The following is a 1,153,433-nucleotide window of genomic DNA, read 5'->3' as shown; positions in this document are numbered from 1 at the left end:
GCTTTCATATTGCATTTGTTTGCGTATATTCCTCCCTCTGACTTTTCTTGGATTTATTTTGAAGTGCTTTTCCCAACATTCTGAGATGACTGCTTAGATCATATATTTATATTCCTTCTTGTTTAATAATACAAGCAGTGGAGGCCTTATGAAATTTATATTGAATGAAACTTAGAGTACATCTAATAAGTTTTGGTGTAAAATTGCTTCTGTGCTCACTGTAGCCTGTGATTGCTTTTGTTTTTCTTTCTATCCAACAACTACTTGAGACTGTTTTTAATTTAAAAGCAAATAAAGTTTTTATTTAACCTGTATTTTTAGTTCTTGATGTTCACCAATGTGATCTTTATCAAAGCTGACTTGAAAATATATAGAAACTTTCTCCCCACTAATAATGCATGATCAAATTTTTGTCAGTGTCTTCTGGGCACTTGAAGCATGTTCTCCAGGGAGTGAAAACACTTGGTGACATATGTCTTGGTTATTTGCTTGTTTTACCTCAGTGTCTAGGAGTTGGATTAGCTAACTTCTTCCAACCATTTCACAAGAGCACTGGAAGTTTGAAGCTTGTTGTATTCCATTCTATTTGTCACCAATACCCATTCATTTCTCTTTTCCTTGATGTATCCTAATGCATTTGCTAATGTCTCTTGAAATCACATACCCTTGCAAATTTTTTATTTTAATGCAATTCAAGTAGATATTAAAATAATTAGAGAACAATAATTAATACTTTGTGTATCATGATCTTAAAAGAATAGTCAAGATGGTACTCAGAGTAAGTCATAGACAAAAAAGACTCTTACAAAGAACAATCAAAGGCTTTTGAATGAATAAAGAGAAACTAGTAGCATAAATAAAACAAATTAGCATCTATCTTAAAATATTTGAGGAGCAGAAGAATAGATAGTTTGGGGAATTATCTTAATTTCTCCCTACTTTCTATTTATCTATATATTCCGTTTTCCTAGTTTCTCATATGTTGCTTTGTGTACTTATATTTCAAGTTTGTATAAGTCTAACTGAATGTTTTAGTTACTTTTGCATGGCTGAGATAAAATATAAGATACAAATTAAAGGAGGAAAGGTTTATTTTAGCTCAGGTTTGTAGAACTTTTGGCCCATAATCAACTGGCTCCAAGGCAGGGTGCACAGCAGAGGGGTATCATGCAGGAGAAACAGTCCACGGCAGTGCAGGCAGGAGGTAGTAACCTTCCTTCTGCTTTCTTTTTTTGTTCCATCCAAACTATAAGCCTATTTGCTGGTACTGCTCACACCGAGCAGAGGACTTCTATCTTTAGCAAATCCATTCAGCTGCATCTGCTAAACCAATTAGCTAATCTAGTATCATCTATAACCCAGTTACCTCCCAAATCCCCACATATGAGTCTCCGAGTCTTTGGGAACACATCTAGATATGAACCCTAACACTGAGCTATAGGTTTAATTTCATTTCTCACCCTGTCACACCCAATAGTCTATTAAGGTCTGTCTGTATTATTATGGGCTCTCTGTTTCCAGTGCTATGTCTGCTGTAACCTTTAGAGTACACCCATCACATTTATTGTTTTATTCCAGGTTGGACCCCATGTGCTCCAACTGTCCATAGTGCGCAAACACTATGTGATAAACTATCTTAGTTGTGCCTTTTTCCAACCCTTTGCTCATAGCATCTCTGGAGCAGGATTTCTTGCTTCAGTATGACTCACATGTAGGGCTTGTGGGACCCCCCTGATCACTGAAGTGTTCAGCGCATCTTTTGCCTCTACCCAGTAGTGATCATTAACATTGCCCCAAATGTGACAACTAGAACTGGATCCACATTACTAAGTGTCCCTGGGAAGCAAAACTGCTGTTCTAGCTGGTTACAATTGGTCTGGGCTATACACTGTGGAAAGACTTTGGCAAGTTATTTTGTACCAATAATTTTGCCATGTGTGGTCACATCACTTTCTCCGGCAGAGAGATGGCTTCTGTGGGTGTAAAGTGGAGTCTCGTACCACTCTGAGAGACTAGAAAAGGTATGTTGGTTGGTGCATTTGGATGGCAGAAATAACTGATCCTATTGTCCTGCACTACAGGGTAACTATGGTTGACAACAATTCAGTGTGTATTTCAGTATAGCTCATAGAAAGGATTTTGAATTTTACCAACAAAAAAGAGAAAATGAATGCTTATAATATTAACTACTAACAAAGATAGAATATGAAACTAGTAATATGCTAGAAGAAAAACATAAATATCTGTAACATAAAACACAATGAGGAAAAAGGATGATCATGAGGCTGTTATAGATAAATGGAGGCAATTTGAGACTGTCCTCATAAGTGAAATAAATCAGACTCAGAGTTGTAAGTATTGTACTCTTTCTAGGATAAAAAGTAAATAATAATAATAATAATAATAATAATAATAGTAAACTGAAAGAGTAATAAGATCCAAAATGTATAATAGATATTGTAATAATGAAAGGGAAAGTGTTTGAAAGGAAAGAACAACTTGAAGGTTTACACATATAACCAACTGTATGTATGTTTAAGTGTGCAAGATAGATAACCATACTAATTTTTTGTTAGTTCATAAAACAGAATAGTTTGTGCTGTCATTGTTTGTCTGTTCATTTTTTATGCTTTGATTTTGTGCCTTGAACAACTACTTTTAAGATAACAATATGTAATTTATTGACTAGTGATTTATTATTATTTTTTGAAATTCCCTTTTTTCTGTCTTGCTTTTTTCTCTACATAAATAGAAAAACCACAGTGAGAACAATCAGACCAAGTATGTTAGTAATCACAAAAAAATGTGCAAATTTAGATTCACAATTATAAATTAAACTTTGGGGAAAAATGTAAAGATATTTTAGCATATTATTTTATATTTTTATGTTTAAATTACTTCCATAAAAACTATATTAGTCACCACACAATATAGCAATAATAATATATCTAATAAAATACTAAGTCACATATTCTACGTATTAACACTATCAGATAAACAACAAAAACTAGAGCTATAGTAAAGTATTTTATTTCACTCTTCTGATTCTTATAAAAAGTTAAAAATAGATTTGTATAATCACACTCAAACAATATTAAATGTTGTTGGCACTCAGAAATATTTGCTGTGGTATTACAAAATATTAATGTAAAGAAGACATAAATCAGTAAGAAAAACATGGGACTACAATTTAAAGGATTAAGCTCAGAGAGAAAAAATACAAATAAATATATGTGTATAAAATATACAAATTATATGTAAGATATATACAAGGTATATAAAGATGTAAGTTATCCAGGCTGCTACTAATAAGAGAAATTAATTTAATCAGAAAATAGAATATTATTCTATCAAGTTAATAAATATCTTAAAACGTATTATGCTTACAGACAAGCAACCTTATAAAAGTCTCTGGGTTTTGAAAACCTATGTTATAACAGGAGACTCAGAAATATCTGTGCTCTGTAAGTCAATATCACTATGCCCAAGACTTTCCTTCAAATAAAATGCACCCAGACACACTCGTGTCTGTGTATGTGGTATGCATGCATGTGTGTGTGTTTGGGTGTGTGTGTGTAAAGGTGTTCAAGATATTCAGCCAGATATCATGACACTTTATCCAAAGGACAACAAATTCATGTTCAGTATCAAAGTTCTGTTTCTACACATTAATAGCAAAAAAAAAAAAAAATCATATGTGACAGGAAGAAAAAAGAGCTATAGAAATAGATTTGGAGCACTTGTGTACTTTATATTCCAATTTGTCTTGCATATCATATACAAGCATTTACAAAGCTTTTAAATATGTAGGGTTTCATCTGCAAAGAAAAGTACCAAAGGCAAGCACACCAGACTGATCAGCTAGAGACAGTGGGTAAGGATGTCTTGTCTTCTTGATGCTTTATTTTTAAAATAGTCTCCCATGAACATAGTCTGTCCTAATAATTATTACAAAGTGTTATTTTAAAAAATGAATCATCTGGTGTGTTAGCGTCCCTGACAGATGGTGTGGCAGCCTGAACACGTCCATTGTGCAGGGCCTCAACCCTCTCCAGATCACCCAGTCCACCGTGCTATGTAACAGTTACAGTGACTAGAAAGCAACCCTCCATGGGGCCAAAATTGGCCTCCCTGGTCAGAAGTGCTTCTCTCCCATACGGTGGGTGAGTCCTTGGATGACTGACATAGCTATCCCGTCAGCGCCAAGCTTCTCCTGGCTACAGCCTCTAAACTTTTTTTAACTATTCCTGCTATTTATGACACCCGGCTCTCTGGCTCTCAAGTTGCAGAACTATGTGCGAGAAAAGAAAAAGCTCCAGTATCACAGTTAGTTCTGCTTTGCTGAGGAGGAAAACTCCTAGTTCCTCTTGTGGGCGTTTCATTAAGCCTCAGCCTGGTCTTGGTAGCAGCACCCCAGAGCAAGGGAGCAGAGTTCCAGCCTTGCTTCTCTTCCCCTCTTGCAGCCAGAATGCACTTTCTTCCCTGCTGTCCCAAGGACAGGCAGAGCCTTGGTCTTGTTCAAGGCTTAATTGTGAGGCAGCTACTGATAGAACTTTATGTAGCTACCAAGATTCACATGGAAAAGATTCTGAAAGCTGCCTATAAAATACGATTCTATAAAGACAAGACCAATAGGCTGGGTGTGGTGGAACAGTGATTCCAATCCTAATGCTCACGCTAACGCACGAGAATTACAAGTTCAAGGCCAGCTGCGTAAAGGCCAATGTCTCAAAATAAAAATGAAATGAAATAAAAACTAGGAAAGAAAAGAAAAGAAAAAAGACGAGAGAAAGTCACATATTTGCCCATAGAGAGTCAAAAACAAGTTTATACCACTAACGAACTATAGAAAATCTAGAATAATATAAAGTCACTAAAGATGAGGGTTCAAAATTTCCAAATTTCATGATGATTTAATGTGTCTGAAAGTTTTATGTATTAAAATTAATTTCTAAACCATATGCTGATAATTTCTGCTTGTGCCCTGTAAAAATTGTCACTAAGTTAGCTGGGTGTGTGGCAGGAGGATCACTGTGAGTTTGAGGCCAGTGAATTCAAGGCTAGCTTGAACTGCACAATGAAATCCTGTGTCAAACATACAAAAAAAGAAAAATTATCATTAAGTAGCTCATAAAAAATTACCTATGGGCTTTTACTCCAAGACATCAGTTGAAACAACAGAATTCCCGTAGTATAAATTAGTGAGGAATGTTTCTTGCCTTCAAGTTTTATTTCTCTTTTAAAGTAAGTATCACATCAAAGAGATTAAATAGATTTTGAAAATGTATTCTTTTATAAGGGTCATAGTGAATCCAAGGATAAACAAGTCATTTGGAAAGGTAGCCACATAGCTGGATACCTTCTGTTAAAGAAATCTCAAGCCTGAAAATCCTAGAAGGTGCAGAAATAGCTCCTGAAATTGGCCACTTATTCCAGAGGTGTCCATGGTCCAAAGTTTCATCTGTGTATCATGTGATTCACCTGATGGAAAGAGGACACTTTCCACTTGTGATGTGTCCTTCCCTGAAGGTGACACAGGGACCGCCCTTTACACACACGTCTCATCCCTGGTGTCACTGGAAGCTTTAGCGTTGCACACAGCCCAACTCAGATAACTCTTTAAAGAGTTCCTTGTGACTCGGAGCAGACAGAGAACTGCAGTGCATTGTATGCATTTTTCTTAGATTTTTGGCTTGTTTGTATAGAATTCTCCCAGAAAACTTAAAAACAATGCCTTTGACATAAGGACTCTGAGTGCCAGCCACTCCTGCCAGGCCACTGCACTGGTGTCGCACCTGTGCCCTCCGTTTCCGCCTGCCTGGGCCTACTGTGGGTCTTACGTTAACTTCTTGGGTTAATACTTTTCCTTAGAAACTCTGCCTTCACTCAGATCTGTGCGAAGTGGACTTCTGTTATCCAGCTGTTATCCATTTTCTGTTCATTTGATTTCTAATTGTAACCAAGTATTTTTTTCCTTTCCTGCCACTCTGAGATTTGACTTAAATATTTGTGCAAAAATCCCTTTTTTTGTTTTACTTTTCTTTCGAATCTTTTGGTTAGATGGTATTAGATTGTCCCCCTTAGTTTTACATCACCACTACAATAGTTTTTGTCTACTTTATTTTAATTTTTTTAAAAGAAAGTTCTGTACCTGTATTTTGCCTGATGAACTGCTTATAGTCTGTGTATGTTGTACCCTCCTATTTCTGTAAAATTATATTCATCTCTCAGTTATGATTTTATAGTTTTCCTTATTATTATCTTTGACAAGACTGGAGACATTACTCTGGTATGTTGCTACCATTTATGTTACCCGGGTGTGGCGGTGCATGCTTGTAGTATCAGCCCATGGGAGGCCGAGGCAGGAGGATGTCTGTGAGTTTGAGTCAGAGTGGGTTATGTAGTGAGTTCAAGACCAGCCTGCACACATATAGTGAGACCCGGTCTCAAAAAACAAACAAATAAATAAATAACAACTGCCACCACCTCCAGTCCTGGCCATCACATGAGACGCATTGCTCACTGCTAACATTTGTTGTTCTCAGAGGGTGTGACCATGTGGGAACATTCTAGAAAGGTTATTTCTTCAGCCACAGTTGAAATTTAGGCTTGCATCTCCGGCTCTGGGCTTGTTCCCAGGGATGGCCCCAGTCTGGGTGTTCCTGCAGGGGCAGAGAAGTTTTCAGGGAATAAGAATCCCTAGAGGTGGATGAACAGTTTTTAGTCTCCTCAGGAGCACTCACCATGCCTTTCTTCCTGCATCCTTTGATATCCTCTCTGTAATTTACAAATCCTTCTCTTCCAATCTGTCAGCCTTAAAATGCATTTTGTTGTATTTTTAAATTTTCAGTTACCAGAGGCTGGTGGGAGCTCTTACTTTTCAAAGACATGAGCTCTCTTCTCGCCCCCCACTGCTGTGGCTCACACAGACCTAAATGAAAGGTCTTCTTGTCTTTGCTGTGTACTTGGGATGAGCACAAACAGAGACACAGGAAGACTGTGGCCCTGGGAGAGTGCCATCCTGTCCCCAGAGAAAAACAGAAGATAACAGGTTTTAGTTCACTGCCCTGTGGCCTGCCACGTGCACCCTTCCCTGCCTAACTGCTCAGCAGTCTGACAAAACCCCATGACTCTCTACTTCTGGGCTCACTGGCCGTGGGACTTTTGGTGTCTCTAGATGTCAAGCTCTGGTGTTGGGGGAGCTTCTTTGCAGGTCGGGCTCCTGTACCAGCATGGCTTGCTCAGTGAAACCATGGCACAAAGTGGGGTGAGCGCATCTCACCGTCAAAGGTACTTTCCCAGTGGTGCTTTGGAAATGGAGTTAAGCTCTCTATATTTTTCAGATTTTTTGTTGTTGTTTCAGTATGAGGGATTGCACCTAGGGCCGTTAGCCTTCACACTCAACTATATCTCCAGCCATTTTTGCTTTTATTTTGAGACAAGGGTTTTCTAGGTCACGCTAATTTGCCCAGGCTGGGTTCAACATTTTGAACTGTGTTGGGATTGCAGGCCTGCGCCACTACGCCTGGCTTCCAGTTTTCTTTTTTAAGATCAAACTCTTAAGTTTAACTCATTGAAGGCATGTAGCACTTTTGCATATGTGGAGCGACAAAACTAAAATATAGAATATTCTTTATTTCTCTCTAGTAATTGAACTCTTTTCAATTATTTCAGCTCTCAAAACCTCAGTATTGCTGATGCCAGGAAAGTTGGCTCTATCAAGTCAAGGTAAACTGAGTCATCTGCAGTTTGAGATTCAGTTCATTGGGTTGGGTAAGCATTCAGTCATTTGGAAGGCCCTTCTCTCTCATCTCTTTTATACCTGGAGATGGGCTGAGTTCTGGTGTGGAGGGGAATGAGGAACTGTGGTACCAGTTAAGTGAGTGTCTGGGCTGGAATCCTTGTACCTGTAGGTGGGAGCCACTAAGTGTTGCCTGCTCAAGGCGACCTCTGGTGATCTCTGTTAGCTTAGGCTGTTGGTACAGTGGGCAGTTTCTTAGAGCAGTAGTAAGTTTACTGCAAAACTGAGCGGAAAGTTCAGAGAACCCTCCCGTAATCCTTGTACACAGGCACGCACATCCTTCACCAGAGTCCAGTCTGGCACCAGAGTAGCACATGTGTCACGATCAGTGAGCCTACATTGACACAGCACTATCATGTGAGTGTACAGAATCCCTGAGGGCATTACACAGTCTATGAGATTTGACAATTTTAATGAATATACCTACTAGCATAGCATCACCCAGAATAGTTCCACCGCCCTAAAATTCCTCCCTGCTCCACTGTTCATCCTTCCTTCTCCCTACACTCTTAGCAAAACTGACCCTTATACTGGATGCACAGCCTTTTCTTTTCCAAAATGCCTTACAATAGCTTCTCCAGACTTGGCTTTTTCACTCAGTAATATAAATGTAAGGTTCTTGCACGTCTTTCAGGGTTTGATCGGGCATTTCTTTCTCTCACTGAATAACTTTTCATGGTCTAGGTGTGCCACAATGTGATCCATTCACCTATTAAAACATACCTTAATTGTTCCAAGTTTTGGAAACTAATCAAAACTGCTATCAGCATTCAGATGAAGGCTCTTATTTGGAAAAGAGTTCTCAACTTCTCTTGATTGGATACCAAGAAGTGTAATTGATGGATATGGTCAGGGTCAGTGTCATTTGTAAGGATCTGTCTGTTATAGATTAATAACTGGTGGTCAACTTAACACCAGCAGAATTAAATCACCATGGTGCTGAGTGTAGATGTTCCACCTGAGTAGATGTTCCTTCCATCGCTGTCCCCTGGGCCTTCCCAGCACAGATCCATAAAATGGACTGGCATGAGTCCTTCTTTTGGGCTCTAGACCTCCAGTTGGACTCGTGGGAGGCACTGTTATGGACTCTGAGTCTTCATTTGAACTCATGTAGGACATTGCTGTAGGGCTCGGGACCTTGGCTAAATATTCTATGTCTTTAGTGTTGTAGTTAGACTTCCTGCATTTTCTTGTGTTAACTCTTGGTGACCATCATAAAATAATATAAACTCCATGTCCTGATTTTAATTGTTCTTCTCACAATCCCTGACTGCAACACCGTCCTACTGAATTTCATAGTAGCTGTGCATTTTGCATTGCCAGAAGCAATGAATGGGAACTCCTGTTTCTCCATCTTCCGGCAGCGCATGGTGTTGTCTGTGTTCTGGAGTTTGCCATTCTAAATGGGCCTGTAGTGGTGCCTCGTGATTGTTCCAATTTTCAGTCCTTCATGACAGATGATGTGAAGGATTTTTCTTTTGCTTATTTGCCATCTGACTGGCACTTACCTTTGGTGTGGTATCTCTTTTGACTGTTTTTTAAATCATGTTGCTCATCTTTCGGACAATTGTATTTTATCAGACAATGTCTTTTGCAATTGTTCTTTCCCAGCATATGGCTTAGTTTTCCATTGTTGTGACATTGTGTTTTGCTGGTTTTGTCACAATGCTGTGACATTGTGAATGCAGGTTTTTAATTTTAATGAAATCCTCCTTATTAATTCTTTTTCTCATGGTTTGTGCTTTTAGTATTTATATGTTTTATTGTTCTGTGTTTTACACATAGGTACATGATCCATTTGAAGCTAACTTTTTTTTTTTGGTACCAGGGATTGAACTCTCAATCACATGCTTGCAAGGTAGGCACTTATGCTGCTGAGCTAAATCCCCAGCAGAAGCTAACTTTTAAGAAGGGTATCAGGTCAGAGTCTGAATTTATGTATTTATTTATTTTGGTGCAAATGGATGCACCTTTTGTTGAAAACGCTGTCTTCTCTCTGTTAAACTGCCTTGACTCCTCTGTCAAAGGTCGGCTAACTAAGTGAATCCTTTCTCAACATTCAGTTGTGTTTCGTTGATCTGTTTGTCCACACCATTCACTTCTGGCATGCACCATCCTGCTCCGGCCCTTGCAGTCAGCTGTGCATACGGCATGTTCTTGGTCTCAGGCTGGCATCCATGGGTCCTTGTTCAGTTTCCCTATCAGATTCTGCAGGAGCCCCTGTCTCTCTGCTGTGAGCACGTCTTTCCACCACAGCTACTCCATCTCTCTGGGAATATTCAGTGTCAGCAAAAGGCTCACAGATACCACTCCAAGAGGCAAGACATTAACCACCTCTTCTTTCAAGTTCTCCCACAGCAGTTTGCAATCTCTTGTCAAACTGGTCTGCTAGACAGCATGGTCTTCCTCTGCCAGATCGTTGATTTTTATTGCTTTTTGAGCAGAAAGTAGATCTTACAGCAGCACATGGTCTCTCCCTAACCTATTGTGTTTTTTAATGGAAACTTCATGCCTTCTTTAGAGCCCTGGCTCTGTTTAGTCTCAGAAGGCCCTCTTTTAAAAAAATAAAAAGCAAAAGAAAAGACTTGCTTATACACAGCAACTGAAAACTCTGGCTTTGCACACTGTTATTTAAGAGTTTATCATATCCACTCAGCAGCTCCATTGATGTCTGTGGTGTTATTCTAGGGGCTAACTCATGCCCACTCAGTGACCAGTTAATCCAGCAATCATCTCAGCTTCCTGACAGGGAGGAAAAGGAAATGGCATTAAAATTCATAAGAGAAATTTCAAAACATTATGAATACACTCATAGACACATGGACATGGCTCTCAAGCAGAATAGTTCAACTTGCAGATTGAAGGCATAGAGCACCGTGCTACTTCAAAACATTTACCATAAACACTCACTGCAGGGCAGCTCTGTCCACTGATGGTAACAGGGTGACAGAATGTTCTGTGTTTGTTTATAGCACTAACTAGAAGTGTGACTCTAGGGAAGTTCCAGTTTTAATTTCTCTGTCAATTAAATACAATATTCATGAAAATAGCCATGTCAATGTTGGATAATAGGACCATTTAAAATTATTCTTTCTGTTCTGCATCTGCCAAAATATTAAATGGGCATGAAATAGTTAATACATTATTCTTCGAATTGTGTTAAACTCTGAGATTCAGTGACTGTTAGAAGATCTCATTGTTCTTATCTATCGTATTGACAAATATCACACTCCTTCATGTCCCAAGACCCCTTGGCAAAAAGAAACAAAAGTCCTCTCCAAGTATATAGCTCATCTCCCCAGACCTCAACTAATGTCTAACGGTAGCCTTACAAATACAATAAGTAGTACAATATTAAAAATAACCAAGGATTCAAGAAGATCCTGAACAAATGAAGACTGCTGTGAAACCAGCAACAGACACACCTCTTTGTACTCCAGCTACCGGGGTTGTCAGGTATCCCCTGGCACATGACCATGTTTACCACAACGCAGGAGACTAAAGCCAAATTTGAAATTTTCCGCAGAGGACAGAAAACTAATACTAATAAGAAGAAGTATTCAAATATTAATTGTCAAGAAATATTCAAAAGTAAGCAATAACATTATTGTGTAGATTCAAGATGCCAAACAAATCTGAGGCAAGTGAAGAAAGACAAACTTAGACACTTTAGAAAAGAAAACACAAAGACTACTTACTTTCAAAGTTTCAGAAGCGATAGTCACAGCCTGCTTCTTCATTGCAGTAGTGGAAGCCAGAGTCAGAGGAGTGATACATTTAATGACCCAAAGGAAAAATCACCGCCAAGTCCACACACATCCAGTGAATGTGTCTCTCAAGGAACAGGGTACAATAAATATACTTAAATGAAGTAAAAACTGAGACAATTTCCCACCAACAGAGCTACCTTATACTCTGCAGAGTGTAATTGGGGTAAGAGGAAGAATCTCTGAAAGAAGCATCTGTCTATTTGGAGAACAGAATGAGCTCAGTGAACCAGATGCTTAAATCCAAATATAACTAATTATTTTGCACACAGGCCAAGAACAATATTGCTTTGCAAGAGTTAAATTATGAAAAAAATGAAAATACCCAGCAACATATCAGCATAAGGAAAATGAGGCTAACATGTTCAGTAGTATTAATCAGTAGGTACGAGAGTATAAAACAGCAGTTAGTATTAAATTGCAATAGTTTAAAATAATACTGTAACTTCTAAAATAACCATGAAATAAATAGGAAAAGTGAGTGTATCTTTCAAATTAGTTGAGAAATATAATAAAATAATTTAAAAATTCACTCTAAAAGAAGGCAACAAAAGAATTTATAAAGGACATAGAATGGGAATAGATTATATGCCCATATTAAGATGGCAGTTTTAATCCAAAGGTGTCAATAGCAGACAAAAAAACTGAAGAAAACATCCAGCCATTGGACATTTGAGTGAAATATTTTAAACACAAGTATTGAGAAGTGCATCTAAAACATAGTGAATTAAAATATGGAAATGTAATATTGTTCTTATAGTAAAGCTTCCAGAAACACCACAACACATCTTCATTAATCACTTGGCACCCTAATGAGAAAATTCAAGGCCATAGGAGGTATCTTACTGTACAAAAAGTCTTCTGATGCACAGAACTGACACTCTGTGGAATAAAGACAAACAGGTTTTTAATAAAGAAAGCCAAAGTTACTCTTTGAGGAAGAAATATTCAGTCATTAGTTGTGAGAACAGAGAATTGAGTTCTCACTAACACTTAGCCCAAACAGAATCTAAACTAGATAAGTTATAAACAATTGCAAAGACACCTTGTGCATTATTTTATTTTGGATGAGTAACTCTTGAAATAAGGTTTTCCAGCGTTCTTGTTTGTAGAGTGAAACCACAATGTACCACATGTGGGTAAGTGATCCGTGTGGAGGCATCTTATTAGTTTTTGTTATGAACCAGACCCTTTTTATCCCAAAAAGAGACTACTGTTTCATGAAGCAGCCCTCAGAATTACACGACCTGAAAACACAGATCTCTGTGTCAAAACCCCAATACACACTCACGTCTCAATCTACACATGTGGTGCTGGAGTAACACGATTACACAATTGTGTGTATAGATACAACGTGGTAGTCATTTTACAATGCATTGGACTCGCTATTTTGAATCCTCAATTTTAGATTGTTTTGCTGTATTTAAGAACTGTACCAAAATTCACCTATAAAGAGAAAGAAATAGCTCTTGGCAGGCAACTTTTAAAATCACTTACAGAAGTTTTGAATGTCAAGAAGTTACTTCATTATATCACAATGAAAATTAAAATTCTAAGTCAATGGTCAAAACCATAACAACAAAAGGAAGAATTGTGATAGCTAAGAAAGTGTTCACAGTTCAAATGGCAACAGAGAAGATCATAAAGATTAGAACATTCTTACACAAAATGAAAATGGGGAGGAAGATGAAATCCTAAGTAAAGGCACAGTCAGTGTGGCCAGCAAAGCACACCCAGCACTGTGAACAGGTTTGTTTCTGTGAATTATCTGACTTCAATGACTGGTATTTCAGCTGATCTGACACGATAAGCAGGAATTCAATCTAATCCTATTTAATTAAGTTTTAGTGTTCGTTTTTCAAAATTATGGTCCAATAGAGATTTCTATAAAACAGAATCACAGTACAAACAACAAAATACATTTTCTAACTGTTTGAATAGGAAAATTTGTTGGTCCGATTGTTTTCAAGCTAGTTAAAACTTCCTACATTATTTCGTTTCAAATCGGCTTTTAACATGACAGATGTTGATGATCAAATATACATTCAGGTTATTAAAATATATTGAAACCCTTGACAAACATACAATTCAACATGGTGATATTTAGTTGGAATGTATGTAGATCAAACAAAAATACAATACAGCAATGTCTTTAAGAGCACGCATGTGTTTTGAGTGGCTAAGGACAGTGCCTGGTGGTTACCAGGTCTTTATATGAAGGGGTTGACCTTGCCAACACCACTGGGCTTTGAAACACTGGCTATTTGAGTGTATCATCAAACTAGTTTCAGTTTATGACTCTGAGAAAGTAAAAATTAAAGTCATCTTTTTAATTTAACAATTAATGAATTAATTGAAATAATTAGTAGTTGGATTAATTTAAGTAGCAGTCAATGGAATTATTTTAAAAAGGCACTAAATACTCCTTATTCAAAAATTTTATACCAGCAATAATGAACAAGAAGCAATGTGCCATTAGTCTGTATTCTTGGGACTGTTTTAGTTGGAGAATGAAACAGTTACTGTAATAAAATACCTGTGATAATAAGTTTGTGGAAAGAAAAGTTTTAATTTGATTCACAGTTTGGAGATTTCAGTGGTGATCAGTTGTCACTGTTGCTTTGGGCCTGTTACGAGTGAGGTGAGACCCTGTGGCAAGGTGAAATCTCTCGACCCCTGCACAGGAAACAGAAGAGTCTGGAAAGACTCTGGGTGCCATGGTCCCTCAGGGCCACACCCCTAATGACCTCAGGACCTGCCACAGTAGGGAGCGGCGTGACTGCCCTGCTGCTGTCTCCCCGCCTCTCCCTCATATGGGCACATAATGTGCCTACATTAACCATAATCCTCTCCTACTCACGTCACATACACGGACGTGACGATGACCCATCAGAGGTCACCCCGTAGCTTCTTCCTGTCCCACCGGCCCGCCCTTGCCCTATAAAAGCTGCGACCACTTCCTCAATAAACGAGACTTGATCGGACTTCCTCGACTTGTCTCCATCTCTCTGTCTCCTGGCCTGTCTGTGTTAATCCTGTTCCTTCTCCAGGAAACTGCCCCACAGATCTGGATTGACCCGCAGGCCAGGTCAAGTGGCACCCGTTGTGGGGCTCCTGGCATGAAGGGCTCCATGAGGGAGCCATCTTGAGACGCGTGTGTAAGAAGGGAACTAAGAATTTTGTGACCAATGCTACGCACGAGCCTGCTGCGCCTCTTGAGTCACAGTAAGTGAACGGCGATCTTTTCCCTTTTTTTCCAGCATGGGTTAGGCATTAAGTGATCATAAACGCTTTGTGTCAAGTTTAAGTAAAGCTTTAAAGACAAGAGGGATAAAGGCTAAAGAAAAAGATTTATTGCAGTACTTTAAATTTATTCATAAGGTTTGCCCTTGGTTCCCTTTAGAGGGCTCTATTGATGCAAAAAGATGGGAAAGAGTAGGAGATGCATTAAAGGATTACTATCGAGTCTTTGGCCCTGAAAAGGTCTCGGTTACGGCCTTTGCCTACTGGAACCCAATTTTGGAGCTACTTACACAGCACTGCCGAGACCTCAAATTGATGAAACAATCACCCAAGGTGAAGCTGCCTTACGTGCTTCCACTTCACCAACATCACTCCCTTCAGGAGACAAATCTAAACCTTCTTGCCACTCCGGTGAGTCAAATGATATGTTAAAAAAGCCCAAAGATGGTGGCCCACCGCCATCCGAGCCCCTACCACCTGAGGCCCACCACAACTCTTTATATCCCAACCTCGCTCCGTTACAAGAGGTCGATTGGAAACAATTAGCAGAAGAAGCTAGCTGACATCACTCAGACCCTATCATAGCCCCCGTTTCCATAAAACCAACCCCTTGCTATGATAAGACACCAAAATTGTCTGGCCCCTCTACCGCGCTTCTGGACTTAGAGACAGATTCATGACTTACAACAACAGGTCCAATTAGAACAAGAAAAACAAAGACTCATTCTGCAACTCCAAACTTTATGGACGGCCAATTAGACGCCACCCCTAAGATGGCGCCAGTTTCTAAAATGGTGCTTGCCTCACTTCTGCCACAAATGCCCCCCCCCCAATGGCATTTCCGGTGACAGAGACAAACGTACCTCCCCAAGATGGCGCTGCACAGCCACAAGATGGCACCACGCCGCCAGCACCACAGGTCATCAGGACCTATATGCCGTTCACAGGGGCGGCCCTAAAAGAAAGACAGCGGTTGCCCAATATGGCCCTACAGCTGCTTTCACTCTTGCTGTTTTAGGTTCTATGACCCAAGGTTGGATCATTCCAAATGAATGGAGGGATTTAGCCAAAGCTACTCTCTCCGGGGGCAATTATTTACTCTGGAAGTCTGAATTTATGGAACAATGTCAAAATATTGTTAGAGATAATGCCGCTAGACAAAACCCCTGGACCCTTTTCATGTTAACGGGAACAGGGGATTTTAACACCAAAGAGGCCCAAATGAGATATGATCCCGGCCTTTTTGCACAAGTTAATGCGGCTGCTACCAGAGCTTGGAGAAAGCTCCCTTCTGGGGGTGGTGTAACCTCCCTCACCCAGATTAGACAAAAGCCAAAAGAGTCATTCTCTGATTTCGTCGACCGCCTCGTACAGGCAGCTGAGCGCCTTTTTGGCACTGTTGAAACTAATGCGGCCCTAATTAAGCAATTAGCCTATAAAAATGCAACATCAGCTGGCCAAGCTGCAATCCAGCCTCATAAAAAGAAAGAAGATCTGTCTGGTTACATATGCCTATGTGCTGACATAGGTCCCGCCTACCACCAGGGCCTAGCATGGCCGCCATGGTCAAACAAATTTTTCTTACCCCAAAAAATAATGGTACATGCTTTAAATGCGACCTATTGGGACACTTTGTCTGGGACTTCCCTCTAAACAACAGCAGGGCCCCCTCTCGGTCGATTGTGGTAACAAGCTAGCCCACCTAACCCTCACTCAATATTCCCAAGGATTCTGGCAATGTCATCCCAAGCCCCAAGTAGTGCCAATTGACCCACAAGCCAGGCCAAACTGCTCTTGCTTTTCCTATGAAGAGGCTATGCATTCTTCCTGCTATACAACAGTTTCTGAATGCGTAGGACCAAATAATCAGATCTATTTTACAGCCACCCTGACCCGGATTGGCCCTCCACCCTCTCTGTCTTCCAGTCACCATATCAACAGGCAAGCTGCACTGGTAGCCCAGAAGTGCCCATGTGTCGGGCTACACAGGCTCCCATCCATGTATCTGATGGAGGTGGCCCACAAGATCAAATTAGGAAAGAGTTTGTCAATCAACAACTACAAAAAATGATAGAAAGCTTATTCCCAAAGATCAATTACCACCCATTGGCACTCCCCAAACCTCAGGGAGTGGACCTAGATCCACAGACCTATGATATTCTTTTAGCCACTCAAAAGGCACTTAATGTCACCAACCTGGCTAAAGACTGCTGGCTATGCATGGCACTAGGCACCCCCATGCCAATAGCTATCCCCTCCAATTCAACACCTATCTCCCTAGGAGACACCCCTACCTGTATGCCTGGTCAGCTATTTCCTGTCCAGCTGGTGGGAATGATTGATTTATCTGTCCCATGTATCCAGGGATCCCTTCAAAATGACTCATCCATCATTGATGTGGGCCCCCTCATGGTCCCCAATTGCTCTCAAACCGCCTATTACACTGATGCCTTATGCCCCCCTCAGGACAAGTGGGGCCAATATGGCTTCCCTTTTCTCCCATCCAACTGTTCAGGAATATGTATGCTAGCTGCCATTCTGCCCGATATTGATATAATTCCTGGACAGGAGCCTGTACCCATACCCATACCTTTACCTACATCTCTGGCCGCCAAAAATGAGCAGTAGCTCTTGTCCCACTTCTGGTAGGAATGGGTGTCACTGGGGCACTGGCCACCGGTACAGCTGGACTGGATGTCGCCCTAGATAAATACACTGAGATCTCCAAGCAGCCACCATACAGACCCTCCAAGATCAACTAGATTCATTGGCAGAGGTGGTCCTCCAAAAGAGATGAGGGATAGACCTCCTAACTGCAGAACAGGGGGGAATTTGTCTTGCCTTGCAGGAAAAATGCTGCTTTTATGTCAACCAATCTGGCATCGTTCATGGAAAACTTCAAGAAATTAAAGAGCAGCTCAAATTGAGAAGACAACAAATGGCTTCTAACCCCTTCTCCACGCTCTGGGGAGGGCTCTTCCCCTACCTAGCGCCCCTCCTGGGGTCCCTAGCTGTCTTGTTGCTTCTCCTCTCTGTGGGTCCTTGTATTTTTCAGAGAATTATGATGCTCATTAATAACCAGATAGACACATTTATGGCAAAGCCCATTCAGGTACACTACTACCAGCTAGAGATAGCAGATCAACAAACCTACAGGGAAAGAATTCCCATGAGTGGCCCATATGACCACATGGCCTAAGTGCCCTGAGGCAATGGACAAACAGCCAGAGACGGGCAACTAGGACATACATGCTACACCACCGGCTGCCTAAGACAGGCACAGGACCAACTGCTGTCCTGCAGGCCCATGATGGGTAAGGCCTGGTTGGGTCCATGTAATGAGGTCTTTGACCTAAGACAGGCGCTGTCCTCACAGGGCCTGCCATAATCCTGATTAAAAAAATAGAAAGGGAGGAGATGTAGGGAGCGGCACGACCATCCAGCTGCTGTCTCCCCGCCTCTCCCTCATATGGGCACATAATGTGCCTACACTAACCATAATCCTCTCCTACTCACATCACGTACACGGACGTGATGATGACCCATCAGAGATCACTCCGTAGCTTCTTCCTGTCCCACCGGCCCACCCTTGCCCTATAAAAGCTGCGACCACTTCCTCAATAAATGAGACTTGATCGGACTTCCTTGACTCGTCTCCGTCTCTCTGTCGCCTGTCCTGTCTGTGTTAATCTCCGTTCCTTCTCCAGGTAACTGCCCTGCGGATCCGGATTGACCCGCGGACTGGGTCATGCCACTAGGCCTCAGTCTTGAAAGGTCCTGTCTTCCCGATAGCCTCCCCATGGGGACCAAGCCTTCACCACACACATGCCTTCCAGAAACCTTAAAGTCTGATCAATAGCAGTTTCAAACTCTGCAGGCAATTTTTAGTCTTGTCACCAGCTACAGACATCACTTCGAGAATTGATTTAACAAAGCAAAAGTAAGTTCTGAGTAATTCTAACCTGCTGTTAAATATAATTATTTTATTGACACACATAAAAAATGGTGGGGAAACCCACATGTATTCTTAAAGCACTGGTGAGTGCTCAGGATGTGCTCAGGAAACTGGTTTAATGGGAACTGGGCTGCCTTTCATTTCATTGTTTTAAAATAGTTGTCCATTTTCTTTTCAAGTTCTTTTGATAGGATGGTTCACTTTGCCAATTAAGATTTTTCCCTACAAGAGACAAAATGTGCTAAGAATCTCTATGCATTGAAAAACTGCCCAAATCTTGTGCAGGGTGCAATAGCATCATTAAGGGTCTAAAATAATTTCAAAGACTTCTAAGAAAAGCCAATCACACGTGAAATGCAAAACATTTATTTAAAAAGTTGATAAATTTCAACTATTCCTCACCTAGCAACATCCTTCTGATCACTATGAAAATAAAATACAATAAATAAGGAGAGTTAAAAACAAGATCTGGCTCCTGTTCTTTCTGCATCATGGAATTGCATACCTCTCTTCTCCCACCATGTTTTGCTTTCCCTGCTCCTCACCTTCAGTTAGTCTTCCCTGGTTTCCCCTTTCCACTGTGATCTTTTCCTGGGAAAACCTCATGTAACCACAACTGCAAATATCATCACTATTTTATCTGCACATTGATTCCTCTCTTGAATGTTATTTTTTAATTTCTACCTGTCCACCCTCTCTCCCTACAGGGACGTGCTCTTTCTACTTCAAATACAGCTCTGCAAACTCAACTCACTACAATCCAATCAGCGGATTCCCCTTTACTCGAGCATAGTCTATGGCAGGCTCCTCCATTTTCTGTGTACAGAACTAGATGGTTCAGCCCCTGCCCTGGAAGAAGCTCGGGTCTAGTGGGAGAGGAGGAACTGCGAATCACCCTGGGATGTGCCCTGGAGGCTGCCGCTCTGAGTCCCAGCACAGGGGGTCTGTTCCTCCTGGCTCCTTGGACAGCATTACCTTTGTTTTCTTCTGTCCCCTGGGGTGCAGGCAAACAAAGTCATCTTATTGCAGTTCATGATCTTTTTTGGTCCTTTGACCACTTGCTTGCTTGTACCCTGACTGTGCCTTCGTATTAGCCCTTAAAGTGGGCTTTTCTGTTATCAGCCCTTTGATTCCTACTCATTTTGTATACAAAGCCTGAGTTAGCCTGTGCAAAACACCACTCCAAGACTATTGGCCCAGGCTCAGCCATTCTGTGGACTCCAATGTCTACAGAACCAAGAGAATCCCACATTCCCTGCCTGATGGAAGGATGGCACCTTCCATCTGGGTTCCTGGGAGCCTCCTGCACACACACACACACACACACACACACACACACACACACACACACTACAGTGGATTCTTGGGCTTAGGCACCCAGGGTGCTGGGAAGTCCACCTCCCCTTCCAGTTCATGCATGTGGGGTCACAGGAGCACATGGTGTGCCATACTGTGGGGTCTCCCTCCTCCCCAGTCCAGGATGCAGGAGCTGCAGGAAGCCCAGCAAGTATCACCAGAAGTATGAATCACCAGAAGCATGCCCACAGTGTCATCAGCTTAGAGCAGCAGACAAAAAGCACCAGATGCCCCAAAGAGGAGCAGCACCAGGGCATGGTTAGTGCCCCATTTTCAGTATAGCACATGGTGCCAGCCAACACACCAAGGCCTGGAAGCCTGGCACAGCCCCATTGGGGAGTGGGGAGACTGAGGCTTACAGAAGGAAGGGTCAAGCCCCAGTGACAGGCTTTGCACAGGCCAGGACTCGTTGTCCCCAACACAACATCAGGCCTTCCCATGACAAACTATTCTGGGGTTCCATCAGTTTTACTGTTTTGATGCGCCATATATGTCTAAGGAAATGAACGCTTAGGCTCTTGTACACAATTTGTATAAAAACCTGAAACCATTCCCGGAGGGCACTCAGATGCTCTGGAAGACTTGATGAAGAATCTAGGACCAGCATTGTACAGCTGGGATGCTGGCAAGGTCCTTCCTGACTGCCCTGCTTGTGCTTCATGGCAAAAAAACCTTGGCAGGGATGCCCTTGCTTGAGTGCTGGGGATTGAACCCAGGACCTCGACACTGAGATAAATCTCTTGCCCTTTTTATCTTTTATTTTGAGATAGGATCTCTCTAAATTGCTCAGGCTGGACTCAAATTTGAAATCCTCCTGCATCAGTCTCCCAGAGTGCTTGGCTAACAGGCCTGGACCACTCCCCTGGCTTTCCCTTGTTTATGTAGGAAGGGCCTCCTTTCATCAGCTCTAGGCTGATGAAACTGTGGGAAGCAGTTAAGGAAATGTGTACTCAAACTCTGCTCTGTGCTGCCAGCATTTAACTTCATTAGGCCTCAGTCTCCTGAGTCAGAAATGGGCTGAGCCTGTTGCATGGATTCCCAACCCTTCTTATGTTTACCTGTGAAATTCTCTCATTCTGAGGCTCTGTGACCAAGGCATTCCAAGGCCAACTCCCTGCTCAGGAGCTCCCTTGCGAGACACCTCTGGCATGCTTACTAGGACAGGAAGTGGCTTCCAAAAACTGTTCAGGTTTTATTCTGTCCCTCCCTGGGATGGGTCTATCTATCATCCCTGGGCATAACATGGTCTGTTCACCCTTGACTGCTCCCAGGAAATGAGCTTTTCCCACCAGAGCCTGGGAAGCTGCTTAATGACACCTGTTGCAAATGCTGACTATTGACCAGGTGAGGCAGATACAGCACACAGCCTGCTAGGGATCTGGGGAGCAAGAGACCCCTGTAGACATTCTCTTGCCTTGGGGGCCTCTCCTTTTCACCAACACCAGTGCATTCATGGGCTCCTTGCCAGGAAGCAAGTGACACAGCTGCTGTGATCTGCCCACAGAGAGGTCTCAGGGCACAATCTCTGAACTTTGACCTCTGTAGGCCAAGTCACCAAAGGGCTTGTGGCTAATGGAGTTTCTCAATTTCTTTGATAAGAAATCCAGACAAAGGACAGGCCCTGCTGTGGCCTTAGGTGAGCTGGCTCAACTGCCTGCATCCAGAAACCTCCAAGCAGCACAGAGACCCTTCCACTTGGTGAGAACCAGTGTGTGATCTGAACTTAACTCCAAGAGGAGAATCACCTTTCAGGCCACATTCCCCAAGGGAGCGCTTCTGTTGGGAGAATGTCCTACATTTGTCATGAATGGGAGCCCAGTGATCACCTGTCCCAGCACTGCCATAGCCTGAATCACAGAGCTGACATTTTCTGCCAACTATTCAAACACTAATCACCCTTCTAGATGCTCTGCATGCGCTCTGGCGTATAATCCTCAGCACAACTTTGTGATCTAGGTCCTGCTGTCAGCTCCATGTGACAGTCTGCTCACACAGTGAGGAAGCTTGGAGCTGGAATGGGGATGGGACAGGGAACACCAGTGACCAGGAGTCACTCACAGACCGGAATGCAAATGTACCTGGAGTCCTTGTGGCCTTTGGAAGAGCACAGGAAGCTGAGACTCAGAGCAACCCAGCGTGTAAGATTAAGGACAAGATAAGACCAAGTGTTTTAGGTTTGTTTGTTTGCTTGCTTTTGGTATTGAGAACTGATTTAGGACCTGCACACTGAGTTGCATGCCTACCTGTTTATTTATTTTTTGAGTCAAAGTCTCACTAAATTGACTAATTACCCAGGTTGGTCTCAAACTTTTGATTCTCTTGCCTCAGCCTCCCAGAGTGCTGAGATTACAGGTATGTGCCACCACACCTGGTTTAGATAATCAATCCAACTATGAGTTGGTTCACATTCCTGGGTTCCACTTTTCATCTGAACAATGGATAATGGTACCAGCTCCTACTGCAGTTGTGGGTACTGCACTCGGTGAGGATCTGAGGGCTCTCCAGGGAGGGCAGGATGGAGCAGTGCCCAAGGCGCACAGGAAAAGTGTCCGGAGGGGCAAGAGCATAGCTGTTGACTGATCCCAAAGCCCAGGGCTGGGCAAGGGGCACATGTTGAGAAGAACACGCTGGGCTAGGAACATGGAGGAGGAAGGTGACCTTAGCCTCAAAGATTTCTCCTTTCTCTTTCTCCTTCCCTACCTCCCGCTTCCCATCCTCCATTGTTTCCTCCTTCTCTTCCTTCCTTCCTTTCTTAGAAAAGAGATTGCAAATCCTCCATGGGTTGAATGAGTGATGGAGAGAAAGACAGCAGGCAGTGGACAACTTGTGAGAAAAACACAGACAAGCCAGCCGCTGAGAAGGAAATGAAATCTGCGGTGTCAGTGGACTGCTTGGTGTTTGAAGAGGGAGAAACTCTATGGTGTTCAGATGCCGATAGGAAGCCTGAAGTGTCCTGATGTGCCGTGGAGGGTGTGGTCAGGGCAGGATGACGCAAGGGGTCCTCTCTTGGAGTGAATGTGTCCTCAAGACTGCAGCATCAGGAGAGAGCTCCTCTGTGTTCTTGCAGGGTTTCACTGATGAGGGAGATGAAGCAGACTTTTTGAGGGGCCCTGGCTCTGTTCTGGGTGACAGGACAGCTTCTCAGAAGAGCAGCTCAGTCATGGGCTGCTCTTGCAAACATGCTCCTGACATAGACCTCACGTTGTCTCTGGAAAGACAAACAATAGGTGGGAAGGGAACAGGGACAGCAGGCCATGCAGGTTTGGCCCCACCTCCTTCATTACAGCCCTCAACTTTGTGCTCACCTCCTCGAGCACTGTAACAGGGGAGCAATAAGAGCTCTTGTCCCTTAGGAGGCCCTGAGAATTAGAACACATGTGAATGCAAGTCACGGGCACACAGCGACCGTCAAGTGTCACCTTAGAACATTACATCTGACACAGGGTCAGCCCTCAACCCTTAACATGGACAGTGGGGCTGGACACACCAGGGAGGCCAGAACCTGGATCATCATGTAAGGACCTGTGGGGTCCAGGAAGTGAATGATTTCCATAAGCTGTGACATGGGGTCAGCAGTAATCAGAGGAACTGGAAAGTGCTATTTTTGAAGATTCTCTGATCCACAGGTATATTGTGGTCATTAATCATCTTGCTAGGTGGTTCAGGGCTCTTTTAATTTTTCATCCACTCTTCAACATTACTGGAAATTGAGCAAGTCCAGGACAGAGTAGAGAGGTGACTGGCGAGGACCCAGTCTGGACCAGGGGCTTCCAGAAGGCGATCCTAAATCCTGTGAGCAAAGGCAAAGGTGCAGAGACCTTGCTGGTCCTACATTAAGAAGTTTCTTAAGGTGACAGCCACAGGACACCTCGGGGCGCCCCAGTTCGCCAAGTCCAGAGCGGCCAGCATGGTGTATGGAAAGTATGTTTGAGAGATTCTGTTTTGATATCATCTTAAGGCAAGTTCCAAAAAGAAAGAACAGACACAAACAGAAATGGACGGGAAAATTTCAAAGAAATAGCAACAGGCAGAATCTAATTTCCAGGTAAGTGTTCTCTGGTTTGAATTAATCAGCCCAAGGATAGGTGGTGGGAGGTGGATTTTCACCATGCCCAAAACATCCCTGGTTCTGGCCCCTGAGCTGCAGGTACCGGCACGATGTAGCAGAGGGGTCTCCTCCAACTTGTGCCCATCTGCAAGCACAAGGTCAGATAGGGTTAGGGAACTCACACTGTGGGCAGGATGCCAGTCCACACCTGGGTTCACTGCTTGCTGAGAGCATCGCCTCAGGCAGATACGTGCTGGGGTCAGCAGGGGACACTGTGACAAAGGAGATCATTTTCCCACCCTGACGGAGTTTGGGTTCTAGTTAGAGGATGGGCAGAAAACAAATGGAATTCCAAGGAGCAATGAACAACACAGACAGAAACCAAGGAGGCACTGGGACTGGACAGCAAACTGGATGCTCTTTTAGCTGGGTGTCAGGAAGTCCTCTCTGCAGAGGTGAGGTCTGAGGGAGCCCATAGCTGGAACACAGGACGGTCAGCCTTGTAGAAGGTCAACTGGTTCACAAACAAAAGCATTGAGCAAAAATTTGCTTTCCTTCACAAACTACACATCAGGTGACAGGCAGACAAACATGACCACATTCGCCTTCCTTACACAAACAAACACAAACACAAAAGCAAACACAAACACAACCCTTTTCCCCAAAATCATAAAACAAATTAAGTTCCTAAACCGAGCACCACCATAACTCTTAATAGCTTCTTCTCATCTTGCTATTCCTTGGTGTTACATTTTGGGGACTTTCTTTGGTTTAAACATCTACCTTATCAATCTGGCCTTTGGAATGGAGTTTTCTCATTGATTTCCATAGATGTTACATGTGCTATTAACTCCTAGAGACCACGCACACACCTGCTGTGGAGTCTGCTGTTTCTGACCCCGGGTGGCGAGTTGTGGCCATCGGTTTCCATTGACCCCACTCTGCACCCTACTATGTGCTCCTGACACTAGGTGTGTGCCTGCCTCTGGAGTCCAGGCTGTGTGTACCAGGCATGCCATCCGCTTCCTGCCTACCGGTGCAGGGTGGCCAGATGCCACTCACAGCTGGAGTCCCCATGTACCTGGCTATGCTTACTTTTTTGGCTCTGGCTCCCACTCACTGCTCCTGCTTCAAAGTGCCGGGCACTGCTGCCCCTCACTGGGCTCAGGGCTTCCTGTCTGCACTGTAAACTTCCGCACTGTCCTCTGAGGGTGCTGCTTCCCCTTACTGGCAGCTTCCTGTCTGCAAGGCGGAGGTCCCTGGTCACAGTCTTCCTGGCCACCTCGGGGATGCTCGGTGCTGTCTGAGCCTAGGGATGCACCTCCTAGAATCCACAGGACTGTGAGCCATGCTTCTGTGCTGTTCTCCAGACTGACGGGTCCCTGGAGGACAGTGGCTGTGCCACACTGGTGGGCATTCCCAGGGCATCTTGACTGGCAACCTGTGCCTCCTCTCTTCTTTTGGTAGAACTTGATGGATCTCAGGAATGCATCTATCATTTTTTAAAAGTCTGAGTCAATTATGACTTACCAGATGTTATTTGAACAATAAATTATTTGATCAATAAGCACTTAATAGATTGATTGTAAACTGAGAGTAGAGTTTATTTGACATTTTTGTTACAATGCAAATATATTTGTTAAGTTCATTTTCTATTAAAAAGTGATATGCCCTTTGATAAAGTTAAAAATCAATTTCTAAATGAAAAGTACAGCAAGGGATAGTCTCTTTGAGTCCACCAATCACTAAAACCAATGTTAGCAATTTCTGACTGCAAAAGGAAGTTACAGGAAATGCTCTGGCTGGACTAACACTCATGAAAAGCCTAAAGGATAATATTAATAGAAGAAATAAATGCAAAATTAGTAGTTAAAAAAACAAAAAAATAGAGAACCTATTAAAATCATAATATTGAATAATAATGAATATTTTCACAACCTTAGTGTATGTTTTACATAGATGAACTTACTTAATCTTTGCATTGGCACTACGGAGTATATATTTACTATCTCCATTTTACAAATGAGGCCCAGGGAGGTCATGTAACTTGTCCAGAATCACGAAGCTGGTACCCTCTTTCTCCAAAAGTAAGAGCTAGCTGGAAAATAATCAGCCTTGAAAACTAGAAATGCCAGCCCCATGTGCTTAGCCTGGACTTTGTGTCCTAGAGTGGCCACTGGGCAGGAGACTAGTGAGAACAGAAGTGGCAGCATGGCCATTGGGAGTTGGATTTTTGATCTCTGGTTTTCAAAGCTGATTACTCTCTGGTGAGGTCTTATTTTTGGAATCTGGGCTAGGGATCCACACCACCTGGTCTGGCGCTCCTGCTCTAAGAGTTGGGACCCAATCAGCTGGATGCAGCCCCACTGCCCAGCTGTGCTCTGCCACACCACGCCTTGTCCTGGCCCTGCCCAGCCTGTGCACCAAGACACTTCTGAGAACGAAACTTGCATTTCTTTTCCTCCAGTCCTCATCCCTATTTATTCTTCCTTTTCTTTCTGCATTTTTGATTCATTCCTCGAATTCAGTGTTAAATAGGATGAGTGGAAATGGACATCTTTGTCCCCAGCACTTGACTGTGAATGAAATGTGTCCATTACTAACCATGAAGAAGCCGCTCGCTGCAGGTTGTGAGAAAAGTCCTTTCCTGAGCAAACATAGCTCACTTCCTGGTCATGTTATTAAGCAAATGCTTTTGATGAGTTCTGATTATTAACGTGTGCTGAATTTAGCCAGATGATTTCCTGCACCCATTGAAGAGAACACATTTTTGTTGCGTTTCTAAGATCTAAAGTAAGATTAATCCTGGAGACTTTTCTCTTGAAATTTACCTTAAAATCTGCCTAGATTTGGTTTTCATTTTAACTTTCAAAATGCCTTATTGAAATAGAATAGGAAATATGGAAAAATTTACAGTAATTGCCACAATATCTATGAATGTTCACAAAGTGTATCGACTCTCACTCTCAGTACTCATACAGGGAAAGGAAACATTGCTTGTACCCCAGAAAAGTCCCATAGACTTTCCAATTACTGTGTCCTTCCCTCGAGGGCAGTCACTGTCTAATTTTAAAGAGCCAGAGTCAGTTCATCCCCCTTCCTACTCCACATGCACTGGATGAGGCCGGAGGTCCTCTTTCTTTTGCTTATCTGCAAGGGCATTGAAATTGCTGGCAGGAAGATCACACATTCATGTTCTGTATAGTGTTCCATTGTGTGTCCACAACTTACTTTTCCATTCTACTCTTTCTAAACTGTAGAAGTAGTTTAGGCTTGGAGTTCTTACAAATAATGCTATCTTTAATCAAGTATACAGGCTGATCTTTTTTTTTTTTTTTGAGGAAGGAAGTTTGTTGAAAGAATCATCTTTCTTTTAGTATATATTGAAATTTTCTAGTGATTTTCTGTTCATCAAATTTTTCTGCTTCTCTATTTTTGACCAATTTTGTTATTTTGCATTTTTATATATTTTCATGTATTTTTGAGTAAAGTTGTTTATAATATCTTATAAACATATAATATATAATAATTTTTGAATACATCCATAAATTCTTAGCTTCAGTTTAAATAATTTGGATTTAGGCTCTTTTATTCTTTCTCTGGCTGTTATTTGTTTTGTTTTTCTGTTTAAATCTGATTGACATTCACCTTTGTACTTCCCTCTACTTTCTTTAGATGTTACAGTTTGTATCTAGATGTCCCTCCAAAGCTTCATGTGTTCATAGGTGGAACTTTTTGGAGCTGGTTGGACCTAGGGTGTGTGATGCTGTGATTACTAAAGTAGCCCACTGACTGGTTTAGCACAGTTGTATGTGTGGGTATGGGAAGCCCCACTCTGGGTGTGAGCAGCTCCACTCAAAAGACTTGGAGCCTGGGTGGGATAAAAGGCAAAGGGAAGTTTGCTGCTTAGGGTTTCAGCTTCTTGCCTACCCTGCCGTGGATGTTTCTTCTCTGCCATGCCATCCTGCCTTAGAGTCAGCCAATGTGTACTGAGACCTCTACATAGTGTGAGACAAATAAACCTTTCCTCTTTAACTTGTAGATGTTGGGAGCAATGAGGAAATAACTAAGGCAGTATATAGTGCTTTCATGCTTTATTTAATTCTTTGGCTCATTTGCTTTCAGCCTTTCCTGTGTGGGTTTTAATAAAGTACGTAATGCCCAACCCTTCCGGTACTGGTTTCAGTTTATACCACATGCTTTGCCAGGCTAGGATTTCATTCACCGTCCTGTTCGTATTGTATGTCTGTCATGATTCCTTCATTGACTAGCAATTATTGTGCCCTGGGATTGATGCTGATCTCTATAAACCTCAGCTTTGTCTTTCTGGGAACACACTTGACCCTATGACTGTATTACAACCAAGGAAAAGTGGTTAGATTGAATATGCACAACCATTCGGCCTGGTCCCTGAAAAACTCCGACCTTTGCTCTTCTGGCGTTTGAGCTTGAGACAGAGGAAGCCCAAGAAAGTGTGACCTGCTCACAATCAGGATACAGTCACAGTCTCTGGACTGTACCCAAGGGCGGCAGAAGGCCCTGCCACGTTTGAGCCTCTAAACATGAGCCATTTGTCTCAGCAGTTAAAGATGCCATAGAAGACATAGTTACATAGCATTGTACTATGTGTTTGTTAGTTTTAGAGCAATTCACTTACTGGAAATTTTTTCTAATTTAATTGTTTGATAGAGTATTTTGTATGTTTAATATCAATTCTTTGACTTTGCTGAAACTTTTTTGTGACCTCAATGGTAGAGTATTTTCATAAATGTTTCATGAGAGATTTAAAACTATGTATTTTGTATATTTCCTTAATCATATCTTTGTGATCAACTCTTAATTATGCCATTTAACTATTCTGTGACCTCAGTAACTTTGGGTTGCTTGATTACTCTAGGAAGATTTGCTTAATTTCTTTCCACCTTAATTATACAACTGCTTATTTCATTTTTAATCATCAAATCCATAAAGTAAAAAGTAAGACTGCAGTTACTAGAGGCTGGGGGGTAGAGGAAATGGGAAGATGTTGGTCAAAGAGTGGACGTTCCAGCTCTAAGAGGAGCAAGTCTTGGGGATCTAAGGAACGGCTTGGGTGACAGTGGACACATCCCTTTGTAAAGGTCATTCTGCAAGGACTCCCATGTGTCAAATCACCACGCTGTACACCTGGAATATCTGTAATGTTTAACACTTCCAAATAAAAAAACCTGGCTAAAAATAATATGTGGGGCTAAATATGGACTGAGAGACTTTGAGGTTAAATTGTTAGATACAATTTTTGTGATTGGTTTATTTTCATAACATTACGAATCCTCCCATATTTATAGGCCTATTCATAGTTTTGCTTCAGAATCTATTTCATCTGATATTCTCATTGTCCGACTGTACATCGTTTGCCATTTCACTATTTTGAAGTTTTCTTTTCTGAGCCAGGTTCCTATGTTGTTTTTAAATACCGTATTCTAACCTGTGCTTCTTTCCATCTGATCTGGAGATGTGCGTCTTTTAAATTCAACCTGTTTATACTTACTATGCTGGCTAACACAGTTAAGCTTATTTTTACCATCCTGTTTTGTAATCATCACATTTTACCTTTTATGTCTTTTCTGTATAAATTACACAGATAGGTGACACATGTACTTTAGAAGATCACCTGGCACATAATGTGATGTACAGATTATTCTTACTATGAACCGAGTTTTCTTTATCCCATTTCCCCCTTTACTGTTTAGCATTCATTCATTATATTCTCTTTTTTTAGTGCTTACCCTTAATTTTCAACATAACATCTAAAACAGATCAGTGGGTCTCTTGTACTGACAGTATAAGCGGGAGCTTCAATTATAATGCTCCTCTTCTGTTTCCTAGTTACTACTGTCCATGTTTAATTTTCTCTTTTTCAAATAAATTCTATAAAATTAGTGATTTCTACATTTGATTTCAAATTATTTAATTATTTAGATTCATCAAAATGTAAACCAACTCCTTGAATACATTATTTCTGACATCCCATTCTTTTTGATGGAATTCTGTTTTTGTTTTGCTGGAGAACATTCATTCGTATTTCTTTAAGAGATGACCAGTGACTAGCAAAGTCTCTCAGTATTGCTTATCTGAAAGTAACTTCATATCACTCTCAATTAGTTTTTGACAAATTACAAGCAATCCATGGTATACTTATAAAGTTCCAACACACATTACTAGTGAAATTATCTCATGAATATGATCATACAAATCATTTAACCTGACTGTAAAGTTGGCACTTTTAAAGCCACTTTTCAAGAAAATTAAAGATTTTACAGAAAAATTGTGAAGATAGTTCCCATGTAGCTCCTCACCCAGTATCCACTGTTACTCACATCTTACATCTTACAAGGAGGCTACATTTCTCACATAAAACCAGCGGTGCATATTGGAACCCACCCTAATACACACTAGGCTCTGATGTTGGTTCTTAATGTTTTTTTCTGTGTTCTGGTGTCCTTGGCTGTCACACCTTCTTAGACTCTTCTGGGCTGTTAAGGTTTCTCACGTTTCACTATTTTTTGATGACTTTGAGAGTTTTGGGGTGCAACCAATTGAATATTTTGTAAGATTTCCCACAGTTAGGGTCAGTTCATTGTGAGTCTGGGGAAGGAGACAGGGAGAGAGAGTCCCGTATCAAAATAGCTTCTCCCTGTGGACAGGCATCCTGAACACCTGGCAGACCTAGTGCTGACCAGGGTCGCCTGCTCCTCCCTCTAGAAGAAAGTCTCTGTGCATGGCAGGATTCAGGTCTAGGAGGCTAGCTCACCTCCCCCAGGGCAGAGCATCTACATACTTTATTCAGAAATCTTCTGCATGGAAAATTTGCCTTTTCTCCCACATTTCTGATTCATTCAACCTATTTATATCAGTATAAATTCATCAAAATACTCATTTTTATATTTAACTATCTTATGGGATATTTATTTTGTCAAGTTTTTATGCAGTATTACTTTGCTTTGTCCACTATAAAGAGCTGGAATCATTTTTTGTTTAAAATTTTCCAGATTTGGCCACTGGGAGCTCCTTCAGTTGGCTCCTGCGTCCTTGGGCTTCCACCCCTCACTGGGGGCTTTGTTTAATAAAGCATTTTCTCATCATCTTGAACATTTCTTATTCCAGTTCTAGAATCAGGCGCATCTCCAAGGATCCTTGTCTCTTCACTGGGGATGGCTCTGGAAGCAAAGACAAACATGTGAGGTGAGGTGCACTGCTCTTGTTGGGGTGTCTGGTCTGAGACAGAGCAAGGAGGTGTAAGTGTGTGTGCACCTTGAGCCCACACACACATGTGTCTGTGAATTCTGCTGTACACTATACAGCCTTCCTATACAACGCTAAGTATGCATTTACACCTGAAATGCATTTTCACCTCCTTCCCGTACGTATCTGTAACTTCTTCAGTGAAAACTCCAGTACACCACAGGCCATCCATTCTCTCCAGGTTTGATTCCGGATGCTGCAGTTCTTGGCCCCTGCTCCACAAGATACAGTGCTACCAGCTATGGCACAGGGCTCATGGGAAGTTTCCTCTTCTACCTTTAGTTGTATAGACTCCACACATGTCCAAAGTTGCTTTGGTCCTCACTGTGTTCAGTGACTTTGTTCCATTCATTGTATTATAGTCACTGTTTGGTCACATTTGCATTCATCAGGGGTTACTGTTACCTGAATCAAATTTGCTTGTTTGTATTTGCATACATTAAGATTCTTTCCTTGTGTTGTAAAATGCAATGGTTTTGGAATGGTTTTGGTTTAATATGGGTCATTTACCCTTATTAATAGTATGCAACAGAATAGTTCTACCTCAGCCAAAAAAAATAAACTCAAAACAAAACTGTGCTCTACCTATTGAATCCTGAATCCCTGGCAACAATTAACTTTTTTTTTTTTTTTTTTTTTTTTACTGTCTCTATGTTTTGCCATCTTAGAATGTTATATAACTGAATCACATTGTGCAATCTTTCCAGACTGGTTTTCCTCACTTAGCAATATGAACTTGCTGTACTTTGAATGTTTGCCCTCTCCCATGTTCACATGTTGAAATCCTAAACCTCAACATGATGATATTGGGAGGCAGGATTTTGGGGCAGTAATCAGGCCATGAGGATCGAGCCTGTACGAGTGGACTTAGTGCCATATAAATAGATCCAGAGGCCAAATCCTACCTTTGGTGCTAACTGTGAACACGTAAGCGGGCCCTCACCAATCACCATATTTACCTTGATTTGGGTCTCCTTAGTCTCAAAACCATGAGACAAAAAAATTCTATCTTCTGTAGCATACCCAGATAATGGTATTTTCTATAGCAGCCCAAATACGCTAAAAGATTATTTAAGGTTCTTCTGTATCTTTTCATGGTTTAGCAGCTGATTGCCTGTTATTGCTGAATATTACTCCATTGTTTGTATTTTGTACAATTTGGTGATCCATCCACCTGTTGAACATCTTAGTTGTTTCTAGTTCTTGTGATTATGAATAAAGATACTATAAATATATCAGCACATGGGTCTTGGATAGACCTAAGCTTTCAAAGAAGCCCTTAGAGGCACAATTAATGCTCTGTATGGTAGTACAGTGTTTGGCTCACTATCGACCTGCCATGGTCTTACCAAGCGGCTAAGCCATTGTGTCCTGCTGTCAACTGTGTGTGTCTCTCCGTTTTTCCCATGAATTGGTTTTGTCAGGTTTTTCTCTTGCTTTTTGCCATGCTAATACAGATATGGTAGGATCCCACCATATTTTAAAATTTTCATTACTTTAGCAACATACAATGTTGAAGATGTTTTCATACTTTTATCTGTCATCTGTATACTGTCTTTGATGAGATGTTTAATAAGATCTTTCCTCCTTTCTATGTTTTCTCTATTGTTAAGTTTAAAAATTCCTTTGTTTTGAATGAAAATTATTCATCAGATAAGTGCTTTAAAATTTTATTTTGTAAACTATGATTATTCTTTTTATTACATTAATAGTATCTTTTGCAGGACAAATACTTTGAGTATTAATAAAATAAAATTTTAATCCATAACACAGAAGATTGTTTCATTGACTTAGATCTTTTTTGATGTCTTTCATTAAACTTTTATGGTTTTCTACATGTAGATCGTATATATACTTTATATTTACACACTGTAGAAAAAACACTTTTTCTTAATTTCAAACTCCAGTTATTAATAGTATATGGGAAAATAATTTATTTTGGTATATTTGATATGCCAACATAATAAATGTTTGTAGCTTATTATAATAATATATTTGTTGACCAGTTCAGGAGGTTTTAGTTCTTGCATTGTTTATGACTATGTATTTTTGGACTTTTCTGTGTAGACAATATTGTCATCTACAAACAAAGTCACTTTTATTTCTTCCTTTTTTCACTTCTGTATGACTTTCATTTCATTTTCTTGCCTTATTGCAATAGTTAGGATTTCCACTGTGATTTTGTTTAATAGAGGGAAAGCACCTCAGTTTTCACCATTTGCTCCCTTCTTTGAACTGTCGATGTACTGAGAATGAACTCTAAATTGATAGTTACTTTCAGCCAATATTTTGGTGATCTTAATGTTCTGTGAAACCTCTGCTCTAAGTTTATTGTCCATTTCCAAGAGATATTCCTTTTTTCTTGCTTCTCATAAGATTTATTTTTGATGTTTGGAATCTCTCCTGCAAAGTATCCACGCATACATTTCTTTTTTAGCTGTCACCTATCAGTGCACCTTGTCAATCAGAAGACAAAGTGTGTCTTTCATCTGAACAGTTGGCACTAAATCTCATTTTCATTATTTTCTCTCCAAACTGTTTCTAAGCTGGTCATCGGAAATTCACATTTAAGGCATGTTTGACATTTGCATTTGTTTTTCATGCCTTCAAATTTCACTTTTGTATTTTGGTACTTCTGTTCATTCTACATGAGTGTTTTGAATTTAATGTTCCACTAATTTTCTCATTGGTTCCATCAAGTCATTTTTAAAATTATTTAATTGAATTTTTAAAACTCTTCAGTTCTTTGCCATGTTCTTTAGTTTCACCAAAGCCAGCGGGACTCCTGCTATTCTTTTCATTATGTCTTTTACTGTTTGAAATATACTTGCTTGGGTTCTTTTCTAGGCTGTTCTATTATGTTCAGTTTGTGTGTATATCCTGAATAAATCTGAATAATAAAATCTGAATAGGTCTTCACATTCAGCTCCTCCTTATTCTGTGGCTGGTCAGTTAGAGAATCCTTACGTTCAACTTTTCAGAAATATCCTGGTTTAAGGCCACCATCTTGAATTCTGCATGATTTTGCCTGTGTCTGGGAGTTTTCACTTTTAATGAAGTATTGTTAGTTGCAGCTGAACTAAAATGCCTTGGGATCAAGCTTGTGGGCCTCTTCTTTTTCTTGCCTTCTCATTTTATCTTCTCGTACTATGTGAAATGCACATGCAAGGAACAGAGTTCTTTCTTCAAGTATATTACAATAGCAAAAGATCTTCTTAGCATCAAATGTTTTATGAATAATATACATGATTCAATATCCTGAAAATATGTATGGACATCATAAAAAGTCTTGCATCTTTCTGTTATTGCCATTGTCAAGTATTGCACCTATTTTCAAGAATTCACAAGCATTCACTCAAGAATTTACACATATTTATACAAATGATAATAAATTATATGTATTATTCTGTACCTTGGTTTTTCACTTAATATATGATACAGACATTTCTATTTTACAAACCTAAAAATTTTTCATTACTTCTTTAAAAACTATTATTCCATTTTATGGATGTGTTTTGATTTATTTAACATACACGTAGACTTCCTTATTATCCTCCAATTACTTGTCCTTATTTGTGTAAAAAATCTTTTAGATATATACTTAGTTTCTGTTCTGATAGTGACATTTCTAGATGAAAAGAAATGTGCATTTTTAATTCCTAAATTGGATCCATAAAATTACCCAGTTAGATCAGAAAGGTAAGCGAGGGCATTATCCTAACATACTCTTCCTCAAGTAATGTAATCAGATAGTTTTTTTTTTTTTTTTTTTTTTTGTCTTTTTCGTTTTTATCGGTACCAGGGATCCAACTCACGACTGCCCGCTTACAAGGCAGGTGCTTATGCCGCTGAGCTAAATCCCGAACCCCATAATCAGATAGTTTTATAGTCACCAATTTAATAGGTATGAAATGTTTTAACAAGAATTTTTAACGAGTTCAACCACTGACTTAGTCATTTTCCTCAATACTGAGATACAATACCTGACACCCTGAATTTGAAGGAGAGATTTATTTTGGCTCATGTTTTTAGTCATAGTTGGCTGGCTCCAAAGCAGGAGGGCACGGTGCAAGAGCCCAGAAAAGGCAACTTACTGACCACTTGGCAGCCAGGAAGTACAAAGTGGAGGGAGGAGAGAGGAAGAGATGCACACTTCCGTGTCATGCTCAGTGACAGCTTCCTCCCACCAAGCCCCACTTGTTTTTTGGGTTTTTTTTTTAATTTTGTTTTGTTTTGTTTTTGTTTTTGTTTTTTTTTTTTTGAGACGGGGTCTCGCTATGCAATTCAGGCTGGCCTTGAGCTCACTTTGTAGCCCAGGCTGGTCTCGAACTCTCAAGGATCCTCCCACCTCAGCCTCCCAAGTGCTGAGATTACAGGCGTGAGCTGCCACGACCACACGCTCAGCTCCCAAACCCCACTTTCTAACACCACACTCAGCTGTGGTGCCCACTCCACCACTGTAATCTAATCACCCTTGAAAAGCTCAATCCATGAGCACATGAGGCTTTGAGGAGACCCATCACAAGCATTTTCACATGTTCTTAATAAGTACTTTTTTTGTGGTTAAGATTTTATCTATGAAGTTTCCCATCGCTGTAACAAAATATTAGATATAACTTGAAATGTAGCAAATATTATTTTGGCTTATGGTTTTTGAGAAGCTTCACTCCAGGATCACTTAGCTTTGATTCCTTGGACCTGGGGTGAAGCAGAACATTGGGAGTGAGTACGGTGGAATGCAGCAAAGCTAATTACCTCAGGGGTGAGGACCCCAATATCACCTTCAAGGACACACCCAATGACCTCCTTCAACCGAGTGGCCCTACTTCCTAACACTTTCTCCACTTCCTACATGAGTTTTTGGGGAACACTGATGATCCAAACTATGACATCCATTACCCATTTTAAATTGAGAGCTTTGTTTATTTGCTGTGAATTTGTAGGAGTTACTTATACACTGAAGAAATATTTCATTTTTTTGTATCAAGATTTGCAATCATTAACCCATTTTTAGATCTGTCATGATTTTGCTTCTAGGGGCCACTGTGCAGAAATTTTTTATATAGTAATATAGTATATAGTAAATTTACCAGTACTTTTTTTTTTTTTTTTTTGGTCTTTTTTGTTTTTATCGGTACCAGGGATCGACCTCACAACTGGCTGCTTGCAAGGCAGGCGCTTATGCCGCTGAGCTAAATCCCCAGCCCCCGATTTACCAGTACTTTATGGTTTATGTGTTCTATAATGTAATTAAAATAATCTATTGATAAATTTATAGAATTGTACATATTTCCTTTCCTTTTGAATAAAGGATAGATTGAATCATTTTAGAGTCTTCCATATGAAAGATTAAAATTTACCTTAGTTTTTGTTCTGTTTTTGAGCTTTCTTTGCTGCATCATTGGTCTATTTTGCCCTGTTCCAATGTCACTTTATTTTATTGTTATTTCAATAATATGTTTTCATAGCTGAAATATGATATTTACATACTATGTACTATGGGTATTTCAAACATGTAAACATGATCAAAACTGATACTGGTGAATTGAAATGACATAAATGTATTGCAATGTGCTCCTAATGTGGTATATTAGAGATCATAGTAGAAATACACAGCCAAAGCCTGAGAAGTGTCCTTTGATTTCTGAATAGGACTCCTATTAGATACCAGGAGACGGAATTCAAACAGGTGAATATTTCACATACTCTGCAGCACTGCTCACTGTAGACCAAAATTTTTAAGAGCCTACATGGCCACTAATAATGAAATCAATGATTGATGTTGGAAAATGACCTAATTGGAATAAAATCTATGAAGTATGATCAAAACAAACCATGGATGTTTAAATAAAAACAAACTTATTACTGTAAAAGACATCTTGTCATTAATTCTTCTCAAAACTCATCTGGTCACCTCAGATGTACTTACCCATTGTCCTTGACACTTTTTGAAACGGTTCTGGAAGTCCTTTTATGTGAATCGCTTTTGTTATGCTGCTGGGGCCGACCTTCATGCCCTCAAGCCATTCAAAACATTTAGCTTTCATGGTCATTTTGACTTTGAGAAGGAGCCAGCACTCGGTGTTGCCAGATCAGATGAATAAGGTAGACAAGGACTCAACATGTTTTTATTTACAGAAGCCACTTTACCACCACAATGTGTGACATAGAATATTGTCTTGTTGGAGGACAAAACCCTTTGCTCATTTCTCAGACCTCTTCTAGTGAAAGGGGTTTTGTTTGTTTTTGGTACTGGGAATCGAACTTATGACCTCGCACTTGCCAGACAGGCACTTGTGCTGCTGGGCCAGTTTCCCAGCCCTTTCAGACCCCTTTCTATGCACATCATTTCTTAAATGCTCTAATAAACCTTTATTATTCTGACTTCATCATTATGCTCCTGGCTACAAGCTCACTTCACATAATTCCAAAAAGATCAAAAACCTACAATCAACATCATCTTGATGTTAGATCTTGATTGGTGTAGGTTTTCTTTTGTTTGTTTGTTTGTTTATGTCCTTAGGAGATTAAATGATTTCCATTGAGAACTATAAACATTGGTCTCAGGATGGAAAACCATAAACCCAAGTTTCAACGCTGGTGACACCTCTTAAGAGCTGAAAAAATCTGAAGTTGCACAACTACATTGAAATTGGCAACATTTTGTTTTAATGCATTGTTCTTGATCATGATACATGGCACACTTTTAAAAACAGCTTCTCTCAACCATAGCTCACAATCAACTACACTAAACAAGGTGAAACACATAACCCACTGTTACTAAGGTCGAAAGTCATATTGTCATATTGAAGATCCCTGCCTTTCCATGGGATGGCACTGGGCAACACCAATTGTCTTACGTTTTGATCATACCTCAAATAAATTAAAATAATAATTACAACACTATGTAACAGAAGTAAAATAAAATGAGTGTAATTCATCAACGAATGCAAAGCAGGACACTGTAATAATATGTATGTAGAAAGCACTTATCCAGGTGGGTAGTTAACAGTAATTAATTTTAGTTCCTTTTTAAAAGATTACATTAGAAGCACATTTTTTAAAGTTTTAAACAATGTGTATTAAACGATATGTAAACAATGTTCATTAACTGAACTTAAGTGATTTTTATTTGGTAGCTTTCTAGGAGTTATTATTTTATCACACACCCATTACATTTTATTATATTACTATTTGTGAGCCATAAGTCTAAAACATTCCAAAGAAGTACTTTAATAATGTACTAATTATTTTCCTAAGCAATGGTTAATTCAGAGATTACCACGGCAGAAGGACATTAAAATCTGAGCTATTTAAAGCCACCATTTTAGAGCAGTCCTGTTGCCAGGCAGTTATAGAAATTGCACCACTGTCACAGAAATGTGCAGAAGGAGGAGGAGGAGGAGGAAGGAGAAGGAAAGGGGGAGGGGAGGCTCGCATCTCTCCTGGATTCAGGACTTTTTTTTGTTTTTTGCTCCATATTGGGTGAAAATAATAATATTTGTCCTGTGCAACTCACAGGATAGTTCCGAGATTCCAAAAAGAGAAAATATGAGTGTAAGTGAAAGTCCTTGTTATAATTACTAAAGTAATTAATGTCATTTGCCTCAATATGCAGAGCTCCACCTGCCTTGAGGAAAGAATGCCAACACTCCCGGCCCCCAAACACGTTGAAGCTGTTAATGTCTTGGTTTAAAAGAGAGGCCAATTATGTCCAGCTCCAACTTTGCGGGGTGCTGGATTTTTCTCCTCTTTGGAAGAGCAGTGCTTCACAGGCCTTGACCTCAGCACAGAGTGAATGAAAAACTGCAAGCTGACATTGACTTTGAAATATCTGACGGGACACGGGGCTGAAAGCATCTATCAATAATTCATTTCAGGTTACAGGGCAGAAAGGGATCCCTGCTGGTTTTAAAGCCATTAATTGGTTGTTAGACTCCATTAAGTCACTATGGATGTGGAAAGCATGTATGAAGTTTTAAAGACACAGATAATAAAGGCAGCTTTTTTTTTTCTCCCACAACTAGGGTGACTTCTTTGCCAATGGGAGAAAAGCCAGGTCAAAAAGGGCTGAAAACAGAGATACGACATCTGCTTTTCTTTGGTCTTTGTATCGAGGAGCCAAAAAAGGATGGCAAGTTGTTCTCAAGCTCTGGCTCTTTCTCCCAAAGGAACTCAATCTTTATCTTGAAAGTTAGTCCTCTGCCCCATAATGAATGCTGCTTGCAGATATTTTATTAAGAACATATATTTTAAAGATAAAAAGGAATGTGTAAGGTCAATGTCAATTAGTCAAAATTAATTTGTTTGCTTAAAACCATCTACTCATTAAATATCAAGGTAGAGTCTCTAAGCAAAATCAAAGACAGTTTATTGTAGCCATTTGACACTAACAGCCAAAGCTATAGCAGTGGCTGGGGGCCACTGGTGAGATCAAAACGGGGGCAGCCCAGGGCAGGGGGCAGTGGCAAGGGTTGTCTTTAAAAATCTGACAGCACACGCTGAAGTTATTTGGTCATTCTGTCCATCTGTTTTTGACCAAGTCAGAATGTCATAAGCTGGTGTTTTGTCCTGCCTTCAAGTGTTGGCCGTCAGTGAATGACATCTTCCATCTGGGTGCCAGGCACTTATGTTAAAAGGAAAGAATTCTATGAGAAACCCTGAAAGAAGACTTTCCCAGTTTAAAATATTTCTTATTCTGTCTCCCGCCTTCCCCACAGAGCCATGAGTGCGGCATGCAAACCAGGGTTTCATACAAGCTAGCAGAACAGCTCAGGGTCACCGCTGTGCATCAATCAGAAGAGCTTTTCTGATTTGCACACAGAACATTTTCAGGAGCAGTGCATCATCAGGAAAACTCAGGTAGGGAGGTGGAACAATGACTTGTGTTTCAGACTCTCAGATGAAAAAAATAAGACTCAGAAAGTTCAATTGAATCTCAAGGTGAAAGGGACAGAAACAGGTATACAATTTTGGAAAAATTTTCTAATGATGGCTTTCCAGGTTTCATTCTGCGAGGTCTTCACCTCGTCCTCATGTTAGGGACATTTGCAGGATGATCACAAAGTCCACTGAGCCCATGCAGTGCTTTCCTGAGTCAAATAACAGTAATCAAACATCAGGAGGGGACCCACTCTTTTTGATACAGAGAGAAATAAAACCTGCCTTGTGTTCTCAGTTCAACTTAGGAGTGGTGCACATTTCTTCTTTCCTTTCCAAGACTGTGGCTATGGAGAGGCACACTGCTGTTAATCCTCTAAGCGGACATATAAATGACTATATTTATAAACACCACCATGCCTTCCAGTGTGCACCTGTCACCACTGTGTGGGGGCAGGCTGCTGTGTCACCAGCAGAAGTGGTTGTTGGGAACCCTAACCCACACAGTGCAGTCACGCACCTGCTGCTCACAGCTGCAGGTCACTTTCTGGAGCAGGATGGGACCTCAGAAGAGCAGTAGGGACATGGTCATGTTGCCAAGATTCTTCTCACCATGTGATTCTGGTTTTGCTGCTGCTCCGCAGGACCTGTGATTCAACTGACTCAAGGGCTGTGAAAACATTCACTCCTTCCCATCCAAGAGAGGAAGTGCTTGAGCTGTCAGGCATCTTTGTAATCACTGTGTTTATTTTACTTCTCCTCTGTCATGGTCATTTGTGTCCAGAAGGCACCAAATTCAAAGGATTCTTCAATACGTAGAACTTACCTGAATAACTGAGCTCTTGTCTGTTTCTCTCCATACGTGTATCTAAGAAGATGACTTACTATGGAATGCAATGGGTTTTAGAACATACCTTGTATTGCTTCTTTTTCCACATTGGTCAGTTCCCAAAAGATTGTTATAACCACAATTGTGAATATAGAAATGAACACTTGAACATGCAGTTAAAATAGAAGGATCCTTGGTTTGATACTTCAGTTTTATTATCCAAGAGGAAAAGTGGGGCCTAGAGAACTGTAGTGGTTTACTCAGAGTCATGACCAATGGGTGACAAAACCCCAAGAAGTCACAGTTTTGTCTTTTCTCTGTGTGCTCTGTCCGTCTGGTCTCCTGAGCCTTCCTTTACTGGGCAAGATACCTATTAATGTATTTAAAGGGTCTCTTTGTGTGTGTGTGTGTGTGTGTGTGTGTGTGTGTGTGTGTGTGTGTGTGTAAATTCTATCTTCCAAATTATCAGTACTTTGTGAAAGCAAACTTTGAACTTTATGGAACTATAAGTCACATTATTAATGAGTTGTGTTGTTTTCTTTTGAGGTGAAGGTCTCACTATGCTCCACAGACTGGTCTGGATCCTGTGGGCTCAAGTGATTTTCCTGCTCCAGCCTCCACGGTAGCTGGGACGACAGGTGCACACCATCATGCCTGGCCACTTTGTATGTGTGAAATAACAGAGCTGAGACATTTCCACCTTTGTATCTATCTCCAAGAAATCATGTAAGCCACAAAGCGATGTCAGAGCTGTTCTGTGACTAGAATTTAGACTTTCTCATGAGGAAAGTGTGGAGCTGGGGTGAGCAAGCTGTGGAGACTGAGGGGAGCCAGAGGAAAGGGACACACTGCTGCCTGTGGAAAAGGAATGGGCAGAATGCGAGCCAACCTCGCCACATTGTGGGGCTGGCTTGGCAGTGGGTGCTGTCAGCACAATGTCCCCACCCCACTGTCCTTCCCCTACCTAAAAACACAGCACTACGCCAAAACAGCAAACCATAACTATTAACTAGACCAAGCGTGAAATTAGGTTCAAATAAATGCTGCCCAAATAGAGGACAAGGATTCACTCTCCGTTTGTATGAAGACTTTGGCGAGAATCCTCTGGCTCCACTGGACATCTGATGCCAAGGAGGTTCTGAACCAGCAGGAAACTGGCCAGAGGACAGCAGACAATGCCAATTTCTGCTCAGGCCTGGGCACTGGTTCCCAGCTCTGATACGACAGAATTGGGCACCGGAAGCAGATCAGGCAAAAAGAAAATTTTCCTAACTGGAAAAAAAGAATGTCTTTCTTTTTTGCAGAATCAGGGAGTTTTGTGCAGCACACGTGTTTATAATTTTTTCCATCTTCAAAAACTGAGTAGAAGAGAACCAAGCTGGAAATTAAGAAGATACTTTTCTGTGCTCCGAAATGAACAGGAGGCCAAGGAGTGTATTCTGAGTGCACAAAAATTGTTACTGTGTCAACAGTTAGCAGAAAGTAGACTGATCCAATGGAACATGAACTTCCACTGTGTATATTTAAAAGCATCATAGAGAGAGAACATGGCAGATTGATAGCAGCAGCTTCGGAGGCTCTCTGAGAAACCGCACTTAAAATCCAGGAATGGTGCCGGGCAAGAAGTCTTAAGCAAGGGGAGATATACTTTGCCAACCCAGAAATGAACTAAACTAAGAGAAACCAACTGGAAACGCAATCCTGGTGATCTAATAGGAACAGATAAGGTCTCAGTGCGGAAGCTGGGGCCCGTGCCACTGGAAGCCGCGATTTGAATTTCCTGCAGCCGCTGCTGCGTCCCAATTAGCATGGCAAGGAGAGAGGTGCGAAAGCTCTGAGTGTGGGAAGCGGTGAATGGAGTAGAGAGCGGGACTGGCTGGGAATCCTGCATTAACCTGTGGTGAGTGAGTGGATCAGGGACCCTTCCATAGGGTAGGAGGCTTCAGCAAAGGACATACTGGAACTGGGCAGACTAACTGGAACAGGGTGCTGCAGTGACTTCAGTCACATATTCCCCTCTCAAGCAGGATTAGTGGGGAGTGCCTGGCTTGGGTGACACCACTGACTAAGACCCAGCAAGCTAGCCCAAACTAGGTCCCAGCACCTGGAGGTGCACCCTAGCAGTGAAGCCTTTGGTAGGTTGACCTGGAGGGGCGGGCCCAGCATAGGCTGCCCAGGTCTCTGTCTCCCTAGTACACTGCAGTAGGTAGGAACACCTACCCAGCACAATTCAAACAAACTGTAACCAACAAAGACAGAAACTGGGCCTCCTATATATGCTTGTATAAAAGGAACAAAAAATATGGGAAGAGGGAGCAACAAGAAAGGATCCTCGGCCTTCAATCCTGAGAAACATGCAATATCAGACACAGCACCAATAGACATAAAGCGCTATCTCCAGAGCCTCATAGACGAGTTCAGGAATGAAGTTATTAATGACCTGAAGCAAGATATAAATAGAATAGTTAGAGAAATGCTAAGCACCACCCAAGAAAAAACAGATGGTGGAATGGAAGAACAGAAAAAAAAGGGGAGAATTGTTTGATGGAGAAAATAGAGAAAACATAGAACATTTGAAGCAGGTTCAAAGAGATTACCAGGAAACTAAAAGCTCTATCAAAAACTGACATAACAGCTTGAAAGAAACTAAGGATAGATTATCTGAACTGAAGGGCAGATTTGTAATATGGGAGCATGAAATGAAAAGCTTCTTAAAAATAACAAAAAAACAAACAGCAACAATACAAAGGCTAGAAGATGATAAGAGGATCTATAACTTAAGAATTAAGAACATAAAAGAAGAAGTAGGGACACAAACAAATGGACTACAAAAGCTACTTGCAGAAATAAACTAAGAGAATTTCCCTAATTTAGCAAAAGGTAAAGACTCCTACTCAGATGTAGGAGGCCACCTACAACCCAAACAGAGCTACCCAGGCATATAATAATCAAAATTCCAGAAATCCAATATAAGAACAGAATGTTAAAAGCCATCAGAGACAAGAAACAGATCACTTACAAGGGGACACCCTTGTAAGTGTGTGTGTGTGTGTGTGTGTGTGTGTGTGTGTGTGTGTGTGTGTAAGGGAACATTCATCAGAATTACAGCAGACTTCTCGGCACAAGGGAACACCCATAGGAATTACAGCAGACTTCTCGGCACGAAGAGCATGGGGGGAAATAATTCAAGCTTTGAAAGACAATAACTTCCAGCCAAGATTGATATATCCTGCACAACTGTCCCTAGAAATTGATGGAAAAACAAGGTGCTTCCAGGATAAAGAGGAACTAGGGGAATTTGCAAACATCAATTCAACGCTACAGAAAATACTGCAGGATATTCTAAAAAAGGAAAATACCAAGATTCCAGAAATAGTGGCAGAGAGGCCACAATGAATGGAGCAGAAAGCAAAATGAAGAAGACAAACTAACCATAAACGACAGAAAAAGAGCTCAATAGAAATGAGGCAGAGAAGATCAGATGGTAGGAACAACTATTTTGGAGAAAACAAGACATCATAATAGCTAGTGCTGATTTAGTATCATCTTGAAGTCCCATCAAACGTGTATTCTTCTGCCTCCATCCGTCTTAAAAGGTTGTATCTTATTGGATTTTATTATATATGATAATATTAGCAAAAACTTTTATAGACAAAGAGATTATACAGAAACCATTGTTCATTTTCTGTTAATTGGTTCTAAATACCCTGTAATAATGTCATTCTCTTGAATGGTTTTATAGTGTCTTGATATGTTTGGTGCTACAGTATACGAAGTTATACTCAAAGATTTCAAGGAAAGAGGCACTATGGTAACTATTTTTATGTCAGGATATCTTGTGGTGAAACACTACTTTGCCTAAATGGTTATGTTTTGTCCTGCGCTGTTCTGTTGTTATGCCCTCTGTTGTCTCAATCCCCCCTTTTTAAAATTATTTACTTTTTTATTTTTATCTTTTTAATTAAGGGAAAAATAAATAAAAAATAGCAGGATACATTATAGTAACCTACTTTGATTTCCTATTAACTTAATTTGAAATCCTGTATTGCCCTCACCATCTTGTTTTGACTGATTTTCCCATATTCTGCTTTGCTTGATAGTACCAAGTTCGAAAGTATAGGCAACAACTGTGAAGACAATAAGATTCATTATGACATCCATTCTGGTTGACTATTATGTTCTTTTAAAGTCCTGTAATGTCTCCAATGCTTTGGTTTTATTCTTTACTGTTTTATTCAGTTTTATTATAACAGGCTATTCTTCTTAAAATAGCAAGAGGCAGTATGGTAACCACTGTTGATCACCTATATTTTGTTTTTACATTATCTATTATGTCCATCCTTTTGATTTGACTGACTCTGTTCTGATATGTCGCATTTGGCTTTACTCTCTTCAAAAAAAGTAATAAGAACTGGGGGAGTAATAAACCCCAAAATGTGTAATTGTCATTGTACAAAAGAAAAGAAAAGAAAGTGCTCTGAAGGTTATAATTGCATATATGTTTAAGTGTATAAGATAGATAACCATATTACTGAGTTTTTTTGGATCATTGAACAAAACCGTTTGCACTCTCACTGTTTGAAAGTCCACTTTATATGCTTTAATTTTGTAACTTGAAAAAAAAGCATCATAGAACGAAAAGAGGAGATGAAAGTTTTGCAAAATAATTGTACCACCCAGCTAATAATGCTATCTCCAGCTATATTCTTCCATAGAAAACTACATGTATATTGCTTTATGGCTAAAGTCTAACATAAACATTTGCCTATATTCCTCTGTAAATTTTTCAGAACTTCCGTATAGAATCTTGAAGACCAAATTGATGCAAAGTATCCAAAATGAACTAGAACTGAGATAAAGAATGCTTTGTTCTTTTCTGACATCTGGTTTGGGGTAATTTAACTTTTATTTTCTGCAGAAGAAAGTTTATTGGGTTATTAATTCTAACTCATGTTTTTATCAAATTGTGTCATGACAGAGACAACCAAATCTGGTTTAAAAATATAATGAATTGATAAACATATTGGTTCCACCAGTAAAATATTGTAGAGCTGACATTTGAATATATCACGACCTGTGCTTGGGCCCAAAGTGCGCACCAGGAACGTGTGTACCTCTCTTCTGTACACACATCCACAGCCACGTGACACACGGCCGTGCACATATGTAGCTTGCTCCAGCCAGATCATCTGCACTCTGTACTGAAGGCTGCACCTATTTTTTACAACTAGAAACATAAGCTTCTCCTGTGCTACTATTCTGTAATATATCATTATGTGGATATCTCATTGTTCAGACAAATAGTTCCCATTGTTAGGTGGGCATTTGGAATTTTCCTGTTTTACATCTAAAAATAATTGAGCTATGATTATTTTTGTGTATCAGTATCTCTTGTTATTTTCTTAGGATGAGTGGCTGGATCAAAGCATCAGTGCCTTTCAAGTCATTGATTAATGTTTTCAAAAATGCCTGCCATGGTAGCTTGATTAATATCTCTATTATATCAGAAATATGACCATGATTTTTTCTTATTGCCAATTTTGGATATTTAACTAAAAATAAAAGCTTTAGATGGTGTGGTGGTTTCAGTCTGTCATTCTAGTGCTCTGGAAGGCTGAGGCGGAAGGGTCACAAGTTTGATCAGAATCTGGGCAACTTAGTAACTCAGCAAGTCACAAACATTTATGAAAAATATTGGAAATGTAGTTTAGCGTGAAGGCCCCGGGTTCAGTCTCTAGTACATAAAGAAGTAACCAATGAATGCAAAACCAGAGGAAAAAATTCAGTATTTAAAAAATATGAATGCTTGTTGGTTTGAAAATTGTATAACATTCCTTATACTTTTATCTCTATTTTCATATCCTACAGTACCTAAATTCCTTATGCTCTTTTAAATGTTAATATTTTATTGTACACATGTAGTGGACTGCATGATAGCTCCCAAAAAGATATGGCTAAACTCTAATTCTTAGATTCCTTTACTGATTAAATAATTGTTATCATATATAGCAAACAGTGTGATGCAGTTAAGGATTTCGACAGGAAGAATTTATTGGAAATTATCTGAGTGCGTCATAAATGGAACAAGTGTTAGTTCAAGACAGAAGCAGAAAGACCTTGATGAGCCAGGGATGTGCAGAGACAGTAAATGTGAAGAGCATGGGCCGATGGGAACAGTGGCCAGGAATGCTGTCCTGCGGCCGCCAGAGGCTGGAAATGCCAGGGAGACAGGTCCTCCCCCTGACTATTCCAGGAAGCACAGCCTTGTTACCTTGAATTTCTGGTCTCCAGAACTGTGAGGGGCGAATGTCTATTTTAAGTCACAAAGTTTGTGGAATTTTTTCCTGCAGCCTTTAGAAATGAACAGAGTAGATTAATATCTGGGCATGGAAATCGCCTTTCATTTCTCACTCTTAATGTCTTCTCTATCTCTGAATCTCTGAATTTTAGAATTATTTTAGTAAAGATAAGAATGAAAAATGAAAAAGTCTTAGTCTGAAGCTACTTAGAATAATGTTAAGTGTACAAAATAATATGTAGTCTTCTACAACCTTTTTCACATGGCCTTCCAGTTGAGTTTATTCGTGTGTGTGTGTGTGTGTGTGTGTGTGTGTGTGTGTGTTTAAAGTTTCACAAGTATATCACAATGTGTAGCTAATGTATTGGATGTGACTTGTTTTCACTGTTTTAAATCAGATCTCTCTAGCGGAACTCACCAAGGTGATGGAATGTTCTGGAACTACTCTGACCAATAGGGTCACCACTCACTACACACAGCTACTACATCCTTGGAATAGGGTTCAACATCATTAAATAACTGAATTGTTATTGTTATACGGATTAATGTAAATTTATGGATTAAATGGCCATACACAGCTAACAGCTACAACACAGGGCCATACACGTCTATGGGGTTTTTTATCATCAGACTAAAGCAGGATAATAAAATAGCTAATATTTTATACTTTTGCTCCACCTAGTCTAGCTTGGAGGTTTAGTTATGGAAAATGATCCTAAGTGCTGATCTGGAGGCTGGCAGGGACATGGAGGAACTCAAAGGAAGATAAGCAGCCTTTTATGGGGAGCCTGTGTCATTTGAAGATGTGTCATACCTTCAAGAAAGGTGTAGGGAGACACAAAACACCTCTTTCTCCCTGCAAAGTTTCAGACAATCTGCATTCTAAGGTTGTTGTGTTCACCTGTCCAAACATCCCTGACCCAAATCTCTAGGTCCCACTCTTTCTCTGTTAGGGTCCTGACATCAGTGCTGGGGATTTCTCTGGACTGAGAATCCACTGTTTTCTGATATTTCCTAGTCTTGCAAGGGTTCCATCTCCATCCCAGCTGCAGGAAAAGGGATTCCTTAAAAGTGCCGAAGAGGTCTCACAGGAAGGCCTGAGAGAGGATTTACACCTGGCTTTGAACTGGTGATTGATCGTACTGAGCTCACCTTCAGTAGAGTTCAACAGGAGCAGCCAAATTCAGCAAACTTTTTAATTACTATGTCTCTTATATCGTTCAGAAGCTAGAATTTGTTCAAACTGGGAGCTTAGGTTCATATTGCCTCCTGGGAAAGTTATTATAGGAAAATACAAGAGAGGCCAGAGGATGGGAGTAAATAAAGATGTGGTCTTAACTGGATTGTAGCTCAAGCCTGGGCATGAACCCTACTGGAGAGCCAGCACTCAGCAAGACCAAGATACATGCTTGCTGCACCCTGAACCCAGATGCCCATCACTGGTTGCAAGCTATGTACTTGGGTAATGCAATTTCTGTTCTGCAGAGTGACATTTTCTGAAGAAATTGTGGTTGTAAGCTTTTACCAGTTAACACTTCAACTTCAGGGAATTGTTACTGTCTCAGCAAATAAATCTAGGAAGACACTTGTGGAAAACAAATCTAGGTGGGATCCAGAGAGCTGGAGTATTCACTATCCTAGTTAAGAAAGAATAAGTATTAAGCTTTCATAAAAGACTACTCAAAAACTTTTCAGATGATCATGTGACTTTTTCTAATCTTAATCCCTTATGTGAGGTGTTATTTCAATAGTTACTGATTTCTTCTTTATAAATTGAGCTACTACGGATCACCTTATGCTAGCTTACCCATTAGGGGTTACTTTGTTTTATATTATTGTTAAAATCAAAGTACAAACATTTTATTTAAGACTTTTTTCTTGTTATGTTCAAGTGCATACACTATAATGTAAGTGACTTGAAACAGTGGTAATTTATTACTCATAGGTTTTCAGTTTAGATAAGGAACAGAGGGCCTGGATTACCTCTACCCCACAGTGTACCTGTACAGAAAAGACATTTACACAGCTTCTTCAAGAAGTCTGTCACAATACTGGAGATGGCTTGGAGACCCTCTCGCTCTTGTGATTCTGCTAGCTGGCTGGCTTGAGCTTCCTCACATAATGGCGGCTGTTCCAATCAGGAATGTCCAATGTACAAGCATGTTTCAAATCTTTGCTTGTGTAAGCTAGATGATGCCTTACTTTCCCAAGATAGTCACAAGGCCACACTCAGCATTGATGTGGGACAACAGCACAGTACAGTAAAGGTCACTGCAGAAGATCAGTTTGCTACATTCCACCTAATGATTTATTCTGTTCCCAACCTTCCAAGGCCTTTGGAGGATCAGGGTGTAAAGATACCAGGTTCAGACTCAAAACCCACCCAAATTAGTCCAAGTGAGGATGAAATTCCTTGCCGAGGGCTCATCTTCATTTGAATGCCTGTGAGTGAGACACATTGTATTTTCTGTGCATCCCAGACCCAACCTAGTGCGACTCACAGGACAAGAAAACTGCAACATGATAGTCATATCTATCAAAAAAAGAGCAACAGAAGGCCACAGTCATTGCAGCTACTAAGCATTTCTGAAAACCAGCCAGGTTCAGATTCTAGAATTTGGTTATCTCCCCTGGGAGAGATTTCCCTGGGATGTTATTTTGTGCTCCATTGGCTTTTGGTTCCTACTTCTGAGTCTTCCTTCTTTTTTCCCAAAACGACTTTTTGTTGTTGTTTTTATTTTTGTTTTTGGCATCAAAGTATCTTTCCTAGCCTGCTCCCTACCCATGATGAGCATTTCTGTTCCTTTTAGTTCAAACTGACAATGCTTATGATGGTAAAATTCTATTTTTAGTTTGTTTTTTTGAATTTTGACTCAATAGGGTTTGTTCCACAAGACAAAAGTCATACTCTAAAACTTCCTCAGGACAAGTTCCTGTCTGTTTTAAGCCACAAGTGAGGGAGCTATTGGACAACAGGTATAGCCATTTGGATGGGCAGAGGGATCATTCCTCTAAGACTCTTAGAAGCCTTGTTGTCCAGATAAGAAAGCTTATACAGAATCACCTGAAGTTATTCTGAGGCTTTAGAAAAGAGGCTTAACAGCAACATACATTTTCCACTTTGAAAATCTCTTATTAGAATGAAGTAGAGAAAAATGAACCAAAGTCTGTGGCTGGAAACATATCCTAAGCATAAATTCATTAATGATGGAGAAACTAAGGAACAGAAAATTTATTTTAAAATTACATTATTTTCTTCCAACTAGCTCACTCTCAACCCAGATTTTGGGAAGACTGCAAAGTATTATTTTTGAAAGTAGCAAGATATAAATGGACTTTATACTTTTAAATTATTCTGTCTTGCCAGAAACCTGCAGAGATTTTCTGTTTGTTGATTTATTATAAGCGTATTTTCTCTGTATCTTTGAGTATAGTTCTAATATCTACTCTAAGATTTTCTTCAGATCACTTGTCTCAGCCCAGTTTTGGGGTGTATTGATGGCTTTTTCAGTATGGGCTACTTCTGTTTCTTTATAACCAAATTTATAATAATGTATAGTAATTAAATTTATAATTCTTCTTTGGAATTTTGTGCGGTACACACTGTGAATGGAACTTTTTGGACACCATATTCTGCTATATTCCTCCAAAGATCTTTTTTTTTTGTTATTTGTTTGTTCTAGTAAATATTCAATCTTCAGCCCTCTCCCGAGTAGAAGACTGCTAAAATCTCTTTTGAATTTTATTCTCAGTTTATGAGAGTCATCAGTATATTTGTATTTCAAAGATTTATAGGGAATGTGAAGCTCCTCTTTCCCAGCTCTTTCTTATTTAGGATAATATCTCTGACTTATCATTTTATTCTTCCCAGCATTGGGACTGAGTTTCTGTTCCAAGGTGATGGCCTCCACTCAAGTTGCATCAGCCTCGCCTGTTGCGAGCTGGAGTCTGCTGAGGGCAGGCAGCAAACAAAAGAAGGCACACACCCAGGACTGCTCCTTCCTCTCACCACCCACCCTCCCACAGTTTCTACCTCTATGGAGTACCTTTACAGTATCTGCCAGAAGTTGTACTTAACCCCACACAGTTAAGTGTGGTGCACACTTGTAATCCCAGCCCCGTGATAGGCTAGGCAGGAGGATTTCAGGATGGAGCCTGCCTGGCCAGTTTAGAAATTTGCAAGAGCCCATTTCAAAGGGGGTTTCAAAAAAGAGCTGGAAATGTAGCTCAGTTGCAAATTCCCTGGCTTCAATCCCTGTTATACTTAAAAATTTTTCCAGAGTTTATGGTTGCTTTCTGTAGGAAGCTTTCTCCAATAGGGGAATGGAATCTTTGTCCCTTGAGTGGAAAGATAGTTTATACAGAACAACATCTAGTGCCAAGCCTAGATCGGGAATAAGTTCACTGGGAAATAAAGGTTATTAGCAGGGAGTATAATTTTTAAGTAAAAGTCTCAGTGGTTTTTTCATTGATGAAAAAAGACTTTTTTGTACTTCCATTTTTGATGAATTATAGGTTTTCAGTCACAGATTGTTAACTAAATTAATGACTCCTTAGTTAACGATTTAACATCTGTGAGGAGCTTCACTTTCTTCATCCTTGTTCCAGAACTGATCACGTCCCTGTGACAAGGAGACTGATGTAGTAATGTTCATGTCTCCTTTTACACTCATTACAACATGAAATTACTCAAGTTATCCCTTTTCATTCACTTTAAATCCATAGATCTAGTTATTTTGGCTACCGTACAAAAGTTTATACAATAAATAAGTTTGTTTGAACATGGAGAAGATAAAACTTATATGAAGTGATTATTTTCTATGTTGGGATTTTTTTCACTTCATTCACAAACTTAAACCTACAATCTTGATGTTCATTGTCATGGAATGATCAGGTTATCTGCTTAATTTTGATAGTCAACTATTCAGAATCTGTACTTCTTTGCATACTCTTCATTGCTACATAAATGAATATGATTGTATATGCCTATTAAAAGTTTTATGAAAATGTACTACAGAAAGATCTTGCTATAAAATCAAGTTTCTTTGCTATGTAATAAAAATATTTTCCCTGGGGCCAGTTCTGGGAAAGTGCTATAGCATTCCAAAAGTATACTATTGCATTGAATAATATTACAATAAAAGATTTTGTAATTGTGGCTCCCTGTGAATTATATTCAATATTGTTGAGAACATTTTCTTTGGGTTACTAAAGTCCTTGCTGTAACCAAGATCTCACCAATGAGGTGGCTGTGCTGGTCTGAGCTCATCCCAGCAGGTCAGGACATAACAACATTCCTAACTGATAATGACATGCATCTGATCTGTTATACTGGATATTTTCATGTTTATCTACATAATTTAAATGTGATTTTGGAGTTCCCACCAGCCGGAATGACAGGACATGATTACAGTCTTATGCAGACTTGGGACTCCTTCCCAATTCCATTTCAGTATGGAAAGTGTATTGGCTGCCTCTGGCCCACATCAACTTGTCCCAGGGCACTCATTTCTACAGACGGTGCCTTGGGTGCCTTTTCCTGGGAACAAGCAGTGCTGAAAATAAGGTGCCTACTATGTGCTGTGGTCTGCTCTTGATACTGTGACAATTTGATTTAAAAACTGAGATATAACCTTTGTGTTCAGTGAAATTCAGGAAAAACATCTCACGTAAAAAAATGTAAAATCTGGACATAGATGTTACTTTGAATATAGCCACTTCAATGTCACATGGGAATCTGGCTGTAAAAACAAGAACTACAGGACATTTAGAAAAGAATAATGAAAATAGTAAAAAAAATTAGTTCTCAGCAGAAATCTGTTAATGGGAGAAATTCTGCTTCCACAAATTTCTGAGCAGAGAAAGGCTTGCAGTAAACTTCCCAGTCCATCTACAAGAGGTGAAACCAGAGAGCAGAGGAATAAAAGCTTTTCTTTTGCATCTGAGTTAGCCTTAATTTGTAGTTTATGTAAAAGAAAAAAAATGGACTAAGCTCTTCTTGGGGCCATGACAAATCCCTGCAGCTCTGTGATGGAAGTGACATGGTTTATTTCAACACATCTGTGCCACAATCTTCTGTCATGCCTGTGGAACACATGAGGTCATCTCCCCGCATGTTTATGTAGCTAAGGAATAATCACAGCCAGTGCACCAGGGCCAGGGCCCTGTCTCAGATGTTAAAGCATTTCTGCGCTTTCCCATCACCTCTTCAGTCTGTTCAGCCCAGCACCTTGGACGCAGCATGATCTTGGCCAAATGGTTGTGGAAGTATCACTGGATATAATGCCTCAACCTTTGCCAATCCCACCCCTTCTCCATTAACACACACACAGACACACACACACACACAGAGCAAAGCATAAAGAAAATATGAGTAATGTGGGTCGACAGCGAGCTAAGTTTTCATGTTGTCTCTCTTATTAGCTCCTTCTGAAACCTTAGAGGAATTTAGTCCTCCATGTGTGATCAGAGTGAGTTCTCTTCCTTGCCCTTCTCCTTAAAATCCTTTGACTTCCTGTCATACACAAGGTGAAGTATACACGGTTCATCTTTTTAAACACTACCTACCTTTCTAGAAGTGTCTTTCACGGTTCCATTCCTTGCAGGTCTTAGCCTTGTCATATTCTGGTTCTCTTGCCTCCTGGCCTGGTTTATACCAGCTCAGATGCTGTCATCTCGTCATGCTTCTTCTTCTCTGTCACCAGCAGCTTCTCCTGTTAGCTGAGGAAATGCAGCTGCAGTAACCCCAAAGCAAACCTGAGTCTGGAAGAGAAGCAAATTCCTGGTGCCAGAGTGAGTGACCATGGATTCATGCAGACTGCAGGGGGCCCTGTCTCTGGTGACCCAGAGGGGATGACAGGATTCTGCATCTCTAAACATCAGTAGCCAAGTAGTTTCTCCTCACCAGCATCTTCATCGTTTAGACAGCTTCGGTATCTTTTTCTACTTTCGTGTTTTATGTCTTTTCATTTGCTTTTTTTTTTATAGTCATGTGGTCAAAGACCAGCACAAATGGAAGTTGTTCCTCCACAGTGGGTGACATGTGCTTGAGATATGCCCAGGCATGTCCTGTCCCCAACTAGCTTGTCTATCAGTCTCCTGGAAGCACTTTCCCTAAGGAAAATCATTCTCTGCAACATCTCTGTAAATTGTCTATAATATCTTCTCTGTGACTATCCCTTTCTACTCTGCCTCCCTAGGAGAGATAATGATGGGAACCCCCAAAGAAAAAATGCCCACAGTCGCGTGAAGATGACGCAAGGGGCCCACTGAGACCTCCAGCCTGGAGGAATAGCTGCTGTCTGCAGTGGATAAGGGTCACTCAGAACACCTATTTAGATTGTGATGCAGAGCAAAAGGACTTTGGGAGAATTTTACTAGCCACTAAGATTAGAAAGAGATGGCCTTTCCGGGGAAACACGAGGAGCAGCCTGATTTCCAGAAGGACCAGCACTGTTACTGCTGACTTCTCAAAGAACAAATTTTCCTCAAGAAACAGAAATACTGCAATGGCTCAGCTTTGCAGGGACTGCAGAGGGCTCCCTAAAGTGACTCAACAGCCCTTTGCTGCCCTTTGGGCAGAATCAACATAGTTGCACCATGTGTTTGGAAGAAGACTAAGAACCAGGTGGGAAGTGAGTGCAACCCAGGAGGTCAACAAACGTAGAGGAGAAAACTTGAAAAGCTGACACTGCCACCCCAAATTCACACCCCTCATGGATGTGCGCCTGAGCTAGCAATGCTGTTCACACCCACAGGCTTTTACCTTAAGGCCAGAGAGGAAAGTCTGACGTAACTAGTGAAATGCCAAGGGCATCCACCCAGGCTATTTTGCAAGATATAGTGAACTAGGATAGTTCCACGCATGAGTTAGAAAACAGTGGTACTGTGCTCAGAAGCAACAGCATATCAACCATCACAGTTTAACATAAAGAGAGGACTCAGCAGCCCCGATGGGAAGACCAGCCTCCTCTCTCTAATAGGGAAACAGAAAAAATACAAAATGAAATCTACGAAGAATTCACTAGCGTGGAATGCTGTTGCCCAGAAGGAGAAGAATAAAGCATTTTGTCACAGATTTAGCACAGGTAGCTTGTTAAATTTTTATGATACAAGCAATTATTTTTCTAAAAAATAGTTTGAAGGTTGCTATGCAAAAGAAAAACTGTTATAAGTGAAGCAGTTTTTTAAACATTTTCCCATCATTTATTTGTAGATATTCTCCTAGAAAGAGCTTTCCATCTTGTGATACTTAAGCTTTAACTATTCATTTACTTACTTTTCTTGCCATGGACACGTTGTTATTGTATCCTGATGAGTTATAAAGTACCATTACTATCACGCTATGTGTGGTCAGTGGGAGCCCGTGGTCATCTCCTGCCCTGAAAGATCCTTGTTGCTTCAGCCCAGCAGGATGCATCAGACCCTCTGTTCCTTCCCCAGCCCATTCTGGAGTGAGCGGTCTTTTGACAGTGGTCTTGTCAACCTTTTCATGTGTGTCTTCCCAGCCGTTTCTCCCTAGGAGTGTTTATAGGATCCTGACTTGAATTTAAAAAGCTTCTGACATTGCCTAGCTTGTTAGCTGAGCTCAGGGGCAGATGCTCCCGAGGAACCTCTGGGTGCAAAAGCCATTCTGAGGTGAGAAGCTGACAGCTGCCTGCGCTGGCGAGGGGAGAGACAGTGCACACAAACAGGAGTTTGTCACAAACCCATTCCGTTTTGGTCTAGGATCCTTGGGACTCTGGAGAACACGAGATTGTGTGTGAAGCTGGGGAGTAGAAGAGTCCAAACAGCACAGAGAGGGGGCCTACCGTCAGCCTGATTCATGTTGGAGTCATTATAAACAAGGAGCTCGGGACCACGCAGCCTCACTGACTCCAAGATCTGGATGGACACGCCGTGTGTTGGAAAGGACACAGTGCCCGACAACAGCACCTGCTAGGAGTCAGGGAAGGACCACATGGGGGCAGCACCACAGTGGGGACCCCAGGTGTGGGCCAGCAGATGCACCTGTGACCCAGTCCTGAACTGGTCCTTCATCTTGGGTAGATATTTGCAGGGGATGCACTTTCTGTCTGGATAATAGGGGGCAAGAAGTGACAAAATCTTTGTTTTTATGATTACTGTAGCCACTTTAACACCCACAGAATCATGACACTTGGATGAACTTGGACAGCAGATTGGGGTACCCTTTTTTTTCACTTCCACTTTACCCAGTCAACCCACTTCAAAGGAAAATCATGAAAGCTTCCTTGCAGACCAGCAACTCTCAACCAGGGGAGAAGTTAGCTACCAGGGGATACCTGGCACCTTCTAGACATTTTGCTGGTGAAAGCTTGAGTGATGCTCTTGGTGGCTACTGAATAGGAGCCAAGGGTGCTGCTATCATGCACAGTGTAAACGCTCACCACCCTGCAAACCCACGACACCCAAGAATGAGGCACCTACTCCTCAATGTTGCATTCATTGATTTAGAAATCTGATTACATTTTAAAATATTAACATATGATTATTATAGATTGCAAATTTTTCTGTTTATTTTTTGCACATAATTGTATTCAGAACTGCAAAAATCGAATTTTTGTATATTCAAGTGTATCACGGGTTGTCAGAAAAATACCATTTCTGTCTTTGCTATTACATAGTTATTATAGTTCATGCTATTCCAAAGCTATGTAGTCAATCACTATCTTTTCAACACTTTGCCGTCTTATCTGTAACTTTTATCTTTTTAATCAGGTAGAATATACAGTTTATTTTTTTTTCTTAAGTGGTCAGTTGCTCAAGCAATATATATTGAAAAAACCCTACCATTATTGTACTTGCAAATTTTTGAAATGCAAAAATTATCCTATTCCTGGCCCACATATCCAATGAGAGCTGTTTTGAGATTTCTGTGTGGTGGTGGCCTCCAGGACCTCCATGGTGCCTTCGTGGTTTGGATGGTAAGCGTGGGACATCAGAGAAACACTGTTGAAGTTCTGATTAGAAAAGTACTCTCCATGTTAATTAGGGAGAGCTGGCGCTTTGGTAAGTTGTTCTTGTTATCCAGAAACACTGTATTTTTTTATCTCTTTACGTACAGTTTAACAATGTTTTCAAATCCATCCTATATGTTTCATTTAAATACATGGATAGATATTTTATTAACTTATTTCTCCCTCAACTGCGGACAAGTTCTGTTTTTATAAGAAAAGTATTGCTTCTTTTTTAATAATTCACTTTGTAACAGGTCTTGCTGTCACTGTTAATGGTCTTTTGAAGAACTCTTAGCTCACTTTGCAGGAACTGTGTCAAATCACTACCATCATGACCTTTCCTCTCGTGTTCGTGTGCTGTAAATCATCCTCAGTCTTAGGAATTAAGCCTTCTTTAAAATTCTGACATAAGCCAGTCAATTCAGAGATAGATTTGTGTGGCCATATATATATATATATTTTAATACTGGGGATTGAACTTACAACCTCATGCTTGCCAGGTAGGCACTTACACCGCTGAGCTAAATTTCCAGCTCATATCTGGCCATATTTTAAGACTGCGTAATGACCCTAGGATCCTGTTGTCATTAAATGAAATTCTGTAAAATATATAGTGTTACGGTATATATCTAGATGGCCCCCTAAAGCCTCATGCGCTCATAGGTTTGGCTTTTGGCAGTGACTGGATCATGGGGGTGTGACAATGGATCAGTCCACTGATTGGCTTAACACAGTTCCTAGTGTGGCTGAGGGACTCACTGAAGAGGGAAGACTCATCCTGGGTGTGAATGGCACCAGCCAATGGGCTTGCAGCCTGGTGGAATGAAAAGGGAAAGAAGGAAGTCGTGCTGTTTCCTGCCTAGCCTGCCACGGGCACTTTCTCTTCTGTGTTCCCCTCCGCCCTGCTACACTGCCTTAGAGCCAGCCAGCTATGGACTAAGACCTCTGCACACTCTAAATAAAATAAACCTTTTTACTTCAAACTTGTGGCTGTTGGGTATTTTGTCATAGCAATAAAAGATAATTTAGACATAAGATCTTTGGTTTGGCTTGCTTTATCAGAACTCGGGGGTTTTGAGATTCTACTTTATTGTTTCACATATCAGCAGTTCATTCTTTTTTCTTGCCAAGTATTGTTCCAGTGTACAAATAAACTAGTATGTTTACTCATTCTTCTGTCGGTAGATATTTGGGCTTTTTCCATTTTTTATTTTTGTAAATGTAGCTACAGTGAATATTTCTGTATGTGTCTTTCTGTGAACATGTTTCCATCTGCCTTAGGTAAATACCTAAGAGTAGAATATAGTGTAAGTGTATATTTAACTTCATTTAAGATTCCAATTTAGCCAATATCTTGGTTTTATCTAATTTTTCATGACAACTGCAGTCAGACTTGGTTTTCACAGGACTGTCACAGATGTCATGCTGTGTCTTCTGGAACATTGTGTCACTGAGCCTACAGTATGGCTTGTCCCAGGATTGATTAGAATAACTGGAACCTTCCAGATTTTCTCATCAAGAAATTACTAATTTATTATTTGGCTTTTCGTAATTTTACTGCATTATATTCTTTTGAGTATCAGATTTTATCACACACTCACACACTGACTCACCGTACTCATAAAATTGTACCCAGGGTTCCACTTAGTCACTTACTGCCCTGCATTCTACTCAAAGTCCGGAATCTCCATGGATGACAGTAACTTGTCTGGGCCCTGTATCTGACTTTTTACAGTACTAGCTCCCAAAATAGCTATTTATAATGGTTGAACATATGCAGAATAATCACAATAAGCAGTCTCATTTCAAAAGTAACACAGAAGTTACTAATCCATTGAAAATGTAGCATTGCCCTGAGGAGGTTCATATTTGGGAGAATTCAAGGTAAGGGCAAGATCCTTTATTAAACCTAAAGTTTGCTTTATTTCTGATATTTTTAATGTTTATTTATTTATTATTTTTAAAGATAGTAAAATACAACAAAACAAGCCAGAACGAAGCCTGTCAAGACAATGCAGTGAAACTGGTACAGAACTTCAGAGCAGGATACCGGGATAACAATAATAGCTACCGTAGTGTATCTCATTATCTTCTGAATAGCTGTCCATTTCATCAGGTATAGCAAAATCAAACCAAAAATACAACACTATAAAATCAATCAAAAGAGAATATTAAATAGAGTAAAACAATCAGAACAAAGCATACCAGTGAAAATAATACTGGATTTCAAAGACAAGATAGAAGGAAATCCCCATATTTGCTAAACTGCATACTGTCATCCTCCCAAGAGACTGTCAGTCCTCTGGCCCCAGGTCAGATAAATCAGCTCCAGCTATCCTCAACACCATCCAGTTGCTAACAGGGACAGAGATGCATGAGAGGTTTGATTCACAGCCCACAGGCACCCGTAGACTCACGGGGGACACTGACTTGTTCTTTTCCTGGTGTGCCAGCGACTCATGCACTCCACTTATCAAAGATGGCTCGTTGCTTTCTTGGTTGGTTTCCCAAGTTCCAGCATGGTTGATTCTCGGGAGATGCTGCTCTCTCCCTGGTGCACCCATTGCTAATTTATTTTTTGCAATAAATAAAAATTACTTTGAAAATATTTGCCCATTATTATATTTTTATCTATTACATTGTACACTGTGGGTAATTTTCTGACTCCCTCATTCTTTCTATGCACATGAATCCATCCTCAGCCTGTGTTTAAGATAAAATTCTAACAACCAGCCATATCACCTGATCCTCTTCTCAGCCACACTCTGAGAGGCCACAATTCTGTCCCCTATTTTCACCACAGAGAGATTTTTTTTCCATTCGTTTGTCTGTCGGAACAGACTTAAGGAATTTTTGTTTAACTGAATGAGTTATTGTACTTGTTTGCTTTGTTCAAGCTTCTGAACTTAAAAAGTCCTTTGAGCTAGTGTCTTAGCCTTGTGACACATTCCCATAATCCTTTGAGTGTTTCCTTACTATTTTTCACATGATGACATTTTAGGCTCAAGACATAATTATTTTGCTCATCTCTGGAGTCAGCTTGTTCTCCAGCTTGCCATAGTAACCACTGTAAAGAATAATATTTACAAATTCTGGCTTAGTGCTAGGCATGATCACTGCCTTTGTGTTTTATTAACTTCTATGATCTTCCAGAAAAGCAGAGTTAGGAAGCATATATATCCAGCCTCAATCATACTGCTCACATTTTACAAAAAGTATGCACCTTTATGTCTCTACGGAAAGCCATGAACCCATGTCTAAGTAAATGGAAAGGTTTACCATGTGTATGAATTGAAATATACCATATGGTTTCCCAACATTGACATATAAACTCAATTATACCTCTTTCAAAATCCTTCAGCACATTTACAACAGCTGCTTTAAAGTCTTTCCAGCTGATTCCAACATCTGTGTCATCTTAGGTCAATTCATGTTGGCTCCTTTGTTTATTCCTAACGATTCACAATTTCTTACACATTACCATATCTAGAAATTCGATGCTTGCATAGAAATTGTGGATGGTTCTGTGTCTGGTTATTTCTCTGGCAGACAAATTTCTATCTAATAATCTAAGGAGTCTTGCTGTTTCACTTTGATAGCTAGGTCTATAGGAAGCCTTAGTACTTTAATGAGCCTCTCAACTTTGACAGGCCACAAATGCCAAACCGCGGAGTACAGTAGATAAAAATCTCTGCTCAAAAAAAAAAAAAAAAAACCTCTGCTCAAGTTTTTGAGCCTCCAGTTGTTACTATTTATGGGCTCTGAAGAGCTTCTTCCATGCTTGTACACCTTAGCATGGGACAACGCTTAGAGGGCATGTCAGTGCGGTGGTTTTTGGACATCCCCGAGGTCCTTTATTTTTCTAGGCGTCTGCTCCTTATTTCTAACCAGTCTGGTAGTCTTTGACTTCATCTTTTGACACTTGAAATTAATATTACTGTTTGATATGCTGCAGGATTCAGGAAGTACCCTCAGGGAATAGTCATCTGAAAATGGTCTCATCCAGAGAATGGGTGTCATTTATTTCAAGGGCTCAATCCCCTCGACCTCCCCCACTTTCTGTCACACTTTGGAGTCTTCAAATAATTGTTTTTTAAAACACATTTTGTCCAGAGTTTAGTGTTGTTTTCTTTGGGAAGGAGAGTTGGTCTAGAAAAGCTTTAGTGCCATTACAAGTAACTGAACCAAAACTTGTCTCCAGTGTTCTTGGCCAATCCTCATTGAAGTTAGCAAAAAAAAAAAAAAATCCTTTTTCAATGAAATGTCTTTCACTGATGCATGCTTAAAATATGCATGCTTTACCCCAAATCAAGAAATTCTACCTCAGCAAATGCAACCAAAAATTCTTACTTCTTCATTGGGGTCTCATGATTTTGTAACAATAGCATAAAAATACTTCCAGTTAAGTCTAGGGTGTCTCAGAATAATGAGAAATAATTATGATTATAAGACATAATCTGTGTTGAATAATTTTATAGTTCAAAATTCTGTTTAAATCTATGTAGCAAAACATAATTGGTCACCATGTATTATTCTTTTTATTTAGTGCTTCAGTCCAAGTAATTTTTTTTTTCTTTAGGGTATGTGTTTACACTCACGTACTATGCTGGTCTGTGGTTTTCTTCTTTGGATTGTCTTTGTCAGATTTCTGTATGAGACTAGAGTAGTGCCATAAAACAACGATTCTTATTTTGCTGTCTTCTGTTGGAGTTCAAATAGCAGGGAAATCATTTATGCTTTAAAGAATTGAAACATGGTACCATAAAACTGTCTGCATTTGGATTTTTAAAAGAGATCTATGATGGATTTTTCAAATTTTAAAGGTCCATTCATCCATTCAGATTTTCTTAGTCTTCACAAATAAACTTTAATGACAAAAACCCTTGAAAATCACATACTTCACTAGTTCATCAAATAAATTACCATAGATTTCCATACTGTTATCTCTCATAATGTTGCAATACCATATATATTTTGGCTATATCCACTTTATTAATGTTTACTTACAATATAGTTTTATTTTATTAGAATTTAGAATATAAAATGGTTCTCCAGCTTTTCAATTTGGTTTTAGGTTTGATTCCTTTGTTTTGATTTTCACAAATTCAGCTCTTGAATGTATATGTTAAAGCTAGTTTTACAGTTTATTAATGTTTATGATGCTATTAATTCCTTGTTTTTCCTGTAAGTTTATTTGATTATGTACTATCCAAATTCTTATACACAGTATTGATTTCAATTACACTAATTTTTTTATTCTATAACAATATAGCTAAAGCTCTGAATTTCCCAATGACTCCAGCTCTAATGTATTTTGATGTAACTGTTACTATTTTAAAAATGGGCCTACTTGTAAATTATACATCTGTTGAGTTCTTATTGAAACATTGTGGGTGAATTATTAAATTGAATAAAGCTAAAGATACTTTGTTTTAAATAAAAATAGTTGATAATAATCTGACATGACACAGTTATTTATTCATTAATTCAACAAGTATTTACTATTATCCATTATACTCATATAGTAATCCTATTAATAATGTGTTTTGTGGGTAGATATACACAAATATAGGTCTGAAATATATAAATAGTAATGTATAATAAAATTATATTAGATGTTTTAATATAGATATGCAAAGAAAAAGTAGGGAGAAATAATTAACCCACACATAATTATGTGTACCTGCTAGAGTTATTATAATTGCTTTCAATATTTTTCTTTTTGTTTACTACTATTTGCTAATTTCTTACAACTAAAGATATTGAATTTTGAATATTGTTGATTTTTTAAAAATGTGTTTATTTTTGCTATAGGTTGTTTATGTTTACTTTTCAGGGCAATAACACATAGCAGAAACTTGGGAATAAGGTTGTTATAAAAAGATAAAAATATGTACAATCTGTAAGTCCAAAATAAGCAAGGAATAAAATGAAATGAATAGTGGAATGTTTGACATAATATCTATTATGTTTCCAATAACATTATATTACAAGATATATTTATGTATGTTCATAAATTTTTATAACAAGACATTCTTAAGGAAAGTGACTTACAAAATACAGAATAGTTATATTTAAACATGTAATGAGATACTCATAAAAATTTAGAATCTATACAACAGAATTTTAACTGTTTATTTCTGAATTCTATAATTGTGCATTGCTTCTGCTCTTTTTACATGCATACTTTTTTCACAGTAAACTGAAATTCTCCACATTATTCTTAGTTCCAAAACTGTATAGATTTCATGCAGTCCCAATCAACACATCAACAGTATTCCTCACAGAAGGAAAGAAAACAGTCCCAAAACTCCTATGGAACCAGAAGAGACTCAGAATAGCAAAACTAATCCTGGGCAACAAGAGCAAAGCATGAGCAAAATAATTCTAGACTGTAAGTTATATTACATAGCTAGAGTGATTTAAAAAAAAAAAACAGCATGATATTGGCAGGGAAATAGCCATGCAGATCGATGAGACAGAGGATGTAGAAACAGCCTGAGGCACATTCAGCCATCTAATCTTTGACAAAGGGGCCAGAAACAAATGCTGGAGAAGTAATTTCTTCGTTAAATGGCACTGGGAAAACTATCCACATGCAGAATATGGGATCTAGATCCATAGCGCTCACTATGGCCAAATTAGAATCATAATGATTCAAAGATCTAAATGTTAAAACAGAAGCAATCTTCTGCAAGATAAAATAATTAAAACTCTTAAAGACACAGACATAGGCAAAAAGTAATAGAACCCCAACTGCACAATAAATAAAACCAAAAATGAACAAATGGGATCATATCAAATTAAAAAAGTTTTTGTCCAGCAAAGAAAAAAACTCAATGGAGTGAAGAGATAACCTACAAAACAGGAAAAAAATTGTGCCTGCTACTTCTCAGACAGAGGACTAACATCTAGAACACATAAAGAATTGAAAGTAATTTGACCTCCCAAATAAAAAACTCAACCAAAAAGTGCATAAATGAGATAAAAAGACAATTCAAAGAAGGAATAAAAACGACTATAAATACATTTAAAAAATGCCCAACATTGCTGGTCATTACTAAAATGCAAATTGAATCAACTTACCCCAGAAATATCAATTAGCATCAAGAAATCAAATTATAATAGATGCTGGAAGGACTGCGGGTGAAAAGGAGCCCTTCTGTATTTTTGGTGACTATGTAAACCCATACAACCACTATGGAAATCAGTGTGAAGATTTCTTAAAAAGCTAAAATGAAATTCCATTAGACTCAGCTATTTTCATCTTGGATAACTTCACAGAAGTTCTAAAGAAATCACATTGCAATGATACATGCATATGCATGTTTATAGCAATACAACTCATAACACCTAATCTTGGAAGTAGCCTGTATGTGCATCAATAGATGTATGGATAAAGAAACTGTGGCAGTTACATACAAAGCGGTACTGTGCTACCCTGATGGAAAGAAGGATAAATTCAACCCATCTGTAGGAAAGCAGATGCAACTTGATACCATATGTTGAAAGAAATAAATCAGACACATACTCTTGAGTATCTCATAATTTCTCATTTATGAGAAAACTAAAATTAAAATGAAAGATCTAAATAAAAGATATAAAGTAGGAAACAAGGAGATACCTTTTGCAAATGGAAAACCTAAGAGATAGCGTAAGGTAAAAGGGAGTGTAGGGGAAGAGAATGAAGAAAAAGAATGAAGATGAGTTATGTGCATGTATTAACTTCCCAAGATGAACGCAGTCCTTAGGTACTGCAAATCTGTACTTACAAGAAGTAAATATTTAGAACAAGGTAAACATGAAATATATAAAGGGGAAAACTAGGTACAACACTTTTTGCATAATATGACCACAAAGCAAAATATGCAAAAATAAAACTACTTAGAAATAAAGCTATAAAAAGTATATTAACTGATTTCTATAGATTGTGAGGATATAAATTATTTTTTTCTTTATTCTTTGTTTTCTAAATTTTCTATGATGAACATGTACTACTTTACAAAGATAAAGATAAAAAGCAAAATTTATACTTTGAAAGCTATTTCTGGAGTGTTTAAAACTTGTTAGTTTCAGAGAGCTACTATCTTTGCAAGAAAAGTGAGTTTATAGAAAACTGAGTCTGCTGAGATTTTTAAATTTTTATTTTCTATTTCTTTATTGGTCCAAAGTTCACTCCTATTAAATTTTTAGTGTGTAGCTTAAATCTTTCATGGAATGAGGTGAGATTTGAAGAAATAAGTAGCATCTTACAAAATAGTAGAAAAGCTCACAAATCTTCCTGCCCTTGAAGTAACAGCTAGACACAGGCAAAGGTCACCCTGGTCAGGCTGTCACAGGTGCTCTCTCGTCCTCTGCTACTCATACTTCCTGTCCAGGTGGGACGAAGGAGCTTCTGGAAAGTCACTTACTTTCTGATAGTGCTTTTAAGGGACTGTTTTCATGAAATTTACTATCTACAGTGTCTGACAGTGTCTTATATGATAAGTAGAAACAGACCCAGGATAAAAGACTGGAATTTTAGTCCCAATTCTACAACTTTTCAATTCTGAGACTTTAAATTAGTCAATAATCATGATATGACTTACTCAATCTTATTGTGGGGATTAAATGAAGCAACATACATTGTCTTTGTTACTTTCAAATTCCAAAGACCTACAAGTTAAAAGAGGAAAGGTTCGTTTTGACTCCAAGGCAGGGAAGCATGGCAGAGGGACAAAACAGAGGAGATATGGCAAGGCAGGCAGGAGACAACAATCACCAAACCTTCCAGATTTTTGTCCCATCTGAGATACAGATCTATCCACGGCTAGGGTTGGCCTTAGCATTATTCATACCCAGAACTATGATAAGTCAAGCAGTGGACTAATTTGGTTTTTATAAACCCTCAATACATATGCACACACCCTGGGTCCTGCCACCTCCAAAAAACCCCACCTATGAGTAGATGAGGCTTTAGGGGGACATCTACATCCAAGCCATAACACGTATCAAATTAAATGTTCACTCCAAGTTAAGTATTACGTATCCTGTTTAGATAACTCAAACCAAGCCTTAATAATTCTGAATTGTAGTTTAAATCTTAAGGGACACTGAAACTTCAAATGGAAGTCTTTTTCCCTGGCCTCATGATTTTTATAGTTTAATCTTGTTAATGTGTGCTTCTCATTGGCTCTGTTTATTCTGGAAACTCTGCCAATGTTTCAAAACCTGATGTGAAGCCTCAAAATGCTGAGTTTTGATATCTTATACCATAGTAGGTTAGTATTTATTGGCTGATACAGCTATCAGGTTCCTTAGATGTCTTTTATTTTCTGACTCATAAATCAGAGTTAGTATAGGTGGATTCTCAAGTCTCTTCTATTAAGAACAGTTCCCAAACTTTAAAATGTAGGGTCTTACCCAGGAGGACCAGAGAGAGGCCTGAGATACAGCAATTGTAACCAGCCCTAAGAGATGCCAGTGGTGTGTGTTTGTGGACCTCAGTTTCATAACAGGATCTACACGATGATTTTTCCATTCTACAAATAATGGGGTTGTGATAGCCAGCCTCTTCACTATTACTTCAAGTGAGATATGTAACCTTTGTTAAGTTTTACTTACATGAAAAATTAACATAGCAGCTATCTTCTAAGAATGTTGAAAGGATCTACCCAGAGGATGCCTGTGAGTTTTTGACAGCGATAGCAAGCACACTGTAGGGGCTGTATAGATTCTCCATCTCTCTTTCTTTGACAATGAGATGCAGTCTGTGTCTTGGACACTGACCTAAGTTAAGCATCATCTTCATATTGCTTGATGGTATAGGTGACTAGGCACTTGAGGTCAATAGGAGGTGTGTAGGACAGAATTTGATGTTAGAAGTCAGGACATATATACGGTAATCCTTCCTTATCCATGGTTTCAATTTCTATCATTTTAATTGACTGTGGTCAATAGCATTCCAAATATATTAAATGAAATTTTCAGAAATGAATAATAAATGTTTTAAATAACTCTAACTATAGTTCATTGCTATAATTGTTCTATTCTAATATTAGTCATTGGCATTAATCTCTTTCTGTGCCTAATTTATAATAATAAAATATTAAATAAATAACATGTGAGTGTTTCATAACAGACAGAGAGTTCTGGTCTAGCAAATGTTTCAAATTTTCCCTGGGGTCTTGGTTGTATGCTTTTTCCAAGGGTAATTTTGGGCTACTGTAATAGCTTACATTTGTTGAATAAAAAATATGAACCAAATCTGACTGATTTGAATTCCCTTATTCTTAATCCTTGTATCTCTTCTCTTGGCTCAGTTTTTTAAAGAAACATCTTTTCCAAACTTTTTTGGCCATATCATTTTTCATATTTGACTTCAATCCTGTACCCACATTTCAGCCCTGAGAGAACATGAAGAAGACCCATAAAATTTCCTTGGAAGGGAATTTGTTTTTAATTCAAAAATAGAATAAGGAAAAATGTAAGTATTGATGGTTTAAAAATAGCCTAGACTTGATCAGTAGTTTGCAGCTATGGCAAAAAAAAAATCTTAACAGTTAAAAAAACATACAGAGGAAAAGAAAATTCTCAAATAAATAAAGCTAAAGCAGCTTAGTGAGTTTGTGTTGTCTGAGGAGGAGAGGTAATCCACTTCCTTCCATGGTTTAATATTACCTGCTTCCTATCTGGACCATGAAGGGTAAATGATATAACCTTAGGCATCCTTGTTACCATAAAAATGCTTTACCCACCTCCCCTGGCTATTTGAGGTCATGTTTCTCAGCTAAATAACTGATAGAATCTTGTTTTTAAAACACTGTAAACAAGTAGGATTATGATGGAATTAAAAAGCGATTTGTCTGTGGGTTTTTTTCCTTTATGTTACAGAATGAAAATCTGAATTCTTCATTTCCACTCATGTAATGATGAGTTTAGCATAAAGAGTTCCCAGGTAGGAGGTGGCCTCTTGTGCCCAAAGGCTGTATTTTTAGGGAAAATGAAAAAACAAACGCTTATTTTTAGCCCTGAAAATGTGATCATCCCTGGTTTGAAATGTGCTTTACATTCTGTGGGCAGGAGTTCATTGGCACTGGGTCTGTTGTGTAACTGAGGAAACCATTGAGTGCTGTGAAAACACAGTAATGTAAAAGCCAGCCCATGATGCAACCGGCTGACTGGAGACCCAAGAAGCAGAGTAGAGGACAGCGGAACCGAGGGTCCACAGGAAACTAAAAGAGGCCCTCAAAGACCACGAAGCCCCAATCCAGACATTGTTCAGTCACTTGGGAAGAAGAATTCAAATTCAGACAAACAATTGCATTTACAGAAGAAGAGAATATTTTGCCTGTTTAAACAAAAATAAATTTTTGCTCCCTGTTTGAAATGACAAGAGTCTTTGAAGTCTCATGTTTCTCTCTTTCAGTGTCCTTGTTTGAAACAGATTCCCAAAATTTGAAACTTAGAGATGAAGGACAATTCCTGGAGAGAGGGTAAACGCATTTTGAGAGTGAATTAATTGTGGTCTAAAAGGAAAACAGATCACATTTGATTGGGAATAGGGTCCTTGATACTCATAATGACTCACTTGATCCTTTGGTTCTCTGGGTGGCATATTTGCAACTCTTGAACATTTTATTTTTCTTTTGATACAAAAGCACTACCAGTGAACTTCATTATAATACTTGAGATCATCAGTACCAAGGCAGGTCTGGAGAGATTAGAGGCAGAAAGTCTTAACATGCAAGCCACAGATATTCTCCCGGGTTGGAAGGGTGGACTGCAGTGGCCTAGAGGCCTCCCCTAGTGAGCACAGCTCTGCAAAGCTGGGATCATAGGACGCGCCCCACCCTCTGCAGCCAGCTGCCTCCAAAGCTGGACGGAGCCTGGGGCCTCCCTGAGCTCCTCCTTCTTGCTTCTAGAAAAAAATCTCCAGCTGTTTTTTCTCTTCCAGGAGTCATATCCTTTTCTCCTTCATCCTCAGGATGTTTTATTAACCATGTGTTCTGCTGCCTCCAGTCAATGCACAGGCAATGTGAGAAGAGGAAACTCAAATAGCTCATTAGCGGGCTTGGAAACACGAGAAAATAAACTCAAGAAATTCAAAAGAAGGAAATACTGAGATAAACATTGAAATTAATGACAAGGATTCCTCCCAAACCTGAGAAATGATTGGAGCAGCAAAACCAAAATTTGTTTTCTGTAATAATTAATTAAACAGAAGTGGGTGAAGAGGACCAACCTTAACAATGTTAAAGCACACATAACATTAAATTTTTTTAGAAGCCTTGACACCTGGATAAATGGTATGTTTGAAAACCACAAAATGTCAATATGGAAAACTCAAATTTGAAAACATAGTTGAAATAGGTATATTTTTCCCCTGGGAAATAGAAAATCAAATGTACAAGGCTGTAAATAATCATTACGTTTGTAATTCCAGGTCTCCCCCTCTGGATCTCATTTTGTCTCCTGTAAAAACTCTGCCACACACCGGCTGGCCGGGATGCTCCAGCAGTCTCTTTTCTTCACCAAAGTTTCTCACTGTCATAAATAGTGAGGAGAGAACAGGAGACACATGAGCCAGCCAATGTCATTAGCCACTTCTACACCGTGTCTCAGACACTGTCACCAACCTCATGCATTTTCCAAGTCCCAACACTAGAAATACTTTGCAATTATCTCCATATTGCTTTCTGCTTCTCCACAAGGTGTCAGTGATTTATGCATGATCCCCTGATTTCCTAGAGTTCAGGGATTTTATTTTCTATATATATACACTAACACTGTGTGATTTCCACCTCCAAGTTAAGCAGTTGTACTGCAGATCAGTGCCTCCAACTTTACCTGCCTCTGTATAGAAAAACCTCCCCAGCAGATATGCAGCAAAAGGCAAACTTGATTATCTCAGTATAGTCGTATTAGAGTTTTGCTTGTGTTTTACTATATGGATTTCTATTGTTCTCAGGTTTTCATCTTGAACCGGTGTTATATTTTCAATTTTTTTATTCTTACTCCAAAATAAAGAAAATAATATATCTTCTTTTTAAAATGTATCTCTGATATCTTTTCTGGAGATCATTCTTGTACTTTTTCATGTGTATCCAAGCATATCTTTTCTTTGAATTTTGGGAGTCCTCTTCAGTGAGTGTTTTTTTGGGCTGTTGTGATTGCCTCAGTGTCCTGAATCAATTCGAGTTGTTGACTTTTCACGGTTTTTCTGACTTCTGGAAATAACCGGAAATCAGACAGCTGCAGGCCCGCTGAGTCAGGTGGATAAGAACACATGATAAGCATTTGATGAACCTGACTTTCCAATGGATGACACCCAGTAGCAGTGTTCACAAAAGGTGCAGCATTCACTGCACTTTTGATCACATCTTCTGAAGACTTTCAGAAAAGAGGACTTTAAAAACTGCTTCAGAAGGTTGTAAAATGGTAGTGCAAGTGTGGAGCAGTGAGGGGGAGTAGTTCGAGGAGGATTAGTGGCAATGTGCCTTTTACCGCAGTAAATATTTTGTTTAAGCCTTCACTGTACACTGATAATACCTAATATTTGTATTTTCACATGGGAGTGCACTCATGTGACTCCCTAAGCTAGAAACTGAGAAATGGAATAGCTGAGTAACAGAGTATATATATTTTCCTTGTTATCTACATTGTCAAAAAAGTATTCTGGAATACAACAGTGGTAATTAAGTGTGTTAATTTCTTTACAACATCAGTATTTGCTACAATAAACACATTTTACTCTGATGAATGAAAGTTACCTTTGTTCTAACTAATATACTCTCAGTTGCTCATATTGCATCTTTTAGGACTGGACTTCATTACTTGCGGTCACTTTTCCATTAGGTACTTTTATTTTTGAAATCAGAATATGGTTATATGTTGTGAATATTAATTTTGTTCCTCAGTACACCTTTTCATAATTTACTCAAAAAAAGATCTGAAGCTGCTTAACTTTCTAAGTCCCTCTGTGTCCAAAATGTCTGTTATTTGGCATTTATATTGCAGTGGTGCTTTCTGGCAGAGAGGCTCTCTTTTCCTCCTCTGGGTGCCACAGGGGTGGCACAAACCTCGCTCAGCGTTGGTGCCGGATACCTGCAGATGCTCAGGTCTCTTCTATAACATGCTACAGTATTTGCATATAACCTATGTACATCCTCCCACATGCCTGAAGCCATTTCTATTTATTTATAACACCGAATAAATGTAAGCACTATGGAAACAGCTTTCGCACTGTACTGCTTGGGGAATATGGGCCTGAAGAAGATGTCTACTCTTGGTCAATACAGCTGCAGTTCTTTGTAGAATATTTCTCATTGGCTCCTGGTATCTGCAGATGTGCAGAGCAGACAAGGACACCCAGTTGTACATGGTCTCCTCTCTCCAATGCTGGTCTCCTGCTGCACGCTGCTTTGCCCAACATGGAGAAACAGAGGACATATAACCTGTGCTACCCTCTGGTGTCCTAAATAAACACCTAGTGGTGATGGTGGCCAAGAGCAGCCCTCTGGGCTGTCTGACACTAGCCCGCCTTCCTCACATGTCCTCCCTGCATGCACTGGGACAGTGGTTTCCTTCTGCAGGTTCATCTCATTCTTTCATACTTTCAGAAATCCTGTTACCATAAAGGTCTTCTCTTCCGTTGTACATGTCATTGGTGTTGATTGTTCATACAGATTTTTCTCATTGTGATTAGACAGTTGGTCATGCAGTATGTGCTTCTGTTAGCCATCTTCAGTCAAAATTCCATTGTGGTTTTAAAAAGTCATTAACAAAAACAAAGTACAAACAAAAGTATAAGTCACAGATCATTATGTTACCCCCTTAAAATAAAGATACTTCATCCACAAAGTCTTTCTATCCTGTGACACCCTATGTTTAGAGCTCAAATCACTTCTGAGAAGCAAATCTGATGACTCCCATTCTCTCAAGGTGCAGAGCCCATGAGGGAATAGGAAAAAAGTTGTAAACTAAGTGTGATTAAAATCCATTACTTCACGGTATCACCCAGAGAAAGGTGCTGCCCAAAACTCTCGTCTAATTAGTCATTTTAATCAGGTATCTTCCATAATAACAACTAGCGCTATATTCCATAATGAGCAAATTCATATTCATCAGTCTATTTATTCTGCAAAACAACCCTGTAAGGTAAGGATTATTTTTATCATACTTTAAACAGAAGAACTATTTTAATACTCTAAGCACACAGCACTTATCCCTCCCCTGTGCACAATCAGCCACCACAAAAGCACAGTTGGTTGAATTTTTATGTGGCCTCCCATACAGGAGAGTCAGGAGTCCCAAATGACTCTGTAAACAGAAGCCAGGCTCAGACTCTTCTCCCAAATCTATTGGTGAGAGCTAAGAGCTGCAATTTGCTAATTATATTCCTGAATATTTTATATTCAAGAAATCACTGATCTCATAAGACCAGGGAAAGAGGGTTCACAAGACCAGAGAAAGTGACCCCTACTTAAGCAAAGTGCAGAAAAGTCAAGATTGGAATCCAGGCAGGATGGCTTCAGAGTTTGTACTCTAAACCATAAGTAGGCAAAGCACACCTGCTTTTGTATGGCTGCAAGATGAGGGTGATGGTGGTGGTGGTGGTGGTGGTGGTGGTGTGTGTGTGTGGTGCAGACAATGAATCTCAAACCAATTCTTGTGAATTCTAGGCAAATGTTCTACCCTTGCACTAGATTCCCAAACTGTTTATCTGTATTTTTACTGTCTCGTAAAAACACACAGAAAGCATGCAGATTATATATGGCCCTAAAAGTCTAAATATTAACTATTTGGATCTTTATAGAAGAAAGTTCTGCTGCCCACTCTGAATCTCTGTGCTACACAGACCATCAGAGGAGGGCCAGCTTCTGACCTCTGTTTAAAGAACAGCCTCCCAATCTTGTTGGGTAGGGATAGGAGCTTCAACATAACAATCCCAGCAAGGGAAGAGACCTGTGTCTAGTTCATTGATTTGGATCCAAACGCTATTTTATGCCTTTGAATCTTAGGTTCAAAGAACTTCCTAAAATTCACTTGGGACTTTTAAAGAAATTTAGACCTATTTGATTTTCAGGTATTCTCTTCCAGAATTACCTGAGGGTTTTGTTCTAAATAGATGGCAGAGCAGAGTGAATTAGTATTCATCACTCCTGGTCACATAAAGACTGTGTGGCTTCAAAGTTTATCCCAGGGGAGGGTGTGGCAGGAAGAATTAACATCTTGATGTGCTTTGGATGCTTGGTACCTGCAAGGCCTTTAACACACTAAGCTGGTGTCACATGAGTGATGGATGTGAGAAGGGAAGACCTAAAGAGAAGGCAGAGGATCTGTCTGCGCTTCACCTCCTCCATCTCTAAGCCTTTTCTCTCCCAATTCCTATAAAAGGTCATGTCTGCACACCATTAAACCCTGGGGTCCAAGAACAGTTGGAGCACATATGTGCAAAATTTGGTATAAAAGAGTATGTATGGGAATGGGGTCATTTTTGACAGATTGGTAAATATAGTGTAAGATAGACATAGGTAGACAGATAGATAGATAGATTGATCTCTCTTGGAATGCATATATACAAAACAGACTAAAACCAATCTAAACAAAGAATAAGAGTATTACTGGACTTCACAACATGATGATAGGAAATCAACAGGGCTACCATAATGTCTCTTTTTCTTCAAAGTAGTGGTTCATATCATCATGCATAATACAATCAGCTCTTATAAACTCTTTAGGAAAAGTACTAGGCATGTATAAGCCTCCATAAGTACGTCTATCCTTTCTGTGTTGGACGTAAAAACAAAACACAAATTGTTTGAAAAACAAGAAGACAAACAATAACAAACAGCTCAAAATAATGACAATATAGGCTTTCAAAACAAAATGGTAGGAACATAAGGTTGTTATTTTGCATAGTAATCTTCAAAAGAGTTCCTAATATTACCAGATACAAACATGAAAAATTGATTTAATCCTATGAATGTTAACTGTTTTGTTCCAAGAACTAATTTGTAGCACAATCATCTTAGCTATCTTGAGTGTATATACAAATTTATATCTTTTTTCTCTTCTCTTCCTTTTTTTCTCCTTTTCCCTGAGTTATTTTCTCCTTTGAGAAGATTCTTAGCCTTCCACAATATTTATTGAGAATTTTGGATCTTATTTACTCTTACAGTTTCTTCACTAGGGAGACAATACAGTATTTATATTTGTGATTTTGATTTATTTCACCTATGAGTATGGTCCCAAGTTTCATCCATTTACCTATAAAAGCCTCAATGTGATCTTTCTTTATAGCTAATTAGTACTTCATTGTATAAATGTATCACATCTTTTTTTATTCATTCCTCAGGTGATGGGCATTTAGGTTGTTTCCAGGATTTTGGTTATTACAAATCGTGCTGCAGGGGTCCCGGCATTCCTGGGATGAATCCCATTTGGTCACGGAATATAAACTTTTTGATGATTTGCTGCATTGTGTTTGCCAATATTTTACTGACAATTTTTGCATTTATGTTCATTATGAAGATTGGCCTGTAATTTTCTTTTTTGGTTGGGTCTTTTTTCTGGTTCTGGTATTAGGATAATACTTGCTTCCAGAAATGAATTAGAGAGAATTGCTTCCCTTTCAATTTCATTGATGACTCTGAGGAGTGTCAGCATTGTCTTCCTTGAATTTGTTGTAGAATTCAGCAGTGAATCCATCAGGACCTGGGCTTTTCTTTGTTGGTAAGGTTTTAATTACCTTTTCAATTTCATTAATTGAAATTAGGTTATTCAGCAGTTTTACATCTTCTTGATCCAGCTGTGGTAATTCATATGTTTCTAGGAATCTGTCCATTTCTTCTGTGTCATCAAGCTTATGAGAGTAGAGGTTTTCAAAATAGGTATTGATGATCTTCTGTATTTCCACAGGACCTGTAGTGATTTGACCCTTTTCATTCCTTACTGCATGAAGTTGAGTTTTTCTTTTCGTTTTTTAATAAGGCTGACTAGGGGCTTATCAATTTTATTTATTCTTTCAAAAAACCAACTCTTTGATTCCTTAATTCTTTGTATTGTTTTCTTAGTCTCTATTACACTAATTTCTGTTTGATCTTCATAATTTCTTCCCTCTTTTTGCTTTGGGCTTGACTTGTTCTTTTTTTAGATATTTGCAGTATAACATCAGGTTGTTTTTCTGCTTTCCTGATGTGAAAATTCACTACAATAATTTACTTCTAAGGACTGCTTTCATCGTATCCCACAAGTTCTGCTAGGTTGTATTTGTATTTTAATTTGACTGTAGATATTGTTTAATTTCTTCTTTAATTTCCTCTGTGACTCACCGATTGCTCAGGAGTATATTATTTAATTTCCATGTGTTTATGAAGTTTTTGCAGCTCCTTTTACCATTAATTTCTAATTTCATGGCACTATGATCAGATAACATGCATGGAATAATTTCAATGCTTCCGCATTTACTTACGCACGTTCTGAGGGCAGTATATGATCTATTTCAGAGCACGTCCATGTGCTGCTGAGAAGAATGCGTATTCTGACGTTGTTGGGTGGAACACACTGTATAGTCCACCAAGTCCATTTGTTTACAAGTTTGATTTAGTTCAATTATTTGTTTGCTGATTTTTCTGTCTGATTGATCTGTCTCTTTACGTTATTGCTTATTTGATTTTTCATTTCTATTAATATTTGTTTTATATAGCTGGTTGCTCCTGAATTTGGTGCATATATATATTTAAGTTTGTTATCTCTTCCTCTTGAAGTTTTCCCCTAACTAGAATGTAGTCACCTTCTTTATCTCTTTGATCATTCTTGATTTGAAGTTCACATTATCTGCAAACAAAATAGTTACTCCTGCTTTTTGTTTTTTGTTTTGATTCTTGTTGCATGAAGTATTGTTTTCATCCTTTAACTTTCAGTCTATAAATCTCCTTTAGGATTAGATGAATTTCTAATATACAGCTTATGGTGGAGGTTGTTCTTGATCCATTCTGCCTATCTGTTTCTTTTAATTGGTGAACTGAGGCCATTTATATTAGTGGCTATAACTGAAATATATTGGTTTATTTTTGTCATGGGATCTTTGTGCTGTTGGTTCTTTACCTTTCCCCTCTGTTTAATTGTTTGCCTTGCTTAGTGTTTTTTTTTTCTGTTGGTGTTCTTGAAGTTGTAATTATTTTTATGTCTGTCTAGAACATCTTGCAGTATTCTTTGCAGGATTGGTTTGGTGGTCATGAAGTTCTTTAGCTGTTCTTTGTTATGGAAGTATCTTTTTTCTCCATCAATTTTTAAGGACAGTTTTGCAGGGTACAACAATCTGGGTTGAAAATCATTTTTCTTTAGGATCTGAAATATCTAACTCCATGCTCTTCTTGACTTCATTGTGTATGTTGAGAAATCTGCTGTGATTCTGATGGGCTTTCCTTTATAGGTGATCTGTCTAATAGTTTTTAATATTCTCTCTCTAATAGCTTTTAATATTCTGGGTGTAGCTTTATTTTGGTTAGGGCTCTTTGGAGTTCTATATGCTTCACTTATCTATATGTCAGTTTCCTTTCCCATGTTTGAGAAATTGTCAGCTATTACTTCTGCAAATAGTCTATTGATATCATTTGTTTTGTCACTTTTTTTGTTTACACCTATCAATCTTATGTTGCTTTTCTTTGCATCATCTTGCAGCTGATGAATTATTTTCTGATTCCTTCTTATTTTTAAAATATCTTTGCTTTCTTGTTCGCTAGTTGCATTCTTGGCTTTGAGGTCTGAAAGTCTATCTTCACTTTTATTGAGGCATTTTTGCCAACTTTCAAAGGAATTTTTGATTTCCCGTATATCTCGTTGAATCTGTTTCATGCATTCTGTTTCTTTCTTGTATTGTTTCCATCCTTTCAGTGCTCCTCAATCTTTTTAACTATGTCTTCTTTAGATGTGTTCAGAATTTCTTTATTACATTCATCATTTCTTCTTTTACCTGGGACATTACTTCTGATCTAAGTTTCTTTACAGCTTCCTGGAGCTGTTTCTTTACTTTAGTTGCTATCATTTCAGAAGCTTCAGGTGTATGGCTTACATTTTCTTCTATGTCCATATCTCCTAGGCTTATTTGGGATAGGGTGAAGGTTTGAGATTGCATTTTGCTTTTTTGTTTTGTCATATTCCTGTATTCCCCTCAAGAAGCTGAATGCAAGGTCTCAGTTGTTTTTTGAGTTGAGAATATCCATCCATACTGCAGGGAGTTTCCCCAGTTGAGTGGAGGGCGTTAGTCAGGCTTTACCAGGTCCCTAGTGGCACATTAAGCTCCTCAAATGTGAGACATACTCTGGGAAGGCCTTGACCATACCCCCACATGGTACTCTGAAGCTCCCTACATGCTTGAAGTTGCTGGGCCAGACTCTGATAGGTTCTGAATGACATACCCAGGCTGAACAGCTAGAAGAAGAATATTATGCAGGCCTTTAGCTCATGCCACATGGTGCACCAAAGCTCCACAACCACTTGGGGTCACTGGGTAGGGCCCTATCAGGCTCCTGGTGATGTGCTGAGGTTGTTCAGCTGGATGAGGTTCAAAATGTGCAGTTTTTGGTTCACAACATGGAGCACAGGTGGCTCCCTGACCACTGGGGGTCACTGGCCCCAAGGGACCTATCTGAAGGTCTTCCAGTAATTGAGGATGCTGGGCGGGGTCCTACCAGGTTCTGAGCGATGTGCAGAAGTTGCTCAGCTGAATGGAGATCACTGTGCTGCATTTATTGTTTCTGATAAATTTTAATTTGATAAGCAAGCAATGCCTTGTAACTGTATGTCATAGCACTGTCATGTAATCACAAGTGAGCCACTGGTTCTCCCTTACTCTCCTCCCACCCCCTTTTTTCTATCTCTCTCTTCATCTTTCTTTCTGCTTGGGATTGTGAGCAAATCTCTTAACAGCAAGAGATTTTAGAGATCAGTGGATGAGAAAAAGGTAGAAAAATCTCTCACTTCAAAGGAGATAAGGGAGATGTGTAATGTGGAAAAACTGCAAAACTTTGTAGAAAAGCACCACCTAAATAAGGCTACAGCAGTGAATCTGGTTATTGACAATGCAATATCACATTTCTGCAAAATCCTCAAAAGGAGGCAAAGCAAATGTCATGGAACAGGTTCCTTGTTAAATTTACAGGAAAAGAAAAATATTTCATTGAGCCAACAGGTAACAGTTACTCTGTTAGTAATAGGAAAATTTGCCCTATACACTAACTCTCCTCTCTCTTACCTCCCTCACACCAGTCATGAAGGTTTTCAAAGTTCAGTTCAGGTTAATTTTATTTTTTTTGCTTTGTATTTTCTTTTTTATTCTGTGTTATATTACAGTATTGTAAGCATTTTATATGAATATTTTGGTGTTGGAGTATGAATCATCTGAGCTTCTATTATTTCTTATGGGAAATTCACTTTGATATATAGGTGCTTTGAATTGCAAGCTTGTTTTCAGGACAAATTATGGTCACAAACCAAGGTTTATATACATATTCACACATATCAGGATGAGTAAGAACTATGAGTTGTGCTAGGGAAGCTTGTCTATGACCTGAAGAAGCTGTGTTCCAAGAAGATAGCCAATGAGTTCAGTTTGCAGGTTTGCACGTTTTCATCCCCCCCATGTTTATTGTCTTAAATAATCACCAGACTAATGATATTTCCAGCATGTATCAGAGGACCTGTGGGTCATCACGGTGTCCCAAGAAGCTGAAAAAGAACAGCAGTGAAGGAACCCCCTTGTGACCATGAGAGAAGGGTTCCATCCCCCAGGAATGAAAACGAAACAAAGCATATTGAGAACTGAAAGGCTCATCTTTCCACTTCTAAATATACAGCCTTTTAAAAAAGTTATACTATTAAATTTTCTCAGTTATAAATTTATTGTAAATTAAAACTAAAAAAGCAGATATCACTGTATTGTCATGATAGCACCTATCCTTTCACTATATGTTTCTAAAGTTTTGATTGTAGTATATACGTAATTTTTTATTCCTTATTTCACTGCATGTATCACCATTATTTAACATTTGTTGTAAATATTTTTTGTGGTTATATTATATGCCAAGGGAAATCTAGCATCATTTAGTGATCTGTTTAATTACCATTGAAGATAAAAGTTGCTTGCAGTGTTTATGATTTTTAATGACTTTTATAAATACTTTTATGAATCAAGATCATAAGATTAGTTTGTCATGCTAGAGTTCTAAAATTAGATGCACTGTATGGACCTTTTCTAAGGCTTTTTGCTTTACATGGTTAAAATATTTTCTATATTTGTTCTTTTCACTGGAGTTTTCCTGTTTCATTGGTTTTGTGCTTATTACTAATAAATTTGCAAACTTTATTAGATTTTATGAAATGCAGTTTTTCTGGAGAAAGCATATGTATGGTACAATGTGCAGAGTGTGCTTGGGAGCTAGAGACCAAGGCGTGGAGCCTGACTCTGTTACTCAATGGATGACTGATGTCAAGACAGGTCACTCAGCTCCTCCCATCCTTGAGTTTCGCCACCATTGAATTTGGGATTGTGGAGTGTGCTTTGAACAGTTGTTATGAAAATCAGAGTGAACATGTGGGGTTGAGGGGAAGAATAGACACCATGGTGCCAGCTGACGTGCTTGGCTTTGTGTCCCTTCCATTCTGATTCCCTACTCACATCCATCTCCACCTTGCTTGCAGGTACTTTTTGTTGAGTTTACCATCTTATTGTTTTAAATGTCAAAACCATTCTTCTGTGGCCCTTTCTGATGGATTTTGGTGTAGAGGCCAGGATGTTGGGTTCCGTGGCTGCTGCTTCTAATGACATGTGGCCACAGGCACTGGGGTAGAAACCAGACGGGTCCCAAGATACTGGGCAGCTACCGCACCACCATGGGCCATGCTGAAACATAGTTTGGTTGAAGCAGAAGCAGATGAGCTACTGGAATGGAGGAAGAAAATCAGCAGAATGCTGTAACTTTATACTGATGTTTAATCTACGGAACTAAAAAATGAAGCTGGCCAAACATTTAAATACAGGTCCAAACACCAAGTTTGCCTTACAGCAATCACGCATGTGGAAAATCAGGCATCCCAGAATGGAGAAGGCTGCACAGGGCTCATTTCCTCACCACAGCCAGCAGATGTTTGCTATTGCTGAGTGAATGCATGATCATAACATCCAAGTAGTACATGTGGCTCATTCACACAGAGGAAGGCTAGGTTTCAGCACAAGCGTGTGTTACCCACAGGCTATGCATGTACAGATTCTTGTCTGTCATGTTAAACACTGTGTACATCTAGAGCAGTCTACTTACACACACAAATACTCATGAATGTTCAGGTTACACAGTCATGATCAAAATTTTTTGCAGGTGATTGCACATATATTTCTGATTATAATAAAATTATAAAATATCTGTAAAATTATATTTTCATGTTCATATTTGTTTTTGGACATATGTATCTATTATGTATACTCAAAATATATGGGTCTATATATAAGTATAGATAGATGGTTTGCATATTAAGGATTTTTTCTAAGGAAGTGTTTATTAATATAATCAAATGTATACTAAAAGCTCACATGTGTCTACATCTGTATTTTGTAACCACGAGGTGGTTTTTCAATTGCCTTTAAGCAATGTACTTAGAGAACTCCCAAAATTAAATATATGTGAACATTTTTACATTTAAATAAATGAATATTACAAATTTGTCAACTATTTGTGATAATAAGTGCTGTTAAGAACGTCTCCTGGTAGGTATTATAAAACACAGACTCCTTTTATCTGCTCTCTCAAAGTGATGACAAGGTTTTAATAGCAAATTAAAAGGTAACTACTTTTGGAAGAGTCTTATATAATGGAGAGAACATTTTAAGATTTGACGTTTGGAAACATTTTGTTATTATGTAATTTTGTTCCTAAATACTACATAGAAATGTTGCCCATAAGTACATTCAGATCTGCAAGTTTAAAAACACAGAAATGAAATTTTCTGTTTGAATATTGCAGTAAGCAGTTTCAGTGCGCTCAACCATTTTTTTTTACATCTATGACAACACAAAACCAAGTGACAAGTTTAACACAGCAACCACTAATTTCCCTTAGGTAAGATGACAATATACTGGCCAACTTTTGAAAAATAAGAATGTACTTTGTAAAGAGTATTCAAAAGAAAAAAATGTGGCAAACTTAGTAAAACAAAACACACTGTTTCTGTTAGTATGAATCCTAGCAATAGCTCTTTAGTCCTAAGAGGCAACAAAATATGTTAAAATGGACTTAAAGCCATCATTAAAAACAGTATTTTTAAATATCAGTGCCAAAATGTTAAACAATCCTCAAAAATGATGTATCTCTTTGTAAAATATTAATATTTAATAATGAATCAGTAAGCATAAAATAAGTTGTATAATTCAAAACATACTTTTAATAATTTAATTCATCTTTTCTTATTCTTTAAGGTTTTTCTATTTGATATAAAACTGACATATCTTTGTAATGTGTGCAATTTATAGATATATTTACTTAAACATAATACACAATAAAATTCTGATTCTACACACAGTATACTACATGTATGTTGTAACATGTATAATACAACACATAATACGTGTTACGTAGTCACACTTCTGTTTCCATAGGTTCCACATTTGCTGATTTGACCAATCAGGGATCAAAACTGTTCAGTAAAAATTACACCAGTGCTGAACATGTTCAGACTTTTCCTTTGTCCTTATTCCTTAAACATGACATTGTCATGATTTATATAATACTACACTGTACTGTGTGTTCTAATTACTTTAGAGATGATTTAAAATCTATGAAAGCATACTTATTAAGGAAGGGTAGTGCTTAGATTATAGTGTAAATATTACAGCATTCTGAACAGAACCTGAGCATCCATAGATTTTGGATGTGCAGGGTCCTAGAATCTACCCCTTGTAGATGTATGTAGTGATTGAGGACGGATCAAGGGTGTGTCTGAAAAATCACTGCTTTAAGCAGAACAAGTCATGAGAGACCCAGTTTTTCTCTGCATATAGGTGGATAGTTTAATACTTATTATACACACACACAGAGCAAATCACAGGAACCTTTCATTTGATGGTCTTAAGAAGTAATACTCTCTTATTGCTGTAGTGCCACAATAAAGGGAAGACCAAAATGTTCTTCCTTTCACTGTTATCCAGGTCTTAATAAGATGCTGACTTGACTTTCAGCCTGGATTCTTAGCAAAGATGAGAAACTGAAGGGATCCAATGTTAAGAGGTATGGAAATTTTGAAATGCATTAAAAATAGTGCTGTGCTGGTAAGTTTTACGACTGTTTCTAAAACAAAAGCTTGATTTGAAGCAGTTGCCAGTTTCTATGGTGTAAGTGCTTCCACCTGGCCAGTTTGACGTTCCTGTGATGAAGCTGCTGAGCACTGCAGCTGGAAGGGAGGTGCGAATCAGCTCTTGCAAGACAGGATGAACTGGCTGTGGGCCACATCATCGGAAAAAATAAAAATGAATGCAATATTAAAATAGAGGGTGACATACTGGTGACTGAATCCTCATCCTCAGTATCAAAGAATAGAGGGAATGTGGATATAGAGTCAGAAGACTTAAATTGTGCCCCAAGTCAATCACATATTAATTCTGAGATCTTGCGTCAATCATGACACCACGCTGGCTCTCAGCATCCCCATCTGTACAGTGAGAGTCATGACAGCCATCCCATCTGCTCTCCAGGCTCATCCTAAGGACCAGATTCAAACCAATGTGCAAGTGCTGTGCACATTTAAGAATGAACTTCTCAAAGTTTTCCTGCCTCTCGGGCAGCCAGTCTCAGATCTGGACACAATGATGTTGTCAGAAAGGTAAATACTCAAGTGCATGAATCGTGAAAAGATAATGAAGAAAGCATAAATAATGAGTCCTCTACCAAAGGAAAGCTGGGCTCAGTGCCTCCTGCAATTAAGGCTCCCAGCACATTTTGCTTTTCCTGATTTCTGTAATCATAAGCAGGTCTATAATTAACAGCTTACCCCCTTTGAATGAGCAAAAAACTATTTGCTGAAGGCAAAGACTTGATAATATGTACACAAATATGTATCGTCCTCTGATATACGCCATTCTCAAGACCAGTTTGTGAACAGCCTATACACCAAACCCCTGCTGCAGGAAATGCTAGAGGTGCTCACTGGCTGGCTGTCGACCACCTTGTGGGATGTGTATTATTAATGGCAGCGATTGCTTTCTGACCTCCTTGCCATAATCCATTGCCATCCATTAAGGCACTGCATTATCCATGCTAGCAAAACGTGAATCATACATGAAATATTTATTTAAAAAATCATAAAGTACTTCACATTAAAAAACAATCCTTATCAAGCAAAATTTCTAAACTGAAATGAGAATTCATGCCATTCCAAAGGCATAGTGCAATTCAAAGATGTGTAGTGATTGAGTAACTATGTTCAAATTTAGTTTCTTTCTATGCTAAACCTAATTTAACATCGTGTGCTATTTAAAGCATTGCTTTATTGTATACGCTTGGGCAAATTTACATATTTATATTCAAATAAATAAGTATATGTTTTAAAAACCATGTACCTCTTTTATTAGTGATCACTGGGGAACTATGGTCTGTTTCAGAAAGGAAAATGGAGACCATTCAGCAAAGGGGTGGCACTATGGTAATATTAGCAAATATGATGAAGTGTCTTTCAATAATGCTACATTTCTTTATAGTTTACTGAGGAATTTGATCTGTAACAAATGAAGCACTGGATATTTATAGACATAAAAGAAGTCTTTCTAAGTGGGATTATGTGGGGCAAGTGGCTAAATCTATTGTGATAGAGGATTATCTCTTTTGGGTAAGACTTCAGCTCCACCATCTGGGAAGGATTAGGGTTTATGCAGGGGCAGTCAGCTCTGTCTTTATAACATGAAAGCTCAGTGGTAAGAAACTGTATCTGCAAAGTAAACAGTAGACTTCAAGGATGCTGACGGAAAGAACGAATTGCTGAACTCTAACATCTCCTGAGCTTAGCTTTAGAGCAAGGAGGGGCCTCACACATCTGGAAGGAATACGCTCCCTAAAGGTGAGATGGTCTCATGGAAAACTGACCCGTGTCTATACCCACATCTCTACCAGCCACTCGGAGTAGAAGTGCATCTGATAGCACGAGCCCGTTTACACGCGAGGACAGCCAAGCAAGTGAAGCACTGGTGCAGATGTTTAGGTCTTTATTACTGAAGTAGCAGGAAATAGGAGACTAATTAATGTATTGACTCATGGGCCACATCCCAAGAAGGGCCTTTATGTGACTGGTCCATCAGTCTGTGTGTTTTCTAAACATCTTGTTTTCCACATAAGAGGTCACCTTGAGATGTGAATACCAACACTGCATGAGCAAAGTTCTGGCTCTCATGTACAAGACACAGCAATGGGGAAAAAAAGATTATGTAAGTTACTTTTTATTTATTTGTGTGTTTGTTTGGTACCAGCAAATGAACTCACATCCTCACTTTTGCCAGGCAGGCGCTGTATCACTCAGCTAAATCCTGGCCATATAAACCACTTATAGAGCATTCTCTGGTTTAATATTTCTGACAATTCTCCCCTCTTCCTGGTCAATTATAACCCATTAAGAAATATCTCTGTGGCTATATGATACCAAGATAATGCTAGAAGACAAGGAGGTGTAAAGAGATATAATAAAAAGAGAAGGAAAGAATAAGCACAGAAAAAGAGAGGAAGACCAACATGGAAACACATGCGTATTGAGAATGGCAACGTCCCCAACACCAGCATCGCCAGCTGCTGGAGAGGACGTGGAGCAGCAGGAGCGCTCCCGCCTTGCTTGCTTGCATTGCAGCATGGTGTGGCCACTTTGGAAAACAGTCTGGCAGTTTCCTATAAAACTAAACATACTCATACAATGAGAGCCATCAAATACACTTGCTATTTATCCAAAGGAGTTGGATAAACTATAAATTTGGATCCAAAACTTATTTCCATACAAAAACTTGCACCTGGATGTTTATGGCAACTTTATTCAGAATCACCAAAACTTGGAAGCAACCAGGATGCCTATCTGTAAGCAAATGGACAAATAAATTGTGCCACATCCAGCCAATGGAATATTACTAAGCGCTCACAGGAAGTGAGCTATCAAAATATAAGAAGACATCGAGGGAGATTGAATCTATATCGCTGTTTACAAAAAAACCAATCTGGAAAAGTTGTATACTGTATGATTGAAATTATATGACATTCTACAAAAGATAAGCTATGGGGCAGTGAAGATAATCAGTAATTATGAGAGACTGCGTGGGGTTGAGGGGATAAGTGGGTAGAACAGAATTTTGCAGCCAAAAATACACTGTGATATCATAGCAGTGATCATGGGATGATACACATTTTTCCACATCCATAGAAAGCACACCAATAGTGAACACTAATGTAATCAATCTGCAGACTCTGAGTGATAAGGATATCAATGTGGGTTCATTAGTTGTAAAAAGAAATGCACCGCTCTTAGGGGTGCTGATAGTGACAGAGGTTGTATGCGTGAGGGAGGAAATCTCTGTATCTTCTCAATTGTGCTGTGAACCTAACAGTGCTCTAAAATATAAAGCGTTTAAAATAAATAAATATTCTAAATAAAGAGAGGATGTTTTGAAAAGAGAAGGAATTACAAGAGAACACAGGGAGGAGAGAGCTCAGAAGGTCGCAAATGCAAAAAGCAGAAAGGATGCAAGTAGGCCCTGGGCACTAGGAACTCATGCGGTGGGAAGAAGCACTGATAGGTGGAGGTGCTGTGCCCTAGGAGGAGGTGCCAGCTGGTCAGGGGGTAGGGGTTGTAACATAGAAGGGGCTCCTAGATTTCTCACTTTGCTTTAGGATCGAAATGCCAGGTCCAAAACTGAAATCATCCTGAACACAAAGAACACAGCTGCATTCACAAAGAGGCATGGGCTCTGGCTTTGAGCAAAATCTTTGTTAGGGCTAAATGTTTATGTGTGTCTAAAATTCATATGTTGAAATTTCCATTTCTAATGTGATGGAATTAACAGATAAGGCCTTTTGGAGATACATAGTTTGTGAAGTCGGAGCCTTCATGGAAGGATATGTACCCTTAGGAAAGGAACTCCTGAGTACTCTCTCTCCTCCATTTGAGAATGTGGCCAGCAGGAGATTTTCTACAACCTAGAAGTAGCTGCTCACAAGAACCTAACCATACTGGCATCGATTTAGGACTTCTGTATCCATGAGAAGTAAGTTTCTCTGGTTTGTAAGACACCTAATCTTTGTTACTTTGTTAATGCAGCCAACACCAAGCCAACCCTCCTAGTTCAGAGCCTGAGCTCTGCTCATTCGGCCCTAACTTTCCTCTCTCTAACCAGACCTCAGCTCCAGGCCTTGGTATGCACACAGCTGTGCTCCAAATACCTCATTAAAATGGCCCGTCCTCATGAAAAGTGCAAGAAGAAAAGACCAGAAAATGTCCTGAAGAAGTCAGAGGAATCTGATGACAAAATCAGTCTGCAATGGCAAGGTTTTAGCTGTGGACCATGTGTACACAATCCTGTGCTAAGGAGTTGTCTCCACCTTAGAGACTTCCGGGACTTCGATGAATTCCAATTCCAACGTAGGAGTCGAGGTAGGAGATTACCATTTTGCTCATTCAGTTTCCATTTGTCTTCAAAATGATGCTAAGAAATAAAAATCTTCCTCTCTTACCCTGTGTTTTCCAACTCTGAAGAATTCCACAGTTAGTTAATCCACACAATCAACTCCAAACCCAAATTGGGTGTGTATAGGTTTGTTGCTTACTTGGGCAGTCAAATGAAAAGGTTGGGGACTCTTACAGACAGTGGTTGCAACCACACTGGGGTTCTGATAAAGGCTGTGTGCTAGAAAAGGTCCATCTCACACTCAGAATCTCTAGCCCGTTCTCTCCAAATCACCCTCCGTACCCAGCAGGTGGCTCTGGTACCACATCACAAGCTTCCTGACTTCTCAAACCTGTTGGTCTCCTCCAGTGAGGCACGGTGCTGGCAGGAGATCAACAAGGAGGAGAGTATGGTCAACTTATTCATCCAACAGTTCCCTCCTAACAAGGAAAGCAAGGGCAGGACTAGCTAAGGTGCTAAGGACAGATTTCCTCACTATTATGCACTGCAGTGTTAAAAGCAGTCCAGCATGAACTGAACTTGTCAAACCAAATATGGGAGACTTTTAAAGACTGGAAATGCTTAGTACAAAAACACTGAAAGGCAGAAAGATCATTGGTCACATCAGTAGACCATCTGAATTTGCCAGCCAACGGGCAGGCTAAAGTGAGCTCCTATCACCCTTTAGAAGCAAGGTTCGGGGTCCTATCAAGAACTGGCTACTGGCCGCTGTGACCTATGCCCAGATGGAACCCAATCAACATGTTGAGATCTGGATCAGTTAGTAAACATGCTGTGTGTCTGAGTCTCGGGTTGGGGTGGGAAGAGCTCACTGCTGAGCTCCACTGTAGTTCTTGGTATCTGGCAGACCCCTCCTTCCCATTGTGTACCACTATCCCCTTTGGCAGACAGAGAATCATCCTTGGCAGGCGACTTCTCCATAGCCCTTCCTCCAGCTGGATCCTATAACCATCGTCCCGCTTCCTGCTCATCAGGCATGGTGATGGGCAGTGGTACACTAACTCTCACCCAGCATGGCAGTGGGCAGTGGGACTCTAGGTGCTAACATTCTCTGTCATAGCTTCTTGAGTCTATGTGAACACTTGTTAAAAAGCCATCGGTGATGTAGCCTCTACTGTTCCCAGTGCCCTGCTCATCCCCCTGAGCCTTTCAGAGTGCTCTAGGTGACTTCCAGCTGCCAGTCTCACATCTTGTTAACATGAACTGCAGCATCAGAGGCCTCAGATTCAGTGAGTAGGCACCCTTTCTCCTGTGGGGCCACTTAAAGCAAGTGCTGTTTTTATTATTTTAGATTTTTTTGTGGAGATAATGCTGCTCCTCTCCTGTTAGTTGTCTGCCCCCTAAACTTAGAGTGACTTGTGGTCCTAAGTATTTTATTCAGTTACAGCTCAGGCGATTGGCAGTTTTGTTTGAGTCTGGCTTGACATTTATTCTCTGGTTTCAAAGTTATTCACTTTGAGTGTGACAGCACAGAGGTTTCCTGGACTGCCTTGGGTTTGGACTCTTTCTGTTCTTCATGGCTCATGAGGCTAGTGTAGAATTCTTCACAGGTAGTCTCAGAGCATTGCCAAAAGTACAAGAGGAAAAACAGCAAGATTTCAGATTTCATCCAAATAATACTGCCACTGTCATCTGTTAACCAAAGCGAATGGCAAAGCCAATCAGACTCAAGGGGTGGGGAAAGAGCCCCGTTCCTAAGAATCTGTGTCCAGTTTTAGTCTAGCAGCTTCTGGGGTGGCTGCCTTCCCTTCCCTCTGTCATACCTTGTTCCTCAAGTACCTACACTAAAATTCTTTTCTTCAAGTCTCAGTGAGCACACACTAAGACAGAACTCTCCTAAAATTATATTAATCCTATTGTTTCACTTGTTTAGTGCTGGTGTAGAATGGTAGTAAAGATCATTATGTAATTTAGTTCAAGACTTGAACAAGTTGCAGAGCTTTGAAGTCCCCATATGATGCTTTCCCAAAGAGAGGAGGCTGTTTTACTCTGATAAACATTCCTGCTGCTCATGGGAAGTTTTGATCTCCTCTCCTTTTTATTCACAAAATAGGAACATTTTTCCCACATATGGCTCTGTGACTTCTTTGGGCCAATGGAAGCAGGGAAGATTATGTCAGTGTGCTTTAAAAATGGGTGTACAAATTTTGAAAAACCACTACACCAGAGCTTTTAATTGTCTTTCTGGGAATCTGAAAAGCAAGTACAGTAGTTGAGCTGGAAGAGGAAGAGAAGGCCTGATGGATAACACTCTTCTTTCAGAGAGCTGGGGAGTCGGTGTTGGTAAGGGGGCTCCTTCTCCTAGGAGCCCTCGGGGAATTTAGCCCACAGAACATCTGAAAGTAGACTGGGTCAGTACTAACATCCAAATATCCCTGGCAGCCTCTCCAAGAGCCAAAGCTCCAAGGATAAGGACTTTGCATTGCAAATTCCATACAGTGCCTTTGAAGGGCACACAATCAAACATGGATTTGAAGGCTACCACAAAACTGCCAGATGAAAACCCATCTAAATTGAGTGTAAATGTCTTTTAGTTCAACTTTTATGTGGTCTTGCATTTACTTTTCAAAATCTCTATGGCTAGAAAATTAATTATATTTCACAAGTATTCTATTTCACCTGCAGTTGGCTCTGAGATGTGAATTAATGTTTATTTTTACCCTCACCCTTCTCCTGCTCTCTGAGGGGCATACAAAATAAATGAAGAATTTTCTCTCCTTAAGAGACACCTCTATATTTGAGATGACAGGGATCTTAAACATTCTGCTCTTTGCTTATTCTTTCTTTGTCACCTTAGGTTTCTCATTGCCTGAAAATGCTTGTTATGCCCCTTTGTTATAAACTGTGTTATTTATTCAACGTATTAACTTACTTAAGTAATAAAACAATACATATTTTGGAAAGGTTTAGACAATGCAATATGATCTGGAATAAAATGCTGAAGTTATTTTGTCACTATCCATTCCTCTTTCCTGCATTTCACAGATAAACAGTTTTTAGCAGTTTGATGTATATTCTTCTAGACTCTTTCATACACATTTTATATATGTGTATTACAATTCATTATGTTGTGATTTGTTCTTTTATATACAGATGGAATTACATAGCAGGTTTTAAACATTTCTATAAATTTATGTATGTTCTTTAAACACTAGGGTCAGACATAACATAACAGACACACAAAAACATATATTTTTTTGCTTAATGGATGCAAAAGCATCCTGTACTATATGACTGTATCACAAATTAACATTTCTCTGTGGATTGCTGGTTATGTGTTTTTCAGTTTATTATTATGATCATCAATAGAGCTAACAGATATTTTTGTACATACTTTACATCTTTTAGCATATGTTCAAATGTTTCCTATAGGATAGATTTGTGTTTGTTTAAACTTGTTTAAAAGGATGATACAGACACCAAACATTTTCAAAAAGGACATCACTGTATCTCCCTATTATTTTGCCAGCCTTTACATTGTGTTAATTTGTACATGCGTAAACAGCACGTACTAGAGCCCATGTTCACCAAAGAAGGTATCTTACCTTAAGAGGCCTAATGCCGATGGTGGTACTCAGAGCAGGGTGCTATCCTGGAACATGAACCGTATGGCATCTGCGTTGGGACCACACAGCACAGAGTGATACACTAAAACTGGAAAGATGGTCACACACATGATGCAGTAGTTAATACATAGTCTAAATGTTTTCCTGGTACCTTGAACAGCAGAAGATACACCAAACAAGGTGATGGCTTTAGGCAATGATACCCGGGATAGAGACTGCTGGTAGCAAGGCTTACACGTTACTGGCTGCATTTGACAGGGCTTTAGAATACAGAGATAAATGCATAAAGGAGTCAGAAATTAAAGTCGAGGGTTACTGGCAGAGAGTAAGAAGTTAGAAATTCCAAGACCACAAACTGATAGATGCAACTGTTACTCATCACCAATCTTGAATAACAAAGCCTAATTAACATTTCATCCTGCTTAGTATCAATGAACACGTTTAACACCCTGTGGTGACCTGTTAAGAAGAACTTACTTCACTGATGTGGGCTTCCTGTAAAAGTGCATAAATAAGTGGATCAAATGTAACTAGGGCTAAAAATCAGACAAATACAAATTGATAAATATTCAACAAAGCAACAGACCTATACTCTCCAGAAATATCAGTGTCACAAAAGACAATAGACACAAAAAATACGTGATAAGTGTAAATGCAACCTGTGATCCTGGATTAGAAGAATAAAGAGTATTGCTGGAGTACTTGGGAAAGTTTGAGTAGAGACCATTGGAATAGATGAGAAGCTGCATCTGTTAAATTACCTGAATTTGATTATTATTATAATGGCTATATACACTGTGTCATCATTATATGCTGAAATATTTATGATAAAATATTGTCACTATCAGTTTCAAGGGATACATTTTTATATGTGTGTCTAAAGCAAGCTGGAAAGCAAGAGACAAATATAAAGAGACAAAGAGACCACTCATGTGGCAAAACACCAACAATGAGTGAAAAGGAAATAGTTACAAAGGAATTATACTATTCCTAATTTTTTTATATCTTTGAAATTAAAAAAAAATCAGGATTTGGAAAAAAATTAAGCTTGGGGATAAAGTCATAGTATCTTATATGTGACATCTCTGATGTTAAAACCTCCAAAATTCAGGAGTGCCTACTAAATCAAAGAGGCTGGGTATCCTGGTCTATTGAAATGATACTCAAGATGTGGTTCTTTGGGGTCTAAGTGGGTTTCCAGTGGGTTTAAGATACTCTCATCACAGAAGTAATCTGGGGTGTGATTGGTGGCCCATGGAAAGACAGCATCAAATAGGTAGAAGTGTAAACCATATTTGTCTTGAGTACTGTGATGGAACTACCAGTTTTGGCTAAAAGATTCTGATTGATTTGAAGATCTTAAGGCAGACTTCATCCCTGAGCCTCCATGAGCAGAGAGCAGGCAGAGAAAGATGTTGAACTTCCAATTAAGACCAAGTTCTTTATTGTTCTTATTAAAGTCAAGAAGAATCCTGGAGAAAGCAAGGACCTCCCAAAGGATGGAGAGGATATCTGGAGAACGATGGACCTGCAGTAGAAACTGGGTCCTGAGCCCATAGAGGGCCAGTTCTTCATCCCTAGAGAAAGGCCTTTTACCTCTCTGTATAGTGTGATCTCAGAGCTTCTACAGAAAGTCTAAGTGCCATAAGCCTTATTCTTTCTGAATATAGATATTTCTAGTTATTACTTAGTTCTTGTCTCATTATTATTAGTTGAGATTTTAATGTATAATGGGTCATTTTATTTCACAGAACTCTTGATCCAAAAAAAGCAATAAGGGGGTGGAGGAACCCCAAAAGACTGTCTTCTGAGCTTCACACTGTGATGGAATGAGAATCCAGTTCTGTTTCTCCCAGGAAAAAAGTGAGGAGTGGATTTTGCACAAGGAGGTGAGTGCAGGTGAGCCTATTGGGTTGTATTATTCTGAAATCATTTGAAGAGCTGTCCTGTGAGAAAATTACATATCCGGTCCTACTGGTGTAAAGTTTGGATTTTTGACTTTCTTTGGAAGGGAAACATGAACGTGAAAGGTGCATGCCGCTCATAAGCAGCAGATCTGGCAGCCAACCTTCAGTTCTGCCAACCTCTCTTCTTCCTCCTCTAGGAGACCACAGGTAGAAGCTGCCCATCAGCATGAATTAAAGTGAGTGGAGGTGTAGGACCATCCTTACACAAATCCTGACAGAAGTATAATTTGAGAAAGAAATTTAATTTTGGAGATTTCCAAGCAGATATTTTAGAGGCCATTTAGTATCACAGACTAATGAGATCAATTTGAATGATGTAGGTACAACATAGTTCTTATACTAGCCATTTTGTATAAAGATTTATCTCAAACTGTTAATTATCTATAATATTCTCTTAAAGGTAAATGTTTAAAAATAGAAATAAATATCTAGCAACATCCAACCCAATTAAATGGAAAACTTGAACTAAGACACAAAATCTTAATTAAAAATTAAGCAGCCCAGAGGAAGGCTGCTCCGATGCACCACCCTGAGGCCTTGGCCTGTGCCTCCACGTGCTTCCTGTATGACCTTGCCATCCCTGAGGAAAGCCTCGTGGCCCTTGGACCTTGCCACCAGGATTTCTTTATGACCCCTGCCATCCGGAGGAATGCCATGCCAATAGCCACTGCTCTTGGTGACCCTCCCCTTCTCCTAGACCAAGTACTTGATATTCGGCTTCCACTCCTCCTCCCAGAATCTTGAACTGCAGTGGATTAATTGTGCTGAGTAGAAGGGAGACTCAGTGACCTCTCACCCAAACAGAAGACCTCAGCAGGCTCCAATCACTATGCTCCTGTGCTTCTCCTGGCATTCTCCCTACAACTTCAACAATCAGGTTGAAGTTACAGCTTCACTAAGTAGAATAGGACCAAACAGGATGAAACAGAATGAACTCGCTCATAATAAAACTGTGAAAGTGATAAAGGGCTTCAAAACAAGATAGCATCCCACAGACGCCTGGACTGATGCTACCAGCCCACCCCTTGGCCCAGGACCACCTATGCTGCGGTGCCATGCTTCTCATGCACCCAGCGGATGCCCATAACAAGACACCTGATGGCCCCTCAGGGACACTCCCTACCTCCTGGACCTAATACTGCTGTTGATCTTCAGCTCCCACCCTTTTCCCCAGAACCTTGAACTACAGCAGATTAACCATGCTAGCTTGATGGGAGATTCAGTAACTGCCTCACTCAAACAGAGGATCTCAGCAAGCTCCAGTTAATGTGGTGAGTATACCCCTAAAATAGAGGTATACAGTGGGTAAATAGGGCCAGTAGTAAAGCTCCCTCCAACTAACTGAAAGACCTTGGTGAGTCGGGCAAGAGTGTGGGTGACTCTTTCCTGCACACAGAGAACATCAGGCAGAGTGAGGAGTGTGCCAATGGGGACCCCCCCAACTTGGAGGAAATTAAAAGGGCTTATGAGACACACAGGCATACAAAAAGGACATAGTAGGGCCTCTGCCAACACAAACACCATAGACAGGGACATTTGGTGATCTGGAATAACCTGAAGATAAAGTAACAACAGGAACTAATAGTTCACTTACATCAATACTACTAGGCTTGTCAGTCCAGGAAGAATACAGGACTCACCCAAGAGGCTTTGCAGGGGGAAGTCAGATGACTGGCCCACCTCTTCACTGTGGGACCCAGCAATTGGACAAACATCAACCACACAGTAGGACCACAAGATACACACTACCAACATGTGACACTAAGGGGATTGAAGAACCAAATATTAACCCGAAAGGGGAAAATGGTAAAATGAAAAAGCAAAATGCAATCTCAAACACCTAGTCCACCAGGAGCAAGTACAGGAGACATTGAAATACAGGACTTCAAAAGTAACACACCAGGAATCTCTGAAAAGATAGCAAGTGAAATAAAAAAATTCCATGAGGCTACAGAGGAAATCAAATTAGAAATGCTCTGCCATGTAAAGATAGAAATAACAATCTTAGTAAAGGAATTTCTCATCACAGCTAAAGAAGAAATAGAGAAAAAGTACAGGAGCATGGGAAATTGATTGAAACCATTCATGAACAATATAGAAAACAATCAGAATTCATGAAACAAACTCAAAGAGACATCCAAGAAACAAAAAATTCTATTGAAAACTGGTAAAAACCATTTAAATGAAGCTGAGGATAGAATTTCAGACCTTGAGGACAGGATCACAATTAGCAGTCATGAAAGGATAGAACTTTTAAACATAACAAAGCAGCATGAAATGACAATCCAGCATCTTCAAGATAATGCCAAGAGAAATAGTATAAGATTAATAGGCATCAGTGAAGATGCAGGAGTCAACGCAAATGACATAACAAAAGTATTCACAGAAGTAATAGCAGAAAATTATCCAAACATGGGAAGAAAATCTGATATGCAGATAAGTGAGGCATATAGCACACCAAACAGTCACAACCAACACAAATCTATACCCAGACATATAATAATTAGATCCCAGACATACAACATTTAAAAAAGCATACTAACCGCTGTTAAAGAAAAGACACAACTCACCCATCAAGGAAAGCCCAGTAGAATCACAGCAGACTTTCAGCACAAACCCTCAAGTCAAGACAAGTTTGGAGTGAGGTATTTCAAGCCCTGAAAGAAAACAACTTTCAACCCAGGCTGATGTACCCAGCAAAACTTTCATTCAAATTTAATGGAGAAACAAGATACTTGCACAACAAAGAGCAACTGAAGAAAATCATGTCAACCAAACCAACCCTAGAAAGAATATTGAAAGACATACTAGTTAGAGATAAAAGTGACCACAATCTCCAGAACAACAACAGAAAGAAACCAACAGGTAGGACAAGCAATTAAACAAGGGAGGGGGGAGCAGAAAGCAAACAACTGGAACATAATATGGCAAAGTCAATCCAGTACATATCAGTGATATCCATAAATGTAAACGGCCTCAATTCACCTATCCAAAGAAATAGGTTGACAAAATGGATCAAGAAACATGATCCCATAATATTCTGTATACGAGAAAAATATCTGACCCAAAAGGAAACTCATAGATTGAAAGTCAAAGGATAGAAAACAGTATTCCATGCAACAGGAACCCAGAAAAAAGCAGGGGTAATTATTCTATTTGCAGACAATGTGAACTTCAAACCTAAAATGATTAAAAGAGATAAAGCAGTTCACTACATATTTGTTAGTGGAAAAATTCAATAGGAAAAACTAACGATTATAAATATATATGCACCAAATACACGACACCCAACTATATAAGATAGATACTAATGGATGTGAAAAACCAAATACACAAGAACACAATTATAACAGGGGACCTTAACACCTCATAGTCACAAAGAGACAGATCAACTAGACACAAAATCAGCAAAGAAATAATAGAACTGAATCACACATGTGAGCAATTGGACTTCATAGATGTTTACAGAGCTCCACCCAACCACATCAGAATACACGTTCTTCTCAGCTGTGCATGAGACATTCTCCAAAACAAGCCATATATCATCCCATAAAACATTCTTAAGTAAGTGCAAAGGTATTGAAATTATGCCATGTGTGACATCTGACCATAGTGCACTGAAATTGGAAATTAATGGCAAAAGAAATTGCAAAACCTGCATAAATACATGGAAATTAAATAACAGCCTTCTGAACAACTAGTGGGCTACAGATGAAATTAAAGAAGAAATAAAGTGACACCTATAATTCAATGAAAATGCAGAAAAACCCTACTACAATCTGTGGGATGCAATGAAAGCAGTCTTAAGAGGGAAATGCATAGCAATAAATTGTCATATCAAAAAACAGAATAAGCACAAATAACCTAATGCTTCATCTCAACTTCGAAAAAAGAGAACAGCAAGTTAAACCCAAAGCTCATAGAAAAGAGGAAATTGTAAAGATTAGAGCAGAAATCAATGCAATCGAAACTGAAAAAATGCAAAGAATTAATAAATCAAAAAGCTGTTTTTTGAGAGAATAAAAAAATTGACAAACCTCTAGCTAACCTTATCAAGAAAAAAACCCAAATTCATGCAATAAGGACTGAAAAAAGGGAAAGTACTACAGATCTCATGGAAATTCAAAAGATCATAAATACCTACTCTGAAAATCTCTATTCACATAGAGTGGAAAACACAGAGGAAATGGACAGATTTCTAAAAACATGAACTACCAAAGCTCAACCAAGAAGGTATAGAAATTTTGAATACCCAATATCAGCTGTTGAAACAGAAAAGGTAATTAAAAACTTACCTACAAAGAAAAGGTCCTAATGGCTGAATTCTACAAGAAATTTAGAGATTTGATTTGCCCATACACCTTAAACTCTTCAATGAAATTGAAAAGAAAACAATCCTCCCTAAATCCTTCCTGGAGGCAAGCATTACTCTGATACCAAAACCAGAGAAAGACCCAACCAAGAACTATAGATTAATTTCACTAATGAACATTGATGCAAACATTCCCAATAATATACGGGCAAATAGAATGCAGCAAACCATCGAGGAGATTATATATCATAACTAAGTGGGATTCATTCCAGGAATACAGGAATGGTTTAACATATGCAAATCAATAAATAGAATACACCACATCAACAGAGCCAAAACCAAAAACCACATGGTCATCTCAATAGATGCAGAAAAAACTTTCAATAAAGTCCAACATCTTTTCATGATAAAAACCCTTCAGAAACTCAGAATACACGGTGTCTACCTCAATCTTATAAAGACCATCTATGACAAACCAACAGCCAACATTATATAAATGAAAAAAAATTGAAAACTTTCACTTTAAAAGCAGGAACAAGACAAAAATGTTCACTATCACCACTCCTATTCAATATAGTTCTGGAAATACTATCCAAGGCAATCAGACAAGAGAGAGAAATAAAAGGAATAAAGATAGGAAAGGAAGAAGTTAAATTATCACTATTTGCAGACGACATGATACTCTATATAGAAGACCCAAAAAACTCCATGAAAAGATTACTACAAATAAACAAATTCAGCAGTGTAGCTGGATACAAAGTCAGTGCTCAAAACTCAATAGCATTCCTGTACAGAAACAAAAAACTCACCAAGAGAGAAATTATGGAAATATCACCCTTCACAAAAGCATCTTAAAAAATGAAATACTTAGGAATCAACCTAACTAAGAATGTAAAAGACGTGTATGCTTAAAATTATACTATGCTAAAAAAAAGGAGATTGAAGAGGATATTAGAAAATGGAAGGATATTCCTTGCTCTTGGCTAGGAAAAACCAACAATGCAAAAATGGCCATACTCACAAAACTGTTATACAGATTTAATGCAATCCCAATCAAAATACCATTAATATACCTCAAAGATCTAGAGAAAACACTCCTAAAATTCATTTAGAAACAGAAGAAACCTAGAATAGCAAAGGCAATTCAGGGCAACAAAGGCAAGGCAGGAGGCATCTTAATTCCTGATTTGAAACTGTACTATAAAGACACAGTGATAAAATCAGCATGGTACTGACAAAGAAATAAACCTGAGGATCAGTGGAACAGATTAGAAGATGCAAACACAACAGCAAAGACACTCAGCTACCTGATATTTAACAAAGGGGCTAGACATGTTCACCAGAAGAAGTATAGCCTCTTTAATAATTGGTGTTGGAAAAACTGGCCAAAGACTGAAACTAGATCCATGCTTCTCACCATGCACAAAACTAAAGTCTAAATGGATCAAAGACCTAAATATTAAAACAGAAACACTAAATCTATTGGAAGACAAGGTGGGTAGAAGTCTTGGAGACACAGAGGTAGGCAGAGAATTCATGAACAAAATGCAAACTGCACAGGAAGCACTTCAAAGAATCAACTGGCATCTCATTTTATTGAAAAAAAATTTGCACTTCAAAAGAATTCACCAACTGAATGAAAAGAAAACCAGCAGAATGAGTAAGAATTTTAGTCAGCAATGCTTCAGACAAAAGACTTATATCCAGAACATATAAAGAATGAGAAACATCAAGCCCCCAAATTCAAAGACCCTCTCCATCAATGGGTATCTGAGATGAACATACAGTTCTCAGATGAAGATATACAAATGGCAAATAAATGTATGAAGAAATGTTCACCATCATTTCTCATTCGAGAACAGCATTGAGATTTCATCTCACTCTGGAAAGAATGGCTGCCGTGAAGAAATCAACTGATAACAAATGTTGGTGAGGCTGCAGGGAAAAAGGAACACTGCACCACTGTTGGTGGGAGTGTAGACTGGTGCAATCAGTATGGAGATTTCTCAGAAGACTAGGACTGGAAGTTCAATCCAGCTATTCCCCTCCTGGGTATTTTCCCCAAAAAACCGAAAAGGTCATATTAGAGCGATATATGTGCACCCATGTTCATAGCAGCACAATTTGTAACAGCTAAATCTTGGAAACAACCAAAATGCACATCAACTGCAGAGTGGATGAAAAAGATGTGGTATTTTTATACAATGGAATATTACTCAGATATAAAAGGGATGATCTTGAGGCCTTCATAGGTAAATGGAGACAACTTGAGAGTATCCTCATAAGTAAAATAAATAAGAATCATATTTATAAGAACTGTAGAAGTAATAAAACCCGAAGTGTGTAATTGCTGTTGTAAAAAAGAGAGGAAATGAAAGTGCTCTAAAGGATATAACTGCATGTATGTTTTTAAGTGTGTAGGATTGATATCTATATTATTAAGTTTCTGTTACATCATTGAACAGAACTATGTCTCACTGTTTGGATGTCAAATTTGTATGCTTTAATTTTGTAACTTTAACAACTATTTGAAGAGGAAAATATGTAATTTATCAAGTAGCAATTTCTTAGTTTTTACTTTTTTTTGAAATTTTGTATTATTTATACCCTTTTCCTGTTTTGCTTTTTTTCTCTTTAAATAATTTTTTTAAAAAATAAAAGCAAATGAAAAATAAACCACTGTGAAATAAGACATGAGAAACAATAAAGTGGTAGGATATGTATAAACATACATCAATATAGAGAAATAACAATAAATGTAATTGGATTAAAATTATGAGAAAGGAAAGAAGCATCAGATTAGGTGAAATAAAATGTAATTAAACTATAAGCTGTTTTCAAACAGTGCATCAAAAAGAGAAGACAAAATAACTCTTAAAGTAAAATGATAAAAATGGTATATTAGCCTATAATAAATCAAAATGAAGTTGTGATAACTGCATGTCAATGCAACTATTAATCAGACAAGTAAACTCTATGACAAAGAACATATCCTATGATAGAGTGATTTTAACATGGTGATAAATTTTAATTTGCAACAAGACATAACAGTTCTTAAAATGTAAGCAACTAATATTGTAAATTCAAAAGCATAAAGAAAAGCTTGAAAAACTGCTGGGATAATTTGACAAACTCTTAATCTTGGTAAAACATTTAAATACATTTTACATACTGCAAAAATGTGCTAATAAAAAATAAAAACTAAAAAAATAAATAGAAAAGTAATCATTGAAGATACAGAAGAAATAAAAATATTTTTGTCACACAGTAAAGACAAGTACAAAAACTATCTTTTCTGATAGAGTGTGTTTCAGAAGTTAATGCCAAATAAGTAAACAAATCTTCATTTATTTGGAAATTTATTATATATTTGCTAGGTATTGTGGTCAAATGAGAAAGACACAAACTTAAAAATTCCTAGAACAGAATGATAATTTAAAAGTTACATATCAAGCATGTGAGGTAAGGCAACAACCTATATTGAGATAAATATGATCTAAAATTTAAATTTAAGTTCACTTTTTGAAAAGAAGAAAGGATGAAAAGTAACAAAGCAAAAACTTGTGAAATTAAGCAAAAAATGGTAATTAATGGAAAGAAAGTAAATTTAACAAAAATGACTACCAAAGCCAAAAGTTGAATCTTTACAAGTCTGATGAATTTGACATAATTTATGATAATGCCCAAGACAAACAGAGAGTCAAAAACATCATTAGGAATAAAATAGATATTCTAAACAACTAAGAAAGATGAAATTCATGCCAGAAATTTAAAACTGAGATAATATATGCAGATTTCAAAAAATTAACTAACAAAAAACTGAAACCAGAAAGAAACAGAAAGAGTTACAGCTCCAAATGCACTGCAGAAATGAACTTGGGAGTTAGCTTACCACAAAGTAAACATGAGGCTCAGACACCTTACAGTAACTCCCTGCTCTTTGGGAAAATGTCATCCAATCCCATCAAAAGTACTCCAGGGGAGTGACAAAGAGGGAATATTCCTGATTCATTCTATGAAGTCGGTGTGAAATTAGTATCTTGCAAAAATAATACCCTTAGAAAAACAGATGACAGGCCAATTGAGTACATTAATATAAATCCAAACATTCCAAGCAAAATTACTAGCAAAATAAGGTCAGTAACACACAAGAAGGAAGAATATAATCGAGAGCAAGGGTTATTCCTGTAATTTAAATTGTGTCACACTGGAAAAAACCTGCACAAGCAGGTGCACAAGGGATAACACCACAAGGAAACCACCATCATGTAACTGCTCATGAAGTAATGGACCTCTTCAGTGACCACCAATGGACACATTAGCCTGTAGAGATGAGTGAGAAGTCTAAGGGAAGGGGACTGTCATCCTCTGAGTCCCACCAACCCCAGCTTCATGTGGGTGATGCTACAAGAGGACACACCACCACCCAGAGTGCGGCTGCATCACAGAACTCAGGCCTGGAGCTGTGTGTCTTATTCTTGGCCCACAGGATGTTAGGGAAGCAAAACAAATGACAGAACCAAGAAGCAAGCATCTAAATCCCTCAACCCACTGCTGAAAAATCAGTGACATCAAGAAGAAAAGGGAGCATTTTAGTAGAATTTCAAAAGAACAATAAAGTCCTTCAAAACATTCTGAAGTATTTATGGGTAAAACAAAATGAATTCTGTCTTAGGAGTAAATATAGGGAAAGGAAAGAGTTAAAACAAAATAAAACACAATTAAGTGTAACTAATTAGATAAATAGATTTAATAGGAAAAATATAATCATGTCAACAGATAAAAAGAACTAAATACTTATGCACCCAATATCAACCTATAGTATGAAAGATTCATAACACACTAGACACAGAAACATTACTATTTACAGCTCTCAGAGAGTTTCTGTAAAATGAAAGCTATATCAAAATATCATACCTAAGGGTAAAATGTTGATAATCTTCTTAAAACAGGAAAAAAGATAATGTTCATTATCACCATTTCTTTTCATATGTATCTTATGCTCTAATTAGGACAAAAATTATTATGTTACACACACGTATCCATGTACATCTTCAAACACATAGATCACTCAATCAATCAATAGTTTTAAATAAAGGTACAAGAAAGGAATTATAAAAATATTAAAACTCATTATTTAGACTTTCCAAATAATCAATAGATAGATTTTAAGACTTGATACAAAAGTAATTATTAAAATGGACAATAAAATTGACATACAAAAATTCATTGCAAATGCTATGGACCACAGCAATTTAAAAACATTATTTCAAAATAGTGTATTTATTAGTAATGTCTTCACATATATATGTCCTAAGAATTAGTTTAGTAAGGTATGTGCAAGACTTGCATGAAAATATTTATTAAATTCTACCAAAAAATATAAAAGATGACCATTTTCCCATCTTATGTTATAAATTCTCAATGATAGCAAATACATCAGTCTGCCAAAATTAATCTGTAGGTTTAATGCAATTAGATTTAATGCTATGTATCAATAGCACTGGGGCACACCCAGAAACTGCCCAGTGGTGTGCTGCTGTGTTCTGCCTCATGAGCCAAAAGGGCACACACTGATTTCCATCCCATGGGGCAGCTTTGGCACATCACACCAAGACTATGGGACCCTGCCCAATATCCCACATCACCTGAGGATGCACAGGAATGTCCCTCCAGTCCTATTAGGGCCCCACACAGTGACACCCTCAGTGGCCCGAGCCACCTGCATTCCTCCTCACAAGCCAAAGGTGCACACAGCAATTTCCATCCTACAGGGAAGCTTTGGTGCATCACTCTGAGCCTGATAGGGCACTACCTGGTGATCCCAAGTGGCTGGGAGCCTCATTATAATGTCTGGCTTAGAAGCTCCACTCAACTAGCAAAATTCCCTGCAATAGGGGCAGATATTCTTAACCCAAAAACAACTGAGAACTTGATTTTGACTTCCCTAAGGGAGTATAGGAAAATGGCAAAAGGAAAGAGCAAAATGTAATTGCAAACCTCCAGTCCATCCCAAAAAGCCTAGGAGACATGGGAATAGAAGAAAATGTAAACCATATACTTGAAACTCCTGAAATGATAGCAACTGAAGTAAAGAAACAACTCTGGGAAGCTATAAAAGAACTCAAATCAGAAATAATCTCCCAGGTAAAAGAAGAAATGATAAATGTAATGAAAGAAATACTGAACACATATGAAGAAGACATAGTTTAAAAATTAGAGGAACAGTGCAAAAAGATGTAAACCTTGAACAAACAATATAAGAAACAAACAGAATGCATGAAACAGATTCAAAGAGACATACAGGAAATCAAAAATTCCATCAAAAGTTGTCAAAATTGCCTCAGTGAAAGTGAAGATAGACTTTCAGACTACTGAGACAAGATTGCAGCTAGTGAACAGGAAAGGAAAGATCTTTTAAAAATAACAAAGAATCAGGAAATAACAATTCAACAGCTGCAAGATGATGCAAAGAAAAACAACATAAGATTTATAGGGATAAACGAAGAAGAAGGTGACAACACAAATGATATCAAGAGGCTATTTACAGAAAAAATAGCTGAAAATTTTCCGAACATGAGAATGGAAACTGAGATATAGATAAGTGAAGCATATATGACTCCAAATAGCCATAACCAAAATGAAACTTTACCCAGACATATAATAATCAACATCCAAGAAATCAACATAGGAACAGAACATTAAAATTGTTAGAAGAGACAGATCACTTAAAAGGAAAGCCCATAAGAATCACAGCAGACTTCTCAACACAAACAATGAAGTTAAGAAAAGCATGGAGTGAAGTATTTCAAATCCTAAAGGAAAATGACTTCCAATCCAGATTCATGTACAGTGCAAAACTATCCTTCAAATTTGATGCAGAAATAAGATATTTCCATGACAAAGAACAGCTGAAGAACTTCATGACCACCAAACCAACCCTGCGAAGAATACTGAAAGACATTCTAGACAAACATACCCTAGGGTGCTCATCACCTGGAGATATAAAAGGAAAGGAGGAAGGACAAATGCATTCCATTCTTGGGAGAAGCTCTAGTCTTCTTTGGTTTGGATGTCATCTCCTGGCTTCCAGTGTAGACACTTCAGCTTTCTGACATAAACTCTTCAGCCTTTTGTCACCTTTGGCTTTCTGTTGCAGACCATATCAGCCTGCTGGTTTGGACTTGCACAAGATACTAGAGTGAACTCCAGACTGTGGATTGAAATCTTCAGCCTCCAATGCATAGACACCCTCTGCATGTTTCCTCATTGGACTCTGGCTAACCATCATAAGCCAGTCTTCTTGTTTCTTTTACATCTGTATATCTCATGTTATATCTGTTCTCTCTAATAAAACCCTGACTAATAAGGCAAGGAAAACAATTAAACAGAGTGAAAAAGTAAATAATCAAAGCAGAAAGGTAACATGTCAAAAATAAACCAATATATATCACTTACAACCACTAATGTAAATGGCCTCAGTTCACCATTAAAAGAAACAGACTGGCAGAATGTATCAAGAAACAATGTCTAACCCTATTCTGTGTACAAAAAACCCAATCTAACCCAAAAGGAAACTCATAGACTGAAAGTCAATGGGTGGAAAATAATACTTCATGCAATAGGTACAAAAAAAGCAGGAGTAGCTATTATGTTTGTAGACAGCGTGAACTTCAAACCAAGAATGATCAAAAGAGATAAAAAAGGTCACTATATTCTCATTAGGGGAAAACTTCAAGAAAAGAGATAACAGTCTTAAATATATATGCACTGAATTCAGGAGCACCCAGCTATACAAAACAAATATTAACAGAAATGAAAAATCAAGTAAACAATAACACAATTATAATGAGAGACCTTAACATCCCATTGACACAAAGAGACAAATCAACTAGACAGAAAAATCAGCAAACAAATTACAGAACTGAATCACACCTGTAAACAAAAGGACTTGGTGAACTATACAGAGTGTTCCACCCAACAACATCAGAATATACATTCTTCTCAGCAGCACATGGAAAATTCTCTAAAATAGGCCATATACTACCCACAGAACATGTTTAAGTAAATGCAAAAGCATTGAAACTGGCCCATGCATGTTATCATATCATAACGCCATGAAACTAGAAATTAATGACAAAAGAAACTTCAAAACCCCACAAACACATGGAAATTGAATAATACACTCTGAGAAATCAATGGGTCACAGAGGAAATTAAAGAAGAAATTAAACAATATCTACAAGCAAATCAAAATGCAAATACAGCCTACCAGAACCTGTGGGATACAATAAAAGCAGTTCTCAGAGGAAAATTTATTGTGAAGAATTCCCACATCAGGAAAACAGAACAAACACAAATAAACAAGTTGATTCTACACCCAAAACATCTAGAGAAAGAAGAACAAGTCAAGCCCAAAGCCACAAAAAGGAGGAAATTATAAAGATCAGAACAAAAACTAATGCAATAGAGACTAGGAAAACAATACAAAGAATCAATGAATCAAAGAGTTGTTTCTTTGAAAGAATAAAAATAAATAAATAAATAAATAGCCAACATGATTTTAAAAAGGAAAGAAAAAAACTCTAATTCATGCAATAAGGAATGAAAAGGGTGAAATCACTACAGATCCTGTGGAAATACACAAGATCATCAATACCTATTTTGAACACCTCTACTCTCATAGGATGGATAACACAGAAGAAATGGACAGATTCCTAGAAACATATGAATTACCAACAACATCAAGAAGATCTAGAATGAACTTAGCCTTCTGTGACAAACCAACAACTAGCATTATATTAAATGGCCAAAACCTGAAAACCTTTACTCTAAAATCAGGAACAAGACAAGGAAGTCCATTATCAGTATTCCTATTCAATATAGTGCTAGAAGTACTAGCCAGAATAATTAGACAAGAGAGAGAAATAAAGTACTAAGGATAGGAAAAGAAGAAGTTAAATTATCATTATTTGCAGATGACATGATACTCTATATAGAAGACCCCCAAAACTCCATTGAAAGACTTCTAAGTATAATAACTAAATTAAGTAATGTAGCTGGATATAAAATCAACACTCAAAAGTCAATAGCATTCCGACACACTAACAACAAAACCACTGAGAGAGAAATAAGAGAACCCACACCCTTCACAATAGTATCTAAAAAATGGAATATTTAGGAATCAATCTAACAAAAGAAGTAAAAGATCTATTCAGGGAAAATTATAATACCTTGAAAAAAGAAATTGAAGAGGATCTCAGAAAATGGAAAGACATCCCTTGTTCATGGATAGGAAGAAAAAATATTGTGAAAATGGCCATTCTCCCAAAATTTTTGTACAGATTTAAAGCAATACCAATCAAAATACCACTAGTATACCTCACAGATCTAGAGAAATCATTACTAAAATTCATCTAGAACCAGAAAAGACTTATAATAACAAAGGCAATTCTAAGCAACAAAGGCAAGGCAGAAGCATCACAATCTTTGACTTGAAGTTATACTACAAAGTTACTGTAATAAAATCAGCATGGTCCTGGAATAAAAACATACTTGAAGATCAGTGGAATAAATTAGAAGATACAACTACAACTACAAACACACTCAGCAATCTCATCTTTGATAAAGGGGCCAAACACGTTCACTGGAAGAAAGATAGCCTCCTTAATAAATGGTGCTAGAAAAACTGGCTCTCAATATGCTGCAAACTAAAACTAGATCCATGCCTATCACCATGTACTAAACTAAAGTCAAAATGGATCAGAGATCTAAGCATTAAAACAGAAACACTAAATCTGCTGGAAAACAGAGTAGATAGAAATCTTGAAGACTTAGGGGTAGTTAGAGAATTCATGAACAAAAATCAAACCATCACTAACTAGAATCTAGACTTACTAGAAAGTTTTTGCATGTCAAAATAAATCTCCAAAAAAATAAAAAGGAAATCCATGAACTTTGAAAAAATCTTAGTCAACTGTCCCTCAGACAAAGAACTTCTGTCTAGAACACATAAAGAATTAAAAAAAAATTCAAAGATCCAATCCAAAAATGGGATCTGAGATGAATACACAGTTCTCAGATAAAGAAATACAAATGGCAAATAAAGACATGAAAAAATATTCAGCACCACTGGTCATTAGAGAAATGTAAATTAAAACCACATTGAGATTCCATCTCACTCCAGAAAGAATGGCCAGGATCAAGAAAACTACCAACAGCAAATGCTGGAGCGGTTGAGAGGAAAAGGAACTCTACTGTACTGTTGGTGGGAGTTTAGACTGGTGCAACCACTGTGGAGGTCAGTCTAGAGGTTCCTCACAAAGTTGAAACTGGAAGCCCAATTTGACCCAGCTATTCTACTTCTAGGCATATTCCCAGAAGAACTGAAAACATCCTACCTCAGTGATATATGTTACCAATGTGTATAGCAGCACACTTTGTAATAGCCAGATCTTGGAAATAATCTAAATGCCTATCAACTGAGGAATGGATAAAAACGATGTGACATTTTTATACAATGGAGTATTACTCAGCTATAAAGAATGATCACATTGAGATATTTATAAGTAAATGGATGCAACTTAAGACCATACTCTTAAGTGAAAGAAATCAAACTCACATGTGTAAATACTGTATGTCTCCCTAGTATAAGAAATGGTATAAGTACATAAGATACAAAATCCTCAATAAATACAGTGAAAGAATAAGAATCTGCTCAAAAGAAGAAAAATAATATCTTAGGGAGAAGGAGGGAAAAAATAAGGAAAAAATATCTAAATTTATACTAACACACTTAGAATAACTAAGATGATTGTGCTACAAATTCTATAAGTTTGTGGAACAAAACATTTACTATTCATAGGATTGGAACAATTTTGCATGTTTGTGTCTGGTGATCTGAGGAACTCCTGAAGATCACTATGTAAAATAATAACCTTAAATTTTGTTCCTGCCTCCTTGTTTTGAAGGCCTATATTGTCACTGTTTCAGCCTCTTTGCTATTGTTGTTCATCTTTTTTTGTTTCTTGTTTTTCTAGTAATCTGTTTTGGGTTTTTTGTTTTGTTTTGTTTCATTTTTCCTTCTAATACAGAAAGGATAGGTATGCATATAGAGACTCATACATGCCTAGACCTTCTCCTAGACAGTTTGTGAGAATCGATTATATTATGAGTGATGAAATGAACAGCTACTTTGAAGAAAAAGAGAGATTATAGTGTCCATTGTTGATTCCGTATCATCATGCTGTGAAATCCAGTAATGCTTTTATTCTTTGTTTAGAGTGATTTTAGTCTGGTTTGTGTTTCATTTCAACACACGTGAAGGTATGGACAGCTATTTGGAAAATAGTAAGAGACATTACAGTAGCCATTGTTGATTTTACTATTGTCTGGTTTTGAAGGCCTTAAATGCCTTCAAAACCTTCAAAACCACTCTGTTCTGATCAGTGTTATACTATTTTGCTTCTTATGAATTCATTGTGTGTGAAGATATAGACATCTATTTAGAAGAAAACAAGAGGCATTATGGTAGCCATGGTAGATCTCCTGTTGTTTTGCTTTGAAATCTGTGTCACTTACATTGTTTTCTTCTGATCTGCTTTGTCATGTTCAGTTTTACCTTCTTTAAAATTAAAAAATAGCACTGGAATTTGTCAAAGTGATCCTAAAAATATTCAGTAACAAGAATAGATCTGGAAAAGAAAAATAAAATGAAACTTTTATTCCAGATAAAAAAATTTAGTTAGGGACAGAGTCTCGCTATGTTGCCCACGTTGGTCTCCAACTCCTGGACTCAAGTGATTCTCCTGCCTTATCATCCCAAGTAGTGAGCTTTAAAAGATCTATTTTTGGTAGATATTATTATATTATTTTCCAAAAAGATTAACACTTTTCTTTGCCACCAATCATGTGTAGGAGTGCCTCCTCTCTGGGTTTCATTTTCACTATAGATAAGTTTACTTACTTTTACTAGCATATGAGTATGCAGTGCTATTTCACTATTATTAGTATATACAGGCTTTTTATCTGCAGAAAGATGCACTACTAGAACACAGTTCTGTTAATTTTGTATGCTGGCTCAAGATTTTCCAGATATTCTTGTACTTACTACACTCTGTAACATAACTATGCTACAGAAATCATTTTGTATCTATCAGATATTTACATTATCAAATACTTAAATAAAATTACAAGTGTATGGCTCCAGATAGAGATAATTTTGCATTGGTGTGTATTGGTGGATAGTCCATCATGATCAATATTTTTGTAAAAAAAAAATTGTAAAGTCACATGTCTTGTGGAATTTTAGATTAAAAGACTTATGTATATTCATGGAAGTATGTGAAGGTACTTAAATATATTTATACATTTTAACATATTGTATATACTTCTATGCATATTTTTTGTTGTGGTTTTGAAACAGGGTCTCACCATGCATTTCAGGCTGACCTTGAACTCAGTATGTGGCCCAGACTGAAATTCATGGCAATCCTCCTGCCTCAGCCTCCTGGGATTACAGGCATGAGCCACTGCATCCAGCTAATATTTATAATTTATTGAAGAATCTTAGTTTATATTTATATAACATAATTCTATTTGGTTAATAGAATTGCCATAATTCTATTTGGTACTTACCTATTACAATATGTATATGTTTTAATATGATTATATATGCACACATATAAGACTATGTAGATAAAATAAAAATATTTTTTCACAAACATTTGCTCCAGAGACCCATATATTATCTTTGGAGTTAAGAAGAAAATTTACTTACATGTTACTTGTGTAAGTGTATAGCAATACTGGTATGTTTGTACATTCTTGAACATAAAAGATGACACAGATACAAACTATTTACACACACACACACACACACACACACACACACACACACACTCACATATATATATTCTCCACACCTAGATAATTTCATAAATCTGAACAAGTTCCAGGAGTAGGCACATGTATATAATCATATACAATGTCAGGCAAGCAGACTTGTACATAATCCCAGGTACATGTGGAAGCTCTTTTTCCACGATTTTATGCCACGAATGTTTTGTCACAATTTCATGGTTTCATAAAGGAATAGAAACTAGCACTTTAAATAATATAATACCAAGACAAGCGATTATGTAATTCTAAACATGCAGATTTGTGGATAATAAATGACATGCATAATTTTATAATGAGATGTGATCTAAATATGATGAATACTTACATAAAATTTTTTATAGTAAAAGTCACATTGCCATTAACTCTCAAAATCCTCCCCCTTGCTTGGAACACACATATCCCATCAGTTTTGGCAATGTTTTTTACTGTAATTAGTTTTATGTACAATGATATGGCAGAATTTTTACAATACTGAACAAATACTCATACATTTATAGACTACCATAGAAAGACTATCTTTATAATGTTAGTCTATATAGCTTGGCATAGACACAAACATATTACATACTATTATATGGAATCATAGAAAGGAGCATTTGAATTAGTCACTAAAGGCATAAATATATTTACATAATCGTGACCAAATGCTATTTTTCATAATCTGTCTTGCAAAGAAGACTTTTGCAGATATATTTACACAATCTACTGTAACATTAGGAGACAGATACATTAGGAGAAAGAGATATGTCTGTATATTCCAATAAAAGTAAATACTCAGAATGCCATAAGGATATTTTACACAAACATATTTACAGAATACTAGTTATTGAAAAACAGATGAAAGTCAGATTGCATTTCAGTGCCAGAGCACTTGCCTAGCACATATAAAGCCTTGGATTCAATCCCTAACATAACAACAACAAAAAGCCAAGGAAAAATAAAGATACAGCTTGCATAGTTTAATGACATAAAAAGCAGATACACTTACATATTTGTGCGTATATAAACTGACATAGTCTTAGACATAATCTTAGACATACAGTAGAAGTAAAATACTAATCAGTACGAATTTAAAAGTCCAATAGTTTTATACAATTACAAGACATATTCATAATGCTATGGAGTCACAGCTAAAAGTCTTACATATGATTATGTCGAAAAATAGAGCACAGTCTTAGACCCAGGTGTGTATGCTTAATCCTATCCCATCCAGGTCCTAACTCACGCAGAGGTACTGTGTGTCCCTCTTCAGCCCCCTTCCCATCTACAGCCGCAGTGAGGAGCCTGGCTTTAGCCCTTCCCTGATTTGCAGGCAGCCCAACGCTCACATAGAACATACACACCTGCTCATACTCACCATCTGCTCCTGCCATTACTCCTGCATAAATTAGTGTCTTCCTATTCCTGTTTACTTAGCCTAATACTTAAATTTATATACTTGCTTACACCTGTACATAAACAAGGTCCTATTCATAAACATAATTCTGTTTCACACAAACAGTGTTTTGCACTAAGAAGTGCTTTTGTGTTTTTTTTGCAATAATTGAAATATATGTAAGTATGTGTAATTATGTTAAACAACAATGTTGCCCATGGACATCCCTAATTTTTGGATTACGATCAAAGTTATCTTAACTTTTAAACCATTTAGAAAACACTGAGTATTGGTTTACAGTTGTGTTGTTTGATTGTTTTTAGATTATTTTAATCTGGTACACATCTAATCTGTTCCTTTGCATGGGCACTTAATTTTTCTCAGTTTTTTGCTACTACTAATAATGCTGTACTTAGTTTCCCTTTGGATCAAGCCCTATTGCTGTGGCTTTTGTTTCTAGAGGAAATTTTCCTAGGAGTGAATTTCTAGGTTAAAAGTCATATATTATTTTAATAGCTATTGTTGGATTAAAAGATTAGCAGTGTCGCTTTCTACCAGCAATGTAATATCCCTTTTCCACAACCCTTAACCAACAACAGTTGCAGGTATTTTTATTTAGGTCTACTCAACTAACAGTATGTAGTGCTCTCATCATCATCTCTGGCATCGATTATTATTTGCACTGACAACTGAATTTATGGCCTCACGAATGCTAAGCACATGCTGTACCACTGAACACACACACTTCCATCTTCATTTCATTATCATGAATTCCCTTAAATTAATTAGGCTTTATTTCTTTGACCAGTAAAGAATTCAAACAACTTTCTCTTATTTTGTTTTTTTGTTATTTGGTGTTGTTTTACTATGATTTATCAATATATATCTTTTACTCACCTTTCTTTTTTATTTCTTTTTATTTATTTATTTTTGTACCAAGAATTGAACTCACAACCTCGTGCTTGCCCGGCAGGCAGCTGCTAAATATATCCCCCAGGCCTTTTACTTTTCTGGTAGTTTTGGATGTCTTGTATTTTCTAGTTAAAATTTTAACAGTTAAAATTACCTTAAGAAATCATTGTATCTTTTCCAGTATGAATGCTAGTTGATTCATTACCAAAAGCTTTATAACTATGTTAAATAGCAGTGGTGCCCATGGATACCCCTAATTTTTTGGATATGATCAAAGACATTCTAGCTTTTAACTATTTAGAAAACAGTAAGTATTGGTTTTGGGTAAACAATCTTTATTATTTTGAGATAGTTTCCTATTATATCTACTTTGTCTATAATTTTATTGGGAAGAATAAAGAAATCCAGTGGATTTTGTCAAATGCTCTATCTTTAGAAGCACATTCACCTTGTTGTGTAGCCTGGTATTATGATCAGTAGATTTGTTTTTAACAGTTACTAATGTAAACAATTAGATAGATGTATTTCCTGCTATCAAATCAAAGGTAATTCTATAGTAAATGTTACTTTGTCATATTGCCTTATTCTTTGCATAAATTTTTAAATTCTACTTGAAAATATTTAATTTGAACTTATACAACTGATGCACGAAGTAAGCATGGTCTAAAGTTTTTCTCTCTTTTTGTTTTTATTCTGTTGTTAGAAGTTTCTGGATCAAGAAAGGCTTGAGTAAATGGCTCCTGAGATTTTCTGTTTGCTCATAATAGTGATTACCAAGGTTTGCTGTACATCAGCATCATATTAGAAATTTTGAAAACAGTCTTAATGCTCAGATTCCATCCCAAATTCTTCTACAGAAACTTCTTCAGGTCTGACCCAGCATCATTCTTCTGTGGGCTCTGCAGGAGATGTGGAGGTTGAGACACACTAGCGTGTAGTTCTGGACAGTTTGAATGACCTAGAACTATTCGTTTCAGTTAAAGCATAACCACTTAGTTGTGAGTGCACAGCTATGTGGTCTTTTACAATGATAAATACATAATTGCTTTTTCAATCTCCAAGGTGATATTCGGTGTGTCATACTCCTCTTAGAGTTCATATGGATGAATTTATTTTGCTGAGAAATCCTCTACCTCTGAAATCTGTCACTGAGTTGAAAATAGTTTTATCTTAAAATACCCCTTTCTGCATGAGTAGCTCTTTAAATTTTTTAAATTATGATGAAACGTATTTTAGCCATTTTTGGGTGTAAGGCTTAGTGGTTGGAAGCACATTCAGCTCGCAGGGCAGCCATCAGCCACATAGTCTCTGGAAGGCTTTCATCTTCAGCACTGACACTGCACACACAGGACGAGACCTTCACGTTTCCTCCTTCCCGGCCTCTGTTGGTTACCAGTCTACTCTCTGATGCTACACTCTGACTGTCCTAGGCACTTCATGGAATGGAATCATATGACACTGGTCACATTGTTGCTGTTGTACAAGGCATTGGACCCAGAGTCTTCCACTGAGATACATGTTCAGTCTTTATTTTTATTTTGAATCAGGCCTTGTTAAGTCACTGCATTTTATAGGCTCGACTCAAACTTGTGATCACCTGGCTTAGCACCCCAGGCTGCTGGACTCCAAGTGTGTGCCAAGCTTGGTACTGGCTTTTTCGTGACTGCTCTGTTTCACTTAGCATAACGTCCTGAAGCACCATCCACAAGGCAAAGAATTTCTTCTCTTTGTAAGGTTTAATAATCTTCCACTGAATTGTTTGCACTACCATTTATTCATCTATAAGCAAACATATGGGTTAGTCCTGTCTTTTTGTCATGATGAATAGTGCCACTATCAATCATATTTTTTTAATTCTTTGCCTCTTCTGTATTTTTTTCTTTCTTTTTCCTTAGATCTAGACCTTCTTAAAATCTACTTATCCAATTTTGCTACACTAATAGCATTATATTGTATCTTTATTAATTCTCATTTTTAATTTTCTTTTGAGTTATTTAGCTTTTTATTATTAATTTCCTGGAATGCATTCTTAATCTCTTTTGCACTAATCATTTGAGTTAAACAATACAATATGTAAGTCTTCATGCAGCTATCCCATGTTCCACTGTTAAAAGATAGTATGTATTTTCTCTTTCAGTTTTTCTTTAATTCAGAATTTATCTATGATTAATTTCTTGAACTCTGTCAATGCACACATTTCCACCTATACCTGTGGTCAGATGATCTTACCCAAGTGCAATTGGATTATGACACGATTATAAAAATCTAAGTTTATTTTGTCCCAAACTGCAAGATGTCAAAATGGCCAACTGCAAGTACATCTTGGTGAAGTTTTCTTTGCATTTGGAACGTGTTTTACTTTGTGAGTTCACTTGCTATATTATTGGGTGCTGCTTCATAAATCATGCCTCCCATCAGATTTCATATTCCCATTAACACATTTATGCTTTTAGTCTTGAGCACTATCTTGCATGACATGACAAGTTCAGCCTCTATTCTATTTTTGGTTTTTTTTTATACTGTTTCCTGGTATTTTTTTATACTGCTTTGGTTTCAAACTTTATTTATACTTTTATATTAAATGTATATAGCAGTGTTTTTAAAAATTGCAATCTATATTTTTAATGAAAGAGTTCAGTCAGCTCATATTTAATGTGGTAACTGAGCTATTAAATTTTATTTCTTCCATCTTTTGCTATGGAACATAAGTGCATTTTCCTTTTACCATTTCCCTTACATTCATAGGTTTAATCAAATATTGATTCCATACTTTATGTCTTTTTAATTAGAATGTTGATTACTTCCCCCATCTTTCATGATCATGAATGTCTGATTCTGTTACTAAGACTGGGTTTTAAACTTTCCAGAAATAATGACATGGTGTTCATGAGCTAGGACAAAATATTATTCATAGAGAGTTACATACTCAATGTTTTTTGGGTACCTACTATGTGCCCAAAGACTGCTGAGGTGCTGGAGAGACTTCAGAGGGCAAGAAATAAAATCTTGCCTTTGCAGGGAGTCCAGTCAAATTCATGATGACCCATTAACCTGAAGGAGAACCAGAAGGGTGATGATTAGCATAAGTGCTTATATAAAGCAAGGAGCTAGATATTTGTCACAATGGCTAATATTGAACTGAATACTGAACTATGTTCCTGGCATTGTTCTTAGGGGATTTTTGTATATTAATTCAATTTATTCTCACAACAGTTCTGTGAAGTTGGCAGTTTTGATAGTTAAACTGGATTATGTCAACCTGGTTGGCAGTGGGATCAGTACTGGGGACTGTTAAAACACAGTTCCAGTGTGTTCGGGTGGTCATAGAGGTGGACCTTGGGGTCTATGTGTGGTGCTTCACCTGTCCCCTATGGTACTGTGCCCTACTCTGCTTCCTGGCCACCATGAACTAAGCAGCTTTGATTCATCACGCACATCCCACCATAAGTGTTCCTGCCTTGGAGTCAGCTAACCATGCACTGAGTCCTCTGAAGCCATAACCTGTTTTTAAATTGTAGGCATCTGCTATTGTATCCCAGCAATGGGAAGGTTGGCTAATAACTTCTCTTTCTTCAGAAACCTGGGGACAAATAAACTTCTGTTTCCTGTAGTCAATGTTGATATCAAGTGGCAGAAGTGGGACCAGATTCTAAGTATGCTAGATCCAAACCCAACACACAGAACCATTGTTCACTTAGACATTCTGGGTGATATCACCTGGGAGGTTTATGGTAATGCAGAAAAGAGATTTGCAGCTGGAATTCTAGGACGCAGTATTCAAAGATGGGAACAGATAGAGAAATCAGCTCTAGACACTGAAAAGACAAGCCTGGTAAGTAGAAATATCAGTACTTGTGAAAGTAATAAAGTCACTGTTTCATGAAGGACATGAAATGAAGTCAAACATTAATGCAATTTAAACAAAAATCTCAGTAGACCTGATTAATAAAATCAGTTTTTGTTGTGTGGCACATGCTTGTAATCCAACCAATCTAGGAGGTTGAGGCAATGGGATCAAAAGTTAGAGTTCTGCCTGAGCAATAGAGACTTTGGGAGACTTGTCTTAAAATTTTAAAATGGGGGAAGAGGTTATTGGGATATAGCTAGTGTGAAGGCCTGGGTTCAATCCCAGTACAGCAAAAAAAATTTTTTAAAGAGATAAAATATGCAAATTACCGTATGATGTTTTCAAGCTAGAGAAAGTACAAATATGCAACATTAAGAATGAAGACAATTATACACCTACAGATATAAAGGGCATTTAAATATTTTATGAAAATATCACTTTCAAACTCATAAAATACATTTTAAAACATAGATAAATCGAATTTATCCCCAAGATAGATTAACCAAGAGCAACTTGGGAAGAAGTGGAAAATTAAGACTCAAAGCCATACAAAAAATTTGAAAATGAGAAGATCTGCTTCTGAAAGACTGCTAAACTATCTAGCAGGACTATTTCCCAGAAGAATTCTAAAAAAAATTTCAGGGCAAATAAAACTCTATTTTTAAGAAGATAGGATGCTGAGGCAGACGGCTTACAATCCTGAGCTCAGCCTGGGCAACTCAGTAATTTAGGAAGACCTTGCCTCCAAATTGTAAAAAGAAGAGGGTAGCTATAATGATTTGTGTCTAAACTTCCCCCAAAGTCTCACACCATCATGGAAGCTGTACTTTTTAGAAGTGGTTAAATCTAGAGTATGCAATTGATTCATAATCCACCACTGGGATTAAGGGTGCTGGGGTTAAAGATGGATGATTGCTGGATCAGTCCACTGATTGGATTGCTACCACCCTACTCCCACTAGACTGGATATAATATAAGGAACAGAAAAGAGGCTGTGTCTGCTTTTGTTGATTCTTCTGTCATCTGGACCCATGAGCTGTTAACCTCTGCTGTGAGCTACCCTGCCATGGAACCAGCATCAAAATTAATGCTATTTTGTCCCTGAGCTTGTTTTTTGCCAGGAAGGCAAAAGAGTGTCAGGAGACAAACTAAAGGTCTTTGTTTCATGAATAGATTGAAAAAAAGAAATCATAACTCTTCCTCCAAAGAACATGCAGACCAACCTTTGAACCCAGTTCCACTAGGATATCTAAGAAGCTGGACACAGAAACAAATGTCAATAATCTGATGAGCAATATCATGTAGAAGGTCTTTCAGCTGCCTTGGAAATATCTGACTCCTCAGTCTTAAGCCCTGAGGAGGGCATCCTGAGCTCCCCCGGGAATAGTTCAGAAAGCTCAGCATCTCCAGGGTCCCTCTCCCCATGTTTTCTCTGATAGCCTCACATTCTGGGCACTCAACTCGATAGCTGATCTCACAGTGCTCACATTCCTCTGCAGAAGCAGCAAAGTGTCCTCTTTTCCCCTGCTGCCCCTTTTAAAATGGGAAATTTTTCCCATAAAATTTTATCTCATGAGCTAGAATTTTTTACCAAGCTCCTTCTTAGAACAACTGCAGTAACGGAAGTAAGCTTACCCGTATCTGCTCAGAGAAAACGTAGCCACGTGGAAGGGAATGCCTCACCCAAACAAAAGAAGAGTTCTATTAGAGAGAAGTATGCTAATAAGAGAAAAGCTTGAAATATAACATATACTTTAAACATAGTTAAATGGTTAAAAAAATGGGGGCATTCCCCTTACAGTAGGACCAAGATTAGACCGCGAAATCTTTGGTGTTCAACATTGATCCCAGTCTTCATTCAATAATAATCATCCTGTGTGGTCCTGCATTAGATATAAGAAATATAAAAATAAGCCACAGATAAAAATCTGCTCTGTATTAGAAAAGAAGGGCAAAACCAAATAAACACAAAATGATGAGAAGTATTCTAAAAGGTGGAGAGCAACCATGGGGCTCTCTTTAGATGGGAGATCAGAAAGTTTTGAGATATATTTAAGTTGAGACCTAAGAATTAAAAGCAAGAGTGGAGCAAAAGTTATTACAAGTAGAGGAAAATGCACAAAGACCCAAAGACCGGCCCCTCCGGCAGCGTCAGAACTGGAAGGTTAGTGTGTCAAGTGTGTGGGGGCAGGTGATGCCATCCTATTTCTGTAAAATAAGACTGGGTCTTGCATTAATTTTCACTCTGAAAGACACAATATGGTGTATGACTTGTTTTTTCAAGTACAATAAATTATATCTATTCATGTACAACAATCTTTCTTATTCATTTATTTGTGTATAAAAATCTACATTCATTTAAATTGTCATTTCATCTTCTGGAACATCATCACAACTCTCCAAACCCCCAAATCTAGGGGTTGAATTTTTTGTGACTCTATTCCCTGTAGAACCACTGGCCCCAATCTCTCATGTCCAGTAACAGACCCTCCTTAAATGAGTACTTTCTGTCCACGTATCCTACTCATTATGGGACACGATGTATTGACTTACGAATGCTCACATTAGACACAATCACATCCGTTTATTATCGAGTACGCAGGTAATTCATGCATTGTGTCTGTACTCTGACTGGTTATTCTGCAATGAGTCTTGAGTTCATCTGTTTACACAGGTACTAACCTCTTGTCCAAGTGCCAGCTTGAGTATTTGCAAATAATTAATTATAATTTACATTATTTATTTTAAATATTAATATCAATAATACTATTTACTTATATCTAATTCTATATTAATATTGTTTTCTAATGCAACACTTCTGTTATGTGTTGTAGCAGATGTATGAAGTGTATGTCTGGCTGACGATCTTAATTGGGGCTTATTTTGGGGGTTGGGTTTGTATTACAGCATGATACAAAATCGTGCCAGCGCTTATTTTCTGGTTAGTCTTATTTTAGGGGACAAACAGTAGTGATGTTGGTAGAGAGAGGAAAGAACTAAATCACACGGCCCCAGGGAAGTTGGAGCCTAAATGTCTTAACCATTAAGAGACTAAGTAGGAAAACGCCATTATAAAATTCTCAATTGATGAAAGCTCTTTCTATTTGGAGACTGGATTGAGCAGTCTAGGGGTGGGAACACTATGCTAGGAGCCGCTGGAAATCACCCTGGAAGAGAAGATGGTGGCTGCTGTAGAATTGTGTTTCTTGTGATATTTACATCCTAGGGCTGGCATTTGGCTCAGTGGTAGAGCACTTGCCTAGCATGTGCAAGACCTTGGATTCCATCCCCAGCACTGCAAAAGAAATGAAATTCCAAAATTCATATGCTGAACTCCTAAACTCTAGGTATTCATAACTGACCTTTCCAGAAATAGCATCTTTTTTTTTTTTTTTTTTTTTTTTTTTTTAGTACCAGGGATCGAACTCACGACCGCCTTCTTGCAAGGCAGGTGCTTATGCCACTGAGCTAAATCCCAAGCCTCCCAGAAATAGCATCTTTACAGAGGTACGCAGTGAGGCTGGGCAGGTGGGTACTGATTTAATTCTACTGGTGTCCTCATAGAAGAGGTGACTGGGCACAAGCATACTGAATCACAGCACAGGGAAAATATGGCACACTCAAGCCAACAAGGAGGCCGGGGACAGATGCTTCCCTTGCAATACATAGAAAGTCATCCCTGCAGACATGTGCATCTTGGACTTTGCGGCTTTAGAGCTATGACGTAATGACTTTGTTTCTTGATTTGGTTTGGCTTGGTTTGGTTTGGTTCTTTGTTGTTTTCAAGGTACCATAGAATGAACACAAAGACTTTGCACTGAGCTACAGCCTCCATTTTTTTTTTTTAATTTGGAGATAGACTTACTGCATAACTAAGTTTCCCAGGCTGAGCTTGAACTTCTGATTCTCCTGCTTCAGCCTTCCAGAGTCATGGGACTACAGATACAAACCCCTATGCCTATCTGACTTTCTGTTTCTTAAGCCATCTAAGCTATGGTGCTTAGTTATGGAAGCCCCAGAAAACCAACATAGTAGCCCAGATGGAGACAGAGATGACAAAAATGCTGAAAACCAGCCAAATCCACAAACTCACAGACATATTCATGGGTTACGCACTGGATGAGAATCCCAAGAAGTAGAAGACATAAATGTCACTACTTGCTAGAGATACAATTATTAGCCTGGAGTCCACCCAAGAACTGTACAGATAGGCTGAAGAGCAGATCATGATTATTGTGATTACTGGTGTTTGGACTTTCTTTATCCTTCTTACTTGACGTTTTCTATTTATCAGTTAATTAAAGGACCCCGGGGGTTGACATCTAAGCTGCCTATAAAGACCTAAGGGGCAGAGCCAACCTATGGATAAGGAATTTGGCTCACTTTGGGAGGCTTTAGAAGGCAAACAAGAAATGGTAAAACTTAACAGAGAAACTCAAAAAAGTGTGTAATTAACCAGCAGAAGGGTTTCTTCAGTAGTGACCATCCTGCCCTGAAAGCATTTAACACTGACAGGCAAGGGGTGGGGATGGGGGTATTTCTTGTTAAAGGACAGAAATTTGTCCCTGGAAGGAACTGAGACCAGATGATCTCATCCATCCCTTCCAGTTCTGATTTGGTGATCCAGGAAGCACACTGATTTGTTATTGTAACTTGGTAGCTTATATAATACTTGTTTTGTGAATTTTAAATGTCAATACCAAAAAAACCTATCTTGGGTCTGGCTATCTGCTTCACGTCAGGGAATGCGGTGTGACTGTAACTCACCAGAGGTCCTCCCTAGTAACTGAGGTTTCCAAATCCAGTTTTCCTCGAGGGTCATTCTCTTGCACTTGGTTGTAAGCCAAACACATGGACTACCTCACCTTATTTTAGGTCAACCGAGAGAGAGGGGCTAAATATCTTTGGAATTGATATTAACATTTATCAAATGTTCGGTTTCTTTCCAGTAACATTTCCCACATATGTTTTCATTTTCTATTTAGACTCATATTACTTTATGGCCGCTTTGTTCCCAGGTTCACTGCAGAACCAAAGAGTCCCAGAGAGCGTGTGAAATTGTTCCACACCTAGCCTTCTGCAGAGGCTTGGTACTGGCTGTGGCTCAGGAGCTCGTCAGTGTGTGTAAAACCCTTCCAGACCTGTCTTGTGGTATTCTTGCCAGGAAATTGCTTGGTCTCTAGATACCGTATGTTTGTGATTAGTAAGAATAAGCCTTCTTAGAGTGATGTGTGTGTGTGTGTGTGTGTGTGTGTGTGTGTGTGTGTGTGTGTATTCAATTGAGGTAAGCTCATTTTCTTTTTCAGTTTCAAGATATTTACAAAGCCTTCTTTACATTGCCTATAAAAATAGGTAATAAAGATTGCCTAACATTCTATACAAGCTTGTAAAAAAAATGTTACAACCTTTAGGACAGCCTGCAGCTCCATTCTGGAATTCCTGTGTGTAGCAAGTTTGGGCGCCACAGGCCAGGGAAGGATTAAGGGCTAATCTTCAATGTACTGACACTTCAGTGGTGGAAAAGTCATTACCCGAGTGCCAGTTTGCAAATCCCACCCTGACTCAAGCCAGACAAGTGAGCACTTTGAAGGGAAAACAGATTTCAGTGGCCATATGTTCAATTATTATCCATCCGCATGGCGACTGAATAAAGAAACATGTTGGCCTTTCTGTAGTCCAGCGTGCTAAGCCAGGCAGGCTGACCACACAGAGCCCACATGGATCTGCTGCCACCCTAGACCCCAACACACCCTGAGCCCAAGGGGACCATCAGGAGGTTTTGAGCAAGGATCATCAGACATACACGATGTTATCCAGACAAATGTGGCCTGAGACAATCTTGTCTTACTTGGTCACTGACCCTCCCACCTGAAAATGCTTGGCTTTGATCTGACTACTGTTATCCCTGTGGCCTAATCCCTGACAGGCCCAGTTCCTTGATGACAAAGTTATATACGGTCTTTGTCTCCTAATTGTTCTGTGAAGACAGGAACCAGATGGAAGAGGCTCGCTGATTTCATACCTGGTGTTTATAATAACATCTTGAACCAATGAACCAAGTCCAAGGAGTATGATTACTGCTGCTTACCTAATCTGGCTAAAATTAAGATCTCCCCAGCTTTTCTCTCTGTCTAATCTTGCCTTTAAAAATGAATAAAAGAGGAAAAACAATCATTCCACTTATCACAGGTTTTCATCTCTACAGCTTTAGCACAATTCCAGTTGGTCCCATTTACCTGCTGAGTTCAGCAAATGCGGTCATCCCTAATTCCAGTCCAGTGACCCACATTTCACACTGGACCCCAAACAAAGCCATTTCCATCCCAGGAGGTTTTGAAGGACCCTCAGCTCCGCCCCGGCCTCCTGGAATGGCAGTGCCTAGAAAGTCAGCACAAGAGACAGTTATCCCAGGTGTCCAAATGAGGAGAGAGTAAGAAATGAAAACAAAATTGGTTAGCATTGTTTAACATGGTCCTTTCACAACAGAAATAAAATACTTTCATTCTATTCTGTGTTTATGAAAGTTTTTAAAGAACAAAATACCTTGACTATTTCAGCCCCTGGGATCAGATTTGCTACTCCTGCCTGGGCCTGGAACCGGGGATCAGGGCGTCTCTAATCTCATGGCCCTTGGACTCCCTCTTCAACCTTCTCCCCACCTCCTTTTCCATCCCGCCCATGTCTTCAGCTGTTTAAAACAGAAATTGGCAAACTATGACTCTGGCCTACTGCCTGCTTTTGTACAGTCTATGCACTAAGAATAGTTTTTGCATTTTTAAGTGATTAGGAAAAAAGATTATTTTTGACACATATAAATTACGTGACATTTAAATGGTAGTTCCTTAAATCGTTTTATTAGGATACAACTCCGCCCACGGTCTACAGCTACCCTCATGCGTAAAGGCTCAGGGAGGTCACTGGGACACACGGACCGCCTGGCCCTTTGTGATGATGTCACATGACTCTTCGTCCAGTCAAGTGTGACTGTACCACACTGGGTCTCATGCACTGATTACAGTGTTCCTGTCACCAGCCAGGTCCTTCTCCCTTATTTGGCCATGGTAAGCGTTCAGTCCCAGCTGCTCTGTCCTCTGGTTTCACTCGCATGTGCCTCCCTCCAGCCACATCCTGTGAGTCTCTGTCCTGTCATGTTCCCAGCGGTGTCATCTCTGACATTGTCCTCTCTGCTCTCTTGTGCTGTGTGTTCTAGTCTCCCCACAATCCTCTCTGTCACAGCCTCAGTGGGCTGATTTGGGGGCCCTGTGACTCCATGTTCTCATCTCTCTCATCTCCCAGAAGGTTTGTCCACAGGGAGACGCATGACCATTTCCTTGGAAATCCTTAGCTCAATTCCTCATTGCTTCTCCACCCAAAACTGGTGGCTTCAGCTAGAAACTCAGTGGGCTCAGTCTTAGTCCATGTTTCTGTTGCTATAACTGTTGCTATAATTAATGCAGAATAATGATTGAGTTGGCTGGTAATTCTGAAAGCCTTAAAGCTCAAGATAGGGAAACGACATCCAGTGATGCCCCTCTTGCTGCTGGGGACTTGCTGCAATGTCCCAAGGAGGCTCAGAGCATCTCCCATGACATACAGCATCTGAAAGGGACCACTCCTTCTGCTTCTATGAAACTGAAGCCCCTGAACCAGGACCCTCTATTACAGCCTCATTTCACCACGGTCGTTTCTCAAAGGCCCAAGCACCATAGTTGGATAAAGTTTCTGCCCTCTGCATAGCTCACAATGGAGATCAAATTTCAACATGTGTTGTGCTAAAGACATGCAAACCTAGAAGGCTCCAATATTCTTCCTTTCTCTAAATATTTTAACACAATCTAATCAAAACAAAACTGTTTGGTGCAGGGTACTCTCCATAATAAAGTACTTGGACTCTTGTGTCACAGTAGTTCTATTAAAGCCACATGGCTAAGACACATGTACGACTGGTGTTGTCAACATTCTTCCTGTCGCTCAAATTTGTTTCTGTAAACAATTTTTAATTCTCCATGGAAATGGATGAGATGGGGGTGGTTCTTGAGAAGACTATGAATCAGAGCTATTTATCAGTAATGCTTCTTGAGACTCTGGACTGAGCAGGGAGCCTGAGCTTGGAAATATGTTCTTCTTTCCTTCATACAATAAACCATGAACTTAAATATAGCTGAAAGAATCCAAGGGAGTCTCCTTGATAAATGCCTAGAGATGAGGTGGGTGTCTGATATTTGCAGTAGTAAGAAAAGAAGAGGAATGTTGTATTCTCAAGGCTTGCTAGGTTTCCACACCTTCCATTACTTTTGCAATTAAAACGATAGACAGTTAAGGAGACAGAAATGCTAATATGCTTGCATTGTGTTTGGAATCATCATACTGCTGCTCATGAAAATGTACAGCTTTAGGCCAATTGATTTTTTTAAACCTTAGTGAAAGAAAACATTTAAAAAACAAGAAACAATTTGCTACATTAACTTATGTGGAGATGAGTGAGTACAGGAAAGAGGTTTTAAGTTATCAAGACCTAACCTGGTCATCAGGCAGGTCACTCTTTACAGTCCCAAGTAGAGCAGTATGTTTGCGTCTTTCTGTTGGGACCAGTACTCCCTATGAAGTGACATCCTATTCTTGTAAGGGAGACACCGGAAACGGAAGCCTGAGTGACATGAAGGCTGTGGTGTGGATGGCCACCTGAGTGACAGTAACAGCCTGCCTGATGGGATGGCTCACTGTAGTGTTATACTTTGAGAATCACAAATACACCAGATGTGATTCCTGGGCATTCATTTTTTTTTGGAATGGGGAATGTACTGGGAATTTTCCCCACAGTCTTCACTCAGCTACATCTCCAACCCTATTTTATTTTTCATTTTGAGACAGGATCTCACTGCGTTGCTAAGTTTTTCAGGCTGGACCTTAACATATGGTTCTCCTGCCTGAGTCTCTCCTGGGCACTTTTGAACTTGTGGAAGGGAAGCTGCTAAATCCTGAGACATCCCAGGGCATCCCTAGTTCCCGCAGCTGTGTGTGTCAGCACACATAGCAAAAGTCCCACAAAAATCTCCAGGGACCCGCGGGGGCTTCTGGGCTGTAACCTGTCTTCCACTGAGTAGCAAGACCTCCCTTGTCTTTATTTCTAAATGAGTTCGCACACACCAGGAGATGCTAGGTTTTGGAAGAAACTATAAATTTATTGTAAGGAAGGTATAAATGTCAGAGTTTTCTGTCTCTGCTCTTCAGATGACCTCAACTCTTCCCTGAAAAAGGGAGGTGATCATTAAAAATTAAGAAAAAAAGAAGTGTAGAGTTCACGTGGGCCATGTTCAACTGCAACTCATTGTCACTGGCTTGTAGTGGTGCAAGTCCTCCTGCATGGGCAGCACAGGCCCCAGGCCATCGCTCTGTCCTCTCCACAGCCAGCAGCCTGTGGCTATTCCCTCTTCTGGGGACCGGCGGGGGGGCTGCATGGCTAGGGCCGTACTGTGTGCCAATAAAACAACATGAAAATGAGAAGGAAAAGAAACAAACATAAAATGAAAAAGAAAACAAGAAAACTAAAGTATTTACCAGGACTCTCTAGCCTAGACATCAGTATTTGTAATTCTACTATATGGCCAACATCAGACACCACACAGATTGCAAAAATGAGTATTTGACTCTATGAAGTCAGTGGAATTTCTATTTTTAGTTTTTGACTCTCCATGCTGACTTCTGTCGTATTTGTACTATTTTACATTCTCACTAGCAGTGTAGAAGGGCTCTTTTTTTCCCCGCACTCAATCCATGCACCCCTTTTCTAGGTATCCTCCCAAAAGAGTTAAAGGCATCAACGATAAATGTGTAAGAATATTTGTGATGCCTAAAAGCTAGATTTTGGAAGCAAGCTTTACATCCATCAACAGATGAATTGATAAAGAAAATGTGGTATTTATACACAATGACATAGTACTCTGTTATAGACAAGGATAAACTTGAGTCATTTGTAGAAAAATGGATGCATAACGTTAAATGAAATTAACCACACAAGTTTAAATATCACATGGTTTCTCTTATATGAAAAATCCAACATATAAACAAACTAACAAGTAAAATAAAAGACAAAATAGGAAACAGGGAGATAGATCATTTGCAAGTGGGAAGAGAACCAAGAGATGGAGGGAGGAGTAAAGAGATATAAAAAGAATCGAAGTGTTTTGTACATATACCAGCTCTCCACAATGAATGCAAGCATTACTGCAAACATATACTAATAAAACTTTAAAAGCTAACTCCATACATCACATTTGTCACTGGAGCCAAAACTGGCATTCTATTGCTATGGGAGAGCAGCCATTGATGGATAACTAGATGTGTGTACTATTTATCACACACATTATTTCCCGTGGAAGACCACGGACAACATGTGGTGCTATGGCTCTCTCTAGTTCTTATGGAAGGATTCTGATCACAGAGCATCTGTTCCCATGCAATATCAAACATCAAGCTCTATTAAGTCCATCTGAAATATGTTCACATTCAACAGATGTTTGGCATCTTGGAGGCTGCATGTGCTGATTTTAATCCAACCATCCTTAAAACAATGGTTCTCTGAGTTATTGAATTAAAGTAGAAAGTAAAGCTCACCTTACATGAGAACCAGTGAATTATGCCAAAACACGGAAAGAAAGTATGAAATGATCTGTGAAAGTAAAACAAAGTAATTTTTGTTTGCTAGAATGAGAACTGCTCCGAATTTGTGCCAGCACTGAAATTCCTACTAGTAGACATTTCACTCAGTGCTCCAGCAGCTCCTGGGTTAGGCTGACTCGCTCACCTCTTCACATTGTGAGCTTATAAATTGCCAAATCTTAGGATAAAAAGAGTTTTAGGTCCATCTGTGGAAGCTGATTGAAAGCCAGCCTCTCTAAAGATGAGCTTTGACAGACTGGATTTGCCGAACTTTTGCAATATTCCTATTGTTTACAACCAGATTAAGCTGAGACCATGGTGTCCTGATTATACCTGAAGTTCACACAGCTGGCAATCATTTGCAGCTACTAACTAAAGAACGCCACTACCTGGTACCTTTCCTTCTGTACAAATGTAAATGCATTTAGGTGAAATGAAAGGCTTTTTGGACCTAGGAGAAGGAAATCGGCTCTTTTGAACCAGACTTTCTGCTAAACTGTTTGCATATTTGCAAATTTAAAGTATACTATGGCTTGTTCGTCCTCTGAGAAGAGAGGTTTTTGAGGACACAGAACACCATGCTCCAAAATCTGAACATCTCGCTGAGGAGTTGAGTTGAATAGCCCAGGGGAACAGAACTCCGAAAGTATCCCTGTGATTCAAAGAAGATAAATTAACATCACCCAACAAGCTTTGCACCAGACCAGTGCAGTGACTTCTCTCTGGACCCCTCTGTTGCTCCCTCTTAAAATTTCTCCTGTAAGACCTTGTACTCACTCAAGCTTGGACTATAAGCTCATGCCTGGCATGTGTCGGAAGGCTGTCAAAGAATCTGTTTAATTTCATATTTTTAGCTAACTTTATCCATAATTAGAAGATAAAAACTGTCTGTACTTTACATGTTCAGCCCCCAAGACACATAGATGAGAAGGTTTGGCCAGCAAGTTCTAAAACATTTTGTAGAAACAGAAATATCCTATGTTATAAAATATGTTTCAGAGCATACAGGGAAAAAAGGCAAATTTTCCAATTTACTGTGCTAGATCTCAAACGATCTCTAGAAATGACTTAAAAATGAAGATCACAAGCCAGTCTCTCTATATATAATAAAATGCTATCTGATCAAATCCAGTGGCTAACTAAAAGATATTGTAAACAGAATTTATTTCTCAGAATAATGTACATTTTACACATGTTAATGATATACCATCTCCTCTCTTGGGACAGGAGAGGAGAGTCCATCCCAGTTAAGAAACTTGAGAAAAAAAGGCCAAGGGCAAAGAAACCAACTTGCTTATTTAATTTTTACCCATGTCCAATTTTAGAAACACTGACGATATTCAACACAGTCAAGCTCATAAGAATGAAGCCCCCTTTCCCTTTAAGAAGCGAATGTGTGCGGGGGTTGTCTTTAGACAGCTTAGCTCTCACCTGTCAACATTTGAAACCATTGTGTACTTTTTGCCTTGCCATTCCATTAAAGACTTCGTCCTAAAGAAACATTTGAATACGTGTGATAAAACAGAAAGTTTCTTCCTCTCTGTATTGAAGAAAAATTGGGGGGATTCTAAATGTTCAATAAAGATGTTGTATAAATATTGATACATTCCTGAAGTGCATTACTCAGCCACTGTTAAATATAAAGAGGTAGATTTATAGGAATTGGCAGTGAGACATTTTATTTAGTGATTAAGAAGATGCAGAGTAATAAATATAAGTAGTGATCTCAGTTCTATAAATACAGTCCCTCCTTGAGTGTACACACTCACACACACACACACACACACATACAAACACATATATACACCCTCCTCTTCAATAATGGTTGCCTCTAGATATTGCAGTGGGATTCACAGAGAATGTAGAGACAGTGACTTTCATTTGCAATTCAGAATAAAGGCATAGAAGTTAGTGCAATGGGAATTCCAGATTGGCGAGGAGTTGCTCTTGGAAGTTGTGCCCATTATGTTTCATTAGATGTTACCTCACCCTAGAAAGATGTGTGGGTCATCTGCAGACCACTAGGATGAAGTTCTTGGGGCAGTTAAGCTGTGAAGAGACGTTTTCTTTGCTCTAGGTGTTAGAGGTTCAAAGGAATGGCACCTGCATCAGCTCGATTTGGGACGGGAGCAGATGGCAATGGCAAGAAACGTGTGTCACAGCAAAAAGCTCCCATCTCCAAGTGGAGAAGCGAGAGAGGACCAACAGGGCCTACAGCCCCATGTCAGTGCAGACCTCCATGATTCAAGACTTCTCTCTACTCCCAACCTCCTACAGGCCCTAGCACTTCCTAATACTGCCACCCTGGACTTTTGGGGTACCCAAACCATACCAACATACCCAAACCATAGCAACAGGCTAAGAGCAGGTGGTTGTTACAAGCACACATTGCAGCCTTATCTGGAGAAAGACACACTGCGTCTTCAGGAAAACCAGCCTGAACAGTCTGTGCTTTCATTGTTTTATCATTCTTCCAGGCCTTCATCTTGTAATGTGAGCAACTACTTTGCAAATAAAAATATGCAGTATTTTAACCATTGTTAATCTCCTATTATTTTGAAATTCTGTATCATCATTTTTATTCTTTTTTTGTTTTAAATTTTTTTTAGAAACTAAAGAATGGAGAAAATGAGGGGAAAAAAGAGAGAGAAAAAAGGAAAAAAAGAAAAAGAAACCCAGGCCCAGTACTTTATAATTAAACTATTTTTGATTTGTGCAGGTGAAAAAAGTGCTTAGCATCTTCTCCAACTTCCCAGCAGAAAAGGTTACTGCACTGGGAAGGCTCCCATCTGGGAAACAAGTCAGGGAGGGGTTCTCAGAGGGATGATCGTGAAATAGATGAACACCTTTTTTGGAGATGATAGCTTTCTTCCATCCACCCCAGCTGTTGGAAAGCCTGCCCCGACCTAAGCAGCTCATGATGCTCTTGGACTCTCTGTATAGGAACTCCGGTAGACACACTTTCTCTCTCTTTGTCACATATTCCACAGCTGCCTGGTTTTCCATTGCCACATAACAAGTGACCACAAGCCCGGAAGCCTAAAGGAATGCACATTTATTATCTCACAGCTTCCTGTAGGTTGGAAACTCAGATGCAGCTTAATTGAATGCTCCTCTTAGGGTGTCTTCAGGTGGCAATCAGTGCCAGTCAGACCCAGCTGGGGATCTGGAGTTGTTAGCAGAGCTTCAGGGCTGCATCCCTGTTTGCTGGCTGGCTTTCAGCTGTGGGTCTCACACTCTGCAGGCAGCTTGGAGCGCCCTGCTGTGTGGCTCTCCATAGTCCTTTTCCTACTAGGGCAGTTTATTATTGGAGGCTATGAAAGAGAGCATCTCATATACAGTCCGCCTCAGGGTCTGTGAGGGGCTGAGTCAGGACGTGACACACCAGGGTACCAAAATCTGTGAATGTTAAGCCCCTTGTATAAATTGACATTCACCTCTGTGCAGTCTCCTATATACTTTAAACTATAATGATTTCCAGGTACACAGTTGTTCTACTGCATTGCATAGATAGTAATAACAAGAAGACCCTGAATACAGACACATTTTCCCCTAAGCGGTTTTAGTCTGCAGTTGAATTTATAAATGTGAAACCCAAAGCCCTGGAAGGTTGACTGCATGCGCGGTGGTCTCAGCAGTGATGGCAAATGCTTAAGTTTTACAAAATTACAATATAAGTCCCCTTGCTATTATCACCCTCAAAATACTCTGACTTTGAACATATTGTCCTATTGTTCTTGTCACTTTCTAAAGCTGTTCTGGAAGTCCTCTTTGTTGAGTAACTTCAGTTGTGCTGTCACGGCTACCTCAGTGTCCTGAATCAGTTCAAAATATTTACCTTTCATGGTCATTTCAGTTTTGGAGAAGGGCCAGACGTCCCCCAGCACCAAATCTGGTGAATAAGGAGGATGAGGACACACTGTCATGTTTTTATGAATTCCCCTGGGTGGCACTTGGTAACAGCACTCACCATAGTTTTCTGACACCTTTTATAGACACTCACAAAAGAGGACTTCCAAAATTTCTTCAGACAACGACAAGAACAGGGAGATAATTTTGTTTGAAGCAGGGGGGTTATTTTGAAGCAGATTAATAGTAGTGGGGTTTCTGAAAATAAATTTGCTTTGCTATTTTAAATTTCTTTGTATTTTTGATACATATACGGTATTATGACATGAAAAACATCTCACTTGTAAGTACTCCATTGGTTAGGGGAGTCATAGGCTCCACCCACAATTAAGTGGAAACAATCTCACCCTGGGGGTGTCTCTGAGGTGTCTCCACCATCGTGGCATTGCTTTAGGGACACCCAGGAAATGACTGACTGATTTTCTGAATCCAGCTCTTCAGGGTTAAGGGAAGTGAGCAGTGAATCATTCCCCTCCCTACGTTCATGACACCTCCTTTCATTCCTTAGGAGATTAATGTATTCACTTTAAAAATGAGAATGGATTTTTAATTGGACATAATGTAAGTGTTAGCAGAGACAAGAACTTGAGTTTTATTTCTTGCCTTTCATGTCTGAGCGGTTGCTGTTAATATTTATCTAAAAGTCCACTCAGCTCTGCTTCTCCCCATTGCCACTGAAGGATGAAACTCATTCATTGGCTTCAATACCACTGTAGAGGAAATCTCAGAGAGGGCTGTGCCATGTGGTTAGTGATCCATTAGGCCTTCATTGTACTTACAATCGCAGCCTGCAAAGTATCATGCTTCAATTTAAAGAAATGATGGTTTCACAAAGTAGTCCTGAGAGTGTTCCCTAGAGGAACAATCGAGCAGCGTGCACCCTTGATTTTGGCACTTTCTCAACAGAAGAGAGTTTTTAAAGGAGGAGGCAGGATGACTAAGGTTTCCATGGGTAAAAAGATCATTTATTTCCATAGAAATAAAAAGCCACTTGGCTCCCAACAAAGATCAGGAGATTGAAATTGAAGAAAACAAAATGAATAAACATAGGAAGGGTATCTGGGGTCACAAAAGAATAAATCTATTTCCCGAATTACAAAGACAAATACCCTTAAAAAACGGGAACTTGACACCTTGAAGCACAAACCTTACTTAAAGGAGACAAAGGAGGAAAAGGCTCAGTAGGGGGCGCTAGCAGAGCCGCATACAGCACAGTAGAAACTGTTCCAGCCATTCTTTCATACTTTTGGAAGAGTGGCTTCAAACGAGCGGAAGCTTGGCCCTGACTCTTTCGTTCTTTCTGGGGCAGTGTGCCTTTTCCTTATTTTATACACCACATCCACTTCTGGGAGTCCAGGAGCAGGACCATGGTCAAAAGCTGAGTTTGTCAACAGTGGTTCACTCCCCACGGCTACTGGTGCCCTTGATCTGGCCATGATGGACAGGGCGCAGCTACCACAGCAAGACCCTCCCTCCCCTTTTCAAGGGAGGTGTTGGGTGGTCCTGATGGGGATACTGTCAGCGTCTTATCCTTTGCACCACAATCTGATTGGAACCCTCCAACCCTCCAACCCTCCAACCCTCCTTAAAGGGTTGGAGGAAGAGCTCTAAAAGAAATCCTTCCAAGGGTCCAGACTGTGGAAACAACACCCTTCTATATTTCCCAGTATGTGGACTGTTCAGTCTGTTATGTTGAAGATGAGAGGTCAGAGAGAGAGACAGAGAGAGAGAGAGAGAGAAAGAGAGAGAGAGAGAAAGAGAGAGAGAGAGAGAGAGAGAGAGAGAGAGAGACTAGTCACCATCAGGAACTATCAGGAACTGGCTGCTGTGGACTCTTCTACACCAACACCTGATTTTTTTTTCTGTTTATTCTTTTTTTTTTTTTTTTTTTTTTTTTTTTGTCTTTTTCCTTTTTATCGGTACCGGGGATCGAACTCACGACTGCCTGCTTACAAGGCAGGTGCTTATGCCGCTGAGCTAAATCCCCAGCCCCCTGCTGTTTATTCTTGAATGAAGAAAGAGAAGAGCCACCATTATTGACTCTATTTGCTTAGGGCTCATGTGAGAGACCCTTACTGAGTGGCCTCGTTTTGCGTGGCAGGCTGCTGGTGCCCCTCTACCCCCAGTGCTCAAGCCCAGTGTCACTGTGGTCAGGAGTCCTTGGTGCTTCTGTGCAGTTACCAAACATCCCCAGGCCTTCCTGTCTCCGCCAACACACAAAGAAGGTCATCTCAGGCTGGTGCAGACATCTGACAGCGGAGGAAGAGACAGTGCCGGACCTTTTCAAAACAGTGATACTGGTTAAAAACTGGAAAAACTGTTTGGAGAAAGAAAGTATAGAAGTGTAATTATAGTGAGTTCCAAAGTATTCTAACTGCACTGTAGGCAAACATAGACAAAGTAGACAAAAATACAAAAGAGGCAGGAAGAATCCATACAGTATAGTTACTAGTGGAGAATTAATAAGCAGAGAGAAAAGTCAACATGTTTAAAAACAACACACTGCTATTCCAGGATCTAGGGGATGGTTAAAGATTTTTAATCATTTAAACGTTGCATGTTTTTGTTGTCTTGGGGGTTGAACCCAGGACCTTCTCACTAAGCTACATCTCAAGCCTTATGTTTTAAAAATTTTACATAGAATCAAGGTCTTGCTCAATTTTTAAATTACCCATAGTGGGTTGAATTTACAGTTCTCCTGCTTCAGCCTCTCAGAGTGATGGGACTGCAGGTGTGTGCCACAGACTTTTAGTTTTGATTTTTGAATTTTTGAATGTACTTGAGAAGCAAGTATCCTTCAATGAAAGTAATAAATGGATACTGTTAGTAAAACAGACATTAATACTTCACCATCATTTAAAAACAGAAAATTTCTACTAGAAAAATTTCACTATCATTTTTTTGTTGTTGTTTTCTGGAAAAACATTGAATGTAAGACAAACCACTAGCTCAATATCTTATTTGTTAAGATTTTTAGGGCAAATTAATTAGTTGTACTTATTTTTGCATTTTATATAGATTTGAGTCCAAAACTGATGGACATACTTAGTTTCAAATACATGCATAAAAACTGGGATTCTGATTTATCCTTCTGTTTTTAAAAGGGAAAGAATCACATAACATAAAATTTACTAACTGGCCCATTTTCAAGTATGCAGTTTACAGCGTTAAGCACATTCTCAGGGCTGCGTGGCCCGTTTGCACAACTTTCCATATTACAAAACCGAAATTCCGCACCCATGAAACAATAATTTTGTTTTCCCTTTCTTGGCCTTTGGTGATCTCTGTTCTACTTCCTGCCTCTAATAATTTGCTCACTCTGAATTCCTCTTAAAAGAGACCATACAGTAGCGCATCTGTTTTTCTGATTGGCTTTTATAACTCAGCATAAGTCACTCTAGGTTCATCCATAAAAAGTTAAAAACTATTTTGTGAAAGTCTTGCAACGATTATTTCCCTCATATTACCTATTATTACATCTTTATTAATAGGTTATCTAAAAGACTTGTATTTTATTCCTTGCTTGGACACAATGTCCTTTTAATATATTCGTGAATTCCATAAAACTATAGTGAACATATATGAATGTTATAAATTTACCATAATTTTCCTTTGGTTGCTGTTTACTAGGAATTGGTATTGAATTTAGATTTACTTCCTAACTGGGCAGACATCCATATTTTTTAATGCTCTGGAGGAATTAATTCCATTTTATATAATCTCTTCCTATGACATGTGTTATCCTTTTCCTGATTTGTTTATTTCCAATTTTGCCTTCATTAATTACTTTATTGTCTTTTCTCATGGCCATTTTGTTGCTGCTTTGATTTTCTAGAGTTTGTTTTCTTTGTATCTTGGTAAACAGTAAAGGTACGTAGGGTTGCTGGTAATGACTAGATTTGACACTCTCCTGTCAGCCTTCATAAGTAACAGTCTCATTTTCATAATTGCTTATTAATGCATATTTTATTTCCTACTTAATGTATCATAACTTCTTGATTTTAACAGGCCCATTTTCTTATATTTCTAAATTTTCAAAATTGGTTTATGAATTAAATATAAAATACTCAAAGCAAAAATGAGTAAGCAAATTAACATGAATTTCCCCTAACTGGTAAATGCATGAAATCTATTAAGACAAATTTTGCACAGGTATGTATATTCAAAACATCTTTCAATTAAGATAGCTTTAAAAAAGGATAGCTAAAGTGAGGTATGGAAAGAAATATAGAAAGAATGAAAAATTCTGACCCAAGGTGTCCTTTCTTTGTGGAAGGGACTGAGGTTGTTTCAGGGGAGTTTTGGTCATGGCCCTTCAGTATTTTTAAGCAATCAGTTTCAGGCCAGCTGTATGTGATGTGTCCTCTAAAATGACAGGAAATGGTACTGAGAAGGGCCACCAGAACCTTAAAGGCATTCTCTCTATAGTGTTTAAATTGCTACCAAAAACAATGACCAAAAGCCCTTTAAAATAATTTCTTTGCAGGCTTCCCAAGGTGTGTGGAACACCTGACACTATTCACCTCTTTGGACTCAGACATTGAAAAATCCCAGCAGATGAAATTTCTGGGAAAGTTGACACCTTCACCTGGCATCTCCTTTAATGCTTTGGCCTCAATTTACTCACTAGAGTGATTGCTGGTTATCTTCCAGGGCCCCGATTAAGCAGGACACAGAAAGGTTAAAATATTCTGGTGGAGGTTGATGGGAGGCAACATCCACCGTGCCTAAATGTGCTCACTCATGGGCCTGTGCCCAGGACCACCTCACACTGCAGGGGCAAGGAAGGGCTCACAGCTGGGGCAGCCAGCTTCTCACACACTGACAGTGAGCAGCCTTAGCATGGCTCTATGCCCTAGTTCCGCTCCCAAGTCTCTAGAAAACTCTTTTTTCAGCCAAATGATGGCCTGCTAACTTTTAAAATACAAGAGCTAAAAGAAAACTTTTTAAAAGTAATCTACCATGCAATACCTAGCTGAGATGATATATTAATTTTGCCAATATATTTTCTGAAGATTGACAGTAATATATAATTATTTAGAGGTAGATGATTTTAGTTCAAATTATAACAGTTTTTACTTTCTGAAGTGAAATTTTCTGAAATCTGGATTTAATTGTATTGCTCATTTCCAGAAGTAGAAATGAAAGACAGCATAACGAGACATGAATATGTTAAGAAATAGCAAACTATTAAAATAAGTCTTTTTAAAAAGTAACCTAATGTGAATGATATTGGGGCAAGTATTGAGCAGCAGAATTATTTTATCCATATAAAGTGTGAAGGAGAAGCTGGAATGTAAAATAGAAAGGACTAAAGTGGTACTGATAGAGGCAGGGACCTCACAGACAGCTCTTTGCACATTGTATCAGTCAGCTTTTGCTGCAATCATGCTGTGTAACAATAATGATAATAAAAAAACCCAAAAGCTAAGCAGATTATGAGCACAAAAGTTGTGTCTCACTCACAGGTTCATGGGATGGTCACCATGGCCCTGTTCCAGGTTACACCATAGACCTAGGGTCCACGTGAAAGAGCAACTTTAACCTGAGACTTGATGCTCTCAGTGGAGAGGTTAAACTGGAAACAAGAGATACATTTTAAAGTCTTTGCTCAGAACTGGTACACTGTCATTTCTGTTAGTCAACTAAGTCATATAGGTACCCAATACCAGGAGAGCAGGATATAAACTCTTTGGGGGGGGGGGGCGTTGCTGAGCAAAACCTTCCATTCACCCCTTTTGCCCTTCCCTGACATGGGACTTCAGTACCTCCCTAGAACCCTAAGTGCCTAAGAAGTAGAGTTTGAAAACTGAAAGTCAGATGCAGCTCCCACCCTTTCACAGATGTGGAGAGCTAAGTCAGGACAAGCTCAGGGTGAAGCCTGCCGTACCACACACATGCCTGATTTACCTAGAAGGGGCACAACTTTGGTAACGTGGCTCAGTGTAGACTACCAGAAGATAGCACCCTGCTCATAAATGACAGCTCTCCAAATGATTAAATATTCCTTCTGCATGTTTATGTTTTTGAGCCTTTATGTAGAATATATAAGCACAGGGAGCACAGCGAAACAATGAACATGTGCCTTGAAAAGACCCAGTCCATGCAGAGGTCCTCTGGTATCATCCACATCAGAATGAGCTCCGTGAGGATTTAGCATCAGCTCTAAACACTAGACTTGGTTGAAGGCTCCTCAAGACAGAAAATGAGATGAATGTTTGGGAAAAAACCGAGACTTTTGTTGTACTTCTGACTGTTTTTTATGTGTGTTTACAAATTCATTTGTTTTTTTCAATCTTGACATTTTCTTGATCAGCAAGAAATAGCCTATCATTTGGCTTGTCCAAAACACTCAGGAAAGGGGATCACAATCGGGATTTCTAAAGGTTCTCAAAATGATTCTTTCCTTAGGAAGTTAGCAAGAATTTCTCAAAGAATTTCAAAGTTTTCTTTTCACTGTTAAAGGTCTTCGTGTCAGCCTAGGGATTTTAGAGGGATGCGCCTCCTAAATCCTCAGCACTTCCTTTTAGAAACAAGAGTATTGAAAGATCAATGTTCCTTATAAATTGGCAAAAGACTTAAGCAAGGCTTTGGCCTCTTCTGTTGTTAAACAACAGAGAAGCAAGTCCCAGACTTGTTTAATTCTTAAAAAATGAGCGCCTGTGTTTGGGGGGAGAAAATTGGCTGCTGACAGATTGATTGTCCCTTAATGTATGTGAGCTCACAGCCCTAAGAAGAGGACATTTTGCCATAGACTGACAGTGCTGTGTTCCTTCTTCACCCACCTGACTTGGTGTCCTTGATCTGAAGCTCTCATGAGGAATTAAGAGAACAGGCCTTTGCCTGGGTGCAAGTATGCATCTCCCTCTGTGTAACCACAGAAGAGGGAAAGTATTTTAGCACACTGCTGAGAATCCTCCACTGCCATTAACCTAACATAGCCCCAACAGCAGTAATGTTGAGGATCAACCCTAATCTCTGCTAGTGCAAAACCAGAGCTCAGTGATCTGGACCAATACAACCCGGCAGAACGCTCTCATGTCTGGTGTTCCTGAATCTTTCATGGCCTTTAAATTTCACCTGTCCCAGATGGAACCACTGGTAAATGACTGAATGAAGAAGCCCCTGCTGTGTTCCAGAGTTATGCACTATTCATCTGCGTGCTTCTTCCAACAGAAAAGGAAACAGTTACTACAATGCAAGCTAATCTTTGAGATTCACCTGGAGCATGTTCCATGTCAAAAGCAGGTAAAAAGAAATCATGGGATATGACTTTAGTTTAATGGATAGTTCACAAAGGAAGGTCAGAGAGTAGCACAGTGATAGATCATGCTTGTGAACATGTATGGGCACACACACATACACACACACACACAATCATCAAGAAAAGGAGCTTTACTTATTAAGAACAGCAGACCGTGACATGGCCCCCAAGATTCACAGCCTTAATGTACACATGTAGGTAATCTTCTCCCTCTGACTGTGGGTGGGACTGTGAAATGATGGTTTTCACTCTTGTGGTTAGGTTATATTTTCTGGAAAAGAATGTAGGACTTGTCAGATGTGATTAAGATCCCTAATCAATTAACTTTAAGTGTATTGAAAGGTTATCCTGCTGGGCCTGATGTAGTCAGCCAAGCAGGAAGTTCAGAGCCTGAAGGATTCTCCTGCGTGCTTTGGAGTAGCTGCCCACAGGACGATGTGGCATAGAAAGCTCACATGTTGGGCAAGTGTTGAACTCTGTGAAACAGAACAGAAAAAGTGTCTTCATTCTCAGTTTACTTCCCCTCTGATTATTGCTGTGCCTGAAGACTTCAGTGCCCACAATGGTATCCAGGGAGCTGGGAGCCCCAAAGGAGCTCAGACCCTGCAGAAGGAATCAGGGCACAGTTTAGCATGAGCAGGGCTGGCCCTCCTCGACCTCAGTGAGCTCAGTGTTCTCACAAGCGTAGGGCAGACACTGTACACAATCCCCTGGATCCACACACCCTGCTGAAGAGATCTGTTCACCCACATGATGCTTTTTCAAATGAGATTTGTTGCCACTGTGTGAACATTTGAAGGGTTTTAAACCAAGATGAAAATGTCGGGATTTTCTTGAAGCTATGGGAGATATGACAAGCTTGGGCCCCAGAGCCTTTCACAATGGGAAAATGGCACAGTGCCACGGTCATCACATCCCAAACTCTCACCTCACACTGGGCCTTGTCTAGCTCACACACTTTAAATGTCCAAGGCTGTGGCTTTGCACACAGGTGGTACCATGTCCCCTTCAGGGACCCCACGTGTCAAGAGAAGTCCCGGTCATAAGGTGGATGCCAGCTTTTCCTGCTGAGTGCTGCAAGGCCCAGACAGAGGTCCTTTGGAGTCAGGAGTCCTGAGTCAGCGATGCAGCCTCTTAACAGAGCATAGTGTTGCTGGGAACATGAATCCATGGTCTGTCACTGAAGGGTGGCCACGATTCCTAGTGATCCTGGACTCTTGACTCCAAAGGGCCTCTGTCTGGGCCTTGCAGCAGTGCTGTGTACAGGCATGCTGCTGCCTGTCCCCCAAAAACTGGTGCCACAAGTTCACTGTCACCTTCCACTCCCCCTGCCTCTATTGGCAGCTTTGTTCTGAGGCCCTTTAGGCCCAGAACCTGCGCGGGCAGGTGTCAGTGGAAATGAGTAACTGCCTGCGTGGACGAGCCATCCTTGACTCCCCAGCTGGCCCCAGGGACCCCTGGCTTCCCTGGCCACCAGCAGGACTGTCCTTCCCCATCTTCTTTCCCAGCCTTACTCTCCTTCAGCTTGTAACCTGCTCCGAGGTGACATTAGCCTGAGAGGCCACAGAAACAGGTCATTGTCCCAACTGCACAGGTCAGACATTAGCCAGGAAGAAAACTTCCCATCAGGTAAGAAGTGGAAGAGAAGGACCCAAGGTAAACAAAGCACAGATTCCAGCTGTGGGGACTGGCAGTCTTGCTGCTTCTGTACTGGGACCAAAAATGTAAGTCTCGTATTCTCCAGTTAGCCTGGAGTTAATAGATGCGCTCTGCACTGGCTTCTGTCATCTGATTTCTGCATGACAACAGCTCCTTAGACGACAGTGACATCTGTCCTAGAGCCGCCAGGGAGGTGGCAGACATGGGAGTGCAGCTGAGTTTGCTGCTGATCTGTGCAACTCTAGACATCAGCAGAGACATGAGGTGGGTGTGTCTGAGGTGCTGAGCCATTTTCTGGATAGCCGTGCCGTCTTTGTGCCCTCCTTAGTGAATCCTCTGGTTCCCTTTCCATTGTTTGAAGCAAAGAACAATCAACAAAGAAAAATGTGCAGTGCTTTTCTCCGGTACTTAGGGTGCTACAGGTCCTCTACCAGTGTCTCTCCCCCAGCTGATCAATTTCCCTTCCTACGCATCAGAGTGGCCTAATTCACTCTCCCCTCCACACTGCTTTTCTCACCTGATGGAAGCTTCCTTTGTTGTGGCTGAATGGACAAACACAGAGCACATGGGAGCTCCATGCATGTGGGGAGGAGAAAGCCTTTGATAAAACAGCTTTGCCAGGGCTCTTCAGATCGGGTATCCAACCTGGAAAGCTGCATCAGGATGGATGGACAAAGCATCACCCATTGCTCACCCTTTACGCTTGTTTTCACCTATTAAAAAAAAGAAAGATACAGCCAGAAACATTTCCTCTATCAAGGGCACGCACACATTGCCTCTCATCTGACCACGCTTCACAATATTCATTCAATAAACAGGCAGGTTGATTTGCACGCATTAGGAGAGAGGTATTATTTGTGAATAATAATAGTAATAAATCCTTCCAACTCAGCTGCTTTTGCCTGCAAGTCCAATTAAAAGACCTCTCCCAAGGCTGGAGGGTCATGCCAGAAAGGATTCGTGGTACCTGCTCAAGTTTATGGAACCCCTGTAACTTGGGATTTTGTCCCTCAAATACTTGCATGGTTTGGATTTTTTTCTCAGTATTAAACAATAAGCTGATTATTTCACAATTTTTAAAAGTCAGTTTTAAATACCTTATTATTATTTTTATTAATCGGCAGAGAGCCTGGAAAGGAATACAAATTCCTTCTTGGAGAACATGTCTCCATTGCTGCTCACCCTCCACCCTAGGATAAAGAACACGAGCATGCAGCAATTTGCCAGCAGCAGCTCCAGGCTTGAGGCACCACATCTGTTCCCGTGACGCTGGGAGACAGTGAAGAGGCACTGGCTGCCCGCCCACCTCAGACTGCAGATTTTTGCTGACAAGGCTGTCAATAAATGGGCAGATGGCATCGGCGCCGCTGTCAGGAGAGTGCAGTTAACCTGGCACAGGACATTATCTCCAATTCTCGGTGCACTAGGCTGAGCCCTTTGTTGGGCCATTAAAGTCATTGCTTGATGGAGAAGGGGGAGCAGCACCAGGAACTCAGGAGGCCCTGCCTCGTTTAATTAGATTAACTAAGCCTCCCACAGTTGGCAGCAGAATGTGATTAGCATTAGCGCTTGTGGCCATGGGCAGGACTGGGGGGCTGGGTGAGGGCAGGATTTCATTCACACATTGTATTCCATGCCGCTCAAACGCAGGAATCCAGCCTCCATATTTGTGTGAGTCCTAGGGAAGGCAACCTGACCTGAAATAGACACTCACTAGAAAAGATCCACACAGGTCTCCTTCACAAGCAAGCACACTCAGTGTACTTACAGGGCCGTGTGCAAACAAGCCCCGTAGCATTCACACACAAGGCAGTGAGGGCTCTCCATCTGCACAGGAACAGCTCTCCTCTCTCCCTCTCAGCTCTGTCCTCTAGTGGTGACAGGGACAGCACCCTTTCCTAGCCAAAGCAATCGTTAAAGCCATTTGGAATATGAGCCTGAGGCAGTTGTAGTGTAATCCCAGGATCATCAGGCTAGGACGGATCTGCGCTGTGATCTGACTCAGCCATTAAATAACTGACCCTATTTTGCCATGTCCACAAAACGCTCCCCTTTGGAAGTAATACAGGAGCTAATTCCACACATCTGCATTGCACTGTAGAGTTCCAAAGTACTTTTGCATATACTTCAGTACACTGGTTCCCAACTGGGGGTGATTTCATCCCCTGGGGGACATTTGGCAATGCCCTGAAACACACTGCCTTCCAGTGTGAAGAGGGCAGGCTGCTGCTAAGTACACAGGGTAGATCCCAGAAAAAAAGAAAAAAAGCTGTTCGGCCTAGAAAGACAGCAATGCTAAGGTTGGAAAACACAGCATTAGGATGCGGCAAGAGAAAATTTTTCACATTCAGGAAAAAGCACAAAATCAGAGCGCTGCCCCTCAGAGCCTCCACAGACTCTTCTGGTGTCACATTCTGAGTGCTGTTTTAACCTTCACTGAATCACCAGTTCTTTAATTTCCTCCAGATATTCTTCTCAGTCAGACTTGAACAATGAAATATCACATCTATTAATGGTGTATTTAGTCTCATTGGTCATTATCAATGAGAATATACCAACTGGCAACTGGAAATGAGATGTAAACAGAATGGGAGCAGTTAAAGAAAATTAAGTTAGTTTCAGGACTCGGGAGGAAGAGGAGTTTGGGACTTCACTACAGATGTGCTCACTGGGGCCTTTCTCTTCTTGGGTTGGAATGGTTTTGAACAGAGATTAGAGGACTCACCTCATGCTGGTCTTGAAGGTATAGTGGCTCTGTCCATCAGATAAGCCCATCTCTTGCTGGGTTATGGGCTGAATTGTATACCCCAAACCCAAACTCAAGAGTTGGAGTCCTAATTCCCAGTACCTGAAATGGAGGCCTCTGCCTCCATTAGTTATGATATATAATTAGTTATGATAACATAATACTGGAGCAGGCTATGCCTCCAACCCATGAAGTCATTATAAAAATGCAAAATGGAGCCACAGACCTGCATGCAGAGATACCAGGTGAAGCATAGATTGATAGACTCGCAAGGCCAGGTTGCTGAGGATCACCCACAAACTCTCAGGAGCTGAGGGGAGACACAGAAGGATCACTCTTCACAGACCTCAGAAGGAGCCAAGCCTTGATCTCAGGCTTCTGGTCTCCAGAACTGGGAAACACTAAGTGGAGTTCTGTTATTAAACTCACCCAGTGTGGGGGATATTTGACTATAGACACAGCAACCCTAGCAAACCAACGGAAACTGGATGGACAGGAATGGAAAGGCAGGAAGAACACTGTTTCAGGAGCCATCCTCTTCCCCCTCCACTCTCAGCTGACTGGTTCTCATGAGCCTGCAACCCGTCTGCTCAGCAATGCAGCTCAGCCTGCAGACCTCCTCTCTCCAGCAGCAAGAGGGAAGGAGGTGAAGGAGCCTGCTTTGTTCTGCCACTCGAAGTTTCCAAGAGGCTGGCTGCATGGTGAGCCTTCCTGAAAACAACTGGAAAGGGGGAGAGATGCAATGGGAATTACACTGGTTTCTTCCACTTCCCAACTTGGGGACCTGGTATTTCTTTACCTCAGCACAGAGGGCTAGGTTCGCCTTGGATTCAACTTAGCAGCATCTGAAAACTTTAAAGACAAACCTGGGGCCCAAATGCGTGGGGCCCATTGCAGGTCAGAATCCTTGAAAGGAGGAACTCAGACAGCATCCACAGACTGAAGTCCAGGGTTGAGACCTGTGGACCATAGGGAAGGGCAATTCTTGCTGGACAGGCAAGAGCCAAGCTCATGACCCCTTTGGGACATGAGGCCCAGCTCTGGGATTGGCAGGGAGGGTGCACTGGAGGATGATGAGCTGAGGGGTAGTGCAATCAGACTTCAACGTCAGCACAGTCACTTGTGCAGTGCCCAAGAGGATATTTGGGCAGGAGGAAGCAAGGAAGGTGTGAGGACCACCAGAAAGCTAGCACAGTGGTCCAGATAGCCACTGGAGAGGGCCTTCAGGGAAGCTAGAAATGGGATGGTGGGGTGTGGATTTTAAACACATGCAAGTAATAACACTGGCAGGCCTTTTTCTGGGTACCTCCAGGCATTGAGAGGGAGAAAGAAGTCAAAAGTGGAGTCAGGGGCTCCTTGGTTTAGAACTAGACATTCGATGGTGACATTTCCTGAGGTAAGGAATCCAGAAGGAGGCCCTAGTGAATTCTGTCCCAGATATGCTGGGATGACGAAGCCCAGGGAGACTGGAGTTCTACGGGTCTAGAACTTGGGGCAGGAATAGAAGCTGCTTCTGCTTTTGGAAGCCATCACAACTCTTGAAAGTGGACTGACAATGAGAAGCCATGGGCAACACCCTGCGGACACCAACGTTTGAAAGGAAGTGACCAGAAAAGGTGTCACACAGGGTCAGGAGATAATTTCAGGAAAGAGAGAGGGCAAGTGGAGGCCAGGACGTGCTGAGGATTGCAAGGTGTCCTGTGTACCTGGACATTTCAGGAGAAATTGGACGGACCATTGAGGAGAGAGAAAGGAAGAAACAGGGAAGGTTGGAGGTGACCACACGCAGAAGCACAGTGTCTGTTTTTGTAATAACAAGCTTATATCTACATAAGGACTTATTGTTGTCATAGACACATAACATCAAATTCACCATTTTACCCATTTGGGAGTATACAAATGTCGGACGCTGGCGCTCAACACACCCCGCCCAGGACTAAGGACCACGTCAGCTTCCGCAATGCGCTACGTCCCTCTCCAAATTAGCCACCCCGTGTGCACCTCATGCTCACTCCGTATTCGCCCTGTGCTGACTCTGTGGCAACCCCTGATTGACCACAGCTGGGTATATTGGCCAGAGCCCGCGTTCCATCCCAACCCTGCCTCCTTGTGGCAGCCTGTGATTGGTCACGGACGAGTATATAAGCCAGAGCCCGCGTCAATAAAGCGGCAGTTACCTGTTACCCACAAGAGCGTCCTCTGTCTCATTGGGGGGCTGCGCCAGTCAACTGGTGGCCCGTATGGGGACGCTGAGACCCTCTCTCCGACAGAACGGAGACGATAACAGGTAAAACCGTCAAGCGCCGATAGCAGGGGCTACGCAGCGGGCAGGGGCTGACAGGTTAAACTGCTCAACGTTGGTAGCGGGGGCTACAAAACAGGCAGCGGGGGCTGCCGGGCCGGATAGCGGGGGCTATCGGGCAACCTTGGGCGGACGCATCACAAGGGTTGAGGAACTCGTAAAGAGAGTTCCCGGTGCCGTAAAGAGGCAGGCTACGGGGACACCGTAAAGGGGCGCGGGGATTAAGTTGTCCCCCAAAAAAAGGGAAAAAAAGGGGGAAACAAAAAGAAATAAAAAGAAACTCTTGAAATTCCCCTTAACATGGGTAACACCGCTACTCAGCCGCTGTTAGTCGCTTTAAGCGACTTACTGAGAGAAAAGGGATTAAAAATGAAATGAAAACAAATTCAAAACTTCCTTGATCAGGTCGACAAGGTAGCACCTTGGTTTGGTCCCACGGGGTCCGTTACCATCCCCAGCTGGGATAAATTAGGGAGAGATCTTGACTTTGCAGCAGAAAGCTCACATCATCAAAACCCATTCCTCACGCACTTACCATATTCACTGATGGGTCAAAAACAGGCTTTGATCAACCTCAACTAACAGAACTAAAAATCATCATAGAAGTGTTTAAACAGTACCCACAGCCTTTCAATCTGCTCTCAGACTCACATTATGTCGTCAATGCCCTGCAAGTGTTAGAGATCTTGGGCCCTATCAGGGAATTCTTTTTCTGTTGTTTGAAGCCACCACAAATATGATTTTTCTAAATTGCTCCACCGCAACCTGTTATGTGTCACAATGTTGGGATAACAGTACGCTTTCAGCTGTCGTTATGCAGGTACCCCAGTTTGTACTGGTTCCAGTTATGGCAGACCCAGACGAGTTTCCTGTGATCCAGCTCGTGCGCAATAAAAGAAATAGGCAGGAATAGGGGCTCTGGCTGCCATGGCTACACTTGCCGCATTCGGCAGTCTACTTCTGCTCTGTCGGATTTGCAGACAAAGGAATAGGGACAAAGTAGTTATGAAACAAGCATTGCTGGCCGTGGAATCCAGTCAAAGCCCGGCAGCATGGCTTGCCATGCTGTGACGCAGGTGTGGAGCAAAGCATCTCAGGGGGTGTCGTCCTTGGCCAGGAGACACCCCGGTCTCCAAGTCGATGAGCATGCGGGTTGGGCTCATAAAACAATACTCCCGCCCCCTCCAAAAGAGCACCAACGAGTAGTGAGGCACTGTCATGACTGCAGCGTGACACCTCACGAGGGGCACTGACCTCTGGAGACCCTGTGTCAGTTATAAAGAAAAGGGAGATGTCGGGCACAGGCGCTCAACACACCCCGCCCGGGACTAAGGACCACGTCAGCTTCCACAATGCGCGACGTCCCTCTCCAAATTAGCCACCCTGTGCGCACCTCATGCTCACTCCGTATTCGCCCTGTGCTGACTCTGTGGCAACCCCTGATTGACCACAGCTGGGTATATTGGCCAGAGCCCGCGTTCCATCCCAACCCTGCCTCCTTGTGGCAGCCTGTGATTGGTCACGGCCGAGTATATAAGCCAGAGCCTGCGTCAATAAAAGCGGCAGTTACCTGTTACCCACAAGAGCGTCGTCTGTTTCATTGGGGGGCTGTGAGGGTCATACAAACTAGTGACATTCAGCATATTTATAATGTCGTACCACCACCACAACTCTCTAGTTCTAGAACGAAAATAAATTGCCAGTCCTTAAAATAAACTCCATAGCCACAAGGCAGATGCACCAAGTCCCACTCCCCCAGGCCCTGCCAATCATTATTCTTTTACCCTGCACAGATTTTCCTATTCTCAATGTTTCCTATACACAGAACCTCACCTCAGGGCCCACTCATGCATGACTTCTTTCACTTTACACAGATGTGTGTTTTCCAGGCTCACCCAGATGTAGCTAATGTCATTGCTTCTCTGCCCTTCTATGAGTAAATACTATCCACTTTATGACTATGCCACCTTTCTTTATTCATTCATTAGTTGATAGGTATTTGGGCACTGTAAGTAAAGTTTTAGAGTTTAAAAACCACTGTATCAGTCTGGATTAGTCTAGATTTTCCAAGAGGCACAAGCCAGAATGGGACTGTGTACAAATTTATTAGAGATGCCACTTGTGAGAAACCATGAGTAGAGATCCAAGTGAGGCTGGGAGATGTGGAGAGCACCTCTTCAAGTGAAGGACAGGAAAGAAGGTCAGGTAGAACTATTTTGGGTGCCAGGCAGTCTGCAAGCCCCAGTTCATGTCCAGGAAATCCTCAATCGCCATCACAACCTTTCCCGTGCCCTGCCAGCTCAGATGCTGTCTGAGAATAAGAATCCAGATCTTAGCACAGCTATAGATATGGACTCAGGACTTGGTGACCAAGGCCCTTGGTCTCCTAAGCTTTCTCTAGCTGGTGCCTGTGAGACACGTTCTCCTGGCCACCACACAGATACCCATCTGTGAAATCTTATCATTGCACTTGTATTTTAGACCTCAGGAAAACTTAATCTTGGATAGACTGTCTCATCCAATATCAATTAGCCAGCTAGCAGGAAGTAGAGCTGATGATCAAACTTGGATTTTCTAACCTTTGCTTATTCCCAAAATGTTCAAAATATTCCTAAAATCTGGTCCTTCAGTTCTATGCTCAGTTAATTTGAAAGACCCCACTCTCTGTCCCATAGCTCAGAGGAGCCCTCCTCCCTGTGACCTCACTGGGTTCCAAGCCAAGCCCTTGCTAATACTATGGCTGTTTTTTAAGATTTCACAAGTGATCATGTACTTTAAGCATTTCCCTGCTAAAATCCTTTGATGGATCTCTAATGAAATAAAATCTACCCTCTTGCCATGACTTGCAAAATCTCCAGAATCCTTCCCCCACTCATTTGTCTACACTCAAAACTAAGTGTGTAGCACTGATAACCATATTACTGAGTTTTTGTTCGATCATTGAGCAGAACTGTTTGTAGTGTCACTTTTTGAATGTCATTCTAAATACTTTACTTTTGTAACGTGAACAGCTATTTCTAAGATGACAATATGTAACTTATCAACCAGCGATTTCTTGCCGTTTGTTTTTCTGTAATTTTGTATTATTTCTACCCTTTCTTATCTCCATGTATTTTTTTGTTTCCTTTTCTATAAATTAAAAAAAAAAAAAAACTTATCAGTTCTCTCTCCTCACTTCTAAGAATGCTCTGTCCCCAGATCGCCCTCTCTCTGTCTTACCTTTGGCTCTCTGGGCTGCTCCTAAATCCCTTCTCTATTTCTTTGATCTTAAAACTTCTACACACCCTTCAAGATATAGCTTCTCTCTCTAACCCCTAGGACTGTATGCAAAGGTGATTTTGCATCTGTAAAGCTGCTTTGTAATTGAGAGGCTAACATTTTGGACTATGGAGACTGACTTCCTTGAAGGCAGGGACTGAGTGTAATTCATCTCCACTTACCCTGTACCTCCCACAGCTCCTGGCACACAGTAGCTGCTTAATCAATGTTTATAGTCAGCACAATTAAATCAATGAGCGACTAGCACAAATGAAAGCCTTACTTCCTGGTGGGTAGAGCCTCTCTTTGCTACCTGAACCAGTTGTGGAAGCCAGATTCTTAAGACTAGGATGAGCAGAGGGTGGCAGTGGTGGCGGCTGTGAGCACAATCAGGGTTTAATGATCTACCATCTTGTAATCAGGAGGCTTCCACTGGCCGTTAGGAATGTGGGGACAAAGGAAGTACTGTGCTTCAATCACTTATGATGTGCTTAAAAGTAAAAAGGAGCCAGTTCCTCCTTAATATCCCTTTAATTCCTAGCCTGAGGAAATGAATATCTGATGCTGAGTCTTCTTGTATAAAAAGAACAATGCACAAAACATGCAGACGTCAGGAGAGGCTAAATCTCATGGTGCTGTTTGATCTATGGAAAGGAAATATAAACAAGAATAAGGTCTATTATCTTTGCATCAAAGTGAATTTGGGTTTCTCCTTTTCAACAGCAAGCAACATGGCTATTTCACGATTTATTGTTTAGGAGGAATGAAGCCAACTTTCTATTGAAGAATGAAAAGAAAGAAGCATCAGAAATGTAATCCTAGGGAGTGTCCTGGCAGGAAGCTGAGTCCCTCTCTCTGATTCCTTCCCACTGGACTCAGCCCCTGGCGTGCAGCATCTCCAGCTTCCTATGAGGGGTGAAGTCCACATAGACTCAAGAGTGGTGTTGGTGTGGGGCTCAATGTGCAGGGGCTGGGGTAACCCCAGGACTCAGGGAACAGTCTGCAAATCACCTTTGCTTCATCCAGCAGTTACAGTCTCACAGCCCTCATTAAAGACCTTAATCCTAATTACATATTAGTATGAGGAGCTCAGAGATGATCAGGTCATGGAGCTTGGATGGCACCATAGGCACAGCTGTCACTATGACCCCTGCAGGGGTGCAGTGCCCCATACTTGCCCCTCCTGGGTATTCCATCCCATCATGGACTGCAGTGACATGGGCTCAGTGTCACCCCATCTTACCTATAACAGAACTGAGAAGAAACCAGGTCATGTGTCCAGTGCCACCTGTCCACCACCTTCCCTTCCAGCAACCATGCCCACCTTTGCTGGCCTGGCCAGTGTAACTCAGCCACTGCCACCTTTCCTGACCACAGATGACTGCCTAGGGATGGCTCCAGACCAAGGGAACTAACTAGGGGCTGTCCTGGAGCACTCAGCTCTCTGTCTGAGTGCCAAGCAGATGTGTGGGACACAGGACCTCCTGAGAGTTCATGTGGTTCTCACATAGCAACAAGGCTCCGTGAATGTCCTGTGCAGTTTATCAGTCCCTATCCCTCTGTGTTCCTGCATCCAGATGGAACCCAGAGTGTCCTCTGGCCCTGCCCACCCACTGGTGCTAATGAAATAGCATTTCCATGTCTTCAGGAGAAAGTGACCCCATTACCATATCTGTCACCCCACACAACAGAACATGATCCAGGGCACAGATCTGCAGCATGTGAAGGAGTGTTACCCACATGGCCCAGGCTCAGTGGGCATTTCTCAGCCCTTAAACTGATGCCCCCCAATTCTACCTCCCACTTCTAACCCATCCCCCTATGCTTCTTGTCCACACTGTGAGGGGGTTTTGGTGACCATCGGGGTCACTTCTTGAGGGTAAGTGTTTATGTGTGTGTGTGGGGTGATACTGGGGCTTGAACCCAGGGCCTCTGCACTGAGCTATGCCCTGACTCCTCTTGTAAAATTTAATTTTCACAGAAGTATCACTGTGTTGCTAAATTGATGGGCTGGTTTCAATCTTTGGGTCCTCCTGCCTTAGCCTCTGCTAACTGCTCCGCCTGTGCCAGTTTTACAGTGCCAACTTAATTTTTAAAAACAGTTTCAGGGTTTCCTTGGACAAGTAAAAGTGAAGAATGAGAGAAACTGGCTCAGCAGAGTGAGCTTGGGCTAAGTAAAGGAGGAAACAGCAAGACAAAGCACACCCTAAGGACACCGGGAGGCTACTGTGAGTGAGAGGAAGCCCGCAGCCATCTACACTGCCGACTCTGTATCTCACCCAGCTATCACTCTGTGGGGTTTTCAGCTTTTGTCCATGCCACCGTGAGCAAAATGGAAGACACTGGGCACGATGAGAGGACCGGCTCTGTCACACTCAATGTGCCTGAGGCAGAACATGGCTGGAGACAGAAGACTCCATGAAAACCAGGGGATATCACTTCCACAATACGTGCCTGGATACAACTTGGGTTTTTGGTGGGGAAGGGTAAGGCACATACTGGATAAGGTCACACTTACTTCATGCTTAAGCCCAAGGGAAGATCTACAAGACTTTCAGCTGTCAGCAGCTACTGTGAAGTATCTACACTGAAGGAAAAGTGAGTTCATGGTGCTGCTCTGTACACGGATCACTCCCTTCAGGATGCAGGATTGGGGAAACAGCTGAGCCCTCAACAGCCCCGGGTCCCCACCACTGGACTGCAAACCTTTGAGGTGAATTTGTCTCTGTTAGAGTGGCATGAGGAATCCTAACGCTACCATTAGTCCACAAAGCACTAGTTATATCAGGATTTGGAAGGTAACGGTTCCTCTCTGAACAGAGCCTTTCCCTCTCTGTTCAGAACTGAGCAATGTGGTAGGGGAAAGCCTAGCGCAGAAATGATGGGATCCTGTGGCACTGAGTTTACATTACCATGGAACCTTGGAACAAGTCACTGCCCTCGCCCAAGCTTGGCTTCCTCACCTCAAAAGTAGGAATGGTGGGAATGATAGAGCCTGCCCATCTCTTTAGATAAAAATGATCTGGTGACTCAGCACACACAGTAGCACATGGAGAACTGTGAGAGTTTTAGGAGTATGGGACACCGTCGCCATCGCTTTCACCACCATCATCTGCACCCGTGTTTCTTAGCCATGGCCTGAGGGGTTGGCTGAAGCAGGGTTCTTCAATGTGGGCACTGCTGACGCCATTGCTGTGGGATCCTGACTTATGCTCGCACTGTGCTTAGCAGCATTCCTGGCTTCTGTCATCCTCTCCCATTGTGACACCTGACAATGTCTACAGACACCGTCATGTGTTTCCTTGGGGGTAGAATCATCCTTGATGGAGGTGGGAAAGCACCAGCCCAGCTATGGGATGGAAAGAGGAAAAACAGAAATCGTCTTGATTTCTGGGAAGGGTGGCAACTGCTCTCCTCTAACACCTAAGCAGGCATCAACAATACAAGCACCTGCATCCTGCTGCTTCTATAGTGTCTCTGCTCCTTTCCCCAAACACTCTTGCTTATCTTAGACCCCAGCAGCATGGTAGCTTCTGACTCCTGTTTGCTCCCCCCATGGTCTCCCTTGGTTTTCACCAGTTACCCTGCCCTTTACCCAGAGATTGCAACATCTACTTTAATCTTTGGTGATCTGCCCCAGTGGAGCAGTAGGGCACAGCTCTTAACAAATCCATGGGCAACTCCTGTGTCCATTCAGCCAGCAGGGACACAGTGCCAGGGCACCATCAGGGGAATTCAGCTTCCAGCTTGCTAAACCATCAAGCAGGTCACCACCCTGCTTACCCCAACCTTTCAACCATGAATGTCTCTCTGATGTTGTGTCCTGTTTAGTTCTCTTTCAAAAGATGGGCATTTCTAAAATGCCCCCGACATCTCTTTGCCTCCAAGAACCTTGCTGTTGTGCTCCATCTTGTCCAGAATCCTAAAATTTATGCTGCACAAATTGCTCTCACCCCCGCCACTGTCCTGGCCCAGGCTGCAGGCACAGGTGCCTCTTACGCCTCCTTCAGAGAGTTTCCCTTGATCTCTCTTCCAGCCCTGGCTCCTGGAGCCCCACATAACTGAACCCCACACCTTGCCAAGGAAGGGAGTACTTCAACAAGAACAGAGGACTTGAAAATTTAAGTACCCAGATGCACAACTCCATCCACCAGCACAACACTGCCTTCATTTTCTTATCTAATCCTGATCCATGCAGACAGCTTGCTTGCATGCTTATGAAGGCATAGACATAATTCTGTCCTAATTTTTCACAGCTAATGTCATGTTATAAGCATTTTTCTTTAAAAAGTATACTTTTATGACCACCTATGTTTCTATAGAAGGGTTATAAAATTCTCTAATTCATTATTTTAATAAGATTTGGTCTTTTCCTTCTTTCTCACTAAAGTTTATTCTGAAATCAACATTCAACATCTTCCAGAGTTTAGAATTTTTTTCTTCTAAGTTATTTCCTCTAGATAAATTCTCAGGAGTAGTGTTAAAGTTCAAGGATATGAATGCTTTAAGACTTCAATATAGATTATTAACAGATTACCCAAAGGACTCTGACACAACCATGTAAGTGTAATGATTTTATCACAACCATGGCATGATTTTAACTTTCTAATAGTACCAAACTGTCTGTTGTTGTTCTACCTTACTTCTCTTTGGTTATTACTGAAGACAATTATTTTACCCTATGTGAATTTTGAATTTCCTCCCAAAAGTTTATAGAAAAAAAGCAAAGGAAAGGAGCTATGTTCAGGACCTAGTTGGCATCACCCAGAATCCCACATGAAGTGCACGTGTCTGTCCACACCCCTCCTGGCCTTACAACTCTCTGTGCCTTGTGGTCAATGTTTTGATCTACCAAGCTGCTGACATCTCCCTGTTGCCACAGAACCTCAAATTCCTTCCACTTGCATTATCCAGAACAACTCAGCTCTGACCAAGATGTAGACACGCAGCCCCACAAGGGCTCCAGCACTCATGGACCCTAAAGGTCAAAGTCACAGCAAGAGCAGACAGTAGACAGCAGCATTTTGTGACTCGAGCTTATTGTCCCCATGAGCCACAGCCTTCACACCTAGAAGTTATCAACGGTGCCTCTGTGCAAATTGAGGCTGCCCAAAAGCCTGCTGAAGATACTTTCTGTCTCTTCACAAGCTCCTCTCCCTGACCTAGTCAGCTGTGTCTTGTCATCACATACTGCAGAACTACAAGGAGGATCTACACCACATTTCTATGCCAGGAGGTCTGATGTTTAGATATAAAATAACACCAGTGCTAGTTGCTAACACTTCCATAGCTCCTAACATATGCCAACACCCCTCTCTTCCACGTGTCTTGTTCCACTCCTCCCAAGTACAGTGTAAATGAGGTATTATAATTATAACCATTTTACAGATGACAAAACTGAGGCATGAAGAGTACATGGAGCTGGAGTCTGTTCACCACATTCTTTTATGCTGTGAGTCACTGGCAACCTGGCAGTGGCTGCATGCTGAGCCAGAAAGCAGAGGGGGAGTCTGTGAGGACCAAGAGCCCCTCCAGCACCTCACAGAGTCCACACATTTTAAGCTGGCTCTGGAGCCAACTCTGCCTGCTAAACCATTCCGGAGGACCTGTGTTCACAATGCCAATAGCCCAGACTTTTCTTCGCTCAGACACTGGTTTCTAGAGATGTGAATGTCCTTTTGGTCTTTGTCAGCTGATGTTAAGGTCAGAGCATGCGTGGTAGGATAACAGATCTCAGTCAATACTGCTCCAGAGTTACATTTGCTGCTTTGACTGCTCCCTTAAAAATCAATTCAACTGGCATTAATAGAATTACTCATTAAAGATAAATGAGACATGCTGAGTGAAGAAAGAGCATTATGGAAGATGTCAAGAGGGCACGCAGTCTACTCTTTAATGGCTCCAGTTTTTCCCCACAGTAATGTAGCATCACACAAAATAACTGTGACTGATTATTGCTAATTAATGACTAGTTACCCATACAGGTCTGCAGGCGCAATCTCTGAATGTAGCTTCAGAGACCACAATGAACACTAGTCTCAGAGAGGCATCTCAGCTCAGTCTCCTGTAGCAGGTCCCTTAGCATCTCTGAACCACATAATCTTTATGAAGCGCAGGTGGCTCAAAAGTCTAGAAAACTTAGATACACAGAAAACCTTCTTAAAGATATCCATAGCAATTCATAATTGCCCAAATTCAGAACCAACCAAGATGCCCTTCTGTAGGTATCTAGGTAATAAGCCATAGGGCATCCAGGCAGAGAAAGGCTATTTGGTGCTAAAAAGGGGTATTAAAGAATGATACGAAATAATGACCACTTGGACCAGGGTCATCGCTGGGCAAGAAGTAAAATTCTGGGTATGTATTAAACATGAACTACGAGGAATACTTTGAATTTAGACCATGTGGGTGTTTTCTTGTTTTAATTTTGGGTTGTTTTTCTTGGAAATAGGTTTTTTTTTCCTTGCAAAAAGATGTCTAATAATATTTATTTGCTTTAGGTATTGATTGGACTCCTTTCTGTTCTCCTTTTCAGAGGCATTTTTCTGGAAGCTAATTCTTATTTGAAAAAAAATAATGCTTGTTTGTCATTATGATAATTATCCTGGAATTTCTTTTCTTTGAATACCTAGGTTGTTCCTTTCTGTCATTTCCTCTCTCTCTGTCTCTGTCACTCTCTCTCTCTCTCTCTCTCTCTCTCTCTCTCTCTCTCTCTCTTGCTATAGATGTTTCTTTATTTTCTTATGTTAAAGATAAAAAGTAACAAAATTTCAAAACATGATAAATACAGGGTAATAATGATTAATATATTGCATATTATCTTTAAATTAGTTATTCAGAATATAAGATATCTGCCTTTAATTGTCCAAACAATATTAGCACAAACCATTCTTTTCAATGAAATAAGAGAAATTAGTAGTATAACTATCTTAACTCTCATTCATATATATACATACACATAAACATTATTTCTTTCTGCTTCTCACAATAGGAAGAAAATACAAGGTTTACATATGCAAGTCTAATTTATTTCACTTATGAGTACAGTCTTAAGCTGCATCCATTTACCTATAATGTCTCAAATTTATCATTCTTTATGACTGAGTGGCACTCCATTGTAGAAACATACAACTTTTTAATCCATTCTTCAGTTGATGGACATATAGATTGTTTCCAATATCTAACTATTACAAATAGTGCTGCTATAAACATGGGTGCACATATATTGCTGGGGTATGATATTTTTAATTCCTCTGGGAAGATAGCCAGAAATGGAATACCTGAGTCACATGGATCCTAGTTTTTTGAGGAATCTCCACACTGATTTCCAGAGTACTTTCAAGAGTCTATATTCCCACCAACAGTGGAGAAGGGTTTCTCCCCTCCCCTCAAAAAACCCTACAGCATTTGTTATTTCTCTTATTATTCTTTTCCTTGAATTTTGGCTCATGTTCCTGGAAGACAGTTTTATGCAATTTCTTCTTGGTAAACAAGAGATACAATTTCCTACTCTTTGAATACTCAAAGTTGTTTTTGTCTCTCCCTCTTTCTTGGTTGACAGTTGGCAAGATATAAAATTCAAAGTTCAAAATCAATTTTTCTCAAAACCTCTGTAACTTGGTTCCATTGCTTTATAACATTTACTTTCATTTGTGGAAAATATCCAGTTCTTGCTCTTGCATGTGACCCAATGTCAACTCTTGACTATCCCTGGAGCACTACACACTGAATCTTCCAACTTCCTGGTCTTATTTCCAGGACTAGATTTTTATTATTGTTATTGTTGTTCTACTGGGTCTAAGGTAAATAGTCTTGGCTTAACTATTTCTGTCTCTCTCTAGCTAATAGGTATCATCTGTCAGTGGTTTTCTTGCTTTGACTGTTATAGATTAGTGAGAAAGACTTGGCACTTTCCTGTGCTTTTTGTATCACTGACAAATCTTTCTCTCCTTACCTTTAATTCACTTATTCTTTCTGACCTTTTACTGTCACGTGTCAGTAAGCTTATACTGTATTGCTACTCAGTTTTCACATATCTATATTTTCTTCCAATTACACTGCATAATCTTTCAAAGCAAGCAATGAGTCTAGTCAATATGTGATTCTCAGAACATTCCTAGAACCACACTGGACAAATGGAGCTGAACTTCCAACACATTTCAATCAATGATTTTTTTGTGGTTCCTGTTTATAGGTATTGGCAAATCCATCCGATTTTTCAGAGAAGGATTTATCCCATTGAATATCACCCAGTCAGGTAGCAAAGGAACACAGAAGACAAGACTGACAACTTAGATGATAGGACCAGAGTAAAACCATGTGCAGGGAACAAGAAACGAGAACATTTCAGACCTGAAGCCAGAGAAAAAAGATGAGTTCATTAGCTTCCAAGTAGATGGAGGTGAGACAACTTATAGAGCCAGACCTGAGCTGAAGTCTTATTCACCTTCCTCTTTTTTCTGTCCACACACTTTGGGTATCAGTGGCAGCTACATCAGTTCTAAGTTTCTTTGTGAAAAAAAAAATGGGAGTACACAGAATAGTAACTACTCTGGGGGAACGTTTAACAGCTGAAAGGTGACACACTGTGGTGATGCTTTCAGGAGGCTGGTGACATTCCTTCTTGTGATCTACATCCTGATAACACAAGTTTTATGCCATAAAATTCATAAATATTTATCCTTATGATTTGTGCTTTTTTCTCAAAGTGTATCATGTAAAAGGAAGCATTTCAAATCTTAAAATTAGAATTAAGCATAGTCTCTGCCCTCAAGAAGCAACCTGTATGATAACAGAAAAAAGAATTTTCCTGATTTGTCTCATTTGAACACTGAGAAAGCCACCCAGCCACAGTATAGAGCAGAAAGCCTTTACCTGGCGGTGCCCAGCATGCAGGATGACATTCTACGAACAGGAAGTGCTTTGTTGTGAATCTGTGGATTTTGTCCTCTATTATTTTCTTGTGTGCAGTTGCGGGAAAATATCTATCACTACGACACATCAAGTCCTTTTGCACTCTACTTTTCCCCAGCAGAATTTCAAACTGAGATACTCATTTGCCATGAGAGAACCTGTGGCAAATGTTGCTTAAAAAAAGTGAGAGGTGCTCGTATGGGCCAGGCCTGCTGAATACTAACATTCAATTGAGTATTTACTATGCACCAGCACTGAGCTCGATTATTTGCTACATTAACTCATTTAATCCTCAATAGAGTCAGAATTATTATTAACCTCATTTTGCATTTTAGGAAATTGTATGTCCCTAGGCTACTAAGTGGTAAAACCAGTGTTCAAGTCTGCAGCTAGTTGACCTCGGTGCTCGTGTACTTTACTTCCAAGATGTGTTTGTTCTTTGTGAGGTATGCAGGTGAATTTTCCATTTGTACCTCACAGGTCTGACCCTACCGGAAGGTCCACAGAGAGCTCTGTGTGGAGCTTGCCCATCGGAGAAGACTTAGCCCACAGCTTGCTCTACAGTGGCTCCCTTGATGAATAGGAATTTTCCTACATGATACTATGGGCCCACCTGGGAGCCTTTTGCCCTCAGCCACCACCATCCTGCAAGCAATGAGTATGGCCTGTGATGGCATAATGGCTGTGGCCACTAGCCCTAGGGAGAGCTCACTTGCTGAAACCCCCAGAGTACTACACAAACACTTTCTAGGGAGATTAATTGGCAGTTAAAATCTGACTGCTCAGAGCTCCCTTGTTGATAGTTTGAAACGAAAACAGCCAATGGGCTACCGGTGTCAGCTTCCATGACAAGCTGGGCGAAGGACGGGTGTTGAGAGTGACCCAGTTACCTGAAAGTGATTACTAGCTGTATTAGCTGTATCAATTATGCCTGTCTTTTCCCCAGGCCTACCTTAATTCCAGGTTTCCCAAAACTGCAATCAATCCAAATCAAACTGTTTGTGGCATTCAATAGAACAGCTGGATGTCAACTTTCTGTTCTTTGGTAGCTTTGAAGGTTTATTTCCTTGGACATCAAAGGTGAATTTTTTTTCTACATTAGTGTTTGTGATATTTTCTGTCACCTTACAGGTTCAGTTTGCAAAATCAACACCCAAACTTTTGGTTGTTTATTCAACATGTGTTTGTTAAGTGTCTAGGAATGTGCCAGACTCTATCTCAGATCTTAGGGATTATGGGAGAAATACAACAGTATTGGTGGCCCCAAAAAGCTTGCAGTGCAAAGAAATGCAGAAATGCATGGACTGAGCATGGATATGTTTTAGAATAGATGTGCACCAAGTGACACGGTACCTCAAAAACTGTGACATCTGATTCTGCCTCTAGCATGGGGGTATCAGGGAGAGATCTGAAGAGTGGATAGCATTTGAGATGAAGACAAAAAACCACAGAAGAGGCCAGGGATATAGCTCAATGGCAAAACTTACCTATTAAACATGAGATCATGAGTTTGATTCCCAGTACAAAAAACCTGGAAGGACAAACACAACATTCCCAGGATCCGAGCACACTGATCTGTCTGTGTGAGGAGCTCCAGGAGGGATGCCTGATGCCACCATGGGGACTTTGACTTTATCCTGTGGTAATGGAGAACTTGTGATGGATCACTGAATGGTGGCCAAGTCACCATGGAAAATAAATTTTGCCAGAGAGAGTATTTTAGATCACCTGCCATGAATGTGTTCTCTTTTGTAATATTAGATTTATTTATTTTAATGGCAAATCAAACAATTGGATATTTGTGTGGGAATCTCAGGAAATAATTAGGTTTAGAGATACAAATGTTGGAGTCACCCCCATAGAGATACTTTTTTTTTAAATCAAGGATGTTGTGATCAACACACCCACTTGGAAAAAATTTAATTTAAAAGATTACTTAATAGAATAGGCTGAAGAAACAACAAAAATGTAAAACCCCTGATTGAGCACTTATCAAGTAGGTATTATATTAAAAGTAATGGAATTGTTAATGGGCAAAAAAATTGAAAGTATTCAATCTTTACAAATGAAGCTTTGCAGTTAAGGTCATCCCAGTTAGACCCCTTATAGAATTAGCTTTTTGAATCTGATGAAAATTCTCAAGACCATGTGGAAACACGGCTATTAAAATGTGAGGTGAGACCCTGGGTGTCCCCGGCACCTTTCAGAGTCCTGCAGGCCAAAATTGTGCTCCTGAGAGAAAGATGTGCTCTCCCAGTTTCATTGTGTCTCAAGGGAAGACTGGAGTTTTCCAGAAGATACAAGACATAAAGTCATTTTGTCATCATCTGACAGCTAACGGAACACGGCTGGGGTGTTCATGTGTCTTAGAATATTCAAAGTTGCTAAGTAGAGAATACATATGTACACTTTGAGAAATCCACTCAGTTTCTTGCCTGTATGTTTACTGTGTTTGGCTTTGGTCATACTGTCTCCTATTTACCATTAAAATGCAGTGACACATTATCATCCCATGAATCATCACCTTTAAATCCCAGTTTGCATTGCACCAAAAACAAGCCACAAGGAAACTCATCAGTTTCTGGTAGCACATAAAATTTTTTGAAAAATATTCTAAATTATTTTACCTGAAGTTTATTTTTAAATTGACTATTTTATTTAAAAATAAAGAGAAAGTATAAGTGATTTTTTTGTATACTTAGGGATGTCATGTTGACCTAAAGAAGATTAGAAGAGTGTTTATCAGCCCCAAGGCCACCATCTATGTCCAAACCCACTGAAGAAAGATGAAGCAGACTACAGGGAATTGACTGACTTATAAAAAGGAGGTGTTTATGTCAATGTTTATGTCAAAAACTATAAATAAGAAAATGTGACATTGTTGTTCCCTTGACTTTATAGACGTTAATGATTTGTATTATTGTGTCTTGGGCAATAAATAGTACCATGGAGCCTAAATTGCTATATCATTTTGAAACCAACATTTAATATTAAAGAAAAAAAGGAACTGAATATTAATGTGTAAGTATGATGAGCCTTTTGAGAGCCAAAATTTGTGTTTTACAGCTTTTCAGAGCAGACAGGATAAAACCCTGAATCATGTTACAAGCTAGGTTACTGCCATCCACTAGTCTGAGAAAAATACAAAGCAATGGGCAGAATGGAAAAAGCACACATAATGGGTCTCACTGATTTACTACGTCAAGGCTTTCACTGAACGGTCAGACCAAGTAATCCCAGCATCGCTGCTTCCCGATGAGACCTGTGATGATACAGTGAACAGGCTTTTTCATTTTGTATAATGAAGTATACCAACATTTGGAACAACTGAAAAACACAGGGAGCTGATATTTTCCAAATTACAAATACACACTGTTACAAAGTCATAGATAAAAGATTCATTCAGACGATGGTATAGACAAATGGATTTTAACGTAACCAACTACAAACTAGCTCATCGACATGACTGTACATGCCAGATGGCAAACAGCCTTTAAGACACTAAACCTGATTGAGTATTGATGTAATTCAAAGAATGTTCACAATAGGCTATTAAAACACTCTTTCCTCTTCAAACTACTCATCGGTACGAGGTCATGTTTTCCCCGAACATTCGGCATTAGTGTGAAGAGCAAATAGTGTAAAAACTGGTTTTATCATAAAACCAGAAATTAGAGGGACTTACAAAAGTATAAAACAATATCCTTCTTGCCAGTACATTTTTAAAATGTAGCTATTTGTATAAAAATTACATTATTTATATTAACACCTAACAGCTATATTGCATTTATTTATGTGACTTAATAAAAATATTTTAAAAATACTTCCCAGTTTTCATTTCCAGTATGTAAATATCATTAAGTGTGACATATAGGAACAAAAGTTCATTGAAATATGTACTAGTGTGTAAAAGTGTACAGGTCCTGAAAGGAAACATTTTGAAAAACTGACCTAAAAGAAAAACTGCATGAGACTAATTGAAAACTTCTTGAGACCTAAGAATAAGAAAGAAAATTTTTCTTCTGGATTTTAAAGTACATCCTAAGGCACAACCGCACAGTGTGGCAACAGGAAACACATCATCCACCACACACGTAAATATCCAGAGATTAATCAAAGTAATATCACAAAAAGACAGGAAACAAAGTTATACTTCTACCTACCTCCATTTCAAAACTATGTTTATTTTCTACTTCTTCCTTTATACAAAAAAATCTGCAGATGTCTTAAATTTTAAATATTTTTAAAAAACTGAAATAATGAATGACAACATAGGTATTTTTATATTCTTGTGGTAATCATACCAACAAGATACATCCGATGCATAATTATTTGGAAATTAAAATTCTCCTTACAGTTTAATGTCCCACCAAAGTTTCAAGACAAATAAGTTAATTCCCCAATAATATTAATATTGGGGAAACATTTATAATATATCTTACAAATGGTAAATATACTTGAATTCTAAAGAACTCTCACTAATTAATAAGATAAAAGACAATTACTCCAAAGGAATTACATGATAAAATAATTCACAGAATAAGTTACTCAAAGGTCTAATGAACACTAACTTTTTTTCACACTAGAATCCAAGAAACAGAATACTTAAAATAATTGCTATTGTTTATTAGGGAATTATAACATCTAGTGCTAAAAATAGTGAAAGAAAATGAGTGTTTTGACCACTCTTCTCAAGATCCAATGGATTCTTTTATTCTATAGAACTATTCTGTCAATATTACAAATTTTTTAGAACTGTGCATCTTCTTCTTTAGCTAAGAATTTTTATTTTACAAAATTTCTGCTAGTTATGATCCAGAAAGTGTGCCAAGATTGCGTTATAAAATGTTTTTCACAACATTGCTTTTGTTAGAAAAAAAATTAAATCCATCTAATCATAAATCATTTTTAAGGAATTATTTCAATAAAATGTGGTACAACCTTAGAATAGAATCTTACACAGACACTAATAACGATAAACGCCCTTGGCAGGATGCCCAGCACAAGCCGCTCCTCGCTGAACGGTGGCAGGAATCTGCATAAGGGAGCACCAGGCGCCACTCACCAGCCCGTTGTCCTCTTCCTTCTCCTCCAGGCACCAAGGAAACCACCTTTTAGGGTTCCTTCAAACTGAGTGGGGTCATTAGACTAGCTCTGGCCAGTGAACTGTTTGTCAGAGTGACTTATGTCACCTCTGGTCTGAGGAGTTCACAAGCAGATGCCTGATTCTCTGATTTCTCTCCCCTCCCTGCTGCAACCAGAAGGCCATGGTGCAGCCCCAGGTCACCAGACCACGGAGTCTCCTTGCCTGGCTCCCTGCACAGCTGCAGGCTGAGGCCCTGGCAACCTGCTCGGAAAAGCATCACAAACTTGGAATAAATCCTTATTTTATTAAGCCACTGAGAATCTAGAGTTAATTTATTGCTGCAGTAAAACTTGGCTAACATGAATAACACACATTTTTTTTTTAAATAAAATCCCAAGAAACAGGTGTGTAAGAGCATACAATTGTGTCTGCTGTGTGCATGTTTGCTTAGCCAAGTATCTGGAAAACGATACTTCAAAACATAGATTGTGAGTCTCTCTGGCTGATGGCTATTCATAATTGTAATTTAATTCTCTATTTTTTTCTCCAGAACATTCTACAGTAAACATGTATTACTTTCACAACCAGAGACACCAAAGCAATTTCCATGTTAGAAAATGAAAAGCACATTGATCATATCTCAGGGGAATGATCCTGGCCATACAGGCTTATGTCTACACCCATTCCGCTGCTATTTGGGGAAGAGGATCATTCCTTAAATATGCTTTTCTCAGTAAACAAGCATCTCATGATTGGGTTGCATGTGTTTTCTTTTGGACTAATACTGAGAAAGGTTAGCACTGACATGGATATGAATTGCCAAAGAGAACGGGGGTCAGATGGAGTGGGCCACAAGAAAAGAGACCAGGATGCCACAAGAGACACCATGAAAAAGAAAGGAGAAAGGATTGGATGAAACCAGCTGGTCCAACCTGTCCTGCCCGGCTCTCCATGAGTCCTGAGGGAGCTAGTGTGGTTGCTAAAATAGCAACAGGATTGTCAAAATCTGAGAGCCCAGTCCTGTAAGCTAGAGATCTGTGTGTGTTTTTCACAGAATGTCTTTCAAGATTGAAAATCAAAGCACAGATTGAGGTGCCTTTTTGTGCTGGTGCCAACCCCCTACTGGACGGATGAATGCTTAAGGCTGAGAGAAGGTTCTAGCAGTTATAAAACTCTGATCCTTCCCTGGGAGCTAGTAGTGTCGGGAGATTCCCAGACGCTTTAGAATTCTCCAAAGTGTCATTTATCCTTACCAACAGCTGTTTTCCCTATGGATGCAGCAATCAGAAAAATATCTGGGAAATAGGGGCTCGCGTGAGTATAACTCACCATACTAGAAGTTATGACACCGTATGCTCTACTCCAAAGAGCCCTGCTGTCCTTGTCCCCCAGATGCTGGCTAGTGTGGGGCTCCAGAAACCACATCTCTGCTCTGACCCCACTAATCCCCACCTGTTAAGTCTGGAAATAGGAAAATAAGAGGGGGGTTCCCGATAAACTACAAGACACACAAGTAAATTTGAGTCTTTAGCTCAATAACAGAAAATTTAGTCTAAGTATTTCCCAAATATTACATAGGACGTATTTATACTAAAATGAATCTATTGTTGATCTGAAATTTACATTAAAGTGGACACCCTGCATTTCTATCTGCTATATCTGGTTACACTAAGAGAGAGGAAGCCAGAGGCACCCAGACTCCCTTCCTCACCCCTTCAGGCAGCTCACTCATCTGTAACTATGGCACAATGCACAGCCCCCTTCATTAAAACCAGGACCCACTGGCTGGCACCCCTTGCTCATAAATCTGGACCCCAACACCCAGGGCCTCCTCCAAGTTCAGAGATATTGGTCCCAGCTAAGCAGAACTTTCTTTACAGAAACCTGAGTCTCATCTCAGAAATAATTACAGCTTTTCCACTACTTCCCTAGCCTTAGGGATAGCTGCTGCTTTCTGAAGCTGTGCCTTATTGCATTGGAAATACAAGTATTTCCTTTGCCCTTTTTAGTTTCTTAGCAACTAATGAATAATTATTTATATTAAATTTTCTCTTAAAATAATCGCTGTGCTTTCTGACTTTGGGTTGGGCTTGCCTTGTTCACCGATCAGTAGCTAGGCCTGGGGGCAGGCACAGAGGGCACCAGGGGAAAGTGAATGGCAGGGTGACTGCAAAGGTGAGGAAAGAAAATGGCGTCCATACTTGGGCAGGTTTGGTGTAGAGGGCAAGGGAAGAGACCTCAGGCAGCAGTGGCCCTGCAGGTGCTTCCCTTGTGTCCTCCCTCAGAACCCACAGTGGCAGCCGAGGAACCAACCCCGGTGTCTGCCACTTCTTTATCTGCAGCCCTCTCCACATGACTACCAACTATTGCCTCTAAGCCTGGTATGGTGGCACAGTCCTGTAAGCTCTCTGAAAGCTGAGGCAAGACAATGGAAGGTTCAAGGCCAGCCTGGGTGCCGTAGTGAGTTCAAGGCGTAGCGAGACTCAGTCTCCAAAGCAAACCAAAAATATTATTTCTAGACTGTGACAAGGACTCACATGCTCCCTTGTACAAAGGAAACAAGCTTCTCAATGGGCTGTGGTAGTTGCCTGCTGCTCTCTAACAAATTTGTGACTGGTTTCAAACAACAGATCCCTCACCATGTACATCCAGACATTGAAGATACGAAATGGGTCTTCTGTGCCCAAATTGGGGTATCACTAAGGCTGTCTTCCATCCAGATGGTCGGGGACAATCTGCTATCTTGATTTTTCTAGCATCTAGGGGTTGCCCCCATTCCTTGGCCTCTGTTTCCTCAGATTCTCCTACCTACCTGCTGCACTTGTAAGGACTTTTATCATTTGGGCAAATACTCAGGATAACCTCCCCATCACAGTGTTTGTAACCTTGAGCATGTCAGTAAAGTCTATTTTGCAATATAAGGTAACAGACAGAAGTTTGGTTTAGGATGTGGGCATCCATGGGGCACATTGTGCAGCTCTCCCGGGGCCTACAACAGCTTCCTGTGTGCCCATCTCTTTCACCAGCAGAAGTGGGTGGAAGTGGAGGCATTCCCTGGGGGTCATCTTGGGCTCCAGCCAGGGTGATACCAAAGATCTTGGAGAAGCTGGCGCAGGGCCCCTCTCCCACATGCTCAGAACAGATGGTTTGAATGAGAATACTGAGGAATCTTTACCCCAGTGTAACACATTTCCACTACCCACCACAGTGGGGAAAGTGCTTTACGAGCTGTCAACCCTGGGGACTCAGGTTAAGTAGCAAAGGCAAGCAGATGAGAGGAAGGGATGGGAAGGTGCAGGAGGGGATGCTGCTAAAAGGAGTCACTGTCGCACTTCAGTTCTGCCCTAGGGATATTGTTGCCTCCCAAGCTGTACCGAGGACAGATGTCCTTCCTTAGAGAACCAGTCTGGATAGGAGCCAGCCAGCCATGGGGTGCCCTTAGACATTTTGTTGTGTAATTTAGCTGCCAGGACTTCTGATCCAGAGCACTTGCCAAATTGGCCAGCAACAGAGGTTTTCCCAGTGCTCTAGGCCAGGAAAGGCAACATCCGTTTGCTCATGTGACCCTTTATCTAAGGGGCTTATGAAACACCAGAAGTCAATAATCTGATGTCTGATTTCCCGAGTGGAAGAGAAACAGTAGTTCTCAGCTCCTGTGAAATGTCTGAGAGAGGTGCTTGGGAGAGAGACTTTCCCAGACCAGGTGTTGTGGCCACTGACATTTCCCAAAGTATGCTACTTGAATCACGGTGAGTCTTCAAGGTATATGTCCCAGGGGGCCTGCAAATGCTCATGTAAGAAAAGAAAAATTAAACACATAAAATGGCAAACTTGTTATCTTTCATAACCCACCTCACTCTCCTTCTGAACAGCATCTCCAAACATTTCCATCGGCCTTACCTGTGCTCCTGGCAGCCCCTCACTTTCCAAATCGAAAAGCAGTCTCAAAGCAGAAAGCACATATTTATGGAATCTCATGACCTGGTTCCTGTGGATGTCTTGGGGAGCTTTGCCAAGGTGTACAAGGACGAGCCTCTGTTCTCACAGGACTCACAGCCAGGAGGAACTTGGGGTGCTAGTTAGAATATGAAAGTCAAATAGGGTTCAGATTGAGTCTTGAGGACTGGGAGGAAACAGAACTCTTGGACAGGAGAAAAAGAGCTTGTTTCTCAGTGAGGGTAGAATCCATGCTGAGCTCAGAGGGGAGCCTCCATGCGAGCAAGAGGAAAGAAATGATCAGAGGAGCAAGGCTGCGTGTGAAGAACAGTGAGTCCTCCAGCAGGCTGCAGTGTTCTGTGCATAGACAGTGGCGCAACAAAGAAGCGATCAGTGAGATACAGCATATACTGTAGCTCAAATCTTAGATGTCACCTGCAGGGCCCTGGATTAAAGGCTGGGACCCAGGGTGGTACCCCTGAGAAGTGGAGGGCTGGAGATGTTTAGCCCGGCGGTGGTGTGGAGCAGTAAGGTGTGCCCTCAAGTGGATGGTGGGACCACAGACACTGCTTTCTCTTGTGCTTCCTGGACCTGGAGTGAATGACTTCATGCCCCGGTCATGATGTGCTGCCTCCTCACAGGACCAAAGCAACAGATGCAACTTCCCATGGACTAGAACCTTCAAAACCATGAACTGAATAAGCCTTCCCTTTTACAAGTCAGCTGTCGCAGTATTTCATGATAGTGGCAGAAAGCTTATTAATACACTATTGTTGTCATGGGTTGTGCAGAGAACAATTAAAGTCAAGACATGGAGTTTATGATATTATTTTATGATGGTCACCCAGAGTTAACACAAAATGCAGGAAATCTGTCCACAACACTGAAGACATACAATATTTAGTTAAGGGCCTGAATCCCATAAACAGTGTCCCACATGAGTCTGATGAAGACCCAGAGCTCATGACAATGCCTCTTGGAGTCCAACTGGAGGTCTAGAACCCACAAGAAGGATTCCCACCAGTCTTTTTTACAGAACCATACTGGGAAGGCCCAAAGGTCAGAGGTGGAAGCTAGAAAGTCTAAGCCAGCAGGGTGAAGGAGCTGTGCTGGTAGGTTGAGGGTTCTACGCTGGAGTCAAGAAGTCACACTCAAAACAAAGACCAGGGCTGTCCTGAAAAGCACCACTGCCATCCTCAGCGACATGGAGATCCCGAGTTCCTCCTCTGACAAGCACAGTCAAGTAATGCCAGGAAGCCAGCGTGACAAGTTCATCCTGGGATTAAGCGGCACATGTCTTCCCCTCCGGAGCCAGGAAGCAATGCTCAATGTGAGGACCAGAGCTCCTCCAGGAGAACCAATGGCTCATACAGCAACAGTAGGATAACCCACAATGCCTCAATGCCTCAACATCTCACTTCTCCTTTTCCACATCTCCACTGGCAACTTTCCTCAGGTAGAACCTCTACACTCATGGTGATTTAATTCTGGCGTTAAGTTGACCCCCCATTTTTTAGTCCATAATATACACATAGGATTGCTGGTCTCAGGTTCCTGCAATCTTACATGCACTCAGATGAAAAGAAAATCAAGTGTCAGTGTGTGGAAAAATGAAGCAAGAAGCATGTGGATGAGGAACCAAAAGATGAGGAGGTAACCAAGGTATCACAGGGGCTGGGCACCACAGCTTCCTGGATCTGAGTTTGGAGGGAGTTACTGGGTAGGGTATATTGTTTTATGGCAGCCTGACCAACATCCTGGGGCGTTGTATAGTCCATGACTAAATGTTGTCTCTGAAAGGTCAAGAGATTGGTGGGAACCTCAGATTCCCTTAAAGTGGTGCTCACTCATTCTCTGGAACCCACAAGAAGGTTTCTAAATATCACAAACCTTGTTGTCTGACAATCCTGTGGCAGGTGCTCAGCATGCTTTACATTTATTCTGACCTGCTTTAGTGTGACTTCCTGGACCGCTCAGACTGGGAAGCTAAAACCAATCTCACTCACCCCTAAGAAGTAGTGTTCCCCACACTGTTTCACTAGTGTGAGACCTGACCTAGAAACTGAGTTAGAGACACAAAAGAACCAGGAAGACATCACAGTGGAGATACTGATTGCATGAGGTCCTTGAGACCAAAATGATGGCAGGGACATCTCAGCCCAGTTCGACAGTATGGCTTTAGGAGTCACTGCTGGACACTCAGTCCAATCTTCACAAAAGGCTTACTCCCTAGAGAGAGAACTTTTTCTACCTAAACTAGACAGAGGCATTTCTACTTCCTATAACTGAATCTTCAGGATCTGGAAATATTTCCTACCAGCAAAAGGGCATGCCAAGTGTGATTGCCAGAGATCTCAAAGTCGGGCTACTCTGGGAGGTTGAACATCTGTCAAAGATATCCACAACAGAATCCTCAGAAACTCAGAATATCACCTTACACAGTAAAAGGGACTGGTCAAAATTAAACAAAAGACCTGATCAAGTTAAAGATCTGAAAATGGGGATAGTACCCAGGATTCACCACATAGACACACAATGCGGTCACAAGATTTCTCATGAGAGAGACACAGGAAAGGCAGCATCAGAGAAGAAGGTGCAATCCCAGAAGCACAGGTTAACGTGCTGCAGGGCCACATCTGAGTCAGCCAGCTCCCAGAGAGGGGACACTTCAGAAGACATAGGGCCTCGTGGACAATTTGATTTTAGCCCCATTAGACTTATTTTAGATTTCTGACCTCTATAACCATAAAGCAAAAATGTTTTATTGCTTTAAGCCTCTAAATCTGTGGTAATGCAATACAAGAGTGACAAGAACCTAGCAAAAGTGACAATAGGTGCCTTCTCCACAGCCAACATCAGCCTGTGATGGTTCACAAGGCTTCCCAACAAATTGCCACAAACGAGGTGGCTCAAAACCTCCCTGGTACATTGTCTCACAGTTTAGGAAGGTGGAAATCCAAAGCTCAGGTGTCCACAGGGGACACTGCCTCAGAAGCCTCAAGAAAGAGCCCTCAAGAAGGAGCCCTGGACATGGGCTCCTTAAACTCTGGTGACTGCTCACATTCCGTGGAGTATGCTGTGTCCCACCAGTATCTACCTCCATGGTGATATGGTCGCCTCCTGCTCCCAGACTCTTCTCCTCTGAATCCATCTTAAAGCTCACTCTACTGCTCTCAGAATACAGGGTGCCCCAGAAGGACACATGAGATTCAATTAGGGCCCACCCTGATGACTCAGGAAAAGCTCCTCCTCTCAAGATGTTGCTTTAATTACATCTTTCTACGTAAGGTAATAGTTGTAAGCCTCAGGAGTCGGTGTGTGCATGTAGGCTTGTGGAGGCCTGGGTTCCATCCTGGGAACAGGCAGACACTGGGAATCTCAGCAAGAGTTTCCTTTGTGACACTGACGGTGGAGAGAGACCCTAAGACTGTGGCCCTGAGAGCTTCTGTGAGCACAGGTATCTTACCTAGAATCACACAGACAGAAGGCCTAAAGAATTCTGAGCTGACAAAACACCTATTGTAAAGAAAACCAGAACTTAGTGAGCCAGTGAGAAATGGCGAACGGATGTATAATTCTGTAACTAGAGACCTTTCAGTGGGATAAACCAGAAACAGCAACTATAAAAGTGCAACCAACTTGTATTCGCTTCCCCATTTTCTATAAGGATACTTAACTTCTGCCATTTGATCACTGAACGTCTAACAATGGGTGCTCTCCAACTCGGGACTTGCTTCTTACTTAACTCCTTTAAAATTGTATTGTGCCTTGGTTTACTTTTGAAGAAGGTCTACTCACACCCTCTAGCTAATGTTCTGGGAGAGAGAATAGCAGGGTAGCAAGAGACATAATTGCACAGAAAACTTGGATTTGGAAATAAGGTCAATTTGATATTCCAGTGATATTTTCTGTTTAGACTTCAGATATGTCTTCCATCAATACTGAGGCCTCTTGGAAGGCCAACAGGGACATGGGGTACTGAGGAACTCCTCAGGTTAAACAGCACAAGACTCAAAGAAAGAGACTGGATGGGAGTAACTACATGGTATTTTTCTTTGAAACCAAGCTCTAGTACCATAGAAAGACTGACAAGATAGCAGATGCTGTGGCAGAAATGGGAGAGAGAGGAAAAGTACTGTTAAATAGGATAGGGTTTCTAGAGAGATGATGAAAATGTGGCAGCATTAGTGGTGATGACTGTCAGCAAGCACTGTGACTGCACCAGGTTGTAAATTTAACAATAGTTAAAATGGTAATATATATGTATGTATATATAATATTATCATGAAAAGAAAGTGCTGTTTTGCCTCATGACTGGAATGGAGCCACAAAGCCATCTGGATGTCACACTCCTCTCTAGACATCTCTGAACTAGCTGAAATTAAGAATTAGCCCAGAGAAAGGAGCAGGGTGATACTGAGCTCAGTATGCAACCCCCACGAAGGCGCAGCTGAGCAGAGTGCAAAGTTGGCCTAGTGAGACTTCAGCAGCCTTGCTGACAGCCACACTTTTGCCCTTGTGGTGGAAATGCTTAATCTAGAAGGTCCTCAGGTGCTGCCAGCTTTAAAAATCCTTGGCTTGTCTCCGCTCATCCCCAAATGGGACAGGGAAGTTAGAGAATCACAAACTCCTGGGATTTGCTATGGCAAGAGCTGAGACACAGTGCCCACTGCCCCTTCTCTAAGCCTGGGGGTGATATTTAGACACTATAGTTACTAATTGTTGCAGGGTTTGGAGAAGAGCTTTATTGCATATTGCAGACATCCCAGGCCAAGTGACCTAGAATGCCTCAGCCTGGTTCCGTGCATGCTGTTCAAGGGTCTGGAAAGGATTCTCCCCAACTCTAGGTAAGGTCAGGCTGAGGTGTATTGCACCCCATGGCTAGGGCAAAATAAGGGGATGCAGGAAGATATCAGTTGTTCTGGAGAAGTTGGGGTGTGCACAGTGGGGAGACAGGGACCCAGAGGTGCCCAGCAGAGGGCAGTCTCCCAAGGGAGGATGCTCTTTTGGCTCTGGACTCTGAAAGGTTTTTTATTTTTCCTTAACATTTTGTCGAAGTGCACCCACTATCAGTAGGGACGCGTGAACGTGTGGTAAGTGTGTGGCATGAAGAACTCACAGAGTGAGCAGTCACGTGGCTCAGCCCAACCCGAGAAGCCCAGGGAGATGGGCACTTCCAAGGCTACTCCCAGCTGCTCTCCCCACCCCCACCCACACCCAGGCCACTAAAGTCTGGAATTTTAACACCAGTCTTTACTCTTGTCACCCTTTGAACTACACATAAATATAATCACCCAGTAAACATTTATGGGAAATCAGTGACCCTCTTGACTCTTTTCTGCCAAGTATCTTTGCGCAACAATATCTCTGTTTTCATGCTTGAGGTTAGCTGCAATTTCTATTTTGTTGTTGTTTTTGTACAATGTTTATTTCCTCCTATGAATATAGTACAATTCATCTATTCCACTGTTGATGGACATCTGGGTACTTTGCAGCTTGAAGCTACTGTAAATATGTCTGCTATGAATATTCTTAGATAAGTCTCCTGTGGATACTTGAATGTACCTTTAAAGTCATATTTTAGTGCCTAGTTTTACATGAATTTTCCCCAGGTACATTTAACTGCCTCATCTCCACATCTGTCATGAAATCTCTTATACATGCATATATTAAGATCAAAATTTGCAAAAGATATTAAATAATAAATGGCCATCAGTAGTAGAAAATAATTTCTCACTGATGCATTCACAGAGTGAAATGCTATCTTGTCTTATGGGATGAAGAGGCTTACAGGATGGTAAGTGGAGGAAGTAAAGCTTCCCCATGTCATCCCTTCCCTGAGGTCACTGTGACCACACCACACACTGAAGAAGCAGCGCTAAGTAGTTTCCCAGGACAATCCCCACTGGCAAAAACGCTGGCTGCTCCCAGTCAGGAGAATCCAAAGTGAAGTCACACCAGGTCAGTGTCACAGTCTCTCTGAGTGGGGTTTTCTGTGTTCCTCTTTTATCCTTCTCTCTGAGGCTGTGCCTTCCTAAGACAGTTACCTCTTCTGATTCTGGCTGTTACTCAAGCTGCTGGAGCAGTGCATGCTCTTCAAGAGAAGAAGGGAAAAAGCTGGATGGAGAAAGCCTAAGAGAATGTGTACCTGCAAACCAGAGAGAGGGAGTAGAGAAAGAGAGGGAGGGAGGGAGGGAGAGAGAGAGAGAGAGAGAGAGAGAGAGAGAGAGAGAGGAGAGAGAGGGAGGGGGAGAGAGAGAGGGAGGAGAGAGAGAGGAGGGAGAGGGAGGAATGAGAGAGAGAGAGGGAGGAGAGAGAGAGAGAGGGAGGGAGGAGAGAGAGGGAGGAGAGAGAGAGAGAGGGAGGGAGGAGAGAGAGAGAGAGGGAGGGAGGAGAGAGAGAGAGAGAGAGAGAGAGAGAGAGAGAGAGAGAGAGAGAGAGAGATATGCTGAAATTAAGAATAAGCCCAGAGAAAGGAGCAGGTACTGGGTCATACCTAGCTCAGTACCCAACCCCCAGGAATGCCCAGCTGAGCAGAATGCAAAGTTGGCCCAGTGAGACATCAGCAGCCTTGTGGACAGCCACACTTTCGCCCTTGTGGTAGAAACGCTTAATCCAGAAGGTCCTTGGGTGCTGCCAACTTTAAAAATCCTTGGCTTGTCTCCACTCATGCCGAAATGGGACAGGGAAGCTAGAGAATCACAAACTTCTGGGTTTGCTATGGCAAGAGCTGAGAAACAGTGCCCACTGCCCCTTCTCTAAGCCTGGGGGTGATATTTAGACACTATGGCCACTAATTGTTGCAGGGTTTGGGGGGAGGAGAACAATTCATCAGGCAGAAGCATCAACTCCTTCAATGGGATTTGAAGAGTTGTCTCCAAATCCACAGAAAGAAGGGCATGGTCTTCCTAATATGATATTCTAAATCTTAGTCCACTGGCCCATACATACGCGAAGCCTAGGGAGATTCCTAAAAATTTATATTTAAGCAACGTCTCCTCAGCTTAGTTTCTCTGTTAAGCTCATGAGGCTTATGAAAGGATTCTACAGTAAAAATGAGAACTTCTGTATCCAAAAAGCAGAGAAAGAGAGAGAGAGGGAAGGAGGGAGAAAGACAGAGAGACAGAGAGAAAATAAGGTTTGAAAACCAAAAGTTGCAAAGTACTCTCAACATCTCAGAGCCCCATGAAAATACACATTAATGTGCTGGCTTTCGATAAATGTGTAGGAAAATCTCTGCTCAAAGGAAGATTTATTTCAAATACTTTCTATATTTCCTCTAGACTTTCCATAACTGACTTCCATCCATCTCGAGAAGAAAATAAATAAAAGCATTTTGCAGAAGTCACTTTCTACAAACACTTTCGCTCTGTAGCAGCCACTGGAACTGTCAGCATGGAGACTGCAGGGTGCGTTCCTGGGGTTCTGGACACGAACCAGACCCGTTTCCCAGGGAGGTGAGCACATGCCCCAGGGAGTGCCTCACAGCGCACTGCGAGCTCCAGGAAGGACACATGATTAACTGCAAAAAACATCCTCCTCTCTGCCCGTGGCTGGTTAGGAAGTTCTCGAAGTCAGCCTAAGCTGATTATTTTCCAATTTAGCTGGGGTGTTTTTGTATGTTTGTTTTGCATGTTTCCCAGGCGCCTTGCCTGAGATTTTCCGAGCACATTCCAGAGACTGTCCAGAGCTCCAACAGGTCCCTCAGTGCTGCTGTGGGACAGCAGAACAGTGAGCTGAAGCTGCAGAAGCTGCCTGATTCCTGCTCCCCAGAGAGCCGGAGTCCAACCCCGTACCGGAAGATGAAGGAGCATCTCTCCTACAGCAGAGGCCCCAGCAGCAGGAGGGAAACAGTTTAATACAGGTGCTCCTGAGAACTTTCTATGGTGTCATCAAGAGCCCACATGTCTGTTGAGGCTTCTGTGTAGAGGAAAAAGATTTCTTCTCCACTTGCAACCTGTGTTTGTCAGGATCCCGCAAAGAAAACCCATGAACACAATAGGGGTAGAGGTCAGGACCACACACTGACTCACTGTTTCCACAGAAATGTGTGGAGTGCCCACCCTGTGCACACGGTACACACTAGACACATGTGTATAGTAGAAAATGAAACAGACCAAGTGCATAAGTGCACCCATTTATATTCTATACACATGCATACGTGTAGACATTTGTGTGTGAGTGTATATATGTGCATATATTTGATCTTGATGTATTGAGAGAGATTGATTTATTATGAAGAATTGGCTCCTGTGAATATCATTACTGAGAACTCCTATGATTTCCCATCTGTAAGCTGTATACTCAGGAAACTTGGCAGTCCATGCCCAAAGGATGAGAGCTGGGGGGATGATGGGATAAATCTAGTCCAAGGGCTGGAGAAGATGAGATATCCCAGATCAAGCAAACAGGCAGGAAGAAAAATGGACAAAATCTCCCCTTCCTCTGCTTGCTCTGTGCAGACCCTCAGTGGATCAGGTGATGTCTGCACCACTGGGGAGAACCATCAGCTTGTGGAGCCCACTAATTCATAGGCTAATCCCACCTAGAAAAATTCCAAAGATACATTAGAGTTAATGTCCTATCTAGTTCCCTCCCCCACCATGATGCAGTCAAATCTACACAGAAAATTAACCATACTCAACCGAATGTGAAAATTATCACTTGCACGAAGCAGAATGGGAGAAATCCCTTCTTTCCATTTTAGCAACTCGAGAAGGATATAGGCTTACAGGACAGTGTGCATAGACACACAGTGGAAAGAAACTCAGCAAGAATGAGCTGTCTGCCAGGCACTGCAGAAATGGGGAACACATAGGCTGTACACTGCTGTCATGGAGCCAAAGCATGGTAGAGGGACATGGCAAGGGAATGGAAAGCCAGCTGTGAGGTCCGATAGGACACCCTGTGGAAATGATGTCTGTAGGGTGTCTGAGTGGCCTGAGAGAGCAAGCAGGCATCTGCAGAGCACCACCCAGTCTGGGGGACCACATATCAAGACCACAGACCACAAAACAGTGTTGGTAGAGCTAGCTTCCCTGAGTCCTGGAGGGTACTGACTTAGGAAATAAAAACAGACCCTGTCCAGATGAGAGCACAAATGAAGTTACTTTAGCCACATCTGGATAGATTTTCCCATAGAATTTTCCACAGGTGGGATTAGGTATGAGACCAGAATCCAGTCCGAGGCCTGGGACAGGGTTGAAGGAGCAGAGCTGGAGCAGGTCTGGATTGGTGACCAGCCTCTCTCCATTGATGACAGCCAGGTCCTGCCTCTGGAGGAGCATAAGAAAGCCTTCCCCGCTGGCTGCACAGAGGCAGGAGTGCTAGGGAAAAGCAACTGGGACATGTACAAAAGTGTCCTTCAGGATAACAAAAAGAAAAAATCATACTCAAAAGAGAAAGATTCTGAAAAATACTTATAAAAAAGAAACAGACAGAAGTAAATTTTGAAAGTGTTTGCTTGTTATTCTTAAAGAATCACGAAGAAAATTAGATATTATATATAAGTATAAAAATTATTCTTCACACATAGAAACCAGAATAGTCAACTATTAGTATCTATGTCAATGAGAGAGTGGCTCCAGAAACCCCAAGGGCAAGCTTCAGTCTGTTTTATAAAACAGAGTAGTATTTGCATACAACCAGGGTACACGCCCTGTGCATCATACTCCATCTCTAAGATCTAACAGGAAGTAATGCTATGTCCACAACCGCTATGCTATATTTAGCATAAGTGTGGACACAGTACTGATGCAAATTATTTTTTAATGTGTTCTGTTTGCAGCTGGTTAATTCCATAGTTGAGGAATCCATGGGAACAGACTACAAAATGTAAAGAAATATTAATTTGAAAACATAAGACAGTTATAAAAGTCCCAGGTTGTATGAACAAAGGCAAAGAAATTGAGAAAATAAATGATTCATTTACAGATTTAAGTTGTTTCAATCAAAATAACTTTTCAGGATTTGTTGCTAGGAGATAAAGAACTGTGAAAAATTAATATGAAATTTACCTGAAAAGTAAAGCCCACTTAAAATAGTCAGTGCTCTAGGGGGTAAAAACAATTTGGAACCTACATTGCTGTACATTAAAACATACCAAAGCCAATATTATGCTGGTAATAGAAGCAATGGAATCAGATAAGAGGCTTAGAAATCACCATAAGTAGATATAACAATTTAAAATGAATATGAACAGATTAAATAAGTTCCCCATCTCAGAATGCAGAAAAACATTCTGTGTAAAAACTACAGATCAAACCAATGAAGAAAAATGTTTAAATTCAGTGTGGAAACTCACTCATCAACATGAATCATTAGCAAATTGAAAGTAAAACAAAAAACAAAGTTATCAGCTTTGTGACTTTAAATTAATGTCTTAAACATTTGCGGAAATGTCATTCATCATTTAGAGAAGAGCAAGACTACCATTAAGAATTTAGCAAAGGGTGACTAAGTGAGACCCTGAATCAACATATAAAATAAATAAAAATAGCTGGGTTTGTCAAGGTCCTGAGTTCAATCATGGTGTCAAAAAAATAAATATTGACAAAGGACACAGATTGATAAGTCACCAAAGCAAGGCCAAAATACTTTCATCTACTGATACAAAATAAAGGCAAATTGAAATAATAATAATAAACTACGTTGAACTATAAAGTTAGCTTCTTAGAACTGCATTGCTCCGAACCAGGACAGCTGTGAGAAAACACCCTCCTCACATTTCCTTTTTGATAATACACGTCAAGAGCCGAGAAGAAAATCTTGTCAGATGGGTTCCCAATTTTTACTTCCAGAAATTTAACCTATAAAAATTAAACTATATACTCCCAAATTTTGTATATAAATGTTTGATGCTGTACTATGTATAAAAATGGAGACTATTATATCAACTACAGATGCGTAGAAAAGAAGAATTCACCGAGTGCCATAATGGTTACATGCAGGAGAGATTGAAAAACAACTCTTCTATTTTATTTCACTTAATTTTATTCCTCATACTATTAACTAATTTCCAAGTTTTCTTCTATAAAAGCCTGCTATTAATGAACAATGACAAAACTGCAACAAATAATTTTTCAAAAAATATTGGCCCGATATCACAGAATCCAAGTGAGAACTTGATTTTCCTTCTCTAGGAACAAGGCTGGCTGAGACAGGAGGGGAAGTTTTACTGATGGGAGAATACCCAGGGCACGGGAGTCGGGGTAGGCGGGCCATGGCTGCCACCCATTTATGACTGCAATAGAGCAGGCATAAATCTTGGGTTAATAGCAGTGAAGTGATTTTGCAGAGAAGTTATTAAATAAGATGAGAATCATATTAAAAGTCATGGAAACAAGATATTTGGCACAAGTAAAGAATGTATCCTAAATCTGCCAAGAAAATGGTTGCATGTAAAGGTCAGAAAAAGCATGAAATATCCTGGGGTACAGGACAGGAACTAACTCCTGTCCTCCACTCCAAGGACAGGACTGTATCTCCTGAAAGAACACAGTGTTCATGCATGGGAGGAGGGCTCGCTAGTTGGGTCAAACCCCTTGAAAATCCTCTGACTTCACTTTTAACACTTAATTACCTCCCCAGCCTTTCCAGGAATGGTGGTGCCCTCCTGTAATCCCAGCACTTGGGAGGCTGAGGTAGGAGAATCCTTTGCAAGTTCGAGACCAGCCTGGACTATAAAGTGAGCCCAAGGCCAGCCTGAACTGCATAGCAAGACCCTGTCTCAAAAAGACAAACAAAACAAAGCAAAACTTAATTACCCTCAAGGCGAATGCTCCCAACATGAACAGTAATGCCACAACGTTTATGATTTCACTTAAGCTGAGGAATAAACAAAGAAAAGGGAAATACTGCAATACTCTTTAAAAGAAGCTTAAAAGGAAAGAAATGAAGAAGTAGAAGGAAGGAAGAAAAAATGGAAGGACAGGAGACATGGGAAAGAGAGAAAAAGTAACCCATTAATAAAAAATTTTAAGACCCCTATAGAGAAAGAAGACAGAGGTGTATTCTCAGTAGACATTGGTGGCCTGTTGTGACCATGAGATCACTTAGCCTTTCGGGATCCTGATTTCTTCTTCTGCAGAACAACAAGGGTAGCAGGTAGTTTTGGTAGGTTGTAGGGGGAAGTTTTAGAATAAACTGCTACAGAATGTAACTAGTCACAAGAACTGCTCATTTCTGTCCCATAATAAGCAGTTTGGAGTAATTTAGATTTGAGACATCCCCAAAGACTTGGTGTTGAAAGACTGGTTCCAAATCTAGGGAGTTGTTGGGAGACTGTGGGACCTTTAAGAGGTTAGGATTGGTGAAAGGAAATCACTGGGTACCTGTCCTTGAAGGGCCCCAGCCACTTCCTGTCTCTTTTACTTCCTGGTAGCTTCCTCCAGCACATCCTCCCCACCATGATGCATCATGTGCTACCCAGGCCTAAGCAACAAGGGTAGGCAACCATGGACTGAGGCCTCTAAAACCATGAGCCAAAAGAAGCACAGTTACTTTCTCATTGCTGAGACAAATACCCAATACCCAAAGTAAAGGAGGAAAAGTTTATTTCAGGTCATAGTTTGTAGAATTTTCAGTCCATAGTCAGCTGCCATGGGGACGTGGCAGAAGAGACACAGTTCCCAGCAAGGTAAGCAGGAAACACCAGCAAACAAGCAGCCCCAGAAGCAAGCCTGCCATTTATCTCTCTCTTTATATCCTATCCAGGTAATAAGCTATTTACTGGTGTCATCCACACACAGGGTGGAGACGCTATTATCTATATCCAGTGTTATACTAAGATGATGAAAAATTAAAATAATTGATTAAAAGAAATTAGCAAAAATAGTTAAAAGATAATTAGCAATATTGTCATTCTGTACTGAGCTCATTACCCTAGTAACCAAGCACCAACCACATAGTTATAAATTAACTGACCACATAATTATGCTGTTCTGTACATGTCACCACCCCAAGTAACCTGTGTGCTATGTCAACCTTTGTTCCCCCTTGTAAGAGACAAATGATGTTGTGTCAACCGTTGTTCCCTTTATGAGAGACAAATGTTCCTGGAATTGGCAGACCAAGGGCTATGAATTGGTGAAATGTCTCTTACCTCAAGCAAAGGGAAACAAAGGCCCACCTTGTTTCTGTTTCTCATCACTATGTACTTAATGATCAATGAGCTAATCATAAATAAACTATAAAAATCAGTCAAAATTCTAACTCAGTTGCACAGCTTTGCAAATTCTATCTGCACTGTGTCGCTGGGCCAGCTAAAATAAAAGAGCTTCTTCATCTCGGGGATCTTGCCCCATTTTTCATCATGGGGCCTTCTTTTTGGGTGGGTTACAACACCCAGATCTATGCTAATTCCAGTTGGTGCACTAATTTAGACCACACAACCTTAATCCCTGAATCACAACCCTACATCCAGCCAGCTCCAAAGAGCCCCACCTGTGAGCACAGGTGCCTTTGGGGGGCTCACCATGACGAAAGCTAACACACCGTTTTATATAGGTTCCCATTTGAACGGAGCTAGACTCGGTGAAAAAATTACACCAAAGTCTCTCTCAGTCACTTCTTCGTATGGGTCTATACTCAGGAGAAAAAATAAAATTTTAAGAAGGAGTGATCATGTACATCAAATATTGCCAAGAAAAATGAAAATTACCTGCGGCTTCAACAACGGGAATGATGTGGATGACCTTGATGCTTATTAGTTTTGGTAGGTGGTAGAAGCACACAGGAGATTTCAGTGGATTCAGGTAAGTGGGAAACTTGGAAATGAGAAAATGAAGACCGTATTAGCTTTGTCATTGCTGGGTCATAATGGCTGGCACCTGCAATTTAAAGAACCATTTAGAAACACTGGGGTAGAGGAAAGGAGAAATGGAAGAAAGGAAACATTACCTGTATGTAGGTCTACACATATGTATATGTGTGCACGATAGATAATTATACTATGCAATCTCTGTTAGTTCATCAAAAAGAACAGTTTGTGCTGTCATTATTTGACTGTTTGATCATTTTTATGCCTAGGTCTTGTGACCTGAGCAACTGATTCCTAAAATAACAATATGCAATATATTAGTGTCAATTTCTGATATTTTAAAAATTCTGATTATTTTTTCTGTTTTGCTTTTTAAAATTTTAAAAAATTTTTAAAAATTATGTTCAAAAAATAAAAAAAGAACAGTTTATTTAGCTCACAGTTTCAGAGGGTTTAGCCCATAGTTGCCTGACTCCAAAGCATAATGGGCATTGGGGAAGGGCCTGGAAAAGGTGTTCCCTTCATGGCAGCCAGGAAACAGAGCACAAAGGAAGTGGGGAGAAAAATACGCCTTTCTAAGCATATCCCTGGTGACCCATCCCTCCTGACCAAGGCCTCAGCTTCTAGGAGCACATGACACATCCTTGGGTGAATCTATTGATGAGTGTAGTGACCCCATGACCTGTCACCATATAGAAGCCCCATTTCTGAATATCTGCACTTTTGGGGAAAACATTTTAGATCTAAACCATAACCAAGGCAGAGGAGGTGAACCACACTTTCCAGTAGGTAAAAGTTGAGAAATAACTGCGTGACAGACTGTGGTCCTTCCAGGGGGAGAACCAGCAGCAGCTCCTGAGATCTGCACCATGTTGGAAGTTAGGATGCTGGGAAGCCAAGCAAGCACCTCCCCTCCCTGGTAAGCAGTGGCGGTGTGGCAGACTGTGGCCCTGCAGGGGAGAACCAGCAGCAGCTCCTGAGATCCACGTCATGTTGGAACTCAGGACTCTGGGAAGCCAAACAACCAGCTTGCCTCCCTGCTAAGCAATAGCCAACCTACTGATACACGTCTAGAGTCAAACATCCCACTTCCCCTACCCTCTTTCTCCTGTCCCCCCGCCCCCCATTAGCAATGGGAACCAGAAATCTGAGCATCTCCTGGGAGGTTGACCATAGCAAATAATGGAGACTTCCTTCTACCATCTCTTTGAAGGCAAATATTTTTATTACTGTTTTGCTCTATTCTGATTAATGGTATTGCTCTATTCAATAATCTGTTTTGATAAGTTCTATAATGTTCTGTATTTCATCTCATTTTGATATATGTGATTGAAAGAACAACTATTATAAAGATAACAAAATATACTGTGCTACCTATTACTGTTATCCTGGTAACCTGCTGTGAAGTTCTGTACCAATTTCACTGTATGATCTTAATTAGCTTTATTCTGTCTTGTTCTGTTCTATTTTACCACTTTCAAAATAAAATTAAAACAAAGCAAACTCATGGTCATCTGAAAGTGACTGCTATTTCCTTTTTGTTTTCACATAATAGAGATTTGCACATTATCATGAACCCCAGAGAAGATGGCAGTAGACAGGGATAAATTAAAGGTTAGAAACATACATCACAAAAGGAAGAAAAAGTATCTCCTCCCAGCTGAGACAGAAGGGAAGGAATGCTAGGAGGCTGAGTACAATCCTGTTGATTCCCTGCAGAAGGAGGAAGCTGGTTGCTGAGCATGGTGGACAGAAAGGACTCGGGAACGAGTGCAGAGGGTTTGCAGGAGCTGCACACTGTGATGGGAGAAGAACATGGCCAGATTTGCAAACAAGGCTTTCAAAACAGATACAGTGGTGTTCAGGAATTTTCCTCACCGTTTCTTGCTCCCTCTTGGGTAGGAGTAGAAGGAGGGTGGCTAAAACATTTTAAGAGCCAAAGTGGAGGTTGTGGGACAAAGGGCATCCAGAAGATAGAAGGCCAGAGAGAGGGTACAGTAGCTAGTGTGCTCTTTGATTCAGGATGAATGAGAACGAAATGAAGAAAGTGAAGCAGCGCAAAGGAGAAGTGGGGAAGTGATTGTTTTAGACTGTATATGACAAAAGAGGAGGTTTCCAGGATGTTAACATACGTGACGGGAGTGAGGTGTGTAGAACTGGAGAGGACAGAGGAGGTCAGAGGGGCGTTCTGGAGGTTAAGAGAGTCACAGCCCCCTAATGATAGCAGTGAGGGCGCAGGCTAAGTGGGCTAACCTCTTCTTATACTCACAGTAACCTTCCGGACCACTCTGAGCTCCCATCACCATGACAACCATGTGACATTAGAGCCATTATCAGAATGATGAGAAGCAAGACAATCAGTGATGAAATCACCCCACATTGGAGATGTTTATCCTCCAAAGCCTTGACCATAAAGCTTGGCCTTTGGAAAACCAGTTCTCTCCAACATCAGGACTCCTACTGGACATCTTAACATCAGAGGCCAAAATGTACCTCCCACACTCCAGGACTGGTGCTCGGAGCCCACAGATTGCACCTGGAAAGTGGGGGAAATAAGACAACTCAATTGCGTCTGAAAACTTATAGGGACTACAAAACATCCCAGGAAATAAAAAGTATGTGTTAGGAGGGACCCTAAAGAATGCAGGATGTCACCGAGCAACACAACCACCAAGCAAACAGTCTAAAAAATGCAGGAAAAATTGCTGAGATGAGTTTGAAGTATCCCTGAGGCAGGATGCTGAGCACAGAGCGCCCAGGTCCTACTGGGCAATCCCCATCCATACTTTAGTAGTGGGATCACTGAATGATGGCCGTGTCCAAAGGAGCCAAGTCTCTTGGTTATTAAGGAAGGAAGGAAAGGCTGCTGCAAATGAGGCCCCAGAACTCTAAAGCTGACATGGTAGAGCTGGCTTCTCCAGGGGCAGCAGGCTCCCCAAAATCATGATGGGGTTTGCAGGGTGGGGTGGGGTGCCAGAGGCTTAGACTAATTTTATGGCTGGTAAATAATAAGTGCAAAGTCATGGTGTAAAAAATGAAGTTTTGCTCAGAATTTGGAAGTCTTGGTGACAAAGCAAATCTTCTTTTATGTGGGATGGCCCCACTAAGGAGGTACATTGGTCTAGAAATTAATATCTTAATGAGGATCTACACTTTGGTTAAGGTAAAAGAGGCAGTGACATTTGGTGAGGAGGCCGGAATTTCAGAGGAAGATGTCCTAATGGTGTCAGGACTTCCAGAGGGCACCGTGTTCAGGACTACAGAGATCCATTCTGCAGAGCAGAAAGTGGGAAGGATGGGAAACATGACCCAAAGAGCTCACATTTAGATTGGTGGCTGGGAATAGATGGAGTCCACAAACCTCAGAGTTTTGTAAAAAGATCAATGATTAAAATACTATTTTGGAAGGACCCAAGTTTCTAGAAATTGTTTTATAGGTGCTAAGAAGTTATTCAGCGGACTAAATTTTTTTATCTAGATATTTACAAGAGTCTCTGAACTAATGAGTTGACTCTCCAGTTGCAGACATCACCTGCATTCAGCCCCACATATCCATCAGAATTTATCTTTCTAAAATACGGATCCAGGGCTTACCACCCCCACCTCCCCGACAGAATGCTCCATCAGTTTCTCACCATAGCCAGGATAAAGTGTGACCACTTAAACACGTCATCCACACCCTGACACAACCTGACCCCATCCTACCTCCCAGCCCGTCCTTGGCTTCCATCACATTCATGCCAACAGCCGTAGGTGACTTGCCACAGGAAAGGCGGGAGAACGGAGAAGGGTTCAGGCTCCAAAGGGAATGCGCACAGCTTGGAAACCAGAATTCTTCATGTCTACTTACTATGTGTCCTTGACTTACTGACTTGAACACTCAGCCCCTCTAAAGTCTACAGACAAGACGGGCGTGATAGATACCATAGAAACCACCATGGAGTGACCAATAAATGTTAGCAGTAATAAGCCAAGTGTCCCCATGTCCCAGGAGACCACACTCATTCCTCTGCTGGAAATCCTTTTCTTACATTTCTCATCTCAAACTATTTGTCTTCTCTCAAGTCCCAGATTAGGAATCACCAGTTCTTTCATGTTTTTAGAGTGTTCGTTTCCTTTTCCCTATCAGTCAAGTTAAAATTAATCTCTGACTTTTGCTTCCATGAGATTTATGCAGACTCATCCACAGCAGTGACAGCACCACATTTGAATGCACTGCTGTGCAGTTTGCCTACTGCAAAGTGGGCTCCCCGGCACTCTAGGGCCATGGGCAGAGTCTGATACACATGTGACGAGAACAAAAAGTAGAAACGGACATGGCTTGCTATGTGTTTAATAAAAATGTTACATACTTTCCCAACTGGGAACAAAAGGGTCAATGAGCTTCTCCTTCAAACCCTCTGCATCTCATGTTTCTTGACAGTGCTTCACACCTAGTAGATGCTTATTAAAGGTCTGTGGAATCCAATATGGTGGAATAAAATAAGAGTGAATGGAATTAAACATTCATGATTCAGAGGGTTAGAAGCATTCATCATGCAGTTCTCATTATCACAAGATGCATGTATTTTGAAGAAACATTCTAGACTGAATCACGAATGATATGAACAACTAAGTTGTATTTTAATGAGCAACAGTAAGCTTACAATAGCCCATCGCGGTAGCCAGCAATATGGCCCTTTTCCTGCCAGTAAGTTTCAATGGGGAATGTATGTACAAGTATTTCTAGCTTCCTTTATGTTATTAAAAGTACCAGTGTAACCTAGCAACCAATGAGATACAGATATTAAAACAGATACTCTATAATATATTCCAGTACTTTGCCATCCATTTAGTGTAACTGTCTACATTTTAATTACCCATTTCTTATTTATGACAATGGTTGAGTCCATTTTCCCCATGTCTTTTTCAAAACCTTTCCCCTCCCCTCAATATTTTGACTGCTACACTTAGAGGTGAAGTGGGGGAAAGAACAATAGAGTTTAAAACAAAAGAAGAAAGAATGAAAAGGGGGCCCTTAATAAGCCAGGGCAACTGGCACAGGAAATACCTAACTGGCATGTGAGAGGAGCTCAGGCTTGCTCGCTCTCCTAAGCCTGGACGTGCTGCTTCATCAGCCGTGGAAGAGCATCACTCTGGTTGGAGATCTCTGCACACTTATGCAACGAGTCACAGAGCTCCTTGTGCTAAATGCCTCATGTTAATTTATCTTTCGCTGAACTTCTGGTCTGGGGGTAAGAAATGTGTTAACACCAGCACTTCATCAAGCCACAGGGAAGCACCCAGCAGAATCCCGGAACTGCAGAATGCATAGCTCCCTGCCAGCCATGGAAACTGTCTCCTCCCGTGTCCTCCCTCATCCATACCAGGAGGACCGGGAAGCCTCCATTTCTGTGACAGGACAGAAGACAGGACAATGAGGTCACTGAAAATCTAGAGCAAGCCCACCAGACACCTGTCAGTCCTCATACTTTCTACAAGAGCTATCTACGCATGTTTACGGTGGGTGACGGGCAGAAAGGTTGTTGGTCCCGAAAGGATGCAAAGCCCGGGGTAGAGGGACAGAGATCAGTCAGCAAGGTTCATGTGTCTTAGAAAGAGTAAGGAAAGCTCTTCCTCTGCTTTAAAAGGAAGAAATTGGAAAACTGGGAAAGGGGGGTACAGTTGTAAAAACATGTTCTTTTATTCACTTGACTTCAATTAAGCTATTTTTCTGTGCCAAACACTGCCTGAGACTCAGGAGATAAAACATAATTCCCAGTATCTACTAGCAAGCAGAAGATAAAAAATGGAAAATCATAGCCACAATGAAAGCTAAATATCAAAAGAAGAGAGATGGTTTACCCATGCCTCCGCCTAGATAGTTCCTAGGGGGAAATGGTACATTATGTGGATAAGAAAGAAAGATAGTTGATGTTATTTTTAAAATGCTGCAATTTTTGACCCCCATTTTTCCTTTGACGTTGAGAATAGAACTGAGGAAACACATGTAAGCTTAATTAACCAATTAATAAGACCTGAGAATGTGATACTGCCACTAAAGCCATCTGACAGCATCTGCTTCTGCACTTTCCACTATAATATCAAGTTTCACCTCCTGCTTTACTCCAGAGGATACAGTTTTCTTCTTTTCATTTTATTTAAAAGGAAAAAGATAAAAAACAAAACAAAACAAAGCAGTGTAAGGGTATAAGTAATACAGAACTACAAAAAAAAAAAAAAAGAAATCACCAGTTAATAGATTACACACTATCATCTTAGAGATAGTTGCTCAAGTCACAGTATCAAAGCATACAAAGTGGACATTCAAACAGAGAGACTGCAAACAGTTGTGTTCAATGACCCAACCAAAAACATTAATATGCTCAGCTATTTAACACCCCTAAACACACTTGCAGTTGTATCCTTTAGAGCACTTTTTTCCCCTCTCTTTTTTACAACAAAATTTACACATTTTGGGTTTTATTACTCCTTAATTCTTATTACATTTTTTGGAAGAGAATAAAGTCAAATATGGCAAAACAAAGCTGTCAGTCAAAACCAAGGATAGACATAGTACATGATGTAAAAACAGAGTACAAGGTTATCAACAATGGTTACCATAATGCCTCTTGCTTCCTTAAAAAGAATTGTCTATCTCATCAGGTATTATAAAGTTGAACAAAACAGTAGAGAACAAGACCAATAAAACTTAAACATTGTAAACATTACAGGATTCCAAAGGAGATAATAGTCAAACCAGAATGGGCATCTTAGTGAATCTTATTGCCTTCATAGTAGTTGCCTATACCCTCAAACTTGATACTATCATTCAGAACAGAACAGTCTAATCAGTCAAAACAAGATAGTGGGAGTATTACAGGACTTCAAGTTAATAGGAAATCAAAAAAAGTTACTATAATATATCCTGCTAATTTTTTAAATTTTCTCCTTAATTAAAAAAACCATAAAAAATAACTAATTTTTTCAATGAATAAGGGAGAGATTGAGATAAAAGAGGACATAACAACATAACAATACAGGTCAAAGCATGACTGTTTCAGCAACCTAGTGCTTCACCACCAAATAACCCGACTTAATAGTAGTTACCATAGTGTCTGTCTTTTTCCTTGAAATATTTGAATATAACTTCATATACTATAGCTTCAAATATTACCATATCAAGAAGCCCAGAATAAAGCCTTTCCAATTAATAAGTGAAAACTTTATAAGTTTTCTTAATAGAAAGACAAATGATCAACTCTAGAAGAAGGTCCTGAAGGCCCTTTATCGCACAGGGAATGTCTTGTCCTGCAGGCAGCATCTCCGAGTTAAAAATGAGTTCAGACTGGAGCAGAGGGAATGGAATGGAGATGATCCTTGGTCATCACCGCGTATGGATGTGGGCCCTTCCAGTGAGCCATCTGGTGACATACTGGTGGGGACAGACAGGTTTCCTATTTTCAGGTTCCTTGGCAGTGGTTGCCAAGTGATTTCAAAATGAAGGTATAGGATCACTCTCTCCTCACTCCCTGCACCTTCAGGAAGCTAGCCACTGGGCATGAGCTGGGAACGCATCTCAGCCCCTGAACTCACGCACCGGTTCCATGCTTTGTTCTTCCCTTGCATCCTCTCGGGCTGTGCCTCCTCCTCTAATCTCTTGTTCTACACTGTCTGGCAGGCTTCTCATCTTCCCTGGGCTGGAGGCAAAGATGGATAAACAGTGCAAATGAGCAAGTGGGCTGAGAGGGAGACCACGGCACGGCCAATGTGGCATCAAGACTTCCCTACTCTGTGATAGAACAAACAAGGTCCAGACCATTTCCTGAAAAGATGCTGCCTGCCAAAACTAGCAGCATCTGCTACATGCCCCAGATCAGCTCCACTGAACAATAGCATTGACTCCTGACCTGGACAGCTGATGCTATCCAGACACTCAGGTTCTATGGAGAGGAGTTTGGAGGGACCCACAGGTTTGCACTGGTCATAGAGATGGGGTAGGCAATTCTTAATGAAGGTCGAGATATCATGAACCCAAAGTTGCCTGTAGGATTTTAAACCTGTGAAGAAAAGATGAAAGTTGATGGAAAAAGTGAGGCCTAGAAGCCTAGTATCTGTATCTTCCTCTCCCAGGCCTGCGGTGCACCCTTTAGCCAGGGACAGGGTGCATGATTAGCACATGCCTGAGAAACCTTGCATCATTCTGGGTGACATCAACCCACTCCCATTTAGATCTCCTAACAGTATCTTACAGAAATGACACTGACAATATGTGTGAATGAGCGTTCTCCTGCCATAGGTTCTTACTGTTGTGGCTGTCACCACTGACTGCAGATAACTCAGTGGAATGAATTCAGGCAGGATTTGGAAAACTCTAGCTGACAGAGATTTATCCTCAACAGTAGTGACTCTTCTTGATCTTGTAATGCTGTGGATTTATTCAGACCTATACGGAGATTTTTGATTTGGGACTCATTATCAGTGATGTTGAAAAACTAGGACATATTCAAAAAAGATGGCCAAGCAGGTGAAGGGCACTTGAGGCACAGGAAAATGTTCTCTTAATCCCCTAAACCAGAATTCTCTAGAGCAGTGGTTCTCATTCTTGATGAGGCAGAATCACAAAGAAGGTTTGCTAAACCATGGCTAACCAAGCCCACCCTAGGATATCTGACTGGTTTATTGGTGTCAGTGCCAGAGAATTTGCTTTTCTAATGAGTTATCAGGTGATGTTGCTGCAGGTTCTTGTGAAACAGGCTGGTCCAAGATGTGTTTTTTAAGTGTATTTTCTCTAGAAAGCAGAGAGCTTATAAAGTAATACAGTCAGTGTGAAGTTACAAACACTGTAGTTGGGAACTTTTGCAGGTATATTGGGTAAGAAGGAGCTCTGTGCACTGTGCAAGACTCACGTTGTCACATTAGGAATGAGTGTGACTTATGAAGGTCCTCCCAGAACAGAAAGCAGGGTACGGTGTAACCAGTTACAATTGTGGGTATCTCAGTGGACCTCTGGAAGACAGTGGGACACAGGTCCTCAGTATGACCCCTCTTGGGAATCTAGAGAGAGTATTAAACAGAAACTCCCATTGAGCATTCATTGAAGGTTTCTCCAGGGGATCTTGAGCCCGTAGAATGCCTATCCTGCCACAGTCAGTGATGGGCAGACCCACGATGTGGGGCTTATGGGATACCAACAGGACCCGGCATCAAATGCAGTGCACACTAGGGAGGAATCATGCAGTGAACAGAAGGCTTCCCTACATTTGCACCCTGCCCCATTTCACTGAGTTGCCTCAAGTGTTCTCTCAAGCAGAAACTCGTTGGTCTTTATATCAGCGTATCTCCCTGCAACTTGGAGGTCTTGTCCAAGTGAAGACTCTCTCCTTGGGTGATGGGAGATAATTAAAAGGTAGAGGAGCACCAAGGGTGCCCTCAGGGTGCCCATCATTACCCTTCCCTTGATGCCACTGTCCAGCAGAAGTTCCTGCCTCGCACCTCCCCAAGCTCCCCATCATCTGTGCTGGGGTGGTAGTCAGCCCGTCCTCTCTGGGTCCTGTCTCACAGCTCCTGTCACTCTTCTGCCTCAGCCACCTCCAGTCTGTCGTGATGAAGGCCACAGTGTGGTACTCCGGACTCATTTTGGCTGTGGTCTCTCCATTGCTTCCTCTCCTTCCTGAATTCCCACAGGGAGCAGGAGCCTTAGCACAGTGAACTACTCAAGCCCCCCAAGCAAAACCTCAGTGGACACAGGAGTCCATCCACAAGCCTCTGCCCTCCGCCTAGAAGACCCATCTGTACCCTGACACCTTCAAGCCCCTACTTCCTCAGAATCTAAAAGTAAGAACGACTTGCCAGATACTGCTGCTTCATGGCTAAAACCTTAATCTCCTCCACCTCCTCGTCTAATTCCTCCTCCACTTCCCCCCTACTCCTCCCCCACCTCCTCTTGCATCACCTCCTCCATCACCTCCTCCTCCCCTCCTCCTCCTCCTCTTCCTCTTTAACCTTTTCCTCCACCTGCTGCTCCTCCTTCTCCTCCATCTCCACGTCCTTCTCTATCTCCACCTCCTTCTTCCCTTCTCCCTCTCACTCGCTTTCTCTTCCTTCTCCATCTTCTTCTTTTTTTAACATATTGTATAAACCTCTTAGTCATTTTCCTTTCCTAAAGTCTGGCATCAAGGAGCATTTTTAGCCTCCCTTCTTGAGAGCGCCACCTAGTGACCATTCCTGGTAAAACCCTCCTGGGTTGTTGAGGACCGCTTCTGTCTGGTCACGTGCGCCTGACCCAAGAGGAGGAGACAGTCTGTGACTGTGGCTTCCTACAGACGGCATCCCTCAGTCTACTTTTATTAGTGAAAGAGGAAAAATAGCATCGCTGATATCTTATAATTGGAAACACGACCTATATATTCTTGGCTGTCCCAGCCTTTCCTAGAAGGGGGACAAAAACACATTTCAGAAATGGAAGCTTTTCTAATCTGTGCACTCAGCATTAATATCTCCAGGTTAATTAAGGACAATGAAATGTGGTTGACAGAAAACAATGCTGGTCGGTGGCAGAAAAGTCAGATTCCAGAAATACAAAGCCTCCAAGAGGAAACCAAAGCCCAGGCCATGTGCCTGCAGCAGTCACGGGAGTTTTAAATAGCTGAATCCGCTTAACTAGCAGTGTGAACCCAGGATCTCAGCCCGGGGTGGGGTGGGGGGATGGTTCTGTGGCTCCTGGGCAGCTCCAATTCGGCTCCCAAAATACAAAGGCCCCAGCCACCACCACCTATTCCTGGTGGCCCTAAGCAAGCAGCTTAAGGACAGGAGGCAGGCCTTACTTCTAGCTGGCACTGGCTGAAGAAAAGCAGACATTGTCCCCCAAACTGACCCTGGGGGTCTCGTGCCATGCCCTCCCCCCCTTCCTGCCTGAGGCCTCTCAGCATCTCACCACTTCTCCCTGCTTGTCTCTAGGGCAGAAGATCAGCCCCACCCAACACTGGGTCCTGAGAACATGCCCTGATGCCTACTGGGAGCTCCGAGTATCTCAGTGTTCCTGCCACTCCACTCTCCACTCTGGGACTTCTCCAAGCTGGGCTTTATTTTGGGCCCCCAAGTGCATGAATGGAATTCAGCCCTTGGTCACATGGAGCCAGAAACAGCCAGGTGGGATCCCGGTCCACACCAACTCCCTGCCAGCCCATCTAGGAAAGATCTTGAGGTAAATAGGGCCTGCTGGGGTTAACTGTCAGTGCAAGCTTAGTCAGACTGAGAAAGGCCTAGAAAATCAATAACATACACTTCCTAGAGTGTCTATGAAGGTGGGTCCAAGACCATTAGAACGCTGGCTGGCAAACTCAGCAGAAGGCCCACCCTGCATGGGCAGCACCACCTGGTAGGTCCAGGGCTGCTTGGGACCGAAGCAGCAGGACGAAGAAGCTGGCCAGGATGGGCTCTCCTGCTTTCTCTCTGCTCCCGGCTCCAGCACACTCTGCCACCATGATGTCTGTGTCAACTCAGGCTGGAAACAACAGAGCCACCTAACCCTGAACCAGACCCTCTGAGACTGTGACCAAAAGAAATATTTCCTCCTTTGGGTTTGTGTATGTCAGTTATGTTGTCACAGTAACGGAAAGGTGACTAACACAGGATTAGACGCTGCCACCGGAATGCTCTGCTGTGAAGCTTAGGAAAGACAGCCCAGCCTACTAACCTCTCTGGGCAGCAGTGTTCTTTTATCTCTGATTTCTCTAAAATTCTTACAGGCTCTATTCTTCCAACTCTGCACATTGCTAGGTAGGCAGCTGTAGAAATAACACGGCAAGGGACTTACTAGACTGGCTTATAGAGGTGGAATATTTCACACTGACTGTGTGCAGGCTGGAGAGCCAGAAGATGGAGGAGCTGCTGAGACAGATATGCTGGAAGCTGTAGAACAAAAGGGATCCAGGACATAGCACCGTCCAAGACTGAAGGCCTTGCAAATGTCACTTTCTGGGCTTGGTTTTCATCAGGGAAGGGCCATAGGGACTTCTGCCTCTCCCTCAACAGCTCCTCACTTTTTGCTGTTTCCAGAGCTGGCGCTGCCTTTGCAGCCCACAGAAGCTGTACGCTGAGATCGGCTGCAAGGCACCAGAGAGAAGGGCACCGAGGAAGGCGGCCTCTACTGACTGTGGTTACTGTCTGCTCAGCCGCGCTCCCATTCACGTGCTGCCCACAGAGTTTTGTCCTTCAGGGACCCCTTCCCTCACATCCAGGATTTCCAGTGGCTGCCAATGGAGGACCTGGCTCTCTGCGCCTTCCTGGGCACTGCATCCACCCAGCGAGGTTCAGTGCGCACCCACCTGGGGAAGTTACAGGCAACTGGCAGATTTTCCCTTCGCAGGAGGACTGAGTGTTCCGAGGGTTGTAGACACGTGACTATGGGTCATTTTCCCAAGCACATGGAGAAAACCAACTGGAAATAAAGACAAGCTCAGACAAAGCAGAGAAACAGGAAGTAAAGAGTGATTCTTGATGCCCTGTTTCCACGGCTCAGTTACTTTCCAACAAACTGCCTCTCCCACCACCCCTCACTTTTGGGTTTTCTAAACTAGTAGGAGAATTGCATTGCTTGAGTCTGTGAGTGTTGTGAATCACCTGAAAGTTCTCTCCTATTTTTTCTGTGTCCTCAACTACTTCCCATTAGTTCTATGCCCTGATTTTGGAGGGTACAAACTTCATTTCTTGGTCTTCCTGCTCTCCCTCATGTGCATGTGGGTCTTCCACATCCTTCAAGTCCCTTTGGCCTCTTGGACAAACACTGAACATCCCAAGAAGTGTGGTTCACTGGAAACACACAATTGTGCTCTCTTTATACAGCGGCACAGTGTCCAAGCAAGCTAAAGAAATGGAAGGATGACGGTACAGCCAGCCAAGGACAGGCAAGACCAAGCGAAATGAGACCCACGTTTTCCTGGGGTGCCTCCATTCGGAACAGATCTCCAGGAGACAAATGCCCTCCCCAACTAAACAGAATAACCACTTCACTAACCCCAGATACCTTCCATCTGCCTTGCCACCAAGAAAATGACAGTGGCATATCACACACACACACACACACACACACACACACACACACACACACAAACACACACACACTATACATGCAAACTACTGAGTCCCATTCAGTTCTAGAATCTTTTTTCTTAAAAGTGCCTACTGCTGTAGGTTGTCAAAGGATCACACAATTTTAAAACTCTAAAATAAAACATCAAATACATTAATTTTACACCTTACATATTCCATGAATAACCACATCTAACTTAAATTGTCTGTCATTTGGCAAAGCCACAAAGACAAAGGAAAATACCCTCAATGACTAATCTTTTACAAAACAGCTCTGAAAGGATGTCTTAGTGCTTTTTGGAACATGACATACAAAATGCAATTTTATTTTTCCATTTTTGCTCAGATTTCAAGTGGCAGAAGCAATCTGATGATCTTATAGGCTCTTTATGTAGGTCACTGCAGATTTGCATGTCCTCCCAAGAATCATTTTCCACAGGATCTTTGTTCTGGGAGTGAACATAACTAAAATTTAAACTTTCTTTAGAGAGGCTGATATTCAAGTGGGAAAAAATAGACATCCACTCTTAAACTGTGCTAACAATGTTGGTTCCATTTCAAAATGTTCAGTCTGATGAAAATTACAGAAATGACCACCAAAGCTTCTACAGCATCTAAGAGCCAACAGCTGTATTTGGGAGGGGGGAAATTTGTGGTGTCATTAACAATTTGTGTGAGCTCTCCAGACCTGTGCCCAAAGGTGTCTTGTCATTTATTGTTTGGCCAGTGCCTCTTGGAGAGGGTTTTCTGTTATTTCCATGCATTTCACAGCACATCCTACTCTCAGGTGGTGGTGCCCAAGAAGAGAATTATAGATTCCGCTATTTGGAAAGTCATAAGATCCAGGTTTTCAAAGCCAAGAAAGAGCATAGGATGATTTTTCCAGTTCTGTCATTGGAACTACGTTCATCTCCTAAGTTACTGAGACATTTGCAGAAACTAGTATTATGTGGGATATTTTTTTATGTGTGTGACTCTTTTCTCAGCTGCTGTCTGACACGGTTGTGCAGACATGCTTCACTCACAGGTCATCTCAACACGATTCACTGATGGGGCTGCGACACCCTGATGTGTGAGTTCCATGCATTCAGTCTGGCCATGAGCTACTGCCTGTACCTGGGAGAAGACACTTGGGGAGCCAGGTTGGGTGGCAGCAGAAGCCGACCGTTAGCAGAAGCTCAGGCCTTCCATCCCACCCTTTCCAGTGTTCCCTGAGGAAACAAGCAGCTAGTGCCCAGGATTCTGTTGTCTTCAGGAGCCAGAAGCTAACCCTAAAGACCAGCAGCCCACCTCTACTGCATGCCATGCAGCACCGTCTTGAATGGTGTCCCTGCTTTGATTGCCTCTTGGGGTTCACCCTAACCCCATTACTGGGATCTAGATGGAGTCCAGAGACACAGAGGCTGAATCCAGTCATTTCTTTCCTCTGGGTTCCTTCTCTTACCTTATGGGTGGTAAAAGAAGATACAAGCTCTTGGAAATGCTCACAGGATTTTTCTTATTTGCAGTTCAGCTCTGGCTCAGAACATGTGGCTCATGCATCTCAGCCCAGTTCACCTGGTCAGAGCAAGGCCAGGGAAGTTACACTGGGGGTCTTCTTCATCTGGCTGAGCCACAGATGGGTAGACCTGAGAACTCATTTCTGAGGATCTTGGTGGATAAATGCCCTCAATCTGTCTTCCATCGTAGCGTCATCTATTCAACAAATCTTTACGAAGCCCCTCTGATAGGGTCTGGGGAAGAACAGCAAAGAACAGTTGTGGTTAAAGAAGGCACCTAGCCTAATGCAGCCAGTTAAGTAGGTCGAAAGCATCCAGGCTGGTTCATGCAGACACCATGGAGAGATGCACCTAGCAGTGAGGAGCACATGACTAGCTGCTCCTCAGACAGGGAAGAGACACAAGGGGCATGCAGGGGCTTGTAGCAGATCATGCAGAGAGGCTCTAGGTAGATGCAGGAGAAGTAAAAAAAAAAAATACAAGGCCAGTAAGAATTAACAGGTTGTTTGTTTTACCAAAAACAATTACTAGGCAGTTCAACATGGCCAGAGAACAGGATGCAAGAGCAAAAGACAGTTGTAGGAGGGACGATAACCCAGGGCTTTCCCCTGGATTTTGTTTTTGTTTTATGGTATTCACTTGTTTGCCGAGTCTGGCTCTCCTCTGGTGCTGGGAATATAGCAAACAGGAGAGAGACTTCCCTGCGTTCATGGGGCTTGCACTCTACTGAGGACAGATAAAGCACAGGCGTGTGGGTAGGTGGACGGGCAGAACCGGACTGTAAAGAAGCCCAGGGTAGTATAAAAATGGAAGAGGATGCTGCACACAGGTGCTAGAGGCACAAACAAAAGTGGCGAAGTTTGCTTCCGTTCTCAAATTCTGCATCGGGTGGTAAACAAGACCATGGCATCCTTGCCTACAGGAATACAAATGCGGCCATTACTGTGTTTTTCACACTTACATTTCAGAAGTCAGTTTGTAGAACTTTCAATGTCTTTTGGTTATTTTTTTAAAATCTCTTTAGCATTTCTTGGGGTTTACTCCTTTTTCCACAGTTTCATATTCATAGTTAACTGACATAAAATTTGAGGTATAAACAATCTAACACTGAAGTTTCTTATTCCCATTCCGCTGATCTGAACAGTTTTAACATTTTAATTCTAATTTTTCTGCAGACTGCTGGCAAATCAATGTAACCACATTTTCTTATTTGAAATAAAATGAAAATATCAATATTTTACCAATGTGTTCCACTGATTTCTAATTTCTTTAGCAGTTTAAATTTTGTTTGTCTTTGGAGCTGGGGATTTAGCTCAGTGGCATAAGCGCTTGCTTTGCAAGTGTGTGGTTGTGAGTTTGATTCCTGGTACCGATAAAAAATAAAAATGTTTTAAAAATTTAGTTTATCTTCAAAAAAAGTGACGGATACAAATATATACAAAGCTGATATGAGGGATTAGCAACAAAATATTAAAATATTCTGGAAAGTTCCAGCCAGAAAAATGCATTCAAAAGCATCAGAAAGAAGTAAAAAAATGACAAAAGTTATATTTGAAATACAGAGCTTTGAGTTACAGAAAAAGAGTTTATCATATGGGAAATATCTTACAGTGATTATCTTTGGCCAGTCTTTCAGAATCTTAGAATGTGCTTGCTAGCCTCTCCAGCGACAGAGTAATTTTAGATCAGTTCATAATTAGAAAATCTTACATAATCAGTAACTAAAAATGAACATTTCTGGGAAAGCTATTCAAACTGACAATAGAGCTTTTAAACCAGAAGACTACAATTGATAAATATCATAAATTTAAGTTGGTTTTTGCTGAGTTAAATTTTGCCAGCGATTTTGAGGCAGTGGATTTTTCTCACCCTGAGGTGGCTGTCGCTACGACAAGCTCCCCATGGGCGTTGATCTCCCGAGTGACTGGACACCTACCTGTCTGCCACTTCCAGTTAGGTCCTCTCTTGGCCAAATGCCTGCCACTTTGTGATCGGTCACTGCAGCTTCCATGGTCTCAGGATATAACCAGGATCCTGACTCCATCAACATCTTGCCTGCAGTTGAGCTCACATCTGTGAATCCTGCATTACTGCTAGGTCGAGGACTTTACCCTCTGCTGCTTATAATGCAGCATCTCCCAGCTTGTCCCGGGCTTGGAGGCCATCCCATACCAAGTGAGTGTCTAATACTCTTGCTACCTAAATCCCAGCTTTCTTGTTTTCAGAATAATTATTCTTTATCTACCTGCGAGACTTATCCAAGGCTTATCAAAGGAAAACCTGAGGATTTTCCTTTGATTACAAAATCACTCTCTTCCTTTAGCTGAGTTCAATGAATGACAAAACCAGGTGGAAACTGACACAAGAGTCAGGAGACCTGAGCTCCTCACAGGACCCTCGACCTGCAGGCTACGGCACCGGCTCCATCTCTCAGACTGCAGTTCCCTCCACCACACAGAGGGAGTTGTGTGGTCCCTGGGCCCCCGTCAGAGTTAAATCTCTGCAATCATCTCAAAAGTGAAGGTGCTGCCTTTATCCAGGAAACGAGGGGTCCTCTCCACCAACTTCTTGTTCCTGTGTTGCTGATGTTATCCACTTCTCTATTTCTGTTGCCTATATTTGGATTTTGGACTAACTAACAAAGATCTGTGATGCAGAAAAGTCCCTCTTTTGGAACTGAAATGAGTGGAAAAGCCAGAAAAAAAGGTGTCAGATGGCCTGGGTTCCCAGCACTCTCTGGATGACTTTTCTCTGGCTTAAACAAGTCACTGTTTCTGTAGTTGCTCTTCTCTTTTACAACTCAGGCATAATTTTACTTTTCTGTATATTAAAAAAAGAAACTGTGTTCATCAGGATGAGGTACAAGTGGTCACCTGTCCTTTCTTCATAAGCTTCCCGCCTCAGCACTGGTAACACTTTGGGCTGGATGCTTCTCTATGGTGAGGAGCTGCTCTGTGCAATGTGGGACACTTGGCAAAATCTCACCTTTCAATCAGGTAGACTCCAGGACACCCCCGCCCGACCTGACAACCAAAGCTATGTCCAGATATTGTAAAATTGCACCTGGGGGCACCACTTCCTGCTCTTGTAAACCACTGTTGCACAGAAAACCTAAGACAGGAATCTAAAATTTAAATGGGTGATTTTTAGATCACAGATGTGATTCATGCTTGCTAATGTCACTTGCTTTCTGGGTGTTACAAATTTTCAGGCCATTAATAGAAAGCAGCAGAGTGAAAAGGGAGATAAATCTGGCATAGACTGCTGCCTCTCAACCCCTTAGCTAAGTGGTACTGAGCAAGTAACACAACTTCTCTGGGGAATATTTTCACCAGAAGTGGGGTTTGGAGGAGGAATGATGTGATGACTTAGGGACTTGGTGAAGCAGCTGCTCTGTGATGATGTTTGTTACTATAGTGACGCCTATTGACAAGTTCCCGATTACCACTCACCTCTACTAAAACTTTTACCAAATACAACTTATTGGAGAAGTGATGTGTGAAACTAAATTAGTCCGTCAGAATAACCTGTTTGAAGATTATATTAAAAGTTATTCTTCAGTGGTTAGGCATGGCAGCCCAGGGCTGTAATCTTAGCACTCAGGATGCTGAGGCAGGAGAATCACCTCAAATTCAGGATGAATTTGAGCTTAAGGCCAGGCTGAACTACTTCATAAGACACTGCCTCAAAAAAAACCCAAAATAAATAAATAAAAGTTATTCTTCAAATTTCTTGGAAACATGAAGATAAGTAAACAAAAGCATCTACCTGTGATAGAATTTTATTTTTAGGACTCATGTGACAAATGAAAGAAAGCTGTGTTGCAGTCACTTTGAAGTCTAATAACCCAAAGAGTACCCAGAGCTAAAACTGTATATTAGCTTCTGGGAAATTATCTACTGTTACAAAATTACCATGAGCTGGGTAAGTTAAAACAAGAAGAATTTCTTCTCTCACACCTCTGGAAATCAAGAAATTCAAAATCAAGATGTCTTAAGGGCCGTGTTTTCCTCAGTGGCTCTGGAGAAGAGGTCTTTGTGACACTTCCTAGCTTGTGCCAGTGCCTGACAATCCTTAGTGTACCCTGGCTTACAGACCCCTAGCTCCTGCCTCAGCCTCCATTTTCTTAGGGCCCCTCCTCTTTCTTGTAAGGAAATGTATCCTTGGATTTGGGGTCCACCCCCATCTCTTTTCATCTTGTCTGAATCCTAAACTAACTACATTGGCAAAGACATATGGGCAAATAAGGTCATTTTCTGTGGTTAGAATGGATGTGAATTTTTGAATGACATCACACAACTCACTAATTTTATATACATCTCCAGAGACTTGTTTGCAAATAATTTCATATCTGGAGTTCAGAATGGACCTGAATTTGTGGAGGCTACTATTCAACCCACTAGAAGCTGTGAGGGTTCTTAGAAATTTTCTCCCAACTATAAGTTCAGCCTTTAGGATAAGTGCAAACTTATTCTGAAGAGTCAAATGGTATATTTCAAAAGAAAATACACTAAGTAATCTCCTTTACAGAGTCACAGAAAGAAAGATTTGAAGTTACAGATGTGAAACTAGAAAAGCCATAGCTAATTTGGTTCTTAAGTGCTAGGCGAAGTTTCCAGCAGGAAAGCTCAGGACTTGATCATTGGACAAACAAGAAGTAACAACAGCCAACGTGCAAACAGGTTTAGTCATCTAGGAAATAACAGGCAAAATCGTTATATTAAGAATGACCTTTGGGTAGGTAGCAAGGGAACTTCTGGATCCAATGATTTTTTAATACTATCATTCCTTGTAGATTTACTAACTACAAGTATCTTCTCCAAAATTGTAGGTGATAACTTTTGTTTAGTGTCCTTCAATAGAGAACACATTGAATGTTAATGCTGTAGAAAATTCAATATTTCCCTTTATGATTTATGCTTTACTTTAGCTTACTTACAGAATCAACTCTAAACATGCTAAGAATACTTTTATGCATTTCATTTTTAACATTTTGCTTAGCAGTCTATAGATGATTCTTTTAAAGTCTTGAGATAGAAATCTAATTTTATTAATTTAGAAAAATTGGCATTGTAAATATGAACATGGCAAGGGTTTCTTTGAAGGAAGCCATTATTCCTCGTTTACAAAACAGTTTCATAACAGCTTGCTGTCATACATGGACAAGAAGGTAGGCAAGAATGTTTATTACAACATATTTTATAATAGTAAATGGAACATCCCATAAGAATAAAATGAGAAAGTGATTTTCAGGATATTTATACAAAGTGAGAACAACTGAATAGGGTCACATATATCAACAAGTGAAGTTGCAAATTAGAAGGTGGAAAGGAAACTGATTCTGAGAATTATGTCCTTTGGAACGATTTAGTATGAACAATGGCATCAAACACGCAAAACATTTCCACATGTTTAATATGTAGTGATAGCAACAAAATATGCATAGTAACGATAGGTACCAAACTACCAAGTAATTCCTGTGTAGCTAAAAAGACAGAAGAGTCAAAGATGGGTGCTCAGAAGTGTCTATATGCAACGCTGCAGTTTAAAAACAAAGGAAAAACATCATGAGATGCAGCATGTCAGAAAACTGAGTGATGCAAAACTCAGTAATGCAGAAATGAATTCAGAGTCTCAAAAGTTACAATATTGGCAGTGCTATCATTGTTAAACGTCGACTTGAGTCCACAGGGAATAATTATGTCACATTGTCACCTTATGTACGCACAGGCACACACACATAGTTGGGGCTGGAACAAATATTCATGAAAAAATATTTATGCTTAGTAAGTTATACACATTGATAGTTTCCACTCTATTCTTTTCCTTCTCTTAACAAATGCTATCTGCAATTCACAAGCTGCCAATTCTTCTGTTTAAAATATTTTATAATTATAAAGGTATCAGTGCTGGCAAACATTTTAATATTTGCCAAGTACCAATTATATGTGGAAAGATTGGTACTACAAGTACCAATTTATCTGGAAAGATTACGAGGATGCAGAAATATATTTCATAGTGTGTGGAGCCACAAGAAAAGTAAGCAGTCTGCATTTGTTTTCAAATCATGTTTAGCTGTGAAATCCTTTTGATAAACTGAATGCTAATCACATGCAGATAAAGAGTACAGTGTGACAGTCTGAACATCACCACCAGAGAGATGACCATCTTTCCTGGAGGAGTCCTTGTGATGCACCCCCAGGGTGAGAGCGTGTGCCTCCAGTCCCACCCTCAGGGATTAGAGAGTCCCGGGATGGGTGGCGGACCACACAGGGATAGATGAGGACTAGGGTGAGTTAGGAAGGAGATAAAAACTGGAAAGATGGCAAAGCATTGGGAGAGGCAGGGTGCATCTCCTCCCAAGATTCATCGCACCAAAATAGGCAGTGCATGGATGTGTGATGTAGGGGAATGTGGTGCCCCAAAGCACTTAAAGCAAGAACCTCAGTTCAAATTCATGCTAAGGGCTGGTGTGCTCAGTTATAGACCTCACGTGTGCCAGGGATGAGGTCCCAGGTTTGATCCAGTTCAAAAGAAAAACGAAAAAAGCAACAATGAGAAGAAGAGGAAAAAAAGACAGAGAGACAGACAAAAACAAAATTCATACTGATATCACAATATGAAGTGTCTCTTCTTGTTACCTTCTAAACTTTTGTCTCCTTTGCCCCAGCCACATGGGAATACTTTCTACTTTCCCTAAGTCTTCTCAAGGGTGATTTTTCTGGCTTGTATTGTGGCAGTGTTGAATGTTCTGGAAACTGTCATTGCATCCAGGATTTGGTGAGTGATCCTTGGCCACTTGGGCCCCCCAAAGCATATTATAAATGTCTATCAGAATCAGCCAGGATAGGGAGCTTTCTCCATTCTTCGGCTTTTCAGCAGAGGGCTTTCCAAAATCCCTCTGCTCCCAGTATCCCAGCCTCCATCCAGAAGAGCTCTAAGCAGGCAAGGAGGCCCGTGGAAGTACATTTTCTAGAAAATACTGGTTTCTCACAAAACTTCTGTATCAGTCAATTTTCCATCAGTGTGACAAAATCCCTGAGATCGTCAGCTTATAAGGAGAAAAGGTTCATTTTGGCTCATAGCTTCAGAGGTTTGAGTTCCCAAACAGTTGGTTCCATTGTTTTGGGGCTGTGACAAGACACTAAATCACAGCAGGGAAAGTTGCTCACCTCATGGTGGATGGGACACAAAGAGAAGAGAAAGAGGAAGGGACTAGTATCCAAAACCCCACCTAAGGTCACAACCCAATGACCTAACTTCCTCCCTCTACACCCACCTCCAAAGGGTCTACCATCCGTCAATAGCATCACAGGCTGGAGATCGAGCCTTGGGGATATGGACATGGACCTTTAAGGAACATTTAAAATTCAAACTAGAAAACCTCTGTGCCTTCTTTTTGCTCTGTGTCCAAGTAAGAGAAAGCACAGTGCCTCCCCTGGAAGAACAAAATTATTTCTGCTACTCATATTGCCATTCTCCATAATGATTTCTAGAACAGTAACACAGCCATGATGACTGCCATCCATTACATTCCTGAACTTTTCACAACTTTTTGCTTTGTTTTGTTTTATAATATCTAAAAGTTAACAGAGATATCCTGCAGCAGGAATTCCTCTGGTCAGGTCTAGAAGTTATACCATCTCTACCCATTGTCATCTATGCTGTGACCATGGATATACCACTCAGTCTACCATGATTCTGTAACTGAGCAAAGGATGACCTTATCTCCCCTGCATATGAGTTCTGAGAAAAATGAAGTGTATGTGGTTTCACAGCTCGCTGCAGTGTGAAAACACAACCAACTGTATACATGATCCCAGACATATTCCTCTGGCCAAAACAGGAACTGGCAGGTGGCACTGTGATTTAGATGGAGATCTGTGCATAGGACAGTAGCCATGAGCACTGCCTCCAAAAGCTTGCCTTGGGCTCAGAACCAGCCCTAGGATTCATTCATGTGTGGCTTGGAACAATGATCCCTTCTCCCATCCTTTAGTTCCCCCCACTGTAAACTAATGAGAATAATGGAGAGTTACTATGGAAGCCAGCGATGGTACCAAAGTGGATCCTAAGATAATACCTTTAAGTCCACTGAAATACTCTCCTCATATTCAACAATGGTTCTTTTTACTATGAAACATTTAATCCTCAAGTTTACATGAGAGGCGCACTATGTATTTGTATGTTTCTATGTTAGTCAGCATTCTCCATAGACAGAATCATTCAGAGGAGGAAGGGGAGAGAGGGTGGAGGAAGACAGAGAGACAGGCAGACAGTCAGGCAGACAGACAGAGATGAGAGGGATTTATTAGAGAAATTGGTTCACGTGATTATGAAGACTGAGAAGTTCCATGGAAGCTGTCAGCAAGAGACCATGGCAAAGGCCTGAGAACCCAGGCCTGCTGACATAAGTTACGGTGTCCAAAGACCAGAGAAACTGTAGTCGTGAGGCTGCAGGGCAGAAGAGTGTATCACAACTCTTCAGGAGAGAGATGATAGAGACAGAAACAGAGATAGAGAGAGAGAGAGTCAGAGAGAGAAGAAAGGGAGAGAGAAAACTTTGCCTTTCCTCTGGTTCTGTTTCACCTGAGCCCCAGTAGACTGGACAGCGCCACCCTCAAGGATGGCGATCTTCCACACTGAGTCTGCTTGAACTCTCATGCCAGCCCCCTCTGGAAACACCTACAGACACACCCAAAAAGAATGCTTTTCTGGTTCTCTAAATATTGCTTAACCTGGTCAGGTTGACCTAAAATTACCCATAATAGATTTTGTAGCTCACAACTTTGAGCTCTGACCTTAGAAGCAAAAGAAAAAAGGCTCAGCACTGGCCTTGCCCCAGAGGCTGTGTGACCAAGGGTATATCCTTCATACCGTGTGGTTCTTGAATTTTCTAAACTGCCAGTGATTTGCATTTCTTCATTAATCAAAAACACGTAGCTACCTAGCTTTTTTAATGCTCATCATTTTACACTTTAGAGCTATTTTGTCAAAGGCAATACAAATATTTTTCACATTTTGTCAATTTCAATTGCATTTCAGTCATCACCCTGGTGTTTTCAATATCAAGGCATATGAGATATTTAAAGAGTCATTTTATATAGTTAATATTTCAGCTGCCTAGCACCACACAACAAACAATTTCAATTTGATAGTCAGTTATCTCCAAAGCAAGGTAGCATAGCAGAAGGGAAATTGTCCATGGCAGGGTAAGTGGCAGACAGCAAAGCAAGCCTCCCTTTCCCTTTTATCTCATCTGGCTATTAGCCTTTTGGTTGGTGCAACGAGGGTAGTTCTTCTGCTTTCAGTAAATGCATTCAACCACACCCAGAACTATGCTAATTTCAGTCAGTGGACTAATTTAGTACCCCCATCCTTAACTCCATTATCATCCAGATCCAGGCAACTCAGAAAAGCCCCATTTATGAGCACAGGAGGCTTTGGGGAGAAGTTTAGATACAAGCCATAACTGGTCCCTTGTCTGTGTGGGAGGAGTGCCAGAGAACTTGCAGCCATTATTAACCCCATTTTTAATTTTTAAGCTAATACTACTGTTCTCTATCAGAGGTCATCACTGGAAAACATTCAGGAATGGCAGGCAGCCTTTTGAACTAACAGTCAGTGGGGAATGAGGGAGCCTGCTGCTGACATTTAGTGGACAACAGTCAACAGGAAAACTGTCCTTCAATAACCAGAATGCTTCTACACAATGAAGGACTGTCTTGACCAAATGCCAGTGGCGAACCTGCAGAAAAATCTGCTCCAAGACAGTTAACCTTTGATGTCATGAGTTGCCTGACATCCTTCAGTTCAAGATAGGATACCATTTATACTTTCTTCCATTATATTTATCTGATGCAAACCCAAATCTCTGCTTTCTTTACTTTTATTTTCTTTTAGCTTTGATGGGAATTTTCTACTGTTTCAACATTAAGCATGATAAGCAAGTCACTTTGTATCTGCTAATTAATGAAAAGTATTTTGTGAAGGATTGTTAACTAATTCTATATATATTTCCTTTTAGGATATGAGATGGCCATATCATTTTTATTTTGTAATTTACTAAAACAATTTAGCCAGACATGGTGGCTTGACAATCCTAGCACTCTGCAAGGTTGAAGTAAGGGACCACAGGTTCAAGCCTAGCTTGAGAAACTTAACAACTTAGTGAGACTCTGACTCAAAACAATATATATATATATATATATATATATATATATAGAGAGAGAGAGAGAGAGAGAGAGAGAGAGAGAGAGAGCTGGGGTGTAACTCAGTGCAGTATTTAGTGTATAATATATTCCTAATGTTGAACCATCCTTGCACTTCTGAAATAAACACTACTTAGCAATAGTTGTTACTATTTTAATATATGTAGTTTGTTAATCTTAATTCATACCTTTTGATATACCTTTATATGTAAAATAGGTTTGTTTTTATATTTGGATTTTGAAGTTCTTTGTTTTAATTATGTCTCTTAAACACAATATAGAGTTGAATTCCATTGCTGATTCTTTTAGGATACTTTCTATTTCGGTAGGAGCATTCAACTCAGTTCCTTTTAGTTCCATAACTGCTGTAGGTGGCCTTACTTCGTGTCCGTGTTACATTTTCTTATTTTCATATATGTTCATAGTTTCCTTTGACTTATTTTTACTGACTTTTCTTCCTTTGGCATTTAGGGAAAAAGGTTTAAAACATGTGTGTGCTGAGAGTTAAGTTTTCTTCCATTAAACTCACCACAACAGAATGTGTATTGGCTATGACCACAGAAGCTGAAGAAATTAATATGCACATTAACTTTTATACTTTCTCACCCAACCTCTCTTTATTCTAAATATTACAATGGGGATTTTCTTCCTACCAGATTCTAAATGGGAAGTTGTTTTTAGTATGCCATGAATCTTAACTTTAACAAATTACCTACGAGATTTGTTTTCTTTTGCAACCATAGTTACAACAATTATTTGGATTTAATTCATCTGTGAAATGGTTTACGATTTTCCTCTATCCCCTCTGTGCAGCAAATTCTCCTACTTGAGTTCCTGATTCTGATTCATCTCACAGTTGCCTGGTATATAACTTCAAATAAAGTTTCCAGGAAGAATACGGAGCTGCATATTTCAGAGAGCTCGCAAGCTTGACAATGACTTCCTTTAGTTTCTGCTCATGAACCATAAATTTGACTGTGAATAGAATTTTTGGATCATGACATTTTGAACTCCAAAGCCTATCGACCTCACTTCACTGCTTTCTGCCGTGAATTATGGTCCCCTCTCATTTTATTTACATTTTTTCTATTGCTTTTCCTATATTCTACAGTAATTCACCCCCTTGTATGACACCCTGCTACTAGACAATGAACTCTGCAGGACCATGACCATGTTTTACTGATTTCTGATTCTCCAAAACTCAAAACCACATCTTGCATGTTGTAGGAATTCAAAAAGTTGCTTTAATTAAGGAGTACATAAATAATGAGCTTTATAAATTATAATGTTCTGCATAACTATAAGTCCATCACGGAAAACTCTTTAGTGTATATGCAATCACATAAAATTGTCTAAAACCCTTCATATTGAAGTTAATATTACCTTAGCTCTATGTATTGGAGATTTGAATTTGCAGATGAGATTACCACTGAAGCTTACAGTAGAGCTGGTAATTAAAAACTGTTACTACAGCAGCTATGTTGGTAAAGGTTGTAACTCCTCCTGCAGCGAACTGTAGTGAAGAGTGACCAGTCAAGGGTGATAAGTTAAGTTAAAATAATTAAGTTAAAATAAGATAAGTTAAAATAATTCAAAACAGAAGGAACCCTAAGGAAACCTGACATTCCAACATCATTGCCAGGCAAACTGCAAATGACCCAGGTGTGCACAGGGAGGGCCTAGAGAAGATATTTCAGGACATCGTCACGTGTTTCCCCTGAAGAAGACAGCAGAGCACTCTGCCCTGCTCCACAACCTGGCTGACCCTGACATGGGCATTGCTGGTCAGTCTTCAGTGGCGCCACGTGTCACGCACTGACCTCTGGTCTCCTTTGGTGTGACACTCTGGTGCATAAACTGCCCCCGCAGGACTGTTTTTGAATGAACAGGACACAGCATTTAAATAATTTAGGTCAGTACCTGGAAATTGTGGAATGAACAGAAATCCTACTTTATTGTTACTATACACAGGACTTAGCAATGGACATGAATTAATGGTAAGTAATCCAGCTTTAGGAATTTGTTCAAGAAGACTATTAGGACTTTGTGTGATTCCATAAAGTTATAGATGCTTACTAAAACTGATTTTCAAATATCATCTTTACTATTTGGCTTATTTACCACTTCAGAACTCCATACATCAGAATGACTTTTAAAAAAAATGCTTTGCAATCTAAAAAACGTAAGTGTACTTTTACCTCAAAGATTTGACATTCTCTTTTCCAAATTAGTTGTTATAACAACAAAATATATTGGGTAAGATGTTTTTCTAGTACCAGAAAATGAGAGAGAAATAGAAAAAACTAAAATATGTGAATACACACCTCCCTGAAGGAAAGCTAGTTCTGGAAGAAAGATCCTAGTTGACAAATTAAGAAAGCCAAAATGAAGGAGAAATTGTCAAAAGCAGACACAATGAGTAAACTAGTAAAAAAAAATATAGAAAATATATCTAAATAAACACCTGTATGATTATAAAACAATACAATATCATTCTTAGAAAAAAGATTCATCATAATCAATAACATTTCTTGGCTTATTATTTAACTTAACAGTTATTGCTTCATTTAATACAAAGTGTAAGGTATTCTCACCAAAATTTATAAAAATCAAACAAAAAAATAAAAAAAATGCAAAGCATTTTTATACTAGGACAGATTTTACCCTACATAGGATAAAATAAATAATTCTTTTCTCATTCTGCTTTTGACAGAAAGGTAGCCGACGTGGACATGCTTTATTTTAGATTAATCACAGTAAGATCTCTAGAATCAAAAAAAGTAACCAAAATGGAATTTTAAAACCATGTGGAAATTTTCTGAAATACTGGAAAGAAAAGCAAGGTCAAAATATAACAGAAGATTAAGGTAAGAGGTAGAAAAAGCAATCAAAACAATAAGAAGCAGACAGAGAAAGTACAAAATCACTAAAACCAGGTGCATCTATTGCCACAATTAGTAAGAATACATTGGGCTTCTAATTTAAAAAGTAAAATCTCTAATGTTGATTCCAGTAATAATGTGCCAATGGAGGCACATTGTCTTATTTAAAGTAAACACGAAACTTACAATAAAAAGATTAAGACATGAGTTACAGGAGACCAAGAAAAAATTGTTTCAAATCCATTTTTCTTTAAAGATAAAAAAAGAAGAAAAAGAAAGAAAAACAATACTGCAAAATGTCAGAACACGTCAATCAGGTGTCAACAGTGGCACATACGGTACACATTGCTGTCCCCAAATCATTCACCCAGAACACAAGACATCTGCACTCAATTGTCCAAACAACACCAGTACAAACCTTTCTCTTCAATGAACTCAGAGAAATCAGTAGTATAACTATCTTACCTATTTTATATACATATATGAGTACACACACATATATACATATGCTTTTTCTTTCAACTCACACTAGTGAAACGATATGATGTTTACACGTGTGCCTTATTTATTTCACTAATGAGTATGATTTCAAGTTGCATCCATTTACCTGGAAAAATCTCCGATTTATCCTTTTTTATGGGTAAGTAATACTCTATTGTATAAAATATCACATTTTTCCCCATCCATTCCTCAGTCAGTGAGCATTAAGGTTGTTTCCAAGATCTAGCTATTACAAACTGTGCTGCTAAAAACATGGATGAGCATGTATCACTGTGGTATGATGTTTTTAATTCTTTTGGGAAGATACCTAGAAAGGGAATAGATGGGATGAATGGGACCTCCAATCCTAGTTTTGTTAAATCCACAATGATTTCAATGGCTGTAGTAGTTTGCAGTCTCACCAATAGTGTAGAAGGGTTCCTTCCCCCCGCCCCCTGTATCTCCTTCAGCATTTGTTATTGCTTGATTTCTTGATACTAGCCTTTCTTTCTGGGCTGAGGTGAAATCTCAGTGTTGTTTTAATTTGCATCTCTTGAATGACCAGCACTGTTGAACATTTTTTCACAAGTTTATTTGATGTTCATCTTTCTTCATTTCATAAGTGTGTATTCATCTCAGATGCCCATTTTTGGATTGGGTCTTTAAATATTGGAGGATTGATTTTTTTGAGTTCTTAATAATAATCCTTTGTTTGAGGAACAGCTGGCAAACATTTTCTCCCACATTGTGGATTGTCTCTTCACTCTGTTGGTTTCTCTTGCTGTGCAAAAGCTTTCCAGTTGTGTGAGATCCCAGTTGTTGATTCTTTGTAATAGTTCCTGTGTAATCTGGTTTTGTTCATAAAGTCTTTGCCTATAGCAATGTCTTGGAGAATTTTGCCTACTCTATATTCCAGCATATTTAATGTTTCTGTTTTAATATTAAGATCTTTGATGCATTCTGATTTTAGCTTAGTGCATGGTGAAAGATATGGGTCCAGTTTTAATCTTCAGCATGTATAGAGCCAGCTTTTCCAGCACCATTTATTAAAGAGATTTTCTTCCAGTGCATGTGTTTGGAACCTTTGTCAAAGATAAGATACTAAGAAAACTTTAAAAAGTAGCAATATTATCAAAATTAAAAACAATTTCAAGCAACTATTTCATAATGACAAAAGGGAATTAACAATCTACAACAATTAAGAAACATTTGATTTTAGGTAAGGGTCACGAAGATATACAAAGTTTATCTACTAGAGAAAGACAAGAAAGCTGTCACAACCACAAGCAGAGTGGAAAAGTTTAATCTGTATTGTTTTGTGTTTGAAAAATCAAGTTAAATAAAATAATATTAAGTAGAATATCTGCCAATAAAACCAAAAACACAACAGCTAAAAATTAAGCTTTGCCATTCAAAGATGGAATTTCCAAATGGTTCTAGACTACTTTAAAAAGTTAATTTTATAAAAGAACACAAACCTCTGTAACTTCAAAGTAGAAATAGTGCATCTTACTCTGTTGTGACAACTCAGAAAGCATCTCTTTGCATAAAAGCATATCCAAAGAAATCCAAACACTTGGGGATTCAAAAATGCTTCTAAAATTATCACTGATATTCCATAGGAATTGAGAATTCCTACCCCAAAGTGGAATTTTCATGCGAAGTCATCTTGTCACCAGGCTGTGTTGTTGCTGCCTCCTATCTGGGGACCTCTCCTCTCCTCCCAGGACCAGGCAAGGCCTGGAGCTGCTGTTCAAGACAATAATTGCAAAATTATTGGGAGTGATTATCAAATATTAAATAAATAGTACATACAAGAAAATTTTCCTGTATTCTAAAACATTTTAGTTAGAAGCCATAGTGAAAACTGCATTTCCTTTGGAATGGCAAGAAATAAATACAAAATGCCTAGAATAAACATGACAGCATACATACTGTGTGCAAATAAAGGAAACCACAGATTTTCATTAAATAATGTAAGACTAGAAAAAATTAAGACATGTACCATGTTCCTGGAAGCAAAGTATATACTTTAGGAAAATTTCAATTATACAAAATTAATTTATAAAGAAAACAGTATTCCAATTTTAATAATACCAATATAATGGACTGAATTATGTCCTCTCACTCCAAAAGCCACATGTTAAAGCACAAATCCCCATGGTGACTACATTTGGGGAGAGGGGCCCCATGACTGTTCATCCTGTTGTGTCGACCCGAATGGATTAAGATATGCCTAGCACAGCTCTGGTTGTGTCTGTGGGTGACTGACATGAAGACCAGCAAATTGAGGGGAAGACCCACCCAGATGTGGACAGCGCCAACCAATAGGCATGTAGCCTGGATGGAATACAAGGGAAAGAAGAAGGAGGCAAAGCCTTTTTAGAAGAGCCCCAATCTGCCTAAGCCGGTGTGTCCTTTGCTGTGGTCGCCTTTGCACCTTGGTCTCCAGTATTCCAAAGAAGACTCACACAGCCAACTCTCCAAGGAGACTCCAGTCCTTCAACGTTTGATCAGTGCTGTCCCCTTCATCCTTTTTGTTCTGCAGCTTCCCTCTTCTTGGTCTGAAGAGTCACTGGATCCTCTGGGTCCTCAGCACACAGATAGCAGCTGTGCACTCTCCTGGCTCTAATTCTGTAGGCCCACTTGATAATCTCTTTGTGTAATTATACACACATTTTCTAATGATGCTCTTTCCCTAGAGAGCCCTTAATACTGGCCCTAACCCAATAGGACTATGGCTTTATTACAAGAGGAAAGACTCTCGCTCTACCCCCAACCCCCTCTGTCTGGCACCCTGATCTTGAATTCCAGAACCAGAGCTGTAAGAAAATCTATTAACCAGTCTCTCGGTCTCTGCTGTTTAAGCCATGCAGTGTGTGGTATTTTCTTACGGTAGCCTCAGCTGACTCACACCCTCACTCAGTTTTGTGTTTATATGTGTGTAAATATTTAATAAAATGGTTCTTCAGTCCTTCCAAAAGACTGAACTCTGAGGATGTTTTTCTAGAAAACTCACCACTTGGCAACTTTCATGGTAATAATTGCTTCAGGCAAGAATTATCAGTAGATTCTAAAACTAATGGTGAAAGTTTGATGAGCAATAGAATAACTATTTAGAGTTTCAAGGGATTTCCTGGCATGATACTTATTAATTACAAAGGGAAAATGATAACTTAGTATAAGAGAATCCTGGTGAGCTAACACCACTAGAGATAAGACAACAAAACTTCCTAGTAGGAGACACTGAGAACACAGTGTCAGCTCTGTGACTTCCTGACCAGGAATGCAGAACCCTAGTCTAATTATGAGGAGACATCTGAAGAGATTAGGAATTCAATTTCTCAGAGGCTATCACTTAAGTTCTATGAAATAACAGCAGATGTCATCAAAGATAGTACAGAAGTGACAAGACTATGCTAGGCAGCTTTCCATTGCTATGACAGAATACCTGAGAAAATCAAATTAAAAGGAAGGAAGGTTTATTTTGGCTGACAGTTTCAGAGGTTTCAGACCATGGTGACTTGGTCCTGTTGCTTTGGGGCCTATGCCAGCACAGCACATCATCCAGGGGTGCAGGATGGAGGAGCCCTGCTCAACTCATGGTAGCCAGGAAGCAAAGAGGGGAAGAAAAGAGTAGGATTCCAAAGACCACTCCTGGGACATAGTCCCAGTGACTCGAAATCCTTCACTGGCCCAGAAACCTGAGTATAGAACAGGGAGAAAAGGCCAATCAACCTGCGCCTACTAAGCTAGTTAGTGGCAGTCAAGGGCCACTGATGCAGAGCCCTTTTGGGGCCCTCAAAGCCGCTGCACAGAATTCCTCCCAGAGTCTGCTAGAGATGTTAAGACATGGAGGAAGGAGGTCTGATATGTGAGTCCCCCCCCAGCCCCCACCCCCCGGTGCACAGTTACGGGAAGGTATGGAGCCCCACATTCTGCCACAGATGTGTGCTCACCAGCCCCAGCAAGTCCTCTATGCTGGATGCAGTGTCTCCAAAGAGAGGTGCTGTTGGCTTCACGTGGGTGTGGCTGCCGGCTGCAGCAGCTCCTGGAACAAGCGTGGGCTGCAGGCCAGGAAGGGCAATGAGAGTCATTCCACACAATGAGCAGGAAAGCCCACGACAGAGAGAGGAGCAGCAGACACAGGGGACACCACTGCTGCCTTTAATTATGTCCTTAATTTAAAAACAGCTAATGAGCATTTCTTATATGCAAAATACTCTGTCCTTCCTGAAAAGCGGGCTAATACAGAAGTGAACGAGACAGAACCTGATGTGGTAGTATTCACCAAGAAACTCAGACTTTCTGCCACAAGCCCCTCACTGCTCCAAAATCACTCCTAAGCACCCCACCATAGAAAAGGTGAGACTGATCGGAGAGAATCTTCCACAGAAACCATGTTATATCCTTCATTTTATTATTCCATAAAGATTTGATGTGAAACATATATCTTTGATCAAAAATATATATGAAAAGTAAAAACACAAGACTAAGACTATAAATAACTACCTTCCATCACAGAAGTAAACTCGATGTCCTATCAAATAGGCATTGGATACCATATTTCCTTGAAAGTAAGACCTCACTGGAAAATAAACCCTAGCATGGTTTTACAGGTCATAAATTAAGCTGTACCCCCAAAATAAGCCCCAGTTAAGATCATCAGCCAGATGGATGCATTTAGTACATTCATTGCAACATGCAATGGATGTATAGAATTATGAAATAATAGCATTAATTATAATTATGAATAAATATTGACATTTATACCTTAAATGATAATATAAATGATAATCAAGTATTTTTTAATATCCATCAGATGCCTTTGGACAAGCGATAATCACCCATGTAAACAGAAGAACGTGAGACCCATTACTGAATGACAGAGTACAGATATGACACATGAATAACACGAGCACTTGATAAGAAAAGGACATGCTCATGTCTAATGCAGACCTTTATAAATCAACACATCATGTGCTGCAATGGTGTACCATGAGCAGGTCACAGGGACAAGGAGTGCTCATTTAAGGAGACTTTATTGCTGGATATGAGACTGAGGCCAATCGTTCTTCAGGAAATGGAGTTTCAAGAAATTCAGGCCAGAATTCAGGGTTTGGAGAGTTATTGCGATGTTCCAGAAGAACATGACCCGACCACAGTTGAATAACTGTGAATTTTTGTACATGAATAAATGTAGATTGCAGAATATAAAAAAATAAGACATCTCCTATAATTAGGCCTACTGCATCTTTTGAAGCAAAAAGTAGCATAAGACCTGGTCTTACTGTGGGATTAATAGGTAAGTTTCTCAGGGAATACAGCAAGAATTTCTGTGACCTTGGTTCTGGCAGAGAGTTCTTGAGGTACAGGTGAGGCACTCTCATGTCACACTATGTGTCCCTCTTGGCTGCCCAGTGCCATAGTATGCCCAGTGGCCAGGGACAAGCCCCTCACCGTCATTCTCTTCCAGGCATCTGGTATAACTCTCCTGGAAACTGAGGAATACCAGATCAGATATACTGGGCTTCCTGTTTTAATATAAGAAAGTGTCTTCTGACTCTTTCAAATTAGCTCCACACCAAGCGATCTCTCCTTCTTTCAAGGAGACAGTGAGACCCACAAAAATAGGAACAACAAAGCATGAGAAGATAGAAGTTGTTAAGAGAGATGCTTTATTTATTACTTGATTCATTAAGAATTTATTACTCTGCCATGGAGCAGCAGCCTTCCTGGGAACTTGTTAGGAATGCAAATTCCAAGGTCTCTCTCTCTAGATTCCTGAATCCTAAAACCTTACAATCAGACCCGGGAATCCATCTTTTAAAAGTTCTCTAAAGGACTCTCCTACACAATAAAATGGACTATGGTTTATATCTGGATGTCCCACCAAAGTCTCACATGTTCATAGTTAGGGCTTTGGGGTGACAATTAGATCATGGGAGTCTGGTACTCCTCAGTGGCTGGTCCAGGGATGACAAACCTTTTAAAGCCCACGACAGCACGTGTGCTATAGGTTTGCCACCACTGGGCTAGCCCACTGGTGAGTTTATAGCCAAGTATGATGTTGGAAGCTAAAACCTGGAGGAAGTGGGTCACTGGGGACATGGCCCACAAAATGTTTATCACTTCCCCTCCCTTCCCTTTGCTCTTTTTCTGCTTCCTGCCTGCCCCACCAAGAGCTATTTCTATTTTGCCATGCAGCTCAACCTAGAGCCAGATGCCTATGGGCTGAAATCTCTACACTCTGTGACCCAAAATCATCCTCTCCTCCTTTAACTTCTGGGTGTTGAGTACTGTGTCCTAGTAAAATAAATAAATATATAAGGTACCATGGCGGTGAAAGATACAGGAAACATAATGAAAATTCCAAAAAAAAATCAAACAGAAAAAAGAAAGAAGAGACAGGAGCATGGTCATGAATGAGACGAGCTCAGAGCCAGGTCATGGCTTCTTCTTCATTCTTACTTTCCTGGAGTGGGAATGGTCATCCCTCCCTGGCCTCTCTACCTCAAAAAAAAAAAAAAAAAAAGAGAGAGAGAAAGAGAGAAACATAAAAATAAGTTACTATCATATCTTGCATATGGCCTTTTATTATAGGCTTTTTAAATGTAGCGGGTTATGTTTTTCTTATTCATTTTCAATTATTTGGAGATGAGATTAATCTAGCTATTCCTGAAAGTGGAATGTTAAGAGCAACAACTGTGGATATGCTAATACTGTAGTCATTATCCAGGGACTCTGCATAGTTATTCTAACCAGAGTGCCCAGCAAATTACTGAAGTGAGAGGAAGAAACAGTGGACATCTGGGTAAATCATGACATCTGTGTGTACCAAGTGAGAGACTCAGTCGGGACTAAGTTTCTAAAATGCTCTTTAATCCTGCAGAAAAGACTAGGCATGGTTAATTGCATTTCCAGTGCAAGGAATTATTACAACTTGTCAATTATCCCTCACTATTGCATGGCACTAAACCATCATTAAAAAGCTTCCAGGTGTTAAAAAGCAACTCAGCATTCTGTGTGAGCTGGTGGGATGACCACAAGGTTGACTCAGAGGCAGAACAGGCTGGTTTAGTACAGAAAGAAAACAAGAAAGAGGCAGCCTAAGCTTGCAGTGTGGAGGAAGGAGGCCCAGATCCTGCTCAGTGGTGTGACTCCTCAGTTAAACATGACAGTAAACAGGGGTGGGGCAAAGTAATTTTTTAAAAGCTTTGGTGAAGCTTCTGCCACTCGAATGCTATGTTGCTGTTATGAAATTCCAGTTGACTATTTTGTAAAAAGCCAGTGATTTAGCTCTGGAGGACAGAAGAAAAAGGTACAGAAGTGGACCTGAAATTAAAGAACCTGAGCTCTGAAAGCGGCTTCTTTCCACCTAGCTCAGTGCCTCATTGTACAGACAAGATCACTGAGGCTCAAGATGACACAGCTGCTCACCCAGGGGTCCACTGTGTGCCTCTGACATGGCCGTGGGTGTTCCCCAGGTGGGGGCTCTCTCACTACTCCCTTCATGGTGGCAGCTTCCCTGTTGAACTCTTTCAATTTGGGAGCCAGAACACCCTACTGCCCCAAAGACCTAAAAAGCAATTTTCCAGATAAGTGAATCTAACCCTTTTTAAGTATCAGATGTTGAAGCATTTGAGATATTAAAATGTTTCCAAAATAAATTAGTCTCTCCTGTCCCTTTGTGAACCAAGCACACTCTCCCAGAAAGGTCCACACCCTAACAAATCCATCTGCTGGTCCACACAGTGCAAGGGACTTCACACACATGACTTGGGGTTTTGGGATGGGAAGCCTCCCTGTGTTATCTGGGTGGGCTTGACACCTTCATGAGGGAGTAGGTGGGTCACAGGCAGAAATGGCAGAAGCTCTTCCTGTTCCAAAGCACAACACTGTCCATCAACCTTCAATTCCTCCAGTTAGTTCCATGCTCTCCCAAACCTGGACCTCTATACGTGCTGTTTCCTTTATTCTCATCTAATTTCCTTCTTGCTGGGTAAATTCCTGTTCATGTTTTCAATCCCAATCTCGACAAAACTTCCGCTAGAGCTGGCCTACAACCCCACCTCTGCTTCCAGTGCCATGTCTGCCTCTGACTCACCTGCTCCCTCCGGGGCTGCTTGGCACTGGTCCTCGAGGCTGTGTTAATGAGGTGAGCCACGACCCAAAGATCAGGAACCAGGGGACACTTCAGGCAGAGAGCACGGTTATCAGATCTGCATTTTGACTGCTCAGTTTGACATAGTGACTAGCGCAGAAGCAGGTGAGCCATCCAATAGATGGGCATGGGAACTTACTCAAGGCAGGTGGCTGCAGCAGCCATGGCAGTAATAGCACAAAGGTGAGTGACTTTTCAACAGCCAAGCCGTACAACTGACTAGATGTGGAAAGAGGGAGAAGAAACAGGAGCCAAGGATGTCTTCAAGAGGATGCAAGTTTGAACAACTAATCGATGCCATTCTCAAAGAGAAGAAACACTGGGAGGGAAGATATTCTGGAAGGGACAGGAAGGTGTCAGGAAGCTGCCTCTACACATACAAGGATGCCCCTTGGCCATGCACACTCGGCAGCCTGGTGAAGAAGGAGCCATCTGAGAAGTTCTGAACTCTCTAAGCTGCAGAGTAACACAAACAACAAAGCACGAGACAAAGTGTGCATGTGCTGCCATTTAAAAAAGAAATTGTGCACATGTGCATACTCATTCACTTAAATAAGCACAGAAGCAAAAGACTATAAAGAAAACTACTCACAGTATCCTCTCCGGGGAGAAGTCACAGGACCTGCTGTACAGTCTTGTGCTGCTTAAATGTGTTAATGTGTGTGTGTATTCTTACTTATTTCGGTTAACTTCCAAATAAATATTTTAATAAACACAAAATATGTATCTTCCTAAGAATAGCAGAGGACATGAAATAATGTCAAATGGAAATAAACAAAGGGAACAAACATATCATGTAAATTGGAATTCCTGACCAACAATAAAATCTCCAAAGGACAAAGCAGGTTATTTTGTGCTGAAAGATACCATGCACATTGTACACCTAATTATCACAAACCTTTATCCGCCAAATATCATAAAAGTATGTAGAGTTTTAAAGCCAGAAAATATGGAGATACTGACAAAATTAAGAACAGAAAGGGAAACAGATAAACCTATTTTTAACAGATACAAAATAAATCAAGTGAAAATAAATAGGATAATAAAACTTGAAGTTTTATGTATAGAAAACAATCAACTTTATAAGCCACAGTCTGTTTATCCCTTTCAAATAAACAAGGAACATTTATTTTTTTTAAATTATCTTCTAAGGCAAAATGAAAACTGCAATAAATTCCCCAAAGTAAAACCTATACAAGATTCATTCTCTTCCTATAATGAAACAAAATTAGCAATTAATATTTGGAAACCAACCACTTGGAAATTACAAACACTGTCTCTGAGAAAAAGTCTAAATTACCAAGTGCCTGTTGTCTGAAAAAGAGTAGCAGCAATATAGTGAAAATATTATGTCTCAAAACTACTGAATGTGACTAAAACTGGACTCATCATAGCCTTAATAAACATTACCTAAAATAATTTCTAAAAGTAAGTAAGCCTACATCAAACTCAAAAAGCTAAAATGAAAGCAAGAAAATTAATTCAAAACAGCACTTACCATATAGCTTGTCATTTGCTTATTTTTGAGACAAGGGCTGGCCTGGACTCACTGTGTAGAATCAGTGGCTTCAAACTCAGTGATCCCGCCTCCGCTTCCAGAGTGCTGGGATTATGGGCAGGCGCCACCAGGCCCAACTCACCATATTGTTTTTCATGACACGTGAAAGACTTTCTCTTGTGTCCATATGGGGCACGTGTGCATGCACACACACACACACACACACACACACACACACACACATGCATACACTGAGGCACACCCTTTGAGGAAGGAAGGGAAATCCTATTCTGGGACAGTAGGTAAAAATTTTAATAAGGTACCCTCTCTGATAATTTTGTATTATCATATTATGACTCTGAAGTATTTTACATTTATGAGACAGTTCAACTTGACTTAGTAATATGATACTAGTTATATGAAGATAAATTGGACAGTTCGTACCCGAAAATATAAAACTTAAATAATTTGACTTCTGAATAAATACCCAAAAGGGATTATCCTGGATACGATAAACACCTAGCTAAAAAAATTTTCATAAGAATAATGGCACAAATTAGGAAACTCTAAACATGCACCAATCACAAGTCAGTAATATGTGGATTGGCTCCAGAGTAACATTCAGTGTAATCATTAAAGTTCCTGGTGACCTTCCATTTATGCTTAGGTGGAAAAAGCACCTGACAAGCACAATGCAGGGTGTCATTTTTATTAAATGTCTTGACTATTTTGAAAGTGAAATCATGAGAATTCCAAGATTCCCCAGTAAGATCATCTTTGGTATGAGAACCACTTCCTGTTTCTAACTATACTTAGCTGCATAATTTGGGGAAAATCCCCTTCCTTCTGGATCCATCTCCCCACCTGAGGAGATTGACTTAAATTATCCCTTCCAAGGGTAAAATATTATGAGTCTCTTATTAGCGAATTCAAAATGATAAAAAAGTAACTGTATTATAAAATAAAAGTACTTATATTTTGTGAGTGACTACTTTGTGCAAATCAAGACAGTAGAGACCAGATCAAAGGGGAATATACCTTTCAGAAGTCTGATGCAATTTGACCAAACTCCAGGGCAGATAATCAGCTCTGGGTAAACCAATTCTCATAGCAAAGACAGAGAGCAATCCCTTAAAACACCTGCCTTTTAAAGATTTAAAGAAATGTCCTTTTCCTGGCACAGGCAAGAGGAAACATGAGTTCTGGTTATACCACATCACCTCTTTAATTATTGTTTATCTCCTTCTTTCATTTTTAAGTTTTTAAATTCAGTCCACATCTAGTTACTGTGGTGTTGGTGTACCTTGATGCTAATTCAGCAATTTGGGTGGCTACCTTTCCCTTCAGAAACCATTTGAAATCTTCCTTTAAGAATAAGCTTTCTAGACTTTGACTTAAAGCTCCTAAAATATAAAGCACATTTTCATCCTTTGTTTTACTCCTGTCCTCCTATTTCTCTCCTTTTTCTTAATTCTCAGCTCAAGATTCAATTTCAGTTTCCAGCATTTCAACTTGACATTCTAGCATGAGTAGATCACTCTGCCCTTGAATCTGCTCGCAGCATCAGCCCGGTTTAGGCGGTAGGAAGGTTGTCTGCAGGCTGGAAAGTCCTCCTGGGACACAGGAGCAGGAAGGTGTGGCTGGAGGCGTTAGGGTAGGTGCTGCCTCACTCTAGGCACAAGTTAATTCCACCGCAGGATTCAGTGTTCTCATCTGCTATTATCACACACAAAAAAGTAGAGAGGTAAGACGCTTGTTCCAGGAACTGACAGCCAGAAAAAAACAAAGCCAGTGACACATGAATGCAGGGGCCGGGTAATGCATAAGGATGGGTTGAAGCATCGGAGTTTATGTCCCTTCATAAGGGGGTAACTGTTACATAGCTTTGGCCAAAAATCTGGTGCTGCATCTGACTTGTCTCAGGGAGGTAAGAGATGTGTGTTTTTACACGGAATTACCCTATTGGTCCACCTAAGACCAGACTGGGAGGTCCTGAACCTGATTCAAAAGATGGGAAGATGAGGGAGGGAATTTGGCCCTCCTTTTTTGTGTTTCTGTAGGAATGAAAATAACATCTTTTTTAAAAACTCATTATTAGACCTTGGCTGATCAGGAAAACATCCTTTCAGCCTCAGGCCCAGACTAACCCTAACTAGGGCCCAGCAGGGTGGGGCCAAGGAGGGTGTGAGGTTCCACGTCTCTGAGCCCTTCACTCTGAGAAAGGGCTCTTTGCTTTGGGGCCTACATTCAAACATAAACTTCTGCATTAGCTAGTCCAGTTTGTTTTCACTTTAATCCATTTTCTAAGCTAATGCAGTGTTTTCAGCATGATTCCAGAGTGTCCTGGCATAGGAAAGGCCATGATGTCATATTTGAACTATTCATTATGACTCTAATATGTGAGGAGCAATGGCCAACTCTCCTCTGGCTCGGCGTGTGATGGAAGTATGAACATTCTCCATCCAGTTAAGAGTAAATCAAGATGAAAAAGACCTATAATTTCCCCCAAAGAGGGCTAAAACAGACAGCCCACATAAATTAGGAGTTGCTTATTTGGAGGATTTAAAAACTTGGTAATTATTTTTAGGATTAGATAACTGTGATCAAAGTAAAGTGCTCTATTGATAGAAAAGGGGGAAGAAAGACAGAGAATAAGATGAAGAAATGAGAAAATTGAATCGATCTCAGGAATTTTGATTTCTGTATTTATTCTCAGAAGTGAGAGAAGAGGGGCCAAAATCACAGAGGTGCAAAGATCTCTTCCACACAGGCTCCTTCCCAAGTGAATTCCTGGAGTCATGGTCCACTAGTCCTGGAAGGCCAGGGAAGAGGCAGCCACTTGGCCAACTCTTTTGAGTGAGTTCTGCCAGAATGAGAGCAAGAAGGAAACCTTCTGCTCCTGCAGCCTGGCGGTGATCTGCTCACCTCCCACTGGTGACCATGGGCTTCGGGGCAAAGGCTGTGTGTGGTGGAGTCTGCCAGCTGACAGGGTTTACTACACCTTAACCAACCTAACTCTGGGGAGTCAGCTGGATTTAAGTTTCTCTCCACCAGCTACAATCCTAGGAAGGGATTTCCTTTCTAGAGCAATGAGAGAGTGGGAAGAGCTGAAGGTTCTTCCTAGGAGCAGAAAGTTGGGATCCTGCTCAGGGAGCTATAGTCTCTGCAAGGACGAGAGCCCATCACACCTGCCTGGAGGTTAAGTAAGAATCAAGAGTCACGAGGGCAAGAACAGTGTACCTCAATGATCACCGTGTGTGGACAGATGGTGGTGGTCACCAGGTAGCAGCTGTGGTAGGAGCTGATGGAGAAGGTCTTCCATGGGACTCACCACTGGAGGCTTTGGACACATTCTACATTTGGTTCATCACATTTGGGAGACGAGGAGGTTCCTACAGGACAGCAGGTTCCGGGGAGAGGGAGACAGAAGGCCCAGGTTGTACTACTCATTTTCCTGTCCTGAGACAAAATACCTGATGCATGTAAATTAAGCAGAAGCTTGTTTTTCTCTCAAGGCTTCCGAAAGCTGTCAATCCTTAGAGCTTAAAACACTATCAAGGCTGTCTGTCTAAGGAATCACTCAGAGGTGGCCTCCTGAGGTCATTTTTAAGGAAATGTCATTATAAGTAGGCAGAAGGAAGTGGCTTCCTCATTAGTCTCATCTTCTTTGAAGATAACATGAGATTGTCTAATGTGGAAAGGTCAAAGGGTAGTGTAGGGGCCAGTCCTGAACCCTCTGCAACGCCTCCTCTCCCATCACAGCTCAGTCCGATTTCCTTCACCCACTGTGGTCCCAGGATTGGATGGGACAGTGGTCCATAAATATCAAGCCCAGAGTCCCTCTGGGTCCCACCAAGTGGTGAGATTCACAGTGGAGAAACTGCAGTTTCCTGTACTTGCCTGCTCCACAGATCACTTTTCAGCAACTTTAGTAGGAGATGAAGTACAATCACGGTTTCTATTCAGCTCTGAAGTAAATCAGCAGCAGCTGACTTCCTCAGCCACTGCGCAAAGCTGCCTGTCATGAAACGTGAGAAGGAAGCCAGGCCATGGAGCCAGAATCCCATCCAACTTCCTGTGAAGTCTCAGGTTACATTGCGTGGCCCAAGTCCCCTCAGAAACCTCAGCAGACAGAGCCAGGAAGTGCGGAGCTGCCGCTGCCAGCAACCAGCGCCTGCTAAACTCAAGGTCCCTCAGAGGCTCTGCTCAGGTCCGGGCTGCTGTGCTGATGGCAGCATCCGCTGAGAACCAGCTATGGGGAAACTTGAGAGCACTGCAGCAGCCTCTCTGTATAAGCAGACTGGTCCCATGGCATTCAGTGCTGTAGAGGTTTGACTGCCAAGGGGGGAGACTAACCAAAACTCAAGGAAAAGACCAGAACACAAGAAAAAATCTAGATTTTTATAAGCAAGAAAAAATTTCTGTCTCCTATGCATGAGGAGAAATCTTTACCTTTAAAAATATGCTTATGGGTCTCATCTCATTTAATTCTCCTCATGTGAAGTGATGTTGGTCGTAGCAGTGGCATGAGCAGTGGCTGCTCCATGGTCAGAGAACTTAAGAAGTGACCCCATGCCACACAAGGATGATACTGTCAGGTAGGACAGAACAGGGTTCAATCTGATTCCTGGGGATATTGGATTGTAGGGTTCTGGGATCTGACTTCTCTACACCGTTGATGAGATACTACTGATGTTTTATTTCACCTCATTTACTGCAGTACTGGAGACTGAACCCTGGGCCTTCACACTGAGGTCCACCTCAGCTCTCCTTTGTTTTCTGTTTGGGGATGAAGTCTCACTAAGTTGCTTAAGCTGTGCTCAAACTTGAGGTCCTCCTACCTCAGCATCTGAGAGTGCTGAAATCACAAACGTGCACTACCAGACCTGTCTAGAGGCTGCAGATCATAAGGACGATATTCAAGGGCCCTATTACAGAGAAGGTTACCCAATGCCTGGGGTCAATCAGCAGTTGCCATCCTGAGAGAAGCCTTTCATCCCTCAGCGCACAGAGCAAGGACCTGCAAGAGGAGGGATCTCAGGTGCATGGTGGGGGTAATTCTGGGGTGCACACCACAAGAGAACAGGCAGGTGCTGCAGCATAGCTTCTCCACCACACAGGAGCCCCCTCAAGGTAATTGTACACAGCTCTATTATTAGCTCTGTGCAGAAACCAAACAGAAATTCATAAGGAGAAACAACAACATGCACTTTGGCTGTTCCCCTATCAATTTTCAGAGCCAGCACAATTAGAAAACAGTCTTCCAGGGCAAAACCTGCCTGCAGCACACACAGCACTGGCCCTGGCCCCAGGTACTGCCAGCTGCCATTCATGCCTAGCCTCATGAAGGTGGCTAAGCCTCAGTTTAGCCAGGTCGGAGCCATTCCTGAGCAGGAGAGGGTGTGCATGAGGCCTCACGTCTCCAGGAGTGATCTGCAGAGCACCTGGCTCCAGTAACTCTGCGTGGAGAGGTGCAGGTATGTATTCACCACACGCACACACACACACACACAGCATGTGATTCACAGCAGATGGACACAAAAGCAAGACCCCATTTCCTTTCCAAGAATGAGGATAGAGCTAAGAATACAAAGACTGAAGCAATCTTAAAGAGATCGAGGCCAGGGCTGTGTACTAGCCTGCTTTCCTATCACTGAGACAAAATACTCAATACCTGTAACTTAATGGAAGAAAGGTATATTATGCCTTGTGCATCAGCCCATGGCCAATAAGTTCTAAACAAAACACAGCCTGGCAGAGACGCACGATGGAGGAGAAGCTATTCATGTCATCGCACTCAGGAAACAGAGTGTGACGCGGGGAGCCAGGAAGGGAGATGTACCCTTCCATGTCACATTCCCAGTTACCTATGTCTTCTGACCAGATCCTACCTCCTAACAGCAAGTCAGTTCTAACGCTTCATAATCCAATCACCTTTCCAAAGCTCCGATTTTGAGTGCCTGAGCATAACCAGACACAAACTATAACAATGACTAGTACCTACAGCATATTGTGGAGAGATACCAACTCTGAACAGCTTAGGCGGCCCTGCCCGGTGGCCTCGCATCCAACATGCCCTCTTACTTGGGCTGGCGTCTCCTACTGACTGCTGCCTTTCTTAACAAATGTACCACATTCCTGGCATCTCCACTGGGATCCCCACTGCACCTTCTTTACTTCACAGATACATACACTGCCCCGGCCGGGCCTCCCTGGGCTTCTTCTGAAATCTAGGTAGAAGTCTCTGTGACTCTACAACTCTTACATCCTAACTTCCTGCAAAATTGACAACACAGGTGTGATGTTAAGGTCTCTCATCAGCTGGAGCAGTGGTTAGGCCCTTGGATCCCAGTGCTGTGGCCTCTGGACACCTGGATGACTGAACTTGAAGGAAAATTTCCCCAGTCCAATGCAGCTTTAAATGATCAGAATATCCTAGAACCCTTTTCTCAAAGCAATGTCATTCAAAAGAGTTTGTCTTTTTATTCCCTTGAGATGCTTTGAAGCTATCTTTGCTATTGTCCTAATGCAAATTACTTGACTTCCTTCTAATGCTAATCTTTTAAGCAACCACATTCTCTATTGCCCAACTTTACAGGTAAAACTGCAAGCTTTTTATAACTGATTTTTATTCCTGATTCTCACTATAGCTCTGACAACAAGTAGCCAGCAGTACCTATGTCACAACCTGAACGTCAGGCTTCCTTGAAATTTTCTATCAAATTTGAAATTTTCTATTTAATTTGTCCACCATCTTTAAATTCCACCTCATACAAAATCTCAGGACCTCAGCAAAATATTCCTTGCCAGAATGCAACATATGTGATCCCTGGTTCAGTTTGCAATAGTGTCCTTGTTCCCATTTGAAACTTCCTGAGCCTAGCCTTTAACTATCTGTGCTCCTATCACCATTCTAGCCTCCTAGACTCCAATTAGAACCATTAATCTCTTCTTACCGGATTGTAGTGTTTCTCTAGCTCACTTCTCCAAACTTTTTCAAGTTTCTCTCACAAGCAAGCTTCAAAGGCTTATAAACCACATGGTCAGGTACAGTCACAGCAATGATCCAACTCCTGGTATCGTATTTCTGTATTAATCAGCTTACCTGTGGCTAGGACAAATATCCTCTTAAAGGAAAAAGTTTAAGTGGGTTCTGTCTCACAGTTTCAGTGGGTTCTGTCCATGGTTTGCTGATTCCAAGACAGAAACAGCATGGTAGAGGGGCCTGGTGCAGGGAAAATTGCTTACCCCATGGAGGACAGGAAGTAGAGAAAGAAAAGAGGAGAAAGGACAAGAATACACCATTCCAAGGCACACTTCAGTGACCTACATCTTCTCTCCCAGTTCCAGCTCTGAACACGTGGACTTTGGGAGACATACTGGATCTAGACTGTCACCAGCCCTAGCATTAAGCCTTAAGAGAGCTAAGCATTAGAATTATAGTTGCCCATAAGGTGTCATCATAACTATTTTAATGAAGGTGAGACATCATATCTTGCAATGAATATCATTATTTTAAGAAAAAAAGTACTTCAATTAAATTATGACATGCCTTCAATTGTAAGAGGAAGTCTAATTTAAGAAATGTTACACTTCAGAGAAAATTACTTACAAATGATAATATGTCCATTTTATGGATGGAAGAGAAGCAGGATACTCAGAGATGTTAACTGATTTGCTCAAGATCGCGCAGCTAACAAGAAGTGCAAATACAAATAAAATTGTATTGAACTCCAAAATCAATAGAGTCATACCACAAAGAAGACTTCCATGTTCCACCCACTGAATTCAAGCTTTTAGAAAACAAAACCTAACTGACTCCTGAGGACATTATGTCCAGTCGGTCAGGATTCTCAAACAACCCTGTTGATACCTTTCCCTAAAGAGAGCTGCTCTGTGCCCTGGAGAATGATTAGCAATACACTGTACTGCTGCCTGCTGGATGCCTGTAGTGAATGTCAAGCTGTGGCCACCAAAAATGTTCTCAGACATTGCCAAATGTTCCCTTGGATGACCGAGCAGCAAAATGGTCCCCAGATGAGAGACACCTTCAGACACTTATCAATCTTCTTTGTTTTGACTTAAAAAAAATTCAAGACATCTCCTTAGCTCTCCTGTTAACTTTCAGAATGCTACCTTGCTGTTGTTCACTTAATAGAAAAGACAGAAGGGGACATAGATTCCAGTTGTGCTGTGAGTCTATGGTGGTTGTGTTTTCCCAAGCAGAAGAGAAGGGTCCCCTCTCTTCCAGAGAGGCCTTGTGCCTGTAGCACATCGCCTCACTCGAGCTGCAAACCATCACAGAAGAATCTAACCCCAGGTTACAGCGGGGCACTGGAGCCTCTCATAACAATCTCACTTCTGTTCTTTGGACGTAATCTTCTCAAATGCAGTTAAGCACATGTAATCCAGTTTTTAAAGTAAAAGACAATGATTCCTACAAATAGCATTCTCTGTTGGTGTAGATTTGAGTTTGAACACGTTTCCTTGTTTCCTTTTCTACCCCAGTAACTCGCCTAGTTTAAACAGTAGCTGTGTCTAAATTAAAAGCAGAGACTAATGGCTTGATTTAGATTCTGGGAGTGAATTCTCTTAGGATGGGATCTGAAGCAGCAGATGAGTTCGCATTTACTTCTTTCCAAGCAAATCCCTGAAGCATGAATTTAAGAATAGGTCTAAATAGTCTTTGTATAATTCTGGTGATTATTAGTTTGTATTATCTTTCTTGTTAACTGCCTAGAGCCACATAACGTCATGTTGTAACTCCACAGTAAGACTAAACCAGCCCACTAGATCCTGAAAGGAAGCTAAAGCCAGAATAGTAGAACCCTACCGTGGTTTGCACACATTGTGTTTCCCCCTGGCTATGCAAATTACTCTGCAAAATTACTAAAAGAGCCAGCTGAGTTCTGAGAAACTAACGAAATAAAATGCAGTCATTAAAGGAGGGTTCCTATTAAATGGAAAATAATAAATTCTTGACCTGTTTATTCCTTCTTTTATCCACGTATTTATTATTCATTAGAAAATATGAAGTCCCCTGTCCAGACCAGACATGGTGCTAGGGACAGGTCCTCGGAAAGGCTGTGCCAAGCTGGTGGTGTGGAAAAATAAAAATATTACTGAGGGGATGATCACTGTGGTGTGAAAAGTGCATGCAATATGAGCAAAAAGAGGAATCAACCTGACCCAGAGCAGCAGGGTAAGAGGGCAGGAGGGCTCCCTGAGGAAGGGACCTCTAGGCAGAAACTGGGAGGCAGAGTAACTTCTTCCAAACCAGTTAAGAAGGGAGAGAAGGGGTCCCAGACAGAAAGACCCTCAAACTATGGCACACACAGCTTACCAGGGCACCTTCACATGTGACATCTCCATTTCAAATGCAGAAACCCAAGACTCCCAGGCACACAGTGATTGCTCAAAAGTCCAAGCAAAGGTACCAGCAGTCTGGAGGGTGTTGGTTCTCTTCCTGGTGGGAAGGCGGCTTCTTGCTGAGTCCTCATGTGCTACAGAGCAAGGGACAAAAAACAAAGTCACTGAGCTGCCATAGGAGCAGTAATCTCCCCCATGAGGACATAATCACTCCCAAAGGCTGCCTCTTCTTGCCCATGGATTTGGATTTCACACAGATACCTTGGGAGGACACAGACATTCAGTTTACAACCAACAGGAGCTCCCCCTGCTAGTAGTTATACAAAATGAGGCAGCCACATTGGAAGGCAGTGTGATGGTTTCTCACAAAAAGGAACGCACAATCAAGCATTTGTACTTCTTGGTATTTAACCAAAGGAGTTGAAAACTCACACCCAAACAAATCTGCACATAGACATCTATAGCTGCTGTATTTATAGACAGCAACACAGAATTGACCCAGATGCCTTCCAATAAAGGATGGATAGATAAACAGTAGTACAGCAAGACTGTAGAATACTACACAGGACTGAAAAGGAGATAAACCATGAAAAGACATGCAGAAAATTTAAACGCACATTTCTAGGTAGGAAAAGAGTCTATTTGGAAAGGCTACATTCCATGTAATCCCCACTCTCCAACATTCTGGAAAAGTCAAAACAGAGACAGGAGATCAGGGGCTCCCAGCGCTGGGAGTCCAGGAGAAAAGAATAAACAGAGCACAGAGGTTTCTAAGACAGAGAAACAGTCTGTGTGACCTGCACTGGTGGGTACCTCCCAGACATTTGTGCAAACCCGTGTGTGCAACACCACGAAACAATATGTCCCAAGTGCACCCCTCTGGACAGGACATTGACAGTGAGGAGGGTCTTCAGGGAAGGGCATTGCTGCAAGAGGTACGTGGTAACTTGCTACTTTCTGCATAATTTACTTTGAACCTAAAACTACTCTTTAAAAAGTTAACCTATCAGATCTGGGGTGCCCTCACTGGCCTCTCTGCGTGTCTGGAGGACTCTGGATATCTCCGCCCAGACTGCTGGAGTTCCCTCAGGCTTCCAGGTGCAGTGAAGGAGAGAGGTGGGTTTGAGGCTTCCACATCAGCCTCCCCATTCCTGGCTTCATTTGGAGACCTGCTGAGCTCCCGATAGGTGGGCTGGCCCACACTACCAGCCTAGCCCAGCCTGTTTAGCTGCCGCGCCTGGCCATAGGTCTGCAGAGGAGGAGCTGGGCAGATCTGGGGTGCCCTCACTGGCCTCTCTGCGTGTCTGGAGGACTCTGGATATCTGCGCCCAGACTGCTGGAGTTCCCTCAGGCTTCCAGGTGCAGTGAAGGAGAGAGGTGGGTTTGAGGCTTCCACATCAGCCTCCCCATTCCCGGCTTCATTTGGAGACCTGCTGAGCTCCCCATAGGTGGGCTGGCCCACACTACCAGCCTAGCCCAGCCTGTTTAGCTGCCGCGCCTGGCCATAGGTCTGCAGAGGAGGAGCTGGGCAGATCTGGGGTGCCCTCACTGGCCTCTCTGCGTGTCTGGAGGACTCTGGATTTCTGCGCCCAGACTGCTGGAGTTCCCTCAGGCTTCCAGGTGCAGTGAAGGAGAGAGGTGGGTTTGAGGCTTCCACATCAGCCTCCCCATTCCCGGCTTCATTTGGAGACCTGCTGAGCTCCCGATAGGTGGGCTGGCCCACACTACCAGCCTAGCCCAGCCTGTTTAGCTGCCGTGCCTGGCCATTGGTCTGCAGAGGAGGAGCTGGGCAGATTTGGGGTGCCTGCATCGGCTTCTCCATGTGTCTGGAGGACTGTGGATATCTCTGCAACCAGGGAGGGTCCACAGGTTCCTGAAGCACTGCGGCCTGTGGTCAGTACCCTAACCCGGCTGCGATTGAAGAACTGTGGAGCTTCCAAGGGGCAGGTGGGCTCACAGTGTCCCTGAGGCCCAGCTTGTCTGGAACTGCGGAGTTCTGAGCAGGCAGAGGAGGGCCACTGGTTCTGTAGGCCTAATGGCTTGGGGTAGCGCGGAGCCAGAGTCTCAGTAGCTGCAAACATAGAAGGGGATTTTCAACAGATCCTGAGGAAGCTTTCAAATAACACTTGAAACACAGAAATATAGGAAAATGACAAAACGAAAGACCAAATTACAACCTCAAACCTCCAGCCCATCTCAAGAAACCCTAGGAGCGATGTATATAGAAGAAAATATATCCCATCCACCTCATATATCGGACACAATAGCCACTGAAATTGACAAGCAATTCCAGGAAGCTTTAAAGAAATTCAAACTCGAAATAATCTCCCAGATGAAAGAAGAAATGATAAAAGAAATGAAAGAGATTCTAAATATATCTAAAGAAAACACAGATAAAAAATTGGAGGAACTAAACAAAAAGATAGAATCCCTAGACGAGCAATATAAGAAACAAACAGAATACATAATGCAGATGCACAGAGATATACAGGAAATAAAAAACTCCACTGAAAGTTGTAAAAACCGCCTTAATGAAAGTGAAGATAGAATTTCAGACCTTGAAGACAGGATTGCAGCTAGTGAACAGGAAAGGAAAGATCTTTTGAAAATAACAAGGAACCAGGAAACAACAATTCAACAACTGCAAGATGATGCAAAGAAGAATAACATAAGAATGATAGGGATTAATGAAAGAGAGGGAGACAACATGAAGGATGTCAGGAGGATATTTAGAGAAGTAATAGCTGAAAATTTCCCAAGCATGAGATCAGAAACTGACATCAGGATCAGTGAAGCATATAGAACTCCAAACAGTCATAACCAAAATAAAACTACACCCAGACATATAATAATCACCATCCCAGAAATCCAACACAAGAATAGATTATTAAAAGCTGTCAGAGAGAAAAGACAAATCACTTATAAAGGAAAACCTATCAGAATCACAGCAAACTTTTCAGCACAAACGATAAAGTCAAGAAGAGCATGGAGTGAAGTATTCCAGATCCTAAAGCAAAATGATTTCCAACCAAGACTGATATATCCTGCAAAACTATCATTCAAAATAGATGGTGCAATACGATACTTCCATGACAAAGAACAGCTGAAGAACTTCATGAACACCAAACTAACCCTGCAAAAAATATTGAAAGACAGTTTAGATACACAAAGGAAAAAACCACTAAGCAAAGCAAATAATTAAACAGAACCGAAAGATAAAGATGCAACAGCAGAGAGATAACATTCCTACAATTAACCAGCATTTAACAGTAATAACCATTAATGTAAATGGTCTCAATGCACCAATCAAAAGAAACAGACTAGCAGAATGGATCAATAAACAAAATCCAACCATATGCTGTTTACAGGAAACCCATCTAACCCAGAAAGATACTCACAGACTGAAAGTCAAAGGATGGAAAACAATTCTTCATGCAGCAGGAATCCAAAAAAAGGCAGGAGTAGCCATTCTGTTTGCAGACAACGTGAACTTTAAACCAACAATGACCATAAAGGACAAAGAAGGTCACTACATACTCGTAAGGGGAAAACTCCAAGAGGAAGAGATAACTATCTTAAATATATACGCACCAAACTCCAGAGCACCCAGTTATATAAAACAATTATTAACAGAAATGAAAACTCAAATTATCAGTAACACAATTGTAACAGGAGACCTTAATACACCACTGACACCAAGGGACAGATCAAACAGACAGAAAATGAGCAAAGAAATAACAGAACTGAATTACACCTGTGAACAAATCTGTTTGATAGACATATACAGAATGTTCCACACAACAACATCAGAATACACATTCTTCTCAGCAGTACATGGATCATTTTCTAAAATAGACCATATATTAGCTCACAGAACATATTTAAGCAAATACAAAAGAGTTGAAATCATCCCTTGCATATTATCGGATCATAGCGTTCTGAAATTAGAAATTAATGACAAAGGATACTGCAAAAATTCCGCAAACACATGGAAACTAAATAACACACTCTTGAGTAATCAGTGGGTCACAGAAGAAATTAAAGAAGAAATTAAACAATACCTAAAAGAAAATGAAAATGCAGATACAACTTACCACAATTTGTGGAATGCAATGAAAGCCGTTCTGAGAGGAAAATTTATTGCACTGAGTTCCCACATCAGGAAAACAGAACGAATACAAATAAATAACTTGATGCTACACCTCAAACAGCTAGAAAAAGAAGAGCAAGTCAAGCCCAAAGCCAAAAGAAGAGAGGAAATTTTAAAAATCAGAGCAGAAATCAATGCAATAGAGACTAAGAAAACAATCCAAAGAATCAACGAATCAAAGAGTTGGTTCTTTGAAAGAATAAATAAAATCGATAAGCCCCTAGCCAACCTTTTTAAAAAAAGGAAAGAAAAAGCTCAAATTCATGCAATAAGAAATGAAAAAGGAGAAATCACTACAGACCCAGTAGAAATACAGAAGATCATCAACACCTATTTCGAAAACCTCTACTCTCAAAAGTTTGATAACACAGAAGAAATAGACAGATTCTTAGAAGCATATGAAGTACCAAAGCTAGATCAAGAGGATATAAAACTGTTGAATAACCCAATCTCTGCTAATGAAATTGAGAATGTCATTGGGTCCTTGCCCACCAAGAAGAGCCCAGGCCCAGATGGATTCACTGCAGAATTCTACAAGAAATATAAAGAAGACCTAATGCCGACACTCCTCAAACTATTCAATGAAATTGAAAGGGAAGCAATCCTTCCTAAGTCATTCCTGGAAGCAAATATTACTCTAGTACCAAAACCTGAGAAAGACCCAACTATAAAAGAGAACTATAGACCTAATGAACACAGATGCAAAAATTCTCAATAAAATATTGGCAAATAGGATCCAGCAAATCATCAAGAAGATTATACACCATGACCAAGTGGGATTCATCCCAGGAATGCAAGGATGGTTCAACATACGCAAATCAATAAATGTAATCCACCATATCAATAAAGCCAAAAATAAGAATCACATGATCATTTCTATAGATGCAGAAAAAGCCTTCGATAAGGTCCAACACTTATTCATGATAAGAACTTTACAGAAAATTGGAATAAATGGTCTTTACCTCAATATAATAAAGGCCATTTATGACAAACCAACAGCCAGCATCATACTAAATGGCCAAAAATTGAAATCCTTTACTTTAAAATCAGGCACAAGACAAGGATGTCCTCTATCACCACTCCTATTTAATATAGTACTGGAAGTACTAGCCAGAGCAATTAGACAAGAGAGAAAAATAAAAGGGGTAAAGATCGGAAAAGAAGAAGTTAAATTATCATTGTTTGCAGATGACATGATACTCTACATAGAAGACCCCCTAAACTCCATTGAAATACTCTTAAATACAATAAATAAATTCAGTAATGTGGCTGGATACAAAATCAATACTCAGAAATCAATAGCATTCCTATACACGAACAACAAAATCACAGAGAGGGAAATAAGAGAAACTGGACTATTCACATTAGCAAGCAAAAAAATGAAATATTTAGGAATTACTCTTATGAAAGAAGTGAAAGACTTATACAGTGAAAATTATAATACACTGAAAAAGGAAATTGAAGATGATCTCAGAAAATGAAAAGACATCCCTTGCTCATGGATAGGAAGAACAAACATTGTGAAAATGGCCATTCTCCCAAAACTGTTATACAGATTCAATGCAATCCCAATAGAAATACCATCAACATACCTTATAGATCTAGAGAAATCACTCCTAAATTTCATCTGGAACCAGAAGAGACCTAGAATCGCAAAGGCAATTCTAAGCAGCAAAGACAAAGCAGGAGGCATCACAATCCCTGACTTGAAGTTATACTACAAAGCAACAGTAGTAAAATCAACATGGTATTGGAATCAAAACAGAGCTGAAGATCAGTGGAATAGATTAGAAGATACAACCACAACTACGAACACACTCAACCACCTTATCTTTGATAAAGGAGCCAAGCAGGTTCACTGGAAGAACAACAGTCTCTTTAATAAATGGTGCTGGAAAAACTGGCTCTCCATTTGCCGAAAACTAAAGCTAGACCCATGTCTATCACCATGTACTAAATTAAAATCTAAATGGGTCAAAGATCTGAATATTAAAACAGAAACACTAAATCTATTGGAAGACAAAATAGGTAGAAACCTTGGAGACATAGGAGTAGGTAAAGAATTCATGAACAGGACTCAAACCGCACGGGAAATACTTCCCAGAATCAATAACTGGGACCACTTCTTATTAAAAAGTTTCTGCACGTCAAAAGAAATCTCCAGCATAGTGAAAAGAAAACCCACAAACTGGGAAAAGATTTTAGTGAACTCTCTCTCAGACAAGGGCCTCTTGTCTAAAACATATAAAGAATTAAAGAAACTCAGACCTCCGAAATTCAAAGATCCAATCCAAAAATGGGCATCTGAGATGAATATGCAATTCTCAGATGAAGAAATGCAAATGGCAAATAAATACATGAAAAAATGCTCATCATCATTGGTCATTAGAGAAATGCAAATTAAAACCACACTGAGATACCATCTCACTCCTGAAAGAATGGCCAGGATCAAGAAAACCGACAACAAATGCTAGAGAGGCTGTGGGGAAAAAGGAACTCTCCTGCACTGTTGGTGGGAGTGTAGACTGGTACAGCCTTTGTGGAGATCTGTCTGGAGATTTCTCAAAAAGTTGGGACTGGAAATCCCATTTATTCCAGCTATTCCACTTCTAGGCATATTCCCAGAAGAACTGAAAGCATCATACCACAGTGATATATGTGCGCCTATGTTTATAGCAGCACAATTTGTAATCGCCAGATCTTGGAAACAACCCAAGTGCCCATCAACTGAGGAATGGATAGAAAAGTTGTGGTATTTCTATACAATGGAGTATTATTCAGCTATAAAGAAGGATCACATTGAGATATTTATCAATAAATGGGCGCAGCTTGAGACCATACTCATTAGTGAAATAAATCAATCTCGCATGTGTGAATACCGAATATTTTCCCTAATGTAAATAATGATTCAAATATATAAAAACATGTGGTAATCATGATTCCCCATTAGGTGGCCTTGAAGCCTTATAAAGTTTTCACTCATTAATTAGAAAGGCTTTATTCTGGGCTTCTTGATATGAAAATATTTGAAGCTAGAGTATATGAAGTTTTATCCAAATATTTCAAGGAAAAAGACACTATGGTAACTACTATTAAGTCAGGTTATAAGGTGGTGAAGTACTAGGTTGTTGAAACAGTCATGCTGTGACCTCTATTGTTATATTGTTATGTCCTGTTTTATCTCAATCTCCCCTTATTGTTTCAAAAAAAATTATTTAGTCATTTCTTATGTTTGTCTTAATTAAAGAAAAAATTCAAAAAAATTAGGATATATAAATAGTAACTCTTTTCGATTTCCTATTAACTTGTTTTGAAGTCCTGTAGTACTCCCACGATCTTGTTTTGACTGATTAGACTCTGTTCCATTCTATATGATAGTATCAAGTTTGAAGACATAGGCAACTACTTTGAAGACAATAAGATTCACTAAGATACCCATTCTGGTTTGACTATTGTCTTCTTTGGAAGTCCTGTAATGTTTACAATGCCTAAGTTTTATTGGTCTTGTTCTCTACTGTTTTGTCCAACTTTATAATATCTAATAAGATAGACAATTCTTTTTAAGGAAACAAGGGACAACGTTGATAACCATTGTTGATAAACTTGTACTCTGTTCTACACCATGTGCTATGTCTATCCTTGGTACTGACTGACAGCTTTGTTTTGCCATATTTGACTGTATTCTTCCCCCCGCCCCAAAGAAAGTAATAAGCACTAAGGAGTAATAAAATCCAAGATGTGTAAATTTTGTTGTAAAAAAGAGAGGGAAAAAAAAAAAGAAAAAGAGCTCTAACGGATATAACAGCAAGTGTGTTTGGGGGTGTTAAATAGCTGACTTTATCAATGTTTTTGGAACATTGAACACAGCTGTTTGCAGTCTCCCTGTTTGAATGTCCACCTTGTGTTCTTTGATACTGTGATTTGAGGAACTATTTTCAAGAAGATAGTGTGTAATCTACTAGCAGGTGATTTCTTACTGTTATGTTGTTTTGTTTTGTTTTGTTTTGTTTTGTTTTGTTTTGTTTTGTAGTTCTGTATTACGTGTACCCTTACGCCGCTTTGGTTTGTTTTGTGTTTTTCTCTTTTTCTTCTTAAATTAAAAAAAAAAAAAGTTAACCTATTAAAATTGTAAAAATATAGAAGAGGCATGCAGGTGAGAAAAGCCGGTGCCCTGTGAGTGCACAAGGAACATATTCTTTAGGGAAACATGAGCTGCCGCAGTGAGGAAGCCCCCAGAAGCAGCAGCTGAGGACACTCAGGTGCAGCTCTCTAGTCCTCAGCAGGCGGTGCACAGCTCTTCTGGTGACACCGCTGCAGGGAGTGTCCTCTCCCTACAGAAGGACACACTGCATCCTGCAGATGGCCTCCCTCTCTGGCTGCAGGAGGCTCAGGGAAAAGCAGTCCCCACTGCAGCAGCCATGAGTCTTTCTATGAAAAAAAGAGAAAATGGATTTGTGAGGACAGGTGACAGTTCCCTGAAACAAAGGGGACTTCTATTCTACAAAAACTAAATTAAATGACAATAGCTGTCTGTTCTCTACTTCCCAATGGTCTTCCAGTCTCAGCTAACCCCAAATCAGCTGCAGAGAGGAAGACTCTGGACACACATTTGCATGTGCCACTGCCCACCCCTTCTGCAAGAGTCCAGAAGCTGGCCCATGTCACTGACCCCTAGGACTGTGCCTGCCCAGGCTGACAAGGTGATTATGCCAGGGCATGCAAACTTGGAGACGCAGCAGAAGAAGCAGCCCTGGCAACCCGGGAGCCCATCAGCCCCTGTCTAGAAGAGCAGAGTGATCTCCAGAGATGACAGGAGGAGCTGCTGCAGGCACAGGGACCAGTCTGCAGCCCCAGGAACAGAGCAGTTGAGAACTGTTGCTAACTGAGTCCTGGCTTCTCATCGTTTCTATTAGAGGTCACTTAATATTTTTATTACATAAATTTATTTTTAAAAGAAACAGCATGTCTCCCACATAGTTGGAAACCAGTGTTGTTTGTCTTATATGAAAAGGACTAGGAAAATAGGTAACTATGGGGAGGGAGAGAAAAGAAAAGAAAAGAAAAAGGGGCTCATTACCCTGTGACTTAAAACCATCTCACTAGCCATCCATGCAGCACAGGGAGGAGACGCTGTCCTGGTCCATGGCAAAGACAATCTTGCATTCCAGAGCTCAGTCTCTGGGCTTCACGTTGAGGACACAGCCAGTATTTTAGTAAATTCTGCTGGAGGATTCATGAGGTAAAACAGAGGACTGTGTTTACCTGGGCCATCATGGGAAGACCCTGAGCCTGAATGGCAGGGCCATCGTGGGACACACTGATCAGCACACAGCCTGGAAAGATGACAAGTGGCTGTTCCAGACATCTGAGCAGGGACAGTGTTCTCTGCAGAGTAGGGCCTCAGAGGAGACCAGAATTTTCATTTCGGCACCGGAGATGCTGGGTCCCACTTCAAGGCATAGTCCTGAGGGTCTTCATGAGTTCTATTTTCATCTGTTAGATGAACAGGAGGGACCAAACATAACGAGGTGAGGGAGAAGCATCACTAAAGTTACAGCTGGCCACTGCCTTCTCCTAGGAAGCCAGCTGTGTCTGAGAGGCAAATATCTTGATAAATGATGTCTGGAGCTGAAGATGATTGAAGGGCCTGAGTGGGCCCCACCTGCTGGGGGAACATTTGGTGGTCCAGAGGAAGCAAGAAAGGAAGGGAGGAAGCAAGTAGAGTCAGACTGAAGAAAGCTTCAGTAGGAAGCTTCAGGAGGAAGTGTCCCAGCATCCCCAGAGCTGGCTCCATGCAGCCAGGGGCCCACAGGCTGGCCTGATCTTGGCACCTGGTGCCTACAGTGGGGCACCCACCTGGTCCTGAGGCCCTTCAGCCACCTACTAGAAGTGTAAAGCAGGAGCTTTCAGGGCAGCTGTCTCTGTGGTTTTGGTTCTGATGCTCCTCCTAGCACCTTGGGGTGCTGGTGTCCACCCCGGAGCAGAGAGGGCACGTTTTACACAGGACTCCCATTCCAACAGAATTATGCCTTGAGCTTCTTTCCAGGCCTCCTCTGTACCCGAAGCTCTGTCTCCACCTCAGTTTCCTCACCTATAAAATCCTTTGTTTTTTATGGATTAAATTCACTTAACCTAAGGGATGTGCTTAGCTCTTTCCTTAATGTGAGTCAAGCATTCCAAATTTGAAAATCTAAATCCAAAATGCTCTGAAAACAAAAATGCTTCTAAACTCCAAACTTTCTGAACAGCAGAAATGCATCCTGATGGAAAGGGTGCTCTTTGGTAAGGCACCTCTGCAGACTGTCTGCCGCCCATCCCACCCGACACTGTCTGAGCTCCAGAACCCACCACCCACATCAGGGGCCACGGATTCCCTCTCCGTGGCATCAGCTGGGCTCTGCTCCAGGAGTCCCAGCAGACACTGGACAGAGGGAGGAGATCGAGGCACACTCAGCCCCACTGCACTGGCTGAAGGCTGGCTGTATCCATCTAGTCTGTCTCTCTCCTGAAGGTCATAGCCTATGCAACACAGCCGCCATGGCCCACTTCCACATTCCAGGGACCGCCCCTTCCCTGTTCCCTTCTGTGCTGTCCCTCAGGGCCTTCCCTGAGAGGCCTAACCCTCCAAGTAGCCTCCTGATCAAACTTCTCTCAGCACTCAGTTGGAGCATTTCATGGTTTTTTCCAGAATGATGACTAAAAAGCCCACTCCTGGTTCTCTCTGTCGTGCGGATGCTACAACTTTATACTCCTAGACTAGAAGCCAGCACTGATTGGGCATTTCTTCTCCACACCTGCAAGAAGAGTGCCCAGGTCCACTCCCTCTTTAGCCTGCTGTCATTTTGTCACAGCTCCTCACTGCTTTCCCCCTTCATCATGGTCTGTAGAATTGGAAGGGGGGTATAATTCATACAAAGATTTGTATAGGAAGCAAGTCTCCTTGGAACCTGGATCTATCAGTGACTGCTGTGAAGAACTTCCCCCATGCCATACACTTACCTTCACCTGTGTACACACTGAGGTGTCAGGCTCAGTTATGCTCTGCCAAGTGATTTCATAGCATGGAGGAACCATTTCATACCACAGGCCTAAGCAAATCTGACTTTAACACTTAGGCTGGATAGCAATAGTGGCGGCAGCATCCTAGATTATTTCATCTTTCCCAGGTCTGCAAGCGAAAATAAATAATGAACCTAAAGCACAAAAAAGTATTTGCATCCTACCAACAAGTAACAGCCCACCTAATTCTCTGGAGGAAACAAGTGACAATTGCCATAAAGCAACGCGGCAAGGGATCTTGTAATTCTCTTTGACTTTTCATGCTGTGAAGGTTCATTTTGTGATCATTTTTGAACAACCCCTACCCTAACAGAATGATGGAAGCAGAGAAAATTAACTGCAGAACCTGATCTCTATGTAAGCCAGGCAGCAGGCCCTGCAGAGGGGAGGTGGGGGCAGCGGAGGCCTCAGCGGGACCCTGTGGCCTCACCCAACGCACTGGCAGCCTCCTGAGCCACTTTGTTCTCCAGGAGCCAACACAGCCCAAAGGTTTAGTTCCCCAGGACTAAGAAGTTTTCCCTGGAGAGCCTTGCAGAATTTCTTATTTAGGTAAGGGTTAAAGAGATTTGTACTGGAGTATTTAATCCAAAACCCTGAAACTATCTCAGCAGTGGGTACAGATTAGGGAACAGTTGACTTCACACATTGATTTTCAAAGGGTTATTCTTCAAACATGGCTGGGAGATGAGTGACAGCGTCCCACCCCAGCTGCGCAAGGCACAGCTCTCCCTCCCAGCTCTTCAGGAGCAGCTGTCCCAATGGCAAGCTAGCAACTTGCCTAGTGATTGATTCCCCCGGACCTTTGCAAAGTCAACCACAGGCCTGGTTGTGCTCAAGGAAATGACTCTATTCTCTCTCTCTCTCTCTCTCTCTCTCTCTCTCTCTCTCTCTCTCTCTCCCTCTCTCTCTCTCTCTTCCCTCCCACCCTCTCTCCCTCTCTTCTTTCCTCCCTCTGTTCCTCCCTCCCTGTGTCTTCTGTTCTGTTTCACTAGATTTTCAGACTAGGAATGCTTACACTTGGCAGAGAGCCCACAGTCATAAAATCCAAGAAAGATTGTTTATTTATAAGAATTCTGCAGTTAGGTTGAGTTCAATAGAATGTTTCAATTTAAAGTAAGCAAGGAATGTTGGGTAATCCATTACCAATTTATATTTTCCATTGAGAGAGTAGCATTTGTCACTCTGCAAATAGCCACACACTTGCTCTCAGTGTTTGCCAAGTCAAACACCCAGCCAGGGAATGTTAGACAACCCTGAGAGGAAGTGAATGCATAAATCAGATCTCGAGATTCTGTGGACAGCATGCAGAGAGCTGAAGAAGATGCCCACTGTCCTTAGAAAGAAGGTGAACCCTGCGACTCAAAAGTATGAGAACTGCTCTTTATGCTTATTGCTAACCTCAGACAAAAGCAACTCACCCTCAAGAGGTGGTCTGCAAGATGTAGAATACAAGAGCTAGGAATACTGAAGTCCAATTAGTGACTATGTTAGCGGCTTTCCTCTGAACAAAATACCAGCCAATGGCAATGTAAGGGAGGGGAGGTTTATTTTGGCTCTTGATGTTAGAGATTTCAGTCTATGGCTGATTGGCTGCAAAGAAGAAACATTATGGCAGAAGTGTTACCCGACTGTGGGATGTTAGAGTCTCCCTTTAGAGGTGATTTCTTGGTTCTTTCTGTCCCAGATAAAGTGAACCAAACAAGCATAAATGGTTGCAATGTTTCATATGTATTAAAGGTTGGAAAATACCAGAAGGGTAGAGGTAAAACAGCCTCTACGTAATGAGTTTAGCTTAAGTAAAAGTGGAGGAAAAAAATAAACATAAAAATATGCCCTATGGCAGAGGGCTATCATAGGCATGATACTGAGCACTTGATGGTGACCATTTCCTACACTGTCATCATGTATAGGTCATTGTGTTAAAAAAGAAAAACTTGTTTGAGCTCTCTTGAGAAGTCCACATGCAGGGTTTTGAGAACTGCTCCACCTGTGTTCTGGGATCCCAACCCACATTCTTTCCCAGCTGGTTTTAGCCATACCCTATCTTCCTGTGTCAGAAGGAAACAACAGAGGAAATTTGCTGATAGCATGATAGCCAGAAAGCAGAGAACAGAGAAAGAGCCGGAGAGGAAGGGCCTAGAACAGGAGATAGTCCCCAAGGTCTCGTCCCCCTGACTCACCCAGACACACCCAGAAGTGTGCTTAGCTAATCTCCAGGGCATCTCGCAAGCCAGTCAGCTGACAGTCAAGATTAACAGAGTGACAAGAAGGATAATGTCAGAGGGGCAGAGCTGGTGAGGGATCAGTGTCATAGGAGATTGGCCAAGTGCCGCAGCTACAGATGCACCATGTGAACAAAGAGGCACAGAAGCAGGAAGAGGAGACAAGAGACCCAAAGAGCACTGACGTGCTGCTGGTCCAAGAGCACAAGCGCTGGCTCCAGCGCTGGGTCAGGAACCCAGGCAATGAGAATCTAGTGGAGAAATTCCACCACAGTAATGCCGTCTATGAATTCTTGCTGAGGATGCCAGGGAGCTCAGTCTCTCCATGAAGAGATGACAACTTTTATTTTTTGAGAACTTTTCTCCATAACTCTAGCCACCATAAATCCAAATCATGTCACCGCAGAGGTTCAGCTCACAATGGGATGGATCACAGCCAACTACCAGCCACAGAAGGAGGAGAAAGGCCAAGACACAACTCAGGTCTACACCCACCCCAGCACTGGGAGAAAATACATCACAACGCTGACAGGAATACTCCCATCGTGATTTCTGATTGCTTTCTGTACATTCTAAATATCAGCATGATGCATAGGGAAGGAAAATGCAAGCTTAAAAAGTTTTGCAAGCAAAAGACTATTTTAAAAAGACCTCCAGAAAACACTTTAAAAGAGGATTGATGCTTGAGGCTAAAAAAAAATCTGTTTTTTCTGAGGGGACCCAGCAGTAGGGTACTCAAAAGATATTCAAGAAAGTGCAAAATAAATATCAACAGATTGCACATTTTTGTGTAAAGAGCAGCCCTGAGATCTCAGTGACATAGGAAAGACAGTATTTATTTAGTTCCTCCATCTGTGGATCTATTGAGCCCCAACAGAAAGACATTGGTCTCTATGTGGCCCTGTTAGTCCTAGGAAGCTTTCCCCTGCATCTGCTGTCTTGCAGATGCCCACTCGGCCTGTCCATGGTGTTAGTGGATGTCACTCCACCCCACATGCCTCTGTCTCTGCTTCTGGAACCAGTGGGCAGGCCCAGGAATGTTCTCCCTAACATAGGGAGAAACAGAAACAGAAATGCCAAAAAGTAGCCCCAGTTGCATGCATGCATATTAAATTTTTGGTTGATCAAGGTACCAACATCCCACTGATTCACAAAACAACTGCAAACCCAGAATTGGAGGGTAGAATTATATCCTGGAGGAGGGGCAGCAGGACAGAAGAAAGCTCACCAGCAGCCCACAGGAAGCTATGAAGAATTGAAGTAAAGATGCAAAAGACCAGAAGAAGGTGAAGTCTGTGTCACTTGTCATTTTCATCAGGAATTACAGGTACCCCTATTTCTCCGCCAAGGCAGCAGCGAACACAAGGGCCCATGCACATGCTTGTGTTTTGCTTTTTTCCGTATCTGAGGTCACATCACCCACTTGAGCACGAGCCGTGCCCACAATCTTACCACAGTCAAATAGATTTCGGAAGCAAACCTCCCTCCCACAACACACCCTTCCATGTCTTGTGGTTCCCCAGTACACCTGTCTGAATGTTTGGCCCATTTCCCAGAAATGATTATTCTTTGAGTGTTGAGTATGAACACATTTTTAAAAATCAATTAAAGGTCAAATATGAAAAAAACCTACATAAGAACTTGGAATCAAGATGACCCCATGCTTGTTGCTAGAGAAACACTTTGCCAGACTTGCACAGCTCAAAGTAAGCACATAACAGTAATAAAGTACAGAAACCAGAAAGCCAAACAACACTACCTTACTCAGATGAACCCAAAATCTCCATGAGAGCAATCCCATTCACAGCAGCTACAAAATAAAATACTTACAAATAAATTTAACCAAAAAAAGTAAAAATTTCCACAATGAAAATTACAAAACTCTGATCAGATCAATTGAAGAGAACACAAAAACAACACAAAGATTTCCCATACCCATGGATTAACAGAATTAACATGGCTCAAATTTCCATACTACCCAAATCAATTTTCATAAGCCATGTAAAATTTATGGATTTCTAATTAAAATACTGATGATAATTCTTAACGGAACTAGAAAAAATCTGAAAATGAATATGAAAGCATGAAAGTCCCCAAATAGCCAATGTAATCACTAGCAAAAAGAACAAAGATGGAGGTATCATACTTCAAAATATACTTCAAAGCTATGGTAATCAAAACAACATGGTCTTGACATGAAAGCGGACACACAAACCAACAGAACAGAATAGAGTGCCTGAAAATAATTCCTCGCATTTGCAGTTGATTCTTGACAGCAGCATCAAAAATATATCTTTGTCATAGTTGCTTTTTCTCATTGATGAAACAAAATACCTGACACACAAAGTTAAAGGAGGAAAGGCTTGTTTTAGTTCATGGTTTATAGAGATTTTAGTCAGTGTAGGCAGGGTGACATGGCAGAGGAGCATCAAAGAGAAGAAACTGTTTAAGGTGGGCAGAAAGCAGTGATGTAGGGATAAAGTAAGCAGTGATTGGCCACAGCAACCCCCTTTCTGTCCTTTATATTCTATCCCGGCTGCCCATGCTTATGGCAGGAACCACTCACACCCAAGGAGGACCTTCCCATTATCCACTTGTATGGCAAAGCCAAACCAAACAGTGGATTAATTTAATAACTACACACCCTTGATCCCAGCATCACACACTCTAGATCCAGCCACCTCTGAAAAGCTCCACTTATGACTGCATGAGGCTTAGGCTGTACATCTAGATACAAGCCATAACAACACTGAAACAAAGACAGCCTCTTCTGTAAGTGATGTGGGGGAAACTAGTTACCCACATTATAGGAAGTTAACACCTGAGCTCTGTCTCTTACCCCACACAGAAATCAACCCAAAATGAATCAATTATAAAAGCATAGAACCTGAGAACATGAACCAACTAAAAGAAAATACAAGGAAACACTTCAAGAAATAAGTATAGATATCAATTTGCTGGATGAGAACCTAAAATCACAAGTAACAAGAACAAAAAGGAGATAAGTTGGGCTCGATCTAAGTATCTGTATACCAAGAGACACAATCACCAGTGAAGAAACAGCCTACAGTGACAAAACCTGAGGAAAAGTAGATGATATGCCTGGATGAATATCTGGAATATAATAAGCTTTAAAACTCACTAGGCTCTTCACCAGAGGAGGAACCATGCTGGAATTGCTCAAAGAAAGCCATCTAAAAACACCAGCATCTGGAAGAAAGGGAAAGCCATACATCCTGATGCCAAAATCAGTCTGAAATAAGAGACTTCCAAATCAAGCAAAACACAAACGTAGGACTTTGTAGAGGGTGAAGCAGCCCACAGCGCTGCCTTTGGGACCTCTTCCTGCACCCAGAGCAGGAACTGCCTTTCTGGGAAGCTCCCAAAACACTGATGGGCTGCAACAGCATGACAAACTCAGGGCACACAGGATAAATTTGGGATCTAAGGCCTCTCAGTGCTTTTTCCCTCCTCGAAACAGAGGACACTGCAGCCTGGCAACAAATTTTGCCAGCGCATACGTAAGCAAGTGACCAGGAAGCTGCTGCTGTATCCCTGATAGGCTGCCAGATTTTCTTTTCCTTCTTTTTTTTGTCATATGCCATAGTGGTTAACAAGAACTTCTAGTGACAGCACACAGGGACTGCAGCAGCGGTGGTGAAGGGGGGACAGCACCACCCTCCTTGGGCCACGGCAGGGCAACGAGTGGGAGGTCAGCATGACTCCTGCTCTGTACCCAACTGCAAGAGAGGAGAGACACACAGAGCAGTGTAACAGAAGAGGCCGTAAAAGAGCCAGGAGGGCTCAACTACACAGGACTTGGAGCAGTCTTGTCTCTGCCTTAGGGCCGTGCAGATAGTGGGAGAGTGACGTGGAGGCACACGAGGTAAGAGGATGTGGCCGGCTGCTGAGGGACATGCAGAGAGTTGTTGCATGAAGACTCTGCCTGAGTCACCACATCTGAAGGCCAAGATCAGCCCTGAACCCAGCTCTAATGCTCTGGCACAGTTGGTGGGGTTGCCTAGCACAGATTTGGGCTCTGACTTCAACATCATCACAGAACCGAGGGGCCTAGGGGAATTTTGTTGGATTTTTTTTTTGCCTGGTTTTTGCTTTTGTTTGTTTGATTTTCTTTTCCTTTATGTGCCTTTTTGTTTTTGTTGTTATTTGGGTTTTATTTTCATTTTTGGTTTTGTAGTTGATCTTTTCTCTCTTGTTTCCACAACTGTCTTTCTTGATTTTTTTGATATTTTCATGTGGGTAAGCACTGTCTCTAGACTCCAATTTCTTTGATATTCTTTTCTGTCCCCTACATTCTTTTTCTCCTGTCCACTTCTTCAGTTTCCCAAAGCTTGGGTGAGCACCCTTTGTCCTTCAGCCTTGCCTCTACCACATTTCTCTTCCAATATCTCTCTACTTTACCTTCCTCTTAAGTCCCCCACCACACACACACACACACACACACACACACACACACACACACACGGTAAAATCACTCTGCTAAGGGAGAACTCATGGTATGTAAGTTCCCGGTTTATGTTGAATTTCAACATACAACTGTAGATCTTGCTTCCACGGTTAAAGGTACCAAATTAATAGTTACCACAGTCTGTCAGTTTCTAGGCTGTTCTTGATGCTATTGTTATTGCTAACTGTACTGTTTCAGCCAGGCTGTCGTACCTGTGGTAATCAGTTGTTGTCTCTTGTGGTATAACACTGTGATTGTCTGGTATCATAATCATTGCCATAGTCCAGGACCAAGGGACTGGGTTCTGAGCCAGATAGATAGCAACCTCTCTTCCCTAATAAATTGGGTAAGAAGGATCTTAGAAAATACAAAAAGGGCAAGAACCAGTTACAGCCAGAAGGCTTCTCTGAGGAATAAACATTTCCTAAGGAAGCTCCAGTACTAGTGACAAAGCTATCTAAAAATGAGAAATTTACAGGCATCAACACAGAAGACAGCTGTGTTGTGGAAAATGACAAAACACAAAAGCAAAATAAAACCCAGCTCACTCAGGAGTAGTGCAGAGAACACTGATATAGAGGAAAGTAGAAGCCATCCATCTGAATTTTCTGAAAGAGTAATAGCAGAGGTTAAAAACAAAAGATTAATGAGGCAATAGAGAAAATCAGATCAGAAATAATTTATCAATTAAAAAAAGAGACGATGGCCATAATGAAAGACCTACTCAGTGAATCTAGTGTAAACATTGATTTAAAAAAAAAAACAGAGGAGTTCTCTTGATAATAGAAATTATTTCTGGGGTAAGATGGAATCTCAATGTCTTTCTCAAATGACCAGTGGAAAACTATTTCCGTATCTTTATTTGCCATTTGTAGTTTTTCCTCTAAGAAGTGTGTATTCATCTTAGATGCCAATTTTTGGATTAAATCTTTAAATTTGAGTGCTCTAGTTCTTTTTTAAATTCTTTATATGCTCTAGGTATCAGTCATTTGATGGACCATTGGCTGAAGTTTTTTCTCACTCTGTGAGTTGTCTCTTCACTCTATTGATAATTTCATTCCTGTGCAAAAGCTTTCTAATAGGATGAGATTCCAATTACTCAAAAACATGCTGGAAGATATGTGAAGCAAAGGGAAGGCCTGAAGGAAGGAAGGAAAGACTGGTACAACCATTGTGGAAATCAGTGTGGAGATTCCTCAGAAACCTACAATTAGAGGTCCCACTTGACCCAGTTATTCCCCGTCTGAGTATCTTCTCAAAAATTAAAAACATCATACCACAGCAATATATATATGCACTCATGCATATAGCAGAACATTTGTAATAGCTAAATTTTAGAAACAATGTCCCAATACTCATTGGCCAAGGAATACATAAAAAGATGTGTTTTTTAAATAATCGAGTACTGCTCATCATGAAGAAGGATCAACTTGCATCATTTCTGGGTAAATGGGTGCACCTTGAGATCATACTCTTAAGTGAAATAAATAAGGTACATATATATAAATATCTCACTGTTTCTCTGGAGTGAGATACCAAACATGTAAATAAGGAAAAAAGCATATAAGAGGTACTGGGAAATAGGAAATAATTGTTAGAAAGAAAGGGGAACTAGAGAGGGGAAAAGGGAAAAGGAATGAGGGGGAAACAAAAAAAAAGTATTGATTAAAAAAAAAGAGTCCATCTAGAGAGATAAAAATACTCACAATTCCAAGAACATTGGAAAGAAACCACCAGGGGTTTTAGCAAACAACTAAACAGAGAGGAAAAAAAAACTGGTAACCAACAGGAAAATAACATGACAAAGATAAGCCAATATATGTCACTTACAACCATCAATGTAAATAGCATCACTTCACCAATCAAAAGAAACAGATTGGCAGAATGGATCAAGAAACAAGAATCAACAATTTGTTGTATACAGGAAATACTTTTAATTCAAAAAGAAAGTTATAGACCTAAAATCAAAAGATGGAAAACAATATGACATGCAACAGGAGCCCCCCCCCCAAAAAAAAACAGGGGTAGCTACGTCATTGGCAGACAATGTGAACTTCAAACCAAAAATGATCAAAAGAGACAAAGAAAGTCACTACACACTTGGTAGGGTAAAAATTCAAAAGAAAGAGATAATAATTATAAATATATATGTACCAAATATAGGAACACCCAAGACAAATATATACAAGACAAATATTAATAGACATGGAAAATAAAATACACAATGACATAGTTGCAAAGGAGGACCTTAGTATTCCATTGTCACAAGAAATATATCAACTAGATAAAAAATTCAGCAAAAAAAACAACAGAACTGAATCAAGTGTGTGAACAAATGGACTTACTAGGCATTTGTAGAGTGTTCCAACCAACAACATCAGGGTGCACAATCTTCTCAGATGCACACCATCCACAGAACATGCTTAAGTAAATGCAAAGGAATTGAAATTGTCCCATGCATACTATCTGAACATAGCGCAACGAAATTGGAAATTAATGGCAAAATAAAAGACAGATTCCATAAACACATGGGAAGTAATATTTTCCTGAACAACCAATGGGTTACAGATGAAATTAAAGAATAAATTAAACAATAGCTACTATAAATTGAAAAATGAAAATACAGTGTACTGAAACCTGTGGCAAACAATGAAAGCCTTTCTAAAAGGGAAACTTATAGCAGTGAATTCTCACATCAGGAAAACAGAACAAGCACAAACAATTTAATGTGGTACCTCATATTTCTAGAAAAAGAAGAGCAAGTCAAGCCCAAAGCTCAAGAAGGGAGAATATTATGAAGACCAGAGCAGAAGTTAACATAATGAAGACTAAGAAAACAATACAAAGAATTGATGAAACAAAGAGTTGGTTCTTTGAAAAGATAAACAGAATTGACAAACCCCTAACCAACCTTATCAAAAAAGGAAAAAAAAAAAAAAAAACCTCAAACTCATGAATTGAAGAATGCAAAAGTTGAAATCACTACAGATCTTGTGGAAATACAGAAACTCATCGTATTTTGAAAAATCTTTATTCACATAGAATGGAAAACACAGAAGAAATGGACAGATTATAGAAACATATGAATTACCAAAACTAAATCAAGAGGATATAAAAGTTCTGAATAACCTAATATCAGTTAATGAAACTGAAAACATGATGAAAAACTTACCAGCAAAAAAAGCCCAATTCCTAATGGTTCATTGCTGAATTCTATAAGACATTTAGAGAATATTTAATGCCAATACTCCTCAAACTCTTTAATGAAATTGAAAAGAAAGCAATTCTCCCTAATCCCTTCCAGGAGGCACTATAACCCTGATACCAAAACCAGAAAAAGATCCAACCAAAAAAGAGAACTAAAGGCCAATAATGCTAGTGAACATAGATGCAAATACTCAATAAAATACTAACGAAAAGAAGGCAGCAAATAATCAAAGAGGTTGCACACCACCACCAAGAAGGATTCACTCTAGGAATACAAGTATGATTCAACATACATAAATCAATAAATGTAATATATCATATCAACAGAGCCAAAGACAAAAATTACATAATCATCTCAATAGATGAAGAAAAAGCTTTTGATAAAGTCCAACACTCATTTATGATTTTTAAAAAGCCCTACAGAAAAGTGAAATAGATGGTCTTTATCTCAATCTGACAAAATCATCCAAGACAAACTGACAGCCAACATGCTAAATGAACAAAAACTGAAAGCTTTCACTCTAAAGTCAGAAACAAAACAAGGATGTCCACTATCACCACTCCTATTCAATATAGTTCTAGAAACATGAGTCAGAACAATTAGAAAGACAGAACTACAAAAGAAATAATTATATGAAAGAAAGAAGTTAAGTTATCATTATTTGCAGATGACATGATACTCTATATAGAAGACCCCAAAAATAACACCAAAAGTCTACTAGATTTAATAAATAAGTTCTCCTGTATATCTGGATACAAAGTCAACACTCAAAAATCAATAGAATTCTTGTACACAAACAATAAACTCACTGAGAGACAAAAAATACCTTTCACAGTAGCATCCAAAAATACTTAGGAATCAATCTAACAAAGAAAGTAAAAGAACTATTTATTGAAAATTACAGTACTCTGAAAAAGGAGATTGAAGAAGATATCAGAAACTGGAAAGATATCCTTTACTTATAGATAGGAAGAACCAAAATTATGACAATAACCATACTCCCAAACTACTACACAGATTTTATACAATTCTGGTCAAAATACTATTAGCATATTTCATAGATATAAGAATTAGCATAGATCTATGTCTCATAGATCTAGAGAAAACATTCCTAAAATTCATTTGGAAACAGAAGAGACCTAGGATACCAAAGGCAACCCTGAGAAACAAAGGCAAGGCAGGAGGCATTACAAGCCCTGACTTAAAATTATATTATAAAGCTACTCTGATAAAATCAGCATGGTACTGGCAAAAGAAAAAAACCTGAGAACCAATGAAATAGATTACAAGTTTCAGACACAACTACAAACATGATCAGCCATCTTTTCTTTGAAAAAGAAGCCAAACATATTTACTAGAAGAAAAATAGCTTCATTAATAAATTGTATTGGAAAAACTGGCTTTCCATATGCTGAAAACTACAAGTAGACCCATACCTATCACTGTACACTAAACCAAAGTCATAATAGATAAAGAATTGAAAATATCAGTCCTCCATCCAAAAATGGGCATCTGAGATGAATACTCACTTCTCAGATGAAGAAATAAAAATAGCAAATAAATATATGAAAAAATGTTCAGCATCATTGGTTAGTTGATGAATACAAATTGAAACAACACTGAAGCATCATCCCATACCACAGAAATGGCTATCATCAAGAAATCAATAACAAATGCTAGAGGGGCTATGATGAAAAAGGACAAACTGACAAAAGGACAAACTCCCACCCACTGTGGGTGGGAGTGTAAACCGGTACAACAACTGTGGAAATCAGTATGGATATTGTTCAGAAAAGTAGGACTGGAGGCCCTATTTGACCAAATTATTCCCCATCTGAGTTTCTTCCCAGAAGAACTAAAACATCACACCACAATGATATACATGCACCCAAGTTTATAGCAGCACAATTTGTGTTTACATGAGCATAATTTGTGATAGTTAGGTCTTGAAAGAAACCCAGATGCCCATCAACTGAGGAATGAATGAAAGGAATGTGGTATTTTTATGCAGTGGAGTACAACTCAGCTATAAAGAAGGATAAACTCAAGCTGGATATAACTTGAGATCATAATTATAAGTGAAATAAATCAGACTTGAATATATAAACATCCTACTGTCTCCCTAGTATAAAAAAGTGAAAGAAGGATCCAAAATTTATAATAGATGTTGTGAAAGCAAAAGAGAAAGAAACTGCTCAAAAGGAAAGAACAACTGGAACGGGGAAAGGAGTAAAGAGGAAGGCCATTGATAGAATAACTATGCTAATAACCTCTATTAGTTAATTGAACAGAACAGTTTGGGGCACAAGGTCACGAGTATCTTGTACTCAATCCTCAGTACAAAGAGAAAAACAATTTGTGTTTACATTGTTTGACCAATTTCTCATGCCTTTATCTTCTAATCTGACTTCCTACTTCTAAGATAACAATATGCAATATATTAACTATTGTTAATCTTATCATTTTAAATTTTTCAACAAATATCCATGCTCTTAAGTAAAATAAATTGGACAAACATGTTTAAATATCACACTGTTCCTCTGGTGTGAGAAACTGAAAGGGTAAATAAGGATCAACTGTATACTAGATAGTGGGAAACAGGAAGAAAATATTCAAATAGAAAGGGAAGCAAAGGATGGGAAGGGACAGGAAGGAAGGAAAAAAGAACAAGGCCACTAGAAGAAAGAAAATAAAAATAAAGCTTTTCTAAACAAGCAAGGGAAGAGGAGTCGAAGGATAGAGAGGGAACTGGGGAAAAATAAAGATGTATCATATACAGGTACAAATGCTCTCTGATGAGTGTGATCATTGTGTGCATCTAAAATATACTAATACTAAAAAAAAAAGACAGGAATTTACAAAAATGATGCAAACCATGAATGTCCAACATAGGAAAGAAATTGAATCCATGAAATAGATTCAAATCGATAGCAAGATTAAAAATTCAGCCAAACACAGCCAAATAACCAAGATGAGAGGAGAATATAATATCTTGAAAATAGGACAATGGAAAAACAATTTCTTAAAAATAGCAAGAGATTGTAAAAAAAATCAAGCCAATAGCTGAAGGATGTTGCAAAGAACAACATAAGATTGATCAGAGTCAATGAAAAAGCAGGAGACAACACAAAAGAGACTAGAAACCCTGTTCACAGAAGTAATGACAGATAATTTCCCAAGCTTGGAAAAAGAATTTGACATACAGATAAGTGAGGCATATAGAGCTCCATTAGCCATGATGAAAATTCAGCACCAGAATAGAATATTAAAAGCTATTACAGAAAGGAAACAAACCACCTATACAGGAAAGCCCATCAGAATAACATCAGACATCTCAAAACATCCTTAAATCAAAGGGAGCTTAGAGTGAAGTATTTCAAGTGCAGGAAAAAAAAAACTCTGACCCAGATTGATGTACATTAAAAAAAAACTGTATTTTAAAATCAGTGGAGAAATAAGATACTTTCATTGATGAAGGACAAATGAAGAAATTCATGACCACCAAACCAGGTCAACAAAATGTTTCTAAAGGGTGTATCAGAAAGAAATAATAAAAACTACAATTCCAAGAACACCAATAGAAACAATTCACAAGGGAAGGAAAGCAATAAAACAGAGAAGACGGGTAACAAAAGGAAAATAATATGACAAAGGTAAGCCAATGTAGATCACTTAAAACCGTTGATGGACATGGTCTCAACTCATCAATGGAAAGAAATAAACTGGCAGAATAGATCAAGAAACAAGATCCAACAATCTGCTGAACACAAGAAGAGCATTAAATTCAAAGGAAATTCATAGACTGAAATCAAAGGAAGGTGTCTTACTTTTTTTGGTGGCTGAGACAAAATACCTGATACCCAAAGTTGGGAAAGGAAAGGTTTATTTCTTACAGCTTTTGGAGGTTTCAGTCTCTACTCTGTTGGCTCCAAGGCAGGGAGACATGGCGGGGCCACATTTCATGGCAGCTGCAAACAGCAAGGCGGAAACTCGCAAGAGAGAGAGACATGCCTTCTTCCAGCTGTTACATTGTATACCGGCTCCACCCCTAGGCAGGTGTAGCACTGACACCATCAATCCAAGTGCTAGACAATGAACCAATCACAAATGCACAGTGCAAATACATGAGGCCTGAGGGCCACCGACATAAACCATGACAGATGGAAAACAATATTCCATGTGACAGGAGCCAAGATAAAAGCAGAGGTAGCAATTCTATTTGCAGACAAAATGCACTTCAAGCCAAAAATGATCAAAATACACAATGGTCATTACAAAGTTGTCAATGGAAAACTCCAAGAGGAAGAGAAAACTATCATAAACATATATGAACCAAGTACTAGTGCACCCAACTATATAAAACAAATATTAACAGAGATTAAAAATCAAATAAGCATCAACATAACTTCAGCAGGAGACCTCAACTCCCCACTATCATAAATATATCAATTAGACAAAAAATTCAGAACTAAGCCAAACCTGTGAACAAATGGACTTAAGATGTCTACAGAAAATATACATGCTTCTCAGCCAGATCTCATACTAGCTCATAGAACATTCTTACATAAATTCTGAGGAATTGAAATTATCTCATGCATATTAATGCAAAATCAGTGACAAAGGAAACCTCAAAAACTATATAAACACATGGAAGTTAAATAACACTGTCCTCAACAACCAATGGGTCATAGATGAATTTAATGAACAAATTAGATAGTATCTAAAATTAAATGATAATGCTGATGCAACATGCCAGAACTTATGGAAAATAATAAAAGCAGTCCTATGAAAGAGGATGAAGGAAAATTTATAGTGTTGAACTCTCACATCAGGAAAACAGAGTGAACTCAAATAACTTAATGCTGAACTTAAAACTTCTAGAAAAAGAACAAGTCAACCCCAAAACAGTACAAGGGAAGAAATTACAAAAATCAGAGCAGAAATTAATGCAACTGAGTGAGACTAAAAGTTAGGACAAAGAATCAATGAATCAAAGAATTGGTCCTTTGAAAGATTATATAAAATTGACAAATCCATAGCCAATCTTATCAAAAAGAAAGAAAGAAAAGATTCAAACCAGAAAAAAAAATCCCAGGTACTGATGGATTCACTACTGAATTCTACCAGAAATTTAGGGAAGATCTACTGTGATTACTTCTCAGTCTTTAATGAAATTGAAAGTTAACTAGTACTTCCAAACTCATCCCTGGATGCAAGTATTACCCTGATACCAAAACCAGAAAAGGAGAACTCTAGGCTAATCTCCCTAAAGAATATAGATACAAGAATCCTCAACAAGACATTGGCAAACAGAATGCAGCAAATCATGAAAAAAAAATATACACTATGACCAGGTACCATTCATTCCATGGATGCTGTCATGGTTCAACATATGTAAATCTGTAAATGTAATACACCGTACAGAGCCAAGGACAAAAATGACATGAGATGCAGAAAAATATTTGACTAAGTCCAACGCCCATTCATGATAAAGCTGTTATAGAATGTTGGAATAGATGGGTTTTATTTCAACCTAATAAAAGCCATCTATGGCAAATCAACAACAAACATCATACTAAGTAGACAAAAACTGAAAGCTTTCACTCTAAAATCAGGAACAAGACAAGGATGTCCATTCCTATTCAATATACTATTGAAAATATTAGCCAGAGCAATTATATAAGAGAAAGAAATAAGAGAAATAAGATAGCAAAAGAAGAAATTAAATTATTTCAGATGACATGATATTCTACATAAAAGATACCCAAAACTCCACCAAATGGTTTTTACATGTAATGACAAAATTTAGTCATGTACCTGGATGTAAAGTCAGCACTCAAAATCCAATAGCATTCTTGTACACAAATACCAAGTTCACTGAGAGATATTTGGGAAACCATACCTTTCACAATAGCAAACCCAAAAATGAAACAAAAATAAATCTAACAAAGGAAGAAAAAGGTCTCTACATTGAAAGCTACAATAATATGAAAAAGGAAATTGAAGAGGATATTACAAAATGGCAAGATATCTCTTGCTCTCAAGCAAGAAAAACCAACATAGTGAAAATGGCCACACTCCTTAACTTGTTATGCAGATTTAATGCGATCCCCCCATCAAAACACCAACAGCATACCTCACAGAACTACAGCAAACAATCCTAAAATTTATTTGGAACCAGAAGAGGTTCCAAATAAATAGTTTTTGCTAGAATAGCAAAAACTATTCTGGGCAACAAGGCAAAGCTGGTGACATCACAATTTCTCACTTGAAATTATACTGCAAAACTACTATGATTTTTAAAAAAAAAAAACAGCATGGTATTAGCAAAAAAAGACTCAAGGATGAATGGAATAGACTGAAAGATACAGAAACAACTCTAAATGCACTCAGCCATCTTATTTTCAACAAAGGAGTCAAATATTTTCACTGGAAGAAAGATAGCTCTTTAATAAAGAGGCTGGAAATGTTCTGGAATAAAGGTGCTGGAAATGTTGGCTTCCCACATGAAGATTAAAATTGCATCCATGTCTATCATCTTACACTAAAATAAAATTTAAGAGGATCAAAGATCTAAATATTAAAACAGAATCTGTTGGATGAGAAGAGAGAGAGCTCTTGAAGATACAGGATTAGGCAAAGATTTTATGAACAAAACCCTGATCACACAGGAAATATTACAAAGAATCAATAACTGGGATCTCATTATAAAGCTTTTGCACAGCAAAGAAATCATCAACAGGATGAAGAAACAACTGAAAAGGTAGGAAAAGTTTTGCCAACTATTCTTCAGACAAATGAATAATATTTATAATATATAAAGAACTAAAAAAAATCAGATCCCCTCCCCAAATTTAAAGACCCAATCCAAAGATGGGCATCTGAAATGAATAGACAATTCTCAGATGAATGACAAATAAATATGTGAAAAAAATATTCAACATCATTGATTATTCAAGAGGTGCAAATTAAAACAATACTGAGATTCTATTTCATTCCAGAAAGAATGAATATTATCAAGAAATCAATCAATAACAAATGCTGGTGGACTGTGAGGGGAGAGGAATGCTTTGCTGTTGGTGGGAGCATAGACTGGTGAAACTATTGTGGAAATTAGTGTGGAGATTCCTGAAAAAACTAGGACTAGAAATTGCATTTGACCCAGATATTCACCTTCTTGATATCTTCCTGAAAGAATTAAAAGCATTATACTACTGTGATATATGCATATCCATGTTTATAGCAGCACAGTTTGTAATTGCACAATTTGGAAACAGCCCGAATGCCCAACAGGCAATGAATGAGCAAAGAAGATGTGGGTTTTTTTATACAATGGATTACTACTCAGCATTAAAAAAGGATAAACATGAGACATTGGTAGGGTAAATGGATAGATCTTGACACCATACTCCTAAGTGTATTAAATTGGACAGATGTGTAAGTGTTACATTGTTTCTCTTGTATGAAAAACTGAAAGTGTAAATAAGGGCCAAAATGTGTAACAGATAATGTGAAGTAGGAAGAAAATATTAAAATGTGAAGAGGAAGTAGAGTGGAGAGAGAGAAGAAAGATAAAATGGGAACAAAGGAGGAGAAAGGGGTTCAAAGGAGGGTAGGAGAATGGGAAAAATGAAGAATCAAGATAAATAATATATATATACATATTCTGTGATGAATATTATCATTATGTATGTTTAAAATCTACCAATAAACTTAATTTTTAAAAACTCTAACAAAAAGTACAATTTAAAAATAGACAAGTGATATGAACACTTTTATGAAGAAAAAATGCAAATGGCCAATAAATTTATTAAAAATGCCAATTTTATTCATCATCAGGGAAATGCAAATCAACATCCTCTCACCCAGATAAAAATACCATTATCAAATAGGGAAAAATTAACAAATATGAGTGAGAATGGGGAGTAAAGGAACTCTCATACACTTTTGGTGGAAATACAAATAAGTACAGTCACTACGAAACACAGTATGGAGATTCATGAAGAAGCTAAAGATAGATCTACTACATGATTCAGAGGAAAGAAGAGCAGAATATCAAAGAGACACATCCATTCCCATGTTTACTTCTTCACTATCCAACAGCTAAGATACAGGATCCACCTAGATGTCCATCAACAGGTGTAAAAGAATTGAAAAAGAAAATATCCCACACATGTGCACACACACACTCATGCACACACACAAGCATGTACACACACATACAATGGAATAGGATTAATTAATAAAAGGAATATCTATCATTTTCAGAAAATGGCTGAAACTTCAGGACATTATGCTATATGAAATAGGACATGCCTATGCGCTGTCTTTCATATGTGAACATCAAAAAAGTTGATCAAAATGTAAAATAGTGTTTTTGGAGGCTAGGAAAGTAAAGAACAGTGGGAATTAGAAAAAGTCTTAAGCATAGTTTGGTGGGAGCAGTAAATTCCACCCAGTGTTCTAAAAAAGTGTAAGAGGACTATTCTTCACAAAGTACCTAATATAATGTTTAAAATATCTAGAAGAGAAGAGATTGAAGAATCTAAACACAAAAAAAGTTTTTCATTATCTTAATTTGATCATCACATGCTGTATACTTTTACTGAAATATCACACTGTCACCCATAAATATGTGTAATTATTGTATGCTAATCAAAACATTTTAAATATTTAGTGAAATAGAAATGTTAACTAGCTTAATTGTTCCACACATGTATACATCTATAAAGTTATCAAACTGTGTTCCAAATGTTTTTACAATTAAAACAATTTTTTAAAAAGGCAAATTCAGGCTGTGCATGGTTGCACATGCCTGTAATGCCAGCATTCAGGAGGCAGAAGCAGGAGGACTGCTGCCGGTTTGAGAATAGCCTAGGCTATATGGCAAGTCACTGTCTCAAAAACATGAAAAGCAGGCAGAGGAGGAGCTGGGCAGATCTGGGGTGCCTGCATTGGCCTCTCCATGTGTCTGGAGGACTGTGGATAGCTCAGACCAGACTGTTTGGGTCCCTCCAGGCTTCCAGGTGCAGTGAAGGGCAGAGGTGGGTTTGAGGCCTCTACATCCGCCTCCCCATCCCGGTTGCACTTCGAGAACTGCTGAGCTCCCGACGGGTGGGCAGGCACACACTATCCCCGGAGCCCAACCTGTTTTGCTGCCACGCCTACCCATCGGTGTGCAGAGGAGGAGCTGGGCGGATCTGGGGTGCCTGCATCGGCCTCTCCGTGGATATCTCTGCAAGCAGGGAGGGATCACAGGTTCCTGAGGCACCGCGGCCTGTGGTGAGTACCCTAACCCAGCTGCGATTCAAGAGCTGTGGAGCTTCCAAGGGGCAGGTGGGCCCACAGTGTCCCTGAGGCCCAGCTTGTCTGGAACTGCAGAGTTCTGAGCAGGCAGAGGAGGGCCATTGGTTCTGCAGGCCCAAAGGCTTGGGGTAGTGTGGTGCCAGATTCTCAGTAGCTGCAAAAATAGAAGGGGATTTTCAACAGATACTGAGGAAGCTTTCAAATAACACTTGAAACACAGAAATATAGGAAAATGACAAAACGAAAGACCAAATTACAACCTCAAACCTCCAGCCCATCTCAAGAAACCCTAGGAGCAATGTATATAGAAGAAAATATATCAAATCCACCTCATATATTGGACACAATAGCTACTGAAATTGACAAGCAATTCCAGGAAGCTTTAAAGAAATTCAAACTCGAAATAATCTCCCAGGTAAAGGAAGAAATGATAAAAGAAATGAAAGAGATTCTGAATATATCTAAAGAAAACACAGATAAAAAATTGGAGGAACTAAAAAAAAGATAGAATCCCTAGACGAGCAATATAAGAAACAAACAGAATACATAATGCAGATGCACAGAGATATACAGGAAATAAAAAACTCCACTGAAAGTTGTAAAAACCACCTTAATGAAAGTGAAGATAGAATTTCAGACCTTGAAGACAGGATTGCAGCTAGTGAACAGGAAAGGAAAGATCTTTTAAAAATAACAAGGAATCAGGAAACAACAATTCAGCAACTGCAAGATGATGCAAAGAAGAATAACATAAGAATAATAGGGATTAATGAAAAAGAAGGAGACAACATAAAGGATGTCAAGAGGATATTTAGAGAAGTAATAGCTGAAAATTTCCCAAGCATGAGATCAGAAACTGACATCAGGATCAGTGAAGCATATAGAACTCCAAATAGTCATAACCAAAATAAAACTACACCCAGACATATAATAATCACCATCCCAGAAATCCAACACAAGAATAGATTATTAAAAGCTGTCAGAGAGAAAAGACAGATCACTTATAAAGGAAAACCTATCAGAATCACAGCAGACTTCTCAGCACAAACAATAAAGTCAAGAAGAGCATGGAGTGACGTATTCCAGATCCTAAAGCAAAATGATTTCCAACCTAGACTGATATATCCTGCAAAACTATCATTCAAAATAGATGGTGAAATACGATACTTCCATGACAAAGAACAGCTGAAGAACTTCATGAACACCAAACCAACCCTGCAAGAAATATTGAAAGACAGTTTAGATACACAAAGGAAAAAACCACTAAGCAAAGCAAATAATTAAACAGAACAGAAAGATAAAGATGCAACAGCAGAGAGATAACATTTCTACAATTAACCAGCATTTAATAGTAATAACCATTAATGTAAATGGTCTCAATGAACCAATGAAAAGACAGAGACTAGCAGAATGGATCAAGAAACAAAATCCAACCATATGCTGTTTACAAGAAACCCATCTAACCCAGAAGGATACTCACAGATTGAAAGTCAAAGGATGGAAAACAATTCTTCATGCAGCAGGAATCCAAAAAAAAGGCAGGAGTAGCCATTCTGTTTGCAGACAATGTGAACTTTAAACCAACAATGACCATAAAGGACAAAGAAGGTCACTGCATACTCGTAAGGGGAAAACTCCAAGAGGAAGAGATAACTATCTTAAATATATATGCACCAAACTCCAGAGTACCCAGTTATATAAAACAATTATTAACAGAAATGAAAACTCAAATTATCAGTAACACAATTGTAACAGGAGACCTTAATACGCCATTGACACCAAGGGACAGATCAACCAGACAGAAAATGAGCAAAGAAATAACAGAACTGAATCACACCTGTGAACAAATGGGTTTGATAGACATATACAGAGTGTTCCACACAACAACATCAGAATACACATTCTTCTCAGTAGTACATGGATCATTTTCTAAAATAGACCATATATTAGCTCACAGAACATATTTAAACAAATGCAAAAGAGTTGAAATCATCCCTTGCATGTTATCAGATCATAGCACTCTGAAATTAGAAATTAATGATAAAAGATACTGCAAAAATCCCACAAACATGTGGAAACTGAATAACACACTCTTGAGTAATCAGGGGGTCACAGAAGAAATTAAAGAAGAAATTAAACAATACCTAAAAGAAAATGAAAATGCAGATACAACTTACCTGAATCTGTGGGATGCAATGAAAGCCTTCCTGAGAGGAAAATTTATTGCACTGAATTCCCACATCAGGAAAACAGAATGAATACAAATAAATAACTTGATGCTACACCTCAAAGAGCTAGAAAAAGAAGAGCAAGTCAAGCCCAAAGCCAAAAGAAGAGAGGAAATTATAAAAATCAGAACAGAAATCAATGCAATAGAGACTAAGAAAACAATCCAAAGAATCAACGAATCAAAGAGTTGGTTCTTTGAAAGAATAAATAAAATCGATAAGCCCCTAGCCAACCTTATTTAAAAAAGGGAAGAAAAAGCTCAAATTCATGCAATAAGAAATGAAAAAGGTGAAATCACTACAGACCCAATAGAAATACAGAAGATCATCAACACCTATTTTGAAAACCTCTACTCTCAAAAGTTTGATAACACAGAAGAAATAGACAGATTCTTAGAAGCATATGAAGTACCAAAGCTAGATCAAGAGGATGTAAAACTGTTGAATAACCCAATCTAGGTTACTGAAATTGAAAATGTAGGTAAGTACTTACCCACCAAGAAGAGCCCAGGCCCAGATGGATTCACTGCAGAATTCTACAAGAAATACAAAGAAGACCTCCTCAAACTATTCAATGCCGACACTCCTCAAGCTATTCAATGAAATTGAAAGGGAAGCAATCCTTCCTAAGTCATTCCTGGAAGCAAATATTACTCTAGTACCAAAATCTGAGAAAGACCCAACTAAAAAAGAGAACTATAGACCGATCTCCCTAATGAACACAGATGCAAAAATCCTCAATAAAATATTGGCAAATAGGATCCAGCAAATCATCAAGAAGATTATACACCATGACCAAGTGGGATTCATCCCAGGAATGCAAGGATGGTTCAACATATGCAAATCAATAAATGTAATCCACCATATCAATAAAACCAAAAATAAGAATCACATGATCATTTCTATAGATGCAGAAAAAGCCTTCGATAAGGTCCAACATTTATTCATGGTAAGAACTTTACAGAAAATTGGAATAGATGGTCTTTACCTCAATACAATAAAGGCCATTTATGACAAACCAACAGCCAGCATCATACTAAATGGCCAAAAATTGAAAGCCTTTACTTTAAAATCGGGCACAAGACAAGGATGTCCTTTATCACCACTCCTATTTAATATAGTACTGGAAGTACTAGCCAGAGCAATTAGGCAAGAAAGAGAAATAAAAGGGGTAAAGATAGGAAAAGAAGAAGTTAAATTATCATTGTTTGCAGATGACATGATACTCTACATAGAAGACCCCCTAAACTCCATTGAAATACTCTTAGATACAATAAATAAATTCAGTAATGTGGCTGGATACAAAGTCAATACTCAGAAATCAATAGCATTCCTATACACGAACAACAAAATCACAGAGAGGGAAATAAGAGAAACTGCACTCTTCACATCAGCAAGCAAAAAATGAAATATTTAGGAATTACTCTTATGAAAGAAGTGAAAGACTTATACAGTGAAAATTATAATACCCTGAAAAAGGAAATTGAAGATGATCTCAGAAAATGGAAAGACATCCCTTGCTCATGGATGGGAAGAACAAACATTGTGAAGATGGCCATTCTCCCAAAACTGTTATACAGATTCAATGCAATCCCAATAGAAATACCATCAACATACCTTATAGATCTAGAGAAATCACTCCTAAATTTCATCTGGAACCAGAAGAGACCTAGAATCGCAAAGGCAATTCTAAGCAGCAAAGACAAAGCAGGAGGCATCACAATCCCTGACTTGAAGTTATACTACAAAGCAACAGTAGTAAAATCAACATGGTATTGGAATCAAAACAGAGCCGAAAATCAATGGAATAGATTAGAAGATACAACCACAACTACAAACACACTCAACCACCTTATCTTTGATAAAGGAGCCAAGCAGGTTCACTGGAAGAACGACAGTCTCTTTAATAAATGGTGCTGGAAAAACTGGCTCTCCATTTGCCGAAAACTAAAGCTAGACCCATGTCTATCACCATGTACTAAATTAAAATCTAAATGGGTCAAAGATCTGAACATTAAAACAGAAAAACTAAATCTATTGGAAGACAAATTGGGTAGAAACCTTGGAGACATAGGAGTAGGTAGAGAATTCATGAACAGGACTCAAACTGCACAGGAAATACTTCCCAGAATCAATAACTGGGACCACTTCTTATTAAAAAGTTTCTGCATGTCAAAAGAAATCTCCAGCATAGTGAAAAGAAAACCCACAAACTGGGAAAAGATTTTAGTGAACTCTCTCTCAGACAAGGGACTCTTGTCTAAAACATATAAAGAATTAAAAAAACTCAGACCCCCAAAATTCAAAGATCCAATCCAAAAATGGACATCTGAGATGAATACGCACTTCTCAGATGAAGAAATGCAAATGGCAAACAAATACATGAAAAAGTGTTCATCATCATTGGTCATTAGAGAAATGCAAATTCAAACCACACTGAGATACCATCTCACTCCTGAAAGAATGGCCAGGATCAAGAAAACCACCAACAACAAATGCCGGAGAGGCTGTGGGGAAAAAGGAACTCTCCTGCACTGTTGGTGGGAGTGTAGACTGGTACAGCCTTTGTGGAGGTCTGTCTGGAGATTTCTCAAAAAGTTGGGATTGGAAATCCCATTTATTCCAGCTATTCCACTTCTAGGCATATTCCCAGAAGAACTGAAAGCATCATACCACAGTGATATATGTGCACCTATGTTTATAGCAGCACAATTTGTAATCGCCAGATCTTGGAAACAACCCAAGTGTCCATCAACTGAGGAATGAATAAAAAAGTTGTGGTATTTCTATACAATGGAGTATTATTCAGCTGTAAAGAAGGATCACATTGAGATATTTATCAATAAATGGGCGCAGCTTGAGACCATACTCATAAGTGAAATAAATCAATTCACATGTGTGAATACCGAATAGTTTCCCTAATATAAGTAATGATTCAAATATATAAAAATATGTGGTAATCATGATTCCCCATTATGTGGCCTTGAAGCCTTATAAAGTTTTCATTTATTAATTGGAAAGGCTTTATTCTGGGCTTCTTGATATGGAAATATTTGAAGCTATAGTATATGAAGTTTTATTCAAATATTTCAAGGAAAAAGAAAGACACTATGGTAACTAGTATTAAGTCGGGTTATTTGGTGGTGAAGCACTAGGTTGCTGAAACAGTCATGCTTTGACCTGTATTGTTATATTGTTATGTCCTGTTTTATCTCAATCTCTCCCTTATTCTTTAAAAAAATTATTTAGTTATTTCTTATGTTTGTTTTAATTAAGGGGAAAAATTTTAAAAATTAGGACATATAATAGTGACTCTTTTTGTTTTGCTATTAACTTGTTTGAAGTCCTGTAGTACTCCCACGATCTTGTTTTGACTGATTAGACTCTGGTCCATTCTGCATGATAGTATCAAGTTTGAGGGTATAGGCAACTACTTTGAAGGCAATAAGATTCACTAAGATGCCCATTCTGGTTTGACTATTGTCTCCTTTGGAAGTCCTGTAATGTTTACAATGCCTAAGTTTTATTGGTCTTGTTCTCTACTGTTTTGTCCAACTTTATAATATCTAATGAGATAGACAATTATTTTTAAGGAAACAAGAGACAACGTTGATAACCATTGTTGATAACTTGTACTCTGTTCTACATCATGTGCTATGTCTATCCTTGATTTTGACTGACAGCTTTGTTTTGCCATATTTGACTTTATTCTCTCCCCCCCCCCAAAAAAAGTAATAAGAACTAAGGAGTAACAAAATCCAAAATGTGTAAATTTTGTTGTAAAAAAGAGAGGGGAGAAAAAAGAGCTCTAACGGATATAACAGCAAGTGTTTTTAGGGGTGTTAAATAGCTGACTATATTAATGTTTTTGGATCATTGAACACAGCTGTTTGCAGTCTCTCTGTTTGAATGTCCACTTTGTATTCTTTGATACTGTGATTTGAGCAACTATTTCCAAGATGATAATATGTAATCTATTAACAGGTGATTTCTTACTGTTACTTTTTTTTTTTTTTTTTTTTGCAGTTCTGTATTACGTGTACCCTTACACCGCTTTGTTTTGTTTTGTGTTTTTTTTTCCTCTTAAATAAAATTTTAAAAAAAACATGAAAAGCAAATTCAGAGGGAAGATATTTGTGAACACAGCACTGTATGTAGAAATTAACATTGACAGCTGGTTAAATGAACAACCATTACATGATCAAAAAATAACTGCAAAAGATTTTGTTACCAATACAAAAATGTTAACTTATAATTTCAGGCAACAATAGTAAGACAGAAGAGTATTTAATGGGCAATATATGGTAGGGTATCTGTTATATTTCAAAGGTAGATGTTTTTAGAATAATTTAAATTTAAGTATATATATTGAAATGCATGGATAGTTGTAAAAATCATAGAAATTAATTTGAAAATAAAGAAAAACATAAGCACATGATAGTAAATCACTGAAAATCACAAAAAAGTAAATCTAAAAGCCCACACCTTCAAAGAAGCATTCATAACAGTGACATTTTTCTCAGGCTCTTCTATTGTTAGGAAAATGATTCAAGTACTTCTTTCCATTATTCTTTAATGAGTCAGATTTCACGCTTTATTTTTTTAGATTCACCACCAAAATAATCTAGTGTATGGACTAAATATTTCTATCAAAAGACAAAAATTTCTAATTCAATTTCAGGCTGCTTATAAGAAACACAACTTTTAAAAATCAAATTTAAAAAATTTAAAGAAACACAGGTTAACAATAGAGAGAAGTTGAAAGGAGAAGGTAGAAAAAGATTTACTATGGAAATGGGTACGTCCAAAGACTGGAATTTCTATGCTAAAGTCAGATTAAGTAACCTTTAAGACATGAAATAGGATTAGAGTTAGAGGAAAAAAATAATAAAGATCCAATCCACCAGAAAGATTTTACAATAGTAAATTCAAATGCACCAAATAACAAAACCTTGAAACATAAGAAGCAAAAATTTTTCATAATGAGCACTTTAAATATACCTTAAAAATAAGTAAAGAAATTCAAAAGAATTAGCAATAAAAATATGAGATCAAGTAATTAAATAGAAGTATCTATTTATTCACTTTTTTGAGACTTGAACCCAGGACCCTGTGTATGTTCAACACTCTATTGTTGTATGCGCTATGCTCTACTCACTCCCCCAGTAGAACTGTTTCCTCAAACAACCCAGTTTTCCAACTTTGTGTTGTCTTTGTCAGTTTTGTCTATTTTGTTTTGGCTTAGGAATATTCAAAGCTATGCGCACTAACTTTGGTTGTATTTTAATAGAGGTTTTCAAAGTACCCAGTTCACTTACCGGCAGTGAAAGCCCCTTTCACATCCCTTATCAATATTAAAACTTTACATTTCTAGTGTGGCTATTTTCCAGCACATCATACATTCCGTGAGTGTTGTGAACTGCATCTTTTTTTATTCACTGTTATCTGTATCTAGCACAGTCATCAAAAATCAACATGAAAAGTGTGATATTTGGCTACAAGGAGCTTATTCAGAGAAGGCAGTTAGTAAATAGTTACTAGTGTACAATTAAGTAAATCTGTATGTACTGATGATAGAAATAAGATGGACGGGATGTTAAGAAATACATAGGAGAGGTTTTAAGGTAAAAAATATCTTAACTAGATTTAAACAGAAACTACTACCACATGTCCAGTCCGTCCTCACTAGGTCAAACCTTCCTGAGAATGCTACAGCATGGACCACCCTTCCTGGCAAAGAGTCACTTTTTCTGGGCAGGTACTTGTCATCTCACACCTGGTAACACCAAGTGCACAGTCTTATGTAGAGACTGTGATGGGCCTGTCCCACACAGGACTAGGTTAGCAGTCTGCCCTGGGAATCTCTTCCCTACTTGTAAGCTTAATCTCGCAGACTGTAATTTGCGTATTTCAGGAAAGACCCTTAAACATTTTATAGCACTATTGTTCCAAGAAAATTTGACTACTTTACTCCATCATTTCTAAGCACAGGTTTTGTAATTAGACCACATTTGGAATCTCAGTTTATCATTTGTGTGTTGGGAATTGCTTAACCTCTCTGAACTCTGTATGCCTCTTCTGTAAATGAACTTAGAATGGCACATTGGACCGTGAAGGCTAATTGAGATGATTCGAGTCAGACATGGTGGGAAGGGATCATTGCTCTCCTGTTCAGCACTGAGGATCCTACAGCATGCTTAGGACCAGGCAGGCATCAAATAAATGTTGAGCTTTCCTCTCCAGGATCTCCAATGATTTACTATAAACCAATTCTTACTGTCTCCTTCCCATTAGCCCTAAAGGAGTCTCGAACTTACTTAGGTTATACTTTTAATATTTACCCCTATAAAATGCATACAGTGGGGCAGGAAAACTGTGATCTTTCCCTGATGCTTCAGTGTGTGGACTGCAGTAAGTACATGGCCCATGCTTCAAGTCCAGGAAGGGAGGGGCCCAGAATGATTCCATGTTGCTTACTTACAAAGCTCTCCAGAGCTGAGCTGCTGTATTTCTCAAATGTGACCTCTCATTGGGTTTGTTGGAGAAACAGGAGTACAAGACATGACTATGATCTTCACTGCTACTTCAAGGTCACAAAACGAAATCATGCCAGTCACAAAGGAAGGCAAGACGTGTATTAATGGGAGAATGAGCAGCGGGAATCAATGGACGGGTGGAAATCATATACAAATGAAACTAAAAATTTTCCAAATGCAAAATGAGGCAGTTTGGACTGTGCACAGAGGAGTCTTATGAGACATGTGATGTATACTGGAAATCCAAGAGTCCAGCATCTGAAGATTAAAAGCTTTGGCACAAGTCAGAATCACATTATTTACCTGTGCAATGGAACTGCTTTTACTGAGCAATTTGTGACTATGATAACAGCTTCTCCAAGAACCAAAAGAAAATGGCACTGAGGCTTACTTCATGACATATTCAACAAGGATAGTGGTGCCATCTTTTGTGTAGTGTGAACCAGAAGAAATTTCAGGTAGCATTACACCGTGAAAGCCAAGGGATAGGAAGCGGAATTCTGACTTGTGTGCCCACAGGGAGTGGGAATGGAATCAGTGTGTGGTGCCCATGGTCTCTGCACAGGATGAAACCACTGGGAACTTGGGTCTTCCTCGTGCAACAGAGACACTGTCCATGTGTGTTACAGAACAGGAATAGGAATACGTTATTCCTCTAAACCCATCTGGGGACTGAAGATAATGTCTAGCAACTGTGTGCAGGCAGAATTTTAAAATGGAATAAATCCACCAAAACAGGTATCCAAGCTCAAATCATTCTGACAGTTTTGTGAAATACTCAAATGATTTCCTTGCAAAGTTCTTACAATTCTTAACAAACTAATGTTAAAAGAAAAAATACATAACACGTGGTGCTTCTCTTTGTGGCCCTCCCTGTCACCCTCTCACTAACACAAGCCTCTGGCGCACAGCGAAGTCTACTCACCTCTGCTCAACAAGTACCAAAAATGTCCTACCTTTGCCCACCCAGACATAACCAATTAATTTTGAAAGAACCCTGGAATGTTTTCATGAGTAGTTACAAAGCATCCAACCTATTACCTTGTCCATTTTTCGTAGTCCTCTGCTGACAGCCCACCCATGTGAGGACTGAAGAGCGCTCTCTCTCTCTCTCTCTCTCGCTCTCTCTGTCTCTCTCTCTCTCTGCTATTTGTTGTACATTTCTGCATCTGTTGATGGTCCCAGAATCTCACACAGATTCTCCTGAACCAGCCCTTCCAAATTTGATAGCTGGCCCTCCACATCATGAATCCAGGGGAAACAAGGCTAGGTGACGAATCCACAGCAAAATACAGCAGGATGACTAGAACAGGCCTTGCTCATTGATGACTCAAGATTTTATTACTTTGCCAAGATTTTCTGTTTTTTTAAAGTCTGATTCTCTTCCATTAGGGTGAGTTGCACTGTAGAGGGGTCCTTCAACTCACATGGGCATAGGAGGCTGCCCTGAAACCCAAGAATGGATGCTGCTGAGGTCAATCTTCTGTCAGTCATCATCATCAATATCGTCACCATAATCCTTTGTTTAAAAATCAAGTCCAAAAAGAACTGTTTTTAATGAGTTGTTTGGGGTTGCAATTGTCATCCTGGAGGTATTTAAAATACCTCTTGTGGGGAAGGGAACAAATGTTCCTGAAACCCAAAATAGACAAATTGCACTGCCCTACTTTACAAGTCCTAACAAGACACCAACGATAAAAAACTTTCAGTTTTCTTTCAGTTTTAACCCAAAATAAGACAGTGTTGAGGTCTGGTTTGCAATTTTCCACTAGTCAACAGAGACCACTTTTTTGAATCACAGCCTGAAAGCACTGCATCTATGACAATTCCAAACTCTGGGAGTCCGTATCCCCCCACACACACCAGAGTAGACGATATACAGATGATCTCGCTGCCCATGGTTAATAAATTTATCATTTAAAAGAAATGCATCTCTATGGATGGAATCCATGACTCTTAATGAAAAGCACATTTCTATACATGTCCTTAACAAGGTCTCAGGAAGGCCTGTGAGTGTTGAAGCAGTTGAAGTCTGCACAGTTTTCAAAGCTAACAGCTTCCAGGTGCCCAGAGAATACAACTGGCACTCAGCTAGTGCTATTTCAACCCAGGGCCTGAGTAGCTTTGTTCTTACAAGTGTGAAGTTTCCCTCATTCTCCACTTTATGGCCACAAGTTTCTGGGTTGCATAACACCCAATAAGCAAGCACCAAAGGGCTTCGTTTTATTGTTTTGTTGTGTTTTATTGACTGCATGTTTTATTCAGCTAATGCACACCGGAGGGGCAGGTAGTAACAGCTCAATTACACCACTCAGGCTCTTCCCCTCCTGCCAGCACCCAGGACCCAGCACACTTTTATTACAGCCACATGCAGATGTGAAAAGAAGAAGAAAACCACAAAGCAGGATTGCGGGGCACTCCGGTTAGAGCATCAAAGTTGGAACTGCTCCTTTCCTAGTAACCCTTGAAGGCCAAGAGCTTTCCAAAGAGCAGCAATTTGTCCCTGCTGTGGTCAAGGCAGCAGTCACCGGATCTCTTCTTGGGGAAAGAATGCTGCTGGGCTTTAGAAGCCAAGGGAACATTTTCCCCATTTGGAGAATTTGAGGCGCTGGGAGTGGTTGCAAATACCCAGCAAACCCTGAACCGTCATCTGGCTTTGTAATTCATAGGCATTTCAGCAAAGATAAGCAATCTCACCCAACGCTGGATTTTTGTAGTTTTAATTTTCATAGTGTTTTAAAATAACTCATGGGAAACTTATATCCCAGAGTTCTATAGTTAGAGACATCAAATTTCAAAACCCATTTTTGCCACTTACTTTCTAGTTCTGTGAACTTAGAGGGATTACTTAATTTTTCTAAGCTTTAATCTCTTCTATTATAAAATGTGAGTAATGCTGCTTGCCCTGGGGTTGCTGTGAATACTTAGTGAAATCATAAAGCACAGAGTAGATCACTTGAATGCTTGTTATCTTTGTTTACATAGTTCTACACAAGCCCACTCAAGTTTTGACATTTGCTTATCATCACTTATTGCGTTGGAAATATATTTGTGGTTTTATATCTTATTATTATTGTTTTTATTGGGTCATGGTATTTTACTAGTAGAGGTATCATAATTTTTGGTCTATTTTTTATTACTAAACAGTAAAAATTTCTCTATGACATATATAAATGATGTTACCATATGCATATTTTTCCATTCTTGTCAGCAATAATGATCTTGGTCTTAGTGTAAATCACCACATGAGAACTTTCAGCATCAAAAGATATGAATATCTTTAAAGCTCAATACTTTATAAATCACTAAAACTATTTTCAAGAAAATTCTCCTGACATTTGCAACAATAGTAGCATCCTTTAGCCACCAGAAATAAGAATATCCCAAACTTGTTTTCTTTTATGAAAATTTCATGCTTGTACATAAAAATTACATTCTTTGTGTATAACAAGAGAAATCAAAAATCATGATAACTATACAGCTAACAATAATTACCCAGAAAACTGGAAGGAAATGAATTTCAAGCTGTCTTGATATATTCTTAATAGTCTACCTTACATTTCCAAGTATAATCTGAAAAGCACCGGACAGCTGTTTGTTCACTTTAAAGTCCAAATGTTTTCAACTTAAGGTAAACAAAACTACAAACTAAGGCTTTCAGGGACCTCATGAAGTCTTTAGTAGTCATTTGGTAGGACATGCGGACCCAATTAATAGATTCAAAGGTCACATAGGAAGTGTGTTTTAACATGACTGCGACGGAGAAAACAGAATCACAGTGGACAGAAGGGAGCTTACACAGGATCAATCTCAATGCTTTTGTAAGGAAACTGAAGCCACGAGAACTTAGGTTGTCAGTTTCCCAGCTAGTGAGAGGCATAACAAGCACCCCACAAGCTATGCTTACCCACCTGTCTTTCTCTACTGGCCTGGACCATGAAGTATTTGGTGGCCCCATAACTTCAAAGTATTATAGTAATGACATGATGGGTATTTCCTGTTGGGAACTGGGCAACTTACCTGAGTGAGAAAAGGAGTGACTCGTCATCCAGGATGATGAGTCCTGTCATACCAACAGGAGGGGGACACACAGCTGGCCAAGAGCTTGCACAACAGAATGGCCTCCAAGAAAGAAGAGTCACCTCCATATCCCTTATCAATACTCTAGCTCCCTCCACGCGATGCAGTAGAGATCTCCAGGCAAATTCTTGCCCCACACACCTGGGAAGTGCCTTCTATCACTCAGTGATCTGCAAGTGCTTAAGAAAATTCAGCCAGCAGCCTGTGCTCATATAATCTCTGATTTAAGAATGATTGCTACATTTTTCAGAGTTTGGGGACAATAGAACATGCAACAAAAACAATATGGCCTGCAAAACCCAAAATATTTACTATCTGATTCTATTCAGACCATTTGCCAACCTTGGTTAAAAGTATAGCAGTGATTTATTGAGCATACTTTCAAAGCTCCGATTAGACTTCTGAATTTAAAATTCCCCCTTTCCTGGAAGAATGCCTCTTTCCAAACATCATAAGTGGTGATCTCTCCAGCTGGTACTCCCAGTGATTAGGAGCATTGCTTTTGGAGTCAAACTGGCCAGAGTTTGAAACTCATGCCTCCCATCCTTGGTGAGCTGTCATCAATTCAATTTGGAACAAGTTGTCTTATGTCTGGGAGTAGCAATTCTCAGTTCTGAAATGCAGGAGACATTGATAACTTCAAAGTATTATAGTAATGATCAATAAGTATATGCTTTTTTATAACATATCAGATCTTGTACAGATAATATTAGATCTGAAATGAAATTTTATTTTAGAATGATATAAAACATGTTTATGTTTCTGGACTACCTATGGGGATAATTTCCTGTCCTTTGAACTGGAACAATATACAGAAGACAAATATATCAAAGGATGCACACTTTTGGGAAAACTCAAAGATGTCCCTCTAAAACTGAGCCCATGGAAAAACTACAGATTCTTAGAGTGGGAGGTGAAGAGTTGAGACGGAAGAAATGAGAAGCCAAGATCGCTGGAGCAACTGTTATTTGTTGGTTCATCAACTCAGGTAAGAAATGATGCATGCACTCTATAGAGTTAAAGCATGCTATGAACAATGACAAGATAGACTTAGCAAAACAGCACAGAATCTTCTCTTTCTCTTAGCAAGAAATGTCACACTACCCAGATGTCCACACTGGTGTCTTTTGTGTGCCAATCTGGCCACCTCTTGATTCTGCTACCCTATCAAGACACAGGAAGACTGGGACTTCACTTCCAAGCGTTTAGTTCATGCTTCAGGTGGGAAGTGCAGGAAAGGAGAAGGGCAAATTTCCACAAACTATGTCCTGTCGCTGAGTTTCTCCCTTTATAGAATAATCTCTGTCCACAACTTTGGAACACAATGCCTGGGCCTCAGCTTCAGAGGTCAAACAGTAGATATATGTCTCCCTGATCCTCCTGGTGAATATGATTAAAAACTTGAATATTCAGTGTGAGAGCTGGTGCCATGCATGTGCAACCATTGGACTGAAGCAGACAGACCCCTGCTTCTCCCCATGAGTCAAGCCATTTGTGGACTGGGGTGTAGAGAACAAAGTCACACAGCAACCAGGCCCAGTCTGGAAAAGAGCGCCATGCATGGGCCACCACTGGACTAGAGCCGACAGATCCCAGCCCCTTTCAGTGTGCACACTGGCAAAAAACAAGTACCAACACTCCCCAAACCCTGCACTGTAAGTGACTGGCATATTGGAGAAACACAGGTTGTGATGATGGTGATGGAGGTAAAATGCAATTGGAGGCCTGTGGTGCTTGGTGTTTCACTAACATTGCAGGTCTAGGGCCAGTGGTCTGGTCACAGGATCAGAGAACAATTGTATGCAGTGTGACATCTAGGGGGGATCTCCTTCTGAGGGTTGTAGCCATTGTTGATTCCTTATGGTCTTGTTTTGGAAGTCCTATATTGTTTCCATTGTTTTGTTGGTTGGGTTTTATTCTCTGTTGTTGTATTTGATTATGTCAAGTCCGATGGCAGGATCAGCTATTTCAAAGATAGCAAGATATAGTATGATAACGATTTTGGATTTACTAATTGCTTGTTTTGAAGTCCTTTATTGCATTCATTGTTTTGTTTTATTGTTTTTATTATTTATTGTTTATTCTATTCTGTTTGAGTTTTACTATGCCTAAGGTTATCTGCAGCTATTTTGAAGACATCAAAAGGCATTATGGTAACTGTTATTGATTTTGTAGTGTTTTGAAATCCTATATCTCTTACATTGGTTTGTTTTGATTGATTTGAGAGGATTCTGTTTCATCCTCTTTAAAATAAAAAATATCTTGAATATTTTAGTTAAAACAGATATAAAAAGACTCGAAAACATGGAGAGAAGAATATAGACCAGCTAGGGACTTTGGGGCCTAAGGACCAAAGCAGTGGTGAGTTCCCCTGATTTGTTTTGACTTTTTATTTGTCCATTTATTTGTTCACTTATTTGATTTTAATCCATAAGTCTTAGACTTGGAGCTGGAAACAGAAATGCTAGTAAGATGAGGCAAAAAGTAGCAAATAAAGTCTGTACTCTGTAGCCACGTACCATGGAAGAGGCCACCTCACAAACAGGAATCTCTTAGACAGTGATAACTTTTCTTGGCCACATATCAGAGAAAAAGAACAGTGCTTCTACCCCATTTATCATCAACAAAGGCTGAGAGGAAAGCTTGTATCTGTACCATCATGAAGTTGTAAAGAGGTATCCTGATATACACATACACACACACACACACACACACACACACACACACACAGAGTCTCAAGAGAGTATCAGAGAAGTCAGAGTAGGAAGCTATAGCCTACTGCAGTTGCTACTGAACCTTACTCTATATCTCAGAAAAGACCATGTGAAGATCTGGGCTTCCTCTCTCCATTTTGCAGTGGATAGACCCTTCCCTTACTTTTCCTGTCAGGGAAGGTCACCTTTACAGCCTGGACATCTACCTTCTCCTGGCTGTAATGAGCAGCCCCATTGCCTTTCCTTTCCCACCATCACAGTGTAAAATAGATCATGAAAATAGGTTTACTAAGATCCAAGATTTTGTAATATGGAAGTGTTCAAACTTCACTTAGTAATCATTCATCAGACAACCAGCAGGCCTGCTTGCTGGTGTGGCTTTGTTCTCTCTACCCCAGTCCACAACAACCAGAAATTTCAAAAAATTGAAAAAAAAATAAAATAATTAGTAGGCAGTACACTGAGAAAACAGAACTGTTAGCAATATCTGACAAACACAAACAGTTCTGACCATGCTTAAAGCAGAGGAAGAATAGAAAACTTCAGCAATGAGCTAGAAAGTCTCAGAGAGCAATACGTTACAGGTCCTAAAATCACACGGCCATCCTCTCTGCAGGGATCTGAGCAAATGTTGTAGCCCCATGGCATCTGAATGCAAAGAAAAGCAGAGTGTTTCATGGGGAGGCTCTAATCTTGGTATTGTCTACAAATCACCTTTCAAAGCACTTCTGTAATCTGCTGCTTTATTTCAGTTCACAAGCTAGTGCCAGCTTTCTTGTACCTACTGAACCACCCTTGCAATGTTCATTGTCTAAAATGTGAATATGGCCTCTAAGTCTGTGAAAATGAGCAACAAGAAAATAAATTTTCCTATCACAGGTGAAGATTGATAAATATTGCGGGAAAGTTTCTACAGGAAAAGACTATGAAAAATGGAACACTTTCACTTTCACATTGATATTTGAATCACTGATTTCAAACAAGTGATTGAAAGGTTAACATTTTGAAGGAACCATACAAATGAGTCTTGAATCTCCAACAGCAAAGGCCACGTGTACTCTGACAGCAGAGGCCATAACAAACCATTTTTCAAAGTGACTTTGAAATACAACCACTCAAATAAATTAATGCTCCCTTGAATGGCTGCCTTTGCCAGGAATAACCTCATGAGTCCATCTGGATGGAGCAGAAGGAGGTGGCATAAGCACCAGACAGGGTGGAAAATACTTTGCCACCCGATAAAATATGGGTGATGACTTCATTTCAAAAACTGATACACAGACCCAATTCAACAATGGGCATGGTAGGAAAATACAAATTTCTCAGATGAAGAAGTACAATAAGCAAATAATTATGTGAAAAAATGTTCAACACCGCTGGCTATTCAAGAGATACAAATTAAAACAACACAGATTCCACCTCACCGCAGAAATAATGGCTACTGACAAGAAATCAAGCAATAACAAATGCTGGAAGGGCTGTGAGGAAAAATGAACCCTTCTCCACTGTTGGTTGGAGTGCAGACTGATGCAACAACTCTGGAAATCAGCGTGTAGATTCCTCAAAAAACTAGAATTGGAGGTTATAGCTATTTCCCTTTGGGATATCTTCCCAGAAGAATTAAAAACATCACACCACAGTGACATATGTGCACCCATGTTTATAGCAGCACAAGTATAATAGCTAGATCTTGGAAACAACACAAATGCCAACCAAGCAAGTAATGGATAAAAAGATGTGGTATTATACAATGGAGTACTACTCAGCCATAAATAAGGATAAACTGGAGACTTTCATTGTAAATGAATACAACTTGAGACCATATTCATAAATGAATCAAACACACATATGCAAACATCATATTGTTTCTCTGGTGTGAAAAACTGAAAGAGTTAATATTATCCAAAATATATAATAGATGGTATAAAAAAGGAAGAAATTATTTAAAAGGAAAGAGAAACTAGGATGCAATGGTTAAAAGAAAGAAAGGAAAATGAAAATATATATATATGTATATGATAGAGTATTTATATCACTAATTTCTCTTGGTTCATTGAAAAGTTTGTGCTGTTATTGTTTAGACAATTAACTGCCTGTATCTTGTATGCTAAGTAACTAATTACAGGTAACAGCATGTAACGTGTTAATCACTGTTACCCTCCTATTATCGTGTTTTGAAATCTTTTTTCTCTTTAAAATAAAAAAAATCTGATGCACAGAAAATATTTAATTGAAGGGTAGATGGTTAGTAGGAACATAGAGGACTGTTTCTAAGAACAGAGGGAGCCCTAGCATTCCCAGGGGGGCTCTGATTTCATGGTGTGAGCCTTGGAACAAAGAGGCTGATCCCTTAACAAGAACAGAAAAAGAAAGAATACAGTGGGAACATTTCACTCACTGCATACCTTATTAGGATGTGTGTTGAGTGTTATTTTGAGAAATGTGTATTTCTGATCCATGATGCTTACAGTACAGGATGAGGCACTACTAAGGCACTGCCTGACCCTGCACTTTAAAGATAGGAAACCAAAGAAAACCCGAAAGGGAGGCAGGTGGAGAGAAGCTTTTTTAGACTGAGGGTGAGCTGATCAGTCTAGAGGCAGTTTGCACCTCTCCTTGGTCTCCAGGCATTTATGCTCACAGCTAAGCAGGTGAGACCAGCTAGGTGGATGGCACCAGCATAAAGAGGAAAAAATGAGCTGTGCACTGGATGTCGTCCTCCCCAGAGCCAGGGAATGGAGGCATGAGTCACCTTATGGCCTTCTGAGAGCAAGTTGCAGAGACAGCCTCAACTCCTGAAGCTCCGATGAGGACAGAGGGAAGAGCCTTGTCTGCATAAATCAGCTCCACCCATCTTCCTTCCAGATTCCACTATCCAAGGAAGAGCCTTATTCACCACACGTGGGCCAAGGACTCTTGGTTTTTCAATCTCAGTAAGAGAACATGAGGCATTGATGGCCGAGGGTGCCATCATTAATTCCAGACAGACAAAACCCACCAATCCCAAGAGCAGTCATCTTGGAGGAGTGAGCTAATTATGGGAAGGTAACATTAGAGATTTGAGAGTTTAAACTGAACTTTCTAAGTTATTTTCCATGGAAATGGCTAAAAATGAAGGGTAGAGAAAGCAGGAAATGGGACACCATTAGGGAACGGGGCAACATGGATGAGCTGTGGACCTATTTGTAGCCCTCTTCTGTGAACTGTGTGGTTTCTACCTTGTACCAGCCACAGGGGGAGGTGTTCGTGCCTATCCCTGACCTATAGACAAAGAAAGTAAGCTTCAAAGCAGTAAAGAGATTTCGTTAAGATCCCACAAATAGCAAAGAGATGAAGAAGTGGGGTTTGAGAACTGACTCTCTTGCCAAGCACTGCAAAAATCACAAATAGTCAAGCTAATGTACAGACGAAAGTGTGGTTCCATCCACACCCCATCTTGGCCTCTTCCAGCCCTGACTCCCAGGACTCTTTAAGATTTTTCCCACAGAACAAAATGTGTTCTGCCACTAAATATATAGCAAACAAAGTAAACATTTAGACAACATCTGATCCACTTGAAAAGCACAGAGACTTCTGCATTTCAGCCCTTGAAGGGGTGACAGACATCTCAGAAGGGTTCTAAAATACATCACAGAACTCTATGGGCAGAAGCATATTTGTAAGAGGAAGCAGGAAAAAGTGACTCAGCAAGTACTGCATGACACAGTGGCAGCGGGGTACAGGGAATCCGCAACTGGTTAAACTTCCGTGTTAATTCCTTAGAATCTGGCTGTTGTTAAAGCGTATGAGTCATTGCATATATTTTAGCTTCCAGTCTCAAGCATAGTATTATATTATATAGCATAACATGGAAGCTTTTAAAGACAGTCAAAATTAAAACCATTTTTAATCAAAAGGTTGAAAATTATTACATGTCATCTTGATGTTTTAAACTGTATACTTAATGTTTTATTTCTTATATCAGTTATTGGTATGAAATGTAATTTATTTGCTACTTTAAAAAAAAACTCAGTGCACCAAGCTGTATTTTTCAGTCCTTGTATTAATTGGAAATATCCCATTAGATTTGATTCCATGTGCAGGAACTGAGCTTTTGTAACAATGACAGTATTCAATTTTAAAACCTCTACTGTATTATTGTATAGGGTATAATTTGTGCCCCGAAGCTTTTGTTAATATTTCTGCAAACTGTGATTCTTTTATGTGGGTTTCATCCTACCACAGATCTCCCAAAGCTGAAAAGCATGTCCAGGTCTCCCTGCCCCTACTGAACAATTCAACTTTCAAAGTTACTATTTCCAAGACACAATGCAACTAAAGGAGACCCTCATCTTACCTCTACAAAAGGGTACCCAAAGCCTCAGAGGGAAGGGAGGGGAACAATATGTCTGTGACTCCTGCACTTTATTTCTGGATATTCTGTAGTATTTCTAAGTGTGTGATGCAGGATAGGAGACACGGTTAAGAGTTAAAGACCTGGCTCTCTGTGGCCGAAGCCCCTGGGCCACAGCTACTTGGCTGTGTGAAATGGGAATAATGTTCCTCACCTCTCAATCCTATGAAGCTTGATACTAACAGAATATCTGAAAGTTTGGTAATTTTTTAAAAAATAGTATAAGGTATGAAGGGGAGATAAAACCAAATTAAGTTAGCAAATCGTTAAGAAAAATGTTAACGTATGCATGACACTTTAGGTGACAAAGCAAAGTCACAAACATTCTTATTTGAAGAATTCGATACCTACTTGGGAAGAAAGGGGAAGGGGCTGAGAACGCAGGGTTCCCACGCCGACCCACTGGTGATTTGTGGCTTTGGGAAACTTATTGAACAGTTTTGTACCTCAATTTCTACATCTCTAAAATGAAAATTACAATAATGTAAGGATCCAGTTATGAGGAATAAGGGAATAAAGACATGTAAAAGATCTCAGAATTACACATACATGCTAAGCGCCTGTACAGAAGTCAACTACCTTCCCCACTGTCACCACCACCTGTGTTAGTGTTATGTCCAGTGCCCTCGTAAGGAATCTGGGTTCTGTGTGGAGGATACTCTGCGCTGTTTCTCATGGTTCCCATACCACCTGCTTCTGGCCCGGCACTCTGAAGTCATAGTCTGAAAAGCTAAATACACTTCCCAGACTCCAATAGACGACCAAGTGCTGAATATGACTTCTGTTCAAACATCCAGATGAGTGTGGAAAAGGCTCATGGCATTTCTTTACTGGTGCAGCTCAGCAGAGGGGTGTGTTTATGGAATGAACAGCTGGGATAGAGACTTCCTGACCCTCTAGCTTCTGACCCAATATAGAGACAGGTTACTGATAGTTTTTTGAGTTGTCCTCAGAACCTCAAGCTAAAGTCTGTTTTTCCCACATACTCTATGTTATTGTGAGCTGTAGATATGCCTTCACATGTCTCAGTTTCCTAGACCAGGTACAGAGAAATCTATTCTCTGTAGTAAAGCAGACAGGTAAATGTAGAGTGTTCAGGCATTTGCCCCAAAACATAGAAGACCAAAACAGGATTATGACTCCTGTGTTAGTTCTTATTTCACTATATCACAGAAAGGAAAAAGGAGAAACCACCAATTTAAACTGAATCCATTCATTAAGTCTGTGAGACATGATTATATCCCCACCATAATCTGGGAGCAGTGTTAAGGACTGAGAATGTTACTAGGATAATATGAAGGTAAATAACTTGCCTTTGGAGAGCATTCAGTCAATGGACTGAAAGCTAACGCAAACAGTAAAAACAACATACAATGTAAGCACTTCCACGAAGGAGCATATTGCACAGTAGTGTTATGGCACATAGCTGGATGTTCCCCCGAAGCCTCATGTGCTCATAGGCAGGGCTTTGGGGAGTGACTGGGTTATGTGTGTGTGATACTGGATAGGTCCACTGATTAGTGTGGCACAGTTCTGACTGTGCATGACACTGAAGAGGGAAAACCTACTTGGAGCATGGGTGGTACCAACAAATAGACTTAAAGTTTGGATGGAATAAAAGGGAAAGAAGGAAGGCTGCCTCCTCCTGCCCACCATGCCACGGGCTGTTTCTCCTCTGCAATGTCCCTTTGCCGTGCCTCCCTGCCTTGGCGCCAGTCAATTATGGACTGAAATCTCTAAACACTGTGAAACAAATAAAATTTCCCCCCTTTAATTTGTGGGTGATGGGTATTTTGCCCCAGCAGTGAAAAAGTAGCTAGGCGAGTAGAAATACAACAGAAGAAACATGAGGGTGGGTTTTTCAGGGGAGTGGCGGAGAGGATGCGTGAGAGGAAGTAGCACCAGGGGACACTGGGAGAAGCATCTGTAGGAGAAGACAGGCGTCACCATCCGCAGCACTTGCACCATTCTTACAACATTCAAATACAAAGCAATATGATTTTGTTTCCTATCTGGGTTAGTTTAAAATAGATATGCTTCATAGCTATTTTGAACTCTCTTGGCTCAGGTATTACAATCAACATAGGTGGTGCATTAACGAAATACATGCATATGACTCTAAAGCATTTTGACTTCTTTAAGTTCATTAATATAAACTGTCATTCTCTTTGGAGGCATCCCAGAGGCTGTGGGACATTGCAATTGTGGAGGTGCTGTGCTCATTCCATAAGCACTCTGAGTGCTTGCGATGGTCGTGTGCTACACCAACTGGGTTCAAGACCCATGACCAGAAGAGGCTCACATTGCCAGAAAAGGAACTTTTGATTCTTCTGGTCTTCTGACCACTAGTGGGTAAGGAAAAAATATGTACCTTCAACTCCCCGTGCCTTTTCAGGACTCTTTGTGTATCTATTATTACAAATAATCCTCATCACTGTCGTGTGCCCGAGGTAACGTGTCCACTGTCTGTAAATTTCCAGTTCTTCCCTCTCCACTCTCAACCTGCCCCAACTTTCCTACCTGCTCCCAACTCTTGAACGTCTCTCCAGAGGTTCCCTCTGTTCCTCTGCCCTGCTTTTTCTATGTCAATCTCTTGCTTAAGATCTCACAGATTTTCACAGTGTGTTATGAAAATAGCAAACAAAAAGGAATCAGGAATTCTGAGTTCTGAAGGCTGAGTCCTCAGCAAAGTCACATTCCCCCCAGGGTGACATGGCCCCAGTTGGACAATAAATTCACTGACATTGATGACTTCCCAACTTCCTTCCAGTGTCAATAAGCTGAATGAGTGCCTTCATGAACCAGAGGGACTTCAATGTAATTGTGTTTGTCGAGGATAATTGAGGTGGACTGGGAATTTGTTTTCTAAGTGGTTTTTAACCAATGAAATTGAACGAAGTAAGAAGCTTCTCCAACTCTGAGCAAAGAAATTCAGGAGGAATTAATGAGATGAGCTCCCACAATGGAGCCAAGTAAATATGGTAAGTCAAAATCACAATTCATATAGAATGAATAACCTAAAGCTGGATAACTATTAGTGATGAAACATAAATTTTATAATTTGATCAGCTGGATTTTACAGGCATCTGTCATCATCTCAAGAAGCAGGGCATTGTTTTTCAAATCAAAAGCTGGATAACACACACAGAAATTGAATTACCAGTGCAGTCTTGGCATAAAGACTTCCAGGCCTGACAAGGGTGGGGAAGTCAGAAAATCTGGTGCTGCATCTGGTTCTGCATTAGTTTGCCTCCTGACCTGTGATGTCATTGCAGGTAACCCAAACTCAGAGTTATTCCAGCCCTGGTCACAGTTCTGTGGGGAAGTCTAGTGCAGACAGTAAAAGTCCAGGTGTTTTCCCAAGCTGGGGATCATGCGTTCAAGGGGGCTTCACACTGCATGAGAATCCTGCATCCCATCATTCTCCTCAGCGACCCATGGATGGTCTCCAGTTGTTCCAGATGTTGACCAAGTGCTGCCAGTTATTTTAATCCTCACAGCAGTCTTCCTGTCTATTTTACAGATGAAAAAGCTGAGATTCAGAAAGGTGAAGTTACTGGCCCAAGTCCATACAGGTAGTTAGTAAAAACAGAGCCGAAATTCAAACTCAGATCTTGTTGACTCGAGAATACCCTTCTAAGGTCACACACAACTAATGTAAACTATGATCTAGAAATTAAAGGATGGCTTGCTACAGGAGAAAGTGTCAATTATATTATTAGGCCCAAAGAGGAAAACCACTTATCTTGATAAATCAGCATTAATAATTAATGAAAGCATTGGGAATAAAGAGTTACTTCCATAACATTACACAGAAAATATCAAAGCAACTGCACCCTAAGAAAAACAAAACACTAAGATAGAATTTGCAAAGATATTCTGTTGGCAAGTGCTCTATGAATATGCTGCCCACATTCTCCCCAAAATTGGGGGGAGGGAATCTCCATGGTAAAAAAAATTAGAAAAATTATATATATATATATATATATATATATATATATATATATATTTAGTACAATAACCCACTGGGAATGACAGAATACAACATAAAAGGTTTTTTAACTGACATAATAAATAAAACACAATGTTTCTAACCCTAAACAATGTGACCTTAGAAGTCTTTCTCATCATCCCAGGGAACACATTTTGTTCTATGTGGAACAGTATAGAATCAAAAGCAACATTATTTATTCATTTCTAAATAAAATAAGAGAAGCAGATACTGGAAATGAAGAAACTAATGCTAATTAGAGATGTTGTAATTCTAGAGATTGTCTAGAAAACCAAGAGAATTAACTAGAAATACTAACTAGAATAAGAGTTAGGCAAGATGGTCAGTTACAGAATAAATGTACAATAATATGCATAGAGCTTCTATAAGACAGCAGTAATCAGTAATAACATAAAATGTTTAAATCACCCTGGTAATAAAAACACATATTCATTCCAAAGTAGTCATTACAAAACAGACTGTACAAGTAAAAGTAACTGTAAAAAGTAACTGAGAAAAGTATTTAAAAATATGATAATGTACCTGATTCTTTTTCAGACAGAATCAAAATGTAAAATGAATAGTTATCCTCAATCACAAATTTAAAATTATTTCAATCCAAGTTTCTAAGGAATGTTTTAAATTTGTCCAAAAGTGTTTTAATGCTTATCTTGAAGAATAAATAAAACAGAGATTTCTAATTAAATAAAGAAGTATCTTGCTATGCAGTAAAACCTAATTTAACTGCACTTATTAAAATGTTACAATAGCTGCGTGACCTCTGCCAGCCCTGAGGAAAGCCGAGCTGCCGATGGACCTTTATTACATGCCGCTGCCGGCCTTCTTTCACAACCCCCGCCAGCCCAGAGGAACACTGTGCCAATGGCCACGTCCTGAGCGATCCTCCCTTTTTCCTAGACCAAGTAGTTGATCTTCAGTTCCCACTGCTCCTCCCAGAACCTTGAACTTCAGTGGCTTAACTGTGCTGAGTTGAAGGGAGACTCAGTGACCTCTCACCCAAACAGAAGACCTCAGCAGGCTCCAATCACTATGCTCCTGTGTTTCTGCTGGCATTCGTTCCACAACTTAAACAACCAGCTGAAGTTACAGCTTCACTAAGTAGAACAGGACCAAACAGGATGAAACAGAATTAACCCACTCAGAAAAAAATCATGAAAGCGATATAGGATTTCAAAACAAGATAGCACCCCACGGATGCCAGGACTGATACCACCAGTTTGTCCCTCAGCCCAGATCCACCTAGGCCACTATGCCGTGCTTCCCACATGTCCAGAAAATCCCAAACCCAAGACTCCTACTGACCTCTTGGGGACACTCCCTATCTCTTGGACTTTATACTGCTGTTGATCTCCAGCTCCCACTCTTTCTCCCAGAACTTTGGACTACAGCAGATTAACTTACACTAGCTTGATGGGAGATTCAGTAATTGTCTCACCCAAACAGAAGATCTCAAAGGCTCCAGTCAGTGTGGTGAGTTGTACAGTAGGTAAATAGGGCCAGTAGTAAAGCTCGCTCCAACTAACTGTAAGACATTGGTGAGTCTGACAGGACTGTGGGTGACTCCTTCCTGCACACAAAGAACATCAGGTAGGGTGAAGAGTATGCCAATAAGGACTCCCCCAACTTGGAGAAAATCAAAAGGGCTTATCAGACACACAGACACACAATAGATAAACAGTAGGGCCTCCGCTGATACAAGAACTGTGGACAAGATTTGGTACCTGGAATAACCTGAAGATAAAGTAAAAGCAGGAACTGAAAGTTGACCTACAACAATACTACTAGGCCCATCACCCCAGGAAGAATATAAGATGCACCCAATAGGCCCTGAGTGGGAAGTCAGGTAACTGGCCCACCTCTTCAATGTGGGACCCAGCAATTGGTCAAACACCAACCTTACAGTAGAACCCCAGATACACACTACCAACAGCTGACACTAATGGGAATGAAGAACCAAATGTTAACCCAAAAAGGAAAAACGGCAAAATGAAAAAGCAAAATGCAATCTCAAACATCTAGTCCACCAGGAACAAGTACAGGAGGACTTAAAAAGTAACACATCAGAAATCTCTGAAAAGATAGCAAGTGAAATTAAAAAAAAAAAGCTCCATGAGAGTATAGAGGAAATAAAATTAGGAGTAATGTCTCATGTAAAGACAGAAATAACCTTAGTAAAGGAGTTGCTCAGTGCAGCGAAAGAAGAAATAGAGAAATAACTACAGGAGCATGAGAAACTGATTGAAACCATGAATTAACAATATAGAAAGCAAGCACAGTTCATGAAACAAACTCAAAGAGACATCCAAGAAACAAAAAATTCTATTGAAAGGGGTCAAAACCATTTAAATGAAGCTAAGGATAGGATTTCAGACCTTGAAGACAGGATCACAATTAGTGATCATGAAAGGATAGAACTTTTAAAATTAATGAAGCAGCATGAAATGGCAATCCAGCAGCTTCAAGATGATGCCAAGAGAAACAATATAAGACTAATAGGCATCAGTGAAGATGCAGGAGTCAACGCAAATGATGTAACTATGCATGTATCACAGAAGTAATAGCAGAAAATTTCCCAAACATGGGGGGAAAATCTCATATGCAGATAAGTGAGGCATATAGAATGCCAAACAATCACAACCAACATAAATCTCCACTCATACATATAATAATTAAGATTCCAAACATACAACATAAAAACAGAATAGTAAAAGCTGTTAGAGAAAAGACACAACTCACATATCAAGGAAAGCCCATTAGAATCACAGCAGACTTTTCAGCACCAAACTTTAAGTCAAGACTAGCTTGGAGGGAAGTATTTCAAACCCTGAAAGAAAACAACTTTCAACCCAGACTGATGTATCCACTGATGTATCCAGAAAAACTTTCATTCAAATTTAATGGAGAAACAAGATACTTCCACGATAAAGAACAGCTGAAGAAATTCATGTCCACAAAACCAACTCTAGAAAGAGTATCAAAAGACATACTGATAGAAATAAAAATGATCATGATCTCCAGAACAACAGAAAGAAAGCACCCAGCAGGACAAGCAATTAAACAAGGGGGAAAAGCAGAAAGCAAACAACTGGAACATGACATGTCAAAGTCGACCCAGTACATATCAGTGATATCCATAAATGTAAATGGCCTCAATTCCCTTCAAAAGACGTAGGTTGACAGAATGGATCAAGAAACATGATCCCACAATATGCTATATGCAAGAAACATATCTGACCCAAAAGGCAACTCATAGATTAAAAGTCAAAGGATAGAAAACAGTATTCCATGCAACAGGCACCCAGAAAAAAGCAGTGGTAACTATTCAATTTGCAGACAATCTGAACTTCAAACCTAAAATGATACTCAGTAGTGGAAAAATTCAAGAGGAAAAACTAACAATTATAAATATATATGTACCAAATACAGGGGCACCCAACTATATAAAAGACATGAAAAATCAAATACACAGGAACAAAATTGAAACAGGGGACCTTAACACCTCATTGTCACAAACAGATAGATCAACTAGACAAAAAGTCAGCAAAGAACTGAATCATACCTGCGAGTAATTGGACTTAGTGGATGTTTACAGAGTGTTCTACCCAACCACATCAGAATACACATTCTTCTCAGCTGTGCAAGGGACATTATCCAAAATAGATCATATATCATCCCATAAAACATTCTTAAGAAAATGCAAAAGTATTGAAATTATCCCATGCACAATCTCTGACCATAGCACACTGAAATTGGAAATTAATGGCAAAAGAAATTTGCAAAACCTGCATAAATACATGGAAATTAAATAACAGCCTTCTGAACAACCAGTGGGCTACAGATAAAATTAAAGAAGTAATGAAGAATACATACAATTCAATGAAAATACAGAAACAACATACTATAAACTGTGGGATGCAATGAAAGCAGTCTTAAGAAACATATAGCAATAAATTTTCTTATCAAGAAAACAGAATGCACACAAATAAATGACTTAATGTCTCATCTCAAGCTTCTAGAAAAAGGGCAAGTTAAACCCAAAGCTCATAGAAGAGAGGAAGTTGTAAAGATTAAAGCAGAAATCAATGCAATTTGTAAAAAAAAATACAAAGAATTAATGGATCAAAAATCTGTTTTTTGAGAGACTAAACAAAATTGACAAACCTCTAGCTAACTTATCAAGAAAAAGAAAGAAAAAACCTAAATTCACACAATAAGGACTGAAAAAATGGAAATTACTGCAAATCCCATAGAAATTCAAAAGACTATGAATACCCACTTTGAAAATCTCTACTCACATAGAGTGGAAAGCACAGAGGAAATGGACAGATTTCTAGAAACATATGAACTACCAAAGCTCAACCAAGAAGATATAGAAATTTTGAATAATCTAATATCAGCTATTGAAATTGAAAATGTAATTTAAAAACTTATCAACAAATAAAAGCCCAGGTCCTGAAGAATTCATGGCTGAATTCTACAAGAAATTTAGAGAAGATTTGATGCCAATACTCCTTAAACTCTTCAATGAAATTGAAAAGGAAGCTATCATTCCTAAATCATTCCTGGAGGCAAGTATCACTCTGATAACAAAATCAGAAAAAAGATCCAACCAGAAAGGAGAAATATAGGCCAGTCTCACTAATGAACATTGATGCAAAGATTCTCAATAAAATACTGGCAAATCATCAAGAAGATTATACATCACAACCAAATGAGATTCATCCCAGGAATGCAGGGATGGTTTAACATATGTAAATCAATAAATAGAACACACCACATCAACAGAGCCAAAAACAAAAACCACATGCTCATCTCAATAGATGCAGAAAAAATTTTTGATAAAGAACAACACATGTTCATGATAAAAAAAAAAACCCTTCAGAAACTTGGAATACACGGTGTCTACCTCAATCTCATAAAGGCTATCTATGACAAACCAACAGCCAACATTATACTAAAGGGACAAAAACTGAAAGCTTTTACTTTAAAATCAGGAACAAGACAAGGATGTCCACTATCACCACTCCTATTCAATATAGTTCTGGAAATACTATGCAGGGCAATCAGAAAAGAGAGAGAGAAAAAAAAGGAATAAAGATAGGAAAGGAAGAAGTTAAATTATCACTATTTGCAAATGACATATATAGAAGACCCAAAAAACTCCATAAGAAGATTACTACAGGTAATAAACAAATTCAGCAGTGCAGCTGGATACAAAGTCAGTGCTCAAAAATCAATAGCATTCCTGTACACAAACAAAAAACTCACCAAGAGAGAAAGTATGGAAATATCACCCTTCACAATAGCATCTAAAAAAATGAAATACTTAGGAATCAACCTAACTAAGAATGTAAAAGACCTGTATGCTGAAAATTATGCTATGCTAAAAAAGGAGATTGAAAAGGATATTAGAAAATGAAAGGATATTCCTTGCTCTTGGCTAGGAAAAACCAACATTGCAAAAATGGCCATACTCACAAAACTGTTATACAGATTTAATGCAACCCCAAGCAAAATACCATTAACATACCCCACAGATCCACAGAAAACACTTCTAAAATTCATCTGGAAACAGAAGAAACCTAGAATAGAAAAGGCAATTCTGGGCAACAAACACAAGGCAGGAGGCATCTCAATTCCTGACCTACAGCTATACTACATAGCCACAGTGATAAAATCAGCGTGGTACTGGGAAAGAAATCAGCCTGAGGAGCAATGGAACAGACTAGGAGATACAAACACAACTACAAAGACAGTCAACCACTTGATATTTGACAAAGGGACTAAACATATTCACTAGAACAAGGATAGCCTCTTTTTAAATGGTGTTGGAAACTGGCTCTCCACATGGCGAAGACTGAAACTAGATGCATACCTATCACCATGCACAAAACTAAAGTCTAAATGGATCAAAGACCTAAATATTAAAACAGAAACACTAAATCTATTGGAAGATAAGGTAGGCAGAAGTCTTGGAGAGATGGGGATAAGTAGAGAGTTCATGAACAAAATGCAATCTGCACAGGAAACACTTCAAAGAATCAACAACTGGGATCTCATATTATTTAAAAGTTTTTGCACTTCAAAAGAAATCACCAACAGAGTGAAAAGAAAACCCAGAATGGGAAGGAATTTTAGCCAGAAACACTTCAGACAAAGGACTTACATCCAGAACATATAAAGAATTGAAAAACATCAAGCCCCCCCCCAAAATTCAAAGACCCTCTCCAAAAATGGGCATCTGAGATGAACACACAGTTCTCAGATGAAGATATACAAATGGCAAATAAATACATGAAGTAATGTTCACCATCACTGGTCATTCAAGAAATGCAAATTAAAACAGCATTGAGATTTCATCTCACTCTGGAAAGAATGGCTGTCATCAAGAAATCAACTGATAACAAATGTTGGAGAGGCTGCGGAGGGGAAAAAGGAACACTTCTCCCCTGTTGGTAGGAGTGTAGACTGGTGCAATCAGTATGGAGATTTCTCAGAAGACTAGGATTGGAAGTTCCATCCAATCCAGTTATTCCCCTCCTGAGTATTTTCCCAGAAAAACCAAAAATATCATGTCACAGTGATATATGTGCACCCATGTTCATAGCAGCACAATTTGCAATAGCTAAATCTTGGAAACAATCAAAATGCCCATCAACCGCAGAGTGGATGAAAATGATATGGTATTTTTATACAATGGAATATTACTCAGATATAAAAACGATGATCTTGAGGCCTTCATAGGTAAATGGAAGCAACTTGAGACTATCCTCATAAGTGAAATAAACAAGAATCATATTTATAAATATCACATTGTATCTCTAGTGTAAAAAGTAATAAGTATTGTAGGAGTAATAAAACCCAAAGTGTGTAATTGCTATTGTAAAAAAGAGAGGAAAAGAAAGTGCTGTAAAGGATATAACTGCATGTACGTTTTTAAGTGTGTAGTATTGATAACCATATTACTAAGTTTTTGTTGGATCGTTGAACACAGAACTGTTTGCAGTCTTACTGTTTGAATGCCTACTTTGTATGCTTTAATTTTATAACTTGAACAACTATTTCTAAAAGGACAATATGTAATTTATCAACCAGTGATTTATTAGGGTTTTTTTTGAAATTCTGTATTATTTCTACTTTTTCTACAGAAAAAGTTTTGTTTTTTTAAAATAAATTTTTTTAAAGTTACAGTATTATTGGTGAGTGAAAAAAGAATGAAGACCATAGACAAAACAGCAAACAGAGAAAGAAACCCAGTACCATTAAGAGTTTAGTGTAATCCAAAGATTTTATCCAAATCAACCACAATAATAAAGGAATCCATTCGGTAGAGTCTAGGGATAATTGACTAATCATTTGGAAATTTAAACAGGCAAATTCCTCTACCTCCCCATAGCTTTAAAATAAATTCTAGACAAATATGATTTTAACATGTAAATGAAATATGTTGATTAAAATCCAAGTAAAATCATTTTAGCTGGATCATCAAAAGGAGACATGAAAAAGCTGGGGCAGAAAGATCACAGGAAGGTCACGGCCAGCCCAAACTTCATAGGGAGACTATGTCTCAAAACAGCCCCACTCCCCAAAAAAGTACCAATGATAATGGAAAAGGTAAATACATATAAATTTGAAATTTAACATATAATTTACCAAATATCCATTGAATGCCTGCTGTGTGCCCGACCCTGGGCATGCTAAGGCTGCACTGTCACATGCAGACTGTATACTCTAGTGGGGCCCACTGAGACTCACTCAAGGCACAAAGTGTGGACAGAAGGAAAGTCAGCCTTCGCAGGTGGACCCTGCATCAAAACAACAGCCTTGCAGTCATCCTCTCCCTGTTTGATGCAGCTTTGAGGCCATATCCTGGTGGCATGGTCACGTGATAGAAGGAGCTTGGTTCTACAGCTGCCACTTAGAAAGGACTCAGCTGGGACACTGCCACCCATAAAAATTCACATGGAACTTAGGGGGTGAGAAAAAGCAAAGTTATACAACACTGAGCCATTGAGATTTGAAGGTGTTTGTTACAAATTTTGCCTTTCCTGATGAATACACAAAATATTACTTAAAGTACCCCTGGCTTCACAGGCAGCAGCAGTGGGAGGCTGGGAGGTAGAGCTGCTCGCTGGACTAAGGCAGAACATCTGGAAAACCTGTCATCTGAAGTGACTTAATGGGCAGACTGTGAGCCTGTGATTCCAGAGGAGACAGCAGAGATCAGGAAACACAGTGTTAGCTATATGTGTCGGCTACTATTTGCTGAATTTGGCAAGGTGTCCTAAGAAAAAGCTGCTCACAGGAAAAATGCGTCTGTTTTACAAAGCAGAAATAAATGGGAACAGAAATATTTCAGACACTTATAGCAGTGGGAGTCACAAAGGCAACTACTCCAAGACACTAAGCAAAGATGCCATTTTCAATCTTTGAGTAGCAAAAACCCAGGGACACTTCTCAGAGGAATCAAGTGAGTCCAGGCAGCAATAGTCGTGAAGGTTCATGCACACAGGGGCTGCCCGTGTGAAAGGGATGGGGCGGGGGGGGGGAGGAAGCAAAGACACTGGAAAAGAAACTGAGAGTGTTCACTAGTCAGCCTCCCGTCACTATCACAGGGTACCTAAAATGAGTGACTTACAAAGCGGAAAGGTTCACTTGGCTCCTACTTTTGAAGTTTCAGCCCATGACTGGCCCCTGATTTGGGAAACCCTGTGGTTTGACAGCATCATGTTGAAGGGAGCACGCAGTGGAGCAAACCCTTTGCCTCATCTCACAGGAAATAACAGGAGAGAGGACGGGGCTGGGGTCCCCTATCCCCTAACGGTCATGCCAGGGATACCAAGACCTCCTCCTGGTCCTGCTTTCTAAAAGTCCCTCTGCCTTCTAAGAATCACACATGGGCTTTGGGGGGACATTGCACAGCCAGGCAATGCCAGTGCGGTTGTTTAGTAGGTAGCACTAGATAAAAACAAAGACATCAGCATTCTTCCAACCTCAAAGGAATTGTGAATTGCTGAAATAACTAAAACTGAATTGTTCAGGATCCAGGACTTGGGCTTCAATTTTAGGAACAAGAAGCCATTCAGATCCTAAAGAAGGACATCGCCTCATACCCACTTCTCATTCAGCCAAGGACAATGAGGTCGAAAGGACACAAGCAGCACAGGCCACTCAGAAATAAAGTACTAGGGGCCTCTCCCAGCCAGGACCCTGCCCAGGGTCAACTCAGCCCGTGGCACTGTCTACAATCATGTGGTCACTGCTCTTCCAACTCTAAGATGGTGCCATCCAGGTGTCCCTGGAACTCCATTCCTGGGACTTCCTTCTAGAAACCCAAAGCAGAGCTCAGTGGGAAGCTGTCTCCCATGCCACAAAGGGAAACCTGAAGACTCCAGCACTGATGTGGGCCAGGAATTGCTGCGTGGAAAACGAAGACATCTGAATTATATTGATGGGCAGGAAAATGAAATCAACATCTTTTGACAGTAGTTTAAAAGGCTTTTAAAAATACACATCAGTTAGGTCAAAGAATAGGAAGTAGCCATTGTATAGAATGAACAAGTCCAAAGATTGCATGTCTAACGTGAGGATTATTGCTAATAACAATGTATTGTATTCTTGCTAAATGAATATAGTATAGCTGCTTTTGGCACAGGGGAAGAAAAATGGGTAACTGTGGGGAGATGAATCCATCAATTTATTCCACTATAGCAATAATTTTACTAGAAATGTGTATTAGAACATCATGCTGTGCACTTTAAATAACCCAAGATTTATTTTACATATGTTTATTATATATATAAAATATGTATCTGTATACATCTATAGGTATACGTGTGTCTATTTTAACCTAGAAATTTCACCACATTTCAATGAAATAATTTTAAGAATATACAAAGATCTTCATGAAAATGTTGATCATTTACTATGTAGAATGGGGTAGGCAACAAATACCAATGTACTTTGTAACCTTTAAATTAAAACAAACATAATAGCACACTTCTCCCCATGCCTGCCAGGAAGGCAAGAAGTGAGTCTTAGACCTCTTCAAAGACTGCTTTCTTCCAAAGGTTTGTTCTCCAAAGAACTCTGGAAGCTTGCTGCTCAGTCCCCAGCGTAGACAGTGCTGGCTTCTTACTCTGAACTGACCTCAGGCTGAACTGACCTCTTGGGATCAGGCCTCATGGCTTCTGCACCCCGATTAAAACCATAATCTTTGTGAGGCTGAATGGCCACTGTCCAAGGTCGGCTGCCCAGCTAGTCCCGCTTGGTCCTGCTGCTCCTTCCCTCTAGGCAAGGAAGCACATTCTCACCCTCTCCCACCTTGCAAGACTCCAAACTTCTCTGCTACTCCAACAAAGCCACGGCTCCTGTTATTTGCATAATCCCCTCACTAAACTGAGATTTAGGCAAACAAAGACCAGAAAGAAAGCACCTTTTCAGAGCTCTGTGACAAAGACCACAGAGGCTCTGGGCTTCCAAAGGGGCAGAGGTGAGAGCACAAAAACCCCATCCTTTCGACCCCTTCCACAAAGGCCAAGTGAAATTCAAAAGCTGTCTTCCCAGATAGCTGTGCACCTTCCTGAGAGCAAAGCTATCAGTCGTAAACTAGACTCTTTGCAGTGGGAGAATATTAAATTCATCATCGTTTATTCATAGTAAGGAATATTTCACAGGGATTATAACCTGATGTAGAAGATAAAATAGCCAAAAAATGTTCACAGTAAAGAAAAAAGGAAGGAAATAGGAAAACTAGGTGACATTCAAATATGTTGTCACTCCTATACCTCAATGGTATAAAACATGACAGAGAGAGAGAGAAAGCTTCGACCCACAAGGATGATCTGACACACAGAGACATACTGCACAGTGCTAACATTGCATGGTGGAGTGCTACAGATTCCTTCCTTTTGCTTGTGTCTATGTACCAAAATTTTCATAAGGACATGTTTTATTTTCATAATCAACTTTCTCTGTGCTGCCCTGAGCTCCAGGCCTCCGAGCTGGCAGCTGCCATCAGCCTAACTTCTATGCGAACGAGCAGAGCCCAAATCATGCAGATTCTAATTGAAAATTCCTCAAGGGCTTCCAGGGCATTGGGTTCATCATTTTTGTGCTGAAGATGGACCTGCATCTGGGCTTCACAAGGACCTGAGCATGCAGGGAGCAAAGGCCCAAGAGATCTAGAGAGAGGGAAGGGGAGGCTGAAGAGGGGGAAGGGCCAAGGGGGAGATACAAGTTCCCTGCCTGTCTCCTTTGAAGAGGGAACACAGTATATGGAAAGGGCACCAACTTGGAGCCTTGCCTGGATATGTAAATAAAGCTTGATTCACAGTGTGATGTTGAGGATTTACCCAGAGCAGAATTGTGCACATCTAATATTTATCCTGCCCTAAAATTTGCCTTACTGTCCATTAGCCTCTGGTTGCTGAGGGGCAAACCAGACTGAAGGTTGGTGACGTATAATATCTGGGCCCTGCCACTCACAAGTCCTGGAGCTTTAGGTAGGAGACCCACCTCCGTGCTCCTGGAGCCTGAGCTGGACTGGGTCAGCGCTTGTTGGGGTCAGCTATGAGAAGCCTGAGATGGACCGCAACTTCCAGATGTCCAAGGGACTGTGAGGAAGAATGCCACCCACTTTGGCAGCTCCTCGTCCCCTCTTTGTATCTCTGGCCTCCATTTTACAAATGCTGTTATGCCCAATTTTTAATGAGTACATGTTCTATAGCAGAAAAATGGCTGGGAAACTATGGTGCTTGTTTTTGCAATGCCTTCCTCATCCGTCATGTAGTGATGTTTTTTCTAAGTCAGGTTTGAGGCAGTAGGGCAGCTCAGTACCAATGCTGGGGGAGCAGCCAAACTGTAGTGACACAGAGGGTGCCCTCTGGTCCTCTCTGGCTTCCTGAAATCATTCACCTCCTGAGACAATCTAGCACTTCCTGTCTGGGTAGTAAATGTGGGTTCATGGAAAGGAAGGAGGAAATTAAAAAAGTGAAAAGGAGACAGAGAGGTACCCAAAGAGCAGAGGAGGCAGGGAATGGAGAGAGAGGCACTGGCCTTGACAATGACAGAGTGATATTGTGACTCTGGGTTCCAACTGCCTTCTTTGTCTTTCTCCTGGTTTTAAAACAAATTAAGATATTCCCAAAGGCGCCTGGGTAAGCTTGATGGCCCCAGGGCCCACACTCACTGCTCGCAGTAGGAGTCAGCCTCCTTCTCTGATCCTAGGTCAATGCATTCTGGGATAGGCTTGCTCCTACCCTGACCCAAGGCTGGGTACAAAAGCTCTAAAGGAGGAACCTAATTTTAAATGTCAGGGAGATAAAGATTTAAACATACTGTTTCATAGGAATTTCTAAGGCTCTCTGGCAGAAAATGACAGTAAAAATGGTAAATAGATTTGAATTAACAGACTCTTCCCTTTCTGTCCCTCTCAATCATTTCACCATCATAAAGGAAAAAGCAGACAAATAAACAATAATTTAGGAGGCATTTGCAGACCATTCTTGCATGATCTTGCATGCTTTCTGCAAAGTGCACTGTGTTCCTTCCAGGAGAGAAGAAAATCAAGTCGTCCCCAGAGACAAAAGGCAGAGGCTCATGACAAATGCACACACAGGACCAGAGCCCCAGGGGCAGGGCAGCTGGAGCCACCAGAACCACAGCCCAACTCTTCCGTAATGCACAGGGTGAGCTGGTCCTCCGAGGGCCCCACCAATGACACAGGAAATGGGGAGGGAAGATAAAAGGACTACAGAGAAAGGGACACAGCAAGAGGCAAGAGCACAGAGCTCAGGGTCCCCCACCCTACTGAACATGGATGAGGTGGGGAGCCCTCTGCAGGAAAGGGGAGCCACCATTAAGGAAACAGCTTAGGACGGGTGACCTCTTCACTTGCATTTAGATGCAGAACACAGCCAAGGGGCAAGAGCACTGTGGAGGGATCCCTGGTGGCCTTGGGCTAGTCACTTCTGCTGTACTCCCAGTGTAATGGGGACAGTTGGATCACCTGCCTCTCAGACAGAGATCTGTGCAGACAGAACCAGATGGCACAGGTCCACTACCTAGTTCCCTACAGGATTCCCACAGAGGTGCCTCATGACCACCACCAGGCTCACTACTGTCATCATCGGTCATCACAGTCAACTCTTGACACTCACAGGGCCCCAAGAAAGTGCTTTTATGATTTAGGAGAGTGGAGAATGGGGTTGATGAGAACCCAATGAGGTTTAGTGATCTCTCTCTCTCTCTCTCTCTCTCTCTCTCTCTCTCTCTGTCACACGCACACACACACACACACACACACACACACACACACACACACAGAAACCTGCACATGCATGCACCTGTGCAATGAGATGGAGAGATAATCCTGGTGACTATGGCATCTCCCTGACCACACCCCAGCCTCACTGGTCTGGTTGCTCCTGAAGCCTTTACACAAGAGCAAAGAAAGAAAAGACCAAATATAGTAAGATCCTGTCTCAGAAAGCAAGAAAGCAAGCAAGAAGAAAGAAAGAAAGAAAGAAAGAAAGAAAGAAAGAAAGAAAGAAAGAAAGAAAGAAAAGAAAAGAAAAGAAAAGAAAAGAAAAGAAAAGAAAAGAAAAGAAAAGAAAAGAAAAGAAAAGAAAAGAAAAGGAAAAGAAAAAGCCCAGAGGCCTGCCTGACCAGGAGAAGGCACACGGAATCTCCTGAACAGCTGGCCTCCTCTGACTTTTTCCAGTCTCACCAACAATCTTAGAAGAAAAAAATTGAATTTTTTAGTTAGCCAAGTATTTTATTTTTCCCTTCATTGCCTGCCCAAATCAAGCCCAAAATTGTGATTTTCCTGTATCTGTGCACCTCTAGGTTCACACTAACCTCAGTAGCTAGTTGACTGCACACTTTCTGGGTGCAGAGTGTTACACGTGCATTTTCTGTTATCTCATTTGCACATGATGTAAGAAAAGCTTGAGAGGTTTACTCACTTCCCAAAGGCAGACAACGAGCATTAGTTTAAGTAGAATGTTAGGCTATCTGACTCTGGAATCTGTGCTGACAGTACCACTCTCCACCAGCTCCACAGAAGCAGCTGGGACAGTGCAGAAGTATGTGTGCCACTGACAAAATCAAAAATTAATGTAAATAGTTAAAATGAGACTGTGTCATGGAAAGGCTGGCTCACACACAGAGAGTCACAGTGCAGACTCAAAAGACTCAGCCAAGTAGGACAGACACCTGCAAAGAAAGAGTTGCCCGGCAGAGCTCCCTGAGCTTAGCCTGACCAAGCAGGAGTGAAGGAAAAAACTTGTGTCAAAAACAGACAAAAAACAGCTCGACCATATGAAGTCCATGCCATAGAGGTCCGTGCATTAGGTCAAATCCAAGATATGGTTGCACTCAGAACTGGAAGAATCCACCTGGAATAAACCCATTTCAGGCTGGACTGAGGCCCTGAATGCCTGGGTCTGCTGGGAGCCTAGGCTCACAGGCGGAAGCTCTGCATCTGGATGAAGTCTGGGAAATTGGAGAAACCTGAAAACCGAGGTAACATAGGTCTTGGTGCTGGATGGACTCTACACTCTCAGCTCCCTGAATTTGTTTTTCTGCTGTAATTTCATTTGACGAAAAGCCTCAACCACAGTAAAGGGTTTGAAAACCATCAAGCCACATGGTCACTCCAGTCCTTCCAACTGAGCCCTCCCATCATTCCCTGACGGTTCCAGCACACAGGAAATCCAGGCATTTCTAATGTGAAACATGGAGAGAACCTGTACAGATGATTTCTAAGTATTCATATAAGTGGCGTAAGATGCTAACACTATCCAAAGTACAAAATGAAGTGTAGTATCCCTATTCTACTCCGATTTGCCAGAGGCCACCATTATTAGCAATTTTTTATTAGAAAATACTAATAATTTCTTATCAGGAAAAACTTATGCATATACCAAGATTAAACATACACACTTTATAAAGGTCTAATTCCCATGTCATAAAATTCACTGATTTAAACTAAACAATTCAAAATATACCAGGCTTGTGTTACTGTGTCTCAATCAATTGTCATCTCTCCTTCTCTTCAGTCTGCAGCACGACTAAGCCACCTTTTCCCTTGAAAGATTTGCCTGTTTTGATATTTTATAGTAAGTAAGATTTTGCACTTGGTTTCTTTCACTTAGCATCATATTTCTAGGGTCCATCATGTTGAAGCAAATGCTCATACTTCATTCCTTTTAGAGTCAAATAATATTCTGCTGCTTATATACATAGTACTACATTTTATTTATCCCTTTGTCAGTTGATAGACAGGTAGGTCATTTCCATTTGGAAGCTATGTTGAAGACTCTTTATAAACACTCAAACACACAAGTTTTTGTAAAAATTGCAGAAATAGGTTCATCCTATTTTTCATTACAATTCTTTTTTATTTCACTTTTTAAAGTCTAGTTCTTTACTCACTGGTACACACAGCTTACCTGGTAGCTAAATAAGTGCATGGTGACTCTGCTCTTCAAAGGAGCAGAAGGAATTTGTGCAAGGAAAGGCCATCTTTTATTCTGAATGAAACAAATTTACAACGAAAAGGAAATGGCTAAGAAGAGACTCATGGCAAGCAACCATTAAAGAGGTGGATAAGGTTAAGTGCTATTATCACCTCCTCTGGCAAACGCAGTAGCATCGCTTGGCACCGTGGCCCTACTTGTTAGAGTGCTGACAAGCCCCGTCATCACTAGGGAATCTGTTCTGCTCACATGACCTCAGGCAGACGAGCTCAGGGCCCCAGCATCACCACCATCACTCCAGCCTGGCATCCCTCGCCCACTCCCTGCTCTTATTCTCTCTCTTCCCTTCCAAATCATGCCTGGCACCCTAGAGTGGTTGTGTTTTAAGCACAAGCCCAGCTTAGGTTGCTGAATAGAAAGGTGGCAGGGAAAAAAGAGTGACACCTTTGCTACCTGTGAGGAGGGTAATTGGCACTAGAACCTGCTCATCTTGAACTGTCTGTCCACCCTCGGGCAAACCTCATGCAAAATAATAAGGTTCTTCTCTCCACCCCTCAACATCCCATCCTTGTTGGGGATTTTTTTCCCTCTAAGTCAGAATTGGTTGCTATATTTGTAATTATTCATTACTGAAATATTCCACCTGGCGACCAAATCAGACTGGCAGCAAAGTGAGGCTGATTACACAAAAACCCATCTGTCCTCATTAATCTGTGTAATGATGTGCAAAGCTCCAGCCGGGGACCCTGGAAGTGCTCTGTGCGGGCGATAGCAGACAGTGACATGGCTGTGCATGGCGTCCCTCTTTGATCTGCGGGAGCCACATCAGAGGTGATGACAGCCCAAGGTCTAAACCCAGCCATCAAGACAAATCATTAGCTTGTGTCGGGGGAAGGGACCAGTTTTCTACAGCATCTGACCCAGCACCACATGCTCTAGAGACTTGGTTAATCACTGCTTCCTCCCCTGCTCCCCCACTGCCACCCACTATGATTCCCCAGGCTTCAAAATACAATCTCACTTTTGTAAGTGTGGATTTATCACAGCCTAAGTATACGGGAAGGAAGACACACAGACTCATACGCTGCATGCTTTATCACCAGCCTCACTGACGACCTCATCTCCAGAACCTAAAGCAAGAAATGATCCTACGGGCTGGCAAAGTTGGGATTTAGCTGATATGCACATCTACCACAGGTTCATCTGTGGAGAGATCCAAGCTCCAGACACCTCCCTTGCTCAGTTGTGAAGATGCCGCCTGCACCATTTGATCTGATATCCTGCCAGTACCAACTCAGACCTGGGATAAAAACCCAAGCATTTTCCGAAGGAGCAGCTGTTTATCTAAAATAAGGATTTGTCCTCATCTATACTTACCCAGTCCCAGACACACAGCCACGTTCCTCACTCCAGTGTAGCTAAGGAACATCTATTCTACTGTCTAAAACTGTACTTACTCTTTCTCTTTGCAAATGAGGTCTCCTTCCAACACCTCTCTTCTCTCAGATACACTCAGACCTTGAGTCTCATATTACCACCTGCCTTCCTAAATCCCTGCAAACAGTGGACCAGTCTCAAGCATGGGCCACCATGTGGCTGCCTGTATTTCTACATCAGTGGTTGTTACTAGCTGTCCATGTGTCTGTATCACTGGCTGTCAGGTTAAGCCATTCATTACCTTTCATCAAACTAGTGCAGTCCTTTCTTAGTAGGTATCTAAAGACTTCTCTCTCTAGCCTCCAATAAAGCAAAAATAAATAAGATATTGAAAGATACAAATAAGCCCTAATGTGCTGTAATCTCAACAGTCTGGGTGTCTGAGGCAGGAAAATCTCAAGATTCTTTAAGCCCCATCTGGGCAATTTAGTAAGACCCTATGAGATGGGAATGTAGCTTAGTGCCAAAGCCCTGGGTTCAATCCATAATATCAATGGGAAAAAAGACAAAAACCTTGGAAAGGAGAAGACAAAACAGGAGTTGTCTTCATATAATATAATTGCTTAAGCAAGACACTGAAGTTATTGTTATGATTTGAATGTCTGAATCCATCAAATTCATGTTGAAATGTAACTGAAATTTAATATAATGGTATTGGTCAGGCTTCTCATTGCTGGGACCAAATGCCTAACACCCACAATTTAAAGAAGAAAATGACTTTCTTTTGCTTCATGGCTTCAGAGGGCTCAAACAATAGTCAACTGCTCTAAAGCAGGAACATCATGGTGGAAGGATGTGGTGGTAGGAAGTAATGTAAAGGACGGGCCAAGGAGGAGGGGCCAGGGACTACATGTAGACCCCCCAGGTCACACCCCATAACCCATCCAGACACATACAGATGTGTGTTTTATGAATCTCTAGGTGGCTCCCAAGCTCATCAGCATCACAATAAAGTTTAACTGTCAAGATAATAGTATTGAAAAATGACCTTTCTGAGGGACTAAGACATAAGGACCTCACCCTCCTGGATGAGTTGACTGCTTTACTAAGAAGGACTCCCAGGAATGGGCTGTCTCTCCTTGGCCTTCTCCTTTCTGGAATGAGGATTCAAGAAGGAGTTCTGGAGTTCCCAGCCTCCAGAGGTCTGAGTCAATCAATTTCTGCTCATAAATCTCCAAGTCTCAGGGCTTCTCTTATCATGCCATAGAACATAACATACTAAGACAGCTATTAAGCCAGTAAGGAAGTGCAGTAATATATCAGGCACATGATAATCAAAAATTTCAGATCTGTTCTATATACAAGCAACAATTAAATAGAAACTATAACACAGATGGCTTCCTCAAAAGCAACAGAAATTAAATACTTAGAATTAACACTAAACTGGAAGCATTTCAAGGCTTATATGAAGACTACAAATCTTTACTGAAGAAACAAATGAATACTACATTTTTCATGGATAAGAAGAATCACTATAAAGGTGAAAATTTATCTTCCAAATTAATTTATAAACTCCATTTAACTCCAGGAAAAGTCACAACATAATTTATCACAAAACTTAAAAGCTGTTTGATAATTCCACAAGAGTCACTGTAAGATTCATGGTGGAGAAAAAATCCAACTGTGTCTCAGTACTTACTAGAGGTTAGTTGCAAGACTCCTCAGATACTAAAACCCATAAATACTCAAGCCCTTTATGTACAGTGATCCAGTGCTTACCTGGAACCTACAGAATCCTCCCATATACTTTGTATTGCTTCTAAATTATGTGTAATTCCAATTACTATATAAATATGGTATAAATAATTGCTAGATTGTCACTTAAGGAAGAGTGACAAGAAACAAGTCTGTATGTGTTTAATACAGATGCAAGTTTTAAAAAAGTGTTTACCCACTGTGGGTAGAATCATACATGAAAAATGCAGGGGCAGAGTGCTGACTGTATACATGAATATTGAAAATAAGAAATTCAGCAGAACTTTTCACATGAAAATTCAAAACATATTCCACAATTATAATACTGTGTGTCTTTCATAGAATAAGAAAACAAAGAGAACAGTGGAAAAAGAAATAATGACTACAGAAATGCAGCTGTGAGGGAACTTAGTGCAGGGCGCTTCATGGACAGTGAGAGAGACAGACATGGGCAATAAAGCAGTCAGCTAATGCCACATGAGAAAACTGTCTGCTGAAAAAAAATAAGAATTTCACTTTATATTTTCATGAAACTAATGACAGTGTAACAAATCAAATGCAGAAATCCAAGCTTGAAAAGAAAATATAAGAGAATAGTTGTATAATCTTGGGATGAGAAAGGATTCCTGAAAATATTTTTTTAGAAAAAAGCACAGAAACTAGAAGCACAAGATTGATTTAGCCAAATTAAAAATAAAACCTTTAGGCAGGCATCATGGTGCACACCTGTAAAGCCAGCACTTGGGAGGCTGAGGCAGGAGGATCACTGCAAGTTCCAGATCTGCCTGAGCTACAATGTGAAAGGCAGCCTAAACTACACAGTGAGACCCTGTCTCAAAAAATAGAATAAAACAAAATAAAGTAATGAAAACTTGGTATAAAGAAAGCACTGCTAATGAAGTTTTAGGATCATTCAGAGGCAGGAAAAGAAATTGCAACAAAGGGAATGGAGGGGTGAAGTATGAATATGAGAGATGGGACCACGGAGGACTTCGGAGGTCAGGCTGTGCGGCTTTGCTCGTCCTCACCCACCAGAACTGGACGGTCTCTGGAAGGTTCTGTGAAAGACAGTGACGATGATGTGTTTGAGATTTCCATTTGGAAACAGCATTCCGAGGAACAAGGTAGAGAGTAGCTTAGAGCTCAAGGACTAGTTAGATCAAGCACACAGTTTTACAGAAGAGTAGTCCAGCCAAAAGATGATGGCCAGGGACATGACGGAAATGGAGAGAACATGCTCACAGGGGCTCAGGAAGACAGCTGGATCCTGGTGGTACCAGCTTCATTGGTGAATTGATTCGCGAATGAGTTTATCGCTGAACACACTGTTAGGAAGTGGGTGAGTCGGAGCGTGACCTGGAAGGGCGGGCTCTTGGCCCTCTCCCTGCTTTCCTGCTGGCTCTCTGGCTTCTCTGTCTTATTTCTGGTCATGCACTGAGCAGCTTCCCCCTGCCCTGCTGCTCTTGCCTTGGAGCCAGCCATAGACTGAAACCTCTCAAACCCTGAGCCAGAAATCAGCCCTTTGTCATCTCGTTGTGGCTGTCAGGCATTTGGTGACCACAATAGAACACCGACCAATGTAAGTCTCTAGGAGGGAGATAATAAGACTCAGACTGACCACGGGTTGCCGCGGGGCTGGGGTGAGGGAGAGTAAGTATTAGGAGTTACTGCTGGGCACAGGTGGGTACAAGGCGATCCAGGAAGTGAGACAGAAAACAAGGAAGAAGAACACATTTGTGACAAAAACTCAAAGGTGCAGTTAGGGATGTGTTACGTCAGCAGACTCTGAAACTCAGTGTACATGAGTTCTGGTTAAAAGACAACAGGGGTTTAGAGGGAAGTGAGTAATACTTTTGACTTTGAGCAGCATAGCTTGCAAGGTAGAAGAGATGTGCTTACACCACAAAGGTCAGAAAGACGCCACAGTGTCCCCCCTTGTGGAGAGACTGCTCTGTGTGAATCTGTCAGAATGAGGCCGCGGTGCTCCAGGTAATATTACCGTGAAGTTGCCAGTAAACATCTTTTGTTCTACTTGTTCATCTTCTCTGCTGAAATTGTGTAATTATGTGACTAAAGGATCAATAGAAGTGAGCTTTTTATAAATATATTTTACAAAGGAAGAAAAAAATAATTTTTTTTTCTGTATTCCCTTTAGCACTTGGGGCATTGTGGAGACTCGCAACACTTGGGTAGAAACATAAGACAGGAAGAGAGATAAGTGGCTATCTGAATCCAAGGCATGCTGTGACTTCACACAGAAGGAAAGGGAGATAAAAAGAACCCCAGAAGGAACTGGAAAGAAAAACCGCACTGTCACTTTCAAAACTTGTACCAAAGTACAGGTGTTTTCTCCTCCAAAAGTAAGTCAGAAACTACTTCCTCAAAAAACTACTCAAAAACCTTCCCTTGACACCCTCATTCGGTTCTGCTCATTAGAGTCACTCAGGGCCATCTCCAATTTGGAGTCATTAATACCTGAAGTTATTAAAAGAAGTTGGAACTAAACAAAGTTCTCCCTTTCCTGTCATTTCTCTCTCGTGTTCTTTTCTGTTGTTTTCCCTTTTCTTATCCGTAACTAGTAATGCAGATATTCAAGAAGTGTTTGTTATGGACTGACTGCCTGACTTCCTGCACCTGTGGAGTTTGGGCAGGACCATCCTGACACTTCCTCAGACACAGCCAAGATTACACTGCTGCAGACTCAAACCCGCTAAGGTCCAATTCCTGCCTTGGTGGAGGTCCACATCTTCCTGAGCCTTCACTGTCACCAGGAAACGCCTCTTCTAGCCACTCTGAGCTGTTCATGAGTTTGAAGGAGATTCTCGGGCACCTGCTTCCCACCTGAGTCTTATTTTCATCTACTGCAGCCTAAAATTAGATGACTTCACCAGGAGTGTGTTCAGCCCCAGGAAAGCCATCCACCTAGTGACACAGGCCGGAAGCTCAAGCTGCTGTTCTTGGGAATAGCATCAAATCTGCACAGGATGGAAGAAAGGAGATCACCTCAGAAAATAGACCCAAAACTCTTCCCCCAAAGAGATTTTTGGACCCTTTGTTCTGTAGAATATCCCTTCCCCTCCACAGCTCTGCAGAGGGCTTCAGTGAGGTTCAGGTGCACGGTTACCAGTCTTAATGTTCACAATAGTACATGGGCCAGATCAGAACATTTCCTTTGACTAGAAATTGCCAAAAAGAACTGATTGTAGTACCATCCTAAATATCCTTTCTCTGACCTATACGTACAATATATATAGCTACATGTGTGAATATGTGTGCAGTCATGGATATAAACAGAGATCAACAGATAAAGAAGCTAATCTCATTTTTTTTCCTATTTTCTTCTTCCCTTTCTAAGCAAATGAGTTATTTGGAATCTGCATTCAATTCCAATCAAGGGATGGCTTTATACCTTGTATAGAGGAGCAACTATATTTAAAATCACCTTTCATTCTAAATAGTAATTGGATTTTATAAAGTAGGAAGCTTTTAAAGCTACCTTGAATCTCAAAATCTTTTCTCTACTGCTAATGAGCCAACTTGGATGCACTCCAGGCAAAAATTGCACTGGCAGAGGCTTCCCAGGTACCAGAGGACTCACTCTGCATCTCTTCTGGTGGACAGAGAACCATACACATAGGCTTGGCTTAATCTTCATCACCAAGGGAGGAAGTAATTCCTTTTTAAAAAACATATAAATGACTTGAGGGAATCGGCACACTAGCTTTTTTAATAACTGAGAATTGGGTTTTAAATATAATGACTATTATGAAGAAGGAAGAAAATCATGTACCTAAACATGAAATATTTTGTTCAAAAACATCAACTTTTTAAAAAGAGAATTTTTACAATATTCTTTGAGATTTGTTGTGGTGTCTTCCATCTCAGACCACTTTTATGGCTACAAATAAAAATGTCTCCAATGTCAAAAAACAATTATCTGTGTAAAACTTCAAAGAAGTCAACAGGATGTCAATATAAATAAGCACGCACACACACACACACACACACACACACACACACACACACGCTTCAGAATTCTCTTCTGGAATGTGGGAGCCTTCCATTGTTACAGTCCAGCTTGCGACCAGCACCCACACCATTTCACTCCACTCCATGTTAATCAAAACTTGCTGGAAAGAATGCACCGAAATGGAGTTGCTGGACTCCAGAAAGAAGGTGGAACAGATAGTATCAGGGAACCGCCTCCTCACCTCCACAACCATGACACTAGTGGAGTCCATCTGATGGAACTACTTTGGGATGCCACAGCAGTTTCAGTCTATTTCAGCTCTTAACTTTCAGAGGCTGCCCATCTTCCGGTCCCAGTGCCAGGTCCACCCATTCTTGAAGCAGCTGGTACTCTGTTCACAAGCCAGTGGGCAGAAAAGTTCTAGTCTTCTAAACCCTGGGGGCTCTGTGTTTGATCAGCGATTGCTGTTCTGATCGCAGAGTGTGAGCCTGGGGTGTGCAGCCATCACTGAACATTCACAGACCCTCCCCCTCTGGCTGAGTTGATATACAGGGAGTTAAAGGGACTGTGTTTTTCTCTCCTTCATTTTCCACTTTGGGAATCTTACAGTTGGACCAGGGTGCTCAAAAGCAAATGCATACACAGGAAAATTAAGAAACCACCACACATGCCCCGGGAGACATAACCTCAGAAAAGATGAGAGGACCTTAATGTTACACTTTAGACTGATGCCTACATTTTGGGGCGGAGATATCCTACAACAATGAAAAAACACAAATAATAAATCATGGAGTATGCGGAAATCTAACTCCTGGAGTTATCCAACTGTTAGATTAAAATGTTCATTTTACAACAGCAAATCACATGGCATACACAGAAACAGGAAAGCATGCCCCATTTAAAGGGAAAAAATAAACCAAAAGAAACTGTCCCAAATAAAGACCAGATGGCAGTCCTATTAAGAGAAAGATTTTATGAAAAGTCTTGCTGGGGATGTGGCTCAGTGGTAGAGGTCTTGCCTTATATGGACAAGGCCCTGGGTTTGATTCCCAGCAGAAGGGGGAGAGGGGAGAAGGATATTATAAACAACAGTTTTAAAGATGTTCAAAGAACTGAAGGGAAACATGTAGGAAGTTAAAATTCTAAAAATAGAAATCTCAATAGACAATAGGAGTTTTATGCATGTAGCTGTGATAGAGCTTTTGCTTCAAAGAAAGAAGGAAAAAAGAAAAAAGGAAGGAAAGAAGGAAGGAAGGAAGGAAGGAAGGAAGGAAGGAAGGAAGGAAGGAGGGATGAGAGAAGGCTAAATGTAAACCAAAAAGAAATTGTAGAAATGAAAAGGACAATAACTGAAATGAAAATTTTACTAGAGGGATCCAGAAGCAAATTAGAATACACAGAGGACAGAATGAGTGAATCTGAAGACAGGACAATTGGTATGATTGTGCCTCAGAAAAAGAAAGAAAAAAGATTAAAGAAAAATGAATAGAACTAAGGGACATTTGGGACACCAGGAAGTAGTCCAACATGTACGTTATAGGAGTCTCAGAAGGAAGAGAAGAAAAAGTAGAGAGATTATTTGAGGATTTAATGGCTGAAAACTTCCCAAATTTAATGAAAGTCATTAATATAAATTTCTAAGAATGTCAATGATCTCTAACAAGGATAAACTAAAAAAGACCCACATAAGACATATAATCAAACCATCAAAAGCCAAAAACCAAAAAAAAAAAAAAAAGAGAGAGAATATTGAAAGCAGTAAAAGAAGTCAGCACCCACAGGTGAGTCTCGTTAAGGTCCCTTGAGATTTCTCGTTACAATCACCACAATCTAGATTCAGTGGGATAATACAGTAAAAGTGCTAAAAGAAATGGCCATGTCTAGTTTTTCTACATCTAGAAATACTATCCTTCACAAGTAAAGGACAAATTCTGATGTCCACAGTAAATAAATCCTGAAGGGCTTGATTACACTTAAGCCAATCCTGACAGAAATGCTCGGAGAAGTACTAGAGCTGGAAATCACTGGACATCAATGTTTAGGTACATAAAAAATATCTCAGTAAAGGTAAATACATAGGCCATTATAAAAGCTAATAATTATGTAACACAGTCTGTGACTCTGTCTTTTGATTTCAACCTGATTTACTACATATTTGTGAGACTTAATCTTAAGACATCAAACATTTAAAATAATTATGTCTAAAAGCTAATATTATTGTAATTTTTATTTATTTTTTAATTTTTGTTCCATAGTTCTTTTTTTAATTTTATTTGAGGAGAAAAAGAAAAAAAAACCAGAAAAAGGGCACAAGTTATACAGAATTTCAAAAAAAATAAACAGGAAATTGTAAATTAATAGATTACATATTGTCATCTTAGAAATAGTTGTTCAAGTTACAAAATTAAATCATATAAAGTGGACATTCAAACAGTGAGACTGCAAACAGTTCTGTTCAATGATCCAACAAAAACTCAGTAATATGGTTATCTATCTTATATGCTTAAATATACATGCAGTTATATCCTTCAGAGCACTTTCTTTTCCTCTCTTTTTTACAATGACAATTACACATTTTGGGTTTTATTACTTCCACAGTTCTTATTACTTTTTTAAGAGAATAAAACCAAATGTGACATAACAAAACAGAGTCAGTCAAATCAAAAGGATGGACATAGTACATAATGTAAAAACAATACAAGGTGATCAACAATGGTTACCATAATGCCTCTTGCTATCTTAAAAAGAATTGCCTATATCATCAGTTATAATAAAATTGAACAAAACAGTAAAGAACAAAATCAATAAAACCAAAACATTGGAGACATTACAGGACTTCAAAAGAAGATAATAATCAAACCAGAATGGGCGTCATAGTGAATCTTACTGTCTTCACAGTTGTTGCCTATACTCTCAAACTTGGCACTATCAAGCAAAACAGAATAGAGTAAAATCAGTCAAAACAGGATGGTGAGAGCAATACAGGGTTTCAAATCAAGGGAAATCAAAGTCGGTTACTATAATATATCCTGCTATTTTTTATTTATTTTTCCCTTAAATAAAAAGATAAAAATAAAAAAATAAATAATAAAAAAGGAGATTGAGATAAAAGAGAACATAACAACAAAACAGCACAGATCAGAACATAACCATTTAAGCAAAATAGTGTTTCACCACAAGATATCCCAACATAAAAGTAGTTACCATAGTGTCTCTTTCCTTGAAATCTTTGAGTATAACTTTGTATACTGTAGCATCAAACATATCAAGACAATGTAAAACCATTCAAGAGAATGACAGTATTACAGGGTATTTAAACCAACTAACAGAAAATTAACAATGGTTTCTGTATTTATTTCCTTGTCTATAAAAGTTTTGGTTTACAGTATCACATATAATAAAATCCAGTAAGATACAACATATTAAGACCGATGGAGACAGAAGAACAAAAGCTTGATGGGACTTCAAAACAAAATGATATTAAATCAGCACTAGCTATTATGATGTCTTGTTTTCTCCAAAATAGCTGTTCATATCATCCGTCCTTCTCTGCCTCATTTCTGTTGAGTTCTTTTTCTGTCATTAGTTGTCAGTTTGTCTTCTTCATTTTGCTTTCTGCTCCATTCATTGTGGCCTCTCTGCCACTGTTTCTGGAATCTTGTTATTTTTCTCTTTTAGAATGTCCTGCAGTATTCTCTGTAGAGTTGAATTGGTGGTTGCAAATTCCCCTAGTTCCTCTTTATCCTGGAAGCACCTTGTTTTTCCATTAATTTCTAGGAACAGTTGTGCAGGGTATATCAATCTTGGCTGGAGGTTATTGTCTTTCAAAGCTTGAATTATTTCACCCCACACTCTTTGTGATTTGATGGTTTGTGCTGAGAAGTCTGCTGTAATTCTGATGGGTGTTCCCTTATAAATGATTTGTTTCTTGTCTCTGATGGTTTTTAATATTCTGTTCTTATATTAGATTTCTGGGATTTTGATTATTATATGCCTGGGTGTAGTTTTGTTTGTGTTGTAGGTGGCCGGGGTCCTGTATGTCTCATACATCTGAGTATCTTTACCTTTTCCCATATTAGGGAAGTTCTCCTTGATTATTTCTGTGAATAGCCTTTGAAGTTCATTTGTTTGTATCCCTGCTTCTTCCTTTACATTCTTAATTTTTAAGTTATAGATCCTCTTATCATCTTCTAGCCTTTGTATTGTTACTGCTTGTTGTTCTTCCTTTCATGCTCCCACATTACAAATCTGTCCTCTAGTTCAGATGATCTATCCTTAGTTTCTTTCAAACTGTTATGCCAGCTTTCAATAGAGTATTTAGTTTCCTGGTAATCTCTTTGAACCTGCTTCATGTATTCTACATTTTCTCTATTTTCTCTATCAAACAATTCTCCCCTTTTTTTCTATTCTTCCACCATCTGTTTTTTCTTGGGAGGTGCTTAGCATTTCTTTAACTATTTTACTTATATCTTGCTTTACTTGGTTAAATACTTCACTTTTGAATTCGTCTATGAGGTCCCGGAGATATTGCTTTATGTCTATTGGTGCCATGCCTGATATGGCATGTTTTCTGTCCTCATTCTTCTTTGCGTTTCCTTTTCCTGGATCAGTGTTCTCAGGATTGAAGACTGAGGACCCTTTCTTGTTGCTCTGTCTCCCATACTTTTTGTTCCTTCCATACAACCATATATAGGGGACCCAGTTTCTTTCTTTGTCGATTAGTTTGTTTGAATCGCACCAGCTAGGTGTTCCCACCCACTGCAGTGTACTAGGGAGACACAGACCTGGGCAGCCTATGCTGGGCCTGCCCCTCCAGGTCAGTCAGCCTGCTGAAGGCTTCACTGCATTAGGGTGTACTGCCAGGCACAGGGACCTGGTTTGGGCTAGCCTACTGCGTCTTAGTTCACGGCATCACCCAGGTCAAGCACTCCCCACCAATCCCACTTGAGAGGGGAGTATGTGACTGAAGTCACTGGAGTGTCCTGTTCCGGCTAGTCTGCCTGGTCCCAGAATTTTCTCTGTTGGAGCCTCCTAGTCTATGAAAGGGTCCCCATTCCTCTCACTCACCACAGGTTGATGCAGGGCTCCCTGACAGCTCTGCTTTCAGTTTGGTTCCCCGATTCCCACTCTTAGAGCTTTCGCATTTCTATCCCTGCTGTGCCAATTCAGATGCAGCAGTAGCAGCAGAAAATTCAAGCTGTGGTTCCCAGAGGCACGGGTTCCAGCTTTGGCACTGAGACTTTAGCTTTTCCAGTGGTAGCACTGGGATTGCATTTCCAGTTGTTTTCTCTCAGCTTAGTTTGTTCCTGGGTATATCCCCCCTTGCTTAGGACTCCCCACACCATACCATTCCTGGAATCTAAGCTGGCTATCTCAGAGAGCCTCCATAGCTGCTGTTATCTATCTGCCATGTTCTCCCAGAAGTCCATAATTTTTATTTAAAACTCCACATTTTCTTTTTTATAGAATTTAAGAGAATATTGTATTTTAAAAACAATAGTTTTGGACATATATATACAAAGATATAATTTTATGATATTAGTGAATGAAAGGAGAGGGGTTGGAGCTACAATAAAGGAGTAAATTTGTTTTTTTCTTGGAAGTACTGGAATGGAACCCAGGGCTTCACACACTAAGCAAGAAGTAAAAGAGTCATTTGGAAAACAAACAGCAAAAATGACAGAAGCTAGTCTTTGCTTCTCAGTAATTACTTTAAATGTGAGTGGCTTAAACTCTCCCATTCAAAAGGTCTCTGCCTTTTGACAGAATGGATTCTAAGAACACATTAAAACCCTCTTTAGTTCTAAAGACACAAATAATTTGAAAATGAAGTGAAGGAAAAAAATATTCTATGTTACAATTAACCAAAACAAAGCAGAGATAGATATACAACTATCAGACAAAATAGACTTAAAATCAAAAAAAGATTACAAGAAACAAAGATTTTAAGTATAGTAAGACCATAATTATATACATATTTACAGAACACCATATTAGTGAAAACAATCCTAAAATTCATCTGGAACCAGGAGAACTAGAATTGTAAAGGCAGCCCTAGGCAACAAAGACAATACAGCAGGCATCATGATCCCTAACTTAAAATTATACTATAAAGCTACTGTAATAAAAACAATGTGGTACTGGTTAAAAAAAAAAAAAAAACCAAACCCAAATTCAGTATAATAGATTACAAGATGCAGCAACAGCTGCAGACACACTAAGCTACTTTATCTTTGACAAAGGTGCCAAACACATTCACAGGAAGAAAGATAGCCTCTTAATAAATGGTGCTGGAAAAATTGGCTCTACACATGCTTAAGATTAAAAGTGGACCCATATCTTTCACCATGTACTAAGCTAAAATCAGAATGGAACAAAAATCTTAATATTAAAACAGAAATATTAAATCTGCTGGAATATAGAGTAGGTAAAACTCTTAAGGCACTGCTACAGTACATTTATGAATAAAACCCAGATTACACAGGAACTATTACAAAGAATCAACAAATGGGATCTCACCCTACTGAAAATCTTTTGCACAGCAAGAGAAACCACAAACAGAGTGAAGAGATAAACCACAAAGCAGGAGAAAATGTTTGCCAGCTGTTCCTCAGACAAAGGATTACTATTGAGAACATATAAAGAACTCAAAAATCAGTCCTTTCAGATTTAAAGACAATCCAAAAATGAGCATCTGAGATGAACACACACTTCTCAGATGAAGAAATATAAACAGCAAATAAATACCTGAAAAATGTTCAATAGCACTGGTCATTCAAGAGATGCACATTAAAACAACACTGAGATTCTACCTCACCCCAGAAAGAATGGCTATTATCAAGAAATCAAGCAATAACAAATGCTGAAGGGCCTGTGGTGAAAAATAAACCCCTCACCACTGTTAGTAGAAGTGCAGACTGGTGCAACCATTGTGGAAATCAGTATGAAGATTCCTCAGAAAACTAGGATTGAACCCACTATTCTTGTTCTGGGTATCTTCCCAAAAGAATTAAAAATATCATACCACAGTGATATGTGTGCACCCATGTTTACAGCATCACAGTTTGTAATAGCACATTTTGGCAGCAACCTAAATGACCATCGACTGAGACATGGATTAAAAAAGATGTGGTATTTCTATACAATGTGGTATTTCTATACTACTCAGCCATAAAGAATGATAAACTGGACACTTTTGCAGGTAAAATGATGTACCTCGAGAACATTCTCATTAGGAAGGAAATAAGACACACATGTGTAAACATTGTATTGTTTCATTAGTGTGAAAAGCTAAAAGAAAAAACTTATGTGTATGTGTATGTATTTAAAAATAGTTAAGATAGTTAGATTACTGATTTCTCTGAGTTCACTAAAAAGAAAGATTTGTCCTGGTAGTGTTTGGACAATTGAATGCAGATGTATTGTGCTCTGGGTGAATAATTTGGGGATGACAATGCACAATGTATGTACCACTGTTGCCCCCTGATTGGTGTACTTTAAAATTTTGTTGTAGTTTTCTTCATATTATTATTATTATTATTTTGCTCCTTCTTCTTCTTTCTTTTTATCTTGAATAAAATGGATTTGAAAAGAAAAAACATAAATAAAAAAGAAAAGAAAAGAAAAAAATAATAATAGATCGCCAAATCATATAAAGAAAAAATTGAGAGGACTAAAGATAGACAAATCTATAATAACTAGAGATTTAGTACCCAGTCTAAAAGTGGGTAGAAAAACTAGACAAAAGATAAATAAAGAAACAGAGGACTTAAACATGCTAAGTAACCAATTAAATTTGACAAATACAGAAATTGCCACCCAACAGCAACTGAATATACATTTTCTCGAGTGTCTGTGAGACATTATTCAAGACAGACCAAATGTTAGGGTATAAATTAAGTCTCAATAGAATTTAAAATTTATATTTTTTACAAGACATCTTCTCTGATCACAAAAGCAAAGTTAAAAATCAATAACAAAAACCTAAAACTTGAAAATTTTTCAGAAATTAACATACATGTGAAAACTTAGTAAGTCAAAAAATCATAAAAGAAACCAGAAACCTCAAAAAATTGAAGCCAAATTACCATACTATTCAAAAAATCTCACTTCTAGGTATGGATTCCAAAGAATGAAAAGGATATTTGTACACCCATGTGCGTAGCAGTACTATTCACAAAATACTGCTATGTGGGAAAATCTATTAACAAAAACTAGGTATGTAAAATACGGAGCATTCATACGGCAGAAAGGTAGTCAGCTTTTTAAAAAGGAAGTTTTGACGTGTGATATATCATAAATACATCCTGACAACACTAAGCTCAGGGCAACAAGCCAGTAACGAAATGCCAAAGATGATAAGATTCCACTTAACTGACGCACAGGGAAGAGTCAAATTCATAGAGAATGAAGTTAGAATGGTAGTTGTCAAGGCTGCGAGAAAGTGGATGTGTGGAGGTGTCATTTTCTGAGTACAGAGTCTCAGTTAGCTTTACAAGATGAAGAATTCAAGACTTGGACAGTGTTGATCATTGCACAATGTAAATATTTGTAATTCCACTGAATTGCATGCTTTAAAATACATAGTATAAAAAATATCATGTTATAAATATTTGCTACTATTTTTAAAGTTAAAATATATAATAATGTATATATCATAGTGTATAATATGTATAATACCATATATAATACTATATATATATATATAGTATGGGGTTGGGCTCAGGTCTCCTGAGTCCCTCGTTCCATGTCTTCTCACCACGCTGTTTTCCCCTAATTGTCTCTGTTTAGTCTTAACCTGGATTTTTTAACTGAAGTATTGGAGCTGAAGGAAACTTCTCCAAAGGTCGTTCTCAGTGCACATGTTGCTCAGGATCTAAGAGTCCTGGCTCTTGGAAGAAAGCTGCTAGGATTGCAGCTCACTGTTAGGGCAATTTCATGTAATTTATTGCCCTGTCAGTGCCCTCAGATTTTCTGTTTGAAAGTGGAAATGATGCCAGTCCATATGCAACAGAGTAAGTGTAAGGTTAAATGTTGAACAGTATGTAAGGAGATGGACAGAGTCCTCGGCCCTGACTAAGATCTCAGTGGCTGCTGTCCCCCTTCAAGGGAACTAGCGCTTTATAAGAAACCACCAAAGCATGACAGTCACGAATTCTGCTTTTCTCCTTTGCTTCCCTCTGCACCGCCCTTGTTTTCATGGTCTTTCGTGTCATTTCTTGCCTCAACCTTCTCCAAACCATGGTTTTCCTCCAGGGTAAGGAGTTTTTCTGAAAGACAGAAAACCCCCATCTCCTGCTGAGATCCTTCAGGTGTGTCTGTCATGATCCTCCCCATCATTTTCTCCAAGGTTCTCTTGCTCTTCTCCAAGGCTGGCTCCTCACCACACTCCAGTGGCACCGAGCGGCACGGGGTTCTGAGTCCCCTTTGCTTTAGTGCACACCTCAGTCCTCTGTCCGCACGGTTCCCCTGCTGCAAGTCCTTCCATGCTTGGTCTGCCTGGAAAACATTCATCTCTTAAAGATCATGTCAGCGTCGCTTTTCCATGAAATGTCTCCTGGCTGCCTTGGCACGTGATCCCAGCAGCTGTAGCACCTCACAAACCTACCTCAATCTCTTCTAGCAGAAACTGATACTGGTTCCGCTTCACGTTCCCAGGACCCAACGTGGGGCACATAAGAGCTACAATGTGCAATGAACGGACCTAAGGACCTACTGTGCACCAACAGAGACAGGGGACAGAAATCATGGCATCCGTCTCCAGAAGTTTGGAATGGAGTTTACAAAATAGTTCCAGCTAATAGTTCAGAAATGATGCAGTCAATACAAAGCTAAATGTCACACAGGATACAGATACAGGTATACCTTGAAAAAGAGGGTGTCATTATAGGAAAGTTTAGAAACATTAAAATATGAAGCCAGTGTCTATAAACCACACTTTTTACCTGTCAGGGACATGCTAATTGTGTTAAAGCCAGTCATTAATTGATTAAAACACCGTTCTGAGCAGCTAGAAATCAAAAACTCATGTTTTGTATCATTTAATTTATATCAGGCAGTCCTTGATTACTACATGCATTTTCTCCTTGTGCAAATATGCTTTGATTTCTATTTATTGACCTTACTGTAGGAAGATTGCAAAGAAAATAAAAGGCTTAATGTGTTCTTTTATTCTACAGCAGGAGAAAGGTTTTGGAAGCCAAGTTTTAAAAAACTAAAACAAAATAGTTGAAGCTTAACTCAAAGTGCTTCTAGTTTGTGTATCAGAAGCAATCCCAGCCAATCTGTAGGTAAAAGAATTTTTCTGTAAACTGTAGGCAGGGAAACTCAAACATGGTGTCAGAGAAGGTTCTCCTGCAAAGTTTCCCTTCTAGTCCACTGAGATATAACGAAGAGAAAGACAGGACAAGAGTCAACTCAGAGGCCAGGTCACTTACCGACATCCTCTCAGGTGAAGGCCAAAACTTTCAGATGAGTAATAAAAATTCAAAAGTACACTGTTTCAAGGTCTTCTTCCTTAGGTGTCACTTAAGGAGAGCTGTGGATCTAGGAAATTTGCCTGAAAGCACATCTCTGGGGCACAGAGACAGTGACTGAAAGTTCCGAATTCCTCCCAGGAAAACCATTGTCACCAGAAAGGCATAGAGACAGTAGCAGCCTAGAAGCTGTAAAAGGTGGGTCTTAGGATCCCAGAGAAAGTGATCCATGCCACAACTCTAGCACAGAGTGGTCACAACAGGCTCCCCCTGGCAGATACCATGCAGAGCGACCCAGGTTCAGAGTCATACCAGCCACCAGCAGGGCAACCAGAGAGAACACAGAGGACAGTACAAGGTATATATTTGCACAGATCTGCGATGCCCCTCACTTCCCTAGAGAATCAGATATTACAACGCCATCACTGTAGGTCCAAATCAGTCAGGAGTGAGCAGAATGAGGTGAAACCTGATGACATTTATCCAAAAGGGATTCATCACACCATTCTAAGATCCCACCATATGCAAGACAACGGTGTGGACACAGAAAATACAGAAATCATCCAGGAAAGCAAAGAATCCTCACTCACAGCTCTGGCATTCTGCCTGATTAGGCACATACCTTACAAACTGAAGAGAAAATATGCTACATGTCACAGAGGTAAGTGTGAGGGAGACGGTAGAGGAGGGCAGAAGTTTGCTGTTATGTGAGATCTCTCAGTGGTAAAATGGCCAGTGAGCAGAGATCTGAGCACAGAGCTTCAGGGATGTCTGCTGCAGGAGAGCTGTAGATAGTGGGGACCACAGGTACAGGGCCCTATGCAGGGCCACACCATGAGGGTCCAAGGAGAATCAAGGAACTCAGTGTAGGCAGAACAGACTTGGTAAGAAGGTCAAGGAAGAGCCAAGTCATAGAAGCCATGTGGGGTTTCATAAGAACTGCAACTTTTATTTAGGAGGAATAATGAATGGGGTTTGAGCAGAGAAGTGACATGATCTATTTTATAGCTGAAAGCATTAGTTATGGGCCAAGAACAACCTTCCAAATGACAGAGGGATAGAAATGAAAAGAAAGGAAGACATGTAGTGAGGCAATGCTAAGATGATGTGACTACACTATCACATGTACATCAGTAGTCACAAAAAGTGCAACTGGTCTACGCTTTTCAATTCAAGAAGGATGAAAAGATAAGCTTTCTGGTGTTTATAAAACACATATTTTAAGCATAAGGGCACAAAAAACTTGAAAATAAAAGAAGTGTCCAAGCAAAAGAAAAATTACAAAACAAACTTTAAAACAAAAACATCACTAAAGATTTTCTTAAAATCCTAGAAGTTAAAGATTCCTTTGACTGTAATTGGGAGCAATCTAGAGACTTTGCTGTTTTGCAGATAGCAAAAGCCCTCTGGATCAGCACACACCCATGCTAAGAGTTGGGAACTTACATGTGTTATTTCAAGGAAAATGGCCACAGGTCCACGGTAACTAGGGATTTGAAGGAAAGGTAAAAATCATTCATTAAAAAAAATAAAGCAAGTTCACAATGGGAGAAATCTCAAGACTTTATTTTAAGATGTTTGAAAAAGTTAAATGATTAGAAAAATATACAGTCTTCTCAGAAAGACTCAACATTGTAAATATCAGTTCTTCCTAAAACTATCTCTAGGTTCAATTAAAATCCACAACTAAAATTGGAGACTTTTTTATAACTTGGCAGCTGACTCTATAATTTATGTAGAAAATTCAAAAGCCAGAAAAGATGCAAAACATTGCTGAGGAGAAAAAGTAAGGTGATAGGGATACATATCAAGACACATTATCAAAATAACCAACACAGTGGGGAATCAGAATAGACAGTCGATAAAGAGGAGAGACTGGAAAGCGGAGACCTAGATCCATACCTACATGGAACTTTGCATAGGACCAATTCAGTACTCCTAATCAGGAGACCAAAGAAAGTACTTTCCCAAAATAATTCAACCATAATGCTAAGTCATATGAAAACAAAAGAAATTGTATCATACCATACCAAAAATCAGTTCCAAGTGGACTACAGGCATGAGCCCTAAAATTGTAAAACTTTCAGAAGACGACATTCATGGTTGTCTTTATGATTTAGGAACAAAGAAGGAATTTGAATAAAAATTACAAACCAAAAAGTAAAGCTTTTAAAATCCAGCTCCATTTAAGGTAAGAATTTCTGTTTTCATATATGGATGAACTTTTTGACAACAAATTATTTTAATGTAACAACTACTGTTAAACAAAAGCACAGCATAGTAAGAAGATAATAAAGTAACTGACATGATTTGCTTTAATTCAATGAATTAAGTGATAAAAGATTAATGTACAAAATGTATCAATCAAGAAAAGAGAATCCAAAAGAAATGGGCTGTTATGGTTTGCATCTAGATGCCCCCTCAAAGCCTCATGTGGGTATGGCTAGGCAGACCTTTCCAAGACGGCTGAGTTTAGTGTTTGTGATTGATTCGTTGTCCAGTGCTAAGATTGGCAATGTGTGTGCTGCACCTGCCCAGGGGCCGGTAGCTGGCCTACACTATGTGGGAGGAAAAGCAGTTTGTTCCACCCTTTTATCATTTGGCTCTTATAGCTTGCAGCTGACATCAAGAGTTGCTCTTTAGCAGACCACCCTGCCTTGGAGGCTGCTGAGTATGGACTGAGACCTCTACAAACTGTAAGCTAAATAAGCCTTTCCTTCCTTCATTTTGGACATCAAGTATTTTGTCTCGGCAATGAAAGAAAAGTAACCAAGATAAGGGGTAAAAGAAATAGACTAATGTGGAGCCAAGGATTTGGCTTAGCAGCACAAACACCTGCCTGGCAAGCACAAGGTCAAGAGCCTGATCTTGATACCAAAATAAAAAACAATTAGAGTAATATCATAAAGGGAAAATAAAAAGGTTGTAAGAATATTTTCAGTCTTATTAGTAATCAAAGGAATTCCTGTTCAAACCATAATAAGGATTGATCCAGTTAGTAGAAATTTTAAAATGTAGAAAATACTACTCTTGATTAGTGAAGAGGCTCTACCCACTTCTGGTAAAAAGGGAAATTACTGTAACTACTCTGGGAAACCATTTGGTGTTACTTTATGAAATTAGACCTATATACATCCTCTGACCCAGTCATTCCTTTCCTAAGGCAAAGTATCCTTAGTAACACTCAAACATGAACATCACACCAGATGACGTGTGCAAGATCATTCACAACAGCACTGTTAGGGTCAGAGATTTAGCTCAGTGGCACAAGTGCCTGCCTAACAAAGCGCAAGGTCTTGAGTTCGGTTCCTGGTACCCAAAAAAAGTAATAGCATTGTTTATATCACAGGTCAGCAAACTTCTTTGTGTATAACTGACAGATTTAAATATTTTATTCTTTAAAAGATCACTCAGCAACTATTCAACCAGGCCATCATAGCCAGAAAGCAGCCATTTAGACAATTCAAAAACAAATGACCTTGGCTTCCTTCCAATAATACTTTTGTTATAAATACTTACATTTGAATTATGCATGTTTACATAACCATTTAAAAATACAAGACCATTTTTGTGCTGTAGTTCACACAAAATCAGGCAGATGTGGTCCACAGAACACCACTTTCCAGCCTCTATTTTTGTAATGTAAAAAAATTTTAAAGGAAACAATTCATATGTCCTCTAACAGACAAAAAGTTAAATAAATGATGGCATATAAACAATATTATGCAATGGAGAAAATAAATGAAATTCACATATCAGCATCAGTGGAATGCATTAAGAAAATGTTTAGCCAAAGAAATAAGCCAATGGGGCAGGGAGGAATCCCTGCATTACTTCAAGCCTTTTCAGAAGCAGAAAGTGGGATGAAAGTGAACGGTAAGAGTTTTATTCAGGGAAAATATCTTTAGGAAAGGAGGTAGAGAGGGAGCTGCAGGAAGTCTGGAAGAGCTTTTAGATTGCAATGAGCCGTAAGATCCCAAGCAGAAGAGACAGAGACAGAGTCAGATGGAAGAGTGTAGTGCAGTCTGTTGAAGGCCACTGAGGAGCCCTTGCATCTACATTGGACCACAGAGGCCCGGTCTCCCAGGAACAAGTCTACTGGTCCTCACCATCACCAGAAATTGCCAACAAGCAGCACTGGGAGGACTGGCCACGACCCTGATATCTGTGAACATCAGAGAGGAGCAGGCAGCTGTTGGTCCATTGTGCTCCCTTTTGAATACAATGACGCTCACTCTCCTGGCCACCAAGATCACATGTAGTATCTATCCCACACCCGGAAAGTTTTAAAACAGGCAACATTTTTTTTTTCTGATTTGTGCATAGGTACCAAAACACAAAGATAAGCAAAAGAACAACAAACCTGAACTCAGGACGCTGGCTTGCCATGAGGAGGAAGGTGGAGGTATTACTGGGGACTAATGACCTGGCAACCTCTGTGTAAGCTGAACAGAAGACGCATCACCATGCATTTTATTTTGCACTAACCTGTGCACAGATATTTTGTGTATTTTTATGTTGGAAATATTAAGGAGTAGTGTGTGTAAATATCTAGCCATGCTGCAAGCAGAAAAGCAATGTGCTTATGTAGTAGGTCAAGACTGGCATGGCAATGTGGTGGGAGCAGTTGGTCATGGCCTGCCATTCACAGAAACTTGTTAACCATGGCACAGAGCTGCACTTCCCAAGCCTGACACACACTCAAACCAAGCACTGCTTCCAGGTCCAATCTTCTGCCTTAAGAGCACACCTGTACCTGCTATCAATTGTCTGGAACAAGATCAAGTACCTCCACCAACTTACCAAAGAAGACAGAAAAGGATGCCAGCAAGTAACTGTCTACTGCCCTCTTATTCTTACAGTGGTCCATGCTGCGCTCTCTGCAGGAAATCTATCACATCCATCAGTTGTCTTGACCAAGTCATTGATTTGGGACAATAAGAACCTGGAAAATGCTGCTGCTACTTACCACACCCAATAATACTTGGATGCTGTAAACTTCAGAGCTTACTCATGCAAAGAAAGTTACTAAATAATGGCTCTTCTTCCCTTCTCTCCTGAAGAAATCTTCAGTACTAGTCTGTATTTCTTTAAGTCTTTCTAGGACTTAAAGATTATACTGAAACCAATCAATAGAAATAATTGTCATCGTGCAAAGGCACCTCAGAGGGTAGACGCCCCATCTTTATCCTGCCCATTATCATGAAGTATGTGGTCATCCCAGGAAGTTTCTGCCACCTTGTTGACCAATACTCACAACTTCAATGAAATCCGCCAAGGACGGTTCCATGTCCCTCAGCAAAATGCTCATGGCATGTAGAAATCCAACCATCTGTTCCACTATCAGAAATTCAGGCCCTGTGCTCCCTCTTCTCACTACACTTTATAATCTCTACCACATAACTGTCACTTAGCTCATGTAACTGTCATCAAGTGCCCGCTGCATTGGACGCTAATAGTTAAGATTCAGCTGGAAAGAGAAATTGAGAGAGAAATTTGATATGTTGAAGCAGAATTTCCCATTCTTAACTCATTATTACTCATCAGTAATTGAAAAGGTTATAACTGCATGTATGTTTAAGTGTACAAAATTGATAACCATATTAAGTTGGTGTTGGATCACTGAAAAGATTTGTTTACAGTCTCACTATTTGAATGTCCACTTTATATGCTTTAATTTTGTAACTTGAACAACTATTTCTTGGGGTTTTTTTGTTTTTTTTGTTTTTTGCCTTTTTCGTTTTTATCGGTACCAGGGATTGAACTCACGACTGCACACTTGCAAGGCAGGTGCTTATGATGCTGAGCTAAATCTCCAGCCCCGAACAACTATTTCTAAGAGGACAATATGTAATTTATCAACTAGTGATTTCTTAGTGTTTATTTTTCTTGAAATTATGTATTATTTCTACCCTTTTTCTGTTTTGTTTTTTTCTCTTTAAATAAAAATTTTTAAAAATACTAGTTTGCTACCATCAAGTTTTCTTTTCACCCATGAACCTGTATTACAACAAATATTTCTAACATCAAATCATTGCTGCCTCCTTAGAGCATTGTTAATATGGTCATGAACTTACGTTCCCTGACAAGAATACTGACCCCAGTTTTCCAGCCTTATATTTAAGACTGTTTATTGGCTAACTCAAATTGGACTCTAGTTGTGCAGTCATTTCTGTTGTCCTTGTTGTTTATCCCTGGTTCTGGGCATCAAACCCAGTATCTCATATGTGCTAGGCAAGCACTCAATTGTTGAGCTGTATTCCCAGACTTGACTTTTCACATTAACAAATCATATGTCAATTCCATTATTGAGGTTATTTATAAGTGAATAAGGAAATCTTACATAATTTTTGTTTTGTTCCTTATTCAGTTAATCAAGAAGATCATCCATCGAGCCTTAATGCTTTTCCTTAACTGAAGTTTTCGTCTCTGGAAATGACATTTTCCACATTAAATTCACATTTTTAAAGATGTATTTCTTTCTTTTTGTTTTCATCTGACTTTTTTAGTAATGGCAAAGTCCATCTGAAAAAGTAAAAGTGAAGATTGAGGGAGAAGCTGCCTCTGTAGAGTGAGGCTGAGCCAAGTAACAGGAAAACAGCGAGACAAAAGTGCACCCTGGAGGACGCAGGGGTCTGCCCTGAGGAAAGCCACTGCTGAGGTTTTCATCACGTTTTGTTTGCCTTCCTTTTTCCAACTTGGGCTGACTCAAGTCAGCTTCAGTCATTTGCTGTTTTTGAGACTAGCTCTTCCTTTGATTATTGCTTTCGTAACACCTGTAAATTTAATATGAATATCTCTTCATTTTCACTGTTTTCTAAAATATTCAAACTCACTAATTTAAGTTCAGCACTTGGAAAGAGGAGGTTTCCATCATTTTCCATGTGATTGGAGTCTGTGATTACAAAGAACAGAATATATAATTTCTCCCATCTAACATGCATTAGCATTTCCTTTCTGTCTAATTATATTTTACAGTTACTCAATGAACACTGCACAAGAATAATCAACTATTGGTAAAGTGAAACTTTCAGTTGAGTCTATTTGATCAATCAATCTCAGTGTTACTACACAGATTCTCCATATTCTTACTTTTGGCTACATAGTGTTTCAGCTAAGTAGAAAACTATGCTGATATCTTCCTATTCCTCTGGACTATAAACCGTTTCTTCTTGTGGTCCTTATAGAAAAATCTTTTATTGTGTTTGCCATCAACATAGTTTTCATTTCATGAATGTTTGCCCATTATGTCTATTGTATGCCTTGTAATTTTATCATCTTAAATCATCTTAAATTAGCTTTCATCATTTTAATGCCTTTATGCTTTAAATTCTAGGTTATATTACATTGAGAGATGAGTCTTTGTGATTTTTGGTTTTTTGTTTGTTTGCTCACATTAGCCTTTCATAGAGAGATATGTCTTTTACAAATAGCACATAACGAGCCTTTGTTCACTGTGATTTTTGTTTTACCTTAGACTAGTATCATTTTTTATTTTCAATATATATTATCATGGGCAATATGTTTAGCTTACTGGTGTTCATTTTGTTTTGTGTTTTCAAGGTTTGAGAGAAATTTTATTATGTTTTGTAATAAAAATAGTTTCATACCATGTGTTATTCTGTTTTCTATGATGATATGAAAGTTAGTTTTTTTTAAATTTCTACTAGTGACTAACCTCAAATTTTAAGCTTAAAAACTGGATGATCTTATACTTAACTCATTTACATAAGACTTGAAATGTATTTCCCTAATACTAAAATTCAAAACCAAAATGTCTTTCCTACCCCTCTGTAAGATGACATGTTTAATTCACTTCTCCCTGATGCGTGCTTTTCTTCTTCCCATTTTTATTAATAATATGCAGGAATTTTTTAAATGTTAGCATAATAGAATGATAAATTTTTCATGATATTTGTTCCATTAATTGTACTTAGTTTAAGAGTATAAAAATAATTACACTTAGCTATTTTGGTTTTTCTAGTCAATAATTCCATACTGAAATAATCCCACTTTTAATTATTTTGATTCATTTCTGGGACAACCTAAAGGAATTTTGTAAAAATAAAATTTATGAAAGAATGAGAATAGTTTTTTACACTGTAGGGCCTTTCAGTCCCCTGCTAATTCCTCAAAAAAAAAAAAAAAGATGAAAAGGAACTGTGAATAATTTTGCTAATATAAAATGAAGAAACTGCTTACCTCGCATGTGCAAGACCCTGAGTTACCCAAAAAACTAATAAATACATAAAATCAAGGAGGTGGGAACATAACACTTTTCTTTCAAGACTAATTTCGAGATATGTAGTATAGACCTAGATGTAAATAAACTGCTGGGTGTGTTGGGTTGTGTTGTTTTGTTACTGCTCTCTTTCCTTGAATAACTATAGATACAAAGACAGAGACAGAAATAGAGATGACAGAAATAACAGAGACAGAGATGAGAGATGATGCAGTTGGGAAACAGAGAGAAAGCTTGCAGTCTTTATTTAAGTGGCAGCACTTAAAGTGAAAAGCTTTTTCATTTTAAAACATATTTTATTAATACAGACAAATTTTACAAAATTAAGTTTCAGTATTTTTACGAATATGTAGAGTATATTTCAATCATATCCATCGCCCAATTACCCTCCCACACTCTCCTAGACTCTGTTCCTCTTGTCATCCAATAGTCTCCCTTCTATTTTCATGGCATTTTTTATAAATTGTACATATTAAGGAAAACATGCACTGTTTGTCTGAGTCTAGCTTATTGTGTCTAACATGATAGTCTCCATTTCCACCTATTTTCCTGAAAATAACCTAGCTTCATTCTTTGGTGCCTGAGTTGTACAACACTGTGCATACATACATTGTCTTTATCTATTCACGGTTGACGGTTGCCTAGGCTGCCCCCATAGCTTCACTATCATGAACTGTGCCACAGTACGCGTGGGCGCACAGCTATCCATCCCTTTAATATGCTGACGTTAGTTCTTTGAGGTCTATATCATGAGTGCTACCTATTGAATCAAATGGGAGCTCGCCTTTTAGCTTTTTGAGGAGTCTCCATACTGGTTTCCATAGTGGCTGTACTAATTTACATTTTCAGGAGCATTGTAAAAGAATGGTTTTTCCTCTTGTCAGCATTTAAAATTTTCTGTATTCTTGATAATAGATACTCTGAGGGGAGCAAGATGAAATCACAAAGTAGTTTTTATTTGCATTTCCCTAAAGATAGAGAATAATTTTCATAGACTTATTGCTAATTTATACTTTTTCTTTTAAGAATTCCCTGTTCAATGATTTTTATTGCTTGAGTTATTTATTTCTGTGGTAATAAATTTTTGAACTCTGTATATTCTAGATATCAATTCTATGTTGGAAGACTAGCTGAAAAAGATTTTTTTCTATTATGTAGGTTGTCTCTTCATTCTGTTGCTTGTTTCCTTTGCTGTGTAGAAACTTTTTAATTTTATGTATTCCCTTTGTTGATTGTGTCTATTACTTACCATGTTACTTTGGTCTAAAAGTCTTTGCCTGTGCCTGGGTCTTCAAATGTTTTCTATTCTGTTTAATCTAGGAGTGTCAAGGGTACGTAGATACTTACAGACATAGACATAGACATAAACACAAGGCATAGACATATAAAAAAAGAGAATTATAAGAAATACCACTGAAGTAGAGGGGCGTGACTACTTTGAAACCCTGTATTCTAATTAATTGGAAAATCTAAAGGAAATGAACAAATTTTTAGACATATGTGACCTACAAAATTTAACCAAGAGGATATAGTAGTGATTCTCTGGGTTTCAGTGGTATTTCTTGTAAATTTTATTTTTAATCTCAAACTGATTTGGATTTTATCTCTCTCTTTTGGATAGTTTGACTATTTTCTCTTTCCTTCTGTTGGGTCTGGTTTTTGATTTGTTCTTGTTTTTCTAAGACCACGGATGCTTCTCTTCATACGCTAAAGGTTCTTAGAGACTTTCAAACATGGTTTGTAGACGTTTCAGTCCATCACCAACTGGCTGCAATCCAGGGCAGCATGGCAGAGGGACAGGGCCAAGGAGAAGCATAGCAACGGGAAGCAGAGAGCTCAAGAGAGGAGCCAGAAAGGGTCAAGCACTTTCAAAGAAGTTGTATTTATTAAGATTTGGGGCAACTTTAATGGTGCAATTGATTGTCAGCGATGGTCATTCTCTTTGAAAAGGCAAACTGAAGAAGAAAGAGCCTAAATTAACAATTTTCTTCTCAATAAACACAACTAAATACACTTTTTAAAAATAAATTTTAAACTACTGAAAGCATCTGTCCAAAGGCTGGAAGAGTGCCGGATGTGTTAGTAGCTATGGCAACCACACAGATTGAAAAAGAAAGCAAATCTCTGTGATTTGGGAACTGAGTCTTTGCTTCAGATCTGTTCCCAGACATTTAAAGAGTCGTTAAATGTTAGGTTTCTTCAAAAGAAAGCATTTCTTATCATGATCATCTCCATTTTCATCAAAATGCATTGCATTTCCATCTTGTCTTTTGCTTTCTGAAGTTTATCGAGTTAAAGTTAGATGTTTTCTAAAATTTTCTGCTCTTTCATGTAGTAAACTTTTTTTCCAAAGAACACCATTCCTTTGCCCATGAGCCTCACATTCTGTCTCTCACGTTCAGGCCTCTGATAAGGAAGAGCTCTGTCTTGATATTTGCTCCTGACAATGTGTGTGGTTTTGCTCTGGCCTCCCCTGTCTGCTGAGCCACCCACCCAGGCTGTGCCTCCACACCTTGCAGTGCACATGGATTGAGGAAAGTTCTCCTGGGCATCTTTCTAGTTTGAAGCAGTGTCTTTCTATCCTCTTCAAAACCCTGATGAAAGCCTTAGTCTCCTCTTTGCACTAATTCATTAGTTTTTCCAGTAGCCAAATTCATAGCTCTCCATTAGCCAGGCATCCATGAGGAGAAAGAAATGAGAAGAGAGGTGGACAGACAGATGGAAAGGCAGCCTCTATAAGGGAAAAGAATTTTCCCTGACCTCTATCTAGTCCCTTACTTTCTTCTAAAAGAACAGCTTTCTCCATTTTTTTTTCTAAAATAGAAAATTTTCCTGGCTTTTAGTAAATTATTAAGTAAACGTTCTGGTTTCCAACTCTTTTTAAAATTTGAGCTGCCTTTTTTGTGTTCACAATGGTGTCTGTAGGAATGTGGAGGAGGATAAACTTAGAATCTGTACTTTACTGCCCTCGTAAACCGCAAACTCACGTGGTGAGTCAAATACTTGAGGGCACTCACTTGTCAAACCTGCAAGCTTCCTTGAAGTGTAAATGTTGGGGACTTCTGGCAGCGCAATATGTTCCTGAGTATTAAAAAGAAATGGAAGACTTGCATGCCACTGAATGTGCAAGGGTGTGTGTGTGTGTGCATGCACACACTCATGTGCACACATCTAATGTCTGTGCATCTGCATATGTGGGCCGACAAAGTTGTCAAGTGACAGACAAACAAAGAATGTAATAAAATTTAAAATCAGAAAGTTTTTACTACTAATTTTTGAAGTGGCCCTTCAGGCAAAACATGGAAAGGGCACTGATTCTATCACCTCTGTGGTCTGAAGGATGCCAACATTGCAAAAGGCTTGTGGCACTTAGCAACTCAGCTTCCTTTCACTCATTTGCTCTCCTGTCAGAACCCAGCTAACTCAGACCCACTGACTTCTCACCGATCCTCTGCACTGGGTAAGGCCAGTGCAGACCAGCACACAGTCAGGGTTACGCTATCTCCTCATTCATACAGGTATCATATATATGAGGAATTACCTCAAGAGATGAAACTATGGAACTGGTACCATCCTGGGAGAACCTAGGAGCTGAGGAAGGTTTAGAATTACAGAAGAATTTCTTCTGCTAATGTGGGAAACATGCCCACGGCCCCAAAGTCAAAGTCCATTGATGAAGAAGTTTCAAGCTATTAATCCCTTATTCTGAAACAAGGACAGATAAATATCCTTAGAAAGTTAAAGGATATTTGATAATGAAGGGAAAGAGAACAAAATAAAACACTAAGACAGACAGAGTTAAAAATGGGCAGGTTTGTGGGAGAAGATAAAACAGAAAATCTCTACTGTCCCTAGAGAAATAGAAGATATTTTACTGGTTTTGACCAGTAAAGAAGTCTACTATAAAAAATGAACTACTGGGGAGCCAGAAGAGTTTCTCAGAGAATACTAAATGATTGTAGGGGAAAAAAGAGAACAAAGGAAATAAAGATGAATACATCTCTTGGAATGTGAAACACAAGAAAAATAGACAAAAATGCGAGAAAAAAAGAAAAACAAGAAATTTAAGTCTAAAAGTTTAATGTCTGTCTTAGTTACTTTTCTCTCATTGCTGTGACAAAATACCCACCACTCAAAATGAAGGAAGGAAAGGTTTGTTGAGTTGTTTGTGGAGGTTTCAATCCACAATCAGCTGCTCCAAGCAGGGTGGCATGGCACCAGGGCAACACTTCAAGGCAGCAGCCAGCAAAAGCAACCAGAGCAGAAGCAAGCAGGAATAAGCTTCTTATCCTCCTTTATGTTGTACACAGGCCACCCCTCTGGCCCAGGGCCAGTGTAACATTCACAACATCTTGCCCTCCTTCTCCCAGTTTGGGGGTGTTTATAAAGTAGGAACCCTGGCTTCCTGCTGAGTCTCTTAGTTAAACTTCTCAATTTAACACAATTTATCAACCATAACAATGTATAAGCCAGGCATGATGCTACCAGGCATAATTCCAGCACCATGGAAGGCTGAGGAAGGAGGGCAATTTGACGGTTTAGCAAGGATCACTAGATAGATAGATAGATAGATAGATAGATAGATAGATAGATAGATAGACAGATAGATAGACAGACAGATAGATAGATGGTGTTAGAGACAGAGAAAGGATAGATTACATATCTGGGGTTGTAGCTTACTGAAAAAGACCCTGAATTCACTCTCCAGTTGGCTTAGTTACTTTTCTTGCCGAGCCAAAATACCTGATGCCCAAAATTAAAGGGGTAAAGGTTTGTTTTGCTCACAGTTTGTAGAGGTTTCAGTCCATAGTTGGCTGGCACATGGCAGAGAGGCAGTAGTTCATGGTGGACAGTAGATAGCAGAGCAACAAGGGGACTTCACAGCACCTTTCTGCCCTTTTATCTTATCCAGACTACTCAGGGAGAGTAGTACTCACACCCTTAATCATAGTGCCTTTGAGCATAACATTGCACCATGAATTGCAGCATCACACACTCTCGATGCAGTCATGTCTGAAGAAGTCCCACCTGTGTCTGCATGAGGCTTCAGGTGGGACATCTAGCCACAAACCAAAGCACTAGTACAACCAAGAAAGAAAAAGTTTAACGTCTGAGTAAATAGTAGTATCAGAAAGAGCAAATAAAAGGAGAGGAAATTCTCAAATCAAAAGAAAAGGAGATTTACAGTACTGAAGAAAAACACAATTTCAAAATTAGGTCAAAACAAGGAAAATTAAAATGAAGCAAAACCTAGACACACAAATGTAAAATTATGAAAAAAAGTTAGAATATAAATATCTTAAAAGTTTGTAGAAGAGAAGAAGGTGTAACAGGAGAAAAAGGAAGACATGGAGAAGGAAGAAGAGAAGAACCAAAAAAGTATTATTACTGTTATGATTATTACTCTTGAATAAAACCTCACTGAAGCAACAATAGAGACAAAGAAATGTGGTGCATTTGTTTTCTTGTTACTCCCAGACCTCATGTTTGCAGTTGTGAAAGTTGTAAATCCATCTCTTGAAGATCACTTTCTAAGGTAGTACAGTCAGCAGTTGTGTTATAGAAATGAGAAATATTTTCTTCTTGATTGAATAAAAGCTGTCATTGGTAACTGGAAGTTATAGATAAAATTAAAGTGACAGAAATCTGTAGATTCAAAACCATCTCTTTTATTCCATCCAGCTACAAACCTACTGACTGGCATCACCCATGGTGGGACTCCCCATTATTCATACCCAGAACTATGGAAAAGCTATTAGTGGACTAATTTAGTTACCACACCCCCTTAATCCATAGTCACATACCCTAGATCCATCCACCTCTGAAAACCCTTACCTATGAGCACGTAAGGTTTTAGTAAGACATACAGATACAAGCCACAGCAGTTGTATATATGTGCACAAACTTAATTTGTTTCATGATTCTAGTTCAAATCAAATTGAATGCAAACTGAATCAAATTTCTCCATAAGGTCAACACTGAACCTAACCACTGAGAGATTCAACAGTAAATTTTTCTAAAATTTTTTTAGAGAACATCAATTTTACACAAATTTTTCCAAAGTATAGAAGGTGGAAAGACTTTCCAACTTCCTTGTTGTTTTCTAGCACATTCATAATACCAAAATCTCAAAATATAAAAAAAGTGTATAAAAGGGAAGAGTATCATCCAATCACCTTCATGAACATAGATGCAAAAATCTAAAACCAAAATATTAGCAAATCAAATCTAGTCATATAAAAAGGAAAAATTAATAATATTTGATTAAGTTGGATTTATTTGAAGAATTTAACATTATGTCAGCATTTTAAAATCAACTAATATTAGGCACAAAATTAACATAAAAGAAACAAAAAACATTTTCTCCATAAAACATAAAAAACACATTTATCTACTTATGTCACCTATTTATGACAAAAATTTTAGAAAGTTGTCAGCCAAAGTCCCTTTTTTAATCTGACAAGTCTTCTGCTATATATAAATATATATTCATATATCACTACATAGTAAGCATAATTACGATAAATATACATGAAACATAATTAAAATTTAAAAAGTGAAATCTATCCAAAGTTTGGGACTATTACTGTCACCATCTCTAGTCAACACTGTACTGAAATTCTAGTCAATACAATAAGTTAAAAAAAAAAGAAAGCTCAAAATACTGAGGAGAATATTACAAATAATTATCACTATGCATGCATATTATAACATCCAAAAAATCTACAAGAAAGTGAAAACCATCTCTATAGAAAACAATAAAATGTTCCAGAGAGGAATTGTAAACTACCTAGATAATGGGATAAAGTTATATTATGTCCATGGATTTGAAGACAAATATTCACAGATGTTAGCTCGTTTAATAAATTTACAGGTTTAATGTAATCTTAATAGTAGATCTAACTGGGCACAGTATAATTTCAGTTACACAGGAGACTGAGACAGGAAGATTGCAAGTTTGAGTCCAATCTTGGCAACTTAGTGAGATCCTATCTCAAAATTTAAAAAAATATGTAGGGATGCAGTTCACTGGTAAAGACCTTGAGTTCAATCTCTTGTTCCTACCCCCCAAAGAAATCCAATAAATGTGCTTGTAAAAATTTGCAAGGTAACTCTGAAATATATATGTGGAAGTGCAAAAAAGTCAACAATATTCAAAATAAACATAAAAAGTTCAAAAACAAATACAAATGACATACTTGAGATACTATACTTATTGTAAGGTTCTATATTTAAGACTAGCAGACCAGACAAAGAAGCCAATGGAACTGAACTGAGAATTGAAAAATACATATTCAGTATGTGTTCACCTGGATTATGGCGCAGATATTATTATATAGCGCACTAAGAAAGGTACATCTTTTCAGTAATGATGATGGAGAAACTTGATAGCCAGAAAAATAAAATCCGAGTTGGTGTCTCTTACCATAAACAAGAATTAATTGCACATGAATTTTAGACCCAATTGTTTGATTTTGTTCTCTTGATTTTGTTTTGAAGCAGGGTCTCACTATGCAGTACAGGCTGACCTTGAGCTTGCTTATGTAGCCCAGGCTACCCTCAAACTCACAGTGATCCTGCTGCCTCAGCCGCCTGAGTGCTGGGATAACAGGCATGAGCCACCATGCTAGCAGACCCAATTATAATAAATAATTTTTAATTTATTATAAATCTTCAAGGAAATAATTTAGAAGGCTATAAAGTCTTTATAATCTTTGGACAGACTAATATTTCAAAATATACACATAAAAATATGAACATAAAGGAGATTGACAGATTAAGCTACATTAAATTAAGAATGTCTCTTTATTAAAAGATACCATTAAGTGAAGTAATGAAGCCAACCTGGTGATACATGTCTATAAACCCAGCACTGTGGGAGGCTGAGGCAGGCGTGTCACAAATTTGAGCCCAGCTCAGGCAACTAAGCAACATTAAAAGACTCTGTATCAAATTTTTAAAAAACATATAAAGGGCAGAGGATACAGCTCAGTGAAAAGGCCCTGGGGTCAATCCTCAGCACCACGAAGAACTCCAACATATCAGTTGTCAAGAAGAGACAACACGCACCCAGACAAGAGTCTTAAATAAAAACTTCACAGAAGAGCCACATCCAAATGGCTCCCAAATACAAAAATGTTCTCAACATCTGTATTGCTCAGCTTTCTGTCACAATGAAAAATACCTGGAGAAACCAACCAAAAGAAAGAGCAGGTTTCCTCAGGCTCCTGGTGTTGAGTCATTTGGCCTGAACATAGTGGTGGAAGCACAAAGTAAGGGAAAGAGAATCATGGGGACAAAAAACAGAGAGACAGACAGAGAGAGAGAAAGAGAGATACAGACACACAGAGAAATAAAGGGAGAGAGAGAGAGAGAGAGAGAGAGAGAGAGAGAGAGATTGCTTCATAACCAAGCCTCACTCCCCAAACCCATTAAGCCGAAATCCATACGTGGATTAAACCTTTCATGAATCCATGACATCAGGGCCCTCATGACCCTCTTTCCTCCTCAGAGTGGCCACTGCTGTGGTGATGACCCATCCTTCAGCACATGACCTTGGGCATGTAAGATCCAAACCATGGCAACATCACTAGTCATCAGGGAAACATAAAGACACCGTGAGGCACCACTATGCACCTGCTAGAATAGTTTTTTAAATTTTTTAATGTAATTATACTACTTATTGGCAAAAAATATTGGACAATTGGAGTTCTCATAGACACTTGATAGAAATATAGACTGATACCAGCACTGAGGAACACAGTCGAGGTGGACTGAGGCTGTACATATGCCTACACCATAGTCCTATACCCACAGCCAGGAGCAGTGTACACATATATACACAAATGCACTATAAGAACTACATTCCTACTGTTGTTATTTTAATAGTAAAAAACTGGAAATAAGTCAAACATTCATTAAGAGTAGACTGGATAATTTGTTGGAAAATGAATGTATCTTCAAACAACTACGTTAAGTGAAATAAACAAGACACACAAGTTAGAATATCACGTCTTTCTCTTATATGAGAAGCTCAAAATACAAGTGATTTAAAGAGCAAAATAAAAGAAAATAGGAAACATGGATATAGGGCTTTTGCAAATGAGAAAGGGGCTAAGAGTCGGAGAAAGAGAGGAGAGGTGGGAAAGAGGAAAAATAGGAATTAAGCTACATTATGTTCATGTACCAACTCACCATGATGAATGTAATTACTACATGCTGCAAACACATAGTAATAAAAAACCTTTTTAAAAATGGATTGAACAAATAAGTAGTGATATAAACAGACTCCTGCGTCATATACCACATATGCGAATCTCAAAAATATATTACACAAAAGACACATACAGGAAGTCCATACAGCATGGTTAAAAATGTGCAAAACAAATCCACAGTGACAAAAGTCACAACAGTGTTATTGGGGATAGAGGGGACCGTGTCTAAGCAAAAACATAGGAAAGGATACAGAGTCCTGACACCATCATGTTTCTGACACAAGGGCTGACCCAAGGTAGTCAGAAGGAACCCAAACGCATCAAAGTCCTGTCAGTTATAGTATTTTAATAAAAGTGGTTTGCACTGGTGGTGTTTACTTTTAAAATGATATGAATACAAACATGACCCAATTACCATGCTTCCTATCACCCCTTTGGGGAGCAAAATCATAGACCCATGACTTAGAAGCCACTGCCACCCTGTGGCTACCTTCCCTAATTCCAGGCTCAGCTATTTGGAACATAAATCAACTTTAATTGTGTACTGTCCACTCAAAAATAGCAGCGTGACAGCAAAATCTCCTAGATTTTTTCCTAGATTTCCATACATGCACCCAATATTTTGTTCCCAAGCAATTATTTATGAAAGCAATCACTGCTCCCTCAAATCACTTAGTTCTGATAATTAAAATATTCAAGCTTTATTCTATACTCGTTTAATAGATAAAAATAGTAAGAGTGATACCTGCCAGTGGTTGAGAAGTTCTTACATGCCAGCCAGTGTATTATCTTTGCATGGATTATGTCATTTATTTATTAGCCATAACAATGCTATGAAGAGACCACAACTACTGCGCTCAATCTGGAGATGAAGAGACATAAACATGCTGACATTTCTCAAAATCGAAAGAGCCACTAAGTCATCAGTTGGAATTTTAATCCAGATCTATAGGATTCCAGACTTCTTTCTCTCACATCTTCCAAACATGTAAGTTGGACATTTTTTGAGTAAAGAACCCAGAGATGCGCGCCTCATTGCAGGGAATGCCAATGACTCTCTGTGGACCATGAGAAAATCATTTTACTGTCAGAGATTCAATTTTCTTATCTGTAAACTGAAAGGCTTGCCCAGTTGATCTCTCGGAGTCTCTTTTCCTTCCCATCATCTGATCATTTCTGATAACAGCAGAAAGACATTAATCTAAGTCACTTGCAATATGTTTTTACAGTGTGGTACAACTATTTTTAGACTCCCACAGTATAAGAGCTCATTTCATGGAACCAGTCACAAATTTCCCACAATCTTTGGGGGAAATCCAAGCTGGAGTGAGTCTAGTGCTTAATGAGATGATGTAATGCAGGAAAATATATAGCGGGAAGAAAATTTTATTAGTGTGAGTAAATGTGCATTTCAAGTGAATTACAAGACTTTAAGAAGTAAATGTATATGCCCCAGGGGGAAAATCACCTAAGACTTTAAAACAGAGCGTGCAGTGTTCATTTGCAGGCATCTGAGAACTTCTGCAGATGGGAACAAAAAAGGAAAATTGTGCAAAACCTTTAACCCTAGAAAAAAAAGCAAATGATCTCAGAAAAACAGCTTCAATTAAGCAAGTTGAAGACACCTAGTAACAGGTGTACTTGTCAGATAAAGGAGCTTTATAACGCAACATGAGCTAATGTATTCATTCAGCACAAGTACACTTATGTAAATCTGCTAATGTGAAATCTACAGGATTAGCAACTTTTAAGAATATTCATGAAACTGGTCTGGCATTCAGATAGTGAAGCAGGCAACCGCCAGCTCAACATGCCTATTTAAAAAAAAAAAAATGTTGGCTGATGCCAATACAAGAAGTTTCATTCTGAGTCATGTATACACCTTGAAATATTTCCAAACAGTCACATAGCTACCATAATGCACAGCACATGCACCCCAGCACATTCCAATCCCATGATGTCCACTGCAGAATTCACAGCTCTGATGGATTGCTAGTGACTGGGGAGTTCAATTCTTTCCAAAATCATTTCGATAGCTAGCCTTACATTGATAGAATAAACTGAGCTAAGACTTGCACAGTAAGAAAGATATCCCATGGAGAAGGGTCTGTTGTGTTTTACCTGTTTCATGTCTGTAGAGACGCCCCTGGAGTTCTTCAGTCACTAAATAAGAATTCGTCAGTGTGCAAGCTAAAAATAAATTCAGAGATCTAAGGTGGGAGGGAATGCCACTCACTGTTCTCAAAACCTATAGAGTGTGGCCAAATCAGGGGCCACATGACTGACTTGACAGTTCTGAAGTTACTGGCTCATCCTGATCCATAGGTGCCATGCTAAGCAATCTAGCTCCCAAGATGCAATGGGCCATGGTGTTCACATCCTTAGGAAAAAGGAGTACAGCATAGTGAGTGAGAGCTCTTCACACCTCCAACACACCCAAGTGTTGCTATCTGTACTTGTGACCTGAGGTCTCCCTCTGTTCATGCCCATCTGACCATTTTAGGGTGGCTGCTGTCCAGCCCAACAGCCAATACTCCCTCCAAGTATCCCTAGTTCCCTGGAACTACCATGGCTCTTCAGTGAGTATTCCAACCCTAAAAGGATCTCCTCTCTCCGTTACCTATCACATAATCCTGAATACATGGGATGTTATAGCAAGGATGGAACCCAAGACACAAAGCTCTTTTCTTACACCAATCCAATCGAACAAAAATTCCTGAACTCCTAGAAACTGGTAGAGTGCCTGGAAAACAATTGATACCAAATAGTTACTGACTAGATAAACATATTTGCAAATTGTCCACATCACCTATAGTCTCTGAGCTCTTAGTTTAGCTAAAGAGAAGAGAAATATTCAAAAGTAACTATAATTGAAGAATAATAAGCCACAGCCATTTGGAGGGACATGTGGAAGGAACTGGCTTTTGAGGTAGGTTCTTTAAAAATGGATAGCAAAGCACAACAGATAAGAAAATGTTTCTGTTTTTCTTTTGAATCTTCCCTTTCTATCTTCCTTGCTTGCATTCTTTTGAAAATTTCAACTTCTTTTATTTATATTTTATCTCTACTTTTTAGATAACTTCATACACAATCTCCAAAGAGTGTTCATGAGTTGGATAGATGAACAGGTGGGAGGATAGAGGGATGCATGAAAGGAACAAAGGAAGGAAAAAAGGAAAATGGCCTCTGCTTAAGTCCTACAAGAGCTCTCTATTACCTACATATGGAATTTAAGGAGGTCTTTATTAACCTAACAAAACTCTAGTCACAGTTCCATCTTTACTGTGCTCTAGCCAATTCTTAACCAACTTACAGAAATCTTTTGCTGCTCTCCCTTTGTATTTCTCTGTAGAGGTCTTCTGCCATTGAAATGGCCCCTTACATTTTCCATCTCTCTATCTCCAACCCCAATTGAAGTTACTATTTCCAGGAATTGCTCTGAATTTCTACAGGATTTGCAATGGGCACCTCATAATTTCTTCCAGAAATACCTACTGTCCAGAATCCCTTCTGACTACTTAACTGAAATCAAATTGTTCTGCCAGAGATTAGTCTTCATGCACAAGAAGCATTTTCCATTTATAACAGAATCCTTTCCTAGATTTTGCACAGATCCAGACTTACATACCACTGAGCCAGTCACAGAGAGGGCAAGAGTGAAGTGAGTGAGTTTAGCTAAAATATGTTAAAAAAGTAAGAGGGCAAGAGAGCCCTCAAGCACAAACAGAACAGAAAAACCCACAAGGCATGAGATGTCAAAGCCAGGCCAGGTTGGATGCAGCAGGGTCACAAGGAGGTGCCAGCAGAGACTTGCTTAGGGTGTGAGGCCTGAGTGAGGTTTGCAAGCTGTTAATTTTTCTGAGGCACCATTTCTTCATCTAAGATCATGATCATTTTGATCAGTAAAGTGACTCAATAAAATAAATCAAGATTAAAAACCAATGAAATCAAGATACTTGTGTTGCAAACACGGCATACTGATTACATGAGACAACCATGCAAACCCATTTAGGATGGTGTTTAACAAACTGGCATTTAATAAATGGCTGATTGCCTTTTCTACTAGAAAGAAGGAAAGAGTGAAGCTAGGCAAACTAGCCACCTCCTTCTAAGGCTTAATGCTATTAAATCTGGAAACGAATTGCCTGGTATTTAAATAATTCATTGGAAGACAACTGGAAAAATCAAGCCTTAAACCTGAAGGCTGTTTTTGCAAGCACAGTCCCACCTCTGCGGAACCAACCCTGTAATCCACAGTGAACAGGATGGTGCTCTGTGCGTCCACATATCACCACTGCACAGAGTCACGTTTTTATCAAAGCAATGCAGTTCCTTCTCAAGCCCAGATCCTGACAGCTCTGGGGTAGCTCTGTAATTATCTCTGAAATGCCTGCAGATCTTAACTGCGCTTTGTTCTTCCTGCTCCATGGCAGCCTGGCCCCACCACTGGGCTTTCTTTTGTAAACGTGAGTAGCCACACAAGACCATGAGCTGTGTTGTACGAGTCCTAAGTCTGAATGCAGACCATAAGGAGTAGTGTCTGTCACTGGTCCCATTAAGAGTCCAGACTTGCTCAAGCAAAGTAATAACAAAAGTAGAAAAAGGTGGGGAGAGAGAGTTGCTTGTGTTCGTCCAGCTGGGGAAGACCAAACATACATGGTCCACTGCGAGGCTTCTCTGGAGCGCAGATCTCATTTGCCTTGCTGAACCCGGCTCCCTCCTGGGAACCCTTCCAGCCAGCTCTCATCTTAGTTCTTTCTCTTCCTTCGCAAGCCATAGTCTGCACAAGATGACTCTACCTTCTCCTTTCCCACTCATGTCTCCCCAGCCATCCCAGGCTCCTTCCTGCACTGCCACATCTTCATGATCCTGCTCCATTCCAGGAGCCAAGGACCTGCTCATCATCCAAACTGGGCCCACTTTGACATCTCATGCTTTGTGGGCTTTTCCGTGGCATTACTCTTATGGGTTCTCTTGTTCTCTTTTTCCTTTTAACATGTTCTCTTTATTCACTGTTATATTTCTCAAATTCTTTGCAGCTGTATAAACTTTGTTCCAAACTGACCAATGATTGCTGTACATATTTGCAAAATCACCCCACAGTGTGCTCTCTGGTCCTCTCCTGATGCAGCTTCTCGGGGTTCTCACTGCCTTCCTTCTTTACCAGTCATCATGGCACCTTTGGGCTCAGTCTTCAGCTCTTCTCTTCTCATCCTGTTTTCTTGGATGGACCCAGCCACACTCTTGGCCCTAATCTCCAGCCCTGAGTGATGGTTCTGTATCCCCAGCGCAGATCTTTTCTTCCTGCTTCCAGACCTCTTATGATAACCATCTCCTTTCCAGTGTCCCAAAGCCACCTGTAATTCAACACCCCCATATCAAATTCAACATCTTGCCCAGTCCCCCAAAACCCCACTCTGTCTTCTTTTTCACATGGCACCATTCTTCCCTTAAGAGCTCATACTACAACTCCTGTCACCACTCTCAGCTCCCCAATGGTCAGGTTCTGTACACTTCTTGACTACACCACTTCCCTGCTCCACCCTCCTGCTACCCTGTCCAAGTCTTGTCCCTTTCCATCTGCACTATGGCCTTTGTCTTCCATCCTCCTTCCTGCCATTTTATCAGTCCAGTCTCAAAACCCCTTCCAGTATGCTCTTTCCAAAATATAATATGATAGAGACCACACACACACACACACACACACACACACACACACACACACACACCCAGCTCTCCAGTTGTTTCCAGGGATCCTCAGATTAAAGCAGGAGGGCCTGTGTGAGCCACTCCAGCCATGGCCTGAGCTCTGAGCAGGTCCTCCAGGGTGAATGCAGCCCCATCTCTATGCCTTGGCCTGAGCTCTGTCCCGCACCGAGTGTTTTCCCTTTATTCACACAGGGAGTTCTATACATACTTTGGGCCTCATATGCTATCCTGTGAACTTTGTGGACCTGCTACAACAAAGCACCATTAACACGGTGGTTTAGCCCAGTGGAATTTCTCTCTCTCTCTTTCTCTCTCTCTCTCTCTCTCTCTCTCTCTCTCTCTCTCTCTCTCTCTCTCTCTCTCCTCCCTCTCTCTCTCTCTCTCTCTGGAGGCTGCAAGTCTGAAATGGAGATGTCTTCAGGGAGAGTTCCTTGTGGGGCTCTGTCTGGGACAGCTGCTCCACACCTCTCTGCATCTCTGGGAGCCTCAGTCCTTAGCTTGCATTTGGTGCTCTTTGTCTCTTCAGAGCACCTCCTCTGTATGCGTGACTATTACTGGATCTAAATCTCCCCCATTCTTAAAGGACATGAACCACATTGGATAGAACCCACCCTGACAATGTCATCTTAGCAGGACCAGCTGCACAGACTATCTTTTCCAAGTAAGGTCAACTTCACGGATATTGAAGGCCGAGATTTCAGTATGTTCTAGAGGAGTGCCATTAGACCCTGAAGAGTCAGTGTCTGATCCACTATCTTTTCCTCTCTCTTCTATCACCCGACTTCCACACTTCGCTGCAAGCGCTCTTTGCCCCATAATTAACAAGCCAAAATGGGATGACCAGAACCCAGAGTGCTAATGGAGACTTGTTAGCCCTCTGATCTCAAAAGGAAAAACTGATTTTAAAGCTCAGACACAAGGAAGCACCCATTCATCAGCAGATCCTTGTGCCATTTGAGAATGGGGAGACAAAGAAGGGAGTGTGCGTGAGCAGCAGAGCTGTGCGCACATGGGGAGCCGCAGAAGGGCCCGCAAAAAGCCAAAGCCTGAGCCACTCTGGTGATGCCTGCCCACTTTCCTTCCTGAGGTTCCCAGCTATTAACATTGGGCCTGTCCATGTAGGAAACGAGGGCAATTACCCAGAATGTAACTCCAAGCTGCACAGTGCTGGGTTCACTTGCACTCTTTTTGGTTGTCACTTGTTAAGGAAGCCCCAGGAGACCATCAGGACAAAGCCTTCTGGACAACCTGAATGCAACCAACAGGCACAGGCCAGTGTGGGCCTAGCAGTCTGACGTATCTTTCCCTAGACCTCACTTATCCTCACTGGGTATCTACTGGATGCTTCAACCTGCCTTTCTGAACCTCCTCCATGTAATAAATGAGTTATACATTGTTATATTTGTATATATATTTGTAGTTTCTTCAGCATCTCCATTGTATTAGTTTCCTATTGCTGCTGTGACAAATTATCCCAGACAGAATGGTTTAAAGCAGCACAAACTGGTTTTCCTCTAACTCTGTAGGTTAGAAATTTAAAACAGGACAGTAGTTGGGGCTGAGGGCTTGTGCTCTTTCTGGGAAAAAGAAGGAATCTGTGTTCTGGCCTTTTTCAGCTCCAGGAGGCTGCCCACATCCCGGGCTCTTCCTTCTTCCAAAGACACCAAACTGAGTCCTCACCCTTCCATCTCTGCTTTTCTCTTCTAATTTCTTTTTCCATTTTCCCCAGGGTTCTTATGATTCCATTCCCCATCTGCCCAAAAACCCCAGGACGGTCTCCTTTCCTGAGCACCAACAAACTAACCACCTTGGTTCCATGTGTAGTCCTAGATCTCCTTTGCTATTTAACTGAACACATTCACAGGTTGAAGGTTGGAATACATACATTGTTGGTTATGGGCGGGGACACTATTCTGACCACCACACTAGCAACACCAGATTCCGTTTCTAAAACAATCAGTTTCACTCCTGTCTCACACTTTTGACTTCTCTGGGTTCCAAAGCATGAGTGCTATATACGTGCATAGGAGATGCTTGAACTTCTAAGAAACTTATTGGAGAAAGTGAAAAAGGATTCTTCATGGACATTTACTGAGCATGGGCATCTACTGAACACCTAATATATACTAAGCAATGTGTTACACACATATAAACCTGTTCACAACACAAAGAACCTTAAGATTGAGGAATGGGATCACTACATTCGCAGGAGAAAACCAAGGTCCAGGCATTTCACTAAATGACTAGTAAGTGTGGGATTGGACACCACCTACCTGTGCATCAGAGCTGGCGCTGTCTCTAGCTTGAGTCCTTTCCCAGCTGGCAGCCTCCTTGCCTACACACATTCATGATGGCTTCTCAAAATGCAAATATAAGGACAAGAAGATTTGTCCTTTATGCTAAGTTTATATTTTCCTTCCTATATTTTTGGTTTTAAAACTATCTTCAGTTTAGAGAACACTGAGCAATGGAAAGAAGGATTGTTAGCGTCTGAGACCACAGACTCAGCTGGAATCTGCCTCTGCTGCCCACACCTCGGTCGCTCAGCAGCCGTAGGCTGAGGTCAGTCACACAGAGCCCTCCTTAAGATCAAAGTCACATCACGTGTCTGACACAGGGCCTAATTCACACTTGGTGTTTATTGTCTCATTTCATCTTTGTGATGCCACCCAGTTGCTTGGCATATGCATGGCTCCTGTATTCACATTTCCCCACTTCCTTCCTCCTGCTCCCACTCTCTCATGGCCTGTTGGGCACCTCCACCCAGTGTGTTGCCACAACCCCCAAATCGGTCTCTACATAGCTGACCCCCACTCCCCAGTGCACCCTGCTCCCATTCCCTTTGTTTCTGTTCATAACAATCACCTTCAGCCCAATCACCCAGTCAGCAACTGGAGTCTTTTTGGATCCTTTACCCTCTATAGCTCAGTTACCGTGTGCGATGGTCCCATCCCCAGCTCTCACACCACTCTTCCTGTGCAAGTTGTCACAGCACACAGGGGACCCACTCATCCCTGCTGGCTTCATCCCATGTCTCTGCCCTGGTTTTGCACCACTTCAATGTCCTCAGTCTAGTTCTCAAAACACTTTGCCAACTCAAGCAACTTTCCTTCTGCTCCCTTGATACAGCACATTCTAAACACCAGCCAAATTATCAGAGACCCACTGTTTACCTTTCATTCCTCCATGGTTGCCTAGCTCCAGGCTTTTATGTGCTCTCCTCTTTCTACCTAGACGGCCGAATGCCTTAGAGCAACATGTCTAAGTGTATCCTTTCCTTGAGCCCCAGAATCCTGCAAGCAAATGTCACCTCTAACAAGTCTTTTCTGTGCTTGTTAGAGCCCAAATGAGCCAATTGAATGCTTGTCTTAGTAGCTGCCATTCCTAGGTCTTGAATATAAAGTTAGCTAATTATGATACCACTCCAAATTTAGTTCTCCATGCTTTGCTTGAAATCCATGCATGAGGTCTGGCTTAGTTATACATTTACAGAGCATAAAATCTCTTACCTGGACACCTGGCCCACATCTGTCCCAGTGAGGATGGCCTTTTGTAAATCAGGGACATGCACCGGCACCCACCACAGCCCAGTGAGGAAAGTATTGATCTTTCTTGACCGTGTGACAGAGAGCTGGGGAAGAGCAGCATTAAACCTTCTTCCTGCTCCAACCCACCTGTAAATCCACCTGCTCTTCAGGGACCCACAGGTATAGAAACAAAAGAAGCAACTCCCAGCTCCAATGTAGAGCCTAAAATGTGAGACAAGAGTTCTGAGGAGATCCTGACGAGATGGCGAATCCTACGCTCACCTCCAGAAGCTCACAGGTTCCATGTGTACACTTTAGGCAAAACCTCTACAACAGCAGGGTTTTGCAGATCATCCCTGTGCCCCACCTTTGAACTGGTTGAGGATAAATGCTCACTTCTCTTTGTAATGAGAAATCTCAGCCTTAAGCCTCTTGCATGGGTTTGTCTGTCTTCCTGCTGGAAGCCAACTCACATCCTGCCCCCAAATCAGTGAATAGAATAAATTTTGCTCTATCTTGAGAACTAGGTAGAAGATGGGAGGAGAAATTTTGACTTTTGAAGCCTATGTCAATAAACTTAAATCCATAAATTTAAGAGAAAATTACATTTTCTATCTTGTCATTGTGTTTTCTCAAGTTATTTCTGTACTGTCGGTGTCACTCCCGGCCGGCAGGAAGGACACACAACAAAGTCTGGCAGTGGACAACCTTTTCTTTTATTTTCCTTCTCCGTACAGCCTGCCCCGGGAATCCTCCCGGCCGAAGCCTCTGTTGGTCCGCTCCCCGCGGCTCCTTGCGTGCTTCTCCCTACAGTCTGTCCCGAAGCCTCTACCGGTCCGCTCTCCGCGGCTCCTTGCGTGCTTCTCCCTACAGTCTGTCCCGAAGCCTCTACTGGTCCGCTCTCCGCGGCTCCTTGCGTGCTTCTTCTGCTTCTTCTGCTTCTTTTTCCTTTCTTGGCGGGAGAGGCACTCACTTTTATAGGGTTCAGTTGTTGCTAGGCAGACTATCTTACAGGGCGGGTTGTGAAGCAGGAGATCTTACAGGGCGGGTTGTTTACCAAGCAGGAAGCAGGAGATCTTACAGGGCGGGTTGTTTACCAAGCAGGAGATAAGCGCCATCTTAGCACACTCGATGGGAGGGGTAATCTAGCTCAGGCTTTGCTCTTTCCTACAGGCCTCACGTCCGCCAAGTAAGGCGACCGGGCTCGGGGCTGCGGCTCCCAACACTGTACTACTGTATGTGGAATTCAACCCGCTTTTGATACCCCTCCTTCACTGCAACCTGTTCATTTCCTTAAAAATGTAGCCGCTTCTGCCAAATGCCAAGAATGATAGATCTAAACCAACACAAAAAATTAATGATTCTATCCCGTCATTTATTCTGGAAGGGATTCACCCAAAAACTTGGTTTACTTCAAACGCTTCATTTGGTTCAGTTCAGTTGCCACTGATTTTCTTGACTTAAACTATCTTGCAAAACAATTAAAGCAGCCTGAAATCCTTTGTCACTTGCTTGTAGAATTATTAGTATCAGAAGAATTATCAGACTTCTCCCTATGTGCCCTATAAGGAGCTAGCTGCTCTTCATTTTCATGAGTGATTATGTTTGTTCTGGGATCAGATTATTTCCCAAGGAACGTATGCCTGGTGCTATAAAAAAGCCTTTCTTTATATGCAGCTCTTCTCATTGACGGATCTGTCAGACCCCCATCTTCACGGGGGATAGGTGAGAAATGAGGGTTTCCCTTGGAGCATTCTGAACACTGGGGAAGAGAAAACCAAACCCTCCAGGACTCTGGGTAAGCTTTTACAGGACACTCCTGGAGACCTTCAAGAGTCCTTCTCATTTGTAACTCTAGTAGAGAATACCCATGCGGTATGGTTAATGTGGGGACAAGCTGTCCCCAAATGCCATGCCATCCTAAAAATGAAGCCACCTGAATTACAGAGTCATTGAGCAGGGAAGAACAAAAACCTCTGAACTTCTCCTCCACATTGAGAGAGAAGTGGTAGGCTCGGATGCTGCCCAGGATACCTGGCACCTAAGAAAAGGAAATCAGGATTATTTGGAGCCTTGCTTTATCTTGGGGAGACTTTTGGACAAGGCACAGGAGTATGGTGAAGTGAACAGGGGGTGACAGCCAGGGACTAAGAGAAGGGGAAGGAACTCAAAGTAGGGGTACAGGTGGGGCATCCATCACTAAGTAAAAGATCACCCCTAAGTGTGATACCTTAAACCAGCATATACATATGGTCTAGTAGGCTGGGTGAGTCAGGAGCTCAGAGCTGATGCAGCCACTGGCCTTGGATCTAGGCATCCTGCAAGATTGCAGTCAGGTGTCTGCAGGAACTTCAGCCATCAGAAGGCTTAGCTGGATTTTCAAACTCCTGGAACTTGAGTGACTTCACATCTTTGCTAACTGTTGGCCAGTGACCACAGTTCTGTAACACAAGGCTCTCCACAGGTCTCCTCGGGTGCCCTTATGACACAATAGCTGACTTCTCTCCCAGCAAGTGATTCCAAAGCATCAATGAGAAACGAAGAAGGCGCAGGTGTCAGAAATTTCACAGCATCACTTGCACCTTATTCTCTTCATTAGAAATGAGTCAGAAGTTCAGCCCACACTCTCCTTAGGGCAGAGCCTCAAAGAATATTTTCATAGTTTATACTTCTACAGAATGGCTGGCTGACCAGGAATGGAGTAATGGCAGGGAATTTTGTCAAGTGCATTACTTGGCCTTAAAAACACTGTTTTACATGCAACACAAGTGGTTTCAAATAGCTATGTCAAGTAACCCGCTCTTCAGACAGACCGATATCATTCCAATTCCCACAATCTCTGTCTTGGCATCAAAACCTCCTGTAGTCTTCTTATGTTCGGGTGCTTGAAGGCAGTGCAAGAGACCCAAGAAGACAAAGGTCGTGCTGTGCAGGCCGTGGTGCAGGGGCTGTGGTGCACTCTCTGTCCTCTGACCACCACAGGCTGCTCCACTGTGGAGGTGAAAATGTGCCGAACCATTTGCATATCCCCACACACATTAAACTAATAGCATTTTGAAGCAAGAGATAACTTTGTCACTGCGAAGCCTCCCTCAGTCTATCTCAGATAAAAATAAGCAAAGCTGCTTTTAGAAGCTTTGTATACTTTCTCCCCTCTGACAGCCTTCAAGTGGCAGCGTATGATTTGGTCCCCGAGACATACAAAGTGTTTTAATTAAAGGTTGTCTAAAAATACAGAACATTTCCACAACCACATCTGCCATTAACTCTTCTGACATTCTGGCGGCATTAAGTCCCGGAAAATTCTTTGCATATTACAAAGAATCCAAGTGTGCCTCTCTGCTGTCTGTCTGCTCCAAACCAGCCACCAAACATGTCTGCCGTTAGTGACCGCAGTAATTACAGGCACTGCAGGGCCCACAGCAATTTGTTCTCACAACTTGAGAAACAAGCACAGAGATTTTGTGGCATTTTGCTGAGTGTCTTTACTTAAATATTCTATACAACGTAGTGGCGTTAAGTGTCCACTAAACAGACCCCAGGATGGACTTTTTTTTTCCCGGTTGATTACTCTCTCTTCCTGTGACCTTGAGCAGCTCGACTAATCCATATGGGCCTGAGTTTTGCTGTTTTTTTTTAATTTGTCATTCCTATTGGACAATGAAAATATGCAAAGGGCTTTAGTTCCATGATAGTTCCCAGTCCTAATATGCCCATTTTATGTGCCCTTCACTGTAGTTGTTGATGCTCTGTGTGATGGTAAAGGAAGACTTACTCTTGAGAGGCAACCGAAGGTAGAGAGAAACAGTACACATGCTCAACAGAGTGCCTAGGCTGAGCTGCTGCCTCCATCCTTTACCAGCTGAGCTCTATGCTCCAGAATGATGTGCTCTTTTCTTCACAGAACGAATGACATTTAGTAATCGTACATGCACTTAAACAACTTGACATTCGTCTCTTCACCAGTGGCAACTCCCTTGAAGGCACCAACCATGTCTGTTTTGTTCACCATGGCACCCTTTAACCAGCACAAGATCAGGAAAGTAACTGGCCCCTGATGATGTCTGTTGAGTGGATGAATGGCTATGTAAGTGGATGGATGAATAGAAGGATAGATGGATGGATGGATGGATGGATGGATGGATGGATGAGCAGATGGATGGATACCAAATGTATTCATCTTCTTTTGTCTTCCACATTCACCTGAAAGATAACCCTTTTTTTCCTTTGCACACTGAGCCAATCTTTCATTATGCTGTATAGGTGTTAAATACCAAAAGCCAAATGACTCCTGTAAACCTAGAAAGAGATCAGCTGCCAGACTCATGATAGCAATGAATAAAACTGCAGAGGATCAGTACAGGAAACAGTGCAAAGAGCACTCGCAGGATGTCTGCAAAATTGCTTCTAATCACAGTCTTGTCACACCTTACTCACATGACCCCAATGAAATCTCTTTGATTTCTTATTTCTCCTAATGTTACTTTTAAAAAAGAAAAACTTGGAGACATAATTCTGTCTTTATCTCTCAAAATTCCTACCTGTCATTAATATTTCAGTGTTTTTCAATTTGAATTCTTCTCATAGAGGATTTCGTATCAAAAACAAACAGGAGTTTTAAAATGAGAAAATTCATATAAGACGCACGCATGGTTTTTAAAGTTCAGTTGGCATTGTTGTAAAACTAGATCCAGTGTCTTGCTGCATCTTAATACAGCAATTTAAACATCTCGTTCCTCTTATCATTTTGAATCATTTATTTGTTCTTTATGGAATTTAATATGGATATTATGGTTTATGTCTAGATGTCCCCCAAAGCCTCGAGTGCTCATAGGGAGGAAGTAATTAGATCATAAAAGTGTGATAGTCTTCAGTAGATTAGTCTACTGGTAAATGTATAGCTAAATGTGATGCTGAGAGGTAAACCTGGTTGGAGGAGGCGGTCACTGTTGGCATGGCTGATGGGTCTATTTCCCTCTCCTTCCTTGATTGTTGTCTGCTTCCTGCCTGCCATGCTATGACCTCTTTCCCCTCTGCCAGGCCCTCTGCCATGCAACCCTGCTGTGGAGTCAGCTCACTCTAGACTAAAACCCCTACAAACTGTGAGCCAAAATAAATCTCTCTCTCCTTAAAATGTAGATGGTGGGTATTGTGCTCCTGCAACAAGAAAATAAGCAGAAAAATCATATTATTCAATTATTAGAATTATTATCTTCTATTTATCATAAAATACTGCTGGATAAAGTTATTTTAGACCTGCAGTTTGTAGCTGCAGGATACTGTGTATCAATCATCAATGTACACTTTCTAAAAAATAATTAATATACTATAAGCACCACAAATTGAGCTTTATCTTATTTTAATTATCACTGAATTCTGTTTGTTCACCTCCCAAAAACTACCTCTGAAAAGGAAGCAAAGAAACCTTCAGACCTGGTTGGAGTCTAATTACAGTAAGTTAGAAGGGGTGAGTTGGAGAAAGACCGAAATACCAGGGGACTTCGGTTCACTTCCCGCTGAAGTGTAAATAAACATATCCACTTTGCTGTTAATAAAAACAATGGCAGAGCAATAAAAAGCTTGGCAGACATGAATAAAGATGAAGTTATGAATACTCAACTGCAAAATGCCCCAACAAAGAGAGGCAGAGCATGAATATGTTATGATAGCCTGAGGGCACATGAATTTCCACTGGGAGGAAGGGTAGAGCCTAAACTCCATCTCAACCCAGACTTGCAGGTATAATTTAGACTTGGCATTCTTAAGTGCCAGAGGAAAGGAACACTCATGAACAGTGCATTCAGTGTTTGTCATGGTGGGGGGACATGTGTTGAGGAGGAATTCAAACAATTTAAAGAAAACAATTAAAACAATTTAAATGAGCCCTCTTCAATAGAAAGGCTAACTTCAAAGGCACTTACTTCCAAAACCTGTTTAAAAGTGTTTACAGCCACACAGCAAACAGAATTTTATCCAAGAAGAAAGAAGAGAGATGTATGCAAACTATACTTTGGTTAGGGCCCAGACAAGCTTGTAGTTTAGGAATAGGTTTATTTGCATCAGCTGGCAATGTTGGGCAACATCCTTCCCCACTTTAAGATCCTGTTTTCAGAGTGGTATGCTTTGTTTTAAAATGGAAGACCCCTGGAATTCCTTTATGTATAATATTCCAGCATGCTGTGAGGTGGTCTTCAAGGTTTCTTGGAAGCTGAGCTGAAACTTTTCTGCCTCTGAATTTTCATGAATGAAGATATGCTTTCTGATTTTCACATAAATACCTTATATGTTGATTATCAAATGATTCCAGACAACTTGATCTACTCTATGATAACATTCAACACTCAGTAAGCGCTTACTGAGTGCATATACCTGTCTCCAGTGAGTATCAAAGATTACCGGACTGAAAGCCAGGCTCCTGAGATGGTGGATCATATTTGAAGTTGGTCCCCATTTGCAAACTATAGCCATCTATATTTCAATGTTTCCTGTTTCAGTTTCCCTAGTATCAATCTGTGTAACAAAAATAAAATGTACTACTGTCTATATCTTTGTCATGGCGTAAAACTGGACAGATGTCCAACACATTAAGAGAAAATACTGGGAATGGTCAACTATAACAAAATAAAGTGTGCGACATCTGAAACCCTCCTTTCCTGGCCTGACAGTAGGTTTGGGAGATAATTACACCTCCCCATCTATGCCAAGGTAAAGAAAACAGGTTCAACAAGAAATCTTAATGTCTGCCAATTAAGAAATAAGTACATTAGGATGCTGGGACATAGAAAACAAATATGTGTTTAAAATACTAATGTAACAGAAAATGCCCCCCTCCCCAGCCAGTCTACTTCAGTTTGTTAGTTGCCCAAGTAATAGTGCCTCTTCCAGTTCCAGTTGCTTCTGTCTCTTAGAAGTGGCTAATCACTATGGTGCATAGCTGGTCACTATGATGCCCACTGTATAAAACAATCCCCAATTGACAATCCCCATTCTGCCTCTGTCCTGGCTGATTGCTCGTCTCATAATAAGCCCCAGATCACCTGAGATCAGGGCCTGATATTCTGAGAATAATGTTGATCAGTGTCACTCAAAGTAAAGAAATCTGCCTCCAAATCCTGCATGAGGTTTCAGTGTTTCTGCTTGCTGGGGCATTAACCCCAAATCTCAGGAATGGATTTGCAAGGAATCTGTGTCTAGATGACTACTTCTGTGTACAATGATATAAGTAAATAATAATAAAGATTTACTTATTCAAAGATAATTAATGATTCTCCCAAGTCACACTGGAGTCATCAGCTAATACAAAAGGTTACTTAAATAGTTCCATGTGTACTCTGTATTTATATAATAATAAAACAAATGCTTCCTAGTGTGGATATTACATAGAAACTAGAGTATCACTGCAGCAGTGCCCTAAACATGACCCGTACCCTCTGGCACATAAAAGAGAACAGATACTGACACAATAAAGTATTCTAGACATCTGGTTTTTAAGTGGCAGAATGATAATAATCCTGTCTCTTTTATCTCTTTGAAGTCACCCCAAAAGAACAAAGGCAGTTTAAACATAACTGCAAAGTCCAGAGTTTAGACACATGTGCGTGCACACACACACACACACACACACACACACATATTTGCAGGAAATAATTTATTACTGAGGAATAACAATCTGCAGTATAAGCAGCCTTATTTCTGCCAAGCTCTGTTGACAAAACAGAAATTCAAATCCTAAAAGAATTCATGCACATGTTAAAAAAAAACCCACTGGGTAATGCAAAATGAGGGAGAAATCTCTCACTAACCTGATACACAGATCTGATCCACCGTCAACAAAATTTCCTAAAAATAATTGTTCCAGGAAACAATCATCATATTCAAAACTGAGTAGGACTTTTTAGGAAAAGATTTATTCAAAAGTACCACAATGGTACAATCACTATGGAAATCAGTATGGAGCTTTCTCAACAAACCAAAACCAGAAATTCCATTCAACACAACTCTTTCCTTTCTAGGTATCTTTCCAAAAGAGTTAAAGACATCACACAGTGATACATGCATACCCATGTTTACTGGAGCACAATTAATAGCAGCTAAATCTTTTAAGCAGTCTACATGTTCAACAATAGATGAACGAATAAAGTGTGTGGTTATACACAAAGAAGTACTACTTTTCCATAAAGAAGGATGGATTTGAGTCATTCATAGAAAAATGGATACACTGTGAGACAATATTGTTAAGTGAAATAAATCAGACATGGTAGCTTAAATATTTTATGGATTATTTTATATGAGGAACTCAAAGTATAAGTGTCATAACTTGTGTCTAGATGTCCCCCCAAAGCCTCATGGAGTCATAGATGAGGCTTTGTCAGAGATGTCTGGATCTAGAATGTGTGATGCTGGGATTAAGGCTGTGTGGTTACTAAATTAACCACTGATTGGTTTGGCAGCTGCTCGAGACAGAATATAAAAGGGGCAGAAGAAGCTGCTATTCTCGCCTGTGGTGGGTCACTTGTTGTTTCTGTCTTCTGCCTGCCATAAACTATTTCTCCTCGGCAATGCCTTTCTGCTGTCCTGCTCTGCCTTGGAGCCAGGTGACTGCGGACTAAAACCTTTATAAACCGTGACCCAAGTAAACCTTTCCGCCTTTAACTTTAGGTGTTATGTGTTTTGTCTTAGCAAAGAAAAAATTAAGACAATAAATAAATTTTAAAATAAAATAGAAGAATGAAAAGCAGGGAAATAATAAATTTTTCCAAATAAGAAAGGGATCAATATGTGTAGGGAGGAGAAAGAAAAAGAAAAGGGATATCGAAGGAATAAAGGTGTGTTACTTACACGTACCAACTCCCAGTGATGAGCCCAATCATCACGTACTGCTAATGTGTACTGACAAAAATTTAGAAAATAAAGGTGTCACAAGAAAAAAGTGTGTAAAAAAACTGGGAAGACAAGTGACAAACAAAGCTTATTAGAAAAATTTCATAAACAGATGAAAATTGTTATCAAATATATTACCCTGAATATTTGAAACAAAATAATAATTATAAAACAACAGCACAAAGGACAAGAAAGCTATGAGAAAATTACCTGATGAAATGATATATTAACTGCTAGAATTCAAGACAGAAGTAAAACATAAATTGCTACTATAGTTTCCTTGTGAATTTTGAGGGGAAATAATTCAGATTATAGCAATGTACAAGAATAATAAAAATATGTGCCTCCCAGAAACATATATGTAAATTTTTATAACAGCATTATTTCTAAAAGCCAAAAAATGTAAATAACCCAATCTTCATCTGATAGATTGAAAATAAACAAAATGTTTCATATACATATGAATATGCATACAAATATATTCAGTCATTAAAAAAAAGAATTACTGATACATCTACAAAAGAGATGAATCTTGAAAACACTTGCTAGTGTTTTAAAGACGACAATGTAGAAAGCAAAAATATTATACTGTTTCATTTATACAGAATATCCAGAATAGGGGAATTCATCAAGACAGAAAGAAATTAGAGGTATCTAGGGTTAGAGATTATAAGGCAAATAGAGAATGGTTGGTAATAGGTGTAGGATTTCCTTTTGAGGTGACAAAAATGTTCTAAAATTGATTGCAGTGATGGTTACCAACTCAGTGACTACATTAAAACCATGGAATCACATAGTACAGTATGTGAATTGTATCTCAGTAAAGCTGTTTAATGTTTACTATTGTTACTATATAAGTAATAAACTGAAGCATGTTTTATCTTCAACTTTCTTGATCCCTTGCCTCATAATGACCATTATAAAAATGTAAAGTCCCCAGCAGGACCAACAGAATAACAGCGCTGGACAAGTGTTGGGCTGCTTAAGCCCAGCTCCCTTTTAGAGTCCATTCAGTGTTGTATGTGCACAATAATTGCAATCAAATTTTGCAAACTGACACTGAAGAAAATAATAAAAGTGAAATCTCTGAAGAGTAAGAATAGACTATGCTATGACCTCATTATTTATGTAGGCAGTAAAACTCTACCTATTTTTAAATATGCATAATTTCTAAAATGTAGATATAATAAATGTTTAAGAAGATTAATTACTCCAATTTGAGAATTGCACATTGGAACCAGGTACCAAATTATCATACTATAAACATGTACAACTTAAAATGGTAGTAATGAATTTCAAATTACAAAAGTGCTGTACTTATTATGTGGCTTTCATCATCCAAATTATCCCTAATAATCATTTAAAAGTTCTTTAAGAAGGAAAATTTGGTACTCTATAGTCTCATCCCTAGTATAGTCTTTATAAAGAAACATAAAACTCCACAACATCAAAAGCCAAGTCCTAACAACCATGCCAATGACAGAATCTGAAAAGGGGCCCCTAATTGCAAAACAGAGGAAAGAGACCTGCAGAAACTATTTCCACCCTCACCTCAGGAAAAGCTGGGCCTTAACTCATGAATTGGTTAAACTTGTTAAAAAAAAAATAGATGTGACGATGTGACATATCTTTCCTCCTGCTATCTGATTCAAATGGACAGGGTCTGTGCCAAACTAAGATGGGACTGTGGTAAAGTTATATTTTCAGGGAGGACACTAGAGTGTTTGACCACAAGCATAGTGTCATCCAATGTGGACCAGTCCCCATAAAGGGGTCCCCTGGGAAGACAAAAAGGATCCAAAAAGGCCTTGCTGGGGTGTGGTATTTGTTACATGCCACTTCAGCTCAGCAATCAGAGAATATAAAGAATGTGGTGTTTCAACAAGTGGAATTGAAATGTGTAAGTGAATGGAAGCAGGGGGGGATAAGTATGGACTGAGTGAAAAAATACCCAGAGTAAAAATTCTTACTGAGTATAATAAATACCAAAACTGATGATTCCAAAAATTGAATTGGTAATGTGGAAAATAACTACAAAATCATTCTCAAATGTAAAGTATTAAATAGATTAAAATGATTAAAGATAAAAGCATAAAAAAACAGAGGTATAACATGAGGTTATTAAATATACTTTAGGACTCTAAAGCAACATACCATAATAAATAAGAAAATAATAATCTACAATATAATAAAAAAATTTCCCTTAGATCTATAATTCTCAAAGAGTGATCTGCTAATCTTCAAGGATCACATGACACTTTTAGAATGAACACAAAGTCAAAACTATTTTCATAATAATACAATGACATTGTGTGTCTTCTTTCACTGTATCAGTGTTTGTAGTGGTAGCACAAACACAATAGTAGGCAGGACTCTAGTACCTGAGCTCTGGTCAAGGCACCAGCACCAACCTGGATAGGCAGCCATGCTGTTCTTTGCCCTTATATGATTGTGGTTTTTTTTTAAATGGCCCATTTTCACTTAAGGCCTTGATGAACTAGTAAAAATATTAATTGTTTGACACCTTAGTCTTTACAAACTTATCCTTTTATATTGTGAGTGATAAAAAAAGTGTCCGACCTCCAAGAACTCTCCAGCATCCTCTTCTCTTAATATTCATACTCTTGGATGGTCTTCACATATTGACTAGAAACAACTTGTATAACTGCCCTAATTACTTTCTCATGGCTAACACGAAACATCCAACACTCACAACTGAAGGAGAAGTAAATTTTTGCTTATAGTTTGTAGAGGTTTCAGCCCAAAGCTGGCTAAATCCAAGGGCTTCACAAAGTTCCAAGGGCCTAGCAGAGAGTGAAAGAGATCTGCTCACCCTCATGGCGGCACAGAAAGAAGAGAGGAGGAAAGGAGGGGGAGCCACTCTTCCTGCAGCCCCACTGATGAACCTCTTTTGATCAGACCCCACCTTTTAATAGTACATCTAGTAATAAACTTATCAGTAGATTAATCCACCCATGAGTACAGCACCCCTATGATCCAATCACCACCCAAAAGCCTTGCTTATGAGCACATAAGACTTTGGTTGGGGGACATCTAGATGTAAACCATAAATGTAACCAGTAGCACATTGCCAGAAGAAAGGTGTCTGACTTCCAAGGCGAGGGCATAAAAGACACTGAGCCTTTTACATTGGCTGTTTGGATCACTCACTCTGAGAAGTAAGCGCCAAAGCCAATGAGACATGTAAGAAACCCTGTGGAGAGTTTCTAATGGGAGGAGTTGAGGCACACTGCAGACAACTGTGTTGACTTGTCAAGCATGCAATGACCCTGGAAAAGCATGTACTATTTCAATACAATGGAGTACAACTCTCCCATTAAAAAGGATAAATCTGAGTTATTTGTACGAAAATAGATGCACCTTGAGACCATAAATGAGACACACCAGCTTAAATTTTGCCTGATTTCTCTCACCCAAAGTCTAAATAGAGCACAGATCATAGGAAATGGGGAGGCAGATCTTCTTCAAATGGAAAGAAGACAAAGGGAGGGATGATGGAAGGGATGAGGAATGAATTATGAGTTACATACACATGACAACTCTCCATGAGGAGCAGAATAATTATGCACAGCAAACATACATTAATGAAAAAATTAAAAAATCAATAAACTAAGTGAATTAGACTCCTCCAGTCAAGCACTGGGGTGAACCCTTGGTCCTCCAACTATTGGTCCTCTAATCTATTCCTTTTCATCCACTTCTCTATTTTCTCCTTTACCCATTTAAAACTTCAACTACTGAGGACAAAATTGACATATTAAGGAATTGTACACCACATGTAATTTTCTAGTTTGTTTTACATTTTTTAATATAATCATGAATCTAGCTCATATGATTAAAAGTGGCAAACTAACAGCTCATTTTGTCATTTTTCTAGGTTGTGTTTGATATTACTGGGACCACTATAGCCAAAAGTAACATAATTGCTCTAAAAAGCTATCTATCCTGGTGTTCCCAGACTGAGATTGACTAAGGGTCACAGAAAATATTGTGTCACAGTGCCAAAATCCAGAGAACAGGCCAAACAAGCAGCAACTTCTCATCTCCAACAAATTGAGGAGGTAGGATCTTCCAACAGATTCAAACCCCAAAAATTAGCTACACCTGAAGATACCTCAGAGAAGTAGTCTTTACCTAATACTAGCAATAAAGAAACCCACCACAGGCAATTTAATTTATAAGCATCACCCTAGAAACTAAACTTTTGAAAGAAAAGACAATGAGAAGACACTTAGACAAGATGCAACCCCAGACATCCAGTTCACCAAAGGCAAACCCAGGAGGCAATGAGGTGGGACATTCTGAAAGCCTCCAACATGACCTCTCTGAAGTGGTAACAACAAAGCACCTGAATGATGCTCTGGAAAAAATAAAACAAGAAATAATCTTTCAGATAACTGCAGAGATAGTGTCTAAAATAAAGACCATGCTTAGTGATGCTAGAACAGATACAGACCAAAAAGAAATAGAGGAGCTTGAGAAAATTACGAAAACTATGATTCTCAGCATAAGAAAGAAATAGAATCCAGAAGGCAGATTCAAGACATCTAGGAGAATAAAAATTCCATTGAAAGTATTTGCAGCAGAGTATTGAGCCACTGTCAGGACAGAATATCAGATATAGAAGACAGGCTCGCAGTTAGCAATCATGAAAAGACAGATTTCTCAAAAATAGCAAGGGACCATGGGAAATCAATCCAGTAGCTGCTAGGTGAGACAAGGGAGAATAACTTAACATTGATCGGATACAACAAAAAAGCAAAAAATAACACAAGTGACATTAAAAGTTGTTCACAGAATGTCATGGCAGAAAATTTACCTGCCAGAGAAAAAGAATCTGACATACAGATAAGTGAGTCATATATAAATCCAGTTAGCCATGATTAAAAATAAAATCTCCAGGTAGCCATATCATAGTTAAGATTCCAGAAATTCAACATAAGACTAGAATTTTTAAAGGGAAAAGAAAAAGTCACCTATAAAGGCAAGCAACAGAATCACAACTGACTTCTCACCACAAATCCCGCAAGTCAAGGAGAGCTTGGAGTGAAGCACTCCAAGTTCTAAAGGAAAACAATCTTTAACCTAGATAGGCATACCCCATAAAACTATGTTTCAGGGCTGGGGATTTAGTGCAGCGGCATAAGCACCTGCCTTGCAAGCAGGCGGGCGTGAGTTCGATCCCTGGAACTGGTAAAAAAAAAAAAAAACTATCTTTCAAAACTGATGGAGAAATGAAATAAGATACTTCCATGACAAAGAACATCTGAGGAAATTTATGATCACTATACCAACACTCAAAAATATTTTGAAAGACATTATGGAAAGAGATAATAAGGACTACAACTTCTGAACCCCAAAGGAGGAACCCACCAAAGTAAGGCAAATGATTAAACAGAGGGAGGGGGAAAAGAAGAGGGGACGTCAACAACAGAAAAATGACATGACAAGGATAAGTCTGTGTATATATATATATATATATATATATATATATATATATAACTTATAATCAATGTTAATGGTCTCAATTCACCAATCAAAAGACTAAACTGAAAGAATGGATAAAGAAGCAAGATCAAAAATTATGTTGTACACAAGAAACACATTTAATTCCAAAGAATTCATAGACTGAAAGTCAGTGGGTGGAAAACAATATGTGACATGAACCCAGAAAAAAAGTCAGGGGTAGCTATTCTATTTGCAGGCAAAGAGAGGTTCAAGCCAAGACTAGTTAAAAGAGAGGAAGGTCATTAAATCCTTTTAAAGGGAACAATCCAAGAGGAAGAGCAAACAATCACAAATATAGATACAACAAATACTGGTGAACACAACTATATAAAATAAATAAATAAATAATGGGCATGAAAACTCAAATAAGTCCTAATACAATTGTATTTATGGACCTCAATATCCCACTGTCAAAAAAAGATGAATCAGTGAAAAAAACTGGAACTAAACCAAACTTGAATAAATGGATTTAGTAAATCTCTACAGAGTGCTCCACCCTATAATATCAGAATACACATTCTTCTCAGCTGAACACAGGACATTCTCCAAAACAGAACACATACTGGCTCATAGAACATGCTTAAGTAAATGCAAAGGAATTGAAAGTATCCAATGCATAAGACCATAGTGAAATCAAACTGTAAATTCATGGCAAGAGAAAGTACAAGAATTTCATAAACACATGTAAATTAAATAGCACCCTCCCTAATAACCAATGGGTAACAGATGCAATTAAAGAAGAAATTAGACAGTTTTTACAGTTGAATAATAATAATAATGACAATACAACATACCAGAACTTATGAGACACATTGAAAGTAGTCTTAAGAGGGAAATACATATATATGTACATACATATATATGTATGTATGTATGTAATAAAGACATATATCTGGAAAGACAGAGTAAGTGCATATAAACAACTTAATGATAAAACTCAAATTTCTAGAAAAAGAAGAGCAGGCCAAGCCAAAAGCCCATACCAGAGAGAAAATTATAAAGATCAGAGTAGAAATTAATGCATTGGAGATTAAAAAAGCAACAAAGAATTAATAAACTAAAGAGCTGACTCTCTGAAGAGTAAATAAAATTGACAAAGCCTTATCCAAACTTATCCAATAAAAAGGAAAGATTCAAATCCATGAAACTAGGAACAAACAGGGTGACATCACAATAGACACTGTAGAAATCCAGAAGATCATCTATATTCACTTGAAAACTTGTATTCTAATAAGTTGGAAAATGTGAACAAAATGGACAGATTCTTAGATGTATATGAATTATCAAAGCTGAATCAAGAAGATATAAAAATTCTAAGTAAACCAATATCAACAATTGGTGAAACTGAAAGGGAAGCAGTACTCCCAAATTCATTCCTGGAAGCCAGCATCACCCTGATACCAAAACCAGAGAAGGACCCAACTAAAAAAGAGAGTTACAGGCTAATTTCTCTGATGAATATAGATGCAAAACTCCTCAATAAGATACTGGGAAACAGAATGCAACAAATCGTCATAAGATTATACACCATGTTCAAGTGGGATTCACTCCAGGGATGCAGCAATGGTTCAACATATGTAAATCAATAAATGAAATATTCCGTTTTCAAAACAAAGGACAAAATTTATATGATCATCTCAATAGGTGCAGATAAAGTTTTTGACAAAGTCCAGCAGCATTCATGATTTTTAAAAAAACCCTATAGAAAATTGGAACAGGTGGTCTATTTCAATCTGATAAAAGCTATCTATGACAAACCAACAGCCAACATCATATTAAATGGATAAATACTAAAAACTTTCTTTATAAAATCAGGAACAAAACAAGGATGTCCACTGTCTCCACTATCACGCACCATAGTCCTGGAAACTTTAGCCACAGCAACTATACAAGAGAAAGAAATAAAAGGAATAAAGATAAGAAAGAAAGAAGTCAAAGTATTGTTATTTGCAGATATTATGTTACTCTACATAGAAGACCCTCAAAACTCCACTAAAAAAGTGGTAGACTTAATAAGTAATTCAGTAGCATAGTTGGATACAATATCAACACTCAAAAATCAATAGCCCTCTTGTATATGAATAACAAACTCGCTGAGAAATCAGGGAAATGACACCTTTCACAATAGCATCCCAAAAAAATGAAATACCTAGTAATCGACCTAACAAAGGATGTAACAGACTTCTACACTGAAAACTACAGTACTCTGAAACAGGAGATTGAAGAAGTTATTAGAAAATGCACACCACACGGGATGGGAGAAGGTTCATACAGAAAATGGAAAGACATTGCTCTTGGATAGGAAGAACCAATATAGTAAAAATAGCCATACTTCCAAAATTGTTATACAGATTTAATGCAATTCCGATCAAAATTCTGATAGCATATCTCACAGAATTAGAGAAAACACAACTAAAGTTTATCTGGAACCAGAGTAGCAAGGCAATTCTAGGCAACAAAGGCAAGACAGGAGGCATCAGAATATATGATTTGAATTATACTATACAGCTACTGTGATCCAAACAGTATGGTACTGGGGGAAAAACAGACCTGAAGATCAATGGCATAGATTAGAAGATGCCATTCCAAGAAAAAACAATTCCAGGCATACTTAACTACCCTGTCTTTGACAAAGGTGCCAAACACATTTGCTGGAAGAAAGATAGCCTCTTCAATACATGGTGCTGGGAAAAAATGGCTCTGCAGATACCAAAGATTAAAATTGGACCCATACCTTTCACCATTCACTAAACTAAATTCAGACTGGAATAAAGATCTAAACATTAAAACAAAAACATTAAATCTGCTGGAAAATACAATAGGTAAAACTATTGACATTAGTAGACAAAGACTTTATTAAAAAATCCCTATCACACAGGAACTATCACAAAGAATCAACAACTGGGATCTCATCTTATTAAAAAGCTTGTGCATAGCAAGAGAAACCACCAACAGAGTGAAGAGACAACCCACCATGTGGGAGAAAATGTTTGTCAGATGTTCCTCGGACAAAGGTTTACTGTCGAGAACATATAAAGAACTCAGAAAACTCAGACCTCCCAAATTTAATGACCCTATCCAACAATGGACATCTGAGATGAATGCATTTCTCAGATAAAGAAATACTAGCAGCAAATAAGTATATGAAAAATGTTCAACATCACTGGTTATTCAAGAGGTACAAATTAAAACAATACCAAGATTCTACCTCACCCTGGAAAGAATGGCTATTATCAGCCAGTAACAGATGAAGAAAAAGGAACCCTCTTCACGGTAGGTAGGAGTGTAGACTGGTGCAGTCACTCTGGAAATCAGGGTGGAGATTCCTCAGATATCTAGGATTGGAGGTCCCATTCGACCAAGCTAATCCCCTGCTGGATATCTTCTCAGAAAAATTAAAAACATCAAACCACAACAATATACGTGCACCTGCATTTATTGAAGCACAATTTGTAGTAGCTAAATCATGGAAACAACACAAATGCCCACCAATCAAGGAATGAATAAAAAGATGTGGCATTACTCTGCCATAAAGAAGGATAAACTTGAGACTTTTATAGGTAAATGCTTACAATTAAAGATCATATTCATAAGTGAAATACATCCATCTCATATGTATAAACATCATATTGTCTCCTCAGTGTGAGAAGCTGGAAAAAACAATATGTGTGTGTATTTATATAAAAGATAGTTATGCTACTAATTTCTCTTAGTTCATTGAAAAGAAAGGTTTGTACTAATATTTTTTGGACAATTATATGCAGATATCTTGTACTGTGAGCAATTAACTTAAAGATAACACTATATAATGTATTTACCATTGTTACTCTTTAATTATTCTGTTTTGAAATTTTGGGGATTTTTTTTCTCTTTAAAATAAAAAAGTAAAACAAAAAAATGAACACAATATACCTGTCTCTTCGAGGGCACATAGATTTTTGTCAATTATAAAAGTTGGGCTTTGAGTAGAAAGTTAAAATTTGGAAAATATATATTTGCCTCCATGAATCTTACAGTTTTCTAATACCTAAAGTCTTTTCTGTTAAAAAGAGTGGTAATATTAACAAATGTGATTTTTAAAAATATGTTATAAGAAAATATGTCAACATACAGATTATTTTCCAAATAAACGACACACGACTTTACAGAAGACACACTCAAACTGCAAGGCAGACTGATGGGTTTTAGCGCAGCATAGGTTGGATCCAACATGCATTTTAGGACCCAGAGATCATTGATCTGGTTTCACAGTCCACGCTGAAACTCACCTTAAAAGGCCCACTGTTTGCCAACTTTTAATGCAGTATCAAAGAAAAAATACCCAAGAACATCCAAAAAGGCTTTTAAAATGCCTCTCTCTTTGCTAATTACATAGCTGTGTAGTGTTGTGGTCTGTTCTTGCACTTCACTCAAAACAACATAACAGCCAAATGGAAGGAGAAGCAGATGTGAGAAACTGTCTGCTTTTACTTAGTCTCCTTTAAGTTTGTAAAAATGTAAACCAGTGTGACACTTTTTGTTGGATTTTATTTTACTTTGGAATATGTAGCCAGTTTTCATAAAAATGTATTATTCAAGTTGATATAATTATTTTATCATAGTATTTTAGGAGAATAAATACATAAATTGATAAATAAATCCTACAAAAACCAATGTTTGAGAAGGTGATTTTTTGGTAAACGTTAAACCTAAAACTGTTTGAGAACAGTTGCCTTAGCAGGAGAGAAGCACATATCTGCCTGCTAAAAGATCCGTCACATCTGTTTACGCAGAATCCATGGTTATGTGCCCTTTGGTAACAAATGCTTCTACAGCCAAAACGATTTACAGCAAGAAAGGTACACTTCCTGCTTACATAGTTGGCACATAAAGAAAATAGCACGTACCTGGGAAACTGACATTAGTGACAGCAGGGGAAACACAGGTGTGGCAAAGCAGGGACTGGTCTCGGCACTTCTGTGGAAGTCACAGGTGTCTCTGTTGGTCATATGCTATTGGATAGGGTCAGTCACAAAGACAAACTTGACTCTGCGTGAAAAAGCACCAGATATAGGTGAATTGAAGCAGGATTTGTCATATCACACATATTTCAGGCCAAAAGTCAGCTTGAAGAACACACACCATGAAGACTTCTTTTAAAAAAGTAATGCCAGAAATAAAGAAAATAACCCAAAGAAAGAAAGAAAGAAAGAAAGAAAGAAAGAAAGAAAGAAAGAAAGAAAGAAAGAAAGAAAGAAAGAGGCAGGGGGGTCCTTTGTGCATCTTTAAGTGTCAGAAGATGAAACATAGTTACAAATTTTAAGAGTAAAATAATATGACCCAAGAATTGTTTTGGCCATATATTAAGATAAGAGAAAACCATCCAAGATATTTAAGGGCTCAGAAATAGTCCACCCTTGAGTGCAACCTCAAAGTTATTTTTTAACCAAGAAACCATGCTATAAGCAAAATGGCAAAGTACCCTGAAGCCAGAAAACGGAAGTAAGACTACATACTTCTTATGTAAATCACCATAAAATGATAAAAAATTTTTTTCAGAGGAAATGATACATAGAAACCAACAACTTAATAATAACAATTAGGAAAGTTCAGATATCTTTCAGAAAAAAATTAAGAAGTAGGAATAGAATGAAGTGAAGTTAAAGTTATTAAATTTTGATTTCTAGAATCAAGTGATATTACTTCCCTCTTGAGTTTGACATTGGTGAAATGTATGCTAAAATCTTTAAATTTTTAAATATAGTGAATTTTAGAAATGAAGTTTTATAGACATTTTTAATTATATAAAAACAATGCAGCTGGCCAGGCATGGTGTGCATGCCTGTAATCCCAGCACTCAGAAGGTTCAGACAGGAAGATCACCATGAGTCCCAGGCCAATGTGGGCTATATAGTGAGTTTCAGACCAGCCTGAATTGCAGAGCAAATCTTGTCTCAAAAAGAAAAAAAAGCCCTAAAAAATAAAAATAAACATCCAAGTTGCTACTTGCTAAGGAAAGCAAATTAAGCTTAAAGGAAACAAAATTAGGCTTAGTAATAATTTGGTAGTAACAAATTTACTCTCTAAATCTTAAGCCTTTAAAAATGTCGTCCAAAATTGAAGAGGATATCAGAGAGTGGAAAGATACTCCCTATTCCTAGAGAGCCAGAAGATCGTTATACATCCAAAATTAATACACATACATATTTAATGCAGTCCTCCTTAAAATCCCAACAGTATTCTTTACAGAATGGAGAAAGCAATTCTAAAATTCATATGAAACCAGAAGAGCAAAATCAATCCTGGGTAAAAAGAGTAAAGAAGAAGACATCACAATGATGGCTCTGAAGTCATACTACAAAGCTATTGTAATAAAAACAGCATGGTACTGGCAGAAAAACAGACATGTGGATCAATGAGACAGAGTACGGGATGAAGAAATAGTACATTTGACTGTTTAATCTTTGACAAAGCGGCCTAAAGCACACACTGGAAGAAAGTCTCTTTAATAAACAGTGCTTGGAAAACTGGCTCTCCACTTGTAGAAGATTGAACCTAAACCCACATCTGTCACCATGAACTAAATTAAAATAAAAACTGATCAAACTAAGTGTTAAACAGAAACACTTAACCTGCTGATGACAAAATATGTAAAACTCTTGAAGCCATAGGTGCAGGTAAAGACTTTCTTACTAGAACCCCAGTTGCACAGAAAATAGTTCCAAAATCAATGAGTGGGATCATATTAAGCAACCAACACAGTGCAAAGACAACCTACAGAATGGAAAAAAAAATTGCCAGTGATTCCTCAGATGAGGAATTCATATCTAGAATATAAATAGAACTCAAGATAGATGCCAAAAATAAAAAATCCAAACAAAAAATGGACAAGTCAAATGAATGAATACTTTAGAGAAGAAGTACAAATGGCCAATAAATACATGAAGAAATGTTTACCATCACAGGCCATTAGAGAAATGCAAATTAAAACTATAGTGAGTCTCCATCTTATGCAGAAAGAATGGGCATCTTCAAATCAAACAATAAACACTGGAGAGGCTGTAGGAAAACAACAACAACAACAAAAAAGAACCCTTCTACATTGTTGGTGGGAGTGTAATTTAGTACAACCATGATGAAAATCAGTATGAAGGATCCTCAAAACACTAAAGCTACAGATGCCGTTTGACCCAGCTATTCCCCTTCTAAGTATCCTCCTAGAAGAGATAAAGACATAATGTTACAGAGATGCTCACATACCCATGTTTACAGCAGCACAAGTCATAACAGCTAGATCTTGGAAAGTGGTCCATATGTCTACTAAATTAATGGACAAAGAAAATGGATTTATATGCCATAGAGTTCCGCTCTGCCATGAAGAAAGATAAACTGGAGTCATTTGTAGGAAAGTGGATGCACCTTGAGATCATAATGTAAATGATGAAATAAATCAGACACACAAGCTTAAATATCATATTGATTATTTTATATGAGAATCCCAGAGGAAAAAATGAGCAAAATAAACAATATAAGAGGAAGTAGAGAGATAAAGCATTCTCAGATAGGAAGTGCATCAAGAGATAGAGGGACAGGGAGAGGGGAACAGGGATGCAAAAATGGATGAAGATGTGCTTTGTACATGGACAGGTCTCCCACAGGGAGGGTAAATACTGGGTACCGCATTCATGTACTGGCTGATTCAAGTCATTTTAAAATCCTTCTGAGATTTTGAATTCCAGAAACTCAAAAAGAGATCAAATGAGAGAACAAAAATTACCAACATAAAAATCAAGAGGAAAAGATATTTTAAAGCAGTTGAAAAATCCACTTTCAGGAAATGGACATATATATTAATGCAGGTAATAAGCCCCTTCTTTTGAATACAAAAGATTAAAAATAATGTAAATGTTTAAAACATGATAAAACATTAAAATAATATAAATGTTTAAATGATATGATAAAATATTTAAAAACAATATAAATGTTTAAAATGATACAATAAAATGTTAAATTATACATCATTAATACAATGTTGGAGAAGAATCACCCTTTAAAAGCCTGATGCCTAAGGGAGAGATCTGAACATGAGAATGGTAAGAGTCTCTCATATTAAAGAAAAAAAATTTTAAAAATAAAATTAAAAGACAACAGACAAAATTTTGCAGTGCATATAAAAATTAAAACCAAAAATAAATATAGGAAATCTTATAAAATAGTACCTCACACACAAAAAAAATTGCTGAATTTTACCAGTGATAAAACAAATTAAAAGAAAAATAGATTTACCAATTATCCTTTATAATGACAGTGGAACACATGGAAAAGTGTCTATTGCTGACAAAAAATGGGAAGAAATACATGCTTGTACATGGCTAGTGGAACAATCAGCTATTAAAATCTTTTAAAAGTCACATCTAAGGTAACAATATATAATTTATCAACTAGTGATTTCCTACTGTTACTTTTGTGAAGTTCTGTATTATTTCTATGCTTTTTTCTGTTTTGCTTTTTTTCTCTAAATTAAAAAAGAAAACACCAAAACAGTCACTTTGTTTTGCAATATATGTCAGAATTTCTAAAAATATAATCAATCCATGTATATATAGTGATGCACATGATGGAAAGTAAAATTTATAATTCTGAACATTCAAATATAGGTACCATAAAGTAATCACATCATCCACACCAAAAAAATATTATTTAGGCATTAAGATGGTGAAAGATGCCCTTTTACTGACCCCAAAAGATGTTCTCTAATATTATAAATGCAAAAGTCAACAACTGAGGGTGCTGAGCCAGTGACCTGAACATCTCCCCTTTACAAAAATTATTTAAAAATTCCCAGGAACTCCTGGCTTGATGGATGAACTTTACCTAGCATTTAAAGAATAATTAGTAGCAATGCTCAAACTCTTCCAAACAAAATCAAAGAAGAGGAAACACATTCAAATTCATTGCACAAGGCAAGGATTACCTGACACCAAAGCTAGACAAGAACACAATAAGAAAAGAAAACCTTAGGTCAATATTCCCGCTTATCACAGCTACAAAAAATCTGCAACAAAATACCAGCAAACCAAATCAACAGAGTGTTAAATAGATCCTGCCTCATAATCAAGTGGGACTTATGCCCAGGATAAAAGAATGACTCAATGTACACAAACCAAAAAATGTGTCACACAACACTAACAAAAGGAAAATCATATCTCAATAGATATAGAAAGAGCTCCTAGTAAAAATCAACCTACTTTCATGATAAAAAAGTAAAACTTAACAAGTTATATATGGAAGAAACGTACCTCAACATAATACAACAAGCCCACAGCTAGCATCATGCTCAGTGACTATAAAGCTGAACATTTTTCCACTAAGATGGAGAATAAGACAAGGATTCTCACTTGGTAGTTTCTATTCAATATAGTGCCAGAGGCCCTGGGTAGAGCAGTTTGGCAGGAAAAGGAAATAAAAGACATTCGAACTACAAAGAAAGACATTGAACCGTCCCTGTGTGCAAAAGACATAGTCTTGTTTATAGAAAACTCTCAAGACTATCAGAAAGTGATTAGAATTCATAAATTAATTCAGTAAAGCTGTGAGATACAAAATCAATATACAAACCAGGCCTCATGGCACAGGCTTATTATCCCAGCACTCTGGGAGGCTAAGGCAGGAGGATTCCAGGTTTGAACACAGCTGGGGTAATTTAGTGACTTAGCTAGACCATGGCTCAAAATAAAAAATTAAAAACTAGATGTATCTCAGTTTGAAGGCCCTGGATTCAATTCTCAGGGCCAAATAAGAATAGTTAGAGTAATAATAATAATACAAAATCAATGTAAAAAAATCAATTGAATTTCTATAGAACAAAACAAACGATAAAAATGAAATTAAGAAAATAATCTCATTTACAATAACATCAGAGTGTACATTTAATCAATGATATAAAAAAAATATTTACACTGCAAACCATGAAACATTAATGAAAGACAAAATAGAAGGAGATACAACCAAATGGAAAGATGTTCTAGGCTCATAGATCAGACAACTGAAAGCATCAAAATGTCCACACCACTCAAAGGATCCACAAACTCAAGGCAATTCCCAGCAAAATTCCAATGGCATTTTTCATAGAACTATAAACATGATCCTAAAGTACATACGAAACAACAGAAAACTCCAGATAAAGAAATGTTGAGTAAAAACAGCAAAGCCAGAGGTATCCTACTTTCTGGGTTTCAAATTATGTTGCAAGGCTGTCATAGTCAAACAGCAAGAGTAACAGGAAAGTAGATCCTTAGGCCAATGGGACAGAATAAAACTCCCGAAAATAAACCCACACAACAGCTAACACACAAACGGGACACAGGTAGGCTTGAATAAATGGCGCTGGAAAAACTGGATATCCGTACAAAAATGGAACTAGGCCCTTATGCTATACACCAAAAACAACTTGAAATGAACTAAAAACTTAACAGACCTTGAACCGTAAAACTTCTAGAAAATACAATAAATACAACCATAAAACTTCTAGAAAATACAAATACAAGGGGACTTTGTTTTGTCCCCTCCCTCCTCTGTCTGTGTCACCTCCCTGAGCAACTTCTTGCCATTCCCTAATCAAAGCTCTCTCTCAAGGAGCTTCCCTGAGCTTCGGAATCAGGGACCCAATATATCTTTGGATCTTACAGTCAATAGGCTATTGTTTAATATCTCAGGACAGAGTAAATCCACCCACCACAGGAGTTGTCTGTGATTCCTACTGAGAAAGGCCCTTAGTGCCCTGCTGGGAAAATCCCTCCCCACCAATGCTCTTCTCCCTTCTGCAGGGTCTCCACTGTCCTGCAGAGTGGGCCCTGCACGGCCAGCCACCTTCTCCCTCCAGCACCATGACGTGGCCTCAGAACTGCTGACTTCTCCTCCTGCTACCCGCTGCTGTCTACCCCTCAGGCTTTGACACCCAGCACCTTTCTGTCATTTGCATCTGAGGTCTGTTATTACCACCTCAGTGACGTTTATCCCAGTGGCCTCTCTTTGTAGGTCTTCTCTATCACATCACTGTTTTGTCCTCTTCCTATGAAATTTATTGAATTTACTTACGTGTTTATTTATTATCTACCTTCCCCCATTTGTCTATAAGTGGATTTCGTGCTTCCTGTTATGACTCCACGTCAGAGGAGGGAATGGATAGATGAACTAATCAGTGAACGCTTCAAATTATTTATGTTAAATGTATTTTAATCTTGGGTGGACAGAAAAATCACAAAAATAGTGCAAGTTTCCATGTATGCTACATCAAATTTTCCCTATTATTATAAATTTTTTAACGTTTTATTAGGACATGTTTGTAGTATATGCAACCTGCAGTCATCTCAGGAAGTGGAGACATGTGCATCGGTCATCTTGTTGCTTATTTATTCCTTTTCCTTCCCTCTGCCACTCTCCCTTCCCCTCTAATTCCCTTTTCCTCATTTTCTTATCTCATGTTCATGGTGTATAATGCTCACATTCGCTGATGTTACTAAGTTCCTGTACACGGCACACCCTCATTTCCCCTCTCTTCCCCCTCCTCATCACTCGCCCTTGATCTCTGGGACGCCTTCCCATCTGCAAGAGATTCATCCCCTTGTCTCCTTCTATCCATCATTTATCACTCTCTTTGTAGTTTACTTTGCTCAAGTGAGAGATACCATGCAGTATTCAAGCTTGTGTGGCTGGTGTAGTTCACTCAACATTATATTTTCTAGGCACATCCACTCTTACATTTGCATGATACAATTGTTAAAGTTCATGAGCCAATATTGATATATTATAACTGACTAAAATCTGAAGATCATCCAGGTTTCCTTAGTACTTCTAAGGATGCCACATGATATATGCTTGTCATACCTCATTAGGCTCCTTTTAGCTCTAATAGTTTCAAAGATTTTTTAAAATTTTGGATGACCTCGATAGTTTAAAAAATACTAATCAGGAACTTCATGGAACATCTTTTAATTTAGATTTGTCTCCTGATTAAACTAGGACTATAGGTTTTGGAGAGGATGATCTCAGAGACTGAAGTGTCATTTTTACCACACCGTACACAGTTATGACACACTTCACATGACCTGAAGTGTGGGAGTTGACCTTGATAGGACTACCATGTTTCTCCCACTATCAAGTTCCTTTTTTTCCACTATGGATAATCTTGATCGTTGACTTGATTTGGATTGAGATATCAGAAAGGGGACTGGGTCACAAGGACATTAGCCTCATCAATAGATTAACTCCTTGTTGAACTCATAGCTGAATGAGATATTCGGAGTTAGGGACTGGTTACAGAAGGAAGCCACGGGGACGAGGGACTCTGAAGGGTGTAGCTCCTCTCGGACTTTGGCTCTGCTGTCTGCTTCCTGCATGCTACGCCCTTCCACACGGTCCTGTCTTGGAGCCTGCTGGCTATGAACTGAAACCTCTTAAACCATGAGCAAAAGTAGATCTCTCCCCCTTTAAGTTGCGGATATCAGATGTTTTGTCCCAGCAGCCAAAAGACGACTAATAACCTCCTATTTCCATATCATCCTCTTTAGCATGAAGTCATTACATAAGGTCCACATTTGAAGAGACGGAAGTTGTACTCCACCAACTCCAGGAGAAAGTATATACATAAATTATTTGGGAGTCTCCTGCATGACAGGTTTGTCTATTCTCATCTATTTATTAATTCCATCATTATTTGTATCAGTATGGACTCATGGCTATTTGTTATAATTTAGGTTGCATCTAAATTGTTCTGACTTTGGCACCAGGAGCCCTTTTAGGTCCCCCTATGATGCTCGGATGTCTCCGCTTCTGTTCTGGCAGTGCAACTCTGCCTTACTCTCTGATACTACAAGATTTTATATGCTCCCTGCCCCAGACCCAGGGCCAGCCATTTCCCTCAGCAACCTTGGCTCCCTTACTTGGAGAATGAGATTAGAATCCAAGATCTGTTTGCCAGGTGTTAAATCACTTTTTTAAAACTCTGATTTGTTTCAAAGCAGCAAAAAAATATTAAAATTGACATTTTCATCCATTACTGTGAAGGAATAAATGGTAAAATTTTTCTGGGAAAGTAACAATCTTCCATGCTACTCGGATACAAATTTTAATGCTGTATTCTCACCCGATATTCCACTAAATGCAAATATTCTTCCCATATTATTTATAATATGTATAATAACATATTATTTATAATATGACAATATTAGAAAAGCCAAGCAACAAGGAAATAGTTAATAAATAACGAGAATCATTAAAAAGTAAGTCTAAGCCACCTTATTTGTTTTGTAAGAAAGGGAAATACTAAAGGTACACATTTTTAGATACAATGGGGTAATAGGTGTTATGTGAATAAGGAACAACATTCTATACATAAGTAGATACATGTATTTGACTTATAAATTTTAATATTGAAATGCACGTATATTACATTGTGTTTATATGGAAATATCTTCAAACATGGAAAAAATTTTCAAAATGTTCACGGTGAGAGTCTCTGCTTTTATTTATAACCACAGCAAAAACCAAACACAAAGTAATTTTATCATTTTAAACATCTATGTAAGGTGGATAGCTAAACAATTAGTTGGCCACTTATATTTGTTCCATGACTAACTTAGCTATTTGCTGAAAGATTTCTTGGCACCAGAAGCCCTTTTAGGTAACTTGGCTGTTTGCCACGATTTTGACAGGAGATCATCATGTTGGAAGAAGGTTCTTTCCCAGGACTGGGTCTGGCCCTCCTTAAATCAAGCAAACTGATGACCACAGCCGAGGCCCACAGACACTTGGCACCAGGGCTCGGGATGAAAGTTCAGGCCATCAAAATCCTCTGAGCTGATTTGTTTCGTCACTTTTCCTAGCCTAACTTCTTAGACACCAAAGCACTTTCCTGAGCCCTGGGGAGGGTCAGGAAAAGGAGGAGAAGAGTCTGAAAGCATTTCAGGGAGTGGAGCATGTGGCAATTACAAAGTCAAACAAACTTGGCTTGCAGATTATGGTAAGGCCAGTAATTAATTCACATGGGACTTCGAGTTCCGGGTTTGTTTTTCTCATACGCGAATCTGGGTTTGTTTTGGTGGAAGTAAGTAAGTAATAATTTTGTGTCGTCTTCCCCAGCTACAGAGCTAGGTCACATGACCCCAAGTTTCACCAAAAGCAGCACTTTTATTCTGTAAAGTTGCCAAGGCAACACCAGCTGCTTATGACATCATGTGACTGAGGGGACACAGACTGATTTTAGAAGCCTAAAATTATCGCTCAATCTGCTCACCAAAGTCCTCAAACAGCCAAGACAGCCCCAAGCCCAAAGAAAAGCTTTAGAGAGAAGCTGTTCTGTGGGTATGACGGTGGTGATGAATTATGTATTGTTCTCTGAAGCCTGGTACCTCAGCCTCAAATCACATGCTAAAAACACAGCCAAGACCCATGTATGCTGCGTGCGGGGCACATCTGCTAGTCTGTTTTCAATTAAAGCTTTCCCACTGCCATAATGGAGAAAAGAAATTTTTAGCTTATGTTAAACGGACTTTAATTAAAGCCTATTTTTACTTATGTCAAAATGATATCACAAATTGTTCTAACTTGAGACCTCGTGAAGATAAAACCAGGAATGATACTTTTATAATATATAACTATATATTAAATGGAGCTATATATTCATGCCATAATTGTTTCAAGATTTTTACATTAACAAACAACTGTCCTTGGGCCAAATTAAAACTCTAAATCTCAGGGGTTTCCAGGCAGCATTAGTTACATAAATTCAAAGAACTGTAAGATAGTTGTAAACTGATCATTTTTCAAACATTTTAGAAGCAAAGAAACTGAGCTCAACCAGGCATTTTTCCTTCGTAGGAAAGCAAAACTGAAGTAACTGAAAATCTAATATGTTACCACGATGTCCAGGATCTTTTATTGTTCTTTAAAAAAAAACTAACATTTAAATTAAGGTAGTTGCATCAAAATGTGCGTTTATACTGATAAAATGAATAATATTATTCCCACAGGAAATACCCAGTGTATCAATATTTCTTATAAATAGAAAGACTTCTTAGATCTTTGTATTTAATTTTGCAAACATGAATAAAATCAAGCACTATCCTAGGGGGTACCAAGATGAATAAAATGTCATCTTTTTCCTCTAAGGAGATAAGATAAAGGTAGAAATAACCACCAAAACAAATTATAGGTAACTAAAAGTGAACAAAAAGATAGGTAACTAACTAACTAAAAAAAAATAGGTAACTAAAACTAAAAGAATTATAGCAAAGCAGAAAAGACAAAGATCATTTGTGGGTGTAAGGATCAGGGGGCTTCAAGGAAAAAGTGGAGTGGAAACTGTGTAGGACTTTAGCAAGTGGAATAGGGAGGAGGATGCTAAAAAGGAAACACAACTAGGGCAAAGGTCAAAAGAGGTAAGGAGAACTGGAATGGGAAGCAGAAAAACAAATTATATTCAGGAAACAGTTTGATAGGAATATAAAATTAAAATATAGGTTGGCACCAGGCCTGGGAGAGTACCACTGAATACTGTTCTGCAGAGCTTGGACTGGATTCTGAAAACAGAGGCAGTCACGCAAGACTTGAGCAAGAGTTGCATGTTATATAGGATTTATTTGGGGAATGTCTATTAGATGAGGAGTAAAGCAGGAGTCTAGAGACACTGCACAGGCCAACGGAAGGAATCTGGGCAAGGAACAATGGGGGTGGACACTGTTTAAGGAGAAGTAGCCAGCAGTGGACACAAATATACGGGCAGAGGTAAAGGCCATGACATGGCATCTGGCTGCGTGATGCAGGCAGGAGGAAGAATCTAGAAATATTCCCTCCTGCTAGAGAAGTAGAATCACAAATTTGACCTAAACATAACTTCACCTGCTATGTAAATTCAATGTCTTCCATGTGTAATTTTGGGAAATTCAGTGGCAAAGAACAAAACTTATGGATTTCATCGTCACCTTACCATTGGTTGCATCATGTTCTCTTTCTGTTTTTCCTCCCACAGGGTGATCAGGGACTAAAATCAGGAAGGTAAACTGAGGCTTGTGGAGATGAGCTATCGGGCTAAGGAGGCAATTAAACGCTAGAGAGGAGGGTGTTAGAGGCATGTGTCCCCCATCCTCTGGTTCTGGCTGTGGGTCCCTGGATTCACCACTCACTTCCAATTGTTAGCAGCACACTAAGCTTTTCTCCATGACCAAACTCTAGCAAGGCTGCTCTGAGCCCTTTCTGAGCGAGGCTTCCATCTTAGACTACGAAGACTTGAACAAACCCCAGTATAACGTCTAATGGTCCAAGGCTCCCTTTCTACTATAACTGCGGAGCGCCTGCCTGGGAAAGCTCAAGATTCCCAAAAGCACTGCCTGTTTTTTCCAACAGTCACCTGAGGATGGGCCCTCTCTCCCAGCCTCTGGGAAAGGGTAAGACCCTAACTTCAACAAGCACCAGGGAACAAATGCAGATGGGCTTCACGTGGACAGAAGCCAAATTCACTTCCTGCCTTCCATGATTTTTCACTTCTGATTACACCTCAAGGCAACCCATTCCTATTGCCCCATTTTCCCTTTAAAATGCCAGTCACCTCTGCTAACAGGAGTTAAATTCGGTTCACACTGGACTCCTTTGCCTGCAGTAATAGTGCCTTGTGGATTAAAATATGTCCTTACCCCTTTCCTGTGTCCAGCTTTGCCTGTCTTTGATGACTTTCACAGGATGGTGTCTCAGCCCTGTGTGTCACTTGTACTGTCCCCTAAAGCCCCAGAGTTCTAGGGGAAAGCAATAGTGCCCACTGTCATTTACAGAACACAGACCTACGTGGTGTGAAGTCGATGTGTGACTCAGAAGGAAGCACACTGAGATTTCCAAAACAGCGATATAGTAAATAATATTTGCTAAATTTGACTACAAAACCATTTATTTCAAGGACTTCGTAAAAGTCCATATATGAATTTTTTTTAAAAAAATTGTCAAGAAACCAATATGAACTTGTGTTTCCTTGATTTTTCCTTCCTTCTACCCATTGCTTCCCCTTTATCCATACCTCTGGAACTTTGAAGTTTCCCTGCTGGAGAAGCATGATGTTAATACTTTTGACATTAAGTAAGCTCGCCTTCCATTTTATAAACCCAAGGTAACCAATCTTTAGCTTTCAAGTGATGTTCCTCTAATTTTTCTTTGACTTTAGTTTATTCTCTAGTAAACAAAAATGTGCTTGGAAAGATGTAAGCAGCCTGTATTCACAGACAGCATGCTTTTGTCTACAGCTGAATTCCCCTAAGGATCATCTACTATCTGTTACGAGTGGATGGGTAAAGAAGGTCAATCCAACCCTAAACTCAATGGAAGCATAAATCTAGAATAATCTAACCCTAACCCTAACTCTAACCCTAACAAATAGGCTTTTTGGCTTGAGATGCAGCAATCTGAAAGTGAAACTTGACAATGCAAAGAAATTAGTATTTAGGTAGATAAAATAACTATACTACTAATTCTAGGAAAAGAACAGTTAATACTCATACGATCAGATCAATTCTGATGTCTATATCTGATAACCTAAGCAACCCTTTTGAAGATAACAATATGTGGGAGCCCAGCCTGTTTCGGACTGCCGCGCCTAGCCATCAATGTGCAGAGGAGGGGCTGGGCGGATCTGGGGCTCCTGCATCAGCCTCCCCGTGTGTCTGGAGGACTGTGGATATCTCAGCAAGCAGGGGAGGATTGCAGGTTCCAGAGGCACCGCGGCCTGTGGTGAGCGCTCAGCGCACTCTGACCAAATCCCAGACTGTTCCGGACCCTCCAGGCTTCCGGGTGCAGTGAAGTGGAGAGGTGGGTTTGAGGCCTCTACATCCACCTCCCCATCCCAGCTGCACTTGGAAAACTGCTGAGCTTCCAACGGGTGGGCGGGCCCACACTATCCCCGGAGCCCAGCCTGTTTGGGCCTCCCGCACCTAGCCATCGGTGTGCAGAGGAGGGCTCAGCAGATCTGGGGTGCCTGCATCGGACTCCCCATGTGTCTGGAGAACTGTGGATGTCTCGGCGGGCGGTGGAGCATCGCAGGTTCCGGAGGTCCTGCAGCCTGTGGTGAGTGCTCAGCACACTCTGCCCAGAGCCCAGACTGTTTGGGTCCCTCCAGGCTCCCAGGTGCAGTGAAGTGGAGAGGTGGGTTTGAGGCATCTACATCTGCCTCCACAACCTGGCTGCGATTGGAGAGCTGTGGAGCTTCCAAAGGGCAGGTGGGCGCACAGTGTCCCTGAGGCCCAGCTTGTCTGGAACTGTGGAGTTCTGAGCAGGCAGAGGAGGGCCATTGGTTCTGCAGGCCCAGTGGCTTGGGGTAGCATGGTGCCAGAGTCTCAGTAGCTGCAAACATAGAAGGGGATTTCCAACAGATCCTGAGGAAGCTTTCAAATAACACTTGAAACACAGAAATATAGGAAAATGACAAAACAAAAGACCAAATTACAACCTCAAACCTCCAGCCCATCTCAAGAAACCCTAGGAGCAATGTATATAGAAGAAAATATATGCCATTCACCTCAAATATCATACACAATAGCTACTGAAATTAACAAGCAACTCCAGGAAGCTTTAAAGAAATTCAAACTCGAAATAATCTCCCAGGTAAAAGAAGAAATGATAAAAGAAATGAAAGAGATTCTGAATATAACTAAAGAAAATACAGATAAAAAAATTGGAGGAACTAAACAAAAAGATAGAATCCCTAGACAAGCAATATAAGAAACAAACAATACATAATGCAGATGCACAGAGATATACAGGAAATAAAAACGCCACTGAAAGTTGTAAAAACCGCCTTAATGAAAGTGAAGATAGAATTTCAGACCTTGAAGACAGGATTGCAGCTAGTGAACAGGAAAGGAAAGATCTTTTAAAAATAACAAGGAATCAGGAAACAACAATTCAACAACTGCAAGATGATGCAAAGAAAAATAACATAAGAATGATAGGGATTAATGAAAAAGAAGGAGACAACATAAAGGATGTCAAGAGGATATTTAGAGAAGTAATAGCTGAAAATTTCCCAAGCATGAGATCAGAAACCGACATCAGGATCAGTGAAGCATATAGAACTCCAAATAGTCATAACCAAAATAAAACTACACCCTGACATATAATAATCACCATCCCAGAAATCCAACACAAGAATAGATTATAAAAAGCTGTCAGAGAGAAAAGACAGATCACTTATAAAGGAAAACCTATCAGAATCACAGCAGACTTCTCAGCACAAATAATAAAGTCAAGAAGAGCATGGAGTGAAGTATTCCAGATCCTAAAGCAAAATGATTTCCAACCTAGACTGATATATCCTGCAAAGCTATCATATAAAATTGATGGTGAAATATGATACTTCCAACAAAGAATAGCTGAAGAACTTCATGAACACCAAACCAACCCTGCAAAAAATATTGAAAGACAGTTTAGATACACAAAGGAAAAAACCACTAAGCAAAGCAAATAATTAAACAGAACAGAAAGATAAAGATGCAACAGCAGAGAGATAACATGCCACCAATAAACCAGCATTTAACAGTAATAACCATTAATGTAAATGGTCTCAATGCACCAATCAAAAGAAACAGACTAGCAGAATGGATCAAGAAACAAAATCCAACCATATGCTGTTTACAGGAAACCCATCTAACCCAGAAGGATACCCACAGACTGAAAGTCAAAGGATGGAAAACAATACTTCATGCAGCAGGAATCCAAAAATGGCAGGAGTAGCCATTCTGTTTGCAGACAACATGAACTTTAAACCAACAATGACCATAAAGGACAAAGAAGGTCACTACATACTCGTAAGGGGAAAACTCCAAGAGGAAGAGATAACTATCTTAAATATATACACACCAAACTCCAGAGCACCCAGTTATATAAAACAACTATTAACAGAAATGAAAACTCAAATTATCAATAACACAATTGTAACAGGAGATCTTAATACACCATTGACACCAAGGGACCGATCAACCAGACAGAAAATGAGCAAAGAAATAACAACTGAATCACACCTGAGAACAAATGGGTTTGATAGACATATACAGAATGTTCCACCCAACAACATCAGAATACACATTCTTCTCAGCAGTCCATGGATCATTCTCTAAAATAGACCATATATTAGCTCATAGAACATATTTAAACAAATGCAAAAGAGTTGAAATCATCCCTTGCATGTTATCGGATCATAGAGTTCTGAAATTAGAAATTAATGATAAAAGATACTGCAAAAATCCCACAAACACATGGAAACTGAATAACACACTCTTGAGTAATCAGTGGGTCACAGAAGAAATTAAACAATACCTAAAAGAAAACGAAAATGCAGATACAACTTACCAGAATTTGTGGGATGCAATGAAAGCCGTCCTGAGAGGAAAATTTATTGCACTGAGTTCCCACATCAAGAAAACAGAACGAATACAAATACATAACTTGATGCTACACCTCAAACAGCTAGAAAAAGAAGAGCAAGTCAAGCCCAAAGCCAAAAGAAGAGAGAAAATTATAAAAATCAGAGCAGAAACCAATGCAATAGAGACTAAGAAAACAATCCAAAGAATCAGCGAATCAAAGAGTTGGTTCTTTGAAAGAATAAATAAAACCAATAAGCCCCTAGCCAACCTTATTTTAAAAAGGGAAGAAAAAGCTCAAATTCATGCAATAAGAAATGAAAAAGGTGAAATCACTACAGAACCAATAGAAATACACAAGATCATCAACACCTATTTCAAAAACCTCTACTCTCAAAAGTTTGATAACACAGAAGAAATAGACAGATTCTTAGAAACATATGAAGTACCAAAGCTAGATCAAGAGGATGTAAAACTATTGAATAACCCAATCTAGGTTACTGAAATTGAAAATGTAGGTAAGTCCTTACCCACCAAGAAGAGCCCAGGCCCAGATGGATTCACTGCAGAATTCTACAAGAAATACAAAGAAGACCTAATGCCGACACTCCTCAAACTATTCAATGAAATTGAAAGGGAAGCAATCCTTCCTAAGTCATTCCTGGCAGCAAATATTACTCTAGTACCAAAACCTGAGAAAGACCCAACTAAAAAAGAGAACTATAGACCGATCTCCCTAATGAACACAGATGCAAAAATCCTCAATAAAATATTGGCAAATAGGATGCAGCAAATCATCAAGAAGATTATACACCATGACCAAGTGGGATTCATCCCAGGAATGCAAGGATGGTTCAACATATGTAAATCAATAAATGTAATCTACCATATCAATAAAGCCAAAAATAAGAATCACATGATCATTTCTATAGATGCAGAAAAAGCCTTCGATAAGGTCCAACATTTATTCATGATAAGAACTTTACAGAAAATTGGAATAGATGGTCTTTACCTCAATATAATAAAGGCCATTTATGACAAACCAACAGCCAGAATCATACTAAATGGCCAAAAGTTGAAAGCCTGTACTTTAAAATCAGGCACAAGACAAGGATGTCCTTTATTACCACTCCTATTTAATATAGTACTGGAAGTACTAGCCAGAGCAATTAGGCAAGAGAGAAGTAAAAAGGGTAAAGATAGGAAAAGAAGAAGTTAAATTATCATTGTTTGCAGATGACATGATACTCTACATAGAAGACCCCCTAAACTCCATTGAAAGACTCTTAGATACAATAAATAAATTCAGTAATGTGGCTGGATACAAAATCAATACCCAGAAATCAATAGCATTCCTATACATGAACAACAAAATTACAGAGAGGGAAATAAGAGAAACTGCACTCTTCACATTAGCAAGCAAAAAAATGAAATATTTAGGAATTACTCTTATGAAAGAAGTGAAAGACTTATACAGTGAAAATTATAATACACTGAAAAAAGAAATTGAAGATGATCTCAGAAAATGGAAAGACATCCCTTGCTCATGGATAGGAAGAACAAACATTGTGAAAATGGCCATTCTCCCAAAACTGTTATACCGATTCAATGCAATCCCAATAAAAATACTGTCAACATACCTTATAGATCTAGAGAAATCACTCCTAAATTTCATCTGGAACCAGAAGATACCTAGAATAGCAAAGGCAATTCTAAGCAGGAAAGGCAAGGCAGGAGGCATCACAATCCCTGACTTGAAGTTATACTACAAAGCATCAGTAGTAAAATCAACATGGTATTGGAATCAAAACAGAACCGAAGATCAATGGAATAGATTAGAAGATACAACCACAACTACAAACACACTCAACCACCTTATCTTTGATAAAGGAGCCAAGCAGGTTCACTGGAAGAACGACAGGCTCTTTAATAAATGGTGCTGGAAAAACTGGCTCTCCATTTGCCGAAAACTAAAGCTAGACCCATGTCTATCACCATGTACTAAATTAAAATCTAAATGGGTCAAAGATCTGAATATTAAAACAGAAACACTAAATCTATTGGAAGACAAATCGGATAGAAACCTTGAAGACATAGGAGTAGGTAGAGAATTCATGAACAGGACTCAAACCGCACAGGACTCAAAACTTATAAAGTTTTCTCTTATTAATTGGAAAGGCTTTATTCTGGGCTTCTTGATATGGAAATATTTGAAGCTATAGTATATGAAGTTTTATTCAAATATTTCTGGGAAATACTTCCCAGAATCAATAACTGGGACCACTTGTTATTAAAAAGTTTCTGCATGTCAAAAGAAATCTCCAGCATAGTGAAAAGAAAACCCACAAACTGGGAAAAGATTTTAGTGAACTCTCTCTCAGACAAGGGACTCTTGTCTAAAAGATATAAAGAATTAAAAAAACTCAGACCCCCAAAATTCAAAGATCCAATACAAAAATGGGCATCTGAGATGAATTCGCACTTCTCAGATGAAGAAATGAAAATGGCAAATAAATACATGAAAAAATGTTCATCATCATTGGTCATTAGAGAAATGCAAATTAAAACCACACTGAGATACCATCTCACTCCTGAAAGAATGGCCAGGATCAAGAAAACCAACAACAACAAATGCTGGAGAGGCTGTGGGGAAAAAGGAACTCTCCTGCACTGTTGGTGGGAGTGTAGACTGGTGCAGCTTTTGTGGAGGTCAGTCTGGAGATTTCTCAAAAAGCTGGGATTGGAAGTCCCATTTATTCCAGCTATTCCACTTCTAGGCATATTCCCAGAAGAACTGAAAGCATCATACCACAGTGATATATGTGCACCTATGTTTCTAGCAGCACAATTTGTAATCGCCAGATCTTGGAAACAACCCAAGTGTCCATCAGCTGAGGAATGGATAAAAAAGTTGTGGTATTTCTATACAATGGAGTATTATTCAGCTATAAAGAAGGATCACATTGAGATATTTATCAATAAATGGGCGCAGCTTGAGACCATACTCAAAAGTGAAATAAATCAATCTCGCATGTGTGAATACCGAATAGTTTCCCTAATGTAAGTAATGATTCAAATATATAAAAATATGTGGTAATCATGATTCCCCATTATGTGGCCTTGAAGCCTTATAAAGTTTTCACTTATTAATTGGAAAGGCTTTATTCTGGGCTTCTTGATATGGAAATATTTGAAGCTATAGTATATGAAGTTTTATTCAAATATTTCAAGGAAAAAGACAGACACTATGGTAACTATTATTAAGTCGGGTTATTTGGTGGTGAAGCACTAGGTTGCTGAAACAGTCATGCTTTGACCTGTATTGTTATATTGTTATGTCCTGTTTTATCTCAATCTCTCCCTTATTCTTTAAAAAAATTATTTAGTTATTTCTTATGTTTGTTTTAATTAAGGGGAAAAATTTAAAAAAATAGCAGGATATATAATAGTAACATTTTTTGATTTCCTATTAACTTGTTTTGAAGTCCTGTAATACTCCCACGATCTTGTTTTGATGGATTAGACTCTGTTCCATTCTGTATGATACTATCAAGTTTGAGGGTATAGGCAACTACTTTGAAGGCAATAAGATTCACTAAGATGCCCATTTTGGTTTGACTATTGTCTCCTTTGGATGTCCTGTAATGTCTACAATGCTTAAGTTTTATTGGTCTTGTTCTCTACTGCTTTGTTCAACTTTATAATATCTAATGAGATAGACAATTCTTTTTAAGGAAACAAGAGACATCGTTGATAACCATTGTTGATAACCTTGTACTCTGTTTTACATCATGTGCTGTGTCTATCCTTGGTTTTGACTGACAGCTTTGTTTTGCCATATTTGACTTTATTCTCTCCCCCCCAAAAAAGTAATAAGAACTAAGGAGTAATAAAACCCAAAATGTGTAAATTTTGTTGTAAAAAAGAGAGGGGAAAAAAGAGCTCTAAAGGATACAACAGCAAGTGTGTTTAGGGGTGTTAAATAGCTGACCATATTAATGTTTTTGGTTGGATCATTGAACACAACTGTTTGCAGTCTCACTGTTTGAATGTCCACTTTGTATTCTTTGATACTGTGATTTGAGCAACTATTTCTAAGATGATAATATGTAATCTATTAACTGGTGATTTCTTACTGTTTTATTTTGTGTGTGTGTGTGTGTAGTTCTGTATTACTTGTACCTTTACACCGCTTTGTTGTTTTGTGTTTTTCTCTTTTTCCTCTTAAATAAAATTTTTTTTAAAAAAAATGAAGATAACAATATGCAGTATAACAACCATTGTTTAAGTTCCTATCATCTTGTTTTGAAAGACTGTATTGTTATTTTGGGGGGTTTATTGTTTATCTGTCTCTTTTGCTTTTTGTTTGTCTTTTCTGTGTCTTTTTTCTCTTAAATAAATAAAAAAATAAAACTGAGAAATTAGTGTTTAGAAGTCAGGTCATTCACTTTCTCACCAGGCAGTAAACATTTTTTTCTTTATGAAACCAGGCTATAAACGTAGATAAAACCAAAGCACCGAGCTCTCTCGCTCGCTCTCTCTCTCTCTCTCTCTCTCTCTCTCTCTCTCGCTCGCTCTCTGTCTCTCTCTGTCTCTGTCTCTCTCTCTCTCAGATTTTCTGCTTCATTTTCTGCATATTCAAATACTTCCTCAAACATTACAAATATCATCTTGAAATTTCCTGCTCATATGTTGTAAAAACACATTTTGACTCAGGTCATTACCCACAATGGTCAATGTGTTTCGAACAAAGCCTTGTTTGCAGAAAGTCATTGCTCCAATTGCCTATTTTTGTTAGAAACTCTATGTGAAAGTGGGGGTTGAAAGCTAGTGGTTAAAATTTGCATCATGGTCTAGTTTCCCGCCATGCACCCACAACAGGGTCACTATAGAGAAAAGACTCAGAAACTGTGGTCTGGGTGGCCTAGCTGTGTGCACATGCCCAGCACAAGTGGACCCTTCCTTCCATATTAGAACTCCATAAATACAAAGCTTTTTGGCTTCCAGAAGCTAGTTGATAGAAAGCATAAGCATTTAATGAAATAAAACAAACAACTATAGCTTGAAAAGAAAGATAGCCAAAGCTCAGGAATACGGATCCTACAGTGCTTTAGTGGATCAACTCAGCTACAGCTCTCTGACTCTAGGAGGGTGGAGTAGGATCCTATGTTCTAGGTGGCGCTGCAATAAATATAGGTAGTGAAGCAGTATGATGACTTAGAGCACAGACAGCCAAAAAAAGCCTGTATCCAAAAAGAGCTCAAATAATCCAGGCCCTCCTGGTAGAAAGTCTGGTGTTCTCCCTTTTCAGAGTCCAGTCATGAGCACAATTTCTCCTGCCAACTATCATACTTTGCTCTATTTCCTGACCATCTTCTATGTCTCGCATACAACCACTGTTGGCTTTTGAGGAACACAATTCTATCCAGGCAGAAGTCATCAGAGACCAGTCTTCCCCTCTGATCATAGCTTGATGGTCCTACCACTCTCCCAGGACAGAAATCTAGGCATTAGATCCACAATTTCTATGTCTTTCCCAAATATAATTGCCCATTAAATTTTGAAACTTTATTGCCCCACATACCCGCCAAGACACACCATTTCCTATGCTCCCAAGATTCCTTCAACTAGTTCATCTTTCTAACTCTGGCATTTTGTGTAGTGACTGATTCATAGTTGACTTGGAGATATTTTTTTAAAGGAATATGATTCAGCCAACTTGTCTGTTACCTGAATTTCTTCCCTTGCTTTATATTCCTGCCAACACCTTCATCATTTTTCAGCCATATATTCAATAATATAATCATTCAAGGCCAGGTGGTTCATGTTAGGAAAAATAATGTACAATAAGGGGATAGAAGAAAGACATGGAAGAAGGTACTATTTCAGACAAAGTAGTCAAAGAGGTCCCTGAAGAGGTGAAATTTGAGAAGAAACATAAATGATAAGAAACAGGAGAGACATGTGGTCATGGAGAGGTAGATTCTTCCAAGAAGAAACAAGAATCAAAACAGAAAGAAGTGTATCCTGCTTAATACAGAGCATGAGATCGGCATCACCAGAATGTCACAGCTAGGGTAAAAGGAACAGCACATTACACCGACAAAGCAATCAGGCTCTACATCATGCCCCTGTGGTAAGCCATAGCATGGTTTTCACAAGGTATTTAAGTCACGTGAGTTACACATTTCAAAATACCACTCTTGATATGGTCTGCAGAGTGGCCTGAAGGAGGCAAGTGAGGGAAAAGACCTGTTAGGGAGTTTGTGTAAATGAGAGATGACTACAGATATTTTTGGAGAAAACAAAAATAGAGAAAGTAAGTGGTGATTGAATTTTTTTAAAAAGTCAAAGAAAGACCAAAAGAATGTGTTGGTAATTGGATGTGGGAAATGAAGAAACCAAAGGAACTAAGCAGGCCTCTTGTGCTTTGGGTCTTTGGTCAATGGTGGACAATTGCCTGAGTTGGAGAAGACTGGGGGAGGAGCATGCATACAAGGTGGTAAGGTAAGAAGCCAACAAAGGAGGATCTATTTTCTGGATCAAGTGTAGAGAAGACGTTGGAATCCAGATAGATAAGTGCAATGATGCATATATTTTAGTCATAATCCGCCCTTTTTCCAGGAGCCACTAAGATACTTAATGCTTTAATCAGGATTTTTTTTTACACTTTGGAACATTTTGATTTTATATCCAGACTCTCAAAAAGTAAATGTAGGGAATGTTTGGTGAAAGTGGACGTGAGTGAAGGGAGCTGCTGTGCAGGCAGCAATAGGACGCGGTCTACATCAAAGAACTTGCGCCTGAACTGTAGAAACTCTCCAGCCAGGGTGCTTCAGCCTACCTTGCCTTGGCAGCAGCAATAGAAGCCATGACCAAGGGAAGAGGAGTAGAGAGGCATGGAGCCAGCAGGAGCCAGCAGCTTCCCCAGAGCCTCTGCCTCTGCCAGGCTCTTCGCCCAGGGAAGTCTTGGGAATTGTCACCAACAAAGCCTTTTATCCTCACCATGGCCAAGCCCATAATGCTAAAACTCAAGATCCCCAGCCTCAGGTCCAGCCTTGAGCTTGGATTTCATACCCAAGTCCAATGTTTCCCAGAAGGACCTTCATCACTGGGCCCCTATAGTGACCTCTATGACTATATCAACTGCTCCTTGCCATGATACTTGACCCCAAGCTGGGATGACTGGATAAGAACCATCACACCACAGGACTGTCTGGATTCACAGAAGAGTGAATATCCTGCTGGCTAAGAGTGAAAATCCTACTGTGATATCCTGCTGGCTCCATCTAAGGAAGCATGAAAGCCATAAACAACAGTGTGTGTTCATGAGACTTACTCGCATCAGAAGCCAAAGCTATAATTCATTCATTTTTGTCTCTGGACAAATGAAATTTAACACGGAGAAATTTTGTTCTCAATCATTAACGTGCTTTAGAATGATCTAAAAAGGCTTGTTAAGATATTGCTGAGCCCCATCCCCAGAGTTTCTGATTCACTATGTCTAGTCTAAAGTGCGACCCAGTAATTTACATTCACAGGTGAGATTGGTGCCTCTGGTCCATATTCATGCCTTGAAAACAACTTCTGTAGAGTATTCTATTGTGTGACTACAGTTTAATTATCCATTCTACTGTTGATTGACATCTGGGTTACTTCCATTTGGGGGTACTATAATGATTCTATAAATATCTTTGCACATGTCATTTGGTTCCAACATGTGACTCACTTCTCTTGAGTTCTTCTGGTTTATGGGCCACAGATATGGCCAGCTTTGATACTGCCAACAAATTTTCCCAAGTAGTTTAACCAATTTTCACCCCTGTGGGCAACAAATATTCGAATTTTTTAGCTCTAGATATCTACCGTCTACCAACGTTTTAGACTTGAGAAGTTTTTAAATTTCTACCAATCTAGAGACTGTGTGGTTTTCATTTTTGTTTTAATTTTCATTTCCCTGATGACTAATTAGGTGGAGGCCTTTTAACATGTTTATTGGACATTAGTGTTTCCTTCATATGTCTAATTGATGTGAATGAGTTCTTTATACACTTTAGATAGTAGGTCTTTGTCAGTTATATGTGTTGTAAACATTTTCTTTCTTGTGCGGCTTGCCTTTTCACTCTTTATAGTACTTTTTTATGAATACCATTTTTTGACTTTAAGGGAAATGATTTCAATGTTTCTCAAATTCTCTGTGGTGAAGGGCCTTCCTCCACACACAAATTGATTAAGAACTGATACTTTCAAAAGTGCAGTATAGCAGCTTAAAATAAGCTTGAAATTTTTAAGGACATTCAAAAATCTTTAAGTTTTTATTATCAAGCAAGATGTTTAAGAGACCCATCCCTAAGTCTTACCCATATTTCTGAGGACAATGTACCCAAAGATGAAATGGAACTCAATGATTACAATAGAGATTTTTAACATTAGTCCTTATAAATTGTTTCTTAAACTACCAAGTTTTGCATTGCTTATAAAGGAATCAACAGACATCCTTAGCTCTGTGTTTGGATTTCTTTCCATTCCTGACCTTCATCCCATTTCTCACCCCATTCCTGGGCCTCCAGCCTTCCTGAAGCACAGCTATAGTGAAAGCCATGTGTGGTAAGCGCATCTGTACATGTGATACTAATAAAAAAGAGATGCTAGGACTTTAAAAGCATGTCAAAATGTTCCCAGGGTTTCAATTTAAAAATCTAAGTCAAAATGTCACATAGACCAGGTGAGTGGCACACTCAAAGTACTGCTTGATTCTTGTCAGAACATTTAAAAGCACTTCTGTAGCATGCAATTACCAATAAAATGGGACTATAAGAGCAGGAAGATTGCACTGTTAGATCATTAAAAAAGAATATTTGAACAACATTATTATCTACAAATAAATGAACATGTGATGTCTAAATTAATGGTACACTTGTCTTCTTATCTGTTAAGAAGATTTTAACAAATACTTTGTGGCTGTAGCTGTCCTTGTCATCCTTTCCTCTTATTGTGATCCTTGTGAAGACGGGAATCATGCCCTCTCATCTTTGTAGCAGGTGTTTGCTGACAATCTTTTACAGGTCAAGGAAGTTTCCTTCTATGCTTGATTTGTCAAAAGTTTACAGTGAGTAAATGCTTAATTTTTTACAAGGTTTTTCTGCATCTATTCAAATGATCATTTGATATTCTGCTGTAAACAGAAATTGTAGTGAAAGGGAGATAGATTTTTCTAATGTTAGGTTTATTTTCCTGGGATAAATCCAGTCTTATCATGATATACTGTCACATTTACACATTACTGGTTTCCACTTGCTAGTATTTTGTTCACTACTCATAAACTAAACCAACTTGACTGAAGTTTTCTTTGTTCCTACCGTCTTGTCCTGGGTTTGACATCAGCATTATTTTGTGTAAGAGCAGAGCTGCTTACTTATTTGTGGAACCCATTTATTAAAATCTCTAAATCTTACAATTTCTTCGGGAAAAAGTTTTAGATTACTAATTTCTGTTTTTAATTTATATTTTCCATTTTTATTGAGTCAATTATGATCAGCTTTATTTTTCTAAGAATTTTACCTAAGCTTTTAAAAATTGAGCAGAGTTATTTCATAATAGTTTCTTATTAAAGAGGTTTTAGTCTCCACAGTATACATAGTTAGACTACTTTTTTTTTGCTTTCATTATTGTTTACCTGAGTCATCTTGTTTACTGGGTCAGAATCGCGAGAAGTCTAGCAATATTAATTCTTTCAAACAAAGAACTTTAAATAACTGTTTAAAGAACTGTTTAAATGATTTTATCTTAACTTTAATATTTTCTCTAAGAAGTTAAGCTTGCTTTTATTTTTCTAATTTACTTAGAGCTACTTAAGTCATTAATTTTTAGACTATTTTTCTTGTGTAAATAGTTGGAACTTTAAATTTCCCTCTACGAAAGTTAGCTGCAATCCTAGTAACAGGAGTTTTTATTTCATTCAGTTCCTGATATATTTGAGTTTCTGTTCTGCATTCTTCTTGTTCTCTGATTTCTTCAAGAATGTTCTTAATTTCCAGGTGGATGTGACTTCTTGGTTATCTTTTGATACTGATCTTGAACTTAATTTGTATCTATCCTTGAAAATGTACTTAACATGATTTTATGACCTACTACTCCACTGTTCAGCTCAGTAACCACTAGCCGTGATGGCTATTTAAATATAAATTAAGCAAACTAAAAATTGTTATCCCCATTGCATTAGCCATATTCCAATTTCCCACTGGCCAAAACAACCAGTCCCTCCCCCAGAAGACTCAGGGACAGACCATTTCTGTCACTGCAGGGTATCAATGTGTGATATTTATGTGCTGTGTGCTTGAGATGAATGTGGATTCTGTAGCTGCTCGATATAGTATTCAATACGCATGTGCTGTTCAGCTCCACTGTGTCCTTACTGGGTGGTAAACTCACTGTGTCTGTTACTGAGAGAAATGCACTAAATTCCCCCAATGCAATGGTGAATGTATTTATTTTTCCATGTAGTTCTGTCAATTTTTTGTTTCAGTGATTTGCAGTTACATCGTGATGAGCATGCAAGGTTAGAACTGTGTTTGAATAATTAGAGTTCTTAGGGGTTGCTGCTTTGTCTCTAGTAAAGCTTTTGCCTGGAAACCTATTTTATCTGGTATGAGTAAACGTATACATGGTTAACATCACCTGGAATATCTTTTGCTATCTTGTGCCTTCAGCCTTACTTTTCATATGACATATTTCTCCTATAAACAAAGTATGACTGATTCATTTTTAAAATCTTATGTGAAAATATGTACCATTTAAATGAAAGGTCTGTTCTGTTCATATTTAATTGAGATTAATGATGGATTAAGATTTACTTTATTTTATTTTATTCTACTTTTCTTTGTATTAGTACATGTTCACAGTATATAATGTTTAATTCCTTGAGTTGATACATGTGCACAACACGTCTTATTTCCTTTTTTAAATCCCCTCCCTGCCTCTTCTTCCATGTCTTGATCTCTTTCTTACTTGACAAAGATCTGTCTCCTTACTTTCTGTAATGTTTTTTTATTTTGCTCTTTATTTATAATTTGAATTATCATATGACATAAATCATTCAATATTTAAACTCGTGAGTCTAATTTATTTCATTTAAGTTTATGATCCTTTTTCCTACAAATGCCTTATTTATCTTCATGCAAGAGTAGTACTTCCTAGTGTGTGAAATCACATTTCCTTTACCCATTCATCGTTGATGGACATATACGCTGCTTCTGAAATTAGCTACTATGAATTATGCTGTTAGAAACACAAGTATGCATGGATCATCATAATATCATGCTTTTAATTTTTTCAGAATGAAACCTAGGAGGAGAATAATTGGTCAAGTGGGATTTCCAGTTTTAGTTTTCTGAGGACTCTCCATGATGATTTCCACAGTGGTTGTACCAGTTCACACTCCCACCAACAGTGGAGAAAGGGTTCCTTCTCCCCTACATCCCCACACTGATTTGGGGGTGCATACTGAGACCACAGACCTCCATACTCCTGGAGATTGCTCCACCCCTCGCACCCCTTTTGTGGATTACAGGTCAGTTACCTAAAGACAGTGACAGAAATCAAGTCGGTTCCACCAACACTTCAGTCCTTCCTCTGTGAGTTGATCCCAGCCCCCACCGTGCCCTTGGTGTTACCTCCTAAATTGACGTTTTCTCTGTCCGACTTTCTACCATTCCCCCAGCCCTCACACTTGTCCTTACTGTAATTATTTCTTCTCTGCTCTTCGCCTCTGGACTTGTCCTCTTAAATTCAACCTCCAAAGAGTTAAAAGTGATGTATTCAGAGTTTAAACCTACAGTAGATCCTCATACCTTAAAACGACCAGTGTTCTCCCTGCTTCACGTGAATTCATGCAGGATGCTCCTTCCCTGGCCTCTAATTCCCTCTCCTGGACCATTTCTTGCTAGTGCTTGCTGACCCTCCCCCTGCTCTTTCCTCTTCCCCTTAGATTCATCAAAGAAAATTTGCAAATAACATCTCATTCTCAAAATAATGAACAAAAGAGGTAAAAAGAATCATTTATTATCATTCATATTTCACTGATTAAGCAACTGAAGCTCAAATAGTTACATAATGGCTGAGAGTCACACAACTAGAAGAATGAATGCACAGAAGACAAGGGTCCCGTGCCTTTGAACATGCTACATAGTGCTTGTTCTAACTGCTGGGAGGTGACCTAGAAAAGAGAAAGTCTCACCACTTAGGATATGAAGATGGGGAACAAGGGACAAGGGGGAAAAAACAGAGAACTACACACTGAAGGCTTCATTTGTCCTGTTTTCTAAAGCACTGTAGTTACTCTTTTAAAAATATCCTCCTCCACATGCTCATTCTCCCCTTCCTGCTGTCCAAACCTCTAGATGGCCTAAAAGACAGATGCTACAGGAGCCCCTGGGATCTGAAAACTTCTGGTCCCTGAGCTCTCAGTTACCCAAACTAATTGTGTGGTATTTACTAGATCTTCAGAGGTGCACTCAGCACATGTCAAATGATAAGAATGATCACAACAAATGTACTACTTCCTTGTTTTTCCCACCAGAACTTCCACCAGAAAACCTACTTTCCTGCTTTCATCTCCTTGTTTTGAGGTAAAATTACGAATGCTATTGAGTGGTCTGACCTTCAAGAAAAAAAGTATATATGAAATGATCTGGTCCTGTGCCCCATCCAAGCCCCCCAAGGACTCTGAGTACTTCTACCATCTTGGACTTCTCTCCCAGGCTTCCATCCTCCCCTCTTCTGCAAATCTCAGTTTTTAAGTCTCATTCTACAAATAATACATGGGCACTAGAGTAACCTGCAGTTCCCGAGGTTCTGCCTATCTCTGATCGCACACAGAATGATCCAAGCTCTGAAACTTTCCCAGGAACCTCCCATCTCATGTGCCACAAAGAAGTCACTGACCTGACATGATGCAGAAGCCACTGCCCTGCCCCACAGCAGTGTCTTGAGCTTCCTCTCTCTGCCCTGTAAGACAGACTCAGACTCAGAGGCCACACATTCCTGTTCCCCTCCCGAGACCCCGGCACTCACTTATCTCCTCCACTTTCCAGTGTCATGGTCTTCGTGTTTTAAGTATTTCCAGAAATTGGTCTTCAAATTCTGAAGACAGCCAGGTAGTCCTGATTAGCTGCTGAGGAAAGTTTAACTGAGATGCTACTCAGATGTCTCTACTATAGTTTGAATGTCAGGTGCCCCTACTCCAGAGACTCGTGTATGGAGGATTTGATTCTCAAGTCAGCAAAAGTCAGCCATGGGGCACTGACCCTAGCTCATGAGGGCACTGACCCCAGCAATGGATCTGTCCCCTGGTGAGTGCATGGCTGGGTGAACTAGGTAGAACCAGTACCCTGGTAGAGGAAGGAGGTCACAAGAGCATGTCTTTGAAGGTTACATCTTGCTCCAGAACCCTCCTCTCTGGCTCCTCCCTTTGCTCCATGACACCTTCCTTCCATGACAACCCTCTGCCTCATCACAGGTCCAAAAGAAATGCAAGTACTTGGCATGGATTGAAACCTTTAAGGTCATGAGCCAAAACAAGTCTTTTCTCCTTTAACTGAGCTTCTCAGGTATTTTTGTCATAACTATGAAAAGCTAGTTTAGCCTCCCACCAAACCCTGCTCTCCTCCTCCGCGAGTCTCCCTCCACCAGGAGGCTTCTCCATACACCACTCATGGTTCATAGTGGTTTCCAAATCCAGGAAGACTCAGTCACCAAACAGAGACGCCATCAATCTGGCCTCTCTCTAAGAAAGGAATGGGCATAATCCCCTGATCCAACCTGCCAGGCTCTTCGCTCTCCTCACCAACTGGATTCAGCCATGATCATTACCCTCTAACTTATCTCCCTTAATAACAATGAATGGCTATGATTGGAACAGAAAATAAATGATAATCACCATCCCACAACCTCTGCAAGGCATGTGACCCACTCCCCCACCAAAAGGTGGTTTCGATTGTGTAAAAAATGTCATCGGAAACTGAAAGGTGAAGTAATCATACAGAACAGCCTCAGTCAAGATCACAGCAGGGTCTCCCAGAATCTGTCTCTAAGTTCCAGGCCTAAATCATTTCTTCCCTCTGCTTTCACTCTCTTTACTCCTGTTTCGGGGTTTCAGTGTTGACTGGTCCCCAGACCTACACCCCCGGCATCACCCCTCTACCTCCTTGAGAGCTACATTAGTCCATTTTTTACAGTAATGAGAAATCTGATGAAGATAACTTTTAAATAAAAGAGTGTTATTGATCAGACTATGAAGATTCAAGGTCATCACACCCCATCAGCTTGGTGCTGAGAATCTCAGGATGAATGGTAAAACCAGGTGTAGAGAAAGAGATCGCTTTGCAGAATAGGAAGCCATGCTCTTCTGGTAACAGCCCTCTCTTGAGAACTGCCAAGAGCGGGGCAAAAACCACATCCAAACCACAGCAATTGCTTTCTTCATCAGTTGTTTTCTTTCCAGTACTAAGACTTGAACTAGGGCCTCCTGCACGTGAAGCAAGTTCCCCACCACTGAGCTCCACCTCCAGCCCCCTTCACCTATCACTACCCTACATCTGAAAATCTCTCTCTCCCTCTCCTGGCACTTCCCTGTCAATGAATAAACTTAATTATTTCTTCCATTCTTAAAAAAAAGTGCTACCTTAATCTTGCACAGCAGATAGATAATTGTTCCCAGAATATGTACACAGCCTAATCCCTTCAACCTGTGAACATGGTGAATGTGCTACCACCATGGAAAAGGAACTTTGCAGATGGAATTAGAGATCTGGAGGTGGAGAGATTGTCCTCGGTTGTCAGGGGACCGATGAAAGCACAGGAGTCCTTAGAAGAGACAGGCAGGAGTGTCAGGGTGAGGAGAATGTGACAACAGAAGCAGGTCAGCATGATACTCCTGCTGCAGGGGACCCAGAGGCGTGGGGTGCAGACAGTCCCCTCAAGATGAGGACAGCAAGGGACAGATTCTCTTCTAGAGCCTTCAGAAGGGACATAACCTTGCTAACACCTTCATTTTAGTTCCATAAACCCCATCCTAAAGCTTCTAACCTGTGTGGTTAAAAGGTAGCCAAAGTGGTGCTAAGCCACTAAGTGCACTACAGCAGTGACAGGAGTTTAATATGCACTGAATCCTTCTTTAATCTTCAAAGGTAGTTCTCATGCAAAGCTTCTTTGCCATCAAATTTTTTCCTGTTGGCTTTTTTTTTCTTTTTCTTTTTCTCTTGATTTCTTTTTCTTTTTGTGGTACTTGGGGCTGATCCCCAGGGCCCTCACACTGAGCTACATCCCAGCCCTTTCTTCTATTTTCAAACAGGATATTGCTAGAGTACAAGTCACCCAGACTGGGCTCAGACTTGAGATTCTGTTGCTTAGGCCCCTCCCAGAGTGCTGAGATCTCAGGTGTTCATCACCACACCCACCTCCTTTGAACTTCTTACATCTGTTGATCAGTTAATCAGTTAAACCAGTTACTATCTCCCTAGATTGCACCCAGCATATATTTCTGCCACCTCTCATCCTAGAACATTTCCATTAACAGAATTTTATCTTTCTCTTGAGCTATACCTGAAGCACATAATCCATAAGTTTTGTCTTTTCTGTTATCACTTCTGATCATGGTTTGCCATGAGCTTTATTTCTTCATAAAACTTTCCACAGTTGGAAATCTTTTGAGTGTGAGTGTCCTGGAAGAAGGAGAGACAGGGAGACACACGAGGAAGGGTATTTACTAATTGCCTGTGCCCCTGTACCCCATGTCTTGTCAGCACTGGGGCGCTCACCCTACACAAAACCCTGGCCCACCTGCTCCAACAAGGGGACCTTGTTTCCCGAGCCTCCTGCAGCCTTCTCTTGGAACCTACCTCTCCTCCAACTCAGCACAGCTCCAGCTCTGTATCCCGAAGGGCAAAGTCCTGACTGCTCACCCTCTCCATCCAAGGTGTCCTCTGAGCCCCCTGGGCTCAAAGTTCAACTGCTCTGCCCCTTCCCAGGGCACCTCGTCCTGACTCTACCTGACTGTATGAGGAAGACAGTACATTGAGATGTCTTATGTCACTGAAAGGAGACCAAAATCCCCCATTATTTGCAGATTGGAGAGTTTCAGGGAACTCTCTCTAACCACTCCCTCCGCCGAGGATTGCTGGCTGTCTCCTGTGTCTGTCTCAGCCACTTTTGTCTCCAGGTGGCCTGCTTCCTTCTTGCACCTATAATATAGTTTTCTCTGCTTGGCTGATATTTGACGCTACCACATCTCCAAAACTCTTTGTTCTATTTGGGCTCCAAGGCTGCGAGCCTCAGAGCTCTCACTTCATCTCCTCCTTGAAGAAAGATGCAGCACTGAAAAGGCCCCAGAACATTCTCCTGGGGGCGCGGCCAGCGGAAGCCATGCTCTTACTGACCATCCACTTCCGGGCCTCCTGTTTGTCCTTCTTGGAAGACACAGTTGCACTTCAGATTATTACTTCCTCAAAAGGATGGCTGGAGCTAGAAATGAAAAAAAAAATTATAAAAAACAATCATCAATAAATAAGTGCAAGCCTCAGCATATTAAATATATGATTGCCTGAATTTGTTTTTTTTAATTTTTAATGAAAAGATAGAAAAAATAGAAGTGAGAGACTGCTTTCATCATATACCTCAAACCTGAATGATCAAGCAATTAAAATATAAACTGCCGAAAGCTGTATTAGATCAGAGAAACAACTATGGAAAAATGAAAGAAAGTTTCCCTTAGCTACACAGAAGCCTTGGTATTTAAACCAAAAATCCCTGACAAGTACTCAGCACAGTGACAGAAATGACCCATTCCCAGACACATCACTGTCACAGTGCGGAAAACCAAACCTCCAAAGCCTCTAGACTGTGCAGAAAGAGAAGCAGCTCCACTGAAAAGAAACCAGAATTAGATGTAAGTTTTCTCAAAGATGCTGGCTTACAAATGACAGAAGAACATCTGCTCCCTTGGGTGAGCAGTGCCTGCAGGAGTTCAGGCAACCAGCTGCCTGAAGACCTGTGGTCCAGGACCCAGCAGCAGCTGTGGCCCACAACCCATCAGGACACCAGTGCGACAGGCCAGAGAAGCAATCTAGATTGCAAACAAAGGCTGAAATAAATATTCCTTACTTTCAGTGTAGTTAAGAAATGGAGTGGATGTTTACCTTTATTACGGTAAAAAGACGCATTGCCATCAATTTGCCTCCAAATGCACCCTCTCTGTCTACAGACAGACTTAGTCCATCTTTCTTACTCACTCTGAAGCAGCTCGGGAAGACCTGTTTCCTGAGTTTCTTTATGAAGAGTGATCAAAAATACAGGCAGTGCTGCTGTTGGATGTCATCCAAAGGGAAGGCAGGCTCTAAACGACACAGCGGCGTGTCATCATCTACCTTATTCACCGGATCTGGCTCTGTGTGGAGCTCAGCTCTTCTCCAAAGTCAAAATGAACATGAAAGGTAAATGTTTTGAGTCACTTTGGGACATCCAGGCAGCTGCCACAGCACGACTAAAGAGATGAAAGAGAATAGCTTCAGAAAGTGGCAAGAATGATGTGACAAGTGTGTTTGAAGCAAAATGGAGGACTTTGGCAGCCAGTATTCGTGGCCATGCATCTCTTACAGCAATTTTTTTTTTACATTTAAACATTCACAACACAGTTTAATTACATCTTGCAAATCCAGTGACCTCACATTGAGTCCACAGGTAGCTGATGCTCACAGTTATGCAGCAGGCAAAGCACAGAGCTATGACACTCACAGGCCAACCCTGAGGGGCCCAGCTATGACTGGCTCCCCCAACTTGACCTTGGCTGCTGGAGACATGTGAAGGAATTCCAGGTGTCACAGTGCTCTGTCTCAGTGTTGTCAGTCAGTCCAGGGTTCTTTCACTGCAGCCTTAGAATAAGGTGGGTTAATGTTAGGTCATCTCTACTGGGCCCTGGTCTCCACTGCCGCTGCTCACTTTCTGTTGGCAGGTTGTGCTGGACACCATAGGTTGCTCACTTTCCTGGGCATTCAGGAGCTGCTGGCCTTTATGTTATCAGGGCCTGTGCCATTGCACAAGGGGTCAGTACATAGGAAGAAGCCCTCTTAGACTGAAACTCAGGAAGTGTTTGAGAAATGCTACTTAAGTAGCAGCTGCAGGCCCATTTCAGTGAGGGTGAGGTTTGAAACCAAGTCCCCTTCTGGAAGGCTAGCTGTGAATGTTGGGTATGCAAATAAGGGGCCCAGGTCACTCCCTTCCTGATCTTAGCCACTCCAAAGTGACCTCTCCATTCTCAAAAAATGCAACAGCAAGGTCTGAAATAGTGGGCATTGGGCAGCCGGGTCCTCTGCATGTAGTAGAAACTCCCCCAAAAAGTGGCCTGCAGGCAACCACTTCCTGAGATCAGTGTTCCCTTATTTTTCAACCTTTTAATTTTCAATCAAAAGGCAACAGGAGTGGAAATAAATGGAAAAAGTAATTCAGCATTGATGACAAAACATCCATTTCCCCAGAGCCACCAGGAGCTGAGGGACTCCAGAGAAAGGACAGAAATGGAGAATCTGAGCACGGGTTACTTCATTTATTCTCCGTCTTCCAAAATCACAAGTAAGCAGGATGAAGTTTTGCATTTCCTCTATGCAGAGTAGAGTGTGACATTAAGAGGCCTGGTAATTAAATTTAATTGGAACCAGATTTATATAACAGACTGTGCGCGGTGGAAGACAAGGAGTCGGTCTTTTCCCTTCATCAAGTCCATGCTGGCTGCTGCTGTCAGCCTGGTGCTGTCGTCTCATTGTGTATGACAGAAAATGGAGATAATGTCTCCAAGAGTGAATGAAACTGGAATTTACTTTTATTGGTAAATAGAAGCTTTTTCTACACTAAGTCATGGCTGAACAAAAGGAATTTGCACGGTTTTTGAAGGAATAGCTTGGTTCAGGAGGATTTATATTTAAACACTGGAATAATCTCTTTGGTAAGGTTCTTGTAAGAATTAATAAAGCTGCTTCTCACCCTTTATCAACTGCACACCAAACCCCTTAATGATGTACAAAACTAACATTGCATCTTTCTAAACATATGAAGCATGATCAAAAACGCTGTGAAGTTTAAATTCTAAAAGTTCATGATGGTGAATTTTTTGTCATGAACCCCAACTCCCCCTTACTTCAAATGCACTTAACCCATTGTATCTGCCATCTTCTGAAGCAGTTATGGAAGTCTTCTTTCATATCAAAACTGTGGTCAAAAATACAGTGCATTATGGTCTGTCATTCATCTTATTCACTGGATCTGGCGCTGTGGGATTCTAGGTCTTCCTCAGAGTTATAACGACTGTAAAAAGTAAATTTTCTAATCAACTCAGAACATGGAAGAAATCACATAGTATAACTAAAGACACTCATGAAAGAGGACTTTCAGAGTTGCTTCAGAAAGTGGCAAAAATGGGGGCTGGGGATTTAGCTCAGCGGCATAAGTGCCTGCCTTGCAAGCAGGCAGTCATGAGTTCGAACCCCGGTACCGATAAAAAGGAAAAAGACAAAAAAAAAAGAAAGAAAGAAAGAAAGAAAGTGACAAAAATGATGGGATAAGTGGACTCCAGAGGTGAGGAGGATCTTGAGGGAGTTTCATGGCAAATGTGACTTTTATAGTAAAACTTTTTTAAAAAATTTAAACATACAACAGATACTTTATCACATCTCAATGTTCACTTGCCCCGTTATCAACTATAGTGAACTCCTCCATCAAATCAAGTGAGCACTTTGCCAGAAAAGCCAAAGTGGGTCCCTAGTCTCCCTCAGCATACCTAGATCAAAGAGGGGAGCAGACAACTGAGAAGCCCAGGATGGGTTCATGAAGACAGAGAGGAGCTGGAGAACAAAGCGGGAAGTCAGGGGAAACAGGAACGGTAAGGTGAGGGAAGTGGAGGCTTCAGCTTGGAGAAAAGGATGCAGACACAGTGAGAAACGTGGGTGTTCTTGACCCCATAAGAGCAACAGAGAGGTGGAGAAATAGTCAACAGTCTGTGTCCCTATTCCAAATTTACTCTGGTGCAGGGCCTGGGCATAGTCATCTTCACTTCTGCAAGCAGGTGTCATGAACACCTGCAAAAGGAGGACAGAGCAGAGAGGCCATTCTGAGCCCAACAAGACTGGGCAGAGAGCATCAGCCATGCATCTACCAGGCAGGTCACTCCCTGCACTAAATCCTCAGAGCCAACTTGGCTAGAGATGACTTCTCATGGGCTATGGATGAGAACAGGAGTCTGAAGAGCTGAAGTTCTGTTCATGCTAGTTTGTGGCTTGTGTGTGTGGTTTGTGTGTGTGGTCTAAAAGCCCTTCATTTCAATACAATTAAGACCTGAAGCATCACATGGTACTTTGAAGTCTGGGTGCTACCTGACAAGTCTCCTTTTATTTGCTTCACATATTTACCTAGTGACACAGGTCATATACCAACACTCTGATGGGACAGATGAATAATCTGCATACAAATGTCACAGCCAGGAGAAAGTTCCAGAGCATGGCAGCATGGCCACAGCCAGATGTCCCAACCTCAGGCCAGTTAACAGGTGTGATCTACACCCTCATGAGTGGAAGTGAAGGAATTTCGAAGGAGTAGAGAGCCTCCCAGGAGTAGATAAACACATACATCGTGCCTTTGTGTTGTATTAGCTACAGTAACTGTAGATGCTGAAACAGATAAAGCCCCAAAGTTCTCCTGAGTAACAGGATTGTTTCTTATGAAAAATCTCAAAACACGCTTTTTTTAATCATTGATGGATTTTTTTCCATGTGGTGACTTGGTGCTTGGGCACCTTCTATCCTGTGACTCTGCCATTTTTCACCAAGGAGCATCCAAGGAATCCATCGAGGGTGAAGAGAGAATTTTGGGTGTGGGCGTGTGCAGTCCAGCCTGGGATGTTATCTTCACCCTATCCCATTGACTGAAAGCAATGGTGGCAGGGCTGTGGGGTGATGTGGGGTCCAGGGAGAGCGTGAGCTAGGGGGACCATCCACAGTGCTACCAAGGTCTGTCCTTATGGGCACCCAGGCTGTTTCTCCTTCCCAGGGACATAAAACACACTCGAGTGCCCAGCCACTGTGCCTGGGTCACAGTCCTGAGTCTCCAGGGAAAAATGTCTTCAGAACTAGCTCCTTGTGAATTAGCAACCATGAGCCAAAGGACCAGTTCTCTCCCTCTGCAAACACCCCACTTAACCAAGGTGGAGCAGGGACAGGGGACCTCAATAGAAAGCATTCCAAAATCAGAATAGAAGACCCACAGACCCCTGGTCCAAAGCAAGGATGAAATCCTCCTGGCCCTTTCCCCTGGCCCAAGGAGAAGTTCCTCCACTAGGACAGACCCTGTCCTCTGGAGGATGCTCCTTGTTCACAGTACTCATGGCCTTGGTGCTCCCCTTGGAAGATGTGACCATCTCCATGCTCACAACTGGAGTGGACACTGGAGAATGTGGGCCCTGGGAGCCTCTATTGCTTTTAGAGACTCAATCAAAAACTTTAAAAATATTGACTATTGGTTTCCTAGGCAATCAAATTATTTCAAAAATTTAGCAGCTTTCTGATACATTTTCTTCCAGTTAGTGTCACGTGCACCTCATCAAAGCACACATTGTTTCTTAGGCATAATTTTGACGTCTGATGTTTTACTGTCTCCTCATTCTTACCGTCTATCTCCTACTGTGACCTTCAGGGCCCAATAGGCAATAGAGCAACATTATTCTGATCTTTACCACAGCACTAAGTCATTGTGTTTAACCGGAAAATTCTCCTTCTCGTATGTGTTGTCTGAAGCTTTGGCTTTTCTCTATCTGGTGATCTCTTTCATCTATCCTCTACAATAGGCCAATCATTTGAGTCCTATATTCCAATATGCAAAGCAAAAAGTGAAAGCCAACACATCTGATCCAGACCCTGTTTCAATAGACATATAACTGATCTCTAACGTTAGTGAACTCAATGGAACTACTAAAAGTTTTGCTATCATATAACATAGGGTCTCCATTTTTCCCTCATCTGAAAGCAATTTTCCAGGACATCACAGATAAATAACCAAGTGCCATACACAGTATTTTAGGCTTTTATTACAGTGACCTCTTAGTATGAGGTACCAGGCACCAGTTTTTGAATTAGTAAGAGAACTCTCACAGTAACACATGTAAACTACAAAATCCCAGTGGTGTAACCATAGGGCATCCTTAATCTGAAATCTAAAACCTGAATCATTTCAGAATCCAAATTTTATGGTGCACCAGTGTGATTCAAAAATGGAAAATTCCACTCCTGATGTCACATGCTCTGTTACAGTCAAAACATGCCATACACACTAAAAAATATAATGTAAGAAACACGAGTGGAAAAAAAACACAAAAAGGAGCTTTATGTTTAGACTTGGGTCCTATCAGAAAGATATCTCATTATGTAGATGCAAATATCCCAGAATCTGGAAAAAATCTGAAAGCTTGCTAGTCCTAAGTATTTTGGATAAGGGATACTCAGTCTGTAGTTTATTTCTAGCTCAGATGAATCCAAAATAGGCATTGCAGCCTGGCAAGCCGCCAATGATAATTCAAAAACCTCAGAATCCTCCCCTCTTGGAGCTCTACCATATTCAAAATTGGAGAATAAGGTGACAAGAAATAAACTGGAACACAGCAAATCCCTTTCACATTTTATCAGCTGGAACTCAACCTCATGGTCACCTTCACTGCAAGCGACAGAAATACACTCTAACTGGATTTTCCAGAAGATAAATCCGTGGTAGTCAGCTCTGTCTGCCACATACAACCACTTCCCATTCTCCTCTAGTTGGTAGATATACAAATATCCAAATATTAAAGTGCATGTAAAACAATGTTGCTTGAACATTTATTGAACATATACTATATGTGAGTGGGTCTTCAAGATATGAAATCTGCTTAAAACAATGTATAAAGGTGGAAGATGCTCTGTTAGAGCTTTGAATTATCTGTTGCTGTCTTCTTTCCAAGAGAAGGAAGAAATCACTGGGTTGTCTTTCAGGAACAAAGGTGGAAGCACTCATTTTTGACTGACAGCAGTTTTCTGGGAGGGAGGTCGCTTAGGCTCAGTGCTCCTCAGAAAACTTGACCATCCATAGAGCATCCCTCCAGCGTGGAAGTGATGACTCCCACTCTGCACTTTAGGGACACCACCTGGTCTTTGGCAATGTGTAGCTGGATCCTTGTCTTCCTCCTCCTCTCCTGTCATTCGATAAGTCCACACGGGCAGGGAGCAGTGGGCTGGCACTGCCCTTCTCCACTGCTCTGTCCTTCCTGCCCCAGGTTTCCCAAGCTGGACCTCAAATTCCATCCCCAGGCCTGGGCTACGAAGACTGAACTCTCAGGCTTCCTAGGTTTGCCATGAAAGCCTGGGCCCTCTTGGCTGAAACAGTCATCTGGAGCCCCCCAAAATGATACATGTCCCTACTCCTCCTCTGAGATTCAGATGACCCTTTCTCCTGCTCCCTCGGACACAGCTAGTTTACTTCTAGACCTCGTAGCCTGGAACTAAGCAAGGGGAAAAGGAGCCCTTACATATGATGGGAGTTCGGTGCACACAGGTCAAATCCACAAGTTCTAAGTCACATATCACCCGGAACATATCATCTCAGAACACAAGTCAAACTGACCCCAAAGGGGGCTAATGATGCCCTACACATTCCCATAGGCGGTGACACTGCCATTGCTCCTGCTCGACACACCATGCCCTAACTCACTCTGTGATGGGATGAGTCACCTCTGTACTTCTGTTTTTACTCTTCGGTTTTAAGCTTCTCCTCACTCCAAAAACCACTACCAGTGAGCAGCGAACAGCCACATTTGAAGGTGGCAGGCTCAAGAGCATGAAAATCACCCTCCTCCATGGCCCCTTGCTTCCTGTGAGCAGATTCAGTGCTGGAAGCTGGGAAAGCTCAGGCAGAACTGGCTGGAATCCTGTGCAAAGAAGCATCCTGCCTGGAATTAATTAACTAATTCATCTGATCAATCCACAAACACATGCTGGTGCTCTCTCTCTGCCAGTCCCTGCACTGGGCCATGGGGACAGGATGACTCACACATTCCCTCCTCCGAGACCTCAGCCAGGGAATTCTCCTAGCAGGAGTCCAGGGTCCATCTAGCATAATCCCTTCACCAAACCAGTGCACAGGTCCCCTTCACAGGGTGGTAGGCATCAGTCAGAGATTAACATTTTAATTGAGCTTTTTTCTCCTGAAAGTATGAGCAGGAGACTTAAACAAAATAATCCTCTTCGAGCGAAATAGCCTTGAACTCCATGAACCTGAATTTCTGCATGAATCGCAAGGAGTCCTCCACTTGTCCTGTGCCTCTATTGAGGTGGATTCTGCTTCCTGCTTGAGGACTGTTGGGAAGAGAAAGGACCATGGTGGTGCTTAGATAAAGGGATTGAGACTCCTTCCTGTACCCAGTAAGGCTTTTATATGGCCTGGTGACCATCCTGTTCCTCATGTTGCAGAAAACTAGGATAAAGGTCAGTCCTCTACACATACATGTGTGTGCGCACACACACACACACACACACACACACACACACACACACACATACACGGAGAGGACATCCTCAGCCTTCTCCTGTGCACCATATCCCAACCATCCCTCACCTCCATCACAGTGAGCCTTGCACTCTGGTGCTTCCACTGGCTCTTCTCCTGGGTGTGGGTGTCCCAGCAAGGTCACCCTGAAGGTCAGCTGCAGAAACACCTACCCCCTGCTCTGGCCAGTCTTGCAGCAAACTGAGAGAGGGGCGTAAGTGGAGTGGTCTGTTCAGATGCCTGTGGGAGACACTGGGCAAGGAGGAACAAATGTCCCCCTTTTGATATCCTTTTCCATGCTGAAGAGCCTCATCTCAGGGCTGAGGGCTGTTGCCCACTCACCTCAAGAGCAGGGGCTTCCTTTCTTCCTTCAAAGTTCCCTATAATTTGCAGCCTACCCAGCTGTTGTCCCAGCCTGTGCAGCTGCCAGCTCTGCTCTCCAAATGCTTCTGCAGGGCTAGACACGCTTCTTGCTTTGCTTCTCTCTTGGCAGCAGGCCCAACAAAAGAAGCCACAGACAGTAACCCACTACTACAGCCAGCGTCACTGCCCAGGGCCTGTCCTTCTCCACTAGGCCGGGAACAGACTCTGCTATTGCAGATTCTGTCTCATCTGCAAAAGTCCCACTGGAATCCAACAAGTCCTTGCTGTTGGAGAAGAATGTTGTTCTCTTCTGCAAGGCCAGAGACTCCATATGGTGGAAGGGATTCCTGGGAGGGCATCACCGGGGTCTTTGCTTCCCATTCCACTGCCTTTATCCATCAGATTCTCTGTTTCTTCAATGTCCCATAGGTACAGCTAGTTGACCCTGAAGGATACCCCTCCTAAGTTACCTCTGGGCCTTCCTGGGCCTGGCATGAGCCTTTGTTTGGAGGATGTTGTCAAGAATATCTTTTCTCTTGTACTAACGGAAATTCCCATGAAGTGTCTGGATCTTCTTCTTCATCTATAACCTAAGGCAGGTTTGACCCAGGGTAATTTTCCCCCAGGAAACACTTGTAAAAGTCTAGAGATGTTCTTGTTTGGAAGGAAGGCGTTACTGATATCTAGTAGGTAGAAGCCACACATGCCACTAACCATCCCATATACACAGATAGGCCCTAAAGAGCCAAGAATTACCTATCCCCAAAATGCCAAGAGCAGATGGGGTGAGAACACTTGCATTTAAGGTGTGATCTTGAGGGATCCATGAGGTCACTTCCATCCTGGCATCTGTGCAGTCTCATCAATACTTCCCCATACCTATCCCAAAGGTTACCCTTCTCAGACCCCATGTTCTGGTCCCCAATGCTTGAAGTAAATCCATGCATGTTAGAGTGTACAGTTTCACATATACATAGGTAGCAATGTTATGGCAAAATTTTATTACTCATAGAGAAACGTAACTTGCTTATACATGTAACTTGAATATTATATATATTTTATATTGGGAGAGTACCTGTCCATTAAATTTTTTTTGTTGTAACATTTAGGTGTTGAGTGATGGAATGAAACTATAAATCAGCACTTGGGAAAATACTGTTTGACTAAACTCTCATCACCTGATTTTATCTTCACAGAGGAATATGTGATTTTCCTTGGTAATTCTGTAGTTTAAGCAGAAGAAATACTGATCTGTTTAAAGTTAATGTACCAGAAAATGTACTTTAAAAATAAGAATGAACCTTATCTTTTCCAAGATTTTCTGATACCTAAGTGGTCTTCCTTTCCTCAGCAATGTTACAGCAGTTTATCTGCAGGCTGAGAAATAGAGAAATTGCCTTCCTCTCAAATAGAAGTTCTTGAATGCAGACTAACTTCTAGCATGAAATCCAGTACCTGACATCTTCCATCTGAAAACTCCAAAGTCACAAGCTAGTTTGTCAGTCAAAACCGAGGTCCAGAAAACTCAAAGAGAAGAAGAGCTTTTAAGTCCATGCCCTGCACCATACTATCTTGGGGGCCATCCCTTCTGGGAGAACTTCTATAACAGTTAATTATATGTTTCAAGTGGGGGCCCATGGCACCCAGATGAGGCACAGTTTCTAAGTGCTGTGGGGGTGTCCTCAGTGGGGTCAACATTCAAATCCAGGCTCTAGATGAAGCTCATGACTCTCCCCCAGCAGAAGGGTATTCTTAGGACCCAGTGTCTGTGTCCCTGCCAAGCCCATGGGTGTTTAGGAAATCACTGGTGGTGTTAGGAATAGGTCCTTTCAGGGATCTGCCCTCATGGATGAAATTAGTTCCCATAGATGACATGTAATTTGACTATTACATATATTTTATATTGGGAGAGTACCTGCCCATTAAATTTTTTTATTTCAGAATTTAGGTGTTGAATGATGGGATGAAACTACCCATCAGCCCCTTGGGGGTCTCATCACCACCCTTTTGCCCTTTCACCATGTGTGGAGGCAGCAAGATGGAGTCCTGAGGTCTTCTCACTAAGCTACCTCCCAAACCCTTGTTGATGTTGTTTGATTTTTTGGTTTAGGAGTTTTAGTGTTTGGTTTTTGTTTTTGTTGTTTGGTTGGTTTTATTTTTCACTTTCTTTTTGAAACACAGTCTCAAACTTGCAATATTCTATCTCAGCCTCTCAGAGTGCTAGAATCTCAGGTGTATGTTACCACACTCAGCTTCTTCTCTGACTCTTGTTTCCCCTCCACCAACAGCTACCTCTTTAAGACTCTAGCTTTGATTATATTTCCTCATTCAAGGCTCTTTGGTCTCACATTTTTCTCTTTCCTTAGAAAGAAATAAGTTAGAAAGTTAATAATGAAAGTATAGACTGGGGTAACCCAAGGCAGGCAGTGATCATCAACTGGTATTCTTTGGTATGCAATGATTGTGGCACAGGAGCTACCAAAATGGACCAGAAAGGAACTGGTCTGTCCTCACCATGTGTCTGGTTAGACTCCCAGGTGGATTCAGTCCCTCATCCACTAGCATTAGCAGTCTGGGATACTGGAGCTAATGCAAGACCATGCAGCGTGCTCCTGCCTGCCCATGAATGAAGAAAAGACCATGGATCTGCAACTGTCCCAAAGCTGGGCTCTCCAAGCAGAAAAACTTCTCTTCAGTTGAGTCATAAACAATATGAAACAATTTACTTTAGGTTTATCTTAATTATGTGTATTAAAGGGCCTATCTCCATATCCTTATGCAAAATAAGCATTTAGAAACAAAAACAAACGAGGCCTATAAGAGAGACTTGAATATCATGAAAGAGCTTAATATCATGAAAGAGCTTCAGTAAGTTTGCTTATTTCAAAAAAGATATGTGTCCCATATTCCAGGAGGGCACCATAATGGTGTTTCACTGTCTGTTAATGCACAAGTCTACCCTTAATCCCATGTTATTAACTGCACTGGGCCACCCCACTTTCCTGTCTGGATGTTCTTCTACAGGGCTTGAGCCCTAGATGTGCTCACCAGATTTGTCCTTTTGCCAATGAAGTTCTTCTGGTGAAAGGTATTTACACTCTCAACCAAGTTCTATAAATTTAAGGTAAAGGGGCTAAGGATTTAGCTCAGTGGCACAGTGCCTGCCTGGCAAAGGGTGAAGTCCTGAGTTCAATTCCCCATACCAGCAAAAAAAATTTAAGGTACATATAGCAAGATCTAATCATGCATATAAAGGTAAAAGTATTCTTCTTTTATTTTTATAATTGTGTTTTAAAACAATCTTTTTGAAAAATTAGAGCATGGATAATCAAAGTATGACCACTAGAATGGAAGAGTATGTTAGAAAAAGATCCAAATCAAAAGTTCTTATGGGGCTGGAATATCAATTTAACCACTGACTTTTAGACCCCTTTATTGAGAGAGTCTGATATTTTGTCATAAATCTGTCTAGTATTAGCTGATTTTACCTAAAGAATTTAAAAATTTTTGTTGCACTTTCATAGAATTTACTGTATTTCTTTTTACCCATAACAATGATTAGCTACTGGTGTAATTCGAAATTATCCAAAAGGGTCAGCAATTTTTTATATATCTTTTGTTTATATTTTTCTGTTGGGTGATCAAACCAAGTTAAAGTGAGACTTATTAATCATAGACTCTTGCAGTCTATCAAAGTCAATTAAATCTCTCCAGGTATTTCTTTAGAATCATATATACGGCCTCTCAGCTCCTCTGTCAGTGTCAGCCATCAGAATGGATCACAACCTTGCTTGACGATGCTGCTTTCTGTGAAAACACAAAAGATTTTTCCCTCTAGTGCCTCCTTGAGCACACTGTAGACTTGCTGATTCCTGTCCTTTGGGATCCAGAAATCTCCCCGTTTAGGAGGTTGGGTAACTCACTAAGGTTGCAGGGTCTCATAGAAGATGTTCCCTCATATCCTGAGTCCTCACTGACCTGGGAGGGCCAGGGCCAAAATATCTATCATCTTGGTCTAGTTATCTTTCTAGTTCTGGTCTATAAATATTACTTGCTGAACACTCAGAAGAGAAGATTAGTGACATCAGCATTATAGTGGGAGTTTTAAAATTTTACTTGAATATCAAGCACTTTGACGTATATAGTATAACCAGACTACTATTTTTTATCAATTATAGGTGTTTTGCTAGTGAAATATCTAAATTTCAAAACAACAGGTATACAAGTTTTAAAGAGATGACTTCAGATCAAGAGCCACATATAATCCATCGGTATAATAATCATTATAATATTATGTTCGTAATACATTTAAATGTCCATCTTAGTATAGGATAGAGTGATACATACAACATAGATATCAGATAAATTTGGTTTTTAAAAAACTTTGACTAGTGACTTTATACTGGCTTGACATGTATGTCTTATCATAGTAGCTATAGCACAAGAGAAAAGCATATATCTGAGTCTAAAAGAAAAAAGTTATCACCATAAACAATCCCTGTTTTATATCTTAGCAAGCCTGGACACCCAGGAAGCATGAATACATTTAATACACCAGGAGATTAGCACTAATGAATATCGTAGCTATATGGAAACCTTTGTGTCTTAATTTAGTTTTGTACTTAGAGCATCCTTTAATGAAACCTTATTGTTTTACTCACTGAAAGCTTAACCTTTTGATGATGACCAATTAAACATATTACAATAATATGGTTAGCAATGTTATTGGGTTGTGTCTCTCATAAAGCTATGGAAATTATTGGGGTCCCATTAATGAACAAAGACTGGAGTAAGATATTTCCAGGAGGTCCTCCCTTATTCTCCAAGGGAGTCTTGTTCAACAGTTTCTCTAAGCTTAAGGAGACCCCATTTAATTATCTTAACAAATTTTTGATGACTTATGAGAACCAGATCATAACAATTAACACATTATTTTTAACCAATGAAAGATTCTCAAGTTAATGTATATGGACAACAATATGCATTACATTTGTAAAACCAACCTTGGCATCATTTTGATCAACTGGCAAGAGGGTAAAATCACATCCTTAGTTCAAATGACATCTATAAACCAGTTTAAGTTATAGACAAGTGTTTTTAAAATCCACAAAGGCAGAAAGAAGAAAAAGTTGTAGAGCTCAAACAAAGCAGCTGCAAGTATGGAAACAAATATAATTTGGACAAACAGACAGAAAAACACACAAAAGATAATTTTATTTATAAAGCCAGAGTGCATGCAGATGTTTTTGTTGAATTATAATAATTTTTATGGTTTTTAAGTTTGTAACTATAAATAGACTAGTAAGCACTTTTTAGGTCAATTAACAGAGATCTCTTGTAATAAGAATCTGAATAAAAATATTTTATTCACGAGGAATTTTTAAATTTTATCTTAAGAATTTTGGCAACTCTGTGCTCTCTTTATTCACTCAGCCTCCTGCTCAGTCACTTCTATCCCTTCTGTCACCTTGTCAGACCTTCTTTTTGTTCTAACAACATTTAAGGGACTTAACATAGCTTGGGTTAAAATTGAACTTTTGTAGGATTTGGTTTTTACATCTTGACAAGCTTTCAGATAATTTTTTAAAATTTTTTGTGGTCATGACCCCTGTAGGAGCTTGTTTGTAATCATTATTTGTACTTTTTCAAGTCAGTCGAAGCTTGATAATTTTGGCTGCTTGTGAATGAGAGATCTGTCTGTGAATTGCCTCCTCCATAGCTGGGACTACAGGCGTGTAGTCCATTACACCCAGCATGGCCAGGCAAAGCAGACAGGAGAAGGCCACCTCTCTGCTACATGGTTTCACTACTGGAAAGCTGGCATTACCACCATTAGACAGTAGAATCAGCAGCTGGTCTTGCAGGGAAGTGGGTCCTTAGGCATCAAGCACAGGTCGGGGCATAGGAAAGGCACAGCCACCTAGTACCCTGAGAAGCTTGAGCTGGGGTGCTCAGCCAGGGTGCAACTCACACCTCCTGCCACAACTGATATGATATTCTCACAAAGTGAGGCATATGGGCTCCTCCTATCTCCCCAACAGCTCAAACTCAGAACCTCAGCATCACTGTTACATATACCAGCCTCTACAGTTTCTGGAGGTATGGGCCATGGAGTCTCTCTATCAATCTCATCTGACTCTGGATCTCCCACAAGGGCTGGAAGCCCAGTGGGCAGGTTTTTCTTTTCTTTATACTTTTCCCCCTTGTCCTGCTGTGGAACAGGAACTTCGAGGGTGCTAGTATTTAGCAAACCTAACACAGATTTTACCAGTTCCCAAACTGAAAGTGCAACCTAAATATCCTGTCCCCACATCATAAGTTTGAGCTTCCCAAGCACTCATTGAGTAATGCAGGTGCTTAGTGAAACTAAATCTTGTATTAAGTTTGGAATCCAAAATGAGGGCCCTTCCAAAGAGCCCAATTTATCCTTTCTTAAGGATTAGAACATGGAGACTCTTGCATCCAGATCAGCTTCCTAAATTAATCAAATCTAAAAGCAGCTCACAATAGCCAAATCGATAGAATTCATAGCACAGCACAGTGCCAACGCAAAAACACAGCCTTGTGCTGCGTGACCTTACTGAAAGGAGGATAGCAAGGGCTCGATGGACGTGCACAGACTGCATGTGAGCTTAGACCATCAAGGGAGGGGAGTTCACAGGCTGTGATGGAAGAACTCTGCCTTGACCCTTTGTGAAAGACTCTGGGGAAAAGTGGAGACTCCAAAGCTGTTTAGAGTTCTGAATGGCTCATTATGTTTAAATATGATTCAGCAGTTCTCCCCATGAGCTCACAGAACACTCGAGTCACTTCAAGTTTTCCAATCATTGGCTTGTGTGTGGGACTGCTGAGGTCAGATTCCCAGTGGATGGAGAGGAGCAACATGGCCAGGAGACAGCCTAGCTGGATCACATAGAAACATCCAGGATCGTGTAAAGGGAAACCTTCTGTGGGCATCTGCTCCAGCTACCTAAGAAATGCACACTCAGGGTCTCAGTAACAGAAATTTACTGTCACTCAATCTTGAGTCACGAAGTTCAAAGTCAAGGGGTCATCCCTCTCTCTGAAGGCTGGGATTGTAGTGTCTGTTCCTGCCTCCTTGTCTCCTATGTGACCCTCTTCTTCCTTGTCCCCTCCCTTTGCTTCAGGTTGAACATCCTCAGGGGATATACCTGCTCTGAGAACCCTGGCTTGAGTATCCTGGGGCAAAAGTGTTCAGCTATTCTCTAAGTTAAGCCTTTCTGTAGAAGTGGGAGGCAAGGTGTGGTTTTTCATCATGTTCAGAATACAGTCAGCTGTGTGTCAGCTTTCCCTTGCTGAGACAAATGCCTGAGATAACTGTTGTAGGCTGGCATAACTGACGCCATCTTGAGCCCTGTATTTAATTAGTGCCCTGTATCTGACCCAGGAAAATGGAAAATTACTCAGGGTATAAGTCCCATCAGAAAGGCAGAATGGGCTGTACTCACAGGAGAAAAATTAACCTGCTCAACAAAAGAAGCAGAATACAGGTGTCAACCAAAGATTTCTAGCTAAATTGTTTCTAACAGGATGTCTTTTTGTGGTTCTCTGTTTTAAAAGTTATGTAACTTTCCAGTTAGGGGCCACTTGTTTGGACTCTGAAACAGGGGGTTCTATATATGAGTAGTCCTGGGATCAGCTGATTAAATTTCAAATTTATCAATTTGGCTGCTTCGATTCTTATATTGTTGTTCATGAACCCACCTCAATAACCATCTTATAAAGCAGAAAGGTGTAGTCTGGCTCACAGTTTCAGAGGGCTCAATCCAAGGTCATGGCTTGAACCCTCTTGGCTGCTGTGGCCTGCTGGGGCCTGAGGCCATGGAGCATGTCATGAAACAGGAGAAGCATAAAACAGAGCAAGCTTCTCACTTCATTACAGCCAGGAAACAAAGAAGAGAAAGAGGGAGAGAAAGGCAGTCCCACTGGAAGGCACACGCTGATGACTTAACTAGGGTTCAATCTTACTAGGGACTGAACCCAACGGTGCTCTACCCCAGAGCCACATCCTCAACCTCCATTATAATATTTATTTTGAAACAGGGTCTCAGTGAGTTTTTAGGCTGGCCTTGAACTTGAGATCCTCCTACCTCAGCCTACTGAGTAGCTGAGATGACAGGCCTTCATCACAGGACCCACTAGGCTCACCTTTTGAAGGTTTCAGGATCTCCCAGGGGCACCAAAATGAGGACCAACCCTCTACTCACAGGTCTTTGAGGGACATTCTAGATCCAAAGTATACTACTAGACACATGTATGAAATTTTCTTTTCCCCAGTCAGTTTTTTCTATCTATCTTCTTCTGATATAATTGATAAAAACCTTTAAAGCAGGGGCATAATTTAAAACAATCAAATTCTTAGAGAAGGAGAGTAGAATAGTGATTTCCAGAGGCCAGGGGGAGAAGGTAATGAGCAGTCATTGTTTAGTGGGTATAATGATGAAGCAGTTGTGGATATGAGTAGAGAAAAAATATTAGTGTAATTAATGTTGTTAGGCTCTTAAATGATTAAAATTGTGAGTATTGTGTTATGTCCACTTGTAGTGGTTAATTCTGGATATCAACTTGACTAGGATAAAGGAAATTCAAATATCTAGTAAATTATTGTTTCTGGGCACAACCACAAAGGTATTTTGGAAGTGTCTTAGTTACTTTTCTCATTGCTGAAACAAACTACTAACACCCAAAATTAAAGGAGGAAAAGTTTATTTTGGCTCAGTCTGTAGAGGTTTCAGTTCATAGTCAGCTGGCTCCAAGGCAGGGTGTCATGGCAGACTGGCATGGCAAAGAGAAACAGTCAGTGGCAAAGCAGGCTAGGCTGAAGACAACAAGGCAGTGAATTAGCAAGCAGCAGCAAACAGCCTGCCTTCTTGATGTGGTTTATATTTCGTCCAGGATACCTGTCCTTTGGCAGGTAGAACTCACGCCCATGGTGGGGGTTCTTAATCCCAGTATCACACACCCCAGATCCAGCCACCTCCAAAAGGACCTACTTTTGAGCATGTGAGGCTTTGGGGACACATCTAGACACAAACTATAACAGGAAGAGATTGCATTTGAATCAAGAGATTGAATGAAGAAGAGTCACCCCCAGCATGGGCCATCAAAATCCCACACAGCACCTCCAGAATGTGTTTTCTGCAGCTCATCCTGGACATTCTACTCTGGAAGTCTCCTCATGGCACACAGCTGGCTTTAGGAAAGCTCTCTCAACTGCTGGCTGAGTCATACCACTGACTTGCAGTGAAATTTATCAATCCTAGCTTAAATCATCTCGGATGGATGGCCACACATCGCGAATGTGAGGTAGAGGTGGTGAGTCCTGGGTTTCTGTCATGGTAAAGGCACCATGATGGGGTTAGCCATGGGCCAGCAGGGAAGTTGTCTACAGGGTCCACGTTCTCTTCCTCAGCACCTAAGACCGTGGTGGAAAATAGGCTGGACAAAAGTAGACAGCATCCAGGAGTCACTGTGGAACCCTGCTTGACTTTCCCCCTGGAGTCCCCACCCAACTCCTGAAGAAACTACCCCCTTAGGGTGCATTCTCAGCAGTCTCCCTATCCTCTTTTGTCACCCACTGTCCTCCAGCTCCTCTTTGTGGTGTCCTCGCAAACAGGTTTCTACTCCATCATAAAGAAGGAATGGGAAGTCCTTGAAATTCTAATACCATCTTCTCAGCAAAGGCAAACATGTATTGTACCTATTATAGGAAAAATTACATATAGACATACAGACAGCCAGATGATTGATAGATGATAGATAGATAGTACAGGATGTATTTAAATAAAAATTACTACAATAAAGGACACATTGCTATTAATATCCCCTCAAAATACTCTCCTTGGCTCCAAACACATTTGTCACAGCCTTCTTGCCATTTTCTGAAGCAGAGTATCCTTAGTTGAGCTTGAGTCTACTTTGTGGAGCTTCCATAAGACAGTCAACTCTTTCCAGTTCTGACAGCTTCTCACAGCATAATGTCAGATGTTATCTTTAGTTATGTGTCCCTCTTTTTTATGTTTAGCTTTCGAAAGAAAACTGAAAACATTGATTGTGGCCCTCCAGAGAAACAGAATATAGACATAGGACACAGAGAGAAGTGGGAGATTGATTGTAGGGTTAGCACACATGCTGATAGAGGTAGGGAAGGCCCGTGACCTGCAAGTCTGCAGGCTGGCGAACCCGGGGAGCTGGTGGTAGATCAGCCCAAGGCCGGAGGACTTGGAGAATCTGGAGTTTTGAAGTTCCAGAGCAGGAGACAGTGGATGTCCCAGCTCCAGAGAACAAAGCCAGCCTTCTTCTGCCTTTTTAAATTCTTCAAAAAATGATGGCTTGAGGAAGTAGCCCGGGGAAGTGGGACTGTTTAAATGAGATGCCATTCAAGTTTGCTATTGTCCATGATCCTGTAAGGCACCTCATTTCTCCCCTGTCCTTCCTGATGCAGCTGCTGTTTCCCTGAGCTGGGGCCTTTACCACATCCACCTTGATTAGTGACGACCTGCAACCTCATCTTCCTTAAAACATCACTGTTCAAAGGGGCTGCCCTGTGCAAAGGCCTGCTCACAACTGTGTCCATGTAAGTGCTCCCCTCACATTCCACATCCCTGGCGAGCTCCCCCACCCTGTGCTCCACTCACACAGCTCAGCCTTCTCCCTCTCCCACTGGGCCTGCACTTGCATCTTTGTTTTGAAAACATCAAAGCTTACATTTCCTAGGTAGAGCCAAGCTGTGCAGCAAAGGTACCAATATGTAAAAACATAAGATGCAACCAGGAAAGAGTGAGCAGAAGCATTTTGTCTGGGACTCATCTATGTCTAAAATCCACTTCCCTCAGCCTGAACACCCTCAATCCTGTTCATCCCAGGGTCCTCTAAGTCAGTAAGTCTCTAAATGTCCAAGTCCCTCTGCTCGTCTCCAACCCCAGACATGCCTCTGCCATCTTGCGTTGCCAATTCTTTGAGATTGAGCCTGTGAACTCATCTTCACCGTAGGTCAAGACGGACCCGCAGCAGCAACTTCATGATTCAGTCTCATATTTCCTCTGGTGCTGACAACCCTGCACTTCTGGCCTCTCACCATCCCAGACACTAATCTCCTGCCTCACCAGCCACCTCCTGGGTCAGAGTCACAGCTCCCTATGATTTTGCACATGGGTCTCTCCTGGTACTTTCCTGTTTCTGGTTTCTCACAGTTACCAGAAGACAACAAAAAATGGGGTCCTCAGTGCCTACCAGACATGCCCCAAACTATCATAGAGCCTCTTTTGGTTCTCTGTAACCCAGATCTGACCTGCTTTTCCAAACTGCCCGTCTCCTGTCCAGGCATCTGAATCTGTCCTTGGAGCAGCATGGAGCTCCAGGTCCTGTGGTTCTCACACCTGGTTCCTCCCACCAGGGACACTATATTTTTACATCAGTCAGTCTATCCAGTCTGTACATATCCACCCATACATGCTAGACATACATGTCTAACACAAACTTTTAATTTCATAGACTTTAGTTTTTAGAGCAGTTTCAAATTCACAGCAAACATGAACAGAATGTATAGCACACTTGGTCACACATATAGCCTCCCAGCCATCCCTGGTGTATTCATTAAAATCCATGGACCAATGCTGATGTGTTGTCATCCACCAAAGAAAAATGGTTTTTAATGGGTCATGTGTATGTTTTTAAAGCTCCAAGCAGCACAAAAGTCTTTACAGGGAAATTTCAGTCTCTGTTCTGGCCCCTGATCATTAACCCCTGACCCTCATCTGTCCCCCTCCTCAGTGACATATTCTAGTTGCTTTTCTCATTGCTGAGACAAAATGCTCAGCACCCAAAGTTAAAGAAAAAAAATGGTTTATTTTAGCTCATAGTTTGTAGAGATTTCAGCCCGTAGTCAGCTGTCCAAGGAAGGACAGCATGGTAGAGGAGCTTACAGGAGAGAAACAACTCATAACAGGGTAGACAAGAAGCAGCAAGCAGCTCTGTGCCTTTATATTCCATGCAGGCTGCAAGCCTATTGATTGGTTCCACCCACACCCAGGGTGAGCTTTCCATTATCCACACCCAAAACTGTGCTAAACCAGTTTAGTTATTACATACCCTTAATCCCAGTGTCACACACCTATGACCCAGGAACTTCCAAAACCCCCACCTATGAGCACATGAAGCTTTGGGGGGCATCTAGACAAAAGCCATAACACATGTATTTAATTATTCTTGTTACATGTCTCCTATCAATTTTAGCACCGATCCGGTGTTAACATTGTGATGAGCTTTAACTTCTTCTCAATACATATTGACAATTGTTTGATATTGTTCTAAACTAAGCCATTTCTTTCTACAGGATCTGTAAGGTTCATCTAAATAATATGTTTACATCTTTACAAAATTATCCCTGATTGATGGATAAAGGGAAATTACTGAAGAGATTTCCAGGCCTCGCCCCCAAAATTATGGAGTAAGAATTTCAAGAGTTAAACCCAGGTTTGCAATTTTACACATCTCCAGGTTACACTCAGGTAACAAAGCAATAAATTAGTCTGCCCTTCTAATTTTGCAGCTGACAAAACTGGAGCTGAGGGAGACAAAGTTGTTCCCCAAAGTCTCGTCGCAAAGAGGTTGGGGCAGAATTAACAGTGCAAAAGGCCGCTGGTAAGGAGAATGGGGTGAATGAATCCATCTAGAGTGTGCGCTGTGTGGGCTGTGTTCACAGGGAAGCTGTAAGCAGTAGTTGCCTGTAGTACAGATGCTGGTGTTTCTAGAAAGGTTTGTAAGCCACAGAAGGGCCACTAAAGCAATTGTGGCCGGAAGGAGAAGTATGTCCATTCTACAAGGCTCTGAATCCATGGGTGGTAGGCTTAGATATTTTCAATAAACAATACACTAAATTTGCTCATAACTCATGGAGTTACTTCTGGCTGTTCTGTAACACAGATTCCTGGATAGTTGAGAAAGATTCTGAATTCTGGAAATTTCTTTTCTCCACTTTAGTGATAGCTCCCCAGCACGCATAACATTCAAACTAGTTTCTGAGGCTATGAAATGAGGACAATAGTGATATCTATATTATTCGCTACCTTATAGAATTTCTGTGACAATTTTGTATGAAAGTACTTTGAAAAATATGTCTCTTTCATAAAGCGGAAGTGTTGTATCTATGCTGGGGGTGTGGTCTTTTGCACTGTAAGGTCCTGAGCTTGATACCAAAAAGAGATAAAAAGAGAGAACGGAGAGAAAGACAGAGATTGTTAATCAAAGTGCTTTGATGTAGATATGACCCAGGTCAAATTGACTAACATTTATCACACTTTTGATTTCAAGTTTTGAAATTATTTTATAATTTATATAGTTTTATAATAATCTAGCTTAAAAATACAAAGACTATGAGGCTATAAAATGAGCAAAATAATAACCATACCCATATGGACTGACAGAGCTAGATAACACCACCACATACTTCACTATAAATGCTCCTCAGAACACCACTTTGAGATATGTTACTGATACTACCCATTTCATAGATAATAAAACCAAAGCACCGGAACCATTTCAAGTTGCCCAATAAGGATGTGGTAAAACCAGTGTTTTATGTCACCTCCAATACTAGTCTTATTCTCCAAGAATGTCCATTGTTGAATAGTTAATTGCATGTCTGTCTTAGTTTTCTATTTCTGCATGACAAAATTACCCTAAAATGTAGATGTTTAAAGAAAAACACTTTTGTTGACTCACAGTGTCTCTGGGTCAGGAAGCAGAGGTGGCAGCAGGATGCCAACAACTCCAGGCCTCTCTTTAGATTGTGGTCCAGACATCCCTCTTGGCTGCAGGCTCCTCTGAAGGGTCTGTTGGGGAGCATCTGCTTCAAGTTCATTTGCAAGTTGTTGCCAAAATCTTGGTTTCCCAGAGCCTGTTGGACTGAGAGCCTCAGGTTCTGTGGCTAACAGAGACCCCCTCTGTTTCTAGCCACATGGCCACCATGGTCCTAGAATCTAGAAGTGACATTCCATTGCTTCTGCCATATTCTGCTCATTGGAAGCAAGTCACCCAGTGCCACCCATGTCCAGGAATAGAACACTGCACAGGGATGATGGCCACTGAAAGACTGCCTACCCAGACAGCCTCCTAGAACATTTCCATGCATCTAAAACTTCTTTACAAACAATTATATCCATTTCAGCTTTGCTTTACAGACATCAGGGTGGTCCCCTCATCTAACAGAATTCCTTTGTGTGGAAATCATGTGACTTCATAAACAAGTCCCCTATTGAGTAGGCATGTATCATGCTTGTCAGAAAACAAGACCTAGCTGCAAAATGATTAGCCTTGAAAACTGAAGATCAAAGACACCAGCCCCATCAGCCAGAGTGTGTGTCGGGTGCTGAGAGATGCAAGGATGAGAATTTCTGCTCTCCAGGCATCAGGCCAGAGGAGAAAAGAAAACTAAAGTCCCTGGCAAGCACCACCATGGAAGAGATAGAAGGGCCACAGAAGCTCAAGAGCATCTGGGTACATCCAGTACCTGCAAAAATCGCCACCTCCTTTCCCATAGAGGAGCAAGCTGGGCCACCAAGCTTTCTTTTTTTGTCACTGCCCCTCCCATGCATCAGGTGCTATAGCTGCAACCAGTGCCAAAGACTCTAGGGGTGGGCAGGGCCCCCTGTGCCGTTTTCCCATGATGCCTAGACCTGATTCTCCTAAATGCCCTAGAAAATGAAGTCAATGTGAATGAAAACAATTAGTCTCTTCTCAGTCAGGGTTTTGGCATCTTTTAGTCACTGTCTGAGTTATTTCATGTGCCCTTACTGAACTTTTTTTTAAAAAAGAGAATTTATCATTGTATTCTCATCCAGTGCTGAAAGTTATTTCTGTAATAATACATTACAGACTAAGCTTAATGTCTGTTGTTCAAGTGGTCACAATAAAGTCAAGGCTTGAGGACTAGTGCCGAAAAACACCCTTGTATCACAGGTGTGGTTCTCCTCCAGTGGCCTGGCATCATTACAGCCACTGCCACCTCTACTGTTGTCTCAGTCACTAATCTCTAAATATCATTCTTCTGCTTTGCTACTGCATATCAAATGGTTGCTTGCATCTTCTGAGAACGCTTCCTGTTAAAGCCACTTTTCCGAAGTGGTGAAGAAGGTAGCTGTGGCTGGAATCCTAAGTCTGATGCTTCTTCACTGTACGGCCTTGGAAAAATGCCTTCATGTGTTTGCCTGGACTTCCTTATCTTTGACGTGGGTATCCTCATACCTACCCCACAGGGTTGGGGCAGCACAGTGGCGGATCAGAGTCAGGGGCTCAGTCAACTACAAAGACATCCTGGCATGCGGGGGCCAGCATACAGATGACTTAATGCTCCCCTCTGGCCCTACCTGAGAAGCTGGTTGGTCTCCCCATGGAAGAGCCTTCAGCACACTAATCATCTCTAGGGGGCAGGGGCAGGTTCTCCCTGAGTCAGGAGAAAGGAGAGGATGAACAGGAGGCAACGCTCAGCCCTGGGAGAAGGCTTGTTCCCTAATCGGGATCTGGATGGGCCTCGTACGGTGACAAAGCGTGACTGTATCAGATAAAAGCTCCACGTCTCCATAAGCTTCCTTGCCCCAAGGAACATTCTGGACACTACTACAGCTATCACATAGCTAGCAGGCTCAAAACTATCTTGAAAGAGGGAAAACATGCTCATATTTCTCAGAAAGACCAATGAGAAAAGCTCACTGCAGGCATCAGAGCTTTCCCCAGGAGCCAGTATTCATAGGACACAAGATGGAGCAAGCAGGGAACAGAGGAGCCACCAGCTCCCACCAGGGTGGGAACACTGAGGAGTTCTGTGGTGTTGTGTTGGGGCTGCAGGGAACCTGTCAAGCAGAAAGTGTCATTCCCTACACTTAGAAAGCCCAGCTTTGCACCTGGGGAACTCTGTAAACTCAGCACTGCCTGCCAGAGGCCGTGGGAAGACTGGGCGAAAAGGGCTCAGAACCACTCGGGTTAGCATTAATCAGATGCAAGCTACCTCTCCTTGGTGTTGTGACCTCCTTGTAGATACCAGCCTCGTCCTCCTTCCCACGATGCCTGATATACTAGAGTCACCCCGGAGAGTGAGTACCCCAGAACACCACTCAGCACAAACTTGAGAAGCTCAGATGTTGAGGTATTAAAAACCAATTTCAAAGTAGTGGATGAACGGCAGAGAAGGCACATTTGCTGGGCACTGTGTTGTTCAGTGGCAGCTCCAGCTTCTACCCACCCGATGCCATCCTGTCCATCTTATATTAACGCAAAATATAGCAGAGATTACCTAAGGGAAAGGAGGGCATGTAACAAAACCATGTCTGGTAAGCATTATTTGATATAAAGAAATAAAATATGAACAGTAATTAGGAGAAGTTGTTTGTTAGCAGGTATTTTGTTGCTTCAGACAGACAAATCTCAGAGAGGTCTAGAAATCAAAAAGGAGGCTCCTGGCTGCTGGAGGGCATAAACGTGGCACCATTCATCTTTCTCGATGGAAGACTGTCACTTCTACAGCTAGTGACCCACAGGAGTCACCTGGGGAAGCGGGAGGATGGGACACACGACTTAATTTGTACTAATACCATCTCATATCACTAGTGTATCCCCATATCTCTTACTGGTGACAGGGAAATAGCTGCAATATCTTCTCAAGGAGCCTGATTATACAAATAATATATCCCTAAATTTCATACCAACCAAAGGACCCTTTTGATGCTGATGTCAGCAGCATCAAAAATCAGATTTTCTAGGCATTGTAGTGCATGCCTGCAATCCCAGCACTCTGGGAGGCTGAGGCAGGAGGATCACTAGTTCAAACCAAGTCAAGGCAACTTAGAGACTGCAAGCTCCTGACTCAAAAAATTTTTTTAAAAGGGCCAGGGATATACCTTAGCACAAAGACCCTGGTTCAATCCCCACTACAAGAAAAAAAAAATTAGATTTTTCATTTGCCAAAGCAGCACATGGCCCACCAAAAACTCCTGTATAAAGGTGGGGTGGGTTTGGGTGTGGGGTGCATGAGAAAAACTTTTGCAGCACTTGAAGTCTCCTTGCATTATCTGTCACATTCCACTAAAGCAGGAAAGCAGTCATGCAACTAAAGACTGTGCATTGAGAGTCTTGGTTCCGTGCTCAGCATTTTCAGACAGCTGAGTGGGAACTGGACTTCTCAGCTAATCGAGTCCTCGGGGGTCAGGCTGAAGGGGTAAACGCTTCCAGGGCACTCTCCAGAATTGAAGATAATGCCAGAAATTTTCTAAGCAAAGCCACTAAGTCCTCTCCTCTGGACCCCAACGGTGCTGCATCATCCTTAAAAAACATCAGAGAAACCAAACAAATCAGAGCCACAGCGGCAGGGACTCCATTTTCAAAGAAAACTGCACTACGGAGTAACAAGGACTATCAAACATAGTTACTGCCTTTTCTCAGAAATCACCTGCTGTTTTCCAGTAGCTGCTCGGGCAGGAAGTCTGCTGAAATTCCATGGCAGGATCCCATCATTCCTAAGGACTCACTAGAAGACAAAGTTTAGGTCAAGGGGGATCACAGGGCTCCTCCCCTTGACAGAGCCCCAAAGCCAAGGGACAGGTGTAGTCTGCCTAAGGCAAACAAAAACTTCCTTCAAACAACAAACAGTTGACACTACAGGCTGTCACCATGAATTAGCCTGCCCAGCAAGCGGGAGCCTATTAAGACCCTGTGCTCAATCCAGCAAGCCTTCTGCAATCAGAACCATCCTTTTCTCCTACCCAGCTGTCCCCAGAAAGCCACCCTGGACAGAAACTCACCATGGAACAGAGACACTTATGTAGCAGGCACAGGGCCTTAGACATCCTGTGCTCTCAGGGACCCAGCCTGGTACTTTCCCGAACCCCACCTGGGCACCTTGGGCTCTTCCTCATTGAAACTGATTTTTGGTATCACTTTAAATACTTCAGTGTTTTATTTTCTTAATGTTTTAGGCAAAATTAAACAGGTTTTGGGGGACTGACAACTGAAATCTGTCCTTTGAAGATTTCCATTTCCTTTCTTTCTAATTTTAAACAAAAGCAATTTTCTGGGCCCCCTGAAACATCACAGGCCATATGCACTGTGTTTACTATGTCTAATGGAGACGTAGGCATGAGCCAGTAGATAATCGTTAATTTTTTTAAATACTGTTTTCCACAATCAGCCATCCAAAAAAAAAAAAAAAAACCACACACACACTTTTCTCTGTTGAAAGCCCCATATGTTGATAAAATACTTAAATAGTATGTCTGAAAGCTACATATTTCAATCTATCACTTCAAAGTGATTCTCTACATAGTTAGATTCCAAAGGGCTTTTTAAAAAATCAAGTCACAAATCACACAAGATATATTTTCTTCAATATTTTTATTTATATAGAAATACTTAAAAAATGAAGTAGCACCATTACTTAAGTTTTACCTTTATTATGTAGAACTTTAAATGTCAGAAAAATAAAACTCTTGATACAATTTCAAATCTTGTCTCAGCAAATATAATATTAGTATTTGACCATGAGGTTAAAGGCCCTTTATCATAAAATAAAATATACTTTGTTTTTTAAACTTTGCTCAGTAAAGTACATTTAAGCTCAAGTAACATCACCTACATATACATAAACGAGTGGTAAACAAATGTATTAAAATAGAAATACTAAAACTATAGTGGTGCAACAGAATTTTTGTAACTTGCACTGGATTCTATTTATACAAATGTTAGAAAGCATTAACAGTTCCTTTTGACGTGTTTATACATTTCCGTTTTTTGTAATAATATAGAATAAAATATGCTTTATATCACTGAATAGAAAATATGCTGGGTGAAGCAGATCTAGAAGATTTGTCTGAACCTATAAAATCTCCATCCCAACAGAATACTGCTCAAAACGTTACACATTTTATGGTTTGTAATTCCGTCACAACTGTGTGATTATTAAAATAATACAGTGTTCTTTGCCATAAGGCCATACTAAAATAAAAAGATTTAACCCAGCTACAAAAAAGTTCACTGAACTTAAATTAAAATACTTGTAAACATCTTTGCAATATGAAATATAATTTTTCAAGTCAAAAAAGAATAAAATACTTCAATCTGTATTAATGCAATTTCTCTTTAAAACTTTTAAAGGTTTTTAATATATAAGAGATATGTTACAGTTTCTTTAATAAAGCTGCAGTATCCTGGTTTCACAGGAACTCCTGGCCCTTCCACGAACATTCAAAAAGGATGCACTTGTGTTCCACACTGAGCATCAGAGGAATCCACTCATGGAGGGGAACACACAAGACAGTCCACACATCCCATAGCACTATTCCCATCCTCTCCATCATCATCATCATTGTTCGTCTCTTCCTACTTTAAGAAAATGGAAAACTTGTGGGGTTCTCTTCTTTTGGAAGCTTCCTATTAAGTACAGTGTAAAAACTATCATCACTAGAATGTTGCCGTTCCTATTATTTATAGAGCATGCATTTCGGGTGGTTCATATTTCCCAGGCTACAGTACTCTCCATGTAGATAAGCTGGCAAGTTCCTTTGTTTCAAAACTATATTTTAAAACTGAGTGGATACTACAGCTTCCCAAGCTCCTGTCGGATCTCAGAGTGTGGAGTGGGTGAGGAGGGGACAGTAGGGCATCCGGAGGCCCGCCGGCAGGCGCTGGGGAAGAGGCCCAAGAAGAAGGGACCAGGTCCCCGCGCACAGAGCACGCTGGTGCAGCAGCCTCAGGAGAAGATGCGGATGGCCTGCGTGACCGCAGCGTGGCAGACCGGGCACTCGGGCTCACTCTTCTCACAGATGCGGTTGGCACACTCCATGCAAAAAAGGTTATGGCCACAGGGCACCAGCGCGGCAATCACTTCGCTCTCGAAGCACACTGAGCAGTCGCGGCTGCCCTTCCTCCGCAGCCCAGATGAAGAGGAGGAAGAGCTGGAGGAGGAGCTGGAAGACGAAGAGGAACCCGACGTGTCCGAGGACTGCAGACCAGGCAGCTGTGTCCCCAGCCCGTTGGCATACGCGGCGTAGGCCAGACCGCCTCCGCCCGGGTCGCTGCGCACCCGGCGAGCCAGGTGGTGTTCGCCCGCCCCCGGGGCCATGTGCAAGGGTGGAGACAGGCGCGGGCAGCTGGCGCCAGGGTGCAGCCGGCGATGCACTAGAAGCCCCAGGTTGGCGTTGGAGGGCACGCTGGCGCCACCCCCAGGGAAGACCACAGAGGACGAAGAGGCGGACGAGGACGCGGAGGAGCAGGAGGACGACACCGGGGCTGCAGAGCCACCTCCTGGGGACCGCTCGAACTGGGCCCAAAGAAGGGGCGCGCCAGGCGGGGGCGCGGGTGCCGGGTCAAAGGTGGGCTGCAGCTCCGGGCAGCCGTCGGGAGATGGCGCTGGGGCATCCCCAGCTGGGTACGTGTACCCATTGCCGTTATTGTTGTTGTTCCCATTGTGCGCAAAGCTGAGTGCAGGGCTGGGAGGGCTGTAGTCCGCCAGGCGTGGGGTGGCGGTCGCGCTACCGCCGGTCCCCCCACCGAAGTAAGAGTCTGTGGATGCGCTGCCGAGAGAGCTGGAGCTGTCGTTGCGGTAGCTGGAGAAGGGTTTGCGGCCTGGGGTGGGCGTGATGCTGTGGGTGGGCTTGCTCCAGAGGCTGCCAGGGCCGGACCCGCCGGAACCGTGGTGCAGATCGAAGCCCACGTCAGTGCCGTTGGCGTGGAAGTCATTCTCATCGGTTAGTTCGACGATGCCACCGGTGCGCAGGGCAATGTGTGCCTCAATCTCCTCTCGCGCGCGGTCCACATTCTCTGGCATGCCTGTCACCTCAAACACAGGCTCCTTGTCTCGGCTGGGCGTCACGATGTATGTGTGCGTCTGCTGCTGGATGCGTTTAATCGTGGCGCCCTTGGGCCCCACTACAAGCCCCACCACGCGGTAGGGCACTCGCACCTGGATGGTGGTCTGCCCCGGCAGGTTGGGTGGCCCGGGCACTGCACCGTTGAGGGCCGTGTTCTTGTTCCGCGAGGCGCGGATCATGGAGAAGTGCTCCGCTGCAGAAATGATCTCCCTCCGAGCCATGGCCACATCTTCCTTCCTGCCCGTCACAACAAAGACAGGCTCCTCCCCGCGCACTGGGGTCTTGATGTAAGTGTTGGTCTTTGCCCGCAGAGCTTTGATTTTACAACCTGAGTACCAGGGGAAGGAACGGGAAAGAGAGACACGCCCATTATCCCGGGTAACCGCGGAGACCGGGCACCGCGGGACTCGCGACAAGCGGAAAGGGGGCGTCTCCTCGCCGACCGCGGCCGCCCCACCGTTGGACGGCGGGTTCCACCCGCGAGGCGCTCGAGGAACAGCCCATTGGCTCCCTGTCCCTCCCCCGGGGACTGCAGTCGTCCCAAGCCAAGCCCCAGAATCCTAGAAAAGTCACCCCGGAGATGCCGCTGGGACCCGGCTGGGTGCACCAGCTGACTGGAAAACCTCGAGCAGGACTCGGGGAGGCGACCTTAGCCAGGATCGCGAAGCGCGTGGGGCTTGGAGGGGGCGCAGTCCCGGGACCCATTGTTACTGCGCTGCGCTCCATTCCGTTTTGCAGAAATCCAGAATCCTCCTCCCCTTCGATGCTCACTCCTCCTCCTGCGCCCTCCCAAAGGACCGATCAAAGGCCCCCTCCCCCCAACAGCTCCTATTTAAATCACCGTTCCCCAGGTGGGCTGAGTGGGGGGCACCTGGGGAGAAGGCTGTAGTCCCAGCAGAAGAGAGTGCGTCTTGCGTGGCGGCCGCGCGGCTCTCGGAGGCAGCTTGCCTGCACTTTCTTTGTCTGGGGCGCCGGCCCTACCGCGCCTCCTCCTCCTCCCCAGGCCCCCGGCGCCGAAGACCACGACCCCGTGCATCCCCGGCCCCCTTCCCCCGGACCCACCTTGCCGCCCCACGATCTCCGCGACGTGCTCGGAGCTGGGCACTGGCACGCACTCGGTCATGTTCACGCTCTTCTTTCTGGGTTCGCTGTCGTACAGAGACGCGCCCTCGTCGCTGTCCAGACCCAGCAGGGAGAGCTGGTCGAGAGCAAGCTGCAGAGCTCTCTGGTCGTCCAGGGTCTCACCCCCGCCGCTGCTGCCACCACCGCCGCCGCCGCCGCCGCCGCCTCCCCCGCCGCCGTTTCCCCCGCCGCCGTTGCGCTCCAGGTCTGCAAACAGCGAGCTGGGCATCGCGCGGCCGTGCGCGCCGCGCCCCCGCCGGCCCTCGGCTCCCCGGGCGGAGCGAGATGCCGGCACAAAGGCGGCCGGGACGCGGGCGGTCAGGGGCGGGAAGGCCAGCCAGTCGCCGAGGGCGCCGTGGTCCTCTCGGGGCGCTGGCCGTGCGTACCGGCCAGCGGCTGCAGGAGCCCCGCCGGGGTCCCCGCCCAGGTCCGCCGGCAGTTCGGATGGGCGAAAGGCTGGAGAGGTGGCCGCGCGTGGCCCCGAGCGCCCGGCTGGTGGCCACAATGCCAGCGCCCAGCGAGCAGGCGAGCAGCAGCGGCGTTTCTTGAAGGAGCCCCTCCCCGGCTCCGGCACTGCGCCCGCCCTCGCTGCACGCCTCGCCTCGCCTCCTCTCCCGCCCGCCTCTGGACTGAGCTCTGCAGCCAGACGGCTCCGGAGGGTGACGAGGAGGCGCAACGTCACCGGCGGGAGCTGACACTACAATGCTACTGACACTATCGCTGGGGGAGGCGATTGGCGCGCGCCAGGCCGGGGGCGGGCGGAGGCCGCGGGCTGAGCGAGGAGAGCGAGGCCCCCCCCCGTGCCCGCCCCTTCCACGCCCCTCCCCCCGCCGCCGCGGACGCCTCTCTTTGTTGTCTGATGCGGGACAAGCAGGCGCGGGGCGTTCATATGCACCTATCCGCCCGGGACAGCGGCAGTCTCCAAGCTTTCCCCCTTGCCCGCTAGAGAAAAAGAAACGCGCCCAACTCGGATGCCAACGGGTCGGCCCCAAAAGAGCGGTGCTTAGGAAGTCCCGTTAGTGCCCCTAAATAAACCATCAGTGCATCCACAGCCGCCACTAGGAGGAAGCCTGTCACCCACCCGTAAAGGCTGCCCGGCCTGAGGACACGGAAACTGGACCCGCGGTCCAGAGGCGCACGGGTGCAGCCGCTCCAGAGCGGCTGGCACGAGACAAAGGCTCAGTCCGCCCACGCCACTGCCCGCGCGCGCGCCCGCGCCCGCATTTCTGTTCCCTCTGGCGGCACTTGGCCCAGCTGGCCTTAGAGATGCGGATCACAAAGCCAGAGGCCGACTGCGGCGCGATCCAGGCCCGCCAGGCCGCTGGAAAACTCAGGGCGCCAGGGTCCTGCACTCCCCGGGGGTAGGGCCGCGACCCCGCTGGCTGGGACACGCGCACGAGCACCACGGGGACGCCGGCCAGCGTGCCAGCGGGGGGCGCCGGCGTGCGCGCGGGTGCCCGCGCCCCTCCCCGCCCCGCGGCCAGGCATGCGCAGTGCCCTCCGAAGTGGCCCCGCCGGTCTTTGTGCGCTCTTCGGGCGGGGCCGGCACGCTGCGCCCCCTTCCGGCCCTGGCGGGGACAGTCTCCGATAGCTAGCGCCACCCGCGGCCGAGAGGGCGGGGCCGGCCATGGGCTCCTGAGCGTCTTCCTGCGAGCTCGCCCAGCGGTTCTGCGCGCTCCTCTCCTTTGTTCCGGGATTCGACCTGCTGGGCTCATCCCATACCGGGGGCCGGCTGCAGGTCGCGGAGATCGCGAATGTCCTCGTGTGGGACGTGGATGTCCCGGGGCGATCCCGAGGTCGGAAGCAGGTGCTCCCTGTGGGCTCTGCGTGACCATTGAACCCCGGGTGTGCTCTGCAGAACGGGGGAAACAATAGGTGCCCTGCCCGCTCCCCAGGTGCCCTGAGAATTAGCTGAGATAGTTGGGGTGCTCCCTGAGACAAGGACCTCGGTAGGCAGTTCCGCAGACACGCGGCACCTTAGGGAACTGAGGGGACCCAGTCCCAATGCTCGCCTGGAGCTGTCTTGGGGAGGAGGTGCTGATTATTTCCTTAGGGAAGTGAGGCTCAGAAGCCACTTACACTGGTTATTTCCTCAGGATGTGTACCTCATCTGCGTTTGGCATCGTTCTTGAAAGAGAATGGGGGTGGAGGGTTGGCAGGTGGGGGATAGTGCCGAGTCCCTCGTGAAAGCCACCACTTGGAGCGCCGGGAGGGACTGCCTGTATTTTTTGACCCACTTTAAGGATTCCGAGTCATATTAATTTGGCGCTGGGGTGGAGAATGAAGGATGAGGAAAAGGGCGGTGCCCTGCAGACCGCAGGCAAGACGGATAAAGAACACCCGAGGCTGGCTTCCAACGCTGTGTTTTTAGGAATCTAACATCCTCCACTTTGGGGGTCACTGAGACTTCTTTCGGTACTGTTAAGGTTCCCAACTCCAATGATGAGGTGCACAGGTCCTAAGAGGAGTGTGGGAGCCCCGGCACACAGTGTTTGCTTCTGCTGGAGAGCTTGGCCACACTCTTCAGGTCCAAGTCCGTCTCCCCGGGTCTGCTCTGATAGGATTGTAGGTGGGCTAATCCTGCAGTCTGTTCACGGCAGAGGGCCAAATTCTCAGAGCAGCCCCTGGATTTCCCTAGACACAGCATTTCCCCAAATGGCATTTTGATGTCATTCTTTTTCCCCACTGGATGATGGAGTGAGAACCGTGCTTGCGTCTAGCCGCAGACGTTAAGTGTAACCGTAGGTCTTGACCCATATGGAGGATAAGCTGAATTCGACCCTGGGAATGCATGCAAGGCTTCCAGTACTGCAGTTTGCATGATGGCCCTGCAGCTGGGACTGGACTGCACCAGTAAAAACTATAAGAAAGGCCAGACTCATATTCTGCAGGCCCACCTAAGTATGGCGGGTGACAAGTGTCACAGGGTTATGACATCTGACAAATCTGCTTACAGGCTGGTGTCACTCCACACCCACCCTATAGGGAGGTTCTGGCAAGATGCCTGGTGCTAACAAGAGGCCACCCACTGTGACGTGCAAAGCATGGAGCAGATGTAGTGGCTTCACCCACAGCACTTGCTTTCTTTGCATGTATCCAGTTCTACTGACTGGTCAGAGTGTTTGGGGTCACATGAATGCTTCTATAAAACTAACAGCCCTTAGATTTCAATTCTCAATTAACAGCCCTAATCAGTCAAGACATTATGAAACTTGGAAAGCCTAGTTCTGTTTTTAAATAGATAACACACCCTCACCCCAGAGTTTCTGGTTAGAATTTCCCAGGCTCCTGTAGTACCCTGAGTTTAACTACTTTTCCTGATATGAGACAAATTCCCTAAGGATGTCTCAATGTAGCTGCACTGTTTTTTATTAGCACAAGAGAAAAAGCTTATGAAGTTTGATCTGGTAGGAGGATAGAGAATTTCAGTTGTCACAAAATGGAAAAAGGTAGCATTAGCTCACCACAGCCAGTGCAGTTAACAAGAAGCATTGTGTTGGCTTCCAGAGGCTTTGAACTACAGTATTGTGCATACATCTTGCTTAATCTGCAAATGAAATAGCTGGCAAAAGAAAGTAAAATCCTCATGTAAAAACATGCACACTTTTAGCCAACTTCTTTACTATTATTCAGCAAGAGGAAAAAAAAAAACTGTGATACCGAAATGACCAAGGTGTCAAGAGGGGAGGTCTTCCTCTTGAGCCCTGGTCGTGCCCAGTCTCAGCCATGTGGCAGTTAGGTGTCTAAATCCAGGAGCTTCCCTGGTTTTCTGAAAATGTTCCCAGAGGAGGGGATATTCGAGCTGTCCCTGCATGGCTGAGGTCTGAGAATTAACTAAGACTAGTACCCAGCACAGTGTGTGGCACCCAGCAGGGAACTAAAAGTGCTTATTACCCTGGGCATTTGGTGTATGCCTGTCATCCTAGCACTCAGGTAAAGGCAGAAGAATCAGCAAATTCAAGGCCAGCCTGGGCTACATAGGGAGTTCAAGGCCAGCGTGGACTTTACAGCGAGACTATGTCAGCAAAGAACCCCTGAAAAACTTAAATAAATAAACAATATGTTAAGTAAATGAGAGAGCCAAACTGAAAAGCCACGAAGGTATAATTTTCTTAAGTGTGTGTATGAGTAACTTAGTCTCTAGGAAACGTCTCATGACTGCAGCCACAAGGACATGATTATAACATTCATATTCACAGGTAATATCTGTTACACACTTGGAATTCACCAGGCAGTGAACCAGATGGTTTGCAAAAGACTACCCTGCTTAATCCTTATAACTTTACTGAAGAAAGTACTTTCGTTGGTCCCATTTTATAGATGCAGGTAACTTAAGTCATTTGTCAGGCAGGAGCAGATGTAAGCTTATAGCTGGTGACCCCAAACTGCAGGGCCTGGGAGGAGGACCTAGTGATTTGTTTGCAGGACACATGTTTTGGTCACATTTTCAAGGATGCAGTTTTCATCTTTTCCTTCAGGAGGCCCCCTAAGATGTTATAAACTGCGAACCCAGCACCTCTTAGTGCTGTTGAACCCAAGGTCACCCAGCTATTAGTGCACCAGAGCCTGTGGCCCTCACCAAGCAGCCCCTGCTTCTGTCTGAACCCTTGGAGGAAAAAGAAATGTTTCCCACCTTGCTTCTTACCTGGACTGCTCGTGGGTCGGGGACAGCAAAGCTCTGTCTCTGATGTTCTTCTGTTCTCTTTGTATCAACATACGTGTGACATACAACGTGTGCGGCACATGATTTTCTAAAAATATTTTCATACAGGAAATCTTACGTTGAGTGACCACACAAAGAGAATGAATGTGTGCATTCGTGTGTGCGTGTGTGTGTGTTACTAAATAAGCATTAGAAACAGAATGAATAGGTGGAAAGAAATGTGTCCAATTTTAATGACTTCTTCAGTGGGATCACAATTTTATCTTCATTTTGCTTTTCTGGGCCTGTCAAGTTCTAAACATACATCTTTACCCAATTAATTTTTAAACGTAATATACGCTTAGTTTTAAAGATTAAACAGTGCCAAAAAATCTAATAAATGAAAAGGACTCCCCGTCCTATCTTTGCCATAAGTAGAAGCCAATTTAAAAAAAATCTGAAACACATCCTGGTACATATTTGTTTTTATCAAAGCTTTTGGAATTATAAGTGTTGAAGGCAAAAGTTTCATAAATTTTATTAAGTCAGCCTTTACCGTTTTAAACATCACTTAGTTAATAACCTGTGATAGCCCCTCAGCAATAGCAGCAAAGAACAAGTGAAGGGTAAAGTAATTTAAAAATCTCTCGGTTACAGGGAAACCAGAGGAGGCTAGCTCCTTGCTCACACTCCTCAGCAAGGAGGGACTGTGTCTTCTTTCTAAGCAGAGATGAAATAGATCCATGAAATTTGAACATGTTTTGCAACTAAAATCTCTCTTTTCCAAAGTCTTAGGTTGAACCCCTATCTATAAAGTGGCAAAACCAGAGCGGATGGGACCACAGTGTTACTCAGTGACCCGCACTGCAGTCCAGCACTCTGACAGCGAGTGCACTGAAAGCCAGAATAGGAAATGGCCATGCTGGCTCAGCACCCCTCAGTGTGGAGCTGGGGTAAGCGGCGATCAGAGTCCCAGTGCGATAGTTCTGCCTTTGGATTGCGTAAAGGAATCTGAGATTACCCCTGCTAAATGCCTCCTTAGGCACCATGGTTTGGCTCTGGGGCAGAATCATCTCTTCTAAGAGGTTGCTCCAAGAATTGCTCCCTAAATCCACTAGGGGACAGTTAAAGAAGGGATGGTTATGCAGGACTCAAAAGACAGGCAGCCTCCCAGCTTTCTCTCCACTCCCGCTGACCTCACACAGTGTAACATCTGGGGGAGGGATCATCTGTGAGGACAGCGCAGCCTGAGCCAGGAAAAGGGGTGACACTGATAGCAAACGCAATCCCAGAGCAGCGGGCGTCTATCAGGAGGACCTCCATACCACGAAGTAAAACTAAGATGGTAGACAGATGATAGAGAATGTTCTGCCATAAAACTTAAGTCACAAGGAGGAACATGAATGCAGCTTGAGACCATAATTGAAATACATCAGACACACAGGTTAAATATGGCATGGCGTCTCTTATATAAGAAACCCAACGTGTAAATAATTTAAAGAGCAAAATAAAAGGTACACAGTGTGAAACGGGAAGATAGCTCTTTTGCAAATGGGAAGGGGGTCAAGAGATGGAGCGGGATGGTAGGAGAAGGAAAGAGAATGGAAAAGAATTAAGAAACGTCATGTGTGTGTACCAACCTCTCATAAGGGATGTGATCATTGTGTACTGCAAACATGGAGTAATAAAAAAGAAGGAAAGAAACCACCCTGGCTCAGTGTGCACACTGGAGCCTCTCTCCTCCCTGCACAGCTCACCCACAGGTACACGTTAGTGAGTAACTAGGCACACTCAACATTTTGGGAAGAGTTGGAACTAGGATTGGAATCCAGTGACTCCAGCTGGCCTTCTGAAATAGGGATGTGTTCAGAAAAAGAGAGCCAGAATTGTGCTGAGAGACAAGCCTATGACGAGGGAAATAACTCAAGGGACCTATACCCTTGAGACAAGAGCTTCTAATATGTATTCCTCAGAGGTGACAATGAGGGTGTGGGGACAATTAGGGTAGAGCGCCTCGTAGTCAAAAGCGCTTAGTGAAGACAAGTTTAAAACAGCCCTACTTGGCAAAGGACACAGTACACAAGCAAAGACACTGACATCTCTCCAGTATTTAAAGGACCATTCAATGAGAGTAGTCCTTGAAACTCTACAGAGCAGGTGAGGCTTGATGCTTTGGGGAGACAACACTGGAACAGGGCAAGAGACTCACCACCTCACAGCCACGCACACACACACACACACACACACACACACACACACACACTCACTCCCCATCCGGAGATACCTACGGGTCTGTGCACTCTTTGGATAGATGGGTGAATTTTATGAGTGTGACATTGTGAGTTTTCCTCAGTGGTCTCTTGACATTCAGCTGGTCGACCGTGAGCTTTGCTTTTCTCACCTGTAAAATGCAGGAATAACTGGCCTCCTGTGGACAAATGACTACTGTGGGTGCTTCCTTCCAGCCAGTAGATGGCCTAGTGGGATAAGGGCTTTCTTTGATAGACAGTGGTGTGCGAAAAAATTTAAAACTCTCTCATCTTGCTCAGTGCTTTCACTATATCACCACACCTTCTGTGTTCTCATAATATTTTTTAAACAGCAAAAAATACTTTTATTCTCTAAGAGATTTTCATGTTTAACATCAGCAAAAGTCAAGATGCTGACTAATGAAATACCACCATGACAGTCTCAGAAGTAACTCTGAACTGCCTCTGAACACAAAAGCATGAAACACCAAATAAATAAAGCAAATACCAAAGTCAGCACTAATAGATTCAAGGAAAATGCACCCTACCCTGAAGGGTGATTGATGCTCAGGTAGGACCGGATTCACTTTACTCCCTGGAGCAAGACTGACTTCTGGGTTCCACAGTTTCTGGACCTGCTGGTAGGGATGACCTTGAGCAACTGTCTCCTCGTCCGGTACCCAGTTTCCTTCTCTGTCAAACAGGGGTGCCTGGCTCACTGCTGATATCAGAAGTGATGCTCACCTAACTGGTTAGAATTTTGCAAAAGAAAACAGGGCACCTTTGTATCCTGCCATATTTTACTGTGCTGAGCAGCTGCAGGAATGCAAGTAACAGATACTGGCCTCTAGGGAGAGCTGGGTCCTCAAAATATACTTAAGGTTGAGGACTAAATCAAACCTACCATGTGACAAAGGTAGAAACTCATATGAATGGGGGAAAAGATTCCTTTGAAAACAATAGAAATAACTGGGTTTCAAGAAACTATACATAAGGTTGGGTTTTTTAACCTCATGATGTATACCCAGACAAATTCTAGGTGGATTAAGGAGTTAACCTTCAAAAATGAACTCAAGGAACTGAACAGAAATGTAGGTGACTGCTTCTATAACTCTGAAGTAGGGGAAGGTCTTCCAAGCATGAGCATAGGGGCAGAAATCACCCAAGGAAATATCTAGAGAAAGTAACCAGAACCTCTAGAGGACTCTAGAGAACTATGCAGCAGCCTCCCACCCCCAGTCTGGTGTACATAACCCCGTGAGCAGTAGTCACATTGAGAGGTACACAAGTGGTTCTCTTTGAGTTAAATACCACATGCAGACTTTCTTCCTTTAAGGATCCAGTTGTTTTCTTGCAACTGAGTCATTAAATGAATTGGTCACAAATAAAGGATTGGTCAAAGGAAACGCCAGCTTAATGATTTCAATTTTATTCTCACAATTTTTACATGCAGTCAGGTAATGTGTAACAGAACATAAATCTGCAGTGTGGTACTGTGCACAACCTTGACCAGTGTACACAGGCGAGGACTGTAGGGAGTTCATAGCAGAGAGATCTGGCTTCTTGTAACCACAAAACAGACTTCATTTTTGGCCCTGGAACAAATACAAAATGAGACGCAAAAAAGTTTCATATCTGAAATGAAAAGAGCAGAAAAGTTGTCAACTTACACTATTTATGGAGAGCTTCCAACGCTGCAGGACTATGCAAGTTGCTCCCGTTAGTTTTCTTAATAACCTGTGAAACAGTAAGATGATCTGTGCTTTCCCAGAGCTTGGCTGCTAAGTAGCAGGCAGACCCTGGGCAGTGGAGCAGGATCCTCCCTCACTAGTTGTCATCAAGGGTTATACCAGTTATTACAGGTGAATTTTAGAGTGAAATGCTTACATATCCACACACACATGCATAATATACATATATACATGTGTGTGCCTGACAGTTCTTCAAATTCTGTACTATAACCATTTCAAAGCCATCGATCAAGCTACCAGCTATTGAACCACTGTGGAAGATTCCGCTGACTGCAATGATGAACAGACTTCCTAATGATCAGCAAAGCCAGGTTGTAATTTAGGACTCTTGTCGTCCTGGGGGGCCTGCCCTAGACCCTGGTCACGCAGGGAGAGGTGGCCTCCTCTGTGACTTGTGACTCCTTATACCCCCGACTCCAAAACATCCACACTCTGTCTCCTGTAGATGGTCACCCCTGTTTGGATTTGAGGAGCACATACCTGCAATGAGACCCCAGATTAACAGTTAGGGTGTCACACAACACAGGTTTGGGCCTTCTAGCGGGGGAGGGGGCTTGGACTAAAGTCCTGCCCAGACTTTCATACCAGGCAGGGAGTAGCAACCAGAAGAGGAGGAAAATGAGACTGGGCTTCTCTTGCCTGACACAAAATAATTTATCTAACTCTTTGACTCAGAAAATAATGTAAAGTAACTATTGGTCCAAGTACTGTTGCTAATTCTGTTTCATGTGTGAGAACCCATTACAAGTCAAACTACTGGGCAAGCTGGTTGTAAAGAACCTTTGCATGTGGTACCGTTTCTGTTTCCTGGCTTCCTTCCTCTTTTGTTTCCCTCCCACTCCTCCTCTTTACACAGATCTTTAGAGACACCTTCTGTGCCAGGCATTGCTGCGGCACTGAGCTCTGAGTGATCAAGAGATAAGCTCTCGAGTTGCTAAGACTAGCAGTGGGCCAGCCCTGACCACATCCACAGACAGATGCATAATTACAAACAGGCAAATGCACCTGAAAGATCCATTTGTTTGTTGGACGCCTTTGATTCAAGGCTTCCTGTGGAGTCAGGGAAGGATGGACATCTGTTTTTCTCTTGGACTCAGGACTGGTACAGATTCCCACCGACCACCAAGATGGTAGCGTCTCTTACAGCTAAGCAGCATTGGGAGCACTTCTATGAACACAGAAGCTGATTGCATAAAATTTTCCTAAAACCTTCATAGGCACAAATTCTTGCAGTGTAATAATACGAATTATCCAAGTTAGAAACTAGAACTTTTACAGAAGACGCCGATGCCAAATTCTGAGAAGATGCAAAACATGCAAAGAGAGGCTATGAGAGGCTTAAAAGACACTTGTTTCCCTCGTGGTGTCCTTGTACCACAAAGTGGAAGAGGCAGGATAGATGTCACAAATGCCACCTGGTATTTCATTCCTTTTCTTTCAGTTACTCTAAGCTAAATGATTTCTAGTGAATTAATGTTGAACAGGGGGCAGGGGAGTCACTTCAAAATAACAAAAACCCAGCTGGACACTTTGGCCAGCTAAAAGCAGAAACTTTGGCTCGAGCTCCTCGTAGCCATGGCCAATAAATGAAAAATTTTGCACAGATAGTAATATTCTCCATGTGGCTTTAGACAGAGAAGACAGAAGTAACTTTGTATTGAATGAAATGGGGTCTTAGAAGGAAAATTCACTTGTGCCTCTGTTGTGGGCAGCGTGGATTTTTGATTGCTGGTGGAGCTTGTGCCTTTTTACTAATAGTTTTCATTGTCTCTAGTAAAGTATAAATTTCCAAGAAATTTACCTCGAGAAAGCAGTGATCAAGCAGGCATTTCCTGGCAGCTTCTTTCCCACCAAGCTCCCTGGTAGTGAACATTCCAGCAAAGGAAACTCTTCTCATTTAAATTATGCTACACACACACACTGACGCACAAGTCTGGGTAGAAGGCGCCCTGCAGGGCAAACCCCCAGGGCTGCAGGATGAGCCTAGGACCAGGAGGACCAGGAGTAACGCTCCCCCTACAACCACCTGGGCTAAATTTCCTCTCAGTAGCCAACAATGCCAGGTGAAGAGAGGGTTTTCTTTCTTTGAAGGATTTGAGAAAACTTCAAACACCAGGATCAGAGCTAGGAAAGGACTGAGGAAGGGAGACTGTCTTGACTCAAGTGAATCTTTTTAGACCCTGCAATTTGTTAAAAACTTCTCAAGTGTCCCCCTCAAAGAACCAAGAACTAAAGATGCCTACAACCAGCTTGGTCCAGGCTAAGGCAGAGCAGGATGGGAACTAAACACCCCGAGGCCCCAGGACTGCCCCCGGCCTGCTTTTTCCCTTTCCCTCTGCTCCCCTCTCCTTCCTCCCGTCCTTTTTCTCTCCCTTCTTACCAATTACCCAAAAACACGTTGCAGGCTTGTGAGCTCTGTCACCAGCCAGATGCATGCAACACCCCGTGGGTACCTCTGTTACTTCTGTTGCAAAATGACGCTTGTAACAGGGCTTACTTTAGAAAGTGCTCACTTGAAGTGAGTGGATTCTTTGAAGTGCTTTGCCCATGTCCCACTCGGAGGAGGGGCTCGGGGTGGCCTGCAGTTCGCATGTCCCCTCTTGCTTTGTTTCCCACCTGTACAGCACACCACGTCCTCATGACTCCATCCAGAATGCTCTTCTTTTTCACTATTTTGTTTTTGTGATTTCTACTTGTAGGTCCCATGCAGCTGCCACATCCCCAGTGATGCCTCCTACACCTACTCTGGAATCAAAAGCCATCCCACCCCCATCTTCCATCACCAGCTGCGGTCCCTTCCCTCCACCTGGATGCAAGGTTCAGTGTGGGTCCTCTCAGCTGCCCTGCCAGGATACAGGTTTGTGGGAAATCTCTGTGCTTCTTTTCCTGGGCTATCTCAGAAGCTGTTCCTCCAGTGCCTCAGTTTCCACTTAGGGGAAGTGGGAGGATATTAACCATATAACACTCAATGAAGTTAGCATGAAAGCAAAATGAAAGATAGATCCTGGTGCAGGGCCTGACACAAAGGAAGAGAGCTCACATCACAGGGCCCAAGAGGCTGCCTATGGGGACTAGACTGGCAGAATAATTGCCACGCTGAGTCATGGAGGTCAGGGTGAGAAGGCCTCCAACTGGCCGTGTGCATGCACAGGGTGCTCTGGTGAATGGGACCAGCAGGTGCAAAGCCACAGATAACCTTAATGTCCCCACCACAGCGGGCCAGTCTGCAGTCACACAAGTGCTACTGTCCCTGAAGCCCTGCAGTGAGGAGGGAGAAGCCTCCGACTGCAGCCTCACTGTTCCCAGGAGCCACATCTGTGGCTGGCGCCCTGCCACCACATGTGCCTCGGCCTGGCACGTGGTGGGCTCCTGGGCCACGGGCACCACTGTCCTGGTGTGTCATCTGCTGGGAAATCCGGGGCCTCTAGTAAGCACAGCCAGCTGAACTCAGAACACAGGCAAGACCATCAACAGGGATAGAGAGCCAGCTGTGGCCAGGAGTCAAGAGTCCTCCCAGGCCGAGATGCAACCCGCTTTACCAGCGTCTGCTTTGTTGCAGCAGTCACAGAGAAAACTACTTGTGACAGCTTCTTCCTGGGGTGCTCACTCTTCACGTGGCAGCCTTTTTGTTTTTCATTTTTCCTTGGAATGTAATTTCAAAGTTACAGAAATGCTGAAAAAATAATACCAAGAACACTCATATACTCTTTACATGGATGCAGCTACTACTGTTTGTCCCATTTTCTTTGTCACTGCACTCTCCTCTCTCTGTATCATCCTATGTGTATACACACACACACACACACACACACACACACACATTTTCTGAAACACTGAGAGCTACTTGGATCTATTGTGATCCTTCAACCTTAAACATTCCAATATTTATTTCTAAAATTGGGAATACTCTCTTAAAAACCACACTGTAGCAACCAGTTTCCATAAACTCAGCATGGATGTGATATTTTTATCAAATCTGCTGCCCTGTCCCAATCTCATCAGTGAAGTACTTATTCAGTTCTCTTTAGAATAAAAGGTGACAAGCCCAGCTTGACTACCCTATTGGCTTTAAAATCTTCAAGTTTGGAGTGAATTAACACACACACTGGCCACTGTTTCACACAGCCCACAAAGTTTTGTCTAACAGCTTTCACATTTCTATTATTGTTGTCAGAAAGGGCCTCAGAGCTTGTATCAGTGGTACAGGCTGGCTGATGTCCCAGCAAGAGAGCCCTCTGGGTAATCCCCCCCTTGGAGAGTTGTTTACCCCAACTGGGGTCAGCCAAGCCCTTTTTGTGGATTTAACTATTCTTTCAGCATTTATCCTTTGTGCACCTGCCAACATTGGGCATTAATGATAAATTTGCTGAGTCAGCAGACATTTAAGAACCCAGACTTAGAAACAGTACAAAGTTGGGTTGTGCCACAACCAAACTACCCACTGGCTGCAAGATTTGGCTAAGTCACTGTTTATACTTGTTCCTTCAGCTACCTGTCCTCTTCAACTTATGACGAGGCTGCACCTCAGTAACCCTGTAATTGGAAAAGTTGTATTACCAATGCATTTACAAGTGAGCATCCCTTCCCTGAAATGCATGGCACCAGAACTGTTTCACATAGATTCTTTTCAGCCCTTGGAATAGTTGCATATATGTAATGAGAAATTTGGGGATAAGACAAACCTAAATGTATGTCACAGCATTCATCTAATGTTTAGTCCACACTTTACGTGTATAGCCTAAGGGTAATTTCATACAATATTTTTAGTGCATCTGTATTCTGACCTGTCACACCAAGTCAGGTTTGGAATTTTCTACTTGCCGTGTCATGTTAGGGACCAAACTGCTTCCAACTATGAAGCATCTCAAATTCCAGGCTTTTGGATTAGAAATGTCCAGTCTATAATGCATAATTTAAAAATACAGTGAATGTTTAATATTTTTAAGCTTTATTACAGTAGAAGACACATCACTGCAAACACAGTTATGCCACATTCTTGCCGCTTTAGGAAGCAGTTCTGGAAGTCCTCATCCCTGAGTGTCTTTAGTTGTGCTGTCATGGCTGCCTTGATGTCCTGCATGGATGCAAACATTTATTTTTCAGTCATTTTTACTTTGGGAGAGAGCCAGTAACCTCACAGTGCCAGGCGCAGTGAATCAGGTGGATGAGGGCACACAGCCATATTTTTACGAGCCTGCCACTTCGTTAGATGGCACTTGGTGGCAGCATTCACAGTATTTTTGATCACATTTTTTAAGGACACAAAAGAGGACTTCTTGAACTGCTTCATAAAGTGGGAATAATGATGGGATGAGTGTGCGCAGAGCCAGGGAGCATATTTTAAGGGTGACTGTTGGCAATGTGTCTTTTAGTGTAATAATCTTTCATTTAACCATGCAGCATATATTTCAATCTTTCTGTGCACACTGAACTCTGCAACTGGTTGTCTCCTCTCACGATCTCCTGTTGTACTTGCTGCTCCTGCCCAGAACTGAAGGAGTCAAGTGTAGGAAAGGATCAAAATGCACAATTTGAACTGTGGTTTCTGCTGATGAATGTATGTCACTTTTACATCGTCCTGAAGTCAAAACTCATAAGATGAACCACTCTAAGTCAGAGACTGTCTACAGTTAAAAGCTTGCTATGAAGCTCAAATGGGGACATCTGTGCCACTGCTGTGAACATCAGGGAGACAGGTACATGCCTGAGTGTGCACACGCACATGCACACACACACACACACACACACACACACACACACACACAATCAGCAGGTTTGTGTAGCAGCAATGTACAACACTTCTCCATGGGGCTCCAGGAGCTGCAGTGTCTGGGGTCGCCAGTGGAGTAAGATGCGTTCCCAGATGTATCTGACCAGAGACTGAAATTCAAAGGAGATTTATAAGCCGGCGGGCAGGGGAAGGAGGAAAGAGCCTGTGGAGGAGCACTCTTAGGCCCACCAGAGCAGGAGTGTCAGTGGGCAGCAGATGAGGCTGGGATCGTACCACACACACACCGGCAGCACTGGTCACCTGGAGGGAGAAGTCCTGTGAGCTGCTGCAGGCCACTCGAATAGATCACTATAATGACCTCCTGTCACCCAGAGTTATCGGGCTCAGGCCACCAGGAGAAGCGAGAACAGAACTGACCAAGGGGCCATGAGCAGATCTGTCCATTTGTCCCTTTTCACACCTAAAATAGACACTTTTTCAAGAAAATTTCTTTTCTAGTTGTAAAATTAATAAAGCTCATTAGAGATGATTTTGAAAATATAAAACAAATCTCTTTTCCCATTTTCAGTTAAGAAACTCAGTAACAGCAATGTTATCTGGCCTGTCAAGTTCATTAAAAGGCTGAATAGCTGCATATTAAGTCATTTAACTCTGCAGTGTCCCCTTTGGCCTTTCTTCCACAGTCTGAGGAAGAACCAGCCCTCCTGTGGGCCTCACTTTCAGAGGCCACGTCCCTTAGATCCCTTTCCTGCCAGGGGGAAAGAGCTCTGTTGAGGCATGTGGCCGCACTGGTGTCCCTAGAGGCAATCCACTTTAAAAGCAAAGGATTTTGCTGAATGTAAAAACCAGCTTTTAAATCACACAGGACAAAGCGGCATGGTTCTTAGCTAAAGGCTCCCAGCAGAACCACTCAAGAAAGCTTGGTCTCACCTGCCCACAAAGTCATCCACTCACCAGTTACTGGGTGCTTCAGTAGCTGGGTGTGGCCAGCTCCAGCCCCACCAGCCCCAGGCGATATTCAGGCCTAGGAGTTTAAGAACCATTCCATCAGAGCTGTGTTTATTCTCCTGACAGCTGGGGAAGGGACCCCAGAGAGAACTAGTTAAGCCAAAGTCCAAAGCTGGAATTCCCTCATTAGAGCACCACTCACCCCCTTGTTCTTGTGAATAGATTGGTCCCCTGAGCTTTAAAACACAGTTTACTTCCACAAGTAAGTGCTTGCTCATTCTCTTCCAGGAACAGATTTGCCCAGGGAGCTGAGGCCCAGCTCTGTAATCAGCCCTTAGCTCCTCTGGGACAACATTTAGTGAAAACAGCAAGAAGCAGAAATTTGATTCTTTTGGATTACTTGTCTGGTCAGGACAACCTAGTTTGTCATTTTTTAAAAAAAATACATTAATTTGCTTTTTTTACTGATTTTTTAAATATTGCTTTATCCAAGTGTTAATTAAAGGATTATGTTTTATTTTGCAAAGAGATTATAAGAGAATCATAACTGAGCTGCTTAGGTTACCCCAAGCCACTAAAACTCAGATTCTGATTTTACATAAAACTCTTTGGAGGGGCTGGGGATTTAGCTCAGTGGCATAAGCGCCTGCCTGGCAAAAGCGAGGTTTTGAGTTCAATCTCTGTACCAAAACAAAACAAAACAACAATAACAAAAAACTCTTTTGGAAAGGTAAGTTATGCACAGGGAGCAACATGCCTGTCCCAGGCATGACCCCCATGTCCAAAACCCTGTATGTGGCCCCAAGCCCAGCTCAGCCCACCTTTTGACACTTGAGGTGGGAGACACTGAACCACAGCCACAACATTTCTCCCAAAGCCCTTCTGAGATGCCTCTCCCCTCGGGGCCATGGTGGCCCAGGGCTTCTGATCCCATGCCTTATACATGTCCCTGATCCTTCTTTAGATGTTTGTGAAACATTAAGATAAAGATCAAACACCTGACAGGATTCTTAAGAGGAATTAGAAGGGAAAAAATCATCATTTCCCAACCTTTGAATTTTATTGTCTTATCTGTGGCTTGTGGAATAGATTTAAAACACACACCTAATAGGGATGCACGGTGGAAGAGCCCAGCCCTCCCAAGAGTAGTAGCTCACTCTTTTTGTCTTCTGGGGCTGCCTGGTCCCTGGGGGTATTAATATTTCTGCTCCATTCTCTCCCACATGCAGCTCCTCAGTCCAAACACCTCACAGAACTTTTTTCTAATTCCTCCTAAAAGGGTCACAATGTCTAAGTTTATTGTGTGACAATCTATTTGGGTCAGCCAGCTTGAGCCCAGCAGGGTATAACCCAGGGCACGCACCTGGGCTCCTGTCCCACCTGGTGAGGCTGGGGTCCAAGGGGATGCCTGGCTGGTGGCTCCTCACTCTGCCATCCCAGCCATGCTTCTTTCTGTCATGGGCATTGTTACATGTCGGCCTCCTGTTTTCTTCCATTTCCCATGGCAAGAGTTTTTAGTGGTTTTACCTACCCAGCCATTATCAGTCCTTTACCCAACCTTGAACTCCTCTTTTCTTTTTGGAAATACTCACCACTAGGTACAGATTGAGAGAGGCCAGCATCTTCCCCTCCCTCCATCTGCCTGCTGGTGAGGTCAGGTGATTCATTCAGAGGTTGACCATGGCTCCTAGCAGGGCCTTCAGGAGTCTACGTAGGAGTTTTGCTGGGCCTTTGGGAAAGGGATGCTTTCTTCTGGGGTTGCCAAACTCAAGCCTGACTGTTGGAGGCATTTTGATGTGCCCCAAAATGAAGGCACCCTGGATAAAAAGTAAAGCCCAGACAGAGAAACAAATTGTGGAAGAGATAGTTTGAGAACCTAAATGTGACTAGAACTCAGTCTTGTGGACCAAATAATTTTTTGACTTAGGGCAGTTTGGGATAAGATTTTTGTCCCTGCTATCCAAGAATCTCCTCTGAAACATCTGTAGAAAAAATTGTGTGTATTCTTCTGCATTCCTTCATTTCAGCCTCCTCTACCATCACTCAAAGAAAGTAAGAGATCTGCAATCCAGTAGTGACTGAGGAGCACAGGTTGTCTCTGTGCAGAGACCCTTTAGCCCTTGGAAGTCCCAGAGCTGTGCTCAGGCAGGTCCACACATCCCATCTTGGGCTCAGATGTTGGGGCAGGTATGCTGCATGGCTAGATGCTTAATCTTTACCAATCAAGCTAACAAAGTTTGGAAGATGAATGTATTCTCTCCTTCTACTCTTTTATCTGTACACTTTGTTTGTGACTTAGAAGGCTTAATTCAAATTCAGATTCCTCAAGAGGGACCTGGGCCTGTTGGGGACTCAGACTGGAACCTTAGGCTGAAGTTCCAGCATCCGGGTACCCAGAGAACAGCCTAACACTGAGAGGCAGGGGCCTCACCACCTGCCAAGCCAGAGCCCGCGCCAGAGCCCACCCCTGAGAGGAGAGACCTAGGAGGGCCCAGGCTAGGGGCAGTTCTAGATGGAGGCCACCCACAGGGATTAGTTTGCAGGTGCCAAGCCTTGTGTTGGTTTTACCCTAGAACTGATTGACTAGAGGGCCCATATTCCACATTTCTGTAAAGCATTTAGTCTGTGGCTTACGGTTTCATTAAGTAAGGTGCTGTTGGCCTGTACAGAAGATACTCAATGAGGGGAACAGCATTTGCAGAGAGCTTCTAATTGAGTCTTTTCCCACAGATGAGCCTCCAGGTCCCACCAGCTGAAGCCAGGCTGCAGTTAGAAGCTGACCTTAATAGGAATGATCCTTTCTGGGCCAGGAATACCCACCATCAAGCAGCCCTGAGCATCCAGTAATAGGCACACCATAACTGCTTCCCCTGCTGACTTCCAGAGAACTGTGAGGGGTGAGTTATTTGAACAAAAGTCTCATTATGGGCTCTCCTGGAAGAATATTGACATCTGCAGCCACTTTAAGAAACCTGTGTTTCAGGTTTATTATGAATATGTTACCTGAAGGAATGGATTTGAAAGAAAATTGGCCATAGTCTTAAAATTTTCAGAATTCAACAAATAAAATCCAGAAGCTCATGAACCAACGAGAAGGCCTGGGTTGGGAGGTGTGATTTGGGGTTTTCACTCTGGACAAATGAGTTCTCCGAGTCTTGTTGGGTAAGAACGTTAGGGTTGCTGCAGTCCTGAGAGGTGACAACCCCGCCTGGAACCAGCTGATTGTAAACTGAAACCTCTACAAACTCTGAGCCAAAATAAACTTTTCCTCCTTGATCTTGTGGATATTCGGTATTTTGTCCCAGCAATAAGAAAGTAACTAAGACAGCACCTAAATGCAGTCTTGCTCCCTCATTTGGGTCACATTTCTGAAGAGACTGTCTCTGCTTGTCTGCTTTGGTATAAAAGTAAGAACTTGAACTTGAAGCTTTAGCTTTCCCAGATTTGCTCAAGGAATGGATACCAGGTACTTTGTAGGATCTGAAGTTATCTGCGAAGGTCAAGCTTGACCACTGATGTTCAGAAACAGAGCATTCTGGTTTGTTAGTGCTAAACAGCTAGGTCTGCCATCTCCTAAGGCAAGGGCTGACCAAGTCTTTCTGTAAAGAACTGGCTAGTGAATATCATCAGTTTTGTAGGCCATAAAGTCTCTCTGTTGCAATTACTCAATGTACTACAAAAACAGCCAGAGAGCTGGGCAGAGTAGCATACACCTATAACTCCAGCACTCTGAGAGGCTGAGGCAGGAAAAGCACAAATTCTATCCCAGCCTGAGCAATTTAGCAGCTTAGTAAGACTCACATTTAAAATTTTATTGTATTTTTTTAAAAACAGCTGGGGATATATCTCAGGCTATAGAAGCATCATTGGGTTTAAAGTCTAGTACTGAGAGGGAAAAATAAAAGCCAGAAATAATATATGCACAAATGAATGTGAGTACATTCCAATAAAACTTTAGACATGAAAAATGAATTTCATATGATTTTCACATACACACACACACACATACACCCTGTGCCACTTACAAACATAAAGACCATTCTTAAATCATGGCTGCAACTTGCCACCTCCTGTCTACCATATAATTGTCTCTACCTTCTTGAGGACTATTTATTTTTGTTGTTTTTTGTTTTTTGAGACAGGGTCTCACTATGTAGTTCAGGCTAGATTTGAACTCAAAGTGATACTCAACTTCCTGAATATTGGGATTACCGGGGTGCATCACTATGTCTGACTTCTGAGAACTGTTTTCAACTTTCTTTTCACCATTAAGCATCAGCATGTCCTCTCTTCACCTTAGAACTGCAGAGACAGCCCAGGGCCCAGAAGTGCCGTTGCTCCGCATCTACAGAAGCGTCGTTGTAATCGGACTGCCTGGCCCAGAGGTGTCGGACGAGCCTGCAGGAAAGCAAGGTGTTTTCCTGTTTCAAGTCGCCGTGGCACAGTCTGCAGAGCTGGAGGCAGCAGCTGATTTTGGAGGGCACTGACTCCACGACACACACCCCGGAAGCAGAGAAGTCAGGCGCTCACCCGAGGCACGCGCTCTGGCATCAGAAGGCAAACACTTCGCTCCCGTCCTGCAGACTCTCCCTGCCTCCCCGCCCAGCTCTGCTCCACTCCCACACTCTCCTCATGTCCGCTGCACTGTCTGGCCTTCCAGTGTAGACTCAGGAAGAGAATTCATAACAGGGAAAGGCAGGCAAGGTTCTGGGGACCCCTGGATAATGACAGTGAACAGCGTGGGGTGTGGGACAGGGAGCCCCTCTTTCACTTTGCCAGAAACAAGCAATTCTGATTGCTGGATCCTTTCTTTCCTTTTTTTTTTTTTTTCTCTTTTCTCTTTCTTTTCCCTTTTCTCCTCTTCCCTTTCCATTTCCCTTCTCTTTCTTTTTTTTTCTTCCTTTCTTTTTTCTTTCTTTCTTGTCTCACCCTCCGGGAGTGCTGGTGTCTTAGTTACATTTCTTGTTTCTGAGACAAAATACCCAGAGGCCCAAAGTTAAAGCCAGTAGGTTTATTTAGCTCACAATTTGTAGAGGTTTCAGTGCATAGTCAGCTGGCTGCAAAGCAGGGTGACGTGACAAAAGGGAAACAGTTCTTGGGGGCAGAAGATAGCAAGGTAACAAGAGACCTTAATAACATCTTTCTTACCCACAGGACTGGGGATAGGTAGCGCTCACATCCTTAAGGCTAGCGTCCTTGAGTTTACATTGCACCATGAGTTGATCCAGTCATTAAAATCCTAGCTCCAGCCACCTCTGGAAGAGCCCCACCTGTGACCGCATGAGGCTTTGGGGGAACATCTAGATACAAATTGCAACAGCTAGGATTACAGGCCTGCACCACAGCACCCTCCTCCACATCAGTTTGGATGAGAATGTTACTTTTTCTTAGAAAATCAGCCCCTGGGCACTGCATAATAGGACCCAGAGTTCATTTTTGTGCTAAATGTTCTTCAGTATTGATAGTCAAAATGCTTGGTTGTTAAGTTAATGTGTTTGTGTGTTGTGCAGTGCTGGGTCCCCTGCATTTTCATCCAAAGCATTTCTACAGTAAGAAGAGAGTGAACAGTCCTGAAGCCATGTCTCTCCCTCACCTGTTTCAAAGCCCCTCCTGTCCACGTTCTCCTGAGCTTCACCCTCTCTCAACCACGTTCTTCCCTGTGCCTCAGTTTCTTTAAAGTCATTGGCCTCGATGATGGTCACACACTGGTGGTAATGTTGACATATTGTTGAAACCACTTTTCCTGCCGATACGGGCTTGAGTGGTTGGTGATTGATGCGATAATGAATTTGTGACAATTATGTCTGACTGCAGTACTAGGGGTAGATGGAAAATCACGATAGAGAACAGCATAGAACTGAGATTCATTCAGGCCAGAGCTGTGAGGCAGTTCTTCCTTCTAAAACAAGGGTAACCATCACAGAGCAGAAACCAAAACTGAGCCTGTGGTCCAACCTCACCACCTCCTCAGAGCCCCCTAAGGGCTGGTGGACAGAGAACCTGCTCGACCACTGGCTTTCCGCACTCCCACAATGATTCAGCCATCCCGCTGCGGCTGTGAGCCCTCTGGGTTGGCACTGTGCCCTGTGCCCTATGACCTCTGGAGGGGATGTTGGGGTTACCCATGACTGGTGAGTATAAGCATGAACGTGTGTGGGTGAGTGGATGTACCATGCTGCAGATCACTCTGAGGTCTGGATGGACCTGTGCTGGCCAATACTACAGCTACCAGTCACAAGTGGCAGCTTCTATAAAGCTCACTGAATTCAGACCTGGTTCCTTCAGGTATGATGCACATGGCAGGTGCTCAGTGGCCGGTGTCCACCACAAGGGGTATCACATACCGCAGAATATTTCCATCATCCATTGCACGAAGTGGTTTTAGACATCACTGGCTCAGAGGAAACGTCTGTCTGTTACACACACACACACACACACACACACACACACACACACACACAGAGTGAGAGAGATGATCCTGTGCCCTACTCATCCTTCAGGATCAAAGATCTGCTCCTTCAGGGGAGGAGCTAAAGGGCAGAGATGAGAGAGCCAAAGCTTCCCATTGCAGTCTGGAATCAGTCAACAAAATGCCAATGTGGACTGTGAGTCAGATAGTCCCTTGGGCTAGAGCTCAATTCCTACTAAAAACTCAACTAGGCCATGATCTTCCAAGCAGCAGTGTTGTAGTCAGGGTTTGCAAGGAGCCAGACAATACAGGACATGTAATTTATAGTAGTATTTTATGCTAGTCACCCAGAGGCAAATGCAAGAAGTGCAGGAAATCTATCCACACACTAAAGACCTACAGAATCCAGCCACGGGCCTGGATCCCATGACAATATGCTGCATGAGTTCAGCTGAAAACCTAGAGCCCATGACAGTGCCTCCCATGAGTCCATCTGGTGGACTAGAGCCCATGACAATGAGGATCACAAGTCTATTTCATGGATATGTGCTGGGAAGGCTCAAAGGTCAGCAGCAGAAGCTGGAAAGTCTATGGACATCACTGGCTCAGAGGAAACCTCTGTCTGTTTCCCATATACACAAGCAGGGTGAAGGATCTGTGCCAGTAGGTTGAAGGTTCTGCACTAAAGCCAAGAAGCAATGATCAAAATAAGGACCAGGGCTCCTCTGAAAACACAACAGTCATCCTCAGCGACAACGAGGTCCTGAGCTCCTCTGACAATGAGAACAGCCAAGCTCACATCAGGAAATCAGTGGGGCAAGCTCCTCCAGGAGAAACAACAATTCTAAACAATACGTAGGAGAACCCACAACGTTACTCTTCCTCTCCATGTCTCCTTTTTATGCTGGCAGCAGTCCTCAGGCTGGCCATCCACAGTCGGCACCACGCTGATTCAGTTCAGCTGACCACCAGTTTTTATCTACCACAGGCAACTTTACAGGAAAAAAACCCTGGAATTCTGTCCAGCAACAAACCCAAACATGGCACCAACCTCAGGCTGACAGCCCGGTAGGTGTCAAGTTGGTACACGCCCAGTCCCATGGTGCCAGGAAGAAGCCCCTGCCTCCCAGAAAGTTCCAGTGTATTTAGGAAGAAAGTGACAAAGACATGAGAAGAAATAATTTCAAGAGTCAAGAGCCAAGGTTATGTGATAGCCGGAGACATGTGTCGGGGGCAGGAGACCTTACGGTCAGTCACATTCCCTTCCCAGAACCTGCACCACAGTCCTGGGCAATAGCCACACAGCTTTGTTCTGGCAGTGACATATAGGGTTAATTCTGAAGTCAGTTGAGGAGACCGAGGCAGGAGGGTTTCTTGAGCCCAGTAGATCAGCACCAGCTGATCACTATGAGATCTTAAGTCTGAAAAAGAATCATGAAGATCAAACTGTCAGCTAACAACCAGCACAGGTAAGGAAGAGGTGGTGACCTGTAGCCCCCAGCTCAAGCTTGTGCCTGTGACCTCTCAGCTTGTTTATCAGAACAGGCACACACAGACTTGAGAGAGGACCTGGCAGCACCTGTTGAGTAGTCGCAGATACACAAGCCACTTCCCTGGATCCTATGGAGATGCCAGCTGTTCATCCAGCTTGTGTGACTTTGGGAACCGTCATCGCCTTCCTACAAGAAATCATTGATGAATCATCCAGCATCTCCACAGTGGGCTAGGGCAGAGCTACAGAAAGTGGTTAAGTACACACACCTCAGTGAGGAAGATAACCACGTCATATACACTTTTCAAAAAGCAGTCACACATTCACGCTCACCTACAGTGTAGTCTCCGTTTGTTTAGGTGTGTGTACCCCTAGAAGAGAGCCGCGGAGGCAGGTCTCAGGGTATAAGTGAGGGCTGACTCCTCCTCCAGAGCTGAGACGAGGGCAGGGGCCAGGAGACCACACAGCCAGTCACACTCGCCTCCTTTTTTGGAACTCCAAATTGCAGCTCTACTGTGGCCTAGGGGACCCTGGGCCAGCCAAATGCCTGCATAGGACACAGATGCCCTCCCAAGAGCAGCTGGGTCTGGTAAGACCAAAGACTGAGGCCACCACTGTCACCGACACCCCTCACCCAGCGCCAGGTCCACTGCCTGTTGCCCGAGCTTGTGGAGGCTGAGATGCAGCATCTGAAACTCTGAGTGGCCCCAGACTCGGTACCAGGGTGGTTGGACTGCAGGAGAGTGAAGTCATCTCCGAGGCCCTGGAATAATAGCATGGCTGCCTGCCCTGGCTGGTTACCGACTCCAGAAGGCGGCCTCGGCTGTCAGCGCCCACATGTGTCCACTCAGCGTGTGGTCCCTTTCTGTCTTCCTCTTTTTCTGCAGTACTGAGGACTGAACCCAACGACTTTGCTGAGGTACATCCTTAGCCCTTGCTTTTGATTTTGAGACACTCTCTTAAATCACTAAATTATCTAGGCTATGCTTGAACTTGCAGTCTTCCTGACTCAGCCTCCCAGCTGGCGGGGATTACAGACTCACATCACATTACCTTGAAGACTGAAGTTCCAAAAAGCTTTGATGTTGGGTTCCTAAACCAACTGCAAGTCAGAATAACACAAGGGACATCGTTAGAGGACCCATAAATAGGAGCAGAAAGTGGTATCACACAGCTTGGCAGGTCTAAAAGGACAAGGTGGCAGATAAGAGGTCTGTGAAGGAAACTGGGTCATTATGTAGGCAGGACACAGACCTCACTCAGAGCTGAAGGACTTCTTGCAGGTCAGAAACAGGCTGGGTGCCAGGTGCCCAGGCCCCCACTCCACACAGCTAGCTGCACCCTTTCCTCTGTAATGGTGTTGCATCCCACAGACCCATCATAAGCTGCAAAGGTTGAAAGTGAAGATGCATTCATTCACCTGACCTCCTGGGTATCACCGCTGGCCTCAGGGCCCACCTCAGAGTGGCACCTGTTTGCTCCCTTGATCATGCGTTGGGCTGGGGGCAGTGGCATCTGTACCACAGAGGGTCTACAGCATATGGATCACTTGGGAAATATTAACAGGAGGTCTAGGCATCTGTGACAAATCATGAGCATCCAGGGCCATCGGTAAGGAGAGCCCTGGGGAGAGAAGAGCACTTGGCTCCCCTGGGATCACAGGCCACCACACACATCCCAAGAGGCAGGGCGAGATGTACTCCACTTGACTCTCAGTGAGGAAGAAGACTGGAGAGGGAAAGCGATTTACTCAGCTCCCCCAGTCAAGTAGTGGTCTCCTGACTCCCGAGCAGGACCTGTGGAGGGGCTTTAGCACAAAGCGCAGGCCAAGGTCTTTGGAGAGAGGCTGGTCAAAGCTGGAACCCCAGCTTCACTATTCACTAGTCTCTTCCAGCCTCAGTTTTACCATCAGCAATTCAGGAGTGCAGTTCCCCATCCTGAGGGGCAGGAGTGAGATGAAGGTGCTGGAGCTCGAGGAACCAGCCTAGTGGCTGTGGCGGTGAGGCCTGTTCACAGTCAGAGCCCTAAGAGCGGTCGCGAGCCACAGCCGGGAGGTACAGGGAGAGCCGCAGGGGTTCATGCATCAGCTTCTTTCCCTTACTCATCAAGACAGCTTTCTTTCTTTTCTTTTCTGTTCTTTCTTTCTTTCTTGTACCAGGAATTGAACTCAGGACCTTGTGCTTACCTCAGATAGGTACACTGAGACATTTTTCTTACTCATCAAAGTCAGCTCATCTTCTCCCTCCCTCAGACACAGGATGAAGGCCAGGCCCATGGCAGGGCTGGAGGAGAAGGTAAGACCTTCCTGGGTCCTGACGTTCCCACTGTAGCCTCCAGATGGCCCCTGTGTCGACATCCTGGGCTCAGTGTCTGGCCCTGGTGGCCCAGCCTGCTCTGCTTCTCTCCCCTCCAGCACAGCCCAGCCAAGAGGTCAGACCCTGCTTGCCAACTGAGCCCCAGTGGGCCTTGGCTGGGACTCAGAGTCCTGGCCTTGGGTAGCATGTGGGCAGGTGTGGGCCTGGGATCAGGGCGGGGACGGGGCACTGTGGGCTCGGCCTTATGCAGGTCCAGTGTGGGGGAGGACAAAAGTTCTGACTCAGCCCTGCTTCTGACCAGAGCCTGGGTCATGTGCTGGCATCTGGCCCACAGGCACCAGCGCTGGGGCTCTAACTGTGGACGTGGCTGCCTGTAGCCACTGCACTTCTGCTCAGGCCCCGTGGGAGTGTAGGAGCCCAGTGAACGGTTCCAAAGCACAAGATGCCCCCCAGAGCTAAAGTTCAGAGCTAGCTGCTGGAGGAAAACAGTCTGCTCCAGTTCAAAGTGAACTCTTCTATGAAAAGAAAAGAAAAATAATGCCTTAAGAAAAAAACCATAACGCAAACTGGAACATTTAGATATGAAGCCGAGACGCAAATCTGCACATGTCTTCACAAAAACAGTGGTTTGGGTTTGTGTTATTTTTCCTTCATGTTTTTGACTATCAATGAAAACCCACAAAAGCTGTCAGTGGGGAGCAGAGTGACCCCTCCCTGCTCACAGAAGTCAGCTTCAAGGCAGGGAGTGGACAGCTGAGCGCCATGCATGCGTGGATAATTGTTGCAGGAGTCACACAGTTGCCTATTCCTTCTCCAGCAGGCTGGTGTGTGTCTGAACCCCCAAAACGGCTGGAGCAGGGAGATGGTGCCAAGGGCCCTTGGGCAGGAGTCACAGGAGGGGACTGTGGAGGAGACACCCAGGCCTGGAGAGGAGCTGAGGCCAGGCAGAGGCTGTGGCATGGTACAGGAAGGAGCCTGGGTCCCAGCCATGCCCCCTGCTCACTCAGCCCTGGGTACTGAAGATCCAGAACTTCTCTAAGAGAGATTCAGCTCATAAACCATGGCATGCACGTGACAGGAGCTAAGGGCACACTCCAGTGGCCAGAGAAGGGCAGGGCAGTTACAAGGTCCCACTGGACAGGATTCCATTCTGTCGGCCCCCCAGGCGTCAAGGGATTTGTTTTTCTTTGTAAAGACAGATTTGAGAACAAGACAAAAAGAGCCAAGAGCAAGGATGAAAAGAAGAAAAAGGCACCTTCCAGGACCACTACAGAGCAAGTGGCCACACACACCCTGCACCTGGGATGTGGGCCGGCAAAGGGCACTGGGGGATCAGACCAGCACTCCATGGCCCACGGGGTCAGTCTGAGCAACAGATGAGTCAGGTGGCCTTGAACTGTAGCCCACAGCATAGGAGGGACACCCACAGATCTGCGCAGATAGTAACAAGTCCACAAGTCCACTGCCAAGTGGCAGAGGAGGGATGACTGTAGGCAGAGGTTCCAGATCATTTCTGTGGCTTTTTCATCCTCCCATGGTGCGGGGCTGCTGTGGCAAGCCCCTTCTTTAGCACATGGAGGAAAGGGGCACAGAGAAGGGCTCTGCTATGGAGACACTGACCAGCACCACCTCCAGCGGGAGCAAGATACACTACAGGTGTGACGTGGTAAAAAGGACACTTTAACCCCTGGGTCTCCTCTGGAAAACCCCACTGCCCACTCTAACTATCGGACTAAAACATAATCAAACCCCGTTGGAGGGGCAGCCTTCCAAACACCTGGCCAGCACTCCTCACAGTGACAAGGTCCCAAAAACAAGGAAAGCAGCTGGCACACCTGTAACTCCAGGACTCTTGGAAGGCTGAGGCAGGAGGGTTACAAGTTTGAGCCTAGCCTGAGGCAACCTGTGGACTGAGCCAGATCATGTCTGAAACTTTAAAAATTTAAAACTTGTTATTTTTTGTACCAGGGATCGAACTCATGACCTAGTGCTTGCCAGGCAGGTGCTTACACTGCTGAGCTAAACCCCAGCTCAAGATTTAAAATGTTTCTAAAAGGCCTGGGGATGTAGCTCAATACAAAGGCTCTGAGCTCAATCTCCAGTACTGCTCCTCATCACTGTCGTCATCATGATCATCTGCGAAATGTCAGAACCAAGAGAGCCTGAGGACCTAAGAAGCCACTCTGACTAAACACAGTGTGGGGTTCTGGATGGGCTCCAGGCACAAAATAAAGGGCACTGGAGGAACTAAGGAACTTGGAATACACTGCGCACTTTAGTTAAGGGTGAAGGGCCAGCGAGGGCTCAGCGTCCAAGGCATGGCTCTTGGTTGTTCTCCCTCATTGGGCCACCCCCTTGTCACCAAGGATGCTGCTTGGAACTCGGCTCAGATGTCCCGCTGGGAAGGCAAACATTGGCAGAGGTGATGTATGTGCCGCGTGGGGACAAGCAGGGCTCCCATCCCTTCCTGGAGGAGCAGAGACCCATGTCAACACAGTTCAGGGCATGGGCCCTGCACCCATAGGTCCTCAGAACCCCCCTAGCACCCCAGTACAGCCCAGCCCACCAAGAAGCACATACAGTACCTTCGTCAGTACCCTGTTGAGTCATCCCCTGTGGCTAACAAGGAACCCACGATTCCCAGTCAGCAACCAGACACATCTGTTTTTTCCGGCTGGTATTTGGAGGGTGGTGCAGTGCAGGCGACCCCTCCCGGCCCCCATCACCTCACCCCATGCAGAGGCTGGCATAGGCTTCCTGGGTGCCCCAATGGTCCCAGACAGGTGTGGTTGGCAGTGTGTGAGACAGGGCCAGAGAAGGGTGTGGAAGGACCGAGGCTGGGTGGAGAGGGATCAAATGAAGGCGCCCTGGAAGGGAGAGGGACTCGAGGCACAGAGGGAAGGGGAGTGTGCATCTTGGCAGCCACCAGCCCCAGAAGACCCACAGGAAGCCCTGGAGCCACATTTCCTGAAGTCTGAAGTCCCAGAGACCCTCCTGCTCTGTGCCCTCTCTGTTCCTCAATATGTAGCCCAGGCCGCTGGCTGTGGACCCAGGGCTCCTGCTCTGACCTGAATACATTTGTTAGCAGTGCGGTGGCTTTGGAACCCTCTGTGGCATTTTCTGGGTCCTGCTTGTGTTGTTCTTAGTCTCTCCTGGCCTCAGTGTCTGTATGACCCCCCACTCCCTATAGTCAGCAAGTGTCTGGTTTACTCTTTGGGCTCTTTCAAATGTCCCTGCTTCCGGCTCCCCCTCAGGGCGGCATCCACCTTGTGGGGTACACAATGCTCTGATGCTCCTTGGGTTGCATGTGGCTAGGTGCTGTGCTCGGTGGTCAGGTGCGATGCTCAGTGACCAGTGTATAGTCTGCCCAGTTCCACAGCTCTGGGCTGCCTCACCCAACAAAGCTGGTTGGCACCTGTCACTGTCTTGACCCCAAGGGGACACACAGTCAGCCTCCAGGTTTGCAGCTCAGGGGGCTGAGTTTGCAATTTCTGCCCAGCAACGCTGTGGCTCTCGCAGGCCACGGAGCCAGGCTACTTTCTTCCCTTTCCCAGCCTAAGGAAGCAAAGCCCCAGCATCACCTGGAAAATGGATGGCTAGAGAGTTCCGCCTCCCTCCTCCCTTCACACACGAAAGCTGTTGCACCACCTGCAAGGAAAGCCCAGGCTTAGAGACACAACTGCCAGTCTCATCCTGACTGCAAAATATGACACGCAACATGTGAAGTGTAATAGCACAGAACATAGTATGTGGCACAAAATATACAAGGAGTAACACGTGACTGGCTAAGTGTGCCAGGAACTGCCGTGCACTGCACTCTTAATAGCACCAGCTATCACTACTTTAATTCAATCAAATACGTTATATCCCTTGTCTTTACAATAAAAATTCTCTACCAAAAGAAGAAAAAGGAATCCCACCACCCTGTCATTCCGTTAGCGCATATTTTATTCATTGTTCAGAGTTCTAAAATTCCATTAGTGAAAAAGGAAACCTCCTGTCTTCACCAGCCTGTAGCATCTCAGTTACTTCACGCAGAATTAGCTGCATGCCCTTGACTGTCAGTGGCTGAGAAGCACCAGCTGTGGCCCTCATAGATTCGGAATCCCGACAGTGAAGGTTTGTTTTCTCAAGGTGCACAGGGCTGCTCAGCTCCCCGTCAGGGTAAAAAACCACTTGAGATAATCAGTTTATAAGGTGAAAAGCTTTACCTTGTAGTGTGCATCTTCCAAGGATAAGCCCGGGGCTGTTAGGCTCTGTTACTTTGAATCTGTGGTGCCACAATGTGTCATGGTGCTGACACAGGGCAGAGGAGACCTGTCCATTCAAGGACACCAGAACCAAGCAAAGAACAAGGAAACTGTGGGGTCCAATACCCCCTCCAGGGCCACCCAGTGACCTAATGACTTCTACTAAACTCCACTGCTTAAGGGAAGCTCCTCCCACTAGCACCTTAGGACGGCCTTTAGGGGACACGTCAAGCCCTAGCACCCACTCTTTCCCCACTTAAAAGGAAGACACTGGGACCTGGCACTTAGCCTACTCCTGCGTCCTGCTCCGTCCTGAGCCACAGTTTCGCACCTTACTGAGCTCCTTACCTTTCCAGCAGCCTCACCAATAGAAGGGAGGTCAGGGCATCCTAGAAATTGTCTAACAAAATTCTGAGCAATGGGAACACTTTTGTGAATCTGCTTTGGTTTTGAGGACAAATGTCAAGACTTTTTCTGAAGGAAGAGGAAGACCAGTGGGCAAAGAGCAGGTTGTTACACATGCAGACTTTCAGGGTGAGATCGGGGCATTCAGTTTGGGAGCCTATCAGCTTCCCCCTGAGACTGTTTCCTCCCCAGTTCCCGATGTCCATGTGGATCTATGGAGAGATTCACTATCAGCACTGGCATTTATTTTTCAAAAAAAAAAAAAAAAAAAAACCAAAGAATATCCACAAGAAAAGCCACAAGGAGCCAAGGGGATGGATGATCTCCTACCCAGCTAGGGCCAGTGGAAGAACCTGGCAGTGGGGCTCTGCTGACCTTGACTCAGAAAATAAGTGGACCCAGAGCTGGGCATTGTGGTGCACACCTGCAATTTCAGCACTCAGGAGGCAGAGACAGGAAGATGGCTGTGAGTTTTAGGCCAACCAGGGATACACGGTGAGTTCAAAGATAAACTACATAGAGAGAATCTGTCTCAAAAAAATGAAGAGAAAGAAAGAAAGAAAGAAAGAAAGAAAGAAAGAAAGAAAGAAAGAAAGAGAGAGAAAGAAAGAAAGAGAGAAAGAAAGAAAGAGAGAAAGAGAGAGAGACACATACAGATAGAAAGAGAGAGGCAGAGACAGAGACAGAGACAGACAGAGAAAAATGGACCCAGAGTCATGGAGTGGGGCACAAACCTTAATCCACTGAGCCTCCAGCTTGGCATTTGGAGTAATGTATGTGAGTCCTCCTCACTCTCCAAGGTGAACTATAGATTCAAGGTGATTCCTATCAAAATGCCAACATCATTCTTCACAGAAACAGAAAAAAAAGAAATTCTAAAATTCACATGGGCCATGAAAGACCCGGAAGGGATCAGCATCCAAAGGGATCCTGAGCAGAAAAAAACAAAGCTGGGGCATCACATCCTGACTTCAAAACCGATGACAGCAAGGTTCCGAGACAGCACCACACTGAAATAGAAAGAGATCTGTAGACCAGTAGAGCCAGATCAGGAGACTACTGCCAGTCTTTACAGCCAACAGCTCTTCCACAGGGCAGTGGAGCACGAGGTTGGAGAAAGGCCGGCCCACATAAGCGATGGTGCTGGGAAAACTGGACATCCATGGGCACCAGGACACCAGACTACCACCCATCGCTCACCTCTCCGTCTCATGCAATCATCAACGCAAAGTGGATCGAAGGCAAAGGCAAGACCTGAGAATGTGGAACGACCGGAACACAGGCAGGAGCTGCTTCAGGACGATGAACTTTGTGGATACGACCCCAAAGGCACAGGAAACAAAGGCAAAAGTGACCCAATGGGATTGCATCAAATTAAAAAGTTTCTGTATAGCAAAGGAAACCATACACAAATGTAGTTGTTAATAGCATTCTTCTGTTTGGATATACCAATATATCACCTTATTCAATCTTCTAATAATAGATGCCACCAATTTTTCACTACAACATATAATTCTGTCCTCTGCAGGGCCTCCCTTTACAATGCTGTCCAGAATCTAATAACACATCTCTGTTGATTTCCCATTATTCCTAAGGATAAACTCTAAATGGCATTCTATATAGGCACATTGATAAGGCTATGTTATAAAGTCTGTACTGCTGAATTTCTCTTCATACAGACCCAACCAGGGACACAGAAGGATGTCTGTTCTCTCCACCAAATGGGATTTGTCAATTCAAGTAAACATGCTTTCCAGGGGCTTTGACATTCTAATTATTCTTTTAAGAAATTATCCTGAAGAGTTGGACATGGTGGTACACATCTGTTATCCAAGCACTCCAGGAGGCTGAGATGGGAAAATCACAAGTTCAAGTCCAACCAGGGCAACTTAGCAAGTAACTTAGCAACTTAGTAAGACCCTGTCTCAAAGTAAAAAAGAAAAATGGTTGGGAATGTAGCATCAGTGCAAAGGCCCTGGGTCCGATCCCTACTACTAAATACACAACAAACTGTGAAGAAACGCTCACATAAGTTTGCAAAGCTGCGTCAATAAAGGCCCACAGAGGCACGGGGGTGACAGGCCAGCCAAACCCCACCAGATCCCCTTCTGCTACCAATCCCAACACGGCTCTATCACAGACACACATGCCTCAGATTGGCACCCAGGATCCTAAGTAAAGGAGTCCCCCAAAGAAAGAGGAGTGACACAAAGGACCAAAAGGATGCCAGAACTTTGGGGGACCCTCTTCCAGTCCTTTCCTCCCTCCCCGCCCACCCTGTGTCTTTCTGAGTCCGCAGGTGCTGGCCCTGCCTTCTCTATGCTCAGGCGGTGGCACTTTGTCACCACATAACTTTCTTGAGACGAGCAAGGAAATTCTCCATTTCATGCTTAAGCACTTTCCCCAAGAGTGGGGAAGTTAAATACCTTTATGAAGTGGGTCCTCAAGTCACAAAAACACTTTCTTCTCTCTCTTGTGTTTTTCTTTTCCCCATCATGTCAAACCCTCGCCTTTGTCCCTACAGGTGCAAGAAGGCGTGGGGACGCTTGATTCCAGGGTTAAGACTGCTTTTCTGGATGGGAAAAGTGGGACCTGTTCAGAGAAACCACCAGTGAGCAATCCAAGTTTACATCAGAAGAGGAGCCTGAGATCCCAGGATTTGACTTGATCTTCTAGAGGTGACACAGCTGGGGAAGGATGCACACAGGACAGGGGCCTCAGCTGGCTGACTGTGGACTCTGCTCCCACCAGGAATGCTGGCTCTCAAGAAAGGGGCACTCTGAGCTGCAGCCACTCTCCCCCAAGTCTCCCATCCGGGGAGGCGGGCTGGCTGGAAAGCTCAAGGACTAAGTCCAACAGGGATTTTCTATTTGTACCTAGGCATGAGCTTCAGGCCCCAGCCCTGCTGACCAGTAACCATGCTATAGGAAACTGAATCTCAGAATAATCTCAGATGCATCTCTGGATCATCTGCAGAACCCTTTGCAGGGATAGTCCTCAGGACAGGCTACAGCAGGTCCTGGGCAGGTGGACAGGCCATTGGGGGTGGAGGACACAGCTATGTACTCTGATGCTTGGCTTCTTTGGTCGCATGTCTTGGCCGAGCTTCCCTGTCTTGGTTCAGGATGGTCTGCAAACTCAGAATCCTGCCACGCTACCACACCCATGAGTGACCACTCCCATCCAATCCTCTCACAGATGTGCCAGAAGCCCAGAGGACTGACCGGGCTGAAAGCGGAGGATGGAGGCTGGGGAAGGATGGCAGGAAGAGAGAAAGCTCTGTCCAAAGATCTGGAGCTGGAGACCACTCTGGCCTGGGAAGCGATCTGTGGGGTGGAAGCGGGAAGGGCTGGGTCTCAGCCCATGTGGGCAGCTATAACAAAATGCCACCAAAGGACAAGTCCCAAACCGAGACACACTGCTCACGGGGTCAAGGCACCAGCAGATTCACTGCCCTGCAAGAGCAGCTGTGGTTCAGAGGGCACCTTCCTACTGTGTCTCCTCAAGGTGAAGAGAACAAAGAGTGTCCCTTGAGCCTGCTGTGTAAGGGTGTTAATTCTACTTCTGGGGGTTCTGCCTTTGTCTGTCATCACCCTGGGTGTTAGGACTCTAGTAGGTGAAGTGGGAGGATGCGTCTGTCCGTTATGGGCTGGTGGAAGGCAGAGTTTGAAGGACATTTGTACCATGTTCAGGAGTTTAAGCTCTAGTCCCTGAGGACCAGCATAAGCCAGCAAGTACACAGCCCACTCACCATTTGAGGAGATGGCTCAGGCCAGGGAAAGGCCTGGCAATGACCGAACTGTAACACAGCTAGTCAGTGTCCAGGCAGAGGCAGGGGATGGGAGGGCAGGGGGCTCAGAGCTCCTCTTGACTTGTCAGATCTCAGCATCTTACCAGTCTGTATGGTTAACAGTGTGGTGCTGAAAGCTTCTGTAAGTGATTTCTCTATGTCCTGAAAGTTTACTGCCTGAGGGTAAATCCCTAGACTAGGTATAATAGTCAAAATTACGTATACTTTTAAGACTAAAAGCTGCAATTCCCAGGGCCTCATCTTTGAGCCCTTTCACCCTCTTCCTGGTAGTGGACACCAGACTCCTCCCAAATCAGGGCTTTCTCATTTTCCAAAACCTTTTGTGGCTTTAACTTGTGTTTCCTTAGTTAGAAAACTCAATGGTTTTTTCCATACATTTTGGGCCATTGTAACTTCCTTTGTTTACTATTCCTATCCTTTGTTTGTTTTTGAGTTTTAATTTTTTGTTATAAGGAGTGGTTCTCATTGGTACAAACATTTGTCAATTCAGTTTCAAGTTCTTTCCCAGTGAAAGAGTTCTGTGTTTTGTTTTGCTTTTTTCCAAGTAGCATTTCTCTTTTCTTTTGTTTCTTTAAATTGGGGATGGGCTTGAAACAGGGTCTCCTACATAGATCAGTTTGGCCTTGAACTTACTATGTAGCCTAGAACTTGAGTGATCCTCCTGCCTCAGCCTGCTGAGTGCCAGGGTTACAGGTGTGCACACCCAGCACTGTAAATTTCTCTCCCTCAGTGTGGAATTAATACCGCGTGTTCAGTCCTCTAGTTAGAAGCAGGGGCTGGCAGCCAGGCAAGCTTTACTGTCAAGTCGGGGCAACAGTGAGTCCCCACAGTGCAAAGGACTTCATGGTCTGTCAATCTCACTTCAAGGAGAGGAAGGGGGTACAGAGGAAAGGAGGTGCCACATACAGAGTGCCTGCCGGAAGGCAGCCAGGCCAGGTTGCTCCTTACAGGTGTCTCGCTGTTGTCACAGGGTGCTCCAAGCAGCACAACAGTCAGGCTTGGCAAGATGTGTCCATGAGGGACAAAAGGGCAGCCTGGTGTCTGGAAGTGGGGTGCTGAGGCTGAGGTGGGGCTGTCTAGAGAAGCCTGAGGGAAGGCAGCCAGCTCCCCACGCAGCCACTACACGGGCCACTTAAGGGATCCCTCTGGGTAGCGCTGCTCTATCAAACGAACCCTGTGGCTGGAAGTCAGGGTATCGAGTGCCAAGCAGTTGTCACTGTGATGGGCTCACCTTTCTTGTCTGCTCTGCAAAAATCTGTCTTACCCTGATATCCTCAAGATCCCTGGGACAGTCTCTGAGGGCTGAAGACCTGATGTTTTAATCTGGAGTCCGTGGGCACTAGTGAATGAGCCCCTGTGAAAGTCACGATGGACTGGAGACCCTGAGTGATCAGGGCCCTTGCAGTGCCAAGTGCCTCCTCCCACCCTCCCTCTCCTCCCTGGCACAGCAGGAGCCAGAACCAGCTGAGCTTGGTCCCACTCAGTCCGGCTGTGTGACAGCCCCTCTAACCTTCTTTCTCCCCTGTAGAAGTTGATTCTGGGGACACATTGCTCTTCAAGGGCCACTCCAGCTAATACTCTGTAACCTTAGCATGTGAGATCAGGCCTCCCTGGGTATCTCAAATATATCTGAGCTTTCTGTACACCCAGCAGCCCCAACAGCAGACAGGGAATGCACATGGTCCAAAGCACCAACTCAGCCCCAGCCCCTCCTCGCCTGACTGCTCTTTAGGCCACCTGCCCTGTAAAAGTGCAACTGTGACCACACTGCCTTGGGAGCCAGGCTTCTGACCAGTCTCCATTAACTGTTGACTCATCAGCTCCCAGCTATGCAGATGCTGGTGGGGACGCCCGGATTCTTTCCAGCTCCTAATGGAAGTTTAGAGAGAGTCACATGAGATTTTCATGAATAACAGCACAGTCATCACCACAACCCCTCTCTTGTGTGGGTGTTGGCTCAGGGCTTGGAGAAAAGATCAGGAGTCTCCAGCTCTAAAACGTGTGGCCAGCCTATCACAGGCCTGGGAGCACTGCAGCAAGCATCTGCAGCCCAGGCCCCGCCCGGATGTGTATTCAACATAGATGAAGCACATCTCTGCTCATGGACGTGCCAACGAGTGGGGAGAAGGCTTCTGCTCTCCCTGCTGCCTGCAGCTCACAGCGGCCCCTGTACCCCTCCAGAGGGGCAGTGGTATCGGCAGTTTCCTCCCCAAAGGCTCTCACCCTCTTTGTGTCCTGCCTCACAGGAGTCTGTCATCAGCAGGGGAAATGGAGACAGAAAGTCCACACAGCTGCCTGTCTGCCTCCTGAGTAATGTGATCTTCCTCACTGGGCATTTCTGGCCTCCTCTTCTGCTCCTCGGACACCACATCTTACAAATCTCTGAGCCCCACCCCCTCCATGATGGTCACCAGAGGCCTGGGGGTGAGCAGAGAGCTCCAGGGTTACTGGATTGCAAGGGTCAAGCTTCCAGCTTGAGATAGGATGAATGTCCTATGCCAAGAATTCACCAAACCTCCTCATGTGGCTTTCTTCCTTCCCAGAAATGGCATTTCTGTTTGGGAAATTTTCAGCTGGGCCTCAGTTTCCCTTAGTGTCCCTCTGAGCTACAGGTGCTGGAGGCTGAGGGGCCCTCACCACTGTGTTCATGGTGCTTCCTGACGCAAGCAGAGGAGCAGCCAAGCAGGCCTGGGGTCTGCACAGTGCTGAGGGAGCCACTCACCCTGCCCACCGCCAGCCTCGTTTCCACACCCATCACCTGATTCCAGGATGGACTGATGGGATAGGGGCAGCAGCTGTACTCCGAGAGAACAGAGACAGAGAAACATGGGAAGGAGAAGTGAGGTGCCTCTCCCTTGTGCTAGTGTCGGCTCATTTCCTAATACCCCTGACACTCGATGTCATGTTAATGTGACTTTTTTCTCCTATTGGGCCAATAACAAATCCTTTTAACAGTCAGTTTGTTGGTTTATGGTGCTGTGTAGTTGCACCCTTTGTGGACTTCACGAGTGACGGTGAACCTTTTAGAGCTTTTAATGATACAAACAGTCCATGTGGCACATGTGCTTAGGTTCACCACCCCTAGATCAGGTAGATTTCAGTCTCGGCAAGGGGCTATGGCCCTAGGACCCTGTGTTCCCAGGAAAGTGGTCTTGTTCCCTGAATGGGCCAGTCTGATGACAGTCCTGTGTAATCCCCAGGGGTTCCAGCTCAGCTCTGAAGAGATGGTATAGAGGGACCCAGTGGAAGTAGATAAGGCAGTAGAGGAAGTGGAGGGCAAAGCCAGTCAAAGCCATCCCTCCCCCTACTACCTGGCATCAGCACCTCCAAAGATGCAACCTTTGGGCATGGAGTCACTCAAATCAACCAGCCACCTGGGGAGGATCCTGAGGTAGGTGACCAAACATGTCCGTATGTGCTGCATGGTGATGGGGGAGGGGGCTCCAGCCCCCAGCTGCTGGTGTCTGGAGACATTTCATCTGGACAAAGCCGAGGGTCTGCAGTCATAGGGCTGAGGTGTTAGATGCCCCATGAGGAACAAGGTGACCCAACAGCTAGGATCACACACCAGAGTCTCACACAGCCCTGATCTCCCCTCTCCTGCCACCTCACTCTGGATCCTCCCCACCAGAGCCACACCAGGCCTACACACAATTCACACACAAACACATGCATATCTACACACTCACACGCACATGCATCCCTCAGTGGGGCCCCCGTTGCACACCAGCCTGGGACACGTGCCCTTTGTGGTTCATTCTCTACCTCACGCCCTCTCTGAGCTGCTCTCCTGCTCTGGGGACCCTCAACTTCAAGCAGCACCAGAGCCACCTGGGGACATGCAGCGAGCCCCAGGCCCAGCTGACCCTGCTCTCAATGCCATGGGTCTGGGCTGGGCCACATCACAGTGCCTGCCCATCTGCAGGTGACCCTGAGGCCACTGATCTGGGCCCTGGACTCCAAAAGCCATCAGTCCACACTCACCTCCTCTGGAATCGGCCCACACTGCTGCCCTGCCTGGGACAACCTCGTTCTGCTGCACATCTGAGTTCCACCTCCAGGTCCAGTTCACATGTCACCTGCTCACCAAGCAGCCACTGAAACCGGGTGAGCAAAGCATTCCCACAGCTGCCCTTATGGGCAGTTCCCTAAGTCCCAGGTCACCGGTCAGGCACACTCCGGGGAGAAGCCAAAGTGAGTTCAGTCACAGGCAGGACCCAGGAACGCCGACAGGGCTGCTGGACTCCCTGGAGATGGCAAGGTTTCCCAGTCATGGCCACCCAAGACAGCACTACCTGAGGACCTGTGACCTGGGAGAGGCCCCTCCTCCCCACTGCTGTCCCCATGTCCTGCTTTCTCCTTCCCCCACAGAGTCTAGCAAGCAGAGGAAAGGAGCTTGGGAGTCATTCATCTCTGCCAGCTTCTGGGAGCCTTGAGCAGGCAGAGGAAACACAGACCACAAAATATCTTTGCAAGGGAAGTATAGCGGGCTCACATCCACATAATTCTTGTAAATAAGTAAGAAAAACAGGTAGCGCTGGAGAGAGAAGTGGTCTTTTGTTCTAGCAACACCAGCAGCCATGCTGGGAACAGTGTTCAGCTCTTCCCATGATCTCTTTAATCTTCCCTCAAGCAGGCTAATAGATGTTGGCAAACTGTCATTATTTCTATCTCTACAGTGTTTAAAACCAAACTCTCGGGAAGTTACATAGAACTTCCAGGTCTCATGACTGGAATTAAAATTCAGATCTGCTAAGTTAAACTCCAATCTCACTGGAAAAATGTACGGATGGTTAAAAATCTAAACACTCAGCACCAAACAGACCCAAAGTCAATGACTGTATGAGCACTAGGTTACAGGGTAGGAGAACCTTGTTAGCAATGAGTATTTGTAAGCTCCCTGGCTGAGGTGAGGCTGACAGGAGAACTGACCCAGCTGGCGATGGGATGGGCAGGACCAAGGCCCGTGGGCCACCGCATTCCTGTTTGGCACATGGTCCCACAGAGGGCGATGGCTCTGCATTCCTGGTGCAAGTAGGAGGCAGTATGCAGAGACGGGACTCACTGTATTTTGTCACACAGGGTACTGCTCACCTCCTGCACTTCCTCCAGAGGCCTAGAGTCTGGTATGGTGGCCTTGACCTGCTGCATGGGTGCCCAGGACTGGGATGGTGACTTAAGGAAGGCCCAGGTAGACAGGCACAGCCATTTTTTTTGAGCTGTTTCCTCCACCGAAGCTTCCCACTGGGGTTTCACTGCCCTAGCCATGGCTGTCCTAGAAGTGATAGATGTTGACTTCCAGATGTTGATTAGGTGAATCAAGGTGGCAAGGGTGGATGCAGAAGCCACCTTGCTGGCTGAAGGTGTGTGTCCTTTCTCTTATGGGGAACTCTGACCCCTGGGGCTTTCAAATGCCCTCTATCAAGCCTTCCAGGGGCAACACGGGACTAGAGGACATTTGGTCCTCTTTGTCATCTCTATTTAATGGCAGCAGCTAACTCCCCTGCCCCTTCCATGCTGTTCAGTCTTAAGCAAAGCCACTAAATGCTCACCTCCTGTCTCTGTGAACACCAGAACGCACCTCAGACTTGCATCCTAAATTAACATGCATGGAGTGTTATATTTATGCGATCCCAGACAAATCAAGGAAATGCCCTTGATGCCAAACATGCCAAACATATAACAAAGCCTTTCCTTCTCTTTCTCTCTGCTTGCCTCCCACTCTCTAGCAAGCAGGGGAAAGGGCCTCTGTGTGATCTTCATTATGCATTTGGAGGTCCACTGTAATTGGGACATTATCCTCTCCAAATGTCTCTGATAGGGTCAAACGGCCGTGCCTAGCAGTTGGCTCAGGACCTGGTACTGTTTGTGTGCCTTTGGCTCTTCAAGTCAAAATGAGCATGAAAAAGGTCAACGTTGTGAATTGGTTCGGACATCAAGGCAGTCAGTACAGTGCAACTAAAGACACCCACAGCAGGACTTTGAGATCTGCTTCAGAAAGTGGCAGGAATGATGGGGTAAGTGTGTTTGAAGAGGGAGGGTGTTTGGAGGGAGATTAATGGCCATTTACTGCGATAATTTTTTTAAAGGTTAGTGGGGTTTTACATTTATCAAGGGTAGAAAGAGAAATATGCTCTGCAGAGTGAGTGTGGGCTAATTAAAATCAGCAAAAGACTCTGCAGGGTGACAGTGGCTCACTGAGAGAGAAGGCCATGGCAATGAGCTCAGTGGTGGCCATTTTTCATATCCCCCATTCCTCAGGTCAAGGACAAGCCTAGCCTGTCCTATGACAAAACCTCCTTGATTTGTCACTAGATGAGCTGAAGACACTATTTTCTGAGTGAGCCCAGGTGCAGAGCCTTGAGAAAGGAAACATTCAGCTCATATTTTCTGGAGTTCTGTGATTGACAGGTCTTGCCCACTTGCCCAGCCAGTTTGCCACAACGTAATCTGACTCATTTATAATTGAGAGACACAAATTCCTATAATTCTTTATGGGGAACTTATGGGAAACTGAGGATGTGGAGATCCCTGACTTCACACAGCTACTTCTGGTTGAAAGGAGCCATAGGCTCTGTCTACTGGGAATTATATTCTCTCCAGCTACCTTGGGCTGTTGTGGTTCATTAGCTGAGTTGAAAAGAAAACATGTCAGAAAACAATGAGAAAGAATATCCATATGTGAAGAATTGTCAAGCTGCCAGTTAGATGGGAGAAAACTTGGTGAATTTGTCAGAATTTTGCTATGAGGTTGGGGATATAGAGCACAAATACTGACAGGAGCAGGTCAGACTTCCACGCTTCCCTTGGAGAAGAAAATATGGCAAAAAAGGGATATTAGAAAAATCATCAAGACCCTGAGAACCACAGTCCTAGGAAGATTACCCACATCGTTGATCTAAGTAAGAACAGGTATCATAATACAGATACCCATTGGCGAATTAGGGATCATTATTAACTCTCCTTATCCACACTCAGAGAACTGGATCCTTGCTTATGAAGGGAAGCTTCGGGTGTTCCAGAGGCTCACAGGAAGAGCTTAGTCCTGTGAAAATTGGAGTGCTCACTTCACCTGTAGGATTTCTATAGCTTTGCACTGTATCCCTTGAGGAAGGACCAGACTAATTCCTCAGAACTGGAAATAATCTGGGGTCTTGAAGGACTGTGTGTCTCTCTTTCTGTATTGTGTATCAGCCTTTTGATTTCTCAAGGAAACTTCAGCAGTGTCTCGCTGGTTTCCCTCGCAATGATGAAAGCAATCAGCTTGAGAATACTGACTGCTTCTAGGAGTTGTAGAATTTCCTGATTGTTCTTTATAGATGATTGTTTACTAGTTAGCAAGTCTCTTTCTTTCCAGTTTGCTGCATGGGCATGTAGCACCAGGAAGACGTATCTGGAGTCTGAATGACTATGTAGCTTTTTGCTTTGTCCTAATATCAATGCTTAAGTAAGGGTTATGAACTGTGCTCTCTGAGCAGAGTCCTTGGGGAAAGGGATGTGGCCTCAGTAACCTGCTGTGAACTGCATAACTTGCTTTTTTTCCAGACAAAGCTACTTCCAAGGTGAGCCATACCCTCTCAGAAAGGCAAGTCACTGACGCCCCGCCTCCTTGCATAAGACTGGGAAATGCCCTGTTCACAGGAGCGGCTACCCTCTGAGCCTGTGGAAATCTGTGAAGTAGGATTAAGGAGGAGTGAAAGTCTTGGTGATAGTCTCAGGGTGTCTAGAAGCATAGCCTAGTGCAATCCTAACAGGTAAAATCTGTTTTGGCCTTTGTCAGAGTTGGAGAGAAAGAAGGAGGAGATCTAACTCAAGTCCCACACTTTCCCTGAAAATGGAAATTTTCTGGTGTCCATGAGGTCAGTTGGAAAGAAAAATGGTGAACAAGCATGGCAGAACCACGTGACTAACAGGATGAAACCAAAATGGCAGCCACACATGTAAGAAAAGTACACTGGAATGAAACAAAACCCTGAGAAAGCAGCTCACTAAGTTTACCAAGCTGTGAAGATCAATCTAGGAGAAACATACAGATGAGACCTTGAGCACAAGCAGGCTCCCAAACGGGTGAGAAAACTGACTAATGTATAGGGGGAAACAAAACCATGAGGGCCAAAAAAGGCATACATAACTCCAGGGCAAGCAGATGGAACCTGAATGATCTCTTCTGTGACTGGGTTAATAACAGGCATCCTGGCAGCTTTTAACTAACTTGTACCAGAATGAGTGACTAAAACTAGGAAACAGAAGAAAGGGAAGATAAACTTGAGGTGAAACTCTCTTATTGGTTAGGAGAAACACAGAGGCCACGTGGTTTCCTCACATCCCACAAGGTGTGACCGCTAGGAAACCATTGCTGGAGCCATGAGAGAACCGCCCGAGTTCCCGGCTTCCATTAACTTTCAACACCCCCCAGTTCCCTGACTCTCTGCAACAAAAAAGATTTGACTCTCCCAACAGAGGAAAGTCCAAGTGGGAAAGAAGGGACAAGAAGGGGTTTGGGGCTTTCCTGGAGGAGTTAAAGAGGGAAGAAAATAAAACTAAACCAGGCCTTCTCAGCTTGTGTCAACAGATTTCAGAGAGAGAAAGAAACAAAACCATGCCCAAAGAGTCTTACTTCTTCCTCGCTGACTTTGCCAAAATGTCACCAGGTCTGGGGTACTAGGGTCTCCTAGAGATTCTTTCTAGCTTCTTCTTGTCCTGAACAAAGGATTGGACAAAACAAGTGCAAAAGGTTGCAGTGTTTTACATTTATTACGGGCAGGGAAAGAAACATGCTCTGCAGAGTGAGTGTGGGCCAATTAAAAGTCCACTCTGCTGGGTAAGAGCTAAGGCCATGGTCACAGTTCCACCCTGGGCTGCAGCCTGGGCCTGCCTATCAGTCAGCACACCGCGTTGCCCCATGTGCATCAGGACAGAGAGCTAAAGTCAGACAGCAAGGCTTCAGGACGGGGGGGGGGGGGACAGCCTTTCTGCCCACCAGATCAAGCAGTGCTGGTGGAGGCTGCCCTGCATGCTAGAAGACATTGCTGCCCCTCTGTGCCGGGTGTTTCCAGATCCTTTGGAGGAATACCAGTCCACTGGAGAGCCTGCAGTTCAGGACTTCAGCAAAGGACCTGTCTGTAAAGCTAGGACTACTTCAGAGCCAGTAGAGCAGCTGGGGTTGAGCAGAAATGGAAGAATCTCAAGCCAGGTGCTCCCAGTGGGGTACGGGGTGTGGTACCGGGGAGGGCGCTGCAGGTCACCTTGAGGCCAAGTCTGCAGAGCTCTCATTGGAGTGGACTACCAGGGACGCATCCAGAGCTGAGCTAATGGCCCATGGGAAACCACAGGTCCGTGGTGCTGACCCAGAAACCGAGCGCAGTAAACTGTCCCTGAGCCCACCCGATCCCTCCCTCCCTCTTCTCTCAATCCCATGGTGCCTTCCTGAGGCCAGGTATGGCTGAGGCCCTAACTCCACCCACAGGAGCAGCACTCACTTGAGCTCTCCAGGCTGCAGCTATACTTCAGCTGTGACATCCTTTCTCTCTCTGCACAGCAGGGGGAAGCTGACCCATGTAGGCATATGGTTCCTTACTGTTGGGACAGATGCTCTCCCACCCTTCCCTCCATCCAGCCTGGGGGAGAAAAAGTGCCCACTCCATTTACAGAAGCCACACTGAGGTCACACAGCAGAGGGAGTCTCTGTTCTCCTCTCTCCCAGGCCATGGCAGGACCCACAGCCAGCCCTGTCCAGGGACCCAGATGTTGCCAGGGACCGAGAGCAATTTAGGAAGCATAGCTGTAATGAAAGACAAGGGTCTGGAGGACCAAGCGAAGACAAGTGGGTCCAGGGGAAGGGCTCCTCCCGCCATCCCTGCTCCGGGAGAGGGGGTGCAGCTAGTGGCCTTGGAAGATTCAGATGTTGGGGGTCAACATCTGGCTCAAGGGATAGCTCCATATTCTGTGTCCCCTCTGTGCAGGCAGCAGTGTCCTATGGTGAGGACAGTCGGGCTGAGGCATCTGCCCCTCCTTGAGTGGTGGCTGTCACCCACTGGAAGTGAGCAGCAGTGTCTCCAAGCTCACAGTCCCTCTTCCCTCCCCAGCTTACTACCTGCATCTAGCCCTCTGGGATCTTGTTCCGTCACCTGTCCCCCAAAGGCAGGGCTCCGGAACCGTCATGTGCTAAGCTCCCTAAGCTCCCTCTGCTGGCTCCCAACACCTGCCTAACTCCAGCCACCCCAGTGTGTAGACCCTTGGGCCCTCTGTCCCCAGAGGATACCTGCCATCACCAGCCAGTGTCTCCTCCACAGCACCCTTGAGTGTCCGCCACTGCCCTCACAGAGTCAACCCAGCTCTGGCCTCACCATCTTAGTGGGCATGTGTCCTCTTCCTTCCACCAGCGACAATGAAGATGAGTTCTAGACAGGCTCAATCTTTTCCCACATTCCACGCAACCACGGTGAGTCAAACTGCAACCTCCTTCTGCCTGCCACTTTCCATCTGGCCACCAGGGGGAGCCAGAGAGACCGCAGCATTCATACTGGCCAAGATGTGCTCAGGACCTTTCTCAACAGCAGCCCTGCTGGCTTCAGTGAGTGAGATCTCCCCTTGGTGCCCAGCACATCCCTGGTTCATGGCAGGAGCTTAGTCAACATCTTTTTACTGAACAAATGCCATCTTCACTCCTCTGTCATCAGTGTGCCACCTTTTCCCTCTCCCCAGCACTACACCAGAGGGCACTGGCAGGGCCCCTCCTGCCTCAGCCTCACATCTGCACCTCACCTCCCATTGCTCCCTCAGCTCACCAACTCCCTGGCCTCTATGTTGGATGACACATCAGAAGCGATGCCTTCTTCTGCCCCCTTTCCTTCCCACTCTGTGCTTTGTACGAGGCCCACTGATGCTCCTCAGCAGCCCCTTTGTGGTTGCATGCCTCTGTTTGGTTATGTTTTTCTGCCTCTTTAGCTTGGCTCCATTGCAGAAGCAGCACACTAAGCCCTACAGGGGTGACTCTTAGCAAAGACTCAGGAAGGACCTGGCTGGGTTCGAGTCTCTGTCCTACCCCTCAGGAGCTGTGTGACCTTAGGAGTTTATCTACACTCAACAAACTTTAGCTCAGCACTGCAGGTGGAGACCAAAATGGTACTGATTTAGTGACCACCCAGCCTGGTGTTCAGGGCATGCCATCCCAGCTCTGGGCTTGCTGGCTGTGGGGCCTTGGGCGACTGAACCTCTCTGTATCTGTTTCCCCATCAGCAATGTGAGCACCTACCACAGATAATGCCAGTAGGTGTTACAATGACCGGCATGTAGTAAATTAGATGATTAATTGTTCTGGGGCATTAATTACAAAGTGCTGGGCACAGTGCCCAACTTCTCAGAGCCCAGCATGTGGCAGCTACCATTACTGTAATGAATGCCCTGGTCTACCAGGATCTAAAATTGCCAGGCCTTGAGTCAGCCTTCTTGGGGACAGCCTGTGGGGAGGCAGTGTTACCACCCTCTGGTGATGGGGCTACTCCAGGCTTTCTGGGGGACACGCTCGCTATTTAGAGGTGGCAGCCTCAACCATGAGTATGGCTGAAATCTGAGAGGATGAAAACAGTGAATTAAAGATGGGATAACTGCTGCTTGCCCCAATTTTAAAATTTCAACTTCATAGAAGAAAACACAAAACAATAAACAGTCTAATAATGCCAGCCTCTCTGGTCTGAAATGTGAGTTATTTTCCAATAAGAACAGAAAGTTTTCATCACAGGCAGGCTTGTCTAAGCATTTTCCCGTTTGAGGAGGTGGTGGCCCTGCAGTGTGGCCATGGGGAGACAGAGTACAAAGGCCGGATGCCCTGGCAGTCCTGTCACTGTCACCTCTCCTCATAATGTTGATCTGGGACATAAAAAAGGAGACTCTCAAGAGACAACAGTTCAAATCAGGGCCTTCCTGGGTAGAGGAATCTCAATGGCAACATATCTTGGTTTCTCTTGGATGCTGAGCAATGTTTAGCCAATTTGAGTCTCGGTTGTCTCGTCTTTCAGCAGTAGCTGCCTGAGAGATGTGAGATGTAACACGGGTGATCCAGGCAAAGTGCTTAGAACATGGTGGGAGCTCAGGAAGTAAGACTTGCAGCAGCATCCCTAGTCTGAAGTGTTATTGCTGTGAGACAGCCACACACATCTCAGCGGGCCCCTCCAGGGTGAGATTAGTGTGCTCCCCTCTGCCTTTAGCAATCCACGCCAGGGCATCTCTGCTCTAAAATCTACATTAGTGTGTGTAATGCTAGAGCCTAGCAGGAAAGTGAAAGGTCACTACATTTCATGACGTAACTGGGGATAAGTGTGCTTCTCCAGAGCAAATATGACTTGGGAGGTGTCCCAGGAAGCACCATCTAACGAAACAGATGGAGTCCGCCCCACGGGCACTGCCCTCAGCTATTGAGTAATTTATCCTTGGAAGGGCCCCTAGTGTCTTCTCAGCATATCTCGAAGTCAGGGAATGGAATCAGCTGTGCTCCATCAACAGCAGTGTAAGGAGACTAAGTACATTCTGCCTCTGCTCCCTCCTGGGTTGCCCTTTGTACCATGCCCACAGAGGGCCTGGTCTCCTCTCCTAGGATGCAGACATTTAATTAGGCATCTTTTCCTAGCTTGCTCACAGCATGTAGGGAGCTCATGGGAAGTGGGATGGAGAGGACAAAGCAGAAAGGCAGATGGCAGTGAACTCAAGAGGCTCCTCCCCTCCTGTCCACATGCAGGGCCCTGGCTCTCACGCATAGGTCCAGAGAAGCCGGAGGAGAGATGACCCTGTCAGTTTCTGGCTCAGGGGGGCCCAGCAGGGCTGGGAATGTCCTCTGCTTGTGTTGATGTGCTCAGGAGGCCACAACCTCTTTACAAACCACTCATCAAGGACCTCAATATTTGACAAGTGTCTGCCCCATCCTCTTTCTACAGTGCAATCTTGGGGTCTGGCCTCTGAGTTATTCCCAACTCTGCAGATGCTGAGCTTGGTGAAGAATCAGCAGCCAGCACAGCTGAGTGCCCACACAACCTGGCTGGTGACAGAGGAAATGGGTACAGTGTGCATGCCTGATGGATGCTGTGGTCCAGGGAAGCATTAAGGAGACCATCTGGTCAAGATGTCTAGCTGTCAACTTCCAAGCACACCCCTGACCCAGGGATTCTAGACCCTGCTAGGAACACCTGCTCACTTTGGGGCCAAGTGTGAGCCTCCTTTTCTCCCCTCTGACCCAAGCAACCTTCCACTAGTGCACACCCTGGATGCCTTCAGATTTCTTTTGGAGAATAGTTAGAGAGCCCTGGGACTGAGTAGATCGGAGCCTAATTCAGGGTGAGGTGTGATCACTAGGATTTACACAGAGAAGGGCCCCTTACCTAATACATGGGAACTGGAGGACAGTCTCAGGGTAGCTGAGCCTTCCAGGAACCCTGAAGAAGATAGCCACCAGGTTCAGGGCTGGTGGAGACATGGCTAGGCCACCAGGAGGTGGAACTGAGGTGTGTAGGGTTGGAGGAGGCTGGAGGGCTTGGTGACAGGAGCAGAGCACACGGACCCATGTGGTGACACCAATCTCTGCCCCTCTGCCTCTCAGGGCTCTGTCTTTCTTTCTCTTCTGCTTCTGCCTAGTTCTTATCTCCAGGCTATTCTAATTCCAGAGAAAGCATTGGGGCTTCTCATTCCTTTTCCTTTTTATCCGTGAGGCAGCACCTGGCTCAGGTGTGACTGTTCTTGGGCTAGGAGCACCCCGGGCTCTGGCCCCTGTAGGCAGCGGTAGTGGGGCAGTGGGGGCCATCCATGGGCTCGCTAGATGTGAGGTCAGCCTGTCTGAAGCCTGTGCCAAGTGTCTGCCAGGCTCTCAGGTCTCTTCCCCTTGATCCCATCCCTAAAGTGTCCCGTCTCACTGTTTCACGTGCACAAAGTTCTTCAGCACCTGACGGCAGGATCATGAGGGATGATGCAGGACCATTTTATGATTTTAGAGTTGTTTTTTCTGATTATCCAAGAAATGTAGCTTGAACATGCAAAAGGTAAAACTTCACAGAAAAATAATGTACAAAGAAAACATGCACTGTCATTAGACTCAGAGATGGTAAATTCACGATCTGGGAAGCCTTCAGATTTTTCCTAAGCACTTTATGAACAGTGTACACACATTATAAATACATAATAGGAATGGATTCAATCAGTTTGTACTGGTTTTTATATTCCAATCAATCTGTGAGCTTTCCTTCATTTGATTTCTCCTGTTTAAGGACTATCAGTGATTCACTATGCAAATTTTTCAAGCTGACTGAGAAGTATCTGGCAAATGGACATGACTTTTCTGTATCACATTCATTCCTAAAGCTAAATCCCATTTATTTTGAACGGTTATGAGTGGTAACAAATTTAAAAAACAGTTCACAGCCTTTGAAAACAGCAAAATGAATTTGCTTCTAAATGACATTCTGAAAAGTGAAGTTGTTTTCATGAAAGAAAACACCTCTGAAAAGGGTTGGTTACAAAATGAGGTATTTTTAATAATCCTGAAACGATGTACATGATATAAAAATGCTTTCAGCACTGATTTTTCTAGACTTTCTTAGAGAGCGGGGGTGGGGGAAACGGGAATCACAATCAGACATAAGGTCATTTTTCTTTTCTTGGGAATGAGGGCAAATAAAAAAAGAAACATCTATATCTGGAGTTCAAACAATCCTTTCCAGTTTGATCCGATCCTTTCTCCCTAAAAGCACATTCGAAGTGCCCCAGATCTGTGAAGTGACAGACAGACACACTGCTCCTTGTGTTCTTTGCCCCTCCTGGATTAGAGGTGAGTCCATCCTCCCTGTTCCCAATGTCCTGCCTGGAACAAACACCACACGGGTGCTTTTTCAAACTAACCACATCTGGTGGCTAGTTTCCTTCCACCTTTAGTGTGAGAACACCAATCCTGAGCTAGTTTCCTTCCACCTTTAGTGTGAGAACACCTGTGTAAGGGCCTGGAAGACTGAAGAATTCCTCTCTCTGTTGTGAAGTGGAAGAAATTACCTAAACGATGTCTTGTCAGACTTCACCTAACTTGTTAGACTCAAGATGAGCAGCATTCTCACCTGTAAATCACAAAGTGGTCAACAGATATTTCAAAAAACAAAATGTATACTTTGAAACAGATGCCAATTCATATGTTCACAGCCACACTTCTCAGCCCCAAGTGTGTAGCAAAATTGTTGGCAGGACTTGAGAAAACACAGCTGGCTGGCTGGCTCCCTGAGAGTCTGAATTTCTGGGTGGGGCTGAGAATCTGCATTTCTTTTAGGCCCCTAGGTAATGACACGCATGGTGCTGTAACACAACTATAACAACTGATCTTGGCCCTTAGCTAAGTGTGGCAGTGGGATCGGCACTTGGACGGAGGTAGGACACCTGTGTTCTTGACGTTGTTCTAGCTGAGTGTGTCTGGGGCCCCCGCACTATACGTAAACCAGGACTGCTGAGCACCTACTATGTACAAAGCATAGAACAGCAGAAAAGCCTTCGTCTTTAAGGAGTTTCCGAGGAGTAGCTGGACTCAGATCTGTCCAAATTGCTACATTTTACCAGAGCGTGCCAGGAGTCACAAAGGGCTAAAAATATTACGATGGGCTTCAGAAGAAAGTTAAATGCATATGTGGGCAGCCGTGGTAATGGTGACATCCTAATGGAGATCAGGGTGAAGCTGTAGAACCTTGGGGAACCAGCAGACACTTCTGGGCAGGAGTGTGGCATGGTCATATGCTGTTGGGTTGGTCTTCACTGTTGGTCACTGCAGCTCCACAGACAGATTTAAGCACAAGAGGGGAAATTTACTGCCTGAAGCAGCCTCGATGCCAGGGATGAAATCAGTCCTCCACTCTGTTTTCTCATACTGACATAATTCTCTGATGGGACACAGATGTCACCAGCAGCCCTGGCTTTACTTTCCATGTAAGTATCTCACACTGATCAACTATGCCACTGAAAGCTTTACTTTCTAGGGACATAGTAACTCTAAGACCTGAGGGTGATAAGCACTGTCCCCCTGGGTCAGGGACTTGAGCATACTGTCTGGCCAAGTTTGGGTCACATGTGGATTTAGTGAGACCAAACCCCCTGTGGTAGACAGGGTTTACAAGGGAAACAATTTAATACAGGGCACATAATTTACAGAATTATTTTATAGTAGCCCCCCAAAAGTCAATTACGAAAGAGTATAGAAAATCTGTCCACATACTAAAGACCCAAAGAATTTAGCTGACAGCCTAAATCCCATGGCAATGTCTTGCACGAGTCCAGCTGAAGACCTAGAGCCCATGACAATGCCCTTGGAAGTCCAACTGGAGGCCTAGAGCCCACAACGTCTCATGCAAGTCTGTTTCATAGATCTGTGCTGGGAAGGCCCAAAGGTCAGCCGTGGAAGCTAGTCTGTGTCAGCGGGATGAAGGAGCTGTGCCAGTAGGCTGAGGGATCTACACTGAAGCCAGGAAGTGAAGCTCAGAGTAAGGACCAGAGCTCCCCCAAAAAGTATAGCCATCCTCAGTGACAAGGAAGTCCTGACTTCCTCTGACAATGAGAACAGCCAAGTTCTTATCAGGAAAGAAGCTTGATAATCTCTGCCAGAACCAACACCACCAGCCTGGCTCCAGTGCAGATCCCTCAGCCTGCTGACATAGATCCTTCATCCCGCTGGCACAGACTTTCTAGTTTCTACCATTTTGGGCCTTCCCAGTACAGATCCATGAAAGAGATCTACATGAGCTATAGGCCTCCAGTTGGACTCACAGAGGCACTGTCATGGGCTCTAGGTCTTTAGCTGGACTCATGAAAGATATTACAGTGGGATCCAGGCCTTAGCTGGATTCTTTGGGTCTTTAGTGTGTGGACAGATTTCCTGCACTCTTTTGTAGTTGACTTTTTGTGTGACAACTATAAAGCTCCTTCCAGCATGCGGGCTGGCAAACAAGAATTACCATCACTCAACCCCACCAGTGATCAGCTGATTCAGAGAAACACAGGCTGTGATGATAGTTATGGAGGTGAAATGCAACTGGATGGCTGTGGTGCTTTGGTGTTTCACTGACCTTGCAGGTTGAAGGCCAGTGGTCTGATCATCTGTTCAGGAGATAGCGGTACAGTGTGGCATCAGAAGGGAGATCTCCTCCCTAGAGTGGTAGCCATTGTTGATCCTCTACTGTCTTGTTTTGAAGTCCTATATTGTTTTCATTGTGTTGGGCTGGGTTTTAGTGTCTTTTGTTTTGATTATGTTAAAAACGAGGGCAGGAGCAGCTATTTGAAAGACTGCGAAATATATTATGGTAGCCCCTGTTTAAAAACAACAGGGTGCTGTTTTCAAAGTTTCTATTTCAGGATACTGTATAGGAAACAATGAGTAGTAGGCACAGATACGAATAACTTGCTGGGATCTAAAAGCTCTCAGAAGGGACCTAGTACAGCAAAACGCCCCTTCTCAGTCCTTTGCCAGTGATTCTGGCACAATCTGACTTCTCCAGGATGCTCCAGCCCACAGTGTCTGTGTTCTGTAGCGGACAAGACTCCACATGGGACATATCTACACCTTGGAGGTGGTGAGCCCTTCCACGCTGTCTCTGATGTGTCTGTCACTCCAAGAATTCATCAGGGCAGGGACCAGTTAGCTGCTCTGCAGATGTTCTCTTTGCTGCTGTCCTGGAAGGCATTTCGGCCTGGTAAAGGAGTCTTGGCCTGGCCCTGTAGAGGTTGCTGTGGCTTCTTCTGCTGGGCCCCAAGCAAGCGAAGTCAATGTAGCAATGACACCGTCACTCGTTGGTCCCTGGCCCTGACTGCTTTCTCCAAGGCTCTTGGAAGGGAAGCAGAGGCCACAATGATCGAGGGGCTGGCTCTCCATCAGGCTCTGGTGCTCCTCTTCCCATAGTAGGTGTAAGGATGTACATACACCTGCCTGCAGGTGGTCACGGATAAATGGGAGCTGTCTTCTTTCCCCTGCACAGGGCTAGGCACTACTCCGGGGTCACAGAGGTTAAAGGACCCTCTAGTCAAAGGAAGGCCCCTCCCAGACTCCATCTGAGTGCAACTGCACTGGTGCTGTGGGTAGCATTTGTTCCTCCTCTGTGGGACTGCAGATCTTGGGCCCTTCTAACACACCAGCCAGCATCAGCACAGCTGCCTCTGGACTTCAGAGCAGAGAACCTACAGGGCTTGGCTTGTAGTTTCTAGGGCCAGTCTTCCTTATGACTCCCGAAGCTGTCAGCAAAGGACTGTAAGATACACGTCCAAACAAGAGCACCTATACTTCCACTCCAGGATGGACTTCTTCAAACTGAGGCTGGAGTCTAGGTGTGCCTGGGCACAGAGTATAGATACCCATGGGGCCAGGTTTCTAGGACCGTGTCTCCTCACTGATCACCAACTGCATGGGAATAGGTTAGCTTCATCCCTTGGCTTGCTTCTTTGAAGCCATTTTCCTGTGCATCATCATCCCCTTCAAAAGTGGAGGAAGAAGAAGAGGCCTCCCCTCAATTTAACAGGTCACTTACCTGACAGTGGCACATCTGACAGGGCCCACCAGAGCTACAGGAAGAACTCAGACTCCGCCTATAATATGCCTTTTCTCTATTAAATACAGAATTTGCTGATAAGAGTGTAGGAAAACGTTTTATAGCACATCTGGCATTCTGAATGATGTTATTTACAACAGCTATAAATTGATGTGCTAGCATTTCCTGTTATCATAGTATTTAAATAAACAATACATAGCACAACTCTCCTAAATCCAGAATCATAATTTGTCTAATTTAAACAGACAATGAGTTATCTGGCCACATTTTCTCTAAAGTCTGGGTTAATCAGACATGACCTGTTATGCCAAGAGTAAAGATTGAAGGTAAAATATAACAGGATGACCTGGGTTATTAGGAAATCCCATTAAGCGCATTTCAATAACAAAGTCAATTTTATGTTATGAAAGGGTATCCTTTAAGTGGTTATAAAGTTACGCAATATCAAAAACTATAAAATATATTTTTGATAGAATTGCATTTGTTCCTTACAGAAACCATTCTGAGTAAGGTAAGGAAATTTAGGAACTTACAATAATGGAAACCATCTTATGTACATCAGTTAAAATGCTTCCAGTAAGGTAAGAGGAAAGGGTGAAGAAAACAAAGAACCTTACTTTTTCTTTTTGTATAAGTGTCATGGCTCAAGTCTGGATGTCTCCCAAGGCATTATGCACTTGTGAGTGGAATACTTTGGAGGTAGCTGGATCATGGGTGTGGGATTACTAAATGGGCTTAGTATAGTTCTGGGTAAGGATAACAGAAGCTTCCCCTGGTGTGGGTGGAAGAACCCTGGATGAATATAAAAGGAATGGTGGAAGGCAGGCTGCTGCTTGCTGCTTCGCCATCTCCTGCCTGCTCTGCCATGGACTGTCTCTCTTTACCCATGCCACCCTTCCTTGAAGTCAGTCAACCATGGCATGAGACCTACAAACTGTGAGCTAAATAAACCTTTCTTTCCTTAACTTTAAGCATCAGGTATTTTCTTCAGCAATGAGAGAGGTAATTAAGACAATATGATAGAGGGCATAACTTACACTAACATTATTTTTAAAAAGGTAATGCAGCTGGACATATTGCCTCCCATCTGTAATCCCAAGCACTCTGGGAGGCTGAGGCAGAAGGATCAAGCCCAACCTGGGCAATTTAGCAGTTCACTGAAAATCTACTTCAAAAATAAAAACTAAAAGTGAAAAACCAGAGCTGGTGATATAACTCTGTGCAAAGGTCCTGGATTGTCCTCCCACCCCTAGAATGGGGAATTGAACTTAGAAGGACGAACTCGTGCTTGCCAGGCAGGTGCTGTGCTGCGCAGCTCTGTCCCTGAAAAGGATCCTGGATTAAATCCTCAGTACTAAAAAATGAATGAATGCGGCATGGGAAGAGGCAGCAACAAGAAAGGCTCCTCGGCCCCCAATTCTGAGAAACAGGCAATAGCAGACACCGCACCAATACACATAAGGCACCATATAGAGAGCCTCACAGACCAATTCAGGAATGAAGTTATCAACGACCTGAAGCTAGAAGTATGCAGAATAGTTAGAGAAATGCTAAGTACCACCCAAGAAAAAACAGATGGTGGAATGGAAGAACAGAAAAAAAGGGGAGAATTGTTTGATGGAGAAAACAGAGAAAGCATAGAATACGTGAAGCAGGTTCAAAGGGACTACCAAGATACTAAGAAGTCTATAGAAGACTGGCATAACAGCTTGAAAGAAACTAAGGACAAACTATCTGAACTGGAGGGCAGACTTGTAATATGGGAGAATGAAATGAAAAACTTCTTAAAAATAACAAAGAAACAAACAGCAATACTACAAAGACAAGAAGATGATAAGAGGATCCATAACTTAAGGATTAAGAACATAAAAGAAGAAGTAGGGACACAAACAAGTGAACTACAAAAGCTACTCACAGAAATAATCCAGGAGAATTTTCCTAATTTAGCAAAAGGTAAAGATACTCAGATGTATGAGGCATACAGGACCCCAGCTACCTACAACCCAAACAGAGAAACACCCAGGCATATAATAATAAAAATTCCAGAAATTCAATACAAGAACAGAATATTAAAAGCTGTAAGAGACAAGAAACAGACCACTTACAAGAGAACACCCATCAGAATTACAGCAGATTTCTCTGTACAAACCATCAAATCACGAAGAGCGTGGGGGGAAATAATTCAAGCTTTGAAAGATAATAATCTCCAGCCAAGATTGAGATATCCTGCACAACTGTCCCTGGAAATTGATGGAAAAACAAGGTGCTTCCAGGATAAAGAGGAACTGAGGGAATTTGCAACCACCAATTCAACTCTACAGAGAGTATTGCAGGATATTCTAAAAAAAGAAAAATACAAAGAATCCAGAAATAATGGCAGAGAGGCCACAACGAATGGAGCAGAGAACAAAATGAAGAAGACAAACCGACAGCTACTGACAGAAAAAGAGCTCAACAGAAATGAGGCAGAGAAGATTGGATGATAGGAACAGCTATTTTGGAGAAAATGACATCTTAATAGGTAATACTGATTTAGTATCATCTTGTTTTGAAGTCTCATCTAGCTTTTGTCCTTCTGTCTCCAATGGTCTAAATAGGCTGTATCTTATTGGATTTTATTATGTACGATAGTATAAGCAAAAACCTTTTAAAGACAAGGAGATTATACAGAAACCACTGTTCATTTTCTGTTAGTCGATTCTAAATACTCTGTAATGCTGTCATTCTCTTGAATGGTTTTACATTGTTTTGATATACTTAATGCTACAGTATACGAAGTTGTACTCAAGGATTTCAAAGAAAGAGACAATATGGTAACTACTTTTAGGTTAGGATTATCTGGTGGAGAAACACTATTCTGCTTAAATGGTTATGTTTTGATCTGCGCTGTTTCGTTGTTATGCCCTCTTTTATCTCAATCTCCACTCCATTACTTACTTTTTTATCTTTATCCTTTTAATTAAGGGAAAAAAATAGCAGGATATATTATAGTAACCCACTTTGACTTTTCATTACCTTGATTTAAAGCCCTGTATTACTCTCACCATCTGGTTTTTAACTGATGTTCCCCTATTCTGTTTTGCTGGATAGTATCAGGTTCGAAAGTTTAGGCATCAGCTGTGAAGATAATGAGATTCATTATGACGCCCATTCTTGTTGACTTTTATCTACTTTTGAAGACCTACAATGTCTCCAATGTTTTGGTTTTGTCGGTTTTATTCTTTACTGTTTTGTTCAATTGTATTATAACTAACGATATAGGCAATTCTATTAGAGATAGCGGGAGGCATTATGGTAACCATTGTTGATCACCTTGTATTATGTTTTTACATTATCTATTATGTCCACCCTTTTGACTTGACCGATTCTGTTCTGTTATGTCACATTTGGTTTTACTCTCTTCCAAAAAAGTAATAAGAACTGTGGGAGCAATGAAACCCAAAATGTGTAATAGTCATGGTACAAAAGAGAGGAAAAGAAAGTGCTCCAAACTATATAATTGCATGTATATTTAAGTGTATAAGATAGAAAATGATATCACAGAGTTTTATTGGATCAATGAACAGAACTGTTTGCAGTATCATTGATGGAATGTCCACTTTACAAGCTTTAATTTTGTGACTTGAACAATTATTTCTAAGATGACAATATGTAATCCATTAACTAGTGATTTCCTACTGTTCATTTTTTTTCTGTAAATCTGTATAACTTGTAACCTTTCCCTGCTTTTTTTTTCTTTTCTCCTTAAATAAAATTTAAAAAAAAAGAATGAATGAAAGAATGAATGAAGGGGGTACCAACGCTGAGGAAACATGAAGCAGAACGTTTAAAGGCTGACCACTGAAAGGATTCTGCTTTGTTAGATAACCCTGTAACTCACTAAAAAAGCCACTCTTTCAACCATACAGTCTTTACAGATGACACCGAGCATTGTGATTTGGAGCAGAGAAGAGACATTTGCACATGATGCTTGTGTGGAGCATCTGAGGAGCACGTGTTGACACTGTGAGGATGCTTGCTTGGTGTCAGCGCCCCCACTGTAGTCTGCATGCTGCGACCAGCACTGACTGGTGGCCTGGCCACAGCACATATCTAACCATGGTGGTCACACACTGGGAAGTAAGAAACAACTCACCATTGAAATATATATGGTAGCTTCTTGCCTTGAGTCATATTCAATTAAAACAAACAAAACTCTGAAGATAAGTCAACATCTTCTTTAAAATATTTATAAGAATTAACTTTATTGAAAGTGAATGCAAAGAGATAAGCAGCAATAAGAGATTTTGCAGAGATTAGGCCCCTGTGGGCCTTGCCGTGTGCATTCACTGTGAAGGAAAGCACCCACCCACAGAGTGGGAGCTACTTGTTTTTGCTGAGCGTCCTCTGCTTCTCCGCGTGCTCCACAATCTTCTCCTCCACGTGGAGCCCCTTTCGCTTCCGCACCGCATTCATGTACTTCCGGGCCTGGTTCTCGGAGTCTGCCTTTTCCCCAAAATGCAGGTACTCCTCCTCTGTGGTGGGCACCCAGAAGGGGTCACTGGGAATGATCTTGTTAAAGAAGGGGACAAGCAAATATGTTTTAAATGCATTTATCAGGCTCTGGAATTCACATTCTTAGCTAACAAAAAAGTCAGGCAATGAATATACAGTTAGTGTGGACAGACAAGCCTAACAAAGTCTGCAACACCTATGTGATTCCATGCCTTACAGAGAGAGCCCTTTTAAGTCACTAAGAGAGAAAAGTATTAATCTTTAATAAAGATATTTAAGAAGCTCGCCTTTGCCTTGGATATACCTGAGTATTAATGTCTGCAGCCATCTGACCTTTGTCTTGACGTAGACCAACACAGACAAACTCACTCTGGTTATTCTGAGTATCTGCTCTAGAAGTAGTCACTGAGGGGCTGGGGATTTAGCTCAGCGGCATAAGCACCTGCCTTGCAAGCAGGCGGCCTTGAGTTTGGTCCCTGGTACCGATAAAAATGAAAAAGACAAAAAACAAAACAAAACAAAACAAAAAAACCCAGAAGTAGTCACTGAGCTGCAGCAGGTGGGCACAGGCAGACACAAGCAGCCACTCTTCCCTTCTCCTCGGCCCACACTGTTTACTGCCCGCTGCTCAGAAAAGACAAGTCCAGGGAAACACGCCCAGACCAGCTGCTTCTGCAGACTATGCCTGGAGGAGGAAGGAAGGGCAGAGATCAGAGAAGGGCAAGAGTCAGCCTGGAAGTCAGACCAGGCAGAGGGCCTCAGTCCTTGGGAAGGCTGGAAGCCGAGTGGGTAGGAGACTGTGTATGTGCTCAATGTGTCCCCCTCCCCACCTTTCCTCTACGAAGGGAAAGCCCTCAAACTGACACTGGTCTCTCGGCCTCCTCACACGGCCCCACGAACACTGACCTGGTTACTAAGCGTGACAAAAGAGCGCACTGGCCTCCTCTTTCTCCCTTTTTGCCCTCAGGAAGTACAGCATCTGCTGGGTTCCTGCAGCTGTGTAAGAGCAGACTTTGCAGCAAGAACCCTGCCTGGCCCAAGGTATAACTACAGACCAGGCAGCAGGAAGCCCACTCGTCTATACAGACCACATTTTTCAACATTAACTTTATCAAGAAAAACGTGAGAACTTGTTTTTTTTTTTTTTTTAATCCCCTTTTGGGTTATTTTTCATATTTCTCAACTGGGGGAAAAAGTTATTTATTTGGTGGCCACAAATCCTGCTACTTTTCAATTAACAAAAATGAAAGAAAATCTATTTTTATAATAGTCACTCTTCAACACTTAAAGGGATATTCTTGTTGGCCAGGAAGGGAGAGGATTTTGAAAGAAGAGACTCACAGCAGTGAAACATCTCACCCACAGCCTACAGGGAGCCAAGGTAGACCCAAGACAAGGGGGGCCAGGCTCTTCCTGCCCACAGCCAGCACGGTTTTCAGGTGTGTGTGGCTGCCCTGCTCTCCTCTGGAGCTGTGGCAGACACAAGTCGCAGGCTGTGATGTGGAACAGTCACCTCTGGAATCAGACTCGCCTGTATGAAGTCCGTTGTCCTGTGCTCTCAGTGCTGGTGAGGCACCTAGCTGAGCCATAGCCAAGGACACAGCGGGAGCACTCGCAGGCAGAGGGCAGAGGATGAGGCCACTCTTGAAGTGGCCAGCAGTGAGGCCACCTAGGGCAAAGCATGGAAAGAGAAGATCCCAACTACAGATGACCTTGGGAGGGAAGACCACACAGCACCATGGAAGACAGAAACCAGGTTCAATCAGGAAGAATTCCTCTGCAGCTCAGGAGATATAAGAACTATCAGAAGACAGCCATGTACAGCGTACCCTTAGAACTCCTCAGGGAAATAAGTAAATGGCATGGACTGCACCAATGCTGAAAGGAAATAACCAGAAAGCCTAGAGAGACGAAGCAAATTCAGTAGGTAGGTTAAACAGAAGACTACTGAAAAGAGAATACAGTACGTAAATTAGTAGATAGACTGACACCCAAATACATAAAGAACTCTTATAACTCAACATACAGGCAGTAAAAAATTCTCACACTGACCAAACACTTGAACAGACATTTCTCCAAAGACAGTGTACAAAGGACCAACACATTCTGGTCATTAAGTGAATGCCAAATCAGAATCACAGTGACACCAATGCAGGTCCACAAGCAGTCTGTACTAAAAGTACTTTTTTTAAAAAAAAAGAAAAATAAATGTTGGTGTGCTGTGAAGAGACTGGTAGCCTCACTGCCTGCTGGATAGAATGTGAAATGCTATAGTTGCTGTTGAAATGCTGGCAGTTCCCCCCAAAATTAAACATAAAATTACCACATGATCCAACAATTCCACTGCTAAGTATATACCGAAGGGAAATGCCTCTCCAGGTGCAGTAACTATAGCTAGAGCAGGAATGCCCCAATGTCTAGTCATGGATGAGTGGCTAGGTGAAACACAGGCTATTACACAGCCATAAAAAGGAATGAGCTGTTGTGCTAAGTGAAGTGAGACAACAAAGGTCACATATTACATGAGTCCTGCATTTGAATATCAGAACAGATAAATCCATGGAGACAGAATGCAGATTAGGGGTTTACCAGCAACTAGAGGCAGGGAAGAAAGGTGAGAGAGTGCTAGCAGGAGGGAGCTGCATCTGGAATGGAGGGACTGTTTCAGAAGCTGAGAATACACCAGATGCAGAAGAGTTGTTTACTTTACAATATATGAATTTCACCTCATTATTTTTAAGAAGACAGACTTACAAATACAGTACAGAGAGACAGAAATTTTAAAAAGTATGAAAGAAATGTCAGGAGCCACACAATACATGTGAGGATTTCTCTAATAGGCATTCTAACATCGAAGAACAAGACATGAATCCTTACAAAAACCTTAGTCCTGAGTCACACAGCTAGCCCAGGCAGGGGCAGCGGGTGCTCAGCTCTGCTACCAGATATCACGGGACAGGGGACCTGAGTGAGACCAGGCTCCTCCATCTGGGCACACAGACACAGAGAAAATCAGAGAGGTCAGGTCACCTACAGAAGAATACACACTGGCCACAGCACATGCCAGGGCAAGAGAAGGTACTGCAGATGCCCTAGCGGGAGCCCAGAACTTTGTACCTAATGAAGCTATCATCGGGCACTAAGGAGATCTTTTGTGGGCAGACTGGAAACACATGCAAACAACTAAGCAATCTTCTTTCAGCAAAAGCAGAAGACCCCAAGGTAACAGCCTCCTGGAGAAAGTGAGAGTGGCCGGGAGGGAAAGTGTAAGCCCCAGCTCTGGGTACCTGACACAGAGCTTTCAGGATGGGTGTTAAGTACAGCTGGGGGTGAAAAAGGGAGGGTCAGGGAAGGGCCAAGGAGTGACTGGAAGGAACTCAGACTGAGAAGTCACAGCCAAAAGAGGGAGAGCCCCATCCTGTGTGTCTGGGGGAATGCACCCCAATCCTGTAGGCACATGGGCTCCTGAAGACTCAATTCCAATCTACCAGCTGCTGTGCCAGCTTGGCAGGGCTCATCTACAGGAGGAGAATGTCATTGTGAAGGCTAAGGCTCTGGACTGGGCAGTGTGAGGGTCAAAAGACACCCTTGGGCGGAGCACAAAGGAGCCTTATGGTGATGTGACAGTGTTGCTGGTCGTTAATATTCGCTTCCCCAACCATGCACACGCACACACACATAGAAAGAGACAATGGAGTCTGGACCTAATGGTGTCCCACTGCGCTAGCCCTAACTGTGTAAATAACAAGTGTTGGAGCATTATGGTCCCTGAGGTCAAGACAATCCTGACAGCGGGGTGCTGTGGAAATCAAGCAACCCACAAAAGGCATGCTGCAAGGCACTGCCAGGGCCTTGCTCTGTATGGCTCCAAAGCCTGAGCCTTTCCCGACAGTGACTTCAGGGACTGGACTCACCCCCTGCACCCACGGAGACAGTACAGACACCACACCTGGTGAGACTTAAACATACCATGTGGCTGTGTCCTAGTGCTGTGCTGTGCTATAACCCTGGGAGAACAGAAACAGGGTATATGGGCTCTCTGTATATGTACTGTTTTTGCAACGTCCTACGGCAAAAACTTATTACAAGTCTTTAAAAGCCACTCTCCACAGTTAGAATGCTCTTCTGTTGGAGGATGACGTGCAATTCCTAACACTAAGAAACCAAGCACATGAACCTCCTTAGTGCTGATCTCTCTGCTCTGCTTGGGAGGAGATGATGCTGGAGGCTCCTCACCCAGCAACACTGACAAGGAAGCTGCAAGGAACAGGGGCGCCAGGGTCTGTGTATGAACTCAGGAGCAGGAGGGGCTGGCAATTCCCAAAGCTGGGCGCAGATGCCGAGGCCACGGCAAACACAGCAGAGGGACCTCAGTGCGGGCTCACCACCAGTCCCTCCCTGCTCAGCTGTGAGACTGCCCACAAGCCCGTCAGCCCACCTTGGCAAGGTGGGAAATGGAAATCTAAACTTATCGAATGAGAACTAAGGGAGATCATTAGGTGAGGTTAGGAGCTTGTCTCATTGCTGAGACAAAATACCCAACACTTACAAGTTAAGGGAGGAAAGGTTTATTCAGCTCGCAGTTTATAGAGGCTTCAGTACATGTTGGCCAGCTCCAAGGCAGAATGGCATTGCAGAGAGAAAGAGCTCACGGTGAGGGCAGAAGGTAGCAAAGCAAGCAAGCAAAGCATCTTCAGTTTCTTTCTGCCCCTTTTATATTCTACGTAGGCTGAGATTAGAGTAGTACAAACTAACCAGTGGACTGATTAGTTATCACACACCCTCAGTCCTAGCACCCTTAATCCCAGCACTGCCCCATGAATCAATCACACACTCTAGACCCAGCCACAGTGAAAGAGGCCCACCTGTAATCACATGAGGGCGGCCATCTACAAACAAGCTATAATAGGGCCGTACCTGGAACGCGGGAAGAAGGTGGTGACCTTCTTCACCACACTACAGTAAGGAACCCAGGGCGGGTGGTGGTGGCACGGGTGCAAGCCAAGATCAGTTGAAGGGAGAGGGGAGGCACAGACAGTAGCTGACCCTCTGTGCTCTTGCAAAACCAGCAGGCTGGAGTAAAGGGACATCAGAGCCACCAAGGGCTGTGCCTCATGGCTGGCAGGTGAATCCTGCTGCTCCTAGCCATCCCTGGTCCACTGTGTGGAGGAGGAAAGAAGCAGCATCCTCCGTGCTGGAGGAAGGACTGAAAGCCTCTGAGGGTTCATGTTTACCAAGTGATGACCTGATCTCTAAGAGTGCCGTTTGCAAAGCACTGCAGGTAGTTATAACGTGTGCCATGATGCCATGAGTCCAAAGCTCCAACAGTGCCCTCCCCTGAGCAGGTGGAAACAAACCCATCACAGAATACAATGAAGCTACAAGCTCTTGGCAAGTCTAAGATACAGTGGTTAAGTACATTTTAAACCCTATGAAAAAAGAAAGTAAAAAGTTGTAGAGAAAGAAAGGAATGCGGTGCTAGGCAAAGAGTCATCTATCTCAGAATAACCAATTTAAGAGCAGAGTCCCTGTTTCCCTTCTAAAGCCTGGTGCAGCAGTTCATGCCTGTTAATCCCAGGAGTCCCACAGGCCAAGGCAGGAATGCCTTGAATTCAGTCTTAGCCTGGGCAACCTAGTGATTGAGACTCAATCTCAAAATGAAAAAAGGCGGGGGGGCAGCTCAGTGTGAAGGCCCTAGGTCTAATCCTCAGAATCAAAAGAAGCAGAAAAAAAAGACCCAGGGGTAGGTTGCAAGACTCCGCCTTTGTCAGCCTTGCCATAGACCGAGGCTAGCTCCGGTTGCTTCCTGGGGCTTCCAGACCCACTTTCGCACTCAGCAGCATCTGCCCCAGGAGCCCTTCTAGAGATGTGGCAGCTCTGCTCCTTATATTGGAGCTCCTTGCCCCGGCAGGGCAGGTGCTCTGCTGTTGTCACCAGACGATATCTGCTAGGACATGTGAGGTCATGTGCCTCCACATGCCTAGGAAGCCTCAGGACAAGGCATATGGAAGGATGCCTTCCTCAGAGATCAGAGACTAGGCCAGCTCCAAGGCTGCGTGGCTCCTCATTGGTGCATACATCTCACATACACAGCTCATGGGCCTGGAGGCAGAATGTACTTTTGCAACTCCAGCCTAAAGCGATGCCATCTTCTAATTCACAGGAAGGTACCCCAGTGCAAGCTGTTGCCCTAGGCATTAAAAAAAAGTCTAGAAAAAAAAAGCATCACTGAAATTTCTGCCCAAGTTTTATTGTAATTACAGAAGGCAGGTGGGAACACCATATCCAAAACAGGCTGCAGGACCCTTCCCTGCTCACCCAGGGGACACGGAGGGCACCCCGGGGTAGTGCTATTATACACATGGACAGTAGCCCTGGTTGCTTACAACTTTCCCTCTGTGCCTGTTATTGGCTCCTTTTCCTCCTTTCTCTCACAGAAGGGCAAAACTTAGAAAGCAATCTTGAGATTGCTGACTTCAAAGGTTTCCTCATGGAAAATGCCTATAATTTTATTTTCTCTATTTTTTTGAAGCACTTTCTCTCAAAAGCTCTTGATTGTAAATTACATGGTATGGTAGAATACAAATGAAAAACAGTACATTAGAGTGAGAAGCCAGATCTCAACAAATGTGTTATTTCTAAACCTAACTATGGGGTAACCAAGACAGCCAAGAAATATCAAATCAATGACATTTAATTATAATGTCATTTTTAAGACTTTCAAAGGTTTGAAGCTTCAGGAACTAGGACCATTGACAAGAAGATGACAGAAGGATGGTATAAAACTGGAGCAAAACTTTTCTTGATGACATTTTTCTCTAACATTGTTTATTAAGAGACTGATTTTTAATAACAAGCTATAACTAAGCCAGAAACTAGTATTTTTAAAATCTAAGTGTTTTAAGATCAATTTTTCAATTCCTCTTCCCTTTTTAATTCTGACAGATAAAGGAAACTGGAAATCATCATGGCTTTCAGAAGAAAAACTCCCTATGGGTTAAAACCCTGCTGTTTTTATCCTAGCGGTCCCTAAACATTCTATTTTCTTCAGTAATAGATAGGTGCATAGCCAATGAGGCTCAGGGGTGTAGGCACACTTCTCCTACAGAGTTAGGTACTGAACATTTCAGGCTTTGCAAATATTCTCTAGCCCAGACAGTTAGCTCTGCCGGAAAGCACATAAATGAGTAAATGTGTAAATTAGTGGGTATCATTGTATTCCAATAAAATGTCACTGACCAAAGAGGCCACAGTTGCTGACTCCTTACTGAGGTGGTGACTATATTCCCCAGACCCTTGTGAGGTAGGACCTGGTTACTTGAGGGTCACGATGGCCCTGGGTAGTGGGTGACAGTGTGTGTCCACAAGGGACACATATGGCTGCTTTCCCTACCCCATCCTTTGGGCTGCATAGGAGACACAACAGTAGAAGGTCAAGAGCGATTCTGGACCATCAGTGGAAGCCAGGCATTGAGACTGTAGCTGGGTTGCCCCCAGAGTGAACCACAGCCCACCCCAGACGCCTCCTCAGACTCAGAGGAAAAATAACCTTCACCTTACTGGAGCCACTAGAATTTATCATGCCTGTTACAGCAGTCTTACCTGTTTCCTAACTAACATAATTTGCCCATTAGGAAACAAGGGAAACTTTAATTTGTAATTCTTTTAAAAACTGGCTTGATAAAATCAATTTTTAGGACAAAACTATAAAATTATGAGTGTTTTAAACAAAAAGCAACATACATGAATTCAATGAGGGCAATCTTCCAATAAAGATACCACTATGGGAATGGGAATGCTCACTCTGGGTCTGTCTTTACAGTCAGTCCCAGGGATTACTTATCCTACACTCTCCATTCTGACCCCACATTACAGTCCATTTTTCTGTGCAGTGCCAATCACGGCTGTCTGTGTGAGACGGACCACCTGTCACTGTTAAGACATTCAAAGACAGTTCTGATGGTGGTTTCCAGCAATGCCAGCACGAAGGGAGAACGTACTTTGTCTCCTAAGGTCATCACACTGGAGGGGAATAAATCGCTTTCTGGTTCTGTATCACTTAGTTACACTGCCTGGCACTCACACATCTGGTCATTAAAGCCTGTGCAAGAGAACTTTGAAATGCTACTTTTTATCAGAGGCATCAAGATATGTTTGCACTACAGATAGTTTCCACATTTCAGGCACTGCCTTTCTTAATCCACTCTTTCTATTTCTTGCTGGTTTGTGTTTCATATAAAAGTTGAATGCCAAAAACCAAAACCAAAATTGAAAAGCTAGAATTCTGAATAAATGGGAAATTATTATCCATATACTTGAGGACTAACAAATAACTTAAAATGTTTTCAGGCTACTGTTTTCTACATAAGGAAATACAGCAATGTTACAAGCCAATAAAATCATTAAACCATCATTTAGTTTTCAAAAATACAAAATACAAGGAAAATTCCATAGAAGAATCGTTGTTAAAATAGAAAGTCTATACTGACCAAAGAAAATGTGATCTCAATCAGAACATTAATGTTAATTCAACCAAGCGTTAAGAATGTGGCTTTTAAGGACAAGCAGATGGAGTTATAGCCTTGGGCTAGCAGCTCACTGCCATCAGTTAGGTGGTATGAACTTGTCAACCAATCAAGTCTGCCCTGTGTAAGGCCAGCTCTTCCAAAATGCCGCCCTTCTTTCCTTTGCTGAGTCCTTGATTATAAATTTTATTTTAAAATAAAAATTCTTCCTCAATTATTTTCTTTGTATGCTAATCATTTAAATTTCAGCTCTCTGTGGAAAGTGTTCTTGAGAAAGGAACCCATCAGGCTAAAGGAAGTGAGAGAAATGAGAAGAGCTTATCATTGAGCCTAACCATAGTTTTGCTAAAAGAGTTTAAGAACAAAGCCCTGGACCATCTGTGTGCCACACAGTACAATGCCACACTCCAGAGAATGGCCGGTACAAATGTGGTGCAGACACAGAGAATCGGAGAAACAGGAAAACAACCCTAGCCAGCAAGTGGCTTCCATGGTCAGGCTCCAAGTGGGACAGCTGCCATCCAGGGGTGAAAAATCAGGGAGGCCCCACAACCTCCCCAAATCACTGACAAAAGTAGTATCTGGAACCAGGACTGTCTGACCCTAATGTCAGCACTTCTCCTAAGTTACATACCTCCAGAGTAAAAGTGCAATTACTGAGGTTCCCTACAAACAGAGACAACAAAAACTGCTTTTGGAATACAATCTGCCTACTCTCATCTTTTAGCTTACAGACTACCCTGAGGTGAGGCTGTTTCTGCAACCGGGGGTGCTTTCACACAGACCTCGCTTTCCTGGCCTCTCCTCACCCCACGCCCTGCCTGCCTCTTACACACTTCCTGGGAGGATCTGTTCAGGGAGGCCAGGCTGATTTTCCACTGCCTCTTGTAATGATTTTCTCTCAACTCCAGCAACATGTGCACAAGTGTTTTCTTTTCTTCCCTGCAATGTGGATCTGCTGCCTTCCTTTCTGAACACAGATATGCTCACCCAGCTTGCCTGCACTGACAGGGAAGTGTTCTGATGAGCCATTTCATTTCACAATACTTGAAACCATGTGGACCCCGAATCTCCAGAAACAGGAATGCAAAACAGGTAATATAGGGTAACTTCAAGCTACCCTTGCAAAGAATTTCCCCTCAAATGCTGGAAGAACTGTTTTCCTCTAGAAGGAAAGGAAGTTTCCCTTTCAAAAGCTCTGAAATTTCCTTTTAAAAACCTTACTAAAATTTTTGTGCCATAGATTTTACATCAAAGATGCGTGCGTGTGTGTGCATGTGTGTGTGTGTTTGTGATAAGCCATGCATAATCTAAGGATCCCCCAGTTCGGACAGAAAAACTCATCTGCTTCTCTTGCCTGTCTGTCCTTGGAGACATGGTATGACTCATTTGCTGGCTACTGCTGGTCCTGCTGCAGGAAGCAGACCCATGGACGAGAAGGACAGGCAGGGATGTGAGTCTTACCTCCCAGTGGCTGAACACCAGCTGTGGGCTGGCCAGGCCACTCGTCCTCTTCCTGATCTCATCAGCAAAACCAAAGCTTTCAGCTACAGGCAACACTGCCTTGATGATGAACATGTCCGTCCCTTCTTTCATTTCCTCTTGAAGCACCCGGCCTTCTCTCTTTGACAAGACAGCATAGACTCGACCTGAAAAGCCAAAAATATTTCGAATTCACTGATTGGTCATCTGACATGAGCCAAATAAGGGCACTATCACTTACCTATCCTATAACAACCCGTTAAATTTTATTAAGCCATGAACTTAAGTGTTTACTTACAAAAATTAGAAATAAAAGATAGCAAACCCTAGAATTATACTATCCAAAGACAATCTCACAACACAGTGTGGGACGCTGGAGACTTATAAAAGCATTTTTCAATATAATTATACCTAGGAGTTATCTCTGTAACAGATCCAGTGAGATGGGCGTGACTGGGCTCTGTAAATCCTAAAGTATTTTAAGAACCATGAGACAATATTAATACGATGGCAGTCATCATTATGATGACACAGGTTATATGGGCTGAGCAAGCAAGTGCTTGATGGATTGTATAAATATGTGCTTATATTCTTCTTAAGCTGCTAATATTTAAGTAGTATAGTATTATTAGAGTTTTATTCTACTAGAAACTGATAGCATTTGGAGTTTTTCATGTCTGGTAACAGTTTCTAGCATCACATCACCAAAATTCTAGCAGAAGGCTAACACTCTTCAGGCTCAGTTCTACCTCACACAGAGGAGGGAGGGAGAAATCGGCCCTTAGGCTGACATGTGTATGAATGTCCATGGGTACTCAAAGTAATCTGTCAATTTGGAAGCAGAATACACTGTAGAGAACAGAGATGAATTAAATAAAAATCTCAGAAAATCCTGTACAGCTTGCTGTAGCTAGCAGATCCTCTTGTTAAGAGCTTCCTGGTTCACCTACTGCTTAAAGAATCATTTCAATTACACGACTGGCCTATGCATATGTAAACGTCAGCGTGGCTATCAGGCAGTGTCACAGCCTCCCAGATCCTCCTTTCCTAGGTCACAGCAAGATGGTGACTCCAGCATGCAGTCCACCCACCCATCATCACCCTGTGCTTTGAAGCAGGACTTGTGGACACAGCACCACTGACTTGTTCTTCTCTCCAACACAAGACTTCCCCTTGGTAGTGATGACTAGGAAGGATCAATGGAAACCATCTTCAGAAACTCACAGTGTCATAAGGCCTTAGGGTTTTCAATAAAATAAATGAATGAACAAATAAACAAACGTTGCATTAGTGATGAAAGGCACTGTCTCAACCTTGGGCCCACAGCTGGCTATCATACTCTTCTTTTTCCTTCCTCTTAAAAGGCAGCTCGTTTCTCCGTGGCTTGACCTCCCACACCTGTGCTCTGCTCCTGTCCCGGCTCTACTGAAACTGCTCACTTCAAATTTCACAGCATATTCCTAATCTGGCGGGTGCCTTTTTCTGAATTCTCATTCTGCGTGACTTCCCTGGTATTTTAAAAATTAAGTTTACTGGTACACTTGAGGTACAAATAACGATCACATTCATCATAGGGAATTTGTACCTGTACATGCTATAATTTGATTCTTTTTTCCCTCATTCCCCTACCCACCCTTGTATCACTCTTTCTCTTATTTACAAAAGCTTTGTTTCATTTTTCCCTTCTTGTCCCTTCCTTCCTTTCCTCCTCCCCATTTCCCTAGTTCCTTTTCCCATCTGAACTTTTCTCCCCATTTCACAAGATCTATTATGCAGTTTGGTCCTTGGCTTCTCACACCAGAGAAATAATGCAGTAGTTATCTGAAGATACAGACCAGTGCCTGCTTTGCCAATTCCGGCCAGTCTCAGCATTATCCCCTTAAATTCTTGGCCTCTGATCAGCATTCTATTGTTCACCTCACTAACTCCTGAAGTGTGAACTTCTTCCTATGAATATTCTTTGAAGCTTCATACTCTTCTTTGAACTCTCCCTATCAGGGAACCAATTTATTTGTTTGTGTGGCTTAAACTCATTTCATGCCTGAGACTTGTAAGTCTTCCTCTAAGCCAGACCCCTTCTACCACCTCAATCACATTTACTATGGCTGCCTGAACATCGCCACTGTGGATCCAACTTCCTCTTAAATTCAGCATGTCTAAGAATCACTGCCTACTGCAGAAGGCAATGCCGCACCCCTAACTGTAGTCATTCCCCTCGTCGTATGTACCAGAAATTTCAGTTACAGAATCACAACAGCAGGCTGGAGGAACTTGAGCTACCAGTTCTGCTCCTTTAGTCACTTCAATTCTGTATGCAAACCCTAAAACTCAGTGGCCCCTAGGCAGCGTTCCATCTCTCTATAGTCCTAACAGTCACACAAGCCCTGGGCCTCAAATCTGTTCCACTATAGTTTCTACACGAGACCAAGTTTCTACCCAATTTTTATCAGATGTGACAAATTTAGTCCTTCTTCCACAAATCAGTCTTCCCTTTTCCAAATTCATCTTCCTGTGACATGCTCTGTAATTCCTCTTTTATCTCTGCCACCTTCCTACTTCAACTCCCATGATTTCTTTACTTCTCTCTTAATATGTAACCTGAAAAGGAATATACTATAATACTTTTAGTCTGACAAGTTTTAATAAAGTAATACAACAACTATAATCATTATTAATTCCCTTTAGGTTATATATTCTTTGAGCTATAGAAAAAAAAAATCTTACCATAACAGCTAGTGGGTATGAACTAGTAATCTTTATTCTTCTACCTCATACAAGAAAATTTTTAAGTTGGTCTGTGGAAGTAAACGTGAAAAGGATTGAGGAAGTTGGGGCAGAGGATTAGGAGAGGGAGGTAATGGGAACAAGCTGCTGCTGCAGTGCAGGCCATAGCTCCTCCCTTTGTGGGTCATGCCAGAGGGCTTGGATCAATAACTGTAATTGAATCCAAATGTATTTAATCATGTACTGTACTTTTGGGCCATTTGATTTTAATTCCACTAAAACTACATTCCAAAACTGGGGCATAGTGGTGGATCACTCAACAAAGGAAACACTCTAACAGGACTTCCCCAAGACATGCTGGTCTCACAACAGGTAAGTCCAAGGCTTCAGTGCACTCAGAGGCCTTAAACCTGCAACTGTTACCACTGGGAAATTAACACGGCAAATCAAAGACAACTTCTGATGGCACATGGTCTTCAGGGCTCCAGACATTATTCATTCACTAGAAGATCCCCGGGTGTCATATGAAGGGTACCAAGGAAGAATTCTTCAGGGAAACAAAAAGCTAGAGAGTTAATCACCTGAAATTGTTGGGTCTGGGCTAGATTCTCACCAACTACACTAAGAATGTCTCAGTTCCATGTAGGAACCCGAGACTGGGAGTGATCCACGGTTTCATCTCCTGTGAGGATCACCGCCAGAGACCAAGAGCACCGACTATGTGCTGAGCCAAGGAGACCCACAGCATCCTTAGCCCTCACAGCTCCTACAGTCAGCAACACATGGTCTCAGGCCACCTCTATCTCGAATCTTCTCATCATTCATGGCCCATTCAAAAACAATTTGCTGTATGAACTCTGATACCCTCAAGTTTAAAACATTCTCTTCTCCATTTGAACTGCACTGAACCTCATCTGTTTTGTTCTGACATTACAGATTCATATATGCACACTGCTTTCTTCAATAACACTAGGACTCACTTGTTGATTCTATGATCTTCAAAGGTAGACAACAACTACAGGTATGCTATTGTCTTTTTCCCAAATTAGGAAAGGAACCAACTGTTCACAGCACTGCTTTCACTAACAGTAATCCAACAGGAAACAGTACAGGCAGCTTAACCTTCATCCACCAGACCTTTTATAACAAAAAAGGACACTGTTTACTGCAACTGGAAAGGCCTATTGGTCAGCAGGCATGTATGCTCCTTCCTCAAGGTTTTAGTACTTAAGGCCTCTGCTTTCTAAGATCTTAACTCCTTGGTTAAATCAGAAGACGATACTGCTTCTGCAGAAACACTGAGTCAGTGTAGGACCTGGAGACTTCATTACTGCCAGGGAACCTCTTGTCCTTATCTCCCACCTTACCTAGAACATCACTGGTGGCCATGATGTCACAAGTGTACATAGCTGCCATCAGGCGCTGCGGTTTCACCTGCAGGGCGTAGCGACACGCTTCCTTCATGGTGGCAATCAGCTGTCCTGAGAAGGGCCCATAGCAGTCAGTGACTGAAGGTTCTCCTTTTGGGGAAGTTCTCTTCTCAGAGGCATCCGAGCAGCCATCTGGTGGCTCTTGGTTTTCATCTTCACCAGGACAGCTTCCCTTTCCCTCCTGGCCCTCTCCTACCACATCACTGTTTTCATGATTCTGGTTACCAGTTGCCCCTTGTTCCTCCAGTTTACTCACGTCCCATTTTTCTAGAACAAAACAGACACCCATGAGGGGCTCCTCACACATGGGGCCAGAGAGAGTTGCTAGCTGGAAGCCACTCACGATGCTATTGCCCAGGTCTCGGTATCTACTGGCTGCCTGGGAAGCTCTGCCAGCTGCACCTGTCCACACTGAACTCTGGAAGTCCACACTTCTACTGACCAGTATGTTGGGCCCACACTTTCTCGGGCCAAATGACCAGATTTGATCAACAGTATTCCGCCATTTTCTTCCTGTTAGATGTTGCTCCAGTTTTCTTTTGAATTCCCACATTTTCTCTTGGGTCTTCTGATGAACCATCTGAGTATTTTTGCCCTCGTCCAACAAGGATGTCAGTTGTTCCATAGAACGAATCAAATCGCTGTTTTCTTCCAGAATCTGAGTGACTTCTTCTGGAAGGGGCATGGCCCGGACACTGAGTGTGGCGAGTTTGTTGGGGGTTGTGATGGTGATAAGCCCATCAGAGTCAACCTGAACCCCTTCAGGGATTTTGCTCTGATCGTCTCTTGTTTGGTGTATGACTGCAACCTTCTGTTGTTTGCCTATTTCTTCATTGACCATGTCAACTTTTGGGGGTTTTGTGATTGTTTCTCTGAATGGAATAATGGGTTCTGATACACTGATATGAATCTTTGCAAACCTATAAAATCAACAGAAATAATAAAGGGTTACAATCAAGATGGTATCAATGCATCCTTTTATGCAATGAAGGAAGACTGTGCACAAATGCAAAAATTAAAAATTATTTTACCTATGAAAAACTGTAATTTATAATATATCACAATTCAGATATAATACTGCTTTCATTTTGGCTTGAAAAGAGTGCCTCTAATAGGAACACACCTTCAAGGGGTTCTATGCTTGCACTGAAATTTCACCAGTTTGTTCACTCTCAAATAAATCATCTATTTAAACAAGAATGTTTTGAATGGAAAATAAATGTTTTAAAGGGACTTGACATGAATTCTTCAAAATACAATTTACCAAATCTAACAGTCTGGAGAAGACAAGCCCAATCATTATAGCTCTAAAGACATGCTGAATTAGAGAATTTCAGGAAAGCTAGTCAAATCTTCACAATGTATTTTGGTTTGATAATAAGGCTCAGAACCTGTCAGGATACCGATACCTTTATTATATAGCTTCACGATGATTGCTAAGCACCTGAAATGTGATCAGGACAAACAAAAGGAATGACTGAACTTAAAACAGTCAAACATAGCTGCTCAACATTGGAAATCTGGCTAGTGTGCCTGAGAAACTGGGTTTTTAATCTTGATTTTAACTAATTTGACTTTAAAGAGTTTCACATGGGTAATGGCCATTGCATCTGGATAGCACAGATACCGAGCCATAACCAGGTACCAAGTTCAGAAAGCCCTTTTTCTCACATAATACAAGCTGAGTTTCACCCTGGCCTTTCTGCTAAATGAAGATCTAAATTAACATACAACAGAGTCTGAAACTGGCATGGACAGATTCTGATGATGGTGGAACCAGGCAAGCTCTTTGCCTCATAATCTGTCCATTCCTCACTGCCAGTTACTGCAGCCACTGCTGGCAATATGGATGGGTCTATGTAAAAAGGTATGTATATGCATGTATATGTATATATACACATTACAGGAATTTTTTCTTAGGAAATTTTTGAAATGTTTACATTTAATTCTACATTTTCTACAGTTTATAGTAGGTGAGGTATCTAATCTTCTGATTTTTGATAAATTTGAAAAGTCAATAGTTTTCTGAAAATGATATCCAAATTAATTTTAGAATATAGAATCTGATATACACTATAACATGTGGAAGAAAATAAAAATGTGGAAAGGTTACTTCCAATAAAAGATATGATTTTGCAATGGAGTGTGGTGGAACAGACCTATAATCCTACAACTACAGAAGGCTGAGGCAAGAGGATCACAAGTTCAAGCCCAGCCTGGACAACTTAGACCCTGACTTAAAAATAAAACTTGGGTTGGGGTTGTAGTTCAGTGCAAAGGCCCTAGTTCAATCCCCTCTATTACTTTAAAAAAAAAGTTACAGTTTTGTTAGTAATTAGACAAAGCTATACCCTGTCTTGCCAAAGTATTCTGATGTATAAGCTAAGATAAAGCTACTATAAAATGAAAAAATGAGTACATGTGCATTTTGTTTTTGATGTTCACTTATGCATTAAGTAAGGGTTAGCACTATAAATGTTCTACATAGTATTAGTATTTTCCTCATTTTGCAGAGGGGGACATTAGCAAAGACAGATTAAGTTTCTTCTCCAAATGGTTAGTGAGTAGAGAATTTAGGATCCAAGTCTAGGTCTAAGTTCAGAATCCACACTTCTAGTCATTGTACGACACCGAAAAATGGAATTAAAACAGTACATTAAGGAAAAAATTTACAACAATCTTTCTGAAATCATAGGCTATTATAAAATTAGTTTGTATTAGCTCTATTAAAATATCAAATTAAAATGTCAACTTTAAAATCATCTTTAAAAATACAAAATTGGCATTCAAGAAAATTCAATACCTATTCTTGATTTTTACATCTGAAAACAAAAAAGACTGAGCATCTATGCATGATCTTTTTTCTTAGCAAGCCAAAAATAAAAGTGATAAAGAGTATCTTGAAAATAACAAGAGCAAACATATACTACTGGAAAAATTTTTGAAAGCTGCTGTTTGCAATCAGGATTAAGACAAAGGTGCCTACTGTTACAGGTCCTGTTTTGCACTGTACTAGAGGATTTGGGCAGCATTATAATGAAGAATAAAAATACAAACATGATAACTATACAAGAAAAAACCATCATCATGAGCTAAAAATCTAAAGAGTCTCCAGAAACTATAATAGTAAAGAGTTGCAGTGTAATTGCTGTATTCCAGAATAATATACAAAACCCATTTTATTTCTATTTACTAGTAATAAGCAGAATATGACTTTTTAAATTTTTTGACAACATTGGGCACTGAACCCAAAGCCTTGTGCTTGTTACACAAGTTCTCTACCACTTGTGCTACATTCTCAGCCCTGCAAAATGTTGTTTATAAAGTGATTTAGGTTGCCCATTTAATGACACAAATCACCTTCATGTAGAAATATAAGATTTCCAGAAGGTTCACATTGAGGAGACTATGACAATAAGAAAAGTATGTCCTAATCACACCTACATTTACAAAGATTTTGCTTTGTTGCCCTTATATGCACTCTCTATGTATATGCTTAAAGTAAAAATATACACGTGAGGCATTGCATTTTCCTCCAAAAATAAGCCATAGTCCAAATTTTCCTAGTTTAGGAAACATTGAAAAACACTTGTCAGTTGTGGACTTATCCACACTTTTTCCATCTCTAACACTTTTTTATCTAACCTTTCTTTTAAGTCATCCAAGCATCGCTGAAGGTGAACTTCCCCTGCTGTGACCAAAACGTGCTCTCCTGTTTCTTGAATTAAAATCTGGACACAGGGATCAGCTTGGTTCAACAACTTCATTCCTTTCACAAGCTGAGGCATTTCACCTAAGTTAATAAATAAAATACTGATTAATTATTAGAACCAATACAGTCTAAAAACAATAGCCATTAACAGGAAAAGGACAAGGAAATAAAATCGTAAAGTAATGGTTAGTTTATTTTTCTTCCAAATAAAGCAGCAATGTGAATAAAACCACCTTCCATGCAATGACCTGTACAACCAATCTGAGACATTCACAGTTTTACCATCAAGACTCCAAAGCTGATCTACACAACTTCCTCAAATGGCCAGTAGATTCAAAAATCATTCTTATAAACATTAAGTTTATGATCCAGTATCATCTAAAGCTCATTATAAATGCACATATTATATACCTAGAAATATAACGGAACATGTTCTCAAATGGTATATATAACATAACATGTAAGAGAATCATTTAACTTGATAATCAAGAAATTTTATCAGAACTTCACACTAAAAGTAACTAGCTCTGAAGCTGCTTGATAGAACCCTGAATTAACTCTGGAATACACAAACCACTACTGCACCTACTGACCAGTGGTACTGTCTCTACTGCACTCTGCTTGTGCGTTCGGTACATACAGTAAGTCCCCAACTTACGAAGGAAGTCCATTCAATCTGGGAGAACTGTTTGCAAGTCAGGGCCTTCCTGTAATTACTTCTTCCCTACAATTCATAGGGCTTGAGGATGGATAGGGGCTGTGAGAGTTGTTTTTTCACTCATTTTTTCCTACTCAGCTCCTCAGAGCCACACAAAGGAAGCCAGAGGGTCTCTTGCTGCTGCTTGAGCAGAGACAGACTGTGAAAGCATTTTTATTCAGTGCTGTTTTAATTCTACAACTGAAGATAAGACCCGGCAACTCCTCAATGCTTTATTTCAACACGTTAAACACACAAAACCACAGGAACTCTCTGCAAGACAGTGGTTTTTAACAAGTCTTACAAAAGTTTATTATTAGCTTACAGGAGGAAAATATTAAAACTTTTGTTCCTATTTATGAAATAATTCTTTTAGTTGGGTGAGGTGGTGCAGACCTCTAAACTCAGCACTTCAAAAGACTAAAACAGGAGGATCATCAATGTCTGCCCAGCTTGGGTAACTAAACAACCTAGGAAGGCCCTATCTCAAACAGTTAAAAAAAGGGCTGGGGATATAGTTCAGTATGAAGGTCCTGGGCTCAGTCCTGAGTACAGAAAAACCTTCTAATAATAACTAACACTTGGTGGCACCAACCCTGTGACTGATAAGCACTTTGCCAATATGAAATCATGAACTGTGAGGCAGGTACAATTAATTCTCTCACTCTGTAGATGAAATCAGTATAGAAGAGCTAAGCAGCTTTGCTCAACGTGAAGAGCAACACTGCAGCAGAAGCTGGCTGTGACGCCAGTAAGCAGGCAAAGGTGCCCACACTCCACAGGTGCAGAGCACAGGACCACAGTCACAGCCACTCTGGGCACAGGCGATATAAGGCAGGCAGGGTGGGCTGCTCCATATGCAGGGTTTTCAGATGCACCTAGTCCTATGATTTTCAGCACTCTGTTATTTTCCTTTGCCTGATTTGGGGAACTTACAGATATATCATCTATTGCTACTATCCTAACCTTCACAGAATTTAAAAATTGGCTTAAAAGGATTCCTACAGAGAGACCACCAATAACACTAATAACACATGCATATCACTACTACCACCACCAACTTCCACAGCTTTTCCCAGCTCTCCATCAGCCAAATTATAAAGTAAACACACACTTAAAATGTTTCTTCAAGATAAAGTTGACAGAGTAGTAGTAAGAACTATTTTAAGTAAAACTGAAACATGGAGAAAACATTTTGAAATTATTATATTATTTATTAATTTATTTATTTTTGGTACTGGGAATTGAACTCAGGGCTTTGTACTTGCCAGGCAGGCACTGTGGCGCTGAGTTAATATTCCCAGTCCAAAACTGGTTGTTTTAAAATGTTCTCATTGACAGTCATTATGTGGCTAAAAACAATGTAGTAAGTACATAGTACACAAATCTCTCAAAATTTAGAAGGCAATTTTCTACCCATATTTAAAATCTTCCAAGTGGCTAGTTCATTAAAGACAAAAAAATTAATCTTCTACGCAGCAGAAGAAAAACTGACTAACATTAAGAACAATAGACACTTCTTATCCCCATTTCTTTAAAGCCTTGTATGGTGATAAATGGGATCCTACAATGGACACTACACCTCAGTAAAGGAAGAGGCGATGCATTTCTTTCATGGGACCGTGCAACTCCAGTGATAATAACTTAAAAATAAAGTGCTGTAATAAAAGGAACCTAGAAGCAGACATTTGAGTAGCAATATAACAGTGTTAAGGCAAGATCTTCAAAAACAATGAGGCCTTATTGTACAGCCAGCTTCTAATTCAGCCCCAACCATCGGGCTCCTAAACATCATGCTGCTATGGTCCCCTGCTACAGTGAGTCAGGCTGGCCTGTGTGACCAAAAGAACACCCTGGAGGTGGCCACATGGGATTCTGAGGGCCAGCTCCAGGTTATTGGCAGAAGCCAGTGACCTCGCCTTATGCTTCAGGACTCCTGAGAAGCCACAAAAAGGTCCTGGTGAAGAGAACACAGGCCCAGTCAGCAGCAGCTGAAGGACAGCTGAGCCTCCAGGTGATTACAGTCCCAGATGATGTGGTGCATGCAATTGTGGGGAGACACCAAGCTGAAGGGCCCTCAAACTTCCAACCTAAGGGACTGTCAAACAAATGACTTACGTTGTTCCAAGCTGCTAAGAGTAATGTGCTATGTAATACTAGATAACTCACAGAAATACAAACCATAGTCACAAATAAGAGATGAATATCTACCCTATGAAGCACCATTGTGTTGGTTCCTTTTTTTCATAGCTGGGACAAAATATCATGCGCCCAAAATTAAGGAAGGAAAGGTTTATTTTAGCTCACAGTTTGTAGAGATTTCATCCATAATCAGCTGGCTCCAAGGCAGGGTGACATGACACAAGGCAACAGTTTAAAGCAGCAGAAGTCAGCAAAAGGAAATTTGCTCCCTTATATTGTATGTAGACTATCTACCCACATCTTTTCAACACCATTCTCTTGTAGAAGATGAGGATGTTTACAAAGTAAGGACTCTGACTCCCTGATGAGTCTTAAGTTAAACTTCTAAACTTTTCAAGTTGATACAATGTATCAAGCATTACAGCCATCAAAAACAAAAAGGCTGAGGCCAGAAGATCACAAATTCAAGTCCAATCTGGGGAATTTAAGGAGCACCTGTGTCAAAATAAAAACAAAATAGGGTTGGGGATGTAGCTCAGTAGCACAGTGCTTATCTGGTCCTGGGTTTAATCCTAGTATAAAAAAAAACCAAATTTACATCACTTTAATCTTAACTTTTTAATAATTTCTATTTTATGTTTCATAATGTTCATGAAACATGCATGTATCCATAGAAACAAAGGAACAAATGCCTATTCCCTTCTTAACTAGCAAGAATAAATGTGAAAGGTTCTGAGATAAATAGGATTTCTTAAACTCCTTCTAAAGATGAAGATCCAGAATTGTCACAAACACAACAGTTTGAATTCTGAATCAACCGCTAACTGTAAAATCTTGAACAATTACTTTTTTCATGCCTCAGTTTCCCACGTGTGAAGATAGCATAAAATAGCACCCTAAGTTCACATAGCTTTTTAAGAGAATTAAATTTAACGAAAAGTGCTCAGTAAAATGTGTGGACTACAGGAGGGATCAGAGATAATAAAAGCAATAATGGCTTTGGGAAGTCTGCAGTCCTCAATGCTTCAGCAGAGTAGGTCTTACGTACATGGAGCAGATGTGACATTTTTTGATTCCTGCCTGGGAAATCAGAGAAGGGCAAGTGAGAAAACAAATGGACTTGCTTCTGCCTGGAAGAAGAGTAACAGGTATGTTCTGGACTAGCCCATCTGATCTATTAAAAGAAAAGACAGGAAGGGCAGGAACACATGTTCTAGTCAACAGTGGATCTGTCCAGTGCCTCTCTATCCAAGTGTGGCAGGGTGTCTGGCTGTTAAGACGGAGCAATACTTCAACAGTCGGGACCTGGAGAAAGACGTACTATCCCAAAGGAAATGTGTTAGGGCAAAGAGTAAACACACAATAAATACCTTACGAAGACAGCACCTAGCTTTCTCAGTGTTCTGAATGTAAAATACGATGCTGACGTTACAGACCAATGAGTACAAAATCTAAACAGTGTGAAAGCTATAAATAGGACACTTGGTAAGACAACCAAAAAACACATGGTAGATCCAGTAAAAACAGCGCAGTCAGTGGGAGAAAGTAGTAACGCTCTTTTTTAAAATTATGAACAAAAATGGATCCAACCATTTTAGTCTATTTTTTACAAAGTTTGGGGAAATTTAATGAAACAGATGAATACACTTTGGCATCCAGAAGGTTAACCCTGCATAATTCTCTGTTTTAGGCTATCTCATTTCTGGACAAGGTAAAGAAAGTTAATCTTGAAGACGTTCTGCTTGGGACAGAACCTGCATCTCATATTCCTGTTCTGCAGGGCAAGGCTTTTTACTTGGCTTGGAAACGAGCACAGACCAGCATACAATCAAAAATTACCTATTTGTATTAAGTACTAAAGCTTAAATGATCAAGTATTTGTTAATTCCTTTTATACTTTAGACAAAAATGCAGTAAGAAAAACTAAGTAAGAGTACAGATGCATCTCAGAATGCACCTTGGTTGCCAGACTCCAATGTCACAATTTAAACAAACTCAGTTTTCTTGAACTGTGTGCTTTTTCAGGGTTGGATGCAGTGAACAGTGTGAAGAGCCATCATGTCTCAGGGTCTCTGGACATGTCCACAAAGCAAAAGCTGGCTAGACAGAGCATGGGGTGAACCCAAGAGGCAACCCAGGCACTTTCAGTTACATTATACTCAGAAATACCCCTGCCTCTGAGGCCAAGACAGGACAGAGACCAAAATTAAAACACCTGTTCAAGGTGTCCAGGCTGAGGATTAATTCAGAGAAGGGAGACTTTTTGGAAAGTCCAGTCAGGGGAGAGGAAGAACACACATATACAGGCCCAATGGGGCCATCACATACCAGACTGCAATTCTCTAGGAAGGGCTCAGTGAAAGACATGCAAAGAGAAATACACTCATAAGGACTGGCCAGGCAGAAGGTAAAACCAAGGCCAACTTCCGTTATGATATGACCAGGCAAGCTAGGAGGAAAGTGCAGGAAACTTACTAAAGAGACAGGATTATGCTCAGTGTCCAGATAATCCAGCAAGCCTAGAAGAAAGCAGCTGAGGACAGATTTTGAAACAAGGAGCCTGGGATAAAATTCTAAATTGGAAGCAGTCGAATAAAACATAAGTTATGCTGAGGCACACAGAGCTTGCAGAGATGAGCCTGTCACTGCTATCAAGAATATAATCTCCTTGGACAGCAAAGCTACCTAACCATGCCATGCTCCTAAGAAAAGCTTGATGCCCTTCAAGGGCTGCAACTACTACACATACTAACAAAAGCCCACCATACACTGCAGAACAAATCTCGGGATAGCAAGTAATAAATACAAGCACTTAAGTAGGGTAATGAACATCATTCATAATTTACAGGGAACCTTAGCACAAAAATCCATGTATATTTTCAAGGACAAGTACAAAAAGCTATTTTTGTTTTTGACTGATATGGATACAGGATGTGGATCACATGCCCTTAAAAATAAGTTCACTTACTTGGATGTTTTGGCTCAACAGCAACTCTCACGATGGGGGTGGCTTCGAAGCTGAGCGGGATGAAAGGTGGGCAGGATGGCAGGCTACACAGCGTTGCAGATTTCAGCACAAAGTCTTGAAGGCCTCCTATTCCTGCAATGAGATAAAGATGTGCAGGGTCAATACAGGATAGTATATTCTGAATTTATGCTAGGAACATAACCAACGCTGTATATACATCATAAAGCTGAACGCTTCCAAAATGTTGCACAGAATGAGGCAAATCTTTGTTGTAGTTTTTTATAAACTTGGGTACTAATTGCTGTCAAAATCATAGAAATTCTGCAGTTTTTGTTTTCCAGATGTAAAAATCCTACTACATGAGATTTGGTTAAAGGACACCTGCTTCAAATACAGAAATGATCATTTCCAGATATATTCCTCTACAAACAATTATTCTAATTATAACTTTGCTTTTAAGATATATTAGATGACTGCTGAAATGACCTCTTGCCAACCCACTTGCCCACAGATAAAAGGAGCTTACTGAGCCTGAAAATGTGATGTCACTGTGGAGTCCCTAACCCTATTGATTCTCTATACCACCTCAGATTTAAAGAGAAACCATCCCTCCCGCCTTCCAGGCTCCTGGCTGAGTGCAGCATGAAACTCTGAAGGGTGCACAGACCTTGCTGAGCAGAAGGGAGAAGAGATTATCCTAAGTGGAAAGGTGGAGGGGCTTCTGAAGGTCATATCCACAATAGGAGTGGACAACACTGTAGGGTACATGTCATGGTTGATACACACTGTGTCAACCTGGGAAGTTTAGAAGTTTAATTAAGTCATTCAGCAGGGGGCCAGAGCCCTCACTTTGTAACAGCCTCATCCTGTGCAAGAGGAGGGGATGGAGATAGGGTGAGTGCTACACAGGCCCTAGGGAGTGGGAGCCTGCTTATAATGTAAGGAGGAAAAGAGGTTTGCTCTCCCCACTTTTTGGCTCTTGTACTTTTGCTGTTTTCTCCGACCTTGAACTCTTGCTCCTGTGCCATGCTACCTTGTCTTGGAGCCAGCTGATTATGGACTGAACCCATGACAAACTCTTCCATTTGGCGTCTAAGTTCCAGAGCTTAGACAGTAGTGCTTTCAAAGAACTGATGAATATTTACTCAGTTTTCCCTTGGCCTCTCAATGATTTGCGCTTCAAAGACAAAGACACAAAACAGGTACTTCATAATGATTCATCAATGAATAAATGAACATGAGCACAGTTCCATCTTCACAGCTATATTATATTTGGTGGTGGATAAAGAGTCATAAGCAATTACAGTGCAAGGTGACAAAATGTTACATTGGGCTGGGAACATATCTTCCTACGCAGAGAGAAACTGTAAAGTGTCAGGTGAGTGTTGCAGGTTTCCTGGAGAAACTGACACACAGAACTGGGACACAAAGAACTGCAGAGGGTATGAGAAGGGCAGCTGAGGTGCTGGAAATGGGACCACTGGTGACCAAATGAAGCCAGGGAGGGCCCTTACAGACGGCTGCAGGTTGCAGCAGGGTGCAGCAGAAAACCACATTGAATACACAATTTCTTATTTTATTTTTACCTCTTTGCCATCAAGTCTTTTCTTTAAACGACATGCATTCTCGCTTTGTTTGCTTTGGACTTGGGAGGGTAGGTGTTTAAGTACAGGTCTAACCTTCTGCAGTAATGAAGTAGTGCCAGTGGCAGTTGGTTATATTGGTCATAATGGCAGTTCTTTAAACAACAGATTTGTTAATCAGAATTATGTTTGGTATATGGTATGAACTACATATTTGTTTTTGGTATATGCTGTAACAGTGTAGTGATTCCATTGCAAGACACAAATCTGTACTCACTGACACAGTCACTTATGAGTTTTGTATTCTGTCCCAATGACTTAATTTCATGTTTTGTACAGCAGTAACACATGATTTTAAGTGTCATTCCTTAAACATAAATAATTTTAAGATAAATAATTAAAATAAATGGTGAAACATAAAAAGTTCATCATGGAAGAAGGAAAAATTCTCAGTTCAGTCGAAAATACTTGAATTTAAGGCAAAAAGGGAGGAAAGGAAGGAAGGGGACCTCTGGCGTGGTGGCACATTCCTGTAATTCCAGCATTTGGGAATTTAGGTAGAAGGATTGCTGTAAGTTTAATGCCAACCTGGAATATATAGCAAGATCTTGTGTCAAAAGAAAAAAAAAAATGGAAACAACACCGAGAATGGTGGTGCATGCCTGTCATCCCAGCACTCAGGAGACTGAGGCAGGAGGGCTGCTGCAAGTTTGAGGCAACTAGTGGGCTACATAGTGAGTTAGAGATCAAGCTGCAAGACTTTATATCAAAACACAAAAACAAAAAACTCCCAAACAACCCCCTCCCAGAAAACAACAACAAAAAGAAATAAAGAGTGAACAAAAGGTATTAGATGTGACTTTACAGGACCAGGAAACAGTAACTGATTCCTTCTACCTTTAAATTCTCAGTATTTTCAATTAAAAATAGGATGAAATAGTAACTCCAGCACAGGTACACAAAGGGTCCTGGCTGAAATGATCAAAGCAATAGAAACGGAGGCAAAGTTGAATGGAGAGGTGAAACTACAGAAGGTCACCTCAAACTGTGAGCGATTTCTGCTTGCTGTGGATCAGATTAAAGAAAAGTATTAAGGATCAGTTCAGAACTCTTGATAAAGCAGCATAACTTCAGGGGAGACATGCAGACAGGCAATAATAGTAAACTCTTAGAAAAAGATCAGCAGAAAAGAATGAAGAGGTCAGAAACAGCCCCACACAGGGGTGGGAGCGGAGAATGATGCAGGGAACAGCAGGAAACTGAACGACCTTGTCAGTGAACAGTGTGAAGACAACTCATGATTTTGGAGAATAACAAAATCACATCCCTTTCATACAGTCTCTGGAAAACTAAATTTCATATGGGTCAAAGACTTATGTGTGAAACATAAAAGTTGAATGCACACATACAAAAAGAATCTTTAAAAACCCTATAAAACAAAGAAAGACACAACTGAAAATATAAAGTATAAGATGATACCTTAAGACAAAAGGCTCATACATTTCATAATTAAAAAACCTTTGTAATAAAAGGTACTATAAATAAAGCTAGAAGACAGATGTTTGCAGTGTCTAATAGAGGCAAAATTGTAAGTACATGCAAAGGATTAGCACACATCAATGATAAAAGATGAGCAACCCAATAATATAGGAAAGGAATATAAGCAGTTCCAACATAAGACCCTGAAAACAAAGGACATTACAGGTACTCAAAATCATAAAGGCTCAGCCTGATTAAAGCAAGAAGATACTATCTTACACCAATACAAGCGGCACTAAAACCGATGAAACCTCATGTTGGCAAGCAGGTGCAGAAAAATGCACATCTTGTGTACTGTAGATGAATAGCAGTCATCACACACACACACATTCGGGGCCTTGCAGGCAGAGGCAGGGCCTTGTAATATGTAGAAATATCACATACTGTACAAGGAGTTATACCCTTTGTACAGAGTTTAACTATTTTGCTGGACAAACCTGCTAATAATAACATGCGCTCAGATCTAATTCCATTTTAATAAGTTTTTTTTTCAGTTAATGCACAATGAGCTTTTAGGAATGGAATTACCTTGTAACTTGAAAGAATGAACATGCCCCGGGGATACAAGTCATTCACCATCTTACCAACAGCCACTCACAGCACCTGAGTCACATCAGAAAGTGCATGTGCAACTGTCTCATAAACACGGTGACCATAAGAGCTCACCTCAGTTATCATGCCTCCTACTGTAATCAGTCACACTGGAACATGTACAAGCACACTTCATTTTACTGAACGCTATACCCTTTTTATTTATCTTTTACTTTATAGAGTGTTATATCAATGGGTTTGAAATTATGTAGGCAGGTAAATTACTGTATCTTTGAATCTACTTTCTAGATGAAAAAGTAATGTCAGATTTGTTATAAACAGTAGCTGAGAATCACTAGAGAAATTCACCCAGTTGCACAAGGATACATGCTCAGCAGTGTTCACTGTAACATTAAACATTCAACCATGGAGGGCTAGGTAATGATAAAATTCATACAACAGAATAGACATAGAAAAGTGGGGAAAACATCAAATGGTATAATAAGAGCATGTTAAACAAGGCCACAAATGATACACAGTTACACAAAATTTAAAAACTACATGTAGTAGGTATAGATATCTATTAAAATTACAAATAAGTTTTAAAGCATCAGAAGAGAAAATACCCCAGATTGCAAGTGATGACTACTGGGGAAGGTTGGAGTAAGTGATGCCTACAATTTCACTGAGAACAAAGAGCTGACATAATCATGCAAAAATAAATATGGTAGATATATGGATATTCATTGTATTATTTACTACTTGAAATATCCCCAAAATTTTGAATGTTAGAGCTGAGGATGTAGCTCAGTTGTAGAGCACTTGTGCAGGATGTATGAGAATCTAACTCCAGTACAGAAAAAAAATTAAAACATTAAATATTGTTGCAACACAGGATTACAAATGATATTTTACCTTTTTCTTATTTCTGTAACTTGCAAATAATTAGCTTATAATGAGCTCATTAAAAGTATAAGTTTTTATCTTTTAAAATATAAATATTTTAAAAATTAAAATTTTACATGCAGGCCTTCCCATGAGCCAGGGGCAGCTGCCATGGGGAACGGGCAGAGAATCAAGAAGCCAGGCCACGCTTTCCCGTGAGCCAGCTGGTATGCGGGCTGGGAGACAAGAAGAGCAAACCCTCCACCCCCTTAAGCAATGAGCTGATTCAGAGGAAGTCGGGCTGAGATGATAGCAACTGAAGTATAAAAAATAACTTAATGCTTGTATTGTTTGATTGACTTTACGGGCCTAAAGCTGGCAGCCTGAGCATTTATTAGGAGGATAACAATATGAATTATAGCAAACGAGCAGGATCTCCTTCTGTTTTGTTTTTGAAATCCAATGTTTTGTTCCATTTTGCTTTTTAAAATTGCATATTGTTTGATCAGTTTTGCATGCCTTTATCTGGTAACCTGAGCAACTATTTTGAAGATAACAATATGCAACATAAGCATTGTTAAATTCCTATCATCTTGTTTTAAAAACCTATACAGCTGCTGTTGTTTTTTGTTGTTGTTTTGCTTTTGCTGTTTTTCTATTTATTTACTTCTTGATTTTTCTGTTTTTTCTTTTTTCTTTCTCTGTCACTCTTTTTTTGGGGGAGGGAGATACTGGGGATCAAACTCACAACCTCGCATTTGCCAGAACTTTTTTCTCTTTAAAATAAAAAAATTTTACATGCATAAAATGAAAACAGTTACACACAGGAAGTTTGAACACATACTTCAAAATGTAAATAGTGATTACCTCTGGATGATTTTCATTTTGTTTTTCAGCATTTAAACAAGTAATTTTAGCAAATGTCTTGTTTTTATATATAATTTCTAAAAACAGGCTTTAGAAAAATCTGCCCTTTTGTTGCTTCAGTGCTTTGAATAGTCACATTGTTTGGATCACCAGAGAACAGTACACTCTGGGCTTCTGCTGTAATGTGTGACACTGGCCTTCACCAGTCCTGGCCTCAGAACTGAAACTGTTCTCTCCTCTAGACTGGATTTCCCGGTGCCTGGTTCCTGCTGAGGGAGTCTTGGATTTCTGTCTGATAGAGAGCTGGAAAGTTTCCTGGGTTAGTCAAGGTCCTGACAAGGAGGGCACAGTAGCCTGACAAAGGCTCTGCAGAGTCTTGGTCCCACCCATGGCCCAATCCTGCAGATCCTCTCACAGTGGCACCAGTGTTACGTCTGCATCTCTGTGGCACCTACTGTGGCCTTTGCCAATTGTAACACTAGCTTTCCAACAGTTTATATTGTCCTCAAAGTCAGTTCAGGAAATTTATGGAATTTAAGGGTGTCGTAGAATCTTAACATATCATAGTCTAACATAACATGACTTACTTGAGGGACAGCTCTAAACAGCTGCTGAAAGAACACTACAATGTACTCCACTGAGTACCTACTGCCTGCTCGTTTGCAGATCTGTTCTGAGCACCATAATGGAGATGGAGATGAAGACAGTAGCCCATATCCCAAAACAATATGGAAAAGTACACATATTAAAGGGATACTATGCAATGTTTCAACACATGTATATACTGCATAATGTCTAAATTCATTAAACATGCTTATCTCCCCATTTATCATTTCTTTATGGCAAAAATTTTCAAAATCCATTTTTCTAGCTGTCTGAAATATACAGTATATACTGTGATCTACAGTCACCCTACTGTGTAATATCACACTAGAATCTCTAGCTCCTGTTACTCTTACCCACTGATCTCTCCTATAGGCATTTAAAAACTCAGTCATTTTACTGCTGATTATTTATTTATTCTGAATACATGTAATGCCTAACAGGTAAAGTATCAATATTATAATAATATTAAATGATTTCTAAGCAAATCGTCAGATCAATTCAAGCCAAATAGTTTTTCTAGTGCATGTATTACTTCCAGTGAGAAGGAGCAAATTTTAAAGCAGTTCTGTTATTGTGGACTGAAAATGAATTACAATGTGCACATTTTCTTTCTCATTAGGTAGATAAATGAAGTAAGAATCAGATCTTCAGGTAGACTTTTTGGTAATACCATCACCTTAAATATTAATGAGATTTTGCACTACAAGTAGTTTAATTTTATAATATTTCAAAAACACTATTAGTTGATGTTAGTACTTAAAACAATGGAACCCCCTTATCATGAACAAAGAGATCTATACTAGAGGACTGAATTAAGTCTAAATAACTAAAGTTGGGGGCCCAAAATTGATACAGCCATTTATCATTTGTTATCCTCCTGTATTACAACAGATCTAATACATTTCTACAATGTAGAGTTTTTCATAACTAAGTAAGGACATCCTAGATGTCCAATAGTCAAGGTCTAGCTAATAATTAAAGTATATCTATCAAAACAGTATTACAGTCACTGAGTAAATTGATTATTGAAGACAGTATTCTGAAAAATAAGCAAATACAAACTTCTATATAAACAAGATTACATAAAAATAGAGAACAGCAAAAATAAAAACTGAAATATTAATGCTGGGCGACCTTTTTAAAATTAAAAAACTGCAGTTTTTACCATGAAAAGTTATTAGATCCAAACTATAAGGACTTCTGAATTTTTTAGGAGCTTCTATTAAAGAAATCAAATGAACTTCAGCTACATAAAAGCACACTGGTGAAGGTGACAGCACAGTGCAGTGCAGGGACAGTTCCAAGCCAAGTGTGCACCCACACTGGGAAAACAGCCCACCCTCACCCGCACCCTACCTTCTCACAAACCAATGAGCTGACAAGGGAAACAAAAACCTTACAGAAGGGTAACTCAGAATGAGTGCTGAATAAGAAAACATTTTTTTCAAAGGTCACATAAGGCACTGGTATCAGAAAAAACAGAAAAACTTTTTAAAGTTTTAATCAAAATTAGGAACTTCTGTTTATCATATCATTAAAGAGTAAAAAGGTAAATGAGAATAGAAGAAAACCTTTGTAATGTGTATATACATACATACACACAAACATGATGTATTATGTGTACCCAATTATGGATTTTTATTCAGAATTCATAAAGAATGCCTATAAATCAAGAAAGCAGAGAATATATTCTTAAAAGGTGAGAAAAGGTTGAACAGGGCTTTCACAAATATGTGCAAATCAAATGTAAATAAATTAATAAATGAAAAGCAGCACAGTGCCTGCCTGGTAAGCATGAAGTTGTAAGTTTGATTCCTGGTACCATAAATGAATAAACAGGAGTTTAACTTTACTAGTTCACAGGAGAACCCATACAGGATACTGTTCCACACACACTCGAACGACTCAAGCAAAAATGCAAATAAAAACGCATGTGGATATAGACATGAGCAAGTGGAATCTTCAGACACTCTGGTGGAAACACAGCTTAGGACATTCACTGAGCTTGAGTGTGTACCTACTCTATGACCCAGCAATTTCTTTTCTAACAGAAACATTCACATGTTTGCCCAAGTATGTGTAAAAGTATGGAAAGCAACAATATTCATAACAGCTAAAATGGAAATTACTTAAGAATCTATTGACAGATGAGGTGATGATTAAATCTTGTTAGTAATATAATTGGAATGAACAAATCACAACTATGTGCAATGATATGGATGAGTCTCATAACAGAATGCTGTATAAAATAAGCCAATACAGAGAATCTTCTATATGATTCAATCTACACAGAGTTTAAAAACCAGGCAAATCTAACTTAGAATACTACCAGCCTGGAGAGCTGGTGCCCGAAGGCCCCTAGTGGGAGGGAAACAGAAGGAAGGTTCTGCTTCTGTATCTGAATAACTGCATCGGCGTATGTTCAGTTTACAAAAATTCATCAAGCTGTGCATTTCAGATTTGCATATTTTTCCATATGTATGGCATGCATCAATGAAAGTTTACTTAAAAGTTATCTGACATAATTTATATGGTATTTTAAGTGCTTTGATGTCTTTTAGAGATGCCAGTAACTGCAACTAATAAGGACAAACCATTTTGGAGCCTTAAGAATTGGCAACAAAAGAAAGAGTGCATGGTTTGTCTGCTTGCATCTTTTTCCTCTACTTCCTCCAATGACTAATAAAATGCATCTGCAAAGACCTTAAACAGATTCTCGGGAACATCTCTGGTGTGAGCCAAATCACTTCCTCATTCAAGCAAGACAGACGCCTCTTGGCTGCATATCCGTCCGCCCTCTGGTTCTTGCCACTGTGATTCATACGGAATTTAGACTTTTTAAAATACTCACTGGAGGATGCTCAAGAAAGTTCAGAAAAACTATTCTTTGGTTTTGGTTTTCTTCATGTTTTCAGAAAGCAAAACACTCCCCAGCACATACCACATGCTTCTCTACTGCCACCTTTATTTATGAAAAGCATCTAACATTCCCCAAAGGACTTCCACATCTCTGCTTCTACCGTTACCATCCACCACTGCAGAAATCTAACAACAGTACCATCACAGAATAATTCTCAGCTCACAACATGGGAACCACTCCTTTGGTCTGAGAAAACCAGAGAAATGTATAGAAAAACAGATTGGCATGGTGACCGAAAGCTCTTTTTAAACTGAAAATGATGGCCTTGTGTGTATGGGTCTCTGGGAAAAGACCCCCAAAATACTATAAAAGTATCACTTCTAACTGGCTCAAAGTAGGAGACTCATAAGATGTTAGAAGTTCCTTTACTCTGTAAGGGGTACTGGGTTGTGTTTTATCAAAGCAGTATACTTATGACTTTTAACAAGCCCTGTCCCAAGTGAAACCTGTTGCAAACTAACACATTTCATTGTGACAAAAATAAAAACTGCAGACAAAACACCTTGAAGAAGCTCTGATGTGGCCAACTGATGAAAATCATTTTCTCACAGCTGCTCAGCTAAGCCTGTACTGTTCCATTAACAACCACCACCGAGTCTTGATGGCTCTTCAACCAGTGGAAAGTGCTCTTCAACTGACCTGGGAACCCCAGAGGCTATTTCTCAGGAGCTCAGGAGTTCACATTTGCCATAGACATTCAGACTCTGGCACTGTCAGGGTACCCAACTTCACAGGGTCTCTGAGGCAAGGAAACACTTTTTCTTTCTGATGCACCCACTCACGATCTTGTGAGCCATGTGTCCCAGTGTCGCTCTGAGGCTAGTCTTCTGGGTCTTAACTTGTGTGTTCTGAGGACCTCAGTTACTCAGGTCCGAGTTTCTGGAGTAATGGGCTGGGTCCCAGAGAATCACAGGACAAGTAACACTCCATTTCTCCTTCTCCAGACTAGCTCTGGCTGTTGACTCCCTATCGTGGCTGGTTTCTTCTTCCTGTGAAGGTGCCTCACTCACCTTCACAGGCCTAGCCTACCAGCAAGCTGGACTCCTATGCACGCCACAAGTAACATGAAATCAGGTCTTGGTACTTAACCTGGCCCCATTATCTACATGGCCTAAGAGGATGCTGATCACTGAGTACACACAGACCACGGGAAAAGCCTTTGGGAGATACAGTCACAAAAGCAGCCTGTTTCAGACCCTGTGTCATACCAGGTAAACAAAATCTCTACAACAGCCTGCTTTAGCTAAGGGATCTCTTTAAAGCTTTGTGCAACAGTTTTTAGTTAGCTTGCAAAACAACACTGTCCTAGATTTAAAGGCACAATCATAAAATGTAAACATCCATGAATCCTGAGGTACAACAGAAGTGAGTGGGCAAGCCTGACCCCGGCCTTGGAATCCCCACAGGTCTGGGACAGCTCAGGTTCCCCAGCTCCCAACTCTCCCACCTCCCAGGCTAGGTTTTGCTTTGGTCATGTTTCCTTTCTCAGCTAAAGAAGTTACCGTTTCTAGGATGGAAAAATACGTCATATTTCCACTCCTTTTCATGGCAATGCAATCTCATCTACAAGCCTGCTGTGCATTAAAGGAAACGTAACAGTAGCCTTCCGGCTGATACAGGAGGAATGGTGGGCCCAGGAGCACAGCTGCTAGTCCACGGAGGTGGGGTACAGCATGGTGGGGAAGAAGAAGCATTCAATCCTAAAAACCTCATACCTATGTCTACAATCACCTCCAGACAAGGGCAGGGGCTGAGCACGTGAGTTTCAGGTGCTCATTTACCGATGTCTTCATACAGGTGACACTGGAACTCTGAGGGACAAACAAGGGACAAGCAGATGGGAGGGGGCTCACTACAGTCCCTCACAGCTCTCACTCCACTGGCAGCACAGAGACACTCAGGCCTCAGCTCTAAGGCCATCAGGCTGCACGCCTTTCCCTATTCTCTCAGCTCTCCCTGGCCCGCTCCTTCTAATGGCCTTACTCCAGCACCAGAACTTCCACCCTGGCACCCAGTAGGCCCCAACACATACTGCTAGACAAACCCTTTTTTGTGTGAAATGTTGGTAAAATTAAGCAGAATGTCATTAAACTGCCTGCCCCCAAATAGAATGCCACCACTGCCATGACACACTGTAATGGCAATCACTAGAAAACTGACACGAGAGATAACTATGACAACACAGAATCTAGTAAGAGGCGACTGATTTTTAACAAACTGCAAAACACCCATAAAATGTAATCACTCATAAGAAAAAGAACATGGTAAAACTGAGTGTGATAACAAATTTAAGTTTTAAGTATTAACAAAGGAGTCTGGTATATTTTGATTTTTTTTTTTAAAAAGCAAGGTACAATATAACATTATTAACAGTAAACTCCCCTCCCCTGTAACGTAAGAAGCACTTGCTATACTTTTTTTCTATTTGGAAAGAAGATATATATGCGCAAACATGTTTTCCCAAATTAAACGATTATCAAGAATATCAACTAGATTCTTTTTAAATTTTAATTTCTTTTATTTAAGTTTTTAAAAAATTCATTATATATTTTTTCACTACATAATGATCCCATTCATTTTGGGGAGTTGGTACATGTGGATAACACATCTTAATTCTTTTTATTTTCTTTTCCCCTCCTCTCTCCTTTACTAAAGAACATGGAATGCACATAACGTTACCCCAAGTTCTACTGAGCTTTAACCATTGAGGGCAGCGATGGCAAACCTTTTAGAGCTTTAATGACATACAGCCTGCTGTGGCAGGCATGTCATAAGTTCGCCACCACTGATCTAAGGGTCTTGTGACCCTATGAACAAATTTCCGTTTCCTTTCAATTCATATGTGGTAAAGTAAAACTCTGAAACTCATTATGTTTGTACTTAATTTAAGTGATTCTGACAAAATGATCAATCATATGTAAGATGTGTATTTCTGTACTTTGTACACAAGCTCAGGGAAGTAATTTTTAAATCTCTAACGATGACTAATGATAAACTGTGATTATACTTAAGAGACAGGAAGGGAAACACACCTCACATCTGATCTAGAACAGATTTACTGTCCTCAGTGACAACAGTGAAAAACATAATTAATCATGAAAACACAGCGCTCTAGAACCGGAGGGAGTCTTGACAGACTGTTTGCTTAAAACAACCTGCCTATAATGTGGACTCTCTTTCAGTCTCCACAATCTCCCTAAGACAAAATGGCCAAGGAACCCACTCCCTGATGAAGAGCACGACTTCTAATATACTTGCACATGAATTCACTAACTCATTACGATCTTTCCTGCAGAACAAGTCTTCTGGCAGCAGCAAATGAATGTGCCAGTGCCTCCACCCCTCAGGCTCTTCCTGGCTTTCTTGTGCTAGGTTCAATTGCTAGGTTTCTTGTAACATTGCTGCCTCTAGTTTTATGTTGTGGAATAAAACAAGTCTTTAAGTACTTAAAAGCTAGCTATTCTATTCTTTCCAACATTTCTCTTTGCATAAAACTTCTTAAAATTTTCCAATTCCTTTCATGTCTCATGTATAAATTTAACGGCAAAAAGTACTACATTCAGTTTTTAAAAAATCTGCCACACCTACATTTCTAGGTAGGTATTTGTGTAAAAGGTCTTCAGTTTGTGGTTGACAATAGGACTGCTGTAAGCTAACAGTCAGGGTAGCTGCTAACTCAGGTTCTCTTTCATTAAGCAGAGTAAGAGGTCCCAAAAATGGTCAGCCACATCTGAAATATTACTCTATTAGGAAGGACAAGTTTGGCAGAAAAGGAAGGTAAGCTGCTTATAAATCTTATTTTAGAGGTCTAAAGGACACAGCGCCAAAATGTAGTTTGAAGTCAGGTTCAATGGCCAGAGCTGTCAGACACTGAAGGCAACAGTAGACAAACAACTGGGAAGGAAAATGCCATTCGACTTCCCCCAGCTTTCTGCCAAGGTCAGAGCAGCTCAGGCACCAGGAGGAAAGAAAGAAAACAAGGAGGTCTGCAGGTGACAAGGAGCAGGGAGAAGGAAAGGGAACTCAGGGGTGACAACCCACTTATCATCAAGGTTATATGGGAAGGAAACAGCAAAACCAACCCAGGGCTTGTCCAGGGAATTTTACTACAGCAGTCCTTTGGCTACATATTAAACAGCAAAAAGTATTAATTTCTCAAGTGTGGTAGAAAGAAAAGCTGATAATCATACTTTGCAGTAATTCTGCCCTTCATGTAGGCTTTGCACTCTTTAGTAACTCAAAGCATTTTCCAGGGTACATCTGCCTAACTCTTCAAATACTTGGCCATGAAGTATGATTTTTAGCAGGCAGTTTGCTCTCTTACGCTTCCATGGGAAGTTCATCTCCTTCCAGTAGGGAAATATTTGCCTCCTTAGATGGCAGTGTCACAACACCACTTTGGGTGACTTCATTATAATAGTCACTGGTCCATTTGTCCCTGCTCTACAGAATATGTCACACCCTGGGCCACAGGGTAGCACAGGCCAGCTGAGGCAAACCAGTTAGGTGAGAACTTGTACCACCAGTCCTGAATCTGATGCACCACTAGCCCTGAAGGAGCTGAAAGAAATGTAATAACAAAGGTTCTAAGGATGGTCCGGCAGAGTGTATTCACTCTGGGTGTAGCTCAGAGTCACTAAGTGTTTCGCCATTCTGAATATTACCACTGGGTTTACAATAGGGCCTGTGTTCTCTGTGAATAGGATTGGCTGACAGCTGGTTAAATTTCTTAGGGAGTTATTCAAGCCAACATTAAAACAAAACCAAGCCCAGGATTTCCTGAAAAATGCAAAGCACTGTGAAGTCTGCCCAGGACAATCATGCTAGGTTCTCTTAATAGTCCTAGAGCAGAATATCTGAGCTAAAGGAGGACTTATCTGTCGGGATGCCTAGAGGTGCCCATGCCCCTTGTCCTCTGCCATGGTACGATGGCCCTATGGTATCCTAGCCCTCAGAGGGAGGTGGAGATGTGAAATGGCTTACAGCAGCAGGTGAGAAAGTGATTCAGTTTGTCATTATAATCAATAGCTCAGAATTACTTTCCAGTGAAATATCTCATCACCTTTGAAGACTGTTACAAAAACCATTATGATACATGTCTAGCTTAGAAAAGTCTGACTGCTATATTATGATACAAAAGATGTACAGTACAGACCCGTAGAAGCCTAAATAGTAAACTCCTCCTGGTCCCCACATGGAGCAACCAGAGTCCAGGTGAGCCGATGGCAAGCTGAAGCCATGTTGGCAGTGCTCACAGCAACCTCGGTGTAACTGAGGAGCCCCGAGCAGCTTCAGGAAAGTTACTCTATCTATTAGAAAGGCAGACCCTGGCAACCTGGTTGACTTGTTTGGTGTCCTGGTAGAAATGGGCTTAATTGAGTCTCCTTTTGAAAAACAGACAGGTGCTACTTTCCCATAAGTCACATTTCACTTGCTATGCTCATACTAGGACCGGCCCACATTTTAAGGGGAGTAAAGAGGACTCCCAGTCGTGGTGGTGCACAGACCTCAGGAACTCCTCATGCCCAAACTGTTTCTCCAGCGTATCAAACCCTTCACGGCAAGGAATCTGCTTTACATTTGAAACAAAGTGGAAGCTAAGTGAATGTAAGAAAAAGATGAAAACTTAACGCACAAATTTTTCACAAATTGACAAAAGGGATTATTGGCTGAAATGGTTAAAACAAAATCATGTATAATCATACAAAGATATGCATGATTCTTTTTAAGAACTTAGAGAAAAGAAACAACTGAAAGAACAGAGTAAATAATAAGCCTGCTATTCTTCTTCACCTCTTCAGACTGTGTTAACAGGAAGCGCACACTTCATGAAGGACACGGGTAAATCTGCCTTCTAGGTCGTCACCACATGGACCTGTCTCTCAGAGCCATGACCCATCACTGAAGCTCTGCCATCTACACAAAGAGCTCGTTACAAACACACTCCCTCCTACCACTCCAAGGGTATCTTCTGTGCGGATGGCATGCTTGTATGGGCCCACTCCTTAATTCAGTGAGAATAAACACTACTACGCTACCCAACTTCAAACACAAATAATGAATTTAAAATTACCTCTGCTCCACACCAGAAACCAAGATAAACTCTAGGTAGACTAAAAAGAGACATAAATACACATGTAACTACTCAGTATCATAGTTTTAAAAACAAAAGATTCAACTTTTCAATATGTACCTACAAGATATTCAGGAGGAAAAGATGGCTTTTCAAGTCACTGAGCACTTATTTCCAAATATTGGGTGTTCCAGGTTCACTGGGTTTTGCTACTGCTGGAAGCACCAGGCACTTATTTTTTTAATCCCCCTTTTAAGTGTTACCTTTAATAGGACTAACTCAATCATAAATTCATAGGATTTAATCTTTAATGGTGCCCAAGTTTAACAAATGGTTGACACAATCCTAATCACTTAGCTGCCGGATCTTGTGTACCGACAGTGTCCTTGTCTCAGGCGCTGAAGGGCCAGAGTCCCCTCCTCAGACCTGTTCTGCTTGGTGGCTGCTGTTCACAAGACTCTGGATTTGCTGGCAATTCTACATCTCCGTACTATAGCCTTCCCAGTACTTGGGTTCTCCTGACCACCCTTGGTCAAGCTGGCTTTCTCCAAATCATGGGCCGCTGCAACTGACACCTCATGATGCTGGAAAGCAGCCAGTCACTAAACAACAGGCACCATCATAGCATGGAAATCACAACTCAGACTTACAGAAATCTAGCTGGGCCCAATCAATCATCTGGAGTTACTCTTACACAGTGAAGAGATGTGACTATGCAGCACGTAAAGCCATGCTGGCATGACATGGTACCCTGAGCAACACTTACGGTACTAGAGAAAGTAGTGCAGTAGGAACATGAACCAGTAATGGTCACTGGTTATATCATCAAGTGCTGTGCATCATATATAATCAGATGTGTTTTCTATGACTAGCAGCACAAGGGATCATTCACAGCATCATCCTAGACACAAGAGTAATGAATGGTGCTACCATGTTAGGGTGGCTATGATGTCATAGGCCAAAGTGACTTTAGCTCATTACAATCGTACTGAACTACTGACAGAAAAGTCACCAAGAGCCACGTGTCTGCAGGTCCAATGCACGGTACTGTTAGGGGGCCTCCTGAGCACTATCCTCAGTGGAGCTTTGCCCCATAGTGATCTTAGGCTGATTTCTAGAGGGAAGCTGCTTATCGTTTCCTGGAACTTCAACAGAAATCACCACATCCCTTGGACATATTCTACATTTTACGTAAGCAATTTTTGATCTGCTTTCAAGAGTGATCACACAGATGTTATCTATTTCAGCTTACAAAAGAAGTTGTACTGGAACTACTGCAGTGTTTTTCTACAGAATTTTAAAAATTCTCTTTCATTTGTTTATCTTGACTGTCTGCTCTGATTTTAATAAATGCAATGCCCTCCTGATCTTACTTTGAATAATATTTCATTTTTCTAAGTTATTTCTTGTTTTGTAGAAGAAGTCTGTTTCAAACAAGTCTAGTTGTTTCTGGTGAAGCTGATTTTCTTCTATGGAATGTTGCATCTTTCTATGTGTTTTCCTATGTATTCTATAATAGAAATGTGTCCATGTTTGTTTATTGAGTGGTAAGGAGTTCTGCCCCAGGTAAGTCTGTTCAAATCTTTGGTCTTCAAAAATAGAAGAGAACGGGTCAGGCATGGTGGTGCACATCTATAAACCCAACTATTGGGGAGGTACAGGCAGAAAGATTACAAGTATGAGGCTAGCCTGGGCACTTAACAAGACCCTCTCTCTAAGAAAATAAATAAATAAATAAATAACCAGCTAGGAGTGTAGCTTAGTGGTAGAACAGGGCCTTAGGTTCTAGCTCCATATTGAAGAAAAAAGCTACATATTTTCAATTGTAAAAAAATGTTTTTACCATCTTCGTGATGAGTAATCCAACTGGTATAAGAGTTCACAAGTAAAATGAGGTCGAGAGCTTTCTTTTTTGTGTCGTTATTTTCCCCATTTCTTGAATAAGAAAAGCAAAAACAGCTGCTTAACGTATCTATTATATACCTAAGCACTTTATACATATAATACACACATAGGTATATTACATACTTATATACAGATATAGATATATATTATATATGAAAATGTATAAGCATACTATCTTTTACATCTTTGGAACATCTAAAAAATAGGTGTGGTGGTGACGCCTATGAAACTAGCCCCTCAGAAAGCTGAGATAGGATGATCCTAAGTTTGAGGTCTGCCTAGGCAACTTAGTGAGACCCTGTCTCAAAACAAAAAGTCTAAAACCATGGGATCTGGGGCAATAGCTCAGGGGTAGAGCACTTGTCTAAGACATATGAGATGCTGGGTTCAATCCTCAGCACCGTTTAAAAAAAAAGGATAACTAGGATGAAAGAGAAAGAGAAAGAAAAAGGATCAGAGGGAAGAGCAGGCTTTGTCCTAGAAACTGTTTCACTTGGATCATCTCAAGTACTTAAACTGAATATTCTTTGCCTAATCTTTTTTCCTCAGCTACTATCATAAATTTCCCCACACATTTTTTATTTTAAAGAGAAAAAAACCTAAAAACGATACAGAATTTCAAAACAAGAAAACAGAAAATCAACAATGGTTAATATACTGTGTACTGTTATCTTCAAAGTAGTTGCTCAGATTATAAGATATAAGCATGTGCTGATCAAACAACATAAGCACATTTTTTCAACTAAAACAGATCAGTAGTATAACTATCTTAGCTATCCTTTGCATGTGTGTGTGTGCATTTTCTCCCCTTCTGTCTTTTCTCCATTCACCTATCCCAGTTATTCTTTCCTTTTGAGCAGTTTCTTTCCCTTTCACATTATCTGTTGTAGATTTTGGATCTTACTCCCCATATATAGTATACATTATCTACCATGCTTTAAGTTACATACTTTCATCATATAATAGAAGAAAAGCAACAACAAACCCTTGAAAAAATTGGAGTTGCTAATGTCTAAGATTATTTTAAGCAACAGTTTCCCTTTATAGAAAAGGAAGTTTGAGTTTCATCACTCAGATGTAGCCTATGCAAAACACCTGCACATGATTTTGAAGTTTTCAAACTCTATTTTAATAGCTATTGCTTCCAACCTAACCATTACTGGCCTTTGACATACAGACACTGAAAAGCAGACTGGACACACTGAATACCATGAATAAAGGCATTCTGAAAAGCATACAGTGCTATGATAAAGTGGTAGAATTAAAAATGGATGTGGACATGAAATTCCCAATTCCTTTATTTCAATGTTCAGATAGGGGCAGGAAGGAGGGAGACTTTAATCCAGCTCCTGCTCGGCATGTTAGACCAAGATGACTTCAGGCCAGTCAACCTGAATCAAGTTACACTCCTCTGCACGGGATTAGAAATACACTAAGGTCTTCACACAAGGCCATGGTGCTCAGCTTCTTAGAGAACATTTGGAAACTTTGTGATCAAACTTGAAAGTACTTCTTCAAGAGTTACCTGTGGTCTTTCTGACAAAAAAAGAACCTCTTATTTGTGGCTGAGTTAAAATCTCTGGCTGTAACTCAGGGGTAAAATAATGAGAACTACAGTGAACATGGAATATAAACCAGAAGAAATGTTAGACTATAAAGCACACGTGAACTTAACAACATTTGTATCATCATTCTCAGAGATCAGATACAGCCACAAAAGGGAAGACGACTGCTGGAGATATTTGTATCTAATGAGAACTTGAACAAAATCTGTTGAGGTAAAGAAGGTTGGGCACGCTAAACACAAAAGTAAGCAAATGAATCCTTTTTCAGCAATGACAAAAAATTAGAATTCATCAGATAATGAATGATTAGTAACCGCTGTGGTCATATCTTATTGCTTCAGGCTCTATACTGGAAGGGTTCTTAGCCTGAAGTGCTTTACCAAACAGGACTTCACTTAGGTTTCACAACACCCTGGGCTGGGAGGCCCTCAGGTACTGACAGTCAGGTTGGCAACCGTAAGGAAGTAAAGAAAACTGCCTGTGGTAGAGCTTACCCACACTCACAGTGCACAGTGCCTCTACTACTGTGCGAGCAAGAGGTCAGTACGTAGCTGATGACCTGAACCAACTCACAATACATCCAGTAACACTAAAAGAAAGGAGAAGAGAAAGCACCTGGCACACGTAAGGAAAACCTCAGCAAGGACAATGTGTGCTTGTGTGTCACCAATGTCATGCAACTGCAGAAACTAAGCAACTTCATTTTTACTGTGACATCTCTAATATTATCTGGATTTTTACAAGAAGCAGATATTACTTTTGAAATTGAAATGAGTAAAAATTACCAGCTAAATTTGTCAATAAAAATGGTAACTACTCTTAAAATTAAAAAAAAAATATATCAAATTATGTAATTTAAAAAAGGGAAAGAAAAAATACCTTGGATTTTCCTATGGTTTGTGACTACTGGATCCTAAAAATGGCACAGTGAACCAATGATCAAATATATTTGACAGAGACCTTGATGAAAAAATAAATTTAGATTGAACTGATATTTACTGAGCATTATCAGGTGCTGGCTACAGTGCTAAGCAGTTACTGAGTAACTCAGGACTTGGAGAATATCTGCATTCAGTTTCTCCAGTCTTCTTTCTATATAACTTGAGTCGCCTTCCCACTTTGCACATAAACAACTCTGATACTTTTTTGTTTAAAGTATAACCATACTTCTCAGTTACCCAAGATATTTGTTCCCAAGAGGCGGTAGCACTGTTACATTTAACATAGTTAACTTGTCCTTACTTTCCCGAAACTTCAGAGGCACTTAGCTATAGTAAAACTTGGCAAAGTAAAAAGACTTATTTTATTAGGTATTGTAAAGAGCCTATCAGAGCACAGGTAATATTTTGTATCTCAAACCTTACAAAAGGTCATTCTTTCTCCCCTGACTCCTAACTGAGCAATGTTACTGATACACCCGGCTTTCTACTTCAAATTAATTTAAACCTATTCTTTAGAAACATACATAATTCAGTCACTTGAATATGCTCACAAAAATTTTTGACTTACTTCAAGAACTCCTTGCATGTCCTTCAAAGTACTGTGCCATTTGGTCTGTCCCATCCAACCCGGGGCCCCCTGCACTTAACAGTGCTAGCACCAACACCGCTGTGGTCAAGCCAGGCTACTGTCTCCGCTGGCACTGGAAAGCTCCTTTGCTTTCTTATTCAGTAACAGTGGAATCTTGGAGAATGAACTTTAAGTAGGTAAAATTTACTGCAAATCCATCTGGGAGTCCTTACTTCACAACACAAGAGAACTAGAATTCAGAAGACAGACTGGATGCTCAGCCCAAATCCGATCTGAGCCCCGCTCCCTGGAGGTGTCTATATTATTCTGGATGGGACAAACTTCCATTCTGAGAAAGTCAAACTGTTTCTTAAGATCCATTCCATAAATATTTCTTGATAAATATTTCTTTTGTTCAAAGCACATTATTAGACACTGAGACAGGGAAATGAATTCAGTGTCATTCTCAAAGCAATTTAGAGTCCATGGCTTAAATTGGCAAAGATAAAGGATAACATTTTATTGTTGACTTACATTTTAAGAATAATTTTAAACATATAAAAGGCAGCTATTAATAGATATAAAAATAGGATATGGCTTCCACATTAAAGAATTTAAAGCCAGGTGTGATGGTGCACGCCTGCAATTCTAACACTTGGGAGGTCGAGGCAGGGAGATTGCTGTGAGTTCATGGCCAGCCTAGGTTACAAAGTGAGTTGAAGGCCAGCCTGAACTACACAGCAAAACCCTGCCTCAAAAAGACAAAACAAATAAACAAAAAATTCTAAAAATAGTAAAGTATGGTAAAAAAAAATGTACCTGAAGCATTAATATCAAACCATAAAATAATGACAAAACAGATCAATTACAATAAAAATGACTGCAAAGAATTCATCATCCATCCTAGGATTTTCAAAAGTGAAAGGGCACTATTAGTAACTCCATCACCAGGATATCTTAAGCAACCCAGGCTGAGAGATGTCCCTAGTCAAAAAAATAAAAACCTCACTTTACTGAAGAGAGATAAAGTAGTGGGTTCTTTAAATGCTCAATAATTCTTCCATTCCACTTTGCCTATTTTCAGAATCTAAAAATCAATAAGGAATACTGGAGAAAAAAAGAACACTAAATAGGATCTACACAGCAGTTTTATGATACATGCAAAGAACAAAATTACCAACTTACATTTTAAAAATAAATTTAAATTTGGTAATGATTTTGTGGGTTTTAGAAATATTTTAAAATAATTTAGAGTTCATTATCAATTAATTTAAATTACCTATAAGTGTATTAATAAACTGTAACCTTTTATAAATTTGAACCTTTTTATAAGGACGAATTTTGTGTTTTCACATAAATTTAATAAACCTGATTTTAGTTACAAATGTGTCTAACTGCAGAATTGTTTTTCAAATTTATTATGCTCCCTCCAAAATCCTGTGGATATGTCATAAATATACAGAAATCAAAATGACCCAAATCAAATCCAACAAACAATATACGTCTCCAAAGAGTAATAATATTTTAAAAGGCCCATGTTTGACCAAGTTATATTACCTGCAACTACAGGATTTTACACTGTGAAAGGCACTCAAGTGTATCATGTCTAGGCAGATTAATACACCCACATATGAAAGACACATCCATAAATGTGGACACACTACAAACACATGTAGCCTGGCTGTCTGCTCTGACTCTGTACCTCTAATGTAGTCTGTTGGGGAGAACTAATTCCTGGTAAACATGCTAAATATTAAAAAGAAACAAAGATGCAAATCAGAAATACATTCTGGATATCCAAGCTTCCCAATAAACCGGAGCCCCAGTCTGTCTTCCTGACTTGTTATTCCTTAACTTCCCCATACAGTGTATAATCTAGAAGCTAAAAGGCAGCAGACGAATGACAGGTGGTAAGAGTACCGCCTACTGCCCCTGAAGATGCCAGGAAGCACTGAGGTGGGTGGCACCTTGTCACTCTCGCTGCATGTGCACAGGAGCCTTTGGCCTGCGTAAGAGAACCATGTGCCCCAAGAACTGTGATCCTGGCCCCAGGAGCTCAGAGACCCCAATGGTGAACATAAACAGGAGGGAATATTCTGAGAGGAATGCATTAGACAACATGTAAGAAAGTAAAGGGAGACAAAGTCAAGTGTGACTGTCTAGAGCTGTCCAGGGATGTTTCAGAGAGGAAATGGCAGTGGTGCTGGGACCTATGTCTGAGTCTACCAGGCAGAAAACGGAGAAAGGACATCTGGAAACAGAGTGCTTTGCTGAGCAGAGGTGTGGGTGCCAAGGCGTCCTCAGGAGGGGTGAGACCTGGGCACAGGGTTTGAGGTTGGAGCAGGCACAGCCAAGGGACTCCTTCCAAAATGGGCAAAACTGACCAATTGTTAGTGTCAGCTTCTCTCCCTTCTGAGGAGCAGCCGTCTGTTCATGTCCAGTCCAGCAGTTTTCTCCTTTTTAAAGGAGCCCCTCTCTATACCTCCTACCAGCTGCTTTAACCTGGAGAAGATCTGGCCTCTGTTTAACCCACAGACTATGAACAATAGAAAGGAAGTGGACCAGAAGATTTGTGAAATGCAAAAGTGCTTTGCGACTATTAACAACTGTATTTTCATGTTTTTAATCACAGTGAGAATAAGTAACACAGCTATTTAAAATAATCTCAGCTACAAAAAAACTCACAGAAAACAAAATTATAGCTAATAAAGGATGGGTGGGATAGTCAAAACTACCTTTTCTTCTGCAAAATTATGATGATATATTTATCACTAAAGTTTGTTGTGAACCTTAGGGAAACAAAACGCCTTCCTGAAAGCCTGGCATGCAAGAAGTATTAAATAAATATTGGTCAATATTTGATATACCTTTTAATTGATATCTTTTGATTAGGTTAGCTTGCCATTTGAGCCTGAAGACTGATTTCAAAGCATTTCAATTTATTTGATATATCTTTTAATTACATTAATATAGTGATCCTAATAGCATTAATTAATGAAAGGTATGTGGATATAATAAGACTATATGAATTACTTAGAGAAATGAAAACTAACTATATATAGTCATTTTAGAAAAATTGAAGACTATGGTTTTGAAGAAAACAACCATTGTTGCCACTGTTGAGTTCTAAAAGAAAACATTCTTTCCACCCTACTCTTAGCCCCGAGTGGAGGTAGAGGTAGGGAACTTACCTTTGATTTTCAAAGCATATCTGATTTCTTCCAGACATTACAATCATGTAATGAAATGAACTTAGATATAACAGTGAAGGAATAACAACTTTTATTTCAATTCTGCACTTGAATCAATAGACTCAAATCCTTTGAAATATGATCATTAATGCAATTATGTACTGAACTGCTGTAAATTAAAGAAAAACAGCTGTCTGGGAAACACAAAAGTATCTATAATGTGCTTGTAACTGCATGGGGATAAAGATATTAGTGATATTTTATATATTCTGTTTCACTGTCACTAAACAGCATGTATTTTTATAATGAAGTTTTTTTTAATCAACTAGAAACAACCTAGTGGCTATAACTCAGTTTCCAAGATGAAGAGGAAACCAAAGGAAAAGAATACATACAACAGAAACAATGTCTTTAGTATTGGAAAGAGAGGTATAAGAAGAAAAATAAATTTAAATGCTTTGAAATCATTCTTCAGGCTCAAAAGGCAGGCTAAACTAATTGCAATTTTTCTGTACTAATGACTTAGACCCTCTAAGCCTAAAATAATAATAATGCCTGCCACATGCTTGGCAAGGTATGGCCTTCACAACTCCCATGCCCACGAATCCTGGATGGACTGACAAGACTTCCCCTGGCAAAGCACAAGGCTGCCCAGCACTCCTCTGTCCATAACAACTTTAGTCTCTCACTAACCCAGACTCCCCGGCCACATTTGCTGCATGTGGGAACTGGGCACAGTCCAGGGAAACCAAGGCCTTTGTTCCTGTTTTCCTGTTTTCTGGCAGGGTGGAAAGCTGCAGGAAGGCTGCCCCCATGTGTTCACATCCCTGTAGCTGTGTTCCTCATCAGAGCTGCAAAAACAGGCTGCAGCAGCTGCCTTGTCCATAGGGTGACAGAGCTGTGGGAGCTCATACAGCTCTACCCAAGTCAGGGACTGCGTAAACCAGGGCTTTCCCTGGGCTCAGGGGAGTGCCCAAGATTCTAAACTGGCTCAGACCAAGCAGTGCAACTTCTCTCGAGACACAGCCCTAGGAAGTTGATCCTCTGATATCCAGACAGGATGAGCACTGCTTTTAAAAGTCCCTGGTTATGAGGGAATTCTCTAGAGGGATGGACTTGCTACTTGTCAAATGTCACCTCAGGCAACCTGCAGACAGAGAAAAGAAGAGAGCAAAGATAGCACTTTGCAAAGGAACCTAAATGAGGAAAGTCTAAGACACAGGCAGTGAGAAGGGCTGCTGGAGAACCAATGAAGAGGGAAGGGAAACTCTTAAGATCATCTGGCTCAACCTTATTTTGTCTGGATCTAGTCAGGCTGGGAAATTCCTACACAAGCAGTCGACTTGCAGGAGGTTCTACCTTTGAGGCAGTGGTTACTGTTGCTCATGTCAGAGGCTGCCTTACTGCTGCAGGGTTGGCATCTCACTGTGAAGAGCCTCTAAATAAATTGGAAGCTTAAGCTACCAGTGTAAAATTCTAATCTTACAAGCACTGTAGAACCAAACAATATAGCAAGCACAAAATAAATGTATGTAAGTGAATAATTAGGCTATAAAATTAAGGAAACAAAGGGTTTTCTCAGAGCAAACAATAGATCAAGACATGTAAAAACTGCACCTCTTTCTTTCCTTTTGAAGATTAAGATCCTGACAAAGGAAAGCTTTTTGAAGATGTATAATCCTTCTTCCCTCTCTCAAATCCATCTACCCTCAAATTTCAAGTCCACAGAGAGGTAAAAATTAGGGAAAGGTTGGGTCAACACAGGAAAAGGTCTCAACCAAATGCCAAACTCTTTGACAAATGAAATGAGATTAAAGGCCACCCAGGTGTTCTAGAATTAATTTATGCCACTAAGACAGCAGTTGGTCTCTCTATAGTTAAAAGAGAGCCTGGGCTTTATAAATAATGTGGAGTAAGAAGGCAGAAGTAAAGTAATCCCAGCCAGGACTGAGGTCCACAGCAAATGCCTTATAGGAAACTGAGAAGGGCCTATTCCCCCAAGAGACTAGTACTGGGATAATTTTAATGGTTTAAAATTATTTGCATGACAATAATAAAGACAGAAAATCAGAACACAATGCTGGGTTGCAGCTGCAGCCCATTCTGGTCCTGTCACCAGAAATGGCTCAGTAACGCCAATCTTCCCAAATGAACTAACAACTCACACACATGCATTTACCTGCTGATACAGGCAACATACAGAAGAATACGTGTTTATGCAGGTAGAAATCGGAAAGAACACAGATGATACCAATAATGTCTGTACCAGTGACCTCTGGGAAGAAGGCAACTAAAGTAGATTTTTTATATAACATTGAGCTTTGTAGTAGAAACTCTAGTCACAACTACAAATACAATAAAACATCTCAACATAGACCTTTGACATACTGGAACAGGTAAAACAATCTCAAGTTCATATTAAGCATAAATGTCTACTAGCAGCTCCAAATCATTAAAACTACAGTGACAAAAACAGATTCAAAATGAATTCCTGAGGTTACAATCAAACCAGACTGGCAAATATACTGGAAAAGAGAGTAGAGCCCAGGAACAAGACTACAGAGAGTCAAGAAACATTGTGGGAATTTAATAGTGGCAAAAGTGGCAGGAAAACCATGGGTAAGAGGTCAGGAATCACTGCATGCACTACTTACGCCAGGACAGCAGCTACGCATCTGGAAACGCCCACTTGAGCACTGCAGGCTCATGCTTTCCTGGTCCACACCTAGTAGCGCTGTTCAGGCGGTGAGAGTCATACAACACAGAGCTTTAATGCAAGAGTTTACAAGGTAGAGAAAAAGAGAACTTCCTGAAAAGATGAAAAACATTAGGGGCCTTAAGTCTCCCTGTGTCACTGAGATGCAAGTACTGCCCTAAGTACCAGCTGGGCCTGAGCTTGGACTTCACCGTCCCGAGTTTAGGAGACAAAAGCTTCAAAAGGCATCCAGGGATCAACTGTGGTGGTGCTGGAGCCTGAGACCATACTTTCTTGTTGAGTGGACTAGGGCAGGAAGAAAGATTTAGATGTGTCTGTTTCTCCAACATCAAACCCCCAGTCCTTTCCAGCCCAGGATGTGTCTGTCTCCTGCAACATCTATGGCACACTGAGGGAAGAAAGAAACTGGTTTTCCCATGCCAAACAAATAATTTGCAATAATATTACCACCCTGCCTCTGGGAGTTAGTCTATCTTCCGACTTTGATGACAACTACCTTCGCATTCAATGAGAAATATTCTGAACAAGACATATTCTGCTCTCATTTAGTATTTTTATAATAAAAAAGCAAATCTTTACACACTTTCTATCTTCTTTATGTACCTAAAATATTATTATAAATTTTGAGTAAATAAATGAACAGTAGGTAGCATCTGGCTGCTCATGCTGTCTTTCACCTAAACTCAATGATCCTAACCAATTAATTAATTCAACCACTTAGGAATACATTGGACACCTAAGGGAAAGAACAGGGAAAGTCACAACTTGAGCATCAGCTAGTGCGTTTGATTTCTACATGCATAACTGAAAAACATCTTGCAGACTGACTTCACTAGAACATCAGAAAACTGTTGCCCAGAATGTTTCTGAAAGGCCCACTTGAATTTTTAAATTAACTGAAAAGAACAGCAGCCTGACATAGTGGCAGGTGCCTATAATCCTAAAACTCTGGATAGCTAAGACAGGAGGAACACAAGCTACAAATTATAACCCAGCATGGGTAATTTAGCAAGATCCTGTCTCAAAATAAACTATATAAAGTGCTGGAGATGTAGCTCAACACAAAGGCTCTGGATCAGTCCTGAATACACACACACACACACACACACACACACACACACATATTGCATTTAAATCAATAACCTGCATTATTAATTAGAAAAGTGTTCTTTAATTGGAAAAATTACTCTTTAATCTAAATGTTTGGCTTATTTTTTATATATGTGACTTTTGGTGAGTTACTGATGAATGATGGTATTTCCTAAGGAAATGGTTGATTCATATTGCTTAATTAACACTGTGCTTTTTGATACTTTTTGAAACAAGGTGAATCATACCAATGAATGTTTTCAGAACCCTTTTTCATCTTCATCTTGCAGCTGAGGAGGCATAAGAAAAAGTAAGTTCCTTGCCAGACTTCAAAGTGACAAAGTAGCTGAGTTTGAATTTTCATCTGGAAAATGCTACATTTCACTTAATTTTATAGCACCAACCAGGTCTAGGAAAGAGAATAATACTGTGTTCCTTATAATTTTTAAGTATATTATACATAAACATATTTAAGGCATTAAAAATGTAAAAAAAAAAAAAAAGAAACAGATGACATAGCCCTACTACTCAACTAAAGAAACAACACTAATATTTGTGTAGTTCTCTGTAGTCATGTCCTTAAGGGGAATGAATTTGCTGTCTTTCTGAGCATTTATATGTATCTGTTCCTAAACAATACATAGTATTTACATGTTTTTAGTTTTTACATAAATGACCTGTGACTCACTTCCTTTAAAATGCTTTAAACTTGTGAGATTGACCAAAGCTGACACATATAAACTATTTATTCATTTTCCTTCACTGTAACAGCCCATGTTACAATTACAGTATTATTGTTTGACTGTTCTGTGAACAGATAGTTGCTTACCTTTTGAGTTCTACCTGCACATGCCTCATGCCTGCTTATTTCAGAGTAGAGTCAAGATTACACTAAGATTTACACAGTATTTAGAAATGGACCTGCCGCTTTTTGGGGCCATGTATACTTCAAAACAGGAATACTAATTAGTCAGTGATTCCGTATCTACCACACAGGATATTGGTAGCTGACACATTCCCTTCATTCCATCATGTCTACCATGTCTGCCACGTATGTTGACAACATGTGTTAGATCAAACTTGAAACATGCTTCTGCCTCCAACACCATCTTCCTCTAAAGCACATACTTAATCTTTTCTGAAAAAACAAAAGACATGTCAAGTCTTCATAATTCCTGCCATTACTCAAAATTTATATTTACTGTTACCACTCAAAAGGGAGAGGAAAAGAGGGATGTAATTCATCAACTAGGGACTTCTTACTGTTTTTTAAAAATTCTGTATTATTTCCTTTTTCTGTTTTGCTTTTTTCCTAAATAAAAAAGAAAGATGTGTTATATAAATCTGCTAACACCCCATAAGGATGTAATCATTAAATATTGCAAACATGTACTGAATGAATGCAAGCTGGCCTCACAACTTTGTGAGTGAGCCAGTATGAACCCTTGTATCAAGAGTATAACCTCTCCAGGCATCTAAACTGAAGGCCTTTCTATTTTCCCTCTAAGTTTCTAATTAAATTTTTTTTTCTGTTAAAAAAATAAATCACCTTCCCTCAAACTATCCTGTCTCTCAAGAAATACTCTTCCTTTTGGAAGCAGAAACAGAAAACTAACAAATTTATGCCCTGATTTAGAACTTATAATAAATAGTATACAGTGATACCTTGGTTCATAAGTGCTTCTATTTGCAAACAATTCAGTTCATAAATAAAATTATAATTCTTTTCTCTTCTACAATGTCTAGAGTAGCAAAGAACTTATCACCAGACAAACAGTTCTTAAAGTAGGAAGCCGTACTTACTATTCCAAAGAAATTACCAGTCACTGCCAACAACTTCAGTCAGAAAAAATGAGAATTAGCAATATGATTTAATCTAAATAATACACATTCATCAGACATGCTGACAATCTAATTTGAAGTAACAGAACGGGACAGTCACTTTCTTATAACCCACTGTCTAGCTTTAAGGGCTGAAGGGATCAACAGCTTGTCACACTGTATTGTGTAGCTATAGTACACTGGTTGGACGGTGTTGCATTAGACAGAATACTACATATAAAATTACAGAAATTATGCCAAAGTCATACTAAGATTCAGGTCACAAATGGTTTCATTTGTAAAAGAAACAAACTTTTTTTTTTTTTTTTGGTACTAGGGATTGAACTCAAGACCTTGCAATTACCGGAAAGGTGCTACGCCATTGAGCTATATCCCTGGCCCAAAAACCAACTCCTGTAAATGACAACAAAACTATAATCTATGATAAGCAGAAATAGACTTTAATAAATACGCTGTATAAATTAATATACAAAGCCCCTGCAATATATGAAGAATTGATTCCTTGGGGTAGAAGGAAAGATACAGTATTACATACAATCACTAATAAGACTGACCAACAGAAAAGGCGAAAACTCAAGTAATATAAAAACAAAAGTTTAAATAACTACAAAATTTAAATAAACACATAAGCAAAAAATAGCCAAACAACACCCCATTCCAGGTTTCTTAATATATGTTATTACAGGATCACAGTTAGTTAATATTTATAAGCTTCTAGTTTCTCATCTGTAAAAAGTATCTATTTCATTTGACAGGAAGTAAGTAAGATACTATTTCTAGCACATGACAAGCCCTAAGAAATAACTGTTGGTATTACTGTTATAACCAACATTATAACTACTGTTAGTGGTCTCCATATTATCTCAGAGAGCACAAAGAAATGATGTCAGGAACAGGAAAAATAACTAAAAATCAACAGTATAGTAAGGACAATTCAACACAATCTGGATACCGGCGATTTCATCAACAGTGTCAAAATTTCTAAGGACCAGAAAATTCCTATTCTTAACTGAATACTATGCTATTTAAAATGTTTATACAGAACATAAACCAGTCCCTAATCTGCTGTTTGCTTCATGCAGCTGATCTATCACCAACCTCAAAACTCCACAAATATGAAATATACATAAAAACCACTTCAATTTGCAAACACTTCACATAAATATAGGCTGAAGCTAAAATTCAAAACCTGAAACTCAGTGCAGACAAGTGGAAAATTCTACACTAGACCTCATGTGTCAGGTCCCAATTCAAATGCAGCCATACTAAAACAAGCGCATCAAGCTACCTTCAAGCTATGTACAGGGTATATACAAAACAGAAAGGAATTCTGTATTTAGACTTGAGTCCTGTCCCTAAGACAACTCACTATGTTTATTCCAAAACCAAATAAACACTTCAGCTGTTATCAATGAACTGAGCTCACTGCTCTGTTAATACAGTCAACAAATAGTTTATTACAGGAGCATAAAACTGGTTTAATCCTAGGACATGTGTTATTATGATTCATAGCATACATAGATCAAAGCAGAAAAACCATATGTATCATCTGAAAGATTAAGAAAATATCAATTAATAAACCTTAGCATTTATTTACATTTTAAAAACTGGCCTACTAAACAGAAATGGGAGCATTCATTTTCTTTTCACTATAAAGACATCAGTTCATATTTCACATCTCTCAAAATCAATTCACTATCCAGTACGCATACTAATATAAAACTCCTATTTGTGGAAGAACATGGCGGACAGATAACAGCAAGTACCGGAGGCTCTCTGAAAGGCTCGGCTCAGAAGTCAGGAATGATGCGGACTAAGGAGATATGAGCCAGTAGAGATATGCTCTGCTGACTCAGGAACAAACTGGGCTGAGAGAAACCAACTTGGAATGCAGTCCTGGCGCTAAAATAGGAACAGAAAAGACTCGGGGTGGAGACTGGACCCCGCGCCATTGGAAACCGCGATTTGGGTTTCCCGCCGCTCGGCGGCTGGCTGCCTCCACAAGCAGCTTGGCAAGGAGAGACGCACAGAAGCTCTGGGAACGGGAGTCTGCGAACGGAGTCGAAAACAGGACAGACAAGGAGGCGTACACTGACTGGTGGCGAGGTGAGTGAGAGAAAATGACACTCTACCACAGTTTGACTCCAGCGGAGGACTTTCTGGGCTCGGGCAGTCCTATAAGAGCAGGGTGCGGTGGCGACTCCAGCCACACATTCCCCTCTCGGACGGGATTGGTGAAAAGTGCCTGGCCTGCGTGACGCTGCAGGCGGACTTGGTAGGCTGGCCTAACCCAGATCCCAGAGCCTGACGGTGGCCCGGAGGGGCGACTGACTCCCGAGTAGGCTGCCTAGTCCGTAACTCCCTGGTGCGCAGCGGTGGGCGGGAACACCTAGCCAGCACAATTTGATCAGGCTGTGGCTGACAGGCAGGGAAGCCGGGCCTCCTATGTAAGCTTGCATATATATATAAGGAACAGAGAATATGGGGAAGGGAAGCAACAAGAAAGGCTCCTCGGCCCCCAATTCTGAGAAACAGGCAATAGCGGACACCGCATCAATAGACATTAAGCGCCATATAGAGAGCCTCATAGACCAATTCAGGAATGAAGTTATCAACGACCTGAAGCTAGAAGTATGCAGAATAGTTAGAGAAATGCTAAGCACCACCCAGGAAAAAACAGATGGTGAAATGCAAGAACAGAAAAAGAGGGGAGAATTGTTTGATGGAGAAAACAGAGAAAGCATAGAGTACATGAAGCAGGTTCAGAGGGACTATCAAGAAATTAAGAAGTCTATCCAAGACTGGCATAACAGCTTGAAAGAAACTAAGGACAGACTATCTGAACTGGAGGGCAGACTTGTAATATGGGAAAATGAAATGAAAAACTTCTTAAAAATAACAAAGAAACAAACAGCAATAATACAAAGACAAGAAGATGATAAGAGGAGCCATAACTTAAGGATTAAGAATATAAAAGAAGAAGTAGGGACACAAACAAGTGAACTACAAAAGCTACTCAAAGAAATAACCCAGGAGAATTTTCCTAATTTAGCAAAAGGTAAAGATACTCAGATGTATGAGGCATACAGGACCCCAGCTACCTACAACCCAAACAGAGAAACACCCAGGCATATAATAATAAAAATTCCAGAAATTCAATACAAGAACAGAATATTAAAAGCTGTAAGAGACAAGAAACAGACCACTTACAAGGGAACACCCATCAGAATTACAGCAGATTTCTTTGCACAAACCATCAAATCACGAAGAGCATGGGGGGAAATAATTCAAGCTTTGAAAGATAATAATCTCCAGCCAAGATTGAGATATCCTGCACAACTGTCCCTGGAAATTGATGGAAAAACAAGGTGCTTCCAGGATAAAGAGGAACTGGGGGAATTTGCAACCACCAATTCAACTCTACAGAGAGTATTGCAGGATATTCTAAAAAAAGAAAAATACAAAGAACCCAGAAATAGTGGCGGGGAGGCCACAACGAATGGAGCAGAGAACAAAATGAAGAAGACAAATTGACAGCTACTGACAGAAAAAGAGCTCAACAGAAATGAGACAGAGAAGATTGGATGATAGGAACAGCTATTTTGGAGAAAATGACATCTTAATAGGTAATACTGATTTAGTATCATCTTGTTTTGAAGTCTCATCTAGCTTTTGTTCTTCTGTCTCCAATGGTCTAAACAGGTTGTATCTTATTGGATTTTATTATGTACGATAGTATAAGCAAAAACCTTTTAAAGACAAGGAGATTATACAGAAACCATTGTTCATTTTCTGTTAGTCGATTCTAAATACTCTGTAATGCTGTCATTCTCTTAAATGGTTTTACATTGTTTTGATATACTTGATGCTACAGTATACGAAGTTGTACTCAAGGACTTCAAGGAAAGAGTCAATATGGTAACTACTTTTGGGTCGGAATTATCTGGTGGTGAAACACTATTCTGCTTAAATGGTTATGTTTTGATCTGCGCTGTTTCGCTGTTATGCCCTCTTTTTTCTCAATCTCCACTCCGTTATTTACTTTTTTATTTTTATCCGTTTAATTAAAGGGAAAAAAATAGCAGGATATAATATAGTAACCCACTTTGACTTTCTATTATCTCGATTTGAAGCCCTGTATTACTCTCACCATCTTGTTATTGACTGATGTTCCCCTATTCTGTTTTGCTGGATAGTATCAGGTTCGAAAGTTTAGGCATCAGCTGAGAAGATAATGAGATTCATTATAACGCCCATTCTCGTTGACTTTTATCTACTTTTGAAGACCTACAATGTCTCCAATGTTTTGGTTTTGTCGGTTTTGTTCTTTACTGTTTTGTTCAATTGTATTATAACTAATGATATAGGCAATTCTATTAGAGATAGCGGGAGGCATTATGGTAACCATTGTTGATCACCTTGTATTATGTTTTTATATTATCTATTATGTCCACCCTTTTGACTTGACCGATTCTGTTCTGTTATGTCTCATTTGGTTTTACTCTCTTCCAAAAAAGCAATAAGAACCGTGGGAGCAATGAAACCCAAAATGTGTAATAGTCATTGTACAAAAGAGAGGAAAAGAAAGTGCTCTAAACTATATAACTGCATGTATATTTAAGTGTATAAGATAGAAAATGATATCACAGAGTTTTATTGGATCATTGAACAGAACTGTTGGCAGTATCATTGTTGGAATGTCCACTCTACAAGCTTTAATTTTGTGACTTGAACAATTATTTCTAAGATGGCAATGTGTAATCCATTAACTAGTGATTTCCTACTGTTCATTTTTTTCTTCTGTAAATCTGTATAACTTGTACCCTTTCACTGTTTTTTTTTCTTTTCTCCTTAAATAAAAAAAAAAACTCCTATTTGTACTGCATCACTATTTAACATTATTCTGGGAATTATAACAAATGTAGTGAAACAATAGAGAGATGGGAATAATATTCAGAGAAGGGATTGTCTCTAAGGAAAAAATACAGGTTACAAAACAGTACAAGAAGTATAACTGCTATTTAAAAAAATAAAAACAATATGTTACTGAACTGCATGTTTAAAAATGGCAAAGACAATACATTTTATGTATTATTTTTACCATTTAAAAAATATGTACATAAACACAAAGATTGGTCTTTTTAAGATAATTCTTTGCTTCTATGTATTTTTATTATGGCTTATATGCAATGTTTTAAAGTGCCTGTTTTAAATTTTGTTACTGCTGCAGAACTGAGGATTTGAACCCAGGGCCTCGTACATACTAAGGCCCCCATGCTCTATCACTGTGTTACATCCTCAGCCTGTTATGGCTTGTGTCTAGCTGTCCCTTCAAAGTCTCAGTCTAACTAGGGTTTTAGAGGTGGCTGGACCTAGAATGTGTGATGCTGGGATTAAAGATGTGATGCTAGCTGGGATTGATTCATGGTGTGACATTAGAATTAAGTACACCTCACGCTGGGTGCGAGTGCTTAAGAAGGCACTCAGGTATTTGTCTCATTTGTCTGCCTTAAGAGGTCAATCGTGGCCTGGATAGAATATAAGGGACAAAAAGAGGGCTGCTGCTGCTGTCACTTGCTACAGGCTGCCCTCTGTCTCCCCTGCTTTGCCATGAACTGTTTCTCCTGTGATGTCCCTCTGCCATGCCACCCTGCCTTGGAGTCAGCTGATTATGGATGGAAACCTCTAAGAACTGAAACCCTTCCTCTTTTAACTTTGGGTGTCAGATATTTGTCTTAGCAATGATAAAAATAACTGAGTGCCCCTAAAACTATTATTATTTTTTTCATACTGGGGATTGAATAAAATTATTTTTAAAAAAACAAATTATTAACCATATATAACAGTGTTACATTAAAATTTAAAAGGACAATGCAGGTCATGCAGCTTACAATGATCTTGGGAAGTGGTTCTAAGAACATATCGCAGTTTGTTTCTTTCTTTTAGTTCCCTTCCATCCTTCTCTAATTCTCTTATCCCATTTTTATTCTTGTTGATATTAATCTTATCTCATACAATAGCATATAATTTTTACATTAATGAGGTTATTAGTTTCCTCTACATATCTTTATTCTACTTATTTTTCTTCCCCCTTCCCCTCTTTCTTGTTCCCCTGGACCACTTCCCCATGCCAAGTCCATCTGCCATCTGTCCTCCTTTCCCCTTCATTTCATCCTCTTTGTTATTCTCTGCTTGTGCTTTGCCTCATTCAAATGAGAGACACCATATGGTATTTAAGATTGTGTCTGGTCTACTTCACTCAACATTTTTTGTCAAGTGCATTCATTTTCCTACAAAAGTTTCAAGTTTGTCATTCTTTATAGCAGACTAGTATTTCATTATAGATACCACATTTCCTTTATCCAACTATCTATTGATGGATATACAGGCTATTTCCAGGATTTAGCTATTAGGAACTGTGCTGCTATGAACACTGGTATGCACACATCTCTAGTATGGTGTCTTAAAGTCTTTGGGGCAGACACCTAGCAGGATAGCTGGGTTGTATGGAATTTCTAATTTCAGTTCATTGAGAAATCACCACACTGAATCCCACAATGGTTGTACTAGTTTACATTCTCACCAACAATGCAGGCGAGGTCCTTTTACCACTCTTTTTTTTTTTTTTGGTCTTTTTCTTTTTTATCAGTACCGGGGATCGAACTCATGACTGCCGGCTTGCAAGGCAGGTGCTTATGCCGCTGAGCTAAATACCCAGCCTCTAGGAGAGGTCCTTTTTTAGCACAGCTGTGACAACATTTGTTACTGTTTCACTTCCTAATGACTGTTCTTTCCAGAGTAAGATGGAATCTTAGCCCTGTTTTAATTTGCATTTCTCTAAAAGGCCAAGGGGTTGAACACTTGTACATATATCATTTGACCCATTTGTATTTCTTTCTCTGTGAAGTGTCTGTTCATTTTTATTGTCCATTTTTTGACTGGGCCTTTACTTTTAAGTGGCTTAATTTATTTTCATTTCTTTGTATATTGTAGATATAAATCCTCTGAGGAGAAGCTACCAAAATTTTTTCCCATCTTATACCTTGTCTCTTCACCTTACTAATTGATTCTTTTTGCTGTACACCAGTTTTTTCATCTGATATAATCCTGTTTGTTTAATCTTGCTGTTATCTCTTGTGTAATTGACGTTATATTTAGAAAAACCTTTTCTAGACCTAAGTCCTCAGTGTTACACATATCTTCCTGTAGGTTTAATGTTTCTGTTTTAATGTTTAATGTTTAATGATGCATTTTGATTTTAATTTAGTATATGGTGAAAGGTAAGAATCCAGTTTCAATCTTCTACAGATAAATAGTTTTCCCATCACCTCTTGTTGAATAAGCTATCTTTCCTCCAACATATGCTTTTGGCCCCTTTGTAGTAGCCGAATGTGTCTGGTAAAGTTTCTGTATCCTCAATTCTGTTCCACTGATCCACATATTCGTTTTTTTCCAATACCATGTCAGTTTTATCATGTTGCTTTGGTTGGGTTGAAGTCAGGCATTGCTATGCCTTCTGTTTTGCTCTTATTGCCCAAAATTGCTTATATTATTCTGGGTCTCTTCTGGCTCCATATGAATTTTAGGGTTATTTTCTCTAGTACTATAATACATGTTATTGGTGCTTTGATTGAGGCTCTGTTGAATCTATGTAACAGTTTTGGGAGTAAGGTCATTTTGACAATATTGGTAGTGTTTATCCAGGAGCAGGGGACATTTTTCCATTTTCTGATTCTCTCTTCGATCTTTTTTTCAGAGTACTATACTTTGTAGAGGTGTTCTACTTCCTTGGCTAGTTTCATTTTTCTTGAAGCTATTGTTAAAGGTATTGTTCTCATAATTTCCTTCTCATCCCATTCACTTAAGGGGCACATAAATGCTATTTCTGTGTGTTGATCTTGTATCCTGCTATACCACTGAAGTTATTTATTAATTCTAAGAGCTTTTTGGTGAAGTTCTTAGGGTCTTTTATCTAGAGTATCATGTCTTCTGCAAATAATGGTAATCTGAGCTCTTTCTTTCCTATATGTATCTCGTTTATTTCTTACTCTTGTGTAACTGATCTAGCTAATAGGTCAAGTACTATGTTAAACAGAAGTGACAGTGGACATCCTTGCCTTGTTTCTGATTTCAGGGAGAATGCTTTTAATTTTTCCTAATTTAGTATGACACTGGCTACTGGTTGTCATATACAGCTTTGATCATTTTCAGGCATGGTCTTTCTATATCTATTTTCTTCAGTTTTTATCACAAAATGATGTTGGATTTCGTTGAAAGCCTTTTCAGGATCAATTGACATGACCATATGGTTTCTGACCTAGCTTCTGTTTATGTGATGCATTACACTTACTGACTTACACATGTTGAACCATCCTTGCATCTCTGGGATAAAACCTACTTGATCACAATGAATTATCTTTTTTATAACATGCTGAATTTTATTTGCTAATGTCTTGTTGAGGATTTTTGTATCTATTTTTATTAAGAAGGCGGACTATACTTTTCTTTTTCAGTTGGGTTTTGGGATCAGAGTGATACTGCCCTTCATAAATGAATTTGGGAACACTCTATCTTAAAAGAACAATGATAAAGAAATCAAGTAAGAATACATAAACATACAGAATTGTAAGTGAGAGAAGCAAATAAACCAGGACAAAAAAAATCAAACATTTTATACATCTAGTTTAGTTTATTTTACCAGTGAAGTATTTCAAAACTTTCAAAATTCTCACATGGCATACAAATTTCTTTAGACCACACTATCTGACATGGCAACCACTAGCCACACACTGCTACCAAGTATGAGGAATGTGGCCAGTACAACTTTACTAAGTTAATTTTTTATGATTTCAATCTATTTAAATTTAAATAACGAAATACAGTTAGCAGCTACCAATTGGATGGTGCAGCTCCTAAGGGTGGAGAAGATGAAAGTGTCCCATTCTGGTATGTTCATGCTACCAAGAAATCAAAGGCTAATTTTACTTTTTTATGAAAAAAGATCTGGATAAAATCTTGTGAATTAAATCTAATAGTATATGAGAAGTATATGCAATGATCTAATACTCTGGAGATTTTTTTTAGGACTGCAAAGATATCCTCATAGAATAAGTTATAGTACAGATAAAAACTCTGTCAATAAGAATACATCAATAAAATTTAGTATATATTCCTGACTTTTTAAAAATATCTCCACAGCATGGTACATAAGAAATACCATGAATCCATAAGCTCAGCCAACCTAAAGCTTAAAAACACTAGGGACATTTCCACTACAGCCAGGAGGAAACTAGAAACATTAATTATTATTTATCATATTTTTATAAGCAATATGAAAATAAAAGATAAGATGTAACAATTAGACAAAAGAATAAAACCATTATCAATAAAGGAAAAATCACTAAAATCAATTCAGACTATTAAAACTAAGAAGTAACTACTAAAGCTGTTCCAGACTCACTCAAGAAGAAATGTTGATAATAATCAACATTCAAAAGAAGTTCTTTAGAAAGTAAATTTAAAGTATTACAAAAGTATCATACAGTCTTAAGTACACACACACAGACACGCAGACATACAAAGATACAGTCTTTTTTTTTTTTTTTTTTTTTTTAAGAGGAAAAAGAGAAAAACACAAAACAAACCAAAGCGGTGTAAGGGTACACGTAATACAGAACTACAAAAAAACAAAACAAAACAAAAAAAACAAAACAAACAAACAAAAAAAAAACATAACAGTAAGAAATCACCTGTTAGTAGATTACATATTATCATCTTGAAAATAGTTCCTCAAATCACAGTATCAAAGAATACAAGGTGGACATTCAAACAGGGAGACTGCAAACAGCTGTGTTCAATGATCCAAAAACATTGATATAGTCAGCTATTTAACACCCCTAAACACACTTGCTGTTATATCCGTTAGAGCTCTTTTTCTTTTTTTTCTTTTTTTCCCTCTCTTTTTTACAACAAAATTTACACATTTTGGATTTTATTACTCCTTAGTGCTTATTACTTTTTTTTGGGGGGGGGGAGAATACAGTCAAATATGGCAAAACAAAGCTGTCAGTCAATACCAAGGATAGACGTAGCACATGGTGTAGAACAGAGTACAAGTTTATCAACAATGGTTATCAACGTTGTCCCTTGTTTCCTTAAAAAGAATTGTCTATCTCATTAGATATTATAAAGTTGGACCAAAGATACAGTCTTAAGGGACACACACAGACATAAGACATGCACACACGATTCAGAATGCACTGATTACTGACACTGTCTCATCAGCCCAGCAACTAGCCATGGCTGAACTAAAACTGGTTCAGGAAAAGGCTAATTAACATTTATCATTTCCCTCATGCTGTTAAAAGAAGAGTACTATGTTTCCTCTCAGAATACATCCCTCAATTTTTAAAAGTTTAAGCATATGGAAGAGATCTAAAAAGAGTACATATGAAAAGGCTAAAGAGTTGGAACCCTAATTCAATTTCCCTTCACATATTTATAGGAGCCTATAGCAAACACTTATTTTCAGAAATATTCTGGTAGAGAATTGAACAAAAGGCTACTGTATTTTTAAAAGAGTAAGATTTCTTTGGGCCCATCAACAACAACTTTACAACATCAGGTTGGAATTAGATGGCTTGATACTTTAAATCAACTATTTCCAAACCAGAAAATCTATTCAACACTTATCAGTGCATATAAGTTGCAAGTAAGTTACAGCTGAGTTCAAATGCGAAATCTGTATTTTTCAAGTACAAATAAAAGAACTTTCAGATTTTAACGATACCCTCCAAAATGTCCAAGAATGCCATATATTTTCATTTCCTTTTCCAACAAAAGTTTTTTTAACTGAAATTGATAAATTTACTGACTCTATCATTTCTATGAAAAGCATATGGTAACAGTTATGTTACTCTCTACTATTTTCGTATTAAATGGTAATCATGACTTTTCCTCTAAGGTAAAGTAAAAAAAAGTTCACAGGCCTGCCCTGACTACTATGAAATTCTCTGTCTTAATCTGTGATGTGTGTCCTGCCATGGCTTTTGTAAAATACAAAAGGAAACAAGAATTTATTTATGAGTAGTGTGATCATTTTAATAAAACATATTCACAACTTCTTGGACAAACTTCCTATCAAAAAGGTGAAGATAGCTGACTCCTTTTGAATATGGGCTAGCTATGACACCTCACGTCTAGACAACAGGATGTGACCGTCATGAAGCTGCAGGCCATGGAGGGTAGTTTACAAAAGATGACACAATTTCCTGAGACTCTACCCGTAACACCCAGCTACCACATTATGATGATGCCAGGAAGCCATGCAAAAGCCCTCTGTCCTACTCCTAGCAAAGAACCAGCATGGACCTCCTTCCCTCTGGCAGAAGACTGTTTACACTGTTCTAATTCCAGGTTTGGAGCTACCTTAGCAGACACCAGAGATGAGCTGCTCCCACCGAACTATGCTCAAACTGCTAAAAATAAAAGTTATCTTCATCTTAAGCTACCAGGCTGCATGCAGTTTATCATGCAGCAACAGGTAACTAGAATACACAGATCATTCCAGCCAAATGCAACCATCTTATTCCTTCCATTTCAAGCTTACTGAGATGATACAACCTATTTCAAGCAAACAAAATCCGCTGATATACCTGGTCTCAAGCTACTCACCCCAGCTGGAATTCCAAGTTCAGTACCCCTGGATGCCCACTGGCTTTCTGGCCTTGGAGGTTCTCCTTTAATACCAGGCTGCCTGGTTGCCTCTTTCACCCTGTCTTAAATTTACTTGTTACCTTTGAAGATTTGTCTTTATTAAACACCCTGGCTTATAAACCCATTGCTACTACCAACATGAATTATTGTCTCTGTTGATGAACAAATGAAACTGGCCCGAGAGAGATATTCTCTGACTCTTGAGGCTGGTAACCAGTCCAACATGTTTTGATGGAGCCATTTAAATGGGTTATCAGTCCAACCAAGTAACTGCATTAAAACATTCATTGCTCATTGTACTGGGGATATTCTAAAAGAAACACAAGCCTTAGAAGTTAGAAGCTTAGGAGAGGTTTTAGGATAATCTTTGTTAAGAATTTTTTTTCAGCCACTGGGTTACTGACAAAAGTAAGTATATAAGTACGTATAATATGAGCAATGTACTTGTAAATACAGTACTAAGAATTTTTGCCTATTTCTACTGGGATCTTAAACTGCCATTATACAATACAGTTCAGCTTTGTTAACAGGTTTTATAGTCTTGTTAGTATTTCATAGTGATAGCAATAAAATATGATCTGTACAATGTTATTTAATGATATGTCTTTAAAGTTTAGGATAAATGATAAATAAATAAAAGAATCCTTGGGAACCCAAACCTAACTGTCATGGTTTATGTCTGTGTCCCCCAGCCCTCATGAGTTTGAATTGTGCATTTGTTATTCATTCATTGTCTAGTGCTTGGATTGATGATGTCAGTGCTCCACCCACATAGGGGTGGAGCCAAGATGTGATGTAATGGCAGGAAGAAGGTGTGTCTTTCTCTTTGCTGGTTCCGGCTTGCTGTTTGCAGCCCCCATGAAAGGCGGCCCAGCCATGCCTGCCTGCCTGGGAGCCAACTGAGTGTGGACTGAAACCTCCAAAAACTGTAAGAAATAAACCTTTCCTTTCCCAATTTGGGCTTCAGGTATTTTGTCTCAGCGACGAGTAAAAAGTGACTAAAACACTAACCTTCTTAGGAAAAAAATTACAAGTGATACTCTGGTTCCACCATAAGAAAGGTCAGCAGCCATAATAACCCTTGTGCAAGTCACTGAGGAAATAAATGCAAGTGACGCTCGAGGCTATACTGCCAGCTTGGGCCCATAACGAGATAATGGCAAAACTATGATTCGAATTACTTTTGGTACACTCATTCTTTCTAGTCATGCAGGAGGCCAAATTAGGTTTGAATTAACAGAAAGAAAATGATTAATATGTGTCTCAATTCAAAAGGCAAATTAGAATGGCAAGATGGTTTCTAAACCCTCACATTTAACAGTCCTTTAGGGACCATCTTCTCAATGAAAAGAAACAGTACTGCAACAGAAGGGCTCCAGGCACCAGCAAGAGACCAAGTTAGAGTGGCTGTGACTGACTGTGTGGACTGGTAATTTGAAAACCACTTGTACCACAAGACAGCCTGCCTTAACTGCAGAGGCCGTAAGGGTAAAGCAGTCAGTCTTGGGCCTCTCTTGCAGCTAAAGCCGTATGACTACACTATAAAAATAAAAATATATACAGACATCACCAAAAGGACATTTTTTCCCCAAGTAAAACACTAATTCTCTTAGCAGGACTTGACCCTTGTGTCTTCTTCCTATAAAGAGTTTTGGAGAACAGGAGCCACCATGGTCCTTGCCATGGGCATAAAACCTTTATGCTAATGTCTGCAGAGCAGGAGAAAAAGAGCCTGGCTCCCTGGTGACATGGGGGAGCCACTAAAACAGCCCTGGCTGGTCTCTCCTGGGCCCTAATGAGTGAGCTTTAAAATGATGCATTCATCTTTTGGTTATCCACAGGTAAATACAATTCTAGTTCTTATAGAAAATAAGTGAGGCTTATTTTCCTCAACTCATTTTGTCTCAAAGAAGTGTACCCATCGGCTTGTTCTCCGATGGGTAAATGTGACAAATAGATATTCAGGTACCTTTACTTTCACCCCAGCTCCTATTATCACCTCCTAATTTTTGAAAGATAAATGAAAGAGTGCGGTATGTATCTATTTTCTCCAAGAAGAAAGGAAACAATATTAGCTTGCAATAATCTCCCTGTGCCAGAAAAGAAAAAAGAGAAATGGGTTCCATTCTCATAGAATACATGACTTCAGTCCTGGACAATGTTTAGAAATCCAGCAATAGAAAAAAGAAAACCAGAAATTAATGTACACCACGCGCTCAACCTTTACTGGGGACAGAACACAAACATGGAGGAGATGTCACAAAAGTATCCACTTGACAGAATATCTTTGCTTTCAATTGTGCAGATGTTATTTTCCATGTCATATCCCACTAAGAAACAAGGGACTGCACTGTCTCAGCAGTACTGTAACTCCATGGGCAGCTGCGAAACAGGAGCAGAATGCACTCCATTCTTCCTCTGACATTGTTTCTGCTAAAGCTGCATGTGGCAGCATCTGGTTCTATCAACTGGTACAGCTCAGTGGCATTTTCCAAAGGGATGGAAAAGAATAGATAACATTGAAAAAAAGCTAGGATTCTATTAATCTCACATAAACCTGTTTTAAAGGAGTTCAAAAATATAGAATAGTCAGGGATTGAGCTCAGTAGCATAAGCACCTGCCTGGCAAGTGCGAGGTTGTGAGTTCGATCCCAGTACCCCCCCCCATATATATATAATAAAAACTAACTTTGAAGGGGAGAGATGAAATATTCTGGCAAATTTCTTGAAGCAACATCCACAAAATCCAGACAAACCAGGAGTTATTCTGGATCAAAATCCAAGCCTTTTCCTCTAAAACCTAACGTCTTAGTCCACATAATCACTTAATAGCTCTGCAGCTGAGGGTTTGGAATCTAAGAGCACAAAGGGATCAGCATCTCACACTGGGCCCTGGCTCCTACAAGAACCCAAGTGAAGTCTCAAGCATGCAGGAGGCATCTCAGACAGTAAAATTTCTACACATAACGAGCAGAGCCCAAGCAGGCAATATATGGAAAAAATTTGACAGCTGACAACCAAACGATTGTTAGTGAAGCAATTCAGAGAGCACAAAAAGCACTGGAAAAAACAGCAGTGAGTGTAAACAGACCTCACATCAGAATAGTTTCTAAAAACGTACAATTAAATCTGTAGATTACTTTAGCCATGTAAACTGGTTTTACATGAGTAAGTATTCTTCTTGTTGTTCCAAAATAAATGGAACCCTAGCTTAGGACAGAGCATTCACAAATTACTTAAGCAACATACACGTTTGAAATAAAGCTACCACAATTAATAGCAACCAACTCACTCACATGCTCAAATATACTAAATTAAAGACACCAGAAAAAAATGCCAAACTAGAAAACAAATCAGTTATTTCTTTCAAAAATTTCACCATCGAATTTCCAGCAACATGCCAGGTCATCTCTATGTGACACAGAGTGTACCTACCTAGCACATTTCCTGGAGGCACCTCCTCCAACTCTTCCAATTCTCTTCCCATCAGCAGATACAGGTTTTCCAAAGTACAGCATGCCATGTGGGGTACAGTGGGGAGGTCGTCAGGGGAAGTTGAGAATCCTGATGGTACCTGGACAGAGAAAAACCATGAAGGACAAGTTAGGAGGCATGAGAAAACATGAATAGATCCCTGTAAAATTGTTTTTATTCTCAGTAAAGTGTGGTGGAGTCATCTGTCATGTAAACCTAGAACACATGGATATGGAATAGTATGATAAGATGTCTCATTAATAAAATTTGAAACATTAAAATCCCTAAACTATGAAAAATTGTCCAGATTTCCACTTACACAGTTCGAAGGCTAAAAACTATAAACGCTGCTGTGACTCACAATACCATTTTTGCTGCTCTCCACAGGCCCTTGACAGCAGTGATATGAACCATGTCATGCATCAGTTATGGTCATTGCTATGCTGTTGTTTTAACATTCACTGTTGCTGTTAGAATTTTAATCATATGATAATTTTTCCAAGCATTTAACAAGAGTTGATACAACTACATGTAACATCTGAAAACAATCAACAGATATGCCATGAAAAAAAATCCAAACAATTGCTATGATATGACATGTAATCTATAAGAGAGCAGGTTGCAAAATCTTAGGAATACTGGCATGAAGACATGGTACACATACAGCAAAACTATGCTACACATACAATAGATATACAAGCTTCTCCTACATCGTGCTTATTTGGAAGGAGATACTGTCTTACAGGATTCAAAGTTGGAGTTATGTGAAGTCTTCAGAAATACATCCTTCACATAAATCCAAGTAACCAGAAAGTACTTGAAACAATCAATTGACATGTCTTTGGTATCCATTGGTCCAAAGTGCTGTACTAGTGCTAAGATGAAAAATAAGTCTCAGATACAACAGTCACAAAGATAATGAATATCACTAGTAGAGAGTGACTGACAAAAAGTAGTACAGGCAATTAAGTTGATAAATACTTAGTGGAAAGAGGGTCTTCTGCATTTAGGTAAGACTTGGAAAATTCATAAAAATGATGGTCTTTCCAGTAAATGCTATACCTAAATGTACATGTTCTGATACAATCACAACTGTACACAGAGGATCTGAAGATAGGTTGGAAAAAATTTAAAATATGAAGACTGGATAGAAAGCAATAAGATTACCCAGATAATACGATCATACATTTAAAAATAAGCTATAGGTAAATAAAGACTGGATAGAAAGCAATAAGATTACCCAGATAATTCGATCATACATTTAAAAAAAAGCTATAGGTAAGTTATTAGTATCATAGCAAGACAACAAAGAGGCAAGATCAAGATACAAATCTTGAGAATACTTTTACAGATAAGCAAGAAAGAGAAAATGTATTTTTTAAACAGCAAAAAAAAAAAAAAAAAAAAAAACCACGCAAGTTAGGAATAAACCTAAAAAAAGTGACTGAACACTTTACAAAACAAAACTTTAAAATTCAGATTAAAAATTTGATTAAAAATGACCTACATAAAAGTACAAGCCTACACATTCAGAGATCCAAAATGCTGTAATGAAAAATTTTGATTCATACCAAATAGAGGTCATGATTTAAAATATTTCCATCAAAATCTTAACAGGGTTTTAAGTTCACTGTAAATTTCACATAGAAGAGGCACCGGTCAGGAATAAACAAAACACAGAAAAAAGTTAAGGCATTTGGCCTTTCAGACAGTAAAACATTTAGAAATGAAGACAGCACGGACTAGGCAGTGACAGACAAGGAAAAAAGATGCGAAAACCTAACAGTCCAGAAACAAAGCCAACCCATGTACATGTGAAATCGGATTTATGACAAATTTAACAAAGCAGATTATTGGATAAAGATGTGTAGGTCAATAATGTTGAAACAACTGGTTATTTGTTTTAAAAACAAAAGGAAAAAAACAAATTCAAGCCACACAATACTGCATTAAATATTTCAATATGAAAGGCAAAACATTAAACTTCAAGAGGAAGCATCAGAGAATGTTTTGTGATTTCAATATAGTTCTAATTTTCTTAAAATTACAAAAAACAAACCAAAATCTATAAAGGAAGAAATGGATGAATTCAACTACATTAATTTTTACATCCATCAAAAAATAGCAAATAGAACATTAAGACAGACTCAAATTGGAAAAGGAATTTGCAAAACTTAAAACTGACAAGGAACAAGTATTTAGAATATACCAAGGGCATTTAAAAAACAGTATTTTTTTTAAGTAGCTCAGAAGAAAAACAAGAAAATGACCCAAAGAGATAGCTGAGTAGAAAATAAGATTGATCAGTAAACACTACAGAGTAATAAGATATAAATTAACTACAAAAACACACTGCATCTAGCTCATTGAACTGACAAAAATTAAAAGCCTAACAATACCAAATTTTAGGTGAGGACATGGAAGATGTGGAGCTCTAAGTAAGAACAACTCTGAGGTTACCGGGTTAGACTGAAGACCATCCAGGCAACTCCACTCTAGGTATAGTCCCTAGAATTCCTGGCAAGTGTGCCCAATAAGCTGTGTGCAAACCCATTCACGGTAGCACTTGAGCAACAAAAATGAAAGCAGCCCAAATAGGCAATGGCAGAAAAATAAACACACAAAATGGTTGTACAACAGCATAAAACGCAGTGGTGAACAATGAATCAGCTATAGAAGGCATTAATTTGGATTAATTTCATAATGTTAAGTAAAAACAAGCAAGATGCAGAATAACGATCTTAAAATTCCATTTATACAATGTTCAAAAGCAAGTAAATATAACTATATTCTCTAGAAATGAATATAGATAGGTTATAAAACTACAGAGAAAAGCCAAACAAGTAAGACAAAAGTCACAGAGAGAACACAAGCGCCCTCCCCAACCCTTGCTGTCCATGTAAGAGTGTCAGTAGGATCTATGAGACTTGCCTCCACACTGTGGAATGCAGCAAAGGCAAAAGATGTCACTCCACAATGACAGAACTTTGTACAAGACTCTGTCTTGCAAGCAGATTCATCCTAAAGTCTCCAAGGCTTGATCCAGCAAGCCTCCAAGCTGGGAAATTCACAGAAACATCTGCTGTGGGCAGCCTCTAGGAGGCAAGGAAAGGCAACAGTGAGAAGTAACCTATGCTCTTCCGTCCTCTAGACTAGGGCACAGGCAGCCAACATTCCAATGGCAGCTTTGTGAGAGGGTGAGGAGACCAGGCTGTGAGGTGCCTGGACTCCTGACTCACAGAGATTGTGAGATGATACAATGTATATTTCAGCTGACCAAAGTGCATGGGACTCAATAATATGAAACAATAGCCAAGGATAAGCAGCAAGTTCTAGGTCGAACTTACTTCTGCAGCCATTCAGAAACATTTCACTTGATTTAAAAAAGTAGGTGGGGCCAGGGATATAGCTTAGTGACATTTCACGTGACTGGCAAGAGCAAGGTCCCGAGTTCAATTCTCTATACCAAAAACCCCACAAAAGACAGAAATAGTTTTCATAGGGCTCTAACTACAAAGAACGGGGGATTTGTGCTATCGATATGCTTTATTATTGTTTCAGCAGCAGTTGATTCTGACATGCAGCCCCATCAGAGTCAGAGACATCATGTAGAGGAGGTCACTTGGGAGGGTTCGTGGAAGCGGTAATGGCCACTCTATCTGCACTTCACAGTTCAGACAGAGAAGGCAGAAAGCGGGACAGACAATGCACAGGCAAACAGAGGGAGGGAAGGGAGAAGGAAAAAAAAGGGAGGGTGGGGGGGGAAGACAGGCAGACAGACACTCGACTCTCACTAATAAACAACAAACTGTCAATTATGTCCAGGCCAAGATGTCAGGATAACCGCAACTGGTGTTTTATATGTGTCATTATAGCATATGCAGCCTCCCATAAGTGTAATTTACACACACTAAGTCCTGTACTCAGTCTAGCAAGGACTGCTTAACCACCACACGTCACTGCACTCTCCAAAGATGCAACGTTAAAAATGGAAGGGGTAAGTTTCTGTGGCAAGGACTTTCACCCACAGCACCTGTCCCTTCGAGCAGCTGCTCTGCAGCTTTCCTGCCTCACCTGTGCAGGAAGAAGCAGATGCTTTCTTCTCCCACTGTTGCATGTGACCCACAGACAAGTTGCTTCCTGCAGATTCAGAAAGGCTACGTGGACTGGTGGCATCACTGTCACCCTGTAACCTTCATTTTTTAATTACAACATATGTATCTTGCTTATGTCCAAAACTGCTACTAGCCTGTGAACTCTCTGTTGCTCTCTGGCTCAGTCAGTTGTAGATGCCATCTCTCCACCTGCTCATGGGTCCTCCTGATAAAGAGTTCTGGGATGTGCCTGTCAACTGCTGGGTTCCCGCACCTTTGGCCTGAGCCACTCAATTTTGGATCTGTGCCTGTCTTGAGGTTCTGCTGCTACCATAGCTCCAGCAAAACATCAGTCTCATCAGTTCTTTCCTCCATCCATGAAGTGATTCTTGCCTTGCAGAGAAAAGGCTTATTAAGAAATAAGGCCAATAAAGTTGCTTATCATCCTGGTGTGGTTTCCTAAATGCTACTAAGTGAAACACATACCCAAATGTTACCAAAGCAGCACAAAACGAGATACAGAGATTCACTCAACTGTGCCTTTCTACTACTCACCAATAAGGTCATTGCCAATTACAACCAATGTGAAAAGATATCAGAGCCTTGAAGCAATATACCAATATTTTATTTTTCTTACCCGTTGTAAAAATTCAACAGGACTGTACTTGGGCCCCAAGACAAAAATTTTCCTTCCTCTTCGAGCTACACCACTGAACACACGAGCAAATGCAATGAAGGACTCTTGGCTGTCTTCCTCCTGGGGTGCAGAGTTAAGGGCCATACTCTCCTGCTGTTCATCACCTGCCAGAAACAAAAGGACAGTAAGGGCTGAAGCTGCTCTCTGACCCAGAATTGCCTGGAAACATGGAGAACGGGGAACATTTATGTCTGATCCAGTTTCAAGGAGACAACATCAGGAATGAAAATAATATTGATAAAAACTACAAGTAAAGCAAAAAGCTTAAGAGCAAAAGGATGAGTGTCCAAATTTAAGCAAAAACTATCCAGCACTGGGCAGTTAAGCCTACTCAGAAAGGCAATACCTTGTGGCTCTTCTTGTGGACTTGTTTTAAGGATGCCTCCATGGCAGGTGGGCTCCACAGGGCCCTGCCCCTGTGCGGCTGCCAGCTTGTCTGCATGCCTCTGCCGCGCACGCTCTCGTCTCTGAGCAATCTCATCTTGAGTGAGAGGCCTAGAGGGTATCACAAATATGTTACCATCTGATAGCACTGAACATCACTTGGTTCATACAAGGAGGGAAACAGCAAGCAGTAATATGGCTGAATAAGATGAGGAACAGTCCTAACTCCCTGTGGGACAGAGGCTTCTGTGAGTCCTGCCCTGCTGCAGCAACAGAGGAGGCTCATCAGGCTCCCTCTGACGGTACTGTGCCTGACCTATCTGGCACTTTTGAACCAGCTGCAAGAGCCCAATTAGTTGAGTAGAGCCAAGCATAACAACATGGAACCTTTCTCAGGGACCCCTTTCCCCAGGGAGAGGCAAAGACAAGAAGTAGATGAGTAATAAATACAATGGCTCAAAGTACACCACAAAGAAACATGCAGTATGTCTCAAGAAGAAATCAAGGTTGTCTTTGCAAGTACAAAACAATGTCTTCTTGGAGAATCAGAATTCATGAGCAAAGGGTCAAGTTTAGACTAAGTGCTAGCAATTCAGTGGGACTAAAAGGTTCAATTCAAATTATTAGCTATTGTGTTGGGTCCGAGAGATATCAAAACAGAAAAAGTAACATGTAGCTGTGTGTTTGTTTGCTGGGAGTTGTCTGGAAAGATGGCTGTTGATAATTAGTGATTTTTCCTAAAGGGTTACTCTCATGCCTGTCAGGCTGTAGGAAAGACAACACTGAAAGTATCTTTATAAAGAGAACCTCTGAATTGAATAAGAATGGGCATTCTGTTTTGGGGGTGTGGGCTTGGCAGGTGGAAGCCAGGCAAGTGGACTAAACCCCCAGACTCAGTTCCTTCCCATGTAACATCCTCAATGACTCCACCTGCATGGTCAGTCCCTATCCAAAAGCAAGTCCAATACCTGTGCAGCAGCTGGGCACCTCTAGCACTGAACCCTGGGGCTGAGCATCCAGGCACTCAAGCTCATCCTGGTCCCACTTTATGATCCAGGCCCTGAAACTGTACTACATGTGCCACCTACATGAACCCTCTGTAGCAGCCGTGCTGTCCTGTTTCACTCGGCTATGCTGATCACACAGATTCATGGTCTCACCTCGCCACCCCACATCTTCCCCTCCCTGAGGACTGGAAGTCACTCCAGTTGGCATTCTCATGAGCACTGTTCACCCATCTCAATAGTTACTGATTCTCAAAGTCTACCATGCCAAGTACTCTGAGACTGCTTCCCCTTTTTATTTCATGTGGGCTAACATAGAAGGTGACACTTACATCACTGACTGCTCACTGCTACCCTCTCCAGATGCCTGCCAGCCAGACTAAGTGCCACGAGGGCCAACCCTAGCCTTCTTATGACCTACCTGCCCTCCAAATGGAAGGCTGAGTTCTGTGAGACCTAACCCACACAGGTCATAGACACAGGGTAGACTAATCCTTGAGATTGGGTCAGGGTGCCACCATCCTCAGGTATTAGAACCACTGGCACGGTGCCCCAGCACTCTAGGAGGCTGAGGCAGGAGGATCATAAGTTCAAGCAAAGCCTAGGAAACTCAACAAGATACTGCTTCAGAATGAAAAATGCCTAGGGATGTAGCTTGGTGCAAAGGCCTTGAGTTCAGTCCCCAGTACCACAACAAAATAAAACAACAACAAAAAACCCACTGGCACCAGATGAACCAAATACCACAGCCAGAGACAAGATCTTCTTTTTACAAGTTCTAAATGTCAAACACAGGAGACTCGCAGCTCCCACTGGATCACTATCTTGTCCTCTAGCACAGCAGCTAACAAATCCACTTCCTCCTTTCCCTGAGCATCACCTACATGGGTGCCTGCCCACTTCCAACAATCACTGGTAACTTTATTTGTAAACTTTGGCTAGAAACTGATTAACAGATCTGAAAAGTATGAATTAAAATATACATGCAGAGTTCACTATATTAGTAGGGAGTGGGGATTATATGAGACACCTGTCAGCTTCTCAAGAAAAAAAGGCTCTTTCAATGGGCTCCTAGATGACCCATAATGTATTTATCACAACAGCTAAATGAAATACATGGTACATCTCTGTTTACAAATATAAGTGACTTGGCCCAACACCACCCAGCTATTAATGCAGATCTGTCTATGCTCATTATCACCAAGCTATGCCTTCCATCTAGAAGGAATTAAAAGATAACGAAATCATTATCCTAAGTAAATGTAACTTCACTTTAGCTTATTACAGAAGAAGCGAATTTTTCATCTCATTCATGCAATCCTCACCTGCCTAAGTTCATGATATGCACAATAGTAAATCACCATTTTATAGTTATTGGCTTCGAATGCATAGATACTTACTGTATTGCTGTGTTTACCCTCCCATCTAGCCAATACCTATGTTCCAAGGACTGGTGTGGGGACTAGAGTGACTGCAGAGGGAGACAAAGCAGACAGAAGAGAGATCGGCAAGGGTTTATATAAAGTACTTGCTGTTCACCCAGTATTTGTTGAGAACAAAAAGGAATTTATTTGCTAAAATGGGCCTCTACTGGTTAGGAACCAGCTTTGGGTTATTTTTTACTACAACATAACTATTGTGGAGGTTACCTCCTAAAGAGATGAGTGATTACTAAACTAGAGATGAAGGAGGCCACAGGTGAGCATGCCAACTGGATATGCAAATGTTAGGCTGGGAAGCAAAAGGAAAGGAGGTAGGAACACACAATCATCCACCTTCAGGATTCCATGATGTTCACAGTTTGGCTACTGGCCAACGGGCAGGAGAAGTCCTAGAAAAGGCTTGAAGATGGCCTGGGTGCAGTCAAGGGTACCTATCCTAGCAGGCAATGCATTATAGAGAGCAGGTGATCAGTAAGAAAAGTGGCATCAGTTTGAAAATACTGATGGTTACTTTTCCCAAGAAAAAAGCAAAAGCAACACAGATTCAGGAATTGTGGGGGGAGGGAACACCTGGAAAACACCAAACAAATGTTACTAATCACCAAGTAAGAATCTGACAATTTATTTCAACAAAAATTTCTGAAGTGTAATTGCGGTTTAGAATAGCAAAAGCAAAGCCCTAGATTCTATCTAAAATGGGCAGACAGGCTGGATGGCTGCCTAGACTTAAGGATGGACACTGAAGAGCCACACAGGATGACTGAGGGCACGTTCCACATACTGATGTCAAACACGTTAGGCTTTAAAGTTTGACAGGCCTGGATTCAAACATAGGGAATAATCAAAAAATACAGTGAATGTCAATTTTCTAGTTATTACAGGAAAAGACACATTGTCATTAACTTTCCTCAGAGTATTTCCTGTTATGCTTTGTGATGTCCCCAAAAAGCCTTGTGAGGTTGTAGGAGGGGTTTTTCAGTGGCTGGGCCTAGGGTGTGAAATGCTAGACTAAGAGTATATGATTACTAAATCAGTCGACTGACTGGTATGGCAGAGTTCTGGGTATGATGACAGGTGCCCCGCCTTGGGTGTACATGCTATCTACCCTGAATACGGTAGGTAGCCTGGACACAATCCCTTGCTTATTGCTTGCTACCTTCTGTCTGCATCCTCTGTGATGCCCCTCTGCCCTGCCACCCTGCCTTGGAGTCAGCCAACTATGAACTGCAACCTCTGTGAACTGCGAGCCAAGTAAACCGTTCTTCCTCTAACTCTGGGCATGGGCATATCTCAGCAACAAGAAGAGTAAGAAAGACATCTCTCATTTTAAACACACCTAACCACTATTCTTGGCACTTTCTGAAGTAGTTCTGGAAGTCCTCTTCAGTGTCTTTAGTTAACACTGCTGTGGTTGCCTCAATGTCTTGAATCAATTAACAGCACTTATGTTTCTTGGCCATCCTGATTCATGGGTGGATGAGGGCATGCCATAATGTTTTTATGAGCCAGCCTTTCGATTGGACGGCAACTGGCAGAAGCAGTCGTAGCATGTTCTCATTTATCAATTAAAAAAATTAAAATCATAAAAAGTGCTACAGTCTAAGTGTGATTTGTTTGTCTTCCTTAGGTCCACGTGTAAGGTCTGCTCTCCACAGTGGAGCTACTGAGAGATGCAACACACTTTTTATAGGTAAGGCCTACTGGGGGTTCTTATGTCATGGGCTGTGCTCTTGTCTTTTACTGAAATAAGATTACTTAATTTAAACATTCATTGTGACCTGGAGCATACTGTTTTTTTCTAAAGGTCCTTAATTTCCCTACAAGTCAAAATGAGATACTACATAACACTACATTATTTTTCCATTGCAGAATTGTTCTGGCATAACCAATGGTGTGACGAGACTATTATCACAACTTAATAAAGTACGTTGATCATTACTGTTCTTATTATTACTTGTAAGATGGAAGAATGAGATCTGACATGAGCTTTTGTGTCAAGCTCTTCCTAAGCTATTAATATTAGCTGCGTGGGGGCACACACATTAGTGCTCTGGGAGGCTGAGGTAGAAGGATGGCAAGTTTCAAGCCCAGCCTGGATAACTTAAACTTAGTGAGATTCTGTCTCAAAATATAAAACAGAAAGGGCTGAGGGTTATCAGTCAGTGTACAGGTCTTGTGTTCAATTTGCAATACAAAAAAACAACAACAAAGTTAACATTTGTATTTTTTCATATTATTCAAATGATTCTTGCACAGAATGTCCAGGGATGAAAATAGTACAGAAAAGACACTTCCACGCACCCATATCAAGCCAATGTTGTCATCCCAGAGACCCAAATCCTATTTAGCAACTCAAGTGAAGAGTTAGCAGGGTGTTGCTTCAAAAGGGTAAGCTCTGTTTCCAGCAGTGGCTGGTCAGGTGGTTTCTGACCAATGACTCTCACCAAAAACAACTATGACAGCTGACTGACTTTAGGGGGGAAACCAGATTGATTAACCAAACATGGGAACTGCAGGGCTCAGATTTCAAAACAGAGATGCATTCCTTATTTGCTGCTGTTTTTCAGCTGAGAATTTGACATTTCTGAAAAATGAAGCATCTGCAGAGAAACACAGTATTAAATGCTTTCTCTGAACAACTGGAAAGAAAGTAAGAATGCCTGTATCATCACCTCTTCTAAATCATGTGTGGGAGGCTCTAGCTGAGGTAATAAGAATGTTATCATTTAAAGCTGTATAGAAACATCAAAGAATATGAATGAAATATTAGAATTGAATTAAGAAAATAAGTGACTATAAGATCAATGTACAGAAATCAATAAATATCAGAAAGTTTAATAGAAAACAAAAGTTTACAAAAACATTTTACTTATATTAAAACCATCTAACAGCTAAGAATACTCCTAATAAAGATGTGTTAAGAATACTAGCAGTAGAAATGATAACATATTATTGATATAAAGAACTAAATAAATGAGAAATATATCTCACCCATACACTGACATTCTCAGTGGCATAATAATGTCAATTTTCTCCCAAGAGAGTTCTACTTCCTTGCAATTCCTATCAAAGCCCTAGTGGTGCATGTCTGTGTGGCCACAGGCAGATGGATAAGTTGAGCCCAAAATTTACCTAGAAACGTAAAGAGCACTTCATTTATAAATGTGCAATAACCAAAATAACAGTAAGTAAGCAAGTAATTAAATGACGAAGACAGAGCTTAATAACTACAACAGGTACACAGTGAGTTCAAGGCCAGGTCAAACTACAGAACAAAACCTTTTCCTCAAAAAATGCTTCAGGGGACTTTTAGGAAGACAGTAGAGTGGTAAACAGCAGAGAAACACCATCCCCAAGACTTGGTGTCCAGAAGTTATAATACAGCAATGTGAGGAAGAGGAAGAGGAGGAAAGTGGGTCCCCGGGAGCCAGCAAGAATATGAAGCAAAACTCAGACGCCACAGGGACAGTGAAGAGAGGGACCTCAATGCAGAAGCGGGAGGGCAAACAGTGCTTTCTTCTCCCTGAGCCCTTGCTCGAGGTCAGGAGGGTGGCTCAAACCTGCAGACACATGGTGACTATGATGACCCCAGAGGCCTGCACTGAGAAACGCATCAGGGGATCTAAGCAGTGGACGCTGCAGACTGCAGTGTCTGGTGAGTTATTTGGGTTGAGACGTCCCCCAGGAGAGAGCAATTGGTGGGTACCATTTTGGAAAGGGGCCAAATGAATGCAGGACACAGGGCAGCTGTAGTTTAGCTCCATCTGGAGGATCTAAGTTTTACCATAAGGCACAGCTGAGTTCAGGGCAGTAGGTAAAGGAGCCAAGGATACATTTAACCACCTGGACTCTCTGAAGTGGTAACAGCAGAAGTAACAAACCAAATGTATGAGTCTTTAGAAAAACATCAGAAAAACAATTTCTCAGATAATTTCAGAGATGATGATCAGAATGAAGGCCATGATTAGTGAATCTAGAGAAGACACAGATTTTTTAAAAAGAGCTTAGGAAAATGATGGGAACTATGAATGCCCAACATAGGAAAGAAATAGAATCCATGAAACAGATTCAATTAGATACTCTAGACATTAAAAATTCTACTAAAAGTATATGCACCAGAATTAACCAATGTGAGAATGGAATACCAGATGTGGAAAACAGGGCTGTGGTTAGTGATCATAAAATGAAAGATTTCTTAAAAGTAGCAAGGGAACACAAAAAAATCAACAGTTCGTAGATGTTATGAAGAAAAAGAACAACATTGATCAGAGTCAATGAAAAATCAGAAGACTGCACTAATGACATAAAAAACCTGTTTACTTAAATAATGGTGGAAATTTCCAAGTATGGAAAAAGATTTGACATATAGATGTAAGACACACAGAACTCTGTAATGGTTGATACACTGTGTTGACTTGAGAAGTTTAGAAGCATAACTAAGTGACTCAACAAGGCCAGGGTCCTCACTTTGTAAATATCCTGAGCCAGTGCAAGTAGAGGGCACCCAGATGGTATGGGTATATATTCTGTCACCTGCTTACAATATAAGGGAGGAAAAGAGGCTTGTCCCCCACCCCTTTCCTCTCCCTGCTTTTGCTGTCTTCTCCTACCTTGATTTCTTGCTCCTGTGCCATGCCACTCTTTCTTGGAGCTAGTTGATTATGGAATGAAACCTCCACAATCTGAGCTAAATAAACCTTTGCTTCCTTAATTTTGTGTTGGGTATTTTGCCTCAGCAATGAGAAAAAAAGTTAAGAAAAATTCCAATTAGCCAAGATCAAAAAAATTTACCACAAGACATGTAATAGTCAGGATTCCAGAAATTCAATACAAGAACAAAATATTGAAAAGTGTTAGAGAAACGAAGCAAATCACGTATAAAGCAAAGTCCATAATAATTACAGCATACTTCTGACCACAAACCTGAAAACTCCAGGAAATCTTGGAGAGAAGTATTTCAAACCCTAAAAGACAACAACCTCCAACCCAAATTGATATATCCTGCAAAACTATCTTTCAAAATTGATGGAGAAATATACTTTCATGACAAAGAACATCTGAAGAAATTCATGACCACCAAACCAACACTCTAAAGTGTTTTCATGAATATTCTACAAAGAAACAATATATAACTATATGAATGCCAAAAGAATGAATACACTGGCCAATACAAGTTATTAAACAGAGAGTAAAGAAAGGAACCAAAACCAGGAAAACAACATGACAAGTACAAGTCAATACATATCAGTTAAAATCCATCACTGCACATTGTCTTAATTCACCTCAAAACAAACATACTGGCAGAACTGATCAAGAAACAATATGCAACAACATGGATCTTACTTTGATCCAGCATGCAAGGAACATATCTGAACTCAAAATGAAATTCATGGATTTAAAAGTCAAAGGATGGAAAACAATACTCCATCCAACAGGAATCTGGAATAAAGCATGGGTAGCAGCTATTCTATTTGCAAAGTGAATTTTAAGCCAAGAGTCATCAAGAGAGACAAAGAAGGTCGTTACATCCTTCTTAAGGGAACAATCTAAGAAGAAAAGGTATCATATGTGCAACATATATGCACCAAATATTAGCACACCCAACTATTATCTATCTATCTATCTATCTATCTATCTATATATATAAAACAATTTTTGGGGGGGTACTGGGAATTGACCTCACAATCTTGTACTTGCCAGGCAGGTGCTTATGCTGCTGAGCTAAATCCCCTTACAACAAATGTTAACAGACAAGAAAAATCAAGTAAGTACTAACCCAGCTGTAATGGAGGACATCCATACCTCACTGGTATAAACAGACAGATCTATAGACAAAATAAAATCAACAAAGAAATATAAGGACTAACCAAATTTTTGAACAATTGGACTTAGTAGAGGTCTACAATGTTCTACCCAATAAGAGAATACACAATTTAGCTGCACACAGGATTTTCTCCAAAGTAAACCACTTACTAGCTCATAGAACATGCTTCAGTAAACACAAAGGAAATGAAATTATTCTAAGACCATAATGCAACGAAACTGAAAATCATTGGCAAAAGAAACCACAAAAACCTCACAAACACATAGAAATTAAATAAAACCCTCCAGAGCAACCCATGGTTCGCAGATTAAATTAAAGAAGAAATTAGACAGTTTCTACAATTAAACAATAATGTCAATACAACAAACCACAACTTATGGGACGCAATGCAAGCAGTCCCATGAGAGAAATTTATAGTGGTGAATGCCCATATCAGAAAAACAGAGTGAGCTCAAATAATCTAATACTGAACCTCATGCTTCTAGAACAGAAAGAACAGGTCAAGCCCAAAGATCGTATGAGGGAGGAAATTATAAAGGTCAGAGAAAATATTAATGTAATGGAGATTAACAATACAAAGAATGTATAAATTGAAGAGTTCATTCTTTGGAAAATTAATTAAAACTGACAAAGCCACAGCCAATCATGTAAAAAAAAAAAAAAACCAAACTTTGTTTAATTCATGGAATTAGAAATGAAAAGCGTGAAATCACAATGAAGCCTGTAGAAATCCAAGATTTTCAATACCTACTACATGGATCTTTATCTAATACAATGGAAAACAGAAGAACTGGACAGATCCCTAGATACAAATGAATCACCAAAGCTGAATCAAGAAGATACAAAAATAAAATAAAATATCAGTTAATGAAACTGAAATATCAGTTAATGAAACTGAAGCTCTAATTAAAACCTTACTAACAACAACAACACAAAAAGTCCACATCCTGATGGATTCACTATAAGATTCTAAATTCTACGAGAAACTAAGAGAAGACCTAATGCCATCAATCCTCAAGGTCTTTAATGAAATTGAAAGGGAAGCAAAACTCCAAGTCATTCCTGGAAGCAAGTATTACCCTGATACCAAAACCAGAGAAGGATCCAACCAAAAAAGAGAACTACAGGCCAATCTCCTTAATGAACATAGACAAAAATTCCCAGTAAGCTACTGGTAAACAGAATGCAGCAAATCATGAAAAAGTTTACATCCCAGGGAGGCAGGGATGGTTCAACATATGCAAATCAATAAGTGTAGTATACCATATTGACAGTCAAAAATAAAAATCACATGATCACTACAACACATGCAGAAAAAGCATTTGACAAAGTCCAACACCCACTCCTGATAAAAGTCCTACAGAAAATTCTAACAGATGTTCTTTATCTGATAAAAGCCATCTATAACAAACCATCAGCACATATATTAAATGGACAAAAACTGAAAGTTTTCACTCTAAAATCAGAACAAGAAAAGGATGTCCACTATTACCACCCCTATTCAATATAGTTCTAGAAACATTAGCCACAGCAGTTAGACAAGAGAAAGAAATAAAGGGGACAAAGACAGGAAAGGAAGAAGTTAAATTATCATTATTTGCAGATGACGTAATACTCTACATAGAAGATTGCCAACACTCCACCAAAAGACATCTAGATTTAACAACAAATCCAGTCACATAGCTGGATACAAAATCAACACTCAAAAATCAACAGCATTCCTATACACAAATAACAAACTTACTGAGAATTTAAGGAAACAACACCTTCCATAGTAGTGTCAAAAAAATGAAATACAAGGGCCACAATATGGTTCAACAGCACCTATCTGGCCAAGTGCAAGGTCCTGAGTTCGATTCCTAGTACCAAAAAAAAAAAAAAGAAGAAATACTTAAGAATCAATCTCACAAAGGAAGGAAAAGATCTCTATATTGGGTACTGGGTAGGAAGAACCAACATAATGAAAATGACCATACTCCCAAAATAGTTACATAGATTTAATGCAATATCAATCAAAATACCATTAGCATATCTCACAGAATTAGCAAAATTAATCCAGCATTTATTTAGAACCAGCAGTGACCCAGAATAGTAAAAAGCAATTCTGGGCAACCAAGGCAATGCAGGGGACATCACAATCCCCTACATAAAATCCCCTACAAAACTTCCCTGATTAAAAACAGCATGTAGCTGGGTGTGGTGGCACAGGCCTGTAATCCCAGCACAAGGAGGCTGAAGTATGAAGATCACTATAAGCTGAAGACCAGCCTGGGCTACAAAGTGAGTGCAAGGCCAGCCTGAACTATATAGTAAAACTCTGTCTGGAAAAGACAAAAACAAAAACAAAGACAAACAAAAAAACTCCAGAATAATACTAACAAAAATCAGATCCAAAGAGCAAAAGAATAGAATAAAAGTTGCAGAAAAACTCCAAACACACTCAGCCATCTCATCTTTGACAAAGAGGCCAAAAATTGAATAAATAGTCTCTTAAATAAATGGTGCTGGAAAAACTAGCTTTCCAAATGCAAAAGATTAAAACTAGATCCATGTCTTTCACTATGCACTGAACTAAAATAGAAACAGATCAAAGATCTAAATATGAAAACAGAAATACTAAACCTGCTGGAAGCAAGAATGGGTGGAACTCTTGAAGCTATAGATGTAGGCAAACACTTTATGAACAGAACCCCAATCACACAGGAAATAGCACAATCAATGAGTGGGATCTCATCTCATTAAAAATTTTTGCACAGCAAAAGAAATCACCAACAGAGCAACTCACAGGTGGGCAAAAATTTTTGTCAGCTACTCCTCAAAGGACTAATATCTAAACTACATAAAGAACTCAAAAATATCATACCACCTACATTTAAAGACCAAATCCAAAAATGGGCAAATGAAATGCACAGATGTTTTCTCAGAAAAATAAACAGAAATGGCAAACAAATATATAGAAAATGTTCACCATTACTAGTCTAGAAATGCAAATTAAATGCTGAAAGTCCATCTCACTGCACAAAGAATGGCTATTATCAAAAAATCAACCAATAATGACAAGTGCTGGTGGGGCTGTGGGGAAAAAAGGAACCTTTTCATTGCTGGGAGTGTAGACTGGTGTAATCACTATGGAAATTAGTGCAGACATTCCTCAAAAAACTAGGACTAGAGATTCCATTTGAATGTTCAAATGGGAAGGGAAACAAGGGAGGAGGCAGAGGAAAAGGAAAGGAAAAGGTAAAAAAGAAAACAGAAGGAAAAATGCAAACAAAGCTTTTGTAAAGAAAGGGGAAATGGGATTGTAGGAAGGGGAAAAAGAATCAGGATATATCACGTATAGGTATAGATTCCATCTGATGCATATTATTATATATATCTAAAATGTACAAATAAAGTTAATTTCAAATTTAAAACAGCAATGGCCATGGCTCAGAGGACCGGGCATGCATGGTACAGCCCACAGACCCAGAGGTGCTTCAGCCACGGCAGTGGGCATAGTTGAGCAGCAAGGCAAGGATAGCCTTGCACTAAATCAAGGCAAGTCTTTGAGGTTTTGTGGGTACCCCATCATCCCATTTCTTGCTTTACATTTTTCCTCAGCATGTATCACTCCTGAATCTATGTTAAAGGAAATACCCAGTTGCCTCTCACTTGGTGTATCTTATATAGCAGAAAGAAAATACTACCACATCATCCAATGTATATTCCACAAATTTTAAAAGTATGGAAACTTAAGAAAAAAAAATCAAGTACAAGATATACAATAGCAGGGTTATGATGATGTTCCTACCTACTCATAATTGAAAATAATACGCTGTTACATAAAATATTTTTTAAAACTGATGTTGGTTAAGTAGGACACAAAAATAAAATCAGTAAAACCACCTTGTAGAACTGTGCCACCAAAAATATACTAAATTATTGAAAATATCATAAATTTTTAAGATATACATTTATAGAAAATGTAATTAATAGCAGAAACATAACACTACTGTTATTTTTCATGAAAATGAAGGCTGGTGCAGAAAGTATTTTGGATGTAAATGCACATATTTCAAAGTATGTTTCCCAATTCTCTAATATTCATTAGGTTTCTATGAGTATCCTTGGAACAGTTCTAGTGGCCAAAAAATCTCATCTCTCGGGATATCAAAAAATTCCGGCAATGTACACCAGTGAAATATTAGCTAGGAAGAGCCAACATATACATTAGACATTCATTCCTTCAAATATGCATTTAATTCACTAATTCAGCAACTTATTCACTAATCTTCTCAGTTTCCCATTCAGACATTCACTCGTTTTTTCATCTATTCCTTCAGTTATCCTCAGGATAAAAATACTATAGCCTCCCTCCTATATCCAAACCATGAGGGTGCTACTAAAAATTAATATGCAACCTCTCTCTTGAAGGATAAGCAGAATGTTACCATAAGAACAGAGGTAATAGTACAGAATAGCAGAGAAACAAAATAAAAATAAAAACCTAACTGAAATATCGTCTGAGATTAGGTCATGAATGGGTCAAGTTTATTTCATAGGTTGCAAACCTCAAAATTTTAATCACACTCACATGTATCTTTATAATTTCTGCTACCTCTGCATATTATTTACTTTTAACATTGTATTTAAACAGACATTTACTTCACAAAGCTTAAAATCTCATTGTATAAGAAGAAAAGCTCTATCACTTGATATAAAGAAACAGCACATAGGAATATAATTTAAAATAAAAACTAATTAAACTAAAATGTTTCTCTGAATACCGCTGGAATCATCACTAACAGCACACTTCACATCTTAGACAAAGCTGCTCAAGACAGCAAGAATCACTTTGGTTTTTTTTTTTTTTTTTTTTTTCGTTTTTATCGGTACCGGGGATTGAACTCACGACTGCCTGCTTCCAAGGCAGGTGCTTATGCCGCTGAGCTAAATCCCCAGCCCTTCACTTTGGGTTTTTAATCAAGAGACCTGAATCTCCAGAGCTGTGCCTTACAAAGATCACTCTGAAGGGAGGATGACAAATGGATTGGTAGAACAAAGTACCGGTCAGGAGATGCAGCTCAGTTTGCTGTAGTAAATCCTATCAGAGAGAATCAGGACCTAAGCGCTCAAAGGGAGGCAGGAGAGGATGGGAGGGTCACATAGGAAAAACAGATGACACAGAATGGGTGGATTCTTGGGATTTGAGAAATAATCCACCTCCACATACACATCATATATAAGCAGAGATGACCACACATTCAGTCTCCACTGACGCAGACAGAACTAGTTGGGACAAGGTAGCCTTTGAGTATATCTCGCCTGACATACTCAATAAAGGGAACTGTTGTTATGCTACTCCCACCACCCTTCAGATTTGTATCAGCTCATGTCTGTGCCCCACAGCTGATGTCAACAGCTCTCTTCCTACGAGCATCACAACGAATTTATACCTGTACACCCTGCACATTACCCTCAGAGCCAGACTGGTGTCAGATGCTGAGATAAGGACAGGTAGTATCTCTGGCTCCCACCCACAAGCCCACTCTTCCCCCCATAAACACAGGCCATTTCCTTAGCCCAGCCCAACCTCCTCGTTCCTTACCTTGGCTTATTCTGAGGCAAGGCCTTAGCATCAACTGCAAACATTTTGGAAACAAAGATAATAACTGGAGCAGTATCTTCACTTCCACATTTCATAAAAGCTAAACAAACAGGAAGCAAAAATGTCACATTTTCTCCCAGTTATTAAAAATTTAAAATTTCTAGAAAGTAATCAAGATGTTTAGAACATAAAATCATCTATACATAATTTTTCATAACTATGGCCAAAATTTCACTTAGAAAGACTGGGAAGAACAGTAGAACAGGACAGCATGAACCAGAGTTAGCAAAAATGACAAAAGAGAAGCAGAACTGACAGGGCTAGGGTGGGGCAAGGGTGGGGTAGGGGTAGGGTCGGGTGGGAGGGGCTCTCATAGTGGAGCTGATGCTATGGAATAGGGTCAACCTCGCACCTAGGTCCAGTAGAGAAAGAATTCAAGGATGTTACCAAAGGTCAAGAGTCAGCAGCCAGTATGTTAAAACGTGTAACACGCAATAGCTCTTCCAGTCCCTCACAAAATTCAATTTAAAAATAAACAAAAATATTGTATTATGATACAGTAGTAACAAAAATTCTTATACATAAAGATTTAGGGATCAAAGTTGTAGCTTAGCAGTGGAGTGCTTATCTGACATGCAAAAAGCTCTATGTTTAATTTCTATATCTCATGGAATGAAAAAATTAAGTTTTAGTACTAAAACGATACAAATGTCAATTCTCTAAATATATAAAGCTTAACACAATTTCTTATCATCATATAGGCATTTTTTAAAACTATGCCTAAGGCATAAAACCACTGGTTAATTTTAAAAAATCAACCCATATCAAAAATAATCTGTACACAAGAACTCAAACATAAAAAAATTAAAAACACCGAGAAACAACAGAAGGAAAAATTTAAGTCACATTAAGTCTTGTGAGCAAAAACCTACAGAAAGCCTTGTGATTGAGAGCTTGTGCCCTGACACGTTCACAGGACTCCTAGTTGCAGCTAGAGAAGACACTACCTACAGAGAACCCACAGCAGAAGCAAGGACACTGAACAGAATCTGTTATGATAACCAGGTGAGCAATGGTGGCTGCTCAGCCTGGGGAGGCAGAAGAAGACATGAGAAAAGTTCTTATACTTTGGGTGTACAATATTTCAGTGAGAGAATAACTAGGATTTGTGATCACCTGGACATGGGGAGGTGAGGTGAAAGTTAGAGCCACATTTGACTCACAAGGTTTGGGGACGGAGCCAAGTTAAGGATAGAGATACTGCTATCTGACATGGGAATTAGGTGGAGGAGCAGGCATGGGGATAAAGTAAAAAGACAGCTTTGCAATTTGTTAAGTTTGTGTTGCTTCTCAGTCATATAGAGAAGGGAGTATGTCAACTGAACACCTAAGTGTGGAGCTGAGAGCGCAGGTGTGGTCCGCAGGCACTGATGCAGGAAACTATGAATATTATCCATGTCATTTGAAGCCTTGTGGTTTGATGACACCATCAGGAGCATGACCACACTTAAGAGATGAGGTCCAAAGATGGAGCATTGCTTAGGACATCCCAAAGTTAACAAGTCAAACAGAAAAGCACCAGGAAAGATCACAATTAGAAGAGGAGCGATCAAGAGAGACAGGAGGGAGGCAGAAGTATTTGGAAGCCTGGAAATCCAAGGAGGAGGGAGGCAGCAATGTGTCAAATGCTGGTGAAGGGTCTGGTCAGAAGAGGATGAAAAGTGGGCCAGAGGTCTAGTGAAGCAAGACTCAAAGGAGACCCCACGACAAGCAGCAGTGGAATGACCTGGGAGCAAAGATTACAAAGTCAACAGAAAGGGAGGAAATGAACTAAAGAAGTAAATAGTCACAAAACCCTCACACCCTGGGGCGGAGCAGCCTGTGACAGGGATAGTGTACACAGGAGTCTTGGGAGTGGCATGGCCCCGGAACCACTTTTCCCCAGTCCCTAGGGATGCAGCAGCTATGGTAGTGATGCCACAGCTCAGAGAACACAGTCTTGGTTGTTTGGGAGGACGGACTCTGGCATGATTAAGAAAAGGGATCTGGGCAGCAAGAATCTCTGGTCTCTGGTTGTCCACACTACTAGCTATTCAAAACGGCTACAGTAAAAGCAAAACCTGGAGTGCAAGGGACAAAACCAATGTAACAGTCACCTGTGAAAGTGACCACATGGCAAATCGGCTGTTTTGCACATTGGCATTCAGCAAACTGGTCTAAAACCATCTGATGTGAAGAATCAGCGAGGGATCTGTGCCCAGATAGTCATGTCTGCATCACCTGTTTTCAGGGCTTGTGTTTCCGGGGGAAGAGAGTCGAATGTTTGTGACCCTGTGCACATCAGCTTCTCCACCCTCTCAGATGCAATGTCCAGGGGACTGGGCAGTTTCTGGCACACCATGGCTGGAGCCTGCTGTTAAGGACTAACACTCTGAGCCAGCAACCTCCACGAGAGAGAAGACTAACTGCATTTCTGTCTACACAGAAATTACCTGGGCTGTGAGACAACGTAGTTTTATGATCACATCTCAAAATATACACACAATTTCAAGGTGCTTCCAGACACGATTCTTCAAATAGATCCCCTCTCTGGTGCCCCTTGGAACTCATGAGGGGAACAGAGCCCAGTTAGCCCAGATGACCTTTAAAGAAAACCAGTTATTTAACAGAAGCACCTAAATTGTCTATACATACTTTTTAGTGCAGTTATTTTTATTTTATTAAATGTCTTTTTAAAAACATTAGTATTAACATTAATCAGTATTAGTGTACTAACTCAAAATATGAAATACAGTTTTATAGCAGAACACTAAATAAACACAGAAGTCTTACTTTGGATTGGAACATGTTATTTCCAGAGTATTACCTAAATGCCAATTAAACACTGCTTTTCCCTGTATTCTGAGAACTACTTCACTACCAACTGTTAGAAAAAGGATACAAAGAACAGCATGGGAGATGGGCAGCCACTGGCTGCAAATGGCATTGATCTGAACCTTAGGGTCTGAGTGCCGGGCCTCTCGGGCTCCAATCTTTAATCCTAAAGAAGTCACTATTTTCTCAATTTTCTCTTTGTCCCTGTAGTGAAAATTAGAGAGGGGAAAAGGCACATAAAGGCAACTATGAGCAGTAGGGAAAAGAAAGTTAATATATTTGACACCCCCCCCATTACTCTTTGAGAAAAGCTGATGGGATTCTGCCACATGCAAACACTTCCAAGGCACCCATTCAAAACTTCTCCCCAAGCTCCATTCCATAATTGCCTAAAGCTATGCCAACTGGTAAAGTATTTTACAAAAACAAAAATGCTCATGTTATTACCTTAGGAGTAACTAAGAAAGTAAAAACCCAGCTTTCTCTTTCATTTATATCAGGAAAATTATTTCCCAAGTTCCCCATTAATGATTTTAGATTTCAGGTACTTTTGCTACCTTAATGACTCTTTTTTAAAACTGGGCTTATAAAAACAAAGAGCCAGAGCTTTTTTTTCCCCAGCCTTTTATACCTTTACCTCAGCACTCCATAAAATCTTACTGCTCTGCCCCTCTTCCCTCACCCTCCACTTGGGTTTAAATTACTCCCAAGCCCAATACACACAAGGTCTGTCCACAGTCTCCATCGGCCTAAGCTTTCTGAAGTATGACTCATCAAACCAGAAAGTGAGGCTAATTATATAGCCCAAAGTTGCCAAAAGATAAACAATTTTACAACAGGCTTACTTTTTCAAGACAGCATCATATAAACTCCATATATTTTCCAGGATCAACTGTACAAATAAAGGTTTCTTTCCTTTGGCCTGTGCAAAAGAATATACGGTCTTAAGCTCCTGAACATTCACCAGGCATTTACATATTTGTTCTTAACTGTTTCACTCCCCACATGTCCCCTTTCTACTCAGAAACAGCTACTTGATGGTAAAGATGAAAGTGGTGAGAAAAATGTCCCAAGCAGGCACTCATCCCCATTACTACCTCTCCACTCCCACCTTCAGGACCAGAGCAATGAGCACAGTGCGACCTTTGAGTAGACTTGGCTCTGTGGCTGCCATACCCATCACTATTACCAAAGCAAACGCAGCATCCAAGCAAGAACAACATGGCACCTGCATGTAGGGGACCCAGTGCCCCACAGGCCTTGAATTAAGGCTAGAGGAAATATGAAATGTCCCTAAACATACAAAAATATTTATAAGGTGTTATGGTTTGTGTCTGGATATCCCCTCAAAGTCTCACGCAGTAATGGGGCGTGGGATACTTTTCAGAAGTGGCTGAATCTAGAGTTCGTGACTGATTCGTTGTCTAGTGCCAAGATGATGGGTGTGAATGCTACACTCATCCTAGGGGGCAGCCTACATACAATAGAAGGGACAGAAAGACTCTTCTCTTATGCTCCTCCCCTTTTTGCTCTTATTGCTCTTGCTGTCCTGTGGATGCCATGAACTGTTGCTCCTCTGCCATGTGCCACCCTGCTTTAGAGCCAGGTGATTATAGACTGAAACTGCCACAAACTGTGAGCTAAGTAAACCTTCCCTCCTTTAGTTTTGGACGTTGGGTATTTTGTCTCAGCAATGAGCGAAAAGTAAGACATGAGAAGAGGAAAATTTAAAAAAATAAAAGAATACCCTCCCATTTCCTTTACCAAACTACAGAAACAGTTAGATGTCAGAGCACACTTAGGCAAACACTCTTGCAAATACACGAAATGGACTGTAAGTCAGTACATCCTTTCTGAAGATGACTGGCAACAGTATATAGCATTAGGAAATTTAAAGTCATTGCATCTGAATACCTGATTTAAGAAAGCTATTATGATGACACAAAAATTTATGTACAAAGATATCTATCACAGCTTTACTTTCAATATAAAAACAAAAAAAATCTATGTACAATTACAAGAGAATGATTACATATATGATGGTACTTTAAAAAGTAAAAACAGGATACCTTCTGTGACAGAAGCTGCTCTAAAGACACTATTTAGAGTATTTTATACAATCACCCTAACTCTTCTATAGGTACTAATACCTCAATTTTTCAGATGGAAATACTGAGACAAATGACACTGAGCCAATGAGTGGTGGAATTGAGATTCACACACAAAACTGAAGCTCAAGCTGTCAACTCTTCCACGTAGCTCTTCCACACACCCTCTCTGAAATAAATGGTTTATAAAAAGCTTTCGAGAGCAATGAAAGATATTCACAGCATGATTCTAAGCAAAAAAGCAGCTACATTATATAATCAGTATACTCTCAACTAAGGGATGTACCTACTTAGCATAAAAGGATGAAGGGCAGGCCAAGTGTGGTGGAACACATCTGTAATCCCAGCACTCGGGAGGTTGGGCAGAGGACAACCACAAGTTTGAGGCCAGCCTGGTCTACAATGTGAGTTTAAGACCATGCTGAGCTACAAAGTGATATCCTGTCTCAAAAAAACAAACACACAAACAAAAAGAAACAACAAATAAGTTAAAAAAAAAAAAGGCATTAAAACTGTATGATGAGCAATGTTGGCATCTGATTTTTTTTTCCCTTATGGCTTCATACTTGTAAATATTTTCCAAAAAGTGGCAGGTTTTTCCCATGGGTGCTATGCCGAGTCATCATGGCGCTGTTCCAAAATGGCGGAGGAGTGGACAACAATACCTTAACTGACTTCCTTCTTCTTCTTCCGTCACCCCACAATAAACTTCCTGCTCCTGGTACAGCACATGCCAAAGTGATACCCAATTCAACACCAATATGACTTCCCCATCTAGCTGTGGACTCCTCCCCTAACCAGCCCTGATAAAAGTTCCTACACTCCTTTGTTTCCACCTAGGGTGCTTCTCTTCTGCAACCTTCCTGTACCTACAATAAAGATCGTTTTTCTCTCTCCTTTTTTCCATTTCTCTACTGCACCAAAAGACCAAATCATACGGTGCTGTGACTCAAGCTGAAGAAGACAGTAAGACTCCTGGGCATTACCCCTGGTTCAAGCTCCTTCCCCTTACAAGCCGTTCCTCCTTGTCCTCTCCTCTCCACCTCTGCTGTTGTATTACTAGCCACCGTCCACCACTTCAGTCCTTGCAGGTACACGCAGGTAAGCCAACTCTCATTTTGGGGTTCCTGTCCTATAAACCACGGGCCTGTGTTGGGATGCTGCCCCACGTCCCACCGGACCTTGCCCCGGAGGGCTATCCCCATATCATCCCACCAGTGACAACTGCTGGGCCTGGTGTGGGGGCTCTTTCCCCTCTCATGCTCCTTGCTGAGGTGACAACTCCTTCAGGGAGTGCAACTCGGCATTTCCATTTCATTGGTTCACTTCCAACTCAGTCTCCATGGGTGATGTTTCTTCTTGCCTTGCAAGAGACACTCCTTTTGGCTGCCTCTTGAGGCACTTAGATGCACTCAGCCTCAAAGGGGACATAACCCTCCCTCCCCACAATTTATCTTTTATTGCAAACCAATTGGCCAGCTTACTCTTTAGATAATGATCATCCACGGCCACTGGAGGGCACTCTTGACTTGGATATCCTCCAAGACCTTAACAGTTTTTGCTATGGCAACAGTTTTTGCTCTTGGGGCATGTCCTAACCTACTTCAGGCCTGTAAAGTGACTCAGATTCTTCTGGCTCACTCTACAGTGCCTAAATCCCCTTCTCCTAAACCTCTTCCTCCCAACGACCCTACAGATCCTAATGATGACATCCTGAAGGCACTTGTCCTTCTGCCTTAGCCCTGTGACCCATCCTCTCCTCCCCTTCTTTCACCACCTCCCACCTCTCCTCCTATCTCCTCTTCATTTTCACCTTCCATCCATATCTCCTCCTGTCACTTCGCCCTCCCTTCCAGAGTTGCCTCCTGCTCAGCCCTTCTGTCCCCCTGCCCAGCATACTTGGTCTCTCTCCATCCAGTTGTTGTCCCAGATCTCCTTCTTCCTCCCTCTCTGCCCATGTCTTCTCTGTCCTTCTTTGGCTCTACTCTCCTTGCACCTCCCCTCCTTCACTGTGAGCAGCAGGCACTGAAGGACTAGTTCATGTATGTATCACTTTTTCCATTTCCAATCTCCTCTTGTGTAGCTCCTTTAATGCTGACCCTTTTACCTTTACCAAACAGCTTAAATTTGTCTTTCAATTTTATGATTTAACTTATAAAGATATACATATTATTCTCACATCCACTCTTTCTCTGGCACAGAAAGTAGAACTTCAGCAGGCTGCATAGGTAGCAGCTGACGAAAAGCACAAATTAGACCGTGATCATCCCAGGGGTTAACTGCTGTTCCCCACAGACCCCCAATGAGATTATAAACATAGCAGACGGTCCTAAGCATACAGCTCGAATGTTGGAATGCATCCTGATACGTCTCCACAGATTTCCCAAAATCAGCTTAACTGACACAAGATTCATGAATTAACTCAAAAAGAGGATAAAAACCCTGCAGAACTTACGTCTCATCTGACAGAGACTTTTATTAAATTCATGGATGTCAGACCTGACTCTCCCGTGGGTGTTATTCTCCTTAATTCATACTTTATCAGACAGCCTCAGATATTCAGACAAAATTCCAACTGTCTGCCTGTGGCCCTCAAACCCTTTATAGTAAACTCTTCAATGTGGCATTCTATGTCTTTAACAACAGAAACACAGAACCAAAACAGGAGGATTTTATAAAACTTAAACTTGAAGCTAAACTCCAGGGCCAATATTTGGCTGCAGCACTTGAGGCTCAACACAAGACCAAGCTGACGACAAGCCCAGATCCAAGGCCCTCTGGGACTCTGTTTCAAGTGCAAAAAGGAAGAACACTGGTTACAAGCATGCCCAGATCTGAGGCTACCACCGGGGCCCTGCTCAATCTGCAAGGTCACTAGAGAGTCACTGGAAGATCGACTGTCCTCTCAGGCAGAAAGTGGGTAAGTCATCAATTTACCAACCCTCACAGGATTCTGAGACACTGTTGCCTCTAGATTTGTTGCTGAATAATTTGCTCAGGTTTGCCGCTGAAGACTGATGGGGTTCAGGGACTACAGCCCCTACGAGAGTCCCAAATCTCACTGGATGTCTCGTGTAAAACCATTTCTTTCCTTATTGTCACAGGGGCAACTTACAGTGTATTACCTGAATATTTGGGCTGAATGTTTACAGTCCACATCTCTGTACTCGGGGTTGATAGCCAACCATCACAATTTCTTCAGACGGTACTCGTGCCTTCCAGGTTTCAGACTCTCTTTTTCACACATAACTTTCTTGTTATCCCAACCTGCCCTGTCCTCTGCTAGGTAGGGGCCTTCTAAAACTCAGTTTCTCTTATACCTCCTCCCTTCCCACAGCCCTCATTCTTCAAACTCAACCATCATGCACCAAGGCTCCAGAACCCCTTCTCCCTCCTCCTCTTGTTGATCCCGCTGTCTGGGACACTTCCCATCCCACCCATGAAACTCATGTCTCATCAATACTTATTTGCCGCAAGGATTCCTCTATTTTTCCCTGTGTCCCACAATATCCTACTGCTCCCAAACACCAATGGAGTCTTGGCCCATAATTCACTGCTCATTAATAAATGGGTTTCTCAGGATCACACACTCTCCATACAATCTTCCAATTCTTCCTCTCCTCAAATCCAACAGGCTCTACCATTTAGCTCAAGACCCCAGAGCCATAAGTAATGCCATCATTATTATGCCTATACATCCAGTAGTCCTAAACCCCCACACTATGCTCTCCCACATTCCCTCTTCTACTACTCATTTTATGGTCCTTGACCTTAAAGATGCCTTCACACCCAGATTGTTAAGGCCTTTTTGTATTCACATGGACAGACCCAGATACCCTCAAATTTCAGCAACTCACCTGGATAGTGCTACTTTCAGGGATTTACGGAGAGCCTTCACTTCTTCAGCCAGGCACTAGCTACTGACCTCACAATTATTAACCTCTAACCTAGCAGTCTCCTCCAGTATGTTGATGACCTCTTCTTATGTTCTCCCTCTCATGCTACAGCTATACAACATAAAGCTATTCTTCTCAACTTCCTCTCCAGCCGAGGATACCAGGCTTCCACCACTAAGGCCCAGATAGCTTCTCCAATATCTGGGTCTCCCCTTATATCACCACTCGCTCAATAACCACTAATCGTAAGGTGGTCCTCAGGGATCATCAGGAGCTCATCACAAGCAACAGGTATTAAACCTTTCTGAGTCTAGCTAATTTCTTCCATCTCTGGATTCCTAACTTCACCAACTTAGCCTTTATACTGAGCCTCTTAAGGGTCCATTAACAGAGCCCCTAGATCCTACAATATCAATATATGCTCCTTTCCATAAATTAAAGGAGGCCCTCTTAAGAGCCCCAGTTCTCACATTCCCAAACCCAACCTTACTCTTCATTCTATGCACTACTTCCTCCCTCAACCAGGTTCTAGGATACCAAAAGGGACCATCTTTTCAGGCAGTGGCATACCTCGCAAAACAGCTTGATAACTCTGTGTGTGGCTGGCATCCTTGCCCCTGAGTACACTTCAACGGTCATACTGGCACAAGAGGCAAAAAAGTTCACACTAAATCAGACCGTTATAGTTTACTCACCATATCAACTGACATCGATTAATCTCACATAAAACACTCCCTGCTATGATCACCCTCTGTCATTTTCAGGTTGGATAGAAGCCTTTCCTACGGCCAGGGGGACGGCTGATGTCATTGCTAGGGCCCTATTACAGGACATCATACCCAGATTTGGGCTGCCACAGAATATCCAGTCTGACAATAGCCTGGCCTTCATCTCCCAGGTCACCCAGCAGGTGTCCAAAAGTCTACACATCCCTTGGCATTTACATCTCCCATATCACCCACAGTCTTCATGAAAGGCAGAAAAAGTCAATGGGCTAATTAAGGCACATTTCACAAAACTTATTCTAGAACTACACCAACCTTGACCTCAGCTCCTCTCTTTGGCGCTAATCAAGCTCAGGGCACTTCGCTGGGCCGCTACCTTTCCGAGTCCCTTTGAGCTTATGTATGGCAGACCATTCTTACTTCATAATTTACCTGCCTCCAAAGATCTTCCTCCTTTGGAAGATTATATCCCAATCCTCACTTTCTTTCAACATCTACTGTGCCAACACGCAGATCATTGTCTGCCATAACCCTCTTACAGAGCCGAACCAAACCCCCCAATATCTATGGGAGACTTAATTTACCTCAAATCATCTAAGCCCACAGGGTTACAGCCAAAGCGGAGTGGCCCTTAACTGTCCACCTCACAGCTCCAACAGTCAAAGTTGCTGGATTGCCATTCTGATTCTGATTCTCAAACTAAGTGGTATCCTTCCACTATGGGCTCCTCCAACTTTACCTCTCCTAAGAGGTCATTTCAGTTACTGACTCCCCTCTGTCTTCACCTTAACAAGGACTCATGATCATCACTATCTGATTAATCAATGGTTTGTTACCCTGTTTGGTTCCTCATCCCTTACATTTTATTAGTTCCTTCTGCAGCAGGATTTAGGGCAATCTTTCCAGGTGATTTCATAAGATCTCCTTCATAATGTTCTACCTGATAGTTATCTTGGGCTTAACCATTCTTAACTGCTATCGACATGCAAGTCTTCTTGGCCTCAATTTTCACTCTCCTAACACTGACATAATCACAACCACTCCCACCTTCAACCTTTCTGAGCTTCTACCTCACAAAACATAGATGATCAGTCAATAGGCTACACTTGTATCACCACAGCTCAGGCCAATTGGACCACAGGTAACCTCACATTCCACATTCCTTGGTGTTCATTGGCCTATGTTAAAGATCTACACAGCAAAACGGTACTTGCAACTAACAGTCATAGATTCTGTCCAGAAAACCCACATTATCCATCCTGTTATGATGCCGTGTACTACCACTGCCCTTACTAGGGATGTGAATTCTTAGGTTCAACTGTAAATGGATTCTGGACTAATCATGATGATTATATATTTGTTAACATCACCTGGATGTTACACTTGGACTCTGATGCTATATGTCACCATCAGGGACCCACAAACCTTCTCAGTAGTCCCAGAAAGCAAAACATGGGGATTTCAACTGCATCAGGTACTTACATCTTCCAAAACTATATGTTTTAATTCTACACAGAAAGTTACTCCCCAACATGCAGTCTATACCACTAAAGCTCTTTCCTTCATCCTTGCCCTCTTGCTATGCTTCAATTCCTCTACCCACACAACTTCTCAACAACACATACCAATTCTTATAATCTTTCCTCCAAGGGTCCAACACAACTGACCTTTCTGACTGCTAGCTTTGCCTGTCCCTACAACAGGATTCATATATGGCATATCCAGTGACCTATATCCAGGAGATATACGTCCATCAAACATGCACAAGCACAAATTGTAGAGCCTCTACCTTTAGCACCAGGACAATTATGGCCCATAAATCTTTCCTGAATCTTTCACTCAGGCAAAACCAGTACAACACCTATGGTGGAGTTTCTTGAACCATGCATCCATGTACAAACATGAGATAACAAATGTCACCAATCCTATGTGCCCTCCCTACAGACAATTTTTTTGTGTGCTCAAAGTGTTCACCTATCTCCCTTCTGCATGGCAAGGCTCCTTGTTGGCAGTGGTGGCCCCATAGGTGATACTACAAACAAAATCTGAAGTCATACAAAGACTACAGATTAACTCTCACCCAGTGTACCGTAAGTCATCTAGGGCTATAGCCCCAGTTCACACAGGGATTGGTATCTTTTCAGCTATCAGTGTGGGAGCTGGTAGACCTGGAATGGGTGCTCTCTTCTAAACTCAGTTGTCCTGTGATTTGAAAACCTCTATTTATGAAATATCAAAAACTATGGGCTTACTGTAAGATCAGATTACCTCCGTAGTAGCAGTTGTTCTCCAAAATCACCAAGCCCTTGAGGTACTGACTGCTGAGAGAGGTGGTACCTGTGCTAAGTTGGGGTAAGAATATTGTTTCTTTGTAAACCAGTCAGGTATAGTCAAGGGCCAAATTCACAAACTCCGAGAGTTGGCAGCAAACACAGAAAAAAGATACATGGGGAATAATACAACCCCATGGTCCTTCTGGTGGCCCTCCCTAGACTCATGAGCACCTATAGTAGTACCTATTGTAGGTTCACTAATCACAACTGTATTTTTTCCTGCTCATAGCATCCTGTGTTTTTAAACTCCTCTCAAGGTTCATTCATTCCAGAATACAAGCGTTCACTGCCAAAGAACTGCTCATGACAGCCCTTCCAGGACCAGCCTCTACATGGGAGCTACTTATCATTCTCTGTCACACCACAGCCCCTACCACAATGGCCCTGTTCAGCAGGAAGCAGCCAGAGAAAGCCACAACTCCTGCTAACAACCAAGAGATGGGAGTGACAGGTTTTTCCCATGGTTGTTAAGCCAAGTCACCATGGTGCTAGTCCAAAATGGCGAAGGAACCAATAATATCTTAACTCACTTCCTTCTTCTTCCCTAATCCCAAGATAAAACTTCCTGCTCCTAGTCCCACACACAGCAAATCAATGCCCACTCCAATACCAATATGATTACTCCTTCCAGATGCAGACTCTTCCCCTATCCAGACCTGACAAAAGTCTCCGCACTCTTCTGTTCCTGCTAAGGGTGCTTACATCTCTTCTGCAACCCTCCCATGCCTGCAATAAAGGCCTCTTCTTTCCTTTCTCTGTCTATCACACCAAAAGACCAAATCAAAGAGAATGTAGTGTATGATTTTCAATCATATCAAAGCAATTATAAAATCCTGAATTTTATATTTTAGAAAATCTTTAAGAAAATTATCCTTTGAGGGTATATGCTCACAGCAGTGTGACATCACTCTTGTCTACAGAGGGCTGAGGTAAAGGAAGAACTTGCCTCTCCTCACCACTACATGGTGACCAGGAAGACAGTAGATCATACATTGGTACCTACAAGAGATATGCCTAAGCAGACATACAAATGCACACACAAAACATATGTCCTTCAAGTGCCCAGGACCTGAAACTTTTGGTATTCTTAAAAAAAAATAAAAAAGCAGTTCTTTCTTCACTGTAGTTACTTTTTTGAGACAGAGTCTCACCATCTTGCCTACACTGGCTTCGAACTCCTGTTTTAGCTTCTCAAGTAGCTGGAACTACAGGCATATGCTACTATCCCTATCTTGCTTCATGTCTTTAAAAAGATTAAGGAGTCTTGTAAGCAGGGCATAAAACGTGTAATGACTCCAACATAAAACTTGTAAGACTTTCCCAATTATATGGAGTCAAAAGTTCTCTATGAAAACCTACAAAAGCTACAGCTGAAGTACATCTACTAAAGATGTTATAGTACAAGCTTTCTATGAATACACATAATACATTACCTGATCACCTTTCATAATCTTCTTAGCCTTCATATTTATATAATAATCTCCCCACAAGGTTTTCAAAAGAACTTCCTTTTTGATACCAATTTTTTTACTATAGATCTTGGCAAAGTGCTCAATTCTGAAAGAAAACCAAGAGTTTAAGTTATTAATAACAATAATAAATATGCATATACTTAATAATTAGGTGCTCCTGCAACAAGTACCAATCAAAATTCTTGCCTTATATTACTAGCCATAATTATTCCAATTATCTCACAAAATTGCCCTCATTTTACAGAAAAGGATAATAAATCACAAATGTACACATAGTAGTAACTTGGAGTTCAAGCACAGGTATTCTGACTCCAAAGCCCATTTTCTTATCCAATATTCTAAACTAATATGAATTACAATTCATACTACACCTTCCTTAATCTTGATATATAAAAAAAATAAAAGGAACAAAAGCCAAGGAAATGTACAATCCAACTATGTCAACAACAAAACCTCATTCCAGATCTTTATTGCCATATGTGACAGTTGCTCACAAAAGAAATTAACTCTAAAGCTTGAACCTGCCCAAATGAATTTCTTGGCATTCTGGACTAAATGGAAAACATACATACACTTAGCTAACTCTCATCAGACCATAAAGAAAGCAGTCAGCACTATGGGCTCCACCCATGGCAGAGAAACTCATCAACACCTAAAGGTGCTTTGTGTATCACTGCATTGTCTGGAATAAAGGACCTAGGATACACCTTCTCTGCAGGGAACTATGTGTTTAACCTAAGATTGAGTCTATAACCGTTGAAGGCCCAGTATCATAAAAGATGCCTGCTCAGGAATATCCTCTCTCTCCACTCCTTTTTAACACTGTACTGGAAACCCAAGCTAATGCAGTAGCAAAAGAAAATAAAACTATAGTGATTAGAAACAAAAAAAATAACGCTATTGTTTGCAGAGGACAATAATCTCTTTAGGTAGGAAAACCCAAAGAATCAATACTTACCATTGAAACTAATAAGCAATTATAATGAGATAACATATAAAATTAATGTGCAAGTCAATCACTTTCTATATATACCAGGAGTCAACAAATGCAATTACAAGTTAAAGGAATAATATCATTTACATTAATGCCCCCCAATAAAACACTGAAGTATAAATCTAGTAAAATATAAGTAAGAGCTATATGAGGCAAATTACAAAACTCTGATGAAAGAAATCAAAAAACTAAATAAATGGAGAGATTGATCCCCTATTTATGGATAGGAAAGCCTCAACACTGTTGAGATGGCAGCTCTTAACAAACTTCACCTTCAGATCAAATGCAACCTCAATTAAAATTGCAACAAGTTATTTTGTGAGTAACCATAAACTGACTTTAAACTACATGGAGAGGCAAAAGATTCAGAATAACTGATACAATACTAAAGAACAAAACTGAACATATTAACCACACCAAACTTCAAGCTATAAAGCCACAGTGATCAAGACAACGTGATACTGGTGAAAGAATGGACAGACCATGGACAGAGTAGAGAGCTCAAAAAACAGACCCATACAAACACAGTCACGTGATCTTTAACAAAGGACAGCATAATGAAGGACAGGCTTTTCAACAAATGGTGTCCCAATAACTAGACAGTTACGTGTCAAAAAAAGAGAAAAAAATCTAGACATAGATAATATATTTTTTACAAAGTAATGAACTCAAAATGGATCACATCCTTAAATGTAAAACACAAAACTATAGAACTCCTTTGGAAGATGACATAGAAGAAAATCTAGTAACTGTGAGTTTGGTAACTGACTTTTTAAATAGAACTCTATAGGGATAATGCATTTTTAAAAAAGAATCAACAACTGGGCCTCTTTACAATTTGAAAGGTTTCTTTGTTAAAGATACTGTCAAAGAATGAAAAGAAAAGCCTGAGTGTGAGAAAATATTACAAAAATTACTTGATAAAAGACTTATCCAAAACGCAAGAACTCCTAAAATGCAACGATGACAAGCAAATTGACTTTAAAAAAGCCAAAGAACAGACCCTCCACCAAAGATGATACGCACATGGCACAAATAACTAAACAAACTTATTCCACACCATGTCACCTGGAAGCTGCAAACTGAAACAATAATGAGCTAAACCACATACCCATTAGAATGGCTGAAATCCAGAATCAAGAAAACACCAACTGCAGGCGAGGATGTAGAGAAACAGAAGGCAAAATGGCAGATATTTTGGAAGACAATTGGGCTGTTTCTTAAAAAACTAAATATACCCTTACAATATGATGCAACAATCATAAACATTCGATTTGGTTGAGTCCACAATTGCATGAGGCTTGGAGGCCACTGACATAAACCATGACAAAATATGTCCATGCAAAAACCTGCACATTGATGGTTATAGCAGTCCAATCAAAACCTCTAAACTTGAGAGTAACAAGATATCCTTTAAATAAGTAGATGGACAAACAGATACAACCAGACAATGAAATACTGGGCACTAAGAAATGGAACTATCAAGCCATAAAAAAATAGGAGGGCAACTTAAATACTACTCAAAGAACCCAATATGAAACTACTCTGCATGATATTATAGTGCTGAATATATGACTCCACAACCTGTCCAAATGTGTAAAGTGCAAAACAATACCAACAGTGAACATTAATGAGGTCTTTCAATAATAATGATGTGCCAATATGGGTTAGTCAAGTGTAACAAATAGTAATAATAATAACTAATAGTAACTGTGAATCTATGGGTGGGGGCCAAGGAATGAAATCTCTATTTTCCTCTCAGATTTGATGGGAACCCAAAACTGCTATAAAACATGAACTCAAAAAATACTACCCATTTCTTACACTGGAGAAAGAATCCAATGCTAACATACTGCAGACAATTCTTTATAGGTCAGTCAGAAGTGTAGTACTAGTAAAACTTAGAAGTTAATGAAAATTTAGATAAGCCCCACTAGTGTCATTCTTAAGAAGCTGTGATTACAGCAGGAATCAGACATATTAAGAGCCATCAAACAGAAGCTTAGAAGCAAAATCAGACACTACAGAAACTGCTGAAAATATCCAGTGACCCTTCTCTGAGGCATAAGTGAGAGGAAACCAATCAGAAACCAAAATCCAACTTACAGTTCCATCTGCTGACACTTTAACAGTGAATTCAAGAGGTCACTATTTACTAAGTAATATGCTACTGTAAATTTCATTTCCCATTTGATTCCATAGTTATTTAGCAAAGGCTTTTTAAAAATTTTCCAAAGTGTTGATTCTTATAAAATCTGTATATTAATTTACATGTTTTTGTCTTTGGAAGGAGGAAATTCCCCTTTTCTCCACAAGTCTTATCTCACTCCAAGGACTGGAGACTTCTGCATCTTTCCCAATAAGACAGCACCATGAGGAGCCCCAGGGAGAGAGTGAAAGGTCCACTCCCTGGGGAGAATTGCTATTCTTCACAAAGGAAAACAGCTGTCTTGCTTAACACAGGCCTCTCAGATGCAAACCAAGACTCATCTCTACAGCTTTCCGTTTGACAACATCAGACTGTTGCAGGTAGGCTGTGAGCCTCCACACAGTAAGGGTATCACACAGTAAGGGTCTCAGGCCAGAGGGAGAGAATAAAAGGCAAGCACTGGGGCCTGAGGTCATAAGCAGCCTTCAACTTAATTCTTGCAAGGATGCTTGATTTTTAACGGTGATATTTGCTGGGGCTTCAATGAATAAAGCTGAAACTCTGTTTTCGGCAATTTGGTATATTCTCCAATACTTAAAACTAGAGATAATGACTAAGTGATGCCACATCAAACTTGTGACATTCTCATATATTTTAAATTTCAATCATTTTTCAGGAACATTATAGGGCTAATTTTTATGTATCCTTCACTGATACTCAAAACAAATATTGTACTATCTTTAAGGGTTATTTTTCTAACAAGGTATCAAGTGAAATGTTAAAATCTCCTCCAAATCATGAGCCTATTAAAGGTCTACTTAAAATTCTGTTTTCAGCCTATGTGGTATGTTATCTGATAAATAAAATTAAGTCTCTTTGCTACTGAAATGTTGATTATTCATATAAAAACTATCTTTATGCCATAATTTATTTGGCATGAATTTTATTTTCTTATTAATATTGCCATGTTTACTTGCTTTCTGTTTACATCTGACTGATACATCTAAACCAAAGCTTTGGTGGTTAGCCTCTGCCCATTAGGTTTTGTATTTTTCTACTTACATAGTAAACTTCTGGATTTGTTTTTGTTGTTGTTTTCCTTGTACCAGCGATTTAACTCACGACCTTGTGCTTGCCAGGGAGGAGCTTGTGCTGCTGAACTAAACCCCTGGCTCGTGGCTTTGTTTTTTAAAAGAATTTTCCTGCTTTAAAATACTTTATCTCCTTAATGGGGGATTTCATACGTTTACTGTCACAACCATTAGCACCAGCTGAATTTGTAGTGCTGCTTCTGCTCATGTTCCCAGTGCATTCCCCTGACTATGTCACAGTTTCTTTTACTTTCAAAATGTCAAATATTCTGCTAGTAATTTTAAAAGTGATATATTTAAAGATTTTCATAGCTCCTAAAACCTCCATGAACCTTAAATTACAATGGGACATCTGTTCACTCATCTTCAAGCTTTTCTAGTTCACCATGCATTTACACATGCATATGCATACACATATGGGTATATAAACCTGAAAATCCTGCTTTTTATCTTTTTCATTCTCTTTTTTAATTCCAGTTACCATAAATTTACCTATTCATACCAACCCATTCCCCATTAAAGCTCAGTGCTCTTATTCACTTACCTGTTAATAATTGTAATTTTAAAATACCAAGATCGTCTAATATAATTTTGGCATTTTTGAGTTCTATTTTAATTCACTTCCTCTACAGAATACCCGCAAATGAGATTCTCAGAAGGGACCCACAGAACACACTCCAAGACCTCAATGATCTGTTGATGATCTTAACTATCACATGTGCAGTTATGCGGCCGCACACCGTTCTGCCCCCCCAACTGATTCTATGGATTATCATTACTGAGAAGATTCTAAGATTTTGGTGCCCAAGATCTCATCATCTCTTTTTTCCTGTCCTTATACTATATAGCTGAGGCCTCAGTTCTACTGACCTCAAATGGGAACTTAGATTGTTACTGCAATCCACACAACTGTTCCACTGAATTCACATCTATTAACAGGACCGATTTAGGCAGTATAACTGTGTTCACCCTCTGGTCTTCTGAATTCTGTCCCACTGTGTTAAGAGTTTACAGCTCCATAGTAAATTCTGAAGTGCTCTGATTTTCCTTTCTTGGTGAGATCTGCAGTGGTCAACTTTCCCTACTTACTAACAATTGAGAGGAAATCTGAAAGAAAAGGTCTCCAGAGCTTCCACTTCTACCACCATAGCCCCACACATGCACATCTCGATCTGTTGAGAACTACCCAGCCTATCTGTAAATCTGACTTGGTCTAACACAAGGCAACATACACTGACTGCTAATATCTAAAACTGCCAAACACTGCAAAGGACACAGAACTTACTCTTATTTTATACATTCAAGACTCAACCCCATTCCTTCACCTTCTGCAGTAAATACCTCCCAATTTTCCAGATTGACTAAAATTAGCATAAAACATTAAATTAATTATGAAAAACACTACAAGAAAAGGACAAGTCCTCCACCTTGTGGCTCCCTAGCAGAATGCTCTCAAATTAGGAATCAGCAAATATGACCCTGTAATACCACTGAATGAATTACTGAACCATGTAACTGGAAGGAATACTCAGGAATCATTTTAGACCAATATTTGTATTTCCAGATGGGAAATTGAAGCCCAGAAAGGTGATAATGCCATGCCAGCAACCATACTGGAAAAGTGCAAATTCTCTGCTGATTCCTACTTTTCATCTTCACTGCATACCTGAATTTACTTATGTTCAGTATGCCCTTCCATGTACCAAATGGACTAAGGGTTATAATGTTTTACAAACATGAAAAATTATGATATTATATTATGCTCCTCAAGGCAAAATCTGTTTAATCAAAAGCAAACTGGGGGATAAACTCCTATAAAAAAAGAGGACAAGAAACAGCCAAAGACTGGCTCCATGATTCCCAAGCCTTGTGCTCTGCTCAACTGCTAATTTTCTTCTTTCCCATTTCCACATCATCCTGACACATTTCACTGTTTCCTCCTGGTGCACTATTTCTAGTTCTATGACTCCTACAGATTACATGCAAAATTAAGTCCACAAGTAGAGTAAATTTCATTAAAGCACCACAATCACTTATCCAAGCCAAAGATATTTTTTCTCAAAAAAAATCCTTTAATTACAATTAGATTTTTAAAAAATTCCACAGCTTAACAATGACTATGGTTAAGAATAATATAAATAAAAATTACTATCACTGTTCATGGCATCAATGTGTATATATTCGGAAGGGTAATAAGAAGAAACAAGAATCTCTACACTCCATAGGGAAGATCTCAGAGAAGAAACATGGCAAGAAAACAAGCTTTAAGACACTCTTTAATCTTAGTATCAGCTTCGTCACTTAATAGCAGAGTAATATTAAATTTCTCAATCTTTTTGAGCCTTAGATAACAAATATCAATATATATTTTAAAGAACAGTTGTAAAAATTCAGTGAAATTTAAATGGTAACTAACTCAATACCTAGCACATAAAGCTTCAATACTGTCATACTAACTTCTGTTGGAGTATATATATATATGCTGATTTATGCATAAATAACCTCAAAAAGACACAACCAACTGCTAGGAGATGGACTAGGCTAAGGGATAGATGAAAGATGTTTATGGTATACAGGGTTATACATCTTGAATTTATTTAAAGAATAAAGCTTTTAAATAATCAATTGTACAAAAAATCTACAAAGAGATGTGACACTGATATAACATTCCAAAATCAAAAAAAGTAATCCATCACATGAACAAGCCAAAGAAGAAAATCAGGATTACATTAACCAATACAGACACATGACAAAATGTGAAACTCAACTATAATAGTGATACTCAGAAGAGTAGTAATACTAAGAGATATCCTCAACTTGCTAAAGAGCTTCCAGACAGAGTCATTAACAAACACACCTAGTAGTGAAAGACCAGCCCACAAACAGTGATATCCACCTATAATACCAGCACTCTCAGGGCCAGAGATAGAAAGATCACGAGTTGAAGTCAAGCTAAGATGTCCTAGGGACTTGGTGACTCAGTGTGAAGGCCTTGGGTTCGATCCTCAGTACAAAACGTAAGAATAAAACTTTCCCTAAGACTGAGAATAAGGCAAAGATGTGGACTTGCAGCGCTCTTAGTCAAACAGTGCGGGAAGGCCCACCCAGCCCAGTAAGATGTGGTAAGAAAAGATCACAGAACACAGATGGACATCCACAATCAAGCGTATTTGTACATACTGAGAGTAAATATGTGAAAAAAGGTCTAAATCTAACATGTGTATGATTCATATGCTGAAAATTATAAAATGCTGATAAAAGACATGGGAGAAAGTCTAAACAGAATGGAGAGACATACAATGTTCCTGAATTAGAAGAGTCGGGCTAGGGATAGCTCAGTGGTAGAGCATTTATATAGCATGAAAAATGCCCAGTTTCTCATTATTTTTTTCTTTGTCCTTCCTTCCTTTCTTCCTCCACATCCCTAATTACCTTTCCAATTTGAACATTTTCTTCCTATTTCACAATATCTACTACACATTTGGCCCTTATTTACACTTTCAGTTTCTCATACCAGAGAAACAATGCTGTGTTTACACATGTCTGATTTATTTCATTTAAGAATATAGCCTCAAGGTACATCCATTTAGCTGGAAATATTTCAACTTTTTCCTTCTCTTTGGCAGAGGAATACTCCATTCCATTAAAAAAAAAAAAAAAAAAAAAAAAAAAAAACAGAAAAAAAAGAAAAAAAAAGAAACAAAGCTTTTGTAAATGGAGAAAGGAAGAGAGGTTGAAGAGAGGGTAGGAGAATGAGGGGAAAGAAGGGAAGAATTAGGTCATACTATGTACAGGTACAAATTCCCTATGATGAATATGATCATTACATATATCTAAAATATATCAGTAGGGGCTGGGGATTTAGCTCAGTTGCACAAGCACTTGCCTAGCAAGTGCAAGATTGTAAGTTCGATTCCCAGTACCAAAAATAAAATAAAATGAAGTATCAAAGCCCTGGTTTCAATTTCCAGTACAGCATCACCAAAAAAAAAAAAAAAAAAGAGAGAGAAAAGGAAAAAAAAAAGATGAATTAGAAGATCTAACATACCAAAGATATCAATTCTCCCTAAATTAATATACAATTTTACCACATAATTCCATCAAAATCCTAGCAACATTTATTTTGCAGATGCAGGTAAGATTTTTATAAAATTTATGTAAGAAGGCACAGACCCTTGAGGAAGTAAGTAATTTTGAAAAAGAATATTGGCAGAAATAATCTATGTATTTTACACTTAGAAAAAAATCGATATTATCTTGTAGTTAGATAAATACATCAGTGGAATGGAACAAAATACCCACACCTGCAAAATATATCCAATTTTATTTTTCACTTGATACTAGGGATTGAACCCAGGGCCTTTACAATGAGCTACATCCCTGGTCCCCTTTTGCTGTTTTTTTTTTTTTCTTTTTTCTTTGTTTATTTATTTATATATTTTTGCAACAGGATTTTATGAAGTCACTACACTGCCCAGTCTAGACTGCAACTTGTGATCTTCCTGTGTCAGCCTCCCACAGTGTTGGGATTACAAGTATGTGCCAATACATTTGACTTTTAACTGGTTTTGCAAAAGGTACAAAAACAGTGGAAGGATGGTTTTTGGGGGAAAAAAGTACTAGAATAATTTGACATCTACATGCAAAAGTAAATACATAAACCTCAACCTAATCCTCACACCATATACAAAAATTACTCAAAATAACTCACAGACTTAAAAAGTGAAACTATAAAACTTTTAGAAAAAAAAAATCAGAAAATCTTTAGGATGTAGGGACAAAGAATTTTTAAACGACTCTAAAAGTAAGGCCCATTAAAAAGAGAAAAGTGGTAACCTGAGTTTTACTCAAACTAAAAACTTTGCTCTGTCGAAGACACTGTTAAAAGGATGTAAAGCCAAACTACACACTGGGAGAATAGTAGCTGCCAACAACACATGAGACAAAGGGCTAGTATCTGGATCACAGATCTTATGAAACTCCACAGTACAAAGACAAGTAAATCAATTAGAAAATGAGTGCAGAGGACCACTGAGATGACTTCCCCTGAAAAAAGACAACTTGCCTGCAATTTGGTTCATCTTCGCCTTACTCCCGTTTACTGATACACACAGAGCAGACTAGGAAAATGTTCTACCGCCTGGATGGCTATAAGCAATGCAAATGGGTTGAGCTGAGGCCCCATGGGTAGCCTCTGAAGTAAAGCAACAGGTCTGTGTGCAGCCTGCATAAGGCTCCCTCCTACTTAGCAGGAGATAATGAGTTAGGCCCAGTGACACCAGGCATGCTGGGATGCAGCAGCTTCAAAAAAGAAGCAGTGATGTTCCAGGGCAGGTAAGGCCAGCATCACAGCTGAAGCAGCTGAGCCAAAACACTAGATACTTTCAAACTGTGTTATGCAGATTCCTCTAAACTACAGGCAACCCATTACTGGAATCCAGGACTCTTCCTGCATACCGGTATCTCCATGTAATGCAGACGTGCCATTATTCCTCCTACCTAGCCCAACTCACAGAATTCACTTCACGGAGTTCTCACTGTTCTCACACTCTATCTCTAGCCACGCCCTCTTCATGAATTAATAAAACCTAGATTTGGCCTTCAGCTGAGACCCTTGTTTCAGATGTATTTAGGGGCTACTGTCTCCCCACAACTGCAGATCCATCTCTTTTCTCATCGTGGTTTGCATTGGAAGTGGTAGACTGGAATTTACTCACAAGAATTTCAATAAATTTCCCCTGGGATTATAATTTATAAACTCTAGACCACAAAGAGGGTTAGGTGTTTATGAATGAGAAACAACATGAAGAGACATTTCACCCAAGAGGACACAAAGACAACAAGTCAGCTCAGAAAAAACAGTTCAACATCACTAAGTGGTAGGAAAACAAAAATTAAGACCACAATAATTTTTCAATACCCCACCATTAGACTGGTCAAAATAACAACAGTGACACCCAGTGATCGTGAAAACACAGAAAAACTAGATCACTCATGTATGTTGATGGGAACACAAAACAGTACAGCCATGCTGGAGAGCAAACTAAGATTGCAACTACCTAGCAAAGGCACCCCTGGCAACCTTTACCCCAGAGAAATAAAAATTTATATTTACACAAAAACTTGCACATGAATGTATCCAGCAGCTTTACATATTAGCCCCCAACTGGAAAGAAAACATAGATGTTTTAACAAGGTGAATGGTTAAAGTTCAATAGAGCCAACCACAGGATGCTATCAGCAATAAAAAGAAACCAACTATTACAGGTGAAACATCCCTAATCCAAAAATCTAAATCCAGCACTTTTGGAGAGCTGACACATTACAAGTAGAAAATTCCATCATGTGCCAGTTCCCAGACAAAACACTAAAAAATTGGGGTTCCCTCCCTCAGGATACCTCATTTTGTATGTGTAAATATTCCAAAATCTGAAAACTCTTAAACCTGAGATACTTCTGGTTCTGAACGTTCCTGACAAGGGAGACTGAACTGGTGACACACACAACTTGGACAAGACAGGGAACAATGCCAGGTAAATCCAGAAGAGGTTATATGTTGCTTCATTCCTACTGCATTCCGGAAATGACAAATTATAGAAATGGAAAATAGGCATGTTTGTCAGAGGTTAACAGAGTCTGTGGACAGGAGGGATAGAAACATTCTCTACCCCAAGTGCTTTGCTGTCAGCATACTGATGTGATACTGCACCACTGTTATAAGATGCTGCTATGGGGGAGAGGTAGTAGAAGTAACACAAACAAGAGAACTCTCCATATTACAACCATATGTGAGACTACAGTTATCCAAGAAAAACAAAACCAAAATACCCCCACAATTTTGTGTACAGTCCACAAACAGATTTAATTAGACTCAAAAAAAGACTTACCCAAAGCCCCATCCATCTACAGCACTGGTGAATACCACATTCCCCTGCTCTGGAGAGAAGTAGAGATGAGAGTCATCTGTGTCCTCCAAGCCAGTGCTCCAGTCATACACCTGCTCTCCTGGTTCAGAATTTGGATTTACCTGGGACTCAGTTTCTCTCTCTGCTCTTTCTTCTAGGACTTTAGAAGTAAAAAGACTTCCTGTCAGTGCATTAATCTAGGAGGGACAGTGAGATGGCAGAGTGTTATTCAGATGCTCAATACATATACAAGAGACACACTTATGTTCAACCCTGGTTAGGGCCAGAATTGTCATTATCACTTGGGTTCATTGAAAGAGACATTTAATAATCAACCAATAATTAACTCAGTGTGTTCATCCATTCAACCACATTAGGATTGTGCAGGGTCATTTTTGTGATTATTACTACTGATGAACTGATGTAAATGCTAATGTATCATCTCTGTTTTTTAGTACTAGGGTAGCAGTAATGCTAGGCACACATGGTTTCCAAATTCTAAAACCCTAGTTTGTGATCCTCATGAACTCCCCTACCTGGTTCTTACACTGACCATCTAAATTTTTCACCACCCTTGGGTCTTCTTCCCAACCTCTAATCCCCAGCCATTTTCAATTCCAATAAATAATCTTATTTCCTACCAAAGACAGAAAATAGACCCTACTACTCAGAATTCTGCAAGTTCCCTATGTTCCAAACTAGAAACCTGTTCAATCCCACAAGAGCTGCTGGCCCTTTTCCGGTCCAGCAGGACAGGTCACTTTGACAGGATATCTCTGCAAGGCAGGTATTCCTACACTTCTGCCTATGTCTGCAGGGAACTGATTCCACTACACATTCTTTTTCATGGCTCTACCTTTATTACTTCTTTCATTTAGTAAATAAACACTTTCAACCTGAGCTTATCAATGGTTATTCCTTATCTTGAACAAATTTCAAACTCTTATGCATGCCATACAAGGCTCACCAAAATCTATGTTTTCTCTTCCTTTTTCCTCTTAGCACTGCTTAGCATGATCTAATTCTTTAGCTACACAATCTGCTTGGAGGAAACACTGTACCATGCTTTCAGTTACCTTTATGACTCTGCACATCTTATTCCAGCTCTTTTGAATGTCTTTCCTCTCACTCTCTACCCAGCAAACTGTCACATTCCTTTCATCTCAAGGTTTCCCCAGCGAGATGTTTTCTCTCTTCCCTCTTGACTCAGACTGAGTAGGTGGACCTCCTCTGTGCTCTTGAATCACACCCACAGCTCATCTCTTCATTCATATCTCTCTTTAACTGTTCATCTCCCTTACCACACCCATACTACACTGTGAACTCTTTGAAAACAGAGAGCCGAACTGCCATCTTGATATTCACAATACCTAGCATACAATGGGATTTGATATTTCATTTATACATATACACTGCTGAGTAAATAAATGCTTGCATAAAATTTCATCTTAGAGACAGGTAGAACCAAACTACAAAGTTTTAAATAGGAAAACTTACTGTCCAAGCTTTTAGTGAAGGATGCCTCCAGATGGGAAGGTTCCCAAGAGCATCCCAGCTCTGCTGCCTTGACCATGTATAAGGACTTAAGCAGGCATTCTAAATATGTAACTGAGTTCCCTGTTATCAACGCTTCACACTCAACTCTTCACTGAAACCTGCTTTTTAAAACACTGAAGAACACTATACCTGTTCCAAAATATTCTTGAGGTGAGAATAGGCCTCCTGTGGAGTGAATTTTAGTTCCACTATCAAACGATCTATCTTATTAATCACTAAAACAGGACGTATGTTTTCAAGCCATGCTTGTCGCAGAACTGCCTGTGTCTGGTAAAAACAATAAGAAATGTAAAAGTCAGGATTTGCAGTAGCTACAACACATATGAAATGTTGATTAACAACCAACACATTCCCATATTCTTGAATCAGAGTTTGAACTACACCAGTCAGACATGAGGTGTCCACAAATACACACGTAACGTAGCAGCAGAAAACTATGGGCAGGAATCATCTTTGCAACCGTGGAACTAACAGCTCATTTAAGAAGAATAAATAAGATCATGTAGAGATAGCAAAGCATCTAGTGGATATATGTATGCGTGTCTACAGAGAGAGGCATGTGCAGTCACACACACATACACACACACACAGAGTTATAAAACAGATACCCACGATACCAGCACAAGGGTCAAAGAAAAAAATTTCCCCAGAACCACACGCTAACCTCCCTGACCGAAATGTGGTTTCTGGCAGGAACTGTTGTTTTGGTACTCTAAAGTCGGCTGTGTTATCTCCCTTGTCCTGCCCGCGCACCCCAGCCATCACAGTGACAGAGGCCTTGCTTCTCCAGTGGGGACACCTGAGCCCTCACTGAGCCCTCAGCGCAAGCTAAGGCAGAGGCCACAGGACAATCACAGCATATCTCGGAATACCATATTTCCTCCATCAGAGTAACTTAAATCGTCTATTATTGTTTTAGAAACATTTTAAAAATGCATATTCAGGAGTGGAACAAAAGTGACTTTTTTTTTTAAATGGTAAAACAACTTTTCAAGTTTTCAGAAAAACTTTAAAGCAAATAAATGTAGCTACCCTGGACCCATACCTTGTTTCCTCTAATGCTAAGTGAATTTTTCCAGCTGGAGTTGGAAGAGTAGAAGAGTAAGGCAGGGAAGAGAAGGAGTATTTATGTGTGAGTGGGTGAAGGCAGAAGTGCAGACTGAGGGACCAACAGAAGACACGTGCTCCTATCTAGCTCCTGAGATGCTTTCACCTTTCAGAATTCATGGCCCTCCCCCATCCAATATCCCTCCAATTTATACTGCACCTGTAAGAAGACAAAGCACATACTTCAACGAATCTAAGTTGAAGTCTTCATATCTAAGATTCTTCAAAATGCTGGTGATTTAACTTCACCACAGAGGAAACATTACAAATGTGAAATATAAAGACACCTGTCTGACTGTCAGCAAAACACCTAAGGAGGCCACAGGAATCAACAGCTTCTCCTCTTTCCCCCACCATTAGCCAGTTAAGTATTTTCCCACCACTACCTGTGGACATTACCTGTGGACAGACCCCTTCCACAGCATCTACCACAATGATGCAACCATCGCAAATGCGAACAGCTGTTGACACTTCAGAGGAAAAGTCCACATGCCCTGGGGAGTCTATGAGATTAATCAGGTACTCCTCGTTATCTGAAACAAAGTTTGAAAACACACATTTTCAGCTGTGTAGCATGGAATACTCCTCCTCAGGTATTCCACAAAAAGGAAGCTTCCAAGGAAAGAGTAAACAAAGCTGAAGGATCCAACAGCTCAAGGAAGAGTCCTCATTACAGCTTCTTTCACTGTGGGGATACTGACTCCCACAGGCACCTAAGGAAATGCTAGTGGACTGATTACTATCCTGACATTTAATACGAGGTTGGTGTGCAGAGCTATGGCTAGTGCTGGAGCACCTGCCTGTCACACACAGGCTGCGATTCACTCCTCATCACTGCAAAACAAAACAAAAGCAACTTAGTGTGGGCCAGGCACTGTGCTAAACACTCTCAATGTGCGAATGGCATTATCAAACCCCGATACTGGCCCTATGAGATAAATTACACTCTTCTCATCTTACAGATTAGGAATGGAGATAGAAAGAAACCAGTGCCTACAGGACATGAGTGAAGGCTGTTCAAAGGAGCTGAAAGACACAAAGGCATGGACTAGTTCTGCCACGTATCTTCTGAAAGAGCAGCACATCAATGTGCTCAACTGAGATTAAAACTCAAGCCTAAAAAATTCTACAAAAATTTACAAAATTCACAAAAACTCTACAAATATTGAAGCAGTAGCTCTGTGTCAAGCAGTGTGCTATGTGCACTCACACAACTGTCATTTTTACACTCTCAACAAATGTGACCATCACCCTAACTGGCACTAACAGTCACAGAGCCCATCAAGCCCTCAGTCCCAGCCACACCAGAACTGGCCACCCCAGGTCACAGAGATTTAGCCTTAAAACATAAGCCAGTAAGCCACATGAAAAACAGTAATACAATACAATCTTACAATCGCTCCCCATTACTGCTAAATTTGATAGAATTCTTTTAAAAACCAAGTAAGTATATCCTTTTGCTCCTCCCCTTAACTCAGTGTTTATTAACTTTAGAGTACTTGAGAATTACTACAGAGATAAATGTTTTTATGGGCCATCTAAAGGGTGTCTCAGTGTGATTTGTGTCCCAGTGGTAAGAGGATAAAATAAAATAACAGTAACTATAACTGGAGCTAGGATTGCCTGTCTATGCCCGGCACTGTTCTAAGCATATAATGTGCAATACAACTATACAGTAGTCCCCTACATGGGCCCCTTTCACAGAATAGTTCACCAGTGCACAGACATGGTAAACGTCTGTCTTAGGGCTACCCTGGGCATAACTGCCTGAGATCAAACAACGTACAATGGTAGAGAAGTTCAAACATCTGAATGCCACACCTGAAAGATTACATCCAGGATGGTAGTAAGCTTCACCCTACATGCGAGGGTTGAGCAGATAGTCAAATCTTAAAAGAATAGGGGAAGGACTTCCTGGGGCTCACAGGACTACCCCCACAACCATGATCATAGGTGAAGTGCTTTGTAGGGACTCTGGCCCTGTTGTGGCTAATAGGGAAAGCTCCAACCAAAAGCTGTGAATACCTTCAAAGAAAATCAAGTCAAATAACCAGGCCCTGAAGCAAGGGCCCACTGTGTGTAATCAAGCCTTTCCCTGTTGGACCTGACAGCCAGTTCTTCTCGCTGTTCTTTTGGATACCCACTATGCTTTCAATCAAATCAGGAGAAGGAAAATGAGCGACTGTAGTACAGTCCTATTCTATAAAGCAAAAGGTGCAAGATTCTTGAAATCACTCTGAATTTCAATAGCCTAACCCTTCATTTCAGAAATGCTGTTTACTCCCATTCCCAAAGATAAGAGAAATTTACCCAAGATCACAAAAATGACAAATCAGAAGCATACCCAATTCTACCTAATGGTCTTTGTCACTTCTTTGATCTCAGAGGCTTTACTTGGAAGCTGTGTAAACTACACTTGATTGTTTCTTGGCTAAATTCCAGACTTCAGGGCAAAAGAATTACAATCACTCCCCCAACTTCTAGAGAAGCTACCTGAACCAGATACACAGTAGAAGTTTAAGAGATTGGGTCTCCTATCCAGTCCGTCACAGATTCTAAAAATGCACTTGTGGAAAGATCTCAAACCTTCTGTACAGTCATCTTTCACTGGCATTACAGGATTTTTAGGCAGTACAGAGAAAAATAAAGTAACTATGCTTCCCTAAATATGCACACTTTGAAACTTGGGGGGGGGGGTCAAATCTATAGGGGAACAGAAAACTAATGATACACCAGTGTTTCCATGTGAAAATCTACATCCTGAAAAATAAGTGTGGCAAATACAGCTAAACATGGCAAATACAGCTAACCTTCGAGCTCACAACACACATACGTATCAAACATCTAAGAAGCACTGTAATAATAAAAAGCCTGTCTATCTCTGTTAAACCTGGAGTTTCTCCTGTGTATTCAATGGTGAGGAGAAGAAAGTGCTTTACCTGTCACACCCCAAAAGAAAAAACTGATCAGCTCAGCTGGGGTGTGCCCCCAACTGCCTCAGTGCCCTCTTTATCAACTACCTTTCCCAACAACTGTACACTACCTTTCAAAGGTAAAGGAAAAGTCATCCAAAATCCATTAAAGAAAGAAGTCCATAAGAAAATTCTGCTGTGACTCAAGTCACAATTTTTTTTAAAACTTGTTTTCATGCATGCCACCCCTTAGTTTGTATGTGTATCAAATAAAAAAATACACTGAAAATCATGGAATACTACTTTGCAGCTAATAAAAATTTCAAGTTTAAAAACTTTAAGCATACTGAATGATGTTCCCAATTTTAACACAAATCCTGGCATTGTGTGTTGTTCTAAAGCATTGGGAAACAGCAACTTCTGTTACTTTATTTCCTGGGCATCACAAAATACAACTGATACACAGTGGTAAGCAGCTGAAAATCCTTTTCCTCGAAGTCAAAAGTAAAGCTGTCTTCTGGTTTGCACTTTTTTTTTTTTTTAGACACGGATTGGCCTTGAATTCACTAAGTATACCAGGCTGGCCTCAAACTCATGGCTATCCCTCTGCCTCAGCATCCCAAGTGTTGGGATTACAGGCACGCACCACCATGCCCAATTCCAATCTGTCTTCTGAAAACTGTGGGGAGAAGCCAAAAAGAGTAGCCATGGAGACACCAGAAGGTTGCAAACAGCTCTGAGGTGAACGTGCAAAACCTATTAGGGCAGATGTGGGAAGGCTGTCTGCCATGCTAAGGATCAAGTTGAGAACCCAGTCCAAGTAGATGAAGAAGTGGTATCAAGAATTAGTCTATCTGTGTTGGAGTTCTGATGGGAGGAGTAAAGCAAGTCAAGCAAGCAACATGTAAGGATGTGGTGTTACTATCATTAATGTGTGGGCTATCTGAGGCAGAAGTAAAGGGGCAGGCTAATGGGCTCACAAAGCTGGAGACTCTGAGAATGAAGTCAAAGAATGGGCACCTACATACCTAGGTGAAAGATCTGAAAGAATGGAAGATTACAGAGAAAGAAATATTTCAATTTGTTCTTTTTTGGGGGGGGATTTCACTAGAAAGCTCACCACTTCTCAGCTGGTTATAAATAGAGACTTTTCTTGTTATTAAGACAGGTCTTGCTATGTTTCTCAGACTGGTCTCAAACTCAGGGACTCAAGTGATGCTCTCTCCTCACTTTCCTAAGTAGCTGCGAGTACAAGAACACACCTCCCTACTCCACTGGGAGTATTTAAATTTGAAATGTCAAAGATGCATAGCAGAAAGTAGCCAACCCAATGAGTTGGGGAAACAGAACAGCCCTGCTGTTGAGAAGGAAAGCTGCTGGAAGTGATTCTCCGGGATGGTAAAACCATGCTGGAGAAGTGATGTGAAAAGGAAAATCAAGAGCCAGGTACCAAAGTCACCAATGAATAAGGTACCTGACCAAGATCTGATAATGCCAAGAAAGAAGAATAACTAAACGGTAGGATTCCTAAAAAAAAATCTTAACACAAAAATGAGGGACCAAGTTTTGACATTGGTGTTAGGATGAGAAGAGTGGCAATTCCATGACTTGCCCACAGATACAAGGGCTCTGCAAGAATGAGCAGCATTCATTTGAAAGAAATACTAGGAAAGCAATGACAACAGAAGACAGCCAGGGAGAAGGAAGAAGGAGCACCAGAAAAAGATGAGAGTGAAGGAATGTTTATTCACCTTGGAATGTTCTCAGAGTAAGGTCTGGTTGGATAAGGAGGGAGGATGTCAAACCACAAAGAAACATAGGGAGCAGACTGTAAGACAGGCCAGATAATGGGACTTCCAGCTTGGGCCAAAGACAACAGATATGTGGATAATGCTGGCCAAAAGAAGATGCATACAAGCAGTCCCAGAAAACTGTGGTGGAAAGGAGGGAGCTTATGCTGACTTCCTTCCAAGAGTCTTCCGATTCAAGTCTATTGGCTGTAAATGGAATTACTTGGCTCCTAGGATTAACTAGTACTGTATGTTAAAAATTGCTTTGTCCTTGGGAAAAGTTCTTAACCTCTCTGATCTTTATCTTGCAAGTAAGTTAATTAAGGATAATATCATCTTACACAATGTTGCAAGGATTAAACAGTCATGTATACAAGATACCTGCCTCAGAATTAAACTACCAGGTACCTAGTCTCTTGGGCCTGGCATCAACTGTATGTTTCACAAAGTATAGCATTTACCATCTAAAGAGAAAAATAATCTAACCTTTTACTCAAAGGAGGGACATCAGAACCCTTGCTCCTAGCTCCAGTTCCAATTGGACTAGGACAATCATCAGGATCATGAGGTAATACTCAAACAAGTAGCAGAAAAATGAGGTGTCTGCTGCTGAATGAGCAAGAGGACTTTCCAGCATACATTGGCCTTGTGCAACTCTGGGTGGCACCAGTTAGTTCCCCGTCCCCTAGTCTTTGGACAACACAGAAAGCCACAGAGTTAAAACCAACATGGGTATTAGTTCTGCACCTGGCTACCAGCAGTAAGCCAGAGACAGGTGTTTGCAGAAATAAACCTGCCTTTGTATCTCTTTGCAGTCACCTGCTCTAATTCTGGTCTCCACATCTGGAGCAACCCTGGGTTACTACCTAGGAGAAGCCAGGTGTCCTACTAATCAAAGTTATCAGCTAGCTGAAATGTCACAAGTTTTTAAGTCTAATAAGCTAAAGTCTACTGCAGTATGTTCTGCATTGCATTTTACAATTTTTACATAATTTAACAACATTTTAAAACATTACTTAAAATCTTAAATGAATTTCCAAAAGAAATCAATCTGCTGGAGTGAATGGTGATGATGCCACCAAATAGGTGTGGAAGGTCCACCATGGATGGGCATAATTTACTCTCCATCCCTTAACACGCCACCCAGCTATCCCCACTTACACAGAGGTGCAAATCCCAGTATTGTGTCATGAATGAGCAACACAGTGCTTAGTAATTGTATTTGACCACAGGTGTTAGAATAAGAAAACTACTTGGAAGGAACATTGTTAGAAGTTTACTTTGCAGCATGTGCACATATGCACACATAAAATTTTGGTTGGATTAAATATAAAAACAACATAGTAAAACTGATTTCTATATTATTCTTATATAGAATCATACATTCTATAATAAAACATACTGAATTTTCTATAACAAACAAGTTTGTTTAAAATATTCAAACAAATGAATTAAAATAAAAACATCAAATTCTGTAACAACAATATTTGGTTACAGTTAAAATGATTGGTTAGAGTAGAAAACACAGGAATACACATTTTGAGACTATTAAAAGCACAGTCAATTAATCTCCAATTATTAAACCCATTTAAATACAGTTTATGGTCTACAGCTGGATTCTAACTTAAAGAATTCAAAGGCGTTCTATTGTCCCTGCATCCCTTTCACTGAAAATATTTCTTAACTCTTGAAATGACCAAATAAGGACTATTCTTACAAGACAGGCAAAAAAAAGAGGTGGGTAAGAAACAGAAAAATAACAAAAGTTTACCAATATAACCCCGAAATTTGTGACAAATGCTGTCTGTAAAGAAGAGAAGCTCTATTTTCTCAATGACAAATTGGATTTCCTAGAAGATGCTAGACTACCACCTTGGCCATTTCTATACTACACATCTATTTAATATAGAGTAAGACCTTGTATTTCAATCCAGATATGGATTTGAAAAAAAAACTTAAGGCTGGTTTAAATTAAGAGTTAGAGAATTAAGGAAGAGAAACAACTTCATTAAGATTTAGCATATAGATTCTCAACTAACAAGACTTTCAGGGCGGCAGGAAAGAGAGGAGGGTAAACAAAAGTCACTGGTGGAATTTCTTCAGCATCTCCAGCTCATCCAGTTCTCCTCCCACTCACCCACTTTCAGAGCACAAAATAGCCTACCCTGAAACATCACTACTAAGCTATAGATAAAATGGATCTCATTTCTTAGGTGTTCGGAGAACAGATGTCTCAGTCAATATTCCCAAGTACTGTCCTCTCTGAACAAGTAGGCCAAGGCTGTTATGTAAAGAAAAGACATACAAGGAATAACTGAGATAAAAACAAACCCATGCACAACAGTAGAGTTCAGGAGGGAAGGTCCATAAACTTCCACTGATGTGGTTCTGGGGCCATCTTGGCTCTAGAATTCAAATCTGGTTCCAGTTTCTGAAAGGTATCAATCCAAAAGACTCTCATTTTCCCCAACTAGTCAGAAGGCTGATGGATAAGGACTGCAAGCTCCAGGTCAGCTTTGTGACTGAGAAAGACATGTCTCAAAATTTTAAAAACTTTAAAATGTTGAGAGGGTATCTGGAGTAGCACTGTGGTAGAGTGCTTGCCTAGCACACACAGAGCTCTAGATTTAATCCCCTAATCACAAGAAAAGAAAAAAATTTTTAAACATTCAGGTATGTTATTTCCAATATCACTTCACACATATTTTTCAATAAGCCCTCCCAACACAACCCAAGCTATCTTATATTTCTCCTCTGTACACTCTAGGAAGTATAACTAAAATAATTTGTGGCCTAAAGCCACAGAGCTGGACAAGAAATTCCCAGAGTCCTGTGGTCATTTTCCAAGCACAACGGGTGAATTTTATGATGTGCTAAGCCAAACCTGAATAAAATTTTAAAAAGGGAGAGGGTGACTAGAGACAAAGTTTAGAGCACAGAAACTCAAACTGGCACTAGAAGAATCTTCAAGTAAAAACACTGCTAACTTTCAAGTGGACTATGAAAGGCCACAAATCTCTTGCAGTCTATACAACGAGATGAAAAATATATGCATCTTTGACACCCGTTACGGTTTGTGACTACATGTTCTCCCACTACTGTCCCAAAACCTCCTGGGATCATAGGTGGGGCTTCTGGAAAGTGGTTGGATCCAGGGTGTGTGATGCTGGGATTACGGGTGCCTCGCTCTGGGTTTGAGAAATACCGCCCTAAGGGTAGGTACCCTGGATGGACTATGAGAGACAGAAGAAGGCTTCTGGGGTTGCTTACTTGCTACTTTGACGCTTAGCTGCCTTCTGCCTGCTCTGCTGTGGCATGAACTAACAGTTTCTCCTCTGCCATGCCACCCTGCCTTGAAGCCAGCCAATTAAAAAAAAAATCCATAAACTGTGAACCAAATAAACCTTTTCTCCTTCTCAGCAACAAGAAAAGTAACTAAGACAATCCCATCCTCTGGATCACTGAATAAGGACATACCCATAAATTTGAGAGGTGGTTTTTAAAAATGATGCACTGCTTCAGTCTCTTGACATAATGTTAAAGGTTTGGTATGCATCCATCCAGATATTTTTATTGGCAGATATATTTTATTTATTTATTTATATTTATTTTTAATCGACACCAGGGATCAAACTCACGACTGCCTGCTTGCAAGGCAGGCACTTATGCCACTGAGCTAAATCCCCAGCCCCTGCAGATATATTTTATTAACCAAACACATTCATATCTTTAAAAAAATACTCTGCAACTTTCTTTTGGCTCATACCATTTTTTTCCATATCACACTTAGATCAAGCCCTTGTTTTAACAGTTGCATAATACTTCACAGCATGGATGTATCAGTTTCTTTAACCACTGTCCCACTAATGTTTATTTTGCTGGCATTTTTTTTCCACTAATACAAAAAAAATTTTTTTTTTTTTTTTGTCTTTCTCATTTTTATCGGTACCAGGGATCGAACTCACGACTGCCTGCTTGCAAGGCAGGCGCTTATGCCGCTGAGCTAAATCCCCAGTCCTAATACAAAATTTTTGATGAACATCAGTGAAGATATACTTCTCAAGTTTGACTATTTCTGTCAGAAATATTAAGACATATTACCATGAAAATGACAGCCTCATTTGGGGCCACAGTAACTTACAGTTAAGAAAATAAGACTCCAAATCTAATATATAGGCTATGGGGCAGAATAAGGATCCAGCCAGGAGAAGGAACCCTAAAGCCAAGCCAGTAAAGTCCAGGGCTCCTAACCTCTCTGTAAAATTAGTTACACAATCCCTTTGTAGGAGGGGCAGGTGTAAATTGCCAGTTCTTCTGCCATTGAGCCAGCCAGAGGTCCCCATTGGTATGTAGGCTCCTACATAGGTCATTGAGGGAGGCCATAATGAAATACATGGAACCTACAGCTAAGACATGGAGGCAAGCAATGAATTCAGACAGGGGTGGGCAAAAAAGCTGCAAAGCTGTGCTTCTGTAAAGCAAAGGCCAAATTACCTTTTGTATAATGTAGCGAAATGGCACTGGATTTCATAGTGATGCCTCGGATCTGTTCATCTTCTCGGCTGTCCATGTACCTTAACTGGAAAAATACAGAATGTGCTTTTTTACTTCCACTGAACTAAAATGCAACATTCAAACTGGCTGATTTTTGATTTAAACAATTAGACTAGTATAAAGCATTTATTTTTAAGAAGTAGGGGGCTGGATAGAGAAGGAAAGTTAGTAGAGGGGAAGAAAAACATAAATGAAAGTCAGTACTGCTAGGACTCAAATAGATTCCACAGTTGGTGGAATCCCACACCACTGCACATTCACACTGTAGCCAAGAATGGCTGAAAATTCACGGAGGGCGGCATGTGCAGGAATCCCTCTATTCACCACCCACACACCCATTTTTTTCCTTTTCATAGGCTAATTGACATAGTCTAAGGAGAGATTTAAAGAAGTTTCCAAAGATATAAGAAGCTTTTATTCTTTTTCCCAAGTTCACATATTTCAAACATTTTAGGAAAAATAACGGTACACAATATTTAGTATCAGGACTGGGGATTTAGCTCACTGGCTTAAGCGTTTGCCTGATAACAGCAAGATCGAGAGTTCAATCCTCAGTATCAAAAAAAAAACCCAAATATTTATTATCACCACTGTGTTGGCTTTTACAAAGCTTCAGAGTCCACAAATAAAGGCCATATCTCAACTCCTCAGGCACTTCAGTGCCTCATCCCAACCCTGGCTCCCTTAACGAGGCTTCCAGCCCTAACACACCACTGTCCCCTCCAGTCTCCCTCAAGAGTAAGCCTCCCTGTCTAGCTTTCATTCTCTGCACAGTAAAATTCTTGAAAATTCTGAATTTATCCTTTACATTTACTCATTCCTTTCATTCAAAAGTCTTGCGAATAATTTATTCATATAAGAGTACACCCTAACTCAGCTCACATTAATTCTACAATTTTCAGAAAGTATTCCATTCCTACAGCTCTGGCAAAATAAGACTCCTAGTTACCCAAGACCTCCAGCCAAATGAAGGGATCTTTTCAATATGTACTCTAGTGGACCATTACATAGTCTTCCTTTGTGCACACATGTGCTCACATCACATGCAAAGAGTCTCCCACAAGTGTGAAATCCTGCAGTTTCCCTCCAGCCTCTCCTTAGACTTCTGGCTGGTTCCTTTCACAGGGCTGTCTTCAAAGTCTGTCACGCTTGTCAGTGCAAATGGCACAAAAAAAAAAGCACAAAGAGGAACAATACAATGAACCTCTGCCTACACAGTACCCTACTTAAGGAAACAAAAGAAAAATGTTTCCATTAAAGTTCCCTGTAACTTGGTTCATAGGTAACTGCTATCCTGAAATTTATCTCATATATTCCATTGCTTTGCTCATAATTTCTAAAAATAAATGTGTCATTAATATATAATTTACAATCTGCATATCTTAAGCTTTATGTAAATGGAATCATACTATGTATAGTGTCCCTTTTTTTGCTCAATATTATATTCCTGAGATTTATCCACATGGATGGTTGTAATTATAATTGATTAGTTGTAATTACTGTAAGGTTCTACCTCAAAAATCTACCACACCTATTTATCCAGCCTTTTAAGGATGGATATGTAGATTGACTTCTACTTCCTGTAACTGAGATGATATAAACAGGAGTGTATCTCTTGTAAACTACCTAGGAATGGAATTTCTCAGTTATTAAATTTGTTCCCCAGATAACTGACTCGGAACGTTCAATTCTACCTTTAATCTTCCTGGATCTACTCAATTTTACTTTTCCATATCCGTGTATCTACACTCCCAGTCACTTGGTAAATCCTGTTGTTTATATCCTTGATTCACTGAGGAGAGAGTTTTTAAATTTTTATACTACTAATTATTCTAAGCCCTTTTATGGCTCAAAACAAAGGATTTCTTTCATTTCCTAAAACATTATTTAATATTATCCACACGCTGCAGACTTCCTTTGGTACTTAGGACACCTAGATTAACCTTAAAAATCTTTCATAATCATTTTCTCTCACTCTAATCTCTGGGAAAATCCTCACTCAAATCAGGCGCAACAAACAAATCAGCCTTCGTATATGTTCTTTTCTACCACTTGATCACTTCTCAAATTACCCAGCTCATTTACCGATGGAAAACCTTTCCTCTAAACTCTTCCACAATTATCTGACTTAATGCAGAAACTTCCTTTTGTATTTATAAAATACAATATTCATAAATAAGGGAATACAAAGCAATATAGAAGTAACTTTTCAACATCTATTTATCTTGTTTAATGGGTCAACAGCTGCTTAGATGCAGGAACTACGTAACTGTATTTGGTTGTTGTGGCTGTTTGTGGTACTGGTGAGAGAGCTCAAGGCCTTCACACCAAGTTATAGTCCAGTCTTTAAAAAAATAAATTTGTTTTTAATTTTTTGAAATAAGAGTCTTGATAAGTTGTCCAAACTAGGCTCAAACTTGTGATCCTGCTGTCTTTGTCTCCCAAAGTGCAGGGATTAAAGGCATGTGCCACCACACCTGGTATAAGAACTATGTTTTATACTATTTAGACCACTAAAGAAAAAAGCAAATGGCTCACGATTTTGTAGATAGCTAATAATGAAATGTAACAAGTATTGATCAAATATAACATACCTTGCCTGCGAGACGGCTGGAGATGATTCCATTACTAGATATAAGACAATCAGCAAGAGTAGTCTTTCCTGTGAAAATAACATTGATTACAATCTATGTCTTTTAACAAAGGGGGTCAGGCAATGGACTATACCTACAGATTTAATATCTGGTCATAAAACTTGGTTTCACAAAGATTTCTTACTTAGTTATACCAGATACCACCACACGAAAGAGACATTTTAAAAGTTCTATAGACTTCTGAACAGAATACCACCCAGATGATCACAAATGCTGATACTCTATTGTGTTGAAACCTGGAAATTTCATCTACTCACCTGGGAACTTACCTGGCAACTTTTTAAGCCCAAAAATTCTCTTAAATTGAGGCAGACTTTAAATAATGTACACAGGCTTTTCATTTATAAAGCAAATCACTAGGCCAATCAAAATACAGACTTCTGACTCATCTGTCCATAAGAATTTGGTCAAGTTTACCACAATTATTACTAACAACCATCCCATAGCTATACTAATGACCATGCTTATAAATTTACGCCCCTGATAGCTCTGAATGACAAAAGGAAAGTAACAACTTTGTCTGTGAAAGACATACGGGATAAAGCATACTATTTTCCATATTTCCTCAATAATGAATTTACCTGAAATTTCCCAGTTAAACTGTTAATTAATATTGTTTAGTAAGGAAACTTAACCCTATCCTATTTGAAACAAAGTTTGAAGAGGGTGTTAACTACACTAGCCTTCAATGCAACTTCATATCCAAAGCTAATCACATGCTTCATTTTATAATAGTCATTATATACTACCCATATACATTTATAGTTACCTGTACTAGATAACCACAAAGGTCCACACAATTCCAAGTGGTATTACCAGATAACTTTGTCTAAAGAATGGCGTAAGTATATATAATTACTGCAGTTGGGTTGCTCTAACAAAAGGAGGGGTTTGTCTTTAAGTCCTTATTGCACTCTAGGAACTTTAACAAAGCTATGCATAGCAAAGCTAAACTATGTAATAGCTTAAACCAGCATTCAAGCAGTGGGAGAACTGGAGATCTTTAATAATGTGCACTCTGTTTACCATGTGTATATCATGTTAGCATGAAATCCCAGAGCAACACTTTCCCGTTACCCAATAAAGCAGAGTTTATCCTTTGTAAAGAAAAACATATTGCCCATATAACCCAACAACCAGGAAAATAGAGACAACTTGATTTATTCATGACAGTATCTCTAGGACCAGAACTATGCTTGACATATAGCAGCTGTCTTAGTTACTTGTCTCATTGCCAAGACAACATACCTGACACTCAAAGTTCAAGGAGGAAAGGTTTATTTAGCTCACAGTTTATAGAGGTTTTAGTTCATAGTTGGCTAGCTACATGGCACGATGGCATGCGAGAGGGGTATCACAGAGGCAAAACAGTTCATGGCAGGCAAAAGATAGCAAAAACAAGCATGTGATGAGCGGCAAGCCTCTTTCTGTCCTTTGTGTCTTATTCAAAGAACCTGCCTTTAGAATAGGTAGCACTCACACCCTTAATTCTAGCACCTATAACCCTAGCACTTCACCATGAATAAATCCCAGTGCCACACATTCTAGATCCAGTAATCACTGAAAAGCCTCAACTATGACTGCATGGTTTTGGAGGGACATCTAGACACAGTCATAACATTCTAGTGTTGGCCCTCCAAAGACTTCTATACATCTCTTTACGCAAAAGGCATTTGGTCTGTCCCTAAGAATTGCCAAAGCCATAACAGTTTCAGCATTGCTGACAAGTCCAAGTCTAAAGTCTCCTCTGAGATTTAAGGCAAATTCTTAGCTGTGAGGCCCTGTACAAATGTATAGAAAGTTAAACACTTCCAACATGTAATAGCACAAGATAAAACATTACCACTCCAAAAGGTACAAATAGGGGTATACAAAAGAATGGAACCAAAGTAAGTCCAAAATCCAGCAGGGCAAACATTAAATCCTATAATTCAATGCCCAGCATCTGAGACAATCTGTGGCAAGATTTAACTACCAAGGACTTGGGTGGCTCTGTCCAAGTACTTCTGGTGGTTGTAGCACCCAGCTTCTCTCTTGGGCCTGAGCTGCTCCCTCCCTGCAGTTTTCCTCAGATGATCCATGTTCCTGCCTTCTTCAAATTTTGGGGGTCTCCACTGCACCTTTAGCTTCATACACTGCTCTCTCAGGGACATACTGCCTGGCTTCCCAGGTTTTTTTGAAATCTGAGTGGAAGCCCTCTTGATCTCACAACTCTTGCATTGTGTTTTCTCATAGAACCTGCACCACATGGATGATGCCAAGGTCTGCCACCAGCTGGAGCAATAGGCAGGCTTCCCTTGTTTGGGTGTAGGAGCCAAGTTCCTTGATCACTAGGTACTCTGAACCCAAGCTTGTGGAGCAAATTCTCTAGGGTGCTGCCATTCTAGAGCACGGTGTTCTGGAGCTCTCTTCATAAAGCAAAGTTTTTCACTTTTGCAATATGAAGTTGCAAAGGCTGGAGTCCAGCTGTTTTTTGTGATGTCCTCAGACCAACTTTCCCATTGTCCTATTCCTTGTCAGCAAACATCTCTCCTCTATCTTTGCAGTCCACAGCATTACTAAATGGAGTGTCCTTTCTGCCCAAACTGAAAATGTTTTCAATTATTCTTCTGGGCTCTTTGCTCTTGATTCTCAATACAAACCTGGCTAAAAGATCCTAACAGTGGCCATACTACAGCCTCAACGTTAAGACTATTCTGAATTTTTTTCTACCACATAATTAATCTACCCTTAATCTCAGTCTCAGGCAAAGGCTCTCAACACAACAAAATCCAGAAAAACTTCCTGTCAAGGCATAACACACATCATATGGAATCCAACAACCAATGTAGTACTTCCCAATAGAAACCTCAGTTTGGTCTTTATCAGCAGACTTTCTATCAGCATTCTGGTCTTCTGAGCTCTGACCAGAACCTCCCATCAAGTACAGCTTAAGGCATTCCAGGGCTTCTTTTTTTAGCTACCATCTCTGAACATTTCCCAGTTCCTCTCACAAGCCATTCCCAAAGGCTCCAGAACCACAGGGTCAGGTATAGTCACAGCAATGACCTCAGTTCTCTAGTACCAACTTATGTTTTAATTACTTTTCTCATTGCTGAGATAAAACACCCAGATATCAAGGAGAAAAGATTTATTAGTTCATAGTTTATATAGATTTCAGTTCATAGTTGACTGGCTCCATGGCAGGAGAGCATGGGTGTGTTGGTTAGTTACTTTTCTCTCATTGCTGAGAAAATACCTGATACCCACAATTAAGGAAAGGTTTATTTAGCTTACAGTTTGTGGAGGTTTTAGTCCATAATCAGCTGGTTACAAGGGAGGGTGAAATGGCACAAGGACAACCCTTCAAGGCAGCAGGAGACAGCAAAGCAATAAGCACAAAAGGTTGGGGGACAGCAAGCCTCTTTTCCTCCCTTATTTTGTAAGCAGGCTATAACCCACTACAGCAGGTCCAGCACTAAAAACACCTCTCTGCCCTACTCTGGTACAGAATGAAAATATTTTACAAAGTAAGGACCCTGGCTCCCTGCTGAAGTTCAAACTTCTAAATTTCTCAAATTGACACAATATATCAACCAGTACAATGAGAGAAGGATATCAGAGAGGAGAAACAGTTCCTTGCTGGCAGAAGATACCAAAAACAAACAAGTGACATGTGACAAACCCCCTTTTGTCCCTTATATTTTAACCAAACTACCTGCCCTTGAGGTGGGTAGCACTCACACCCTTCAATTCTAGCAACCATAATCTGAGCACTGCACCATGAATCAATCCCAGTGTAACACACACTAGATCCAGCTCTGAAAAGCCCCACCATGACTGCATGAGACTTTGGGGGGACATCTAGACACAAACTGTAACAGTAGCCTTTCAATAGTTACTGATTAAATAAAATCAATCATAGGTTTTCTAGGATAGTACTAGTTTCACTTGATTTTAAAGAGTAAATTTAAAGTAGTCTGTAATGTACATATATACAACAGGGACTTTCCACATAATTTAACATGTTCCTGCTGGCTTGAACCACTGGTGGTACATACATTGGCTATCTGGCATGTGACAATCCTATTAGGTGGTAAAGCTGCCTAATGGAACAGTCATGCATATAGGCCCCATCATGAACTTGTTAATTCACAAAGCAAAAGAAATCTTTATTTCATATTATCAAATTGTGTGTAGTATAATTAATTATAGAAGTTCACAGAGAACAATACTCACTGATTGGTATAAAACTCATTCCTAGTTAGCTTCACTTATAAAGTGACCCATCTTTTTGCTCAGTTCTCAGACTGCAGCTCATATATCAATGGCAAGAGCCACCTATAACCTCTTTTACACCTTTTGATCCATTGTAAGCACTGTTACCTGTCTAATGTATTTCATTATATCACATCTGCTTTATTTTCTGTCCTAATGGTTTCCTACAAGCTAACAGAAATGAAAACTATGAATTACTTACCTTCTGGCCAAGCGATTCTCATTACCATTACATTTAATCTTCACATTCTATAAGGCAGTGCTGTCAAAGCTGCTGTCAAAGCTTTTAGAGCTTACAATGAAAACAAACAGCCTGCTGCAGCATATGCGCCATAGGTTTAACACTGCTGCTATTAGGTATGATTTTCATCCTACTTTACTCATACTGTACATATATTAAAGCTCAAAAAGGCACATTAACTTGAAAACAGAGTTCTGATTTCAGGCCATCAGCTGTAGCATTTAACCCTTATCCTTATGCTCAGGGAAAGAGAAGCCTGCTCTTCACCTCTTTCTACTGCTCCCTCCCCTTCAAGGTAAGTTTTCTTTTACTTTGCTGTGGCTACCAGAACCCAGAGGGGTTTGAAACAAAAAGCAAACTCAGCATGAAGCAGAGGTGCAGTGTTACAGCAGTCTCTGTCTGAATCATATGTACCATGTATCAGCTATCCCTGGCCTTATTGCTTCCACCACATGTATCTCCTCTTCCAAATATACTACCACTTGGTTGTACCCATATGACAGCAACTATACTGTGAAGTTTTTTCTTAACCCAACCCTAGCTTTGCAGTTCTCTAGTTCTCCCAACCTATAGTCTTTTCTCTCACATATCTCAATTTGCCCTGCTTTATTTCACTTAAAAACCATGTAACAGATGACACAGAACACTAATTACTAGTTAATTGCATTCATTTCAAATGCTTGCATTTACAGCATACTTCTACCAAAAACATGTAAGAGAAAATGACTTGCTTCTTGGCAAGCATCACTCTTAAATACTCACAGCGTCATTCACGGCAACATGTAGAGACATGCCTCTTTTGTTAATGAGAACAAGCCACTTTAAAAAGATTCTTACCATGGTCAACGTGAGCCAAAACACAAATGTTCCTGATGTTGGCAGTGTTCTTCTGAAGTTCAATCATCTTATCCAAACTATTGAGCACCATGGTTAATCACTTCCCGAGACTGGAAATTAAACATGCGTTACAAATGAAACAGGAGCTAAAAGTTGGGGCAAAAGAAATTGAGACACTAGGAGCTAACATTCTTAGATCCCTTGAAGACGCTCAGGTACCTTTCGCGATGGGATATACCAAACCAGGCTCAGTCCCAGGTCCGACTCAAAGTTAAGGGATCAAGAAGGCAACCAAGGAGTTACGCGTCCTTCCGGGTCACGCAGCGCGCTAGGTAGGACGTCGGGACACCGCATCCATCAGGTCCAGGCCGTGGGCAAGAAGGGGACAAACCAGATGTCCACGTCCCTCCCTGCCCCTCGGCTACCTGTTCCCGAATCCCTCACCTATTCTCCGGCGCGCTGGCACTGGAAGCGAGCGCTCGGCTTTAGGACGGCCTGGAACACCGGTAAAGTTTTGGGTCACTTACTGAAGACCCAAACAGGTGCGCCGCCGGCTATCCACGGCTTGAAAAGGGAAGCACCTCAGCACCACACTCCCTCCGTCTCCGCGGGTCCTCGGATGGTTTCTCTGAGGATTCCGGCTCGCCCCGAGAAGCCGCGGCTGTGTGCCCGACCCCGACCCTACTGGGTCCTCCCCACCTTCACCTACGGGTCCCTCTTCTTACCTCGCAGCAGAGTCAACACTCTCACTCAGGCCGCCCGGCGCACGAGGGGCGGGGAGAACGCGACCTTTGACCCGCGCACGCCAAGGACGCCGCCGGAAGTGGGCGTGGCGTCCTTCTCTGGGCTCCAGTGGTCGCCATGACAACCCTGCGTTGTAGTAGCGGAGAGGCGTAGAGCGAAAGCTGGGAGCCGGGAGCCTGAGGAGTCGTTGTCTATGTCAGATCTGCACCTGCGGGTAAGACGCGGTCGAGTCCGGGCACGGGTGACTCCGGGACCCGCCAGGACTAGGGCACAGCGACGCCCCCGCTTATCCGGACCCGTGATTGGTGGGTCTCTCCGCACTTGGGCAGAGCACTTCTTTAAGGTCCCTGAAATTCTTGTTCAGGGATGTAAACTAAAATGCCACCTACGCCAGTAATAGGTGTGAGCAAGGAGCTGATGTGAGGGGCTTGTTATGGAGGGAGCGGGGTCCTGGCTCAATTGAGAGTGTGCGTAAAGTAAGACAAAAATAACAGAAGAACAGCGCACAGGCCACTAGGTTGCAACCAGTTACACTTTCTTTCATCTCCTGCATTCCATCCTCCAGGCCAGACAGCACTCCTTTAGAATTTGCACGATTGTAAAGGCAGCAGTCTCCACCCTAAAACTCAAGAGTTGGTCCGTGATCTCTGCCTAACAACCTTCCAACACCTGTAAACACAGATGTCCCTTCCCTCAGCTTCAGTGTTGACACATGGATTAGATTATTTGCTAAATACATGTGAATGTGCCAGTCCCTTTGTTTTGTGATCTCCTTCAAAGAAAAAACATCTGCATGCTGATGGAAAGCAATTTTCTGTCATATTCATAATAAATACAGTTTGTAATTAGATAAAAGATTAACTTTTCAGTTATAAATTTTCAAACTCTGGTGTAAAAGAAAAAAGTAGTTTTTTTCCTAATCTTAATTTATATTCAACCTAAGTTCCTTTCCCACCCAGGAAATTCCATCTTCATTCCCCCTTCTCCAGGCAGTTGAGTGATGCAAGCAGCTGAGGCATTACTAATTTAACAGGAATTACATGGGGTGTGAACACTGTGGCATCCACTGAAAAGTCCTTTACTGAAACTCATGTATTTCCTTCAAGAGCAGAGCCTCTGATATTTCTGCATGTGTGTAAGAATCTCTGGCCATGCTAGAAGCTGTTGTTTCAGGGACCCACTCAGCCAAGTCTTTGAGATCTGGCCATCTGGGACAGTGACGGAATGGAGCAGATTCCCCATCCTTCTCACAATCCTTTGCCCTCATCTGTTACTCCTACTTGATATGATTCAGAAGAGGAGATACTTTCTCCTTCCCATTTGTCCCAGCGCTCTTGTTTTCTTCATGTGACACTATAGGACAGCTAACTGTATTTCATGTCCTATTAGAGACCCCTGATTTCATCTCTTCCATGAACTATTTTTAAAAAGACAGGAGAAATTGATAGCCTCAGACAGCCATGCTCTGTCCTGGCAATATCCCTACAAGGGTATATAAAAGTGTTGACTATCTGCTTGGAATGAAAGAGCCATGTAGAACTGGGCCTGGTAGGCTGTGCCTATAATCCCAGTACTCTTGAAGAAGGAGGTAGAAGGATTGCTAGTTTGAGCCCAGCCTAAACAATTTAGTGACTTAATGAGACTGTCTCCGAATAAATAAATAAGATGCTAGGGAAAGACACTCAGTGCAAAAGTCCCAGTTTTTACCAAAAAAAAAAAAAAAAAAAACCTCTTTCAGGAAGTTTTGACCTACTTCTCCTACTTTATCAGTTTACCAGCAAAGAATCTCTTTTTTTTCTCCCCAGATTATGAAACTAGATCAAAGCATAAAGTCAGAGTAACAGTGCATGCATCTCTAACATATTTTTCTCACCAGGTGTCTATACAGTTTTTTGTGTGTGTGAATTAAACTATGATGGTGTTGTTTCATGTTGATGAGAAAAGTTTGGCGATGTTAGAAAAAAGTGACGCTCAGTGAAAGCCACTGTCACTCAGACATTTATTCACATAGGAATACTGTGGAAAATGGCATCTTTGGCCCACCTCACACTACCCCACTTCCTTGTTCCCTTTTTTTCTGTTGCACGTAGGATATACTTCTGTGTGTTCATCCAATTTATTTTGTTACTGGCTCCACCCTATGCCCCTATCTAAGGTACAAAGTCAAGGAGAACACAGAATATTTTATCTTTCCTTTGCAGTAGCTTTGCACAGTTGTTGTTTACTGAATGAATTATTGAGGAAGGAATGACCATACAGTAGTGGGAAATGAATATAGGTGGTGAAAATTCACTAAATATTTATCTTTATGTTAATATTTGCAAAGTTAGGAATTTAAGCCAAGAAATCTGGATATTCAAAAAAGTGTTACAGGTGTGGCCTCCAGGAAAACTAAAAACAGAAATAATAAAGAAGTTTCTTCTGAGGCTTGGACTAGAAAGTTCTGCTGTGCTTTTTTTTATTTTTCATAGTAGTTTATTACAATGTAATGTATTGTTTTCATGGAAAATAAAAGCAATGACAAATCCCCAATCATTGACTCTGCTCTTGTAATTTAGTGTTCCTCTCTCCGAATGTCTAAAGGCCCACACTGTGTATCCTTCCCCTAATTCTTGCAAAGAGTCTTGGACCCTGTTCAGCACTGACCCACTTCAGCGCTTCTCACAGCCTCCATTTGCAGCTAATATTCCTGAATTCCTGAATCTCCAGACTTCAGGGTTTCTTAGATAACTGGGGCACCACTTTTTCATGCTCTTTCCTCTGTGTTACAACTCTTCATGCTGTCCAGCAGCCTCCAAGCAAAGAAACATTTCTCTCATTTTTTTCCTGAGCATTCATTCACTGGATTCAGTCATGCTAGCTGGTTCAGACTCATCAACAGAGCACACGCATTTTCTCCAGTTCTGGGGGGAGCTGGCTTGTGTTGCCAGCCTGCACCACAAGCTGGGGTCTCCAAGTACACCAAGCTCCAGAACCTCATGTTATATTTCCAGATGGTATGAAATAGTTTGGGTTTTTTGTTACATTGTTTTTAAAGTTTTAGCCCTTTTGTTAGATTGAAATGTGTATAGTAAAAATACTTCATAATGTTTTCCACCAAAGACAACCAAGTGTGCCTTAAGACTTGTTTTGTATACACACTGCTTTTTATCTTAAAAAAATGAGAACATACACTGTACATGGTGTTCTCCAACTCAAGTTTTTTACTATTCACAATTTTTGCATCCCACAGCAGCTATGCATAAAGATTAGCTTCATTGCCTTCAGCAGCTGCTTACATGCTCTCCAGCCATGTGTCATGTAAGGATGAGAATACGTCTTGAAAAATGCTTCCATGGGTGATTTAGTCCTTGTGTGAATATCATAGAATGTACTTACACAAACTATGACAACACTAGGTAATATGATCTTACAAGACCATCGTTACGTATGTGGTTTGTCATTCATTAAACTGTCACTCCTGATGTGGCACAGTGCTATATCAGTCAGGATTCTTAGTTTTGGACAATATAATACACACTGGTGAGTTTATGCCAAAACTGTGTTTACAATATAAAGAATATATATAACTCACTTGGAAGAACTGAAAATAAGCCTCCAGAAAAAGATATCCAAGATACTCAAAATAAGCTTCCGGAAAAAAATACCTGCAAAATCTTACCATAGAACTGGACCAGACTGCCACAGCAGAGGACTGCAACAGAGCTGTCAGCCCCATAAAACTCATCTCTGGCAAAGTCAGGAAATGGCCTTACAAATGAGAACACTGCCTGACTGCAAACTCAGTCTCTCTCAATAATCCACACGGACAAGGCATGTGCCCTGCCCCTCATGTAGCTCTGTTGTGAATGGGCATCATACCAGTGCAGAATAGATGTAGTCTGAGTTCCATGTTGCACCTGTCTGGCAGGGGTCTAGGAAATTCAGGTGCAAGGTTTTCCATGTTCCGTAGCGTAACAAAATCCTAACTTACCAAGAATAAAACGTGTTCCTACCACACAAGTGTACACTAAGTTGTTCATTATTTTTATAAACATCATTGTAGAGGGAACAGGTCTGTTTTCTAGTAAAGCAACTAAAAGTTTAGACATTCTCTGATTAAAATGCAGTAGCCTCACAAAATATTTCTTTAGGCAAAATAATCTTTCAGTCTATTTGTTTGCACAGGCGACATCGTTGTCCGCGTGGAACCACAAGGATTTATGAAAATTCTGGAATGTACTGGCCCACAACTGAATATTCAGAAAAATACCCCATGTATGGCAAAGTTCTTCCACCATGGAGTCTTAAACCCAAGCAAGAAATTCGAGCATGTTGTGGTAAAATGGAAGGAATAACTACATTTAAGTAAATATTCAGCAACTATTTGCTTTACTTATTTTTCTCCATACTCATCTGATCTAATAAAATTTTCTAACTATTTCTGTTTAACTATTTGATTTAAGTTGAACCATTTCAAGAAGCAAGAAACTGCTGTAGTTAACTCCCAACTTGAAAAAAGAACGATGAGAATTTAGGCTGAAAAGTGAGAAAATAAAAGGGAAAAAAATCATACTGATGCTTTGATCCCTGAAAATAGCTCTTTTTTTTTTTTTTCTTTTTTTGGTAATCTCACCGTCAGAAGCACTTAGAGGAACGCAGTGGCTTCCATTTTGTCCTTTCTGGTTTTTGCCTCCAGCTTTCACATCTCTGATCTATGTTCAGTAACTTAATCTGCTAAAACAATCTATCAAATGCAAATCTAAATCTAATCCTGTCAAATCCTTATTTATTTATTGAGGTACTAGGAATCAAACTCACAACCTCACGCTTGCCAGGCAAACACTTCACCACTGACTTTCTTGTGTTTAACTGGACATACAACTTTATCCTGACTTGCTAAGAGGTTATTCCCTGTTTGCTTCTCTGGATTGTCTTCCCTGCAGTATCTTCTCCCTCTTTCGTGCTCCCATCTCAGACCATTTTTCATTTCCTAAAGTGCCAGGTTTCCCTAGCTTTACATCCTTCTATTTCCGTGAAAATAAGAACTACCCAGAAAATAAGACCTAGCAAGAAAATAAGCCCTTAGATGATTTTTCAAGATGCCCATAACATAAGCCCTATCCCAAAAGTAAGTCCCAGCTAAGACTGTCAGCCAAGTGGACACATTTAATATGTCTGTTACAACACAGAACAGATGTATTGAATTAAAAAATGATACATAATTATAAATACATTAATATTTAAAATAAATAACATAAATTATAATTCAGCACTTGTAAATACCCAAGCAAGTGCCTTTGGATGAGAGATAAATGCATGTGTAAGCAGATGCATCAAGACCTACTGCCAGGTCAGCAAACAGTGCGGACACAACACGTGAGTAACATGCACAGGGTTGAAGTTGTGTCTAAAATGAATCTTCACAGCCCAGTACTTTGACCTTAGTACATGAGAAAAAGAAGAAAGTCCCTGAAAATAAGTCCTATTTTGTATTTTGGAGCAAAATATTAATATAAGGCCCAGTCTTATTTTCAGGAAACTACTATTTTCCCTTTTTGGATTTTCCTTCCCTCTTCTCCTTGGTTGATATCCATTCTATCTGTAGCTTTAAACCCAGTCGTCCCTTGGAAAAGGCTTTCCTGACTCCTCACCTAGTTTTGTAGCTAGAGAAGATTCCTCTACATGAATACTCAAAGCAGCTTCATGTTATTTGTCGTTGGATTAGTTGCAGCATTCCATAACAGAAGGAACTATGCCCATTGTTTTCCCAGTAGTCTTTTAACAGACATCTAGTACAACACCTACTGGCACTGAGTAGGTACCCTGTATTTGTCAGTGGCTAATGGAAAAAAATCCTCTTAACTTTAAACTTTTCATTTGCACCCAACTTTATTTTTTTCTTTTTAAAATTTTTGTACCTTTGTCAATTTGATGGGTTAGCTCTTTTCATTCATTATTTTATTTTAACTATTAACATGTTCACTGTGCGACCATAAATGTGACTGTCCTGTCCTGGTGTCCTGTCACAATCAATGGGATAGTCATGCATGTACTACCAGTAGTTCAAGCCGATGAGAACATGTTAATGTATGCACTATATTTCAGGTATCATCTTAGAAATTACATATATAAATAAGTTCAATCCTGTGGTTTTTAAGGGATTTATATGTCACATTTAAGTAATTTGTGTATTAAAAATGTTCTATATTCACTTTAATTTCAATGTTAGCCATTTCCATTTCATTTTGAAAAGAGCTTATTCTCCTTATATAGCAAAAGTGGATACTTTGACACTTTAATACTTTGAACATTTCAGGCAACCTTGCAGTAATTGTCCTTTGGTGATTCTAGTTACTTCTGTAGGCATGTGGCTCATTCACAGATTTGAATGGTCTTAACGTGAGTGCATCTCTAAGCACTAACATTGCAGATCCCAGAGATTCCTCTAAAACAATATGTAACAGAGTAAGTGCCAGGAATCTGCATTATTGGTGACTGATATCCAGAGCTCACTGCAGTGGGTCAGGCACTAACCTGCCATGGCTGGTGACATTGAATGTAAAGCCACTGGGTGCTTTCCCCTACTAGTGTTTATAGTCTCATGGAAAAAAAATACCTAGAATCACAAAAAATCATATAAACAAACTGTAGGTTTCAGGAAGTGAGATGATGGCTTTGAACAACTGGTTAAATCAGATCAAGTGGGAATGGTTGCTCTTTTTCATTCACTTTAACATCTTTATTACTAGATGCTCTAATGGTTCATAATGGAGATACGAAATAAAAGTTCACATTAACAGTATCAAAAGCTTTAATCAGCTATAAATGTTAAAAGATTTAACTATCATGTCTTTCTTAGACAATTGTTTTTCTAAGGAAAGAAGAAAGGAGACAGACAAATTTTTTAAAGAAAAACATCAAAATGGCCATAAAAACCAAACATTCAATTTCTTAAATTGTCAACTCTTTGGAAGACACTGAGTCTTTTCTCTGTATATTGATGGGGAAACTAGCAGGATTTTTAAGAACCATAACATAAGAAACTTTTGCTTAACTCCTTCATAGGGATTTCTTTGTAGTTCAAAGGAAGAATAGATGTCCCTCTATACTTTCCTGTAATACCAGAAGAGATTGCTGTATAATTACTGGTATCTAAACATGAATAAGACTTTTGATCATTTAGCACTATAATTGTAGCACAGTTTCATAACCACCAGACAGAGTAGGAATTCTTCACAGGAGGAGGATTCAGGACATATCACTTGTTCTAGAGTATCTTGGATGAGTAAGGCAGCATTCACAAACAGTTGCCATGGGTTTGGAAGTGCACCTTCTAACACTAAGCTAGTCTATCCAACAAGACCGACTTCCAAGCTTTCTATCTGTACTTCTCTCTCTAATTTCCCTGCATTTACCTAATGCATGACTCTGAATTGCATTTTAACCTATTCCTTCATAACTGATGTTTGGGAAGAGCAAAGAGCAACTCACATTTCTTGAGAAAAATAGATATATGGTTTAAGTAAACACAGTAAAAATTTGTGAGGTGTCAGATCTCAGTCTCACAGAGGTGAGTCTAGTGGGAAAGGCATTTGCCTAAAGCGTGACTCAAAATACATGTGAATTACAACTGATCAAATCCATGAAAGATAAGAACAAAGTACAGCTAGAATAAGAGGTTTGACTCCAGGAAATGAGTAGGAAAGTGAGATAAAGCCTGAAAGGCATTAATCAGTTACTTAGATTAAAAGGGAAAGGAAGTGAATTCCAAGCAGAAGTCGTGGCAGTAGTTGGATCAAACATGGATGTAGGAAAGGTTAAAGGCCAGCTTGCCCAGAGGAAGTGCAATGTGAGTTGAGGCCAGGGAGAGGAGGGCAAGAATGACTAGATGAGATTTACACGTGAGTTTCTTTGGGTGGAGACAAGCTTAGGCGTTGAGGAAGCTATTAGAGAATGATTCAAATGAGCCACTATGAAAGCATTGAATATTGTGGTGGTGCTGGAGTTAGAGAAAGGTGATTAGATTTGAGCGCTGTAGAGGGCAAAATTGATAGGATCAGAGGGAGACTAGGGGTGATGTTAGGTTTCCCACTGGATGCTATTCATTACCATAAGGAAGAATAAAAAAGATGGTTCCTCAGGGTGGGGTGAGTTTTCGTGGAGCATGTGGAGTGTTGAAGGGCCACGGAGTGCCCTAGGGGCCTTGTAAGCACTGATGTGAACCTCCGAGTAGAGGTTGAGATATAAATTGGAGTCATTCCTATAGAGGTAGTAATGAAAGCTGTGTGAGTAGAGTCGTCATGATTAAACACTGGTTAAGAGGGGAGTGTGTAAGTTCAGGTCCTAGGGAACTGTTGAATAGAACATGTAACAGTTGCGTAGAAGTGGATGAAGCTGCATAGGAGACCACAAAGTGACAGGGAAAGCAGGAAGGAGATGGAAACAGATCGTGTGGACCTCATATCAGATACTGCTGGAGAGGCCAAGTAAGATGCAGACTGGAGAGATCTGATGTGTTCAGTGACATGGACTCACTGTGACCCCTAGCACTGGACTGGGGGAGCGACAGACCTGGAAACCAGAGTGAAGAGGGTTGAAGAAGGGCTAGAGGGGAGGGAAAATGGTGTCCAGGGTCCTAAGAAGGCAGGCCATACAGACAAGGGATTCGGTGAGGTTTTGGCGCTGCTGCTTGTTTTTTAGCTTATTGATGTGAAAACTTTTTATTAATACAAGATAGTTAAAATGATGACAAGTCCCACAGAATCCAGAAGAAAAGCACTCTGTGAGGACTTGGAATAATACTGATAGCTAACATTGAAGTAATAATAATAGTAGGGAATGAATTGCCCTTACCATGTATAAATCACTCCTGTAGAGTCACTGGTCATTTCGCAATGAGCAAGAAGACAGCATTACTTCAACAAGAAGGAAGTGGTCCAAAGAGTTTACATGAGTCTTTATGTAAGGTTAGTAAGTAAGGATTTTGACAAAGTGGATGCAGGGAGATATTCCTGTACTTTGGAGGTTGATAAAACTTTTCACCTGAAGTTTCCTTTCACATTTCAAAAAACTCAATTACTTGAGGGCTTTATTTATTCACATCATTTTAACTGAGGATCTCTTTTGATATTTTAAAAGCAAGGATTTTAGGCATATTTTAAGGTATGCAGTCACAAGATAGAGCCTTATAAAGGTACTCAATTCTTTCAAAAGCTTCAATTATTGCCATTCTAATATCTTTCTAGATTTTTCAGTTAAGAAAAAACTTTGAAATTTCAATACTGAGATCACTGCAATAAAAGAAAGTGTGAGGCTATGTTTCAAATTTATTTATTTCAGGTCAGATTATCGTCCTTATGAGCTAGTAAGACAACCTCGCCACATACCAGAAGAATATAAACCAAAACAAGGGAAGATTGATTTTGACACTACCTACAAACAAGACTTTAATTCTTACAAAGTGCAGCCTGTGGTGATACTTCGGCCTTTGGAAAGGCAACAAGTTAAAAAAGGAAAGCTTGACACTATCCCAACCTATAAAGGTAACTAAACACTTCAAAACTTACGGAGCTAACACACTGCAACTTCAAACTTAGACATCTAGCATCAAAATAACTTTGGTGTGTTGCCAAACTTATACCCCATAGTTTAGGAAAGGACTTTTTTCTCTTTTGTTAAAGTGGCATTGTATTTCCAAGAAACAGAGACCATTTGCCTGATGGGAAGATAAGGGACTTGGGTTTCCCTCCAAATTCTCAGTTTTCCTTATCTCAATACATATTTGGCTAACTATACCATTGAACAAAGACCGTGTCACATTTGTCACCTTATGTCACAGCATTATTCCCTTCTTACTGTCCTAGAATGAGCTTAACTCTATCAAGAATTCTGGAATTTGAAAAGATTAAGCAAATAGCAAGTCTGTTTTTTATTCAAGTTCAAATCAACCTATAAACTAACAGGGTTAGGAGTTACTTTTATATTGATAAAGAGAGGGTGGAGAAAATCATCTGTAATCAGACAGTTCCTGGTCCTGAACCTCAGAATAAGATAAGCTTGTCGGCCCCTTGATTGACATTGATGGACGACCACACAGGGCACCCACCCTCTGAGACTTCCAGCATGGGAGAGTAATATGCCTGCTCCCTGCTGGCAACTCTCCCATGAGAGTAGGAGCGGGGCAGTGAACAACCAGATGCTCTTTCCAAAAACATCTGATTTTAAAATATTTCCTTACATTTGTAAGATGGGGGTTCTTAACTTTAAAATATATATTATCTCAGTGGTAGATATTTTCTTTGTTAAATAATGAAATTGAATACATACATTAGTTATGTGATATAGCAGAATGAGTAAACCTAATATGAAGCCTTTTGGTAAGAGTGATGCCAGTGTAATGATTCATACTTTAAATAGCTGATAGCTAAATGCATATTTTTTCTTAAAATTTTACATTTACTATTTAACAGGTAAGTAAAGTATGTGATTAGTATATTGTGATCTATGAGCTTATCTGTTAGAGAAATCATAAACATGTTCCCTCTCAATTTTATAATTGTGAAAACATAAAATGTTATACAGGTAATAAACTGTGAAGACTGGATAGGTGAACAAGAATAGTATAATCAAATACAGCAACTGCTGATAATAGGTTTATTTATATACATAGGATAATGATGTAGTGGACACAATTTGATGTAAATGATAATTGATTAAAATGATTTTACTTCATGTTTTACACAATTACAATGAGGCTTTTTTTCCACAAGATCTATAAAAATACATTAGTAATACTGAAGTCTCCTGATGCTGTTAATATACACACAGTGTGCACACACACACTCACAGACCAACCTCATTGGCCTGAGTTCCCTGTGGACGTCCATATTTCCACTATGATACTCCATAATTCTTTCTAACTTTCTAGCTTTCTAGCTTCTAAACTTTCTGATGAGGAAAGGCTCTATTTTGTATTTGCAGGTTTTCAGACATGAGACAACAGAAATATGAAGGGACAAGGCTATACTTCACCATTCTGTGCGATTGTACTGAAGGTTTGGTAGATATCCACGTAAGGGCAAGTATCTATAAAATCTAAGAGTTAGAAAACAAAGGAAGGACAGAAATAGGATATGATAAAGAAAAAACTCCTTCCAAATTGGTAAGGAGGCAACATGTACAATCTGGACATTCTTTTCTTTTGTTCTTTGGTGGTATACACACAGGGAGGCGTGCATGCTAGATAGGCACTCTAGTACTGAACTGCATCTTTATCCCTTTTTTATTTTTGAGGCGGGGTCTTGGTAAGTTACCCAAGCTGGCTTTGAACTTGTAATATTCGTGCCTCAGTCTGCAGCAGAGTAGCTGGGATTACTGGCATGTTCCACTATATCTGTGTTGGACACAGGATTTATGAAATATAAATGTATCTGTCCCTAGCATCTTCAGCAAAGTAACTTGCATTAAAATATAGATGATGAAAGCAAGACATTTTTATTTGATAAATATGTTTTAGTGATTACCTAGTTCTGTGCTAACCATTGTAGGAAATACAGAGATTTAGATTGCAGAATGGTTGTTGACATTAGAAATTTTCTAATTGATAAACCAAAGATACAAAGATCTATGCAGTTGAAAACTGTAAAACATTGATGAAAGAAATTGGACACAAATATCCTGTATTCTTGAATTGGAAGAATTAATATTGTTAGTGTCAGTACTACCCAAAGCAATCTATAGATTCAACACAATATCCATCACTATTCTATTGGCATTTTCCAAAGAAATAGAAAAAAGCATTTGTACAATTCACATTGAACAATAAAAGTAGTCAAAGCAATCCTTTTTTTTTTTTTTTTTGTACTGGAGATCAAACTCACAACCCCACAGTTGCCAGGCAGGCATTTAAGCCACTGAGCTAAATCCCCAGTCAAAGCAATCTTGAGAAACAAGGAAACAGTTAGAAGCATCACACTTCCCGATTTCAAATTTTGTTACAAGCCTACAGTAATCAAAATAGTATTGAACCGACATTAAGACGTTAAGGATGTACACCATTGGAACAAATCAAGAGTGGAGAAATATATTCAAGCCAATGAATCTTCAACAAGGGTAAAATAAATACAGAGAAGAGAACGAATAATCTCTTCTATAAGATGATGTTGGAAAAATTGAATCCTCATATAAGAGAATGAAATCAAATCCTAATATTATACACGGAAGTCAACCACAAGTGGATTAAAAGCCTATACGTAAGATACAAAACTGTAAATATCCAAGAAGAAAATATGAAGTTCCTTGACCCTGATCTTAGGAGTGATTTTTTAGATATGACACCAAGAGCACAGGCAACAAAAGTGAAAACACACAAATGGAATCACCAAAAAGCAACTTATAAATTAAAAGAAAATATTTGCAAACCATATATTAAATAAGAGACTAATAATCAAAGTATATAAGGAACTACAAATTTAATAACAAAAATAATTGATTTTTATAATGGCCATAGTATCTCAAAAGACATTTTTCCAAGGAAAACATACAAATGGCTAACAGGTATATGAAAAGCTACATGCCATCACTAATATCAGGGAAATACATATGAAAAAAAATTGAGCTACCACCTTACACCTTCAGAAATACATTATAAAGAAAGATAAAAACTGTTGACAAAAATATAGAAGGAAAGCTGGGGATATAGCTCAGTGCCATAAGCAACTGTCTGGCAAGCATGAGGTCGTGAGCTCAATCCCTCGTACCAGAAAAAAAAAAAAAAAAACTTACAAAATATAGAAGGAAAAAAACCATGGTAATCTTGTAGGTAGTAATGTAAATTGGCATACCCTTATAGTAAACAACTTGATAGTTTCTCAAAAAAATACAACTACTATGTCATCTAGCAAAATCCTGTCTCTGGAGATACAGATAAAGGAGATGAAATTAATACCTCAAAAAGATATCTGCACTTCCATATTTGGAGCATTACAACAAGCAATACATGGAAATAACAGGCATCCTCTGGTAGATGAATAGGTAAAAAAATTGTTGGGGGGCAGAAGGAAGGGGTGAGGGAAAGAGGAAGAGACAGAGAAAGAGCCTTATCTCTTATAATGTTTGGGATTAGAGTTCCTCATATATTTTGGATAATATATCTTGGGATGGAACTCAAGTCTAAACACAAAATTCATTCACATTCTATATATGCTTAGTGTATCCCAAAGATGATTTTATACAATATTTAGAGTGTGCCTTTGTTTCAGCTGTAACTGTTATATGAGGTCAAACATGGAATTTTCCACTTATAGCTTCATGTTAACATTCAAAAAAGTTTTACTTTCTGAGGATGGTCACCGTGTGTGTGTTTGTGTGTGTGTGTGTGTGTGTGTGTGTGTGTTTTGTGTGTGTGTGTGTGTGTGTGTGTGTGTGTAAAATAGAATATCAAACAGGTATACTTTAAATATATACAGTTTTAACATAAAATCATATGACCTATATTTCAAAAGAATTTTAGAATTAAGGAAAAATAAGTTATATCCTGAAAAACTAACCCTACTAGAAATAAATTATATATCATGAAGGGAGGACATTATTCACTAAAAAAAGTAGAAGAATAATCAGTGCTTCAGAAAGCTATACTTGGTAAAATATCACTCTAGGCTAGGATAGGACTGCATAAGAGAATAGTGACTGCTGATACATAGGAAGGGCGAGAGTACCCTAAAACCTGATATGAAATGAATGAGAGAAAAAAAAACCCCACAGAACCAGAAAGTAAGAGGATTCTTAGTAGACACGAGAAGGGTCAGAGAGATTCAGGGCCAAGAAATTAGAATATAATTCTATATATGTGGGTGGAGATCATATTGGAATGAGCCTTAATTGCCAGGGTGAGGGAGCCATTACAAATGTTTGTAGAGTTCTGCCAGGTAGGATATAGCAGATGGCAGAAAGCCACGGTTTTGATCCAACAATGTTTTAAGAAGGTATAAAATTTAAAAATCATTTTAATGCCATCAGCTGTGGAGGCAAAGAACTGAAATTCCAGAAAAGGAGGATCTTTTCCTAGCTGAGCTTAAATAGCCAATACTTTGCTTCATTTGTCAACTGTAGGCCTAGGCTCCTGATCTAACAGGTTTTATCCATGGCATAGCCAGAGCCAGTCTTCTAGGAGGAAAAGAACCCAGTGGAAAGCTAGTCTGATGAACTGGAATTTAGGAGGACCTCAGATACATGGATGATTTTCTTTATAGGAAATGCATCTAGTGTTTAGGGAACATGATGGACTAAGAGGCAGTAGAAGAGAAAAATTCCACAGAAATATCCCGTAGTCTGATATGAATATAGATGTTTAGGAAATAAAATGCCACAAGAACAAAGGCCCTACCTCAAACATACCTCAAGCCTTGTCCTCAAAACATTTGAAACTAGAATACTATACCTACTAAAGATAGGCTGTGACTGCTGGTGTGATTCAATTTGTAATTGGATTGAGGTGATCTCCAATTCCTATCTGCTAATATAAGAAAGAACAAGCTCCTGTTGAAAATGACATTGTTTTTAATTTATAAGATTATATAAGACACACTACTATAGTAAAATATATGACTTATTAAACCAGACATGGTGATGCACGCCTGTAATCCCAGAACTCCTGAGCTGAGGCAGGAGGATTGTGGCAGTTCGAAGTCAGCCTCGACTACATAAGGAGGTCAAAGCTATCCAGAACTACATAACAAGACCTTGGGTCAAAAAACAACACAAAACAAAACAAACTTTAGAAAAAGTCTTGAAAAATCGCTAAATACTTGAGGACATATGATCAAGAAATTTCCAAAATTGGTAATAGAATCAGCCCACAGATTCAGAAATCTCCACCAAGCTCCTCAAAAGTACACACACAGGCATAAAAGCATCCCTAGATAATGGTTTTCAAATTTCTGAAGATCAAATAAAAATGAATTCCTACAAACAATAAGAGAAAAACTACTGATTATCTAAAAAACAAAAAACCCCCAAACATTATATCTGACTTTCCAGCAGTACTATACCTAACTTTTCAACAGAAACCATTGAAGCCCAAAGACAAGGGAATCATACCTTTAAACTGCTAAAAGTATTTAATATATATGATATGTATATTATATATATAATATTAATATTTATATATTTTAATTTTTAAACCCAGTGAGTCCTAGAATTTTATACCTAATGACAATATTTCAAAAGATAAAGTAAAGATAAATTAAAAACAAAACAAGGTAAGGTAATGATGTTTTCAGACAATAACCAGATAATTAGCAGTAGACCTATCCTACAAAAATATTGAAGATATTTCAAGTGGGAGAAAATGATTCAAGATAGATGCATGAACTATATGAAAAGAATGAAGCACACACAGAAATGGAAAATATGTGGGCAAAACATAAAAGAATATTGAATTCTTAAATTCACAGTAATAAAAATGTATAAGTAAAATATATTAGAAAAACAACATAAAATAATTGAAATTAAGCCATTTAGAAGTCCTTCTATTAAGTGGTAAGATTACCCATTTAAATTTGAACATGTCACATAGATCCCATAATAAGCCAAAACACACATCTTATTTTTGAAAATATGAAATGTTTCCGAATTTAGTGATTCACACCTATAATTCCAGCACTTAGGAGTCAGAGGCAAGGGGATCACTATGAGTTCAAGTCCATTATGAGCTACATAGTAAGTTCAAGGCCAGTCTGCACTACGTAGCAATAGCCTGTCTCAATAAATAAATAAAGAAAAGAAAAGAAAGAAACATTATAATTAAATACATATTAGAAAAAATTTATAATAAAAGTACCTTCTAAGCCAAAAGAGGGTAGCAAGTAAAAGGTATGTGATTAAAAGAAAATGAACATATGGGAAATATCAAAAGAAAAAAATGATATAGTCAGCTTAAGCCCAGCTAAGGTCATTCATTACATGAACCATAAACAAAGCTAATTGAATTGAAACTCAAAGATCAATTCTTCACACATTTAAAGGATATTATGAAAAACATATCAAGAGCTTACAATTTACAAAATGGACAAATTCTTTGAAAAACATAATTTACCAAAACTAATTCAAGAAATAAAAAGTCAAGGTAGCCCCATGTCAGTTGAAGAAATTAAATTTATAGAATTCAAGATGTTATTTGAAGCCTCACTATAAAGAAAAATTCAAGGATTTCAGCCTTTGAGAAAGATGCAGGTAGGTGAAGAGTATGTTTTTAACCTAACAAGGAAAAGTCAAATAACTTACAAAATCACAAATAATTATGAATCCTTTAGAAAGCTGAGATCACAGGCCAACCATCTAGGGAAAATGACTACCTCCACATTGGTACAGGATATGCAAGCACTGTTTTACCTGGAGCAGAGCATGAATCAAAGACTGGTTGGCATGCAAATAGATTAAAAAACTGTTTAAACAAATTGTTTTAAATACTGAATGTAAGTTACTGTGAGACTGTAGACTGAGAGTTCTAAACCACAGGTAGGGTGCTTACTCTGCTTATCAGAAACACGGGGGAGGGGCGACTAGCGATAGGAAAGCACAGGAAAGACAGGAAACTCCATTTGACTACCTCTGATCCACAGAACAAAAGCACTAATCCACTGCTGTACAGGCTTCATGCTGTTACCCCCAGTGAAAAAGCAAGTGTCTATTTCAGTTTGGGAACCTGAAAAGGAAAAAAAAATGAGACCGATTTCTTGCGAGAAGAACAGCAAATTGTGCGGGAGTCAGTCACTCCAGATCTGCTCCATCAGAAGAGCCCAGGCACTGAAAGAACTCTGCGCCTGAGAGCTGGGGCCACACTTCCTGCCGAAGACTGAAACTGGACAAGGACAACAGAAACTCCTCACGTGCACACTCCTATACCACATCACCGAGTACTGGGTCATAAGCAAACTCAGTTTGCTATTAGGAAAGGATAGGACATGGAGAGAGACTGTCTCCCAGGTACAGGTACAAAGAGAAAGCGTAAAGCTGAGGGTGGAGAAAACCCTTCCACCAAACCAGCCTCCAACCTGGGCACAAGAAAATGCCAAAGGAATCTGAATCTGGGTACACTGAAGGTAAGCACAGCAAGAGCAAACCAAACTATACTCGGAACCACACTGTGTCCCTTTCTGAATATGAGTATTACGTACACACAGTACCCTAATTTCAAATGCAAATTACAAATTATACAAGAAGGAAAAAGGGAAAAAGTGGGAGTGAAGGAGGGAAGAAGGAAAGAAGAGAGGGAAAGGAAAGGAAGAAAAAGGGGCAGTGGGAAGTGGGGAATTAAAAGATGATATGTGCGTACATGAAAATGTCAGAGTGGAACTCAACATGGTACCTTGTGTAAAAAAAGTATAACAGCAGTACGAAAGATGGAGGTAGGAGTTAGAAGGGTGCTGTTACAAGGTGCTTAAACTACAGTTACGTGTGGCTTGACTATGATTGAGTCAACAGGGGGCAGCATATACGATGGCAGTCCTGTAAATAATGCTACCTGGGGATGTCATAGTCATCTTAGTAAGTGCTCCCTGATGCTCATTTGACACCAAAATTGCCTAATGATGCATTTCTCAGAATACATCCTATCATTAAAATGGTACGTGGTTGCATAAGTACAACAGGTAAACCATAATTAATTAAAGTATGTATGTAAACTTTAAGGCAAGGGTTAGCAAACTTTGGCTAGTGGGCCAAACCCAGCTCACATTTTATAAATAAAATTTTTTGGCACACAACCCCCCCACCCCTCTGTGAATGTATAGTACTTATCATCTATGGCAAATTCATGCCAGGTAATTAGAGCTGAGTTACTGCCCTCAAAACTAAAACATTTCTTACCTATTACAGGAAAAGTACGTCAAAACCTGTTCTAAGGAGAGTTTCTTACCTATTACAGGAAAAGTACGTCAAAACCTGTTCTAACCCTAACCTAATAAATCTTACGGAGACATGGCTGTAAAAACAAACGTAGATTTTTTTTAAAAAAGAGGAAAATGTACAAAAAATTGATTCAACCAATAGAAAAAAATTATGTTAAAGTAAGTGGTGTAACCGTATCAGTTAAAACACAGAGATTGTAGTAATACATGAAGAAGAAAAAGCAACCAACTGTGTTGTCTACTAAGACCTATGTTAAATATAAAAATATAGATACATTAAAAGCAGAAAAATGGGAAGCTATAAACTACATAAACTCTAAAAGCTGAAAAGTGACTATAATAGTATCAGAAAAAAAAATCTTCAAGACAAGGAGCATTACCAAGGATAAAAATGAACATTAGCTGCAGATTAAAGGCCAGTTTAGTCACACACACACACACACATGCACACACACACGTACACACACACGCATGCACACACTCCAAATGCATATCCCTTCACTTAAAAACACATGGTTAAAAACTTACAAAACTAAAATGAGAAATACAAAGATCTACAGTTATACCTAAAGACTAACATTCTTTTCTAAATAGTTTGTAGAATACACAGAAAGCCAATAAGGACATAAAAATCTTGACAACACTACTGAAACTTTGACCTAAATGACATTTGTAAAGTACTTCTGTCAACAATAACAGAATACCCATTCCTTTCAAGTGCACACAGAACATTCAGCTGGGTAGGCCATATTGAGCCATAAAACAAGCCTTAACAAAAGAAATTATACCGAGTATGTTTTTTAACTGTAGAAGAATTAAACTAGACAAAAATGATGGAAATGCATCTGAAAATCTCCAAATTTTTAAATTAAACAGCAGATTTCTAGATAGCAGACGGCTATAGGCAGAACAAAAAAAATTAGAAAATATGTTGAATTTCATGAAAATGAAAAATTATTACAGCAAAATGTGTGGAATGCAGCTAAAGCAGCACTAAGGGAAACTTACAGCACTCAATGTTCATATTAGAAAAGAAAGAAGTCTTAATATTCAAGCTTCCATCTTTTGAAACTGAAAATACAAGCAAATTAAATCTTAGTTACTTTTCTCATTGCTGGGACAGAAAACCCAGCACTCACAAGTTAAAGGAGGAAGGGTTTATTTCAACTTAGAGTTTGTGGAGGTTTCAGTCCATAGTCAGCTGGCTCCATGATAGGGGGCACTAAAGAGGAAAAACGAGCCCATGGTGAGGGAAACAGAAGGCACCACATGCCCGCCTTCCTACTGTCCCTTATCCTTTGTCCAGGCTACCAGCCTTTAGGTGATGCCACCTGCACCTAGGGTGGGCTTATGTTTGCAATAAATCCATTCAGCCCCCAGAACTACGCCAATTCTAGTGGACTCATTTACCACACACTCTTAATCCCAGTATCACGCCTTAGATCCAGCCAGCTCTGAAAAACGCCACCTATGCGTACATGGGTCATCCAGATACAAACCATAACAAGATCCAAAGAAGGAAAACGAGGAGCAGCAGACAACACATTTGAAAACAGAAAATAATACAGAAAAACGGTGAAATTAGAAGGTCATTCTGTTCAAAGATAGGAAAGCGAATAAACCAACAGAAAAGATGCAATTTCAAAATCAAAAATGAGAGAGGGAGCATCACTCTAGACCTTACAAACCTTTATTTACATTGTTTTCTTCCATTTTTATTTTTTTATTTTATAGTTCTTTTTTTTTTTTTTTTTTTTTTTTTTTTTTTCATTTCATTTTGACAAGATCTAAATTGTCCAGGCTGGGCTCTAATTATCAATCCTCTTGCCTCAACCTACTGAGTAGCTGGGATTACAGGTGTGCACCACCATGCCCAGTTCCTTTCCTTGTTTTTGAACATCTTTTTTTCTGCTTAGTCATTTTGGCAGCAAGACCTCTCCCTATGTGACTGTGTAGAATTATAGCCTTCAAGTAACATTTCTAATTTCCTTTTAGTTATTGCAATGTGATGTCCAAATTTTATACTTAAGTTTAGAAAGAACAGAGGTTTTTTTTCATGGTAGCTAAAGAAAAAAAAGACTTTGTGGCAAAGCATTATGCGAACCGGAAATGGAAAGCTGTCAGGCATGGAGGGCGTTTGAGAGAAAAAAAGTCCTTCCTCGTGTCTGTCACTCCGCAGGGTTTCTGCTTAGCACCGCCCCTTCCTTTAGGCATGCGCTCTGCTGTCTGCCACTCTGCCAACTGACCCTTCTGGTTATTTATCATTTCTGTCTCTCTGTACGTCTATTTTGAATATAACTTCTGCCTCCCATTGCTCTCCACCTCTACCTCCTGATGTCCTGTCAGATTTTTCTGTCTGTCTTCTTATTTTCAACTTTAGGTCCCAAAACAGGACTGCTTGATCTAGCTCATCTTTTCTCACCAGTTTATTTTGAAGGGCTCTGGGAACATGGTCTGCTCTTGAGTCAGGTACACATGTTTATCCAAACATAAGTGGCTTAATCATTATTCTGAAACTTGGCCCCTTTGGCAGCAATATCTAAGGACGAGGAAATTTTCTCTTTGAAGGAGATATCCATATAAGTTTAGAAAGAACTTATATGGGTTCAGCGCTCAGGGTTTGGCTATTCCAGTAGACATTGCCCAGTCCATATTTGAATACATTGTCATGTATAAAAGTATGTATTTTATTGATAGGTATTTAGAAATACATGTATTTTTGTTGCATCAATTTTACAGGATTCCTCAGCTAAATTACCTTTCTCATATAGAAATAATTTTTTAAAAAAACCCTCAATTGAAGTATAAACACTGCAGTCTTTTCATCCATGGTCTAGGTAGTCTGCAGAAAGCAGGCTTAGGGCATTGACCTTCTAAATCTCAGATCTTATCCTAAATCTCTGATCTGATCTTGCCTTTTTATTTGTAAATTCTTCATTAATTTAATTTTTGAAAGCACTCAGTTCAGGCTTTTGGCCTAGAGATAGCCCTTTCTCTTTTGAGAATGTTGTAAAGTCCGTTTCATGAAGAGGCAGAGTAGAGGCCAATGATGTTTCTAGTATAGTTCATTACCCTGTCTTTGCTGAAGGAGTCCTGTGTGCTTCCCACTGTATAATTTAGTAGAAATTACCAATCTGTGGAGGAGACTCTCTACAGCGAGGAATAATACCCATATCTCTTTTGCCCGTACATCAGAACACTTGTTTTTAATCCCTGGATTTTATGGTTTGCCTTAGCATTTTGAGGTGCAGTGAAATCCTAGCCACTTTCTGAGGATATGACTATAATGTACTAAGCTCTGTCCTCACCTGTAACAGAGTCCATTTGGCTCTCAGTGATCTGCAACCAGGCTCAGATGTGCCATTTCTCTCTGGGTAATCAGATGAACCTGGAAGCAGACAGTTTGGTATACTAAAGTGAGTAGAGAAAGGCGGAAATAAAAAAGAACAAACCTGAAAGGAATCATAAATTTTCATTCTTGATGCTATTATCTGGATTTCTAAAGAAAACAAAGGATGTTCAGCAATGAGAAATCAGTTATTATTCTTAGAAGACAGTTGTTTTCTTCAGCAATTAAAAATATTTTGTTTTAATTTTTAAGATGATTATAGATCTTGGGACATTCAAAAAAGTGAATCTTGTAAACCAGAACAAACTTACCATCCCCCAACTGTGAAATTTGGAAACTCAACTACATTTCAGGATGACTATGTTCCTCGGGAGACAAAGCCCAGAGAAAGCTTTAAGCCTTCTTCTGTGCCCAGACATTCCACAGCCCCTTTTGATGGTGATACAAGTCATCGCCTTGACTATATACCTCATCAGCTAGAAGTCAAGTTTGCAAGGCCAAAAGAAGTTTACAAACCAACTAACCTCCCTTTTGAAAATCTCACCACTCATCGAAATGACTTTCAAGGTCTTATTGGTGAAACTGCAAAAATCTGCAGACCATCCTACACCAGAGTGACCCACAATGGTCACTTTGAAGGAAGCACTGAATTCCGTGAAAGTTTCCAACCATGGGAAATCCCACCACCTGAAGTCAAGAAGGCACCAGAGTACGTGCCCCCTACAGGAAGCATGCAGTTACACAGCACAAGCCATCTTGACTATGTTCCTTATCAGGCCAGCCGTGTTGTTCCCATCAGGCCAATTTCTCACAGAAAAAATAATTTTCCTTTCCAAGGAAAAAGCACCATGAAGGAAGATTTTCCAGCATGGGAAACTTGTCGTCCAGGACTTATTAAGCAAGAGCAGCAGATTCCCAACCCATCTGGAAAATTTGATGGTTTAAGCACTTCCAGATCTCACTATGTGCCACATGAATTGATTCCAACCAAGAGCTGCAAACCTTTACATGCTGCACTGAAGAGTTCTGTTCCATTTGATGATGTCACCATGTACACCATAGAGTATGCTCCAAAGAGACAGGAAATCTGTCCAGCTAGTTATCCTACTCCTCCAGGTTATACATTTGAAAATACAAATTTCCAAGGTCATAAATTCTTCCGCAAGATCACTCCAGCAGTGAAGGCTTTCTAATCATCAAATCATGTTTGAAAGGAAGCTAACAAAGCATTGGTTTCCAAAAGAAATCTCAAATAGTGAAAAAAATAGGAGAGATATATTTAGCATTTTAAACTAAATTGTAAAATGTATTAGAGATCAGAATTTAAAATTGATTTGGTATTGATATCTTCATCAAGATTGTTTTTAATGTGTATTTCTGAAAATTATATATTCCTATCTGAAATATTTTAATACTTAACATATTGTTTGACATCTTTGATAATGTACTCTTAATCTATTACCATTTATACTTTTGTTTATAATTATGGTAAGTGTATGATTACCAGTTGTCATTTATCAAGCACATTGGGGCTATCTGGAGTAACACTGAAAACAATACAAGTTCCTTTTCCATGGTGAGAGGGGCTTGTTTTCCTAGGACTGCAGGTCACCTGTAGTGATTTATTTGAAGCTGCTGCTCCTCCCCAGTTTATAGAGGTACTGCATGTTGCCAAGGAGAAGCTCTACGCTGGGAAACAGTGGATGGAATTCAGGTTCCAGTACCATGGGTTTCTGTTTGTGCCATCTTCCATAAGTGACTCCCATCTGTGAGCCTCTGGGTCTTCGTGGGTAACAGGATTCTTTTCCACATTCCTCACACAGTGTTTGTTTTGAGTATCAAATCAAATGATGCACTTTAATCCATAAAAGCACAACTGTAAGAGACTGTTAATAATCACTCAATAACTTTTTGTACCTTATTTGTCCTTTCAATTTAGGGTAATTTTATTTAGGAAGTCTGACAGCTCTGAAGAAGTCTTCAGAGTAAATTGGGTGACTGTGCTACACCTGGATTCACTGTTCAAAAGTAGACCTAGGCCCAGTATGGGACACAATCAACCCACTCACCACTTGCAGCAAAAGGGTAAATGCTAAAATGGGAGGAAAGGAGAGAAGCAGCGGTGACAGATTACACTTTGAAAGGCTGGCAATTTCCTAAGGAATTACACTGTTATTGGGAGTTTTTATAAATAGTGGCTGCTTTATGGAAGAATACATACAGTTTATTTTAGCATAAAGTGAACTTTAGTCTTATAGCTTTATGATTATTTCAATATATATACTTTATCAATAATAAATTAATAAATATTTGGTTAACATTTCTGATTGTTTGAAAGTAATTTGTCTCTACATTTACATTTATTAGCTTTATGTTTATATTTATATGCATTATTAATAAAATATCAATAAAAAGATTGGATTCTCGTAAAGTCATTTCTGTATCCAAATTTCTTTGGAAAAGAAAGCATTTTAATAAATTCTGGGCTAGGTTAACCTGTACATTTGTAGATGTTTATACTTGTAAGTAGAAAGTATTATGCAGTTAAAATGTAAAGTTACGTAATATGACAGCACACTCTCATCCTGGCCCATATTCTAGGCTGGGTGTCAAATTCCTGTGTAATGTGGGGTAGGGTTGGTCCCCTCCATGGACAAAGGTCACTCTTAATAAGCCATCCACTGGGGTTTCTGGAGGCAGTATGCTATAGACTGAGGATATAATGATGAAAAAATGATGTTGCCTTATAATGTAACTTAATAATAAGTGTGAAACAGAGACCACAACAGAGTACAGGAATGGGCTGGGAATTCAGCAGAGTCTTCCCTATGGGAGATAACCACTGATTGAATCTTAAAAGTAGGAATTTTCAGCTCAAGAAAAATGGGAAGGAACAGCATGAACACAGGCACACGGCATATTTTCATGTGTATCAGTTAAAGAGACTTCCAAGATATTAGCAGCAGTGCAAAACTAAGAATCACCAGCTCATCCTCTTTTTAGTTTCCATGAAATATTGTGCACGTGTAGACACACACACACACACACACACACACACACACACACACACTTTAACAGCCCTGGAAGCTTAATATTGTGTAGCAACTTGCCAGGTTCAGGAAAAAAGTTGGTTAAAACTTTCTACCTCCACTCTCACGCATTTTCACCTGAGCTTTCTGCATACTCTTGTTGAGGAAAATAAGACCAGACTCAGAAGTTAAAAATAGAGGCTTATGGTTTGTTAACCCTGTTGTCAGCTATGATCTCCGGGTGGCAAAGTGTCCACATGGGCTCATCAGTGGTAACCAACGTGCACCTCTGACCACAGGCTGATGGTAGAAGGGGATGTGTGTGTGGGGGCCTGGGGAACATGAGAAATCTATGTATGTGCCACTCAGTTTTCTGAGAACCTGAAACTGTTCTCAAAAGTAAAACATGATTAAAAACAAACATCCTTAGGCCAGGAAGAATCAAGGGGATGCTCACCAGTTAGAGGCTTGGAATCTCATCCCCAGCTTTCCATTTAGCTAATGGATTTTTTTTCGCTTATGCAAAACCACAAACCTATAGCTCTCTGAGAATCGCTTATAGGGAAAAAAAGCCTTGTAGGTCCAGGAGAAAAGAGGAAACTCAATCTTGAAATCACGAACTAGCAGACTTTGAAGACTATAGAGGGCCACAGTGTCTAATGCAATGTCAAGATTTTATTTTGTTAAGACTTTAACTTTTTTTATTCTGTCTTCTCTGTTTTTTATGTGGAGGGGCCAACTTTCACCCTGGATCACAGACACAGGACTTTCATCAGCGTCACCTCTTCCTAACTCACCCCCAGCCACAGCACATGACTGCTCTCTGGTGGCCTCTGTTATCTTCATTCATACTTTTTATTTTTGGCCATTATGGGGCTATAATGATTAACAAGAAAATGTGGGGAGGAGGTACTTACAGGAAGTAAGAAAGTAATAGGAAAATAAGCCAGAGAAACAGGCAATAGTTGTAAACAGCTATTCACCAACTAGAGACAGTGAATTACTTTTGTAGGGATACTATAATAAATTTCCACCAACTAGGTGACTCAAATAATAGAAAGTTAATGCTCCTTAGTTCTGGATGCCAGAGGCCCTTAGATCAAGCACTGGTTCTATCTGAGGGCTATGAGGGAATATCTAATCCATTCCTTCCTCCTAGCTCTAGGGGTTTGCTGGTAACCTTAGCTTGTAAGAGCCTTGCCTTTCTCTATACAGGGGAGTTGCCCTGTGTGTGTGTGTGTGTGTGCACGCAAATTTACTATTTTTTATAGGGATCAAGTTAGATGAGTGCATTCTTTAATAACTTCATCTTAACATGAAGTTATTAAACAAAGACGTTGTTTCTTAATAAGGTCACATTCACAAGCAATAGACATAAGCAAGTCATCTTTTCAGAGACTCAATTCAGACCATAAAAGATAGCAACTAAGCCTGTGAGAAGGTGCTCAACCTCGCTAGTCATTAGGGAAGTGTAAATTAAAACTACTGTCTATTAAGAAATAAATGGCCAAGAAAAAAAATACCAACCTGATGGTAGGGAGAGACGGCAAGGACAGAGCAGCCAGTGCAGCTGGCAGGAATGTGGAATGGGGCAGCCACTTTGGGAAACAGTTGAACAGTTTCTTACAAAGCTATACACACATCCTGTCACTTAGCAAACCACTTCCAAGTGTTCATCAAAGACAAATGAAAAACCTTGGGTTGATATAAAAACTGTACATGAATGTTCATAGAACTTTGTGCATAATCACCTAGAAGACAACTTATATGTCCTCCAACTGGCAAAAGGATAAAAATGTATCCAAAGAACTATGATTCTCCCCAAAACACAATATAAACATGCTTTGCTAAGTGCAAGAAACCAAACCTGAAAGGCCACATATTGTATGATTCCATTTATACAAATTCTTGGGAAAGGCAAAAATGTACAGAAAATACATGAACAATTAAAAGGAAGTGAAGAGGGCCTGGGGGCAACTGACTACAAAGAAGCAGGGGGAAAGAATTTTGTGGATGCTAGAACTATTATGTCTGATACTGATGGCAGATACACAACTCTGTATTTGGCAAAATCATTTGAACACTACAAAATGCAGTATATTGTAATTAAATTATAAAAATCACAACCTAAGAAGAGGATGGACCCAAGAAAGGATGCAGAGTGTGACAAATGGGTACAACTGTATACAAATTTATCACATAGCCACACTGACAGGATTAGCAAAAAAAAAAGAAAGAAAAAAAGACCCGTGATGTGACACACTGGCCACTATGAAAGTAAAGACTAAAAGAATTGTACACAACACTACATACACAAGTTGATAATTTTCTCACTTTAACAGGGGTGTGTCTTGACAATTGTAAACGACTTTTTAGGTATACTAAGGATGAATCAATGAAATATAGATAATGGACCCTGGTTTATCCCTATCAGACTAAGAAACTACAAGTAAGCAAAGAGGGTAGCCCAAAATGAGCAGTCGTGCTGAATGAGTGTCCCAGGTTTTAGTATGAATTCATAGATACAGAAATAAAAACAGGTGCACATGTGTATCCACAGGTGGTGCATTCAACCTCAAAAAGTTCCCACTGGCAAAAGGGAGACCAACCTGAGCAACAAAACAATGACAGTGTTGGAATTTTCCAACTTTTTCTAACACTGCAGTAAACAAACACAGCATATAATTTCACCATCTTGACTTTTTAAACATACAGCTCAGTGGTATTAGATGCACCAGTACTGTGTCACCATCTCCATCTTTGTAACTTATTTCCTTCTGCAAAACTGAAGCATTCTGCTCATTACACAACCATGCCTCCACCCCCTAGATGCTTGCAACCACCTTTGCATTCTGTGCTTCTCTGCTGAATATACTTGAGTATGTCATATAAATGGACTAACTCTAGATCTTGATGTTTACTGGTGTTTGGTCAGGATACCCAAGATGTTGGACTCAGGCCTTCTCCATGTTAGTGAGTTAGCATGTTATGAATCCCACACAGGAGCAGCAAATATGTGAAGAGTAGTCTTATGTAACATTTTGGCAATGTACTGGCTCTGCATGATATCATATTCACTGTTAAGGGAGTGGGATGTTTCAGTGATACTGACGCTGCTGCTGACATAGTAAAGGTGTGTCTGACATTCCCATTGCTTCACATATTCTCTTCAGGTTGCCTGAATTTTAGGTGAACCTTCTTGGTCTGGACCAGTGACAGAACATCTGGTCAGGGGTTCTGTAGAACATCACTAAATCTGGGGTTATCATGTTTTCTTATGATTAAATTAGAAGATAGAATAAGGGCTTTCTCCACCAACTGTAGGTAAGATGTCTAGCTGTAGACAAGTAATATTGATCCCTACACTCCTCACAGAACTCCCATGCAGCTCTACAAGTATGCAATGTGGGAGTCACCACGCTATCCTGACAAATAAAAAGCCAAACAGACTAAGGAAAATATCAACAACTCTTCTTAGATCCAGAAGACAGGAGAGGCACCATCTTCCAGATAGGAGAGATGGATGAATACCACAGAAAGCCATAGCTTACTCCAGTTGAGAGGAATCTCAGAGGAACTGTGGCGGGTAGGAAAACCTGAAATGTAACTGAAAAGTTGCTAAAGTCTCACATGGACAAGCCTGAGAATTACAAATTCCAGATGACCCAGTTATGAGAAACAGCACCCACCATACTGTGAGATTTATCTCCAGGAATTTGACCAGGTTCAGACTGTAAGAGAATATCCCTGCTGTGCTTCCAGCAGTGAGGAGAAAGAAACATCTTAAAATACACCATAGCGACCTGCAAGGCCTGCCCTCAGGAAAAGCTTATTAAACAACTTAATTTGCTAGGATGGTTATGATTATCAAAATCTGACTAAGATCATGGACCACTTCTAGCCCACAGTAGCTGCCAGTGAGGGAGTTGGAAAAGACTCACAATGGTTCAGCCTACATCCTGACCTACCCTAGGGGAAGAAAAAGTCAGAAACACATTTTGAGGACAGACGCACAGGCTCACTGGAAGACTGGAACCTACTTGTGAGGTTACAGAATGCTTCTCTTTTCTCCATGCCTTCTCACCACACTACTGGAGGACTACATGTAGCAGTTCATTTTTTATCTGGTTTGATGATCAAAAACAAACAGTAAGACACACTAAGAGGCAAAAAATACAATTGAAAAGCCAGAACAAGCATCCAAACTAGACATGGCAAGTCTGGATGCTTCCCTGACTTATGAATGAGCTGTCTGATCTAAGACAGCATTCATACGCTTTCGTATATCCCACAAAGTGAGTCTTACTCACCTTTGGCACAGATATACAATGTGTATTATATTGCACTTCCTAGCATCCCCCTCTGCATCACTGCTTTTCCTCTAGCTTCTGGATATTCTGGGCTCTGACTGAGCACTGTACTACAGTACATTATTGCACTGCACAGCAAGCACACAGCTGCACAGCTGGACAGTGTTTGGCAGACACGTGAGCTACTCTCATGATTTGTTCTCATCTATGAATTATCGACAAATGTTCATAATGTGAGGTCCATTTCTATCTGTGAAAGTTCACAACTAGAATGTTCTTAAGTTGGTGACTTACTGTAATTTAAAGCAACTCTGATTGCTAAGGACTCTGATAGATAAGTAGATAGCATGCAAAACAGATGAACAATTTAAACAGAAGATGAAAATTCTAGGTACCAGAAAGAGATGCTAGAAATGAAAAGCCACTATAACAAAAACAAATGATGTTTTTGATAGGCTCATTAGTAAACTGGATTCAGCTGAAGAAAACAATCTCTGAGTCTAAGACTATCAGGGAAATCATCAAAATTGAAAAACAAAGAGGACAAAAGCTGAAAAGAAATAAAATATCCAAGAACTAGGAGAAAACTACAAAAGATGTGATATATACAGAGGATTTCTCAAAATTTATGTGACATACCAAACCCCAGAAATTCAGAGAATACCAAGCAGAATAAGTGCAAAAACAGAAAATAAATATGCAAAAATAGAAAACAAATATGCAAAAACAAAACTATACCTATGCATATCATTTTCAAGCTGTAGAAAAATCAAATATCAAGAAAAATGCTTAAAGGAATAAAAAGCCTTACCTATTAGAGGAGTATATTAGTTATATTCCTGTTGCTGGCACAAAATGTCCAATAGTCAGAATTTAAAGGAGGAAAAGATTATTTCATGGTCTCTGAGGACTCAGTTCATGGTTGGCTGGCTTCAAGGAAAGGCATGGTGGAGGAAAGCTGCTCAACTGCTAGTGATCCTCTTCAGTCTCCTAAGTGCTGGGCTTGTAAGATGTGCACCACCATGCCTGGCCCTGGGGCACATTTTAGATATAAATTATAACAAGGAAAAAGATAAAAATTACATCCAACATCTCCATACAAGCATAAAGAAGCAATCTGCCAAAACACACACAAAAATGACTAATCTGAATACATGTATTTAGTAAAGAAATTGAATCAGGGCCTGGGGTTTAGCTCAGTGGCATAAGTGCCTGCCTGGCAGGTGCAAAGTCATGAGTTCAATCTCTGGTACCAGAAAAAAAAAAGAAATAGAATCAACAATTGATAATATTAAAAAACAGAAAGCACAGGCATGAATTAATTAGTGTATCACCAGTTAATTATATCAAGCATTTAAGAAAAAAATGACACCAATTCTTTACAGTCTCTTTCAAGGGATAAAATATTTCCAACTACTCATAGTAATACATCCAAACTCATTCTAAGAAGCCAGCATCACTGCAACATTACAGCCACTCTAGGGTGTGTAGCATACATAAAATGTAGGAGACAGAGTCTTGTTTCATGTGCCTCCTTTTTTGTGCTTTTGCTGTTTTCTGCTGTCATGAACTGTTGCCCTCTGCTATGAGCCACCTTGCCTTGAAGCCAGGTAATTATGGACTGAAACCTCCACAAACTATGAGCTAAATAAACATTTCCTTCCTTAATTTTGGAAATCAGGTATTTCGTATCAGCAACAAAAGAAAGGTAACTAAGACAGAATTTGGTACCAGAGAAGTGTGGTATTTGCTGTGACTATACCTTACCATGTGGTTCAAGAGCCTTTGGATATGGTTTGTGGAAAGAGTCTGGAAACGTTCAGAGATGTCACCCAAAAGGAAAGAGTTGTAACACCTTAGGCTGTTCTGTATGAGAGAGTCTGGTCAGAGTTCAGAAGATCAAAAGTTTGACAGAAATCCTGCTGGTAAAAACTAGCCTCCAGAGGTTTCTGCTGGGGAGAAGGACTGAGTTGGTTGTTGGAGTCCAGATAATACACGTTATGGCTTGGCAAAAAGTTTGTCTGCATTTTGCTCCTATCCAGAGATTTTGTATGCGAATGAGATTAATGGCAACAGACTAATTAATCAGGCAGAAGAAATTTCAAGGCAGTTGGATGTTCAGGCTGTGGTATAGCTATTGTTGGGGCTTTTAGCCAAATTTATGTTGCAAATCAAGAGCAAAGAGCCTAACAGGATGATTTAAAATGTGAGTTTGGCCAGAAAGCAAGCTCCGGTAAAGCTGTGGGCTGCAAAGATAGAGCTGAGATGTCAGTTGCTGAGAAGAAACAAGAGATGGCCTGAGGGCATCATGAAAAGCAACAAGTCTTCACCATTTGCAACTTCAAAACTTCAAAAGTGAAAGACTTTGCTTTGAGGAGAAAGCTGCAGAGTACCATGTTTCAGAATGGTAGCAGCTATACTATGTTCCTGAATGGCAGCAGCCTACAGAATTTGTTCCTCAGAACAGAGTGCCCACAACTTACCACAGATTGCTTTGGATATTCCAAGTGGAACTATAGAAATTAATGTTTGCCCTGATGGATTTTGGGCTTGCTTTTGGTCCCAATCCTTTTTATCCCTATCTGTACCTTTTGGAATGGTAATGTTTATCTTATGCCATTGAATGTTGGAAATGTTTAACTTTGTTTTTATTTAATTTCATTAAGAGTTTACCTTAAATCTCAGAGGAGACTTGGGATTTGGACTTTTCGGCAATGCTCTTGCAGATGCACTAAATTCCTTTCTCATAAAGGGTTGTGCAGGAATTTGGTGGGGGGGAAAAACTGTGTATGAGTCTTTAGTAGGGAGGAAATGTTATAGCTTGTGTCTGGATGTCCCCCCAAAGCCTCAAGCAGTCATTCAGCGGTGGAGCTTTCCTGAAGGTGGCTGAATCTAGAGTTTGTGATTGGCTTGCTGTCTAGTGCTGGGATTAATGGTGTGAGCACTGCATCTGCCCTGGGGCAGGTATTCTGCATGCAATGTAAGGGAAGGAAAGAGACTTTCTCACTCATTACTTCCATTTTGCCCCTTCTGCTCTTGTTGCCTTTGATGTCTGTCACTGCTATGAACTCTAGCCCCTCTGCCAACCCACCCTAATTGGAGACAGTTGATTATGGACTGAAACTACTATGAACTGTTAGCTAAATAAATATTTCCTTTCTTAATTCTGGTGATCATGTATTTTTCTCAGCAAAGAGATAAAAGTAACCAAGATACAGATCATATACCTTTCACAAAATTAACTTCAAATGGTGGAGAGGAACAGTAAGAGTAGAGAGGAATTTGGGGGGCAATAAAACAAACTCCACCTCATAGTATAATAATGAAGGCCAGTTATTATACACCTGTCCAAACCCACAAATTCACAGCACCAACAATGAACCCTCATGGAAATGGTGGACTTTGGTTATGATATTCATGTACATTCATCAACTGTGTAAACATAAAATCCTGGTGCAGCTGTTGATAATGGAGGAGGCAACGTATGTGTTGTGGCAAGGCACAGATGAGAAATTCTTACCTTCTGCCTCATTTTTGTAATGAACCAAAAAAACTGCTCTAAAAAAATAAAGTTTTTAATAAAAACATATTAGTACCTGTTATTTTCCCAACTATCACTCACAACAGGCTGTTTGGGACTTCTTTCAACTTTTTCTATTCTTGACATTCTTTTACGTATGACTCAGAATTGGCATTCAGGAATTCTGTGGGGTCTGTTCTGGATCTTGAAACCCACACTCTGAATCACAGGCCCAGGGATCAGACTTCTTAGGTTTCGACAACACTCAAGGTCCCCCACACACAACAAAAACAACCCACATTTATAAGGATGCCACTGAATATCAAAGTAAATTTATTTCTGAATTACTTAAGGATCATAAAAGAGAAGCATCAACTCGCATTATAAAAACAGTAGTGAAATACAGTACACAGGAATGTCATCTGGATGATAAAGTAAAATAGCAAATGAAAAATAGTAACCTTTAACTTTAAATACAAAAGTGGAGCAATTTAATAGGAAATTTTGTTAGTAAGAAAAATATAAGTTCCATGTTTTTATTATATACTGTACAAAATAAAATATTGCACCTTTAAGTCATATAATAAATATATACAAAGAGTATTTTACAAGTGATCTTTCTTTTAATTTAATAACCTTCCACAATCAAATGTGATTGACGATCAACAGTCAGGGGCTGGTGTGTTCTCTCCACTCCCACATCCGTTCCCTGTCACCAAACCCTCCACATACAGTAGTGCCCATCCCAGTGTCGGTGAGGCTGCAGTCAGAACAGAAGGACGTGGTGCTCACAGTATGACAGAGAGACACACGAGCGTGTCTGTGAACCGATCCAACGCCAGAGAGCTTGGTTCACTTGGTGACGGGGGGCAAGGCCCAGTACCGCCTTCCTCAGGGACATGGCTGCCAGCAGACTGTAGGCAGCCAGGTGCAGGGAGCCGGGACACTGAATGAAAAAGTGTGACCACTTACTTGGGGGCCCATGCCTTCTAAAGCCACAATGAGTAGAATACCAGGAAAAGCTCCTCATAACTAAACCTGCTTTAGAGTTTATGGTTTGGTGCTGACCTGAACCTATGTCAACAGCAAAGTTTACTCCAGACCTCACCTCCACCCTGACACCATGACCAACATCAGCCTTGGCCCCAGCCGAAACCCCACCCAGCTCTGTCCTAACCTGGACTTCACCTGAACCCTGACTCCCAAAGCCAACTCTAGCCTTCATCTCAACTTCCTTTCGTGTTACCTAACCCAGTTTTAGCTCTAATCTAAAACTAAAACTAATCCTCAATTTCCCTCAAGGTCTAACCCAAATGCTAATTCTAACCCTTGGTCCCCAAAGTGTCTTCTCTATCCAACCCAAAGTTACTTTGGATTTATTGAATAATCAGCTCAAATCAAGAGTTATTTACTATAAACAACTTTTTCAACTACCACATTTCTTATTTAGATTACTTTCTTATAAACTTTCCAAAATAAAAATCCTCAGAAAGACTACTCCATACATAAATTAGGTCTAATAAGGATCTGAATTACCATTTTGTGCAAGAGAATAGCGCTTAGAAAAAGTTTCATTCACAGCTCTTAGAAGAAAATTTTCAGTATACTTCAAAACCAATAGGAAAGGTGAACTTCCCTCTTCTTTGACTTCCAAGATGCCTGGTTTGGTCATGAATAGATTTCTGTATTTGTGAAAGTGGTAGCAACATTCACTGTGTTTCCTTCTACGAATGTCCTAAGAGCAAGGATCAGATGTCGTCCCCTGTGACTCCTTGGGTCCACTGTGTTGTATCTGTCCAGAGAGATTCTTACTTTCACAGACTAAAGGATCTATGAAAATGCCATGAGGAACAACATCCGAGCAACTACTGGCCCAAATTTGAAATTCATCCATATCTTATAAACTTGTTGAAGCTCTAGTTTGAGAGAAGAGGGAATCAGCAGTTACTGTGTTTTCTAAGTCTTCAAGACACACTGCTCTGTGCTGGGCTGTGAGTCACTTTTCGTGATGAAGCAATCCTGATCTTGGTGGTTTCACTATCAAGTGGACAGGAAGAGTCCCAAGTGCACTGGTTCATGTGCTGTGGCATTTTTGGCAATCCTGGAATACGTCACTTATAACAGTTGAATTAAAAACCAACCATGGGAAGATTTCACCTTACAAAATCTTAAGAGTGATGTCTTTGCATCAACCTCAGTTTAATCACAGAATCTACAGTCTTCAGAAATATGTGTTTTTCAACCAGAGACATAGCTATGAGACCTTTTATGTGGTTCCTTTCTCATCAGGGCACTGTCACAACCCTGCCAAAGGCTTCCCTTCTTGGCATGAATGGCAGCACCTTTGTTTGTGGAGATCCAGGGAACACAAGTTAAGATGCTTCACGAACATACAGTAGTGAGTCGTGTCTGTGCAGTCCCCTGTCGAAAAAGAATAACAAATCCTTAACCCACAGCACATTAGAGAACCAGCAAGAAAGTCATCTGAACTGACAGAAAGCCTTAAAATAAGGGTAAGGAGTGACAAGAAGAAACAAGCTGGGGTTTGGGCTGTGGCACTGGAGTCAGAAGTGACATGGACTCACTTCTGGCTCAGTCAAGTGGACTCGGAGGGCTCTGGGATGTCATGGCTCCTCTGGCTACATGGATCCTCTCATTTCAGAGTAGCAGCCCTGAGCATCTGCAGGCTTAGGGGAGCCCTGGACCATTCATGGGGTCCACACCAATGCTATGGACCTGCTCTATAGAAAAGTAACATGTGCTGTATGACACAAAAACATTACAAATGCTTACATTTTAAACATGTGCCATACGAACAGACACCTTGCCATTAACCTCCCTCAAAATCCTCCCTTCGTCTTGAACACACTTATCCATCATCTTGCCACTTTCTACAGCAGTTCTAAAAATCCCCTCAGTCCTCTTTCTTGAGTATCTTTAGTTTTGCTGTCATGGCTACTTCAGTGTCCTGAGCTGATTTGGAACAGTGCCGTGGTGACTTTGAGGACAAGCTGGAAGTCATGTGGTGGCAGATCCAGTGGATAAGGCGGGTGAGGGGTCCCCATAAAGTTTTTATAATCCTGAATTTCCATTGGATGGCACTCAGCAGCTCTGCACCACCATGTTTTTGGTCACTCCTTATAAAGACACTCAAGAATGAAAATTTTCAGAGCTGCTTCAGAAAGTGTGGAGAAAGACGGGATAAGTGTGCTCAAAGCAAGGGGGAGTATTTCAAAGGGGATTCGTGGTAATCTTTCTTTTACTGTAACACAGTTTTAAAATTTAAACATTCACCATATATCTTGGTCCCTATAACTTCAGCACATGGGCACAACTCGTAAGGCCAGCCACTGCATCTCTGCTTCCACAGAGAAGACCAACAGGCACAGAAGGAGGCACACAGCAGGTGTACTGATCCAGCTGATCCTCCCCTAGAGACCGTGAACACCTCAATCTGCTGTCCTGGGACATCACATCTCCCATGAGTCCCCTTCTGACGTGACTAAGGAGCAAGGCCAGGTCATAGGTCAGCAGTGGTACCTGAGAGGGTACATACTATCGCAGGAAGGCCCACGGCAGTGCCGCCAGGAAGTTGGTTTCTTTCTCGGAGCACAGTAACTGTTGGCCACAGGCTTGCAGCTCTGCACGTGGAGACAGTCCACCTTCCGAGATTGGAAGCCACGGCCACAGGCTGCTGTGCAAGGCCTCCAGGGCCCCGTGCGCCAGCACACCTCACAGGCCCCGGATGTGCAGTTCCTCTGGAGGACAGGTCTGGAATGGAAATAGAAGGTGAGCAAGGAGCTGCAGGGTAAAGGCATTTGCTCTCTGGTGTACTCAGTGCGAAGGCTTGACAGGACCCTATTCATCAGGACATTGGTGGGCACTGTCCACAGCAGTGATGTAATCACGACCATGACAAAATGACCGGATGACTTCAGAACACAGCTAATTTAAAGCCACTGAAATGACCATACAGTCTGCCTGAGTGGCCCTGGATGTTATAGGGAGATTCTGAAAGCTGCCACAAATACACGATAGCAGAAGAGGGAAGACCTGTGTTTTAAAATATTTAACCTGGTATGCATTTAAGCCTTTTTATATACATAAGAAGTGAAATGAACAAAATATACCCCTGGTGCCAAAGAAAGTTCAAAACATGTAACAGAACCATTGAATGGCCAAACTGCCACAGCGAGAGGCAGCCTGAACCACTGCCACCAAGACAGTGACCCAGGTGAGCACTCACACCAAGTCCCAAGGTGGAGCTGCCTCCAGGAAGGGCTTTCCTCCCTCACCAGTGGCAAGTGTGACGCCTCTTTCTTCAACAGTTCCAGTTCAAACCAAGCCACCCCTTGCAGCTATGCCATGAAATCTAGAATGACAAAGACAATGTCCCCTCCCTGGGACTGAGAGTCCCTGCCTCATTGCACTCTAGCACACAAGACCTGAGCTGCAAACTGTGTGTTCCTATCGACGTCTAACCCCGGCCACGTACACACACGTGGAAAATAGTCCCTCCTGACTGAGCTGGAACAGGAACTGGGAGAATTACTTACTATAATGTCACCAATAAACCACTTCAAATTTGTTACCAAGCCTTAAGTTTTCTGTCTTTGTAAGCACTTGGAACACCTCCCATGTGAGCAGCCACTGTCTCCTCACAGGAACGTTAGGCGCCACCCCGGCTTGTAACTAGTCACTGCCACAGGCCGCTGCTCGGGAAGCAGAACGCACCTCTGGCTCCTCGCCTTCTCCAGCAGAACAGAAACTCAGTGGTTTCTGGTTTCTGGGCAGATGTTCACCCTGGAGGATACAGGCAGCCGGGGTGGGGTGGGGTGGGGTGCGGAAACGGTCACCTGTGTTGTGTTCTGTGAGGCAGGGACCTGGGAGATCTCAGGGATGAACAAGAATGTCTCTCTAGCCCCAAAACTGAGTGGAAGAGGCTCCAGTTTGAGCTGATTCAATAACTGTCCTCTTAGGAATCTGGAAGTTACTGGAACAAGACAAATAAACTTGAGTTGGGCCTGATTCATAGAGAAAAATAATTTTCATAAATAGAGAAAACTAAATAAAAAACATGTACACCTGCATCGATGAGGAGAAAACAAAATGCCTTTTCATTTCTTGGTTGTAGTCCTTCCTGAGGTCTGAACTGCCTTCTTCTTTGGAGTCTGAGATTTTTTTATACTCCTACTACAAGCTCTTTATCAGGTCACATAAATGTATAAGAAATGTTGAAACACCACTGGAAACTGTCATAGCCTGAACTTGTCTAAGAAAATGTATGGCAGTATTACACAGAATGGGAAGCAATACTTAGATTAGCCAGTAGGGGGAGACTCTACCAAAGAGTTTACCCAAATACTGTTCCAAAAATCTGTTCATAAGTTTAGGGATGTGGTTAGGGGAGAGTTGTCCTGCTGAACTGCTTCCATTTTCCCCAGTGGACTTGACTCTCAAGGGCCTAAAATTGTCACTTTGAACAACAAAGATTAAATATTCATCAGCGATCTCCCTGTGCAGAGATCAGCTTTTCTCCTGGAAAAGGTTGAACAAATATTCAAAGACTATATTTAAGAAGATACCAAATTGTTAAAGATAAGTGCTGGCTTTGCTCACCATTCACAAACCCCTTGTCCTCTTTGTATAAATCATTTCATGTTCACTTATTTTCATCATACAGAGCCTAAACTAACACAACCTTCTCTTCTGATGGTGGGCCAGGCTAACCCTAAGGACAAGGGCCAAGTTGCACAGGGAGCCATTGACAAGAACAAAGTTAGAGCCCAGCTCAGCTCAGAGGTGGATCCTTTGGGATACAGCAAGAGAACACACTGCTGGCCCAGCAGAGGGCACCACTTTATCTAGCCAGGGGTGGGTGAACCAGGGACATAGTTTGGTCACCAAGCTATGCACACAACAGGAACTCCATGTTTCTCTATATGAAACATAAACACAGGAATAGCAACTGTTTATACTAGTTTTCCTCAGTTTCTCATTTCTATTCAATCCAAGGAACTAAATGGACAATGTGGCTGGCACACAAAGACAGAATTATTGACTTTGGCCGTGAAGGGAGGAAGGGCTTGATCATGTGGTATTTTCTAGGCCAAATGAAGACTTTGGTCTGTCTTCTTATGAACAACGAAAGCCTCTAAAATGATTTTAATCTAGCAGGGATGTGGTGGCATGGTCAGATTTGCATCCTGGAACACCTGCTTGGCTGCAATACAGAAACCGAGTTGGAAATAAGCATGGGTGAGTAGAGGGAGCCCAGCTGGGTGGCTCCAGCTGTGAGCAGGTGAGAGATGGCCAGGTAGCCTGGCCAAAGGTAGCACTGAAAGATGGAAAAAATAAGTTGGAGTCAAGAAAAAAACTATGAGGATCCAAAATGCATCTAATATAAAAAGTAGTAGATTCTGCCAGCCTGCGGCTTAGCTGTGTCTAACATGGCATCCACCTAACTGGGCAATGGCCTGAGAAACAAGTCATCTCTCCAAAAGGAACTTCTGTATTGTTTTTCTGGTTTCAGAAAAAACAAATAAACCTCCTGCTCCCTTTCCGTGTGTGCCCTGAGCCCACTCCGATCCCAAGACTCCAAAATCACCCAAGCGCCCCACCCCAGCCCAATTCTGTAAAAACCATTCCCCAGCTCCCCTTTGTGAGGGATTTTGCACTCTTCTGTAGCCTTTCAGTGCCCACAATAAAGGCCTCTCTCTCTCTTTCTCTCTCTCTCAGCTGCGCCAAAAACACCTGACAAAAAGTAATCAGAAAAGTACAAGTTATGATGAAATGTAATTTCTCATTTATCAACTTGGAAAAACTTTTGGAATGAATGAAGTGAATGTAATGTTAATGAAGAGAGGGCTAATTCTCACATATTGATAATGATGGAATTTTGACAGCAGTTTGGTTGTATTCAAATGAACTTGCTGATCAATTTAATTTCATAACTGAAAATTTACTCTATTAAAATATTTCCTTTCAATGTATAAAGATACATGTTCCAGGATGTTAACTGCAGCATCTGTTTGTAATAGTAAAAATATAAAGCAATCAAATATCTATTGCAATGGAATCACAGAATATTAAATACAATAGTTAAAAACAAAAGTCAATCTTTATCAACTATGATGGGAAAACAATCTGTATTTTTAGGTATAAAACCAAGTTTTAGAAAAATAAGTATGGAATATTAACACAAAAAGCTCAACCCACTCATAGGTATTTGTGTTGTAAATACGTCTTGCAAATACAAAAGGATCTGTGTGTGGTCTCTATGGTCTCAGCAAACTAGGAACTGAGGTTGGATGTGGAAAATGTTCCCAATATTTTCCACTGGAGAAGAAGAGTTCTGGCTTGCAATTGTGTCAGGGGGAATAACAAAATGAAGCTAACTCTCACTGCCAAACCTTCCTGCAGGATTGAAATGGTAACCAAGCCAACTGTCAAGATCATCCCATTTTCTCCACCAACACTCAGGATGTGGAGGAGGAAAGAATAGCTAGATGTGGAACAGCTTGGATGCGGACACTGCGTTAGCCATAAGGTCACTCAGGTGGTAACAACCCATTTTGCAGATTGGGGTAGTTAGGCAATCCGAGGTCACACAACAGGAGAATGATGGGACACCAAATGTGTGCCCTCTGGGCTGTCCTCTTGCTGGCTGCTGGCAGGGTATCATTCTCTGGAGTGGGGGATCTGCCAGAGGGAAGAGCCTGGGTCTTTGGATGACCTCCTGGGCAAAGCTTTTCCCCCTCCACCACCTCCCTGCTCATTTTATATGTGACAAAAACAACTCCTCTCTTGGTTAAGCCCTTTGCAAGATAAAAGTTTATTTTATTTTCAGACGAACCACTGTGCCAACATCCTAATCAAAGTAGTTTTAAAATAGGAATAAGATACTTCATGAGAACATTGGAAAGATTTAATCTGTAAAACTAAATGAGATATTTCATACCAAGGTTTTATAGAGAGAGAGAGAGAAATCTTTGCCTATTTTCAGGGTTATCCGCTTTCCTCTTTCTAGGATACTTGCTTTCTATGCTTGACATCCAAGGAACTGTAATTTTAAATAGTACACGTTGACTAATAGTTCAGAATAATATGTACCTCTGAGGACAGCTCTAAAAACAGCATAATTTAATAGGAATCATCCATTATGAGAAGTGGTAAGCCAGATGTGGTGGTGCACACTGTAATCCCAGCACTTGGGAGGCTGAGGCAGGAGGATCACTGAGAGTTCAAGGCCAGCTTGGGCCTCAAGTGAATTCAAGGCCAGTCTCAACTGCATAGTGAAACCTCGTCTTAAAAAAGAAAATTAGAAAACAGAAGAGGAAAGAAAGGAAGGAAGGAAGGAAGGAAGGAAGGAAGGAAGAAAGAAAGAAAGAAAGAAAGAAGAAAGAAAGGAAGGAAGAAAGAGAGGAAGAAAGGAAGGAAGACATACATACAGACAGACAGACAGACAGAAAGAAAGAAAGAAAGAAAGAAAGAAAAAAAGAAAGAAAGAAAGAACCTAACAAATACTCCCTTTCCCAGTGGCTTTGGCTCCTGACTGAGGCCGGAGGTATCCAAGGTGCCCGGGGATTGGCCCAGTACCTTCTGTCCCCGCAGTCAGGGTCAGAGGTGTTGTGCTGTCCACACGCTGGGTGATGCTGCTGTGTCCTCACCACATGGCCAAGGCAGCGTCCAGGACACTGGGGAAGAGAAGCAAATAGCATGGGCCATGAAGCTGTGTGTGCAAAGTCACATGGCCTGCAGGACAGCCGAAGGCCAGCTGCAGGAGGACTGTGTCCCGCGGAGTGGGAGAAGGTCAGAGCCCGGCTCTGCTTTGCAGCCCAGACCCCGCTTCTGCAGTGCCTGGAAGAGACCCTCACTTTCTCCTTCCCTCCTTTCCCCCCTGAAACTTTGATCTGATGGGGAGAGGCGGGCAAAGGACAGCAAATCTTAAATCAGTTGGGCTTAATAAAGTCAGGAAATAACTATACTCAAAAATATAAGCGATTGCCAAGTTTGGGCTTTTGTGCTCAGAGCAAAATGGAGGCTTGTGGGCTGAGGTGAGTTCAATTACAGGGAAACAATGTTTTCAAAGTGTCATTTGCAGCTCTTCAGTCTTTACATAGTCATAATGCCTGTTAACTTTTCCTTATGATCTGTTTTATGTTTGAAAAGGTCTTTCCTATTATGATAACTTTCATATTATGATAATTTCATTTACATTTCGTTCCTTTTACAATTAGCTCTTTATCAGGTCAGAATTTAATTTGCTGTGTACTCTGATTTATTTTTCTTATTATAGACAAGCAAGTCTCCATTTTTTAAACAGCTTTGTTGGGCATAATTCATGGAAACCACCATTTAACTTGCCCAATCTCATGGTTTTCAGAGTTTCCTCACCCCAATCAATTTTAGAACATTTTAACACTGTCCCCAAAGAAATGCTACAGAATAGCCTTTAGATGTCACCACAAATCCTTCTATTGCCTCTGCCCCCAGGTGACGTAGCCATGGGTCTACTTTTAGTCTGTATGATCCACCTAATCTGGACACTGCATACCTGAAACCATGCAGCGTGAGGTGCTTGGTCTTCTTTCTCTTAACATAGTGCTCAAGGCTCCTCCATGCTGGCCAGTGTACCAGCATCCTGTTCTTTTCCTGACAAAAATAATATTCCACCATATAAACACCCCAGCTTATCTGCTCACCAGTGATTCTTCCTTTGATAACTGTGAGTCACTTTTTTGGTGTTGTTTCTACTTTTTGGCTACTATGAATAATTCTGCTATGAACATTTATGTACAAGTTTTTGTATGGACTTATCCTTTCCTTTCTCTTGGATATTAACATTGGAATGGAATCACTGGGTCATATTGCAGTTGATGTTTAACCCGTTGTGGGCTGTCCCAACTATTTTCCAGAGCTGCCAGGCCATTTTACAGTGTTCAAAGGTTCTGGTTTCTCCACGTCATCACTCACATCCATGACTGTCTCTCTTTTTATTATTTTTCTAAACTAATGCCATTCTAGTGTGCAGTGGTATCTCACTGTGGTTTTGATGTGACATCCCTAATGACTAACGGGAGCATCTTTCTACACGTTGATTGGTCGTTTGTACACCTTTAACCAAGAAATAGGCTCAGATCCTTTGTTAATATTTTAACTGATTTATTTGTGCTTTTGAGTTATAGTTTCCAAAATGTACTTTAAACATGTTTTCCTTTTCAGATGTATTTCAACCTTTTCTCCCATTCCGCCATCTGTTTACTTTCTTGATGAAGCCCTTTGCAGAATAAAGTTTTGGCTTTGATATAGTTCAATTTATCCATTCTGATATTTTTCATGCAGGAATGTAATAGGTCTTTTATTTACCCAAATTTTACTTTATGTGTTTTAATAATGGGTTATATTTTTCTTTAAGAGTTTATATATATCAAAAATATTTTTTCTTAAGCATTTGTTTCAGATTGTTTTCTTTATTAGCACGTTTTTACTATATAATATTTACATTCCCAAGCATTTTTAATAAAAATAGTTCTATGTAGGATGGCATTTGGAACATGGGTTCTGAGGTTTTATGCAGACATCATTCACTTTTCTCCTTTTCTTGAAGGCTGCTTTTATTCTTACTGCTCAGTGAGTTTATCTTGGAGGTGTTATTGTGTATTTGTTATTGTGTAGCTGGAGCCACTGTATTTGAAAGAACCAACTTGGTCAGCTTTTATACTGGAGGACAGAGACCCTGTCATTTTCAAATGCAGACCACTAGGTCAGAGATGTAAATTCACTTTAGAAATCAATCAAATCCTCTACCCCACTAAAAAAAAGTTTAATGAAAATAAGGAGATGATTACAGAGAGTCTCATGAGTTACCTGGTTGCCTGCTTCGATGACCCACTGAGTACATGGATGACCAGAGCATGGCCTTCTTCCCAGGGGCCGGTCTTTAGGGTCACACACCCTTGGCGACACCATCTGCACACTTCCGCTGGCTTTCATCTGCTTGCACGTCACTTGCCGACTGTGGAACCCTTCCCCACAAGACACAGAGCACTCTGACCACACACTTGTGAACCACCTAGGAACAAAGACTACAGGGCCTTAGTAAGACGGTCTGCCGAACCTCACAGGTGGGCTTGTCCAAAGAAGGAGCTGACCTAACACTGGGGTCATTCCGGGGCTGTCACTCATCCTCAGTGGGAGGGGAAGCTGCACCAATAATTCTCATCTTCTTCTCATTCTTTGGCTCAGGGGAACAGCGGAGTTGCCGTGTGGAGAGGGTCAGTGTAGGGCTGCACTACAGCCATCTTCTGGTTTAGGGAGAATGGTCACTTATGTGGCCCCAGAGGTAGTGTAGTTAGGGCAAAATTAGATGGAAATTTCAAAAAAGTAGTCTCCATTCATTGACTCCAAAGGGAAAAAAATGTTTCTAAAGTGTTTGTGTGTCTTTTGCTCTGTAAGATACTTATATCTTATGTAATTCTTGTGTTTGTTTCCATTCTTTAACTAATAGAGAATTAGTTAAATAAAGTGACTATGGTCACATCACTAAATTAACAAAAGGGCTAGGATTGGACTCCAGATTTATTTGACCCTGAAGTTCAAACTTTGATGATGACAGGCGTCTAAACGTAGATGTGGACACCTTTGAGGTGCTGAATGCTTTGTTACTAAGGATTCCATGCTCCTGCTGGGTTCTGAGGCTCAGATCTTTCTAACTCCATTTTTACACAAGGGCGTGTGCTCAGTCACTGAGTCTAACTGAGTACTTCCTTCGGTGGTAAAACATGGCATACACCACAACAGGAATGTCTTTGATTTTGTTTCCAATGGAAATTAAAGATATTTCCATATCACATTACAACTATGGCAAGCATCTCAAAAATCACTTACATTCATGCCATTTTAAAATTAAAATACAACTAGATGTTAGTGTGTTGAGAGGCAAGCGAATCTCTTACTATATCATTCATTTTAAAATTTTTCAAGAACTACATTCCAATATAATTGGCTTCCTTTGTAAATATGTGTTTTATTTTATATATTTAAAACCCTTGCTGAGGAAGTAGCCATAGTCTTCTTGTCTACTAGAGTGTGTCATGGCACAGAGATGTTAAGATTAAGAACTGTGATGTGCAGGGATCTGGGGGGCTGGGGGACCTTCATGGTCTCTAGTAGGTAGGAAAGTGAATGACCCTATTAACCCTCGGGGTGTGAAAGGCTTGGCGATATTTAATAGACATGCCTGCCGCTGCGTCTCCCAGTGTGTCCTATTATGTGAAAATCAGGAACTGACATAAAGCAGCTCCCTCAGATCTGGTTCCCTCTGGTTACTGTAGCATGAGCTCACCACTTTCTGAGGGTGATTCTTAGCATGAGAAATTTCTTTGAGCAATTACAGATACTCCTCATTTAACATCCTGCGAGTTCAACTTTTGTTCAGACTTAACCTACCGCTTGGACTTAAAAGTTTCTCTTTCTTTCTTTCTTTCTTTCTTTCCTTCTTTCCTTCTTTCTTTCTTTCTTTCTTTCTTTCTTTCTTTCTTTCTTTCTTTCTTTCTTTCTTTCTTTCTCTTTCCTTCTTTCCTTTTCTATCTTCCTTCCTTTTTTATCTTTCAAAGTTCTATACATCTTTATAAAGTCTCAATGCCTTTTTTGTACATTACACCCTATTTATACAGCACTGTAATTTTCACTGTTTGTACTTTACAATACACTGCTGTAGTTTCATGTTCTGTTAAACATCATAGTACTAAATGTGAGAGTTACACAAATAAAACCAAAGTCACCAAGTTGGAGTTTGCTTTGGCCATTTCTTTGTCCTGAATATTGTAATGCACAAACTGTATGTGTTGCCTCATTTAATGGCCAGCTTACTAATATTTAATGACCTAGTTGTAGGAACAGTACTTGGCTGGGAAATGAGTGAGATGAGGTGTGGTTGTACCTGCTGTATTTTAGGCATTTCGCTAAACATGTTGTGTAAATAAACACAGCATTCTTGGAAAACAAATGTGTTCAAGATATGTATTATCTCTATAATGTCTGATACTAGTGGAAAAGTAAGCTACCTGACATTTTTTGGATATTGAGGCAAAACAAGCAACCTCATAGCTTGCTTATTTTGACGCAGAAGTGAGTGATCTGGAGCACAGTCTTACGAGAGCCACTGATCACATCTGATGCAGGCAGGACAGCTGTGTCAAAGGGCCACACAACTTTATCAGTGTACTCTACCTGTTGGGCTCACTCCTAAGGGCTATTTGCTTCCAACAGCTCCCCATGTGGTAATAAAACTGGTTCATTTGGAGGTAAATAAATTCTCCTATATAAACAAATTCTTTAAAAGTGATGCTACTTTTGAAACTCTTTGATATGTAGAAATGTCTCATATCATATGCGTACGCATATTTTCTCAAGGGTTATATACATACTTCTAAGCAGCAGGAAACAACTGAACAATTATCATTGTTATTCTTGGCTCTGTGATTGTTTTATGTTTAATTTTTCTCTTACCTGCCTTTACTGCATACCTTACATATCTTTCTATCCCTGTGTATTTACTTCAGAGACAGAGGCGTGGCTCATTAATACTTGTCAAGGATATTTGATATTTCCAGTGAGTCTTAGAGTCTAGCAGGTTCATGGTTTTGTGATATCTTATTTTCACTGGTCCCTCGCAGTGACCTAGAGAAGCTCCTTCATTAATGAGCCTGAACAATACATTCAAAGCATAGTTTCCAGAAATATCAACTGTGAGATCAATGTAACCTTAAAGAATTCATGGAAGCTGCTAAACCCAGGAAAGAGCAAGTGAGGAAACACAAGAATAGCTGCTTTATAGACTTGTTAAAGATCATACCTGCATCATATTTGGCATCATTGGGCCAAATATATTTGGTAATCATTACTATTGATAAGCATTTTCTGTATCACTGCTATACTATGAGATATCCTGGATTTTCTGAGCCCTGTCTTTTCTGATATGGGAGGTATCAGCAGAACCCAGATGATACAATGATTTGTTGATGACTGATGCATTTATTTTAAATGTTATTAGAGACAATGCGTTCTTAAGAAAAATCATTTTAATTGAACTATTTTGGTAATATGATGCTTAAAACAGATATTAAGTGCTTAATGACTGTTCAGACTTAACAACCTGTCTTTTTTTTATCCAGTTCTGCACATCGTGTCTATTGGTGCACAGGGCACCTTATTTATACAGTACCGTAATTGTTGCTGATTGTACAATACGGTGCAGTACAGTCATTTTATGTTTTGGTGTACATCACAGTACTGTTGTACTGTGAAAAAAAAAGCAACACAATTAAGTTGGAGATTCCTTTGGTTATTTCTTTGTTCTGAATATTGTAATGTATATACAATAGACAATTCCTCATTTGGCAACCAATTTATCTCATGACGTCATGGCAGGAGTGTAACTGGGTCATGAAATGAGAAGTATCTGTACAGTGGGCACCGGGAGACATGGCAACCGGGATGTCTGTGATATTGATGGCCTTGGGAACAGCCCAAGGCAGCCGCTTGGCTTTCCAAGTGTGACCTTCCTTCTGCTGTTTTCGAAGGTACAGATAGCTGGCTGTTCTGTAGCCATTTTTTGCATAAGGGCTCTGAGCTGAGGGACATTAAGCACTCTTCTATCTTTTCATCAGAAAACTAAGATTGATCCTTGTGTTTGCTTCATAGATTTGTATTCAATGAATACCTCCTTGTTAATTATTTGACTGTTGCTTTGGCTGCCATCTGGCCAATTATCTGCTAGGTTCTATGTTGTCCAATCATTCATTCATTCAACACATATTTAGAGTATTCCATGAGACAAGCATTGTACTAAGCATTGAGTAAAAACTGTCAGTGATCTATTCTCAGTGTGGAGCCTCGCAAACTCAGGACCTCAGCCTCACCGTGGGCTTAAGGAAGTAGCAGTGCTGAGTTTAGGAAGCAAGCATAGGTGATGAGTAGGGGCACAGGCTCTGCAGTCAGACTGACTCTGCTCAAATTCTGGCTCTTGGAACTGGAGGGCCCAGGATTGGGGTCTGTTTCCTTCTATAAGACAGAAACTAACATCTACATCTGACCAGATACAGAGGGAGTACTGAACTGCATGCCATTGAGTTATATGCCCAGATGGCTATGCTTTTAAAAACTAACAACAAACTGGCAATGAAAGAGTGACCTCACGTACCTTGCAGGGCAGTCTCTGATGTTGCAAGGCTGGAACCCAGCCCTTGGCTTCTGGAGGTGACCACAGAGGGCTGCACTCACTTCCTGCCTGGTAGCTGTCACACAGTGGGGTCTCTGAATGCGGGTTCCCAAGTGGCCACAGGTGGCAGAACAATGTGTCCAGTTACCAGGTTCCCAAAAAGGCTCTGGAGAAAGGAAATGAAATGTCACAACAGCCTCCAAGTATGAAATGATGATAGGCTGGAGAGGATATGGCCAAGGACCACCATGAACTGTTTTCAGGTTAGCTGCCTGTCTGGTTTTTCAAGTAGCACACAGAGAAAGCCATTCCACAGTGCAAGGAGTTCCTTAAATCTTAGGCGCCTTCGGCAGACTTATTGTAATAACTGGTGGGAATGGCGGCCAGAATGGGGTCTCTGGACCACAGCCTGGGAGAGGGGCCATTGCGGGCCAGCTAGATCTGCCAGGAAAAGCCCAGAGAGACTTCTCCAAGCAGAGCCAAAAGGACAAGAGAGGAAGGGCTCTCTAGTGCGATTTTCAAAAAGTGGATCAGGCAGAGAAATGAAAGGTGATTTAGCAGAAGGAAGAAGGACCAGAAATTAAGTACTAAGGTTAAAGATGCATTTGAGTTCCATTCTTATTTTTCCATTAATTCTACATCAAAACTTCAGATTAGTGCTGAAACCGCATAAATAACTTGTCATGGAGACATCTGGAAAGGCAAAACGGGGAGTTTCCTCGCAAAAAGTAGAAGTTAACCAGCTCCAGGAATCCCAGCTTTTTGTCCCTAACAACCTTTCCTAATAGCCTTTCCTCTCCCTGCTGAAGCTTGATGAAAGATGAAGTAGGACATGCTGATGACAGATTTGAGTCTGATCACAGAAAGTGCCAGATTTCCCTGTAATAATCACAAGGAACAGATAGCTCCCAGCTGTGGCCACAGTGCTCCACAGAGCAGAGTGATCCCTTTAACTTATTGTTTTCCAGTTTTCCCTTCGAGTTTTGATTTTTGCCTTAAATTGCACATGGCATCACTTGCAAAGCAGAACCGCAGAAGATATTCTGAGTTGGACTTCAGGATTACAGTTTTCTTTAAAGCAGTTTTTTTTTTTTTTAACAGCTTATTGAGAACCTCTCTGGTGACAGGGTCTGGGTGAGATGCTTTATAACCAGTGTTTTATTTACTCTTCTTGGTCATCTTATAAAGTGGCCATTTTCATTTGCAGAAATGGAGACTAAAGGTAAATGACCTGCCTCAGCTCTGTCACCTGTTAGGGGGACTCGAACCTATGTGTGCCTGATCCAGATCTCTTTCCATTATGCCACATTTCACAAAGAAATTCCAATATTTTCAGGCAGAGCACATGTGCATTTAAAATATGTTTTTTATTGAAGGATAAGTCATAATTCAAATGCTCAGATCTCAGCTGTGTGGTTTTACGAGTTTTCACACCTGTATGAACTTTTATACCTGTGATCCAAAGGAAAGAATATCATATTTTTATTGCCCTAAAAGCATTTCCTCTTCCTCCTTCCAATCAGCTCCTCTCCCTTCCCAGACTATCACTTACCCTGGCTCTGCTCATTCCTGGGCTTCATGCAATAAATATTCTTTTATATGTGGCCTCTTGCACATATCATGGTGTAACATTTTTTAGATTCACTCATATCATTGTGCATACCAGTATTTCATTATGTTCTTATTATTGAATAATATTCCATTTGTGAATATACTACAGTTTTTAAAAAGTATATTCCCCTGACTATCGTCAGGGCTAGATGTCAGCTATGAATAAGGCTGAACAATGAGCGTGCTTCCATTTTTTTTATGGGTAAACCCTGTAAGTAGGATTTCTGGGTCAAGCTGTATGATGAGCTTTACAACAAATTGTTCAGGAACTTTCCAAAATGGGCTTATATTACATACTAAGTGATGTCTGAAAGTTTCAGCTGCTTTGAATTCTTGCCAAAATTGGGTATGGCAAATCTTTTGACTCTCTCTCTCTCTCTCTCTCTCTCTCTCTCTCTCTCTCTCTGGGTGTTCATTGCTAATTTGAGGAGAGTTCTTTATATATTCTAGATAGAAACTCTTCATCAGAAATGCGTTCTGCCAGTATTCTTCCCTGTCTGTGGTTTACCTGCTCATTCCGCTGTTGCTGGGATTGAACCCAAACTCTTGCATATGCTAAGCAAGTACTTTACTACTGAGCTACACGTCCCGCTCTCTCTATTCTTAATGGTGTTTACATGAGCAGATCTTTTAAATTCTGATGAATTTTCTTATTTTTTTGTATTGTAGTTAGTGCTCTTTGACACACACATATTTGAAACGGACAGTAGATCATACCAACTCTCCCAAACACAAACCCTTACAGGCCTTCCATGCTTTTGCAGTCTCTGGGATTTCTACCTTGACCCTCAAAACCCTGAAAGATTTGCTCCTCATCAACTTTCTGACCATGTCACGGCACCTGCCACTTGTGTCCACTCCTGTGCCTGGACCACATTAGGCTGGACTCCCATCGTACAACCTGTACTTACTCCTCAGCTAGAAACATTCCTTCCTTGCCATTCTGCATGACCCTTCTGTCTGGGCCCACACAGCAGCTCCTCAGAGCCTGTCTTCCCTGTCATACTTACGTGTCTACCCCAAGCACAACATATCTATTTTTTCCTTCTAGCACTTTCCACCTCATGTATATTCATGTATCTCCTTCTGGAATGCCAAGTCCATAAGCACTGTTCTGTTCAACATTAGGACAGGTCACATTATATTTTGGTATTTTGACCAATATTTGCTAAACTGATAAATGAGTCCCTCTGAAACGCTCAGCTAGGGTAAGCGCTGAAGGGATGGGTACATGTATGCATCTGCTCAGCAGGTGGTATACTGATACCAAGCATTTGTTTGCTGCAAAGGCTTGGCCTTCCCCAGCAGCAGGAATCACATGAATATCATTTGTTTCATTAGTTGATCCGAGGAAGTTCTTTTGACCTTCACATCCCATGCCGTATGTAACTTTTCTGTGCCTTTGCCCTTCCTGCTTTCTCCAGGATGTCTTTCTTTGGCTTCCCAGAATAAACATAATGACCTATGTGAAAAGTGAGTTGTTGTCTCCACAAAAGTAGGGCTCTTCATTGGCACCATCATGTACTTTGGTTGCTGTTAGGCACCTGTTACACTGGCCCACAATACTTGTTTACATGACTGCCTCCACCTGAGACTAGGAGCTTCTCATGGACCTGATCACCTCTGTGTCCTCAGGCCTGGGAAAAGCAAGCACTCTGCAAATATTATTGAATGTCAGATGAAAGGGTAATTGTGTATGCTATAATTGTAGCATTGTATAAAAATATGAATATTTCTGGATGACAGGGTCATAATTAATGTGATAGATTATTGATTGGCAGATTAACACTATTTTTTCCTCTTTTGTTGCTCTTGTATCTCAGGGAATAGAAGCCTAGGAACTAGGTATCATAGAATCTCTACCTGTCAGTTATAATCTTATAATATATATTCAAGTGAGTTATTACTGAAAATTAAGAACACTGAGATGACATAGCCATTATTGTTCCTGTTCAATAGCAGAAGAGTAAAATGTGAGATTTAACAGCATCTTCTGTGTGTCCTTCCGTGATTCACCCACTTTAGAGCTACTAAGATCAACAATAAAGGTCCACGATTGTTGAATTTCTAATTTTCTCAACTCCACCTTACTTCCTTGGCCTCCTGAAGAGATTTACAAGCTTGAGATACTCAGGTTAGGTCCTCCTGATCAAGCATTGATGCATGACATAGTTGTTATTCATGAATTTCAGCATTTCCTGAGTTGGCAATAGTATTAGAACTAGACAATCAGTACCTGTATTATCACAAATAATGATGCTCATTATAATGGAAGTTCTGTGGGCTTCCTCAGAAGTACATTTGTCTAAAATTTTTTTCAGTGTTGAAGGAATAAATTGAATCACTGAAGATTAAGCAGCAATAAATAAAATAAAATAAAATAAAATAAAGCTGGCCAAGTGCCTAGGAATCTTTTCACATATTGCAAACTAAGAAAATATGGAAGAGTTTTTACTAAATTTTTCCTTTACACATGCCTCCCAAACAGGAAATCTTATGCAAGTCAAAATCCCAAACCTCGAGGCAGCGGTTCTCTTCTTGAATTGTTGCTGCTGTTGGTTCTGGTGTTGGATGCCTGCAGGACTCGCTTTTTATGTCTCTTGGGAAATACAGCTTTACTGCCTGGCCATCTTCGTTCTGAGAAAACAAAACATAACACTTTTCAGTTAGAAATGATCCAATTTGCATTTCAGCTCTGGTGTTCCTCATAGACATCTATGAGGAAACATACCCTGCCAGATAGGGCACTGCACCCTTGGATGCTCAGGTTCCCAGGGTCCTAGTGGTGGGGAGCTGGGCAGCGATGGAGTTATCCACAGTGCTGGCATCTCTGCATGCATCCAAGCTTCCCAGCCTAACTTCCAGAGTGAGCAAAATGAACTCAGCAGAAGTTTTAAAGGGCGTGGAGGAAGCACACTCATCAGAGCTACTCTGCTTCACAGGAGCTGAAGAAGCAGGACTGAGGAGCCATGCAGATGCAGATATGCGGATAGGAGGGGCAAGGCTCAGACTAGAGCTTCACAAGGAGCTTGGGGAAGGCATTCAAGAACCCAACAGCTTCCCACTGACAGTCTCAGCACTCTGGGAGGTGAGGCGGAGGATTGCAAGGGTTAGTGAGTTAGCCACATTCTGTTTCTAAAAATAAAATAAGGTAAAATAAATACATAAAAAGTGGCTGGGGATGCTGTTCATGGCAAAGGCCTAGGTTTAATTTCCAGTATTGTAGAAGAGGGAAAAGGAGGAGAAGGAGTAGAGGAAAAGGGCAGGAGAGGAGAGAAGAACCAACACCTCTGGCATAGCCAGTTTATCAAATCTTCTATTCTAGATGCTAAAAGATCACAGAGGCTCTCTGGGAAGAGCCATGAGGAAGCACGCCGTGCCTTTCTGATGGCTACGAAAGTCCATGAAGGGTAGTACAAAGACATCTCAAAGAGGTGACCACATATTTGGGCTCTAGTCCAATCTACCTGTAAACCTCAGATTTCCTTATAAATGTGACAAGCTTAAACATTACAGCTGGGTATGGAGGGACACACCTGTAATCCCAGAACTCTGGAAGGTTAAAACAGGCGGACTGAAAATTCAAGCCCAACCTGAATAACTTAAGTGTCTTAGTAAAACTCTACTGCCCTCCGCCCTGTGTGGTCACTACATTCCAAAACACTTAGTACACTTCAAAGCACTCTGCATCTGACAGCTCCTGTCCAGTGCCTGGTGGCTGCCACCGAGTAAAGCCAAAAAGGAAGCTTTTTTCACATGAATTAGACAGTCTCATGCTAATTTCTCCCACTGATTCAATTTCATTCATCCAAGAAAGACATATTTAACATATCTGCTTATGTGCGTGAAATACTGAGGGGAATAATACGTGATTTCTGTTGTCCTCCTGTCTAGGGTTACTTTTCTCATTGCTGAGACAAAACACCAACAATCACAAGTCAAGAGGAAAGGTGGTTGCAGTTCACAGGTTGTAGAGATTCAGTCCGTAGCTAGCTGGCTCCAAGGCAGGGTAGCAAGGCAGAGAGGCATCACAGAGGAGAAACAGTTTATGGTGTGGCAGGAAAAAGACAGCAGAGTGACAAACATTCAGAAGCAAGCCTATCTTCTTTCTGTTCCTCTTATCCTATCGACATTATCAACTTTTTTGTGTGGTGCCACCCACACTTAAGATGCAGTTCTTCTCCAGTAAATCCATGAAGCCTACCCAGAACCACGCTAATTCCAATCAGTGGGCTAATTTACACATCACACCCTTAATCCACATTCCCACACCTAGATGCAACCAGCTCCAAAAGTGCATGCCCATTTATGAGTGCATGAGGCTTTGCGGGAGGTTGGAGGGACGCATCTAGATACAAGGCAGAACACCGTCTGCTTGACTTCTGTAGTTAATTCTCAGTTGACCCCAAGCTCTGGAGGGAAGAGGGGTGTTATTTATCCAATCCTAAAATCCCAGCAATTTAAAGCTCTCTAGTGATAAGAGAGAGACACTTTCTGGATGGTGTCTCCAGGTGAAGGGAGAGGTCAGCCTCGCATCTGAGAAGGTGCCCTGCAATGACCATCTCCAAGTCACAATATGGACAAACTGTTAAGAATGTTCTGACTCAGTGGATTGATGTGCTTCATATTGCATTATTTCCCCAAGACACCAAGAGGAGTATTAAGTGTGTTCTCTACCTTTGAGGGGCCTGCAATTTAGTTTAGGAAACAGAAATAAAAAGTAACCAGGTGGACAACAACATGGGACTAAGTAGTGAGGCCAGTGATAGTTAAAGTTAACATCAGAAGAGGATTCATGCATGGGACAGGACTTCAGCTGATCCAATAGGGTGAAGGGAATTGGGACAATGTGAGAAAGGAGTGGAGGATATTTCCCTTGTGAGAGCAGTTCTCAGAGAATGGAAGAGCATGCTATGTGTGCACCTTGTGCGTGTGTGTGTGTGTGTGTGTGTGTGTGCGCACATATCAGATCATAGGGCTGAAAACCATCCTGATTAGATCTAGCTTAGAACAGGCATCAGGAGTCAAGCAGATGTCAAAGCAGAACTTAATGGGTCTTGAGTCCCAGCTGAAGTTCACATCTCAGAAAAGGGCTAGTATCCTGGTGTAACATGGCTTGGTGCTCATTTTCAAGAGGGGGTAGCAATGGTTAACACATCTAATACCCATCTCTCTCACTCACACTCAGAACCCAGCATCAACTGAGCTGGACCTGGCTGTTCATGTGTTGTCAGAAGTCTGGGAGTATCCCTGAGAGCTCAGTGCTTACCAAGCAAGTGCAGTGTAAATGCTGCTGCTGCCTTTCCAAGGGCGTTGGTGCCTGTGCAGATGTAGGTGCCTTCGTTTTCAAGGGAAGCATTCTGCAGCAACAGGGACCCATTGAAGAGCAGGGAGACATTGTCCCTCAGAGATCTCCCTCTCTTCAGCCAAGTTACAGTAGGCTGAGGGACACCTTTGGGACAGAAGCAAATATGACAGAGAAATTCCTTTACGAACAGGGCCACAGAACCATGTGAAAAATGTCACTTAGTGTTTTGATCACAAGTCAGCAAGTCTAATTACATATAATAGGAAAAATGGCTATTTCTATTTTCATAGCTCCTTTATGACTTCTGAGCAAGGCTCCTGTTAAAGCAATGGGCTTAGGTCTATGGAACATCTGATCTCTCGATACATGAGTCAGGGAAGAGGAGCCGAAGAGAGTGGGTTGGTTTTGAGCTACAAGGGACAGAATTCTGGGTCTGGCAGGATTATGGGGTAGTGGCCGGAAGGAGCCAGTGAAGTTGGTGATGTGGAGGCACAGACCCCAGAGAGATTTCCACTGATGAGTTGCCACCAGGAAACCTTCAAACAACAACAACAACAACAACAAAAATAATTGCTACAGATCTTTCTTTAAGTGACCTGCCATGCCTGGTAATGAAGTTCACCTTGAAAAAGAACATGCAATCTTCAAAGAAGCAGGTTTTGCTGATTCACGGTTTTGTAAAAGGGTAAGTGTGGGTGAGTACCATGAGGGGCAGAAACCGTAAGCAGCCTCGCAGAGGCCTGCACTGAGTGCGGGCATGAAGAATTGAAGGAATTTATTCTCCCCCATCTTGGTTAGTTTTAGCGCTTTGCAGGGCTATGGTTTGAAGCTCAGAGGCAACTACATTTGGCTCTTAAGCCTCTGCTATTGCATCAGAGAACTGGTTTTGATGGTTTCCTCTGCTGTAGTGCTGAGACCAGAGAGAATGCAGAAAACATAAAATGGCTTTGTGACCACACAAAAAAGTCACTACTATTATCATAACATGTGAATTGTCCAAGGGCACGGTGATGCTTTGACTCGCAGCTGCTCCCCTTCCCTGGCTGTGCCGTCCTTAGCTCCACCTCCTGGTGCAGGAAGCTGTTAAGCCTTTGGACTTCAGATCCAGCTCATCTGTCTAGTACGCCACATGGGTTGTACAAGTCTCATAGGACAGCTATTGTGGTGCTTTAGAGAAAGCCACCTAATGAGAGAAGCTTACAAGTACTTGTAGAAACCAAAGACTGATAACAGCCCTGAAGTATTGCCCAAAATCTCAAGATAAGAAAAACTCATGCGTACAGAGGAGGAGTAAGTCATCTCTGAGTTTGGGAGGCTCTGACAGTCACTTTGGGGTTTAGCTGTCTTAACCGTGAAAGGAATCTGAAATACAAGCTGCAACTTCACTACCTTCAGGAATCTGAATGTGGCCCTTGAGATGTTTTGTCCTTCATCTTGTGGCTTTGTATCATCTGAGTGTGACGGGAAGAATTCTAAAGGTGTCACCCTAAGAGTCTCATCCTCTGGCTACACTATCAAATATTATTCTACTGATGTGAAGGGGTTTTGCAGATATTAAGTTTATCAATCAACTGATCTGAAAATGGGAATATTATGGCTCGTGTCTAGATTTTTCAACTGATTTTGTTGTCTGTGTGGTTTTCTTTTTTCTTTTTTGTCATTATTGTAGATTGCGCTGAGCTATATTCTCTGCATTTTTATATTCTGAGGCAGTGTCCTGCTAAGTTGCTAAGTTACCTAGCTTGGGTTCAGCTTTGTAATCCTTCTGCCTCAGCCTCCTAGAGCGCTGGGTTTAGGCATGTACAACCCCACCAGCTTGCTCTGTGTGTGTATGTGTGTGAGTTTTAAGGTAAGCAGTTTACATCGCTTGTACACTGACCATTTTATTTCTTCCTTTTCTAATACTTACACTTCCAGTTTCTCTTGTCTTACTCTGTTATGTGATATCTCTAGAACAATACTGAGTAATAACAGCCACAGCAGGCGTTATAAACTGAAAGTTTATAGCTCCCTAAAATTCCCTAAATTTAAATCTAATCTACAATGCCCAGGAAGCAAAGATTGTGAATCCTCAAATGGAACGTGTAAGGACTTTTTTCTTCGTTGCCAAGAAATGTAGCTTTTCTGGGAACAGAGAACAGTATTTGGAGAAGGGGCCTTGGGACATTTCCAGGTCCTGAGGGCGGGCCCTTTGTAAGTGGACAGAGTGCCTGTATTAAGAAACTCTGGAAGCTCTTTTGCTTCTTTCACCGTACGAGAACCCTGTGAGAAGACCATCACTGTCTGAGCACCAGGATGCAGACTTTCCCCGGACACCCAATCTCAGTCTTCCAAGACTTTGGTCTTGGACTTCGCCTGTAGAACTAAGAGAAATAAATTCCTTGTGCTTATAAGCCACCTAGTCAATGATAATTTTGTTATAGCTGCCTCAGTGTTTTAAGACAGTAAGTATAACTTTTGTTTCAAATTTAAATGGGAATGCTACTATTTTTTTCCCTTAAGCGTGGTGTTTTGTTTTGACTTACCGTGTCAGAGAAATTGCCTTTTCTCCCTTTGTCTAGTTTACAAAAAATTTTAAGTCTTTGATTTGAATATTTAATTCCTTATTTTAAAGTAAAATATTTAAATCTATTCATTTTCTTCTGAGTCCAACTTTGGCTACATATCTTATGTTTTTTAATGCAATAACAAAACTACTGCCATCATTTTATTCATTCAAAAAATGTCTGTGGGATACCTACTGTGTGTGAGACTCTACTATTGCTAAAGAATCAATGGTGAACTAGGTTCCTCTAGAAACTTCATTGACAGGGGTGTTGTGGAGGGAATCAGTCCATTGCAATACAAAGAGATAAGGGCTGAAGGTCAAGGCAGACCCTCACACTGCTAAAGAACAAAAGTTCTGCTTCCTTCAGATTCAAGAAACATGGAAAATACCCCTAAGGAGGACATGGGGGGCAGATGTGGGACACGGGTGAAGAACAGCTAGATATGACTTTCCCCGGTGTGGGGCCTTGGATTTTGATTTGCTGTATTACTATCTTTAAATTTTCTAAAGTTAATGACAAAACTCCCAAACATCAATCTGATTATCAATGTTATGCTTAAAAAAATACATTATCTGGTTACCTAATCCTCTAAGGGTAAGAAAATGAGAAGCTTCTATCAACATTTGTTTTCCACTGAGTTTTTTTTAAATATGAGATTTTAAATAGGTTATTTTACATTATTTTTCATCATATATGTTGTTTTAAAGATTGTCCTTGAGATGTGCGATTTGTTTTAAGTCATCAAACAGACTGTATCCTGGTCTTTCAATTATTTTAATGTTTCTCATCTCTTTTATTTTGCAAAGTTTCCAAGATTGATATCCTAATTTGATTGATTTCTTACTTGACACTGGAACACCTGGAGTATTTTTCCCCACAAGGTAGTAAATGAGCAGGCCAGCTTACAAAATGTAAGAACCTGTGTCCTCATCACCATGTAACACAATTAAACTGTATGCAAAACAGGACTGCTGTGGGCTTTTTTGGTAGTCACTTGCTCAACTGTCCGTTGTCATGTGGAACTTAAATCTTCTGAAGAAGTCTGAGACAAGCTTATTTTCCCTTTTAAATTGATATAGTATTCTTGTTTATTTGCTTTTTTACCTTCTAGACAGCTCTCCAATTATTTCTGTAATCTGAAATTTTCAGAACTCTTGCCATAATCTGAACAGGAGCTAGTATTTAATTCTTGTTAATTTTGCTTGGAACATTCTGGGGCAATCTATAAATTACTTTTTTCCTCCTAACAAGATGTCACCCTTTCTTTATTTCTTCTTTTTCTCTGTCTCCTCTTTCTTCTTTCTCACATTCATGTTCTGTATCTGCTTCATTTGTTTCGTGCTCTGGCTCAGGAATACCAGCTACCATGTGACTGCCAGCCTCTCTTTTTCATGCCCTTTACTCTGTATCTTTTTGTTTTTAGCTCTATACTTTTTTCCTCTAAGGTTTGCAAGTGATTCTTGCATTTGCCCCTATTTCACTGATTTCATTTTATGTACATTTTTGCTTTTAACATAATTGTATTCCTGTGGTGTTTTTTCCAGTTCTATTTTCATTTCTGTCTCTCTCAGTCAACTTATTTAAAAATTCCCCTTGGTTTCCATCCCCCCTTTCTATATGTGCTCCACTGGAGATGCAGGCTAGCTAAACTTCATTTTTCTGATACACAGGGTGCCCCTCACAAACCAGGTGCATGTTGGTTCACTGGCATTTTTGCTGTATAAACTGAGCCTTCTGACTCAGCGCTCTATAAGCCAAACATCCCCCTTGGCCGCAGAGGTTCAGACCAACATTCCTGCTTCAAATACTGCTGATACTTGATATCAATTTATATGCTTCATTATTATCTCAAATTGTTACATGAAGAAAGGCAAATCAGGCATCTGTATTTCCAACTTCCAACCACAGAAGTAAATTTGTGATTTTCTAAAGGACTCAGAAATTCTTGTTCTCAGAAATGAAGACAGTGAGGCAAAGGACTTCACGTAAAATCACCTTCTGAGATCACTTTTAGCTCTTAAATGTATGTGAGATAAATTCATCCATCCATTCAGCCATGCTTTTATTATTTACTTAACTCATTTTTATCATCTGACTTGGATGGCCAGGATTCTTTTACAGCATTCTTACTGCATTAATCTCAGGCTTTCCCAGTAGATCATGAACATAGTGCCTGGCAAGCATTAGACATATGAATATTTGTAGAGCACATGAATGAACTAGGGAATGCTTTTACTACAAGAAAACCATCTTCTATCCAAAAGACACTTCAGTGTGAGTTTTTTGGGTATTCATGCTAACGTTTCTTCCAAAATAAAGTGCTGACTAGAAGGTAAAATCCTCATAAATTTAGACAGAATTATTTTGCAATCTATGGCAATTTAACAAAGGTCTGTAACTAGCTAGGAAAAAAAATCCTTAAGTGTGCAAGGGGAAAAGTGCAAATCAGTTCAGAAATTCTTTCAAATGTTTCACATATCTCCATCACACATATACAAAGGTGATATGTAAATTTAAATTGTTATTTATTAAAGGAAATTCATAGAAGACTGTAATAACTATCGCTTAAATGATCAACATATCTTAAAATTAGTTCATAGGTTTATAAAAATTTTAGAACTCAAGGACCTTACTAGTTCATTCTTACCTCTTCCAATTAGCCCAAAGTAGCAAAGTTTTTCTCAAGTCATCGATCCTCTTACAGTGAAGGACTCTAATGGATTTCAGATGCAGGGGCATGCTCCTTATTCTTCCGTGGTAAGAATCATCAAAGCAAGAGTGCTGTTGAGTCTCAGTTGGAAAGAGGTTTGCGGAAGGCCTTTGGCCAGGCCAAAGGAGTTATGTGGGGATTGGAAGAGAAAGCATGCTGGACACAGGGAACACCCCTACCTTGCCCCTCAAGGGAGTTCCTAACCATGGACCATGAAACTCGCATGAATCCACATCTGGAACTCAGGAGTCAGTGACTTTTCACCAACTCTAGCTGAAAATCCAGCACAGCCATCAGTCATGAATGTAAGCAACAAACCAAGGAAGCAGTATTTTTGTCACCACCAGAAATCACAGATACTTATATATCGCATTATAATCTTTAACAGCTATCTCAAAATATTTTTCATGCCACACTACAAAATTATGGTAACTAGTTGATCCAATGCTAGATCTTGAATTGGCTGTATTAGTCATAAAGCACAGGCATTATTAGACCACACATTTGGTTTATGAATACTGCAATAGCTATAATTTTAGTTACGTTTTATGGCTTAGATCTTAAATGTCCCACAAAAGTGCCTATGTTGAAGGTTTTGTCTCTAATTAATGGCAGAGATGGGAGGTAGTGGAGACATGAGGAGGTGAAGCTAAGTGGGAGGAAGTCCGTGGGGGCAAGTCCTGAAGGGGATATTGGGATCCAGACCCTTCCTCACCCTCCTCCATACTTCCTGACCACCATATGGTGAGCAGATTTGCTCCACTCCATGCTCCCTGCCACGATATCCTGCCTTGCCACAGGCCCAAAGGAACTGATATCATCTTGTCTCAGGTGTTTTGTTGCGAGTGGAAAGTGAATACAGAGCATAATTGGTTTTCTTTATGATACAAAATCTTATTTTTTTGTCTTTGAAAATATTATTCAGAGAAGTGTTCTCATGGACTTCATTAGAGGGGTGCGTACCATATTCTTCTTATTTGGGGGGAATATAAAAGAGTATGTGGTTTCAGACACGTGAACAAGGAGGAGTATGGCAGAGATAAGGACAGAGATGTGGCGGGTGGGAGGTGGCGCTCGGGCCAAGGACAGCCTCACAGATTCCTGGAAGACTTTGGTTTTCCTTTTGCAGATTTGAGAGCTGCTATGATATGACACAGTTTCAGGGACTTTTTGACTGCTGTGTGGGGAACACAGCTCAGGGGTACAGACAGCTTAGGGAGACAGTGTGCAGCCAATGTGAGTCAGATTCTAGTTGTGTTTTGAAAGTACAACAGACTGAACTTGACTAGTGAGTAGCACGAGAAAGAAAACAAGTTAAAATGAATATTTTTGTCTTTCACAAATTAAGTACTACTTTTGAGGCAAACAGTATTGCCACTTATTGAGACAAGGGACACTAGGAGGCATAGTAAAAGCATTGTCTAGTTCATTCATGTGTTCTTCAAATATTCATATGTCTAATGTTTGCCAGGCACTATAGGAAAGATTGAGAAGTTTGATTTTGAATATATTAGGTTGGAAATGTTCTGATATGGAGCATAGGAGAAAGGCCTGGGCAGAAATACACACTTACAAGTGGCCTCATATCAATGACATACTTGAATCCCTGAGAAAAGATGAGATCAGTAAAGGAGTTTGTATAGGTAAAGAAGAAAATCATTTAACAGCTGAGTCCCACAGTCCTTCAACAGAGAGATCAGAAATAAGAGGTGGGACAAGCACAGGAAGCTGAAAAGGACGATCTAACAGGGTAGGAGGGAAACTGAGTCAGTGGTTTCCTCAAAGTCAAGAAGTGGGCAGGCAACATCAGAGACTATCCCAGTCAAAGGCGCACACAGGTCTGATACGTAACCACTGCACCAGAACCGCAAGCTTCCCTGATGATTCTTCTGGGAACCATGACAAGCTATAAACGTGAAGTGGGTGGGGACCAAGCTTGGTCGGGGCAGAATCAGGACAAGGGTAGATCAAAGCGGATACAGTGAATATACACTCCTTGCTGTGTCTGGATGTGGCCACAAAAGGCACATGTTAGAAACATGCAACTATTTCTAGCACATTTCTATAGCTTTAAGGAGTGAGACCCTCAAGAGGTGATTGGGCCATGAGGGCTGTCTCATGACTGGATTAGTGCCAACAGTGGCTCTACTGTATAAAAGGGACAACGTGACACCTTCCTGTATCCTTTCTCTTTGCCCTTCTGCCATGGGATGACTTAGCAAGAAGGTCTTTATCTCTCAATAAACTGTAAGTCAACACATTTCTATTCATTAAGAATTACCCCATCCATATTCTGTTCAGCAGTAAAGGCAGATTTAGACACTTCTTTGTAGGCTTTCTGCTATAAATGGAATTGTGGTTTGAGGGGGTGACTGTAGGGCAATGCAGCAGGGGGTGTAGGGCAGGACAAGAGCTGTCATTTGTAGTCTTTCTAATGGGTCTTCTTGCTCTCACCTCCACTTTCCTTTGAGTCTAAACCTAGGGATAGAGGCAACTCAGATAGTCTAATGGCCACGTTCGCATGAGCTCCTTAGAACAAACTAAGATGACTGTGTTCAAAGACAATGTCAGACCGAAAGTTTGAAATGCAGGTGGTCCACAATGCGATCTTCCCCTCAGTCTACACCTGTTCTACACACTGTTTTAGGGCACCTTCATTTTCGCTAGGGTTACAGTGATATTCAGGAGAGACCACCAAAGCCCTTCTGTGGCTGAGCTTGGATGCCTGAACCAAGGTAACTCCACAAATGGACACTCCCATTCAGGGTGCACTTCAGGGACCCCCACTTCATAGGTTCTGACATGCAGGGCCAGGCTAGTGAGAATTGTGTGTGAGCACTGAGAGCTTGTATTCTTAGCAGAACTCGCTGCTCAGTGCAATTAAAGATGAAAAACAAATACTCTCTAAAGTGAATGTCTAGATGGGCCAGTTTTGGTCATGAGTTAGTCTGATGCAGTATTGCTTCCTAGTTGCTTCTTTAAAAAATTTACAGAAAAAAGGTAATAAAACAAAATTTCATAACAAAATAATGGGAGGTTAACAATAGTTAATACATTACATGTTGTTATCTTTAAAGTAGTTGCTCAGGGTGCCAGATATGGGCATAAAAATTTCTCCAATTTATATTAGCACAAACCTCCCTTCTTAATCATCTAAGAGACACTAACAGTATAACTGACCTGCCTTTTTCCCTTTTCCTTACTGTCCTTTCCCTTCCCCTATCCTAGTTCCTTTTTCCTTTTGAACAATTTCTTCCCATTTCAGAATATCTATTGCACATTTTAGAACTTATTTTTTCAATTGCTCACAAAAGAAAGACAATATGATGTTTACACATGTGAGTCTAATTTATTTCACTTATGTGTATGGTCTCAACTTGTATCCAAATGGTAAATACCTATAAAAGTCTCAAGTTTATCATTTTTATGGCTGAGTAGTAATCCATTTTGTATAAAAATATCACACCTGTTTAATCCATTCCTCAGTTGATGGGCATTTCAGTTGTTTCCAAGATTTAGGTATTACAAACTATGCTGCTATAAACATAGGTGCACATCTATCAGTATGATGTTGTCAATTCTTCTGGGAAGAATCCCAGAAGGGAAATTAACTGTGTCAAATGGGACCTCTGATCCTAATTTTCTGAGGAATCTCCACACTGATTTCCATGGTGACTTTACATTGCCACTGACAGTGGAGAAGTGTTCCTTTTCCCCACATTCCCTCTAGCATTTGTTATTGGGTGATTTCTTGACAGTATTCATTCTTTCTGGGGTGAGATGGAATCTTGGTATTGTTTTAATTTGTATTTCTCAAATGACCAATGATGTTGAACATTTAAAAATACATTTATTTGCCATTTATATTTCTTCATCTGACAAGTTTATATTCATTTCAGATGACAATTTTTGGATTGGGTCTTTGAATTTTGGAGGTCAGATTTTTTTCAATTCTTTATATGTTCTACCTAGATAGAAGTCCTTTGTCTGAGGGACAATTGGCTAAATTTTTCCCCATTCTGGATTATCTTTTCACTTTGTTGGTGATTTCTTTTTCTGTGCAAATGTTTTTTAAATAAGATGAGATCTCAGTTGCTGATTCTTTGAAGTATTTCCCATGCAGTCTTGGTTTTATTCATGAACACTCTACCTACACCTATGTCTTTAAATTTCTATGTACTTTCTCTTTCAGATTTAGCGTTTCTGCTTTAATACTTAGATCACTGATCCAGTTTGACTTTATTTAGTGCATGATGATAGACAAGGGTCTAGTTTTAGTTTTCGGTATGCAGAGCCAGTTTTTCCAGCACCATTTGTTAAAAAGGCTTTGATCCAGTGAACATGTTTGGCCCCTTTGTCAAAGATTAGGTAGTTGTGTGTGTTTGTAGTTATATCTGCATCTTCTAATCTGTTCTATGGGTCCTCAGGTATGTTTTTTTTTATAGTACCATGCTGATTATATCACAGTAACTTTGTAATATAATTTCAAGTCAGGGATTGTGATTCCTCCTGCCTTGCCTTTGCTATTCTAGGTCTCTTCTGGTTCCAGATGAACTTTGAGCAATGTTTTCTCTAGTTCTGTGAGATATGATTGTAATGGTATTTTGGATGAGATTGCAATCTGTTATACAGATTAAGTTTGTAAAACAATTTTGGAAGTATGGCCATTTTCACAATGTTGGCTCTTTCCATAAGCAAGGGATATCTTTCCATTTTCTGATATCTTCTTCAATCTGCTTTTTCAGAGTACTGTAATTTTCAATATATAGATCCTTTACATCCTTTCTTGGGTTGATTCTAAGTATTTCATTTTTTTGGATGTTACTGTGAAGGGTATGGTTTCTCTAATTTTTCTATCATTGAGGGTGTTGTGTGTGTACAGTAATGCTATTGATATTTGAGAGTTTACTTTGTATCCAGCTTTGTGACCAAATTTGGTAATTAAATCTAGAAATTTTTTTGTGGAGTTTTTGGAGTCTTCTATGTAGAGTATCTGTCATCTGTGAATAATGATAATTTAACTTCTTCCTTTTCTATTCTTATTCCTTTTATTTCATTTTCTTCCCTAGTGTTTCCAGCACTATATTGAACAGGACTGGTGATAGTGAACTTTCTTGTCTTGTTTCTGATTTTAGAGTGAAAGCTTTCAGTTTTTGTCCATTTAGTATGATACTGGTTGCTGATCTGTGATACATGGTTTTTATTACATTGAGATAAAGACCATCTAGTCTGATTTTCTGTAGGATTTTTATCATGAATGAGTGGTAGACATTGTCAAAAGCTTTTTCTGCATCTTTTGAGATGATCATGTGTGCTTTGTCTTTGGCTCTGTTGATATGGTGTTTTATACTTATTGATTTAAATATGTTGAACCATCCTTGCATTCCTGAGATGAAGCCCACTTGGTCAAGATGTATAATCTTCTTGATGATTTGATGCATTTTGTTTGCTGGTATCTTATTGAAGATTTTTGTATCTATGTTCATTAGGGAGACTGGCCAGTGGTTCTCATTTTTGGTTGAGTCTTCCTCTGGTTTTGGTATCAGGGTAATATTTGCCTCCCAGAAAGAGTTGCTTCCCTTTCAATTTTATTAAAGAGTTTAAGGAGGATTGGCAGTAAGCCTTCCCTAAGTTCCTTGTAGAATTCAGCAGTAAAAGCATCAGGGCATGGACTTTTCTTTTTTGGTAAGTTTTAAATTACATTTTCAATTTCACTGACAGATACTGAGTTATTCAGAACTTTTATACTTCCTTGATCCAGCTTTCATAATTCATACCTATCTAGGAATATGTATATTTCTTCTGTGTCTTCCACTGCATGAGAATAAAGATTTTTGAAGTAGGTATTGATGATCTTTTGACCTTCCACAAGATCTGTAGGGATTTCACTCTTTTTATTCTTCATTGTGTGAATTTGAGTTTTTTCTTCCTTTTTTTTATAAGATTGGCTAAAAATTTATCTTTTTTTTATTCTTTCAAAGAACCAACTTTTCGATTCATTAATTTATTGTATTGTTTTCTTAATCTCAATTGCATTAATTCCTGCACTGATGTTTATAATTTTCTGTCTTCTATGGGCTTTGGGCTTGACTTGCTTTTCTTTTTCTAGAATTGAGGTGAAGCACTAGGTTACTCATTTGTGTTAGTTCTGGTTTCCTACTGTGAGAATTCACTGCTGTACATTTCCTGCTTAGGACTACTTAATGTCTCACAGGTTCACAATGGAATGTCGTAGCCACATTTTAAAAAAATTGTATAAATTGTTGAATTTGTTCTTTAATTTAACTGTGACTCATTGGTTGCTCAGAAGTGTGTTATATAATTTCCATATTTTTATGGAATTTTGGGGTACTGGGGTCATTAATTTCCAATTACATTGCACTATGGTTAGATAATATACATGGGATAATCTCAATTCTTTTCAATTTAGTTAAGCATGTCCTATGGAATAGTATATGGTCTATTTTAGAGAACATCCCATGTGCTACTAAGAAGAATGCTTACTCTTATGTTGCTGGGTGTAAACTAAGTTCATTTGCTCACATATTTGGTTCACTTCTGATTTTTTTTACTGCTTTCATCTGGGTGATCTATCTGTGACAGTGGGGTATTAAGTTCCTGTACTACAATTGTGTTATTGCTCATTTGATCTCATCTATTAATATTTGTCTTATATACTTGGGTGTTCCTGTACTTGGTGCATACATATTTATGATAGTTTTCTACTCCTCTCTAATTTTTCCCCTAACACGTATGCAGTGACCTTTCTTATCTCTTTTGATCATTCTTGCTTTGAAGTTCACATTGTCTGTGAACAGAATAGTTACTCCTACTTTTTTCTGGGTTCCTGTTGCATGGATTGTCATTTTTCATCCTTTAACTTTCTTTTTGAGTTAAATACACTTCTTGTACACAGAATACTGTTGGATTTTGTTTCTTGATCCATTCTGTCAGTCTGTTTCTTTTGTTTGGTGAATTGAAGTCATTTACATTGATGGTTATAATGATATCTATTGGTTTATCTTTGTCATGTTATTTTCCTGCTGTTGGTTTCCTATATTTCACCTCTGTTTAATTGTTTAATTCACATCTGTTTAATTGCCCTGTTTGTTACTTTCTTTCTGTTGTTCTTGGAATTGTGGTTATTTTATCTCTGTCTAGAATATCTTTCAGTACCCTGCGTAGTGTTGGTTTAGTTAATAAATTTCTTCAGTTGTTCTTTGTCATGAAAGTATCTTATTTCTCCATTAATTTTGAAATATAGCTCTTCAGTGTACATCAGTCTAGGTTGGAAGTTGTTTTCTTTCAGGACTTTCTTTCAGGAAGTGAAGAGCTTCACTCCAAGCTCTTCTTGATTTGTGGGTTTATGTTGAGAAATCTGCCATGATTCTAATGGGCTTTTCTTTATAGGCGATCTGTTTCTTTTCTGTAACACTTATTCTGTGCTTGTGCTGAATTTCAGAGATCTTGATTTATATATATATATATATATATATATATATATATACACAGATGTAGATTTATTTTGGTTATGGATAATTTTCCACTGTTACTTTTGCAAATAGTTTATTTTTATGGTATTCGTGTTAATTCCTGCTTTTTCATTGACACCAACTATTATTATGTGTGTCATCTTGTAGCTATTGAATTATTATTTCCTGATCTTTGTTATTTTCAAGAGATCTTTCCTTTTATGATTACTAGCCATGATTCTTTCTTCAAAATCTAAGTCTGTCTTTAGTTTTAAGCAGCTTTGCCAACTTGAAATGGAATTTTAAATTTCCTAGATATCTGAATATATTTCATGCATTTAATTTTTTCCTATATTGATCATTCATGGTTTCCATCCTCTTCCTGTCCTCATCTTTTTTTATCTCTATTTTAGATTTCCTGAGCAATTCCTTTATGAATATTGACTTTCTTTTTTAACCCGAGAGATTATTTTTGATATACTTTCCTCTATAGCCTCATGAATTTGTTTCTTTCCTTTGTTGGTATCATTTCAGAAATGTTTGGTGTATGTCTTCCCTTTTCCTATATCTCATCTCGTGGACTTGTTCTGGGTAGGCCATAGGTCTGAAGTTGCATTTTGTTTCTGCATCTTGTTATTTTCATTTTCAAAAGTTTTTATTGTTTTCTGTGTTGCTCCATGTAAGTTTTTGTAGTAAGTAGTTTTATCACTAGTAAAAAGGCTTCTCTAGGTAAGGTTCGTGCTTCAGGCATGTTTGCTAGGTGTCAGAGTTTCTTGGTTTGTGTCCATCCCAAGGTCCTACCTTTCTAATTACTTAAGAGTCAGATGTTGGTATCTGTTTGGTTCAGTTTCCAGTCCTTTGGTGCTGGGGAATGGTGAGGTTATTACCCCAGGACTTTCCAGTATTGTTACAGAAGTGAGACTAACTGATTAAATCAGATATGACATACTAGTTAAAGTAGTATAATTAGCAATAACAATGGCATTAAGCATAATTTAGAAGCTGACAAACTGCGGTAACTATTAATTTTGCATCTTTAATCATAGGAGCAAAATCTATAAATATATTACAGAATGATCATACGTTGGGAGCTTGTACGCAAAGTGTTTCCCCTTGGTAGAGTGGTTTTACCCTGTGGTTGGGAAATTTTAGAAAGATAATGAATAAAACAAAGATAAAAAAGAAAGTAAAAACCAGGCTGGAGGGCAAAGGATGGTCACACAAACTTCGGGAAACTAGAGAAGAGGCAGAAAAGAAAGAACAAAGGAGTAAGCTAGGGATTATCTGAACTTGGTCTCTGGGTTTTGGGAGATGGAATTAGTTTTCTGTGGTTGGAGTTCTCCCAGAATTTTGGAAAAGAGAAAAAAAAAAAAAAAAAAAAAAGAAAGAAAAGGGGAAGCCCCTCTACCTACTTCTATTCTGTATGTCTTTGTTCCCAAGCACAACTCTGGTTCACCTAACTTACACCTGTTGGCTTGTATTGTTACAGTTGCTTCTGATAATTTCACACTGCTAGGCTCACCTGTCCATCCTGTGTACCCTGGCTGGGGCCCTACTGTGTGGTTGATGTGCCTGCCAGTCTCTGTGTCTTCCCAAACAGTTCACCTGGATTCCAGCAGTTGGGGAGCAAGAGGTTGGTCTCTGAGACCGCTTTTTAGTCACTTTATGTCCTCCATGTCTTTTCTTGCATCACTATATAATGAAGATGAGGTGTATCCTCCTCTAAGTCCTGACTCCTGCAAACCCCTCACATTTAAATAAGGAAAACTTCATACATCCAGCAAGGATTTTGTGGCCGCTGTGTGTCTTCACTCTTAGGTTCTGAGATCAAGCTCTGCTGGAATGTGAACACCAGCTCCCACCGCTAGGCTTTCAGGAGATTAAGAGTGAGTGAGACGCCTGCCAGAAACCTTCGTCCTTCTTCAGCCGTCAAGTGAGATGCCACCTAAGGAGCTCTGACCTAGCACAAAGACCTTGGCAAGACCAGCCAAAATCACTTCTGGAGCCCCAGCAGTGCCTAGCAAACAGGAGGCCTATAAAAGTTAATTGACTGGAACAGACCAAGGTCAGGGAAGTTGTTGCACACCATATAACACTAGTTGTTTATGAAGGAGGGTGAAACCTTTTGCTTCAGAACATCTTGGAAGGTTTGGACTTCTGCCTTTGTAGGCAAGAGCCTGCATAGCAGGGAGAGAAAGATTTAGAGTTGCTATTGCGACCCAAGAGACTAGAGAGGAGGAAGAAGGTGGCCGGGGAGTGGGCAGGGCCAGGTGATGGGGCACCTTTAGTATGACCCTTGAACTTTTAGCCTCAATTAATAAATACGCCAAATGCTTGGTATTCCTTACAATGAGTGAAAAACAGTCAAAAAGTCAGGTTCTGCATCCTGGTTGATGGAGAACAAGGAGAGAAGGAGAGCTGAATACAGAAGCTAGAGAAGAGGGTCCAGGCCTGGAAAAGCCCTGGAACATCAGAAATCAGTCCTAGAATTCTAGGCAATGTCCGCACTGTGCAGCTGACCAGGGTCAGAGTCAGTCACTCTTGAAGAAGACTTACTATTGCAAGGCCGTGATGTCAAGTTTGCAGTTAGTTGTAATCCACTATGCCAGGAATTTCAGAAAAATAAAACAAAATGGGGCAAAGTTTTAGCTGCTAAAGGAGAAGGGATGGAGGGAGGGGTAAGGGAAGGAATGTAAAAAGAATTAAGATGTGTCATGTTCATGTCCCAATTACTCACAAATATAATCATTATGCAGCCCAAAAGTGTACTGATAAAAATTTTTAAAGAAAAGGCAAAACTGGGGCTGGAGATTTAGCTCAGCGGCATAAGCACCTGCCTTCCAAGCAGGCGGTCATGAGTTCGATCCCGGTACAGATAAAAAAGAAAAAGACAAAAAAAAAAAGAAAAAGAAAGAAAAGGCAAAACTCTTCAGGGTTCAGACAAGAAGCTGACTCCAAGACTCGCACAGAGAAGCGTGGCTCCTTGTGTAAACCTTTTCAAAGCACCAAAGAGGGAGAGGAAATTCAGACAGGATTCTTCATACTACTGCTTTTCGTGGTTTCTCAAAACTACAAATGTTTGCTCTCCTGAAACAGCTATAAAATGTCAGAAATAGTTTAAACTTATTTATGTAACCTCAAAGACGGGCCATTTCCCGCAAGACTTACAGCTCTGAAATATTCCACGTTCTGTTTCCACAATGCTGAAATCGTTTTTGGAAGGCAAATGTTGTGGAAAAAGTTCAGATCTGGAGGGGCTGTGAAGCATGTGTTGCAAAAGTCTGCACCTCTGGGGTGTCTTTAAAATAGGCCGTGTTTAAAAACAAATTTCCTTCATCCTTGAAAGGACCATGAAATATTCCACACTATAAAATCCTTGGCTGATTCAGACTTCTCCAAAATGCAGGGTCTTTATATAAATATCTATTATCCCTGTATGTTTTCGCTCACTTGCTTCCTCCAACCAGTCACCACTCACATGATATTCTGCATCGCCTCCCCCACAATGATAAATGAAGTTTTAAGCTACCATTAGTTACCTCCAGGGAATCACAAAGGAATGAAGTTGCCAGGATATAAGACAAGAGGCAAATGGAAAAATGTAGGCAAGCCACAAAGGGAGTTGTCACTCTTAAATAAAACAAATAAATGAAAGAATTCATGGTTTGAGTGTCAGAGAAAATATCTTAAAGCTTCTAGAATAAAGACTGTATTTTCTTAATTGTCAAGCCAGTCTGTCCAGTAGAGAAAACTTCATAAGGATGGTTCCTATTTTGAATCAAAGATGGTCCAAAAATTTTGACAATATATTACATAAACTTTTTGGATATGAAGAATTATCCATCAATAATGCCATATCCAGAACAGTCTCCAGATACAAGATTATGGCTTTTCCCATTTATAGAAATCAAGAGAACTATAAAATGGTTATTTAAGAACTTCCTTGTTTCTAGTAAAATTGTATTAACAGATTGGCTTAATTGGTTCCCCAGCAACTTTATTTGAGAATTTAGAAATCATTCAGCATCCATTCTCCAGCTCCACAATTAGAATTCCTTCCACAAAGTCTCTTAAAATATTTCTTCTGATGTGAAAGAGGGTGTGCACTCTTTCAGGTGTGCTCAGCCCTGACTTTTCAGCCCTGGTTGCCTGGGCTTCAGCCTCACTGAAGACTGGGCAGCTCTGTAACATTCCATGAGACTGCAGGGTACTGTCTTCTGGAATCTCATCTGTAGGCCCTTCAGAATTATTGCACATTATCCCAAAGCCAAAAGCCTCCAGCCCCTAGAGGAATCAAATGCAAAGTTAAGAGCTGGTGCGTATCAGGTGGAGTGATACAGGCTTTACGAGTATGGGAACCACTGATTCCAGCAGAAGGTATTGGGAGAACACTACACATCAGCCCAAGGGGATAGCTGTGGGAACTCTTATTTCTGGAGTAGCCAATCAAAATCAGGACACTGATGTTTCTTAAAATCCGAAGGTAAGCCTCATGCTGATTTGGAAACAATGCCTTTTCATATAGTGACTTTCAGGCACTGGTAGGCACCACTGCCACCACCCTGAAGAGCTCTGTGTGAGCCAGGTTTTCTTGGTGACAGCTCTGGGCTGTTCCGGCTTCCTGGTCCCTCTTTCTCAAGAGCTTGGCTCTGTAGTTCTCCCACCCAGTCCAACTCACATTGTTTCTGCTCTTAACCTTGTAGCTGTGACTGTTTTCAGAGGAGAAAAGTACAAAGCCTTCTATTTATGGGCACTGATGACAGCAGGCACCTGCAGGACCACACACCATCCAATGTCCCTTATGTTCTGTCCTTTTCATGAGCATTACCATAGTCCCTTCACCATGTGGAATTTCCTTGACCACTAGAATCTTCTTTAAAATAACCTTGATTCTCAGGCCATATTGCACATGAATTAAAACAGATCCTCTAAAGATAGGGGGTGTTTTGGTGTCCAGGTGTAAATTGATCTTATCCTTAATAATCAAATGAACTTAGTACATTATCCATCAGTTGTCAGAATGAACAAATGGGTTCTGACTTATCAAACTACAAGGAACAAAGGAATGAAAGGCAAAAAGCAGAGGGGCACGACACTGAGATGCTTCAAGAGATGCTGAAACTCCCTGCAGGTCCTGTGCCCTCTCCACCTCCACCACCAAAGTCCTCAATACTTCTCTAAGACTGCACTCAGAGGCCTGCGTGCCTTTTTATTTCTAAGGGCTGAATTCCAACACAACTTCCTCCTTATTGGTCCCCACCATCAGTGGGTCCTGTGGGCCCCTCTTTTGCTGTGAAGGTGACAGGGAAGAGCAGCAGGGGTGAATAGATGAGGCTTTGGAGGCTCAGATAACCCACTGTGTACATAACAGCCATGGTTCCATCCTCCACAGCTGCCTGATGTGCCATGGCCAAGCTCCAGCACACAAAAGAGGAGTCCTGAAGGGCAGACAGCAGAGAAAGGCCTTTCTTATGGCACCCATCGATTTGACCAGTCCCAAGTGTTTACAGTCCTTCACTGATAAGAAAAAGCCTCCCAACTGCTGGTAATGAGATCCCATGCAAGTGAGGGAAGCTCTAGCCTCACGGCTCTAGGTCTTACCCAGACCAATAGACGAGCTAAGAGAACACAGGCTAGCCAGGAGGTGTTTCTCAGGTTCCCGCAATGCAAGTCCCTTTCTCTTTAGAAGTCTGGGCTTATAAAGGTCCCCAGGAAGACCCTTAGCCCATGAACACAGTGTGAAAGGCAGCTCCTATCTGCTGGACTATACCTCACACCATTCAGCAGGCATAACAGGGGTGACTCAGAACCATTTTATTAACATTAAAATTCCGGAGGACTAAATGAAACTTAATATCAGAAATATTGTAATAAAAAATCTTACAGGTTGAAAGCTCCTTGAACTCTGAAATAAATATCATAATGGAGAGTTTATATGTTATTTTAGCAGCAGGAGTCTGCTAAGGTCATAGGCTGACTTCAGTATTCCATTCGTTATTAGTAGCAAAAGCAAAACTTTCTAAAAAATGTAGGTGTGTATGTGTGTGTGTTTTGGTGTAAGAAAGTCCAAGACAAAGTTTAGAGGTCTTTCTAATTGAACAATATGTTAAAACAGAGGGAAGAGGTAGGGTTGAGGGGGAATGGCTGGGGCCCCTGCAAAGCTGCATGGACTAGAGTTTGGAAACCACTAGCTTCACCACTCTGAATTGATGAGTACAGTTCTTCTGGGGGTGATCACACTGTAATAGATCAACACACAACATGGAGCTGCATAGGGCCTCACAGGGTGGTCCACTGCCACCATGTGAGTAAAAGTTAATATGGATCTGTGTCTCTGTTAAATCTTCAGGATAGAGAAATATATGATGGGGATGAAGACAGGGATGTGTGTGGTTATCCGGTGAGAGCAGTCTTGTGTCTGGGCAACAATGTCTATGATCTGAATGCTGCAAGATCTAGTGAGATTCAGTGAATGCCAAAAAGTTTTTTTTTTTTTTTAAATTGAGTCTAAGATTTGACAGGTGTCCGACAACCCCTCCTGGTTTTCACTTTACTTACACCAATACCTTGTTCCAGATTTCCTTTCTAATTCTTAATTATGCAAGGATCAAATGAGAAGCTGGGATTGATAAAAGATGAGAAGGAAATTATCTCTCAAGGAGCATTCAAGATAGAACTTTGGTGGATTTTCAGTAATAACAAACTGTTTTAGAAATTAGTCTGTTTAATATACCTATGCTAAGTCAATAATCCAAATATGAGTACAAAGAGTTCAGGAGCAAATGCACCAGTAGTTGGTGGTAGGGGGTAGACAGTGTAGTTTGCCAGTGACAATGGGACACATATCTAGGTATGGTCTCTGCCATCAGAAACCTGATGACCACAGGACTTTGAACCTGGGCTGGCACTGGATGGCACCTCTTAGTATACTCGTCTGGGACCCTAGAACTCACAACATGCCTGAGGTCTCCAGCTGACATTGGGACCTGGCTGAGCCTGACACCCTGTCTCCAAAATGCAGGCTTTGCAGGTGTGGCCTCACACCTCTTCCTTGACACTTCCTCTGGCTGGACCTCTATTGACTCAATCCCAGTAGCCCCTTCTTTACTGGGCTCCTTTGAGTCTCACAGACATGGGTTAAATCGTAGCTTCCATGCTGATCAGGCGTAGAAGCTAGGACAAGTACCTCCAAGTATCTGAGCCCATTTCCTCCTAAGCAAAGCAAGATGATGTCTGTGTCACAGGCAGGCAGCACGAGCTGCCATGTTAGGTGCTCAAGTCAGCATTGTTTTGTTGGGGTTTCAGTCACCTCTTCACTTATCACAAACCCTTATTTTTTTGCGGCACGGCTGCTCTCATGCTAGCTTCAGGCTCCATGTGCTAAGGCACCAGGCCTGGTCTGGGGAAACGAGTATCCTAGCTCCTAAATTAATACATATCCACTGCTATCGGTCAGATATGTCCACTCTTTCTGGACAGAGGCATAGGATCTTAATTCAAAATCTTGAGTGACTGGCAGATTTAGACCCAACAATTCAATCAGTAACCAACAAATCTAACTTGGTTGATTTCAATTTATGGCTTTCTGAAATTCTTTTCCCTCTACTCTTCTTGGTCTACATCAAAGGCAAAAATGCTCATTCTGAAACATGATTGAACTCCCATGATTAGTTTAATTGAAACTTTTCTTGTCTCCTCACTACCAACAAAAGGAAGTCACTAAAAACCCTTTGCAGTCTGGTCTTATACTTCCAAACCCACCTCTGCCCACTCTCTCTCACATCTTCCGTTTCAAGCCACGTGAATCTGTTTATGGTTTTGTAAATAAGCCAGGCCCCCCTGGGTTGCTGCTTTGATTAAAGATACTTCTTTGGTTAAAATGCCCTTTCTTTTTCTAACAATTGGCCTACTTGCAATTTATTTCTTCCATAAACTGTCTCTAACTCTTTGGAAGCAAACTTCCCTAACTTTTCTCTAACTCTTTACACTTTATAAACACCTGTTTGCATTTATGACATCATGTCACAGGTTCTTAATCTATATAGCTGCAGAAACCAGATCTTATGTACCTGTTCACACTACAGACCTAGCTGTGGCTTACTAGATGCTTGTTGGATGAGTAGAAAGATGGATGGAGTTTCCAACCACCTCTGATTGACTGAACACAGTTCAGGGAGGAGCAGGAAGGGAAGGTCTCTGTGTCACACTCAGTAGCAGGAAAACAAAGGGATTGATTTTGGAGTGAAGAAAGACATTTTAAGTATATCTTTCCACTCTACAATTTTAGCTATTTCAAGAATTGTAAATGCTTTCAAAAAGTGACAATCATAGTACAGAAGAAAGTACATATTTTAAAAATCACAGATCAAGAAAATTATTTAGTTTTAATTTAGCATATGGTCATAAGGACCAAAATTTTCAGCTCATGAAACAGAAGCAAGCTGATAATCTTCAGATTTTCTTAACTCTTCTGAAAATTACATACAAAATTTTGTAAGTAAGTGTATTTGGAGGAGAGATAGTCTCTCTCTCTCTTTCTCTCTCTCTCTCTCTCTCTCTCTCTCTCTCTCTCTCTCTCTCTCTCTTTTAGTCTAAGGGATTTATGACTCCAAGATATTTGAGAATCACCAACATTAAACTCCATACTATATAATATAAGCCATAATCATTAGTTAAATAAATGAGACCCACATGTGTAAATATCACATTAATCTCTCTGCTATGAGAAATGGGAAATGTAAGATCACAAGTGTACAATAGATACTATGAAACAGGAAGAAACTGTTCAATAGGGAAAGGGAAATAGGGGAAGGGAAGGGAAATAAAAATAAGAAGAATAAAATAAAAACCAAGCTTTGTGAATGGGGAGGGAAAGGGGGTTTGAAAAGGGGATGAGAATGAGGAAAGAAAAAAAGAGGAGACAAGATATAGTATGTACAAATACAAATTCCCTATAATGAATGTAGTCATTATGTAGACCTAAATTGTACCAATAACTCTTAAATTAAAACACATATAATCCAATAGTTGATGGGTGAAAATAATTGTCAGTGACGAAGCTATGTTTAGGAATTTAATCATACAATCCAGCTGTGCCACAAATATTTTCTCAGGATCCCTTATGAAAGGGACATTATTAAATCCAGTTTCTTAGAAAAGCTAATAATGCAACTAGATATCCACAAACTTTTTTGTTATATTCCACAGTGTGATTGTGGAAATTCTTTTAAATGGACTCTCTCCTTTCAGACACAAAAGGCTTTCCTTAGCTGACTTATTGCCTGGACCCCAAATGTTTGCTTGGATCCAGTGACACCCCTGTTTCCCACCATGTGTTTGCACAAACACTGAGGATTGTAAATTATATAACTTCTACCTATTGCTTTTCCTCATCCTCTTTTTATCAATGGGTAACAAAAAGATAACAGAGTGTACAACTTAAATTTCTATACTAGTACACTTTAGAACTTTTAGCAGACAATATGGTAGTATTGCATTTAGTGATATAGATATTTTAATGTCCTATAAAATTACAAAAATACTGATTACCCTGTGACCTAGTAATTTCAATTCTATTCATCTGTTTTTAAAATTAATTCCAATGACAAAGACTATAGGCACAAAAATGTTTCTCAACTACAAAGAAGTACAAATAGTTTATTTCTAAAATTAAAGAAATGGTTTAATTTTGTTGTGTTCATGCAGTGATACATTGGTGTGGCCATTAAAAGTTATTTATAATTTTTTAAAAATGAGAAAATTTGTCATGTCATATATATAGAAAAAAGGTTACATGCAAGAATATCACAAAACAGAAATAATAATTGTGTCTCTGTGAAAGGATATTGGGTGATTTTTTTTTACCTCGTAATTGTTATGCTTTCCAAATATTTCGTAATGAGATGTGTTATTTTTTATGAGACAAGCAAACACAAACAGAGAGGTGTTCGGAACAGAAGGAGCATTTGTACCAGAGGCAGTGGCTGGATTCTGATCGGCTTGCCATGTATAAGGATAGTGACTTTGGCCAAGTCTCTCATCTGTGTAATGTTTGTAAAACTTGAAGACTAGATCCACAGATTTCTAAGGTTCCTCCATATTTAATTTCCAGTATTTTATTCCAACCAGATCTCACCAGGTTATCTCACGGGAAATCCTTTTCCTTATTTTTTTCATCACTGGGAAGCTGGTGAGATGGAGCCTGACCCAGGCTGCTGGATATAGGACTGTGGCTGGACATCTGGAGAAGTTATATACTCTAAGGTCAGACGATGTGACCCAGGACATCTTCTTAAGCCACTTCTTGTATTTTCTTTCCTCTAGGTATTTTGCCTTTAATAGCTTTTAAATAAGTAAAAGACTTTTTCAAATGTCTACAATTACATATCTTTGCATTATCTATTCTTTTCCATTTATTATAGTTATAGTTTTAAGTCATAATATTGGTAACTGGGTTTTTCAGGGGCCGATACTCTAGCTCCTATTAATTTCTTTGTAAAAAAAATGTATTTTGAGAAGTTTTATTTTTCTTAGATTCCTTTCTCAATATTTCCCAATATTGAGTGAATATTAGGTGGTATTTACTACTAAATCCTGCCTGGCAGGTATCTTAGTTAAGCAGTTTTTCTACCTTCAATTTTACTTTATCCTAGATTTACACAAAGAACTCAAGGTCTAGGTCAGAATTTCAGGACTGGAAATTTCTTCCCAACCACGCTGTGCCAATGTTTTATTCTGTACAGAAAACCAAGGGCCAAGGAGAGTGGGTGAAAGGCCCAAGGTCACAGCAAGGTGGAGGCAGGGCTGGAAAGAGGAACAAACAATAACATGCCTGATATTCATATCTGCAACCCAAGTGAGTTCACATCAACATGTCTCTATACACCCTTTATGCTGTTTTTTTGAGCAATGAAGCTAACGTTTTCCTTTGCTCTCCAGGAGTACCAACAATTCCAACACTGATATGTATCCTTCCTTCTCTGTTTCTATAAACAGTGCTGCAGTGCACATTCTTCTGACCTTATCTTTGCTTACAAAGGCTAGTTACACATGTGCAAACGCTGGTTTGGTGCATCTCTGGATAGGTCAGATTTTACACAGTTGTACTTTAAATTGATCCTGTCAATTTACAATGTGGCTAGCAGTACGTGAAGTTAAATTTTCCCATATTCTTGCCAACTCTTGGTAGTATCAAGCTCTTCAAACGTTTCAAAATAGCCTAATAAGTGTGAAATGCACTGTTGCTGCTATGTAGCTTCTGTATCAGTGAGAACAGGGATATTTTATATGCTGATTGGACATTGGGTTTCACTTTCTGAGAAGGTTGCCTGTTCATATCCTCTGCTCAGTTTTTTAAGTGGGTGGTTACTTACACTGATTCATACAATGTGTATATGTCCTGGTTATTGTATGTTAATATTTTCTCCCAGAAAGTTTGTTGGCAGTATCTTGGAATTTTAACATAGCAAAACATATCAATTTTTATAACCATATGCTGTTAGTCACTTTTCTTGTTACTGAGACACAATACAAGACACCCACAATTTCAAGTGGGAGAGGTTTATTTTGGCCCATGTTTTCTGACCCTAGGGCGACACAGTATGGTAAAACTGGACAGCAGGCAGTGGGAGAAGGGGTTCATGCCATGGCAGCCAGGAAGCCATGAGAAAGGGGAGGAGCCAGGGAGGGAGATGCACTCTTCCATGTCAAACTCCCAGTGACCCACTTTCAATAGGGCCCCACCTCTTATCAGTAAGTGAACTATAGTTTTCTTGTAATCCAGTCACCTTCCAAAATCCCCAACTCTGAACACATAAGGCCTTTGGGGGACATTTCAGATCGAAAGCACAGTCACAATTCACATATCATAAAATCCATTCTTTAAAAATAAACAACTCAGTAGTAGTTCCACTGTATTCACAGACATGGACAATGTTCATTATTATCTAACTGTATTTTATAATTTATCTCTTTGTGATTTACTTATACAAAAGCCATAAAGATATATATTTTATCTTAAAAGATTTTAAGATTTCTATAATTTAATCATTTGATCTAGCTAGAATTTTTTTTATTTTTGTGCTGCTAAGAACTGAAATCAGGGTCTTGTGTATGCCAGCTAAGCGTTCAAGCACAGTGCTACACCTTCTTGTCCAGAATTTATTTTTGGTAAGGATATTTATTTACTTATTTATTTATTTATCATCAATTGTCTTATCACATTTTACTCAATAGTTTGTCTTTTACTGATTTAAAAAAATTCTATTGCTATTAAATTCTGAATTTTCGTACATGCTTGAATCTGCTCTGAGGTCTCTATTCTATTCCATTCATCTGTCTATCCCTTTACAGTACTACACTGCTGTCCATTCTAGCTTTATAATAAGTTTTTATCTTCTTAGAGCAAGTCTTACCTACCTTAAAGGTTCAGGATATTCTTGACCACTTGCCCTTTCATATTAATTATAGGAACAGTTTGTTAAATGCTAGAAATACTATAGTTTTTTATTGTAACTACCATAGATTTATAGAGATCTAAAATATATATAGTAATATTATATATATATAATATGTAACACACACATATATATATATATATATATATATATATTTCTTGGACTTTCAATGTAATTATACCATCTATAAGTGAGAAGAAAGTTTCCTAATCATTAAATTTCCATTTTCTTTGGAAATTAAATTTCTTTGGAAAATAGTCGTGTCTTATTGCATTGGCTAATACATTAAAGGCTGTGTTGAATGGATGCATTGACAAGGGATCTTACCTTTTCCCACCAATTTTCATGGAATGTTTTAAAGTTTCACCATTAAAATTAGTATAATAGTATTTTTTAGAGTCAGAGTAAAGATGATCCCTCCTGGTACTGGTTTGCTAAAAGACTTTACCATCATTTTGTGTTTATCAAGTATCTTTTCTACATGAATTATCACAATCACAACTTTTTTCCCCCAGTATTGGGGATTGAATCCAGGGCTTTTGCACTAAGCTAGATTCCCAGCACTGCTTTCAACCCTTAAAAGTTTTCTGCATTGAGATGGAGTTTTGCTAAATTTCACACGCTGAGCTCAAATTTGCAATCCTCCTGCCTCAGCCCAACAGAATGCTAGGATTATATGTGTGTCCTCCCACACCTGGCTCATGGCAATGTATTTTATCTCCTTCTCGGTAGACACAAAGGAAGATAACTTCCCCAGTCCTTCAAAGAAGCTTGGTCCCTTGCTTCTGGAAGCCTCCTTCTTAGTTCCTTCACAGTTGGTCTCAGTTTCCCCAAGATCACCCCTTCATGGTAACTCCACCAGTGCTGGATGGGGCCGAAGTATGAAGACCCAGCTGTAGTGTATCACAGCGGGCTGACAAGGGGGCAACTGTGAGGGGCCAAATATGCTTCAAAGCTCCCCCTGGGTTTGGCCAGGCTTTGTGGGGTCACAGTTTCATTTGTTTTTTGTCCACCCTACTTGCTTCCTTCAATCCCTCTGTCCTGCACACTTATCTCAGAATCTATTTTCTATGAATCTCTTTAAACCAGACTGTCAACAAAAAACTTTGCATTTTTTGAGGAAATTCTCCTTATCATACATGGATTCAGGTTGGTAATATCTTAAACTTTTACTTATTTACACTGTGTCCACTGTCAATGTTGCCCTGTATAGCCTCCAGGCACCAGCTGCCTGATGCCATCCATGGCTACAGAAATTATTTCTTGATGCACAAATGTATACTATTTTGTAAGTAGCCTTGTAAGACATGTTTACTATTTAGCTTAGCTTTAATTTCAAAACAGCTTCAACCTTCTAATTGACTTCACTTTGCTCTGAGCAGCAATGTTCAGCATATTTTGTGTATAAGAGATTTTTCTGCTTTTGGCATCATGGTCAGTCATGGCTTTGACATCGTCATTTGCCTGGTGTCATGGTTTATGTCTGTGGCCCCAGGCCTCATGTATTTGCATTGTGCATTTGTGATTGGTCTAGTGCTTGGATTGATGATGTCAGTGCTCCACCCACATAGGGGTGGAGCCAGGATGTGATGTAATGGCAGGAAGAAGGCGTGTTTTGCTCTTTTGCCACTTTTGGCCTTGCTGTTTGCAGCTGCCATGAACTGCAGCTCTGCTGTGCCACCTGCCTTGGAGCCAACTGAATATGGACTGAAACCTCCAAAAAGTGTAAGAAATAAACCTTTCCTTTCCCAACTTTAGGCTTCAGGTATTTTGTCTCAGCAACGAGTAAAAAGTAACTAAGACACCTGGGAATCACCATCTTCTCAGCCCATTTTTATTCCTAGCTAGGGGCCAAGAGAGCTTTGGAGAAACTAAAGAGGAACTTAACCCACAACAAAACCTTGAAACAGGGTTTTGCATCTGACATGTCTCTCATGAGCTCAAGGAATATAAGAAACAAACAAGAAGACACACAGAACAGAAAGTTATAGGGTGAGCAATGCTCTTATCACGCACTCATGTTAAGATGAGTACCAGCTGTCACTGGATACTGGGCATTTTTCTTTCTTACCAGCTCCAAGAGAGTTACCACCTCCCTCCTGCCTGCCCAAACTTTAGAAAGAAACTTTTCTTTTAACCAAGAAGACACATAACTCCTGCACCTTAGAATGTTCAACCTTTAAAAACACACAAATTTTCAGGTTCTATTATTTAATAGAATTAGAGCTACCCCTAAGAGTGACTAGAGACCATGACAATAGTTGCCTGTATCATTTGGCAAAGAATTTGTCTAGAAAGTTCTGAATATGTGCCGTGGAATCCACATAAATTAGTTTATTGTTAACTAGTGGAAAATATTTTAAGAGCACCTTAAAAACATTTTTTTTTTGAAATTGTATTGCCACTGATGAACAGAAAGCCCAATCTGCAATATGAAAATGTAATTTGCTTCTGTAAACTATGCCATCATGCACTCATCGGTCAAGTGAAAGACTGGATTAGGGGATGGCAAAGATCTGTCTTTCACCACTACAGTATATTTCCTGTTTCAGATGAGTGAGACAGAGACATGACTCACCTCTGGTAACACACTCGCTAGCGACAGAATTGTCCATAAAACTGGAGTTTCTGATCCTCAGTCAGCTTCACCATTTGTCTTTAAAAAGATGAATCCCCATAAAAAGCTAAGTTGGCTGTGGTTTCTGCCCATAAGAAAACACAAAGTTCACTCGGGGTTTGTTTAAAATGGACATAACTCAAGATGATCCTAGTGCCTTAGAGGCAGGCGTATTTTGAGAAGGAAAGAACTGATGAGCTAGCTTGTGGGGTCTCCACAGGGGCAGGAGGGAGGAGAGGGACAGCTCCCCTGGGCCTGGAGCACAGAATAAACCTCAGATCAATTTAATGTTGTCCTCTGGAGCCTTTATCACAGAACAGTGCTCACCAAATCCAGTCTCTGACTTAGGATAGTGAACAGTACACCCAGATCTTCTCGACGGCCCACCTACCTAGTAGCCTGATTTAAATGATCAGGGAAGTGAAACAACTAGGGTGAAAATTTGTAGTTTTTCTTATTAAAACTCGGAGTTATTGTTCAGTCACCTGCACGTGAATGGCTGCAGAAACCTTGGCCACCAGTAGCCTGACGTCAGCTAAGCTCAGAAGAGGCCACTTTACTCCAGAAAGAGTATGGTTTTGCCAGAAAACTCACATATTTGTGGGCAAAGTGAGTGGAGGCTGGAGAGACTTTTCAAAGTGGGCGCAAGCCAAACACTGATGGTGTGGTGAGAAGTGACACCGATGGGGTCATCAAGTTCCTCCTGCTGGAGACACAAAGCTGCACCTCTGGAAACAGGGTGCAGTAGAGTGATGGACACAAGGGCAGGAAACTGTACCTCGGGTCTGTTCAGGACAGGACAGGCACCTTCCCTGCACCACTCCTGTCACCCTGGGCTTCTGAGTCACAGCCCAGACAAAAGTCAACTGAAGTGGCTGCAGCTATGGGCCTCTTGTTAGCATTTGGAAATTAGGAAAATACAGCTGTTTAGAGAGTTTTCAGTTCTCAGTAAATCTAGAGCAAAGCTGTTTTAAAAAAGCAAAACTCAGTTTTGAGGCCCCAAGTGTCTTTAAGGAATTGATACAGAGCTATTCACACGACCTCCTCACACCCACCCCTCCCTGCTCCTGTAAAAGGTACACATGTGTGGCATGAAATGTTTAGCTGCACTTTGGGGGTGCATGGGCCCAGATAAGACAGTAGCTTAGAGACAGCCTGGTCCTGATTAAGGCAAGTCAGCCTGCAAGTTCTGTTTCTTTTGGAGAAAGAGCCTGTCCGTTAGAGAGGAGGTTTGTCTGTAGCTATAAATGCAGCAGAAAGAGCTTCTGAGGCACAGCAGTGGTGGCCATCAAGGAGAGTCCAGGACAGGCTTACGCAGAGGACTCGGACAATTCTGGCTTTGCTGAGCACTGCCTTTGTCTATCTAGAAGACACATCTGTGTTTCTAACCAGTCTCCTCTCTCAGATTCTACATTTGTCAAGCAAGTATCTGAGGAAAAGCTGTCCTAACCTGCACAAGGGATATCATGTTCTGGTCTTGCAATCACTGTCACAGCAGAGAAAAGTGAATTTAAACTCTGTTGTATACACTGGCCTCACAAGCTCAGCAAGTCAGATCCATTTTCCTTGTGATGAAAATCAGGTTTTTAAGGTAATCAGAAGAGATATAGAAACTAACATGACCAGAAGTCATCCCTTGGTAACACACCCTCCTACTGGGAATTACTTTACTTACCTTTGACAGGACACCGGATTGTCACATTTGCTCCAACGGCTGCCTCTACAATGCCTCCCACCACGACAGACAGATGGTTGTGCTCTGGTTTGGTGATATTTCTTTCAACAGACAAGATGACAGGTGCCTCTTAATTCAAAGGGAGCAGGAAACTATGTTAGGTTCAGGGTTTTGCTCTTCAGTAAACTGTGCTGCATTTGGTAAATGATTGAGGGTAGAGGGCTGGTTCTCTCAGTATCCCTCATGGTGTACTATGGGGGCCCAGACGCACATAGGTGGAGAATGCAGTGGTTAGATGGGTGGATGGGTTGGACAGCCAAACATAGATGGATGGACATAGTTGCTGGATGGATGAGTGGTTGGATACATTTAAAAAAGTGCACAGAAGTAATCATATACAGACTGAGAATATTTTGGTTTTATAATGACAATTAGAGATAGTTCCTCTTTGATAATTTTAAAAAGAAAGAATTCAGAAGTTCAGAAGAAGCAAAGAAGACATGACAGGGCAGATATGATGCCTCTGTCATGCATCCTCCTTGGATAGGTAAAGGAGGCCAAAACACACAATGAGGTTTGTGTCTAAGTGACATTTTCTGAAAGGAGGAATGTGAAATACTGAGTCAGAGGCTGACAGAGACAGGACATAAGGTCCCGATCCACTCTCTTGTCTCTTGGTAGGAGTTATCTTGGATGGGAAAGCCCCTGGGATCCCTTTCAGATTGACCTAAATATAAGTTCAGGTTCTGTTCAAGTAAGACTTACCAAGAATCCTCTCTGAGTGCTCCAGGGAACAAGATAAAAGGTATTCTTTCTCTTGAAAATCACAGAGAAGAAGATACAGGAGGGTATGTTTAACACAAATGTAGTACCTAAAATGTCCCTTATAAAGTTTTCCGTATTTGGAGCCAGAGTCAGGGTGATGTGTTGGCTTTACAGTAAAACTAGGGTTTGGGGCTCATTCAAAGCTGTAGGAGAAGTGGGCCGACGTGATGCACACTTATGATCCCAGCACTTGAGTGTGAGGTGGAAGTAGCCCAAGTTCAAGTTTAGCCTAGACAATTTAGCTACTTAATGAGACTCAGTTTCAAGATAACTTTAAAAAAAAAAAGACTGGGGATGTTGTTCAGTATGAATGTCTTGGGTTCAGTCTCTAATACTGAAAAACAAAAGCTGTATTGGAGAAAGATCAGATCGGTAGGAGGTAATAATTCTTGTTGAGTCTCAACAAAATGTTTGATGTGTTGCTTGGGCAAATTCTTCCTTTTCTGGGCTTTCCTTCAAATCCAAGTAGAAAGATTAAAGTAGAAGATATCTTAATACCTTCCATAATATCAGTACACCAATTAAACTCTGTCTCATTAATACCAATTTTTCAAAGGTGAATGTTAGTGCAGACATCTCTAGAGTATGGTCCTCAGACCAGCGGCATCATCTTAGGTAGGAACATGTTAGAAATGTCAGTTTCCACACCTATCCCAGACCTCCTGAGGCCAACCCCTGGGAGCAGGGCCAGCAATCAATCTGTGCTTGAGCAAGCTCCAGGTGTAATTTGAGACTCACTGCTTTTTAGTTTAATGTCAAAAACAACAGAGATTCTAAGGTTCAACCACTGGCATTACCTGCATACAGCACAGAAGAACTTTCCACATCCGAACCGAAATGATTGGCTACAGAACATTCATATACTCCTTGTTCTTTCCTTGTTGGGTTCCTTATCTGTATTCTTCCAGTTCCATCCAAACTTATCCTGTAGAAAAGTTAAAGAGGATGCATTCAAGTGACACATCTAACTGCTCTAGGGCCACAGCAAACTGCAGAAAAAGAAGACTGCAAAATCATAGGTTTTTCAGCTGGCAGGGAATCCAAACGATGATCTCACTGGGATTCTTCCTAGATCCAGAAAACTACACCAGTCAAAGGAATGGGAGAATCTTCCCTCTTGTCCTCCATCCCTGGCACGGTTAGAACTGGATAGTGCTTGGACATATCCGTTTCCTACCTTGCTTTAGGAGAGACTAGAGTCATTGCTTACTTTGCTGCATTTTTTTATGGGTACCGGGGATCGAACTCAGGATTGCCCCCCTTTGCTGCATTTTTAAAAATGATAAACTCTCTGAATTTGCTGGATGTTAAACTCTCATTTTCTGCCCAAATCCTAACACACTGCAGATGTGGATTTCCACATTGAAATTGAGTGGCATTGGGCTCCTGTGTCACTTCCACCATACAAAGAAGCCAGTTGAGAACCAAATCTAAGGCTGAGGGATTCTATGGATTTGTACCAGGGATAAATTGCCTCCATTCTCTAGAGTTTTGTGATTACTGACATTCCTAAAAACCAGTATGACCTGGGAGTGATGGCACTCACATGCCTGTAATCCCAGCCCTCAGGAGACTGAGGCAGGAGGATTGTTCAAGGCCAGTTAGTGCTACACAGTGAGACCTTGACTCACAAACACACACACACACACACACACACACACACACACGCACGCACAGAGTCAGGGAGAGAGAGAGAGAGAGAGAGAGAGAGAGAGAGAGAGAGAGAGAGAGAGAGAGAGGAGAAGAGGAGAGGAGAGCAGAAGAGAGGAGAGAAGAGAGAGAGAGGCCAGGTATGTAAATACCATTCTGAAAATCAGGGATTAGGGTTGATCAGGTGAATACTAACCAATTAGGTAATTTAACCAGGGAAATGAAAATCAATCTTTGTTCTGTTTTCATTTGAATTTTATCTTTTTCTTTATAATTTTAGCCCACTTCTAAACCTGAATCAGGGGTCTGCACTTCTTTCCCTATCCTACTTTCTAGATTTTAGAAATACTGACTATTTTGACTTCTAAATAGTGTGAGCATTTTTCATGGTTTGAGTTTGCTCCTGCCATGTTTCCACGATCTCTCATCACCCTGAGCTTCTGCATGCTCTGCTCACTTTATTTGAAATGGCCTTCTTCCTTTTTGGAAAACTCCAACCTACCCACTGTGTCCTGGGCCAAATAAAATTTCCCTTATAAAGTTTCCCCCAGTATCCTCACCATCATCTTCTACCCCTTCAGACTTCTTCTCTGGTTCATGTATTTACTTGATGAAATCTTTCTTCTCACTGGATTGTGATGTTTTCAAGGACGGGGCCAATCTTATCCCTCACTGTGCCTTTTCAGTTCTCAGCACAATGAATTTTCTATAGTGTCCTCCAAACCCACTGATGACTAAAAGTATGAATAATTAGAATAGAATAGAGGAATAGCTCAGAGTAAGTCCAAGGAAAAAGGGAGGACTCTCAACCTGTGACACAAACAAATATACAAAAGTAGGTGGAAATCAAGGCAGCTAGAGTTCTCCACAGCAAAACGTCTCCAGCCAAAAGACCATCTCTCAATAAGGCTAGAATTTTCATTTGAGGAGGACTAGCTAATGACCAAAGTATAGCCAATAACTATACATATATACATGACAAACAAGCCCAGTAATGTCTTCTTCAAGATTTTGTGCATATGTGTATGTGAGTTAGCAATTCTTGCATAATTTCTTTGCTTTGGAGGCCTCAAGCTAACAGTCACTGAGAAGTCAACGAAATGTGAAAACAGTTGGCATGCATGACCCTCACGTGCCAGGCAGGCCATCCAGCCACTAGGACTGGGTCAGTCCTTGGGCTAGAGAACCAGAAAGTGACCTTTCTTATGTACCTAATCTTGACTATGGCCACATGACTATTTTTAAGTCAAAGCAGTAACAACACAGGCCTTTGTAGACAGCCACCACTAAATGGTCACATACACTCTTTCCTTTCTGGCTGTGACCTCTTACTAGTTGGCATCCAAAGGGCATCCACGTCACACGTGCACACCGTGTTCTCCTTGGAGAGGCTCTCATTTCTCCCATTTCTCAATTACATCAATTGAAAAGATTTGTGGTCTTCAGAAACACATATCCAAAAGTGAGAACCTCATTATATAAAGGGAATTAAACATACATTGAACAAATTATGTGACTTTCAAAGAAAAATGGAAATAAATGGACTTTAATATCTTAAAATTAAAAACCAAAACTTACACTTGACTTGTGGATTTGCTCCTGTTTCAAATGGTTGCTCCCTAAGGATACAGAAGCACATCTTGGCAGGGTGCACCAGGTAAAAATTCTTGTTTATAGGCGCTTTAGGAGTCTCAGGCTCAGAATGTTAGGTTAATTCCTTTCCACTAATTTCAACTACTCATGGTCAGCTTAACATGAATTTACGTAAACTGGCCATGTGCTACTACATCGTGGTCACAGACCATGGATGTTAGCTTATTCAGCCTCCTTTCTTCTGGTTATATAGCGGAACTGTTGAGCCAGTGAGCAGTCCTTAAAGGGCATCCATGGACCTTATGGTTAATGAGATGAAAACTACTGCCTTAATAACAGCAAGCCATGATATGCCTTTTCCACGGCTGTGCTGGCCTTTCTACTGATGCCAGAGATAGCGGTGACAGAGCCACCAGCATCCAAACATGGAGGTAAGCAGCATCACCTGCACTGGCAGTCCCACATTCTGGGACACCACACACTCACCATGGAAGCAAAAAGCCAGCTTCACTTAAGAATATCCTGTATGGAGAAGTGATGCATGCAGACTTGACTGAGACTCACTCCCTGAGTACAAGGGTGCTTCTTCTCCTGTCTGACGCATAGGAGGCACACACAGCTTATCTCCTGCACAACTGTTTGCACTGCTGGATCACTGTGTGCCTTCTTCATGGAATAGGAGTTTTATTTGAAAGAATGAGCAGCAGACAAGCTATGACAAGAAGTCCACACTGATTTGGACTTAGGTTGTTGGCAGATAGCTGTATACTTTTAATGAGTCAAGTAAACTTGCCGACTCAAGGAAAATAACTGATAGTATTTGCTGCCAATGAAAAAATTTGGGTGTTCAATTGAAAACTAGTGCCCGTCATTGTAGCTTGATAGATTCCCAAGACTGAAAATTTTTTCTGATGGTAATGTTAAAGAATGTGGATAGTTTTAAGGCTGTGTAATGAAATGTGTCAAATTTTGGAGACCCACATTTGCAAATCACCAATGTATGATGTTATGAAATCTTGCATGGGTGAAAAAAATCTGTTCAAATTATATAATAAACCAGTAAGCTTTAACTCAACAGAGTGTCCGTATTTCACATATATTATTTCAGATGCCACATTCCAACCTTTGAGAAAGTATCATTTGTCTAATTTTAGTGAAGTATTAAGGAAGAATATCCATAATTACCTGAAAAGCTATTAAAATATTCCCTTTTCCCAACTAAAATTCTGTATAAGATAATTTTTTTCACCATATATTTCAATTGAAACAACACCCTATAACAGAAGAAGCATTTATAAAATCAATGTGTGTATGTACAAGAATATCTTTATTGTCAAATATTAAAGAGATTTGCAAATGTATAAGGAAATTCAACTATTATCAGTAATGAGGGGTTACTTTTCTAAAAATGTTATTTATGTGAACATGTAATGGGCCTCACTATTTTTTTTATAAACAAATTGAAATGTTTTAAATGTTTCTTATATAGACATATAAATATCTCAAAAGCCTGTCAAGGTTTTTTTAATTTAAAATTTAAAAGAACCCTAGGATCAAAAGTTTGAAATTTACTCCAATTCTATAATTTCATTGCATAACTGTGTTTAGAGCTCTAAGGTAAAAGAATACAAAAATAGATTTTTCATTTTAAGACTTAGCCCAATAATTTATTATAAAACATGAATTTCATCCAGATTCTTCTGATGTTTCTTATATTAGGTTCAAGGCACAAAGGACATTGTAAAAATAAAATTTGCATTTATTTTATTTTATTTATTTTTGTTTTGTTTTTTGATAGTCTCATTGTGTAGCCCCGGTGGGATGTGAACTCATGATGACTTTCCTGCCTCAGTTTCCCAAGTATATATCTGATTTCAGGTGTACACCACAATGCTCAGTTCAAAACTTTCATTGTAAAGGTTTTTTTTGGCTTATTAACCAATTTCATACAAACTGTTCTCTTTGTGTCTCTTAACAAAAGCTATAGACAGGTAGGCTGAAAGTTGAGCCCTAAAATGCAAATCAACAGAGGACACAACATCTGCAGTCCTTTTGTACAAACAGCAAGATTTAAAGATAGTAAAGAACTCAAGAGTGAATTGACATCTGCTACCCCTCATCTTATGTACAATGAATGAAATGTGACATTTTTCTGTGACCTAGAGATGACAATACAATGACTTAATTCTATGCTTTGAGCACTTCAGCAACTATGATTCTTATGATCTTGTTTTTGGATTTTATGACACAAACTACCATGTAACAGTAGAAAATCACTTCAGATTTCTAATCTTTCTACCAAGGCTGCTATCTGATGTCAAATATGGCCAGTGGCATTTGGAGCTACAGCCCTGGACCTGGATGGTTGGGATTGTTTCTCAATGAGCTCATTGGAAAAATGGACTGCTGCCCTGCCAACCTCTTATGATACATGTGAGCTCCAGTGAGATGTCACGTGTCCTCGACACCTGGAACTCCGTCAACTGGGACCTGTAGTTCCAACATAATGCAGGATTGCTATTTATATGTTTAACTTTGTACATGGCCTTATATTTATTTTTACACAAACAGAGATGCTGTACATGTTTAAACTCATTCTCCCTATGCACAGTTCTATATCAATATGCTAGTAATTAAGATAGCAGAGTAGTTTAAGAAATTCCAGCATAAATGAAAAAATCCTAATTTTTAAAATATTCATTCTAGTTGGAAACATACTCTTAGGAGAAAAAGTTCCAAAATATTTTCAAGAAAACTAGAACCATCAAAATGAACACTGAATTCTCATTTTACTTACTTTACTGAAGGCTGTAACAATGCTCCATCCTTGGTCCATGTGTATGTGACCTCGCTGGGAGTGACAAGGTCACAGTGGATATCAATGACCTCTGTTCTTTTTGTAATGTATATCGTGTTTCCAATCCTTGCATTGATTGTCTTATTGAATGAAACGGAAGGGGGCTGGCTTCGCCTCAGGATAACAGGTCCTTTGGGCTTAAATGTCAGCCGGCCTGCACCTTTTGCACTCTTGCTTTGGGGCACACTCCCTGTCTGGCCTCTGAGTGGAGCGGAGGGCAGCGGCTCCTCCTGGACACCCCTCCACTGCGGGGGTGTTGGCTGCACCTTCGCCAGTGCCAACTCAGCCACCAGCTGATAAATCACCTGGGAGGCGAGCTCTTCGCTCACCTTCCCGGCCTCCATGAGCTGGCTCATGCTTCTCATCAGCTCCTCAAACTGGACTGTATCCATGCTGTAAGCACCCTGCTTGATGGCTGCTTCAAACTGCTTATTCTTCAACTCCCAGGAGTTAGCGCTACCTGCCGGATTGCTGCAGTGGCCAAACAGAGCTCTCAAGAAAGGCTGGTTATTAAATTGACCATCAGGCAGGGAAAGCTCATTTTTGTTACTCCACATCTGCCTCATTTTATGCCAAGTGGCTCCCAAGCTATTGGCCTCAGGGTGGTCCGTTCCAGGCGGCTCCTTCCCATGTTGTCTGAGGGCTGGGTGTGCGATGAGCCTGTTGTCTGTCCCAATGAGCTTGAGGACAACTGTGTCCTGTGTAGAGCCTGCAATGCACCGATACACACCTATGTCAGGGGCTGCGAGGCTGTGGATTTTCAGCGAGCCCGACTTAGTGATGCTGAGTCGTTTAGAGTTCTGCAGACACTGATTGTCCTTCTCCCAGCGGATCAGAGATCTCTGGAAGCGTCGCACTGGACATTTAATGATCACAGAGGTATTGGGAAGCAAGTAGGCCCTGCTACCGATGGTTAGGTTGATCCGCTTCTCCACCCTGGTCTGAATGTAGACTCTCTGCACACTGAGAATCTGAGGTCCTGGTTCCGCAGCTTTTGTCCTTGTGTCTTCTTTCATTTCTGCAAGGAAAAATGAAGATAAGAGAATGAAAAGTTTCAAAAATAAAAGCTTTGGGGCAGTACTCTTCTAAGATTGATATAAGCAGCAGTGTATCTTCTTTTTTACTCTTAAAATAATTGAGTAGTAAAACATGAATAACATCATACGTCTGTACTTTGGACTAACCGTCCGTCACAGCTCTCTTTAACATTAGCAGCAATGACTACAAGTTTGAATGAGCTACATGAAAATGTGTAAATTATTTTATAGAAACCTTGGTGTGGGGAGTCATGAGGTTACATGGCTTAATGAACCAGAAGGAATGATTGCTTCACCGGGTGAGAAATATTTGTTCTATGCCAAACTCATAGGGTGGCCTTATAATCATCCAACTCGTGGATATAGGTTGCTCTCAGCAGGATGTTGGTCTGCTATGTTGGGCCTCCACCATCCTGAGGGGTGACCCGCAGGAGCTAATCTAGCTTGGAGCCATGAGTACCCCACATCTAAGGGAAGAAGCAAGGGCGTAATGTGAATGAATGCACTTGAAGTGTCTGAAAAGGAGGGTGAGGTTGTCAACTGCAGAATACAACCCCAATATGCCATTTCAGCTAGAATGAGGGTCTGAGAAAGAAATGTCAAACTGTGTTCAGAAAAGAAAAGGTAGTGTAGGCCTTGAAACCCACACACTTGTAAGTTGACACCTTCACCCTGCTACTTGGATGGTCATTTAACCCCTCTGAGTGTCAGTTTTCTTACCTGAAAAGTGTGGATAATGCTGGTACTTTCATCAGAGGAATGTAGAAATTACATTGGATTGTTTCTACGAAATGTTCAGCACAGCAACATATGCAAAACGACAGTGACCCTGGCCAGGTGACAGCAGCAGGCCCAGACATGAGGCAGAAGAGACTCAGAGGTGGGGTGACCTTCATTTGTTCCTGGGCACAGACTCTGGTTAATATGCTGGGCCCAAACAGGATGTACCTCAGATCCTGCATCCCAAGAGAACCAGCCATCTCCCCGATTCACTTGTGGAAGAGGGTTTCCTGTATTCTGAGATGATTCAGGGGGGTGAACGCTTTGATGTGTGTGCAGGGGTCTGAATCCTCTTTGAGGGTGTGTTTTGTTCCCTGGGAAGATTATGGGATGGGGCCTAGAAGGCTTGAAGGCATCAATGAGTGCTAAAAGAGACTAGACTCACATCCTAAGTATTGCTAGATTTAGAAGTTCATGACACTGAAGCCTCATTATCCTGAAGAACCTTACTTAGCGGTCCTCATGGTATAAACACTGGCAGGGACAGAATGGGAGAAATAAACAGAGTTCTACTTCAATGGCCTTCGTAGGCTCTTGGCACTAAGTACAGTGTGTTTGTTGAAAGTCTGGTTTGCAAGAATAAATCTTGGAGTATTCCAGGTGCCCCAGGAACCCTTTCCTCTATGGCTGCTTGATTAGGTTTGGAGGTTCAGAAAAGCAACAGAAATAGATTCATAATTTCTTTGAGAAAAAAGGTATTTGGTGAAGGACAGACATGATGAATCTACATGAAAATTTCATAAAGATGAAATTGATAGTTCAAGCTCATGGACCTAAAGTTATGTTACAAAATTACAATGATTAAACAGCACGGCAATGGCCCAAAGTAAACATGAGACTCAATGGAACAGAATTGAGAACAGGAAAAACCGCAGGCACATTCAGCTATCTGATCTCTGGCCAAGGGACCGAAAACATATGTTCAAAGTAAGATAGCCTCTTCAGCAAAAGGTGCTGGGAAAACTGAATATTCACCCGCAGAAGGTTGAATCTAGACCTGTATCACTCATCATGTACTAAACTAAAATCAAAATGGATCAAAGATATAAATGTCAAAACAGAAAGACAAAACAGGAAAAACTCTTGAAGACATAGGTATAGACAAAGACTTTCTGAAAGGAACTCCAAATGAACAAAAAAAATAGATCAAGAATCGATAAATGAGGTCACATCACATTAAAAAGGAACAACTGAGAGTGGAGAGACGAGACAGAATGGTAACAGTGAACAAACTGTTCACTGTAATTTGCCAGTGAACTAACAAAAATAACACCTCCCCCAATAAAAATGCAAAAATATGATCAGCTGAAATGACACTTGTTGGAAGCACAAATGGCTAAGAAATATCCCCCAAATGTTTAGCATCTCTGACCAGAGAAATTCAAATTACAACAATGCTTAGATTTTATCTTACTCCAGGAAGAATGGCTATCATCAAAAAAATTTTTAAAAAAGGCCTGAGAGGGTGTGAGGAAAAATGAACCCAACACATTGTTGGTAGAAATGTAAACTAGTAAAACCATTATGGAAATCATTATAGAGACTTCTACAAAAACTAAAAGTGAAAAGTCCATTTGGCTTAGCTATTCCTCTTCTAGGTATATTCTTTAACTCCTTCCATGTTAAAGACATATTATACGGCTATATGGGGTTTTAGTGATTATTCTCATTGCTCAGATGAAATACCAGACACCAAGTTAAAGGCTCCAAAGCAGGGCAGAGAGACATTGCAGTGGAGAAACAGTCCATGGCATGGCAAGCAGAAGGCAGTGAAGGTTGCTGCTGCTCTCCCTTTTATCTCTTATCCCATCCAGGCTAAAAACATTTTGGGTGGTATCACCAACACCCAGAATGGGACTTCTTGTTTCAGTAAATCCTTTCAGTCACACCCAGATCTAAGCAATTTCTCATCAGCGGACTAATTTAGTATCACACACCCTTACCTCCAGTATCATGTCCTAGATCCAGCCAGCTCCAAAAAGCCCCATATGTGAGTACATGACACTTTGGGGAGACATCAAGAGACAAGCCACAACACACGGATATCCATGTTTATAACAGCACAATTCATAGTAGCTAAATCTTGGAAGTGGCCTATATGTCCATCATAAAATGAATGCATAAAGAAAATGTATTATTTGTGCACAAATACTATTCTGCTATAATAAGGAGATAAACTTGAGTCATTTGTAGAAAAATGGATGCATTTTGAGACCACAATATTAGGTGAAATATATCAGATGTACAAGCTTAAATATCACATAACTTCTCTTATGTGAAAACCACGCAATAAATAAAGAGCAATATAAAAGAAATGTAATAAGGAGGTAGATCTTTTGCAAAAGGGAAAGGGACCAAGAAATGAGGGAGAGAGGAGAAGGAGATGAAAAAAGAATTGTTATGTTATGTACATGTATCAACTTCCCATGAAGAATGTAATCATTATGTACTACAACCATGTACTAATAAAAATTAAACACCAAAAAAATTTATAAAAATTTAAAATTCCTCCCTTCCAGCAATACAAAGTCAGACAATGAATCTGTGTAATTGGGTAACATATAGAGACAGATGGTTTCAGGAAAATTGCGGGTGGGATCAAAGCTTCAACGTGCCTGCTCTTACCAAGATGGCGCAGAAATCACACACATGGCTCAGGCTGGGGATGATACAAGGCTGGTGTGATCCCAGAATCCATCCTGATGCCCTAGGAATAACACAGAGATGGGTCCTAACCAGTAGCCAGATATTCCCTCAGCTGAGCTTGGAGTCTCCTCTCAAAGCAGGCAGTGGAGCCTGCAGGTGGCACACAAGGCTTAGCCTTGGGGAAGAACCTTCCATGGTGGCCTGTTGAGCCACAGGAGAAACCTAACTGTCTATGCATGGCCCCAGCTGGCCCCACTCCCAGCCCTGCCTAGGCAGCTCCCCATACTGGGGTTCAAGCAATCCAGCTGGCAGGTATGCTGGCAGGGACTGGATTCTGGCCAGAAACAGAAACTCATGAGCCTTGCTCGAATGCCAGGTTCCACAGCTTGGGCCAATTTCTCCCTGGTATGCCTCTGAGTTCCTTCAGAGAAGTAGCTGCAGTGTGGTTTCCCTGGGCCCCGTTCTTGGGCAAGGAACTGATTTGACACATTTAAACACCTCTAGTCTCTCTCATTTGAGTCAGGCAAAGGACAAAGAACACAACAAAGGATGTATATAAGGAGACAAAGGGATAGATTTTTTGTAACTGGGAAGGATTCCAGAGATGGAGAGGGTGGGGGAGGGGCCAGGGTCACAGGAAGTAAGTAGAATAAAAATGCGCCATGTCCAGGACCTAATAACCTCAATGAATATTACAACATGAGCTAAGATTAATATTATCAACTAGAGTGAAAATGGGGGAAAGGGATTTAGATCAGGAAGGCGAGAGGCAGGGAAAAGGGGATTTAAAGAAGTTATAATATGTGTGTGTGCCCACTCCCCAAGATGATTATAAATGGCATGTACTGAAATCATATACTAATTAAAAGAAAGAAAAGAAAAGAAAACTGGTCTAGCTTGAAGTAACAGCCTTCTCCTATCTCTGGAAATGCCTCAACATGGTGGGACCGGCCCATCCCACGTGGACAAGAGCACTGCCCCCTGCTGGCCAGGTTCCTGAATGTTCTCCCAGAGGCCTCCCAGGCTATGTGACAGTGCCCACACATCCCTCTGCCTCTCCTGCTGTGCAGGGGTGAGAAATGCCACAGTTTGACTTTTCTAGAGAAAGAAAGGCTAGCTCTTACATGTCCTCCTTTGGGGGTCTTTATTCCAGCTCCTGGTGCCCACAGCACTGGCCTCAGCTCCTCATGTGCCTGACTGGCCATACTCCTGCCAGCTCCTCTGGGACTGTAAAGCTTTCTGCCATGCTCTGCTTCTCCCCAGCTAATCCTCATCTCACCAGCCATGGCTCTGGCAACTCGCTGATGGGCGTTGGCTGTGGTGTGCTTTCCTATCACACTGTTAGATACTCACCATCGGAATCTAGCCCACCACTTGCCTGGTTGACTGGTGCTGGTTCCCTCTCCTGACATTAGAAATGAAGATCCTAAAGCTCTCCAGGAAATGCCAGCGATGGCCTTGCATGATAAATCCCTCCCTCCTACCCCGTTAATCTTATGTGATCATTCCCAGGACTCTGCAATCCATGCTCACTCGCTACATGAAGAAATCTCTCCTCCATAAGCTTTTCTTAATGTTTCTTCTGGTTCTTTGTGATTGTCACTGTTGCCAGTTCCCTGTTATTTCTACCCACCGGGATCGGAGCTCAACATACTCTCTTATTGCCCTGTGTCTTCCTGTGTCCAGGAAGCTGGATGATCCCATAGTTTGAACTATCTCTTTCAGGTCAGTGCCTCCTGATTTAGTCTTTCTATCCTAGACTGCTTTCTGGTTATATAGAACCAATTTTCCACTGCATATTAAAAACCTCTCCATGGTACTTTATGCTTAAACTATTATTATAATATGTGTGGTGGTGTACTTAGTTAGTGGTGGAGTAGTTGCCTAGCATGTCTAAAACTCTGGGTTTGACCCAGAGTACTACATACATAGATAAAATAATCTAAACATATTGTCAGCCTTTTGCTATGCGTCCTAAGTCAATGGTATCACCTTCTTCCAATTTCTTGAGTCAGACACGATAGAACAGATGGGGCCACTAGCATTTCTTCCAAATCTACCTTCAATGATGTACAAAGGTCAGACCAGAACCAGAGGCAGTGGCAGCATTCACACTATGGGGACCAGCCAAGCACAGCAGAAGCAAACTATCTCTCCCCTACTGCCACCCAACTCCCAGAACTGGTTGATAAAAATTTAGAAACATACTACCATCCCTGTCCTTTAGTCCTCTATTCTATATAGGCATCAAAAATTTGGGGTTCACGTCTGAGTCACTGTCAGGTTTCACACTCTCTCACCTAGATGCTGCACGTTCTCATTGTCTATATTCTCATGTACCTGTTTGGCTGTCAGAGAAAACGAGCTGATCATGTCATTCCCTTCTTGCAGGGATTTGGAACTCAGCATGGTGGCCAACATGCTCTGCAGTTAAGGTCTCTTTTGTTAGAGCCCATTTGGAACTATGCTCTAGTGCTATGGAATAGTTTGAATTCCCCAAACCTACGACTTCATTTGGCCCCTTACTTTTGCTCCAGGGTGCTCCTCTCCCCAAATTCTCCTGTATTCTTCCCATCAAGAGCCTAATGAATAGAAACTTATCTTCCAGAAAACTCCGTTGTGAAGGTTTGCCTGCTGCTGCCCTTTATTTGTCAGATGAATTGTTTGTTAAATGATGGTGTAGGTAAAAGAAAAAGTACCATGGACATCTTCAGCTGCAGGAGACAGGACAAACCCAAGAAAGATGCTGGGGAGGACCCCGTGCCTGGCTTAGTTTCTAAGGGCTGCAGGATTCCCAGCAGGGGTGGGTGTGACCGGAAACAGGTAGAACTGACAAGCTTAGAGGAATAGCAGCAGCAGGGAGACCAGATTCTACCATGCAGTGCAAGGTGTACTGTGGGGGTGAGGCAGGGGAGGAGGACTGCGGACCGGCCACGGTGGGGGCGGGGCTGGAAAGGAGACACTGGGTGTGAGGTAGCCCTGGGCAGCAGCTGAGGCACATTTTTCCTGACATTTCAATCTCATAATGTATGCCTTGGTGCCTCCTCCCTCACCATCCTGATCTCAGTACTTCTGGGAAAGACAGGAATTCTTCACTAAAATTCAAGGATCCTTTTAAAATCAGGAGTTATAATTTTAAAGCTCAAAAACCAAACTCTATATTTCTGTTACATTTTTTTTTTTGATTCAAGTACCTGATTGGAAATCAAGATCATTGGAATTCTAACAGCAATTTGAGGACATGCTACATGTGATGCAATTGGAAAGAGTTATGTTCTCTCAGGTAGGAATTTTGGGGTCTACATAGAAATTAAAACAAAACAAAACATCCAGAAGTACTCCCTACCTACCCCAAACAAGCTGATACTCTAGTGTGCTAGAAAATACAACTTAAGTTTCATTACTACATTTTATCTTATTTTACAGCTGTAAAGGAATAGAGGAAGGTGATGATGACATTAAAATACAATTATTCCTGAGGCTTTGTTATATGCATGGCTACAGGTGCTACTTCAATATTCTCGTAACAGTCCTGGGAGGCAGGTACAATTAATTATTATTTCCATCTCATACACAAAGAAACTGAAAGTCAGAGGGATTCAATAACTTTCCTAATGTCATTCCCATTCCCCACTGGGGGGAGGTACTGGAAGACCTAGGGTTTGAACTCAGTGAATTAGTTTACCCATGATGTTGTAGGATCTTTCAGACAAACTGCAACTGAGAATGCGTCTTCGGGAAGGCATGGTGTCCTTTAGAAGGAGAATGTCAGTTCCAGATAAGGCAGAGGACAGAATTTAAACTCAAGGTCAAGTTGGGGTGCTGAGCAAAGAATGTGTGGAAAGAAGCAGCAGTGTGTAACTGGACTTCAGCGTGTGCTTCTGGCCACCTGCCTTGGACTCAAGGGCCAAATGAAGGTCAAAGAGTGTGGGAGGAGGTTGGAAAGCCAACATACTGATTAGGACACACTTTCCAGAAGTGGAGCCTTGTAAGGGAATGAAGGTCACAGCACAATGGAGTTTGATTTCTCTTGCCTTCAGACCTTCTTTAGAATGAGGCCTGTTCCAGTCTGGGGAGGAGACAGATTTGAAACCAAGAGAAGAAAACAAGGAAGGACGTTATATTATCGTTATCTTGTAGCTCCCAGCAGAGTAGAAGACAAGTTCACCCCATGGAGAATAAGTCAGTGCAATACTTAGAAAGTAGCTGCTATGGTGAATTTCTAGGGAATCTTAGGAAACAACGTACTATTGCCAGGATAAATTCAACGTCAGTAAAATATGTGTCATCAGCATGGTGATATAATTTCCTTTAGCAAATCCCAGTAGCTTTGGCCAAGGAATCAAAAACAACAACAAAATCACTTGAAAAGTAAAACTAGGATTATAGATAAGCAGGGGACAAAGGCAGCAGGTGACAGAAGGGCAGGCAGACTGGCGATGAGGCTGGTTGCCTGGGGACCAGGAATGCCAGTGCTGAGGACAGGTTTCTAGGGTAACAGGAAAAGATAGAATCTGATTTCCCAGTGAAGTATTCTCCACCTGAGCAGGTGAGGTGAGCCTGGTTCTTTGTGCCTGTGACAAGGACATCTGAGGTGTCTCTGCACCATGGTGCTGGGTCAGCAGGACTGATGGAATTGGGAGACAGGGGTGTTGGTATTATGATGTTGGTTGTCCTGGAGGTTGGCAAGGGCTGGAGAGGAAGACCAGGCCTGGTGATATGTCCAGAAGAAGGGCACATAGAGGTCTTGCAAGTCTGTATGTGGTGCCTTGGACTTCTGAGAAGGGTGTCTGAGATCTATGTGACCAAGGTTAGGGGGAAATGACCCAGAGACAACAGGGCTGGAGGTTAGGGAGGCCCAGCATACCACTCAGCCTTGTAGTATGCTCCAAGAAAGTGGAGAATAGACTGGGGTTTTTCCAAGAAAGCGAGAAGGAGACTCAATCTCACAAAGCCAAACAAGGACACCAGATGATGGTGATGCCCCAGCCATTCTGCAGCCCAGACGAGACCAGCTCAACGTGATTGGCTCCTCCTGGGAGCACCCATTCCTGTGTCTGGTCTGCATCCATGACACACATGTTTGGCGGCTAAGGAACTGAATGGGGTAGAGAAAAACTATGACTTTTTTTCTTTAAAACCTGTAATTTGACTCTACATTCCATGGTGTGCCACAATTTATAATTTTGCCCTGTACCACTTGCATGTCCTAACAGCCATGATGCATTCCCACATGTTATTCTGCTGTGATTTTAGAGGAAGATACCAGTATGTCTTCAATTTCACTCGCCTGTCAGGTGGTTTACTGTCTATTTGCAATGCTATGCAATCATCCGCGATTAATAAAACTCAGCTAACCAGATCAAACAAAGCATGGCTGTGTGCCATTTGCCACAGACATTCTTGAATTCTAGGAGACTTTAGAACTTGGACTCTCAATTTTCTGGAATCTCAAAATTGTGAAAATTTGTTTTCAAAGGACTCCCAGGAAAAAAATGTTAATGCCATCCGTGAATCAGCAAAGAGAGGCAGCTAAGAGCATGGGCGCATGAATCAGACAGGCTTGTGGTCAGATAGGCCAAGGAAGCCAGTTGGCAATCACCAGGCTTCGGCTTGGATTTCTGGTCTTTAAATGGGGATGTCTGTCTTGTAGCACTTCTTGGGGGACTATGGGAGAAAGTGCATGTGAGGAATTTCTCATGCTAACTGCTGGATAAATGTGATTGCTTTTTAGTTTACCTTAATGTTTTTATTATTTTGTTTGTGAGTTCTTCCAGGAAAGCTGTCAGGTGACTGAGGAACTATCAGTAAACTAAGCATGGACACGCACGCACACACACACACACACACACACACACACACACGCACACACGCACATGCCTCTGGAGAAGTCTTAAAATAAGAACTGCTCGTTTCTGATTTTGTTGTTACCATAAGAAAGCTCAGGAGGGTACATGAGGTACTGAATAGTTTTTTATAGATACTGATTTTATTTTATAGATGAAGAAAGAGTATAATACAAAGGAGGAAAAACACCCTGAAGCTCTCTTTCCACGTCTCGGTCTTGCTTTCCCACTACCTCTGTGCTGCCTGATTCCCAACTGCTGGTGCAGCAGCCTCGAATTCATTTGTTTGTGACCCTTTTACACAAAATGTGCTCACACATGTATAGATACGTATGATGTCACAGACAGTGAGGATACAGGTGAATGCCATATGCAATTAGCTTTGAACAGAGCAAGCTATGTATGATATTAACTCTTTCTAGTCAGCTTACTATTTGCACTTATTTGAAGAGCTATCCAAACTGCTATGTTTTAAACCAAAGGTATTCCATATTTGCATCGTTGTTGGTTTTTGAATAAAACTACTGAATAAAACTACTTTAGTACTAAAAAGTAACTTTTCTGCTATTAATCAGTCAAATACAAACACCTTATTAGAGAATGCCAGAATTTCAGTTTAATGTAGACAAGGCTCAATCATGGATTCTAGGTGGGAGAAGCTGTAGTGAAGTAGAGAATATAAATCCAGGCAAGAAAGCCTCAAAAATGCATCTGTTAAGTGGGCAGAAATTCTCAAAGCTGCCTTTTCTGAAAGCTGTGCCTTAGCCTCACATGTCCCATCATCTATTGCGTGTAAATCCAAGCTTTGCTTCATTTGCTTTGCTCACAAATCAGAAATTCATTGATGTACAGAAAATGAAGCAGGCTGGGCAGACCTTAGGGGAGGGACACCCCTGGGCGAGATGGGCACTGGCTACTTACCACTACACACGGGCGCCTGGCAGGGTCTGATGAGAGGCAGCGGGGGGAGGTCCCTGCACATGGCCTCGCTGAGGGTGACGCGCCGGCCTTTGGCTGTCAGCCGCTGACACACCTGCTTCCTTCTCTGGAGCCCGACACCACAGCTGACCGAGCACTGCAAAGAGAGGTGGCTGAGGTCAGAGCCCACAGGACACCACCGACAGCACTGAGGCCTGCAGTGGCAGAGTGCGGGGGCCCACATCAGGCTGTGCCTCCCCGACTGCTTCCCCACCTGCAGTGTCTCCCCTGGCACGGAGGTTCCCTTTCTTCTTCCACCTTCCTTGCACCCTTCCCTTCCCTCCTCTCCCCTCCCCTCCCCTCCTCTCTCCTCCCCTCCCATCCCCTCCCCTCCCCTCCCATCCCCTTCCCTTCCCTCCCCTCCCCTCCCCTCTCCTTCCCTCCTCTTTCCTTCTTTTCTTATTCCTTTTCTCCATTATGTCATTCTTCCTGAGATTAGTTAACTATTTTACAGTAATTTATGGCTGTGACACTTGTTTTCAACATTGTAATTGATAAATCTAATTTATTTTTAGTTATTTATGCATAGTAAAATGATTTTGATTTTGTTTTTAAAAAGATACATTCTCATCACCAAGGATATGAGATGGAGATGTAGACAGAGTCACAGAAATGCCCAGGATCAGAGTTTCATTGCTGTGTTCTACCAAACATTTAAGAAAGAACTAATACCAGTCATTCTTAAGTTATTCCAAGAAATTTAAGAGGAAATACTTCTTACAGACATAGGAGTCTAGCATTATACTGATGCCATAACCATTCAAGCATGCAATAAAAAAAAGAAAATGACAGGCCAGTATCTTCGACGAACATAGATGCAAAAAATGCTGACCAAAATACTAGCAAATGAAATCCATTTTAACGAATGTTAAAATTATTCACCATGATCAAGACTCATTCCAGAGATGCAAGGATGGTTAAACATATGCACATCAATAAACACAACACATTACATCAACAGAACAAAGGGTAGAAATTACATGCTCAATAAGAACCGTGGGAGCAATGAAACCCAAAATGTGTAATAGTCATTATACAAAAGAGAGGAAAAGAAAGTGCTCTAAACTATATAACTGCATGTATATTTAAGTGTATAAGATAGAAAATGATATCACAGAGTTTTATTGGATCATTGAACAGAACTGTTTGCAGTATCATTGTTGGAATGTCCACTCTACAAGCTTTAATTTTGTGACTGGAACAATTATTTCTAAGATGGCAATATGTAATCCATTAACTTCTTCTGTAAATCTGTATAACTTGTACCCTTTCACTGTTTTTTTTCTTTTCTCCTTAAATAAAATTTTAAAAAAATTAAAAAAAAAAGAAATTACATGCTCATTCAATAGGTGCAGAAAAGGCATTTGATCAAATTCAACATCACTTCATGATAAAAATGTGAAGGAAATTAGGTACAGAAAGAATATACCTCAATACAATAAAGGTCTTATATGGTAAGGCAACAGCCCAAATTATACTGAATAGGGAAAAGGTTTTTCTCTAAGATCTGAAACTAGCACTATTTAACATAGTACTAAAAGTCCTAGTCAGGGCAATTAAGCATGAGAAAGAAAAAAAGAATCCAAACTGGTATCCGGGCATAGTGGCACACACTTGTAACCCCAGCACTTGGCAGGCTAGGGAGGAATGATCACTGTGAGTTTGAGGCCAGGCTGAGCTACATAGTGAGCTCAAGGTCAGCCTTAACTACACAGAGAGACCTTGTCTCAAAAAAAATTTTCAAATTGGAAAAAGAAGAATTCAAGTTCTCACTATTTGCATATGACATGCTGTTATATGTAGACAACAACAAAAATCTATTATAAGTAATAAATTTATCAAAGCTGCAGGGTCCACTTCCTAAAGATACTTGATAAAAAGAACTTCCAGAATTTCTTCAGAAAATGACAAGAACCACGGCATAAGTGTGTTGAAGTAAGGAGGATGTTTCCAACCGGAGGGTTAAAGCTGATGTGCTTTTCACTATAATGGACTTTCAAAAATGCACACATTAGCCATATACTTCGCCTACCATTTGTACACATAACAAAACATCATATGGTAAACAGGGTCTTGATGCTTCTCTGTTCCTTTTCTGTAGAGAGCAATGCAACATGAGAACAATCGTGGGCCATGCTGTCTTAGATTTTGCAAACTCTTACACACCTTATGCAGGCTGTATTAGAGGGTGAGATTTTCTTGGCCCTGGGTGTTTCTGGCCCAGGGTATACCCTGATGACGTGTTGATGAAAGCCTTTAATGAAAGACACTGACTATTCTTATTTTGTCTCCAAATATTTTTCCTTTCTATTTATTTTGATCCTTTCAGTGAATACCAGTTAGCTTACATTTGCTCTATTTTGTCTGCCCTCATACCCACCACTGCCGCCAGCAACTGGTTTTATATCTTTGTTCTTTTCCATATCATTTTGGATGATTTATTTTAGCCTGTGTACGAGGTCTCTTTGTTTTCAGTGGTTTCCTTTCTGTGGTTTTGTTGCTCATACATTTTTTCTGCTAATTTTATATCTTGTTTTTTCCCAACTGTTTTGCTTTTTTATATCCATTATTTTATAATCTCTCTCTCTCTCCTGATTTTTCTCCCATGGTACTGGTGACTGAACTCAGAGCCTTTGTACTGCCCCAGCCAATATTTTTATTTTTTGGAGACACAGTTTCAATAAGTTCCTAACTTTTCCAGGCTGGTCTCTAACTTGTGATTCTCCTGCCTCAGCCTCCCAAAGTTCTGGGATTTCAGGCATCCCCATGCCTATCTTGATCCTTTCTTTTAACCCCCATGGCCCTAGACATTATGATTATGACTTCTTGTGAGAACGTGGGATCTAGCTGTTGGAATTTTTCTCATGGGAACACCTTTGTGGTGTCATTTGTGTGACTCTTGCTTTAGGAATCTTCCCCACCCTAACTTCCTCCCTTTACTTTGATTTCCTCGTTTTTCACGCACAGATTTTCTGCAATGGAAACACACACACACACACACACACACACACACACACACACTGCCGCCAGTATACTTCAATTTATTAGTTGCCCAGGTAACAGTTTCTGTTCCAGATCCAGTTGCTACTGTGATGCATAGCTGGTCACCATGATGCACATTATATAAATAAACCAATTCCCAACTGACAAGCCATTCTGCCTCTCCACTTCCTGCTTGCTTATCTCCTATAAGCCCTAGACCACCAGAGATCAGGGCCTGATATTTGGAGCATGATCCCATCAGTGCCCACTGACATAAATAAATCTCCCTCTAAGCTCTGGGTGTCAATTCAGTGTTCCTGCCTGCCACTGCATCTTCACTGTCCTTAGTGCAACTGGCTGTGCCTGACACCAGCCCGGTCCGTGAAGAGGGCAGTGTAGATCAGTTTATCTCCAATGCTCTATCACCAAGCCTTTCATATCTTTTATTCACAAGTCTGTTTGGGTTTTGGTATTTGAATGGATGGTGGGACTAAACAAAGAGCCTTTAACTAACAGGCTCCTGTAACAATTTGGCAATTGCTGTCTCCCCTTCCTTCACCCCATTTCATCTCTGGCACCCTTCCTTGGGAAGGAGGCATAAAAATTATGGCCCCTCCTTCAGCCCTATCTCAGCCTGCAGCCCTGCAGAGATTGTCTCTGTTGTTTTGTGGGCAGCTCGTGGTCCTCAGCCTAAAGTTTCTGTGATCAAAGAACCATTTAGGTTTGATCATTTCAGGACTACCACGCTCACTGTCCGGGAAACCAACAACCCGCCTGAGGCGGGAGGAAATACTTGTCAGCGTTCAACCTTGCCTCTCATTTCAGTCCAGATTTTATGCACTTTGGCAGGTGTGTTTCATAATTTATAGCTTGGGACTGTGGCCATTTCATTGTTCATTGAAGACAGAGCTTTCCCTCCTTCTCTTTGTGGGTTTTTGTTGGGTTTCAAAGGAGGAGAACGGAATTTTTAAAAATGCCTTTATTGTCATGTTTTGAAGAAAACCCTAATTACCAGTTCTGTTTTGTGCATAAAGCAGCTTCATGTAGGCTTTGGAACAACTATTTTAAAGTTACCATTTACCAAATTATCATTTTTTTTCAGTGATCAAATAATCATAAGGTTCCTACATAATGAAACTCAATGTCAGCTTTTTATCAAACTACCACCAAGCCACTTACATTCACACCACAGTGGTTATAAAGCCTCAAACACTGCGAATAAGACATTTTTAATGATATGAATTTGACATGATCTTTTCCTTTATTATTAGTGGTAGGGTCATTTTCTGAATGGGTTAGGTTCAGAGGAAGAATGCCAGAAGAGAATGCTTACAGAGTGAGAGGCAATGCCTTTAATGATCAATTTCTCTAGTTATCGCCCACAAATAATCAGCCTTTTAATCATTTCCCACAAAGCAGCAAACTAAGCCAAAGCTTCGCCTGTGATTTCTCCATGGACACCTACCGGATTCCCCAGGAGGAAGCTGTGTAAACGATAAACCTTGGCTTCTTACACCACTACGACCATTTGCCTATGGCCTTTAAACCTGAAGATCAGTGTGGCAGGATGAAAATTCCAAGGCTTACATTCCCTGTACTAAAGTATACTAATTACAGCGCCCTCTGTCGCTTTCCAGTATGAAGTTGTATTGTCAAGAAGTCTGGTGCCAATATGAGTTCCCCTTTAATAAGTGACTTAATTTACCTACATTTTTCTTTATCTTTAAATGCCAGTAGTTTTAGTAGAACTTGACTTGATAGTACCCATTTGAAGTCAACTTTCCAAGGCATATGGAATGCTCTTTTAATCTGGAAATTTAAGGTTTGTATTGTTTTGTTCTTTTGCATTATCTTAGCAGTTTTGTTTTTCCTGGGATACACTATTTATTGGTTTTTCTCTCACCATCTTTTCTATGTATCAGTGTCAATCCATCCTTTTTATTTCTCTTAGATTCTTTCCACTTCCTCCTTTCTTTTATTTCCCCTGTTACATTCTCTATATCTAGGTGTTTTGGGCTCCTTCTAAGTTTAGTCCACATTCTGCACATTTTGCCCTTCATTTTCTAATTCTTTCCTCAGTCTGCCTCTTTTCACATCATCTAGTTATTTATTCACCTCATTTCTCAGATTTTATATTTTTATTTTTCTCTGTCATTTTCCTAGTTTCCTTTTGCTCAAATTTAACCTTAAGTTACATTTCCATCTGCTTCAAGGCCAAATTTTCATTATTTTGCTGTGGTATTGGTGCTTTTCCCTTACAGTATCTTTGTATGGGGTTTACTGCAGCACCCATATAAGGGACATACATGGTTTCTGTGCTTTTAGTAAAGAGAAGTGAGGAGCTGGTTTTTTCCTATTGAAAAGAAACACTGAACAACTTGGCTACCATCTTAGTTACTTTTCTCATTACTGAGACAAAATACTCGAAAGCCACAAGTTAAGGGCAGAAAGGTTTATTTAGCTCACAGTTTGTAGAGGTTTCAGTCCATAATCAGCTGGTTCTAAGGCAGGGTGACATCACAGAGCAGAAATGGTCCATGGCAGGCAGAAGACAGCAAAAGCAAGCAAGGGGGCAACCACAGCTCTTTCTATCCTTTACATCTTATCCATGCTACTACTCAAGGGCAGGCAGTACTCACACCCTTAATTCTAGTGCTCTTGATCCTAGCATTGCACTATGAAGCAATCACACAGTCTAGATCCAGCCACCTCTGAAAAGCCTCTTCCATGACCATGTGAGGCTTGGGGACACTTAGATACAAGACATAACAGCCACAGTTTCGAGAACTGTATGCTCTCAACTATGAATCCCAAAGCACTGATCATTCCCTTTCCTCTCCCTAGTGTGTTCTCAGTATGGATCACACTTTCAGCCAGTCCTCTCGGGGACTTCTGGAGGCTTGGGGATGTGAGCTCTCTGATCTTCCCAGTGTCCTCCGGGCCCTTCAGTGGGTCTGTGTGGTAGCTCCTGCACTCCTCACTCTCTGGTATCCGGAGTCTTCTCATGAGTTCACTCATTGGTCTGAGATCTACTGGTTCAGGGCTCTCTTCTGAGCAGGATCACTTCCTTGTAGCAGTATTAACTGTTGATTTTTTGACCCTGTGACTTCTTTTTTTAATCTCTCCCTAGCTGATAACTTTGTGTTTCTGCAGTGTCTGCAATTTGTGTGTAGTTTGGCCTTGTCCCTTATATCACTTGCATTAAAATGATCGATATTTCTTATTTTCTTTTGCAATCTTAGTTGGCATGCACATGCACACCTGTATGTACTCACGCAGTAAACCCAGGGTCTTCGTACTGAGCTTCACCCCCAGTCCTTTTAAACAATTTCTTCTTTTGAGACAGGGCCTGTTAAGTTGCTAAATTACTCAAGCTGGGCCCAAACTTGTAATTCTACTGACTCAGTTTCCCAGAGTGCTGTGATTATACACATGTAGTACCATGTCTGGTCTTTTTAAATGAGGGATTTGAAGATATTAAGTAACTATGATGACACAAAGTGTTCAAAAACATGCTGGATAAAAGACAGCATTTATTTATTTATTTGGTACTGGGAATCAAACTCAGGACCTCACATTTGACAGGCAGGCACTGTACCCCTGAGCCCAGCCCATAAGACCCTCTTTAATAAATAGTGCTTGGAAGACTGAGCCACATGCAGAAAATTGAAACTAGAATTCAATCTCACACGCTGTATAAAATTAAATCAAAGTGGATCAAAGACTTAGATGTAAAACCAGAAACATTGAAGCTGTTGAAAGACAATATAGGGGAATATTTCAAGCCATAGGCACAGGCAAGGACTTCCTGAACAAGACTCCAAAAACACAGAAGAACAGTAACAAGAATCAACAAATGAGACTAAATCAAATTAAAAGGCTTTTGCCTTAAAAAACAAACAATTAACAGAGTGAAGAGGCAGCATGCTGAACAGGAGAAAACCTTTGCTAGCTATTCATTTGATAGAGGATTAATATCTAGAATATACAAGGAACTTTTAAAAATTAACCTCCATTAAGCAATGAATCCAATAAAAGTGGGCCAATGAACTGAATAGAGAATTCTAAAAAGAAGTTGTCAAATGGTCAAAAGGTATATGAAAAAAATGTGTAACATTTCTAACTATCAGAGAAACATACATTAAAACTATACTGAGAGCACTTCTAGCTCTAGTCAGCATGACTACCAAGAATACAAAAAATAATGAATGCTTGTGGCAATGCCTGGGAAAACGGAGCCCTGTTACATTGCTGGTGGGAATGGGAACTAGTGTAATGACCGTGGAAATCAGAATGGAGATTCTTCAAAGGTTAAACAAAGAAATATCATTTGAGCTACATACTCTTGAGCATATTCCTGAAAGAATTAAGGACTACATATTACAGGAGTCCATGTGCATCAATGTTCATATCAGTGTAATTCACAATAGTGAAGTTGTGGAAACGGCCTAGACCCCCATAAACATGCAGTGTATACAGAGTTGACGACGCTGACATAATAAAGAATAAAGTCATATCATTTGCAGGAAATGAGTGGAACTGGAAATCATCAAGGGAAGTAAAATTAGACAGATTTAGAAAGTTAAATATCAGATATTTTCTCTCATAGGAGAGACCTAAAAAAACATAAACGGATACTTAAAATGAAGAAATGAGGACAGAAAGTCAAGAGTTAGACACTTCTGGAGACACAGAAAGGGGCAGGCAAGAAGAGAGAGGACAAGGAAAGAGAAACACAGGACTCAATTGGTTAAAATGCTTTGAATGCATAACCACCTCCCCAAAGAACTCACTCAGTGTCAAATCACACTGACATGCACTGATAAAATACAACTAAGACAGAAGAACAGAAAAGCTTTTAGAATTAACCTTGAGAACTAGAATATTCTTTATTCACAGAAGGAGCACATGAACAAAAAATTAGTTCATTGGGATCACAGATCTCACACAAAATCCCAACTAACTCCACAGGATTTTCAATTGCTAGAACTGCATCCAGACATATTTCCTCAGCCTGTCAAACACCAGTTATGAAGAAAAAGATTTAGAAGTATTTTAGAGAAGCCCAATCAAGCTTCTTAGAATTTGTGTTTTAAAAAATTGTGGGGATTCTAACTTCTTGAGGGTTTTCCATCTAAGTACCACCAATGAGCTCAACCTGTTTCATCAATAAGACTGTGCATGTGAATGTGCATGGGCACAGGATGAGAGAGAGTGTGCAAGAACCTTGACAGTATCCAGGTTCTTGAAGGAAAGAACCCTGGTCACTCCACCGATTTCTGTGGTGTAAGTACTTCCTTCATGACTGACTTCAAGCTGTCAATTCACTGTCACTGTGCACAAGATGGGAAAACTTATAATTGGCTCTCACAAGCCGGTATGAATTGGCCCCTAAACAAGACTATGTCTATAAATCAAAACTAGTATATCTTTTGAAAACTACAATGCTATATTTGGAAATGTATGTGAACCCCATGTTCTTTGTAAAAATTCTCATTTATAAAGATTCTTTCTTTCTTTACTTAAAATATTGATAATATTTCAAGAACTGAAGAGTGGGACGGTATAAGCCATTGGACACAGGAAGTGAAGAAGTCAGGCTTTATTGCAAGGTGGGGTACCTGCCACAGAGACGGGAAGAGAGTGAGGAATGGGCTGGGGCTCGGTGGAGAGGTTGTTCCCTGCTTTCCTATGATGGGAATGGAATGTATTTGTTCTGCATGTAGACCTGAGGATGAGATGCTGAGGATGAGTCTGCTCCTAGAGATGAAGTGTCATCTGTAAGAGTTAGAGAAGTGATGACTCTTTCCTCAACTACAGAAGAAAGTAAAGCAATGGAAATTCAAAGCTCAAATAGTGAGTTTTGCGAAAAGTTAGAAAAAGAAAAATCAACAGGCCAGATGCAGTTAGGTATGTAAGAGAAAAACCCAAACACCCAGAAACATCACAAAAGAGAAAGATGAAAGTAGACAAAACAGTCCAAAGCTCCATCAAAGCACAGAAAATAAAGGGGAGAAGGCTCCAGCCTCAGAATGAGGGCACAGAACAGGCTTTGAGGGGTATGGTCACAGACATCCACCATTGAGAAAGACTGCCATTGATGAATCAAAGGTTTTTTCTTAAAACTTGGAAAGCTGTATCAGAACTGAAGGCTCCTTTCCACACAAAGCTTTGGTCCAGATCTGAGGAACCAAGGCAAACTAATGAGCCAATGAATGGACAAAGCTCCAACACACCATGAATCCAGCCAATGCAGGGAGTGGGGACTGTTCCAGCTGTAGGCCAGCAGGCCTGGCATGATGAAGAATGGAAATTCTGGTGTGGCTCCTCAGCCCTTCCGTTTCTAGGGGTAGCGGCCAGACCCCATATGGAAGAGCTTTATCCAGAACCACAAGATGGATGGCTGCCCCCAAATGAGCCATCCCATGGCACCTAGAGTAGTTTGGCAGGAAGCTTTTGGGAAGGGTGGCAACTTAGTGCCAAAGTCACTGCCAAAACAAAGCAACTCTGAAATGAATGGAAATTTCAACTAACAGGAGAAAAGTTGAACTCAGGAGGAAACTTGAACTGCTACGTACCAGGTCGTAAGCCTGGATGGACCCAAGTCCAGACATGGCTGTCAGTGTCTCAGGCCGAGGTTAGCTCTGCCTTCCTCACATGTGTGTGCATTTCCTGTTCCTCCGGGCTTGGGTTTCTTGGAGGTGTGGCCTTGGTCTGGAGTGCAGGAGTCTTGACAGACCACCTGGTTATATGAGCACTCACTCTGTGTCTTGATGAACCGACTTTGCCCAGGTCCAACTCAGATCATGCAGGTAACCTCCACTTTCATTCCCTTCTCTTGTTTCTCCCAGGAAAATCCCTCCCAATAAATGACTTTCCTCTCTTGTGTTAGAAGGCCTAAGTTTTTCTAAAATTCGCCACTTCAGCACTACTCTGCATTTTCTATGACTTTGCAAAGACACTTAAGGGAGTGTATTTATTATAATCTTGGAGTTCTGCAGGGCCCTAGGACCTCTTGGCCTCAGAAATATTACAGCAAAGATAGGAAGACCATATGGTTTGCTCAGGAAGTAGCACTGCATTGAAATACAATAAAAAGTAAGGTCACTGTGAGTTCAAGGTGGGAAATGCTGCATCATTCTAGGGAGTAAAAGGCTTACAGAGGAAGGAAGGAAACTGAGAGCCCTCAGATTCAGGATCACAGACACAAAGGCCAGTGTGTGCATGGTGCTGGGACATCAGCGACACACAACTAGCAACTGCAGGTCACATTACTGGCTCAGAGAACCGGCCAGAGAGGAAAGCGGCAATGTTATCTCCTCTTCCCACTCTAAAAGCCCAGAGTAAAGTTTATTCCACCAGACATGATGGAACTGTGAAGATCTCTTTGTCCGTAGTAGAAATAAAAGAGGCGGACAGTGGGTATTTCAGAGCATAGCAGTGGCTCTAGGAGTTCCTTGGGGCACTCGGGAGTCGATGCCTGGCTTCTTACCCTGTCCTTCCACGTCTGGCCCCTCTTGAATCAGTGCAGTACTTGCTCTAGGATGTCACCACGCAGGGCCATTTCTTCCTCAGGCACACTGGAGGGCTGAGTAATCCAAACCCACATGGGGCAAGTACAGAAATACTTCTCAAGCTCAGTGTGTGTGCCAACACCCAGATTCTCCTTCTTGGTGAAATTTGAGATTCTTCATTTCTTACAAGCTCCCCCATGATGTCTATCTGACTGGTCCCCCACACTACGTATCCCAAGGAGAAAAAGCCTTCTCTCTTCAGAATCATGTTCCTTCCCTTTCAGTGGGGCGGAGTTGGTTGGCCTAGACAAATACTGTCCACAAGACTAGAGATCTTCCTCTCTAATCTTTGTCTTGACCTCCTATTTGATCCAGTCCCAAAAGAATTTCCTAATAATGTCTCTTCTTTGGGGCTGATATTGTTCCATGAGAAAATAGAAGGGGAAATCAAATGAAGCAGCTTTTCTGGAAAAGCTTAATGGGACTGTCTTCTCCTTCGTCCCAGATCAGGGAGGTTGGCTCCTGTGCAGTAGCTGTGCCTTTTAGTTTAGGACCCAAGAGCTAGAGAAGACAGTTATCTTGTCCCTCATGCCACTGAGCTCCAGTGTGGCACCTTAGGAGAATCCTGGCCACTGGCCTGTCCCCAGATCCTTTCAAGTTTAACAGAGGGAGTGGGTTATGGTGGTGGGATCTGAGGCCTTTATTGCTCTGCAGATCCTAGGAGAAAGATTCGTTGCTTTTCTTGGATATTTTATGAGTGTTTAGGGAAACATTTATGTAGATTTTTTAATAGTTAAGACAGTTTTATGATATTAGCTCTTAATGGAGCTAGACAGTTAAAGGAGAAGTACAAATCTATGAACATGTTTATAGAAGTAGTGTCAACCCAATCTGTGGCCAGAAATGTGGCTTTTCCTTCAAGGGGAATGAAAAAGGCCTACACTTCTGGATGTTTTCATATCAAACATCTCATATTATCCTAAAAATAACCAAAGCATTTACTGAAAGGAAAACGAGGGCTCAGAGGTTAGGTACACTGAAGAAGGACACCCAACTTACAGACCGGAGAGCTGGGCTCTACAGAAGGAAAGTTGCTTTGGCTGAAACAGTTTTGCTCTTGCCTGAAAAACTGAAATGTCTACTCTTCAATAAACTTACATCACACAGACTTGAGTTTGAGCCCTCGCTCTGCCTTTAGCTCAGTTACTTACTCTGAATGGACCTCTGTTCCCTCCCCTATGTAAGCAGAAACAATAGCTGCTTCCAGATGAGGAGAGCAAGTGTGACTGTGGTTGGCCTGAACTAGTGCTCAGGGAAATTTGTGAGTGTTAGTTATGGCCTGTTCTAGTTTCTTGAGGTTATATCTGATGCCGAGATTGGCTCTCTACTCCCAGAAGACAGACATCTGGTGGCAGTGACCTGACAGTACAAGATTGCGACAAATATGACTCATATGAATGATCTGTATTGCAGTTTGTGCTAAAACTTCAGCCTGGAGTCAAGGCCTGGAGAAAGACTACAGAGCTGCAGTAACACCATGAATTCAAAGCCCTGTAAGCTACTCTGGGGAGCTTGATTCTGCAAGCAGGGAGACTTGAGTATTTGGTGTGATTAGCACAGTTAGGGAAACATGGTTTTTCAAGCAGTCTGGAGATGGGACAGTGATAAGAGAGGCAGGGAAATCAGATGAGCAGTGTCACATAAAGGAAGGGACCTGTGAAACAGTCACAAGGAATAGATTCAGTTCCTACTTTGCCATCTGAGGGAGTTTATTTAAGCTACGGAATTGAATTTTCCCCACCTGAAAAATAAGACATCCTTACTAGACTGGGTCAAGTCCTGCCAGGACCCAAACAAAAGTCTGGAAGTCTATTTATTGCAATATTCCAAGCTTATGAAGAAAGGTAGAATGAACAGGAGCAGCAACAGACTGTAGAGGAAATGAAGACAAAGAAGATGTTCAGAAAGTGGAAATAAGAGGGGTTAATGGGTGATTCCCCAGGAAAGAAACACAGGAGGAGAGCAACCAAACTACTTTTGAGTTCATCCCGAGATACTGAGATGCCAGTGGTTCCAAAAGAAGAGATCACAGTGGAAGGAAGATAACAAAACAGTTTAGATAATATGGATGAAAATGGCAAATGAATCTTTCTGCCTGGCCCTGGAAAGGGTGCGCAGTCCACACGCGGCACCACTTGTGATTGGCACCCCACGTCTCACACTGGTCCTGGCCTTGTCCCACAAGGACATAGAATCTGAAAAGCGGGCGAGGGGCAGAAGGCAGGAGCTGCGCAGCACAGCAGCCCTTACCTTGGACCAGTCTCCTGCCACCAACTGTGGAGGACAGTCTGTCCTGGCACAGGACTTGTGAGAGGATGCCCGGGGTCCTTGGCACAGTTCATCAGGGAGATTCAAAAAGCTGCCATCTGTTAACAGCTGCCGACAGGTGACTCTTCGGTTCTGAGTGCCGCCGCCACATGTCCTGGTACACTGTGGAGACAGGAGGTGGTGAGGCTACAGCGGGCCCTTGCCTGGTGGCACCATGCAGGCCCCTCACCACCTAAGCATGGTGACTGTACCTGCTGCCACTCTTCAATGTGCCAGGCAGGAGGGCAGTCGAACTGGTTGCATGCCTGTAAGGCGTGGGGTTTTCCGTCTCCACACTTCTCTGGAGGCGCAGGGGACTCCTCTGGGTGCAGGCAGTGCACTTCCCGGGTCTGGATGCCAACCCCGCAGGAAGCTGAGCAGGGCCCCCAGGAGCCCACGTGCCACCTACACCAGGACCCAAGAGGAAAAGGTGAACAGTGACAGCATGCAGCCATCAGGTTCCAAGTTCTTCTTGGACCTCCAGATGGTAGACTCTGTATGGACGCCACAGCCACAGCATCTCTCGCAACAGACACAATTAAAATACAGAAACATAGAGCTGAGAGGCAAGAAATGTCAGAGGCTGTTGAAAGATCTTACCCATTTGAACAGATCCAGAATGAAAAGCAACAGATATTTTTCCCATCCTGCCCTTCCACCAACTATCAAAAATAAAATCTTGGTTTGGTTTTAAGCAGAGTCCCAAGGCAATGATGATTTATAGAAGCGTCAAAAGACATTTTAAATGCTCAAAAACACACTTAAACGGACATCGTAAGGGCACCAGGGTTCATTATTCAGAGTATCCCTAAGAAAATTCTTTTATGTTAGCACTGGATTTACAATATATATACATATATATAAAAATGTGATTCCTTTCCAATAAGATCGTGGAAAAATCAGGTTTTCTCATATAATATCTGAAAAATGAAAAACCAAGCAGCTGCTTTCGATCCATATTTCCAAATTATCTCCAAGGAAGAGTCCCCCAATAGACACCCCACCAAAGTGTGGGAACGCCCATTGTCCTATCCTAGCAGCACACTGAAGGATATAATCTAATAAAGCCTCTGCCCATGAATGTGTGAAAAATTACATGTTACGATTGTTTTAATTTATGGATGTTTAATTCTCAGTGAACATGCATTCTTAACTAGTTACTGTAGAACTACATCATGAGGAAACAATTTTAAAGTGCTTAAGACATACATAAAAGGGCACTGGCCCAGGACAGTTCATAAGAGGAAAACAATAGTATTTCACGAAATGAAAGGAGGTTATTAAATACATAACAGTGAATGGCAAAGTAAATGACACTGATTCATATAGAGAAATGGCAGCAGCCATTAATATGATTTGGCAGACATATGGCTTTGAGTTAAAAATATATTCATGGTATATTTCTACTAGAAAAGATAGAGGCATAAAATGGCTTACAGAGTATAATTCTATTACTTATGCATTTATATACGTATGCAGAACAAGTGGATACTTTTACTTTAAAAATCTCAACAGTGATCATCTTTGAGTGATAGGATTCTTGTTTTCTTTATTGTGTTTTTTCTGGATTTCACTTTAATTAGCATTCGTTATCATAAAAAATTCTCTTAAAAATGAAAGTTTATCTAAAGGTGATTTTCGGTGTTTCTTATTTATAGTTTCCTATAATAAACACTTTCATTTGTGTAAGTTAGAGGAAAACAAAAATTAAAAATGTTGCTCAAGATAAAACATAGCAAAAAGCAGAATTTTTATTCATGAAGGGAAATTTCATACTGAAGACATAACCATACAAGACTGAAAAGCACAATATGTAATAGTCTGAATGTGGAATATCCCCAAGGCATTTGGATATTAACATTTGTACATTAAAGGGTTGGTCCCCAGCTTGGCACTATTCAAAAGTTCACTTGGAACTTTTAAGGGGAGGAATTCGGTTTTCAAGGCTGATTATTTTCTTGCTAGGTCTTACTTTTAGGGAAACAAGGATACACATTAACTTAGTGAATCCTCACAGAATCATGTTATTATTATTATTACACTGTAGTTTGCTGACTCTGCCTGTGTAAGGAGAAACAATTACAACATATCCTTATTCATTCCCTGAGATATTGTTTCACTATGTGTACATTCTAAATGAATTCAGATTTTGTCTTTGGAGTTCAAGGTTTAACAACAGTGTATCTAGGGGCAGGGATTTAGCTCAGCAGCATAAGTGCCTGCCTTGCAAGCAGGCAGTTGTGAGTTCGATCCCTGGTACTGATTAAAAAACAAAAAACATTAAAACACTGTATCTAGATGTATCTTTGTTTTTGTTTTTCCCGCTTGAGATTTATTTTGATTACATGATTAATACTTTTGCTAACTCTGAAATCTTATCTGTTATTTTCACACACATATTTTATTTTTTAAGTTCATTGAAAGACATTGATAAACCTTTTCAATATTTCTTCTGCATCTCTTAGCTTGTGCATATTTTACAAATTTCATTTACTCTCTGTGCTTTGTTGGTAATTTCATTAGGTCTCCCTTCCCACTTACTTGTTTAATGCATAATTTTTAAATTTACGTATTTTAACTTCTAAATATTCTGAACAGGTTGAGCCATATTCATTGTCAATATTTAACCATTTTTGGTGATAAAATTGCAAGTTCTATATGTTTCAACCTAATATTTGATTTTTAAAAAATCTTCCAGATATTTTTATTAGTTTATTGTTTCTCATTTAGATTTTTAATTTCTTGTTTTATCTCTTGACTTTAAACACACTAACTTGACTGTCTGCGTCTGAAGATTCCATTATCCGATTCTCTGTGTATCTGATTCTACCATTTGTCACCGCACTGACACCCACGTTGTTTCTCCACGAGTCTTTCTGATTTTTAGTTCATTCATGCTCAGATGTCTCTACGGGAATTTAAAAATCTGAATTGAAGACAAGCTCCTTCCCACATGACCCACGCAACATCTCTCTAGACCAATGTTAATTATTTTTTTGATAAGGCAGAGTGAATATAAAGTCTATCCCTACGTAAAAGTCTCCTGGAGGCTTTTGGGGGACGCTTTTTGATGTCCTCCCTCTCTCGACAGTCAGATCCAAGCCAGATCACTTTCCTTGCAGTCTCTTTTCATGGGATGGGTTCTTTGTTGTTGCTTGTTTTTCGTAATTTACCTTTTACTAAAGTGGACCCTGTCTCTGTATGGATATCGCCACCCTATATTTGGTTTTCTGGAATTGCTCACACTTTTCTGATTGCCTGTTTTTTTTCCGGGCACCAACTGTGAAGCCAAAAGGCTTCGGATGCTGAGGCTGGCAACTGTCCATGGAGGCAGAATCTTTGACACCGGGCCACCACTCCAGATCCATGCTTTACCTTACTTTTGGTTTGAGGATTTCTCTTCCTTTCTCAAAAGCTTAGTTTTGCATTTTGAGTATGTTTTACATTATCCAGCGTTTTAGAAGTTTACAGCCAAAGGGTCTCACAATATCTAGTCCATTAACATGGCTAGACATGGACCCGCACATTCACATATTTGAAATAAAATTTCAGCAAGTTTAGCTCTAGATAATGGTTTTTCCCTTAGTTCTATAAAGATATAATTCCTTTGTCTTCTGTAAATTCCAGTTGTTGATAAATTATATACAGTTAATCTGTGTTTCACATCTGGCAGATTTTAAGATTTTCTTGTCAGCTTTGATTTTCTGCAGTTTCACCATCACATAACTATGCAGGGTCTTGTTTTTACTTATTTATCTTCACAGTAGGAATAGTTATTCTGTATTTCCCCGAGTTTTGGCTAGCATTTTATTTCATATCCTGCTTCTCTGACATGATCTTTTCTATATTTCTTACTTCTCTTTGCCCAAATCACTCACTTTTGGGCTGCCATTTGTGTGATCTTGTTAGCACCATCTTCAAGTCAGGTTTTTCTTTCTTTTCATCTTTTTTTTTTTTTTCTGGTACAGGGAAACAAACTCATGACCTCATGCCAGGCAGGCAGGCAGGCGCTGTGCCACTGAGCTATATCCTTGGCCCCATTTCTTTAACTGTCTATAACTTACTCTTTTATTTCATTGACTTTGTTGTTTTCTAATTTCTTAATACTCATCTATTATAACATCACTACCTATCTATATTTCCTAATTTCTACTCTTTTATATCTCCAAAGATTCTAATTACTTTTTAGTGTTTTTCAGATTGTTTTTGGGTTTTAATTTCATTTGGAACCGAGTCCTCTTCCAACTTTTGAGTCTGTTGGCTATTTTTATTAGTAATAGGTTCTTCCTGTCTATGAGATTTCATTTCGGAACTTATTTAAAATGTGTGTGGGATACTCTCGCCCTCTCTTCTTCTCCCCTTTTCCATTTTCTGTCCATAGGAACTAGACTCACATCTGCACGCCTTTGTGCAGGTCCATCCAATTCCTCTTGTCACTTTACCCTTCCGTTCCTGTCGTAGTTCATGAGGCAGTTTCCATGGCTTTTCCCTTCACATATAATTTTAATTTATCCTTTTTATACTGAATTTGTCAGTTATTTACATCTGGAGCAAAAGGGGAAGCTACAAGAACAACATCTATTTACACTACAAGGACTATAACTAAATCCCAGTAACCATGAACACGAGAGAAGTCACTGACAGTAGTTTTCTAATCATACCTTAACAATCTGATTACACTTAATTAGGAAAAGGCTTCTATTGCAATATTCAAACAATTCAGCAAAACATGTAAATTACAGTCATTATTTGGAAAAGACTTTATCTTTTAAGAAGTACAGCTAGAAGAATTAATCAGACTTCCTGGGAGTGGAGATGAAACTATTTTTATTCAAGAAATGAGTAGTAATGAACTAAACACTTTGTATTATTACTTAAAAGACAAGTAAAAATTTGATGTAGAAATATACTACTCTTACATGTCCCCTTTCCTCTCTAGCTCTGTGGACTCCTGTCTGAGAAGGCTGTCTTCAGACTACGGAGACCATTATATAACTCTACATGTTTCTACAAGCTTCTAGGTCTCTCTGGGAAAAAGCAAACTGTATAAAAAACAGACAGTAGTTATAGGATAGACCAGAAAGAGTAACCTCATAAGAGCAAATAAACATACAACACCCCACTGTGGAGAGTCCAGGCTAATACGTCAAATGCATTTGTCCTTGAGTAAATAAAGATCCACTGCCCATCCATCCCAATCTCAGTGTAAGTTTCACCCTGGGGTGAGATTTTACTGCTATTGCCCTTGGAGTCAGTAAATATTTGTATGGAAAATATTATGCGATCCCTTGTTCCTGTTATTCCTACACCACTGGTTTCCAGAATCTAAAACATTTTTGTAAACTTACCTTTATTTTGGCATCCAACCTTTGTCTGTCCTGGGTTTTTTCCAACGTAACTCAAACCTTCAAAAAATTTATTAAATTTGCAACTCTGAAATGAGTCCTAGTATTTCATTTCACATATAAACAGACTCTTAATTTTGCAAAGTGGCCAAGACATATAATCTGCTATACTGTTCCCAGCTGGGAATCTCTGGGTCACAAGATGCCAAAGGAGAGGGTGAGCGACACCTCTTGCTGAAGCAGAGTGAGGTAGGACAGAGAGAACCTGTGTCCTGTCCTCAACAGTCATGAGAAACCACTTCCAGACTTGCTGCAATGTCTTGCTGTGCTTTGGTAGGCGAAGGAAAGAGGGCACTGCCAGTAAACCCAATCCTGGCAGGTCAAGCGAAGGCTATTATTCTCAGCCCTAAAACATACCCTGGCCATGTCACACTGAAGACGGTCCCTCACCTATGATGCTTTACATAATGATTTTCTGACTTTATGAGGATATGAAAAAGGTATATATTCAGAAATTGTTCTTATTAAATCCAGATCCTCTTCTGGATTAACAATAGGTGGTATAATACTTGCTCAGGATGCCAGGTACCCATCTGGGACATGATCATCTGGGAACACCAGGGGGGTGAGGAAGCGACCCCAGGTGGGCTGAGGAGCACTTTGTGCTCAGGGGAAGGTGTGAGGGCAACAGCAAGAGGATCAGGAGGGGTGAACCTGTGAGTGAAAACTCATCTTGAACTCCCCCCACACACACCCAAAAGTGAATCACTGCAAAAGAAAGTTTTGTGTTTGTTATCTGTTTCTTTTTTTTTTTTTGTAAGGATCTTTTTGTTTCATGTCTTCTACTCTGAGTAACTTCTTTGAAGATAATGATACACAGAGTGACAAGTACTATTCTCTTATTTAGATATGAAATTTTATTTGTTCATAAAATAAAAATTTAAAGATTGAGGCTTCAAGCACTTGGTGATCAAAAAGTTCAGCATTTTTCTTCATTATTCAGATAAATAAATTAGGTCCAGAGAGTTAAGGGGCTGTCCTGAAACCCCAAAGAGACAGCAGTGGGGATCTAAATCTGTGTCCTGACTCATTCTGTTAAGAGTTCCTTTCTACAAGTGCCTCAGGCTAGCATCTTATTTGTGGACCATTAAGGGTTGTTTTCTACAAGTGTCTCAGGTTAGCATCCTATTTCTTTTTCTTTTGGATTTTACAGGAAAGAATGAGTCCACAATCCCTTTCATGAGACAAAATGGGCACAGGAGCACAGGATGGGCAGAGGCCAAGAGGTATGAGTGAGCATAAGCGTGGGTCCCAGTGACCAGCTGGGAAGCTGAGTGGGTTCCTCTGGATGACAGTATGTAAGTGTGCATGTGTGAGTGTGCATGTGTGTGTGGTGTGCGGGCAGTGGGCAGTAGTGGTAGCAGAAGATGTGGTTCCAGAGTAGGATTCAGGGTCACCAAGGCATGTATATGCTGTTACAAGGAGAACTGTATCCTTATATCTCCTGGTATCTGAGACGGTGAGCACATGTGAGAATAGAGTCTTTGCAGAGGCTCAAGTTATGAGGAGGTCATGAATGTGAGCCCAACCCAATTTGAACACTATCCTTGGGAAAAGGGGAAATTTGGACACAGAGATGAAGTATTGAGGGAAAACAATAAGAAATCACAGGGAATGTGCCATTCAAATACCTGGGAATGGCAGAGGCCAGGACAGGGGGAACCACTTTACTTTGTAAATCTAGTCTGCAACTCTATGAGGCAGGAAATTTCTGTTTTTTGGGCCACTGGGTTTGTAGCATTTTGTCCTGCAGTCCCAGGAAAGGAACCCATATGCCTACGTAAAGAATATGGGTTTTATTTTATTATTTTATTTTTAAAAAAGCAAAAACAGAAGGACAGAAATAAGACAGGATTTTTAAAAACCAGTAATAAATTAATGCTAGTTAATATAATGCATATGTTTGATCACTTTTTATGCGTAGATCTTGTAATCTGAAGAATGTGGATTTTAATCCATGGGCAAAGAAGTCACTGGGGGCTTTCTGTGAGAGGGCTGCTTGGTCACTCACTGAGTGAGGAAGATGACAACTTTCGTAGTCATACCTGTGCTTATGGATGAGAGCAGGGAACAAGAGAGGCAGTTTTTCTTTAGGAAATATTGAAAAAGACAAAATAAAACATCATCTGCAGGAAGGCAGATCATAGAGTGAATAAGGTAGATTTGCAGAATAGCAAGACGTAAACTGTCAAGAACTGCGGGTACTGTGATCTGGGAACTACAAACCAGAAGAAGCACTTACTGCTCGAAAACACATTCAATTCTCATGATGTGTTTGATTTGGGTTTAATCTTGCAGAATATGAAGTCAAGCTATTTATCTCATATTGAAAGTGATTTCCAATTTCACACTCATTTTAAAGTAAGCAGAGAATGACTTGTGAATTGCTTGAGTTCAGGCATTTCTTTCTTTTTGAAAAGATAATACAATGCCACATTACCTCTGCCTTCCCCCTCAAAGGACAGGGCAACAGCATCACCCTCACAACAATAAAGCATGGAGTGTCACCCACATTCTCAGGGCTGCTGCTGATCCCTGGAAGTGCTGATCTGGCATCTGAGCCACCTCCCCTGCTGTCCTTTCTCACCTTCCTAGTTACCTGGCCTCCTGCCCGTGTCCTCACTTGCCAATGGCCTGAGCTAGAAACAGGCCAGGACCCTAGGGAAGACGAGCTTCACGTTGACCTGGAATAAGAACCAAGTCTGGACATAAACCTACCCCCAAATTCTGGGTTGTATTTTCTTCTTTTCACATGTCTCTGTCAGCAGGGATAAGAATTCCATGCTTAACCAAATTGTGGTCTCCATCTAAAATCTGTGCAAATTTCAAACCATTTCTATCACAGTCATCTTTCCAAAAGAGAGGTAGGCCAGGACCAGGAGTCCAGCTCTACCAGCAGCTCATGCCTGGGCACCTGGACATTCCCTTCTGCCACTGAGCAAAGGCCAGGTTAGGACTACTTGTCACCTTACGAGAAATGCCCCAAGTCTGAGTTTGATTTTGTCATGTACAATCTATTTCCTGTGTGCTCATGGGCAAGTCAATGACCACGTAAAATCCTAAAATTCAGTTCTCATATATGGAACCAATGGCATCTATCCATTATTTATTCCTTACTATATTTCCTAAGGAATACGTGGTTATAATTAAGAATACCAGCTACTTTTCACTAACAAGTGAGTATGTAAGGTAGAATGTTCGAATCTTTGCATGATGCAGTACCTAATAGAGTACAAGCCACTCCCATGGTTTTAAACTTTTTATAGCACAAGGGGCTGATGGGTTTTGACAGCACAGGATTGATGAGCTGTGGAAACTTGAAGCAACCTCTGCAGAGCCCTGGAGCACACGGTGGGCGCAGTTCAGGAAGCAGCGTTATACACCCTGAGCCTTTCTGCAAAACGCAGCAGAAATGCCACGGTCGTCAGGGCTACAGAGAGCATTTTGCTGAAGACTATTTTCAGCATCGTGTAACTAAAAGGAAATGAAAAGAGTGTGGCTTCACATGGAGGCACAGCCTTTCCTAAGGGGACAGTTAGATGGACAGTGGTGGACTGGGCACCTGAAGGAAAATTTTTTTAAAAATCTAATGGTTCTTATCATATTTTCCCTTTGTTGTCCTCATTTCAGAGTTGGGGTAATATTTAAGACTCTGATTTATCCTTGCCCTGGGGAAACCCTCCCACGGCTTCCCACTGGGCCTCAGGGTTAGGCCCAAAGCTCACCCCGGACTTCCCAGTGACTGATCTCACTTTCTGCCTCTTCACCTGGTCCGTGAACACACCGGTCCCCTTCCTCCACCAGGGATTTTGCACACATAGCTCCTTCTGCTCAGAACATGACTTTCTGGCTGATTCCTATTTTTCTTCTAGGCTCAACATATACGTCTCCTCAAAGAGACTTTCTCTGACCATATGTGCTAATGCCACTCTACTCCATCAATCTGTTTCAGGATCTTGTATTTTTCTGGGTCTTTAGGTGCTAATTTATTTTTCCTTGTAGCATGTATTATAGTTGGGTTACATACTTATTTAGATTTCTGTTTTACATCTGTCTCCTGCCCCATCCCAATTCTGATTGGAAGGAAAAGAGTTATAAGACAACGTAATTCATGATTCCAATTTCCTGGAAAAATCCATTCACAGGTGAAGCTGCGTTTCTCTCCCTGATTCCCCTTGCTTCCTACCTAGACAGTGTCACCATCACTATAACAGCTTGCCTAATGTAGGCTAACTTTACAATGAAGAAATCTGTGTTAGCTCACAATTCTGGAGGCCCAAGGGCCCATCGCTGAAGAGGGCGGTGACATGGCTGGGGCTCAGAAAGAAACAGTGGCCACACAGTGGGGCCAGAAGCTAGAGATCTGGGCAGGACCAAGTCAGGCTCACAGCAGCCCTTCCCCCAAGATGAGGGTGTCACAACACCACCCCAGTTCCTCCCCAGGGCTCCCCCCAGGCCTCACAGGGATCCACAGATGACCAGCCACACCCTTGTGTCCCTCACAGAGCACACCTGCTTCCCTCACAGCTGGAGGAAAGCAGAACCTTGGGCTCTTCCCAAGATTCTCCAGCAGTGGTTCTAATATTAGAATAAGGAAAGAAGCCCCCAGGGACCTAAGTACATGATTTAGAATGCTGGGGTTTCTATACTTAGCTCCGGGGTCTAGAGATAAAAGGTGGTTCTATACAGACAGGTGCTCAACACTGCCGTCAGTCACACACAGTCACCCTTGGCACCTGCCAGGGAGGGGCCAGAATGCCCCTGTTCCAGCAGACACCAAAACCCACAAATACTCAGGTCCCTGAGATAAAATAGTGAAATAAAATGGCAATAGCCTTCCTCCCTTCTTCCTCCCTCCTTCCCTTCCTGTCTTCTTTCTTTCCTTCTTTCCCCTCCCTTTATGTCTCCGCCCTCCCTCCCTTCCATCCATCCTCCCTTCTTTCTTTCCTTCCTTTCTTCTGACCATGGCCCTGGGGGGGGGTGGTTGAACCCAGGGGTCCTCTGCCACTAAACTATATGTCTAGTCCTTTATATTTTTATTGTTTTTAAAATTTGAGACAGGGTCTCACTGAATTGCTCAGGAAAATTCAAACTTGTGATCTTCCTGCCTCAGTCTCCCTAATGGTATAATTTATATTATCTCTAGAGTACTATTGTGCTTGACACAATGCAACTACTATGTAAACAGTGGCAGGTTAGGGAATAACAAGAAGAAAAAAATGTCAGTACATGTTTAGCACAAACGCAAATTCTTTGTTGTTTGCTTACAGGATGGGACAGCACCCAAGGCCTGCCCATGCAGGTGCTCTACGTTGAGCCATATCCTCGGTCCATTTCTGAGAGGTTCTTGGTGATGTGCATCTGTGAATATGGTGGCTGTTCTCTGCTCCAGAAAGACCTGGACACACTTAACAGGACTCCGGGTGAGTCCTCCTAACAGCTCTGATCTCAGCCTTTCACAGTGAGACTCTGGTATGACTCCTGTGGACACTGCAAGCCTGGGGCCAGCATGGAGGCGGGGGTCCCCCGCACTGCTCCAGGCCTGCCTCACCCACAAGAGCATACAGGGTTCATCGTGAGTCTCAGCCTAGCACAGCAGCTTCAGGATCCCATCATGCTCAGAAGCATGGGGTGGACACCACCCCGTGCACTGCAGGTCAAAGAACAGGAGTTCAGCGAAGGCGCCCACCTCCAAGGTGCAGAGGGCACTGTCCACTCAGCCTGACCTTCTGCCCCACCCTCAACACACTTAGCCATCAGTGTGGGAAATTTCCACATCACAGATTTCAGACGCAACATCAGAAGGTTCAGGAAAATTCCAGAAGCAGAGCTGATTTTGGACACAGTAACCTTCCTCAACACAGCAAGTCCTAGACATACTCACTCTTAGTGAACACAGGAACCTGGGCGGAGGCGCCATATATTTATCAGGAAGCAGGGAAGGGGTTCCAGCAAAGAGCGGAGGGATGGAACGTGCTTGGAATATTTTGGCAACTAAGTCTTAGAACAGCAGAGTGGCTGAGGTAACGAAAGTAAAGGGTGCAGGAGGAAGAAGACGGGAGGCTGCACTTGAAGAGGTTACGTGCGAAAGCCAGTGATGATGCGTTGTAATTGCTAAAGCCAGCAAGACCCAGGACCCAGCAACTCTGGGAGGCATTAACTCCCTTCTGATAATGTTCCCTGGAGTCTTATAAGAACCTAGACACCAAAGAAGTTGACTTTTAAGGTCAGTCTTTTAGACTAGTGAGACCAAAAAGAAAAAGAGGGCTGCAGTGTTACAGTACACATCACAATTGGAGATCCAGGACAGGTCAACCGGAAAGATAACATCCATAAGTGTGATCTGTGTAACAAATAGGTGGTAACTCAGTCATTCAACATGTCTGGACTAAGCACTTACAGCAGACCAATGCTAACTCAGCATCAGATCCTGTAGTGTCTGAAGGGACATTGGAGAGAGAAACAGGACACAGAAGAGAACAAAGTCACTGACCTCACCGTTTTCCAGCAGCAGGCCACTGTATGTTCATTTGTGTTTGATGCAATTGAAAGTCGCCTAAGAGGACTGCAGCTCACTGGGGCTGGCCACGAACCTCTCTGCCAGGATCCCAGGGAGCAGGACTGAGCAGAGGGAGCAGTGACCTAGGATCGCCACTCCACTGGGGGTGAGCCTGCAGTCTCTGTGCACTCTCAGGTTTGTCTGCATGGAAAGGTGTTACCCCAGAGCTGCAACCCACATACCTGGGCGGGCAGGGCTCTGTGTTACAGGCCTGGCTCATTGCTGGGGGCCGGTGCACTGCGTCGCACAAGCTGTTGTTGACCGTCTGCTGGGTCTGGATGTGCAGGCACACTGCTATGGTCTCCTGACGTCCTAAAATGTGGAGAGAAAACACAGCAAGCAACAAGAAATCACTGGCTGCAGGAAGAAAGGAAATAGGCCAGCGCTTTCCCTCACCCCTGGGCCATTCTCTTCTGCTTTTGTTATGGGCCGTAGAGCATCGCTCTGAGTCCCAGCATTCCTTCCTGAACCTGAGAACATCCTTCCTGTTGCTCTGTCCGAAACCTTCTCAACTCGAGACACACAGGGCATACGCAACCACCCACTCAGCCTCAGACTTCTCTGCCTTCTCGTCGTACTCAAAGCCGAGCATCCCTCAAAGGAACCCTGAAGGTTCTCCTTCCTGTCATCTGTGACAGATTCCCTAGGAGGAATTTTCCTATCACCTGCGGGGAATAACATTTTCTCTACATCAGGGCATATGTGCTACATCTGATCTGTAACTTCATAAAGTTTTCACTATGGTTTGAACAGCTGTTTACTGCTGTCTGTTACTAGTATTTCTAATGCTACCAAATTAATAGTGATACCTCCCCCTGAGAAAGTACACAAAGTGCTTTCAGGCATATTATTTGAGCCCACAATTATCTTCTGAGTTTGGAATTACATCCTTAACTCCATTTTATTAATCTAAGAATAAGGAAACTGAAGTGTACACAGAAATGAGATAGCAAAAATGAATAGATTCAAACTAAAAATAGATTTCATGTCCCCTGATTCAGTGGTCTTTCTTTTTCACTCTTGAGATTTCAAAATGCAATCCTTGTGAAATCTTTGAGATTTCCCAAAGCAGGGATGGTTTCTTATTAAAATATGAATAATCATGGGCACATTTCTCCTTTGAAGTCAGATAGATCTCTGAGACTCCAAAGCATGGACTCTCAACCATTATCCTTTGTCTGCTGAAACCAAAAAAAAAGCAGATTATTGGAAAACCAGAAATGAATGAAGTAGAAATCAAATTTTTGATGAAAAAACTAATAAAACTTTAACAGCAATATCTTCATTACTTTCCTCTCATTGCTGAGACAAAATACCCAACACCCAAAGTTAAAGGGGAGGGGATTTATTTGGCTCAGAATTTGTAGGGGTTTCAGTTCAGTAGTTGGCTGGCTCCAACGCAAGGTAGCATGGCAGAAGAGCATCACAGAAGAGAATCAGTTCATGGCAGGTAGAAGGTAACAAAGCAAGTAAGGGACCTTAGCAGCTGCTTTCTGTCCCTTTTATATTCTATCTGGACTGCTTAAACCAGTGCTAAACCAATCAGTGGACTGATTTAGTAATCACTCAGTCTTAATCCCAGCATCACACTCTAGATTCAGGCACCTCTGAAAAAGTCCCACCTGTGACCACATGAGGTTTTGGGGGGACAACTAAGCACAAGGCATAACATTCTGTCTCTGGCTCCCCCAAGACTTGTGTACATTCCTTTATGCAAAAGGAATTTAGTTCACCCCTAAGAGTTGCCAAAGTCTTAACGTTTCAGCATTGCTGAAAAGTTCAAGTCTTCTCTGAGATTTAAGGCAAACTTTTAGCTGGGAGCCTCTGTACAAATGAGAAGAAAGTGAAACACTTCTAACACACAGTAGCACAAGATAAGCATTATCATTCTAAAAGGTACAAATAAGGGGATATAAAGGAATGGGACCAAAGCAAATCTAAAATCCAGCAGGGTAAAAATTAAGTCGTAGTTCCACATTCTGCATCTGAGGCAATCTGTGCAAGATGTGAACTCTCAAGCACTTTGGTAGCTCTGTCCCTATAGCACTTCTGGTGGTTGTATCTCCCATGCCTTCTCCCTTGGGCCTGCTCTGCTTTCTCCTTCAAATTTTTCTCAGATGATCCATGTTCCTGGCTTCTCCAAACTTTTGGGATCTCCACTGTTTCTTCAATTGCACATGCTTCACTCACAGCTTCACATGCTGCCCTCTCAGGAACACACTGCCTGGTCTCTCAGGCCTTTTCCTGAAATCTGGGTGGAAGCCTTCCTGACTACACAACTCTTGCATTCTTTATGCACCTAAAACCAATACCACGTGGATGATGCCAAAGGCTGTCACCAGCTAGAGCAGTAGCCAGGCTTCCTTCTCTCTTGGCTATAGGGGTTGAGTGCATATGAACCAAATCCCAAGGAATGACTTCCTAGGCTACTGCCATTCTGGGACATGGTGCTTTAGGACTCTCAAAACAAAGTCTTTAACCTTTGCAATTCTAAGGCTGCAAAGGCTGGAGTATTGCTGGTTCTTGTGATAGGCTCAGGTCACCTTTTATGCTGTCTTCTGAAACACTTGGTCTTTTCTTTACTAGTTGTTTTAGCAACCATTTTCTCCTCTGCTCCATATTCATGGGCTGCAACTTTACTGGTGCGTCCTTTCTGACCAAAATCACAACGTTTTGAAACATTCTGTCTGGCTCCTTTTGCTTGAGATTCTCAACACAAATCTGGCTAAAAGACCATAACAGTAGCTATGCAACCATCTCAATTTTAGACTATCTTGAAATATCCTCTGTAAAATTAATTAATCAACCACCATTTAGCTCAGTCTCAACCAAAGTCTTTGGACATAAGAAAAATGTAGACAAACTTTCTGCCAAGGTATAAGGCACATCATCTGAATCCCAATAGCCAATGCAGTCTTTCTTTCCAACAGAAACCTCCTGAGCCTGGTTTTTTTATGGCAAGCTTTCTATCAAACTTTTGGTTTTCTGAGCTCAAATCAGAATCTCTCATCAAGTTCCACCTAAGGCATTCCAGTTCTTCTTTTCAGCCAGCATCTCCAAACCTTCCCAGACTCTTCCCACACGCCTTTTCCCAAAGGCTCCTGAACCACGTGGTCAAGTAGAATCATGGCAATGACCCTGCTTCTCTGGTACTAAATTCTGTCTTAATTACTTTTCTCTTGTTGCTCAGACAAAATATCTGACATCTAAAATTAAGGGAGGAAAGGTTTCTTTGGCTCACAGTTTGTAGAGGTTTTTGTCCATAATCAGCTGGCTCCAAGACAGGGTATTATGACAGGCAAGTATCACAGAGGAGAAATAGTTTATGATGAGCAAAAGGTAGCCCTGACCCTTTCATACTCCATCTAGGAAACGGGGCTTAGGTCGGTGCCAAACCAATTATTGGACTGATGCAGTAATCACACACCTTAATCCCAGCATCACACACTCTAGATTCAGCCACCTCTGAAAAGGCCCCACCTATGACCACATGAGGCTTCAGGAGGACATCTAGAACATGCCATAACATAAACAATTTGGCATATGCAAACGTATTCAGTTTCATGTCAGAATGTGTATTCCATTATGTTACAAAGTTGTGATTCTTTTTCCAAATGCCATGTTTCAGTTCAACCATTGTACAGTATTTAAACTGTAGAAAAAAATAGTGGCCAAAAATTCTTATAAAATATATATTTGTGATGTTCTGTTCTTTCCAATAAATTTTTTCCTGCTGTCTTCAGTTGCAATTTTATGCTCCCTGCCATGGCAAGACTCAGTCTTAAATCTGCATGCATCATCCTTGAGCTTTTTAAATAAACACTAGCTACCCTGAAATATAAGATGACATCGCTATAATTTAATAGCTCTGGTTCTTATTTGCACATAGCAAAAAGTCCTCAGTGACCTTACAAGGGGATAAATTCCATTTCCACGTAGATTTTCTTCTTTTCTTTATCTGATAAAAATCCAGTTCTGTAATACATTTTAACTTGTAAAATAATTCTTTGTAAAATACATCCAAAGAGCATTTGGGGATTATCTTTTGGAAATTGGGCCATAAGGTACCATTCTGACAATTTTGGTGGAATTTTACAAAACATTTATGTTACGCTTTTCTGTCTTACAGAAAGCTTACTGAATATAATTTAAAATTAACTAGATAATTTGGAATACTTATGCATAGAGGGTGTATTTTCCAAAGATGGCCACACAATATTTCCCATGTTACATGCTGGTCATAAATATGACTTTGATAGTCCTTATTTTCAGAGGATTAATCAAACAATTGTCTAAAAAGTAAAAGTTAAAAAGGTGAAAATTATAAAAATAAGTTTATTTTTAACTTATTAATAAATTTACTCATAACATAATTACTATTATGCACTTAGAACCTATAAAGTAAGTCAGGTATTTAAATTGCAGAGAGTTTTTTCTACTCAATTTCTTTTTGTAGCAAAGGCAACATTCTTTACTTCATGTTTGACTTTTGTAAAGTTGGGATGAAAGTTTTTAAAAAGTCAAATAGATATACAGTCACATGTCACTTACTGACAGGAAAGTATTCTGAGAAATACATTGTGAAGTAATGTAGTCATTGTGTGAACATTATATTCAGCATACCATACAAACTATGAGAGATATAAAGTCACTAGGTGATACAATCTCATGGGACCACTGTTGTATATACAGTGGCACATGATTAACAATGCATATATCCTCAAAGCCTCCACCAATAAACAAATTAATGATTACAGGGTAAAAGGCACACTGCGAGGGGAAGTTGAGCCAATAAATAAGTTTATACATTCTCTTATTGATTTAGGTTTATTTGAGTTGTGTTTCTGTCACTTGCAAATAAGAGTCTTCACTAGTTCAAAATACCAGCTACATATAGAGCAATACATACCTGGAACCATATTAAAAAGAAGAGTTAAAATGTACTTTTCTCAATATGTGGCACATGCCTGTGATCCCAGCTACTTAGTGGGTTGAGGCAAGAGGATTACAAATTTGAATCCAGCCTGGGTAACTTAGCAAGATCTTGTCTCAAAATAAAAAATAAAAGAGGCTAGTGTACATGGAGATCAGTGCTGCCTGGGCTCAGTTCACAGTACTAAGAGAGAAGTTCAATTCCCTCTGTAGATCAGCCAATATGACAGAGAGCTACTATAACTTCCCAACAATAAAAAAGGAGAGGCATAATATGCTATAGGCCCAGTGAGGTGCCAAAGAACAGCATCATGCTTCACCAAACACACAAAATTTTACAGCCCTCCAAAGAGGTGAGTTCTTTTTAGGAACCAGTTGTGGAGACAGCTGGTAAAGATTAAAGATTGTCGAAAGCCATTTGGCCTTAGGAAGGCCATCGTAAACATCACTAGAGCCTGATAGGAAGTGACCAATTATATTGAAAGTAGCTGGAAAATACTACAGTTCAAGGTGTGTTGTGATTAGGAGGGGATGCATCAGTGATTGCTAATGTATCACGTCAGGGGTACAGCTTCACAGCAGGGCGCTGAAGTAAGCCCAAAGTGGGTTGATTCTGTTTGTACTCCTGTTTTACCACTTTCAGGAAGATATTCTTGTATTCCATGACACAGTACACCTACATGCATCAATATCACTCACATACCAGCAGCACGGTAAAACAATAAATACAGCATGACCTCAAACACCGGGATGAAACTTACACTACCCAGTTACTCTCAGCAAATTTTCATACATATACACAAAAGAGCAACAAGCAGACAGCATCTTCCTTTTATAAACTATAGACCTACCTGCTCTCTTTACCACTGTACACAGTACCATCCCTCCCACTGTTTAAGATCCCTGCTTCAGGTTTCATCCCCTTCCACTTTTTGAGAAACTTATGGATTACTTTTCCTCTCATTTTCATTCTCAAGCTTTCCTAAGATCTGTTAAATGCACCCAAAATTCTGACAGCAAATCACAGTGACACAGCTTCCCCTGAATCCATGATGCTGTCTAGTCACCTCATCTCTGTCTGCTTTACCATAACCTAGTTTTGCCACAAAAAAATCTATCCTACTCATCTACATATGACCTCCATCAGTCTTTCCTCAACTCTTTCAAATCTGACCTCCAACTCGGCTTCTCCACTGAAATGACCCTGGTCACTAATGACACTGCATGACTGAACCCAGTGTCCATGCTGAGTCCTCTGCCCTTTGTGTGGCACACAGCATGGCCGGCCTCGGTTTCCACCGTACCACACCTTGTTTCCTCCTGTCTTGCTTTCCATCTCTTCTATCCAACGATTGTGTGGCATTTCATCAGGACTTAGGCTCTCCCCACTCCTCCCAGCTATTCTAGACTCAAAAATGCCCAGCCACACCCCCAATTGCTATGTCACCATACCCAGAAGGCTCATGATCGCACATTTCCTGCTCCAGGCTCTCCGCTTCCTTAGGTTCACTACTCCCAGTGCATACAGAACATCTCCACTTGGATGTCTGAAGGCACTTTAAAACCACTGTCTCCACAACTAAACTGATTATTTCCCTCACCATCCCAGGCTTCTATCACTCAGCACCTCAAAGAAGCAGCCTAGACTTGGGGGCAGGGCTCAGTAGCCACCTCACTCTGGTTGCCCACTCACCACAGCTGCTTCTGCCTCCTCAATATCCCTCCATGCCATGTGCTATCCTTTCCACCACTCCCCCACTTTGATTCAAGCTCCTTCCCAGAGTCGCAACACCTTCCTATGAATCTCACTTCTTACCCCTGTGATACAGCCAACAGTCTTCAAATAAACAAAAATTGTAATGTGATCCTCTCTTTGATGACTGGAATTATTTACTATTAGCCCTTGGATGTGAGGAACACTGTGAGTCAGAGAGCAGCTGAGACCACCGAACATGTGTAAAAGCAACACGGCGTGGAATTTATTGTGAAGAGCTGCAGACAGACAGAGGGTGAAAAGGCCATCTGTAGGAAATGAAGAGAAGCAGGTTTTTAAAAAAGGTTTGAGAGACAGCAAGCGACATTAGGCAGGGAGATCTTAGTAAACATCAATAGTGATTTCTCTGGGTGTTTTGAGTCTCATTGGGCCAAGTCCTGGGGGCGTCCAGGGTGAATATTTAGGTGTCTTTCGATGTCTTGCAAGCATCTATTTTCCATCTTATCATTTTCTTTCCATCATTAAAAACATCTTGTGTTTGCCGAGGGCAGCCCTTGGTCCTGAGCTGAGAACAACGCTTCTGCTAGCACACAAGTTGAGCACTGGGAGAGTCATGTCTGAATCGAGCCTTACACTGGATAAAGACACAAATCTACATGGCCTCAACTTCCTGGTCCTGGCTTCTTCTTGTGCAGCTTCCCAGTGTGGCTCATCCCATACCGAACCTGGTCACATTCACAGTTCTTCAACTATGCCTGTCTCCTCCAGTTGCTGGAATGTGTAACACAATCTCTTGTCACCCAGGACCTTTGCACAAGCTCTTTCTGCTAGAAAATCTCTTTCCATCTCCTCCAAACCCTCTTCTGCTTAACTAATTTTTCATTTCTCAAAATTAAATTCAAATTTTTTTAGAGATACTAGCGCTTATTTCACCAATTGTGACAAGCGCCCTCTATATAAGTTTTAATAGCATCTTACATGTCTTTTGCATTTGCTCCAACCGTTTGCAAATACACATGTGTGTGCACGTTTGTGCATGTGTGTGTGTGTATGTGTTTGACTAATAAATTGCCTCCATTACAGTTGAGTTCCAAAGCTAAGAGCTACAAGTGACTCATGCTATTACCTAGGTCAGTACTTGAGGCACACAAAGGTGCAATAAAAGTTTGTAGAACAATGTGTCTAAGTGAAACAGTAGATTTTTGCTACTACTAGGAGCAGGACAATGCTAGCATTATCATACTAGGAACCACTGTTCCTTTAGTCCTATGCAAAGCAGTAATACACAAAATGTAAATAGCTATTGGAAAGGGAAAGAGAAAATCTTAATTCATTATAGATGACTATTTACTCAGATAATTCATTTAAAGGAGTGGGGAAACTATTAGAACAATGAGTTTAGTAACTTAGTAGACCTTTTAAAAAGAAAAAATAAACAGCATTGCAATATGAAAAATGTATTATGACTATTGTATCATACTACTATTGTATTATAATAATCCCACTAGCATTTATTATGTATCATATACCAGGTACTGGGATTAAATGCTTTTCCAACATCAACTTATTTATTAATCATACTCAGTTCTTAATCTTAGTAACAAGACAGGAGAAAAGTGCCCAGTGCTCCCCAAGTAGTTCTTTTCTTTTTGTTTTTCTGCTGCTGCGCCTGACACCTGCATCTGGTATCACAGCTGACTAGGGCCACACCAAATGCCACACAGCCCCTTTGGGAGACACTGGCTTTGGAAGCAGCAAGATTTGGTCACAGATCCATTCAGTTGACTCCAGGCCCACAGCCTCTCTGGATCGCTCCACTCCTTTGCAGCTGTCCTCAGACAGGTCTGTATATGATCCTTCCACACTCGCCTTGACTAAGTCTGACACACAATGTGTGAGCTTCTCTTATAAGCAACCTCCCCTACCATTAGTTGACTCAATCCCATCTTGAGTAGAGTATGTAAGCTGGTACATTAAGAACTGGTAACACTAAAGCCTGTTGGCACTTAAAGCAGCCCACAGCTAGAGTTGCTAACACTAAGGTCAGAAAGCAACAGGAAATCTCTGGGAGCTGCCACCTCTGGCTGCCCATAGGTGCTGGCTCCAGCTGCCCAGACAGAGGGCTGCTACACTAACAGCTGAGAGCTCACAGCACCCAAAGTTCAGGGTTATTACTAAATGAGCTACAGTTTGCCTATTTGTGATTTCTATGTAAATCAAACAAAAGAACCCTTAGCCCTTTGGTGACAATGAGGTAGACGGGGTCCTCTTATTAACAAATATAAACCACCCACCTATAAATTTAAACAACACAGTCCACAGAGAGTAGCAGAGCAGGGGTTTAGAATAGGCTTAGGCCTTATAAGTCCATGCATCTACCACCAAACTGTGCTGTTAGGAAGTATGGGATAAGAAAGGAAAATGTAATAACAACAAGCAGTACAAAGTACAAAAGCATCTCTGGTAAGGAATGCTTATGCTGTAATTACCAAACATTACTAGCGGGTACTCAAAAAGCATACACACACACACACACACACACACACACACACACACACACACGTATACATACTTACATACACACACTTTGGAAACTAGAGTTTGAATATGTGTGGATTCCTCATATTTTCAGGAATTAAAATAGAATTCTCTGTTGTTACTCCAATGTGAAAGAAGCCTTCTGCAAGGTCTTTAAGCAGGAATAGTTACAATAAATACATTTATTTTTATTTTCTACATGATATGAAGATAGGCCACTAAATATAAGTATACACAGAATATGATGATTAACCAACATTTTGTCTCTTCATAAAGTGTAATTCGCATATCTTACTTGTCTCCTAGCAACATGAATACTGAGGAAATTCCTATGTGCCTGTGGAAATGTCACTTTCCTGGATATGTTAGACATGGCAGATTCACCCTCTCTGCTCTCCAGAGAACCAGAGTGGGGGTTAAAAAACCACATTCACAACCTACACATAAATCAGCTCCCAGAACCACAATAAAATAGGTCACAGGCAAATGCTATGGTTCATAAGCAATGTGGGAGGACAGTAAAACCCAGATACAGCAATGGGAATCTGTACTATCCCAAAGCAAAGCTACTTCTTAATCCTTTTATATCTCTGGTATATCTGGTATTTAGCACAGAGCTTGGCAAAGAGCCTGGAGGTCTAACAGAGAGTGGGGACCCATCTCTAGCTTCTATAAAGCATTTTTATTTCAAACCTTGAATATTTTCATTGAATTTATTCATTTAAAAAATTTTTTGAGCCCAAGAAATTAAAACAATATTTGCAAAATTAAGAAACAATATTCGCTTATAGTTCAACCAACCCTCTCTAAAGAATGAAACTGAGTTGCTTGTTTTCATTTTGGACTTAGTGATGACTTTTCTGTCTCCTCATCTGTGAAATCTGGGTTAGTGGATATTTAAGTTTCACTTTAACGTTCTTACAGAATTACACAGTAACTTACACCCTTCCAAGGATAGTTGTAGCTACAGAACTGAGTTTCAAAGCTGAGCTCTGTTAAGATCTGTAAAATGGGATCCAGAAACAAGACCATGTGTCAGGTTACACTTCCCACCTGAGTACTGAGCAGCATTCCCAGGAGGTACAAGGCCAAAAAGTCCAATCTCTTTGGTTTCACAGAACATTTATGCTTTAACAGGACACAAGGTCATGCTGCCACCCCTAGGAATATAACCAGTCAGGAGCCAGATGCGGCTTAGGGGACAGGAGAGCTGGGGACCAAGGCATCCAGCTTTCCAGTGGATGTTCTCTAACTTTCCACAGAACCAGGACTCTGGCTCCCTCTCCCCATTCCCTTTGGCTCCTCTAATGCTTAAGTGGCCCCAAGGTCGCACTTCTCATCCTGTGGGGGCCGCCTGACTGTGTAATGATTTTCAAGTCCTCACTGGCTCCTGGCTGTGCCTGTCAACCATGCATACACAAGCAGGAATCCTGGTGATCGGCTGGCTCTGCACGGTTCCTTGGCAGGGTGCAGACACAGGGTCCAGCCAAACTCCCACTTAACAGGGAAGACATCTCATCCAGAGCACATCAGCTAGGGGGACTCCCCGCATCTCTATCCACAAGACTCATCTCTCATCTTAGCCATTTTGCTTCTGGTCATTTATTTCACACTAACCAGCGACTCCTTCCCACCTTAGTTATGCAGATCCTTGGGCCAAAGGAGCTTGGGAGGGGGTGTCAAGATGTAATCTCATTATCCTTTCTGTACCTCTCAAAATAATAACTATAAAACCTAAAAGAAAGAAAAGGCATGGTTTTCAGTTACTGGATGATCCTGAATCACTTAGGCTGCCTACCTAGCATGTCTCCAAGACCTCGGGGCGCAGGACCCCACCTCCCAGGGAGGACACCTACCTCCCAGGCAGGTGGCCGTGCAGGGGGTGAAGCCAGCATATTCCCAGGCGAAGGTCCCCGTGCTGTCCTCCTGGGGGACTCGGCTGTCCGGCTCTCGGGGCTCAGGGCTCCCGGGACAGGCCTGGCGCAGGCAGGGCCGCTCGGTGGGTGGCCGGGGGCCCTCGCACTCGTCCTCTGGGAGCTCGGCCTCAGTGCGAGCGAAGGCCAGGAGCACGCGGCACCTCACAGCGCGCACCTGCACACCTGGGCCACACGTGGAGCTGCAGGCTGACCAGGGCTCAGGGATGAACCTAGGGAGCCAGACAGAGAGGGCGTCACCCACAGCACACTCAGCCAACATCGAGCTACATCCCCCGCCTTTTTTTATCGTTTTGAGATAGGGTCTAAGTCACTCAATTACCCAGGCTGGACTTGAACATGGTACCCTCCCGCCTCACCTCAGCCCTCCAGAGTGATAGGTTATACAACTGCACCACCGTGGCCACCTCATTTTTAAATCTTGTAAACAACAGAAACTAGAATTCTTCCTTAACGATCCACCCTACTTTTGTCTCTGTATAAAATTGCCATTTCCATCCTGTGACTTGTTGCAAACCATATTGATAAAGGTTTACAGAAATATTTAGTGATAAATAAACCATCATGTAGACAGCATTTCTAATGTGATTTCTTCTACAATACAGAAAATTTCACCAATTTATTCCACAAATCATTATTGAGCTTCTCTCCTTTGTGAACTTGTGGAGCAGTATTAAACTGTTGCCATGTTTAAGAACCTGTGAGCTGGGCATGGTGGCTCATGCCTGTAATCCCAGCACTTGGGAGGCTGAGACAGGAGGATCATTGTGAGTTCGAGACCAGCCTGGGCTACAAAGTGAGCTCAAAGCCAGCCTGAATTGCCTAGCAAGACCCTGTCTCAAAAAAAGACCAAAAAAAAAAAAAAAAAAAAAAAAAAAAAGAACCTAACTGTAGGATATCTTGAAACTCTTTGCAATGCACAAGAAGCTTTAATATTCTTTTGTACTTAACACAGAAATTTGCCAACTTCAAAATCATCTTGAAAATATGTAACATGTTGCACAAACTGCCTGAAAGAAGCATTTATTTCTTAATCAGAATTATTATCCAGTAAATCAAAGGTTATCAAACTCTGGCCTGTAAGACAAATCTGGCCTGTTTTCATATAGTCCAACAGCATTTTTTTTAAGTTGATGGGGGGAAAAAGATACTATTGGGTAACGTGTGAAAATTACATAAAAAAATTCAGATTTTACTGTTGATAATTAAAGTCCTACTGGGACACCTATTGTATATGGCTTCTTTTTTGCTATGTGACAGAGCTGAATATTTGTAACAGAGACTGTTTAGCCTGGGAAATGTCAGATATTCACTATTTGGTCCCTTAGAGAGAATGTTTCTCACTCCTGCTATGCATGGATTCAAAACATAGATTTGATAGGAATGGATATATTTAAGATCCTCTCATGCAACCCTTTGAATCATGAAGTGTTAATAATCGATAAACAATAAAGACTTCAGTGATAGATTTACCTTGGAAAACTTTGGTTCTTTAATACTCAACAGGTTTTTTTTACTAGCTGAACTTTCCCAAAGACAATGATATCTGAATTCCTACTCTAAATACTTAAGACAGGAGTATGAGACATGTCATTTTATCAACTTAAGTGAAAGCAGACCTCTGTTCGTAGAATATCCTTGTCCTTCAGAATAGCTTCAGACAATGCTGCCTGGATGTTTAAGTTGCAGTTCTGAACCTTAACGTTTCAAATTTCATCAAGATGGAGTTCCAACCTTCCCCAGACAAAACTTCTCCACCGCTGCCCACAACACCACATTCCCTTCCACCCTCCCCCACTAGGAGACACCATCGCTTAGGTAAGTTCCTTAAAGAAATGGCAGCAAACACAAAGCCCTCTGTTACCTGTTGAGACCTGTGGCTAAGAACCCTATTCTCTGACCTGACCCTATTCTCTGATTCTGTGAGAGTACCTGCCCACCTTCCCAGGGTGGAGGAGCACTGGAGCGATACTGGCATGTTCACTCTTGTATTTTCTTTGCTACTCTCATGGTAAGACTGGAAAGGAGACTGCTTACATATAGGTTGAGTTGTTCATGTAGGGTAACAGTATGCAGTCATTTAAAGGAGAGGGGCCTATAGAAACCGATACAGAAGAATCTCCTCCGGACATGAAAAGCGAATAAGCACGGGTAGTTCATACCCAGGGACATCTTCTGTCTAAACATTTTAAAAGAGCTGTGTATGTGTGCATGTGTATGCATGCACACATACTGCACATTAGAATATGCTCGTGCATATACAGGCTCTAGTATGGTTTATGTACAATTTCTTTTTCCTGGAAGCAGTTGCCAGTGTCAGGGACAGGAGTGTGTAAAGAAAGAAGCTTTATTTTGGTTTGTTTGATCTGATTAAAAGGCTCAAATTTTCTAATTATGTGTATATGTTTATGGTTATGAATTTTTTTCTCTTTTCTCACAGACATTGAAGTAGAGGAAGTTGAAGGCAAAAGACTCAAAAACCAATGGTCAACATGCTTAAAGAGATCAAAGAAGAAACATACAAGCAAATGCATAAGACGTCTAACAAGCTCAGAGAAGTTAGTTAAAAAGACAAAGGATTTTACCAATAAAATGTTTGTTGAACTTAAAGGCAAAACAAACAGCAAACTAATTAAATTAAGTGATACAATACAAGACAGGAAAGATAACTTTGGAAAAGTATTAGAAAGTATGAAAATAAAGCAAGCAGAGGTAAATGAAAACCCCAGTGGTAGACTTGAGTAATGTGAGGGCTGAGTGCCAGGAATAGAAAACAAAGTGAATGCCGTAGATCACAACCTCAGCAATATCCTAAAAACGACAAGACATTGTACAGGCTGAATCCAACAGCTGCTAGGTGACTAAAAAAAGAAAACCTCAGAATTGTAGGAATAAAGGGAAAATTAAAAGATGGTACAAATAATATAAAAAATTTATTCACTGAAATCATAACAGAAAATTTTCCAAATCTAGGAAAAGAATTCAATATTCAAGTATAAGATATATATAGATCCCCAAACAGCCACAGCCAAAGAAGAATCTCTCCACGACACATCAAAATCAAAATTCCAGAAATTTACTAAAAAGAGAGAGCATCAAAAGCTGTTAGAGAAAAACAGCAAGTAATCTATTAAGTTACTGTACCCATCAGAGTACAGTAACTTCTCATTCCTCAGCATGTCTCACAACTGAGCAGAGCTTAAAGTTTTTCAAGTCCTAAAAGAATAAAACTGCAAGTCTAGACTTTTATATTCTGCAAAATTAGCCTTCAAAACAAAGGATGCTAAAGAAATACATTACCACTAACCTAGCATTGCAGAAAATACTTAAGGGAATCTTAGACAAGGATAGGGAGGCCATGGCTCCAAGAAGTCCAAAGGAAAGTGTGCTATGCATCAAACTGGGAGAGGACTTTTAAAAAAGAAAAAACCACAGAGGCATCAGCACTAGGAAATTAATGCAATGACAGGATTCAATAAACACTGTACAATGATAACTCTCAATGTCAATGTTCTCATCTCCCTAGTCAAATGCATAGACTGAAGATTGGACTAAAAAATGCAATCAAATATGGAGTACAAGAGACATCCCCCATGCAAAAGGAAGTACATACACTGATAACGAAAAGATAGAAAATGATATTCTTTTCAATCAGAGTTTGAAAACAAGCAGGAATAACTATCTTGTTTTCAGACACACCATAATTCAAGCCCAAAATGAGCAGAAGAGACCAAGATCCCCACTGCATACTGATAAAGGGGCAAATATAACAAAAAGATGTAACAATTATAAATATCTATGGTGCCTAGCATATTGGTGCACCCAGCCTTGTAAAACAAACAAAAGGATTTAAAAAGATAGATGGACACCAATAGAATCATAGTGGGGTACTGAAATCTTGCACTTCAATACTCCACTAACAATTAGGCAGGCCAGCCAGTTTTTAAAAGATCAACAAAGAAGCATCAGAGTTAAAATACACTGTTGAACAAATGAACCTAATAGATATCTTCAGAGTATTTCTTTGAACAACAGTAGAATACACATTTTTCTCAACAGCACGCAGAATTTTTTCCCAAATAGATCATATCTTAGGTCATAAATTATGTTTAAATAAATACAAGAGAATTGAAATAATCCCCTGCATACTACTGGATCACGTGGAATGAAGCTAGAAATCAACAGAAAAGGAGCCACAGGAACTACAAAAAAAAATGGAAATTATTTAACCATCAACAAATCACAGAATAAATCAAGGAAAAAATAAAATAGTTTGTAGAATCAAACAACAATGGAAGCACAGCATAACAAAACCTACAGAAAACAAGTTCTAAGAAGGAAAGTGGTAGCTGTAATTGCACACATAAAAAGAGCAGAATAATTACAAACAAATAACTTAATGTTGCATATCAAGGTCCTAAAAAGAGAGGAACAATATCAATCTGAGATTTATAGAAGGAAAGAAATTATACAGAGCAGAGCAGAAATTAATGAAATTAGGACTAAAAAGATACAAAGGATCAATGAATTGAAGAGTTTCTTCTTTAAAAGGTTGGGAAAGAAATCTGGGGGTGGGAGGCTGGGAAGGCAAAGTAAAGCAGGATCTAGATGCAATATATGGACTGGGGATATAGCTCAGTGGCACAAGCACCTGCCTGCAGTACATGGTCCTGAGTACGCACACACACACACACACACACACACACACACACACACACATACACACACACACACACACACACACACACACGATGCAATATATATATACATAAATTTCCTCACAATGGAAGTAGTTGCTATGAGTCACATACAATAATAAAAAATTGAGAAAAATGAAATTATAATACATCGATCTCCTATTAGTATAGAAAAGCAATGAAGAGAACATAGGACATACAGGTAAACAGCAAGGGAACATTTAAACCGGAGCTCAAAACTATTAGCATTTATAACCACTATCAGCGGATTAAATCTGTCTATTACAAACATAGACGTTGATGCTAAAAGCTGTAGAAAATGAAATAAAATTAAAAGTCAGAAACATAAAAGTATAAAGATAAACATAATAAGAAAAACACCAATGAAAATAAAGGAAGACTAAAAGGTAGATGTCAATATTAGAAAACAATAAATAGGAGAGGCAAAATATCACTATTTTAAGGTAATCTCATAATTGTAAAATAGCAAAATTAATAGAAATATTTTGGAATAGAAGAATTTAACACAGTAGCCCACAAATATAAATGTGCATCTATATAGAAATATAGATACATACCCTAAAAATCCTAGTTTTCCAACAGTCCAGTAAACACTTGTTAGCAACCAGGCCTTGTGTTCAGCATTATTACACACGTTATTTAATATAATTTTCATAATGATTTTATGAGTTGTCATTATTTATGTAATTACACAGATAAGACGGAGGCTTTGAAAGACTAAGAAAACTTCCCAAGTTCTGTGAGCTTATAAACAAAATGCTTTATAAAAATTATGCAGGACTGACAGGATCAAAACTATAAAATACAGAGAAGACTCTGATCTCAAGTTTCTGAAGAAATGTAAAGCATATCATGTGCTCCTGAATAGAAAGACTCAAAATTATAAAGATATTTGTTCTAATTTGATTAATTTTTAAAACTAATGAAGTTCTGATCTAAACCTCTGTGGAATTTTGAGGAGACTGTAAATAGCATAACTCTAAAATTTTATGGACGACTAAATGACTAACTTTTTTAAAGGAAATAACAGAATAACTCCATAGCTTGAGAGAAAAAACTATTAAAAATTTAAATAATATGGAACTGATGTTGAAGTATTTAGTTTATACAATGGTAGCTTTTAAAAAAATTAAAGTGCATATTATATATTACTTAATAGATGGTGCCATTGCAATTGGTCAATTATTTTGAAAAATATTAAGTTACATTGATTTTTTTTACATATCACATGTCAAAGCCAAATTCTTAAGAATCAACATTCAGAATAAAACAGAAAATCAAAAAGATTATTAAAAAACAGCATTTTAAAAAAATAGGTAATTTCCCAGTGTGAGTGAAGACGTGGCCTGGAAAGGGGAACCAGTACTGACTTTCCAAAAGTAGATTTGACAGCAGGAACTAAATATCTTCAACATGCCTGTCTTTTGGCCTAGAAATCCCACTCCCATCCATATGTCCTAATGGGACAATTAGAGAGGTGTCATTTGATCTACTGCAGTTGTGCTTATCATAGTGAATAAGTGGAAACAAACCACAGACACCCAAGGCCCTTTCCACATGCCGTATGGTGAGTCTGCACTACTTCCCTGGTTAATACTCAGACATGGCTGAGGAGCCGCCAGCTGCAGACTCTTGGTGACCAGAGGACCTGGACACCTGCCTGGATCCCTGGTGCCCTCCTCACTCAGGCCACGGTGCAACAGCAGAGCTCACAGCCCACACACAGCCACTGCCCAGATATCTGAAGGGCAGCTCTCTTGACATCTTGGGACATCAGGAGATCAGTTCCTGTACTATCACCCCCGGGAAGCCAGCCCTGGCCCCTGACCATACTGTAATGTCGCCTAAAAACGCCACAGCACAATCACAGTGCATTGGGGTTTTCCCATACAACACTGCAACCTAACATCTCTCTTCTTGTTCGCTCCAGGAGGCCAGCCCAGGAGTGGGTGAGACCTGGATTTGAGCCATGTGCCGGGACACCACAGGTCTTTCTGGTACAAGTTTGATTCTCCACGATCAGAAATTCCTGGGGTAGAAGTGCTTCACATTTTGGGTTTGGGGAGAAACTGCAGAATATTCTCTCGTATATGTAAATAAGTATCATCAGGAGAAAAGCCAAAATTCATTTGTTTCAGGAGCATCTTACACACAGCCAGAGGGTAACTTTATATAGTATTTTTAGGGCACCTGCATCCTGTCACATGAGGTCAGGTATGGAAATTCCTTCATGGTTTTACATCAGTGCTTAAAACTATTCAGAGTCTGGAGCAGTTTGAACTTCGTATTTTCAGATTAGGGATGTAAGCTCAGCCTGGACCACAGGCCATAGAAACTCGGTCCCCACTTACTAGCTCTATAATCTGGGGCAGCTCCTTATCTTTCCATAGCTTGGCTTCTTTTGTTCTAACATAAAGATAACAGTTGATAATACCTCCTCACAAGGCTGCTGTGAAGATCAACAGCCTAACCGTGCAGAACCCTTAAATAGTGCCTGGTACCAGGTATCCTCAGTATAAATATTGTGAGAAAAACATTCCTGAAACACAACCTACTTTGATTGCAGCAAATACAATTTCGTCCAATGAAGAGTAGAGGGGAAAAGTACACAGTGTGCCAGTCTGTCCTGGTCAGTGCTCATCTATGAGAAGCCGAAAAGGGCTCCACAATGGCAGAGGGGGCAGAATCACAGAGAAGGCTCAGGCAAGAGCTTCCAACACTAAGGTCATATTTGCTGCGAACACATCCCACGGCAAAGCTGATGAACTCAGGACTGCAGCTCCCTTGGCCCAGCTGCATAAGCTATAATTTTTATTTTCCTAATTTAAAAAAAGGCTCTTGAACATCCGCTCTCTATGTACGTTCTGAGCTCAGACCCTGGTGAGCCGCAGAGGCAGTGTTTATCTTTTGCAGGCTGTTTGGCAGCTGCTCCCATCCTGTCATCCACTGTCAACAAGGACGCGGCCCCAAACCACAGAAAACAGTGGTAATAAAGGGTGAACGGGAGGCCAGGATGTGTTGTGGTTTTGTTTGGAAACTGAGAGAACGAAGAGAGTCAGGAGTGGCAGGAAACTATAAACTTCACACCACACAGCCCAGGATGGCCAGACACTGCCAGGCAGTGTGGATCACACAGAGGGCTCTGGGGGTGATGGTGGGAGGCAGGGATGAGGCTGCTGTGGGTCAGAGAACAGGTGCTACCCCCTCGGTCCCTGTGTTGGGGAAGGGTGGGGAACCTCAGGAACAGGGAGCATTCCAGCTTTGCTCTGTGAGGACAGGCAAGGAGACGCCCGAGCAAAGACACTCGGGCGTAGGATGGAGATCAGTGCAGGCTTGGAACAAATGCAGGGCCAAACCCATTTGTATGACATCGTCCTTGTCTATTTCAATGATAACAATATAACTTTTTGATCTTGGAAGGGACCTAGAAGCTCCCAAACTTGGCTGTACTCTATCCCCCAAAGCAATCTGAGGAGCTTCCTAAAATGCAGGTGACTGAAATTTATCAGGATAGAATGGAAGTAGAAAAGAGGTTATCAGTTTGGAAGGAGGAGAGAAAGGGAATATATGGTATGGGGTTAAGAGTTTATCTTGGGAATAGATTGAGGAATGTGAATGCACTTAGTGCCACAAAACTGTAGGCTTTAAAATGATTAAAATGATCAGTTTTGTGTTATACTGTCTCACTACAATAAAAGCAAATCTATCTGGCTGAGCCCCAACAAAAATGCTGTTGGTCCCCATTCTCAGACTGTCTCACCTAGAACAGTGTAAACAGGTATTCTGATGGAAGTGATTTAAATGTTGCACTATATTTTTAAAAAGCCTCCTTCCCTTTGAGCAATGGCAGCAGGCCACGACATGTCATCTGAGTCTGGTCAGGGGTGGAGGTGGGACAGCTTCGGCAGTGGCACACACAAGAGGAGCCTGAGGTGACACCTGTAGGTGTTGAGTAGTGGCTGCATGGGTGTCTACTGCTTTCTTTTCTTTTTTATAGGTTTTAAGTTGTTTAATAAAGAGGTTTTTTAAAGAGTCAGGGTGTGTCTCATGGTGGCAGTGGGAGGTCCATTTCCTGCCGGAAGGAGGACAGGGACAGAGGCGAGTTAGGTGAGAACAATGCACCAGTCCAAAGTGAGAGACTCAGGCAGACCAACGCCAGCTCCCAAAAGGCAGCCAGCGCAGGGATGGTTGTGGCCTTGCAGTGACTTTTTGGCCCTGTGAAGAACTATGAATCTTTGGGTATTCAATTAGGATATTCAAAATGTCACAAAGGAAGAAGAAGATCTGTGTTTCTGTTGGTGGCTCTGTTGCATGAGTAGAATTTGGGTTTAAAAGGAAAAAGTGAGGAGCAAACTAGAAAGCTCTGTAGGTGTCTGGATGCTGTGTAGGTGTCTGGATGCTGCGTAGGTGTCTGGATGCTGTGTAAGTATCTGGGTGCTATGTAAGTGTCTTGGTGTTGTGTAGGTGCCTGGAGGCTGTGTAGGTGTCTGGATGCTGTGCAGGTGTCTGGGTGCTGTGTAGGTTTCTGGGAGCTGTGTAGATGTCTTGATGCTTTGTAGGTGTCTGGGTGCTATGTAGATGTCTGGATGCTGTGTAGGTGTCTGGGTGCTGTGTAGGCTTCTGGGAGCTGTGTAGATGTCTTGATGCTTTGTAGGTGTCTGGGTGCTATGTAGATGTCTGGATGCTGTGTAGGTGTCTGGATGCTGTGTAGGTTTTTGGGAGCTGTGTAGATGTCTTGATGCTTTGTAGGTGTCTGGGTGCTGTGTAGGTGTCTGGATGCTGTGCAGGTGTCTGGATGCTGTGTAGGTTTTTGGGAGCTGTGTAGATGTCTTGATGCTTTGTAGGTGTCTGGGTGCTATGTAGATGTCTGGATGCTGTGTAGGTGTTCTGGGTGCTGTGTAGGTTTCTGGGAGCTGTGTAGATGTCTTGATACTTTGTAAGTGTCTGGGTGCTGTGTAGGTGTCGGGATGCTGTGCAGGTGTCTGGATGCTGTGTAGGTGTTCTGAGTGCTGTGTAGGTTTCTGGAAGCTGTGTAGGTGTCTTGATGCTTTGCAAGTGTCTGGATGCTGTGTAGGTGTCTGGATGCTATTCAGCTGTCTGGATAATGTCCAGGTGTCTTGGTGTTGTATAGGTGTCTTGATGCTGTGTAGGTGTCTTGATGCTGTGTAGGTGTCTGGGTGCTGTGTAGGTGTCTTGATGCTTTGTAGGTGTCTGGATGCTGTGCAGGTGTCTGGATGCTGTGTAGGTGTCTGGATGCTGTGCAGGTGTCTGGATGCTATTCAGGTGTCTGGATAATGTCCAGGTGTCTTGATGCTTTGTAGATGTCTGGATGCTGTGCAGGTGTCTGGATGCTGTGCAGGTGTCTGGATGCTGTGTAGGTGTCTGGATGCTGTGTAGGTGTCTGGATGCTGTGCAGGTGTCTGGATGCTATTCGGGTGTCTGGATAATGTCCAGGTGTCTTGATGCTTTGTAGGTGTCTGGATGCTGTGCAGGTGTCTGGATGCTGTGTAGGTGTCTGGATGCTGTGCAGGTGTCTGGACACTGTTCAAGTGTCTGGATGTTGTGCAGGTGTATGGATGCTGTACAGGTGTCTGGATGCTGTGCAGGTATCTGGACACTGTGTAGGTGTCTGGATGCTGTGCAGGTGTCTGGATAATGTCCAGGTGTCTTGGTGTTGGATAGGTGTCTTGATGCTGTGTAGGTGTCTGGGTGCTGTGTAGGTGTCTGGACACTGTTCAAGTGTCTGGATGTTGTGCAGGTGTATGGATGCTGTACAGGTGTATGGATGCTGTATAGGTGTATGGATGCTGTGCAGGTATCTGGACACTGTATAGGTGTCTGGATGCTGTGCAAGTTTCTGGAAGCTGTGCAGGTGTCTGGATGCTGTGCACATGCATGGATGCTGGGCAGGTGTCTGGATGCTGTGCATGTGTCTGGATGCTATGCAGGTGTCTGGAGGCTGGGCAGGTTGTGTGGATGCAGAATATCGGCAGTAGTGGGAGCAGGGGTGGACAGGAGGAGCTGGAACTGAGTGTTATTTTAGCAGTGTGATCAAGGCAAGCATAGGTAAGGGATGAGCAGACAAAGGCTATAATGAATCTGGGTTCCAGATTTGGAGACGTGGACAGACCGTGATCCTGTTAACCAACAGAGGACACACAAGGGATTAGCAACTGTTACCTAACACTGTTTTGATAACAAAACTCCTAGCAAGATCCCTCAGTCTAGACTGAGATCTCTAAGACTCTTTGTGTGGTCACAAGATGTTCCTGTCCTGCATCTGGAATCCCTTTCCTTCAATAGGTTCCTTCTACATAACCTAGACGGTCAGAGCATAAGAAGGTCCTACTAACATTTAACCGAAGGCCCTCCTTATACAGGTGGAACGCCTACAAATGCTAACTTAACCTGTCTCAAACCCTTATTTTTATACTATGTGAAGCCTATTCTAACTTCAAATGAAAACAATGAACACACACATATATACACTCTTTTTTTATCATTTTATCATCTTGTGCTCTTTCCTAATAATCAAATATCTGTCACTTGACTTTCTTCTTAACTGAAATTCATTTATTAATTTCTTCACACACTGCCGTCTCTACTCTTTGAATGGTTCCATTGTAAAATTAACAGAAACAACTTCCTTGTTTATCAGTGGGCTTCTTCTCAGTCCTCAGTTCTTCCCTGGCCTTCTGTGAGATGTATGTCATTTTGTACACCCATTCTGAATCCTTTACTCTCTCTGTCTCTGTCATATAAGCTTTTCTGGGTCTTGTTCAGGACTTAGTCCCTAGCCTGCTTCTCTGACTCCCTTCTTCCTGTAGATCTCTGAGCTGCCATGAGCTCCACAGCCTTCTGTTTCCTTAGAGTCTCTGGGGTCTCTCCCCCTCTAGGCATCCACACACAATTTTTTCTGTGGTCTGAGCCAGGCCTGTGGAAAAGCCTGAGTGTGTCATGAGTGTAACATCGTGGCACCACATCACGGAAAGGCACAATACTTTCTCAAAGGGAAGTAATCCACACTCCTCTGGGCCCCTAGGGCTCACGAGCAGCCTGGACCACAGTTAAAAGAGCAGCAACAAATGAGCATGTGCCATGAACAGAACAACAGGGGTGGCAGGAGACCGACAGACACTGCAGGTGAAAACAATGCTGGGCTCGGTGGAGACAGAGTTCGGAGGACCCATGATAGCTTTTGTCAGATTTATGAAAATTTGTCACATGGGATCGGAGGGTCAATTTTTTTTTGCTTTCTGTTTCAGAAAAAAGAAATTGGGAGGAAGGATATTTTGGCTTAACAGGAGGAAGAATCTTGCAAATATCTCAAGTTGCTCAACACACGAATCATTCTTCTCTTCATGCACTGAGCTCCACGTACTGCTGAACATGTGGGAGAAAAGATGCCTGGGGAAAGGAAAGATCTAAGGAAAGATCCAGGGCCACCGAGGTGTGAGGAAAGGGACCAGGAGACTGAGTTCTGGAGCTGAGGACTGCCACTATCAACAGTGTCACCTCAGAAAAGTCTCTCATCTTTGTGCATCTCATTCTCCTTATACATAGAAGGGGCAGGTTAGGCTTGATCTCTCAGGAAAATGGGACAGAGCACAGTTGAGGTCCCTGTCACACTCTGCCATGCTCCACTCTGCATGCTCTCTTTCTGTAGACAGCTTGTCAACACCGAGGACTCAAGGCATCCAGTGTGGAATCTGCTGTACTATATAGTTACCTGAGTCTGTCTTTGGTAATGCTGCTCTGGACTCCTGGCTAGGAATTTCAGAGCACATATGACTCCTTCTTCTCTTTTGGTACCTAAGTTTCTGTCTCCAGAATGCTTCTTTGATTTACTCTTGATTCTTTCTTTCCACAGACACTATTACAACTCAGACTTGTTGCACCATACATGGATAAGTAGGCACTGCAGTTTTAATGGGGACAGACCCTGGAGAGATGTAGCCCAACTTGCCTCTGTTACAAATAATGAGAATGGGACACAGAAAAAGTAAAGCCAGGTGCAAAGTCACACAGCTAACAGTGGCTGCTCTGAGCTCCATGCTCTTTCCTTTTCCACCCACCACCCAGCCCTGAGGAGCTCCTTACAATCACTTCAGTCACCTGGTGCACTTCAACATGATTGGTTTTATGGTGATCAGCCATGACTTACCCACAAAAAGTGTGTTCTATTTATATAGTACTGTGATGGTCCTTGGTTAAACCATAGGTGTTAATCTAGGAGTTATCCCCGATCTCTTAATAGTAACAGAACACTGGGTCTGCTTCAATTTAAATAATACTGCTTTCTTGTGCTTCTCACAGATACTGCCAAAATAGGACTGCTGAATCGTGAAATAAAGAAAATTTCTAGCCAGCCCTAGCTCTCTAGAGTCTGAAAATGCAGGCCATTTGGATACTAGATGTATCCTTGTACTCCAATGAGTACAAAAGTCACATATATCATGTTAACTGGCTATGCCCTGATTACTCCCATAAAAGGTCCTGGACTCACGTTGGTTCTTCTGTTGCTATTCTGGTCTCTTCTAGTTCTTGTGCTTGTTTCAGCCAAGGTAATTTAGCTTCCACTGGACTTTTTTCTAAGAAAAAGGAACATAAACAATGAGCTTAATGACTATTAATCACTCAGAGGCTGGATACATAATCATCATTGGCTGAACATTTCATTAACACAGAGGTCATGATTTTTAAAAGCAAGTTGAGCCCTTTGGCATAGTACTTTAGGTAGCTTCTGGAATAAACATTTCTGTCATTTTTTAAAAAATTAATATATTACTAAATGCAACTCAAATAATTCCCATAATAGAATTCAGTGTGTTCTTGATATTCACCATAAAAATGCCTTTACAAATCAATGCCACTTTCTAGTTTTTGCATATTAATATCAAATTACTTTCTTTTGCCACAATTTGTTTTACCCACTGAATGCACAAATTAATAGAGAAGAGAAAATAACGTGGAAGTTAACACAGTGGGAAAAGTGAGTGCACCCATTACTATTGTCACCAGGTCTTACTGCTGAGAGTTGCACGTGGCATGGAAAAGCAGCTGGTGCCCCTTTCTGCCCTTAGAGCCCCTTCAGATGTGAGGAAAGAAAGGATTGAGTTGTGAACTGTGAAGAGAAATAACTTTGGGCTGCTTCCAGGGAAGGACAGACACTGAAGAATTATCTATTAAAGTACAATCAAATGTGGAAGAAACGAAAACAGGTTGCATTGATGGAGCTATGTAATTCATATGTGCACCAGTCAGGACCCCCCGTGACATTTTTCTACAAGATGAACATGGTCAACCAACCACTTGGCTAACTGTGGGGTCGTCTGTATAGATAATAATATACCCAGAAATAATAAGAGCCTTGCACCATCCTCTCTGGCATAAGGAAAAGTCCTTCTTACAAACAGGTAGGAATGGCTGTTTTCCATTGTGGAGAGAAAGATATTTGTCATGAGGGTTGAGTATTCCTTCCTAACACACATGGAAATCACTGCATAAAAAGCAGCATACCCTGGAGAAATGGGGTCAAGCCTTGCTATCCATAGCTCCTATTCTTCTAACTCACGTGCAGCAAATGGAGCTGCAGGGGAATTCTCAGTGCATCCACAGATCTAGATTGGGACCTAAAATCTTCATTCATCCCTAGCACCATAACACTGAAGAGGACATTGCTCCTCCTTCACGAAATACATGTGAAGGAGAGGCACTTATGGAACAGTGCAAACAGAGGAGAGTGCAAATTTGGGAAGGAGAAGGGCTGATTTGTCCTCCATTTCTTCTTCCTTTTCCTCTTTCTCTGCTTTTTCCTGCTCCTTTCTCTTTTTCATCTTCCCAATCTCCTTTTTCTTAAAGGTAGGAACTGTATAAAATAATAACTATTATTTTATGCCCACCGAGGAATGTCAGATCAATCCTGGATAGGTAGGAGCCACCCTGCACATCCTGAATCAACAGAAGCTTAATGTTTTCTCCAAATCAATACATCCCGTATTTCCAGCATTTTCACACAGATGGATAGATTTGTTGCAAACTCTGTATAAAACCATTTTACTAAGAAAACTGAGTCAAAACAGAAGTGGTGCAACAGTGGAACGTGAGTCGGGAAACATCACTGGATTAGAGTGAAACACATGGAAATCGTACCTTTTGGTTTGTAACAGGGTGTGGGAATGACACATTCCTCTTTGATGTGCAGCTTCAGCTGTGGATTGCAGCCCCCAACGTGCTCCCCAAGGTGGTTGATGCACAGGACGACGCGGTATCGTAACCCTCGGCCACAAGTCACCGTGCACTTGAAAGAGGAAAGACAAGCCAGTGAGTTTCTCCTTCGTGGAGCAGTGTACGAGGCCTTATTATACCATATGCAAAGGAGATGCTCGTTAACGCTATGGTATATAAATATTTAACACAAAAGGCCTCTGACAAACATTCCAAAAAGAAAGAAGACAGAGACTGGCTTTCTGGGATATTTGCATTTCTGGGTACCTCCCTCCCACGTTGGAGCCTTACTCCAATTCTCAATTGGAAAAGTATTTAAGATGAGATCACTGTGGAAGAAAAATACATGTTCTGAGTGTTATTTTGCTCTGAATCAAATACGTAAAGTAACTTGATTCAGGTTTTCACAAATTTGATTAAAAATTGACATGACATGACCCAAAACAATTTGTGAGACTGAAAGAAAACTTTCTAAACTAAGACTATAAAGAAATTAAATTTCAGCCAATCACACCAGAGAGTGAAACTTTCTTTTCTGTATAGATTTTGATCTTGCAAAGTAATTACCACATGAAAAAAAATCATCCTGAGCATTCAGCCAAACAATTCAGGAAAAAGTACTAGAGAAGAATCAGACAAAAATAATAAAACATTATGCCATTTTTCTGACTTTTGGTGAAGTTTACATTGTCAACATTGTTTTCGTTGTTTATGATTTGGAAGTAACTCTTGCCTATAATATAATGGTATGCTCTCTTGTCATGTGAAAATCTAGGATATCTTTTTCATTTATCTGCTCAATTTTTGAATTAAACTTTATAATAGGCATGCGTGTATATGAAAAAACAGTGAAAGCAGTCTCATGCATATGCAGGGAGGGGGCCTTAGCATGGAGTCCCCCACAGACAAAGGAGGACTAGTGTTCCAATACGCTGTTATGAATTAAAGTCCAGAATTCACATTCACATGCTTGACAGCATTTTACATGAAAGGTGAGTTCCAGTCTGCACACCTTCAGGTCTCACCAACACTGGGTCTACCCTGGGAGAAGCTGTGGACAGGCAGTGTCCTGCATATGTGACCTTTTCACTGATTGCCTGATGTGCACGTGCGAGGGCTCAACTAAGGGCCTGGCTGAAGGCCCATGGGTGTTAAGATATAAGTGTGGAATTCCTTCCAGAATCTTCTGCTGCTGAGCCCAAGACCCAGTCATTGCTACAGAGCCATAAGGTTTTTTTTTTGTTTGTTTGTTTGTTTTTTTTTTTTTTTTTTTTCCCCAAGCTCCTACGTGCTTTGTACCTTGCCTTTGGGGACAAGCATCACAGACACATTTCAGGAGGCCTTTCTCAGCACTCACACAGCTCCAGAAGGGCAGAACATTGGAAAACCCTCCAACTTCCTCATGTTTCTCCCTGTCCCCCAACCACCAAGCATTTCACTACACCGGAGTGAAGTTTGAACTTAGATCTGGTTTTGGGAAACTGGTTTACCTTGTCCCTGAATTTATAAACTTGAAATATGATCTTAAGAAGCTCTTTTATGTCAGCTAGGGAAAAAAAAAAAAACACAGTGCACAAAGAGAAAGCAATGAGATAAGATAAAACAATGCTGGAATTGGTCAAAGCAGGAGAGCACTGCCTCTTTTGAATTAGCTCCTGTGGGAAGCAGGACACTCACCGAAAGAGGCAGTCAGTATTCACACTACTGTCAGAATCCCCTTTGGTGAGAATTACTTCCTCAAAAACTGCAAGTCTTTATCACTGCGAGTTTATTTGAACTTTTTAAAAAGTGAAAGGTGTGGCGTCAGGGGTGGTGACTAAGACGAGCCAGTTAGCAACCTATTTTGATGTTTTAAGCAATGACAGAGTCATGTTAATGGGAGAGCATAAAAGTTCTAGGCTGACCCAGAACACATGGCTAGGACTTCATGGGTAACAATAGCTCTATAGGTGGTATAAGCACCGCTGACTGGGGCCAAAAAGTGAGAATCTTTAATGGCCAGGTAACAAGTACTTTTGCACTGGGGTGGTATCCTTTACGTTCAACAAAATTGTAAAAGGACTTAAGCAAATTATAAGCTGACAGATATTTAAAAATAATTCTTGGCGATGCACAATCACTTGGTTTTGGCATGTAATTCAGGAGTTCAAAGAACAGCATCACCTCACAGAAATAAAGTCTTTTTTAACCTGGCCTATTAATGTCAACAAGCTTTCCCGATGTGTATGTGTAAGACAACGTAAAACATCAACAGTGAACATTATCAGTAAAATTATTGCTGAGCCCATTTCTCATTCTGGTAATGGGCATATGGTTTACTTTTTAAGCTTCATTTACCTTCTAGAAGGACTTACTCCAAATGAAAACTTACTTGTCATGTGTGTAATAACTTTTTAGCAAAATTTGAAATACACTGATGTTGTTTTGATTGGATGCTAAAATTAAAATTAATCAGAGATGAATTCAATGGAACATCCTTAATACTTAGAGCCTTCTGGCCGTAAGAAACCAAAATAAATTAACTTTATTTACACATTTTCTTAGAAATGAAGAGTATAATCAATAAGGGATGGATGTCAAGCATACAAATACATCATATTATGATAGAATTCTGCAGGGCAGTAGATTGAGAATGTGAGTTCAACAGAAGAAATGTGAAAATGCTCAAATCATTAGAGCTTGTTCCCAATTTTTAAGTGAAGATGGCAAGGATAGAAACTGTCATGACATTTAGGTTCCACTACACATTTTTAGAATGAATAACACTTTTAAAATGTCAACATTCACAGCACATTGGACATGATATTCTTTGCAATTATTTAAACTTACTGATAAAATTCTCAGATGTCAACCTAAGAATATGAGAAGCGTTATGCAAGCTTCCAAATGTCTTTCACAGGTTGCATGATCAGAAAAGAACTGATAACTCTATCATAACCACAGTTGACATTCTATGGGGTGACATTTAGTCTGGGGACACAGGAAACAGACTAAGGTGGGTCTTCACCTAGAAACTCGCTTGTCTTCAGGTATCATGATAGGGCAGCTATCCTTTCTGAAGCCTTTCCTGACTCCTGCCGCTGGAGCTAATCTTGTGCCGGTGACCCTGAGCACTGCACGCCGAGCAGCAATCACACACACCATTATACCACATCACACCTGCTTGTCTGTGTGCAGGCCCGGGTGACTGATTCTAAGCTCCTGGGAGGGAGAAGCAAGTGTTATTTTCTTCTAGCATGGCAGTTGACACATTAAACACAGGAATAGATGCATCAGTGCACATATATTACAGAGATCACACAAAAGAGCTGGAGAAATGTGGGTCAACTAGGTTTTACTCTTTAAAAAGTTAAAGATTAAGATTAAAATTCTAAATACCAGCACGTGTGTTTTTCCTTTTGGACTAAGCCACCAGCATTTGATCTGTACTGGAGGCTTACTCTCCCATCTCCCTAGAAAGTAGAAATTAAGCTCATCTGACACATCTCTGGGAGGGTCTTTTCTCTCATTTCATTCCTCCAGCTATCTTCTTCCTCCTTGTTTCCAAGTACATGGCCTTCTCTGGCCCTTCCCAGGGTTAGGCTGTCTCACTTCAGTTATCTGAAATATACTATACTCTTCAAAACTTTGTGAAGCTTCTTAACCAGTAGACACGGGTGCATTTGTAATGTCAGGTCAGTATTTCTACCTTTATCTTCCAATTCTTAATATCAATAATTCTCTCTTCAACCTAAGAGAATCAGGACTTTCTGGACACCTCCTCGTTTCATTTCATTCCATTCTTCTTTCTGGTTTAGTCAGCTACCATGGCAAGGTTCTATTTAGGCTATTACTTGTACATGTTATTCCTATCTTTGAAGAAAGGTAACAAAGACTTCCTGACTGACTCTGCCATGATATATCTTCCTTCCACATGTGCCACAGTCTTTCACAGTGACAATCTTACCTACAGTAATGGTCACAGCCTCTCTTATACTGTCTTCCAACTGTTTTTCAAAGCTCTTTGGGAATAGGAACTATGGTCACACTCAACATTTTTATTCCGAGGTGTCCAAGTATTCCTTAAAACCTGCAATCTAACCACAAGTAGTATGTTTTCACATCTCACCTGAGACCACTCCATGGCGACCCACTTGGGACAATCGAACAGATTGCAAGTTTGCATGACCTTGGGCTTAGGTGCGTACATACACTTCCATTCCGCCACCTGCAGGATCTCGGCATGCATGGACTCCTCCACACACACAAAGCTCCGCCTCTGGATCCCTCCTCCACAGGACACAGAACATGCGGTCCATGGGTTATGTTCCCAGCTCAAAAGCAAACAAAAACATACGTTATTTATTTGTTGTTTGTTGATTTCAAATTTGCAATGGTGGTTGCTAAAAGTATGGCCTCATGGTATCAGCTGTGGTCCAGTTAAAAGCACATGAGACCTGGAGTCCTAAGGCTCTTACCTGTCACATACCGTCTACAGTCCCGAAAATTTAACTCCCTGAACATGAGGTTTCTGGTAAATGGGATAATACTCCTCCCCTAGTTACCCAAGAGGGCCATTGTGAAATTAAACTAATTAAAAGATAATAGGTAAAGATCTTTAATCTATTTCTCAACTACAAAATACCACGTGATCATACTGCTAGAGACATAATCATAGAAAGTCAAAAAAGACCATATTAGTGATCTACATGTCAAGTGGCTGATCAATTACAATGCTTCACTTCCTTTCATGATACCTTCCATCTGAGATACTGAGATGACCTTATCTCTCCAATGACTAAAAACATCACCTTTTGAGGCAGCCTATTCTGCTCAATTCTTAAAAAGATTCTTCTAATTAGTGAGTTGTAGTCTGTTTTCCCTTAGCTCATACACTGCCTAATGCCCATCCCGATGCACTGCAGGCTTCCACGAGGGCCTACACAGGCTTGCACGCTACCTCGAGTAAATGAGGAAAAGTAAACACATAACTCACCGAGGGAGAGGTTGGAAGTGATCATAAGGCATAATCTCCTTAAATCCATCACTACAAATAAAACCATTGTGAGAATATCACTTTCAAGTTATCTTACACATTTAATAATGACATCTGAAGATAGAGCTCTTTCAAATTAAACACTAAACACACCAAGTGTTACCATTTCCAAAAATGTGGCTACCCTTTAATCTTTAGAACAACTGTCACAAAGGATTCCTCATTGTATATAAAAAATACAGACTATTGAATTGGTGATATGATAATCTAAGAGAAACATACCGCTCTTAATTTAGATAAATTGATTTAGTCCTTTTTATCATCATTATGAAAAAATACAGTAATGGTATTAACAGGTCTTCAAGAGATTGAACAAAACAGTAAAGAACAAAACCAAAACATTGGAGACATTACAGGTCTTCAAGAGAAGATAATAGTCAACCAGAATGGGCATCACAATGAATCCCACTATCTTCACAGCTCAACACTTTCACCTTAGCCAGAAAGTAGTGGGGATTCTGGGACTTGATGTTGTGCTGTTATTTTAAGATATTGCCCCCAAATCCAGGGAACCTCCCCAGGCAATCCAAGCAGGTAATCAATTACTCAACTTCTCAGTTTATATATAGTATGATGCATTTTTTATACCAAATTCAATGTGACACTTCAAAAGGCAAATGTGGTAATGGTGACCCAGTTTTTAGTGCATGTTTTCAATACACAATAAATACAATCATTGTGGAGAGTTGTGCAGAGATAGATATAGATATAGTATAGATATAGATACAGATACAGATACAGATACAGATACAGATACAGATACAGATACAGATATAGATATAGAGATAGAGATAGAGGTATTCTTAATCCTCTTTAGTTTCCCTTCCTTTCCATGCTCCAGATTCCCTTTCTCATCTCCAAAATATCTACCTTCCTATTTTCTATTACTTATTTTGTTATATTTTTGTTTATACTTTGGGTTTCTCATACAAGAAAAACCATGTGATATTTAAACTGTGTTTGATTTATTCCACTTAGAAAGGTGCACTTTCCTATAAATGACTCAAACTTATTTTTTGTGGCTGAGGAATATTCAATTACGCATAAATACTTCATGGTCTTTATCCTTTCATCTGTTGATGAATATGTAGACCATTTCCAAGACTTAGCTATGGTGAGCTGTACTGCTATAAACATGGGTATGTAATCCCACACTCAGAAGGCTGAGGCAGGAGGATCACTGCAAGTCTGAGACCAGCCTGGGGTACAAAGTGAGCTCAAGGCCATTCTGAGTTGCATAGTGAGACCCTGTCATAAGGACAGACAAAAAAATTCACGGACACACAATCTCACAGCAAGAAGAGAGTGCTGGCCAGAGTGCTGGAATTTGCAAAGACATCTTAATTCCTACTGATCAAGGTTATGCATGTGAACACGAGCTCCTGCTAGTTGTGCAGAGCCAGAGTCAGGAGGTGGACATGTACTATTCCACAAGAACTGATCACTCTCAGTTGTAATTGATTTGCTTCTTTGAAAATAAAATTTGTACAAACCTCGATGGGCAGGGGTCCATGCCACACTCCTTCAGTTTGGGCTTGGGTTTTACATTTTCAGGGTAGTAATGACAATAATGGTCAGGCACTACCCTCTTCAAGCGGATATCCACACATTCAGCAGAATTAAGCTGATAACCTGCAGGGACAGAAGAGGAAAAGTCTGAACACTATTTGTTTCCTATTTGCCTGGCAAAGTTATCACTTGCCACACATTTTCTTTCCCTTTCTCATCTCTTTCCTTTCTTTTTCAGTACTGGGAATGGAACCCAAAGCCTTTGCACCAAGCTACATGCCTAATCCTTTTTAATTTTATATTTTAAACAAGGTCTTTCCAAGTTACTCAGGCTCAAACTTGTAATCCACCTGCCTCAGCCTCCCAGAATGTTGGGATTTCAGTCATGCACCACCATGCCTGGCTCATGCATTTTTTTTTCCTCGTTAAAAAACACAGATTGGGGCTAAGGATTTAGTTCAGCAGCATAAGCACCTGCCTTGCAAGCAGGCGGTCGTGAGTTCGATCCCTGGTACCAATTCAAAAAAAAAAGAAACACAGCTCAGTGGTTTCCAGGTTTGGCCATGTAACAGATCCACAGGGTTTCTATGGCAGTGACACATCAACACTCAGGTTCCTTCCTTCCTGCGTCACTTAAGTCAGAACACTGCAACCAGGGTCCAAGAAGTCAGTATGTTTTAAAAAGATGCTTGGGTGTTTCTAAGATGACTAAAGTATGTGGCCAAGACTACGAACAACTGCTTTAAGAGGCTGTGGTTCTCTTAGCACTGGTGATAAGCACATTACCATGCACCTCCTTTAAGAATTTCCTAGACCTCAGGTGTAGCTGGGATGTGTCCTCAGTTCTCTGTGTGGTTTCCTCACTGCCATCAGGGCCCTGTGCACGGTCTTCCTATCTTTCTCCTTGTATTACCCTTTCTTTCCCCATAGCTGCTTCCATCTTTCTTCTCCTCCTCTACAAGATGCTGTTTAATTATTTATATGTCCTTAAACATGCAACTGTCTAGAACCTTGTATATGCATCTGTTTTTAACTTAACATGTTTTACAACTTATTTTAGTCTCTCTGTCTCTCTCTCTCTCTGTCTTTCTCTGTCTCTGTCTGTCTCTGTATCTGTCTCTCTGTCTCTCTCTCCTGCTCAGCATTGTACCTTTGAGAGATATTTCTGCACTGAGGTAAATACGCCTTTTATAGTAGCACACTGTATCTTCTGTTAGATTTTGCTCACCCGGCCCTGAAGGTACCAGATCTTTCCAACACTAACACACTTTGCAACTGGGAATTAAGAATTATCAGATGGGAGGTAACAGAAGGATTGCCTCATAGCTGTCCAAATGGAAGAAATAAACTTATTCCTGACTCAAAACCAATCTGTATAGTATTTAAGGAAAGTGAGTATTCCAAGATGAATGCTATAATTTGAAAAAAAAAACAACCAAAAAAATGGCACTTTCCCAAAAGATCTGACTCTAGATTTTCTATCACTATATAAATGTCATGTCAACTTAATGTCTTTAAAACTAAGATCTCAGTCTCCACCAATTGGTCTAAAAATACATTTAAAGTTCTGATTGCTAAAAGGAACCTTATTTTATAAACCAGTAGCAGTTCCATTCCAGATATGGCCCTGGAGTAGGTTTAGTTTAGAGGACAGGCTGGTGTGTGTTATGAAAAGCAAGATCAAAACCACAAGAATGAAAATCCAGCTCGAGTCAATAAAACCTTCCTCGGGTGCCAGTGTCTGCCTGAAAGCCACAGTATCAGATGGCAAGGGTGGTACTGGTCCTTGCCCCAGACAGATCTCAAGTGCTCCATAAAGACAATGAATTACAGACAAACAAGCAGGCTGACTCCAAGTCTCCCTGATACCTTGCAGACCAGAGAACTAATTTTCTTGATTATCCAAAAATGTCTGAAATGGCATTCACATAAATTAGGTAGATTTGATTACTAATATAATTACATGCGGGAAACATTTTCCTTGTGAGTTTTAGGCTTGTGTTTTTATTTCCTGCTCAAACAAGTACAGAATAAGATTACAGCTCCTTGAGTCAGAGAAAATCTTCATCTTAAGTGGAAACATACTTCTAAAAGGAGGAAGGGTAGATACAAGTGTTTATAATTTGGGGGCAAGAATCTGTATTTTTCTTTAATTTTATTGCAGTTTAGAGAAAATGTCAAGCACAGAAAGAAGGCAGATTGCCTTACAATACTGTGAACAAATGTTCTGAACTTGCATCAGTGTGTGGGAAAGAGGCCTTGAGGCAGCCCCGTAGCGCTGAGTTCTCAGATGCTCCACTGTACATGGCACCCTCTAGCACTTGGTTGCGCATACGCATCTGTGATTCCAGTAGGACCGGGTGCTGGATACCTAAGTAGGACAAACATGTGTTTCCTCCTAAGAATGGAATCAACTGCAAGAAGCTGAATCCTACTACAAAAAATCCCTCCTGGATTCAAGAGCTTCTCTTCTGCCTTATGGGTCCTAATGGGAACGTCCATCTGAATAACTGTGCGTGAGAGCTAGGGATACATTAAAAACAGATGTATGGCCATTTCTCCAGAGTAAAAAAGCCTCCCTTCCATTTCCGTTGGGGCCCATGAGAGACAGCTGTCTTCCCTGGGACTGTGGCCCACCTGCCTCTGAATCGATGGAAGTCAGCTTCTATGTATCACACTCAGGTCTGCCCACCTGCTCTGGATGCTCCCTGAATGCTCTCTGCTCCCTGTGACCACTCGGTTGAGTGTATGGCATCACTCATGGCCAATGGGGGCGTTAAGGCTTCAGGGACAGCCCGTGCATTGCATCCTTTGCAGAGGCATTGTGCACATTTAGGGTTAGGTTCTGATACAAAAATCATCTCCCATGTGCTTTTTAAGTACCACGCATTGAGCTATCTTCGTGAACACAAGTCATCTCATTTTATCCCACAGAGGAGAAACTGAGGCTAAGAAGCCATAGGACTAATTAGATCCTGGTAGTGTCTGAGGTGCCAAGTGCTCCCCACAAAATTGCTGGCTTTCTTCTTTTAGATGAAGCTTAAATCTCTGAATTTGAGACCTGACCTGCATATTCCTGGGAACCTGACCTCAACTGAGGAGCTTCCTTGACATAACTGCAGTTCAGGACAAAAGCTGATGATCTGAGACAGCATACACCATGTAATTTTGGAGAGAAGAAGCTATCTAGGCTAGGCCTGCCTGGGCTGATGGAGGATGACTTATTGTAGTTCTCCACATATAACTGTCCCTGCATTTTGTGCCCTGACCTGGCTCGAGGGGCAGCAGGTGGTTCTGGGGACTTTCAGGGGCAGTTATTGAAGCACGATGCTGGCATCCAATAGATGGGGGTCCTTCTCGTCTTGGGCACCAGTCCAACTACCATGAGTAACTTTGGTACCTTTCTAAAGTTCAAGTTTGCTCATGCATAAAACTGGGTAACAAGATAGGGAATAACACAAAGTAGACTGCTGTTAAGTTTGTGAAGAACAAATGCAATGGTCTTACCTGGCACAGAGTTTGATATGTCCTATGTGCCTAGGGATCTCAACAAGCATCAGTCTGTATTCCTGCAGTTCCTCATAACTAATGCTTCTTAGGTTGCAATCACAACCATTTACTCCTCCATTTCAAAATTCAGTTCAGTTTGAGAAAACCTAAGTTATTTTAACCATGTCTATGATGGTCTCACTTGCTCCAGGAGGTCACCATTTTTCTGCACTAAGGGGAAAATTATCTACTGAAAAGATTTCTTGTAGCATGTGTGGAGCTCTGGGTCACACTTGCCACTAAATCTGCAATGATCTATGAAAACATTGCATTAAGCAGACCGAAAGCAGGTCTTTGCTTTTGTCACTCAGTGGGGAATCTTTTTCTCTTTAGTAAGTTTACATTCTCATACAGGAGGAGACAGAGGTGGAGCTCTCAATGTTAGGACCAACAAAGACACTAATTTGAGACACTGAAGCAAGTCATTTGATCACTCTGCTTCTCAGGTTTTCAATAGAAAATTATCCTTTCTATCCTTTTTTCTGTTTTGCTTTTTAAAGTTATATATATATATTTAAGGATACCTGAGAAGAAAACACATGCAAACATGTTACGAGTTTTGGACTAAAAGTAAAAAGTGTTTTCCAAGTTCAGTTTTCCATTGACTTCAGGAATAAAGGCAAATGCACATTCATTAATACTTCTGTATTACAGGCTTCTGAGAAAGGTACCCTGTGGTTAACATTTTTGATTGTTTTTTACAATACGGGAGATTGAACCATGGACCTTACCCCTGAGTACATCCTCAATCCTTTTCAAACTTATTAAATTTTGAAATTGAGTCCTGTTAAATTGGTAAGGTGCACTGGCTGGATTCAAATTTGCACTCTTCCTGCCTCAGCCTCTTAGAGTACTGGGATTACAGGCACACCACCATGCCCAAAGACCATACCTATTTTCAAGTGCATTTCAAAAATGCACATGTAATTTCTAATTCGGAGGTCAAAATATTCATGAATAAAGTCTGTGCCTCACCTCCTCCACATGTCACAGTGCAGGGAAAGAAGTCAGTTTGTCTCCACTGGTGACTGATGGGTTGGTAAAAGAAGAACTGGACCACGCTGTCTTTGGCCACTGTGTACCTGGTCTGGACAGAGAGAACCATGACACACATCTGCATAAGGTGGGAGCAGGTGCCATCCACATTCCACACCCCACCTTCTGGAACACAGTCAATATTCTCCCTATATGCAACCCCCACCTGTCACAACACCTCACTGCAACACAGCAGCATGCCAAGGGTTTCAAGACATGATAGCATTTTACTTAGACTTGACAAAAATAAGGGATTAGTGGACCTTCAGCAAATGCCCCTGGGGTCATTTTTTCAGGTAATTCCATGCCTGCGAATGCATTTATAAAAATGAATGTGGATGTTTTTGTTCATTTATTCAACATTTTTTTCTTCCTGAAACATTTGATTTTAATTTCCAAGGGAACGGAGATTGAGACCTAATCAGGCTTTGCTCACCACAGTGCACATACTTGGAATTCTTAGATTTTTCAGTAATAACATCTTTAATCACCTCTTCCTGAAAATCCTTTGAGATGCACACATGTGCAAACCCACTCTAGAGCACAGAAATACACAGAGACCACACATGGACAGTCCAAAAGGTTGGGTGCTGCTTAGAGCAAATCAAAACTGCAGACAGTGGCAGGTTCTTTCCACACTTTTCTCTTTTCTCCCTATTGATTAAAGATATGCATGAATTATCAAAAACTTCCAGGATATGGCACAAAGTGGAGAGAAAAAAACAAAAGTCAAGCTCTCAGAGCACAGATCCAAAACTGCCAACACACATGTGGAGCTCAAGACTGAATATGTGAAAATCCCCACGGAAGCAGTTCTGATTGTTTTCTTCACCGACAAATAGTAAGAACATGCACTAATGGACACATTGCTTAGATCAATTTAGCTGCTCCTCAGTGTATACTTCCAAACTTCATGTTGTACACCAAAAATATATATGATTTTCATCTGTCAATTTAAAAAATGTCTTAAAAGACCACTGACTATTGGTTCTGCCTATCCAAGAACAGGAGATATCCTTCCTTCTTCTGATATGCTCTTCAATCTCTTTTTTCAGAATACTGTAGTTTTTGCTTTGAGGTCTTTCATTTCCTTGGTTAGGTTGAACCCTAAGTATTTTATTTTACTTGATGCTATTATGAAAGGTATTGTTTCCCTAACCATAATTCAACTCTCCTGATTTTGTTATTGATATAAGGGAACATTATTGATTTTTTGAGTGTTGACTTTGTATCCCGCTATGCTACTGAATTTTGTTATGAATTCTAGGAGTCTTTTGGTGGAATTTTTGGGGTCTTCTGTGTAGAAGATCATTTATCTGCAAATAAGGAAAATTTAACTTCTTCCTTTCATATAAATATTCCTTTTATTTACTTCTCTTGCCTGATTGCTCTATCTAAAGTTTAAAAATATATTGAACAAGGGTAGTGACAGAAGGTATCTTTGGCTTGTTCCTTATTTTAGAGGGAAAGTGTTCAGATTCTCTCCATTTAATATGACATTGGCTGGTGGTTTGTCATAGATGGCTTTTATCAGCTGGAGATAAGGACCTTCTATTCATATTTTCTTTGGGATTTTATCACTAATAAATGTTGAATTTTGTTGAATGATTTTTCTGCACCTACTGAGATGATCATGTGATTTTTGTACTTGTTTCTGTTTATGTTGTTCATATTACGCTTACCGATTTGCATATGTTTAACCATTCCTGCATCCCTGAGATGAAGCCTACTTGATGATGTGTTGTATTCTGTTTGCCAATATCTCATTGAGAAATTTTTTATCCACATTCATGGAAGAGATCAACCTGTAGTTCTCTTTTGAGTTAGGGTTCTTTTCTGGTTTTAGAATCAAGGCAATATTTGCTTCCAGAAATTTTTTTAGGACTAGTACTTCCTTTGCAGTGTCATTAAAGAGTTTGAAGAGTATTGGGGGATTAGATTCTCTCTAAAGTTCTTGTAGAATTTGGCAGTGAATTCATCAGCCTTTCCTTAGTTGCCCTAGTTTTTTAATTACTTCTTTGGTTTCACTGACTGACAACGAATTATTCAAGATTTTTATATCTTCTTGGTTTAGCTTTCATAGTTCATGTATGTCAAGGAATTTATCCATTTCTTCTGAATTTTTCATTTTATTTGAGAACAGATTCTCAAAGTAGTCTCCTGTGATCTGGATTTCAGCAGAATCCATTATGATTTCACTTTTCTCTCCTTGTTTTGATAAGACTGGCTAAGGTTTGATCATTTAGTTTAATCTTACAAAGAAACAACATTTTGATTCATCGATTATTTGTATTTTTTCTTTAGTCTCAATTTCATTTATTTTTGCTTTGATCTTTACAATCTCCTTTATCATGCTAGCTTTGAGTTCTGTTGTTCTTGTTTTTTCTAGGATCTTAAGATGCATAAAAAGGATATTTATTTGACTTTGCTGTTTTTCTGATGTGGGCATTCACAGCTATAAACATCCTTCTTAGAACTGCTTTCACTGTGTCCCATAGGTTGTAGTCTGTGGTATTGTCATTATCATTTGATTGTAGGAACTGATTTCTTCTGAGATCCACTGATTATTCAAGAGGGTATTATTTAATTTCCATGTGTTTGCAGAATTTTTGTGATTTCTTTTGCTGTTGATTTTTAGTTTCATTACACAATGAACTGATAATATGCATGTGATAATTTGGATTATTTTGTATTTACTTAAGTGTGCTTTATTGGATAGTTCGTGGTCTGTTTTGGAAACAGTCCCATGTGCTTATAAGACTGTCACAGACATTTAATGCCATTCCAACATCATTCTTCACAGAAATGGAGAAAAAACATCCTAAAATTTATATTAAAACATAAAAGACCAAAGATAGCATATGCAATCCTGAGTAAAAAGAGCAAAGTGAGGGCCATCACCATTCCAGACCTGAAGTTATATTACAAAGCTATTGTAATAAAACAGCATCATACTGACACAAAAATATACATAAGGATCAATGGAACAGAATATATGATGCAGAAACAACCTCAGGCACTTTCACCTTTGACAAAAGGGCCAAAAAAAAAAACAAACCACATACTGGAGGAAAGATAGCCTTTTAAATAAATGGTGTTGAGAAAATTGGCTACTCATATCCTGAAGATTGAATCTAGATCCATATCTCCCACAGTATAGTAAACAAAAATCAAAATGGATCATACATCTAAAGACTAAAATAGAAGCAATCTACTGGAAAACAGTATAGGTAAAATTCTTAGACAAGGACAGAATCTCAGTTGCACAAGAAATAATATCAATAATCAAGAAATAGGATTATATCAAGCTAAAATACTTCTGCATAGCAGAAGAAACCAGAGCGATGAGACAACTCATAGGATGGGGGAAAAGTTCTTGCCAACTACTCATAAGACAAAGTATTAATACCTAAAACATATTTTAAAAATTCAAAAAAAAAATAAGACCCCTGAAATTTAGAGACTCAACTCAAAAATGAGCATGTGAAATGAACAAACACTTCTCAGATGAAAAAGTGCAGTCAGCAAATACATAAAAACATTCAACATCACTGGGCATTTAAAATGCAAATTAAAACAACACTGAAATTTTATTTCACTCTAGAAGGAATAGCTATATTCAAGAAATCAAATTTTCACAAACTTGGGAAAGACTATGGGGAAACAAGAGCCCTTCTTCATTGTTGGTGGGAATGCAAACTAGTACAACCAATACAGAACTCAGTATGGAGACTCCTGAAAAAAACTAAAACTAGAAATTCCATTTGACCCAGTTATTCCACTTTTAGGTATCTTCCCGAAAGAGTTAAAGACATCATACCACAGTGATCTATGTACCCATAAGCAGGCCAATTCATGTAATCTAAATCCTTGAAACAGCCTAAATGTCCACCAATAGATGAACGGATAAAGAAAATGTGGTATGTACACACAGTCTAGTACTGCTCTGCCATGAAAGGATAAATTTTGTAGGAAAATTGATGGACTTTGAGACCATAGTGTTAAGTAAATCAGACACAAAACTTAAATACTGCAAGTTTCTCTTATATGAAAATCCCAATGCATAAATAAAATAAAGAATTAGACAGTAGGAAATAGTGAAATGGTTCTTTGCCATATGAGAAGGGAGCTGAAAGTTTGAGCAAGAGAGGAGGGAGAGGAGAGGGTCAAGAGGAAGAGATTAATAAAATAGATGGGGATTGTGAAGTGCTGTGCATGTGCACCAAGTTCCCATGAAGAATGCGATCATCATGTACCATGGGCATGTATTTATAAAAATAAAGATCAGGATATTTGAAAAATCTGAGAAATGTCATTGGATATAAATACCAAAAAACAAAGTAAAAATGACTGTGATATTAAGAATCTCTTTTGACATGAGAAAATATCCTGTGAAAATGTATGTATGTGTGTATAAAATATTTCATTTTAGAGTAAAATTTTAAAAACTATCAATGAATCTGCCACACTATTTCTGACAAAATATGGAGATAACAGAATAATGAGGTGACAGCATTTGATTATGGAATTAGTGAGAATTTCCTAGACATTCAGAAAAGTATGAATCTTCTAAGAATACTCAAAGAGTATTGAGTAGACATTTAGAAAATATAACAAGAATTTTTTAAAACCTAGATGTTAACAAGAAAGCAAAATGATTACCTGAAAAGGGGTGAAAACCAGATTTACATTAGAGTTTCCATAAGCGACTCTGGATACCAAAAAGCAAAAACACATCTTCAAAGTTAGGAGGTAGAAGAATTTTGGACCCAGAATTCTATAATCAAATTATTAACCAGTAATCAGTGACTATTAATCTGTCATCAATCTGTCATCAAATGATCAATCATTAATCAGTGAACTGAAGACATGTTCACACATCCAGTAACTGTGGAATCTTATCACTCAGGCACTCCCTGGAAAAGACATGGAAAAACTACTACAGAATGTACTGGAGAAGAACTGATATAATTACAGAAGTAAGTTGTGAGATATAAGAGGCGATAATGTGAAATCAATCAGTAATCTTATGAGTGAATTTAAACAAAAGTTGATTGAAAACAAATAGCTTTATATAATTATAAAATCATCTTATATTTCCAGGTACATACCCAGATGTGGTAACGCATGCCTGTAATACCTGCACTCTGGAAGGCTGAGACAAGAAGATTACAAATTCAAACCCAGCCCAGGCAACTTAGTAATTTAGCGAGACTCCCTCAAAATTTAAAAATTGGTAAAAACTTTGAGGAAATAGCTTAGCAAGAAAAGCCCTGGGTTGAATTCCCAGTACCATACAAAAAGAAAGACAGAAAGAAAGTAAAAGAAAGAAAGAAAGTGCTTTCTAGATACAAGGACAAGATATCTATGGGTGTTGCAGAGTAGAGCCACCATGAAGGGGTGGGGACAGCACAGGGTTTACAGAGACAGGGAACACAGGTGAGGTGTTTTGCATGTGGTTATGGCATAATGGTTCATGTCTGATTAATCTCTTCCTAGAAAATAGTAAAAAGGAGTCTGGAAAGATGGCAGAACAGTAAGCAGCAGAGTAAATAGCCTCTCTGAGAGAAACAGTCCAGATCCTGAAATATAGCATTCTGGAGAAGACAAGAAGGAAAGAAGTGGTTCCCCTCCACCCAGGAAGAAACTACAGTGAGAGCTGAGGGCCACAGAGAGATTGGGAGAAAAAAGAAAAGAAAAGAAAAACTTAAACAGAAGAAGGTGGTAGCTGGCAGCGCTTTCACCAGAGCCGGAAACACTGTGCCAGAAGCACTGTTGGAACTGGGAGACGCACTGGCACAGTGAAGCTGGTGGCTAGCAAGCCCAAAGGCCCTGGTGGGGAAATGCAGTCGTGGAGGGGAGCAGCAAGATCAGAGAACTGCACTGGCTAGCAGTGAGTATAGGGGACTCAGTTCCCCCACGGGAGTGGGAGATTGGCTGGGCACCCTTTTGGAGTTGGGCAGGATAAGCCTGGAGACAGAACTACAACCAGCTTCGTTCAGTCACTCCTAGCTCGGTGCAGACTGGTAGAAATTGCTTGGACTGTGTTCTGCACCTCTGTGTGGTCCAATAGCCACTGCTGAGGTTTCCCTAAAGCTATCCCTAACCAACCTCACCCACCCTGTGGTTAAACAGCTCAGAAGAAAGGAGCCAGCCTGCCTTGCCCCTGCTTACACTCCAGTAGCCACCAGTAGACTGGGGGAAGCAGCAAATACCCAAAATACCTAGCCAACACAGTTCAGAGTAATTATAACCAATACAGGACATGCTGGGGACCCCGCTACCCATTTGTCCAGAAGAAATCAGGAACATGACAAGAGGAAGAAGCAAAAGGCAGTCTGTGGCCTCCAACCCAAGCAGTACTGGTCTAGGAGATGTAAACACAAAAGAAATTGGGAGTTGCACACCTGCAGCTTTTCAAGCAACAGCAACTGAAATAAAGAAACAACTCCATGAAGCTATAAAAGAACTTAGAACAGAAATATTATCACAGGTAAAAGAAGATATGAGAAAAATAATAAAAGAATTGCTAAGGGATGGGGGTTTAGCTCAGGGGCATAAGCGCCTGCCTTGCAAGCAGGCGGTCGTGAGTTCGATCCCCGGTACTGATAAAAAATGAAAAAGACAAAAAAAAAAAAGAAAAAAAAAGAATTGCTAAGCACCTCTAAAGAAGACACAGAAGAAAGAATAGAGGAGCATAGAAAAAGGAGGGAAACCTTCAATGAAGAATATTAAAAAAAATTTAGAGCATAAGAAACAGATTCAAAGAGATTACCAGGAAATTAAAAACTCCATTGAAAGCTGGCAAAACTGCTTGAAAGAAACTAAAGATAGACTAGCAAAACTTGAAGACAGATTTGCAGCTTATGATCACGAAAGCCATTGTTAAAAATAACAATGAACCAGAAAGTAACAATACAAAGGCTAGAAGATGACAAGAGTATCTATAACTTAAGAATAAAAAAAATGAGTGAAGAAGCAGGGATAAACACAAATGAAATACAAAGGCTATTTACAGAAATAATTAAAGAGAACTTTCCAAGAATAGAAAAAGGAAATGATACTCAGATAAGTGAAGCATACAGAACTCCAGCCAGCTATAACCAAAATAGATCTATACTCAGATATACAATAATCAAAATCCCATAAATGCAACACAAGAACAGAGCATTAAAAGCTGTCAGAGAAAAGAAACAGATCACCTATAAAGGAAAATCCATCAGAATCACAGCAGACTTCTCAACACAAACCATCAGATCAAGAAGAGCTTGGAGTGAAGTATTCCAAGTCCTGAAAGAAAATAACCTCCAACCCAGATTGATGTACCCTGAAAAACTATCTCTCAAAATTAATGGAGAAACAAATTCTTCCATGACAAAGGGGAACTGGGGAAGTTCATGGCCACCGATTCAACTGTACAAAAAATACTGAAGAAATTCTAGAGAGAGAGAGAGAGAAAAAGACCATGGTTTCAGGAACAGTGGCAGAGGGGGTTCACTGAACAGGACAGACAATAGAATGAAGAGGGAAAAGTAGACAACCTATGACAGAAAAATAACATGATAGAGCAGGTTTGCTATAATCACTAATATGGATGGCCACAATTCACCAATAAAAAGAAACAGGCAGAGTGGATCAGGAGATAGGGTCTATCAATATGCTCTATATAAGAAATAAAATTAACCTGAAAGTGCATTTATAGGCTGAAAGTCAAAGATGAGAAAACAAAGCTCTGTGTGACAAGAAACCAGATAAAAGTGGGGACAGCTTGCCCATCAGCTGCGGATTGGTTAGAAAGCCATAACACTTTTATACAATGGAAAACTACTCCACTATAAAGAAAGAAAACCTTGAGGTTCTTGTAGGTAAATGGATACAACTTGAGATCATGCTCAGGGGTAAAAAGGTTCAGAATTACTTAGGTGAATAGCAGGTTGCCTCCCTAATCTAAAAACTAAAGGAGTTAATGGGTGCAAATTTGCAATGCCCCCTGTGAAAGTGAAAGGGGAGGAATTATCTAAAAATGGAAGGCAGTGGACACTGTTAATCTTTTATTATGATTTGAAACTCATATTATTTTCATCATTCTGTTTAGTTTGGTTTTATTCTGTTCCAGTTTGTCTACTTGTATTAGATTTGATGGCATGGACAGCTATTTCAAAGATAGCAGGATAAATTATGGTAACCATTTTTGATTTCCTATTAATTTGATTTGAAGCCCTCTATTGCTTTCACTGTCTTGTTTTGACTTATTTTATTCTATTCTGTTTTGCTTGATAGTATCAAGTCTGAGAGTATAGGCAACTACTTTGAAGCCAATAAGATTCACTATGATATCCATTCTGGTTTGACTGTTATCTTCTTTTGAAGCCTTGTAATGTCTCCAATGTTTCATTTTATTGGTTTTGTTCTGTACTGTTTTGTTCAATTTTATTATACCTGATGATATGGGCAATTCTTTTGAAGATAGCAAGAGGCATTATGGCAACCATTATTGGTCACCTTGTATTTTGTTTTTACGTCATATACTATGTCCATCCCTTTGTTTTGACTGACTCTATTTGTTTTGTCACATTTGGTTTTATTCTCTTCAAAAGAAAATAAGTAAAATTATAGCATAAAATAATTTTAAAACCATTTTAAGGCATCAGAGAACTGCACATTAGGGACAATTTGCAAGGCCCCAGACACAGAGTGAATCCAGAATCCTGAGCATGGTGTTTGGCCTCATTTTCAATATGCAGCATTTTCTAGCCTGCACTTGGTGACAAGTGGCAGAGGAGGTCTGCAGAACTGTCATCAGACTCTGGGAGCTGGGGAGCCAACACTGGTGCTCCAGGTCTGCCATGGTGAAAGGGATCAGCACACACCCAGACATGCAGCCAGGACCTCAGGAGGCTCTACCTAAAAACAAAAGCAAGCTGGAAATAGACCTGTTTCCAAAAGGAATACAGTCCACATTCAAATTATTTCAATTCCTTGTTGGATTTAGGTGACTAGCTCCTGGCCTAGCTGTCTTCTATGAGCTAAAACAACCCAGTCACAAATTATATCTATAATTTTCATCTACAACAGGCAGAAGACTTTCAAATGGACTAAGAATACAAAAATTTTAACAATGCAAAAAGATAGGAGAAAACATTTAATGAACATAATTAAAAGATACCCAGATATTAGTTAATACTAATACCCAGATATAGTATTAACTGATTGATAGAAACTTAAAACTTAGATGCACCACTACTAACTTCTGCTGTATGCGCCTGGCTCCCTGTCTAGGTTCCAATGACAATTTGTCCTATATTCACAGTCAAAAACATCATGGGCAGCACAAATGTTTATTTTGGGCTCTGTTTTGATAGAACCTAGACTGAGACAGTATGATTCAAATGTTCAAGAAATTAAATGATAATGTATAATTTCACTAAAAACAGAAATTAAAGTATAAAAGTTCAAATAAACATTTTAATGGATAGATTTAATAGTATATTAGGTCATTTTCTTACAGTCAGACAGTAAAAATTACAGGTTTTCAGGCTATCCTGGCTGTGTTGCAGCCTGTCAATTCTTCTAGGATAATGCAAAAGTAGCCACTGAAAAAATGTAATTAAACGAGGGTGTCTTTGTTCTAATAAAAGTTAGTTTGAAAAAAACAGGTGGATGACTTGCTGGCCATAATCTGATACACCTTGGATTAGACTTACCTGAGCAAAGAATCAGCAAAAGGACAGATAAAGGGAAGCAAAAAGATAGATAGTGGGTAAAGGGAAATAATGGCAAGTCCTAGAAACAGAGGGAAGAAAAGAGTTTGGGATAGAAGCTTATACAAAGAGAGAATAGGTAAGAGCCTTCCAAACCTGAGGGTGGATACTGAGCCATAGATATACAAGGGACATGGACCTTAAACTGAAGAGAGCCACTAATTGTGCCATACTCAAATTGCTAAATCCCCAAAGAAAGAGAAAACACTCACATGCGGACAAAGAAAAAAAGACATGTTACCTTCTAAGGAATAAAGATTTGACTTCTCAACAGAAAAAGAAAAGCCAGAAGACAGTGGAGAGATATCTTCAAAATGCTGAAAGAAAACAGTTCCATAATGATAAAAAGATCAATTCATTAGAAATATGTAATGATTATAAATGTGAATGCATCTAAAATTCTAGCCTCAGAATATAAAATACTCAAATTGCAAGTATTAAATGAAAGACAAATGTACGATTATAGTGGTGTTTTTATTGCATCTGTCATAATAACTAATAAAATAAGCAAACAAAAAATCAGTAAAACTATAATTTTGAATAACACACTTAATAACCACGACCTAAGTGACATACGTAGAACACTGCATCTAAAAGTGGGCTACACATAGTATTCCTCCCAAATTTTTTATATTCTGAGCTAAAGCAAAGTTTTAAAAACTCTTAAGAGATTAAAATGAAATAATATATTTTACAATAGGATAAAGTTATACAAATAAATGATAAAAAAAAATTATGGGCAAAGCCCTATATGTTTGGATGTTACCATCAAAATAACTCATAAGTTAAATGATATATCACAAAGAAAATTACAAGGTAATTGAATGGTAGATAAAAATATTTCATATGAAAATTGAAGCATTCTCTACTTTGAGAAAAAATATATAGACTGAAACACATAGGTAATAAGAAATAAAGATGAAAATCAGTGATCTAAATATTTATGTCAAGAGGTAAGAAAAGAATAGCTTAATGTATCCAGAGGAAGGAGGACAGAAATAACACGGACAGGATCAGACAGTGATGATATAGATAGAAAGTTGCATGAAATAGGGTTATAAACTCAAAAGTAGATTTTGTGAAGTCTAATGAAATTTAGAACTCTCCAACAATACTGATTAAGGAAAAAAGAGAGTAGGCACAAATAATTGATATCAGGAAACAGGAAAATAACTCACTAATTATGGATCCTACAGATGATGGACAGATAGCAGGAGGTGCTATGAAAACCTCTACTTCAGTAACGTTTTAAAAATTAGTTGAAATAAGCAAATGCATTGAAGCAAAACTGACATGAAATAATACGAAAAGGCCTATCTTTAAAAGATGTTGAATGCATAATTCTAAACATTTCAAAGTAAACATTTCCAAACATTTGAAGAATACAATTCTTATACAAACTATTATAGAAAGTAAAAAAAAGAAACATTTTTCTAGTTGTTTTATAAAAGCAGTATGGTGTTTTGCCTGTTTCCTCCTTGCTGTTTGCAGCTGCCATGAACTGCGGCCCAGCCATGCCACCCTGCCTTGGAGCCAACTTATATCTATATGGACAGAAACATCCCAAAACTGTGAAAAATAAAAGAAACAGCTTTCAATCTGAGAAACACAGCTGCCAGCTGAGGTGAGTCCTGCGCACCATCCTGAGTCCCAGGAGAGCGTAAGATCATTGCTCCCAGTGGTCAAGGACCCGCCCAGCTTCCAGCCACACTAGACTAGCCTTGGGAGGTTTTTGCGGCCTGACTAGATTACACCCAGTGACCTTCTTCAATCATGGGAGTTGAGGGCACGTGAAGTGAGTTCCAGGGCATTGGTCCTTGCCCAGGGAGAGCTTTGGACCATCATCCATCGTGGTTAGGTGCCTGCCCAGCCTCCTGGAACACTGGAGGTGGCACAGGAAGGCCTGAGGGCCTGACTGGACAACACTCAGCCACCTCCATTCAGTACCAGGAGCCCAGAGCATAGGAGACATTTCCAACATGCCCAGGGTAAGCCTTGGAACAACATTTGGAACATGGAAATATAGGAAAATGACAAAACAAACACCAAAATGCAATCTCAAACCTCCAGCCCATCCCAAGAAAGCCTAGGAGCCATGTACATAGAAGAAAATATATGCCATATGCCTGAAATACCTGAAATAATAGCAACTGAAATAAAGAAGCAACTCCAGGAAGCTTTAAAGGAATTCAAACTAGAAATAATCTCCCAGGTAAAAAAAGAAATGATAAAAGTAATGAAAGAGATGCCGAAAACATCTAAAGAAGACACAGTTAAAAAATTAGAGGAACAAAACAAAAAGAATCCCTGGATGAACAATACAACAGACAGAATACATGAAGCAGATTCCAAGACATATACAGGAAATCAAAACTTTCACTGAAAGTTGTCAAAACCACCTCAACAAAAGAGAAGATAGAATTTCAGACCTTGAAGATAAGATTGCAGCTAGAGAACAGGAAAGGAAAGATCTTTTAAAATTAACAAGGAATCAGGAAATAACAATTCAACAGCTGCAAGATGATGCAAAGAAAAACAACATAAGATAGGGATAAATGAAAAAGAAGGGGACATACAAATGATATCAAGAGGCTATTTACAGAAGAAATAGCTGAAAATTTCCCAAACATTAGAATGGAAACTGACATTAGGATTAGTGAAGCATACAGAACTCCATATAGCCATGACCAAAATAAAACCACACCCAGACATATATGAAACTAAACTCTAAATGGATCAAAGATCTGAATATTAAAACAGACACACTAAATCTGTTGGAAGACAAATTAGGTAAACATCTTGAAGACATAGGGGTAGGTAGAGAATCCATGAACAGGAATCAAACTGCAAGGGAAATACTTCCCAGAATCAATAACTGGGATCACCTCTTATTAAAAAGTTTCTGCATGACAAAAGAAATCTCCAGCATAGTGAAAAGAAAACCCACAAACTGGGAAAAAATCTTAGTGAATTGTCCCTTAGACAAAGGACTTCTGTCTAAAACATATAAAGAATTAAAAAAAATCAGACCCCTGAAATTCAAAGACTCAAACCAAAAATGGGCATCTGAGATGAATACACAGTTCTCAGATGCAGAAATACAAATGGCAAATAAATACATGAAAAAATGTTCATCATCATTGATCATTAGAGAAATGAAAATTAAAACCACACTGAGATTCCATTTCACTCCACAAAGAATGGCCAGGATCAAGAAAACTACCAACAACAAATGCTGGAGAGGCTGTGGGAAAAAAGGAATGCTCCTGCACTGTTGTGGGAGTGTAGACTGGTACAACCACTGTGGAGGTCAGTCTGGAGACTCCTGGAAAAGCTAAGATTGGAAGTCCCATTTGACCCAGCTATTCCACTTCTAGGCATACTCCCAGAAGAACTGAAAACATCATTCTACAGTGATGGATGTGCATGCATGTTTATAGCAGCACAAGTATAACAGTCAGATCTTGGAAACAGCCTAAGTGTCCATCAACTGAGGAATGGATTTATACAATGGAGAACTACTCTGCTATAAAGAATGATCACACTGAGATATTTATAAATAAATGGATGCAACTCGAGACCATACTCATAAGTGAAATAAATCAAACTCACATGTATAAATATCATATAGTTTCTCTAGTGTAAGAAATGGTAAGTACATAAGAGTTTATGGTAATCATGATTCCCCATTACATTGCTTTGAAGCCTTATGTTTCCATTCATTAGTTGGAATGGTTTTATCCTGGTTTGTTTGATTTTATTATCTGCGATAGTATGAACAGCTATTTTGAGGAAAACAAGACATTAGCCAGTGCTGATTTAATATCATCTTACTCGGAAGTCCTACCATGCTTTTGTTCTTCTGTTTCCATTGGTTCTATCATATTATATCTTATTGGATTTTATTCTGTGTGATAGTATAAGCAAATTTTCTATGGAAAATGAGATAATATAGTAGCCATTGTTCATTCTCTGTTATTTGATTCTAAATGTCGTGTAATACTTTCATTCTCTTAAATGGTTTCATACTATTTTGTTATGTTTGATACTACTGTATATGAAGTTATGCTCACCTATTTCGAAGAAAGAGACATTATGGTAGTTACTGTTAATTATGGGTTGTCTTGTGGTAAAATGCTGTGTTGCTTACATTGTTCTGATCTGATCTGCTTTGTTATGTCCTCTTTTGTCTTAATCTCTTTAAAATAAAAAATATGAAATTAATATCAAAGCCTGAAAAGATACAAATAAATTCTAATAGAAAAGGATACTGATTGAGTTGCGGTTATAACAGGAAGAATGGCTGGATCTACATTACAAAAATCTAAACTATTTATCATAAGAATGATATTGAAAGATTTGATCACCTCAAAAATATAGGGAAGCATTTGACAAAATCCTACACTTATTTATTACAATGAAGCAAATTTCATTAAATGGTTAAATAGATACAAAAAAATTCTATAGCAAGCAAATATAATATAAATTTCAAAGCACTTTGTGGTCTAAGAGACACAACTAGGACAATTTCTGCCACCACTTCCTCCCAATACCACATCAAATCTCCTAAACAGTGAAACCCAGCACCAAGGAAAGCATGCAGGCTGGAACTTAGGGTGCTGAGAAACAAAGCAACCTGCTCACCTCCCTGGTAAGCAGCTGTGAACCTACTGGCGTGCGGGCTAAGAATCAAACATCCAGAATCCCTGCTCCTCCCTCCCCATTAGCAAATGGGAGCCAGAGGTCTGAGCATGTCTTGGGAGGTTGACCCTATGCAATATAGCAAATGGGGGGGGGGGTTCCTTCTACCATCTCTTTGAAGGCAAATATTGTTATCACTGTTTTGCTTTGTTCTGATTAATTGCATTGCTCTCTTCAATATTCTATTTTGATAAATTCTATAATGTTCTGTATTTGGTTTGATTTTGCTATACCTGATTGAAAGAACAACTATTATGAAGATAGCAAGATATACTATGGTACCTATTACTGTTATCCCATAACCTGCTGTGACATTCTGTACCAATTTCACTGCATTGTCTCATTTGTCTTTGTCTTGTCTTGTTCTATTGCATTTTATTACCTTCAAAATTTAAAAAAAAAATTTAAAAAAGAAGGAAAACATGGGATGAAGGAATGGAAAAAAATATCATTATTTGCAGATTTTACAACTGTGTGCATACATAATTCAAAAAGTACAATTAATGAAAATAATAAGAATGTAATGCTGAATTCAATAAGATGTTCACATTCTAACAGCAAATATGTAGATACTATAATGTAGGATATTATTTACAATAGCATCAAATAAGTCATATCTGGGAAAATTTAATAAAAGATAATAAAACATATGCATAGGGAATTACAAAACTCATTGAGATAAATTTTTAAATAACCAAATGGCATGCATGCCTGTAATCCTGTAATCCCAGCACTAAGGAGGTTAAGGCAAGAGGATTATATACATTCAAGGCTAGCTTAGACTACATAATGAGTTTAAGGCCAGGCTGAACTACATGGAAAGACTTATCTCAAAAAAACCCAAAACTTTAAAATAACTAAGCAAGTATATGTATACACATCATACTTATGGGTTGGCAGAATTAATGAAGGAAAGGTGTCAATTTTCTGCAAACTGACCTGAAGATTTAATGTAATCCCAATCAAAATTAAGTGAAATATTTTAAGAACTGACAAGCTGATTTCAGTTTATTGATTTAGAATGCAGAGCCAACAGTAGCAATGATAATCTTTAGCTGAATAATTTGCACTGCAGGATACTAAGACTTATTTTATTGCTATAGCACATAAATCACAATGATATTGGCATAAATAAATGATAAATAGATCCATGAAACAAGTACACTCCATGAATATACCCACATGTTATTATGGTTAAATTGAAGACAAAAATGAAAGAGCTGGCCTTTGTCTAATAGTTCCATGTCAATGGGATAATCATGTAAGAAAAACTATGATTCTGCTTGACAAATATAATGTCAAAGGTGGAACACTACCAGAAGCAAACAGATTCTAGAATCTAGACGAGGAAAAGATTTTTAACCAGGATACGAATAGCACTGAACATAATGTTGAAGATTAATCAACTACAGAAAGGAAATAACACCAATGCTTCTCAAACATTACCATGAAACAGAAAGGGTAGGAATGCTTCAAAACCCATTCTATGCAGCCACAATAACCAAAATCAGATAAAGAGGCAAAAACCAAACAAACCTATATCCTTGATGATGATATGTGTGAAAATCCTCAATGAAATTCTTGCAAACAGAATTCAACAACTCATTAAAAAAGATACAAAACCATGATTCAATTTGGTTTTTAATTCCAGGGATGCAAGGATGGTTCAATGTATGTAAATCAATATATGTAATTTATCACATATAGAATCAAAGATAAAAATCACATGATGTCTCAATGGATGTGGAAAGTCTAACAAAACTCATGATAAAAATCCTGAAGAACATAGGTATAGAAAGTCTCATGGAATAAGCAACATCATATTAAATGGTAAATGTGAAATAGAGTCAAAGTTCCTTTCTTGTTTTTGATGTTCAGGGAAACCTCTATCAACACCCCAAAGCAGGTATCTCCAAAGACAAAGGAGATGATTAACATGTTAACATTCACAAAACTAAATTTCCCCGTTTTATTAGGAAAAGGATTAATTCAAATGCAATTGCCTGACTTGGTCACTTGGTCACAAAATGATTTATAAAATTCATGAAGTAGAGTGTAATATAAAATGGTGCGTGTATGTGTGTAAAACTTACTTGTGAATTCTAATAACTATTAAAGCAGTATTTCAACTCCTTTAACCAAGAAATCTTCCTGAGCAAATCACATTACAGAATTACACGGGATATTCCACAAGTTTCTACCTTTGTGATTAGTGGTAAGCCATTAAGATGGGATAGAAGTAGCTAAATTTTCATGGGAAGTAGCTAAATTTTCTTTAGCACTGTCACAGGTTACACTTTGTCCCGGGGTGGGGGGGAGTTGACATCCTAGCCCATGGTGCCTCAGCCTCAGATCTGACTTGGAAACAGGGTCTTAACAGGAGCAATTGAGTTAAAATGAGGTCACTGGGGATGGGCTATCGTTCACATGGTTGTGCCCTTATGAAAAGGGGGAGTGTGCACACTGGAGTGGACATGAACAGAGTATAGACAGTGAGGAGATGGAGAGAGAAAGCCTGAGCTATACAGCGTGAAGAGACGGCACAACACATCTCCCTTACAGAGACCAGAAGACACCAATCTTGCGAACATTTTGATTCTGGACATTTTGACTCCAGAGCTGTGATTTAGGCATTCTGCTTTTGGGTCACCCACTACAGTAGCCTCAGTAAAGTAACATAGGGACTGACCCCGAAGCTGTCTCTCTGTACTTTGAAGTACCTGAGAATGTGTGAACATAGCCACTAGCTGCAGCACACTGCAAGGTGGTAATATATCCACCGAGAGAAAGGACAATAGGGCTTTTCATATTCTCTGTCCTGGGCTAAGTTACCTGCACTCCTGACTGTCCAGAAATGCAGCGTTTTGTGGTAGAAACATAGCCAGGCCTGAGGGAGCCGGAGACACAGCTTGTACCACAGCAAGCCAGTGGAAAAGTGATCAAAAAACAATTTCCTCCAGAAACAGAATATCTGGAGGGAGGAAAAATGAGTTTTCTGAGAAAACAGCTGGCAGAAAAAGATTTCCCAGATCACAAAGAAGACAGCCCCCCTCTCTATCACCACTGAGAACAGATCAATGTTTTGAAAGAAAGGAAAGCTGCTAGGCATGGATTCAAATTAACTCCAAAAGATATGTCTTCATCAAAGCCACTTAATTTTATTGCATACTTAGGGGAATATACTTAAAATTGGTATTCACAAGCATCTACTCACACACACAATGTTTAGTGAATTCTCCCTGAATGAAGCATCTAGCTAATCACAGAATGTCAGTGACTTAGTCAGGACTCTCTACTGCTCCCTGACGGCCACACACATATCCAAGGAGCAAAATCTAGGAATAAAGACCTGAGGCGCTAATGTGAAATATCCCAGCACAACTGTGTCGTGACAAGAGTCATCCATGGGAAACAGGTTATCCAGCAAAACAAGAGCACATGGTGAGAAATCCTTTGGAAAGAGGAAACGGTACAATTTTCAAGAATGGGCCAACCATGAACATACAGTTTCTTGAAGAATAAAAAAAGAAAAAATAATTTTATTGGTGTAGTACACTTTGCTAAATTTCTGAATCTGAGCAACAATAATTAGAAAGTAAGCTAACATAGCACAGATACTTGTACACTTCATAAGTAAGACTGCAGTATTTCCAAGTCCACTTACTAAAAGCCACGAAATAAGGCCTACTATGTGAGCTATATGGGGGAGTGCAACTTGATACAGACAGCCCAGGGCACTCACATCTGCTAAATCAGCACCACGTGAGCAAAATTCATCCTCAGTGCCTCATCCTGCCTCAACAGAAGCCACTTCTAAGCCAGATGCTCTTGGGTAATGGAAAGAGGTGCACAGGGTAGTCATTGGCAACCACACTCCCTGCCCCACTCCCACTGGGAGCCATCACTCAATAGGCCAGGAGGGGAGGAACGGAAGCAAGGAGCTCCTATCTGAGCAACAATGCAGGCTGGGCACGTTGTTCTGAATCACAGAGAGAGAGAGAGAGAGAGAGAGAGAGAGAGAGAGAGAGAGATATGAAATGAAACACACACACACACACACACACACACACACACACACACACCATGGAAAAGGATATTTCCTAGAAACCTACAATATTTGGACAAGTTCCCAAGTCAGGGAAAATCACCACAGTCATCCTACTTCAACATAAATATCTCCAATTTGGCAAATTCTCTTCCACTGAATGCACCACATCCTTGAAAGATCGTGACTATTTATAGATGAATCAGTTGTGGAACACCCTGATTGATAAATACATTTTTAAAACAACTTTTCCAGGAGAGAGAGCTTAACTTTCCAGAAACTGAGGTCTAGAACTGTTCAATCTGAAAGCCAGAGCTCAGAGATGGAAGAACAGAGGACAGGGTATCAGCTCAGACGGCAGAAGGCACACTGTCACAATGGACTCTGAGAAGAGGTCACTGTGTAATGTGGGTAAGAAAGTGTCAAATATTTTAATTGCATAAGTGATAAAAGCATTCTTTTAAAAGTTACTCTTCAGAATTAGGTATCATAAATGAAATTAAGACTACTCCCCCAGAACATTTTCCCCCTCTCTAATAGCTAATATTACCTTCGTTTTGGGGATGCATCCTCCCAAATACTAAAAAAAAAAAAAAAACTATGTACATACATATATATTTGTATACAGGTTACACACAATCACAGACACATACAATCTCTGTGTATGTATACTTTCCTACCTAGTAGCAATAAAAAATGTATCTTTAAGATCTAGCCATGTGGACACTGTAATCAGTATCTTGAGTACTAATCTTTGTGGGTTTTTTCCAAGATACCATTATCCTAGCGTCTTCTCCTCAGTAAGAAACCTCCATATTGGCTTAAGAAGAACACAAATTCCCTCAGTAGTCATTGAAAGACAAAAATGTTTCTCTGTATGTTTACTATTAGAGAATCAAGCAGCAAAGCCCAGAGGAAGTAAGACAAGCCCAGAATTAATGCCATGACAATGGACCAGAGAGACAACTACTAATTATAGTTCCTTTCTGAAGCTTTCACAGTGTGATGGTACAAGACCATGGAATCAATGATTCAAGGATCTGACACAGATGTTACAAGTCTCGATGTCTTGTAGGCTATGCTTACAACATAACTGAGCACCGGAAGCAGGATGTACCTGTATCTTTCATGCTAGTGATGCCAGCAGGGGTTGACAGACCATGGTGAACTAGAGAATGTGCCCAGAATAGAGGACCACGGCCCTCTGGCTGTAGCCCACATCAGTTATTGTAAAAGGCAAGTTCACTGTCAGATCTCCATTTTAATAAAGAAGCAGAAAAACACCCTGAGATTTCATTACAACTGTCTTGATTTTTCAATGTTGACTATTTTAAATGCCAAAGTAACAAAAATTAAACCTTTGACTAGTCACCCTGCAGGCAGAATTTGGTTCTTAGGAATTTGGATCGCTTAGCAACTCTCATTTACCTCCACATGTATTTCCTGGCTGACACAGCAATGTCTCAGTGAAACATTCTTTGACAAATTACTACAGAGAACAGATAGTTTTTTGTTTTAAGTGTTTTGGTTTTTGCTTTCCCATACTTGAAGATATCAGTGGCAATTAGGGCGATGTTTCTCTTTCCATTTACAGTTTTGGAATGAGTATTCTGAAAAGGAAGAGGGCAAACCACCCACTGAATTATTATTTTCTTTTCTTAGACATTAAATTTATCAGAAGAGTTTTAAATTGAGTCATTTGAGAAATAGACTGCTGGTTATATTTCCTGCCCTCTCAGTTTATCAGAGGGGGGTTACAGGTTCCACATGGAGCTAGGGAAGTTGTCTAGAAGTTCCTTCTAATGATGCTCACAATACAACCCAACCTGGGGAGCAAATCGCGGCTCTTGGAATCAGGCACCGCAGGACTGTGTGTCCAAAGGGCTGAGGACGGAAGCCAAGACCTCAGAAAGCAGTGTGCCCAGAGCCTCTGCCCTCTGCTCTGATTTGCAAGGGTACTATGTTTAACCATTGCTCATTTTCACCAGACTGCAGACATTTAAAATTGCACATGGCAGCTAGAGATTACTAATGCAAACATCAGTCTTTCCCCTATAAAAGTGAAATCTCTTTCTTAACGAGCAGGGTTAAGGAGCAGACACTTGAACAGATGAACAATTTTTAGATAAGAACTGGCATGATGAAAATATCAATGAAACGTGCCATATTAAAACAGTCGCTGATGGCCTCTTGCTCAACAAACCACTTTTAGAATCAAGGCACTCCAGGCTCCTAGAGGAAATTTCTGCAGATGATCACCCTACCTTGAAGATGAAGTCAGCCATCAGCGGTCCTGCAATCTTAAAGGTCTGCCTCTCTGAGCCCTTCTGAAATTCAACTGTTGTATTTTCCACAACAAAGACTCCCGGGTTGTTAAAACTGTGTTCTCCTTTGCTTCCTTGAAGTGTTTTTGATTCAATAACTAAAATGTAAAAGTAAAATTTAAATAAGAAAACTAGCCTTTTTAAAAGTGTCCCCATCAAAATGACATTTTACTCAGTATCAGAACATGCTATCAATACAATATCAAAATATCCACTCAATTTACATTGATTTATGTTGGTGGAATAAATATGTAACCACTTTAAGTTGCCTATAAAAAAGATACTAATGAGGGTGGGAGGCACAATAAGTCTACTCAGTATTTTTTGAGCCATTTCTAGTGTGAGAAAAAAAAACGTTTTTTTATATATATATATATTTTTTTTTCTATGATGGAGCTAAAACACACACAATAAACAAAGCCAATTTCACTTGCTTATTATCTGTTTAGATATTACACTTACTCCTTTATTTAGAAAAAAGCAAAATGAATTTGAAATTTCTTTTTAAAAAAAAAAAAAACACCTTTTTGTTTTAAAATAAGAATAGATTCAAGGCAATTGCACAAATAACATGGAGATGCTCTGGGTAACCTCTCCCAGTCTTCCTTGATGGCTACATCTGAGGAAAGGAGAGTACAGCAGTGAAACCAGGAGATCCATGCCACAGTACGTGATACAGTTTGATGTCATTTTTCACACAATGCCACAGAGCCAATACAGAACCACCCCACTGCCATGAAGACCTCCTTTGTTTATGCCACTATTACCATAATTTGCTTTCAAAGTGCTTTTAAGATCTCCTTCAGAAAAGTGTTTCTCCACAGTTTGAACAACGTGACAACTATTATATTTAAATTCTTTCTTTATTTTCCCTTTTCTTGATTGTTTTATTTTGGTAAATCACCATACATAGTAGAACTGGCCTCAGGCTGAAAGAAGCAATAACAGCTTTCTCAGGGGGGTACTGGGCACCTGTGTTTTTGGGTCCAACTTTCTGTAACTGGCTGCCGTGAGTGTCACTGTCTCCGATGTAAAGTAAGGAGTGGGCATGGATGATTCCTGTGTCCGGCTCTGCTCTGAAACCTATACTCTATTCCGTGGTGCTGCGGCAGACGTGAGCAAAGAACACAACACAATCAGAACTCCATTCACTTCAAACTTAACCATGCAGAGCAGACAAATGCAAGATGGGCCGGCACAGGGAGTTCTGACCCATGGACTGCTGGGCTCTGGCTCTTTTCATTTGCTGGGTTTCCTCTCTGCCAAGATGCAGGTGTGGGAATCCAACTGAGCTGGACAGGCTGTATCCCAGGCACCAGGAGACAACCTTGATTATCCCTGACAGGCAGGCTGGGAACTTTGCTGAGAACATTTAAGGGCTGGCTAGGAGCTCCTCGATCTGGAGGAGTCATTAGTGGTCAAAGAATAATGCTGGCTACTCTCAGGCACACAAAACCCCAACCACTTTGGCCCTGCTCTCCACGACCGCAGATTTTTGGAAAGTGCAAGATTAAATTCATTTCCTAGTTCCAATGAAGATATAAAACCGAGTGTTATAAAGTGTGTTGTCAGTAAAAAGCAAGATTGGGAACTAGAGATAGCAAGCAAGCCCCACACTGGAGGAATTAGGTCTATAAAGTAAGAAGAAAAACAATGAGCACACGGGCAATATCAAAACAGAATGAAACTGGACATAAACCATCCTCATGGAAGCTTGTGAAATACCGAGATTCTAGACTGAGATGTAGCCCGAGATGACTTGATTAAGTTCAAGTGGTGTGTGACGGATTCCGCAGCCATGGGGCCAGGGAGTGTAATTGCTTTTACCATGGCTCTTAGTTTCTGAAGCACAGATTTCCAAGTTTCACTGCGATGCAGGGCTGGGGAGAGGGTACAGGAATCTGGGTAGCTGACCTGGGAGGAAGGAAGACCTGTGGCTGTGACTTCCACCTTCTAACCAAAGGCCAGCATTTCTGTTTGGTTCTGGTGCCCTGTTTTAAATGCCAAGTCATTCCGCTATTTCAACAGTGTGTAATATTTTGAAGAAGTATAAATGGCCAATAAGAACATGAAAAAAAAATGTTCAGCATCTTTGGCCATCAGAGAAATGCAAATTGAAACAACTCTGAGATTCTATCACACCACAGTCAGAATGACTTGCACCAAGAACACAAAAAATAACAAATGATAGAGAAGATGTGAGGGGAAAGGAAACCTCGATAGTGTGGGAATATAAACCACTAAAACAATTGCGGAATTCTCTATGGAGGTTTCTTAAAAAAACTAAAAGAATTTAGCCTTGTTTGACCAAGCAATAGTTCATTTAGGTATAATCCTTAAAATCATACTATAGCGACTCCATGCATATCCAGGTTAATTCACAATAGCCAAGCTCTTCAAATAGCCAGAAGCAAGTCAGACACAGAGCATTAAATATTGCAGTTTCTCTTATCTGAGAAGCTCAAAATACAAAGAGTGAAATAAAGGACAGATGGTAGAATACACACGGGTAAACTTTTTGAAGATGGGGAAGAGAACTAGAGAGCAGAGGGAGAGTAAGGAATTGACCAGGACCAGAATGTGATGTCACTATATACCAATTTCTCTAAATGGATGTAACTATTACCACAAACATTAATAAAAATAAATAAGATGTTTTCTTCCTTTGTAGAAAACATGATTTTCAGTGACAAGGATATAAAAACACAAAGAGCAAAGACAGTTCTCAAATTACCCATCCCACACTTCTTTACCATGGAACTATATGTTTGTTGTAAAATATCATTTCCCCCATTATTTCAAAAGGCTCCCAGATCTCTCGAGAATAACACGGCTGCCCATCTGGGAGATGGGAAGTAGGTGCTCCAACCTCAGTTGTGCAAGCAAGGAGCTGAGTCCAAAGTAGGTGGGAGAGGAGGGTGGGCCGACTTGAAGAAGGTGGCGCCTTCCTGCCAGACCTCAGGGAGGCAGAGGCCGACACAGTTCTTCAAAAGCTGCCATTTATATCAGAGATAAATTGCTGCTTCTTAATACCCATGCCTCTTAGAACAAATGACAGAAATGGAGGCCATGGTTTTGTCACTCAGTAATTCAAATGATGTTCTGGCTTCTCAGTGCCTCAGGGAAGTCTTCATTCCTTTCTGTCTGCTCCCCTGGGTGTGATTCAGGGCTCTTGGGATCTGCATGCTCGAGCATGCGACTTCTGCAGCAAAGTAACTGGGGTCTGGGAGACCCTGAGAAGCCCTGAAGCACCCTACCAAAGAGTGGGCCATAAGCCTCTCTCCTGCTGTCCACTGGCCCCTGACTGCTCTCAGGCTTAGACTGAGTGGAAGGGAGGAGATCAGAAGGCAGGAGAGGAAGCCTCCAGTAAGAAAACAGACTCCGCAATCAGGGCCTTTTCTCCTCAGATCTTTAAGGCTGTAATGATGTCTTTAAATATTTTAATCCATACTTATTTTTAAAAAGACACAATGGCCAAAAAGGTAATGAATGTTTCCAATGACTTCCGGTAGAAGGGCTTGCAATTAAGAAGTTATCAATGTGGACTTGATGGGAAAGAAACAAAGTTTTTTAATTATTGCCAGGAAATCTGCTTACATTCTGCAGGCCACAGAAACACAGTTAGGTAAATGTGTGGCAAGAGTTAGCACATCGAATGTAGTTATAAACACTTCAAACCTTTACCTATAAGAGGGCTATATTCTTGTAGTATATGTTCATATACTACAGTGTGGTATAAAGCATTTTGGATTCTCAATTTTATTGCTAGTTGAACACATCTAATGCTGAAGTTTTGCTGCAATAAGATTAATTTTGCAGAGATCTTCTTACCAATTTCAGTTTTGAAGGGGTGTATTATAGGAAAATTTGAGGTTAGTGCTCCCTACATAACGTGGCCAGGCTTGGATCAGGACTAGAAATCCAGCAATTAAACTGCTATGAGAAAAATGCTAGTTGGACATTCTGTAATTAAATTCCATTCCACAACAAAGAGACAGGGATTAACATCACTGGATATTCTCACTTCTGGGTGTTGAAGTTAATATGGATCTCAAAAGAATGATTTGTTAATGCAAAATAAGCTTCATTTCAGAAATATTATTTTTAAAAATAAAAATGTAAAAATAGTTTTATAAATGAAGAAAATAAAGCATCTTCTATATTTAGATATCCAGAAATGTAAACTCATTCATTTGTAGATGAAGCCAATTCTGTTTATCACTAGGGAAGGATAAAGTTCAGAAACACTTGCAGAGCCAATTGTGACACTATTCAGATGGCAAAATATTCCCAGCAACACATAAGTCACTACTGGAGAAATGGGAACATATCTGAGCCCTGTGCTTGGCAGAGCACCAGAATCTTGAGTATAAAGTTGTGTAGGGGCCAGGAAAATAGCTCAGCAGCACAGAATTTGCCTAGCAAGTACAAGATCATGAGTTCAATTCCTGGTACCAGTATAATAATAATAATAAAAGTTGTGTTTAATATGCTGGTATATATCTATGCAAATGAACTTTGCCTCAAAGTATTCACCTTTACTTCGCTGTCTGCTTACTGTTTGCTCATTGTGTTTTTATAATTTAAAAACAAATTTTGAAGTTGATTTTGGAGAATTGCCTTTACTAATATGAAACTATCAGACCCAGTCACTGCATATCAAAATGCTTAAAACATCTTTTGATATATAATTCACATGCCACAAAATGTATATACGTACGTACGTATGTATGTACATAGGTGCTTTAACACTGAACTACATCCCAAGCCAAAATTCAGCCACTTAAAGTATGTAATTTAATGCATACTTGTGTCCAGTATATTTACAAAGGGAAGTCATTGCCATGGTCTCAATTTAGTACATTTCTGTCACCACTAAAAGAAATTCCATAGCAAGTCAAGCAATTACCTATCCACTTTCTATCTCTGTAATTTTGCCCATTTTGCATATTGTAGGTAAATGGAATCACATGTAACTTTTTGTGATTGGCTCCTTTCATATATGCATAATGTTTTCAAGACTGTCCATGTTATAGCTTAATATCTACACTTCATGTCCTTTCATAGCCAAATATTGTTCCATGTATTTAATATTTCACTTATTCATTGAATAGTTGATGAACATTTGGGCTGTTCCCACTTGATGGCTAGTATCAGTAACACTACTGTGAATACTCAGCATTTTTTACTTTTTAATACAAATGATATTTCACAACAGTATCACTGAAATTATTAAAACGTTTGGATCTTGCTGGGGATTTAGCTTAGTGGCGTAAGTGCCTGGCTGGCAAGTGTGAGGTCATGAGTTCAATCTCCATTATCACACACACACACAAAAGCTGCCCCAGGGAGAGAACGCCAGCGTCTCCTAAGATCTGTGCCATGTTGGAACTTAGGACACTGGGAAACCAAGCAACCAGCTCACCTCCCTGATAAGCAGCCATGGCTCTGGCAAGCTGCAGCTGCCCAAGGGGGAGAACAACCCAGCGTCTCCTGAGATCCATGCCATGTTGGAACTTAGGACACTGAGAAACAAAGCAACCTGCTCACCTCCCTGGTAAGCAGCCATGAGCCTACTGGTGTGCAGGCTGAGAATCAAACATCCAGAACCCCCGCTCCCCGTTCCCAACCCCCTCCCCATTAGCAAATGGGAGCCAGATGTTTGAGTCTCTCTTGGGAGGTTGACCAGATGCAATATACCAAATAGGGGGGGATTTTCTTATACCATCTCTTTGAAGGCAAATATTGTTATCACTGTTTTGCTTTGTTCTGATTAATTGTATTGCTCTATTCAATATTCTGTTTTGATAAGTTCTATAATGTTCTGTATTTGGTTTGATTTTGCTGTACCTGATTGAAGGAACAACTATTGCGAAGACAATGAGATGTACTATGGCACCTATTACTGTGATCCCGGCAACCTGCTGTGACGTTCTGTACCAATTTCACTGCACTGTCTCAGTTGGCTTTGTTCTGTCTTGTTCTGTTGTATTTTGCTACTTTCAAAATAATAAAAATAAAAAAAGTTTGGATCTGAATGATTTGTCACCCAAAATGAGGTTTACATTTACAAGAAGGAAGACAATCATCAAAAGATGCAAGTTTTCATAAATAGAAAAGAGAGTTGCTGTTTCATTACCAAAAAAGACTTGAATAAAGAAATAACTATATGGCTATAAACATTTTAATAATTGTGTTCAGCCAGGCGGTGCACACCTGTAATCCCAGCACTCAGGAGGCTGAGGCAGGAGGATCGCCTTGCGTTTGAGATGACCCTGGGCTACATAGTGAGTTCAAGGCCAGCCTGGACTACACAATGAGATCCCGAATCAAAACACCCAAAAAAATGTGTCAAAAATTCAGTTATCCTTTTAGGTATAATTCACATAAAGTTAACAGCAAGAGGGCTTTTAAATAATTGATCGCTTTTATTGTCACAAAGATATTCTCTTTCTTCTCTAATTTGGATCACAATGTAAAATAGATTTTTTTCTTCTTTCTTTCTCTCTTTCTTTCCTTCCTTCCTTCCTTCCTTCCTTCCTTCCTTCCTTCCTTCCTTCCTTCCTTCCTTCCCTTTTTGTATCAGGGATTGAACTCATGACCTTGCACTCATCACATAGGTGCTTATGCTGCTGAGCTAAACCCCGGCCCTATTTTTTCAAATTTGATACTGACCTTAAATATTTTTCTTTAAACATTTCACTGCAAACTTTTTCATACTCCATAGTTTTGGATCCAACACACACACACACACACACACACACACACACACACACACACACTACTAAACTGTGAGGTTCTTCTGGTTTTGACAAATTCTTGTGATTTAAATATCAAAGATAACAGCCCAGAAAAAAGAGGAGACTATGTAGTACTTTGATTCGGTGGACACTGATCATGTGGCTTTCCAGTAGTTACAGTGTGTCATCCTGTCTATAGGCTGTGCAGGCTACACTCCATAAGCTTCTTCAAGGCCAGGTCAGGTAGGCAGAGACTTGCTTTCTTCCAGATCTAACCAAGAAAATCCTGTCTGAGGCTATACATTGGAAGACAGGGAGAAAACCTCTGGCCTTTGCAGTTTCTTCTAAGGAATTGGAAAAGCTAACCCAGAGGAGATGCCATCTTACTTTTTAGCCAAAGAGGCACCAGGACTGCAAAGTACTGGCTTTCCAGAAAACGTCTGCATCTTTCTTTACTGTCCCCTGGAGAAACAGTTTCACACAGAACTTGATTTCCTCTCTCTTGAGGGAACTGACCTCAAACCAGTATATTTTCCACAGGGGCATGAAAGCAAAAAATTTCAGTATATTGACAATTTCCTAGTAATGCAAACTAGTTCAGAATAGTAGGCAAAAATCCTTAAGATTCATGTTTGTTTACCTATCATAAACCAAGAGAAATAAGCTTTTAGGAAATAAAAAAACTGAAGATTAAACTCTACTCACAGAGATGAGCAGGTCCTTTCACTGTGATTCTCACACTTCGACTTCCCAGAGGAACGGCAATCACATTTTCTTCTTCTAGTAAAGAACACAAGACAAACAGTAAAAACTGCATTGAGCAAGTCAACTGATTCTGGTGCATTTTTAGAATGTTCTTAATTACATTTCATTTCCATCTGACAGCCAGAAATCTCTGAAAGGGCCAACTGTGAACGGCAGATAAGTACTGTTCACGTGCTTCCATTTAGATATCTTTTCAAATCACATTAAAGGAGAGTTTGAATAAATGCCCTGACCTATCACTTCACCAGCTTGGGTTCCCCATACCTCATCAACGTGCCATGCGTGGGCCCAAATGTGGCTACATCCACTCATTTACAGTTGCTTCTGTTCCATGAAGGCCATACTAAGTAGTCATGGTTCATGCCACAAGGCTTACAAAGCCTACCAAAATCTGTGGTCCTTCACAGTAACGCCCAGTGAACCAATTGCTGGAAACGCCCAGTGAACCAATTGCCTAGAAGAACCAATTGCTGGAAATCTAGCTCTTTATGGATACTTCCTCATATAGGCACCTATTAGGATAATCTTTATGCCGAGGTGATAACCCAATCTCACATATGAACTGTGCCCAAGGACAGTCCTATTGATAATGGAATGATAGCAGTGACATGAATCACTGCAAGAAGATGCTATTTTTGTTTCACTTATAGAGAACAAATTTTTGGACAGACTCTCCAAAGTGCAACTGGAAAAACAAAAGATGTCAGTGCATCTACTGACTAGTTTTTAAGTACCTGTGGAATATTAAAAATTAGACAATGCAGGGGGCTGGGGATTTAGCTCAGCGGCGTAAGTGCCTGCCTTGCAAGCAAGCAGTCATGAGTTCGATCCCTGGTACCGATAAAAAGGAAAAAGACAAAAAAAATTAGACTGCAGATAAACCAAGAAAACAAAAACCATTTCTAATCCTATTGCCCAGAGATCATCAATTCTAATACTGTGATGAAGGTCCTTTCCAGATTTGTTTGTTTGTTTTAAATATATATGTATAAAAATGAATAATTAACTCTATTTAAGGGTCCAACAGCATGGGAAAGGTCAAAAGAAAAAAGTTCTCTATATCCATACTAAGGAATACCATGCAATAAATAAAAATAATGATACAAACCTGTATTTCCTGATATGTATTATATGTAGGCACTTTTATCACAACAGCCAAAATGTGGAAGCAATCCAAGTGTTCATCCATCCACACATGAATGTGATAAATATCACAAAGTATATACCTACAACTGAATGCTATTCAGCCATAAAAAGGAAGGAATTTTGACACATGCTATAACATGGATTAGTCATGAAGATACTACGCTAAGTGAAACAAGCCAGACACAAAAGGATAAATGTAGTATGAGTCTACTTACATGAGGTACCTAGAATAGTCACGCTCATAGAAACAGAAAGTAGAATCATGGTTACCAGAGGATTGGGGAAGAGGGAACTAAGGTATCATTCTTTAATAGGCACAGAATTTCTGTTTCACAGGATGAAAAATGTCCAGAAGTGGGATGGCAGTGATGGTCACATTACCACACACAAACACACACACACATACACACACACACACACACACACACACACACACACACACAGACCCACACACCTCTTCCAAAAAAGCAAAGCAAATATTTGCAAAAATTGTCAGAATCAACATTTTCAAAACTCTGGAAATTCATCAAGAGCTTGCAACAATCTGGTCAGCAATTATTCAAGAAAAATACACAGTAAGAGCTGTGAGTTTAGTAGCATATTAACTTGTTTATTCCTGTCTCCCCCAAGCTCCACCTCCATAGTAACCTTAAAAACAAGAGCCCATCATCACCGTGAAAACCAGCAGCTTGCCAGACTCTGCAGGAGCTGGAATGGGTGTGGAGCTCCTCCCAAACCCAATTCTCAACTGTAGTTATTGGAGCTGTAAGCTGTTCCCTGGAAGGCCTCACTCACAAAGCTGCCTTTATTTTACCTAATTGTGAGCTTGCCCAGCGCAAACAGCCTTTCCCTGGGGCACTTGACCAAAACAATCAGAGGTAGTTGTTTAATGTTGAGGCTGCATGAGGTAATGGATAACAGTTAGAGAAAACAATAATCTAACCAAAAAGTTTCAAAGGAAAACCTGGGAATACGATATCCACAGGCAGTTTTGAAGAGTGCCAACATATTCCTGGGAACCCAGAATGCCACATGCGTATCTAGGCCAATGTGCACACTCAGAAAGGAGCCAAGAAGGCCCTAAACTCTCACCTCTGATTAACTTTGGAGTTCTGCACACAGGAAGTAAAGGCTAAGGCAGGGTTGTCAGTTGTCTGGCTGCATGTTAACATGCATGCCAACGCATACACAGGACTCACTGAAAAGAACCAGACAGCCATGGGTGAGGGGAAAAACAGATTTCAGGTGTAGGGAAGGGAAAACACAAAGTGAGACTAGGGCACCTTGTTGCCCTACAAACCAAAGTAGTATTTAAAATTCAGCTGAATTAAGGAGTCAAAATGTTCTCATTCTCTTCATTTTGGAAATCTGAAACCTTCCCACCAAAAAATACTGTCTTATAAAATGTTGAATAAATAAAAATCCCTGAGTACAGAGAGTAAAATGAAAGAAAAAAAGCATTCTTTTTTATATACAAAAGTATGTGTAACTTAGAAAATGACCATCTGCAACACATAGTGTAAGGGCTCTTTCAAGCTGGGTTCATTTATGCATGCTCAAGAGACAGCATGAAAGACTGTTACAAGGTAGTGTTGTACTCTAAGAAAATACCTTCATTATTTTGTGTATTATAGCAAACCTGCAACGTGGCTTACTAAATGTGTTTTTTTTATCCTTTTTCCCTAACTGATATGTTAAGTGACCTAACTGATATGTTGAGCAATACTCTCCTCTGTAAAGAATTGCAAGAATCTCACCTAATTGATATGTTAACCATTGTTGCCCTCTACAAACTACAGAAGTTGTGCTAAAACAAGCTAACAAGGGTTGTTAATCACTGTTAGGCGCCTCTATTCTCCGCTAAAGAGCTAAAGAAAACTAGGATGGCCCACTAATTTACACTTGTATGGTGCCTTATTGCCTCCCTCTCCCCTCACTATCTAGGCTATAAAGAATTTGGGTTTCTGGTGACCTCTTCCCGACCCGGTGATGATCTGTCATAAAATGAGCCTGCCCCAATTTTAAGACCTGTTTAGCTTCAAAGAAATTACCGGGAAATACTATGTCCCAAACCCCAATCGGTGCTTTCCTTTTGTTCTGTATGCATCAAATGAGTTAGATATCAGATCTTTGTAAAACTTAAGTTTCAGCTTCTTGTAACTCTTGACCCCTTCACACCCACTAGCGAAAACGAGCTGTCCTGGGATAATTAACTCTCCACTTTCTTCTCCAAATATTGCTGCAGATGTGCCACTCCGAGATAATGTCAGTTGTAGGATGGGAGTAATTTGAGAAACACCAGAAACTCCTGAGATTGTCAGAGCTAAGTGGACAGCAATACAGTTTCCAGACTTGGGTCAACAAGTTTGATGGCTCTGTAGGTTTATTTGTTTCTCCCCCGCTTTTCCTCCAGCCCCTTTTTAAAGTCCTCCCTTCAGTCTCTGAGACACAGTCTCCAAATTGGCTCCCAGAGACTCGTCGCCAGGCCTGGAAATAAAGCCTTTGCTACCTAAATTTTCGGACTCTTGCTTCCTTGGATTTTATACCGGGGCCCGAGTTATAACAGGTAGGATATCTACACCTTGTCAAGGTTCACTCAAAGATTTCTTACAAGGAAACCGGATTATACAGTAGAATGTGCAAAAGATCAAACTTGGCATTACTAATACCAAATCAAGCTAACATTATGGGCTCCCCAAGCAATACCCTTTAAAGAATGTGGCAACACTGACGCATTCTAATTCTATTCAGGTCTCAGGCCTTACTGATGAATTTCTAAGAATCACATGAGGAAAATTAACAAGTTAAATGGCAACAGAGACAAATACAGAATATTGGAATTCTCTAAGATAATTAAGATGAACTCTTTGAAGTCAATGCCATGAAAAATGTTCTGAATTAAAAAGATAAAAGAGAAAACTAAATGCAGTGGATAAAGCTTGACCAGTTCGAGAGACAAAATAACTAAAAAATATTCTTGAAACTATACAAAATTCAAATATGGATTAGATATTAAATGCTATTTAGAAATTGTAATTATAGATGTGTAAGTAACATGGTATTATAAACTAGATCTGTAATTTTAGGACAGCCAAGGTAATGTATGGTGGTAAAGCAAGTATTGTGACATCTGTATGTCATTTTCAATACAGCTAGTTGGATAGATGAGTGGATTAATGATAGATGATAAGATTCATAGGAGATAAATGATAGCTGGCTAGCTAGCTAGATGATAGATAATAGATCAAATGTGGCAAAAGATAAATAATTACTAAATCTTAGTAGAAGATGCACATATTCATACATGTTTCTTTTTCAATTTCTCTATATGATTGAAAATTTTCCTAGTACAACTTGGTGGAAAACATATTTGAATGTCACTAAAATCTCTTTGATATCAAATTTATGAATAAAACATTTGAAAAGAGACTCTAATGAGTAATCACGGTCTATAACGATAAAGGACTTCATTCATGAAACTCTACTAAGGTTCGAAATTAGGAATTTTGCCCGGCATAGTGGCAAACACCTGTAATTCCAGTACTTGGGAGGCTAAGGCAGGAGGATCACTGCAAGTTCAAGGCCAGTGTAGATACAGAGTGAGTTCAAGGCCAGCCTGAACTGCATTGCAAAACCCTGTCTCAAACAAACAAACAAACAAGCAAACAAACATATGGATTTTATCAATGTAATTTATCATATTAATAGATCAATACAGAAAAAGTATAACACCTTAAAGTCTCTAGTATCTAGTAAAATTAAATAATTACAGGGCTGGGGATTTAGCTCAGTGGCATAAGTGCCTGCCTTGCAAGCGCGCAGTCGTGAGTTCAATCCCCAGTACTGATTAAAAATAATTAAATAATTATTACTAATAAAACTCTGTATATGTCATAAAAATAAATATTTGCAAAATAATTTATAAATGTAAGTATCATGACTCATATGTTTAATGCTTAAACATTAGAAACATTGCTAGTTAATTGCAGATGTGTTAGGTACCAGTTATCACCACTTGATGTAAAATTTTTAAGGAGATTAGTCAAACAATAGAAAACAAGATGAAATTAATATCCAAAACTCAATACCAATCAGAAACAGAAACAATTAGAAAATAAGTTGGAGAAAATATTCCATTTACAATAGCAAGAAAGAAGATGAAATACCTTGAAATGAACTTCTAAAAGTGAGCATGTTCTCAAAAGAACATATTCAGTCTCTAGTGATAAAAATTAAAACAAGTGATTTATTGAAATAAATTCATTTATAGAAATAAAATTAAACACAAGGAAACTTAAATGTCAAAGATAAATTATAATAAAAGACTATTTCCTTAACATACAAAGAGTTAACACAAATCAGAAAGAAAAGATAAACTCAAATTAACAATAAAATTGGCTAAAACCATGAAAAAATGGTTCACAGAAAAACATATTACAATGTCAAGAAGCTTATGACTGGGTAGAGGAAAAAAGCAGTATTTTCAACAACTAAAAGCAAATTAATAAGTATATGGTTTCACAAATGTGCAAAGATACAGTAAAACTAGGAAAAATTTAAAGGCTCATTAATATGGGTCTGATTAAATAATTACTTCATTTCCTCTTATGTCAGTATGTAAAAAAATCAAGCCCACTAATGAGAAGTGATAGACAAAAACCTTAGCAAATAAAGGCAAATGTAAAATGTTGTATATCTACTGATGAGTTCTGTATACCTCCACAGAGCACACATGTATGTATGGAAGGTTTACATTATGCTGTGTGGGCACTGTACATAACATAAACACACACACACACACACACACACACACACACACACACTCCTAGCAAGAACCTGTAATACAAGCAAATCAAATGTTAATATGTCTAGCTCTCAGTGGTAGAACTGGTTGAGAATTTATGATTGCTAGAATAGCTTTTTCTTTCCACTTTCTGTGTTCTTTAAAATTTTTTATAAGTCTTCCAATTTTATAATAGAAATTTTTAATAAATCTTACACATAATCTTTACAGCCCTCTCATCTAATATGATGACAGGTGCAGCATCTTGGAGTGTGACCGACTGCATAGCATATTTATCTCTTCCTTTTTCTTTGCCTAGATATTTTTGATTTTTTAATCATAAACATATTTTTGTAACAGAAAGTTTTAAAATACATATACACACATACATAGTTTTAAAATATGCATACATGTATGCATGTAGAAAGTTTTTCTGAGCTAAAGAAAACCTATCTGGGAAAACTGATTGGGCTTATCACTCTTGAAACATCTCTGTGAATTTAGACCATACAATCATTGAGAGCATTTGTATGTGTATGTGTATACATATGTTTGTGTGCATGTATGTATGTATATCCCACTGACAATTACATGCAGCTAAAACCTTGCAAACCAAAACACCTCACATTTTATTTAAGCCAGAATAGATCAAACTTGGGAAAAATGTTCTGCTGAGTAGAGGGCAGTAGATCCCAGTGGCCAATCCACCACCCTCAACAGAAATGTACACTGTGGGTATATAGATAAGGCTGAGAATGGGGGGCCTCTACTGGGAGGCTCCTCTAAAAGGTTTAATGCTCTCAGGAGAAAGGCAATCTTTCCACTACACAGTTTTAAGTGCCGAAGTTTCCCTGGCCACAATTTCCTGCTGCTTCAGTAATCCTGATAAAAGTCTGAAACATCTGTCTCAGGGTCTGTGATACTGTTATAGGGCAGTGCCTGCCTAACTTTACTCATATATTTCAATCATCTAGAGAATGATGAAGATGTTAAAATGCAGATTTCTGCCTATGGGAAGGCCTGATCTTGGGATTAGAGAGCTCAAGGACATGCTGATCAGTTTGCTTTGCTACTGGGTTGTGGACTGTGCTTGAATCTCACACAGCACATAGTGAGGAAACTGAGGGGAAATAGGGCAGAAAGTGGGGGGCTGATGCTCAGTCACAAACACGGCCATGTCTCATAATGTCGAATAGGGAAGGGCATGGTTCTAGCTCTGACCGGAGATGAAATGGGACCCAGTACACAAGAGAGGGGGAATAAGAGGTACCCAGTGCTCCCTATGGGACGGCTCAGAAGGGCCTTGGGGTGGAAGCAGTGGTAAGTGCCACAGTTTAGATCTAAAATGTGTCCCCCAAATCTTGATGTCCTACGCAGGTGGAGTCACTGGGTTATGAGGGCTCTGACTTCATCAGTGGGTTGTTGATCTGTTGGCTGATTCATAACCTATTGGGAGGTGGCAGAAACTGTTGGAGGGGAAGTCTTGTTGGAGGACCCTTGAAGGTTATATTTTGTCCACAGCCCCTTAACCTCCCTCTCTCTCTGTTTCCTGCCACCATGAAGGAAGCCAGTGTGCTCCACCGCATCTCACACCCTGATACTCAGCCTCACCACAGTCCTAGAAATCATGAAGCCATGCACCCATGGACTGGGCCCTCCAAAACTGCAAGCCAGAAATAACCTCCACTTTTAGGTTGATTTTCTCTGGTATCTTGTCACAGCTACAGAAAATTAACTAATAAGCTTTGTAAAAATTTCAGAGGAGTCTTTAGTTTGAGGAATAAATCAAGTTGAAAAAATCGAGACAAGAAATATTAGTAATTTTTCTAAAACCTGGCAGCAAAGGCTAATTGAAAGATTAGGGTGGGAGCCAGAGAGCTAGAGATGTGGTATGTTTAAAAAATATAGCTTATAAGTTTTATATATTAAAAGTATGTACCCTTTACATATGTACACATACACAACATATGTCTGCATGCACATGTACATAGACATGTGTACATTATACAGATTTTATTATATTTTTATTTCAAATCAGATAGGAATGATCATATTTAGCTCTGATGGGAAAAGAAGAGACAGATAAAGGACTGAGAAAGGAGAGGGGTGGGGTGGAACGCTGTGGAAGCAGCGGGGCTGGGACCCAGAACCCAGATGGCGGGATTAGTTAGCCTTGGAAAGGGAAGGAAGGCAGATGCGGAGCCTCTGTAACAGGAAGGAGCGGGGAGCGGAGAGTGCAGCTGCAGGGCGCGGTCTCTTTGGTGGATTCTGTTTTTACTGGGAATTTTACTGCAATCCCTTTTGAGTCTAATGAAGAACTAGTTTTTGTAAATGCTTCATAAATGATTCAAAAGAAAGTACCTTCATTCCCTCCCATATCTACCTATGGAACAATTAACTGTACAGATGCTGAACGAGGTGTGTTCAAGTCCCACCTAAGAGCATTAGTAAGCTTTTTCTCACTGTGGCAAAACATGGTAGGAAGTCAGCATACAAGGAGCAAAGATTTATTTTGGCTCAGGAATTCAGAGAGTTCAGTCCACAGTCACTTGGTTCCATCCCTTTGGGCCTGTGGTGAGGCAGAACATCATGGCGGAAGAGTTCAGTAGAGCAAAGCTGCTCACACTGTGGAAGTCAGGAAGTGAAGAGAGGCAGCAAGAGGCCTGGAACCCCAATACCCTTACACGGGCATGCCATAGTAACCCCACTTCCCCATGTGGCTCACATTCAAAGGTTTCACTACTCCCCACAAAAGCATGCTAGGCTGGAGACCAAGCCTTTAGCACAGGGGCTTTTGGGGGACATAAAAGATCCAAACCAAAACACTAAGAATGAATAGAAAATTGATTGATATATAGACAGATAGGCACATGTAATATTGGTTCACATACTTTTTGGACTTCATTTCCATCATCAATGTATATACAATACTCATCTTTTTATGCCTAAAATGCTATTAGTTCTAAGGCAAATCCTGTCACCTATGCTTCCTTTATCTTGTCTATTAGAACGGGCCACTTCTACATCACAGACAAATGTCCTCTTGATACAACTCTCCTAGTTGTGAAGCTGGAACTAGAAATGGAAAGAAGCTCCATAGGGCTGTAGGATGCTCCCAGGTAAGTCTTGTTCTGAGGTTGCTTTGAAACTTTACATTATCTGGTGCAGAATCCAATGTCTGCTGAAACACATCAGTTCAAGCAGAGGTGTCTCGGTTCCATCCTACAGTGTTTAGGACAGGAAGCCCATATAGCTGGCAATTCCTCAGCTTGTTCGTATTTATAGTGGTGGTTACTGATTCCTCCTGAATTACTCATTATGTTAAATTATTCCAACACTTCACTGAAATGTGGGATTTTTGGTTGTGCTATGCACTATGCTGTCTTCCAGAGCTCGTTATTAGCACCCTTTTGAAATCATCTGCAGATTTTTATTCTACACACTGCTGGGAGAGGCATGCCAGAGCAATGGTTCTCATCACAGACTCTGGAGCCAGGAGCCTGGGTTGGAAGCATGGTGCCATCATCTCGGCTCTGCGACCTCAGGCAAACTGCTTACCCTCCCTGCGTCAGATACACCTGTAAACTGAAGACAATAAGAATACAATCTCCAAGTGGTGTTGCACATGTTCCATAAGTAGTATCCGCAAAGGACATAGAAAAGAATTCGTGATCCACTTGAAGTTATATAAGCTTAAATCACTAGTAAAATCACGTTGAGCACTTATTCTGCCCTGAGGCGAGCTGTTAATTTACTTGAGATAAATTACTTCATTCATTCTAATGAAAATCCATTTCAGTAGTTAGGAAAACTGAGCTTGTGCCAGATTAAATGACTTCCTCAAGATCACAGAGTTCCTCAGGAGGAGGACCAGATTTGAATCTAAAGCCTCACCACTAACTCTTCTACAATGAGACGAAGCTCTCCTGCATAAGCTCAAGCTCACGCATCCCACAGCTTCTCCTTACAGGCTTTCATGCTAGGGATTTCACTTGTTTGACTTTGCAGTCACTGCCCTGACCTGAGATTAAATTTGTTTCCATTCACTTTTCCTCCCAAGCACAAGTGTGGGAGCCCAGCTGTTCCCTCAGCGTTTGTCTGTGTCTCACTTCCTGCTGCAGAGGACAGCTTTGCTAAGTAGCAAGATGCACAGGAAACAGATTGTCCACACAATATTAACTGATCAATAAACAGCAGCCACGGCCCAGAAGGACTATGATTATCTTCACTATTAAGTCCAAGTAGGACTGCACCATGCTAGATTTACACATTCCTGGGAGACAGAGGGAGATACTTCAGTTGCTCTCGCTTTGGCATCTTTCTCACTTTTCCATTGCTGGCTTTTTTCTTTTGGTTTTGGATATTTTAAAAGTTGACTGAGATTTTCGGTTTTTTAATGAACACAAATTTTGGCCAACTTTCATGTGACTGTTCATGATCATTTATTTTCTCCTTCTGTTATCACAACACACACACACACACACACACACACACACCAGAACAAAGGAATTTTTTTAAAGGAATGATGATATTGGAATAAATGCTAATGCTAATAATAATTGAGCCTTGCGAAAAAATGACAAAGAATTTTTCCTTTAAAATGAGATAACTGAGTGAAAGCACTTTCTCAATTGCAAAAAGTTGCCTGTTAATGCCCTTACACACCCACCGCCACTCTTCCTGCAGTGGTGAACCGACACCCACATCACGGTGAGGTGTTTGAATCACCGAGAATTCGAAAAGATTCAACATCACTGGCTTAGACTGAACAGAGTGCCTTCTGTCACACTATACAGACGAGCAACTGACAACTACAAAACAAGCATAATCAGATTTTTTCAAGGTCACCTCCTTCTGTGGGGCATGTGGAACATGAGGCAGGGAGAAGTCAGTGGTTCTGCACCAAGAGGACTATTTCTGCATTGCCCTCTGCTAATGAAATGTGCCACTGAGTAAAAGCAGGAAAAATAAAAGTAGGAAATGAAGAGCAATCTTTAAAAAAATAGAAACAGATAAGGATCTGACCTGGAGAGATCAGCCAGATGCAAGTGAAAGGCTGACTTCTCCGCCTCCACCCTGCCATGAGCTAGGCCACCCTTCATTGTGCCCTGAGCCATAAGGACACGGCAGGGAGCTCTGCTCCTGAACGTCCTTGGTCCTCAGCTACTGCGTCCATGGGAACATGTGCTCCCATGCTGGAGCTATGTCTATTTCTTGGTCTAAAGTGTCTGTGCCTCCAAACAACAGGGATCAGGCAGCATTGCTACCAGCAACCAATTAGTGTTACACAGGGTCACACTGGTTTCTGTGGCTGCCTCTGAGCAGATGCAGTGGAGGGTGCTGGGTTACACAACCTCACCTAACAAATCTGGGTCCTGACGCCTCCCTAGCAGTGGAGTGTCACTGTTGTCTTCTGTCCTGTATGCTGCATCTAAGAAATCAAGGGCCGGTGAGAACGAAATAACTGTCACTTGCCTTCTGATATTACTGTGGGGCAGCAGAGGGTAGAAAGCAGAGAAGTTATCCAGGGGCAAATGTCCCTCACCTGCAGAGTCTGGCAACATGCGACTGCCCAAATTTACACGTCCAAATTCTAGAGTAGGATGTGTGGATCAGAAAGTGCAGCCAGTTCCTCGGATGATCTGACATGCATGTGGGTTGGAACCAAGGAGACCTGGAGTTGGGCTAGCTGAGACCCCTTTGCCCCATTTTTGCGCTGTCTCTGTCCTGTCCCCATCATGCTAAATCCCACACATGTCACTTATGCTCATTTGCCTGGTCTGCTCAGTAGTTTGGCTGAGCACAAGGACCCTGAAGTCAGCAGAACTTGGTCACTCATTGTGACCAAGAGCTTGAACCAAGAGCTCCATTTCACTGATTCCATCTCTCCATCTGTCAGACGGGGAGGTTAGAATCATACGTACCTGGCAGGATTTATGGTGGGAATAAATCAGATGGTATATGAAAAAAATATTTCCTTTGCCTAATGCCTGGCACAACAAAGCACACAACCTCTGGGGGCCACTGTTAGAATCACTGCCCTGGTAACTGTCATTACTAACAACCAAAGAGCTCTCATCAGGTTAGTGGACATCAGGGCGTCTGGTGACTCTGGGTGCTGCAAGGCTTGGCTCTCAATGGGATGTTTTTCCCCTATAACATCCTCAAGGGCTATTGCCATGGAGATGCTGCCAAAACAGAATCCTCACTTCTGTGCAGGTAATGTAAACATACTTCTCCTGAGAACATGGCATGCACTAGGTACTGGACCATGTGCAAGAGGCCAATCAGGGGCCAGTGACCACACAAAGCCCCCTGCTTAGGCAATGAAAGTGGCATGTACAGAAGTAGCCATAGAGTGGTCCATGGGAAATAAGAAAATTCATTCACACCAGTGTATTTTTATTGTATTCAGAAAATGTCCATCTCTGTGAAAACCTTCCATTAAAATTTTGGAAAGTGTCTTCATAGAAAAATCATAGGTCTTGCTGGGTATGGTGGCTGTATGCCTGTAATCCTAGCACTTGGGAGGCTGAGGCAGGAGGATTGTTGTGAGATCAAGACAAGCATGGGCTACAAAGTGAGCTCAAGGCCAGCCTGAACTGTGTAATGAGACCTTGTCTCAAAATGACCAAAAAACCTCCCTGTATAGATGAAAAGGCACCGGTCACAGTAAGTGAAGCATCTTGCTAAGATCCAGATAATCAGTATCCTACAACACTGTTCAGCCCCAATGAAATCAGAGCTAGAAGCAGAACTGTCTCTGGCAAAGTGTGCACACTCATCTTCACCTTGACTGAGCTCCTAAAAACACACTGAGTAGTGTATCAACCATTAGGAACCAAATAGGCAACCCAATACATACGGTGCCGGCTCTTGCAGTCTTACTAGTGTAAGAAGCAAGTTACACAAATAAGAGAAATTATTACTTCTTGCAATAAAGCTTACATAGGAATTAGAAAAGGATTTACTTTGAGTGGATTAGACTAAGAAAATCTCTAGTGGGAGGCTAAGGCAGGAAGATCACAACTGTGAACTCAACCTGAGCAATTTAGCAAGACACTGTCTCAAAATAAAAAATAAAAAGGTAAAAAAAAATAAAACAATTAAAGGTATGGGGATATAGTTCACTGCAAAGGCCCTGGATTCAATCACAATTACTACAAAACAATAACAACCATCCAAGAGAGAGAAAGGGAAGAGGAGATCTGAAGAATTTGAGCTCTGAGGAAATGGGACTTGAGATCCAGGGTGAATATAAGGCATCCATGTTAAGATCTGAGAGAAGCAGTTTCTTCCAGGCCCAGGGTTTGGTTGGTGCAAAGGTTCATGGGGGAACAAGCACTTAGTTTCTAGAACCTTCCAGAAATTCAGTATAACTGACTCTAGTGAATAAGGGACAGGTGACTGCACATGACACATCCTACATGCCAAGCCACATAGGCATATAACCCCAGGGCCAGATGACACAAAACTTAGGGAAGGATTATATCACATTTTACTCTGTGTATAAATCAATTAAAGAAGAGATGGGCTTCACAGTCTGCTTCTCTGTAGGAAACACAATCTAAAATATTCCTTTTTAACAAGGTCTACACGCAGAGGGCTAGAGGACACACTAAAAATGTGATAGCAACATATGACAGAAACATGAGAACAAGAACGACAACCCACAGGTCTCAGATTCCAGTGCCAAGATCTTTCTTCCACACCACACTCTCATTGAATTAAATGGGAAGAAAGATTCCATCACAAGTGTCAGGGTTTGGGGTTTGACAATTTCTTTACCAACTGCAGTTCTATTGTAAGAATCTTATTTTCAGTCAGAGTCTTGGCCCAGAAAGATGAGCAGAGAGGCAAAAAGAGATGACTGAGGAGACAAGCAGAATGAAAAATTTACCCATTCACCACATTAGCAAACCCTTTATCGTCACACACAAGCTCCTTTCTCAAAGAAGCAGTTAAATCTGTAGGTTATTTGGGGGAGTGACAGCAAAAGGGGAAGCAAGCAATGTATGATGAAAAACATCATAAAAGTTATCCTATGGAGCTGGTCACCAGCCTAGGGAAGTACTGCCAGGAGGACCAAGACACCAAGTGGGATGGTTAAGGCAGAGTGTCAACATGATTGACTTCGGAATCAGCTTCGGGGGCTAGCGAGGTACACTGCTGGCTACATCCGGATGGGTTTTGGAGGCATGGCCTTGGGGTCCATGTCTGGCTCCTTGTCTGTTCAACTCTGGTGCTCTTCCCCCGCTCTGCTTTGCGGCCACTGTGAACTAAGCAACTTTGCTCCACCACATCCTTTCACCATGATGTTCCTGTCTTGGAGATAACCACGGACTGAACCCTCTGAATCCATGAGCCAAACTGAACCTCTCCTCCTAGAAGTTATGGCTGTAGGGTACTTTTATCTCAGAGGCAGAAAGCTAGCCAATATACTTAGGATGTGATTTACAGTATAAGGCTCACAATCGAGTGAAATGCTGCTACTTTAGCATAGCCTTAGGATCACTCTGCCAATAAGCTGGGCTGCCACCCTGAAAAAATGGACAAAGAACCCAGAATGGCTGAGCGGGGTTTATTTATGTGGCTTATATGTGTGCGCCATTATGTGGACAAGCCAAGAAATGCAACTAAATCCTTAAAGTCATGTTAAGACTCCATATAGAAGTGTTTGGCCCTTTGTTACTGCTCTTATGTTAATTACCTTAATTGAATGAGTCCACACTGTATATACACAGTAAATCAGCACATTACATAGTACTATACTAATTTAAAAATTCAAAAACTGAACTTTTCTCTGTATTAAGCCTTATTAGATTCTTCTCTCTTGAAAACCTGAGTGGCCTCTTGTTCCTTCTTCCAACACCCAAATCTATGCATGCTGATGGCTCACACAGTCCCTCTCCTCCTCCCTCAGAACAGGAAATGTGTGTTTTATCTGGATTGATTTCTGATTTTTCTCATAGCAGAGCTTTTGGCTCCAGGCTCTGACACCTTGTGTTTGCCTCCCTGCAGGACGGGAAAATAATCCCACGTGCAGCCTGCAAGGGCTGAGCCAGCAGCATCTCCCAGCTCCGTCTCCACACAGGCAGAGTCACAGGGAGGCAGGGTGAGGACTTGGGGCTGTGTGCACCCGGCAAGCCAGGGTGATTCACATGGGGGAGACGTGGCTCCATTTCCCACATTTCCTTCGCACAAAGCATGATTATAGGGAAGTGCTTCCATATGGCCTGGGGGAATCCCAGCCAACACCAGCTTCTACCAAGCAGGGGCTGCAGCGAGGATCAGGAGAGCAGCACCGCGTTTACAGGCAAGCTGAGTCTGTGTTACCCCAGCACATAGAACTGGACCCGGGAGACACCAGTGTCCTGCAGGTGCAGCAGGTGACCACCTGGTCCTCATGCTCTGCTTGGAAAGAGCTGTCTGTGTGCTCCAGTCCCCATCTTTCTACAGAAACTGATAAAAGACAGGTGACATTTTAGGGATGCTTAGCCTAGGATAGCTTAAATGGGTATCAAGGATCTGACAACCATTCTTAAAAAAAAAAATCAGAAAGGCACACTTGGGGCTTATAAGTACATCTGCATTTTCCTGCAGAAAAAAATGATGATATTCAGTAGACTCTCAAAAGGATCCATAATTCAAAAGCTGGAAACCAACTGGGAAGAAACAATGAAGGGAAAAAGAGAGAAAAAGAGAAAGAGAGACAGAGACAGAGAGAAGGAGAGGGAGGGAGAGGAAAGAAGGGAGTCAGAGAGACACAGACAGAGACAGAGACAATATGAATGTTACTAACAGTGAGGACTAGGAGACCAAGCATGCCTTCCCATGAGCCAGGCTCTGCCACGGGGGTCAGGAAGTCTCAGCAAGGAGACAAAGCACGCCTTCCCATGAGCCAGCCGGTGTGTGGGCTGGGAGACTAGAAGGGCATATCCCTGCCGACACCCCACACTCCCAAAAGCAACAGGCTGATTCAGTGCAGTCAGGGTGACACAACAGCCACTGAGGTGAGAGGAACAGCTTGATGCTTGTGTTGTTTGATTGACTTTGCAGGCCTGGGGCTGGTGGTCTGGGCATCTATTTGGAGGACAGCAGTGTACATTGTGGCAACTGTAGGGGATTTCCTTCTGTCTTATTTCTTGAAATTCAACGTTTTTGTTCTGTTTTACTGTACTGTTTTATCCCTTATCTGATAACCTGAGCAACTATTTTGAAGATAACAACATGCAGTATGACAACTGTTGTTAAATTCCTATCATCTTGTTTTGAAAACCTATATAGCTATTATTTTGTTGTTGTTTTGCTTTTGTCATTTTTTAGGTTTGTTTGCTCTTGATTTTTCTGACTTTTTTCTCTTTAAAATAAAAGAATGTACAATAGATACTGTGAATTGGGAAGAATTGTTCAAGAGAAAATACAAACAGTGATGGGGAATGAAGAATGAGTAAAAGGAAAAAATATAGGTATATACAAGATAGTTAGGGTAGTTCTACAGCTAGCTGCTGTTGGTTCCTTGAGAAGAATGTTTTGGGTCAATATTCTTTAGATACAACATCGTGCCTGTGTCCTGTACTCTGAATAACTGCAAAAGACACCAACACGCAGTGTATTAAGTATTGCACCTGTCCTACTACCCTGTTTTGAAATTCATTTTCATTGTTTGTTTATCTGTTTTTCTCTTTAAAATAAAACTAAAATAAAAAAGAGTGAGGCTGAGGAGGGACACGGGTATGAGCCCTTCAGCCAGCCCAGCCCTCACTCCTCCCCACTCCAACCCTTCAAGGCACCCCTCTCCCCACTTCTCCAGAAAAGATTGATTTCTCAGCAAATTTCACACAGTCTCTGCCTGGTTCAATTCAAGTTACCTTAATTTCTTAGGGATTTATGAAGTTCCTGTCTCAAAAAATAAAAAGGGGCTAAAGATGTAGCTCAGGGTGAAGCCCCTAGGTTCAATTTCCAAGTACTAAAAATATAATAATGATAATAAAGAATATTAAAATAACAAGCTCAAATGAATAGAAGATTAAAAAGTAGAGAAAAAGACCATCTAAGTACTAGTGGCAAATCCACACCAATTACATTTTCCCTTCAAAGCAACGTTCCCAATAAACTACAAGCTGAGGGTCAAATTCAGCCTGCAGCCTGTCTTTGTAAATCAAGTTGTCCTGGCGCTCAGCAGAAGCAGCTTGTCTGTGGGTACCTGTGCCACACCCTAGTGTTGACAGCACCTGGGACAGACAGCCTAGAAACTTTTTCTCTAGCCCTCAACGCTAAAAGTTTACTGGGCCCTGAGATCAAAGGCAGATAGTATGGAAAGGAGATGATTCAAATTTCTGAATACACTTAGAAATGATTTATTCTTCAAGCATAAACAAAGATGAAAGTCAGATTTTAAAACCACATTCAAAACAGATATGATAGGCAAAAGCTTAGTGTTTGTGATGCATTAGAAGTTCAAACAACTACTTCTAAGATAACTATGCAATATATTAACTAGTGTTGATTTCCTGCTTTTTAAAAAAATTCTCTATCATTTCTATCCTTTTCTTCTGTTTTGCTTTTTAAAACAAAAAAGCTCACAGTAGAAGAAAATGGTTAAGAAATAGGAAAATGGATACATAGCTTCAGAATCTACATAACCAAAAAAATACTAATTGTCATTAAATATATGACAATATTCTCTACCGTATTAGCAAAGGAAGGAAAATAAAAGAATTAGTACTTCATATTTACCGGAAAAATCAGTGGATATTATTGTTAAAAACAGCAACACTTTGCAATGTAAATGAGTCCAAAAAAAAGACAGTCTTTGAAGAGATGCTGAGAACAAAAATTTCATATTCTTTTTGAAAGAAGTTTTTTAGAAAGCCGATCAAAGTTACTTCCAACCAAAAAGCTTAGTATTAGGAAAGTGTTATTCTAGAAACGCAAGTAGTGTAAAATACATCTTTTCATATGGTGACACCGAAGAGGCCTTTAAAACCTACTTTTTTCCGGAGAAACCTGCGACTTCGACTGTCCCCGGACCAGCCTGCAGGTGGAGCCGTCGCCGCCACACACTCCGCAGTTGTCCTCTTTGGCCACGCTGCCCAGCTGCCGGTCGCAGCCCACGGCCTGAGGGGAGAGAGGGGTTCAGGGGTGGAGGAAGCAGGCTGGGGAGCTCTGCTCAGCCCTTTAATATTTACTTATTTTATTATGCATTATTTTATTCTATTTATTATTTTTCATTATTTAATTTATATTTTGTTACTTATTTTTAGTTTATCTTATATTTTATTTTTGAGACACGGTCCCGCCAAGTACTCAGATGGACATTTCCTGCTTCAGTCTCCCACAGTGCGGGGGTTACCAGTGAGTACTACCTTACTGTCTTCCTCTGTATAATTCTTAGGCAAGTCTCCCCAGATTAAAGGAACTGGAGCTGTCTCTCCTTACCCCATTGTTTTTCATTCATAGTTTATTCAGATATTTCTATGTGTGGAAAGAGACATAGATCACATTTCCTCCTCTCTCCCACACTCCTAAACTCTCCACCCTCTCTTGTTCCCACTTTCTGATTTCCTCCCCCACCCAGCCACTATGCTGGATGGTAGATGTATCACTGTCTCTATTCTGTGCCTTCATCTCTGCTCTTTCCTATCATCTGAACCTGTATCTATGCGTCTCCACCTCCATGTCATTCTATCTATTTACAAACAAATATTAGAGAGAAGTCACTAGGGGAGATGTCTCAGATAAAAGTTTATACTGTTAATTTCACTTGCTTGCATGTTGTCTGTGTGTGCAGACCAGAACTCTATACAAGAAAAAGGCTGTGTCTTTATTTCATAAACATATCTTTTTCATAGTGTGTGTCCAATAATATTAGTTGATCAGATAGTCCACCTCTGCCCTGAAACTCATCCAACTTTATCTATGTCTATAAAGCTAGTGGAAGGAACTTGGAAGTAGATGGACTGTTTACAAATCCTGACGTACCTTATCTTTCAAAATGAGGATACTGAAGAACTCACCTCTTTGGAGACTCATTTTTCCCCTCAATAGTACAACAGAGACAATAACAGTAATATATGTACTTTTCACTTTGCCGAGGGCCTATTGTTCTTTATGATTGCAATTTATCTTCTTTTAAGAATGCACGTGTGTAATTGGAACAGTGATGTTTGTTTGGGAGAGCTGGTGTATGTATGCAACATATCTTGATCATTTCCAATCCTTTCTCCCCTCTCCACTCTCTCCCCTCTCTCTGTGCTCCAGCTGGAAGAGCTGATGAATCAGACTCTACACCCAAGGTGCTAAAGAGAAAATAAAGCTGCAGGAAGTTCAAACCACATCTGTCCAAAACTTTGTTGAGAAAGATGAAATGCAAGTTTCGAGGAGAGGCAGGGAAAGTTCCATGGAAGTGTAGAGAACAACAGCCCAAGTTTAGTTCTATTTTCAGGGGTTATGAGGGCAGACAGGTCCACATTTGGTCTAGGCACTTCCAAATGCTGCAAGCTGCGAGGTAAAGTGTAATTTAGTCCAATATGAAAAAGCTTTAAAAGTCAGTGACTTCTCTGCAGGAAGACGTATAGAGAGGATTAAATTGTTGGATGAGTATCTAAATCCAGTGACTTCGGAGATTCTTTCCACTAATGATATGATTTTACAAAGATAGTATTAAAATACAACTAATAATAGTTGATCATTTTTATTGAATGCTTATTATATGCCTGGAACTGTGCCGTGCATATGACATGCTATTTCACCAAACCTTCACAAGACTCTTATGACACAGGTGATACCTTTTATCTTTAGTTTATAAATAAGGACACTATCCAAATGTCCAAATGGTTAAATGATTGGCAACACAACACAGCTAGTGCATGGCGTCAGTGATGGTTCCTAAACCCAGGTTGTCTGAAAGCAGACTCTTAACACTATGTTACACCTTTCTACACCTTTAGGATCAGCAGATGGGCAACAGAAGTCCTGTTTACAAGAGCCAATATATGAATATTTACAAGTACATGTGGAAGAACTTAAGAGCAATTATCCTGGAAATACTCTTGCATGACTGGGAATCGACCAATGAGTAACTGTGTTCATGCAACCTTGTCCAAAAGGAATAATTCCACTGTGAACCAAAGAAACCCTCTTCCTGGGCCAAGCTCTGTCCTCGCATATCCTTGTCCCTGAGCACTTTGAATTTCATGAGAATGCGAGTCACCCTCTATCTGCTCATCCAGGAAGGGTGTGGATTTAGGAGCTTGGATGGGCTTGTTTTAAAATGTTAGGGCCTTGCAAAATCTTGGGCAATCAAATTCTTCTCCAGCCACTTGTGTTTGCTTCATAATTTTTTAAAGTTAAAATTCATCCAAATTTTACAGCCAAATAAAGCATGTGAAAACATCCCCGAAAAATGAAAGGAGGCTGGGTGCCTTGTGATTCATAGACTATCAGGCAGAACTGCCCTTGAGGCCAAGGGAATTTAGCTTCCCTAGTCCACCGCAATCAACCCTAAGCAGCTTTTAAAAGCTGCCTGAAGTGTTTTCAACTGCTGTGACATCTCCTGGTGTCAGAACATCCAATTATAATGATTTACAAACTACTAGTTGGAAAAATATCAATACAATGTATTAACATCTATTAAATAATCATTTTCTATAGTTTCAAGAACCAAAGACTATAATTTACTAAGACAAAATCCTTATCGTATAGTGTAGTTAATGAGGCAAGTTACAAAGACAGAGGATAACATAAATATTTTAAATACACGAGCAGTGCTCATCAGAATAAGCACCCATCTATAAATTATCACTTCAGCTAAGAATTATTTCAGTCTCTGCATACAATTTACTAATTGATTTAAAAATATAATGTTTACATAAGTGTCATTAATTCAAATTAAGCAAAAAATGATTATTTTCATATAAATCAAATTTTTTAAAACTCAACTTCTGTTTTAAAGCCCTAAAAACTGGGTTCTACCTTTGGGAGAAATTTAGCATTTATGTCTTGAAAATTAGAATGTATGGAGCTGTGGTAGCCACTGGGGATACTCACAAACATTGGCGCCCCTTCTTGGCCCACAGATAACACCCCCTCTTCCCTCAGCCCCGCTAAAGCTATCTGTGGTAGCCAACTGTCTTTGGTCAGTCACACATGAATCTACGTGACCTGTGTCATTTCTGTGAGGAGCTTTAAGAATCTTTAAGTGAGCCCTTTTGGCTCCTTCTCATTACTGCAGTAGCACAGAATTGAGTGTCTATGTTATATGGATGTGTGAATCTGCCCAAAGGAAACTCATTAATCTAACATGCATTCATTTGCAAAAAACAGCAGAGACCACAGCTTACCTACGTGAGGCAGTGTACATGAATGACAAGTAACCTTTAATTATTTTTAAACCACTGAGATTTGCAGTTTGCTGGTTCCTGCTGAAAAATCCAACTTCTATTATACAGGAATGCAGTAATTACCTGAATCATGGTCATTCATACTAAGGTGATTTTAAGAGGTGCAAATTTTCCATTAAAATCTAGATTTCTGACTTCTTTTGACAAAAACAAAAAAATTAAAACCATCAACACAGTGATACATAGCTGCCCCTTGCACAACAAGGGTGTGCTCTCCAGATCTCACCACTCCCATGACACACTGGAACAATGTGTTTGAGGGTAACGTGCGGACAGTGGAGTCTGAATCTACACTACGCTGCCTCCGCATGATGCACTAGTACTGTCTTTACCAGTCACATCCTACTTTCCTCGGCTACCGGTGGACTCATACAAAAAGAAAAAGGTCTGCACAGTGGGTGAGAAAATGGATTCTGGAATTAGGTTGCCTGGGTTCAAATTCCAGATCTATCATTTTCTACCTATGTATGCTAGACTGAACATTCAGGTCCTCCTAAAACTCAAAAATCTTGGTGAGGTCCTAACATCCAAAGTGATGCTAATAGGAAGTGGAGCTTTGGGGAAATGAGTAGGGGGAGAGCAGAGCCCTAAATGGGAAGTGACCCCCAGAAATCCCTCTTCTCTCCCCTACATGAGGACACAGGCACCCATGAACCGGGAAGCAGGATCTCACCAGACACTGAAACTGCTAGCACTTTGCTCAGGACCTCCCAGCTTCCAGAAGTATGAGAAGCACATTTCAATTATTTATAAGCCCCTGTCAGCCACAGTTTGTACAGCAACCCAGATAGACTATGATCCTCTGTGAAAATATCTATTCTTCAGTGCCCATCGGACTTATAAGCAAACCAAAGACGGTACTCTATTACTGCATTAGGTTGTGGTGAGCTAATACCGTTAGGTGCTTAGATGATACCTGATCCCTTTGTCATCATTTTTATTACAAATTCAAAGTAGTTTCTTCCTCTATTCAGCGGTCAGGGAATTCAACAAACATAAATAATAAATCAAACTTGCTCTGCAGAACTGGTCTGATAGGAGGCAGAAGCAAATTTTGTTCAGTGAGCATAGTTGTCTCGCGCTGCCTGCGGTGTCCACGCTAATGGAAAGTTGCTCCCAAGAGCACTGTGACATGTTCATCTAAACGATTAAACTGTAAACACATTTGCAACACTTGTTTGTAGTCTGGGCCAAGTACTCATCGGGGCTCACATCAGCGAGCCTGAGGCCAGCAAAGGGAATACAAGTTTATTCGCTCTCCCTAATGGCTGCTCATGTCCATGGTCACAACTGTAAAGAAAGAGAATTTATGTGAACATTATCCTGTCAAACGAAAGATACTGAACTAACTGAGAAGAGTATGAATCACTTCTGATGAAGCACATGCAGTTCTTTTTACTCAGATACCTGGGCCAAAAAGGCACTCAGCTTTCAACACCACCAGGTATTATTGCCCTTTACTGCCCAAAGAATTTGCTTATCCTACTGGAATCACAGAACCAAGACATGAGACACTCATTTGAAGTTGGCTAATTCAGCACTGAAAAATACCTTTATCCTGCAAGACCCTTCAAACCCTGAGAGTACCTGAAGCAAACCAGGCAAATAGACTGAAACAATGAATCAGAGGACAAAGGTGGTGGTCAGGATACACAAGGGAACCAGGGGAAGGTTCTCAGGGCTGACTTAAGCCTTCTTCTGGGAGAGGTGTTGTACTGGGCATTTGGAATATTGTCCGTGAAAGAATGAACTTAAAACGGGACCTACCGAGAAGGAAACCTCCTTTTTACTGATCAAAAAAGCCAAAACTCGTAGGTGGTAAGGTAGCAGCCAATGAATTGGTCTTCCACTGATCAGTTGCTGGAGTGGTACTGTGGTGCAGCCCTCTCTACATCTGAAGTCTGCTTGGTCCCGAGCACAGCCATGCATCACAGGAAGTTGCCATGCCCGTCCATGACTGGAGTCATGGATGACTTTGGCCTCATGGATCAGATGAGCAAAGTCAATAGCTTGCTATTTCCCTACTTTCCCAAGCAACAATTCTCTAGCCATCTTTTGTTACCTCTGTTACCCTCAAAACATCTTCAGATTTCTCCTCCTGCCTCAAAAGCCTATGTCCTTATTCTCATTAGATGACTGTGCTGCCTATTTCACAAAATTGAAGCCATCAGACTTTCCTGTCCAACCCCATACACACTGACCAGAGGTCTATGTATCATCTGTCCTACTTCTTTCAAGGGAAGAGGTGACCCTCTTTCTTTTATCCTTAGACAGTCCAGCCCTGGCTTCCCCTCTCACCCCCGGTACTTGCCCCAGGAATTTCATCAATTGCACATTTCCACCTCTCAACCAACTGCTCATCCAACCCCAGCGCACATGCATCCTTGTTCACTGGTGGATTTACCAGGAAGTTGACAAAGTTCACATTTCATGGACACCTTTCCTGCTCCTATCTTTCCCTCCATTTGCCCCAGCCTGGATCCCTGAAACCACAGAGATAAAGAGTGTACTCAGTGGTAGTAGAACTGGTTTACAACAGGAAGAATTTCTGGGTAACAATACGCCCATTTGGGAGACTGAAGCAAGAGAATTGCAAATTCAAGGCTAACTTGGGTCACTTAGTGAAACCCATCTCAAAATGGAAAATTAGAAAAGGGCTGGGGGTGTATCCCAGTGCAAAGCCCTGGGTTTGATCTTCAGGACTGTTAAAAAGAAAAATCTGCCAAATCGTGAAATAAATCTTAAAAGGAAGGAGTCACCAAACCTGTAGTCATTTGTTATGTCTTCTCATTTCATTGTTAATATTTGCTTGGTGCCTGCCTTTGTAATCATAACTTCATATCCGTTTTCATGCAGATACTTCTAGCACCAAAGACTGCATCTGCTCGGGTATTTTCTAAGTGTTTCTTATCCTGGAGACAGACTCTCCCTGGACCTCACATTCCTGGTAGTTTTTCATCTCCACCTCTTTATTCTCATAATTGGATTTTTTCACAGGGTGAATTAATGCTCATCTCCCTATTTGTTTCCACTCATTCATTCTTCACCATGATAATGAAATATATCCTCCCCTCCCTCCCAGAAGACACATCCACCCCAAACCTGTAAATGAGATCTTCCTTGGGAGAAATGTTTTTGCAAGTATAATTAAATAAGGGCCTAAAGATGAAATCATCCTAGATTTAGGCCAAGCCCTAATCCAGGGACAGGAGTCCTTATAAAAAGAGATGAAGATGCAGAGGCAGACAGGAGACAGGGGTGACACTGGAGGCAGAGGCTACAGTGATGTATTTGTAGGGTCAGAGCTCACAGCTGGCAGGGGACAACTACAAGCCAGAGGAGAAGCCTGAAGTGGGCTCTCCCTCCCACTCCAGAAGGAATGAGATTTACAATACCTTCATATTAGACTTCTGGTCTCCAGAGCTGCAACAATGAATGACCACTAGCCCGTGGTCATTCGTTATAGAAACCACAGGAAAAACACATTTTTTTTAAGGATGGACTGGAGACTTTTATTAGGTAAATGGATGCAACTTGATACCAGACTCATAAGTGAAATAAATCAGACACATATGTATAAACATCACATTGTCTCACTAGAGTGAGAAGCTGAAAGAAACTATATAATACAGTTATGATTGTTAAATTACTGATTTCTCTCAGTTCATTGAAGAGAAAAAATTGTGCCAGTACTGTTCAGACCACTGAATTTAGATGTCTTATACTCTGGGTGATTGATTTGCTGATGACAGTGCTCAATGTATGCACCATCGTTGCCCTTGGTTGACATGTTTTGAAATTGTTTTTCCTCTAAAGTAAAATGAATTTGGGAAAACAAGGAAACTCAGACTAACTCAGACTTTACATCCATTACATCTTTATCCCACACCCTTAAAATCCATTCCTATACCTGTTCCTAGGTCTTTCTTTGCAAGAAATAGAAAACTCTGGAATTCTTTGGGGATGCATTGTGCTCCTCATGGATCATGCTGTGTATCCCACCTTTGGAAGTCCTGTGAGATTTGAGCTTGGTTACAGACATAGAGGCAAAAGTGTGTAGTAATGGTAGGCTTTGAGGAGTGTCAGCATTGTCTCACTGGTTGAATGCATTAGGGCAGTCATTACTGTTTCTGTGGACAACACAGGATTAGTTTCCTCAGGTACAGGAGGAAAGGCCAACACTCCAGGGGTTGGGAGTGGGGACATCTCTGCCTTTGAGGATGAGGAAACCTCTTCCTTTGTCAAAAGAATCTCAACAGAATTTAGGGGTTAGCACTTTCACTTTAATTTCAGATAGTCTTTGAGGCTGAGTCTTAAACTTGTGCTGTAATTCAGCCAATAAAATTATGTGGGCTAGTTTTTAGCTTATAGCAACTTCAGCTCCTTGGCTAATGGAGAGCAGATTTTCCTTTAGGTTACACTTAGAAACTTTTAGATTCCTTATGAATGACTGCCACAGGAAATTAACACAACCTCTACCTACCAGGGCCTTTTCCACTTATGTCGCTGAGGTTGCTCAAACTGAGGATGCGGTCAACCCCCTTTGGATAAAATGAAATGAGGATATCTCACCTCCACCCCTCTTGCTTCCCTAAAGTATTTACTACTGCTAATTTTCTTTAACACTCAACCACCCTTGCCTCCTGTTTTCCATCTCTTTCATACCGGACAGAATCCATTCTATCCAGCCTCATCAGGAGCACTTCCAGGGCTCACCTCTTTGGCAAAAAGGGACAGGGGTCTGTCCTTGGTGATTTGTTCCAGTGTTCAGTCCACGAGGACACTGGATTTAATCACATGAAAACTCCTAGGAAGATGTTTCTAGTTTAGAATTTTCCCTTAACATCAGTGTTTTCTGTCTGATGAATGTGGCCTCAGCATATACTTAGTGAATGTGCTACAATCCAGACAGCATTCCAAACCCTCTCCTCATAGCCAATGAAACATTCAGTCCTAACATATCTGCTTCTTTCATCTCTAAATATTACCTCCCTTTCTTTATCCTCCTTCCTGAGCTTACCTTTAATAAGCTCAAATCATTCCAAAATAAACTTTCCATTGTTTGCCTAGGTCCTGTCCACTCCAACCTGCCACAATGCCAATAAAGTAATCTTTCTGACAACAAGATCAATTGAGCTATTTCTTACCAAGTTCTTCAATATCTCCTTCTACAACTTACAGCTTATATTGTTTTCACCAAAATTTGTACCTCACCTTATAGGTATTTTTTACCACAATCCTATCAAATGAGTCAGATACCCCTAAACTTACCTGGTGTTACCTCCCTATTTTCTCCATTTGTAATCTCCTCCTTTACTTTGATTTGTCTAACTTCTAATCAACTTGTCATGACCTCAGAATCCAAACACACCTCACCCAGGGTGTTCTCCTTGTGCTCAGATTACTTTGCTTCTAATAACAAAGGCATTTTAATTATGAAACAATATATGTTTATTATCAATAATGTGGAAAACAAAAAACATAAACCCACCAATAAAGATTATGATCACTTAGTACACAAAATCAAGAATGAATTAATAACAATAAACAGAAGAAAATAGTAGTTTTGACCTACAGGAAAATTAATCAGTAAAAAGTATCAAATGATGTTGTAAACAGGACTGGCTAGCCAGCTGAGGGAGGTTGGCTGGTCTAGTCTTACAATAAAAAGATGACAAATAAGAGTGAAAGAGTAAAATTTAAGAGCAAGGGTAGAGAGATCTGGATATAAAGGACAAATAAGTAAGTACACTGATGACTACAATATGACTTCTGAAGAGAACTGTGGGGTCATACACAAAATGACCAGAAAGGACAGTTGGAAGAACTCATAGACTTGAACAGGATGAGCAACCTTACTTGCAGGAGTGTACTGAAGGAATGCTACGGAGGGACCAATCAGCTGTCCTAGAGAAACAACAAGCTTGAGCTGGACGATGCAGAATTGGAGGGTGAGACAGAAGTAAAAAGGAGACCAAGGTAACTGAACAACCTCTGCATCATTTTCAATCACAGGACCAGGATATTTTAAGGTAAGTACCCATACCTGACTTCTACCCTCAAACTTACATTCTGGAGTAGGGGACTGTCACAAATCAAATAATCACTGGATATATATATATATATATATATATATATATAATTATAAAATGCTATAAATGCCAACAAAACAGTACTATAATAGAACCAGAAGAACCAATTTAGATAAAGTAATCACAAGATGCCACTTAAGGAAGTGACATTAAGGTGATACCATAAAGATACCTAAGAGTAGCCATGAGCATATATACAAGACCAGGATGGGATTAAACTAGATCTGAAATCACATTTAAGCCTCCACATTAGGAAACTAGAAGAGAAAATTAAATCCAAAATAAGCATAAGACAATAAATATTAAAAATTAGAGTCAAAATATCAGTGAAAGTGAAAATAAAATTGATAGAGAAAAATCCATGAAATCAAAAGTTGGTTTTTTAAAAAGATTAATAAAATTGATATTTTATTAGTCAGTCTCCTTGGGGCATATCAATAAAAGGAAAAAGGAGAACTAAAATAGTAGTATCAGAAACAGAAGTGGCAACTGTAATACAGATCAGATCCTACGGCCTTTAAAAGGGTAATAAAGGAACATTAAGAGCAGCTCTACGGCAACAAATCTGATTATCTCTAAAAAGAGGCAATCTTCCTAAATTCTCACAAGAAGAAAGAAACAATGTAAGTAACCCTATACTCATTAAAGGCATTTAATCAGTGATTAAGTACCACCAAAAAACAAAGTATTCCCTGTTACATTCAACACCTTGAGGAGAAATTATACCAATGCTTATCATCTCTTTCAGAAAATAGAAGTGAAGGAAATACTTTATCTTTTTCCATGAACACAAGTGCAAAAATCCTCAACAAAACATCAGTAAATCAAACCCAACAATGCATAGAGAAAATAATATACCACAACCTGATGGAATTTATCTCAGGCATGTAAAGCTGGTTCAACATTCAAAAACCAGTTAATGTAATAAATCAGCCAAAGAAGAAAAAGAATCACATGATCACATCAAGAGATACAGATAAAGCATGTGACAAAATCCATCATTCACTCAGGATAAAAACCTTCAGCAAATAAGGAACAGAGAAGAATTTCTTCAACTTGATGATATTTACAAAATTTATTCTTAACATCATTGATTTAATCATGGGAAGGCTAGACACTTTCTTGCTGAAACCAGGCATAGGCAAAGATATTCGCTCTTATCATAGCTTTTCAACATTATCTTAGATGTCCTAGCTATCACAATAAAACAAAAGTTATACTGATGATTGGGAAGAAAGAAATAAAGCTGTTCTTGTCTTTGTTCACAGATAACATGGGTGACTATGCACAAAATCTGAAACAAATGATAACAAAGAAAACTCCACAACTTCCTGAAACTACGGTTGCTGGATGCAAGGTTACTACACAAAAGCCGATCACTTCTTGAAGAAAGAACAAGTGGAATTTGAAATTGAAAAAACAATATCACTTACAGGAGCACCTGATAAAGGATATACTTAGGTGTAAGTCTAAAAAGATATGCACAAGATTGTTGCAAAAAACTACAAAAGTCTGATGCAAAACTGGAATATAAATAAATGGAAACATTTCATATTCACAGGAAGATTCAATATTTTCAAAATGTTATCTCTTTCTAGTTTGATTCCAGTCATTTTTTTTTTTGGTTACTAAAAGAGTATTTCTACAGTTTATACTGGATAAAAGCTCATAGTAGTTCATGCAATACAGGAGAAGAGTGGAGCTGGAGGACTCATAGTACATAAATTCAACTTACCGTGAAGTGTCAATAACCAAACAGATGGTATCAGCACAAGAACAGCACACAAAAGAGACGGTCAACAACATACAGAAAGATGTGGGGGAAACTTAAATGCGTATCATTAAGTGAAAGAAGCCAATCTGAAAAGGCTATATTCTGTATGATTTCAACAAATGACATTCTGGAAAAGGCAAAACCATGGAATCAATAAAAAGACTAGTGGTTTCCAAGGGTTATAGGAGATGAAAGGGAAAGCACAGAGGACTTTTAGAGTGGTTAAACTGTTGTGTACATAGGGGATATGTGTCATTATATATTTGTCCAAACCCATAGAATGTACAATTCCAAGAGTAAATCCTTGGGTAATGATGTTGATACAGGTTCCTCAACTATAACGATCATATTATTCTTTGGAAAATGTTGGCAGTAGTGTGCTGGATGTATGTATGGTAAGAGGGCAGGGTAGAAATCTTTAACTTCTATTAAATTTTGCTGTCAATCCAAAAGGTTCTAAAAATTAGGTCTATTAAAGAAAAATGTGGATAAAGAAGATTATATGAGGATCCTGCAAAGGCAGTCCTGGATCTCATTACTAATGGGATGGCAGCCTTTGGGGGCTTGGAGGCACAGTGGAAAGACAACTTCTGATGTATATTTTAAGACAAGCACTAGCTGTCTGTTATGGAAAATGGATTTGAGGAAACGATGGAACTGGGAATACAGAGCAGGAGGTTATTAATACACTGTAGGTCAGAGCTAAAGGGGGCTTACAGTAGGACAGAAGTCAGTAAAGATGGAAAGATGTGATGGATTAAGACTTTCCTTTGGATGGAAAATGGGTAGAACTTAGCAATGGATTAGAGTTGTGTATTGAAAGAGAAGACTCAAGAGTGAAGGCAAAGTTGTGGGGTAAGCGAATACAGGCCATTTTTCAGATGAAGAATAAACAAAGATGAAGCTGATTTAAAGAAGATCATAGTTCACCTTAGACTTGAGTCTCCTGGCAATAGCTGACTTGGTTGGTTGCTTGCTTTGTTCCTGTCTGTGTTATGAACATAAAGAGTAGATGAATACTACCCATTCATTATTTTTAAAGCATTTTTCAGAGATCAGAAAAATGGGTGGAATTTTGTCATTTATTTGCAGCCCCCACGCTGCCTCCACAGCAGTATCCCAAAACCTCCCATTCATTATGAGCCCCTGAGGTTTACATCTCAGGCACAGTCATCACTCATCACAGCTCTATAAAATCCACTCTGAGAAATCTGTAAAATGCACTCACTCAGTTAAGTCAGGCATTGCTCCCCAAAACTCAAAGCAAATATAGTTTAAATCTAAAAATCCCCCCTAAAAGCTTATTTGTTTAAAGGATGGGCTTCAGGATTGGGTCATAAGGGCATAAACTGCATCAGTGGGTTAATTCATTGATAAGATCATGATTTAGCAGCACTATGGAATGGTGAGAGAAACAGAAAGAAGGGCCAAACTAAAGGGAGTGGATCATGGGGTGTGGCCTTAGGGCTAAACCTGCTTCCATAACCGTTCTCTTTGGGCTGTTTCTCTCTTTCTCCCTTTCTGCTCACCATAAGATATACATCTCTCCCCCGCCGTACTCTTCCACTGTGATATTTCTGTTTCCACAGGCCTAGAAACAACAGAGCTGTGGGACTATGGACAGTGACCTCTGAAACTGTGGTGAAAAATAAACCTTTCCTCTTTTAAACTGTATTCCTCAAGTATTTCATCATAGCAATGAAACACTCATTAGTTTTAATAACAAAATCTAGAAAATCTACCAGTGTTTTTCTTCTAAAGTAACAGTTCTCAAAGTATGGTCCTCCAACCAGCACCATGAGTATCTCTGGGAACTTGTCAGAAGTGCAAGTTCTGCTGAGTTGGAAATTGTGGAGGTGGACCCAGTAACCTAGTTACCACAAGTCCTCCCAGAATTCTGGTATATGTTTACCCTAGAGAGCCAGTATAAACATGATTTAAAGGCTAGAAATATTCTTTTAAATATTTTTATAATATGATAGTCAAAAACAATACTTTCATCTGCATGATCAGAAGTACAGGAGCAGAAGATTCTCTTTACTGAGAAAGGGCATGTGCATCCCAGAGGCAGGGACATGACAGGCAGGTCTGGCTCACCTGGCAGACGCCACTGATGCACATGTCCAGGGAGTCCGCATTGCAGCGAGTTCCATCTAGCACTTTGGGTGCCAGTTCCACTACCAAGTTCTGCCCTCGTGCATGGCACTTGAGTGCACACGGGGCAGTGGGATCATTATACCGTGGAAGCCATTCATAATAATGCCCCTGATACTGGACGTCATTGTAGGCTGAGCACTGCTGGGCTCTGAAGTCTTCTGCATCTGGAGGACAATCCTGGAAGCAGAGAAAAAGTCATCACCCTTTGATACATCACCCAGTGACAGGGCCCAAGAGAAGGCTGAATGATGACACCAGAATCCCAGGAGACCAGCTCTACTTACCTTCCTCCTGGGAGTCACCTTGTTCCTTCATCTTGCCTCTTTTTAAAAGTAGAAACAGACTCTATAGCTGTGGAATTTCCCTGGGCTCATCACGATAATGATCTATGTAAGGAATTATTTTGTTTGCTGTGATCACTCTTCTACTTAAGTGGTTTTTTTTCAGATATTTAAATATTTCAGTATTTAGGCATCAAATCTGTCCTGTTTTAACCAATTTCATGTAATTCATTCCATTCCATTGTCCCCTCCTTTTTGAAGAAAACTAAATGCCTGTAATTTTTCCAGGGGATTCAAGGTCTCCATAGTAGCATAAATTATTAGCCATGCCTCCAGGAGCTATTTCAGTGGGAAGGGTGATTTGCATTAAATTAACCATCTCTAAACTGTGGTGCTTCGGGAGAAACTCCTGTCTACACTTGTGTCATTGGTTAATTTATCTGCTTTTCTCCCTTGTCAAGTGCACCTATTGCTCTTTGCTGGCAACAAATGCCTGCCCTCAACTGGCTGTAGGTTGGGCAGCAGACAACAAAAGCAAACAGGTCCAGTAAACATCCTCAGACACACTAATAATGATAATAATGATGATAATAATAATAAGTGCTTGTGTAAATACTGATGACTCAGGGATCTTTTAACTAAATTACTTTTTCCTACAGATATTTCTAAGGCAACATGCTGGATAGTCAATTTTAAAAAGTTCACTTATTAAAAATCCATTTTTTTGGTGTACAGATTTCCTAACTAAAGAACACAGATACAGAAAAAGGTAATATATTAACTAAGTTTTTCTTATTCTGAAAATAATAGTCATGGTGAAAACTCTGAGAAATGCTATTAGCAAAAAAGAACAAGAAACAAGGACTCTTGTATCTAAATCTTTATTCTTGGTTATTTCCTAAGTACTAGTTTCTTTTTTTTTTTTTCTTTTTTGCTGTTTCTAGAAGTCAAATTTCTGAGTCAAAGTATACGTTTGGTTTACAGACTACATAAAATACTGCAAATTACCTCTAGGAAGGTATCACTAACAAATTACCTTTTTTCAATACTGCTTTTCAGTTTGGATATTATAATTCTCTTTTTCCAACCAGAAGTGAAAAACAGAATTTCATTGCTTTCACTTATATTTCTTTATAATTTAAGCTTAATATCTCCCCACATATACTTGCTTTTTGTACAATTACTCAAAAACATTCTTGTTTTATGGCCTGTCTTGGTTTATCTATTGCACTGTTTGTCTTTTTATTATTTTTAGCAGATAAAGAATATTAACATCCATAATAAGTTACCAAATTTTGTCATTTGTGTTGGAAATATTTTTCTCACTTATTTTTGCTTTTAGCACTTGGTGAAGAAGCTTTGAATTTTTATGCAGTCAGTGCTACTAATATTTCTGTTTATGGTTTATTTCTTTATTAATGGTCTAGAAATGCTTTCATCTTGCCACAAGTTCTTTTTTAGATAAGCAATTGTATTTTTCTAGCTCTTTTTAAGATAGGCAATTGTATTTAACTCTTTCTTATATCTGAAATTTATTCAGGTGAATGGTGTGAGGGGGAAATCTGGCTCTACTTTTTTTTCCCACAAGAAGTTACTAATAATTTTCAGATATACTTTTCATTTTTCTTCTTTTTGCTACTTGACTTTTGGGTTTGACTGGGTATTAGTCAGTGCTTACAAGAGCTTGCAGAGCTGGGGCAAGGCTCCTCAAAAGACCGCATGTCCTCTGAGTCAGACTTAAAGCAGGACACAGAAATCTAGATGACTGGGCTACAGTGGCTACCCACATTGTCAAACGTAGAAGACTGCAACAGGTCCTGCCCTAGAGAACCAAGGACTGCACTGAAGGCCTGGTGCTCATTCCGTATCCTGTACAAATCCATTATCAGGAGGCCAAAGGATCCATGACAGAAGACAGAAGGGTTGGGGCCAGGAGGTCAAACACTAGAGCCAGAAGCTGGAGTCTGCACTGACAGGCCAAAAGGCACGTGCTGCGATCTGTGCCGAAAGCCAGGAGATGTCACCCAAGGTGACAACACCCAAGGTGAAGGCAAGGACCAGAACTCCCTTAAAGGGAACATCCAAGCTCCTTCAAGGAAAATCAGCCTTAGGAAAGTTCTTCCAAGGAAAATGAGCCAAAATCCTTCTCTCTTCTTGTCCTTTTACACCATTCGGACAACAATCTTCCTTCAAGAGGATTTTCCATCCCCAGAGCCAGGCTGATTCAACTCAGCTGGGCGAATCCCACTCAGGTTGACCATCAATTCACCATGACATACTGTGTGTCTCATTCTGGCCTTTATAAAATGCCTCAAATCTTTTTTAAAAGCAAGCAGGGAATCCATAGAATATAACAAACTACCCACTGGGGTTAGTTGTATTATTTTGCTGCAAAACATTCCAAAACAAATTCTTTATCATACTTACATTCTTGTTGCTTTAGCTAGATTAAATCTTAACCCAGAAAATTGAACGTGTCTCAAATTGGGAGGCTTTTCTCTCTTGAAATGAGGACTTTGCCCTCCAATTGGCCATAAGAAAGATCAGTGATAAGATGCCCTCACCTCCTGTCCCTCGAGCCATGGCCAGTTTTCTCTGCACCTGTCTCTGAAACCAAAGGGAAGTGTAAAGGGAGCGAGATGCGGGGCTCCCCGGCATGTGGCTGGCTGATGTGGTAGCGCTCTTGGGGAACCAAATGTGCTGGTTGCCTGACTCTGCGCCACCTCACATTCCATGCAACAGTCAATTTTCAAAACACTATGGGCAGCTAATGGAAGGAAGACAGATAGATCACAAGCCTAGATTAGTGGGTGGCCATGCCTGTACTCCATAGCCACAGCAACTATCCAGGGGCAAACATATGGTCCATCTGTTCTCAGAAATCTGGAATTGTCACAAAAGAGCCGGAGCTGAGAACTCAAGCTGTCTAGGTGAGGTGGGCCATTTCTTCTTGGAATTGCGTTCTGAGGAAACACAAGGAAGTACTCAGAGTAGAGAACAATGAGGTAACGGAGTAAACTGTGCATTTCAATAGAAAGAGTGTATGGAACCTGTATCCCTTTCTGATTCCTGGCTCCAGGTCCTCAGGCCTGTTTCTGCTAAATTCCACTAAATACTCACTCATTCGTTCAGTGCACCCCATTTTCCTTGAGCTCATGTGTGTAATATTCTCTGTTTTTAGCTACTGATGATCTCTGATTAAGGTAGTCTTTTATCAGGATCATGCTTTCTCTCTACCATGATTGGAGCTGGGTAGGTCAAGATTATCACTGTCCTCCTTGGGTAAGTGAAGGAAATGGTGAGACCTAGAAAGTGTTTTAAAGGGCAAGAGCAAGGATATATGACCAGGATATGACAGAGTTAAAGTAGATTCCCAAAGTAACCAGCACTCCATTGTATGATGCTGTGTTCTAGTAAATGAGGGGGATGCGCACACTGAATGCTTTCCTTCACCTCCCATTCTCCCACGATCAACAATACGCCTCCTCTAAGTGATTCAGCCAGTCCATATACCAGGACAAGACAATCTGGTGATTCTTGTGTCTTACACAATATAGTCAATATTTAAGAAACGTGAACAATCAACATTCTTCAGTTTTCCTTTTCTTGAGAAGTGTTTCTTAAATAGTAGTTTGGTTTAAAGCAACACCTACTTAATGCTTTATGAGCTTTGCCCTAAGTCACATGGGGCAGAAAATAAAAAGAATATAATCCAACACTATCACTCAGTGGGCTTGTTCTCTGATTGGAGATGCAGCTTTTATAGGCATGAGACAGAATGGAATCATGTGTCACTGTGGGGTGTGTAGAGTTATAGGAGGGTTGCAATTAAAGGAATGCAATTCTTACCCAAAAGTTAAATCAGAAAGCTGATGAGATAAAGCTAATAAATAATAGAGGCTAGATCAGCAACACTTAGCTCTAGCCTGACAGAGGTCATTGATAAATCAAATATAGAATTATGTGTTAGGAGGCAGTGGTCAGACTGGGAAGTACAGAAAAGAAAAAGGAGGAGGAGAGAAAGCAAGACAAGAAGAAATGGAGGAAGGAGAAGTAGGGGAGAGAGGAGAAGAAATAAGAGAAAAAGAGAGAAAAGGGAAGAGAAAAAGGGGAGGAGGATAATGAGGAGAGGCAAAAATGGTTCCCCAGTCAACAGCTGATACCTAGCACCTACTCAGATCACCCTATAAATAAGGGTCTCCTTCTCCTCCCAAGAGCACAGAAATGTATACACCACATGGACTATTTAAGGAGAAAAGCCAAGGAAGATTACCTAATAACCTGAGTATTTTCATGCAAGAGAGACAGAGTATTATGTAAGAGACTATTTATGCTAGGACTGTATAATTAATAAGCTTTAATTTGGCTTAGAAATTTAATTTCTCTCCCAGATAATCCCTAAGTAGGGACTTTAAGAAACATTGTTTTGTTTATAAGAAAACTTTAAACTTTCATGTTATCTTCTTATCCTAGTCGTAATCTGAGTCAAATTTGGTGTTCCTTTTGTATATAACAAATGATAAAAATTTCTAGCATAAAATGAATTATGGGAGACGGACACTATAAGCATGAACTAGTAAAATAAGGCACAGTGGAAACGTGAAATCTTGGATGAGATTTAAAGGATGGTGTGATGTAAACAGGAATTCACCGAGACATAGAACACAGCATGAGCAAACAAAAATAAATTTAGTATCTTTAAGGGGACTTGCACTGCATTGTTCATCAAACATGAGATTTGTGCATTGAAGAAGAGATTCAAAGTGTGGTTGAACTGTAGAGTGAAAGTCTAGACTTTTAAAAAAATATTACAATGAAAGACACATTACCTTTAATCCCCTCTAAATACATCCCCTGGCTCTGCACATACTTATCCAATTGTTCTTGTCACTTGCTAAAGCAATTCTGGAAGTCCTCTTTCATGAGCATGTTTTATAAACTGTGACCAAAAATATGGTGAATGCTGTTGCCAGCTACCACCCACAAAATGCAGGCTGGCAAAAACATTACAAAGTGTCCTCTTCCACCCTATTCATCAGATCTTGGTAAGACTTCTGGATCTCCCTTGAAGTAAAAAAAATGATTGAAAGGTCAAAATTTTGAATTGAGGCAGTCACAACACAACTAAAGATATCCAAGAAAGGATCTCCAGAGCTGTTTCAGAAAGGGGCAAGGATAATGGGATAGTGTGTTCAAAGAAATGGGAAGATTCTGGGCCAGATTCAGAGCAATGTGCCTTTTACTGTAATAAACACTCACTATATGTTTTGAACACACCATACATATTCAGTCAATGTCTCAAGGTTTCTGCATGTGAGTGGGGGAACTGAAAAGTACTGAGGATTCAAATAGGGCAGTGGCATAGAAAAGGTGGCATTTCAGGAGGATCAGGGTGACTTTATGGTGGAGGTCTGGAGGTCTGGAGACCTAATTGTGCTCATGATAAATATGTACATATCACAAACATTCTTGCCAAATTGTGATATACTGCATAAGCAGAAGTACTTTTCTCTTTGTCTCTACCATGATTGCCATTAATCCTAAAACTCTGGTATAAGAAAACCTGCAGCGAATTCAGATGTGAGACCTCCTGGATGACACGCATGACTTCTCTTGGAGACTGCCACTGCTCTGATAGACCTGTGATAAGAGTCATTCTTTTCTGGGGCCATGGGTCCAGGCGCCAGCTTTTAAGGATCTATGCTTAGTGCTGAATGATGCTTCTGTCTGGGGACAGCAGGCATGTGGGAGCCAGAGCCCTGCACACAGGCATGCCTGTTCCTCGTCTTTCAGTCCCAAGGCTGAAAGCCCTATCTCCCCAACAGAATGGACCTGGGAGAGCCACTGAACCACAGCCTGATTTCTTGGGGACAGCAATGTGGTCGAGACACCGACTCTTTCCTCTTGAAGCACCACCCCCTGCACAGCAAAGATTTTTCATCTGTGCACTCAGCATGCACGTCCCTCTCGCCTCCAGTGCAACAGCTCAGCTGACTTTCCCTTTCATGTCTGGAGTCCATTATATGTAGCATCCTCTGCTGTGGCTGCAGGATTCAGGAAATGCAGCTGTAAAGTCTACCTTAGGCAGAGGACCTTCTGGGGACTGCGGCAGGAGACACAAGGACACACAGAAGGGGTCATTCCCTGCTCTTCCCTGACCTTTACCCCTTGCTAACTGTGGATATTCTGCTCTGTCCTGCTGTTCCAGGGCTTGGAGCGCCCACAGTGATCTCTTACAATGTACTGTCTCACCGATTACATCAGCACTCATGGCACATGTGTTATTCCAAGCTACCAGGCTTTAGTTATCACGGCCTGCAGCATCATTTCATCATCCCAAAGAACTGGGGATCTTTTCAAACTGCTGTGCAAGGGAACAACTAAATCTCATCAGATGAATTCTTCAGCATCTCGGTTTCCTTTTAATTCCTACCATTTTAATTTGGGTGTGCATCAATGGCAGTAACAAGGGAAATGTTTTGAGTGGAAAGGAAGATTGAATCCTTGTGTCTAGTTGGTATTTTTTACACTTGCAAAGAAAAATATTCTAATTTATTTTAGTAGTGACTGATGGGAAATAAGAGTGAGGTTTGTATACATCTCTCATTTCATGTGATCTTCTGACAAGTCGCCTGAACATATTTTGTACTGGACAAGACAGATGGTTTGCGGTGGCAGACACAGTGCTAGACTGTTCAAGTCCACATTCTTTGTATTCTTCTGATATAACCGTAAATTCATCTTTCCCTTTCTCTGCTGCAGTTCCTTGGTTGCGTATCAGAAATAATCACATTTGCCTGCCTGTAGCTGAGAGACCCTGTGCAGTTCAGGCGAGAGAGTGAACCAAAACACTATAAACTCTGCAGGAGTTTATGGTGTTACGTATTATTTCTATGAAAAAGGAAATTATTAAATGGTCAACAAGCTAGGATAAATAGAAGATACTGGATACACAAAAGCAGTTGTCAATTCAACAAGTACTCAAGCTTCACAAAAAATTGTTAGCTTTACAATACTTATACTTAAAACATGACTTTGTTGGGTTTTATATTGTTATTCTAGGACTTACGTGATGGCTGCATGTCTTGTATCGAATATTCTGTCCTTCACAATTCCTGAAGGAGGAAAAAAGAATATAATGATTTTGTAGAAGTAGGAGGCTTAAAGAAAGCAAAAACCAGATACTAGTCCTAAAAGAATTTTTTTGCTAATCACATTATCTCAAAGATTTTAAGGTTTAAATTCTAATAAAATAACTTCCATGGATCATGAGAGTGACAACTCTCATGAAGAGTACACTAAATAGAGAGGGAATTCCTCAGCTGTTTAATGTTGTAACTAACTTTATTACTCAATGTGAGTCCTGCCCAGGGCCCACGTAACCACTAAAATTAACATGTTGTGGTTGTGGGTGTGTTTTTAATATGTACAGTTGTGTTGTTTTTCTATGAGGAGAAAGACCAAGCTACAAAAAGAAGCATTTCTGTGGCTGTTCCCCCAGGGACCTTCTCTCTCCCTTTTCCTGAAACAGCCCAGGTCAGCTGGGCATTGGCTGTCTTCCTCCGTTGCTATGACTGACTCTGTCAGAAATCTGCCTGTGGCAACACTTCTGCTTTCTTCCAATCATCAACCTCACTAAATAATCTCTATGAAATAGTATTGGGGCAGCTTTCTTGGGATATTAATACCATTAGTGTGAGAATCCTCCAGCAATGTCACCAGTCACATAACCTGTCCTTCCCTCCAGCTTAGAGACTCTACAACTCAATTTCCCCGCTGACATGGCCTTTGAATACTTGAAATCCCATCCAATAGGCACTTCCATCAGTCCAGTGTTCATTGCTGTATATTCTACATAAACTCCTCCGGGTCATTAGACGTAGTAATGGCACCTTTCCCAATTTTTCAGTGGCATTACCTACTTGTTTTTCTTTTCTGTCTTTCAGGTCAACTGAATGGAAAATTTGAAATGAGGAAAACCAAACACAGATTTAAATCAATCCCTTCAACTAAAAGTCAATAGACAGCACATTCAAGTACCACATATTATGCTTCTGTCCACAAATCATGTAAATGAAAGTGAGGGTCCCCTATGATTACATTACTGCAATGGCAAGCAGAAACACCAAAACAACACCCAGGATTTGGAGGCAGATTTATTTAACATCAATGGGCACTGATCAGGATCATTCTCAAAATATCAAGTCTAATCCTTGGTACTTTGAGGCTTATATGGGATAAGTAAGCAGGAAGTACAGAAGCAGAGCATTTGGCAGTTACTGATTGGTTCTTATAATATGCATCATAATGACCGGCTATACATCACAGTGATCAGCCATTTTTTCAAGACAGAACTAGTAGAAACTTACAGGAACAGGAACTCTTACGTAAGCAACTAATAGACTGGTTGAAGGGTATTTTCTGCTACATAACTAGATGATATCACAGCTATGTTTATTTGCACAAATGCATTTTATGATGTTTTTACAGTGACAAAATCATCTAGCAATGAGGTTCTTAAAAATAGTCTTATGAGAATAGAATTTTAAATGTTATTCTTTTTATTTTTCTTTTGCCATTCTAGAAATTGAATTCTAGATCTTCACATTGAACTACATCCCCAGCCCTTTTTTATTTTTATTTTTTTAAATTTTGAGTCAGGTTCTCACTAAATCACTAAACTCCCCAGGCTGAGCTCAAACTTGTGATTCTCCTGCCTTAGCTTCCCAAGGTGCTAGAATTAAAAGGACGTATCACCACATCCTACAAGGTTCCTTATTCTAATATTTTATAGAAAAATGTGGAAATCTTAGTGAAGTATTTCTAAGTTTAAATGTCATTCTTGAGCCTATATGAAGTGCTTGATGGCATTAGTAATATATAACTAATCCTGCTCCCCAAGGTACCGTCTAGTGTCCTTGTTTTTACTGATTACAAAAGCAGTGAGTGAAAGACAATACTGTGTCGAGATGGTGAGGTAGAAAGTCAGTCATACAAAATTTCTTCAACAAGCTCTTTGCTCTTACAATTCTAGCCTTTACTCTTCCAATATTTCTGCCATGATTTATTTGCAGAATGAAAATTCGGCCATTAATTCAGTTTTGTGCTTTCTTTAATTTAATATTATAAGCATTTTCCCATTTTATTGATAATTCTTTAGAAAACATTGTTTTAATGATTATACATTAGTCCATTATACATGTATTATTTTGTTGTTTTGAATTTAGAAGTTTGTAATTGTGGTAAAATTGGCATATCTTGAAATTTACCATCTTAACCATTTTACTTTTGTTTTTAACTTTAAATTTTCTATTTGTACAAACTGGTCATACAAATTGATCGCATTCATCATAAGGAATTTGTACCTGTACATAATAAACCTTGATTCTTCTTTTTTCCCCAATCCTTGCATTCCCTGTACCCTTTCTCCCCCTCCTCGTTTATAAAAGCTTTGTTTCCATTTTCCTTCTATTCTCTTTATTTCTCTTACTTTTCTCCCTTCTCCCTCACTCTGCCCTTGTTCCCCTTCTCATTTGAATATTTTCTTCCAATTTCACAATATTTAGCCTTCATCATACTACTTATATACTCTTTGGGTTTCTCACACAAGAGAAACAATGCAATATTTTAACTTGTGTGTCCAATTTATTTCACTTAGGAGTATGTTCACAGGTGCATCCATTTCCTACAAATGATTCAAGTTTATTCTTCTCTATAAATACCATTTTTTAATCCACTCACCTGTCGATGGGCATATGGATTGTTTCCAAGATTTAACAATTTTAAATTGTGCTGCTATAAATATGGGTATGCATATATCACTGTGGTATGGTACTTCTAACTCTTTTGGGAAGATACTTAGCAGGGGAACTACTGTATCAAACGGAACTTATATTTTCATTTTTTGAGAAAATCTCCATACTGAATTCCATAGTGGCTATACCAGTTTACACCCCCTCCAACAGTGGAGAAGTGTTTCTTTTCCTCCACAGCCTCACCGTTTGTTGTTGATTGATTTTGTGATAGCCATTCATTCGAGAGTAAGATGGAATCTGTGTTATTTTAATTTGCATTCTCACATGACAGTGATGTTGAGGATTTTTTCATATATTTATTTGCTGTTTGTATTTCTTCATCTGAGAAATATCTATTCATTTCAGATGTCCATTTTTTAATTCTTTATATATTCTAGATGTTAAGTTCTTATCTGAAGAGTAAGTGATAAAACTTTTGTCTCATTCTGTGTGTCATCTCTTCACTCAGTTGGTGATTTCGTTATGTAAAAGCTTTTTAAATTTGATGTAATCCAAATTGTCTATTCTCTGTAATATTTCCTGTGCAATTGGATTTTGTTCACAAAATCTTTACCTCCACCTATGTTTTTAGGAGTTTTACTTATCCTAACTTCCAGCAGACTTAGTGTTTATGTTTTAATATTTAGGTCTTTGATTCATTTCAATTTTAGCTTAGTGCATGATGAGAGATAAGAGTTCAGTTTTTGGCATGTACAAAGCCAGTTTTCCCAGCACAATTTATTGAAGAGGCTATCTTTCTTCCAGTGAAGGGCTTTGACTCCTTTGTCTAAGATAAGGTAGCTGAGTGTGTTTGGAGCTGTTTCTGCATCTCTTGTTTTGTTCCATTAATATGCAGGTCTGGTTTTTTTGTTTGGTTGGTTTTTTACCAGTAACATACTGTTTTTATAATGGTAGCTGTAATATAACCTCAGATCAGGAATCATGATGCCTCCTGCCTTGCTCTTTTTGCCCAAAATTACTTTTTCTATTCTAGATCTCTTCTGGATACATATTGATGTAGTTAGGGGTTGTGCAGAGAACAATTAGACTCAAGACATGGAATTTATAATATTATTTTTATGATGGTCACCCAGAGTTAACACAACTGTAAGAACTCTATCTGCAACACCAAAGACATAGAATATTTCATTAAGGGCCTAAATCCCACAACAATGTCCCATATGAGTTCAGATGAAAAAACCAAAGCTCATGACAATCCTCCCACGAGTCCAACTGGAGGTCCAGAGCCCACAAGAAAGACTCACATCAGTCTCTTTTATGGATCCATGCTGGGAAGGCCCAAAGTTCAGTGGTGGGAGCCAGAAAGTCCATGCCAGCAGGGAGGGTGAAGGAGCTGTGCTGGTGGGATGAGGGTTCTACACTGGAGCCGAGAAGTCACACTCACAACAAAGACCAGGGCTGTCCTGAAAGGCACCACAGCCATCCTCAGCCATACGGAGGCCCCGAGCTCTTCCCACGATAAGCACAGTTGAGTACTTGCCAGGAAGCCAGCATGATGAGTTCATCCTGGAGACAAGCGGCACATGTCTTCCATTCTGGAGCCAGGAAGCAATGCTTGATGTGAGGACCAGAGCTTCTCCAGGAAAACCAATGGCTCAAACAGCAACTCGTAGGAGAACCCACAATGCCTCAACACCTCAACGCAACAATGCATTAATGCCTTCCTTCTCCTTCTCCACCTCTCTATTTATGCTGGCAACTTTCCTTAGGTGGAGCATCTATGCTCAGCACTATGCTGATGTAATCCAGCTGGCGTTAAGTTGACCACCAATTCTTAATCCATAACACATATAAATTTTTAGAGTTATTTTCTCTAATTCTGTAAGGTATGTTATTGGTAATTTGATTGGAATTGTACTGAACCTGTATAACAATTTTTGGAAGTAAGGTCATTCTTGCTATCTTGGTTCTGCCTATCTAAGAACAGAGCCTATCCTTCCATTTTCTGTTATCATCTTGATCTCATTTCTCAGAGTACTATGTTTTCAATGTAGAGACCTTTTACTTACTTCATTAGATTGGTTCCTAAGAATTTAATTTTTCTTGATGCTATTGTGAAAGGTGTTGAGTTTGTTATTCAGGTACAGTAATGGTATTGATTTTTGAGTGTTGACTTTCTTGTGTATCCAGTGTATCCTGCTACACTGTCAAATTTGGTTATTAATCCTATGAGTCTTTTGCTGGAATGTTTGGGGTCTTCCACAGAGTATCATGTCAGCAAATAATGATAATTTAACTTCTTCCTTTCCTAGCTTTATTTCTTTCTATTATCTAATTGCTCTGGCTAATGTTTCCATTTATATATATTTTACAGGAATGGTGATGGTGGGTATCTTTGTCTTGTGCCTGATTTTAGATTGAAAACATTCATATTTTCACTATTTTTAGTATGATGTTGGCTGTTGGTTTGTCCTGGATGGCTTTTATCAGATTGAAATGAAGACCATCTATTCTAATTTTCTGTAGGGTTTTTCTTATGAATGAGTGTTGGACTTTGTCAAATGCTTTTTATGCATCTATGGAGATGATCACATGGTTTTTGTCCTTGCTTATGTTAATGCAGTGTATTACTTTTATTGATTTGTGTATGCTGAACCATTTTTGGATCCCTGGGATAAACCTTACTTGATCTTAGTGTACAATCTTTTTAATGATTTGTGGCATTCTGTTTGTCAGTATCTTGAGGATTTTTGTATCCATGTTCATGAAGCAGATTGGCCTATAGTCTCTTTCATGGATAGATGTTTCTGTGGTTTTGATATCAAGGCAATACTTGCTTCTACGAATGAGTTTGGGAGTGTTGCTTCACTTTCAATTCCACTGAGTAATAATGACATTAGATCTCTAAAATTTACATAGAATTTAACATTGAATCTGTCAGAACCTGTGCTTTTCCTTGTTGGCAGTCTTTTTTATTATTACTTCTTAAATTTCATTGACTGTTACTGAGTTATTCAAAATTTTAAAATCTTCTTGACTCTTTGGGGTACTTCATATGTATGTAGAAACTTGTCCATTTCTTCCATGTTTTCCATCATATCAGGGTACAGTTTTTTGAAGTAGGTACTGATGATCTTCTGGATTTTTGCAGGATCTGTTGTGATATACCCCTTTTCTTTGCTAATTGTATGGATTTGTCTTTTCTTTCCTTTTTTGCATAAGGTTGCTCAAGGATTTGTCAGTTTAATCTTTCAGAGAACCAACTTTTTGATTCACTGATTCTTTGTATTGTTTTCTTGGTCTCAGTTGAATTTGTTTCTGCTCTGATTTTTATAATTTCCTCTGTTGTATGCCCCTGGTGTTTAATTTGCTCTTCTTCTAGAACTTTGAGGTTCAAATTAGGTTGTTTTCTCATGTAGGAATACGCTGCTACAAACTTTTCTCATTGTGTTCCCTAAGTTCCAGTATGTCATACAGGCATTACTATTTTAATTGTAAAAACTATCTAATTTCTTCTTTAAATTCATCTGTGACCCACTGTTTGTTCAGGAGAGTGTTATTTAATTTCCATGTGTTTATGTAGTTTTTGTGGTTTCTTTTGACATTAATTTCAAGTTTCATAAACTATGATCTGATAACATGCATGCAATAATTTTAGTTCCTTTGCATTTATTGAAGCATTTTTAAGACTATAAATCAGTATTGGTTAAGTACATTCACATTGTTATATACCTGTTGTCTATTGTGGTAATGCTGCTTGTTTCCTACTTTTAAAGTTTACATACAGGAAAACTCACGGGGAGGTGCATACAGTTTGAGCTCTGACAAACCCACACAGCAGTGTAACCACTAATCAATACTTGGCATCGCCTCTAAAGATGCCATCATCCTGCCCTGTGTGGTCAACTCCTCCCAACTCTTGGCTCCTGGCAACCACTGCTTTTTGCCCCTGTAATTCTGCCCTTTCCAGAAGATGATATGAATGGAATTATCCAGTATGTAGCTCTTAAAGGACAGTATTGTTTTTTGGCACCATACATTTGAAATTCATTCTTGTTACATATATAAAGTCTGCATCTTTTAAATTGCTAAGCAGTCTATTGGATGTGTACACAGAGGTTATTTAATCAGTCACTAGCTTCATATTTATTTCCATTTTGGGGGAAATTACATAAAAACTACTGTAATCATTCACATATAAGTTTTGTGGGAACATAACTTTTAATTTTTCTTAGGTAAGTACCTAGAAGAAGGACTACTCAGCCTGTTTTTTTTTAATATAATATAAAAAGTTTTGCTAAGCATCTTTATGTTTTTATTTTTTTTTCACATTTAGAACACAAATCTAAAAATAGGTAACACATTTCAGTCCTGTCATGATTTTTTTTTTTTAATGTATGAGTTTTTAACTCCGGGTTGGCTAAGGTTTCTTTGTTTGCTTTTTCAAGAAGCACATATAGTTGGCATATTACTGAGCCTGTGTCTTTCACACAGATAAGGTATTGCGGCTGGTACAGTATTACTATTTACAAAATTCTTTTTCTCCAAAACTAAAACCATGCTCCACTAATCACTGACATTCAGATTTACAGAGGAGAAGTCTGGTTTTTATTCTTTTGCAAATGTGTTTTATTTCTCTTTCTAGAGAATTTTGTTTTGCTTTGGTTTGTTAGTATTTGAAGTAAAAGTTACAGTGAGGATGAAGTTAGGTGTGTTTTCTTTCTTTCATCAATTTTGACTTAAGAAGGTGAGCTCTTTTGGAAGGAATACAAAATTACTAAAAATTGTGTCTGTATTTTAAATAAATATGCATTCACTTGATGCACTTTTATTAATTTTATGTTGTGCATTTTTTTATCTTATTTTTTATTTTTTCGGTACTGAGTATTGAGCTCACAACCATATGCTTGCCAGGCAGGCGCTTGACCACTGAGCTAAACCCCTGGCCCATGTGCATTTTAACAGAAATTCATTCATTTCCACTACTACTGCTTATTTTCAGGCTGTGATTGTGAATACTGCTCTCATGCAGGTAATGTCTTTAATTCTGAGCTTAGACCTCTCTTTCTCTCTACCCAAAATTTCTTTATCAATCTGTGCCTAATTTTCTCTTATAATCATTTCATTTGGTAGACTGTCTTTTCTGCCACCAAAAATTCTCCTACAGATATTTTTTCCTATGACTGATTTTATTTTCTGTGGTGATTATTTAGTATTTTTTGCACTGATATAACTTAATTCTGATTTTCACTTTTCTTTTTGTGCAACCCTAAAAAATCACCCCTCTCCACTGTCACGTTATACCAATGCCACCTTCTAATTTCTGTTCCATTGGTGACATATCCCCCTGGTGTCCTCAGAGCCTATGCTATCTGGAAGGTACAGCCCTAACTGGATTTAGAAAGCTTTGGAACAAAAAAGTTTTGGAGTGCAAAGAACAGTAATATGGCAGCCTCCAAAAGCACTAACCAGATGAGGGCTAAATTCCTGAACTTGAAGACAAGGTATTCAATTAGTTGCTCCTTTTCAGCTTGCGGTTTAGAACATCTTCCCAGATTATCAGTGGGGTTAATTGAATCTTCATAGTTGGTGATTACACATTTCTAATCCTTGGACTTGTCAGCGATATACTATTCTGTTATTTATGGAGATCTTGATGAGACTACATTACATTTTAAATATTCAAGAAGCATCAAATTGAGAGGCTGCCAGGAAAACTGCGCTGAGGTGAAGTGTTTCTCTTGGCCTAAGGGACATAACCCAATTTTGCGGGAGAACAACAGCTCTTTCTGTGGATGCGGTCATTCACTTACAAGTCTTGTTTCATATTGTTTTTGGTATGGATAAAAGAGAAAATAAATAACAGGAAAAGTGAAAGGGCAATTAAAACTACTATGCTTATGTTGGAAAAGCTCCAGCAGAGCAAAGCTGCTAATAGATTGCGAAGGTGATAACCAAGAGCTTTTTGTACTACGCAGACTTAGTCCTAAAGAGCTTTCATTTCGAATTTCAAAGAGGCGGACAAATTAAAGAGATAGTTCACGAGATTAAGGTGATAAAAATAGTAGGTTTTTTTTATAACAAAAGTGTTGAAATATTTTTTAAAAATAGCCTTTTCTTTAAAAGCACCTTAGAGATTCAGGAATAGCTTTTCAGATGCATTTTGAGTAATTGTTTAATTTTAACTATTTAAGTAAAAATTATTTTTATAAAAAATCTATGCCAAAAGGTAAGAAAGGAACACTGCTCACAGGTATCTCATGGCCCTAGCTCAGGCCTACTGTGTAGACCGCCTCTGTACTCCACTGCCACCTGCTGTGTGCGTTCTCACTGAAAGTTGAATAACTATGAGCCACTGCTTTGCATTGTGAATATTCCGTCTAAAAAATCTTAGTCTAAAAGATTCTAAATATAAAAAGTAAGTACATCTCCCCTATAAATCCCACCGCAACCACAGCAAAGTAATATGGAAAAGAAAGCATTTAATTTCATGAATTCTCAAAATATAAGGCACTATTTTGGGCTCATTCCGTTCTTCAGCTACTTTTTGGGTTAAACCCTACTGCATTCCTGGATATGGATACAAAGATGCAAGGAGATTAACTCTCTGTTCCCCTTGTAAATTAGCTGCAGGCCTTTTTAAACTGATCCTCCGGCCACCATCTTTTAACCTTCTGCTCTATTTCTGCAATGCAGCATGCACTGAACCTCTGACTGGCCCCTCTTGATGTGCCATGCTTTGGTTACAATTTAGTATGAAAATGAATGACTACTTTATGAAACTGGCATAAAATGAAATGCAAGTTATTTTAAAGTTAAGGACACTGGAGTCCTAATTCCCCAAACAGAAACCTGCCAGCTTATTCTGGAAATAATTCCCTTGGCCCACAGCAACTAAGCTGCAGAAATATTACTTGCAAGTTTTTAATATCATTCTAATTAGTATATGCCAGAGCTAATGGCTATCAGGAGCATATGAAAATTCAAAAACATCATTTCACAATTAGGAATTTTCTATCCATTACAACACTCATAGCACCCTGAAACTGAGGATTTTTCGAAGTCATAGATTTATGAATATATGAAAAACATATGTTGATTCCACATGAGGATACATTAAAAACATTAATAAAGTTTGCCTAGAGTTTATAGCACTATAATTTATTATATTCATGATGATATATTGACTCAAATAGTGCCTTAAAGACTGAAAAGCATGTGTTTTGAAGAATAAAAATATATTAATTTTTAAAGTAGTAGTTAAATTAAACCTGTGTTTCCCATGGCTGGTACTTGTCTGGAATATTAAGTTACAATTTTTTGCAAGAGAAAGAGACATTCTGGCTGGTGTGCGGCCCAAGAGAAGTGACTTGAGTACTCAGACGTAATCAAGTTGAAATAACTTTATCCCCAAAGAAATAAACGAGCAGAGTAACCTACATTCATCTCCTTCCTTAAATCATGAATTTAAAGGAGCAGGCTGATAAGAGGAGGCACTGAAATGCTTCCTAAAGCTTTGGGATGACTTTTTGTTTGGTTTCACATGTAATCATCTCCGTAGTCCTCTTCCAAGAAAAACTGACTGCAAGTGCCCAATATTTATGAAGACTTACTAAGCCTCTACGGCTGCTCAGGGATAAAGAGACCCGATAAGCCTTCCAAGGGAAGGAGGTTTCCTTTTTAAAGATCTCAGAGCCCTTTCCAAAATGACAATGAGAGTTCTGAATATAGGCATGGGTCAGGAACGCTTAGGACTGCAGCTGCCTAAAAGGCAGGCAGTAGGAATATTTGCATTATTAAAAAATCTTCTCTTCGCGAGTTGAGTTCATTTCATTTTTGTGCAGGAAAATGATGTCTCTGCTCCTGTTTCTTAGATATTGGGCAAGTGGACAAGCCCATGTCTTGCACCACACCGGGAACCAAGCTGGAAAACAGACGCATACTAGCATACACTCACCTCTCACTTACTAATTGTATGTAAATTTGGTGCAGGGTGCTTTCTAACATCCTGTCTTTGTTCAAATTAGATGAGTTCAGGGGGAGGGAACTTTGGAGTGTCTCAGTCCTAAAAGCAAATTCCAGAATCCAGGCTAGGATTAGTATATAAATAGATGGAAGAATACTACCTAAGTCCTAAGAAATGAAAAAGTTAAGCAAATACTACTTCAGAAATGAAAGAGGTAACTAGGAAGTGTTACATATAACTTACAACTTGCTTGTCCTGCTCAACTATTTCTAAACTCTCAGTTTTGCTACATTGATCTGTTTCTGCCAAGCCACTCCTATACTTACATTTTAAAATTCTAGTGTCTATTCACATTTCTTATTTTGTTCTTTTTAAAAACTCTTTTCGTTACCTATTTCTATATGGTTGCTAGAATTTTTAGGATGATATTTCATTTAAAGATTAATTTTAGAGGGGCTGTCATTTTACAACGTTGAGATTTCCTATTTATCACATGATATTGCTCCATTTATTTTGGTGTGCTTCTAAAATATTTCATGTAGGTCTGAACAACTTTTGTTGACTTTATGACAAGGTCCTCTAGATTTTGTTAGCAGTGTAAGTTTCACCTTTTTGAAATTTGCTTAATAATTACTTTTCATTACTGTCTGTGCCTTAATTTTGTTTCTATCAATTTTTAATGAACTTTTATTAGCTCTATTACTTTATGGATAGGTCCTGTTAGGTTTTATGCCTACACAATTATGTAGTCTTTGGATAGTGAAAGTTATTTCTTTCCTAATTTTATACCTTGCTTTTTTTTTGCCTTAATATACTGACTAGAACCTCAAGTACAGTAATGAATATTTAGTGACAGCAGGTACTCTTATCTCACACCAAATGTGAAATAACCTGTGACATTTTTCTATGAAGGACAATATCTACTATGCACCTCTATTCCTAGTTTGCTACGATTTTTCTTTTCAATTGTAAATATTACTTTTATCAACTGCTGTTTTCATCAGTATAGATGACTCTTCTTCCTTAAATCATCACTGCTGGGCCTGCAGACACTAACAGAAAATTGCCTTAGGGGTTATGTATTTGAGAATTGTGAACTGTGACTAGCCAGGGCTCTAATGAAGGAATCCTGCTCAACATGGCTCGATCTGTCCTCACTGCCTGTTACCTCAAGCCACTTTTCAGGTTAATATTTGCATCTCAAATCTTCTACAATTGTATGAGATATACACACTCAACATATTTAACATATACAATATAGATAGGTTGATATACTTCAAATTCTTGAGAGAAAAGTCCATGGTTCCAAAGTGCAAAACTTTCTTCTGTTTAGAATTAAGATATTTAACCTGCTTACACTGGTGTGTAATGGTTTTTGCTAGTACAGATGTTCCGCTAGTGTCTGACCTTCAAGGTTCTTCCTTTATTTAGGGGTCATAGCTCCAATGCTGTGCCTCACATACACTCAAGACTTGTTCTCCAATGATTATGAAACAAGAAAAATTCATTGGCCTGAGTCCTAGAGACCAGGAAATCCTTTCTCCATCACTGGGAAAAGCACAAAATCAGTTATGTACTTATAGGACTGGTCTTCATTTTCCTGTGATTGTGGCTGTGTGGATTTCCTCAATTTCCTGTAGGTTTACATTTTGAAAGGATTCAGATCCTGTCTAACTTAAATTTCTGAATATCTTTTAATGAAATAAAATCTTTCATCTGAAAAGAACTGTAAACCACGTGCTTTTGTAAGAAACAAAGTCGTCAGCATGGTGGCATAAGCCTGTAATCCCAGGAGTCTGGAGGCTGATTCAAGAGAATCTCAACTTCTAGCTCAAGCCAGGCAATTTAGTGACTTAGCAAAATGCAATCTCAAGTATTTTAAAAATGGGTGGGGGGGGGAGGCTTTTCTGGGGCTATAACTCAGTGTGGAGACCTTAGGTTCAATCTCCTGTACCAAAAATAAGAAGGAATGTAGGAAGAAGGAAGAGAGAAAGGAAAGAAAGAAGGAAGGAAGGAAGGAAGGAAGGAAGGAAGGAAGGAAGGAAGGAAGGAAGGAAGGAGAGAAGGAGAAGGGGGAGGAGAGAGAGGAAAAGGGAAAGAACTCTACCTAGTTTGCTTTGATTATAATATCTTGTAAGACTGTCACAGTGAGGGTGGCCACATTAACACAGTTTAGGCATAGAACTCTTGTTTTATCAGGACGCTCTAAGCTTCCCCACCTCTCCCTTTCCACTGGGTAGCTACTAATCTGTTCTATGTTTCTACCGTGTTTGTCATTTCAGCAGTGTATGGAAGCAGAACCATGGAGTACATGACATTTGGAGATTGACTTCTTTAAAATCTCATCATAATTCTCTGAAGATTCACCCAGACTGTTGTATGCACTGATGGTTTCTTTTTAGTGCTGTGGAGCTAACTGTTCACCAAAGGAAGGATATCTGGGTTGTTTCCACTTTGTAGATAATCCAAAGAAAGTATCTATAAGCATTCAGGTCCATTTTTTATGTGGCGAGTGTCAATTCTCTGTGACAAATGCCCAGAAATGCAAGGACTGAGTTGTAGCGAGTGTATATGTTTAAATTTTTGTTTTAAATAAATTACCTGTTTTACAGAGTGGTGACACCAACGTATGTTCCCACTACTGAGATACGAATAATCTGGTTTTTCTGCAGTTTTGTCAGCATTTCATGTTGTCAATTTTTTTCTTTTTTAGACATCATAATAGTTATGAAATGATAACTCATGGTTTTAGTTTGTATTTCCGTGATAGCACTGCTGAACAACTTTTCATATGATTATTTGCCCTCTGTGTATCGCTTTGGTAAAATATCTATTTATGTCCTTTGTTCATCTTCTACTAGTTTGTTTTTTAATTTGTTTACCTTAAAGAGTTCATACTATACATACTAGTCCATCATCACATATGTGGTTTGCAAATATTTTCTCCCATTGATCTCTGCATTTATCCCTCAGCTAACACCAGCCCTTTGATTACTGTAGCTATACACAGTAATAACCTTCATCCTCAGGAAACTGATTCTTCTGATGTGCAAGTTTTTTTCAAAATTAGCTTTTATTCTAAGACCGATCCCCTTTCTAAGAAAAATTTTGTTTATACATATAAAAACATTTTGCTGAGATTTTAGGGGAAATTTGGTTAAGCTAATAAATCACTTTGGGGAGAAATAATATCTGTACTCTGTTGTCAAAAACAGTGAACAATTCATTTTATGATTCTAGTGTGACTTGTTTATTTGGATTTTAATTTCTTCCACTAGCACTTTCAGTCCTGTACATACTCAGATACAGTATTAAACATTTTTGTGTGATTATAAACAATGTTTATCGTATTGCAAATATTGGTGTCTATGTATTTGCCACTAGTAAGAGAAATACAATATTGATTTTTTTATGGCTATTCTGTCTTCTGGACCTTGTCATACTACCTTTTTAATTGTAGAAGGTATTTTGTAGACCTTGGAATTTTCTATATGAACAAAAATGTTATCCACTCCATTTCCTTATTTTCTTATCTTATTACAATGGGTAAACTTTCAACATTCTGCTGAACATGAGTGGGGGGACAGGTCTGAGGGAGAAAGCATTAAGTATTTCACTGCAAGTAAAAATATCATGCTGGGTATTTAGATGCTCTTATCAAGTTGAGGAAGTTCCCCTCCATTCCTATTTCTCTCAGAGTTCTTCATCATGAATTTATGTTGACATTTGTCAAGTGCTTTTCCTGAATAAATCAATATTATTCTTATGAATATTTTCTTCTTTAGCCCATCAACTGGGTGGGTTACAGTGACTAACTTTCACATACTGAACCAGCCTTATATTCTTGAAACAACTCCTCCTTGGTCTTGATGTACAATTCTTTTTATATACATCTGGATACTAGTTGACACCATTTTCTTAATATTTATTTCTATATTCACAAGATACTTAGGTCTGTAGTTTTGTTTTTGTTTAGTCTTTCTCTGGCTTTGGAATTATAATCACACTAGATTCATAAAATTAATTTGGAATTCTTCCCCCTGAAGAAATCATATAGAATTTTTGTAAATTCTTCTATAAATATTTGATGTAATTTTCCAGTAAAACCATCTGGGCCCGGACACCATTTAGGAAAACAGAAATTTTAGTTACAAATTCAATTTTGAAAAAGTTATGAGATTATTTGAATCATATATTTCAATTAGGTATGAATTTATACTTCACAGACTAAGAAGTAAAAGGTAAGCCCTCAGACAGCAATGGGGGGTTACTACCAGCAACTCAGTTTCCTCCAGAACTCACCAAAAGCTCCAGAAATGGTACATCATCAGACTCTTCTGACAGTGGGATAAAGCTGGGATCAAAAACAGAGCAAATGGCTCCTCTTCCTTATTTCAACATAAAATTGTATATTGTTATCACCAAAGTATAAACAGAAGCCTGTGCACTGAGAGATAACTGGGTACGATGAAGGACAAAAGTGCTGTGCACGAAGCAAGGATTAAGTCCAAATCGATGTGTCTGTCCTGAGACTCCAGCTTTCTGCTCTACTCGGTTCTTGGATGTTTGAACCAGAAGAATCTTTTCTGAGAAATCACAGTAGTCAGAACTCCAACACCCAGAGACAACATCAAACAAAGAGATAGACTAGCACGGGCCTCTGCAGTTAAGGTCAAAACTCCTTTCTTTAAATACAAATGTCATCAGAAAGCTTAGAGAAGGTTCCAAAGCAAAACACTGATAAATGACTAAACAAAAACAATTTGGACAGAATTGAGAAAAATAAAAGCATCTTCCTCCCAGAAATCTACTCATATCCTCAGGGAATCAGAGAATAAATGCTGCTTTTAAAAATTCATGGGAAAAAAATCTCAGAAAAAACTATAGAGAAAGTAAGAAATTCTATGTAGAAAATATTTAGTAAAATATTTGGAAAATAAGTTTAGGTAAATCTCTCATAAAGCAGGACAAGTAAACAAACAGAAAACTAGATCTAATATCTGAATGGTAGGAGTTTTGACAACAAAAGAGGAAAATAAAAAACAAATTATGCAATAAATAATTCAAGACTCAAGGCAACAAATCTTCATAATAGATGAGCCCATCCAATACAATGGATGAACATAGACTCACACCAAGAAAGGGCAGCACGAAATTTCAGAACATTCAAGCCAGATGAATACTCTTTTAAAAAGTTAATCTTCTTGGTACATTTTAGATACACTTGATAAAAATTGTCATAGGGAGTTTGTACCTGTATGTCTTGCTGCTTTTTCTTCCCCACTCCCCCCGGTCAACCCCCTGTTCCCGTCTTTATTTGCAAAAGCTTTGTTTCCATCTTCTCTCCTATTCTTATTCTCTTTTTCTTTTCTTTCCTTTTCCCTTCACCCCTCCCTTGTTCCCATTCCCATTTGAACATTTTCTTCTTATTTCTCAATATCTGTTATACATTTTGGTTCTTATTTACCCTATTGCTTCTAACAGTACCATATCTCATTTATTTCACTAAGATTATGTCACAAAGTACATTCATTTACCTGAAACATCTCAAGTTTCCTTTCTTTATGGCAGAGTATTATTCCATTGTAGGAAAAAAAAACCCTACATTTTCTTTATCTATTCATTGGTTGATGGGCATTTGGGCTGTTGCTAAGATCTGGCTATTACAAACTGTGTGTCTATAAATGTGGACATTTATGCATCACTATGGTATGATGCCTTTAATTCTTTCCAGAAAATACCAAGAAGGAGAAGAGCTGGGTCAAATGGAACCTTTAGTTTTAGTTTTCTGAGGAATCTCCACACTGAGTTCTATAATGGTTAAAAGAGTACATTTCCACCAACAGTGAAGAAGGTACCCTCTTTCCCTGTAGCCCCACATTTGCTCTTGGTTGAATTCTTGATATTAACCATTCTTTCTGGAGTGAGAGTCCAAAACAATGAAATACCTAGGAATCCATCTAACAAAGCAAATGAGAAATCTTTACACTGAAAACTACAGTACTCTGAAAAAGAAGATTAAAAGAGATATCAGAAAATGTAAAGATATCCTTTGTTCTTGGGTAGGAAAAATCAATATAGTAGAAATGGCCATACTCCCAAAATTGTTATGCAGATTTAATGCAATTCCAATCAAAATACAGATGAATGCTCTTATAGAGAGAAAGAAAAAGGAAAAACCAGAATGATTCTGATTTCTTCATAAACACTACTTTATATTAGATGCTGATCAGTGGTGTCTCCATAATTCTCAGGGACAATTAATTCTACATAATAGCACACTTGGAAAAATCATCATTGAAGTTTAAGGAGAAAATAAAAATACTTTCAAATACCTGGGAAGCTATTGGAGAATGTGTTCCATAAAAGTCAGAAGGTAATCAAGAAAAGGACACGAGGAAAGAGGAGATGGGGCACAGGAAGGAGGCAAATGACTTTCCTGGAAGACAGGAAGTGAGACACCAGCATGCTTCCTGAGCTCATTACTGCAGGGCATCAGTTCAAGGAATTTTGGAACTCTTCAGGACAAGGAATCCAATAAATAAATAAATGGAATTATCGATGTAAAAATTAAAATGATGATTTTTTTCTGAATTAGACTTGGTACTTTTGCCTACAAATCTGCATTCTTCTTCAATATGTTTTGCTTTCTTCTTCCATGCTTCCCTCCAGGTTTAAAAGCCTCCTCCCATGTCCTTCCCCAGGAACCCAGCATCTGTTTGTTCCACCATCTGTTTTTTTCTCATAGCACTTCCTTTCACATGGCTGACTTTCTCCCAGTAGTAAACAAATTCTCAGGGTAAACATGCCCCAGAGGAGAGGACTAACATGACCAATTTATCCATCCTCTTGACAATTTTTGGTTATATGTAACCTAATGTTTGCTTGTTGTTTGTCTCCTCAGACTGTGAGAAGCACTGGAGCAGCTACTCCACTGGCTTTGAGTTTGGGGGAGGGGGACGGACAGAGCACATTGCTGCATGTGTTTGGGTGGTCAGGAAGGCCCATGCCTTAGGGTCTATGTCTGGTCTCTCATCCCTTCCTCTCTGGAACTGTTCCTTTACTTTGGTTCCTGGCCACTATGAACTGAGCAGCTCTGCTCTACCACACCCTTCTAAGCCCTGATGTTTCTGCCTTGGAGCCTGCTGACCATGGTCTGAATATTCTAAAACTGTGAGCCATATTAAACCCCTCCTCCTTTAAGTTGTATCAAGTCCTCATGTTTTAGCAATGGAAAAGATGACTTACAAAAGCATGTGGCTAGGACATGTGTTAGTTGAATTTGAGAGTGTTAACTCTTCATCTGCACCGAGGGTGTACAGAGGGTTTAGGGCTAAAGACCTGCATCAAAGGCTTGTGAGTGTCCATTGGTAAAGGTGCCCTGGGAGCCCACCTATTACTGCCTCACAGAAAAAAGGGAAAAGGGCTTCCACTGCTGCAGAATTCAGGACCAGACCAAATGGAAGACAATGGTGCCACAGGAAGGCATACAGGTTTACTATGCTAGCAGCCTGATGGGACTCTCAGTTCCAAATCACCAGCCCTGACTTAAGGTTGTTAACAGTCACTTACATAGGTTTCCAAAAGGAAGTACAGATAATATTCTCCAGTTTGTTACACATGTCTTTGTTATATATTGCTAGATAAGATTTACTCTACATAAGCTACTTTTGGGGTTACTATCTTATAACATGCAGGAAGAATCTATCATTGTCCAAGACTGGAAAGAGTTGTCCCAGAAGTGATAAGTCTCTGGGACTTGAGGGCAAGCAAAACATCTCTGCCTGGCAGAGCTACACTATCTTGCAGCTGGCACCTGCCAGATCAAGGCTCGTTAAGTTTTACAGCTTCCTAGTTATGGGAAGGGGCTGTGCTTCCCAGTCTTCTCCTTGAACAGGGCTAGAAATATACTAGTATTAGAAACATAAGATTTAAAATTTCCTTTACATTTAAAATAGCCTCTACCACATCCCCCTGCCTCCTGAGGCTAACCCTGGACTCACTGCTGTAGCCACTTCCTGAAGCTTGCCCTGGGATGAGGCCCCTACCACTGCCTTCTTCAGTAGACAAAAGAGACCTCCGGCTCAAAGTCCCCCTGGAGAGTGGGTCAACTGTCCGGCTCTGCACTGCCTCAAGGAAACTGTGGGACGTACTTGGTCATTGTTAATGCACCACAAAAAGCAACCTTGATGGAAGATGAGCTAATTATAGAGGACAAATATACTCTCCGGGCATTTCCGCTCTATAAATGGAGAACAAGCATCAATAATGTGCTCTTTCACCTGAAAATACTCCACATGTAAAGATGGCTGCCAGGGTCTGTTGCCTGGGACCAGGATGTCAGGGCCCTCCCTTACCCAAGAAATGAGGCAGAAACCTTGGCTCAGATTTAAATTGTCCCATGAATAAAAAACAGCAAGTACAGGCTTCTTACAAATTATGAACCTCATAAAGTAAGTTTATATTTGTAAGATTCATTTTAGCAAACATCATTTACCACAAACTCATTTAAGGTATGAAAACAGAATGTGGATTACCTTCTGAGTTAATCATTCAGAGAAAGTGAATGAGAAATGAATTAAAATAGTCACTGAAAAGTAACACTCAGAAAAGGAGACATCTTGCCCCAAATCCTGACAACATTGAGCCAGAGACTTAATATGCTAGGCTGCCTTCCTTAAAGCCAATGTTTGGTGTTTTGAGTCCTGTGAGGCTCAGGCAGGTGACACATGGTCCCACCTTTGAAAACATAACCATTATCATCTAAATATGGTAACTTGAAGCTAATGTTTAGACACAGCAGGTGCCATAAGAGTATATCTGCAAGGCAAAGTCAAGTTTTCCAGGTGCTCCTCTTTCCCATCCAGAAGCACTAACTCCCACAGCAGCTGGCCTGGCCACCACTGACCTTCCGGTCAGGCATCTCCGCAGAGAATAGGAGGCACCTCCCCCGCAGGTCCGGGAGCAGTCACTCCAGTCACCCCAGGCATCCCAGTTGCCATCTCTGTCCTCCTCTGAGCGAGCATTTCTTGAGGTCTAGATGTGAAGGGAAAGAAAAAACATCAAAACACAGCAAGTCATAGAATATATACTGCAAAGTCACACTTGCAGGAGATATCTAAAGTCATCCAGCTCATTAGAGCGGAAAGCAGAATGGTGACAGCCAGGGCCTGCTGTAGGAGTTATCAACTAGGTATCCACACTCAGCCATGCAAAGAGAAAGAGTTGCAAAGATCTGCTATAACATGTCATTCTCACAGTTAATAATACTGTGCTATGACTTCAGAATTTGCTGTTAGATCTCACATCATGCACTTTTTAAAAATCAATTCAGAAAGTAAGGGAAGGCAAATAAAAGGGCATTTTTCTCAATTAAAACAGTAAAAAATAGCAATAAGTAATCAGATTTAATATATTTTCATGAGAATCCAGAAATAGACCCTACAAAATCATTGCTAACTTCACAAAACAACTCAAAAGTCATTCCAGATTTATTAGAAATTTATATTGAAATACTGGAGCCATAAAATGCTAGAAAATTATAGATTATCACTAATATAGAGTTAGTACCAGAAAGACTGCCCTAGATATGTCAAAAAGGGTAGAAACTGTGAAGGAAAAGACTGGAAGGTTTGATACCCAAAAACACAAAAAGCTTTTTCTGTCTTTTCATTTACACATAGAGCTAGATAGAAATCTACAGATGTGTGCACACAAAAATGTAGTAGTAAACGGACACGTATATGGGCAAAAAAGACCCAATCCAATCACCTCTGAGAACAGAAGAGGCAGGACTACAGCAAACACTGTTGGGGAAAGACAAAAAGAACCTTGACTTTTGTGTCTCTCCCAACCCTATGAAAAGGTTAGAAGTAAATATGACCTAATAGTGAATTCCATGAAGCCAAGTTACGCGATCATGACTTTGTCTCGTTACCTTATCAACTTCCACGGGTCTTGGAATTCCTTTACAAAAAAATTTTTTATGATAAAATGCAACCATTAAGCAACAACACACACAAGCCTATATAATTTTTAATACAGGTCATGTAAATATGTATATGTAGGAAGAAAGGAGAATTAAAGTCTCATAGTGATTACCTCCAGGTGAAAGAGCTCGCAGTGATTTTAATATTTCATTTTGGTTTTGCTTCTCTGCATTTTGTGGAATCTTCAAGAAAATTAAATACACACTACCTTCATTGAAACCAGCCAACAAGTAAACAAATACTGCATTCTACTGCCGTATAGGAAAGTTCAAGTCACTACGTTCTTGGTTGGAGAATGGAAAAGTTTATGAAGGAAGCCATGATGTGTAATAAGCTGCAGCCTGAGATGGAACCAGACAGGTTTCTCGAAGCTTGTAGACAAATTACCTCATCCATCCAAAAAAGAAAAAAAGAATTAAATTAGAGAGATCTGTAGAAAGGTCCTTCAAAGCTAAAATGAAGAAATAATAACGGGAAGCAAAGAGGTGGTTTTCCAATCATTTTCACTCAAATCTCGATGGTCAGCAGGTCCAATGGCTTCCTGCCAAGCTACCTATTTATAGCATAGCACAGTATGAAGCCCTGGTAGAGGCAATATTTCAGTAACCGTCAAGTGAAAGGAAAGGGTAAATATCTGGCGACTGATCAAATCTGTCATCAGGAACGGGGGCTAATTAAATCCATACTATTTACTGTTCTAATTAGACCACTGTTCGGTTCAATTTTCTACCCTTAAATGTCACCAAACATAACTATGTCCTACCCTAACATAATACAAACCATAAAGTTTTAATTCATAAAAAGTACAATAAGCAGTTTAATATGTTCATCTGGATGTTTAGGTTGGGTAAGTCCAAATCATTAAGTAAAGGTTTAAAATACACACAGCTGAAATTGATTTTTCATTTTGTCACTCGATATGCTGATAGGCTGAATGTGAAAAGGTGAAAAACATCATCATATATATTTTTAAATGGAAATTGAGAGTTCTTTGCAATATTGCTTTAATTTGTTTTTATTCCCACCATCCCACGTGTTCATGTATAGTTAGAATCAGGTTTCTTTCCATAACTTCTCCACCTTTAGTTACAAAAAAGACTTGATTCTAAAATAATTAAAATCAGCATGTTATAAAATGCAAGCATTTGGTTTCTCTAATTGGGCCAGTAACATATATTCTTTCTAAGAAAAAAGAGGTAAAATGGAATCTTGAAAGAAATCCTCAAGTTTTCTCCTCTCCTTGGCCACTCAAATTCTTGGATTTTAATTGGAAAATCAAATGCTATTTCCCACCAGCCAGTCCTGCTACCCTTCACCCATATTCTTTATGCACTTAGTAGTAATACTATCCTGGGTTTCAGCCCAGGTCTGCTGTCTTCCCTGAGATACTAGCAGCATGATGATAATACTCATTCCAAGACGACTCCACTGAGGAGAAAGCAGTGCTCCAGGACCAGGTCTGAAAACGCGTGTTTGTGCCTTTGCTTAGGAGAAGGCAGGAGCTGATCCAGCCCTGCAGCCATGGACTGCTCCTCCAGAAAAGCTCCCTTCAAGCTTCCCCAAGGCCTGCAAAATCTAGCTGTATCTCCATGGCACCTTTTACTCCCTAGCACCTGATACCCCATGTGTTCAATCTCTACACACAGCTGAGTCTGAAACTTTCTAATCTTAAAAAGTAGTGTCCAGCATACAACCTGTCTGTCCAGAAGACCACATACCACACACTGTCCCTGTGGCCATGCTTCTTCTGATGACATCTAGGTTCCTGCCTCCCCTCCACCCTCTGTCTACCCGACCCTTCTCTGCCCCTCCATTTTCAGCCACACCACGGACTGGAACTTGCCATGGAGGCAATATTGCTTAATGGTTAAAAGCAGTTTGAATCTGGGTAAGTTTCTTAACATTTTAAAGTCCTTCTCCCTAAAGCTGATCATTACCCAAACAGGATTTAAATAAAACTATACATGAAAATCATACAGCACCTCAGTAAATGTAGTTGGTGAATGTCTCAACAAATTCAGCAAGTGTTCCTCTTCAAGATAGTGCTCTCTCCCAAACCATGATGGGGAGCAGGCTCCCTTCCACTTGCACTAAATCAAGACTTAACATCAGTCACCACTGAACTCCCTCCCGCTTGTTGGTTTTGGCCCAGCCTGCCAAGCGCAGCTGAGCCCTGACTGAGCTCTGCAGCTCCTATGTGTCCACCCAAGTCACTGATCAACCTGCTGGACATTGTTGCTTAACCTCTAGAATACCATGAGTGCATATTTCTGCTTTTGTAAAATAGTAAGCAGAACATAATGCCAAGTAAGCAGCCAAATAATCAGACTTGGAACCTGTGAACACAGTTTAATAGTAAAATAAAAATATGAAACAATTCTAAACATATCGTCAAATGCTGGGGTCTGGGAGGGAAGAAATGAGCCACCAGGAGGAAGGGGATCAGAGAGGGTGGAGTCTGTGTTGTGAGCCTACAATGGTGGTAGTGAGTCTCCCGGGAGAAAAGGAATGCAGTAGTCCGACTGTGGCCAGCCCAGCCCTGAGATCTAGTGACAGTGACATAAAACTCACTGATACTGGCTCTATCTTTGACCTCATGGTACCCAGAAGAGACAGCTTCTGTGTTTTCCCATTGAGCACCACAGTTTCTAATTCCCCCTTTTTAATTCTTTCTTTGAGCTGTCTTAAGTAATGATATAAATTCCATGTTAACATTACTTTCTGAACTTCTTATGTGTCTGAAGAACAATATTGGGTCACTCTATGCACCTGTCTGGGTCCCACAGCACAGACCTGAAGGCTTGGGTCCCACGGAAGGCAGCAGGTGGCAAGCCTGGGGAGCCCTGCATGTCAGCACCAATCTGTGCTCTCTCCACATCCTTGGGGGACACGGCAGTCCCCAGCTCACAGGAAGTAGTACTGGCCTTAGGGACCATGCCTGATGGAGTCTACACACAACCCCTTTTGGCCTAGCCCCAGACAAGTCCTGCATTCCCAAACTCTGGAAAGGTGAGGCAGGAGGATCACACATTTGAGTCCAGCTTGGAAAATTCAGTACTTAGTGAGACTCTGTCTTGAAATTAAAAGTTAAAAGGGGTGTGCTGAAGGATGTAGCTCAGTATGAAGGTCCTGGGTCCAATGCCAGCACCCAAAAAGGCTTACACGCCAGCGCTGTTTTTGCTCATCTCTGTTTTCTAATGTTACACAATAAATGTGTGAAATGAACGTTTAATATAAACTCTTCTGTTTTAAAGGAAAAAGAAAAGCACTTAAGGGGAACACTTAAGGGGAACCTATGAAAACATACTCAAAGAAGTAATATGCTCTGGGTATTGTTGCTTAAAACTATCAGGTTTAAAGATCTCTTATATATAGTCTAGGAAATATTTTGGATGAAAAATTCACAAAAAGATATTGTTTATTCATTATATAATAGGATTTTCTAAAAGCCAAGGATATTGTAGGGGCGTGTTCACAGCCTCATAACAACTCCAGACCTACCTGTCCTACTTAGATTCCCAGGCATAAGTTAAATCATAAAGCATTTTCCTGACAAGTTCCTAAATCTATGATTTATAATGAACAGTACAGTTCCACTAGTCTTGCTAAAACATTAGTAATTAAACACAGATTTCACATGTAAGGCCACTTATTGGAAATGCTATATTAACAGCCCCATATTAAAAGCAAACCCCAAATAAAATGGGTTCCACTGGGATATTACTTCCCAGACATCAAATAAAGGTTCATTCCAGTGCTCTCACACAGGTTATTTGAGGAGATCACAAATGACTTTGTTTTTGTTAACAGTAAATGAATTCTTTCAGGTTCATACTTCCTTGAGGTCACGAACAACAAAAATATTTAAAATTATGACATAAGTAAGTAACATAAAAATGTCCCTCACAACTGTCACCCAGACTCAGCAGTTCAGCTCAGCAGGATCTGTTCCATACTGACCTATGCAAAGTGGTCCAGCAACGTAGCTGAGAAAAACTCCTCCAGCTCCTCCCCTGAGAGATGGTGCCAACCAGCGGGAAGGCTGCCTGTCCCCACCCAGCGGTTCCCCACTATCTCACAGCCACAAGCCCTTTACCTCCTCACACATGTTCTGCCCTGGCTCCCCTGAACCCCACACTCTGCTCACAGTGTACCCCACCCTCCAGGCACCCCACTTCATTATTTCTCAAGGTCAAGCCCCACATGAGGAGAATTTCCTTCATTTCCTTTATTCAAGTATGTTGGCAATACATAATATTTATAGTTCTTTGGGGGAAATTTGTATATCTATATATAATATCTTAATCATTTTTTAAAATATCACCCCTCTCCTTTTCATCTCCTCCTAACTGCTGACCCCATCTCCAAAAAGTCAGCCTTTTTGTCTCTTTTACTTTACTCTCTAATTTATTTCTATGTTAGGTTTCTCATACAACAGAAACCATGTGGTACTAATTTTCTGAGTTTGACTTATTTCACTTAATATTATAGTCTCAAATTCCATACATTTTCCTGCAAATGATACAATTTCATTCTTTACAGCTGCATAACACTCCATCACATATATACCACATTTTCTTAATGAGTATCTAGGCTGTTTCTAGAACTTGGCTACTGTGAATTGTGCTGCTATGAACATAGTTATGTGTGCATCACTGCAGTAGTCTTTGGGGTAGATACCCAGAAGAGGTATAGTTGAGTCAAATGGGATTTCAGTTTTTCATTTTTGGGGGCACCTCCATACTGATTTCCACAGTGGTGGTTCTAGTTTACATTCCCTGTAACAGTGTAAAAGTATTTACCAGCATCCCCCAGCCTCACTAGCATGTGTGTATGTGTGTGTGTGTTCTTGAATGAAAGCCATTCTGATCAGGGTAAGATTATTTCATTTACTTTTTGAGGTGGTATGATTGAACCCAGGGCCTTGAGCATGCTAGGGAGTCACCTTATCCCTGAGCTAAACCTCAGTCCTTTTGTATTTTAAAACACACTATTGTGTCAGATGTGTCAGGGTGCAGGGAATCCAAGGGCCGTGCAATCCCACAGCCTGCATGTACCCTTGTTCTGGGCTGTCCCAAGGCATCTGATAGGTGATTGCAGGCCCCAGAGTCCCTCACAGATAGCATTGGGAGAACTCTTCTCCACCAGCACCCTGCTCTGTTCACCCTGGCCAGACCCACAAAAGACAGCAGCCAGCGGAGACAGCATAAGGTTGGTGGCAATGCAGGGAGTGTGGATGTGCATGGCTCAGGGACACTTCTAGCACAGACACTTTCTGGCTCACTGGAATCTCTGTAAGCAGAAGGGTGACTTGGGCACGCTATAGTTTGGAAAACTCACTCTGGCAAGAAGTAGTATGGGAAGGACTGAGATCCCCACTCAAGATAGGGCAGCTGAAATGGCCCTAGAAGAGCCCGGGGCCTTGTTGGGTGTGGTAGTACATACCTGTAATCCCAGCACTCAGCAGGAGGATGGCTGCAAGTTCGGGGGCAGCCTACACTATACAGTGAGGTCAAAGCCAGCCTGAACTACGTAGGGAGACCATGTCTCAAAAAATAAATAAATAAAACAAAACCACCCAGGGCCGAGACTCTCTTCTGGAGCATCAGGTGGAGGAGGGGGGTGCAGGACCAAGGCTGAAGGCTTCAGACTCCCTGTACCTGATGGCTGACCAGACCCTGGGGACAGAGATACTGGGCAGACTCTCTAGTTTCTATGGAGACGCAGTAGGGATAGCTACCTCATCGAGGCTTCACAGCCTTCCTGCCTCAAACCCAGGGCAGATGCTAGCACCCTTGGGTACAGAATGCACAGTGACCTCAGGAAGAGCACCTACTCAGAAAAAGGAGCAACTCAGTGGCTGCTGGGAGGAATCTGGTTTGATTTAATTAACTAGCTGTGCATTGTGCCAACTCACAGGGTTAAAAAAAAGGACAAAGAGGGAGAATTATTTGCTAGGATTTCAACAATGATTTCACATAAAAATCTAGATTTATGACTTCTCAAGAAAAGAAAAGAAAAAAATCAAAACAGAATTTTTAAGCCAGGCACATGTCTGTAACCCCAGTACTCTGGGACTGAGCAGAAGAATCACAAGTTCAGGCCAGGTCTGGGCAACTTAACAACTTAACAAGATCCCATCTCAAAAATTTTTTTTTAAATATTTTTTTTGTCTTTTTCATTTTTATCGGTACCCGGGATCAAACTCACGACCGCCTGCTTGCAAGGCAGGTGCTTATGCCGCTGAGCTAAATCCCCAGCCCTTCATCTCAAAATTTAGTGAAAAACTGGAGATACAGTTCAGTGCAAAGGCTCTAGGTTCAAATCCTAGAACTGCAACAAAAAGGGGCTTTATCTCACAACATGGCAATAATTAAAACTAGGTTTGAATATCCAGTTTTCATGGGGCCTGTGCCCTTCTATATGCGATGGAATGCCCTTTACATCCACTAGGATGCCAAGAAAACACAAGCATTGCTGAGGACGTGGGGAGATGAGAAGCCTTGCTCACGCTGGTGAGACTGTCAAATGATGCAGGCACTAAAAAAATAGTGTGGTATTTACCTCCCAAAATCAAACACACCATCACCATGTGACCCAGCAATTCCACTTCTGGACTAATATCTTCAAAAATCAAAAGCAGCAGCTCAGGCATTGGTACACTCATGTTCAGGGCAGCAGTATGCACACCAGCCCAAGGGAACAGGCAATCCAACGTCTATCGACTAATGAAAAGTTCAGTAAAATATAGTGTACAGATAGAATAACTTTAGAAGGAATGAAATTCTGGCACATAGATGAAACTCAAAAGCTTGGTGCGAGGTGAAATAAACCAGACACAACAGAACAAGTGCGTATGATTCCACTTGTAAAGTATCTCCAGCAGCCAAATTCTCAGGGACACAGAGTAGAAGGGCGATTCCTAGGGCTGGGGGAGGCAAGGTCTTGCTTCATGAAGAGGTTTCATCTTTGCAAGGTAAGAAAAAGTTCTGGTGATGGATGGTGCTTTTTGCCACTAAAATGTACACTCAAAAATGGTTAAAATGGCAACTTTTATGTCATGTGCACACACACACACATATATACACACACACACAGCAAAACTCACATTTTCAGATGTTAAAAGAAAAAAGAAAGTGCAATATTTCTTTTAAAGCTAATGATAAAACTCAGCTAGCTATGAGATGATTTAAAATGTTAAAAACAAGATTGTAGAGTCAGGAGAAAGGAAAGATGATGAACACTTAGCCTGTTTAAAAGCTTAACCCCAATTAAGCCACAGGAAAACTAGAATTACAGAACATAACATGTACTACATTAAATTAGTACCCATTGTAATATAAACAATAAAAATTGGAAAGTGAATGGAAGAAAATTCTAAGAAAGTCAAGTAATAATAACTAATAATTTCTGGAGTTTTGGGGACTGGTGGTGAAATAGCTCAGGGGCACAGTGCCTGCATGCAGGTTGGAGGTCATGAGTTCAAACCCTCGTACTCCCAAAAAACAAAAACACGAAGTTTTAGAACACCAAAACTCCAACCCCTAATATTTTAGAATATTTTTTCATATACTTAGAGATATTTTTGAGGGAATAATTTATTCTACTATGACAGAACATTCACCTGAAGCTTAGCAAATCTTTCATTTTACTTCTTTACCTTGGATATTAAATTCAAATAAAATTAAATACTTTTAATTTAAAATGGCATAAATCATGTGATAGTATTTTCATGGAACTCTGTTTATACCACCCAACATTTTATCCACATATGTCTGTATGTATGTGCAATGCTTCAGAATGTTACTAGCAATTATGAACTCTAGCTGCCTTTAGATAATGAGGTGTAGGGTGATGTGTAGCTTTCTTTGTGCTTTTTCTGAATGCTTGATTATTAAAATAAGTATACTTGCTAATTATTCTGATATATCAATCACTCCAACTCAGCTCACCCCACTGGGACCTTAAACCCTGGCACAGGCCAGGTCATTCTGGTGGATGCATACCAAGAGGCCTGGACCTGTGGGCTGGCACCTCATTGCTGCAAGCAGTATTTATAGAAACTGCATTGAGGTATCTTAAGGCTGCTAGAACAAGGCCTGCATCCAGATTCAACAGATTCTTAACTTCCAGCCCCACACATTTCAACGTGTTCTAGACTATTGTTTCTTCTGCCTCCCAGGGAACACCTGGAGATGTCTGAAAGTGGTTGTTGCAACTGGAAAGGTGGAGAGCCTCTAGAATTACTGGACAGAGTTCAACAAGCTGGTGAACATCTTACAGTGCCCCTCACAACACAGAATCATCTCATCTAAAATACTGGTAGGGTGCAGCTGAAAGATGCTTTCTAGAAGGATTCATGTTCACTCAACCAAGCGTTTTATGCTCAGAATGATTCATATTGGTTAACGTGAAAACCAAGAAACCTTTACTCAACCAATAAAACAACCACTTATCATTAATATCTCTAATCCTTACCATCAATGTGTAAGCTGCTTTACTTCCGCTCAGGTACCTGGCACAGGTCTGATGCTTTTCATCAGTCCCTGGTGAACCCCAACAGAACATTCTCGTACAGGAATGTACAATTCCTGCCTCCCACTAACAACCACAAAACATTATTACACAGGTCGCTTAATGGCAACATTCTTCCATCTATATTCAAAGCATTCATATTTGAAAATCCACGGTGAACTTTTCTTTCCAAGGAAAAAATAATCAGGTTTTAAAATTTAATGATACTAAGGTTTTTTCAAATGTTTTCTTTGACTTTTTATCATGATTTACTTTCATACATGGTTAGCCATTTTTACATTAAAAAAACAGGTCCTATGCCAATAACTCATCAAGAATACTGCCCGGACCACATTTTAGGGGCACAGATTTTAAACAAACACCCACAAGAAATATGATTTGACGGTTATTAAAATCAGCTTATGGAACATTCTTCATGGAAGGACCACCTTGTGCCTCTCCTTCTGGAGTGTCTCAGGGAGCTATGTTGCACCTTGGGGAAGAGAGAAAACAGGAAGATGCACATGAGGCCGGTGGTATGAAGACTGGCAAAGTGGACAGCAAAACCTAGTTCTATGACTGAACATGTTTAGCTGAGCATCTCTGATTGGAGGACAATGGTCCAGGCAAGTGACACCCAAAGCTCAGGGGTCAGAACCTCAAGGGGGCTTCCTGAAAGTTCACCTGAGGTTCATAGATTAGGAAAAGTTGAGATTTACATACTAATTCAGTAACAGTCACCAATCCCCTTTTAGTTGCTGCCCTTTAATAAGCTAATCTATTCAGATGATGTCTTAGTTGCTTTCTGGTTGCTAGCACCATGAGTCAAAGAAGGAGAGGTTTATTTTGCCTCAATTTGTACAATTTTCAGTCCACCGTCAACTGACTCCAAGGCAGGTGGCATGGCACAGGCAAAACAGTCCATGGAAAGGTAAGCAGGAGGCAGTGAGCCTCCCTTTTCCTTTATGCTTCATCCAGGTTACAAACCTATTGGTTGGTCCCATCCACACCAACTCTCCAGTAATTATATCACCTACAACTATGTATGCTAAGCCAATCAGTGTACCTATCCAGTTATCATACCCATAAACCAGTATCATGCTGCCATGATCCAAACCCCAAAAGTGGTGTTTTTAGGAGGTGATTGCCATGATCCAATCACCTCTTAAAAACCCCACTTTTGACCCCATGTGACTTTGAGGGGATCTAAGCCATGATAGGAGACAAAGGAAAACTCACGGCAAGTAGGAGTTAAATTCTGAGAGAACAGAGAAAGAAAACCAGTCCTCAGCCTGGGAATGCAGAGGCCGGGGTTATCTGTAGAAGGGCACACTTGTGTTGAATCTGGGTGAAAGTTAGTAAACTCTAAACAGTGAGTATATGTACAAATCATCACCACAATTTGTGGGGGGATATCTATATAAAATCTAGTACATTGTTTATAGCATTATCAAAAGAGTATATCATAACTCCTACAGCACTGTATGATCTATGTTAGACCACTGACTACATTCATAATTTGACCCTGAACTTACAATGGCCTAATTTCAAGCACCTGTTATGCACATATGACTAGCAGCTACTGTATTAGTGAAAATATAGAAAATTTTCATAATTGCAGGAAGATCTGTTAGACATAAGTACTATAAATAACTGTTTTAAATATGGTCATAAAGTTAAAAGCAAATACAAAAATTCTGTTGGAAAAGGAAGTTTACATGTGATATGTGTGTATATGTTTAGGTCAACACACATACTCTCATACACACATGCAATATAACTATATTAAATGAATTGTGTTTGATTTAATCACATATTTGATAAAATGTGAAAAAATGTACTACGAAATTTTCTTAGAAGAGAATTTAAACTTTTAACATCAAAGATAGTGAATTCAGTCAAAATATGTTTCATATAGCAAAGTCCCAAAAATAAACAAAATGCTGACACCATATCAAAAAATATTAATATAAAAGAATGAGTCAAAAATTACAGAACTAGAGGAAGTATAAACAAAATAACTTTTATTTTCAGCATTTTTCTTTGTTTTCTACCAATGATTAAATATTCTACAGTGTCAATTGCATTTTTCAACATTTCTACAGCTATCCAAATCCTTTAGTTACATATATTAACTTTATTTGCATTGATACATTGTATTTGTATATCTTTGTGGTGCACATTATAGTAATTCAGTATCTGTGTAAAATGGCTGTTATGGTTTATGTTTGGATGTCCCCCCAAATCTTCATGTAGTCATGGAGGCAGCTGAGTCTAGTGTTCGTGATTGGTTCATTATCTAGTGTTAGAATTGTCAGTTGAGTGCTGCACCCACCCAGGGGCAGATAGGAAGCACACAATACAAGGGAGGGAAGGACACATACTTTTGCCATTTTTTCCCACTTCTGCTCTGGCCATTTTTGGTATCTGCCACAGTTGCCGTGAATGGTTGACTCTCAGCCATGCTACCCTACTTTGGAGCCAGCTGAGTATGAACTGAAACCTTCAAGAACTATAAGATAAATAAACCTTTCCTTTATTTTGGGTGTCAGGTGTTTTGTCTCAGCAATGAAAGAAAAGCAACCAAGACAATATGCAATAACCAGATCAAAGTAATAAGTGTTTCCATCTCATCAACCATTAATTGATTTTATTTGTTGGAAATTTCATACTCTTCTAGTCATTTTGAAATCTACCGTCTCACTTTGTTGTTTCAGACATTTGATGTTTTCTTTAGTTGCATCAACTAAAGTTGCAGCCAAATCAAATGCTATTTAAAATTTCCTGCACTAAATATTTTTTCTTTAACTCCTTAGAATATAGTTTTTATGGCACAGAATACTTTCCTGTTGCTCACTTTATTGATGATTTTACCCCTTGCAGAAGGAGTCTCTCTTCTCCTAGTGGGCACTTGTCCCCACTGGGAAGATGGATTCTGTCCCTTACCTTCATACAAGGAGAACTTTCCATACACTTAAGAGTTGGATGATGAATGAAGATGAAACAGTGGATCAAGATTGAAGGTAATTCTCCTAAAGAGCATCACTTTTGAAGTTTTTCCTCTGCATTCATTATAGATTCTGCATCAAAGTGTGAGGTTCCTGTATGTTGCTTTCTGTTTATGCCAGTCTGTATATCAAACATAGTGAATTTCTTAGCACAGTTTCCCTTCTTGGAAAAGACCTCAGCATACTGGTCTTTGTCTGAAAAGAGGATGAGCACCTGCAGGTTATGCTCTTGTGGTGTGTGTAGTGTGGCCCTTTGGTGCTTGATATGCCCAGCCCAGAGACTCCCAATCCTGTTGACCTACAACTGCCAACAAGACTCCTGACAGAATTCTATCCACCTCATCACTTGAGAGTTCGTTTCAAGGCTCCCATTACTTGGCTTGCTTCCGACTTACTGGATGATCATTAACACTTGGTCAAGTCATTATACAGAATTTTCTTTTCATCCATAATAACCTAAATGCTGAAATTTTAATAACTTTGAAATTATATTCATCAATGACTTAAAGCAATAATCCAACCTCATCTACTTCACTTAGTCCACTGTTTTTATCTTTCAGGGCTCAGCTCCATTATTATTTCTCCACAGAAAACTCATCTGACTTTAGCCTGTAAGTACAGAGCAAACCTCATGACCATCTGATTAACATCTGCCTCACAGACTAGACTGCATAAAATTGGACTTTTACCTGATTTTTCCCGCCAGTGTATCTCCAGTAATTACCATGGTACCTGACATATGAATCATTTAACAAAAACATTTTCTAAATGACTTCATGAATCAATAACTTAGTTAATGAACAAATACATGCCTAGATTTAATGCCTCAAAAGCACATCTACAGAAAAAGCCAAGTTTTAAGTCAGTGAATCAAGGAATTAAAATTTCTTTGACAAGGAAAAATTTCTCTAATAATCATTTCCAAATAGAAGGGAACCAGAGTCCTGATCTGTGAGCTTACCTCTTTTTTTCTTATGGTATTATTTTTGTTCTTCCCTAGATTAGCTGTTGATTAGGGACAGGTCACCAAGTTAGGGCACAGAATTCACAAGGGAGAAAGAAATACATCTCACTCGAATCCTTGACGAGTCTGGGCTCAAACTGGCTCATTTACTTATTGCCAGCATTAATCCTCTTTTCATTACTATTTAAGCAGAAGCTTAGGTGAAGACATTCCATCTCTGTGCAATAAGTAAACTAGATTATGTCTTTGGTGGAGTTGGGTTAAGTTACCGGATATGTTGTGATTGATTAAGAAACAAAACCCTCGGGCTTGTAATAGCTGATACATGATTCCGGTTCAGCTTGAATCCGTAATCCATTGGGTTCAAAATTTATGTGGAAATATGGGGATTTGGGAAGCCAGAAGAGTGGAGGAACTAATTAACATACAAATATTCAAACCAAAGTTTCCAGAAGTTTGGTTTTACATTAGACTAGCTTTCAATATTTTGCCTGAGGACACAAATTAAGAAACACAAATGAATAGATAATTTTAACACAGAAGCACAAACTCTTAAAGATAGATAAAGACTTCCAGCCTTACCATTTTTACAGATGTTGCAACAGAAGTCCAAGAAGAGGAGTGACAAATTGACTCAGCGGTAGAGTGAGAACAGAACATGGTTATATTAACTTGTGAGTCAGCAGTCTTTTCTACTAATTATGACATTCACTTTCATTACAATTAATCAGCAGCCACTTTTCTCCCTTGAACCACTTGCTGCTTTCATCCTATACATCTGAGCCAAGTGTACTCCTTCAAAACTTATTTCCCACCTATTCTACCTATCCATTGATCTAACTACCAGCAGATTCCTAAGGCCCAGAGGACAAAGTTAGCTTGGCAGTCAAGACCTTCTACCTTCTGCTTCCCACACTCCTGCTATACTTCCACACTCTGCCATTCTTCTAATGATGACCCATTGACAGCTCCCTAGAATCCCCTTCAGGGAAGCTCATGTTGCCTTCACCGGAATGTATGATCAAACATCCATCAGCCTTTCCAGGGACTGATTTGGTGCTGGAAGGTATCTGCAATTGGGGTTTTACTAGAGAAAACAGATATAACAGGTGATATACAAATGTGTAAGAACTTACAAGACTTTCTTAAGATGGTCAGCTAAAGAGTTGAATGAGGAAGTGTGCAGAGGGTGTCGGCACACTGGAGGTTGAAGGATTCAATCCAAGATTTGGGGTTCACCCCAGTGTCCCATGTAAGTCTGCACCAGCAGGCCAAAGGGTCTATCCCAGAAGGCTAAAGAATCCACACTGGACGAATGAAGAGTCTATTCCAGAAGGCTGAAGAGTCTATGCCAGATAGCTAAAGGATCCAAGGCAGAAGCCACAGTCTGCACTGGAAGTCAGGAGGTGATGTCCAAGATAAAAGCAAAGACTGGAGCTCCTCCAAAGACTGAAGCTCCTCATCTGTACTTCCTCCTTCTCTGTTCTATCATCCAGGCAATGAGTCACTTAGGGTGGGTCTTCTATAACCTAGGGTGTAGAATTGCTGCCAATCTAGTTAAGCTTCTAAATGTCTCAAATTGACACAATCAATCAATTACTACAATTCACCCCTTGTCAACTTGGCAACCAGACACATTTCTTTAAACCAGTCTCCAGATACAAAGACAGGCATACAATTGTACCTAACATGTTGTAACTATCCTTCATACAAACAGAAACACACTAATTCCCTTACCAGAATAGAATGTGAGTTTTCTTTGGTTGATGCTTATTCTTATCAGTTTATAACTTTAACATTATAGCACAGAGTCTATTGACATTATATTTTCATTGAGCATTGAGTCTATTGTCATTATATTACATTAGAATCATATTTAGGGAGAAATAGTAATTACAATCTTCTTTTATGTAGCTGATCATGGGGTCATAGCTGGTATTTAGAACTTCCTTCTGCCACTACCCATTCTGTATTTCCTTGGTCCTCAGCAAGTACCTTAGCAGGTCTTGGTTCTTTCCCTGGTGGAGTGACCCATACCTTCATTCCTGAAAGTTCTAGACCACCATCACTCTGCCTGGATTAGGTTGTTGCAACTTCCCATTGACTTTAATAACAGGGCATGGTAGCACTAAAGGTGCCCTAAGAAATCTCCTGCACTCCACATATATTCTTCCTTTCTTCCATTGTGGAGTAGCAGTTCAATTATCCTTTGATAGTCTGGGTCAGTCACCTCTGAAAACACTGTGACTCCCTTTTTAGCTTGTTTCCTCAGAGGCATGAGGAGACCAAAATGACCAAGGGGAAGCCTTAACTTCTAGTTCATTGGCACCATCATTGTTGTACTTCCTGGTATAAGCTTTCTTCCTTCTGGAACTAAGATTTCTAAGCAAGCAGTACATGACATCATAGGCAAAGGAAGCAAAAATTTTGCTAGTGGACCACTAGAGGTGAGAGAGGTGAGTGGTATCATTCCTACTTCTACCCCTTGATTCCTGGACCCATGAATACTGGCTATGAGACATACTTGCATATAGTAGATACTGAATCAAAGCATATACATCCCTTTGAAATACCTTACCCCAATCTAGCTAGCTATTGCTACTTAGCTGACATTGTAACTGTGTCTTCAAAAGGCCATTCCATCTTTCTGTCAATCCAGCTGCTTCTGGATAGTGAGGAACATGGTGAATTCCATGAGCATGAGCCCAGTGCCTCACTTCTTTAGCTGTAAAGTATGTTCTTTGGTCAGAGGTAATGCTATGTTGAATTCCATGGTCATGGATAAGGCATTCTGTGGGTCCATGGATGGTAGTCTTGGCAGATGCATTACATGCAGCAAAGGCAAATCCATATCCAGAATACATGTCTATGCCAGTGAGGACAAAGCACAGATCCTTCCATGATGGAAGTGGTCCATTCTCTCATTGCTGAGACAAAATACTTCACACCCAAAATGAAGGAAGGAAAGATTCATGTAGTTTATAGTTTTTGGAGGTTTCAGTCCATACTCAGCTGGATCCAATGCAGGGTGGCATAGCTAAGGGGATAGCCATTCATGGCAGTCTCAAGCATCAAGAGCAAAAAGGATAAAAAGGTAAAAGCACACCTCCTCCTCCCTTATACTGTATGCTGGCTACCTACCGGGTGGGTGCAGTACACTGCCAATTCCAGTGGTAGACAATGAATCAGTCACAAACACTGGATTCAGCAGTCTCCATGACTGTATGAGGCTTTGGGGGGACTCCTAGCCACCAATCATAATATTCCATTCCTGGTCTCCCAAAGACTCATGCACAACCTTTATGCAAAAGACATTTAGTCCATCTCCAAGAATTGCCAAAGTCCTAAAAGTTTCAGCATTGCTGTAAAGTTCAAACCCCAACTCTCCACCAAGATATAAGGCAAACTCTTAGACGTTACCCCCTGTACAAATGAAAAAAAACTTAAACACTTCCAACCTTAAATGACACAAGATAAACATTACCATTTCAAAGGGTAAAAACACGGAGATACAAAGGAATGGGACCAAAGAAAGTCCAAAATCCAACAGGCCAAACATTAAGTCCTGGGGTTCCATGTTCTGCATCTGAAGCAATCTGGTTATGAGCTCCAAAGGGCTTGAGTGACTCCACCCTCACTGCATTTCTGGTGGTTGTAGCCCCCGCAGCTTATCTCTTAGGCCCACTCTGCTCAGTCCTTGCAGCTTTCCTTAGATGATCCACACTCCTGTCTTTTCTAACCTTCTGGATTCTCCATTGCACCTTTGGCCTCACACTCACAGCTTCACATCCAGCCCTCTTAAGGGTACACTGCCTGGTCTTGCAGGCCTTTTGAAACTGAGGTGGAAGCTTTTTTAACCTCAGAACTCTTGCATTCTGTACACACCTAAAACCAGTACCACATGAATAATGCCAAGGTCTGCTGCCAACTGACGCAGTAGCTGGGATTTCCTCTCTCGGCCATAGGATTCCAGTGTCTGAGCACTCTGAACCTGATTGTGAGGAATAGATTTTTTTATGCTGCCACCATTCCAGAACCTAGTTTAGCAGCTGACATTTTGGAACATTGTGTAGCCTCCACTGCCTTTCTGGAACATGGATCTCTGATACTTTCTCCCCAAAGGAAAGTACTTCACTTTTGCAGTTTTCATACTGAAAAGATTGGAGACATGCCATCCCTTCCCATGATTCCCCTAGGCCATCTTTTTATTTTCTTGTTCCTTCTCAGCAGTGGAGATCTCAGCTCTATCTTTATAGGCTACAGCTTTACTAGAGCTTTTTTTCTGGCCAAACACAACATTTTAAATCACCCTTTTGGGCCCTTTGCTCTTGATTCACAGCATGAATCTGGTTAAAAGCCCCTAATAATAGCAATGTCACTGTCTCAAGATTTGGCTGCCTTGAAATTTCTTCTACCAGATTAATTAGTCCACCATCCTTAATCTTAGTCTCATGCCTGTGGACGTTGAGAAAAATACAGACAAAATCTTTGCCAAGCCATAACACATACTATCAGGAGTCCAACAACCTATGCAGTCCTTCCCATGAGAAAACTACCAAGACTGGTCTTTACTAGTTTTCTGGTCTTCTGAGCTCTGATCAGAATCTCCCATAAGAACATCTGAAGGCCTTCTAGGGCTACTTTTTCAGGTAAGATTGCTGAACATTTCCAAACTCTTCCCACAAGCCATTTCCAAAGGCTCTTGAACCACATGGTAAGGTATAGTCACAGCAATGACCCCACTTCTCTGGTACCAATTTCTGTCTTGGTTACTTTTCTCTCATTGTTGAGACAAAATACCTGATGCCCAAAATGAAGGAAAGAAACGTTTATGTAGCTCACAGTTTTTGGAGGGTTTTAATCCATACTCAGCCAAATCCAAGGCAGGGTTGCAGCTGTTTATGGTGGCCACATGCAACAAGACCAAAAGGGGCAAAAAGGGGGCAAAATATGCCTCCTTCCTTCCTTTACATTGTATGCAAGCTACTCACCCCTGGTTGGGTGTAGCATACACACTGCCAATCCCAGTGCTAGACAATGAACCAATCACAAATGCTAGATTCGGCCAACTCCTTGACTGCATGACAAACACAAACCATAACAGCATGTCTCCTAGGGTCAGACCCCTGCCCCTGAAATCTGAAAGATGGCCTTGAAGAATGTACATCAGTTTGGTCACTTTCACTACTGCTCCTGAACAGTAAGAGGTGCAGCACTACACTCTCTCTAACATCAGGAACATCTGATGATGAGCCAAAAATGGAGAGAAAGGCCTGGCATCATATTCCACCTGGGGGGAACACTTGCTCCAGAGTTCCTGGTGGATTGGCTACTGCTAACCTCTCTCTCTGCCCATCTTGTTCCATCCTTTCCCTCCATGGGTGTCAATACCAGGGACCCCATCAATAAACAACCTGAATGCCAATCTCCTCTCGACCCTGCTCCTAGGAAAATCCCCTCTATACTCCAAAGCACTCCCACCCATTGCCCTGCATGGTCCACTTCTCAGCCAGCTGCTTTCTGAAAGTTCTGCAGCACATACAGATCATTTCACTTACTTTACAAGGGGTGATCAGAAACTACGGTGAATGTTTACATTTTTAAAAGCCTCTTTACAATAAAAGGCATATTGCCAAGAACAATATGATAAGTGTGCTTGGAGCAAGGGGAAGCATTTTGAAGGGGATGGATGGGAATAGGTCTTTTACTGAGATACAATTTTTTACATGCAAACTTTCACCATATGTTTTATTCACACCTCTGGTTGTCATTCCACCTCTTCTACCTACTACAGTCCCCAAACAGCAGTACACCCCATGCCCACAGAGTTCTGATGGCAGGCACACAATTCCAGCCAGAATACCCTGGAGGTGCCATGCCCTTCAGCATAAAGCAGACTAAGTTTCCTTTTGCATTCTCAGACATGGGACAGGAGAAGGGGAAAAAGAAAAATGTTTTGTTTAAAGGGAATGACACATGAGGAATGTTGTACATGATCTTTCTTTCATGCCAAAAAGTCTCCAGAAGATGCCAGCAGACACTTGCTGAGAGCTGCCCCTCTGGTGCCAGGGTGTCTGGATTTGCCAGACCTGATGGCTGCGGCACCCATCCACCCAGTATGACCCATTCATGTTCTGAAACGGGAGCCACTCTTCCATCCTCCCACTACTGAGCCAAAGGATCCCTCCATTTTCTCTGTCCTGAAGACCAACGGATGTTTGGGAGACATGGGTTTATCTTCATCAAAACTGAACCACAGAAACTTTCACAAGGGAAAAAAAAAAAGCAAAAAACAAAAGCCCAGGATGAGCAGCTAGAGCCAGTTTTTAAATGTGACACATGAACATGTTCTGAAAGGAGACAGGAACCACCTCAGCCCGCAGGGGGAAAAACACTGCTAGGCTGATGTTTCGCTTGTCCGTCATTCACAGCCGCTGCCCTGACAGCTGCAAGACAGGGACAGGCACAGCAGCAGCCATGCTCAGAGCCAACCAGGTGCCTGGCAGGAAATCTGATGGACAGGAAATGGAAAAACTGACTGAGACCCTCTCTCCTGCCAGGACAGAAATTGTCCACAGTGAGATGTCACTACTGCTGCCTCATGGCTTCAGATAAGCAAATGTTATTTCAACAGCCTTTCCAAAGAGGAAAGGGGAGGTAAAGCATGAGCAGCTGAGGGAAGCCAGACAGGACAAAGGTGCAAATGAGGAGGATCAGAGATGCAGAAACCCTCAGCCGTGGCTCAGATGAGATTGCAGAGACCTGCGGCAGAGCCTAGCCCTGCACACCTCAGGCACCGTGCATCATTTCCTAAGCCTCAAGGCTTTGTTTGTTTGTTTTTCTTTGAGTCAATTAGGGCTAAAGTAATTTATTTAGAAAAACAAAAAGAAGAATCACATTGTTAAGTACCCAAATATCTCTATACATGTAACTGTAAATATACACAGACTCAGACTCTAAATATACAAAATTAAAGAGCAAAACTTGTGAAAATAAGAAGCAACTAACCACAGATCAAAAGTCCCATCATTCACTATTACATTAGGCAAGTAAAACAGAACAACTATAAATATCAATGACAGTCACTGGTACCATAGTTGAAAACTACTGACCCAGTATTCTGAGCCAGACAAGAATAGCACACAGATTAATTCAGAGTTCCAAGTCATGAAACATTGGTGTTTTGAGTATGTGCTGAAAATGTTTAACCCACTTTAGAAATTCCGCACAGCTTCCTTTGAAACCCAGTCTAGCCAGTCCCTTCTGCTACCTCAGGCAGAAAATGTTGGTGCCTACCTAGAGATAAATGATGAGAGAGTTTTATCCTTTAAAGTCCTCCTAGAAAATCCACAACAAAGCTTTGTCTTTCGTTCTTGAAAATTATTGATGTCATTAGGGTGGTAAATGAGACACTTCCTATTTCACTTCACTTTTTAAAAGATTAGAAACTACTTCAATCCTGAAATGTACTATTGTCACAAGACCACTTACTGTGCAACCAGCACTGTCAATGTGGCTTACATTACCCAGGGTCCTTTCCTAAAGTGACACAGGTTACCTGCAGAATAGGCAGGAACATGAACAGCAGACCATGGTTCATAGGTGGCTTTGTCACCAGGAGTTACTGATTTGGGTCCAGTTCTTCAGTCTATATCCCAATCCAACCTTCTTATGGCAAAACAAATTCAGTGCAGGATTTTGACAAATACATATAGGTGACCCCAATAATCACATCTTCCTCCTTGTTTTACTAATAGAATCCCAATCAGGTGAATCACATTTTGACATGACAACAGCATTTCTACTTTCTCAGTTTCTCTTGCAGACTGAGTGACCATGAGACCAATTACGGTCAGTGGCACCCAAGTGGACACCTGTCCTCGGTACTCAAGAGCCAACATATTAGTCGGTCAGATCCCCATTCGGACTGAAATGCTGTCTCCACTACCAGCAAAATCACTGAGAAGAACCCCAACACAATCAGGCAGGCTACCTGAAATGCCAACATACAGAACTAGGGCTACAAGGGAAAACACAAACGATTCCCAAATAAGAAATTCATGCTTATCAAGAAGTACTTTATCATTTTATCGATTTTATTTGTTAGTCCTGACTTGATAAACTTGCACTTCCTCACTTTTTTCCCACTAAAACTAACTAGACATGTATCAATTTCACTACTGCTTTTTGCAAATAAGTAAGTAAATTGAGCTAAAAGGCTCAATTTAAAAAATGTTTCATTCCTTCTAATGAACTAAATTATTTTAGTACGTTAAATTTTTTCTTACAATCTTAGATACATTTTGCTTTTTCTTATCCTTGAGTGTTTCTGTTTCTATTCAATCTTTCTAATGACATTTTCTCTAATTACAGCTCAGGATGTAGAAACTAAGGTTACAGGTTTAATAAAAGGAAAGCTCTTTATTCATTTTCACTATTGTCTATATACATTATAATCACAGATTTTAGTTCTTCTTTGATCCAACAATTAATACCTCAGAAGAAAGACTTATTTCAGTTCACAAGTGGCTGGATTTATTCAATCGCTACTTGTGTTATACATTTCTAATTTTACTGCATTCTGATGAATATGTGGTATTTATCATATCTAGAGAATTAACTGAATTTTCCTTGTGAACCAATATGCAGTAAATTTTCCAATGAGTGTTTAAAGAGAGGACATGTTGTCTAATTGGAGCACACAGAGGTCATTATGCAGTTATTAGATCAACTGCGTTGAGTGTATCCTGATTTAAATCCAAGATAAAAGAAAGATACGTCTTTTGCAAAAGGGAAGGGGACCAAGAGATGGAAAGAGGAAGGAAGGAGTGGAAAAGGAAGGGGATAAAAAAAAATCACATATCCCAACTTCTCATCACAGACATAGTCACTATGTAATTATATATGTTGTGCATATCTAAAGTCCCAGCTACACAGCAGGCTGAGGCAAGAAGATCTTTTAAGGTCAGAAATTGAGGTCAGCCCATGCAACACAGCAAGATCCCATCTTAAAAAGAACTTTTAAAAGTGGTATTCTACGTTGAATTTTATCACATGCTTTCATGACTTACTTTTCAATTTGTCAATCTGTTAATAATGGAAGTCTAAACATTTTTTTCATCCCTAGAAAACACATTTAGATAATGTGTTTTCTAATGATGTTTTAACCAAAAAAAAAAAAACCAGAAATCGTATTGGTTTCAATTTATTAATATTTATTGATATGATACAATATATTATAATTAATATAACAATGATATTTAATATAATTTACTAAGGATTTTAGCATTTGGTCCATAAGGTTGGACTATAATTTTCTGAACTATCTTTGATGGTATGATATCAGCATTAAATTAGTTTTTTAGAAGTCCTTTGTCTCTAAGCTACAGACAGCTAGATGCTTCTCAGCTTTTTCTGTTGATGTCAGTGTGTTCAGTTTTTCTATCATTCTTTTAGGAATTTGGATTCCACTTTTGAATTATCCATTGTCTAATTATATAATCTCTCAATTACCCATTGTGTCTAACCATAAAGCAATACATAGTAATCACTCATAATTTATAATCTTTTGTGACAGCGATTTTTATCCTATTAGTTTCTAATGCTTGTGTCTTTCAAAAAAAATTTTTGAGGCCAGACTTGCCAAAAGTTGGTGTGTTTTACAGATCTTCTCAAAGGAAGCATTTTTAGCTGCATTGAATAATATTATTTTGTGGATAATACTTTTCTGTTTCATCATTTTTGCTCTTATCTTTACTCTCTTGTGTGTTGTTTTGCTGTCCATTTACATTTCTTAGTTGAACATGTGTTTATTTAATTTTATTATCAATATGCCCTGCCTTTAAGATAATAAAGTTTTCTATTAGTATTATTTTGGCAAAAGCCTACAATTTTTTAATCCATTTTATTTCAAATTAAAAAAAAGAAAAAACCCTAAAACTAAATTTCAAAACATGTCAGTCAGGGGCAACAATGGCACAAATATTGTGTACTGTCACCCCCAAATCATTCACCCAGAGCACAAAACATTTGTATGCAATTGTCTGAACAATACCAGCACAGATCTTTGTCTTCAGTGAACTCAGAGAAACAGTAATATAACTATCTGAAATATATATATATATATATGTATATATATATATATATACATATATATATATACATATATATATATAGTTCTTTTGGCTTCTCAAATTTTTTACGCAGTTGTCTTAGCTCCTTTATTTCTAAACACTTCATAATTTCAGTTTGAATTCTTCTATACATAAAGATATTTTCAAATTTAAAATGGATAGTTTTGGCATGGTTAGGTTACATTTTTGTAATAAGTGTAATTCTGTACAGAGGTTGGAGAAAATAAGTCATATGATTTCTGCTTGTAGAATTTATTGAATTTTTGTATTTTAGTACCTAGTCATTTTGTAAGTGTTCCATGAGTATTTAAAATGAACATGCATTATCTTTAGAACACAAACTTCTGCAGTCAAATGCTCTACCACTGAGCTATACCCCCCTAGAACACAAACTTCTGACAATATCCAACATGTCTAGGTTTTTTTTTTAAGAGCAGGAAATTTTATTGGAGAATAGAAATGAGGAATGGGGAGTAGAAATAGCTCCTGAGAGACAGGAGGGGTCCATAATGGGTTGCCCACACATCCAGCTTTTAATCACACATATTTTCTCAATTTTTTTCCACAGATTGTTATAAAAGGAAGATTATATGTTCTAGGATAGTTGTTACTGTACAACTTTCCCCGTATTTCTATTTTTCTCAATACATTCTATAACTGTGTTTATTCTGTGATTCCAAGTTCATGGTCATTTTTATAGTGTCATCAAAGCCAAATATTTCTCTCCAGTTTAATATTTTTGGCACCAAACTATTCTTAATATTAATATTCCAATACTGTCTTTTAACAGTGATGCATGTTTTGCTATCCATTTATTTTCAATGTGTCTGCATGATTTTATGTATTATAAAAAGTAGTTACCGATCTTAACCTATCTCAAATCCACATTTTTACAAAGAAGCTTTACTTATTATATAATTTAATATTTGGCATTCCGAATTTTCAGTTATCTTATGGAATTGGTTAGCATTCCGCAGAGGAAGAGAATTCATAACATAGAATGGTGAAAGATATATATATGTATGTATTAGCAAAAGATTCACCTGCTCAAGCAGGATGAAGTTTTTCAAATATAAGTCATTTTCTTTCTCCCCCTTTTCACCTACTGGGTGGTGGTGCCACCAATCAAGGCAGGTCCTCCCCTCAATCTGCTGGCCCATATGCCAGTCATCTCTGGAAACACCCCACAGACACCCCCTGAAGTGTTTTCCCCAAACTGCTAGGCATCTCCTACTCCAGTCACGTTGACAATCAAGATTAACCATCACATTAATTTGCTTTCCATGTATCACACACTCTTCTTATTTCCTGTTTTTCCTTTCTTGCCTTTTGTTGGAATGATCACATTTGTTTCATCTTAGTTTATTTTATTTTGTCTTGTGGACTGGAATTAATAGCCCAATTTTATCCATCTAAATTACACACTTAAACAAATCCCACAATTAAAAATATTAAAGATTTTTAAAACAACAAATTAAAGAAACAGAATCTTAACAAATCTTGATTTCACACTGCTCATGAAAATAAAAAGAATTTTAAGAGGCTCAAAATACTGTATTTGGTACACTATCAGCTGATTTAAAAAGTGACAGTGACATACATGCCTAGACAAATTTTGCTCATATATACACAAAATATCTCTAACAGGAAACCAAAGAACTAATCCCACTGGCTTCCTCTGAGGAGAGACCTACTGATTAGGAAATGTGGGTAGGAAGATTCTAAATCTGCATTTTCAATTTTGAACCATGTGACAATATTGCCTAGTAAAATATTTTTTAAATTAGGTTGAGCTCCAGGTTTTACTAGTTTCTTTGCTCATACTTTGTCTTGGGTTTCATGTTTTGCTCTTTCTTAGATTCTTATTTTTGTTGTTATTGTGCTGATAGTTGTGTCCTGGATTAATTGCTTTAGAGAGGGTTTTGGGAAGTAATTTGATGAATCTGAACAAATATAGACTTATCTTAGAACTCTCTGTCTCCACTTTCCCCCATATTTCCACATTCCAATTCCTTTTACATTGTTTTCTGAAAAAAAAAAAAAAACAAATCTATTTTTTAAATTCGCCAGATGAGCTACAGCTATTGCCATGCTGCTTTTCAGTCAACCTATTATTTTGGAATGAAAGTTTTAATGTCCAGAGTATCCTATCACCTCCTTTCTATAACATAAGAGTTCCCTTAACATGAGCTGAAGGTACTAATCAACTGACTCCTTGGGGAGTTCTGCTGCTCCAGATTTTCACTGTTCTGTTGTACCCATCATGTTTCCTTAGTCGTACTCTTTCTACTTAAACATCATTCATCTGCAGCTACTAGCACTGATTGTCATATGCTGGAGGTAGAAGGTCATGGAGGTGTGGTCTGGTCAAATGAAGCTGCAGTTCTTCTAGTTTGGCGTCTCCCTCTCTCTCCCAGAGGCCGTTACCTGGAGCAGAAGCTTGACTCCCTGAACCAGAGAATCCACTTACTGCCATCCCCTGCTCAGCTCACACCGGCCAGCCAGCGTCCTGCTCTCTCCTCCCACCTCCCTTTATGTGCTGATCCTGGCCTTCAGATGCCCACCGCAGGGCTCCCATCGCAGAACTTCTCCTGAATACATTTGAGGCTAGTTTCTTACATTCCTGTTTCCCCACAGACACAAAACCTTTGCTTTTTATTTTTTATCTTTTATAAATTTTACTTTATTGGTACAACTTTTTCTCCTTTTCCTAGATTGTCCTAGAGTTCTTGTTCTTCACATATCTGAGGTTGTTTCATGAGATGTGCAATATCTAATGATGTAGAACCAAAATTATGAATCATCATCTTGGATCTAGTCCATTGTTTTAAGTTTTAAATTCATTGCAAAACATATCTATTTCTTCTTCTTCTTCCTCTTCCTCTCCTCCTTCTCCTTTTCCTTCTCCTTCTCCTTCTTCTTTTTTTTTTTTTTTTTTTTTTGGTACCAGTGATCACACTCATGACCTTGTACTTGCCAGGCAGGCACTGTGCCACTGAGCTATATTCGCAGACTCTTCTTCATTTACTTTGACATGAGTTTTAATTTTTAAAATACAATGTACTAATTGTTAAATATTCTACATGTTCCATGTTACCAGATATTCATTGGGAGGACCTAACTGTCACAATGGATAAAAAATTCAGTATGGACCCACCAGGATGACAGGAATAGAAGGAACACTTTTTCCTGTTCAAAAACACCAGGTTGTTAGCACAGTATGTTATCTGGAGCAGTATTAGTTACCTGGAGCAATAAGTACTACAAGTATGTTATATAAACCTGAGAGCACGGACGCCTGTATTACCCGTTTGTGTCCTAGCAAAATAAAACATATTAAGTTTGGCCAACTTTGCTTCCTCCTGTAGCTACTGTAGATCAAGTCATAGGGATTATTTCTCCTTTACTTTTGCCATGAGCATAGCTTTCCCCAATCCTTTCTACCATTTTTGAACTTTATTAGTAACATATGTATGTTAGTTACTTTTCTCATTGTTGAGACAAAATACTCAACACCCAAAGTTAAAGGAGGAAAGACTTGTTTGTCTCAGTTTTCACAGATTTCAATCCATAGCCAGCTGGCTGCAAGACAGGGTGGCATAGCTCAGAGAAATCACAGAGGAAAAACAGTCCATGGCAGGGCAGACAGAGCACAGTGAAAAAAAGCATTGAACTTGTATTTCCCTTTTATCCCATCTAGGCTATAAACCTTTGTGTGGTTGCCACCCACAACCAGCATGGGGCTTCTGTCTTCAGGAAATCCATTAAGTCACACCCAGAACTATACTAATTCCAATCAGTGAACTAATTTAGTACCACACACGCTTAATCCCAGAATCACACCCTTAATCCATAGTCACACACCTTATGTTCAACCACTTCTGAAAAGCCCTATGTATGAGTATATAAGGTTTTGGGGAACATTTAGACACCAATCATAGCACTGTGTCTACCCAAAGAGTTATTAACACTTTATGTGTTTTAAAAAAGAGGTTTCCCTTCTTGTCACTAGATTATGCATACCCAAATGTAGTTTAGTTGACTATGTGTCCTATTCTTTTGTTAGCTGGTTTGACAGAAATTGCTTAGTAGCAGCAAACAAACAAAAATCAGCCAAACAAACCCCTGTTTAAGTAACCAAGATGCCTAAAAGACACACATGCTTTAGCTTATTAAAAATCCCTCACTGACCAATGCCTTTGTAAGTACTTATAAGAAAATTCTTAAAAGGAGAAATTTCTGGAAAATAATTATGATATAGCACTTGTAAATAAGGTTTATGAAACCTTACATTGGAAAGTTTCTTTTTCAAAGTCAAATATCCTGACCTTTATGGGCCAGAGACAATTTTCTTATTAAAACCGGTAACTTTTTTCCATCTTGGAAGAAACAAATGCATTGTTCCTGAGAGACACTATTTATTGTCTCATAGACTGTGAGAATTAGGCCACTGAGCTTCTCTCGTCAAGGTGTTTTGTGAGTCCTCTTTCCCACGTGCCATTATCCTGTTGTGGCTGCCATGATGTCCTGCCACCTTTCGTGGTCATTTTCACTTTGGAAATGAGCCAGAAGTCTCAGGCTGCCAGGTCCAGTGAGTAAGGAGTGCTCCATCTTATTCACTGTTTTTAGGATCCTGCCTTTCCATCAGAAGATACCAGGCAGCAGCATTCACCTCAACACTCAGGAGACAGGATTTCCAGAAGTACTTCAGAAAATGCCAAGAGCAGTGGGGTAAGTGCATTTGAAATGAGAGCAGGATTGTGAGGGAGATTAACAGCAAGGCATCTTTCACTGCAAAGTTTTAAAAATTTAAGCACATATGCAAATTGTATTTTGTGATCAGCCCCTGAAGAAAGCCCAGGTCATTTATGCCCCTTTTGTTCTAGAGAAATATGTAGAGAGCTCTGTGATGTGGATTTCTATTTCAGTCTTATTCCTGGCTTTATCATATACTTCATCCTTCTTTTTCTTTATTATCTGCAGTATATCTGGCTTATTTTGTACCAGATTTCCTGTAATCTTACAGATACCTTGGTTTAACATTAGATTAAATTTTGTAAAATAAAACTTCTCTAGCATGTGCATTGTGAGGCTGCCTTGACAGCGTTTTATTGCCACACAATGAACAATACAAGGCTAAGTGGAGCTCGGTCAGCAGTAGGGTCCCATCAGAGAACCGGGAGGAGGATTTTGGCCTCCTCACCTGCCATTAGTGCTCAAAGAGAAGCTGGACATGAGACTTCGTATCCGACAGGAAAGTCATCCTCCCCAGAGCTGAGGACCCAGTGAAAGGATGCATCCACCATCTGTAGCCTTATTCCCAAGTTGAGAGTGACACCTGGGGGCAGGCTGGGCAAATGTCCTCTGGGGTCTGAAGAGGAAAGTCATTCTCTTGAGCTCCCACAATGGCTTATGATTGTGTGGTATTCGGTAGAAGAATTCTAAATCCCTTTGACTATGTGCAAGGCCAGAGACTGTTTGTCCCCATTGCGCCCCCACTGCTGGCAGAGTGTGGCTCACTATAAACACACACAGGTTCTGCGATGCTGAACCATTCTGGCTACTTGGGTAAGGAACTCTGTTATGACAAGTTACAGGTACTAGGAACCCAGACTACCAACCCTGGTTAGAAACCTTGCTCTGTCCTAGATATGCCAAAACCAACTTAGTGACAGATAATGGAAACTTAAAAAAAAATAAAGCAAATATTTTATACCATGGTTCTTGCTAGTGTCATGATCTGTGGAATAGTGTCTACAAATCCTGATTAGCATAGTAGGTATCCTTACAATTGATAGAATCCCTCAGATTCTAAAAGCTCAAGACAGAATTATTAAATATTCTTTGCAATCTGCAAAGTATATGTTGAAGATTTTCCCTATTTAAGTCACCCACACAGATGCACTATAAATGATTGCCATAAAAATTATTTTTTGGATTGAGGGCCATTATGAGCTCATAGTCTGTATTTTACAGTGAAAATGTTTCAAGCTGTGAGTAAAGCATCATTATAAAACCTAAAAAAATTAACAACTTTTGTTTCAGAGGCTTCCTATGCCCTTTTACTGAGAAGCTCACCACATTTCCCTCCGGTCCAAATACCAGGCTTTAATTAACTGTCCGCCTGCAAGATCTACTCCTCATTTGCCATGCCAGATGTCTGTCCAATGGGAAGAGTTCCTGGGCCCCCTGTGGGTGGTGTCCAAGTCATTTTCCTGCTATTCCTGGACACTAAGCCAAATAAATCATCCAAAGTGCTCAAAATAGATATCAAGAAGAATAATTTTTACTCATCTGAAATTTAGGATAATGCACCCTATTTTATGAAGTATGAGTGCTATCAATAAACTAGAGATTCTTAAATAAAGTCACCCCCTGTAAATTTAATTAACACTAGTTACTCCAGACTGTGAAAATAGCTTCCACCAGACAAAGCTTAGAGAATGGGCCACAACCATTTGAAAGATTTGTGCTAAAATGTGACACATTACAGAGTGTGCTGTTTTCCAAACCTCTAGACCCACAAACTGTCTCTGGTGAGTTAAAATGACATTAAATTCCATCCATGTAATATGTGCAGTCCACAAAAATGCCAAAGGACAATTAACTTAGCACTAGCCCCAGAATTCCAATCACATTTAAGAGCTGTGACTCACAATCTCTCCCGACGTGGTCAGCACCTAATTTGTAGACACTCATGACTAAGTCTCTCACCCTCCTGAAGAGAACCTTCCCCTCCACTTCCTTCATCTGTGTTAATGCCTCTCCAACTACATCGCAGTAGAATTTGTTTCACCCATTTGTCTCTACTAGTTACGTATAGAAGTTTTCTTATTGCATATTATACATGGTGGGTGCTCAACTTTCTTTACTGAATGAATGATTCATTTTTGTTTAGTTAGTTTAAAGCGATATTTTACACTATATGCCCCATCCCCCCATTTCACTCTTGTGATTGCACCCAGACGGTAAATTTAATGAAACATAGAAAATGGAAATGATGTGGCAGGTTGTAATAAATACCAGCTCAGGAATTCCTTGAATGTATGTTTCCCCAATACAATGCCGTATTGTGCTCTTTCCAAGGGTCATAATTTACCTGGCCCATTTTGACAGATTCTAATGAACCAAATGTCATTTATGACAATATCCATTACCTGTGCTCACTGTAGTCTGACAGGAATCACATTCAGAGTGACACTATATCCTAAGCTGGTGGTTTCTAAAGAAACATGTCTGTCTCACACAAAGAAAGAGAAACAGGTATCTGTGATATTCTGATGAAAAGTCAGCCCTACCTAAGAAATACAATGATAATTGAGCACAACTGAGGAAAATTCAATAAAGTCCATTTCTATGAAATGTCAAAGGAATAAAAATATTGGTTTTATGGAATGCAAGCAACTGTTTAAAAAGGACTAAGTATTGTTTACACAGCTTCTTACAGAGTTCTAGAATGTTTCTGGTAATCCAAATTCATTAATAAATGTGAGACCATTAGCCCTGGTATATATAATCACCTATCATTCTTTAAACATAATATAATTTTTTGGGAAAATTAAAAATTTAAAGAATGACACTCATACTGATTTGTTCCTTTAAATCAGCTTTACTCATGTATGTTTTGATCTGACAAAAGAAGCATCTGTTAGGCAAAGAAAAATACAGTGATGACTCATTCATCTGACACCATCAGGGAAATTTGTTATTTTCCAGGTAATGAAGTGAGTCTCTTCTGAGTATCAATTTTAGTTTAACTCTTTTTAAATGGAAAACCTATTATAACCTTGAAACGAGAGACTCAGAAAATAATTTAACAGCTTTTTGGTGTTCAGGATCATTTCTGGGAAGACCAATTACCATAAAAATAGTGAGTCCATTTGTTGTGATTCTTAAATTTATATATGTGTATATATACATCCATATGTGTCTGTGTGTCTAAGGTATGCACTATGATATTTCAATCTCATATACACAGTGAAATGATCACTGCAAGTAAAGTTGATTGGCAGATACATCTCACATAGTTACTTGTAAGGGGTTACAAATGAGAAAGCCTAGAATTCATTCTGGCACCAAGTTTCCCAGGACAGTACACAGCATTATAAGCTAGAGTGACCACTCTGTTGCACTGGATTTTCAACCTCACTGAATCTGTATAAGTGGAATCTTGTACGACTACCAACCTCTCCCTGGTGTCTCTATCTCTGTCCCTCTGCTTTTTGTCACTATATATTCTTCAGATTCCAAAAGTGAATGAGATCATATTATATTTTTATTTCTGTGTCTGGCTTATTTCATTTAGTGTAATATTCCCCAAGTCTACTTATGCTGTTGCAAATGGCAAATTTCTTTCTTTTTAGAAGTTTAATAACAGTTTATTAGTGTAAGTTTGTATTGCATTTTATCTATTCATACTTTAATGGTTATTTCCATATCTGGACTTTTATGTATAATGCTTTAGTGAACATGAGAACGCATGTTATCTTTCTGAGACAATGATTTTATTTTCTTTAAATCTATACCTAGAAATAGTGCTAAACCACAAGGTAGTTCTATTTATTTTTCACAGCACCTCCATACTATTATCCAGAATGGCTCTTCCAGTTTACACACTCACCAAGAGCTCCCATTTCTTCACCCAATACTTGTTATCTCATGTCTTTGGAAAACAGACATCCTAACAAATGTAGTGATAGTTTTTATTCATTTTTCTTATACCGAACCTCAAGACGCACTCAAAATAAAGACTTAAATGTGAGTCCTTCAACTGTAAAATTCTTATAGGAAAACATGGAGAAGACCTTCCTGATGTTGGCCTGGGCAAGGATTTTTCAAATGTGACACCAAAGTGTAAGGCAACAACAAAAAACAAAAAAACAAATTAGCCTATAAAAGCCACATCTATTTAAAGGCTAGGCTTTTAGAAACAATTGAATCATGGGTGCACCATGGCTGACTATGTCTGGGCCCTGGTGGGAAGAAAGGGTCATTGAGCATGTGACTGGAAGGATGTCTCCATCCCTGTCTCTTCCTTTCTCACTGCTTCTTGGTCACCACGACATGAACAAGTCTTCTCTGCCAGGCCCTTTCACTATGCTTTTCTTGCCTTGGAGTCAGCTGGCCATGGACCGAAAACATGAGCCCAAAAAAAACCTCAACTTCTTTCAGTTACTCCAGTGATGAGAAGGTGACTAATGTCGATCTAAATTTTTTACATCATTTTCAATCAGAAAAAAACATTGTACTAAATGATTCAGCACCAGTACCTTTAAGAAGTAAAACAGGTTGTGATTTCCTTATGGATTAATGTTAGTACCAATAGATAGACATATTCAGTTCACAATATGATTTCACCCAAACGTATAATGAGGGGAATGAATGTGTGTGGGTTTGTGTAGGTGAAACCAAACCCCAAACACATAGGCATCTCCCAAGCTCTGAATAGTGCAAATTTAACTGCCTTAAAAACAAAAACAACAACAGCAAAATCAAAGAGAAAGAAAGAGAGAGAGAGAGAGAGAGACAGAGAGAGACAGAGACAGAGAAAGAGAAAGAGAGAGAAAGGGAGGGAGGGAGGGAGTAAGGGAGAAAGAAAGAGAGAGGTGGTTTGTGCAGGAATATTAAGTCTCTATAGAAGAAATACAGAACAAAGTGCTCCTTTGGGGTTCCTTCACCACTACTGAGAAAGGCTATCATATTTTAACGATCTAAGGAATCTATAATAATCATTTTAGGTACTTTTCTCACTGTTGAGATAAAATACCCAACACCTGAAGTTCAAGTAGGAAAGGCTCACAGTTTGTAGAGGTTTCAAACCAAAGTTGGCTGACTCCAAGGCAGGGTGGCATGGCAGAGGGGCATTGCAGAGGGACAACCCTTAGTATAGGTAGCACTCATACACAGGGCAGGACTTTCCATTATCCACAGCCAGAAATATGCCAAAAACAGTAAGTGGGCGAATTTAGTAATCATGCACCTTTAATTCCAGCATCACACACTTAGTCCCAGGATCACTCACTCTAGATCCAACTCTGAAAAACTACACTGATGGTCACATGAAGCTTTGGGGGGACATTTTGACACAAGCCATAACTCTCATATTTATAAAACCTAAAAAGTACATTTAAAAGACATTTAAACACCCACAATTCCACAAGCCAAAGATAGCTGCTGTTAACATATTGAGGTATTCTTGAGATTTTTCTTTTTGTCTTTATATGAATAAAATTAGAGACTTACTATATTAATTTGTAACCTGATCTTTAAACATAAGAATATCAATAATATGATAGCATTTCTTGCATTATTTCAAAAATTTAAATATAATAAAAATTTATAATACTCCATCTGAGAAATCTCATAATGTGCTTAGCATTTTCTTAGGCTTAATGTTTAGATACTTTCTGGTTTTAAAGTATTAAGTAAAAACTTTAACATTACTAGGAAAGATAATTGGTGAATCCCAAAGCAGACATATTTCTGAGACTCTCAAGTTAAAAGCCCAATCTCTTCCATCACAATCAGACACAGGCTTCCAAACTTTTCTTTTTAAAAAAGTAATGCTAGGCAGGGAAATGCTATTTGGTTATTGCTTAGATCTGTAACTTATTGATTAAAAAAGAAATTGAACCTTTCTATGTGAATGTTAATTGATCAGTTGAGTTCCTTTCAAAACAGTAAATTATTTTTTATCATCTGTAATTATTAATTCCATTTTCAAAGTTTTTATACAGTATTCTAACACAATTAATATACATCATTTTACTTCAATTTTTTTACCTAAATGTTTTTTGACAAGTATATATTTTAAATGTTCTAAGTAGTCAAACACATCCACACATTCTGCCTTCCATCCATGTTAAGCTTCTCATTCAGAAATCTGAGAAATATTACTGTTATGGCTTCTTATATTTTTATAGTTTAAGTTTTCTTTAACCTTCAATCCATTTGGAATTTATTCTGGCAAGTGGGAAAGATTTAAGTTGACTTTGTCTAAATAGTTTCAATATCACTTATTAAAGATAGTAAATGTTTACATTTATTGAAATAATTAAGTTTTAGTTTCAGCACTCAGTATAAATTATACTTACATGATAGATTCTGGTATAAATATTCTAATTTTTATTTTCTATGCAAAAAGTTGAATTACATCTTTCCTTTTTTTATAAATTATTGTTTTAGAATAATGTTTTACCCTGTCTAAAATTTACAGTTTTTTGTTTAAAACATCTTTTCATAGTGTTTACTTGGATTACTTAGTCTCAGAGGATGTGGTTTACATTAATTTCCATGTATTGTAATACTTTATTTCTGACTTTTAAGTTTGAAACCAGAAGACAATACATCTTATGGTTATCATATATATTCAGTGATGGTTTTAGATTCACTTTACAAAGCCCTTTAATAAATCAAAGATTGCTTACAGAATTTATTTAATTTCTTCTCCTCTGTGATCTATGGAGTCATAGCTTGAATCTCTGAAATCTGTCTACCATGACTAAGTCTCCTTCACATCTATTCTTTTTCTTCTGGAACCCAGTAATTCAGTTCTCTGCTGAATTCAGAATGCTTGATACCTTCTGTATCTTAATTTTTTTATTTTAAAGAGAAAAAAACAATAAAAACAATCATACAAAATTTCAAATCAAGATAATAGGAAATTAGCAATGGTTAACATATTGCATATTGTTATCTTCAAAGTAATTGCTCAGATTAGAAGATATAGCCCGGTGAAACTGATCAAACAATATAAGCACAAACTGTTCTTTTCCATGAACTGAAAGAAATTTTTAGTAGTACAATTATCTTAGCTCTCTCAAATATATATGTATTTTTTCTTTTCCTTTCTTTCTTTTCTCCTTTCCCGCAACTCAGTTGTTCTTTTCTTTTCACAATCTATTGCAGGTTTTGGATCTTATTTGCTCTTTCAGTTTCTTACACTAGGGATACAATATGATGTTTACACATGTGAGTCTGATTTATTTCACTTACTAGTATGGTCTCTAGTTGCATCCATTTACGTGTAAAAACTTCAAGTTTATTCTTCTTTATAACTGAGTAGTACTCCATTGTATAAAAATATCACATCTTTTAATCCATTCCTCGGTTGATGGGCATTTGGCTTGTTTCCAAGATTTAGCTATTACAAATTATGCTGCTATACTTCATTAATAAGTGGTCCTGGAAAAACTGGATTTCCATATGCCAAAAACTAAAACTAGATGCATATCTATCACCACGCACTAAACTAAAGCCAAAGTGGATCAAAGATCTCATCTGGAAGAAAAAGTAGGTAGAAATCTTGATGACATAGGAGTAGGCAGAGAGCTCATCAAATTGCACAGGAAAATCTTCCCAGAATCAACAACTGGGATCTTGTCATATTAAAAAGATTTTGCATGTCAAAAGACATCTCCAACATAGTGAAAAGAAAACTCGCAGATTGGGAAAATATCTTGGCCAATTGTCCCTCAGACAAAGGACTTCTATCTAGAACTTATAAAGAATATTTCAAAAAATCAAACCCCCAAAATTCAAGGACCCAATCCAATCTGAGATGAATACAAATGGCAAATAAATACATGAAAAAATGTTCAACGTCAATGATCATTCGCAAAATGCAAATTAAAACACTGAAATTCCATCTCACTCCAGAAAGAATGGCCAAGATCAAGAAATCAAGCAATAACAAATGCTGGAGGAGCTGTGGGAAAAAGGAATTCTTCTCCACTGTTGGTGGCAGTATAGGCTAGTGCGACCACTATGGAAATCAATATGGAGATTTCTCAAAAAGCCAAGATTAGAGATTCCATTTGACCCAGTTATCCCACTTCTGGGCATGCTCCCGGAAGAACTGAAAACATTATGCCACAGTGATATATGTGCACTCATGTTTATAGAAGCACAATTTGTAACAGCAAAATCTTGGAAATAACCCAAGGGCCCATCAATTGAGGAATAGATAAAAATAGATGTGATATATTTATATAATGAAGTACTACTCAGCTATAAAGAAAAGATTGAATTGAGACTTTTGTAAGTAAATGGACATGACTTGAGACCATACTCATAAATGAAATAAACTAAACTCACATGCACAAATACCATATTGCCTTCCTAATGTAAGAAACTGAAAAACTATATATGATCCTAAATCTACAATAAATATTGTGTAAGGGTAAGAAACTGTCCAAAGAGGAAAAGTAACTGGGATAGGGCAAAGGAAAAAGAAGAAAAGGAAGAAGACATAAATTTGTGTGTGTGTGTGTGTGTGTGTGTGTGTGTGTGTGTGTGTGTATGAGATAGCTGATATCTCATATATATATGAGATAGCTGAAATGACCATACTACTAATTCTATTAGTTCTTGGAAAAGAACAGTTAATATTCATATGATTAGATCAATTTTACATGTCTATATCTGGTAATCTATTTTACATGTCTATATCTGTTAATCAACCCTTTTGAAAGTAACAATATGCAATATTATAACCATTATCAAGTTCTATCATCTCATTTTGTAAACTTATTTTTTTAATTTTTATTTTAAAGAGAGTAAAATTGAACACAACAGAACAGAACAAAACAAAACATAAGAAAGCAATGTAAGAGACATAAATTTCAAAGCAAGACAATCAGAGAACTTCACTATTTATCATAGTTTGTTTTCTTACAAATAGGTGAGGATATCTTCACATACAGAGCATTCACATGAAATAACATAATATAGAACTGATCTGAACAAGATGAGGAAGGCATTTTAGGTCTTCAAGATCAGACAATAGGGAAGTCAACAATGGTTTTCATAGTGTCTCTCATTCTCTTCAAAATAGCTGTCCATACCTTCATGTATGTTAAGATTAAACAAAACAAAACACAGGCTAAAATCACTCTGAATGAAGAATAATAGTAATGCTGAAGTTCACATCATGACACTATGTTGTCAGCACTGGGTACTTTAGTGTCTCTTTTTCTTCAAAATATTTGTTCATTTCATTATGCATTATAAGATCAGTTCTCGTACACGTTTATAGGTTCTACACATGCATGAGTCTTAACATGTATTTCTATCCTTTATATATTAGAGGGAGAAACAAAACAAAGCAAGACAAAACAAAACATATTCCTATAAACACATGAAATGAAAAAGACATATAAAACCACTGTACAAGGAGTTCTACAATGGTTACTGTGTTGTCTCTTGTTATTTTCAATAGAATTGTCTATATCAGGGCTGGGGATTTAGCTCAGCGGCATAAGCGCCTGCCTTGCAAGCAGGCAGTCGTGAGTTCAATCCCTGGTACTGATAAAAATGAAAAAGACAAAAAAAAAATTCCCGGCCACCAGAATTGTCTATATCATCAGACATAGCATAATTGAATATAGCAGTACATAACAATATTAATAAAAACAAAACTTTGTAGATAGTGTAAAACTTCAAAAACAGGTAATAATCAAACCAGAATGGGTATTGTAGTGAATCTTGTCATCTTCAGTGTAGTTGCCTATACTCACAGATTTGATACTATCAATCATAATAGTTTTGAATAAAATCTGTCCATACCAAACAGCAATCAAACAAACCATATTTAACTAAGATCAGTCGTGATAAAACAGTATAAGTTATACAGGGCTCCAGATTAAGTTAATAGGAAATTAAAGATGATTACTGTGCTATATCCTGTTATTTTGGGGATAGCTGTCTATGCCCTCAGATCTAGTGCAAGTAGATAAACTGGGACAGAATAAAATCTAAGCAGTGCAGTGTGAGTAATATGGGTTTTAAATCCTGATACACTATCAACAATATCCTCTGCTGTCTTTTTAAAAGACTATTCCTCTGCTTTCACTCCCCCAGGGTGCACTGTGCATTTTTAGGTCTCACCAACACCCTCAGTTTTTGGATTGTGGGGGCAACCTGCTATTTACCTAAGTGGTTTTGAACCTTCTCCCTTCTGGACTTCATCTCTAGTTGTATTCCTTTACCTATTAAAGCCTGTCTTTCCAACCTATCTACAAATACTGGTCAAGTTTCCCTATTACTCTCTGGTTCCCTGTCACACAGAACATTGTTTTTTCATATTTGATTTTTGGTCCATAAACCCTTTTTCAGGTTAATTATATTTCCTATACAGAGCATCTTGGTGAGTCCTACCTCCTGATCTACTCTGTGTTTCTTTTTTTTTTTTTTCATGTATCAAGGCCACCTATGTTAGAGATTGTAGCCAACCTTCTCTGCCTCATTTCTGGTATGCTAATTTTTTGCCATTAGTTGTCTACTTTTCTCCTTTATTCACTTTCTGCTCCATTCATTGAGGGCTCTCTGCCACTGTTCCTGAAATCCTGGTACTTATTTTCTCTCTCTAGAATGTCTTTCAGTATTCTCTGTAGGGTTGGATTGGTGGTCACAAATTCCCCTAGTTTCTCTTTGTCTTGGTAGCGTCTTGTTTCTCCATGAATTTCTAGAAACAGTTTTGCAGAGTAAACAATCTGGGCTAGAGGTTATTTTCTTTCAGGATTTGGAATACTTTTCTCCAAGCTCTTCTTGATTTGATGGTCTGTGTCGAAAAGTCTGCCATGGTTTTGATGGGTTTTCCTTTATAGGTGATCTGTTTCTTTTCTCTGACCACTTTTAATATTCTGTTCTTGTGATGAATTTCTGGGATCTTGATTATTATATGTCTGGGTGTAGCTCTGTTTTGGTTGTAGGTGGCTGGAGTTTTGTATGCCTCATACATTTGAATATCGTTTCCTTTTCCTATGCTTGAGAAGTTTTCCTTAATTATTTCTGTGAATATCCTTTGTATTTCCTTTGTGTTTACCTCTGCTTCTTCTTTCATATTCTTTATTCTTAAGTTATAAGTCCTCTTGTCATCTTCTAGCCTTTGTATTGTTACTACCTGTTTCCTTGTTATTTTTAAGAGCTCTTTCCTTTCATGATCACACATTGCAAACCTGTCTTCAAGTTTTGATAGTCTGTCCTTAGTTTCTTTCAAGCAGTTTGCCAGCTTTCAATGGAGTTTTTAATTTCCTGGTAACCTTTAATCTGCTTCATGTATTCTAGGTTTTCTTCATATTCTTCATTGAACGTTTCTCTCCTTCTTTTGGGTTCCTCCATTCTTTTGTCTGTGTCTTCTTGAGAGGTGCTTAGCATTTCTTTTATTAATCTACTTATATCTTGCTTTACATGATTAAATATTTCACTTTTGAGCTTATCTATGAGGTCCCAAAGATATCTCCTTATCTCTACTGATGATGTGTCTGATATTACATGCTTGCTGCCCTCTCCTGGATCAATATTCTCAGGGCTGGGGCATGGGGGATTTTTCTTATTTCTCTTACGTTTTTGGTTTCTTCCATATAGGTGTATAGAGGAGGTCCCAGCCCCTTTCCTTGTTGGTTATGGTTTTCCTGAAGTGTGCTAGCTAGTGTTGTCTGCCTCTCCAGTTTGCTGTTGGTCATTGAGGTGCAAACAGGGGCAACTTATGCTGGCCCCTCCCCTCTGGGTCAGTCAACTGCAGGTCAATGACTTATACACTTATTGTTTGGGGTTTATTGTTATCTGTCTCTTTTGATTCTGATTTTTATTTTTGGTATCTTTTTTCTCTAATGTGAATAAATAAATAAAAATTGTGCTGTTATAAATACAGATGCACATGTATCTCTGTGGTATGATGTTTTTAATTCTTCTGGGAAAATACCCAGAAGAAAGATAGTTTGGTTGAGTGCAACCTCTACTCCTAGTTTTTCAGAAATCTGCACACTGTTTTCCACAGTGGTTATACCAGTTTACACTCCCACCAATAGTGGAGAAGGATTCCTTTTTCTTCTTATCCCCTCCACCATTTGTTATCGGTTGATTTCTTGATGGTAGCCATTCTTCCTGGGTTGAGATGAAAATCTCAGCGTTATTTTAATTTGCATATCTCAAATGACCAATGATATTGAACATTTTTTCATGTGTTTATTTGCTATTTGTATTTCTTCATCTGAGAAGTGTGTCATCTCAGATACCCATTTATGGATTGGGTCTTTCAATTTGGGGGGCTGACTTTTTTCAATGCTTTATATAGTCTAGATGAACGTGCTTTGTCTAAGGAATGGTTGGCTAAAAATTTTTTCCCAATCTGTGGGTTTTCTTTTTACTCTGTTGATGATTTCTTTTGATGCACAAAAATTTTTAATAAGATGAAATCCCAGTTGTTGATTCATTGAACTACTTTACATTCAATTCATTTTTTGTTAATGAACTCTGCCTACCCCTGTGTCTTCAAGACTTCTATCTACTTTCTCTTCTGGTAGATTTAATGTTATATTTAGATCTTCAACCCATTTTGACCTTAGTTTAGTGCATGGTGATAGAGACAATTCTAGTTTTAGTCTTTGGTATGTGGAGAGCCAGTTTTTCCAGCACCATTTATTAAAGACGTTTTCTTCCAGTGAATATGCTTTGACCCTTTGTAAAAGATCAGGTGGAAGAGTTTGTTTGAAGTTGTGTTTGCATCTCCTAATCTGTTCCACTGATCATCAGGTCTGTCCTTTTGCCAGTACTATGCTGATTTTATCACAGCAGCTTTGTAGTATAATTTCATCTCAGGGACTTTGATGCCTCCTACCTCCTGCCTCCTGCCCTTGTTGTCCAGGATTGCCTTTGCTATTGTAGGTCTCTTCTGTTTCCAAATGAATTTTAGGATTGTTTTTTCACTAGATCTATGAGGTATGGACTTTGATTGGGACTGCATTAAACCTGTATAACAAATCACCAACAAAGTGAAAATAAAACCCACAGAATGGGAAAGAATTTTAGCTAGCAATCCCTCAGACAAAGAACATATAAAGAATTGAAAAACATCAAACCTCCAAAATTCAAAGACCTCTCCAACAATGGACATCAGAGATGAACACAAAGTTCTCAGATGAAGATATACAAATGGCAAACAAATACAAGGAAAAATGTTCACCATCACTGGTCATTCAAGAAATGCAAATTAAAACAGTATTGAGATTTCATCTCACTCTGAAAAGAATGGCTGCAATCAAGAAATCAACTGATAACAAATGTTGGCGAGGCTGTGGGGAAAAAGGAACATTTCTCCACTGTTGGCAGGAGTGTAGATTGGTGCAGCCACTATAGAAATCAGTAAGGAGATTCCTCAAAAAACAAGGATTGGAAGTTCCATTCAGTCCAGATATTCCCCTCCTGGGTATTTTCCCAGAAAAATTGAAAGAGTCATGTCACAGTGATACAAGTGCACCCATATTTATAGCAGCACAATTTGTAGTAGCTAAATCTTGGAAACAACCAAAATACTCATCAACTGCAGAATGGATGAAAAAGATGTGGTATTTTTATACAATGGAATATTGCTCGGCTATAAAAAGGATGGTCTTGAGGCTTTCACAGGTAAATGGAGACAATTGGAGACTATCCTAATAAGTGAAATAAATCAGACTCATATTTGTAAATATCACATTGTCTCTCTAGTGTAAAAAATAATAAAAACTGAAGGAGTAATAAGATCCAAAATGTACAATAGATATGGTAATAATGAAAGGGAGGGAAAGTGCTCCAAAGGATATAATTGTATGTATGTTTAAGTGTGTAAGATAGATAACAATACTCCTAAGTTTTTGTTGGTTTATCAAACATAATCATTTGTACTGTCATTGTTTGACTCTCTATCTACTTTTTATGCTTTGATTTTGTAACTTGAACAACTGTTTCTAAGATGACAATTTGTAATTTATCAACTAGTGATTTCTTAGTGGTTTTTTTTTAATTATGTAATATCTCTACCCCCTCCAAAAAAACCTGTATACCAATTTTGGGAGTATAGCTGTTTTCACAATGTTGGTTCTTGTTATCTATGAGCAAGGCATAGCTTTTCATTTTCTATTATCTTCAATCTTCTTTTTCAGAGTACTGTAATTTTCAATGAACGGGAACTTTATTTCCTTTCTTAGATTGATTCCTAAGTATTTCATTTTTTTGGATGGTATTGTGAAGGGTGTGATTTCCCTAATTTCTCTTTCAACAAGTTTGTTGTTTTTGTACAGGAATGCTATTGATTTTTGAGTGTTGATTTTCTATGTGACTGAATTTGGTTATTAAATCTACAAGTCTTTTGGTGGCATTTTTGGTGTCTTTTATTTAAAGTATCATGTCATCTGTGCATAGTATAACTTATTACTTTGCTTTCTTTATTCTTTTTATTTCTCTCTTGTTCTGGCTAATGTTTCCAGAACTATATTGAATAGAAGTGGTGACAGTGAACATCCTTGTCTTATTTCCAATTTTAGAGTGAAAGTTTTCCGGTTTTTTCCATTTAGTAAGATATTGAGTGTTGGTTTGTCATAGATGCCTTTTTTATGACTGACGTAAAGAGAGTATATTTCTATTTTCTGTATGATTTTTATCACAAATGACTGTTAGACTTTATCAAAAGCTTTTGCTGCATGTACTGAGATGGTCACGTAATTTTTGTGTTTGGATCTATTGATATGGTGTGTTATCTTTATTAGTTTTTGTATGTTGAACCATTCCTGAATTCCTGGGATGAATCACTCTTGATCATGTTGTATAATCTTCTTGATGACTTGCTACACTCTGTTGGCTAGTATTTTACTGAGGATTTTAACATCTGTGTTCATGAAGGATATTTGTGTGTAGGTCTCTTTTCTGGTTGAGTTTTTCTCTGGTTTTGGTATCAGGGTAATATTTGCTTCCAGGAATAAGTTAGGGAGAATTGCTTCTCTTTCAATTTCATTAAAGAGTTTGAGGAGTACTGGCATTAAATCTTCCTTGAATTTCTTGTAGAATCCAGCTGTGAATCCATCAGGACCTGGGCTTTGTTGGTAAGTTTTTACTTATGTTTTCAATTTCATTAACTGATACTGGTTTATTCAGAATTTTTATATCTTCTTGATCCAGATTTGGTAACTAATTCATTTCTAGAAATCTGTCTATTTCTTCTATGTTTCCCATTCTATGTGAGTAAAGATTTTTGAAGTAGGTATTGCTGATTTTCTGAATTTCTACAGAGTGTGCTGCTATTTTACCCTTTTCATTCCTAACTGCACGTATTTGAGTCTTTTATTTCCTTTTTCTACAATGTGGCTAGGGAGAGTTTGTCCATTTATTTAATCTTTCAAAGAGTCAACTATTTGATTCCTTGATTCTTTGTATTATTTTCTTAGCTTCAATTGCATTAATTTCTGCTGTGGTCTTTATAACTTCCTCTCTTGTATGAGCTTTGGGTTTGGCTTGCTCTTCTTTTTCTAGAAGACTGAGGTACAACATTAGGTTGTTTGTTTGAGCTCATTCTACTTTCCTGATGTACCATTACTCACCATTATAAATTTCCCTCTTAGTACTGCTTTCATTGAGTCCCACAGGCTCCTGTAAGTTATATTTGCATCTTTGTTTGATTGTAGATATTGTTTAATTTCTTTAATTTTACCTGTGGTCCATTTGTTGTTCAGGAAGGTTTTACTTAATTTCCATGTGTTTATAAAATTTTTTTATGGTTTGCTTTGCCATGAATTTCCAATTTTATTGCACTATGATGAGTGGGATGTACAATGGGATATTTTTAACTCCTTTGCATTTACTTAAGCATTTTGTATAGGCTAGTGTAGAGAAAGTCCTATGAGAATAATGCATATTCTGATGTTACTGGGTAGAACACCCTATAATCATCTACTAAGTCCATTTGTTGACAGATTTGGTTCAGTTTTGTAATTTTTTTGCTGATTTTTTGTCTAGTTGATCTGTCTCTCTGTGAAAATGGTGTAATAAGGTCCTCCATTACAATTGTGTTATTGCTTTTGGGTTTTTCATGTTTATTAATATTTGTCGTATATAGTTGGGTGCTCCTGTATTTAGTGCATATATATTTATAATTTGTATGTCTTCCTCTTGAATTTTTCCTCTAACAAGTATACATAGATCTTCTTTATCTCCTGTGATCATTCTTGTTTGGAAGTTCATATTGTCTGCAGACAGAATAGATATTACTGCTTTCTTCTGGGTTCCTGTCTCATGGACAATTGTTTTCTACCCTTTGACTTTGTTTATGATTTTCATTTTGCATTAAATGTGTTTCTTGTGGGCAGCAAATTGTTGGATCTTGCTTCTTGATTCATTCTGCCAGTCTGTCTGTTTTGACTGGTGAATTGAGGCCATTTATATCAATGGTTATAATTGATAGATTGGCTTATCTTTGTCATGTTATTTTCTTGCTTTGGTTCCTTACTTTTCTCCTCCATTTAATTGCTTGCCCTGCTTGGTGGTTTCTGTTATTCTCAGAATTATGTTCATTTTCATCATTGTCTAGAAGGTTTTTCAGTACCCTTTGTAGCATTAGTTTGGTGATCATAAATTTCCTGTTGTTCCTTCTCAGGGAAGTATCTTATTTCTCACTAATTTGAAAAGATAGTTATGCAAGGTACATAAAAATTTCTTTCAGGAACTGAAATACTTCACTCAAAACTCTTCTTGACTTAAGAGTTTGTGTTGAGAAGTCTGCTGTGACTCTGATGGAATTTCCTTTGTAGGTGATCTATTTCTTTTCTCTTAACAGTTTTTAATGTTTTGCTCTTGTCCTGAATTACTGGGATCTTGATTATTATGTGCCTGGATATAGATTTATTTTGGTTATGGCTAATGGAGTTCTATATGCCTTACTTATCTATAGATCAGATTCTTTTCTTGTGCTTGGAATATGTTCTGCTAGTATTTCTGCAAACAGTTTTTTATGTCATCTGTGTTAACTCCTGCTTTTTCACTGACACCATTATTCTTATATTATTTTTCTTTGTGTCATCTTGTAGCTGTTGAATTGTTATTTCTTGACCTTTTGTTATTTTCAAGAGATCTTTCCTTATGATTGCTAGCTGTGATTGCTAGGTCTGAAAGTCTGTCTTCTGTTTTGTTTAAACGGTTATTCCAGATTTCAATGGAATTTCTAATTTCCTGGATATCTATGTGTATCTGTGTGGTTGATATTCTGCTGATTTCTGTGTCTTCCCATGGTGCCCTTTTCCTGGATCCTGGTATCTTGTATCTTGATTTCTTGTGGAAACTATATCTTTCATCTCTTTAGTGTCAGCTGATCTCAACCCTTGAAGCTTTATGAATCTTAAACTATCTTCATAAAAGCAATATACTCTTAAAAATGTAAATCATCTAGTGTTTTACATCTCTTGGGTTGTTTGATGTAAATGTGTTTTGGAGAGAGGGAACATCTTTAAGTTTTTAGAGAATGGAGATCCCCTTCTCTTCAATTACAGAGCCCTTTATAGGTTCTATGGTACCCCACTGCATAGATCTCTTTAATGAAACTAATCTTTCAAACTGGATTATGACTGAGTAGGGAGTTAAACAAAGGTCTCTCTCAGAGACCCTTGGGAGAAACTCTGTACTTATAAATCCTCTCCCTAATAGGCTTTGGAGTCTTAGTTCTCAGAGTCCTTCCTGTGAGCAGCTGACCAATGTTACTGAGAGGCACAACACCATGAAATGCATGTGTCAGAGGTTTAGTGAGGTTTCTGATGAACTCTGTTGTTTACAACAAGGTTTCCTGTGCTGTGTGGCAAGAGTGAGGCATGAGAGAGAGAGAGAGAGAGAGAGAGAGAGAGAGAGAGAGAGAGAGAGATGTGGAACAGAGACACAGCAAAATCACATCTGGCAGACAAAGTGGAATTCCAGGTCAACTTCCTGTGACTCTGCCAAACTCTCCCACCCCAGGTAAGGGCAGATATACTAACTTAAAAAGTATATGTGTTGCTTCTAACTGAAGTATGACAAAATTAAAACAAAATAAAAACAAAAATAATTAGGCTACACAGAAAGAAGACTTCTTATATTTATCATCTGAATCCAAGAAAAATAAATTATTTTATGCATTTTTTAGGTTTCTTTATTTTTTATCCCCTTGTGGAAACTAAGGCCTTCACACTGAGCTGTATTCCCAGCTCATCTTATTTTATTGTTTTATTTTGAGACAAAATCTTATGCTGGGCTCCAACTTTTGATCCTTCTGTCTCAGCCTCCCAGAGTGCTGGGATCACAAGCTTGCATTACAATACCCAGCAAGGTTTGTTATTGTAATATTTTATAGCAAAATTTAGGAAGTTTAATAAAGTATTTCTACATTAAACACTGTAAATGGACTAGTGTAAGACTTAAAATTAAGAAAAAGACATGCTTTAAAACATTTCAGGAAGAATGCTAAGCTTCCATCTGTACACGAGCCAGTGCACAGACTGGAAAAGAAGAATATGCCCCCCTCAGTCTTGAGCAACCAGCTAATTTGGAGGAGCTGTATTGTTTGATTGACTTTGCAAGGCTAAAGTCAAGCATCTATTTAGAGGACAACAATATGCAATATAGCAACTATGGCAGATTTCCTACTGTCTTATCACAGTTTTGATTCATTTTATTCCCTTTAGAATTAAATAAAAAAGTAAAACATTCCAGTTAAAGGTCTGCATCAAATTCATGGCATTGTAAATCTATGCTTAAAATGAGTTGAATCAAGGACACATTTTATAATATAAGAGTACTATCCTGTAAAAGGGCAGGAAATAAAGCTGCTTCAAGTTAGAACACAAAACAGACTCAACTTGTGAAATATGCTACTGGTAACACTCTCAGTGCCAATGGTAGGGCATATGTAAGCTATCACAAAAATATTTTGGTGTTGAACACGGTGATTCAGATTGTGACACCCACTGGCATGTTCTACTAACTTCTGTATGTCCTGAAGATGGAAATGCCCTTCTTCACTAACTATTAAATCAATGCTTCTCAAACACATCCTACTGTTAGAATGTGTGAAATGTCACAGGAAACTTTAATGGTGCCCTCCTGCCCTTTCATATCCCACCTATATCTCTCTCCTTTCTCCCATACCAAGAATGTAGGTTAGCAAGAATAACAGAAATAAGAAACTCAGGTGATCACATTTACATTGCACATTCACTTTACCCAATGTAACCCACACAACAATCTCAAAACAGTGATGTTAATCTTACCACTGTTTTATTCTTTTCACTGTGCACCATAATACCTTGCAGGAGACTGGGATCCACGTCAGGGGTCACCAATAGGAAAGGCACTCAAGGAGACTTGAACACTGGTCTAAGAATTGAGCTACTTCAGAGGAGGACACAACCTCCCACGTAAGGTTCTGGATAAAAGGTATAATGTTAAACCTACATTCACTGTGTATTTGCACAGGAGCAGGCTGTGGAGTGTGAGGTGGGGCAATGATGATGAGAGGACGTGGTCTCTGACCCTCAGGGACACGGAGTCTGGGTACAGAGACAGAAGAAGAAGGAATCCTGTGCTGGGAGTAGAGAGGGCAGTAATGTGAGGACCTCAAAGGGGATGATGGAAGACTTGGCAGAAAAATACTCACTCAGTAATATCCAGCTCATGAAAAGGAGGTGTATATTATGCATGTTAATTTCCACATAGCTCCATGGATCCAGTCACACATGACAACCTTTTAGAACTAGAAATCTGTCCAAAATAATCATGCATTTGTGCGTGTGCCGAATGATGACCATAATTGAGATGGTTTCTGGGAGGAGGCAATATTAAGGCCCATCCTTCACTGTCCCAGACCATCACTGCTGAAAGTGATCCAAACCTCAAATCTTGGGTTGTATTCACTTGAAACAGGTCACGATGCAGCAGGTTCATGTGATTTGCTGCTTAGATAAATAAGTCCCCTGTACTAGTGCAAACAGATCTGAGTCCATGCTTTCAACTCACTTTCCTTCCCCTTCACTAACACCCACTAGGCTAGGAGGCAGAAAATGCTACAGGAAAGTTCGGGGGTGTGGAAGGAAGAAAGAGCAGAAGGAAGGAAAGAAGGAAGGGAGGGAAAAACCAGCAAGATAAGGAGGGAAGGAAGGATAGAGGGATTAGGAATGAAGACATGGATGGTATCCAGGAAGATTACCCTGAGGATGTAACAACTGACCTTAAGATGAACAATGATAGCTCATAATAGCAGGAAAGAGGAAGAGGGTATAAAATCAGAGGAGGAAATCCCAAGCAATTTGTTGAAAGGCTACAGTTGAAGCAAGGAAAGAAAATGTAGCAACTGACCTGAAAATGTGTTGGTTGGCAATGCAGACAGAATACCCAAGTCGGGATCATGCAGCCACACACCTGTGCCCCATTTGTTCTTGGGAGGCCTTACAAAACACAGTAGCAACAGCACCTGCCCCCTCAGGATCACTGGAGAATCCCAACGCAAGTATGGACAGTGAATTATAGCTTGGAGGTGGAGAAGAAACTGGGCCTGTCTCTATCCCAGGAAATTAAGACAATTGGCCACACCCTTATAGTTTACATAAGACTCAGATTAAGAGTACTATGAAAGGTAATTCAGCACAGAGAATTACACCACACCACAGATGCTCTCAGGATTCTTCTCTACCTGACCATAGGCATCTGTCTGGAAGAGTCATCTTTTCCACCCTCAGGAAGAAACCTCAAGATGGGCAAAGTCCAGATCCAAGAAACTATAACTCAGGGCGTGAAAAGTCCAAGCATGAGCTGACAAAAGTATCTGTGGAATGACCTGAGCCCACAGAGCCTTGGCCCACTATGAGCCTCTTTGCAAACTATGCCTGCAGTTTTGCGATGCAGGCCAGCATTGGCCAAGCACAAGGAAACATTTCCAAACTCCAAATAAGCCAATCAAAACATAATGTCTCAAATCCCTTGTGACAGGGAATAAATTCCATTATTGCTTCTATGTCTAGCCCTTCCAAGTTCAGCCTGGAGAGAGGCAGGGAAGTCTTTTCTTGCCTGACACAATTCTCTCTTGCTTGGCCAGCAAATCATCTCATCTCTGTTATTTACCTCTGTGGACCTCTGCTTCATGCCTGGGCAAGAGAAAGACATAAGGTGCTTCCATCCAGCCCTCCACCTGCCATTACCTTCTATACTCACAGTCAGCCTGAAAGTTCAGTTTCTCATCCAAAGCCATGCATCTTCGCAAGATAGCTGACACTATTATACACAGGCTGAGCACAGACCACAACAGAATATGAGGCTGGCATTCATTTATGAGAGATATGCATTCAGCAATGGAGAAATTATTTAATACGAGGGGGTAATGAGAGCAGTCAAAATAAAGAACTGCAGACAATCATAATATTGAGGATGCCCCTACCACATGAGGCTCCATTTCATGGTTGGTTCTTCAGACCAGCCCAGAGAATTATCTGAGTATCGGAGAGAGAAAACCACAATATTGTTCAGATCTAGCCACAGGGCTCCACAAGGCTGGTCCCCAGGAAAACTTTGCCTATGAAAGGAGGGCAATGCAGAAGGGAGATCCCATGTGGGTGGTAGACCTAGAGAGTCTGGAAGGTGGCTGGACCCCCAGGGAAACCGAGGGGAAAAAGAACTGGGTATCTCTTTGAGGTCAAAAAGCATGCATGTAGCAGAAGTGATCACAGGGAAGTAAGGAGAGAGAGCTCAGGTTGGAGGAGGCTACAGGAATTTAATACCCCCAAGGCAGAGTAGTTTGAGGAATGATAAGTTTCAAACTGGACTCTTGCAACAGGTGGCTCAAGTGGAAGATGGGGGAAAGTCACTGGAGCTAGAGAGTTCCAGACACAAGGAGGACAGAAGGAAGTGTGGATTGTCTACAGTTACTGCATATCCTCAGGACCACAGCTGGACTTTGGAGGAAAGGGCGAATATGACTGAGGTATAAAGTTTTTAGAGAAGGCTCAGCTCAGTGATCTAGATGGATGCCATGACCCCCTCCCCAGGGCAGGGGCATTAAGAGGAGAGGAGAAGACTAGCCAGGAGTAGCAACAAGAACTTAGAGAAGGTCAGTCTCCCACCCTAGCTGCATGATGCTGCACTGTGAGGCATGCACAGCCTCAGAGGGTGTCATGAAAATCGGGACACAGGGTTTTGTAGAGCATAAGAGGACAATGAAAAGTGCTACTGGGGATTAAGTATTAAAGGGCACAACAGGAGAAATCAGCATGAGGCACAATGGGGTGTTTGAAAAGAGGGACTATGGAGAGCAGAAGAGTCCGTTTGCTGCCTTTCCTCTGGGGATTATGCATATAAATATGCATTGCTCAAAATGATGCAGTCCCAAAGTATCTGAATGCTTTGGAAATCTCTGGGTAGGCCTGGCCTGATCACAGAGGAGTTTCTTAATGCCATCTCCCAAGGCTTATTTTGGGCTGCTGTGAGACTTTATAGGCAACTGAGTTAGGCAGAAATATTATAGGCAGTCAGCCAAAGCTAGTCCCTCCAAGAAGCCAGTGCAAAAGATGACATATCTTACAACTGTGAGGGAGAAAAACACCTCCACTGTGGGCCAGACTTCAAGACAAAAGATAAATCAAATGTACCCAACATACTTCCTAAGGGTAAACATCAGGGATTGATATTCTAAATAGGTCTCTATCACCCTGAGGAAGTCACCTTTCCAACCTGCTACAGGAATGCATGACCTCTTGTTATGTGACTTACTTCCCTATCTATCCCTGATTTAGTCAATTGTACCTGAGCAATCAGTCTTATTGGTTGGCCATAGTTCTGTCCAACCTCATGCCCACCTTAGGAGTTCCCATTTTTTCCACCTTGGATCTGCCTCACCTTGGGGTTTTGCTCTATAAAATCCCTAGAAAAGGCAGGGTCCTTGACAACCACTTGGGACCCCTTCTGTCTCTCTCTCTCAGACAGAAGCTTTCTTTCTCTTAATAAACATATTCTGCTCTTGACCTCCATTGTTCCTAAAATTCATTCCTTAATTTTAGAGAACACGAACACCTATCAGACATCCACTAGGTTGGGAGATTTGCTCCCCTATATCAAGATGATCTGAAGACAAGCAGCAAGGGTTCTGTCTGGACAAGATCTGTCTCCTGCTATTGTTGACTGCAGTATGAGATTTTTAGTGGGGATTAGATTTTTAAAAATCACTGTTACCATATGGGTTAAATGGTGAGTACTGAGTAGTGATTTCATACAAAACCACCAATAGCCCAAAAATGAGTCTAGAAAGACAGCATTAAAAGAGAACATAGTTTAAGAGCTAGATCTTGAACCTCTTTTACTCTTGAGAAATAGTTTATGAAAAGCTCAAGGATAATGAAAATAAGAACTTGTCTGCCCCAAAGTCAACCAGAACAGCATGAACCATTGAGTTTTCAGCGTATGTGTGTGTTTACATTATTCCAGTTAACAGTTCCTGCCTTCCATGAGCTCGCTTGCTATCAGATCACTAAACCTTGGGAGCATTTTAGGAGCATAACTACATCCTACCAGATTACTCACTAACAAAGGAATGAGCTATGCAAACTCAAATAGCTTTCTGCTTTAAACCATGGCACATGCAGGCCAGCAACAACACAGCAAGCCCCCCACATGGAGAACACATATGTGGTTCACTCTGATGGGTGAAGAAAATGACCAAACTCTGTAGGCCAAAGGGCTATGTCCATCTTCAACAGGAATTCCAGAAGTTGGTATATACTTTCCAAGCTAAAAACTATTACATAAATAATTTGAAAGCCTCAAGTGATATTTCTGAAGCCTGCCAACAGTTTAACCACAAGGAAGCTCCGGGCCAGGATATTCATGAAAAGTTCGGAAGAAGTTACTCTGAGAAGGATGTACTCACAGCAAACGGATTTCTTCTCCTTAGAAAGAATGCATAAATCAATAGTTAAATAGGGAAAAGGAAAATTAGGTCTGGCATAATAGCACAAGAAAAAAAAAAGACATTTAAAAGAAGTTCAGGAATAAGGCTACACAAAGACTTCATTATTAATACATTATTATTATTACTAGTTTTAAAAATTCATTCAAGCATTTCTCTCATACTTTTCCTGCCCACAGATTAGATGTAAAAATGTCTTAACTGAACTTAAGGGCAAAGAACAGGCACTTGGCATTGCTACTGCTTGGCTGTTTGATCTTGGACAAGATTCTGTTCCCTCTTTGGTGCTCAGATTCCTCACCTGAAAAACCAGAACCCTACACTCCTTCAACTCTGATATGCCACGATCCCAGATGCCTGTCAGGACCACACATCCAGTCGTCCACCTCCCTAACAACGGAAATATAAAAAACCATAAACCGGCTAGGCATTTTTGAAACAAGACATCATATAAATAGGCATTCGGCGACATTCAAAAGAAAAGTCGATGAAGTTGTCCTGCCGTAGGATTTTAGAAGCACAGTTTGCACCAATACAGAATTAGGTACATCAGAATCTGGATATGACTTCAAGAAAGTAATTGAAATTCTCAAATATTAAAATGTCTGTTGAAGGTGGGGGTGGCTGAAAGAAATATCACAAGTTAAATTTAAAGGTTAAAATGAGTGAGAGAAGCTGGTCATGGTAGCACATACCTGTAACTGCAGCACTTTGAGAGCCTAAGGTAGGAGGATTGCAAGTTTGATCACAGCCTGGACAATTTAAAAAGGATCTAGGGTTATAGCTGAGTGAGAAGGCCCTGGGTTCACTCCCCAGGGCAGGGGCAGTATGAACTTGAAAATTAGTGATCACTGACAGCAAGGGTAAATCAAAATATGAAAAAAGCATTTTAAATCTAGTAAAAATCTCAACTCCACTCAAACATGGCCAGGAAGAGACAAAATCCTAAATTAGTCAAGGATGCTTCCCTGGAATCTATGGAAGAGAGAAGAGTTTATAGGGGAGAAGGGATGATGGGCTCTAGATATCTGTCCAACCCCTCCAACGTGGAGTCAAGAAGGTATTCTTATAAATGGTTCTGTACTGACTCAAGTGGGCTTTGTCCCAAGTTAATTCTTGGAAAACCAGAACCCATTAAACACCCAGCTCCACCACACATGCACGGAACTCATGTTATTCTTCCTCCTCCTGGTGCCTCATGGTTTGCACATGGCAAGATCAACATCCCACCAAGATACAAACACACACAAAGACAACTCAAGGACCACAGAATGAGGCACATTTCCAAGCTTGTGTTGCTCCTCCTTCATTACCCTGTGGCTGCCAATGAGGAGGAAAACCATTCTGACAGATCTACCGAGTCTGGATGGCATTCTGCCCACATTTCCCTACATATAACACATGCTGAGAAAGAGAGAACAAAGGAAAGGAAGGAGGGGCAAAGGAAGAAGGGATGGAGGGAAGGAAAGAAAGAAGGAAGAAACACTTGTGCCAAAAGTACCCTAACTTTAAAACTAAATGATGCCTTGCTGAGAAGCACTAACCCCGTCACAGATGTGGAAATGAAGGTCCACTATGAGCTCCACACTTAAGTCCTCGGTGAGCTGAAATAAATCAAAGATAGACAAAGATGGCATCACCTTCCTTTCCACAAAGAGACTTAGGCAGACGGTGATAGTGCCACTCTTCATATACTGCCTTAGTCAGGGACAGGACAAACAACAAAGTGCAGAATTGAGATACTGCTTCATAGGACCAGCCAACATTCAGCTACTTGCCTTTGAGCAGGTCTTCAGTGAGCCAAGACTCCAGAACCTCTATGAAGAATGACTAAAGAATCCTCTCTGAAGCCTGGTTGGCTAATAACTCTTTTAGCTTCCGCCTTCTTAGTCAGCTGACCCTAACTAATACTTTCTCACTACTCAAGTGCTAGGACATTTACCTGCACACATACTTCCCAATGGGAAGGCAACACTTTTAATTGCAATGAACATGTTCTGCTTACATTGAAAAATTTGTGATTTCTATTGAAAACTGAGGAGGAATGATGTGCTTATAAGATGCTATTAGCATAGCTAATTCCACTTTCCTGAAGGAGCTGAGAATGAGCCTAAAAAGCATATCCACAAACATTAAATCACTCTCTGTGGGGTAATAAGGGCCCTAAAGCTCTGTAGATCATGAATGGAATCAAGACTTTTTGAAAAAGATAGGATTTTCTAGGTAATTCTTCTGAGAGCAGCAGCCAGGTTTATCCTAGAGTTGGAGAGCCAGGGTTGGGACTGTAGTGGTCTCAATTTTTCGAATAACCATCTGGATGACCTTGAGTAAGTCATTTGCACAAAGCCTCTGTCCTTTTGACTTGTAAAATGGAGTGCTTGGGCCAAAGTCTGCACCAGTTGTAAAATTCTATAATTCTCTAAGTAATAGTTCACTGTGTTGCTGGCAAGAGGGCCTGGACCATCAGCATGATCCAATTAACACTCTGCAATGTGGAATACTCTATTTGTAGAAAAGGCAGTTTTGGAATGGAAGGAGTACTGATCATGAAACACAGTCACTTGTTTTTCAAAACAGCTCAAGAATCTGAGGTCCAAAGATGTCAAATAACTGCTAAATTACAAGCTAATTAGTGACGGGAGGAGGGCTGCCCTGCCTGACTAGTCCTGTTTGCACTAAGTCACACTGCTCCCCAGCTGGCTTCACTAGAAGCTGCTTCGGCTCCCTGAATGATCCACAGTGTGGCTTTTATGTGTCTCATTAAACACAGCCTACATCTCAGCTGTGCTTTACCCGCCTCTGGGTTATTAGTTTTCCAGGCACCTAATCCAGAAGCCATTTGAAGACTGACCTGAAGGTCTTCATGAAAATATGCCCAGTATAAAATACTTAAAGTCCTACAAGGGTTGTCCAAGAAAGCTGACATCTCCCCAACTTGCACCTGCTTCCCATTTTATCAAATGAGTATTTAACGGGGAGGAAGACCTGAGTGAACCCATGTCTGCACAAACAGTGTTAGAAACCAGATCTCAGCCTCACTGCATACGCAGGTTGTCAAGTCTGGCTTTAGGCCACTGCACAGGCAGACAGCAGTTCAGGCGCATGCGTAGACAGAGACTGCAGGTGAGCATCCAGGCTGCAGACCAGCACAGAAGGGTGCTGTCCCGGAAGCGCATGCAGCAGACCCTGCGCAGACTTCCTGCTCTGTAAAACAAAGGATACCCTGGAAAACAGCGCCCTCCACCACCCGACCAGGCACTGAACCTCTGCGACCGCCCTGCCAGCTCCTCTGACGGTCTGGGTCTGGGAATTTCCGGGCAGGAGCAGCTCTGCCTGCCCCGGCCTGCCGCAGTGTGTTCCAGTATTAGACAATTTGTTCCGACGAGCACAACTGGCTGCTAGACTTTACATCCTATATTATGCTGGATCCAAGACTGATTGAGTCTCTCAGACATAATGATGTGTGAGAGAAGCCAGACAAAAGCGGGTACGTGCTGGGTGATTCCATTTATGTAAAATTAAAAATAAAAAGCAGACAAAAACCAACCTACAACAGCAACAGGAGGCAGTACTTGATTTCTTGACTTGGGCAGTGGTTATGGAGATGTAGAAATATTTTAAAATTCATCAAGTTTTGTGCTTTAGCTATGTATACATTTTACTGCATGTGTGTTAGAAACTCAATAAAAGTTAATTTAAAATATTGTGTAGGGTCCCCTAATGTACATGGAAAACATACTCCTTTCTTTCCTTTAGCATAGGCTTATCTGAGATTCTCAAAATGAGATGTTTGCAAATAATATTAGTAGTAACAGTAGTTAAATGTTTATACAATGCTGTGCAAGGAGACCTCTGGGAATTATCTCTGTTAAGTCCTCAGAACACTCCCACAAGGGGTGTTGGCATCCTCATCTCTGCTTCACATCTGAGGGCCCAGAGATGCAGGGGAGGAAAGTAACTTTCCCAAAGTCAAACAGCAAAGAACATGGCAGAACCGGGATTCAAATGCGAAGGACTTGGCTTTTAATTCATCTAGATGTTTCTCATATACTACCAAAGGGCCTTCTTAAAATGTTTTGATAAATTTGATTGGTTGTATCTTTTCCTCTGTGCCCAAGAACCTCCCTGACATGACAGGGCCACCTGCATGTTAGGCACAGGGAGGAGAGTTGAGCCTTGGGAGCTGGAAACAGTCTCTGGCCCATCCTGAGGTTCCTTCAGGAAACACACTTCGTTGAGCAGAAGGGCCTATTTTCTCTGCCATTGACTGAGGGGGAAGGTGACTTTATTAGCTTGCTGTCTTTAGTCTCTGTTCCTTTTCCACAAAAGAAGCTCACAGTGGAAGACCCTGAATGGTTTCATGTGTCCATCACTAGAGCTTTCTGGAACATGTCCTTGGGTGAAATTCCCACAGCACACCACACACTTTAAAGATCTGTATTAGAAAAGAACTGAGGGTTCCTGTTTCCCTCTTTTTTTTTAGCCTTTTATTGTTATTATAGTAAATATAATGTACCTGTAAACCTACAGAAGGCATTAACCACTCTAATTTTAAAATACATAGCTCAATATTTTTCCAGACTCTCTTTTATCTTTTCTGGTTTTCTCAATTCATTTCTCTTAAGGTCTCCTATGAAACCTGTTGGATCACGGATTTTTTCATTAAAACACATCATAAATTTTAGGTGGTCTAAAAAAATCTTTTGCAGAGAAAGCATCTTAATATTTTAGATTTTATTAGCAAGTGGGCACAAATGCCTGTGCTCTTATGCAAATACCAAATTATTATTCACCCTACATCTACGCAGGTAACTATGTATGCAGTCATTTCTGAAGTCACTTGAAAAAAATGACTGGATATTGAAATTTTTTTGACTTAAAAAATGGTCTCATCTGCTAGATCACAGCTCTGCCCCTCACCCAACCTTAGATGCAGAGATAAACCTGCTAAGACAGGTGTTACGCTTTATCCAAGATGTACAGCAAGGTCTCACACACTCAAGATGGGGTCTTTTGTAAAGCAATTGGACCATGGGGTCAAAATGGCTGATTTGGTACACGATGGGGTTTGGTGAGAAGAGGAGGTCCCTGGAGGCATGGCCTGAAGGGTGTGTCTCCCGGTCAGGCTCCTGTTGTCTCTCTCTGCTTTCTGGCCTGTAGGTCCTGAGCAGGTCTTTATTCTGCCTCTTGCTCTTCCCCTTTCCCATGCCATTTCTGCCAGAGCTATTTCTTCCCTGGGCTGGCCAGTTGTGAACAGTAAACATGAGCCAAAATAAACTGTCCTCCTCTAAGTTGTGGATGTCAGGTGTCTCATTGATGAGGAAAGTGACTGAGATAACAGGTAAAATGAAGTGCCCCCTTCTGAGCAAGGACTCCATCCCAGGTAGCGACACCTTTACTGACCCTTGCCCCAGTCTCCAGCCTTTGTGCTCTGCAGGACTCTAGTTCTCTTCCCACCTCCTTTCCCATATCTGTTCCTCCAGCCAGCCCCAGAGTTGGTCCCTTTTGCCTCAGTCACATTTCCCCTTTTCCCCGGGGTTGGCAGACTTGGCTGCTCAGAGCTGCTCTTATGAATGCTGTCATCTGCCCCCAACTAGGCCTTCTCCAAATCAAACCAGAATGTGCTGGCCTTGGACTACACAGCTGAGGACAGCACAGCTGGCCTCAATTGCTGGGCCATCTCCTTCCACACTGTCGTGGGCCATGACAAGGTAATCATGCCCAGCTCCTGGTCTCCACTTGGGCCTGTATGTGCCAAGATCTGCTGGATCGATCAAAGGCCCACGTGGGCTTAAACCCTATCCTGGTCCGATGCAGTGCCTCAGGAATTCAGGCTCCCTAGCTAGAAACCTCTGAATTTGGCATAGCTGAACATGCTCTGTTTCAATGAGTTGTAAGTAATCTCAAAGGCGTGTATAATCTTAAATGCTGCTAAGGCATCAGCCAAGCCCAGGCCTTATTTTCTGGTTAACCTTCATGAAATGATTTAAACACACAGACGTATGCACATGCACATACATGCAAGCCATACACACTTTGTTACTTTCTGGAAAATAGGCTTGGAAAAGAAAAGTGCTGGTAAAGCTGAAAAAATAAAAAAAAAAAAAACTGAAGTAAAGACACAGAAGGCAGGAAGTGATCCTGAATCAGAACAAGAACTTCTGGATAATTTCAGCATAAAATACTCAGGACAGTGATTACTAAAATGAATGAATCCATCAGATATTTCTGACATAGAAATAAGAAAAATAAGTGATTCTTAAGCAAATACTCCAACAAAAACCAAAGCTGCATATGGTGTAGGAAGTTGTGTGCAAGCATGAGCTGTCCAGGGGCTTTGGGATCCCTTGAGAGTGTCAAGGGTCTGCTGCGTGAGCACTGCACTGAGGAAAACACAGTTAATTTAGAAGGTGTTATGGCTTGTCTCTGGAGGTCCCCTCGAAGCCTCATGCAGCTATGAGGATGGGCTTGTAGAATTTGTGAGGGATTCACAGTCCAACACTGGGATTATATGTGTGAGTGCTGTACTTACCTTAGGGTAACCTACACACAATCTAAGGGTGTGAAAGAGTCTTCTTTACATGCTCCTCTCTTTTTGCTCTTGCTGCTTTTTCTGTGTTCTGCTGCCATGAAATGTTGCCCTCTGCCATATCATTCTGCTTTGGACCCAGTTGAACATGAACTGAAACCTCCACAAACTGTGAACTAAATCAATGTTTCTTCCTTTAATTTGGGGTGCCAGGTATTTTGTTCCAGCAATAAGAAAAAGTAACCAACACAGAGGTGTTTTTAAGATACTGTATCTTGCCCCTGGCATATGACAAAGCCAAAGGTAAGTCCTTCTACAGTGTTCTTACCTGGTCATCATAGCGATATGTGAGGAACTGCTCCCCTGTTGTATCTTCAAGGAAACTTCCCTGAGGAGACAGTGCAAACTCAGGAAGAAAGTAGGCTCCAGGTGACTTCTCTGTTGCACTCTAAAAGACAAGATCACTCAGTCACAAGCAAGCCTCCAGGAAGAAACCCCTAAGTGGCAGGGTCCAAAAAGGACATTTTAAGGAAGTCTATACACTACAGGCTAGATGCTGACAATGACCAATGTCATTTTAAGAAAGTCTACAGACTAGATGCTGACAATGACCAAGGTCAGGCACGTTGAGCACCTATGTGGGGCACTGTTAGGTGAGGCCCACACTGGTCCATCTCACACCAGCAGTGGTGGTATTATTCCCTGACACCTGCCTTCCTCTCCACTCTCTGTCCTTCCTTCTGCTCCTCAACCTTTCAAGTCACCCACACAGTAGTTAGCCTGCTTAAGTTTTGTTGTTGCAAATCCACCACTTTTATAATTTTTTTCTTTGCTTCCTCCCTTTTTCTTTATTATTATTACTTGTAAAGAACTGGAAAACAATTTTCTCCATAATACAACAGAAATATATGTTCATTATAGAAACTTTAAAATATATAGACCACCCCAAAAGACAACAAAAATCACCCAAGCCTAAACCAGGGCTAGAACCTGTTAGCCATCATGCACAGGGAAACAGATCCATCTATCAAAGTCTGGAAGTAGTAGAGGACTGCCAGCTTAGAAGAGCTTCCTGAATATATGGAGCCTTCTAATATGATGCCTATATTACTTTGACCATGCATTCAAGGCATACTTATTGAGCATGTACCATATACCTGACATCATTCTAAGGGCTTAGATAGAACGAGGCACAAGAATGATTAGGTTCCTTTTTTATGGAACTTACACTCAAGTGGAAAAGATACACAGTAGAACAAATAATGATATATATAAGCAGTAAAATTAAAATTTTAAATGCTACAAAAATAAATACATAAGCAGGTGACACCCAAACAATACTGTGCAAAAGCTGCCTGATTTTCAACAAGGGCACCTGAGAAGGTAAGGCTGGAGCTAAGAGCTAGAGCATAAGAAAGAATCAGGTTGGCAAAAAGCCCAGGGTGAAATCCAAGAGCCCTAATGTGGTGATGAGGTCCAGGGTTTGAAGAATACAAGGAGGATCAGCACGGCTGGGTTCAGGGTGGACAGTAAGATGCAATGAAGATAAGGAAAAAGAAGGGCCCAAGGCATGGAAAGGCTTGTGGGCCACAGCAAGAGGAAGGTGGGCCACAGCGGAGCATTTAAACAACACGGTGGTCACCCCACTGGAAAAGGAGGAGAGGGAGGAAGTAAAACCAACAGACTGGCTGGAGAGGTGAAAAGAAGAAATCAAAAGCAGGAGAGTCACCGTCTCTTTCTTCCATTTGCCCTCTCCAAAGCAAGCTGGCTTTTTATCTTGAGCAGTGAGCTTTAAAGGAACACAAGGAATGAGCAACCATGGGGGAAGAACAGATTTGTTGGGAAGGGCAGAGTTAGTAGCTCTGCTTGAGAAGGGAGATTCACTTGGAGAGCTTCAACTGACTGTTTGGTGTACAAGTCTGGACCCAGGGAGGCTAGAGACAAAGATATGGAAGTCAGCACTTACATTTCTATATAGTTACAGCCATTATGACGAAAGCCCTCCCTAGAGAAAGAGTTTGACAGACAAGAGAGCCTTGCCTAGCACCCTCAATAATGCCACCATTTGAAGCCAGGCAAGAGGTACACCTGGTACTCCCAGCATTCTGGGAGGCTGAAAGAGAGGAGGATCTTGAGTTCAGGCTCATCCTGTGCAATTTAGCATGACCCTATCTGAAAATAAAAAATAAAAAGGGCTGGGGTTATAGCTCTGTCCAATGGCCCTGGTTCAATCCCTAGTACTGCAAACACTAATGATTCCACCATTTGAAAATGAGGGAAGAAAAGAATCAAGCAAAAGAGATTTAAAATGATCAACTAGTGTAGAATATTTTTAAATGAGTCAGGGAGGAATTTGGCATCCAAGAGAGCAGTCAGCTGTCTTAATGCTGCTGAGGAGGTGGGGAAGATGAGTCTGGAGGCACTTGCCCATTCAGTGTGGGGCAAGGAAGTCACTGCAGTTGCCAGGCAGCAGCAGAGAAGATTGTACTAGGTCTGAAGGGGTGGGGAGGGGGAGGGCCTGGGGCACAGCAGGGGCCACATGGAAGGACAAATGGATGTTCAGAGACAGAAGATGCTAGAGTGATTTATTTGATCACTGGAACAATCCACTGAGTGAGAGGAGACAAGGGAGCTAGCAGCACAGCTCAAGAAAGAAAGCCCTAGAAGGGAGAGGAATGGGTCCAGGACACATGTGGAGATCCAGCTTCTACAACAGGGAGACTCTTGGCCATGTTGGTCCACATCAGTCATGCTGCTTTGCTGACCCCACGTTTGGGCCTCCACTTCCCCTTGCTTACTCCCTAGCCCCTGCCACTGTGCCCCATGGATTCTTACTCCTAAGATGGCCCCTGGGTCCCTATCATGCTCCCACCATCTCTCACTGCTGAGCTATCCTTCTTTCAAGGCCACCTTCTGGGCAAGATGGGCACATCCTAAGATGGGCACAGAGAAGGTCTTTTGGAGCCTCCTTGTAATGGCACAGCCCTTCTCAGTAAGCAGGTTAAGTATATATTGTCACTGTAGGATTAAAAACAACTACAAACATTTCAACTCTAATGAATCTGTTCCCCTTTGGCTTACATTCAGATTGGTAAAATGATCACATGTACCTATCCCAGGCTTCTCTCTCCTCCCAGGCCCATTTTGACACTGCCCCTTGGAGGACATTTCTGTCTACAGACTGTCTCCACAGAGCTGCAACCCACAGCAGGTGCCTGGCACAGTGCCTGACGTGTGGGAGGTGAGGTGTGAAAGACTAGGTGGCACCACCCAAGCCAGGCATAAGGACTTCCGTTCCCCCAGATTCTCACTATACCCACATCACACTCCATATGGATGGACAGTGATTTTACAGCCACCTCTTGCTAATAAAATCCTTACTCTTATTAGCGAAATGACAATGAGTGGAGTAGTTTTCACTCATTCAGGAGATGAGGATACAGCCCAGGTGCAATACAAGTCTTCACCTCCGACCCCATGGGGATACTGTGAGGTCACCATGTGCCACTCTGGCTGTCTTAAATCTTGTAAAGCTGTACAGTGGCATCCATGATTATGAAATTCTAGCGCCAAGAAGAACCTTCTTGGTTGTTGAATCCAGCCTGTATTCCTTAGAATGCTGCCAGATGCCCTGCAGCCACTACTTGAAAACCTTCAATGATGGGATGCTCACTCTCTCCAAAAGTGACAGGGCTGTGTCAGAATGTAGCCAGTAGATGGACCAAACTAATCTGAAGCAGTACACTGCTCTCCAACTGAGATGCCTTTGACAACTGAGGTGCATCTTCCCTTTCTCCCTCCTCCATGACTCCCATCCTTTCCTTTGCACACAAGTGTATACATGCACAAAGACACAGAGACACACATACACATGCTGAGATTCTAATGTTCAAGCAGAGGGAGATCTCGGAAAGCCAAACATCGAACTGCAGAATCAGACTCTGCAGACAGCCTGGTCCCCACTTCTCTGAGGCAGGAATCTCTCCTGCAGCGCCACCTCCAACAGTGAGAAATCAGATCCAGCACAGATCCTTTGAAGAGAAAGATGGGAAAAAGAATTTCACATCCTGGAGATCTGCTGTGAGTCAGCATTTGCCACCTGGTCCTCAACTAAGGAGGTAGGTGCCGCTCATCTTCCTTTCCGAATGAAGAAGCTGAGACCCAGGAGGTCAAGTCATCAGAGTAGGGACACACAGAGTTCCAGCTCTCCAGGGAAAGTTCTCCATTCCAATCTCCTCCCTTGTCAGTGGATAGGATTGTTAGAACAATCTGTCCATCTGTTAGGAGAAATGCCTAGTCTGTGCATGGCTTCAAAAAACAAGCATGCAGGATTCAGAAGATGTCTTTGACATTTCCATTCAAAAGGGAGGGGCTTCCTAACTATCATGATGTCTCAGAGACATGGGTCTGTTTACGGGTGGGTGACCAAAGAGGTCAGAGCCCTTATATAGCAAGAGACAGAGAGAAATCAGGAGAAGAAGGCCACATAGGAAGTGTGTGATCTTCCCATGGCACCAAGCCAGGGTCTGGGAGCAAAGCTGCCAAACACGTCAGCCCCACAACCATTGCACACAGCTGCTCAGTCACTGGGGAAGGGGCAGGAGGAATCCAGACAGCACCTTGGGGACCCTGAATTTGAGGCCTGGGGATACAGCTGTGTCTCTCCCACTACTCCCACAGGAAGCTCTGAGTTTGGCAGGAGGACATCAATGTGGGATGGTGCTTCAAGGACAACATTTTTGTATTCTAGGCTTCAGTCCATACCTTATAGAGAATCAAGAATAACTTCCAGACCAGGTTTGATTGATTATAAAATTGTAATGTAATAAAAATACATGAGGTCTCTGACCACAGTTTCTGACACAGCTGCTAAACCTCTGGTAGTGGACGGGGGTGGTGCATCTGTCTAGCATGCTTGAAGCCCTAGCTAGGCTCAGTTGCCAGCACCACACACACATACACACACACACACACACACACACACACACACACACACACACACACACGTGTGTGTGTACAAGTGAGCATCTCTGATAGGACTGTTTGGGGAATTTTTTGCTCTGACATTTGGTCTTTGGCCCAGGTTCCTGGCACAGAGCTCACAGACCTTTGCCATTTTCTGAGTGACAGGAGTATCATTTGTTTGAATGTAACTCTTGGGTAGGAAGAGGACTTCTTAGGACCAACCAGATGGACTTTCCCCTTTCAGTCTCATCTCCCAACTTCTAGGGAGGGAACAACAGAAGGCTGAGTTGATACCAAGGGTCCATGATGTCATCACACCTAGGCAATCAAACACCACAAAGTCTCAAAAGCACTAGTTTTAGTTTGGTGAACACATCTGGGTGCTGGGGAGGGGGTTCGCCCTAATTCCTGCCCTTGGGACTTTCCAGGCCTCGCCCTTTGTGTCCCTTCATCTGTTTGCTCATCTATACCCTTTATTGTGATCTTTGTGAATAACCTGGCAGACACAATAAAGTGTTTCCCTGAGTTCTATGAGCCATCCAGGCAAAACAATGAAGGTCCAGGTGGGGGCAGCAGGACCCTGGATTAGAAGGTCCATGGGCCACAAGCAGTAGGAGATATCACTTGTCATTGGCATCTGAGTTTGGGAGCCGCCTGTTTCCAGGTAGTTTCAGAACTGCATGGCTCCCCTTAAAGAGCTAGATGGGGAGAAGGGAGATACCCTAGGCACTTGGTGTCAGAAGTGTTGCATTGAGTGAAAAGTAGAAAGTAGGAAAAATCACTTGGGTTTATTTTTATCTCAGAATGATGCAATGAGGAGGAACACAGGAATTGGTCTTTCAGTAATGGAGAAGCCATTCGATGTGCCTTGAAAGCTAAGTAGTGGGCAGTTAAGACAAACACAGTATGACTCCGACCTGACTCCTCTGAACCTCGCAGTGGGATGCTGATGGATCACACCACTGGCCTCAACACCTACCACACTCAGTGCAGGCCCCTCGGTCCTTCTCAGATGCCACTGGGAGCCTGTGTGGCTGCAGCCTAAACTCAAAATCTGACCAGCTGATGCCCAGCTGTTAGCAACTGCTCTCCATCTGGCCCCCACTCCAGCCTGCCAGGACTATCTTGAGACCCAACTCCATCTTCTGAACATGCACAACTCTGTCCCCACATTGCATCAGCACAAAAGCAAGGCATCCTTATCGCCTCTGGAAACACAAGGACAGTGCTGTCCCAGGTACTTTCCCCAATTTCAGGCTGATGGTGACTACCTGGTTACAGTCCTCTGTCCAGATGTTCCTAAGTTGGTTACTGGAGACTCTATAAATACTAGGTCAGGGGCTTTGAGTCTGCAGCAGCTCAGACAAGACAAAGACACAAGATTCTGGTGGAGGAAGTGAGATTCTCCAAGAGCTCAGCAGAGCTGAGTAGTCCAAAGCAGTTTCCACCTACGGGGTAGCCCCTGTGCCTATGATTTGCCTAGCTTCCTTCTGACAGTGAGTTTTAGAGTACCCTGCTGAGCCCTGTGTCTGGGAGAAGTCCAGCACAGTGGCCAGGGAAGCACCTCCCAAAAACCTAAGTCCATTTTTGAAGACCTTGATGTAAGTGACCAATCCATCAGGAACAGTTGCAATGAGAAAAATGTCACATAGAAATATATCCACCTTAAAATATCTCTGGAAGAGGCAGGACACCATATTCCGTGAACAGGGCTGTGTTGCTAAGAAAAACCCTTCGGATCCCAACTCCCTGTAACCCTGCATCACACCTCCTTCTCCTGCTCCCTATCCTGGTCCAAACACCTGTTGTAACAACAGCATTCAGAACTGAAGGAAGTGACATTTCATCAGAGGGATGAGGACAATGGTGGGGAGAGAAGCTGCTGTGTACAAGGACTGTTTGGAAGGTGCTGGCCAGATGCAGTGAGCTCTGGTCCTTGTCATCTCTTCCAAGAATTCCTTCCTTTCCCTTAAAGGAGCTCTGTGTTAGGAGAACGCTCTCTCCAGCTGTCTGGGCACTGGAATCTGCACTTTGATCCTAAAGTGGAATATGTATTTTCCCACCACTAACACTCATCTTTATCTCTCTCAGAGAAAAGGCATTTTGGCCTCTTAGGTGAAATATAAATAAGTGTTTTATTTTACTCAAATGATGGGGGTAGGGAAACCCAAAAGCAATGGAGCATCCAAGTAATTTGGGGGCTCACAGGTCCTATTCAGTCAATACACATTTATTAAATACCTACTGTGCACCCAGCAATATTTTTGACACTGTGAATTCAGCCATCAACAGAAAAGACAAAGACAAGAATCACCTTTCTCAAGGCACTCAGATTTGAATTAGAGGAAGCAAAAATGAACATGATAGAGAAGTAATTGCACATTAAGTCATGGGAAAGGGACACTGGAAGTGCCAGGAGACAGGTTACAAACTGCAGTTTTCAACAGAGAGGCTGAGGTGGCCAAGGCAGGTCAAGGTTCCCTGGGGAATCACTTTCTTGTCTGATTTTCTAAGCTGGACAGGAGCATCCTGCCATTTGACTGGACGTTCCAACATGTCTACATCCTCTAGGAACTGGATGGGCTGATAGGGCTAAGAAGTCTGTCTCCCCTGCAGTAATGGGGACTCTTCCCTCTTGGTCTGTGCATCTCTGCCTGCTGCAGCCTGTCCCTGCAGCCAAACTGGCTAAGTTGAGTCACCTGCTTCCCAGCAATCCCATGTCCAGGCCCGAGGTGGCTTCTGCCATCCCATCCTGCACAGTGGCCCCAGCCTGCCACTGTCCACACCCTCACAACACAAGCACAATGTACACGTGCGTGTGCAGTGCACATTCCTCTGCCCACAACTGGTTGGTTATGCGGCCATGGTGTGTCCTTTGTTGCCAGCCTGTGTGCTCATTACTGAGGATGACACAAATATGTGCTTAGTACTTGTGTTGGAATTTGCACTAATTCAGTAGCAAAAAAAAAAAAAAAAAAAAAAGTGTTACTGCTCTTCCCCATTTGGCAATGAGACACCACCCGACCTGACAAAGTCCAGAACCCATCAGGGACATGTTCGTGTTTATTCACGGTCTTTCTCACTCCCACAGATTCATTTCTTTCAGGAAATATCCCTTCTGTGTGGCTGGAATCATACAGGCTTTCAAGTGAAGCCTTCCCATAGAAGAAAAAGACCGAAGTATACTGTTTGCACACACTCCAAAAACATTTATATTCATCATAAGCCGATTTGTTTTCCCAGGGCAGGAAGTATTCAGTGTGGATTCGTCAGAGGAACTGCCAAATATGCTATTTGAATGCTTATTCTTTTCACAATTCTTAAATAAGCAAGATGATAGGAAGACAGTGCTTGAGACTCAGGGTGTCATTGTTGCATGTATATAAAATGACATCTCTCCAATTTCCATGACCTGCAAAACACCTTGGGGCCCAGCATAAAGCATAAAGGACTTCAGAAGGAAGCAGTAGGTGGTGCAAACACCAGCCCCTGTCCTGCAGTGGTGACACAGCCACACTGAAGCTATAAATCAGCATTAGAAATTGTTATGAACGTACTTTCTGTTGTTTAAAAAAGGAAGAATGCAGGCTGTAATACTGGATCCAAGCAGTGCATTGGACATGACACAGGTTTACAGATCAAAAACAGCATAGTTTGCAGTAAAATTTTAATTTCTTAATGATATATAGAATTATAAATAATTTTCTGGAGTGTTTACAATACCGTCATACAGTTCCATATTTATTTGACATGAAGATGTCAGTTGGATTTAAATCCTGAATAAACACTGTTACCAGTGGTACCAGATACATGGAAAATCACATTCATACCCTAGGCAGACACCGGACACCTGCTCTAACTGGTGACAGATGCTTGAGTTGCCAAAGGTGCAAAACTTACAGCTGGGAGCCTCGAGGCTGGAGAAGGGCTGTGTGGCTGCAGGCCGCCCTTCCTGTGGCCAGTCTTCTTCTTCACCTGCCTAGCCCAGGAGCCAGAGGAGCCCCCGAGTCCCCAGCCAGAAGTAAAACCAGGCAAGAAAGTATCAGTGTGGGAATTCTGTTTCTTTATTGTATGTATTTTTTAAATTACTGAAGTGCTACTTTTGCCAAAATCACTGTGTTTCCTGGAAAATAAGAGTGCATCAGAAAGTAATCAGCCTTGAAAACCAGAGGTCAGAAACGCCAGCCCCCATCAGCCCATCCTGGCCGTTCCTGCTCTCACGGTTCTCTTGCTTGGTAGCAGCTGTGCAAGGCAAGGACAAACACGGCTGGGGCTGGCTAGAGGCTGGCTGGCAGGTCGCAGAGGCTGTGCAGAGTTTTCTGGAGCCCTGGAGAGGTGTCAGGAAGAGAGGTGAAGGGATCCTCATGGAAGCTGGGTGGCTGGGTGAGTGGGATGGGAACCCTGGGCCACCTCGGCCACCGAAACGTTCCAGGAGAGATGTCACGGTGCCAAGGTGGGGAAGCAAATCAACAAACACCCCGAATGGAAAGCATGAAAAACTATTTGAAAACTCTTTGAAATATTGGGAGAAGTGGAAAAGTTCTAGAGAAAATACATAAATAATCATAACTGAGATGAAGAAAAGGAAGGAAGGGAGGAAAAAGGGAAGAAAGGAAAATATTAATGATCTTTTAACTATTAAAGAAATGGAATGTGTAGTTAACATTCTTCCCAGGAAGAAAACAGCTAAACTAAAGGACACTCCCTTCACAAATAATTTCAATCTTTGAAAAACTCTTAAAGAATAGTAAAAAGAAAGGAACATCCAAATATTCAATCTGTGAGCATAGTATAATCTTGATAACATAGCCAGGCAAGAATAATAACATCTCACTCTTAAAATGAATACATACTCCTCAAATAAAATATAAATAAAGTAAATCTCACACTATACAAAAGAAAACCAACAATCGCAGAATGGCTCAATACCTTGTTTTGTTTTTGTACCTTGGGACACAACAGAGCAGTAAAAATGAATGAACTCAGCTTCACATGTCAACAGAAATGAAATTTAGAACTGCAACACTGAGCAGAACAGATACAGTATGATTTCATTTGTATACAATCCAAACCCAGATAATACCAAATAATGTATTCTTTAGGGAAATGCACTCATGAGGCTAAACTATAAAGATAAGAACAGGGTAATACATCATCCCCCTCTCGCTGTGCTTACTTCTAAGTCTGGAGGTGGCTGCAATAAGAAAAGGACACCCAAGATGCGCTAGGAGGATTGGTAATGTCCATGTCATGGGCCCCGCGGTGGTGGGGACATAGGTGTTCCTCATTTGAGATTCCTGAGCCACCCCATGTTTAGTTGTAGAAGCTAAGGACTGCACAAATGCAAATGGCCATCTTCCTTTAAAAAACATGCTAAATCTCTTGGGTATGTGTGTATATAGAATAACATCAGTTTTAAATCAGACCTGAATATATATGTATATATATATATGCATGTTTATACTAAACTCGATAAAGCCTTTCACATCAAAGGGTAAGTGACAGATTATTCAATAAATTATTCAGCATAGCAGGTAAATACAGAGGAAAAATGACCAAATACAGATCTCTCCTTCATCAATGCACCAAAATCGATTCCATATGAATAAAAAAATGTAAAAGTTAAAAAAAACTATATAATTCCAAATGTTCTGAAGTCAAGAATTGTGAAAGAGAAGTCTGTTATCAATATGATTGTTTTCTCTTTGTAAGTTATTTTTTCTTTCATCTAGAGTTTTAAAATATATTTTTAATAGCCAATTTCGTGGAATTTGTCACGCATCCTAAAAATCAGTTTCTATAAACTGCTTTTTTTCCCTATGCAAGAGCCACACTTGTTTGTTTCTTGATGTATCTCAGAAAGTTATGCTGAAAACTGGGTATTTTTAATCATGTAATATGACAGTTTTAGAATTCTCTTAATCCTCATCCTGAGAAGTTAGAAATTTTACCAGGAAATGTATATGTCTCTGTATGTATCTGTTCTTACCAACCCTGACCATAACCAAGTCTGATCTCTATTTAAAGCAACTTTCTACAAATGATTGTTACATATTTGCCTCTTCACTCCCTGGTCCTGTTCCTAGGGTTTGAACTGCAGGTCTCTGAAATCTGTTCTCTGTATCTCTCGGTTTTTCTCACAGTTCACTCTTTGAGGTTTTCTACAATGTCAGGTATCATTTCCTGGATTTCCTTCAACTCATTCAATGAACTTTTACATTGAAGTGCTAACTTTAATTTTATCTTAAGAAAGCTTCTTGGGCTACAGTGGAAACTTTGCTGTTGTTCATGATTGTTTCAGACTTCCTGTCCCCTTCTAGCCCAGGCTGGAAGTCATCCTTGCTGGACACCACTGGCATCCTTCATTCAGGCTGCTGGACTCAGATGTATGTTCCTTTACATACGCAGTCTCAAATCTAATACCTGGCAGATATTTTAAAACAATCTGTGAAGTTATGTATATGTGAAGATTAATTGTCATAAGCATAGTTACATCCTAAGCATCTTATCAATGTGCTAAAAGAGGATTGGAGGGTTCTAAGCCACTGGGAGGTTAAAATCTGTGTTGGTCATCTTTTCAAGGGGAGAACAAGAGTATCCAGTGTTGGTGTAATTGAAGGAGGAAAAGATGGGGTGAACCCCAATCCCACCTTTCCCCAAGAAGTCCTGCTGAGCCCCATTGTACCCTATGAGCCCCTCTGTGCACACATAGCTACAAGTGTTCAAACTGTGCCCCATCTGCATGAGGTGGGCTGAAAGTTAAAAATAAACACTTCATTTCAAAAACAGCATGAAAACAAGTGATGTAAAATACTTCATTTAGAATTTTTATGATGATACATGTTGAAAGCTATTTGGACAAATTGGGTAAAACTAAGTATGTTACTTCAATTAATTTTCACCTGTGTTTGAACTCACCTAAGCATAGTTATGAGAAAATGTCCTGGCACATATGCAGCATGCATTGCATTTCAGTGGAATAGAATTATTGAGGATCCTGGAGTGGGCCTCAGTTTCCTGGAAGTTCTGGGGAGAGGGAACCCCACTGAGCTAGCACAGCAGGTATCTGCAACATTTTGCTCACCATAATGTGGTCTTGAGTTCAAGACCAAGCAGCTGACAGCAAAATGGGCTTCCAATAGGATAATCAAGATCTCATGCACTAAGATGAGGTTCCACTCACATCACTTATGACCTCAAAGGAGAATGACCAGGAACTTCGTGGGAAGGACTGCAAGACATGCCACAGCAAGTTATGCAGCTACCTTACAATGCAGGTAAAAGCGAAACCATTGATTCTGGAAGAGTAAACCAGAAAACAGCACAGATGTTCTAAATAATTTGTGTGTAATCTAAGGCATGAAACTTCTTCCATTGCTTCTGTATTTTGCAGCTGCAATCCAGACAGAATAACTCTAAATCTCATACTTAGATATTGTACAGCAGTTTCTACAAATCTGTTTTCCTCAAAGCCCTCTAGCCAAGTTGGAGCCCACAGTAAGAACTGTCCAATGGGGCTGGCTGTATTTAGAGTAAACGAAATGCAAATGAACTACAAACCTCCCTGTGAGGAAACTGGTCTGCTCTGTTCTAATGAAAAGTGCCCTTAAGTGTTTTAGAAGCAAAATGGTGTGGCTGCTCCAAGGCTAGCCTGCATCTACTCAGAGGTCTGTGACAGGTTGTAAAAGAGAGGCCTCTGCTACTCAGCTGAGGGCAGAAACCCAGGCTGTGGAGAAGAGGCCAGGCCAAGGGGAAGGAGGAGGGAGGGCAAGCTCGCTGCCAGAAAGGGGCTGGAAAGAGCCTGTGATGGGGTCTTTCCACACAGACATGGGGGTGTCACGGAGAAAAGGAGTTTACACCCCGCCTCTCACTGTGCTCCACAGTGAAGATCAAAGAAAAGCAAGAAACAGCCACATTACTGAGTGCTTACAATGCACCAGACACATGCTGGATGCATGGCATAGTTCATGGAAATTAATGTCACATCAACTCTGCACAGTAATTAATGTCACCCCATTTTATTAAAGCAAAGAAAACCCTGAGATTCTGGACACAAAGAAGACCACCTGATACCTAAGAAGTGGCAAAGCCTGTTTAAAAAAAACAAAACATGTATTTCTTTTTCACAGAAATGTACAGGATACAGAACGAATTTTCTTTAGGTAAAAAAAATAAGTAAGGCTAAATATTTAGAATAAAATACAGTGAACCCTTGAATTAAGAGCTCAATTCATTCCCAAGGGCTGGCTGTAACTCAGGTTGTCAATTGAAGGCTCAGGCTCCTTTACACAGACTTCAAAGTCTCTCCAGGACACAAGCAGATCTCAGTATTCTTAGGGAGACATTGGCCCAGGATTTCTCTATTAACCCCATACAGGAAAGAATACTGTAATGTTCCTTTCAGAACTTTTTAAGGGTTAAACCCATATCCAAGCCCATCTGGAAGCATAAGTGGCCAGCATTTAGGTCATAACTCAAGATTTGGTCATAAGTTAAAACTAAAATTCCAGTCATAACCCAAGTTGTTTGTATGTCAGGCCAGTCATAACTCAGGGGTCCACTGTATAAAATTAAGAGGAAATCTGTGTGCCATCAAGGTAACAAAGGATTGTTCATGAAAGACACACAAAAAGGCAAGCTTTGAAAAATAACATGAGCACCCATCCATCCATCCATCCCTTCAACACATGATTCTGGGCATCTGCCATGCACCATCCACCAGGAGCATGGGACACAGCTCTGCCCAAAAGGGACTAAGAATCCCTGTTCTCCAAGAGTTTACTGTCCAGAAAGCAATTATAGTAAAATTCAAATTTGTGTTCACCATGAAAGGTAAAAACACAGGCAAAACACTGAATAAAGATATATGAACCAGCAAAGGGTTCATACACAGAATGTATCAGTGCTATGTACCAACAAGAAGACAAGAACTAGCAAAACAATAATAAAATGTTCTAGTAGCCAAAAGGTATGAACCAGTAATTAACAGAAACAGAAACTCAAATGCCTGTAGATGCAAAAAGATGGCACCTCACCAGTATCCAGGGATACAGAACACCAAAAAGATGCCTTTACAACTCTGAAAATGGCAAGCATGGAAAGGCCTGATAATATCAAGTACTAAAGATAATGCAGTAAATTGAGAACACTTCATTTTTTTTGTTTAGACTATAAATGGTATCACAAGTTTGCATAATAATTTTTGTAACAGCAAGCAAAGTTGAGGACAGATGACTCATTTACTCATTCCTGGATGTAGACCTTAAAGAAATTAAAGCACAAGAGCATGTATAAAACACTTTGTAAAAAGAAACTAAAAACAACTAAATGACCAACAGAAGAAAAAATAAGTTTAGATGGCTTTATATAACAGAATATTATATAAAAGTGCAAATAAATGAATTAAATGCATTTAACAACATGGATGAATCTTGCTAACAATGTTGACCAAAAGAGCAAGTTTCATCATGCTCATGGTATGATTTCACTTATTTAAATTTAAAAAGTACCCTCAAGATACATACATTGCTTAGGAATCTGTAGGAAAAGTATAAAAAAGGAATGAAACGATAAACTCAAAATTTGAGAAAGACATAACTGTTGGGGACAAGAGGAAGACAAAAGAGTCCCTGCATTGATAGTGTTTTACTTCCTAAGCGGGGAGGTGGTACATCAGCAGGTATTACATTGTTACTTCATCCTCATTAGTTCTTAAAAGAATTCAATAATCATTTTTTTCCTTCATGATCATTTCTTACAGAATAAAAATTTTAACAAATGATGCAAAAATCTCAAAAAAATGATTACAAGATAAAACCATGAATATGCAAAAGATAAATTAATGCTACCCAGGATAAGTTGGAAATAGGTGACCTTTGCTTTGGATTTCAAATCTAACAAGCCTTAAAGGTTGTGAAGTTGTGATATCACTCTGAAGCTTGTATTATATATATAATCATATATATATATATATATATGATTATAAAGTATTACCGTACAAGGGAGAAAACTTAAATTTCTTTACTAAAAATGGAATGAAAATTTTAAAATTAAACAGAGCTTAGCCTTTAGGACACCTCTGAGCAAAGCACACAGATGCCCCACTATGAAAGGATAAGGTTTGAAATGCAAGGCACACGTAGTAAGGGCCACAGAACAGTCACCAGAAGGGGAGACCTCTCAACTCGGAGTCCCAGGACACACTCCTGGGTTCATGGGCTTGGCAGATCAAAGAACCATTTTGTGCCTCTTATGTCCCATTGGCTGTTATCTTCCAACTCAATATGAACTTCTAGGATAGTCAGTGTTATGGTTTAGGTTTAGTATCCTCTCAAGCCCTCATGTATTTGGAAGGCGACTGGTTCATGGGGGTGCCATACTCATTTGTGGATCAGTCTACCGATGAATGTATAGCTCACTCGCTGTCACAAGGAGGGGCCTGGTTAGAGAATGGTCATCAGGGGCATGACTTGGAAGAGTATATCTCTCTCCCAGCTCCTTCCTTCTCCCTTTGCTTCCTGGCCACCATGATGTGAGCAGCTTTCTTCCACCCAGACCCTTTCACCATGCCATTTCTGTGTTTGAGCCTACTAAACCTGTAATAAAACTCCTCAAGTTGTGAGCCAAAATGAATCTCTCCTCTTTCAAGTTGTGTGTGTCAGAAATTTTTGTCCCAATGATGAGAAAGTGACTAAGACAAACAGCAAGCCCTTAAATGAGACCCTCACATGTCCTGGGATCTTAGATTGTGAGAACGGTATAAAAATAAAGCAGACACAGATTTCAAGAAATGGGAAAGAAAAGAATGAGAAGTCAAATGAAGGAGAAAAATTCAATATATAAAATACTCAACTACAAGATAGAAAACAACAAGGGGGAAGCAATGCAGTGAGGACTAGGAAAGATGTCCTTAAGCCTTAAGCCTTGAAGGACATTAAAATTGAGACCAGAGGGGCACATGGGAAATAGGAGAGGCCACACAGGTAAGAAGGTGGGCAGCGTTTAGTGTGACACAATTTAGGTGACATAGTCCCCCACAATACTGGAGGAGACAGCCACAGCAGAGCACAGTAAGACCCAAGGACCTTCTCCTGATGGTCACACACCGAATGTCTGTGCACATGTCTATCTTCCCTTATTCTCCCCACAAATTCTAGTTTCATCTTGGCTAAAAGGAATGACAGGTTGATGGAGGCAATAGTTCAAACTGAATTTGTGAACAAACTCCAAGTATTTCCAAGTGCATTTCCCTGTACTCATAAACCTCTGAAAAAGATCAGGAAAGTGTTGAAGACCTGCTGAGGATTTTTACCTCCACTGCTTGGCAGTTTGGGCCACTGACAACTTGCTAGGGTGAACCAAGGAGAAAAGTAACATTCCTTCATGAGTTATAAACAACACATTTTTGTAAATGAAAAAATAAACACAGATCATGTCTAAGAAACCAAACTTTAGTAGGAGAGTCATTTTATACAACAGCTGCTCTCTGATGCAAAATTTATGGGAAAGAGCAGAATTTGGGCCAAGCCAAGGGAAAGACCAATTAGTATTATTTAGGTTATGATTCCTTTGCAATAAACAAATACTGACTCTTCAACCTTTAACAATGATGTTCTTCAACAAGACACCAATCCTTCTCCCTTTCCATAGAACAGTCAGTAGAATAGTCCTTCCTATATGCAATTTCATTTTCCACATGGGTGACCTCAACCTGAAAATATTAAAAGGAAAATTCTAGAAAAAAATAACTCACAACTTTTAAAGTGTATGCTGTTCTGAACAACATGATGGCATCTTATATCCAGCTCCATCCTACTTAGGACATAGACCATCCCTTTACCCACTGTATCCACACTATGCCTGCCCATTTGAAGTCATCCCTATATTCTTACTAAGTACCTCAAAACCTTGACAACTTGTGAATCCTAACAAGTAGAGAAAGAATGAGAGGATTCTATATTCAATAGGAAGGAAGAGAAGAAGGGTGAAGAGGATGAAAAGAAAGAGAAAGATGAAGAAGAGGAAGAAGGAGAGGAGGTAAAGACAAAAAGAAATAGAAGAAGTAGGGCTGCTTTCTATTATCAAAGGACCAAAAGTCAGCCTCGTAGGGTGGAAATCTCAACAATATCCACTTTACCCCAGCCAAATGCCATGCGTGTCTCCCCACACACTCATACCAGCAGGGCCATCAGAGAACAGAAACCAATAACTTCCACTCCCCAGTGAGTGGCAGTGAATAGTCTAGGATGCACTACCATCCCCTTGTTCTTTGCACAGTGCCAGCAAGGACCAAGTGCAGATCTTGGACTCTCACCCCAAGTCCTGGTGATACTAAGGATCCCAGTAACCTCTCATCACCCAATACTAGACAGTATCTGCAGAGACCAAATGAAGAAGCTGGACATGACTCTTGTCTAGCTGTGGCATTGGGTCATTCACCTCCCAAATTAGAGAAGATGGAACTAGAAAAAGAGAATCTTCAACTTGTAAATAATGTCCTAGGCAGACTCCAGAACTACCCACACATGAACTCGACCTGAGTTAACAGTGTAAACTGTGTGAGAACAGAGCCACAGTGTGGGGCACCACTGCACAGGAATGGAGCAGGTCAAGTGGAATGTTAAATTGTCATCAGAATTATGATTGACAAAAGCAACCAAGACCTGCACACAAAATCTAAAAAGAGTCACTGTCTGCTAAAATCAAAAAGAACTTCATCTAAAATGAATAGGATCCAGATTCATAATACCCAAAATATTTAGGACACTAACTATGCTAAGACATACTAGGAATGAGGAAAATCATAACTTCACTAAGAAAGGTCAATCAACAAATGTCTGTGCTGAAATGATTCAGATATTCAAATTATCTGACAAGGATTTTAAAACATCTGCAATAAAAATGTTTCAATGAATAATTATAACCACTCCTGAAACTAATGGAAAAGCAGAAAATCCCAGAAAAGAAAAACAAGATTTAAAAACAATCAAGTAGGAATCACAGAAGTGAAAATAAAATGACTTAAGTTGATTAGAAAAATGAAAACCTCCTGGAGCTCAGCATGGTGGCCCATGTCTGTAGTCCCACCACTCCAGAAGGCTGAGGCCGGGGACAGCACAAGTTGGAAGAAGGCTGAGCAAGTTGGCAATTTAATGAGACCCTATCTCAAAATGAAAATTAAAAGGACTAGGGATGTTACTATGTAACTGAGCATATAAGCACTGGGTTCAATCCTCAGTACTAACAATAATCAAAATCCTGGAGCTGTTAAGAAGATGATGGAGTGGTAAGCAGCAGCCAAACAGCTTCTCTGCGATTTGGAGTCCAGATGCTGGAATACAGCAATGTGAAGGGGAAAAAAAGGAGGGAAGTATGACCCTGGGCCCAGCAAGGATCTGAAGTAACACTTGGAGCCCACAAGGAGAACACAGAGAGAGACTTCAGTGCAGGAGCGGGCGGTGGCAAACAGTACTTTCTCCCTGAATCCCGGTTCACAGTGTGAGGGAGACACAGTGAACCTCCAGAGGCACAGGGACTACGGGAAACTCCAGAGGCCTCCACAGAGAAATGTAACAGTGGAATGGAGTAGTGGGTGCTGTGAGCTTCAGCAGGTGGTGAGTGATTTCAATGCAAACGCTGCAGGAGAGGGTAAGTGGACTATCACCATTTTGGAAAAGGGACACCGGAAATTGGGACTCAAAGGAGCAGTGAGTTATCTCCATCTCAAGGCTCCCACTGCCTGGGTGAGATGCAGCCACGGGAGACACCCAGGGTAAGGGAGCCAACTTCAAGCCAGCAAGAAGAAGCTGGACATTCGCAGGCTGAACAACTCCGGTCCCAGCCTGACCAGTCAGAAACCAGGATCATCTTGAGCATCAGTAGGTTGAAAACTCAGGCTGCTGAAATTATCCACCATACTGTGATAATGCTATTATGGGGTCTGTCTAACCCTTTTGTCTGCCAGTGATAGAAGAGACATGCCCTGAAGTGGACATTATTTTTTTCTTTCTTTCCTTTATTTTCTTTTTCTTGATTATTTGTTCTTGTTTTTATGAATATGAATACTGTTTATAGTTTTGTTGTTGTTGTTGTTTTCTGTTCTTGTTTCTGTTTCTTCCATCTTCTTCACCACTTTCCAAAGCTTACATAACCTTTTGTCCTCAACATTGCTTTTAATCTCTTTCTTTTCTTCCATTTCTCTGGAGGTTTTTGGTTCTTCCCCCTTGTAAATTTTTGCTCTTCAGAGTAAAACTGCTATACAGGGGACTATATATTGCATATAATTTTATGATTTGTTTTATATTTTGTTATATAACTACAAATCTTGTTCATATGGTTGAAGGTGACAAATTAAAAGTTAACACAGTTCATCATTTTCTAGGCTATTCTAGATCTTGTTGTTATTACTGACTGCACTACTTTAGCCAAGGTGACAGAGCTGCTCTAATCAATTGCTGTTTTTCATACGCTTTAATACCATGTTTGCTTAACGGTCATAAACCCTACTATAGGCCAGTACCAAAGAACTAGGGGCTACACCAAATAGGCAGCAATTTCTCATCCCCAATAAATTGAAGAGTAGAATCTTGCAAAAGGCTTAAAGCTAAAGGCCAGAAAAATTCAAAAGACATCTCTGAGTCATTTCCTAAGGAATCTTCAATACTAGTAATGAAGCTACCTACCACAAACAGTTTATAAGCATCAATAAAGAAACTAAACTAAAAATAAAAACTGAGAAGACATGGAAGCAATATCCACCACAGATTTCTAGCTCACTGAAGTAAAACACAGCAGATAATGAGATGAAATAATTCCAAATTCATACATGTGAAGTCTCTGAAATGACAAGGAAGAAGAAACAAAGCAGATGAGTGAGATTCTAGAAAAAATCAAATTAGAAATAATTTCTAAGAAAACTAAGAAATGATGATCATGATAAATGAGATGGTTAGTGAATCTAGAATAGATACAGGTTTAAGAGAAAAGAAGCTTAGAAAAATTATGGAAACCATGAATGCACAACATAGGAAAAAATAGAATCTATGAAACTGATTTAAACAGATATACAGAAAATTAAAATTTTATTGAAAATATACACAGCATAATCAACCAATGTGAGTACAGAATATCAGATCTAGAAGACAAGTTTATGGTTAGTGATCATGAAAGGAAAGATTTCTTTAAGATAGCAAAATATCATTAAAAATCAACAGCTGGCTGATACAAAGAAGAGTAACATAAGATCAACTGGAGTCAACGAAAAAGCAGCAGATAGCGCAAGCAACATTAAAAAGTCTGTTCACAGATGTCATGGCAGAAAACTTCCCAAGCAAGGAAAAAGAATTTGACATATAGATAAGTGATGCATATAGAACTCCAATTAGCTATGAGCAAAATATATCTACATGAAGGTAGATAATAATCAAGTTTACAGAAATTTAACACATGAACAGAATATTAAAAGCTGTTAGAGAAAACAAACAAACCACTATAAAGGAAAGCCCATCCAAATCACTGCTGACTTCTCAACACAAACCCTCAAGTCAAAGAGAGCTTGGAGTGAAGTACTTCAAGCACTAAAAGATAACAATTTGAAACCCAGACTGATGTACCATGTATCAAAATTACACTTCAAAATTAATGCAGAAATAAGACACTTATATGACAAAAAACAGCTGAGGAAATTCATGAACACCAAACCATGTTATCAAAATCTACTGAAGGACATTCTAGAAATAGATAACTAAAACTCCATAAACCTCAATAGAATGAATCTATCCTGAAAGGCAAGCAATTAAACGTAGGGGATAAAAGAACCAACAACAAGAAAATGAAATAACAAAGTTAAGTCAATATAGTAATCACCATCAATGTTAATATTCTCAATTCATCAATCAAAAGAAACAGACTGGCAGAATGGATCATGAAGCAAGATCCAACAATATGCTGCCCACAAGAAACACATTTAACTCCAAATGAAATATATAGACTGAAAGTCAAAGGATGGAAAACAATTGCCCATGAGACAGGAACCCAGAAGAAAGCAGTAGTATCTATTCTATCTGCAAACAAAATGGATTTCAAGCCAAGACTTATTAACAGAGACAAAAAAGATCACTATTTCCTTGTAAAGGGAAAAATAAAAGCAGACGAGATAACAATGATAAATATATATGTACCAAATACAAGGACTATATACAACAAATATTAATGAACATGAAAAATCAAATAAACACTAATATGATTGTAATGTGGGACCTTGATACCCAACTATTACAAATATACAGATCAACTCAACAAAAAATTAACAAATAAATATCATAATTGAACCAAACCTTTGAACAAATGGACTTAGTAGATGTCTACAGAGTGTTCTACCCCACATCATCAGATTACACACTCTTCTCAGATACACACAGGAAGTTCTCCAAAGTAGACCACACATTAGCTCATACCACGTGCTTAAGTAAATGTAAAGGAACTGAACATTTCCCATGCATATTATCAGACCATAGTGCAATAAAATTGGGAATCAATAGCAAAAGAAACCACAAAAACTTCACAAATACATGGAAAGTAAATAACACCCTCCTGAATAACCAATGAGTCACTGATGAAATTAAAGAAGAAATTATACAGTTTATACAATTAAATGATAATGTCAGTACAACATACTGGAATGTATGAGACTCAATAAAAGGAGTTCTATGAGAAAAATTTATAACAATGAATTTTTATATCACAAAAATAGAGTAAGCTAAAATAAACAGGTTAATTCTGAACCTCAAGCTACTAGAAAAAGAAAAGCAAGTTAAACCCAAAGCATATACAAGGAAGGAAATTATAAAGATCAGAGCAGAAATTAAAGCAATGGAGACTAAGAAAACAATACAAAAGAGCAAAGAATCAAAGTGTTGGCCCTTTGAAAGATTAAATAAATTGACAGGACTTTAGCCACCTTATCAAAAAAAAGGAAATAAAAAACTCAAATACATGCAATTATTGGAAAGAGTAAAATCACAGCATATTCTGTAGAAATCCAGAAGATCATCAATAACTTCAAGATTCCATATTCCAATTAAATGAAAGACACAGAAAAAATGAACAGATTCACATTAATTACCAAAGCTGAATCAGGAAGATACAAAAATTCTAAACAACCCAATATCAGTCAGTGAAATTGAAGATATAATTAAAGACCCTCCAAGAAAGAAAAATCTAGGTTCTGACATATTTACTGCTAAGTTCCTCAAAAAATTTAGAGAAGATCCAGTACCACTACTTCTTGAACTCTTCAATAGAATTTAGGAGAAGAAATACTCACAAACTAATTTTTAGAAGCAAGAATTACCCCAGTATCAAAACCAGAGAAGGACTCAACTAAGGAAGAGAACTATAGGCCAACCTCCCTAATGAGCATAGATGCAGAAATCCTCAGTAAAGTACTGGCAAACAGAATGCAGCAAATCATCAAGAAGATTATACACCATGGCCAAGTATAAGTCATCCCACTGATGCAGAAATGGTTTGATATTCCCAAATCAATAAATATAATGTAACATATTAACAGAAACAATGTCAAAAACCACATGATCATCTCTATATATGCATAAAAATCATTTGACAAAATCTAATGGGCATTTATGACAAAAATAAACTACAGAAAATTAGAACACAAGTTCTTTATCTCAATCTGATAAAATCCATCTCTGTTATACCAACTGTCACCATCACACTAAATGGTCAAAACCTGAAAGCTTTCACTCTAAAATGAAGAATAAGACAAAGAGGCCCACTATCACTATTCTAATACAATATAGTTCTGGAAACATTAGCCAGAGGATTTAGACAAGAAAAAGAATTAAAAGGAATTAGGACAAGAAAGGAAGAAGTTAAATTAACATCATTTGCACATGACATGATACTCTATTGAGAAAACCCCATAACCCCACTAATAGACTTTTAAATTTAATAACGAAATTCAGTAGTACAGCAGGATACAAAATCAACCCTCAAAAGCAATATCATCCCTCTACATAAATAACAAACTCACTGAGATACAAATTAAGGAGACAACACCTTTCACAGTAGCATCCAAACAAGTGAAATACTTAGGAATCAATCTAAAGAAGAAACTAAAATATCTTTATATTAAAAACAATAGTAATTTGAAAAAGGTGATTAAAGAGGATATCAGAAAATGGAGAGATATCCCTTTTTCCTGGGCAGAAAAACCTATATAGTGAAAATGACCATACTTACAAAACTGTTACACATATTTAATGCAATTCCAACCAAAATGCCAATAGCATATTTCATGGAATTAGAGAAGACAACCCAAAAGTTCATTTGAAGCCAAAAGAGACCTAGAATAGTAAAAGTCATACTAGGCAATAAAGACAAAGCAGGAGGCATCACAATCCCTGACTTGAAATTATACTACAAAGCTACAGTGATAAAAACAGGATGGTGCTGGCAAAAAACTAGACCTGATGTCAATGGAACAGATTAGAAAATGTAGAAACAATTCCAAACACAATTACCTTATTTTAAACAAGGAGGCCAAACACCTTCACTGGAAAAAAAGAATAGCTGCTTCAATAAATGGTGCTGGGAAAACTGGCATTCCACATGCCAACGATTAAACCTAGACCCATGTCTCTGCATTAAACTAAAACTGAAATACATCAAATGTCTAAATATTAAAACAGAAACACTAAATCTGTTGACAAATAAAATAGGATTCTTGAAGACATAGGTACAGGCAAAGGCTTTGTGAACAAAACCCTGATCACAAGGAAATAGAAAAAATCAACAACTAGGATCTTATCATATTGAAAAGTTTTTGGACAGTGAAAGCAACCACCAACAGACTGAAGAGCCAACCCAAGGAGTGAGGAAATTTTTTTGCTAGCTGTTCGTTCTGACAAAGGACTACTATCTAGAATATATAAAGAACTCAAAAAACTTAGAACCCCCAAATTTAAAGACTCAGTCCAAAAATGAGAATCTAAAAGGAATAGACACTTTCAAGATAAAGAAGCAGAAACAACAAATAAATGTATGAAACAAATGTTCACATCACTGGTCATTTGAGAGATGCAAACTAAAACAATATTGAGATTCCATCTTACTCCAGAAAAACTATTACCAAGAAATCAACCAATATTAAATGCTGGTTAAAGGACCCTTTTTCCACTGTTGATGGCAGTGTAGATCCAAAGTGACAATCACTGTGGAGAGTCTCCAAAAAACTAAACGATTCCATTTGACCCAGCTTTCCTCCTTCTTGGTATCTTCCCAAGAGGATTAAAAGCATAATACCACATTGATACATGCACACCCATGTTTATACTGGTGCAGTCTATAATAACTAAATCTTGTAAATAGTCCAAGTGCCCATCAATTGATGAATGGATAAAAAAGGTGTAGGTTTTTCTTGATAGAATAAAGTACTTCTCAGCCTTGAATGATAAACTTGAGACATTTCTAGCTAAATGAATACACTGTGAGACTATATTCTTAAGTGAAATAAATCAGACATAGATTTAAATATTGCATTGTTTCTCTGGTGTGAGAAAACAAAGGGGTAATAAGGACTAAAATGTATCCTAGATATTAGGAAATGGGAAAAAATGTTCAAATGAGAAGGTAAACTAGGGAGGGGTGAGGGAGAAGGAAGGAAGAGAAAAGAAAAAGAGAATCGAAGAAAAATGATGGAAAAAAAGGTTTGTAAATGGGGAAAGAAAAGGGTTAAAGGTAGAGGAAGGGAACAGAAAAAAAAATCAAGATATATTCTATACAGGTATAAACTCTCTATGATGAATGTGGTCATCACCAAAGTCCACAAGTAAAATAAGTCAAAAATAAGACAAACTCATGGTTGGGTGTTTTAGCATACTGAAATGACAAGTAAACTTAAGAAGTTAAGATAAATTACTTACTGTAAGTAACAAGAAGAAAGCCTGGGGAAATAAAGTTACCAGGATGTCAGGGACCTGTGGGGGCAAAACTCTACCGTCCAGGCCATCACATAACCAAGAGGAGCAGAGAAGCAGTGTAGAGCTGAAAATAAATATTTGAAGAAGTAATTGCTGAAAATTTTCCAGTTTAGAGAGAAGGAACCTAAGATCTAAGACTCTGAATGCTTAAACAAAAATAAAACAGAGAAGTACAGTAAGACATATCATAAATATTTATAATCTAATAATAAACACCTAAAAATCATCTTGAAAGAAATGATACATCACCTGTAGGGGAAAAATCATTTGGGTTAGAGTGGGTTTCTCATCTGAAGCCACAGAAACCAAAAGAAAGTAGCATATATTTCAAGTGTTGAAAGAAAAGCATTGTTTACCTTAGAATTATAAATTCAACAAAAATAACCTTGTGAAATCAGGATATATTTAGATGAAGGAAAATTAAGAAGGTGGCTTAGGCTTAAAGAAGGAGGGGAAATGTTCCAAAAAGAAAGGATGTGATAGTCTTCAGATCTGCAGAAAGGAAGGAAAGAAGAACGATGTAATGGGCAAAAATGGAGGTAAAGATGCCTTTCTCCTAATAAGTTTCTTAAAAATATGTTTAAGAGTTTACACACACACACACACACACACACACACACACACACACACACACACAGCCATCTGATGTGGTGCTCCAGATATGAGGAGACCATACTGATAAGATAGTTAATGGGAAAGTGGAGAAAGATCTAATGGGAAGTCAGGCTTCTATGCTTTACATAGGGAGTAAAACACTGGTATCAGTGGACTATGATGAGAGGGAGGGAAAGAAAAAGAGAGGGGGAGAGAGAGAGACAAACAGAGAGACAGAAAGAGAGACAGACAGGACGGGGGAGTATAAGCACAAGACAGCCAAAACCTCGATAGGTCAACATATAGTTTTAAAAATATTTTTTTATATAGCCCCCAGGAAGTAAGTTTAAAAAAGGGAACTAGTGGAAGAAACAATGTTGGAAAAAGAATAATAATAAAGTGGCAAACTAAAGCTTTAAAATATTACTTTTAACGTAATTAGACAAAGTACAGCAAATATACCACTATACCAGATAGAAACTGGTGCGATGGACTTTTTTTAAATGACCCATATGTTGTCTACAGGAAACTCATTTCAAATACAATAAAATACATATACTATGCTTACATTATTTTAATGGTAATTTTTTAAAACAGTGGCTATGTCAATATCAAAGTAAAGAAGTATTAAAGAAAAATATCATGATCAAAGAAAAACATTCCACGAAGAAGACACAGAAATTGTAAATGTACAGGCACGAAATAACATAATTTAAAAACACTTAAAGCCAAAGTTAATACAATGTAAAGGAAAAATAGAGCTACAAGCATACTCAGATATTTCACTGCTTCTCTTGCAGAAACTAGCTGAATAACTAAACAGGAAATCAGCAATGATGTACAAGAACTATCCACGCTCAACCAACAAAATCCTGACATTTAAAAAATACTCCCAACAACAGTGAAATACACATTCTTTTCAAGAGCCTCTAAGGAACATTTATCAAAATAAATCATATTCCTGGATGTAGAACAAACCTCAACAAATCTAAAAGAATTAAAATCATGCAGAGTGTATTCTCTGACTTCTCCAAAGTCAATCACAGTATATTCTCTGACTGCAAGAACATCAAGCTCACAATTAGTAACAGAGAGGTAAGAGCAAAATCCCAACTTGGAAAATAAATAGCACACTTGGAGATAATGTGTGAGTCAAAGGGCAATTCTCAACGCATCTTAATTCATTAGGGCTGTTGTAATAAAATATCCTCAATTGGGCAGCCCATGAACAATAGCCTTTTACTTCTCACAGTTCCGGGGGCTAGGAGGTCCAAGATCAGTGTGACCGTCCCCAGGTCCTGCCTGTGATGCAGTCGCTCTGGGTCACAGACGGCACTGTCTCATTTTACCTCACATGGCTGAAGGAGAAAAAGGAGCTCTCTCTGGCCTATTTTATAAGGACATGAATATCGTTCAGGACTATTCTGCACCCAGGACTTAATTACTCCCTAAAGGTCCTACTTCTGAATCCTGTCTCCTTGGGGTTTAGGATACGAATCTGTGAGAGTGGCACAGAGATTGGGACCACAGCACATGGCAATTTAAAAAAAAAACACAAAGCAGTGAATGAGGATGAAAGTAAAACATATCCAATTTTCTGTAATACAGTAAAATCAGTTACAGAGAAAGAAATGTACCCCAATAAGTGCTTATGTTACAAAAATGAAAGCTCTTGAAATCAACCATTTAATCCCACTCCAAGAAAATTTTTAAAAAGTACAGATGCTCTTTGGGGTGACTTAACAGTAGGGTGATATTCTGATCAACCCATAGAAGTGGAAAATGTCGCTAGAGAAAATGCATTTAATACACTTAGGCTACCAATGTCGTGAATCAGCAACACTGAACCTGTATATATGTCTTTTCCCCTTGGAATGGTGGGGCCCGGTGGAGCAGGAGTTCACTGCAGCTGTGTAGCATCAAAAGACAGCATCATGCCACGTTTCACTAACTGGACTAGACCAACATTCAAAAAGTACAGTTCCTACTAAAAATGTATATTGTTTTCTCACAGCCCTGAAAGTTTTTTAAAAATCGTAAATCAAAAAATCCTAAGTGTAGGGAATCTATAAATGGAAGGAAACAAAAAAGCAAAAATCATTCTCATGAAACAAAGGACAATAGAGAAAAATCAATGAAACGAAAGCCTGCTTTCATGAAAAGATCAATGAAACAATAAACTGACAAAGAAAAGCAATAAGCAATACTGCAAGGAATAAAAGAAAAACAATGCAAATGACCACAAACAACCAAAGTCAGGAATGCTCATGTAGATCCTGTAATCATTAAAAGGATAATAAAGAAATGCAACATACAATTCTACAAGCATAAATTCAGCCATTTAGATGAAATGAATCAATTCCTTGAAAAATGAAGTACTAAAGTTTGCTCAGTATAAAATAGATAACCTGAAAAACACTGTAATTATTAAGGAAACTGATTGCTAGGCATGGTTTGCACTCTGAAGGCTGAGGCAGAAAGACTGCAAATTCAACCCCAGCCCAAATCACTAAGGGATTTAATGACATACTCCTTGAAATAAAAGTTAGAAAGGAAGCGAAAAAGAGAGAGAAGAAAAGAAAAAAAAATCTCCAGTTTACTTTTCAAACCAAAAATTTAAATGAGGATAAAGGAAAAAATTCTCAACTTTAAAGTGAGAGACTGAACATTTTCTCCCTAAGACTGAGAATAAAGAAATATATCCTCTCACCATTTTTATTCAACCCAGTGCTATAATTGCTAAGCAGTACAAGAAAACAAAAGCATGCAGATTAAAAAGAAGAAAAATGATCATGATTTGCAGATGATATGATTGTTTTACCTATTCAGGCCATTGGTGTAGAAGGAATTTGCCTCTGCTAGTCATGGAAATGGTCAGACATAGGACCCCAACTCTGGACAGATGACACAGATGGCAGTTTATTAAGTATAGGCAATGGGTGATTGAAATATACAGTAAATGCTTAACTGTCTCTCTAATTTATTATAGTAAAAGCATTAATGCCCCTCTAAATACTCTCAATCCCTCCAAACACACTATTCCCATCATTCTTTCCACTTTCTGAAGCAGTTCTAGAAGTTGTCATCCATGTCTTTAGTTGTGTTGTCCTGGCTACCTCAATGTGCTAAATCAATTCAAAATATTTATCTTTCATCACTGGAGAAGAACCTCACAGTGCCAGATCTGGTGGATAAGGTAGGTAAGGACACACTGTAATGTTTTTACAATGCTGTCTTTCCATTGGATGGCAGTCAGCAGAAAATTCACTGTATTTTTTAATCACATTCATAGAGACACAAAAGAGGACATTCAGAACTGCTTCAGAAAGTAGCAAGAATAATGGGATAAATGTGTTTTAAGAAAGAAATATTTTAAAAGGCTTAATGGCAATGTGTCTTTTACTGAATTAATTTTTTTAAACATTTGCCATCAGTTGACAATAAAACGTTTATCACTTGTTTGTTCAGTAATTAATTCTGGTATCACTGAGTTTCAGGTATGTATCTAAAAATCTAAGAAAATTTTAAAAAACAGTGAATGTGTTTCCTTATTCTTAGACCATATATAATAAAATTCTCTATGGAGCACAATCTAATGCTAAGAAGTCATGGAGGGGGCTAGCTAAATTTGTGTACTGATACTTCTAAGACTAACGAATATGCTTCATTGCCCTCTGGCCTGGTTCTTTTGAGAATTGCACTCCCCTGTACCTTAAAGTTGCAGATAGCCACGCTCCTTTCCTTGGAAACAAATGTGAACAAAATCACTTTTAGAAACATATTTTCTAAGAGTAATCTGATTATCATGGTCCTACCTTCATTGGGAACACATGAAAGCGTTCTCTTGAGAGCCCAGCATCCAGAGACAGTGGAATCTATAGCATCCTGGGTCCATGAAGGATTTCAATAGGTACAGCTTCAGAATGGCTGGGTTGGACTATGAGCCTACATGAAGTTCACAGTAGGCGGTCATTAAATATTTTTGAGCACAGTCATACAGGGATGTTCCTTAACAAATGGATGTACAGGAGTCTTGGTCTCCACACTGGCAGTTTCTATTCTATAATCTTGGGGTTACTACCCCAAGATTTATCTCTGTAACTTTCTCAAAGCTTTTTCTATGAAAAATCAGTAGAAGTTTGAAATAACTGTCATTTTTTTCAATGCTCAACATTAACAATCTTCTAGCCTATGTAGATTATTCCTAAAGGAGATGAACATAAGTTGATCAAATTGTGCTTCGCTTTTCTTAGATCCTTTGTAAGTCATTATTGAGACTAAATTAATCTTTTTATTCCTTCAAGTAGTTTATTCCTTCACCGCATGTTTCAGTCACACTAACAGCCTACCAAAGAGAAACCTTCTTGCCACACAGAGCCATATGGGAGTCACACTTAGGAGCAAAGCGAACACGTAGGGACAGACGGATACTAGATATGTAGACTCAAGGTTACTTCCAGTTCCTTCAGGAACTGAGATTTATTTAAATAATTCCAGGTTCTGGTAGGGAAATAAATCCACTATTCAACACACACACACAAAAGTAATTGCGTTTCTGTGCATTAGCTGCTAACAGATAGGTAAAGAAAAGAAAAACACAAAATCATTTACAATCACTTCAAAAACTGTGGAATACTTAGGAACAAATTTAACAAAACATATTCAGGGTTTAATAAAACACAAAGGAAGTAAGAAAAAACTCTAAATAATGAAGAGATAGACCATGATTATGGTTTGAAAGACTCAATATAGCAAAGATGTTGCTTTTCCCCCAAAAGGGCCTATAGGTTTAACATGATTCCCATCAAAATTCCAGCAAGATTCTTGTGTATTAAAGAGATACTTTAAAAAAATGTATATGGAAGTATACATTTATAAAGGAACTAGAATGGTTAAAATGATTTTCATGAAGAAGAATAATGAAAGAGGAATCACTCTCTAGAATTTTAGAAATTATTATACAACCACATTAATCAATGTAGTGTGGTATTAGAGAACACACAGACACACGGATCAATGGAACAAACGGAAAGCCTGAAAACAGATCCCGCAAATATTCCCAACTATTGTTGACAAAGGAGTGAAAGAAATTCAATAGAGGAAACATAACTTTTTCAACAAATGATGGACGTCATCACTGGGGACATCGCCAAACAAAACAAGTTGTGACTTGGACCTTACACCTTAAACAAAAATTAATTTAAAATGGACCATGAATATAATGTAAAACTGAAACTTTTAGAAAACAACATAGACAATTTTTCATGACTATGGCTGGGCAAAAAGTTCTTAGCCATAATACCAAAACCCAGGATCCACAGATAGAAAAAAATAGAAAAATCAGACTGCACTAAAACTTGCGCTCACAAAATCCCTAATAAAGAGGATGAAAAAAAAATCCAAGCTGCCAACTGGAAGACAATATACACAACCTACGTATCTCACAAAGGGAATCCTAGCATACCAAAAAAGCTAAAACCTCTCTGAACAAACACACCTTCAATCAGGGAGGCAGAAGAGAAAATCCACAATCCTGATGCTGAATACAAGTCACGACTTCATTAGTTCTTCTCCCGATAACTCCAGTCTCACATTAGTTCCCACTAAGATCACTTTCTTGATCTCATCTGGGATTGTCAATCAGTGGACCCCTCAGTTATCTCTCAGAATCACATGCTAATTCTATAGTCTTATTACAAGATGGAGCTCTGAGCTCAGGAGTACTTACTCATGGAAGTTAAAAAGGATGCCTCTGTCCTGTGGGCCATTTGAAGGCCAAGCTTCCCTTGGTTATTCCTGGAGTGGAAAAAAACTGTTAACATCTATCTAGGACACCACACTAGTGCTGGCCAAGGAAGTATCTTGGGAGCCAACGCTTACTCAATACATTCTGTGTCCTGGGGTGGACATCACAGAGGATCAGAGACAACAGAAAAAATAACACCAGTGGGGTCAACAAGGGCAGAGACTTCTGTGACACTCAAGGGACTCATAGCACGTGACTGAGGAAGGACTGAGAGCTGCATCTGCTCATTACCCTAGTAGATCTATGTGTGCACAGGCATGTGTGTGTGCCTACCCACATAGTTTTATCAAATAACTATGTAAGAAACAGTGGCTGATTCATCCCATGGTGCAAATTGAGCCTTCTCCCTCTCTGCGAAAACTTTCCGTTACCTTTTAAAGTGCCTGCTTCTAAGTACCTTGGTAGGAATCCAATAGACTCAGCTTCAGCAGCTAGGTGCCCGGCAGGCACCGCCTGGGTAAACAGCCCCTCACAGGAAAAGCCTAACAGGGCCTGCTGGAGCGTGGCTGCCTGCCACAGCATGCGTTCCTTCCCTGCTCCGAGCACCAAAATGCTTTCCTGGCTCTGTCCATGGAAGCTGCTAATGCATCCCAGAAAGTGTTTACAGAACACACAGCACAAGTGCTCCACCTCTGGAGCTGTGAACAATGACGCGGGCCACATGCTGGACCTCCCAAAGATGCGAAGGAGGGCTGCAAGGTGAGTGTGAAGGCTCCATCTACCTCCAAGCGGCAAGGCCACAAAGCCTGTCCAGGGAAGGGAGACCGCTGGCGAGGGCCCCAGCAGGTACCTGACAAGGTCTGGGAGAGTCTGCTTCTATAAGAGCAGCAGGGGAGGAGGGAAAGTAGTGGCCGTTGTCTGGCTGACCACTGTCCCACGGGAAGCAGCTCTGCATTGTAAGGGTGAAGTGTTTACCCTGAAAGCAGTTGGTTTGACTGACCACAGCACACTGAACCTGCTTCACTCTGCACATCCCATATATTCCCCCTTCCCTCCCAGCAGAGCTAAGCATCAATGACCACAAACAATTGCCAACACATGGGCAGTCCTTCAAGCAGGTCTGTCTTGTCACATCCAGACTGGCTTCTCCCCACCACCAGCTCCCATCTTCAGTCCCAGCCTCTCAGGGAAGAATGAAAGCATTTCGGAGGAAAGGAGCTTTCACAGGCTCTACCTCACCCCAGCGAAAGACACCAACAGTGCTGGCTGCTATCCAAACTTGCCTGCAGTATTAGACACCCTCCAGCACCACTACATTCTGCTAATAATCTTACCCCTTCGATATTATTTTTGGACTCTAACATATACAGGTATCCCTCTTCATAAATTACCTGCTCAGAGATGATACATTTCACAACAGAGCTTAAAATGTACTCCTAAATGAGCCACACCAATCCTCAGAATTCTCTGCTCTGATTCTCAGGGTGATCACTTCTATTTGGATTTAGGGGTGACAGACTTTAAACTATCCAGACTTCTATCAAATAAACATATCAAATGCTGGCAAGTATATGGTAAGCAGCATACTTCCTCCCAGGCTACTTATGTAAGAGAAGTATTGGCATACAGAGATGTTGAATACCCCACTGTCGATAATATTGAGAAAAATAAAAAGCAATCCAGAGAGAAGATCAGCGAGTGGGGAAGTAGAATTCAATCTTACCCAACAGCTATCAATCTTCTTAAGGACAGGACTTTGTTTACAAAAACAGCCAGGTGAGCAGTTAATGGAGGGTGAACTCCTGAGGACAGAGATCAGTAGAAGGCAGGAAAGGGAAAGAGAAAGACTGCCCCCACTAGAACTAAACAGGAATGAGTGTGGGAGTGCCCAGGGAAAGGAGGGGGGACGAGAACCGTGCAGAAACGGTGGGACAGTGGAACAGTGTCCTCTAATCCAGAAAATGCAACTGATTGTCAAACAGCCATGGAAATTTACAAAAATGTCAAATTGTCAAGTATCCCTGGAACATAAGTGAAATTAAGGCTCTTAATATATTTCAAAACTTAAAACTTTAAAGACAATATTCTCTGAAGAGGAAATAAATCAGAAATAGCAAAATAATTTACTTTTTTGGAAAAATTATAAAATATTCTCCTTGCTTTGTTCTATCAATTGCTTAACTTCTGAGGAAAGAGGTTTCTGGGAAAACACATCAAGAAAGAAAAATCCTGAATAAGTCAGTAATTGTATAAAAAGTAGTTGTCAAAGGCATATCCCCCCCCTCCAAATAAAGATTCTGTGCCCCCTTTATCTTACTGGCAGATCCTTCAAAACCTTCAAGGAATGGGTTATTTCTGTGTTACTTGAACTGACCCAGAAAAAGAAAAATTATGGAAAGTGCCCCAATTCATTTTATGAGGCTAGTAAAAACCTTGATATAAAAACCTGAAAAATATAATACAAACCAACATCTCTTATGAATACAGATGTAGTAATTTTCAATAAAATATTTGCAAACCAAATCCAGCTGAATATTAAACAGACAATATATCATGGCCAAGTACAGTTAATGCCAGGAACACAGGGATGATTCAATACTAGGAAACATGCTATTATGATTCCTCATTACTAGGTCAGAAGAGTAAAAAGTATAATCATGTAGATAGCACTAAAGAACCCTGACGATGCAGCATGCTGGGAATTTCAGCTTTATATGGACACCACTGCCAGCTGTAAGGTTCTTTTGAGGTAGGTACACCCCAGGGGAGAAGTTACCATCAGTGATGGTAACACCCCAGGAGGATGGGGCACAGTCTCAGTTACCAGACACTAGTCCACTGCATGCCCAAGTACACAGAGAATGGGGTTCATTAATCAAAGTAATGTGACTGCTTGAAAAAATAAGCAATTACCATTGTGCCATGCTTGTCGTAGAGGCTGAATAGGTCCAGAGAGCAAACTTTAACCACTAGATTCCTACCACCCTCATAAACATGTATTACTCAGTTTTAGAGGCGCTAACACCAATGAGGAATGTGGCCAGGTTTCCCTTGATGATCCAGCTCAGCTTTTCATCATGGGACAGATCTTCATATGAGGCTTTGATATCTTCTTTACTGCTTTGCAGAACCCTGACCCCTAATCCTAAACCCAAGTCTACCAGTAGAATTCCAGAAAGTCAGTGCTCTTTGTACCCTAAGTCAGTGCTGCTAATATTTAGACTTTTCAACTGTGACCCATGAGAAATGCACTTATACCATGAATACATATATATGTATTTTGCTTAAAAGCTTCAGGTTCATGAGTGGTTTGCTTTGATATTTGCTTTTCTTTTCATTTTAGTTCAATTCCATTAAAAAGTGGCTAATAAAGCCCTAACCAACTTAATTTCATGACCCACCAATGACCCACTGATAGTCACACACCTGCAATCACAACATTTGAGAGGCTGAGACAAGAGGATTGATGCAAGTTTAAGGCTATCCTGGATTACATACCAACCTGAGCCATATAACCAAACTCTGCCTCACAAAATAAATTAAGAAGAAAATGAACAACTCTGTAAAACACACGTGCTTATGAAGACAAAAGATTATCTCCATGAAAATTATTTGCATCATGTCCTGATGAAAATATGAAACTTCAGGTATGAATAAAGAATTCATGCCTCATGGCAGACAGAGTGAGACCCATTCAAAGGGAAAAATCAGATATATCAAAAACTTGACTTCAGTAATACTCAAATCCAAAAAACAAAACAAAACAAAACAAAACAAACAGAGTCTGTATTTACAAAGAGCCAGAACAAAAAAGAACGAGAAAAGTTTTCTTCAATTATATTGTTGGATACTTTTCTGTTTTTCTTTTCAGAAATACTAAGTGTACATGTTGGATCTCCTTTATCATTTTTCTATAATTATCTGCACTTTTGCATTTTATCCTGCAGGATACCTCATTCTGTCTAGCACATCCTCAGCTGCTTATTCCCCTGTGTTTATTTTTGTTGTCTCTAATGTGTCTCCAGTGTTTACTGAAGAACAGTGAAAAGAAGGCGTGGGCTATGAGGTGTAGAGTGAGCCAGTGTCACCCACAACTTCAGTTCTACTTTGGTATCTGCCTCGCCCGATCACAACATGTTATTTTCTTTCTCCTACACTCCCACTTGCTGGGCATTTTCAGTATTCAAGCCAGTGGGGATCTCAAAAAAAAATTCCCAAATGTATAGGCTCTTCAGTAGGAAAACCTTGTGTTGCTCGGTCTCTGCAGCTCCTCTTTGTCGGAGACTGTTTTGTACACTTGGACAGTGGGGGCTCTATTACAAGGTTTCCTTTTCAACTCTGGGAGACCTGCTGGTTTTGCTGTCAACTGGGCCTCCAGAGATGACATCTAATTCTTCCAAGTTTCACTCAGGAATCCCCCTTTCCTGTTCTTCCCCTAAGCTGACTAGATAGGCACAATGACAACAGGCATCCTTAGAGCAAGCTCTGCCTGCTTCCGACCCCAGGAGACACCTGTCACACCAGGATCCTCCTCCCCAGATCAGACTTCATTGAACTCAGGGATGTCCTCATGGTTACATGTGTAGGCTATGGCTGGTTTCTCATCTCACTGGATATAAACTTGATTCTTTTTGTTGACGGGAGTTATATGTAGTTTTGAGAGAAGGAAATTTTATTACTCCTCCATTAGGCTATCTGTCTTTTAAAACAATAGGATTTTAAATTATCAAACTGTGTCTAAATAATTTAAAACCTAGCTAATCTTAACCCACAATCATGAAAGGAAGCCTTGCCTCAGTAAATACTAAACACGCTATAAAGCTATACTAACTTTAAGGGTATGAATTAGCACAAGAAGCAACCAACAGGTTAACTGACTAAACATTCTAAAGCATCTAAACATTGAGAAAGAAATATAAGACTAGGAGATGTATGGTACATATGTTTTCTCTACAATGCTAATACAGAGAATTCAAAGATATTCCCAAAGTAAACTACTTAAAAAACATAAATATCAGTATACGAAAAACAATTAAAGACAAAATATGACAAAATAGAAAATTACTTGCAATATAAAGAGACAAAAGATTAATATGCTTTGTGTATAAAGAATACTTAACAAATTCAAAAGAAATTTTCAAAAGAAAGATGGACAAAATATGAAGATGAAAATTTGTTGTTCTATTTCTAATGTTTATGGAGACAATATACAGAAGTAGAAACACAAATGCCCCAAGAGCATTTTTAGAATCACAAAAGGTTTTTCTTACATCTTATTTGTCAACTGCAAGAGTACACACTGATGGAAATTTTCCAGAAGTACAACTCAAAGAATTAAAAAGACTTCACATATCTTTTGAGCCCCAAAATATGTCTAAACAAATACATTTTTTAGAAATATATTCAAGGCAAATAATCATGAATGTGGGCAAAGGTGGATCTGCCAGTGTATTTACAGCAGTAATCCTTGCAACATCAAAAAAACCTGACCAACCTAAATGTGTAACAGTGAAGAATTAATTAGTAAAGCATGGCACATTCAAATGATGCAATGCTACAAGTGCATCAAATATTATAAAAATAATGATGTGAAAATATTCTTAACAGTGTGCAGTTTTTTAAAATAATCATTAAACTGCTTAAATACTTCTTTAAAGATACACATCTGTTAATGTTCTAAAGAGAATGTTGGAAACTTACAAAAAAAATCTTAACAGTTACTAGGTAGTATTTATTTTTATCTTTGCCTTTTTTGAGTTATTCATACTTTTATAATACATATAGGACTTTGTGGGTTTTTTAGATAATAAAAACACAAAGATAATTTCAAAATATGAGAATCTAAGGAATTTTTTAATTCTATAAATGATCATTTATTAACAAAATAGCTTTTCTTCCTTAGTTTTACATTATTTTCAAAATAAAATGCCATTACATTTACAAATGAAGACTTGGAGAACAAATGTGATCCTACTCAACCACAATAATTTATAGCTGTTCAGCGCTGACAAATTCCAGAAAGTAATTGCATAAAATACTTGGAGAGGAAATTGCTTTATGCTTCCATGCTATTTATGGAAATTAGCATCTTTGTAAAAATAAACTGAGAGTAATCGCAATCATAAACCTTGAAATGTGGTTTCCATAAGAAGTTAGCTTTGGTGTTTTAAGAACCATTAGAGATGCAATGGAGGAACACTGCCTATTTTTTTTCCCATTATGAAACAATTACATATAATTGTTTTTTTTTTAATTTTTTTCCGTCTTGTATCTCTCATCTCTGCCTTTCTCCTGGACGCTTCTCTGCTGGAGTACAGATACACTAAAGCACAGTTTGCAAAGAAAAACCATCCTTATGTTCCCATGTCCCTCTCACTATACATTTCCTCTATTCAGTGTCTCAACTTTCTGCAATTCATATCATTCCCCAAACCTACTTCTTAAGAGATAACCAATCATTTCTTGGGGTGAACTGTCACATTCCTATTCCCCTAAAACTTGTCCAAAACCTGCAGATATTTTTGCTTTATTTTTGACTCTTGTATCTCCCACAACCCTGTAATTGTCAAGTTCTGTCCCCTCAGGCTTTTAAATGATTGCTGCATCACATCCTCCTGTCCACAGCTAGCACCACCACTGCTGTCTTGCAAACTGAGTTTCAGGTCTCATCCTTCTCAGCCCGGCTACTGCCTGAGGCCTCCCAAGAATCCTCCCTGTGTCTAACAGAGTCCTAATGTGCCTTCCAGCACCTCCTCACCGATTATAGTGCTGAAGGTCCCTAGTGACAGCCCAAGGAGGCAGAGAGCTCTGGAACTGAGTAGCATTTGAAAGGACTCACAGATAAGCCAAAGAAAGTGCAGGCGATGGAAATGTTACAGAGGGAGGAAGAGAGGGGTGGAGGTATCACGGGTGACAAACAGAACAGTGCTCCCCTTGGGCTCCTATCTGAATCTGGTCCATTACACCAGGTGGCAGACCTCCAGGCTTTAGGTGCAGCACAGGACTGAAGCACAGTCCTCATCCAGGAAGACTTTGGGTCTGTGCTCAGGCTCCACTGCCAGTGTCAACACAGATTGGAATATTCACCCAAAAGCACTGTGGAGGACAAGGTCACACAGGAAATACATGCATGATGTAAAATCTGGAGAGCTGAAAAAACTACTCTGAACTGAAACAGTAAAGAGAAGGAACACAGTCCACTAAAAAAGAATTACTCAAGAAGGAAGCAAACACACGGGCAAAGATATTCATCACAGGTGGCTACTAATAAACACAAGTGAACAAAACACCCCAAGTATCCAACAAAAATGTGTCTAAAATATTATGGCATTAGGCTATATTCATAAATACAATGGAACACATTAGAAATGAAAATGAAGGAAAGCAAGAGACTGGGTGCCTTTTTCCAGATGGGCTGCTGTCTACTCTGTGGATCTGCTGATCTGTCCCTGAGCCTTCCATAGCAATGAAAGGAGAATGGAAGGGGTTAGAAGACAGAGAGAGGCAGCACTGCAGCATCCTGGCTTCCTGCTGCATGCATTTCCTACAGACCCAGTGGACAGCAGCAGAGGCACTGACTTTAAACTCTCCTGCTAGCTCACCACCCAATCAGGCTGCCTATTGGGTAAGAAGAGCCCAGCAGCAAGTGGCAAGCCAGAGCTGGACCACCTGCTGCAGGGAAGGTCCAGCAGAGCCCTCTGAAGAACCTGCATCTGCTACCAAGAGGGCACAGTGGCCAGGAAAAACTGAAAGAGCACTGGCAATGATCAGAGTAGGTCAGCCCATAGGTGGGAAATGGGAATCTGACAAGCCACAGGTGGACCAAGTCACTAGCTCTACACCTATACTCCCATTGAGCTGAGACTTCTCCATAAATCTATGTCTTTCCAAAGTCCAGACCTCACAGATCACCTGAGATGGGTCAATCCTTATGGACACTAAGCTACTACTCACCAAGATCAGCCGAATCCAGGGTGACTTACAGGGAATTATGGGCCATATCAGAGTTAGGAATACTGTGAGTTGGTCCACCTGTGAATCAAGATCTCTGGGTCCTGATTCAGGGCTGAGCCCCTGTGAAAGGATCCTCACTGCCTATGACTGACAAGGACAATTGCAACACCTTGAGTCACTGGGGGAAGCGCATGGTGACACTGTTGTGGACTGGGCAGAAGGATGTTTTGAAGAGGACTGGATAGACCAGCACGTCTCTTACCCTCATGCCCGCTCTGTAGCCATGTACTTGAATTGTACCTGGGTAATGAGCAATGGAGAAAGATGCCTACCGGCCACGGGGAAGAGGCCAAGGCTTAAAGTACACCCCTGACCCACTTAGTTTCCACTTGCTCCCATAAATTACCAAAAACCAATCTTTACTTTTATAACTCTAGAGGTCAGAAATATGAGAAGAGTTTTTACAGGACTAAGATCAAGTTGTCACCAGGGCGAGTTACTTCTGAAGACTCCAGGGCAGAATCCATTCCTTGCCTTTTCCAGCCTCTCGAGGTTGCCAGCATTCCTTGGCTCCTGATCATCTTATTTCAGTTTCTGGTTTCTGTGGTAGCATCTTCTACCTCCTCTGCTCTGTCTTGTCCTGTGCCCCTCTTACAAGAACTGTTGTGATTAAATAACCCAGGATAACATCGCCAACCTCAAGATCCTCAATCATATTGGCAACATCTTTTTTGCCATATAAGGGAACATTTATGGATTCTAGGGATCAGCCTATCACACATCCCAAAGGCTTCCAGCCTCTCTTCACCACAATTCCACTTATATTCTAGTGATCAAACTGGCAAGAACCACATGAGCATCCATCCACAATCATGCTAGAGCCCATCTACCTCTGAGCTGGCCTCCAGCCTCACAATCAGAAACAAAATGAGACACCAGTCTGTCTCACACATAAGCATTCACAAGACCCAGGAGGCAGATCTGATCTAATTCAGATACTGCTTATATAGGTCATGTCCTGACAGTCCGATCCCTCCCCGTCTTTCACCCACCTTTCAAAACAGTCACCTTGAGACACTTTTTCTAGTAGGTGTCCAGGAACTTGGGAGGTGGTGGTGGTCAAAGTTTCATCACCTTTCAGAAGAAGATGTCTCACCCAAGAGGTGGGGTGACAGGGTCTTCCAGAGAACCCAAGTAGTACAGCTCCTCTCCAGAGGAAAATACGGCAGGACCACTCAGGCATTCATGAAGCCACCCTGACATGACTGTCTGGAGAGATGACAGCAAGTTTATGTGACCAAAGTCAAAACCATTTCTAGACGAACCTGCCAGAGAGCTGAGAATCTATCTTATGATTACTCACTTAGCAGACAGAGAATACTATGTATTCTTCCAGGCAAGATCAAAAAGGAACAAGCTGTAATGTATGACAGAGTACACACAAGGTTCACCCTCAAGGTGTTGGGAGAAAATCCGAAAAGCTCTCAAGTACATTAGGCTGGAAGAGAGAGCTGGAGCAGCAGCTGCTGGCTCCCTGGGAAGACCAAGTCCCTAAGGAAAGGCCCTTAGCAACAAAAGGCTTCCAGGGCTTGTGAAACAGGAAGAAGAGGGGCCTTGCCTGCTGTCTGGGAGAGGAGAGCAGTGAATGGTCAAGAAGGAGCAGGAAAGGCAAGGTTGTTTGAAGCCTCATGCCTTGTTCTGCGTCTATCAATCACTGCCAGCGAATGTCAGTGTAAGTGTTCGCTGATTTAACGAGGAAAATCTTACTTTTAGTAATTAGCCGGAACATTCATCCTCCTGGAAGCTAAGACTCACCATCTATTAGGCTTCTACCAACCACTCGGTGGCAGGACTTAGGAGGCCAGGGAGATACCCACACCTGAAGCCCCACACAACACCAAACTCACAAGATCCTTCAGAGGGGTAGCTTCATATTAAACCCCAGCTGAACTTAGGGGAAAAACCAGGGAGCAGCGCTGGCCACACTTGCGCACACCTGCAAGAACCTCCTTGCGATGCCCAAGCGCCAGGTCCCAGCCTTGGCAGCATCCCTTCTTCTCACCGCATGCCTCATGAGCGCCCCCTACAGTCCCACCACAGAAAACACAGGCACCCTGTCACTCATCCTTAATGTTAATCTGCAGCAGCAGCCACAGACTTGATGTTTACTGTGAATTTATTATGTGCCAAGCACTGCATTGTTTTTTCACTTTTCCCTGCTTCATAATGTTTTAGCTCCTCCAAACAATTGTGAAGGAGATACTAATATTGCCGCCTCTCTACAGATATGGAGCAGAAGTAGGTGGCAGTGAGGTTTGGGTGACATGGTACTGAGGTGGGGAGTCTGGGATTCAAACATGAAAAGTAAGGATGATGGAGATCACTGCTCCGAAGTCTCCTTTTAGGATCTGAAACAGCACCACCACAGACACACAGATATGGAAAAATCTGAAGAGGTCCGTGAGTGATTCAAGCTGGGCAAACGCTGCCCTTGGCCAAAGGTCAACAGACTGCCTCAAAGCACATTTAAATTTTATAGAGTGAAAGAAAGCAAAATGACACTCTGGGCCGTACAGGCTTAGCCCCATTTGACCAGGAACAAACCTCTGATGCTCTTGCCTCAGCCCCTCTGACGGGACAGAAAAATAAGCCCACACGCTTTTACCCCAATACCCCATCTTGCCAGTAAATGAATGAGAAGGTCACTCTAAAAATACTTGGCTTTTATTGTAACAAAAGATAGCTACTAAAATGTGACTCTTCGGGAAGCACCAATAAAATGGGACATCGAGAAAGAAGATGTTCCTTGCTAAGCAGTTCTGTGAGTCACAGAAATCATGTGGCATTGGAGCAGAAAGAAGCCTCCGAAGCACGAAGTCTAGAAGAGTGAAATGTGAGGCTGCAAAGTCTGATTAACTTATCCTCGTGCATCAGGCTTCTTTCCCAGGCCTTCAGTGCCAGGCCCTCCGCTAGGTCCTGAGGGAGTAGAGGCCAGCAAGCCATGTGCCTGAGAAGTTACATCTTCGGGAAGGGACTGTCTTGTTCTAATTCATACAAGTCACTGCATGAGGCAGCAGCAGCCCTCAGGACACGGGATCAACCCAAATATGCTCTGCTCTTTCAATCTGGGGCCACACACTTGGCTGAATCTAGGCTGCAAACATTTGTCTGGCTTTCATTACTTTGTAAACTAGGAGACTTTATAAGAAAGCTGGATGATCCAGCCATCTTGAAAAGTAAAATCCATCAATCCTGGGCTTGCATTCCCACTTAGAGCAAAGATGAGCTAGAAGTGAGGAGAGACAGCACTTAATGGTGCTGGAAATGGAACCAGGAATGCTAGGAACTGCTCCACTCCTTTGCTACATCCCAAGCCCTGGCCCAGAAAATGCCTTTGGAAGGTCGAACACGTATTCTCAGTTTGCAGGTCTACCACTCTCTGTGGTCTCTCAGGCAACACAAGCCTCGCTCCTTGGTCTGAGTCTGCCTACAAGGCCAATAACAATGCCATGCAGGAGCTTACTCAGTGCTCCTAAGTTGAATGAACAAGACAGGAATCTAAAGAGAGGCCTGCAAAAGCAGTGGGGTGTGTTTTGACCGAAGCAAATGAATGCTTATGCAATGGCAGAACCAGCACAAGAACCTGGCTCTACCCATTCCTCTCATCTCGGTCTCCAGCAGTAAGGCCACCAATGGGCACTCAGAGACAGACATTCTAGTCCACAAGACAGGTTCTACCACAGCTTCAGTCTATCAGGGCTGCATGCCACGCCATCCACAGAGGGAGCAAGGCCCTGCTAAGAAGGATCTAAAGACAGCCCAAGGTGTTACAGCTAAACTCATCAGAAATACCATAGGCTGGAGGCAAGAGAAAAGTCCAGTTGTCTGGTATAGCATCAACACTGTGTGACTGTGCTACATCCACGTGGTCCAGAATAACAGTCCTGAGTAAACAGCAGAATGCCCACCCCACCCCACTCTGTTACCTGCAGGACAGCAGAATGCATGAAGATCACCCACACCAGCAGCCGCCTGGGGCTCCTCCAGGAAGCCATGGAGCCCAGCCTCCTCAGGGGAGCTCACAGCCTACAAAAAAAAAAAAAAAAAAAAAAAAAAGGAAACAGTGGCTTTTCAACTAGCTCTGGCCCTGATGCACATGGGAGGAGGGAGGGACCCTGAAGCCCAGATAACTATCCTCTAGGGGAGATCTTGCTGGTGCTGGATGGCTGCCTACCTGGGACAGAGCAATCTGCCCTCCCTTAGGATGGGTCCCCATCAAGGCTGGGAAGGGCTCAGCCTGCCTCCGTGGGCACTGCTCTGTGGCAGCACCACCTCCCATCCCCAGAAGCCAGAACATGGCTGCCCTGGCGGCCTTGTGGCCCATCTGTCAGCACCAGGGTGTGGCTACTGGCATGTGACACAGGAAGTCTTCAGAGAGCCAAGGGCTGGGGCACCTGCCAGCTCCTGCTCCTTGAGGCAAAAATAAGTCTGAAACCAACTAAACTAGTCCAGGAAAGGAAAGGACCTGCCTAAGGTCACACAGCAAGAGTGACATTCTAGGACTAGAAGGCAGGCCTTCTCCCATTAGATGAGACCAGGTGCCACCTGGGTCCAGATCTGCAGCTCCCAAAGCTGAGGTAAGGAAGGGAGGTTTGGAAGGTGAAGGGCCCAGCCGGCCCAGCACAGTCTCCTAAAAGTAGGCAAGGACAGACCAGCAGATCTTAGCAGAGACTCGCAGGGAAATCAGAATGAGCCGAGACTGGAAAAGCCGAGGTCACCCTCGACTCTCGCCTCGCCTCGCGGGCGCCTTGGCGGAGTCGGTGTCCGGGGGCGGGTCGGTGGCTTCGATCCATCTGGAGAAGGCATTAAGGGCCTGGCCTAATGCGATCCGCAAATGTGCTGCTGTTTCCGACCCGGGGCGGCGACTCTGGGGCGAGGGAGGCGGCCAAGGCTGGGCTGGGGCCGTGCGCCCCCGTCATGCGCTCTCACCCGCGCACCCCGCGACTCCGCGCTGCCCGGCGCTCCACGTCCACCTTCAGGATGCGCGTCCTCCCTGTCCTGTGCGCCCCACCGAGGCGACCGGCTGACCACGGTCGCCTTCCATAGACTTACCCCATTCCGAAACCCGCAAGGCTGCGGAGTACCCCGGAGTCGAGCGCGGCTCCACCCACAGGGAACCCGAAAGAGTGTCCGCGAACGGCCCGAAGTGTCCGGTCCCCGGGGCGGCGTGCTGCGAAGCCCCACCTCGCTCAGAGCCCACAGCCCCAGGCGAGACCACGGCCAGGCGCCCCTCCGCCGGCTCCGGGCTCCGCCCCGCGCACCCACCTGGCGTCCACACGCGCACGCGGGGCTCCGTGCGCCGGGCAGCGGCCACCTCGGTGCGGACCCGGCCCGGCCCGGCCCGACGCGCCTGCAGCCCGCGGCCGCCGAGTGTTGCCGGCTAGGGCGGCCGCCGCGCTGTCCCGCCCCTCGGGCGCGCCGAGCTCGCTGGCCCGGGCCCAGGGCGGAGGGCGCGCGCCGCCACCTGCCGCCCGCGGGCGCGACCGAGCGGGCCGGGGACGCGCCTCCGCCCGCTGCCTGGAAGCCGCTCGGCCAGGGGCCAGCAACCGAACCGCCGCCCTGCCCGTCCCAGGAGCTCGCCCAGAGCCTCGGGCCGCGTCCTGGGGCGTTAAGCCAGCGGACCCCAGAGGACACTGGCCGCCTGCGCGTCGCGCTCCTCAGCCCGGGTTCCAGGCAGCGCGAACGCGGGCGGTGCGTCAAGGGACACCTGGCACCGCGGGGCACGTGCAGAGGGCTTGGGGAGCCGAGGATCGCGTCGGCAGGGACGGCTCAGTGCCCAAACCTGGGGCTGGCAGTGAAGGGACAGTGTCAGGGGCAGAGGACTGGGCGAAGTACCTCGGGGAGCTCTGGAGCACAGGGAAGCAGGGAAGTGAGACTTAACCTTGGCCTTCTGAACCTGGGGCCAGGGGAGTCCTGGTGGAGTCTCGGCATTGCGCCTCCAAATTTTCAGTGGCACCACGCCCAGGGCTTCCTGGTGCTCTTGCTGCTTTGGCTTCCTGGGTCTCAACTCATGGCAGTGGTTAGTAGCACTGTGCCGTCACCCAGGAGAAATCTGAGGCTCCTTGGGGGATAAATAACTTGTCCGGGGTGAGTGGAGAAGCCTGGACTGCACTCCGTGTCTGCTTCTCCCTGAAGTCTGGACTGCACCCCTCAAGGGTTCGCTACTGCCAGATGAGCCGTCGGCACGCGCAGATGCCATGAGCATCTACCAACAGGAGAGCCTACCCGCCTCCCTTGCCTGTTCCTGGCCTGCCTCTTCTGCTGATGCCTCACACTGGCCAAGAATTGGTCTCCGAGACCCTCTTCCCTCCAGATGAACTGGCCGGAACCTTGTGAATAGACCAGAGGACAGGTCAGCATGTAGGACGCATAGGCAACCAGAAGAGAACTGATCAGTACCCCGGCAAGGCTCACCCAAACTTCACTGTGCGCCGTGGATTCTCTTCAGGAGCCTGGCGTAGCACTGCAAATTGTGCAGACAATGAGAGTACCAAGCCATTCCTTCTATAGGAAATAGAATTAAGCTCCCACAAGCCTCTGCTCTTCACAGTTTTACAAACCAACCTACACAGTATCTGTTTTGTGCCCCACAGGTACTGACGAGGGTAAGCTAATTCAAAAACAGGAAATCTGCAAATTACCAAAATCGATGTGCTTCTCAAGTCAGCAGACACATCAGTAGAGAAACGGCCATGAGAACATCTCAGTGTATTCACCAGACACTTCCAGACATTTATCCTGCCTTAAGTGACTTAAGGGACTTGATGCAACGTCCTATGGGATGGATATTATTTTCTTCCTCTTCTTACAGATAAGCAAACTGAAGCAGAAGGGTTGAAACGTCGACATATATTCCTCGTGAGCTGTCTGTGCCACTTCTCAGATCATTTGTATCTAAAACCAGCCCTGATGTAACGTGGGGTTGATTGCAAAATCTACATGAATATTCAACGTGAAATGGAGAATTCAAAGAAATATTATGCTGGTGCAGTGGCAGCTGTGTCGAGTTGGCGGCCCCATCTGCAGCTCAGGAAGGTACAAAGGCACCCCTAGAGCTGAGAGCTTTGCTGGGGTGTGGGCTCTGCTGAGTGTTAATGTCTCACAGGACTTTCTGCTTGTTTTCCATTGGGCATTCCCGATTCTGAACCAGCAGCTAAGGAGCCTCTCTGCAGCAGGTACCGTCTAGCCAGGCTGCCCCTAAAGAGCAGTTGGTCCAGAGAGAAAAAAGCAAAAAATAGCCCCAGGAGCCTTACGGGAGCTTTGCATTCTTGTTTACCTTAGTGAGTCAGGCAGGCAGTCTTACCTATGTGGCTAAGTTCCTTCCTGTGAGTTGGGATAAAAAAGAGCCCACCGAGGAGCCCACTGGATCACCTGGTTCCTGGCCTCACTACCCCACTGGCACTTTTAGAGCTCTGTCTAGGTGAAGACTGAGCTTTCCCTCAGCCATCCACCTTGCTTTCGTCCTGCTCCTTGCCCCCTCTTGAAGCCTAGTCCAAATGTTTGATACTGCCAAGGGCTTGCGATGGAGAGATATCAGGACATGGGAATATTGAAGCCCAAGAGAGCTGATCTGGCTGTTGGGCCCTACTCACTCTGTCTCTGGGTAAGAGACCAGACCCCTGCCTGCTTAGCTCCTGGACCACTTCCCCATGGGAGCTCTCTCCAACACTGTCCAGCTGAGGGCAAGGGCACTGCATTACATTCCAAGAGGGCCAGGAAACCAAGTTCCTCCAGAGGTTCCATTCAAGCTTCAGGATCTGCTCCTCCCTGCATGTGTTTCAGAGATTCCTAACCCAACTCCAGGCTTTGCATACTGCACACACCCAGACAAGCACGACAGTGCAATGTTCCCTTCGAGGAGGACAAGGGATGCACCTAAAGGTGCTCATGGTGCTGGGCTATGAGAGAAGCATTGTGAAGTTCAGGGCTTCAAGCTTAATTTGTTCTGATTTCACAACGGGGCTTTCTCTTAACAGAACTAAAGTAGACTTGGAAGTTGATTCAAGAGGGCTGTGTTGCTGGCTTGGAGGAAAGAAAACAAGTCAAACCCCATGGAAGGCAGAGTGGACTGTGTGAGGAATGAAGGATTCAGCATGGCCCTGGGAGTTAACAGACAAAGTTAGGTGAGCATGGTGTTTTTTTTTCATTAGTGTCTGTTTGAAGTAAATGTTTACTATTTACACTCCTGGGTACCTGTACAGAATGCTTCTCAATTCCTCTGTTCATCCCTTCTCCCTCATCTCCCATATCTTGATCTCCTTCCCATTTGAGAAAGATCTAGGGGCACAAAATTACCAAGGGAGTGAGGGACACAGGAGAAGGGGCAAGAAGGACCTGTGTCTCAGGTCCAGGTGAAGCTTTGTGTGACCCTTGGATGCTGGTGCAGAAACTGCACCATGGATTTGCCCTGACCTGACACAGGAAGCCAGAGCAGCTGTCCTCACGTGCCGGCCACTTACTGCCACCTGGAGTCGAGGTCCTGATTCCCAAGGTGACTGCCCTAAGCTCAGGTGTTGAGCGTGAGTCTGGAAGTCCACATGCTCTCATGCTGGGCTAGGTGTTCCCACTGGGACAAGCATGCTCACCATGGTGTCTACTGCACAGGGCTTCTCATGATATCCCCAAACCGCATGTGGGAAACATGCACCTCATGCTGCTGGCTTCCCAGAGGGGGGCCCTTGTTTGGGACACAAATTTGCTTCATAAAGTCTTGTCCAAGTTTTATCTGGTTGCTCTTTAGCCTCACAAGCAGACTGAGTCCTTAGGAGGAAGGATCCTCTAGGTGCATCCTGCTTGACAAGGGGCAGACACAGCCTCGTTCTGGGTTTGCCATTCATGTGGCACTCTGATATCCCTGGGGAGTTCCTCAGGGTCCCAGAGGCACCAGGTTCATGATTCAAGTCAGGGACTTCAGAACTAGACTGCTGCCACCCTGGCGGTCTGAGCCAATGGAGATGCCCAGGAGAAAAACTGAGCTACTGTCTTTGAGTTCCTCTTGCTCTGTCCATAGCAAATTTTTCTTCTCCTCCTCACAGGCAGAAGGTGAGCATGGGAGTGCCAGGAAACCCAGCCCTGACCCAGACTTGGCCACATGTTGAGAGCTTCCGGGCAAGATGTTTCTCTGAGGATCAGCTTTCTCCTGCTTGTGTTGAAGTGACATAGAAAGCTCCAATAAGTCTGTGCAGTGTGACTTCTGAGACTTTTTTGTGTTTTGTTTGTATACGCCATCCTTCCTTCTCTGGTTCAGATGTGGTTTGTCCTCCAGGACTGCAGGTGAGAGTCCTGGTCCTTGGTATGGGGGTGTGATTGGAAGTCCCTAGGTTACCAGGGGCTGCCCTTGGAAGGAGTTAAGTGGTTATCATGGGCCCTGAATCTGTTCTTGCAAGAACCAGATGTTATGAGCCTGACGCCCGAATTGCTCCCTGTGGCTTCCTGCCTTGCACTCAAACCTCATTCCCACAATGTGTATTTCTTATGATGCTACCCACCACACGATCTTGGCCAGACCTGAGCAGATGCCAGCACCATGCTGTCAACTACCTGACTGTGAGTTCAATCAGCCTCTTTTCTTTATAAAAGAACCTAGCCTCAAGGATGTCATGGCAGTAATGAGAAACAGACTATTACACTACTCTTACTTTATTACTGAACAGCTAAACTGTTCTCCTGGCATCTGCATCAGCTCAGGTTGCCAGGGTGGCAGCAGTCGTGATTGTGAAGTCCCTGATTGATTGATTGATTTTATTAGTAAATGTTTGCAATGCATAATAATTACATCCACCTTGGTAAAGTAATACATACATATTTTGCATCTCAATCACTTGTATCCCCCTCTCCCTGCCTTTCCTTCTCCTCCTTCCCCAGGTTCCCCACGTAACTTTGGAGTCTACCTCCTTATTTCCTTTCATCTTTCATTTTTTGTTCTTTAACTGATTTATACTTTAGATCTCTCATTTTAAAGAAATCATGTGATATTTAACTTTATGTGCCTAGTTTGTTTCACTTAGTGCTGTGGTCTCAAGATCCTCCCACTTTTCTATAAACAACTCAAATTTATCCTTCTTTATGACTGAATGTATATACTACCATATTTTCTTTATATGGTCATCTATTGGTGGACATAAGCCACGTCCATAATTTAGCTGCTGTGACTTGTACTGCTATAAACATGGGTATGCATATTATCACTGTAATGTCATTTCTTTGAGTCTTTGAGTATTTAAGGAGACTTTGAGTCTTTAAGGAGAGGTAGAGCTGGGTCAAGTGGAATTTCTGTTTTTAGTTTTTTGAGGAATTTCCATATTGATTGCCACAGTGGCTGTACCAGTTTACACTCCACGAACTGTAGAAGGTTCCTTTCACCCCACAACCTTGCAAGCATTTGGTGCTGGGTTTTTTTTTTTTTTTTTTTTTTTTTTTTTTGAGGCCTCAATAATAGCCCTTTTATTGGAGTAGAACAGAATCTTGGTGTTGCTTTGATTTGCATTTCTGTAGTGGCCGAAGATGCTAAGCATTTTCTCACATACTTTTTGGCTGTTTGTACTTCTTCTGAGAAGTATCCATACATATCAATTGCCCACTTGTTCATTGGTTTTTTTTTTTTTTTTTAAATCGGTACCGGGGATCGAACTCACAACCGCACGCTTGTAGGACAGGTGCTTATGCCGCTGAGCTAAATCCCCAGCCCCGAATTGCCCATTTGTTATTGGATCTCTTATTTTGGGGATCTAATACTGGAGGGTTCTTTATATATTCTAGGAATTAGTCTTTTAGGAGTAGCTGGCAATTTTTTTCCCATTTTGTAGTTTGTCTCTTCATTTTGTTGGTTATTTCCTTTGCTGGGCAGAAGCTTTTAAATCTGTTATAGGCCCATTTGTTGGCTCTTGGTATTCTTTCCTGTGCAACCAGGGTTCTGTTTGGAAAGTCCTTGCCTATACCTATGTCTTCAAAACTTTACCCAAACTTTTTTTTCCAGCAGATTTAGTGTTTCTGCTTTAATATCTAGGTCTTTGACTCATTTTGATTTGATTTTAGAACAGAGTGAAAAATATGGACCTAGATTCAATTTACTCATAAATAACCAGTTTCCTTAGCATCATTTATTAAAGAGGCCATCCTTTCTCCAGTATATGCTTTTGGCCCCTTTGTCAAAGATCAGATGGCTGGATGCACCTGGGATTGTTCCTATACCCTCTATTCTCTTCCACTGATCTACATGTCTGTTTTTGTGTCAGTGCCATGTTGTTTTTATATCTGTAGCTTTGTAACATAATTTGAAATTTGGGATTGTGATGCCTCCTGGTTTGTTCTTATTGCTCAGATTGCTTTTGCTATTCTGCTTCTCTTTTAGTTCCACGTGAGTGTTAGAATTGTTTTTTCTAGTTCTATAAAAAATGATGAAGGTATTTGGATTGGAATTGCATTAAATGTATGATACATATATCATTTTTGGGAAAAGGCATTTTGACAACATTGGTTTTGCCTACCCAGTAATATGGGCTGTCTTTACATTTTCTGTCTGTGTTTTTGTTTTGAGACAGGGTCTCGCTGTATGGTTTATGCTGGTCTTGAATTCATTATGTAGACCAGGATGGCCTCAAACTCATGGTGATCTTTTTGCCTCAATTTCCTGAGTGCTGTATTACAGATGTGTGCTACTTGTAGTAGAGGGCTTTCACTTATTGGGTTAGGTTGATTTCTAAGTATTTAAGTTTTTTCATGCTGTTGTCAATGGGTTTGTTTTCCATTATTCTTGGTGAGTTCATCGTTGGTGCACGAGACTACTACAGATATTTGTATATAGTTTTTTATCCCGCTACATTGCTGAATTTGTTTATTAATAAGTTCTAACACTCTTCTGGCAGAGCATTTGGATCTTCTATCTAATCTAGAACTTAAAACAATCTCCCCTTTTCCACAAGCAGACCAACAACAAAACAGGCCTCTCAGTAGCCAACCAACCTCACCGATTAAACATCACTTATAAAAAGACACATGTTACTCAAGATTATTGATTCTTATATTTTTTAGATAGCTCAAAAAATGTGTTCATCTGGTTTTCAAAAGTAAGTTGGAGTATGTGCTCCATTTTAGAAAAATATTCACTCACAAAAAGGTTAAATTTAAGAGGAGAACAAGAGTCTGGAAATATGTATTCTTTTAAATACCCTTTGCTTTCTCAAAACTCATATCTAGAACATCATTTCTGATACTTCTGGAACCCTAACATTTTATTTCCAAATTGATTCATTTGAGGGAAAATAACAGAGTGAAAGAAACTAAATAGTGTCTACGACATTGTTAGAAAATGTGACCATGGTCTTCACACAAATCGTCAGAAAGAGCTGCACACGAGAGCATTTTCCCTGGTGTTGTGTGGCATTCAGGTACTGTGCGCCGTACCTTGCACTCTGGGCCTAGCAGTATGTGGGTTTGAAACACCATCAAGGAATACTTGAACGTCCTTTTTCAAATGAAACTGCAGTAAAAACGTTTTGTTTTGCAAACACGTTAATTTTGGGAGGATTTCCACTGGATGCCAGTGGAGCATCTTTATCCTGTCCTTACACAGTCTCAGAAAAAATGCTGTATGGATGAGGCTGATAAACCAACTTCCTTCTTACCCCGTCATTGGCATGTGGTCATCTGTGGACATACAGAGGAGCTCACTGAAGTACAGGATGGTACAGGAGATAGTCACAAGTACAACGTGTCAGATGCCTGCCCAGTCCGAGTGACAGGATGGTAGACAAATATAGCTCCTGCCTTGCAGGAGCAAATGAGATACAGTATAACAAATGTTCCCAGAGGCAAAAGAACAGGACGCTAGAAACATACAGGACAGGACACTAGCTGGTTCAGTCTTGAGGGTATTAAAGGTTTCTTGAATAAAGTAGTATTTTAAGTGGGAATTAAAGGTTAACCACTAACACAGGGCCTCACTGTAAAAATAGTTTTTAAAAAAATTTACCCTCTTTCTACATTCTCAGTGCAAAACAATCTATAACCTCCAATGTATTTTTAAAATCATATAATCTAGTCTGGTGGTGCATGCCTGTTACATCAGCTACTCAGAAAGCCGAGCCTAAAGGATCCCTTGCATCTATGTGCTCAAGGTCATTCTGGGCAACAAAGCAAAACCCCACGTCAAAACAGAAAAAGGTACATTTCCTATATTCTCTACCTTGTTTACAGTATACATAATAAAATAATGTAAATAACTGGGTGGTAGATCAGGTATAAATTCTATATTTGCAGGCAAAGGGGAAAACAACGTTGCAAGCTTCTATTCGCTTCTCTTATACTTGGCCCACTGTTTACTTCCAGAGTGGCCTCCTAACCACCGTGGGGCAGTACGCTGCTCTCCTCACGTGGTCCCTATCACCAAAGCAATGGCCACTGATGTATCTCATCGACACTGAGTTTCAGTTATGCGATGATTCCATTAATACAGAATACATTAATACAGAATTAATTAATACAGAATTTTCTGTCATATCCATTGGGCAATGTCATTGAGAAATGGCTATTTGATTAAAACGTCTAAACTCGAATCATCTGTAATCTCTACCTGGCTTGGAAGTTCATGCCAGTATCAGTTTTTAAAAATTCTTTTCCATTTTCCTTATTTAGCCTTTGTAGAACAATGGACATTTTATTCTCAATCTTCCTGGCCCTAGATACGAATCTGGGGATGCTTGTTTTACGATGCCTTTGATTTTTTCTTAGTCTTTAAAAACAACAATAAAAATACACTGTTCTGGCATAAATTTATCAAAATAGTATTTAGCAATTGCATGGGCAATGCTGAGTAACTCCCACTGTTACTTTGATGATTAACTGGAGACCCAGGCTAGGACTGAACAACCAATTGTCTCAGGGAAACCGGGAACTTCTGGGTGACAGTTCACCCAGGAGTTCACAGTGGAAGAGCAGAAAACAGCTTGGAAACTGCCTCCCAGCCAGACCCACAGGACCGTATGAGGGGATGGCGAGGACACAGGCGGAAATCCAAAGTGGCTTGCAGTGATTGCCTTCATTTTATTTTTGAGAAAAAATCTTTTAGACTTCTCATTGTTTTGAGAGAATTACACATTTATTTTGGACCCATTAGAAATTTAGGAATTCCTTTCCTGATAAACAGACACGTGGATCAAAGGTGGGTGAACAGGTTCTTACACCAACCACCTGCATGGCTTTGACTATGGACAGATAGTACACAGAACTCTGAGGCCCATGCTGTTTTCATGATTCTAGACCCAATGGCATTTGCCACCTGCATGCTCTGGGATGAAGTCCATGTGTCTGTGTCACCCTCTCCCATCCAACCCATTCCTTCTCTTCTGCGCCCCACATTCGTGCCAGAAATCGGGGAGCTTTGACTCACCTCCCCTCTTATCAGTTCTACCCACCAGCTCCGAAACCTATTTTTTATGGTATTTTATCACTTATACCCATGTGAACTCTTGCTTGCATTTCTAGAAGTATAGACAAAGCAATCATTCTTAAGAGCCAATCTTTTTTTAAATTTCTGGTTTGTTTTATTAATAACTATTAGCATACATTAAACAATGTGATGGGTTTGTGATGGTTTACATGTATTTACATGTAAATCACATAACTGTATCACCCCACCTCCCTAACCCTCTCTTAATCTCTACCCTTCCCTATTACCTTTCTCTTCCCTTTTATTTTTATGTTATCTTTTTTCTTTATTTCTAGATTCTGCATGCAAGAGAAAATATAGTATGCTTGTCTTTTAAGTCTGGCTTATTTGATTAACATAATGATCTCTAGTTCCATACATTTTCCAGGAAATTATATGATTTGTTGTTTTTTTATGGCTGAAAAATACTCCATTTGCATGTATACCACATTTCCCATCGGTAGTCATCTAGATCGGATCTACATTGTCGCTATTGTGACCAGCACTGTGATGGACACGGGTATACAAGTATCTCTATTGTATGCAGACTTTGATTGTTTCAAGTGTTTACTCAGCAGTGGCATAGTAGATCATATTGTAGTTCTGTTTATTTAGTTTTTATTAAGAACTTCATACAGATTTACATAGTGGCTGAGCTAATTCACATTCCTACCAAAAATGTACTATTTCTCTGAAGATGTCTCTTGAGTTCTTTTGCCCATTTATTGATTGGATTATCTGTTCTTTTGGTGTTAGTGATTTTGAATCTAATTTTATCATTTCATTGCTCTGAAGCATTATACTTGCTAACACACTGCTCTTAGGATAAAGCATGAAATCTCATAGCAGGACATGTATCACCTTCACAATTTGACCCCAATTACCTCTGTCCACTTACCTTTCGCAAATACTATCTTCATTTCATGTTCATATGTATTAGTACAGATTAGGTCTATATAGCAATAATAAATAAAGTTTCAGAGATTTAACAAGTGATATTAATATCTTGGTCATGTCAAATCTGGCATAAGTTGAATAACTCCCTAGGGTGACTGTCTTTCCTGGGATCCTTAAGTGATCGAGGATCCTTTGATATGTAGTTCTTCATGTCAACACACAGCATCTATCTTAACTGCCCCAGGGGAAGACAGAGACTAGAGAATCCACAGGAAACTTTTTACCATCTCTCCCAGGAAGTGACACATTACATTCACTCTCTTCATTGGCCAGAGTGTGAACTGCATGGCTCTGCCTGAATATAAGAAGGCTGGGAGCTGTGACCTGGGGTCCAGGAAGGCAGGATGTCCAAGTGATTGAGTGAACCTACAGCATGGTCTGCCACACCAACACAATTAGGAAGTGTGATGCTGCCAGTTAAGAAGGCTGTGGGGTCTACAGGACATCAGAGAGTAAACCAATATATGCATTAGGGAAGTTCTAGGAAGAACAGAGAAAGATAAAGGGGCTGAAAGCTTATTTAAAGAAATTATTCTGGAAAACTCCTCAAGTATAGAGAGACAAGTAAACATCCATATTCACGAAGTTCAAGAAAGTCCAAATAGATTGCTCATAAAGGTATTTTTCACTGAGACACATTATGACAAAATCATCAAAAGTCAAAAACAGAAAATGTTGAAAACAGTAGAAAAAGTCTTGCAAAAGGAACCCTGTAAGAATGTCAGAAGATTTCTCAGCAGAAACAGTGCAGGCCAGGAAACATGGGACGGTAGCTTCAAAATGCAGAAAACAAAAGCTGCCAACCAAGAATAATATACTTTGCAAAACTGCCCTTTAGAAATGAAGAAGAGATAAAGAATTCATAGATGGACAAAAGCTGAAGGCATTCCCCACCAATATACCTACCCTATACTAGTTGTTAGAGAAAAGAAAGGAAGCTGATAGCAACATGAAAACATGAATGGGTAAAACTTACTGGGAAAGGTAAGTATACAGAACAATTTAGAAGACTGTATTACTACAAAGACGAAGTATAAACTTTGAACTTTAGTATAAAGTTTAAAAACATGAAAATATCAAAATAACTGTAAAGGCTATAATTTTAAATATATATCAAATATAAAAATATGCAAACTGTGTCCTTAACACAAAATAGGGACCTGAGAAAAGTAAAAGTGAACATAGTTTGAATGCAATTAAAATATGTCATCAATTTAAAATAGACTCATAAGACTCTTCATGTAAGAAACTTGGTAGTCACAAAAAAAACCCCTAAAAGTTGGTGTTTTAAAAAGGTAAGCAGAATGACAAACATTTTAACAGGAATAAGAAAAGAAAGAACATTCAAATAACTACAATTATTAATGAAAAAGGAGACTTTATAATTGATGTCATAGAAATACAAAAACATCATGAGAGCTTACCATAAACAGTTATATGCTACAAAGTTGAGAATCTAGAATAAATGGGTAATTTCTAAAAACATATTCCTTCCAACACTGAGTCAAGAAGAAGGAGGAAATGCAAATAAATCAATAATGAGTAAGAAAATTGAAATAGTAATCTAAAGTCTCCCAAAACTGAAGAGCCCAGCACCAGAAAGCTTTGCCAAAAACAAAACAAAATAAAAATTCCTGAAGATTAGACTTCCACATTTATTGTATGAAGCTACCAAAACCAGTAAAGAACACTACAAGAAAATTACAGACTAATGTTCTTAATCTATAAATGCAGAAATCCTCAACAAAATTCTAGCTCACTGAATTTAATAACACATTAAAAGTATAATACAGCATGGTCCTTTGGAATTTATTCCTGGGATGCAGGGCGTTTCCACACATGCAGATGAGTAAATGTGATACACTCAGACTGAAGGATCCAGCCCCTGAGCCTTGGCAGGACACAGGCCCTGGTATCCCTCCTGCCCTTCTCTGGCCATGAAGAGCAGCAAGACTGTTGCTCTGTGGCTGCCCCAACATGGAGACCTGGAGCAGAAGCAGCTTTGGAAATCTCTAGGTGTTTAACTCACTACCCTCTGTGTCCTCTTCCTGAACTGATCCTGCCTCAGTCTCTCCAATTCAATGTCCCACCCTGGTGAACCGCCAAAAACGCCATCCAGCTGCCGTCTCTGCAGGTATTATGAACCGCGACAGCTGCTACAATATGCCACAAACAGCTCCGAGGCCCCCACTGCCTCCCACACCCCAGGCCGGTCTAAGGAACAGCATGTCATCAGATGGTCTCTGCAGCTGTGTGTGCGTGCACTTCTCCAGCCCAGCTGCCATGTAGCTGGGCACACAGCTTAGACTGGTAGCATCACACTTCTAGATTTCAAATTGTACTACATATGCAAAAGTCAGTTCAAAATGGATCAAAGACTTTAATGACATATAACAATAAAACTCCTAAAAGAAAACATAGAGACTAGCTCTTTGCATTTATCTGAGCCATAGTTTTAGAAAGCAATAGCTAACAAAAGCAATATCTTATAGAATCCATACAACTCAGTAGCAAAAGTCAGTAATAAATAAAAATAATAATAATAATCTGATTTTAAAGTGAGCAAAAAACCCAAGAGACATTTTTAGAAAGAAAACCCAACAGGTGTAAGAAAGCTTGTTCAATATCACTCATCATCAAGGAAGTGCAAATCAAAACCACAAGAGGCAGAACAGTGCTCCATGACCTGTGGTTTTGGTCTCCAGTATCAGTAACCTATAATTCACTGTGATCTGAAAATATTACATAGACAATTCCAGAAACAAACAATTCATATGATTTAACTGCACCACTCTGACTAGCATGAGGAACTCTTGCTCCATCCCACCGAGAACGTAAACCACACTTTGGTGTAGCGTATTCATGTGGTTTATACCACCTGCCCATCAGTCACCAGGCAGCCATTTCGGCTGTCAGCTTGACTGTTGTATGTTCCCGTACTTGTGTCCAAGTAACACTTATTTTTCTTAATAATGGCCTCTGCATGCCAGAGTAGGGATGCTAGCAATTCAGACATGCCAAAGAGGAGTTATAAAGTGTTTCCTCTACATGAAAGGTGAAGGTTTTAACTTGATAAGGAAGGTAGGAAAAAGTCACATGCTAAAGTTGCCAAGATCTGTGGCAAAAGCAAATCTGTGAAACTGCAAAGACAGACAGAAATGGTGCTAGTTTTATTGTCACGTCTCAAACTGCAAAAGCTATGGTCACACTGCGTGATAGTGGGTAACCTGGGGAAGGTATGGTATACTCAGGGCAAAATGGGGTGCACAGGGGTCAGTACTCTGTGATGTCCAGCACAGGGGTCAGTACTCTGTGATGTCCAGTGCAGTATCCACTGGGAACTGCAGGACATGCCTCTTCTGCACAAGCACAGACTGTTCACACCTAAGAAGACGCTTATTACCAAGCAGACAAGAGATAAACATTAGTGAGGATTTGGAGAAAAGCAAACCTTTATATACTCTTGGGAGGAACATAAAATTTGTATATGCATTATGCAAAACAGTATGGAAAACTACTCATATACTGAGGTTCATATACCATACTTAAATATATCTAACTGCAATGTTTGTCTTTTCCACCCATTTGTATGGGTTAAAAATATTTTTTAAAGTGTCATAAGAAAACAACCTAATATACAGAATCCACCAAAAAAATGTATATACACTTTGGCCTCTACAGTTACAAGAGGTACTCCAAGTGGTGGCCATTAGCTTCCAGACACTATTATTACAGCAAACTTCTGTTTGGGTAACCTTGGTCACTGAGGCTGCCACACATGCATTTTCAATTTCTTCTCTAAAGGGCGGCAGTACAGTGGGTTTTCTGAGATATATGATGTTCTCTAGGGTCCATATGAGGGTAACACCATCTGTTGAAAAAAACACCATACTATTTTTCTTTGCCTGAAATGTGTCTACATTGTTTTTGGTGGACTCTGTATATAGATGTTTCCAGATTGCCTATAATGCAGGAAAACCGGAAAGGTATAACGGTATGAGTTTAAAGAAGTCGTAAAATACGATGCTGTCAATAAACCATGAGGCCTAGGCTTATAATCATTTCTAAGGAAATTCTCCAGTCTGTGTGAATGAGTATTTATACGAGGGTATGTATGCATGGGCAAAACTACAAAGACATAATGAGAATGTTCTCAGAAGTAATTGTTTTGCAGTTATGGGATAAAAGGCGATTTTTGCTTCTTCCTTATAACTTTATATGCATTCTGAATTTTTTCTGCATTATGCCTGTATTACCTTAATAATTAGAGAAATAAATCCTATCAAAACTTTTAAAATGGTGTTGACACTTTAAAAGTCTTGGGTATATGTAACAATAAAAGGTAAAAATTTATGTGACTTTTTGAAAGATAAAACAAAACTTGAAACAAGTTGTAGAGTGGACTGAGGGCAGACACAACTCAGAGTCCAGTGCCAGGCCAGGCTGAAGAGGCCATCTGCTGGTCTGTCCATGCCATCCCATGCAAAGGGACCCAGCTCAGTAGCTGATACCACCAGCCACCCTGTAACCACAGATACTTCCGGCTCTTTGCCAGGGCCTGGTCACGGTGGCTTCTCTTTAGCGGCTGTCAACTGACGCAAGCACCATGCTAATTGCTCAAAAGAAATCAAATGTAAATTGCTGGCTTGTTTCATGGATGCCTTTCTGTGAACTTCAGTTACTGTTTATCTCCCAAGCAAATTACTAACACATATTTTGGGCATTAAGAAAAGCCTGGGGTTTTCCATTGTTTGATAAATTCCCACTGTGACAGCTGATGGTGTATATAAAATGGCAATTTGTGAATTTATATAAATAAACACATATAAAAAGAGGTAGTGTAGAATGGTGAAGGTCATGGGCATGGATAGAGCCCATCTGGGTTAAAATCCCAGCTCTGCTCATTATAAAGTGCTGGCACTAGACAAGGTCTTAGCTTTTCTGCTCCCTTATCTGAAAAACAGTCATCAGGGTCAGGCCAAGTTCAGAGGGTGCTTTCTTATAAGGACCAAATGGGTTTGCTCATGCAAGGTGCTTGGCAGACCTTGGTGCATACATGTTAGGCCCTCCATAAATGTTAGCCAATACTGTCCTTTTACTATATACACTAGATATGCAACTATTTTGGATAAGGTGTGTGCATGTGGGCATGCACTTGTAACTGACTGCTGGAAAGGATGTTGTCACAAATTTGACTACCATGAACGCAGAAGACTGGGGAAACTGATTTAGTCACCTATACCAGTCACCTAGGAGACTGATCTGGCCTTTGGGCATTTGTTACAAGTGCCAATGATGAATACTAAAGTGGGCAGTGGGGAGCATCAAACAATTTAAGCTCAAACTCTGCATCTGCCGCTGCAGGGCTGTTGATCCTGGGAGGCCAGCCAGTAAGTTTCGTTTACAAAAGGGGAGCAACACCCCTATCTGCCCCAGGATTTCTGTTGTCCTCGCTGGGCCAAAGCATGTGACATGTGCCTGCCCTGGTTCACTGAAGCCAGCAGCCACATTAGTGGACACTCAGCCCAACTCCTGGCCACACTACTTCCTGAGCATCCACTGCAGACTTGCCTGAGAAACCTGCCTGACACTTGACAACAGACAAAGCTTAAGTTGGGCTGTTTCCTAAACAAACTTGAAAGCAGGTGGAAGGCTGCCCATGCTGCTGTGGCTGAAATGAATCCACGGAGAGTGAAGGCCCCGCTCAGGTCTGCTGATGTCTTCAGGAACCACATTGGAGCCTCCAGCTGTGCTCCTTGGTCAGCCAGCAGGCACAGGAGGAATCTGCAGCCTTTAACACTATCCTTAAAACTCAACTCAACATTAAAAGTCACCAAGGCCTTTTACCAACACAGTGTATCATGTTTATTAGGCTATTCACAGGTAAGCTTAAAACATGAGGAAGAGAGAAAAAAACCAGATGCCATCAGTAGTGTTAAGAAACAAAATATTTAGCATTTCTTAGTTTCGAATGTTGCATTCCATTGCAGCCAAACAGGATATAGGCAATTCGCTGACATATCAGCAATGGGTATGATTTATTTTTTAGCAACCAGAAGCAAATACATTTAAGCAATGACTTATTTGGAACAATAAGCAAAGAAGAAAACTATTTTCTTGTAACGAGAACAAAAAAAATCACTTATACAAATTAAACTGATACAAAATATATTAGAAAGAGAACACATATACAAAAGTCTTGACGTTGGGGAGACAGCACAGAGGTCACAGAACACCACGTGGCGAGAACATTGGTGTGAATTCATTTCAGTCAAGAAAGTGTGTCCAAAGTTTGAGTTACATGTTTACTGAGGTAAAGGCACAATCACTTCCACATAATTAATAGGGAAGAATCCGGATTCCCCATGTATAATTCCTTCATACCAGTTTTCATCTATTTGATTGGTTAATGTAATGATGTCCCCTTCTTTAAATCCTAATTCTCCTTGGTTTTCTGGCTCGAAGTCATAGAGACCGCGACAGCAGGGCTGGTCCATGGGAATGTTAGAACCTGTCCACACGATACAGAGACAAAAAGCACAGGTTAACATTGCAGATCGTGCCTGGGAAACTGAGTGCAGTGAGAAGCCAGGAAGAGGCAGCTTTGGCTTCCTGCCCTCGCCAAGCCTGGCTCTCCTCTCTCAGGGCCGTTCATAGTCTCTGGCCTCCTCGGCTCCCTAGCTGCCTCTGCTCACCTCTTGGGCTGAGGGTCCATCCCCTGAGTCCTCCCAGGAGAAGGACACAGGCTAAGCCCATCTGCTTGGCATGGCCCCCCAGCCTGGCCTAACACCCAAGGCAAGGGCAGAAGAACCACAAGGCCCGATCCTAGCCAGTGGGAACTAGATGGTTCCTGGGGAACATCTAAAAGACAAAGCTGAACTGGTCATCACTCATGACACACAGCTCCGAGAACACACCCAAGAAGCTGTCATGGCCAGATACATCTTTTCCCAGAGCTGGTGACCAGGAGCTGGACTTAGGCAGGATGGGGACAGAAGGAGAGGGGCGAGCCACGTAGCAATGGGCACAATATCCACGGACTAGCACAATATCTTGAGGTTATTATACCAAGCCTAGAGTTCTCAGCAGAACATTTGAAAAAGCATTTTGTCCTAAAACTACAACATGGCAAGAGAAAATGAGAGTACACAAACTTGAGAGAAGTCAGCTGTAACTCACTCCAAGACAACCAGTGTAAGGCTCTCAGATTTCAGGCATCGTTGTGAATGTATCCGTGTACATATTTACATACAGCTTCCATTAAAGCATCCCCTTGTACATACTATGTGAGCATGTTCCCAGATTGCTTTTACCCACCAGCTGTTACCTTTATGAATAGAACATAATTTCTTTAACTGATCTATTGCTGGAAATTTAAGGCCCTTATTTCATTTTTGTTTTTCTTGCCTTTCTTCTCTTTTCTCCTCCCTCCTCTTCTTTTTCCTTTCCTTCTTCTCCCTTCCTTCCTTCTTTCTTTCCTTGTTTTTCTTTTTCTCTCTCTCTCTCTCTTTCTTTCTTCTCTTTCGTTCTCTCTTGGCTTTTATAGATAACTCTTTGGGAAAAAGCATTTATGTTTATGCATGTATATACACAAATACATGTAATTTTTCTTGAGGATAAATTCCTATACAGGGATCTGATGGTCAGATAACATTAATCTTTCCAAGATATTTGATATTTACTGTCGATTTATTATTCTGTTATTATTTTAATAAAATCTTAGGAGCTCCTTTGACCTTTTATTTGTCACATTTGATACAAAATTACTGACCCTTTATCTGTCATGTTGGTACAAACATTCCCAGTTTATCATTGTTTGTTTTTTGTTTTCTGGGTTTTTTTTTTTTCATTTTGTTTTTGCAGTCTGTACTGCTGATGGGCAAGGAATGTGGTTTCTCTTTGCTTGGACACACTTATAAAAAATTAAAACAACATAAGCAGGGAGACAACTTTTCATTTAGTATTTGTCCACTACCATCATATACAAATATTAAAGCTGTGTTTCAGTGTTTTCATGTAATTTTTTTCATATTAGAACTTTTAATCTACTTGGATTTGAGCAAAAAAGGTGAGGTTTATTGTTTTTAATAATGCTTAAGCAATTATACCAACGTAATTTAATGAATAATCTATGTTCTCCACTGACCTTTGTATTTGTCACTTATCTAATCATTATAGGGAGTGGGATCTATTTTACTTTCTATTTTGTTCTACAGATCCTTTTTGGTAATAGTACCACATCTGTTTAAATAGTATAACTTGAAAATAAATGTTAATTACTAGTAAAGCAAGTTCTTAGTCATAACTCTTCTGTTTCAAAATTTCTTAGGCATTCTCATAAAATCATTCAACTGGTAAATTTTTGTAACTGTGTATCTAGTTTCTCCCACAAAACCTCATTTCAATTTTGACAAGATAATGCATTTTGTGTATTAGTAAGATTAATTTTAGGAGTTTTTTAAAATGACTGATTTCTTAAAGAAAACACACTAGTTCATGTATTATGCCTGTATTGTTTGGTGAAATTAAGTTTGTTATTATTTTAAGATTTTTATATCTGTAATTGAAAGCTGAAATGACTTTATTTTGCATTCTTGTCAGACTGTTTTTAAAATTAAATTTTTCTAAATTATTTTCTAAAATATTCACATTCTGAAATTTTGGAAGAAAAAAATCACCCCCAAAATATCCATGAGTTATGGGTTTCCGAGCACAAGGGCCTTTCTAAAATATTTTAAGATAATAACTTAGTGCACCTGGGAAGAAAGTGGAGTTACTCCACTCGAGGTCTATTGTGGTTTATATCTAAAATGTCCCCCTATTTAGTGGTTGGTCTGTGATAACTGGATTAGTCCACTAATTAGATTAGCAAAGTTCTGTGTGGCTGAATGGATTTACTGGAGACAGAAGCTCCACTTGGGTGTGAGTGGCACCAATCAATCGGCTTGCAGTCTAAATGACATAAAGGGAGAATGAGAGGAGGAAGGCGCTGCCTGCCCTGCATTGACTGCTTCCCCTGTGCCATGCCACCCTGTTTTGGAGCCAGCTGGTTATGTACTGAAACCTTTAACAAATTATGAGCTCCAATAAACCTTTCCTTCTTTAACTTGTGGGTGTTGGGTATTTTGTCCCAACAAGAAGACAAGGTTCCTGTAGCTCCTAAAGACCTCAGCTGTCCCACAGGGCCCTAGAAAGAGGTAGAGGTGAGGGATGACTGGGAGGGGAGGGGCCTAGCCACATGCAACACCTCACTAGAAGGGGACAGTGGCAGGGACCTCTTGTGAGGACACAGGAGACAAGGCTGTCCCTCAAGAAGGAGTTAGAAGGAAGTTGAATTCTACCCCAGAATAGCTGTCCAGTGTCCAGGGGGACTGAGCACCACCAATGGACTCTCTCTTTCCTCTATGTTCCTTCCCCAGAGCTTGGAGTGCTTGATGAGCTTCAGCTGGTGGGAAAGGGAATGTGACAGCGCTGAGCGCACCTCCCATTGGTTACTCGCAGGCAGCTCAGCCTGGAGCCTCTGGTCCCACTGCAGTGACGTCCAGGTGCACACCTGATTCTTCCTGCCTCTGGATGACTCCTTCCATGAGTGGCCCTGCACCTCCCCCTACCCCAAATCTACCTTTCCTTTGTCATGGTGATGGAACTGAGGAGCAGAAGGATTTAAATGCAGGAACTTAGGGAAAAAAGCATTCGGTGATTTGGATGCAGTTTAGAGCCAAGTGTTTCCAACACGGAACCCTTTTGCTGTTTCCTTCGGTCCCTCGCTGTTTCTCAGGGTGTGGGAGGCTGAAGGCTGAGAACCACAGCAACACGAGCCCCGAGTCAGTCAGTGTCACTAATGTTCAGCTGTCTTAATGTGGCACATGAAAATGAGTAGCATCCTATGAGCATTTCTCCCACTACCGGCTTTCAGAGGAGACAGATGCCGAGCCATGAGGGAGCCTCGGGAAGGATTTCCTCAAGCACGAAATGGAAATGCGAGAAGGGAATCCGGCATCTTTCATGAAGCCTCCCCTTCTCAAAGAGGAGATGGCACTGATTCCAGGGGGTCACAGTGACCTGGCCTTGGGCTAACAGCCAACCCAGAATAAGACTCCAGAGCTCCAGACCCATATTGTGACCTGCTTGCTCCCTGTCACCACCTACATAACCTGCGACACTGCAAACAGCTGCCAAAGCGCTTTATTGGCTATCATGCCGCCTGCAGCTAACACTGTTTTCCCTTCCCATTTACTCTACTAGCCACCTTTAGTGACCAAAGTCTATGCTAAATGGCGGGCAGTGCACTTGTGCAAGCTGCTTACATGTCACACACATGGAACACATCAGGGAAAAGGAAAGGTAGGTGCCTCTGTCTTCATTCATTCCAGGCAAGGGACCACTGCCATGTTGCTCACTTTGGTATTCTGGGGGCAGCACTCACATCACACGGTATGAGCACACAAATGCAGAGCACAGCACCGCTCCTGAGACTACTGGGCAGACAGACCCGGTGTCAGAGTGCACCTGGCCCTCTGCTCCCCTCCGTGGGCCGCAACGCCCTGCACAATTCTCAACAGCACAAGCACTGAAGAATCCACACCCATCAGGGCTCAGACCCTGCCCCGAGTTACACAGGGCAAGATGCTACTCAGAAGTATCTCCAATTCATTTCATTTAGGTGGTTTTTGTTGCCCGGGGCCTTCTGTATGTGGGGAAGGGCAATACCTGCACGTGACATGGAGCTGTAAGTTCCAAACTGATGCTGCTTCAGCTATGAAATGCTGTGGAAACCAAGGCTTTTAGGCCTTCATAACAAAGCTGGTGTGTGTGTGTGCATGTGCGTGTGCATGTGCGTGTGCGTGTTTGAGAGAGAAAGACAGAGAGAGAGAGAGAGAGAGAGAGAGAGAGAGAGAGAGAGATCAGGCTCCAAAGAACCAGAGTTAGAAGACCCGGAGCCTAGAAATTTTATTACAAGACCTAGAGAGGGAGGGACCCTTTCCTGCCATTCTTAAAAGAGATACAAGCTCTTCTGAAAGCCCCCTGGCCCTCACCCTGGAGGAAGTGGTCCTAAGACACACTTCCCACTGAGCTCTGGCAAGACAGGACCCCAACTGCTTTAGACTGGCAAAAGGGACAGAGCCAGGGGAAAAATTGTGGTGGTATAATTAGGCAGGGGAGGCTCCCCATAAACTGTGAACCAATCCCCTGGTGTACCAGCAGATGGTGTTAAGGCCCCTAGTGGCCCCTCGTGTACCAGCAGATGGTATTAAGGCCCCCAGTGGCCCATGTGTTCAGAGGTGGGGCTGTCAGAAAGTGACAGATCACCGGGGTGCCAGCCTCACCAGTGAACTCGCACAGCCGAATGTGCTCCAGGGGAGAGGCCCCGATTGGAGCAGGTGAGTCACTGAGGTGACCTGAAGAGTGTGTCCTTTTTCCTTGGCCCCTTTCACTCCCTCTGTCTCTTTTCCTGTCTCAGTTTGCTTCGTGGTTCCCCTGAAGTGAGCAGCTTGTCTCCACCATGATGTTCCTGTATTGGGGCCTGCATTGGAAACCCCTGAAACTGTGAGTCAAAAGGAAACTATCCTTGGTATATATCAGGTGTTTGGTCACAGAGATGGAAAGCTGACCAACACTGTGAGGAAAGCTGAGGGTCCAGTTAGACCAGAGACCACCTGCAGGCAGGTTCACAGGGCTCAGGGAATAGCGATCAGCGGTAGAGGATGGGGCACAGGGTCTCCTGTAACAAGTCACCTCCTCATCTGCCACTGGGATTGTCCATCAACTCCTCTTGCACTTAGGCAACATCTTGAGGTAGATGAGGAGGAGAGAACCTTGGAGAAAACCCAGAGCCTTGAATTAACTAAGTAGTAAACGAGGATCATCTATGTTTTCTATTGGAAGAGACTGAGTTACCATGAAATGGCAAGATTACATTTTTTTCCACCGTTAGAAGAAATGGAAAACAGATTAGTTTTTTTTTTTTTCCGAGCCAACAGCAGAAATGGAAAAAAGATTAAGCTGCTTCCGCCATTGGCCTAAATTGAGGCCCCTGAGCAAGTTCAGTTCAGTCAGAGAGGAAAGAGGTTTGTGCCCACCTGAGTGACACTGACTGAAACTTCCCCTAACTGAAAAGATAACATAAGCCATGGCACAGAGGAAAGCCGAGTGTGGACAGAAGGGCTCCATCTCTTCAGTGGGATCCTTCAGCCTGCAGTAGACACAGCATCCACCAGGTGCCACCAGAAGCCAGCACCTGTCCGGAACACTTCTCATAAGAAAACATCAGCCCATCTTCGTGGACAGTCATTTCCTCCTTCCCCTGCCATCCCACGGTCGCTCCTCAGCCACCCTACCCCTCTGCCGTCTCCTGTGCACTAGGTGCCGCCCGAGGCAGCCCCTTCTGCTGCCCGAGAGCCTGTTTGTTGCTCCTGCTTCCAGACCTTGCTTAGTGAAACCAGGGAACAAGATGAGAAAAGCACGGTCTTCCTTGTGAAAATGCTGGGACCAAGATTATCTGAACAGAGAAAGGGCACTGTCCCTGTAGCTATGTATTGCCTGAGCTCTGTCCCTCATGATTAGGGAAAAGAGATAAAGATCAATCCCATCACAGGGTTTAAAAAAGACCAGACAATGAATACATTTATCAGCATACAGGTTGGGAACCACGTTCTAAAATAAATTTCATTCTCTCCTGCAAATAGGTATTGGATCCAGGGCCTTTGCACTGAGCTAAATTTCTAGCCCCCCCCCCCCTTTTTTTGAGACATGGTTTTGCTAAAACACCAGGTGGCCCAGGCTGAGTTTGAATTTAACATCCTCCGGCCTCAGCCTCCCAGAGTACTGGGATTACAAGTATGTACCACTATGCCCAGCTTTCACCAATTTGTCTTACTCAGATCTCTACTTCCAAAGTGTGGGTTGCTCACATACAAAAATGTCAGGCACACACTACTCCGGTAGCAGTATCTTCTCTATAATTCCTTCACCCCACTGAGCCATTGTGATGGAAGCCCGATGTCTGTGTTCACCATGTGCTGGAGCAGAGTTATTAATGGATTTGCTCCCAGAGAAATCATATTATTCAGTGTCATTATTTTCCCTCAGTTTATGAACTGGAGAAACTGAGGCTCAACACAATGAAGCAGCAGTGCTGAAATCTGACCTCCATCCAGGCCCAGTGCCTGTGCCCCTTATGACCACACTGTGCATCCCTGGGAACTATCAGTAGGTGAGTTGGTCCCCTTCTTTCTAAGTCTTCCGTGAGGAAAGAGGTGGCCACCACCTGGGCTTGGAATGAGCTTCTGGACCACAGCTGGGCCTGCCCTGGGTGCTCTAAGACCATTCTGTCCTTGAATGTTGTCCTAACGTTTAAGGTGCTGCCCAGGGCCCTGGAGTTCTCTCCTGCCCCTGAAGAATGTGCTTTGGCAGACTTCACCTTTGTCCTCCCAACTCAGAGCAAGCAGTGAAGGCTTCAGTTCCATACCGTGTCCACTCTGGCCACGGGCAGGACACCAGGGCAGAGACAGTGTAAGCCATGTCCCGCTCTCTGTACAGGCAGACTCACAGCTCTTCTCTTGTACTTATTTTCAGGCCTACAAAAAGAGCCCCCGGCCCTCTCTTCTCTGCTGGCCCTGACTTTGGGGATCTCATGTCTGGAAGCATTTGGTCAGCTCATCCCTTCTGAAAAGCAAACACAGCCCCAACATGCACACCTATGTGTTTGGAGGAAAGTATAGGAGAAAAGCCACACACACCACTACTACCACAGAGTCCCTGTCCCAGGACAAGGAACAGTGTCTGCAGGAAGCTACTGACCTGACGAGGGCTCTTGGTCGTTTAGTAAATGCCCCCAGACTGCTGTGCCTTTTGAGTTTTTGCTCCTGCTCTTTAGAGCTTTCCTCCGACCTGTCACTTTCTCCTGCTGCCACTGGCCTTCCCGAAGCGTCCCTTGTCCCTCGAGCCCTTCTAATCTGCTGGCTCCAGTCTGCTGTAGGCTGGGAAATCAGATAACCAATTATGTAGCAGGAACAGCTGCTGCATCGTGGGCTCCTACATAGTATAGCAAGCACCCCACCTTGCACCTCTAACTCACAAGCTGTAACCAAAGCCTCAGAATAACCCTGTGCAGGCGGGACCGTAACTCCCACGCTGTAGATGGCAAAATTGACACCCAGAAGTGTGAAGTGACAGTGCTGGGACACGGGCTTCTGACTCTGAAGACCCCTTTGCCTCTCCTGGCTGGGGAAGGGGTTCAGTTGCCATTCACCTCCTGATCTGAAGTCCTGAAGTTCCAAGGTGTGTCCCTATGACTCTGCCACCTCCAGGACAATCAGGGAGAAGGAAAGAAGGAGGTTGTGAAAGGTTGAGTCAGCGGCAAAACCAGGGATGGAGGCCAAGTCTCCTTCAGAAGCTGTGGTGCCACAGGCAAGATCACCCTGAGATCTGACCATACTGGCAGCATCCGGCTGCACAGATCCTCTCCTACCATGTTGGGGCAGAATCCTGTGGTGGCACTTGCAAGTTTACTTCTGGCTCAGGCTCATTCTCAAACACTAAGTGTGTGTCCCAAGCCATGTACCACCCTCAACCCGTAAAACATCATTTCTTTTGAATTAGAACTCATATACCTGATTCAGACTCCTTGCAGGAGTTATAATTTTTTCCAATCTAGAATATCAAACTTTGGTAGCAAAATTCTTTTAGAGCTAATACTTTCTCTTTCATTCACAACACAGGTAAATAATCCTGATAAATACCATAAAAACCACTCTTAATCTCCATTTTTAGAAAATGAGCCCATTGGAGAGAGTGTAGCTGTAGTGGTGAACCCCGTGGCATGTGTACCTCAGCTGGCTGTATGTTATCAGCTGAAAGCTCTGAAAGGCTCGCCATCACTGGTATAGTGGATGGAAATTTGAGAACCTTGGGATTCATTTTTGAATCCCAATTTCCTTCTCCACAAATTTTAGGTCTATGATGGGTAAGTTGTAAATCACTGAGTGAAGTCTAGTAGAAATCTATAAACTGTCTTTTAGCTAAAACTGCTTTGTATTTGCTCACAGGAAATGTGATTTGTTGAAATTACTTGTCAATGGAACTCAGGTTTAATCACTGCAATCTATAAAAATAAGCATCTGTGATTTGTTTTAATCTTAATACCAATCTTCCCCAAGTCATACAGCTTGTATTACTTGGGTGTAACAAATAAAACTTATTCCTGCACCCTCTGAGACTTTGGCTTGTCTATAAAGATGACAGCTTCCTCATTTATTTGCCAAGCTTTCTGAGCAGTGCACTCTCTCCTGCAACTAAGACCAATGTTTTTGAGTTGTTTTCACCATGCTGGGATACAATAATGGGAAAGATGAATGGCAGCCTTAACCTGAGGTGGCTTTTGGGCCACTGGCACAGAAATCAGCTTGCAGATGGCATTTTATTTGACCTGCTGCTCACTTTTCACAAGGTAGATTGGTTTGCCAATATTGAAACATTGGGAAAGTTCACATAAACATAATATCTGGCTTCTTGAAAACTCAGGAAGGCTGGAAATCCTTGGCTACATTCTCAAAACACTCGGTGCTGCTGACTGGTCACCCCTGTGAGACAGGGTGAGGGGTTCCTAGTGGGCTGCAGACTTGCCTCTCTGCTGTCCTGACCCAAGGTTTGGGGTCAGCAATTTGTTACCACCCTGCAAGATTTTCTTACACGGTTCCCTGGCCTCCCATTCCCATGATCAAGAGGTTCTGCACTTGCACCCATAATAAAGGACCATGCCAGAGGGTATCGTTCACGTGGAGTCAAAAACAGCAACCCATATAATCAGGTGACATAGCTGTCTGTAATCCTCAGAAACAACTGACATCTATGCTATCTTTACAAAATAATTACATATATTAACATTTATACGATGATATTTTAAATTTTAGCTACAGATTAAATGTATTATTATAGAATATATATGATTTTAAGATACACAGCATTAAGACAATGTGGTTATATAACCATTTTAGTGAAGTCTTATCAAAGTTCCCACAGGTAAATTAGAAGTTATGTCCTCCAGCTCTTTAGAACCTCCTCTTACAGTTTAGAAGAATTACAGGAAACCATTCCCTGCAGTGAGAAAACCTTTCCCTCCAAAGCTTTCTTCAGCTTGGAAAAGAAAAAGATTCTTCCTCTTTCCCCCGTCCATGGCTTCAACTGCATAACTCATAATCATAGTTCATACTTTATTTTTTATATTCAGAAAATATTAAATATTCAGCCTCTCCACTTTGAAGTTTTTAAGAAGGCCAAATACTCATAAAAGATAAATATTGTGACCACAACATTTAGAGCTAGACAGTACCTTACAGTGTATGAAGCCCAATTCCTGCAGGGGCAAGTTCAAATCAGTCCAGCGATATTAAGACATTCACCCAGAGTCACACAGCTCAAAAGTGCCAGAATCTGATTACAATGGGACACTTCTGTCTCCTTGTCTGTCTCTCTCTTATCTATAACCCTTGACTGGGAACTGTGAACTGTTACTGACAGTCTAGAGAAACAGACAAGCTGGAAGGCTGGGTGGGGGCTGGGGTGGGGTGGCCGAAGGAAAATTAGGAAAGAAAAGGAAGAACTTGCTGACTGAGCGAACTCCAGCCTCTGGAAATTTTAATTTCCTCTTTGGAAATTTAGGTAAAAATGCATATGTTTCTATTTGCAAAGTGCTCGTCTTCTTTAGTTTTTAAACTTCACTTTTCACTTTTGAATAAATGTTTATTTTCTAATGTAATCCTAGAGATTTTGCACCAATGAGAGGAATGACTTACACTGTAGAAATTATTTCTGAGCGGCCTTAGAAGTGTCAAGAAATTTATAAAAGTCTCTTTTATACCTAAAGAGAGTTAGAATGTCTTAATACAAGTCATTTGAGAGATTTATTTCACTTCGCTCTGACAGACCCGCAGCACACAGTTGGAACTGAGCAGGCCTTTTCTACATTTTTAAAGTAGATCTCAGTATGCAGCCTTTAACCCCTCATTGCCATTACATAAAGCGGTACCTTCTTGAGAATTTCATTGGGAGTAAAAACCAGCAAAAATAAGTGAGTTGATAAAAAATGTGAAATACATCTTGTTCTCTAGTCTTTCAATGTAGTTTGGTAAGTGATAACTTAGAGCTGAATACGAATATCCCCAGGGTGGGAGAAATATTTGTGCAAAAGTCATAAGTTTTCATGTGATTTTCTTCAAATTTGGTTTTCTGGGAGCTGCCCAGGTGCACTGTTCAGCTCAAGGACTTTCCTTGGCCTCCTCCCCTCTACGGGGACAGAGGGGCAGCATGTACTGCTAAAGCAACCTGACGCCGTCCACGCTGAGGCCTTGGACAGGCACTCCTCTCTCCTGGCCAGGGCCTGAACTTGGACTTTGTCTACAATCCATCATTTCAAGTTGCGGTCCTGCACCCCGCCTTCGCTGTTTCTGGCTCACTTTATTCATTTCTAACTCCCCAGCAATGATGGTATCAAAGGTTCCATCTCAGTCCCATCATGCACTCTGCCTAATTGACCCCTGTCCTTTCATCTTTCTCTTAATATTTTTTTTTCTAGAAAGAAGAAATGGTGAAGAAAATGTTCTTGGAATTCATTTCTGGCAGAGTCTTGTGAGCTTTGCTTTAAATTGTTAGTGAAATGCTTGACATTTTTCCTTTACTTTATAAACATTATGCACAAATCATTCTGAATCCTAATGGAAAGTAATTTCCCATTAATATAGGATATAAAGTGCTATTTTCTTTTGAACCTGTGCCTGAGAAACAAACAGCAAAGGTCCCATTTACACTTGAAACTTCCACCCACAAATCCACGAAGCCTGACGCTGGAAATGTGACATGGGGACTCGGGGCTGATGCCAAGAGAAACTTCTAAAAAAGGCACCAGCTGGCAGTAGCACACAAGAGATCCTGGAGCTGCCAAGGAGGCAGGTGATAGACACAGAGACTCCTCAACAGCCCCTCCTGCACATCTGTAGTCCTGGCTGAACATCACCCATCTAACCTACATAGGGACTGAGCTACCAGCCAAGAAAGAAAGGGACCTGCTCAGATGTGCGTGGCCCAGTGAGGATGCCAAGGAACACACTGTGTCTCTCAGTGCTCTTGTCCTCCCGAGCAGATGCATACAGCAGACCCCTCTGCAGCACGAGCTGAGTATTTATTCTCTGTGATGCTGAGCCTTAATAAATCGTTCCCAGTGCGCTAGAAATTTTGTAGCATTCTCCAGAATTCCTCACTGGCAAAGTGAAATATAAGAGAAAGTGCCCATCTCTTGCTACTCACTGACTCTATGACCTTGGGAAAATCTCGTTTAATCTCCCTGGATTCCCACTTACTCATGTGTAGAATGGGAATGCAAACTGTGCTGGAAATGTATGTAGGGTATTTAGTGCAACATCTGACGCAAGTGCGTCCTCAGCTGTAGCTGCTTGTATAGTGTTATTATTGATCACAGTTTCCTTTTATCATCACTTTCTTACATCATTTTACAAGCATAAAGAGGGGATTATATACAAAATATCAAAGAGTGACACCTGGCATGCTGTGGATGTCAGATGCTAGCCCCTTCCTCCTGTCAATGATGCCCTGCTTCAGTGCCTTTTCACTTGAAGAGGGCTCAGCACTCACCACACTACCAATCGGAGAGGCCAAAGGGGAAGAAAGCTGAGTTCTGTGTGGCAAGTGGCAGCACAGTATCTGGAGAGCCTGACCCAGGGCCTAGGGTCCTGTCTCTAAGAGCGCCACTGTTTCGGTATATGCTGGAAGTGGGGGTCAAGGACTAAGCCCTGCTGTCTTGAGTTCTGTTTACTTAAAATATAAACATATATATTATATATTATAGTGTATGTATGATTATATATAAACATATTAATATGTATGCATCTATAATATAGGCATGTATTTATAACTACTGTGTATTTATACATGCTGTGTATTAATATTTATTTATTTACTTATTGGGGTGGGTTGGTGAGGGTCAGAGTTGAATTTGTTTTCAAATTTTTTAGCTTGTTTGCATCCAACTTCTTGCTAAGTAGAAATTTTGACTGTGTTCAGAATGAAGTTTTTTCAGACCAAAATTTAAAATGTTTAGTCACAAAAAGTAGGTAAACAATATAGACTTTGTGTAGACCACAGGATGTTTGAAAATAAAGGAGGAACACTATTAAAACTTATCCTGGAGCAACAGATACAGAGCAGGGCTGTCCCAAGAGAAGTATCACATAGTCACCCTGCAAAAGGGCAGGGGAGATCAGCACCGCGGTCAGTGCAGAGCTCTGTGTGAACCCTGCATGTGAACCCTGGGATGCTGAGCTCCCAGGTGGCCAAAGCAAACAGAAAACACAACACAGCACAGGATTCCTGAGAAGGAAAAGGACCTATTCCTCAAAGCCATCAACTTTTCCTGCTATTAAATACACTTTCATTTATTCAAGTATTCTTACTGAAATGCAATTGAAGACTAACTTGAATATACTCATAATTCTATCATTTCATCTGACCTAATATAGATTATGTTTACAAAGTTGCAGTCACATTATACTTATAATTTCATTAGTGTATACTTAAAATTTCAGAAGTCTTTCCATTTAATGTCACATCGTTAATACTTTTTATATAATCTACATATTAATATATTAAAATAGCTGATAATACCCCACTTGACATGACAAAATCTACTTAGCTATATCCTATATATAGCTATATATCCATGGTAGGATATGGATATATATGCAGAAATATATATATGGATATAGAGATAGATAGATAGATAATCAGATCATTCCCATTTGTAACCTTTTGCTTCACTAGATAATGCTGTAATAGATACACAGAAAACGCTTTGCCTCAGTTCTTTTTCTTTTCCTCCCCTCAATGTTGTGGACTGAATCCCGGCACTTCACACTATATCCCCAGGTATTTTATTTTTTATCTTGAGACAAAGTCTTACAAAATTGCTAAATTGCCTAAGCTGTGCCTGAGTTTGCAATCCTCCTGCCTTCATCTCTGAAAGTATTGAGGTGAAGTTATTTTTTTAGGATGTACTTCCAGCAGTTAAGCCATGGAAAACGTAGAACTATCTGAGAGAGAAGCTGCTAAGCCAGCTTCCCCGTGGTCCCCTCAGGGTTGGCAGAATGACAAAGCCACACTCACCTACATATTGCTATGCGGGCTACAGAGAGTCCAGCAGCTACAACAGCCTAAATATGTACCATTTGGCCCACAGCCCAAAGTTCACCTGTCCCAGGGTCATCCTAATGTACACCCCACACTGCCTGTGAGCTATGCCAGCAGCTCGTTGTAACAGAAATGAATTATGTGACAGGATAGACGTGCTCACACAGCAAGTCTGTGGCACACAGATGTGGTAGAGACTGCAAGCCCACCACCAAAACACAGCCTCTTTCCTTTGCAATAACATCATCAGAGGTTCACGGGCATCTCCAGCTAGTCTCTCAGGCCTTAGCAGATGGGAGTGACATGGGACTAGGTCCTTGCCCAGGCAGTGGCAACAGATGTTATGTGAGAGCCACTCCTGGCACAGGCACTTGCTAAGCTGCCCAGGCTGTGCTCATACTTGAGATTTTCCTGCCTCAGTCTCCCAGACTGCTGGGATTGCTAGGATTCCAGGTGTGTACTACTAGGATTACAGGTATACACCACTATGCCTGGCTGCTCATTTCCTTAAGAGAAACTATGTAGCCCTTCTTAGTTTCTATCTTGTTTGAACCACTGCCTTCTTGAGTCTTTCTGGAACAGCAGTTCCTATTGCCCTCATCCATCCAGAAGTGGTGTGCTACCACAGTGAGCTGGAAGTGGTGAAGAAAAACAGATACAGCAGGCATGAACATTGGCAACCTCCGTTAGGTCAGGGTACATTATTGGGTAAAACATCTGCCTCGGCTGGCCTTGAAAGCAGACCAAGAATGAGTAGCTCTAAAGAAGAAGCCAGATAAATCCAGAATGTTGGTGTACTTCACTTTCTCCTTGATGTGCCTAAGAAGTTGCTAGAAAAACAAGCATAGCCCATGCATAGGTAAAGACAAAGACAAAAGAGAAAGATCTGAGGTCAGGAGTGAGCTCATTAGAGAATCTAACGGGAGACAAGCAATTCCAAGTAATTCTCAGAGGCCCCCACCCCAACCCAGCTGTGTGCCAGGGATTAAACTAGTCATTGCCTCCCCACCCAACTCTGTCATTTCAGATGGCCTCCAAGTAGCTCCATCACCTGTGAGGGGAGCACCAGCTTGAGAGGAAAATCAGAAAGGAGCAAATCACGCAAGTGATGTCTCAGAAATCACTCTGGGAGTGTGAATGATATTCACACATGGAGCCACCTGAGAGGACTCGGAGTAGACGCTCACTGGGGTTCTGAAGGAATCAATGGTGAGTAAAAAGCAAAATCCCAACCTGAAAACATCCACATCTACTGAACCTTAGAGAGCCCATGCACACAAACCCCAAAGAAGGCAATCATTCGGACAAGAAAGCACCCCTTCCCCTACACCAGGCATCAGGTCAAGACACTTCCGTTAACACCAAGGAGGGGATCCTTGCAATTTCCATGCAGCAGGATTCCATCAGTGTGGACCTGGGTGGATGAGAATTTCCAGTCTCTGTAGTCTAAATGCTTGCACCCATCAAGTACCCATGTCAAAAGCTAATCCCTGAGAGAGAGCATTCAGCATCACCTCCCTCAAGAGCATCATCGGTGCTGCCGTAAGAGGCCTGAGGAAGCCTGTGTGCCTCTCTCCCTGGGTGAAGACAGAGCTGGAAGACACCACATGTGAGGAAGGGCCCTCAGCAGATGCCCAGGGTATGTGTGACCAGGCAGGAATGGCCTAAGACCCCATGGTAACTGGGTAGGACCACCCAGCTAGAAACTGCTTGTCCCAAGCTGCTCTGCCACTACATGTGGCTGATTAAGATCTTGCCCTTGGAACAGAAGTGAGGCATTTCTGCCTTTCTGACTTAAGAAATCTCTGGCCCATAAATATTTTTGTTCTGGAGGCCAAAGGGCAACAACCTGGAAGCCATGAGGCAGGAAGAGCAGAGCTGCCATCTCCCGGCCCTGTATGTCTGTGCATGGGGACTGCCTGTCCTCCCCAAGTGCTGTCCCTGGATTGTCACATGAGGAAGAAGAGCTTACACTGTTGCACACTGAACTTGAGTTTTTAAATTTTAGACAGAAACTGTTATTACTCTAATGCAATATAAAGTAAGTCTTCAGAGTATAACACCTGAGTATCCCCTTGATGGTTTTTATGAAGCCAAATTTATTCAAATAACTTTAAATGAAACATCACATCAAAAATGCAGATTGAGGACTAGCAACACATGCTACACAAGTCTGTAACCATAAAAATAATAATAGACAATTTAGACAATAATAGACAATAGACAATAGAAAATAATAATAGACAATTTGGTTAAGTTCAAGCTAGGTACTTTGACTACTTTAATCTGAGCTCTATTGGCTCGGTTCAAATGCAACATTAGAAATATACCAGGATTTTAGCAGTATTTCCAAGAAAACTGAAAAAGAATATTTTTTCACAGTGTGATTCAAGGTTACTTGCATCTACATCCACTTAGCCCCCAAAGCCACCCTGGGTAAGAACGGAGACATGCACCCAGTGTAACCAGGACCCTGAATAAAACTAAAAGGGACATAAGCTAAGACAGCAGATTGGGAATCAGACCAAAGTCTGCCTTCCATGCATCACATCCCTGTCGGCTTCAAAAAGATATTTTTTTAAAGTTCCAAACTGTTTCAAAAAACAAAGCAACAGTGCTGTTACACTGGAAATAATAAAGACTACAAGGAATTACTGAAGGACGGGGTGCAACAGACAGGGAATGACAGAGGGCAGAGTCATGAAGGTGAGGGAGCCCAAATCCCAAGGTCAGGGAATACCAAAAGCCGAATGACCAGCGGACACCTGGGGGACACACAGCCAGGTGGTTCCTCCCATCTCAGGTAGGCACTGTGTGCACAGGACAGGGTCACTGCCTCAGGGAGGGACTTGGGGGACAGGAGTATCTGGAAGTGATGCCCAGCAGAGCATCTGCTCCCCTCCACCACAGAGACAAATGGAAGATTTGTGTCTAGAGCCAAGAATCAGCAGCATGAGACAATTTCACAAGGAGAATACCAGTTTGCCACACACAGACAAGCAGAGAGAATTAGCAGAGGCAGAATTAGTGACCTTTAAAATGCATGTTCTTTTCCTCAAAAAGATATGAAGTCTAATTACTTATGAAGCTAAATTTTTAGAAATTTCAGTATTTGTGTGTCAGGTACAAGAATACCTCCTCTTCTTAATCTCCAGGATCTGTGAAATACGTTACCTTACATGGCAAAAGGGAATTGCGGATGGGATTGTTACAGATCCTGATGTGGGGCGATTATCCTAGACTGTGTGGCTAGGCTCAGTGTCAGACAATTATGTGTGAGAGCCTAATATCATCTCAAGGACCCTACCTGACAAGAAGGATGCAGAGAGTCTGAGTCAGAGAAGATGTGACAACAAAAGAATAGGACAGAGGCATATTTGAAGATGTAGGAAGAGGCCAGGAGCCAAGGAGTGCAGGCACCTGGAAGGCATAAAGGCAGGAAGTGGATTCTCCTAAGATCCTCCTGGAAGAACAACTTCGTGGATTTAGGACTTCTGATCCATAGAAATGTAAGAAAAAGAATAAGCTTGTGGGGGCTGGGGATTTAGCTCAGCAGCATAAGCACCTGCCTTGCAAGCAGTGTCATGAGTTTGATCCCCGGTACCAATAAAAAGAGAAAAAAAATAATAAGCTTGTGTTACTGCAAATCACACAGTTTGCAGTAACTCTTAGGGGCATCAATAGAAAACTAATCCAGCTAAAATAAGTTCAGTGGATATGATATATAAATAAATGAGTCTAAAAAATAAAGTAATAGATGAGATTTCTTCAGAGGACAGTAGACAGAAAGGGTAAGACCCAGAGGAAGAGCCAAGGAGTCAGCATCAAACAGGAATTTAAAAGGGAAAAGGAATGAAGGAATGGAAAAGAAAAATATTTAAGGCAATAAAACATCCTTCCATGCTTAAAAAACAATGTGGATAGTTTAAAAGAGTGAATGGGAATGAAGGAATCCATCTTCCTATGTTTCTGATTCAGTTACCAGGAGAAATAGACAAATCCACTACTACCATTAGAGATTTCAATACTCTTTATCAAAAAATTAACAGAACAAAATAGACCCCAAATCAGTAAAGATTTAAACTTTGATCAAACTGACATTTCTAAAACATTCACCCATCAAGAACCAAGTACATATTCTCTTCAAGTACACACAGAACTTCTACCAGGATGGATCAAATTCTGACCATAAAGCAAACCTCAAAAACTCAAACATACTCACACAGAGTATGTTATTTGAACAAATTACAATTCTGAAATAAGTAATCTGGAAAATACCCACATACATGGAAATGAAATTACACACTTAAAAAGAAAACAATAGTTTACAGAGAATACGGCAGTAGAATTAGCAGGTGGAGGAGGATGACAATATAAACATAATATACACAAATCCACTAGCTGACACGGAAGCTGTACCTGGGGTGGGGCTGACTGCACTGCCCACATATAAGGCACTAGAAAAGAACAGACTCTGGCCTTAGATTCTGCCATAAGAAACTAGAAAAGGAGCAGATGAAATCCAAAGCAAGCAGAAGGAAGAATAATGATCAAAAAAAAAAAAAAGTGACCAGGAGAGAAAAATCAATAAACTAAATAGGTTCTTTCAATTTCTGTAGAAAGTAAAAAATTTATAACCACAATAAAGGGGGGAAATGACCAATTATTGGTTTCAGAAATGAATGAGATACATCTCTTCAGAGTCTACAGATCTTAAAAGGATGATAACTTTATACCCATAAATTTGATAACCTAGATGAAATGGAAAAATTCCTATACAGACATCAGCTCTCAAAAGCTCACACAGGAAGAAATAGATAACCTTAATAAACACACACACACACACACAGAGCTCTGGATTCCAATCACAGCACTACAAATAATAGTAATAATAATGGTAATCATAATAAACCAATATAAGTTCATTAATTGTAGCATACTATATCATATGATTAAAATGTTACAATACAGAAAATTAACAGGATGTATGGGAATGCTTTGTACTATCTTCACTGGAAATCTAATAATCTTTGTACTAACTTTCCTGGAAATCTAATAATATTCTAAAATTAAAAGTTTATTTTTACACACAACTTTCTCATAGAAGGCTTATCTCAGGAATGTAAGGTTGATTTAATTTAATGTAAGTCACCACATTAACTAATTTTTTAATAACCATTTTAATAGATGCCATAAAAAGCATACAGCAAAATTTTTTAATGTTCCTAATTAAAAACTTTCAGCACACTGTGACTCTCTCTCAATCTGATCAAACGATCCATGAAAAAGCTAGCATTAATATGATATTTAACTATGAAACATGGAATGTTTACTCCTATGACCAGGGACAAGCTGGTTCCACTGCCTCAAATCATTTCTACTCAACATTATCCTGAAGGTTCCACCAAGTGCAAAAAGTCAAGGGAAATAAATAGAAGCTACTCAGACATACAAAATAGGCAAACTTAACTACATTACAGGGTACAAGGTCAATATATGAAACTCAAGTGTGCTTCTGCGATGAAAAAATGCATATTAGCAATAAAAACATGAAAAATGGGAATTTTATAAGAACAATAAAACTGGTATAAAATTTCAAAACAAGATTGTTGGAGGTAACAATGGTTAGTACATTGCAAATTATTATCTTTAAAGTAGTTGCTCATATTGTAAGATAAATGCATGAAAAAATGATCAGTCAATTATAGGCAACAATTTTTCTGTTCAATGAACTAACAACAATTAGTAGTATAACTATCTTAATTGTATATATATATATTTTTTTCCTTTTTTCTTCCTTCTTTTCTCCTATCCCCATCCCAGTTTCTCTTTCATTTTGAACAGTTTCTTTCCATTTCACAATATCTATTGAACATTTTGGATGTTATTTACTCTCTCAGCTTCTTACTCTAGTGAGAAAATATGATGTTTATGCATGAGTCTGATTTATTTCACTGGTGAGTATTATATCAACTTGCATCCATTTCCCTATAAATGTCTCAAGTTTATCCTGCCCTATAGCTGAGTAGTAGTCCATTGTATAAACATACCACATCTTTTTATCTGTCAATATATGGGCATTTAGGTTGTTTCCAAGATTTAGCTATTACAAATTGTGCTGCTATAAACTGGGCACACATATCAAAATTATGAAATGTCTGGCAGCTCAGTAAAACTGTTTAAGAGCAAACACCAAATATAGTAAAACAATTCTGATGGAAATGAAAGACCTAAATAAGTGAAAAATAAAATAGACTGTGTTCAAGATTGTAACATTCAGCATTATTCTGCTATCAATTTCCCCATAATAATCTGTAGATTCAACCCAATCCAAGTCAGAATCTGAATTCTTTTTTTTTTTTTGGTATAAATTGAAGAGGTGATCCTAAACTTCACATGTAAATGCAAAAGAACTGGAATTACAAAAAAATTTAGAAAACCAAAATTAGAAGACTGACACCACCTGAAGTTAACCTACGTCCAGGGACAACCAGTCAGGAAGTGAAGATTAGAAGGATTTTTACAGAAATGTTTGGCAAGGGTATGAAAGAGGTACAACAGGCTGAGTTCTTCCTATTTCACATCAAAGAAATAGAGAAAGGGAGAGCGAGAGCGAGAGCAAGTTTTCTACTGCAACAATTAAATGGAAATGGCAGCTCCGGGGTGGGTCTTAGTTCTCTGGCTGCTGCACACACCTGCACTTGCACAGCCAAGTGACTGCAGAGCTTATGTGACCCAGGAGTGACCAGAAAAATCACAGGGCCTGGCAACGCTTCCTTCAGAGGTGAAGCAACTCTGTAAACAGCAGCAGAGGAAAACAAGGTTGGGGGCTTTGAAGAGTCCTGCATGATGAAGTGATGATCACGCAGTGAATACTCATCTTTAAAAAATGAGGATTACAAGTGAATTGGAAGAGGGAGGAATATATGGGAGACGGAGAAATAGAGAGTGAGAGCCTCCTCTTCCACATCAGGAAATCATTATATATGACCTAATACCAAAAACTCAAGACATAGTAATGTATGAATTACATTCTGAACAATGGAGTTAAATACCAAATTAATAGCAAAAGAAGTTGAAATTGGCTTCTTCTGAGAGCAGGAAGTCAGCCGTGGAGAGGAAAAGAGGAAGACAATTGATTTTCATAAATAAAAATCCTTTCAGTAACATTTTCTTTTTACTTCTTTGCCCATCTTACTCTTATAATGTTTTGTTTTGCATTGAGAAGTCCCTCAGTGGACAGTAATAGTGCTGGAAGAAAATTCCAAGTGGGCAACTGTACATGTGTGGAGGAGCCTCCAGTCATCGGACAGCAAACAACTGAACCTCAAATTTAGCCTCACATTGCACAGAAAGGGACTCAAAGTGAACAATGGACTTGAGCCACAGGAGAAAATTTTATCCTACCAAGGCAATGGATTTTTGGATTCACAATAAGTGTATGTAAGAGGAAAAAACTGGTAGGTTGAACTTCATCCAAATTAAAAAGTTTTGATATGCAAAAGATCATTCGTGAGAACAAAAGATAAACTAGAGAGAGAGAATATATTTGTAAACCACATGTGAATCGAAGGACTCACATTGAAAATGTATAAAGACTTCTCAAAACACAACAGCATACAAACATACAAACAATCCAAGCAGAAAATGTGCAAGGACATATTTCACCAAACAGGATACCCAGATAGCAGATAAGTACACACAGAGATGCTCAAGATTGTTCATCAAATGACAGGTGAAACATCGGCAGGTGGAGATATGAAATGATACCAGCACTCTGATGGTTTATCAGCTTCTTTTAATTTACAAAAGCAAAGTCCATATGAAAAGAATTAAATATTAAGAAAGTATTTTAAAGTAGTGAACTATAGCAGAATACGAACAGAAAGACTTTTCTCAAAATGCAAAGTCAGAAGCAAAAAGGTTGATAAATTGGATCACACCAAAACAACAGTATTTATATACTCCAAATCAAACTAAACAAAGCAAATAACAGCAAGAAAAAACAATACGCAAAAACATTTTATAGGCTGTGTAAGTGACAAAGTGGGAAGCTATTAATATCCCTGTATGTAAATAATTCCTACACATCAATAAGACAAGCAAATTATCATAGCTAAGGAAATGAATAAATGGCATGTACAACTCACACATAAGAAAATACAAATGGTGAATTAAAGCATATAAAAAGGTTTTGTCACACACTAATTATGGAAATGCTTAAATTAAGACTGAATGCCACTTTTTACTTTAAGTGCTTAACAAACACTGAAATCGGAAGGCACAGGTGCGGGAGAGCAGATCGTCACACACTAACGGTAGTTAGCCATCAGTAGGTTACTGGTAACGTCCACTGTCATAGCATTTAAAATGTACATTCTAAACAAGCAATTTAATTTCCTAGAAAGAATTGTTCATTGGTATATGGAGGCAGATAAAAGATATTCATTGCCACAAAAACCCAAACACAAGCTCCATGTCAATGAATAGGGTTATAGTATTGATAATAAAAAACTATGAAGCTGTTAAAAATAGTGGGTTGTATCTGTATGCATGACATAGACCTGATGCTGAGAAACAGTACATCTTAAATAGAAAAATGCAGAACAATGTTCCTAGGATGATCTCACATTTACAAAACAGAAAATAAGCTGCAACTATGTGCTAATGTATGGTATACAACACACATGTATATGCACACAAGAATAGATATGACGGTATTTATGCCAAATGGTGGGCAGTGGCTATCTCTAGGGAGAAGACTAGAGAAGAAGGGTCGATCACTGGAGACTACAGGACAATTACAGCATTTGAAGCTTTTCTCACCTTGATTATTTGACTCAAGAATATGTTATTTGTCATTCTAAATTAGTAATGCAGCACTTACAGTGGTGACTAGCATACAGCAAGTGCTCAACAAATTAATAAAACATTTTGAAAGTATTAACAATTTTAAAATATCAAAAATAATGTGGCAACAATATATCTACCTAACTGCCACCTTAGAAAGCATCAGTCAAGTGATGGCCTTCTTTCTGGTTCTAGTTTTCAAAGTCTGATGTAAGTGCCTAAAACTAGGAAACAGGAAACAGTGTTGCTCTGCTCAAGGGAAAAGGAGGATTTCACGAAACAATCGAGGAATGCAATCCAGGGCATCTGTGGATGCACACAGAAAGGCCCAGCAGCAAGCAGGAAATGTGTGTCCCCAGCAGAGCCACCTGAGGCACTCAAGGTGCACCCGGGACAGTTAGCTCACCTGTCGTCTTTGCTGTAGAGGTGGAGGATACCCCATTGAGCTCACTAGGACTCCTCTTCACTGGCCGGGGCTTGTATTCCCGTCTGAGGACACTGGCTGCAGCTGATATCCTGTAACATGGGAAGCCAGGTCAGAACCTGCCAAAGACAGCAAAGCCTGCCACACACCTCCACTTCGTGCCGCTGGGACACAGGTAACCTAGGTTACACGTGGCATCTTACACACTGACTCCTGCGCAGCCCAGAGTGATAGAGGTGATATCTCAAATGCAGTCAGTCTTCAGGGTACCTAGCTGAGAACCTCGTCGAAATTCATCTTGAAGAAAACTATAGTATTTGCACTCGTAATGCTCCTGAGGCATAACAATGCCAGCTACCTTCTCTGCTAGAGAGTTAGGGCAACAGCTCCTCTGAGAGCCAGAAGTGGATGTCCCAGAAAATGGACACATAATTTGTCTTCCTCTATTACTACAGCATTGACTTAAGTGAAATCTTTCCAAATGTATTCATTACTACGATATAGTATAAAACAATTTTCTGCTAACAAGCTTGTTCCAAGACTCAGGCAGGATAGGTATTTTAATTAATAGTGTTGCTGTGCAATACTATACATCATATTACTAATTTTATGAAAAATTCAGAATACACTGACAATGAAAGTCATAGGGCACACAGCAACATTCTTCAATGGGCTCATTCAGTGTCTCCTAGTGTCAATCTGAACACAACCTGATACTTTTACTGATGAAGTGGAAATTCATCTTTTTGTAGATAATTCACACATTTCTGAGTATCATGTCAGCCTTCTCCATGGCACTGGATGATGGGGAGGGGTCTATGCCACCACCTTGGCTTGTGAACAGAGAGCTGAACTCTCAGTAGCAAAGCTGGGACAGCTCAGGAGAGGACCTGTGGGGAGGGTGGCCTCTCTGTCTGGCTGTTCTAAATACAGGTCACAGCAAAGGGGCTTTCAGGAAAAGAAACGGGAGAAAAGCTGCCAGAGATCCATCCCCATCTGAGATTATCCCACATCCAACCATGACAGCCAGCTAAGTAGAAGAGGGTGGAGAAAAGGGAGTTGGGGAGCCAGAGCTGGGGGGAAGATCGCAATTGCTTTGAGCTCTGTGGCCCATGGCTGGCGGAGCAGAAGGCCCTTACCGCATCTGCAGCTTGCGCTGTAGATCCTGCAGGATCTCTGTGGTCTGTTTGTGATAGTCTAGTGCAGCTTCCACAAACACAGCCAACTGGCTGACTTGCTCAACCTGCAGCAGAAGGACACAATTACTCCACAGAAGCCAGAGCATACGCAGGGCCAGACACAGGGGAGCAGCAACACAGGCCCAGCCTGCCCGGAGCCTGCATCTGCCTCATTCTCATCTAAGTCACTGGGTCTGTGCCACTTGGTCTAAGTGACTCCAGTCTAAGTCTGTAAGTCACTGCACAATAACCATACAGGTCCTGGCACAGAGCTGAAGATGCTGGAAAAACACCTTCCGATTTATGTGTATAGAGTTATTTCCAACTCAATAAAATGCCTCCTTTGCCAATCAAGCGATGATATTCTCAGGGATTCTTACGCTTCACAGCTTGTGGACCTGGACATGGAGAGAGCAGTCCTTTCCTGAGACAAGTGAAGCCAGTGTTTACTAAATGAGCTCACTTAGTAAAGTGCTTCTCGGGGTACTATCTTGGTAAAGAAATTAAGAAACTAAATTAAGAAAAGGTGCAGGGTACACCATGCTCCAGGGCAAAGAACTGCCAGCTCCTGCCCTCACCCTCCAGGTTTTTGTTGCTACCAGAGCAAAATAGGTTCCCTGAAATATATCGCAGAAAGGAATGAAAAGACTGACATTTCTCTTGCCCACAAATCGGCACATCAGTAAATGAGTGGCCAGTTGATAGCAGAAGTTTTAAATCTAAGTAAGAGGGCTATGTTGTGTAAAAAGCATACATTGTATGAGAAGAAAGCCTGGAGGAGCATGATTTGATTTGTTTTGTTTTTTTGGTCTTTTTCCTTTTTATTGGTACCGGGGATCAAACTCACGACTGCCTGCTTGCAAGGCAGGCGCTTATGCCTGCTGAGCTAAATCCCCAGCTCCTGAGGAGCATGATTTGAGAAAGAGTAACCTTTGAGAAGACCTGAGAGCTCTCGTGCTCTCACCTGGCTGAGGAACTATATAGGAAATAAAAGTAATTAGGCCTATTTCTAGAAGCCACCAACACAAGCCCCCGAGGACTTTATGTCCTCCTAGCATGAATCCCAGGAACTCCAGATCTGGAGTTCTGGAGACAAAGACGCAAATCAAAATCACTCTTCCCACACTCCTGCAAAGCCTTTGCATCATGCTCTTACATCACTTTCTTTCTTTTTTTTTTTTTTTAGCAAAACAGAAAAAAAAGGATAGAAATGATACAGAATTTCAAAAATAGTAGGAAATTAACATTAATATATTGCATAGTTATCTTAAACTAGTTGTTCAGGTTACAAGATCTAGGCACAAAAAGTGATGTATCAAATCTGTCGGGTATTCATTCAGACATTCGCATCCCACATCACAGCCATGGCCTTGCTTGCCTGGAAAGATCCAGGCGGTTTCCATGTGCTGTAGCAAACCATTCTTTAGCTGCCTGTTCTCTAATTTTCCTTACCCACTCATACTATTTTAGACATGGGCTCAGTGTGCACTTGTGCTGCTTGTGCCAAATTATGATTAGCATGTGAACAGGGAAACCTATCCTGTTAAATTTCCTTTACCACGCTCAGTGGCTGGAAAAGCAAGAAAACTGGCCTTAAATTTTTTCAAACCCAATAAACAAAAAAAATACAGCCCAGCCCCTGTAAAATCCCAAGGATATCTTAAACTTCACCTCGTTGGTTTTCACACATACTTTTAAATAAGTCTGGTGTTATGGCCTAACATGATCACGGCAGATTCACCATAATTTCTTCTTACAATTTAGGCCAGAGTTGGTAAACTTGGTGCCACACATCTCTATCTTTAGTAAAGTTAATGTGTCTTATTTTATGCCTCCTGTGATATATACTTGGCATTTTAAGATTTTTAAAGGAACAATGAGACATAGCTAAATGAATATTCTTTGAAATGTATGCAAGGTTGGGTGGGCTGGAGATCAGCAGCTTTTCTATGTGATGTGGCTGGACACATGAATGCAGGACCTAGCAGTGCTTCTGGAACTCTGAATCTGGTAGTGGCTTTGGGTACCCAATAGATCCCAGGGTCCCTTAAATCTTGGGGGACATCAGCAGTGGTACACAATGTCTGCATTTAGCAGGTACTCAGCACAAGTCCTAGAGTCCCATGGCCAGGAAATGAGACTCTGTGGTTCATATGCATTAAGCTGTGTGCTGGGGATCAGCACAGGGAACCTCTGCTTCCAAAGCCACAGTGAACCAAATACCAGCACAGGAAGAACCAAGACAAAGCAACCAAGCCAGGCTTTGTAGGAACCCAAACCTGTCTGGTAGCTGAGACATTTCTCCCACTGGCCACACCACTTAACTCGGCAAGCTGTGTTGCCACAAAAGGTGAGACGAAAGGCTGGAGCAGAGCCAGAGCTGGGCTGCCACTTCCACTGGTGCCACCTCAGAGAAACTATGAACACTAACTATGGAAAATTCTCATGACACCTGAAGAGGACAGAGTCACCAGAGAATCACCTCCCTCCCATCTCTGGAAGTGAGGTGCACCAGCACCTGCTGAGACGTGCAAAAGGAGGAACAACCCAGAAAACCAGAGGACCACGAAGCCCAGGTGATGTGGCTGACAGATGCCTGGCCTGAGGCCAGGAAAGGGGCCTGGGAGATCTGTGAAACCAGAAGGACCAAAAGGAGCTTGTGGCGGGAAGTACACTGCCAGGATGTCCAAGTCTTGACTCCTCCAACCCGGTGACATGCTGTTGGGCAGAGAAAAGGGGACGTTGCAGATCCCACTCCACTAAGTATCTCGAGATGTGAAGTGTATCTTGGTGGCCCAACATACTCCAAGAGTCCTTTAAGGGGGAGACAAGAAGCTCAGAGTCAGAGCAGAAGATGCGACAGCAAGAACAAACGTGAGAGCCTCAGGTCTCAAGAGGCCTTGCTGTTTGCTCTGAAGACATTGAAAAACAAGCCCAGTAGACATGAAGCCCAAGCGGCCTCTAGGGGCAGAAAAGGCAAAGAATCCGACTCCTTCGGAGTCTCCAGGAAGAAAGCAGCATTCATTGCCAGTTCCCTGACTTTGGGATTTCTTACCTCCAACTGAGATAAATTTGGGTTGCTTTAAGCCATGCCATTTGTGACTACTTGACACAGGGACCACAGCAAATGAATAAAAAGTCACCTTGGCAGGTTCTCAAGTCCAGGAAACCTAATGACAGGCTGGTGCTGGCCAGGGTCCCGTCGCCTCGTGATTCAGGCACTGAATGTGTGAGTTAATGAGGCCACCGTGGCTAGGTCTGGGGATTTCACTCCTGCCTCAGCCCCACCCTGAGGCTGTCTTTTCCCCTGCACAGAAGGATGACAAAACAGGTGGATTCAACTCCTCTCTGGGGGTGTAACAGCCCGTGTGTCATCTGAATTTAACTCTGGATACGTAAGTCTTCATTAGCTGCAAACCTATGGATGACTATCAGTATACAAAGACTCGGGTAGGGCTTGGCCCTAGGGATGGAGGCCAATCACAGAGATCCCTACCCATGGATAAAGGATGCCAGAAGTTCCCGGAGCTGGAAACCCCAGGCACACTGGGGTAAAACTTGAACTATCACTGTGGCCTCACAGACCAACTCAACTGCAAAGGATCGGGCTGTCCCCAAAGGAAGGGCTCAAAGCAAGGCAGCCACCAGAAAGGTCTCTCCAGGTAAGTTCTCTGCAAAAGAGCCATGGAATTTGGAATGGCTGAGAAGTGGGGCTGACACCTCCTCCTGAGTGTGGTTAGCAGCCCAGGAAGTGACAGAGGTACATTCTGAAGGCCATGGTGGTGACACAGGAAGAACTGTGCAGGGAGTGACACATTACAGAGATGCCTGCAATCCATAGTGACCCACACAGTTTCACAGCTGAAAGGACACTGCAGACCACCTTCAATTAGGTTGAGGTAATCCCCTTCCTTACTGCTCTTACCAAAGACCTCTTTTTGGATTTCTCAGAGAGCCTGAGGGAAAATTTTTCATGAATTTTCTAGTCTGGCTATAAAGATGCCTTTTCCCAATAGGTAAGGAAATCTTTATTCAGAATTTCTGATAAAGACCTTGAGTATACAATCAAATTAACAACATGGATAATAATCTTTATGCTTTCATTATTGGCTTCAAACATTAAAATTTTTTCTCCAATGCAGTTTCCCATTTTCCTGACACTTATCTTTCCTAGGGATGCAAAACTAAGCAAAAGCAAAGCCAGAAACAGAATTTAGGTCTCTTATTCTTGGCTGGGCATGCTTCTGCTAGCCCAGCACTTCCTGAGGTACCTTAATCCCCCTCACCAGTTCCCTGAAATGTCAATCATCACAACAACATCCAGCAGTTCTGTGGTTCAGTGAGTCTGGTAAACTGCCAACTGCACCCTCTCTCAGTGGTTCCTCGAAGCTTAATCTCTCATATTATCATTTTTAGAGACTCTAAAAACTGATAAAGAAATGTGGTTTAGTTTTGTTTAGCTGAAAACTTCTAGGACTTCCAAAATCTATTTGACCATGGAGGTATTATTAATCTAATATACACTAATAGCCCTTTGACTTAGTTTTGGAAAATGTTACTCTAGACCAATGACAGAACTTGGGAATATGGAATTCCATTGGTCTTGGGAACCCTTGGGTGGTTGATGTATGTGTTCCAGCAAAGCTGGCTGATACTGCAGGGGTCTGGTCCTGCTGGCTGAAATGTTCATCTTCTCTGCAATATCTATGGTTCCTGCTAAGGTCAAAAACCTACATTTGATAATGCCAAGTCATGAATAACAAACTTCTCTGTAAAGACAGGGGGGGAGACTGTTACCAAGCCCACTGGTGATTCATTGTTCTCAAAAACTGGTGGTGAAGGCTCAGGATGCACCTGTTGACTCTTGTGGCCCCACCTCTGAGTCAGCTGTGGGGACACAGGGCCCTTCTCCAAGGGCACAGCTACCCCAGCACACAGCAATCAGTCCTAAACTTGGTCCTCAGGGGTCCCCAGAAGGCCACTGAACCAAACACCCCCAGCTTGCTCCACTGCCTGTAGAATAATGAAGCTCCTTGGTCTCAAACAAGAAGTGAAATGAAGCTCAAGACAGTCTGCAGTGGAACCCATGGAGATTCTTCCCCCCTCTCCCATTCCCAATTCTCCTGAAAACAGGTGGAGATTCTGCTTAGGAATATTGGCCCAAACACTTCAGGTCTCTGCATTATCCCTCCTTTCGTTCCACACCACAAGTAAAGTGACCTCTCTCTAACAGGTGAGACTAGAGGATGCATCCCCACTTGGCCATGATGGCCAGGGCAACTGGACACACAGGGAAGGCAGGAGGGTCCTGGCTGTGGCTCTGTGTTCTTTGTGAAGTGGTTGTGAGATCAGATGTGCATCTGGATTTCTGTCCCACATATCTCTCTTTCCCTGTGTGCTCCCAAGGTCTAGACCTGAGCCCAGGAACTATACATTCATCATGGGGCCCAGCTCCTGCTGCCCTTCCTCAAGTGCACTGGGGAGCCTGTCCTTTGGCAGGGGGCTGGCATGGGGTCCTTGCCAGCTCCTTGCTTCTCAGCTGTGAGAATGCAGATGTGAAGACAGAGGAGCAACTGTGCCATGGAAACCCCTACAGATGTCATGTTCACCAGAGAAACCCAGGAAAGCTTTATATAAGCTCACTGGGAGATTCTTGAAAGACTTTGTCTGTTGATTCTGGTCAGGGCTCTTCCCTAATCATGAAAAGCTATGGCAAATAATGTTTCCAGGCGTTCCCAGGTGAAGCTGCTACTGTGTCATAGTCAGGACTGCAGGACTTGAGCCCTGGAGGAGGTGCAGCTGCTCCCTGGGGAGTGAGATTTGGCCTTTGAGTTCCTGGTGCCAGTTGGATGTGGGCAGGTACCACCCAATACATCTCTCCACCAGTTTCCCTCCACTCTGCTGCTTCTTCCTTCAGCCTCCCAAGTTCTCTTCCATTACTTGCTGTGGATGAGACTGAGGACTGCCCCTAAGTAGGAAGATGGTGACCCCCTCAGTGGTGCCCTGAGCATCCAGGGCACTGTGAGTGTTGTGCACCTGGTTAGCATTGCAGGCTGTGTCTGGGTGAATAAGTCAAGTCAGCTCTGCACTGGGGCTGCCCCCATCCACTGGGAGTGCAAGGACTTTGGGCCCATGCCCCATCCTCCAGCAAAGGTGACCAGGTCTCCATTTTCCAAGTAATGGGTATTCTTAGCAGGGAAGATCCACCCCTTGATTCCACCCTGGCTTCAGCATTGATTGCTCAGTTACTCAGAACCTGCAATGGTAAATGCTACTGCAACTGACATCCCCAAATCTCTAGCCCATAGCATAGGTGCCAGCCAAGTGTCTGGAGGAAGCACCAGTGCCACCACATTCTTCTCAAGGCCTTTCTAATGCTGTGTCCACCTGCCTCCAGTGGGGCCCTGCCAGGTGGGAGCATCATAAGGTCCTGGACTTGTGGATCCCCTGTGTTCACCCTGGGAGTCACACAGGTCCCAGTCACCTTTATGGGTGCCACCATCATTTCCTGAGAGGAAATCTGGCCATCACATCCTTCTCCCGGGAAAGCAGCAGGACGCACAGCAAGGACTGCACATGAGGTTGTGGTGCAGAAGGAGCAGAGTCCCAGGGCTGCGGAACCCAGCTCTGGTCTGGTTATGGGGAACAGGCTAACGACAGGGCTGTGGACGTGGGTCCACCCCGAAAGTATTGGCACTTTGTCCTCCCCAGTCAATCGCAGCTGCAGGGTGACCCAAAGCACTGTGCATCACTGGCACCAGCAAGCCAGGAGCAAGAGGTAAATGGAGATGTTCTGTCCCTGTCCAGAGCCTATCAGACCCCTGGACATGCAAAGGACACAGCAGTCCCCTTCAAGTCTCCTTGCTGCCACTCCAAGAAGCCACACCAGTATCTCAATCCGCTGCTAATAGGCCTGGGTGGGCAGCAATACCTGCTACAGCCCTTACAGGGCATCTAAAGCCACTGCAAAACATTTCCCAGAACCTTCAAGCAAATTAAGTACGGCAGTCTAAAATAAAAATACCCATCACTTTGGGAAAACTCCAAGAGGAAATGTATACATTTGGGAAAGAACAAAAAGAGCGCAACCTTTTATTCTTCCTCCATTTCCCATAAAATACTTGTTTTTAATTTTTAAAGGGCAAACACAATCTCGTGAGCTTACCAGTCCTCAGTGGCTTCAAGGACATGAGAAATTTCAAACTGGCTTCTGCAGTGAGGAGAGTCAGCTCTCCATGACTGTGGAACACTCCTTGGTGGACATAATCCTCTCGTGTGTCACCATGGAATAAAAGGTTCTCAGTATATTTTGACTTGACTCAAAAGAGAGAAGACCCTGGTGTATCTTTCAATAAACTATTCCAAGTATGCCATGTGTTTGAGGATAAATACAACTGTTGTTGATTTGCCCACACAGGTGGAAAAGTTTATTAAACAGCCCCCAAACGAATTCTGGCTGAGACTACCCCTGCGTCAGTGAGGCCACGCTGGGCCTGAGGAACAAAGATGGGGCTGGTGGCTGAGGCCTCGTGTACTCAGGCAGAAGAACACCAAGTGAGTCCTCACCACTAAACAAAGAAGGGAGGCCTGCCATCAGAGTGCACCCATCCCCTCCATGGACAAAGCAAATCCAAGCTGGTGGCCAGACTCACAGTTGAAGAGATCATTGTTATTTCTGGGGACTCCAACCCAAGACTTCCACAGTCTCCAAGTTCACAAAAACTGCTACGGAAAATGCAGGTCACTTCTGTTCACCACATGTTCATTCACTCAGGTGATAAAGGCCACAGAGACCCCGGTCCTCAAAAGTCTGCCTCACAAGCAATGCTAAATCTTAGCCAAATGCAACTTGCCTGAGGGCCTGAGCTTTCCAACCCCTGTGAAACCACAAATGCATAGGGAAGCCTCCAACACAAAAGCTAAACTACTCTGCAATCTTGAGATGAGCCAGAAACCTGGCCATACTCAAAACATCTCTGAAACAATCCTAGGATAAACAGGACCTCTTGAGAATTAAGACTTGAGTCAGGGCTTGCTGGATGTCCGAAGCCACCTCTGGGACACACAATTCCAGAACGTTCTGGACACTTCCATTACAACCAGAGCTTTAGAGCTTCTCAACATACTGATCACATTCATTCACATTAAGGTCTCCTGTTGGGTGTAAATACTTACATCATTTTCTAAAAAATTAAACATGCTTCTTTCAGCCAACTCCTTTGACTCTTCAAACTTTTCTACCGCTTGTCTGACTTCTTCGTCTGGAATCTTACCTACTCGCTTCTTTTTATAATCGTAATCCAGGCGACGGCCCTCCAGCTTTTTCAGGTGGTGCTAAAAGAGGAAGGAGGACATTCACAACAGGGCACAAAACAGTCTTTGTTTGTTTTGTGAGCAGCTGTCCCCTGTTCTCCGTGTAAATGCCTGAGGAAGGAAGCGATCACCACGTATCTGAGGGCAGACATCTCAGCGCCCTCAGGAGTCAGCTGTCCATGGGCAAGTACAGGAGAACATTGCAGAGGAGAAAGATCAAGGACGGTGGCTGGCAGAGTGAACCAGGGCCTGTGTGGGACACAGGATGGAGGATTCACAGCCAGGCACAACAGCGCACGCCTATAATCCCAGCAACTCTGGGAGGCTGAGGCAGAGCAATTGAAAGTCCAAGTCTAGCACAATTAAACAAGTTAACTCAATCCAGTCTCAAAAATAAACATCCAAGGGACAGGGACAGCTCAGTGGCACTGCGCATGTCTGGCAAATATGAGGTCCTAAGTTCAATTCCTGGTACAAAAATAAAAAATACGAGTTGGGATACTGGGTAAGTATCTCAGTAAAAAAAAAATTGGGGGTTCAACTCCCTGTACTAAAAAAATAAATAAATATAAAAGGAGATAAATAGTGGGGTCCCAGACAGGCTCACTGACTTCAGTGTTTGAAAGAGATTTTTGTGACCATTAAAGTTACAGAAGTGCTGCCCTGAAAAACCTCGCAGCTGCCCGCCATGGGTCAGTAGGTGCCACAGTGCAGTCACTGATGTGATTGTGACAGATGCTGGACTTTTTCATACATATTCTTTCTCCTTAAAGCTGGCAAAATCGAGGTTTTAAAATTAAACTAAATTAACATATCCGGCCATGTGTGGTGGCCCATGCCTATAATCCTAGCACTGGCAGGCTGAGGCAGGTGGATTGTAGAACAGAAACCAACTTGGGCAGCTCACTGACTTAGTGACACCGTCTTAAAATAAAAATTAAAAAGGCCTGGAGATGCAGCTCAGTGCAAAGGCCCAGAGTTCAATCCCCAGGATGGACTGAAAGAAAGAAAAAAGAAAAGAAAGGTTCAGAGATGAGCTTCCAACGCTCTTCGTAAGTTCCCTTCACTTCAGCTCTGCTGACTTTGGCACCACTTTCAGCTCTTTGCCAACATACTAAAAACACATTTCCAGTGTGCGTGTTCATGAGTGCAGGGTATTTATGAATCTTCCTGAAAGTTCCCAAACAATTATAGAATAAATTATATAAAATTCTATCATTGAACACAGAGGAGAGATAAACACAGAGAACAGAAAGACTACAGGCAACCTCGGCAATGGAGAGATTTCTAAGTGACATTATCATTCCTTGAATAAGAAATAATAATGGTAACAGAGTTGTCCATTCAGGGAAAGGATTGCTTGTTGTAGTAGTGAGCTCCCCATCATGCTCTGAATTCAAGTAGAAGGATCTCATGTCAGAAACAGTGCAAGACAGGGGCTTTGCAAGATTGACCATAAGCCTTGGAAAATGGACATTTGATACCTTAAAATGTGCTTGAAAACTGAGTGCCCAAGACACATGGATAACCCATGCTATTCATTCCGGAGAAGCATGGCTCTGGCTTCTGTGACAGTGCAGAGAGGTGGCTGACAGGATGGAGGAGGTCAAGTGATTGGTCACTCTAGGCAAACTGCAAAGCCCGCTGCAGCCGGTGAGCGAGCAGTGCACACTGCCCAAGACTTCTGCGATACCCAGAGCAGGTGGGACAGGATTCAGGCTCCTGAATCTGAGGCTCTGACTATCCATGTGTTTAAGTTTGATTGTTCAGTGTCTACTTCGAACAGCAGCTGAGTAACAAGCAGACACTTAGGAAATGATCCTGCTGCAGAATGAACTGCAGAACTTAAGCCTGAGTGTCTTCCACACACTGCCTACACTTACGATGTTAAGTCCCTACAGGGCTCGAGCAAGGAAAAGACCCTGTTGGCTGTCAGACCGTGGACTTTGCAGACAGCCTCTTGCAAGGTCAGCAACTCAAAAAGGATAGAACTGTGCTGCCTGGGTCTGGTCCTGAGTCTCTGTACCCGGGGAAGGTGCAGTGCATCTCTGCCACCCAGATGCCATCTCCTCTATGGGTTCATCCAGTCTATCATAATGGGGAGCACAGCATGTGGCAGGTGTGTAGTTCTAACAGCAGAACCAGCATGGTCCCCTCCATCCAGCCAGAGAAAAAGAGAAGCAGTTCGATGGTAGTTGGGTGCAACAGGAGCCCTTGCTGAGCCCCAGGGGAATCCAGAGCGAGCAAGGACAGAGTCAGTGTGGCCCCCTACCGGGAGCAGCAGACAGCTCAGGAGTGGGGGAGGCACAAGGAGCAAGGACAGAGGTGGGGGGTCCTGTGGGGCTGTCACTCCAGATCGTCCCTGCGATTCAGTCTCCCGTGACAGCTCTGGCCTTGTGTGGAGAACAGCAAGGTGGGGTGGACACTGTTGTACAAGAGGAGCGGACAGAGGAAGAGGAAGAAGGCCGAGGTGCCCAGGTGAGGAATGGGTCCTTTCAGGAGTTCCTGGAAGGCAGCTTGGTTTCTTCCAGTGTCAGGAATGGAACCCAGGGCTTTCACCCAGAGCTACGTTCCCCACTCTTTTTGTTGTTTTTGTTTGCTTGCTCGTTTGTTTATTTTTTGGTTTTGTTTGTTTGTTTGGTACCTGAAATTGAACTCATGACTTCTCACTTGCCAGGAAAAGGCTTGTGCCGCTGATCTATAGCCCCAGCCCCGCTTGCTTGTTTATAAAACTATCTTTTTAGTTGCTAAGTTGCCCAGGCTGGGTTCAAATTTATAATCCTCCTGCTTCAGCCTCCCAGAGTACAAGGATAACAGGCATCTGCCACCACACTCCATTCTGTTTTTGTTTTTCATCCAAACTCCCTGGCCCCACATCACATCTTCAGGCTCCCAGGATTCTCAGGGACACCCAGCTCTCCCTCCTCCATTGCCACCTGCCCCCAGCACCCTGGGCCCTGGCCACACCTTGCACACACAGGACAGCTCTCCAGCTCTGCCCCTGGCCAGAGCGTGCTGGGTGAGCTGCCTGCCAGAGTGAGCCCATCCAGCTGCCCTCTTCCAAGACCTTCGAAGCCCCCGCCAGGCTGAGGGAGGTGGCCAGGCTTGCTCTTCCTGGGTCTGCCTCTCCAGTAACACCTATCACCACATTCTGCAGCTGTTGGCTGTCTCTCTGCCCCGTAAGGGCACACACCAGTCTTACATAGCAACACCAGCCATGCCCACACTGGTAGCAGGGTACAGCGGGCCCGCGAGGCACAGCTGCTGGGTGAATGAATGAATGAACCAGTGAAGAACCAATGAGCTGGCACCCATCAGCTCCCTCCCCAGCCCTGCCTGCAGAGCTGCCACAGGGCCTGCCTGGCTCCTTTCCTTGCTGTTCCTGTCATGTGAAGTCCTGTGAACCCCTGGGGTTCACATCTCCCAGTCAGTATCTCTGGAAAGGATGGGCTGGAAGAGGGGTGAGCATCCAAGTCATGTTCATTAATCACAGCCTGCTGGCTTCACTCTGGAGTCTGGGCTGGGTGGGGGGAGCACACGCATTTCTAGTAAGTGAGGCAAAGTCCACACTTTGAGAATCATTAAAACTAAAGAGAGAAAAATCAGGCACCCACTCTGCTCAGTGACTTTGGGGTTGCCCTGAGCTGCAGTCGAGTTAGACCTGAGAGAAAGATCTCCTGGAAAGCCCCAAAAGAGGCCATCTGGACCCCAAGAGAGATGGGGTGGACATCCTGGGGTTGTTTTCCACATATATCAAAATGCCACCAAGCAGGTTGCAGGCAACTCCCTGCAGGGACCCACGTATGTTCTGGAGAGCCATTCTTAACAGCCTTCCAGATAAAAACCTTCAACTCCTAGACACTGGTTTCCTTGAGAAGTAAAGGAACATAAAAGCCACCATTGCGATGTGTCAAAAAATGCAACGAACACATACCATTATTGTAATCAAAACTGTATTGCAGATATGGAACCATTTCATTATGTGAGAAACGGCTGCAAAAATATGGACTGCTAGCCAGGCTCCCAGCTGGCTCCAGTGAGACCCAGTTTAAAGGAAGCCCTGCGTATGTACGTTCCCACGGCTTCTCCACAGCAGGCAGGGCTCACTGATCCAGGCGCTCTTTCCCCATCAGCCCAAGAAAACAGAACTGAGCTGTTATCACCCACAGACAGTACTTGCTCTGAGTCCCTGCAGAAACCTGCTAAGGATTTTAAACATAAGCATCCTTTTAAGTAGGAACCGGTTTGTTTGTAGCCTGGAAGACTTACCCCAATCTCTTTTAAATCTTTATCCTGGAGTAACTGAAGTGGATCAATAAACGTTTGCTTTACATTAATATCAAGAGAGTCTTTCACCTCGGCCATCAGTTTCAAGGATTCGCCAACCTCAATCAACGCATTGCCTTCAACAGAAAGTGCAAACAAAAAAACAGAAGAACACTCTGAGTTAACTGTAATACTTATTTAACTAATTCCCAGAACTTTGTGGTGGTGGTATGACAAGCCCCGCACTTCAGCATCTTTGGGTCTTCACTCAAAAAAAAAAAAAAAGAAGAAGAAACAAGAAAACATTCCTATTCTTCTACATCTTCCCTGTGTCTTCTGCACTTCACCTCTGCCTGAAAGGAAACACATCAAACGGAAGCACTCACCACTCTGGCCGCTAGGTGGAGGTCAAACTCCTTTTAAAACCCAGTGCTTCAGCAAACTGGCACCAAGGGCGCCTTAGAAGCTGGGGAGTAAAATCTCTCTTTGTAAACAGTAAAAGGATTCATTCACCAGGACTAAGTGTGAACACAAAGCTATCACAATAGAAATAAAGTCTTATCTCAGCCTCTGGCTGTGGGGTCTTCTAGGGGTCTGCTCTGCACCTCTGAGGTTGACTCTAGGGTTCCTAGTGGGCTCTCTTCTGTCACCAGTGGGGGCTCTCAGCAGGTTCCTCTAGAGACCAGGTCCGCCCTCCTGAGCCTGGGCAGAGACAGGCAGGCTGGGCTGGGTCACGCCCCAAAGTGCTGTTCGGTTAATCTGTAGTAATGGGCAGGATTTCTGCACACCGGCTGCTGGACACAATGAGGGTCCCTAGAAGATGGGTCCTCTAGAAGATGCCCTAGGAGATGATGTACTAAACTGCTTTCCTTTTATTTGTGTTTTATAAATCAGTTTCATAAAATAATGATCTCTCAATGCCTAGGCTTACAAACTCAGCTCAAACCTAACCTTTCATGACCAGAACAGTACACAATTTATTCACATGGAAAACAGGGAAGCATCTCAGGGCACAGCCTCACGTGGAACAGGAAACAGCCATCAGTCCCCAATGCCTCTGACATCAGGTCCCCACCAAACCCACGTTCCTGTAAGAAGATGGGCACCTGGAAGCTACCCAACTGTCTGGCTGTCGCATCCACCACCTGGCCAAGTACACTACGGGGATGTCCCCTTGCCTCCGGACCCTGCCTGGTGGCCACCTGTTCCCTCTGTAAGTACCTTCAGGTAAGAAAAATAGGCATAAAGCAAACCCAACATCATAGAGAGCTGGAGGACACTGTTCCCCACTGTCACTAATTATTAATGTCTTAACACTGCGCATGCTTTGTAAGTTTTCAAAAGATTCCCCCCCCCCAATGTCCTAGAATAACTGCTATGGCCAAATGATCGATTTCTCAATTTCTATATCCTGTCTCATTAGCACTATGTGAATAGCAACAATACCAAGTTCTCCTGGAAGCCTGAATATACTAAATTCAACTCACCCTCAGTTTAGTTTATTCATTTAAATAAACATCAATCAAAATATGATGAGTTTCTTTTTTAAAGAGGAAAGAGGTTAAAATGACTTAAAATTCATCTGGAAAAATAAAAAAGTTAAATTCGCCTCTGTAATTTTTGCACTTACGTAGAGACAATTTTATAAAATATATTTTTAAAACACTTTAAAACTACAATACCTAAAACAACATGACATTGGATCAAAATATGGAAAAACAAGAGAAAGGATGGAAATAAACTTTAAAAAATAAAAAATTATTCTGTAATTAAAGGCTCATCTCAAAATCATAGGGGACATTGGGCTTTAGTATAGTTCTGGGCCCCTTTGGGATTTTGTTTATTAGAACATAGTTTTGCCAATAAACTCAGGAGCTGGGAAATTTAAACAGAAAAGTTAACATACATATCAAAAGAAAGTAGAAATAAACATCTACACAGTTCTCAGAAGGCTGGGATGGAAAAGATTTTCTACAGGTAATGCCAAATCAGAAAGCACAAAGGAAGACTAGCGAGCTATACCCTATAGCCATTACAAACCAAGACTTTCTCTATAAAGGGAAGTCAGGAGGGGGCGCCGCCTGGGCAAGGGCTCAGCAGAGGCAGGCAAAGAGCCAGCGTCCTGCCCATCTGCTGGGAGACGGGCAAGGGAAACAAGGACAGCACACAAACACACAGCTGTGGAGGATGACGGTGACAAGCACAAGGCAGATGCTACCTCTTCGACTTACTCTGAAAGTGAAATGAAACCAATACACTATATTTCAAGTTATCAGTTATTTAAAAGCAAATGACAAGGATGATTCCCCACTTTAGTAATTGTGCTGGGAAACAGATTCTCAAACACACCCAGCAGGAATGTCAAAATGCAACAGCCCTTCTGAAGAACCACCGGTGATGTAGCAAAGGATCTGAAAAAGCCAGCCCTGGTGACACAGGCCTATCATCCCCGCACTCCAGGAGGTGGAGGCAGGAAGATCGCAAGTTCTTGCCCAGTCTGGGCAACTTAGTGACTTAGTGAGACCTTGTCTCAAAAATAAAAGGGGTGGGGGGCTGGGGATGTAGCTCAGTGCAAAGGTCCTGGGTTCAGTCCCCAACCCTGAAAAAGAAAACAAACCTGAAAACTAGGGAGACTTTTGAGTCAGTCATTTATTCAACTAATAACAGCAAAGAACAAAACTTCAGACATTTCCAAAAATTTACTTATGAAAATGATTATTACATATGCTGTGCAAAAACTATACATGAAAAAACATACAACATAAATAAATTGAGATGGTTGAACAAACTATGTATGTGCAATATTGTACAAGCTTTGAAAGCAATATTATAGAAGATGGTTATTTTACGGCATGGTTCATGATGTAATCAGTGGGAGAAACCAAGTTGTAAAAGAGATATGCTATAACCCTTTAGACTTTGAAAGGTGTATGTAGATACAAGAATAAATGAAAGACACAGAGGATACCCAACAAGGATTTTAATGAGGCCTGTCGGGTGGCTGGGCTTATGGGTGGTGGTAGTATTTCTCTTGTTTCGCTTGCAATGTTTTCTAACCTTCCTGCAACGATCACGCATTACTTGGTACTAGGAGAAAAACTCTAACATCGTCAAATGGAAGTTACTGAGCACAGCCCCCCCCTCCTGCAGCCAGCGCTCACCGAAGGTGGAGTCCCCAAGCTCCTTGCCGTACTTCAGCATGCAGTCTCCCAGCAGCCCTTCCGTCTGCGGGTAGCCCGTGGTCTTCACCTGCCCTCGGATCTTCGACACAGTGTTCAGCATTCCTAGCTTAGCTCTGTATGCTTAAAAACATCGTCATTTGTAATTCCTTCAAGTTACCAGGTGCAGTGACAGGAACACAGCATTTAAGAAACACAGCTGCCCAAACAGAGGTCATTTTATACAAACACCAAAGACCCGAGGGTGCAGGAGCCTGAGCAACCTGTTTCATTTCCTTAGGATTTGTGGGAGTCTTTACCAGGGTGGGTGCCAGGCTTGCTGTCACATAACCACGTGGAACACAGAAACTACAGCCAATGTTGTCTCTCAGTAACAGCAGGCAGGGTAGAGGAAGTCACCCGCAGGGAGCCACCTGGGAGTGTTTGAAATCCCAACTCCATAATGTCAGGGACACGGATGCCTGTGCTGACCATTTTCTCAGGGACCCAGTGTAAACCAAGAATCGAATCGGGAGGCAGATGCTTTAAGCTGCCAACTGATCACCAATTCTCTCACCTTATTCCCTACAGCTGATTCAGATGAGTGATACGCAAGGTCACGAAGGATTCGGGGCAGGAGGAGGAGACAGACCCCTGACCTCCTCTTTTCTTTCCTCTAACTTAAGCAATGTGCACCTGCTCATTTCTGCTGGTGAGATACACTGTGCACTCCCCAGAGTCAAGGAGCCTGAGATTTCCAGGTCTGCCCTCAAGGAGTTCACAGTCCAGTTACGTAGGGAGGCAGAATATATCATTGTGGAAATAAAGGCAGAGTGGTGCAGGGTAAGGCCAAGATGTCAGCGTGCTTGGGAAAGACTGAATGATGCTCCTACAGTGTGCAGGAGGCAGCGTCAGTGAAGTGTAGGAGAGACAGCTGTGGTACCATCGATGGAGGAGGAGTAAGCTGGTTTGATCTGAAGAGAAATTACCACGGGACACAACAAGAGAGAAACTAGGGAAAAAGTGACTACGAATTAAACCCTAATTTTGAGGTTTGAGATTCCATTCTCATTCTGTAGGCTAGAGAGTGAGTCACATATCAGCTTGTGGTATTAGGTACTTATTTTTTAATGCATTCTAGACTCGTGTGCATCAAACTTTAACACGTGTGCAAGGCAGAGTCTGATTCAGTTGGTCTGGGGTGAGCCCAAGATCCTGTTCTCCAGCAATTTCCCAGCTGACCCACGGACCAAACTTTGAGTGGCAAGACTTAGGCAGTCAGTGCCAGGTTTGGGGCATTGCCAACCTCAGCTTCAAAACACCAATCCCACAGGTGCCTAGGCCCAAAGGCTTCATTGCTCACTGCACACAATCGGTCTCCCACTGTCAGAGTGGGTGTGCAGTGTACCGAGTGAGACCTTTCAGGACTCCGTTCCTCTTCTGCAAGAGGAACCAGAGACCTCTGGCCAGGGGACACTTTCACTACTGTCTGGGGCCCTCCCACCTCATTCCACCAGCAGCTCTTTTGGGAATGGCATCTCTGTCTGACCATGTATTTCTGCACCCTAGAAAGCCTCTAGCCTAGGGAAGGCAGTTATTATATATTTGTGGGCTGACACACAGGGAAAGGAGCTCATCCTTCCAATCACTGATGAAGCCAGGGAGAGAAGACATAATCATCAAGATCATTTTAAAATGAATTTTACTCTTGTCATCCTCCCTGGATATTTAAATTTCTTCAATATTCACTTTCTCAATTTTAAAGTGGTTATGTCTGTACTGATTCCTACAACCAAAGGAATTACAGTAGCTGCGTGCAAATAGTTAAACTAGTAGGAAAAGTCAAATGCTACATCAAAATTCACGGAGCTCAAGGTTTGGGCGCCCCCTGCTGGTTCTTACAATTGACAACCTAGGAAAACACGGGGCGAGCCAGGGGAGGACCCAGAAATTAAAGACCTGCGGTGTAGGAGCTGGTGTAAAAGGGGACCCTCTCGTGCTGTTTTTCAAATTCAACACACTTTTTTTTTCTTTAGCTTGTGAGTGATAACATGAAAACGCTTTCAAATTAATACACAGGGTGGAAGAATTGGACTGTTTAGAATAGGATGAGAGATTTTAAAAATCCTTTTAAAAGGAAATAACTAAGAAAACACAAAACATTTGGCAGTTTTCTGAGGCACCTCACAGAAGGTGTCTGCTTAGTACTGGCCGCAACTGACGCTCAGGCCAACAGGCCATCGCAGCGTGGGCAGCGGATGCAGAGGACCCTGCGGCTGCTCACCAGTGACGATTCATCTCACTACTTAGGGTTCCCGGGGACCCCGCTTTTAAAACTGAATTTCATCATCTAAACATGGCAGGGGAGCGTGCACTTAGATCCGGTCAGCCAAACGCCAAGTAAACTGCGGTTATTAGAGTCTGCGATGGCAAAAAAGAACAGAGTATTTCAAGACTGCTCACGTTACCTGGATTCGGCTGAAGGTATTCGGTGGCTTTTGAAAGAATTTCCGCAACCGCTTTATTGGTAACATCTATTTTCTTAAAAGCAAGACAAAACATACAGAAATGTCAGTAAACAGAAAAATCAGTGAGTTCACTGCACAAATGGAGAAGCAATCCTCATTAATTTAATACTTTTAACACCACTGTGATAATCGTAATCCAGGTAAATGTTTTCAACATTTTGAAGAGGCAGTCTCATCTCAGTTTTTCATGTTGGGATGTCACTTCTTCCCAATGACATTGGAGAATATAATTTTCCTTCTTAACATTAAAATGGATAATACTGTAATATTTACAGAACTGGAGAAGTTATTGCTTTCCATTGAATGACTGATAGACTTGAACCCTCCACACTTACCTTTCTGCCAGGTGAACCTGAGCATCTATGTTCACCCAAGGGTGCCATAATAATGACTCAGTGAGACCATTTCAGTAATTAACAAGACGATCACCAATAGTAGTTCTAAAACTAAAGCTACACTGTTTTACAAGATGTTGACATTAAAATTTTCCCTGCCAGGTTAAGATTGAGCCTTTCCTTTTTCAAAAACATTCTGGTTGTAAGTTAACAGAGAATATACAATAGAGTTAGATATGCAAATTTAGGTAGCTTTATTTTATACCATTAGTAGCCCACGAAAAAGTGTAAAGGAAAAGATGATTCCTAATCATGAGAGCAATAAAAATACCTTACGTAACAATGGGCAAAGCAAATGAGAAACTCGCAATGAGCCCCAGAAAGCACATCACTAGAAGGAAAGACTTAATTTTGGAAGATATAAATCTCCCTAAATTAACATTTAAAATTTATTTGAGTCTCATTACAATTTCAACTTTTTTTCTTTTTTGGTTAAAACTTTAAAACTTCATAATGAAGTTAGATTCATACTGCATGCTGAATTTAAAATATGGACCTATAAAAATGCAAAATAAAGAGGATAATGCTTTGAAATATGGGAATGGTAAGAAGCTTGCTTCTAAGCCTGCCCTGGAACTCTAAGGTCATAAATAAAAAGACCAAAATTCTGAATACATAAAAATGAAAAACTAAACAGGGTAAGATAGAATACAAAAAAAAAAAAGCTAATAGAAAAGATCTGAATGAACAAAGTGTTACCATCTTCAGCACACAGAATTTCCATTAAAAATAAATAAACCTGAGAAGGAAGAAGAAAAAAGTACGTACTGACAATCTACAAATGAAGAAAAACATAAATTGCTTAAAGACATTTGACAAAATATTCAGAACTATTAACTAAAAAGAACTTACACTCAGCAGATTGACAAAAAATATGTCTAAGAATAATGATACCCAATATTAGGTATATTATGCAGGTGTGGAAAAATGGACTGTTCCATACAGGATGGAGCTACGAAGGTGTAAGTGCCCATTACCGGGCTGTAAACCTGCAGGATATTCTGTTTCATCTCACAGACACACAACGGCCAACCGGAGTGGTGCAGAAAGGTGCCTGCTGATCCATTCTGCACAGCACTTACAGTGCTGAGAATCAAAAGTCGTGAAAATTGTAATCCATAAGAGACAGCTGGGTAAGCTGACATGTCCAAGTCAAGAGATGTCCTTTAGTCATGAGAAAAACAAATAAGTAAGATCGATATGCGCTAGGAAGATGCCCAGTGCACACTGGCAAAGAAAGGGCAAGATGCAGAGTGATTTATAATGAAAAAAGTTTACTTTTTAACTTAAATACTATGCTCTGGTAAGAGTTCCAAGTTTTCAAATGACCAATTAATGGAAAAATACACCCCCTGAGTTGAATGTCTAAATCTGGGGCTTCAGGGAAACGTAAAAACAATGCAGAAACAGTCAGAAATGACTGGAACCTACTGTAGATACTTGTGAGCATGCGTACACACACACACACACACACACACACACACACACGCTCTCACACACCTGACCTCATTACAGTTTGTAAAATGTGAGCTCTCCCCACAGTGGTCAGCTGTATATGAAAATTCTTCTCAAAATATTTAAGAGAATTTTTCGCCTCAATGTTTCTGAGCATTACAAATGTAAATGCTTGGGAAAATTCTGTTTCAGATTTGAGAGGAAGTTTGAGGCAATCCTATAATTAGGTTGGTGATCAGAGTTTGAGGTTCTACACAGTCAGCATATAACTGGTGGTAATATTTAAAGACCGAGTCTGTTAAACAATGAGTTAGTGGGACCTGAAATAAAGATGAAAAGCTATTGTTTTATACATAAAATCACTATATTTGTAAATAATGTTCTTTTAGATTTTTAATTTTAATAAATTCAATGTTAAGGTTCTCGTTGAGGTATTCAGCCCTCAATGAATGTGAAGCACCTTCTAAAGAGGACACTGACAGGAATCGGACAGGGAAAGAGTTTCCACCTTATATTCTTCTATGTTGAAGGAAAATTGCTGGGAAACAAATCACCAAAAATAAGTTCCTTCCTCTGAGGCCCCTACAGGCATACACTAAGCTGCTGCCAGCCCAGGCCCAGCAAGGCGAAGCACCATAATCCCAGCACTCTGAGAGGCTGAGGCAGGAGGATCTCAAGTTTGAGCCCAAACTGGGCAACCTAGCAAGACCCTGTCTCAAAAAAAATTTTTTTTAAAGGCTAGAGATGTAGCTCAATGTGAAGTCCCTGAATTCACTCCCCAGTACTGGAAAAAAACCTGCAAACAAACCTTTTCTGTCAAGAGGGTGCCTGTTATACATGGTGGCAAACATGAGTGGTCAAGGTGAACACGGAAGGAATAACTCAGGTAGATTAAAAACAAAAACTCCACACGTCCTATCAGGATAACTGGGTTATTGTATAGAGGTGTATGTAGGTGTGTGAGTGAGCAAGTGTGTGACGGTGTACATCTTGAAGCTCACAAATGTGCTGGGAATGTGTTAGCACGCCATCGGGAAACACAGAGGTGAGAGTCCTTTCTGCTGAGCCCGCGTGGAGCAGAGCCCCGTTTTCAGGTGGACTGACCCGGGAACCCCACCTCTTGTGGTCCCACACAGTGTCTGAAATCTGTCCTCATGCCCCTTGCCCTTGACCATCTCTATTACAAAATTTGAAAAGAACGCAAATTTTCTATTTGGGGAATGCAGACCTTGTATTGATTTATCATGAAAGTTATTAACCAAATCTCCCATGAGCCAATTGATAATTATGTTTAATCTGTGATTTCATGAGAGGGATATGTGAAGTCTTCTATTCTGATTTTTGTCAGTTCTTCTTGTATTTTTGAAAGCTTTAATTTGCCTGTAGTGAAAAATAGTTTATAATTTTTATCATTTCCTGACAAGCTACAACTTCATCTTATAACTTTTTTAAGAAATGCTTTTTTCAATTAAGTCCTTCTTTTTAAAATCAAATTACTTTGCTGTTACTATTTTCCCCTACATTTTATGATGAGCATTTGTTATGGTACATTTTTTTCCATTAATTTGTCATTTCTGAATCACATTTTAAGTGAGTCTGATACTAACATATCATTCCCAGAAACTCCTTAGAACTTCTGGTAGGATGTTATATATTTCCATGTTTCTCACTGGTGGAATAAAAAAGATAATATACGATAATTTTATATTTCTTTTGTCACTTCTGAAATTTTTGGAAGGAAAAGACAGATCTCGGTTCATCGCTTAACTCCTGAAAACACTGTCACAGTTCGCATTTTAACCAAATCATTTTGTGGGTGACGATGCCACGTGTACTATCTCTATGTATTAAGCAAATTCTAAAAGTAATTCCACGTATGTCAATGATGTGAAAATGTTCCCATGATTTCCAATTTGAAAAACTTAAATTTTTCTAAGTGAAAACAGAATTCATTCTTCTAAGGCACTCATATTTTTTGCAGTCAAATATGGCAGTACTTTATTAACAAGAACAGAGTAATATGATCACTAGGAAATACTCAGAAGTCTAAAGTGAATAATATCTTGTGTAGCAAAAAATGCATACCAACAGAGGGAGGCATCCTAACCTGTCTCACAGCTGTTGAATGAAAGCAGCTTGTGGCAAGGAAAGACAAGTAACATGTACGTCACAAACTGCCTGCTGTAAAACACTTCACTACTTTGGGAAAGGTAAGGAACACTCAGCCCATGCTAGAAAGAAGAGCCATTTGAGTGTATTCATGGGACCAACCAGTTCTGTTAGATAGTGATACTGTATGGTATTGATTTCCTCTCTATGTAATGAAGTCGATCTATGTCCTTGATAGGAAAATTAATCTTTTTGATTTAGCTAGTCCAAACCCATCTATCCCCTGAACTCTGGGTCTTTAAGTAAACTACTTGCAACATTGATAGATTTTCTTGAGGTCTTCACTGGTGTTCAAACAGCATGTTAACATAATCTGAAAATGAAAAGGGCACAAATGACACAAAGCTGCCCATATTCTAGTATCAAGTGACAGAGAATCCGTGGTTTACACTGTTTAAGACATTTACTGTAGTCTGGTTGTGGGCACTAATTGAGGTAAGTGAAGAACAGCAGTGTTTTAATCGGGTCTCTTTTTATCACATGGCATTTCTAAGAAAATATTTGGAATGCTCAGAAGATTCCACTTTCAGTCTCCCAGAGCCTCCTGAGACAGAGTTTAAAGTGGGACTCCATAAGAACAAGCATCTTCAGTCTTCAGACACAGTTGCAGGAGCAGAAATAGTTCCCGCTGCAGTGTGCCTTATGTGTAAAACAGAAAAGGATCAAATCAACAAACCAAGATAAAGGATGCAACAGATATCAAGGTGGATAAATGCCTGATCACCTTCAATCCTCATAATGTGTGCAAAACTATGGGACACGTAGGCCAAATCTAACAAGACAGTTTGAGGAAGATGTTTTCCTATTCGATGCACAAAAATTATTTTACGGAAATACAGAGATGGAAGAGAGAGCAGTTCTGTGCTTCTTGCTGTGTAATCTTTATTATGTTCCTAGAGTCACTGAGACTCGCTTAAAAATAGCCTGGACCAAGCACATTCTAATCACCAGCCTTTCCCTCCTTCCTTCCTTTTCTGTTCCTGGAGCCCCGCAGGCTTCTGGCATCTTGGGGACATGACGTTGCTCGTAGAGGCAGAGACAGTTGCCGCACCGCTGGGTCCTGGGGAGGTGCGTGGACAGCTCGCAGTTTACTGGCATCCAGTTCAGAGAAGTTCTCGCAGTTGCTGGAGTCCCCTTTCAATGTGATCCTTCTGTTTACCCTTCTCTCTTCCTAGTAGGAAGAACGTTCTCGCACTGGCAGCCATCTCTCTGGATCTGGGCTAACTTTTAGGTCATAATTCTTAGGCAGTTTTCCTTTTTCAAATCTCTTTTCAAATCTTTTTTCAAATCTCTCTGACCTTACTCCTTTGGCTGACTGTCTCCGGTGACTTTTCCACCCTTCTTCCGCATGTAAGTAGCACCAGCAGAATTTTCAAGAGTCTCAACAGCTACTTTTAGAGACATCATATCGATGAGGGCAAGTGTTTTTAAGAGCTTTTGCCTTCTTCAGATCTACAAGCGAGTATGCAGAAATAAGTTGTGCCAAGGTGTGAATAAATTTTATATTTTGTTTTAGTAGCTATACTAGGTCACTAATTGCCTCCTCCACTCATATTTCCGCTTGAAGTTTGCTGCTTCTCTTATCAAGGACAAATGAGCAGGAGGTTTGGACTGATGGTTTTGGTACCACTGGACAGCCTGTGTGAAGACCTTGATGGCACTATCAGTGTCTTCTTCACGGCTGTGTGTGGTCACTAATGCAGACACTGTGATTCCTGGTTTCTGCTTGAACTCCTCTACGCTTCTCAAGATTAGACATGCCTTGGAAATATTACCTGGAGAAATTTTCAACTGTGCCATGGTCAGCTTAATTTCAGTTGCATTTTCTGGATGTCTATCTGAAAATTCCTGGAGCAGCTCTATTGCTTTTGTGTGTTACTTTTCCCAGTGGAGCTGGGCAGCTTGCATTAACACAGGCGGGAGATGCTTAGGGCTTTGGCACTGTAAGCCAGCAGATATTTCATGGCATTGCTCTTCCTGGTATGTGCGCATAGCAAGTAAAGCTTTGTTAAATTCTACAGCTTGCAGTTCTTTCTTGGAGAGCTTAAACTCTACTCCTTCTGTGTTGGTTAATTTCACCTTTTTCTTGCGGTCGGACATTTTGGTCCTTATTAATCATAGTGATGCCATTTGCAGTGACAGCTAGTAATCCCATATCTGTTAGCTTGAGTTTTATTATCTGACTGTAAAGCTGCAAAGCCTCCTCTGTACCACCCTGAAGCTGCAGGAGGTTGGCCATCTGACCACGAATGATGGCCAGTTTTGCCTGTGGCTCTTCCTCCATCCCATCAGAGTCTTTGGAAGATGATTGTGGCAAAGGTCTTCTGCTCTCTGCAGGATTCCCATTGCCTGGTTCAGCTGGCCTTGTCCTATCAGTGCACACGTGGTGTTGTAGCACAGCTCATGGGTGCCTTCTTGGAGACCCCCTTTCCCAGTTGCTTTGAGCTGCAACAACTGCTGAAAGTTTTGTTTTCCTCTCCTCATCATACTCATCTTGGGAGTTTTAGACGAGATCTCTATACACAGCTAAGCATTCAACAAAGCATCCCAAACGGTACAGCACCTGCCCTTACAGCTCCTTCAGCTTATCTGTCTGCGGGCTGGCACTTTCCACTGCCTTCAAGGCTTTTTCAGTTCTATTGAGCCTATACTCCCAATATGCCTTCTCAAAGGAGAGAGAGCTATTGGCTAAACCTTTGGTGTCGTATCGATGACATTCAAGGCTCCTTTGAAGCTCCCATCCTGAATAACGCAGACCAGTGTACAGTGCAGGGCAATCACATCATGCTCGTTGATCTGTAGGGCTGAGGTGGCCACACGTGCCAGAAACAGCACCCTCCACCAGCCCCAGCACTGGGCCAACAATTACGCTTCACATTCCTTTTATTTTTTTTAAAAACTCCACTTTATTACATTGGTACATTTTAAATATACATAATGATAACACTCATCATAGGGAATTTGTACCTGCACATGGTATATCATGCTTCTTTTTCCCCAGTCCCCTCACCTCCCTTCAACCTCTCTTGCCTTCTCAATTTACAAAAATTTTGTTTACATTTTTCCTTCTACTTTTTCTTGTTGCTTCTTTCCTTCTTCTCTCTTCCTTCCTTTTTCTCCTTCCTACTTGAATGTTTTCTTCCCATTTCCCAATATCTATTATACATTTTGTTCCTTATTTACACTTTATGTTTCTTATACCAGAAAAATCAAACAATATTTACATATGTGTGTACAATTTAGTTCACTTAAAGTATGGTCTTAAGGTACACGCGCTTACCCAGAAATGTCTCAAGCTTATCCTTCTTTATGACAGAGTAATACTTCATTGTATAAAAAACCCACATCTTCTTTATCAATTGATGGGCATGTGGGCTGTTTCCAAGATTTAACTAATACAAACTGTATCACTATAAACATAGGTATCCACATATCTTGATGCTTTTAATTCTTTTGGGGAGATACCAAGAAGAAGGATAGCTAGGTCTAATGGAATCTCTAGTCCTAGTTTTTTGAAGAATCTTCACAGTGGTTGCACCAATCTATACCCCCACCAACAGTGCATAAAGGTTCCTTTTTTCCCCACAGCCCTTCCACCATTTGTTACATATATGTATTTGCCATTTCTACTTCTTCCTTTGAGAAATGTCTATTCTTTTCAGATGCCCATTTTTGGACTGAATCATTACATTTGGGGTGTCTGATTTTTTTTTAGTCCTTTATATATTCCAGAACCATCATCCATTGTCTGAGTAACAGCTGTCAAAAATTTTTGCCAAACTATGGGTTGCTTTTTCACTCCATTAGTGATTTTTCTTGCCATGCAAAAGGTTTTTAATAAGATGAGACACCAGTTGTTGGTTCTTTGTGATACCTCTCTTATGGTCCAGGTTTTGCTCATAAAGTGTTTGCCTACACCAATGTCTTCAAAAGCTCTATTTACTCTACCTCACAGCAACATTAACATTGAACTTTTAAAACCGTGACCCTTTATTGTTGTTACTGTTGTTGCTGTTTTTAGTGTAGTACATGGTGAAAGATATGGGTCTAGTTTGAATCTTGGGCATGTGAGTAATATTTTTTCCAGCACCATTTATTAAAGATACTTTCTTCCAGTAAGGTATTTGGCACCTTTGTCAAAGATTAAAGTGGCTGAGTATGTCTGGAGTTGTTTCTGCATCTTCTAGTCTGTTGCACTGACGTGTGGGTCTTTTTTTTAAATCATGGTTAATTGGAGTTCTATATCCTTCACTTATCTGTATGTCAAATTCTTTTTCCCTGTTTGGGAAGTTTTCTGCCACTACTTCTCTGGTCAGGTTTTTCATAACCCTTGTGCTTTTTTTCATTGACTGCAGTCAATCTTACACTATTCTTCTTTGTATCTTCTAGCAGTGGTCAGATTGCGTTTTCCTGGTCCCTCGCTATTTTTTAAAAAATCTTTCTATTCATGACTGCTAGCCACAATCCTGTCTTTTCTAGCTGAGATTTTTGTTCTCACATTGGCTCATTCTACTGTGTATACTTTCAGTGAAACTTTTAATCTCCTAGATATCTGTTTAAACCTGTTTCATGTATTTGATTTCTTTCCTATGTTGGATATTCATGGTTTCCTTCATTTCCCTAAGCTCCTCTTTAAAAAAAAAATCTGTATCTGTTCTAGAGTCACTAAGCATATGTTTTGCTGTGGTTACTATCTCTGTAGCTGCCTGGGAAATTATTTCTGGTCTGATTTTTTTTCTAACCTCATTTATCTGCTTTATGACTTCTGCTGTTACCATCTCAGAGCGTCCACGTGGGTGGCATTAGCATTGTTCCACCTCATTGTCCCATTTGAACTTTAGTAAGCTGTATATCAGGGGTTGCATCTTGTTTAACTGTCTTCTCATTTTCCTTTTTTAAAAAAGTTTAATTGCTGGGTTGGCGCTTGCAAATTTCTTATTGTGAATAGATTTATTGCTAGTATTTAGAACCTTAGGAAATTACTACTTCTCAGAAATGTCTTCCAGGTGTATCTGGCATTTGGGTTTTCAATCTGTTGCAAGATTCTGCCCCTACAATTTATTGAAGATGAGAAGTTTCTGCCTACTTAGTTCAGCCCTGGCTCTTTGGCACTGGCCTACGGTCATGTTTATGACTCTCAGGCAATGTCAGTTTTGGTACAGGAGGAATGACAACTAATTAGAACAATTATGTCACCTTGGCTAAAGCACTGCAATCAGCAATAACAGTAGCATCAAACACAGCCTAGAAAATGGCAAACTGTGGTAACTATTTTGTCACCTTTAACTGTATGAATTAGATTTTTTTTTTTGTGGTTACATAACAAAGTCTAAAACAAATCAGAAAATTTTATACAGTAAATAAGCCCTCAGTATGACAGCTTTACCCACATGGGAGAAAGTTTAAAAGTGATTAGGGAAAAAATAGAAAAATAGGACAAGAGAAAGAGACTAGAAGCAGGGTTGGAGGAAAAGGAAGATTATGCAAATTTTGGGAAACTGGTGAAGAAGACAGGAGGGAAAGAGAGATGGAAGAAGCTAAAACAAGAACAGAACCAGAACAGAACCAAAGACCAAAACCAGAACACTAGAAAGCATGTTTACGCTCTTATAAAACCAAGAACAAAGAATGAAGAAAAAGCAAAACAAAAACAAGAAAAGACAGACAAAAATAAGAAAAACAAATGTCCACTTCAAGGCATATCTCTGCTGCCACAGCAAACATGAGGGCAGACAGATCGCAGTTCCACACTGATTAACATCAGCGAGCTGGCAGTCCCTTTACAGAATGGTGTGGCTAATCCCAGCAATCCGAACCTTCTTCAGTTCCCCTGAAGTTGAGGCTGGTTTCTGACAGTGTGGCTGGAATGTGATTTGTTCAGCCTGTAACTCTCCGTGTGCCTCCTGCCAGCTTGAACGCAGCTCCCTGACCTCCTGCTGGCTTGAACAGGGCAGCCTCACCCTGACACTGGGAGTCACCAGATGAAACCCGTCCACAGTTGTACTGAATTCTGAATTCAGTTGCCTCCTCTCCAAGAATTCTACTGGCCAGCTGCCCTATCCTGGGGGACACCTGAATCAGAATAACTCACCAGCCCCTGCAGTCTGCGTACCCACGCTCTGTTCCACTGGTGTGTTTCTCCATGGAGGCCTCTGGGGTCGCCAGCACCCACTGTGTTTCTCCAAGTTCAAACTGCCCCTCCCACGTTGTGAATCTGGGCTCGGTGAGAAAACACTGCTTGCCAACTCCTGCTTCTTCACTGAAATTCTCTCTTTGCTCTCCCCAGGGGCTCAATTCTCACTTCAGATCCTTCCTGGGTCCCAGGGACAAACTTCCCTCCTCCTCCTCTTCCTCACATTGCTGTATTTCAGCATCTGGACACCAAATCTTGGAGAGGCTCTTTCTCTGCTCCTCACCACTCCATCCAGCATTCAAAGTACTCACTTTTCTAAAACCTTACAACTCTCATCTGAAAAAGCCAGCATTCCTTGGGCCCTAAAGACAATGCTCTCCAGGCCACAGCCTGGGACTGGGCTTCACCCCCAGCACTGCCTGCCACCTACACAACCTGCCCCACCCTAGCCTCATGCTGCCTCTTTCTCTCATCCAGGAAATTTCATCAGTAGAATCAGGCCACCTTTAGAAAGTCCAAAACTAAGCCAGGTGCCTGTCATCCCAGCACTCTGAGAGGCTGAGACAGGAGGATAGCAATTTTGAGTCTAATATGAACAGTGCCGCGACTTAGTGAGACCCTGACTTAAAATAAAATATAACAAAGGCGGCGGGTATGTAGCTCAGTGTGAAGGCCCTGGCTTCAACTCCCTGTACCACAAAAAACAAAAGAAAAAAAATAAATAAATAAAAGTAAACCATTGAAAATACAAGAGGTATAGTTCAAAGGGGATGGAAACCGCGTAGGCTGGTCATTACTGGTGTTCCTGCTTCATCACCACCACCGCTTGACTGCCCCCTTGGATGCCCCGCTGACCAGGAAACACGGTCAGAGACAAGGACTCTACAGTCTTGCCCCGGGGTGTGTGACACTTGTTTCTGTGCCAAGCTGGTCACATTGTCCTAGTTGTTTCAAATACATTAACACTCTCCGTGGTTCTCAGAACTGCTGTTGAGGCAAACAGCAAACAACTCATCCCTCTGCTCCCCAGCTGGGAAAAAGGATGGACACAAGCTTGCACTGCTTCTCGGAGGGCGAAACCAGGACAAAGCTACTCGCTGTGCAGAACTGGAGACTATGGTCTTTCGCATAGTAAGCCAGCTGTTACAGATCTGCAAGTTCTGGTAACACAGGTTCACTCTCCAACACACAAAACACAATCAATGTGGCCTGACAGTCACCAAGAGGCCCATGTTTTGCACATTGTGACTTCTGGCCACTAGAGGGAACCCGTCAGCCAAATTCTATTTCCTTCCTCAAGCCCCTGCCCTGGACTGCCTTCAAGAGAGGGTCAGACCGGCCTCAGAGGTCAGCAGGGACTGCCTTCGGAGTTGCACAGCCCATGCTCCTGTTGCAGCACTGCCGTCTTCTGCTCTGATGTCCTTCACAGTACCATCACAAAAGTCAGCTTCTAAGGTTGACTTAGGTTAGGTCAACATGGATAGGTAGCAATTCCTCAACAGGAACATAGTTATCAGGTATTGAAAACATACACTTACAAAAAAGAAATTTTTTAAAAAGGCAATTTCTAATTGAATTTACATATCAAGATGTTCTCTTACCCTTTCCATGTCCAGGAATTCGTCATCTAGCTTCGTTCCTTCAGCACCACTTATTTTTTCACTAAACAGCTGCAGAAATAAGCACAAGTAATCAATTGTATGCTACAGCAGGTTCTTCTACTTTTTGACCCAAATTGTCAAAAACAAAATCTTGGATTTCACTTATTGAACTGTTTTCAAAACTAAATCCATTAAGGAAGTTGTGGTAAGGCATCATCATATCTCAGGACAGGGGAAGACACACGTTTCTCATCACACGGCCTTTGTCTTCCGTGCCTGCAGTGTGTGGAGCACGTGGTGGATGCTCAAGGACAAAGATGAGAACAGACCCAGCCACACGGGGGCATGTGATTCAGAGGAAGGGTTAACAGAGTAACACTCAACTACCATAGAAGGGAAGGGCAGCAAGCACGATGACAAGGGACAGCACCAGATACACGTCACCAGAACAGCTCAGCAGTAGGAGATGCACAGTACTGTGTTGTCCAGGACTTGTTTCCAGAAACCCCTGGCAACAGAGCTGGCTTTTTAAGGACAGAGCTTTTCAATGTGAAGCACTAAAGCAAAAGCCTTCTAAGAAGAGGCAGCATGGGGGTGGGAGGAGACAGGAGCAGAAATGATCAGGGAAAGCTTTCTCAGCGTAGGCACTACTGACACACCCGGAACAGATAATCCTCTGTAGTGGGGCTGCCCACCATGAGATGCTAGATATCAGCAGTGTGTGAGTGTACACACGCCCACACACACAACACACACTCACTCACCAGAATTGAGAACCACCAGTGCTGACCTTGGACAGATATGCTAAAGGACAGCTTGGAAGATAGAAGGGAAGCGCCAGACCATGCAACAGCATGTGAAGAGTGTGACTGAGAAGCCCCAAAAGACTCTTCATCAACACAGTGAGTCAGAGGACCCTTCAGAAAAGCACCTCTAGCCTTGGCAAGGTCAGATTCAAAAACAAGGAGGGACTGGAAGAGGAATATATGTTGACCACTGTCTTCAGGAAAGAATATCAGCAGAATGTATATCTTTCAAGTATTAATATGATGTCTTAGTTACTTTTTACTCATCGCTGAGACAAAATACCTGATGCCCAAAGTTAGGGAAGGAAAGGTTTATTTCTTACAGTTCTTGGAGATTTCAGTCCATACTCAGTTGGATCCAAAGCAGCATGGTGTGGCAGGACAACCAGTTCGTGGCTGCTGCAAACAGCAAGGCGCTAACCAGCAAGAGAGAAAGAGACATACCTTCTTCCCACCCTTACATCACATCCTGGCTCCACCCCTAGGACGGGGTAGCACTCACACTGCCAATACAAGTGCTAGACAACAAACCAATCACAAATGCTAGATTTGGTTGAGTCTACAACTGCATGAGGCTTGGGGACCACTGACATAAACCATGACATATGAACACAAAAATTGGTAATAAAGCAAATTCCATCAATGAATGCTGAAAGGACCCCAAGTAGTTTTAAATGCAAGTATGGTTTCCTCCTACTGTTCACACTACTACTTTGCACACACAGTGTTAGTAGTTAATACCGGGATGTAAGTGGAAACAGTGTTTCAGGTGAAGTTGAGGTATAAGGAGTTTCTCCAAAGAGAGTACACACAAAAGATTGCAAAAGGCCTACAACCCTCCACGCTTCCTGGAGTCTACTTCCCACTCCGGAAAGTGGGGCTGGGACCTATGACTCAGTTTGACCCCCTGCAGACCTTGTCACCTCTGCCTGCTCCCATGAGCCTGCCTGCCGTCTTGAGGACAAGCCCTGACTGGTTTGCTAGGCAGAGAAACAGCCCAGCTGCACCAGGGGATCCTAAGTAGGACACCTCACTGACCAGTAGCTCACAGCATGTGCATGATAGAGAAGGACAAGGCCAGCTGTCACTGCTCTCCTGCAGAAACAGGACAGGAAAGGGTGCTATGTTAAACTACAAAACTATGGAGTGCTTTGCCCTCCAAAGATACAGATCCCTACACCTGAGGAGAGTTCTCACTTTCTAGGCTGGAAACAGCATCAGCTTGAACACAGGGTATGAACTCTAGCAGGAAGGATCAAAAGTCCCTCAGCCACCTGCCAAGCAGCACGGGGATCATGTCTGTCACTGCTGTTCAGTAGTGAAGCCATCGAAAATACTAGCTCCTAACTCTGTAGGGAAAACTCTGAAAATGTAATTAGGGTCCCACCACCATTCCTGCCACACTTCGCTGCCATGGTAGACTGCATGAACAGCCATGCCCCAGAGCTCCCTTGACTTGCTTCTGCCAAAAGTGGAGGGGAAGTCGTACTGTGTGAGTACCAACTTGGTCTTTATAGACACTTTGCACCTATCAAGAGTCTTTCTGGTATTTCTGCTTGTTCTTTGAGTCCCCTATAACTAGTGCCACGTGAATGGGTCAAAGCTGGCTTGTTGGAGAATTGAGCAGCCATGGGAGCAGAGAGATGAGGCATCCCACTGCTGACAGCCAATGGGTGAATGAGTGGAACCCAGATGGGCCCCACCAGCTGACCCTCCCAGCACGCCGACCCCAAATGGCTTATCCACAGAATGGAAGAGGACTTTTATTTAAGTCACTATATTTTAGTATGGTGAGTTATGCAGCAGTCACTGATTGGCACAGTTGCTCATAGTTTCCTGCAGCTACGGGGACCACAGAAATGCACAGATCCTTGTTTTAAAATACCCACTTGAAAATCTCTCAGAATAGAACTAAGCCTCTAATCTGAATCAGATCTAATTTGTTCAGGTTGCTCTTGTTTTATTTTCAGAAAGCAAAGTGCCTCACGGTAAGGTGTTTCTACTTTCAAGGAAAGAAATAAGCTGGATCTGGTCCTGCATACATGTAATTCCAGGCACTCAGAAGGCCGAGGTAGGAGGATTGCAAGTTTGAGATCATTATGAAAACTTAATGAGATCCTGTCTCAAAATACAAATATATAAGTAAATAAATAAATAGAGTTGAGAATGTGGTTAGATGGTTTAATTCCTACTAACACACATAGTACCACCACCAGCAACAACAAAAACTGGAAATGAGAGAGATGAGTATTGCTCTTATTGGGAAAGAAATGGGTTCATTTTCAACAGTGGTGATAGTAAGAGTCATACTCATGCTTTTATTTTTCCTAAATTCTTCAGTCATGTTTGGCAATTTGAGACACTAAATAAAAACACATATTAGACCCTAGTTATGGAAGCTATTTGCTATATCTGTTACTTGATTATTCAACAAATATCATTTGGTGTGCACCCACAACATGCAAGGCACCATGATGGTACCTAGAATATAAAGATGAAATAGACATGTATGGTTCCCATGGGGCCCTTGACCTCAATACAGGGATACAGTTATTTCTTTTAGGTGTTGGAAGCTAACTGTAAATACTCAAGGTTCTATTTATCGTCAACAGGACTATATAAACTCAATTTTGATGCATTCCCAATGCTCTGAATACTTAGAAATGATAGCTTAAATATCGAAAAAACTAGACAGATATGTAATGTTCAAAAACAGAAAAAGTCTTTGTGAACCTTCAGATGATAGGAGGTGATGCGGAGGGGGAGGATGCAGTTGCATGGGAGGTGAAGTCAGGTGCAAACAATGCTCCTGAGACAACAGTCTGGTCTCCAGCTTTGTCTCAGAGCAGAGGATGAAAGGACAATGAAGCTGAGGAGAAATTTCAGTGCAAACCACTGTCTGGATCTATCACATTTGGCACACTTCAGGCCCAAGGGGACTGAACAAAAAGGAATCATCCATCAAGCCATGCACCGCTCTGTGGACAGATCCAAATATTCACCATATCACCTACGAGAGAGACCACCATTGTAGAGGAGCTTGTGAGGCTGGTGGAAGAGACCAGTCACTAGACAGGCAGATCACAGGGCACTGAGTGACAAAAAGACTCTCCCCCCCCCCAACTGAAATTCATTCTGGATCTAGTTCTAAGGCACATGAATAAAATATAACACCAGAAAAGAAAGCCAACAAAATCACATGGTATGCACAAATTCACTCCTAATGAAAATATAAAACATGATGACAAAGACTTCTCATATATCTTTAGGATATTATCAAAATGAGTAAGTGAAGGCATAACTTCTATTAATAAGTAGCAAGCTGTTGCACAAAAGATAAAATATTTAAAAGACACAAAAATCTAGGAAACTTGGAAATAAGACATAAATATTCATAACAAAAAAAAGGTGATAAGTAGAGTAAACTCCAGACTGGGCATAATCAGGAATGAAACAGCAAACTACAAAGGAACTTACCTAGACAATAACAAAAGTTTCATTTTTTAATGAAATATTGGTTAATCAACATGAGGCATTCCAGATAAAAAGGGCAGAATATAGCAAGATTGCTTTTTAAAGAGTAAATAGTTTTTTTCTTTCTATCATTGAAGAAATGTGTGAATCCAGTTTGGAAATCCACTCAGGTATCAAGCAAGATAAATATTACTTCACACCCAGACATCAAGATCTTAACAATAAAAATTTAAAGCTTGCAAATCCTGGGAAGGAGAAAAAGTGGCAGCTTGCTAGGGAGCTAGATAGAGAACCTCTGCGGAGAAATCAGCTCAGATGCTAGAATTTGACAACATGGAGAGGGCCAGATGATTGGATAATGATTCTTATTAACCAAGGCGGTAACGGAAGGGAAAAATAAAACTAGGAAGAGGAAGGAAAAGCACAGGTGGAGGACTGAAACCCAACACGCTCACTGAGACCCCTTCCATGCTCTACTAGGTGCACCCTGACCATCCAAAGTCGTGCTGAGACTGCAGATGCAGATAACAGGAGTGGGCGAATCCTGGGCCCTTAATGGGAGGACGTGGAGCAGTGAGCAGTGGATCCAAAGGGAAGAGCTTTATTAGCTCTTGGTGAGAGCTGGAAATTGGGTCCTGGGGCCATGCAAAACAGCTGGAGCTACCTGGCCATGCTAGAGGAGACCGCCCCGAAGCTGGGCACCATGTAGTTTTCTGACCAATCCGCGCTGTGCTGGGAGTGCAGTGAAGACACGTGGTGCAGTGTTGAGTGGACCCAAGAGGAAGAACTGCATTGATTCCTGGTGAATGCTAGGGATTGGGTCCCGCGGCTGCTGTTGCTGGCTGAAGGACATCTTGGAGTTGAGCAGAGCCTGGCGCCGTGGTGATGTCAGTCAGCTGCCCCTGGTGCAGAGAGGACTGGCAGGATCTGCTGGGGCTGAGCTACACCTCTTGGTTGGGACCCAATAAGCAGGTCCAAAATTGTCGAGACTCTGTGACATCCACAAGGTACAGTCTAACTTGCAGATTGACTGGCTCAGAGGCTCGAGGCTAGCCTGCACCATCTCTGCATCCCTGCGTGTACCTCAGATAACAGCAAATTGGGGAGGACAGCAAAATCCCAGTCAGCATGCTTTGGAAAGACCCTAAGCAATATGGAGAGGGCCAGAGACCCCCGGGACACACCAGTCTGAAAGAAACCAGAAAACATGACAAGAGATAGAAAAAAATAAAAACCTCCAGCTGCTGAACCTGGGAAAATAAGCCCAGGAGAAGTAAATACAGAAGAAAACCAGTGCAGTAACCATCCAATACTAGACACAGCATCAGTGGACATAAAGAAATACCTTCATGACCTCATAGACAATTTAAAACTGTACTTCTGATCCAAGTGAGGCAAGATATAAAAAGATTAATTAAACAAATGATAATCCACTCCCAAGAGAACACAGATAGAAGAACGGAGGAACTCAGAAAAGAAAGAGAAACCTCTGATGAAGGATTTAAACATAACCTAGAATACATGAGACAGATCCAAAGAGATTACCAGGAAACTAAAAACTCATTGAAAGCTGGCAAAATGCCTTGACAGAAATTAAAGTTAGCCTTTTGAAACTTGAAGAGAGATTTATGATATATGATCACGAAAAAAAAGATCTCTTAAAAATAACGAGGAACCAGGAAGAAACAATTCAAAGGCTAGAAGACAACAAAGGAATCTATAACTTAAGAATAAAAAATGTGAGTGAAGAAGCAGGAGTAACCACAAATGAACTACAAATAATATTCACAGATATAATTAAGGAAAACATCCCAAGCATAGGAAAAAGAAATGATATCCAGATAAATGAGGCATACAGGACACCAGCCATCTATAACCAAAACAGATCTACACACATATAATAATCAAAATTCCAGAAATCCACCAAAAGAACAGAATATCAAAAGCAGCCAGGGAAAAGAAGCAGGTTACCTATAATGGAAAAATTATCAAAATAACAACAGACTTATCAACACAAACTCTCAAATGAGGAAGAGCCTGGGGGGAAATAGTCCAGGCCCTGAAAGAAAATAATCTGCAACCAAGACTGATGTACCCAGAAAAACTCTTTCTCTCAAAATTAATGGAGAAATAAGACATTTCCAAGACAAGGAGGAACTGTGGGAGTTCATGGCCACCAACCCAACCCTACAAAAAATACTGAAGGACATTCCAGGAGAGAGAGGAAAAAATACCGAGATTCCAGCAACAGTAGCAGAGAGCCTCAATGAATAGGGAAGACAGTGGAATGAAGGAGTAAAGTGGACAAATTATAGCAGAAAAATAGAATAGCAGACATGAGGCAGAGACAGTAAGCTATAATCTTTAATATAGATACCTTGATACACTAAAATAAAAAGAAACACAGGCAGAGTAGATTAAGAGGCAGGTTCCATCGAGATGCTCTGAATAGGAAATACATTCAACCCAAAAGAGGGTTAATAAACTGAAAGTCAAAGATGAGAAAGCAATGCTATATGTGACAGGAAACCAGAGAGAAATAGGGACAACTCATCCAGCAGCCACAGATAGATTGGAAAGCTATGACACTTTTGAGGAGTGTAGAACTACACAGCTGGAAGGAAGGAAAACCCTATGACTTTAGTAAGTAAAGAAGTACAGCTCAAGATCAAACTCAGGGGTAAAAAGGTTCAGCAACACTAAGATAACAGGCTGGCCCCCTAATCTAAAAACTAAAGGAGCTAGTGGGACCCAAAACATACAAAGCATCCTGAGAAGGGGAAAGATGAAAAATAGCCTAAAAAAGGAAGGCAGAGGACATTGTTAAGAGTGTATCAGTATTTAAAAGTAACAGTAGTTCTGTTTAGTTTGATTTTATTTTGTTCCGGTCTGTCCACTCATATCAGATTTGAGGGCACAGACATCTAACCCAAAAATAGCAGGTTATACCATGGTAACTATCCTTAATTTCCTACTAACTTAACCTGAAAACCTATATTACTTACATTGTCTTACTATGACTGATCTTATTTGAAGCTAGTTTGTTAGACCATGGATTTGCCTTGGCTGATTTTATTCAAATTTCGTATGCTTGATAGTATCAATTCTAAGAGTAGAGGCAACTACTCTGAAGATGACAAGATGTAAAAGATATCCATACTGGTTTTGATTATTAACCGATTTCAAGTCCTACAATGTCTTCAAAGTTGTGTTTTTATAAAACTAGCTATGTACTATGCTTAACTACATTAAGCCTGATGATGTGGACAAGTCTATTGAAAATAACAAGAGAAAGCATAGTAACTACGGTAGATCACCTAATATTGTGGTCTTATGTGTCTTTTTCATTGCATGCTTTTCTAGGAATTTGTTTTGTTGTCTTGTTATGATCTGTTTTCCCCTATAATACAGAGAGGATAGATATACAGGTAGAAATTCACACATGGGAAGAATTTTTTAAACTATTTACAGGAACAGATTATATAATGCACGATGTAATGAACAGATACTCTAAAGAAGAGACACTAAGAAACCCAGTGCTAATTCTGTAGCATTATGATATAAAATCTAGCAATACTATTATTCACTGTTCAGAGTGATATTAGTCTAGTCTCTTAAGTTCAATTTCAGCATATGTAAAGATAAAGGCAGCTACTATGAAGAGAATGAGAGACATTATGGTAGCCATTATTGGCTTCCCCAATGTCAGGTCTTGAAGACCTAAAAAGCCTTCATCATCTTGTAATGATTTGATTAGTTCTATAATACGCGGTATGTGTTCAATGTGTGCGAAGATGGGGACAACCATTTGGAAGAAAACTAAAGACAATAAGATAGTGAAGATCTCCAATGAAATTCATATTTCTTTAAATTGTTTCTATATGAATTGTTTTGTTCTGTTTTGGTATGTTTAATCTTACCCTCTTTAAGATAAAAAACAAGTGTGTAGGACTGATAACCATATTACTAAGTTTTTGTTGGATCATTGAGCAGAACTGTTGGCAGTGTCACTATTTGAATGTCACTTTGTATGCTTTAATTTTGTAACCTGAACAACTATTTCTAAGATGACAATATGTAACTTATCAACTAGTGATTTCTTACTGTTTATTTTTCTATAATTCTGTATTATTTCTACCCTTTTTTGGTTTTTTTGTGTTTTTTTTTCTCTTTAAATAAAAAAAGCTTGGAAATCCACCAAACTGTAGCAAGCAAGGTAAATATTTATTCACACTTAGACACATCAAGATCTCAAGAATAAAAATTTCCAAAACTGTCAGGACTAATCATTGACACCCAAAACTGCAGCAACATTGACAGCAGATATCTCTGAGCAACAGCCGATGCCAGGAGACATTGGGGGATGGCCTCATAAAGATCTAAGAAGAAATGAGTGAAAACTTTAGCTTTTTATTTCTCCTTAATATACATATATCAGGCCAGTATAGTGTTAAAGCAAAAGTACTACCCATCAAGTAATGTGAAAGTACACCAGGAAAATGAAACTGAACTAAGGCAAAATGTGGACAACAAGAAAAAACTGTGAGAATGAAAACTGATAAACTACAGTGGCAAATTTACTCCTAACTATAAACAAACAAAAATAAAATATATGAGTTTATACAAGAGCAAAACTAAAATGTTAAGTAATATGGTATTTGGGGAACATTTTAAATGCACTAAAGCTCAAGTGTGATTAGAAGAGGCTGAGAAACACTGGCCATTAAAATAATGCATAGGAAGCATCTCTGTTGTATAAGTAGCGGTAACCACTAAAAGCACTAATAGTGCCATGTATGTCATAATATAGTGTCAGTACCATCACAATGATGGAAAACCAATGTACTCCAATCCATAATAAATTGGGGAAAAGGACATGCATGAATGGGAAAATAAGGAATGGTATATAGAAACTATCAAATAAGATGGTAACAGTATGTCCAAACAGACCAGTAATCATTACATAAATGAAACGAATTCAATGAACTAAAAGATAAATTAATGTGAGTTTTTAAAATCCACCTATGTGTAGCTTTGAAGAGTCACAGTTAAACCATGTGTAAAGACTGAACATAAATAAATAAAATATGCATACTGGTACTAGGAAACTGTCATTTTTTAAAAATAAAGCCTATAACAATAATATCAGACAAGAAATACTTTCCTGAGGCAAGCCATATATAGGTTTGCTAATAAATGTCTGACCAAACCACTAATTATTTCATAATGATATTATATCTACTAAGAGCATAGTTTCCAAAACTATAAAGAAAAAATTGACATAATGAAATCGAAAAATCCATGAATATAGCTGATTTAGTATAACTATTAAAAACTAACCTAACAAATATGATTTTTAAAAATTGAAAAGAATATAGATACCACAAATGTCCAAAATAATAACCTCAATCACATATGAATATATACATATAATGGATATGATTGAAAAATATAATGATTATTTAAATTTTTAAATTTACTCCCGTAAAAGACGCATGCATGAATCCCCTTTCAAATACTGCCTCCTCCTTCAGGCACATTTATCCCATAGCTCCTGCCACTTCTGAAGCACTTCTGGAAGTCCTCTTTCATTAGTGTATTTAACTGAACTTTCACAGAGCTTTGTGTCCAGAGTTGATTCAAAACATTTACCTTTCATTGTCACTTTGACTAGGGAAGAACCAGAAGTCCCACCATGCCGCACCTGGATAAAATGGATGAGGACACTCTGTAATATCGTTACAAGCCTGCATTTCCATTGGATGGCACTTGGCCAACAGCATTCACTGTATTTTTTTTATCATATTCCACAGATACACTCATGAAAGACTTCCAGAACTACTTTAGAAAGTGACAAGAACAATAGGATAAGTGTGTTCAAAGAAGTTCTGAGAAGAATGAGTGGCAATATATTTTTACTATAATAATTCTTAAAATCTAAACATTCACTACATATTTTGATCACCCCTTGTACTCTAGCCAATAAGTAGAAAATGTATAATCTTTATAATTACATTATAAAAACTGACCATGTACCTGGTCACAAAAAAAACCAATACCAGATAGAACATGTTGTTGTTGTTATTGCTTGCATAATATAATTAAGCTAGGAATCAGTAGTAAAAATAAATATATAAGTACATAATTTTAGCTTTCTGTGCTAAAAAAACTGGATAAAAAGGAAGCTCCAACATAAATTACAGAATACTTTTTAAAATGTCTTATACAACAATAAAAAATATCTTTATTGGAAAGTAGATCCTAGAGTACCCCACCATGTGAGAGAACAGATCCATGACAGAGGAACAGGACCCTGTTCACAGAGGAGCACAGCACAGGGCAGCAGAGGCAAACATTAACTGGATAAAGACAACACAAGAGAGAAAAGGAAGCAACCAGTATGTGCACTGTCCACATTAAGTCCAACAGCACCGTTGAGCCCCAACCTGTGGCCTACATCCAGCAGCATAAGGGGTTGATCATGCTCCCCACCTACCAACAGGAGCAATGAAATACCTCGGCTTTAATGGCAGCCATGCTCTGGGAAGGACGGGCAGAGGGGCCTCTAGTGCAAGAAGAGCCCCTCAAAGACCCATGGGCCATAGAGTAGGCAGAGAAAATCACATCTGGCTGGAGCTCAAAACGGCAGGGAAAGACACTACTCACTCAGTAACAGGAATTTTTATCTGACTCACCTTATTCTTTGATTTTTTTCATTTTTTATTATTTTCATCTCTCATTCATCAAAGTTTTTCAGGGTTTGGGATTTTTTCCCTAATTTTTTTTCTCTTTTAGATTTTTTTCCTTTTATCTTTTTCCCTCACATTTTTTTTCTTCTTTCTTTTATCTCATGTATTTTATTTTTTTATTCTTCTTTTTATTTGTTCTTACCAGCAATGTTTCTGTATCACTATCAATTTACACCTTAATAGGGCACCTCATTTTTCTCTCCTCCATCTCATATCCCATCAATTAATTTTTCAAATTTTGCTTTGTTTCATTCTTTAGTTCCTCAACCTCTCTGTCCTTACTAATATAAATATTAAGCTTCATTAGTATTACTACGAAGCTTTATTACTGGATAAATACTTTAGAGCATTGCTGATTATTGTACTATTGTTAGTATAGGTAACTGTCATTTAGTAGATATTTGCTGTAGGTCAGGCCGGTATTTGATTTTCCTGGTGTGCATACAATAATTATAGACCTCTTTACTGGACAAGGGTGGTACATTGTTGATCCTTAGGATTTGTCAACACTCCATTCATCTTTGAAGCCTTCACTGATACTGATTTTACTACTATTGCCAAGGTGTCATAGCTGATGTAATCAATTATTTTTTTAAATGCTAATATCTGGATTGCCTAGGGGTCATTAATAATACTGTGGTCCAGCTGGGATAGCTGGGTAGTAGGTATAACATGCTGGAACTTCCTTTCCCAAGTGAACAGAGGTAAAGGCCAGGAGTTAGTCACACCTAGAGGACACCACTGAAAAGCGGACATTAAGTAAAGAGGCCTCCAAACTTCCCACTACAATAAACCAACAAACCTCACCACAATACAAACAAAAATAGAAACGTGAGAAGATAAACCAACAAAAGCCTCAAAAAACTTCCAGCTCCCAAAATCTCACACCCCAATTATTTGAAATGATATTAGAGGAGATTAAAAAAAAAACAGTAAAATAAGGCAACTGGCAAGATCTCAGGAGACATCAGTAACCAAAATTGGGCAAGTTAAAATCATAAGCAAATCTAAGGATGACACTAATAAGAAAATAGAAGAGCTAAACAAAACAATATAACACATGCATGACCAGCAGAGAAGACACATAAAATGGCTCCAAATAGAAATACAGGAGATTAAAAATTCCATTGAAAAGATGGGCAGCAGAAGTGACCAGTGTGAGGACAAAGTCTTCGAACTAGAAGATAGGGCTGTTTTCAGTTATGAATTAATGAGAGAAATCTTTAAAACAACAAGAGAACATGACTGAAGAATGGATAAAAAAAAGTTGTGGTATTTTTATACAATGGAGTACTACTCAGCTATAAAGAATGATCACATTGAGATATTTACTAATAAATGGGCACAACTTGAGAGCATATTCATAAGCAAAATAAATCAAACTCACATGTATAAATGCCATATAGTCTCCATTTGTAGTGTAAGAAATAGTAAGAGTACATAAGAGTTTATGGTAATCATGATTTCCCAGTGCATTGTTTTGAAGCCTTATAATGATTGCATTCGTTAGTTGTAATGAGTTTGTCCTGGTTTTTTTATTTTATTATCTATGATGATATAAATAGCTAATTTGAGGAAAACAAGTCATTATAATAGCCAATACTGACATAATATTATCTTACTCTGAAGTCCTACCGTGCTCTTGCTCTTCTGTTTGCTTTGGCTCTATCATGTGTGTGGCTCTATCTACCTTATGGGATTGTACTACGTGTGAAAGTATAAACAAATTTTCTATGGAAAATGAGATAATATAGTAGCCATTGTTTGTTTTCTGTTATTTGGTTTTGAATACCCTATAATACTCTCATTCTCTTGAACGTTTTTATACTAGTATGCCATGTTTGATACTATTGTATATGAAGTTATACTCAACTATTTCAAAGACAGAGACATTGTGGTAGTTACTGTTAATTATGGGTTGTCTTCTGGTGAAATACTGTATTGCTTACATTGTTCTACTCTGACCTGATTTGTTATGTCCTGTTTTGTCTTAATCTCTTTAAAATAAAAATTAAAATTAAAAAAAGAGGGAGAACATGAAAAATGGACCCAACAGTTCCTAGATGATGCAAAAATGACTAATCTACGATTAATTGGAATTAGGAAAATCAGAAGGTAGCACAAATGGCATTAAAAACCCTGTTTTTAACTTGCAGAAAATTCTCCAAGTAAGGTTAAAAAATTAACATACAAATAAATGAGGAATATAAAACTCCAAATCAGAAAGAACCTCTCCACAACACATAACACTCAAAAATCCCAGAAGTCCAACACAAGATCAGAACCTTAAGCCATTAGAGAAAAGTAACCAACACTTATGAAGGAAAACCCAGTAGAACTGCAATGGACTTCTCAACACAAACTTAAAGGCCAAGAAAGCATAGGGTGAAGTATTTCAAGCCCTAAAACAAGTCAATTTTCAACACAACCTAACATATCCTGCCAAACTATCGCACAAGGCCCTCCGAGCTACACAGCCTTATAGTGCCCCTAAGATGGCGCCTGCCTCCGGCAAGCCTCATGGTGCTCTTAAAATGGCGCTTGCCTCACTTCCGCCACATCACCGTGGGTCCCTCCCCAAAATTGCGTTTCCAGTGACAGAAACAAATGTACCTCCCAAAGATGGCGCTACACAGCCACAAGATAGCATGAGCACCACGCCGCTAGCTCCACAAGTCATTAGGACTCATATGCCATTCACAGTGGCAGCTTTAAAAGAATTAAAGATAGTGGTTGCCAAATATGGCCTTACAGCTGCTTTCACTCTTGCTGTTTTAAATTCTCTGGCTGACGGCAGGCTCACCCCTACAGATTGGCAAAGATTGGCCCTAGTGACTTTATCAGGTGGGGATAATCTTTTGTAAAAATCAAAATATACAAAAATTGCAGAGAGATCACCAGGCACAATACACAAGCCAGCAATAGGTGAGACCTTAATATGTTAATAGTGGAAGATGCCTATGCATGCAGAAAGGCTCAAAAGAGTTTAATCCAACACTTTTCGCTAAAATTCAAACAGCAGCTACTCAAGCATGGAGAAAGCTGCCTGCAAAAGATAAATATGAGCTCCTCTCTCACACTAGCATTAAGCAGGGGCTAGGGATTTAGCTCAGCAGCATAAGCGACTGCTTTGCAAGCAAGCAGTTGTGAGTTCAGTCCCCAGGGCTGGAGATTTAACTCAGTGGCACAGGTGCCTGCCTAACAAATAAAAGGCTGAGTTCCATCCCTGGTACCATTGACATTAAAGGCCCCCCACATCGGCGGGGCCTTGCTGTGGCTGCTGCCTTGCAGGGGTGTGCAGTTGGACAGTTCATGTTTCAAAAGCATGAACAGGACTGTTTCACCTGTAGAGAGACTGGTCATTTTACAGAAAAGACTCCAGAGGTGGAGATTCCAATGTCAATTACTTTGACTCATTTAACTGATCGGAGTGATACTGGTCTAGTCTCTTAAGTTTAATTTCATCATATGTAAGGATGGGGACAGCTGCTGAGAGGAGAATGAGAGACACTATGGTAGTTATTATTGTCTTCTCCAATGTCAGATCTTGAAAACCTGAGGAGCCTTCATCATCCTGTAATATTTGATTAGTTCTATAATATGCAGTATGTATTTAATGTGCGTAAAGATGGACACAACTGTTTGGAAGAAACTAGAGACAATTAGATGAACAGTGAAGATCTCCAGTGGACTTGCTTTAAAATCTGTATTTCTTTAACTCTTTATTTTAAAACTGTTTTATTCTGTTTTGATATGTTTGGTCTTGCCCTCTTTGAGATGAAAGGCAAGTGTGTAGGACTGATAACCATATTACTAAGTTTTTGTTGGATCATTGAGCAGAACTGTTGGCAGTGTCACTATTTGAATGTCACTTTACATGCTTTGGTTTTGTGACCTGGACAGCTATTTCTAGGATGACAATGTGTAACTTGTTAACTTGTGATTTCTTACCATTTGTTTTTCTGTAATTCTGTATTAAGATCACTATAGAAAAAGCCAGAGAGATAGTAAAAAATTTCTTTCTTGTGCCATGCACCTCCCAGTTCCACACTTTGGGGTTAATCCTAGAGGACTTATCCCCAATGCATTATGGCAAATGGATGTCATCCACATTCCTGAGCTTGGCAATCTTAAATATGTTCATTTAACTATAAATACCTTTAGTGGTTTCATTTATACCTCTCCCCAGACTGTCAAAGCTACCAAATGTTGTTAGCCATATGTTAACTACCTTATCAGTTTTGGGATGCCCACAACAATTAAAGCCTGATAATGGTCCAGGCTATGCTAGTTCTGCCTTTGCTTGTTTCTGTCAACATCTTAATATTGATCATATAAAAGGCATACCTTATAACCCTCAAGGTCAAGGTATAGTTGAAAGGGCCCATCTCTCCCTAAAACTCACTGTTGATAAAATAAAAAAGGGGGAATGGTACTCCACAAAGAGGACACCTAAAAATATTCTATCTCATGCCTTATTCATCCTTAATTTTTTAAATTTGGATGCTTGTGGACAGCAACCATGCGTTTAGGGCATATTGAAACACAAAAACAATTTGCTTCTGTACTATGGCGAGACCCCCTGACTAATTCATGGCATGGCCCTGACCCCATTCTCATATGGGGACAAGGCTCAGTGTGTGTTTACTCTCAACAAGATAGAGAGGCTAAGATGGCTACCTGAACGCCTTGTAAAACAAGCAGACAGTTCTTCAAAGACCCCATGTGATGCCCAGGAATAATGTCATTTCCTGAGGCACAATCCCTGTGCTCTCTTAGAGATGACACAACTCCCTGGAGCTCTATGCTGCCTACTCAGCCTTCTCCTTGAGCTGTACCACACCCATGGTGGATTTAGACCCCTGCCGAACAGACTACAACTGCTGACAGCCATGCACACAACCCCCTGTGACTGCGGAGGAGGCTCTTCTCAGTCTGGAAGAACATAAACCAGCCAAATAGACTGCTTCCTGTGTTATGCGAGGCAAGCTCCAAGAAATAGAAGAATGACTTCAACAGTGACAACAAAAAATGGCTGCCAACCCCTTCTCCTCGATGTGGGTGTGTGTGGGGAGCTTTTCCCTTACATAGTGCCCCTTTTGGGTCCCCTAGCTGCCCTATTGCTTCTCCTTTCTGTGAGTCCTTGTATTTTTCAGAGGATTATAACGCTCATTAATAATCTGATAGACGCGTTTATGGCAAAGCCCATTCAGGTACACTATCACCAGCTGGAGATGGCAGATCAACAAACCTACTGGGAAGGAATTCCCACGAGTGGCCCATGTGACAATGCGGCCTAACTGCCCTGGGGCAATGGACAGGCAGTCAGAGACGGGCAACTAGGACATGTATGGTAACTGCATCGGCCGCCTAAAACAGGCACAGGACCAACTGCTGTCCTGCAAGCCCATGACGGGTAAGGCCTGGTTGGGTTCATGTAATGAGGTCCTTGACCTAAGACAGACACTGTCCTCACAGGGCCTGCCATACTCCTGATTAAATAATATAGAAAGGGAGGAGATGTAGGGAGCCGCACAACAGCCCCATTGCTGCCTCCCTGTCTCTCTCTCTCCCCTATGTGCACAATGCGTGTGCCTACATTAACCATAATCCTCTCCTGCTTATGTCACATACCTGGACATGATGATGACCCTGTTGTATTCATCCCCGTAGCCTCTTCCTGTCCCACCAACCCGCCCTTGGCCTATAAAAGATCTGATCACTTCCGGAATAAACGGGGCTTGATTGGACTCTCTCAACTTGCCTCAGTCTCTCTCTGTCTCTCCTTGTTTTTATTTAATCCCCGTTCCCCCTCCAGGTACACCTCACAGATTGATCTGCGGGCCAGATCACAAATGTAGAGAAACCTGTGACAAAGTCCAACATCTTACATGACAAAAACACAAAGGAAAATAGATATAGAATCGGATTAAGAGCCATTCATGACAACTATTGCCAATATCATTAAGTGGGGAAAATCTGAAAGTTTTCCCTCTAAAATCTAGAAGAAGAGAGGGATGCCCTCTATCACCACTCCTGTTCAATATAGTACTTGAAACATTAGCAAGAGCCATTAGACAAGAAAAAGAAATAGAAGAGATATGTACATGACAAGAAGTCAAATTACCATTATGTGCAAATGACTCAGTCCTCTACATGGATAAAAATATCCATCAAAGGCTCTTAAATAACCAAATTCAGTAATATATCAGGATACAAAATCAGCATATAAAAAGCAATAGCACTCCTGTACACTAATAATGAACCAAATGAGAAAGAAATTAGGGGAAAATGCCACTCGTTTTCCCCTAGCACTAGGGAAAATTAAATACTTAGGAATTAGCCTAACTAAGGAAATGAAGGTTCCCTACAATAAACGTCTGAAAAAGAAAATTGAAGAGGACATCAGAAAATGGAAAGATGTCCCCTACCCCTGGTTAGGCAGAACAAATATATGCAAAATGATCACACTTTCAAAGTTAATATATAGGTTTAATGCAAATCCAATCAAAATTCTAACAGCATTCATCACAGATCTGGAGAAAACAATACTAAAATTCATATGCTACCAGAAGAGACTGAGAACAACAAAAGCAGTCCTAGGTAAAAAGAGCGATCTGGGAGGCATCACAAGCCCAGACTTGAAGTTATGGTACAAAGTCATTGTGCTAAAAACAGCATGGTATAGGCACAGAAACAGACATATTGATCAATCAGACAGACTAGAGGATGCAGAAACAACCTCAAGTACATTCAATCTTTTAATCTTTAATGAAGGGGCCAAAAACACACACTGGAAGAAAGATAGCCTCTTTAATAATGTTACTGGGAAACCTGGCTCTCCACATGCAGAAGATTGAATCTAGACCCACGTCTTCTACCACAAACTAAACTAAAATAAAAATGGGTCAAAAGATGGATGAAGGGGAAGGAGGGAAGGAGAGGAAAAGAATGAAAAAGGAATTAAGGTGTATTACATTGTATACACACTGCATGTGCTGCTGTGGTAAATGCAGAGAATCACCCACGGAAGCTGAGAGCAAGGCAAACAAGCTTTATTAGCCAGCAGACAGCACCCCACTGGTGTGGTTGGACATGTCGAACCTGAAGGAAAAAGGTTTGAGGGTTTTAAGGGTTAGGATAAGGGACGGTCCTAGGTAACGGTTACTACTTCATCTTTAGATTGGACAACTGCTTCTGGGTAATGGACCAAATATTTTTCCAAACAGGACATAAAGACTGTGGGAACAACAATTTTGCAGTTGCATGCATCAGCCAGATGTACAAAGAATAAACCTGGTCGAAAGAATTCATACGTACAGGACAAAATAGAAGTCTGGTTACAAAATGCAGTTACACTTCCATCACAATACCAAATTCCCAGAGAAAAGTAAACATTATGTACTACAAATGCATGCTATTAAACTAAACTAAAAGAAAAGAAGATTATAAATTGAACTTTTAAAAATTTAAAATTAAAAATACTACATATCAAAATCTATGGGATGCAGCAAAAGCAATGTATGGAAATTAAGGTATAATCTTGAATACACTTTTAAAATTTCAATTTAATGTTTCAAATGTATGTAATGTTATTCAAACTAATTTTGAAACTATTTTCCAAAGTTGGAGCGTCTACCCACTGTGCCAATATAGTATGCTAGAGGCACAAAAATGACAAATATCAGCCACTCTTTTTTTTTTATTTAAAGAGAAAAAGAAAAAAACAGAAAGGGTACAAGTAATACAAAATTTAAAAAATAAACAGTAGGAAATCACTAATTAATAGATTACATATTCTCATCTTAGAAATAGTTGTTCAAGTTACAAAATATAAAGTGGACTTTCAAACAGTGAGAGTGCAGTTTCGTTCAATGATCCAAAAAACACTCAGTAATATGGTTATCTATCTGATACACTCAAACATATATGCAGTTATAACCTTAAGAGCACTTTCGTTTCTTTTCTTTTCTTTGCTTTTCTTTTCTTTTGTACAATGACAATTACACATTTTGGGTTTTATTACTCCCACAGTTCTTATTACTTTTTTTGAAGACAGTAAAACCAAATGCGACATATCAGAACAGAGTCAGTCAAATCAAAAGGATGGACCTAATAGATAATGTAAAAACAAAATACAAGGTGATCAACAATGGTTACCATACTGCCTCTTGCTATCTTAAGAATTGCCTATACCATCAGTTATAATAAAATTGAACAAAACAGTAGAGAATACAACCAAAACATATCAGTCACTCTTATGTATACATATCAACTCCCCACAATAAATGTAATCATGCACTGCAAATATGTACTAATAAAAAATTTTTTTTAAATTCATGTTCAATTTTAAAGTATCAGTCACTCTGTCTTGCAAGTGTCCCCTGTTCCCTGGAAAGGCAGAATGGGAACTAACAGCTGTCACATCAGGAAGTTAGCACAGGTCCAAAAGAGAGAGGTGCAGGACTTGTCACCAGCAATCAAAGGGAAGGAAGCAGAACATGAGATGAGAAGGTGACAAGCAAGTTCCAAACAAGAGCCCAAAGGATGTATGACATTCACCAGGGAGAGAAGTGAATATTATAAAACCAGACTCACTAATATATATAGTAAGAAAATAGTATAACAATTCAGGAAGGTACTGATTCAGTAAAAAGGATCAGATAACCAGTCAGGGTCAGGTGTCAGAATCCCTGATCCTCACTGAATCTGTAGGCCAGGGAGACTTTCAAGCAGGTGAGTGAAATGGACATCCCTGAGTCTCAGGATGACCAGTCCAGAAGCCCATGGGAAAGGACCCAAGAGAATCCAGAAGGTGGACAACAGACTCACAGTATGTGCTGAAGGAGAAGTTGTCTGCAGGGTCAAAGTTTCACTCTAAAACTCTGCTGGCTTCTCAGCTTCAAACCCAGGGTGCTCACCTAGCAGCTTCCCCACCACCAAGCCTGCGTCTGACTTGGCTCACTGGACAAAGGGTGCAAATCTATAGCACCAGTGTTTGGCACATGTGGCTCATGTGCCCCTGCCCGCTGGGAAAGAAGACCGAGTCTGCTGATGAGACCCATCTCAGGAGGCTTGTGCTGCCGCCGAGGAGAGAGTCCTTGTACCCTAGCAGCTCTCCTGGGTCCATAACAGGAAAACAAAAACCATTTTCAAACACTACAGAACATCAGTAACAAACTGTAAAGGAAACGTATTTAGGAAACACCAAGCTTTCGTCTTTGTGTCTTCCACCTAGCTGGAGTAAGGTTTTAAGGGCAAATGTCAACACCAGCCTAGACACCTTCTTGTACAAATAATTGTTTGCAAAGAAACTCGGGTATCTACACCTTCTTCCTTTCTATGAAACAAGAAACAAAAAAGCAAAGAAAAAAATTCAAACCAAGATAAAATGCAAAAAGAAAAACACAAACTTTTGGATTTTAGAAATTAGTTCCCAACAGTATTCGGTGACTGATGCACCTCAAAACACTAGCTAGAAACACCAGTGTAAGTAAGGGTCATGTGAGTCTGGAAACCAAGGGAAACAAAGTTAAGTAAGTCTCGTCAGAAATTTGGGGTGTTTTAAGATGCTAAGAAACATAGGTGAAGGTCCACGGGGGCAGCACACTTTAGATGTGGTGCTGACCTCACTCGCTCAACATGTGAGCCATTTAAAATGAAGACAAACCTCCAAAAAGCAATGCCCGGAGGAACACACACTGAGAAGCTCTGCACCCAAAATCTCAGCTTCTCCACTTGCTTCTTTGCCTTTTCTTGTCACCAGTTAGCAGCCAAGTTCCACTTTCATCAGCTTGCAGAACACGGCTTTGCTCAATTTTATGTACAAACCATTAAAGTTATATACGTTATTAACATTAGGAAAAATGAGTAAAGGAGTGTGTATGTGTATGCACATGCTGGCTTTTTGTTTAAACATTTCTGTAAGCCTAAAAATTTTCTATAGTTTCAATTTTAAAAATATCTCTGAAAGCATCAGAGCAACCAAGGTAGCCAAGACTCAAGGAGCCACATATTTGGAAACTGTGAGGAGTCATGTATTTGGAAATTGTTTTCTTCCTTCGGAGAATTTTCTGTCTTGCAGCACTGTAGAGTGTCTGAGCAAAAAGCTGCAGCCCGGAGCATGCAGCAGTCTCACTACACTGTGTGAAAGGCAAGTCAGGATGCACTGTAACCAAGGAAACCAGGATATAAATGAGGCCAAATTTCTGGAAATAAAAGAAAACATAAAGAAGTAAACCTGACATGCAATGTTCATTTCCTCTCTGAGCTTTTGACAATTCCTTGCCTCTACACAAGGCAAGACACTGAGAAATCAGCTGCCACAAAACGAAAGATCTAGGCAGAGATTTTTGCAGAAGAGATTTTTGCAAGAAAGATGCTCAGTAAAGATCCTGGGGTTTTAGCACATCCCTGAAGGTTTCACTGGAGTCTAGGAGTCACAGGAAGCTCAAAAAACAGCTGACCTCGGAAAGCCTGAAATACAACCTGGAATAATTTCAATCCCTATTAATATCAAGGCTCTCAGGTTTCCCCCTCATTATCTGCCAAAATATATTAATCCTCAAGAAAGGTATATCACAAGAACTGTTAAATTCTTCACACACATCTGCTATAAAAGTAAGACGTCATTTAGCATTTCAGGAGGATGAGCCAAACAATGGAAAACTAACAGAAAGATAAACCAACACATAATCCCAATATTGACATCAGAAAGTATTTTAACATATATTATAAATGTATTAAAGAAAATAGATGTCAATGTATGTTTCTATTCCCAAGAAACTAGGAAACATTAAATTAGAAAAAACAAAAATTATAGATAAAAATAAATTCAATACCTGAAATTAGGAATTCAACAGAAAGATTTAATAAATACTGCAAACAAGACAGCACGTGAACTGAAAGATGTCGATGGAAAGTATTCACACTGAAATATAAAGGAAAAGAGGATAAAAACGCAAAAAACAGAATTATAAACATATCAGACACAGTGAAAATACCTAACACAAGTGTCTTTGAGAATTCCACAATAACAGGGTAAGGAGCGAGAAAGAAGCAATGTTTGAAGAGATGAGAAAGAATTAGGTAAAATACAAAAAAAATAATCAAGCTACAGGTTGAAGGTTCTCTATGAATTTCAAGCAGATAAGCCATACTACACACACCATACTCCTGCTGCTAAACAGTAAAGATGAGGAGAGAAGAAATATCAAAGAAATATTTATATGGAAACACTGAGAAAATTGCTCACCAAAACACCAAATTTGTTCTTCAAATAAAAGAAAAATATCCCATATAGAAAGAAATTCAGAAAGAATTTCTGATGAAAAACATCAGAAAGATAAGCATAAATGAGTATCTATAGTTTAAACTTACAGTAATATATTGTGATATTATAACAGAAAATGCCCCCCCAACCAGTATATGTCAATTTCTTAGTTGCCCAGGTAACAGTTCCTGTTCCAGTTCTGGTTGCTCCTGTCTCTTAGAAATGGTTGGTCACTCTGATGCATAGGTGGCCACTATGATGTACATTATATAAACCAATCCCCAACTGACAAGCCATTCTGCCTCTGTACTTCCTGCTTGCTTATCCCATATAAGCTCTAGACCACCAGAGATCAGGACCTGATATTCTGGGAATGATCCCAATCAGTGCCTGTCAATGTAAAAAAAAAAAAAATCTGCCTCCAAATCCTAGGTGCTGTTTCAGTTTTTCTGCTTGCTGCAGCAATATTATAAATATATGCAGAACTTTAAAACATAAAAATAGTGGCCATCACTAGGTAAAGTTAAATTGTCATAAAGTCTTCTAATTAAATGAAGATTCCAGAAGGCATTATGGTAACTATTGCTGATTTTGTAAGGTGTTGAAGTCCTGTATCACTTATACTGGTTTATTTTGATTGGTTTTATTCTGTTTTATTTTCCTTGGTTTTATCCACGTTTAAAAAATTAAATGAAGATTTCAGGATGTAAACTGTGCATGTTGTAATATTAGGACTTTTTCATAATCATGCAGAGATATATAACTATCAAGCTACTAGAGGAGTAGAAAGGATTTAAACAAAAATCTAAACCAGGTATGGTGACACATACCTGACACCCAACTACACATCTCTAACAATTTCAAAAATTAAAGTCATTCAGAGAATGTCCTCTGTCCCAGGTGATATTGTTCTAGAAATCAATACTTGAAATTCATCCAATACTGTAAACATCATGCCTGAATAGCCTGAGTCAAAGATAAACCACTATGGAAATTTTAAAATATTTTTAAATCAGTAATTTAATATGTTGATACATCTAAACTTGTATCTAAACTAAAGCTGATTTTACAGGAAAAATTAAAGTTCTAAGGTACCACTTTTGAAACTCTGCAAAATTCCTTATTTTCTTTTATTTTTTTCCTTTATTTTTTAAAAAATAATTAAGGACCTCTAATTTATACCATACATCAAAAATAATCCCTTATTGACTGAATAAGATACAAGAGCAAGATTTTAAAGATTTTAAAAGGTAACATAACCTTGCTATAGTTCCCAAAATAGCAACAATAAGGGAAAAGACTGACATATTGTACTTTACAAGACATAAGAGAATAAAATGTCAAGCTATGGAATGGAAGATATTTTCCATATATCTGTCCTACAAAGAATAACATTTCAGATATCATAGAGAATTACTGCAAGCTACTAAGGAAATAACAGTGTACACCTGTAACCCCAGCTGTTCAGAGGCTGAGGCAGGAGAATCACAAATGCATGCACAGCCTGGAAACTTAGAAAGATACTGTTTCAAAATTTAATACAATGGGGTACAGTAAAGTTCATTGTTTAAGCTCTGGGTTCGTTAACCAATACTTAAATGGGAAAGAGACAGAGAGAGGTAGAGAGAGAGAGACAGAGACAGACAGACAGACAGACAGACAGACAGATAGACAGACAATGAGACAGTCTGAAACAATAGAGTCAGTGGGGGGTGGCCTGTGGGGGGACAGGAATTGAACCCAGGACTTTCACCCTGAGCTACATCCCCTTTTATTCTTTATTTTGAAACAGGGTCTCCCTAAACTGCCTGGGTGGGGTTTGAACTTGTGATCCTCCTATCTCGGGCTTCCAGAGTGCACCCTCGTGCCTGACTTCAGTATTTTTTAAAACAAGTAAAAACCGTTGTACAAGCAACGTCACAAAACGAAGACATCTGTTAGGATTAGAATGTCTGTGCGCTCTCAAAAGTCATATGCTGAAATCCTGAACTCCAGGAAGCAGGGATTTTGGAGGTGATTATGTCTCCAGGGTGGAGTTCTCTGAGATGGGATTAGTGCCCTGGTTTAAAGGGATCCCAGAGAGCTCTCTTGCCCCCTCCAGCACAGGCAGACACAGAGAAAAGATGGCTATCTCTGAACCATGAAATGACCCTCGGCACACACCAAACCTACCACTGCCTTCACCTGGACACCACAGTCTCTAGGACCATGAGACACAGAGGCTGGCTTGTTTTTGTTGCCTTCACAATGCAAATGCTTTAAGACAATATCCAAATGGCCAACAAGCATACAAAAATATTTTCACCTTATTATTATCATGGACATACAACAGAGAGAAGCTAACCATATTGCTTCAAGAATGGCTAAAATTATTTTAAAACAACAAAGATTAATGGAGTAACTGAAAGATTCATACATTAGTGGTAAAGTACACACTGGTGTAACTACTTTGGAGAACAGTTTGGCAGGATTTGCCAAAACTGAATCTATAAAGATTCACACCCTATAAATGAGCAATTCTATTCCTATATTTGTGCACCTAAATTCATGTATAAGCAGCATTATTCATAACAACCAAAAACTGGAAGTAACTAAAATTAATAATAAAATGAATAAATGTAGTGTGGCTATTTCTAGTATTCATCACTGCATAGTAATTTAATGATAGGATACAAAACTGCATGGGTAAGTTTCAGATATCTAATTTTTTTTGTCTTTTTCATTTTTATCGGTACGGGGATTGAACTCATGACCACCTGCTTGCAAGGCTGGTGCTTATGCTGCTGAGCTAAATCCTCAGCCCCAATTTCAAATATCTAATAAAAGTCAATTGTGTAGCCTGAGTCTAATAATACAAAGCACAGAAATAAAGAGATCATGCTATATTACTCTATTCACGTAAAATTGAAAATGAGGAAAGCTAATCTGCAGGAAAGAAATCTGTCTGGTGGTTGTCTGTAGACAGGATTAGAAGGGAGGCTTCTGGTGTGCTGGTGACATCCTGCATCTTATGTGGGTTACACGAACACATCACTCTATTAAAACACATCAAGCTATATACTGATAAGTCCATCACTTCTATGTATACAGGTTTTCTTTCAATTTTAAAATTTTCAACTATTCCTCCCATAAACCCTGAATTCATTGTTTTTTATATTTGCACACATTGTATTTTTCCTGTTTTATTCATCAAGAAGCAAGTTTAACAAGCAAAGCTATCCCACACCTTCCTCCTTTGCATGGTCAAAATAATGCTCATGTCTGGTAATCCACATCTGTAAGCTCCTGTTTGGCAAAGTCACAACTCAACTATACAGATTCTAATAACCTACATTTATTTAACGGAGCAAGAATCCTGGGAGCCATTACATTGTGACTGGGTCCCCTGCACATCAAATGCTGCTTCAGGTTTAATTATTACAGCAGCATGATACAAATAACAATGCTACCCCAAGTGAGTAACTGGTGAAAATGCATACAGTAAATATTGCAAGAATTGAATCAAGATGGAGCTCACATGCCAGAACTCAGATGGAGAGTACTCGGAGGGAGGCTCAGGTTATATCCACAACAAGCCTCAAAAATGAGAAAAAGGGCACCAGTTGAAGATTACAAACAGTGACTAATTCCTAGAAGGTAGACAGCAGATGAGTTCAGAGAGCTGAGAAAAGAGTGACCAGTATGCACACAGTAGAAAACTGCTCCCAAGATAAAAGTTAATGTAGAGAAATTCCAAGTCTAAATTAAGTAAACATAAAAAGAACAAGAGTAACCCGTGGTCACTATTAAGGTGCTTATTTAAAAACAATTTCTACGGAAAACAAGGAGAATTTGTGATGCCCTTTCCCCAGCCTCACATTCCTACTCTATACCCAAAGACAAATTCTGCAAAGACACCATCTTAGTTCCAATCCCGCTCCACTGCTCAATAAAGAAGTAACTTTTGGCAAATTACTGGAGTGTCCTGTGCCTTTGGTTCCCTCTCTGTGATCTGTGGTAACTAACAAAACCTATATGGTCCCTGGATCACTGAACTCGCTGATCACTGCATCCAGCCCACACTGAGTGCTTCCAGGAGGCGGGAGACTATTGGGCAAACACCACCCACACAGCTACCCAAGTGATGGACGTGGTCCTTCACCAACACAGAATAAAAGTCAGGGATCACAGAAATCTGAGGAAAACAGGACTATGAGAGAAAGAGTGAAAGAAGAAACTTCAGAATGATCCAAAGGCAGGAGAGATAATGTAGGTTTAGAAGGGAAGATTTTAAGTGTTCATTAATATAGAAAAAATTAGGAGGCTGTCATATACAGAAAACACTACTATGAAAAAGAAGTGATCAGAAGAAGGAGAAAGCTCAACTTATACAAAAAAGATGTGAAGCTCAGAACAGCTGAAGTCAGAATTAGCTTGTTGGGAAGACAGAGTCAAGGAAACGCCTTAGCCAAAGAACAAGAGATGGAAAGTAGAAAACAGCTCAGCCTCAGGCTCCCTGATGAAGCCTCTTTCTGGACTGATTTCCTGCCTGCTACACAAGGAGGAAGCCCTGCCTGACTTGGGCTCCCAAAGGAGCTAATTCTAAATTGTGGACCCCTTTGGGAAAGGGTTCCAATGAAAAGAACTGTGCCATTATGTATATGTACAGAGGCTGACCCCTCTTCAGCTCCCACAGCTAAAAATCAAGGACTATTATACAGGACTAATAAGTTCATTTCCTCTAAGACCCACAGCCCAGCACTGGGGATTGAACCCAGGGCTTTCTCAAAGACCTACAACTCCTCTCCTTAAAAAAAAAAAAAAAAAAATATATATATATATATATATATATATATATATATATAATTTTAAGACAACATTCTTGCTCTTTTGGTAAGTTACTAACCTTGACAGGTTGGGCTAGAAATTGTAATTCTTCTACCTCAGCTTTCCAGAGTGCTGGGAATTACAGTCATGTGCCATCACACCTGGCTTGGGTTTCTTCTTACATTTTATAAATGTGGGAGATTGCCAAGCTGGGTTCTGCTGAGAAATGAAGCCCCTTGCCTCGATCTTTCCCTGACCTTTACTTCAACCCTATTCTTTGAGATATGCAGAGCTGGCTTTATTAAACAAGATGTTCCCTTAAATGGCCATAGAATGTGATTGAATCAGGCCAAGATGCCATGTGCCCATTGCAGCATGCAGGGGAGGACTGCAAAAGTCTGTGAGATTTCAGAGCTTAGAAATGAGACAGCATCTCAGCTGAGGCCATGGGACTCAAAAAGAATTACATCTTCCTGACAGTAAAGGTGCTGTCCTTGCATACATCAAGCTACCCATCTCATTGCTAAGTTGAGAGCCTCTGTGCCTGGCACAAAATTGCTTTGTTTCTCCTTACAGCCAATGCCTGCAAATTTTCTTTTCCCTAGCATTTGTTTCAACCCCTACCCACCTCATTGACTGAAACCAATAAAAACCATGAGCTTTTGGACTTGTGGCCTTTATTTCACAGAATGTTTGTGTTATCCCAGAGCACCTCAACTGCACAATATTCTCTTTTGTCTTTCTTTAGATCCATGTGGCATATTTCTGGGTGGGAGACCTAAATCCTCCACGGGGGTTTTGGTATGCAAACCTTAGTTTTTCTCAGAAGCGAGACCCACAGATGTTCCCATGGTTTCCCATCGTGAACTTTCCCCAGCTTAGGTGCTACCTTTTTCCTGTTTCTATCTCTGATGTGGATATTTGTATTTGTATTTTTTTTTGCATTTGTATTTTTCTGTTGGCTGTGTTCATGTAGGGTTAATAAATGAGTCTCTTATCTGTCCCATGAATCTCTGTATATATGTTTCTTTCAAAACTTGTCAACACATCCCAAGGCAGTGATCATTAGTTTAGGCCTCTCTGAGTCTGATCTTTTGCAAAGTTTAATTGTAAATGGTATTTGTTTGATTCCTTTAGAGCAAAATATGGTCTTTCAGTATATATGTATATATATATGCCTTTTTGAGACAGGGTCTCACTATGCAGTTCAGGCTGACCTTGTAGTTCAGCTCACTTTGTAGCACAGGCTAATTTCAAACTTTCAACAATCCTCCTGCCTCGGCCTCCCGAGTACTGCAATTACAAGTGTACACCGCTATTATAATCTTATTAAATATTTTATTTAGTTTTAAGAATTAAAAGGCCAGATTCCCCTATTCCCAGACATAATCAGTCTTAGACAATTCTATCTTTTTTCTAAATTACATACACAACATCTTTTACAAAAGGGGCAAGAAATTATATATTTACCTCCAACCGCCCCACAATGAGATCTTTCTGACATTTTTTTTAATAGCAACAAAAAAACTTTAGTGCCCTCTCTGTTTCAAGCTAAGTAAAGCATTGAATGAAGGCCACTTTTTTTTTTTTTTTGTTAGACACCAGGGATGAAACTCATGACCTTGCACTTGTCACACAGGTACTTATGCCACTGAACTATATCCCTGGTCCTGGACCACTCTTTCTCTTCACAGATTCTATGGTTTGGTAATATTTAATGATGCTGTGGACAAATCAGAGGAAAAGATTTGGAAGCAATTATTTCTTTCTAAACATTGTTTTTTTGGACTTGTAGTTAATTTTTTTAATTAACTCATTTTTCTTTAATAATTTTAATTTATTCTTCATAAAGTGAAATGCTTTTCATTTCCTTAATAATTTTGCTTGGCCTGCATGGAGCCTCTAGCGCTTCAGAAACAAGTCAATGAATCTGTGAATTTTTAATTCAGAAAAAATACAGGCAGATGCAAAGGCTCAGAGGGTTCTGCTCTGACCAACAGGAGGGTAGGAGGGAGAGGAGAGAAGAGAAACAGCAGGATAGAGACCCACACAGACACAGCCAGAGTTGCACCCTTGAGGTCACTGAAGATGAAAGATTGGGACCCTGGGGCCAGAAGTGCAGCCCAGAGGATTAAGGAATCCTCCAAAAGAAGATCTCAGGAAGAGGATGGTGTTACCAGAGATTTTAAGAAGCAGTGCACTAACCATTAACTAACTGGGTTTGGCAGGGAAGGAGACACCTGTGCGGGGCTCTGACAACCTGTAAGGGACCAGGAGAGTGAAGCCATCGAGCTCCAGACCCAGAAGAGAGAGAACTCCCTGCCTTCTCCCCTGCACCTACCCCCACACAGCCATGGTGGTAACGGCTATCCTGGCTGTAGAGGGGCGATCACCATCAGTCAGTGCTCAAGCTGTGCCACACAGGGACACAGACATCCTAGTGAGGGAACCAGACCACTCAGCCTGGAGAGAGCAGTAATGTACAAACAGGACATCCTCAGACACAGAACAGCAAGAGTGGCAGGGAATAAAGTCTCAGGTCCTTAACCTCCGCACACTCTCCGCCAGCTGGAAGGCTCCTGTATTCAGAACCCCCTCTCCCACTTCAAGAGAAAAAGCGCAACCCTCTCCCACTCCAGGTCCCGGATGTTACCCCAGAGTGTGGACACCTCTGTACACCCTCAGCCTCCCACTTAAGATCAGATCTGAGAGCACTCAAGCCCTCCACAGTCTCAGGGGTTACCTCTCACCATTCCCCAGTTTGTCCCCAGCTACCACCTTCTCTAACTCCTACTTCTAGGAACCACCTCTATTTTCCTGGTGGTTGTTTCTGTGATGTTAAGGGTTAAACTCAAGACCTTTGCATTTAGCTACATTCTCAGTTCCCCTTTTTTTCTTAGAGAGAGTCTAAGTTTTGCTTCATTGTCCAAGTTGAGCTCAAATTTGCAACCCTCCTGCCTCAGCCTCTGCTTAAGCAACCCTAGATATTGTCCCAATTTCCTCACTTCCTGTTCACTGCTTAACTCATGTAAAGCCAACACTGACAGCTGCCCATGTGAGCAACACCCTCGTCTTCCTGCTGACAGAACTCGGGTTTTGTTCCAGGTGGCCATGTGTTTGGCCTAGGCAATGCATCGCTACGCCAGAACTGTCCGGGCTCTCCAGCATTCAATCCAAGCACAAGTGTCACAGGTCTCATTAAGGCCAACTAGGCCTAAGCAAAAGCCAGATGGGTAAAGGCTTCTGGGAAGCTTTTACTGTCTTAACGGAAAGGAAGGAGCCACTCTCTTCTTCCCACCTGGAACACAAACAGGATGTCTAAGACTCCAGCTTGAAGCTGTGAGGAACGCTTTTAAGAACAGCAAAGATGAAGACCCCAAAATGCACACTGGCAGCCTCCCACCTCTGCGCTCCTGTTATAGGAGAAAAATGAACCCAATCAGTAGGCGCTGGGGCTGAATTTCTATTCTCCAAACCTTCCTCATTCCCTTCTAATGCCCCTCACAATCTGCCCTCATCAGGACCTTCTAACTCCCATGCCCTGAGGACAGGTTTTGGCCCTGCATTTAGATGACCTCTCTCAGGCATCGGGATGCTACTAACCACTGTCTTCTTGAAATTGTCCATTTGTCTTGGCCCTTCATTGTCTTGACCCTTCTCGTCCCTGTCTTACCCAGACCCTCCTCAGTTACCTTTCTCTGCAACCAGGGTTACAATATCGGCTTCTAGATCCTTATCCCTCAAGTGTAGTAATCCCCAAGATGATTTTATCTGTTCGAATGGATGTATTGACCACTGATATATGCTACTGGCTAGGAAACCAATAACCCCATCCCAAACTTCTCTCTTAAATGGCAATTTTTTTTAAACAATTGCCTGCTGGAAATTTTCTTTAGACATTCCAAAGACTACTCAAACCAAAAATTTATAAATTTATCATCCCCCTTCTCTGCCTATTGAAAGGTTTTGGCCCAGACAGGACACTGTAGCCAGGAAAGCCACAACTGGAAGCAGGAAGCCTCATCTTGCCCTGCCCCTAGGAAGTTGCCTGTGACGCCATCTTCCCGCCCCTGGGAATTTACATATGGCGCCAAACCTAGGACCAATGGGCTACCTGTGTATCCCTAATGCCCGCCTTAGGTTCCACCCCAAACCGAGGCTATTTACAGGCCCCCACGCCACGTGTCCACCAGAGAGATGGCAGGACGCCAGCGGTGGGGTTGCCGGTCATCTCTCTCCGTGTTCTCAGAATAAAGGCCGCTTTTTATTTTATATTTCTCATCTTTTGTTAATATTTTTCATCTTTTGGAAATAACTCTATCACCTATCTTTTCTTAATTAGTAGAATCACCACTAACAAAGTCGACAACTGTGAAATCTGAAAGTTGTCCTAGACCTCGCAAAATGTTAAAGTACACACACACACACACACACACACACACACATTCACAAGTATATGTGTTACATCTGTCCTCTTATCAAAAAAAAATATGCCTAAAGGCATGGAATTATGTGATTTCTCCTTGAAATTAGAAGATGTATCCTTCATGACAAAACAACAAAGAATACAGAACTTCGGTTAAAAAGAAACAACCAGGAAGTAACAGTGTGCACTTGCTAATATTTCCAGGAAGAAAGGCTGATTCACATTTTGCAACAGAGACCTTCAGGGCCACCAAGGACCCACTGAACTTCCTGGAGTGAACACATGGGTAGAGACATGCACTCATGCACACACACACCTCATTTTACATCCCAAACATCTTTATTCCTTTCCTTCTCTCCATGCCTCCGAACACAACCTTAGCTCAGCTACCATCATCTCATCCCAGAGCTACTCAGGAGCCTCATACCTCAGTTCCTCAAATTCTCCTCCACAGTGCTGCCTGGGATCCATCCAGAACACCCACATAATATTGTCACTCTCCACATGGGTCAGTGACTCACGGTGGCCCTTAAAATGAAGCCCTGTGCCTCGACAGTCTGCATGCTACCAGCCTTTCTCCAGCCTCAGCTACTGCCACCATCCTTATAAGCACTAAACCCTCAGTCACTTGGAGTTTGCTGCTCTGTCCAACCTTGTCAGGCCACTCTCACTATCCAAAAAGTCTTCCTATCCCACTGGTACTGTCCTCAAGACTCAGCTCAGGTGTTCTTTGGAGGTCTGGTCTGGCCCAGCAAGATGTCCTCCTACAGATCCCTTCACAACACCCAGTGCTAACGTGGCATTCACCAGCCTTCATGGGGCAAGACCTCAGCTGCCTCACTGACCCTGGCATGGCTGGCACTACCATAGTGGATGCCAACTGATGGGGCCCTCAGCCAATTACCGCCCAAACAGAAGCATGGAAGGTCCCCAAAGTCATCTGTGGGCATGTGAAGGGTGCTGTTTACATTTCTATTCATGACATTTTTCTCCAACAAAATTCAGAAAAGTTGGATCTTAAGTGAATAGATATGGTAACACTGTTTTGCTTGGAGGTATAGTTTGAATATCCCCACCAAAACTCATGTTGAAATTTAATCCCCACTATGACTTGTTAGGAGGGGACATGAGTAAGAGGAGATCTGGGTGCATGGATTAGTAGATTTTCATGGGAGTGGCTTGTTATTAAGGCAAGCTCTCCTGGCAACCTTGTCCTCTCTCACCATGAAGTGCCCTGCACAATCTTGGGACTCTACCGAGTTCCCACAAACAAGGAGAACTTCATCAGATGTGGCTCCATGGACCTGAAACCCTAGAGCCATGAGATGAATAATTTTTGTTCCTTATAAATCATCAACAATTCTTTAGAATTTGCCATATTCTTTATAGCAACACAAAATGGACTTAAACGCTTGGTACAAGTACACTGGGGCACGAGAAAGCAAGAACCACACTGTCTCTGCACATGTGCTCGCCTGGCCTGTGAGCTGCCAGTGAAGTTCAGAAGATGAAAAAGAATCTCTCATCATGCAATTGCTAGACTGGGGAGAAATAAAAGACATAAAGAGGATTCATGGAAGTAAGCAAACCTGTTTTAGTGGTTTTTCAATAAGTAAGAGCATAAAATTATTGACTTGTGTTTTTGTCTGGATCACTTGACAAGAATTACATGAGACATAATACCAAAAAGTTAAAAAAAAAAAAAGTCTTGTAGAAAAAGCCAGCTGAACAAAAAGCATGGATGCATAAGAAGATGCATCTTTCAAGGGAAAACAACAGTGTATACAGAGTTTAAATTAAAAAAAAAACACCCAGTTAATCAGAGAGTTGGACGTGCTCTTAGGCAGAAGGGCTGACCATCCAACACAGTATGGACTGAAACTGTCAGCGCCACCAGGGCCCCACGGAGCTCCCAACCTTCTCTATTACCCATCACCTCCTCTCACAATGACCACACTTCCCAATGTATCAAGAAAAGCCAGAGTTGGTGAAATGTCACAAGTGGAGAAAAAGTCTCCCACAGAGTGTGGTTGGGCGTCTACTTTCTTCACTTCCTTTGGGCTCTGACATCTCCATATTTTTAAGGTTGTTGAATATCAGGCACCATCTGCCCTACTCACTCTCCCAGAAGATGTTGGGGTGTTGCAGGGGTCCTTGTAGCTTTTGCCCACACGTTGGCCTCAGGGAAGAGAAACCTTCCTGATTTTACATTCTTCTGTGTTTGGAGTATAGAGTCAGGCTGGCCATTGGGAAACAAGAATTGTAACAACAAAACAGGAAAAAAGAGAGAAAGTAGAAGAAACAGAGATAGAAAGGAGGAAGAAAGCACAGAAGACAAGTATTTTAGAGCAAACTATATACACCAGTTACAGCTGGATCTCCATCTAGGGAGCAGGGTGTCATGGTGCACAACTCTTGTCTCAGCACTCTGTGAGGCCGAGGCACCAGCATTACAAATTTAATCCCAACCCAGGCAATTTAGTGAGACCCTGCCTCAAAAATTTTTTAGTTTTTTACAGGGAGTGGGCAAATAGCACAGTGTAAAGGAACTGGGTTCAATTACCAGCACCATAAACATAAATTAGTAATGAAAATTTTAAAAGATAAGGGTCAGATATTTCCAAGATTTCAAGAAAATAAATGTAAACCAAAACCCACAAAACCTGTGAATTAATTCACAACTCAGGAAGTCTACCACTTGGAATGTCTTGGAATGCCCCAAATCTCTTATAAGAAAGGTCGATCTTGGGTGCCTTTCTGTACTTCCTCCCCACAGTCCACCACCCACTCTTCCGAGGTAGACAGGGCCAAGCATCTGTACAGGATTTGTTTCTACAATGTCATTTTTTGCTCAAGGCTAAAGGACTAGAGTCAAATGAGGTGCCACTGACCTGCTGTAACAAATATATAGCCACAATAAAATGTACTGTTGGTCTATTTTGAGATGTTGATAAGAGAAGAAAAGGTAAAACTAAGTATCACATTCTTCCTTCCCGTGAAAATGTTCGTGACCTTGCTCAATAATTTGCAACTGTGCTTCCTTCACAGGATGTGCCCTTGAAAAATTATTCATCAGTCTGCTTTTCATAATTTAGAACTATTTAAATTCATTTTAGGAGCTTGCTTTTTTGAAAGTATCATCAAAAGTCCTTTGGTAAAATAAAAGGCTGTTCTTGAAAAAAATCACCCTTGAATCTATTCATCAAATAAATTCTGATCTAGATACCTCTGCTTTTCTTAAAATGCTGAACATCTCGTCTCTATGACTAGGTGGGTGGCACTATTTAAGCAACTTAAACAAGAATCTTACAGTCTTTCACCTGTACTTGTGCTGGCCTGCACAGGTCTTTTCCTCTCCTCACACAGAAGTTTTTATCGGATACTTGAATCAGAAAAGATTATTCTGTAATCCCAAAATAGACTTTAAGTCCTGCATATATTTTGCCATTTCTTTGTTGAACTGAAATTAATGCCTCAAAAAATTCAGTGATTTTGCTTCCTAACAACCAGGTAGGATGACAAAGCAGAAAAGACAGCGGCTCAGACTCAATTCCAGAGCCAAAGCAAGGGAGTAAGAGTCTCATCACCATTAGCAGGTGGGTCAGCTAAACGAGACTCAACAAACTTGTAAAACAGAGGTCATCAAAGCCTGCCTCTTCCTCCATCTGCTGTCAGGCAAGGGAAAGAACAGGTACAAATCGGCAGCTACAGAAGATGGGTTTGAGGAAGACTAGTCATAAAAAATAATACTTTGGGTTCTGAGCATTAAACTTACAGTCCTGCTTTACAGTGGCATTAGGTAATACTGACGATGAAAGCTTCAGGTACAGAACAGCTCCCATTTGCAATCCTTCCGCCTCAGCTTACTGAGTGGCTGAGACTACAAGCATGCACCACTCTACCTGACCAGACACAATATGTGTTAAGATCCAATGAAACAAACTCTTAGCCCTGACACATCTCCCTCATTCAGCCCTTTACCCTCCACCACCATCCTCTGATGTCCTGAAAATTCTGTCTCTAAAACAGGTAGCCCAGCCCATTGGCACCTCTCACACCCCCTGCACAGCAACCGGATCTCACTCGCCTGTACCTGTCCCCTGGCAAACAGCTTTGTCCAGATGCTGTGGTAGTTGTGAATCAGCATGAATGGTGCTAACACTCACCCGGCCACACACAAACAGGTAATAGGTAGAGCTTTGGGAGGCAATTCTTGTAACATTGCTCTAAATTCTGAAGACATAGTGTCTCTCCCTAAGGAAAGGAGCAGATTTATATTCTGTCCAGTATAATAAAGACAATATCTCAGGGGCTGGGGATTTAGCTCAGTGGCATAAGCGCCTGCCTTGCAAGCAGGCAGTCGTGAGTTTGATCCCTGGTACAGATAAAAAGGAAAAAGACAATATCTCTCTCAGGGGCAGCAGGCAGGGAAGCTTCTGGGCCACCGGTCAGAGTTTTCCAGTTCCCTTCACTTGCTTACCTCCAACCCAAGCCACTGCAGGTGAGATCACTTATACATATGGCCTGTGGGAAACCTGGCCCAGGACAGAGGCTCAAGGACACACAGATACTCTGTCTCTGTGACTACAGTGTAAGAGGGAGCCAGTGAATGACCCAGGAGTCCTGTGTCTCCTGCCATCATTCACGACTCAGAGGCAGCTAACTGGTTATCCAGTGAACCAGGCAACCCCTTAGACCCTCCTCACTCCTTGACTTATACAACTGTGTGTGAACAAATGACACAGCTTAGAAAGATGAAAAATAACACCATAATCTGGACATGGGATGTACTAAACAATATACCAAAGCACTTATTATTTAAGAAATAAATGGAGAAACCTGACAATTTTAAAATTAAGAATGTAAACTCATCAACAGATCCCACTGAGAGGGTAAGAAATGATGTCCACAATAAGAAGTAACAGTGTCAAACATACAAACAAAGGCATTTATCCAGAATGAATACATATGCTGTAAATCAATAACAGACAATTCAATAGAAAAATGAGGAAAGGAGTTGAGCAGACACTTTACAACAGAAGAAATCCAATGGTCAATAAAGACAGGAAAGTGTTCTCAAACCCAGTCAAAATCAGAAAAGCAAATTACGATGAAAATGACTACAGAAAGCCATTCTGTAGGAGCAGAGGATGTTTCTAAGCAGCGCACACCACGCGACAAGGAAGTGCCTCTTACGGACATGCCCTCCCCAGCAGCTGTTAATGAGGCTGCTTGTGGTAACATTACCTGTGAGGGCCAAAACTCAAAACAAACCCCAAAGACTCCCCTTAGGAGAAGGGCTCAATAAATCATGGTACAGTCTCCAGGGATATTCCATACTCCCATAAAAAGGCAGAAATGACAATTACACAGGACATGGATGGACCTTAAAAACTAAAGTGATAGATGAAAAGAAATCAAAACACTAAAGTTGCAACATGGCCCTATTTTGGTAAGTTCAAAACTGGACAAAAGTAACCCACAGTATTTAGGATGCCTACTTAGGTTGTAAAATTAGAAGTAAAATCATTAAGTGAACACCACAAAAGTAGGATGGTAATGATTTGGGGTGCAGTGAGATGTGGATGTAACTGTAAAGGGTAACACGGGGGGATTTCTGTTAATGCCCTATGTCCTGATTTTGATGAGGGTACACTACTGTTATGACAACCCAGCAATCTTCACACTTATGTTTTATGATATACCTTTAAAAGCTGGAACAAAAAAGAAAGAAAGAAATACTCAAGCCATGAAACTGAACTGTTGGGAGCCTCTGAAGCTCGAAATTAAGCTAGAACATGACTCAGATGTGACCCTACCAGAAAACAAAGAGGCCTGGTTAGCCAAGTGAAGAAGATGCTACAGCCCAGAAATACACCAAGCCCCTAGTCAATCCAAGCAATGGGTTGCTAGGCAGAGGAGCAGAAACTGACATCATCCTTCCCAGCATATAAACACGCTGCACTGGTTGGGTAGCACCTTTCCTCCCATCAGGAGAATAAGGGCTCCACCTGACCCCAGCTTTCTCTCTTCTTTATTTTCTCCTCCTTTCTTGGTCCTTCACCCAAGAACCTCAGGAGCCCCATGGGTCATGGCACTGAACATTGCCAGGAAACCCAAAGTCCTGCCACTCTGTGAGCCCCTTTGCAATAACCTGACCACGCCCTTCGTGAGCTGTCGCACTGCTCAGGCTTAACCTCTACCTATGAAGAAGGGACCACCATTTTGCCTTGGTCTTTTCTAATTTTACACAAATGCAAGTAACTAAATATTTGTATCAGAACTGGAAAACTCTCCTTCGTAGGCTGATTAGTCACTCTGATTATATGCTTTTATACTGTATATGCTTCTTTCAACCACACAGTATTTTTTAAGTAGTGAATTAAACACAGTTCTGTTGAAGCAAATACAATATGTTAGAACTTTACAATTATGCGTGAAATCACACTGAGAACACCAACCTTCAGATTTAGCAAAACAACAGTTACCTGTGACATTAATTTGCTGATGTTAATTTGAATTTTTGGGGGTCTGGAGCTTCATTTGCATTTGATTTAAACTAACTTTGGAGTTTACAGTAGTCTTTGAGCTGTAAGCATACATTAACAGTTTTATGTTTATACCTCCATAAGTAATGAGATAATAAATCTAAATCTAAATCTGCACAAGAGACCTGTATGAAAAGTGTCCTCGCTTCACACAGATTGCAGAACCCTGCCTAGGGAATCAGTTTCCCTTCCCTCCCTCTCCCCACTACCCAACACCTCTCCTCTTTGCTTGGAGACAAAACCACAACTTGCTACCTAAGCCAGGGATTTCAAGCAAAACAGTCTCCCAGCATCTGTGGCATCTCAGTGTAGTGATGTGTAGCCCTCAGCCTGCTAGCTCTGACCCAAAATTGATTCCATTTGTCATACAGGCGGTCAAAGATAGGGACCAAACTAAGACACTAGCAAGTGAGCAAAGTATAAAAACAGTTTGCTTGAGCCAGACAATTCCTTGAAATGTTAATGAGCATGGCCCAGAACTCATGTTTTGCCATCCTTTCTGCTTATGAAACAGTATAGAACTCCCTCATCCAGTATCCTGTGTCTGTTGGCTACAACAATTAATTACAGAAATATTGGTGGCTTAAAGCAACATGGATGCATTTCCTTACAGTCCTGGAGTCCGTAAGCTAAAATCAGCTTTGCAGGGCCAACATCAGGGAATCAGCCCAATGGTTTCTTCAGGAGGCTTTGGGGGAACCTGCTTGCTTGCTTTTTCTGTTTTCAAGAGGCCTCCTGCACTCCTCAGTCCTGACTCTCACATCACATCATGCCAGTCTTTTACTTCCATCGTGACATTGCCTTCTTGCCTTCCATCCTGCCTCTGTCTTATACAGATCTTTGTGACTATATGGAGCCACTGACTTACCTGGAATAATTCGTTTTAAGGTCCTTAATCTAATCTCATCCACAAGATCCATTTGCCTTACTCATAGGTTCCAGGGATTAGGTCATGGACACCCTGGGGAACTATTACTTATTCCACTGACCACACCCTAGTGGCAGAAGTTTGACTTATGGCAGCTGTGAATAAAACTAAGTCACTTCTTTTTTAAATGACGGAGTCAGAAGGGGCACACAGACGCCTGCCCAAATGCAGTTCTATCTGAACAGACCCCCAACCAGAAAGCACAACTCCTGCTGCCTATGGACTGTTCAGCAATCCTCATTCTTTTAAACTAAAAAAAAAATTTACTTTTTCCTTTTTAAATGTTTTATTTTTGGAATAACTAGCTTACAGAGAATTGCAAGAACAGGACAAAGAATTTCCCTGTATTACAAAGCATTTCCAATACCTCTCCGAATTCCCTAACTTTTGCCTTAAATTAACCTCCCATCACCACTAATTTTCTTTCTTTGCACTATACCATTTTGAAAACAAATTGAATATATGACGTCCCCTTATTTCCAATGCACTTTAGCCTTTGAAAGCCTTTTGTAATTCAAAACAGAATTGAATTACAGTGGGAAAAGTTTTTCAGCGAAGATTTTCTTTCATTCTCAATATTCAAAGGAGACCAGTCCTTGCTGTGGAAAGCAGGAATGATCACATCTCAATATATTACAAAAAGTTCTTGTTCGCTTAATAGTATCCTAATCTCCAGGCACTGGGAGTCTTTCCCTGGAGCATCTCTTTAGCGGGTACTTGTAAGATACAGTATCTACCCAATATGAAGCTCAGGAGAGCAGGTCCTTGGGCAGCAGAAGGGACCTCAGTGAACAAATTGTTTCCCCTCACTGTCTTCTCTACATCCTACTCTAAAGTAACCTGAAACTTCCTGTGGGATCAGAGGTTCCCCGCTATCATCAGTGCTCTGTGCCGAGTCCATCCCATTCACTTATGATGATTAGTCACTTAGGACTATTTGTGGTTCTTGTGCATTGAGACTTTCTGCTCAAGCCACTTTTAGGTTCAGATGGGTAAATACTACTTCACTGAGCTCTTTCAGTGGCCCAAGCTTAAAGGGAAGCAGAAATGAGACAGGGTCATGATGCAGTAGGAGAGAGAGATGTGTAAACCATGAATCTGTGCAAAAAAGTGTGACAAGAGCCCAGAGTATGGCAAAGTGCCCTGGGAGATGGGTGGGAACCAAGCCTTGGAAACCGAGCAGCACTGGGAGAGACTAGGAGGAAGGGAGGGGTCCCCAGGTGAAGGAAAAGCCCCAGCCAAAGCATGGAGAACACCCCTAAGGATACCAAGTGACACACCCACCTGGAAAGGGAGATTGAATAAGATGATCAGAGCACCTGAAACCATGCCAGTGTATCCTGTGGCATTCACTCTATAGCCATGATTGCTTCACCAAAAACAAATTTCCTTCTTTTGCCAAGCAATCAATATTCCACAAGTTTAATGTCCAAAACTATGACTTCTATTTGAAACAATTTCTCAAAGAGCCATCTAGCCCCTCACCACCCAGCTTTCTACTGTGAAGGACACATATTAGTGGAAGATTAAGGAAGGAAAGACATCACAAATAACTCAGCAGCGACACACATACAGGGTTCCAACAGGAAATGTCTAATGTGTGTACGACTTCAAAGATCCCATCATGCAGTCACTGAGACCTGTCTGAAGAGTGTTATAAGCTCAAAAACACAAAATGTACTGTACTTATTATAACTTGTTCTCTTCCTGTAAAACGTGTGTAATTGCCAGTTAAGTTGCAACCTTGTAACATGCTCACCATGTAATCCCCTCTCTGCCTCCCTGGTTCCTGTAACTGCTTGTTCTGCCTCCCCCGTTCCTTTTATGGGGACAAACTGATCCTAAGACCCTGACCCCTTCCCCTGCGGCTTGCTACTTTATAACTCCCTGCAGTCCCTTGGTCTTGCACTTCCCTGGTGCTTTTCTGGGACAGTGTTGCTGCTGAGCTCAGCTAATAAAGCACTTCTTTTTAATTTTTGGAGTCTGTCATTTTTCTGCCCATATCAAAGAGGAGCACCTGGACTGGTCATGATACTGTGGAAATCTATTCCAAGAGTTCTTTTAGATTGTTCTAAAAGTTGAGAAGGAGAGAAAAAAAGATATAACCTTTTTAAAATGCAAGAAGCAAAAGAAACATTGCTAGGAGCTTATCCTTCTAGCTGATGAGCACTTTTAGTGCTCTCTGTGGGTTAACACCTCCTCCAAGGAAGCTGCAGAGAGGCTGGAGTGAAATGACAGCCAGGAAAGGTGGGAACCAGAGATCCAGCTCCACAGAGACCATGGAGGGAGCTGAGGAAGCAGAAGACATCACGACACCAGGCAAGAAAAGCTGCCTGTTCTCAGCTGTGGCCACCACTCAAAGATAGGACTTACGTGACTTCCCAGCCTAGAAGTGGTTTTGAAATGAAAGCAATGAAAGAAATCAAAGGGGCCCAGGGTTGGATTAATATTAAATACATGCCAAGTTAACATAAATGAAAGACTGTTAGGTACATTTTACTCAAAAAAAATTTTTTAAATAAATTTAACCATACATCTCTGCATCTCAAAGTAGCTAAGATCATTTTAGCTGGATAACAGAAAGGCACCCTCACCTTACCCTCCACCCCCACCCCATCATCCTACCACCGGGCCATACCACCATCCCACCCACCCTGCACCTCACCATCCTACTGAGATCTTCCCAGCAAGAGTCCTTGAAGAATTTCAAAACTCATCCAGTAATTGACAGAAACAGGGGTGAACCACATCCCCTTAAGTAGCTCAAGTAGGTGATGGCTCTTATTCACCTTGAGAGTCTGTCAAGGTGTCTCTAACCCTTCAGCCAGGGCTGAAGACTTCAGAACCACACACAACGCCTGCCACAGAGTCATGCCGCAGAGACCCACAATGAGTGACTGTCTTTCCAAGGACCCTTTAGGTCCAATGTTGCCTCAGCTGTCAAACACTCTCTTACCCAGAATCCTTGGAACTAGCCACCAAGCCACACCAGGGCGTGAGGCCACATGAGCCCTATCCAGGGGATAGTGCTGGAGAAGCCTAGGAAGGATGGTAAAGGCCAAGAGTGTGGCTTCCTGGGAGCTGAGGTGTTCAGGTGGGGCAGGAGAATACTGAGGAGAGGACCCTCAATCCCAGATGCAAGGGAAGTGGGAGGCCAGCTTCGAGCCCCAGAGAGCAGCAGTTTCCAGACTTCCAGGCAGCAGATGCCCGCAGCAGCAGCCGTAGGCTTACAATTTCCCAATGTCCACCAAAGGGCATGAAATTTTTAAACTCCTGCTGCCATTTCATTTTTAAATCAATTTTAATACTAAAATTATAGGGAAAACATACTATCTGAAACCAAGTAAGCTCAGATTTGAAAGAAATTTACATTTCCCCTTATTTGTTCTTACTTTTTTTCATCTTGCTAAGAACCAATGACTATTTTGTAGGAGGCTTCAAGTTTGCATCTGGGGGTGAACAGCACTGTGGCTGTACAGTTGGCACTCTGCCAGTCCTCTTTCTGCCTGTGGTCCTGGGCAAAGGAAAGCAGGCCCAAGCACAGACACTGGACTGCCAGGGTCCACAGGGGCCCTCTGTACTTAATCTGTTCTTCTTGGCCAGCATTCCTTCGGGAAAGCCTAAATGTTACACCACATTTGGTGGTGGGCATGTTTCAAGAAGTCCATTTAGAGCCAGAAAATGGACTGGCTTATTCCTTCCTTCTTTTCACTTGGCTGCCAGCAAGCTCAACATCAAATCTATGGATCAGTATTATCAACCCAAAGGATCTTTCCACATGACTACTCTTATGTGAATATACCCCATGCAATTCCACTTTACCTTTCCATAAGTATCTATATTTTCCCAGATCATGATACATTAGTCTTACATTATAGTTTTTAAATTTCTTAGAAACTACATCAAATTTTATGTGGAAGAGAACATACATGCACAAAAAGGTTAAGCTAAAATTATAAAATTTGGTGTGGAGCTTCAAGTTTTTATTTTCACAAAAGTAAGTCATCAACATGCAATAGCTATGGCAAACATAAGTTCTTTTCACATAATAACCAAACTGGAAAGCAAAACCATTTATGCTACCAGATTAGGCATTAGATTCTGAACTTGTAAAGCAAAGCTAATTTTTCCCCTAACAAATACAATATAGTGGGCCACCAGTTTCATTTAAAATTCATCAGGCTTCCAAACAATAAGAAGCACTTTTCTTTCTCATGAACAAAGACGTTTTATTCATATGTGAATAAAGCAAAGATTCTTTCTGTTCTATCTACATGAAGCAATTCTGCATTTCTATACAAAATGAGGTATTTTGCACCAGGCTGAGCCATATTACAGCATTGCTGTGCATTCCGGATGAAGTTGTGATGGCTCATGCACAGAATCACAAAAAGCACTTTGTATTTACAAAAAAGAAAAAAAAATCTGTGAGCCTTCTATGATACTCTCCTCTGTTTTTTCACCCTGAACACCAGGCACTGATAGGAAAACACATACATTAATGTATTCATTTTGGACCTAGCCGGGGACATGCACCATACGGAGGACCAAAGTGTGTGGGCTTCGAGAGATGAACCAAATAAAAAATGTGGAACTCCGCACCGGAAATATTTGAGCAATTTTTTCAGCTTCAGTTTTTCCAAGGGTGTAATTTAAATTAGATTTTATGAAATCCAGGGTATGGGGGGCAGGAGGCTGCTTCAAAATAATTGACACTTCCCCTCATGGTGATAACAGGATGACATATACTTATTCTAGGGTTAAAGCCATGAATTATTCATATTTCTGGATAAATAGGAAGTGATTATTAAAATAACAAATTCTTTAAAGAACTTTGCCCCCTTTCCTTTAACATCAAATTTAAATATCTCTTCAGAGTGTAGAGTTCCCAAATGTCACAAGAACCAACACTGATCAACCTGTTAAATTTAACAGGTAACATTATTTATCATCCCAACAAAAGTGATTTGAAATATGAAATCACAACTCAAAAGCAAAGTTCTTTGGTCCTGGCCTCCTGAATGATGACCTGGTAAAGACAGGGACGGCAGAAACTACAAGGCAGTCTCAGCTGGAACTCGCAGTGATCCCTTGGCAGGACTGGGTGTGGCCATGCTGGAGAGAGGACTCTGATGGCAGAGGGAGAGGAGGCAGCATCCTCAGATGCTCATGCATGTCAGACCCTTCCAAGCAGGTCCCCAAGGGACCCAGGCCTGGCACGACGGCCAGTTCCACAGACAGTACTGCTGTCCACTCCCTCCTCAGGCAGATGGGTGGTTCTGTCTGGAATTTTAATGCACACTACATTGCCCAAATATTTTTTTTCCTAAAGCGTCCTTTCCTTAAGCCTCCATCCACAGGCAGCACCTGAGTGAGGTGCTTCAGCAACAGCATCCCAACATTCACCTGTGTCTCCAAAGTCCACTCTCAGCAGAACAGCCAGAGTGAGAAGGGAGCCCTCAGTGGCCCCTTGTGCAAGTCTTGCAGGAAGCACAGAAGTAGTCCCATGGTCCCTGGGTACAGCCACCCCTCATAAGCTCTTAGCATGGACATAATAAGACATAAAAATAATGTGCCAGATGTAAGTTGAAATAAAATCTGAGAAATCTTACCAAGGATGTAAAAGAATTTCTCAAAGGAAATGGCCAGAAGTGCTACATTCTTACAAGGGAAGATTAATTTATACCAAACAAATCAGTTTTTCCACAAATTAACCTCCAGCACAATCTAATAATATTTCTTACGTGAATAAAATTTTTTTAAAGAATTTGACAAAAAAAAAAAAAACAATTTGACAAAGGGATCCTAAAGCTCGCCTAGAAAGCAAAATGTGAAGAAAAAAAAGTCAGAAAAATGCTAAAAGCAGGAGCAAGAACCAAGGACATGACCTGCCAGACACTTAGAGCATAGTCCAGTAAAAACAAACAAACAAAAAGCAGTAGCAGGGAAAAAAAAAAAAAAAACAGGAAGATCAAAGAACAAAGTAAGGTGCTAAGAAGTCCAGCCACACAGGGGGCCCCACTTTAAAATTCAGGTAGCATTTAGGACCAATGAGAAGAGGCAACATAATTCAGTCAACTTTCTAACTGTATTCGTAATAACTCAACAAATAAAACACTTTCATAACCATAGATTCAAAAAGTTCCAAGGAAACTACTGGTTTATACGGTAATAAAAACTATAATAGTAGCCACCATATGTAGGTGGATATTTATGCAACCACAAGGAAGAAGGTCTTTCTAAAGATGATTTCACAGTCAGGAAACTATAATGGGAAAGGCTAATGTCCAAAAGAGAGTTAAAATGGAAAGATATCAATAAATTATATTACATTAAAGTAATTTTTTAACCTTTCCCCCTTTAATTTTGAGTGTCAGATATTTGGTCTCAGCAAGGAAAAAAGTGCCCAAGATGCTTTACTACAGAATTCTTAACAATTCTAAACTGGAAACAACACAAATGATCATCAACAGAGGATGCCTAACCACTGCCAAGTTATAGATGTATACAGTGGATTTTTGCAGATAAAAAGAATTCCGTGTCTAACTAGATGGATAAATTTATATGCAAAATCTGGAAGTAAGATCTTATTTAAAAGTACAATATGGGTTGGTTGGAGAACATGGCGGACAGACAACAGCAACTTCTGAACGCTCTCTAAAGGCTCGGCTCAGAGGCCAGGAATGATGCGGACTAAGGAGATACGAACCAGTAGAGATATGCTCTGCTGACTCAGGAACAAACTGGGCTGAGAGAATCCAACTTGGAATACAGTCCTGGCGCTAAAATAGGAACAGAAAAATCTCGGTGTGGAGGCTCGACTCCGCGCCATTAGAAACCGCGGTTTGGATTTCCCGCCGCCGCCCGGCGGCCGGCGCCTCCACAGCGGCTCAGCAAGGAGAGACGCGACCGCCGAGCTCTGGGAACGGGAGTCTCCGAACGGAGTCCCCACGCCATCGGAAACCGCGGTTTAGATTTCCCGCCGCCAGGCGCCCGGCTACCTCCATAGGGGCTCGGCAAGGAGAGACACGCAGAGGCTTGGGAACGGGAATCTGCGAACGGAGTCGGAAACGCGACGGCCAGGGAGGAAGGCTGACTGGTGGCGAGGTGAGCGAGGAACTGATTCCCTACTGCAGTTTGACTCCAGCGGAGGTTTTTCTGGGCGCGGGCAGTCCTGTAAGAGCAGGGCGCGGTGGCAACTGCAGCCGCACATTTCCCTCTCGGACGGGATTGGTGAAAGGTGCCTGGCCGGAGGGACGCTGCTCGCGGACTCCCTAGGCTGGCCTAACCCAGATCCCAGAGCCTGACGGTGGCCCGGAGGAGCGACCGACTCCTGCGTAGGCTGCCTCCTCCGCAACTCCCTGGGGCGCAGCGGTGAGCGGGAACAACTAGCCAGCGCAATTTGATCAAGCTGTGGCTGGCAGGCAGGGAAGCCAGGCCTCCTGTGTAAGATTACATTTTATAAGGAACAGAAAATATGGGGAAGGGAAGCAACAAAAAAGGCTCCTCGACCCCCAATCCTGAGAATCTGGCAATTGTGGACACTGCACCATTATACATTAAGCGCCATTTAGAGAGCCTCATAGACCAATTCAGGAATGAAGTTATCAATGACCTGAAGCTAGAAGTATGCAGAATAGTTAGAGAAATGCTAAGCACCACCCAGGAAAAAGCGGATGGTGGAATGGAAGAACAGAAAAAGAGGGGAGAATTGCTTGATGGAGAAAACAGAGAAAGCATTGAGTATGTGAAGCAGGTGCAAAGGGACTATCAAGAAATTAAGAAGTCTACCCAAGACTGGCATAACAGCTTGAAAGAAACTAAGGACAGACTATCTGAATTGGAGGGCAGACTTGAAACATGGGAGAATGAAATGAAAAACTTCTTAAAAATAACAAAGAAACACACAGCAATAATACAAAGACAAGAAGATGATAAGAGGAGCCATAACTTAAGGATTAAGAACATAAAAGAAGAAGTAGGGACACAAACAAGTGAACTACAAAAGCTACTCACAGAAATAATCCAGGAGAATTTTCCTAATTTAGCAAAAGGTAAAGATACTCAAATGTATGAGGCATACAGGACCCCAGCTACCTACAACCCTAACAGAGAAACACCCAGGCATATAATAATAAAAATTCCAGAAATTCAATACAAGAACAGAATATTAAAAGCTGTAAGAGACAAGAAACAGATCACTTACAAGGGAAGACCCATCAGAATTACAGCAGATTTCTCTTCACAAACCATCAAATCACGAAGAGCATGGGGAGAAATAATTCAAGTTTTGAAAGATAATAATCTCCAGCCAAGATTGAGATATCCTGCACAACTGTCCCTGGAAATTGATGGAAACACGAGGTGCTTCCAGGATAAAGAGGAACTGGGGGAATTTGCAACCACCAATTCAACCCTACAGAAAGTATTGCAGGATATTCTAAAAAAAGAAAAATACAAAGAACCCAGAAATAGGGGCGGGGAGGCCACAACGAATGGAGCAGAGAACAAAATGAAGAAGACAAACTGACAGCTACTGACAGAAAAAGAGCTCAACAGAAATGAGACAGAAGATTGGATGATAGGAACAGCTTTTTTTTGGAGAAAATGACATCTTAATAGGTAATGCTGATTTAGTACCATCTTGTTTTGAAGTCTCATCTAGCTTTTGTTCTTCTGTCTCCAATGGTCTAAACAGGTTGTATCTTATTGGATTTTGTTATGTACAATAGTATAAGAAAAAACCTTTTAAAGACAAGGAGATTATACAGAGACCATTGTTCATTTTCTGTTAGTCGATTCTAAATACTCTATAATGCTGTCATTCTCTTAAATGGATTTACATTGTTTTGATATACTTAATGCTACAGTATATGAAGTTGTACTCAAGGACTTCAGGGAGGGAGTCAATATGGTAACTATTTTTGGGTCAGGATTAGCTGGTGGTGAAACACTATTCTGCTTAAATGGTTATGTTTTGATCTGCCCTGTTTCGCTGTTATGCCCTCCTTTTTCTCAATCTCCACTCCATTATTTACTTTTTTATTTTTATCCATTTAATTAAAGGGAAAAATATAGCAGGATATAATATAGTAACCCACTTTGACTTTCTATTATCTCGATTTGAAGCCCTGTATTACTCTCACCATCTTGTTTTTGACTGAGGTTCCTATATTCTGTTTTGCTGGATAGTATCAGGTTCGAAAGTTTAGGCATCAGCTGAGAAGATAATGAGATTCATTATAACGCCCATTCTCGTTGACTTTTATCTACTTTTGAAGACCTACAATATCTCCAATGTTTTGGTTTTGTCGGTTTTATTCTTTACGGTTTTGTTCAATTGTATTACAACTAATGATATAGGCAATTCTATTAGAAATAGCGGGAGGCATTATGGTAACCATTGTTGATCACCTTGTATTATGTTCTTATATTATCTATTATGTCCACCCTTTTGACTTGACCGATTCTGTTCTGTTATGTCACATTTGGTTTTACTCTCTTCCAAAAAAGCAACAAGAACCGTGGGAGCAATGAAACCCAAAATGTGTAATAGTCACTGTACAAAAGAGAGGAAAAGAAAGTGCTCTAAACTATATAACTGCATGTATATTTAAATGTATAAGATAGAAAATGATATCACAGAGTTTTATTGGATCATTGAACAGAACTGTTTGCAGTATCATTGTTGGAATGTCCACTCTACAAGCTTTAATTTTGTGACTTAAACAATTATTTCTAAGATGGCAATATGTAATCCATTAACTAGTGATTTCCTACTGCGCATTTTTTTATTCTGTAAATCTGTATAACTTGTACCCCTTCACTGTTTTTTTTTCCTTTCTTTTCTTTTCTCCTTAAATAAAAATTTAAAAAAAAAATTAAAAAGTACAATATGATTATATGTAAGAAAAGCATAAATGTTTGCAAAAGTAAACTATCTTGTTTAGAGATACAGACACACAGATGCTAAAACTGTAATTATAAATGGGAAAACTATTACTATGAAGTCAGATAGTCACATTAATTGGCTATTGCTATGCAACAAATTACTCCCAAAATCAGTACCTTGAAACAGCAAGCATTATTAGCCAATTTCTGAGGTTCAGGATCCAGGAGCAGCTCAGTGGGGTGATTTGATTCTGGATTCTCAAGAACCCGTAAGTGAAGTGAAGTCCTGTCAGCCAGGACTCTCTAGGTTGGAGGTTCTGCTTCCCAACTAAACACCAGGTTGTTAGCAGGCCTTTGTTCTCCAGGCCTTTTGAACCAAGAGCCTCAGATCCTCAATACTGGGCCTCTCCACGGGGCTGCCTGAGTGTCCTTGGGCCGTGGTAACTGGCTTTCTTCACTGTTACTCATCCATGGCAGTTAACAAGCTGCAATCTTTTTATACCCAATCCAGGAAGCCACATGCCACCATGTCCTCCATATTTTACTGGTCACACAGGCCAGTACTGGACCAATGTGGATGGAGGTGAAGCATCAGATGAGGGAATCCCTGGGTCTTCTTTAGGGGGCTGGAAGGAGACTGCATCAGGAATGAACATACAGGGGACATCTGGCATGAATTTATTGCTTGATCTAGTGACAACATGGTTGTTAATTTCACTGATCCTATATTTTCCAAGAATTTTCTGAACATATGTCATATTCTGCAATAAAAAAGTAAAACTGAAAAGGATCTAATTTGTAAATCATCAGCTAGGAAAAATCACTTGCAACTTTAAAATTATATGTGAAAAATGTAAAGAATCTTTAGAAACCAATAATAGATAAACAGTATAAACAGGCAGGTGACTCAGAACTAAAAGTGCAAATGATACTGAAAACAGATCTCATAATTGATTAACTAAATGAAAATCAGGATAATTTTTAAATGCAGTCTTTTTCCTGGTATCAATAAAGACATGAAAATAAACATTCTCTTATGCTGTACGAGGGAAAACTTTTATGGAATATAAACTGGAAAACCATAGCAAAGCCTATAAAACATGAACCGTGGACTTGGCAACTTTACCTCCCAGATACACATCAGCCCCAAAACATTGAAAGGATCCATCAAAGACGATAGCATGTAGTCCCCAATACATATTATTCCAGCAAGGAGAGAGAACTGTAAAGTCAGATTTGCAAGAATGAAATCCCAACTTCAACATTTAATTATTTTAAGTCAGGCTAGAACAATGCTTACGCCCTAAGGCTTTTGAGAGGCTTCAGGGCAATAAATACAATGAACATGTTAAATCAGTCTGAGGACATGATAAGTGACCACTTCTTATTATTAGTGAAAATTTGAAATTACTTTAATATCCAATGAAAATTAAATGAATTACAGTATACCCACATTACTCAGCCACTAAAAATTGTGATGCAGATCTATATTTATCAGTATAGATGTACATAGTCAAATATGTTAACCGAGAAAAGCAGGTTAGAAACCATTATGTATCACTTACTGTATACATACATCCATACACACATATATATAACCATTCACTACTAAGAGTAACAATATGTTAGTGAGACATGGATGACTTTTTCCTTTGTATTAATGTTTCTTCAATGAACACAAAGGATGTATGAAATACCTGATTACCTTAAAAATGAAGCAATCCAAACTCTCAAAACTGAAAAAGTCATTTACAGGTTGTATCAGTGGTTATCACACTTTCCAGAGGTTCCTTTTATCTGGAGAAAAGTGCGGGCATTTCTGGAGCTCATCAAGAAGCAGGTATGCCTCACACAGCCCCCGGCATAGAGACCTAAAGTAGGTTCTCTTTATTCACAGTGGCCATTACCACAAACTGAATCACTGAACAGTGAGCCCTGCTCCTAGAATAAATCCACATTAGGGTCCTGAAAGCCTGTGGTATAATGAACCCTCCAGAATGTCTACTGGGAGCTTATCAAAATTCATTTTACAGTCCTAATACTGCAATGGATGGAGATGCACCATGTGTGACCAAATCCAAACGAGGCACACCCCATGAGAGAGCCTCAGGCCCATTTATTCACTCAGCCCTCACGCAGGCACACAGGCATGGATAGGTCTCCTGAGACTATGTTCCTCAGCATCAGGCCTTCTTTTGGGGGTGTGGAGACAGACACCCTGACAACAGTAGAGCCAACACAAAACTGAACCCCGGGATAATGTGCAGCTGGCATCTCACCTGATCCCTGCGCGCTTCACGCCTACTCTTCCCACACCACAGTGGTCACAATCCTCCCTCAGCTGGGACCTCAGAGATGATAGCACACTGAGGCAGCACTATGGAAAGCCTGGCCTGTCGCAATGATGAGGTGACCTCACACTGTAAATACTGTTCTCCTCAAGTTCTGTGATTCCAACCTGCTTCCCATGCCCACACACTGGGCACCAGGATGCATCCTACACAGGAGAAGGGCATTGGGCCCTCAGAAAGCAGACTATCACTTAGACACACAGTAGTAGTTGTGTCTAAAAGCATAACTTCACCTTCCAATGACTTTAATTATTCTTCAAATGGAGTGTTTGCACTCCATTTCCTATAGAGAAGCTGAATTCTGCATGTAACTTAGGGCAATTAACATTATTTATAAACACTTATTTATCTAATGAAACCATAGGCTTCCTTATTTTCCTACAACTTATGTCTAAAAGGAAGTTAGCAAGTCTCAAATGCAAAAAGGATTTTCTTATGTCTAGAACGAGTGACTGAACTCTTACTCCCAAACATGAAAATGAATATACTGACCTTTTAATATCTGCTCTGCTTGTGATACCAGTAATTACACTCAGAATTCCACCTCTAAGCTTCCCAGGAATATTAAACAGAATCATAATCAGCCAAGTGAATTCTCTTTAACTTTGTAAGACAGGAGAAAAAGAAAAAAAACATGAAGTGCATAATGTACTTTCATGATGAGCTTTACAAACATGAAATTAAAGTTTAGTTTATGACATGAAACATATCCTTCAGAGCTTGGATTGCTTGTACTAACTCTCACAAAATGTAAAACTACACTTTCTCAGGTAATAATTATAAATTTAACCCATCTGCCTTGATAAATGTCATAAACTTATTAATTGTGCTATAAACAAGTTACAAGCTACTAGCCTTCAATGAGTTATGGAGTTGTTTTTGATAAGTATATAGCAACATTAAAACATTTTTAAAAGCTGAAAACAATTTTAAAAGGTTGTGTTTTCTAATCATAAGGCCATTGATAGCATAAACCAGTTCCCAAAAGTATCTAACTTCATGAACTCAAGTGTTTACAATTTTTCTAAGAGTTACTAGTTCAGACCTATAAAAAAATTAGGCCCGATGTTACAGTTTGAATACAAAATGTTCCTCAAAAGCCTTGTGTTCAGAGAGTGGATTAGTCCCACTGGTGAGTGGACTGTTAGGAAGCGAGGTCCGGTAAGAGAGGCAGGTCACTGACAGGTACATTCTTTCTCCCCGCCTGCCTGCCTGGGATCCTCTTTTCTCTCAGCTTCCTAGCTGCCATGACTTGAACAGCTTTCCTCTGCCAGACCACTGTTTCTACTTTGGAGCCACCGACCATGCTCTGAATCCACAAAAACTATGAGCCAAAATTAACCTTACTTCCTTTAAGTTGTAGGTATTAGGTATATGTCCCAGCATCCAGAAAGCTGACCAGTACACCATGAGAGATACAAGGAATGTGTGCAAAGTGTGTGACCAAAGTGGTCACTTAAAGTAAGCCAAGTCATCAGGCAAATGTGTTCATTAGCTCTGGGACTTCCTCAGAATGTCATTAAGAATCAACTGCACCTCCGAAGAGAGTACAGGAGGTAAAAACGAGGGAAGCTGACCTGCCCGACACCTGTGAGCCTCAACACTGTGCCTCATCTTGGCCTCAGACAGGCACTCAGCAGGCCAGGCTGTGCCTCTGGTGTTTCTTTCGAGATCAAAAGTAGAAGGAAACATGGCATTTGAAAGGGCTTGTTTGTGGGGCCCAAGAGTCCAGGCTTCATCTATGAACTCCATCCTGCTCTGAGACAGAGGTCAGTAAGGCGTAATCAGGAGAAGAGTATCCACGGGAGACAGCAGGACAGAAAATCCTATGAAATGAGACAGGGTCAATATAAGACCTAGGAAATAAACCTCTGTCCAACTGTTTTAATAAACTCCTCCACCAGTAACAGCAATTTTTTCTTGCTCCCTTCTCCTGGTGTATGTACAATGCAAAGTTACTATGATCCAGGCTTAGTCTTTGCGGGGTTCCAGAAAAACAACAGAGAAATTCAATTCTCAGTGAGGCCCAGATCCACTCAAGGAAACAGGCATCATTTACTAAACAAATGTTTACTGAGTACCTAGCATGTGCACCCAACAGTGCTCTCAATTGGAAGACTCAGTGACTGATAGTCAACAACATGGCCACACAGAGGTAAACAATGGGATCACACAGCTTATAAATACAAATAGAAGCAAATTATTACCAAAGTTCTATCTGGTATCACTGCACCTGAAAAACAAAACACATAAACATAAAATCCCACCAGCACACACACGGCTTTAGAGCAAACACATACATTACATGGCAGTGCCTGGGCACACAAGGAAGAGACTTAATAAAATACTGGAAAACAGAACTAAAACCCAAGAACCTAGCAAGTCCCCAGAATGTTAAAAACATGTTATTTTGGCAGGGACCAGTCTGAAAAACAAACCTTATATGTGAAATATCAGGTTCGTATTTTATCCCGAAAGGACCGAGGAGGAAAGTTCCATTGACTGTTGATATGACAACTCCTAGACAGAAATCTAAACAAACACCAGCTTAGACAGAATCATTCTGAAGAAGCCCTCACTTTGAGTCCAGATAGTAACATAGAGCCTGGCTGCTTTTGGTTCCCAGTATTGTGCAGGGTATGAAATGGCCATTGTGTTCCCCTTTGTGATTCGAGCTATTTGGAACTATAGGGTGGAGAAAGAAATTAAAGCCTCTGAATTGCGTATAATGATCATATGTTTATTGGTAGTAATAAACATTCTGGACATTTTTATGTATGGATGGTTCATCTACTTTTTTAAAAGTCTCCTGAGAATCATACCCATGGAATTTGTGACTGTACTTTAAAATGGAAATCAACAGACTATATCAATAGTGTTAATTGCTTGAGAATGTTAGGGTCCTCATATCTAATCACTTCATATGCTCATCATCTGGCAATTAAGCTTCAACACAATGAGCTTTGGGGCCATTTTAAACCCAAACAATAGCAAGGGTGCTTGATAGACTTTACTGTATGTGAGGTATGATCACAAAACATGGTGAATATTAAAATTTTAAATTTTTGAATTATTACAGTAAAAGACACACTGTCATGAATCCCCTTCAAAATCCTCCTCCATGTTTTAAAACACTTATCCCATTATTCTGTCACTTTTTGAAGCAAGCCCTCTTCCTTGATTGTCTTTTGTAGATGCCTTGATGTCCTGAATTGAATCCAAATGTTATGGCAATTTCTGCTAAATAAAAACATTAGGCTGGGCCTAATCATCTTATTTATTGGGCCTAGCCCCGTACAACTTCTGGATTTTCTTCAAAGTCAAAATAACCATGAAAGGTAAACATTTTGAACTGAGTAAGGACATTAAGGCAGCCACAAGAGCACAAGTAAAATCACTCACAAAACAGGACTTTCAGAAATGCTTCAGAAAATTTTAAGAATGATGGGATACGTGCTTGAAAGCAGGGGGAGTATTTTGAAGCAGATTAATGGCAATATCTTTTACTATAATAACCTTTGTTTTAAATTTAAGCATTCACCATATATTTCAATCACACCACATATTGAACCCTGTGAGAAGAACTTTGTCCTATTATCTAATTACATCTTCATTCAATCCTTAATGCAGGGATGTCTGTCTTCCAGAAACTGACACACAGGGAAGTTAGGTTACCTGCCCAAGATTACTCACCTACTCAAGATAGAAGCCAGGACTGATGTGTGAACAATCAAGCTCAGAGCTCTTCTCCCAACAAAGGTCAGTTTTATCATTTCTAACAATTGGAGTGATGGAAAGATTTGGATTTTCAAATTAAAAGCACAACTTTGAACACCAAAGAGAGGTATGTGTGGGGTGTCCAAGTAGAGATGTACAAGAAGGTTGTCTAAAGTTAGGGAAAATGGTAGGAGATAGAAGTATAGGTTTGGGAATTATCAATAAGGGGCTAAATAGATTGTTATGACAACAATGAGAAGAGGACCAGTAGCAAACTCCTAGGGATCCCAGATTTTAAAGAGATGGAGAGAGGCCAGAAAAGAAAAGATAGAGAGAAGAGATTTCATAGTTTAACTGGCAGCATTACATAGTGAGGACAGATATTGTTTCAAGAGAAAGATATTCAAAATGTGTGCAGAGAAAAGATGCCAAAAAAGACAAAAATGGTTGTTGGATTCATCTTTGGGGAAGACACTGTGATGGAGTGATGGGAAGGAAAGTAAATTACACTGGGTTGGCTGTGCTCAAGATGAGAAAATGGACGAGATACACTTTATAAAAGTCAAGGAATCAAGCAAGTCAAATGAGGAAAATTTGAGGGGAGACAGAGTCAACTGAAGGATTTAAAAATGAGACATGCTCGATCAACTATGAGTAAAAGAGAAACTGAACCAAAGATGAAGGGGAAGAAGCAGACCTGACGCCTCAGGTCTCAGGATTGTCAAGGGCCTGGAAGACTCACTCTGAAAAGAGGAAGAAGAAGCCCTTCTGGCACATAATGCAGGATTAGTGGCTTAGTCAGAAGCTGGGCCCATAAGTGTGTAACATTAACACAGGTACAAGGCTTTCTTCAGCAGTTCTCAGCAGCTCCTGATTGAGAGAGAAGACAGATGCCAGCCTGCTCTAGGGCTTGAGACAGCAAGAGGTAGTGAAATACCATGCAAGGGATAGGGTATGGGGACCTGGGGCAGGGGCTGCCCCGGACTGGATCTGGGCTGGCAGGAAAGGAAGAGAAGCCCTAAAGGGTCCAGCCTTGGACAGAGAGCTCAGGGGAAAGGCCTGGTCCATCAGCATAGCTGATGTACATAAAAAACAAGGTGAGTGGAACTTTCCTGCCCACTTGGAACCAGAGATGATCCAAGGATGAAAAATTCATGCTATTACACACCCAGAGTTGTCCACAATCCTCTAGCCACAACGCCAGCTACAGCCATAGCAGATTTACCAAGAGACCCCAAAACTGCTCCTGCCCCACCAACTCCCCTCTGTCCACCCAAGCCTGTCCACACCACTATCAAGAGGGGACAGAGGAGAGGGAAAGAGAGGAACTTTGCAGTAAGAAGAGCAACGTAACACCTGAGCCACGTGAGCCAGGTTGAATCTCAGGTCTACCAAATTGTAAGCTAAGAGACTAGGAGAATATGTACCACATCCATTCAATATTATCATCAGAAGGAGTAAATCAATTAAGATATTTGATGTGCTTGGAATTGTTCTGTTAATATTAGTTATGCTTTGGATCTTAAATATTCCTGAAAAGATCACATATTGAAAGCTCAGACTCAGAGTTGTGGCCCTGGGTGGACAACTGAATGCTGAGAGCTCTGACCTCATCTATTGATGAATTCATAGCTCAGGACTATTGGGAGGTTGTGAAAACTTTAGGGCTGTGGCCTAGTTGAAGGAAGGAAGTCACTGGGGCTGTGCCCTTAAAGGTATATTTTCCCTGGTCCCTTCCTCTTTTTTCTTCCTGAGACCATGAGATGAGCCTTGCTACAGGCCCAAAAATAACAGGACCTAGCAACCATGGACTGAACCCTGAACCATTACCTTTTCTCTCTTAAACTGACTGCTCTTAGGTTCTTTGTCACAGCGACAGAAAGTGACTCAATGAAAAGGTGCAAGTTGGAAGAGCAGCAAGAGGAGAGCCCGGTGTTTTTTGGCAGCTTCAGGGTAAGCAACGGGACACTGCCCCAGGAAAAGAGAGTGGAATGGTACACCACCGGTGGGACCAAAGAGAGCTACAGCTGCACTCCGGGGGAGGGAATCCTCAGCAAGAGGGACCATAGTCCAAAGCCTCACATCCCTAGTTCTCCTGCACCACATCAGAAAGAACCAGCAGCACACAGAAACATGGGAACCAGAGCAAGGCTTAGGGACCGCACACACCCTAGAAACCCAGGCTCCACGGCTACCCTCCAGACACCAGTGCGAGATCGTGGTCCCTCCTCTACCACCAGGGTCAGGAGCCTCTCTGCCCACACTGCCTGAGACAGACTTTCAATCAATCAGGTTGGAAGCAGATATTTTCAAAGCCAAAGGACGACATAATTACAGCAAGAATACATGTCCTGTTCATATGGCAGGTAAGTTAAGGTCTCCACAAGGTCCTACTCCACATAGGGAAGGAAGAGTAGGCTCTGCACAACAGGAAGCAGCAACTGGATAAAAAAAAAAACAGTTCTTGGGCATACACAGAGCTCAGACCTCTCACTAAATAAGATAACAGGCGCTCTTCAGCCTGCAGGCTTTCCAGCTGCGCCTACCTGTCCAATAACCAAGCCCATCTGGAACTAGCCCTGCCAGTGGCTGAGCTCTGTCATTCCTCTTGCTTCCAGAAGCCTGGAATAGTGGTGGCCATGCTGGGGCAGTAGACCCAGCCTGAACCCAGGTGTCCAGCATGCACAACTTGGCTTCTGACTCAGTTTCCTGTTACACATGTGTTTCCCTTTGGAACATCCCAGGCTATTTGGTTACTGCCCTTACTACTCAAGCTTTCTTTAACCCTCTCCCCCTCTTCACCTCTGAGCCCTCCTATGACCAACATTTCCATTCCTCCTCTCAGAACCACAACAGCTCTCCACCTTTGCTGGTCACCCCACTGTCATACCCTTGGGGTGTTTGGCCAAGGTCCAAGTCACCATAACCTGTTGATATCCCACTAGGGTTACAGACCCCTTTCTAGCCTATGCCTGAAGTCCGAGTTTGCCCTTATCCACCTGTCAGCCCCCCAGTTCTGGCAAGGAACAGACAAGGTGGGTACTGATCAAGAAACAGCTTCATGAGGGCCAGAGAAATAGTTCGATTTCAAGTAGAATTTAGAATTTCAAGGAAAGCAGGGCTGGGTGATGTCAATGGCTCTAGTCTGGCCTACAGCTGGGTAGGTGCAATATGGAGAATGTGGACTTCAAGCAGGAAGAAGGCCAAGAACTGAGATGCTCAGAGCCTACCTGCCACGCTGCTGACCCATCTAAGGCAAAGCTGGCATGTCCTGGTGCCAGGGCTCACAGGGGGACCAGAACCGTGTCCATATGCTTCTTGTTTACTTTGAACATTTTACTATGGAAAAATCTGAACATATCACAGAAGTAGACAAAACATGCTGATACTCAGCTCCAATAATATCTGAAATTTTGCCCATTTTATTTTGCTGTGTCTCTCTCCCTGGTACCCCTCCACCATCACTGGACGATTTCAAAGCAAATCTGTTATCATAATGATTTCACTTGTAAATACCTCAGAATATATTCATTGTAAATACTTCAGAATGAGATAAGCATGCTTTTCTGACCTCATTAAGAAATAATGATCACACCTAAAAAAATTACAAGTAATTCTTTAATACCATCTAACATCTGTTGATGGGCATATTTCCCCAACACTCTCAAATGCCTGGTCAGATAGCTGGTTTGAATCAGGGTGCTGACCAAGCTCATGCATTGCACTGGACTGATCTGCCCCTGCCTTTGTTTGGTTTCCCTCCCCCAAAAAACAGACTCTCCGATAGTGATTTCAGTGAAAACAGTGTATCTGAGAGGTGATCCCAGCAAGCCTAGCAGGAATGTGCCTGGGGAAGGGAGGACACCAACAAAGGGTGCTACCACGGGCTAGGGGGCTCAGTCCCTCTGCACAACTCCGGGACACTGTGAGGCACCTTGAGAGCTTTCCCTACCCTGGAGGTACAGGAAAGCAATCAGGTATTTCACCACTAGTTCTCCATCCATCACAGGCTGAGGCCCGCCAGTAGGGCCACTAGCTCTCCAGGCCCTTTATTCTCTCACACTGCTGTGCTCCGTATGTTTAATCTTAGGCACAAAATAAAAGCCCTCAAGCAGAGGACCTCAAGTATTGCCAATGCACAGCGTCCAGTAGGCAGTAGAGTTAGCAATCCAGCTACTTGGTATATATTCAAAGGAAATGACATCAGTATGTCAAAGAGACATTTCCACTCCCGTGTTTTTTGTGGCACTGCTCACAACTGCCAAGAAATGGAAATGGAGGTAAAGTAAGTGTACAACTATTGATGGATGAGTTATATATATATATATATATATATATATATATATATATACACATATATATGCTATTCAGCCATAAAAAGGAAGAGATCCTATCAAACAGCAACATGGATGGAACTGAAGATCACTTATTAAAGTGAAATAAGCCAGGAATACAAAGACAAGCACTACACAATCTCACTCCAAAGAAGAATGTTAGAAAATGGAACTCCTAGGAGGTGAGAATAAATGGTAGGACACGCGGGGATTGGAGAAAGTCTGATTAAGAAGCACTAAGTTATAATCAGGAGGAAGCTTTGATGCCCAACTGCCCAAGAAGGTGCAAATGTATAAAACTCTTGTAGCTCTGGTACTATATATTTTAAAGAGCTAGAAAACAGGATTTTGAGTATTTTCACTGTGAAGAAAAATAAATGATGAATATTTAAAGATACAGGTATTTTTATTCTGATTGGAACATCACACAATACCACAATTTCTTAAAAGTTCCTCAGCATTTCCTTTCATCTTTTTCCTTGCCACTTATTTATGAAGAAATTGTTATTTGTCCTTTAGAATTTCCATATTTTAATTCTGGGTGACGGTACCTTCGTGGGGTTATATATGTTCCCTTATCTTCTGCATCTTCTATAAACTAAACATAAGATTGATCAGAGCCTAATTCTATTATCTGCCAAGAAATTTATTAGCAAAGCTGTGTCTTCCTGCTGCAGCACAGCTCTTAAAAAAAATGCAGGCTTCTAACAGCCTAAAGGTTTGCCTGGCATGAAACAAGCCTGTCTCTGCTTCCTGTGGTTGGTAATGCTGTTAACCACCCATATTCTGAAGCATACCAACTTCTTCCAGGCACTGTGCAGACTGGCAAACACCAAGTGGACAAGTTAGATTGCACCGTTCAACGAAACTGACTGGCAACTTTCAATGAAAGTTTCCTTGTGACCTGAACATCTGAAGATGTCATTCATTCCCCTGTTTCTTACAGCACCTTGTAAACACCAAGTTCCTTTGGAAACCAACTTGAATGCCAGAATGGTACAAGCACCACAGTGCAAGCACTGACTTTGAATTCTGAATGTGTGTCTCCTGACATGTAAGCTTCAACAGACTCCAAAACACTGGGACATTCAGAGCCTCTAATCCTTATCACCAGTTGTTCACATGAAGAGTCTGTCTCACTGCACCATGATGCACAGAAAGTGCTTGGAGGAAACAGGGTGAGACTCTGGAGAGAAGAATAAAAGTAGGATCTAAAAATGACCCTACAGGAAGTGGTGTGTCATACAATGCTGACAAGTTGGACACCTTTAGCCATCAACATTCAAGAAGCAGACTCTGCTTGTTTAATTTCCCAAACTCCTGCTGCACGTTGTCAATAACCTTTCTCCACACTGGAGTCCACATTGTTCACTCAGTTAAAAAAAAAAATGCTTAGCAACTGTGTGGGCACAGGGACTGCACCGGCATGGGGGAAGGTGTTCCTGTCAGTCTTGTTCATGCAGATTTCCTCAGTATTACCCCAGGCTTACAGCCCATAACCCGTCTTTATTTTTCAGCTGTGAATAATTTTTATACCCCGTCTTAAAGAGATCATTTCCTGCAATGACATCTGCTTGTTTTCTAGCAGCGATTCCTGAATGAATGACACCAAAAAGCCTTAAAACGCAAGCATGGCTCCCCAATCTATACACGAGGCTCCCCAATCTGTGCAAGGGGCTCCACATGCTACAGGCCTTTTCTTTACTTCTCCCCTTGCTGCAGTACCATTCACTGACGTTCTTGCCCTCTAACTTGCCTGGGGATTCCTGCGTCTTGGGGACTCCTGTGTCTTGCTTTTCTCTGGGTACCGAGGATCGCACTATCCCAGAACACGCTCATCACTCCTGCTACCAGAGGGCTCCCTACCTTCTCTCCTAAGTCTTCACATTGTTTCTTGGCTTCTGGGTTGATGACAATGGTTTTTCCAATCTCAGTTCTTCCCCCTCCCCTTCCTCCCATCACCTGTCCAACCATCACCTGTGGCAACAGCCAGGTAAGGTTTACTTGGTTTACATATTGTTACAGAAAAAAATGTCACCTATCCATCCATGTTCTGATTTAGGAGAGTTCTCCTCAGTGTCCAGGACAATGCTCTTTAGGCAAATAGTCTTAATTTAGTATGTCAATAAAAGTGAACAAATTCCAGAGGAAAATTGCTTCTGGGATGTGGACACCACTGTGTTTCCAATGAGCAAAGGCTGTCCTACCCAGAGACATCCCCAGTGGTGGTCCTTGTATTTGGCTGCATCAGGCTGAACTGGGTGTGGAAGAAGTTGACAGTGACATCACAGAAGCTACACTTCCCTGATGGGCCCAGGAGGTGAGCATGGTTTCCTGCTGAGCAGCAGGGAGCATCAGGGAGCTCTTTCTCGCCTGAGCTCAGGGTAGTCATTTCCAACTCACAAGTAACATTGTCTACCCAATATGTTTACCAAAAAGCAAATCATTATCCAGCCACCTGGCTTCCTCTCTGAGTGGTGGCTGAGCCAGCCTGATGACTCCCTTTTGTCCTTCTGGCCCTGACCCACCCACTAGTGACCAACACTGAGGTCAGCTGGACAGTCGGTGTGTAGAGCAGAACCTCACTCATCAGGGTCTGTGGGAACAAGTAAGTCGTAGCATTCAGTGAAGAGGTTATGAAGACACAAACAGCTAGAGAACAGGGCCTGGGCCCACAGAGAGGGGCGTCCCCGGCCAGGCCCCAGCCTCCCCCATCCCAAAGGATGGTGTCTGCATGAAGTCACTGACCCCTTCCTGTCTTTAGTAGAGAGATCTGTTTCAGTGATGCTACGCTCCCTGATCTCTTGTCCCTATTCATCTCCCTGCCATCTATTCCTGCTGTCTCCCTCCAGACACCATCACCAGCAAGCACAAACCCGGCTCACAGTCAGATCTCTATTTCCCAGGCTCATATCTGCTTCCCTTGTTTGCACCTGGTACAGCATTTTGCTTTGGTTTCTTCATTTTAAATAGAGAGCCAGAGGCACTAAGTGAATTTCCCATGATCACATAGCAGTGGCAAACTGAAATCTAAACTCATATGCCCTATGGAAATTGGAACATTTGATATTAAAGGAATCTCAGGTCTCTACTAGAGAAGAAGAAATATGATTTGCAAATACATAAACTTGCCTTTGGGTTATTAAACCCTGGCTGAGGATAGAGTAATAATGATTAAGTTTCTTGGGGTGTGGAGGACTCACCCTGTCCAGGGAGACAGTCGCTATCCTGAGACAGTGCAAGGAACAAGGTGGATGAGGGTGAAAACAGGGACTTGTTCAGGGATGAGGAGGGGAGCTGCAGAGTTGTCACCCGTGGGTGGTGGAAATTTAGTGTAGTTGTACTGTTTCTTCCAGCCTTACTGTGCCTCTTTAATCTTTTGCTTAGGTAGGTATTTACTGACTTAAATAGGAAAACAGATCAGCGAGCCTGGGAGAACACAGCCAGGAGAAAAAAAGCATTCTCGGTCAGGAGTTTGGGATGCTTTCTGTTATAGCTTTGGGTTCCTAGCATCCTTTTTTCTAGCAGGCACATACATGACCAGCTTGAACCAGTTAGGGCGCTTCAGGTTTTCCCCCTCATGGAAAAAGAAGGAGCCTTTTTCTAATTTATTCACAGAGCACCACTGAGGCAAGCAGTGACTTCTGACCCCCATACACTCCTGCTCCCTCACAAATCTGTAAGGGTTCAAACCACACACATAAACCAGGTTGAGTCCCTGTGCCTTGTCAGTAATTCAGACCTCGTGCATGCCGAATCTACAGTCCTGCAGCTGGCCTGCATGCCCAGGCTAACTGCTCCCTTGCATGTGTCTCCTCGCCGTTAGCTGTTGCCGTTAGCAGTGGTACATGTTCACGTCTCAGGATGGTCAGTGTAGCCCAGGAGTCCTGCAGGATGTGTAAGTCACTTTTCCACCACCATGACAAAATCTCCACATACTCAACAGACATGCAGGAAAGGTTTATTTTGGATCCCAGTGATAGAGGTTTCAGTTCATGGACAGTGAGCCCTGTTGCTTTTGAGACCGAGGCAAGGCAGTGCGTCATGGCAGGAGCATGTGGGAGAGAAGCCTGTTCTCATTATGGCAGAATGGAAACAGAGAAAGGGAGGGACCAGAGGCCTACTGTGCCTTTCAAAGCCACGCCTGCAACTTCCTCCTACCAGGCCCCAACTCAAGTTCCTCCACCTCCCAGTAGTGCCAGCAGAGATGGCTGAGCCTTTACCATATGGACCTTGGAACAACATTTCAGAACCAAATTATAGCAAGGAACAGCATCCATTGGATCACTTCTGTGCCACAGAAGAAGGCTGCTCCCTTGGAGGTCCCACCCAGTCAGGCTCTGGCTGCAGACCTGAGAGAGAGAGTTGCTTGGGTCAGTGACACCAGTGTGAGAAACCCAGTATCATGTTCTCGCACCAACACTAGGCCTGTTCATGAATAAGGGAGTAGGAACACAATAGCTAGTGGCTTAGAAACAGAATCCAGAGCACAAATGAACAAAATAATCAATTCCTAGAATAATCAGAACAAAATGTTCCTCACACAAAACTCACTGCAGAGAAGAGAAGAAATTGCTCTGGGTCCACATTAGGACAGAAGGGCACAGCCTCAATATAGGCCTAGTATGAAACAGAAGAGACCAATATAGCAAACAATTAACTGAAGAAAAAAGAGAACCAAGTTATAAGACATGCAAGGCACAGAAGAACATGCTGGGCAAGGCCATGATTCCGTAATGAGAACGAGCCAAGGGAGGGACAACTGGCCCAGCCACGACAACACACTGACATCTTGCGGGGGAAAGAATAAAAAGACGACAGGTAAAGGGAGCATTTCAAGATTAAGATATTTAAGTGATCCAGCAACTCCAACCACAGGTGGATACCAAAAAGAATTGAAAACAAGTCCTAAATATTTGTGTATTTTATGGAGTGAATTCTGTGCCCCCAGATGCATACAGTGAAGCCCTAGTCCCCACAGTGAGATCGAGTTTGGAAGTGGGCTCTGGGGAGATGATGAGGTTTAGAAGAAGCAGTTAAGAGAGCAGTGATTCCATAGCGGGGAGAGCATCCTTATAAGAGATGGAAGAAAACTCAGACTACGCTCACTCTTTTTCTCTGCCTCAAAGCAACCCGGCCAAGAAGAGGATCCCCCACCAGGAATTAAATCTGCCAGCACTTGTGGGCCTTGGTGGGACACACTTGTAATCCGAGCACTGTAGGAAGCTGGGGCAAGTCCAGCCAAGGCAATTTAGCAAGACTCTGTCTGAAAACTAAGAAAAAAAATCAAACGGAGGAGCAGCTGAGGATGTGGTTAGTTCAAATGCCCTAGGTTCAGTTCCCACTACTACAAAAAAAAAAAAAAAAAGAAAGAAAGAAAAGAAAACTCTGCAGCATTTTGATTTTAGATTCCAGAATTCTGACTAACATTGTCTGCTGCTTGAGCCCTCTTGTCTACATTTTGTTACAGAGATGACTAGGACGAGTATTCACAGCAACATTGCTCACGATAGCCAAACAATAGAAAACCCCAAATGTCCACCAACGGATAAATGAATAAAGAAGTTATGGTTAGCTAACAATAGAATATTATTTAAACATCAAAAGGAACAAAGTACTACTACATCACTGATGACTCTCAGAAACATAAAGAAGCATGACTCGAAAGCCACACACTGTACAATTTCATTTATATGAAATATCCAGAGTAGGCAACACTGCAGGAACAGAAAGCAGACTGGTGATTGCCAGGGAAGGGGGAGGGGACAGTGGTGAGTGACTGTTTAAAGGGTACAGGATTTAATTTTGGGGTGAGGAAAATCTTTCGGAACTAGGTAGAGATGATGATTGCACATCAATGTGAATATACTAAATGCCACTGGATTATTTATTGTAAAACAGTTACTCTTGTTATGCAAGTTTTGCCCCCTCTTTTTTTTTTAAAAAAGAGGAGATTTAAAAGAGGTAATAAAAAATGAAATGTGTAGTCCTTGATTAGGTCCAGGTTTGTACAGGCCAGTTATAAAAGACATGTTGGGAGGATCAAGGGAAGCTTAAAAGACAGGATGAGCAACAGAAGACGTAATGAATCGTTGGGGGCACACATCTATAATCCAGTACTCTGGGAGGCTGAGGCAAGAGGACCCTAAATTCAAGTCTAGCCTGGGCAGTTTAGCAAGGCCCTGGCTCAAAGTAAAATTAAAACATTAAAAATTAAAGGGAATGGAAATGCAGCTTAGTGCAAAGGACCAGAATTCAATCCCAGTATCACAAAAGCAAAACAAAAAGTTTTTAAATAAAGAATCATTACTCAGTGTGATATTAAGATGTTTAAGTAGAAAAAGGCTATTTTTTAGTGCATAGCTAAGTATTTGAGGATGAAATGTTATAAGATCTGTTAAAATGTTTTAGTAAAGAAACAGAGCAAAATGGAAAAATGCTAAAAACTGTCAGATATATGTGGAGAAGTACTCACTTCTTCAGTTTTCTGCATTTTTAAAACTTCATACTACAAAAAAAGTAAAAAAAAAAAAACACAAATCCACAGAGTAGACAGCAAAAACTGCACTCTGTAGCCTTCACAATGCCAAAAATGCAATCAAAGAAAAAGAGAAGAAATACTTCAAAACTGGAGAAAAAATTCTAAATAATCAAAAGAAGACACTTTTTCTTCTTATAACTTGCAATTTTTCCCTCAAAGATTTTAAGGGAATTGAGGCAATGCAGCACAAAGTACAAGCACCTAACTAATGAACAACTCTTTCTCAAAAGAAGTCCAAACAAGTACTATAGAAACAATAAACAAGAACTTAGCAGAAAAACTTTCCCCATACAGAAAAAGATTTGTTTGGTGAGGCTCATCAAACATTTGCAAAACTAATTAAAAGAGATTCATTATTAAATGTATACCAGTAACATTTTTAATGTCAAGTATAAGTAAAAATCCATATAAAAATTCAAGAGGAAAGAGAGAAAGAATATGAAATTACAAGGAGATTTAAATCAGCATGACCTCAACATTTTCCCCACCAAGAGATATCAAAAGATAATACATCAATATCTATATTTTTCATATAAAAGTTGAGATTTAAAAACCTCAACTGTATTCTGATACATCACTGCTCATGACAGAATGCAACTGGAAAAATGTTTCAAATATGTACCAAATCAGAAAATATGAGCCTTCTTGAAAAATATATTTGAAACTGAGATTCATGTCAGACAGTAAGAAAATCTAAGAATTCAAAATAACGAAGTGAGTATCCAAGAAGTTTAATGAAAGTAAAAGCATAATATATAACAGGATTATGAAAAATAAGAAAAAACATTAAAATTATTTATTAAATAATGAATTGAATAGTTGACAAAATTACCAGAAAAGGAAAGGAATAAAGAAAAACAACCCCAAAAAACCCTCACAGAAATAGTAAGAGTACCTAAGTTTATGGTAATCATGATGCCCCATGACATTGTTTTGAAACCTTATAATGATGGCATTGGTTTAGTTGTAATGGGTTTGTCCTTATTTGTTTTATTTTACTAACTGTGATGGTATGAACAGCTAATTTGAGGGAAATAAGTCATTATAATAGCCAGTACTGATGTAATATCATCTTACTATGAAGTCCCACCATGCTTTTGCTCTTCTGTTTCCATTGGTTGTATCATGTTGTACCTTTTTGGATTGTATAACTTGTGAAAGTATAAACTAATTTTCTATGGAAAATGAGGTAATATAGTAGCCACTATTTATTTTCTGTTATTTGGTTCTGAATGCCCTGTGATACTCTCACTCTCTTGAATGTTTTTACACTATTTTGTTATGTTTGATACTATTGTTTATGAAGTATACTCAACTATTTCAAAGAAAGAGACATTGTGGTAGTTACTGTTAATTACGGGTTGTCTTCTAGTGAAATTCTGTGTTGCTTACATTGTACTGTTCTGATCTGCTTTGTTATGTCCTGTTTTGTCTTAATCTCTTTAAAATTTTTTTTAAAAATCCTCACAGAAGAATAAATTTGAGATTTTTCTATCAAAGAGAGTTTTTTAACATTTTTTTCTTGACCTCAGCAATTTCAAAAATATACATTTAGTAGAGATTCTGAAAAATGTGTTAGGATCTACTGCTAAAATTAGAAATGGCATAACCATGATCCAAACAAAAACACAAAACTAAAGGGAAAGCAGTGAATAATGTAAAGACAAAACTGAAAACAAAGAAGCAGAAAAAATTAAGGGAAGATGGTCACACTACCATTATGTAAATAATACACACGGTTCAAATTCTCTTACTAATTAATAGGTAAAAACAAAGTTAGTTTGTGTTAGTTGGCTTTCTGTCACTATAAAAAATGCCTGAGAAAACAAATTCATGAGAGGAAAGATTTCTGGCTCATGCTTTCAGAGGATTCAGTCCACTGTCATCTAACCCATTTATCTACATGCTTGTGGCAGCACAGTACACCATGGTAGGAGCCCACAGTGAAGGAAACTGCTTACACCGTTATGGCTAGGAAGCAAATAGACAGACAGAGAGGGTACCAGTATCCTCTTCAAGGGCATACCCAATGACCTAACTTCGTGCACTTTACCCAACTCCTAGAGGTTCCACTATGTCCTAAGATCACCTTGGGCTGGTGACCAAGCTTTAACACATAGCTTCAGGGACATTCAAGACCCAACTATAACATCATACAAGCATAAATTACTAATTCCTTTAAATCCCTTTAAAATAACACAATGGTGTTACATCAAAGAGGAAGGAACAACTGACTTCCAGGAAAGTGACAGAGTGGTGAACAGCAGAGAAAGGCTTGCCAAGATTTGGCATCCAAACACTGGAATATAGCAACGTGAGGAAGAGGAGGGAAGTGAGTCCCTGGGAAGAAGTGAAGCCCACAGGGAGAATGAAAAGAGAAACTTAAGGAAGAAAATGGAAGTAGGCAGCACTTTCACCTTGAGCCTGGAGTCATTGCATATGAAGAGCAGCTTGAAACTGCGACACAGAGTAACTGCTGGAGACCCCAGAGTCCTCCAGTGACAAGCACACAAGTGGAATGCAGAGGTGGATCCAGTAGACTGACATGTAGGGTGGGTTGCCCTGGTTGGAAGTATTGCAAGACAGTGACTGGCTGAGAGCCATCACGAGAAGGGCCAACTGAGTACAGGACCCTGAACAGCTACTGGCACCACCTAGTGGATCCTGACAAAGTCTAAGACCATGGGAGACACAAGGGACTGCTGCAGGCTTGGTAGGTCTGGTTCCAGGCTAGAAGCAGGAGGCCAGCCTGAATATCATTGGCAACAGGGATGCAGGCTCACTAGGATTATCCTCTACCCTGCTGGAAAGCTGCTGTTGGCTTGCTAGGATTCATTAACATGGATCTGGACTCTGTCTACATTGTCTACAAGTGATAGCAGAGATACACCTACAAGTGGATTTTTTTTATTTTCTTTTTTAAATTTTCCTTTTCTTTTTTTATTTGTTTTTATTTTTTACTGTTTTACTCATTGTTTATTCTTGTTTCTATATGAATGTGAACATGGTTTCTAGTTTTTTTGTTGTTGTTTTGTATTGTTCTATTCTGTTCTGTTCTGATCTGTTCTTGGTTTTATTTCTTCCTCTCTCTTTCTTCCTTCTTATGTACTAGTTTCCAAAGTTTGAGAGATCATCCTTTGTCTGCCAGCCTTGCTTCTAATCTCTTCCTTTTCTCTCTCTGTTTTTCCCCCAACCCCTATTAAATTTTCTCCCCTGAGGGTCAAATTGCTGTATTGAGGGTTTATTTACTGCATATGATTTCTTGGTGCTTTTTAAATTTTGTTATATAATCAAAAATCTAGTCCCTATGTTTAAATGTGGAAAATTAATAGTTACCACAGGTTATCGTCTTCCAGGCTGTACTTTACGCTATGGTTATTGCTAATAGCACCACTTTGGCTAGGATAACATAATTGTTCTAACCAATTTTTCTTCCTAGTACATCAAGACTGGTATACCAGGATAAAATTACTAAGAATAAAAAAAAAGTTAACTATAGGCCAGTGTCAAAGAAACAGGGGTTGGGCCAAATAGGCATCAACTGCTCATCTCCAATAAATTGAAGAGCTAGAATTATACAACAGACTGAAAACCCACAGCCAGCTGCACCTGAAGGACAACTGTGAGAAATAGTCATTTACTAAAGGTTTTGAATAAAGCTAATCACCACAGAGGCATCAACTCAGGAATTGAGATTTAAAAATACAAAAGGAGAAGACAAATAAGATGCAACCCCAGACTTCCAGCTCACCAAAGCTGAAACGCAGGGGATAATGGGTAATGAGGTGGAACAATCCAAAAGCCATAAACCTGAACTCTGAAGTGGTAACAACATAACAAATAAAGCTGTAGAAAAAAAATCAAATGAAGAACAATTTTTCAGATAACTATAGAGATGGTGACTGTATTGAAACATATGCTTAGTGACTCTAGAGGAGATACAGATAAAAATAGAGGCGTTTAGTAAAATGATGGAAACCATGAATACTCAACATAATAAAGAAATGGAATCCATGAAACAGATTTAAATAGATATCTAGAAGTTTAAAAATTTCATTGAAAGTATATGCAGCAGAATGGGCCAATATGAAGACAAAAACCTCAGATATAAAAGATAGAATTGCAAGAAGCTAATAGGAAAAAAAGTTTACTTTAAAAATAGCAAGGGACTATCAGAAATCAATCCAGCAGCTGCTAGACAATACAAAGAAGACTAACATAGCATTGGTTGGAGTCAATGAAAAAACAGGAGATAGCACAAATGACATAAGAAAACCTATTCACAGATTCATGATAGAAAACTTCCCACACAGGGATAAAGAATTTGACATTCAGATAAGTGAGTCATATAGAATTCCATTTAGCCCTGATTTTTTAAATATCATAGCTGGGGGGTTAGCTCAATGGCACAAGCTCCTGCCTACCAAATATGAAGTCACAAGTTCAATTCCCAGTACAGAAAGAAAAATCTACAGCAAGGCAGATAATAGTCAAGGTTCCGGAAATTCAACACAAGAAGACAATATTAAAACCTGTTCAAGTAAAGACAAATCGCCAATAAAGGAAAACCCATCAGAATCACAGCAGACTTCTCCACACAAATCCTAAAGTTAAGAAGAACTTGAAAAACAATAGTTTAAGCCCTAAAAGGAAACATCTTGAACCCAGATTGATGTACACCACAAAAATATCTTTCAAGAACTGAAAGCATCATACCACAGTGATATATGTGCACCTATGTTTATAGCAGCACAATTTGTAATCGCCAGATCTTGGAAACAACTCAAGTGTCCATCAACTGAGGAATGGATAAAAAAGTTGTGGTATTTCTATACAATGGAGTATTACTCAGCTATAAAGAAGGATCACATTGAGATATTTATCAATAAATGGGCGCAGTTTGAGACCATACTCATAAGTGAAATAAATCAATCTCGCATGTGTGAATACCTAATAGTTTCCCTAATGTAAGTAATGATTCAAATATATAAAAGTATGTGGTAATCATGATTCCCCATTATGTGGCCTTGAAGTCTTATAAAGTTTTCACTTATTAATTGGAATGGCTTTGTTCTGGGCTGCTTGATATGGAAATACTTGAAGCTATACTATATGAAGTTATAATCAAATATTTCAAGGAAAAAGACACTATGGTAACTACTATTAAGTCAGGTTATTTGGTGGTGAAGCACTAGGTTGTTGAAACAGTCATGCTTTGACCTGTATTGTTATGTTGTTATGTCCTCTTTTATCTCAATCTCTCCTTTATTCATTAAAAAATTATTTAGTTATTTTTATGATTTTTTTAATTAAGGGGAAAAATTAAAAAATTAGCAGGATATATTATAGTAACTTTTTTTATTTCCTATTAACTTGATTTGAAGTCCTGTAATACTCCCCTTATCTTGTTTTGACTGATTAGACTCCTTTCTGTTCTCTATGATAGTATCAAGTTTGAGGGTATAGGCAACTACTTTGAAGGCAATAAGATTCACTATGATACCCATTCTGGTTTGACTATTATCTCCTTTGGAAGTCCTGTAATGTTTACAAGGTTTAGGTTTTATTGGTCTTGTTCTCTACTGTTTTGTTCAACTTTATAATACCTAATGAGACAGACAATTCTTTTTTAAGGAACCAAGAGGTATTATGGTAACCATCGTTGATAACCTTGTACTCTGTTTTTACATCATGTGCTATGTCTATCCTTGGTTTTGACTGACAGCTTTGTTTTGCCATATTTGACTTTATTCTCTTCCCAAAAAAAGTAATAAGAGCTAAGGAGTAATAAAACCCAAAATGTGTAAATTTTGTTGTAAAAAAGAGAGGGGAAAAAAGAGCTCTAAAGGATACAACTGCAAGTGTGTTTAGGGGTGTTAAATAGATGACCATATTAATGTTTTTTGGTTGGATCACTGAACACAACTGTTTGCAATCTCACTGTTTGAATGTCCACTTTGTATGCTTTGATACTGTGACTTGGCCAACTATCTCTAAGATGATAATGTGTAATCTATTAACTGGTGATTTCTTACTGTTTTTTTTTTTTTTTTTTGTAGTTCTGCATTACTTGTACCCTTACACCACTTTGTTTTGTTTTGATTTTTCTTTTTCCTTTTAAATAAAATTTTAAAAAATATCTTTCAAAATTCATGGAGAAATAAGATAACCTCCATGACAAAGAGAACCTGAGGAAATTCATGAATACCAAACAAGCACTCTAAAATATGCTGAAGGATAGTTTAGAAAGTAATAACAAGGATTACACCTTCATGAACCCCAACAGAATGAATAAGGTAAGGCAAACAATTAAACAGAGGGAAGCCAACAAAAAGAAAATAACATGACAAGGATAAGTCAATACATATCAGTTATAACTATCAATGTTAATGGTCTCAATCCTCCAATCAAAAGAAACAGACCAGCAGAATGGATCAAGAAGCAAGATCCAACAATATGCTGCATATAAGTATATTTAATTCCAAAATAAATTTGATTGAAAGTCAAAGGATAGAAAGCAATATTCTATGCAAAAGAAACCCAGAAAAAAGCATGGGTAGCTATCCTTTATGTAGACAAAGTATATTTCAAGCCAAGACTGATTAAGAGAGACAAAGAAGATCACTATAACCTTGGAAAGGGAACAATGCAAGAGAAAGACTTAAAAATCATAAATACATACACAGAAAATAGAAGTGCACCCAACTAAATAAAATAAATATTAATGGGTATGAAAAATCAAATGAGCACTAAAACAGTTTTAGTGGAAGATGTCAATACTACCCAGTCACAAATACACAGATCAATTAGACAAAAAAAATCAACAATGAAGTATTAAAACTGAAGCAAACTTTTGAACAAATGGATTTAATGGATGTCTGCAGTATGTTCCACCTGACAACATCAGAATACATTCTTCTTAGCTTCACACAAGATGTTCTCCAAAACAGACCACATATTAGCTTATAGAACATGCTTAAGTAAATGCAAAGAAACTGAAATTATCCCATGCATATTATCAGACCATAGTGCAATGAAATTGAAAATCAATGGCAAAACAAACCACAAGAACTTCATAGACACATGGAAATTCAATAACACTTTCCTGAACAACCAATGGGTCACAGATGAAATTAAAGAAAAAATTAGATAGTACCTACAATTAATAATGCCAGTAAATTCTGGTTGACTATTATCTTCTTTTAAAGTCCTGTAATGTCTCCAATGTTTTGGTTTTATTCTTTACTATTTTGTTCAATTTTATTATAACTGATGATATAGGCAATTCTTTTTAAGACAGCAAGAGGCATTATGGTAACCATTGTTGATCACCTAGTATTTTGTTTTTACATTATCCATTATGTCCATCCTTTTGATTTGACTGACTCTGTTCTGTTATGTCACATTTGGTTTTACTCTCTTCCAAAAAAAGTAATAAGAACTGTGGGAGTAGTAAAACCCAAAATGTGTAATTGTCATTGTACAAAAGAAAGGAAAAGAAAGTGCTCTAAAGGATATAACTGCATATATATTTAAGTGTATACGATAGATAACCATATTACTGAGTTCTGTTGGATCACTGAACAAAACTGTTTGCAGTTTCACTGTTTGAAAGTCCACTTTATATGCTTTAATTTTGTAACTTGAACAACTATTTCTAAGATAACAATATGAAATCTATTAACTAGTGATTTCCTACTGTTTATTTTTTCTGAAATTCTGTATAACTTGTACCCTTTTTCTGGTTTTTTTTTTCTTTTTCTCCTTAAATAAATTTTTTTTTAAAATGCCAGTAAAACATACCACAACTTATGGGACACAATGAAAACAGTTCTGTGATGCAAAATTATAGCAGTGAATACACAGATCAGAAAAATTCAGCAAGCTCAAATAAACAATCCTAAACTTCATTTGGAACCACAAGAGACCTAGAATGGCAAAGGAAATTCTGGGCAACCAAGGTAAGGCAGGAGGCATCACCTTCCCTAACTTCCCTACTACAAAGCTACTGTAATTAAAAACAGCATGCTACTGGCAAAAAAATAGACAAAATAAAAAGACCCAAGGATCAATGGAGCAGACTAAAATATGCAGAAACAATGCCCGACATACTCATCTTTCTTATCTTTGACAAAGTCGTCAAACACCTTCATTGGAAGAAAGATAGCAGCCTCTTTAATAAACAGTGCTGGAAAAAATGGCTTCCCATATGCTCAAGATTAAAACTAGACCCATATCTTTCACCATGCACTACACTAAAATCAAAATGGATCAAAGATCTAAATAATAAAACAGAAATACTAAATCTGCTGCAAGAAAGAATAGGTAGAACTCTTGAAGACATTGATGTAGGCAAAGACTACGAACAAAACTCCAAATGCACAGGAACTATCACATCTGGGATCAACAAATGGGATCTCATCTTACTAAAAACATTTTGCACAGCAAGAGAAACCACCGACAGAGTGAGGAGACATCCCACAATGTGGAGGGAAAATGTTTCCAGCTGTTCCTCAGACAAAGGATGACATTCTAGAATATATGAAGAACTTAAAAAAATCAGACACCCCAAATTTAAGGACCCAATTCAAAAATAGGCATCTAGGTGGCTGAGGATTTAGTTCAGTGTGCCTGCCTGGCAAGTGTGAGGTCATGAGTTTGCTCTCCGGTACAAAAAAAAAGGGAGGCATCTAAAAGATACAGATATTTCTCAGGGAAAAAAGAAATGGCAAATAAATATATGAAATAATGTCCAACATCACTTGTCATTCAAGAGATGCAAATCAAACAACACTGAGATTCCACCTCATCCTCCCCAAAAATGGTTCAAGAAATCAATCAAAAACAAATGCTGGCGGGGTTGTGGGTGAAAAGGAACTCTTCTCCACTGTTGGTGTGAGTGTAGACTGGTGCAAGCACTGCTATAAATCAGTATGGAGATTCCTCAAAGAACTAGGCCTAGAGGTTCATTACACCCAGCTATTCCTCCTCTTGGTATCTTCCCAAAAGAATTAAAAGCATCATACCATAGCATTATATGCACACCCATGTTTATAGCAGCAAAGTTTGTAATAGCTAAATATTGGAAACAGTCCAAATGCCCATCAACTGATGAATGAATAGAAAAGGTTATTTTTAATACAATGCAGCACTACTCTTCTATAAAGGAGGATAAACTTGAGACATTTCTAGGTAAATGAATGCATGTGAGAACATATCTTAAGTAAAATAAGTTGGACACACACGTATAAATACTACATTGTTTCTCTGATGTGAGAAACCAAAAGTGTACATAAGCACTAGAATGTACAATAGATATTGTGGAACAGAAAGAAATTGTTCAAGTGGGAAGGAGAACTAGGGAGGGATGAACAGAAAAGGAAGGAAGGAAGAGACAAGAAGAACATGAGAAAAGAAAGCACAAATGAAAATTTGTAAATAGGGAGGAGAAGAAGAGTTGAAGGGAGAGGAGGAGAATGGAAAAAAGAATCAAGATATACCATGTACAGAGACAAATTTGCTATAATGACTAATCATTATGTATACTTAAAATTTATTAATATAATGAATTAAAACAAAAGATGGGTGAAATGTGTGGGAAAATTAAATCAGGGGGCAATATTTCTGTCAGTCTGAGTAGAATTAAAGCAGAAGACAGAAAGTATGATTCAAAGGAATCCCTTTATATTACTGTAAGATACAATGATTAGTGAAGACTCAGAGGGACCGAGATATATTAGGTGGTTAAAACAGAAAGAAATCTGACAGTAGGCTCCCAATTCTAAAACATACACCTGAGTCCTCCACTCCTTAGCATCAGTGCACCCCTGCAGTGATTAGAGGGTTGTAGCATTTGGAAAAGCACCTAGATCATCTTTAAAAACTGAGACAACTCCAGCTACCTATGGGGCAACAGGCTTGAGAAATTTCTAAAAGATACAGAGCAGCAAAGGATGGCCTGATCTCGCCACTCAGACGGGCACACACAGTGAGTAAACCCAGAGGCTGGAGTGGGAGTCCCACAGATTCCCCCTACAGAGCACTGTGGTACCTACCGCAGAGGACAGGGCACCTCTCTTCTTCTGGGCAAACACACAAAAGCAAAAGGGATGGCTGTCACAACAGCAAGATCACAACAGCAAGACACTCTCAAGGTAGGGATGGGGGTCTCATTCACTCCTGTAAATATTGAGTGTCTTCCATGTGACAGTAAGTGGGGTCATGAACACTGTAATAAACAAAACAGATGTGATCCCTAAACTCAGAGACTTTGTGATCCAATACATGTCCACTGGCCACAAGTGATCATTTAAGTTTTAGTTGATTAAAAATTATAGAATTAAATGTTAGTTGAACTGGCCACATTTCAAGCGCTCAATAGCCATGCGTGGATGGCTAATGGCCATCACAGTCACAGCTGGGATCCTACCATGTCCCTGATCACAGGAAGTGGCACTGGGCAATGTAAATCTAGGACAAGGCCTTCCTTGCTCATAAAAGCATTCACAATCTTCCTTTGAGAAGCTGAACTCTCAATCTAAGCCTCTCGCTTCTCACCCTATCTGAGCTGACAAAGTAGACCCCACCTGCTGAAACTAGACACACCAAAGGCACTTTCTTTGAAGAGCATGAGAAAAAATCATCTGACATGTGAGGAAGTTCCAAATAAGAGACTCAATCTGAGAAACAAAAGTATGTGTGCCCTTGAGAACCAGCCTTACAGAAAGCAGAAGAAAATGTGAAAACAATTCACTTACTCTTAATAGCAGGTTGGATTGTGATGACACTGAATCTCTGGATAAAGGACAAATTGAGATCAAGATTTCTATTCAAAGAACGTAACTGCTCAAATTAAAGACAAGATAGCACTGAAAAATCAGCTCACATATCAGGCGAATGAAGTCAGAGACTTTAGGGGGAAAACTCTTAAGAAAATTCTCCCAGAATTTAAAGAACTATATAGAGATAAACGTTTATGTGTAGAAGATCTTTCTAAACAAACTTTGGGAGGATCAGTCTACATAGTAATATGAATACCAAATATAAGAATAGAATACATAAAAAGCTACTTTATGTCCCCAAAAAAGGTGTGATTTGTAATAAAAGCTACAAACGAGAAATACACAAATGATTACAACACAGAAGATCAACTAAATAAAACATTTAAGATGTAATGGCTAAATTATATTTAACAAATGAAAATAAATTTCTAAACAACAAAAGAAAATTCACACAAGAAATGCAAATTATTGGCACTGTGGAGTTGCTAGAATCAAAACAGAATCATTTGGTTGAAATTCCAACAAAAACTAAATGAAGCCAGTAAGTTAAAAAGAAGGGGATCTCATGCACAGATGCCAGGTAACAAGATCCGTCACAAAAGTTCCTACCAGAATCACAGCCTTGCATAAGGGCAACCTTATGCAGAAACTAATTCTGCAAAGATGTCTGCCATAAACTGTATGTCCATCCTTGAGCTATCCACTCTTGTTATTGATCAATGTCATCAAGAATAACTGTTTTTCAAATCAACTTATGAAACTCTCCTCATTTTGTCTTTAAAAATGTCCCCTTGAAGAGGAGTTGAAGAGAGGGGAGGAGAATGGGGAAAAGAAGAACAACAAAAATACATCATGTACAGGTACAAATTCCATATGATGAATATAATCATTATGTATATATAAATTGTACCAATAAACTTAATTATTTAAAAAACTGTTAATGTCCTATTGCCTCAATCTCCATGAATATGCTCATGGTTTACTATGGTGTGTGTATTCCCATTGAAATGTCCATTCCCAAATAAATTCAATATCTTTGGAGAATCTCTGTTTTTAGATTGATAGTGCATAAATCAGACAAATGTATACAAACCAAAACAACAGCCTTTTAACAGGTCACAAAGGCAGACATTTAAAAAGAATAACAATACTCAGTGTTGGAAAATAAATGGCAAGCAAGTGCTCTCAAATGCAATTGGTGAGAGGATAAATTAATCATCTTTTTCCTGGGGAATAAATTGGAAATCAGGTCAGGGATATAACTCAGTAGAATAAGCCCTTGCATCACAAGCACAAGGCCCTAAATTTGATTCCTGGTACCAAAAAAAAAAAAAATTAGAAATGACTGGCCCTCTTTCATAAAGCCATAATTAATTTTCATAAAGAAAATTAAATATTACTCCCCCACAAAAGAGTCCAATGCTCTTCTAGTGGCTTTTTGTAGTATTCTTCTCTCAAGCAGAAAGGTCTCCTATGAAGAATATTAAATCTAACACCAGAGACTGGATTGAGAGAAACAGCAGGAAGAGCTTCTTTTCAATATAACCTAAACCACACATTTCTCTGCACATATAAACAGAGATACTTTTGTTGGAAAAAGAAAAATCTATCTTTTAGTCTCTAAAACTCCTTCACACCATGATAGGGAATGAAGCTCTGCCATCATAATGAACTATTATGATCTGTCAGGTCCATGTTTAAGAAAAACAGCCTTGTTGTCCCCTTGGCACCCTAAAATTTCAGTTCCTGAAACATCTTTTCTTCTGCTTTAATGTAATTCAAGTCAAACCCAAATAAAGTAAGGCATTTCTGAACAAGTATACCAGATCAGCAGGCTAGGCATGGAAGTAGATTAAATGCAGCTCCACTTCAATAAAGCAAAACTGAGACATCTCTGGAAATCCAATGCCTACCTGATCGCCTTGTATCACATCGCTTTGTTCCCAAAGGGACTTGCTGGAAATAATTCCAGCACATTTCCAACCCCCATGATAGGAATTACTTCCCTCATCTACAAAGCACAAATAGATGAAAGAAAACCTGCAAAGCAGACTGGGTTCTGGGTTACCATTGTCCTCTTAGAACAAACAGTGATAAAATGGGGCTTATTGTTATTTGTTACAACTATGTAGAAACATAAATTTATACTGACAGATTCTAAAGGAATAAAAAAATCAATAATGGCTGATTAGTTGTAAAATTAATGGGGTGTTTCAAAAGATAAAAAATAAATACTGGTGAAGATGTGAGAGAAGAACACTTGATTGGTGGGAATGTAAATTAGTGTAGCCATTATGGAGAACAATACAGAGGTTCCTTAAAATACTGAAAACAGAACGACAGTATGACCCATCGTCCCACTACTGGGTATATACATAAAGGAAATGAAATCCACATGTAGAAAAGACACTTTCCCTCACATGCCTATTTTCTTAGTTACTTCCTGCTGCTGGGATAAAATACCCAACACCCACAAGGTAAAGGAAGAAAAGTTTATTTTAGCTCCTAGTTTATAGAGGTTTCAGCCCTGGCTCAAAGGCAGGGCAGCAAGGTAGAAGGGCATCACAGAGTCCATGAAGTGGCAGCCAGAAAGCAGCAAGACTTCCTTCTTCTTTCTCTTTTTATTCCATCAAGGCTACAGGCCTACTGGTTGGTGCCAACCACATCCAAGGTGGGTCTTCCCTCTTCAGTAAGTTCATCATCCACCTCAGAACTGTGCTAAACCAATTCATGGACTAATCCAATATCATACACTCATCACTTCCCCAAACCCCCACCTATGAGCACATGAAGCTCTGAGGGGACATCTATGTGCCATGGCACAGAGCTGGCAAGTGGCAAAGATAGCATTCCAACTTAGTCAGGGACAGCACAGGCATCTAGCCTGTAAATCATAGATAAAGACCTTAAAGCATGCAGTATGGAAATATGTGTCTCACCATGGATGGGGGAGAGGATCTCGGGAGACCTAAGTCATTACCTACACTGGGATTTGCTCCCTAGGAACATAGAAAAAGATTCTGACAGGGTATAAAGAAGTCATTTCCAAAAACAGTTGCCTTATAAAGATAACTTTGCAAAATTTGGCTTTATAGAGAAGAATTTCCTTTTCTGTCCCAGGATAGAAAAGATCAGCTGAGAAAATCTCCATCTAGTATTTATGTCATAACTCTTATGTGCCAAGGTCTGTGCTTAGCACTGCACCTGCATTAGCTCATTTAATCCCCAAAGTGAGTCCACATGTTGGAGCCCCATTGTACAAAAAGGGGAGACTAAGGCTTGCTGAAGAGGAGTGATTCATTCATATCATGCAGCCACTAAAATGGTTGAGCTGTGACTCCAATCAGGTCTCTATGACTCTGAGACCAAATGCTTAACCATTACCTTATACAACTCCCTCCTGAAGAATAACAATACTAAAATCATCATTCACTAAACCACATATGATGTGGAAAGCTCTTTCAATACATAATTTCTCAAAACCTGTAAGTTAGAATTGAGCCAAATACTGTGTAAGCTTCATAAATACATCTGTGCTTCGAGGTATTAACTATGTTTCGTAGACAAGAAAACTGAGGCACTGAAAGACATTTCCCCAAAGTCCCCAGGAAGTGCCAGTGTCCAGAGCCCAGTAGCCTCAACTCTGCCTGCCTGGCTCTATTTTGCTTCTCACGGGCTCTGTAGAGGGACACAGCCTCCCCATTATAATCCCTGCTGGGCCTCAAATCTTTGGGCTGAGACTGAACTAGAATCAGTCTACAACTTCACCCTGCTCAGAGGAAACTCAATGGTCATCCTCTCTGAATTCAGCTCATTCCAAAATCTGAAGCTCACCTATTCCTTGTCTTCCCAGGGTCACTAAACCCTTATCCCTTCAGCTTTTGGATTACTGAGTTGCTCCCTACTCCTATTCATCCCTTGAGACATACATATTCTCCCTTACCTGCCTCGCATCCACCTACTCAAAATGTCCCTGTATCAATCAGCTTTCTGTCACCTGAGATTCACAACCTATAGGAAGGGCTTACTCTGGCATACAGTTCCAGTCTATGGTTGACGGGCTCCACAGCAGAAATATCCTGGCAGAAGGGCATGACAGAGGACAGCTGCTCATATCACGGTAGCCAGAAGCAGAGAGAGCAGAAAAGAGTCAGAGAAAAAGAAAAAGGACAAAAACACACCCTTCCCGGTAATGGCCCAAGTGACCCACCTCCTCCACGCAGGCCCCACTTCCTAACAGCATATTCAGCTAGGAATTCATGAGAGGATTAATCCACTAGCAACGACAGCACCCCATGATCCAATCACCTTACAAATCCCCTAATTCTGAACGCATGAGCCCTTTGGGAGACATTTTTGATCCAAGCCATAACATTTCCCAGAAAGTCCTAAGTAAACAAACCAATAGCCTTATCAAAGAAAAAACATATCATGGATTATGCTTATTTTGCCTAGTTCCATAAAATTTTCCATTTTCAGACAAGTAAATTCAATAAATCCAGTAATATTTGTTCCTCTAAAAAAAATCTATGCTGGCCTTCTGCTATTAAATTTCTTATTGTGTTGACAAGCTCCAAAAATTTTCTCATTTGGGGTGATTTCAGCTGATTTCCATTCCCAAAGAACTCTCCTGAAGTCTCACAAGAAGAATAAATGTACCATATTTCTTTTAAGTATGTATGTCTGGCAACTCAGAAGAGTACCATCTGGTTCACATAATTTTAGCATAAATTTTCTGAAAAGCCTATAGAACACATACAATTCATGCCTGCCCTAGTGGAAGCCAAGACATTCCACTGTTATTGTACAAACTGACTCAGGTTAACCAAGGCTAACTGTGGCCACAGTCATTTCAAGAGAAGACAATGATCAACTCCTTCCAAACACACTTCACAAATTAAATATGCATACTTAATCAAAGTCCTCCTAGACAGGAAGGATAAACACAATAATGACATCACCCTAGGAATCATTTTTGAGCCCTAGGAAAAATCAGCAGAGTACTGGCAGGAAAAGCAAATTGGACTTTTTTCAGAATAAAGCAAAGGAGAAGGCAGCATAGGGTTGGAATCATTAAAGGGAGAAGGAAAAGATGATAGAAGAGGAACAAATCCAGCACAAGAGCAAACTGTGTTTGCAATAAGAAATCAAAGTCAGGATCCCAGGAAAATGCCAAGTAGGCACACAGACTTCTTGATCTCCTGATGCAAGTGAAGGGGAGTCTCCACCCAAGTAAATGCTCTGTGGTCATTCCTCCACAGCACTATCACACTCAGCTGTGGCTGTCATGTCGCAACAGGACTTGTGCTGGGAACTGCATTTTACTGTGAATATCCCATTTCCAAGCACCCACAGGACGCTTAGATGTACTCAGGTTGTCTATTGCTCTGGCGGGAGGCCACACTCTCCAGCTGATCTGCACACATGGCGAGTGTGCGTGTTGCACAGTATTTGTTCCGCTTGCCTTTTCTCCTTGTTCCTTGGCTGCTCTTGGTTTTGAAGCTTAAGTGATTTCACCATGTAAACATCATCAAGTGTACCTGCACAAGCTTTAAAGTCTGGTCCACTACAGCCCTAAGTCATTTGGTGTGTAAACACACACACACACACACACACACACACACACATACACTTAAGCATATATATTATATATAAATATAATCATATTTTTCCATGCACACATACATAGATACCTAGGCATATATACATATATTATATATAAAGTATACATATACAGATAATCTTACTGTTTCTAGGATCACAATGAGCAAAACACAAGAATAAATCAAGCACAACTGAAAAATGTTGCAGTTCAGAAACACAGAAAAAAAGGAAATGAGGCTGTTTCAGAAAGTACGATATAGTAAATATGTAAACCAAAAACAGTAGCTTATTGTCATCATCAAGCACTATGTACGTCCTATAATTGTACTTTGCTTTTCTATGAACGGCATTGCAGTAGGCATGTTTACACGAGTATCACCACAAACATCACTGACTGAATGGCCAGAACACTGTGCATAACTACTTGGCCAGAAAGGTTCAGTGTGAGAAGGAAGGATAAGACTTTAACAGACAGGACTTCAGGTGTTTGGTTACCCTTGAACTATAAAGATTAGATTTCAAGACAAGTATGTGCTAGCACATAATCCTACACACTTAGAAGGCAGAAGCGGGCGGACTGCAAACTCAAGGCCAGCCTGGGCAACTTAGTGACACTATGTCCCAAAATAAAATTTAAATAAATGGCTGGGGAATATCTCAGTGGTACAGCACTTGCTTGCAACACCTAAGGCCTTGGATTTAATCTCTAGAACCATCAAAAATAATTCATTCCATTTTAGGGTGCTTCCCGGGTCACCAGAATGCGCAGATTGTTAGGCATATGGAGACTGCCCAAAAAATGCACATACCAACTGCATATTCAGACATGTGTTTAGCACTTTGCCCAGGGCTCCAGAAACATGCATGCTGCCCCATGTCAGTTCCCTAGACTTCTCTTCTGCAGAAAAGGTGCACACTTTTTCTGCAAAAGACCAGACAGTCATATTTCAGGCATGGCACTCGATGAATTGTAGTCTTTTCACTACTGCTCACCTCTGCCTTTGTTGTGCAAAAGCAGCCACATATAACAAGAATGAGCATGGCTATATCCCAATAAAACTTTATTTAAAGTGTTAAGGTTTCAATTTCAAATCATTAAGATGTGTTGCCATATGTTTTTGTTCTTATGATTTTTTTAATCGTTAAAATATAAAAGCTAGCCCGAGGCTCAAGAGATATACAGAGAAATAGGCAATGGCCATATGTGGCCCATAGACTGTAGTTTGCCAGCCACTGTTTTAGAGTATTCTGTATAATGCAGAATCTCAACAGGTGACATCTGGCTCACATGAATGATGAAAGCACCTTAAGTATATGTAAAGAATCAAAATCATGGGAAGGAGGCTGAAGGACAACTTTATCTCACACAGTAGTGATAAATACTTGCCAACCTTGCTTAGAATCATACAAGCCCCTGCTGGGCTCTTGGGAAGATCACTCTCCAGCTCTGTGACCTTGGGTAGGCTTAACTCGACCCTGCCAAACCTCAATTCCTTCTGATGTAGAAGGGCAAGAGCAGAGGTGAAAAGACAAAAGCAGAAATGAGACTATTCAATAAGAGGAGGCTTCACAGAGAGGCAGGGAAGGGTAACGGAGAGATGGATATGATCAAGGTATGTTATGTGCATGCATGAAAATGTCACAGTGAAACCAAATTTTAAAAAGAAAATCTTTAAATAAAAAATAATAGTATCTTTTTGATAAGAGTTTTTGTAATGCTTCAGTGAGACCTTATCTCTAAAATAGTTTGCACAGCACCCAGGACCTCTGCAAAATAAAACTACTTCATAAAATGATCAATGCACATAAATGCTTGTCTGATGGTAAAACAGATTTTCTGGAAGTAAACATAAATTTTTTTAGCAATCTGAGTTCCTAATCATTTATTTATAAAAGCCAAACCTCAAACCAAAGTATATGCCAGAGTTAAACCACAAAACTAACACAACAAAAAAAAAGGTTAATATTGGCACAATATCCCAGTTCTTCAGCTATTTGGAGGATAGAAGCCTTGGATTTCTCTACGGAGTTTGAATTGAAGGCCACTGAAAAGAAATGCAAACATTTCTGAAGGTCTCCACATGAAAGGTAGCTTGGAGTGTCTAGTACAAAGAGCCCAAGACACAACCAAAATAATTTCAACATAACGCTCTATTATCAGGGTTTGTGCACCAGGGTCAGGAGGCAGGGGGCAGAGGGTGAGCTGACCTAGGCCAGGCTCCGAAAGCGGAGAGGGCTTTATCCAGGCAGAAATAATAGCACAGGAAAAGGAGTGAATGGGTGCAGAGTTGCTGAAGAATGGAAAGGGGAAGCGAGGAATTAGCAGAGGGAAAGTTGCTAGATGGAGCTGCACAGCCAGAAAGGTTTCATACATAAAATTAAAAAGCCTGTCCAATGTCTTTGGGGACCCCTCTGGCAGATGACAAGTCAAATTTATGCCAGTGGTCACGAAGCACAGAGTTCCAGGGGGCAGAAGCCACAATCCCTGGGAAACAGGGAGGTGAGGACGGAGTGCTGGGGAGACAGAAGGAATGTTTAGGACTTACTGAGCAAATGTTAAGCAACAAAAACAGAGAAGACAGATGCTGAACTAAGAAGCCACAAATTAGGGAGGAATGTGGTAGATTTCAGGAGAGATAGACAGTGTCGTCTGCTGGTATTGCATAAAGTTGGCTGGGTGGCTGTCAGTCCCAGAGCCCAGAGCAGCCAGGGAACAGTCAAAAGAGGAAGCAAGGAAAACCACACACAAGGCCCACACACACTCCCTGCATGTGCTGAGCAGCAGGAGAGAGCGGCCTCTGCCAAAGCAGCAGCTCCAGCACTGTGGCATCAGACTGCTGAGTGTTTCCTTATGCCCCTGCAGATGCCCAGAAGTGCAGTACACCAACGACTCTACACAAATAAACGCTCAATTTGTGGTTTGTTTCTGTTTTGTTTTTGCCTTTGTTTTTGTTTTTTGTTTTGCTTTCATTTAGTACCAGGGAGCAAACTTATTACCTCATACTTATCAGGCAAGTGCTTGAGCCGCTGATATAAATCCCTGGCCTTCAATTAGTTGATCTGTTTTTTAAAGCAATTATGATGGCAAGTGAAATGTAACAAAGCTTACCTCTCTGTCTGCAGAAGAATTAGTTCACCAGCCTGTGCATTCCTGCACTCATTTATTTGCTCTTGAGAAAAAACTACATTCAGAACACAGGAAACAATGCCCAGCATAGAGGCCCTCATGGAAGCTGAGTTCAAGCTTCTAATCAAAGATGAGACCACTCTGCAAACCTAGGAGCATCACTTTTACCGTGTCTTCATGATAAGTCGCTTGACTCAGGAATTTCCTCATTTATGTGATACATTTACAAATGAGATCTCCAGGAATTAGCCAGTCCTGGCACGTCTCTCTTGAGGACTGCTTGAGTTGAAATTTCTCATTTGCTACCATTTGTTAAATGGTGGAAATACTAAGTGCTTCAGCAGGTTGAGTGCATGTCTAAGTACCTATTATAGTCAGCACAAACCGAAGTGCTCAGTGAACAGAAACTCCTGGGAACCACCACAGATAGTGGTCCCAAGGTCCCACCTGAGGGTTGAGGAAATCACCCCAAGGGAGTGAAGTTGCTCTCCCAAAGTCACCTAATTTTCCCAACTCCAAATTCCACCATCTTTCTGGAATTCCAGGTGATCTCCCCTGGTGATGAGCTTCACTGTTAACGAAGTCCTTTGGATCCCCTCACTTAGACCTTGGAGCCAGCCAGAAATTTGTTTCCGTTTTCCAGATGAGCAAAGCAACTCAGAGCTGTACGAAGGTGCAGCAGTGTTCATTCAAATGCAAGCCTGCAGTCTCTGGTCCCAAGAACTTTCCACCAGCACCAACAGAGAATCTACTCCTGGAGGGTTAGTTTAAAAACATGATAGAATCTTCCTCAAAGAGCTAAAGGCATCATACTGCAGCGATATGTATACACCAATGTTTATAGTAACATAATGCATAATAGCTAAATCCTGGAAGCCACCTGTATACCCATCAGCAGATGACTGCATAAAGAAAACGTGGTATCTATATGTAATGGAGTACTCTCAGCTAGAAAGAAGGACAAATTTGAGACATTTGTAGGAGAATGTATGCACCTGGGAAATATAATGTTAAGTGCAATGAATCAGACACACAAGCTTAAATATCATATAATATCTCTCATTTGAGGAAGGCAAAGTACAGACAAAGAGCACAATAAGGACTGGTTGAAGGAGACATGGGGATAGACCTCTTGCAAATGGGAAAGAGTCCAAAAGAACATGGAGAGGAGAGGAATATGTAGACCAAAAACATGTCATTTCCATGAACCTAATAACCTCATGAATGTACACATTATATGCCATAAACATGAGCTAAGAGTAATAATATAAATGAGAATGCAAATGGGGAAAGGAGACTTGATGAAGGAGTGAGGCAGGAGGGGAAGAGGAATAAAAAAGAGAACTAAGCTGTGTTACCTACATGTGCCCACTCGCCAGGATGACCGTAAACTGCATGTACCACAAACACAAGTACTGTACTAATATGATAGATAAAGAAAGAACACTGTAGAATGGAGTTTAATGAAGGCACATTTAAGGGACCCAGAACTCCCACAGCACTCAGCAGTAAGCTGGAGTTCCACCTTCAAAGTCAACACAGTCTCACAGGGAACCCCTACTTGAAAAGGAGGTCATGTCTACCCTTCCCTATCATTGTGGTGTCACGCAAAACCAGCATAAACAAATATGTAAAAAAGATCTTACAATTTAGTACCCTAAATGCCTATATATCAAATAAGTGCCACTCATCATAACATGAACCAGGCATATTTAAAGTTGAATGAGAAAAGAGAATCAATAGACATCAACACCAAGATTAGAAAACCATTAAAAAACATGACACAGATTTTAAACAAGTGTGAAATAAATGGAAAAAAAAACCTTAGCAAAGAGATTGAAGATGTAAACCAGGACCAAATAAAACCTTTAGAATTGAAAAATCTAATAACTGAAATAAAAGCTAACATGCAGCTCATTCAGAGTGCAGGAGATAAAAGAATCAGTGAACAGGAAGAGAGAACAACATAAAGTATCCAATTAGAACAACACAGAGAAAATAAAATTTGGGTGGGAGAAAGACATTTAGGCAATGTGAGTCTATGAGAAAAGAGTAAACATTAATATCCTCAGACTCCCACAAGAAGAGAAAAGGAAAATGATGACAAATCAGTGAAATGATGACTAAAAACTTTCCAAATCTGTCAAAAGATATAAGCCTACTAATCCAAGAAATGATGTGAACCCCAAACAGGATAAAACTAAAGAAATCCATATCAAGATACATCAAGTCATACTTCTAAAAGCTAAACACACAAAAAAAATTTTTTTGCAAGCAGTGAAAGAAATGACACCTAACTTCTACAAGCAAATGACAGGAATCCTACCAAATTCTCAGCCAAAATCACTGCTAAAAGATGAATTAAATTTAGCAAAGCTAATCTGAGTACAGAATAGCTGAGCAGCACTCAGAACCACAAAAGGTTCAGGTAGCTCTGCCCTGCCATGCAAGCACAAGCTTTGGTAAGCAGACTATAGAAGCAAAGTAGAATAATCAATTGGTTACAACTAGGGTGGTTGCCTTATTTGGGCATAGGATGACCAGCATTTGACTTTTGGGGGCATGTTCTGAATAGCTGACTACTTGTTATTGGCTAAAACGTGGCTGCTTATGAATGGGTTCAAATTCTACTGCTTTTTATACTCTTAAATTAGATTTCAATTTGTTTTAAATACTAAATTAGCTTGCACTTCATTATATATAGGAACTCAGACTATCTAGAAAACCTCAGGCTAACGGCCTCTTGTTATTTAATATCACCAGAGAGCAAAAGAATAAGAGTCCACCAAAACATTTTTAAAGTGTGAAAAAAAAAACCATCAACCCAGAATCCTATATCCTCAGCAATATTCTTCAGGAATGAAAAAGATATTGAGATATCCTCAGAGGAAGATAAATTAAGAGAATGTCTAACCAGCAGACCTATTCTAAAATAAGGTTCTTGAAACAGAAAGGAAACCATAAAAGAAGAAAACTTGGAACATCAAGGAGGAAGAAATTATATGACAAAGAAAAATGTGGATAAACATATAGACTCCTCCTCTTAAATTTTTTAAATTAGTTTGATGGCTAAAGCACAAACTGTAACCAAATTATAACACTATATGATGTGCTTCCAAATGTACTGATATAAGCATTTAATGCAATTACATACAGATAAGAGATGGAGAGTAAAAGAAAGTAGGTTTTTTTTTGTTTTTTTTTTTTTTTAGGAAAGTAGGTTTTCTACAGTTTACTTAAACTGGTAAAATAATGGCACTAGCAGACAATGATAAGTTATGTACATGTAATATGATACCTAGAACAGCCACTACCAAGCAATCTATACAAAAAGATAGCATGAGAAAGCTTCATATAGAAATGAAAATGAAATTTGAAAAAGTTTTGACTAACACAAAGGAGGGCAGAGTTAAAAAGCAAAAAAAAATATGAAATACAGCTAACAAAAATAATAAAAAAATGATAGACTTCAATCCTAATATTTAAATAATTGCATTAAGTATAAATGGTTCAAATATACCAACTAAAAGACAGACTGAGGAGTGAATTGAAAAGCATGATCTAACTATATGCTGTCTCCAAGAAACACACATCACATATTGCAATATAGTCAGGTTGAAAGCAGAAAGATGAAAATATGTGTCATGCAAATATAAATCAAAAGGCAGGCTAGCTACCTCAGTAGGTATCTGAAGTAGGTATCAGAACAAAGAAAATCATCAAGAGAAATGTTTTAAGATTGGGTTTCATTTAAATGCAACTGGAAGACAACAGAGACTTCAGAGAAGATGAAGGACAAGGTTTGAAATAGGTTTTTCTCTTTAAAAAATACTTTATTTTGGGTGTGAGCCAAAGGCGAACCTGCACAGCGAACCTCACCCACCTGTGTAACCTAGGCACTTCCCTAGGAACCTAGAAGGCCCCTCACCCAGATCCCTAATCAGCTAGGACTTTCAGGTAGGTCCTTAGGGCCTGGTTGAGCCCTACCCAGTGACCCCGTGTGGCTAGGGAACCCCATGTGGCCCAGTGGCACGAGCTGAAGGCCTGTACAGCAAGCCCCACCCAGCCATGCAACCTTGGCACATCACTCAGAACATGGTAGGTCCCTGGCCAGCAACTCTAAGCAGCTGTGGAGTTTTGGTGCACCATGTGGCATGAGCTGGAGGCCTGCACAATGTACTCCACCAAGCTGTTCAGCTTTGTTATGCCACTCAAAACCTGGTAGATTCCCGCCCAGCAACCTCAAGCAGCCAGGGAGCTTCAAGTACCACATCGGGTGTGCTGAAGGCCACTCAGGGTACTCCCCACATTTGAGGAGCCTATGAGTGCCACTAGGCATCTGGTAAAAGGCCTGACTAACGATCTCCACTCAACTAGGGAAGCACCCTGCAGTACAGACAGATATCCTCAATGCAGGAAGCAACTGAGACCTTTTATTCAGCTTCTCCAGGAGAATACAGGAAAATGACAAAATGGAAGACCAAAATGCAATCTGAAACCTCCAGCCCATCCCAAACAAGTCATGGACATAGCAGAAAATGTAAGCTATACACTTGAAACTTCTGAAATAACAGAAACTGAGGTAAAGAATCAATTCCATGAAGTTGTAAAAAGGAACACAGATCAGAAATAATCTCCCAGGTAAAAGAAGAAATGATGAATATAATAAAGAAATGCTGAACACATCTAAAGAAGACATAGTTTAAAACACTGGGAGCTGGGGATTTAGCTCAGCGGCATAAGCGCCTGCCTTGCAAGCAGGCAGTCGTGAGTTCGATCCCTGGTACCGATAAAAATGAAAAAGACAAAAAAAAAAAAAAAAAAAAACACTGAGGAGCACTGCAAAAAGATGTAAACCTTGAATGAACAATATAAGAAAGAAACAGAATGCATAAAACAGATTCAAAGACATATCCGGGATATCAAAAATTCCATTGAAAGCTGGCAAATCTGCCTCAACGAAGTGAAGACAGACTTTCAGACCTTGAAGACAAGATTGCAGCTAGTGAACAGAAAAGGAAAGATCTTTTAAAAATAACAAGGAATCAGGAAATAATTCAAGAGTTGCAAGATGGTGCAAAGAAAAACAACATAAAATTGATTGGTGTAAATGAAAAAGATGACAACACAAATGATATCCAAAGACTATTTACAGAAATAGCTGAAATTTTCCCAAACATGAGAGAGAAAACTGATATACATATAAGTGAAGCATATAGAACTCCAATTAACCATAACCAAAATAAATCTACACCCAGACATATAATAATCAATATCCCAAAAATTCAAGATAACAGAATATTAAAACCTTTTAAAGAAAAGAGACAGATCACCTATAAAGGAAAGCCCATCAAAAACACAGCAGACTTCTCAACACAAACAATAAAGTCAAGAAGAGCACGGAATGAAGTATTTCAGATCCTAAAGGAAAACGACTTCCAAACCAGACTGATGTATCCTGCAAAAGTGTCCTTCAAATTGACAGAGAAATAAGATACTTCCAGTACAAAGAACAGCTGAAGAACTTCATGACCACCAGACCAATCCTGCAAAGAATACTGAAAGACATTCTAGATTGACATAAAAACAACTACGACTTTAAGAACATCAACAGAAAAACCACCAAGCATGGCAAACAATTAAACAGAGGAAAAAGGTAAACAACCAACAACACAAAGATACTATGACAAAAATAGGCCCGTATATATCACTTATAATCATTAATGTAAATGGCCTCAATTCACCAATTAAAATAAACAGAGTGGCAGAATGGATCAAGAAACAACACCCAACCATATTCTGTATACAAGAAACCCATCTAACTTAAAAGGTTTGGTAACACAGAAAAAGTGGACAGATTCCTAGAAAAATATGAATTATCAAAGCTGGTTCAAGAAGATGTAAAACTGCTGAATAACACAGTTTTAGTTAATGAAATTGAAGATGCAAAAGAAAAGCCCAGGTCCTGATGGATTCTTTTTTGAATTCTACAAGAAATTCAAGAAACACTTAATTCGAACACACCTCAAACTCTTCAATGAAATTTAAAGGGAAACAATTCTAACTCAATTCTGGAAGCAAGTATTATCTTAATACCAAAACCAGAGAAAGATCCAATCAAAAAAGAAAAATACAGGCCAATCTTCCTAATTACATAGATGCAAAAAATCTCAAAAAAATAAAAAACTGGCAAACAGAATGCAAGTCATCGAGAAAATTATACATCACTACCAAGTGGGACTCATCCCAGGAATACAGGGATAGTTCAACATACACAAATTAACAGACATAATATACCACACCATATCAATAGAGCCAAAGAGAAGAATCACATAATCATTTCAATAGATGCAGAAAAAGGTTTTGATAAAATCCAACACTCATTCATGGTAAGAACCCTATGGAAAATCAGAATAGATGGTCTATACCTCAATATGATGAAACTCGTCTATGACAAACCAATAGCCAGCATCAAATTAAGTGGTCGAAAACTTAAAGCTTTCACTCTAAAATCAGAAATAACACAAGGATGTCCATTATCACCACTCCAATTCAATATAGTGCTACAAATAATCAGAGCAATTAGACAAGAGAAATAAAAGGAATAAAGATAGGAAAAGAAGTTAAATTATCATTATTTGCAGATGACATGATACTCTACACAGAAGACCCCCAAAATGACATTAAATGACTTCTAGGTAGAGTAACCAAATTCAGCAATGTAGCTGTATATAAAGTCGATGCTCAAAAATCAATAGCATTCCTCTACACAAACAACAAACTCATGGAGAGAGAAACAAGGAAAGCCACACCCTTCCAATAGCATCCAAAAAAATGAAATACTTGGGACTCAATCTAACAAAGGAAGTAAAAGATTTATTCAGTGAAAATTACAATACTCTGAAAAAAGAAACTGAAGAGGATCTCAAAAAATGGAAACACATTCCTTGTTCATGGACAGGAAGAACAAACATTGTGAAAATGGCCATTCTCCCAAAATTGTTATAAATATTTGATGCAATTCCAATCAAAATGCCATTAGCATACCTCACAGACTTAGAAAAATCATTCCTAAAAATTCATCTGGAACCAGAAGAGACCAAGAATAGCAAAGGCAGTTCTGGGCAACAAAGGCAAGGCAGGAGGCATCAGAATCCCTGACTTGAAGTTATACTACAAAGCCACTGTAATAAAATCAGCATGGTACTGGAATAAAAACAGACCTGAAGATCAATGGAATAGATTAGAAGATACAACCACAACTACCAACACACTCAGCCACCTTATCTTTGACAGAAGGGCCAAAAATGTTCACTGGAAGAAATATAGCCTGTTTAATAAGTGGCAGTGGAAAAACTGACTCTTCATATCCTGAAAACTAAAACTAGACTCATGCCTATCACCATGTTCTAAACTAAAGTCAAAATGGATCAAAGACCTAAATATTAAAACAAAAACACTAACTCTGGTTGGAAGACAAAGTAGGTAGAAATCTTGAAGACATAGGTGGAGGCAGACAATTCATGATCAAAAATCAAACTGCACATGACGTACTTCCCAGAATCAATAACCGGGATCTCATCTTATTGAAAAGTTTTTGCATGTCAAAAGAAATCTCCCACATAGTGGAAAGAAAACCCACAAATTGAGAAAAATATTAGTCAACTGTCCCTCAGACAAAAGGTTTCTATCTAGAACATATAAAGTGCTTTTTAAAAAATCAGACCCCTGAAATTCAAAGACCCAATCCAAAAATGGGCATTGGAGACGAACACACATTTCTCAGCTGAAGAAATACAAATGGCGAATAAATACATGAAAAAATGTTCAGCATCATTGCTCATTAGAGAAATGTAAACTAAAACCACTACTGAGTTTCCATCTCACTCCAGAAAGAATGGCCAGGATCAAGAAAACCACTACCAACAAATGCTGGAGAGACTGTGGGGAAAAAAGAACTCTTCTGCATTGTTGGTGAGAGTGTAGACTTATGCAACCACTATGGAAACAGTCTGGAGATTCATCAAAAAGCTAGGATTCGAGGTTCCATTTGACCCAGCTATTCCACTTCTGGGCATATTCCCAGAAGAACTGAAAACATCATACCACAGTGATATATGTGCACCCATGTTTATAGCAGCACAGTTTATGATTCTCAAATCTTGGAAACAACCTAATGCCCATCCCGAGGAATGGATAAAAACGATGTGGTATTTTTATACAATGGAGTACTACTCAGCTATAAAGAAAGATTACACTGAGATTTTTATAAGCAAAAGGACGTGACTTGAGACCATACTCATAAGTGAAATAAATCAAACTCACATGTGCAATACCATATTGTTCCCCTGATGTAAGATATTCAGAGAGTAAATAAGATACAAAATCTTCAGTAAATATAGTGAAATGCTAATAAACTGCTCAAAGGGGAGAAATAACTCAGGGAAAAGGAGAAAAGAAAGGAAAAGAAAAAATACAAATTTGTGTATACACACTTAAGATAGCTAAAATTATTGTGCTACTAATTCTATTAGTTCTTGGAACAAAATAGTTAACATTCATAGGATTAGATCAATTTTGCATGTTTGTATCTGGTAATCTGAGTAACTTTTGAAGATAACTATGCAAAATAACAAACTTAGTTATGTTCCTACCACCTTGTTTTGAAAGCCTATATTGTTATTGTTTTGGGCTCTTTGTTATTGTTATTTGTGTCTTTTGTTTTTTGTTTTTCTTGTAATTTGCTTTGTTTTGGTTTTGGTTTTCCCTATAATACAGAAAGGATAGATATACATATATAGGCTTATATATGCCTAGAACTTCTAAAGAGTTTACAAGAATTGATTTTATTACATGTGACAGTATGGACAGTTACTTTGAAGAAAATGAGACAATATGGCAGCCATTGCTGATTTCCTATCATCTTGTTTTGAAGTCCAGTAATGTTTTTATTCTTTATATTGATTGGTTTTAGTCTGTTTTGTATTATCTAATTTCAATATGTGTGAAGGTATGGACAGCTATTTTGAAGATAACAAGAGACATTTGGTAGCCATTATTGATCTTCCTATTGTCTGGTTTTGAAGGTCTGCAAAGCTTTAATTCTTTTGTTTTGATTGGTTTTATACCATTTTGTCCTGTTTGAATTCATTGTGTGTGAAGATATGGATAAGTATTATGAAGAAAACAAGAAACATTATGGTAGCCGCTGCTGATTTCCTGTTCTTTGGTTTGGAATTCCTGTGTTGCTTGAATTGTTTTGCTATGATCCACTTTGTTGTTTTGTTTTATTTTGTTCTATTGTCTTTAAAGTAAGAAATTTATGAAGTATATGTACATTTTAATTTTATTAACATGCATTAGCTATACACATGAATGGATTTAATATATTTCAACACATGCATATGGTATGCACTAATGAAACACAGACAGACACACTCCTCTCTCTCTCTCTCTCTCTCTCTCTCTCTCTCTCTCTCTCTCTCTCTCTCTCTCTCTCCCTTACTCTATGGCAGTGGGGAGGAACTATGGCACACATGTGGCAGCAGTCTCACAGAGCCTCTCTCTGCATATGAGCCATGTTGTCCCAGCAGGTGAGCGTGGGACAACAGTTGCTTTTTCTAAACTAAAACCTCAGTATTCCGGTTTAATTGAACTGCTGACACTTTGCAATAAACAAGTGGGTTTGAGGTTTTGGTTTGGACACTCAGTCTCTAAAAGGCTCACCATCACTGTTCTCTAGTATTAAGCAGTGGTGAATATTCAGGTGGTCTTCTTGTTTATTTGCTTGCTTGTTCATCTCTTTCTACATATGAGACAGCACATACAGGTGATAGTTGCCTTTCTGTGTCTGTGCCTGGCTTTTTCACTTAATATAGTATAAATCCTTTTTTTCCTTTTTCTACAAATGACAGGATTTCATTTTTCTTTGTGGCTGAATAATGTGCTGTAGTAGACATATATCACATTTCCTTCGCCCATTTATCCACTGATGGGCACTTAGGTTGATTCTGTAGGTTAGATTCTAGAGATGTGCTTCAAAAGTGCATGTGCAGGTAACTCTCTTTGGTGTGCTAATTACAATTTCTTTGGATATATACTCAGGAGCAGAACAGCTAAATAATGCAGTAGATTTATTTTTAGTTTTTTGAAGAGCCTCCATTCTCTTCTCTGTAATGGCTGTATTAATTCACATTCCGCCAATGGCATTTGAGAATTTTCCTTCACAGCCTCTCCAAAGTTAATATTTAGTTTTGAGACTGTGTGTGTGTGTGTGTGTGTGTCTGTCTGTCTGTCTGTCTGTCTGTCCATCTGTCTGTTTACTGGGGATCTTTTTAGTGTCTCACTAAGTCACTAAACTGCCAGGGCTGGGCTGGGCTGAAATTTACAATTTACAATAAATATTCTTGCCCAGAGTACTGGGATCATAGGCAAGCGCCATCACACCTGACTTCAAATACATTTCTGAAAGAGCATCTTGGACACTAGTAGGTTATAGCTCGGTAGAAACTACAAAGGACTGGAAATGAGTTAGGAGGTTACTGCAGAAGTCGGGGTGGGGCGGAAGCAATGATGGACAGGACCAGGATGTAGTAGCAGAGATAGCCAGTGAGTAGTTTAAGGGTGTATCTGCTGATGAACTGATGATGAGAAGAAGAGAGACATTAGTGAGTTGTGACTTTTGTCTTTGATTTGTTTTGCTTTACTTTGTTTTGTTTTACGTATGCAACTGCACAAATGTTTGAGACCAACAGAAAAACATGTTGAGATGAAGAAAATTAAAACCTCAGGTTCAGACATCTGAATACTGAGATCTTCAGAAGAGGTGACACAGAGAGTTAGATTGCTACAAATATAGAGTATAGCCGAGGATATAGCTCAGTGGCACAATACCTGCCTGGCAAGCACAAGGTCCTGAGTTCAATTCCTGGTACCAAAAGAAAAAAAATTTAGAGGGTATACTGGGTACACATTCTATTTACATCTGTGGGCCTGAGAGGACAAAAACCTGGAAAAGTAGTCCCCAAGCATCTGCATACGCCAGGATTTGCGAGGTAAAAAGACATGAAATTAAAGGATTGAACCTAAAGGATCAAATAGACATGAAATCATGAAGAGAGACCTGAAAGGCTCGGCCACAGAAGAGCACAGAAGAAAACTGAGCATGTGCAGAAGGTGCTGTGCTCCGAGAAGCCCACTGGGTCAGTGCTGCTGAGAGTTCAGATGGGAAAGTGACCTTCAGGTTTGCAGCTGGAGATCACCCAAGCCTGGTTCCAGGTACTGCAGAAGAAAACCTCTGGGAACGGCTAGAATGAGAATGATGGCAAGAAAGCAGAGACAGGAAAACTAAATTTCTCAGTGCATTGCATGGACCAAGGGAAAGAACAATAGGTCAAGGATAAAGGGGGTCTGAGACTCAGGGAGGGTTTCTCCATTCTTTAGGTAAGACAGAAGACTAACTAAAGAGTACATGTGCATGCTGATGGAAATAAGGCAGGGAGAAGGAACGTCCTGCAGAACAGATGTGAAAACAGGAGTAAAGCCCAAGACACGGAGAGAAGGCAGTGTTGGAAACACGTGGACTGAGTGGCCCTCTAGATGTGCTGGACTCTTGAACTGGGACCCAGCAGGAAAGAACAAGGATGCAGATGACGAGCTGTGACTCGCGTGTTAAGACTGACTGGGCAGTACCCACGTTGTGCAGCCTGCAATAGCAGCAGCTCAGCCACAGATGGATGCGTGCAGTGGGCCACCACTTTGGTGGCATCAGTGTTTAAGAAAGATTCACTCAGTGCACAAAGACTAAAAAGGAAGCAGAAGGCATGTGGGCTCAGGAAGGTCACTGGCTGCTGGCACCGTGGTAAAAGCAAGTGAGGATGCAAAGGGAGACTGCAGGGCAGAGTCCACAGAGAAGGCTTTCGGAGAACTGCAATGCTAAGAACTATAACCAGGCCTCCCTGTCAGCTTCCCCTAGACTCCTCCCCAGGCGCCCGCCAACTCAGTACCACCTCAGGCTTCCATCGGAAAGCAAAATAGAAATAGTCACGTTGTGCTGGTGTAGAATCTCCAGGATATGTGCATTTATGATTTAGTCAAATAAAATCCATGCATGACAGTGCACACGTACAATCCAAGCACTCTGGAAAGCTGAGGCAAGAAGACCCCAAATTCTAGCCCAGGCTGGGCAACTTATGAGACCCTGTCTCAAAATAAAAAATAAAAAGGGGCTGGGAATGTAGCTCAATGTGAAGGCCCTGAATTCAGTCCTCATTATCATAAAATTAATTAAATTTTAAAATAGCATGCCAATTCTGCTTAAGACAACTATGTTTTTGGGGTAAAACATGCCAATAATAACTTCCCCCAAAAGACACAAGATACCCACAAACATGCCTATCTTGGGAAATATAAATTACATTTGATTTGTTAATAAAGCTGTAAAACCAATATTAACAGAAAAAAAATCTCTGCTTTCAAATGTACCTTAAAATCAAATTCCACCTGGTAAGCTGAGTTTTGTTTATAGAATAAAACACTATCAGGAATAAGAACTATTTGGATGATATATTTCAGATGTTTTTTAAAAATTCCAAAGTCAGTTTGATTTGAGCTTCCATCCTAACACCCTGAATTTTTTTAAAACCCACACAGATTTACTGCATGGATTAATGTATCAAGTAATCTATGCAGAAAACAGCAAGAATGTTTTAGCTTTAATATTTTGATGCATTTCAGAGAAAAAATAAATCATTACAGACTTTACAAAGTACATATTTATCTTTATAAAGAGAATATGAAACAAGAGACATTCACTGTCTCCCCAGAAAATCTCATAGTTTACAAAGAACAACCTTTTCTGAAGCATTTACCACCAGTGGTCAGCCTGGGCCATGACTGTAGGGAATATGACCCAGCCCCTTATAACCACTTCCCATTTTTCTATTTAATGCATTAAAAGTCAGGGAGAAATTTTACTAAAACATTATGTTAAAGGCTCTCCATCCCTACTGTGTTGCTGAGTCACATGAACGAGGTTAAAGGGGATTACTGTATAAGAGCAAAAAGAACTTTGACATGGAGTCTGCAAGGAGGTCATGGGATATGGACAGAAGAGATGGAAATGATCCTTGGACTTTTACAATGATGTAGAATAAGCCCCTAAAAGCCAAGATGGTCCTGTAAGAGTAAATGTTAGTACAGTATGCAGGTCAGGGTATCCAAAAGTGTGGTCTGGTCTCCTCCAACAATGCCTGCTGTCAACAAAATGATCAGGAAGTAACCATAATGAATGCAAATCACTGAATGGTAATAGCAATGTAACTCTCATGAGCTGTTTTTATTGGTCAGGCTCTGTGACCAATAATAAGCAACCACAGTGCTATGCTTTAGGTACTTGTATTTATTTGTAGTCATTCCAGCTCCATCTCTACTGAGTTTCTATTAACAAACCTGTCCCCAAAAAAAGTGATTAAATCTCAGGAAACCTAGGTTCAAATGCTGAAGCAAAGAATTGACTTAAGTTTGTTAGCAACTCAACTTATGCTCTTCTCAGTTTAATTTATACATTCTCTGTCCTGCTAGGTTCAATCTTAAGCCAAAATGATGCATAATTTGAGAATTTACAATTCATTCCCTGTACAGTAAGGATATCTTGTTGTCAAAGACAGGATAGGCATCAGTGAATCAGGAGGTTGTAAGTAATTTTAGCTTATCTATTGTGGAGGAAAATTATCTAAGTTTGCTATGGTCCTAGTACTCTTATCTGTAAATGATCCACTTTATTATCTTTAAGTAAAGACCTAAGAATTTCACAACTGGGACAGATACACATGCATACACATAGATGCACATGTTACTGAGATATAATTTACATGTCATACAATTCACGCTTCGACATATACAATCCATTGATTTTTAAGTACATTCATAGAGTTACCCAACCACCACTGTTACGGTTTGTTCCTGCCAAAGCCTCATACACTTGTGGATGGAACTTTTTCAGAGGCAGCTGAATCTAGAGTTTGTGACTGACTTGCAGTGAAATGCTGGGATGAAGAGTGAGTGATTACTGGATCAATGCACTGATTGGAGTGGTACCACCCTAATCCCAGCAGTCCGGATAAGACAAAAGGGGCAGAAGAGGCTTATTTTCCCCTCTCTCATTGCTTTTGCTGTCTTCCACAACCATGAATTGTTGTCCCACTGCCATGTGCCACCCTCCCTTGGAGCCAGCCGATTATGAACTGGAATCTCTACAAACTGTAAGCTAAATAAACTTTTCCTCCTCTAATTCTGGGCATCAGGTATTTTGTCTCAGAAATGAGAAAAGTAACTAAGACAATTACCAATTAACTTTAGAAGAGGGACACCGTTCTAAATCCTCTAGTTCATCCTGCAAAGGCCCAGATGGGTTGTCATGTTTTCAAGTTCACACAGCAGACTGCTGGCCAAACCAGGTCTGAAGCCCCAGGAATTCCTTTCAGATTGACAACATCCGGGATTCCTCTCCCCAGCTCCTAGGAGAGTTGTGTATGAATGGAAACCCAGTGTTAAAATGTTGTCTGTGAAGCCATCTCATCTTGATAAAGGGGCCAAACACCTTCACTGGAAGAAAGATAGTCTCTTTAATAAATGATGCTGGAAAAATGGCTTTCCACATGCTCAAATTACAACTAGACCCATATCTTTCACCATGCACTACACTAAAATCAAAATGGATCAAAGATCTAAATAATAAAACAGAAACACTAAAATATGCTACAAGAAAGAACAGGTAGAACTCTTGAAGACATTGATGTAAGCAAAGACTGCATGAACAAAACTCCAAATGCACAAGAATTACCACAACTGGGATCTCATCTTATTAAAAAAAAACTTTTGCAAGAGAAACCACTGACAGAGTAAAGAGACATCCCCCAGTGTGAGGGAAAAAATGTTGCCAGCTGTTCCTCAGACAAAGGGTGACATTCTAGAATATATAAAGAACTCAAAAAAATCAGACACCCAAATTTAAAGACCCAATTCAAAAATGAGTACCTGAAAGAAACATTTCTTGAGGGAAGAAGAAATGACAAATAAATATGAAATAATGTTCAACATCCCTGATCATTTGATGCAAATTAAAACACTGAGATTCCATCGCATCCCAGAAAGAATGGCTATTATCAAGGAATCCACCAATAACAAATGCTGGCAAGGGTGTAGGGGAAAGGGTATATTTCTCCACTCCTGGTGGGAGTATAGACCGGTGCAACCACTGTGGAAATTAGTGTAGAGATTCCTCAAAAAACTAGGACTACGGGTCCCATGAGAGCCAGCTATTACTCTTCTTGGTATCTTCCAAAAGAATGAAAAATATCACACCACAGCGATATTGGCACCCCTATATTTATAGCAGCACAGTTTGTATTAGCTAAATCTTGGAAACAGCCCAAATGCCCATCAACTGATGAATGAACAAGGAAGACATAGGTTGTTTTTTGCTTTTTGTTTTTTGTTTTTACATAATGGAGCACTACTCTTCTATAAAGAAGGATATGCTTGAGACGTTTCTAGGTGAATGGATGCATCTCAGACCACACTCTTAAGTGACATAAGTCCGACACACGGGTAAACAACTACTGCATTGTGTTTCTCCGGTGTGAGAAACTGATAGTATAAATAAAGACTACAACTATGATAGATACAGTGAAATAGGAAGAAAATGTTCAAGTGGGAAGGGGAACTAGGGAGGGCTAAAGAAAGGAAGGGAAAAGAAAAAATGAGAAAAGAAGGAAAAAATGGACACAAAGCTTTTGTAAATAAGGAGAATGGGGGCTAAAGGGAGTGGAGGGGAATAAGAAAAACAAGAATCAAGATCTATTCTGTGCAGTACAAACTCCCTAGGATCATCATGTATACCTAACATGTACCAATAAAAGTAATTAATTAAATAAGTAAATAATCAAATGTCTGTTAACATCTGGCATTTTTATCACTGTGCACTTAGTTTATTAAAACCTAGTCAATTACCCCCAGCAAATCTGTTGCATGGCAAAATTTCTTAGAAAGACTTTCAGAACAGACTAAACATTTACCCGTTAAACACTTTATCAACAAAATGTTGGTAAACCCACAGTGAATGTGGTGGCTTTTCCTTTCATACAAAGTCACCAAAGACTTCTAGACTCTCAGTTTGTTTCACTAATGGGTTCATTATAAATAGTTAAACCAAACCGCCTATCACTGGCATAACCTTTCTCCAAGGGTCATAACCTCTGAAAATGTCAACCATTCATGCAAGTCAACGGTCAGAAGTTGATGTGAATCAGCCAAAGAGATAAGTTTTGGTTGTCTCCGAGATTTGCACCTATGGAGTCCTTGCCCTGATAAAACAAAAAAACTTTGACGAGTTTCATCCCCTGCCAGTGCTGAGGAAGCCCGTGTAACAAGCTGCCAGCAACTTCTGGCATTGCTCCCGAATTGCTCCCGCCTTTAAACTGCCCCTTCCTCTTCCCGGTTTTTCTCTCTCTTTTTATCCTACTAATTCTTTCCTTCCTGTGCTGTTCCACCCAAACTTCCTTCATTCAAAAATACGTGTGGAGTGGTCATTGCTTATCAAGCCCTGGGCTAACCACTATCCCTAAATGCTGACATTCCTAGAGTTCATGCTTAGCACACTGTGGCTTTTTTCACTTAACCTCTCTAAACCTCCATTTGGCAATATCCCTAAATCAGGAGCTCCAGTCTTGGTCTCACACTTGGGCCCTAAATAGAATAGGCACCTGTCCCAAGGCCACTTGACATGTAAATGCTGACATCTAAATGCCTCTTCAAGGGTCCAGCACTAATGGCCACGTCTGCCCTCGCTCACCCCCTGGCCCTTGCTTCGGAGCTCCTACCCCTGGAACAGCACCATAGCCCCTCCAAGGGCCCCAACAGCACCGTGAGTTCCTGGGGAGAGGGGAGGGGGATTTGCCTTTCAGTCTGGGCGGGAGGCTAAAGGAGGAGACTCTTCCTAAGCGGCTGGTCCTCGTTGGCCCATTGGTGGAAGCAGCAAGATGTGGGCGACCACCGCTTCCCAGTGGCATCAGTGCACCTGGGGGCTTGCAGAACTGAGGCCAGGAATGGGGCCGTGCGCAATAAGAGGTTTTAGGCTGGCAGAGCCCGCCGGGCTGGACAACAAATTTGGTGTCGTCACCACACACGCACACAATGCCATGCCTCGCTGCTTTCCTGCTTCCTCCGCTCGGAATGCCCTTCCTCCTCTCCTCCCACACCCAACTCCTCTTCCTCCCCTTCTTCCTCCTCCTCCTCCACGAAGCTCTCCCAGACGCCCCCACCGTGTTCTCTGCAATACCCTGCGCTTCCGAGCGTCTGGCACTGTTTGTTTACGCGCCAGTGTCTGGGTCTCCCCGCCACAGGGAAGCCCCTTGGGGGGCTGGGCCAGTCGCCCTGGACCGGCACCCCATTGGCGCAGGCCGAGCTCCATGCGTGGCCACCCCCAGGCGGGACCGAGACCCCCGAGGAGTACTCTCCCGAAGCCCGCCTTGCAGCGCGCGTGGCGGCGGTGGCGCCGGGGTCTCCGGGCCTCCCCGTCCGCTCTGTCCGAGCGCCCGAGACCTCGCGGCCACCCCCTGCCGCCCTCCGCTGTGCCACGGCCCGGGGAACAGCGAGGGCCAGGACCGGGAGGGAACGAGCCCGAGCCCCGCAGGCCCGGAGCCTCCAGGCCAGCGCACCCGGGCTCCTCCAGCTGGGTGTCCTACCTGGCTGGCTTTGTGAAACTGCTTCTTCAGCCCGGCCACCGACATCGCGACTGCGCTGGGAGCGGGCCGGTCCCCCGGGGCTGGGCTCCGAGTCCCACGCCCGGTCCGGCCGCTGTCACCTCGCGCACCCGCACGCGCGCCGAGGGTCCCAGCTCGCAGAGCCCGCGCAGCCCATTGGCCAGGCCGAGCGGTATGCAAATGAGGCCGCGCACCGCCCACCCGCATTGTTGCGTGGAGACCCGAGGACGCCTGGGGGGCGCGGCGCGGAGACCTGGTCCCCAGGCCGAGCTACTAGGGCCCTCTATGGGGCGCGGAGCGCCGGGGGTCTAGGTGTCGCTCCTGGGGCTTGGTGCGAAATCTGCTTTTGTTCACAAAGAAGCACCGTCGCCATCCTCGCTCCGGCGCGGTTTTTTCCATAGAGGTCTGTTCTTAGAGAAGGGACCCTCGGAAAGGTGCGTGGGGAGGGAAAGTAGCAGGACGGGGCGTTGTTGTGCAGGACGTCTGCTTCAGCGGCCGGACACTGTGCTTTGGTGCAACCTGCTGGCGCGATTTTGTGCTCCTGTGGTCTCCCTGTGACATGCTGTGAACTGCGTAAGAGGGGCCACCTGAGAGGTGCCTAATAACTGCGGGCCCCTTCTGCATCTGGAGATCCCACAGATCCATTCTAGGGCATCCCTCAACCCTGAACGCACAGGTCAGCGTGCCCACAGCGAGACCCAGCCTGGGACACGGAGCACTGCGTGGACTCTTGGGTCATAGCTGACCTACTCTTCCCAGAATCCTGCTTCCAAGACACACAGGGTCCTCACGTCTAGACCCTACTTTAGCGACCAACGCTTGGCAATGAAAGAAACATCTGCCTCCTTTGGTCTCCACCTAAAAGCAGTTTCTCTGTGTGGGCCCTCACCTGGTCCCATTTGCGGACACTCCTTTCCCCGGTCACTTCTGCTTCTGTCTGGGGCCTGGCGTCCACTCAAGAGTAGGATGTCTCCAGGAAAAGCGTCTCACAGCCTCTCCTGTGGCTGTCATGCCCAAGTGCTTCTCTTCACTTCATCCTGGGGAGGACCACCCAAGTCACACAAAGGTCCTGTGCCTCAGTTTCCTCACATTACCTTGTCGGGGAGTGGACTGGAGTCTGATGAGAAATGTATGAACCTAGCAGAACTGCGAGAAGCCCTGGTGCTCAGTGGATTACAGAGGGTGACTTGAGTAGCACTTGGGTTTGATTGCCAAGGGGTGGCTGATAGATGACCACAGATGACCTATCCTCTCCAGAGTGGACTCTCTCCTAGGGTAACTGTCTCCTAAGGCAGAAAACCAACAAGGGCCAAGCTGTGCCTGGTAGGTCTCCCTTGCCCTGGCCTAGTCCAGAGCTGCATAAACCCGTGTCCAAGAGTATTTTAAACAGCATAGATTCAGAGAACTTTGCCATAAACCAATCTGACTCTCTGTCTACAAAAAGAAAGGTTACTTTAAAAATAAATAAAATTTTAAAAGTTCATGATCATTTCTCACATGGTTGATGGAATATTCAAATGTCCTACTTTAAGTCTGGTAGTTTATCTCCTTAATTTAATCAAGTGTATTCAGCTAATCTGCACACTTCAGAAACTTTCATATGCATTTTCTCTTTGTAAAAGTGTTTGTGATTTTTCATAGGTTTTTTTTTCATAGATTAGACTCGAATATCTGCCAGTTGTATTGCTCCTTTAAACAATTTTTGAACTTCCCTGTCATGGTTTTATTTGTTCTTATTTTTCTTTATTCTTATACATTCTTTCCTTCTGTTTTGCTCAGAAGACTAGTCAGGGCTTGAAGTTATTAACAACCGAAACTGACTCTAATTCCTACAATATGGAAAGGAAAGATTGGAGTAGTGTGTCAAGTAGCCCAAAAACTCACAGAAGAAATCCAGGGACTCTTCTGTAATGTAGGAAGAAGCTCCAGAAGCTAGATAACCAAAGACCAAAATTATCTAACAACAATAAATGTCCACTTAAGTTTGAGCCTCCACTGTGTCTCCCTAATCTTAAAATTGAACATATGGTTTATTTTAGGGTTAACACATTTTATTTGGCTTTGCATTTTCCTTTGGACAATGGTTTCTGTTTTTACGCCTTGTTTTCATAGTATAGATCATCTAATTGTTTTCTAAATAAACTTGAAATTACAGTTTGAGTTCCTCTTGGCTCAAATGTTATTCAAGACAATTTTAAAATTCTTTTCTAGGCAGTTTGGTTTTTCATTCTTTGTATGTTAAATTTGTTCTTCTGTTATCAACGAGTCCTAAAGGTTTTCTTCGTACCCAGCTTGTGGCGTTAAAGTGAAGATGTCTACCTCAAAGACTGGAAATGCTGTGCGGCTCTGGTTTCTAGTGTACAGGTTTTCCATTTATCTGTAACAGGAACTTGTGTTCCGCCAGAGCTCGCAGCTCAGAGGAAGCTAGAAGTAGAGGCTGCAATTTGGCCATTGTAGGCTTTCACTCACCCCAGGGCCCATAGCACCTTTTGGGGGGAAGGATATAAACATGTCCTGGACTATCTTTTTGAGGAAGATGAAGATAGAGAGGAAACAAGGTAAGGAGGAATTGTGAGGGTCATCTACATGGCTTGGAATAAAGAGGGTCTGGGAAGAGTCTGGGGACACCAACACCATCGCTCTGAATCAAAGGACGTTCAGACATCTCGATTTTCAAAGGACTATGACAGAGGGACAAAGGAAATATGAGATGAGGACCCATATTCTAGCAGAGGTTTCAGTGTACTTTTATGGTGATCCTTTCACCTCCCTGATCTGCAGACTGCTTCATTAGTACACACTGATGTTTCTCCATCTGTGATGGTTTAACCAATGGTCAATTGGCGACACCCAGCTGAACAATCAACATGGTGATGGGTGTAGAAGGCCCACCAGAGCATTGTTGCCAACAGCATAAAAGAACTGAGACAGGAAGATGGTGCCATTGATTCTCCTGGAGAAGCTTGTCACATTGGTTTTCCTGATATGTACTTGGCTGTTTTCATTGCCAGAGGAACTTGGGTCCTCGCTGTCACTGAGGCTGGCTGCAGCGCTCTTTGGAGGAGCTCTGGTCCTTTCCATGAGTGTTGCTTCCAGTTCCAGAGCAGATTCCTCAGCCTGCTGGCACAGATCCTTCACTCTGCTGGCGTAGACTTTCTAGCTTCCACCAGATCCTCGCTGCAGACTTGTATGAGACATTGTCGTGGGCTCTAGGCCTCCAGCTGGACTCATGCAGGACATTGCCATGGGATCCGGGCCCTCAGCTGGATTCTTTGGATCTAATTATGGACAGATCTTACACTTTTCTGTATTTCACTTTTCTGGTGAATATTTTAAGATAATCCTTTATGTGTCCTATATTAAATCTATTCCCCTGTAAACACTGACTACAACACTGATCTTATGCTCAGACCAGCTTCTATGCCTCACATTTGCAGTCCTGCTTTCTGATTCTGTAAGGAGAGTCTCACGTCTATTTGACAATGTGTATAAAGGTGCTGAAGAATCCTAGCTGAGCGATGCAGGGTTTTCTAGTTTATGGCAAGATGTTCTCGCAAAGCCTCGTGCACTCATATATGGGGCTCTTGGGAGGTGATGAATCATGGGGACGTGTTGAGTTTATAGTTAAACTCCAGGTGGGGAGGTGGAGCCTGGTTGGAAGAGGTGGTGATCTGGGGGGGTAGCCTAGTTCATCTTCCTCTCCCTGCCTTCAGTGCAGTTTGCTTCCTAACTGCACACCTTGAACAATTCTCCTCGGCCACCAACCCCGCCTTGGAGCCAGCAGACTAAGGACTGAAAACTCCACAAACTAGGAACCAAAAATAAACCCTTCCTCTTTTAAATTGTGAGTGTCCAGTGTTGTATCTCAGCAGCTAGAATGTAACTGAAATACAGGGGGAGAAGAGTATTTACTGATGTTTCAGAACATTATCCCACTGTAGCACGGACCAAGTCCTCTGAGATTATTCAAATACTTTGTACCTGAATTTTTTTTTGCTTTTGTCCAGCACTAGTGTATTCTACCCCAAGATGATTATGCTACAATTGCAATTATGTCTGTTGCCCTTTATATTTGGGCATTTTGCTTTAAACATTTCAGTGCAATGGTAGTCTGTTTACAATTGTCATGGTTTCTTTGTCAATTGTGCCTTTTATCTAAAGAAAATAACATTTGTTCTATTTATGCTTCTTTTGCCTTTTACCTTTTTATATCAATATTTGTATCCCTGCTTTTTGTTCATATAGGCATCCTATGCCTGAGTTGGTTTTATTTTTGACCTTTCATCTTGTTTTAGATGAGTGCTGATAAACAAATAAAATTTTATTTTGTTTTTGGATCAAAATATTCTTTGTCTTTTTCCTAGAGAGATGTAAAGCATTGAAGTTTATTAGGGAGAGATATGATTTGTCTTAGTTTTGACATTTTATGGTGTCATTTTTCCTTTATAAAGAGTTCTGTTTTCTATCATCTGTGACATTTTCTTTGCTTACTCTTTGGGGATTTATACACCTAATTTTTATTCAATAGGTTGATGATAATATATTTGAATTTATATTCTCTACCACCATCCATAAGTAAATATGAGATAGAGGCCCTGGTGACTGGGATGTGCCAGGACAGGGGTCCGGTCTGGGGTCACCTTATCATCTGCTTCTGCTCAGACCTGCCCAGGCCCAAATAATTGAGAACCTTGGGACAGAGACTACAATGAACCCAGTTTCTTTGTCTGAAACAATAAATAAACCAGATTGAGCCTGAGGTACAAGGTGTCGGTTTTATGGCAAAGAGACAACAGTGGAGAAGACAATTTAAAAATAAATTTTGAGACAAAAGAATTGTGAAGCTCAAAATTTGAAACACACATTTTTCATGGTATAACACTTATAGAAAACTTGGAAATTACCCAAAAGAAAAAAGAATGAAAAAGTTACATTGGGATCATTTGAAAAGAATGCTATTAATAGTTGGCCATGTTTTTTCTTTTGTAGTTTTTCCTAAGAAAAACTGAATCATCACTATCCATACTCGATTTGCATATTTGTCCTTTTAACTACATAAACATTTTCTAGTTTTTCAGCCTCCACATACATTATTTTCATGACAGTTTAATAAGTCAGTTATGTGGATATGTCAAACTATAGTTGGTTTATTTTGATTATTATGTATTTAAAGGTTTTCCTCCACAATTGTTTTCATGATTTAAATAATGCTGCATTAAACATCTCTTTTCCTATTAGGCTTTTCTCTCTGTGTGTAGGAATAATTCCTTAGGGTGCACTCTGATGTGAAATTAGTGTATCAAAAGATTTTACTGATTCTAAGTGTAAATTGATGCACAGAACTGCTGCGTAGCACAGTTTTAATTGCTGCCACAATGCATAGTCATTAATGAGAGGGGAAAGAGAAAGGGACTGAAAGAAAAAAGAGAGAAAGGGCCAAAGAAATATAATTTGTATCTTCCATTTGCTTTGAGTTGAAGTCCACACTTAAAAAGTGGACCAACCTGCGGCTGACACAAGTTCCGGGCTCCATTCTAGGCCGTCCAGGGAGAGCTAAGTTCAAAAACCACTGTTGTGTATTAACCAGAAGATGTTCACTTAATCACAACCTTTCAGTTTCTAGCTTTGCCTCTCGTGGAAACAGCTCTCACTGACTCCCCTCTGGGAGACATCCTGGGTCACTCATGAAGGAAAGAGTGGGGCTCAGGCCTAGCAGCATGGTTCAGGGACCAGGAATTCAGATAAAGCAGCCCCACCAGCACGCCTTCCCGTGATTTACTCTCCCCACACACCTGGCTGCAGCAGAAAGCCGAGAGCATGGGTGCTATTTTGCTTTCCTTGTTACTTCATAGGGTAGTGTTTTCCCCTACATCTGGGAAAGATGTGTGGCTGTCAATGAGGTAACAGTCGACATGATATATCCCAGATGTTGAACATGGCAATTTGCCTTGAACTTGCAAGATCACAACTGGGAACAAATGTATAGATTTTCTTCACGTATTGTTTTACATGAAGCTGAGGAGAAATCAATTGCTCAGTCAGGAGAAGGCTAGAAAGACTTTTCACTTTAGAATGTGGATGGAAACCTGGAGCTTTTTAATTTATTTACGAATGAGGGTTGAGGGAAGAGCAACATCTTACCTGCAAAGGCCACGTAATTACCTAGTAAACTAATGCATTTCATAGTTATATACCTGACTCCATTGTTCTGAACTCTCTAAACGTTCAGGTATGATTCTATGTCATGCTGAAGCTATAGTTACCCCTTGTTAATTATATAGGTGCCATTTTACAGCTCTGTACTTTGTGCTAGACAACTTATTTTCCATTTCTAATAGAGGATAAAGCCTGCGCTGGGGCTGAGCAATTAAATGAACCATGCAAAATAGCTTTCATGAGCTACAGCTGCCACCTCGTGGTGTTACTGAGTAGTGACAAAGGTAAACCTTAACCATGACCGTGTCAGTTTCGGGTCATTTATGCTTCAGAGTTACAGCGGACATAAGCACCTTTAGTCTTCTATCCCACTCGGATAATTTTTTTTAGTACAAAACCGTTGCTGTAGAAACTTGTAGCTTTTCTTATGAGGATCTCAAGAAAGGCTGCTCCATTCCTGTGGTATCAGCCAGATAGGTAGAATGGAGGTGGATGTCCTGGTACCAAAGGGAAAAGTTTGAGAAAGACGAAGTGGTCACCACTGTCAATGAATTCAACAGACCCCAGGCATCCCAGTTCCACCACTGTCTCATTTTTATTTCCTTACAGAGAGTTTCTATGTACACATGTATGGTGTTTCTATGTACACATGCAAACTTCCTTGATGATTTTCTGTCTACCTCCCATTACCAGAATGAATCAAAGCTCTCCAGCAGTGCTGTGCAGTAGAATTTTCTGTGAACTGTGCTGTCCAATCCTAGCAACCACTGACCATCTGTAGCTAATGATCACTTAAAAGTTAGCAGCTAGAGCTCTTAACTTTTAATTGGATTTAATTTCAATTAATTAAACTTTAAATAGCCCCATGTGGCTAATGGCTGCTGTGTTAAGCAGTGCCGTTCTAGAAGGCCAAAGCATTAATCTGCTTTATTTACTGCAGGGCTCCTGGTACCAGGAAGTCCTGGAATCCTAGAGCTGTGCAATAATCATAAATATTCATTTAATGAATAAGTAAGTGATGATCAAGAGGGTAGATGGGGTGATGACTCAGGAATGGCAGTAAAAGTGTATTGAATAAAATGTGTGGGGTTGCTGATCATGTATATTCAAGATGATGTGACTAGTGGTCTTGTGATTTCTGTAGAGTTCTACAGCCAGAGTTTGCACAAGGGTCAGGAATCCTACTTGATGGTCACCAGGGAGGAGAGTATAGGAAATAGAAATTTCCCATAGTACATCTGGCCAGGTATGTGCAGCAGCTGCCACAAACAGGAAACTTGCTTTGGAATGTGTCACTGTCCTCACAGATCCTTGGCTTTGGTAAGTGACTGTGAGATTGGTGGCAAAGACCTCCCAAGTGTCTTAGACCTAGGAAAGCTTTATTAGCCATATAAGACATTTTCATTTGTGTCACTGCTTGATTCCTCTTCTGTGGCCCTCAGTGGCCCTGGATCCACCAGCCTCCTCCATCTCCTCTGCTCACCAAATCAGCTGATGCTGGCTTGCCACCTATTGAGCTCATCCTTCTTGGACAGAAATGTCAGATTCCATGTATAAAAGTCACTAAATGAATACATGGAAGACATGCATTCTCAGGGCCTAGAGATAATAGATGTGGGAATTGTATTTCACTGCACCATCCCAAGAAAAATCAAAAAGAAAGATACAAGCACTCTTTTCAGGAGAGACTGTTTGCTAAGCCACTAAAAAGTACGTTCTCTCCATTTATTTTTCTCTGAGCCATAGAAAAACAAACCCCCAGACTGAATCCTTATCTCTCTTTTCACTGCCCTTGGGAGGAGCAGTAGTGGTTCTCTAGGTGTATAGGAGGTGTCCATGTTGACAAATGCAGCAGCAATGTGCTCTGCATCTGGTATCTCAAGGATCTGCAGATCACTTAAGGACTCAGGAAACATCTACACATGTCTACCCATGCCTGGACTGATATGCAGTTAGCCCATGTTATTATGATTATGGCCTAAAGGGGGCAGCAAGGAGCCCCAAAGTGAACTATAGGATTTAGACATGCCTCCTGCAGATGCTGTAATCCCGCAACCCTAAGGTGGCATTTTATAAAACCTTGGGCAAGAGGTGGGATGCAGGGCTGGGTTCCTACGCCTGTAAGACTCCCAAGGCCTGAGGCTCTGCATGTCTCATTCATTCTCAGGCCAGACAGCTGCAGCTCAGGGACCACACTTCAAGTAACAAGGCCACAAGGACAAGTTCTGGGCAGTCTCAGAGCCCAGGCTCACACAGACCCTTCAAGAGCAGTTAAAACTAGGCACACAGGACTTTGTTCTGGGGAACAGGCTGGATATAAAACAGCTGAGTTCCAGATATCACCCTTGGTCATAGAGGATCATTTTCTCCCCAGCAGTTGAGCACCTGCCGTGTGCTTTTAGGGGCTGATGTGATCTGTCCTAACTTTGCCCCAGATGGTTGTAGGAATCTGACCCTTAATCTGTCAGATTTTGCCTGATAAGTACAAGGCACCTCCACCTGGGAATCGTGGGGCTGGCAGCCCACAGCCACCTTCCATGGTCCAGATCATGTCAGGCTCTGGATCCACAGGACAGGACCCACAGTGTGGGATATGCCAGACCATGCTGCACTCAGAGAGCATCTTCATGAGATATGTCCAAGCCCAGAGAGAGAAAGTGCATTCTAGTGAAATGGGATTAACCTGCTTCTCAGATTCTGGCCACAGATACCTGCTGCCCAAAGGGGACCAAACCTTGTGCACATTTGGGACTTTCTTACAATAAAATGGAGTCCATTCATTGGCTCAGACTTTACATAACATCTACTGATTCCCTGATGTGTGCCTGCTCTCATGCCGTGGACTTGGCTGGCACAGAGACATCTTGTAGGAGCTGATGTTTGAAATGTGCAGCCAGGCTTCCATGGACTGTCTCAGCCTGAAACTACTAAGTCCTTGCCACCGGCCCCTTCTGCTACTTCTCCTTCATAGAGGAACCAGGACTGTTTATTTAGTGTTGCCTGGAGTGTACTTGGAGACAGAGGGCTTTGTGCCCAATGTGACCCCTCTTGTAGCTGTCAGTCGTGACTCTGTTCTCCTCCCTACCAGACTCTGAGCTGAATATGATGGCTTGGCCAATGGATATCACACCAGTTGGCTATGTTCCTTACCTTTCCCCAGTTTCTGACCTTTCCTCATATGTTCAGGCCTCTGCCCACCATGCTGCAGAATCAGGAGCCAGTGCAGGGGAGCCAACAGGGTGTTTAGAGGGTTGACACGCATGCTATTCCCCGACCCTCCTCGTGGACCGTGAGCATGCTTTGATCAGCTCATGGAAGGTGAAGTTTGTCTCACTCACTTTGGTGCACATACTCAGCCTCCCTGGAACAAAGCCTGGTGAACTCTGCCACTCTACAAGGTTGGCAAAGTCAACGAATGGCTGAAAGCTTACCCATGGGCCTTCCTGGCAAGAACTGGTTGGCTTTAAAGTTCATATCATTGTAGGCAACACTGATATCAGCTGTTAGCAATCAGGATGTGGGTCTCTCTTGGGAGGGCAGGAAAGTCTAGGAGAGGCCAGGGAAGGGCCTGAGTCTACTGAGGTTCTGCTCTTTGTCGGGGTGCAGGGGCTGAGAGCAGGTTCACTCTGTGAAAATCAATCAGGCCTCACTGTTAGTACACGTGTACTTTGCTATGTGCAAAAGGCAATAACATTCATCTCGGAACTTTAAAACATCTTGGCCACATATAGCAGTGATTTTTAAAACAGGAATTAACTCCAAGCGCTTGCTTAAATCAATGACAATGAACAAATGCCCTGAATTTTCTCCTTTGCAGGTCTTTCACTTCTGTTTAAAAACAAAACAAATCACCAATTACCTAATCCCGGCCACCCCCATGCAGCACATTTAAGACTAAAAACTTCAAAAACGATCCCGTGCTCTTCTGCTTTCCATTCAGTCCCCCACCAGTCCCCTTGTCGGATGACCTCACCCGAATTTTACATAGAAAATTGAATCCATCTGTCGTCAGTTTCCTCCAGCTCCTCATCTCCCCCAGAATGTGATCCTGGGAACCCACTCCCCACCCCCACTCCCAACTTTCCTCTGATTGTGAGGAAAGGGACCCCATCTCGGCTGCTCCGGGGCTGCTCTCCATGGCCTTGACTCCTGGGCCGGGGAGGGAGGCACCATCTCCACCCGCAGCACATGCGTGTTGCAGACCTGGCCCCCGCTCACTCCCTGAGGTCTTCAGCTTCAGGAAAAGAATTTGACCCTTCCGTGCCCCACAAGGGCCTCGGACAGGCTCTCCCTGGGGATCCGAGTGCACTTTTATACAGTCTTGACCCCTCGGTTTTTGCTTTACATTTTCTTGGTTTTCAGAAACAGGACCTAATTTTCAGTGGCATTGAAAGTGTCAATGTTCAGTCTTTCACGGATGACTTCACCGAATGGACTGAAATTCTTGAATTTCTCTGAATACCTAGAACTTCCTTAGCTGAAAACTGGGTACCTCGTCTGATGCACAACTGACACCACTATTCATGGTATAGACACCACTATTCATGGTATAACCCATCTATTCTTCTGGAGATGTTTTGTGTAACTTTTGATATCTTTTTGCTTCCTCTACATTTGATAAAATCATTCAGCCAATCTTCTAAGGGACCTCAACTTTACTTTCATGTTTGTTATATATATAACGAATCCCTAGAATTTATGCCCACAGTATCACATTTCTCTCTTTGAAGTTTCTCATTGCCAGTTTACTGTTTAAAAATTGAATTTATAGAACTTGGTATACCACAGGGAATTAATAAGCAAATTATAGCATACAAAGGGTTTATGCCTGATTTGGGAGCCCTGCCCAGATGGTTAGAATGAAAGAGACAAAAACTAAAGCAGAAGTTTATTCAGTTTCTTTGCATTTTGCTTGCAAATGTATGTATATCCTCGCTTGATGTGATAACCTGGCCTGTAATCCCACTACTGGATGAGGCTGAGACAGAAAATTTTCAAATATAAGCCCAGGTTGGGCAATGTAATGAGACCTGTCTCAAATTTTAAATTTTAAAAAGCCAGTGGTGTCATTTAGTACAAAAGTCTTGGGTTCAACCTCTAGTACCACAGAAAATAAAAATAGTTAAGAGTCACAAAATACTGATTAATGTATACAATATTGTTTACTTACATTGTTTTTAAATGTTATGTTTTTTTTCCTCTCTCCTCCATTGTCTTCAGCCCAGAGATTTGAAAAGAGATGGAAAGGATGTATGTAACATAACCCAAGTCTTGGAAGAAGGCTGAGACTCTTTGGGATAATAAAATTCAGGAGATATGCCAACAGCACAGGACATCTGATGTCTGTTAGAGACCCACCTGGAGGCCAGATGACCAAGTGGCCTCCCTCCACTCTACTGGCAGGATTCAAGGCTCCCTTTACTGTCTGAAGCTACAGGACTGGGCAAAGTGGTGACTCCTGTCCGGAGTCTGTGTGATCCAGGGGCAAAGTACACTGGGCCAGGCCCAGAGCCGCCATTTTAAGAAGATGGAGATAAGAGTTCTGAGAACAAGGTGACACGGAAGATGGCAGTGTCTAAGGGATACTGGTTCTTGCTCACACCCCAAGCAGCGTTATGAGCTGCACCGACTTGGAAGAACTACCAGGCCATGCACCACCCATAAAGGAGCCCCAGACTCCAGGGAGAAGGCACCCCAGTCAGGTTCTGCCCTACCACCCCTTAAACCCTCAACTGGCCAATTCTGTACCTCACATGACAAAGTAAAGAGCTAAGTGAAGGAGGCCTTCCCTAAACAAGGCGGAAACATGCTTGCCTCCACCTCTTCCCAGGCCCACATGGAAGGATAAGGAAGAAATAAGATTGAAAATGAGAGACGGCAAACCAGAGATTCCAACCAAACTTGGGGAATGAAGACAGCTAGGTGAGAGGTGCAGACTGGGCCACGCAGAAGACAGGAACCTGGGAGAAAGAAACCCTGAGGAACCCAGGCACAGGCACCCAACGAGGGAGGAAGGAGGAGTCAAGCAGCATCCCGCCAAGGCAGACGGAGCTGAAGCCTGGATGCGGAGCGATGCATGGCCCCTGTCTCTCTGAGGAAGACAAGAGCTTCTTTTGCAGGGAGACTGAGGCAGGGATGCCTGGCTGAGATGCACCATGTGGGTGGCTCCTGCAAGGGGAACACAGGCTCTTCCGGTCCACATTGAGCCCCAAGATGCAGAGGGCCAGCCCTGTCTGCAAAATATCAAGGTGACAAAAAACCATGACATACCTTAGGTGAAAGGACAGTGAGAGGGAACATACAGAACAGGGAGGAAAACAACAGGGTCTGGATGAGAGAGAGTCAACAGGTGGTTTCTAAAATTCTGAAAATTAGAAGTAAAACCAGGGAGTACATCTGTCACCTGGTGTGTATGGAGAGGAGGATTGTGTTCTAGAATGTTTAGGGCTAAATCCATGATCATTAATTGCAATAAAACTAAGTAAATAAAAGTCAGGCAATTGTTAAAATGTTATAGTGAGGGAACGAGAATCAATACCCATTCTAGCTGCTGATACTATTTGCATGATCATGACAATACAAAATACGAATTTGACAGAAAAACTGCTATGCCTGAGTGGAGAGAAGAGAGGAAATATAAAGTAGTTTAGAAAACAATAGAATTTTGATCATAAGCAGTACAGAGACATCTAAAATTTCAAACAATGTAAATGAACTTGTACGGGAGTGCATGCCTGTAATCCCAGTCATTCTGGAAACTGAGGCAATCACAAATTCAAGGCCAGCTTGGGCAACTCTGTGAGACCCTGTCTCAAAAGTAAATAAATTTAAAAGGCTAGGATGTAATTCAGAGCTAGAACACTTGCCCAGCCCTGGGCAAAGCCCTGGGTTCAACCCTCAGTACCAAAAACAAAATCATAAAGAGTAATATAAGCTTGTTGAGTAGAAATGCCAAAGTTTAATAAAGACAGAGAGGAGAAAGAGCTAACAGTCTAACTTATTTCTTCTGAGAGGTGGACATGGGGAGGAAGACCTGAGATGCAGGAGAGCTGGAGTAGCAGGGGACCATTCAGCTTTCTATGACACATGCAGTGTCATCTGACTTTAAAAACTGAACACTTATGTAATGGTTTCTCTTATATGAGAAACTCAAATTATAAAGAGCAAAATAAAATATAAACAATAGGAATAGGAAGATAAATCTTTCTCAGATAGAAAGGGGATCCAGGGCTGGAGGGAGGGAGAGAAAGGGAGAGACAAGGAATGAAAAGGGAATGAAGGTGTGTTGTGTACATGCACCAATTTCATGCAAGGAGTAGAAACAGTATGTACTGCAAATAGGTACTAAGAGCAATTTTAAAATGATCCAGAAAGAAAAAACTGTGTATATATTGTTTCAGTAAAAATAAATTACATTTTGTAAAGGACTTTGTTGGACATTCTCGAGAACTCTGTGTGTGTGTGTGTGTGTGTGTGTGTGTGTGTGTGCACAAGCATGCTTTGTTGAGAGGGGATTAGACCACTGCTCTGCTCCTCCTAATCACCAGCAGATGCGAGGATTTCTCCAGCCCATAGGGAGAGATTACAAGAGACCACACCACATGACCAGCAAGCCTGGTGAACTTCATTGGCTCCTCCTGCCTTTCGTCTCAGTTTAAGGGCGTAGAGATCTAAGATTAGGGAACTATAATGCCCATTTGAACTCTGTAAAGCTCAGCCAAGAGGTACCCCCCCTAGCAGTTTAACTGGATGGTTTTAAGTGTAAAAGTAGCCCCAGAACGAGGGGTTGGGCA

The 1,153,433-nt window shown here is 40.7% G+C and overlaps 5 protein-coding genes, 3 long non-coding RNA genes and 1 pseudogene across 18 annotated transcripts; 2 read left to right on the top strand and 7 right to left on the bottom strand.

The window, feature by feature from the left end:
• Nucleotides 1–130,860: 130,860 nt before the first annotated feature.
• On the bottom strand, nt 130,861–161,987 carry LOC134476388 (uncharacterized). Of its 2 annotated transcripts, none has more exons than XR_010047983.1 (3): nt 161,772–161,987; nt 140,005–140,200; nt 130,861–132,843 (listed from the first exon to the last, which is right to left on the bottom strand). It is a non-coding gene; the product is annotated as an uncharacterized LOC134476388 (long non-coding RNA). The 2 variants fall into 2 exon arrangements; XR_010047982.1 differs by lacking the exon at nt 161,772–161,987 and adding an exon at nt 141,256–142,693.
• A 256,940-nt stretch (nt 161,988–418,927) lies between these two features.
• Nucleotides 418,928–423,134, bottom strand: Mex3b (mex-3 RNA binding family member B). The gene is made up of 2 exons (XM_003475739.5): nt 422,481–423,134; nt 418,928–421,746 (listed from the first exon to the last, which is right to left on the bottom strand). The coding sequence occupies exons 1-2, from the start codon at nt 422,767–422,769 to the stop codon at nt 420,299–420,301; spliced, it is 1,737 nt and encodes a 578-aa protein (XP_003475787.2). The 5' UTR covers nt 422,770–423,134; the 3' UTR covers nt 418,928–420,298.
• A 7,710-nt stretch (nt 423,135–430,844) lies between these two features.
• Nucleotides 430,845–434,126, bottom strand: LOC134476387 (uncharacterized). The gene is made up of 3 exons (XR_010047981.1): nt 432,984–434,126; nt 431,102–431,168; nt 430,845–431,026 (listed from the first exon to the last, which is right to left on the bottom strand). It is a non-coding gene; the product is annotated as an uncharacterized LOC134476387 (long non-coding RNA).
• A 45,180-nt stretch (nt 434,127–479,306) lies between these two features.
• Nucleotides 479,307–611,586, bottom strand: Efl1 (elongation factor like GTPase 1). Of its 3 annotated transcripts, none has more exons than XM_003475740.4 (20): nt 611,489–611,586; nt 610,764–610,873; nt 605,369–605,436; nt 602,715–602,799; nt 593,918–594,051; nt 592,541–592,678; nt 590,837–591,051; nt 579,677–579,800; nt 570,027–570,103; nt 569,249–569,385; nt 568,588–568,710; nt 566,308–566,407; nt 552,413–552,561; nt 552,007–552,170; nt 547,237–547,375; nt 503,266–503,397; nt 497,392–497,539; nt 493,684–494,666; nt 489,575–489,759; nt 479,307–479,642 (listed from the first exon to the last, which is right to left on the bottom strand). In XM_003475740.4, exons 2-20 carry the CDS (start codon nt 610,852–610,854, stop codon nt 479,454–479,456), a joined length of 3,381 nt encoding a protein of 1,126 aa, XP_003475788.1. In that variant the 5' UTR covers nt 610,855–610,873; nt 611,489–611,586; the 3' UTR covers nt 479,307–479,453. The 3 variants fall into 3 exon arrangements, with proteins under 3 accessions (XP_003475788.1, XP_063106184.1, XP_013014288.1); XM_063250114.1 differs by lacking the exon at nt 611,489–611,586 and adding an exon at nt 611,208–611,411; XM_013158834.3 differs by lacking the exon at nt 611,489–611,586 and adding an exon at nt 610,983–611,095.
• Saxo2 (stabilizer of axonemal microtubules 2) lies at nt 611,577–635,158 on the top strand. The gene is made up of 4 exons (XM_013158499.3): nt 611,577–611,721; nt 615,675–615,854; nt 620,829–621,031; nt 632,997–635,158. Exons 2-4 carry the CDS (start codon nt 615,724–615,726, stop codon nt 633,935–633,937), a joined length of 1,275 nt encoding a protein of 424 aa, XP_013013953.1. The 5' UTR covers nt 611,577–611,721; nt 615,675–615,723; the 3' UTR covers nt 633,938–635,158.
• Nucleotides 635,159–643,919: 8,761 nt separating this feature from the next.
• Nucleotides 643,920–965,736, bottom strand: Adamtsl3 (ADAMTS like 3). 6 transcript variants are annotated; one of them, XM_013158894.2, is made up of 30 exons: nt 965,585–965,736; nt 964,246–964,345; nt 921,330–921,449; nt 862,056–862,183; nt 842,496–842,541; nt 835,086–835,322; nt 821,712–821,838; nt 803,730–803,804; nt 796,225–796,382; nt 775,394–775,505; nt 770,854–770,992; nt 769,301–769,351; nt 768,434–768,638; nt 764,251–764,398; nt 762,605–762,689; nt 749,303–749,592; nt 738,445–738,574; nt 726,511–726,703; nt 726,242–726,421; nt 713,379–713,532; nt 702,089–703,166; nt 696,846–696,973; nt 695,224–695,352; nt 665,707–665,889; nt 662,955–663,074; nt 658,809–658,992; nt 654,473–654,677; nt 652,202–652,299; nt 647,144–647,374; nt 643,920–646,024 (listed from the first exon to the last, which is right to left on the bottom strand). In XM_013158894.2, exons 2-30 carry the CDS (start codon nt 964,312–964,314, stop codon nt 645,976–645,978), a joined length of 5,052 nt encoding a protein of 1,683 aa, XP_013014348.1. In that variant the 5' UTR covers nt 964,315–964,345; nt 965,585–965,736; the 3' UTR covers nt 643,920–645,975. The 6 variants fall into 6 exon arrangements, with proteins under 6 accessions (XP_013014348.1, XP_013014347.1, XP_063106181.1 ...); XM_013158893.2 differs by having other exon boundaries at nt 647,160–647,374; XM_063250111.1 differs by having other exon boundaries at nt 647,160–647,374; nt 803,730–803,801.
• Nucleotides 965,737–965,778: 42 nt separating this feature from the next.
• Nucleotides 965,779–975,652, top strand: LOC106028909 (uncharacterized). The gene is made up of 3 exons (XR_010047980.1): nt 965,779–967,354; nt 968,296–968,442; nt 969,355–975,652. It is a non-coding gene; the product is annotated as an uncharacterized LOC106028909 (long non-coding RNA).
• A 5,890-nt stretch (nt 975,653–981,542) lies between these two features.
• On the bottom strand, nt 981,543–1,139,650 carry Sh3gl3 (SH3 domain containing GRB2 like 3, endophilin A3). 3 transcript variants are annotated; one of them, XR_010047979.1, is made up of 10 exons: nt 1,139,467–1,139,650; nt 1,036,368–1,036,436; nt 1,024,555–1,024,627; nt 1,022,090–1,022,230; nt 1,018,932–1,019,065; nt 1,014,525–1,014,683; nt 1,006,311–1,006,414; nt 1,005,154–1,005,263; nt 989,502–989,680; nt 982,148–982,212 (listed from the first exon to the last, which is right to left on the bottom strand). XR_010047979.1 is itself a non-coding variant. In XM_003475472.5 (9 exons), the coding sequence occupies exons 1-9, from the start codon at nt 1,139,509–1,139,511 to the stop codon at nt 982,007–982,009; spliced, it is 1,041 nt and encodes a 346-aa protein (XP_003475520.4). In that variant the 5' UTR covers nt 1,139,512–1,139,646; the 3' UTR covers nt 981,543–982,006. The 3 variants fall into 3 exon arrangements, 2 of the variants coding, with proteins under 2 accessions (XP_003475520.4, XP_005006311.1); XM_003475472.5 differs by lacking the exon at nt 989,502–989,680 and having other exon boundaries at nt 981,543–982,212; nt 1,139,467–1,139,646; XM_005006254.4 differs by lacking the exons at nt 989,502–989,680; nt 1,139,467–1,139,650 and having other exon boundaries at nt 981,543–982,212; nt 1,022,090–1,022,223.
• Nucleotides 1,029,499–1,031,498, bottom strand: LOC106028845 (signal recognition particle subunit SRP72-like; annotated as a pseudogene).
• Nucleotides 1,139,651–1,153,433: the final 13,783 nt, after the last annotated feature.

The sequence above is a fragment of the Cavia porcellus genome, unplaced genomic scaffold (genome assembly GCF_034190915.1).
Source record: "Cavia porcellus strain 051 isolate PalLab524CR breed Dunkin Hartley unplaced genomic scaffold, mCavPor4.1 scaffold_6, whole genome shotgun sequence".
NCBI lineage: Eukaryota > Metazoa > Chordata > Mammalia > Rodentia > Caviidae > Cavia > Cavia porcellus.
Note: the sequence above shows the minus strand (reverse complement) of the source record. Positions and strands in the feature narration are given on the sequence as shown.

Coding starts and splice junctions, on each gene's coding strand:
- Efl1 (XM_003475740.4), bottom strand. CDS start 610,854: ATGGTGCTCAATAGTTTGGATAAGATGATTGAACTTCAGAAGAACACT. Junction 592,679..593,917: donor TGGAAGGGGTCTGTCCACAG/GTAATGTCCACA, acceptor TGTTTTTACCAG/ACACAGGCAGTTCTGCGACA. Junction 552,171..552,412: donor TCCACAAGAAGAGCCACAAG/GTATTGCCTTTC, acceptor TGTTTCTGGCAG/GTGATGAACAGCAGGAGAGT.
- Sh3gl3 (XM_003475472.5), bottom strand. CDS start 1,139,511: ATGTCGGTGGCCGGGCTGAAGAAGCAGTTTCACAAAGCCAGCCAG. Junction 1,022,231..1,024,554: donor ATACCTTCAGCCGAATCCAG/GTAACGTGAGCA, acceptor GATGTTTTTAAG/CATACAGAGCTAAGCTAGGA. Junction 1,014,684..1,018,931: donor AAGATTTAAAAGAGATTGGG/GTAAGTCTTCCA, acceptor TTCCTCTTTTAG/CACCACCTGAAAAAGCTGGA.
- Saxo2 (XM_013158499.3), top strand. CDS start 615,724: ATGTACTGGCCCACAACTGAATATTCAGAAAAATACCCCATGTATGGC. Junction 615,855..620,828: donor GAAGGAATAACTACATTTAA/GTAAATATTCAG, acceptor TATTTATTTCAG/GTCAGATTATCGTCCTTATG. Junction 621,032..632,996: donor CACTATCCCAACCTATAAAG/GTAACTAAACAC, acceptor TTAATTTTTAAG/ATGATTATAGATCTTGGGAC.
- Adamtsl3 (XM_013158893.2), bottom strand. CDS start 964,314: ATGGCTTCCTGGAGGAGCCCCAGGCGGCTGCTGGTGTGGGTGATCTTC. Junction 821,839..835,085: donor GCATCAGTGGCGTCTGCCAG/GTGAGCCAGACC, acceptor CTCTCCCCTCAG/GCCGTGGGCTGCGACCGGCA. Junction 764,399..768,433: donor TCGCCATGGAGTGGTCTCAG/GTGAGATGTGAA, acceptor TCCTCTTTCAAG/TGCACGGTGACTTGTGGCCG.
- Mex3b (XM_003475739.5), bottom strand. CDS start 422,769: ATGCCCAGCTCGCTGTTTGCAGACCTGGAGCGCAACGGCGGCGGGGGA. Junction 421,747..422,480: donor GGAGATCGTGGGGCGGCAAG/GTGGGTCCGGGG, acceptor CCTGGTACTCAG/GTTGTAAAATCAAAGCTCTG.